Here is a 1,128,487-nt window from a genome sequence, read left to right as displayed (position 1 = left end):
ATTACACAAAGCAAATCATAGAAAGACTTTAACTTGCTGGTTTGCAGTCTTGGCTCTCCCATTATTAGAGCTTGCCCTTCGTGGAGGCTGTCCTAGAACTGCCCTTCACCTTGCTTCTTCCCATACTGTAGCCCCCTATTACAATGCAGGCATCTTCTACCTCTTTTCATAAAAGTTTTTAGCTTCTTGGAGAGCATTTCCCATTAGCTGAAGTTAAGCAAAGCAGACCGAAGCTCTGTCTCTCTTTTTTTTTTTTTTTAAGATTTTTTTTTAATTTATTCATGAGAGACACAGAGAGAGAGACAGAGACATAGGCAGAGGGAGAAGGAGGCTTCCTGTGGCTAGCCGGATGTGGGATTCAATCCCAGGACCCCAGGATCACGCCCTGAGCCGAAGGCAGACGCTGAGCCACTCAGCCATCCCTCTGCCTCTTATTATATGGACACATTTACAGGTGATTTTTAGGGCAGTATGAGTCTAAGATTACCACCATCCCCAATCCCCTGATGTAACTACTTCCAGCCTTGGCTCCCTACTCAGCTTGAAACTCCTCAAAGGCTTCCCATAGCTTTTATAATAAAGTCCCAGCAATGCTCATTAAGATCCTTCATGGTGTGGCTCCTAATTACTTCTCCAGCCACTGCCTGCCTCTCTGTTTCTACCCCCTTCACTCTGTACTCCAGACATGCTACATAGAACTTTTGTCCTCTGCTTGAACAGACTTTTTCTTTACTTGATACTTGCTCTTTTCTCTGCCTAGAACACTCTTCACCGCATTCTCTCACCTCTTTACCTGGCTATTCCTTCTCATTCTTCAGGAATCAGCTTAGATAGCACTTTCTCGAGCCTCCAAGACTGGATTAGGTGCCTCTCCTTTGTGTCCAATAGCACCCTGTACTTACCCCCATTACACTGCACTGAGATCTCCTTTCTCTTGTCCTAATGCCCTATGAGACTCAACATTCTATGTGGACAAGGAGCAGATCTTGTTCTCCATTGAATACCCAACATTTGGCACAGTGCCTGGCACGTGGTAGGTACTTACTAAACATTGATTAATAATGAATTGCTGGTTGGACTAGGGGACTGATGGGAGCCATTCTATTCATGGTCTGGGCAATCCCTGGTTCAAAGCATGCCTCAGATGCTCTGTAGATTCCAGGGCTGGTGAAGACTTTCCAACCACTTATTTAGAAGAGGATGGGGCCTATGAAATGAACGGAGTCCTCAGGTTCCACTCCCCACCAGAACCTAATTTTATACCTAACCCAGCCTCCTGAGCTCCAGATTCCTGTCACCAATTAATTACCTACTTGACATCTCCACTTGGATGTCTAATAAGATCTCAAATGTACCATGTCTGAAACCAGACTTCTGATTTCCCTCCAAAAATCTCCTTCTCCTCATCTCAGTAAATGCCAATTCCGTTTTTGTGGTCGCTCAGGAAACAAACAAGCAAAAACTTGGAGTCATCCTTAACTCCTTACTTTTTCTCACACTCCACATCCAATCCTCCAGAAAATCCTGTTGGTTCTATCTATGAAATATATCCAGAATCTGGCTATGTGCCCCCCCTCCCCTCCAATTTCCAGCACTACTTCCCCAGCCAGACCACTACCTCCCTGACCTGGACTCCTAACTGCTCTCCCTGCTTTTTCTGTTACCTCCCTATCCAACACCATGGGAGGCAGAGTGATCCTTTTAAAACCTAAGTCAGATGATATCACTATTCTGCTCAAAACCTTCGATGGCTACCTACCTCACTCACTACAAGGTCCTACCTAGTCTTGCCCCCAGTCAACTCTCTGGCCCCACTGCCCACCACTCTTCCCTGGCTCACTCAGTGCCAGCCACATTGGCTTCCTTGCTGTTCTTAGACCCACTTCCAAATCAACCTTTCCAAGGCTATTCTTTTAGTTTGGAATGATCTACCTCCAGATATCCATATGATTGCTCCATCAGTTGATTCAGGTCCCTGTTCAAATGTACCCTTTTGAGAAAGACAGTCTCTAGCTAACCTATCTAAAATAGCACCACCCAACCATCCCTTGGCCCTGCTTTAGTTTTCTTTCTACCACTTATCATCACCTGACAGCCTGTTTCTATCCACTCAACTATAGGCTTAAGGATAGGAGAGACTATATTTTGTTTACTGCTGTATCCCCACCTTCTAGAACAGTGTCTAGCATATAACAGACATTCAAGAAATAATCATGAATTCAGGGTCTGGTTAGACTACCAAAAAGTTACTCCTGAACCATGTCCCTCCTTATCCACTGCTTTAGCCCCAACTAATCCCTCCAGAATTTAAATGTCTTACGGTGGGGCACCAAGATCCCAGCTGCCCAATTTTTTGCCACCTGCTTCTCATCCACTTACACTAGGGAGTTCTACTACCTCTACGATACACAGTTCTAAACACAGCTTCCATATCACAACCTCAAACCAGGCTATGGAGTCAAACAAAAAGGATAATACTGCTGTTTTTGTAACATACTTTATGGTTATCTTTTGATTGAGAAAAAGCACAATATATCCTCATGGACAAAAACAGGCCCAGCACCTATTTTAAGCATTTTCATTCTAAAAGGCACAAGACTCAGAAACTCCAAAGAGAAAGTAGTGTTTGGGTATGCCTGAGGCAAATGTGTCCTGTCTCTGATCTATTCAATCTGTAAAGCTTTCCTGGAGAAGATGGGCTTTGCATTTCATTAAAGAGAAAGGATTGATAGGTTGTAAGTAGGTTGTTCAAAGCTTAAGGGTATCCCTGGAACAGCTTGCTCAGATCTGCATGGCCACAATTTCAAGCAAACGAGTCCTCACATGTGTGAAGATACCCACGGATACACTCCACTGCATAAATACCCAGAACTGTGCCTACTTCCTCCCAGCTCTAAAAGTTGGTGAATATGAGCAAGAGTACATAATCAAAAGGGGGGAAAAATGAGCTGGCTTTGGGAACGTGGACCATAAAGCTCTATGACTCTGGGTATGAAAGAATGTGTAAGCCCAGGCAGGCTCTCTCTGCACATCTGGTTTTTCCTTTTATGCTTCTGTGATTTCTATGACACAGGAAATCCATTCTGGAACAGCCCTGTCTGCTTTCTAGTGAGCGCATTAAAAATGGGGATTAAAAGTATGTTTATCTCACTGTTCAGAGCAGGAAGATAAAATCCAGAACAGTACCATTTTGAGGGTGGACCAACTCCAGCTTTATCCTACATTGCACCCCAGGGGAGATGCTAAGTAACTGAGACCAGAGGAGTGCAAGTCCAAGGAAAAAAATTTCTCCACAGGCTTAAGACTATCTAGACACGGTTCTCACTCTGAAGCATACCAGGTACAGGAAAATACCACGTGGTAAAAATACCAGTTCAGCTCAACTCAACAAATACTATTAAACACTAAGTTCTAGGGCGCCTGGGTGGCTCAGTGGTTGAGCATCTGCCTTCAGCTCAGGTCGTGATCGCAGGGTCCTGGGATGGCAGGGTACCTGCTTCTCCCTCTGCCTATGTCTCTACCCTCTTTGTGTCTCTCATGAATGGATAAATAAATCTTTTTTAAAATAAAAATTAAAAAACACTAAATTCTAACAGAGGCCTCCTCCATTAGGCTTCCACATTATAACCTCTGTAATAACAATCTTCTCATAGAAAGTCCTTAAAATGGGCTGAAGCAGCCAGCTTTTCCCACCCATAGGAGAGACAGCAGAGCTATTTAAGAGATAAGCAACACTAAACATGGTGGGAAAGGACAGGAAACATTAGACTGTGAAAGTAAAGAGGACCTGGTTATACACTGGGGTTGCGGTAACCTAAAATCACCTCACCCCCTAGATTACAAAAGTTACCTTAAAAACGGATTGGAGACTATCCAAAGAGAGAGGGGAAAGATCAAGCAAAGGCAAGACAACCAGCCCCAAGCAAAGAATTGCCAGAAAAGTAGACACTGTGAATGCCCACCCATGCCATCATCTATTTCATTTTCTTGGGTTCCAATCAACAATGATAATGACTTTCCTGCCCCATGTTTTTTCATGTAACTTCACCCTTAAGGCTTCTAGTCTTACTTTCCCTGCCATGGCAGAAAGACCCTCCCAGACCCCTAGTGAAGGGGCTGCTGGCCATTTCTCCAGTGAACTTACCAGAGTTTCATTTTTGTCAAGTTCTTAAACTTCATCCTCTCAACTATATTCCATTTTGTTCACTAACCTCAATAAGGATTCAGCCCTTCTTCTTTATTCTATAGGACCAAACTCCTGCCCAAGGCAGATTTGCCTGCCACAATCCAGACCACCCAGATCACCAAGAATGGCCCGGACCCTATATATCTCCTACAGGGAGAAATGATCGTGCAGGAGTACCATAGTTCTTGACAAGCGAAACACAATGGGCACAGGATGATTTGTACCTACTCTATATACCATGGAATGGCACCCCATAAACACTGGAAAATGCTGACAGTTTCCACAGCGCCACACCAGTACTGAGCTAACTAACCACTGCCCAGGATGTGGGGTTGATCAACTGAATAACTTTTTGACAAACAAAATGAAAAGATGTTTTAAAACCCCATAAACCCATAAGCCAATCAGACAAGAGGCCCAAAAGCCTGTGTCTAAAGGCATTTTAAATGCTGCCAATTATTTTATGACAATTTCTGGCTCTTGCGAAATGAACATCAGGCACTATTCCTTATTTGTACCAAACATCTTATTGTATTTGCAGTCAGCACAATTTCTTACATCTCTCATAGATTGGCCTCCATCAACATCCAGTAGGATATTCAACTTCACAAGACCAGTTTATAAGATGCTAGAAGCAAAAAGGGATTGATACACATTGTTAATTCTCTCTTGTGTTTCAGTATAGATTGCAAGGCCTGAAACTTAGATTCTCCTTCCAAAGTTAATTTTTCCAAGTTCAAATCATTTACTGACAAAACTTTCTCTTTTCATAGACCAGCCTAAATTAATTTGTATGAAAAGAATAGGACTTCCTGATCTTTGGCTTTTTGAAGAAAGTCAATCAAACACTTCCTCATAATCCTACTTCAATTATGCAGTTCCACACAGATTTTCTTAACCTACAATTCAGCTAGCTTTAGGCCACATTCTGGATTAATAATCCTTATAATACATTGGGAGTAGAAATCATGTGCATTTATAAAATCCTGTTCAATTTCCTTTTTGCATTATCCACCTGGTAACACTCTGATTTCCTCATACTTGTTGTATTCCTTTTTAAAATAGTTTTTAAAGTAATGTATTTATTTGAGAGAGAGCAAGAGCAGAGGGAGGGACAGAAGGAGACAGAATCTCAAGCAGACTCTGCACTCGGCATGGAGCCTGATGCGGGGTTCAATCCCACCACCCAGAGATCACAATCTGAGCCAAAACTATGAGGGGACACTCAACCAACTGAGCCACCCAGGTGCCCCTCTCATACTTGTTTTAGACATGTCCAGTCTCATAATCTTCTCATAAACTGTTGAATCACCAAATCTCAAACTTCTCCTTCTGACAATATAATTGATTGCATCTCAGATTACCCCAACAAGCTTGCAGTGATTCCTGAGGGCAAGAGAAATGGATAGCAACTGGGTTTTCAGTCATTTAGCACCCAAACATGGGAGTGAAATCTGCCATACACAAGAAGCAGGTTTCTATCCATGCCCAGACCACTCTAGGTTGTTATATCTTGCATATTTCTATTCTTTCTTCGTGGCTTACCTCCTGATCTAAACAATCAAGAGAATCTTTGAAATACACTAGCCAATTATCTGCCAGGCCTCTTTGACATGAATACTAGGAGCCAAAATGACTGGAAATCATTACTATCATTTACTTTAGCAACCATTGGCACCATTGCCAGTATGCTAATCCATCACTTGATAAATGGAAGGTATTATTGTTGCTCTGATTTCTTCTATGTTTCAGGAAAAGGTGCAGGAGGTGAGATGCTATAGCACCTTCAGTTAGCTGGAGGAGTTACAAAATGCTGATAGCAGACCTGTGAAATCCAGGTGACACAGCCAGGAGAAAAACTAATTCAATTAAAAAATGCCTTGAAAGTAATGCAAGTCTTCACTGAGATTCTCTTTAGGTGGAATCCAACGAAGAATTTCATCTCACCACACACGACAAAGCTTCCAGAAATCCTCTTTTCGAATTTCTGTTCCCTACCTCTCACCAGCAGCTGTTTCTCTCCCCTTCTCTTCCTCTCTTGCACTGTCCTCAACGTTGTTCTCTTTGCTTCCTTATTACCACTTCCCCTCTCTCTCCTCCCTCCTCAAGTAGAGAAATAAGCCTCCTCCCCTCCCGACTTCTGTCTCTTAACTTTGTCAAAGACCTAGCAGCTGACTGAGCCAGCCAAGAATCCTTCCCCTGGAAGTCAAGGAATGGCAAGGGATTGGTATTGTATACATTTAAATTTTAATTTTATTCTTTTTTTTCTTCTTCTCATGACAGCAGTATCAGACCAGATCCAGTCTCCCTGCTGAGTTCCCAAGGAATGCACACAGGGCCTCCACAGTTTTATCCCCAGACCCTTAGAATAGCTGACAAAGGATGTGAAGGACCATTCTTTCCCACTCTCCTTGGACCACTGACCACCTTTTGCTTGGTGACCTAGCTAGCTGTCCATCACCAGAATTGTTCAGGAGGAAGAAGAATGATCTGTCAGGGACTCCTTATGTCTCTAAGATTCTGTGATTCTAAATGCCCCTGCTCCTTGCAATTCAATGTCCTGTCCTATCTCCTTAAAACTGACTGCTCGCCTTCCTATCCTTTAGCTTTAAGCAGTAGAAGACAGTTGACCCTTGAACAACACGAGTTTGAACTGCATGGGTCCACTTATGAGCAGATGTTTTATCCATAAAGATATGTACAGTATCATAAATTTTCTCTTCCTTATGATTTTCTTAATAACCTGTTCTTTCTCTAGCTTATTTTATTGTAAGAATACACTATATGATAATGTAACATACAAAATACGGTTAATTAACTGTTTATGTTATAGGTAAGGCTTCCTAGGCAATTTGTAGTTTTCAGGAAGTCAAAAGTTACACATGGATTTTTTTACTTTGAGGGGCACCAGGTGGGGGTGAGCGGGTGGGGGGGAGGTCGGCAGTCTCAACCCTCATGTTGTTCAGAGTCAACTGTTGTTGTTATTGGTCCTTCTTTACCATTTCACTAAAAACTTCCTAATAATCTCATCTCAAAAATCTCAGACTTATCTTCTTCACGATACGGACCATCACAACGTTCCAAAGTTAAATGTTACCTGTCCAACTTCTAATTTGGGTTTGTCGAATTGTGTCCTGTTTATCATACAATAATATTGAAGAAGAATTCTATTTTCTTTTGTCTATCCACATCAATGGAACTCACACTTGGTATGACTCATGGGAACTAGCATACTTAAGAAGTGATAGTTGTGGCAAGCACCCAACTTCCATTATTTTCTGAGGGATAAATAAATAATACTCTGCCAAACTTATTAGACAGGCCTCTCTTTGGAGACAAGTGACAGGAACTCAATTCATGCTAGCTTAAGCAAAAAAATGAATTTGTTGGCTCACTTAACAGGGAAATCCAGGAGTTTGTACTGGCCACAGACACAGCTAGGCCCCAGGTTGCAACAAAGTTGCTAGGGTTTGTGCTCTAAACCTCTCATTTCTGTTTGCTCCTTCTTATTAGTCCCAGTCTTTCCTACTTCAAAAGAGCTCCTCACACATACCCCCCCCCCCCAAGAAAAGAGCTTCTTTCATATGCTTGGGAAGACTGTTGCTGGCAGCTACCAACTATGACATCCCAATTTAGCAACACCAGCAGAACGCAAAATTTCTCCCTTGGTATTCATATACTAGTTCCAGGGAAAGACTCTAATTGATTCTGCTTAGTTAAAATGCCCACCCTTTGGACCACCATTGCCAGAGGAATAGGACACAACAGTTTTCAGCCTAAATAAAACCACAGGAAATAGAGGACTTATGTCCCAAAGGAATGAATGCTGGACAGAGAAAATGATATATGTCCACTACGGGAATGCAGGGAGGGAAGGACACCATGGGAGTGAAAGGATCTGTGTTCCTGTGCTCTTAATCAGCTGTGCGATTGCTGACAAGCCACTTGGCCTTTTTGAGCCTCCATCCCTCACGTATAAAATGGTTACACGGTAGTTACTAGTACAATATTAAATTCCATGTTACAGATTCCCTATGCTGGTACCAACTGAATTTTCAGACAATGAAAAACTGAGTTAAGTGGAAGAAGGCATTGCAACATTGCTGGCTTGCCTCTCCTCTATTTTTATGCGAGTGCATTTCTGGAGCACTTTACATTTTACGAAAAGCTCTTTCATCTACCACACAAAGTGGAGAACGAAGCCCTAAGAAGCTGGAATGCTTAGAATACAGACTAAAATTAACTTATTTGTGTAACTGGAGCCACACGCAGACACGAAAAATATATGACGATACTGCAACTGAATCATTTCCTGGATTAAGAAAAGTATCAGAGACTCACTCAGGGACAACACGCACGCAGGCATGCACCTCACGAGGCAGGGCTCCCTGCGAGCACGTAGGCACAGCCTCTCCCCTGGGGAGCCCACCCTAGGGTGGAGGAATTTCAGGGCCAGAGCCCTGCAGGCGAGCACCCTTCCCAACGTGTGTGTGCGAGAACAGAGAGAAGGGTGGAAGCGGGAGGGGGGAGGAGCACACTGCACAGGCTAGGAAATTTTAAAAACACACCAAAAAAAAAAAAAAAAAAAAAAACCCATGCAAAAACTGTCCAGAGCGTCTGCTGCTGGACCCTTCCAGGAACGCAGCGGCCTTGGCACCTTCGCAGCCGGTCCCTCCTTCCGCCCACTCCTGCTCCAGCGGCTCGAAGCTCCGGCTCCGGGTTTTCCCTCTCTCCCTCCCGCCCTTCGGGTTAAAGCTCCCCCGCCAGGAGTAAACAAGCAGCCGAACCAGGCAGCCAGTAGGGCCGGCCCCTGCTCCTCGTTTCCTGCGCCAGCCCCAGCAACAGGCCCCGCCCCTCGCGACAGGCCCCGCCCCCCGCCCCGCGAGCCTCCCGCCTTCCTCTCCGCGGCGGCGGGCGCGGCCAACCCCGGCAGTGTCCCGGCTCCGTGCCGAGCCTTGGGCCGGGCGCCCAGTCCCCCGGCCCGCCCCGGAGCTTCCTCCCTCGGGACCCCGCGGCCCGCCCGCCGGCCCCGCGCCCCCAGCCCGCGCCTAGGGAGGGTGCGTGGCGCACACGTGATATGTGTTGTGGGCGGGGCCTGCGCGGGCCGCGGCGGCGGCGGGCGGGGGGAGCCCGGGGGGCGGGGGGCGGGGGCGCGGGCCTCGGCTCGCTCCCTCCCCGGAGCCCGCGTAGGCCTCGGCCCGCCTGCCCCGCCCTCCTCCGGCCCGGCCGGGGCCCAGCTCTGGCCCGTCGCCCGGCGAGCGCGGCGCTAGGCCTCCCGTCTGCTTTGCCACGGCTGCAGCTGCTCCGCTCGCAGCCCCCGCTCGCCGCCCGGCCTCGGGGCTCGCCCTCTGCGCCTCTCCCCCGAGCCCCAGCCGGCGGAGCCTCGTTCCTGAAGTTTCAGGCCCGGGTCCCAGGCCGTAGCGTCCGCCGGCCCGGCCCCCGCCCCCCGCCCCCGCTGCGTAAACACCCTCCCCCTCCCCCTCCCCCTCCCCCTCCCCCCCGCCTCCTCCCGCGGAGACCTCCTCCTGCACGCAGCCCTGCAGTGTCCGGCCTTCCCACCCCTCTCTGCTACCCCTCCGCCCCCGGGATGTTGGAGCGACCCGGGAGCTCACCTGGCGCCACTCCCTTCCCTTGCTCTCACTTTTAGGGTTGGAAAACCTGCGGCTGCATGAAAGGTCCAAATATGTTCTAGATCAGAACTAAGACCAGAACTCAGATCTCCCTTGGCCAGGGCCTTCTCTGGAGCCTGATCCTTCCCTGCAGTTCAGGGGCAGACCGACTATTCCTGAAACCGGTAACTCCAGTCTTGGTTATCCAGTTTACATCTTGCAGATCTCCCCACCACACACCCGGGGAAGGTGTATCGGGCCTGTTACCTTCTTGCTGTCTCAGGGTAGCTCCAGGAAAGAATCACAGCTGACGGGGGAAAGAAAACCTTTACCGAGGACTGCAAAAGGGGCAGTTTTATCTAGAGGTTGGGAAAGTGCGCTGTGTAGAGCCAGACAGCCTGAACTCCAGGCCTAGCTTCTCCACCTACTAGCTATCTGGGCAGTTACTTGACTTCTCTCTGCTTTGGGTTCCTTGTTTGTAAATCGAAGATAATGATAATGATACTACCTCACAGAAATGTTGTGAGGGTTGAATGCATTAATACAGGTAAAGTGTTCGGGACAGCACCTGTAGTACAACAACACCATCAAAGAAATCACTTCAGTGGGCCTACTGCGCTGGGTTTCTTAATGTTCTTCCCTCATGCCTGATGTTCTTCCTCTTGCCTGAAGCCTCTTACTCTGTATTGCAGCCAGATTAATCTCTCAGGTCAGGGGACATCTGGGTGGCTCAGTGGTTGAGCATCTGCCTTTGGCTCAGGGCATGATCCCAGCCGGGGGCCTGGGATGGAGTCTTGCATGAGGCTCTAGGCAGGGAGCCTGCTTCTCCCTCTGCCTATGACCTTGCCTCTGTGTGTGTGTGTCTGTGTCTCTCATGAATAAATAAATAAAATATTTTTTTAAAAAATTAGGTCAGGTTCCAGATAGTTATGGAAGGGCAGAGGGCAGAGTAGCCATGCTGACTGGTGCATCCTCAAGTTGAGAGCAGCACAGCTGACTTCAAAGCCAAGGAAAACAGGATGTGTGGCATCTTGAGGACAGAAGCAGGGAGAAACTCCCTGCTTCTGTAAGGTGAGTATGGTAGGGTGCTAGAACAGGAAGAAACACGAGGTTCAGAGGATGAGGGCAGCCAGGGAGGCAAACAGTGGACAAGGGTGGACAAAGGCACCTACCAGGCATAATGTCAGACAGATGATCAGTCAGCTCCTGACCTTTTAGCTCTTGACCCTCATTCAGTAAATTCCACAAGTGAGTATATGTATCTAGTCCTCCCTTCTAAGTTCTTTGAGAGCAAGCCCTTTGTTGTTTGTCTTTAGTCATCCTTTAGCCAGCGCTTTGGGAATAAGTGATCAACAAATATTTGAGTGTTTTTCAAATGAAATTTTTTTTTTAATTTTTATTTATTTATGATAGTCACACAGAGAGAGAGAGAGAGAGAGAGGCAGAGACATAGGCAGAAGGAGAAGCAGGCTCCATGCACCGGGAGCCCGACGTGGGATTCGATCCCGGGTCTCCAGGATCGCGCCCTGGGCCAAAGGCAGGCGCCAAACCGCTGCGCCACCCAGGGATCCCTCAAATGAAATTATATATACATATATATAATTGCAGGGTCACCAAGCTGGACCCTGTGGAAAGGGTCCTAATTTTCAAGAAGGAATCTTAGAGTTTCCCTATCCAGCCCCCTCACTCCTGAGCTAAAGGAAGCTGCTTGCCTGGGGTTATACAGCAAGTTGGAAACAGAAGCCAAGTCTCTGTTTCAGTCTGATGTTATTTCCATGACACTGCATTGAACTTACAATGCTATTGGAAGGAAAAATAAACTCCTTAAAAGCTGTAGAACAAAATAAGGGAGTGTGCGGTCAGGATCTGAATGCATGGTACAAATGGGAGGAGCAGTAAGAGTTGACGGGAGTGTTATCCCCAAGGACTGGGGTCCATCAGAAATTAGTGCAAGAGACAGAATTCGTCCTGAAGGATGGGTAGGATTCAGGACTGTGGAAAAGAGAGAGAATTCCTGGCAGGGGCAGTAGTTTTCTGCTGAGGTCACCGTGGATACGTAAAGGTCATTAAGGAAGCCAGTTGGGTTAGAAAAGAGGTTTGGGTTGGGTCATAGTGGGAGAGAATGTTAGGATTAGTTGAGGCCAGATTTTGGAAATTTCCAGATACCAGAATAAGGAGGTTTGACCTTAGTCTGTGGATAATGGGGAACCCCTGAAAGTAGACACTGAGCTAAGCAATGAACCAAGACAAGACACCAGGCAAGTATCTGCCAACTTGGTCTGATTTGCATCTTTTGTAGACAGCTGCTTGCCATATATGTGCATTTACTTAATTTACCCACACATGAAGGAAATTCTACCAGCTAGCTTGTGTATATTTATTTTGTCTCCAAATACGCATGATTTGTGTGGGAGCAGAGGAAGGAGTGGGAGACTCACAGAGTTTGTGTGCCTGCTATAGACAAGGCACTTTCATTTGTGATAGCTCATTTAATCCTCACAATCTGGTGGAGTGTGGGCACTGCTGCTCCAGTAGCACCCAGAGATGGTAAGTCACTTTCCCAGATTGCAGAGTTTAGAAGCCTGGGGCCAGAATTCTTTTTTTTTTTTTTTTTTTTTTTTAAGATTTTACTTATTCACGATAGACATAGAGAGAGAGGCAGAGACACAGGCAGAGGGAGAAGCAGGCGCCACCCAGGGATCCCCCTGGGGCCAGAATTCAAACTCAGTTTTGACGCCAAAGCTCTCTCCAGTCCCCTGTCACAACTTTCCAATGAGAGGGTACAGGAATTGTGTTCCTCACTCTCAGGTTCCTTCTTGGGGAGGAGAGTGTCAAGTGTGGAGAAAACCCAGGTAGGCCTACATCTCTAGGAGTATTTTCACATCCCTTGTTTTCTATTCTTCTCTTTAGGGAAAGAAAATTCCTTATTTTGTGTCTTTAGAGGTAGATAAAGCAGAGTTTGAATTCCATTTCCACCCCTTACTAGCTGGCAGCCAAGTGGACTTGCTACAAAGCTAATGAACCTTAAGCCTTAGGACTCCTCACTAGCTTAGGCCCCTGGCTAGCCCTCTATCCAAATTTGAAACTAAACGTGCATTATCATTCTTAAAGAGGACAAGTGTAAAGCTCCAACAATTGCAGAAGCTTCAGGCCCCTAAGGCCTGTCTGGCCTAGCTGGTTAAGCAGCCGACTCCTGATTTCAGCTCTGGTCAGCGTGGTGTCAGGGTCCTGAGATCAAGCCCCAAGGCCAGAGTCCTGAGATCAAGCCCCAATACGGCAGAGGTGGCAGGCTCCTTGTACTGCAGGGAGTCAGCTTGAATTTCTTTTTCCTCCCCTCTCCTTATGTGCCTCCCCTTGCTCATGTCCTGGCAACTCTCTTTCTCTTTAAATAAATAAATCTTTAAAAAATTAATTAAAAAAAAATAAAAACCCTGGATCTGCCCTACCTGGATAATCTCCATCAATTTACTTTCTGAGACTTAGTTTCCTCATCTGAGTAAAATCACCCCAGACTCTGGATCTACCAGCTGAACACTCAATTGTGAAATAGTGCTAAAGAAGTGAAGTAACTTAAAGAAGCCGCTATCACCCAGCCTTATGCCTAAGGCAAAAGGTTCACTGACTCCCTAGGCCAAAGGAAATACCTACCTAAAGGGTCCATTTATCAAGTAGTTAGGGCCAAACAATTCAGCAGTTGTTTGCAAAAATAACCCACCTACGCGGAAAGAAGTAGATATTTTTATTTTATTCTTAAATAACTACAATTACTTTCTGATGAAATTTGTGCACCTGCGGAGCACTGTACAACTTCTCAAACCTCGGAATCAGATTGCACACAGCCACGCCCATTTCCTTTTCCCCAACAATTTTCTTTTTTAACACAGCATCCACCAAAAACCCAACTCCATAAAGGTAGGATGTCATCAAAAGCAACGTATGCAACCTAATTTCGAAACCATGGGTTTCCTTTAAGTAATAATTCATGCAGTTTGTGATGGATGTCAAGTATCACCATGTTTCCTTCAAAAATGTAAAAATAACTGAAGAGGTCTCTGTGAATTTTCTGCATCATCTGGGGGTGCCTCTGCTCACAATTTGTGTACCCTGGGGTTTCAGGACCCTGTTAGAGACTATTCCAGGCAGCAACCAGAGGGCAGCAGAGTTCTCTCTGGCAAAACCAAAGACGGGGAACCACCTCTACTCTCCATAGTAGGTTACAATGTTATTCCTCAGTTCTCCACAGGAAACTTTCCGGAAATCTCTCTATCTGGCACGTCTCTATTCTCAGTTGTGGCTATTTACATAGTATTAACAAAGCTAGGAAAGATGTGAGGAGGCCTGGGCTCCAGTTCCGGACTTGCCACCTGAGAGCTACACCACCTTGACCTCTTCTTTCCAAAGTCCCTTGAAGCTTATGAATCTATGAATCCACCCTCAAGTTTTCTCCTGCAATGCCAGAGTGTCTAATGAACTGGATTTTAAGTTGGCCTCATAACAGTAGGAAGGAAAGAAATGTTTCTTCTATTGTACACATTCTGCAGGCTAGGAAGCTGAGAAATGTGGCATCTTTAAATCAAAAATCCATTTTCACATCTGGCAAATTTCTGAAAGGAGAGAAGAACAACAACTAAAAAGCTCTGTACAGGAAGGCTTGGGATGATGGAAATGGTGCTTCTTGATCTGAATGCAAGTAACTGAATGTGTTCAGTTTGGGAAAATTCATCACTTTTGATACCAGCATCTCTGAATGTGTGTATATATATATATATATATATGAAAGCAAATTGCAGAATTGAAACAATATATAAATTACATAAAAATATGACACAAACAATACTATTTTAAAAATCTGACAATGAGTTGTAAAGGTGTGAACATGCTATATGTTTGTGGTAATGTCTTAAAATAAATTTTAGATCATTTGAAAAACAAAATAAAGCTCTTTCTAGTTTTAAGGAAGCTTTAAGAGTTGGGCCAGGAGGAGGGAGGATTGTTCCTTCTGTAGGATAGAGCAGGACTTTTTAAACATTTTCCTTTACACATGCTCTTCTCCCTGTTACACTACCGAGGGTCAGACACTTAACTGAGGCAGGCTCATAAGAGACAATTTATCAGGATATTTTGCAGAGTTAACATAGGCAAAATCCACATTGCTCAATAATTCAGGATTATCTAAGCAACCATGCTAACTAGCCAAGAGACAGAGGCCTCTGCTCTATCTAAGGGCATTGGTGAGTGACCTGCTCTCATCTGTGATGCTAGCTCCTGGAGCTAAGGAAACAATCAGTGACCAGAGACTGCAGGAAAGAGTGCTGGACACCTGTGATCTGAGCACCTCCTCTGTAAGATGATAACTAGACAATGGATAAAGTCCCTCCTAGATTGAAAATTCAATTTTTTGATGATTTAGTGATACTAAGAGAATGGCTAATAATCTAAAGAAACCTGAAAGCCCACCCTGGGAAGAAGAGTTAAAGCGGTCTTCAAGAACATCACAAGGCCAGCTGCCCAGATGGGAGCTGCCAGGCAAACACATGAGCAGTACTGACTTCAAAGATAAGGTAAAACAAGAGGCTCCAGGTGCGGGCCCCAAGAGCAAGCTGCCTTTATGGGGCTAGGGAAGCAGGCCAGCTTAATGGATAGAATATGGTAAAACCACGTGATGACAAATATGCAGCCAAATAGAAGTAAACATGAAAAGTGGTTGCTGCTGCTATGTTTTGATCCCATCAGGGCTGTGATATGATTGCATGAGTATAGACAGTACATAAGGTTGAAAATATAAGAGAAAGTGTAGATCCTGTTCAGGTCACGCTCTCTCTCTGCAGGTGCAAAAGTGGGGAGGGGGAGCAACATGTGTTATTAGTTGCAGGTATCAAGGAGTCAGATAAACTACTCTGAGCTACAGTTTCCTTATCTATAAAAGGAGCCACCTTCCTTCACAGGGTGGTTATGACCTGTTATAACACTCAAAGCAAGACAGGGCTCAATAGAGTGACTTTTTTTTTTAAGATTTTATTTATTTATTCATGAGAGACACAGGGAGAGAGGCAAAGACACAGGCAGAGGGAGAAGCAGGCTCCATGCAGGGAGCCTGATGCAAGACTCCATCCCCGGACCGGGGATCATGCCCTGACCCCAAGACGCTCAACCGCTGAGCCACTGAGGCATCCCTAGAGTGACTATTATTATTCATTCTTATAATGCAATGCCACAGCTCTGGAAAGCTTCATAGTCCCTTCAGCCACTAATTTGGGCACTAAATCTTCCAGGATCATGACTTGCCAAAGCATCCTGAGTGGGGAGGCGGTCAGGTTTCCAGGGCTTTCTTCCCCACCCTTGGCATTTTGCACTTACCTTTATTACAGCACTTGTCCATTTAAATTTAATTTTTTGTGGAATAAGGCTGAGTGAGGTCATTTGTATATGGAATGTTGTTTCTTTTACTCTCCAGTTTATTTTATTCTCTAAGGTCCAAGCTATGTGGGAGCTTTTCTGTACTGAAATATATTTGACATATAATATTTTTTTAGAGATTTTATTTATTTATTTATTTATCCATGAGAGACAGAGAGAGAGAGAGTCAGACACAGGCAGAGGGAGAAGCAGGCTCCATGCAGGGAGCTGGACGTGGGACTTGATCCTGGGACTCTAGGATCATGCCCTGAGCTGAAGGCAGACACCCAACCACTGAGCCACCCAGGTGTCCCCTGACATATAATATTGTGTAAGTTTAAAGTTCACATGTTGAGGGGATCCCTGGGTGGCTCAATGGTTTGGCCCAGGGCCCGGTCCTGGAGTCCTGGGATCGAGTTCCGCACTGGGCTCCTTGCATGGAGCCTGCTTCTCCCTCTGCCTGTGTCTCTGCCTCTCTCTCTCTGTGTCTATCATGAATAAATAAATAAATAAATAAGTCCTTTTTTTAAAAAAGTGCACATGTTGACTTGATGCATCTATATATTACAATATGATCACTATTGTAGCATTAGCTAGACCTTCATCATGTCACCAAATGATCATTTCTTTTTTTGTGGTGGGAATAATTAAGAAGATTTAGTATCTTAGCAAGTTTGAGGTCTATAATACAGTATTATTGTCTATAATCACTATGTTAAACATTAGATCTCCAGGACTGTGTATCTACTAGTTTGAACTCTTTTTTTTTTTTTAAGATTTATTTATTTATTTGAGAAAAAGAATGCAAGCATGAGGGGTACTGGTAAAGGGAAGAAAGAGGGAGAGTCATAAGCAGACTCCAGGCTGAGCCTAAAGCATGTAGCCTGACACGGGGCTCAAACCTACGACCCTGAGATCATGACCTGAGTAGAAACCAAGAATCAGACTCTCAACCACTGTGCCACCCAGGTGCCCCTCTACTAGTTTGTACTCTTAAACAACATCTCTCCTACTTCCCTGCTTCCCCTATCCCCCAGCCCTTGGTAACCACCATCTCACCCTTTTTCTTTTTTTTTTTTTTGAATGAGTTTAGCTTTTCTTAGATTCCATATGTAAATGATACCATGTAATATTTGTCTTTCTCTGTCTGATTTACCTCACTTAGTTTAATGTCCGCAAGGTTCATCCGTTATTGCAAATGGCAGGATTTCTTATTGCAAATGCCAGGATTTCCTTCCTTCACATGACTAAATAATATTCCATGGTGTGTATGTATGTGTGTGTATATATGCACATATACCACACCTTCTTCCTGAATTATTCTTGATGGACAGTTAGGTTGTTTCTCCAGGGGATCTTTTCTTTTTTCCTTTCTTTCTTTTTTCTTTTTTTAGAGAGAGAGGCAGAAGGAGAGAGAATCTTAAGCAGGCTCCACACCCAGCATGCAGCCTGACACAGGACTTGATCTCATGACCCTAAGATCATGACCCAAGTTGAAATCAAGAGTCAGAAGATTGGGCACCTGGGTGGCTCAGCAGTTGAGCATCTGCCTTCAGCTCAGGTTGTGATCCTGGGGTCCTAGGATCGAGTCCCAGATGGAGGTCCCCCTGGGGAATCTGCTTCTCCCTCTGCCTGTGTCTCTGCTTCTCTCTGTGTCTCTCATGAATAAAATCTTTAAAAAAGTCAGAAGCTTAACAGACTGAGCCACACAGGCACCCCTCCAGGGGATTCACTAATAACAATAATTATTTAACACCTCAACCTTGACTTATTGACCTGACTCCATGGGAGCCACCACATCTATTGGCCAGCTGAGGCTCCTGAGGAAACATGCTGAAGGAGCCTCATCTAGAGGCAGGGGAGGCCAGGGTTCTGGAAGAGAGATTTCTTTCTTTTTCTCTCTCTCTTTCTTTCTTTCAGATTTATTTATTCATGAGAGACACGGAGAGAGGCAGAGACATAGACAGAGGGAGAAGCGGGCTCCCTGAAAGGACCTTGATGTGGGAATCAATCCCGGAACCCCAGGATCACACCGTGAGCCAAAGGCAGATGCTCAACCACTGAGCCACCCAAGGCATCCTCCCTGGAAAAGAGATTTCTAACTTATTCCTCTTCCATTTCTAAGACACTGATTGGGTGATATTGTTGATCAGCTTTAGGGGAATAGAAAATGATGGGGAAACTGAAAAAGTGGCCAACGTTTCCAATAGTTTGAATGTCTGAATCCCAAAGGCTCTGAATTTTTCTTTACATTTTTAATGTAAGGAGGAAGGTAGAGCAGAGGTGTGCTCAGAAGGACAGATGGGGATACCTATTCAAGGCCTGATGTCATTCTCTGATTCATAATGATAGGTATAGTAAGAGTGGCCATTCATTCAGTGAGACTGGAAATATAGATTAGTACAGACACTGTAGAGAACAATTTAATATGAAGAATAAAGAATTTTTAAAATATTTGCATCCTTTGGACCTTTAAAAACTGAAAATGGTTACAACATTTTGGTACAAAATGGTACAGCTATACAATGTTTGTATAGAACTATAACCAAAAAAAAAAACAAAACAAAACAAAAAAAAACCTCGATGTGCTCAAGGAAATGAGAAATGTTTATATGAAGAAAAAAAAAACACTCAATAATTTGCACAGAATTCGCAATTCTGTAAAAATATATATCCATAGCAACATGTGAAGAAGTATCCCAATATGTACGCCTTTGCTTGTGAGTAGTGAAATTGTGGGTGCTTTTTAAAAAAAAAAAAAAATTGGTCTAATTACTTACACTTTTCTGTCTTTGCCACAGTTTACACAGTAAGCACATACTGCTTTGATTCGATGGTGGCGGAGGGAGGTTGAAACTGACCTCAAATCTCCCCAGTTTCCTTCCCAATTCTCTGCAGGTTGATTTCCTCCAAGACCCCTCTTGAAAGGTTTGAGGGCGGTCCCAGCCCGGTGGCTCAGGGCCTGATCCTGGGGTCCTGGGATCGAGTCCTCCCCCTCCCCCGCAGGGAGCCTGCTTCTCCCCCTGCCCAGGTCTCTGCCTCTCTCTCTCTCTCTCTGGGTTTTTCATGAATAAATAAATAAAATCTTAAAAGAAGAAGAAGTTTGGAGGGTCCCCGCGGAGGAGCGGGGCCGGGGCAGGAAGGTTGGAGAGGCCGAGGCCAGGCGGCCCGGCTCGTGGGGTGTCTGCGAGTCCGCGGCGAGCTGCACCCACGCCCCGCGCGCCCCGCCCGCCCCGCCCGCCGGCCACGCGCCGCCCCAGCCCCGTCCCTCCCGGGGGCGCCTCGCCCTGGGGTGGCGGCCGGCGGAGGCGCCCGGGCCGGGGAGGCAGAGCCAGGCCCCTCCCCGCCAGCTCAGCCTCCCGGCGCGCGAGGCCCGAGGGCGGCGGCGCGGACGTGCCCGGGCCCACGGAGGCCTCCCTGCGCCACCCCGGGCGCGCGGCCGGCGGGCGGGGAGGGCGGGGAGCGCGGGGAGCGCGGCGGGCCCCAGGCCCGGGCCCCGCCGAGGGCGCGGGCGGAGGAGGGGGAGGGGGCGGGGGCGGCCGCGCTCGGCCCCTTTGTCCCGCAGTCGCTCCGGCCGGCGGGTCCGAGGGCTCCCGAGCCGGGCGCGCGCGTGGGCGCCGCTGCGGGGCGGCCTCGGGGCCGCCGGGGGTGCGCGCTCGCCTGGGCCTCGCCGTGGGCGCGCCTTCCTCGCCTGGGCCGCTTTGCCCCGGCTCCCCGCCGCTCCCGTGCTGCGTCCGACGCGCCACGGGCCTTGAACCCCTCGGTCTCCACTTCTGGACCCGCACGCTCCCCGCAGCGGCCCCGGGTCCTCGCCGCCGTCCCCGCCCTCCGCCGGCACACGTGCACGACACACTGCCCCTCTCCCTGTCCTCCCCAGATGTTCCCCACGGAGAAAAGAGTTTACGCCTGCTCCCTCAACCTGAACCAGCTACGCAATTGGCAGAGGCTACAGGGCAAGATGAACCCGCAGGACTCCCGCGGGGGGCTCAGCGGTTTGGAGCCTGCCGTCCGTCCCGCGTGTGATCCTGGAGTCCAGGGATCGGGTCCCGTCGGGCTCCCTGCGTGGAGCCTGCTTCTCCCTCCTCCTGTGTCTCTGCCTCTCTCTCTCTCTCTCTCTCTCTCTCCGTGTCTCTCATGAATAAATAAATAAAATATTTTTAAAAAATGTTAAGAACTTCAAGAACATTAAACCAAGCCAGGGGCCCTTAAGCGCAGGAGCCTGTGAGTGATGGCACCCAGGAAGCTGGCCTTGCCAGCACATCTCTATCCTCAAGCCTATGCCCTAACCTACCTCCACCAATGTCCCCTGTTAAAAGGACACACGAATAGTCATAGTCTCTTCCTTGTGGCTAGTTATTAGAACCGGGGATCTTTCCTCTTGGTCAGCCATCTCCTTTAACTTCTTCACAGCTTTCACACAGCTGGCTGGTCTTGTCCCTATAAAATCCCCGTTTCCTTTGGTTTCTGTAATGGGTCACTATTGCGTTTCCCTCACTCTCTAGTGCATTCATTCCTCCAAGGCCTTGCCGGCTTCCCTTTCTCCCATTCTGCAACTGTGTGTGTTCCAAAGCTTACGTCCTCATTCTTTCTAATGCCCCTGGAGAGATTGTCTTTTGTGTTTGGAAAGTTCCAGGCTTTCTCTGAAGCCCAGATTTCCTCCCAAGCCCTAGTCTCACTTTCCTAATTCTCAGGTGTCCTGGCAACCCCAAAGTAACAAGTCAAGAATTGAATATATGCTTCTTTGCCCTTCCCTTCCTTCCTTCTTTCCTTCTTTGTGGGAACTGAGCAAAAAATAAAATAAAATAAACCAAGCCTGGGACCCTTCTAAGTGCAAGACCCAACGCAGCTTCACAGGTGGTCGTGCCATGAAGCCAGTCTTGCCACCACCTTTCAAAGCATCTCCTCATGAAATAGTTTAGTAATCAGGCAGGGAGATGAGTAACTTTACCATAGAAAAACCTGTCAGGTACCGTCTTAAGTCATGAAAGTCAACATCACAAGCGATGACATAAATCAGTACTGTGTGGGGCACCTGGGTGGCTCAGTGGTTGAGCATCTGCCGTTGGCTCAGGGCATCCTGGGGTGGAGTCCTGCATCCGGCTCCCCATGGAAAGCCTGCTTCTCCTTCTGCCTATGTCTCTGCCTCTCTCTGTTTCTCTGAATAAATAAATACAATCCTTTAAAAAAAAAATCAGTACAGTGTGCCATCTGATGACACAGTGAGCTTGCAGTCATTTCTGTGGTATTCCAGTCAAAGATGCATAACCTGGTCTAATCATGAGGAAACACTGGACAAACCCAAACCAAGGGACAGCCTACAAAAGGGTCTGTAAAAAAAAAAAAAAAAAGGCCATGAAAGTAAAATCGAGGAATTTCTGTAGAATGAAGGAGATTTGAAAGACATGACAGTTGGGTGCAATCCATGATCCTATGTTGGATCCTTTTGGTATAAAGGACATTATTGAGATGACAGGCAAAGGGACTATAATGTTTATTTTGCACTTATTTATTTATTTATTTATTTATTTATTCATGATAGTCACACACACACAGAGAGAGAGAGGCAGAGAGGCAGAGACACAAGCAGGCTCCATGCACCGGGAGCCTGACGTGGGATTCGATCCCGGGTCTCCAGGATCGACCCCGGGCCAAAGGCAGGCACCAAACCGCTGCGCCACCCAGGGATCCCTATTTTGCACTATTTTTTTAATTAACTTTTCTCAAAGTTTGAACTTACTGCGAGGCACCTGGGTGGCTCAGTCAGGGGAGCATTGGACTCTTGATCTCAGAAGTCATGGATTCAAACCCCGCACTGGGTGTAGAGATTACTTATAGAAATAAATCTTTTTTAAAAAAGTTTGACATGAGTGCAGAAGAAAAAGAGAAAATTTACCTCCCTCCAATTTTGCTTTTCCCCTAGGCATCTGTTAATAACATTCTCCGATTTGTCTAAGTTTAAAAACTTTGGGATCAGCTTTGATTCCTCTCCACCTCCCAACTCCTTTCCCATGACTCTACCACTCTTTAAGTCCTGCCAGTTATCATTATTATTTTTAGTATTTCTCACATAGACACCTTTTAAAATTAAACTTTCAGGTTGTTTGTTTTTTTTTAAATGATACTTCCTGCCTCACATAATCATTTAAGGAGTGTTTGTGAAAAGAATTTGTATAACAAAGTACCAGGTAAACTTAAAGTCCTATCACTCCATCTCAAACCTGGATTACTGCTGCTTGCTGCTGTAATTTTCTAACTGGTCTTCCTGTCTTTGGTCATTCCCTTCAATAACCCATCCTGTATACAGTTACCAGAGTAATCTGCCTAAAAGCACACATTTATCCTTTTGGGACTTTGCTTCCCATGATGCACAGAGGGGCTTAATCCATACTCCCTGGGAAGACTGTTCTGGGAGCTGCACCAAGGTGGTCTGCCCTCATATCAAATAACCATGGCCTTTGCCCAATCCACAGAGAAAAGAAAATGTAATAGACAAGACTTCCTCAACTTGTAAGGTTTTTTACCCCTATACTGTTTTCCCATAGTGGTAGGGATCCCAACTTTCATCTGCTAGCATTAGCAGATGACAAACTGAATGAAAAAGCAGCAAATAATAACACAGATTTAACAACAACAGATCGTATTTACTCCAACAGCTTGGTTTTCTCATGGCCACATGTGTTAGTAGCTGTGATTTTTTTTTTTTAAAGATTTTATTTATTTATTCATGAGAGACAGAGAGAGAGGCAGAGACACAGGCAGAGGGAGAAGCAGGCTCCATGCAGGGAGCCTGATGTGGGACTCAATCCGGGAGCATGGAATCATACCCGGAGCCGAAGACAGATGCTCAACCGCTGAGCCACCCAAGCTTCCCAGTAGTTGTGATTTTTATAACGCATGTCAATTGTATAGTCATTTCTTTTCTTAAAAAATGTGTTTCTTTTTTAGGACAAAATAAAATATATTAGTTTCATCATGAATGATTTAGAGAAAACATTGCACTCCCAATTAAATACCTTGATGTATCACTACTACTCCCCTGCACGAATTCTTGACTTCAAAGTTGTCTAATCTCTGTTTGCTTTTGCTTTTTATTTTTTTTAAGGTTTATTTATTTATTCATTCATGAGAGACATAGAGAGAGAGAGGTAGAGACATAGGCAGACGGAGAAGCAGGCTCCCTGTAGGGGCCAGATGTGGGACTTGATCCCGGAACTCTGGGATCTCTCCTTGAACTGAAGACAGATGCTCAACCACTGAACCACCCAGGCGTCCCTTATTTTTAGCTTTTGCTTTGCACAGACCATTCCATCTCCTTGGAACTCTGTCCTGGCTCCCGCCTGTCCAACTAACCCCACACAGCCTTAAAGGACCAAATCAACTCTCTACTTGGTGAAAACTCCTATAATCGTGACTATCTCTCCTAACTCACTATGTTATGTGGAGATTTCATGAGAAAGAACAGAATGGTATGCAGCAGTGTTCTTCAAACATCGAAGGGCCTAAGAAATTTAAGAAACACCTGGCAACCTTTATAAAATGCACAGGTTTTGATTTGTTCCTGTAAGAACATTTTAAGTTCTATTCTCTTAGCAAATTTCAGTATACAAGACAGTGTTATCAAGTATAATCAAAATGTTTCATATTAGATTCTCAGACCTTTTTCATCTTACTGCTGAAAGTTTGCATCTTTTTTTTTACCAATCTCTCCCTAACTCCCCTACCTCCCAGCCCCCGGCAACCACTTTTCTACTCTCTGTTTCTATGAGTCTGACTTTGGTGGTTGTTTTTTGTTTGTTTGTTTTTAAGATTCCACATATAAAGTGATACCATGCAGCATTTGTCTTTGTTTTCCTTATCTCATTTAGTATAAGGACTTCAAGTTCTATCCACATGGTCACAAAGGTCAGAATTTCTTTCTTTCTTATGGCTCAATAATATCTTCTTTATCCATTCATCTGTTGATGGACACTTTGTTTGTATTCTTATCTTGACTATTGTGAATAATGCTGCAACTAACATGCAGATGTCTCTTCCATATCCTGTTTCGTTTTCCTTCAATAAATACCCAGATGTGGGATTCCTGGATCATAGGGTAGTTCTATTTTCAATTTTCTGAGGAGCCTCCACACTTTTTCCTTAGCGCTTGCACCAGTTTGCATTCCCACCAACAGTGCACAAGGATTCCCTTTTCTCCACATATTGCCAGCACTTGTTATAGCTTGTCTTTTTGAGGCAAGCCATTCTAACACGTGTGAGGTGATAATTCATTGTGGTTTGATTTGCATTTCCCTGGTGATAACTATGTTGAGGTCCACCTTTTTATGGACTTCTTGGCCATTTTCTATGTCTTCTTTGGAAAAATGTCTCTTCAGTTTTTCTGCCCAATTTAAATTCAGATTGTTTGGGTTTTTGCTTTTGAGTTGTATGAGTTCTTTATATATTTTGGGTATTAATCCCTTATCAGATAGTTGACTTGTAAGTATTTTCTCCATTCTGTAGGTTACTTTTTAATTTTGTTGATGGTTTCCTGCTGATGGTTCCTGCTTTTACTTTGGTGTCCTCCCAGTTGTTGTTTTTTTTTTTTTTTTTTTTTTTTTGTTACCTTTGTTTTTGGTGTCAAATCTAAAACATCATTCCCAAGACCAATGTCAAGGGACCTCTATGTTTTCTTTTAGGGGTTTCATGGTTTCAGGTCTTACATTCAAGCTTTTAATCTAGTTTGAGGTGATTTTTGTGCATGGTGTAACATAAAGGTCCAGTTCCATTTGTTTGCACCTGGCTGTCCACTTTTCCCAACACCATTTATTGAAGAAACTATCATTTTTCCATTGTATGTATTGGGCTTCTCTCTTGTAAGTTAATCTACCACAAATAAATGGGTTTATTTTTGGATTCTATGTTGTTTCATTGATATCTGTGTTTGTTTTATGCCAATATCATACTGGTTTTTTAAAGTTCTTTTTAACAAGATTTTATTTATTTATTTGAGAGAGAGAGAGTGAGAGTAGGAGCAGGGGGAGGGGTAGAGGGACAGGAAGGAGCAGACTCCTTGCTGAGGAGGGAGCCCAACTCAGGGTTCAATCTCAGGACCCTGGGATCATGACCTGAGCCCAAGGCAGATGCTTAACAGACTGAGCCATCCAGGCATATAAATATATATACATATATTTACATATATAGTATATATTAAGCTATATATTAATTACTGTAGCTTTATAATACAGTTTGACATCAGAAAGCATAATGCGGGGCAGCCCAGGTGGCTCAGCAGTTTAGCGCCGCCTTCAGCCCAGGGCGTGATCCTGGTGACCCGGGATCGAGTCTCGCGTTGGGTTCCCTGCATGGAGCCTGCTTTTCCCTCTACCTGTGTCTCTGCCCCTCTCTCTCTCTCTCTGTGTGTCTCTCATGAATGAATAAATAAAATCTTTTTTAAAAATTATTAAAAAAAAAGAAAAAAGAAAGCATAATGCCCCCATCTTTGCTCCTTCTCAGGATTGCTTCAGCTATTTGGGGTCTTGTGCGGGTCTATAAATTTTAGGATTTTTTTCTTTTTCTGTGAAAGGTGCTTTTGGAATTTTGATAGAAATTACATTGAATCTGTAGGTTGCTTTCGGTTTTATGGATATTTTAGCAATATTAACTCTTCCTATCCATGAGCACAGAGTACCTTCTCATTTATTTGTGACTCCTTTAATTTCTTTCATCAGTGTTTTAAGGTTTCAGTGTACAGATTTTTCACCTCCTTATTCCTAGGTATTTTATTGTTTTTGATGTAATTGTTAATGGAATTTTCTTAATTTCTCTTTCTGATAGTTTATGAGTGTATAGAAACATAACAGATTTTTGTATATTGGTTTTGTATCCTGTATCTTAACTAGTTTCATCTATTATTTCTAATAGTTTTTTGGAGGAGTCTTTAGAGTTTTCTATATATATATAATATCCTGTCATCTGCAAACAGAGAGGGGTTTTCTTCTTGCTTTCCAATCTGGTTGCTTCTTATTTCTTTTTCGTGCCTAGGACCACCAATACAATGTTGAATGAAAGTGGCTCTTGCCACTGGGATGTTCTTGTCTTCCTTTTGATCTCAAAGCAAAGTTTTCACTTTTCACCATTGAATGTGATGTCATCTGTGGCCTTTATTATGACAAAGGGCATCCCCTCTATATCTAGTTCATTAAGTTTTTATCATGAATGGATTGGATTTTGTTAAATGCTTTTTCTTCATCCGCTGATATGACCATATGATTTTTCTCCTTCATTTTGTTAATGTGGTGTATGTATCATGTTGATTGATTTGTGGATACTGAGAAAGGCCGCCTATCATTTTAATCCAAAAATTTCTTTTCTTCCTTGGGTCCACTCTCCCTTATCCAATCCTTCATCATCTTATACCTGAATTCTTGCAGCAGTGGTCAATTCACCCACCTATTGTTTTTTACCTCTCAAATCTATCCTGTTTCTCACTAATCTTCTGAAAATGGTTTTACCATATTATTTCTCAATGCAACAACCCACAAGTCTCCTTACTACACCCTGCTCAGGTGTTGTCTGCCCTTAGCCTTGCCCTCTCCACCTGCCCTTCCTGCTCTGCCCTCACAGGACACAAGTCAAGCCTTGACTCCTGTCCTAGTAGCAAACTTTTTCCTACAGTCTTCTTGCTCCTACTGTTATTTCCTTGTCTCTATCTATCAAAGCCTTCCCCTTCCTCCAGGGCTTGGGTCACCTTCACAACTGCTTTTCAATCACCCTTGCCTTTGTTCCTTGAACTACAACTATGCTTAACATCCTTAAAATGCAACAGTCTCCTGTCTAGAAGATACACCTTCCTGCTGCATCATAGTTTTCTTGATTGCAAGGATCCTACCTTGGCTGTAGAATCTTTTAAGGGGTCTGGAAAAGAAATAACTGAGTACAATTGAGTACAAAAGGATAGTATCTTTGTTAAATACACTGATTACCAAGTGAATAGGGTCTCAGTTATTCAGTGTTTCAAGAATATTAACAGGGAATATTTATTGATAAAAGTAGTATTTATTGTATTTATTGATTCATGTTTTTCTGTAAGATTGCCTTGTAACAATTGTGATTCTCAGCTCTCTTGAGTTTGGTATCATATTACCCACCTGATATTTATATACCCCCTTCATCACCATGGAGACTTATTAATACTAATTCCTAATAGGAGAGTCACTTCCCTCAGGTGTTTTGGGGTTAACATTCCCACCTGAAAGAAAAGTGAAACTCTTGGTGTTATTTATTAAAGTAATATTATTTCTGGCCACCTGGCTGGCTCAGTCAGTAAAAGCTTGGGATTCTTGATCTCAAGGTCATGAGTTGGAGCCCCACATTGGGCATGGAGCCTACTTAAAATAAATTAAAAATTTCTTTCACCTTTCTATCTACTGGGTTAGAATTGGACCTTTCTCAGAGTATATATCAGTTCTTAGTTCTTTGAGCATTAATGAGGAAGAGAGTCTGCTTGACAAAATGGGGTAGAAAATGCCACATGCAAGAATTACATGCACTTCTGCTCAGGCAGGCAGGGGGAGACCTGACAACTCACTTGCTCTTGCATAAACTTCTCTAGATTATCTTAGATTCCATTTGTGTGTGATGGTGCACTCATGCAGAGGCAGCAGTCACCAACATGGTGATAAGACTTCTAAAAAGAAAAGAATATTCATCTAGATCAAATGCTATGGATGGAGATGGAGAAATGGCCATTTGATTTGGCAGTTAGAAGGGTCCTGGGAACCTATGTGCTGTGGTATGAATGTTTGTGTCATCCCAAAATTCATATGTTGAAATCCTAACCCCCAAAGTGATGGGTATGGGGAGGTGGGGCCTTTAGGAGATGATTAGGTCATGAAGGTGGAGTCCTCATTAAAGGGATTAGTATTCTTATAAAAGAGATCCCAGAGAGCTCCCTTACTTATTCTACTATGTGAGGACACAGGGAAAATGCTGTGGCCTATAAACCAGAGGGCAGGCACTTGCCAGACACCAAATATATCAGCAATTCGATCTTGAACTGGGAGACATAAATTTCAGTTGTTTATAAGCCACCCAACTATGATATTTTGTTTTAGCAGCCCAAATAGACTAAGACACTGTGAGAAAGCAATTGCCATGAGTTAAGGCTGAGACCAGATTTCCTGATTTAAGGTGAGTAGATATTGAAGAACAGAAGGAAGATATGCATGTAACTTGTAAGAGAGTGTTTAGCAAAATGAAGGAGAGGAACAAGGCTGGGTCAAATCATGACTTTTTTTAAAAAAGAATTTTAATATAATTATTTGAGAGACAGAGCACAAGCAGGGAGTGGGGGGGGAGGGGCAGTGAGAGAGGGAGAAGGAGACTTCCTGCTGAGTAAGGAGCCCAACACAGGGCTCGATCCCAGGACCCTGAGATCATGACCTGAGCCAAAGGCAGATGCTAAACTGACTAAGCTACCCAGGCACCCCCAAATCATGACATTTTTGAGACAAGTTGTAAAGTGTGAGGTGAAGAATGTAAGACATCTGAAAAAAAGTTTAACTGAAAAAGCATGGTCCTAGGCACCAAAAGAATGGAGCCAGGAGTGTAGGTGGGTGGGGACATATTGCTTCAGTATTGGCCATTTCGTCAGAATCCTTGGCCCTCTCCCTTACAGACACAGCAATGTACAACTCTGAGGGTCTTCACTGTTGTATGAGGTGAGGATGTATCTGACACTGGGGTTAAAGATACATCTCTCTCTTTCTCTTTGTTTATCCTTACATTTTTATGTGTATGATTTAGTAGAATTAAGTAGATTCACATTGCTGTGCAGCCATAAATACCATCTATCTCCAGAACTTTTTCATCTTCCCAAACTGAAATTAAACACATGGTGCCCCTGGCAACCACCATTCTTTCTGTCTCTATGGATTTGACTACTTTAGGTCCCTCATCCAAGTGGAATCACACAGTATTTGTCCTTTGGTGCCTGGTTTATTTTCCTTAGCATTATGTCCTCAAGATTCATCCACATTGTACCATGTGTCCGAATTTCCTTTTTTTTAGATGGCAATAATAAATTTTATTTACCCAACAAATACATTTTTTGAGGACCTATTATACATTAGACATTATGTTATACTCTAGAAACAAAGTAATTAAAAGGGCACCTGGCTGGCTCAGTCGGTGGAGCACGTGACTCTTGATCTTGGGGTTGTGAGTTCAAGCCCCACATTGGGTATAGAGATTACTTTAAAATAAAATCTTAAAAAAAAAAAAAAAATGAAACAGGATGATTAAGACCATGCTCTAGTTTCCATGAGCTCACAGTCTGACATAGAGTCTGTATTAACAATCACATAATGGCAGGAAGAATTTCCCTTGTTTTTAAGGCTGAATAATATCCCATTGTAGGGATAGACCACATTTGTTTTTTTTTTTAATTTTTTTTTTTTTTTTTTTTTATGATAGTCACACACACACACAGAGAGAGAGGCAGAGACACAGGCAGAGGGAGAAGCAGGCTCCATGCACCGGGAGCCCGATGTGGGATTCGATCCTGGGTCTCCAGGATCGCGCCCTGGGCCAAAGGCAGGCGCTAAACCGCTGCGCCACCCAGGGATCCCCACATTTGTTTATCTATTCATCCATCAATGAACACTTGGGTTGCTTCCACCTTTTGGCTATCATGAATAATCCTGCTATGAACTTGGGCATAAAAGATACATTTCTTAAATACTTTGTTACTTTTTTTTGATCTTGCTAAAATTAGGGCTTCACAAGGTGATCTATTTCTTCTATGAGTAGAAAGTAGGAAGAATTAAGGATATTTCTCAGCTGGGATCTTAAGAGTGGTGAGGGTGTAAGATGTAAGGAAGAAGGACAGAAATGCAAAGTGAGAGGAGAGAATGAAGCCTATTGGCTGAAAAACCACAGGAAGAAAGCCCATGGTCAGAGTGGGGCTGCTGACAGTAGTTGACCTCAGGGTGGATGCAGAGGATGGGGGTGGCCACCTGGTATTTAGAACCAATGCCAGGGAAAAGAAAAACAGATCTAGTTCCTGCCCTGACTCTGTATTAACTGGAACACCCTTGCCAGGTTCATTAACATCTGTGAATCTTAGAATCTTCACGTGTATGTTGGTGATAGTAGTGTCTTGCGTGTTTGTCTCATGAGATTGTCTAATGTGTTAATAGTGCAGGAGAAAGGTCACAGTAATCTATCAAGTACTATAAAAAAATCTGGATTCTGATAAAACCAGTGCAGGGGCTAGAGAACCTAAATTATAGGAAGTAAACAAAATAAGCTTGGGGAGAATGTAGGGTGTAGGAAAGACATCATAACATAAAAACTATAATCTAGGGCATCAAGAAGAGCCTAAGAACTTATCTTGCTTTATCCACTATACATCCTTTAAGACCCAGATCACTGTTATCCCTGATTATAATTGTTCCCAGCCTCTCCCCACCATGTAGAATAAGCTGCTCCATATTCAGAACTTGCCTCTGTTTTAGTACTGATAACTATGCATTTTGAGTGTTTTCCCCCTTTATTCTTTTTTGGTGTAGTAAAACACACATGACATAATATTTACCATTTTAACCATTTTTTCCCCAATTTTAACCATTTTTAAGTGTACAATTCAGTGGTATTAAGTACATTCGCATTGTTGTGCAACCATCACCACCACCCATCTTCCAAAATGGAACTTTGTACCCACTAAACACTAACTCCCCATTTTTCCCTTCCACAGCCCCTAGAAACATTTATTCTATTTTTATTTCTTTGAATTTGACTGCTCTAGGTACCTAATATAACTGGAATCATACAGTATCTTTGAAACTGGCTTCTTTTTTAAACATTTTTATTTTTAAAAGTAATCTCTACACCCAACCCAGGGCTCAAACTCACAATCCCAAGATCAAGAGATGCATGCTCTACTGACTGAGCCAGCCAGGCTGGCTTCTTTAATTTAGCATAATGTAGCATGTGTCAGAATTTCCTTCCTTTCTAAGGCTAAATAATATTCCAGTGTATGTATAAACCACACTTTGTTTATCCATTCATCTGTCAATGGACACTTGTGTTGCTTCCACCTTTTGGCTATTATAAGTAATACTGCTATGAACATGGATATACTAATATCTCTTTGAGTCCCTGTTCTCAATTATATCTGAATTGCTGGATCATAAACTAATCCTATGTTTAATTTTTCCATAGCATCTGTCATTTTACAACCCCAGCAACAAAGGCACAAAGGTTCCAATTTCCCCACCTCCTTGCCAACACTTGTTTTTGATGTTTTCGACAATAGCCATCCTAATGGGTGTAAGGTTACTTTTTAAAACACAGGTTTCTTCCCTAGACTTTACGTTTTTCAAAAACTGACTTGGTGGGTCTTTGTTGGATTTGAATGAAATCAAAGACCTGGGCTGAACACATATTTCCCTAAGGGTGTCTGTATAAATATTCAAAATTTCCCTCAAACCTCTCCCCAATAGTAATACAAATATGTTCTCACTGAGGTCAGTCACGTCTGAATTTTCAAGAGTATGAAATAATAGAAGAGCAGCAGCTCGCTGGACTGAGCTAGAGGGGAAGGAGCGCCCTCTTGTGTCCTTTCTCTGTCAATGTCAGTGGATCAAGGAGCCAGCTGAGAAATGAACATTTCAGACCCTCAGATGACATTCCCGTGACGACAAACTCCAGTTACACCCCTCCTGCATTAAGAAAATGTGAAAATACAGAGTGAGTGAAACTGGGGTCCTCTGAAAAGTTCCCAATCCATAAGGCGGGTGGACGGGCGGGTGGGAAGAGTAAAAGATAGGCAGAAATAACAACAGAATACTAGACGCAAGATGGATAGACTACTATGTAAATACAGGAAGATTAAGACCTCGAAGGAGATAAGTCAAGATTTATATCAGAATATAAACCTCGCTGGTTAAGAAGGAGCTGGGGTTGGCACTGGAGTTTCTCCTAAGGCTGCAGGTACAGGGTGTCCCCGACCTGGGAAGGCAGCCTCCACGTAGGGGCGGTATGGGTCCAGCTGTTAGAGGTTTCCAGAGACCCTGTAAGGTCTAGACAAGCTCACCTGTCTTTTGGAGGGAGGCCCTGGACACCCATCACGTGTTCCTTTCTTCCCTTTTGTGTCCTTCTCCTAGCTCCTTATCTCTTGACTTCCATCTCCCGACACTTCTTCCCTCCCTAAATTGGCTGTTGACTGGGACACTGTCTCCATAGCTTCCCCTGGCCCTGATACTCACAAAGATAATCACGCAGGACCTCTGGCTTTAGAGTTTTTGCATGTATAACAAGTGTGGGGACCAGTTACAAAGGATTAAGAAGCGTTCTTGCAATGCTTGCTCCTGAAAGCAACCTCAGCTGGCCTCTTAGAGTAGATAGAGTCATTCCCTAGGTCTTCATCCTTCAATGCTGAGGGCAGATGAAGTCAAGGCATCACAGTAAATGTGCAAAATATCCAATCAGGTAGAAACTAGTGCTCATTAGGGAAACAGCGTGGTGTAAAAAATCAGGTATTTATGGCCCAACACTTCTGGGTTGAAAGCCCAGCTATGCTGCTTGTAGCTGTGGCCACTTGTGCACATTACTTTGTTATAAATTTGGCAGCTGGTAAAATGAGAAAAACAACCTGCCTACCTCAAAATATTCTTGCAAAAATTAAGTAAGACCAAGTACATAAATCATTTAGGAAGTATCACGTGTAATAAATGCCCATCTTCTTCCCTCTCTTGCCCCCAGCCTCCTCCTGTTCTTGTAAGTCTAGTGGCTCTGGTTGAGATTTCTGGGTCACTGGTGTCACAATGGAGAATTTTTAGGTCAATAAGAGCTATATGGGAAGCCGAAGAATAGCTGCTTTGCTGGTATTCTTGTGTAGGGTGGTGTGGGGAAGGTCTTTCCAAACCATCCAAATTACTTCCCAAGACTTTTTGCAATTGCCCAAACCAGAAACCTGAGAGTCATGCTTGAATGTCTTATTTGTATTTCTAAGTTCTATTACTTCTCCTTAAGATATTCTAAATCCTAGGGTTTTCTCTATCCCCGTGCAATGGCTTCTTGACCAGCCTATAGAATTGTCCCTTTTCTTAATTATGCAGCAGTTGGAGCTCTTCCTACATCTACGTCTTAGCCAGTCGCTCCCTTGCTTAAGGTCACCTATTGATCGCTCAACTTCTTTCTGTTTTTTTCTTAAAGATTTTATTTGTTCACTTGACAGAAAGAGAGAGAGAAAGAGCGAGAGAGAGAACAAGCAGGGGGAGATGCAGAGGGAGAGAGAGAGAAGCAGACTCCTTGCTGAGCTGAGCTGGAGCCCAACAGGGGGCTCAATCCCAAGACCCTGGGATCATGATCTGAGCCAAAGGCAGACACTTAACCATCTGAGCCACCCAGGCGCCCCCATTGTTCAACTTCTTTCAAGATGAAGTCTAAACTTAGCATGGCTTGGTTCCTGTTTGGACTCCTGCCTACTTTTTCAGCTTGCTCTCTCACCAACCCTGCTGCCACCCCACTTCCTCTATGTGCCAGCCATACCCAACTATTTACAGTGCCATAGACCAGGCACAGTGAGTGAGGTGTTGTTACATGTGGGACTTCAGCCCTAAGACCAGGCCAGCTCTGGGCAAACCAGGATGGCAGTCACCCTAGTTTTGCCTTGGGTCTCTGTATGGTTTATTCATTTCTCCCAAATGCTTCATCTGTCACACTTCCTATTTACTACTCAATACCACTTCCTCCATTTCTGCTTGGACACCACTTGTGCAGCTCCATGTGGAGTGGTTTATTTGTCCCTTCCCAAAGCTGTAGCAGCCTGTGCTCCTTGCAGCTACTGCTCTATTTTAATGGCTGCTTTGTCTCCCTCATAAACTATAAATGGGTTATAAACCCATTAAAGGCAGGATGCCTCCTACCTACATTCCCTAGCAGAGCCTAGCAGAGAGTCTGGCACAAGGTTGGAGTTCAATCAAGTTTTCTCAAATTAACAAATATCAAGAGAAATCTATCTTTCTCCATTGTCATCTAATTCATATCACTCTGGGCGATGTTAAAAGTCCAATGCTTGCATCCCCATGCAAATTCATAGGTTGAACCCTTAGTGTGACTGTTTTGGAGATGAGGCCACTAAGGAAATAATTAAGGTTAAATCAGGCCATAAGTGTGGGGTCCTGATTTCATATGACTGGTGTCTTTATAAGAAGAGAAACCATAGAAACCTCTCTCTCTCTCTCTTTCTCTCTCTCTCTCTGCACAGGTACCAAGGAAAGGGCATATGAGCACACAGAGAAGAGGTAACCCCAAAAGAGAGGTCTCGCAAGATGCCAACTGTGCCAACACCTTGATCTTGGACTTCCAGCCTCCAAAACTATGAGAAAATAAATGTCTGTTGTTTAAGCCACCCAGTCAGTGGTATTTTGTTATAGCAGCCCAAGCAGACTAATACAGGGGATGTGCCTTGTTCATATAACTATGCTGTGGCTAATGACAAGTAAGGGTCACACAGGGAACCATCCTGAGGCAGTCTGTTCCAAAATAGTCACAATTATATTTCCTATCCCACATGTTCTTCCAGAACCTTACAATTCTGTAAAGTCTATGCCTGCTCTGCTTGAAACTGGATAAGCCTCTGTGGTCATCAGGGCATAATGGAGAAACTTCTGAGGCTAGGACAAAAGAGGTGATTCAGAGCCCACTTGTCTCTCTCTTGGGATGCTCTTCCGTAGAACCCAGCCCCCATACTATGAGAACCCTAGCCCAGATGAAGAGGAGCAGGGGCCCCTGCCCTCATCTCTGGCTGAACGCCCAGTGAAAGGCTAGCATGCACTTCCCAGCCATGTCTCTAGACCATCTTGGGATTGGACCTTCCAGCCCTCTGTCAGGAGGACTCAGAGGATGATATTGTACGGATCAGAGACAAGCTCCTCCCCAGAACGCTCCCAAACTGCTGATTTATGAGGGGAATGACAGACTGTTATTGTAAGCAACTAAATTTGGGGCTGGTTTGTTTTATAGAAATAGATAACCTAACTACAGCTTAAGACAAGATGTAGCCACTAGTACTAGACGAGCCCTTCCTTCTCTTGATAGGTCCTTGCCCCAGAAGATTCTGGTTTATTTCAGAAGAGACACAGACACACTCCAGACCGGCCCATTCAAATTTATGCCCACGATGTGACTGGATCCTGACATAATCCAGGGGGCTCAATGGGACAAAGCAGTGCAGAATCCTGGAGCTGTAGGCCTCCCAGCTACCCAGCTGCCCCTGACTCCTGGGAGCTGACCATGAGGGCTCAGCCTTCATGAAGAAGTAATCTTAACTAATAGTCATCTGCTTTGCCCATGGGAGGAATACCAGGTCTCATCCCAGGTATATATATTTTTTCTTCTCTGCCTCAGTGTCATGTTTAATATCACCTTGGGTGGTGCAAACTAATCAATTGTAAGTTGGGCATGTTTTGTCCTATACCAATCATTTGGGCATCCAAACCACTGTATCCTGGGCCATCCTTCCAGGCCATCATTTTGAACCATTCAAAAACAAGTATGTGTATATATATATATATATATACACATACATATATATATATATATATATATATATATATACACATATATACATATTAGTGTTCAACATTATTGACAAACATTTGGTTTTCTATCATTATACTTAACTAGGTAAGTAAGTATCCTAGAATGGTAACTTCTGGGACCTTGAAATGGTTACATGAGTAGGTGGTTTAGTTTAGAACATATAACTAATATTTTTGCAGCTAAGTAACATTTTCTGTTTTCCAATTACCCTTTGAAGCCCATTCACATTGCTTGAATATCAATTATAATTCCTTCTTCAAAAATTTTTACATTTCGCCCCATTGTGCTAGTTATTCCTCACTGTCTCACCCATATAATACCCCTTCCACCACACCTAGACACATTTCTCCCCAGGCTTCTTTGTGCTCTGACTTCTGGATGAGAGGCAAGTGCTGTTGGAGTGTCAAGGGATAGGGAGAGAGGGGTTGGGACTTCTCCCTCTCCCTTCCCTGCTAGGCCTTGTTTTTAACAGTGACTGTGTTCCTCCATCATAGAGTATATATCTCACTGGGCGGCCCTTCTCCTGTGGCTACAGCTCTCATGGGTTCTAGGAACAAAAGGCCCTTTCCCTCTTGTCTTGCCTCTTCAGGCCACAGGATGACAGAGGCTTCCACTGTTGCTAGTTCCTAGGTGCTTCACCATCTCATCTTGATTCTCTTACTTCTCCCTACAGTGTTGTTGTGGGCTGAATTGTGTCCCACCCCCTTAGCCTCCACCCCCCATCTAAACTCCTATATTCAAGTCTTAACCCCCAGGACCTCAGAATGTGACTATCTTTGGAGATGAAGTCTTCAAAGAGGTAATTAAGGTTAAATGAGGTCATATGGGCAGGCCCTAATCTATTCTGACTTGTATCCTTATAATAAGAGGAGATTAGGACACAGACCTGCCCAGAAGAAGACCATATGAAGACACAAGGAGAAGGTGGCCACTCACAAGCCAAGGAGAGAGGCCTCAGAAGTAACCAATCCTGCTGACATCTTGATCTTAGAGCTCCCAGTCTCTAGAACTGTGAGAAAATAAATGTATGTTGTTTATAAGCTACCCATCTATGGTATTTTTGTTATAGCAGCTGGAACAGATGAAGACAGTGGTATTTTGTGATGGAGCCCTAGCCAGTGAGACACCATGGGAAACAGCCCCTTCATTAAACTGCTCATTAAACTAGCCTTGGGAGTATGCTGTCTGTATCCTTCTGGGACCCTGCCCCCTATACCCAATATTACCACTGTAGCTATTCTATGTCCCTTTATCAATCCCATGGTATCTATCCTCACATTTATATCTAGGTTTGTAACTATATCAGCACTTATGCCATGAATACCTTTTATAGAGATACTGAGAACTCCCTTTGCCAAGTGGGTACCTAAGCTGAAAGTTAGTAATAGTCCTCTAATAGAGGACTCAAGTAACACCCAACTCTCCAGTGTGTAGAACACCTTGTCATTCTATCAAAATCCTTTCACATATCTAAATTGACTTCAGATCAGGAGCCTAGCTGGGTAAAGCCTGAAGTCCAGAGTGCCTCTGAAGATGATGCATGAGGATTTTCGTTGCTGCTTCGGTGGCTGGGAGCCCTGCCCACCAATGAGGAGACCAAGCAAGATGAGTGGGAACTTGTAGAGGGGCGCTGGGTTCTGCACTTAGGGATATCTGGGGAGGAAAAAGACATCATTTGAGTGACAGCCACTAAAACATCAGAGAGGAAGCTATATAGTTAACTTATTTTAAATTTTTTTTTAATTTTTATTTATTTATGATAGTCACAGAGAGAGAGAGAGAGGCAGAGACACAGGCAGAGGGAGAAGCAGGCTCCATGCACCGGGAGCCTGATGTGGGATTCGATCCCGGATCTCCAGGATCGCGCCCTGGGCCAAAGGCAGGCGCCAAACCGCTGCGCCACCCAGGGATCCCTAGTTAACTTATTTTAATGATACAAAACAACTTTATCAAATTGTAGGGCTGGATGGGATTTATTGAGGCTTTCTCAATGTCACCACCCCTAGCCCCCATGCAATCTTCACCTTGAGCTAACATCAGTTTTTTTTTGTCTCCAGAGTGCTTTCACAACCATACTTTCATTTGAACCTCAAGAAAATTCTGCAAGGTAGGTAGGGAAGTATTAGCATCTCCATTTTACAAATAAATGAAACCCAAGAACGGGCTATTTAAGTGCCAGCTCAAGTTCACAGCGCAAAAAAGGTGTCAGCCAGGTCTGGAGTCTTGCGGCTCTCAGGCAGGTGAGTATTGGTAGAGTTTCCATATTTTACACTCTCAACTAATCTGTACATGCACACATTCACTCTAAAAAGGAAAATGTTGCAGGTTGACATTCCAACCAAAACTCACAGTGAGAAAGGATTTCTCCTGGACATCTGGCCGGGAGCAGGAAAGGGAAGAAGGAAAGTTGGAGACGACAAGAGAAAGAAAGATCACAAGCTGAGCTTGCAGGGAGCATAAGCGATGGACTCTTGTAAGTTCACTCCTTTTTTTTTTTTTTGTAAGTTCACTCTTAACATTGGCCCCTACTGTACAGAGAGACATAAGGAAGTGGGACAGATATGCAGATACCGTAACCTTCCCTGAACACAATCTTGGTCCCATGATTCCATATCCAGCTGGCATGTCCCAACCATCAGATCATGTATTATATCCTTCTCATGCTCTACTAGATATGTTCGAAACACACAGGGTTTCCATTAATCTGGGGAAATCCTACTTTAGACTTTCACTGAATCAGAAACCACTTCATCCAATGACTGTTGTCTCCTGTCCTCTTGTCCAGGGAACTGGGTCCCTCATTATTCCACAAAGATGCCCCAAACGGACTGGTCTTACCTCACACCCTATACCAGCTTCACATACTCTATTCTTTATTTAAATCTAACCTGTCCTTTGAGGTCCACCTTCTCCAAGAAGCTTGGGTTTCTTGACCCTCAGGGATTTCTGCCTCAGCTGGATTCTGGAAGTCATTATTATGGACTTGGCATTGAACATATGTTCTTGGACATTAGCATTCACTCCTGACTGTAATCATTTGTCTCCTGACAAAATCGCAAACTCTGAGAACAAAGCTGGGATTTTTTTTTTTTTTTTTTTTTTATGATAGTCACACAGAGAGAGAGAGAGAGAGGCAGAGACATAGGCAGAGGGAGAAGCAGGCTCTATGCACCGGGAGCCTGACGTGGGACTCGATCCCGGGTCTCCAGGATCGCGCCCTGGGCCAAAGGCAGGCGCCAAACCGCTGCGCCACCCAGGGATCCCCCAAAGCTGGGATCTTATACTTCAATGAATCTACGGGTTCCTATAGTAGATCCATAGTTCATTGATGATTTTTCTGGGAAAAAGTAGGCAAAGCTGGGATTAAATGTAGCAAGTTGTTAGAATTGGAGAGGAAAAGGTGGAAGAAATGGGTGCAAATAATCTTCCCTCCTTTGAAGCTTTCAGGGTTGTTTCAAGATCAGTGTACAGTAAAAAAAAAAAAAAAAAAAAAAAAAAGATCAGTGTACAGTAAGCATTTTTGGTGTTGTTCTAAGATCAACCTAAGGTAAGAGAACAAACAGAGGTGTTCCCTTTGTGCTATCTTAGTAACAATAAAAATAAAATAATACCTGTTGAATGAAGAAAAGGCCTAGCTCTCTAGGATACAAGCACGGGCTAGTCACACATCACCTGTAACAGTTTTGAATTTAATCCTATTACTTTGCAAAGCTGATTTATCACTGCCACTGCATTTGAGGAACCCCTTTTTCCTAAGTTCCCCCGGGGTGGAGGTGGGAGGGTGGGGAGTTCACATGCTCAGGCAGGTTCCTCTCAAGATCTCCTTTTTAGCCAAGGCAGGTTGCAGGGATTCACCCTACCCCCACACACACAGACGCCCCCCACCCTTGGTAATTGTCACCACCTATCCAGACTGTTGGGTTTCTCTTCCCTCTAAGATGGGCTCTGGGAAAATCATCTTGTTAAATCCACCCTTTCTTTCTGTCTCTGAAAACAAATTTGCAGACCCTTTTCATTTTAAGGCTTTAATGTCCATCATTACAAGAGAAAAGATAAGATTTAAGAGGAAAACATGGGGAGGTTACATAAAAAAGGTATAAATCTGACAGTCTCAGATATTGATCTAAAGCATCTGATGATCTGGTTGAAATAACTGGGAATTTCTTGTATGCTAACATTGGGTATGAGATAATAGAAGAATACATATTAGTCTTGGTCCCATGTTCCTGGCACGAAGCTCCTCAAACCCTTGTAATTTCCTAAGTGATAAGAACACTTAGGAGTATCTTTTTTTCTATTGAGGTGACTCTGGATGGGCTCCTGGATGGGGGCTGATTACCAGAAAGCCCAAGCCATTATTAGAAGCTTAGAATTTTCAGCCCCACTCACCATCCTCTGGAGAGGGGAGAGGGGCTAGAAATGGACTTGATAATTGATCATGCCTCCATGATGGAGCCTCCATAAAAATCCCAGTAGGATGGGGTTGCTCTTACAAGCAATGTTGTTATAAATTATCTTTACTTATGTGCAGGTGTATCTGTTACCGCTTTTCCTTACTATTCCCACAAAGAAGGATGGAACCAGCCTACAGATCTTTCTCAACCTATGATGGGGTTATGTCCTGATAAACACATCATGAATTAAAAATATTTTAAGTAAAAAATGCATTTAATATACCTAATCTACTGATTATAGCTCAGCCTAGCCTACGTTAAACATGCTCAGGACACTTACGTTGGCCTACAGGTGGGCAAAATCATCAAACACAAAGTCAATTTTATGATAAAGTATGGAATAGCTCATGTAATGTATTGAATATTGTACCAAAAGTGAGAAGCAGAATGGTTCTGTGGGTACAGACTGGTTTTAAGTGTATCAGTTGTTTACTCTTGTGACTGTGTGACTGACTGGAGCTGCAGTTGCCACCAACCTGCATCATGAGATGAGAGTGTCATACTGCCTATCACTAGCCTGGGAAAAGATCAAAATCCAAATCTCAAAGTATGGTTTTTACTGAATGTGTACTGCTTTTGCACCATCATAAAGCTGAAAAAGTCATAAGTTAAACCACTGAGAGCCAGGGACCATCTATAATTATTTTTCTCAGGGTTTCTGAGTGCCTCAGTTGGTTAAGTGTCTGACTTCTGATTTCAGCTCAGGTCATGATCTCAGGGTCATGGGATCAAGCCCCAACATCAGGCTCTGAGCTCAGTGCAGAGTCTGCTTGACATTCTCTTTCTCTCCCTCTGCCCCTCACTGCTCATGTGAGCTCTAAATAAATAAATAAATAAATAAATAAATAAATAAATAAATAAATAGATTTTTCTCACTGTTGATCTTACTGTTTCCTTTTCTTTTAAAGATTTTATTTATTTATTTTCTTAAGATTTTATTTATTCATGAGAGACACAGAGAAAGAGAGAGAGAGAGAGAGAGGCAGAGACACAGGCAGAGGGAGAAGCAGGCTCCATGCAGGGAGCCAGATGTGGGACTAGATCCCAGGACTTCAGGATCACGCCCTGGGCTGAAGGCAGGCACTAAACCACTGAGCCACCCAGGGATCCCTAAAGATTTCATTTTTAAATAACTTCTACACTCAGTGTGGGGCTTGAACCTATAAGCCCGAGGTCAAGAGTCATGTGCTCTACCAACTAAGGCAGCAAGGTGCCCCCTTACTGTTCTTTTTCTAGAAATATTTACTCAATAATATCACCAATTGGTGTCAGCATGTCTTTAAATGCAAGGACATAGAAGAGAAATATAAGGCCATGCTTTACACAATAGAATTCTCCAGGCCCACTTCCTAGGCAATCAGTGCCTATGTCTTCAACTGCTAGATTTATATCTCTTGCCCCTCTGTCCCTCCTGAACTCTTGGGTCATAAATTCAGCTCTCTTCTGAATACATATACTTGTTGTCCCACGGGTACCTCACACCTAGCATGTCCTGCTGCATTTCCAATCTCAGTGGGTGGCATGAGCATTAACACAATTGCCCAACCCAGACACCTAGGAGTTACCCCTTCCTTGACAGGAAGCTTTCCTCCTCCAGCATGTAGCTCCTGGAAGGCAAGGACTGTATCTTGTTATAGTTGTGTCCCTAGCACCCACTCTTGCACCTGTAAAGTACTTGTGGGATAAGTGAATAAACGGACCAATGATTCCTCTTTCATTTCAGGGCAGTGGCTGAAAGCACCTTGCAAGTGGACATTGAAGTAGGAATAGAAAATTCCTATCTTCAGGCTGGATGGTCATTTTATTAGGCACAGAAGAGTGAGAATGGGGAGAGGCTATTGAGGCTGAGCGTCCCAAGAAGGAGTAGGACCCTACAGCAGGTGAAGGCCCAAGAAGGGCTATCACCTGGAATAACTTGTGTATACCAGCTTGAATATATCCCTGTATCTGTCACTCCCCAGTGAATTTCATTTTCTGATTCTCCATTCATGTTATTTGCAAAAATTTGCAAATGATCACTGATACAACACTATTGGATAAATGCACATAAGAGAATAGATTAGGTAAATGATTATGTGGATATGGAAAAGAGATAAATATAGTAACAATAATGATAGTCCCTGAAGTGTGCCAATCATTCTTCTAGAAATACCACCCCACCAGCCCCAATTGCAAATATCTAATGCCATACATTAAAAAAATGCCATACATTTATTATTTCTTTTTTTAATGTGTTAAATTTTTAATTTTTTAAAATTATTTTTGTTATTGGTGTTCAATTTGCTAACATACAGCATAACACTCAGTGCTCATCCCACCAAGTGCCCCCTCAGTGCCCATCACCCAGTCACCCCAACCACCCACCCACTTCCCCTTCCACTACCCCTTGTTCATTTCCCAGAGTTAGGTCTCTCATGTTTTGTCACCCTCACTGACATTTACACTCCTTGTTTGTTTCCCAGAGTTAGGAGTCTCTCATGTTCTGTCATCCTTACTGATATTTCCACTCATTTTCTTTCCTTTCCCCTTTATTCCCTTTCACTAATTTTTTATATTCCCCAAATGAACGAGACCATATAATGTTTGTCCTTCTCCGATTAACTTACTTCACCCAGCATAATACCCTCCAGTCCCATCCACATTGAAGCAAATGGTGGGTATTTGTCGTTTCTAATGGCTGAGTAATATTCCATTGTATACATAGACCACATCTTCTTTATCCATTCATCTTTTGATGGACACCGAGGCTCCTTCCACAGTTTGGCTATTGTGGACATTGCTGCTATAAACATTGGGGTGCAGGTGTCCTGCCATTTCATTGCATCTGTATCTTTGGGGTAAATCCCCAGCAGTACAATTGCTGGGTCATAGGGCAGTTCTATTTTTAACTCTTTGAGGAACCTCCACACAGTTTTCCAGAGTGGCTGTACCAGTTCACATTCCCACCAATTGTGCAAGAGGGGTTCCCCTTTCTCCACATCCTCTCCAACATTTGTTGTTTCCTGTCTTGTTAACTTTCACCATTCTCACTGGTGTGAGGTGGTATTTGTGGTTTTGATTTGTATTTTCCTGATGGCAAGTGATGCGGAGCATTTTCTCATGTGGTTGTTGGCCATGTCTATGTCTTCCTCTGTGAAATTTCTGTTCATGTCTTTTGCCCATTTCATAATTGGATTGTTTGTTTCTTTGCTGTTGAGTTTAATAAGTTCTTTTTTTTTTTAAGATTTTGTTTATTCACTCATGAGAGACACACAGAGAGAGGCAGAGACACAGGCAGAGGGAGAAGCAGACTCCATGCAGGGAGCTCGATGTGGGACTTGATCCCGGACTCCAGGATCATGTCCTGGGCTGAAGGCAGACGCTCAACCACTGAGCTACCCAGGTGTCCCTAATAAGTTCTCTATAGATCTTGGATACTACTAGCCCTTTATCTGATATGTCATTTGCAAATATCTTCTCCCATTCTGTAGGTTGTCTTTTAGTTTTGTTTACTGTTTCCTTTGCTGTGCAGAAGCTTTTTTTTTTAATTTTTATTTATTTATGACAGTCACAGAGAGAGAGAGAGGCAGAGACACAGGCAGAGGGAGAAGCAGTCTCCATGCACCGGGAGCCTGACGTGGGATTCGATCCCGGGTCTCCAGGATCGCGCCCTGGGCCAAAGGCAGGCGCTAAACCGCTGCGCCACCCAGGGATCCCTGTGCAGAAGCTTTTTATCTTAAGTCCCAATAATTCATTTTTGCTTTTGTTTCCCTTGCCTTCACAGATGTATCTTGCAAGAAGTTGCTGTGGCCAAGTTCAAAAAAGGGTGTTGCCTGTGTTCTCCTCTAGGATTTTGATGGATTCTTGTCTCACATTTAGATCTTTCATCCATTTTGAGTGTATCTTTGTGTATGGTGTAAGAGAGTGGTCTAGTTTCATTCTTCTGCATGTGGCTGTCCAATTTTCCCAGAACCATTTATTTAAGAGACTTTTTTCCAGTGGATGGTCTTTCCTGCTTTGTCGAATATTAGTTGACCATAGAGTTGAGGACCCATTTCTGGATTCTCTATTCTGTTCCATTGATCTATGGGTCTGTTTTTGTGCCAGTACCACACTGTCTTGATGATCACAGCTTTGTAGTATAACCTGAAATCTGGCATTGTGATGTCCCTGGCTCTGGGTTTTGTTTTTTAATATTCCCCTGGCTATTCGGGGAAATTTTTAGATTTTTTTTAAGTAGGCTTTACACCCAGCATGGAGCCCGACTCAGAGCTTGAACTCAACACCCTGAGATCATGACCTGAGATCAAGAGTCGGATGCTGAACTGACTGAGCCACTCAGGTGACATTATTTCATTTAATCTTCTCAAGCCTGTGATATGGTAAAGTAAGGTAAAGAAGGTGACAATCTTCACTCTGTAGATTTTACCCACTTCCCCCCTTTTAAATATCTACCCTCAACATTTTATGACACTTAATTCAAGAGTAATATGGTAGTAGTACATATAAATATGGACTATTGTGTTTGAAAATCATAAAATCTGAAGTGTTTGTTTTAGTCAGCTTCAACTCATTCCTATAAATTGCCTCAACACAGGTTGGGGACTGAGCAATAAGTAAGGGTCACTGATGGGGATACCCACCTAGAGGGGTTTCCTTTTGGAAGAGATTTTAAAAGGAATGACTACTCATCCTGGCTTCACTTCAACTTTTGCTTAATCTCTAGGATGGGGCTGCTCCCTGGATTTTTCAATCTGGGAATTCTGGGAGGAGGATCCCTGCTGTTCTCTTGCCTGCTTAGGATCCCAAGTTGCTGCCCAGACCTGTGTGGTCAGTCTTCCAGGGGGCCCCTGCTTCGTTCAACACTATGGAGGAGGTGTTCCCTTTTCTTCCTAGCTCACTCTGCTTCTGTGAGAAACAGAGGGAACATGTTGGGGAAAAATCATCAACAGAATTTTAAAGAAGCCACAGGTCTGTCTTTGCTGTTGGTTTATCTTTTAAGTAATCTTGGGGTAAAGCTGTGAGCTGCGAAGGAAGGCTAAGCAACCCTAGGCCAGGTTTTAAAATTTAAATCCAAGACTCTGTGATGGCACCAATAGGTCTCCCAAGTGAAGGAAGGCAGGAATATGTTGCAAAATGTGCACAGGCCATGAAGTTCAAAGGGTTATTTGTTAGCAATGATCGTGAACTCGGATTTCTAAACAGCTATGTCTTAGAAAATTGGCTTGTACTGTAGTTTGTGGTGAAATACTATATTACAAAATTATATATACATAATACACATACATATATATATTATATATATATAATAAAAATTATTATATATATATAATTTTTGTAAGCGAGCCCTGGGTCTAAAGTGGGGCTTAAACTCACAACCCTGAGGTCAAGAATCACATGCTCTACTGATTCAGCCAGCCAGCCAGCTCATATATTTTTAAAACCCCAGAAGTAACAGTGATTAAATATCTGTCATAACTAACATGTATGTAACTAATAATATTACATAACTCACAATGTAGATCCCAAAGAGAAGCCAATTTGTGTCAAATATTTTGTATGTAACTCTTAAAAATGAGTAGCCATGATGCCACAGTCTAAATATTCAGTGAAAGAGAAGTAGGTAGAGTCATTCCTGTTGGATATACCAGGGTAATTCATTATACATAGCATCATAAAACAAGAGATAACAAGACAGAACAAGAAAACTATGCTCTCTTAGAGGTAAAGGATAAATGCAGATTCTAAATAGTGGTCCTGCCTGAGAGTTAATTTTTCCCCCAGGATTGTTAGCAATTAGGTCCTTTCTTCTCTTGGGTATCAAAAATTAACAACCACTAATATTGTAATTGACAAGCAGTGGAGTGCGTGTAGTACAGAATTCACAGCGCTGAGTTCAACATGTGTGCTCTGTTCAGCCTGAGTGTGGAATAAAAAACCCAACACTGATGAGTAATGAGTGCATGAACATATGCGTAGGCACAAGACTGTACAGAGACCATGCAGGAAAAAAGAAATACGTGGCTCACATTTCAATATATAACTACGGATGCAACCATTTTTCATATAGTGGAAACTGTGAGAGGAAGAAAAGACAAAGGGAGATAAAGAAAACTGAGGGGAACCAAAAGTAAAAGCAAGAAAAATAAGCTTATTTCACAGGTTAGAGACTTGTGCCAAGGACCCCCGGCTGCCTGGCTGACCTCTCTTGCTATAGCTTCTTATCATGAGTGCTCTCCCTCCTGCAGCCTCAGGCTGTCCTGTGGTGGGATTTTGACCTTGGTTATTGCCATTACTCTTACCAGCTATTTACTGACTGCTTCTTTGAGCAAGGCCTATGCTAAATGCTTTACATCCCCCCTCCCAACTTTGTGAGGTTAGTGTCATTACTACTAACTCCATTTTGCCTGTGAGGAAACAGAGCGTCCCAGAGGTTAATAAGTGACCCAAATCACAATCCTGCAAGGAAGGAATCATTATTCCCATTTTACAGATGAAAAAATGAAGGCTCGGAAAGGTCTAGTAACTTATCCAAAGTCACACCATTTAGTAAAAGAGCTCAAGTCTGTCTGACTGCAAAGCCCATGTTCTTTCTTTTTATTTTTTAAAAAATTTTTATTTATTTACTCATGAGAGACACAGAGAGAGAGAGAGAGAGAGGCAGAGACACAGGCAGAGGGAGAAGCAGGCTCCATGCAGGGAGCCTGATGTAGGACTCCATCCCAGGACTCCAGGATCATGTCCTGGGCCGAAGGAAGGTGCTCAACCGCTGAGCCATCCAGGCATCCCTCCTTTTTTTTTTTTTTAAATAAAGATTTTACTTATTCATTCGAGAGAGAAGCAGAAAGAGAAGCAGGGGAATGTGGGACTTGATCCCATGATTCCAGGATCACAACATGAGCTGAAGGCAGATGCCCAGCCAACTGAGCCACCCAAGTACCCGCCCATGTTCTTTTTTACTCTGCATTTCAAATGGAATTCTCAGGAATTTCACTGCTGGAGGTAAATGATTTAAAATCTCTTCTGTAGAGATTTCTAGTTCTATACATCCAAACCAAATATATGTTAGAAAACAGGGATCCCTGGGTGGCGCAGCGGTTTGGCGCCTGCCTTTGGCCCAGGGCGCGATCCTGGAGACCCAGGATCGAATCTCACATCGGGCTCCCGGTGCATGGAGCCTGCTTCTCCCTCTGCCTATGTCTCTGCCTCTCTCTCTCTCTCTCTCTCTCTCTCTCTCTGTGTGTGTGTGTGTGACTATCATAAATAAATTTAAAAAATCAAAAATAAAAAAAATAAAAAAAGAAAACAAATACCTGGGGAAGTCATCAGAATTCTAAAGAAATCTATTAAAGACTGCCAGAAACCAGAGCATACAATTAAAGAAATCTATTAAAGACTGAATGGGTGACGGGCACTGGGGGTTATTCTGTATGTTAGCAAATTGAACACCAATAAAAAATAAATTAAAAAAAAAAAAAAAGACTGCCAGGAAACCAGAGCATACAATTGTTTGGTAAATACTTCTGTTTAGAATCCAATGTATTTTCTAAAGCTCCAAGTAAAAGACAGAGACAGAAACTGGTTTTGATTGGTTGATAATCAGAATTCACGAGTGTGATGGATTCTTTTTTTTTTTAAATAAATTTATTTTTTATTGGTGTTCAATTTACCAACATACAGAATAACACCCAGTGCTCATCCCGTCAAGTGCCCCCCTCAGTGCCCGTCACCCATTCACCCCCACCCCCCGCCCTCCTCCCCTTCCACCACCCCTAGTTTGTTTCCCAGAGTTAGGAGTCTTTTTTTTTTTTTAATTTTTATTTATTTATGATAGTCACAGAGAGAGAGAGAGAGAGAGAGAGAGAGAGAGAGAGAGGCAGAGACACAGGCAGAGGGAGAAGCAGGCTCCATGCACCGGGAGCCCGATATGGGATTCGATCCTGGGTCTCCAGGATCGTGCCCTGGGCCAAAGGCAGGCGCCAAACCGCTGCGCAACCCAGGGATCCCGAGTTAGGAGTCTTTATGTTCTGTCTCCCTTTCTGATATTTCCCACACATTTCTTCTCCCTTCCCTTATAGTGTGATGGATTCACACTAAAATTTTATATAAAGTCACTTGAGGGATCCCTGGGTGGCTCAGCGGTTTGTTACCGCCTTCAGCCCAGGGCCTGATCCTGGAGTCCCGGGATGGAGTCCTGCATCGGGCTCCCTGCATGGAGCCTGCTTCTCCCTCTGCCTGTGTCTCTGCCTCTCTCTCTATCTGTGTCTCTCATGTATAAATAAACAAAATCTTAAAAAAAAAAAAAAGTCACTTGAGCTTCAGCTGTGTCCCTCAGGTATCAGAAGAGAGTGGGGAGAGAACATTTATAGGGGACTGTGAGGTCCCACTGCTCCAGACCGTAGGCTGGGATGGATTTTAAAGATGTTGGAATCCAAACTCTCATTTCATAAATGGGAAAATGAAAACTCATTGCCAGTTAATTATAGAGTGGAGGCCAGAACTCTGGGTTTTCTGATTCTTAAACCATTGTTCTTTCCATGACAAGAATCAGGTATCGATTTAGAGTCTATTCTTTTTTTCCTCCTCTTCTGACTCAGAGAAGGTGAGAAAGAAAAAGGTGAGGAAGCTTGCAGAAGCATTTTAAAAACCTTTAGTATTCTTAGAATACTAAGAATCAAGTTATCTTGGAAAGTGTTGAAGAAGGTAAGTGCAGAGGCTGGAATTAGCAGAGCACAGAAAACGATAAGTTGTTATCTAAAGCAATTAGAGTAAGCAGGCAATTAGAGGCTTTTGTTACTTGGATTTAGGTGAATGCCCTGAAACAGCAAGCTCTTTGAAATCTGTGGCCAAATCAGAACCTAGAAAGTGAAGACTTCTAATCTCCAAGCAAAAGTTCAAAGTGAGATAAAAGGTATTTAAGGTTTTTATACTTCACTTGGTAAGAAAAAGAAAAAAAAATGAGATGAAACAAGATGTCAGCCAGGATCCTCTAAGTCTACCTCCAGGTCTGGGCAAGTCCAAAACCCACCTTTGGGTTTTTTGTGAATTGTCCCAGGGGCTTTTGTTTTCGTGGTCTTCTAGACTTTTGAGATCTTTCATGTGTAAATTGAGAATTTACTACAGCGATGGAAGGTGGGGTGGACATCCCAGCAACAGCAAATAAGTTCAATCAGAATGGGTCCTAGCCCCACTCCCCTACATGTCTGAGCTTCTCTCCTCCTGGCTAGCTCTTTCTCCACCACTTCTTTCTCTCCTACCCTCCACCTTCCCATTCCCAGGCAGGAGGAGAAACAACAAACTTCCTTAATCTCCTACAGAGCAGGTTTTCCCCTCCTCTGAAGTCCAGGTGCCTGTAGCATCTCAGCCCTCAAGATGGCATCCCTCCTCACAAGCTCTTCAAGGCTTTCCCACAGGGAGACAGCTCCCACCTTCCCCTTCCTGAACAGGCAGTGTGGGTCTGGCTCTTGAGATGAAAAACAACTTTTTTTCTATGTCTTTATACAAGATGGGAAATTTCCTGAAGTTTAATTAAGATGGTAGTACTTGCTATACTGTGGTAGTGTTTATATTTTTCAATTGCTTTGTCCTGTATGGAGTTTTATTTTAATAATGAAGAGTAACGGACCTTTCTTGATATGTATCTAATTTTAATAAATGGTTTTCAAAATTGTAAAGCATTAGTGATCAGGTCTAGGCTTTATTCGCATCTTCTATCAAGGATTCACACCAAAGGTGGTTTAAATGAAGCAGCTGTAGAGGCAGCTTTAGGGCTCCTGAGTGGCTCAGTGGTTTAGCGCCACCTTCAGCTCAGGTTGGGGTCCTGGGATCGAGTCCCACGTTGGGCTCCCTGCATGGAGCCTGCTTCTCGCTCTGCCTGTGTCCCTGCCCTCTGTGTCTCTCATGAATAAATAAATAAAATATTAAAAAAAAAAAAGAGGCAGCTTTAGGGTGGCCTGGGTGGCTCAGTGGTTAAGTGTCTGCCTTTGGCTGAGGTTCTGGGATCAAGCCCTGCATCAGGCCCTCCACTCAGCGGGAAGCCTGCTTCTCCCTTTCCCTCTACCTGCAGCTCTGCCTGCTTGTGCTCTTGCTCTCTGTTAGATAGATAGATAGATAGATAGATATCTTTTTTGTTTTTAAGAGGCAGCTTTAGAATTAAAAGCATTAAGAGGCAATCAGGTAGGTACCCTTTTACCCTAAGGGGATGATTTTGAAAACCAAAGCCCATTTAAAAAAATAGAAAACATCACAAGCTCGCTGTTTGGATTTGAACCTGTTTCCCCAAACAGGTTTCTCTTTCTAAAGACATCTCTCACATTGTTTTTTTGTTTTATTTTTTTAAAGATTTTATTTTATTTATTCATGAGGGACACACAGAGAAAGACAGAGACACAGGCAGAGGGAGAAGCAGGCTCCCTGTGGGAAGCCCAATGCGGGACTCAATCCCAGGACCCTGGGATCACACCCTGAGCCAAAGGCAGAGCCACCCAGGCATCCCCCTCTCACATCTGAAAGCTGTAAGTCACGATAGGCAAAGAATGAAGAAGCTGGGTCTCAGTGGCCTGATGCCCACAGTTCTGGAGAGATGGCTTAAGGAATTTTTCTCTGTACTTTCATGCTCCCGGGCTTTTTTTCTGTTCCAGTCATTCCATTTCATGAAGCTCTACCTTTGCCAAGTATCCAAGTATTTTCTGCTTACAGGAGCCAAGGAATCCTCAGTGTTCAGGTCTCAGGTACCTTCTGGGCCACTTTGAGGGTCTGTCCTTCTCATCTTCACCTTTATAATGTGTTCCCCTGAATTTTGCCGCTCACCTGTATGCCCAGTTCCTCCTACATATCTCCATACATACACCTATCTAAAGGATGTGAGAACTTTCTATTGAATGAACATGGTGTTGTCTCCATTGCCATGGCACCAGGCTGCGTCTACCACCCTCTCTGCAGTGGCAAGTCTCGAGTTCTGCTCCCTTCTTTCCTGTCCCCTAATTGAATTTCCTCAAAACCCATTTCCTCTTCTCTCAGGTCCCACATCCAGCATTTCCTAATTTTCACAACTGTCTTGCATTACTGAGGAGGTTGCTTATTTCCTCTGAGCTAGGTGGCCCACAGTGAGGGCAAACTGCCACCACGTGGAGAGCGGGCCTGAGCCACACGCTGCCTCGCGGCCCCACACAACCAGGCTTGTCATAGGCATCCTTACCGAGAGAATGATCCTAGCACGCTTCTGGAGGGTTTAATGATGCCTTATGCTCCTTATCAAAACTACCAAGCATAAATAGTGATTATAATTAGTATATTTACATAAACAATACAAGTACATCAATACAACTGCACACTTCATTTTATTAATGGCTTCACCATTCTCTCTCATTGTCTAATTTGTCCTGGTCTCCCTTAATGAGCACAACTTTTAAAGTTTATAAATATAATGAATTTTTTTAATGTACGCAAACCCTTCTAGTGTGTGACAGATGGTTAATGTCAAAAGCCCCTGAAGAAGGCTTCTGTGTAGCCTTTTATTTTGTCTTGTGTTTTAAGCCAGAGAAATGCTTGACTGTGCTGATAATTTGTAAGCATACATCAACCATCAACTTTTATCGTCCTTTAAATTCCCAGCTCTCCCCTGGATTTCTCTTCTACTCCTGGCTTAGAAAGGGCTGGGAAACTGGGCAGAAGTGTGCCTAAATGGCCTGTGTGATAAGCCTCATAAAGTTATTTTTCTCAATTAATCGTTTTCACTGACAATTTTACTGCTCTGCGTTCAGCTTCTCCATTCCCTTGGGCATCTGTACATATGTCTGTTATAAACCTCATCCAGTCCAACAAAATTGGCCCCTCAATACAGACTGCCCTATTTTTTAAAAAGCTCATTTTAAAAAGCTCTCTCTCTCTCTTTTTGAAACATAACACTTGAAAATACATTTAAACAGAAAGTAATAGCTTTAAAGCAGAGCTCTAAAAGTGATTTATTCATAAGTACATACTTATTCCTCTCCCAATTGACATCTATTTTATATTAATTTTCCTTGAGTGTGTATCCTCAGCTTATTTCTAAATCTTTACTACTAAAATGAACTTTTTATTCCACCCTTATTCTTTTCTACTTTGCTCCAAAGACTCTCATACGGGCTGAGAGGGATCCACTGGGTGTACGGAACCACAATTTGGAAAACTCTGCTATGAAATAATAATGCTCCCTAGTCACAATCACTGACTTTATTAGGTAGTCAATTAGCTATTTTTAATTAGGGAAGGAAAAGTTTCTAATTCATTTTTTCTGAAGTGACTTGAAGTGCACTTTTATAATCATGCTCCACTGGTAACAGGAAAACTATGGAAAGTACACCTTTTTTCTTAGGTAAGTTGAACCTTCACTCTATAAGTTAGTAATTTATTTTATTTTTTTTTAAAGATTTTATTTCTTTTTTTTTTTTAAGATTTTATTTCTTTATTTGAGAGAGTGAGTGAGGGAGAGAGAGCATGAGTGGGGAGAGAGAAAAAGGGAAAGCAGATTCCCCTCTGATCAGAGAGCCCGATGTGGGAGCTCAATCCCAGGACCCTGGGATCTTGACCTGAGTAGAAGGCAGACACCCAGGGGCCCCTAGAAGTAAGTAATTTCTAGAGAAATCTCTATAGCCCATTCTCCCTCACCCCAAAGGACTCACAGCAGAAGAATCAATGATAATAATGTTCCCTTTATATTGTATACTTTTTCACAGCAGATTCATATACTTCAGTTCATCCAGGTTTTTTTTAAAAGATTTTATTTATTTTATTTATTTATTTGACACAGAGAGAGCACAAGCAGGAGGAGCAACAGCAAGAGAGGGAGAAGCAGGTTCTTTGCTGAGCAGGAAGCCCAAGGCAGGGCTTGATCCCAGGACCCTAGGATGACCTGAGCTGAAGGCAGAGGCTTAACTGACTGAGCCATTGAAGGGTCCCCAGTTTTGTTTTTTTTAAATAGATGAGAAAATAGACTTAGAGTCTCATGGGAATAAAAAGTAGCACATAGGGAATACAGTCACAGATATTATGATAGTGTTGTATGATGACAGATGTTAGCTCTACTTGTGGTGAGCACAGCATAATGTATAGAGATGTTGAATCACAATGTTGTACACCTGAAACTAATGCAATACTGTATGTCAACTATACTTAAATATTTTTTTTAAATAGAGGCTTAGAGAAATTAAATAAAGGATGTCTTCCAGGTCACATAGCTTGTCAGTCAGAGACTAGAATTTAAATCACCACTTGATGATTCTGATTAAAAAAACAAAACAAACAAATTTCATTTCACAAATAGGATTAGAGATCTAGCAATTTTCATAAACATTATGGTACAGAAGCTTTTATAAGTAATACTTACCAGTGACTGCGCTTTTCTTAGCCTAGATCTGTCCTGCAATTTATTTTTCTTATCACGTGACTGTCGACTGAAATCTGGGTTCATTTCATGTCTTTTCCTCCTCCTGTAAATTCAAAGTCATTAGCACATTACAAACAATCATTCTAAATTTGTATAGCTATTTGTCTGTTTGATTTTGTGGTTCCTGTGGTTTAAATGATTGTTTTCATTCAATTGGAAAGGAGCCAAATATAATATCACTAGAAAACTGGTTGAATAAACTCTGGCAAATCCATGCAATGGAGCACAGCGAAAAGGAAAGCATGGTATTTCTACATACAGCTGTGGGGTGATCTCCAGGATATACTGTTATATGAAAAAAGAAAGGTGAATAAAATGGTATGCGTTGTGTATATTTTATTTCAGAAACAGATGTATTTACTTAAATTTTGTCAAATGGAAGGACTAGGGGCACCTGGGTGGCTCAGTTGGTTAAGCGTCTGCCTTAGGCTCAGGTCATGATCCCAGGGTCATGGGATCAACCTGGCATTGGACTCCCTGATCATCAGGGAGTCTGCTTCTCCCCCTGTCCCTCACTCTGCTTGTGCTCTCTCACACACTCTTTCTTTTCTTTTTTTCTTTTTTTAAAGATTTTATTTACTTATCCATGAGAGACACAGAGACAGAGGCAGAGACATAGGCAGAGGGAGAAGTAGGCTCCCTCCTGGGAGCCCAATGTGGGACTCCGGGATAACAACCTGAGCCAAAGGCAGGCACTCAACCACTGAGCCACCCAGGTGCCCCAATTAATAAAAATTAACAATAAAGAAATATGGGATACCTGGGTGGTTCAGCAGTTGAGCACCTGCCCCTGGCTCAGGGTGTGATCCACGGTCTCAGGATCGAGTCCCACACTAGGCTCCCTGCCTGGAGCCTGCTTCTCCCTCTGCCTATGTCTCTGCCTTTCTCTCTCTGTGTCTTTCATGAATAAATAAATAAAATCTTTAAAAAATAAAAATAAAGAAATATTTTTAGCATAACATTTTGAAAACTGGTTACCTATAAGTAGGATTCCCATGAGATCCAATCAAGAACAAAGAACAGTATGGAGGAGTAGGAACAGAAGCTAGACTTTTCCAAATATACTTTGTTTTATATATCTGACTTTGGAATCTTCAATTTTTCTCAAAGGGACAAAATCCCCCAAATTTAAGAACAAAATGAAAGGGCAGCCAGGGTGGCTCAGCGGTTTAGCACCACCTTCAGCCCAGGGCCTGATCCTGGAGACCTGGGATGGAGTCCCATGTTGGGCTCCCTGCATGGAGCCTGCTTCTCCCTCTGCCTGTGTCTCTGCCCCTCTCTCTCTCTGTCTCTCTCTCTCTGTGTGTCTCTCATGAATGAATAAATAAAATCTTAAAAAAAAAAAGAACAAAATGAACAAAAAAAGAAACAATCTTGTCTCTGGAATTGGTATTACTACACTGAGGAACTAGGGACTTTAACATAGTAATTTGAATATTCTTAGTAGAATATAAGGACAAAAACACAGGCAAAGAAATCTTAAACTGTTTTTAGTAATCCTATTGTTTGAATCAATATTAGTATTGATTTTCTAAAACTATCATATATATTTGGATAAAGCAAGGATCAGCAAACTATAACTCTGAGGCCAACTTGGCCCAGTGCCTGTTTTTGTAAATAAAGCTATATTGGGACATACTCATGCTTATTTTTTGCATATTATCTTTAACTATTTTCAGGCTACAATGGCAGAGCAGTTGTGACAGAGTGACGTCCTGTAAAGCCTAACATATTTATCATTTAGTGCTTTCTAAAAAAGTTTACCTGTAATAATGGACCTAGGCAATGGTCCTCAAAACCACTAACATTACACACAAAAAGAGACAACCAGAAGTTATGTGCCTCGTGATAGAAGTACATGATCTTATATACTCCAGCCTCTAGATCTGACTACCAGTATGGCCAAGTACAGGAGACAGAGGAACACGTTAAGCTGCATATTGGGAGTACAATCAGCAAAATTGAGAATGTGAAAAGTTCTACAGGTTGATCTCTATAACAAACAAATTACAAGGGAGAGAAAAAGACAGAGGGTAAGCCCCTAGATCCAAAAAAGATTTAAGTGACACATGGACTAAATACAATCCACAGACTTCGTCTGGAACTTGATTAAATAAACCAACTGTTTAAAAATACTATTTATGAGACATTCAAAGATACCTCAAAACTGACTTGATATTTGATTGATTATATTGTGGAGTCATCTATTGATTTCAATGTGATATCATATCATGATTTTTAGAAAGAGTTTATCTTTTGAGGATAGGTATTTATTGAAATATATATGAATGAAATAATGACATTTAGGTTTGTCTCCAAAGTGACCTGGGGGAAGGGCAGAGTGGGTGAGGGATAAATGAAACCAGATTGGTCATGAATTCAAAACTATTAATGCTAGCTGATGGTTACAAGTGGTTGTATTCTCTCTACTCTTACATATATTTATTTCCATTATAAAAATTATATTTAAAAGATCAGCTTTGCCCAAATATTTCTTGTTGCTTAATTTGCAAAACTTTCTCCCAACTTTTATTTTTTTTTTTTTTTTTTTTTTTTTTTTTTTTTTTTTTTTTTTTCTCCCAACTTTTAATTAAGAAGTTTCAAACATACAAAATAGTTGAAAGAATAGCACAGTAATCACCCATACACTCTCCAACTAGATTCAACAATTAGTGACATTCAGTTATTTTTGCTTTCTCTCTCTATATATATATAGATACATATGTATACATGCACAAGCCACATATATGTGCAGGTATGTATTTTTCGCTACACCATAGGAATATAAATTACAGACATTTCACCCCTAAATACTTCAATATTCATCTCCTAAGATAAAGACATTTGCCTCCTCAACCACATTAGTATCATGATACTTTGGAAAACGAACAGTAATTCTTTATTATCATTTAATATTCAGTCCATATTCAAATTTCTGCAATTGTCCCAAGAACGCCTTCTTTTTTGAAAGATTAGAATTCTATCTAGATTCAAACTGTATTTGGTTATGTCTCTTATGTTAGAATATTTTCCCCACTTCTTTATTTTTCCCCATGGCACTGACTCTTCGAAGAGTCCAAGCATCTGGTCTATGTCGGTGAATATAGCACATGCACTTAGAAAAAATGTGTTTGTGGAATTGTCTATCTTTTTAAAGCTGTCAATTTTTGTCTTATGTTCTTTGAGGCTTTGTAATTAGGTACATATGCATTTATAACAGTTACATATTTTCGTTTAGTTAATATTTATATTGTTATGAAGTGCTGCCCTTTATCTTTGGTAATACTTTATCTTAATGTCTATTTTATTTAATGTTAATGGCCATTCTAGCCTTCGTATGCTTATTTCTTTGCATGGTACATCTTTTTCCATCACTTCATTTTCATTTATTTTTAAGATTTTATTTATTTATTCATGATAGACATAGAGAAAAAGAGAGAGGCAGAGACACAGGCAGAGGGAGAAGAAGCAGGCTCCATGCTGGGAGCCCGACACAGGACTCGATCCCAGGACCCTGGGATCATGCCCTGGGCCAAAGGCAGGCGCTGAACTGCTGAGCCACCCAGGAATCCCGCATCACTTCATTTTTAAACTTATTTGTGTCTTTAAATTTAGGGTGTGTCTCTTGTAAAATATATACAGTTGGTTCTTGCCTTTTTACCTGTTCTGATAATGTCTGACTTTTAATTGGATGTTCAATACATTAACATTTAATGTAATTATTGCTTTTCACAAAAAGTATTTGAGTTTCACAGAAAACTCAGGACAATAGCACTTAATGTACCATACATATGCCTGGGTATCTAAATTTGCCTCTCTTTCATTTACCACCATAGTTCAGACTAAGGGCCATATACATACTCTTAAATATTTTCTTCATGGATATATTGATCAATACACAGTCAATACATTCACAATGATTCAAAATTCAAGAGTTCAAAAGGATGTGCAGTGAAATTTGTCCTATCTATCCTTGTCTCCAACTTACTGTTCTCTTCCTTGAAGGCAAGTGATATATATTAGTTTATTGTGTATATTCCAGAGATATTTTATGTATAGATATTTATGAATATATACATATATTCTTTCTTCTCCATCTACTTTATTTTTTTTATTTATTTATGATAGTCATCACAGAGAGAGAGAGAGAGAGAGGCAGAGACACAGGCAGAGAGAGAAGCAGGCTCCATGCACTGGGAGCCCGACGTGGGATTCGATCCCGGGTCTCCAGGATGGCGCCCTGGGCCAAAGGCAGGCGCCAAACCTCTGCACCACCCAGGGATCCCTCCATCTACTTTAATATAAATGGTAGAATGTCTTTTAAGCTTTGATTGTACCTTGTTTTTTTTTTTTTTTTCTGCCCAATATTTTCTAAATTACCAGCAAACTAATTAGGCTTTTTCTGATACAACTAGATAAAGTTCATGAATTCAAAGGCTATACTTCTCTCAAAATCAGTTAATGAGTATTGCAAAGCTAATCAGTGTTGATATAAAAATGAGTAAGACATGGTCTGCATGCTCAAAGAGTTCAATTCTTGCCTAGTTAGGGATACCACTCTCATCTCACCTCCAAAGGGACTCCAATAGTCCTGAAAATACACATGTAATCTCAATGTCCCCAAGTCACCAAACTTTCTGGAATTACTCTTTCTTTTTTTTTTTAATTTTTTAAAAATTCAATTAATTAACATAAATGTATTATTAGTTTCAGAGGTAGAGGTCAGTGATTCATCTGTCTTATATAACACCCAGTGCTCATTACATCAAATATCCTTTCTTTTATTAGCCAAATAATATAATTTTAGAAACTATCCTACAAAAGAGGTATTTACTTACTATGTGTCAGGCACTATCATAAGCATTTCACATACATGAGGATTACCTCACAGGGATCCTATGAGTTAGATATTACTTACTGCCATTTTATAGGTATAGAAACCAAGGCACAGAGAAGTTAAGGAACTCCCCAGGATCACATTAGAAGTGTGGGAGTCTGGATTTGAACCCAAGTAATATGGCACCAGAGCCTGTATACTGCCACCATCTTATGCTGCCCTGATGTTAATCTGTTGAAATATCTTCTGAAAACATGGACATATGTGTGTGCTATATACATGCACATATGTGTGTCTATCAACAAATAAACATACGTATGTATATACAGATACAGATTTATATTTTTTTACTTTTTCCTCTTTCTGTACAATGGGTGGCATACTATAGATACTCTCTTAAAATTTGCTTTTCTCACTTAACAACCTACCCTCTCACTCCTTATCAGTTCATAGAGCGCTTCCTCATTTCTACTGTTGCCTTAGTTCACCACTGTGTAAATGGACCATACATAGTTTATTCAACAGACACTATGTATGAAAATTTAAGTTATTCACAATATTTAAAAGTTGTAAACAATCCTGCAGTAAAACCCCTGCACAAACATTCTTTCCATATTTTCAAGGTTGATTCCTAAAAGTGGGATTTGGGGGTCAAAATGTAAATGCATACGTATTTTTGCTAGATAACTGTCAAACACCCCTCCATAAGGTTATGCTAATTTATCTTCCCACCTGCAATGTATGAGGCTGTTTGCCCACAGCCTTACCAACAGAAAGTACTGTCAAACTTTTAAAGCTTTTGCCAATCATATAATTGAAAAATGGTAAAATAATGAGATTTGTTAGTGGGAATGGGGGTGGAAAAGACAACAGGGTGAGAGTGGAGTAGAAGAGATGAGGATGTGAGTATATCTTTTGTGCACTTCTTGTATATTTTTATATAGTTTTAACTTTAGAACAATGTAACATACCTACACTGATGGTAAAAGGAGATATTTAAAAAAAAGAACCCAGGGACGCCTGGGTGGCTCAGCGGTTGAGCCTCTGCCTTCAGCTCAGGGCATGATCCTTCAGTCTGGGATGGAGTCCCACACCGGACTCCTTGCAGGGAGCCTGCTTCTCCCTCTGCCTATGTCTCTGCCTCTCTCTCTCTCTGTATCTCTCATGAATAAATAAATAAAATATTTTTTAAAAAGAACCCATATAACTTTGGAACACAGTATTATGAATATATGTCCTCAGACTAAAATCAAAAAGAATTATAAACAAATATTGAATTCTAATTAGTAGATTTTTTTCTTAGGATTTTATTTATTTATATGACACAGAGAGTGAGCACAAGCAGTGGGAGCAGCAGAGGGAGAGGGAGAAGCAGACTCCCCACTAAGCAGGGAGCCCGACAAAGATGTGGGGATTGATCCTAGGATCCCAGAATGATGACCTGAGCTGAAAACAGAAGCTTAACCAACTGAGCCACCTAGGTGTCTCAGCAGATTTGTTTTAATTATGAAATGGGTTAGTTATATTGAAATTCCTTTCTGAATTTGTTTTTTTTTAAGATTTTATTTATTTATTCATAAGAGACACACACACACACACACACACACAGAGGCAGAGACACAAGCAGAGGGAGAAGCAGGCTCCATGCAGGGAGCCCAATGTGGGACTCGATCCCGGGACTCCAGGATCATGCCCTGGGCTGTAGGCAGGTGTTAAACCACTGAGCCACCCAGGGATCCCCTCCTTTCTGAATTTGTAAGTAAATATATACTGTTTTTTAAATGTGTATATATACTACATAGTATAGAATTTTTATATAACTTATATATGTACATATAATATATAATCAAACTCATATATGTGTATATATAACTTGTATAAATAAATATGAAAGCCCGATTTCTCACTGTCAGAGAAGGGAGGTGCAAATATGAAAAAGGAAAAGACCAGAACGAACTCTATGGTGCTAGACTGAAATTTGAAGTCTTAAATATTAAAAGAAGCTGTAACATTAAGTCATTATAGCTACAAGATGCAATCAAATCCAAATGAACAGGGTAAATTTGCCAATAGTGGTTTATTTACCTTTCAATTACTTTTTGCTTCTATGTATTGAAAGATATTTGCATTTCACAGTAAATTCTATTTTCCTCTTGTCATATAATTAAGTGCCAGCAAATTGTTTCTAACAGCAAATAAATAGAGAAGAGCATAGAGCTTCTCACCCTTGCCAGATTTGCTCAATGGGGTCACAGTTGTCCAGATAATTGAAGCGAATGATATCAGTTGGGTGCTTATCAGAGGATCGCCAGGGTGGGAGTTCTTTCTCCGCTGCGTGAGTCTTCTTCCTCAAAGAGGAAGAGGACCGGAAAGCTGATGCAGGAGACTGCTTTTCCCCTGGAGACCTGCTTGTAACTGGTTGAACATTGGCAATGGAAAACCCATCTTTTGGAGGCGTCTAGAACAAGAAAATTAATTATTTCTGGTCTTAGAACATCATAAAAATCACAACAATAAAACAAAGCAGCAGCAGCAGCATCACCACAATTACAGTGATAAAGGTGACAATAATGAAGCAGCCACCAACCCAGGAGTCCTTGTATATGCTAGGTACTGTCTCAGGAAGTTTTCATGTATTATTTTATTTAATTTTCATAATAACTCTAAAAGGTAATAGTTACTACTCCCATTTTACAGAAGAGGAAACTGAAGATAGGACAAGTAGATGAGCTTGTCCTCTACTACATAAGTAGTAAGACAGAAGGTCAGAATTTGAATCTAGGACTGTCTTGCTTCAAGCCTTTGCACTAAACCTCTTTATCCTGTACTGCCACCTCTTCCACCACATCATTGCATAATTTTTTCACGACTGCAGTTAATTGACTCATGAACACGTGCACATTCCAAAAATTAGTTCTCCAGGCTTAATTATCTGTAACACATAGGGACAACTTTGAGTTATACAGAGGTAGACTATAGATTTTATCAATTATCAAAACCTTAACTGCTCCCAAAGAATACTTTTGCTTTAATTTCCCAAATGGAAAGTCTATTTTTGTGTGTGAAATTCATAAGGTTTTTATGTGGTTGTAACCTAAGGGAAGTGGTTAATGGTATGTTGAGAAGCCATTAAAGGCTTAATTTTTGTTCTTTAAGAGATTAGGGAAGCTTTGCATGGTAAATTGGTTTGCTTGAATTGTTTGTGACAATTAAGAAATTCCCCAATCCATTCAAGCAGAATCAGTTAGTTTCTTACCCTTGTTTTAAGTGTTCTTTGTATCTACTTCTGATACAGGACAGTACTTGGTACTCAGTGTCGTAATTGGGTATTTGTCTATGTCCTAGGCCACTAGACTAGACTCCTTGAAAGCAGGGTTAGGATCATTATACTCAGCATCGACCATACAACAGTATTTTTTTAAAAAGATTTTATTTAGGGATCCCTGGGTGGCGCAGCGGTTTGGCGCCTGCCTTTGGCCCAGGGCGCGATCCTGGAGACCCGGGATCGAATCCCACGTCGGGCTCCCGGTGCATGGAGCCTGCTTCTCCCTCTGCCTGTGTCTCTGCCTCATTCTCTCTCTCTCTCTGTGACTGTCACAAATAAATAAAAATTAAAAAAAAACAAAAAAAACAAAAAGATTTTATTTATTTATTCATGAGAGAGAGAGAGAGGCAGAGACACAGGCAGAGGGAGAAGCAGGCTCCATGCAGGGAGCCCGATGCAGGACTCGATCAGTATTTAATAAGTATTTATTAATTTAATGAATGATTGTAGTTTGGTAAATTAAGAAGAAATTTTATATTTATATAAAATTATATATTTATAATTTTATATATTATATAAATTATATTTATATAATAGCTCATTATTGGTTTAATATTTAATATTTTGTTCAGGTCTCATTTAGAATGGACATTCATTTAATTTCTCTGAGCCTGGGATCCCTGGGTGGTGCAGGGGTTTAGCGCCTGCCTTTGGCCCAGGGCACGATCCCGGAGATCCGGGATCGAATCCCACATCGGGCTCCTGGTGCATGGAGCCTGCTCCTCCCTCTGCCTGTGTCTCTACCTCTCTGTGTGTGTGTGTGTCTATCATAAATAAATAAAAAATTAAAAAAAAATTTAAAAAAAATAATTTCTCTGAGCTTATATTGAACAAAATCTGTTTTTGCTGAAGAAGGTCTAGTTTAATACTACTGGTAATAAATAATATATGATAATAAAAAATTTCAGGGGGGAAATTCAGGCATAAGTGCTAGTAATAATATATAAATAAACATTGTTCATTCTGAAAAGTAACAAAATGTTTGACACTTTAAAAAAATAGGATATAATGAAAACTGATGAGTTTTCTATATTAAGTAAACAAAAGTTTTGTTCACTTCACCTAGGGTCTTTGAGAATTTTTAAAATCATGATATTGCACTTTTGTTTATGTTTTTGTCTGCATATACTGAGGTGATTATACATCTTTTCTCTTTTATTCTGTGAATTATATATATATTTTTAATATTATGCCAATTTTACTTCCCATGGATACTTCCCACTTGGTCATCATGTATTATCCTTTCTTTATATAGAACTTGATTTAATATACTAATATTTTTATATCTCTGTTCATAAGGAATATTAATCTGTGGTTTTGTTTTCTTGTAAAGGCTTTATCTGGTTTTGGTATAAAGGTAATGGGATGGGAAGTATTCCTTCATCTTTTATTTTTTTATTTTTTTTCATCTTTTATTTTATGAATTTCTGTAGACTTGGTATTTCTACTTTAAATGTGTGATAGAATTCACCAGTGAAGCTATCTGGTTCTGGAGCTTTGTGGAAAGTTATGAATTCAATTTTTATTTTTTATTTATTTTATTTTTTAAAAAGATTTTATTTTTATTTATTCATGAGAGACACAGAGAGAGGCAGAGACACAGGCAGAGAGGGAAGCAGGCTCCCCCGGGTGGAGCCCGTTGCAGGACTCAATCCCAGGACCCTGGGATCACGACCTGAGCCAAAGGCAGATTCTCAACCACTAAGCCACTTAGGTGTCCCATGAATTCAATTTTTAAATTGGTAAAGATTTATTCATGTTTTCTATTTCCTTGTGAGACTGCTTTTGTAAACTGTATTTTAAAGAATTGCCCATTTCATCCAGGCGGTTGAATTTAGTTACATGGACTTGTTCATAATATCCTTCTTATGTTATAGGATCTGTAGTGATGCCCCCTCTTTCATTCCTATTACTAGTAATTTATGTTTTCTCTCTTTTTTCCCGTCATCAACCTAGCTAGATTGGCTCCTTCTATCTACTTTGGGTTAACTTACTCTTCTTTTTCTAGATGAAGTCTTTTTGAAATTACGTTCTTTGGATAGATAGCATAGCCTGACAGACAGTTATAAAGGTCATTCTAGTCCAGTCCTCTCATTTTAAAGTTGGGGGAACTAATATTAACCACAATCATTTGCTTGTAAAATGCTTTCAAAAGCTCTGCTGGAGCACCTGCCAGGTACAGGGTATTGAGGGAAGGTGCTTGAATGAAAGTAAATTATGCTCTAATCCAGTGGCTGTCTATGTTTGCCATCACTGGAGCAACCTCACAAGGAATCACACAAATTATTCAAGTACACATAGCGCTGATAGTTGACTTTTTATTTATTTTATTTTTTAAAAAAGATTTTATTTATTTATTCTTGAGACACACACACACACACACACAGAGGCAGACACAGGCAGAGGGAGAAGCAGGATCCCTGGTTTCCAGATCAGGCCCTGGGCTGAAGGCAGCGCTAAACCGCTGAGCCACCCAGGCTGCCCGACAGTTGACTTTATAACCTTAGTCATATGACTTAGTCTTTCTCACTTAAGTCTATTTATTAAACAGAAAAACTGGGGTGTCTGGGTAGCTCAGTTGGTTGAGCATCTGCCTTTGGCTCAAGTCATAATCCCAGGGTCCTGGGATGGAGTTCTTGCTCAGTGAGAAGTATGCTCCTCCCTGCTTATGCTCTCTTTCTTTTGCTCTCTCTCAAATAAATAAATAAAATCTTAAAAAACAAAACCCAGAAAAACTAAAGTTTGATATACCAAAGTGTTCCCTAAAGAAGTTTAATACTAAGCAATTTTCTTGCATCAGAATGATTCATCATTTTTAAATAAAGTTATGCACATTTTATAGAAAAGAATTACAACTAAAGACAAAGCTTTCAAGTCAGTTTTACAAATAATACTCAAAACGTCTTCTCCTTCTATAAGCTGGCTAATCACTTTTCTCTTCTCTGCCCAAGTATGGCCCAAGCTTCAGCTATTGAATGCCATTCTCTGCCTTCTAACTGAAAATGAAAGTTAAGAAAAGCCTTATCAGTTTTTGAAATCATAGCTATAGGGGATGCCTGGGTGGCTCAGCAGTGGGCATTTGCCTTCAGCTCGGGGTGTGATCCCAGAATCCAGGATTGAGTCCCACATCAGGCTCTCTGTGGAGAGCCTGCTTCTCCCTCTGCCTGTGTCTCTGCCTCTCTCTGTGTGTCTCTCATGAATAAATAAATAAATCTTAAAAAAAAAAAAAAGAAATCGTAACTATGGTAATTTTTATTTTTATTTTTATTTTTTTATTTTTTTTATGGTAATTTTTAAAACAACTTTTTCTATCACTACAGTTTACATTTTTCTTTTTTTTTTTATTATTTATTTATGATAGTCACAGAGAGAGAGAGAGAGAGAGAGAGAGAGAGAGAGGCAGAGACACAGGCAGAGGGAGAAGCAGGCTCCATGCACCGGGAGCCTGACGTGGGATTTGATCCCGGGTCTCCAGGATCGCGCCCTGGGCCAAAGGCAGGCGCTAAACCGCTGCGCCACCCAGGGATCCCTACATTTTTCTTTTTTAAAAAAATCCTCGTGGCGCACACCAATTACTGAAATCAGAAAGGCTAGTTTTATCATTGCAATTGTAACAATATTAATTATGCATAGTTTATTACTATACTAAATGTAGATGGATTCTACTTTAAAACAATAAAGCTAAACCTAAATGAGCAAGTTAGGAGTTGACTATTCATCTTTCAAAAGGTTTCTTCAATTTTAAAAGGATTCACTGCAATTTTTTCATAGAATATGATACCCCTGTGGTTTTAAAAATCATTAAAAAATTTAATTTACACATAATTTTTCAGGAACTCATCTATTGTACAAAACGACGCACAGCTCTGAATGTGTACAGATCACACCATAAAGAAAAGGCTCATAAAATTTTCCCATGAGTCATCTAATTAACTGTGACTATAAGAATGAACGTAAACATTGGTTATAATGTAGGGAAAACAACTAGAAAAATTATTCTCACATTATTTACTTTTTATGATTATATGTAAATGCTTTACATTGCTTAGTTTCTAGATTAAAAAGAACTTTAGTATACTTGTTATTCCAAAATTATGGATTTATTGGAAAACTTTTCTTAGGAATGATATAAAAATAAACTTTACCTCACCTGGTAGAATCAGAAAATTTTATTTTTTTTTATTTTTATTTTTTTAGAAAATTTTAATTACTAAGGTAAAATTTGATGACCCATTGATAGCAAATGCTGCACATTGTCCACAGAGTCCTGATGTCAGAATTGCCTGGCGTGTGAGTCAGAGATATGAAAATCCAGGAATCTGAACAGAGTGAGGATCTCTCCTATCCTAACCCCCTGGGTGGAGCTGCAGTTTGGGAGTGTCCAATGGGGGCGGTCAGCTAACATGGGGATGTCTTGAAAAAGACTATCAAGTTTCAGAAAAGGAGAATTTTGTTTTTTTTTTTTTTTTTTTTAAGATTTATTCACTCAGAGAGAGCACGAGAGAGGCAGAGACACAGGCAGAGGGAGAAGCAGGCATCATACAGTGAGCCTGATGTGGGACTTGATCCAGGGTCTCCAGGATCACACCCCGGGCTGCAGGCGGCGCTAAACCGCTGCGCCACCAGGGCTGCCCAGAAAAGGAGAATTTTGAAGTAATAGTTTATTTCCTTTGAACCAAGTCCCTTCCCCAACTTCAAGTTTGATCAATTTAGTCTTAGTCCTAGAATTCCTTTTTTTTTTTTTTAAGTTTTTATTTAAATTCTAGTTAGTTAATCGACAGTGTGGTATTAGTTTCAGGTGTACAATTTAGTTATTTAACACTTGCATACGACACCCTGGGCTCATTACAAGTGCACCCCTTAATCCTCATCACCTGTTTAACTCATTCCTCCTTCCCCCCATATTCCTAAACAGCTAATATTTGTATGCTTGTCACTTTTTGCCCCAAATTTACCTTAGGCTTGGTAACATGAAGTTCTTTTACCATTTGAATGTAGTGCTTCTTCCATATACCCTGCTCAAAGGGAGTTGGAGAAAAATTGATGTACCAGTTAAATCGTAGACATTTGAGCATCCAGAGCTGATCCAACTCTGTTAAGTTCTTCCAATGCCAGCTCACCTGGAAAAACAACAGTTGGAAAACAACAGTTGGAAAAACAAACAAACAAACCAACCCTACTCAGGCTACATGCCCATTTTCTCTGGGTCTTGAGCTGTCACCCTGGACCTGAGATCACTTCTTGCTCTTTTCTTCCAAATCAAAGCTTAGTTACCTGCAGTGCTTCCTACCCAGGCAGAAGGATTTTCTTTAAATGTTAAATCACACTTAGATTCAGAGTCAACCAATATTTCTTGATTACCAATATTTCTTGATTACCTACCTATTACCATCCCCCCAAGGAGGTAGGTGTTATTATTACTCTCTTGCTGCAAATGAAAGGACTGTGGCTCAGATAAGACTTTGGAACTTCCTAGAAGTTCCTGAGGTTCATATGAAAGTTATATGAGGGTTATCGAAGCTCAGATCTGCATATTATGTACTCATTTTTTGGTATGCTTCCATTTTCTCTCCATTCTTGTGATTTAACTGAATAGAAATTTTATAAGTAGAATGCAATTAGTAGTATCATATGGTGTGTCCTAGATAGTCTTTAAGATTTCATACAGCTCTGCTCATTCATTCCATTCCAATGGCATCATGGTCACTCTCGCACATCTAGCAAATGATGGAGGTGACCCTACTATGTGCAGCAGTATTTCCAATAACTTACTACAGATTTTGAACAAGTCTTGCTGAAAACTAGGGTCAAGTTCATGTATAAAGTTCAGACTAGAGGTTCTGTGTCTTGGCTATAAGAGTCGCAAAGATGACATGTAACCTTCCAACCCAAATTTCATCCTTGGAAAACTGTTTCATTTTCAACATTAAAGCATTAATAACTTTTGAACAAAAGAAAGAAAGAAAGAAAGAAATACAGGCGTGGTGGGTGAAACACTGTAATATACATCCATTTTTTCTGGCCCTCCTATTCTCCCTCCTTCTATCTATCAAGTGCTGAGTTCCAGTATATTTAGCATTGTTTTCTGTGCTGAAGAGGAGACATTACAGAATAGGGGAGGACATAATTACAAGAAATAACAGGTTCAGGAACTGAAAGGATGAAAAAGGGTAGAGAATCTGACAGAGCCCTGCAGGCAGGAATAGAAATCACATCTACCTTGTTCAATGCAGAAATAAAACAACATCAACCTTAATCCCTATATGGTTAATTAACTCAGAATTCCATGGAGAGGTGAGGTTTCAGAGGGAGGGGATGAGGAGAAAGGTTTCTCATTTCTCATTTTTTCCTCATTTTCCTTACATCTTGTTTTAACCTGGGTATTAAGTTGTTTTTATTCCCCCAGGGTAGATAAGGGTTTGTATGTTTGTGTTTTTGCTTTTTAGTGTTTTTTGTTTGTTTTAAGGTAGACAGGAATGAGGAGAATTGAAGAGTAGGTAAGAGCTTTTCAAAATTATCAGACCCACCTCTCCATCTTTTTAAATGGTTCAAAGCTCATTTTATTGCAATGACAGTATTGTTTAAATCTAGCTGAAGAACAACTGTCTATGTCATTCCTCCCTGTCAATACTGGGAACAAATGTAATGCTGAGATCTTGCAAAACAGACATATGGTACACATATATGATAGGATTAGTGATTTCTTTTTTTTTTTTTTTTTTTTTTTAAATTTTTATTTATTTATGATAGTCAGAGAGAGAGAGAGAGGCAGAGACACAGGCAGAGGGAGAAGCAGGCTCCATGCACCGGGAGCCCGACGTGGGATTCGATCCCGGGTCTCCAGGATCGCGCCCTGGGCCAAAGGCAGGCGCCAAACCGCTGCGCCACCCAGGGATCCCGGATTAGTGATTTCAAATAACACTTCCCTTAAATGATAACATTCACATTGTGCAAAACTTGGAAAATTCTGAGAAGTTAAAGAAAAACAATACCCATAAGTGTATCAATCAGAGATAACCTTTATTAATAACCTGAGAGAGTTCTTTTCTTTTTTCTAGGCATGTATGAAACAAAATTGGGAGATTCTATATATAAAATTTTAAATTGTGCTTTCTTCATTTTACATATTATAAGCATCTTTGTTCTTCAAAAACATATTTTCTAATGGCCATTCAATAATTCATCATATGACTATATGATAGTCTCTTATTATTGGACATGTAGAATGCTATGCTCTTTAAAGAAATGTTTCACTTTTGGAATATGTAATTAGTGTATATTAATACTAAATTTAAAGATCCAAAAGGACATGAGGTAAAAGTCTCTCTCTCATCCCCATCCTCTGGTCACTCATTCCCCTCACTGGATGCAACCACTGCTATAGCTCCTGTGTATCATTCCAGAAACATCCTAGGCCTATTTAATAAATATGTGTATATTATTTTTCCTTTCAAAAGTAGTAGGACAGTTCTGTACCTTTGCTTTTTTCACTGATGATACATCTTAAAGATTGTTGCAATTTATTTAACCAGTCCCCTAATGATGGACATTTCCATTGTTTCCAAACTTCAGCTATTACAAACAATGCTACAATATTCTTATACAGACAGGTTTTACATATTAAAGCATTCCAAGAAGTGGAACTGCTGAATCAAAGGAAAACGTTATTGGTTGTACCAATTTATCTACCAACAATATATGAATGTTCTTATTACCTCACACCCTCACCAATACAGAATGTGATCATTAAAAAAAAAAAAAAACTCAGTTAATTTGAGTCATGAAAAATGGCATCACACAATAAGGTTTAGCATTTTATCTCTTTAAAAACATCTATAGGGACGCCTGGGTGGCTCAGGGGTTTAGCGTCTGCCTTCCGCCAGGGCATGATCCTGGAGTCCTGGGATTGAGTCCCACATTGGGCTCCCTGCATGGACCCTGCTTCTCTCTCTGCCTACTGTCTCTGCCTCTCTTGCTCTCTCTCCCTGTCTCTCTCATTAATGAATAAATAAAATCTTTAAAGATAATAACATTTAAGAATTTTTAAAAATAAAAACTTCTAAAAAAAACTACATTTCTTTATGTGAACTACTTGTTCATTTCCTTTGCTCATTTTTCTGTTGTGTTGTTCATCTTTTTTATTTGTTCTTAATACAGATTTATAGGAATTCGTTAAAACAGTAGGAAATTATCCACTCACTGGCAATATGTTTTTTCCTTGTTTATTGTTTGGGGATTTATTAATGAAGTTCTTTTTTATGAAGAAAATTTTAATGTTCATAGTTACAACTTAAAATCTAATATATATATAATGAATAAAGCAAGATTTTAAATTGTGTATTTTCTTTTAAGACTTCTGGGTATAATAATACTCACAAAGGCCTCCTTCCCTATGTTTTCTTTGAGTACTTCAATGGTTTCCTTTGATTTCATACCAATCTTTTATCTTATTGGAATTTTTTTTCAGATAGCTGCCCAATTGTCCCAACACCATTTACTGAGAACTCCCTTCTTACTGCGTTCATTTTCTTAATTTTATATTTTATGTATGTATGTATGTATGTATGAGAGAGACAGAGAGAGAGAGCATGAGCACATGCCAGAGTGAGAGAGAGCACTAGTAGTGGGGAGAGGGAGAAGCAGACTCCCCAGTGAACTGAGAGCCTGATGTGGGGCTCAATTCTAGGACCTGGGTTCATGACCTGAGCTGAAGGCAGATGCTTAACCTATTGAGCCATCCAGGTGCCTCATCATTTTAATTTTAAAGACTAAAATTAAGTTACACATACATGAATATATGGTAACAAGTAATTTCTGGTATTACCAGACTCTACAAAAATTCTCAACAAAATGGCTATCAGTTTCATCTTGTAAGTAATAGAAGTATACTTCAACAACAGTCCCTTTTCCAAGGCTGCTGGAAGCAAGTCTACTCACTCTGAACTCTGAGTCTTGTATTTTTTGTGCATACCTCTCTAGGACCTCATTTTGAGCTTTTCTGTTTACAAGTGGCCTGCATTACTATACAATTCAGAATTGTATTCTTTTCCTATGCTCTGCAACATGAAACTATCCTGCTGATGAACCATTTTATATATATGCATTTGTCTCCCCAGCAGTGAATACTATCCTGTTGCCACTAGTGATGCCTTACATCATTTTACATGTATTTTTGAGCACTAAATACAGAGGCACAAAGAAGACAGGGGCTAATTCAAACTATATGGACTACACATACAGACCATCTCATCTATTTCTTGGTTTTACATATGTGCTTTTTCTCCCCCCTCATTTTAGAATTTTCTAGGCTATCAGTACAAAATGTCGTATACTTATTGTTTGCCTTTACCTGTGCACAACGACATAGGCTTCGGGGGTCCAGGAAAGAAAAGATGTATAAAGATAACACCCTTGGAAGCTTGGTAGTAAAATCCAGAGCTTCTGCTGGAATTTTTTCCTGAAGCTTTTGACAGCAGAACTTCTGCTGTGACAGGGAGCAACGTTCTAACAGGCCTGTCAAGATTCTTCTCCGTTGAGAGTCTGTCCATTTGTCAAACTGGAAAAAAGAAAGATAAAAAAACCCTGCAGGTTTAGTCAGATACCAGAGATTCATTAGAGGAAGGGGTAAGAATGGCATAGAAAGTGAGCTTAATATTTTATTCCTAATGAATAGCATGTATATCTTCCCCCAGTTAATAAATTTGATATTTTGCCACTTACCTGTCCTTTCTCACATTAATACATATGAGCATGTGCAAGACCTGAGTAGGTACACAGAAGTGCATTTGACCTCAGAACTTGTAGTTACATAAGCACAGTAAGTTGGAAGCTGGCCATATTCATGAACTGAGAAAATATATACTTAAAATATAACTTCAAGAGAAGGCATCTTGGCAATCTCTCTGGCCAGAGTTTCTGTACTAGCTCATAAGTGCTTAACTCTAGGACCAGAAACAAAGGTTTGCATTCACAATTGGAGATAAGGTGTACTACGCAAATATCCCTGAGAAGGGGAGTATGTTGAGTTAAAGTCTCTCTAATGTGTAAATGATTGATTGGAGATAAAATGTCAATAGGAAGACCTGGAAAAAAAAAAAAAAAAAAGAGTGCCAGGGACAGGAAGTAGATGCCAGGGTAGACTGGGGCATGCTGAACAAAAGCTTTGGTCACTTCACAATTTCCCCCAGAGAGAACTCTAAATCAGTCCCAAGATCAATGACTGATCAAAGATAAGAATTTGAGAACTGGACAAAACCAAAATAAAGGCCCTTATGGGAACACCTACCAATTGAGTGAGCCATTTTACCGGAAGTCTAAACCTTTCTTTTTCCCTTAGCTCATTTTAGAGAAGGGAAATTTTAGAGAAGAGTTTGGGGCTACCTGTATTTTGTATACTATTACATTTCACATATATATTTTTTCTATGGTTGTCATAAAGTAATGAGAATTATAAGGAACTTTATTTTTATTTTTATTTTTTTAAATAAATTTATTTTTTATTGGTGTTCAATTTACCAACATACAGAATAACATCCAGTGCTCATCCCGTCAAGTGCCCCCCTCAGTGCCCGTCACCCATTCACCCCCACTCCCCGCCCTCCTCCCCTTCCACCACCCCTAGTTCGTTTCCCAGAGTTAGGAGTCTTTATGTTCTGTCTCCCTTTCTGATATTTCCCACACATTTCTTCTCCCTTCCCTTATATTCCTATAAGGAACTTTAGTTATAATCATAAAATATACTGAGTACCTAAAAAGCATGACAAGTCAGCTTCACTAGAGCCATATGATGTGTTTTTTTTTTTTTTTAATTGGCAAGAATACTTCTTGATCAAAACTATTCACTATTATAGATCTATTTAATGGCCCAGGAATCTCAGTTTGGAAACTACAATTCAAGGGGAAATGTAGGGAGCAAGATGGAGTCACTCATGTCAAGCAGTGACATAAGCAGCCAAGGAAGGATGTTGTAGCTAAGACCAGATATCACCCAAACCAGCACAGACTGGCAGTACTAAAGACTAATAATCAGGAAGGCCATGGGTTTCTGGATGAACCAAGAGCTGATCATTACTGGAACCAGGAGAGGCCTGCAAAGGCCCAAGACTGATTAAGCTCCTTTAAACAGAGGATTTCTGGATCAAACTGTCAGACTCTGCAGACACTGACCCTTCCACTTCTGACGGTCTTTGAAAGGCAATTGTCGCTCCAGGCCCGGCCTGATTGATCTTAAACATAACAGAGATTCTCCACTGCTTGAACAGAATAAGCAGTATGAGCTGAGAGCTGACCTAGACTGGACCGAGGCCTCACCTTAACTGTGCTCTCAGGGACTGACCTCCATTTGGTTCGTTAACTTCTTGCCCCCTGTTATAGCTTCTCTGCTGTGTGACTTTGTATTGTACTTTGTTTTGTGTGATGTGTGTGAAGCTAAGTTAAATGCGTGATGACAAATGTCATTCTGTTTGGAATCCTGACATTGTGGAAAGACAGAACTCATGTAGAGAACTTTATAGTGTGCTTGCGGCAGGGAAGAAAAAAAACAAAACCTCAACTTACAAATAAATGAAGAAAATCTATTCATGTGTGAGTATTCCCTGATTTCTCCTATCCCTATTTCTGCACAATTCATATTTCCAGCTTTCACAGTGGGGGATTTCTTTCCTTTTGGGATGGATTGTTAGAATGAAGAGAGAAGCCAGATCAGAATGACTGGGGCCAAGGGAAAAACCATGCCAGAAAAAGTGCACTGATCTATAAAGAGCCAAGGGGAGAGTGTGAAGAGAGAGAAAAGCAGTTAGGTTTTGGCGTGTTGGGAGTTTGGGAGTTCAGAATGTCATTGCCTCGACAGCAATTAGAGACTGTGAGAGAATTGAGGTATAAAGGAAGGTATTAAAAAGAAAACCACTGTACAGTGGAGTCACTTATGTTAAGGGCCCATGTCAGCAAACCAAGATTTAATACTAACCTAATTGTATATTATATATCCCCAGGAATATAACCTTTAACCAGTCAATGCGGAATTTCCTGGTCAGCACTAGGAAATTTTCCAACAGATCCCTTCCATTTCCCTTAGGAAAGCAACCTTGCCTAAAACAATGCATTCTTTGCTAATAATTTCTGCTGTTAGGCTCCCTCTCTACTTTTTTTTAAAGAGATTTTATTTATTTATTCATGAGAGATGCAGAGAGAGAGAGAGAGACAGAGCCATAGGCAGAGGAAGAAGCAGGCTCCATACCAGGGAGCCCGATGTGGGACTGGATCAGACACTCAACCACTGAGCCACCCAGGTGTCCCTTCCTCTCTACTTTTAAAAACCTTTCCTTTTCTGTAGCTCGAGGGAGCTCTTCTCTATTTGCTAGATGGTATGCTGCCTGATTCACAAATTGCTTAATAGAGTCAATTTGATCTTTTAAATTACCCAGTTGAATTTTTGTTGTTTAACAAAAGGAGACCTGAGAACTATTGTCAAGAGTTTTGAACTGGTGCTGCTGTGATTTTTCTTTGAAACACAAAGTGGAAATTGGAATTATTTTAAAAGTTCCTTGTAGGTGGCATTCTGTGGTCCTGTAGAAACTGAGCTACATGGGGACCCAGGATGATTATGGTCACAAAAAAATTTTCATGAGATATTATCATCACTGCAAGAAAACAGAAATAACCAAAAATGCCTAACAATAGGGGATCAGATATGCTAACTATAATATATAAACATGATAAGAGAAAGTATGGGATTACAGATTGATGGTGGGTTTGGGAAGGAGGCCATTAGAAGTCTCACTTCCAGTATTCTCCTATTTCTAATACTCTTTAGAAATAAATCACTAAATCCCAGCTCTGCCACTAAAAACCTCTCAATTTCCTCATTTATACATTAAGAATAATTATATCTAAATTGTAGGGTTGTTGTGAGGATTAAATAAAATAACATATGTGTAAAATTCTTAATGAGGTGCATGACTCATTGTAGACATAGTAGCCATCATTATGCAATATTATCATTAAAAACAATAAGTACGGGGATATCTGGGTGGCTCAGCGGTTTAGCACCTGCCTTAGGCCCAGGGCGTGATCCTGGAGTCCCGTGATCGAGTCCCACGTAGGGCTCCCTGCATGGAGCCTGCTTCTCCTTCTGCCTGTGTCTCTGCTTCTCTCTCTATATATCTCTCATGAATAAATAAAATCTTTTAATAATAAAAAAATAATAATAAGTACGGGGACACCTGGGTTGCTCAGTGGTTGAGTGTCTGCCTTTGGTCCAGGGCGTGATCCCAGGATTGGGGATTAAGTCCCACATCTCGCTCCTTGCAGGGAGCCTGCTTCTCCTTCAGCCTATGTCTCTGCCTCTCTCTCACTGTGTCTCTCATGATAAATAAATAAAATCTTTAGTAGAAAAATAAGTATGTGTGTTAAATCAGTGTGAAAAGAATATATATGCAAGCAATTAAATTAAAAAACATAAAATTCTCATGTTTGCAGATTGGCAAGGTTGTAAAGTACATTTAGAATGATTGAGGTTAGCTCATCTACTTTCATTGCTGCCCACGAAAAAAGAGCGAGCTCAGGTGGAAGAACAGTGATTTAAAATGAATATAAAAGAACCTAGCATTATAAAATGCCAAAGAAATCTATAAAAAAAATTAAAACATTTTCCACTAGAGATTAAAAAGATAATTATGTTGGTTTCTCATTTATTTCCTTGATTACCATGGTCAAAGGTAATTTATATCTGGCTTTGATAAGTGTTCTTTGCCTTGAGGGATTTTTCCTTTCTAATTGTGTTTGTTTAGGTTAATAGAAAATGAATTTGCATTCCTTGAACTCCTACCAATTGAAGGTGAGTTGATGACTCAGAAGAATGCTTCACAGTTGGGGAAAATCCCTTTGGAATTTAAAAGACGCTAGGAATAATCCAAAAAGTAAATAATCCGTGGAAGAGTTAACTGTCCAGGAATTCGATAATCTCCTACATCTCTCCCCTCACCTTTCAAGTAAAAATACCCATAACATAGTAGCCAGGGATCCAATATGTGAAATTTGGGGAAGATACCACTCTTCGATCCTGGTATCACATATGGTACCTTTCTTCACAGTTCCTTTTTATATTATACTACATTATACCAAGTGTATTATGTTATATCACAATTAAGATAGGGTTATATTTTATAATTATTTTAATGCCTTTTTATATGGCTTTCTGGACTCAATAGAATTGTGAAAATCCTATGTTTGGAGTAGATGTTCCAAGGATTCTTGCTGCAGTTGCAGAAAGTGAGGACATTTGCTAGAGCCTTCAGGTTCCTCTCATCTCACACTAAATGGCAAGGAAAAGTTCACAGCAAGTGAGGGACAAGAGAAGAGGAAGACTTGTTATTTTTTGCTTGTTGGTTATTTATCTCAATCTGGTTAAGTTTCCTGAGTCCTAATAAAAAAACACAGGGGCGCCTGGGTGGTTCAGTCAGTTGAGCATCTGCTTTCAGTTCAGGTCATGATCCCAAGGTCCTGGGATCTAGCTCTGCATCGGGCTTTTTGTTTAGCGGGGAGCCTGCTTCTCCCTCTCCCTCTGCCTACTGCTCCACCTACTTCTGATCTCTCTGTCAAATAAATAAATAAATATAATCTTAAAAAAAATAAAGTATGGACATATTATTTAAAAGTTTCAAAGAGGTACGAATACAGTTAGACATGAAAATCCTCTGTGACTGCTCCTCCCCATCCAATTTCATTCCATTCTCCAGAAATAACCACTATGCACAATTTGATGTTATACATTTCTATGCATTTGCATACATGTAGAGCCATCAATAAGGAAACAGTTAAATAAATTACAATACACCCATCCTGCAAGATACTGCATAGCAGTTTTTTTTTTCTTAAGATTTTATTTATTTATTCATGAAAGACACACAGAGAGAGAGACAGATATAGGCAGAGGGAGAAGCAGGTTCCATGCGGAAGCCTGATGTGGGACTTGGTCCTGGGACTCCAGGATCATGCCCTGAGCCAAAGGGAGACGCTCAACTACTGAGCCAACCAGGCGTCCCAACATAGCAGTTTAAAAAACGAACAAAACATAGCCATAAATGATCTGATATGTAATAAACCCAGAGTGTATTATTTTCTCATTCATTCATGGCCTATTCATTTTCTCATTCATTCCTTCATCATGGCTATACTGCGATCTACTTACTATTGACACCATTTATGATACAAAAAAAAAAAAAAAACAACTGCAATATTCCGAAACATGCCTTTTCATGTCCTGTGTGAATATTTCTCTAGTACAGATAAGCAGAAGTGGAATTACAGGTTCAAAGGACATTTGCATTGAAAAGTTTAATCAATCCTGTCAAAATTGCCTTTTAAAAGTCTTTACCATTTTACAGTCCCTCCAATTGTATTTAAGCATATCCTCTTACTCTCCAATAAATCCTTACTTACATTGGATATTATCTAGTTCTTCAATTTTTGTTACATCTCACTGTTTGGGAATCTCATTGTTTTAATTTGTATTTCTCTAATTTTAGTGAAACAGATAATATTTTATATGTTCATTGGTCATTTATATATTTTTGTATATTTCTCATTCTTCTACATAGAGGAGGGGCTGTATTTTTCTTTTTGATTTGAAGGAACTCTTTTTTTTTTTTTTAAAGATTTGATTTATTCATGAGAGACACAGAGAGAGCACAGAGAGAGAGGCAGAGACATAGGCAGAGGCAGGTTCCCCACAGAGAGCCTGATGTGGGACTCCATCCAGGAACTCCAGGATCTTGACCAGAGCCAAAGGCAGACATTCAACCTTTGAGTACTTAGGTGACCCTGTAGAAAGTCTTTAAAATCCTAAATATTAATCTTTACCTATCATGCAACTTGCAAAATATTTTCTCCTGTTTCCCTTTTGAAATTTAGCTCTGTTTATGGTTGTTGCCAGCAAATTAAAAGTAGTACCCTCTACTTTTTTCAAATTCCTTATAACACTATTATTATTATTTTACATTTTATTCTTAAGTAATCTTTATACCCAATGTGGGGCTTGAACCCACAACCCTGAGATCAAGAGTTGCATGCTCTACCAACTGAGCTAGCCAGGCATCCCCACTATTACTTCTGTTAACAACATAGAAGGTGAGAAAAAGTTTGAGGTGCTTTCTTTTCAATTAAGGTATTTCAGCTATTGTTTTCTGGGAGTTGTTTTTCTTAGAAGCAATTGCCTTTTCTAACAAGGATTAAAGGGCAGAGAAGATTCAAGAGATAAGGAATTAAACATGGAACAGGAAAGTAGAGGAGCTTTTCAGTTCCTTTTAATTATTTTGTTACTGTACAGACGTCAGACAAGACCATGTGCTAATATATAAACAAAAAAGACATTCTATGGCCAATTATCTTTTGGATTGCCTATAATTGGATAGGTTTTATATTATATCTTACTGCATAATGTCCAGATTATTTTTAAAAATTACTTTACTTGTAATAGTAGATTGAGCTTTTTTAAATCGATACTTGATCCCTATAATAAAAAGGTGGTATAGTCATCACTGCTGTCTAATTCCAGAACATTTTCATTATCCCCCAGAAGAAACCCTATACCCATTATCCATCAATTCCCCAGCCCCTGGAAACCACTAATCTATTTTGTGCCTCTATGTATTTGCCTATTCTAGACATTGCATATAAATGAGATCATATGATACAAGGTCTGGTTTCTTTCACTTAACAACATATTTTTTAAAGATTTTATTTATTTATTTGAGAGACCGAGAGACAGAGACAGAGAGGAAGGGGGGCAGAGGCAGAGGGAGAAGCAGATTTCCTGCTGAGCAATGAGCCAGATGCAGGTCTCTATCCCAGGACCCTGGGATCATGATCTGAGCCAAAGAAAGATGCTTAACTGACTGAAACATCCATGAACCCCTCACTTAGCATATTATTTTTAGGGTTCATCCATGTTGTAGCATGTATCAATACTTTATTCCTTTCTCTTCCTTTAAAAAATTTTTCTTACCTTTAAAAAATTTTAGTATAATATACGTAACATAAAATTTATCAATTTAAAATTTTTTAATTTATTTATTCATGACAGACACACACAGAGAGAGGCAGAGACACAGGCAAAGGGAGAAGCAGGCTCGATCCAGGGTCTCCAGGATCAGACCCCAGGCCGAAGGTGGCACTAAACCGCTGTACCACCAGGGCTGCCCAAAATTTATCATTTTAACCTTTTTTTTTTAAAAATTTTATTTATTTATTCATGAGAGACACACAGAGAGAGAGAGGCAGAGACACAGGCAGAGGGAGAAGCAGGCTCCATGCAGGAAGCCCGACGTGGGACTCAATCCCGGGTCTTCAGGATCACGCCCTGGGCCGAAGGCAGTGCTAAACTGCTGAGCCACCTGGGCTGCCCATTAACCATTTTTAAGTGTACCGGTCAAGGGCATTAAGTACATTCACAATGTTGTACAATCATCATCCCCATTCCTCTGCAGAACTTTTTCATCATCCCAAACTGAATCTCTGTCCCTATTAAACAATAATTACACATTCCTTAAATCTCTATTCTACTTTGTCTCTATGAATTTGACTACTCTCGGTACATCATATAAATGGAATCATACAATAGTTGTCCTTTTGTTTCTGCCTTATTTCACTTAGCATATTGCCTTCAAAGTTCATCTGCACTTTGCTTATATCAGAATGTCATTTTTTATGGCTGACTAATATTCCATTGTATGGCTAAACCACATTTTATTTATCCATTCATCTGTTGATGGATATTTGGGTGTTCATACTTTTTGAGTATTATGAATAATGCTATTAACATTCATGTACACATTTTTGCATGACCATATGTTTTCAATTCTCTTAGGTAGTAGAGACAGGTGGGGCTGTAGAGGAATTTGATGAGTAGTCAACATTGCTCAGCAATTGATCATGACTGAGAGAAGGACAATGATCACTGGGACTCTGTGTCTCCTTTGAGGAAAGCTTGAGGATGTTTTTAGTTGTGTAGAGGATGCTTGTATCTTGTTAAATAAAAGCATAAAGTTGTTACAGTCTTCCTTTGGAAATTTAAATATAGGTAGAAGGGTGCAAATGGATGCTAAGTAGCCAAATGGATGAACTGTGCTGGTTACCAAGCTGTTGTCTCAGATTCAACTCACCTTTCTAAACTCTACTTTGTAAGAGATAGAAACCTACTTTGTGAGTATAGAACCCTAATTGATATACATAGAGAGTATCAGTCAAATTTCTCAGGCAATGAGTGATCACTTATAACTTTATGTTCAAACTGAATTATTTGGGCTCTATGATAATTAAACATAACATAATAGAGAAGAAATTATGTTTTAAATGGTTACCCATTTTCCAAGCAGAGCTCTTCTTTCTTCAAATACCTACAATAAATAAAAAGAACAGAATGATTTTATATTTCATGGTTCAAAATACCCATTATAAGAAAGATATCATTGAAGTATCAATAAATAAAAACTGACAGTCTTTGCATTATACCAACTGAGTATAAAAAGACAGATTTCATTCCTGAGAGGGTACGTTGGAGGTGATATTGTTTTTGTTTCTCCATGTGGAATTATTCATCTTAAAGAAAAAATAACCCTTTTTTTAAAGGCAAGAAATAAGAAAAGAAAGGAATTGTAAAGTGAAATCAATTTTAGAATTTGAAAGAAGGTGAAAAAAACTGACAAAGGAAAAACAGGAAAATGGAGATCCTCCTCCCCCAAATATCAATACTCTGAGAACCCGTGAAATTTATGAATGAGCAGCTCTGTTTTTATATTTCGATGTGTATTTATATCATGGGTGCAACACTGATATGTTTGTAGGATTAGAAGTTTATATATGTGTACCTCTGGACATACAACTCAGTGTTTATCTGTATAGGTTTGTTATTATATACAGGTTAGAACAGAAACCATGTCTTATTCATCTTTACATCTTCACTGTACAATATAACGCATATTACAGGTACTCACGTTTGCTAGATTGAATGAATGTGGCTGTGATAAGGAATATCCTTATGAATGTATTGGCGCAATGTGACTAGATTTATGTATTAGTGCAGAGGTATTTTTCTGAGCATCAGTCACATGTGTGTTTGAATGAATGAGGAAAGGAGACTGATGTGAGAATGTTTGGCAGAGGAGGGAGTTATGAGGAGAGGAAGCAAGAGAGAGTCAGGAACAGATGTGACTGTCTCTCTCGCGCCCACATTCACCCCCTCTGTCAGCTTTCACAATTGGGATTGATGTTTTTTCCCTTCCTTTTAGCACTGCCTAAGTGCTCTAGTGTTGTAAGAATGTTCCCACTTGGAGAGTTGCTTAGGCCCATTTCTTCTCTTTTTTTGTGGAGGAGGATGAGGAGCTGGTTTTATGCTTCTAACAGATAATGCTTTCCTTCCTTTTTTAGACTCTCAAACTTTAGTTTCAAAGGGCATACAAGGGATGTCTGGGTGGCTCAGTGGCTGAGCGCCTGCCTTCAGTCCAGGGTGTGATCCTGAAGTCCTGAGATCAAGTCCCGCATCAGGCCTCATGCATGGAGCCTGCTTCTCTCTCTGCCTATGTCTCTGCCTCTCTCTCTCTGTCTCTCATGAATAAATAAATAAAATCTTTTTTTAAAAAAGCTATTTAAAAAGGCATACAAAATGGGAATTGAAATAATTGCTTCAACAACCATCTAAGGCCATGAAATGGCATTTTTGCTCCCGGCCGGAGAATCTCATATATCACAGGTAGACACTTGATAGACTTTAGAGAAGAATGCCCTTCTCCCTTTCCCCCTATTAGTCCTCCCCTGGGCTATTAGGACCCTCAAATAATGGCAACAGATAAACTTGGGATTTCTGAATGAAAACAGAAGATAACCTATAGAACACAGAAGATTTTAAAATCTGGATTCAAATATTTCCTCAACTCTTGCCCTCTAACCAAAGCCTGTCAATCATCTGTTACCTGACTCCAGTCAACAGCACCAGCACTTCTCTGATACCCAGGGATCTAGCTCCTCCCAACTCATATTCCATTTATAGCCCGCATTCCACTTGGGCTTTACAGGGTTTACCATGGCTCTTTAGTTGTTTCTAGTCATTTTATTTTCCCATGCGGATTACAACCACTTTCTCCATAATCTGTCCAGGTTGCAAGGCAGGCCCTCAATAAACATCTGCTGATTGAACAACAACAAAAAAGCTTCAAAAGTCATAGAATTTTAGAGCTAAAAGGAATTCTTGAGATCTTTTCAATTTCCTTATTTTAGAGAGGACAAGCAGAGGCTCAAAGGCTTACATTTATAAATTTTATTTTACTTTTTTAAAGATTTTATTTATTCATAAGAGACACAGAGAGGAAAAAAAAAAAAGAGAGAGACACAGAGAGAGAGGCAGAGACACAGGCAGAGGAAGAAGCCGGCTCCAAGCAGGAAGTCCAACGTGGGACTTGATCCCGGGTCTCCAGGATCACACCCTGAGCTGAAGGCGGCGCTAAACCGATGAGCCATCGGGCTGCCCTAAATTTTAAAAATCACTGGTACAGTTGGCTGTCTGTTCAGCTCAACCCTACCGTGTTTCTCACTATAACTGTGGTCTTCCCTATTCTGACTTCCAGCCCTACATTTGAACTGCTGGGAAGAAGAAAATGTTACCACAACCTCCTTTCAAAAGGCAGATAAGGTGACCATCATAGTGCCCAGTGACAATATGGGGCATTGGAAACAAAGGGGCACTGATTTGAAGGGGAGAGAAGATAGTCAGCAAGAAGGTAGCAGGAAGGGGCACCTTTGGCTCAGGTCATGATCCTGGGGTCCTGGGATTGAGTCCTGCATCCAGCTCCCTGCAGGGAGCTTCTCCCTCTACCTATGTCTCTGCCTCTTTCTCTGTGTCTCTCACAAATAAATAAATAAAATCTTAAAAAAAAAAAAAGAAGGTAGCAGGAAAGGAATGGAGTGGGAGGTAGGGAGTGTTACTTAGGCTAACTAACACAGTAGTCTTTTTTTTTTTTTTAGAGGACAGAGTCGGGGAGAGGGAGAGAGAGAATCTTAAACAGGCTCCATGCCCAGTGCAGAGCTTGACGTGGAGCTCGCCCTCATATCCCTGAGACAATGATCTGAGCCGAAACCAAGAGTCAGATGTTTAACCAACTAAGCCACCCAGGCATCCCTTAAAACAAGTCTTTAGAGAGCCAATGACCAAGTCGAAGCAGGTCTAAGCAAATCCACTTCTTACAAAGGCATCTAGATCCAAATAGAAACTGATGGAAGTCGGGGGGCAGGGGGGAGGAATACCACTAGACAAGCTCAGTTCTGGCTCTGACTCGACCCTTGCAAGAAATAGAATTTGGGACACACTATTTATCAGGTGTTCAGTCAGTCTTATATTCTCTGGTTTAGAGTTAGTCTAAAGACTTGCAAATGAGGTTTGTCCTCTTAAAGAGCTGAAAAACAAAGTATTGATTCAAAATAGAAATATTAAAATGGATCATCTTTCCTCCCAGAGCCCTGCAGTTTGTTTATATCACAGTTTATTCAGAGCCTGCTGTTAAGTCAAAATCCTACGGTTGTTATTTTAGTCTGTTGACACTGCAGTTACATATTTCACCATGCGACATCATTACAGTGTAGGAGTGAAACATTTAGGGGCTCCTAAATTATGAGTGATGGATGGTAACTAGGTGCTTTTTCTCAGAACACCTTTTAACATGTAACTGTACTACATCTCGAAAAAGAAATGTTGGCTACTTTCAATTAAAACACTAGATGACGGGCCACCTAGGTGGCTCAGTGGTTGAGCCTCTGCCTTTGGGTCAGGGCATGATCCTGGAGTCCTGGGATTGAGTCCCACACTGGGCTTCCTACATGGAGCCTGCTTCTCCCTTTGCCTATGTCTCTGCCTCTCTCTCTCTATGTCTCTCATGAATAAATAAATAAAATCTTAAAAAAAAATAAAACACTAGATGGCAAAGAAATGCATACTTTAAAAACACTCTTCTCTCAAAATTCATAATGCCCAAGTTATTTTGAAATCTGTCACATTTGGCTATGCTGATCATACTATCTTTTAAGGCATGTGAATTTGAATTCAATCTCTGTGCTAAAGGCCTGCTGCAAAGTTAAATTCCTGTACCCGGTGAAGCATCAAATGTTGTATGGAAGTGTTGAATTACTACATTGTACACCTGAAACTAATATTACCCTCTATGTTAACTAACTAGAACTTAAGTAAAAACTTAAAATACTGTGACCCTTTTTAAATCTAAAATAGTTGCATAGTTTACATTTTACTACAGAATCGAACAAAGACACAATTGAAATGAGAACAGAAAACAGGACCTCAAAATTACACCGATCATTGGTGACATTTAAATGCCCTGTTTTACAAGTATAGAAAAACCCTTGACATTATTTATGCATAGACACCTTCTGGCCAGCTGCATCCTTGGCATCTATTTTTAATACATTTTACACAGAATATTAGATCTGGAAGCAACCTCCAAGGTAATCTGATCCAACATAACTCATTTTATAAAGGAGGATGGTAAAGCCCAGAGAAAGGAAGTGACTTATTCAAGTCATGTAGGAAATTATCACTGTTCTGGAACCAGAGTTTCCAATTCCCAGAATTATTGTTATCTCCTTACTCTTATTTGTATCATTTTTAGATTGTTTTAAAATTTGGAGTTTTAGAAATTTTATTGCACTATGTAAAGTAAAAAATGAAAGCTTTCTTCTTACAGGACCACCTCCCCCATTGCCATCTAACTCTTTGGGGAAAACCATGATTAATAGTTTGGCATTGGAGCACCTGACTGGTTCAGTCAGTAGAGCATGTGACTCTTGATCTGGGGGTTGTGAGTTTGAACCTTACATTAAGTAGAGATTACTTAAAAAAAATAATTTGGTCTACCCATATACAAATTTTATGTGTGTCTATGTACATCTGCACATTTATATGTATGTGTGTGTGTGTGTGTGTGTGTGTGTATACATGCAGATATTTAAATGTTAAACGTTTGATTCTTGATTTCAGCTCAAGTCATGATCTCAGGGTTGTGGGATCATGCCCCAGGTCAGGCTCCTCACTCAGCAGGGAGCCTAGTTAAGATTCCCTCTCTCTCTGCCTACCCCATAACAAATAAATCTTTTTTAAAAATAGAGAGGTCTAGGGATCCCTGGGTGGCGCAGCGGTCTGGCGCCTGCCTTTGGCCCAGGGCACGATCCTGGAGACCCGGGATCGAATCCCACGTCAGGCTCCCGGTGCATGGAGCCTGCTTCTCCCTCTGCCTCTCTCTCTCTCTCTCTCTCTCTCTCTCTGTATGACTATCGTAGATTAAAAAAAAAAAAAATAGAGAGGTCTAAAGAACAAAATAAATATTATCTCAAGAAATTATCATTTTGAGACAAAAACTATTAAAAAACCAAGATGAGATAATGTAATGCTTGCTGTGATCTATTGCCCAGGATTTACTCACCCACCTGTTGGGAGTGATGTTGACTGTCAGCCATGAGCTTGAGAGCTCTGCTTTGTTCCAGGTTAGGCCCTTCCATGGGACAGCTAACATCTACTGAATAGTCAGCATAGAAGTATATTTTTTATTATTTACTTATTTATTTAAATAATCTCTACACCCAGTGTGGGGCTCAAACTCACAACCCTGAGATCAAGAGTCAGATGCTGCACCAACTAAGCCAGCCAGATCCCCCAATGTAGAAGTATACAGGCAGGTGGCTACAGGGCCAGGCCTCAGACCTATGGCCTTCTCTCTCTTCCTCCCTCCTTCTCCCCTCACCCACCTCCCCCTTTTTCCCTTCCTTTCCCTGGTGCTGATCCGAGAGCCCTCCACAATCAATGCTCTACACACTAATCTCAAAGTCTGAGTCTCTAGTAAGCCAACCTGCAATGGGCAATCAGGCAATTAAGATACTTTTTTTCTCCGCAGCTGCTAAATCGACCAAGACTTCTAATTTTTCAAAGATAATTTCTGAAAATCAAGGCACCCAACAAATATGTATTTTGATTCAAGTCACTTTTTCACATATGTGTAAAACCTTCACAATTCTATGAGAAAACAGATTTCAAAACCAAACACTGAAGCTTTTTGGTAGGGGAAAGCAGAGAAGCTGTTAGATAAACTGTTGTGAGTGCCAAGAACATTAACAAACAGGTGCTCAATAAACAGTTGTTGAGCTGAATAAAAAAATACTTTCTCAATAAACTTGCAGCGTTTGTGCTCATGGCCAGATGAAGGCTGAATTTCTGTCTCTCATTCTCTGCCTTTCCTTTTGTTTCTCCTGGTCCCTCCTCTTAGTCTATGTATCATTCTTCTTTTCTCATTTCTTTTATCTTTTTCCTTTTCAGTCTCTCTCCCTTTTATTTCTCACTATTACGAGGGCTACACTAATATCTCTCTCCTCAAAATTGCTAATGTTTCATATCAGAGAGTAGAAACAGAAAAGTGCTGAACAGGAGGGGTCAGGACTGATGCTCTTGTTTTGCCAGGGTGGTAGCATATCTACTCACTTTCAAGGCCGAGGCTCAAATTCAAACTAAGGAAGGAGGGATTTAGAGACTAGAAGGAGAGAGACAGTGAAGGAAGTCCCAGGGAGGATGGCTGAATTCTGACTCCATCTTTTGGAACTATGTCAGGCATGGAAAATGCAGAGAGAAAAGATAGAATCACAGCTCTTAACACATTACAGTCGAGTGGGAAAGTTGGTAAACAGTGATGAGAGCAAAGAGAAGCAAGCAGGAGGAGGCTCTCCCAAGAAAATGACATTTGAGTTGGCTAGTAGGGGAGGCATCAAGGGGAGCAAAAGAGTGGAGGTGTGAGAGACCAGGGCTCATCTGGAAGCCACTTAATTGGCCTGAGCATAGGACAGAAGGAAGCAGTGGCAGGGCTTGGAACTGAGAGGTTAGCTGAGGTCAACTTACAAAAGATCCTCATTGCTAGGTGTAGTGATTTGGTATTTACTCTGTGGAGCAGGGTCTGTTATCAGTTTCACACTGTAGGATTCACTTGGTATTTTATTTTTAAATTTTATTTATGTTACTTTTTTTTATTTTGATATTTTAGAAAAATCATTCTGGGGCCAGACTAGAAGATGGATTGGTAGGAATTGAGGCAATGAAACCAGTTGGGAGTTACAGCAGTGCATTAGGCAAAGGGTTATGAGAGTATATGAACCAATGATGTGAAGCTGGAGGCATATGTAAATAAATGCAGGAAAGGGGCCCAGATGAAGAGGAAGACTTCTAGAACTTGAAAATGAATTAGATGGGGGACACCCGGGTGGCTCAATTGGTTAAGTATCTGCATTTGCTCAGATCATGATCTTGGAGTCCTGGGATCGAACCCCACATCCCTAGTCAGCAAGGAATCTACTTCTCCCTCTGCCACTCCCCCTACTTGTACTCTCTTGCCCTCTCTCTGTCAAATAAATAAAATCTTTAAAAAAAATGAATTGGATGTGGAAGTGAGGAGTGAGGGGGTACTGGTAGACACACCTCTTTGGGCCTCCCTCTTATACTCCTAAATATCTTGGAATACTAAGGGTGCAAGGTCTTCATTGTTCTTTCCTTGGGACCATTTTTCCAAGGTACATTTGGAGTAAGACAACCTTGAGTAATGAGATACTATCTCTCTTTGGGGCCAACGGTGGGCTTGCTTACTGCTTAGTATAAAAGCAGTGGATTCCCTGGGCTCACTGTTTCTTAGTTGTGATGTAAACCCATGGTGTGTGTAGTATTTTTTTGGGCCTTCTGGAGCACTCTTGTGAGAAAAGGCAGGCAAGAAGAACCAATGCAAATGTGGTGCTCCTGCTGCTTGCTGCACTGTAACAGAGATTTTTGTCTCTGACCCAAGAATCTTGTGTTTTCCTGTGAAAGAGTAGTGTCTTCTATGCCATAAGTAACAGACTAAGTTATTAGCATGTAAATTGGGGAAAACCAATCCAGAGCTGGCATGGAGAAGGATAATTTCTGGCTTGAGTGACTTGGTGTAAAGTGATGCCTTTTACCAGAAGGAGGAACTGGTGTATAGGAGCAAGATAATCAAGTCAGTTTTATTGATGTTGATTGTATTTTACTGACAACTAGGTGTGGTCCTTGTAATAGGTATTGACTATAGGAGCTCACTGACCTGTTGGTAAATTCTGCCCTTAAGTGAAGTACGATTAGAAATCCCCAGAGGTTGGCCAGTCTCACACACCAGCATGATACTCAGCTTCCCATCTCTGCAGTCCTTTGGTGCATTCTATTAGTGATTTCCCGGAATGCAGGTAGGAAATAAACTTCTTAGGCGTAGCTGAGTAATGTTAGTATCAATTGAGATTTATTCATTTTATTTGGTTAAATATGCAGCATTATCCAGTAACTGAAACTCTAGCAAGAAAATCTTTTTTGAGAACTCCTCACAGACAACCCTTTCCTCTCTCATTCCTGATGGTTCCAACAGAGAATCAGTGATGGAAGAGAAAAGCATTTGGGATGAAAGAGAGAAGAGCAGTGACAGTAGATATGGATGAGGAAAGAACAAATCTAACACATTTTCATCATGGGCAGGGATCCTGTCTACTGCCAGCCTTGCCCACATAGCAAGGGCTCAACTAAGTTTTTTTTTAATTCTCCATTTGCTTCTTTTTTCCCTGAAGACTTTTTTTTTTCATGAGGGACACTGGGAAAGGCAGAGACACAGACGGAGGGAGAAACAGGTTCCTCAAGGGGAGCCCGATGTGGGACTTTATCCTGGGACTCTGGGACCACACCCTGAGCCGAAGACAGATGCTCAACCACTGAGCCACCCAGGCATCCCTCCATTTGCTTTTTAATCAATTACAACAATCCTAAACAATTCTTGTTCATATTTTGATAAATAACATTTTAATACTTTTTTTTTTCTTTAAGGCATGGATGCAATGGATAAAATGGCTCCAGTCACTTACCCGATCATTCAAAAGCTGATGGTTTAGGGGTGTCCAGGTACTCATCTTTGTCTGCATTTTGGGACCATCTATGCATTTTGGAGGTGCAAATGCCATCATAAAATAACTGAATATCCTTCCATAAGAAAAATCATACCTATCAGAAGAAATGAATCATGTAATCTTCAGAATATTGAAAGCACTAACACCACACCATCTTTTAGTATGTTGACAGAGAGAATTGGGGGGAAGAACATTTACTGGGAGCATTTTATAGGTCAGGCACTTTATATCCATGCTAAAAGTTCATAACAATTTGAAGAGTTGGTAGGTTTTAGCTCATTTTATGTATGGAAAAAATGAAGCTCATTGAAGTTACATACCCTGCCTAAGTTTATACAGACAGTAGGTTGTGGAATTAGAAATCATACCAGATCTGTTTAAATCACTCCTACCTAGAATATACTGTACTGGCCAGAAATAAGTATTTTAATTTATAAAATCATAGTGCGACAGAAAGCACTCTATCCCAGTCCCTTGTGTCTTTCTTCCTCCCCTCTTTCTGATATCTAAGTAATAAGGGTTCTAGCTTGATACCATATTTAAGAAGTAGAATGGTGTAATGGACAAAGCTAAGCCTTTAGAGATGGATAGATTTGGTTTTACTAGGGGAAATGTGCTGTTTTTTAAATGCCCACTATAGGTCTACATTCATTTAATTAAAACACTTTAATTCTCATGAAGAATTACTTTGCCCTCAGTGCTTAAAATCTACTCATTTGGTTAATCAAGGTGGCCTCCTCTTCCTCAGCCAAGACATGGTTATGAGACCAAGCTAGGCCAGTTGGACTGACACTGGCTCATCCTTATTGGACGGCTGAGGTCGTTGTTCACAGTAGCACTGATGTTCTGTCAAATTGCTCCTGCTACCTTACCCCTCAGAAGCCCCTTGTCCCTTCTTGCTCATTTCGTGAGCTACCTGACATCCTTGCAATAAATTTCCTCTTTCTGCTTATTTATTTACATTGCAAACATTACATTTGCTAACATTAAAAATTATAAAACTTTTAACCTTATACAGGTTTGATCTTGGCTCTAAAACCTACTAGCTGTATAATGTTTTGCAAATTATTCAGTCTATCTGAGCATTTAAACTATTTGCATCTACCTCCAACCACTGTTTCAAAGACTGGAGAAAATGGGTCCAGCAGAAGGCCTGACAAATGGATGGTCTCAATAACTAGTAACTTCCCTGTAACCTTTCCTAGAACTTTCTGTCATTTACAGGGTGCCTCAAAACCTATTAGAGAGCCATAACAAAATATTTAAAGTGGAAAACATTTAAAACGGGTTGATGATAGTTTCAATATATATCTTCAGAGTATCTGCTTTCTTCTGCCTTCCTTCCTCTCTGAAGGTGGGTTTCTATCAGAAGGCAGTGGTCGTGACCAAGAGAGCCAGGGCTTGCCTGCCTGTTCTTTCTTTTTTTTAAGATTTTATTTATTCATTCATGAGAGACAGAGAGAGAGAGGCAGAGACATAGGCAGAGGGAGAAGCAGGCTCCTTGCGGGGAGCCCCATGCAAGACTCAATCCCAGAACCTGGGGATCACAACCTGAGCCAAAGACAGACGTTCAACCACTGAGACGTTCAACCTTGCCTGCCTGTTCTATGGGCTCCAAAGACTACTCTACAGAAGAAAAAACTAGACAATTAAACACACACACACACACACACACACACACACACACACACACACACATTACTTTTTGGCTGATATGGGATTTCCCCGAAAGCTAGATCTGAAATCTTTGAGGCTCTCACTTGACAGGTAATATTCTCTCTTGGGTTTGAGTTATAGCAGAAGATAAAGCCAATGTTTGAAAACTACAGGGGCATCATTACACAATTCCCTCTTGGCAGTTGCCTCCTGCCACCACTCCACTGGTATAAAGAAGACTCACATCAGCACTCACATTTTCCCCAACCTCTAACAGTTAATTATCTGAGTCACATGTGAGCCAACTTGCAAAAGGTATAAGAAATTATTTCATTACAGTTTTGTTAATTGGCAGCTATAAAAGTACGTGCGAGTGGGCAAGTTAAAGATACAAAGCATGGTCTTTGAGCCTAGATCTGCTCAGTTAAAAAATCACCTATTTCTTTTTGTTTTGCATTGTTCTTACTTATGTTTGACCTTTTTTCTCTTTAAAACAGTTGTTGTTTTTAATCTTTTTTTTTTGAGGGTCATAAAGCTCTTGGAGAACATGATGAAAGCTATAAATCCTTTCCCTAGAAAAATGCACGTTAACACAAAATTTTGCTTAGCCCAGGTGAAAAACTCCTGCTGTAAGCTGAGAACTTTTCAGTTTGTGTAGGAAACAAGCTAGGCACAATTTCTGAATGAAGACAAAATAGCTTCTCTTGAGCTTCCCTAAGGTCCTGCACTGGCTGTTTTCCTTTTCCTGGTTCCTAAAAGCTAGAAATTATTTGATTAGCCTTTCTTCAATCAACTTGGTTTTCAGGAGATGGGGCTGGCCAGGAGAAACAGCTCTCTTGGTAATACAGTTCTGCTGAAGCATTCAAATGGGGCTGTCCTGCCCTTGCCTTCGTCATTATTCTTTTGTGGGTTTTTTCCTCCTCTTCCCATTCCAGAAGATGTGCAGTGTACATACCTGCATGTACACACATGTTCACAGCACACTCAGGATTATTACAAAGACAGAATTTTTATATAACATACACAAGAAATAACTGTCCCCACTTTTTGTCACCAAGACAAAGCAAGCTGTCTTCCTCTCCTTCCACATAGAAAGCTTGCTCCTGTTTTTTGTGTGACCTCTTTCCTCTTTAATGGCTGTCCCTGAATGCTGATCTTTAATTTTCCTTTAAATGAAAAGGAAAAAAGAGGGTCTTTGGCCTTAACCCCCAAGGTATGGTTCTAGTTCCACATTCAACAGCAAGGATGGGTCCTCTGGTGAAGTTTCAGGGGTTACAAACCTCCAATCTCATTTTCAGACCCACACTGTCACCATTATTTGACTTTACTAAGGACCTACTAGTCCTGTGTTAGGGGTACAAATATGAGTCTTTGCTTTAATAAAGCATGCAGTCTACTGGAAGAAAGGTTTTAAAAAAATATTTTATTTATTTATTCATAGAGACAGAGAGAGAGAGAGGCAGAGACACAGGCAGAGGGAGAAGCAGGCATCATACAGAGAGCCTGACGTGGGACTTGATCCAGGGTCTCCAGGATCAAGCCCTGGCCTGCAGGCGGCGCTAAACCGCTGTGCCACCGGGGCTGCCCTTTTTTTTTTTTTTTTTTTTTTTTACAAAAAATGTATATATTTAAGGTGTACAATTTGATGTTTTGATATATGTATCAATTTGATATATGTATCAATGTAATCATTGTGAAATTATTACAATCAAGGTATTTAACAGATCCATCACCTCTCATAGTTAGCATTTGTGTATGTTGAACACATGAGAGCTACTCTTAGTTTTCTTTGTTTTTTTTTTTTAAGATTTTATTTATTTATTTATTTGACAGAGAGTGAGAGGGCACAAGCAGGGGGAATAGCAAAATGAGAGGGGGAAGCAGACTCCCCACTGAGCAGGGAGCCCAATGTGCGATTTGATCCTAGGATCATGCCCTGAGCTGAAGGCAGATGCTTAACTGCCTGAGCCACCCAGGCACTCCTCTCTCTTATTAGTTTTCAAGTATAAAACATATTATTAATTACAGTCACCATGCTAGACATTAGATCTCCAAAACTTATTCATCTTATAACTGAAAGTTTGTACCCTTTAATCAATGTCTCCCTACATCCCCTAGCCCCTGGAAACCACCATTCTACTAAGGGAAATATTTTTTTTTAAAGACCAGTTGAGAGCAGCCCAGGTGGCTCAGCGGGTTAGCACCGCCTTCAGCCCAGGGCGTGATCCTGGAGTCCCGAGATTGAGTCCCATGTCAGGCTCCCTGCATGGAGCCTGCTTCTCCCTCTGCCTGTGTCTCTCATGAATAAATAGATAAAATCTTAAAAAAAAAAAAAAAAAAAGAACAAGTTGAGGGATGCTTGGGTGGCTCAGTCGGTTAAGCATCTGCTTTCAGCTGCTTTCATGATCTCACAGTCCTGGGATCAGGGTTCCTTCTTAGCAGGGAATGTGCTTCTCCTTCTTCCTCTTTCTCTGCCCCAACCCTGCTTGTGCTCTCTCTCTCTCTCTAATAAATAAATAGAATCTTAAAAAAAAAAAAAAAAGACCAGTTGATTGTACCGCTTTTCAGCTCAAAAACCTTCAGAGGCTCTCTGATGGCTACAACATAACCAGACTCCTTAGCATGGAAGTCTAGGTCCACTATGAGTTTACCTCAATCTACCTTTTCAGCCTCATCCCACTCTTTCTCCTCAATCTACCTTTTCAGCCTCATCCCACTCTTTCTCCCTTCACGCACTATCCACCCAGACACACGGAACTTTGGTACAAAACAACTAGTACAGAACTCTGATGCTTCTTTGCTCATGTGGTTTTCTTACATTGCTCACCTGAATCCTAATCCCAGCACTACATAATCGGTGCTCAAATATTTGTTAAATCAACTGACTGAATGAACACAATAGTGGAGAAGAAGCAGTTTAAAGATTAAAACTAATACAAAGGTAGGATAAAACTCAGAACATTATGAATTGAACACTGGAATTAAACTCAGGATTATTGGATTTTTAATTTGGAATTAACAGACCAAAATAGGATTGAGTTTCTCTGCCAACACACATCGTGCATTGCCTTATCATCAGAGAAGGAAATAATATTATCAGAAAATTATCAGGAAACAAGGTATGGTTAGATTTCAACCATATATATAAGATGAATTCATCTTATATTCAACTAATTAGAGCAAAGCAAAAACTACACTAGATCCAAAGAGCTAGTGTCTGATAGGCACAGAAATAATTAACTGTTGTTAATTTCGTAAGTATGAAGCATCTGGCACTTAAATTGCAGCTGAAAGGGAGCAAAATGTAATCCCCAGGAGCACTAACAAGATTTGTGAGAGGCCCAGGAGAATCTCAGAGTGGAGCTCTGTAAAGAGTCTCCATCTTTTTCATGCACTGCCCACTGCTCTCACCTCTTTCAGCTCACCTCCCTCTTCAAGCCTCAAGCGCTGGTGTTGCCATGGCAGCTTTTTCTTTGACTCTGTCCAGCCCCCACCCTTCCTTCCAGTAGTCCAATCACCATCTATAGATCCTTTCTCTGGCATACGGGGTCTCTTAGGCAACAATGTGTGGTCTCTTGATTGGTCAAGAGATTCAGGAGGGCTGGCTCCAAAATTGGGCACACGGAGAAAATTAAAAAAGCCCGAGTGCCAAGAGGGTGGGAGGGGCTGCAATCTCCCAATATAATGCCGCAAGAAAGATGCGTCCAATCTGGACACTTAGAAGCACTGACAAACACTCAAGACATATTTGTGTTCCAAATGAGGGCAACCTACTGAGCATGCCCAATTACATTTCTCTGGCCATTCCCGAGCTCCAAAATGTAAATTCCACTTTTCCGGGTTTTAAGAGTGGCCAACAGGTAAAAGAGGGTGGGAGGGAAAAAACAACAACTCGAGACTAGTTCAGTAAAAGAATAGCACCTGCAGCAGGAAGTGGAAGGACATGGGGAAATTGCCTAACTGACAAACTCACAAATGCTTCAACGTGAATTTCAGCAGGAATTCGGGCTGACTGACAGATACACCAGGGAACCAGCAGATGGCATGGCTTAATAAGAATAACTCCAAATTTGGAAAATTTTACAGACCGGGCTCATTTAAAATTCTTGAGCACCCATCATATAATTAGGGGCAGAGTGAGAACATAAGGATAAAAAAGATGAGAAAGACTGGAAAATGCAATGTGTAAATAACTAATATAAGACCCACATTGTTAACTGTTGTTGATAGAACTACAAACAAGTACTGGAGAACCACCAAAAATTCAAAATTCCAGACGGAGCTTCTTTGGTACATATAAAGGAGTTCCTGTGGGCAGCAGGTAACAACAAAAAGAAAAAAAACAAAAAATCCCCAAACTTCACTATCTTATGCTTCCAAAAACAGATAAGAATATGCTCTCCTCCCAACTTCAGTGTAAACCTATGTTTCATAGTTTTGAGATAGGCAGCATTTGTATATCTCCAACTTGAAAAAGGAAAGTGAAGCTCATAGAGATTGTTGCTTTCCTTGAGTTAACAAAGGATCTGTACTTGGCCAAACTGAAATTGGAACCTAGGTTGTCTGAATTCCAGCCCAGTGGTTTTTCCACACGATCAGGTTGTATGTAAACGAATAAACAAAGCCTTTGGTGGGGGATGGAGATCTGAGGGAGGTAGTAGATACAACGCTAAATTACCATGTACAGTATTACCAGTTAACATTTATGCTTTCAAAACGAGTTCATCCAGAAAGAGACCTGTTTTAACAACATGCTGCTTGAGTGCTATGTCTCTCTGTGAAGTTCCCACTCATTAAAGACTTTCTATTGGGGGTTATAACATTAAATGAAAGGGATATGGGATAAAAGAAACCATCTCACTTTATCCCTGTTGAATTTCAGTAATTTTACACCTGAAAATAAGTGCCATGTCGACTCTCCTCTCAACCAGCACCCTCTGGGTGTCCTCTGGTCCAGCACCTCTTCCATCTAACTGCAGATGCTCCCTTTGCCCTGATCTGAAGTGACATCAGTCAATGTTCATAGTGAGCACACCAGCTTAAAGTCTGAAATACTTCAAACATAACAATTTAGAGACTACATAAGAAATACCCTTTATCCCCATCAAAAATTTAAAAAATATTAACATTTGCTTTGTGTGTGATTAACGGTTGAAGCCCCTTTTGTACACTTTCCAGATCTCATTATCCTCCTGCCTTTCTAGAGGTAACCACTATCTATGGATTGGTGTGTAGCCTACTTGCCCATTTTTTATGCTTTCTATATATACATGTTTGGTCTCATAAACAATACAGCCAGGTGTTTTAAAAGAGATACCATAATTTACCTATCTCATAGTTCGCTTTTTTTCTTTGTAGTTCGCTTTTTTCAACGTTATATTTCTGAGATATAAACATGTTGATACATGCACTGATAATTTCTACATCACTCCCACCCTTCCATGTGAGAGCTATGATATGTCCTATGTCTGACAGTTTTCACAGAATGGTGTGTAAAAATACATCTAGCTGCATATCTTTAGGTTCTGCAGGTATAAGGGATCTGGAACTACATAACGAACACATGCAGATTTTCATATATGCTATTTGCCTCCTCACCCACCCTCAGTGGAGGCAGTGTTGGCTCAACATGACACTTAGAATCAACTGAAGGATCAGTGTTATTCAAAAACAAAACAAAACAAAAAAACAAAAACAAAAACAAAAAACAAGGGACGCCTGGGCGGCTTAGCTATTGAGTGTCTGCCTTTGGCTCAGGGCGTGATCCTAGGTCTGGGATTGAGTTCCACATCCGGCTCCTGCATGGAGCCTGCTTCTCCCTCTGCCTATAGCTCTCTCCATCACTCAAGAATAAATAAATAAATCTTAACAAAAAACCACCACCAACAAACTATCACTGCATAGGTATTTACTAAGAAAATTGAGAGCTCACTTCAGAGCTCATTTATTATGCTTTTCCCCATACCTCACCATCCGACGTTAAACTGTGACTATCAAAGCTCCATACTCATTATTTAACACTTATGGAGCACCTTTTAAAAATTGTGATAAAATACACTTAACATAAAATTCACCATTTTAACCATCGTTTAAGTGTATAGTTGAGTAGTGACAGGAACATTCATGCTGTTGTGCAACAGGATCAATATTCCTTTAGGTCCTACGTAGCTATCAACAGAGCAAAATGATGCCTGTGAATTCTAGCTTGCAAAGAGAGAAAGAGAAACAAAGGCAGGTAAAACAGGATAATAATAATAATAATAAATAAAAATAATAAATAATAATAAATAAATTAAAATATAATAAAAATAATTAAATAATAATTTTAAAAAGCTTTGGCTTTTTTTTTTTCCCCCACTAAACAGTTGCGTGACTCTGGGTAAGTCATTTCACCTTTCAGAGCATTCTTTTCCTCATCTGAAAAAATGAATGATTGGGTTTAGATCATCTTTAAGAACTCTTTCAGCTCTGAAATGATTTAGGTAGAGGAAGAGAGGGAAGACATTTCCTAATGGAGAAAAGGATGGGGGAATGCTACCAATGACCACAAGCTCCCCCTGTGCACTGTGTTGACAACGTGGATGAAGCTGTTCCCAGGCAGGTAGCCCCGTCTGTTGCTCAAGCGTGAAGACCTGCAACAGGCCAGATGCCTACTCCTATCTGCACCCGGGGTCACCCTCGACATATGTAACCCTGATTCATGACCACTTCCAATCCCTTCCCTTGCAATGAGAGCATCCCAGGCTTTAAGAGAGACTTAGAGAGAGAGAGAGGCAGAGAGATAACAGGCTCCATGCCGGGAGCCCGACGCGGGGCTCGATCCCAGGTCTCCAGGATCGCGCCCTGGGCCAAAGGCGGGCGCCAAACCTGCTGCGCCACCCAGGGATCCCCCACCCCAGGCTTTAAAGAGGAGAGTCGCCGCGCTATCTCAGCAGGGCAGGGAGGGCCTTGCAAACAGGGCTGCGTGCATTTTAGAATAACATTTCCAGAACTGGAAAGGCCTCCGCCGGGGCAGGGCGGCGCGAGGTGTCACCCCACGCCCGAGGCGGAGAAGAACCCGGCGGAGGGAGCTCCGGCACCTCGCAGCGGGCCTCAAAATGGGAGCGTTCGGCCAAGGGTGCGCAGCGCGCCTGCGCCGTGAGTGTGCGCGCGCACGCGCGCTCGCTCCCCGCGCCGCGCGCCCCGGCGCTCCCGAACGCTCGCGGTCGCTCGGAGGCGGCGCGCGCTGTCGGTCCGCGCTGGCTGGGGTTTACCTGAGGGACTCGCGGCCGCCCCGGGGGCCGGCCCTGCAGCACCCCCCCGCCCCGCCGCCCTTGGAGCCCGGCCCTGAGGCGTGAGGTGAGCGACGAGACGTGCGGCTCCCCGTCCGGCTTAGCTGGAAAAGGGGCGCGGGCCGTGTGGGGAAGGAGGAGGCGCCGCGGCGGCTGCCCGCTCCGCTGCCGAGCGCAGCGCTGAGGAGCCACCAGCAGCTCCGGCACCTCCTCCTCAGGGATCGTGATTCTCGTCGCGGCCAAAACAAAAGCCTTCGGCGCCAGGCTGCGGCGGGTGGTCGGAGGGGCTCCGGGAGCCGCGGCGGGCCGACGGGGTGCGGAGGACCCGAGTGTGCGGCGCGGGCTGAGGTGGGCAGACGCGGGCAGACGCCGGGGAGGGTGTTGACCCTCTGCATCCTAAACCCGCGCCGGGCAACCTGTGCGAGTGTGGACCGCGGCTCCCTCGCCGTCCCCCTCACCCCGCACCCCCGGCCCAAACCCGAGGCGAGGGAGGGGGTGTGGGGTGGGCGCCCACTCCCTCGGGCCGGCGCCGCGGGGGCGTGTGGCGCTCGCCGGAGCGGGGGCGGAGGACGCGGCGCCGGCGGCGGGGGGAGGACAATGCGTCCAGGGCTCCGGGGCGCGTGGGGCCGGCTCGGGACCCACGTTAGGGTCGCCGCTGGCCTAGCTGTGGTGTGAGCGTTTGACCGACCTCTTCTTTCCAGTGCCCAAAAGTTGTCCCCTCAGTCCTGTCAGTTTCCAAAGTGTGCACACCCTCCCGGAGGCTTCCCCCCCGCTGCCCCCGTTTATGCTAATATGTATTTGCCGTGAGGGTACTGCTGGGTAATTAATAGACGGCCTCTCCTAAAGGTGCTGTAAAAACACTTCAAGACATTCTAAAATCTTCCCAGAAGCTCGTTAAATTTCAGGAGTCTTGGAGTTAGGTGCCTCCTCTGTAGGAGAAAGAGGGTTGTTGTTTTTTTTTTTAATTCACAGCCCCCCCCCCCCGTTTTTTTTCTTATTTTTTTTGAGAACAAAAGCGCAGGCCATGAATTTACATATGGGATAGATTTGAAGTTGAAAGATATCCACCCAATAAAAGGGGTCCTTTTTTTTTTTTTTTGCCCAGAATTAAAATCAAATTTTGAATTTTGGTTCCCTTCCTGAATTGGGGCAGAGGCAGCAGCAGAGCAAGACCCACAGCTCTAAAAATGACTGTTGTAAAAAAAAAAGTATCCAGACAAAAATCTTATTTTATGAAAAGTAGTTTTGATAGACCTGTTAGGTTTATTAGTAGGAATCGGGTGACTTTGCAAAGCCGATACCACAAGAGCAAGGGAACAAAGACCCTGACTGACATGAGGGATGGTTTACCTCCTTGCTTTTCAGGCTGCTTCTAGGCTTCAGTGGTGTGCTGTCAGTCTGAGGAATAGATAAATCTTTAGTTCTGTTATTAGGAAGCAAGATAATGCTTTCCCTCCATACTTTTAAGCAAATCAATACTATTTTTTTTTCCCCCGGAGGGGAAAAAAAAAAAAAGCATTTACATGAACCACCAAGCCACAATGTAAGAGTAGAAAGATTCAGAGTTAGGGAAAGTAGGAAAGACCAGTGAAAGCTTAAGGGCAGGTTTGAAAGGATGGTGCTGAAGATAAAATATAATTAAGATACAGCCCTTCTCTTATCTTTTGCCTTTTATTTAGTGAAATACCATGTACCTCTACCCCCCACCCCCACCCCAAGTGTTTTGAAACTGTCAGGAGAGTAAGCGAATAATAAAATCTACCATCCTACTTTCACTATCCTACTATTTTTTAATTTTATTTTTACTTATTTTTTAAAGATTTTATTTATTTATTCATGAGAGACACACAGAGAGAGGCAGAGAAGCAGCCTCCATTACACGCGTGGAGCCCGATGTGGGTGGGACTCGATCCCCGGGACTCCAGGATCACACCCTGGGCCAAAGGCAGGTGCTAAACCGCTGAGCCACCCAGGCGTCTCTATTTTTTATTTTTTTTTAAATATTTTATTTATTCATGAGAGACAGAAAGAGAGGCAGAGACACAGGCAGAGGGAGAAGCAGCCTTCCTGGGGATAGCCTGATGTGGGACTTGATCCAGGACCCCAGGATCACAGCCTGGGCCAAAGACAGATGCTCAACCACTGAGCCACCCAGGTGCCCTTTCCTACTATTTTTTAAAATCTCATCTGCTTACTGGTATTTTCTACGTGTACACCTCTTTGAAATCTCAGTGTCCCATTAATACTAGAAAAAATGATGGTTGGATTCTTTCATTCTTTTCCCCATCTTAGCTACGGTATTCTTTTGAGCTTTATTTTGTGCTTTGAACACTTAGGTAGATTTTTCTTGGGAGTTCCATGATTGAGATATTTGAAGTAGAGAAGGTTGAGAGGAATTTAATAAAGTACACATTCTTCCTTTATATAGTATGGTGCAGAAGGCTTTGTCATTGGGGAAGGAGAAAGGAGTTTTTAACTCATACTAAGTCCTCTGTTTCCTGCTTCAGGAAAAACTCTCTAGTCAAATTTCATATTAGGAAAACTGTAAGATTTTTTTTTTATAAAGTTTTTTATTTTTATTTTTACTTATTTATGATAGTCACACACACACACACACACACAGACAGAGGCAGAGACACAGGCAGAGGGAGAAGCAGGCTCCATGCACCGGGAGCCCGACATGGGATTCGATCCCGGGTCTTCAGGATCGCGCCCTGGGCCAAAGGCAGGCGCTAAACCGCTGCGCCACCCAGGGATCCCCTAAAACTGTAAGATTGCATATTCAAAAGTAATTCTGAGCATATTAATTTGTTGGTGATAGGCTTCTGTTGACTTTATTTTCTTTAGGAAACGTGGTAGGAAACAGCTCTTGTATCTTTACTTTTCACAGAGGAGAGTGATGTTGGCCTCATGTTCTGTTTTGTTTTTTGTTTTTTAACTCCTAAAACTCTAGAACTATGTCTGGTTAAAGTTACCCACAAAAAGAGCAATAATACAAATAAAAAGACTGATTTGGAAAATGTCTGTTGAAGAAATTATTCATTATAGATTTGAGAAAAGAGTAACAAGTCTTTACTGGCTAGGAAGGAAGGAGTTTTAACTGATGATTGCATCAAAAATACTTTTCACTTCTTTATACTGAGAACTTTTGACACTTGATGTATCTAAGGAATGAAGTATTAACTAGGCTAGTGAACTTAAAAAAAAATCCTGGTTTTTAAATTTTATCTCCTTGAAATAATTTTATTTTATTTTTTTTAATTTTTATTTATTTATGATAGTCACAGAGAGAGAGAGAGAGAGAGAGAGGCAGAGACATAGGCAGAGGGAGAAGCAGGCTCATGCACCGGGAGCCCGACGTGGGATTCGATCCCCGGTCTCCAGGATCATGCCCTGGGCCAAAGGCAGGCGCTAAACCGCTGCGCCACCCAGGGATCCCCTGAAATAATTTTATTGTCAAAGCATACACACCATTCAAGCCTTGGTAAGGGAAAAAGTTGGGCTTGATGTTATGGGATTTTCTGATGAGTAGATTTTTAATTAGAAGGGGAAACTGGGCTAGAATTTCAATCCAGAACCTTTTTTTTTTTTTTTTTTTTTTTTTTTACGTTCAGAATCTTTTAACACCCTCCCCCCCTTTTTTTTGAAGATTTTCTTTTTTTAAGTAATCCCTACACCCAGGTTGGAACTCCCAACTCCCAAGATTAAGAGTCGCATACTCCACCCACTGAGCCAGTCCGAGGCACCATTAACTTTTCATTTTTCTTTTCAGGTTAGTTTGAAAAGATCTTCTACTTTCTTCGGTCTTAAAAATAATTTTTAATTGTAAAATGGATTGGATTTTGATGCCTATCATTCATTTTATTTTGAACCTAGGTGTATTTGTTTTTCCTGTTTCTTTTTTTAAAGCCCTATCATCACTCAGCACATTGGATGATTAAGTTATTTGTGGTAATAGATAGATGCGCTGATGGACTTTAAAAATTAGAGAGATGAAGTAGAGCAGAAAAGAGAACCTCATTCTGAGATTAATAGGAATCCAAGCCCTCTGAATTAAATATGAAGCTATAGGGGGATCCCTGGGTGGCTCAGCGGTTTAACGCCTGCCTACGGCCCAGGGCATGATCCTGGAGTCCTAGGATCAAGTCCCACATTGGGCTCCATGCATGGAGCCTGCTTTCCCCTCTGCTTGTGTCTCTGCCTCTCTCTCTCTCTCTCTGTATCTCTCATGAATGAATAAAATCTTTTTAAAAAAATATGAAGGTATATAAATTTAGCAACCAGGAAACAAAATTTTGAGAATGAATTTATTTTTTAAATAATAAGATGTGGAAAATAAAAGACCAGAGAACACGTGGATTTTAGGAAAACAACACTTAGAAGTGTAATATGCTCTGAGTACGTATTTTGTTTATCTTACAATACATTACTTTCCCTTAGAGGAGAAACTTCATTAGAGTAGTCATTGCTAATCCTTGCAGTGCATTCTTGGAAAACTGAAAGAAGACAAAGAACATCTCTCCTGTTTCCACAGTAGCCACTGTGTGTGAGGCAACCTTTGGATAGTGTTTCTGAGTTGGAAAGGCAAAATGTTGTTTATAAGGTGTCAAGAAAATGAAATCTAAACAGAATGATGAAATCGATCACTTTCTTTACAGCAAATGTGAATTGGAATAGAATTACTGAACCTGATCTTTTGCAGGACCCTATTGACAGCCCTCAAGACCTACTTTGTCAGTATTTCCTCAGGATTCAGCCTGCTTTCCTCTTCACAGTTGCCACTTTCCGCTTTTCTCACCTAAGTTGAGTCTGGTTTTGCAGCCAGCCTGGAAACACAGTTTTCCAAGATCTCCAAGCCCTTTATTGCTGTTTTTCAGGACAAATACTCAGCTTATTTTATCTTAAAGGCTTTTATAATTTATAATCAAAAGAAAACTGGTAATTAGGAAGTATCAAATTCCTATTGTTACACATTCATAAATATTAGATGTATCTAATCCTTTTGTTTTCTGATGGGATGGTAATCCGGTAACTTAATCAGTTTTCCAGGTATCTTACATTGGTCCTTGGAGAAGTGAGTGTGCCTCTTTTCTCAAAGGTAGGGTGTGAACAGCTGTTGCCATATCACTCACTTTTTGATGGTCCCTGGCCCCTGAAGCTATTCTCTCTAGTTATGTTAACTCAGCAGATCCCTTTATTTATTTGAAATATTGCAGATTCCTGTAGTAATCCGTATAATATCAATAAGAATGCCAAAATGACTGTTTACTTTTGTTTAATGAGTTACTGTATCTTGGCCGAAACGTTTTGGGTCCAGGATCTTCTCTTTTTCCTGCAGGTCTGGAACTTCAACTTACAGGTTTTCCATAGATGACTCTACCTTAGGAAAAATGACTTTTGCTACCCATACAATCCTGTTTAGAAGCGGTATCTTGTTATTGAAGAGCAATTTGGACTATATATATCAAAAATTCTTTTTAAATGTGCATACCATTTGATTTGGCTGATAGGTGACCTGTTTTTTTTCAATATTGAAAATCAGTTTTTACTCAAACTAAATTGATCATCACTTTTTGCTTTTCTTACTGCCTGCAGTAGGTACTAGAGTATCCCTTGGCTGGTTGCTTAATTAGCATCCAATAAATCAGTGATTCAACTAGTATTTATTCTTCTTGTTAGCTAGTCAGCACACATGGGCGGTTTAGCAAAGTTAATTATTCTATACACAGAATAATATACCACAGGTTCTTTTATAAAATCTAAGAGCCTTTATAATGTTTTATTTTTAAGCAATTGAAATAGTTTTATTCTGTGCATATATTTTTTGACAAAAATGGGATATATGTGCTGTTTAGGAAATTGCTTTAATTTTGTTTTTTTACTTATTGTATTATTACTGTCTTACCCTGTCAGTAAATAGAGATCTTGCTCATCATTATTAGTGACTATATAATACTCCACTGTGTGGTTGTACCATAGTTTTGTTTTTTAATGAATAGACTATTGATAGACTTTTGGGTTTCTAGTTTTTTATTTTATAAACAATGTTGCTCTAACATTTTGGTTATGCATGTGTACTTATGTGTTTACTTAGAATAAATTATAGATTAGACTTGTTGCATCAAATTGTGCACATTTTAAGGGCTTTTAAGGTAAGTAGCCAACCAGTACTGGTAAAAATACCAACCAGTTTACAGTAGTATTTCAAATTGTTGGAATGTTGAAAATATTCTTTTTTTCTGTACCCTCTGCTATACTGTGTTATTTCACTGTTATTTTTGCATTTGGCAAAAATGTTCTCTTACATTTGCATTTTTTTATTAGTAGTAAAGTTGAATACCTTTTGGTGTGTTTATTGGTTATTTGTAGTTCATTTATAAATTTATGTCCTTTTCCCATTTTTCTATTGAAGTATTATTCCTTGTCTGCTTTTTTAAAAAATTTATGTATTCTGCTAAGCATATAAGTATATTTAAATATACCTATACTCTTTTAAATTACTATATTTTAGGATAGCATTCTCAAAACATAACATATAAACTGTTTGTAATTGTATCTGAAGTAATTGTTAGAACGTAGTTCATTCTCCAGAAATTCAGATTTTTAAAAAAAAATTCTTTTAAAGATGTTATTTATTTATTCCTGAGAGACACAGAGACAGAGAGAGAGGCAGAGACACAGTCAGAGGGAGAAGAAGACTCCGTGCAGGGAGCCCAAAGTGGGACTGGATCCCAGGTCTCCATGATCACGCCCTGGGCTGAAGGCGGCACTAACCACTGAGCCACCTGGGCTGCTCTCAGATTTTTTTTTTTTTTTTAAGATTGTATTTATTTATTCATGAAAGACATAAGCAGAGGGAGAAGCAGGCTGGTGGGGAGCCCAATACGGGACTCGATCCCAGGACCCTGAGCCAAAGGATCACGACCCTAGCCAAAGGCGAATGCTTAAACCACTGAGCCACCCAGGTGTCTCCAGAAATTCAGATTTCTTAGACTTCTGTAAGGTGATCTGTAAATCTGCTACACGTTAAAATTAGGGAATCTCTTATTTGGAGGAAAAAGAAACTGTTTTAAGATTTTTACTTTTTGTCTTAACTTGAATTCACTTTTATTTCAATAATCATAAACTGTAGTCTTAAAATAATAAGATTTTCATCTGACTTGAGCCTAACAATAGATTTTACAGAAGAGTTTTGATATATGGTAATTTGGGTGTTGTAGTACATAAAGGAAACACTTTTATAAGACTGTGGGAAGGGATCCCTGGGTGGCGCAGCGGTTTGGCGCCTGCCTTTGGCCCAGGGCGCGATCCTGGAGACCCGGGATCGAGTCCCACGTCGGGCTCCCTGCATGGAGCCTGCTTCTCCCTCTGCCTGTGTCTCTGCCTCTCTCTCTCTCTCTCTCTCTGTGTGACTATCATGAATAAATAAATAAAATCTTAAAAAAAAAAAATGTGGGAAGCTTCATTTGTACATGAGGCCAAAGGAATAATTGAGAGGAAATAAGGTAAATAAAGTAGGTATAAGTATAAGGGGATGTCTTCTAGTTTTAAAAACCCAGGGAGGTATTCACATTCCTTCTTTTATATGATAGTCTTTGAACCATAAATTTGAAACACTTAATTGTTTGAAAAATTAGCCTAAGTGAAATTTGAAAAATTCTTTAGTCTAAATGAAATTTTAAAAATTCTTGATATTGCTATAAATATATTTTAAAAAGGAACAGTGTTCTCTTTTGTTTAATTGCAAGCTGATGAGCATGCTGCATGAGCAACAAACTACAAAGATTGAATTTTTACATAGATATTTTAATACTGTAACCAGATAAAGCTTTCAGTAGTTTTTTGACACATATTTAATGATATGCATAATTGTTACTGTGTTGCACATAATTAAGCTTAAATATAAACGACTGTGTTTACTACCAGTTTTTTATAGCCAGACCTCACAATTTTGGGGCCAGCTTGAAGGAGGAAAAAAATATGGCAGGCCAAGAAACTGTGGCAAAGATCTCTGACTTAGAGATTTTGCATAGAGAGAATAGTCATTTAGGGCAAAGATTGCTCATAACTTTAATATTCCTAATTTTAATTCTTAGTATTCCTAATTCATAGACCTTGTCCCTTCCACCACTTAATACCATGTACTACAGGAAGAAATTGGAAAGGTTTAGCCACTGCTTTATTTTCTCCAAATATTATTTTTTTTCTACTTAGTAACTAAAGCTTGGGATGTAGAGGTCCCAAGCATTGATAGTGAACTAAGAACAGTTTCTTTTCTTGCTTCAGTGAAACCAGTACAGGTCTCAAAGTCTAAGCTGTCATGGGTCCTGGTATTTAAGTTGTCCTGTTTATGTGGGTCTCTCAGAATTTCTGAACCTGAACTTCTCATGTTTTCTGAACAAAGGCTCTTCACAACAAACACAGAAATAGCCAATGCATATATAAAACAAAATGAAATTAAATTTAACCATTATTAAGCCAAATGAAGCCATGATAGCTTAGTAAATGCTGTTTTCCTACCAGACCTACCTTTCATTCTACCCATTCTACCCTCTCAGCCCCAAACAAGATATGTATTCTTGCCCCTGGAAAAGTAGGAGCAAATCAAAAGAATCTAAAGCTTAGTGGAAACTGTAACTGGGAATCATTCCTATTCCTGCTGTGATTTTTCTTTTTAGGAATGATTTTTATTCTCTGCAGCATGGCTGTGCTGTGAAACATTTGTTAGTCAGATATTTCTACATCTAGATACTGTTTCTGCACTAAAAAGATGATGTAATGTTGGAAAAATTTCTTGATAATACTTTTAGAACCTTCTGTTTGCCAGTTCAGTATTGGTTGATGGAGATAGCCTTTGTATCTTGTATCTTGTATCTTTGTAGCCTTTGTACTTCAGTAATAAAATTACTTAATGTTTAATGCTGCTTTACTATTTTATAAAGTACTTTTACATATATTATCTCATAATTCATTTGTATATCATACTTGTAAGAGAGAGAGTATTTTCAGGAAGAAAAATTCTGAGTTCAGAGAAGTTAAATGATATGTTTACACTTAACACAGCTAGTAAGGGACTTGAATTCATCCAATTTATTTATATTTCAACTTTTTCACAGATACCTTCTGCCAAATCAGTTAATGTAGAAATGCACCATTAATGATTAAAACACATATAATACATTTTAAATTCAGTAGTTTTGGTTATAAATATGGCAGATATTTAAATTTAGTACAACAGCATAAGAATTTTTCAAAATGGATCAATTATATTTTGTGACAAATGAGAAACTGCCATTCTAGATAAGGAATTAAACCATATGTTATATAAGCAACTGAGGGAAGAAAATTGCCTTTAAGTTCTGGTTAAGGATATCTACAGAATAAATGATAAAGGAGAAAAACTATACTATGTCTCTGTGAAATACTGATGTATTTTGTTTATTAAGTCAGTATGATATCTCTCATCAAAGATTGTTTTATTTCTCTTTCTCATAGTTCATTGTTGGTGTGTGGAAACACAACCGATTTTTGTATATTGATTTGTATCCAGCAACTTTACTGAACTCATCAAAGGCTTTAATATCAAGTCTACAATATTTTGAGAAGAAATTATTAATATTGCCCATTAAAAAAATACTTTGCAGATATTTCAACCAAAGGAAGAAATAGCTCTCCTAAGATGGAATCTGTTGTTTGGGAATGTGGTTGATCAACTTGATATGTTGGCCAGATATGCCCTATGTAATAAAATGAAAAGAAGAGACAAGATGATGTCATTTTCCCGTATTGTGAAACCAAAAACAAATGCCTTTTGTGAGACCAAGCTAACAAACCTCTGATGGTCAAAGAGTATTTAACTGTTTGAAGAACTTAACAGTAAGATATAGAAGAAATACTTTCAAGCTGAGACCTGCAGGTGAATAATGATCTAAAATACATATTGAGTAGGCCTGATCATCCAAATCTCATTCAGATCCAGGAAGGATGGCTATGAGTTGGATTGTCTTCTACTTTTGGCCCTTGACTATGTTTGTGGGACATATAGGTGGGCACAGTTTGTTTTCTTGTGAACCCATTACCTTGAGGATGTGCCAAGATTTGCCTTATAATACTACCTTTATGCCTAATCTTCTGAATCACTATGACCAACAGACAGCAGCTTTAGCAATGGAGGTAAGACTTGATCTATTATTTGATGTATCTTAATGGTGATTCTTATAATGTCTTGTTAACTAATGAATGTGTTTGATTAAAAACAGAAGAATGTTATTTTTAACTATATCTTATACATTAAAAAGTTATATGTTTAGGTTCAAACTGTAATAGATTGAAGAATTCATGTTTGGGGAATGTTACTCTTGACTTATTTTTAGATGTGTTTTTATAAAGAAATATGAAACATTGGAACATGGAAGTTAATAGCCATTGAGAAGTTTAAAATTGTCCAAGTTATGATATTACATTTTTTCTGTTTGATAATAAAACCTCAGATAAAGAGTAGAATATAATAATAGTCACACTTCATTCCTTAAGTATTGAAGGTAACATGATCTTGTAAAATAAGTTCTTTGTTCAGCCTTTAGGCTGGTGGTTTATGGTATTTAAATTTTCTTAAAAACTTTGAAAAATGTTTATGATTTTACCATCACATCAATTTAAGGATGATAACTCCTGATGAACAAAAAAGGTTTAAGGTTTGGTTGTATAAATTTTAACTGTTCTTGACCTCTCAGAATTTTATGAAAATGTGTTGCCTTTCTTGAATATTTCTAATAGTAGTTCTTCAGATAACTTTTTAATGATTTTACTTTAGAAACTATGACAAATTAATGAACATAGTTAACAATAGGTTTAAATAACTATGCATGCATTTCTACAGAGATTTTAGAATTGTGGACAAGGATAATATGCTTACCAGATAGGAGCCAGGCGGCCCCCGATGGTGGCAATAGGAAGCATAGGCTTTGGAGTTATGCAAATAGGCTTGAATTCTAGCTTTATCATTTTCTAGCTTTATTACTTTGGGAAAATTATGAGAACTTTCTTACCATAGCTTCTTTGCTTGTAAGGTGGAATTAATAATAATTATACAGAGAATGTTTTGTACTTTAGTCTGTAATCTATTATTATAGTGCTTTCAGCACATTGAAGCCTATATGTTTTGGAATGCTTCATTTTATGGTAAAACCCAAAGATTCATTACTTCCAAGTAGACTAACATAAATGTGCCTGGGAAAATTTATAGAAAGACTATTATTTGCAGATTTTGAAATGTGGAGGATATCTTATATATTCCAAATATTTGAAAATATTACAGAGATTGAGCATTTTCTACTCTTCTGACTATGTAAGGTCTGATACAGGGAGATTTGGTATACACTATCAGATTAGGATATGAAAATGGATAGTGTCTTAATACATTATTTTGGTTCCAGGCGTAGTGTTCCTTGCTGTGTATTAAAACCATCAATTCTCTTATCAAAAAAATTGGAGTAGAAATACCTTTGTTTTGGGATCCCTGGGTGGCGCAACGGTTTGGAGCCTGCCTTTGGCCCAGGGCGCGATCCTGGAGACCCGGGATTGAATCTCACGTCGGGCTCCCGGTGCATGGAGCCTGCTTCTCCCTCTGCCTGTGTCTCTGCCTCTCTCTCTCTCTCTCTCTCTCTCTCTCTCTCTCTGTGACTATCATAAATAAATAAAAAATTTTAAAAAAAGAAATACCTTTGTTTTTAGTATCATTATAAGTCAGTATAACTCCTTTGGAAAGCAAATAGTGTAATAAGAAGCAAGTAATCAAGATGTTTGAACTGATATGGGTTCAACTTTTGGTTCTGCTTTGTAGTAGCTTTAAGACTTTGAATAGTCACTTAGCCTTGGTTTCTTCATTTGTGAAAAGGCAGTAATAACAAAAAACCTTGAAGGGCTGTTAGGATTAAACTTATAAAGTAGCTAGTACAGGGAATGGCACACAGTAGGTTAACTACAAATGTTAATTCTATTCCAATTCTGTTTCTAAATGATCCTAAAGAGAAAGTACCAGAAAGATAATGTATTTGTTCTAAATGAACTTGCATTCCTATGTGTAGGCTTTTGGGACATTCATAATAATGGCATAGTAAGCTATCACTACCTTCTTCTCACAGTTGCCTGTGTAGTCTAGATTGTTTATTGGCAATAAGGTTGCTTCTTTTTAAATTTCATACATTCTGGGGAGAGCACCTAAGTGGGCAGTATTTTCTAAGAGAAGGCTCCAGTTCTTTGACTTAAATAATATTGCAGATAGTTGTTACATGGTTGTTATATCAAGACAATGATGCCACTGACAGAATTGTCAGTTTGAGAGTGTAAAGTTTCTGTAATAGCAAAGGACATGGAAACTCAGCAGTCAACAAAACATCCTTCTAGATGGAAGTAGGGATTCTTGGGCCCTTATAAGGACAAGAATCTATCTCTGATTCTAGAATGTGTCTGTCAACTTTTAACAGGAGCAAGTAGTTGGAGCAAACAGTGGGAGCACATTTTTGAGTGTTCACTGTGGGTCATAGTGAATTGAAAGATAATTTCTTAGGTGCAGGCCCATGTTTCAGGTCTGCCTTAGGGTCATTCCTGTATGATTTGCTGAGTCAAAATGAGTGCCTGGAATAGAATAGTATAGGACAGTGAGCTAGGGATACGACAGATGAGAGGAAGTACAGAATCTGGGTTATTTCACATATGATTATTCAGAGTTAATAAATTGGCTGTTCTTTCATTGTAGGTATAAGATTCTTAGTCTATACTTTCATTGAATTTGGGACATATTTAAATAAATGGGATAATGTAAGTATCAAGTCATTAAGTTGGAAAAGAAGATCTTTACTAATATGTTTATTTCTCTATCCCCCCCCTTCTAAAACATACTCATCTATACAGAAACACTAAATTTTTATAAGTTCTTGACTTGATGTTTTTTCCTCATGAGTGGCTTTTGACAGAGAAAAAAATTTCTCATTCCTGAGTTTCAAACCATTTGGGCTGTCCGAATTGCTAAGTAAATTTTTGGGAGCTGTCCAGCACAGTCAAGAAAGTGTTAACAAATTGTTGGTAACTATCTTTACCAACCGCATGTTATCAGGTATTTATGACTGCAGTGGTAATAAAAGAGATCTGAACAGCCTTCCTCCCTATACTGGATAATTAAATGCAGTTGAATAGGAAGAGACAGTTTAGTGGAAAAAGCACTAAATGAGGGATAGGAAATTTGTTATTTTGCCACTAAATAGTTTTGTAACTTCTTTGTGTTAGTTTCCTCTAGGAAGTGAATTTTTTTCCCTGTCCATTTTACAAGGTTAAGATTCAATGATGTAAGTGATGTGTATATTTAAAAAATTTGAAAAGTTAAAGTGCTGTATAAATGCAAAGCAGTACTCCTTGTTGCCTGTCACCCTATTTAACTTCAGTTAATATGTGGAACAAGCATTCTTACCTTTTTATGAGGTTGATAACTTGTCTACTCCTTTTTTTTTTTTTTTTTTTTTGAGAGAGAAAGAACATGTGCAAGTGGAGTGTGGGGGGTGGGGAGAGGGAGAGAATGTTAAGCAGGCTCCATGCCCAGTATAGATCCCAATGTGAGGCTTGATCCCATGACCCTAAGATCATGACCTGAACCGAAACCAGGAGTCAGATATTTAACCTACTAAGCCACACAGGTGCCCCTTGTCTTTTTTTTTGTTTGTTTTTTAAGAGAAACTAGACCACTCTTAGGATAATCAGAGGATAAACTCTTGGGATTGTTTGTGTTTGCCTCCCATTTCCTGTTTTCTTTTGTCATTCTCAAAGATTTTCTGTAGCATGGAAAGTTGGCAGTGGGATAGATTCTGCTGGGAACACAGAACCTAAAAGGTCAAAATCCTGGTATCCTTTATGATTCATTAAGAACAAAGCATGTTTTTAAAAAAAAAAGAACAAAGCATGTTTGAACCAATCTTCATGTTATCCAGACTCAAACTGTAACTTAAAAAAAAGCTTTATTATAGATAATTTTAGTTATATAGACATATAGATAATAGTATAATGGACACCATATACCCATTACTTACCATCTAGCTTCAAAAATTATCAACTCAAAATCTTAAAAAAAAAAACAAAACAGCCCGGGTGGCTCAGCAGTTTAACGCAGCCTTCGGCCCAGGGCATGATCCCGGAGATCCAGGATGGAGTCCCATATCAGGCTCCCTTCATGGAGCCTGCTTCCTCCACTGCCTCTTTTTCTCTCTGTGTCTCTCATGAATAAATAAACAAAATCTTTATCACAGCTAGTTTTGTTTCATTTATGACTGCATATCCCAACTGGGTTACTTTGAAGCAAATTTCAAACACCATAATTCCATCTACAAATATTTCTGTATATATCTCTAAAAAAAAGTAAGAACTCTTAAAAAAATATATAAACACCTTACCTGGGATCCCTGGGTGGCGCAGCGGGTTAGCGCCTGCCTTTGGCCCAGGGCGCGATCCTGGAGACCCGGGATCGAATCCCACATCGGGCTCTCGGTGCATGGAGCCTGCTTCTCCCTCTGCCTGTGTCTCTGCCCCTCTCTCTCTCTCTCTCTCTGTGACTATCATAAATAAATTAAAAAAAAAAATAATAAACACCTTACCTTTATTACTTCCTCAGTATCATCAATTATCCAGTTAAATGTTCACTTTACTCTGACCATTTCACGGTTGTTTATATAGTTGGCTTTTCAAATCAGGATTCATATATTGCATTCAATTGATATGTCTTTCTTTTATAGTTTCTCCTTTTCCTCTCTTTTTTTCTTGTAATATGTTTGCCTTATAGAGTTTCCCATTGTCTTTATTTGGTTGATTGCATCCCTGTGGTTTTATTTCCCATGTTCTTTTGTCTCCTTTTTTGATTTTTTTTAGGAAAATACTTCATGGGCACATAATATCTGGTTGTCACTTTGTAATTTTGGAATGCATTCATGATCATCTCTTAGATTGATAATTTCATTAAAGTTTTATAAAAATGCTTATAATTTAATTCTGTCATTCTTCACTTCTCAGCTGGAATGCTTCATAACAGAAAATTCCACTCATTGACTGTTGGGCTGCTAAGTTACTCTCATGTACAGTCTATATAAGAAAGATAAGATAAATACTTGGTTATTCTCAAATATTTATCAGTATTTATTCGTTTTTCAGATCATGACTTGATTCCCAAACATCCTTCAAAGGTGAACAATGAAGTCTTTTTTTTTTTTAAAGGTTTCATTATAAACTCATAGATTTAACATATTTGGTTTGTTTCAAGTCCATTACAGTTATTATTCCTACTTGGACTCTAACTGTACTTGCTATCTTTTGTAGTGGAAGCCTCTTCAAGGTAGCTTCTAGGTTTTTTTTTTTTTTTTTTTTTTTTTAATTTATTTATTTATGATAGTCACACAGAGAGAGAGAGAGAGAGGCAGAGACACAGGCAGAGAGAGAGGCAGGCTCCATGCACTGGGAGCCCGACGTGGGATTCGATCCCAGGTCTCCAGGATCGCGCCCTGAGCCAAAGGCAGGCGCCAAACCGCTGCGCCACCCAGGGATCCCTAGCTTCTAGGTTTTGACGCTACCCTAGTAGTCTGTCATAGGTTCCTTGCAGGGTGCCTGATATGGGACTTGATCCTGGGTTGAGGCAGCACTAAACTGCTGAGCCACCCCGGCTGCCCAGAAACTTTTTTTAAAAGAAAGTACATCCTGAGTTTATATTGATACTTTCAATTCAAATAATATTGCAGAGTTTTTAACATTATAAAATCTTATTTTTTCTTTTTTCTTATATTGAAGCTTTATGATACACATACATTACATAAGAACAATTATTACAATATGATTACTGGAAGCAGTTTGTTTGTTGTTTTGTACTTCTTTTTGTCTTTAGGCATGTAACTCACCAAAGATATACTGGCAAATTACTGTGTTTTAAAGTTAAATACTTCTTTGTGTGGTTAAACTCAATACACATTTAGATTCATATGTTTCATTTATTGAGAAATGACTTTAAAATTTTTTTTAAAGTTTCTTTCTTTCTTAAGGACTTTACTTATTCATGAGAAACAGAGGGAGAGAGGCAGAGACATAGGCAGATGGCCATGCAGACTCCCTGCGAAGAGCCTGATGTGGGGACTCGATCCCGGGACCCTGGGATCAGGCCTTGAGCTGAAGGCAGCTGCTCAATTGCTGAGCCACCTAGGGGTCCCAAAACTTTCCTTCTTTCTAATTGTGTTTTAAAACTGTATACAGGGGAAAAAAAATTAAAACAAACAAACAAAAAAACTGTATATAGGGGCAGCCCATGTAGCGCAGCAGTTTAGCGCCGCCTGCAGCCCAGGGTGTGATCCTGAGACCCAGTATTGAGTTCCACGTCGGGCTCCCTGCATGGAGCCTGCTTCTCCCTCTGCCTGTGCCTCTGCCTCTCTCTCTCTCTGTCTCTCATGAATGAATAAATAAATAAATAAGATCTTAAAAAAAAAACAGAAAAACAACTGTATATACAGGGACACCTGGATGACTCAGCTATTGAGTGTCTGCCTTTGGCTCATCGAGTCCCACATCAGGCTCCCTGTATGAAGCCTGCTTCTCCCTCTGCCTATGTCTTTGCCTCTCTCTCTGTCTCTCATGAATAAATAAAATCTTTAAAAAAAAACCCCAAAACTATATATACAGAACAAGATACATTCAGAAAAGTCTAGTTTCTGGACCTTTCCCACTCTATCTTGTTCTTTCTTTCCTCTTAAATGTCATTGAAAGAGTTTTGTTTATTTTTCTATTACAAAAATTTAAATATAATTTAATATTTATATAAGATGTTCAATATTTGTTCATGTATATTCTTTTGCCTTTCTTTGATAATAGTGTCATATTTGTCTTTTCTATCTTGTTTCATTTAACAATATATCATGGATATTCCATAGTAGTATTTATAGATATTGGTTATTAAAATGTTTTTTTGAACTGTAAAAATACATACAAAGTTCACCATTCCAACCCTTCCAACTTTAGGTATACAGCTTGGTGATATGAAGTATATTCATCTTGTTATACAATTATGATCTCTATTCATCTCTAGCACTTTTTAATTTAACAAAACTGAAACTCTGTACGAAGTAAACAATAATTCCCCGTTTTCCTCTCCTCCAGGCCCCTGGCAACTACCATTCTTCTTTCACTCTGAATTTAATTATGCTAGTAGGTACCTAATATATGAGGAACGATACAATATTTGTCCTTTTGTGACTGGCTTATTTCACTTAACATAATGTCTTCAAGGTTCATCCATGTAGCAAATGCCAGGATTTCCTTTCCGTTTAAAGCCAAATGATACTTCATTGTATGTGTATACCACATTTTGTTTATCCACTCATCCATCAAACACTTGAGTTGCTTCTACCTTTTGGCTGTTATGAATAATGCTGCTATGAACATGGGTGTAAAATACTTGTTTGAGTCCCTACTTTCAATTTTTGGCGCTATATACCCAGAAGAGGAATTACTGAGACATATGATAATTCTATATTTAACTTTTTGAGGAACCGCGATACTGTTTTCCATAGCAGCTGCTTCCATTTTACATTCCCATCAGTGCCACAGAGGTTCCAATTTCTCCACATCCTTGCCAGCACTTGTTATTTTCTGGTTTTGTTTTTGTTATAATAGTCATCCTAGTGGGTATTAAGTTATCCTCATTTTTTTTTCATTCAGTTTTCCTATTGATGGATATTTGGGTTGTTTCTGTCTTTTGCTTTTGAAATCAGAGCTTGTCCTTATTCATCTTCGTATGTCCAGCACCCCACACACACAGTCCAGTGACTCACAATAGGAACTACTAAATAAATTGCTAAAAAATAAAATGCTTGAATTAATTAATGAACTTTACAAAGTCTTTTTTTTTTTTTTTTTTTAAGATTATTTATTTATTTATTCATGAGAGACAGAGAGGCAGAGATACAGGCAGAGGGAGAAGCAGGCTCCATACAGGGAGCCCGATGTGGGACTTGATCCCAGAACTCCAGGATCACGCCCTGGGCCAAGGCAGGCGCTAAACCACTGAGCCACCCAGGCATCCCCTACAAAGTCTTTTAAGAGATGATAGTAGTCTTGCTCTAAGCACTTAACCTGCCGCTGTAAATAGAAGGTGCTTTATGGGGATGGTAATCCCAATCCCAAGAGTACCATATAACTGTGAACACTAGTATTTTACTTTGCCTTTTGAGAGGTGGGGAGCAGCTAATCAAAGTGACTCAGAGCTTTGGGCATCATGTGTTTGTACTTGTAAGTGTTGTAATTAAGTAAAAGAAAAGCGCAACCTGTCTTTCTCATCTCTAGGCTTTAATGTTCCTTATGCCTTAATCTTTTCTTGATCTTTGTCAAAAGATGGTTGATGGTTGTACTGATGGTTGTACTTTTCCTACGTTATGTAGGAAAAAGAAGATAGGAGTGGATATCATTATATGTGGTATCATCCCATTTTTCTTAAAAAATATGTGTGTGTGTGTGTGTGTGTGTGTGTGTGTGTGTTTATGAAGAGTAAGTGATCTGGAAGGATTTTCACCAAGGCCAACAGTAGTTTTCCTGAATTAGCACAATTTATTTGTGTTTTCTGTGTCTTATTTAATGTTTATATTTTTAAATTTTTCTGTAAGAATCATATTATGCTTTTAAAATAGTAAAATTAGTGAAGAAACTTTATTTTTAATAACCCCAACAGTTCTTTTTTGTTTAGTTCTCAGTTACAGTGGCCAGGAGTTAGTATATATTAAATATATTTTGATTGAATGAGTGAAACACAAGAAGAACTTGGTAAGTACCACCGAAAGAAGGCATAAAGTGCTAAGGGGATTTGAAAGAGAGAATTTTCTGTGGAAGGAATCACTTGTAGATGGTATTTGAATGAAAGACAGGGTTTCTTTTTGTTTTTTGTGAGAGAATAGTGTAATATACTCCTATATGGTAGTAATTATTAACATTTTGTGGATAGGCCTTTTAGAAAATGAATTTGATTGCAATTCATGGTTTTTATCTTCAGAATACATGCATTATCAGATTTGCTTCTCTTATTGTCTTTTGTTAGTTTACTGTTTAGATGGTATGCTTGAAACAAACAACAATCTAGTGAAACGGCTTAAGAAGTCAGGAATTAAGAATCTTGTAAATTGAAAAATGTACGTAAGGTATTGGAGAATTAATAGCATTTAGTTATTTCTGACTTTAAGAAAAAAATAGTATTTTAAGTTTTTTCTTTGATTTTCTTGTGTGACCAATCACTTTAAAGGAATACCTTTAAAATACTTATTTTCAATTAAATTATGAAGCGTGATAGAATTTTGATCATCAGGTTTTATCTTTTGAGAGTGATCATAGTTCAGAACTGTTCATGGTATTTGAAATATTAAAATTTACTTCCTTAAAGAAAAGTCAAATTTATGGGCTCTTCTGGGAATTCCCCTTTGACTTAAGAATATAAATCTGTTCCTCTCATAATGGCAAATTTCTATAAACCAACTTACCGAAATACTGTTGAAAAGTATTTAGTACACTGTCCTCAAGGCATTTTTAAAAATTAAGATTTGCAAAAGAAAAAAATCTGTAGGATTAAAGGTATTTTTCAAACCTAGAATTTTTTTTTTTAAACCTAGAATTTTTAAATACAAAATAATTCTTAAAGTTTTAGATCTCTTTTCCTATGAGAATTTATTTTTACAGAAAAGGAGTTTTTTAAAGATCTAATTTTAAATCACTTGAAATTATTCTGAAAAGTTGTTTTTGAATAACTTCTTATTCTAGTTTGGATCTGAAATAAAATGAGTACCATTTTTTGAGTTTCCAGGGCCACTCCACATTTGGTTTCGCTTTTAGTGAATTTAGACAAATATTCCCGAACGCAGTAGGATACAGTTTCTATGGTTACCAGACACTTTGTAGAGTGACAAAGATCGGAATTCTGATTCTCATGAGTCAAAATTTGGCCTTTGACTCTGTCCCCTTTTCATACCCCTTGCTAAGCTTGGGCTGTTGCTGTGCTTGAAGGCTTGTCAGCTAGCAGGTTCCTATGGTAACGGGAATGGAAATTTGAAAGAAGAAAGAGAATGGGAGCACAAAGGCTTGGTTGATTTGAATTTGAACAAAGAATGGAAGGTTCCGTGTAGTGCACCTTTGTTATAGAAACCAGAAATTTAATTTTAGGAAAGTTACTTTTCAGTTTGTAAACTTCTATACCCTGGTCTTGATTTAGCGAACAAAAAGTATTACTGTTTAAGGAGGTATGCAGTAGAAATCTTTAAAAAATTAATCAGCTAAATTGTTTTTCTATTTGATAAAGCTTTAATAGTATTCCTAATCTAATATTTCTCAACTTTACCATATGCAGACTACCTCATTTAATTTTGATTTTGCTTAGGTTAAAAAATTGTTAAAGCAATTTGCTCATTTGAAAAACATTAGTATTTTTGTTTTTATATAACTGCTTTATTGAGGTATAATTAGTGTACAGCAAACGACCCATTTGAAATGTTCAGTGTTTTGACAAATGTGTATGTCCATGAAACCATTAATACAATCAAAATATAGAACATTTCCATTACCCCAGAAGCTTTCTTGTGTGCCTTTGTAGTCTACCCTCCCTCTTCACTCCCTGCTCCAAGCCACCACCTGTTTTCTGTCACTGGATTAGTTTTCATTTTCTAGAGTTTTATATACATGTAATCATATGTTATCTACTTTTTTATGTCTGGTTTCCTTCACCCAGCATAATGATTATGATATTCATCCATGTTCTGTTTTGCTTTTTAATCACATCATTCCAATTGACTTTCACTTGTTAGTGACAAGGGAATTCAAATTTAGCCGGGTTCCTTAGGCCCACCGTATAGGAAGGATAGCTATAGCTCTGTTAACTTGCAGCTCTTTCCTAATCCCCTTTTAAGCTTTACTGGGTTCTGTATGCTATTTTATATACTGTTATTTATATGTTATTAAAACCATCTTACAGAGGAGAAAACTCAAGTTGAGAGATGTAGAACAAATTGCTTAAATTCAGGGGCTCTAGATAGGAATGCCAGGGTCTTGACTCTTGGGTCTGTCTTTGTAGCTCTGTGATCTTGGGCAAGTTACTTAATTTCAGGTCTCATTTTCTTCATATGTATTATAAAATGTGATCAATAATTATAGTACCTACCTTATGGGATTATCAAGAAGATTAAATGAGATAATATGTGTAAGGCACTTAATTTACTGCCACTTTACTGTCAGTAAATGCTAGCTGAGATACACAGCAGAGGGTACTTACAGCTAATAAGTGGCAGGAGCATAAACTTACAGCTTTAGGCTTATTGCAGGCAGCACAAAATAATCACTTAAATCAGTTTTATAATTCATCAGTAATTCACAGATGGAGGTTTTACTAACATAGTAACATAATATCAAATTGGTTGATATTTTATTTGTTGCTAAGTACCAAGCAAGTTTTGAGACTTAAGACATACATAAAAATAAGGGTGCTTGGGTGGCTCAGTTGGTTAAGTGTCTGCCTTTGGCTCAGGTCATGATCTCAGGGTCCTGGAACCAAACTCCACGTTGGGCTCCGTGCTCAGCAGGGAGTCTGCTCCTCCCCATGCTCATGCTTGAGTGCTCTCTCTCAAATAAGTAAAAACATACGTGTGTGTGTATGAGATGTATGTACATACATCAACATGTGAATATAATAACGTTTTTAACTTTTAATTTAAAAATAATTAGAAACTCATGGAAAGTTGCAAAAAGAGTACAGAGAAATTCTGTGTACCCTACCTAGCCCCCACCTTCAACCCCCAGTCTTCGTATCTTATATAACTGTCATACAGCTCAAAACTAGGAAGTTAACTTTGGTACTATCTATAGAACTTATCATATTTCACCAGTTTTTACATGTACTCATTTTGTGTGTGTATATGCATATATCTGTGTGTGTAGTCTTTGCAGTTCTTTTTCAATAAGCTCTATGCCCAAAGTGGTGCTTCAGCTCACAACCCCTAGATCAAGAGTCACATGCTCCACCAACTGAGCCAACCATATGCGCTCCTAGTCTTTGCAATTTTATCACATATATAGATGTGTATAGCCACTTCTACAATTAAAGAACTGTTTTATCACCACTAAGGGATTCCCTTATGTTTCCTTTCTACCTCCTTTCTTTTCCCAATACTAAGCAACTACCACTTTGTTCTCTTATCCATAATTTTGTCATTTCAAGAATTTTATATAAATGGAATCATACAGTATGTAGTCTTTTGAGTTTTTTTCACTTAGCATAATGCTGTTTGAGATCTATACAAGTTCTGTGTATTAATAGTTACTGTTTTCAATTTCTGAATATTTTGTTATACAGTTATACCACGTTTTGTTTAATCAGCCACCCATTGAAGAACATTTAGGTTGTTTCAGCTCTTTGCTATTACAAATAAAGCTGCTATGAACATTGATGTACAGGTTTTTGTGCAGACATAAATTTTTATTTTGGAGGGATAAATGCCCAGGAGTGTGATTGCTGTGTCATTTGATAAGCATATGTTTGGAATTTTAAGAAACTGCCATTTTCCCTAGTGGTTGTACCATTTTACATTCTCACCAGCAATGTAGGTGAGATTTACTTTCTCTACATTCTCACTACCAGTTAGTATTATCATAATTTTTAATTTCAATTTTTCTGATACACATATAACAATACCTCATGTGGTTTTAATTTGCATTTCCCTTATAGCTAATGATATTGAACATCTTTTCATATGCTTATTTGCCATTCATATGTCCTTTTTGGTAAAATATCTGTTATGTCTTTTGTTCATATTGCAATTGAATTGTTTCTTATTTTTGTGTTGTTAGAGTTCTATATATAGTCTGGTTACAAATCCGTTGTTGGATATATGGTTTACAAATAGTTTATCCTACTCTGTAGTCTGTCTTTAACTTTTAACAAGGTCTTTAAGAGAACAGAAGTTCTAAATTTTAAATAAGTCTAAAACTTCCAGGTTTTTTTTTTTCCTTTGGTGTAATTTCTAAGAAATTCACCTAATTCTTAGTCTGGAAGATTTTTTCTTGTTTGGTTCTCTTGGTTCATTCTCTTATCTATAAATATCCACTTCTTCCAGCACCATTTGTTGAAAAAACTATCCTTTCACCATTGAATTGCTTTTGCTCCTTTTTCAGAAATCGATTGTCCATCCTTGTATAGGTTTAATTCTAGGTTCTCTGTTACATTCTATTGATCTTTTGTATCTGTGTCTCCACTGATATTGCACTGTCTTGATTACTGTTAGCTGTATAGTAAGTCTTAGAATTGGATAGCATGATTCTTCACACTTTTTTTTTTTTCAAAGTCTATTCTTTTGGGGGTTTCTTTTCATATAATTTTAGAATAAACTCATCTTTACTAAAAGTCATGCTGAGTTTTGATACAAATTTCATTAAATCTGAAATCATTTAGGGGAGAATTGGCATCTTTACTGTTGAATCTTCAACCCAGAAATAGTGTTATTATGGGTTGAATTGAGTTGCCCTAAAATGCATATGTTGAAGTTCTAACCCCTAGTACCTCAAAATGTGACCGTATTTGGAAATAGGATCATTACAAATGTAATTAGTAAAGATGAGCTCATACTGGAGTGGGGAAGAGCCCTAATTCAACATGACTGGTGTCCTTAGCGAAAGGGAAATTTGGGGGCACCTGGGTGGCTCAGTCGTTTAAGCATCTGCTTTTCGGTTCGGGTCAGGTTAGGGTCATGGTCCCAAGGTGCTGGGATCGATCCTATGTCAAGTTGCCCTGCTCAGTGGGGAGACTGTTTCTCCCTTTCTTTCTTTCTTTTTTTTTTTTTTTTAAAGATTTTATTTATTTATTCATGAGAGACACACACAGAGAGAGAGAGAGAGATGCATAGACACAGGCAGAGGGAGAAGCAGGCTCCATGCAGGGAGCCCAACGCGGGACTTGATCCTGGGTCTTGAGGATCACACTCCAGGCTGCAGGCGTTGCTAAATTGCTGTGCCCCCAGGCTGCCCTTTTTTTTTTTTTTTTTTAAGTGTTTCTCCCTTTCTGCCCCTCTTCCTGTTTATGCTTTTTGTCTCTCTCGCTCTCTGGCTCACTTTAATACATAAAATCTTAAAAAAGAAAGAAAAGGGAAATTTGGACACAGACATACTAGAGGGAAGAACCCGTGAAGAGGCACAGGGAGAATGCAATGTGAAGATCGGATTTATGCTATCACAATCCAAGGAACTGCCAGAAACTAGGAGAGAGACCAGGAGCAGATCCTTCTCTTGCACCTTCAGAGGGAACATACATGGTTCTGCCAACATCTTGATCTCGGACTTCTAGCTTCCATAAATGTGAAACAGTGAATTTCTGTTGGTTAAGCCCCTCAGTTTATGGTACTTTGTTACAGCACTTCTAGCAAACTAATACACTGTGTGTTTGTTCATTTATTTATATTCCTTCTTTTATTTTGTCATCATTTTATATTTTTCTGCGTACAGGTTCTAAACCTGTTTTGTCAAATTTATACCTAGGTGTTTCTTTTTTCTTTCTTTTTTTAGTGGTTGTAAGTATTGCTTTAGTTTTCTTATGCTTTTTATATTTAGAATGCAATTTTACATAGAAGTAGAATTAGGCCGGGGTGCCTGAGTGGCTCAGTCATTTGAGAGTCTGATTTTGGCTTAGATCGTGATCTTGGGGTCCTGGGATCGAGCCCTGTGTGTGGCTCCCAGCTCAGTGGTGAGTCTGCTTCTCTCTCTCCCTCTGCCCCTCCCCTTGCTTGTGCTCTCTGTCTCTCAAATAAATAAATAGAATCTTAAAAAAAGAAAACACCCTAGTTAGGGGCGCCTGCATGCCTCTGTCGGTTAAGCATCTGACTCTTGTTTTTGGTTCAGGTTGTGATCTCCTGGTCGTGGGATTGAGCTCCACAACTGGCTCTGTGCTTAGTGGGGAGTCTGCTTGGGATTCTTTCCATCTGCCCTTCCCCATAGCTCATGTGTGTTCTCTCTCCCTTAGTCTCTCAAAAAGGACAAATAAATAAATAAAAAAAAGAATTGTGTTTTTTTTTTGTATGTTTTTCTTATGTCTTGCAACCTTGCTGAACTCACTAGTTCAAGGAGCTATTCTTTGTAGATGCCTTGGGATTTTCTATGTAGATATTAATGTTAACTGCAAATAGGAACAGTTTTATTTCTTTTTCTTACATCTATACCTTTTCCCCCCTTTTCTTGCTTTATTGGGTTGGCAGGATTTCCATTACCATATTGCATAATAGTGGTAAGAGCGGGGACACCTGGGTCAGTGGTTGAGGATCTGCCTTTGGCTCAGGGTATGACCCTGGGGCTAAGGATCTAATCCTGCATTGGGCTCCCTGTGAGGGGCCCGCTTCTGCCTCTATGTCTCTGCCTCTCTGTCTCTTGTGAATAAATACATAAAACTTTAAAAAAAAAAAAAAGAGTGGTAAGAACAGACATCCTTCCCTTATTTCTAATCTTAGGGGTAAGCAACTATGTTTCACCGTTAATTATGATAGCTATAAGATGTTTGTAGATGCTCTTTATCAAGTTAAGGAAGTTACCCTCTGTTTCTAGTTTGTTGAAAACTTAAAATCATGAGTGCTTCCTCTGCATCATTTGGCATTATAATGTATTTTTCTGTTAGCCTGTTAATTTGGGATTAATTGATTTTTGAATATTGAACCAGCTGTGAAGTTTCTAGAGCAAATCCTACTAGGTTGTGGTATAGAATACTTATATTTTTGGATTTGCTTTGCTGTTACTTTGTTAAGGACTTTACATTTTGTTTCTGAGGAATATTGGTTTGTAGATATATGAAAGCATTCTATTTTGATGAAGTCTGATATATCTATATTCTTTTGTATTATCTTTATTTGATTTTAATATTAAGCACCTCTTGCTTTGTAGAATTAGTTGGAATATGTTCTCTTCTTTGCTGTTTTCTTGAAGAGATTATGTAGAATTGGTGTTAATTATTCTTTAAATGTTGTTAGATTTTATCCAGGAAACCATCTGACTTGGACATTTCTTTTTCTGGATGTTTTTAACCACAAATTCAAATTCTTAGTAGTTACAGGTTTCTTCAGATTATCACTTTAATTTTGGGAGAGTTTTTGTAGTGTAGCTTTGAGGAATTTGTCTACTTCTTCTAAGGCACCTAGTTTATGTGCATAGGTTTGTTTGTAATATTCCCTTATTGTCTTTTTAATGCCTACAGAGCCTCAGTGACATCTCTTTTATTCTTGATATTGGTAATTTGTGCTTTTCCTTTTTCTTTGTCTTTTCAGAACCTTACCAATTTTATTGGTAGTTTCAAAGAACCAGCTCTTATTTGAGAATTTCTATTTTCTGTTTTCAATTTCATTGATTTTTCTAATTTATTATTTCCTTCCCTTTGCTTTATTTTGTTCTCTGGGCTATTATGAATAATGCTGTTCTGCTGTGAAAATTCATATACAAGTTTTGCCTTGGGGATGCCTGGGTAGCTCAGTGGTTAAGCGTCTGCCTTCAGCTCAGGGCGTGATCCTGGAGTCCCAGGATCGAGTCCCCCATAGGGCTCCCTGCATGGAGCCTGCTTCTCCCTCTGCCTATATCTTTGCCTTTCTCTGTGTGTGTGTCTCTCATGAATAAATAAATAAAATCTTTAAAAAAAGAAAAGTTTTGCCTTGAATACCATTTTTAATTTACTTTTACTTTTAACTTATATTGAATATCATTTAATAATTAATATACCTAGGACTGGAATTGCTGGATCATATGATAATTTATGTTTAACTTTTTTTTTTTTAGGATTTTATTTATTTTAGAGAGAGAGACAGAGATAGTGAGAGAGGAGAGCATGAGCCGGAAGGAAATGGAGAAGCAGGCTCCTCACTGAGCAGGGAGTCAGACTGGGGATCCCTGGTTTATGACCTGAACCCAAGGCAGACAGTTAACTGACTGAGCCACCCAGGTGCCCCTCTGTTTAACTTCTTAAGGAATCACCAAATTTTTTTCTGTAGTGGTTCACATGATTTACATTACCATAGCAACACATAAGGGTTCTGATTTCTTCACATCCTTCTCAACACTTCTTATTTTCTGTTTGTTGTTCGTTTTTTTATTTTCTGTTTTTTAGATCACAGCTATCTTAGTGGGTGTAATATAGTATCTCATTGTGGTTTTGATTTGTATTTCCCTGATGATCAGTGACATTGAACATCTTTTTATGTGTTTATTAGCCATGGTATAACTTCTTTGGAGAAATGTCTATTGAAGTTTTTTTGTCCAAAAAATTGGGTTGTCTTTTTGTTGAGTTGTGGGAGTTTTTTGTTTTCTGTGTACTAGACACTTACCAGATGTGTTTTATAAATATTTTTTTCCAGTTTGTGGATTGTCTATGTACTCTCCTGATAATGTCCTTAGATACATGAAGCATTTTATTTTGATGAAGTCTAATATGTCTGTTTTTTCTTTTGTACTTGTGCTTTTATTGTCAAATCTAAAACCATTGCCATCCAAGATCATGAAGATTACCTCTGTTTTCTTCTACAAGTTCTATAGATTTAGCTCTTAAATGTAGATGTTTATCCATTTTTAGTTAATTTTTGTATGTGGTATAATGCAAGGGTCTCCAGCTTTATTCTTTTGCATGTTTAGACTTATGCCAGTACCAGAGTATTTTGATTACTATAGCTTGTATTAAGTTTTGAAATTGGAAAGTATGAGTAGTCCAATTTTGTTCTTTTTTATTCAAGGTGGTTTTGATCAGTTCAGACGCTCTTGCAATTCCATATGAATTTTGGGATCAGCTTTTCCATTTCTGCAAAAAAAAAAAAGGCAATTGGGATTTCTGAAGGGATTAGATTCAATCTGTAGATCATATTAGGGAGTATCACCATCCTTTTTTTTTTTTTCTTTTTTAAAGATTTTATTTATTCATAGAGAGAGAGAGACAGGCAGAGTCACAGGCAGAGGGAGAAGCAGGCTCCATGCAGGGAGCCCGACACGGGACTCCATCCTGGGTCTCCAGGATCACACCCTGGGCTGCAGGCGGCGCTGAACCACTGCGCCACTGGGGCTGCCCGGAGTATCACCATCTTAACAGCATTATCATTTAATCCATGAATACAGGATGTCTATTTATTAGGTCTTCTTCAGTTTCTTTCAGTAACACTTTATAGTTTTCTGTCTTGTACCACACTGGTTAACTTTCTTAAGTATAGGATGCTATACTTTCTTTTTGATGCTCTTAAAAATGGATTTTTTCCTTAGTTTCCTTTTCTATTGGTGATTTTTTAAAATTTCCTTTTTAATATATTCCTGGAATGTAGAAATATGACTTTTATCTCAATTGATTTTTATATAAAGTGTTTGTAATAAATTCATTTATTCTAATGGTTTATAGATTATCTTGGATTTTCTTTGTAACAGGTTTTATTAGTCTAATTCTGTTAGAAGACGGAAGCACTCAATGATTTAAACAAGGGAAGAATAAAATAAAGAATAAGTAGTATAGGAGAGTATAAGATAGCTCAACAGGGTTCTCTGGGGCAGAGGGACAATCTTGGAAGGGACTACCAGACCCCAAGGCTCAGACCTTAATTATAGGTGATATAGTTGCTGCTCAATGGGTGGCAGAGAAATTCACTGGGTTAGTTGGGCCAGAGCTGGTCCACAGTTGCTGGGCAAGCAGGAAGCAAGTCTTAAGGTCATGGGGAAAAGTTAGCTGATGATTCAGCAAGAAGAGGGAGTCAGAGCACTGTTACAGGTAGGAGGCCTTGAGCATGCAGTGTCTTTATTGGAAGGGCTGCAGGAAGGGGGTCAACAGGCTACACAGTGATTGTGAGGCTACTCAGAGACCTTTCTGGGTACATGGGGGGACAGAGCACCATAGGTTTCTTTACATTTCCACTGCTGCCTGACTGTGCAGCAACCACAACCAACAAGGAAGCCTCTTTGTTCTGCAGTATTCCTCCAACATTCTTTATTGATAAAATTTAAATTCATGTTTAATGTAAAGGAGAAGTGGTGAAATGAATCCCATCTATTATCATCATTCAGCTGATATTGAAGGATGAATTTGGAACTGATAGGTAGAAGTTTGGTAACTGGAACACTAGTCATATATGAATAATGATAGTTTCTATCTGATCCACCTTTAATTTTTATATTTCTTTCCTTCTAATTCTTTTACATTTTTTTCTTTTTCTTTTCGTACTGTCCTAATGAGGACTTTAAATACAATAAGATGGTGATAAGAGATATTTTTGCCTCATCTTTGATCTTGGGAAGCTTTCAGGAATTTACCACCAAGTATGAGGTTTGCTGTAATTTGATGTATGTACTCTCCATAAGATTTGAGGAAATTTCATCTTACTCTGCAAAGAGTCTTCATCATAAATGAGTGTTGAATTTCATCTAATACTTTTACTACATCTATATTATTAATGGATCATGTGATTCCCCCATTTTTCTATTAATGCTATTAATTACATTAATAGGTTTTTCAGATGTTAATCAGTGGTGTATCCTTAGGAAAAAAGTTCACTTGGTGAACTTTAAGATTTTATTTATTTATTTATTTATTTATTTATTTATTTATTTATTTATTTATTTATCAATCAGAGAGAGAGAGAGAGAGAGCATAAGCAGGGGGAGCAGCAGGTAGAGGGAGAGGGAGAGGGAGAAGCAGGCTCCCCACTGAGCAGGGAGCCTGATGTAGGGGCCTGATCCCAGGACCCTAGGATCATGACCTGAGTCGAAGGCAGATGCTTTAACCAATTGAGCCACCCAGGCGCCCTTATTATTTCTTTTTTACATATTCTGGATTAATTTACTAACATTGGGACATGATTTTTTTTTAAGATTTTTTTATTTATATATTCATGATAGAGAGAGAGTCAGAGACAGGCAGAGGGAGAGGCAGGCTCCATGCCAGGAGCCCCACGCGGGACTGGATCCCAGGACTCCAGGACCACGCCCTGGCCCAAAGGCAGGTGCTAAACCGCTGAGCCACCTAGGGATCCCCGGGACATGATTTTTATATCTATAATCATGAGGAATAATTTTCCTTCTTAGATAGTTCCTTTTAGGTTTTATTATAAAAATGAGGGTGATTTCATAAGATCAATTAGGAAAGGTTCCTTTTTCCCCCTTTTTAGGAAGAGTTTGTGTGTGATTACTGTGACTTCTTGCTTTGACATTTGACAAATTTGTCTAGTGAAGCCATCTTAACCTAGAGTTTTCTTTAGGGGAATCATTTCTAATAATGCATTAAGTTTCTTTGTAGATAGAGGATAGATTTTCTTTTATGAGTTTTGGTGAATTATGATTTTTTCCCCAAGGCATTTGTTCATTTCATCATGTCAAATATATTATTTATGGTTATCTACATTACTCTCCTTCATTCTTGATATTGGTAATTCACATTGCTGGTTGTTGTTGTTGTTGTTATTATTATTGCCTGTACCTTCTCTAAGTTTGGCCACTCTTTTTCTAGCTTCTTGGGATGGAGTTTATGTCATTGATTGTTTTTAGGCTTTCTTATTTTCTGATATGTGTATGTCAGGTTGTAAATTTCCTCTGAGTACAGCTTTTGCTGATATTTTATTGTCTTTATTTACTTTTATATATAGATTATATAACCTATATAATTATACATATAATTTAAATTTCAGTTATGATTCCCTTTGGTGATTATGGGTATTTAGAAGTTTGTTGTCCAATTTACAAATTTTTGAGCAATTGGGTTTGAGTTCTTTATTTTTAAGATTTTATTTATTTATTCATGAGTGACAGAGTGAGAGAGGCAGGGATGTAGGCAGAGGTAGAAGCAGGCTCCCCACAGGAAGCCCAAAGTGGGACTCGATCCAAGGACCTCAGGATCATGACCCGAACCAAAGGCAGACACTCAACCACTGAGCCACCCACGAGCCCCAATCCAGTCATTGTTGGGTATCATGATTATAAATATGTTATTTAGATCAAATTTGTAATTGGCTTGGTTAGGTTTTTGCATTCTTACAGAATTTTTGTCTTCCTCTTCCATCACTTACTGAGAGGTGTATCAATCTTTCCTCTCAGTGTGGGTTTGTACATTTTCCCTTTTGGTTTTGTCTTCTGTTTTTTATTAAAATAATTTGAAGCTGTATTAAGTGGTACATATAGGTTTAGATTTGCTTTTTGGTATTAATGTATTGATTCTATTCTCTTAGGAAATGCCCTTAACTCTGGGAATACTTCTAGTCAAAATTTACTCTGTTTTGGTTGGTTCTGGCATTACAACTTGCCTTTCCTCTACTTTTAACCTGTTTCTTTCTTTCTATTTTTTTTAAACATGTTTCTTTATGTTGAAAAATGTGTTTGGGGCTCCTGAGTGGCTCAGTCAATTAAGCATCAGCCTTCAGCTCAGGTTATGATCCCAGGGGTTCTAGAATGAAGCCCCCATATCAGGCTGCTCCGCGGGGAGCCTGCTTCTCCCTCTCCCTCTGCCTGCCACTCTCCCTGCATGTGCTCTCTCTCTCTCCCTCTGTCAAACAAATAAAATCTTTAAAAAAAGATATTGTAAACAGCATTTTTTTTTTTAACCTGGTCCAAAACTCTTAGTCCTTTACTTAGAGTTTTTAGTCCATGTGTATCTAATATAATTATTGGTGTATTTGAGCTAATATTTACTGTCTTACTAATTGAGTTCAATGTGTCCAAACTGTTTTGCATTTTTTTCTTTCCAGTCTTGCCTTCTTTTGTGTTATCTTATTTCCCTTATTTACTTCATTATGCATTCTTTTATTGTTTACCCTAGAAATTATGATATGTACTCTGATACTCAATACTCTAATAAAATCGTTATTTTAACCACTACCCATTAATGTTCTTTTGGCCTCCCATCTTTTCCATTTTATTATTATGCATATTAATATACCTGTGTTTTGTATGTATTTTAAGACATTATTATTTTGTAACAGAACAGAGAGTATTCATTTATATTTTTCATATATTCACCCCTTTTTTTGCTTTTAAATACTTTTGAGTTTTCATCTTTGATGTTCCTTTTGTCAGAAGAACTCTGAAGTATTCCTTGTAGTGTAGATTTCCTGCTGACTAATTTTCTCCCATTTTTTTGTCTGTCTGAAAATGTCTTGTCTTTGCCTTCATTTATGAAGGATTTTTTTTTTTAAGATTTTATTTATTTATTCATGAGAGACACAGAGAGAGGCAGAGACATAGGCAAAGGGAGAAGCAGGTTCCCTGTGGGAAGCCCAATGCGGGACTCAATCCTGGACCATGGGATCACACCCTGAGCTGAACGCAGACGCTCAACCACTGACCCACCCTGGCACCCTATGAAGGATATTTTTGTTGGCTATAGACTTGTAAGTTTGCAGTTACTTTCCCTTAGTTCTTTAAGTCATTCTATTGTTTCATGGTTTTCTGAAGTCAGCTCTGAGTGTTAACTGTTGCTCTGTTAAAGATAAGTTGTCTTCTCTGTCTGCCCCGCCCTCCCCAGGGGCTGCTTTTTAGGTATTTTTCTTCAGTTTTCAACAATTTAAATAACATTTTCCTAGGTGTGATATTCTTATATTTAACCTTCTTGGGGTTTGCAGAAGATTTTGAATCTGTATATTGTTGTCTTCAATTAGTTTTGGAAAATTCTCAGTCATTATCTTTTTATATATTGCCTTTGCCCATTCTCTTTCTCCTCCCCTTTTGAGATTACAGTTATGCATATCTTAGACTTTTCCACATCTTTTACATGTGTGTTATGTTCTTTTATGTATTTTTCAGTATTTTTTGGTCTGTGTGCTTCTGTTTGGGTATTTCCTATTGCCTTGTGTTTTCTGTTTTGCCGATTCTGTCTTCTGATAAATCCAATGAGTTCTCAGTTCCTAGATTGTATATTTCAGTTATAAAATTTCCACTTGATTCTTTTTATAATAGATTGTGTGTATATATATATATATATAATAAAGATTTTATATATATAATGTAATAGATATTATAATTTCAATTTCTGGTTGAAATTCTTCATTTTATTTTCTTGACATATTTGACGTAGTTATATACAGTCTTGTGTATTAGGTCCAATAGCTGGATCACTAAAGCACTATAATATTTTTCCTTGGTTTTAATCATTTGGCCCTCTCTCTCTCTCTCTCTCTCTCTCTTTTTAAGATTTTATTTATTAATTTGAGAAAGCCACAAGAGGAGAGAGAGAGAGAGTGCACACAAGCAGGGTGGGGAGGGGCAGAGGGAGAGGGAGAAGCAGGAGATTCCCTGCTGAGTAGGGGGCCCCACACAGGGCTCACTGATCCCAGGACCCGAAGATCATGATCTGAGCCAAAGCCAACTGCTTAACTGACTGACCACCCAGGCACCCCATATGGTCCTGTCTTTTGAAATGCCCAGTAATTTTTTGTTGAGTGTTAGACATTACAAAATGGTGAAGTTCTAGATGATGCTATATTACTACAGAGGTTCACCTTTCTTCTGAATAACAGATAAATGGTGGATCATCTTAATTCCATCAGAAGGGTCTGAATTGAGGCTGGGTTGCAGTTTTGGTAGGTCTCTGCCTCCTTTGATTTGCCCCTGCAACTGGAGTGTAGCCATTCAGAGGCTTCCAGGTGGGAGTCTACTTAGTTCACATCCCCTGGCAGGACTTGAACTTTAATCCATGTTTCCATGGTAAAACTGCCAAAATCTCCACTCTCCCTTTCAGAAGTTTTCTGCTTAGCTTCTTAGCTCCTACAGAATTTTCAGATATCTTGAAGGGAAAATTGGCTGTGTCAGACTCAGTCCTTGGCACTTTCCCTTCTCACCTACATCTTACTCCTTTCATTTTGAATTTTGTCTGTAGCCTTGTAGACCACCAAAGCTGTGCTGTTTTCTAGTACCAGCCTAGTCAAAGCCTGATTCTCAGCCTCTTGCCTCATGCTCAGATATAATAAGTGCCTCCTTGGAAAAGTAGTGGCACTTATCTGGCCACCTTTCCATATTTCCCTGCTCTCTGTATTCTTGGTCCCTCCAGTTCTTTTGCTTCAACCGTTCTTCAGTAGCTTTAAATAGATATTTTAAAACTTTTTTCCTATATTTTAAAATTGTTCTTGATGGAAACATTGTTTTAACACAAGCTGCTCCTTCATTCTTGGGAGTGATGGTCACATATAGTTTATTGTTACATATTGAATACCATATCCATTATACAGTTAATGTCTCAGTTTCTTTAAGTGACTCTTGGTTTTCTGACTGGATCTTGTATAGGAGGCCTTAAGAAAATACTACATATCAATGTAAAAACTGATTGATTCTTATTCAGTAGAAAGGCTTAGTAGTGAGAATATCTATTATCAGATCAAAATCAGCAATGACTCTGTAACTTATATAAATAAGTGGAAAAATAGGAGCACCTAGGTGGCTCAGTGGGCTAAGCATCTGCCTTCAACTAAGGTTATGATCCTAGGGTCCTGAAATCAAGCCCTGAGTTGGGCTCCCTGCTCAGCGGGGAGTCTGCTTCTTCCTCTCCCTCTGCCCTTTCCCCTGCTCATGCTCTCTCTTTCTCTCTCTCTCTCTCTGTCGCAAATAAATAAAATCTTTAAAAAAAAAAAAGTGGAAAAGTATTTGATAGTCAAAAACTCAGGTGCATATTTATTGGGATATTTGATGTGTTCCTGTGGTTTTAATGATTATTTTAGCATCGTTTTATGTCTGGGGCCACTGTTTTTTCTTTTTGTTTTTCTTAATATCAGCTTACAGTGTCCTATTTACATTATGTGATATCAGAGTTAAAAATTTTTTTTAATGTAACAAGGACAAGAAAATATGAGACAAATGTGAGAGATCCTTCCCTCTCCCTCACTCTCAAAATAACTACTGCTATGTATAACTACTTCTCTTCCTCCACCCCCACTCCCTTTCCTCTTTTAGCATTTTGTCTGCTCTCTCCTGTTGATACTTGTTAGTTGAAGAAAATGTAGAAATCGAGATACATAAGAAGAAGAAAATTAAAATCTCTTAAAATTCTGTCATCAAGCAGTAATCACTTTTTGAGCATTTGGAACATATCTTTTATGGTTTTTTTCCCAGTGTGATTCTCAGCACTGTCTCTTCATTAATATCACCTCTAACAATTAAAATATACATATAGGTTCTGAAATAAACCTCAGTTTTAACCAATTCAGAAGCTTTAGGGATATAGCTGAGAGGATTTTGTTTCAAAAAAACAAAAAGTTGCCTTCAGAAATTTTTAAACTGGACGAAAAGAATATTATTCTATATAGGAAGTTTTAACTTGTATACAATTCTTTCTCTAATTATTCCATTTTAACTTCTTCCTAGCCATTCCACCCAATGGTGAATCTGGATTGTTCTCGGGATTTTCGGCCATTTCTTTGTGCACTCTATGCTCCTATTTGTATGGAATATGGACGTGTCACACTTCCTTGTCGTAGGCTGTGTCAGCGGGCTTACAGTGAGTGCTCGGAGCTCATGGAGATGTTTGGTGTTCCTTGGCCTGAAGATATGGAATGCAGTAGGTGCGAAAATCATAGATTTTCATGGATCATTGCTTAATGCTATATAGTATGTTTAAAATTATTTGTCTTCTAGTTCATCAATTTGAAAAACTTTTTTGAAGTATTTATTACCATTAATTTTGAAAAGCAGTTTCATGACCTCAGAATTGTTCATTTCCTTAGAAACTTGAAATCACAAAATGAAAACATGGAAAAGAGAAAAACGTTTGTGTGAAGAAATTTTTAAAAGAATTAAAAAACAATGAAGACATACAGTTGATTTTTCTTCCTCAAAAAATTTCTTTTCTGGTTATATAAGCAATGCAATTAGAAAATAGAAGAAAATATTCATTACCTCATCATTAAATGTCTTTAATGATGACTTAATGGAAGTTACATATCTGTATGATTTAAATGTGTTAATGACTAAAGTAGTTCTGTCTCTTTTTTTTTTTTGTCATGTATTAACAAACCAGAATTAGAAAATGAGAGATACTTTTCAGATCACTTCCAGTATATAGATTATAAGCATTTCCTAAAGACTTGAGGATGTTTACTAGATAATCTTATAGATTTATATGAGAGAATATTATTGTTAGTAATAATGTGCATAGTAATACTGTATTTTTTTACCTTTTTGTATTGTGAAATATTTCTAGAATAAGGAACAAATAAGATAAATGCATATGTGCCAATTGTCTAGCTTCATCCAGTCTTAACATTTTGGGATACTTGCTTTAGTCACTTTTTTTCTTTTTAAGAAATAATACAGAAAAAAAAAAAAAAAAGAAATAATACAGAGAGAGTTGAAAGTTCCTTCCTTGGTATCCCATCTTGATTTCAGTCCCTTCTTTCCTCCCCAGAGATGAGGTAATAATTATGTTGACCATGTTGTTCATCATTCTTATATTTGTTTTTATATTCTTACTACATATATATATATCTGTAAGCAACATTGAATTTTTAAAAATGTATTTATATCTGTAGATTTGGTTCATTCCTTTTAATTACTACATAATGAGCTATTAATATTCTGTAGTTATTTAGCCATTTCCTACTGATGGTCATTTAAATTATTTCTGGGTGTTCTCTGTTATCAGTAATGCTGCAGTGAACATTCTTCTTCACGTTTAAAATTAATTTTGTCCTCTCAAAATAGCTCTTGGGGGTAGGTGAAAAGCAGGTGCTATTCTCATTTGGCAGTTGGAAGAACTTCAGAAATAAAACAATAGTTTTGGGACACCTGGGTGGCTCAGTGGTTGAGTGTCTGCCTTGGCTCAGGTTGTGATCCCAGGGTTCCAGGATCAAATCCCACATTGGGCTCCCTATGTGGAGCCTGCCTCTCCCTCTGCCTATATCTCTGCCTCTCTTTCTGTGTCTCTCATTAATAAATAAAATCTTAAAAAATTTTTTTCTTAGAGTCAGTTTACTGACATTTTGCTTTCTCCTATTTGTCCACTCTATTTCTCACTGTTCAAATGGTTTTCTTATCTGGTCCCATATAACCATCTACTTTCTCCCCTAACACATGGTAGTATTTACATCCCTCTTTTAGAAGTCTGTTAATTTCTTGATGTTTGTAACAACAGCTAGAATTGCTTGGGCAGGAACTCTATTTTATGTTTCTTGTAGCTAACTCCCATTATTTAGTGGTCTTTTTATAGTAATAGTTTATATACAAGTATAGAAATCTCATTATCATCTTTATTTCTTTATTTTGATGGGATTAAATCTATTTTATGTCCTCACTTATTGCCTAGCACTAAGTAACTATGAAACCTTAAATTCTGGCAAACTAGTCTTTCATAACAACCTTTCATTCTTCTACATCTCTTTCACCTGTCTCCTATACTTCTTCAACTTCATAGAAGTGGTTAGACTTTGGGTTTGTTTGTTTTTTATAGCCTCCTAATAACTCTCTTCCTAATTTCATTTGTTTCCTTACTTACTAAGCTTTGTGGTCTGTCACTTGAAATGACACTCTTGCTAGCAATTTCAACTCATTCCTTCTATTGCACTTGTTCAGATTTCCAACTGGATTGATTCAACCCATTTCTTACAAATTAAGTATGCTCTATATTTAATGATGCCAACCATAGCAGTTCCTTTTTTAAATGATATCTATCGGGATCCCTGGGTGGCGCAGCGGTTTGGCGCCTGCCTTTGGCCCAGGGCGCGATCCTGGAGACCCGGGATCGAATCCCACGTCGGGCTCCCAGTGCATGGAGCCTGCTTCTCCCTCTGCCTGTGTCTCTGCCTCTCTCTCTCTCTCTGTGTGACTATCATAAATTAAAAAAAAAAAAAAATGATATCTATCTATCTATCATCTATCTATCTATCTATCTATCATCTATCTATCTATCTATTTATTTATGAAACAGAGAGAGAATAGAGGGAGAAGGAGAGGCAGACTCCCCACTGAACAGAGAGCCTGACATGGGGCTCAATCCCAGGACCCCAGAATCATGACCTGAGCCAAAGTGAGATGCTTAACCAGCTAAGCTACCCAGGCCACCTCTACTGTAGCAATTCTATTTGCTGTTTGTCTTTGGCACATTTCCAGTTTTGTCAACAAATAATTTCTGTTTATTCCTCTCAGTACTTCTGCCAAATCTATATCACTCACTTCAAACCCATATTTCACCCTTATTCTGTATTACATCCTATTCCCCTTATCTCATCTTGTCTTCTTTTCATGAAAATCATTTAAGCCATCATATGTGAACTATTGTGGTTTGCTACATCTCACACCAGTTATTCTCAATTTCTTTTTTTGGATCCTTTTTCTCTTTTACCCCTTGAGTATTGGTGCTTTCCAGAGTTCTTTTCCTGTTCTTTTTCATTCTGTGTGCTTTCCCAGGATGATCTCATCTCACTCATTTTAACTCTTACTCATCTGCTGCTGACTCCTACACCTAAATCTGTAGCCTTGACATCTTCTTTTTTTTTTTTTAAAGATTTATTCATTCATTCATTCATTCATTCATTCATTCATTCATGATAGACACACACACACACACACACACACACAGAGGCAGAGACACAGGCAGAGGGAGAAGCAGGCTCCATGCTGGGAGCCTGATGCAGGACTCGATCCCAGGACTCCAGGATCGTGCCCTGGGCCAAAGGCAGGTGCCAAACCGCTGAGCTACCCAGGGATCCCCCTGTAGCCTTGACATCTTCTTGCTGCATTCCAAATCTGCATATCTAGCAACTATTGGAAATCATAGCCTGCATTTGTCTCAAATGCCTTAATTTCAACATATCTAAAATTGATTTATTCTGTTGCTCATTTTTTAATTTTCTATAAGTCAACTTCTGTTCCTCCTTCATTGAACTTAGCTCCCACATCCAATCAGTTATAAACTCTATTGTTTTTATCTAACTAATTTCATATCTGTCTCATTCCACCTGCCTTATATGGTTTTTATTTTACTTTTTAAATATTTATTTTATTTTTTTTATTTTTAAGTAATCTCTGCACCCAACATGGGGCTCAGACTTAGAACCCCAAGATCAGGAGTCGCATGTTCTACTAGTCAAGCCACCCAGGCACTCCGCCTTATCTAGTTTTAGTTCTTATTCAGCTAATATCTCTGCTCCCATTTTTGCCCAAGTCTGTCCTCCACACTGCTCCTTGTCATCTTTCTAATTACTTGGGTTGGATCTATATGAATATTTTATTTAACAACCATTAACTCAACAAATATAATTGGATGTGCTAGGCATACTAGTCTAGATGCTGAAGATAAGCAGTGAACAAAATATAGTCTTGGTTCTTATGGAACTAAAATTCTAGTGGTGGGAGATAAATAGATAATGTCAGATGGTAATGAATGCTAATAAGAAAAGAATAGGTTTGGGTGATAGTGATAAAATATGGGGAAGCAGAAGGACTCTTTTCTATGGAAATGTTGAGGAAGGCCTTTTGATAAAGTGGCATTGGAATAGGGACCCGAATGAAATAAGAGAACAAATAATGCAGGTATCTAGGGAAGAACGACCTAGGCATAGGAAACAACAGTTAATGCAAATGCTCGTAAATGGAAGCATGCTTGGGATAGTGAAAGAACAAGGGAACCAGAGAATCTGGAACCGAGTAAGTTAGGAACGGAAGGACATCAGATCAGAAAGTACTGGCAGTAGGTTGTTTGTAGCTCCGAAACGGAGTTTGGATTTGACTCTGCATGAGATAGGAAACCGTTTAGAGGACTTTGAATGGAAGAGACATGATCATGAGCATAGGAGTGGCATGTCTGTAAAGGATCACTGACTGCTGTGTACCTATGGAGATCAATTGGAAGATACTCCAGAAGTCCAGGAGAGAGGTATTAATGGCTCAGATGGGACAGAGGCAGTAGAGGAAATGAGAAGATATAAAGTGCAGTGATAGAAATTGCTGATAGATTGAAAGGGAAAAGATTTCAAGTATGACCCCAAGGTTTTGGGCCATAACTAGAGGAATTTAATTAACCAATGGGGAAATTGAAGGAATAGAAATCAAGAGTTTGGTTTTTGGAAAGGGTATAGAGTGAAGTGTATATATGTTGAGTGGTGGCTGGATATATAAATATAGCCATAAAAACATAAAGCATAACTTTGCATGGTTTTAAATTTTATATCACTGTTTACACATTCATGCACTTGCTCACTCACTTGCTCTCTTCTGCAATATGCTTGTCTCTTGAACCTCATCTCCTGTCACAAGTCATGCACATGTCATGCTCCAGCAATATTAAACCACCCTGTTCAAATCTCTTTGCCAGTGCTTGCATTTCTTACTAGAATACTGATTGGCATACTACCAGAATTGTCAAATACTGATTCAAAATCTTGTATTTGTCCTTTACCTTATGAAGTTTTTCATAATCATGTCTTTTGGAAGAATTAATCCTTTTTATTATTTTTATACTTTATATAAATTTTGTTTGCTTTGTATATCCTACTGTCGAATTTTGTGTTTACAAGTTTGTATCTCCTTTTAGACTGCAGGATGGAAAGCCTGTGTTTTTTGTCTTTTTATGTTTAATCCCTGACATACTGCAGGATACAAACAAATGCTTAAATGTAATAAGTTTCTCTCATTTGGATTTATAATTCTAAGTCCAGTGAAGAAAATGGATTATATTAGAAAATAAAAGATTAATCAGCTACAGCAAAGGTTATGCATGTATTTGTCAAACTTAATATCAACAATGATTTCTTGGAAACTATTTGATGCGTATGAACTAGTAACTGTCTAGTTACTGGGACCCTGAAGGCTTAGAAACTCATACCAGCAAGAAAATTAAAGATGTAGGAAGTTCATGAGAATAGTGTCCTTACTCATGCCTATACCATAAATCTGTTTTATTTATCCTGTGGCTATCACACTTTCTCAAGTCTGCAGATCTTGTCCCTCTGGAAACTTGCTAAAATGCAAATTTCTGAGCCCTACCAGAAGTATACTGTAATATGATTTGTGGTGGTGGGAACCAAGAATTTCCTTATTTATTTATTTTAAAAATTGTATTTATTTATTTATTAGAGAGCACAGGGGGAGCGGCAGAGGGAGAGGGAGAAGCAGGTTCTTCCCTGCTGACCAGGGAGCCCAACATGGGGCTGGATCCTAGGACCCTGGGATCATGACCTGAGCCAAAGGCAGACCTTCAACTGACTGAGCCACCCAGACGCCCCAAGAATTTTCATTTTTAAAACAACATTAAGTTTTTCATATGTACACCACAGTTTGGGAATAACTGAGTTAGAGAATGTAATCGACTGGAGAGAAAATAGGGATGGTAAAAAAGAAATAGTTGATGTTAGAGATCTTTGAAGGACTGTAATTAACCAATATTTTAGCAGAAAGTGAATATAGGGATCCCTGGGTGGCGCAGTGGTTTAATCCTGGAGACCCAGGATCGAATCCCACGTCGGGCTCCCTGCATGAGGCTTGCCTCTCCCTCTGCCTGTGTCTCTGCCTCTCTCTCTCTCTCTGTGTGACTATCATGAATAAATAAATAAAATCTTTAAAAAAAAAAAAAAGAAAGTGAATATAAAATGGGAAGAAAAGACCTAAAAACTAAACCACTTACAAGGATTTTTGATACTAATGTAATTCAAAACACCTTGGGCTAAGCATTTAGGGAAGATTTTTAACATTTACTAAGTAAATTCCATTGAATCTAGGGTAACTGTAGTTAAAGACAGGGAAAAAGCTACTGTTTATTACAGCTGTGTATTTATTTCTTTTATAATAATGTATGTTTATATTTTGAAATCTTTTTTTAAACTGTGTGTCCTGTGCAGCCCCGGTGGCGCAGCGGTTTAGCGCCGCCTGCGGCCCAGGGCGTGATCCTGGAGACCCTGGATCAAGTCCCACGTCAGGCTCTCTGCATGGAGCCTGCTTCTCCCTCTGCCTGTGTCTCTGCCTCTCTCTCTCTCTCTCTCTCTCTCTCTCTCTCTGCATCTCTATGAATAAATAAATAAAATCTTAAAAAAAAAATAAACTGTGTGTCCTAAGTAAATACTCTCTATGTATAGTGTTACTTATTGATGGCTATTTAGACTGTTTTAATAAAGAGCACTCTTTGGGGCATCTGGCTGGCTCAGGCAAAAGAGCATGCAACTCTTGATCTCAGGGGTTGTAAGTTCGAGCCCCATATTGAGTGCAGAGATGACAGATAAATAAATATTTTTTTAAAAGGTACTGTTTTTGGGGATCCCTGGGTAACGCAGCAGTTTGGCGCCTGCCTTTGGCCCAGGGCGTGATCCTGGAGACCCGGGATCAAGTCCCACGTTGGGCTCCCTGTGCATGGAGCCTGCTTCTCCCTCTGCCTGTGTCTCTGCCCCCCCCCCCTCTCTGTGACTATCATAAATAAATAAAAATTTTAAAAAAAGGTACTGTTTTTGAAGCCAAAACAAAATTAAGTATAAAACCATATCATTTTTTGGTCAGCAATGGAAAACCTAGTTGTATGGCCCATAAACAAGATATCAACATTACTTTGTTCCTGCTTAATGTAATTTTACTCCAGGGATATAAGAATGAATAAAGTCATGAGTACTAAATTTGGATATCCAAATTGTTAGGTATCCGTAGATTTCCCAATAAGTGAAAATGGTTCTCGTCTTGTATTTTTTTAGGTTTCCAGATTGTGATGAGCCATATCCTCGACTTGTGGATCTGAATTTAGCTGGTGATCCTACTGAAGGAGCTCCAGTGGCAGTGCAGAGGGACTATGGTTTTTGGTGTCCTCGAGAGTTGAAAATTGATCCTGATCTCGGTTATTCTTTTTTACACGTGCGTGATTGTTCACCTCCTTGTCCAAATATGTACTTTAGAAGAGAAGAACTTTCATTTGCTCGATACTTCATAGGATTGATTTCAATCATTTGCCTCTCTGCCACATTGTTTACTTTTTTAACTTTTTTGATTGATGTCACAAGATTCCGTTATCCTGAAAGACCTATTATATTTTATGCAGTCTGCTACATGATGGTATCATTAATTTTCTTCATTGGGTTTTTGCTTGAGGACCGAGTAGCCTGCAATGCATCTAGCCCTGCACAGTATAAGGCTTCCACAGTGACACAAGGATCTCATAATAAAGCCTGTACCATGCTTTTTATGGTACTCTATTTTTTTACTATGGCTGGCAGTGTTTGGTGGGTAATTCTTACCATCACATGGTTCTTGGCAGCTGTGCCAAAGTGGGGTAGTGAAGCAATTGAGAAGAAAGCATTGCTATTTCACGCCAGTGCATGGGGCATCCCCGGAACTCTAACTATCATCCTTTTAGCGATGAATAAAATTGAAGGTGACAATATCAGTGGCGTGTGTTTTGTTGGCCTCTACGATGTTGATGCATTGAGATATTTTGTTCTTGCTCCCCTCTGCCTGTATGTGGTAGTTGGAGTTTCTCTCCTCTTAGCTGGCATTATATCCCTAAACAGAGTTCGAATTGAAATTCCATTAGAAAAGGAGAACCAAGATAAATTGGTGAAGTTTATGATCCGGATTGGTGTTTTCAGCATTCTTTATCTCGTACCACTCTTGGTTGTAATTGGATGCTACTTTTATGAGCAAGCTTACCGTGGCATCTGGGAAACAACATGGATACAAGAACGCTGCAGAGAATATCACATTCCATGTCCATATCAGGTAAGGGAAACCTTGTTCTAAATTTCAAAATGTGTAATAGTGAAAAGAAGGCATAGAACTGTTAAGACCTAATCTTAGCTAGTTTTTTTTTAAACTGTGTATGAACTTCAACCTGTACATTAAAATTTTAAAGTAAAGATAATGAACAAATACATTGTAGAAAGAATGTAATACACATGTTTCTATAAACCTCTTCCATTTAAAAAGATGACTTTTATAAGAAAATGCTATGGGATTTTAAGCAAATTACTTCTGTTGTCACAAAACAATTTGCTTGGTGATTGTTTAGAAGTCTACCGGTTTGAGGGCAAGAAGCACCTTACCAGCTGTCTTTTGTGAAAATTTTACTGATGGTTGAAAGAGGAATTCATTGTTTTAACAGTTTTGCAAAAGTAATAGAATGCAGTTGTACAAACCAACTCATCTCTTAATTGGCCCTGATTTTTCTTTTTTTCCATACTGAATATATTATGATTTACTTTTGAATTTAAACAGTTCAGATTATCATAGTCACAGAATCATAGAATTTTAAGTCTAGAAAGAACTTTAGAGGTCATTTATTCAAGTTTCCTTAGTAATTTAAAGTTCTTGAACATCTATCTCATTTGAGGCTTAGAAATGTTAAGGGACTTGCTTATATCCAGACTGGGATATAGTGTTAGGAGAGGAATATAGCAAAGAAAGTAGTTCAGAATAGTTGATGCTAAGTATTTCTCTATCTTAAACCTTCTCTAGAACCCATGCCCCTAGCTGTCATCCTCTTTTCTTTGTAAGGCAAGTTTTCTTGAAAGACTAGTCTCCATTGCTGTCTCCTGTTCATCATGTTCCAAGTTAGCTGTTAAAAGCCATCAGCCACTCTTTCATCTCCCCTGACCTTAATGTTTTAATGACCCTATTAAATTACTTATGTATTATAATTTTTATCTCTTTCTCCTGCTACACAGTGAACTCTTTGAAAGCAAGGACTTCTTTTTCATATTTTCGTATTTTTGAACATATATTCTGTAGGTTAGTAGATGATAACATTGAGAATGTGACTGTATAGATGGAGAAAAGACTTTTTTTTTAAAGATTTTATTTATTTATTCATGAGAGACAGAGAGAGAGAGAGAGAGAGAGGCAGAGACACAGGCAGAGGGAGACAGACAGAGAGAGAGAGAGAGAGAGAGAGGCAGAGACACAGGCAAAGGGAGACGTAGGCCTCCATGCTATGAGCCCGACGCAGGACCCAATCCTGGGTCTCCAGGATCACGCTCTGGGCTGAAGGTGGCGCCAAACCGCTGAACCACCTGGGCTGCCCAGAAAAGACACTTAAGAAATGGTAGCCACTTGGGTGGCTCAGTTGGTTGAGTGTCCAACTCTTGGTTTTGGCTTAGGTCATATACTCAGAGTCCTGAGATTGAGCCCCCCTGTGGGGCTCTGTGATCAGTGGGGAGTCTGCTTGAATTCTTTCCTTCTCTCTCTTACTCTGCTTCTGTCTGCCATCCCTCCCTACCTCTACCCCCGTCCCCCCAACTCTCTCTCTTTCTCTCTTTAAAAATCTTCTCTTGAGATTAATCTTTTTTAAAAAATGGTAACAGTGGTACCAGGGACAAGGAGTGTGTGTCATTAGCACATAATCAATGCTCATAAATATTTGACTGAAAATGCCAATTCTCTTTCTTTTGTTTTGTGGTATAAATAGACCTATACGAAATGATATTTTTATTATATAAGTATTAGCTATGGGCTTTTTTAAAAAACATCTCATATTGAGAGACCAGAATAAATGAATAATTGAAATTGAATTTCTTGACAGAATGACTTATTAAAAACTCTTAATATGAGTTTCCAGACCTGAAGCTAAGTAATGGAATTTTGCCTCTAATGAGAGAGAAAGAGATGGTTGAATTACATCATGCTTCTTTATATAAGTTATCTAAGATTCCAAATATATATTACCTTAGAACTATTGAAGAAATGATATTTGGTTACAAAATAATGATCTAAAAAATACCAAACCTCAAATATAGAAAAGGATGAATTAGAGTGGTTGGGATGCCACTATTTTTAGGACATTCCTAGGATTCTTTCAGCATCTTTAGAACCAGTTTGAGCTGCACAGAAATCTGTGTGTGTGTATGTGCATTTTTTTTTTGTGGTCATGGGTTAGAAAGTGTTTTTCCTTTCCAACATGCAGAAATAACATTGGAAATGAATTATTTACGATATACTGAAAAGAACAGAGACGTGGTTATTAAGCTGTAAACTCTGGAACACAAATCCTGGCTTCATATCTTACTTTCATTTTTTACTAGCTTTCAAACATTAGGCCAACTCCATCCACCTCTCTCTGCTTTAGTTCCTTGTCTGTAAAATAAGTAACAGAATCCAATACTAATACAATAGTAATAGATAGTATTAGATAGAAGCAGAATCTCCCTCCTCAGATTGTTCTCAAGAGTATACATGCATGGACTTGGAAGAGTGCCTACCACATAAGTGCTCAGATGTTAGCTCTCATTCATTTTCTTCATTTCTTATTGTTTGTGCTGTTGTTATTTACATACATACATCTATATAAATATGGGTTTTTAAAAATCATCCAGTACCAAGTTTTACCAAATGCCATATTTGCTTCAGACATACATTTATTTATTTAAAAAAAATTTTTTTTTAATTTTTTAAGTAAACTCTGTGCCTAGCTAGTGTGGGGCTTGAACTCACTACCCTGAGATCAAGAGTCTGATGCTTTACTGACAGAGCCAGTCAGGTGCCGCTTGCTTCAGGCATTCATTCATTCATTCATTCATTCATTTTATTTATTTTTAAAGATTTCATTTATTTATTCATGAGAGACACACACAGAGAGAGGCAGAGACATAGGCAGAGGGAGAAGCAGACTCCAAGCAGGGAGCCCAATGTGGGACTCAATCCTGAGACTCCAGGATCACGCCATGAGCCAAAGGCAGACGCTTAACTGCTGAGCCACCCAGGCATCCCTGCTTCAGACTTTTAAGAGAAATCTTTACAGATTTGGCTGAAACTTCCCATGTACCCTTCCGCAGTCCTGTTACTCTGTGCCCAGAGGTAACCATCATCCTAAATGGATATATACCATTCCCATGAAAGTCTACACAACTACCAATATGTATGTAGTTGTGAAAAAACTTGGTTTTACCAAATAATACAATGATACCATACTATACATGCTTCTATAACTTGTTTTTTAACTTAAGATTTAGTTTTTGAGATGTATTTATATTAATGCTGTAGCTCTAGTTCATTTTTATTTATTTTTGAGATTTTTTTATTTGAGAGGGAGAGAGTATGAGTAGGGGTGAGGGAGAAGCAGATTCCCCAGTGGGCAAAGAGCCCGATGGAGGGCTCAATCCTGGAACTCTGAGATATGACCTTAGCCAAACGCAGATGTTTAACCAACTGAGCCACCTAGGCACCCCTCTAGTTTATTTTTTAAAATGTGTTTTCTTTTAAGGAAGTTTATATTATAAAGTGTTTTAAATATATAGAAGATAGTAAATAACATAACAAACACCTGTGCACTCATAGCCAAACTGCCTTGAAATCTTAACATTATATCATATTTAGCTGGCTGGCTGGCTGGCTAACTATCATTAAAGACACAGAAGATGCCTATCTGTTCCCTTAGGTATTCCTGTTCCTCTTCCTTTTCCTTCTCCTTCCCCAGAGGTAACCCTTTTCATAAAGATGGTATTTATTATCCTTCCCAGTATTTTTATATTGTGGTTGAATACTTACAAATCTATAAAACTTGCTGTTTGCAAGTTTTAAAAATCCATTAAGTGAAACCATTCTGTAGCTTGCTTTCTCCAATTCAGTTTTATGTGTATACCACTAATTTGTTCATTTTAACTACAGTAATCTAATGTATAAATAAACTGCAATTTATTCACTCGTTCTTTTATGGACATGTAGTTTCCAATTTTTTTTGCTCTTATAAACCATTTTACAGTGAACCTTCTTATAATACCTACCTTCCTTGCACATCACCAAGAATTTCTATGAGGTATATACCAGAAAGTGAAATTGTTGCATTGTAAGTAAGATACAGATATCATCAAACCAGATGGTTATTTTGGGGGCTTGCTTAAGTAATAGTATATGTGCTGCCGAAGCGAGCACTTGCTTAAGTAATAGATATTGAATGAAATCTAGCTTGTTAAAAAATACTGTAGGTGTGCCTGGGTGGCTCAGTCAGTTGGATGTCCTCCAACTCTTGATTTCAACTCAGGTCATGATCTCAGGGTTGTGAGATGGAGCCCTGTGTTGGGCTCTGCGGCAGGCATGGAGTCTGCTTAAGATTCTCTCTCCCTCTCCTTCCTTTCCCCACCCTAAAAAAAAATGGAAGAAGAAGAAAGTGCTGTAAATATGAACTCATTGTGTTTAAAATCTATTATCTTACTTGATATCCACAACAGTCTTATGAAATAGTATGGCTTCATTTCTGTCACTTTAATGGGGAAAAAGTTGAAGCAATAAGAAATAATGTGGCTTACACATTAACAAACTGTATCAGGGGAGCCTAATTTGGGGCTCAATCCCAGAACCCTGAGATCATGACATGAGCCAGAGGCAGATGCTTAACTGACTGAGCCACCCGGGCACTCCCCCAATTTAAACCATTTAAAAAATAAAAAATAAAAAAAAATAAACCATTTTTAAGTGTACACTTCTGTGTCATTAAGTACATTCACAATGTTGTGCAACCATCTCCATCTCCAGAAACCTTTTCATCTTCTTAACCTGAAACTCTGTACCCATCAGTCAATATCTCCCATTCTTCCCTACCTTCCAGCCGCTGGCAGTCATCATACTACTTTTGTTCCTATGAATTTGACTATTCTAGGTACTTTGTATGAGTGGAATCATACAATATTCTACTTTATGATTCTTTAATATTCAAGTACTAGAATTTTTGTATCAGCTTTAATTCACAATTTTACTTTAGGGGAATCTTCTACAGACTTGTGAATTGAGCACCAGAGATATTAAATTCCTTTTTAAAGTCCTATCCACACATAATTGAAAAGATTTGCCATCACTGAGCATACCTGAAAGAATCCCTAGCAGGCTCTGATAATAATTCCTAACGAGAAGTTTTTTAAGTAAATATTAAGTCATGATGTTATCCTTGGAGTAGCCTCCTCAGGTGACCTAAAGAACATAGTATTTCAATATGTTTGCTTTAAAATCAGTAAGGTTACCTAATAGTCATTTTGCACATTATTGAAGTTTTCACATATTTGAAAAGAGGGTTTATGAAATAGTTAATCACATTGTTTCAGAGTACTAATTGGATTTTATGCAAAATGCATGTATTTAATTAATTTGAAGGAAAATGGGCTCATGTAAAGTCTTCTAAAATATTCAGAATACTTTATACTAAGTGTCTATTAGCAAGAACACTTTAAAAATGTATTATAATAATACTTGAGAAAGTAATATTTAATGCCTGAATCTAGAATTAACTATGAAATATAGCCTGAGTTGTCAGAATAATGAATATTTTACAGTTTAATATCAGTAGAGTTTATTCCTAGAATATATTTCCATCTTATGTATTATTTAAAGATAAACAGAGTAATTTTCCAGATACTCGGGGTGTTTTTTTTTTCTTTAAAAATAATTCCCTATATTTATTCAGTGCCTTCTAAGAGTCTTCAAGCATTTTATAAAGGAGTTAAAGTCTCAAAGATTGTTAATATTTCTAGAAAATGATTGGAATACAATATATTGGTTATAAATATGGGTCTTAAAAAATCATATAGACTAGGTTTATGTCCTGCCTCTAATAATCTGAGCTTCAATTCCTTATGTAAAATACAAGAAATAATAGGTTAAATATAGTAATATCTACGTCATGGGTGGCTATGAAGATTAAATGTGATAATGAATTTAAACCTTGTGGGGATCCCTGAGTGGCTCAGCGGTTTAGTGCCTGCCTTTGGCCCAGGGCGTGATCTTGGGGTCCTGGGATCGAGTCCCACATCGGGCTCCCTGCGTGGAGCCTGCTTCTCCCTCTGCCTGTGTCTCTGCCTTCTCTCTCTGGGTCTCTCATGAATAAATAAATAAAATCTTTTTTAAAAAAAAACAAAAAACCTTGTGATAGAGTGCTTTGCACAAAGAAAATTTTCAATACTCTGTTGTTACGAGTTCATAATTATTGAGGTCTGAAGGATTATCCCTGTCCTTCATTTTTTCTTCTAAATATTGATTTTCAGAAGAACATGCCTTTCCTAAAGTACCTCTTCACTTTTCTCATCTCTTTTGTCCATCTAATTCAGTGCTCTATGTCCCATGGAATTTTGATACTAATACCTGTGGTTCGGTACTAAATGTGTGTTATCAGAATACAAACAGCTTAGCTGAGACTGTCACATTCATATTAGAGCCATTTGTAGATTTCTGAAAAAAAATTTTATAGAAAACAAACAAAAAATATTATTTGTATTCTTTCAGTCACACAAGGGAACCCATCTGTTATTTATCTAGTCTTGATCCAGAAAAATACAAAAATAGCAGAATAATGTCAAATCTAACTTCTTATGATTTTAGCTTCATTTTCTGGTAAGAGTGCTTTCCTTTACCATGCAGTTCCAGAAGGGATCAGCAATGTGTATGAAAGGACCATGGGGCAAAATGGGTATGTCTACCCTTCCCATATTAGCAGCAATGAGTAATTCTGTATATAGTACTACTAATCTTTCTTTTTCTGCTCCTAATTTTTAAAGTGGTAAATATGTAGCCTGTGACTTGTTAGCACCAAATTAGTTTTTCCTCAAATTTGTTCAGTACCTATAATAGAGGAAAAGAGTGAGAATTCCCTGGAAAAAAATATATTCTAAATCAGGGGTGCCTGGGTGGCACAGTAGGTTAAGTATTCAACTCTTAGTTTTGGCTCAGGTTGTGATCTCAGTGTTGTGAGATCAAGCCCTGTGTCAGACTCCATGCTTGGCTTGGAGTCCACTGAAGACTCTCTCCTCCTTCTGCCCCTCCCCCACCACACATACTCTCTCTAAAAATAAATAAATCTTTAAAATATATATGTTCTAAATCTCTTGTAGGAAAATATATAGATATTATATAAACAACATTAAATAATATTAATAAAAATACTGTTATGTTCAGGTTATAAAGTGCTGTCACATGACATTTTTGGATAAATATATTAAAACCTACAAGTTGCTATTATTCTGGCTTCTGTTACACAGAATAGCCTAAAGCCATGAGTTCAATGTAAGTCTTACTTGCAGATATATCTGGTGTACAAATGGTAACACTTTTTTAGGAAAAAGTGTACTTGCCACAGTATATAGCAGGGCATAGTAAACTTTCAGTAAAAGTCAAATAGTAAATATTTTAGCCTTTGCTTGCTATAGGATGTTGTGTTTTTTTAAGCTACTCAACTCTGCTGGTATAGTACAAAAGCAGCCATAGACAGTATATAAACAAATGAAGTTCTAGTAAAGCGTTATTTACAAAAACAGAATTGTGGCAAATTTGGTCTGCAGACTATAGTTTACAAACTCTTGATCTACAGCAAGCATTATTCTATATTGCCTTTGATAACTCTTTCATAATAGGGAATGGTGACCTGTGGTACTTTTCTGTCCCATGTCAATTGTCACTGTTTCATTCTTATTACTTCTTTTGAGAATTATTATTTTACTGAACTGCAAAATGGCATTAAATATATTCAGTGTAGGAGCACTTGGCTTGCTCAGTTGGTACAGCATGTGACTCCTGATCTCAGGGTCATGAGTTCGAGTGCCATGTTGAATGTAGTTTCCTTAAAAAAAAAAAAAATTCAATACAGTCTAGTGCTATTTTATCACTGTAACAAACAAATAAATTCTAGTATGTCACTATAAAAAAGATATGCCAATAAATCTTATTTCTTTGTCTTTGATGTCTTTGAAGGCATCATCATACCAATTTAAGGAAATAATTTCAGTAGTTTATGGGAATAGTAAAATAAACAACATAACGTAGTGACCATAAAAGCTTCTAGTTATTAGAAGCTTCTAGTTATCACCAGATCCTGTATTCAGCAAATTTATACACGTATTTAATCCTCAGAATAGCCCAGTACGTTAGATTGTACTCAATTTTACAAATGCAGAAATTGAGTCTCAAGTAATTATACAACTTACCCAAATTCATATAGTGATAGAACTGGGATGTAAATTGTCTTTCCGATTCCAAAGCCCACAGTTTTGCATCACTTTACACTTCTGCAAAAAAACAAAAACACAAACAAAACACTTTTATGATGAGTATTTGGGAGACACATTCCAGTTCTGGCTGCATATCTGGTTAACTTTGTATCTTTAGACAATTTATAATTTCTTCATCTCTAAAGTTAGGAGATTGGATTGAATAATGTCTAATGTTCTTAATAATCTAGCATTAAATGAATCTAGAAACTTTTCTCTCATAAACCAGTTTCTTTTTTGCCTTCCTATATAAAATTCATTAATGCAACAACCACTTATTACTTATATCTACATTCGGGGATATTGATAGTTGTTGAGGAAGCAACAGGGCTAAGATACATCTCCTACCCTGAAGGAAGTCATTAGCCCAGTAGGAGAAAATCAATATGAAAATCAGATAATTTTGTGACTAAAGTGAGTTCTTACTCTTCTATTCCTTTAAAAAAAAAAAGGAGAGATCTAGTGAAAATACCTTACATATGATATGGATTATTTTATAGCTAAAAATACAAAGTTGTTTAGTAAGTATACAAAAATTAATTTAGAAGAGTACATTTACTCTTCCAGCATGTCCAATGAAAATTTTTCATAGCCAAGTTAAAGTATGTCTGTTTATAAGTTGAGTAGGGAAAAGCTTCCTGAGATCCTAAAACCTAAAAGTGACCAGATAATCACTTTGTTTTTTAGGTAAATGTTTTCCCAAATTAACTCCAATAAAATATAGTATTTGAGTCTCAAAGGGTAACTATGGAAAAAATTAAAATAAGTAATGTCTTAAATTTATCACCAATATAAGCACTGTGCATGCAAATACATAATCTTTTGTGAACATTACAGTATATTTTGCATAGCTGATAGAATGGTGGCTATAATTTGAAAGCCCAGATTCTTGATTAGCTGCTTATACAGTGATGTTTTTTGCAAAGGGATGTGGGTGTGTCCACTATCTATCTAGAGGACTTCCTCTTGCCCTTTTTATTTTTTTTAATTTATTTTTTATTTTTATTTATTTATGATAGTCACACACACACACAGAGAGGGGGGGGGCAGAGACATAGGCAGAGGGGGAAGCAGGCTCCATGCACCGGGAGCCCGACGTGGGATTCGATCCCAGGTCTCCAGGATCGCGCCCTGGGCCAAAGGCAGGCGCTAAACCACTGCGCCACCCAGGGATCCCTCTCTTGCCCTTTTCAACAAGAGAAGGGCCAAAAGAACTGCTTTGTAAATTTTTGTCCTGGATTGACTTCTGGTCTTGGCCTTATCTGTACCTCATAATTAGAGAAAGTGAGTAAAGACCTGAAAATGATAACTCTTCTCCCTCAGGCCTAAAGCTGAGCCTTCATAAACTGCCCTTCTATGTGCTTATTTTCTTCCAGATCCCTTCCTAATTCTAATAGCCTAATGGATGTATCCAATGGAAGGGATACATCAGCAAAGGAAAAAAGAGAGGATTATTAGAATTTTCATCCAATCTTTTTCAGTTATTTTTCTCTTCCTACAAAATGTCCATTCATTGGTACCATGACTTATTTGTCCTCTCCAAAGATTCCATTTTGTTCTTGGCCCATATCAGACACCCTTTTTTAGGGGTAGAACCAGGAGTTAAAACTTGAGCTCCCTCAAAAATTAGGAAGTGTCATGTGCAGATACCAATTATTCTCAAAATAACTGACTTCTCAGATTAGCTCTCTTGCTAGGTTGGAAGATATTTCCCAAGCCTTTTATAAAATAAGCTGATGACCAGTGCATAGTGGGTGCTTTGGCTGGAAGGCTATTTTCTGGAATACGTGTAGACTTCTCTTCCTTACCAATAGTTATATGTTAATGGTGTTTACTATGTCTGTTCTAAATTTATTATGTTTATTCTAGAACCTGTTGTGTTAAGTACTATGTGTTACTTCAATTTGGAATTGAATTAAATATTAGGTAAGTCAGTGAAGAATGGACTGGAAAAGAAAGTTTTGTTTTTTTTTTTAAGATTTATTTTAGAAACAGCGTGAGTAGTGGGGAGGGGTAGAGGGAGAGGAAGAGGGAATCCTTATGTAGATCTCCCCCCCACCCCCCCCACCCCCGTAAGCAGGGAGCCCACTGCGGGGCTCCATCCCAGGACCCTGAGATCATGACCTGAGCTCAAATCAAGAGTTGACTAATGAAGCCACCCAGGTGCCCCAAGAAAGCATTATTTTCATGAAAACTAAGTTGATTGCTTTGGAAAGACTTGATGAAGTCAAGTTTTTTAGAAGGGCTATTATTGAAGTTAATATAGGCAAGATGAACTGTTAAAGATTGGGTTAAGGAGACTAAAAATCTAGGATTTGCACATAGATTGCTTTATGAGTATTTGAGTTCTCTATTCACTTTAAAGAAATAGAAACTGGAAATCATGGATAGTGATAAGCTTGTATCATGTAAGAAAAAATTGAACTATTAATTAGCAGGTGAGCAATTAATGAAAAAGCCTTGACCTTACATCAGATGTTTATTTTAGGTTGAATAAATATTTGGTGTGTGTGTGATTTTTTTTTTCAATACTAACAACCTGCTTGATCATGTCTGATACGAAATCTTCCATTTTATGTCCTTTAGTGAATCACAAATATTCTGTCAGTGATGTCATAGACTATGTTAACATCATTGGGTATACTAAAATTTTGTAAGCTTGCTAAAGAAAGAGCTAAGAAGTTTGTCCTAAAGTAGAGCATTAGCAAAATGAAAAATACACACCACTTCCTAATGACAATAAGACTTCTGACAATATGTCTGAATGGAAGCATCAGCAATTAAAGACTGATCCAATAAAATCTGGAAATAACACATTATTTGAGACAGCACAAATCTTACATGATTTAGGAGAGCTCTCCCAGTGGTCCCCCACTTCAAAAATAATTATGAATTGAAGCCAGCACAGTAAGGAGTTAGGGCTGGTCAAACAAGGGCTCTCAAGCAGATGGGAGGGGAGGCGTTGCCTGAATGTGGTGGTGGTATTGGAAATTGAGACCTGGGTCAGCTGGGAAGTTAAGAAAGTTGTCCCTTGTGAGCCTAGATCACCAGTCAGAGGTTAAAGTGTTTGCAAGTTATACTTCTTGGCAATCAGCAGAAGCAGATTCTTTCAGCAAGATCCCCACTGATTGATTAACCAAATAGCTCACATATAATGCTACCAAACACATGAGAAAACAACCCCCTATGACTTAGAGTCATTGGATAGAACAACATCAAATATAGATCAGAATATAGAAACTGAAATTGTGAGATACTGAATATGTAATATTTATAGAAATAACAGATATATATAAAAAAAAAGAAATAACAGATATAGTCACAAAATTTTGTCACAATTTTTGAGAAACTACTTGGAATAAAGTTTTTTTATTTTTTGGAATAAAGTTTTTTTAAATTAGATGTCTAAAAACAACTTTTGATTTAGAAACAGTGAATTTCTAAAATGCAAAATGTAGACTGCTGTTTGAAGAGAGATTTAATGAACTATGTAGGTGAAAATAAAGTTATCTAGGATGCAGCAAGAGAGAAAAGGAAAATATAAAAGTAATATTAAGAGAAATAGAGGCCAGGGGCAGCTGGATGGCTCAGTTGGTTAAGTGTCGGGCTTCAGCTCAGGTTATGATCAAGGTCCTGGGTTGGAGCCGAAGTTAGGCTCCCTGCTCAGTGGGGAGTCTGCTTCTCCCTCTGCCCCTCCCCCCACCACTTGTGTGTATGCACTCTCTCAAATAAATAAATATCTAAAAAGAGAGAAATGGAGGGCAGAATGAAAAGTCCTAAAAAGAGGCTAATTAGAGTCCTAGGGCTGAGTTCCAAAAGGAGAAAACAGATAACGCAGAAGAGACAATATTTAAGGAGGTAATGGCTCCCAGTTTTCCAAACTACTACATGTGAATCCACAGATCAAGGAGCTACTGAATACCCCTACCAGGATAAATAAGAAGAAATCAACACTTCTGTGAAATTTGAGGGAAACAATAGAGACAAAAATCTTGAAAATAATCACAAAGAAAGGACATCATCAAAAACAACGACAAAGACCAACAGAATGGTAGCAGAGTCCTTCACAGCAATAAAAGCTAGAAGATAGGAGTATAATCTTTTAAAAATGGAGAGGAAAAAAAAGTTGAACCAAAATTTTGCACCTTGTGAAACGTGCTACGCATGGAGATGCACTGCCAGATCCCCTTCAGAGAAAGACTTGCTGCTCAGTTGCAGGAAGTGTGGTGAGCAGACACCCTTCAGCTGCAGAGAGCTGCCTTATCTGACCTCATGCCCTTCTTGGGATGGCCTGCAACTAGCAATTGTTAAGTGGGCTAGGAAGGCCTGGCTGTTGGCCCAACATGAGACCTTTTGAAGGTCATTATTTGTTCCAGGGCTCCCTACTAGTTTGTGGAGGCTTCTCTGAGAATTCACGGCAGGTCACTTGTTCCTTTGCCCAGTCCTGCTTCTACCCTTTTCCTTCACAGATCTCTTCCTCATAAATGTCTTGTACTCCAAAATTCATTTCATCATCTTCTGAAGATTTCAACCTGTTCAAGAAACAAGGATGAAATCAAGCTATTTCCATATACACAAAAACTGACAGTTTAACACAGAGTCTTGTACTAAAGGCATTTCTAAAGGTTATATTTCAAGATTCTTGAAAATGATCTCTGAAGGATAGGAGATGAAAGGATGATTAGGAAATAAAATTGTATATAAAGCTAAACAATACTGTTTCTATAAAATATTAGTAACGATACATAATTTGGGGTTTTAAAATATATACCTAAAATCCAGTAGAAAAAAAGGACAGAATGTATATACAGAGAAGAATTAATGCTTCAGTCAATGAATTGCATCAGAAATCCATTATTGAGGGCACCTGTGTGGCTCAGTCAGTTAAGTAGCTGACTCTTGATTTTGGCTCAGGTCATGCGATTGAGCCCATGTCGTGCTCTGTGCTGGGTATGGAGCCTGCCTAAGATTCTCTCTCCGTCTCCCCCTCCCCACCTGACCCCATATACTCTCTCTCAGAAAAATAAATCAGTTAATGATGATCTAGAATCCCTGATGAAATGCCTTTCTTCCTCCACCCCCCGCCTTTATTTTTCTTTCTCCTCATCATAGGCGTCTTGTTCTTTAGGTTTTTGGTTTTTTTCTGATTAGGGTTTTTAATTTAATTTTTTGAATAGGTGATGTCTTAGCATAATTCATAATGTTAAGATATAAAATATAGTGAAAAGCAATATTCCTGCTTATATTCTTCATATTCTTAATTTTCCCCCTCCATAGTTTCTTGTATATAGTTCCAGAATTTCTTTTTCCATGACACTGTTTTGAGAAATAAGTCATAGAATACTTAAAAGCTCAGCACACAGTAAGAAGTCACTAAATTTAATTCCCTTTTTTCCTTAACCATTTTATGACCTTAAGACCCAAAAGCATAATTAACCATATATATTGCTGCTAGGTGTCATAAACTTTTGTTTTATACCTGTAAACATAAATTAGAACCATAAAACCATTTTCATGCATGACATAGTCTTAATGAAAACTTCAAAGAGCTTTCCTAGCTTTGGCCTAAAACTAATTAAAAAGGAAAAATATTTTTTAAGTGAATATGATTAATAGAAACTTATGTGCTTTTTGAAAAGCGATTCTGGAGTTTCAGAAGATATTCATGAAATTAAAAAGTTTAAGTATCAAATGTGAGATCAGGGAACCTGGCTGGCTCAGTCAGTGAAGAGCACAACTCTTGATCCCAGTGTTGTGAGTTCGAGCCCCACATTGGGTGTAGAGATTACTTAAAGCCAAAATCTTTTAAAAATATGTGAGATCAGGGGATCCCTGGTTGGCTCAGCGGTTTAGCGCCTGCCTTTGGCCCAGGGTGCAATCCTGGAGTCCCAGGATCGAGTCCCGCGTTGGGCTCCCAGCATGGAGTCTGCTTCTCCCTCCTCCTGTGTCTTTGCCTCTCTCTCTCTCTCTTTCTCTCTGTCTATCATAAATAAATAAATAAACAAATAAATAAATAAATAAATTTTTGAGAAATATGTGAAATCAGTATTTTTAAATTGAGGTATAACTGACATATTAGTTTCGAATGTACAACATAATGTTTCAATGTTTGTATATATTGTGAAAGGATCACCACAATAAGTCTAGTTAACTTTCATCACCATACATAATTATAAAACATTTGTGATGAGAATTTTTAAGATTTACTCTCTTAGCTTCCAAATATTTAGCACCGTATTATTAACTACAGTCACCGTGCTGTATATTACATCCCCAAGACTTTTTTATTTTATAACTAAGTTTGTACCTTTTTACCCCCTTCATCCATTTCTTAACTACCAATCTCTTTGTATCTGTGAGCTTGGTTTGTTGTTGTTTGGATTACACATACAAGTGAGATTGTATGTCATTTGTCTTCCTCTGTTGGACTTTTTTTTTTTCTTTTTTAGCATAATGTTCTCAAGGTCCATCCATACTGTCACAAATGGCAAGATTTCATCCTTTTTTATGGCTAATTTTCTTTATTCATTCATCCGTCAATGGACTTTGGTTGTTTCTATATCTTGGTATTGGAAATAATGCTGCAGTGAATGTGGGGGTGCATATATCTTTTCAAGTTAGTGTTTTCATGTTCTTTTGAGAAATGCCCAGAAATGAAATTGCTGGATCATATGGTATTTCTATTTTTAAGTTTTTTGAGGAACTTCCATACTGTTTTCTATAGTGTCTGCTCCACTTTCTACCAGCAGTGAACAAGGGTTCCCTTTTCTCCCTCCTTACTGACACATTCTTATCTTGGTAATAGTCCTTCTAACAGGTGTGAGGTATTGTGGTTTTGATTTGCATTTCCCTGATATCAGTGATGTTGAGCATCTTTTCATTGCCTGTTGGCCATCTGTAGGTCTTTAGGAAACTGTCTACTCAGATCTTCTGCCTATTTTTAAATTAGATTGATAGTTTTGCTCTTAAGTCATATGAGTTCTTTAGGTATTTTGGACATTAATCCTTATCAGCTATATGATTCACAAATATTTTTTCCCATTCAATAGGTTGCCTTTTCCTTTTGTTGATGGTTTCCTTTGCTGTGCAGAAGCTTTTTAGTTTGATGTAGCACAACTTGTTTAGTTTCGCTGTTTTTACTTTTGATTTCTGATCCCCAAATTCATCTCTAAGACCAATGTCAAGGAGCTTACTGCCTAGGTTTTCTCCTAGGCCTTTAGGGTGTCGGATCTTACATTAAAGTCTTTTGAATGTAAGAGTTAAATTTTGGGTTAATTTTTTCAATTATTTATTTATTTATTAGAGAGAGTGAGAGAGATCACAGAGGGAGAGGGAAAAGCAGACTCCCTGCTGAACAGGGAGCCTGACACAGAACCCTGAGATCACGACCTGGGCCAAAAGCAGGGGACTGAGCCACCCAGTCAGCCCCCATTTTGAGTTAATTTTTGTGTATGGTTTAAGATAGTGGTCTAGTTTCATTCTTTTGCATGTGACTGTCTAGTTTTCCTGACACTGTTTATTGAAGAGACTATCCTTTCCCCATTGTATGTTCTTAACTCCTCTGTTGTAAGTTAATTGACCATGGATGACATGGATGAGTCAGTGGGATGTATGCATGGTTTTTTTTTTTTTAAGACTTTATTTATTCATGATAGACACAGAGAGAGAGAGACAGAGACAGGCAGAGGGAGAAGCAGGCTCCACGCAGGGAGCCCGACGCAGGACTCGATCCCGCGTCTCCAGGGTTGTGCCCTGGGCCAAAGGCAGTATGCATGTTTTTTTTTCTGGGCTCTCTACTCTCTTCCATTGATCTATGTGTCTTTTTGGTTTTTGTTTTTTAAAGTTTTTATTTATTTATTCACAAGAGACAGAGAGATAAAGAGAGGCAAAGACACATGCAGAGGGAGAAGCAGGCTTCATGTAGGGAGCCTGATGTGGGACTCAATCCGTGACTCCAGGATCACTCCCTGGGCCAGAGGCAGGCACTAAACCGCTGAGCCACCCAGGGATCCCCATCTGTGTGTCTGTTTTTATGTCAATACTATACTGTTTTGATTGCTGTAGCTTTGTAATATAGTTTGAAATCAGGAAGCATGATTCCTCTAGCCTTGTTCTCCTTTCTCAAGATTGCTTTGGCTATGCAGGGTCTTTTGTGGTTCCAAACAAATTTTAGGATTATTTGTTCTATATCTGTGAAAAATGCCATTGGAATTTTGATAGGGATTGCATGTCCATAGGTTTCTTTGGGCAATATGGACATTTTAACAATATTAATTTTTCCAATACGTGAGCACAAAATACCTTCCCGTTTATTTGTATCTTGTATTTCTTTCATTAATACCTTATTTTCTTTATCTATAAATCATGAGATTGCAGAACAATTTTGAGGAGTTTCAGAGAACTCATTTCTGAATATGGTCTATTGCCTAAAGAGTTTTTATAAAGCTGGGGAAATTGATCTGCTGTGGTAATGCATGGCAAAGTCTAAGCCCTGTTTTCTGTTACATTATTTTATACTTAATGACAAACTAATTTATTTTCTTCAGTTCATATTTGGAAGAGAGAATGGAACTTTTCAGAATGATTTACCCTTTATCTTTGTTTTGGGGGAAAAAGACTATTTTTTAATCTAAAAGAGAAAGATAATGCTTTTCACAAGATGAACGAACATTATTATATATTGTGAATGAAGATTAGAATTCTTTATGTGCATCAAGATTAAGTATAAATTCTTATAACAAAGCTTTTAATTGTTTCCCAGTTATTGTTATTACATACATATTGTAAAGTATATGTATGTAGTATACATTTCCATTTTCTAGTTATATCTAATTTGTAAGACTAAAGTGACATCAGAGTGGTGATTATTTTTTCCCTCAGGTAAAATTTGGATGAAAATTCCGGTGATGTCCTTTGTTAATCAAATGTAACTTCTGAAGAAGTGAAATTTTCTGTTTCATAATGCCATCAAAACAGAAATAGTAGAATAGAATGAAATAACTATAATTTTAGTTTTCATTTTAAGTTCTTAAATTTTGGCTTTAAGCCTTTTCTCACGTTGTTTGTGAGTTTCTATGAGGTTAGATAATAGGCCCTATAAAATCCAGATGTCATGATTTTTGAGATAATAATATTCTATGGTTTTCTGAGCACTTACCAGTTAATTCCTTCCTAATCAGCCTATTGTACGTATTTTTCACAGTATTACAATTAAATTGATAGGCCTAGGATGAAAGAAGATAAACTTAGAAAGTAAAAGAAAGATACATAGATACAGATCTAGTGAAAAATGTTAATTACTGACTAGCTCTCTATTTATCCTACATATGCTACTTTCATTTTAAAACTATTGCCTCAACCTTTAAAAAAAAAAAAAAAAAAAAAAAAAAAGGGCAGCCTGGGTGGCTCAGCGGTTTAGCGCTGCCTTCAGCCCAGGGCATAATCCTGGAGTCCCAGGATCGAGTCCCACATCGGGCTTCCTGCATGGAGCCTGCTTCTCCCTCTGCCTGTTTCTCTGCCTCTCTCTCTCTCTCTCCCTGTGTCCCTCATGAATAAATAAATAAAACCTTTAAAAAAAATAAAATAAAATAAAACTATTGCCTCCTAAGAGGAAGAAAGTATTATAATTATAGGATCTTTGACTTTCTTTTTTGTCTTTTCTTTTTAAAAGATATTATAAATGTATCCAACTTACAGATATATGTAAGTAATAATACATCAAATACCAGTAGATTTGCCAGCCATTTAATAAATAAAACACTAACAAATCCTCAGGTCTTGAGGATTGAACCTCTCTTCTAAGCTCTCATTATTTAGAACTTTGTGTTTTTGTGTTTTTACTTCTATATTTATTCACATGTGGTTTTTTTCTAAATTATATATAGTATTAGTTTATTTTCAAACTTTATAAAAGTGTCAAAACTGTAAACAGCTTTTGTAGTACATGGTTGTGAGACATGGTAATATGTATGTTTGTTTGCTCTCTCTACTGTTCAATATGAATACATCACATTATCTGTTTTACTCAGTGGATATTTAGATTGTATCTTATTTTTCCTCTTTTATAAATAATGCTGCTGTGAATATCCTTGTTCATCCATTTGAGCTTCTCTAGACTATATACCTAAAAATGGAATTGTTGGGTCATAAGATATGTGATCCTTCAGCTTTACTAGGATGTTGCCAAATTGCTTTCCAAAATGGTTGTACCAATTTAGAACCCCATATGAAGATACAGAGAGTTCTCATTGTTCTACATCCTCCATTGCTTGGTGTCATCAGACTTTTTAATTTTTGCCAATCTTATTGGCAATTGTCACCCTATTTTAATTTGTATTTCTCTAATGTGGGAATTTTCCAAATTCCTAAATTTGTATTGCTACTGAGATTGAACTTCTTTTCTTATGTTTATTAGCTATTTAGATTTCCTCTTCTGTGAATTGCTTTTTTTTTTTTAATAGACACACACAAATATGCACACATATATTTCTGGATTACACTTGTCAGTTTCTATGTCACAGATATCTAGCTTGGCTTTTTACTTTCTTAATGGTGTCCTTTGTTGAGCTGAAGTTTAAAAATTTAATGTATGTATTTTTTCTTTGTTTTTTAAAAATGTATTTTAAGAAATCTCCATCTAATGGTTATAAAAAAATATTCATCTGTGTTTTCATCCCTCAGTTTTAAAGTTTTGCTTTCCAGATTTGAATTTTTAAACTATAGAATTTATTTTTATATCTGGTGTTCAGGGGAAATACCATTTTTAAATATGTATATATCCAATTAGTGCTATTTATTGACTAGTCTTATCTACTGATCTGTAATGTGCCTTTGTCATATGTCAAGTTTCCATATGTGAAACTTGTTTCACTATTCCATAGTTTGTTTTCTGTCCTTAATTTTCTACCATTGTCTCAATTACTATAGCTTACCATAAGTCTTAATATATGATGGGGCAAGTAGGTGACCTTTCAAAGCAAAATAAAAGGCAGATAAAGCAATGTAGTATAATCAGTGTGCAAAATTTGGAGTCTGACCTCCATTCTAAAACTGTTGTCACTTACCACCATGATAGATTCCATATGAGCCTGATCAACAGTTTATTTTTATGTGGGCTTTAGGGAACCACAGGCTTAATATAAGCCAACATTTGTAATGAATCTTTTAAAAAAGAAAGCAAACCAGACAGAAAATAATGTAAAAGAAGGTTATATAAGATGACATTAAATAAATAATAAATACAATGAAAGCAAACCTAATGCAATATGTGTATCCACCAGTATAGATTCCATTTGATAGGGAAAATGGCCAAGGACTCTGCAACCTGATTCAGAGCCAAAGTCTCAGAAACAATAATTGAATTTAGGTCAGTACAACAGCCAAAAATACACCCTTGGTGGTTTTTTTCTTTGCAAGGCTTTTTTCTCCCTTAGAATGAATATTTTTTTCTATATAATTAAAAAGAATTTAAGTCCCAGGGTCTTTGGTGGATTAGGATCTAATTTTGGAAAAATGAAATATGGAAAAATACCTTCCTATTATGGTTGAATAAAGTCATATTGCAAAATTCTATTGATTAAAATTAGATGGCTTTAGAGGAGATCAGTTATTCAGTAGAGTGTATGTAGGCTTTTCACAGCTAGCCAGACTGTTGTAGAAAAATTACAGTAATTAAGGAGCTTAGAGTGGATGGTGATTGTTTCCCTTCTTTTCTGGGACGCTCTTTTGGTTCCCAGTAAATAGATCAAAGAAATATATCAGGTGAGGTTTTTTTGCATTGTTAAGGTGTTTTAAAAGGACAATTATAAATGAGAGAATAAAGTTTCTCTTTTGTCCATTTTAATTGTATGAGGAACTAAGGTATTTGGTGGGTTTTTTCCTCAGAAAAAAAATCCATGGTCATGCAATTCATTATAGGCCTATTTTTATTTATTTATTTTATTTATTTTTAAAGATTTATTTATTTTAGAAGGAGGGAGAGAGAATGAGCTGGGAGGGGTAGAGGGAGAGGGAGAACCTAAGCAGACTCCATGTTGAGTGCATGGAGGGGCTCGATCTCACAAGCCTGAAATCATGTGATCATGTGATCAAGAGATCACAGTGGCCAGGGTGAACTTTTTAAAACATAAATGAGAGGATGTTGTGCCTTCAAACAAAACCCACCAATGACTCTTAGAATAAAATTTATCATTTTTACCATTGCCTGCAGGGTCATATTTAATGTGGTTCCTGCCTACTTCTTTGACTTACACTGCCTACTCTTCTCCTTGCTTGCTTAGCTCTAGCTACGCTGGTCTCCTTGTTACTGTTCTTATGAAACAACAGATTTGTTTTCTCAGGATTATTGTCATTGCTGTTCCTTCTGCTTAAAACACTCCTACTGCAGAGTATACTCCAAATCCCTGTTTAAATGTGTTTTTGGAGATACCTTTTCTCACAATTTTTTTTTTAATTTTTATTTATTTATGATAGTCACAGAGAGAGAGAGAGAGGCAGAGACACAGGCAGAGGGAGAAGCAGGCTCCATGCACCGGGAGCCCGATGTGGGATTCGATCCCGGGTCTCCAGGATCGCGCCCTGGGCCAAAGGCAGGCGCCAAACCGCTGCGCCACCCAGGGATTCCCCCTTTTCTCACAATTTTGATTGAAAATATATGGCCCATGCACTGCACTATCTCCGAAACCCCATTCCCTACCCTGCTTTAGTTCTGAGTTAATTACTCCATGGTATTATATATATTTTTTTATTTCCTTGTCACTTGGCAACACTCTGACCTCACTCTGTTGCCACCTCTCTCTAGAATGTATGCTCAGTGGGGCAGGGAATTTTCTGACTCACTTACTGTTGTATGTCTTGTACCAGAACACAGTAGGCACTCAGTATTTAAGTGACTGAATTAGTGACCTTGAACAAATCAATTCACCTCCCTTGACTTTGATTCCACATATATATAAAAGGGATTAGACTGTATAAGATCTCTGAAGAAAAGTATTTTAGGCAGATGACCAGTCATCTGTAATTGAAGGCAACCGCAAAGTCATTAAGTTCAAGCCTGCTATTCTTTAAATTATTTTTTTATTTTAAGATTTTATTCATTTATTCATGAGAAACATAAAGAGAGAGGCAGAGATACAGGCAGAGGGAAAAGCAGGCTCCCCTTAGGGAGCCCTATGTGGGACCCCATCCCTGAACTCCAGGATCACGCCCTGAACTGAAAGCAGAGCCCAACCACTGAGCCATCCAGGCATCCCTATTCTTTAAATTATTTGACCAAGGTCACATTGCTCCGGCCAGTGCTCTTTTCACATTACATAACACCTCTGATTCTGAGCTCAACTCTGATTAAATCTCCCTCCATACTTTACAGTTTTACTAGTTTTAATTTTTATGTTTTTGGCCTTCTTCCTCACATTTACAAATAGTTGTTTTTCTTCAGTCATTGTTTTTTCACCATTCACCAAATACAGGCTGATGTGATTTGAAACATGCCTCTCAATAGCCTCATTCTTCCCCTTATCTCCCTCCATTTTTTTTTAATTTTTTTTAACTTTTATTTATTTATGATAGTCACAGAGAGAGAGAGAGAGAGGCAGAGACACAGGCAGAGGGAGAAGCAGGCTCCATGCACTGGGAGCCCGACGTGGGATTCGATCCCGGGTCTCCAGGATCGTGCCCCGGGTCAAAGGCAGGCACCAAACCGCTGCGCCACCCAGGGATCCCCTCTCCCTCCATTTTTATAGGAACTTGCTTTCTCTTCGTTGTGAGTCAGAAATGTATAGAATTATGGTTAAAATGTATGTGTTAACTAGTATGATAGATTTTTAAATAATAGAGAATAGCTTTTGGAGCAAAATAAGATAGACATAATAAAAAATTAGAGGCTAGGCTCTAATTCCCCTAGAAAATTTTTCAAGTTTAATAGGGTTATAGATTATTAGAATAAACTTAGGATTTACCTATTCTAACCTCTTTAGTTTTCAGGTGGGGTAATTTAAGTGTATATAATAGCATGAGAAACACTAGGATGAATGAAGATAAACAGTTGCTTACTTCAGGACTTCTCAGAGCCCTAATTATCTGAATGTGCATGTGAATCTCCAAGGAGGGATTATAATATCAAAATTTTATTTTACCATGGACTATCTTATTATGGACCTTTTAGTATCTTTTGGGATAATAGTACTCCATATACCACATGTTTGAGTATTTATTAGGTGTCAAGTACAGTTCTAAGTACCTTACATGTTTTAACTCATTTTATATACTACCTATAGTCATTTGTTCTTATTACTATGTGAAAATCTGTGTTTAAGAAATAATGTGCCATGGTGGAAAATGCAGGGAAGTCACAAAAAGGGGTGTTTGTGTGTGTGTGTATACAAATGCAGAATATAAATCCTGGGCATTGAGTCCTGTACAGTTCATCATCATGTTTTCAGTGTAGTTGATCATTGATCTGTTTATCTGAAGCTTAAATATTCACTATATACTTTATTAAATATGAATATAATTTTTATATTTTCCTTAGAGAATTCATTTATAAAACATTTACTGATACTACCATAATCCAGATTTATGTTATATGACATGAGTTTTTGGCATTCCATTAATATGATGAAAAGTTTTCCTGATTAATATGTTTTATAATGTTTATTATATACATATGGTTTTCTCCACTTAATAAAATATTCCAGAATATCAGGAAAAAATTATTGTAAAACATATTCAGAGAAAAAACACACCTCCCCATCAATATAACCAGTATTTATATTTTTCTAACACTTTGATAGCTTCTCTAGAGATATACATTCTCTTGCCTCCAGCCAATGAACTACACATTTTGCTCTTGTGTAGTTCTTTTCCTTGAATTGGACTTTCTTTGTGACTTGCTTTTGATTAGTAGAATGCAGCAGAAGTGATTCTGTATGACCCTTGAAGCTAAGTCATAAGAAGCTTTGCCATTTTTTTCCAAGTTTTCTTGGAATGCTTTCTGTGGGAGGAAGCAGCCTCTAGTAAGAAGCCAACCTGCTCTGAAATCACAAAGTGTGGAATTCCAAACTAGTCATGAGATATACGGTAAGGCTGTGTGAAGTGAGGAGGAGAAGGAGAGTGGGAGAGAGATCCCATCCAGCTCCCACCTTTTCCAGCAATCCTAGCTGAGATTCCAAGTATTTCAGTGAAGAAATACTTATATATATGTTCATTTTAATATTACATTTAGATGATTCCAGTCCCATCTGTCATCCAACTGCAACTATGTGACAACCCAGATGAGAGTTACCCAAATGAACGCAGTCAACTCAGAGATGATAAGTTTCTGTTTTAAGCTACTAAGTTTTGGTATGGTTTCTTACTCACTAATAGATAACTAGAACAATCTATAGTGGTATTTTACAAAAACACCAAAAAGTCATGTTTGACATGTATATAAATAATAGATATTATATAGAATTTTAAAATTATAAATGTGATCATATTTGACACATTCATCTACCCTTAGTAGTGTACTAGAGCTGGCTTACACAGACTCACAAGAGATAGTTGTGCTTATCTCTTCATGACTTCACAGTAAGTGATGTCACACTGGTAACTTGCAAGTGGCATGGTTGGTGAATTTACACTACAAAATTTGTAGATGCTGCAAAACAGGACTCTCCATCCAGAGAACCAGTTAAACATTTACAAGCATATCACTATATCTTCCTTTTTCCACTTTATGTTACCATTATTGAATGGCTACTTATCTGGTTATTTGAATCATCTTAATTTATTTGAACAATCTCCTAGTATTAACCTATTTCTTTAGAATATATTTTAAAAAAAAGACTTTGTGGCTCAAATGTTGTACACATTTCACTTTTTAGTAAGTATTATGAGATTGTCTATCAGAAATATACCAATTTATATACTGCCCTCCAATGGGGATTTTTTCTCATATCCCATCCAACTCTTATTTTTATTTTTGGAATGCTCAGACTTAGAAAAATGAAGTTCTCTATTTTTTTATTCTTAAAAACATGGGTCAAAACCTAAAAGTAGAGTATATGGGAAAAGGTTTCGCATTTATGCCTGTCTCCCACCTGCCTAGTGCCCTTCCCAAGATGACTTGAATGTCACAGGGAATTATATGTACTTTCAGTGATGATTATACATGTGCAAACAAGTATATTCCTTTTTCTTTTGTACTTGAATGGTAACAACTATACACACTTTTCCATCCTGCTTTTGTCATTTAACAATATACCTTGGAGGTTAATACCTAAAGTGAAAAGGTTCCCTCAGTATTTGTTATGACCTCATAATATACCATGCGCTGGATAAACTACATTGTCTCTAATATTTTACTATTTCAAACAGTTTTTGTATATCATTTCACATATATGTGAATAGATCTACAGCATAAATTTTTAAAAGAATTCCTTGATCAAAGGGTTTAATTTTTTAGATATAATTGACATATGACATTATATTAGCTTCATAAAGGATATAATTTTGATAAATATTGCTAAATTGTGTTTTATAGATGTGACATGAATTTATATTTTCATCTCCAATATATGAGAGTATACCTCTCCACACATTTGCAAATACAACATACTATCAGACTTCGATCTTACCTATCTAATTGGTAAGATTACCATCAAATAATTTTTAATTTTTTAAACTATAAGTGAGCTTGAGCTCTTATATTTGTATTTCATTTCCTATAAACTGTTCATATCTTTTGCCAGTTTTCTTTAGTAGACTTTTATTTATAGAATTTATTTATTAACAAAATTAGCCCCTTTATCTGCCATAAATTTGTAACAATTTTATATTAGCTTTTTGTCTTTTGACTGTTCAGGAAGTTTTAGTCATGCAGAAATGTTGGGGTTTTATGTAGTCAGATTTATCTATCTTTACTTTTATGGCTTCTAGATTTTGTGTTATAACTAGAAAGTCATTCTTTACCCTGAGAATATGAAAGCTTTCATCTTGAACTTTGTGGTTTCTTTTTGTTGTCATTTAATTTTCTTTTACATTAGAATTTTTGATCTATTAGAAATTTATCTTGTTATGACATGTTATGGCTTCAGTGCTATTTTTTTCTAGATACCTATCTAGCATCCACTTTTTGAATAATTTCTCTTTTTTTCTGAACAGTTTGGAATATCATTTAAATACTCAAACTGTGCCCATTATTAATTACACAATTATAGTTCAATTTTACATATTTCTATTCTCTTTCAGCATTTTCCTGTTTAGACGGACTTGTTTGTTCTTCTGTATGAACTTTAAAATCATCCTGTTTATTTTTTATTTTTATTTTTTTTTTTTTTAATTTTTATTTATTTATGATAGTCACAGAGAGAGAGAGAGAGAGAGAGAGAGGCAGAGACACAGGCAGAGGGAGAAGCAGGCTCCATGCACCGGGAGCCCGACGTGGGATTCGATCCCGGGTCTCCAGGATCGCGCCCCGGGCCAAAGGCAGGCACCAAACCGCTGCGCCACCCAGGGATCCTGTTTAATACCCAGATAACTCTGTTGGTATTTTAATGAAATTGTGTTCAATTTAATGGCTAAATCAAGGAGAATTTGCATTTTTATAATAGTGATTCCTTCTAGCCAAGAGCATGTTTTAAGGGGAGTACATTTTAAAACTTCTTCCAAAAATAAAAAAATAAAAAATAAATAAAACTTCTTCCAGTACATCACTCACTTATCTTATTAAGTTTATTCCTTACTAGGTGTTTATCTTTTTTGTTACTGTGATTGTATTAGTTTCCTAAGGCTGCCATAACAAAATACCACAGACTAGGTGGTTTAAACAACAGAAACTTATTTTCTCAAAGTTGTGAAGGCTGGAAGTCAAAGATCAGGGTGTCACCATAGTTGGTTTCCTCAAAAGCCTCTGTCTTTGTTTTATGAGTAGTCATCTCTATTTCCTCACATATCTTTTCTAGTGTTTTTTTTCTTCATATGGTCTTTTTTCACATGGTGAATCCTTGGTGTCTAGGTGACTAAATTTCTTTTCTAAGGATACCAGTCAGATTGGTTTAGGACTCACCCATATAACCTCATTTAACCTTAATTACCTCTTTAAAGTCTCTATCTCCAAATAAGTCCTTTTGAGGGACTTCAACATATGAATTTTAGGATGGCACGGTTAAGCTCATACAATGGCAAATGAAGCCCTTTTTTGCCTACATATATATGAAAGTGATTTCTGTATTTTACTTTGTACCTCACCACCTTGCTTATGATATGTAATAGTTTTTATCTTATCTCTTAGATTTTCCAAGTATAAAATTATATTACTTATAAATTAAAGTAATTTTATCTCCTTTCTATATTCATAATCTATTTCTTTTGTCTAACTTCAGTCTGTTAGAACTATTGAAACAAGGTTAATTAAGAGTGGTGCTGGTACATATTATTCTATTCCTGACCTTAATGAGAATATTTAGTGGCTCCTGGTATTCCCATTAAGCATGATACTTTTGGATTGAGGGAGAATTATTTTGTCACGTTAAGAACTTATTCACCATCTATTTGTATGTTTTTACAACTCTTAAAAAAACAAAAATAGGTGTTTAGTTTATTAAATGCCTTTTGGCATACGTGAAAATGATTATATATATTTTTTCCCTTTGATCCAGCAATGTATGGAATTTATAAATTGGTCTCTTAATACTGAACCATCTTTGTATTTTTGGTTTTGGTCATGGCATATCTTTTAAATTTGCTGTTCAATTCTATTTGAATAAAAATTCATAAATGAGACATATAGTTTTATTTATATAATTAATTTTGTTTATATTTTACTACCATTTATTTTTGTTTTCAGGTTTATTTGAATGGAATTGAGCAAAGTAATCTCTTAAAGCTATTTTAGTTTTGTTAACATTGTTGATATGTATATCCTTGTATGTGTGTGTATTTGCTATTTTCTTCCCTTTGTTCTATTTTTACTCAGTTTCTGTTTCTTATTTTGCTTTATTGACAGATAATATAGTTAATATTCCTACTTAGTCATTAACCTATTGATTTAATATTTCTTGTTCTGCAGAAGTTTTAAGTTTTTAACATTCAAAACTATTAGTCTTTTCCTTTTATGTCTTTTTTGCTTCATGTTACTTTTTAAAAAGGCCTTCTGCACCGCCATTATAAAAATGTTCTTCATTCTTTTCATACTTTTATGATTTATTATTATCTGTCTAGAGTTTATTTTTTTTCTTGTGAGAGGTGGCATCTAAATTACTGTTACCAGGTGGATTGCCAACCATACTAACATCATTTATTAAACAATCTATGATATTTTCCCCATTTGAAATACTTTCATCATATACTTTTAATATTCCATGAAAAAATCCTATTGCTCTTTTTGGATTGTACCAAGCTTATAGGATTAATTTGGGGGATAATTGAATTGACATATTTAAAACATTAAATCTTTGCATGTAGAAAGATGGACTGTATCTCTAGTATTTCAGTTTTTCTCTGTGTTCTCTAATAGCATTTTATCATTTTCTTGTATTTCTTGCTGGGTTTATTCCTAGATATTTCTTGCTTTTGTTTGTTATTATAAATGAAATTGTTTTCATTATGTTTCTTCTCTGGTTACTGATACGTAAGAAAACATTTGATTTTTTTATATTAATCTTGCCCAACTTACTGAACCCTTTGATTGTTTCCTTTTTCTATTGATTTTATTGGATTTTCTGGATATCTTTTTGTCTCATGGTTCCCAATACTTACACCATGTTTTTAAGTTTTGTTTCTGGCAGGGCATCTTATCGAATTGACTGGGACTTTTGGAATGGTAGCCTTGTCCTTGGTAGCAAAAAAGTAGGACACATGGGGAGAATAGCTAAAGCTACTTGAACATGAAAGAGGCATACTTGTATTATTTTATCAATACCACCATACTAATTATATTCACAGAACAACTATATTGAAGCAAATTAGGTAAAGAATATGAGTAGATGACTTCTAAGTTTAAATGATTAGTTGAAAGTGTAAAGAGAGAATCGAGGAGTGACTTTAAGAACTCTTGTATAGAGGGTAGTGGGGGAGCAAAGGGTAGAAGAGCAGGAGTAGGAAGTCAAGAAAAAAAGTAATGAAGTAAGAAAATAATGCCTCATTAGGAGAGTAATCTGACTATGCAGTGTTATAGAAGCTGGTGGGAGGGGACAAAAAGTTTTGTAATGTATGAGATCATCAATAAATGATGCTATATATAGAAGTATTTTTTTAAAAATGTGAAACAGGGGCACCTGTCTGGCTCTATCAGTAGAGTATGTGACTCCTGATCTCAGGGTTATGAGTTCGAGCCCAATTGGGTATAGAGATTACTTAAGAATAAAATTTTTTAGAAAATGAAACAATAGAAAGCCTTTGTACTTTTTAATGGGGAGGTTATTTATGATCTGCTTTAGTATCTCTTCACTTGCTTCTTAACTATAGTTCTTAACTATTCAGTGTTTTTTTTAATTTGCATTTTCATTTAGATCATCAGCTTGGTAGGAACATTAATCAAACCTTACATCTGTTTTATAAGTCACGGGGTTTTGAACAGAATTATTCTTAGAGTAGTGGATGATCTATAAATATTTGCTTTTTGATTTTTAGGTAAATTCTAAAGGAATTACACCAAAATTCTAGGTTATAAGTATAATTTAAGTTCTATGTTTTGAGCTTACTAGGCTAACTCTAATCATATGCACTTATAGATAAAACATAAAATCAGTTATATATAAACCATAATAAAAGTTTTTAAATATAATCAGTCTAAAAGACAAAATAAACTTATTTGTGTAATAGAAATGCAAATTGAGGGATCCCTGGGTGGCGCAGCGGTTTAGCGCCTGCCTTTGGCCCAGGGCGCAATCCTGGAGACCCGGGATCGAATCCCATGTCGGGCTCCCGGTGCATGGAGCCTGCTTCTCCCTCTGCCTCTCTCTCTCTCTCTCTCTCTCTCTGTGACTATCATAAATAAATAAAAAAATAAAAAAAAAGAGAAATGCAAATTGATGACTAGGATGAAAAACATGGGCCTCTTGAACTCCAGCTAGAGGTGATTGGACATCCAGTTTCTGGGGTATAATGGGAAGTGTGTCATATGGAAGTCAGAGGGCCAGAATTAGCCTCATTGGTTAAAATTAGAAATTGGAATTGAGGCTCCCCTGCTCCCTGTTCCTGAAAGGAAGTGTGTAAAAAGTAATAACAACTGTTCCCTGAAGCTGTAGTTAATATAAAAATATTTATCTAGAGATGTGAGGTCGCCAGTACAGCTGTAAGACCAATACTTAAGCCAAACTGCAATGATTCAGTACTGAGTCCCCAGTAACCAATAACGTCTGAAGCTCACAGTCACCAATATGGAACCTGGTTTGTTTAGTTTTTTATTTTTGGAACCTAGTTTTTGAAGATGTACCTGTGTGCACTGGTGAAGACAAAAAGTCATGAGACAGGCTAAGATAAATGGAGGGAGGAAGGGAGAGAGAGAGAGAGAGAGAGAGAGAGAGAGAAAGGAGAAGAGGGAAAATTCTCAAACCTGCAAACTAAAATTTCAATGCACAATTCAAAAAAGAAAAAAGCCAAACCTAGAAAGCATACAACAAAATCAACAGTCAGAAGATGGATTTGCTCCCAGATGAAATGAAAGTAGTAAACGAATTTTTTAAAGACTTATTTAAAAATAAGTATGTTTAGGGACACCTGGGTGGCTCAACAGTTGGGTGCCTGCCTTCAGCTGAGGGTGTGATCCTGGAGACCCAGAATTGAGTCCCACATCGGGTTCCCTGCATGGAACCTGCTTCTCCCTCTGCCTGTGTCTCTGCCTCTTATTTCTGTGTCTCTCATGAATAAAATAAAATCTTAAAAAAAAAAAGTATGTTTAGGATTCTCCAAAAGGTAAATAATAAAAACCATTTTAAAAGAATAAGAAATAATGATACATTAGCAGAAATGAAATAAGAATACACAAATATAAGAACTAATTAGACATCTTAGAATTGAAGTTATGGAACTTAAATCAGTAGATAGAATGAATCCTAACATAGACATGATTGAAGAGGGAATTAGTAAAGTAGAAAATTCCTCTAAAGGGTTCACCCGGAATGCAGAATATAGAGAGACATAGAATGCTAAAAATTATGTAATTATGTAGTTAAGAGACCTAAAAAATAAGGATTGAGGAACTTCAGTATACACATCTAATGGGAGTTATAGAACAAAAAGCTGTAATAATGTCTAAAAAACCTAATGTCTGAGAATTTTCCAGAATTGAAAACTTGGGTCCTTAGATAAAAGTACACTCTGTATGCTAAGCAGGAGAAATAAAAATCAATCACAATGAGAGACATTCAATGGGAATATAAGGTGAAAAAGATAAAGAAAAATTTTAAAGCTACCAGAGAGGAAATAAATCTCCAAAATATTATCAATTAGACTTCTTAACAGAAACAATAGAAACTCGAAGATAATGAACTAATGTTTTTAAAATGCTGAGAGATAACTTTACCCATCTATACTATCATTCAAGACTGAGGGCAAAATAAGGACATTGTCAAAGACTAAAATAATTTATCTCTGGCATACCTTATTTGTAAGAATTTCTAAAGATCATCCTTTAGCAAGAAGTGAAGGGAACCCAAAGGTAGGCATAGGGTGTACTTTTTAACAAAGTTATAGATAATAAAGATAACTATTTTTACAAAGGTTGTTTTGAATTTCTGGAAAATAATAAAGAATATAGGTAGCTAAAGTATGCTAGGAGTATTTTCTTACTCTAAAAGATGGAGATGCTGATCATTTTAACTAATTTTTAAAAATAAAACCAAGTATATTTTAAATATGTATTTATTGAGTACCTACTACAAGCTGGCACTGGTCTAGATGGTAGGGATAAAAGAGTGGGGAAAGGGCAGCCCGGGTGGCCGGGTGGCTTCAGCCCAGGGCCTGATCCTGGAGACCCACGTCGGGCTCCCTGCATGGAGCCTGCTTCTCCCTCTGCCTGTGTCTCTGCCCCTCTGTGTGTGTGTGTGTGTGTGTGTGTGTGTGTGTGTGTCTTTCATGAATAAATGAATAAAATCTTTTTTAAAAAAGGGGGAAAATAATCTTTTCATGGGGTGTACGTTTTAGTGGGAGTAAACCATATACTACTTAAAAGCAGTATAACCAAAAGAGACAGACTTGAAAGAAATACATTGGCAAATAGGAAAAGATACACCTTGAAAATATGCTGCCATGATGAAGTGAAAAGCTGATTTGGCTTTGGTAATGTCAGATAAAAATAGTTTAAGGTGAAGAGCATTAATAAGCAAAATGAGCAGCTAGAGCATTATTGAATTTAAACACCTAACATAGGCTTGAAAGTGAAAACTGACAGGATTAGAAGGAAAACTGACAAGTCCCTAGTTATGTGAGAGATTTTGCCATGCCTCTATTAAAACAAGATTGGTAGGAAAAAATAATAAAAATAAAATAAAACAGATTGGTAGGGACACTTGGGTGTCTCAGTTGGTTAAGCATCTGCCCTTGGCTCAGGTTATGATCCCAGGGTCCATCAAGCCCTGCATTAGGCTTCCCTGCTCAATGGAGAGTCTGCTTCTTCCTCTCCCTCTGCAACCCCCTCCCTGCTCGTGCATGCTCTCTCAAACGAATAAGTAAAATCTTTTAAAAAATAAAACAGGTAAAATTAATTGAGAATACAGAAAAATTGAACGACAGAACTAATAAAGTTGATCTAATACATATAGAAAATTTTGTACCCAACAGAAAGTATGTGCTATTTTTTTTTAAAGATTTTATTTATTCATGAGAGACAGACAGAGAGAGAGAGAGAGAGAGAGGCAGAGACACAGGCAGAAGGGGAAGCAGGCTCCATGCTGGGAACCCGATGCGGGACTCAATCCCGGGACCCCAGGGTCACGCCCTGGGCCAAAGGCAGGTGCTAAACCACTGAGCCACCCAGGGATCCCCAAGTATATGCTATTTTATTTTATTTTATATATATATTTTTAGTATATGCTATTTTAAAGTTCACAAGAAATACTTACAAAAATTCATAGTGTCTTAAATCAAAAGGAAGCCTTCAAAGTTTAAGGTAACCAGAATGAAATAGACCACATTTTCTGACCACAATAATTAAACTTGAAACCAACAATAAAAAGCAACTTTTAAAAACTCATCTGACTAGAAACTAGAAAATGTACTTATAAATAACTCATAGGTTAAAAAGAAAGCTTGAAAACACCCAGCAGAGTAAAATAAATAGGTGGGAGGAAGGACTATAAAAGATAAGAACAGAAATTAATAAAATGGGAAAAGATTACTACTTTCCTACTCTTACATTGTAATGACCAATGATAGGACTAACAGAATTAGCCGAGAAGAATATAGGTATTATTTGAGCCTCTATCCCTATTCATGGCTTGTATTCTACATTAATAATCTTTTTCTTTAGAAGATAGCATTGTGGGCAGCCCGGGTGGCTCAGCGGTTTAGCACCACCTTCAACCCAGGACATGATCCTGGAGACCCGGGATCGAGTTCCACGTCGGGCTCCCTGCATGGAGCCTGCTTCTCCCTCTGCCTGTGTCTCTGCCTCTCTCTCTCTCTCTCTTTCTCTCTGTGTTTCTCATGAATAAATAAATAAAATCTTAAAAAAAAAAAAGCATTGTGAGCTAAGAAGAAAAATATGACTCAAAACATATGTCAAATTTTCAAAGTGTGTATCTTTTCCATATAATGAGAAAATTAACTCTGGAACTCTATAAGTGAAAATATCAAGTCTGTAGAATTACTATTTTTTTTAATTTTTATTTATTTATGATAGTCACAGAGAGAGAGAGAGAGGCAGAGACATAGGCATAGGGAGGAGCAGGCTCCACGCACCGGGAGCCTGATGTGGGGTTCGATCCCGGGTCTCCAGGATCGCGCCCTGGGCCAAAGGCAGGCACCAAACTGCTGCGCCACCCAGGGATCCCTAGAATTACTATTTTAAAAAAATATTGATAATGGCCTTTGATAGAAAGTTCTTTTTACATATTTAAAATATTTTTCTTTCCCTTCTTGTAGGTTACTCAAATGAGTCGTCCAGACCTGATTCTCTTTCTGATGAAATACCTGATGGCTCTCATAGTTGGTATTCCCTCCATTTTTTGGGTTGGAAGCAAAAAGACATGCTTTGAATGGGCCAGTTTTTTTCACGGTCGTAGGAAAAAAGAGTAAGTTGAAATAATCACAGTGTTCACAAGCCTCATATTCACATAAAATGTGTTGCTTATGTGAAAACAATTTGGATTTGGGGGATGTGTTTCAACGTGATTGTAACCTCAGCTGCTACCAGTTATAATCTGATTAGCAGAGTAGCATGTATTAATGAAAGTTTATCTAAGAAGAGAACCAAGTAGAACCAGGCTTAAGATCTACACCTCACTAATTCAGAATATTTGAGAGAAATCTAGTCTCTTATTTTCAAAAACTTAAATTACAATTTTCTTAAAAACAAATTAATGCTTTTATATATATTATTACTTGATCTTCTCAATATTCCTGGGAGGACTGGTATGTATTATTTCTGTTTTATGGATCAAAAACTAAGACACAGAGGTTAAATGCTTTGACCGAAATCATACAAGTATTAGGTTAGACTTCCTTTCCAATTGCCCATTGTTCTTCCAAGTATACCAGAAATTATATGGATAACATGTTATTCCATTATGATAAAGTATACATTAAAGCCAAAATAGAAAAATGATATTGAATATATTATAAAATGATAATGAAGTGAATCAAAGAAATTATTATAATTCATCTTTGGCCACACTGTGTATTAGAGTGTCATGGTAAAAATATAAAACTTGTCAAAGCAATCTCTTGAGGACATATTTATGGAATCTTTAGTCATGAAGCAAAAGAAAGCAAGCCCCTGGAATATTCATAAAGGAATAAAAGATTTCAAACTTTTTACTCCGTTTAAATCTTATGTGGATACTATACCTGAATTATCTCAAATTCCAAGTTAATGGAGTCTATATGCTTATGATTTTACTTAAACTAAGTCTGTGGAAAATAGGTTTGAGAGATAGTCTATAAAACTCTTCAGGTTGTATTTTAAATTGTGCCTTATATGGGTTAATGTACTTTTCCCATACAACTTAAAATGCCTCATTAACAAAATCTGTATTTTCTAAAGTACCAGTAATTATCCATTTCTGTTACACAGATTAGACTGAGACAAAATAATCCCATTTTTTATTTTTATTTTTATTTTTTATTTATTTATTTTTTTAATCCCATTTTTTAAATATACATTTCTTACTACTGTATCTGAGGCTGCTACTAGGGGTACCAGATAATGCATTTCTCCTTTAAGTAACAGTTTCATTGAGCACAGAAGGAAAGAAGGGAATAAGAGTTATTTAACAACAACAAAATGTGTTTCCTGGGCATTCATTTTTTAAGAATGTCTTGATAGAATGCTTACTATGTACCACGAACTATGTTGTGATACCAGGGATGCCAAGTCCCTGCCTTCATGGGAAAATCCTTGTGGGATTTACTGTGACTTATCTGTGTATTCTTTGAAATATTTACATTTTAATCACACTAAAAGATAATACTGAGGAAAATGGCTTGTATTAAACATTCCTGGTCATCTCTGGACCATACACAAACAATTCTTTAATAGCATTATATTGGAAATTCTAGATAGAACTAATCCCACTCTTATGGGGCTACTCCTAGTTATTTGCTGGATGCTGGTTGGGCCAGAATATTTTTGAAACTGGTTAGAATTCCCAAGACCCTTCTATTTGGTTTTCTGTGACCATGGATCCCCACCTAACAAAGTCATTGTGGTTCTACAAGCCAGGACTATGCCTTAGACTAGAGTGGCAGTTCTTTATCCTGGAGCTTGAGTGTGAGCATCCAATAGCTATCTCTAGCTTTTAAGTTATCTGCTTTAGCCTTGAGAAATAGCTATAAGGTAATTGTGATAATGGTTACCAATTAATTGAGCACATTCAATTCTCCAAGTACTGTTCTAAGCATTTTATATATTATTAAACCATTTAATCCTTCAAACAGCCTTGTAAGAGAGATCATCATTTTATAGAGAAGGAAACTGAGGCATGGAATCAGGGTTTCATAGTGAATGCTGAATTGAGATTCAGACCCAAGTAGTCTGACTCTAGACTCTCGTCTTTGCTCTTATCCCTTTTGTTATGTACTATGCTATAAAGAGACTAGTTTCTAAAATTGTGCTAATTGAATTAGTGTTTTCCCCCTAAGTGAAGCCACATTTAAGATTGTGTTTAGTAATTCTGACACTGAAATATTTTTAGAAATCTTATTTTGGAATTATCTAGATCGTATCATTTAATTTCTCTATTTTCTTATCTATGAAATGAGGGGACAAAACTTTACCATTTGAAGATGGAGTAAATTTTTGGCATGACCAGATGTCAGTCTGAACTAAATTAAAAAAAAAAATAAGTTTAGAAAATAACGTTAGCAACCAAGACTGACTTGGGATGTATGATTATATGATTAGGGCCATTGATGACCAGAGAAACATATACTTGTTTGGTTGGTTTTTTTAAAACTGTCTTTGACTTGTTCTTTCTTCTATCTAGTTTTTGAAACTTTGATTTGAGGAGATATGTGTGTATATATATGTGTGTGTGTGTGTGTGTGTGTTATATATATATTATGTGTCATATATAGATATGTTATATAAAATATTTTATCATTATAAATATATTTTATCATTACCTTACATTTAGCTTTTAAGTTATTTAGAGTGCAAGAGTGTGAGGGAGGGGCAAAGGGAGAGGAAGAGAGAGAATCTCAAGCAGGCTTCACACCCAGTGTGAAGGGCTTGATCTCACAACTCTGAGATTATTTTCAGAGCTGAAATCAAGAGTCAGACACTTAACCAACTGAGCCACCTAAGCATTGCTTCTTGGCCTTTTGGCTAAGATCAAGTGTGAGCCACCCTAGCACCACCAAGCTATTTAAACTTAAGTTTGACTGTTGATTTTGTTGTATGACTTTGGAAAGTTCTTTAATCCTTTAGGACCTCAGTTTTTTCATCTATGACATGGAGATCACAGTATTTATACTTAATAGAGGTCTATTCACAATAGATATATAATATCCTCTTAGAGATACCCTCTTAGAACATTGATCTCCATAATAAAAACATTAAGAAGGATCAAAGGAGACTTTATGTAAAACGCCTGGCACAATGTGGGTACCCAACAAGTATTAACCATTCTTTAGCCCTTCTACCTCACCACTAACAACAATAATAGTAACAACAATCCTTTTGTAATCTGAAAATTTAGAATATATGCACTTTCTCAATGTATGATCAAATCCTTATATGTCAGAGCTTTATTTTTTCATTTGTTTTTCTGATTCTAACTTTAACCCCTGATTCTCAGTCATTTATTTACATAAACTGAGTCTCTGATCTTTGTGACTATTTAACTTACTCTTTTGTCAGTTTAATTGCTGCATTGTTCATTATCATAAACATTTATCTGCTTTTAACCTTTTCATAGCAGTTAAAAGCTTTTGTTCTTGACAATAATTCATCTCCTTAAATTATACACACAAACACACACACACACACACACACACACACACACACTCTACAGTGAGGCCTCTAATACATCCATAAACTTCAAGAAAATGTTTCTCTACTTTATTGTAGTATCTTTATAATATTTCATTGTACTTGAAGGGCAGTGGGGTGGCCCAGTGGGTTAAATGTCTGCCTTTGGCTCAGGTCCTGATCTTGGGGTCCTGGGATCAAGCCCCAGCGGGGCTCCATGCTCAGTGAAGAATCTGTTTCCCCCTCCCCTTCTGCTTCTCCCCCTACTTGTGCTTGCTCTCTCTCTCTCAAATAAATAAAATCTTTAAAAAAAATTTCAAAGTCCTTGAGAATCATAAATTTCTTTAATTGAAAGTGACTTTAGAAATGATGAAATTGTAGAGCTTCATCTTATAGATGAGGAAAATGAAGGAAAGGGGATAATGACCTGCATGAGATCATGTATTTAATGAACTAAAATCCAGACTTTCTTACTCTAATACAGGCATCTTTCCATCATGCCACTTTAGAATACAGATTCTTTCCTCTGTCAACAATATTATATCTCTCCTAAAGACATTTGAAAAGCAATTAATTTCAAGAATAATGTCATTGTGTCACATTTATTGGTCTACAGGGATGTTATTCTGTACCTTTAACTTAGTATTTTGTTTTCTAGGATAGTAAATGAAAGCCGACAGGTACTACAGGAACCTGATTTTGCTCAGTCTCTTCTGAGGGATCCAAATACTCCTATTATAAGAAAATCAAGAGGAACTTCCACTCAAGGAACGTCCACACATGCTTCTTCAACTCAGCTTGCTATGGTGGATGATCAGAGAAGCAAAGCAGGGAGTGTCCACAGCAAAGTAAGCAGCTACCACGGCAGTCTCCACAGGTCCCGTGATGGCAGGTGAGTTTCATTGGTAGCTTACTTTATTTTATATATTGAATTAGAGTCACACAGCTTAAGAAGGAAGAGTAGCCAATTCTGAAAAAGAAGCTGAACATTATTTGTATTTTAAAATGTTTTTTAATTGAAGTATAATTAACATAGTATTATTACTTTCAGGTATACAATATAATGATTCAACAATTCTATGTATTATTACTCAGTGCCCATCATAAAAAATGTACTTTTAATGTCCTTTATCTGTTTTAGCCATGCCCCCTACCTACTTCCCCTCTGGCAACCACCTGTTTGTTCTCTGTATTTAGGAGTCTTTGTTTGTTTGTGGCTCTTTTTTCTTTATTTATTTATTTTGCTTCTTAAATTCCACATGTGAATGAAATCATATGGTATTTATCTTTTTCCATCTGACTTATTTCACTTAGTGTTATACCCTCTAAGTTTATCCATGTTGTCACCAGTGGCAAGATCTCATTCTTTTTATGGCTAGTAGTCCATTGTTTATATATACCCCATCTTCTTTATTCATAATGCCGCAGTAAACATAGGGGTGCATATATCTTTTCAAACTAGTATCTTTGTGTTCTTTGGGTAAATACCCTAGAGTGGAATTACTGGATCATATGGTAATTCTATTTTTAATTTTTTGAGGAACCTCCATACTGTTTTCCACAAAGGCTCCACCAGTTTGCATTCCTACTAATAATGCACTAGGGTTCCTTTTTCTCCACATCCTCATCAACATTTGTTATTTTTTGTCTATTTTATTTTAGCCATTCTGACAGGTATGCAGTAATATCTCATTGTGGTTTTGATTTGTACTTCCTAATAATTAGTGATGTTGAGCATCTTTTCATGTGTCTGTTGGCCATCTGTATATCTTGTTTGGAAAAATGTTGAGCCAAAATGCTCATCTTTTAATTGGATTCTTTGTTTTCCTAGTGTTGAGTTGTATATAAGTATTTATATTTTTTTGGATATTAACCTCTTATTGAATATATCATTTGCAAATATCTTCTCCCATTCTGTGGGTTGCCTTGTTTGTTGACAGTTTACTTCACTGTGCAAAATTCTTTTATTTTGGTGTAGTCCTAATAGTTTAATTTTGCTTTTGTTTCTTTTGCCTGAGGAGACATATCTAGAAAAATGTTTCTATGACTGATGTCAGAGAGATTACTGCCTATGCTCAAAGGCATCCAAATTGGTACTAAAGAAGTAAAACCTTCACTATTTGCAGATGACATGACACCATATATAGAAAACCCTAAAGACTCCACCAGAAAATTGTTATAACTGATAAATGAATTCAGTAAAGTCATAAGATACAAAATTAATATACAGAAATCTGTTGCATTTCTTTACACTCATAATAAAATAGCAGAAAAAGAATTTCAGGAAACAATCTCATTTACAACTGCACCAAAAATAATAAAATACCAAAGAATAAACTTAACCAAAGAGGCAAAAGACCTATACTCTGAAAACTATAAAACATTGATGAAATAAATTGAAAATGACACAACAGATGGAAAGATAGTCCATGCTTAAGAATTGAAAAAATCAATATTGTTAAAATGTCCGTACTACCCAAAACAATCTACAGATTTAATTCAATCTCTGTCAAAATACCAATAGCAGTTTCCACAGAACTAGAACAAGTAATCCTGAAATTTGTATGGAACTACAAAGGCCCCAAATAGCAAAGCTACCTTGAGAAAGAACAAAGTTGGAGGCATCATAATCTCAGATTTCAAGATATACTACAAAGCTGTAGTAATCAAAACAACATGGTGCTAGCACAGAAATAGACACATGAATCAATGGAACAGAACAGAGAGTCCAAAAATAACCCCACACACATAGGCTCAATTCATCTATGACAAGGGAGACAAGAATATACAATGGATAAAAGACCATCTTTTCAATGAGCGGCATTGGGAAAACTGGACAGTAACATGCAAGAGAATGAAACTGGGCCACTTCCTTGCACCATATACAAAAATTAATTCAAAATGGGTTAAAGACCTAAATGTAAGACCCAAAACCATAAGACTCCTAGAAGTTGGACATTTTTAAGTTTTTTGAACTTTGCTAAGTATAGTTGCCTTGGATTATGGTCAGACTTAAAGCCTTTCAGAGCAGTTTATGGTTTAGACCTGATGCAGTAAGCAAACATGGAGGCATTGAAGGGTACTGAGCAGGAAGAAGGCCAGGGTGAAAATGGATGTTAGTAAGATTAATTTAGTAAACAATTATGGAATATATACTATATCGAGCACTATGCTAGGCTCTGGGAATAAGATGATTTAGGCATGATCTTTGTTCTTAACAAAATCAAGAAAGAAAATATAGACAGTATTACTGTTGTTAAAAACATAGAGTCTAGAATGAAGATCCTCAGTCTCCTCATCTGTACAGTGGAAATAGTAGGGAGGCCTGGGTGGGTCAGCGGTTGAGTGTCTACCTCTGGCTCAGGGCCTGGTCCCAGAGTCCCAGGATCAGGTCCCACATCGGGCTCCTTGCATGGAGCCTGCTTCTCCTCCCTCTGCCTCTCTCTGTGTCTCTCATGAATAAATAAAGAAAATCTTTTTTAAAAAATGGAAATAGAAATATCTGCCCCTTTAGGAGTGTTGTGAAGAGTAAATGAGATAATATGTGTAATTGCTGGGAATAGTGCTTATCTCAGTAAGTACCTGATAGCAACTTCTATTATTATTGTAAGTGAACAAGTAAAGTAAAATATAAGTATGGTTATAGAGTCTAGAAGTTGGCAAACTTTTTCTATGAAAAGCCACATAGTAAATATTTTAGACATATGGTCTCTGTTGTACCTATTCATTTCTGCTGTTGTAGCATGAAAGCAGCCATAAATATATACAGTCAGAATGGGAGTGGCTTTTCCAATTAAACTTTATTTATTTATCAAATAAACTTTATTTATAAAAATAGGAAGGGGCCAGAGTTGACTGTGAGCCAGAGTTTGCCAACCCCTGTTGTATAGGAGCAATAGTAGCATGGAAGGGGGAGTAAATCTGGTCAGGGACAGGGTCAGAGAAAGCTTCACAGAGTATGTTTGAGAGAAGTCTGGATATGTATTCTTGTTAAATTTGATGATAGAGACACTAGAATTAGAAACTTGTTAGGAGCTTCGTAGTAATTCAGTTGATAGTTGATGAGGGCTTATTAGGTAGTAGAGTAGTGGCAGGGGTAAGAGAGAGCTAATTTGAAAGATGTCTAGAAAGAAGAAATGAAAGTAGTTGGTTATAAAAAAAAAAAAAAAAAAAAGAAAGTAGTTGGTTATAAATTAGTAACAGCTGGATAGAAGGAATGTGCCAAAAGTTTTTTTGTTTGTTTGGTTTTGGGGTTTTTTGTTTTTAAGATTTCTAGTTTGGGAAACTAAAGGAATGAAATGCCTTTGAAACTAAAGGAATCCTAATGCCTGAAATGGAAAGTATTTTTTTTTTTAATTTTTATTTATTTATGATAGTCACAGAGAGAGAGAGAGAGAGAGGCAGAGACACAGGCAGAGGGAGAAGCAGGCTCCATGCACCGGGAGCCCGATGTGGGATTCGATCCCGGGTCTCCAGGATCGCGCCCTGGGCCAAAGGCAGGCGCCAAACCGCTGCGCCACCCAGGGATCCCTGGAAAGTATTTTATGCTCACTTTAAAACATCGTTGTCCACAAACTGTCTTACATTCACCTTTTACTCTCTCTTCTCTGTCCTCTGAGTGTAGGATATGATTTCTATACTTACTCTTTAAAACCTGCTGTTTTTTTCTCTCAAATTGCTTTCTTTTGCCTTAGAACTTGGTCAGCTTTCTGTGTTTTTTTTTTAAATAGTGATATTTTTTATTTTATCCATTTCTTTTTTCTTTTTTTTTTTGCCAGATTTTTAAAATGAATATTTTTAATATTTTCTTTCTACCTATTCCATCCTTCATTTCACATATACCTAGTCTTTTTTTTTTTTTTTTTTTGCCTTCTTACCCACCTAAACTGTACTTTCTACAATCACCAGTGACCTGTTTTTAACCACATTCAAAGATCCTTTCATTTTTTTTGCCTTTTCCCTTCCATTCCACTCTTATATGAGAAACGCTCTTCTGAGTGTTAGGGACACAGAGATGGAAGACAGAAGAGTAAACAATTGTAATATACTTTAACGGATATAATAAAACCATATACAAAATACTTTGAGATCCCAGAGAATACCATTTAATTTATTACTGAAAGTCAAAGAAAACTCCACAAGCAGGATTTCTACTTTGAATAGGAACAGAGGAGGCAGTTGAAATTAAAGACAAGGAAACCACATGAATGGAGGCAAGGAGGACAAACAGGCAGTTAGATACCAGAGTATATAGCTAGAGCACAGTATATATATATATTTGGACAGATGAAACATGATGAAGAGTTTAGATTTTTTTCCAGACAGTAGTAAGAACCTATTAAAGGACTTGGAGCCTTGAGGTAATAAAATCAGATTTGTGTTTTAGAAAGATCACTTTGGCAACAACATAGGAGAAAAGATTGTAAGTAATCCCAGTTAGGAAGTTTCTACAGTAATTTATGGGTCCTATCTTAAGATACTCAAGGAGAGGGGATCCATGGGTGGCGCAGCGGTTTGGCGCCTGCCTTTGGCCCAGGGCGCGATCCTGGAGACCCGGGATCGAATCCCACATCGGGCTCCCGGTGCATGGAGCCTGCTTCTCCTTCTGCCTATGTCTCTGCCTCTCTCTCTCTCTCTCTCTCTCTCTCTCTGTGATTATCATAAATAAATAAAAATTAAAAAAAAAGATACTCAAGGAGAAAGGGGATTTGAGAGTCTTTAAGAATATGTTTTGTCAACAGCACCCTCTGTGAACTAATTCTCAGCATTATTTTACATTTGACATTTTTAACCTCATACTTTTCAATAAGGAATGAACAATTATTTATAGTATACCTCCTGTGCATATGGCATTCTGTGTATAAAGAGATATATAGGAGAAAGGTAAGGTATAATTTCTGCATTCCTGAAGCATAATCTTATAGGAAAGGTAAGACATTTACCTAAGAGCCAATTATATAATAGTACAAGTCAGCACATAATTTAAACAGTGAGTGCTAGAAATGATTGATGTTATAGAACTTAAGAAAAGGGAAAGATCACGCTGCCTTCAGCCCAGGGCCTGATCCTGGAGACTCAGGATCGAGTCCCTCATTGGGCTCCCTGCATGGAGCCTGCTTTTCCCTCTACCTGTGTCTCTGCCTCTCTCTCTCTGTCTCTGTGTCTGTCATGGATAAATAAATAAAATCTTAAAATAAATAAATACATAAATAAATAAATAAAATCTTTAAAAAACAAAGGGAAAGATCAGATGGCCCATGAAAATAGCTTAGAGGAAATATATAGGATGAATGAATGGTAATAAAAGATAAATTCATATTGAGTAGAGAATTTCTGAAGGCAATAAAATACAGGGTATTTCAGCCTCTGTAATCTGAGTGGAACTGGAACTTAGGTTAGAAAGTTTATAATCCTTAATATAAGGTAATTGATCATTAAAATTTTGAGATGGAATTACTTGAAACATAGAATAGATCAAGAATGAGACCTTGGTGTAAATACTTACAGTAATAATAATACAAGAAGAATAGCCAGAAAGTGATTCAGAGAAAGTGCTATTGACATATGAAGGAATCTATAAAAGTATAGTGTCATAAAAAACAAAAGATAGATTATGACTCCTATAATGCTGTTTCCTACCTCTCTGCATAATCAAAATCATACCCATCCTTTAAGGACTGCTTAATTCCCATATCCATGGCAGTTAATTGCTTTTTAATCATTTTTTGGAATATGACCTATTTTCCATACAGCTATCTTTCCTCACCTACATTTGTAACTTCTGGAGAATGAGAATTAGGTGATAGACATCTCTGTATTTCCCCACAGTACCTAGCACAGCGCTAAGCATATATCTCCATCTGCATATCTGTTTATCTATCTGTATGTCTGTCTATCCATAGACCAATCTATTAAATAACTAATGACTTTAGAAATAATATGGGCATTTAGGGGTGCCTGGCTGGCTCAGTTGGTAGAGCATGTAACTTTTAATCTTAAGTTCGTCAGTTTGAGTCCCAAGTTGGGTGTAGAGATTACTTTTTTTTTTTTAAAGATTTCACTTATTTATTCATGAGAGACACAGAGAGAGAGAGAGAGAGGCAGAGACATAGGCAGAGGGAAAGCAGGGTTCATGCAGGGAGCCCGATGTGGGACTCAATCCCAGGTCTCCAGGATCAGGCCCTGGGCTGAAGGCAGCGCTAAACCGCTGAGCCACCCGGGCTGCCCGAGATTACTTTTTAAAAAAAGAAAAAAAAGAAATGATGCGGGTGTTTCCCAGGAATTCAGACTCCAGAATTTAAAATGACAGCCTATGAAGGGTGTTCTCTGTGGTACACAGATACTCCTACTAGAAGGCATCCTTCCGTAGCCAGAACATAAGAGCAGATCTGAAAGATTCTGAGACCGTGTTGGACTTAAGAGTCTAAATAGGGGTTTTCATAATTCCAGAAATCATCTCATGGAGATTTCTTTCTTATCCGTCAGCTTTTAAGTTTGCATGTTAACACTATCTTTTAGCCATTGTTCTCATCATTTAATAGTATCTGGTTATGAAATCTCACACACACACACCTGCTTCTCAATATTCACTCTAGTCCAGACTCCTTGATGGGTAATTATTAATCTCATTGCTACATGAAATAAAGTAGACTAAGGTAAATACACCTACACATGTATGTCAACTTCAAAGAATAAGTAATTGTTGGTTAGATGAGATGATGTGTAGAAAAGGAAGTAGATGAGTAGGTAGGTGGAGGTTTGGGAATGAGTGTTAGGTGATAGGTAGGTGACATGACAAGGGAAAGCTAGGGAATGAATAATGAGACACTGGTTAAACCAAAATGAATTCAATTATTTATATTAATGGCAGTACTTAGTATAGAGAATGAAAAAGACTAAGTTATCTTATGTTTCTTTCATTTTGATGTTGGAATATACCGTATTATCTTTTCAGCGAATTAACCTTTCCTATCATTTTTGCTAAGCTTATATTAAAATTAATGTACATTTTTATATTGCATAGTAGAGTAGATGGTCACAGTGTTGTGGTTTTATGTGTGTGTTGTTGTTTTTTTTTTTAGATTTTATTTATTTATTCATGAGAGACAGAGAGGCAGAGACACAGGCAGATGGAGAAGCAGGCTGCTCCAGGGAGCCTGATGTGGGACTTGATCCCCAAACTGGGATCACGCCCTGAGCCAAAGGCAGACACTCAACCATCCAGGCATCCTGTGTTGTGGTTTTTTTAAGATTGAGAAATCTGAAAGAGAGAAAGAAAGAAAGAAAGAAAGAAAGAAAGAAAAAAAAAAAAAAAAAAAAAGAAAAAAAAAAAGAAAGAAAGAAAGAAAGAAAGAAAGAAAGAAAGAAAGAAAGAAAGAAGACGAAGGAAGGAAGCGGAAGGCCAGGAAGGAAAGGATGCGCCCGCTCCAGTACCTCCTCCCACTCCCGCCTCCAGACACACGCCCCTCCCTCCCCACTCCTCCCGGCCTCCCTTCCTTCCTTCCTCCCCTCCTTCCACGCCGTCCTTCCTTCCTTCTTCCCCTTCCTTCCTTCCGTCCTTCCTCCGCCCCTTTTTCTCCCTCTTCAGGTGCCCCTTCGAGGTGACAAGACAGGGGAGAGAGCTAGAGAGACTTAAGCAGAGAGCAGAGTCCATGCTGAGTGTGGAGCCTGAGGCAGGGCTGGATCTCATAACTCTGAGATCATGACCTGAGCTGAAACCAAGAGTTGGACGCTTAGCCAGTTGTACCACTCAAGCACCCCAGTCACTGGTTTAAATGACTGGCAAAAGATAAATAAATCTGATAATTCCCATATATACGATTGAGATTAAATGCTATAATTAAATTTATTTTTCTGTGTAGTTGATTCCTAATTATCCATAGGCAGGTTGTTCATATTCTAGAATTTTGTGGATAACCTTAATATTTCACTTAAATAAATAAACATAAGAACTCAGCATAGTAATTTTTTCTATGGAAAATATATTTTTGAGTCTTATTTGTTAGACCCAAAGATTTAGGTTTTATTTTAGAAAATACCCAATTCATATTTTTAAATAATGATTTGTTTTTATTTTTAAATTACTTTGATATCATTCATTAAACTGTATCATACTTTGCTTTTTTTCCATTTGCCATATTCATTTTAAATAGATACTTATGAAGTCATTTGAGAGGTTTAAGATCTCAAAATTACCTGGCAAATTATATTTGGAAAAATCTTTCACTTACTTTAGGACAAGAATTATGATGCAGAATAGTAATTATTAGTTAGAATAACAAGTTCATTCTGAAATATTTTCATTTGCAAACAGTGTAATTTTACCAAAATATACAAATCAAATTTAAAACTATTTGTCCTGAATGTGAAATATCTTTTAATAGAAAAGAATTAAATACTTTTACCCACTTAACATAAAAGATTTTTTAAATATTTAAAATGCATTTTTTCATTCTTAAATTTTCTTGTTTGCTTTATTCAAACTGGAAACAAAAGACATGCTTTCTTTTATCATTTTATTTTATTTTTTTTTTAATTTTTATTTATTTATGATAGTCACAGAGAGAGAGGCAGAGACACAGGCAAAGGGAGAAGCAGGCTCCATGCACCAGGAGCCTGATGTGGGATTCGATCCCGGGTCTCCAGGATCGCGCCCTGGGCCAAAGGCAGGCGCCAAACCGCTGCGCCACCCAGGGATCCCTCTTTTATCATTTTATTTTATTTTATTTTATTTTATTTTTTAATTTTTTTTTATTTATGATAGTCACACACAGAGAGAGAGAGGCAGAGACATAGGCAGAGGGAGAAGCAGGCTCCATGCACTGGGAGCCTGACGTGGGATTCGATCCCGGGTCTCCAGGATCGCGCCCTGGGCCAAAGGCAGGCGCCAAACCGCTGCGCCACCCAGGGATCCCCTCTTTTATCATTTTAAAAGGACTTCTGGGGCACCCTGCTGGCTTACTTGGTGGAGCATGCAACTCTTGGTCTCAGGGTGGGAAGTTCAAGTCTCACACTGGATGTAGAGCTTACTTAAAAATAAAATCTTAAAAAAAATAAAAAATAGGGGTGCCTAAGTGGCTCCAGCGATTGGGCTTCCAACTTCTGATTTTGGCTCAAGTCATTATCTCCGGTTGGTGGGATCAACCCCATGGGGGCTCTGCACTCAGTGGAGAGTCTGCTTCTCTCCCTCTGCACCCCCTCCCACTCATGTGCTCTCTCATTCTTTCTCTCTAAAATGAATGGATAAATCTTTTAATAAAAATAAATAGAAATAAAAGAACTCAACTTCTTGAGAAAATATTTATTTATTTGAGAGAGAGAGATTCATGAGCTGGGAGGAAGGGCAGAGGGAGATGGCGAAGCAGACTCTCTGCTGAGCAGGGAGCCTATAACCTAATGGCTGCATCCCAATACCTCAGGATCATGACCTGAGCTGAAGGCGGATGCCTACCCCACTGAGCCACCCAGGCACCCCAGGACTCCTCAATCTAAACTCTTGTGATCTGACAAAAACATTATTTGACAAGCACTTCTATAAAACTAGATCACCTCAGTAGTGTCTGAATAAGTCTTTAAAATCTTTAAATTGGGAGACCTGGGAGGCTCAGCGGTTGAGTGTCTGCCTTTGGCTCAGGGTGTGATCCTGGGGTCGGAGATCAGGCCCACATCAGGCTTCCTGTGTGGAGCCTACTCCTCCCTCAGCCTGTATCCCTGCCTCTCTTTCTCTGTCTCTCATGAATAAATAAATAAAACATTTTTAAAAATTGATCTAGATCTTAATAAATAAATAATAAAATCTTAAATTTTATAAATGATTCATATTGAGTCATGATTGTAATTATTGTGAAAACATGATGAATGATTTTTGACAGCCAATAGGTCTTCAGCTCCTAATGATTCATTCTTTTGATGAATTTTTTAAAAAGTATTTGTTTAGAGAACAAGTATACATGTGAGCAGGGGGGCGGGGTGGGGGAAGGGGCAGAGGGGGAGGGAGAGAGAGAGAGAGAGAGAGAGAGAATCCAGCATGGAGCCCCACAAAGGGCTGATCTCACAACCCTGAAATGATGACCTGAGCCTAAACCAAAAGTCAGATGCTTAACCACCTGTGCCACCCAGGTATCCCTGATGACTATTTTAAAAAGGAATGACCTGCTTTTTAATTTTAAAAAATCCTTTTTAATTTTAGAAATAAGATATATATGTTAGTCAAAGGTATAAATTAGATTCAGTTACATTTTCTTTGAGCTTGATTATCCTAAATTAAATACTTTTTTACAAAGAGGTGTATACAAATGTATGTTTTCTTATCTTTGATGCTCCCACTGTTGCGTTTCAAGATAAGCACAATGATGGAGAGAAGACTGCCTGCCTGCAATAAGCATTGCAGCCCAGTTCACATACATTCTACTTCTCAAAGGCTGAGTCTTGGGCTACACCTAGAGAATTTGCAGAACACCTGGGTGCCTCAGCGGTTGGGCGTCTGCCTTCGGCTCAGGGTGTGATCCCGGTCTGGGGATCGAGTCCCTACCGCATCAGGCTCCCTGTGAGGAGCCTGCTTCTCCCTCTGCCTATGTCTCTGCTCTCTCTCTGTGTTTCTCATGAATAAATAAATAAAAGATCTTAAAAAAAAGAATTTGCTTTATCTGGAATATAGGGTACAAATGTTTTGAGGATGTTACTAGAATACTTAAGTAGATGTAGCTTCTATGAAATAGCATCTTCACAGCCTCAAGCCCTAATGAAAAATAATTAAGACATTTACAGGTAGGTAGTTGGTTAGCTGTTAACTGGACTATCTAGAAAGAAGCTGTCAGCACATACTGTCATCATTGCTTGCTAATTCATTCACTTTTTTTTTTTTAGAAATACACTAATTTCTCCTCTAATTTCATATGCTCCCTCTTTCAACCCTAGTCTTTCACTAAAATTTGAGTATGTTGTACTACTGATTATAACCAGCCTTATAGACTTCCAGGGACAATGCTGTATTTCTTCTAATATTGTTCTCCTCTGCCAGAACCCACCCCACAACCCAAAATTCATTTGAATGAGCAAAGTATCCATACTTCACACATAGCTGTTTATCAGCCAACTCTGTTTATTTATTTTTTTTTTTTCAGCCAACTCTGTTTAATCTTAGCTTCTGTCCCTTTGCAAGGAATAAGACCTTAATTCTGAATTGGATGAGATGGGTTTCTCCCTTTCTGGTCAACCATGTGAATAAATCTACTTTCTGAAATTACTGTAAATCATAAGTTGGTAGTAACTTGTTGGTTTCCTAATCATTTTACTTAATGAGGCATTTTCATGACAATTCTTAGTTTTATTGTCTCGTGTGTTGTGTTACCTGCTTCAAAATAAACTCTTGTATGTTAGGTACACTCCCTGCAGTTACAGAGGAATGGAAGAGAGACTACCTCATGGCAGCATGTCACGACTGACGGATCACTCCAGGCACAGTAGTTCTCATCGGCTCAATGAACAGTCACGACATAGCAGCATCAGAGACCTCAGTAGTAATCCCATGACTCACATCACACATGGTACTAGCATGAATCGAGTTATTGAAGAAGATGGAACCAGTGCTTAACTTGTCTGAAGGTGGAAAACCTGTGCTGTTTAAAAAGCAGATTTTATTCTTTGCCTTTGCATGACTGATTGCTGTAACTCACTGTTATCATGCTTTCAGTCAGGTACAGATTATGTCCACTGGAAAAATAAATTTATGCTTTTTATATTGCATCAAATTTGGAACATCAAGGCATCAAAAATGCTAATAATTATATCATCACATAAATAATTCTTATTTCTAGGTTGTGAAAAGATAATTATTTGTCTGGTAAGCATTTTTATAAACCCACTTATCTTTATATTTAGAAAAACCCTAAACATGTGGTGACTGCTTTGTAGTGAACTTTCATATGATATCAACTAGCTGTGAGATAACATTCTGGTAGTTGTATCAAAAAAACAAAATTTCAGAATTAAGGAAATTTTCTATGCAAGGTTTATTTCTCAGATGAATAGTTGGACTTTGTAGTTTTCTTTCTACTAAGTTGAAAAAGAACTATGTTTTTAAACTGTAGGAGAATTTGATAAATCAGCAAGGGTATTTTAGCTAATAAGATATAAGATCAACAGAAGAATCTGAATAGTCCATTGAAGGCTCTTCAAAAAAATCCTATCAAAATAATCTTCATCCAGAGACATACAGGATTAGGATTAGCAGTGGAATAAAAGCAGAGATGGACATTTTTTTTCTCTATAATTGTGCTGTCTTTACTACTTTTGTAAATATTACTTTTACTGGCTGTGTTTTTATAACTTAACCATATGCATGGTGGAAGAAGTTTAATTTGTAGCCATCTTTTCCCATGTAGTAGTATTAATTCTCAGAGAACACCATGTTCAGATCTGTTCCATGGAGGCATGTAATTAGATTAGCATCATACATTATAAGCTTTTTTGTGGGAACTACAATTACAAATGGCAAAATGTTTTCTCTATATTCATTGTTTGTATTTTTCTACAGTGAGATGTGATCTTGCCAAAGCCGCCAGATCTTGGTACCCAGGCCCCTCCTATTAGTGACTTGATTGTTTGTATTCGCATTTCCCAGTAGCCATGAGGCTATAGCTTTTTGCCCCACATTCTTGTTTCAGATTCTAGATCTTTTTTTTTTTACAGTTGAAATATATATAACCTAAGTCCAAAGTGGTGATTAATTTGAGATATTTGAAAAATCATTGTAACTAAATGAAGCATGATTAGTCTTGCTGTAAAGTATCTTTTAGTCTTACCAATATCAATTCAAAAATGTTTGACATTTTCTCATGTAATCTTTAAATAATTTACAGTAAAAACTATCAACTTTATTAGGCATGAAATTGATCATAAGGGAAAGAAAAATTATGGAAAATGCTGGATGTGTTTTATAGAATAGCATATTTAAATAAGTGGTCCTCAGTCCTGCCTACAGATAAGAATTACTTGGGGAACCTCTAATGTTCAACACCTTCCTCTCATTCAGAGGAGATTTGTTTTTTTTTTTTCTTTTTAAAGCTTTCTAGGTGGTTCTAATCTGTAATCAAGATGCAGGCTGTTTCAAACTAACTTGCCCCCTGATAATGAGCTGATGGCATCATATTATATCACATAAATATCTAGCTGGACTCAATGTTGTGCTTTTATATCATTACCTGATATGGCAATTGTTCTTCACTTTATTGTCCATTATAAAATGTGGAATTTAGGGCACCACTCTTAAAGATTCTTACTCAGTAAGTCAAAGATGGTAGGACTTTTAAAGTATGTAGTTGTAAGAATACTACAGGTGATTCTTAATGCAGGTAATACAAGAATCACACTTTGAAAAATATTCTAGACTCTAGAGAGGCCTGGCTTTCCCATATGCCAATTTTTGACCTTTATAAAGTAAACTTCTCTGAGCCTCAGTTCCCTTGTTTATAAATGAAGATAGAAGATAAGTACCTACCTCACAAAGTTGTTGAATGGGAGTCAAATGAAAAATCATATGAAAGCTCTTTGAAAACTGTAAAGCATTGTGAAATATAAGGGATTAAGATTATTAAGGATTTAAGAGATTTGTTTGAAGGCTACTATAGTACATTCCTTGACATGTGTTTAATTCATGTGTACTTTTTTCTTTTCTTTTGAAAAATACTAAGAAATTGGGTGTTGCAAAGTTTTCTGATGATTTGTATATCATATTTTTCAAAGTACATATATCTTATGTTTATGATTAACTCTTTATAGAACATATTTGAACAGTTAGCCCCAAAGTATTTTTCTTTTTCCTCTGTCTTCATTGTCTTTGTCCTTGGAACTAACTGGAGTTAGTACTGGATAAGCAGGGTCTGAATTCCCTCATAACTGACAATTAGTAAGTAAACCTTTCCTCTGAAGGCCAAACTTACAACTCATTTATATAATAACTCAGTAATTCATAGGCTTTTTTCTGAGAATCTCTCCTGAGAACAGCATGAGAGGAACAAAACAAACATTCAGAAACAAAAATAAGAAGTTAAAATAGAAGGTACCAGTTTGAGCTCAAAGATGCTGTCATCCGTTACCATCTGCATTATATTATCAATTGCCAAAATGTTAATTGATTTTCTTGTACAAGTAGGCCAAGTGTAGACAGTTATGTGCACATCCCTGTGAAAATCTTAACTTTGTGCTGTTTTTTATATATTCATTACAAGTTCTTTATTAAACTCGCTGTTGTAATATATATAAATGCTATGTTGACCTTTCAGTTACTCTCAGTATCTTAATTTTGCTCCACAAAATTTACTTAATATCATCAATGAATTGTTTTAAATAACAATATGTAGTTTGGGTCACATTATTTATCAAACTGATGTTTAAATTAATTTTTTTAAAGAAACTGTTATCTATGTCAAACCAGTAATTGCAAAGTCTCAGTTCTCTTAAACCAACTTGAACAAGTTGAGACAGCTTTCTTACCATATGTTTAACTTTAATTTGTGTTTTGATTGGCATGTGATAATGTTTAGTATTTGTTCAGCTGACAACTGAGAAAATAATAGTTGTCTCTAAAATGTTAATATATAATCAAGAGGCTTTCAAAAAGTACTTCGATTTCACCAATACTGTTTAATTTACTTTATTCAATAATCAAAGCAAAGGGTAATATAAACTCAAAACAATAATTGGTTTCAAGGAACAATTGATTAGTAACAGCTAGCACAGAGCTTAGTACATTGTAGGTCTTTCAATAAATATATTTTTTTCAATAAATATTTATATATGAACTACTCATGTCATAAAACTCCCTCTTTAGCCTTAATAGTGAGAATCTCACCTAAAACGAATTTGAAGGATGTAAATGTAAATTGAGTGAAATAATGTCTCTATCAGAATAACATGTGGCAAGTAATAAATATGTAACTTGCACAAGAAATATATACACAAACTTGTACCAATACTTTATATTAACTTAAAAGGTGAAGAGCAATTCTTAGAAGTATTTACGTGCTTGTTGAGTGAAGTTAGATCTTTGTATACTAGTTGGGTAAGTGAATATTCAAACAAACCTGTATTAAGAATGATTTTCTTTTTCTGCTTCTTAGAGCAGATATGTGAAAATTCTAAGAATCTCTTTAAATTAGAAAAATATACTACATTTTGTCCTACTTCATTAGTTTATTTGTGATAAGAGCTGGGTATAACAAATTGTAACTATCTTGCTTGAGGCTATATCCCTGTGATATAAAAGGAACTACTTAAAAAATTTTTTAGTGGATCATTGACCAGAGCTTAGAAAACAATAACATACCAAAATTTCATTATGATAATATTTATACTGCTTTTGACATGCCAAAGATACATTTATGTATTATCACTTGGATGACTTACATCAAGTGCAGTGAAATTCTGTTAGGCTTGGAATTCAACGACCCATAATTATGATGTGAGGACAAGTCATTTAGTCTCTATTTATTCAGTATAGAATGAGGATAAGGTAATTTTTGGTCCCAAAACCTATCTCACTGGACTTTGGTCATAAGGATCAAATGAGACAACATGTATTATTGTGCTCTGTATCCTGTAAATTGCTCTATGGATATTATTAGTTTTTTTTTTTGTTTTGTTTTGTTTTTTTTTTTTGTTTTTTTTTTTTTTTTTTTTTTTTGATATTATTAGTTTTTGTTAGAATTTGGAGGTTATAGAAAACAAAGTTATGGTCTTTAGTAGTATTTAGCAACAACAACAAAATAGGCCATTAGACCAGTATTTATTTGGTATAATCTTTAAATCAACAATCCAATTAACCTTTTAAAAAGAGTAGCTATGCCCTTAAACTGTGTTAGCTCTTTAATATATGTATACCAGAGTATACTCTCAAATATTATACAGTTAAATTTGTAGTTCACTCTCAACAGAAATTTGGGGATCTCCATTATATTTTTCTTTTGACATGGAATTATATAAAAACATTAGCTTGATTTCATTGAAACATAAGAAAAATATAGAGGAGGGATGCCTGGGTGGCTCAGTGATTGAGCATCTGTCTTTGGCTCAGGGCATGATCCCAGGGTCCTGGAATTGAGTCCCACATCAGGCTCCCTGGGAGGAACCTGCTTCTCCCTCTGCCTGTGTCTCTACCTCTCTCTCTGTGTCTCTTACGAATAAATAATAAATAAAATTGTTAAAAAAATAAAGACATAAAAATATAAAGGAGTATAGGCCCTATAACTTTTTTTTCTTTGAGAACTTTCATGTGCTTAATTCTGATAAAGAAAAAGTTTTAAAAAGGTAGTAACTGTAGCTTGATATTAATCATGGCAGACCTTTAGATTTTAAGCTGTAACATTATCTTAATTGTATGTTTGTATATATAATTTTTAACCTACATAAAATAAGGAGTTCTCCATTCTTTTCCACACATCAACACACAAAAAAGTATTTTATGGAACCTAGATTTACAAAGGAATTAATGACTCTTTTAAACTTCTTTTATGCCATTTTACAACTGATTAAAATAAGAAGAAGTGTTTACATTCAATTCATGTTTCCCAGTAGCCACCTTTATACATTATTATGTCATTTCTATTTTATATGAAAATAATTACATTGACCTCTCTTCATAATTTACTTCTCTTCCTTCTTTGTTCCAGTGATACGAGAGGGAAAGGAATAGGAGGACTAAGCAACCCTTATCCTTCATTTAATTGTTTGAAGTCTTCTGGGATTTTTTCTAATTTAATTTTAATCCTATACTTCTTTAATAGTCAAATTGATATAGGATTATAGTTTTCTCCCAGGATCCAAAATCTTCTAGGAAAGAAAATGTTATACTCTACCTAAAATCAGCCATTTCTTAAACATTCCTATTTGGTTGATTTGCAGAGATTTAATATAATAAGTTAATGAGCATGGTTTCTATTCTGTGATCTCTAATTAGAAAATAAAATTTTTTTGCCATAAAGATAAAAGAAAGTAAAGCATCACTTATATTTTAGTCAAATCCCATACCAATACATTACTTCCTACAAAAGAGAGTAGTTCAGTCTATTTAAATGCATTAAAGAATAGTTCCCTTCAGATTTTTTTTTTAATAATCATTTATCTCAAGAAATCTATTGTGTCCTTTCTTGGAGATTTTCATTGGTACGCTAGCATTGCTCTTAATTTATTCTAATTTTATTGGCTACTGTCACCAGTTTTTCCTGATAAATAAGTTTTTACTTTGTAATAATTCAGAATTTGAAGATCCAGTGTTCCATTATTTTGATGATTACCATTTACTAGTAACTTCAGTATTTATAAGACAGTGATATTTCTAAGCTTGTTATTTTGTCATATTTCCTGATGATAGGTGAACTACTTTATTATTATTGTTTTTGCTGTAGCAGCCCTCGGGTTTTTGTTATATAAGTCAGTTTGTTTATATTGCTAACTTGCAAATATTACTTTAATTGTGTTGTGCTTATTGGCTTAAAAGAAAAAGCTTTAGAGCTTCATAATTTCTGTTTTCTGAATTGGCAGATTTCTTTCCCTAATGCTTAGTAAAAATGCATTATGTTATTTTTTAAGTACCACAGAATTTTGTATCAGGAAGCCTGATTTCTAGTATTGCCTCTGTTTTCAAAGAGCTTTGTAACTTTAAAGTTTTACCTTTTAGGACCTCAGGTTTTCTGATCTGAAAATGAAAAAAACAAGGGTATTAGATTAGGTAGTGTCTCAAATTCCACTTGCCTGTAATTTGGTTGTCCCTTGACCATTTTGTAATCACTATTTAGGCCTACTTTTATTCTTGTTATTCTTCCCATGAACTATATTTACTAGGTCAGCCTGTACTGTTAATGCAATCTATACTTAAATTGTAGGATTCAGATATGTTAACTTTGTTTTCCAGTTATGATTTTGAGTAATTTTAAGGAGGAAATTATATTACAGATAATAAAAGTTTAAGGAAATGAAAATGAAAGAAAGGTTACAAATAATTGACATGACCTTTTTTTCCCCATAGGAAGAGTCTCCTAAAGCACCAACATAAGCACCTTAAAACTGACATACAGGAGAAAAATGATATAAAATTCTGTGGTCTCTGTTCTCTTAAATACAAATATAGCTAGGTAGCCAAATTTTAAACAAAAAATATTCACAATAAAATTAGCAAACAAAGCAGTGATAGTGTTGGCCCGTATAGCTAATTAAAAAGCTTTTAAGTTTTACCTACATTAAAATAATTATAAAATGTAAAAATAATTTCAGAGGAGTAGATTGAAATTTTTCTATTCAATAATTATTCTTAAAATGTTCTTAGATTCATTGAATAAGTATAGTTGCCAGATTGCCATAAGCAGTTCCCGCTTTAATATATTAGAGATAAATGTGTTTCTTTTTTTTCTGGTTACACAGAAGATGTTTTCATAAAACCTTCTTGACTATCTAATAAAATCTAGAGATTCCATTAGTACAATCTCTCAGCAGAGTTCTCTTGTAGATTTGTGTTCTCTGAGAACTAGGCCAAAGAGGTTCCTGTTACTTTTAAAGATGATTGCCTTTCTCTAATTGTCTGCATTAGTTCATATCAATTTGTTGAACACATTGACCTGTAGGTTTATAATCTAGGTATTGGGTTCAGTGTCTGATGGGTTGAGAAGAATAATGGAAAGTTGATGTAGGAAGATGTACTGGTTTCTGGTGTGATTTCTTTGGTTATACTTGATTCCTGTCTTTGGTCAGTTCACTGTATCAGGCAACTTTCCTGGCTTCCAGAAATTAAATTAGATGATCAGCTTCTCTCATTCAGGCATAGCTATGTTACAATATTATTTTGATTGCTTGTAAAGAAGAAACAAACCTTTATTTTCAGTTCTTTGGCTCTGCATGTTTCGTTATTACATTTATTAAACTTGAATCTGAGGTCCAGACATTTCATTGAAGATTTTCTGGGTTTTGATAATGGGATAATTTGTAAGATAAAGCAGATAATCCTAGTGTGATTTAATTTGTATTTATCCATTGACCATTTTTCTATTTCTCTGACTACTACTCCCCTCCTCAGTTTTGAAAACAACACTTATAGTTGTCTTCCTTTACTCCCTTACCCTGCCTCAGATCATTTTTCCCTACACTACTCTTGTCAGCAGAAATAGGAAATAATTCTGTATTTCTAAAATAAAATCAACACAGAAGTTCTTTACATTGAACTGAGGTGAATATGTACTTGAAGATACTGTATTTTCTTTATATGTGAATTTAAAATTATTTTTTTAATCATAAAAAGGAGTCTCACTTGAAAATATTAGTCTGGAAGTCCTCGTCATCAGGTGCTATTTCTACCTTTGCTGTGAGTTATCAGAGTAAATCTGAATTCTTTATCATTTATCTTTTTTAAAAAATCAGCTTCTCTAGAATTATTCCATTTCACATGTCTTCAGCACCAACTTCAACTTTTCTGCTTTTGTTTTCAAATGCCAAATTTTATTTTTGAGAGTTATATTTTTTCATTGAAGTTTCAAAGTATTGCATATGTGAAGGAGTTGACTGCAGTTTAAACATTTACTTTGGTATTATAAAGATACTACCACCACTATTGCTTTTCCCCAGCCCCAAAAAGAAAAGTTCATTTGACACTCAAAAGTTATTAAATTGTCTTATTTTTATTTGAAAGAGCTATGGAAACTGTTTCTTCTAATTTAAAAATCGTTTAATTTAGAAAATACTGACTTGCTGTATTTTAAGCTGATATTGAATTTAGGGGATTGCTTATATAAATATATGTTACAATTAATAATAGTTATGAGTTGTTTTACTTTCTGTATATGTGATACCTGAAGCTTACATTTATTTAATGTGAGCTTTTGTGTATGTCTGTGAGCCTTTGTTTTGTCTTAGTGTATATTAGGTTATTGTGGTCATCTCAGCAGATAATCCTTTGTAGATGGCCTGATTCTCAGAAAGAATAAAGAGATTATACTGTATCATCATAATTGGATAGTATTATTCTGAACTCTGCGAAATTGCCAGTTTTGCCAAAAATGGTGTTTCCAATTTCATAATACATATTCAAGAAACAAGCAGAAAAAATATCTTTTAGAACAAATATATTGACTCCTTATTCCAACTCTTCTTATCAACCTACCAGTGGCTTTATGAAGGAGATTCAAACCATAGATAACCACAGGTCTATCAGGAAAATTCTCCATTTTGTAGTTAAATTGCTTAGTTTTAAGAATATTTAAACAAAATAATCTTTGTAATTGAACAAATACCTTTTGGGAATACGTAAGTTACATTAAAACTTTAATAACCTAGGATATCATCATATATCAGATGATTAGTCTATAAATATTTAGAGGCAAAATAAGTATCCACACATACACACAATTTGTAGTATAGACTCAAATTTTGTGAGCCATAGAATTTTACCTTCTTGGTAGGCATTCTAAAATAATGAATACTACAATGTTACAGAGTCAACAGATTTGCCTTACAATGCCATGTAAAGATTTTCTTTGTACCTATGTTTCAGGTTCTAAGAATAACAGTATATGAGTTTAAAAATGCATGTAAAAAATATGAAGCTCCTACACAGAAAATCCAGAATTTTAGAAGAGCTATTATCTAAGAGATTGTAAATTGGATTGTTCTAAGCTCACATATCTTTCCTCATATAAATAATACTGTTATGAATAATGAGGGCAACAGATTAGACAACAAGACTGACCTAGAGCACTTCATATTAATTAGGTGTCTCAATTTAGGTATACTTTTATGGTGGAGAGACTTGACTTGGGTCTTTCAATAATTACTTGGTACACTTCTTTCTAGGTGATACCCTGAACCTTGTGCCATCTGGCCTATTCCTCAAATGCTACATTCCTCAAGACCTTCCTACCTGCCTTCTCTCCCCAGTCTTCCTTATCAATACTCCTGAAGTATAATCTATCTTCAAGTGTTAAGAAGATAGAAATTTTCTTTAATTCACATTCAAGTGTTAGTGACTATCCCCCTTTTATCCTTCTTAAATATAAATCTGCATTAAAGACAAACACAATGCTATTAGCACAAATTACTATCAATTAGAATATTAAGCTTTAAAATGAAAATGGAAATAATTAGTGTTGGTGGGACTCCTGAGGTGAGAAATACCATTAAGTAACCTAATTTGGGAATCTCTTTCTCTTTCACTGAACCTATGTGATGTCTGAAAGTGCTGTATATTTTGAGTGACCTTGAAGAGGGAGCTAGTCATTTGTATCTATTGGTCATTGAAGTCAGGGCCTTGCTGATCCTCTGTTTTTCAGTTCAAGAAATATGTCAGGAGCATTTTAGATATCGGTCACAAACACTCTTTTAAGACTTTGTATTTCAGTCTCAGTTTTCCTGCTGTCCAGCTAAGCCTAACTATCTTCCATCTCTGCTCATTTGGTATAGAACTATCTTTCCTCAGTTTATGTTATCAACATGACCACCACCTTCTCCTCTTTTCAAGAGATACAAAGGTAGAAACGATATTGCTTTTTTCATTATTTAAAAAAAAAACTATTATTCTTAAACACCTAGCACTTGGCAATTTAGTTTTCAAACCGTATTTTGAATTAAATTTAGAAGGTGATTCTACAATTCTAAAATCTTAATCTTGCTTTTATCATATAAGCATCTAGTTAGAAAGTGTTTATGCTAAAGACTTGTATTTTGTGGCATTAGTTCTTCATGTTTCTTTTTTATGTGTTTAAAATTGTTCATTCATTTCCGAGTGAGTGGGAAAGTTACTGTTGTTGAGATATGTATAGGGCAAGTGCACTTGATTAGAGCATGAACTGTACTTTTACATTAGCTGGATGTGCTTTGCACTCTGCTCTTGTAGATTTATTTTGTTTACAGTAGACTGATGTCAGTTTTTGTAAATGTTTTTACTTAGCACTTTAACTGTGAGTGTATAAACTGATTTTAAATGTAGTGGTTGTATATTTTGGTTATAAATTGGAAATTTTTAATAAAACTAAATAATTTGTTCTCTATTTTGTCATTAGTACCTGATTGCATGTAATTTTCTTACATCATCTCCTAGACTACTTAACATATTATACTGCTATTTTTTAACTAGGTTTCATATTTTATATCCTAATATTACTAACATTTTTCATTTATAATAACATATATTGGTACTGTAGATATACAATAATTCTTTCACAGGATTATTTTCTAGACATTTGAGAAAAGGTATTCTGTTTCCTCCAAATCTTTTCCATAGGCAAAACATGTCCAATTATCAGGGCTCATGGGGGTCTCAGGCACTTGAGCGTCTGCCTTCAGCTTAGGTCATGATCTCAGGGTCAGATCAAGCTCTGCTTTGGGATCCGTGCTCAGCAGGGAGTCTACTTTACCTTCTCCCTTTGCCCTTCCCCCAACTCATCCTGGTACACACTCTCTCAAATAAATAAAATTTTTAAAAAAACAAAACATGTCCAATTTTTCAGTTTGTGTCCTATTTTCCAATTTTCCAGGACTTCCTGTCAGACCCTAGTTCTCTTCCAAAATACTCCAGTTGTCAGTATTCCTCTTAAAATTTCCATAGTGCTGAGCATGTATCTCCAGATTCTGTAAAACCAACATATCCAGGGATCCCTGGGTAGCTCAGCAGTTTAGAGCCTGCCTTTGGCCCAGGGCCTGATCCTGGAGACCAGGGATCAAGTCCCACATCAGGCTCCCTGCATGGAGCCTTTTTCTCCCTCTGCCTCTCTCTCTCTCTCTCTCTCTCTCTCTGTCTCTCAGGAATAAGTAAATAAAATCTTAAAAAAAAAAAAAGGCTTAAAAAAAGAAACCCCAACATATCCTGTATACTATTACTTCTGTTCACAGAAGTATGGGATAGGGATAACTCTTCTTCTTCTTCTTTTTTTTTTTTTTTTTGGTATATTTTTTTATTGGAGTTCAATTTGTCAACATATAGTATAACACCCAGTGCTCATCCTGTCAAGTGCCCCCCTCAGTGCCCATCACCCAGTCACCCCATCCCCCCACCTAACTCCCCTTCTACTACCCTTTGTTTGTTTCCCAGAGTTAGGAGGCTCTCATGGTTTGTCACCCTCTCTACTATTTCCCACTGATTTTCTCTCCTTTCCCCTTTAATCTCTTTCACTATTTTTTATATTCCCCGAATGAATGAAATCACATAATGTTTGTCCTTCTCCGATTGACTTACTTCACTCAGCATAATGCCCTTCAGTTCTATCCATGCTATAGGGTAACTCTTATTGATCTCCTGACAAATTATTTCTAAGGTGAACCAAACATTTAATAAAGATGGGAAAATACCCTAAATTATAGTTTTATGGCTGCTAAATTGGGAAATTTTTTTAGTGTTTTGTTTTATGTTGATAACTATACAAAATTTTAATCATTTACAGTTTGAGTACTCATCATAGTGTGTGCTGGGTTACATAGATACAGATGCATACACTCTTTTCATCTGTAAAATGAAACTGTTGGATTAAGCCATTGGTTTTTAGCCATGGGATCTTTTTGTCAAATAGTATATGTAGTCTCAGTACATAAAATAGAAAAAAAAAAACAGACTGCTGTTTAAAGAGAAAGTGCCTGAAATAATAACTATTTGACCTAGGCCTTTTATCTCTCTTTTCACTACAGCATCGTTGAATCACCTATATGGAACTCTTAAGAGTTCAAAGAACCCACTTTGTAAGTTGCATAATCATTCTACATCTTGACTGTGGTTGTGGTCACAACTTTATACATGTAATAGAATTGTATAGAACTATACACACACACACAAATGAGTGCTTATAAAACTGGTGAAATCTATATAAAATAGATGGATTTTATCTATGCCAATTTCTTGATTTTGATATTACAATATTAAGTTACAAAAAATGCTACCATTGGGGGAAACTGAATATAGGTATTATTTCTTAAAGCTGCATGTAAATCTATAATTATCTCAAAAAGTTTAACATTTTAAAAATAAGTGATCTGTGGGTACCTTCTAAAATTCTACTATTAATGCCCCATTTATCTTTTAGCTGTCTTTTTCTTTCTGTTAATCCTGAAGAACCTATTAGAATTTATTTTGAGCACACTCAGTGAACGAATGTCACTTACCCAGGAATCCTTCAATTCTTGATTGGCTCTTCTAATTTAATGTTCTCACATGAAACAAGACCCTACTAATGTGCTTCATGCATTTTATTGTTCCCATTCCTCTTCTTCCTCTAAGGTTTCTAGGAGCAATAGTCAGAAATCAAATTGCTCAGTATCCCATGCTTTGAATGTGGTGAACAGAATAATGGTCCCCAAAGAAACCGTGAATGTATTATTTTCGTGGCAAAAGGGACTTTGCAGATGTATTTAAGGTTATAGACCTTGAGATGGAGAGATTATCCTGGATTATTCATGGGGGCCCAATCTAATTACATGAGTTCTTAGAAGCAGAGAACTCTTCCCAGCTGTGGTCAGGGAGGTGACAAGGGATGAAGGGTAAGAGCAATGCAAATGAAAAGGACTTAACTCCCCATTGCTGGTTTTATTAAAGATGGAAGAAGGAGGCCATGAGTGAGGAAATGTGAGTGGCCTCTCGAAGTTGGGAATGGCTTTGAGCTGACAGCCAACAAGAAAACATAGATCTCAGTCCTACAGTAGCATGGGACTAAATTCTGCCAACAACTAGAATGAGCAAGAAAATTAATATTCCTGTAAAGTCTCAAGAAACTACTGACATCTTCATTTTAGCCCTATGAGACCTATGTCAGACTTCTGACCTACAGAGATAATAAATTTGTGTTGCTTAAGCCCCAAATTAGGGTAATTTGTTACAGCAGGATTGAAGAACTAATAAACTGAGCCTCATATCCCCACATCTGCAGAGTGTAGGCAGTGAACAAATAAGTAATGGAAAATGGCCCAAGGAGTCCATTAAGAATCAGAAGCATTTCAGGGAGCTGGCAAGTTGCCTGAAACAGACTGTTGGGGGTGGAGACAGATTGGAGGTTTTGAGTAATAAGAGCAATCAGTCCCTGGTGCCTTTCTTCCTAGTCTCTTTTCTTCTTCTTCATGTTTCTCACCATTTTCAGTTTTTCATTTATTCCCATTCCTGCTCCTACCCTCTACACAAAAGGAAACGAAATTAAGGCGTTCACAAATATTTGAAAATAACAAAAGCGTTTTTCTAAGATACTGATTAGTCACTCTCTTCTATTCTGCTGCTGAAGAATTATGCTGAGTGCTTTTCATTTATCTCTGTAGATAGCTCAAAACTAAAGACAGTAAGGGGCTAACAGAAAGCTCATCAACTTCAAATAATATTAGATGAGCTACTGTACAGTAATAAATATAATAGAAGCATTTAACATCACATGAGGTTAATCAATGAAGCATGTATATTTTTATTTTAAGAATTTTCTAACCAGATTTATTAGAAAGTATTTGTTGGAGGGGTGCCTAGGTGGCTGAATTTGTTAAGCATCAGGCTCTTGATTTTGGCTCAGGTCATGACCTCAGGATCGTGAGATCGAGTCTGCATCCAGATGGAGCCCAGCATCAGTATTGGGCTCTGCGCTTAGCAAGACGTCTGCTGGAGATTCTCTCTCTCTCTCTCTCTCTCTGCCCCTTCCCTCCCCTGACTCTCTCAAATAAATAAATCGTTTTTAAAAAATGATGTTTCATGTTTCTGGTAGCATTCAATAGCATTCATTCATTCATTCATTTATTCAGTAAATACTCATTTATTTACCTACTCCTTCCCAGGTAGTAAGATCCCAGGAATTCAAAGAAGAAAATGACACGATTATACTCTTGCAAAATTCACACTGCAGTTTTTAAACACCTGAGTAGTATAATACTGGTGTGTTCAAAGTGTTACGCAAATGTAGAAGTTACCTCTGCCATGAAGACTGTGCATACAGACAACTTGATGGAATATGAAAGAGTTAATTGATAGGTATTTATTGGTCACATAATTGCTAAGGTTATGGTAGGGAACAAAACACACAATTGTTCTGTTGCAGTTCTGTAACCAGAATGTAGAGTATAAAAGGACACAGACAATAAGAAATTAACAGATTAGGTAATAAGTGCTATAACTATCCTATAGGGAGGGGCTTAAAGGTCTTAGTAAAGATTACAAATTTTCAAAATGCAAAAAGATGCATTAAAGCATTTTAATTAAAGAATTAACATCACATAATTTTCCCTTAAGAAATTATTCTGGTAGTATATGAAAATGGATTATAAGGATTGAGAATGCACATAGGGAAACCAATAAAAAAAAGGAGTTTAGTTAGTATAGGTTAGAGATAATAATGACTTACCCACAGATGGTATTGTAGAGGTAGACAAAAAAGGGAAGACTTAGGATGTCTTTTAAAGATAGAGTTATTAGGACCAATATACTGGGGGCACCTGGGTGGCTCAGTTGGTTAAGTGGCTAACTCTTGATTTCAGCTCAGGGTTGTGAGCTCCAGCCCTGCATTGGGCTCTCGCTGGACGTGGAGCCTGCTTAAGGTTCTCTTTTCCCCCGCTGTTCCTCCTCCACACACACTCTCTCTTAAAAACAAAAACAGGGGATCTCTGGGTGGCTCAGTGGTTTGGTGCCTGCCTTTGCCCCAGGGCATGATCCTGGAGACCCGAGATTGAGTCCCATGTCGGGCTCCCTGCATGGAGCCTGCTTCTCCCTCTGCCTGTGTCTCTGCCTCTCTCTCTCTCTCTCTCTCTTTTTCTCTCCGTCTCTGTGTCTTTCATGAATGAATAAATAAATTTTAAAAATCTTTTCAAAAAATCTCTCTCTGTCTCTGTGTCTTTCATGAATGAATAAATTTTAAAAATCTTAAAAAAAAAAAGAACCACAATATACTAGGTGTTATAGATGAGGAAAAGAGAATGAATCAAAGATAATTCTTAGTTTTTTAGCCAGAGCAGCTAGGTGGATTATGGTGTCACTGAGGTGAAGACTGGAGGAAGAATAAATGTTAGAGGGATAAATCAAATGTTCTGTTTTGGACAGGTTAGGTTTAAGGTCACTATCAGTGATTCAAGTGAAGATGCCATGTAAGCAGTTAGATATGAGTCTGGAGTTTCCGTTGAGATTTTGGCCTGTGATAGAAATTTGAGACCCATCAAGATGTAGATGGATTTAAAGCCATCAGGCTATATGAGATCATCTTGGAGAAAAGTGGATAGAGAAGAGAAGTTGTGTAGGGGACAGAAAGTCAGAAAGGGAGACCAAGAAAGAGAGGCCAGTGTGGTAAGAAGAAAATCAAGGGAATATGTTAGGGAAGCCAAAGAGAAAAGTGTTCTAAAGGAGGATACAGTTCAACTTCAAGTAATGGATAAAAATCAAACAAGATGACTGAGGAAGACCATGTGATTTTACAACATGGAGGTTATTGAAAAGTGTGCGAGAAACCAGTATGGAGTGGATTGGAGAGTAAATGCATTTCCATCAGTTGGAAAACTTTGTACATACTTTGAATGACCCTCCCAATGAAAGCAGTCAAAATGCTGGATTATATAAAAAATCATACTAAAGGAAGTCCATTAGGCTGAAAGGAAATGACACCAGGTAGTTACTTAAGTACACAGGAAAAAAAAGGATAAATGGTAAAAATGTGGGTTAATATGTTTTTTAAGGTTCCCAAATCCATTTCCAATAGGGTTGGGAAATGGGGTGGGGAGGCTATTTTCCACATAAACCACCAGTAATTCTCAGTCATTAGCAGGATGTCCAAGAGTTCAACTCAATTCTGAAACGATCTACCCAGAGATAGCATCAGATTCCATGGGTTAAGGGTTCAGTCCTATAAAGCTACCCCCCAACCACACTGTTGTTACCTGTGCTTCTGACATACCAGCTACACATTAGAGGCTCCAATGACCTCCATCTTAGGTTTGATTAATTTGTCAGGGCAGCTCACAGAACTCAGGGGAACACTTTCTTGTGTTTACCAGTTTATTAAAGGATCTCATAAAGGATTACAAAATAACAGCCAGATGAAGAGATGCATAGGCCAACATCCCAAACACAGGGGTTTTCTGTCCTCATGGACACCAAGCTCAGCTTGGTGGCACATGAAAGTGTTTCGGTTCCAGAAACATAGAATCTCTCTGAAAAGGGCTAAAAATCTGTCATGTTGGATTTTTATGGAGGCTTTATTACAGTTTATTTCAAAACTTGTAAAGCCACAAGAAACAAGATTGTGTGGTACTGCTACAAAATAGGCAAAAGCAATAGAACAGAACTGAGAGTCTTAAAAAAAATCTTTAATTATGGTTGATCAGTCCTCAACAATGGTTCTAAGAAAATTCAAGAGAGGAAAAGATAGTTTTTTTCAACAAATATGTTGGGACAAGTAGATATCCACATGCAAAAAATAATGAACTTAAACCCTAACCTCGTGCTATACACAAATGTTTAGCTAAAATACAGCATTCACCAATATGTAAGAACAAAATTAAAAAGCTTCTTTTTTTAAATTTTTTTTTTTTATTTATGATAGGCACACAGTGAGAGAGAGAGAGAGGCAGAGACATAGGCAGAGGGAGAAGCAGGCTCCATGCACCAGGAGCCCGACATGGGATTCAATCCCGGGTCTCCAGGATTGCGCCCTGGGCCAAAGGCAGGCGCTAAACCGCTGCACCACCCAGGGATCCCCAAACTAAAAAGCTTCTTGAAAAAACATAGGTATAAGTCTTTATGACCTTAGGTTGGTCAAAGAGTTCTTAGCTATGACACTAGAAGCTCAATCCATAAAAATAAAATTGATAAATTGGCCTTGCCACAATTAAAAACTTTTGTGTTTCAAAAGACATCACTAAGTACATTAGAAGACAAACCACAGGGTGGGAGAAAATATTTGAAAATCATATAAAGGCCTTGTGTCAAGAACATAAAAAGAGCTCTCACGATTCAGTAATGAGAAACAGGCCAATTTTGTAAATGGCAAAACATTTAAATAGATATTTCCCCAAATATATATGCTTGGCTAATAAGCACATAAAAAAGTGCCTAATCTCATTAGTTATTAGGAAAATTCCATTTAAACTACAAATTAAATGCTACCCTAGCAAAAATGGCTATGCTCAAAAAGACAGATAATAGCAAGTGTTGATGAAGCTGTGGAGAAACTGGAAACTTCATCATATGTTGCTGGTGAGAACATAAAATGGTATACATACTTTAGAGAACAGTTGGGCAGTTCCTTAAAAAGCTAAACCCAGGGATGCCTGGGTGGCTCAGTGGTTGAGCATCTGCCTTCGGCTCAGGGTGTGATCCTGGAGTTCCAAGATCGAGTCCCACATCTGGCTCCCTGTACAGAGCCTGCTTCTCCTTCTGCCTGTGTCTCTGCCTCTCTCTCTCTCTGTCTCTCATGAATAAATAAATAAAAGCTTTAAAATAAAAAAGCTAAATATAAATTTATCATACAACCCAGCAATTCCACTCCTGGGTATTTGCCCATGAAAAATTAAAACATATGTCTACACAAAGACTTACATGTGTATGTTCATAGCAGCATTATTCATAATAGCCCCCAAAATGGAAACCATCCAAATGCCCATTAACTGGTGAACAGATCAACAAAATGTGGCAGAACCAATACAATGAGATTCTATTCAGAATAAAAAGGAACTATTGCTCTATATTATAATGTAAATGAACCTCAAAGACATTATGTTAAGTGAAAGCAGCAAAATACAAGAGGTTACATTTTGTATGATTCCCTTTACATGCAATGTCCAGAAATGACAAATCTATAGACACAGAAGATAGATCAGTGAAATAGGCATAAGAGATCTTGGCTATGATGAAAATGCTCTAAGATTGTATTGTGATGGTTGCGTAACTTTGTATAACTTTACTATAAATCATTGAATTACATACTAAACAGGTGACTTTTTGAGGTAAATGATACCTCAATAAAGCTAAGGAAAAAAAAAGATTGACTTTAATTGTGGAGCCAATACCTACAAAGTCATCACTGAAAACATGAGTCATTATTCAATAAAAATAAATTGATGGAAATTCCGGGGATGTAATGGACAGCATGGTGACTATAGTTAACAATACTGTACATTTTCAAGTTATTAAGAGAGTAAATCTTAAAAGTTCTCATCACAAGAAAAAAATTTGTAACTGCAGGAAGTGATGGATGTTGATCATTTCACTATATATATATATATATATATTCTTTTGTTCCTGATCATCGATTGCAGGGAATGTGTTAAGGGGGAGGGTTCCCCCCACACCAACCAATTCTCCTGATACCAGCTGGGTGTCCTACATTCAACTCAATTCCAACACTATCTATCCAGGGATAGCAGGGAAAGGTTCACCCAGACATTGCAACATTTGGAAGTTGGGAAGATAAGAGGAAACCAGCAAAAGGGACCAAAGAGTGGCCATAAAGGTGAGCAATGTGTTACTCTGGAAAACAAGGAAGGAAGTTTTTCCAGGTTAGTTGTATGCTCAGCTCTCCTGTCGAAAAGTGCTGCTAAGTCAATTAAGAAGAGGACTGAGAAAAAGCCATTGATTTAGCAACTGGAAGGCAGTTTCAGATAAATGCTTTTGGTGGAGGAATGAGGCAGAAAACCTATTTCAGGTGAGAGAAAGAGTGGAGATAAGAAGTCTGGGTATGTCCATGAGAGTAGATGGCCAAGGAGGAGCACCGGAATTGGTTACTGGACAGGAGATAACTGAGGCTTATTAATAGTTTGGAGTCTAACAGATAACAAAGAGTTGCAATTAAGATGTCCTTTTTCTACTTGAGAGGGGGCTTCTGCATTCATTAGTTCATCAGCATGGATTCACTGGATTCCTTTATAGCTGAACATCTCTATTTCTGATTAGGTGAGCTAAAGATAGGAAATTCTGTAAGGTAGAAGGAAATAGAGTGATTTAGCCTGGGGATGTAAGCCCTGTGCTAGGAAAAGCTTTCAATGGGGACAGGCCAAAGGCTATAGGCACCCAAACCAGCTTCATCTACTTCACTGTTTTAGACTTTGCCAGTTTAAAACAAGGGAACAAACTGAGCAAGGAATCCTGCCTTCTCTGGAATTCCCTTTTTACTTGTCTTTTCTTTGATACTAATCACTTAGTGCTCAGTCTCCAATGTTGTCTTCTTCCTCTTTTATGTCTGGCTTTCCTAAGTTTCCCCAATCATGCCAAAAATAAAAGAAATTATTGATACAGAAACAAGATAAATATGTCTGTGGAAGGGGCGATTAACTCTCTTTTAAAGAATGTCAGGGTCAGAAAAGGCCTTAGAAATGATCTGACTTGGGACACCTGGGTGGCTCAGCAGTTGAGTGTCTGCCTTTGGCTCAGGGCGTGATCCCAGACCTGGGATCAAGTCCCACATCGGGCTCCCTGAGAGGACCCTGCTTCTCCCTCTGTCTCTGCCTCTTTCTGTGTCTCTCATGAATAAATAAATAAAATCTTAAAAAAAAAAAAAAAGAAAAGAAACGATCAGACTAAGGACAAGCAGACTTATTCTATAAAGGGCCAGACAGTAAATGTTTTAGGCTCTCAAATTACAATAATCCGCATCACAACCACTCAACTCTGCTGTTTTAGCACAAAAGCAGCCAGAGACAATACATAAACAGGTTCCAATAGAACTTGATTTACAAAACCAGGCAGGGGGCTAGATTTGGTCCAAGGGTCGTAATTTGCTGACCCCTGATCTAACCCAAGAGATGATAAAACAGACCCAGTGAGCATGAGGGAAAGCCAGGACTAGGACTCTACCTTTCTTGGGTCTCAGAGAAGAGCTCATCTTACTAGAACAGAGATTCTCAAATTTTTCTTTGCATAAAAATCACTTGGGGAGAGAAGTATGGAATTGTAAAAAACAGATTCTCAGGCCCACTCCTCAGGGGTCTAGATTCAGTTGGTCTGAAGTAGGACCCAGGAATCTGAATTTATTTTTTTTTTTTAAAGATTGTATTCATTTATTAAGAAAGAGTGTGTTCAGGAGCATGAGCGGGCGAGGTGGGGTGGTGGGGGAGGCGGGAACAGAGGGAGAATCCCAAGTAGATTCCACCCTGAGCATGGCGCCCAACACCAGGTTCAATCCTACCATGGAGGATTATGACCTGACCCAAAACTCAAGAGTTGATTGCTTAATGGACTCAGCTACCCAGAGCCCCCAGGGAATCTAAATTTAAAATCCTGATGCCTATGGCCCAAGGGCCACACTTTGAAAAATAGCCCTCCCCCCACATCATAGATTCTTGAATCTCCTAGGCAGTGAGTAAATCCTCTGTATCAGATGAACAAATGAGTGGGAGATGAGGAGTGGTTTTGTATACTCCTTTAGATTTGTTTCCTGCCCCCTTGCTCCAGAATCCCTTGGTCTGCAGCAGCTTGCCTGTGCCATGGGATGGGCCTGTGGGAAGTATGCCCACACCTGCCAGCTGGCCTAGTGGGTGAAGTACAACTCTAGCGAGGTGACAGGGCAGTTTTGAGCCAGCTTTCCTAATGAGCATCACTTGTTGACTGACTAGAGGGGAGGAGCTAGTTACTCACTTTTGGCCTGGAGCCTTCCTTTGTAGAATTGCAAATGAATGGATGCCCTAAGACTTCCTTGTTCACCTCAGTGAGAAAAAGAGGAAAAATCATCAAAGCAACAATATAGTTCACACTTCTCATTGAAAAGGGTCAGATTGTCTGGAAGGAAGCTTGTGGAGGTTGTTTGGCACAGAATTTTCACACTTGATCTATTCCTTTCTTTCTCAATCCATTACCCCTGCCCAATCCACCTTGATCCCTTGAATGGGGATATTGTCTGCTCCAAATCATCCAAAACAAAGCCTCAGTTCTTTTGAGTAATTCCTGCCCCCCAAACTCCCAGATGCTTAGGAAATATAACCCCTAAGAAAACAACCTGAGGTTAAGAATAGGAGTCCCTATTCCTGTAAAGGGGCTGGCCTAATCCAGAAAATTTGTTTCTTCTATTATCCCTACAGTACCTTTTCCTCTTAGCTCTTCATCTCTTAGTAAGAACTCTAGAGCCAGGTGTATATAATGGAGTTAAAAGTTAAATGGTCAGATAAGATGGAATTTGTGGAGCTCAATTTCAATTGCTTTCCTGGGCCATCCCCAGCTGACTCTCCGAGGAAATGGAAGAGGCCTGAGGCAAAGGTCAGATTTAGATACTTTAGGTTGATGCTTTTTCTTTTCTTTTCTTTTCTTTTCTTTTTTCTTTTCTTCTTCTTTTTTTTTTTTTTAGATTTTATTTTTTTTTATTCATGAGAGACACAGAGAGGCAGAGACATAGGCAGAGGGAGAAGCAGGCTCCCTGTGGGGAACCCAATGTGGGGGGGTACTTGATCCCAGGACCCCAGGATCACAACCTGAGGCAAAGGCAGATGCTCAACCACTGAGCCACACAGGTGCCCAAGGTTAATGTTTTCGATATAGATAGCCACCTTCTTTAGCCATAAAACCATACTAACAACAACAACAACAACAACAAAAAACCATACTATAAAGGAAGGTTCCTCCCTCCCCCACAAAAGAGAGTTCCTTCATTCCTATGTTCATTTCTGCAGCCCACAGGTGCTGGAAGGCAGAGAAGTCTTAGCTTGTCTTTCTGGCAGCCTTTGCTCCTTCTGTCTCTCCATGACACCCAGGACTCCTACTGACTGACTCTGGGGACAACTTCTAAGCTGACATCATGGTGATTAAAAAATGTCCATTTTCATCTATGTGAATCCCTTCATGGCACCCATTAGAAATGGGCTCTCTATTATTTTCAAGTGCAGCCCTGGTGGCCTAGTGGCTTAGCGCCAGCTTCAGCACTGGGTGTGATCCTGGAGACTGGGGATTGAGTCCCGCATTGGACTCCATCCCTGCCTGGAGCCTGCTTCGCCCTCTGCCTGTGTCTCTGCCTCTCTCTCTCTCTCTCTCTCTGTCTATGTGTCTGTCATGAATAAATAAATAAATAAATCTTAAAAAAAAAGAGAAAAGAAATGGGCTCTGTGAGAATACTGACTGGCTGAGATAACCCTCCTCAGGAATATGGCCTCCTTTTTGATGTTACTCTAGAACCAGCTTGTGTCAATAATCTCTAAGACCACAGCACAACCTTTTAATATGGGAGTATGTCTGCCTGAGTGAGAAGGGATGGGGAGATCAAACAGCACTGGCTCAGCTTCAAAGGTAAGCTCAGCGATGGTCTGGGTGTGAGAGATGGGGCCAAAACCAGAGCTGGCCCTTCTCCATGGCGTTCTTTCCATCCACCTCTCCATCTTTCTGCCTCTGCAGCTTTCTCTTGTTTCTCCCTTCTCTGGAGCCCTTTTTAGACCAGGAGTTCTTAACCTGTGGTTCATGGGGCCCTGGAATATATAAACATATGTGTATTTTATGGGAAAAGGACTCTCATTTCTTATATCCTCAAAGTAGACTGTAATGAGAAAAAGTTAAGAACCATTATTCTAGACCTTTGCTCCTCTCTGAGCTCCCTTTGCCTCATTAGGATTCTGACTGTTGATCTATTTTCACCCTCTTTCCTCAGCCTGTCTTCCTGTCCCTCTTCTCTCATGATTTCTCTCTTTCTCCTTCTATCTTTGGCTTCCTGACCTGTCTTTTTCCTTCTGAAATCTGCCTATAGTACAAACCTGAACACTAATAATTGCCATGTGTTGAGGTGTTCAGTAATTAAAGGCTTAGGGTCCCTAATTGTGTTCCTTATTTTAAAAGCCACTGAGTTGGACATTTTATATTTATGTAAAAAAAAATTCATGAGGGGTAGTTGTTGGCTACTTCTTAGCTTATCCATGACAGTTGATTTTTCGCCTGTGAACCCACAGCTGTCAACAAGAATATAGCTTCCCGACCTTGGTCTAGTTAGACATTTGGAGCACGCTTGCTCCCCCTACTGTCACATTTTTGGGTTGCATATTACCTGGAGGAGGAGGAGAAGCCAAAGGGCAAGAAACCTAATGGAATTTTAGTCCATGAGCATGAATGGTTTCCAGCAGCTTGCTGGGCTGTCAGGACAGGTGGCTGCAGAGATACAGAGAGAAAAAGCAGAGGAATCGAGGAAGGGTCTGACATATGAGCCGTCTGAGACTCTCCTTGATTTACCTCAACAATTAGAGCAAATCTTTGACTTTCAAGTATACAGATTGCAATCTCACTTTTTGGTGTTTCAATGTTTTGATATATTAATATTCCAGTATCTTTGTTTACATGATGCTGCCATCATGGTGTTTTTAAAATCATACAAGGTGCCTGGGTGGTTCAGTCAGCTGGAGTGTCTTAACTTGTGATTTCAGCTCAGGTCATCATCATCTCTGCGCTCAGCAGGGAGTCTGCTTGAGGATCCTCTAAAATAAACAAATCTTAAAAAAAAAATCTTTGAAAAAAAATTGGAAACATTTACATCCTGAGATGTATTCAGAAAATTAGATACATTAATTTTCAAATGGAGTAAATGTGTATTCATTTGGGAAGTGTGCCTTTATGCCTCTATAGTGTCCAAGAAAAGAAAGAAAAATAACTGACAAAGGATCTTTTGCAAGAATGAATTTTTGTTTTCAAAGACTTTTAAACAAGCAGAACATGAACATGACAGTATGAGAATTGATACAGATGACTTTGCTTTAGAATCTTCAGCTTTATGTGACAAGAGCAAAAAAGGTTAAAGAAATCCAGACAGAAACTTTAACAATGAAATAACTGATGTCCCTGTGGGGAAAAAACATGAGTTGATACTAAAAAGATTTTTTTTAAGTTATAAAGCATAACAAACAATATATATCCTTTGAAGACAGATTCAGAGGAAAATATTTGGAAATAGCTTATAAGTATTATTTTCTCACTCTTCCCCCAATGAGGATAAAGTTCAAAACTGCTTTCTCAGCTATGGGGAATTTTTGCACAAAATATACTCATAAGCAAACAGTGATATTATTGGAACATTTTGCTTTTTAATTTTTCACTTAAAAAATATTTTACTTATTTAATTATGAGAGAGAGAGAGTAGGGAGAGGGACAGAGAAATGGGAGACAGAGAATCTCAAGGAGACTCCATGCCCAGCATATGAGCCCCATGGGGGCTCCATCTCATGACCCTAAGATCATGACCTGAATTAAAATCAAGAGTCAGATGCTTAACCAACGTAGCCACCCAAGTACTCTTAATTTTTCACCTTTTTTTAAGAGCTGAAATTGTATTTAATGTTCAATTTTTCATTATTATTTTCATCATTTTAGTATAATCAAATATCATTTATAAATTTACATATACTACTTGATGGTTTTATGTGTTTATAATTTTTTAACTTGAAATGTATTCAAGTTTTGTTCCATTGATACTTAATTTCACAAATTCTAAACTTAAACAAAATATGTAATACGCGCTAAGCACTGTTCTAAATGCTTTGCATGTATTGACTCACTTAATCCTCACAGTTCTGTTATCATCTCCATTTCACAGATGGGGAAAGTAGAGGGAGACCAAGTGAATTTTTCAAGGTTGCACAGTCAGTATTGGTGGAGCCAGGGTTTGAACTACGCAGTCCGTCTCCAAAATCTATGCTCTGAAACACTATGTCACACTGCCTCTCCAAAAACTGAAACATAAGTATATTACATGAAATAAATACTCATATTTTGCTTTGGCACCAGGATTGTAATCAGCGATTCAAGAGAAATATATTCCAAAAGCTTCACAAATTCCCAGTTCACAAATTCATCTGAGATATAGTTTATAGATCAACATAGTTCAGCATTTAAGAGATTTGCTTCCACATTTTAAGGGCAAGTAAAGAAGGGCATACAGAGGAACAGCATTTTATGTACTTCTTGAAACTACTCTTTGATGAAGGGATTATCACTGCTATTAAAAATGATCCCCCCCCCCCCAAAAAAAAGATTCCCAGTTCACAGAGTCAATGATATTAAATCTGAGAATGGCAGTTGGGTGATATCTATATGATTAGGTTTTGGAATATAGGTGAGGTTTGGTGGGGTGAGGTCAGGGGCCCACGACCAAGAAAGAAGTCTTGAGATGTCTTTGGTGCAAAATGGGGACAGGACCTGTGGGCAGGAAAAACGGCTGCCTCTGGCCTGTGAAGCATGGCTGATTATATACATGGGAGTTGGGAGGGGTTTGGGGATAGTGTACTCTTTCAGGAATTTTGGAAGAAAGGTTTCCAGGACCTTGAGGGGGCTAGCTATTTTTGGGAAAAGGTCATTTATTACCATCTAATAAAACCTTAGTCATGAGACCCATGATTGCCAACACATACCTTGGGGGGGTAGAGATAAAGGACATTTCTAAAAGAATTTTTATACATTAAAGTAGACTTACAGGATCCTGGGGGTCAGGCTAGAATTGCCTTTTGCCCTTAGCAAACTGTCCACATTGAGGCAGTTGAATCTGTAGAGAAATGTCATGCCTGTTTCAAGAACTTGTCAATGTGCTGCCCCGGGCTTGTGCTTTGTCCTCGGCTAGTCCTCTGTACCCCCATCATAAGTGTACTTGATCATGTTCCGGCTAGTCCTCTGTACCCCCATCATAAGTGTACTTGATCATGTTCCGCACAACCCATAGATGTGTCTTGCCTTATCACCGTGTTCAGCAGCTATGGGAAGGGGGTAGGGGTGGGGAGCTGTGCCTGTGCATAGGCCGTGCTGTCTGGTGAAGCATTTTCCCTTTCTTATGTTTAGCAATTGGCATAATGTTACCTTGACGTTCAGCAGTTGGGAGGTAACCCAAGCTGTCTGCCTCCTTTGTGTCTAAGGACAACTTTTTATGGCATATGTAGGTGTTCCCAGTATTATCACGTTTCCCCTTCAATTCTCTGCCCCACCCTAAGTCACATACATGCATCCTTTCTTACTTTCTCTTAACCTCCATGTCTTTCCTGCCTCTCTCCTACACCCTCTATCCCACATACTTTTCAGCCCTCTTACATTTTCATCCAGTTTCAGCTACACCCCCTCATTCCCAAGAAAGAGCCCCTGCATCTCCTCTTTCCTTCTCTCTCTCTCTCTCTCTCTTTTTAAAGATTTTATTTATTTATCCATGAGAGACAGAGAGAGAGAAAGAGAGATAGAGACACAGGCAGAGGGAGAAGCAGGCTCCATGCAGGGAGCCCGATGTGGGACTCAATCCCCGGTCTCCAGGATCATCCCCGGGCTGAAGGCAGCGCTAAACCGTTGAGCCACCCAGGGATCCCTCTCCTCTTTCCTTCTCGTCTCATGATGGCCTCTCATGAAAGGGGCCCCCTCACATGCCTTTTCCCTCTGCCATTCTCTTACATCTTCTTTGACAGAGATTCTATTTGAGGTATGAGACTGCTCCTGAGAACTTGGGATTTGGGATGTTCGGTCTAAAAATCCTGCATAGGGGATCCCTGGGTGGCTCAGCGGTTTAGCGCCGCCTTCAGTCCGGGGCGTGATCCTGGGGTCCCGGAATTGAGTCCCACATCGGGCTCCCTGCATGGAGCCTGCTTCTCCCTCTGCCTGTGTCTCTGCTTCTCTCTCCCTCTCTGTATCTCTCATGAATAAATAAATAAAATCTTTAAAAAATAATAAAAAAATAAAAATCCTGCATCACCCTGCCCTTAAGATCCCGGAAATGCCCCAGGGAGGAGTCCAGAAGTTTGCCCTCATTTCTGTAATTTCCTGACTCTGAGCCCTGCCTGCACCACTTGAGCTGCATGTGGGTCTCACACTCACCCAGTAAGAGCTGTCTCTGTTCTGCCCTGCATCCACCCAGAAATGAGATTCAGCCTTTCCTTGGTTTCTACCCAAAGTCTACTTCTAGGAGGCACCTGTGTGAGGAACAGACCTAACTGGATGCTCAAGAAGAGGGGATCACAATGCTTTAAGGAAAACCGTTCAAAACAGATATCAGAAATTTCTGTTTGTGAGAGAGACTATGGTTGGCAGGGGCTGTGGAGGAAGGGAGGAAAATGGGTGAAGGTAGTCAAAGGGTACAAACTTCCAGTGATAAGATGAATAATGTACAGCATGGTGACTACACTTCACAGCGTATTGGGGCTTTGAAAGTCGATAAGGCAGTAGATCTGAAAAGTTATAAACTTCATAAACTCACACAAAAGGTAACCATATGAGGTAAAGGATCTGTTTGTTTTTTAAATTTTATTTATTTATTTATTCATGAGAGACACAGAGGCAGAGACAGGTAGAGGGAGAAGCAGGCTCCCTCTGGGGAGCCCGATAGGGGACTCAATCCCGGGACTCAGGGATCATGACCTGAGCTGAAGGCAGATGCTCAACCACTAAGCCACCCAGGTGTCCCAACGTAAAGGATCTGTTAACAAACCATCTTATGGTAATCATTTCACAACATATACATCTATCAAATCATCACAGTGGACACCTTAATGATATCAGTAAGTCTGGAGAGGAAAAAAAATCTGTTTTTCAAAGTCCATCAGCCAGGTTGCCAGGTTTTGTGAAATGTGTTTTGCTCATACTGTATAAATAATAAGAGCTATCTTTAAAAAAAAAAAAAAAACAATAGTCTGTAAGACACTTTCTAGCTCTAATGGGTGATCTTAGCTCCAGGGCCCCCTTTGCTTAGCCAAAACTATCAAAGAGCTCAGCAGAATAAAAGGACCTGCCTCTGAGCATGACCCATTTTTCTTGAAGGCAGTTTGTAAAATGATTTTAAAATATACCCTAACAGGATTCCCATTTTCTGAAGTGGTGACAACTCTGTCAGGTTCTGAATATGACTGTAATAAAGCAGAACACTTTGGCTACTACCTATTTTTGCAACTGGTTTGATGTTGCTGTTTGACTTAGGGACTTGGGCACATAAATCAGCGGTGTCCAACTATACAATTGTTTGCTTCTCTGTTTGTTTTCTTACTAAGTAACGTGCAGGGCTCACATCTCTCTGGGAATGGGAAATGTAAGTCATCAATAGGAATCTCAGAAAAGGAGGGAGGATAACTGTTGGTGATGTTTCTTAAGGTGAAAAAACAATGATGGCATTTTAGGCCATATTAAAACACTCCTACATCAAAGCAGCTGCACGAAGCTGTCCCAAACCAAATAGAACAGGAGAGGCCACCATGCCGGAAGCAAGCTGGCCCTGCCTACATGGGGGAAGTATATCTTGATTTCAGGCCAGGTAGTCTGGAGGAAATAAACTTACCAACTCATCTTTTTTAAGGGACATGAGTGGATGGAGTGGAGTAGGGTGAGAGTGGGAAGAAACAACACTTACTGAGCACCTTAACTTCTATGTCCCTGGCACTGTACCTCATTTAGCTCTCAAAATACTCCTGGGTGAAAAACAAACAAACAAACAAAAACAAAACAAAACAAAAAACCAAACCAAAACAAAAAAACACACAAAAACTCCTGGGTGGCAGGTATCATTATTATTCCTAGTTTTGAACATTTGGGAGCTGAGAATCAGGTTAGATGGTATGATTCTTCCAAAATTCCCACTGTGGACATTCTAAAGGGGCCAAGGATGGCTATTTGCGAGCTGAACCAAAGACGGACCCAATTGCCCAGACCTCATCCTCTAACGAGTGCTGACACCTACTGGAAATGTAGCGAGGTGGAGAATGTTCTATTTCCAGCACTTCTCTTGGGGGAAAGCAGAATGAACAGCTGTGAGAAATAGTTGGTGGGCTGCTGGCAGCGGGGTAGAGTTAACCCCTGGCTGCCAGAGGGTCTTCTGGAGTGTGGGAGAGGGTCAAGCTGATGCAGGTTCTGGTTTGCGGGATTAAAGACAGCGCTCCATTCCTCGGGACCGCGGAGGGAAAGCTGAGCAGCTGCAGCCAAAGGGCGCCCTTCCCGCCTCCGGACCCCTCCACACCTGGCAGCCCTGCTGCGCCCTCCCGCCCAGTCGTGAACAAGTAGTTAGAGACTGCGGGCTGGAAGGCCAGGTAAATCCTCAGCCTCCTGAGGCAACTGCAGCCCAGCCCTGACTCCATCTGTCTCTCACCTGCCTAGTTGCACGCGCATCCCTTTCATTTCTGCAGTCTGCCCCTCCCCGCAGGGAAGCCCCCCACCTGTCACCCCCACGACACCCCCTCCCACTCCTTTCCCTGTGGGTCATAAAGTAGAAATGAAACAAATCTCCCATAACTGCTTTTCCACCGCTAGGCATTTTGTAAGTTATTGTGTATATAAATTGAGGCCATTTAGAAATTTTATGTGACTTTCACTTTGAGTAAATCTTTTCAGTGCTTAATACCAGTGTTGCTGGAAATTGTTTTCCTAAGGAGAAAACAGCAAGCCCACCATACCACAACGACAATAGGCTTCATTTTTCTAACTTAAGAGTGACAGCTATGCAGTTTAAAAATCAAATGTCCGTGCAATCATGTAAATGAGTCTAAATGAACAGGAAAGGTATTTTAAAAAACAAAAATCTAGATTTTCCCCCAAATTCCTTCTTTTAAATGAAATCATTCAGAATGCTGTAGAAAGTCGTTTGAAATGAATGAGAAGATTGGGAAGAGAAGGGGAATCACAGAGGGATAGGGATATAAAGAAGGAAAAGAAGGAGGAAGATAAAGAGGGATCTAGTGGGAGGAGGGCAGGAGAACGTTGTGAGGAAGAGGGCAAAATAGGTGATGAAGGGGAAGAAGGAGAGAACAGAGGCATGCTGGGTACTGTACCACACACCACTATGGTGAATTAAATGGGTAGACAGTAGGGCATGGGTATTGCTGCTTTAAGAGAGAGTTTTCCTTGGGGCATCTGGGTGTCTTGGTTAAGCCTTCAACTCTTGATTTGGGCTCAGGTCATGATCTCAGGGTCCTGGGTTTGAGTGTGTGGGGTCCCTAGTGGAGCCTTCTTGGGCTCCCTGCTCAGCAAGGAGTCTGCTGGAGATTCCTTCTCCCTCTGCCCCTCCTCCAGTCTGCACACACACTCTCTCTCAAATAAAGAAATAAAAAGAGAGAGAGGTTTTCCTTGACCATGAGGTACAGTGTGAGAGTGAAATCGGAGGACAAGCAAGGAGGAAAGTAATCATTGAGAAATGGCCTATTCCACCATCTTTCTCAGGGCATATGCTCACCTTCCCTATCCACAGATGAAGAAATTGCAGAAGGAAGGTCCAGATCTATTCCTCTCACAAGGTGAGTATGCTTCCATCTGCCATGCTGTCTGCTTGCTTTGCACATTTTCCCCACGTCATATGCTAACAGCACCCATCATATGCCAGCCTGGCACAAATACAAAAGGAGGACACAAAATTAGAATGTAGGGGACAGGGATAGAGCACAGCTTGTTTTGGAAATTGTGGCAATACATGGATTACTTTATTTTTTTACATCTTAATGTATTTTGGGGGTGCCTGGGTGGCTCAGTCAGTTAAGCATCTGCCTTTGGCTCAGGTCATGATGCCAAGGTCCTGGGATCGAGCCCTGCATCAGGCTCCCTGCTCAGTGAGGAGTCTGCTTCTCCCTCTCCCTCTGCCCCTCCATCTGCTTGTGTTCTCTCTCTCTCTCTCTCTCTCAAAAAAAAAAAAAAGAAAATAAATAAATAAATAAAATATTTTTAAAAATGTAATGTATTTTTTAATTCATGTGTAACTTATGTAAAGTGCACTAATTGTGACAGCTTTTTACATGTGTATTTGTACACCACCACAAACCATATAACCACCACAAACCAGATTAAGATACATAACATTTCTGAACTCCAGTAGGATCCCTTATGCCCCCTACCAGTCATCTCCCCAAAGGTAACCACTTTGCCAGTCTCTATCCCTACAAATTGACTTTGCCTGTTTGATTTATACATATGCCGGGGGTGGGGTGGGGGGGAGGATGAAGAAGAGGTTTGTGTGTTTTGGCTTATTTTTCTCATCATTGTTTTGAGATTCATCCATGTAATGTGTTATGGATAGTGGTAATTTTTTTTGTGGTGTATATATGTAACGTTGTATACATATGTTCATACTTTATCCATTTTGTTGTTGATGGACATTTGGTTGTTTCTAGCTTTGGGTTATTATGAATAAAGCTGCTGTGAACATTCTTGTACATGTGTTTGGTGGACTTAGATACTCATTTCTCTACCATGTATACCCGGGAGTGGAATTACTGAGTCAGAGGGTATAGACATATTTCGCTGTGGTAGGTAATGAACCCCTGGTTACTTTAATCCAGAGGGCCTTGGAGAGACCAGAATTCTCCATAGAGACTCTTACCTGTGGTTTTGTAGAAGACTCAGTAAATTGTGAGAGGATAGGGAATCGTGAAGGACATAAGGAATAAAAGGAAGGGAGACAGTAAAAGAAAAGAAACAGAGAAGGAAAGAAAACAGAAGGGGCAGGCAGGGCTCCAGCATATGGAATGAAGACCTGGCGATGGGATGTTGAAGTCAAGGCAAGTGAAGGTGATAGAGAGGACACTGTGGCTGTTTTGGGATGGCTCTTCAGTATTGAATATTCTCTTGCCAATCACAAAAGGGAAAAAAATGGAGAATACAAAGCCTTTATAAGAGAATAACATTACTCAAAACTATGTCATTTGCCTGTAAAAAATGAGTAAATTCATTTCCCTGAAGACAAAAATAAAAATAACTATGCCCCTGAAATCCTGCTTATGTGGCCATCCTATGGTGATGATGGCAAAGCCTTGGTTATTGTAGATCAAAATTTAATGTCCCCAACATGGATTTTCCAGTCTTACTTACCTAAAATGTATGTTTATTAAAACAGTTTAGCTTAAAAAAAAAAAAAACAGTTTAGGGGATCCGTGGGTGGCTCAGCGGTTTAGCGCCTGCCTTTGGCCCAGGGTGTGATCCCGGAGTCCCAGGATCGAGTCCCATGTCGGGCTCCCTGCATGCAGCCTGCTTCTCCCTCTGCCTGTGTCTCTACCTCTCTCTCTCTGTGTCTCTCATGAATAAATAAATAAAATCTTAAGAAAAGAAAAAACAGTTTAACTTAATTATTTTAAAGATCACATTCTGGGGACACCTGGTTGGCTCAGTGGTTGAACGTCTGCCTTTGGCTCAGGGTGTGATCCTGGAGTACCGGGATCGAGTCCTACATTGGGCTCCCTGCATGGAGCCTGCTTAATCCCTCTGACTAGGTCTCTGCCTCTCTCCTTCTGTGTCTCTCATGAATAAATAAATAAAACCTTTTTAAAAAATCACATTGTAGAACAACTTTGTAAACAGGTACCAAAGTAAAATTAGACATGTTCTTCATTAACCTAAAATTTTCATATATGGATAGATAGATCCTATCTTACCAGTTAATCTTCAGCTTTCAGGATTACTGGACATCATATACCTTGGACACCTGTTAGGGGAAGTCTGTTCCTCTAGCCTGGGTTAATTGAGTGAATCATAGCAAGGTTTTGGCTTGCCTATTTCAGACTCCCAGTGCTAAGAGGAAAGAAGGTAGCTGTAAATGTGTGTAAATGCTGTCAGAAGTTTAAGATCGCCACCCTTGTCTGTTCTCAGTCCCAAACTGGTGGTTAGCCACCACCTGAGTAGGAGTGATACTTTCCCCTCTTATTCCTTTATTCATTTTACTAACACTTATTGAACACTTCTTCTTCTTTTTTTTTTTAAATTTTATTTATTTATGATAGTCACATAGAGAGAGAGAGAGAGAGAGAGGCAGAGACACAGGCAGAGGGAGAAGCAGGCTCCATGCACCGGGAGCCCGATGTGGGATTCGATCCCGGGTCTCCAGGATCGCGCCCTGGGCCAAAGGCAGGCGCCAAACCGCTGCGCCACCCAGGGATCCCATGAACACTTCTTCTGTATAAATACCTGTGTGATAGTTGCTAGGAGAAGATAAAAAAAAGAATGATCTGATTCTTCCCTCAAGGAACTTATAATCTTGTGGGGTAATTCTAGGTATATAAAAGTAATGATAAGGCAAATAAAAGATGTAAAGGACTTATATACAAAAGGGTAATGGAATCTGGGAAAGCATTGGCTTATCAAAGAGTTTCTCAGAAGCTATAGCATTATAGCTGTGTCTTAAAAATGAAGAAATAGGATTTCAGTAGGTGGAGAGTGGAGGTGGGGTGAGAAAGAGCCTAAATCCAGGCAAAGGTATGAAAGTACTCAGCATATAGTGAAAATAGGAAAAGTTCACATTTGCTTTAGATAACTGAGCTTTCTTAACACCTTCTAAACCCTAGCTTGAGATAGCCACTCCCATTTGGAATTATCTCATTTAAGAGAGATCACAGCATTTACATAGCAGAGAGCATTTGGAACATAATTTAACTATCTTTTTTGGGGGGAGAGGCAGAGGGAGAAAGAGAATCTTAAGCGGGTTCCACACCCAGCATGGAAACTGATGCAGGGCTCAATCTCACAACCCCAAGATCATGACCTGAGCTGAAATCAAGAGCCAGATGCTTAACCAATTGAGCCACCCAGGTGCCCCTAATTTAACTGTCTTTAAACCGATGTTTGAGTTGGTCTCATTACAGAAACACGTAGAGAACTACATTTCCAGAGGTCTCCTGGTAGAGATGTCTTTGGATGTCCAACCAATTGAGATTCTTTAGAAGAAGATTCTTCTTCAGAACTTGCCTGCTCTCTTCTCATTCCTGTATTGCTGCTTGACTGACCTGGTGAGTTTCTGAACCTTGGGAACTTTTTGTGAGATACTCTTGGGATTCAGTTGAAATGGACACTCTCTCAAGACAATCCTCTTTAGTTCACTTTTGGTGGTTTGGAGTTTATTACTTATTCTATTCAATCAACAAATATTTGTTGAATGACTTCCATGTGCCAGAACAGTGTTTAAACACTAAGGTACAGGATATAAGGTAGATTGCCATCTCATGGAGCTTACCTTCTAGTAGAGTGAGACAGATAATAACTAAAGAAATAAATAAGCAAATTATCAACGAGTGATAAGAGCACACAGAGAATTAAAATAATGTAACACAATAGTGAATGGGTGGCTTCTTCTATGGGTCATTTGAGATAGTGACATTAAACTGAGTTCTGAAGAAGCCCTCCATGCAAAGCTATGAGGGAAATGCATTCAAAGCAGAGGCACAGCTAATGCAGAGGCCCTAAGGCAGGACCAAGATTGGTATATTTGAGGAACAGAAACAAGGGGAATTTGTCCAGAGCATAGTGAGCAAACAGAGAGTGGGTATGAGATCTTAGAAAGACAGCCTGGGGCCAGGTCACTGAGGACTCAGTGACTCAGAGGAAGGAATTTGGAATTTTTTCTAAGTGCAGCACACAATCGTCAGAAAGCTTTAAGCAGAGGGATAATTTGATCTGGTATATATCTTTAAAACATCATTCTGGTGGGTTTGTGAAGAGGGGACAAGATTGGAATTAAGGAGACTGGCTAGATTGATACCACAATGGTAAAACAAATACTGACAGTGGCCTGGACTTGGGTAGCAAGTGGAGTTGTGCCAGTAGAGATGGAGAGAAGAGAACAGATTGGGTGCCTTGTGGATGTAGATTCTACAAACAAGAGGGAAGATGAAAGAAAGAGATCTAGGAAATTTTCTAGATCTTTGACATAAGCAATTGAGTAGATCATGGTGCTTTTTTTCTGAGATAGGGCTCCCTGAAAGAGGAGCAGATTTGGATGGGGGGAGGGTGGAATCAAGAATTCTCTTTTGAGCGTGACTCTTAAGATGGCTGTGACTCCATACAGGTGTCATTCTAGAGTTCTAGGCAGAAGTCAAGGCTGAAAATATAGATTTGAGGAGCCATAAGGCAATAGGGTGATTAACCTAATGCTCTTCATTAAATTATTGCCTCTGTCTTCTTCTGCCAACCCACTCTTCTTTCCAAACCCCTAACCCCACTCTCTCAAGCTCGGGAATCCACCTTTTCTCTACAAATATGAAGACCTGAGCTGACCAAAGTCCTTACTGCCTCTGATCATTTTTCCATTTAGAATAGGACCACTTCCCCATCCTCATTCTGAGATACACCTGCACACACACACACACACACACACACACACACACACACACACACATATTTCTCAGTTCTTACAGCAAATGTGGACATACATACAGATTAGGGAAAGTTCACTGAATTTAACAGTTGGGAAGGCTTCCAAAATACCGGCTAATATAAATTTTAATGATCTTTGTACTGTTTCTCAGAAAAATTAAACTATAGATGGATCTAGGTTTTCATATATAGTTTATCAGGGGCAGAGGCAGATGCTAAATCCAGTTGAGTGTCTCGTATGGCAGGTTTCCTATCTTAGTCTTCACACCCGTCCTGTGATGTGATTCTTCTTATCCCCATTTCACAGATGAAGAAGCAGGGACTCAGACTGTGAAATGAGCCCAGGTCTGCTTGCTTCTGTTACCTTCTGTTGTCTCTCCTTGTTGTATGTCCTTTGGCCAGTCTTTTAACCTTTTTTGGGCTGGGGTTCTCATTTATTAAGTGGGACATGAAAAAAAAAATCAATTTTTATGTCCTCGTCTAGCTCTAATAGTCTGGATTCTAAATGCCTTTCAATGTGTTTAATTTTTTCAGTTTTCTGAGCCAGAGTTTTGAACCATACTGTGACAAATGCTCTAGCCAGAGCATGATTTCCACCGCTTTGTGGCAGGAGAGGATAATGACCTCAAATTTGGAGCATCTGGCACAAGGGATTTGTTATGCTGATGCCCAAAAGTAAAAGGCCACAGAAATACAAAGGACACTGTCATACCTTCTTTGTTCCCCTTACAGCTCTTGATTTGTTTTCTTTCTTTATCACTGGAAAATACTTCTCATTTTCCAAATCCTTGTGCTTTGAAGACCAACTTGGCCAGAGAAATGTCAAAGGAGACACAGGGTTAGAGACAGAAGTGATTTTGTTGACTTCCAGCAGCAGAAGCTTTCCACTGTTGCCCCAGACCTCATGCTCTTGCCTCCACTGTGAGAGGCTTGACGTTCCACGGTCATCACTTCCTTTAGATTCTGCCATCAGCAAAGGGAAATGGCTCTTTCTTAATTGATGTTTGCCTTCTTGGGGCCAGAAGGGCATTATGATGGCAGAAAGGAAAAGCAGCACCAGTCCAGTGGCATGAGGTTTTGGTCAAAACCTATCTTCAGTGCAAAAGTTATCTTAGGGTTTGAATAAGTGATTGTCCATTCATAACACATTTTAAGACTCTAGAAAGGCAAGTCTTTTCTCTCTTAGTATTCTTTATTCAGGTGAAATTTAATACCTATCCTATTAATTTTTTTAAAAAGTTTCTTTATTTAAGGTATCTCCACACCCAATGAGGGGTTCAAACTCACAACTCAGAGATCGAGAGCCACATGCTCCCACCACTGAGCCAGCCAGGCGCCCTTATCTTATTATTATTTTTTAAAAGATTACTTATTTATTTATTCATGAGAGACACAGAGAGAGAGAGAGAGAGAGAGAGGCAGAGACACAGGGAGAGGGAGTAGGAGGCTCCATGGAGGGAGCCTGATGTGGGACTCGATCCTGGGTCTCCAGGATCAGGCCCTGGGCTGAAGGCAGTGCTAAACCACTCAGCCACCCGGGCTCCCCTTTTTTTTTTTTTTTTTTTTTTTTTTTTTTAATTTTTATTTATTTATGATAGTCACAGAGAGAGAGAGAGAGAGGCAGAGACACAGGCAGAGGGAGAAGCAGGCTCCATGCACCGGGAGCCTGATGTGGGATTCGATCCTGGGTCTCCAGGATCGCGCCCTGGGCCAAAGGCAGGCGCCAAACCGCTGCGCCACCCAGGGATCCCCCCTTATTTTTTTTCTAATAGAGGATCTAACATGAATATTTTTTATCATGAATGGATTTTGTCAAGTACTTTTTTCTGCATCTATTCATATGATCACATGATTTTTCTTCTTTAGTCTGTTGATATGCTGGATTACATTAACTGATTTTTGTGTGTTGAACTAGCCTTTTACACCCAGGATGAGTCCCACTTGGTGTGGTGTATAGTTCTTTTTATACATTGCTGGAATCAGTTTGCTAATACATTTGTTAAAGGAGTTTTCCATCTATGTTCAGGAAAGACATTGGTTCACAGTTTTCCTTTCTTGCAATGTCTTTGTCTGGTTTGGTATTAGCATAATGCTGCCCTCAGAATGAATTAGGAAGTATGCCCTTTGCCTCTGTTTTCTGGAAGAAGTGGTAGATAATCGATATTTCTTTCTTTAATGTTTGTTGGCGGTCATCAGTGAAACCATCTGGGCCTGGTGCTTTCAGGTTTGAAAAGTTATTAATTATTGATTCCATTTCTTTCTTAGATAAAAGCCTCTTCAGATTATATATTTCTGCTTGTGTAAGTTTATGTAGAAATGATTTTGGTAGAAACACTTGTCTTTTTTGAGGATTGATCCATTTCATCCAAGTTATCAAATTTGCAAGCATGGAATTATGTATAATATTCCCTTATTATCCTTTTAATGTCCATGGGGTCAATATTTATGGTTTTTAATTATGTATTTACATAATGTATTTATGCATTTTTAATGTACATGGGATCTTTCATTTCTGGTATTAGTAATTTGTATCTTCTCTCCATTTTGCTTGGTTACTCTGGCCACAGGTTTATCCATTTTATTGATCTTTTCAAAGAATTCACTTCTAGTTTTGTTGATTTTTCTTTATTGATTTTCTGTTTTCAACTTCATTGATTTCTACTCTAATTTTTGTTATTTCTTTTCTTGTGCTTACTTTGGATTTAATTTGCTCTTCAGGTTCTTCACTCCTTTTTTTTTAAAGTAGAATCTATGCCCAGTGTGGAGCCCAACATAAGGCTTAAACTTGCAACCCTGAGATTAAGAGTCAGACACTTAACTGACTGAGCCACCTGGGCACCCTAATTTGCTCTTCTCTTTGAGTTTCCTAAGGTAGAAGCTTAGAGGATTGGTTTCAGATCCTTCTTTTCAAATGTATGCACTCAATGCTGTAAGTGTCCTTTATGCACTGCTTTTACTGCAGCCTACAAATTTTGATGTTGTACTTTCATTTAGTTCAAAATATTTAAAAATTTCTTGAGACTTCTTTGACCTATGTGTTCCTTAGAAGTGTGTTGTTTATTCTCCAAATACTTTAGAGTATCTTTATGTTATCAATTTCTAGTTTAATTCGGTTATGCTTTGAGAGCATACTTTGTATAGTTTCTGATTTTTAAATTTGTTAAGATGTGTTTATGGCCCAGAATGTGGTCTGTCTTGGCAAATATTCTGTGTGACCTTGAGGGGAATGTGTTTTCTGTTGTTGTTGAATGAAGTAGTTGGTAGATGTCAATTATGTCCACTTGATTGGTGATGTTGAGTTCAACTTTGTCCTTACTGATTTTCTGCCTACTGGGCCTGTCTGTTTCTGACAGACTGCCATTGAAGTATTTAACTGTAATAGTGGATTCATTTATTTCTCCTTGCAGTTCTATCCATTTTTGTCTCATATATTTTAACCCTGTTGTTAGGCATGTACACACTAAGGATTATTATGTCTTCTTGAAGAATTAACTCCTTTATCATTATGTAATACCCTTCTTTATCCCTGATAATTTTCCTTGCTCTAAAGTCTGCTTTGTCTGAAAGTAGGATAGCTACTCTAGTGTTCTATTAGTGTTACCATGGTATAACTTTTGCCATCTCTTGAAGTTTTAAAAAATATTACATAAGGGGCACCTAGGTAGCGCAGTGATTGAGTGTCTGCCTTTGACTCAGGTCATGATCTCAGGGTTCTGGGATCAAGTCCCGCATTGAGTTCCCCACAGGGAGCCTGTTTCTCACTCTGCCTCTCTCTCTGTGTCTCTCATGAATAAATAAATAAAATCTAATTTAGAAAAATAAAAATAAAATATTAAATGAAATCTACCATTGATGAAATTATTTCTTTGGAAAACATGATTACTCTTGCAGCATAGTAAGCTATTTTCAGTCATTCATACTTTAGTATGAATTAGTACATAAGATCCTTTTAAAGGTAAAGATAATTTTATGTGGAAGGAAATGGAGAAGTTGTAAGAGATTAAGGATCTGTAACTGAGACAGGGAGTTGGAAGCTCCATAGAAAGAAAGGAGAGGTAGTCGAATGTAAAAGGCAAATCTTGTGCTCTTTGAAATTCATGCATTTATGGATGCTTTAGAGCTTTCCTTTCTAAGTGAGTTTGTTAGCATTCTCCACTGAGTGTGCACTTGGATATGGAGAGGGAGCTAGGAACGCACAGAGGCTCCAAGGGATAACCTGGTGACACAATGGCTCCTCATAGGTCCATCTTAGAACTTGCTGTGGTTTCTCTCACTAAGCTTAGGAAATTGAGAGAAAGACAAAGTTGATCCCAGACTTATTCCCCAAGGTTCCTTTTTCCTTCCTTCTTTTTAGCCACATCCTCTTTTATCATCTTTAACCCCTTTTACTCAGACTGTATCAAGATAGCATCAGCATGTCTAGTTATACTCAACTCTAAGAAGGAGGATATTTTTTCAAAGCCCACTTCCTCTCAGTGTCTCAGGCTTGAGAGGATCTATCCAGGCAGGACTGGCCTTTCAGCCAAGCTGATTATATGTTATGTCTTGATGGTATGATTTTGAGGAGTGCCAGCAAGGTTGCCACATCCAAAAAATTATTTTCTATTCATGCCTAAAATTCCACCCTTAATGATTCACACCTGGTGCCTGGAAGGAAAAGACACAGAAAGGAGATACTGGCTGTTTACTTTCAATTTTGCTTCACAATAACCCATGACTAGTGTTATAAAGGGACTTTTTCTTTTAAGATTTTATTTGTAAGTAATCTCTTTACCCAACGCAGGGCTTGAACTCACAACCCCAAGATCAAGAGTCACATGATCTACTGACTGAGCCAGTCAGGCACACCTAAAGGGACTTCTAAGTATACAAATTGAAATGTCTTACAACTTTGCAGTTAATGCCAACAACATAAAATACAAAGCCTCAAGGTTTTGGGGCAGGAGAAAGAGAAACAAAGAGGCTTTCAGTGAGTATTTCTTAGGGGGAAGAATAGCAGCAATGAGCTGGGTTTGACCAAGTTCAGACTAGATCATACATTTAATATATTGTCAATTAAAGATCCTTGTTTGTATTCAGTATGCTCTATTACTTATTTTCATGTTAAAGCAGATGAAATAAAGTTGCATGCTGGCATCCTGCTGCCTACTTTGTCTTTATTGGACCATATTTATTGTTATAGTACAATTTGGTAGCTTGACTAAAGCTCTGCTGAGTGTTCCCATGACCACTTACTCTAATCTCTCTTCTCTTCTGTCTCCCATTCTTTTCTACTCTTCTCCTGTCAACCAATTCATGAGGATCAAATGCAGACCCATTTTTGCCACCCTTGGCCCAGGCCCTTGCTCTGACTCCTATTTTTGGAGTTCCTAAACAGCCTCCTCAGGCTCTGTTCCCTGTAGTCCTCCTGCTTTCATTTTGATAGTCCATCTAGGGAAGCCTGTCATTCAGTGGGGCAAAGTAGAAATATCCCTGGTCACAGTCAGGAGTTTTGGATTTGGTTTCCTGTTCCACCACTCTATGCATAAGGGATTCTCTGACATAAACAGAAGTTAACCAGGTCTACAAGAGAAAGAAGATCTTACCACATGGAGGGAAGAAGATGTGAAGAATATGCCAGTATTCACAGCAGCATTATTCACAAAAGTGCAAAGGTGGAAACAACCCAAGTGTCTATCAACAGATGAATGGATAAACAAAATGTAATATGTTTATACGGAATATTATCCAGCCATGGAAAAGGAATGGAATTCTGACACATGCTGCAACACGAATGAACCTTGAAAATATGCTAAGTAAAGGAAGTCAGACACAAAAGGACAAATATTGTATGATTCCATTTATATTAAATATCTAGAGTAGGCAAATTCATAGAGACGGAGAGTAGATTCGATGTTAGTAGAGGCTGAATGAATGTGGGGAATTATTGTTTAATAGGTACAGAGTTGCTGTTTATGGTGATGGAAAATTATGGGAATGGTGGTGATGGTTGCAGAATATTTTGAATGTACTTAATGGCACTAAATTTCTCACTTAAAAATGGTCAGGTTCTTTTGAGGGGGGGCACCTGGGTGGCTCAGTTGGTTAAGCATCTGCCTTCAGCTCAGGTCATAATCCTGGGGTCTGGGATGAAGCCCCACATTGGGGCTCTGTACTTCTCCCTCTCCCTTCCACCCAGCTCATGCTCTTTCTTTAAAAAATAGATTTGTTTATTTATTTTAGAGAGAGATGGGGTGGGTGGGGGAAGGGGAGGGGCAGAAAGAGTCTTAAACAGACTCTATGCTGAGTGTGGAGCCTGAGGCAGGGCTCTATCCCATGATCCTGAGATCAAGACCTGAGGCAAAACCAAGAGTCGGTACCCAGGTGCCCTAAAAATGGTAAGTTTTATGTTATATATATATATATTTCCACAATAAAAAGATAATTTTTAAAAACCCTAGGAATTCTTTTTTTTTTTAACCCTAGGAATTCAATAATAAAACTATAGATGTGACTTAAGAAGTATGGCATGGAAATAGGACTCACAGAACTAGGAAAAGAGCGAAAACTTACAGGGAACACAAACCTGAAGCCCTAGAATCAAGAAAACATAGCTTGTTTGGGAATGACAACCTAGATAAGGTGAAATTGCCAGGAGCAGAGCAGCAGTTAAAGCTGGTGGATGAGGGATCCCTGGATGGCCCAGCGGTTTGGCGCCTGCCTTTGGCCCAGGGCGCGATCCTGGAGACCCGGGATCGAATCCCACGTCGGGCTCCCGGTGCATGGAGCCTGCTTCTCCCTCTGCCTCTGTCTCTGCCTCTCTCTCTCTCTCTGTGACTATCATAAATAAATAAATAAATACCTTAAAAAAATTAAAAAAAAAAAAATAAAGCTGGTGGATGAGGGAGTTAAAGCCTGATCAGGAAAAGCCTGTGTGCTGAGGGAGGGTGAACTTGATCCAGGAAAGAATTCTTAAGTAGGAGGAACATATGTGTGATGATCAGGTTTGCCTGTGAGAGAGCGCTCTGGCAAGTGTGGGGGATGCAGTGTAGAAGAATGATATTAAAAGCAGAGTGGGGCAGCCCGGGTGGCTCAGCGGGTTAGCGCTGCCTTCAGCCCAGGGCCTGATCCTGGAGACCCAGGATCGAGTCCCACATCAGGCTCCCTACATGGAGCCTGCTTCTGCTTCTCTCTCTGTGTGTCTCTCATGAATAAATAAATAAAATCTTTAAAATAAGTAAAAAATAAAAGCAGAGTGATGAGCATGGACTAGACAAGAATGAACAAGCATGGCTCAGGTGCACCAGGTTAGGCTAGGTTAGGCTAGACAAGAATGAACAAGCATGGCTCAGGTGCACCACATACACCATATACAGGGCCCCGGAGGTCCAGTTTAAGTGTCAGGAGACCCACCTAGTTGTATTGGTTTTCTTTTTTTTTTTTTTTTTTTTTTTTAAATTTATTTTATGATAGTCACAGAGAGAGAGAGAGAGAGAGAGAGGCAGAGACACAGGCAGAGGGAGAAGCAGGCTCCATGCACCGGGAGCCCGACGTGGGATTCGATCCCAGGTCTCCAGGATCGTGCCCTGGGCCAAAGGCAGGTGCCAAGCCGCTGCGCCACCCAGGGATCCCCTGTATTGGTTTTCTTACCTGCCTTCGCACAAGCTTTACTCTGTTCTGATGGGGAGGAAGTCAATACACCTGGAGGAAGTCCATGTGGGATTTAGCTCAGGTGACAAGAATTATCTGTGTGAGTCCTGGAGGCACTAAACGAAATCTCTCTTCCTGGAAAGCTTCTACCAGAAAATTGGCCTAATAAGAGAAGCAAAAGAGGGGTGTTTCCCTCCAGTCTGAGAAAATTCTGATTGCCTCACCTGTGCCGTGAAGCTGCCTGTTCCTACTTCTCCTACCCAGACTGGGTGAGCCTCTCTCAGCTGGGAAAGGATGCACTTCCCCCCTTTTGCCTGCTGTGTTCCATCTCCCTGCCCATTTCCCCTGCCCAAGTGGGCAGGACCTGGAGGCTGTGTGCGGACCCTGCTTCTTATTGAGTCACCCCACTGCCCATGGCTTGCCATTAGCACAGCTGGCCTGTTGGAGCCTCTGCTCCCAACCCACAAGAGCTGCCCCTTCACCTTTTACTGGGGTGCTCCCAGCTCTGGCTCCATGCCAGCAGCCTCCCAGCCTTGAGACTCTGTTAACCCAGTTACCTGGGGTTGGTGGTGTGCTGGAGTTCCAACTCTGCGTTCTGTGACCTCATGTTGGTAGCTTGATATTGGCAGTGGTGGGAGTATTTACACCGCAGAAATCCATAAACACCCCGCATCAGAGCTTTTCCTTCTGGAGAGCCAGTTGTCCTTTTAAATCAGTACACTGCTGACTGGGCTTCTGGTTCTTTCAGAATTTAAACAAACAGATCCAGAAGTATCGGGCAGCGCTTCATCTATCTCAGAGATCTTCTGGGTCCTCATCACCTCAGAAAGCAGGAGGCAGGGCTCAGTGAAAATTTCGAGCTTCTCATGCCACCTATGTGTTAAGGTTAATTGGAAGAGACTGGCTCGGTTCAGAGATAACACATTCCACCCTTGTAGGGCATCCTCCCCAAGCTGCAAGGGCTCTCATCAGTGTCTTGCCCTAAAGCTGAATTCTGCAGCAGGAGGGTATTTGTGTGTGCCCTCCAGTGATGGGGCTCCTGCTTCCTGTAATTCTCAACCCATATTCTTTCTGTCCATGTTCCTGAGCTTCAAATGCAAGGAGTCCTGCCCTCTTCCCAGGCATTTGGACACATCTTCAAGCCCTTTCTGCAGGAGGCTGGATACACCAGATATACTATTTATGGAGCCTCTAGGCTATTTTATCTCATTAACATCCCTGGTTTCAACTAAAAAGGCCGGCATGGTGTTTCAGGACAGAAGGAAGAAAGCTGCAATTAATTTGGTTTCACTACATTTTTCAGTTCTTAGGGTTTCGATACACGTGAGATTGTATACATTATACATCATACTATTGCTTGTCATTCAGCGGGTGCAGTTTTATAAGATTACATTGGAATCCTGTGATGGGTTGAATTGTGTCCTCTCTCTGTTCTCCCAAATTAATAGATTAAAGTCCTAATCATCAGTACCTCAGATCATGACCATATTTGGAAATATGGTTGTTGTGGACATAACTAGGTAAAATGAGGTCATACTGGAGTAAGGTGGGTCCTTAATCCAATATGACTGGTGTTCTTATGAAAGGGGAATATTTATTTGAACATAGGCACACATATAGGAAGAACACCATGTGAATGTGAGGATGGCCATTTAGGAACCGAGAGAGTGGCCCGGAACAGATTTTGTTTCCCTCACAGCTTCCAGAAAGAACCAACCCCACTGACATTTTGAGCTCAGACTTCCAGCTTCCAAAACTGTGAGAAAATACACTTCTGTTTAAGTCACCCAGTCTCTGGTACTTTGTTACAACAGTCCTAGCAGAGAAAAAAACCTCCCCTGCTCCCTTCCACAATAAATTTATTTCCTTTTGTGTCCCACCAGGATTTGCAGACAAGTAAAATTATCATGGCTCACTACACCCTGAGAATTTTTTTCCTTTTTAGACAACTTCTTTTTATGACTTACAGCGAGGTGAAACTGAAGTACTGCAGTGCCATCCCACATTAGAACTAGTCCCAACAATTTAGCAAATAAAAGAATCTTAAGACATTAAAGTCTATATTAAACTCTAGAAATAATTTACATTCCTCCAAAGTTTTTTTATATTTGTGAACACATGCATTTTCACATGGTTGGAATCATTGGCCATGTGGTTCCCCCACCTACTTTTTTTTTTTTTTTTAAAGTAGTGTCCAGCACAGCAGGCAGCCCAAGGTGGGATGTTAACTCAGAATCTCAGCTGATCAAGACCTGAGCTGAGATCAAGAGTTAGGCGCTTAATCAACTGAACCACCCAGGCACCCAGCCATGTACTTTCTTGTGTTCTATGTTTTTCATTTAACATTATTTGATAGAAATCATCCTACATAATGATACAATTCATATTATTTAAATAACTACATATTATTTTTGTACCTTTCACCTATGATTCATTTGTTATTTTCTAATTTTTCGCTATGAATACTTTTGTATAAGCCACTTTTTTTTTTCTACTTCTTTTGAACTATTTCCTTGAGGTATACATGCTCAGTAGAGAAAGTCCTGGATTTCAGTTTCCTAGTTCCTGTTACATTTTTCCCCTCATATTCTCTAGACAGATTGAGCCCATCTGTGATTCTACCAGAAATAAAAATTAAGTGCAGATTTCTTCATAATCTTGACGTCATTCAGTCTTACAATTAAAAAAGTATTTTCCCTAGTTTAAAAAAGCTTTCCTTAGTCTCCCAAGTTCCTTTAGTTTGCAGTTAGGTCACTGCTAAGGGAGGGGGGCTTCGGGGACTTTTGAAGCATCTGGTTAAATTGTGATGTTTCACGGAGGTAAGGGAGACCTGCAGCGGACCCGGCTCGCGGGGGCGGCGCTGGGTGCAGGGCCTTCCTCTGGGCTGCAGCCGCCGCCGGCCCCGGGGCTCCCTCTGGAACTGCGCCCACCAGGGGTCAGTGTCCGCTCGGCTTCGGGCTCTGGCTTCCCACAATGCACCGGGCTCCCTAGTCCCCGCGCTGGGAGGTGACCGAGCTGCGGCCGCGGCGGCTGGAGCCCAGAGGGTCTGCGGGGCGCGGGGCCGCCGGCCGGGGGCGGGGCCTCAGCCGGGGGCGGGGCCTCAGCCGGGGGCGGGGCCTCAGCCGGGGGCGGGGCCAGAAGCCCGGAGCGCAGCTGTCGCGGGCCGCTGTGCCCCTCCCGCGGGCGCCGCCGGGGCTCGGCTCGCACCCTTCCCCACCTCGGAGACCTGTGCACCTGGCGCTGTAGCAAGGTAGGGGGGCTCCTCAGGACCATCCCTTTTTTTTTGGAGTGGGGGAGGTGTGGAGTCTCTTCTTGCTCAAACTGGAGAAGACTTAAACTGCCAAAATTTAGGCATGGAGCAGCCAGGTTGGCTCGCGGGGATGTGCTTTAAAACTCTTTTGTCTGCGTCCCTTTCTGGGCTCGCTCCAGGCTGCTGGGCTTTGGGGAGCCTGATTCGGGGGTCCGTGCCTGGGCAATTTCAAGCTCCTGGCTCATCCGTTCTGCCTTGTGTGTGGATGCAGACTTCGGGTGGGGTATGAATGTGGGAGCACTTGTGTGGGTGTGGGCTGGGTTTCTTCGGATACGTGCGTGTGTGAGAAGTCGGGAGGATGTAGACGGGGGTCCGGGTCTGTTTCACAGTGTGGATGGGGATCCTGAGTCCCCGCGGTTTCAGGTACCTGTGAGCGGCGTCTGTCCGGTGCGCCGCCCTGTCGCCTATCGGGACGTGGCTAACCTGTGATCTTAAGGCAGTAGGTGTCAAGTTCTAAACTGTCCCCCAGGACTTCTCAGGACACAGCTTCCCAGCAGTCCCCACTGCCACAGCCCCCTCACAGCACGGCTGACCCTAGTATGGAGATCCTACAATTTGACCTTTCCAAAAAACGAAGTTTGGCAGATTGAATGCCCTGGAATAGGGGGGCACCTGCGAAAGCTTGAGCTTGTTGGTGTCTGTCCTTCTCAGCCTGTTTCTGGGTCACACTGCAAGGCTCCATTCATTCAGCCTCACTTCCTGGTAATAATGTTCACCCTGGTAATAATGCCAACCCTGGATAATTCCAACCTGAAAGCTCCAGGCTGCGGTTCTAAAATGAAGTCCTTTTGCCCACATCTAGAGGCTCAGAAAAGCCCTTTCATCCTCTGATGTCTATCCCCAATGTAAAATATATTTTTAAAGGTATATATATATTTAAAACCCCCACCCTGTTATACCCATTCCAATAATTGTCAATTGATTGATTTTAATTGTGAAATCCAAGCAGTTTCTTTTTTCTTTTTTAAAGATTTATTTATTTATTTATTTACTTATTTATTTATGAGAGAGAGAGAGAGAGAGAGAGAGAGAGAAAGCATGCAGAGGGAGAGGAAGAAGCAGACCCTGAGCAGGGACCCCAGGATCATGACCTGAGCTGAAGGCAGACCCTTAACTGAGCCACCCAGGTGCCCGCGAGCAGTTTTATTTATTGTTTAATAATAAAGATTATAATGAGGAAAATTAAACAGTATATTCTTCAGGTGAACATGATCCAAATTAGCTCATCATAAAAGGCAGAAGGTAGGAAATCAGACAAACTTGATTCTACAACATTTCTGCCTCTGAGAACATTGGATGATTAAATTTTCTTTATTGTTCTTTCCAAATGTAAAATGCTATGAATGAACTTATTTCTCTTTTGCCGGACACACTTATTGATTGGAGATAACAATCAAAAATAAGAAAAGTCTTTCAAACTATTATCACCTTTGAAAAAAATATTTATTTATTTATTTATTTATTTATTTATTTATCTATTTATGAGAGGCAGGGTTGCAGGGCAGAGGGAGAGGGAGAGAGAGAATCTCAAGCAGACTCTGTACTGAGCATAAAGTTGCTTGGGATCTTGATCTTAACTACCCTAAGATCAGGACCTGGGACCCGGGGATCACAACCTGAGCTGAAGACAGATGCTCAACCACTGAGCCATCAGGTGCCCAAAAGATACACATCTTTAAAAAACTAAAAACAAGGAGAAAATTTGTCTTAATATACATCAGTGCTTCCCATCATGAGGTCCTCAGTTAGGAGCACTAAACCCAAAAGATAAAACCAAAATCTAGTTAAGTCATTAATCGTCACCAACACACATAAGAACTAGAGGGCACTAAAAAAAAAAAAAAAAAAAAAAAAAAAAAAAAAAAAAAAAAAAAGAACTAGAGGGCACTGTTTGAAGCTTAAAAGGAGCAGTTTAAGCAGGTGTTAAAGATAACTTTGCACAGTAGATTATAAGCATCAGTAAGCCCATAGCCCATAGCCTCAAGAGAGTCATATGGAAAGATACTGATACCCATATAAAGAAACTTAAATACAAATTCATGGGCTCACTAAAAATAAGCAGATCACATGTTTCCTACATCAACTGTAAATATATGCATTTTAAGTTACCATAAACAGTCCATTGGTTTTACAATCTTCCAATGTCCTTATTATTTTCAAAAACAGCATAGCTGGAACAGTTCTTACCTCTGAAGGAGATAAATTTAAAAATTGACCTCTAGCCACAGGCTGGAGTTTACAGCAGTTAGCACAAACAAGTGACTCATAATTTACTCCTTCCTTGAGCAAACATTTATCAAGCACCTACTAAATGCAAGATTGGACTCACTGCTTTAGTTCACTCCTAGTGAAAAATAGGCATAGCCCCCTTTTTGGGGGCTGTGTACTTCAGGAGCATACAATTACGGGCAGGATATTTCTCACCCATTAAAGAAGCAAAAGCATCTTTCAGAAGAACTGTGAAAACCAGAGGACCTCAACTTAAAAACACATTTTTTTTTTTTGGAAAGAGAAAGGGATAGAGACAGTATCTTTGAATATATCTCCTTTGGCTTCTATCCCTTGTGGTGCTAATTAACAGCAACAACAAAACCTCCTCTTCATTAAATAGCATGTTATTAGAATTGTTCTAATAATAGAGTCATGTAATATGAGACTATTAGAAACAGTTATTCTGATCAACTCAAGAGTTAATCATATGTGAACTATTCCAACTTTATAATAATAAAAATACCACCTAATTTATTCATATTCACATATTTATTTATTCAATAAACATCCTAACACTGTGCTAACACTGGAAATGCAAATAATATAACCCCTGACTTTAAGAAGCTGATTTAGTTGGGAAATCAATCTACAGATAATTACAAGAAAGCGTGTTCTTGGTATAGTGATACCTGCTTCTGCTGCTGTGGGCTCCTACTCTGGTCTCATGGGGTCAGGAAGGCCTTCTGGAAAAGTCAATGCCTGAAATTCATATTAAAGGATGACTTTTAGGCAGGAATGGAAAAAGAGTTCTCCAGGTAGAGGGGACAAGTATGAACAAAATCACGGGGATGAAGTGCAAGATAAGAGGCCCGGAAAGACTAGGAATAAGAAAGACTGAAGAGAGAGGTAGGTGTCAAATTAGAGAAGGCCAGTAATGGTGAGAGGAGCCACTGAAATATTTAGTAAGGGAACAACAGGATCATATGTGCTTTAGAAAGTCATTCTGAGGCCTGAGCGAAAGCTAGACCGAAGAGGCCAGGAGGCAGGTGGCTGTAGAAGTGATTAGAAAACGATGAGGGCTTAGCATCTATAGAATGGCTTTCTCATATATTATTTCATTTGGGTTTTAGAACCCTTTGCAATCAGTAGGGTAAGATTAATATCTTCATTTTGTAAGTGCTTACCTCAGTGCTTTGAGTACATCATCCTCGACCCTTATAAAAACTCTGAAAATTAAGTATCATTAGGTCATTTTACAGAAGTTGATACTGAGACAGGGTCAGAAGCAGTTCCAGGTCGAGTGTCTAGTGTGGGATTCATTCTGAATAGCAAGTGGGTCCTCCTCCTCTTAAGAATGAGGCAAGACAACCCTTCCACGCAAATCTATATCCTTGAAACCCCTCTTGGAGTCAGCATGACAATGAGCCTGCAATGCCCAGCTTCCTAAGTGGTTCTGTCTCTGCATTTAAAAGTCCCATTGAACAAAACAGCTGGCAGTTCCTCAAAATAGTAAACAGAATTACCATGTGATCCAGCAATTCCAATTCTCTGTGTATACCCAAAAGAAGTGAAAGCAGAGTCTCAAAAAAATGTTTGGATGCCTGTGTTTATAGCAGCATTATTCACAATAGTCAAAAGGTAGAACAAGTCAGTGGACAAATGGCTAAACAAAATGTGTTACTCAGCCTTAAGAAGGAAGGAAATTCTGACATGGATGAGACTTGAGGATATCATGCTAAGTGAAATAAGCCAGTCACAAAAGAACAAATACTGTATGATTCCACATATGGTAGAGACAGAAAGTAGGCTGGTGGTTGCAGGCCAGGGGAGGAGGAGAATAGAATGTTTAATGGGTAGAGTTTTGGTTTGGGAAGATGAAAAGAGTTCTGTGGATGAGTGGTGTGAAGTGGCCCAACAATGTGAACGTGCTTAATGACGCTGAACTATACACTTAAAAATGGCTAAAGTGATCAATTTTATTTTACCACATACACACAAAAGTCCTACTGAGCATCATGTTATGGTCAGATGACCACATTCCAGAAACTTAATAAATTTGTGATAAGAAGACTAGGAAGTACAAGTCAAAAATCAAAGCGGACATGTTGAAAAACCCAGCCCAAGAAAAGAATGCTGGCTGGATTCCCAGAGGACAGATCACAGAAGTGTAAAGTTAGAAGGTTCCGGAGGCACCCACCATTTAGTTCAACCTCCACTTTTACATATGAGCACAGTGAGGCCCAGCGTCATCAAGTGACTTGCCCAAGGTGACAGAGCAAGTTCAGGCAAAGGGAGAATTCAAAGCAAAAACCTGGCCTCTGCCAGACATTCATGCCTGGGACTGATGGGGAACCTCTTTGAGCTGACAAAGGTGTGCTCTGGCCTTCTTTTTAAGCAGAGAGAGAAAAACCAAGCTTTCCATCTTGATCAGTCTTGCTGCAGTCAATTCATAGGATTACAATTACTGAAGAAAGTCAGGTGCTTAGAACTGATGTTCAGTTGCAGGCTTTGTCAAGGTAGCAAGGTGGGAAAGTATGATGAGTTAGAGTTCATTCATTCATTCAACCATTCATTATCAAATGCTTGAGGGCCTACATTGTGTCAAATATCTTTTCCAGTTTCCAGTTTTTTCATCAGGTAACAAGTGTCTGCCAGCTTTATTCTAGATGCTGTCCTGACAGTCGCCCTTGGATGTAAACTCTATATTAACCTTCATTGACTTACAGAAAGGTCAGTAGGGGAACAGATATAATTGGAGGGGAAGTGACATGAGGGGAAGCAGGAGGGTGGCAGATGCCAAAGAGAGTGATGATTCCGGTGAGGAAATCACACAGGGCTAAAGGATTCTCATTGGGACGTGTGTCTAGGGGCTGCAAATGCAGCAGAATGGGAGTCCTGCTCGTGTAATTGGCACAGACAAGTGTGGGAACTGCCTAAAGTTCTTAATGCCTGCATAGAGGATCAGTGATATCTACAGTGGGAACTCCAGAAGATAAACACAAAGAGTGATACATGGAAACAAGCAGAGATAGAGAGAGAGAGATGCAGAAGACCACGCGAGATGGAAAAGCCCTTCATGGGGCGTTATATTCATGGTATTACACCCCAATCGTGTGACCTGTAAGGATAAAGCCCGGTTGGCTCTTCACAACTGTGTGCACAAAGGTGAATAGAGACTTTTTTCTTTGAAATATAATATTTGGAAAAAAATCCAATATTTGGACTTGCCAGCTTTCAGAAGACCTTAGGTATAGGATATGAGGTAAAACAGGGCTTAAACAATAAGGCACTAGGGTAGTTTAGTAAAACAAGGGCAAGATTTGAAACCACTTAAGAAGGAAGGGGACGTTAGGAAAGTCACAGTCCCTCACATAGAGGAGACACACAGTATATTCTATGTAGATTTGAAACTGTAAAAGATAAAAGTGGTCATAGCAGTGAAGCAGAAATAGATTTTACTAGGTACCTGGGATGAGATGCTTTGGCATGGGTTTGGCTGTATGCTTCTTGGAAGCCATAAAAGGAAACAGGTTGGGTTATATCATATTCTTATTCTGGCAAGATAAAATATACAGATTCAACTATAGAGAAGACTTTTTTTTTCTGTAACTAAATTCAAGGAAGGATTTATCACATGGGCTCCCTTGAATATAATTTTGAAGCTGTAGACAATATCTCCAATACCATTTTATGGTCAACTCTGAAAACGTCACCCAGATGAATGGTTTTTATTGCAACAACACTCTTAGCTTTGCGTAGACACTACCTGGAGTTGTCACTGAAAGTGTATTTTTCTGTCAGAATGCTACTGCAGTAGGATCCCAGGAGAGTCACTTTCAGGAAGTTACCAAAGGATGAGTCACCAGAAGAACCTGGGGAAATGGGCCGAATCGGACACCTGAGCAGGAAAAGGCTTAACTGTCCGTTGAGCTTAGTCATCTTTACTGTCATAGAGAAGACTATCCCTTGGCAGGAAATAAGAGCTAAGTGGTCCAACAGGCATTTAAGCTTTGAAGCAAGAATAGAATAAGCCTGTGCTACTCTTGACACAAAATGGCAGACTCCAGGGATGATAATTCCTGCTGCTCTTGGGTAGACCAGCAATTAACAAGCAGCTGGTGAATTTACTCTACGTAAACTAAACAGGAAGTGATATAGTAGAAAGACCATGCATGGACTTTGAAGTCAGATAAATCAGGTTCAAATCCTAGCTCTGCTACTTACTTTCACAAATTACTTAATTTTTCTGATCCTCCATTGGATTTTAGTATCATCCTTTTATGAGTCATTTTAGTGATCAGAGATAAGATGTATAAACAAAAATAATAATAGCAGTTAACAATTATTGATGCTTACCTCAGATGCAGCATTATGTTAAGTGCTTTACCTGCATTATTTTGTTTATTCTTCAAAGCAGTTCTCTGTGGTACATATTACCTGGCACCTAGGTGCTCAACACATGGTCAGTATTAGTATTATTAGTATCAGTTATAATAATAGACAAATTAGATAACAGTGGAAGAGACCATCTTTGCCTTGGGAATTAGTTCCTGGAAAAGGGGTTGGCAAACTCATCCACAGGCCAAATCATGCCCATATCTGTTTTTGTATAGCCAGTGAGCTAAGAATGGTTTTTATGTGTTTCAATGGTTGAAAAAAAACAGAAAAATAATATTTCATAACATATTAAAATGATATAAAATACAAATTTCAGGGTCTGTAAATAAAGTTTTTTTTTAAATTTATGGCATTTTATTTTTTTGTAAATAAGGTTTTATTGGAACACAGCCATGTCCTTTTGTTTACATATTGTCTGTGGCTGCCTTCATGATACAACAGCAGCGTTGAGTAGTTGTGACGGAAATATGTATGGCTGACAACATCTAAAATATTTACTAAGTTGCCTTTTACAGAAAGTGTTTGCTGATCCCAGATCCAGGTGCCAAGGCAGTTACAGATTAAAAACTTAATCCATTTCAGTGTAAGCAAGGCTGCCCAAGAGTGAATAGTAAGAGATGGGATCTAGAAGGAATGAAACTCCATTTGGCCTTGTGTTTGGGCTACTGGACAAAAGGTGCAATAGGCTGTTTCAGTGCCAACTTGGATGGGTTGAGGAGAGAAAGCCTGGGATAGACCATCGATCTATGAGCTTTATGACCAAAGCTGATCTGGGGCTGGAATCTGGGACCTGTGAGCTGTTCTTTTTTATGCCTTTGTATGTTTGCTTTGTGTTTTTGTGTTTGTTTGCTTTTCTCTTTGTGTTCAACAAAACTTCTCTCTTAAAAATTCTAATCTTATCCAGTTTAAGGGAAGGGGAAAAAATACTGTTTCACACTAGGACTAGGATAAAGTCCAAGCTCTTTTTTTTTTTTTCTTTTTTTTTTTTAATTTATTTTTTATTGGTGTTCAATTTACTAACATACAGAATAACACCCAGTGCCCGTCACCCATTCACTCCCACCCCCCGCCCTCCTCCCCTTCTACCACCCCTAGTTCGTTTCCCAGAGTTAGCAGTCTTTACGTTCTGTCTCCCTTTCTGATATTTCCCACACATTTCTTCTCCCTTCCCTTATATTCCCTTTCACTATTATTTATATTCCCCAAATGAATGAGAACATATAATGTTTGTCCTTCTCCGACTGACTTACTTCACTCAGCATAATACCCTCCAGTTCCATCCACGTTGAAGCAAATGGTGGGTATTTGTCATTTCTAATAGCTGAGTAATATTCCATTGTATACATAAACCACATCTTCTTTATCCATTCATCTTTCGTTGGACACCGAGGCTCCTTCCACAGTTTGGCTATCGTGGCCATTGCTGCTAGAAACATCGGGGTGCAGGTGTCCCGGCGTTTCATTGCATTTGTATCTTTGGGGTAAATCCCCAACAGTGCAATTGCTGGGTCGTAGGGCAGGTATATTTTTAACTGTTTGAGGAACCTCCACACAGTTTTCCAGAGTGGCTGCACCAGTTCACATTCCCACCAACAGTGTAAGAGGGTTCCCTTTTCTCCGCATCCTCTCCAACATTTGTTGTTTCCTGCCTTGTTAATTTTCCCCATTCTCACTGGTGTGAGGTGGTATCTCATTGTAGTTTTGATTTGTATTTCCCTGATGGCAAGTGATGCAGAACATTTTCTCATATGCATGTTGGCCATGTCTATGTCTTCCTCTGTGAGATTTCTGTTCATGTCTTTTGCCCATTTCATGATTGGATTGTTTGTTTCTTTGCTGTTGAGTTTAATAAGTTCTTTATAGATCTTGGAAACTAGCCCTTTATCTGATATGTCATTTGCAAATATCTTCTCCCATAAAGTCCAAGCTCTTAATGTCTCAACTACTCTTAAGCTCTGTAGTGTCTGGTCTGGTTCCTTCTCACTTGTTGAACTCATTTTCTGTCCTCTTCCTAAGCTCGGTGCTCCATTCATGCTGTGCAACTTACAGCCCCCAGAAGTAAGCCTATTCTACATGCCATGCTTTTTAATACTATGCTGTTCTGTTTTCCATGCTCCCTCATCTTCCCTTCCTTTTTTTTAAATAACTTTTTAATTTTTATTTTAAAAAGATTTTATTTATTTATTCATGAGAGACACACAGAGAGAGAGAGAGGCAGAGACATAGGCAGAGGGAGAAGCAGACTCCATGCAGGGAGCCCGTGTGGGACTTGATCCCGGAACCACAGGATCATGCCCTGGGCTTAAGGCAGGTGCTAAACTGCTGAGCTACCCAGGGATCCCCTCACCTTCCCTTCCTTGGGAAATCCTCATCCTTCAAGACTCTGCTAAAATATCACCTCCTTCATGAGGCCTTCCTGACTCTTTCTGCTCACGCTGAAGAAATGATCACTCTCACATTTTTGCCTTCTACCTCCTATCACAGCACCAGTCCCTCGGTATTTACTTAGGCTACAAATTCTTCAAAGTTAGAAAAGATGTAATCACTTACTTCTGGGACATTAACCTCAGTGTGTGAAGGCTAAGGAGAATCAGAGTACTCTAAAGGAGGAATGAACTTTCTAGCTCAAGAAACTGGAAAGATAGGTAAGAAATGAGGCAGATAAATGAAAACCCAGGCAAGGAGGCAAGGATGGCAAAGTTCCTGCCTGGTTTTCTGTTTTTGTTTGTTTTTCCTTTGTGAAGAATATTGAATAATTCTGCTTAGGAGATACCCTCAACCCTAAAAGGCAAAATACACTATTCAGAGTATTAGTATCATAGCTTCCTGCAGATAGTTATCACAAGATCACATTGTAATTCAGAGAAGACACTTCAGGAAGGGTTGAGATAATATGGTCCCCACAGCATATGATAATGATAAAATGTGGCATATGGACAGAACTTGGATAGATAGCTAAGTGGCTGGGAGAGGCCATCTTTCAATGCAGATGTCTCATGTGAGTTTTTATCACTCTCATCTGAAACTTAAGAGTTGACACTGCAAGGCAACCTTATCAGTAGCCTTTTGGTGTTTGGCATTTGGTCAACCCAAGGGTTGTGTCTGCTCTTAAGAGAACTGTTGCTGGTAACTTGGATCTCTTCACTGGGCTGCCCCTAAGATCTCAAAACCTTTATTTTGCAAGCACAGTTTGAGTTTCGATTTGTTTTGTAAACCCAGATTCCTTCTCCTATTCCAGCCTGCTGAATCTTATTGGCCACTTTGCACTCTTGTCACACCATTTTGTGATAACTTCCTGTGGTTTCTCTTCATCATGTTGGCAGTTTATGATGCAGAAAGGCCGAGGGTCATATCACAAAGCTTAACAGTTCCTCTTTTAGATTTAGTAATGAAGAGTATTCCAGTACTAGCATTTAAAAAAATTTATAAAAGAGATTGTTTTATAAAGGTCTCTTATGTAAATCAGATGTCTCAGAAAGCAAACTTTCTTTTAGATTCCATTCTTTCTTTGACTACCAGATTTAGGTAAAACCACGGAATGGTCTCTCTCATCAAGTGAGCCCTTGTAGCTCTATGTCAGCTCTTTTTTATTTTCCTAGTCTCTCTCCTTTTCTCCACAGCAAGTTTGCAAACACCTTTCATTCTCCTTAAACCTCCCACCACCAAAGTTTCTGCAAAGGACCATGCCTGCTACTTCATGGAGAAGATAGAGGCTGTCCAGTAGAAACACCTCAGGTTCCTGCTGCCACACGAACTAGTCTGGTTAATTCTGCGTGTATCCTCTGCTCTTTCTATACAGTCCCAACTCAAGAGATATCCATCCCTTGGGTTAGGGCCAACTTTTAAATCTGTGCCTGGGCTGGTGCTCTGAACCTTCTCCCCTCATCCCTCAGGGACCTTTCTCAAGGATTGCTGAGTCCTTCTCATTAGCCTGTATATATATGTCCCCATCTCATCCATCTGAAAACCTCCTCCTCTTCACACCTCAACTTCTTTTTATTTATTTTATTTTTTATTTTTTAAGATTTTATTAATTTATTCATAGAGACACACACACACACAGAGGCAGAGACACAGGCAGAGGGAGAAGAAGCAGGCTCCATGCCGAGAACCCGACATGGGACTCAATCCCGGGTCTCCAGGATCACACCCTGGACTGAAGGTGGTGCTAAACTGCTGAGCCACCGGGGCTGCCCTTCTTTTTATTTTTTAAAAAGATTTTACTTATTTATTTGACAGAGAAGAGAGATTGAGAGCACATGTAGGTGGAGCAGCAGGCAGAGAGAGAGAGAGAAGCAGGCCCCTCACCAAGCAGAGAGCTAGACTTGGGGCTCGATCCCAGGATCCTGGGATCGTCACCTGAGCTGAAGGTAGATGCTTAACCAACTGAGCCACCAGGTGCCCCTCACAACTCAGCATCTTAAATTTAGAATCGTTTCTATTCTACTTCCTTATCTCAGCATCTAGTTCCCTTTAGTCTGTCTTGTATCCTTGTCACTCCACTGAAACTGTACTCACAAAGGCCACAAACTACTGTCTTGTTGCTAACCTCAATGCATTTGTCTTATCTCTCAACAGCATTTGACTTTACTGACCACACGCTTCTTTTTGAAGAACTCTCTTCTCGGTGCTGTACTTTCCAGGTTCCTTTTTCTTCTTGCTTTCTTCTTGGGCTCTTCTTCCTGTGTCACCTCTTCAATGGTAGTTATACCCTGGGCTCTGTACTCCCACTGTCTCCACTCTTCCCAAGTTTTTTTGATTCCAAGCAAGTAGGACCCCAACTCAAACTTAACAATCTACCAACCAAACCACCACTACCACCACCACCAAAAACCATAGTCAAGGAAAATACATTGATTCATGTGCCTGTAAAGTCCAGTGGTAGAGCTGGGATAGCTGGTCCAGAAATGTAAAATAAGGACATAAGGAGTAGCCTCATTCTTCCTGCCTCTTAGCGTTGTTTTCGTCTGTGTTGGCTCCATTCTCAGGCAAGTGATGGCACAGTGCCTGCCAGCAACTCCCAGCTTATATCCAATCCTCTTAGCAAACAATGGAAAAATTTCTACCCAATTTCTTAATCTGGAATTCTAGGAATCATTTTTTGACTCCTCTTCCCCCACTGCTTAATCACCAAGTCCCATCCCAACTTCTAAATCTCTCTCCCTCCCTGCTGCTGGTATTTCAGTTCAGGTCATTACCACTTTTTGTCTAAAGATTCCTGCAACAGCCTCCCAGGGATTTTCTTGATTTTTTCTTCATATCACAGCCAAGGTCGTCTTTTTTTTTAAAAAAGAATTTATTTATTTGTTTGTTTGTTTGTTTGTTTATGTACAGAGGATGAGTGAGGGGGAGAGGAAGAGAGAGAGAGAGAGAGATATTGAGAGAGAGAGAGAGAATCTTAAACAGGTTCCATGCTGAGTGCAGAGCTGGATGCGGGGCTTGATCTCACAACTAAGATCATGACCTGAGCCAAAATCAAGAGTTGGACACCTAACCAACTGAGCCACCCAGGAAACCAACCAGACTAATCTTTTAGAAATGTTAATCTGATCCTATCACTTGCCTATATAAATCTTTGATGACCCCTGCTTTGGTAGGAAGTTAAAGGCAAAGCTGCCTGTTAGATTCTGTAAGCACTTGGGTGGTATGGCTCCTGCTTACTTCACTTTTCACTTCCTCCCTTATTCCAGGCAGTTCAGCCACAGATGCCAGATTAGCCACCTGTCTCCAGCTCTGCACCTTTTCACATAGTGCTTCCTCCTCCTGGACCATGTCCCTCTTGAGCCCCTCCTCATGACCCCTGCTTACTTTCAGTTCACATTAGGTATAACTGTACTTAGAAAAGCCTTCCATACTGTAGTATGTACATATTTCTTCCTGTTAGAACATTCTACTTCCCCATCTTAGCAATTATAATACTCTATTGTAATTGTAAAATCATCCGTATCCCTCAGCAGACCATAAAGTCCCTGAAGGGAGATATTTCCCTTGTTTTGGGAAGTATCCCCAGCATCAGAATAAGACACCCAATAAATATTTGTTTGAATTGTGAAACAAAATGGGGTATTGTTGTACTAGGAGATTTTCCAGTTTTCTTCTAGATTTTAGAATCTAGATTGATTCTGTAAACTACTGGAAAATCTAGAATACAATATCTACTGCCTTTTAAAAAATGTGCTTTTTGGTCCTCCTTAAAGAATAGTAGAGTTTCAGAACTGAAGAGAGTCCTAGTTATCACCTGGCACTATTTCACTTCATTTGGTATAGCTCAAAGGGACTAGAACTTGTACAAGCCCCAGACCTAATTGGACTAGAACTCAGAGCTCATAACTTTCAGTCCAGAGTGGTTTCTTCTTCCATGGTATCATGATATCAGCACTTTTAACAGACTAGTGTAGTATGATTTTTATATTAATTCAGAGAACTCTTACTGCTTCTAGCTTCACATGTTTTATATTTTTAAATGTACTTACTGATCCTGTACATCTCCATAGATTCCAACAACTGTTTTCATCTCAGGATGAAAACTACTCCCTGGTCTGTAGAGGCCCAAGTGTCTTCTGGAGTCCTGTTCTCCCAAGTAGGGTTGATCATGGGTGCCATTGGCTTTCAAATGCACTGTCCACAAAAAACTAGAAGTTACACACTGGATTCAGTTGCTTCACTGCTTTTGCCTCAGAAGGGTAATTACTGAGTAGATGCCATCTGGATTTGATCTGTGGAACACTCGTGTAAAGGAAGTAACAGACTTCTGTTTAACTTGTGTGAACTCTGTTCTCCATTGCCTCTCTGAGGCTTACTGACTGATGTCCATTACAAAATAGGAGCTTGAAAAGAGAATTGCTTCTGTGAAAACCTAGTTGAGGTATGGAAAAGACTGAATAAAAATAACTTACTAAGAATAATTATAATAGAATTGGATATGGGTAAGGGGTGCCTGGGTTGCTTAGTTGGCAGTGTCTGCCTTCATCTCAGGTCATGATTTCAGAGTCTGGGGATGGAGCCCCACATTGGGCTCCCTGATCAGCGGGGAGTCTGCTTCTCCCTTTCCCTCTCCCCCTTCCGCACTTCCCCCCTTCCTCCGTGCCACATGTGCACACTCTCTCTCTCTTGCAAAGAAATATGTAGAATCTTTAAAAAATGAGATATGGGTGAGAAAACACATATTAGGATTGTTAATTAAATATTATTTAATTTAAAATTTTAATTATTAACAAAATTTTTTAAACTTTAAGGAAACCAAAAAATGGAGCCACTTAACCAAAGCATTATGATATTCCAGTTAATGGACCTATTCCAAAGAAAGCTCCTTGATGGTTCATTCAGATATTGTGCATAAATATTCTTCAAGCATTAATTTAAAATGAAATGTGCAACATATCTTTTGATTATGATGCCCTGCTTCTCAAGGTCTAGAACTAACCCAACATATTTCATTTCTTCTAAATCTTATTGTGGGGCCTCATGCAACGTTCTGCATATGCCTCTGATGATGGAATTTTATTTCCCTAACTATTAGTGGGGTCAGCTACTCTCTTTGTTTCTTTCTTTTTTTGACTGGCCATGCACTTTTATTATTCCTATTTGAAAAGTGACTGTATTACCAACTAGTCTTTCTTACTCTGGGTCAACATTATTGTGTTGTTTTCATCTTTACTCCCTTCTTTGTAACTTGCAGACACTGTTGCTTCCAAAAAAGGAGAGAGAGAAATGGAATATATAAGATGTTCAATCAACCAGTCTCTATCAGGAGCTTGGCATGTATTTGTAGCTCTTGATACTAAAACAGAAACTAAAAATGAAGTGAAAGACAAGTTAAAATATATTTAAAACACATGTTCGGGGATCCCTGGGTGGCGCGGCGGTTTGGCGCCTGCCTTTGGCCCAGGGCGTGATCCTGGAGACCGGGGATCAAATCCCACGTCGGGCTCCTGGTGCATGGAGCCTGCTTCTCCCTCTGCCTGTGTCTCTGCCTCTCTCTCTCTCTGTGTGTGACTATCATAAATAAATAAAAATTAAAAAAAAATAAATAAAACACATGTTTGTGCTTAAATACAAAAATTCCAAATGCAACCCTTTGACCCAGCAAGTCTACTTCTGGAAATCTATCCTATGGAAATAATTAAATTCATGCAAAAAGATTTAGCTTTAACATGTTCAGCTCACCCTTGTTTATAATGGAGGAGAATTAGAAACAACTTGAATTTTGAGCCATGAGGACTTAACATATAAATACAAGGGGATTCCTCAGCTAAAAATAATATATTTACTTACATATAAAGATAGTTACATTTTATTAATTAGAAAAATGTAAGCTATAAAATGTATACAGTTTCATCCCATTTTTGTAGAAGAAAAATATGCAAAAATGACTAGAAGTTTATACAAACATTATATGGTGGTAGTGAAATTAATTTTTATCTGTTTTAAATTTTTCCACAATAGACTTCTATAAAGTTATTTTATATGACCTTTTTCTTGAGAAGTAACTGATTATAAATAAATATGGAAATATTTGAGGTCTTACGAAAAGGAAAGGGTTACTTTCTTGCCTTGATATTGTTTTTTCCTAGATGCAGTGGACTCAAAATCAAAAACTAGGTTAGTTGGAGTCTTGTGAAGAGAGAGCAGTGACTTGGGTTCTATTTCTAGTTTACTTATTAATTCTCCTGATAACCTCGGGACATTTATTTTCCAGCTTTTTGTCCAGTAACTCTCTCTGTAAAATGTGGAAAACTTCCTCATTACTACCCCAGCAGAGATATTGGAAGTATCATTGGCCTCCACTCCTGGACTGGAACATGGTCAATCTTTGCCAATAAGCCATAGATACACATAATAAACACTAAATTAAGAATAAACAATTTATTGTAAAATTCATAAGAATTCACCTGGCTACCCAAGGTAACTTATGCTAACTACTCTGAACATTGACTAAATTGTCAAACTAATTCTGAGCCATTATTGATTAATGAATTCAACAAACATCTGAAAATTTACAGCCTGGATTCAAATCCCGGCTCTTCTTGGGGAAGCAATTAATTTCCCTGGGCCTCAGCTTCCTCACGTATAAAATGAACAGTATTGTTGTTATAGAGATTATAGGACATACAAAATGTGTAATGCCTAGCACATCATAAGCTCTCAATAAATGTAACTATTCAGTGCCTAATATGTGCCAAATACTGAGATTCACATTCATTCATTCAACAAACATTTATTGTTTAGTATGGGCCAGAGTTATAGGTCCTTGGGTCACATCAGTGAACAAAAGAGACAAAACAAACTTACTTGTTATCGTGGAGTTTACATAAGCAAATGCAAAGATTAACTAATACATGGTAGTCCAACCCATGGTTATTGGGTAATAAGAATTTATATTATTACTATTAATTATTAATAAGTTATTTGCCAGCCACTGTATAAGAGATTTTCATATATAATCTTATTTTCTCATTAACCGTGTGAGGGAGGAATTATTGTTATTTGATGGTGTGGAAACTGAGCATGAGAGATGTAATATAAATTAAGTCAGGAAATAAGCAGAGGAGTTGGTATTGGAACACACTTAACTACCACAACTCCCTACCTTCTCTTGGTGAGTCATTCATTGGTGGTTGTTATTTTTGCTTATGGTTCTTTCTTCACAGTCTTGGCAACACTTTTTGATCAGCAGTAAGGAGCTCCAAGGAAACGAAATTTGAGTTTTCCTTATTTTGTATTAAAATACTTAATTATCTCTGCAGGAAATGCTTGGAGAGGGAATAAGTGACTCTCCTCCATGTGTAGAATAGGGGTCACAATTAGAGGGAGAATTGGGAAATACAGCCTTGAGAGAGGTGCATGGATGGGGTCTGGGGGAGACTCCCAGGGGAATTCCCTTGATACTGATCATCCTACCAGGAAGGAAACAAAAAGTTGATGCCTCTGGTTTGTATCTTATGGTGTTGCATCATCTACATTTCCTGGCTCCTTCAGCTCTAAATCTCTCTTGTCCTCTGCAATTGCCCAACTATCTGGAATGTTTATGTCCGCAAAGTCATGCTGGATAACTACTGCTAGGATTTCAAAAATTATTATTATGAAATATTTCAAGGACCTAGAGAAGTATAAAGAACATAATGTACTCACAACTGTTTGGTCAAGTCTTAATATTTTGCCTTTTTTTCCAGTTCCCTTTTTTAAATAAAAAATATGAGTGTAGCTGACACCTCCTGTGTACCTCTCCCCAGTTTCCCTCTCATCTCTTCCTCCCTTGCAGAGGTCCACTGTTCTGAATTATCATTATAGTGCATGCTTTTGTCCTGTCACTTGCTACATATAAATGCAAATGTGTGGATAAATACACATGATGCTCTGGAGCACATTTTTTTTTAAAGATTTTATTTATTTATTTGAGAGAGAGTGAGTGGGAGTACAAGCAGGGGGAATGGCAGAGGGAGAGGGAGAAGCAGAGGCAGGGAGCCTGATGCAGGGCTCCATCCCAGGACCCTGAGATCATGACCTGAGCCAAAGGCAAATGCTTAACCCACTGAGCCACCCAGGTGCCCCTGAGGCACATTGTTGTAGCCGTGTCCTTGTCTGCATGGGTGGGAGTTTCTCTAGCAAGAGAAACTGTTTGTCTAGTGCTGCAATGCTCGGTCATAGTGAATGCACACTAATGGTCAAATTTCTCTCCACGATGGTTGTGCCATTTGATGGTATGTGTGACAGCTTCTGCTTTTGCTCTGACTTTTAAAATGGCCAATCTGATGCGTGTGAAATGATCTCTCATAATGGTTTGTATTTTCCTTATAAAGAGGCTAAACATTTTTTCATGTGGTTATTGGTCATTCGTGTCTCCTCTTGAATTATTTGTTCATATTCTTTGCTTTTTTGTCTGTCATGTTGTTCTTTTTTATATTGGTTGAAGTAGTTCACTGTATATTCTGGTTACTGATCTTTTACAAGTCATACACTGTGCAGAGATCTCCAAATCTCTTGCTTGTCTTTTGCTTTGTTATGGGGTATTTTGATATACAGACAAGTTTAATTTGAAGACAGTCAAGATTTTATAATCTTTATTATTTGTAGTTTCAAGTATTATTTAAAATTTTTTCTCTCCCACTCCAAAATCATATGTATATTTTTCTTCCTAAAATTTTTTTCAAGTTTTGATATTCACATTAATCATGTAATCCATGTAGAGTTTATTCTGTGATTGGTATCCACTAGGGATCCATTTTTCTTTTTCTTCCATACAGAAAATCAATTGGTCCAGCACCTTTATTATAAAGTCTATTCTTTCTCCACCAATCTGTTATGTTTGTCTGAAACCTAGTTTCCATACAGTAGAGTTTGTTTCGGAGCTTCTTCGGTTGATTGATCTAGTTGCCTATTCCTGCACTAATAGAACACTCTATTAATACAGTAACTTTTTGTACATCTTGATATCTCACAGGGAGAGGGGGCCTGGTTGTTTTTACTTTGTTCAAAATTATTTTTTTGTTATTCTTAGTTCTTTATTCTTCCACTGAGTCTTAGGATCAGCTTCTGTTGTACCAGAGTGATACATGTGTTACAATCAGTGAACCTATTCTGATGCCTCATTATCTTTCAAAGTTTATAGTTTTATATCAGGGTCGTGAGTTTTGATAAATGTATAATGACATATATCCACCATCATAGTAGCATCTAGAATAAATTCACTGCCCTGAAATCTTCTTTATCTCACCTATTTATCTCTTTCACTTCTACCCTTCCCTTTGCCCATTTTAAAAATTAATTAATCGATTAATTAATCTTGATTTTATTTATTTATTCATGAGAGACACAGAGAGAGGCAGAGACATAGGCAAAGGGAGAAACAGGCTCCCCCCATGGGGACCTCAATGCAGGATTCAATCCCAGGACCCCAGGATCATGACCTGAGCCAAAGACAGATGCTCAACCACTGAACCACCTGGGTGCCCCCTTTGCCCATTTTAAAACTGGGTTGTTTCTGTGCTGTTGGATTTTAGGAGTTCTTTATTGTGAATATTAAACTTGTATTGGATATATGACTTGTGAATATTCTCTCCCATTCTATGGGTTGTCTTTTCACTCTCTTGAGAGTGTTTTTTGATGCACAGTTTTAAATTTTTGTTAAGTCCAGTTTATCTATTTTTTTCTTGTGTTGTCTGTGCTCTCAGTATCATACTTAAGAAACCATTGCCAAATCCAAGAGCATACAAATTTGCCCCTATGTTTTCTTCTAAGAGTTTTATAGTATTACTTCTTAAATTTAGGTCTTTGCTTCATTTTGACTTACTTTTTGTAAATGGTGTAACATAAGGATCAACTTCATTCTTTTGCATGTGGCGATCTGGTTTTCCCAATACCATTTTTTTAAATTTTTATTTATTTATGATAGTCACAGAGAGAGAGAGAGAGGCAGAGACACAGGCAGAGGGAGAAGCAGGCTCCATGCACCGGGAACCCGATGTGGGATTCGATCCCGGGTCTCCGGGATCGCGCCCTGGGCCAAAGGCAGGCGCCAAACCGCTGCGCCACCCAGGGATCCCCCAATACCATTTTTTAAAGAGACTATTCTTTCCCTTTAGAGAGGCACCTTTATTGACATCAATTGATCATATATCCACGGGTCTATTTCTAGGCTCTAAATTTTATTCCACTGATTTATATGTCTATTCTTATTCCAGCACTACAGGCTTGATTACTATAGTTTTTAAATAATTTTTATTTATTTATTTTTAAATTTATTATTATTTTTAAAAGATTTTATTTATTTATTCATGAGAGACACAGAGAGAGGCAGAGACACAGGCAGAGGAAGAAGCAGGCTCCTTGCAGGAAGCCGCAGGGAGCCCGATGTGGGACTCGATTCTGGGACTCCAGGATCATGCCCTGAGATGAAGGCAGAAGCTGAACCGCTGAGCCACCCAAGCATCCCCTTGTAGTAAGTTTTAAAATCAAGTGGCATGAATTTTCCAAATTTATTCTTCTTTTTCAAGGTTATTTTGGCTATTCTGGGTTTCTTGGAATTCTGTATGAATTTTTAGCATGGGGTTTCCATCTCCAGAAAAAGGTCCTTGGGATTTTGATAGAGACTACATTGAATTTAAATATTGCTTTGGGTAGTATTATCATCTTAACAACATTAAATCTTCTAATCTATGAACATGGAGTGTTTTTCTATTTATCTAGAACTTTCTTTCAAGAATGTTTTACATTTTTTCTCACAGATTACTTATGTTGGTTGTTTGCTGGTAATTGCTAGGAAAAAATAGCAAATCTCTATAATACAACAGAAGAGGTTTTTTTCCTGAGATGTTAAGTCTTATAAATGTTACCTAACATGATAGAAAGCAATGTAGTATTACTTTTAGTACCAGAATTGATTTCCCTAGTAATGATGATTTTTTAGGATTCTTGAATTAGGAAAAAGAGATAGAAACTTCTCTGGTTTACAAATTCTCAGGAGATTTTGTTGACCTCATTATTCTCAGTAGGTCACAAGAGATTCGTTTCCTCTCTGTTGAATTTGACTAAAATAACAAAAAAAAAATTTAAGGAAGATTTTCTTGTTAAATCCATGTTCAATAATGCAAAACCTTCCTTAATTCCATTATCTATCATCATATTCCTGCTGTAATCTATATCATATCATAATGTAGGACAAAATATTCAGGTGTTTGATCTGAAGCTCTATCTTCTGTCTCGTATCCCAAGTTAGTTGTAATCCTAAACATTTACACTTATTGGCACATGCCACAAACCTCTCCTACCCCATCCTTAAGTTCATAATATGCTGTGAAAATTACTTAAGTTACTCAAATTTTACTAGAATATTCAGGGAATTAGCATTCTCAAGCTTTTCAGTCTCCTTAAATACAGAGTCTGGCTATATCCAGTCCCAAGAAAGAGTGACTCCTTTTCCCTTCAGATAACTTTTTCATCAAACCAGTGCTTAACCAGGAGAACCAAGAGCTACTATTTAGTCAGACCTTTTAGGCTTAGAGGAAAAAAATGGCAGATTTTTGTTTGTGAGCCCCAGGAACATGGGAGAAGGGGAACTGATTTAGTCTCTGGCCCTCTGCATTCCCCCTTGCATTTGCTTATTGACCTTCATAAGGTCAGCACAAGTCTTCTAATGTCAGAAGCAAATATTAAATATTTCCTTAATATTCTGGGCAATTTAAAATCCATTATCTATTTTAATCTTTACAATAAATCTACAAGACAAATATTATTATGCCAATATTATAAGAGAATCAACCTCAGATGAATTGAATAACTGGTGATGGTCATGCAGAGAGTCAGTGACAGGGCTGGGATCAAACCAGAGCTATCTGGTTTCAAAACCCATGCTCTTGTCATTTTCCTGGCCTTGGCTTCATTAATCTTAAACTTTGGGACTAAAAATCATTTATTCAGGGTGCCTGGGTGGCCCAGCGGTTAAGTGCCTGTCTTCAGTCCAAGGAGTGATCCTGGAGACCCGGGATCAAGTCCCATGTCGGGCTCCCGGCATGGCGCCTGCTTCTCCCGCTGCCTGTGTCTCTGCTTCTCTCTCTCTCTTTGTGTCTCTCATGAATAAATAAATAAAATCTTTAAAAAAAATCATTTATTCCTCATGAGTATTTTGTCAAACAAGAGCCTAGGCATCCTATTTCTCTTTTTGGTATTTATAGAATGATTCAACCTGGTTATATTGTCCTGAACTAGGACAGTCGTAGATTAAGGGAAAGGGACTAAAGGAAGGGTTGCTATTGACATAGAAACAATAGGAGTTAGATGTGATCGAGTAGGTGGGAAGGAACAGGTGGTGTCAAGATGAGTCAGAATACAGGCTCATTGAAAACCATTCTTCCTTTTTATATAATCTATTCATTTCAGAAAAGCACCTGCCATTAAAAATGCTTTTCTCTGAGGCATCCTAGACCCTTATTATTTATAATTTACCATCTGTGAGCAATCAGAAGTGCATGACACATAGCAGTTTAGATTGGGCTAAGGTGGAATGATCTTAAATTGTATGTGCTGTGAGGCTGGTGTATGGGCGAGAGGTTCTTTGTTTCTGAGAGTGCCCAGGCAAAAGTCCAGCCTTCTTATCTCACTGCAGCTTTGCTGCATAGAAAATAAAAAAGGACTCACATAAAGGTTGAAATGTCATTTACATTTTTGAGTTTTAGAATATTTTATACTGGAGTGTAGTAGCCCTCTGTTTTTTCTTTTTTCTGTTGTTATTGTTGTTTATTTATTTTGGTCTGTCTAACATCCTCTGAGTACTGAGATCAGGTATTCTTCACTCCAATCATGTGATTCTAGGAGGAACTGCCATGATCTTACAGCTCATTGGTCCAGGGTGGATATCTGACCATTGCTGGTCAATCAAAGATTCTTTTTGGGATATTTGAACTTGAAACCAGAAAAATTTGAGCAACTCCTTGCCAGTGGTGATACTTGACCAAACTTTCAGTGGCCATATTTTTATTATGTGGAGCAGGCAATGAAAATGGCTTGCATGGAGAAGCATAAGTGAGAGATGGACAGAGTCTTGGTGGTGTGTATGTCCCTGAGTCCTGTTCTTGTAGTTGCCTACTGAAACTCTGTCTTTTAAATTTTTTTGTCTAGCCATTCCTTGAATTCTATCCTCCAAATACACCTTTTCTGTCATTTGAGTGCCTATCATTTATAATCAAAAGACTAATAAAGGGGAAAGTTTTGTGTGATAGTATAGTTCTCACATCTGGAATTCAGGAAGTCTTTAGACTAGATCCTTTGCAAACATCAAGGTCCATTCTATATTTTTTCAAGTATTGAGGGGCTCGGTTTTCCATCTAATTCTATTTTTTACTAAGATTTTAAATTTATTTATTTGAGAGAGGGGAGATAGAGAGAGAGAGAGAACACAAGCAGTGTGGGAGGAGCAGAGGGAGAAGAAGAAGCAGACTCCCTGCTAAGCCGGAAACCCAATGTCGGGCTTGATTCCAGGACCTGAGATCATGACCTGAGCTGAAGGCAGATGTGTAACTGACTGAGCCACTCAGGCACCCCATACTGACTTTCCTTTAAATAAAACTTGTTTTTTATTTTATTTTATTTTTTAAAGGTTTTATTTATTTATTTGAGAGTGAGTGAGAGCCAGAGAGATCACAGAGGTGGGGACAGAGGGAGAAGCAGACTTGCTGCTGAACAGAGAGCCTGATGTAGGGCTTGATCCCAGGACCCTGAGATCATGACCTGAACCAAAGGCAGATGCTTAACCTACTGAGCCACCCAGGCACCCCTAAAACTTGTTTGTTAAATGGTGAAAAACATGTTAGCCTCAGCTCTGCCCAAACCTACTTAGATAATTTGAATATTAGCTCACTAAAGGAGCTGAGAGAGAAACTGGCCAACTTTCAAAATGTATTTGTTACAGTTCTGAGATGAATAGGACCATCATCATCATTTGGGTTCAAAGTGCTAGATACCGAGTTTCAGACCCAGTGAGAGGAAGACAGAGGAAGCCCTGACTGTGGCCTGGAGAGTTAGGACAAATGCAGGCATCCATTAAATGACTGCCCTTTCCTGCCCTGGAACCATGGACAGTTCCACACTGCCCAGCCTAACTAGGCAAGTCACACCAACTTACAGTCAGGTGACATCTTCAGCATTATAGGAAAATTTTTTAAAAATATAATATTATTATTTTTACCATTTCCAGCTGTAAATTTCTTTTTCAATTTTTATTATTTATTATTTTTTAAAAAGTGGGCTCTATGCCCAACGTGGGGCTTGAACTTACAACCCCAAGATTAAGAGTCACATGCTTTACTGACTGAATCAGCCAGGTGCCCCTACAGCTGTGAAATTCTTATGCTGCCCATCTGACCTGCCTTTCTTTATCTTTCAAAGTTCCTGAACTATTTAAGAATAGTGGTTTGGTTTTTAATATATACATCTTTCACATGGTGTGCAATAGTGTTTGTTTTCTAAGGGTAATCTATACTCATTTAAAAATAAAATTGGAAAGCACATCAAAGCATAAAAACCAGGAAAAAAAATCTCCCATGATTACACAACCCAAAGCCAGCAGCTTCCACATTTGGGCAGATTTTTCTGGTATCTTTGGGGAGTATTTTCTAAGCTTGACTTGGCAGCCAGCCAGGCATCTGTCCCCGACTCTTTGACCTCCTGCACTTTACTCTTCCCTTAATAGAAATTTACTTAATCGACTCTGCCCTCCCCCCTTCTGCCCTCCCACAGTAAAAATTAAAGCCAGCTGCTTGAGGATTCTGGTAACTGGTGAGGATGGCTGGGCATGAACATCTTGGCAACAAGGCAGGCAGGGAGGGCTGGGATCCAGGCCCTGGTGAAGGAGAGGCACCAGGAGGGGAAGAATTTCAGCTGGGCAGTGGCTCAGAAGCCTTCAGACATCATGGCACAGCAGAAACAGCCCAATAGTGCACTGCAAAAACTATGTGCTCTCGGTCTCTTTCATTTTCCCTACCGTCCACAGACCTGGCCAAAGCTGAAGTCCATGCCCGAAACAGGGCAAGGGGGAGTCTCACGAAAACCAGCTTCATCCTCATTCTCCTGGGCTTCCTTGGAGAGTGTTTTTACATTATTCTCTTCTTAATTGTTTTGAATGGAAAAAACTACCACATATAGGTTCCAAAGATATCTATGCATTTTATGCAGTAAAAGTCTCCCTCTTTCCCTTCCCCATCACCCTCTTTTCACCCTCTCACAACTCACTGCTGGTCTCGGCTTTTAGTTTTTGTGTGTATTCATCTAGAGTTCACTATGAATATTAAAGTAAATACAAATATATTCTACATTCTTGTTTTTCCCACATAAACAAAAGGGTGCATCATATACACATTTTCTGCCACTTGCTGAGTACCCCCACCCCTTTAATAGGTTTTGGAGACTTTAAAAAATACTGTTCATTGAAAGCTTCCTTGTACATGTTTATACCTTCAGAATATTCCATTGTATATGTATATAGCATGATTTATTTAACCAGTCCTCTATTCAAGGGTATTTGAGTCCTTTCCAATCTTTTGTTATTTTGAATAATGCTGCAGTGAGTAACTTTGTATATATGTTATTTCTTAATATGTTGGAAAGGATACATTCCCAGAAGTTAAATTACTGGGTCAAAGGAGAAACTTAGTTGTAATTTTGATCTATGTGCCCAAATTCCTTCCACAGGGGATTGTACTAATTTATACTTCCACTGGGAAAGTATGAGAGTAGTTGTTTCTCTTATATGTTGCTTTGAATTGTTCTTCAGTATTTTAACTTGGATGTTGTCCTCCTGGTTAGATGGCAAGTTTATTGAGAGCAATGGCCAAGCATTCGCTGCTTTTGAATCATCTGCATTTATAAAATAATATCATATGGCACCGTAGGAGCACAATGAATTTATTTGCAGTGTGATTCGGAAAAAGAATCCAGTTAGATCTTCACGATAAAAGATTTGTGTACTTGGTGAGAGTTCAACTGAACTGACTTCTACCCCCAAAGTAATTATGAGGCCTTGTTTCATGGAGTTCTAGAATGAATCCTGAGATGAGGTGGCGTGACCCAGGCTTACAGTGGGACCGCGTGTATGCTGGCTTCTATCCTGGAACCCAGGGTCATTTCACCAGGTTCAATCCGGTGGCGCTTCAGCATCCACAAGTCTAATTGCCTGCTTGTCCTGTCATCTTTTTTCTTTCACATGTGCTGGTGCCTGCCCCACAGTAAGCAGGAGAACAAAGAGCTGCTTTTAAACTTTTTATGTCTACTGCATATGTAAACATTACATCATTGTAATCTAGCTTTCCTGTATTCTAGTAGCAAAAATATACTGATTGTTCCTTTGTTCTCTCAGTTTCTACTATGTTGGCTTTACCCAAATGTATGATCCCGTGTTGGCGTCCGGGGGTCTTCAGACAATAGCAGAACAAGCTGTCCTTTACACATCAGAAATTTTGTGTCATGCCTTTTTTCCCCTGAATTTGCAGTTCCATTCTACTTCCCAGATAGATTTTTCTCATGTGTATTTTTTAAGCTTGAAAATCTTTCAGTGGCCACCCTATTGTACTGCAATAAATAAATATATATATAAATTGATATTAATATTTTTATTTCTTGACTGTAGCTCCTATGACCATGGAATAATCTCTTCTGATGGAGTTGTCATTATAATTATTAGTAATATAGTTGGTCAAAACAGCAATACATATTTCAAATTAGTAAGCAATTACTAAATATAAAATTCTATTTTCGTGGAAATACATCCTTTCATGAGAGAGACGGCCTTTTTACCACAACGAGGTTACATATCTGGTTTAATTATTACTCACTGCTCGAGTGGGTCAGAGTTCAGTATCAAATGTGTTTCTGAATGGAAACACAGAGGAATCTTGTTCAGATGAAAAGAAGAATGGAAAAAAAGTGTTATAGCACTCTCAGTTAATTCTTTGAGCTCATTTGAGCCAAAAAATCCTATATTGACCTATTGTCAAAAATCATTCTGAATGCTCTGTAAGTTTGCGACTCTTTTAAGCCTTTCCTTCAGTTTTGTTGAACACAAAGCATCAGAAACCCCCTGACTTGTAGAAATATGGGCTATTCAGTCCATACAGCTGCTTGTTCCCTTAGCATCAACACTGATATTCCTAATCCTCTTTCTTTTTTTATAATAAAAAAAGATTTTATCCATTTATTTGACAGAGAGAGAGAGAGATTGAGACTGAGAGAGCACAAGTAGGGGGAGTGATAGGTAGAGGCAAAGGGAGAAGCAGGCTTCCCAGGATCCTGATGTGGGGCTCAACGTGGGCTCGATCCCAGTACCCTGGGATCATGACCTGAACCAGAGGCAGATGCTTAACCAACTGACCCATCCAAGTGCCCCCCATCCCATCCTCTTTCTGTTTGGTGCCCAGGGAAGTGAGCCATGGTAAGATTAGCACAGGTGAGAGGTGTTCTTGTCTTTCATCCTTTATAAAGTAGATAAAGGACTGTTGGAGAAAGGAAGAATCTGCTTGGGCAGCACAGGCAAGAGCTCAGGCAGGGAATTTTTTTGGATTTATGTCAAGGATCTGGTAACTGATTCCTTAAGCTGTTGGTGTCTCTTACCCTGTAGAAAGTGTTTGCATACCCCCACTTGAAGACCAGTACTTGTTGAAACCCCTCATTTCTTCCACTTTACAAGGTCTCCTTTAAACCTTCCCTCAGTGGAACAGGTTTCAGGTAGAGGTTGTGGTTATCTCTTTTTTTTTTTTTTCTGCTTCGTAGCAGGGCTGAGGAAACTGCTGGTCCAAGCTGGTCACAGGACTGCAGACGCTTGATCTCTAGATTCCATCTAAGCTTAAAAATGCAGACTCCAGAATTTGGCTGCTCTAGCAGATAGGAGTTACAAAGAGGCCCTTGGGAAAAGAAGAAGAAAATAAATGAGAAAATATTGCTGTCTTCTTATCCTTTCAAAATACAAGTGGGGCCTGACCCGGTGTTAGCTCCGTCTTCTATCTTAGCACTGTCAACAAAGCAAATGTGCCTACTTGTCCATTTAAGCGGATTCTCAAAGCCGATACACAGTGGAAAGTAAAATTACATTTTATAGCATCTCTATACTTATTTAAGCCATGGCTATTTTCAGAAGGGTGAGTTTGATGTTTAAAATCATGATAGATACATACCTAAAACTAATGTAATGTTATATGTCAATTATATCTCAATAAAAATAATAAAATAAAAATTATGATAGATGTTCTGTTGAGTGAGGGAAAAACTCCTCACCATGAAGCTAAAAAACAGTTTGGTGAAATTTAGTAGAAATATAGTTGCTGGGAGAGGTGGGGAAGGAAGAAAAAGTCAATCCCATAACTCTGTTATGAATTTATGAATATGGACTTTTTAAAAGGGTGTTTATAAAAGAGGCAGAAGCAGAATAAGTAAGCTGATGAGGCTTTAATACTAAAATATGAATATTGGGATGCCTGGGTGGCTTAGTGGTTTGGTGCATGCCTTCGGCCCAGGGCAGGATCCTGGGGTCTCAGGATTGAGTCCCACATCGGCCTCCCTGCAGGGAGCCTGCTTCTCCCTCTGCCTATGTCTCTGTCTCTCTCTCTCTCTCTCTGTGTCTCTCATGAATAAATAAATAGAATATTTTAAAAAATAAAATAAAATATAAATGTTTATTTTGTAGAAGGAGCTATTCACTTCAGATATTCAACATCTTCTCTATCTGTGACAGTGATCACTGATAAAAATGCACTTGACAAACACTTGATTACAGAATGAGCAGAGAGAAATCAAATGGTATTTGGCTGAGTGTCAATCTGTTTGGGCTTCTATTAAGAGAACACGGTAGACTGGGTGGCTTATGGACAACAAGCACTTATTTCTCACATTTCTGGAGGCCGGGGAGGCCAAAGTCAAGGCAATGGCAGATTCACTGTCTGGTGAGTCAGCTTCCTCACTGATGCTGTAACCTCACAGCAGCAGGGCATTAGGGATCTTTCTCAGCTCTTTTTATAAGGGCACTAGTCGCACTCATGGAGGATTACACCCTGTCAAAGGTCTCACCTCCTAATACCGGCCCACTGGGGATGAGGTTTCAATATATGAATTTGGTGGAACAGAAACATTCAGTCTATAGCAGTGTGCTTAGGTGGTTCAAACAACAGAAATTGTCTCACAATTCTGGAGGCTGGAAGTCTGAGATCAAGATGCTAGCATAGTTAGGTTCTTCTAAGAGTTCTCTTCCAGGCTAGCAGGTGCCACCTTCTCGTTGTATGTTTACAGGGCCACTCTCAGTGTGTGTGTTTGTGGAGAGAGAGACTGAAATCTTTCTCTCCTTTTAAGGCCACCAGTCCTATCGGATGAGGACCCCACTTTTTAATTTTTTTTTTTTTTTTTTTTTTTTTATTTATTCATGATAGGCACACAGTGAGAGAGGGAGAGGCAGAGACACAGGCAGAGGGAGAAGCAGGCTCCATGCACCGGGAGCCTGACGTGGGATTCGATCCCGGATCTCCAGGATCGCGCCCTGGGCCAAAGGCAGGCGCCAAACCGCTGCGCCACCCAGGGATCCCAGGACCCCACTTTTTAAAAAACGTTTTTTGTTTATTTATTTGTTTGTTTATTTATTTTGAGAGAGAGAGAGAGAAAGAGAGAGAGAGAGAGAGAGAGTAGGGGACCACCAGAGGGAGAGGGAGAGAGAGAATCCCAACATGGGGCTCAATCACATGGCCCTGAGATCATAACCTGAGCTGAAACCAAGAGTTGAATGTTCAGACAACTGAGCCACCCTGGTGCCCTGAAGGTCCCACTTCTATGACTGCATTTAACCTACATTATCTCCTAGAAGCCACATTGGGGGTTAGAGCTTCAACATATGGATTTGGTCATGGGTGTGGGTGTGGGTGGTAGTGGTGGCATAATTCAGTCCATAGCACCAGGAATCAGAAGATGAGGGTTCTAACCCAGACTGCCACTAAGGGACTCTGATACTGGTGGGCATGTCACTTGATTGTTTTTCTGGGTTTTAGGGCAAACATTTTGATTAGGGGGAATGGTGACCCATTCCATGGTAATACGAGATCCTGAATGGAGGAACAAATTGTATTTTGTTCACTTTATGTTTACTTTGGCAAAAGAGAAGATGAAAACATTCAAAACTATTTTTAAAATTATGAACACTGAAAGAGAATCAGGAATTTTTAAGGCACTAGTAAGAAAGTTCAATTTTCCAGATAATTAGGATTTTATAATACCCCAGCACCCAAAGTATGACAAAAAGGGGGCGGGGAGAGTCTGTGTAGGGATGGAGTGATTAAAGAAGAGAATAAGTCTAAAGTCCAAGTGTGAATTTGGTGACTAATTTCTCAGCAAGCACCAGGGTGGAAAGAAAGAACAAATGATCCACAGAGGAATACTGAGCATCTCATTCATTAAATTGCCTGCAGTGATTTCATGAAACTTGTATCACTCTCTCTCAGATTTGTTTCCTTTGTTGCAAGCAAATACCTGAAGTAATTTTTTCAGATAGGATGAGTATTGTAAACTGAGTGTTTATGGATCTGAATATTATATTTGAATGACTGTTTAACCACAGAATTCAGAGCTCCAGATATTCTTTCTCTCAGGAGTTTGAAGGTATTGCTCCATTGTCTCTAGCAACCCATATTGCTGATTAACTTTGGTGCTAATTGGATTCTCCTCTTTGTATACATTTTTCCTTCTCATTGGAAACTTTAAAAATTTCTTAAAGTTTGAACTTCCCCCCAAAACTCACTAAGTTGGGTGTTTATTCGTTCATTTTTCACAGTACTCAGTGGGCACTTTTATTTTTATTTATTTTTTAAGATTTTATTTATTTATTCATGAGAGACATGCCTGCAGAGACATAGACAGAGGGAGAAGCAGGCTCCCCATGGGGAGCCGGACGATGCAGGACTCAATCCCAGGACTCTGGGATCACCACCTGAGCTGAAGGCAGATGCTCAACCACTGAGCCACCAGGTGTCCCTCAATGGGCCCAACTGAAGACTTGAGTCTATCTTCAGTTCAGAGAGGTCTTCTCTAATATCTTTGATGACTTCCTTCCCTTCCTTGTTTCTTTTCCTCTATTTGGAATTCCTTTTGAAGGAATATTGGGCTACCTGAATTTGTCATCCATAAGCCTTATCTTTTCTCTCTTATTTCCATATATTGATCTATTTACTCTTTATTCTGAAAGTTCTCCTTTACATCCAATCACAAATTTAGTCTTTGCCTGTGCACATTCTAATAAATACAATCCTTCTATTGGATTTCCTGCCCCTGTAATTACACTTTAATTGCCAAGTGTTCTTTTTTTAGACCTGTTTTCCATGGTTAGCTGGAGGGCAAAAGCTAAATTTGTTTAGGTGGGGAACACTGGAGGTTCCCACTTCCCCTGTGGCTCAGAATGCTGCTTGTTAACAAATTACTCTGATGATTGTCTGTGGGGCACTTCTGTACTTTCTGTTGCCACCCAGTTTAAAGATTCTATGGAATTTCTTTTTCAAGACCTATGTTCCCGTGAGGTGTTTAAACTGCGGTGTCCTTAGCTCCTTCTTTGTTAACCCTTTCTAATGCTCTCTATGCCCTCTAGGAGTTCTCAGGATTCTGGTCTTCTGATGGTCACCTTTCTTATTCTTGTATTTCTGCTATTACTTCACTCTTTCTCAAAATATCTTCCCAGAATTTCAGTGGGATTTTTGGATGGGAGAGGAGAGGGATCTTGTACCCAGTTTACCAGTTTAAACTGGAAGGCTCCTTTCTTCCTTAAAATTATAGGCTGGTCCTCGCCACCTCCCCCTGCAACTCTTTGGCTTATCTTCTTACCATACAGGACATTTCCTACAGTCAGGGATTCTGGACAAGCCTCTGGGCAGGCTGGACTTTGAAGCTCCCTGTAATGGTAGGTTTGTTGAGTCATCACCAGGCACTCTATAACTGCAAAGATGAGAGAATATGATTGTACTCATAGCTCTTCCAGGATTTGCCTATGCTCTGTCAAAGGAAATTTTTATCAGACAAATTAAATAGACAAGGAAGACTTTATTCAAGAATAATGCATTAGAGGTCAAGACTTGGGATAGGGGTGAGAGACGGAACTCAATTCTGAATACACAGGAGTAGTTAGGGGTTTGTAGCCAGTAGGCCGGATGGAAAATTACTAAGAGCAACTTCGGTAGATCCCAAGGGTTGGGGGATCCTTGCTAAACTGGCCTAGCAGGATTGTGCTGAACTGGTTGCCGGCTGAGGTTGGTAGACCCAGGACACAGCCTGGTCAAAAAGAGAGCTCAGAAGAGCTGGACCAAAGTTTGATCAAAAAGGGATCCTTTGGGGTGCCTGGCTGGCTCAGTCAGTAGAATACATGACTCTTGATCTTAGGGTCATGAATTCAAGACCCAAGTTGGGTGGAGAGCTTACTTAAAAAAGGGGGGGATACTTGGCAGCCCCTTCCTCATTCTGTGTACAGGTACTAGGAATATTTCTGTTCAGTCCTGCGATTCTTGTCCTCCTGACCAAGTGGCTATCATTGTAATTGGATGAATAGCCTAGACCTAATGTGATATCTCATTCTTATTTACATAAATTTGATTGGTTACATTTCCTCAAAGATAAGTCATTCCTAGCACTTTGGAAGGCAGAAATGAATTGTGGTTAAGAGAAAATGCTCTGGAATTGGAAGCATTTGGGGTCAGATCTTTGCTGCTTATTGGTTATATGACTTTGGGCAGGTCATGTAAAAATACCTTCTTCTTAGAGTTAACTATTAATGTAATTATCACTGCTCATTAGATGGAAGCTACCACTAATACTAGGTTATTGTTGTTGTTTGTTTGTTTGTTTTTTTCAAAAAGGGAGTGGGGACGGGTAGAGAGAGAGGAAGAGAGAATCTTAGGCAGGCTCTACACCCAGTGTGGAGCCCAAAGCAAGGCATGATGTCACGACCCAAGCCAAAATCAGGAGTTGGATGCTTAGTTGACTGAGCCACCCAGGTGCCTCTAATATTAGTCTTATTTTGACTCAGACGCACATATGGATCTCCTCAAGCTAGCCTCAACAGTATTCCCTGTATCATGACTAATATACAAATTTCTCTAGCCCTGGCAGATTGATGAATATCCACTAGTTACCAGTAACCTCTAAAGTAGCTCTGTTTGCTTTGGTAGAAGCAGAATTGCTGAGTCCCTCAATGGTAGCTCTCTTCATCTGAATGGTATTTAGGGTAACTTCAGCTTGTACTATGCTAGCTATAAGGAAAGTGTCCTAACTTTATTCCAATGGTGTTGTACATCAAGACCATTGGAGCACTCTTTTTTATGGGATAATTACTGAAGTGGTTACCTATGTTAGTACTTAGAGTGGAGTGTTAATGTTATACAGCTTATCTGCTCTTTCATGCCTATCAAATGCTTCTCTTCAACTTATCATCTCCTGGGAGATGCTGGTCCTCTTTTTAATTAACTGATATGTCCTCCATGGCTTCTTTACTTTCAAAAGTACAACCAAAAGCTTTCAGAAGTTTGAGAAGGTGTGTGTGTGTGCGTGCGTGTGTGTGTGTGTGTGTGAGCATGCATACAGAAATGGAACAGGATCCTTGCAAATTATGGAGACTGCAAATATTATTTATGCTATTGATATTTCTAACTTCTCTACTCTCAGATAATAACAAAGAAAAATCAACACTACCTAGGTTATTACAGTGGATATCTTAAATGAGCGTATGTTCCCCTTTTGGCAAGTCTCAACCTTGATGTCACTTCCAGGGCTGACAACACAAGGCTGAAATCACCAATAAGTCACTGAATCAGAATCATCTCTGCTGAAATGTCAAGTTATAGACATCCTTTATTTTTTTTTAAGATTTTATTTATTTATTTATTTGACAGAGAAAGAGAGCATAAGCAGAGGGAGAGGGAGAAGCAGACTCCCTGCTAAGCAAGGAGCCCAATGTCGGGCTTGATCCCAGGACCCCAGGATCATGACCCAAGCCAAAGGTAGTCACTTTACCAACTGAGCCACCCAGGCATCCTACCCATGCCCTTTAAAGGGACTTTGGTAGAGGTTACTATAAATGGTGATTTTTAGTGAAGGAGAAATTAAAGCAGAAAACAGGTTATTTAGAAAGAAATTTTTGTCCAGTGCTGTATTAGGATTCTTCAGAAAAATAGGATCAATGGGATGTGAGTATACATGTGTGTAATCTCTCTCTATATAAAGAGATGTATTATAAGGCATGGGCTCATGCAATTATGGAGGCTGAGAAGTCCTAAGATCTTCAGGTAGCAAGCCAGAGACCCAGGAGAGCTGATGGTGTAAGTTCTAGTCCAAAGCCATCAGGCTTGAGACCCGAAAAGAGCCAATGTTTTAGTTTGAGTCTGATGGCAGGAAAAGGATCCATGTCCCAGCTCAAGGTAGTCAGGAAGGAAGAGTTCACTCTTACCCATTTTGTTCTGTTCAGGCCTTCAGCTGAGGCTTCCCCACACTGGGGAGGGCAGACTGCTTTACTCAGTCTACTGATTCAAAGGCTAATTTCCTCCAAAAAGACCCTGGTGGACATACCCAGAACCATGTTCAAATAGCTGGGCCCCGTTACCACTCCCTCCCTCCCCCCCGGGCAAGTCAAGTTGACACATAAAATTAACCATCACAAATGCCTCCTCCTCTGTACTATTTTGGCATTTTGGATAGTCCCTTCAACTTTCAGAAACATAAAGGAATGGTGTGACAGCAAATCCTTAATTCTTTTCCTGGGATCACCATAGTACCTACTTTAAATGTTAATTGGACCCTTTCTTTAAACTCACCTGATGTTAACACGTATGTGAATTACTAAACTAGGATAATAGAAGTAGCTACTAAAATTCTTCTTTTCTCTGGCAGCACTCTGAGAAGGAGGAAGAATGGGAGCTTCTGGGAGTGATTTCTTTACAGCCTTTGCTGTGGTTGTTTTTCAGAGGATAGTAGAATTTTGAGTGTTGGGACCTATGATCCTCTTGCTTTTCCACCACTTAGCTTTTACATACCAGCCAATGTTTTCCTCCCTTAAGTAGCATGGAATAGGCAGAGGCTTTATAAATGTATAATTGCAGCGATTTTTGCTTTTCTTATATGTTTTTCTTGAGGCACATCGGATTAGTCTCTATTGGTGGTAAAGATTGTCAGGTACAGCAATGCAATTATACCCTTGACTTTACTGGTTCTCAGAGTGTAAGTCCCTGGATCAGCAGTATCAGCATCACCTGGGAATTTTTCAGAACTAGAAACTCTTTGGTCTCATCCCAACCTACTGAGTCAGAAACTCTAGGGATGGGACCCAGAAGTTTGCGTTTTAAGACAAATTTAACAAGCCTTCTGGGTGATTCTGATGCATGTCCAAATTTGAGTGAGAACTGCTGATGTAGTATGTTTGCAATTAATGCTTATTGGTGGTGTGCCTATCCTGAGACTGACCAAAAAGTTAAAAAGGCAACCATGACCATTAGTGTGGTATATAAGCCATAATTCTAAGGAATTCCTAAACATCCTTTCTCAGAGCATATATTTTCATCACTGTATGGTAAATATAAGCCTTGCTCAGTTATATGTCCTTTTATATGTTTTTATTGGCCGTCAGTGTGATGAAGGGAGGATCACCCACAAATAGAATTTGTCATACTTCCATGTCCTTTAGTGATGAAACCATCCAGGGCACCTGGATGGCTCAGTCGGTTAAGCATCTGCCTTCTGAGGCTCAGGTCATGATCCCGGGGTCCTGGAATTGAGCCCCGAGTTGGGGCTCCCTGCTCAGCGGGGAGCCTGTTTCTCCCTCTGCCTGCTACTCCCCCTGCTTGTGCTCTCTTGCTATCTCTGTCTCTTACTCTCTAAAATAAAGAACTAAAATATTTATTTATTTTTATTCTTTATTTTTTAAAAAGATTTTATTATTTGTGAGAGACACAAAGAAAGAGGCAGAGACATACGCAGAGTGTCTCAACCAGTGAGCCACCCAGACATCCTAATAAATAAAATCTTTAAAAAAGTAAGAAAAGAAACATAAGTTACACTTCTTGTGGCCTACATGGTGCAAAATGGATGAGGGAGAAGAGATGCAAGCAGGTGATCTTGCCATTGTGATTGTGCCTTGTAGCATTGTCTTACCTCTCTATCAGCTGACAGAGCTTCTGAAGATTGGGTTAAAGAAGCTCATGAAATGGGAGTAGTGATGGAACACACTGGTTGTGACTGTCAGCAACCAGAGGTCTTACTGTTTCCTCAGATCTGTTTGAAAGAAAAGCTGTTGTGGGGCTCCTGTTTACTGGCATGGGGTCTGCCATGGAGAAATCATGCGGAGGGTTATTTTCACATTTTTCCTTCTCAGACTTATGTAGAAGGAGGGAGATTTACTCAAGACAGACAAATGTGTCTTATTGGCAGTAATGTCAACAATTTGATATTGGTGATAGTCTTTAAAAATAAATACGATAATCCTTCCTTGCAGATCCAAAGACTGCATATATTACCAAAGGCTCAATTAGATTACCACAAGACTTATTTAGGTGTCACCTTATGTAACTCTCTAAGCTTATCCCTCTTGGAGCATGGAGTACACTATTAAAATTATTGGCTTACTTGTTAGCTTCTTTATTGGATGATAAATTGTTAGAGGGCAGAGGGTTTTTGTCTTGCTCATTGTAACCACGATGCTCCTTGCATGATGTACGTTCAGTGGACTTTTGTTGCATGAATGAATTAACATAAGGAGAATTTTTTTTTAAACACCCCCAATGTCAGAGCCTGAGCTTGGTGCTGGCTGTACAAAGGCACATAAGTCAGACTTCTGGCCATCAAAGTGATCTAGTCTTACGGAGGAGATAAACATTTTAGTAAGTACTCTAGGGTGTAAGGAAGACCTCACAGAGGATTTGACCACTGACTGGGGTTTTAGGGGATGAATAGAACTTTGCCAGGAAGACCAGCTGAGATGGGAAGGTATAGAGGAGGAAGAGCATGTTGGAATCAGGTACCAGTAGGTACCAAGACACAAACAGGTGAAGCATCATGAGCCATTCCAAGAACAGGAGATAATTTGATATTACTGATATACTTGTGTGTTGAGGAAGGGGAGAATGGATGGGAAATACATTTGGAGGCGAGGCCAAGTTAGAAGTTATCATGTAAGGGATGATGTCAGGAAAAAGATCCATGTCCCAGCTCAAGGTAGTCAGGAAGGAAGGGTTCACTCTAACCCATTTTGTTCTGTTCAGGCCTTCAGCTGAGGTTCCCCCACGTTGGGGTGGGCAGGGGTGGGTGAGAGGAAACAGGATGCTGAAGAGTTCAAGGTGGGTGGCAGTGCTACCCTACAACACAGTGTGTTAAAATAGAGGCAGAGTGGGTATAGGGGAAGATACTGGGTTTGTTTTAGACATATCAAGTTTAGAAACCTGTGCAACATTTTGGTAGAAAGGCCCAGAAAGTGACTGGACCTTCTGGGGGGCTCCAAGATGAGGCCAGGGATGGAGGAATTCTCAAATTTATGCACACCTGTGCTCAAACAATGAAATCAATCTTTGGGTGGCTGAGATCACATAGAGAAGGGATCCAGCTCAAGAAAAGAAGAGGCCAGGACAGAGCCTTGGGGAATTTAACTTTAAAGGGACAGAGGAAGGTGTTCCAAAATGGTGAGGAAGCAGAGACATGGCCCACAGGTGGCAGGCACTTTTCAAAATTGAGTGTGCCTTGAATCACCTGGAGAGCATGTTAAAGCACAAAATCTTGGATCTCCACCCACGGAGATTGTGATTCAGTAGGTCTGGGTGGGCTGGAGGATTGTATCTCAAACGTACTCCCGTGCACTGCCGATGCTGCTGGTCCCAAGCCACACTGTGGGTGGCTCTAGAATATATAATGAGGTAGCAAAGAGTGGTCACTGGAGGGTAGTTTGAGGCTTCTGGGGATGTAAGAACCTTGGGGTTGTTTATAGATTGAGGTAAAGGAGACAGGGAGAAGTTGGAAAGTGTGGACAGAAAGGCAGTGATTTGTGGATGAGATTGAGGAATGGACCAAAAGAAGATGGAGGGACCAGAGATGGTCCCGGTAAACACCTTAATGGGCTTTTGTGTCCACTTTAAAAACCAAAGCCCCTTCAAGTAAGCTGACTTTCTTGTGGCTTCTCCTTCCTCTGTTTTGTTTTTATCACCTACCTCCTCGAGCTGCTGTTCCGTCTTACCTTCTGGCTCTCCCACCATGCCTAGGAGCCTTCATCTCTTTTGTCAGAATTCTCCCTGTGCTGTCACTTCCGTGTACAGATACGTAGGGATGACTTGCTACAGATGAATGATCAGTAATGACTTTCACCAACACAAGGCACTTCAAGGATAAAAGAAAATTTCAAAAAAATGTTTGATCATTATTGCTAAAATTGTGTTTCTACCACCTTCTTGCTAGAATTGCTGTCAGGCTGCTTGACAGCTCCCCTGGGATTATCACTCCCTGGTATTGCAATCATAGTGAAGCACAAAGACACAGCTCGCTCTCTCTTCTAATGAAAGCCTGCTTCCTTATAGCCTCAGAGCCCTTAGACAAACCAGAAAAGCTTCAAAAATCACTTTGTATGATTAAAAAACACAACCACCACCGCCACCACAATGATAGCTATGAGCAGTTATATGCCTGTGTGCACGTCACATTGTCTGAGTTCAAGACAACAAAAATTTATTGAGGGCTTGTCATAGAATAAGCCACCACTGAGATTCAAAGATTAGTAAAATATTGTTGGGATTCTGAGAGAGCCCCTTCATGTCCCTTTGTTTTTCAAGTCCTGGACCAGAAGGATAGAGTTAGAAGAAATCAACTGGGACTGAAATATCATCTTTCTGGCTGCAAAAGCACATTTGGACAATGTTGCTTGGACCCGAGGCCAAAGCTGGCTTCTTATTTCTTCTTCCAGGAATTGAACTTTCCCCCTGGACATAGGCAAGGTTACTGGAAACTGCTTTACCTGCCACTGCATGGGGAGAGAACACATGGCCTGTGGTGCAGACCTCTCTGAAAGAGAAACACAAAAGGAGCTTAGGTAGTCAGTGTATAATGACCCTGTATATGGCCTCATCCATTATGTAAGTAATTTGTTTCTTCCTTGAGTAAGTAAGGGAAGTGGGCAGAAAGGATAGAAGCTATCTTCTTAGTATATGGAAAAACACTGTTGCCTATATTCTTGATCAAAGCAAGCATGGGGAGATGAGAGGGGCATGGTTTTGCCTACACTCTTCAATAGTTTGATCTTCTAACCCATGGGTTTTTATAATTAGCCTTATGGCCAACTGCGGATGGGGCTGCCCTCTTGTTACACATGTGTTGCAAGTGATGACAGATATATGGGGGGTTGTATTCCAGGCATCAAGAGCAATTTGGCTCTGCTTTCATGGGACCTCTCACTCATACATATAGCACCCTTGTGTATCTGCTTAGGGCCAGAGGGCTACTGAGCTTTGCCAGCAGAAGTCTCCATAAAGGGACAGAACAGTACATTGTAAATCAACTCCAGTACTTTCCTATGCTCTGTTCTCATTCTCATTTCAGGAATGTCCAGCCGTGTTTTGCCATGAGCCCAAATTGTAGTGTCAAAGTACTCTACGAACACCATGCCAGCAAATAAAATTGCCCTGAATTAGAATATTTCTCCCATTATTAAATTTCAAAAGGTAATTTAAGTTCCTGCCCCAAGAAGCTCTCAATCTAATTGAATAAGACAAATGCTTAAATAATTACAACCCAATCCAAGCATTTTAGAGTAAAAATTGACACATCTATAGTAGCTTAAAGGAGGCAGCATTAATTCTATCTGGGAGAGTGGGGAAAGATTTTACATAAGCAATAGTTTTTTTAAAACATTATTTTGAAAAAAATTCAAACTTATAGAAAATTTGCAAGAGCGATAAACATTAACTCAGATTTACCAGTTGTTTACATTTTGCTGTACTCTTTCGCTAGATTCACATGTTTTAGTTATTATTTTGAATTTTTCTGAAACAAATTAAAGTTGCAGACATTACCATCATTTGCCCCTAAATACCTCAGGATATATCTCTTCTTTAAAAAAATTTTTATTTACTCATGAGAGACACAGAGAAAGAGGCAGAGACACAGGCAGAGGGAGAAGCAGGCTTCCTGCAAGAAGGAAGCCTGATATGGGACTCGATCCCAGGACTCCAAGATCATGCCCTGAGCTGAAGGCAGATGCTTAACTGCTGAGCTGCCCAGGCATCCCTCAGGATATATCTCTTAAGAACAAGGACATTCTCTTACATACTCATACAGTGCAATTTTTAAATTCAGGGAATTTAATATTACCATAATACTATTATATAATAAAGAATCCATTTTCAAATTTTACCACTTGTTTCTATAATGTGTTTTATAGTATTTTTTTTTTCTAATTTAACATCCAGCCCAGGGTTACACATTGCGTTTAATTGTCATGTTTCTTTAGTCTCCTTTGATCTTGAACATTTCCTCAGCCCACCCCCCCATTTCCCTCCTTCACTCTCAGCTTCCTCTTTTTTTTTCACGACATTGACATTTTTAGAATCTAGGCCAGTTGTTTGATGAAATGTTCCTCAACTTGGGTTTGTTTGATTGTTACCGCATGGTTAGATTGCCTAATGCTTTCTTCCTTTTTTCTTTTGAAATAATTTCAAACTTACATATGAACCAGAATTATATAGAGTTCTGCAACTTTTTTGTAAATTCCAAATGATTCTTACCCAGATTCACCAATTTTTAACATTGTGTTACATCCACACTTATTCTTTCTCCCTCTCTCTGTCTCCCTTTATGTGTGTTTGGTGTGTGTGTGTGTGTTTATTGTGTATGTGTATACAGAACAGTTTTGTTTTTTAAAGTAAGCCCTATGGGGCTGATGATCCTGAGATCAAGAGTCACATGATCCACCAACTGAGCCAACCACCCACTCCTAGATAATTGTATGAGTTTTTTTTAAAATATGAACCAGTAAAGAATAGGTGTTACCCTTTTAATGACAGTTTATTTTAAATCAAAATTTTTATATTTAAGGTATATAACATGATGTTATAGGTATATTCATAGTGAAATGATTTCTGCAGTCAGGGCTAATTAGCAAATCCACTTCTTCACCCAAAAATAGTTACCTTTTTTTTTTTTTAATTTATTTATTCATGAGAGAGGCAGAGACACAGGCAGAGGGAGAAGCAGGTTCCATGCAGGGAACCCGACATGGGACTTGATCCCTGGTCTCCAGGATCACTTCCTGGGCTGAAGGTTGCGCTAAACCGCTGAGCCACCCAGGTTGCCCCAATAGTTACCTTTCTTTTGTTGTTGTTGTAAGAGCACCTGAAATCTAACCTCTTAGCAAAATTCCACTATTCAATACGGTATTATAAACTATAGTCATTATGCTGTACATTAGATCTGTAAACTTATTCATCCTATATAACTGCAACTTTGTACCCTTGACCAACATCTTCCCATTTCCCCCACCTCCAACACCCCTGGCAACCACCATTCTACTCTCGGTTTCTATGTATTCAACTTGTTTAGATTCTACATATAAGTGAGGTCATGCAGTCTTTTTCTTTCTGCATCTGGTTATTTCACTCAGCTTAATGTCCTTCAGGTTCATCCAAGTTGTCACAAATGGTAGGATTTCTTTCTTTTTTAAGGCAGAATAATATTTTATTATTTATATGTGTATGCATGCACATAGACACATATACAATTGTTCACTTATGTATATCACTATTTTTTAATGGATTTGTCCATCGATAGATAATTAAGTTTTTTCCCTATCTTGGCTATTGTGAACAATGCTGCAGTGAACATGGGAGTGCAGGTATCTCTTTGAGATACTGATTTCTTTTTCTTTTTCTTTTTTTTTTGATATATACCCAGACCAGGGATTGCTGGACCATATGGTAGTTCTGTTTTTTAATTAAATTAAATTTCTTTACAGTAGGCTCCATAGCCAGCATGGAGCACAGTACAGGGCTTGAACCCACAACCCTGAGATCAAGACCTGAACTGGGAGCAAGAGTTGGATATTTAACCAACTGAGCTACCCAGATTCCCCAGTAGTTCTGTTCTTTTTTTTAGATTCTATTTATTTATTTATTCATGAGAGAGAGAAAGAGAGGGGGAGAGAGAGAGAGAGAGAGAGAGAGAGAGAGAGAGAGGCAGAGACACAGGCAGAGGGAGAAGCAGGTTCCATGCAGGGAGCCTGATGTGGGACTCGATCCCTGGACTCCAGGATTACACCCTGGGCCAAAAGGCACAGTAGAATCTGTGTTTAAGGAATAGTTATTTTGGGGAGGGGAGGTGGAAATCTCCTTACTGTTTTCCAAATTTGCTATTCCAATAGTGTACAGAGGTTCCTTTTTCTCTACATCCTAATACTTGTTATCTCTTATCTTTTTGATAATAGTCATCCTAACAAGTATGAGGTGATATTTTGTTATGGTTTTGATATGCATCTCCCTGATGATTAGTGATGCTGAGCACCTTTTTTGTACTTGTTGACCATTTGTATATCATCTTTGGAAAAATGTCTATTCAGGAATTTTTCCATTTTTTAATTGGGTTGCTCAATGGGTTTTTTTTTCCCAATGAGTTGTAGGAGTTCTTCATATATTTTGGTATTAACTCTAATCAGATATATGGTTTGCAAATATTTTCTCCTAATCTGTAGATTGCTTTTTCATTTTATTGGTTTGTTGTTGTTGTTTATTTGTTTATTTTTTTGTTTTTTGTGGTTTTGTTTGTTTTTTTGCTGTGTAGAAACTTTTTAGCTTGTTTATTTCTATTTTTGGTGGCTGGGCTTTGGTTACCATATAAGTGATAGCTTTTCAGGTAGGTCTTGAGGGAGATGAAGAAGCTTTCCAAGTTAGACAAAAGAATTTGGGTGTGGGAAGGGAATTATAGCCAGAAGGATCCACATGTGCAGAGATTTAAGTCAGTATGTACATGAACTAGCTGGTGAGCAGCCAATATTTTGAGTAACTGGTCTGGAGAAGGGACCAAAAAGCCAGTTGGAACTTATCATATTAAGGAATTTGGACTTTGTTCTATAGGAAAAAGGAAAATGTTGAAGGTTTTTAATCAAAGAGATGATAGTATCACATTTATTTTTTAGAAAGATTAACTCTAGGGCAATTTGAAGGAGATAAGGGCAAAAGAGACCAAATAGGTAGATAACGCACTGTAGCAGGTGGTGAAGAGACCTGAAGAAAGGGGTGTAGGGGAATGTTTGCTGAAGTCCTGTAGTGTGCTGGCCATTTTGCATGCAGTGTCTCATTTCACTATCACAAAGCCCTGAGATCAGAGAGGTTAAGTAATTTGGCCAAGAACCATCGTAGTTAATATTTGGACCCAGGACCATATGACTCTAAAGCCCACTCGGAACTACAGTGAAGTCACAAGGAATGGAGACAGGAAGGATCACAGCTGGTGTTAATCATAAAAATGACTCCCTGGGAAGGGAAAGAATTGGGGAGGTCAGAGAAAATGATGACTACATTAACAGTACCTGTAAATGTGGTTTGGATGGCTGGGTTTATGAAACGCCTATGGAAAGATACCTACTGTGCAGTTTGGCTCAAGAGTTCAGAAGAAGGATCTTGGCCCAGGGTAGAGATTTGGCTGTGAAAGTCACAAATACATGCTCCTAGTGAGTGCTAAATAAGAATAGAAGATGACTAAGGGCAGAATTCTTGGCACATCTACATTTAAAGGTGATGAGGAAAGAAAGGTCAGTGGGAGGAAAGAGAAAGGGTGGTGAGAGAGCAATGTGATGAGGAGCCAGGATTGGACCATTTCAAGAAGCTGGGTGACGAGGACTACCAAGTCCTGCAGAAGAATTCCAAAGGGAAGTCTGAAAAGATTCACTGGCATTACCGAAAGAGGAAGTCTCTGGTTACCATAATGAGAGCAATTTTAGTAGTTTGGCAGAAGCCAGCCTTCTGGATGTTACAGAGTAAATGGTGGTAGAGGAGTGAACATAGAGATTACTCTTTTGAGAATTCTGATGCATGATGATGACAATAGCAGTTAAATAAGAAGGCTTACTATTTGCCAGACACTGGGCTTACAATTTACACTCACTATCCAGGTTAATCCTTACCATACTCCTATTCGATATGTACTGTTATTATCCCCATTTTCTGATGAGGAAATTGTAGCCAAGAGAGTATAGAGAGGTTAAGTAATAAGTCCAAGGTTTATACCACTAATAGTAGATCAAAGATTCAAAATCTAAATCTTTTGGAGCTCAAACCTGGTGTTGTAAGATGGTGGTAGTTTGGGCCTGAGCCTGTGTATAAGAAGTGGGGGAAATCCCTATAGTGAGGAGAATATTGACTATATATATTAAAGAGAATAATTGATGGAGCACGGTCACAGGAAGGAAGGATATAGCAGATCACATTAAAAAACAAGAGTGCCTAGTTTTGGAGTGCCTAGTTCTTCTTGGAGAAGAATCCATGAATATGGACCCAGATGTCAGCTAAAGTAGTTTTGTTTTGTTTTAGATTTAAGTAAAATTGGCTTAAGATCCCATTCTGCTTTGGGACTTCATTTGAAAGTTCAGTGTCTGTTCCAAGATCTTTGTTAATTCCTGGAAGTTCATCTGATGGTTTCTTTGGCTTTTGAGAGTTTCTGCTTCCACTAAATTCTTCAGCTTACTTGTAATTCAGTTTTCATGTTCTTGGTTTTCATTTCCTTGGTTCCATGCTGACCCAGCTGTAGGACTTAGACCACTCTCCTTTGCATCTTTTTTCCTTGATTTCCCTCAAATCACTCACATAGGGATTTGTGCATGTATCAGATTTTTACTAAAGATTTTATTTATTTATTCATAAGAGACACACAGAGAGAGGCAGAGACACAGGCAGAGGGAGAAGCATGCTCCTCGCAGGGAGCCTGATGTGGGATTTGATCCCTGGGCTCCAGGATCATGCCCTGAGCCAAAGGCAGACTCAACTGCTGAGCCACCCAGGCATTCTCCATGTGTCAGATATTACTGAAGGCTTCAGGGATTTTATATCCTTAGCAACACAAATAATGTGAAGTCCAATAATAGAAATTTCTATTTTAAACATGCTTTTAGCTCCCCCATCGCTGGAACTCTCTCCCCAGACTTCAACCTCCCACACCATTATTTAAGCCCCATCTTTTCTTATACTCCTCCCATTTCCCCTCCTCTTTGCCCTGTTCCAGTCTTCACATTCTTCTTCTTTTTAAAAATGCAGATCTGTTTAGCTATCTCCTTGTTTCACAGTTTTATTACAAGCCAAGCTTTCTTCTTCCATGCTCCAAGTATCATATCAAGGTAGTTTCCTCAATAAGGCATTTTCTTTCCCTAAGAGGAACTCTGGCATCGGCTGCTAAAATAATAATCTTTTCACCTCAGTACTTAAAGATGGTTTCAATGTAGGAGGAGAGAACTTAAAGGGATTATGTCTGTTGCTTCTATATTCTCAGTGAATATGAGATATGCTCTTCTTTTGAGGTAGGGATGTGTCTAGGAGAGATCTGACAGCTAAGGTGAGGGATTATGTCAATAGAAATTTACCAGGTTTTGAAACTATGATAAAATACCATATTTACATAAAATGATTCCTTAAACTCAGCCTACAGATCTGTAGAATTGATTCCCTTGCTGGAGATGGATTATTCAGTTTACTGAGTACTCTGGTCAATATAAGAAAGATAGAAAAGGCAATGGAGAAAGAAAAGTCAGTGTAAGTAAACTAAAGTCAGGATAATGGGGATCACAGTTCTTGTTAATCCTTTCTCTCCCCTACCACTGGCACGAATACATACATGCCCAGCAGTTTCGGCATTGCTCTGGAGCTAGATAGCTGTTCATCTTCCAGCTAAAAAAGGGAAAAGGAGTCACGTTAGTCACATTCCATTACAAATGACCTCAAATGTAGTAATTTAAAATACAACTACTTATTATCTCTCAGTCTCTGCAGGTCAAGAATTCAGGAGCAACTTAGCTGGGTGGTTCTGGCTCAGGATCTTTCATAGGCTACATCATCTGAAGAACAGACTGGGGCTGGAGCATCTGCTCCCAATCCCACTCACATGTTTGCTGGCAGAAGTTTCAGTTCTTCACCACATGGATCTCTCTACAGTGTTGCTCATGACATGGCATCCAGCTTCTTTTAGAGTGAGTGATTAAAGAAAGAAAACCACCAGCTGAAATGCCTTCTATAACTTAATCTCATGAATGACCTACCATCACTTCTGCAGTGTTCTGTTGGTCACATAGATCATCTGTGGTACAGTGTGGAAGGGGACTACACGAGAGTATGAATCCTAGGGGTGAGATCAATGGGGACATTTTGGATGCTGATTACCACAGGAGTCTTTCCAAGAAAGATTGTGTGTGTGTGTGTGTGTGTGTGTGTGTGTGTGTGTGTGTATGTGTCTATGTGAGTTCATACCTTAAAATGCCATGAAGGGGGTGTAGTTAGAAGGTTAGCTGACTTCTGGATTTAATGGACTCGTAAAATAACAAATATTTGGTGGCGGTGGTGGTGGCACCAAAATAAATATGTCTCAGTATTTTGTCATGTAGGGAAGATTTTTAAAAAGCTGCCATTTATCATCACTTTAATTTTATAAAAAGGAATTTTAAAAAAGATTTTATTTATTCATGAGAGACACAGAGAGAGAGGCAGAGACATAGGCAGAGGGAGAGGCAGGCTCCCACAGGAGTGGGACTTGATCCCAGGACCCCAGGATCACGACCTGAGCCAAAGGCAGATGCTCAACCACTGAGCCACCTAGGTGTCCCTATAAAAAGGAATTTTAACATAAGAAAGGGGAAAGGACATCATCTCAAAATAAAGGACAATCTTTAAATTGAATATTTAGCTTTATTAAAAGCTTGATAACTTGCCTTTGTTTTTCTCATTTAACTGTGGACTGACAAAGTTTCATCCTATCTCGGCCCACAGACTGTCAGTCAGAAGCTACTGAGGACAGACTTGAAATGTTCTAGTACCTTTAGAGATAAGTATGAGAATCATGGAGAAACATGCAGTAATCCATTCAAAGTAAGTGCAACAAGGAATTGAAATGGTTGATACATAAAGATAGCAATTTTATAAAATTATGCTTGTCAACTGGAAAGGCACGACAGAACTGGCAAATATTCATTGGTCTTTGTGTTTTTTTGCTATTTGTGTTCCTACTAATATTTAGATGTTTATTATTTAAAGATGAAATATAAAAAAATTGAACATCATTGCAGCATATTTAAATGTACATAAAAGTAATACAAATGCATGATGTTTGAACTTTTAAAGTATTTTCATATTTAGTATATTTTACATATGGTTAATATATTTTTGGATTATTTGCATCACTTATTTCATTCATCCTTTTTATAAATAATCACCTCTTCATTTTATAGATATGCATTCCTTTATAACCCACACCATGTTATTATGTGTGTCCCTTATTACAGAAGATGGACTATCTGGGGATGCTGACGTTCAGTTGGTAGAGCATGAGACTCTTGATCTCTGGATTGTGGGTTCAAGCCTATGTTGGGTGTAGAGGTTACTTTAAAATATATTTTAAAAGATGAGATATCTGACACTATCCATTTGAGGTAAACTTTGGATTTTTCTCCCCCCAGAATTGGATTTGTAGAAATGTCACATTTTCATTTGGTTTCATTTTTCACCTATGGTACAGTGTTTGCAAGGCTGAAGGTGTGGAATGAGGAAGGGATCAATGATTCACTTGTCCTGGCACTGACTAGGTCCCACTAGAATCATGCTCTTCTCACTTCAGTTGAAAATTAAACTTGAGCAATATTTAGGAAAATAGTGAAAAACTTTCTCTATAATAAAATCTTACTGTAGGGCAGCCTGGGTGGCTCAGCAGTTTAGCGCCTCCCTTCGGCCCAGGGCGTGATCCTGGGGTCCCGGGATCGAGTCCCGTGTCGGGGTCCCTGCATGGAGCCTGCTTCTTCCTCTGCCTCTGTCTCTGCCTCTCTGTGTGTGTGTGTGTCTCTCATGAATAAAAATAAATAAAATCTTAAAAAAAAATCTTACTGTAAACATTCATGAATTGGTTTAGCCTACACATTTTCTTCTTGATAATCTGTTTGGCAGAAACTTTTTTTTTTTTCCAAATGTACATGAACTTCATGTTATGACTAAGTTATATATATTTTTAAAGCTTTAAAAAGTTTTTTTTAGCATTATTGCTTTTACAAATTATGCTTCTAGGGAAAAAAAATATGCTTCCAATTGTGATTTTATAGCCATATTGGTTAACTAAGAAATTAGCTGATGTTCTCTAAGTACTTCTATGACATTTTGCTGATTTTCAGTTGGAATGCCTTGTTTATTTGAGGCATTTTTAAGTGGAAGTAGCAAGCATTTGATTTTTTTGAATCTTGGGTAGCTTTTTTTTGGTGAAGGATAATACTGAAGTCATAGAACTGCATACAGTATGACATTGAAACTCAGCCATCAATGCTCTCCCTAGTTTTTCTTCTTTTTTTCTGGTTACAACTCTCATTATGCTAAATTCTACAAACACTCAGACATGCCATGTTGTGGCATGTTGTGTCTAACTGAGCACATTTTTGCTACTCACTGGCATAATTCAGGGTAAATGTTAGGTGCCTGTATTTTTGCCTCAGGGGAACATATGTATCATTATTTGGAACTTCCAGGAGCAAACTTAGGAAATTTTGATGGCAATTTGATATCTACTGATCATCAAACATGAGTGCCCCTGCAAAGCTATGCTGAGATGGTGGAGGAGAGAATAAAAAGTCACAGGAGAGACAGCACTTGAAGGAAGGAGGGACCTTAGAGACAGATACATTATATTTTAGGGACAATTAATTTTTAGAATGTTAACTGGTCATTACAGATTACATGTCTTATGTAGGTAACAGGTTTGAACCAGGTTAAGCTTCCTAATGAATGTGAAACTAGTACAAAATTTCTTTTTCACAGCCACGTGCAAGATAGCAAGTACAATGACATGAAGCAAGGAGTTAACAAATCCTTTTTTTTTTTTTTTTTGACAGTAATGTGTTTTGCTTTAGAGGTGATGTTAATTCAGTGTTCTTACTACGAATTATTTGCAAACCATCCAAAACTATTCCACATTTTGCCAGATAAAAAACAGCCTCTCTTAAAAGCTAACATCAAAGCCAGGACTTTCAGAGCGAGCCACTTAGCAGGCTAATGAGTGCTACCCATGGAGCCTCAGAAGATGACCTTTTGTCTTTTTGGCATTGATGGACCAAAGAAAAAAGAGTAACCTTGAAACTCCAATCTAGAAATTGTCATCCATTGTTCTAATTATAAGCCACAAAATTGCTCAATCATTTATATATAGAAAAGATCTTGAATAGTGGCTGTCAGCACTTTCCTTTAAAATCAAAGCTTTACAGATAGAACAAGTTCTTATCTGACTTAAATTCACGGATAATTCCTGAATCCTACCTTTTGAAGGTTGCTGGGGGTCCCCAGTGGCTTGCCTGTGATTGATCTAGAAGGCTTGCTGAGTGGATTGTGGGTCTGGCAGCCATCATCATGGAGAGTGACCACCAGCGCCTCTTTCCCTAAGACTTTAAGTTAAACTTTTATCGATTTCTCTTTCCATAAGACTAAACCCCTTTTTTCCTGGATATTAACATTTTGGGAAAAATACGTAATCAGCTGGGATCTTATAATGGAGTTCTTTGCTGAAATCTATAAAATAAATTTCCTGGCATAACAACATAGTCTTGTTACTACAATCTGTCACACTATGTGCATTTTATATTTCTCTAACATCTACGACTTAAAGTATAATTCCCTTGCGAAAGAAAGAAATACCAACTTCTTAGGCAGCCAGTCTTTCAATCTTTTTGTATCATTTCTACATTTGACTCATTTAACAGAATCAGATGCCTCTGTTTAATCCATTAATGCAGCATACAATTCACATTGCCATTTTCAGCATTTCTCTTGCACTGCAGTGTAGTTATAGCTGTTAAGATTTCAGGCTCCAGAGTCAGACAAAGACAACTTGGGTCCAAATCCTGGCACCACCACTGATCAGGTGTGTGATTTGGACAAGTTATATAACCTCTCTGGCTTCAGTTTTCTCAGCTGTGAAATGATAATCATAAAGGTACTTAGTATGTAGGGTTGTTAAAAGGACAAAATAAGATAATATATTCCACAAACAGAAATGTAATCACACTAGCTTAAATAAGTAAGATTTTCTTTTCTTTCTTCCTTTTTTTTCATAGTAAGTCTATGTGAGTAATCCCATGGATACCCAGTGACCGCTGGGATATATGACCAGAGCTGGAGAGTGAGCAGCCTCTGAGGCTTCTCCCTCCATCTCTCACAGGTTTGTGTGCTTCCTTCTGTATGTTGACTCTGTTTTCTGCAGACCTCACTGTTCTTGGCTTATTACTGTACATATGTCCAGAAATTCTTTCCTCCAAATACATTTAATTTATTAGATGAAGCACTCTTCCCACCTGACTCCTGCTCCCAAGTTTCCAGATGAGAAGTCCAATCAGCTGGGGCTGGAAGGCATGGGGTCTTGTGATAGGAATGGTGGCTATTTCCAAAGGCTGAGAGTGGCATAGGGTCTCTAAAAAGGTGGTGTAATGGTGAGGGTGGGGTGGCAATAGTTGACAACTCTAGACTATTCATAGTGACAATGTTCCAGGGTACTTAAAGGCTCCTTATTTTGACCATGAATTACTTATTTGAAAAATCTTATTGAAGGAGAATATACATACAGAAAAGGACAATAACCTAAGTGTACAACTTGATGAATTTTGACAAGCTGATAACCAATGTGACCAGCATGCCAGCTCATCAAACAGAACATGACCAGCACCCTACATAGCTCCTTTTGCTCCCGTCTGATCACTGCTCCTTACGGGTAGTTTTTCCTGTTTTTGTACTTTATATAAATGGAATTATAACCCAATGTACTTTTTCGTGTCTAGCTTCTTTTGTTTAACCTTGTGAGATTCATCAGTAGTGTATGTATTCGTAGGGCATTCTCATTGCTGTGAAGTATTCATTTGGGTAAATACACTACATTTTCTTGATCTAGTCTATCACTGATGGACATGTAGGTAGTTTTCTGTTTCTATGTCTTCCTTATGGTGCTGTTGTGAATTTGTTTTGTTAAACACAGACACGTTACTGCTGATTACTTTTACCACCACAAGCTCGTGCAGGGTTTGCTGAATTATTTTCCATCACATATAATTGAATTGATGGTCTCTTACAGGTGAATATTGTTATGCCTTTTATCTGGTGATTTCTTTTTATGTTGTACATTTCTTAGTATGAGGGTAGGGTTATGTTTTAAACATTTTGCATACATGAAAAAAAAAACCCTGTATGTGTTTTGAGAGGGTACTCAACTATTTGTTGGTGGAATAAATGAATAAACAAATGAACAATGGTGTATGTCTTTTCCTTTTCTGGGAACATGCTCTATTTATAGGCTCTAATTGTTGTATTTAGACAAGCCTGACCTGTTGCTTAGCCAAAGCTGATTGGTCAAGGGGTCAACACAGGACTGAAGCCAGGACAATCATGTCTCTTTTCCAGGAATTTAATATCTGGAATGGAAGGAGGGAGACTGGGTACTGCAAAGTCCATCCCTATGACTGTGCTCTAGAGAGAAGATCCATGGGTTCCTGCTATTTGGTACCAAAGGCACACTGGTTTCTGTTCTTCCCTACTTCCTTGAAAAATATAAAGATCTGCATATATGACAGTTAAATAACAATGCAAAACTATTTTCAGTTCCAAAATGCAAAGTAGAGACAATAAATGCTGTGAAAGGTCACAATATGGAGAGATCAGTGAAGACTAGCTTCACCGCATACCCTGTTGTCTTGGTTTTCTTTCCGGAGGAAAGCTACTATGAATGTGATTGTATTTTCCAAGCCAGAAATTGCAGAGTTAAGGCAACAGCCCAAGAGAAGAGTAATGAGGACTTGGATCAGGGAAATAAGTGTGGGACTGCAGAGAAGAGACAGAAGAAATCCTATAGGTGAAGGTGTTAGTCTTAGAAATTGATTTGATAATGATGGTGAAGAGAGAAGTCAAGATGGTACCAGGTTTTGTGTTTCTATGATAGCAAGGATAATGGTAACACCATTATCAATAAGAACATTTGAGGAAAGCAAAGGAGGAGGAGTAAAGATGAGTTCACTGTGGGATATATTAGGTTTGGTGAGACAGATTGTTCTGGTCAAGAATACTGGCTCTGGAGTTCAGAGGACTTGGAGTTCCATCTGTACCTTGTGTCCCACTCTGTGATCTTGGGCATCTTATTTATTTAGCTTCTTTAAGTCTCAGTTTGCCATGTATACACTGATATCTCCTTGTAAGGATTAAAATGAGACAATGCCTACAAAGGGGTTAGCTTATTGCTTTGCAAGTAAGTATTCATAAAACATGCATTAATAGGATGATGATGTGCTGATGTCTGGAGTGCAGCCTGAAGACAGGGACTGGAGTGCCGCAGGGAGGAATCTGCTCAGAGGTGCATATGATGCAAAGGAGCTGATTGACATTGGCAATAAAGCATGTGTGGAGAGGAATCAGAAAGTAGCTTGTCCTATCTTTTCAGGAACTGAATGAACTCTTAAGAGTCAGGAGAAGGAACAGGAGCCAGAGGAAGAGGCTGAGGCTACAACTCTTCGAGGGGAAGAAGAAGTGAGAGAGGACAGGCTCAAAAGATCCAAAGGAAGAGAGGTAGCACCCAGGGCTCCAGTGAAGTCAAGGAAATACCAAATTTTGGTTGGGTATCCTTTTTCTTCCTAAAGCTTGACTATCCTAAGCATCAAATAAATCACCCATAGGGGCAACAATGTGTTAAGTCACTCAGATGTGTGAGAAGACATTTAGGCTGAGTCCTCCAGGTAGCAGCTTCTGCAGGTCCTCTCTTGTCAGTGAGGAGATGAACCAATACCTGGTAATTCTTACCATAGCTTCTGGGCTTCTGTGTGTCTCCTCCCACACTGCCAGACTTGTGCCTGCTGCCACAGATCTCTGGAGGAGAGCCAAGAAGATGAACTGTTTAAAAAGAGAGAGAGAGAGAAAGGAAAAAAGACAACTTTAGATTATTCAGGATAGTTGGGCAACAGTTTTCTTTATTTTCATTTCCTGGAATGCTTCTGATTTTTTAAAAATTTGCTTCCCCCCTTTTCCTGAACACATTGGTAAAAGTTAGGTTTTTGTACATATGCGATGGTGGTAGGACTTTGAATATTTGTTCATGGTGATATACTATTACAATAAAGGAATAAAGGTGAGGGAAACAGTGGGGTATGAGAAGAAATGGAAATAGGGGTGAGTAAGGAGGAGTCAGGAAAGAAGAAAAAGGAGGATCAGAAAGAGGAGATGGGTTTGGAGAGATGAAGAGTGTGTTCTGGAAAACAGTTTGCTAGGGTTTTTAGTTTTGTTTTGCAGATGGAATCCTGAGCTCAAACTTCCCTCTGGGAAACTAATCAATCTTCAGGATTTTCTCGGCCTCCTAGCTAGAGCGTGGGCCTGGTCTCCACCAAGAACAGTGTGTGGATGGGATATGGCAGCTGTAGAGCTGTCTCAGGGGCTGCAATCCGGGTAGAGTACTAGACCTCCCATGTGTAGGAATAGCAGCCGCCCTCTGGCCTTCCCCAGCTTCTCCAGGTTCTGGTGTGTGTTGGGTTCCCTACTTGGGAAACCCTGGAGAAGAAGCCCTGCCCTCTGGGGATTTAACACATGTTTATTTTTATTTTTTATTTTTTTAAACACATGTTTAAAAAAAATGTTGAAGCAAATTTGATCTTAGATTCTATTGCATTTATAGATTTTAAATAGTGGTTTAAACTCATTCGCGGGGCACCCGGGTGGCTCAGTGGGTTGAGCGACTGCCTTTGGCTCAGGGCATGATCCCGGGGTCCTGGGATCGAGCTCCGCATCGGGTTCCCGCAGGGAGGCAGCCTGCTACTTCTCCCTCTGCCTCTCTCATGAATAAATACAATCTTAAAAAAAAAAAAAAAAAAAAAAAAAAAAGCTCATTCTTGAGTTAACAATAACGATCAGGTGTGGCTTTCAGGATTGGTAGAGTTCCTTCCTTCGCCCACTCCATTGTTTCAGTTACCCAAAAACTCTTGTCCTGACTTTGCAGGTGTGGGAGTATCTCTTAGGACTGTAGAATCTGGCACTCTTGGGTTCACAGGGATTGGCTCTTAAGAGCCAATATTTCAAGTATTTCAAACGGTATTGCTCTCCCCCCTCCTCCTAGTTTTGGTTGCTCTTGCCACTGGACTGCATTAAGTCATTGTTTTTGTAAAGGTGGGTTGTTGTTGTTGTTGTTGTTTTCGTTAACCATCCAAGCTGCCCGGCCTTTTCTTTGTTGCTAAATATTCAAAGTGTTTCAGACCATTGCTGGCGACCGTCTGCTCATTTAGAAAGGCCTTTTCCACCGATACGGATTTATTTTTGCATTTAAATTTCCGCCGGCCGGCTCCAAGCGGCTGGGGCTCTTGCAGTGGGGCCCGCAGTCCTAGGTAGGGGTCTCCAAAGGGCGAGGGGCATCTGCAGGGCGCCGCTGCGAGGGCTTAGGCTCGGGCTCGGGCTCGCCGCGTCCCTCGTCCCGGCTGCCGGGCGGGCCGCCCTCGCCCTCGCCCTCGCCCTCGCCCTCGCCCTCGCCCTCGCCCTCGCTTGGCCGAGCGTTTCCCACAATCCCCGGCGTGGCCGTCGCCGCCGCCGCCGCCGCCGCGGCTCCCGGACTCCGGTGACCCCGCTGGCGGAGCCCGACGCCTCGGCGGCCCTGCGAGCGCCGTCCGGAAAGTCCCGAGCGCCGCTCGGCTCGCGAGCGCCCGGGTTCGGCCGTTTCCGGCCATTTCCGGCCCGGCGCACTTCGGCAAGTTCCGCAGTCGCTTGTCGGAAATGGCTGCTCGCCGGCAGGGGGAGCGGAGGATCCGGCGCGGCCTGGAGGGCGGGCGGCCGGCGGCAGGAGCGGTTCTCGGGTCCCCGAGTTGCGGGCGGGCGGCGGCGGCTCGTCCCTGAACTGGAAGCGGGTCGGACTCCTGGCGACCGAAGCGGCGGCGGCGGCGGCAGCGGGGGCCGCGAGCAGCCGGGGGCGGCGGCCTAGAAGCGCTCGCGGTAGGGATCGCGGGGCTGGAGCGGGGCCGGGCAGCGGGCGGGACCTGGTCCGGCAGCGCTGGGGCCGCAGGAGCCCGGGGCAGGCTGCGCCCTGCGCGGCGGGGGCGTGCAGCCTCGGCGTAGGCCTTCCCAGCCGTCTCGGGGGCCTGGGGGAGCACCCCGGGGCCTTAGCCGCCAGCGAGGAAGTAGCCCGGCTCCGGGGGGCTCTCCCCTCGACCCTCCCTTCGCCCCGGCGCCCCTCGTAGCCTCAGTTTGGGATGCCCACCCCTGCCTCTTTTCTGGAAGCTCGGCTTCAGCTGTGCAGCCTCTCCCGCTCCCTCAGCCCTCCACCCTGCCTTTCCCCCAGTGTTTGTCCAGCTGTTTGTGTAAGAGCATCTTCCGTCGACGAAGGGGCGGCCCGGGTCTGCCCCCCTTCCCCTGTCCCCCCTCGCCCCCCCTGCACACACTACCACCATCTGCTTTGCGCCGCGTTCAGACACGGTCGCCTGCAGCTGCTCCTCCTTTGGCTCTTTCCACGGGGTTCACCTCCTTTGATCATAAGCCCGCAGTCAGAATAATAGCCACTTCCTGTCCGAGGGTCCAGGTGCCGCTGTTCTCTGCATCTGGCGCTCTTGCGCCCAGGCCCGGCTCCGTAGCGATGGGCCGGCCTAGCGCTGCCCGGGCAGGAGAGGGGCCGCGGAGTGCACGTCTACACTGCTGAAATCTTAGCCCGGTGACCCGACCCCGTGCGCTGCAGGGGACAGTACAAATCCCGAGCCCTTTGAAGATCAGGCTGGGCTGCCAGACTGCACATAGTGTCTGTCTCTTCTCCACGCTGAGCCAGTGATTCAGTTCCTCTTTGTATATCTGTAGCTCTCAAAAGACTTGAATTTGGTGGATCTGTACTTCTTTCCCTTTAAAAGATTCTAAGGGATTCATCAAGTCCTATTAGTTAACTCCTATGGAGGAGGAGGAGAAGGAGGAAATGCAGAACAACGCCTCCCCCCCTCCCCCCCCCGCGCCCCGTGTGTGATTTACTTAAGGGGTGTCTTTAGCAGTTCTTCCACTTTGTTCTGTTTTCCCTCTAATTTAGGTAGCTTCAGTTTTGAAGGCTGGGTTCCCCATGTTTTCTTTTGTTTTAAAAAGATCTTTGTGTGTTGCAGTCATGGAGACTATCTGCGTTTTTCCTTGTTTTGATCAATGATTAGTCTTGCACTCTGTCCAGTTATTATACAGTATATCCGGAGCGCCTGGGATAGGAGTAACCTGTGGGGCCTTGATAGTCTTGGGTGAAGCTAAGCATTCTCAACAACTTATTCAGCAGGGGGACTTTTAAGTATTTCCTGATGAAAGAAAGACTATCTTCTAAAACTCTTATTGGTGAGTTAAAAATACCATATCCTGTAGGAATTTCCTGATCTTCCATCTCTGTGGGAGTTTGAGGAATCATAAGTACTCATAAGTTTGTGAGAAACCAGCGTAAACGCTTTCTAGAGAAGAATTAGAATTGTGAATTGTCAGAATCTTGAAACATTTATTAATATCTGAAAATGTGCTGTCAGGGGGCATGACTGCTAACCAAATGATTGACAAGAGCCTGTCTTCATTCCTTCATATTTCTCTCTGTTTTCTAGGGAAAAAACTGGCATTAAATGTGTGGCATGCAGTTGGAATATCCTAATGATTAGACCTCAGAGTTTTAACCTATGAGTAAAAAGACTATACGTGAACAGGTTAGAGAGCAATGAGTCACGGGTTAACTGAGTAGTGGACTTCTAGGACGTGGTGGAAGGTTCAAAGGATGGTTGGAAGCCATCAGAAGAATGTGGGGATTCGATAAGGACGTGCCCTTTCCCTCAGGTCACTAGGCTAGCTGTTGAGTGGAAAGTCATTGAAGGGTGGTACAGGAGTGAGGTGGTGGCAGAGGTGTGTGTGTGTGTGTGTGTGTGCCCTATCTGAGGTGAGACTGGCAAATAGTCCCCTGGAGGAGGGTTGTAAATACTGCCTGAAATAGAAGTAGAGTCAGATATTAGGAAAAGGAAGATCCCTCTAGATCCATTGTTGGTAGAGATTTGAGTGATTGCACATAGTAACTTCAGAGTGAGGCAAGGAATATGGATCTTTCATAAAGTCCTAAAACTGCACTTATTTCTGCTGAATATTAAGTTTATATCAGAAAGCTTCTGTTAGCATATTTATTTCCATTTTATTTTTATTCCCTCTTAGTTTTTGGTAACGGTTTTGAAAACCTATAATGATAGGATAACTAAGAGGAAAGAGGATTTTTCACGTTTTTGAATGTTCCATGAAAATAGTGGAGTTCAGACACATGCAAGTTGAACTTAAGAGGGACAGAGGTGGGCTCACCTATAAGCATAATCTTTTCCTGCCTGAACCAGTCCCACACTCCTTGTACAATGGGAATTTTTCATATCTCTTTGGTGATGTTACTAGGTGGAAGGGAGGAGCAGTATTAAAAATTTTGTGATCTTGAGTGAATAAGAGGAATATGGAGTCTCCATTTAGCACATTATTTACCTCCCCTACATTCAGGCCATAATGTTTAGTGTGGGTTTTCACTCACCTGCACCAAAATGACCCAGTAAAATCCCAGGGATAGAGCCATAGGAAGATGGATGATGTCTCCGCGTTTAGTCACCTGTGTGGTTTTTAACCTGAGAGTACTTTTACAGGAAAGTAAGTAAACTGTTTCTGTAAAGGGTCAAATAATAACTATTTTAGGTTTTGCAGTTCTTCAGCTTTGCTTTTGTAGAGTGGAAGCAGCATACACATGATACATATATATATGATAAATACATACAATAGGACATAAAATCCGTAACTGAATGAGCAGAGCTGTGTTCTAGTGTAACTTTATTTACAAAACAGGCAGCCAGATGTAGTTTACCAGTGCCTGCCCAGGTGTATTGGCCCCTCATACACATGTCATTACTTTTGGATATTTTTCCATTTGTGTGCAATACTTTTTAGACTGGTCAGTGATATTAATGATTAACATCCCAGACGTTTGTTTTGGTGACTGTTTCTCTGTTATCCTACCTTCTTATATCATTTTACCCTTGTTCTCCAACTTCCTTTTAAACATTTTTTCAACGAATATTTGATATTCTGTGGGAGGAATAAGAAATGAATTAGGGAATATATCCTTAGCTTTTATGATAAAAGAAATACATAAATACCTTATGATGTCAGGTTACAATAATGTCTTATTACTATACCATCATACAGTACTTTCATATATTCCTTTTTTTGTTACATGGATTTTGATCTTTACAGTAGCTCTGAGAGATAGGAGGGTAAATGTTAACACTATTCCTTCTTTTGACGGGGAAGGAAGGTAGGAAGGAAAACTGAGATGTGTGGAGGTTTAGTTATTTGACCAAGGCCAGTGGTAGTAAGTGCAGAATTCTTGAACTGGCCAGTATTACTTACTGACCTGTCTCCATTTGAATGTGCACAATGAAATGAATCTTCCTGGGCAGAAAAAGACTAGCTTTCTTTTTCTTTATTGACGTGCACTTGGCCTCTCTGTAATTGTCACTTTTTAGGGAAGCATAAAACAAGTCTATGACATTTCTTCAGATGTTGGAAGGTAGCCATCATGTTTTCCCAAGACAAGAGTTGCAGACTTGTGTGCATGGGTCAGTGAGGCCAGCACACATATCATTTGGCTGCCCAGTTTATGCAAAAACTTAAATTGGGAACGGTCTTTTAAAGATTTTTATTTATTAATGAGAGGCACAAAGGGAGAGAGGCAGAGACACAGGCAGAGGGAGAAGCAGGTTCCCCATGGGGAGCCCTATGTGGGACTTGATCCCAGGACCCCAGGATCATGACCTGAGCCAAAGGCAGACATTCAACCATTGAGCTGCCCAGGCGTCCTGAGAATGGACTTTTAGAAGTGGGGAGATTTCTCATAAAAATTTCTTTCTGGCTTTTCTTGAGAAAAAAAAAAAAAGATTCAGTGATACAGAGCTCATATTTCTATCAGTAGTAATCTCCTTTAGGTGCTAAATATACTTTCCATTTTGCTAAAGTCTCTACCTGCTGACTTCATTCATTTACTTCATTTTGAGGGCTTCTGTCATTATTAAGATTTCTGGCCTTTTCCTAGATCTTCCATTCTACAGGCTAAATATTTCCATTTCCTTCAAATGTTTCTTTTCTTTTTAAAAGATTTTGTTTATTTATTTGAGAGAGTGTATGAGTGCAGGGGAGAAGCAGAGAGAGAGGGATAAGCAGACTCCCCGCTGAGCAGGGAGCCCAACATAGGACTTGATCCCAGGACCCTGAGATTATGACCTGAGCCACCCAAGTGTCCCCAAATGTTTTTTATTTGACAGATGCCCTCATCAGCTTCTTAGTCTTCTGCCCTCCATTTACTTTGTTAATGCCCTTCTTAAAGTGCACACAACACAGCTTATAGTCGTCAACATACAATGTCACCTTACAGAGTGGAGAGTAACCTTTACTCTTTCCTATTTTGACACTAGGTTTAAAAAAAAAACAAAAAACAGAAGAACAAGATGATAAGGTTTCTCTTTCCCCAAGCAGTCCTACATTCTTGACTCCTGAAATTATAGTCAACTGAAGTCACAGCTCTGTGTTGTATGTATGTGTAGGCTGATGTTAAGCCACATCATTTCCATGTAGTTTTGGGGTCTAAGTGATGAACTTTGCCTTTATCTCTATTAAATTTCCATCTGCTTGGATATTCCAGACTAACAAAATCTTTTTGTATCCTGATTTTTTTTTTTTTCCAGCCTTGACATACTCTTCCCAGCATGACTTTGTCTCTGAAGTGGAGCTGTAAAATATAAAAAGCACTGTCGCTTAGAAAGTAGTTAATGAGGACCCTGTTATTAATGGAGCCAGTGGACAACTTAGGGGAGGCCCTTAAAGAAAGCATTATGCTTTAAAATCTTGGAGGTGAAACAAAAGGAGGTCTTGGGAAGAGCCTTGCTGCCCTGAGTTGATGTATTGGTAACATTTTATCCCCCCAGTAAAATAGATACATATGTGCTTTCTTGTGCTCCAGGTGGTTGTAAATCCAGTGGGGTCCAAGAATCTAAAAGGATCCTTGAGGTCATTTAGTTCAGTCCTTTGATTTATGAGTTAAAAAAGGATAAGGAGCATACAAGTGAAGAAGGACAAGAAATTGTGAAATTGGGGGACCCAGTGAATCAGACAGTAATGAGAGAGGGACAGCAAAACTGGAGTCTTGAGTTGAATTCACCCATGAAGGTTGCAGTTGGATACCTGAGTCATAAACCTGATTTATGTATCACTTACCACACTTTTATATCAGTTCTCTGTCTCATTCATAGCATAAAATAAAAATCTTGTTTTCTTGAGACACAGAAGCCTGAGACAAATTAGTTTACACTCCTGGCACTTGCACATCGAGTTGACTGCTCCAGGGAGATACTTTAGCAAAATCCATCTGAAAACCTTATTTTTAAAAGCCTGTGTTTTCTACCCCCTCCCTCCCTCCCTCCCTCCCATATAGTAGAATCTATGTTTTTCTTCTTACTGTGATATTGTGAACATTTTCCAATTTTATTTTAAATGATTGGAAAGCTTATCGACAGCTCAATAGTCATTTGAATGACATGGATTTTGTCATACTTTGTACTTAACCATGCTTCTAATTTTGAACATTTAAATTTTTATTATTCTTTTTGCTATTAAAAATAAAGTTGTGTTCACGTGGAATACATTCCTAGAAAGTGAAATCGCTGAACATTTTAAAGATTTCTGTTACAAATGGCAAATTACTTTTCTGTTTACCTTCCTACTACTAAAACAAGCAAGAGTACCTGCCTCACTGTGTAGCTGCCAGCGTATAGAGAGATGTACAGGACTTTATTAAGTGGTATACTTTGTAATGTTTTAGTGTGAATATTCTTGAAGTTAAATTCTTTTTCTCATTTGTGATTCTTAATAATAATTTCTGGAAGTGGAATTATAGGGTTAGAATGTAGGCACAGTTTCAGGGCTTTATTACTTACTGCCAAATTGTGTTCTGGAAGGTGTGCCAATTTTCACTCCCAGTAGCAGAGTGTGGGGGTGTTATCCTTGATCCTGGTTAGCACCATATATTATAATTTTACAATTCTTTGCTGATTTATACATGGAAAATGTCATCGTATCTTATTAACATGTACATTTCTATGATTGCCAGGATAATTAATCATTTAAAATTATTTATGACTTGAGCCCATTCTTTTTGTATACTTGCACACATCAGACATTGCAGGTTTGGTTCCAGAACCCTGCAATAAAGTAAATGCCACAGTAGAGCAAGTCAGATGAATTTTTTTTTTTGTTTCCTCATGCATGTAAAAGTTATATTTACATTGCAGCATAGTCTATTAAGTGTACAATGGCATCGTGTCTAAAAAATGTGCATGCCATGATTAAAAAATATTGCTAAAATATGCTATCATCTGAGCTTTTGGCAAGTCATATTCTTTTTGCTGGTGGAGGATTTTGCCTCATTGCTGACAGTTGCCGATGGATCAGAATGGTGGTATTGAAGGCTGGGGTAGTTGTGGCCATTTCTTAAAATAAGACAGCAGTGGAGTTTTTGCCACATCAGTTCACTCTTTTTTGTGTGAACAGTTTCTCTGTAGTGTGTGATGCTGTTTGATTGCATTTTATGCACAGCAGAACTTCTTTCAGAGTTCAAGTCTGTCCTCTCAATCCAACTTTATCAACTGAATTTCTGTAATATTCTCAATTCTTTTTTGTCATTTCAACAGTCTTCCAGCATCCTAACCAGGAGTAGTTTCCATCTCAAGAAACCAGTTTCTTTGCCCATCCATCAGAAGCAACTCTTCATCTGTTCATGTTGCCACAAAGCTGCAACCATTTGGTGTCATCTTCAGGCTCCACATCTAACTTTCGTTCTTGTTTCCACCACATCTGCAGTTATTTCTACCACTGGAGTCTTGAGCCCCCCAAAGTCCTCCATGAAGATTGCAATCACATTCTTCCAAACCCATTCACGTTGGTATTTTAACCTTTTCCCACGAATCACAAATGTTCTTAATGTCACCTACAATGATGACTCCATTCCCAAAGGTTTTCAGTTTACTTTGCCCAGAGAAATCCATCAGATCCATCCAATTTACTTTGTCCATTAGAAAAATCACTATCTATGGTAGCTGTAGCTTCACGAAATGTGTTTCTTAAATAATATGATTTGAGAATTGAAATGACTTCTTGATCTGTGAGCTGCAGAATAATGGATGTTGTGTTCGCAGGCATGAAAACAACAGGAGTCTTATCATCCATCTCCAGCAGGACTCTTGGTCATGGGTGACCAGGTGCATTGTCAGTGAGCAATGTTTTGAAAGGAATCTTTCTTCCTGAGCAGTAGGTCTTAGCAGTGTGCTCAGAATATTCAGTAAACCGTGTTGTAAACAGATGTGCTGTCATCTGCTTTTTTCCATTTATAGAGTTCCTGCAGAGTAAATCTAGCACACTTCTTAAGGGCCGTAGGATTTTCACAATCATAGTTAAGCTTTGGCTTCAACTTAGCCACATTAGGCGCTAACAAGAGAGTCTGTCCTTTGAAGCTTTGAAGGCAGGCATTGACTTCTCTTAGCTAGCTATAGAAGTCCTAGATGACATCTTTCAATAAGTGGCTGTTTCATCTACATTAAAAATCTATTGTTTAGCTTAGCCACCTTCATTAATGATCTTAGCTAGATCTTCTGGATAACTTGCTGCGGCTTCTCCAGCAGCACTTGCTGCTTTACCTTGCACTTTGATGTTATGGGGGTGGCTTACTAAACCTCATGAACCTGCCTCTGCTAGCTTCAGACGTTTCTTCTGCAGCTTCTTTGCCTCTGTCAGACTTCACAGAATTGAAGACCATTAGGGCCTTGCTCTGGATTAGGCTTTGGTTTAACAGAATGTTATATGGCTGGTTTGATCTTCTATCTACAACACTTGTTATATCAGCAATAAGGCTGTTTTGCTTTCTTACCATTTGTGTGAAGGTTTTTGATTTCCTTTAAGAATTTTTCCTCTACTCTCACAACTTGGGTGTTTGGCACAAGAGCCCATCTCTTGCTTTTGGCCTATCTTGGCTTTCAGCATGCCTTCCTTACTAAGGTAATCATTTCTGGCTTTTGATTTAAAGTGAGAGATCTGTGACTTTCCTATCACTTGAACACTTATGGGCCATTGTAGGGCTATTAATTGATGTAATATCAGTATTGTGTCTTGGAATAGGGAAGCCCGAGGAGAGGAAAGAGGGAACAGCATAGGTGGAATGGTCAGAACACACACAACATTTATCTTACTAAGTTTGCCATCGTAGATAGGTACAGTTGGCGGTGCCCCAGAGTAAATATAATAGTAACATCAACTGATCACAGATCACCTTAACAAATAAAATAATGATGAAAATGTTTGAAATATTTTGAGAATTACCAAAATGTGACATAGACACAGGAAGTGAGCAAATGTTGGAAAAATGGCAAATAGATTTGTTTAACTCAGGTTGCCACAAATGTTCAACTTGTAAAAAACACAGTATCTATGAAGTGAAATTAAAAAAAAATAAAATGAGGTATGTGTGTAATTTCCTGTTTATTTCCTTTGACTACTGTCGTATTGCTTTTACATCTATTAAAGTAATGTCATGCTGCAGATGCTTTTAAACCTTTTAAAAACTAAATATATAGAAACCTTTGCTTCTTTTTTTTTATTTTTTATTTTTTTTAAATTTTTATTTATTTACGATAGTCACACACAGAGAGAGAGAGAGAGAGGCAGAGACACAGGCAGAGGGAGAAGCAGGCCCCATGCAGGGAGCCCGACGTGGGACTCGATCCCGGGTCTCCAGGATCGCGCCCTGGGCCAAAGGCAGGCACCAAACCACTGCGCCACCCAGGGATCCCCGAAACCTTTGCTTCTTATGTAGTCAAATCTGCTTAACTTTTACAGATTCTGTTTTCTTTGGATTCCTGTAAAAATATTACATGTATTCCTTTTGTTCTTTTTATGGTTTCACTTATTACAATTATCTCTAGAATGCATTGGGATTTATTTTTGGATTTGGTTTGTCATGCAGGAATCTGACTTTATTTTTCCAAAAAGCTAATTGTCACATTATTTATTGAAAAATCTAGTACTTTATAGCAACTGCAGCAAGATAATATTTTTCTTCACAAAATTGATACATGCCTATTGTAAAATGAATGTTGCGTAAACAAATAGTAAATATGTGAGTAGTAGGGTATAGGTCAGATAGACCTGGGTTTGTACCAGGGCTCATCAACTTGCTTGCTGTATGGCCTTGAATAAGTTACCTAACCTTAGTGATTCCCACTTCTTTATCTGTAAAGGATAAATAACAATACCTACCCTCAGATGGTTGATGTGAGGATAAAATGAGATACTATGTGTAAAGTGTGTTATCTAGAGTACATTGTAAATATAAATAAATATAACAAGTGAAAAGTTTCCCCTACCTTCCATGTCTTCCAAAGGTGTATAATGTAGTCCACAGAATTCTTACATGAATAAGGTATATTGTTGTTTGTCTTCCTTAGTTGTCTGTAATTACATTGATTCGGATGTCATCAATCTGAATGAAGGTTGTCATTAATTCTTTGTTAGTCCAGTGGTTTTGAGTTAGAGTTGTGTACCCTGTGTTAAAATCACCTTGGAGTTTTGTCAAACTACAGAAGACTGGGCCCCATTTTTGGGAGTTCTGATTCAGTTAATGCAGGCTGGGCCTGGGTTTATCATTTGAAAAAAGTCCTTAAGTGAGTTGTGAATCAGATTTGTAACCTTAGTTAAAAACTGACTGGTAAGACAATGTGATTTTGGTTTATAGGATGTTATCAATCCAGTGGGAAGGATATAGGAAAAGACACAATTTTCAAATTGGAGACTTACCCAGGCTTTGAGACTTCTGGTTTCAGGTTTATTGCTGACTAAACAGATGACCTGGGTTAATCAAGAATCTTTGTTTACTTATTAATACCTTGATTTTTCCATGAGTAGTATATGTGGAACATCTTTGGCCTTAAAGAATGCTTGTTTTTCTCTTTCTAAAAGCCCTATAATAAGGGTGGCTTAACAGTGGTTCTCTGTGATTGTATCATAATCTTGACTCTCAACTCAGTAGGTCAGAGTACAATCAGTTTTTCTTACCTGATTTTGGTTTTTAATTGGTGACAACTTTCTATTTCCCTTATTTTATATCCAGATTCAGTTTATGCAGTAAATAAGCTACTGTGGTGGTTGTATTGTGAAAAACACATGGCCCCAAAACTGCTAGAACTGATACTGCATTCAGTCAAGTTGTGGGATACAAGATCAATGTGCAGAAATCTGTTGCATTTCTATACACCAATAATCAAGCAGCAGAAAGAGAAATTAAGAAAACAATCCCATTTACAGTTGCACCAAAAACAATAAGATATCTAGGAATAAAACTAACCAAAAGGTGAAAGACCTGTACTCTGAAAACTATAAAACACTGATGAAAGTAATTGAAGATGACACAAAGAAATGAGAAAGCATTCCATACTCATGGATTAGAAGAACAAATATTGTTGAGATGTCTATTCTACCCAAAGTAGTCTACACATTACAATCCCTATCAGAATGCCACCAGCATTTTTCACAGAGCTAGAACAAACAATCCTAAAATTTTTGTGGAACCAAAAAAGACCCTGAATAGCCAAAGCAACCTTGAAAAAGAAAAGCTAAGTTGGAGACATCACAGTTCCAGACTTCAAGTTATATTACAAAGCTGTAGTGATCAAAACACTATGGTACTGGCACAAAACTAGACACATAGATCAGTGGAACAGAATAGAAAACCCAGAAATGAACCCATAACTATATGGTCAACTAATCTTCAATAGAGCAGGAAAGAATATTCAGTAGGAAAAAAAGTCTCTTGAACAAATGCTGTTGGGAAAACTGGACCACTTTCTTACACCAAACACAAAGAAACCTCAAAATGGGTTAAAGATTTGAATGTAGGACTTGAAACCATAAAAATCCTAGAGGAGAAAACTGGCTATAACTTCTTTGTTAGCTGTAGCAACATTTTTCTAGATATGTCTGGATATGAGGCAAGGGAAACAAAAGCAAAAATAAACTATTGGGACTACATAAAAATAAAAAGCTGCACAGCAAAAGAAACAACAAAACTAAAAGACAACCTATGGAATAGGAGAAGATATTAGCAAATGATGTATCTGATACAGGATACTAACAGGGTTAGTGTCCGAAATCTATAAAGAAGTTATCAACTCAACACCCAAAAACCAATCCAGTTACAAAATGAGCTGCAGACATGAATAGGCATTTTTCCAAAGAAGACATACAGATGGCTAACAAACACATAAAAAGATGCTTAACATTACTCATCATCAGGGAAATACAAATCAAAACTACAATAAGATATCACCTCACACCTGTCAGAATGGATACAACTAAGGAAACATGTTGCTGAGGATGCAGAAAAGGGAACCCTCTTGCACTGTTGGTGGGAATGCAAATTGGTGCAGACACTGTGGAAAAAAGTGTGAAAGTTCCTCAAAAAGTTAAAAATAGAGTTACCTTACAATCCAGCAATTGTACTACTAGGTATTTACCCAAAGAATACAAAAGTACTAATTCAAAGGGATACATGCATCCCAATGTTTATAGATAGCATTATTTACAATAGCCAGCATTATCTACAATACCCAAGCGTCAGCCAAGTGTTCATCGGATGATAAATGGATAAAGAAGAGGTGTGTATACACACACACACACACACACACACACATATGTTTACATATAAACACATACACCCACAGTGGAACATTGCTCAGCCATAAAAAAGAATGAAATCTTGCCATTTGCAGTGACATGGTGGAGCAAGAGAGTATTATGCTAAGTGAAATAAGTCAGAGAAAGATAAATACTATGCACATGATTTCACTTACATATGGAATTTAAGAAACAAAATAAGCAAAGGGAAAACAGGCAAACTGAGTAACAGACTCTTAACTACAGAGAACAAACTCTGATGTTTATCAGAGGAGGGGAGTCAGGGAATGGGAGAAATAGGTGATAGGGATTAAGGAGGGCACTTGTGATGGGCACTAGGCATTGCATGCAGGTGTTGAGTCACTATATTGTACACGTGAAACTAATAATTACACTGTTAACTAATTGGAATTTAAATAAAAGCTTAAAAAATAATCCTAGTGGAAAAAAACCAACAACACATGGCCTCTCTGTCCTTTAATTTGTGAAGTGCCTACATGCAGTTCTTACCAGTCATGCTTTATTTACAGTTAGCTTCTCTGGAAAGTGCCTTTTGTTATTTTGAACAATAGAAGAGAGTTGTCATAGTCAGCATCTTAACAGTAGTGCTAGCTAGATTGGGGAATTGTTTTAGTGCTTATTAACACATTTCCTGATTTTTGAATTAGGTACTACCTTGCCATAACAGGCTGTTTGTCATGCCTCTGTTTGGTGGGAAATCAGGAAATGATGTTCTTTTGGGTTGTTAGTATTTAAAAACAAAACAAAGCCTCTGAAATATTGCTTTCAACAACCTTGCTGAAATGATTTCCTATACAGAACTATGTTTACCTAATTTGAAGGGCTTGTGGCAGTAACAGCAGGAACGTACAAGCAGTTCCGTGGAACCTGGCACCTGGGTTGTAATGAAATTCTGCCTCCTTGATGGGCCAATTTTGTTTTACATGAAAAAAAGTAGTACTACATACACCAGATACACAGGTAAGTCATAGGTACACCAGCAAAGATATTTTGCTCTGAGTATGTTATTGTCTTGTTTTGTTTAGCAGATACATACTTTTTTTCTTTTTTTTAAAATTTATATTTAAATTCAAGTTAGTTGGGGCTCCTGGGTGGCTCAGTCAGTTAAACGTCTGCCTTCAGTTTGAGTTGTGATCCCAGGGTCTTGGGATTGAGCCCTAAAGGCTCCCCCCATGGGAGCTTGCTTCTCCCTCTCGTTCTGCCTGCCACTCACCCTCCTTGTGCTCGCTCTCCCTCTCTCTCTGTCAAATAAATAAAAACCTTTAAAAAATTCAATTTAGTTAACATATATTATTAGTTTCTAGGGTAGAGCAGATAAATACTTTAAATATGAATATAATATTAGCTTTAGGTTCTGAAGTAATATTACTGTGTTGTAATTATAATTATTATCCATGGTTATAGTAATAAACAATAGTAATATGGATAATTTTAAAATAATTTATGCACGATATAAATGTGTACTGTGTTCCTTGATTTAATATCATAGGCAGTTCACCAAAATGGTTAAGGGATTAAGAGTGTGGGCAATTCTAAAATCAGCCCTCAAATCAAAGCAGATCTAAGAGTTTGATTTGAAGCCAAGTTTTATTTAGTATGGATGATCTTAGGCAAGTTATGTAACCTCTGTGCTTTGGTTTCCTCATATGAGAATTGTAGTAGTACTTATTTCATAGGATTGTTGTGAAGATTAAGTATGTTAAGGAATATAATAAGTTTAACTGGGTATACAGTAAACATTCAATAAATGTTAGCTATTATAATTATTGACAATTTTAAAGTCAGTTGAAAGTTTCATTTGGGAACATCTGGTAAGTGTTGAGTTTCTCTGTTTCTTGCCTCATTCTCTCTTCATACCCTTCAAATGTGATTATATGATGGCAGCCCCGTGGAACCAGCCATTCCCTTTTTTCCTCCCTTATGCTTTTTTTCTCTTCCATTGAATGTTTTACTTTAGTTCAATTTAGTTTTGTTGGTTTTTTTTTCTGGTATGAAGAAAATTATACAAGTTTATTGAAAGTCATAAAAGAATAAAGGAAAAAAAAAGAAAGTCACAAAAGAAGACCTAAATAAACAGATATCCCAGATCTGTCATAGGGAGTTTCAGTATTAGAGTGGTTTTTTTTTTTTTTTTTTTCAGTATTAGAGTGTTAAAAGAAAAAAATCCAGTCAATAAGATAGTTGTATTATCAAACTCTTGAAAGCTAAGTAAGTCCTGATCACAGGTATTGTTCCGTTGCTGATAGTTTGCCAGTTGTGGTAAGGAATGTTAGAAGAGAAGACCACTGCAAAGAAAAGATGGTAATAGAGGGCATTGGTATGTTAAGTATAGGAGTGAGAAGATGAGAGCAAAATACAAATGCACGCAGAATTCTGAATTGGAACTGTAAATTCCTACTTCTCAGCTTACTTTTTTGACTTTTGGTTTCTTTTGTTCTTTGGTTTTATTTTTTAAAGACTATTTATTTGAGAGAGAGAGAGGAGTTGCAGGGAGAGGGGCAAAAGGAGAGGGAAAGAATCCTCAAGCAGACTCCCTGCTGAGCATGTATCTTGATTTAAGGTTCCATCCTAGGACCCTGAGATCATGACCTGAGCCATAATCAAGAGATGGATGCTTAACTGACTGAGCCACTTAGGCTCCCTACCTCTTGGACTTTGAATTGAGTTTTTGCTTTCCAAGAACTAAGCTTGTTTCAAGCCCTGAAGTGAGTGGCTGGCAGATAAAGAATAAGAATTCTACTTTGTATTTATAAGCAAAATGTATTTAGAATTTTTTTTTTCTCTTTCTGCTGGGAGAAGAAACTTAGTACTGCAACCTCCTTATAATCATAGATATACCCTTACTGCCATTAGAACATTAAGGTGTGGGTGTCTCTATTGCTGACCATGGAAAAGAGATATTGGGGGGGGGAGGGTACAAGTATAGAGAAGTAAATTTGGGAGTCATCCAGTTAGAAAGGCTAATTGAAGCTAATTGGCTAGCTCTAGTAAGTGAAGACAGAGAAGAGGACAAAGGAGGAACTGGTGAAGAACCACTGTCTTTAGGAGTGGTGAAAGGAATCAGAGAAAGAACTGTTGGGATGGAGAACCAAGAGAGCAGATGATTAAAAAACATAAAATACAGATTAACTTAATATGAGATAAGGTGTGTGTGTGTGTGTGTGTGAGAGAGAGAGAGAGAGAGGGAATGACAGAACATTTTGACAGAAATCAAGGAAGGTGTGAATATTCCATTTGGAGAGGATTTTCATGCTTCTGGATAAGATTAACTATATGAAAATAATCCTTAGTCTTAGTTCAAGGAAAATAAAATACTATAAAATAAAAAGAGAATTTCACAGCCAGGAGGAGGCTTGAAGGCCACCTGGACTTGCAGCTATACTATCTGGCTCAGGAGTCCACATAGCCTAAGACTATCTAGGCTATAAATCTTAAACTTGAAGAGGAATAAAAATGTAAATTAAGACTGGAAACTAGTATTTTTATTTATTTTTATTTATTTATTTATTTAAAAAGATTTTATTTATTTATTCATGAGAGACACACAGAGAGAGGCAGAGACATAGCCAGAGGGAGAAGCAGGGTCCCTGTGAAGATCCTGATGTGAGGGTCTCGATCCCAGGACCGCAGGATCACAACCTAAGCCAAAGGTAGATGTTCACCTGCTGAGCCACCCAGTTGTCCCTAGGATCATTATTTATTGAGTGGTGATAAGTTACCTGAACTTTGTAGTAGTCTGTAGGGGGATTTCAAAAGTGGTGAGAAGAATAGTTTCTTTCTATAAGGAGGTTTTTTTTTTAAATATTTTATTTATTCATGGCAGACAGAAAGAGAGAGAGAGAGAGAGAGAGGCAGAGGGGGAAGCAGGCTCCATGCAGGGAACCCGACGTGGGACTCGATCCCGGGTCTCCAGGATCACACCCCAGGCTGAAGGTGGTGCTAAACCGCTGAGCCACCAGGGCTGCCCTCTATAAGGAGTTTTAATCCAGCTGGTGAGACATAAATTACTTAAATGAAACTAATAAACAGTTAGGTTCTGAATTCTCTAATACTGAGTACAGTGGGTATTTAGGAAGTTGTGTAATCTAGTATAGTTGGAGAAACTTTTATGAAAGATGAAAGTCTTTAAAAATGACTCCAAAGAAGTGCATAGGTGGAAAAGAGGAAGAATGTCAATCCAGTGTCTTTTGGTGTGGCTATTGGAGGAGAGATGGAGAAAATTGGAGAAAGAGTACAACTTGAGTCAGCTCATTCTTTGCAATGGGATAATGCTTGAGTCATGATTGAAACATTTTTGTATGTTTCGTAAGCATGTCTATTCATGCATAGAGAAAAGACTGGAAGAGGTCTCTGGTTCTGGCAAAATAGCAGACTAGATAAACAGAAACCCCTCACTGCTACAAAATGTACATTGTGCTTTCAAGAAAAAAAATAGTAAAAATAAAATAAAAACGTATGGTGGAAGCAGGGAAGGTTGGGGATTGAAAAGGCATGTGATGTACAATTAGGTGTTATAGCCCCTTACAGTGTTTGCTATTTTGCTAGTCCTAGTAACTTGCATTTTAGTTTCCATAGAGACAAGAGAACAACCCTTAGGCCTGTGAGTGTTAGAATTGAGACACCAGATAAGAGTATAGATATTCAGAGGGCTGAACATTCACTAAAGAAGTAGATAGACGAGAAAAAATCTGCCTGTGATCACAGAGACGTTTCTGTTAGCTTGGATCTTGAATTCATTGGGGAAGGGAATATCTGCAGAGAACTCAAGACCATGACTTTCTCTTCATTTTGGTATTATGTTCAAATTTGCAATACCTGTGGAATCTGGGAGAATCTCCAGATTGAGAATTGATGTTAAAAAATGGTTTAAGGCTAATAATATGACAGAGGTGTCTGGAAAACAGAAACTGTTCAAGAGGGGCATATCCTCAACTCAGAACATGTTACATCCTAGAATAAAGCACTACCAAAATGAACTCAATATAGAATTATGAAGCATGTGAATAAACAATCCATTACTCTTCTATAAGCAAGAATTAGCAGATAGAAGAAACTAAACTCATGAAGAAAAGGAATAGAAAACATGAGAAAGATTAGGTGCTATTATAAACATACGGCAACTTTTAAAAAAAGAGCCAGTAGAACTTCTGGAAGTGTAAAATAGTCATTGAAATTAAAACCCAGTGGATAAAAACCCCCCCAAAAAACCCAAACCCAAAACCCAGTGGGTAGGATAAACAGCAGCTTAGATACAGAAGAGCAAATTAATGAACTAGATCTGGATTTGGCAAACTATGGCTTATTGGGTGAATCTGGGTTGTAGCTTGTTTTTTTTTTGTACAGCTTACATGGGAAGAATGTTTTTTTTCACTTTTAAAGGATTATTTTTTTTAAAGGAAACAAAATATTCTATTTACACAGACTTTATGTGGCTCCCAAAGTTTAACATACTTAGTTTGTGACTCTGTATCAATTTCCTGACTCCTAACCTGGGTTGATCTGAGGAAATTTCCAGAAAGTAGCATAAAGGACAAGGAGGAAATATGAAAGAAAGGTTTAAAGACATGGAGAACGGAATGTGGAAGTCTGACATGTATCTAGTCATCTGAAAGGAGTTCCAGAAGGAGAGAATGAGGTACGGGCAAAATTCAAAGAGATGATGGCTGAGAATTTTCTAGATTAATGAAAGACATGAATCTTAAGAATTAATGTTTAATGAATACTGAGTGTCCCTCCCCCTAGTGCCCCAGATGTATATGTACATACATAAAGAACTCCATAGATGAAAAGATCTTAAATGCAACCAGAATGAAAAGTCAAATTATCTATAAAGTACAACCATTAGATTGACTTTCCCTTTTCAGCAGCAATGATAGAATCCAGAGGATTCTTCACTGTTGGTGGAAAAGAATTGCGAGTCTAGAATCGTATATCCAGCTAGATCATCATTGTGATTTAGGGTAAAATAAACTGTTTTCACATAAAAACAGTTTACCAACAACAGTCTTTCACTGAGGGAACTACTTAAGGAAAAAGAAAAGCAGAGGGAAGGAATGAAATGCAAAAAGGAATGGAATTTCTGAATAAGGAAATTGGTAAATATATGAGTGAATCTAACCAAGTGTGAATTCTTTTAATAATAAAGGCTAATATTGAGCATAAAATTAAAATATCAGTCAATAATGATGTAAAAAAGTCAAAAGGTAGGTCACCATAGGTGAAGATGATCTTTTATTAATTGAGAGGAGTGAGGAAATAGACATTTTTAAACTTTTGACTCAAGAATGCATGTTAAAACATTTTAAGAGTAACCTCTGAAGAAGATAAATTGGATATATAACTTACAGACTGGTAGAAAGGTTTAAAAAAAGGAATAAAAACCTTGATCAACTAAATGGAAGACAGGAAAGGGGTGAGGAGCATAGAAAAATATAACACAGATTAAGATTGTTATAAGTAAATCTTAATGTATCACAATAAGTGTAAGTGGATCAAATGCCAGTTTAAAGACAAAGATTGTTATATTGGAGTTTTATTTAAAAAATGAAATTTTGTTCTCAAATGTTTATAGGGGTACCTGAAACACATGGAATAGAAAGTTTGCTAGAAAGAGAATGGAAACTGTTAAGCTAGGCAAATATTAACAAAGACCTCAGTGTCTGAAAGGTGGAAACAACCTAAGTGTCCATCAACAGATGAATGGATAAAGTGGATGTATATACACACAATGGAATATTGTTCAACCATAAAAAGGAATGAAGTTCTGAGACATGCTGCAACATAGACATGCTGAAACATCATGCTAAGTGAAATAAGTCAGGCACGTAAGGACAGATATCGTATGATTCTACTTATAAGAATATTTAGAAAAGGCAAATTCGTAGAAGCAAAGTAAATTAGGTTACCAGGAGGGGAGAGGGAAAGGGAGGGTTAATGCTTAATAGTTATAAGAATTGTAGCTGTTGGAATCATTAAAAAGTTTTGGAAATACATAGTGATGATGATTATACAACATTGTGAATGTAATTAATACTGCTGAGTGGTACATTTAAAATGATTTATTTTTAAAGTTTTTTTTTTTTTTTAAAGACTGGGCTTATTTGATGGAGAGAAAGAGCATAAACAAGCAGGGGGCGTGGCAGGAAGAGGGAGAAGGAGAAGCAGGTTCCCTGTTGAACAGAGAGCCTGATCAAGCAGGGCTTGATCCTAGGACCATGGAATCATGACCTGAGCCAAAGGCAGACACTTAACCAACTGAGCCACCCAGGCACCCCTTAAAAATGATTTAGATGGCAAATTTTATGTCCTGTATGTTTTACCATACAATAAGAAATTATAAGATTTCAAAGAAACAAGTAAATATGACCCATGATTAAGAGAGGAAAAAATAGAGTCGAATTCACAGGTGCCCTAGTAGCAGATAAGGAATTTAATTTTTATGAATATATTAAATAATGGAAAAGATGGGAAAAAAAGTGAATAGATGGAGAATTTCAGTAGGGAAATAGAATCTCTAAAAAAAGGGCCTAATGGATATTCTAGAACTGAAAAATAAAATATATTGGATGAGGGGTGCCTGGGTAAATTAAGAATTTATTGGATGAGGGGTGCTTGGGTGGCTCAGTCAGTTAAGTTATCTGCGTTCAGTTCAGGTTATGATCCTGGGGTCCTGGGATTGAGCCCTATATAGAGCTTCCTGCTCAGCAGGGAGTGTACTTACTTCTTTTTCTCCCTCTGCCCCTCACCCTGCTTGTGCTCTTTCTTTCAAATAAATAAACTCTTAAAGAATTACTGGATGAAATTAATGACAGACTAGATTTGGCAGAAGAATTGGATTGGTGAACTCAAAGGTCAATTGAAATTATTCAAACTGAAGCACTATTAGATGAAATAGAAAATACTGATTTAGGAATGAAACAGGATAAATTGATGGAGAATGTGAGATTAGCATTATGGTTTGTTATGGTCCAGTACTAGATTGAAGGCAGTAGGGATAAATACAACATTTTTGTAAATTATTATTAATGCTATTATAAATATTATTACCATAATTATTATTATTATAAGAAAGAATGGATATAGTTTGGCAGGAGGTCAGATGTGAATGTAAGCAGTTGGAGGAATTAAAAATAACTCTAAGGGGCACTGGGTAGCTGGTTAAGTGTCTAACTCTTGGTTTTGGTTCAGGTTGTGATCCTCAGGGTCATGAGATTGAGCCCTGTGTCAGGTTCCATGCTCAGCCCAGAGTCTGCTTGAGATTCTCTGTCCCTCTCCCTCTGCCCTTCCCTCTCATGCTCTCTCTATCTCATAAATAAATAAATAAATAAATAAATAAATAAATAAATAAATAAAATAAATCTTTATAAAAATAAAAGTAAGTCTAAGACTTGTGGCTAATAAGTAGCCTACTATATGTCAGATATTGTGCAGGTTATTTTTTATTTGCTATTTCTAATTCTCATAATGATCCTGAGCATGACTATTATCTTTTTAGTGATGAAAAAAACTGTGGCTCAGAATGATTAGGTGACCATTTATTTAATAGCTTACAGAGCTGAGATTTGATCCAGGTCTGGCTAGCCCTGAGGTCTATACTCTTTCTTATATATCATATTGTTTCTAGTTGGCAAGACAGGAAGAAGGTAGTATCATGGGCAGAACTGTAAGTTATTGGAAAGATGAAGTACTTGGAATCATGATTGTGATATATATCTTAGGAGAGGTATCCTTTAGGGAGTTGGAAATGTTGGTCTACTAGTGCAGAGCAGAAAGGCTAGGGTCAGAGTAATAGCTTAAGGGGTTGAAGCCATTTAAGTGGATAGATTCAGTACTAGGTTATGTTGAAAACCTTAGGGTATCATTTTCCATATGAGGTAAGAGGAGTACTGGGTAACAACAAAGCAGAAAGGAAGAACAAGTCAGGGAAATAGGTAGAACACCAGGAAGTATGGTTTCATGGTAAATCAAGTAGAAAGTAGAATGGGAAAATGATCAGTGATATAATTAATTTATTTCACAGATATTTATACAGCACTCACAGTATGCCAGGCACTGTGCTGGGTACTGGTGTTGTAGCAGTGATCCAAGCAAATGAGATTCCTGTCTTCAGGAGTTAAGTGAATTAAATGAGAAGATATTATGAATTAAAAGATGTTATGAAAGAAATCAATAGATGAGTGCCAGAAAGTGTTAGGGGGTAAGAACAGCTACTTTAAGTGGGAATAGCAAGAAAGTTAAGAACTGAAGGATAAGGGGATCCCTGGATGGCTCAGCGGTTTAGTGCCTGCCTTCGGCCCGGGGGTGTGGTCCTAGAGTCCCGGGATTGAGTCCCACATCAGGCTGCCTGCATGGAGCCTGCTTCTCCCTCTGCCTGTGTCTCTGCCTCTCTCTCTCTCTTTCCCTCTCTCTCTCTTTCTCTGTGTCTCTCATGAATAAATAAATAAAATCTTAAAAAAAAAAAAAAGTACTGAAGGATGGGAGTATGCCAGAGAAGTCCTGGGGAAGAGCCTTTGAGACTAAAAGAATGGCTGGTATAAAAGTTCTGAGGCGGTAAAGAGCTTGGTGTAGTTAAGGAATTGAAAGGAAGCTGGTGTAGATAAAGTTGAGGAAGGAAGTGGAACAGGTGGTCTGGATCTAGTTATGAAGAGCCTGGCAGTACAATGGAAAGCCACTGAAAATTTTTAAGGCAGGGAGAGACATGGTCTAATTCATGTTCGTTTCTTTGTTTAATTGATGTGTAATTGACATATACTATCCTATTAATTTTGGGAGTACATCACAGTGTTTTGTTATTTTTTTTTAAAGATTTTATTTATTTATTCATGAGACACAGAGAGAGAGAGGCAGAGATATAGGCAGAGGGAGAAGCAGGCTCCTTGCAGGGAGCCTGATGTGGGACTCAATCCCAGGACTCTGAGATCATGCCCTGAGCTGAAGGCGGATGCTCGACCACTGAGTCACCTGGGCGTCCCCATGTTTTGCTATTTTTATACGTTGTTGAAGTGATCCCCACAACATGTCTGATTATCATGTTACCATACAAAGTTATTATATTATTGATTATATTCCCTATGCTGTACATTACATTATATCCCCATGACTTATTTATTTTGTAACTGGAAATTTGTACATCTTAACCCCGTTGACCTATTTTGCCACCTCTACCCCCACCCAGGGGCCCCCTCTGGTAATTAAGTTTGTTTCCTGTATTTATGAGTCTGTTTCTCTTTTGTTTTGTTTTTAAAATTACATATGTGTGAAATCATACAGTATTTGTCTTTCTGTGTCTGACTTATTTCACTTAGCATTATACCATCTTGGTCCATCTATGTTGTCTCAGATGGCAAGATATTGTTCTTTATGGCTGAGTGATAATTCATTGTTTATATATACCACATCTTTATCCATTTATCTATTGATAGACACTATGATTGCTTCCATAGTCTTGGCTATTGTGAAAATACTACAGTGAATGTGGAGATGCATATATCTCTTCAAACCACTGTTTTTTGTTTTTGCCTAAATACATAGAAGTGGAATTACTGGATGGTACGTTAGTTCTATTTTAAATTTCCTGAGGAACTTCCATATGGTTGTTCATTATGGTTGTACCAGTTTACATTCTTATAACATACTCTTTTCTACATCCTCACCAACACTTGGAATTTTTTGTCTTTTTTGATAATACCCAATCTGATGATTCCCTGATGATTAATAATGAGCATCTTTTTGTGCCTTTTGGGCATCTGTATGTCTTCTTTGGAAAAAATGTCTATTCGAGTCCTCTGCCCATTTTTTAATTGGGTTGTTTGGTTCTTTATATATTTTGGTATTAACCCCTTATCAGATGTATGATTTGTAGTTTTAGTATCCCCGCAGACTTCAGGATATTTAAATGATCCAAGAAGCTCTTGTGAAGATCAAGTTTTCAAATTTTTTACTGGGAACATCCTTAGGTCACCTTTGTGCTCCCAGAAGGCATTCTTCTAGCAGTGTCTGTGATTCAGGCATCCATCTTTCACCTGCAAATTGATGATACTCATTTGATTTTTGCATAGTTTTATACTTGAAACAGTTATCAATATCTAAACCTTAAATGCACTTTACTTGTATGTTGACTTGATTTCACACTGTGATAGGGCAGGCATACATGCAGTTATACAGTGAGGTCTCTCTCTTTCACATGAAAGAAATCCCTGGGATACATTTGATGACCAGTAAACTAAAATGCATTCAAACCAATCTCCCCATATCTTTTTTTTTTTTTGAAGATTTTATTTATTTATTCATGAGAGACAGAGAGAGAGAGAGAGAGAGAGAGAGAGAGAGGCAGAGACACAGGCAGAGGGAGAAGCAGGCTCCATGCAGGGAGCCTGATGTGGGACCTGATCCCAGGTCTCCAGGATCATGCTCTGAGCCAAAGGCAGATGCTCAACCCCTGAGCCACCCAGGTGTCCCAATCTCCCCATATCTTGGCATGGGAATGCAGACTGGGAGCCTTTTGGGGACCTTATGGACGGTCCCATGGACAGTGTGATCTAGGCCAGGCTGCAGCCCTCCACACATTTAGGTAATGGGATCCTCAAGACCTCTCCCAGCTACAGTCATGCACCCCTACCCCAATGTCCTGCCTAGGTGCCCAAGAGTCTGTGTATCTTGAACAACTTGCCATTCTGGAACCCCCAACACAGCACATTAGCAGAGAGCAGAGGCAAGAATAAAAGTGACATTTTATTATTTTTGATAGAATTGTAAATGCAGTTGTTTTCATAATGTCTCTTTCTGCTCACTCGTTATTAGTGTATAAAAATGCTACTAATTTTTATATGTTAATTTTGTATCCTGCTACTTCACTTGAATTCATTTATTTTAGTGGTTTGCTCTTCGAGTCTTTAGGGTTTTCTAAATATAGTAATCACATAATTTGCTAATAGTGTTTTATTTCTTCCTTTTTAATGTGAATGCCTTTTATTTCTTTTTCTTACATAATTGCTATGGCTAGGGCTTCCACTACTATGTTGAATGAATGGCAAGAGTGGACATCCTTATTTTGTTCTTGATCTTAGGAGGAAAAATGTTCAGCTTTTCACCATTGAGAGTGATGCAAGTTGTGGGTTTGTCCTGTGTGGCCTTTATTATGTTCCTTCCTTCTGTACCCACTGAGTTGAGAGTTTTTACCATAAATGGAAGTTGATTTTGGTCATATGCTTTTTCTCCAACTATTGAAATGATCATCTGATTTTTATCCTTTGTTTTGTTAATGTGTTGCATTATGTTGATTGATTTATAGATATTGAACTATTCTTGCATTCCTGGAATAAATCCCACTTGACTGTGGTTTACGATACTTTTAATGTATTGTTGAATGCAGTTTGCTAATATATTTTTTAAGTTTTAGTTTATTTAAATTCAGTTAATTAACACAGTGTATTATTAGTTTCTGAGGTAGAATTCAGTGATTCATTAGTTGTATATAACATCCAGTGCTCATTATATCACGTGCCCTCCTTAACACTCATTACCCTGTTACCCCACTCCCTTACCCACTGCCTTCCAGCAACCCTTAGTCTGTTTCCTATGATTAAGAGTCTCTTATGGCCTGTCTCCCTCTCTGATTTCATCTTATCTTATTTTTCCCTCCTTTCCTCTGTGATCCTGTTTTGTGTCTTAAATTCCACATATGAGTAAAACCATATGATAATTGTCTTTCTCTGATTATTAGCATGATATCCTCTAGTTCCAGCGACGTCATTGCAAGAGGTAAGATTTCATCCTGATGGCTGAGTAATGTTCCATTGTGTGTGTGTGTATGTATACACCACATCTTCTTTATCCATTCATCTGTTGATGGACATGTGGGCTCTTTCCATAGTTTGGCTGTTGTGGACATTGCTGCTATCAACATAGAGGTGCAGGTGCTCTTTCAGATCACTATAGTGGTATCTTTTGAATAAATACCTAGTAGTATGATTGTTGGGTCATAGGGTAGTCCTATTTTTAATTTTTTGAGGAATCTCCATACTGTTTTCCAGAGTGTCTGTACCAGCTTGCATTCTTACCTGCAGTGTAAGTAAGAGTTTCCCTTTCTCTACATCCTCATTAACATTTATTTCCTGACTTGTTAATTTTAGCCATTCTGACTGGTATGAGGTGGTATCTCATTGTGGTTTTGATTTGTGTTTTCCTAATGTTGAGCATTTTTACATGTGTCTCTTGGCCATTTGTAGTCTTCTTTGGAGAAATAATCTGCTCATGTCTTCTGCCCATTTCTTGACTGGATTATTTGTTTTTTGGGTATTGGATTTGATAAGTTTTTTATAGACTTTGGATACACTTTATCTGATACGACATTTGCAAACATCTTTGCCCATTCAGTAGGTAGTCTTTTGGTTTTTGTCAACTATTTTCTTTGCTGTGAAAAAAACTTTTTTTCTTGATGAAGTCCCAGCAGTTCATTTATGTTCTTATTTCTCTTGCCATTGGAGATGTGACTTGCGAGAAGTTGCTGAGGTAAAAGAGGTTGCTACCTGTGTTTTCCTCTAGGATTTTGGTGGATTCCTGTCTCACATTTAGGTCTTTCATCTATTTTGAGTCTATTTTTGTGTATAGTATAAGAAAATGGTTCAGTTTCATTCTTCTGCATCTGGCTGTCCAATTTTCACAACACTGTTTGTTGAAGAGACTGTCTTTTATCCATTGGATATTCTTTTCTGCTTTGTTGAAGATTAGTTGAGGGTCTGTTTCTGGGTTCTCTATTCTGTTCCATTGATCCATGTGTCTGTTTTTGTGCCAGTACTGTACTGTCTTGATGATTACAACTTTGTATTATAGCTTGAAGTCCGGAATCGTGATGCCACCAGTTTTGGTTTTCTTTTTAAACATTCAGGATCTTTTGTGATTCCATATAAATTTTAGGATTATTTGTTCCAATTCTGTGAAAAATGTTGATGGTATTTTTTTTTAATTTATTTTTTATTGGTGTTCAATTTATAACATACAGAATAACCCCCAGTGCCCGTCACCCATTCACTCCCACCCCCCGCCCTCCTCCCCTTCTACCACCCCTAGTTCGTTTCCCAGAGTTAGCAGTCTTTACGTTCTGTCTCCCTTTCTGATATTTCCCACACATTTCTTCTCCCTTCCCTTATATTCCCTTTCACTATTATTTATATTCCCCAAATGAATGAGAACATATAATGTTTGTCCTTCTCCGACTGACTTACTTCACTCAGCATAATACCCTCCAGTTCCATCCACGTTGAAGCAAATGGTGGGTATTTGTCATTTCTAATAGCTAAGTAATATTCCATTGTATACATAAACCACATCTTCTTTATCCATTCATCTTTCGTTGGACACCGAGGCTCCTTCCACAGTTTGGCTATCGTGGCCACTGCTGCTATAAACATCGGGGTGCAGGTGTCCCGGCGTTTCATTGCATTTGTCTCTTTGGGGTAAATCCCCAACAGTGCAATTGCTGGGTCGTAGGGCAGGTATATTTTTAACTGTTTGAGGAACCTCCACACAGTTTTCCAGAGTGGCTGCACCAGTTCACATTCCCACCAACAGTGTATGAGGGTTCCCTTTTCTCCGCATCCTCTCCAACATTTGTTGTTTTCTGCCTTGTTAATTTTCCCCATTCTCACTGGTGTGAGGTGGTATCTCATTGTGGTTTTGATTTGTATTTCCCCTGATGGCAAGTGATGCAGAGCATTTTCTCATATGCATGTTGGCCATGTCTATGTCTTCCTCTGTGAGATTTCTGTTCATGTCTTTTGCCCATTTCATGATTGGATTGTTTGTTTCTTTGGTGTTGAGTTTAATAAGTTCTTTATAGATCTTGGAAACTAGCCCTTTATCTGATATGTCATTTGCAAATATCTTCTCCCATTCTGTAGGTTGTCTTTGAGTTTTGTTGACTGTATCTTTTGCTGTGCAAAAGCTTCTTATCTTGATGAAGTCCCAATAGTTCATTTTTGCTTTTGTTTCTTTTGCCTTCGTGGATGAATCTTGCAAGAAGTTACTATGGCCGAGTTCAAAAAGGGTGTTGCCTGTGTTCTTCTCTAGGATTTTGATGGAATCTTGTCTCACATTTAGATCTTTCATCCATTTTGAGTTTATCTTTGTGTATGGTGAAAGAGAGTGGTCTAGTTTCATTCTTCTGCATGTGGATGTCCAATTTTCCCAGCACCATTTATTGAAGAGACTGTCTTTCTTCCAATGGATAGTCTTTCCTCCTTTATCGAATATTAGTTGCCCATAAAGTTCAGGGTCCACTTCTGGATTCTCTATTCTGTTCCACTGATCTATGTGTCTGTTTTTGTGCCAGTACCACACTGTCTTGATGACCACAGCTTTGTAGTACAACCTGAAATCTGGCATTGTGATGCCCCCAGATATGGTTTTCTTTTTTAAAATTCCCCTGGCTATTCGGGGTCTTTTCTGATTCCACACAAATCTTAAAATAATTTGTTCTAACTCTCTGAAGAAAGTCCATGGTATTTTGATAGGGATTGCATTAAACGTGTATATTGCCCTGGGTAACATTGACATTTTCACAATATTAATTCTGCCAATCCATGAGCATGGAATATTTTTCCATCTCTTTGTGTCTTCCTCAATTTCTTTCAGAAGTGTTCTATAGTTTTGAGGGTTTAGATCCTTTACATCTTTGGTTAGGTTTATTCCTAGGTATCTTATGCTTTTGGGTGCAATTGTAAATGGGATTGACTCCTTAATTTCTCTTTCTTCAGTCTCATTGTTAGTGTATAGAAATGCCACTGACTTCTGGGCATTGATTTTGTATCCTGCCATGCTACCGAATTGCTGTATGAGTTCTAGCAATCTTGGGGTGGAGACTTTTGGGTTTTCTATGTAGAGTATCATGTCATTGGCGAAGAGGGAGAGTTTGACTTCTTCTTTGCCAATTTGAATGCCTTTAATGTCTTTTTGTTGTCTGATTGCTGAGACTAGGACTTCCAGTACTATGTTGAACAGCAGTGGTGAGAGTGGACATCCCTGTCTTGTTCCTGATCTTAGGGGAAAGGCTCCCAGTGCTTCCCCATTGAGAATGATATTTGCTGTGGGCTTTTCATAGATGGCTTTTAAGATGTCGAGGAATGTTCCCTCTATCCCTACACTCTGAAGAGTTTTGATCAGGAATGGATGCTGTATTTTGTCAAATGCTTTCTCTGCATCCAATGAGAGGATCATATGGTTCTTGGTTTTTCTCTTGCTGATATGATGAATCACATTGATTGTTTTACGGGTGTTGAACCAGCCTTGTGTCCCAGGGATAAATCCTACTTGGTCATGGTGAATAATTTTCTTAATGTACTGTTGGATCCTATTGGCCAGTATCTTGTTGAGAATTTTTGCATCCATGTTCATCAGGGATATTGGTCTGTAATTCTCCTTTTTGGTGGGGTCTTTGTCTGGTTTTGGAATTAAGGTGATGCTGGCCTCAGAGAACGAATTTGGAAGTACTCCATCTCTTTCTATCTTTCCAAACAGCTTTAGGAGAATAGGTATGGTTTCTTCTTTAAACGTTTGATAGAATTCCCCTGGGAAGCATCTGGCCCTGGACTCTTGTGTCTTGGGAGGTTTTTGATGACTGCTTCAATTTCCTCCCTGGTTATTGGCCTGTTCAGGTTTTCTATTTCTTCCTGTTCCAGTTTTGGTAGTTTGTGGCTTTCCAGGAATGCGTCCATTTCTTCTAGATTGCCTAATTTATTGGCGTATAGCTGTTCATAATATGTTTTTAAAATCGTTTGTATTTCCTTGGTGTTGGTAGTGATCTCTCCTTTCTCATTAATGATTTTATTAATTTGAGTCTTCTCTCTCTTCTTTTTAATAAGGCTGGCTAATGGTTTATCTATCTTATTAATTCTTTCAAAGAACCAACTCCTGGTTCTGTTGATCTGTTCCACAGTTCTTCTGGTCTCGATTTTGTTGAGTTCTGCTCGAATCTTTATTAACTCACTTCTTCTCTTGGGTGTAGGATCTATTTGCTGTTTTTTCTCTAGCTCCTTTATGTGTAAGGTTAGCTTTTGTATTTGAGTTCTTTCCAGTTTTTGAATGGATGCTTGTATTGCGATGTATTTCCCCCTTAGGACTGCTTTTGCTGCATCCCAAAGATTTTGAACGGTTGTATCTTCATTCTCATTAGTTTCCATGAATCTTTTTAATTCTTCCTTAATTTCCTGGTTGACCCTTTTATCTTTTAGCAGGATGGTCCTTAACCTCCACGTGTTTGAGGTCCTTCCAAACTTCTTGTTGTGATTTAGTTCTAATTTCAAGGCATTATGGTCTGAGAATATGCAGGGGACAATCCCAATCTTTTGGTATCGGTTCAGACCCGATTTGTGTCCCAGTATGTGGTCTATTCTGGAGAAAGTTCCATGTGCGCTTGAGAGGAATGTGTATTCAGTTGAGTTTGGATGTAAAGTTCTGTAGATATCTGTGAAATCCATCTGATCCAGTGTATCATTTAAAGCTCTCGTTTCTTTGGAGATGTTGTGCTTAGAAGACCTATCGAGTATAGAAAGAGCTAGATTGAAGTCACCAAGTATAAGTGTATTATTATCTAGGTATTTCTTCACTTTGGTTAATAATTGATTGATATATTTGGCAGCTTCCACATTCGGGGCATATATATTGAGGATTGTTAAGTCCTCTTGTTGAATAGATCCTTTAAGTATGATATAGTGTCCCTCTTCATCTCTCACTACAGTCTTTGGGGTAAATTTTAGTTTATCTGATATAAGGATGGCTACCCCTGCTTTCTTTTGAGGACCATTCGAATGGTAAATGGTTCTCCAACCTTTTATTTTCAGGCTGTAGGTGTCCTTCTGTCTAAAATGAGTCTCTTGTAGACAGCAAATAGATGGGTCCTGCTTTTTTATCCAGTCTGAAACCCTGCGCCTTTTGATGGGGTCATTAAGCCCGTTCACATTCAGAATTACTATTGAGAGATATGAGTTTAGTGTCATCATGATATCTATTCAGTCCTTGTTTTTGTGGACTGTTCCACTGAACTTCTTCTTAAAGGGAAATTTTAAGAGTCCCCCTTAAAATTTCTTGCAGAGCTGGTTTGGAGGTCACATATTCTTTTAGTTGCTGCCTGTCTTGGAAGCTCTTTATCTCTCCTTCCATTTTGAATGAGAGCCTTGCTGGATAAAGTATTCTTGGTTGCATGTTCTTCTCATTTAGGACCCTGAATATATCCTGCCAGCCCTTTCTGGCCTGCCAGGTCTCTGTGGAGAGGTCTGCTGTTACCCTAATACTCCTCCCCATAAAAGTCAGGGATTTCTTGTCTCTTGCTGCTTTAAGGATCTTCTCTTTATCTTTGGAATTTGCAAGCTTCACTATTAAATGTCCAGGTGTTGAACGGTTTTTATTGATTTTAGGGGGGGATCTCTCTATTTCCTGGATCTGAATGCCTGTTTCCCTTCCCAGATTAGGAAAGTTTTCAGCTAGAATTTGTTCAAATACATATTCTGGCCCTCTGTCCCTTTCGGCGCCCTCGGGAACCCCAACGTAGGTTTTTCTTTCTCAGGCTGTCGTTTATTTCCCTTAATCTATCTTCATGGTCTTTTAATTGTTTGTCTCTTTTTTCCTCAGTTTCCCTCTTTGCTATCAACTTGTCTTCTATGTCACTCACTCGTTCTTCCACCTCGTTAACCCTTGTCGTTAGGACTTCTAGTTTGGATTGCATCTCATTCAATTGATTTTTAATTTCTGCCTGATTAGCTCTAAATTCTGCAGTCATGAAGTCTCTTGAGTCCTTTATACTTTCTTCTAGAGCCACCAGTAGCTGTATAATAGTACTTCTGAATTGGCTTTCTGACATTGAATTGTAATCCAGATTTTGTAACTCTGTGGGAGAGAGGACTGTTTCTGATTCTTTCTTTTGAGGTGAGGTTTTCCTTCTAGTCATTTTGCTCAGTGCAGAGTGGCCAAAAGCAAGTTGTATTGGGAAAAGAGAAAAAGAGAGGAGAGAAAGAAGGAAAGAAAAGAGAAAGAGAAAAAAAAGGGAAGAAAAAAAAAAACGAAAAAAGAAAAAAAAAGGAAAAGAGAAAGAAAAAGAAAGGAGAAAAAAAAGGGGGTGGGGGAAGGAAACAAATCAAAAAGCAAAACAAAACAAAACAAAACAAAAAACAAAAGAACCACGGGGGAGTATCTTCTGATTCTGTGTACTTTAAGTCCCTTGGCTTCTCCTGGAAGTTGTCAGTCTAGCTGGTGTTCTGGGGGAGGGGCCTGTTGTGCTGATTTTCAGGTGTTAGCAGTTGGGGGAGCTACTGTGCCCCTGCCTGGTGCAGGGCTCAGTGGGGGGTTGTTTACCCCGTGAGGCCGCAGGAGGAACAGCCCCAGTGGCGGGGCAGCTCTGGAAACCTGGATTCAGCTCCGGCAGGAACTCCGTCTGCAGGGCCTGGAGGCTCCGGGGCGGGGCCGCTGATCTGCTCAGCTCGGGGCAGGAGCTTCCTTGCTGTCCTGGGCCCTCCCGGCCTCTGCCTGTCCCAGGGGAGGCCGGATCCTGGGCTGTGTCCCGGCGCCCTGTGCTCCGGGGCCTGCGCTGTTGGATTCGCGCTCCCGGGCCGCGCAGCCCCCTCCGCGGAGCTGCCGCCCGAGCCTCCCCGAGCTGCTCCTGGAACCGCGCAGCCCCCTCCGCACGGAGCCTCTTCCTCCGCCCGAGCCCCTCCGAGCTGCTCCCGGGGCCGCGCAGCCCCCTCCGCGGAGCCGCCGCCCGAGCCCCCCCGAGCTGCTCCGGGTCCCGCCGTGCGCGCTGCAGCCCTTAGGGAGCTCGGCGCACTCTCCTGGGTGCGCAGTTGCTGTTACTGTCCCAGGGAGCCCGAGGGCATCCCCGCCCTCCTGGGTCCTGCTCCAGCTCCCTGCGAGCCCCTTTCCGCCCGGGAAGGTCGGTGCAGCTCCTGCTCCTCCGGGACGGGGCTCTCCTGTCCTGGGGACACTCGCCCCGGCCTCAGCCCGGCTCCTCGCGGGCCCCTCCCCCTTGGAGGCCTTTGTTTCTTTATTTCTTTTTCCCCGTCTTCCTACCTGATAGGAGCGCGAACTCTTCTCACTGTAGCATTCCAGCTGGTCTCTCTTTAAATCTCGGGCCGAATTCATAGATTTTCAGGATAATTTGAAGGTCTTCTAGGTAATTTGGTGGAGACAGGTGATTTGGAGACCCTACTCTTCCGCCATCTTGCTCCTCCGATGGTATTTTGATAGGGATTGCATTGAATGTGTAGATTGCTCTGGGTAGCTTAGACATTTTAACAGTATTTGTTCATTCAATCCATGAGCATGAAACATTTAAAAAAAAAAAGATTTATTTATTTAGGAGGGAGAATACAAGCCAGGGGGAGAGGCAGAGGGAGAGGGAGAAGCAGACTCCCCATTAAGCAGGGAGTTCGATGTGGGGCTCAGTCCCAGGACAGGACCCTGGGGTCATGACCTGAGCCAAAGGTAGACTCTTAACTGACTGAGCCGCCCAGGCACCCCGAACATGGAACATATTTCCATTTCTTTGGGTCTTCCTCAATTTATTCCATGAGTGTTCTGTAGTTTTCAGAGTACAGATCCTTTGCCTCTTTGGTTAGGTTTATTCCTAGGTATCATATGGTTTTTGGTGCAGTTGTAAATGGGGTTGACTCCTTAATTTCTCTTTCTTCTGTCTCATTGTTAGTGTATAGTATTGCAACTGATTTCTATGCACTGATTTTATATTCTGCCACTTTGCTGAATTCCTGTATAAATTCTAGCAATTTTGGAGTGGAATCTTTTGGATTTTCCACATAGAGTATTATGTCATCTGCAAAGAATGAGTGTTTGACTTCTTCATTGACTATTTGGATACCTTTTATTTCTTTTTGTTGTCTGATTGCTGAGGTTAGGACTTCTAGTGCTATTTTGAATAACAGTGGTGATAGTTGACATCCCTATCGTATTCCCGACCTAAGGGGAAAAGCTCTCAATTTTTTCCCATTGAGAATGATATCCAATGTGGGCTTTTCATATATGGCTTTAGTGATATTGAGATATGTTCCCTCTATTCCTACACTGTGCAGAGTTTTAAGAAAGGATGCTGTACTTTGTCTAATGTTCTTTCTGCATCTATTGAGAAGATGATATAGTTCTTGTCCTTTCTTTTATTAATGTAGAGTATCACATTGATTGATTTGCAGATGTTGAACCACCCTTGCAACCCAGGAATAAATCCCACTTGGCCATGGTGAATAATCCTTTTAATGTACTGTTGGATCCTACTGGCTAGTATCTTGGTGAAAATTTTTGCATCCTTGTTCATCAGGAATATTGGTCTGTAACTCTCCTTTTTGGTGGGGTCTTTGTCTGGTTTTGGGATCAAGGTAATGCTGGTCTTATAGAAAGAGTTTGAAGTTTTCCTTCTATTTTTTGGAAACAGCTTCAGAAGAATAGATATTAATTCTTTAAATGTTTGGTAGAATTCCCCCTGGGAAGCCATCTGGCCCTGGACTCTTGTTTGTTGGTAGACTCTTGATTATTGCTCCAATTTCCTTGCTGATTATGGGTCCGTTTTGGTTTTTTATTTCTTCCTGTTTCAGTTTTGGTAGTTTATAAGTTTCTAGGAATGCACACATTTCTTCCTGGGTTGCTTGATTTGTTGGCATACAGTTGCTCATAATATGTCCTTATAGTTTGTATTTCTTCAGTATTATTGTGATCTCTCCTCTTTCATTCATGATTCTATTTATTTGAGTCCTTTCTCTTTTCTTTTTGATAAGTCTGGCTAGGAGTTTATTGATTTTATTAGTTCTTTCAAAGAACCAGTTCCTAGTTTCATTGATCTGTTCTACTCTTCTTTTGGTTTCTATTTCACTGATTTCTGCTCTAATCTTTATTAATTCTTTTCTCCAGCTGGGTTTAGGCTTTATTTGTTCTTCTTTCTCCAGCTATTTTAGGTGCATGGTTAGATTGTGTATTTGAGACTTCTTGTTTTTTTGAGAAAGGCTTGTATTGCTATATACTTACTTCTTAGGGCCGCCTTTGCTGCATCCCAAAGGTTTTGAACAGTTGTATTTTCATTTGCATTTGTTTCCATGCATTTTTAAAATTCTTTAATTTCTTATTTGATTTATTCATTCTTTAGTGGGATACTCTTAACCTCCATGTATTTATGTTCATTCCAAATTTCTTCTCGTGTTGAGTTCAAGCTTCAACACATTGTGGTGTAAAAATATGCAGGGAATAATCCCAATCTTTTGGTACCAGTTAAGACCTGACCTGTGACCTAGTAGGTGATCTATTCTGGAGAATGTTCCATGTGCAATGGGGAAGAATGTGTATTCTGTTGCTCTAGGTTGGAATACTCTGAATATATCTGTGAAATCCATCTGGTCCAGTGTATCATTCAAAACCCTTCTTTCCTTATTGGTCTTCTGCTTAGATGATCTATCCATTGCTATGAGTGGGGAGCATTAAAATCCCCTGCTACTATGGTATTCTTATCAATGTGTTTCTTTAATTTGGTTATTAAATGATTTATATAATTGGCTGCTCCCATGTTAGGGGCATAAATATTATAATTGTTTGATCTTCTTGTTGGATAGATTCTTTAATTGTGATATAGTGTCCTTCTTCATCTCTTGTTACAGTCTTTGGTTTAAAAATCTAATTTGTCTGATATAAGGATTGCCACCCCAGCTTTCTTTTGATGACCATTAGCATGATAAATGGTTCTCTATCTTTTCGGTTTCAATCAGAGGTGACTTTGGGTCTAAAATGAGTCTCTTATAGACAGCTTATCAATGGATTTTGCTTTTTTACCTAATCTTATACCCTGTGTCTTTTGATTGGAACATTTAGGCTGTTTATATTCAGAGTAACTCTTGAAAGATACAAATTTTGTGCCATTGTATTACCTATAAAGTCACTGTTTCTGTCTATTGTCTCTCTTCTGATGTGTTACTTTTTGGGCTCTTTGTTTAAAGAATCCCCTTTAATATTTCTTGCAGGGCTGGTTTAGTGATCACAAATTCTTTTAGTTTCTGTTTGTTCTGGAAGCTCTTTATCTCTCTCTCTCTTTTGAATGACATCCTTCCTGGATAAAGTATTCTTCGTTGCATGTTTTTCTCATTTAGCACCCTGAATATATCATGCCAGTCCTTTTTGGCCTGCTAGGTTTCTGTGGCTGGGTTTGCTGCCAGCCTTATGTTTTTACCCTTGTAGGCTCAGAACCTCTTTTCCTGAGCTGCTTTCAGGATTTTCTTTTTGTTTCTGAGATTTACAAGCTTCATTATATTACATGTCGAGATGTTGACCTATTTTTCTTGATTTTGAGGGGGTTCTTTGTGCCTCCTGGACATGAATGCCTATATCCTTTCCCAGATAAGGAAAGTTGTCAGCTATAATTTGCTCAAATAAACCTTATGTACCCTGCCTTTCCTCTTCCTTTGGACACCAATTATTCTATTGTTTTGCTTTATGATATTACTGATCTCTTGAATTCTCCCCTTGTGATCCAGTAGTTGTTTATCTCTTTCTCAGCTTCTTTATTCTCCATCATTTTGTCTTCTTTATCATTAATTCTCTCTTCTGCCTCATTTGTCCTAGCAGTTAGAGCCTTCATTTTTAATTGTCTCAGTAATAGCCTTTTTTATTTCAACCTGATTAGATTTTAGTTCTTTTATTTCTCCAGTAAGGGTTTATCTAGTATCTTCTATGCTTTTTACAAGCCCAGCTAGTATCTTTATAATCGTTGTTTTGAATTCTGGTTCTGACATCTTACTTATACCCGTATTGATTAAATCCCTGGAAATGAATACTGCCTCTTTCTCTCTCTTTTTTTTTTTTTTGTTGGGGGGGGGGGTGAGTTCTTCTGTTTTGTCATTATGTCTAGAGAAGAATAGATGAAAGAGAGAAAAAAATACAAAAATAGCAACAATGACACTAGAAAAATACATACTAAACACATCAGAAGAGATCAGAAACCAAAAAAAAAAGGAAAAAAGAGTACAAGAAAGAATAAAATCAAACAGAAGGTGAGTAGAACGGAACAATAAAGTAGATCCTGGGTGTATTTTGGTCTGTTTGTTAGAAGAAACTAGATCCCCAAATTGGAAAGTAAGAAAAATTTATATACATATACAAAAATAAAATTGAATACAATGAAAATAAAAAATGAAAAATACATATATATAAAACATAAATGTAAAAATGAAAATAAAGGGGTGCTTGGGTGGCTCAGTCTGTTAAGCATCTGCCTCTGGCTCTGGCTATGATCTCAGGTCCTGGAATCAAGTTCCACTTGTCCTTCTCACTCTCCCTCTATGCTCTTGCTCTCTCCCTTTCAAATAAATAAAATCTTAAAAAAAAATGAAAATTAAAAAAGGCTTAAAAAGTTTACAAAATAAATTAGCTGAAAAGGAGGGATCCCTGGGTGGCGCAGAGGATTGGTGCCTGCCTTTGGCCCAGGGCGTGATCCTGGAGACCCAGGATCGAATCCCACGTCGTGCTCCGGGTACATGGAGCCTGCATCTCCCTCTGCCTGTGTCTCTGACTCTCTCTCTCTCTCTCTCTCTCTCTCTCTCTCTCTCTGTGTGACTATCATAAATAAATTAAAAAAAATAAATTAGCTGAAAAGGAAAAATAATTTTAAGCTGAAAGGCTAAAGAATTGTGAGAAAACCCCCACAAATTCTATATACTATTTTTCCCTAGCGCTGGAGTTTTGTGGTTCTCTATGTACATTAAACTTGGTATTAGCTGGATATTTCTGCTGGTCTTCTGGGAGACGGGTCTGTTGGGCTTATTCTCAGGCGTCTTTTCCCCAGCAGATTTGTACCCCCCTTGCCAGTGGGTGAGGCTCAGTGTAAGTGACTCTGGATTGTTCTATGTGGCTTTTGTTCCCCGAAGGCTTTCGGCACTGATTTGGGGGATGAAAATGGCGGCTCCCCAATCTTCGCCCCGAAATTGAAAGTTTTCACCCCCCACTCTTCAGTGTACCTTCACAGAAAAGTAGTCAATCCCTCTGGTCTCCCCAGTTTCTATTCATACTCTGTGTTCACCCAAACTGTAACTGAGCATTTTTATCTCAGGTATGTGATCCAGTTTCAAGTCTCTAAACTTTATAGACTCTTGTGCTGTCATTCTTCCCGAGGGAGGGAGATGGGGGGGGATGGGCGTCTTACCTGATTTTTCTTCTTGCTAGGTCTCTGCTCAGAGAGCAGTCACTTGACTGGCTATGATTCCTGGTTTATGGCAACACTGAGCACAAAGCTCACACCTGGGCTCACTGTTTGCAGCCAGCTTCCCTGCTCTGATGCTTGGGAACTCTGCTCTACTCAGGCACTCTAGTTCTTTTTGTGACCCCGGGGATCCTGAGATCATGCTGTCCCACCTGGGATTCTGTCCCACTTTGCCACCTGAGTGCCCATCAGGAAGGGACATCCCCCACTGGAGCATACTTCTAAAAGATCTAATTTTGTGCTCCATTTGCCTATATCATTTTCTGGTACCCGGCTTATGGAGGCTCTCTCTACCGGTGGTTTATCTTCTGATAATATGTTGCTTTGGATTCAGTTTTCCACATCTCTTACTTGCAAAAAGTGGTTGCTTTTCTCTTTGTAGAATTGCAGCCCCTCTTTTCTTCTGTTTGAGTTCGCAGGTGTTCAGAATGACTTGACAGCTATCTAGCTGAGTTCCAGGAACCAAACAAAATCATAGTCCCTTACTTCTTCATCATCTTACCTCTCTCCCCAGTTTGCTGATATCTTGTTGAAGATGTTTGCATCTGTATTCATCAGGGATATTGGCCTGTAATTTACTCCATTTTTGTGGTGTCTTTTCCTGGGTTTTAGTATCAGGGTAATAGTGGTGTCATAAAATGAGTTTAGAAGCTTTACTTCTTAGGGGTACCTGGGTGGCTCAGTCTTAAGGCTAAGCATCTGCCTTCAGCTCAGGTCATGGCCCCAGGGTCCTGGAATCCAGCATCTCATGGGCTCCCTGCTTGGTGGAGAGCTTGCTTCTCCCTCTGCTGCTCCTTCTGTTTGTGCTCTCTCTCACTCTCTTTCTCTCTCTCTCTCTTTCTGTCAAATAAAGAAATAAAATATTTTTTAAGAAAAGGAGTTTTCCTCCTTCAGTTTTTTTAGAATAAATAATTTAAGAAGGATAGGTAGTAACTATTCCTTATTTAAATTGTAGAGTTCAAAAAAAAATTGTAGAGTTCACCTGTTGTAAAGTCATCTGGTTCTGGACTTTTTTGAGTTCTAAAATTACTGATTCAATTTCATTACTTGTAATTGAGCAATTCAGATTTTCTATTTCTTTGTTATTTAGTCTTGGAAGGTTGTGTTTCTACGATTTTATCTACTTTTCTATGTTTTCCAAATTGTTGGTGTATAATTGCTTGCAAGTCTTACGATCCTTTGTATTTTTATGGTGTGGGTTGTAACTTCTCTTTTCATTTTTTATTTTATTTGGGTGCTTTTTTTTTTTTTTTTTTCCTTGAGGAGTCTGGCTAGAGGTTTATTGATTTTGTTTATCTTTTCAAAGAACTAGGTTTTAGTTTCATTCATCTTTTGTATTTTTTTTCTAGTCTTTATTTCATAATTTTTATTCTAATCTTTCTTAGTTCTTACCTTTTACTAGCTTGGGGCTTTTTTTTTTTTTTTAAATTTATTTTTTATTGGTGTTCAATTTACCAACATACAGAATAACCCCCAGTGCCCGTCACCCATTCACTCCCACCTCCCGCCCTCCTCCCCTTCTACCACCCCTAGTTCGTTTCCCAGAGTTAGCAGTCTTTACGTTCTGTCTCCCTTTCTGATATTTCCCACACATTTCTTCGCCCTTCCTTATATTCCCTTTCACTATTATTTATATTCCCCAAATGAATGAGAACATATAATGTTTATCCTTCTCCGACTGACTTACTTCACTCAGCTTGGGGCTTGTTTTGTTCTTTTCTAATTCCTTTAGGTGTAAAGTTAGATTATTTGGGATTTTGTTTGTTTTTTGAGGTAGGAATGTATTGTTATGAACTTCCTCTTGGAACTGTTTTTGCTTGTCCCATAGATTTTGTAAAGTTGTGTTTCTGTTTTCATTTATGTTAAGTTATTTTTAAAATTTCTTTTTGATTTCTTCATTGATCCCTTGTTTTTTTATAGCATGTTATTTAGTGCGCACGTTTGTATATTTTCCAGTTTTCTTGTAACTAATTTCTAGTTTTATACTGTTACAGTCAGAAAAAATGCTTGGTATGATTTCAGTCTTCTTGAATTTACTGAGTCTTGTTTTGTGGCCTCACATGAGATCTATCCAGGAGAATGTTCCATCTGCACTTGAAAAAAAAAATGTGTATCCTACAGTTTGTAATGAAATGTTTTGTGTGTATATATATATATAGTCTCTCTGCCCAATGTGTTAAGGCCAATGTTTAATTTCTGATTTTCTGTCTAGATAATCTATACATTGATGTAAGTGGAAGTATCATGTTCCCTACTATTATCGTATTATTGTCAGTTTCTCCCCTTTATGTTCACTAATATTTGTTTTTAATATTTAGGTGCTCCTACATTAGGTGCATAAATATTTATACATGTTATATCCTCTTATTGGATTGACTTAGTCATTATGTAATGCCCATCTTTGTGTGTGTTTTTTCAAGGTTTTAATTCATTTATTGGAGAGAGCACATGAGTTGTGGGAGGGGTAGAGGGACAAGCAGGGTTTCCATCCCAGGACCATGGGATCATGACCTGAGCCAAAAGCAGATGCTTAACTGACTGAGCCACCCAGCTGCCCCCCTTCTTTGTGTTTTGTTACAGTGTCTTAAAGTCTATTTTGTCTCATTGAGTATTACTACTACAACTTTGTTTTCATTTCTATTTGCATGGAATGTCTTTTTCTAGCCCTTTGTTCTCAGCCTTTGTATGTCCTGAAAGATCTGCAGTGAGTTTCTTACAGGTAGCATATAGATGGGTCTTTTTTTTTTTTTTTTTTTCAGTCCATTCAGCCGTGCTATATCTTTTGATTGGAACATTTAGTCTCTTTACATTTAAAGTAATTATTGATAGATATATACTTATTAACATTTTGTTAATTGTTTATTGTTTTCTGGTTGTTTTTGTTGCTCTTTTCTGTTCCTTTCTTCTCTTGGTCTCTTTTCTTGTGGTTTGATAGTTTTCGTTACTGTTTGTTTGGGTTCTTTTGTCTTTATTTTTTTGTGTATCTTTTGTAGATTTTGGTTTGTGGTTACTGTGAGGTTCATATATGTTAACCTATATACATAGCTGATAATCACTTAAGTTCAAATGCATCTAAAAACACTATGTTTGTGCCTCTTCCCGTTTTATGTTTTTGACTTCATATTTTACATCTATTTATTTTAACATCCATTAGCTATTTATTGTAGTAGTGGTTAATTATCTTATTTCTAGTTATGGCCTTTTCTTTTTCAGTTAAAGCCTCCTTAATGTTTCTTGTGAGGCCAGCTGGAGTGGGCATGGACCAAGGGGGCCTGTGGCATGTTGCACAGGAGCTGCCTTGCTGGGACACCTGGAGCTGGTGTGGGTTGCGGATCTGGGGTATGCTGGGGACACCCTAGCAGGCCAGCTAGAGCACCTGTACCTTGCTCCTGTTCATGCTATCAATGTGGAGTCTCTGACCCCATAGAGTTCTAGCAGTTTCCCTCCTGTTTGGTTATGCTCAAGAGTTAGTAAATGAATTTCTTTCACTTGTGGTATAGTTGCCTCGTAAATGACTATTTTCTTGCTGTGCCTTGGGATACATGAGTCAGTGCACGGGCCCCTTAGTAATAATATCCCTCCCTACTGCAGGATGGTGTTTTGGGGTGAGGTTCCTGTCATTATGGGGTCTCTGTCTCTTCTACCCTTTTCCGTGTATTTATTCTGTTGTTTGTTATGCAGAAGCTGTTCAGTGATCTCTTAGTTCTTCAGGAGGAACTGCTTTATATGTAGGTATATAGATTCAGTGTTTCCTTGATAGGAGATGAGTTCATTGTTTTCCCACACTGCCCTCTTGAACCACCAAAATTCTAGTTCATGTTTTAAAGGTGATGATTCTGGTTGTTATGTGTAGAATATGTTGTAGGGGAAGGATGACAAATTAGGTGTTCACAAGGCTGGGGCAGATGGCAGCGAATAGAGCAGGTTGTATTATATTTGGAGTAAAAAAAAAAGTCTCTGGAGATTGCTCCTTATCAGTATTTCAATGACATTTATTTCTAGATCCTAAGAACTTCATCGTCATTTTCCAGAGAATGACAGAAGAGATTCCGAGGGTTTTCTTTTTCTTTTGTGCTTGAAAATTTTTAATTAGCTGTTGAGGAAAAAATGGTCATGCTTTTGGACACTGATGACAGATTTTGCTTTATTCCAATTAAAGGGATGGAACTTGATGGGGAGAAATTCCTTTGACTTATTGTTGAATTATTGGTTCCCATTAGAACATTTGTTTATATTTCCACCTGTGTTCATGTAAGTTGGTAGCACTAACAATATTAGCTTAAGTCTCATCAGTCTCCAGATGACTTTTACAAAAAACATTTTGTTTAGACTCTGTGTAATAATATATTTTAGAGTTTTAGGTATGAAAAATTTCAAACATATATAAATGCAGACAACATTATAATAGACTGCCATGTATCCCCTATCATTCAGTGTCAAGAGTAATTAGCTCATGGTTAATCTTGTTTCATCTGTACTTCCAAACACCTTTCACCACCCTCTCTCATCCTGTTTATTTTAAAATTCCAGATAAATCGTTTTCTCTATAAAAATCTCAGTATATACTTTTAAAAGATAGGGACTTTTTTTTTTGTTTTGTTTTACATTTCAGTGTTTTAGTTTATTCTCTCTTCTTAGAACACATAAAAAAGTAATTGTATATCTGGATGGTTTGTTTTTGGGTGTCAATTTATGCCTCTTGTTCCAGTGTAATTACTAATAGCACCCTATTCACTTAAAAGAATGTCTCTGAATATTAAATACCTTATATACATAACAGAAGGCTTTTCATAACTGTCAGTAAATATATTCATTTTATTTTATTCTATCTTATTTTAATTCTGATATAGTTACTATGTAGTGTTACATTAGTTTTAGGTATACATTACAGTGTTTCAGCAATTCCATACATCACCCAGTATTCATCACAAAGAGTGCACTCCTTAATCCTCATCACTTCTTTCACTTGTTTCCCCCCCACTTACTTCCGTCCCCTCTGATAACCATCAGTTTGTTTTCAGTAGTTAAGAGTCTGTTTCTTGGTGTGCCTTTCTTTTTCCTTTGCTTGTTTGTTTTGTTTCTTAAGTTCCATGTTTGAGTGAAATCTCATATGGTATATGGTAATTGTCTTTTTCTTATTTCACCCAGCATTATACATTCTAACCCCATCCATGTCATTGCAAATGGCAAGGTTTCATTCTTTTTTACAGCTAAGTAATATTCCATTATACATATATACACACCACATTTTCTTTATCCATTCATCTCTTGATGGGTGTTTGGGCTGCCATAATTTGGCTATTATTTTTTTTAAAGATTTATTTATTTATTTATCATAGACAGAGAGGCAGAGACACAGGAGGAGGGAGAAGCAGGCTCCATGCCGGGAGCCTGACGTGGGACTCGATCCCGGGACTCCAGGATCGCTCCCTGGGCCAAAGGCAGGCGCTAAACCTCTGAGCCCCCAGGGATCCCCTAATTTGGCTATTATAAATAATGCTCCTATATATATAGGGGTGAGTGTATTCCTTTGAATTATTATTATTATTATTATTATTATTTTGGTAAATAACCAATAGCATAATTACTGGATCATAGGATAGTTCTATTTTTAACTTTCTGAGGAACCTCCATACTGTTTTCTACAGTGGTTGCACCAGTTTGTATTCCTACCACCTGTGCAAGAGGTTCCTTTTTCTCCACATCCTTGTCAACATTTGTTGTTTCTTGTATTTCTGATTTTAGCCACTGACAGGTGTGAGGTGATATCTTATTGTAGTTTCCATTTTCATTTCCCTGATGTTGAGTGATGTTGAGCATCTTTTCATATGTTTGTTAGCCATCTGTATGTCTTCTTTGGAGAACTGTCTGTTCATTTCTTCTGCCCATTTTTTAATTGGATTGTCTGTTTTTTGGATGTTGATTTGTATAAGTTCTTTGTGTATTTTGGGTACTAACCCTGTAACACATATGTCATTTGTGGGTATCTTCTATTCCATAGGTTGCCTTTTAGTTCTGTTGATTGTTTCTTTTGCTGTGCAAAAGCTTTTTATTTTGATGTAGTCCCAGTAGTTTATTTTTGTTTTGTTTCCCTTGCCTCAGAAGGCATATCTAGAAAAGTGTTGCAACTGCTGATGGTCAGAGACCTTACTGCCTGTTCTCTCTTCTAGGATTTTTATGGTTTTAGGTCTCACATTTAGATCTTTAATCCATTTTGAGTTTATTTTTATGGATGGTATAAGAAAGTAGTCCAGTTTCATTCTTTTGCATGTTGGTGTCCAGTTTTCCCAACACCATTTGTTCAAGAGACTATCTTCTTCCCATTGGATATTCTTTTGTGCTTTGTTGAAGATTAATTGACCATACACTTATGAGTTCATTTCTGGGTTTTCTGTTCCATTGATTTTTGTGTCTGTTTTTGTGCCAGTTCCATACTGTTTTGATTACCACAGCTTTATAATATAAACTGAAATGTGGAATTGTGATACCTCCAGCTTTTTCTTTTTCAAAATTGCTTTGGCAATTCAGAGTTTTTTGTTGTTTTTCTTTTTGTAGGATTTTTTTTAATAATAAATTTATTTTTTATTGGTGTTCAATTTGCCAATATACAGAATAACACCCAGTGCTCACCCTGTCAAGTGCCCCCCTCAGTGCCCACCATCCAGTCACCCCCACCCCCCTTCCACCACCCCTAGTTCGTTTCCCAGAGTTAGGAGTCTTCCATGTTCTGTCTCCCTTTCTGATATTTCCTACCCATTTCTTCTCCCTTCCCCTGTATTCCCTTTCACTTTTATTTATATTCCCCAAATGAATGAGACCATATAATGTTTGTCCTTCTCCGATTGACTTATTTCACTCATCATAATACCCTCCAGTTCCATCCACGTCGAAGCAAATGGTGAGTATTTGTCATTTCTAATGGCTGAGTAATATTCCATTGTATACATAAACCACATCTTCTTTATCCATTCATCTTTCGATGGACACCGAGGATTTTTTGTTTAGTTCTATGAACAATGCTATTGGTATTTTGGTAGAGATTGCATTAAATGTGTAGATTGTTTAGTATAGACATTTTAGCAATATTTATTCTTCCAATCCATGAGCACGGAATATCTTTCCATTCTTTGTATCATTTTCAGTTTCTTATATTAGTGGTTTGTAGTTTTCAGAGTACAGGTCTTTCATCTTTTTGATTATGTTTATTCCTGAGTATCTTATTATTTTTGATGCAATGATAAATGGGATTGTGTTCTTAATTTCTCTTTCTGCTGCTTGATTATTGGTGTATAGAAATGCAGCAGATTTCTCTTCATTTGTTTTGTATCCTGTGATTTTTACCGAATTCATCTATCAGTTCTTAGAGTTTTTTGGTAGAGTCTTTAGGTTTTTCTATGTAGAGTATCATGTCATCTGCAAATAGTGAATTTTACTTCTTCTTTACCAATTTGGTTGCCTTTTATTTTTTTATGTTGTCTGATTGCTGTAGCTAGGACTTCCAGTACTCTGTTGATAAAAGAGTACCACTCTGTTGGTAAGAGTGGACATCCTTGTCTTGTTCCTGACTTTAGAGGAAAAGCTCAGTTTTTCCCCATTGAATATGATATTCACTATGGGTTTTTTATATATGGCCTTTAATATATGAAGTATGTTCCCCCTCAACCTACTTTATTGAGGAATTTTATCATTTATAGATGCTGTACTTTGTCAAATGTTTTCTCTGCATCTGTTGAGTTGATCATATGGTTTTTGTCTTTTCTCTTATTGATGTGATTGATACGTGACATTGGTTGGTTTGTGGATATTCAGTCTGAAACCCTGTGCCTTTTGATGGGGTCATTAAGCCCGTTCACATTCAGAGTTACTATTGAGAGATATGAGTTTAGTGTCATCATGATATCTATTCAGTCCTTGTTTTTGTGGATTGTTGCACTGAACTTCTTCTTAAAGGGGAATTTTAAGAGTCCCCCTTAAAATTTCTTGCAGAGCTGGTTTGGAGGTCACATATTCTTTCAGTTGCTGCCTGTCTTGGAAGCTCTTTATCTCTCCTTCCATTTTGAATGAGAGCCTTGCTGAATAAAGTATTCTTGGTTGCATGTTCTTCTCATTTAGGACCCTGAATGTATCCTGCCAGCCCTTTCTGGCCTGCCAGGTCTCTGTGGAGAGGTCTGCTGTTACCCTAATACTCCTCCCCATAAAAGTCAGGGATTTCTTGTCTCTTGCTGCTTTAAGGATCTTCTCTTTATCTTTGGAATTTGCAAGCTTCACTATTAAATGTCGAGGTGTTGAACGGTTTTTATTAATTTTAGGGGGGGGGAATCTCTCTATTTCCTGGATCTGAATGCCTGTTTCCCTTCCCAGATTAGGAAAGTTTTCAGCTAGAATTTGTTCAAATACATATTCTGGCCCTCTGTCCCTTTCGGCGCCCTCGGGAACACCAATTAAATGTAGGTTTTTCTTCCTCAGGCTGTCATTTATTTCCCTTAATCTATCTTCATGGTCTTTTAATTGCTTGTCTCTTTTTTCCTCAGTTTCCCTCTTTGCTATCAACTTGTCTTCTATGTCACTCACTCGTTCTTCCACCTCGTTAACCCTCGTTGTTAGGACTTCTAGTTTGGATTGCATCTCATTCAATTGATTTTTAATTTCTGCCTGATTAGCTCTAAATTCTGCAGTCATGAAGTCTCTTGAGTCCTTTATGCTTTTTTCTAGAGCCACCAGTAGCTGTATAACAGTGCTTCTGAATTGGCTTTCTGACATTGAATTGTAATCCAGATTTTGTAACTCTGTGGGAGAGAGGACTGTTTCTGATTCTTTCTTTTGAGGTGAGGTTTTCCTTCTAGTCATTTTGCTCAGTGCAGAGTGGCCAAAAGCAAGTTGTATTGGGAAAAGGAGAAAAAGAGAGGAGAGAAAGAAGGAAAGAAAAGAGAGGAAAAAAAAAGGAAGAAAAAAACGAAAAAAAAAAAAAAAAAAGAGGGAGAAAAAGAAAGAAAGGGAAAAAAGGGGGTGGGGGAAGGAAACAAATCAAAAAGCAAAGCAAAACAAAACAAAACAACAACAACAACAACAAAAAAAAAAAAAGAAAGAAAAAAAGAACCACGGGGGAGTATCTTCTGATTCTGTGTACTTTAAGTCCCTTGGCTTCCCCTGGAAATTGTCCGTCTGGCTGGTCTTCTGGGGGAGGGGCCTGTTGTGCTGATTTTCAAGTGTTAGCAGCTGGGGGAGCTGCTGTGCCCCTGCCTGGTGCAGGGCTCAGTGGGGGTTGTTTACCCCGTGAGGCCGCAGGAGGAACAGCCCCAGTGGCGGGGCCAGCTCTGGAAACCTGGATTCAGCTCCGGCAGGAACTCCGGAGGTCTCCGTCTGCAGGGCCTGGAGGCTCCGGGGCAGGGCCGCTGATCTGCTCAGCTCGGGGCAGGAGCGTCCTCGCTGTCCTGGGCCCTCCCGGCCTCTGCCTGTCCCGGGGGAGGCCGGATCCTGGGCTGTGTCCCGGCGCCCTGTGCTCCGGAGCCTGCGCTGTTGGATTCGCGCTCCCGCCCCGCAGCCCCCTCCGCGGAGCCGCCGCCCGAGCCCCCCAAGCTGCTCCTGGAACCGCGCAGCCCCCTCCGCACAGAGCCTCTTCCTCCGCCCGAGCCCCTCCGAGCTGCTCCAGGAGCCGCGCAGCCCCCACCGCAGGGAGCCTCTTCCTCCGCCCGAGCCCCCCCCCAGCTGCTCCCGCCGCGCAGCCCCCTCCGCGGAGCCGCCGCCCGAGCCCTCCGAGCTGCTCCGGGTCCCGCCGTGCGCGCTGCAGCCCTTAGGGAGCTCGGCGCACTCTCCCGGGGCGCAGTTGCTCTGTTACTGTCCCGGGGAGCCCGAGGGCATCCCCTCCCTCCTGGGTCCTGCTCCACCTCCCTGGAGCCCCTTTCCGCCCGGGAAGGTCGGTGCAGCTCCTGCGTCTCCGGGACGGGGCTCTCCTGTCCTGGGGACACTCGCCCCGGCCTCAGCCCGGCTCCTCGCGGGGCCCCTCCCCCTTGGAGGCCTTTGTTCCTTTATTTCTTTTTCCCCGTCTTCCTACCTTGATAGAAGCGCGAACTCTTCTCACTGTAGCATTCCAGGTGTTCTCTCTTTAATTCTCAGGCCGAATTCATAGATTTTCAGGATAATTTGAAGGCTTTCTAGGTAATTTGGTGGAGACAGGTGATTTGGAGACCCTACTCTTCCGCCATCCTGCCCCTCCTCGCTCGGTTTGTGGATATTGAACCACTCTTGCACACCAGGGTTAAATCCTACTTGATTGTGAATGTTTTTTTTTTTTTAATGTATTTTTTGATTCTGTTTACTAATATTTTGTTGAAGATTTTTATTTTTTTTTATTTTTTTAAAAATTTTTTTAATTTTTATTTATTTATGATAGTCACACACAGAGAGAGAGAGGCAGAGACACAGGCAGAGGGAGAAGCAGGCTCCATGCACCGGGAGCCCGACGTGGGATTCGATCCCGGGTCCAGGATCGCGCCCTGGGCCAAAGGCAGGCGCCAAACCGCTGCGCCACCCAGGGATCCCTTGTTGAAGATTTTTATATTGATGTTCATCAAAGATATTGGCCTGTAGTTCTTTTTTTTTATATGTGTGGTGTCTTTAGTTGGGCTTGGTATCAGAGTAATGCTGGCCTCATACAATGATTTTGGAAGTTTTCTTTCCTCTTCTACTTTTTGGAATAGTTTGGGAAGAATGGGAATTAACTCTTCGTTAAATGTTTGGTAGAATTTGCCTGTGAAGCGGTCTGATCATGGACTTCCATTCTTTGAGCATTTTTTTTTTTTTTTAACTGATTCAATCTCCTTACTGGCAATCGATTTATTCAGATTTTCTATTTCTTCCCATTTGGGTTTTGGTAGGCTATAGTTTTTAGGAATATATCCATTTCCTCTAGGTTGTCCCAGTTTGTTGGCATTAGTTTTTCATAATATTCTCATAATTGTATTTCTGTGGTGTTGGTTGTTTTTTCTCCTCAATGATTTGTAGTTTTGAGTCCTTTCTCTTTGTTTTTTTTTTTTTTTTTTTTTAATATTTGAGAGAGAGAGAGAGAGAGAGTAGGGAGAAGGGCAGAGGGAGAGAATTTGGTGTAGACTCTATGCTGAGCACAGAGCCTGTTATGGGGCTTGATCTCATAACCTTGAGATCATGACCTGAGCTGAAATCAAGAGCTCCTGGATGCTTAACCGACTGAACCAGGAAGACACCCCTATTTTTGTTTTTTGATGAGTCTGTCTAGAGGTTTATGAATTTTGTTGATCCTTTCAAAGAACCAGCTGGTGGTTTAGAGATCTGTTCTACTCTTTTGTTTTGGTTTCTGTATCATTTATTTCTACTCTGATATTTATTATTTCCTTCCATCTCCTGGGTTTGGGTTTTGTTTATTGTTCTTTTTTAGCTCCTTTAATTGTTTATTTGAGATTTTTCTTGCTTCTTGATGTAAGTCTGTATTGTTGTAAACTCCCCTCTTAGAACTCCTTTTGCTGCATGCCAAAGGTTTTGAGCCCTTGTGTTTTCATTTGTTTCCATGTGTTTTTTGCTTTCTTCTTTGGATTTTTGGTTGACGCATTCGTTGTTTATTAGCATGTTATTTATCCTCCATGTATTTGTGGTCTTTCCAGATTTTGTATTGTATTACTATTGATTAGTTTTTTATGTTTGTTATTAACTTTTGTACATTTGGGTACTCTCCGGTTGGGTGGGTAGATATTTACAATTGTTATATATTTTATTATTTCCATAATAAATATCTCTCCATTCCTTCACTTTCAGTCTGCAGGTGTCTTTAGGTCTTAAATGAGTCTCCTGTAAGCAGCATTTAGGTGGGTCTTGTTTTTTTTATTCATTCTGTCACCTTATGTCTTTTGACTGGAGCATTTAATCCATTTACAGTCAAATTAATTATTGATAGGGACACCTGGTGGCTAAGTTGATTAAACATCTAGCTCTTGATTTCAACTTAGGTCATGATCTCAGGGTCCTAGGATCCAGCTGCATTGGGCTCTGTGCACTGTGGGGAGCCGGCTTGAGGATTTTTCTCACTCTCTTGCACCACCCCCCTCCCCACCCTGATCCTGTGCACTGTGTGTATGCACTCACTCACTCTCTCTCAAATAAATAAATTAAAAAAAAAAGTAATTACTGATAGATAGGCATTTATTGACACTTTAATCCTTGTTTTGTGGTTCCTTCTGTTTTTCTCTGATTCTTTTCTTTCTCTTTCATGGTTCATTACTTTTCTTTGGTGATATATTTTAATTCCTATCTCTTTATTCTTTTATGTTATTAGTGGTTTTTGATTTGTGGTTACCATTAGGTTTATATATATAACATCTTCTGCATATGTCAGTGTATGTTAAGTTGATGACCATTAAAGTTTGAATTCATTCTTTACTCTTCCCACGTTTTAGATAGATGGTGTCATACTTTATATCTTTTTGTGAGTGCCTTAACTGAATTTTTACAGAAATACTCATTTTTTATTGCTTTTGTGTTTCTTACTTTCATACTATCACTTTGGATCTTTCCTTTCCATTCAAAAAATCTTTAATGTTTCTAGCAGGGCTGGTTTAGTGGTCATGAACTCCTCTAATTTTTGTTTTTTTTTCTGAGAAACTCTTTATCTTCCCTTCTATTCTGAATGATAGCTCTGCTGGATAGAATATTCTTGGCTGGATAGAGTATTCTTGGCTGGAGATTTTTCCCATTTAGTACTTAGAATATATCATGCCACTCCCTCTGGCTTTTGGAGTTTCTGCTAAAAAAAAAATCTGATGATAGCCTTATGGAATTTTCCTTATGTAACTCTTCTTTTGCTGCTTTAAAATTTTTTTCTTTATCACAACCTTTTGCCATTTTATTTTAATTTTCTTTTTTTTAAAGATTTTATTTATTTATTCATGAGAGACACAGAGAGAGAGAGAGAGAGGCAGAGACATGGGCAGAAGGATAAACAGGCTCCATGCAGGAAGCCTGAGGCGGGACTTGATTCTTGGGCTAGGATCATGCCCTGGGCTGAAGGCAGCGCTAAACTGCTGAGCCACCTGGGCTGTCCCCTTTTGCCATTTTAATTATAACATCTCTTGATGTGGATTGGCTTCTGTTGATTTTATTAGGGGTTCTCTGTACTTCCTGGATCTGGGTAGCTTTCCTTCCCCTGATTAGGGAAGTTTTCAGCTATCATTTCTTCAAATAAATTTTCTGCCCCCTTTTCTCTCTCTTCTTCTGGGATCCCTATGATACAAATGTGATTATATTTGATGGAGTCACTAAGTTCCCTGAGTCTATTCTCATTTTGTATAGTTCTTTTTTTCTCTCTTTTGTTCAGCTTGATTGCTTTCCATTATTCTGTCTTCTATGTCATTAATTTGTACCTTGCTTCTTCCGGCCTGCTTCATTCCACCAAGTGTGTTTCTTATTTCATTTATTGAGCCCTTTATCTCTGCTATGTTATTCCTGATCTCTGTGTTAATCGTCCCACTGGTGCTTTCCAGTCTTTTCTCAAGTCCAGTGAGTATATTTATGATTATTACTTTAAATTATCTATCAGGCATGTTACTTTTATCTGTTTCACTTATATCTCTGGCTGTGGCCTTCTCCGCATATTTCCTCTAAGACACATACCTCTGTCTTCTCATTTTCTCTAAGTCTCTGTGCCTGTTTCTCTGTGTTAGGAAGGTCAGTTATGTCTCCTATTCTTGAGAGTAACGCCCTTATTTTTTTTTAATTCTTTTTTAAAAATATATATTTTATCTATTCATGAGACACACACACACACACACACACAGAGAGAGAGAGAGAGAGAGAGAGAGAGAGGCAGAGACATAAGCAGAGGGAGAAGCAGGCTCTGTGCAGGGAGCCCGACGTGGGACTCGATCCCAGGTCTCCAGGATCACACCCTGGGCTAAGGCGGCGCTAAACCGCTGAGCCACTGGGGCTGTCCAAGAATAATGGCCTTTTGAAGAACAGGTCCAGTAGTGCCCTGCAGTGCAGTGTCCCCATTCCCCAGGGTCTGGCACTTCAGAGAGTGTCTCCATTGTGTGCTGCCTGCACTCTGCTGTTGTTTTCTGGTTACTTTATCCTTCAGGTGCATCATCTGCAAAGGCTGCCTTAGTTGTGAGCAGTGTTTGGTCCCTGGCCTGAATGTGGTGAGTTTTTACTAGATGTTCTCTGGTCTGCTTGTGAAATGAGACCTGTTGCCACTGTTGCCTGAACTGAGGCCCTGCAAAACTCCCAGGTTGGGAAATGTGGTATGGGCAAGGGGTTGTTCCAGTCTTTTGGAGTAGGGGACCCACTGTGCTGGAATTGATGCAAACTTGATTGCGAAGGGCAATTCCACTGGAGCTCTAGGGTGCGGTGGGGCTTGGTATAAGCAAGTTAGGCGGTGAGGTAGTGTGTTGGTTCCCGCAGGTGACCCTGTACTTATGCTGAGTGGTGAGGCAGGAGGTGGTGGTAACAGGCCAGTTTCTTCATTTCTGGAGAGGTGTCTCTGCAAACAGTGCTTCTCTGGGGCTCTCTCTTGGATGAACAAATAACTTCCCCACTGTGTGTCCCAGGTGCTCTTCAGATTGCTGTTTCCACCCTGTATGTATATCCATATCTACAGGCTGTTTGCCCTGCCTTCTCTCCAACAACAGTCCCAGTGTTTTCTAGGCTCTCCCTAAACCAAGCCTGTCACTTAAAATTCCAGGCTTTAAGCCCCATTGTTTGCAAGAACTCATGAAATTCGGCCCCTCATGCTTTCTGAGCCTTTGCTATGGGAATATGTCTTCTGTGTGTGGGTGTTGGTCTGCCTCTTGCCCTTCTTCACCACTTGGCTCCCTGCCCACCGCGGTGGCTGGGATCTGGGCACCTCCTACCTTTGTCATGTGGTTTCTTCTCTATCTTTAGTTGCAGAATTGGTTCTTTGAATCTTCAGGTCAATTTCTGATATTGACATAATTTGATAGTTACCTGCTTGTGTTCATGGGATGACAAGGTGAGCCTAGGGTTCTCCTACTCCCCTGGCATCTTCCCCTTCAGTAAATATATTCTTTAATAGTACCTTTAGTATTGAGTATTTTTCTAATAGCATGTCACTTTTCTATTTTCTATCAGGAAAGCAAGCCCTGGATCTGGAGTTCACTATGTCAAGAAATTATATGCTGAAGTAAAATGCTGTATGAGTTGGAAAAAGGAAGAATCCAGAAACTTATGGTAAGGAGGGAATGAATCAAGTGAATTTCCTTGATGCATTCTTTTACTTCCTCCACTTCCTATTAAAGTTTGAATGCAAGGTGCAGAGAGTATTCTTTTGGAAACAGAGATTTTTAACATTTGAATTAGAAGGATAATGCTTTAGAAATATTGACTTATATTCTCTGGGATATTTGCTTAGCTGTTAATTATCCAAGGCTTGATCCACCCAATTTAAGGTTTTTTGTGATCAACAGATTGTTTTCTGTTGTCCTTATCTCTTGTTCTACTTAGTTAAGCCTTTTATTAACACTGGAAACTTTTCTTATTTAAAAGAGAGAAGACTGTATCCAAACTAGTAATTTTACATCTCTACCAAACACAGAAGCTAGAGAGAGGATTGAGCATCTGTGATGTGCTACCTACATTATACTGCCTTGTAGTAGTATCCTTGCTATTTGTTTATATCTTATGTCTTAGGTTAAAGAAGGTTCCATGAGGTCAAAGATTATTTTACATTCTCGCTTCTTCCAGTTACACTGAGCATGTCTTAGACATGTTAAAAGTATGGTAAATACTTTTTGGAAGAAATGAATGAAAGAAATTGGAAGTATTCTTTGGCACAGAATATTAGGAATTCATTTCTAGATATTTGAGTTTGAGATGAAAGCAAGTGAAAAGCTTTTATAGCCAGTAGTAGTAAAATTTGGTAAATGAACAGAAGTGGGAATATTTCAGGATTTATTAGCTAAAAGTACCCTCACATCCTCTGTCTTTTCTTGTGATAGCAACAAAATATATTGTTTCTGTCTCAATACATGTCTTTCCTTTTTGGGAGATTAGGAAACTGAGGTATAAGGTTTGATAGCAAATCTGTCTCCAAAAAAGAAGAAATAATGCCCTTCATTTCTAAGTATAGTAGTCTTTCTAAAAGACCAAGTTACTATTTATATTTTAAGAAAGAGCACATGATGTCTGCTAGCAGAAGATAAATGAGAAGCAAACTGGGAAATACATTTTGTCTCTGGATTAATGCGTCTACTACTGGGTAAAAATCAAGAGCTCTCTTCAACTCATTTCAACTCTGAATATAAAACACTGAGCTTCTCAATTTTTTTTTTTTTTTTTTTTTTTTAGTAATTCAAAAGAAGACTCATCTTAGGAATAAACCTGGCTTTCAAGACTGGACAGGACAGTGTTTCTGTCCATCTAAAGATGCTACCTTAGTCTTGAATAAATTGTTACAGATATCTTTGCACTCTGTTGAATGTGGCTGATTTTCATTTTATAGAGCTCTAATTCTGATCTGTAGGACGAAGGAGTATGTATGTCTGTGTGTGTAAAATCTGAAGCTGTTTTTGGACACTTATCCATTTCTTATTAACCACAAGTAAAATATCCATACTGAACACATCCTAAACTGAACTTAAAATATTCTGTGAGACACACACCCAATGTTCCAACTGTTCCTTTACCTTTTAAGATAAAAGCATTTTCTAGAAACTGAGGGAGTGTCGGGTTGTTGAACATAATCTTTTCATAACTGACACAGTTCTCTTTCTTTTGCAGGCCTGATTGTTGGCAATGACATCCATAAGAGTCTGGCATTTATTTCTGTTCTAACCAGTTACTTTATAACTGTGAAATAGTAACTATGCATATTTATTGGTCAGCAAAACCAAGGAACAAGAGCTATGGCAGTTGAAAAAGTCTGTCTGATTCCAGGTTATTTTTCCTGGATTTCATCATCAGAGACCTCCTCCTTTTCATCTCATCAACAATATGGTACCTTTTACCATTCGATAAAAAGTAAGGACATGTTCATTGGTCAGCAACCAGAACTTAAAATCTGCTGGAATAAGGTCAGAGACCATTTCAATTACAGCTGAAGAAAATGAAATTTCCATTTTATTCCGTGCCTTGTACAGGGAGCACACTAACTCTTAACGGAAAGGTGTGACTGAAAAGAGATTGAGTTTGTCTAGTAGAAACTCATGGTTATGGCGAGTGACCCAACGTGATTGGAGGGGGCAAAAGCCACACAGGAACTCATGACGGGCTATACCATGTTGCGGAATGGGGGAGTGGGGAATGGAGGTCAAACCTGTATGTTGCGGTGGTCCAACCGGATCCGACTCACATGGCTCAGTTTTACACTCTTCATTATTCTGGTTTTCTTCCCCCTAATTGCTCACTATTATCTCACCACTCTGGATGAGGCTGATGAGGCAGGCAAGCGGATTTTTGGCCCAAGGGCTGGTAATGAACTATGTGAGGTAAAGCATGTGCTGGATCTTTGCCGAATTCGTGAGTCTGTAAGTGAGGAGCTCTTGCAGCTGGAAGCCAAGCGACAGGAGCTGAACAGTGAAATTGCCAAGCTGAATCTGAAGATTGAAGCCTGTAAGAAGAGTATTGAGAATGCCAAGCAGGACCTGCTTCAGCTCAAGAATGTCATTAGCCAGACTGAGCATTCTTATAAAGAGCTGATGGCTCAAAATCAGCCCAAACTTTCTCTGCCTATCCGATTGCTTCCAGAGAAGGATGATGCTGGTCTTCCTCCCCCAAAGGTCATACGGGGATGCCGGCTGCACAATTGTTTTGATTATTCTCGCTGTCCTCTCACCTCTGGTTTTCCAGTCTATGTATATGACAGTGACCAGTTTGCCTTTGGCAGCTACCTGGATCCCTTGGTCAAGCAGGCTTTTCAGGCTACAGCACGAGCCAGCGTTTATGTTACAGAAAATGCAGACATTGCTTGCCTTTATGTGGTATTAGTGGGAGAAATACAGGAGCCAGTAGTGCTTCGGCCTGCTGAACTTGAGAAGCAGCTCTATTCTCTACCACATTGGCGGACAGATGGACACAACCATGTCATCATCAACCTATCACGGAAGTCAGATACACAGAACTTACTGTATAATGTCAGTACAGGCCGGGCCATGGTGGCTCAGTCTACTTTCTATGCTTCCCAGTACAGACCTGGCTTTGACTTGGTAGTATCACCACTAGTCCATGCCATGTCAGAGCCCAACTTCATGGAAATCCCACCACAGGTGCCAGTTAAGCGGAAGTATCTTTTCACCTTCCAGGGTGAGAAGATTGAATCACTGAGATCCAGCCTTCAGGAGGCCCGCTCTTTTGAAGAAGAAATGGAAGGTGACCCTCCAGCCGACTATGATGATCGTATCATTGCCACCTTAAAGGCTGTACAGGACAGCAAGCTAGATCAGGTCCTGGTAGAATTTACCTGCAAAAACCAACCTAAACCTAGTTTGCCTACTGAGTGGGCACTGTGCGGTGAGCGTGAGGACCGCTTAGAATTACTGAAGCTTTCCACCTTTGCTCTCATTATCACTCCTGGGGACCCTCACTTGGTTATTTCATCTGGCTGTGCAACTCGGCTCTTTGAAGCCCTGGAAGTTGGTGCTGTCCCTGTTGTGCTGGGGGAGCAAGTACAGCTTCCTTACCAGGACATGTTGCAGTGGAACGAGGCAGCCCTGGTGGTGCCCAAGCCACGTGTTACTGAGGTTCATTTTCTGTTACGAAGCCTCTCGGATAGTGATCTGCTGGCTATGAGGCGGCAAGGCCGCTTTCTCTGGGAGACTTACTTCTCAACTGCTGACAGTATTTTTAATACCGTGCTGGCTATGATTAGGACTCGCATACAGATCCCAGCTGCTCCCATCCGGGAAGAGGCAGCAGCTGAGATCCCCCATCGTTCAGGCAAGGCGGCGGGAACTGACCCTAACATGGCTGACAATGGGGACCTGGACCTGGGGCCAGTGGAAACGGAGCCGCCTTATGCCTCACCCAAATACCTCCGCAACTTTACTTTGACTGTCACTGATTTTTACCGCAGCTGGAACTCTGCACCAGGGCCTTTTCATCTGTTCCCCCACACACCCTTTGACCCTGTGTTGCCCTCAGAGGCCAAATTCTTGGGCTCAGGGACTGGATTTCGGCCTATTGGTGGTGGAGCTGGGGGTTCTGGCAAGGAGTTTCAGGCAGCACTTGGAGGCAATGTTCCTCGAGAGCAATTCACAGTGGTGATGTTGACATATGAGCGGGAGGAAGTGCTTATGAACTCTTTAGAGAGACTGAATGGCCTCCCTTACCTGAACAAGGTAGTGGTGGTATGGAATTCTCCCAAGCTACCGTCAGAGGACCTTCTGTGGCCCGACATTGGCGTCCCCATCATGGTAATAGAAAAAGAGCAGTTTGTTATACTGCATGAGATAGCATTTCACTCTCAATCCTTTTTCCAAATATATATATCTTTATAGATACACTTTTTTTTTTTTTTTAACTATACAGATTTCCTTTTGCCATGGAATTTATGCTCACTTTTTTTTTCGTCCTTTCTGGACTTGCCAGTTCCATCTCTGCTACTCACTTCATAAATCTCCTAAGACACTCCAGAACAGAAATTGCTGTTGGCCTCACGAAGGTTTACAAAAGCTCTTCAGTTACCCTGTTGATGTTTTTCCTGTCGTAATAAAGATGTTGATGAGAATGATGATGACAAAGTTAACACTTAGGAAGTACATATGACCCAGGCAATGTAATTTAGGATTTATAGAACGTTATTATGGTTTCTTCACTTTATAGCTATGAAAACTGAGGCTTAAAGAGGTTAACTCTTTTGCCCAAGGTCATAATCATGATGAATCATAGATGAGCTGAGCTTTAGTGTGTCTGATCCCAGAAGCTGCAGTTTTAATTACCTCCTAGATTTAGCAGGAAGACCCATTTTTTTAATCAGGATATTGTAGAAGTTTTTTGGAACAGTTGGGATTTGAAATATTCAGGAGTTGGAGATCCTGAACTTTTTCTATAGTCTCTTACACATTCTTTCTCATTTTTTACCTTATCTGTCATGATTTAGATGCTGTATTTTACAGGAAAAAAATAATAATTATGCAGGATAGGGCTTTAGTTTTGAGTACTTTGTTTATCTACCTTCTGGTATAAATTTGGCAATCTAGAAGATTACCCATTTATCTTAAACATGAGGCCTTTAGAACAAGTTGTAAGTGGCATAGATACTTTCCAGAAAAAGGTAGCAAAGACAGGCAAAAGTTCTGATGGGCTCTGTATGGCTAGAAGCTCGCCTAAGAAAATTAGTATAGTTTTGGGGATGAATTTGTTTAGAAGGGGAATGTTTCGGCTAGACTGGTTTTTAAAATTATATCAGCAGGAAACTAACTCATGTGTAATATTTTCTGAGCAGCAGCATAATATAATAGGATAGTATGAATTTTGGAGTAATACAGACCTGCAGTTAAGTAATAATTTTGTGATCAATGATGACTTAATGAACTTCTCTGACTTATGGATTAAAGAGGAAAATAAAATAATATCAGTGATGAATCTAGAAAGGTGCCTAATAATTGTTTGATTCCTTCTTATCCCTTCATGTCCAAGAAGATGGAAGGCAGTATGGATATGCTGGCTAGGTTGTGGACAACTTCAAATCACTTCACTTGATAAAGGCTTCTAATGTCCTCTGCATAATTTCCTTTTGTGTCATAGCTGTTACCACTTATCTTCTGTAGAAATCTTTGTTCTAGAAAAATTTTGTTTAGAAAGAAATTTTCTTTCTCATTACTGCTACTCCTTGCTTACTACTGCTGCTAGTCTTTTCTTGTATTTTATTTAATTAAATTTATAATCTGAGGCTCTTCGGACTAGGATTCTAAAAACTTTTGATCTCAGAATTTATCTTGTATATTAAAAAAAGTACTGTGAATAGAGAGATTTCTTTATAGATTTCTTTCTAAATAATTTTCACTTTTTTTTTAGTTACTTTTAAAATGTCACTGAAGTTAAAAAAACACACACACATATTGAAGTTAAAAAAAAAAGCATTTGTTGTATGGAAGGGGGATGCTGCTCACATAGAATAATAGAGCAGCCTTTCTTTTCCATTTTTCCTGAGTTTTCTTTGAATTTGATAGGGATGTAGAGAAGCTGATGCCACCCTGTTAACAATGACTGAAATTCGTTAGAGAACTTACCAGAACTAATCCTTTCTTTTAACTTTGGTGGGAAATAAGTAGTCCTCTTTGATTACTGGTCAGCTCATGGCAATTATACAATGCCTAGTTGGTAAATGCCAGAAACTTTCCAAATGGGGAGCCATTCTGAATAGATTGCTCATATTAGCGATAACGGTTTTTTTTTTTTTTTTTAGCTCTTCTGAAAAAGAGGAAACAGTTTTAAGCTGAAGAATTCATTGTATTCTCTTAATATTTTGACTGTGCTTTCTATTTAAGAGGAGCAGGTTTTTTGGACTGCAGTTGAATTCCTGACCTCTTTGGCATAGAGCCAACACTAGCGGGTATCAAGACGAGGAGGGATGGGCAGCTCTCTCCCCTGTGGAGAAATGGCACTATTATGAGATGTTGTGGAGTAGTTTTCCTAACTGGGATGCAGACGTACCCCATCCATTATTTTATAGTTAACAGCTCTTATAAAATTAGCAGTAGGGTGGTTCCCAGGCAATCTTTCAGATTCTCATCTTTCAGGGAAAATGATTTGAAATCAGCATATTTGAATCAACCCAGAACCCACATACCATTTCAGAAAATGATGGGCCATGTATGTTTCTCTGTGTTCGGGTTCTCATCTAAGCATTAGGCATAAATACTAAATATTTGTGGGCTATGAAATCTATTGAGCCCTAGGTTTTTTAATAGAAAGGGATTGTCTTAAGGGTGTCTCCTGGCACTTGTATATTAAAATTCCTCATTCTTGTCTATTAATTAGATAAAGGGGAAACTACATTGGATATAGCTTTAGAATAAGTGTGACCTTTGTTGCCACCATCCTTGGATACTCTTGCCCCAAATGCTTTAATTCTCATCAGTTCGAATGGCATAGGGCCTGGGCAAGGTGATTGGACTCCAATCCAGATGGGGTATGGTGAAAGTGCTGCTAGATGAAGTAGCTATCTTGTCAGAATGGTGTAGGGCCCCTGAACAAAGGTGATGGGGGTGCTGACTGCTCTCTCTGTCTCTTGCCTGTTTTCTAAATAAGTTGAATCAGGTTCCTTAGCTCTGGGAGCATAACAACAAAGACTATCTAATGGAAGTCAAGAGGAGAGTAATATTATGCCAAGGGATTTGAAAGCTAGTTCATTCCAAAAACAATGCAAAACTCATTGCATCTTAAAGATGTTCCTCTGTTTTCAAGACTCTGTTTCTGATGGTATGTCTGGTTTTCAGATTTTTTTTTTTCCCTGTATGGAATATGTTCTTTTTCTCTGGCTGCTTTCAAGACTTCTTCTTTATATTTGGTTTTTAGCAGTTTGAATATAATATGCCTTGCCATGGTTTTCTTTGATTTGTATTCTGACTGGGGTTTGTTAAACTTCTTAAATCTATCAAACTTTTTTCATCATATATTGAAAAATTTTTACTTCATTATTCTGATTTTTTTTTCTGTTCCATTCTTTTTCTCCACTCCTTGGGGGGCTCCATTATATGTATATTAGACACTTTGATTTTATCCCACAATTCTCAGTGTCTGTTCATTTTTTTAAACCTTTTTTTCTGGTACTGCAGTTTTGATCTTTTCTCTTGATTTATCATCAGGTTCACAGACTTTTGTATCATCTCTTATAGTTATGATAGCTACTTTAACATCTTTGCTGATTCCAACATATAGGTCACTTGGTGGATTTGTTTGAATTGATTTTCTTTTTTCTTGAGAGTCACATTTTTTTGGTCCTTGGTACATCACACAGTTTTGTACAGTGTGAGTGTTATATTGTGAAGACCATGGATTTTGTTTTGTTTCTTTGAAAGGTATTGATATCTTAGTTTTTGCAAGCAATTTATTCAGTTGGACTCAAACTGCAAGTTCTGTCTCTTGAGCAGCAACTCAAAGTTTAGCTCAGTCCTTTTATCTTTTGTTGGTCTGCTTACAGACAGCACCAAGCATACCCACATGGTTTAGTGGTGGGTCAGAGGCTGGGTAGTTATACAAAGAACTTGCAACTCCCTCTATCTGGCTTTCTCTTTTCTGGAATTTCCTATCTTTCGAAGGGTTGTTTTTGCCCCAGACTCTTCCCTCTTGTTCTTCAGGCCAGAAAGACATGGATGTTGTATGTGAGTTTAGCTGTTTTGCATGATGCTGACTCTGGCCTGTTGTCTGGGTAAAAGCAACTGTGATTCTACTCATGTTGTTAATTCCTTCCCAAATTTCAGCTCCTCTCTGTAATTTGCCACCTTCTGCTCACTGTCCAGTGCCTTCAGGTAATTGCTTTTTTGGTAATTTTGTCCAGAGTTTATAGTTACCATATACAGGAAGTTTGGATCTGGTAGGAGCTTACTCGGCCATCCTGAAAGCAGAAACCTCCATGTAATCTCTTTTTGATACATAGTCCACCCCAAATTTTGGTTCGAGTTATTAACTTCATTCTAACCAGTTAACACATCGTCCTTACTCTGTTATGTATTCTGGAAGATAGTAATAAATAGGTTGGCTTTATTTGGAGCACTCTGGAAATAAGAACACCAAAACTTGTCCTTATGGAGTTTGAAAACTTGGGTTGTTATGAAGGAGGACGTTTCAGTTATTAACAGTGTCTTGTTCACTCAAAACACCACTCATCTTCACACTGCATACTTACTCATTTCTCAGACAGTCTTGTGGGCAGCCAGTTCCTCAATTCTAATGCTCTTTTCCATAAAAGCTATGGTTAATTTACATAGAGTGCCTAGGAAGGACCTCTTTGAAGAGGTGACATTTGAGCAGAAGCTTGAATGAAGTAAGGGAATGGGCCATGTAAATTCTGGAGGAATAAACGGGGAATGGCAGATGCAAGAAGCTTGTTATGTTTAAGACACGGCAAGAGTGCCCTGTGTATCTGGGTGTTTGAGGAGAGCATTTGAAGGCAGGTTGGAGAAAGCAGAAGTCAGCACATGTAGGACCATATAGGGCCATAATAAGGATCCTAGATTTTATTTTATTTTATTTTATTTTATTTTATTTTATTTTATTTATTTATTTTATTTTATTTTATTTTATTTTATTTTTTAATTTTTTTAAAATTTTTATTTATTTATGATAGTCACACACAGAGAGAGAGGCAGAGACATAGGCAGAGGGAGAAGCAGGCTCCATGCACCGGGAGCCCGACATGGGACTCGATCCCGGGTCTCCAGGATTGTGCCCTGGGCCAAAGGCAGGCGCTAAACCACTGCGCCACCCAGGGATCCCCTAGATTTTATTTTAGATGTGTTAGGATGCTGTTGGAGGTTTTTTTTTTTTTTTTTTTTGGAGGGTTTTGAGCAAGGAGTAATAGGATATGTGTGGGGGAAAAGAGCAGAATAAACAGTTCAAAGGCTATTTATTGTTGCAGTAGCCTAGGGGAGTGGTGCTCGCAGCTTGGACCGGGGCACTAGTGGTGGAGAGGGTAAACTTAGCATATCACATCTCCCTTGTAGACTCCAAGGTCTCTGTGGAAGTGGTAAGGCCAGAATGCGCCCATTTTTCCAAATGAAAACTATATAAAGAGATATGAGATTATTTTTCACTGCCCCTTCTCCTTCCTTCTCAGCCCTTGGTATTAGAATTGAAAAAGGAGGATTTTATTTTGGGACCCTGATGTCATGCCACGGTGGTTATTGTCATGTCATTCGTCATGCTGGTAGTCAACTAGGAAAAAAAAGAAGACTGGAAGAGAATTCAGTGTCATTTAATATTCAGGCTTGGGTCTCTGCCAGTCAGGCTGTTAAAGGCTTTACTTCTGGATAGACCTCAGGCAACGGTAGAGATAATTCCAAAAGCTATTCCTTAGAAAGTTGATACACTTTATTTTTATCCATGTGCATTCTCCTTTAAAAAATACTACTTGAATATATCAGATGATAATTTCCTAAAATTGTGATTTTGAAGCACAACAGGAAAAAATTTGTCCAGCTTTTCCAGGTCCAAGATTAAAGTCTGGTAGACTTCATTCGGTATTGGCGTATCTGGGCTTGGTTTTTGTTTTTTGACATTTTATTTAGTAACTTTATAGCTATGGCTTTCTTTTTTCCATTCAAAAAGGGGCTGCATGACTGTGAAGGAGAATTCTATAAAACAAAGCTACCAGAAATCAGAAATTAATAGCAAAAAATTATAAATGTGTAGCATAAAGCAATTGCTGAAAAGTCATGTTGCATAAATGATTTCCTAATTGCTACAGATCAGTTCTTTAGGTAATATCTCCCCTTCTTAGTCTATATGTACTCTTCTTATTAATTCAAAGTAAAGAATCTGAGACTGAAATTTTATTGCTTTAGGTCACTTTAATTAATATTGAAATTAGAACTTAGGACTTCTGACCATGGTCAGCACATATTTTTCTTTTTTACCAAATCTAAATTTCTTGAATAAGGTTCAGTGTGTGTGTGTGTGTGTGTATATATATATATATATAAAATCACAAAATAAAACCACTAAATAAAATAGGAAGAGATTGTATTAATCTTATGTGATAATAAGTGTTAACAATTTTTGAGCATTTTCTGTGTGCTAGGTCAGCACTGTGTTGTGCTCTTCATGTGCATTCTCTCATTTGATGGTGAACCTCTAACTATGCAATTTTACCTACAGTTTCATAGGGATCACGTGTAACTTTTTGTCTTCTATGAGTTAAAATAGACTTATAACCTAAAATATATTATTTTTTAATACTGCATAGACCCAAATTTAAAGTTAGTTATAAATAGAAAATTTATATAACACAATTCATTGTGTTAACTTTCCTATTCTTTTCCCTTACTTTTGTGCATTTCCTTTTTGTCCCTACCACTTGGTGTTTACTGAACGAGTCTCTTGAAAAATCAAGATATCTTAATACTACTTGACCTTTCTCTGTTGATCACCATCACCTCAAGCTCTGTTTCACATGGGTTCTCACAGCGAGGTACATATGACTATGTGCTTCCTTTTGGACTCACTTTCTTGATTCTCAAGCTCTATGATGGGTTTCTTTTTTAAGTTATAGGAAAGGGGAGGATGGAAGACAAAAGTGAGTTTACCTAGTTGCCTGTATGATAAGGAGAGGAAATATAGTTTAGACCTTTTTGGTTAGAGATTAAGATAGAAGATTTTATTTAGAAGTGACTTGACATAAAGTTTATTTTCAGAAATGTATTCATTACAGAAGTGTATTACACATGTGTATGTTTTGAGGCTGGAGACTTTTGGCTTTGGTTGGGCAAAATTTGATCTTACAAGAGAAAAAGGGGCACCTGGGTGGTTTAGTCGTTTAAGCCTCCCAACTCTTGATTTTGGCTCAGGTCATGATCTCAGGATTGTGGGATTGAGCCCCACCATTGGGCTCCATGCTGGGTGTGAAACCTGCTTGGGATTCTCTCTCTCCCTCTCTTTAAAAAAAATAGAAAAGAAAAAGAGAAAGGATAACATTAAAAATGTATTTAAACTGCTGGATTTAGTCAGTGGCATTATGTGTTTTTATGGTGCTTTATATTTTCCACATACATTTTCTTTTTAAAATTTTAAAAAGATTTATTTATTTGAGAGAGAAAGAGTGAGCACGTGTGCACATGTTCTTGTGAACCAGGGGAGGGGCATAGGCATAGGGAGAGAGAGAATCTCAAGCAGACTCCCTGCTCAGCATGGAGCCTGATGTGGGACTCCATCTCATGACTCTGAGATCATCACCTGCATCGAAATCAAAAGCTGACCACTTAACTGACTGAGCCACCCAGCAGCCCCTCCACATACATTTTCTAATTTTATTACTTCTCAGGTATATTTTACCTTCTTGTGTGTTGTTGGTCTACTGTATGACTTGGGTTAATTCACTTAATCTCTTCATGCCCTATTTTTCTTGCTTACTGACTTCAGAGACCTGCCAGTGGCTAGTCATGAGCTGCTTTTATAAAAGATTCTATATTTAAGTACTTCTTTTTGAATCCAAATTCATCCTGCTATACTTAAGCAACTATCACTTACTAATGGTTGAAATATTTTATTGTTCCTTGTTAATAGCAACTACTTACATTTCCATCCCTTAGATATTAAGAGATATTTGCTTACTATTAATTGGGCACCAAGTTTATCATTATAACTAATTAAATATTTATTTAAATCGATACTTTCCTAATTAATCTGGATTTGCTGATTCTACCTGGATTTAAAAGCCAAATGCCTTGTTAGCATACTAGGAGAAAGGATCCTATTAGAATAGTAGCTCTTTATCATTCATAAATTCTAGAATTTCTCAAGAACCAACTCGAATGTTACCTGAGGTTACTAATTATTTTTTGATCATGCATACACTTGCATACATTTGCATATGGTGGGGTTCCAAGCCATGACTGCTGTACTGTTCCATTGCAATGGGAAGAGAGGTGCAATGAGTAAAAGTCAAGGCTTTTATGAATGATGGTAAATGGGAGAACTAGTGAAGCATTTAAAAACCTTTTTTTTTTTTTATTGGAGTGCAAGTCTCCAACATACAGCCTATCACCCAGTGCTCATCCCGTCCAGTGCTCCCCCAGTGCCTGTCACCCAGTCACACCATCCCCCTGCCCACCTCCCCTTCCACTACCCCTTGTTCGTTTCCAAGAGTTAGGTGTCTCTCATGTTCTGTCACCCTCTCTGATATTTCCCATTCATTTTCTCTCCTTTCCCCTTTATTCCCTTTCGCTATTTTTTATATTCCCCAAATGAACGAGACCATATAACGTATGTGAAGCAAGAAAAATGAATATTAGGGAGCACTGCTCCTGACTTGATTGATAGTTGTAGGTTGGAGGATAGTTTTGCTGTAGAAAACTAGATTAAATACTAGGTTTCAGTATATAGAATGTTATAGTTTTGATATATAAATTATCAAGTCTTTATTCTATATTCTGAAAATAGAATCGACAGGGCTAAATTAGGGCTTATTTCCTAGTCATTTGTTCATTCATTCATTTATAAAATGTTTGTTGAATGCCTACTGTATACCAGGGTCTATATATTATGGTCAAGGTCATAACCAGTAATTCACTCAGTAACATGAAGATCAGTCTTCATGTTTACAGGTTACTAAGGTATAATCAGATGGCATGAAAAAATACACATTGTTGTGGAAGAAGTTTTTTAATTTGAAAAACAAAACAACATCAACAAAAATGAGAATATTTCCTAAACAAGACTTACCACTCTGGATGACTCATTTCTTTCATGTTCAACCTGCCATTTCTCAAACTCTTAAAGGCCAATGCTGATCTGCAGGTCTGCATTACAAATATTTAAGTTTTTTTGCCCTTATGATTTTGGTGCCAGAATGATAATGGTTGGTTTGCTGTGCTTGTGTCTAGCCATTAAACACTATGAGCTTTGAAGTAAAACTGTTAGAGCTTTTACTCTTCCCTTCTTTAATTTTAGTCTATATGTGCAGGGATTATAATTGCAGGAGTTTCTTTTTGGTTATGAGGAAAGGTGATTTTTCTTCAATAACAAACTACATTTATTCTTTGAAGTTTGCTGTACTGTCTTCTGATCATTGACTCTAAATCAGTGTGTCTCAGCCGTGGCCCTAATGACATTTAGGGCTGGATGATTCTTTGTTGTGGGGGTTGTCTTATACTTTGTAGGATTTAGCAGCATCCCTGGCCTCTGCTCACTAGGCATGAGTAGCTTGCCCCCTTCCACCACCATTTGTGATAACCAAAAATGTCCACAGACATTGTTTTAAGTGTTTCTTGGTGGGTAAAATCACTCAGAGTTGAGAATCACTGCTGTAAATTCTTAAAGCAGATTTATTGACCACAGTTGTTTGTGAGCTAACCAGAAATAAGATGCTGCAATTCATAATGTTGTGTTTCTGTGAATCCTGAAATATTTTCTTTTATTCTGATGACTATTGTATCATTTCCCTAATCCTGAAAATCGTGCTGCGATTCAGCCCAGAGGAATTGTGCCGGGATGAGCAGAGGCAGTATGTGTACTGCATTTCTGGAATCCATAATAGTTGTTGTTGTTCCTTCTTTTTTTTTTTTTTTTAAGATTTTATTTATTTATCTGGAAGAGAGAGAGGGAGACTGAGCATGAGAGAGAGAGAGAGCACCAGTAGGGAGAGATAGAGAAGCAGGCTCCCGCTGATTAGGGACCCTGATTAGGGAGCCTGACGTGGAGCTCAGTCCCAGGATTTGGAATCATGACCTAAGCCAAAGGCAGTTGCATAATCTATTGAACCACCCAGGTGCCCCCATAGTAGTTGTTCTTAATGGACTTGACTCTTAATTGACTTTAATAAACTTGCTAAAAAAAAATGGATGTGAAATCTAGGTTAAAACACATTTGGTATTAGATCTTCAGTTCTAAGTCTTCCAAAGAACGGAAGCAGGTCCTCTTGATTTGATTTACTTTGTAAATTGGATAAAAATTTTGGAAATGTTTGTGGCCTTAGATCACAACTATTTTAGTTTTTGTTGTTACCTCTTGTGTTTAGAGTAGGTTAGGTTGTTTATAAGATTGTCAAGTTTGGATGATAAGCAAGTTCCATTTCTCCACACAACATGGTGCTGTATTCACTTAGCAGAAAGGGTGCTTGCTTATCTTTGTACAACAAGGAAGTGGTGGAGTTGGAATTTGAATTTAGGCTTTTCTGATTGACTCCAAAGCCTTGCTTTTTCCTCTACCAACCCTCTCAAAATTTAATGTGCATAGGAATCATCTGGGGAATTTTGCAGGTTCTGACGTGGTAGGTTTGGGGTAGGCCTGCACTTTTAAGAGAGTTCTAGGTGTGGCCCATGTTGCTAGTATTTGGCTCACACTTTGAGTACTAAAGCTCCATGCTGTGTTCCCGGATTACTAATTTTGCTGTAGATAATCCTCCTGGTGTCTAACCTGCAAAACTGTTAATCTACAACTGAATATTCAAGAACTGGATTTTTCAGTTATTTCTTCTTCATTTTAAGCTATGTGTATTCATTGCTAGAGTTGAGCAGGGAGCTTTGTTCACCTGAACTGACAGAAATGCAGTTCTGTATTAAGTGAATGCTAGGCGTGTTAGGGAAGTGAAATGAAGTACCAAGGTTGTTTGTTGGGTGTGGCTGAGCAAACAGCTGCCATAGTTCCATTAATTGTAAAGTGGACATTATTAACATTTTAACATCTCTGAAATTGGGTGCATCTTAAGATACATGGCATTTTATGGTTGCTGAGGTTGGCATTTGGCTTCTGCTACTTCTGACCACTTTCCTGCTCCCTGGGGATGGAGCCCAGCTGCTGCTATGGTGAGTATTTGATCATCTCTTCCTCCTTGCGCTTCTTTTCACCCTGACCCAGACCTCAGTACTTTGTTCTGTACCTGCTGAATCTGGGCTTGGGAGACCTAGGCTTTAAGCCCAGGGATTTTTTTATACTGGTCTAATATGCTTCAGGGCAAGGTGAATTTCCATGTCTGTCACTGTCTGATATCTGTTCTCTGTAGTAGCAAATCTGTTACATATCCTTTCTTGTCTTGGGAGAAACTCCTCTGTGGCTGAGGCAGAGTCTTAGAAAGGTCTCTGATAAAGTGAACATTCTTTTTTTTTTTTTTTTTTTTTTTTTTATTTATGATAGGCACACAGTGAGAGAGAGAGAGAGGCAGAGACATAGGCAGAGGGAGAAGCAGGCTCCATGCACCGGGAGCCCGATGTGGGACTCGATCCCGGGTCTCCAGGATCGCGCCCTGGGCCAAAGGCAGGCGCCAAACCGCTGCGCCACCCAGGGATCCCCTAAAGTGAACATTCTAAGTGATAAACTATTTTATGTGCTTATTGGGCAGCATTTTTCTTTCTTGACGGTACACAATGCATTTTCCATAGGGCTCTGGTTTGATGAGATTTCTAAATTTAATGTAAGTTTAGTAGAAAAAAGACTGCTTTGGAGTTAGAAGGCACAAGTTGGTGTCTGGCTCTGCCATTTGGCCGTGTACAAGATAAGAATTGGACTGTAGGATCTCCAAGGCTCTTTGAGCTCTGAAGTAATTGGATTCTAAGTGTGTTAGAATGAATTAATTGAAGTATGTGGACTCTAAAAACATAGAAGTGATTCATTTTGAAGAGGGAGAAGTGACAGGTGTGTGAGCTAGGTCTCTAGGGAGAGTAATTCTGATAGAAAAATAGTAGAAAAAGTATTTTAAGCTGAAGAGCCAATATTTGTGAGGCCATAGGAGTACCTTTGAAACCATTCGTAGACTTTTAGACCCTGCATGTAATTCCATTCTTCAAGCGAGGTAGAGCTTCCTCTCAGTTCAAGTAAATTTCTGTTGAAAGTAAGGTGACCCTTTCTGTTTTTCTAAAAAGATGATTCCTCAGGAACTTCTCTTTGTTTTTTTTTTTTTTTTTGAGACTAAAATGATAGTTCCTTTTTTGTTGGATTAATTAGATATAGATACCATAAAAATAAAATGAACTATTAAAGTACTGAGTATGGTCATCCTCATTTAAGTTTTGGGCAAGTTGAATAATAATAGCTACCACCTATGTTGTAGTAAACTATGCTTATCTAAATTTAAAAAAAAATATAGTGTAGTTCTGTTTGGGCACTAATCTTTGTTTAGAAGAAAATACTGCTTTGTATATGGATCATTTTGGATAGAAATTCTTTGAATTGGGATTTGCTGTGGACACAGCTTTTAGTTTTTCTGAATTAGGTACCCCTTGAAAGAAAAAAAGCTTTTGTATGTGTAGTTAGTACTGCAGGTGGGAATTGCAAAGGTGAGGTAATTAACCTCAACTGGATGGGCTCTCCCTCTCTCTTTTTTAAAATACCAGAAAAGGCCTTAAAATTAGGCATCAGAAATGACACAGACCCAGGGAATTTCTGAGTTGGGTTTTAAAATTTATGAGCAAGCCTGAGGATTCCAGAGCTGGGAATTATAACCTCAGTTCTACTCTGCCACCTTGTGTTCTCTTGGGAAAGTTATTAATTTCCCTAGACTATGTTGCTTATGTAAAATAATCCTCAGCTTTAGCTTGTTTCACAAGAAATTAGCAAATGAATAAAGCTTAAAATATGAAATATTTATACATTTGCTAAATTATAAGGCAGTTTCTTTTTTTAAGATTTTATTTATTCATGAGAGATACAGAGAGAAAGGCAGACATAGGCAGAGGTAGAAACAGGTTCGCTGCTGGGAGCCCTATTCGGGACTCCATCCCAGAACCCCAGGATCACAACCCAAGCCAAAGGCAGATAGATGTTCAACCACTGAGCCACCCAGGTGTCCCTATAAGGCAGTTTCTATTCCTGAAAGGCTTATGCTAGGTTTTACAAGCCGTAGGCAACCAGGCATGATTATTTAGTAAATTCAGTCACAGTCTCCTTTGACCTAAAGGCAGTTTTGGTTTTGCATTCTATAATGCAGCATTGATCGTTAGTGTTTTTCCTTCTTCCTTACAGGTTGTCCGTACTGAGAAGAACAGTTTGAACAATCGATTCTTGCCCTGGAATGAAATTGAGACAGAGGCCATTCTGTCTATTGATGATGATGCTCACCTCCGCCATGATGAAATCATGTTTGGGTTTCGGTGAGCAGCTGATTTTCAATTGAGAAATACCTTTGTTTGCAAATGACAGAAAACTAACTCAAACCTGGATTAGGCAGCAAAAATAATTTCTTGGCTGATAGTTATAGAAACCCTCAGAGTTAAAGGCTGACTCAAGACATAGCTGGATTTTGGGTCTTAGATGATATTAGAGAACTCCATTTCTCTTCATCTTAAGGTTTTGCTTCCTCTTTGTTGCCTTTGATCTTGCAAAGGCTCTTTGTTTGAGACCAGGGAGATGGATTCTGTGATTGACTAGACTAGGATTACCTGCCTGGCCCTGGAGCTGCAAGTACATCATCTTAAAACCACAAACCACATGGACTGAGTGGAGGCCAGGGTAGTTTCCTGAAAGAAATGTGAGGTTTTTGTGTTTACAATGTTGGGGAACAGCTCCCAGTCAGGCAGAAACAACATATTAGAGCAATGGAATGGTGCCAGAATCCCGGGGCTTGAAAGATTTAGGAAAAAATGGTGTTAGGTACAAAGAGCCAAGAGAAAAAAAGGGGAGCAGGAGGAAGTTCTGATGATGACAGTGCATGACATTTATTGGACCCATAACTGTGTGCCAGAGACTAGCTGAGCACTTCATGTGATTTATCCTAAAACTTGATTATGTAAGTTGTACTCATCTCCATTTTACATAGGAGTAAATTAAGATCCAGGAGAACAAAACTATGATGCTAGAAAGTAAGTGGCAAAGCTGGAATTCACATGCAGGTTTGTCTGACTCCAGAACCTGGAATCAACCACTAAACTAACTATATTGTTTTCTTGAATCTTAGTAGTTCTTACTGGGGCTTATATATCCCAGTTGAGGGAGCATTACAGTTAAGAAAATGAACTAGATGAGGGCTATTCAGAGTGTGTCATGGAGTGGTAGGCAGGCCATGGACACTTTATTATCTGTCCACAGTGAGGTAAGTATAAAAATTGAGGGTAGGCCTTAGAAACTTTTAAAGCAGTTTGACATTTACTGTGACATCCAAGTTTGTGATCATTTTCTCAAAATTCGTCGGTAGTATTTATTGAATACAATTCAGATGTCCTACAGTTCACTCATTTAAGTGTATCATTCATTGGTTTTTCGTATATTTACAAAGTTATGCAACCATCACCATGATCTTTTTAGAAATCTTCATTACTCCCAAAAGAAATCCTGTGTACCAATAAGTGGTCCCTTCCCATTTCCCTCCAATCTCTCTAAGCCCTAGGTAACCATTAATCTACCTGTGCTCTATACATTTGCTTGTTGTGGACATTGACTATAATTGGTACCATATAATATGTGTGGTTTTGTAACTGGGTCCTTTGACTTAACATAGTGTTTAAAAGGTTCATCCATCTCATAGCATGTGTCAGTACTTCATTTTGTATAGATATACACATTTTGTTGGTCTCTTTATCTGTTGATGGACTTTTGGGTCATTTCTGCTTCTTGGTTATTGAATAATGCTGCTATGAAAATTCATGTACAAGTGTTTGTATTCACATTTCCTTTCTCTTGGAAATATAGGTTGGAGTGGAATTGCTGAATCGTATAGTAACTCTTTAACATTTTGAATAACTGCTAACTTGTTTTCCGCAGAGGCTGCACCATTCTATATTGCCACCAGCAGTATATAAGGATTCTAATTTCTCCATGTCCTTGACAATACTTGCTATTTTTCATTTTTTTATTTATAGAGATTCTACTGTGTGTGAAGTGGTATTTGAATATAGTTTTCATTTGCATTTTCCTAATGACTAATGATATTGAGTATCTTTTCATGTCTCTGGTAACCATTTGTGTATCTTCTTTGAAGAAATGTCTTTTCAGATCCTTTGCCCATTGTTATTTGGGTTGTCTTTTTATTGTTGAGTTGTAAGAATTTCTTAACAATCATTGGAAATTCATGGTTTAGCTTCTGGTATAGAACTGGAGAATTACTTTTGGCTGTACTGCCTAATCTTTTATCACCCTGACTCTTCTCATTTGTTTGGGCATCTCTGATCTAAGAGCTTTTTCTTAACTTTCCAATTTCCTTTTTTCACTTGAATGAGAATGGAGCAGACCTAGATTCAAAAGGAAAAGGCAGCTATAACAAGAACTCTCCCCTCAGGCAAAAAGAATAATATGGGTTTGGCAAACTTCAACTTACGTAGCAAAGAAAGAGGCAGATAGATTCTTCTTTTTTTTTTAAGATTTATTTATTTATTTATTCATGATAGACACACACACACACACACACAGAGAGAGAGAGAGAGAGAGAGAGAGAGGGGCAGAGACACAGGCAGAAGGAGAAGCAGGCTCTCCGCTGGGAGCCTGATGCGGTACTCGATCCCGGGACTCTAGGATCACGCCCTGGGCCAAAGGCAGGCACTAAACCGCTGAGCCACCCAGGGATCCCCGAGGAAGATAGATTCTTAACAGACAGGTAAAACACAGGGGCCCCAAGAGAATTGAAAACATATGCTCATATTAAAGCAGTACATGGATGTTCATAGCAACATTATTTATAATAGTCAACAAGTATAATCAACACAGAAGGATAAATATCATATGATTCTTCTTATATGTCAGATCCATGGTGACAGATAGTAGAATGGTGGTTGCTGGGGGCTGGAGGAAGGAGGAATGGGGAATTAGTGTTTCATAGGCACAGAGTTTCAGATTGGGAAGATGAAAAACTTCTGGAGATGGATGGAGGTGATGATTGTACAGTGTGAAAATGTGCTTAATGCCATTGAACTGTGCACTTAAACATGATTAAAATTGTAAATTTATTGCATATATTTTGCCGCACACACACGCAAATCAGTTGTTAAACAAACAAATGAAGTGTAAACAGCCCAAACATCCATCAGCTAATGAATGGATTAAAAAAAAAAAAGGTCGGGATCCCTGGGTGGCGCAGCGGTTTAGCGCCTGCCTTTGGCCCAGGGCGCGATCCTGGAGACCCAGGATCGAATCCCACATCGGGCTCCCAGTGCATGGAGCCTGCTTCTCCCTCTGCCTGTGTCTCTGCCTCTCTCTCTCTCTCTGTGTGACTATCATAAATAAATAAAAAAAATTAAAAAAAAAAAAGGTCAATATATCCATACAACAGAATACTATTTAGCAATAAAAAGGAGTGAAGTACTGATATGAACTACTCTGTGGGTGAATTAGAAAACAGGCTAAGTGATAGAAGCCAGGTGCAAAGGCCACATACTGTTTGATTTTGTTTATATGAAATGTCCGTGTAAGGCAAATTGATGGAGTCAGATAGATGAGTGGTTGCAATGGGCTGGGGACAGAGGGAGATGAGGGCTGAGTGCTAATGGGTATGGGGTTTCTTTCTAGAGTGATGAAAATATTCTGAAATTAGGTAGTGGTGGTGGTTGCACAACTTTGTGAATGTACTAAAACCCACCAATTCAAATGCTTTTTTTTACATTGAGTGAATTTTATGGTATGTGATTTATATCTCATCAAACTTTATTGGGGAAAAAGAAAGAAAGAAAAGACAGCACAAGCTTAAGAGGAGGTATGGGATTATGGTCTGGAAGGTGGGTTTCTCTTCCTGGATCCAAGTATCTCTATTGTCTTGGAGTGAAACGTTCGAATTCTGCAACAGGACGTTGATCTTTTTCTCTGTAATATCATGGCTCTGCTTTATGGGTTTTCTTTTCCAAAGGGAAAACTAACCAAAACCTTTTCCTTTGCCATGGTTTAGTATAGGTTCCTCAATATCTTGTTTTGGAGAGAACGAAAAGTAATATATACTATCATAATATAAGATAAATACAAGAAACAGGGGGCTTAGAAAAGAAACTCTTGTTTTTTAGATAGGAAGCAAAATCTCACCTTATATTTTTTTACACATTTTGAATTATTCATTGCTTTTACACTTTGTTTTTACTGCATTTCAAATCATTTGATTCTTAATGAACTAGAAAGAACTAATATGGACTTTATCATACAAAGAGACATTCTCATCCTTGTTGGTTATACTTCCATGTTTTCTTTCTTACATTAAATGTAATACTTTACATTTATGTACATTATTACATTTACATTAGATGGATGTATACTTTAATATAATGTAATTCCTTAAATATTTACTGCTTTAATCAAAACTGCTTTGCCGAAGTTTTGAAGATCATGAAATCAGCTTTTAATTAAAAATTAACAGTAATAGGGTACCTGGGTGGCTCAGTCAGTTAAGTGTCCAACTCTTTATTTCAACTCAGGTCATAACCTCAGGGTGGTGGGATTGAGCCCTGTATCAGACTCTATGCTCAGTGTGGAGTCTACTTATCCTTCTCTGTCTGCTCTTCCCCCCTTCATGCTCTCTGTAACATAAATAAAATCTTTAGAAAAAATCAACAGTAACATCTTTTGCTTCATTCAGGTAATTCATTAAAAAGTTGTTTTGATCTCACACACTTGCTTAAAAATATGTCTTTATTTAAAATATATAATATTTCGGGGTGCCTGGGTGGCTTATTCAGTTAAGTGTTTGCTTTTGGCTCAGGTCATGATCCTGGTGTCCTGGGATTGAGCCATGCATCCAGCTCCCTATTCAATAGGGAGTCTGCTTCTCTCTCTCCCTCTGCCCCTCCCCACCCTGCTCGTGCTCTCTCTCTCACTCTGCTCTCTCTCTCAAATAAATAAATAAAATCTTTTTAAAAATGTAGTATTTGAAAGGTTAACTTTTTTTTATTAAACTGTACTAATAAGGAAATGTGTGGTAAGTGATGTGTCAAAGTTCATATCACAAAAAGGTTGAATTGATGTACTTATTTCTAAGATGATAATATTTAAATTTGAAATGTAAATAGAAGAATATCACTGACGATTCAGGTTATTCAGTGGAATACTATCTTGATTTCATTATTTCTAAAATTTTCCTTAGTTTTTCAAAGTTTCATTTATCTAGCAAATTTTCTGTTTTGAAGTTTGAGCTATAAAATTACCTTTGAAAATTTCTTCCTATTATAGTGTGTTAGAGGGCCCCTGGGTGGCACAGTATGTTAAGCATTGGACTCTTGGTTTACCCTCAGGTCATGATCTTAGTTAGGATTGTGGGATTGAGCCCTAGGTCAGTTCCGAGCAAGGAGTCTCTCTCCCTCTGCACTCTGTACCTCCCTGTGCTCTCTCTCTAAAGTGAATAAATAAATCTTTAATTTTATTTATTTATTTATTTATTTATTTATTTATTTATTTATTTATTTATTATAGTCACACAGAGAGAGAGAGAGGCAGAGACACAGGCAGAGGGAGAAGCAGGCTCCATGCACCGGGAGCCCGACGTGGGACTCGATCCTGGGTCTTCAGGATTGTGCCCTGGGCCAAAGGCAGGCGCTAAACCGCTGCGCCACCCAGGGATCCCCGAATAAATAAATCTTTAAAAAGATAGTGTGTTGATAGTTAGAACATTAACTCATTTAAGGAACAATTCATTAAAGGTAAAGTATACCAAAGCCTGACCTATAATATGGCATATACATTCAAAATATTTAGTGCAGGGGTGCCCGGGTGGCGCAGCAGTTGAGCATCTGCCTTCAGCTCAGGGTGTGATCCTGGGATCCTGGGATCATATACCACATCGGGCTCCCTGTGAGGAGCTTGCTTCTCCCTCTGCCTGTGTCTCTGCTTCTCTCTGTCTCTCTCATGAATAAATAAATATTTTTAAAAAATTTAGTGCAGCACAAATTTGAGTATGATGTTAAGGAATTGATTACATGCAACATTTTTATATGTAAAATTGTAGCATTATTTATAGTTGGTATTTTACTTATTTTTTTAAAAAGATTTATCTATTTTAGAGTGCATGCACATGAGCGGGGGAGGGGGAGAGGGGGAGGAAGAGAAGCAGATTTCCTGCTGAGTGTGGAGCCCATTCAGCTAGATCTGAGATCATGACTTGAGCCAAAATCAAGAGTCAGACACTTAACCAACTGAGCCACCAGTGTGTCCCTATAGTCAATATTTTAAAATGCCTAACTTAAGGAGGGGAGAGGAAGGAAGGAAGGGAACAAGGAAGGAAGGACGGAAGGAAGCCTGAGGAAGGACGGAAGTAAGGAAGGAACGGAGGGAGGGAGTGAGGGAGGGAGGGAGGGAGGCGGGATGGAAGAGGGAGGAGGAGGGAGGGAGGGAGGAGGGAAGGTCTAGGGGGAGGGGGGGAGGGAGGGAGGGAGGGAGGGAGGGGAGGAGGGAGGGGAGGGAGGGGGGTGAGGGGTGAGGGAGGGAGGGAGGGAGGGAGGGAGGGAGGAGGGAGGGAGGAGGACGGAAGGACTGGAGGTGGATTGGAGTGAGGGCGAGGGAGGGAGGGAATGGCGTTATTCTTCTTTGTTATTCTGTCTGGCTTCGTTCTTTCTTCTTTTCTTTCCTTTCTTTCTTTGCTTTCTTTCTCTTTCTTTTCTTTCTTTCTTTCTTTCTTTTTTATTTTACTTATTTGTTTGGCGGGGGGGGTGGAGAGTACAACTATGGGGAGTGGCAGGCAGAGGGAGAGGGAGAAGCAGGCTCCCAGCTGAGCAGGGAGCCCAATATGAGGCTCAATCCCAGGACTCTCAGATCATGACTTGAGCCAACAACAGATGCCCAATTGACTGAGTCACCCAGGTGCCCCTTAAATGCCTAACTTTCAAATATCCACTGAGGCCATACTATCTAAAACTACTGATGTACTGTCCCAGGAATTTAAGCCTTTATCTGAGTTTATCTCATACCAGTACTACTACTACTTTTTTTTTTTTAATATCGGTACTTCCATATTGATTTTTCCTTATTATTTAATAAATAACGTCCAGTTGACTGTGTAATGGTTGACAGCCCTTAACAAATTAGATATGTTATCTTTTGATATCATGTAGCCAATGAGATTCTGGCTTATTGAGAATTTATTACATTATTGATAGCAACCAAATCAGATGATTGAAATATTGTTTCCTATTCTGCTGCTTGAGGACTAGTAGGAGCAATAGGCATTTGAAGAGATAAGCATTTTTAGGAATATTGATAATATTTGTATATCCCAGTGGTATTTATTAGCAATTCTTACATTCTATAAATATCAAAATATATTGAAAACATCTTACAGCTTTTAGGTTAGTCATTTGGAGTTATTTTTAGGAAGTAAGTTAGGGCTCAGGTAGGACTTGGGTAGGAGATGCCAGAAGGCCCATGAAGAAGGCAGTTATATTGTGATACAAGTTGTGGTTTCTCATCTATAGGATTCAATTAATTGCCTTCAAACTTAATAGGTGAGGAATTCTTTTGGAATGACATCTTTTGTGTTTTATGAATTGAAGTTCTATGTGAGTGATGAGAGTTTCTCGAGCAGTTTATTTTTTTATTTTTATTTTTTAAAAGATTTTATTTATTTATTCATGGGAATAAGAGAGGCAGAGACACAGGCAGAGGGAGAGGCAGGCTCCCCATAGGGAGCCCGATGCAGGACTTGATCCCAGGACCCCAGGATCACGACCTGAGTTGAAAGCAGATGCGCAGCCTCTGAGCCACCCGAGTGCTCCTCTTGAGCAGTTTAAATCTTGTTCTGGAGTGAGCTGGATTAGGGATATAGCAGTTTTTTTTCTTTACAAGACTCCTGAAGCACTTCTTTAGGGCCATAGTGTTCTATAGAGTATAAGTGCTTTCAGCTTTATGATTTTAGCCTGTAAAGTTGGGGAACTGAATTACTTTGCTCTACCTTATCTATAAATTTGGGGGTGATATAAAAGTTTATCCTGAAAACATGCTGTCTTTTCAATGTATTTTTTTTTTAAAGATTTTACTCACTTGAGAGAGAGAGAGAGTGCAAGTGTGCACATGAGTGGGGGGAGGGACAGAGGGAGAGGGAGAAGCAGGCTCCCCGTTGAGCAGAGCCCAGTGTGGGGCTTGATCCCAGGACCCTGAGATCATGACCTGAGCCAAAGGCACATGCTTAAGTGGCTGAGCTGCCCAGGTGTTCTTCAATTTATTATTTCTTGCATTTATGAATCTTTCATTTGTATGGTCCTGTAGATCACTTTTTTGTTTTTTTTTATTACATTTTTAAATTTAAATTCAATTTGCCAACATATAGTATAATACCCAGTGCTCATTCCATCAAGTTGGATCACTTCTTTTGATGGTACAGGTTTCTGCCTCAGGTCTGCCCAAATCAGGAACTAAGACTGTTGCACCTTACTCCAGGCAACAGTCTCCTGTGGTTAAATCAGTGTTCTGCAAGCTTTTTTCTTTTTATGGTGTATCTTCCAGTAAGAGAAAAGTTAAGTATGTAATATACATAAATTATATACAAATCCTATTGTGCTCATTAAAAACAAAACTTTTCAGAAGAAAAATAAAAATAGAAAATAGCACAGAAAAAAATCAAAACTGTTTTGAGAATTAAGATTAAAAATAAATAGAACTAGAAATTGGTATCTTCTTCCTGCTTCTTAGCAGATTGCTGTATGTATGCCATTTTGGAGACTCTTTAGTTATCTCCTTTCCTATTCTGGCCTGATTCTTTCTGTAAAGGCTGGAGAAGTGCTGGCTGCCAGATGTTAGAAGAGCAACAAGCAGATGGATATTAAAGAAGTTACATGTAGCACTGTTTGCTTGTTCTTATCCAGTTTGGCCTGTGATTGATTTACATTATTTAAAAATTTTTAAGAGGAAAAAAGAAATAATAGCCCAAGGGGGCCAGAGCCTGCAAAATAGAAGCAATAATTTCAACTGTTTCTGAACATCTTAGAACTTTGTACTCACACTCAGTGTGCATCTACTTGTGTTTTCTGAGGGTGTGGAGAGAAGCACGGGACCGCATTGTGGGTTTCCCCGGCCGTTACCATGCATGGGACATCCCTCACCAGTCCTGGCTCTACAACTCCAATTACTCCTGTGAGCTGTCCATGGTGCTGACAGGTGCTGCCTTCTTTCACAAGGTAAGAAAATAGTTGGTAAGATTGGTGTGAACTTGGTTAAGAGTGAGCCTTTGTGTGTTGGTGAAATGTTGCCCTAAAGTTAGCCCTCCTAATGTTTCTTATATGTCTCTTTTATGTCAGATGTAAGTTATTTCTATTGTTAAAGATTGTATACAAGATGCTCAGAGCAACTCTGGAATACAAAGTTAAGGTGGGAAGGCTCCCTGCACAATTGCATATAGGCTATTAGGGAAATTAGTTTGTCTTTTTGGGTGTTAGTTCTTCTTTTGTAAACTTGAGAGCTTTGGGCTAAAATACTGTTGTTTTACCATTGCCATCTCAGATATGGCCTGGTCAGCAGAAGGCTGGTTCTCTTCTGACTCAGGCTAACCCATCACCATCTCAGACTCCAGCATGAGCCTCTGTTGTGGTTTGGCAAGTTTTGTTTATTCCTTGGAGCTTTCACCATGGCATACATCCCAATTTTTATTGAATATCCAAAATGCAAACCCCTCTAGTCAGTATTTCTCTCCTGTATTGTTATTGCTAAGATTTTTTTTTTGTGTGTGTGTGTGTTTTCCTGATTCATCTTTCATCTGGATCTTTTCTGTTCTGTAAAGCAGCCACTGGCCACACATGGATATTGAGTACTTGAAATGAGACTGGTCAGTATTGAGATGGTTGTTAAGTGTAAAGTGCACACCAGACTTTGATATGTTAAAATGCAATTATTTTGGATACACTGGGTTAAATATATTCTAATTAATTTTACTGTGTCTCTTTTTAAAAATGTGGCTAGTCGGGATACCTGGGTGTCTCAGTTCAGTATCTGACTTTGGCTCAAGTCTATCTCAGGGTCCTGGGATCGAGTCCTGTGTTGGGCTCTGCTCTCAGTAGGAGGTCTGCTTGTCTCTCTCCCTCTGCCCTGCTCATGCTTCCTTTGTCTTTCTCACATATAAATTGATAAAATCTTTTAAAAAGATGTGCTATTAGAGAATTTAAAGTGACAGATGTGACTCACATTATATATCTTTTTTTTTTTTAATTATTTATTTATTTATTTATGATAGGCACACAGTGAGAGAGAGAGAGGCAGAGACACAGGCAGAGGGAGAAGCAGGCTCCATGCACCGGGAGCCCGATGTGGGATTCGATCCCGGGTCTCCAGGATCGCGCCCTGGGCCAAAGGCAGGCGCCAAACCGCTGCGCCACCCAGGGATCCCTCACATTATATATCTTAATGTTGCTCTATACCTTCCCTCACAAGTACTTCTTCTGGGCTCTGAAGAATCCCTCTTCTGAGATAGTCAAGTTGCCTGCACCCTCCACTTCACAAATGCCTCCTCTATCTCCTTGATCTGATTAAAATACAACTATTTTCTAAGGCAGTGCTTCCCCCTTACCTTGTTCCTGTATTTCTTCCAGGGACAGTGATTGAGTCTATTTATTTCCCCAGATATGTACTTTGGGGAAGAGAAGGTATTAAAAAACCATTTTTATTGCTTAACGATGACACTTCTAGACAATTCTCAGCTTTCATATAAAATCTAGTTTGAGGCTCATAGCATCTGTCTTTTTGCTGCCATCTAGCAGCCTCCTACCAATTTTTTCCTGGTCATCAAAGATATTGGCACATGGCCCATTCCCCTGATCTCCCCTCCATGCTCTCTCTTATTTTGGTCAATTTCATTGCCCTCATGGAACACTCATGCACCACATGGTTTTCCCCATAAATGTCAGAAGTATCTCAGGCTTCTAGCTTCTGTATTTAGTGCTCTTCTTACTTTGTGTCTCTTCCCTAGATGTTCTCTCATATCTCAAGGTCTTGGCTGAGTACCTCCTATAGGCTGATAATTTCTGTGTCTGTATTCTAGCCTTGTTTGTTCCCTGAAGCCTGTACGCATATACTAATTGATTTCAGAACCTCCCCTGTATGTCCCTCTCGTACTTCAAACTGACATCCCAATTTTCTCCAGTCTTTGTTATATATTTCATATTTCAGATGCTGGCATCTTGTGACCCACCTCAAACAGAGCCTTGAGAGTCATCTTACTAGGGACATTTTGAACCAGCCTAAGAAATCATTACATTTTCAGCTTTTTTTTTTCTTTTTAAAACTTAATGTGTGAAGTTGTTATGCTTGTCCCACTCTTGAACCTCACTCTTGTGCTTATTTTCTAAACATGTGTGAGCTTTGGTTAGGATGGGGGGATGCTAGTAGAATTAGGAAGTATCTGGCTGAGAAACCATACCTAACTAGGAGTCCTTTATTTTCACATTGGTCATCTGAGAAAGAGCCACCAATTTCAGCATTGTCTATTCATACCTTGAGAATTTATTGGTCTTCTAAAAAGTCTGCCTGTTCTCAAATTATTTAAAGTTACAATAGCCAGATCCCCTCACTTTCAAGTAATAAATAAATTACTTAGTAGACCTTAGAATTTTTTTTTCCATTTGAAAAACTAGAGCAAAGGTTATAAAGTAGCAGCCTTCAAGTCTGTGGTTTACAGAAATGTTTATTTAGTCCCCCAGTGCTATCCCATACACTGCCAAGTTTTAAACACCAGAGAATTTTACAGAATCATCTGGACCTCAGTAAACATGAAGACCAGGTTGGACTTGGGCATTGTTCCTGCCAGGCACCAATTGGCTTAAGCTGCATAGCCACTGTTCCCTGTAGATAGGCGTGTATTCACTTACTTGCTTCACGACATTTTATTTTTCTTTAAAATGTCACTTACTGAGGCCCCAGCATGGCTTAGTTGGTTGAGCATCTGACTCTTGGTCTTGGCTCAGGTCATGGTCTCAGGGTCCTGGGACCGAGCCCCACAATGAGCTTCACACTTGTCATGGTGTCTGCTTGGGATTCTTTCCCTTCCCCTCTGCTTATCCCTCTGCTCACACTCACTTGCTCTCTCTCTCTCAAATAAATGAATAAAATCTTGAAAAAAATGTGACTTATTTACTTTACTTACCTTGTTTGGTCCTTGAAAGCAATGAAGTTGGTCATCCTTAATCCAGAGATCAAGTTTTTTTTTTTTTAAGTTTTTTTTTTATTATAAATACCTATCAATAAAAATTTTTAAATGTGTACCACACAGATGTGTATACTTATTTATAAATTAAATTTATATATGTACTACTGTACTTATGGAAATTTTTATAATGTTGAGATAAAGGTGAAATAAAGTTCCTTTTTTTTTTTTTTTTGAAGATTTTATTTATTCATGAGAGACAGAGGGAGAGAGAGACAGAGAGAGAGAGAGAGGCAGAGACACAGGCAGAGGGAGAAGCAGGCTCCATGCAGGAAGCCTGATGTGGGACTTGATCCCAGGACTCCAGGATCATGCCCTGGGCTGAAGGCAGGTGCTAAACAGCTGAGCCATCCAGGAATCTCCTGAAATAAAGTTTCAAAGTATTCTCACTGAATTCTTAAATTTTAGTGAAAGCAATATGATTGAATATGCTTTATTTATTTAAAGCATTTTTAAAAAAGATTTATTTATTTGAGAGAGAGGGAGAGAGTGCAGAGGAGGAGGAACACAGGGTGAGGGAGAGAGAGAACCCCAGGTAGACTTCCCACCCATCAGGGAGCCTAATGTGGGTCTTGATCTCATGACTCTGAGACCACAGCCGGAGCTGAAACCAAGAGTCAGACGTTTAACTGATTGAGCCACTCGAATGCCCCTAACATTTCAGTTTTGTTTTGTTTTGTTTTGTTTTTTTTTCTAAAGATTTTATTTATTTATTCATGAGAGACACAGAGACAGACATAGGCAGAGGGAGAAGCAGGCTCTCCAGGGGGAAGCCCGATGCAGGACTCAATCCCAGGACCCGAGATCATGCTCTGGCCAAAGACAGACGCTCTCAAACACTGAGCCACCCAGGTGTCCCAACATCTTGTTTTAATTACAGTTAGTTAACATACAGTGTTATATTAGTTTCAGGTATATTATTTTTAATTCTGATTTGACACTGTTATGGTAAGTCAGGGCTCTATTTCTAAATTAAACACATTTTGGATAATTGATTTTAGTCACTGTTTCTGTATTGCTGTGCTTATTAAGTCATGATGCTCATCCACTAAATGTGTTCAAATTGGACGAGAATTATCATCTTCTTTATTGCCATTTAATTTTTTTTCAGCAAACTAATGAGAAAGTGTTACTTTTTCTTAGAGTAGGTTTTAAATCCATTGAAACTTCATTTAAAATATTTTAAAACAGCTTACAAAGTTTTTATATGATTTAAAATGTATCAATATGAAGGTGTTTATTGATTTATGGCATCAATCATAATCACATGATGGTGGAAATACTTCTAAATATTTTTTTTCATGATGCTTTCTCCATTTTTATAAAAAAGGCAATTCTTCTTGTTATGTGTACTTTCCCTTGTTGAGTATATGGATTGTGTTCAGTAAATATATTCTCATTACCATACTAATGACAGCACTGGACATTTAAGGGATCAACAAATTGCAATTGTCTGTCTTTTTATAAAAGAAAAATATAATTCATCTTTTAAGTTCACCATCTTTTAAGTTCTTTGCCACAAGATAACCAGCAAACCACTGTGTGGTACAAAGATTTTCTGATCGTTATTTCACTACATAGATTCTAACTATTTAAGGTAATAAAATATATATAAATCAGTTTTATTGGGCACCTCACCTAATCATTCATCAGCAGCAGCATTACAACACATCATAGTTAGTATGTGCCTTGTTTATAGCATTTGTCCATTTCTGTGGCATAAATATTCTTACCATGGTTGATTTCAAGTTATAGACAGGAGTCACTGAACTTGTAGTAGGGAAAGGATGGGGAAGTTCTGTAGTATTTTCACCATATAGATGATAGACATAAATAACCTCAAGATAATAGTAAAATGTAATAAACAATAGTAAAATGAAGCTAAGAAATGGTGTACTTTAGGTATTCATTGGTTATCAATATAACTTGTTTAATTTTAAGTTTATATAATTATATTTTTAATAATGGCTATTTTTCATAAAACCTTATGAAATTCCTAAGCAGTCTCATAAAATTCCTGAAAATTTATCAGTTGACATTCATTGACAGGTGTGAGCCAGCTTTAGCATACCATTTTGTGGGCTTTTCAGGACATTTTAAGAACATAGGCCTTTATTCTGGGTGAGATGAAAAGCTATTGAGGGGTTTGTAGTGACATATTCAATTGGACTTATGTTTGAATATGATCACTCAGCTGTGCATAGAATGGACAGGAGGAGAGAAAATATCGGAGCAGGGAAACTGTTTAAGAAACTATATGAATAATCCAGGCAAGAGATGATGGTGGCTTGGAGCAGGGAGTAGCCAGTGGCAATGATTAAGAAGTGATCAGAATCTAGAATCCATAAGTGGAAGAACTGAGGGATTGGATGTTTTATGGCTCTATAACCAGTTTTCCCCCTTATTCATCTCTTATTGCCATTGTCACAGATAGAATGCTGTTCAACTAAACCACTGTCCGACCTAATTTGATAAATCATTATATTATTGTAAAATCACTGAGGTACGAAGGACCTCAAAAGCGGGTGATAATGGCAATTTGGATGGGAGGATTCTTTATTGCAGAAGATCTGCCTTATAGGATAGCATTCCTGGCCCCAACTTCCTAAATAAAGGGAGTAGTGATTCCATTGGTGATTGTCACACCCAACCTCCTCCCCACCCCCCCTATGCTTCCCAACAGCCCCTAGATTCATGTATATTTTGGCTGAAAGCCAAAGAATTTTGGCCTCTAACAGACTATGTGATTCTTTTTCTACTCCCAACAGTATTATGCCTACCTGTATTCTTACGTGATGCCCCAAGCTATCCGAGATATGGTGGATGAATACATCAACTGTGAGGACATTGCCATGAACTTCCTTGTCTCCCACATCACTCGGAAACCCCCCATCAAGGTGAGGGTCCCAGTACTTATTGGATTGGGGGGTGCATGTATATTTAATTCACTTATGTTGCAGTAGTGTGGATTGAAGCTCACCCTACCTCAGAGTCCTCATCTGTAATTGTCTTTGGGTTAATTTTTCTTTGAGTTGTTAATATATGGACTCTTCACTACTAAGGCATAAATGGACAGAACTCAGGGGGTTTGGAACATCGATGGGAAAAATGTTCTATCTTTAATTTTTGTTAATATCCTAACTGGGATTTAGCATTCCCATCAGTTAGGAAACATGTGTCAGTTCCTAAGAGTATTTGCAGTAACTGTGATTTGTCACCAGTAGAACTCATAGATATTTTCATATCATATTACTTTTGTTGCTACATCTTAAAGTATTATTTATGTTCATTAGTACTTTATTTTTTTTAAAGATTTTATTTATTCATGAGAGACACACAGAGAGAGAGAGAGAAAGAGAGAGAGAGAGAGGCAGAGACACAGGCAGAGGGAGAAGCGGACTCCACGCAAGGAGCCCAACGTGGGACTTGAACCCGGGTCTCCAGGATCAGGTCCTAGGCTGAAGGTGGCGCTAAACTGCTGAGCCACTGGTGCTGCCTGCCACTGGGGCTGCCCTAAAGCAGTGTTTTCTAATCATGTGACCCATCAGTAAAAAAATTTTGAAACTGCAACACCAATGTATTTATAAAATACATTTATATATTTTTGTATATATATGTTATAAAAAACTATATTACATAATAAAACATACAAAGAAAGGAAATTAAGAAGGATGATACAGGAGCTATCTTATAAAATGAAGTTTAAACATTTACTTAGCCAATATAATGGATTATATTTTATATGGGAACATTCCAGGTAATTTAGTCTATGAGAAGTATTAGTGTCATGCACAGTAATAGGAAAATCCTTTAATAGATGTTGAGAACCTCTTTTACCAGAGAATTAAGATGTTTACTTATGCTTCCTCCCTCTTTATTACCTAAGCCACCCATCTTCTAAATGCCTATTTTGAAATCCTTTATTCTGAATGAAGCCTATTTATAGTCTAGATCTTTCTCCTTCTTGAAAGATAACATTATTCAAACCAATAAGAAATTAACTCCCTGTTCTCTAGTCAATTTTGTGAAAGATATTAACATTTTTGAAAGAACACTGCTCATCACATGAAGTCATATCTTCTCAGTCATAACAAGGAAAAGGATAGTAAAAATCTGAAGTATTTATAGCAAAAAAAAAAAAGAATGACTATTTTACAACATAAAATAGTATAAATATCTGGCACTATTAAAGTTAAGTAAAATTAGTTAAAATATTTAGTTCAAACTGATTCTATATTATCAAGTATATAACTGGACTCAGAATTTGAAGACATTCTTAATTTATTGAGCTTTTGATTTTTTTTTTTTTTAAGTAAGCTCCACACTCAGCATGGGGTCCAGTGCAAGGCTTGAACTCACCACTTTAAGATGAAGACCTGAGCTCAAATCAAGAGGCAGATATTTAACCGACTGAGCCATCCAGGCGCCTCTACTGAGCTTTTGATTTAAAAAAGTCATCTTACTCTTGAATCAAATGCTGCTTATATTCCCATAAGGTTGAGAAAATTCACAGAGAATACTCATTTGTCAAGTTTCATTTGGTAAGGATCATGGATAACGTGCAAATTATTTCTGTCCCACTCTCTACACTGAAGAGACAGTTTGGCCTAATAATATGGTAGACAAACACGCTTTAATAAGGATGAAAAAATCATCATGTCTGTGAATGCTTCAGGTGACTGGTGATATTATTAGGGACCTAATCACTCAGATTACTTTACATTTTCATGGATAATGTCTTCAGATCTACTAGGGAAGTATAAATAGAAGCATACATCTTGGATGAAGTTTAATCCCTGGCCACATAAGAAAAAAATAAAAGAAAATTGCATTGATCATTAATTTCTTTCTAAGACCACTATCTCCCTACCTTAAAGTTTGTAACGAAGTGTGCTTTTCATTTAACATCATGTAAAATGAGAACAAATATTTTCGTTTTATATTTATTTATTTTAACATCTATCCCTGAACCTGGGAAACACATTATTACACTTCTATATAAATAATTGTAACAATTATTATCCACAGTTTAAAAAAAGTTCATGCATTATTTTGCTACTTATTTTTCTTTTGTGAGGCTTTAGCAGAAGGCCCAGGAATAGGAAAAACTATGGAGTAATCGGGAGTTAATGCTGGACTATACTTAGGAAAAGGTTTGATTAGGTATAAATGGATGCATAAGGCCCCCAGATTGCCTTTCTCTCTCTCTCTCTCTGTTGCATGCACACAAGGTCCTCTGTTTACCACTCTACTACCACTAAAGATATGATTTGAGGGCAGCCCCGGTGGCGCAGTGGTTTACGCTGCCTGCAGCCCAGGGCGTGATCCTGGAAACCCTGGATCGAGTCCCATGTCAGGCTCCCTGCATGGTGCCTGCTTCTCCCTCTCCCTGTGTCTCTGTCTCCCTCTCTCTCTGCGTCTCTATGAATAAATAAAGTCTTTAAAAAAAATAAAAATAAAGATATGATTTGAGTATCATTAGCATAGGCTGGTGGTTACTTAATCTATAACTTACCTTCAAAATATAAGAAGAATAAAATATCCACCCAATTATTATTAACTCATGGCACTGATATACATGAAGGTAAAATTATTTTATAAAATTAAATAATATGCCTTTTAACAATAATGGCAATAAGATCTTAATCATTAGCTTATTAACCCTAAGGACATCGGGTATAAATCTATAATATAAATACTGACAAATCATAGTCGTAGATACTATTAGTTTGAACCGACAAAGAGATTCTCAAGTATTAACTGTTGCAAAGTCTTTACCAGGCCTCAGTCCCTACCAGAAGAGCTTTCACTTGTCTAAACCTACAATGATGACCTAGAACTGCACTTTCTGTGCACTAAGTATGAAATTATTATATTCTGGTCAAATCTGATCACTGACTCAAAGACAGAACTCAATTTTTTAGAATTCTGAGGGCACTTGTGATTTTTGTTTTTGAGTAAATATCTTTCATAGTATTACTTATGTGCCTGGCATACACTCTCTCTCTCTGTGTCTCTCATGAATAAATAAATAAAATCTTAAAAAAAAAAAAAAAAAGAAAACACTGCTTTAGTGAAAGCAGTATAAATATCTTTTTGTGTCAGATGAAATAATTTGCAGGGTTATGGACTTTTCCCCTGTGGTTGGATGCTGGCATCTGGGATGAGGAGAAAGATTTTTAGGTGTAGAACCAAGTAGAATCCCATACATAGACACAGTTTGATAATATTCTTCTCTTGACACATTCTTGACAGGGAGGGTGGTGGGAAGAGTGGTAACTCATTGCTCCCTCTAAACCACAAGAGTCCTGTGGGAACTGGAGAAGTAGGGAGCCCTGGTGGGAGTGAGAGGGAGAAGTGGGAAGACTGGTGGGTTCCTTCACAGAGCCCAGTACTGTTGAAGTCCTGTCTCCCTCAGACTTCTGGCTGTGTGGTGAGCTGCCCTTGGAGCACTGACCGGTGCTCACCACTTTTTCACCTCTGGAGACTCGGGTTGTGACGGCTGTTATAGGCTATATGTGATGTTTAATTTTTAGTTAAAAATTATGGGATGGGCCATTCAGTCTTGATTTTTTCCCTCAATTTATAATAGTAATAATAATTTTTAATTATTTGGGAAATGACAGATATATTCAGAAAGATATAGAAATTACTCAGGCCTTTTGGCATGTTTCTTTTGGGTTCTCTGGTTCCATATCTGGTGGTAGCTTCTTTATTTTTTTTTTTTAAACATGTACTTTTTTTTGTAGTCTGCTTTTAAAGTTAACAGTAAATTTTCTGGTTCTGGCAATATTGTGGACTAGGCAACCTAAAAAATACCATGTTTTTAGTGTTCACATAGCAAACTTTTTTTTTCAGTGTATAGTTGGGCTTGTGAAGTAAGAGAATTGCCAGAAAGGAAGAGAGAACTAAAAATTAGAGTGGCAAATGTAGGGTGTCACTGGTGCTTCCTTGGGAGGGATGCTGATAGCTTATCTTCTAGAGGCTTGTGTTTTATCACTCATATGAAAAAGGGTGAAGAAGCTTTGGGCCTATTAAAGGCAAAAAACTGGAACTGAGATCTCCTACCTGTTGTCCCAGGAAGATGGCAGGCAACTTGTTGATTTTAACCTGTATTTTGGAGGTTAAAATGGGGAAAAAGAATAGATTGAGAATTTTAAATAATCTGAGCTTTCATAGGTTTGGAGACTCATGCTGTATGAAAATTAAACCTAGCCATTGATATCTTTTGACTATTTGACAGAATAAGACCAAAACCTGCCTATTAAGAGACATTCCTCACCTCAGGCACACAGAACACCCACAGGTAAAGCCTCACTGCCGATGAGCTTGAAATCCGAAAGTACTAGCCACATGAAGGAACAAGTGACCTTGAGCAAAGTTAACAGATTTGACAAACAGGTTAGCTCTCCAAGAATCCCAAATAATCAAACCAATTGGCCAGACTATAATTAAGTAGGTTTTAAATGACTAAAGATAAAAACTAAGGAATTGAAAACACAAAAAGCTACAAATTGCTAAGAAAAAAGACCAAGTGGATTTGAAAAACCTAACTAGAACTAAGGAAATGAAAATTAGAATTACTAAAATGAAAATTTCTGTGAGTGGGATAGAAAGATCAGACTTAGCTGAAGAGAAAGTTAATCAGCTAGGAGAAAAATATAAAAAGTTTCTGAGAAAGAATTTCAGAGACATGCAGAGATAGAAAATAAGAAAGAGGTTAAGAGACATGGAGGATATAAGAAGATCCAACACAGAACCAAGAAAGGAAGAATAGAGAGGATAAGCGACAGGCAATTTTGAAATTTCTAGACTTTATTAAAAACATGAACATTATAGCAAACATAATACTTAATGATGAAGCTTTAGAAGATTCCCATTCAAATCGATATAAAGTGAGGTGATCCACTAAACAAATGGAAATAGAGACCATGTCTGTTTTCGCGATGAGGAGCTTGTATCATCAGGATAGCAGTTCTCCCCAAATCTAAAATTTCAAGGTAACTCTAATCAAAATCCTATTAGGATGTCTTATTCGGTTTAATTTGGTTTGGTGTGGAACTTGACAGACTTCTCAAATTCGTAAAGCAAAGGAAAGGCAAAAGAATAGCCAAGGCACTAGTGAGGAAGATGTGTACTTGCCTTGTTAGAACTCAGAAAATGCGATATTGGCACAGGGATTGGCAGGCAAACCAGTAGCACAAAGTGGAGTCCAGACACAGATCTGTGCATATAGGGAAACTCAACATATGATAAAGATGCCATTTACAGATGTGTGCTGGGATAATTGGTTATCTGTATGAAAAAGAAATTAAGGAATTTTAAGAAGTAGAAAGTACAAAATATAGAGGAAAAGATTGGTTTGAATACATTAAAATGAAAAGCTTTGTTCAACAAAATTCAGTATATGAAAAAACAAGCCGGGGGATCCCTGGGTGGCGCAGCGGTTTGGCGCCTGCCTTTGGCCCAGGGCGCGATCCTGGAGACCCGGGATCGAGTCCCACATCGGGCTCCCGGTGCATGGAGCCTGCTTCTCCCTCTGCCTATGTCTCTGCCTCTCTCTCTCCCTGTGTGACTATCATAAATAAATAAAAATTAAAAAAAAAAAAAAAAAAGAAAAAACAAGCCACACACTGGGGTATTTACAAAGCCTATAAATGACAAAGAATTAATACTCAGAGTAAAGAATTTCCAAATAAGAGAAAGAGCAGATAGATAGAAATAAAAGTATATATGGATGTACAGAACCAGCACTGCAGACCACTGAGGTATGAGTGTGAACTCTGTGTGTAATGCAAATTGTTAGGAAAAAATGAAATTGGGTTCCTATCTTACACCATATGCAGACTCACTTCCAGAGTGATTAATGATTTACATACAAAAGGGCAAAACCTAAAACTTGGAAAAGTTATGGAAGGGGGCATTTTTAAGACATTGGGGTAGAGAAAATTAATGAACTGTAGCTGCAAATATCAGTTGACGACTAAGCTCACATATAGTGAGTTTTTAAAAAGCTAACTGTAGAAGAATGCTTATGGTTTGATTTCACTTACATAAAGTCTAAAAAAATGCCAATCATTTGGATAAATACACATGTGGTAAAACCACTTTTTTATTTTTTTATTTTTTTTTAATTTATTTTTTATTGGTGTTCAATTTATAACATACAGAATAACCCCCAGTGCCCGTCACCCATTCACTCCCACCTCCCGCCCTCCTCCCCTTCTACCACCCCTAGTTCGTTTCCCAGAGTTAGCAGTCTTTACGTTCTGTCTCCCTTTCTGATATTTCCCACACATTTCTTCTCCCTTCCCTTATATTCCCTTTCACTATTATTTATATTCCCCAAATGAATGAGAACATATAATGTTTGTCCTTCTCCGATTGGCTTACTTCACTCAGCATAATACCCTCCAGTTCCATCCACGTTGAAGCAAATGGTGGGTATTTGTCATTTCTAATAGCTGAGTAATATTCCATTGTATACATGAACCACATCTTCTTTATCCATTCATCTTTCGATGGACACCGAGGCTCCTTCCACAGTTTGGCTATCGTGGCCATTGCTGCTATAAACATTGGGGTGCAGGTGTCCCGGCGTTTCATTGCATTTGTATCTTTGGGGTAAATCCCCAACAGTGCAATTGCTGGTTGTAGGGCAGGTCTATTTTTAACTGTTTGAGGAACCTCCACACAGTTTTCCAGAGTGGCTGCGCCAGTTCACATTCCCACCAACAGTGTATGAGGGTTCCCTTTTCTCCGCATCCTTTCCAACATTTGTTGTTTCCTGCCTTGTTAATTTTCACTGGTGTGAGGTGGTATCTTAAAACCACTTTTTTAAAGGAGGGAGGGGAAGGGAATTTTTAAAACAAAATTCAAGATAGCAGTTTCTATGGAAGGAAGATGCAGGATGAGATGATGGGATTATGGGTACTGAAAATGTTAGACTTCCTTTTTTTTTTACATGAAAGACAGGTACATACTTAAAGAATTATATATGTCTATACAAATATGAAGTACTTATATATGAAACATTTGCTACTACTGATCTATAACATATGAGTGAAATGTTTTTTAAAAGGGAAGAATATTAAAAAAAAAGGGAAGACTATAACAAACATGCATACCCAGCAGTTTTGCCAAATATTGACATTTTACCCTATTTCAGATGATATATTTTCCTAGTTTTTTAAAAGAAACTGAGTTACCTGGGTGGCTCAGTCTGTTAAGCATCCAACTCTTGATCTTATTGTCATGAGTTCAAGCCCCTCATTGTGTTCCAAGCTGGGTGTGGAGCCTACTTAAAAAAATAAAATAAAAATAGGCACCTGGGTGGTTCAGTGGTTGAGCATCTGCCTTCAGCTCAGGGAGTGGTCTCAGGGTCCTGGGATCAAGTCCCCCATCAGATTTCCCCTTGGGAGCCTGCTTCTCCCTCTGCCTATGTCTCTGCCTCTCTGTGTGTCTTTCATGAGTAAATACATAAAAATCTTCAAAAAAAAAATAAAAATTTAAACATTATAAATAGCGTAGATGTCTTGTATCACCTTCCCTCCCTCTATCCATTCCTCTCTTGCTAGGTCATGGGGTACATGTACCTTCAATTATACTTGTTAATACCAAACTTTCTTCAAAATAGACATACCAATGTGTACACACACCAGCACTGTATAACAGTTGCCTTTTTGACACACCTTTACTAACGTTTGGTACTGTCACACTTCCATTTTTGCCTGTTTGGTGGGTATAAACTGTATCCCATTTTTTAATTTTACATTTGCCTGGTTATTACAGAGGTTGAGCGTCTTTCTCCATGTTCAGTAATCCCACTTGCACACCATTGTCACTGGCGGCGGGGCGGGGCGGGGCGGGGCAGGGTGGGCCCAGGTGAAGCTGGGTTCCTGTAGGTGGGAGGCGCAGCTCAGAGCAGGCCGCAGAGCTCAGCCAGCAGAATGGCAGCGAGTCCATGTCTTTTTTCTCTTGAAGGATCAGTTTTGCCTCTTTTTGAACTTCATCTAAATGGAATCATACAGTATCTTGTCTCCATATCTCTCAATCTTGCTTTCATATTTTTTAAAGCTTTTGGTCAATATTTTCTATTGTGGGTAATAATTTTAAGTATACTTTTCATCACTAATTTTCTTCACACCCATCCATTCAGTATGCCTTTCATTCCTGTTCTGTTTGGTTCTTTTCGAGTCCCTTCTTTCTCTATCACACTTTAAGTAATCTTTCAAAATTTCAGTGCATGTATACCCTACTGTGCTAGTCACATCTGATAATCCTGCGATACTGCAGGCCTTTGGGGTCTGATTCTGTTATTTATTTCTATAGAGTCTCCCTCATGTGGCTCATTCCCTTTTTTGTGACTTTTGATTGTGAAATCATAGTCTTTGGGATTTTAGTTATGGCATTTCTAGGAGGCCTGAGTTTATACCTGAGAGGATTTGCATTTGCATCTGCCATATACCCTCAGTCAATACCTACTTGAGACCTGTTTAAGCTAAATTAGCATCTTGGTGCTTTTCAGGACACACAGGTAACATAAACTCTAGCCTCATGTGGGTGAGGGCCAGTGTGTGGTTCTACATTCTTGGAGGTGATGTTTCCTCTTTCGCTTAGAGCTAAGATGGGGAAAAAGACTGCTTTCTATGGAGCTGCCTCCAATCTGTGCAGCCTTCCATTAATTGGGTCCTGGTGTTTTAAAAAAATCTGCAGTAATGTTTTGTGGCTCTTGCCTCCCAAGCCTTTTAAAAACCAAAGTTCCTGGCTATCTCATTGGATTCAGGCTTTTCATTATTTTGGCCTTTGATGATTTAATTTCTGTCCTTAAATTTCATTTCCTTTCTTTCATTACAAGCTTGGCCATACATTTAAAGAGATAATTTATATAGTTACATTTAAAGAGATAATTTATATAGTTCGTCCTGCATTCTCAGGTATTCTGTGCTAAGGGAGTTTTTATGTTATTTGGTCTGTCACATTGCTGATAGTGAAGCTGTGATATTACTCTTTTACTCTTCTAATTGCTTGAAATTTCATCAGTGTCATCAAAACTACTATGGCTATAATACAACCACTTTCCCATGTCTTCAGATAAAATTTTTCTAAATATATTTTTTAGTGGATGTGTAGTATTTCATAATTATTTAACTTATTTAACTAGTCCCTTTTTATGGGTACTTTTCCAGTATTTTGCTGTGAAAAACATTGATGAAATGAACAACTTTATATGTACATCTTGCTGTGCAACCCAGGTAAATACTAGAGGTTGAGCTACTGAGACAAGTAATACTAAACGTTTTGCTCTCTACAGGTTAGGTTATTCGGAAAGAGCACCCTTTCCAACAATATGGCTATGTACGTGGGGGAAGGGAGCCAAGGCTTTGGTTCTCTGGTGAACGTGGCCACCTGGGGTCAGTGCGTTCACCAGGAAAATGGAAGCATTGGATTGGTTAGGCTGCAGGATTTCCATCCATCCTGGTAGCTGCCATTCTCACTGCGCTCTCTTCTCTATTCCCAGGTGACCTCTCGTTGGACTTTCCGATGCCCGGGATGCCCTCAGGCCCTGTCACACGATGATTCCCACTTTCACGAGCGGCACAAATGTATCAACTTTTTTGTCAAGGTGTATGGCTATATGCCCCTACTGTACACTCAATTCAGGGTGGACTCTGTGCTCTTCAAGACCCGCCTGCCCCACGACAAGACCAAGTGCTTCAAGTTCATCTAGGGGCATTGCAAGTTTTGGGGAGAGGATGAGCAGAGTTGGGGAGATGGCTCCTAAGGTTCCTAGACATTGAAGGACCTCAGGGACATCCGCTGGGTGGGTGGCCCAAACCCTTTATGGGGAGAGGCAGCGGAAAGAATGGAAAGGAAATAGCCTTCTTTCTCTTAAAGTCGGCCACACTGGGCCTGGAACCCTGGTCAGAGGACACAGGGGTTCCCTATACAGGGCACTGATAGCTTACACTGAGGACCATGGGGACTCCAGAGAGTCACTCACGCAGTTCATAAGCCCAGGACAGCTGGTTTGTGGTTTTTAAATTCAGTAACAACTATTATTATTATTTAAAAGGAGAAAGTTTCAGATTTGCCATTTGAGGCTTATTTATAGATGTGTGTGTATATATACATATACATATATGTACATATATGCACACACTCTCACATACATATACATATACGTATAAATATATATATTTGGGGGGAGTTTGAAATTTCTGCCTGTTTTACAAAGTGAGGGACCCACCAAGTCTTCTGATGTTCTGTACATTGGTGGAGATGGATCCTGGCCTTATGATATCTGGCGCATCCTTAAAGATCATCTCCGTATTCCCCAGGGCATCTGTGTGCAGAAACAAAAAAAGCCCGGCTTGGCCCTCCTCTGGGGCCCTGGACGAGAGAAGCCCTGTTGGTTTGTTCCTTCCTCCATCTGCTGCCACCTAGCGATCTGGAACTCGCATCCTCCTGTTGCTTGAGTCCATGAGGAGGACCTGCACTTTTGGGAAGAAGGGGGCTTCCCCGTGCTGGATTCAGTGTTTTTGAGGATTCATCACTAGTTCGTGCTGTCCCAGAACCTGTCCCAGCGCTCCCATTCTCTCCCATTTGAAAGAGAAGAATGAGGAAGGAGCAAGACCTGAAGACAGTGCTCCCAGGTGGCTTTTTTGTTTGGTCCTCCTTTTAAAACACATGTTGTACTTTGGCTTCAGGCTTTCCTGAAAGTTCTCTCTTGTGTAAGAGAAGAGAACTGGCAGCCTGCACTTTTGGCTGTGATCTGAAGTGCTTTGCAGGTTGGCCTAATCTCTGGCGTAGAAGGAGCAAGCACCCTTTGAGGACCCCTACCCGGCTGGCCGGGAAGTCTTAGAGCAAGGCACCTGCCTTGGGATAAATACCTTGGTGAAATTCACCTTCCCTTCTCCTTTGTCTGGACCTGTACCCCGTGTTACCTGTAGTTTTTAGATCCTCTAATGCCAGGTTGGTTCCAGGACCCCTCGAAATTTGGTGTGTGCCAGCACGGTAGGAAGATACAATTTGTTATGTTGAGCTCCAGTCCAGCCTGAGATGTTACAGGCGTTCATACCCATGTTACCACTTTCCACTCTGGGTTTACATTTCTGTTCCCTGGCTGAAATGGAAAATAAGCTATTTTTATTTTTATTTTTATTTTTATTTTGGTGGTGGAGGCAGTAGGGGAACTGAAGAGGGTGTTAGTGGCATCTGGCAGGGGTTTAGCCCATGACTTCTACCATTCTCCTGGACCCCACTTTCTTGCAGTGAAGTTGAATACAGGTGGTTTCCCGCAGCTGGACAAAAGCTCAGGTCTGTCCTGGTCATGTACATGCCTTAAGCCAGTTCCGTCTTCCCCAGACCTTGACACCCTGTGCTTCTATTTCTTGGGGGCACATTTTCCTCTGACCTGTCTTTACCAGCGGGGCTCTTCAAGTATCATTTTGAAGCCAGACTCTGTCCGGTTCGAGGGCCAGCTGGACTGAAGGGACCTCTCCTTAATGGGCAGATAAGACCGGGGCTGCTCCTAGGACCTGCGTCCTCCAGAGGTTCCCACTGGCATTTTCTTGTCACTCTCCTACAGAGGCAGCTACCCAGGAAATCCAATTCTGCTTCTCAGCAGCCCAGCAAAGGAGTCCAGACTCCCTGCATCCTAACTTTCTAACTACCCTTTCCTAGACTCCTGACTTTATTCTTTTTAGCGGTAGCCTTCTTCCCTCCGGGGAGCCAAAGAGTGTGGTGTTTTGAGCTATATATGTGGCTGCTATTTTTATCTTGTTTATTTTAATGTGAGAAACTCATAAACTGACTTTCAGTGGGACCTGGTGAGAGAAAAGAGCAGTCTGTGTTGGGACCCCCGATAGTGGAGCTGAGTTGTTGGGTCCCTGAATGCCATTGGTAGATGCAGGAGTAGCCGAGTGGTCTGAGATGATGGGTGACATCAAAGTCTACTGCAGAAAGGGTTACAACATCAGAGCCTCAAACAAAGCATATGCAGTATTTGGACCTAACAGGACAGTAACCTGAGGACTCCCAACAGCAGGCTCTGGCGGACACTGGCCATGTTCCTCAGGGACACTCTTAGTAGCAAGGGGCTGGGCAATCAGACCTTTTACAGTTGCTTGGTTAGGTGCTCCTGGAGAGCGGCTGTGTTTGGCAAGGTGGATCAGGGTGAGGCGCAGCTCCATGCTGCGAATGCCCTTGATGCCGATCTGTCCTGTTGGGAAACACAGATGTCATCTATACCACATAACTGTGACTGATATGGAACATGAAAAACAGCTCTGCAGATTCACATGGGTTTCCCCAGCTGTCCGCAGGTAACACCTCATTGCCTAGTCTTTGCTCCCAGGGCCCAGGACATCCTTGTCCCCAGCTAGCCAGTTTGCTCCTCACTGAGAGGGGCGTTCACCCAAGTGAGGGCCTCCCTGAGGTGCTCATCAGGCCGTTCTGAGCTTCTGCGCCCCTGGCAGCAGTTATCCATCTGGTGTGGATGGCTCCTCATGCCGAGGCCGGTGCACAGTCGGTGGGGTCCTATCTGGGTGGATGGGGAGTAGTCTCTTCAGTAGCTGCCTGCATGTGTGCTTAGGGAGCTCCTGGTTTGAAATGAGGATATTTTGCAGGGGGAAGCTCTCCGATGTCCATGCCATGTCCATCCATCCCACCCCCTTTTCCAGTTCATGAGCACAATAGTCTTATGTTGGATTTTTGTAAAAAAAAATAATAAAAATAATAAAAATAAATGGAGACTTTAACTCAAGCAGTGTGGAGGTCCTTTGTGATTTTTTTCAGCAGGGACAGAAGAGTGATCCAAGAGGAGGTGCCTGCCTGATTGCGGGGAACCACCATCGTGCAGCCAGGTGGGACGCCTCCCAGCATATGTCTGTGGGCTGTGTGATTTTGGTCCTGGAGCAGCCTGTGCACTTGAACCTGCGTGATTCTGTACACATGCATGGACATGGGCAGCCTTGCCTGGGCCTGTTTTTCTGGGGTTAGTCATTTGATCACCCAGAGAGGAATCTAGGTGTCCTTTTCTTTTTTTTTTTCCCCCTAATGTCCTTTAACTGATGTGAGTAGACTATAGGATGCTATGTACCATTTATATACCTCCATCCTTTTTTCATGGTGATTTATTTATTTATTTATTTTTAAAGATTTTATTTATTTATTCATTGAGACACAGCTAGAGAGAGAGACAGAGACACAGGCAGAGGGAGAAGCAGGTTCCACGCAGGGAGCCCGATGTGGGACTCGATCCCAGGGTCTCCAGGATCACACCCTGGGCTGCAGGCGGCGCTAAACCGCTGCGCCACTGGGGCTGCCCTCATGGTGATTTAAAAAAAGTGTGTGGCATGGTGCTGAGGAGGTAGTATGTTTAAATCTCAAAGAGAGGGTGGAAGTTTACATAATAAGTGCAAGAAGTCTGGTGTGTGGTGCACAGTAGAAATGAATGATTACTGGGGTGACGTACTGAGAATTTCTCTGTGGCTCTTTCTGCATTCCATGTATCTTAACACCAGCTCATTGTTCCAGACTCAGTGGAAGGCAGGTTTCAGGAAGCCTTCCTGTCTCAGAAACCACTGCTTGCCCCTGCCCTGTCTCCTGTTCAGCAGCTCATCCCGAGCACAATAGTGGTTCCTAGCCCTGCGTCCCACTCCACACTGTAAGCCTCCTGAGAACAGAACACAGAGTAAGTGCTGAATGGTTTTTTGATGAATGATTTGACAAAAAATCCAAAGAGGGTCCCAAAGGAATCAGTAGTGCTTTTGGAATAGAGCTAATGTATTATCAGATAGGTAAAGGAAGCCTGGCACATGATGGCTGAGAAGTCTTTTTTTTTTTTTTTTTTTTTAATCTTCATTGACAAAGGAAGATGAGAGCATACCAAGAATTAAAGACACAGAATGGATTCCAAAAGACATTATTAAAGTAGGGCGGGAAGCCTGACCATAGGGCCGGTCTGGTTTGTTACATAATTTCATCTGTTTCTTGATTTGGTTTGGTTTGTTTTTCAAGTTTTAAAATTTCAGTTAGTAAACTCTTGTTTTAATTCAGCAAATGGTTTTATCTTTCTCAATTTGTCTCCATGTTTGTGAAAGTACAAATTCTGGTCATACTGCAGGTCATAACATTTAACAACATACTGTTAAATGTTTAACATCCAACATTTAACATGTCATGTTAAATCTTACTTAACAGGACAACAACTGCAGGGTTATCATGTTAAGATTTAAACTATTTAGATTCTAGTTATTTAAACTATTGGTCCCAATATTTCATTATGTAAAAATAAGTATCTTATTTATAGTATAAATCCATATACCTAACAACCAATTTACTATACTTGCTTTGTATGTCTCTGTGTATCTATCCCTCTATCCATCTATCTGTCTCTCTATTCATCCTTTTTCCATCCGATTTTTGGTGCATTTCTAAGTGAATTGGTGACCTTAATACACTTTCTTCCAAATACATAAGCACACACATCATTAACTGAATGTCAATATTAGTTTCTATGTGTTTAATGTAAAATTTAAATACTAAATATACAAACCAAAATGCACAAATCTTAAGTGTACATTCTCTTGAGTTTTGACAAATGCTTCCACCTGTGTAGCCCTATCCCCTATCAAGATCTAGAACATTGCTGGGGCACCTGGGTGGCTCAGTCTGTTGAGCGGCTGCCTTTGGCTCGAGTCATGATCCCAGGGTCCCTCCTCAGTGGGGAGCCTGCTTCTTCCTCTCCTTCTGCCGCTCCCCACCCCCCACTCTTGCTGTCTCTCCCTCTCCTCTCTCAAATAAATAAATAAAATCTTAAAAAAAAAAAAAGATATAGAGCATTACTGTCAAACCCAGAAAGTTCCTGTATCAGTTCCTGGTCAGTTTCCACATCTACCTCCTAGAGAAAACCAAGGATTTGATTTTTTTTCACATTGGATTTGTTTTCCCCATTCTAGAATTTCATATAAATGGTGTCATAAAATTTTTACTCTTTTTGTGCCAGGCTTCTAGAAACTTGCATATTTTTGAGATCCACCCAATGTCATGTTTTTTACTAATTTGTTCCTTTTATTGCGGAAGAATACTCCCTTGTACAGCAGCATTCATCCTTGAGCTGTTTCCAGTTTTGGGCTATCAGGAATAAAACTGCCATGAATATTTGAGTGCAAGTCTTTTTGTGGATTTACAGTTTTCTCTCAGGTAAATACCCAGGAGTGGAATTGTGTGACAGATAAGGTAAGTATATACAAATTTAGTTTTATACAAAAAGCTGCTGGACTTTTTCCCAAAGTGATTGTACCCATTTTGTACAACAACCAATAATGTTGAGAATTCCAAATACATCCTCACCAATCTATGCTGTTGTCAGCCTCTTTAGCCATTCTGGTGGGTGAGTAATGGTATCGTAATTTCCATGTGTATTTCCCTGAAGACTGAGGACATTAGGTGCCTGCCTTCCTGTTTCTTTTTCTTTTTTTTCTTTTTTCTTTTCTTTTCGCTTTTCTTTCTTTTTCTTTTCTTTTTTTTAAAGATTTTATTTATTTGAGAGAGAAAGCAAGCACAAGCAGGGCGAGTGGCAAAGGCAGAGGGAGAAGTAGACCCCCTGCTGAGCAGGGAACCCGACATGAGGCTGGATCCCAGGACCCTGAGATCATGACCTGAGCTGAAGGCAGATGCTTAACCGACTAAGTCATCCAGGTGTCTCCATTAAGCACCTTTCTACGTGCTTACACCATTTATATGTATTTCCTTTGTGAAGTATCTGGACAAATCTTTTTGCCCCCATTAAAAAAAAAGTTGGTTTGTCTTTTTTTTTTTTTTGTATTGCTTAAAAAATAAATCTTTAACAGACTTTGGTTTTTTGAGTGTTTTTAGGTTTACAGAAAAATTGAGTGGAAAAGTAGAGTTTCTGCTCTCTCTTATCATCTTGCATTAGTGGGGTATATTTGTTACAGTTGATAAACCAGTGTTGACATATTAACTAAAGTCCTAGCTTATGTTAGGGTTCATTCTTGGTGCAGTGTATTCAGTGGGTTTCAGCAAGAGTATGATGACCTAAAAAAAAAAAAAAAAAAAAAGTATGATGACCTATCTCTACTATTCTAATATTCTACAGAAGTTTCACTGTCTTCAAAATCCTTTGCTTCTGCTGCTCCTTCCTTCTGCCCCCTGGCACCCACTGATCTGTTTACTGTTTTGCCTTTTCCAGAATGTCCTATAACTGAAATTGTGTAGCATGTAGCTTTCACACATGGGCCCCTCTCACTCAGCAATGTGAATGTTGGTTTCTTCCATCTTTTTTGTGGTTTGATCACCCATTTCTTTTTATTGCTGAATAGTATTCCATTATCTGGGTGTCTTATCTTTTTATTGTTGATACTGGTCCATCATCAGATGTATGTTTTACACATATTTTCCCCCGGTTTGTGGCTTGCCTATCCATCTTCTTTATATCTTCTGATGAGCAGAAGCTTTTAATTTTGATGTGGTCTGTTTATAAGTTTTCTCCTAGATATTGCTTTCTGTTACTCAAGAAAGCCGTGCCACGAGTTCTAAAGATATTCTGTTTTCCACTAAAAGCCTTATATGAAGTGTTAGCTTTTATACTTCAGCCTAGGATCTAGCTCAAAATAAATTTGGTGGCATGGAGTGCAGTGGTCAAGGTTCTCTTTCTTATTTTCTGTTATGAATTCTAACGCCATTTGTTACAGACTTTATTTTCTCCATTGAATTACTTTGAGGTCTTTGTTGAAAATGTAGCCACCATGTGTCGGTATTTCCGAGCTCTCTGCTGTCTTTCCGAGCTCTCTGCTGTCTTCCATGGACTTACCAGTCCTTGTTGTTAGCTGTATTACCCCAGCTTTCCCCTCAGCCTTCAAGGAAGTTAAAGTTTCTCCAACTTGCTCAGTGTTCTCAAGATTGCTTTGGGTTTTATTGTAGTTACTTTGTAGTTCTAGAAATAAATTTTGGGGTTAGTTTGTCAATTTCTTGTAAAAAACCTAGAATTAAAATATGTTCATTCTGGTAAAATTTATGTAACTTAAAAATGACCTTTTAACCTATTTTTAATTGCATGATTCAGTGGTATTAAGTATACTCATGGTATGTGACCGTCACCACCAGCAAGTCCTGGGGCTTTCTTATCTTCCCCACAGGAAGTCTGTGCTGTTAAACAACAGCTCCCTACCTCTCACTCCCTTCAGCCCCTCACCACCTCTATGTGGCCTCAATGAATCTGTCCATTCTGGACATTCATATACATGAAATCATACAAAAGTGAGTCTTTTGTCTGGTTTACTTTACTCAGCATGTTTTCAAGATTCATCATGTTGTAGCATTTGTCAGAACTTCCTTTTTATGGTTGGATAATATTCCATTTTACACACACACTCACACGCAGTCTTGGAAATTTGTTCCTCCGTATTTATGAGAAATTAGGAGAAACTTATGTTTTGTCTGTTACTCTGTGAGCTATATTCAAGAGAGACAGCACAATGCACAGATTATAATAGGTGCCTAATACATGCTGAGGTTTGGAAAGGCTTACTGATGATTGGAAGAGACTTTATTGTAATGTCAAAAATACTGTGTACACTGCAACTAGTTACTAGATTAAAAATTAGATAATCTCCAACATGTCAGCAAACTTTTAGTTGATAATGCTTTTAGTAATTCAAAATTCGTATATTCAAAATAAAGTTACTTTTATTTGTGATTGATTTCCTAGTTGGACGTCGGGAAAGTTAGGAATTATTACTGTGGTTTGTCGTAGCGAAGAGTAAGGGATAAATCCTGCCACCACAAGAATTATTGTGCACAGGCTACACACCTCCATTTCCTGCAGTGGTCTCACATAACAACATAAGAGAAATGAGAAGCAAGTCTGCGTGCCTAATGACAAGATGTGGGCAAAACACTTTTGAAGACCTGTGGTACTGTAACTCCAAAAATGCTTCAGTTTAATACATGTAAAATAATGTGTTTCACTAGCTTTACTGGTATTATTGACCTAGATAATGTGTAGGTTTAAGCTGTACAGCGTGATGGTTTGATACATGTACCTTTTGAGAAACGATTACCACTAGAAGGTTGGTTGACAGCTCCATCCCCTCACATAATTACCATTTTCATGATGATAACTTTTGTGGTGATCCACTCTTCTAACTTTCAATACAGTAGAAGCTACTGTATTGTTAATCACATAGTCACCATGCTGCCCATGGCCTAGAGCCACAGAAGTTACTCATCTTTTTGCTGAAGTTTGTACCCTTGGACCAACATCGCCCCATTGCCCCACCCCCCAGCCTCTGGCAAACACTATTCTACTCTCTGAGTTTGCATTTTTTAGATTCCACATATGAGTGAGAACAGACAGGAGTACCTTGGAGATACTGCAGGTTTGGTTCCAGACCACTGCAATAAAGTGAATGTGGCAATAGAGAGTCAAATTAGTTTTTTGGTTTCCCAGTGCCTATCAAAGTTATGTTTATAGTGTAGTCTATGAAGTCTACAACAGCAGTATGTCTAAAAAATACATACCTTAATTTAAAAATACTTCATTGATAAGAAATGCTGACTACCATCTGAGCTTTCAGCAAGTTGTAATCTTTCTGCTGGTGGAGGGTCTTGTCTTGGCACTGACAGCTGCTGATGGATTAGGGTGAGGGTGTCGAAGGCTGGGGTGGCTGTGGCAATTTCTCAAAATAAAACAACAGTGAAGTTTGCCACATCAGTTGATGCTTCCTTTCATGACTCCTCTATAGCATCACATGCTGCTTGCATTTTACCCACAGAATTTCTTTCAAAATTGGAGTCCATCCTCTCACACCTTCCTGCTGCTTTATCAACTGAGTTTCTGTAATATTCTAAATCCTCTGTTGTCCTTTGAACAGTCTTCCCAGCATCCTCACTGGGAGTAGACTCCTTTTCAAGACTCCATTTCTTCGCTCATGCATAGAAGCAGCTCCTCACCTGTTCAAGTTTGATCATGAGATCGCATCAGTCCAGTCCCATCTCCAGGCTCCACTCCTAATTCTAGTTCTCTTGCTGTTTCCCCCACGTCTGCAGTCACTTCCTCCACTCAAATCTTGAACCTGTGGCTTGTAAAAAATGCAGTATCTGCAAAGCACAACACCACGAGGTGTGCCTGTACAGTATTTGTCTTTCTTGGATTTATTTCACATAGCATAACACCCTTAAGGTCCATCCATCTTGTAAAAGGCAGAACTTTCTTGTGTGGGCCTTTTTTTTTTTAAATAGTTGAATAATATCCCATTTTGTGTTTGTATGTCCCACATCTTCTTTATCCATTTCTCCATCGATGGACACTTAGGCTGCTTCCCTGTGTTGGCTATTGTGACTACTGCTGCAGTGAACACGGGGGCTGCAGGTATCTGAGAGAACAGCTCCATTTCCTTGGGCTATATGCCTAGAAGTGGAATGCCAGATCATGTGGTTGTATTTTCAATTTTTTGAGGTACTTCCTACTGTTTTCCATAGTAGCTGCACCAATTCCTACCAGCAGGTCACAAGGATTCCCTTTATTCCACATCCTTGCCAACACTTGTTATTTCTTGTCTTTTTGAGGATAGACATTCTAACAGGTGTGAGGTGGTATCTCATGTTTTTGAACATTTATTTTCCTGACAATTAGTGATGTTGAGCACCTTTTCATGTACCTGTTGGCTATCTGTATGCCTTCTTTGGAAAAATGTCTATTCAAGTCCTTTGCCCTTTTTTAAGTCAAATTTTTTTTTTTCTTTTGAGTTGTATGAGTTTTTTATATACTTTGGATATTAACTCCTTGTCAGATAGATGGTTTACAAATATTTTCTCCTATTTGGTAGGCTCCCTTTTCATTTTGTTGATGGTTTCCTTTGCTGTGCAGAATTTTCTAGTTTGATGTAGTTTCACTTGTTGATTTTTGTTTTTGTTCCTTGTGCTTGGGGTCATATCCAAAAAATTATTGCCAAGGCCAGTGTCAAGGAGCTTTTTCCCTATGCTTTCTTCTAGTAGTTTTGAGTCTCAAATTTAAAGCTTTGATCTTTTTCAAGTTAATTTTTGGTGTAAGACAGCAGTCCAATTTAATTCCTCTTCATGTGGTTATAGAGTTTCCCATTTATTGAAAAAAACCTCTCCTTTTCCCAAAGAGTATTCTTGGTTCCCTTGACAAATCTTAGTTGACTGTGTAAGTGTGGGTTTATTTCTGGGCTCTCAAGTCTGCACCATTGGTTTATGTGTCTGTTTTTATGCTAGTATGATACTGTCTTGATTACTATAGCTTTGTAATAAAGCTTGACATCAGGAATTGTGATGCTTCTATCTTTGTTCTTTTTCAAGATTACTTTGGTTAAATATTCAGGATCTTTTGTGGTTCCACACAAATTTTAGGGTTGTTTTTTCCTATTTCTGTGAAAAATGTCATTGGAATCTTGCTAAAGATTTTATTGAATCTATAGACAGGAAGATAATGTTTTTATGATGTGACTAAAACCCATAATGCGCTACTAAGCAGCAGTAGAGACTGTGGTATTTAATCTTTAGTCTCATGATCGATGTTGGCTCTAGCTAGCCTCTGGCAAGATTAGACATTTTCGGCTGAGTTCTACACTGCCTGTGTCTAGGTTTTAGCTGCCACTTCCTCTGGAATTGTAGTTGGTTATTTCTAACCTCATTCTGGGTTCAAAGAAGAGTAATGTTGTTTATCCATAGGTTCACTGCAGTGAATTTGAGAACATCAGATGTTTCCAACCTACCCACAGTGGCATAAAATGATGAGCCAACATTCAGCTTTGTTTCTGGAGGCAGGAGAAAAACTGGACTTGGGGCCAGAGGAAAGAAGCATCTCCCTTTCCTGTCCACCAGTTTGCCTGGCTCAAAGGAATGTATCATCATACAGCATTGGAGGCTTCTTCACTCTTGTTTCTAAGTTTAATGCTCTGCTTAACGCAGAGAATCCTGACCATCTGTGGGAAAGGCAGTGGTGGGTAATGATTAACTAGCAGACCCTGAGCTGTGTGTTCTGGACCTTTCCCCAGAAGGTTAAGGCTGCTGTTACCAATCTGTGTTGGTGTTTTTTTTTTTTTTTTTAATTTTATTTATTGATTTATTTATTTGAGAATGCAGGAGAGGGGCAGAGGGGGAGGGTAGGGGACAAGCTAACTCTGTACTGAACTGGAGCCCAACAAAGAGCTCAATCTCAGGGTCCTGAGATCATGATAGGTGCTGAAATCAAGAGTTGGATGCCCAACAGAGTGAGCCACCCAAATGCCTCCATGTTGGGTGTTTTTTTTATACAGATGTGGCTCATATAAAGTTAAGCACATTTTCATACAATTTAAGAAAAATATATGAGTTTTCTAAATAATGTTGGGTTATATGCTTGCACGCACCAAACTAAAATTTGCTATGGTATTTTTTTAAAAGTAGATTCCATATCCAGTGTGGAGCCCAACAAAGGGCTTGAACTCATGACCATGAGATCAAGACCTGAGCTGACATCAAGAGTCAGATGCTTAACTGACTGAGCCATCCAGGTTCCCCATTATAATATTTTCTAAGTTTATGCTGTTCTGTATAGTTTAATACTTTTCCAGACACTAAATCAATGTGTACATTCGAGGTTCAACAGAGCACAGATACTTCTATAAAAAAATAAGTTTTATTAACAAAATGGGCTTATGGTATAAAATACAAATAGATGGTTCGTTATACCAATTTTTTTGGATCATCTTTCTTATTAGGTATAGCACTGTAGACAAGTAAATAAAACACAATCCAATGCTAGTTCCCCTGCCCAAGGCCTAGGACACCACGAAAAACAAACACAGACTGCTTACGTCATTCATCTTTTCACCCCTCCTTCCACCATTCACTTCTGGGAAAGCTGCTGCTTATGCTACTCCTCAGCTTGCCGCCTTTCCATCTTGGCCACCCAAGGGAGGCAGGTTTGGGAAGAAAAGGAGTTTAAGTTTAAAGCATAAGTCCTTGCCCACAACAGTGCTAAAAATCTAGCCCAGGAGATTCTGGCTATATCTGTGGATAATCGTGTTCCTCAAGGGCCACTTCTTTATTCCTTAAGCCAGAAAACACCACAAAGACGTGGCCAACTTTTTACGCCCTTCCTCAGTTTGTGCTGGGCAGCCACAGCGAAGGACTGTAGGATTTCAGTGAAGTAGAAATGGCTTAGCTGTTCCATTTAGAACTTCTGTAGGAATTTGAGAACGAGGTCCCGCAGTCGTACCCTGAGCACCTCATCATTGTCACAGATGATATGAGTTGAATCTTCCTCAATCTGGATGAGTGTCTCAGCTTCCTGGAGCAGGACAATATGGCCCTTCGCTGTGTCTTCTACCTTAATATCGCTGAAGCCATGCTGCTCCAAAAGAAAAGAGAAAGGAGGATGATGGATACTCTGAAGCAAGGGGTGGACTGAAAGGCAGGAGGACATGGGAGCAACTGACGGTTCTGAGAAATGACACTTCGTAGCCTTGGCTAAACTGAACATTCTAAAAACTGTCATTTTTTTATGCTCCCTAATATAATTCTTCAGACTTGTCATAGGACCTTCTACAGCAATGGAATTCAAACACAGCTTCATATACTTTAAAAGAAGCCTCCAAACATCCAAGATCTCATGCAAAACACAACAAAGTTTCTACAACCCGCTTAAGCTTTTGTGAGCTATCTTGAGGAGCACATCCAAGAGCTTGGTTCAGGAGTCTAGGACCCTGGGCTTTCTATCAGCAGCCTCCAAACTCTGCCAATGGTCCCTGATTAGAAAAAAGCTCCATCCTGTCCCAGGAAAATACCATTCCTCAAAGCAAGATACCAGTGACCTTGTGATTTGGCAAATCCTTCTTGAGGGAGGAGACAAGGCGGCAGGGCAAATACTTCTCCAGCTACCTTAATGTGAGTTACAGAATTTTCTTACACATCACACAAAGTTGAGAGAGAGGAAAAGAAATAGAAATAAGACTGACTTGCTTGAAAGGGCCACAAGATAGGTAATGGACATAGGCTAGGGAATCTCAACCCTTAGTCCTAGAAAGCTCGTGTGCAGGCTGGGGCAGGCACTGCTATTCCTCTTGCAGGAGGAGATGACGCAGAAATGGTGGAGAGAGTCAGGGTCAGATCCTAAGGGTCAACTGCTAGATGAGCCAAGCAGAAGAACTAAGTGCAGGGGATTCTGGGAAAGCAAGTTGTTTCGAGCTTTTAAAAAACAAGTCAAGCAGAGTCCTACCAATAGGGGCCAGAGCACTGCTCGGTCCCGAGGAAGCCGGCCCTGCCACGTCACAGCATCAGTGCTAACTCCCATACAGCGTTTCCACCCTCGGGCCAGGAGAGCCGCACAACTTGGCTGTGGTCTCTCCTTCAGGGAAGATTAAACAACTAATGGCTGGAGGCTGACACCAGAGGACCGCCTACTGCTTCCCCTTCTTGCCTCCTGTCTGCTTCTCCAACTCCCAGGGATCTAGTAGCACCTCTGTCCTCACTGCCCCCCAGTCCCGCGCCTCCCGTCTCCTGTGACACAGCCAGGCTGGCGCTCTGACAGCAAGGATCTTCTTGAAAAGTGAGGCTCCAAGGGGCAGACTTACTAAGTTTTCTTTATCTGGCCTTTCCCCCCTGCCCATCTGTCGCACCTAGGTTTCTGAAGGGCCTTCCTTGGTCTCGTTCCCATAAGAAATGGGGTGTGGTGAGGCAGTCTTCTAGGGGCCTGGGGTCTCACGGGAAGGAAGGGGCTGGCAGAGAAGAAATGGGGGACCTACAGGGAAGAGGGGGCATGGTCTTCTCTCAACTCTCTGGGACCCTCCCCTGGTTCTGTTCCTGCCATGACCCTGGATCAAGCAGAGGCTTCAGGGTCAGTAGCTCAGACAGTGGAGATGGAGAAAAAGGAGCAACATCCGGCTCCTGTGCAGTCTGGGCAGCACTCACCTTCTCCAGCGTCTGCACAAACTGTTCTACAGGGATGGAGCCGCTCAGCAGTGGCTTCAGCACTTTGCAGTCTGGGATGTCATCGCTTGCCCGCTTTCTCTTCTTACCACCTGTGGGCTGGGTGGGCCTGGGGGGAGGCTAGAGCCGGAGAAAACACAACCTCATCAAGCCCCTCACCCTGAGTACAGGGGAGGTCAGCGCAGGCCACAGCCAGAGCCCATCTGCCCATCCCTCCCTGGGCACTGCTGCCCTCCCTGAAGGAGGCCCCAGCACCCCGGTCCGGACTCATCCCTGCTGTGAGGTCAGCTGGCCCTGGAGTTCAGGGTTGCCAGGAGCTGGGGGCTCCACGAGGTGTTCTTTATAACAGAAGCTAATGCCAAAGCATCCACACAACATCAGTGCCTTTTCTGGCAAAGAAATCTTCCTTTTAGCAAGACTCATTTTTAATTTTTAAAGGATTCATTTTGGTATTTTCTGAGTAAATTCTTAATAATAAACTGTGCTGATAACTGTAGGTGTGACAGCAGCACGGTGGCCAAGGCCACCAGCTATGGGGTCAAGCTGATGGGTTAAAATGAAAGTCAGAGAAACTGCCTATAAAGTGATGGTGATTTTGTGAGAATTTTGTGAGGATGAAGTGGGAAGGTGAGAAGTAAGGATGACAAGGACCTAGGATGGCACCTCGCATATTTTACATGGCAGCACAGTCCCAAGTGTAGAAAGAGTTCTTCTCAGGGGTGAGGAGCAGGGCCCAAGGAGCTGCCCCACGAGGCGGTAAACACGGGGTGGAGGTGGGGCACGAGGTGCCGGGACAAGGCGCTGCAGTCTGTGGGCTGGGGTGGCTCACAGGTGCCCAGCTGCTGCCCGCCCCACAGGCATGTTGGGTAGGGGAGGCCTCCTGGGGCCTAAGGGCTGCCCACCACTCTGGGGGCTCCCGCCGCCTGGTGCTGTGCTCCGCACCGCGGGTCTGAGGAAGGTGCCCGTGGGAGCTGTGAGCACCACCAGTACTTTCGGAGGCGGGAAGGGCACTCAGGGTGAGGTGCGGCCCCAGCTCCATGAATAATAGCTGCTCTTCCCTTTTCTCTCTCTGAGGCATGTGGCCAGAGAACAAGTAGCGAAGAATTTATACGCAGTGTTCTCTCTGTTTCACATCTCATCCATTAAGGAGTCTGGTCTCTGGCTTGTGCTGGCGGGAGTCCTGGGACCACTGGTGGGGGTATCTGGGGGTTCCTGGGCTTCACAGGCCCCAGCGGCTCCTCAGGGACATGAGCCCGGCCCACCCTCCCCCGTACCTGAAGGACGTGCTTGTTATCTTTCGTGTGCAGCACAGCCGAGACGGTTGCCAAGGAAATGCCAGGCTTAATCTCCATGGGCACCAGCGCATCCGCGAGCTGGAAGCAAACGGGTTTCAGTGGGCCTCAACTAAATGTGGGGGGCGAGGTGCTGCAGCCTCGCCACCCCAAGTCGGGACCAGGAGGCCGCGCTGGGCCGCGGCTCGGCCTCCTCAGAGCTCACAGATGGCGATGGCTGGTGCCAGCCAAGGCCGGCTTTCCACACCCACTGGCTCGTTCCCGGCGGGAAGGGAGCTGAGCCTTCTGTGACCACCATTCTTCATTTTCTTTTCTTTTCAACTTTTGTTTCTATCACTGGAGTCTAAAATACCACATAATTTTAAGGACGAAAGAAGGCAAAAAAAAAAAAATCTAAAAATAACTTTAATCAAAAATACATCACACGGACGAAAGGAGGTAAGAGAAGCACAGAGGAGAACGAGCCTGAGCCCGACGTTCTTAGACCAGTGTGGCTGCTCTTCCTGGAGGCGGCCCACGACCCTCAGCAGCCACCTCGAGCAAGCTTGTGCCGTCGCATGCTGGGGCCCAGCTGACCCTTCTGCCTCGCCCTTTTGTTAGTTCACCCCCAAATGATGAACCGCCCACAACCTGCCACGGCCTCGTACCCTGAACCGCCGCACCTCACAGCCACCTTTCAGATGACTTCCAGGCAGCTCCTCACACTTCCACAGGATCTCTCAGAAACCTCTAAGGGCTTCTCCCTACTCAAAACACCTGTTGGGTGCTGACTTTTCATGCCGGCCTCTGCCTCTGTCCTCAAAACCCCGAGGTGACTAGTGTCAGGCAGGAAGGATAGGGACATTTGGACTGAGTGAACTAATTCCTGGTAGTCTGACTTCTCCCAAAGGTGGAACAGTCAACCTTTAGCCGGGGGAGCCATCTCTTTCCCTACCTGAGTCCGACAAGTACCCCCTTCTAGAACCTAGGCAGCTTTAGAGCCCTGGCGCAGCCACTGGCAGCAATGCCTGACCCTGTGAGAAGCCCCAGCTCCCAGGCTTTGCTGACTATTGCTCTTACACATGTAGACTCCGAGCTATCCAAGTCTCCTTTGTAGAAACAAAAATAAATAAATACACAAGACGTCATTTACATCAATATGAAGATCAATATCCCAAGGGCAGAGGAAGCAGCTTAGGGTATTTGAAAGGAACAGGAGAACTGTTTCACGAAACTCCAGTCTCCCAACAACGCCCACCCGAACACATCCTCTTCCTCCCGACCCTGCAGTTACTCCCCTCACAGGGCAGGCTGCCTGGGAGGCCTTGGGAAGGGCACCATGGGAGTATGGGCAGCCCCGGGAGCGAAATCTAAGAGGCCGCTGTGCCACAGGGCAAGTCTACCCGGAGCCCACAACAACCACAATGTCACTCAGAGGCCTCTGCGGGGGGGGGGACGCACCCCTTGCCGCCCTGAACAGAGAGGGTTTTCCTACTAGAACACGTGCACAAGGGCGGGCACATCAGATCTCCTGCCTTGCACTTTACAGGGACAAAGGAGGAGGATTATGAGGAAGCTGCAGAGGACACACTCATTTGGGGGAGATATAAGTATCCTTTAGTAGTAGCAAAACCTGACGGGTGGCGGCACATTTTTAACCCCTGCACCTCACACAGGCCTCTCCCCCGCAAAACTCCGTGACGCTTTTAGTTCTCTCTACATTCTGTACACGGACAAAGATTTCTGTAAAAGAATATTTCTGAAAGCATGATTTGTAATACAGAAAAAGCAGATATAATAATAAATGTCCCCCACGGAAGGAAGAGTTAGGAAGCTGTTACGTCGCTACCTGGAAAATGAGAGATTCTGAAGATCCCACCTCTCTTCCCAGTTCCTTGCTTAAGGGCCTGCGTTCTTCGGCTCATCCGCATTTGAAACAAAACCAAAAGAAAGCCACCTCTGGGACAGGCCTCTTTCTGAGACCATGTGGAAAACCCTGGTTTGACCATGAGAGAGAGAACGGCTCACCTCAGGCATGATTTCGATCTTCTCGTAGCGACGCTTGAAGGGCAAGGCAAGGACCTCGGCCCGCCGGTACGACATGGCAGGTGGCTGGCAGTCGATCATCAGGTCCATCCGGTGGGACTGCGCGGGGGGCGGCTGCGTGTACTGCTCGGGGCAGACCACGTGGAGCGGCTGAGAACACACGAGATGGGCGGGGTGAGCAGGGAGGCCGTCCACGTCCCCTGGCACCACGTCCCCGGGCACGCTCGCTCGCCTCGCCTCTTCTGGGCCATCAGATCTCTCCTCTCAAACCCAAGTAACGGGTAGCAGGAAAGGTGAGCGCAGTGCGGGAAAGGAAGAAAAATTTCAGGGCAAAGCCCTCAACTGCCAGCCACATAGGCTAGTGGGGGATCCACTGCCTCTCTTTCCATTTGTTTTTTATTTTTTCAGTATTTTTAAGTCATTCTGATGGTGACTTCCATGGGCCTATTCTCAACTGGCCCCTAAGCCCCTGAGCGCATAGTCTTCTTGTCATACCTGCCATCACTGACTGGTGGGGCAACTGTTGGCCGACAGGCAAGAACTGCTGACTTTCACACTAGTCCAGTGTTCTGGGGTTGGGCATTGTTCTGGCATCTGCAGGCCCACTGGTATTCGACAGAGGGCACTGCTCAGATCACATACTCAATTGTGTATGTTAGGACAGACTGATTCAGAGCTTTTTTACAAAATGTCTGTCATTTTGAGAGACAAGAATAGTAAACCAATGACTACTGAGGACAAAGACCACGCAACAGAAAATTGATCCTGGTGGCCCACTGAGTCATTGTATTGCCACTGCTCACTCTTAAGATCTGGAGCTCGCTTTCTCTTCCTGGAAGGAGGCCTTCCAGCAGGCCAACCGGATGCATTTAAAATAGCACTTGTTCTGTTGGGCTCACACGTGTCCTCTTCCTGACCTGGTGGTATGCTGTGACTCTTCTCAAAGCCACCCGACTGCACAGTCACAGCCTGAGGACTCCAGCCACGTTTGCCCCTTCTGCAGTGAAGACCAGGTGGCCGCCAGTTCCCAATGTCCCTGTACTGCCTGGGGCTCTGGGAGAACAAAGCTGCTGTAGGGACGGTGGGGGTAAGGTGTGGTGTTACTTAGTGACGAAAACCACAGGCTTTTAACTGTTTCTGCCCATGTACTGATGCATACATGGTGGGGTATCGAATCACCGAATCAGCCCAAACTTAGCCACTGCTCTAATCATGTCTAGAGAAAGTCCATCCTCTTTTCTGGAGGGCCAGCAAGCTAGTGATCACTATAAGCCACCGTCTCTGCATTCCTGAGGCTCCTCAGCTTCCCATTCCTTGTTGCCCGAGAGTTCTGTGGTAGTGCCACCCATCCCGAGGTCAAAGACTCTGGGAGGAGGAAAGTACACTTCTGACCTAGGCCAAGGAAAGTGAAGGGACTAGCCATACTTTGCTAAATTACTAGGTCAAGCGACAGGAGACAAGCCAGGGCATCCTGGCGTTCACTCAGCTCTGGAGGCAACAGGGAAGGAGAATTCTCCCTCTGGCCTCTTTCCCTCCCCAAGCCCGCCTATATATGCTGTGGGGTTGCTTGCCCAGCACGGAGATTTTAAACCCCTCCCACCCCCACGCCCCACTACAATTTTCCTTTTGTGCACATGGCCTTCCTTTTACCTACCACTTTACCCAACTACTTCTGCCCTTTCTCCGCGGCAGAAAATGCAACTGGAATAAACAAATGAAAGCAACAAAAACCAAGCCAAAATAAATCTCTAGTGCAAAGCAAAGTAACACTGTGTGTGGTCCTAATCCACAAGCACAGCAGGGCCCCATACAGATTTCAGCTAAACTATCTTTTGGCTCGATGAGTAGGTTTCTACAACAATTTTTTTTGGTGGGAGAGGGGGCAATTTGCTTTTAACTGGACACAGATGGTCCTCATCAAAAATAATAGACTGTTTATGCGTGCTTCTCCTCCACTTTTGATTTCTTCAGAACGGAAACTGCTTTCAGAGTGGAAAGCTCATTACTTTGAAGGGTAACTAAGTAGTACATGTGCCAGCACTTTGCAGATGCTAGAGAAATGAGGAAGGCAAGAAATGCAGCAAGACAGCCGGCCCTCGCCTCACAGCAACACAAACCACATAGGGGTGACAGGGCCACGGGGGAGACACTGGCAGTCCCCCTCCTTACCTGCACTTCTTTAAGCAGCTTTGACACTTGGATGAAATTCAGTCGTGTATCAATGGGGCAGTAAATGCATTTCATGGCCAAGGGCTGGTAGGGAGCCAGTGCTTCCAGGTAGGAGAAATCGGGTTCTAATGAGAGCACAAAAAAAACAAAAACAAAAACAAAAATCGAAAAGCAGGCAACAGAGTGGCTGCCCAGTGAGGAGGCAGCTGGTGTGGTCAAGGCCAAGCAGATGGTGGGGTGGTGGGGAGGGTGAGGCAGTTGTAAGTGCCCAGAGGCTGGTGGGAGCCAGATTCCCTATCGCTCAAGAGGAGTGATTTACAAATAAGGGAAGGGAGAGTCAGAATGAATAGCGCAGGGTGGATGTGGAATTCGGAGGTATGGGTGTGAGCTTGAGGCTTTCAACACAGAGCGAGGAAATAATAAAATGAAGGGTAACTAAGTAAATGGGGAGAAGCAAAAGCTTTTTTTTTTAAATGTCAGAACGCCAAACAAACATATAGAAAACAAAAAAAAAATCGCCATTTGGCAACCATCACAGTAATAATTTATTCCGACCCAGGATCATATATGATGCTAAAATATTTAGATAAAAATTGGGGGAAAAGCAGGATATATAGTCTCAAAGTGTCTCCCCGGGGGCCTGCCAAGATCATGATTAAATATAAAAACAGTGAACTTCACAATGGAGAAACCTGACACAGGCCACTTGAATCAAGTGCTCAAAGTTAATGCACAGCTATGAGACAAAGCACATACCACTTACCTGACAGGATGCCCCAAGAGGAAAAGAAAAGGATCCCAGCCCCACGTCACCGGATACTCCTGCTGCAAAGCCTGGCACAGCACGACTGGGAACCACGCCTGCCGGGCTGGCCCATTCGTTACCCCCAGAACCACTCACTGCAGCCTGCTTGGCAGGGATGGTTTATCCACTCGCCCACCATGAGCCAGAGGAACTGACACATTTCTGGTGTGAAAAATAATACTTCGATTCCCAACAGCCTGTGTCTCCACTTCTTATAGCCCTCGGGCTTACGCTCACTTGTCCCACTAACTTATCCAGTGCATTTGAGAAAACTGATGGAACATTCAGATTTTTAAATTAATCTCCCTCCAGCAGCTCCTGTTTCCCTAAGAAGCATACCCCTCCCTAAATGAGGCAGGCACACATACCTGGGAGAGATGACTGACTCCCATTTATTTATTTATTTATTTATTTATTTACTTACTTACTTACTTTTTTGACTGACTGACTCCCTTTTTATGTGGACTATGTGAGCTTCAAGTCTAACACGGCTGTAATGCAATCTGCAAAAGTGGTCCAAAACGCATCTCTGACACTACCAGGCTTCACAAATGACCATGACACAGCCTTTGACTTCTTCATAGCTGGCTAAAGGAAGATTTATACAATAGCAAATACTCTGACCGTACCTATATGAATACTGTACCCACTGTTGTATCAGAGTCAACAGCTCCTCAAAAAGAACAGGAGACACCACCCTTAGGCCTACTAGACAATGTTCTTCAGATCACCTCCTGCTTAGCAAAACTTGGCAATGGTGAGGTTCTGGGTACCGTGAGTCAATGTCTTGTGGCCTGAGTTCCTCTTTGCCAAAGGGGGCTGGGAAAGACAGAAGCGGCCCCTGATGGCTGCTTTATTTTTTTTTTAATTTAATTTTATTTTTTTTATGAGCTTTCCTGGCACTTTCTACTAGGCCTTGGTGTTAGCCAGAGCCTGCCTGTCACTCATGGCTAGGCTATGGTGTTCTCCTGTTGGACACAAACAATTTCACAGAACACTAACACCAGACATGGCCACTTGGTGACCACAATGGATCAAAACAAAAACAAGAACCTGTCTGTAATCATGCCTGAGCACAAAACCACAACACTGTTCAAACCACAAAATGAGCAAACATTACCCTATCTAGCTCCATTCTTTTTGTCTTTTAGATAAGAATTATTAAGATACTCATCATATATAACTACTCCTATTTCCTGACAGCAGCCAATTCAGAGCAATGTCCCACATCTGTGAACCCACCTCAAAAATCACCCAACACAAGCCCAAATCCATAAGTTCTTTTCAACATGCTCTGAGATGCCTCCCACTTCTTCATGGTATGTGTTCTCCCCAGCTGCAATGAGTCAATAAAGCCAACTTTGTTTGACTAATAATGTGTTGGAGGTCTCTGGCACTCTTCACGCACAGGCTGAGCACAAGGAAGGGCCCCAGTGTCCCTGATCCTGAAGCTTTGGGGATTTATTAGACTCTCTTCCATCATTCAAGTCTTAAAAGTAATGAGAAAGAAGTTAACTGATAACTTTCTCAATAGCTTTTATGTGCCAGGCAGTATATGAAATGTTTCTTATAACATTTCACTAAATGCACAGAGCTGCCCAAGTAAGGAGCCAGCATAACCCCATGTCACAAGGAAAAAAGTGAGGCTCAGAGACACGGGTAACTTAGGTTAGGTTACAGTCCACTGGACCAGATTTGGGTCAAGGTTTTTTACTTTACTGCCCATAAGATTTCCAAGTCCCAAGGAAGACCTGAAATTGATAAAATAATATAGTGCTTAAGTAAAACCCCTGCTTGACCTCATTAAAGAATCTGTTCTACTCTGAGGGGTTTGTCTCCAGAAGGAAAACTGTAAGCCAGAGAAAACTGTAACTGAAGGAGAAAGGCCAAATTCAGGAAATAATTCCTAAAAGGTAAAACAAGAGTGGTTACTAGAATTATTGCTGTTCTTAAAACAGCATACAAAAATCTTCTCAAAAGGAGTTCAGTAGAAGTCTGTCTCAGGGAAAATCTCTGAAAATTGGTATGAAAATTTTGTTCAGTACAGTTTCCTAACAGTCCGTCTTGCTTTTTAATTCTTACTCTTTCCCCTGCGGTTTCCTCACCCTTTGGTATTTATGACAGATGAGTGTTTATATTTCTAACTGCAAAATTCGTCCCTTGGTCTCCACTTGGTCAGTGCGTTGAGTGACGGTCCTAGCAGAAAGGGCAAAGTTTTGTTTATTTACCTGTAAATATGACAGTGTTGAGACTAGATTTCCCCCAGAGCTCCATGAAATGGACCACGTCCCCAAACCGGAGGGAGGGGTGCCCAGTGAACACCACACATGGCTGGCGGAAATCACTGCTGAAGTCTCCGTGGAGGCTGGGGTAGTGCTTCAGCTTGTTGGTCTGAATGAGCTACAATATGTACAGAGAGGCACACAAAGAGATGTTAGTCTGTGTAGCCCGAAGGAAGAACCACACAGCATGGAAGAGGGAACAGAAGGAAATTAAAAATACAAATGAATCTGATTAACATTTGCTGAAAATTGAGATTTTCAACCTAACAAGGTGACTTTCTGAACAGATGAGACCTTTTGGTACGTATTAACATATTCAATGGATACTTTTATTCACGCTGTTAATACCTGATGTAGTCTAACTCTTCCTTTAGATCTTCTAGACACTCCAAGCCCTGGCCCCAGAAGCTCCCAATATGAATTATTTGAAGTACGAGTAGCTTTCCCATAACATGTGAAACACTAAGTTCTGTTGAGAATAAACATCTCACACAAGAAAAACTATTTATGCACATAGGACTACCTCTTGAGAAGTTATTGCAGAAACTTAATAAAGACAGAGGCCAAACTGGCTGTCAGAAATTTAGGATGTGACATCCTCACGACACAGCTATAGTAAGAAGTAGGCCATGTACAGCCTCGAGCTTGTCTTAAAAGTGTATGTTTTGAACCAAAAAGACTTCCCTTCCAGCACAATACTTGGCAATACTCGCCCAAAGTCATGTCCAATCCAAGGCAACACCATATACAGTAACAGCCACAGATGATGTCTTGTGACATGGCTCAGAAGCTCTTCCTGCTGCCCTGACCCTGCCTCTACCTTCCCACTCTAGCACCGAAAGGTCAGATGACAAACACTCAGACTTCAGACACCCTAAATACCACCTAAGTCAAAGGGAGTACTGCCCTGAGATATTGTCTGATGGATAAGGAAATGGTCTGTGGTACTACTTAATCCTGAAGCAACTCATAATGCATAAGAGGGGAAGCCCAGTCAACCCCCAACTCCAAATAAAGTCACCCCAATAGTGAGGTGTGGCCAGAATGGCACAAACCCCAAATGGAAGCCAAAATCTCTTCACTTTAAAGATTAAATCTTTAATTCAGAGACTGTTTTTACTCGTAACACTTCAACACTACCCCAGAGGTCATAATCAGGTGTCCAAGGTTGGATGGGATATGTGTGTAAAGATGGAGCAAATGCTAAACTCTCACCTTCCTTCCAAGTCATATACAAGTAAACTGACATTCTTTTTTTATAACTGATCTAGCCAAAATCATTACTTGCCCAGTTAAATAAGGGTAAGCGCTGTCTAAAAGACTAAGTCTCCTGTATCCATTGCTGTCACAGAGATGAATGGAGTTCTAAGAATAGCACTGGGTCTTTGCACATAACTTAAATCACTTTTTAGGCATTACCTACAGTTCCTGAAGTTCTTCTGATCAATGCACAGAAACGAAGATAAATTCATCTCTTTCTCACTTTTTTGCCAATTGGACCTACCTTTCCAGCTGACTTATTACATATGACCATCTGGAATTATCTCTGTACTTCTTTAACATCCAAACTGTACAGGCAATGAAGCTGTAGGGTAGGAATTCTGTAATGTTTTTTATCAGTACTAAGGGCAGAACTATATTTTCTCATGGGTAGTGGCCACAATACCCAGGGTCAACTCCATCATGCCCTAACGTTGGCATGTGCATTTCAGGAACCCAGATGACACAATTATGGCCTTTTCATATTCATAACTGTAAATGGGACAAAGGTCATCTGTGACATATGTGGGTAAGAATGTGTAGTAACACTCAGAGGACAAAGAAAGGCTAATTGTTTGGAGAGGGGAGGAGAAAAACAGACTTTTAGTGGTGAAGTCCACCACAAAATACGTTTTGCCACACTTCATTTTCTGACATTACTGCATTTCTAGCCCGAATTTCACTGTGGTAATGACAGAGCTTGCAAATACCTTGACTGCAATGTACGGACTGAAAAATGACTTCATCAGAAATTTCCACATGAAATTCTGGTTCATAAAAGTCCTTTGGAGTAGGAATAAGTAAGAGTAGTACAAGTTGTCAAATTTAAAATAGCAGAATATTTGTTGCAGTTTTCCCAGAAATTCTCCTTTTTCCCTTTCTGGGTACTACTGCCCTATCCCTACCTCCAGGGTAAGCACTGTCCTGGCTTCCAATACCATAGGTAGGTTTTGTGTGTTTTTGATCTTGTATATAAAGAAAATCACATCGTGTCTACTCTCTTATGTCTGACTTATTTCATGTTTGTGAAATATGTTTATATAACTAAGTGTAATTGGAGTTCATTCATTCTTACTGGCATAAGGTATTCCATTGTGTGAATATACCACAAAACCCACTAGACTGCTGAGAGCATTTGGCCATATTTCTTTCTTTCTTTTTTTTTTTTTTTAAGATTTTATTTATTTATTCATGAGATACACCATACACACACACACAGAGGCAGAGACACAGGCAGAGGGTCCATGCAGGGAGCCCAGTGTGGGACTCGATCCCGGGACTCCAGGATCATGCCCTGGGCCGAAGGCAGGCACTAAACCGCTGAGCCACCCAGGGTATTTCTGAACTACTATTAAGAGTGCTCTGAAGATTTCTGGGTGTCTTTTGATGGCACAACTATGTATTTCTGTTTGGTATACACTTCAAGAACAAAACTGAGGAGGCACAAAGTATGTTTTATATGTTCAGCTTTAGTAGTTACTGCTAGTTTCCTAAAGTGGTTATACCAATTTAAACATCCTTTTTAAAAATATCACAAAAAAGTAGGAGTAACTCTTTTCTCGGATAGTAAGAGAATAGTTAAGTATATTATATTATAATCTGTCCATATGATATGCTATGGAACTCTAGGCAACAATAATAATGATAATAATGATAGGAAGCACAGAAAAATGTCCATCATAATACTATTTGGTGAAAAACAATGAAAACAAAACTGGGCACAAACTGATATAAAAACACTCATCCATTCTGTGAGAAAGGTATAATCTTTCCATTTAAAAAAAACCTAAGGTATAAGTGACATATAATGTATTAGTTTCGGGTGTACAGAATTTTATCTATTGTGAAAAAAATCACCACAGCAAGCCTTATAGTTAATATCCATCACCATACAGAGTTACAAACTTTTTTTTCTTGTGACGAGAACTTTTAATATCTGCTCTCTTAGCAACTTTTAAACATGCAACACAGTATTGTTAACTCCAGTCACTGTGCTGTACAGTACATCTTATGGCTTATTTATTTTATAAGTGGAAGTTCATTCCTTTTGACCTTTTATTTTCTAAAAACTTAAATGTTATTATTTTCATCATTAAAACTTCACATCTGTGATCAACATAACTAACTGGAAAGAAGACTTTGACAATAAATAAATCTGTTGCTAAAAAGTTAGTAGCAGGTATTAGATAAAATTCCCCACCCGGTCAACACAACAGAGTTAGGCTATGGACTGCAGACACACACTGGTACTATAACGTGGTAATGAGAAGGGGAAGTGGTGAATCTTGAGTTAGAGTACTTCCCTGTTGTCTCACATTGGAAACAAAGGGCTATATGAGCCTATGTAAGGATTTTTTTTTTTTTTTTAATTTTTAGAGAGAGAGCGAGAGCGAGAGAACAAGAGAGAGAGAGGGAGAGAGAGAGAGAGATGAGGGTCAGGGGTAAAGGGAAAATCTTAAGCAGGCTCCACACTTAACATGGAAAACTGAAGCAGGGTCCCATGACCATGAGATTGTGACCTGAGCAGAAATTAAGAGTCGGACACTTAACCAACTGAGCACCCATGTGCCCCAGGGTTTTTAAAATCTAATGACCTGCTATCTCCATCTTGAACCAATTACCTGTATTTTTTCTTGCTTTGACCCAATAATGCCATTTTCTTTTTTTTTTTTAATTATTTATTTATTTATGATAGTCACACAGAGAGAGAGAGAGAGGCAGAGACACAGGCAGAGGGAGAAGCAGGCTCCATGCACCGGGAGCCCGATGTGGGATTCGATCCCGGGTCTCCGGGATCGTGCCCTGGGCCAAAGGCAGGTGCCAAACCGCTGCGCCACCCAGGGATCCCTAATGCCATTTTCTTACCTCTGCATGAGGAAAAGGTGGTTCTGGAAGATACACCTTAGTCTGTTTGTTGTGACAAAGCCTTTTGAAGAGGAAAACCAGATCAGTATGTTAGGTCGGGCACACAGGGTCATTTGTTGCCACCTAGTGGTAGCAGCGCAAACACTGAATACTAAAGGTTATTTTAAAATTTTCCTGCCAGCGAATCTCACTGTGATTAAAAGCCAGAGTCCACAGAGTACTCAGAACATAAATGTCTTGTGTGAATTTTTTAACTGCTAAAATTCCTTAATACATTTTTGCCATAAAAAATAAGCTTATTTTGGAATAATTTTAGATTTACACAGAAAAGTTGCAAAGACAGTACAGATTTCCCTTGTGCCCTTTGCCTAGTGTTCCAATAATGTTAGCCTCTTACATTACCATGATACGTTTGCTGAATGAAGAAATTACTATTAGTGCATTACCACTAACTAAATTCCACTTTTGTTTGGATTTTGCCAGTTTTCCACTAATGTCCTTTTTCTGTTCCAGGGTCCAATTCAAAGTATCATATTCCATTCGTTATGACTGCTTTTGAGGAAAAAGTGAAAGGCTTTTTCTCAGACACACAACTTTCTGTTTTGCATACCCACTAAGCAGCACTGGTAACTCAAACTGGAGAGTAATGACATATCTCAATCTGGAGAAGCTGTGAATGTTTTAGGTAGTCTATGCTCTTTCTTAGCCAGATCTGACATTTAAAATACAGAAATGACTGAATAAAGCAATTGTGGCAAAAGTTAAAACTGATAACTCAAGAGTTATGGGTGTTCTGTAGGTTTGGCATTTTTAAAAGTTAGAAAAAATATATGTAATGATGTATGTTTGTTAGCACCCACTTGTGAGAATTTACTAAAATAGTATTAAAGTATTTCAACAGGTCTAACAGATACTACACTTTTGAGGTGGTAGTAGTTCAGGACCTACAAAAACAAAAACCTAAATGCACTGGGGTATCTTGGCCTAGATCCTGGGGCAGAAAATATTAGTGGAAAAACTGGTATGTTCTGCATAAAGACTGGAGTTCAGCTAATAATAATATGCTAATGTTCATTTTGTTCTGTTTAATGAACATTAGAACATACTTATAGTTTTTGTTCCAGTAATTCCATGTTTAGTAATTGGCAGAAGATGCAGTCACATATACATAAAATGATATTAATTGAACATTTATTACTAAAAGGAAAAAACTTGGCAAAGCTGGTCTGTCCAACAAGAAGACAATAGTTAAGTAAATTATACAATATATAAATGAGGCACAAATGATATAGTAATGAAGTCATGTAAAAACTATGTTCTGGAAGATTTTATAATGCTCTAATCTCATGTTAAAAATTTTAAAAGCAGGATCCAAAATTAAATAATCAGCACGATCCCCCCCATATAGAAAGAAAAAAAATCCATCAGAACGGCAACAGTGATACTACTTTTGGAGAGTGGGTTTATGGGTTGTTTTTTCCTGTTTTCTGTAACTTGTATTGTTTTCTCTAGTAAATGTGTTTATATATATATATACACACACGTGTGTGTGTGTGTGTGTGTGTGTATATATATATGAAATGAACAAATAAAGAGACCCAGAAATACAAAAATGACCTACACTGATTTTCGTGGTCCTGACTTCTATCCTATCAGATATTCTGACAAGAACAGAATGCGCGGCAGAAGGGTAGCCTTGAGGAACATACTAGCCCCTGGGCCTCGCAGGGCTGGTCCTGGAGTTTTTTTTTTTTACTAAGGACCTGGATGAGGAAATTCAGAACATGCTGATTAACTGTGCAAGTGATACTTAGGGTAGGATACTAATTATTCAAAATTAACTTTCTATGTTGGGGGAGAAAAGACCTAATGCAAAGGATAAAGTTCAGGAGGCACCGATAAAAGTGACAGCCCTACGGACAAACATGAATAACACGCAGGTGGGATTGAAAAGCTTGTCTGAATTGAGATAAAGAAAAAAGGTCCTTGACTACAACTAAATGGGGAGGAAAAAGGTGGAGGAGGCAGGCAGTATGTAGAACATGTAATGACAGAATGACGTACAAGACACTTAGTAGAATACTGTATCCATTAGGCTCTCACACAACTAAAATGGATTAAACACACCCTGTAGTATGTGTGTCCCACTCCAGTTCTAGAAACACCACTTTAAGGTACTGTTGGGTCGACTGTAAAAGTTAATATATTTCCCCCATTCCTCCCCCCCCTTTTTTTTTGGCCAGGTCAGTTAGACTCAGACATGCAGCTCAAGGATTCTAAAAAGGCTCACTGATTTCATACTGTACAATAATTTACCCACCTTAGGACTGGATCAAACAATTTCCTACTGTAATAAAACTTAATTTTGTCAAATATCATGCTATTGAAATGAAAAAAAAATCTAGCTTTTCTTGTCAGATTTAGTGTTATAAATTCCAGACAACATGAGCTTGGGTTTTTGAGCTTCTAGAATGTCACCTCACTTTGTAACAGCAGAGGGTAGCATGTGAGAAGATAGATGCATAATATTTTTGTCACTGATTCTGAAAGTGCTGGCTAAGTTAAATCTTTGCCTTTCATCCTTCTCTCCTTGCTAACTATTCTTCGGAACCGTAGCAACATAACAGATTTGGCTTTCATTAATACAATTTTCACATCACAGACACAGAAAGACAATAGAATGAAAGTCTCACAATAATGTGAGAATAAAATCCTATTTCTGTTCTTTTTTCAGTTAAAATTTTTTTTTTTACATTTTCAATCTTATTGCTTGAATGTACTGAATCATGGAGAAGAACACAGACATACCACTCAGCAAAAATCTGGGAAAACTCAAGTGAACTGTTGGCCACAGGGGAGATGAAGTAGAAAGGGATGTTGGAGAGGCCGGCTGAATCAATATACTGATAGAGACATTCAAGGAGGTCATAGATCACACCAGAAGGGTAACAGGGCACCAGCACGTTTCCTCCATTCCGGACTGTCAGTGCTAGAAAAGTTGAAGCCAGAGAGAAAACAGTGGCATCAAAAGAATAGTTTTATAAAGGTAGAACGAAACTTTCAAAATAATAGTTGGATTTCTTTCATTTTCCTACTTCTGTTTATACAATTTATTTTCCATTGATAATGATCTGCTTCTTTTAATGAATAGCATGGGAGTGGGGGATTCCAGAGGCTAACCATCAGCTGGGTTTTTACTTGATGTCTCAGTCCCTGGGAACAGGGCATGCAGTGAAGGTTTTGGGTTTTAAAGGTTACCAATGGCAGTCGAGCTTCAGGACAGACCCTCCAAGCTCCTTCTCTTTTTAGCTCCTGCCCAAAACTTTGCTGGATTTGTTTCTGTCCAGTTTCTGACCACTGCTGAATGACCTATAAGGAAATAGGTCAAGTTTTTCCGTTTGATTCATTTGAGTGACATTTTCTTTCATTAATGTGTTATCTGTAAGAAAATCCTCCAGACTTTAAATACTTAAATTGAAACACACAGCTTTTGGGCACAGATCTTGAAGCCTCCAATATCTTGGATCCTCTTCGTTCCCAAGTCCGACGCACAGGTTCTTGCAGATGCTTCACCCTGAGCACTGGCTGACTTGCCATTTGTAGGGTATGGTACCATGCAGAGAGACACTGGTCAGGGCTCCAGAGACCTGGCTCTATTTCTGCCTTTGTCACAAGCTATTGGATCTCACATAAGCCGCTGATACCTGGCTGGGCCTGTTTCCTGACTGGTTATGGGTTGAGTGAACTAGACCAGTGGTCTTCAAGCTTTAGTATGTGTGAAAATCGCCAGGGAACGTGTTGAAAATGCAGTTTTTCTGCTGGGTCTTTCTTCTCCCTAGAGAATCTGACTTACTAGGTCTGTGGCAGGGCTTCCAAACTGCATCTTTAATAAGCGGTCTCACTGATCTTGAGGCAAGTGGTTAGTGGACTCCGAGAAACAGTAGTAGATTAGATGTAAGGTTCCTTTCAGATCTAAAGCTCTTATTTTTTTTAAATTTATTTTATTTTTTTTTAGATCTAAAGCTCTTTGAGTCTATGATTCTAGATTATAAATAAATGAACATAAAAATCAAAGATGCTATTTGAGACAAGTCCAATTCATTTTTTCAAGGAAGAATAAATTGTGTGTGGCTTAATATCAGCAAAGAACAAAAAAGACTATGATTATTGGCATGGGCGACTGAATTTCCAAAGGATACTGCCATTCATGTAAATATTAAGATGATGACCATTTCTTTTCCCCAGAGCAGAGGTGACAGCACTTACAGTTGCTAGGGGTGGAAGGTCTGAGCTCATTAAACTCCCTTTGGTACATGTCACAGACTGAAGGTCTGTGTTCCCATAAAATTCATATATTGAAACCTTAACTCCTAATGTGATGGTACTGGCAAGGCGGGAGGGGGGTGGGTGGGAGGTAACTGGTTTTAGATGATGCCATGATGGTACGGCCTTCATGACGGGATTAGTGTCCTTATAAGAGATATGAGAGCTGCTTCTCTCTGCCAAGTGAGGACACACTTGTAGGCATCTACAAGCCAGGAGGAGGGCCCTCACCAGAACCTGACCATGCTGGCAACCTGATCTCAGACTTCCCAGCCTCCAGAACTATGAGAAAGAAATGGTGTTCAAGCCACCCAGTCTATGGTATTTCATTATAGCAGCTCAAGCTAAGAAAGTGAGCAATCTATACTTTTCTAAAAGTATAGGATAGCAGGATTTCTCAGCCTCCAGAACTATGAGAAAGAAATGGTGTTCAAGCCACCCAGTCTATGGTATTTCATTATAGCAGCTCAAGCTAAGAAAGTGAGCAATCTATACTTTTCTAAAAGTATAGGATAGCAGGATTTCTAGATTTTACAGACAATTTTATCTAAAGAAATATATATTTCTTCTAGGTAGCAAAACCCCAGCAAGTCTCTCCTCCAAATTTAAAATTTAGTCTTCTCCTAAAGAAAAAAAACACACCAAATATTGGGGGGAAAAATGATCTGTTCAGTGTATCACTGTTGTAAATACAAAGCAAAGATGTGATTCTTCCTTCCCTTTTTTGACAAGTGCTACCTTGTATGCATCCCCATCCTGCATCCCCTTCCTGCCACCACGAAGCAAGAAGAATAAATAACAATTTTCAACATAAAGGGGAGAATGTTGAATATTGGTTGCATAAAGTGCTAACCACTTGAATTGACCCTTATGACAACCATTCTGACATTCTTCAGATTTATGTTGCTTAAGAACTGCTTCTTTTGCTGACAACAGCAAGCTTTGAAGGACAGGCATGAAGGGTGGAGCTGGCAGGGGGAAAGCCTTGCACGAGGGCACTGGAGGGTATGAATATGAAGGGAAGGAGCACAAACTACAACAGAAGCAAGGTCTCCAAAGTAAACCTAGCAGATCTCCCATTCATGGCCGAGCTGCCTACGTACCCAGATTGCTGCAGAACTCTCCCACCATGCCGTCTGGGTTCGCGGTGGGGATCTGGGTCAGGCCTGTCAGAATGAGAACGTCGCTGTTTTTCAGAGAAGCTTGATCCATGGGCTGAAAAACCAGAGAGAACTCTGCTCAGTAATTAAAAATGAAATGGTAAGTAGAAGTAGTAAAAGGAAAAAAGAATATAGTCATTGCTCTTTCTATGGACTCAGCATCCTATCCTCTTACAATGAAGTCTGTCCGTGGACAGTAGTTGCCCAGTGGGGATGAGGGAGGCACGAGGGAACTCTATGGAATGATAAAAGAGTTCCCTGCCTCGACTGGTGTGATGATCACATAATGTGAAAATTCATAGAACTGTATGTTTAAGATCTTTGGGTTTCACTCTACATAAATTTTATATTGATGAAAAAAAAAAAAGCTTCCTATCCCCAATTTCTAGAACACTTTGCTCTTTTCAAAATGCTAACTCTCACATACCATCGGTGGGTCTCCAACTTGCGTGCATATTAGGGTCACCTGGAGGGTTTACTAAAACATGGATTGCTGGGTGCCAAACCCCCAGTTTTGAGGTGGGCCACAAGTTTGAAGTGGGCCTAAGAATTTGCATTTCTAACAAGCTCCCAAGAGATGCTTCTGGTGGTCTAGGGAACATGCTTTGAGAATCACTGCACTATATAATCTGATTCTTGACAACTCTGCAAAATGAAAACAAATGTAAAAACTTGAAATAAATATACAAAGTAAGTTTACATTATGAAAACACAAGCCGGGACTCAAAGAGCCAAGGTGATTTTCCCAAGTCTCAGTGGCAGAGGAGCCAGGAAAAATGCTGAATTAGGAATCAGTATATATAGGGATCCCTGGGTGGCTCAGCAGTTTAGTGCCTGCCTTCAGCCCAGGGCCTGATCCTGGAGACCCGGGATCGAGTCCCATGTTGGGCTCCCTGCATGGAGCCTGCTTCTCCCTCTGCCTGTACCTCTGCCGATCTTTCTCTCTCTCTGTGTCTCTCATGAATTAAAAAAAAAAAAAAAAAAAGGAATTGGTATATATATAAAGCCTCCCTCCCATTCCCTTACTAGTCATGAGACCTCAGCTCAGGCTCTGGGCTGGGTTTCTTATAACATGGGCATATTTGGTGACACATCCTGCTTCACTAATTTGAGAGTCTCAGGAGCTAATATAATCTTCTTGTAAACTGTGAAGTCCTGCAGTGCACTATTATGTGATCCTTAGGATGTTGTATTTTTATTTTTACCTGGTATGATTTGAATTTAATTTTGACTGTTTTCAGAGCACTTAAAAAAAAAATACTAACTACCTTTTCCAAACAAATTGAGATTCAGACTGAAAATAAAAATGAAGGCCCATGGATTGGGATGCTGGAGCTATTCTGTAACACATCTTTTCCTCAATATCATTTCACATACTTACCGGAACATAGAAGAAAAAAGCCAGAAACCCAGTTCAGTAAGAAGCCTCCTCCCTCCTTTCTCTGTTCTAGCCAGGTTTTCCAATAAAGAAAAGTCCAAAGAATAGCACTACAAAGACCCATCACCTGCAATGTTATCTGAGTATACGTGCCTTTTGATGTATATTCTTTTAGCATTTTTATATAAACATGGATATAAGGGCTTTGTTATTTTTAAATAACATGACTGCAGTTATGTAAGCTTCCTTATAACCGGAAAAACACTTCTTTTTAAAAAAATACTTTATTTATTTATTCATGAGAGACACAGAGAGAGACAGAGAGACACAGGCAGAGGGAGAAGCAGGCTCCATGCATGGAGCCCAACGTGGGACTCAATCCCGGGTCTCCAGGATCACACCCTGGGCTAAAGGCGGCGCTAAACCACTGAGCCACCCGGGCTGCCCGAGAAACACTTCTTCTCTAACATGGATGCCGAAAAGTATGGTTGTGACCAGCTATATTGAATAGATTCTAATTCCTATTTGCACAGATGTATTACACTACTGTATACAAGAGCTTTTCTTCTGCTTGGGCAGAACTGATCTATTTGTACTTATCTAAAAAATACATATGCATTTATTGTTTCCAGAGAAGGAAGAAGTAAAGTACATAGGTTTATAGTAGCAGATATGCTATGAGTCTGCAAGTGTTCACTGTCTGTATGTGTCAAACAGAAGGAACCTGGAATGGTGACAAAAGAGATCAAACTTTGTTTGCATATTTGGCTTAAAATGACAATTTTGTAAGAACCTTGTTAGAATAAGCCGACAATGACTCACAGGGCAGATGCAGAAATTCAGAGGGTCTAGGAAGCCCCTGAAATAGTATATACAATTCTGTGAGTGCCAATGTACACTTTCCCATAGATTTGATCGGATTGTCACATGGGGCCATGATCCCCAAAAGGTTAAGAACTACCAATTGGAATGAAAACATAACGGAGAGCAAATGTAGCCCTGAAAACAACATTATCTCTGAACCTCAGACAGAGGTTGCTTTCCTTTGAAAATTAAATGCCCATAAACAAAAGCAGGACTACAATAAGAATACCATGGAGTTGGAAGTTAAGAGAAATACATCATGATCAGATCCGACCAGATGTTTGTTTTTTAGCCCTATACTTGGGGACACTTCTTGTTGATTCCCAAGGCTATTGTAAAGAATCAGTTCTAAAAGCCTTTTAGTGACACTCTCAGAACCAAGCCGACACCTCCAACATCTCCATTTCACTACCAAAGGGCAAATGTATATATTTTATTGGTGTAAATAGCAACTTACTGAGTACTTCAAGTGGGAACATTTTGTTCAAACACAAACAGAAAATTCCACTGTGTCCAAGAATCAAATAAAAATACCTTACAAAGTTGAGAGTCACAATCAAACTTGTAGAATAAAATTTTTAAAAATCCTAGGCCCAAGGATACTGTGGTCATTATGTTAGTCCTCTGCTGGTTAATTTCCACTGGACATTTTGCACAGATTATGAAAAAAGGAGACTCAGTCTCTAGGCCCTAGGAAGAAACTTACAATCTAGCTGAAGAGAAAACATATACATATCATCAAAAAAGGAGTTTTTTGGGCACCTGGGTGGCATTGTTGGTTGAGCGTCTGACTCTTGGCTTTGGCTCAGGTCCTACCTCAGGGCTGTGGAATCCATGCTAGCATGTAGTCTGCTTATGTTTCTCTCTCCTCCTCCCTCTGCCCCTTCCACCCCCCCACTCTCTCTCTAAAATGAATGTTTAAAGAAAAAAAATAATTATACAAAAAGCTATAGAAAATATAACATGAATTTTCAGAGTTTGAACTGAACTGATTCTCTAAGTCCCAAGAGGAATGCAGAGTAGAGGGCCACACCAGGCCAGGTGGGGCCACTTAATACATGGCTTTCTCACAGATGAAGCTTTGCTTCTAGTTTTCTTTCTTTCTTTGGCTAAGGAACTTAAGACTCAATTTAAGACAACCTTTGGAATGGCTGTATGACATCCTTTTCTTCTCACAGCAAGATGCCCCTTCTGCATATGCTCCCATGGCCTCTAAAACTTTCTATACTAGCACTAATCACACTGAATCATAATGGCCTATTTACTTGTCTGTGTCCCCCACAGGACTCTGGAGCTCCGTGAAGGCAAGGATTTGGTGTCTCTTAATTCCTAGCAAAATGCCTGGTACACAGCAAGGAGTAAAAAACATTTGCTGAATAAATGAATGCATGAAAAAAAGATGGTCCAGTAGGAAATGTGAGAGCACTCCATACTGGAAAATAGTCCAGGAGATATCAGCAAGGTAAGAATAAGCAGGTTGACTGTGGCAGAAGGGCTGGGAGGGGGTAGGCAGAAGGCAGAGAAAGGCAACTTGTAGATGCCAAATGAATTTATTTGGCTGAAATGACAAGTTTATCGTGGGGCTGAGAAAAGAGATTAGTAAAAATGAGGGAAAGTGTAACTGGTAAAGAACCAAAAAGGCCAGAATAATGAAGACAGACAGAGGGGGCCATAAGGAATCAACAGTCTGGAGCAGGAGAGTGCCATTTTGGCAACAATAATTATAGGTGACAGCTGAGGAGGGGGTGAGACCAAAAAGAGAGAGAACACTCAGAGGTCCCCTGTGGCAGCCTAGACAAAAAGTAGTAAAAATTACTGGTTGCCTGGGTGGCTCAGTTGGTTAAGCATCTATCTGCCTTTGGCTCAGGTCATGATCCTGGGATCCTGGGATGGAGCCCTGAGTCGGGCTCCTTTCTCCATGGGGAGTCTGCTTCTCCCTCTCTCTCTCCCTGCCACTCCTCCCCCCGCTTGTGGGTGTGTGTGCTCTGTCAAAATAAATAAGTAAAATCTTAAAAAAAAAAAAAAAGGGAGGGAGATTGTAATTTTATGGCACTTGAGGAGATGGAAGAAGCAGATCTACACAACATCACAAAAAAACAGTTAACAGACAGGTGGGAATGGACTGAATATACTGGACAATGGACGAAGCAAGTCCTTAAGATGGTTCCAAATTCTCAAGTCAGAAATGCAAAGGGAAATCAGAACGAAATGATTTAAAAGAATAAGGAGGCAATAATAAGTCCAGTGTCAGACTGTTGCAACTGGTTAGGGGATAACAAAATGGATTTATTAGGTGAATAAAAGAGAAAACAAAGGTGCATGATAGATATGGAGATTTGCTATGTACCCTTTATCAAAGCATTTCACAAAAATGTCAGTTTATTCCAGTGAGGAAAGTGGAATATGTCTAGGACCAAGGCTGTGGGACCTCATAAGGTAAATGGGGAGAGAAGCAAGTAAATAACAAGTACATAATGCAGCAAAGAGCCTCCCTGCCTGTAAAAATGAGCGGTTTGGGAAAGATAGCTTTATGGTGCTTACACCCTATAATATGACAAAATATCAAGTGGAGTAAGAAAACAACAAGGTTGCCCCAGAAGCCTGGACTGAAAAGGATTTTAACCAGAGACTGAGGGACAATGTCAAATGCAGCTGTGAGATGCTGGGGAAAACAGAAAAGAGTAAATTTGGCTGGAGGCTCATCAGTGTTGGGCTAGAGCCGTGAAATAAGATCCATGAGGTAAAAGCAGTTATGCAAGACTGAGCTGAGCAAGGTGAATAGGAGGAACCTCAGCTTAGTTAAGAGACAGAGAATCCCGGAGTGAGGTGATGAGTCAGTCCACTGGAAGCCTTTCTCCATATTAAATGCTTCAGGTTTACTTAAAAGCAGAAAAGAAGGAATGAGTGAATGACTCAATGACCTTAGACTTCTTTGATGAGATAAAGGAAGACATAAATTTGAGATCATGAAACACATCATCTCTAGCTTTAGTTTGGAGAATTGGGCTCCAAGCTAATTCAGACCAATTCAAAACTCGCTCTTCAGTGAGGTCTCCCTAATTCCCCCAGGAAGGGATTCATCCTCCTTCTGAATCTCACAGCACTTCAGCGAATTTCTAATCTGACAGGATTGACCACTTGCACCCTGGAGAAAAGTCCTGTAGGTCTCCATCTTTTTCCTCTGTTGTAACTTCCATAAATGTAAAACCTACTGATCCATGTTCCTCTTACAGCCTAGCATGTTCCACTGTCCAAAGTTGGGGTTTAAGAAATGCCATGGACTAACGAAGGAAGGAGTGACTGAACAAATAAATATAAGTAGCATATTATTATTTTTGAGAGAAGGAAACAGAGTTGATCATTGGACAACATGGGGTGGGGGAATCCACATATAACTTCTGACTCTCTCCAAAAATGTAACTGCTAATAGCTTACTGCTGATGGGAAGCCTTACTGATAATGTAGTTGATTAATACAGATTTTGTATGTTATATGTATTATATGCTGTATTTTTACAATAAAGCAGGGTAGAGAAAAGAAAATATTAGGAAAATCATAAGAACAAGAAAATATACTTACAGTACTGTAAAAATCCATATATAAGTAGACTCATGCAGTTCAAACATGTGTTTTTATGGGTCAACTGTACTCTGCAGAGAAGCTATCCATCAGGTGAGAGACGAAACAGCAAGTGTGGAAAGAAACAGATTGGAGTCCAGCAGCTGTCTAGTTTCTCCCTGCTTATTCTTGGATCTGCTTCCTGAGCCCAATTCTCCAAACTAATCATGCATCATTAGTAGTTCAACTTTTCTACCAGCCCCAAATATAACAGGCTACACTTACTGATTGGGACTGTGTTGCCAGTGAGGACAAGAGCTTTGTTTCATTAGGACTGACCCTAAGGAGGTGTTATTAAAGCTTTGGGGACTACTTGGAGTTAGGTCCACAGAGAGAAAAAAGTTTGTCTGTAGCCTTGACAGCTGAGGAGGGAGCTGGATGCTGTGTGGCTTGTCCTGAGATCTTTTCTTTTTGTTTTTGTTTATATATATATATATATATATATATATAGAGAGAGAGAGAGAGAGAGAGAGAGAGAAAGAGCGAGCACATGCACAAGTGAGCATGGTGGGGCGAGGGGGAGGGGCAAAGGGAGAGGGAGAGAGAAATGCAAGCAGGCTCCAAGCTCAGTATGGATCTCAATGAGGCACTCAATATCATGACCCTAAAATCACGACCTTGAGCCAAAATCAAGATTTGGATGCTTAACTGATTGAGCCACTCAGGTGCCCCCTGATATTTCTCTTAAATACCACTTTGAGGATGTGGCCATGTCCTTTATCCAGGAAGAGCAGGCTCTCCTAGACATATCTCAGAGAAAGCTGTGCAGAGATATGAGGCTTGTCATATCTTGATATGATATCAGTCACTTGTCCTCCACAGATGATTTGAAGCCCAGAGAAATAAACTGATTATTTCATGCAGCCCCCTCTTGAGTGGAAGGGCCCCAGGTGTCCCAGGGCCCTTGCAGTTCCTGAGTGCAACAAGGGTACAAGTAGAAAATGAAGAAATATTTTCAAAACTTTGTAGTTTCAAAGTTCTTTTTCTTGAATTTTATATCTATCCAAGCTATCATTTAAATGTGAGGAAAAATTAAAGATGTTCTTAGTACTTCAAGGCCTCATAAGGTTTACCATTTTAAGACCCTCTTGGTGAACATTGCTCAAGTACTCCTAAAAGAAGGAAAGTAAATCTAGAAGGATTATGAGATACATGGGAAGTAAGATTGAAAAAAACTCAACAAGTTTCACTGTTGTCTATAAATAAACAATATATTCAGCAGTCTATGTATATTCTAAATAACCCAGAACTAAAATTCCAGACAGTACAAACATGGTAGGGGGAGCAGGAAGGAGGAAGAGGAAAAAGATGGCAGGGACAAGAGTGAGATGTGGCTCTGGAGGAAAAGGAAAAGATATTGATAAGCTCAGGATACTCAAAGAAAAAATACATTAAGGAACAACTCAGAAGAATAAAAATCAAATACTTGTATTCAAACTTATAGAAAGAAATTTAGCCATCTAAAAGAAGAGAAGAAAGGATAGGGAAAAGAATGAAGTAAATGAAAAAAACATGAAATAAGATTGCAAAAATAAGCCCCTGATACAACAATAATTATAAGTAAATATAGTTTCATCAATGAAACTTGGTTAAAAAAGAAAAAAAAAAAATCAGAGCACCTGGGTGCCTCAGTCGGTTAAGCATCTGATTTGGTTTTGGTTTAGGTCATGATCTCAAGGGTCCTGGGATCGAGCCTAAGTCAGATTCTGTGTTCAGAGTGGGGTATACTTGAGGATTCTCTCTTCTTCCCCCTCTGCTTCTCTCCCCACCTGAATGCATGTTCTCTCTAAAATAAGTAAATAAACCTTAAAAAAAGAAAAGGAAAAAAAATCCCTTACAATGGTGTCTATAAGGGATTCACTAGAAAAGGATATAAAAAGAATGAAAAGAAATATGGATAGGAGACAAAGTCTCTTGGCTTTTAATGCAGTTTTGAGAGAAAAAAAATCAGCATCCTGATAAGAGGCATAATTGCTCAATAAAACATAATGATCATAAACATATATACCTCTGATTATACAGCTTAAAAATATAAAAAGCAGTAACTGGTGAAAGTACAGGAGAAACAGACCAACAAATAACACATCCTTTTCAGAAACTGGAAGCTAAGCAAATATATGAAAGAAATAACATAAAAAGCTCAAATGAATAAATACATAAAGAAAACTTTTTCATTCAACAGTGAACATAGTCTTTTCCACATACACAGAACACTTACAGAAAGAGACTGTGTTTCAAAGTAACACTTCAATGAATTAGTATACTCTTATCCTAATTCAAAAGAGAAAGAAAGAAATTAAGAAAGAAATCCAGAAACAGTTATGTATGACTTGAAAAAAGTCTCTCATCTAACCCTAAGTCTAATCATATTGGATGGACTAGAAGCAAACAGCAGCACTACAAAACAACCTTTGGCTACTTAAATTATGAGCATTATGAAGGAAATTATGATATACTTAGAGATGAAGACAGAGCACACGTATCAACAATTTAACAGAGTTAAATGATACTAAGAGAGAAACTGATAGCTTTAAGAACACTTACTGGAAAGCACAGAAGGATGGAAATGAATGAGATAAATATTAAAAGAAAAGCAATGGAGTAAACCCAAAGATGGGGGGAAGGAAATAATAAAGGACAGAATAGAGAATGAAAATACAAAAACAATTAAACACAAAAACGTATTCTTTGAAGAAAATCAGTAATGCAGACATACTGGCCAATTTATTCCAGGAGTATATTTTAAAAAGAATAAACTGTGATCAAGTAAGATTTATCCCAAGACTACAAGGATGGTAAAATGTGAGAAAAACTAGTATTATAATTTACTACATTATTGTTCTAAAGGAGAGAAATCACATCATAGACTCAGAAAAATCATTTGATAAGGTACATCTACATTCGATTTTTTTAAATCAGAAAACTGGGAACAGAGGAGAAACTCCTTAACTTGATAGCTAAAAATATAGTAAGCCATCTTATTTAATGAAGAAGCTACAAAAGCATTTTAAAATCTGGTACAAGACAAGGCTGCCACTATCATTACTTTTGTTTACCTGGAACTAAAGTAATAGTTGTGAGATAGGAAAAAGAAACAAAAAATAGAAGGATTGGAAGAAAAGTGACAAAACTGTTACTTCTTTGCAGATAATATTATCATCAATAGACAAATATTAGAATATAAGAATTTAGCATTTTGTTGAATATTAGATCAATCAGAAAAATTCGTATAGAGATAGTTCTTCTCACTAAAAGCTAGTTCTCGGGGATCCCTGGGTGGCTCAGCGGTTTAGTGCCTGCCTTTGGCCTAGGGCGCGATCCTGGAGTTCCGGGATCGAATCCCACGTTGGGCTCCCGGCATGGAGCCTGCTTCTCCCTCTGCCTGTGTCTCTGCCTCTCTCTCTCTCTCTTTCTGGCTATCATAAATAAATCTTTAAAAAAAAAATAAAAATAAAATAAAAAATAAAATAAAAAATAAAATAAAAAAAATAAAAGCTAGTTCTCTCCTTCCATTTGGATGCTGTACCTTTGTGGGTCTCAATTCTCCTCTAACTGTCCATTCCTTTTTTTTTTTTTTTTAAGATATTATTTATTTATTTGAGAAAGAGAGAGATAGAGAGAAAGAGAGAACAGGAGCAAGGAGAGGGGCAGAGGGAGAGGCAGGTTTCCTGTGGAGCTGGGAACCTGATGTGGGGCTTGATCCCAAAACTCTGAGATCGCAATCTAAGCAGAAGGCAGATGCTTAACCAACTGAGCCACCTAGGCACCCCACACTAACTCCCCATTCTTATTCAAGATCATTTTTCTTCCTTCTACTTTCTATGATAAATGTTCCCCACAGCTCAGTCTTTCCCCTTCAGCTCTTTATTTACATACTTTAAAAAATTTGATGCTTCAATTTGTCTCCAGGCTTGCCTTCACATCCAAGTTCCAGTTCTATATTTTCATCCGTCCCCAGTGTTCACTCAAATTCTTCTTCATCTTACCCACTACCTCCTCCTAAAATCAGAACCCCCTCTGCCAACTCCTCCTTGTTGACTGGATTGGTGTTATCATCACCATTCTTAGCATGAAAGAATTGGGCCTGTATTTTTCCTTCCCTGAAGACAGAAAGCATTCAATAAGTATTTGTTGAATTAAAGACCTGCCAATGTTTTTCTCTGTCACTTCATTCTTACCAATTCAGGCTTAATCCAAAGCCCCACTACCCTATGTTTATAGATTACCACAGCAACCTATTCCCAGATAGGGAGGTTCCACTCAAGTAGGTCCATGGTTGGCCTTTTCTGTAAAGTTTAACTCTAAAGCAGAACTTTGCTGTTCCAGTGTGCAAGCAGCCATAAACAATCCATAACTAAATGGAGGTAGCTGTACTGCAACAAGACATTATTTACAAAAACAGGTGGCAAGCCAAACTTGATCCATGGGCCATAGTTTGCTGACACCTAAACTTTTATTATTTTTTTTTAAAGATTCTATTTATTTATTTGAGAGAGAAAGAGAAACACAAGTGGTGGAGAGGAAGAAGCAGGCCGCCCATTGAGCAGGGAGCCTGATGTGGGGCTGATCCCAGGATGCAGCTCATGACCTGAGCTGAAGGCAGCCCCCCTTAACCAACTGAGCTACCCAGGCACCCCTACACCTAAACTTTTCTTATCCCTACTAATTCAATATAGAAGACAATTATCTGGGTTTAAAAAAATCTAATTCATTATCTTTTTTTACATATAACACTGGTTTCCAGCTAGAAATTAAAATTAATTACTTAGGTATGTTGGTCATTACTTTCAAGACCTTATTTTCCCTTTAAATTTATGAACCTTGGAAGAATAATTTACTGGAAATTACATCAGTAGTACTGTAAAGGCTTTGATCTAAGCGGGACAAATCGGAAGAGTTGGCAGCCAAGTAATCTTTCTGTCTTTTATGGAAGAATATATCAAGAATGATAGAAGCTGCCAATAATGTATTTTGATTCAATGAAGCAAATTAAGATGACATTGATGGGTTTTTGATTTCAATAAGCGGGAAAGGCCCAGAATTCTGCTAGCTATAGGAAAAAAACAGCAACTTGTCCCCTCTAGACCTTGAGATGAAACTTGATTATAAAAGAAGGTATGAAGAAAGCCAGTACAAAGTGGCAGCTCAGATGCATCCTTTTGTTCTAGACCTATAACAGTCATTTCCCCCCTTCATATAAAAATAGGATATGGACTTCCTCAAGTTATCCAGGTATGTACCCATCCATCAGCTAACTAATCTTTTCTGCCCCTCCTTTTACAAGCATGGAAAGAATCAGGATACGAAATGAATGATAAGACCTAAAAAGGAATAAAGAATACATTTATAACAATGTTTATGTATTTAACTACTTGCCAAATAAGACTGTTAACAAATGGCCAACTTAAAATCTTCCAATAGTTGGGCAGCTCGGGTGGCTCAGCGGTTTAGCGCTGCCTTTGGCTCAGGGCGTGATCCTGGAGACCTGGGATTGAGTCCCGTGTCGGGCTCCCTGCATGGAGCCTGCTTCTCCCTCTGCCTGTGTCTCTGCCTCTATCTCTCTCTCTGTCTCATGAATAAATAAGTAAAATCTTAAAAAAACAAAACAAAAACCTTCCAATAGCTTCCCTCTACACATTAAAATAAAACCCAAGAGTACCTGGGTGGCACAGTGGATTGGGTGTCTGACTATTGCTTTTGGCTCAGATCGTGAGATCAAGCTCCATGCTCAGCATGGAGTCTGCTTGAGTTTCTTTCTCCCTCCCTCTGCCTGCCAGCTCATGCTCTTTCTTTAAAATAAATAAATCTTTAAAAATAAAATAAAATCCGATCTAAATTTTTCATCATGGCCTACAAAGTTTCACATGACCTGGCTCTGCTCATCCCATGGATACCCCTGTTGACTATACTTGGCATGCTGCAATCACAACGGACCTCTCTGCTCTTCTGAACACAGATTTCATGAGCTGGGACTTTGCATATGGGTCACCATTGATTCCCTAACACCTACATAAGTGCTTGACACATAGTAGACCCTCAGTAAAGAAATAATTAACACTTGCTGAGTAAACGAGTAACCATTTCTGTTCCATATCAGGCTATCATTATTGGAAGTAGTAGAAAATCTCAAAATCCTAGAGATGAACCTAAAGGCAGCAGGATCTTCAGAGGAACTTGTAATCCTAAATATTGGGACATGAAGAATGTAACTCTCATGAAGAGTGTCTATAGAACATAAAGTTTCAGTTAAGCAAGATAAGTTCTAGAGATCTGCTATACAACACTGTACGTATGGTCAACAATAATGTATAGTATAAAATTATTAAGAGGATAGATCTCATGTTAAACATTCTTACCATAACAACAAAAATTTAAAAAAAAGATACATGTAGAAATCAAAATTAGAAAGATTTAAAAACTGATGATCCTCTAGATACATTATAAATTTGGGTTAAATAACTAAAAAACTTAATTGTTAAAAGAGAATTAGAATTACCTGGGGATGTGTGGTAAGCAAGGAGGATCCGGATACATACGATACTTTCTCATAATGGGACTGGATAATCCAGTTGGAACTTCCAAGGGCATAGCCTGAGCTTAGCGGAGTCACCTGGACTGCACCAAAAAGCTCCTAGAGAAGAACCATAGTAAGGATGTGTGATGAGCTTTCAGCAGTGCAGTCACACTGGGTAAATCTTTGCAGGAAAAAAACCCAGAAATACCCTTCACTTACAGAAAATTTAAAGTAAAACAGACAGTATAAAATAAAGCAAAAAACCCAATGGAGACTATATGGTAGACCCAAAAAGCAATCCTATAGTCTTTACTTGCCCCCTCTCTTGAGTTTCAGTCTATCCACAGGTACCAGGCACCCAGGCCTTATTCATCAGAAGACAGAGATGACAGATTACCAGAAAGACTAAAGAGACAAATACTTTCCTTTTTTAGGTTAAGCATTCATCTTTTGGTCATTCTATATGGAGTGGCTCTCGGTACAAGTTAACAAAAATGGGAACACTTAATATGAGATCAGAGTTCAAAAGTTATACTTGCCAAATTGCTTCTTGATCGGTTTTATGCTCTCTGGTTCCTGTTTCACTTGCCCCAAATCTATAACGTTGCACTCGCTGTTCTAAAGTGAATAGGATGAGATTTCTTTCTCCTGACTCATTACAAGCTGGTCAAGAGAACACTGACTAATGCTGGGGAATGTGAAGGTTAGGAAAGAACACTGATAATCTGGAGGATGAAGGATAATGACAGATGCTCCGACTTTTCACCTTGTACTAGAATAAGATTCTCAGTGACTGAAGAGCTACAGGAAGGGAACTATAAGATCCTCCAAAAGGGGAGCAATATGAATTGAAAGCATTCATGCCATCACTTAAAATCATATTAACACTCACAATTTTCTGAGAATATCCCACCAGCTGGATTTTGCTAAGGGCAGAGTTCACCTCTTGCATCGTATAGCATCTTCTCCAGGTTGATACTTCCACTGCATCCTTGAGTGGAGAAGGCAGCAGCCTATAAACGCATCACAATGCCAATTCTTTATGTTATCAAGGATTTCTTTCAAGTAATTTGCCCATTTCCTTTAAGTTGTCCAACTTACTGGCACAGAATTGTTTACAGGATTCCTTTATAATAATTTTTATTTCTGTAAGGCTGGTAGTACTGACCCTCTTTCACTTCTGATTCTAGTAGTTTGAGTCTTCTTCCTTTTTTTTTTTTTTTTTTTTGGCCACTCTGGCTTAAGATTTGCTAGCTTTGTTGATCTTAAAAAAAAAAAAAAAAACTTTCCTCTATTTTTTTCCTATTTTTTATTTTGTTTAAACAGCATATAGCTGGATATTGTGTGTATGTGCGTTTTTAATCTAGTCTGGTCATCTCTGCCATATAAATTGCTTAATCCACTCACATTTACTACTGATATAGCTGGATTATGTTTACCAATTTATTTTGTTTTCTCTATGTCTCATGTCTGTTTTGTTCCTTTGTTCCTCCTTTATAATACCTTTTGGTACTAAGTGAATATTTTCTAATGCAGCCTTTTAATTTCCTTCATGGTTTTTCACTGTATTTTTTTGAGTTACTTCCTTTATGGCTGTTCTAGGGCTTATCATATGTATCTTAACATAGTGCATTTCTATAGGACATTTCAAATTCTCTTCCCTATTCATGAATGATAAATGAAATACACTTTGCTCATGGGCCTGCAAAGCTATAGAAAAGGACTGAGTGAAACACAGCTGAGGTGTGGCATAAAGGAGGAAAATAAACCACAATTTGTGACTTTTCAGATCAGCATCAGGAGTACCCCTTAAAACAAACAAACAAAACTTTCTCATTAGAAAAATACTATATCATTTGCTCTAACAAAATCAGGAATAGACCTGGGAGAGTGATTTCCCTGAAATACCACTGAACATAGTGAAGGGCTTTGCACACACAGGCACACACACACACACCTTCAAGACAAAGAGAATGAGAGAAGAGGCAAGAGCACTGGCATTTTAGAAAGTGGAAAGTATAAAGACAAATAATTAGCACACACAGGAAAGTTTAATTCAAATAATTTAAACTGCAGAACCCACAAAAAGCTCAGCAATCTGAAACAATAGATATGTCTGGAAGTAAGGTGGAAGGTGAGCCTAAAAACAAGGGGATTTGGTAAAAAAAAAAAAAAAAAAAAAAGACAAAAACAAAAAACCCCGATAAATAGAAGCTTCCATGGCACAAAGACTTTTATAATCAGTTTTTTACTCTCCAACTCCTAAACATGAGCCAATAACCAAGGATCAGCATACATTTGAGGAAAATATCTAAAATGATAAAGGTCAAAACAAATGGAGGGAGGACAAGAGGAAATAAATTAGGCTGCTAGAATAAAATTTTAAAAAATACTATCATTATCCATAAAGAGATAGATAAGATATTATGTCTAAGAAATGAGAAGTGGCTTCTATTAAAAAAAGAGCATTAAGAGAATAAAAAAGCTCTTGGACATAAAATATGACAGCACACAATAAAAGCATGCCAATAAAACCTATCAAAATTTTAAAATTAGTTAAAAACATAAAAAAATTATAGAAGACACAAAAGAACTACATAAAAGAAAAACCAGAAAAGCTTCAAAAAAAGGTGATAGAACTTAATAAAGAATTAGAAATTTAAAACATTTTTTTCAGAAATGGAGACTGAAGTAACAGAATTACAAGACTGGATAAACACACAACAGGTAATGGCATAAGAAGAACATAGGAAGAAAAGATTAAATGCTAGAAAGAAATGAAAAGTTAAGAATTTGAAAGAAAGGCAGAAAATGAAGACAGGCAAAGAAGAAGCAACATACAGAGAACAGGAGTTCCTAACAGAAATCCAACCAAGGGAACAGAACAAATACTAAAAACTAATTGCTAAAATAAAAGAGGCTTGAAATTATACACTGAAAGAACTTTCACAGACCTGAAAATACCGACCCAGAAGAACTAACACCAGATATATTCTGAAAATATTTACACTATAAATAAACTTCTGGGAAGCTAGGCAAAGTGAGCAAGTGATTTACAAAGGAAAAAGTACAACACCAGAGTTTTAACAGCAATGCTATTTTACTTAAAGAAGTGAATAAAATATTTTAAGACATTCACAGAAAGAAAATGCAAGCCAAGGATTATACAATTAACAAAACTGACTTTCAAGGTTACAGAACACAGTAAACAATTATTAACCTGCAAGAACTTAAGGCATTTTATTCTCATGATCCCATCCTGAGATATCTTTTGAAGAATGACTTTTAGACAACCTAAATGACTATAGAAACATCAATACATCAGCTAGTAGTGAGTATTAAACACAGTTATGTAGAAGTAGGACCAAATGAAGATTAAAAGGGAGAGAGGATAGTATGTAATGCCTGTATATTCTGATAATATAAATATAATAAAAGCATGAAAAAATAAGGGAAGGAAAATACATATTCCCTTTCTTCAAAAGATGACCTAGAAATAATGACCAATCCAGGAGTAATGAGCAACCACAATGGGAGCTTAAAATTCCATTTCCTGGGCAGCCCAGGAGGCTCAGCAGTATAGCGCCACCTTTCAGCCCAGGGTGTGATCCTGGAGTTCCGGGATCGAGTCCCACGTTGGGCTCCCTGTGTGGAGCCTGCTTCTCCCTCTGCCTATGTCTCTGCCTATCTCTCTTTCTCTCTCTCTCTCTCTCTCCTCTCTCTGTGTATTCTCATGAATAAATAAAATCTTAAAAAAAAAAATCCATTTCCTACTAAAAGACTATAGAGTATTTTAGAGAAATGGGTGATACCAGATTTAGGGTAGGAATATACCAGTGCAGTCTTAAATATCCTGCTTAAGTATATAGCAAGGAAACAATCAAAGGGTACAAAGGTCACAATAAAAGGACACAGCAGACAGCATGAAGAGGCTCACTCTCCAAAATGGGATAATCTGAGCTGCAAAAAATGACAGTATTGCAATGGGTTGAAATCCACGACATATGTGTCAGAGTGGGTTGTAATTAGATTGGGGCACAGAGAGGATCTTTTGAGTTACTGGAAATATTCTATTTTAGACCTGGGTAGCAGTCATAAGGACGGTTGCTTTACAATAATTTATTAACTATATATATGTTTGGTTTTTTGTTTTATATTACAATAAAAAAAGTTACTTTAAAAAATAGAAAAGGGACACCTGGGTAGCTCAGAGGTTGAGTGTCTGTCTTCAGCTACGTCATGATCTTGGGGTCCTGGGATAGAGTCCCGCATTGGGTTCCCTGCAGGAACCCTCCTTCTCCCTCTGCCTCTGTCTCTGCCTTTCTGTGTGTCTCTCATGAATAAATAAATAAAATCTTTAAAAAAAAATAGAAAAATTTATGTAAAAATAAGAAATTATGACAGCAGAAATGAAAAACTCATGGATAGGCTGGGAGGTTAAAAGAATTTCTCAGGCAAAAGAGCAAACAAAAATAAAGAGATGGAAAAGAGGACAGAAAAAAAATCTGAGTTCCAGTCCAGAAGGTTTAACATCTAAGTAGTGAGAGTTCCAGAAAGAGGGAACACAAGACATGAGAAAGAAAATTTTAAAAATAAACAAAAAAATTTTTTTGGCCAAAATTGAAGTTGTCCATTTTTTAGACTGGGAGGTCAGCAAACATCGTTTGTAAAAAGCCACAGATATTTTAAGCTCTGTAGACCACAGTCTGTCACATCATTCAATTTAGCTGTGTAATGCCACAGGCAATATGTAAATGCATGAGTGTGGCTGTGTGCCAATAAAACTTTACTGCTAACAACTGTGGCAGGCCAGATTTGGCTCATTAAACAAGAGCTTAGCCACAGTTGGAACTTCTGTACTAGATGGTAAGGACCCACTAAGTACTCAGCACATGAATGAGAACTGTCCTTTATTAAGACACATCATCACAAATTTAAGGAACAAGATTCTTAAAGTTTCCACAGAGGAGTAAGTGGGATACATACCAAAGATCTAGACCCAGAATAGTACTGCCCTTTTCAATGGTATTTCTGGAAGCTAGAGAAAATTATATCAAATCTGGATTGCTATCATTGGAGGGTGAGGGTAGAACAAAGGCATTCTAGGCATGCAGGGTCTCAGAAAATTGACCTCCCATGCACTCTTCCTCAGAATGTGCCTGGCAAAATGAACACAGGAACAAGAAAAAGGCCCAGAAACAGCTTCCAACAGTAGAAAGAAGTGAAAATATCTTCAGGATAATGGTGAAGAAAATCCTAAACTGAGAGCCATGTAGCAAGCCTAAGAGCAGCTGGGATCAGACTAGAGAAAGAGAGGTGGCTTTGGGAGTGGATTTCCAAGAAGATAAAACAATACCACTAAGTTTGAACATACCGAGTGAGGAGAAACTTGTACAAATGGCAGACGGGTTGTAGATAAACTAGTAAGAAGTGCACAGGAAACTAAGCAAATAAGCATACAACAAGATCATTATTAACTCAAGGGAAAACAAAAAGTTGTGCAAGAAAGAAAAAAATAATCCTAACAATGTTATATAGCCAGTGAGTTGCATTTATACAGTCATAATTTTGTAAACACTGAATAGAAGTTTAGCTAATGTAGCGCATAGATCACATTGTTTCTATTCTATCTTTGTTTCTCCAGGACAAAATACTAATAATTCTTCTCTTTACTTTCTGTATAAACAGACACACGAAGATCTTATTTCACTTATCTGTCCTATGTACACTGGATTGCTTTAGGTTTTACAATATTTATTCAATCATTATTTAGCCCTGACTATGGCCATAGCACTGAAGTGTTATAAGGGATATAAGAGGAACAACATAGAGGCTTCTTCTCCTAAGAGCTTAAGTCTAGAAAATTTTTACAATGGTATAAGGCAATATAAAGAGATGTCAAAAGCCATGAGTCATCCCTGCCTGCAGACTTGCCTTCCCTCACAGAAGGGTCTAAATGACATATTAAAAATGCAAATCTTAACACACACACACACACACACACACACACACACACACCCTCCCCTCTTTCACTTTAATGGCTTTCCATTATATTCAGGATAAAATCCAAGGCTCTTAGTATGACTTTATAAGGCCCTTCTTTATCTGGGTCCTGCCTCAGCCTCTGTTCTATATAATAAGCTATACACAGCCTCTCTCGGTCCCAGGCTCCCTCCCTCAAGCCTGTAACCTACCTCACTGTCTTCAGATTTTGTGGGGACAACACTCCTTTAAAATCTAGACCACTTGTCCCTTTTTCTCAGGTCTTGTGACAGCGATCAAGACCAGGTGCACACCCTATGTACTCTTTGGAAACATAGCCCAAGTGTGTATCAGAGACAGGGAAGTGGTACAGAAGGTCCCTCTGGATGCAGCTACCGGTGTCAGTGGGGGTTGCTGCTACTGCTTCTCTTCTCCTTCCACATCCCTGTTGACTCTCTGCCAACCATTTGGAGGGAGGTTTCTCTCTGAGGCACATGATGGAAAAAAACAGGATTTACAGACTTGTCTGGATATAAATTCCAGTATTACCTCTTCACCTCAGTTTACTCATTTGTGAAATAAGGAGAGTAGCACCTTCTTTTAGAGTTGTTCTGTGAGGGATAAATGACATAATGTATGTGAGTGTCTGGCACAGAACAGATGCTGAATAAAGATGGGTTTCTAACAACCCCCCACGCTCCCTTATGCAGCCACCACAGCTCCAGGAGTATAGTTTCCCACAATATCATAGTAAACTTCAACCCAGGGTGATTTACTTCAATGAGCAGCAAGGACTCTGAACTTGAGTGGCCCAAGCACTACTCGACACAGTCTCAAGGAAAAACCTAAGCTATTCCCCTTCTTTAGCTCTTCTTTAAATGCCTTAGGATCAGGGAGCAACCATGGCTTGGGGCTCCTAGAACAGAACTGCATTAAAAATAAAGACTTATTTCGGGCTGGGTAGGAGCAGAGGGTTTCTTAACTTTATGCCAGAGCTGGAAAGCTATTACAAGAGTGGCCTAAGAGGGTGGGGAGGATCAATAACACCTGTAGGCCAACCACATCTTTCAACCTAGTTGAATTCGTCTTAAACTGCCCCCAGCTTTGCCAAGCTGCTGCAACTGAGTCACCTCTGTTAGAGGTTGAGCAAAAAGTCATACACAAAGCTAGGTTAGATACGTTTTCTTTTTAAAAATTTTTATTTAAATTCAATTTAGTTAACATACAGTGCATTAGGGGTAGAATTTAGTGACTCATCAGTTGCATGTAACACTCAGTGCTCATGATATCAAGGGCCTTCCTTAATGCCCATCCCCCAGTTACCTCTCCCTGTTCATCTCCCCTCCAACACCCTCAGTTTGTTTCATAGCATTCAGTATCTCTTATGCTTTGCCTCCCTATTTTCATTTTATTTTTCTGTCCCTTTCCCTACATTCATCTGTTTTATTTCTTTAATTCCTCATATGGTATAGGCCTTTCTCTGACTTATTTCACTTAGCATAAAATCCTCTAGTTCCATCTGTGTCATTGCAAGATTTTATTCTTTTTGATGGCCCAGTAATACGACATTGTATATATGAGACCTGCCTCCTTCCCATCCCTCGACAACTAGTACTGCCATTACTTACTTCCCTTGATGGCTCTTCCCAGCATACACTCCTCCCTTCCCATCTAGGACGATGTCCTAAATTAAGCAGATTAAAATCTGGAACAGTCTTTCTCCAAATGAAGGATTTGGCTAATGTTTCTATTCTCTGTTGGAGATTAAACAATCACATATTCAACCTCCAGAATAAGCCAGCAAATGCTCTGAGTCCTTGGTAAGGGAAAAATGGAAGATGGGAAATATTAACTACTTCTGTCTTCAACAGTCCAGAACCTACTTGAAGAGAAATTACTGGTGTGTTTCAGGTAGGAAAACAATTTCCTTAAGCAAAATAAAAGACTTGTGAATAATTCAGGTATATTTCAACTTGGATCTTTTCTCATTTTCCCTTCAGGGTAAATAGCCCAGAAACAATAAATTTAGGTTCTGGAGAAACTAAAGAAAGCATCTGTTTATAGAGAAACATTCATGATAATTTTTTTTAGATAATTTTTAATAACCAGTTTAGTATAGCACTGTTGGAGAGAACAGTGTTGTTAAATAAAACAACAAAAACAGTATGTTTTTATTCCAATATATCATACTACTCACACAGTAGTATGTTTTCACATTTTCATATCCTCAGCACTGAGCAATGCCCAACACAAACACTCCAAAGACAAAACATCTGTTCATTTGTTGCCCCAGGAAAGGTAGGAACCATTGAGTCAATTAACAAGTTCTATCTGAAGTGCAACGTTAGTTTGGCTTAGAGGTGAGCCAGAGGAGGAGAGCTATGCAGGTCCCAATGACTCTGGTCTAAAATATGACCAATTAGGTTTAGGGTTTTGTAGCTAGCATGGTCCCTAAGGATCCCTCACTTCCATATTCACCCCTTTGTGTAGTCCAATCCCTTGAGGGTGGGTGGACATAGGATTTGCTTCTAGTGAAGAGCATATGACAAAAGTGAAAGGATGTCACTTCCAAGATTAGTTCACTAAAGACTGTGACTTCCATCTTGCTTATTCTGACAAAACTGCTTTGAGATGCTCTATGGAGAGGTACACACATAAGGGCCTAAGAGAGCCCTCAGTCCATCACCCCTGAGGAATTGAACCCTACCATTACCCCTGTGAGTGAATCCTTTCCAAGAGGAGCTAGAGATAGCTGCAGCCCTTACAGGAGACTCAGAACAGAAAACCCAGTGTTTTTAATAACTTAAGACTTTTCTGGCCCGAGTTCTAGTACAGAAGCCGTGTTTAAATACCTTAACTAAGTCTGGGCTTTCCTGAGGTCTCCTCGATGACATTTCTATAAACTCTAATTGTAGAACTTCTGTAGAATGGTGTTCTTCATATCCAATTTAACTGGGATTTTTGCCTATTTTTGTTGCAATATTGAGCAATTTACTTAACCTTTTCTTCTCATCATATTTCTAAACTGAGGGTAAAATACTTCCTTCAAAGATCATTGTGAGGACTACAGTAAATAAGTGGTTATATGTGTGTGTGCATGTGTGTAATTATTACATATAGGATAAATATGAAATTTGCTTTATGCTTTATGAAATTTGACTTTTCTGAAAAGTTTTATTTATTTTAGAGAGAAAGAAGGAAAGGGAGAAAGAAAGAGACACAGAGAGAGAGAGAGAGAGAGAGAGAGAGAACGTGAGCAGGGGGAAGGGCAGGACGGGAAGAGAAGCAGACTCTGTGCTGACTGCAGAACCCAACATGGGGCTTGAGCCCAGGACCCTGAGATCATGACCTGACCTGAAATCAAGAATCGCCACTTATTCAACTGACCTACCCAGGTGCCACTGAAATTTAGCTTTTTTATGAAATTCAGGGACTTTAATATCCTCCCTCACCCTTATGCTTAAATTCTTTGGGTATCTTACTCTAGCAACTTATACTGACCATACTACTTTCAGATTTAAAACTAATTATTTTGTCATTTCTCTAGTTGGAAATATCCAGGTTTCCTTTTTCATATAGGCTTGGTAGACAAAATTTTCACAATTTTGGTGAATTTTCTATCAGCTACAGAAAAGATTTAAACTAGGAATTAGTCAAATATACTGTTAGCTTTTTCAAAAGACCAAAGTTTCCATATTCTTTTGTATAATGTTAAGTTCCAATTCTTTTTTCTCTTTCCTGGCATGCACTGGCTGATTTTAACCAATCCAGTCACCTTTCAGTTGTGCCGTGTTGCCATGTTTTTGCCCGTACCCTTCCCTATCTTAGGATCCTCTCTTCCCTCTTGGATACCCTACTTAATCTGCAAGCCCAAGCTAAGTCTTGCCACTTAGTACATAATCTTTGCTTGATAAGCTCCTTGGGTACAAGGACTATGTCTTAAACTTTCTTGGGCATTTTCCTGCAAACTTATCATAATGTCAGGCATTTGGCAGTTAATCAACAAATAAGTCATCTGAATTCCATATTTATACCCCAAAATTCCTTTTGCTAACACTCTTTTCTTATTCCTTTGAGATATTTAGTCACTTTGTCACTACTTTCATCTCCTATCATTCTGCCTAACCTAGCTCTCCCTAAAGTTCTGCTTCTGCTTACTTGAGGCCATAATTATAGAGAGGCATTTATAGAGCCATTTGAAGCCATTAAGATTATTGGCTGATTCAGGATAAGTTGGATAAGGAAACCCAGTGGGAACTAGTTCTATTTTTTTTCTGGCTTTCTAATTTATCAAAGTCAAATTCTCAGAGTCTAAATGTTTAATAAGTACTTTCTAAAAGATTTCATTGTTTTGTTTTTTCTTATCAGACTAGAGTGCTTAATAAACTTCCCCCCCAGTGCTCTGACATCATGCCAGAGCTCTGCTGTCTCTTCTTCCATCCTACCAGCAACCAACAAGCAGAAAAGACCATGTGTTTGTGTTAAAGAGTAAGACCTTAAGTCCACAGGGACCACTTAAAAATTTATAGATAAAACACTGGTTGGGTTTTTCTAAGTGTGTGATGAATGAAGGAATCTGCAAAATGAATATAAGAGCAGAATACAAAGAATGTAAGAAGCAGATAAATCTTTTTCCTTTCATTATAGCAAAGTGTGCTTTATTAATATACATGGGGGTGGGGTGGACTGGAAATGTGTTAGCAGAGTGATGACCTTTATGGAGTTTACCAAAGTGGAGCCTGATAATCAAGCATTTCTCAATACTAACCTGAAAATACACAATCCCTGATTTTTGTTTTAGGTCAATTTATCTCTAAAAAGGACAAAAGCAATTGCTTAGGCTACCAAAGCACAATAGAAACAATTCTCCAGAGTACCTAAACTGCTTCTGCTTTGATTCCATTCTTATCAAGAAAACTCTTATCTATAACTTAATCTCTTAAGTGGACTTGCTGACCAGACCAGTGTCCTATAGAGATGAACCTTTTTAGTTCTGGATCCAGGCAGATGTCTCAGTATAAAGTAATTAAATGGGATTTTTGTTTGTCAGTCAATATCCTGCGAGTTTAGTTAGCCTGAATCAGTCCTTCAGAGGCTAGTCCTTCAGAGGCTAATCAGGCTAAAAACCTGATTTTTGTTTTAGGTCAATTTATCTCTAAAAAGGACAAAAGCAATTGCTTAGGCTACCAAAGCACAATAGAAACAATTCTCCAGAGTACCTAAACTGCTTCTGCTTTGATTCCATTCTTATCAAGAAAACTCTTATCTATAACTTAATCTCTTAAGTGGACTTGCTGACCAGACCAGTGTCCTATAGAGATGAACCTTTTTAGTTCTGGATCCAGGCAGATGTCTCAGTATAAAGTAATTAAATGGGATTTTTGTTTGTCAGTCAATATCCTGCGAGTTTAGTTAGCCTGAATCAGTCCTTCAGAGGCTAATTCAAAGGCTAATCAGTCCTTCAGAGTCCTTCAGAGGCTAATCAGTCCTTTCAGAACTGCAAAGCTCAAGGACAAGCGGTGATGACTTCATCAAAGTACTGCCATTCTATGAATGCTGGCTGAAGGAGCCTCTCCCTTCCACATTTTTAAAAATTGTAACCTAAGTGAACTCAGAGATATTTTAATTCAATTCCCCTGTTTTACAAAAAAGGAGATTGAGTTCCAGTATCTGGATGACAATGCTAACAGCAGGCGAGAGTGAGATTAGAAAAAATGGTTTTCCTTCTCTTATACTACCTTGCTTTCATCAGAAAGGTGGCATCTAAAGATAAATTAGGCTGTGGAAGGCAGATGTGTGCTGATTACTGAAAAGGGGTTATGTGAGTCAAGTGTATCATTAAAGGAGAAACGGATGCTGGTGTTTATGGAGCACCTACTATGTGTCTGGTGCTGTTTTAAGGAGTCTCATGCTAATTTAGTCCTCACAGCAATTCTGCAGAGTTGCTGATATTCTTATTTTATAAATGAGGAAAGAGAGCCTAGAAGAAACAGATTGTTACAGCGCTACAGCTACTAAGAAGCAGATATGAAATTTAAACACTGGTCTGTTTGATCTCCAAGCCCATAGCTTTAATTTTTTCCCTACCATATAGTTAGACCTGATAAATTCCTCTATAAATGCCCACGGAGCATCAGAGCAGAGGGACTTCAACTATGTCTTTTTTTATGTCTTCTATAAGGTATGAACCCACGTTTTAGGCTCTGACTACTGGAAACTGCCGCAACATTTCAGCCAAGAATGTATCAGTGCATATTTCCTTAATGCTGGCAAAAGGGTTACGACAATATCCTGTTTTTATCCTTAATTGTAACTGTAGATTTCTAATCTTATACAGAAAAATCCTACTTGCTGTTTTAGTTTCTTAAGTGGAACATTCCGCTTTAAACTGACCTATTATAAACCCTAAACTTTAAAGTGGGTATGAGAAAGTCAGAAACTCAAAAATTACATTGCAAAGGGAGCTTCCCTTTCCTACCCATCAAAATCTCTTTTTCAAGAAGCGTAAACTGCAGCATCAAAATGAAGAAGAAAGATGACTAACTTCTAAATAAATCTCAAGGAGCAGTGTTGACTGAGGCAGAGAATCAGACAGCTGCCAAAAGCAAGAGTAATAGCTTCTTTGGGTTTACATACTAATACTAAATCAAATGCTAACTCAAACTAACTTCAAATGATTTAAGAGAATTTGTCAGATCCCTCTGACCAATGAGTCTGAAAGATTTTAATTTATTATTTTCTTTAGTTCATGGTCTTATTAAATAACAATCTACTAAAATGCATCAATTCTAGGCACTTAACCAAGAGACAGCCTGTGTAAAGTTTAAGTCAAAAACTGGGGGCTTGAGTCTCAAATCCAATTCAGAGGTGTTTTGCTTGGATCATACAGGATTTTATTTTAATGTGTGAGCCAACATTTTAAAAAGATGAAAAAAAATCACATTAAAAACATCCAGATTTTGAGTTTCTCTTAAAAAAAGAAGAGAAAAGGAAGATTTGGCAGCAATGGGCTCACGTTTCCATATGGCCACGATCTGCTGAAGCTGTGTGTCAGCTGCCCCTTTAGATGGGTGTGGTCGCTGGTCCACAGTTACCCAAAGTCCACCTCACTCCTGTATTTACCTTCCCCATCCCCAGGAGACACCGGAGTTTGTGCTTCCTACCTGAGAACCCCTCTTGGATAAACTAAGTACAGGCATTAAAGAGGGAAAAAAAAGGGGGGGGGGGATGAAAAAATAAGACACAGCTCATATCACTTGGGAAAAATGTCAATGTAATAGCAAAAAACAGTGTTTCTCAATTTAGTTTTGCCACAGTACTTTGGGACACTAGATAGAAACTGGCTTGAGACAGAGAGAAATTTTAAAATGATGTAAATCCTTTGGCATAAATGTTATTCAAATGAAGCACTTTTAGTATTCTGGCCCAAGGTTAAATTCTAGGTGAATATTTCAAAAGAACTCTTTTTGTCTGATGTCAATTGCAAAACAGCTCTTCAACTTCCTCTACCACTTGTAATATTCATGCTGAGTTTATCCAGGAGAAAAAGAGGACATAGCTTGCTTGGTTTGTTTCTCTACCACCACAGCATACCCTTTCCAATAATTAGACTCCTCTCTTTCTCTATCAGTAACGGTGGCTCATCTTGTGCTTCAAGAGCCAAAACAAAATACCTGACCAGAACCAGAAATATGGTTATGATACATCAAATAAGCAAAGAAGGTCTTCTCCAATAGTGCAAGTTATTCTCCTTGCTTCTCTACCAAGTTGGCTTTTAACAGTTTCAGATTTTTGCCCACCAGGTGGCGAGATAGCAAGTTCAAGGTTTTATCTTTCAAAAAGCACCCCCCCCTTTTTTAAAGCACCCTTTTTTAAAAGGGAGATTTCCTCAGCATCTTAGGAAATAAGTTTCAGGCTCCCCCCTGCCACCCCATCCTCCTAGCCCTCTGCTCCTCCAAGTTCTTTTTTTTTTTTTTTTTTTTTTTTTTTTAAGATTTTATTTTTTATCATGAGACACAGAAAGAAAGAGGCAAAGGCACAGGCAGAGGGAGAAGCAGGTTCCAGGTCCCAGGACCCCAGGATCACGCCCTGAACCAAAGGCAGACACTCAACCACTGAGCCACACAGGTGCCCTACTCCTTCAAGTTCAATTCAATTCTCCCTAATAAACGGTGGCACTTCTTTTGTAAGCCAGTTATCTTGTTGTATTTTACAAAGAATGGGAGGCAAAGGAAAACTGCCAAGGACTCTGCCCAAGGTCATAGAAGAAAAGGCAAAATAAGGATGTTGGACTTCCTAAGACTTGGCCCAGAGTTTGGAAGCCAGGAAACAGTGACCTTTGAACATCACCTCTAGTGTGCCAAAATTATTTGTGGCAAAATATCATAAAGGGTATAAATTTAAAAGGAGGAAGTAAGGGAAGCCAAGGTGTACGTGTTCCACATAGAAAACAAAGTCCTAAAATTTCTAAGGAGGGAAAGGTAGACAACTATGTCTGATGTGGTCCAGTGGGCTCTGGGAGAGAGAAAGAAAAAGGGAACGAGGGGGGCACCCAGGTGGCTCAGTCAATTAAGCATCTGCTTTTGGCTCAGGTCATGATCCTGGAGTCCCAGGATCAAGCCCCACATCTGGCTCCCTGCTCAGTGGGGAGTCTGCTTCTCCCTCTGTCCCTCACCCTCCATTTCCTGCTTTCTCTCTCTGTAATAAATAAAATATTCCAAAAAAAATTAAAAAGAAAAGGGTTAGGAGGGATAGCAATGGGCAGGAGGAAAAGCAGCTGAAAATAAGAATGCAAAATGAGAAGGGGAAGGGACCTTGTTATAAGCAGGTACACAGCCAGATCAAGGAAGTCATTTACATACAAACACAAGACTCAGACGTGTGTGTGTGTGTGTGTGTGTGTGTGTGTGTGTGTGTGTCCAGAAAACATTTCCTTCCATGAAGACATACGGACACCATATCCCTGATCAAGGAGAGAGAGACACAAAGAAGATCCATAAAACAGAAGAGAAAATGTGCAGTTACACATACCTCTCCCTTCCCTCTCATGAGGGGGCTCACATGCACTCCAGAAGAGACATGTATACCCAAGAGGGAGCCCAGCACAATGGTTAAAAGCACACACTCTGCATTTGAGTTCAAATCCTACAGCCTAGTTGGCTGACCTTGAGCAAGTTGCTTAACCTGTCTGTGGTGGTTTTCTCTTCTGTAAAATGATGTTAAAGAATTAAATGAATTAAGTAAAACATTGAGAATAGTGTCTGGCACACACCAAGTGCTATGTAAGTTAAATAAAACAGCACATACACAAAGGAATGCACAGAGGACACTTATGCTCAAACTCTGAAAGAGTTATAGTATAAAAACAAAGCATATTCTCTCAGCTACATACACAAAATCTTTTTAAAAAAGGATTTATTTATTATTTGAGAGATAGCGAGAGAGAGAGAGAGAGAGAGAGAGAGAGAGAGAGAGAGAGAGAGAATGCACATGTGCACATGCGCAAGAGGGAGGAGCACAGGAGAGAATCTTAAGCAACTCCCTGCTGAGCATGGAGCCTGACTGGGGCATGCTGAGATCATGATCTAAGCTGAAATCAAGAGTAGGAGGCTTAACCAACTGAGCCATTCAGGTGCTCCTGCATATACATGTTCTTATAGAAGGAATATTCACAAAAACCAAGACATTCCAAGTTTTGATAATTAGAGAGCTAACAAATCACTGACCTAGAAGGAAAAAGAACTCAGTAGCATGGTGGCTGGAAGAGCGTGGACTTGGATAGGCATTAATGGAACACTCATTACCTAGAAAGCTAACGACACATTTTTGTCTGACAGTCCTAGCCATGGTCTTCTGCTCTTGTCTCTGCGCCCCCATTCATCCTCCACGCTGCTTGCAGAGTTACTTTCCCCGTAAACAAATATGTGATCACATCATTCTCCTCCTTATAAACCTCTACCAAGGGACTTCCTACTCTCTGTAATATACAACTCTACACATCAGATTCGTCATTATCTTGTTCCAACGTACCTCTCTAGTTTCAACTCTCACCTCTCCTCTCTGCTTTCCTAATCTAATTCATCCTAAACTTCTCACTAGTTCCCAAATATACTATATCTCATCATGCTGTATCTGGATGCACTTCCTGATCTTTTCTATCAGGAAGAGTCCTTTTCGTCCTCCAAGATCCACCTTCATTGTCTTTTCCTAAGGAATGTCCTCCTCAGCTTCCCTACTCAGAAATTCTTCATTTTCTGAGCGCATATAATACTGTAACAGGCACCTCTTACAATACATGCCATCTAAGACTATAATTTACCCATTAATGGTCTGATTTCCCATCAACCCCTGAGTACCTCAAAGACAGTGCCAATTGTTTCACTAGTTTTTAAAAATTCTCAGACCCAGCACAATACCTCAAACATGGCACAGTTGCCTCTCATAATATGCTGGTTGAATCAAACATAGCTCTCCCCTAAAATAGGGAAAAGTGAACCTCTGGTGCTAATAGTATCAATGTGAAAGCATAACATGAGAGAACAAATGAGACCGTTTTGCAAAGCCTAAGGGTTGACTGTCAAGGGAAATAGGCCTACTGCTCACCGCTGAATATCCTTGTTCTTCCACAAGGAGGCAGACTGAGCCTTGGGCACTCTTTCGATGAAATTCACCAGCTCTTCCATGAGAAGCCTGAGTTTAAAGAAAAAAGTGGTGAACAGTCATAAAAGAATGAGAAAAACATACACTCTACATTGTAGCCAAGACAAATGGGCTTGTCTGCCTTTCCCCGCTGCCTCAATCATCTTTCTCTCTGTTGCATATAAACTTGGATACTGTTATACATAAAACTGAACAAAACCCCAACCATCTCATTAAACTTCCACGTTAAACATTTAGAACATAAATGAGTTAATTCAACTTTAAAACAAGCCTGGCATGTATCTTATCTTTGAACACTGAAATATACAAGCCTGTGATTGAAATCCTACTCTTAAGACCTGTGCCATTAGAGAAATAAAAATACTAAGGGAGAAAAAGTCATGTGACGGTGAAGTACCTGATTTTTGTGGCAGCATGGGTAGGTAGGGCTGTTTTTTTATGGCAATGTTACATGGACATTTTAAACTGGAAAATGCATTTTAGGAATTTACAAAATTCCAGGTGGAAGAATACTCTAAGGATTCATACTAAAAGCCTAACTCAAAGACCTGCCAAAGGACCAGCTCTTTGTGCAGATCACAAGATGGACTCTAATGGAATCACAACTGAGGCAACCTAAGAAATGCTTCACTTGAGAGGATCAATGATGCATGTGCTCTGAGGAATACATGGCACAGAGAACTGTTAGAATCCTGGATGGCCAGAAGATGACCAAAAACCAAGAAACAGATTTTCAACATCTTGAATCCCCTTTCAGAATCCAGTATAGATGATCCATATTAACTTAAATCTTCTCCCAATCAACATATAGCTATAGCAAGCCATCAATTTACGAGCATTTGAATGTTGAATAACTTCATTTCATTTCCACTGATTTATTTATTCCTAATCCCATCTCCTCCTTTCATCTTGAGAGAGCAGCATTAGTTCCAGCACTCAAAGATCTGGGACCTAGGCGCCTTATCGTTCTGACTGTAGCTCTATGAAGAACAGTCTGGTGTGTCCTTCCTCATGCTTTAACTTTTTCAGACTAGAGTCTAATGTTTTCAGCTTATCCTCATTGCAACTGATCCATCTCTTGTGTTTTACTTCCCTATAATGTCTCTTCCTCAGATCCCTATGTTTCTCTGTACACATTACATGTTCTTTAATGTGAGCTGACACAAAAATGAGGACATATTTTGTTTCACCTACGGTAATTCCATCTTGTTATACTTCTGCAAGACATGAGAACCCAAAGCTAAGAGTCCATATCAACATCTTGATCTCATATTTTGAGTCTTGATAGCTTCACCTGACACCATTCTTGTTAGTTTGCTTCAACTCTTTTTTTCTGGGGTAGGTGATTTTCTTCACATAACTTATCTCACTGAATGATGTTATGGGTACTTGAAGCAAATACCTGTGTCATGAAAGCTTGGGGGAATGCAGAGAGAGAAATGGCAGAGCATTCTCAGAGTCAAAGGAAGTTTTACTCCTTAGAGTTCTGAGTTGCACTCTGTCAAAAGTACAGTCAACTTAACTGTCTAAAAAAAAAAAAAAAAAAAACTTAACTGTCTAATTACTTATCCTATTTTCTACAAGCTGTCTCCATTTATAGTCTGCATTAAATCATAAAGGGGGAAAATTCTGAAAACAAAGTAATAAAATTTCTTCTTTTCTTAAATGTGCTACGCTCCTTTCTCCTGAAGCTCTTTGCATCGCAACTCTGTGGTGTCTTAACTCAAACGTTACCTCCCCTAATTAGTATCATCTGCACAGAGGATCTGTCTTGGTGAACACCTTCCTCTAGTCTTTGTTTCAAAAACAGAAAAAAAAAAAAAAAAAAAAAAAGACTAAGACAACTCACTGCATTAATCTCCAGGCAATTTCAACGAATACTTGTTTTATTTAGAGAGTTGTCTATTCATGCCAATTCTTTGGGTTAGCTGCTCAGAAGGAGACACCAATCCCTCCTGGCACAACACTCCATTACACAGTCACCACAGAAAGGAGTACTTTCTCTTAGGATACGGATATACACTCTCACCTGCCAATCTGAACGGTGGGTTCTGTGGCATACACTGTGCCTGTGAAACCGGTGTGCTCAGTGATGTAGGGCAGTGCCATCATGCAGTGGTAGTTAGAGATGAGGATCACATCTACTGTAGACAGATCTATTAGCTCGGTCTGAAAAGAAAGGGGAGGGAATGATACATATCTGTTCAGGGCACATAGATCAACGTGATGTGACTGAAAAATGATGCTGTCAGAATGCAGAGAAGTCGTTTTTGTACTACAGAATAATGATGCCTTTCCTGCAACACTTCTATTCTCTCATTTTAGGATATTTCCTAATACTGACATTAAGTAGCATGACAGGATGGCTAAGAACGAGAATGCAGCCAGTGCACCAGCAGCACTCTGATTTTACTAAAATAGAGTTCTGAGTTTGACATATGAGGGTAAATGACAACAGAACACTTCAGCAGCTGCTGCCTGGCAAATGCAACCAGTTACCATGAAGCAGAGAGAGCACAACAGAAGCTGTGAGGGGAACCAGAATATAATGCACCACGGCTACTGGTTTATTGGCAACAGAGAGAGCAGCATGCAGAGGAAATGCATGCAAGTCAAATGCAGGAGTAAACATTTTTTTTTTTTTTTTAAGGTAACTTTTGAACAGTGCTGGATGTAGAACAACAAAAAAAATTTAGTGGCAGAATCACAAAAGGAAATTATACTCTCATATTCTGCCCTAGGCTTAAACTCAAATCTACCTTTTACTCCATTGTTAGGGTCACGTGAAAGAGGAAAATGCCACTGTTTAGTAAATTTTATGAAAACCTTTTTAGTAGAAGGAACTGTTTTTCCCATATATTTAAGTCCTACCTGTCTTTTAAGGCTCAATTCTCTTCTTCCATTAAGCCTTCCTGATTTGCCCAGATAAAACAAACATTTCTTCCTCAGAACTGCCAAGACACTTTATGGATGTCCCTCTTATGACAGTTAGCATTCTGCCCAACAGCTCCTCAAAGTACCACTTGGACAGTATTAAATGTCTCTGAGGTTAAGAATCTTGTGTGACTCATCTCTGTCCCCTCCCAGTGGTGGTAGCCAGTGCAAAGCAAGCCTTGGTGCACTGTCTTTGGAGGAATGCAACATTATGACTAGCACCTTCCATAGGAAAAAGTGAGTTGCTATGGTTCAGAGACATCATCTTAGTCACTAAAGTTCCCTCTAGAAACTATATGAAGCACTAAGGGCAATATGGGGTAAGTCAAGGAAGTGTTTTAGTTAGGAGAATGGGTTATTGAACTAATATGTCTCCCACAGAGAAAAAGTAACAAAGATGTTCATGACATCTTTGCAAATAATAGAGATGATGCGCCATTTTGGCTGTCGGTATTTTCTAGTTGAATGATTTTACATGCAAAATAAGTTAATTTAAAAAAGCCACCAAGACATAATCAGCTCCTGAAGACAGCATGTAGATTAGAGGTCAGAAGCTACCCATTGCTAGGGCAATGGCAATCTGTGTGAATAAAATGCCTAATGATAGCTATAGTTAATTTATACCACCCTTAACTCTATGTTGTATGCCGTACACTTCCAAGACAATACCCTCATAATGAGGGGTCATGTAACATTTCACTAGTTCTGTTCCCTACTCTCTCTCTAGAACCATTTCTAAATAAATAAGAAAATTAAGATATAATTACAGAGTGACAGATCTGGAAGATAACAAGGGAATAACAGTTGAAGCAACAAGAAAGCTCAAAAGCATCTCCACTCTCCCTCTTGCATTTAGAAACTGGGTGAGTTTGAAATTTCTCTTTAATATATAAGAATCAGCCCACAGAGTCTAGAATGATGAAAAATCTGGTGAGGACAGCTGGAAGAAAAAAAATATATATATACACTCTGTATATATATCAAGAGTGCCTACATAAACATTTTTCTTCTGAGAAATAAATTTAACATCCAAACCATGTTTATATACTCACATTTATATATTTGCTTACATTCTTTCACTTGATGAAATCCAATGAGGATTATTTTAATTTTCAACTTGTATATAGACACTTGGGTTCTATAGATCATAAACTGGGTCAAACACTCATAATTTACTAGCTGCTTACTATACTGCCCTAGACCTTACTCAGTCTACAGTGTGGACTTTGAGGCATACAAAAATGTTTAAGGTAGTTGTACTAGATTATAAATTCCATGAAGACTGGGAGTAGGTCTGCCTGGCTCACCTTCAAGTCTGTGAAGACTGAATTGGAGTAAGTACCTCTCTCCTGATTCTGTGACTCTCTTATTTTCTCCCAAGCATACAATGCCCTACCTCTACCTTAAAATAGTGACTATTACTAACTTGATACAAACTACAAGGCAATACGAGTTGAAAACCCTTATATATATAGCTCTAGAAGCCTCAATAGATCAATAATCCTTTAGCCCAGCAAAAGATGAACTGTGAAATGATAATTGTTTAATTCCAATTTCTAATAGTTTAGTACTTTATGGAGCAGGTCAGAAAGTCATCAGAACATCAATTCATAAATTCTACATTGTTGTCCACGAACTGAAGGTTGCAGCAGTCAGTACTGTACCGAAAATAAATGTAGCACTTGAGATTAGGAATCTTTGAACAGATGGGGACCTGTCCCACCAATTCCTAAATGACAGATAAAGGTGACAAAAGATTTGAATAGCAGTTAGGAAGAGACCAGGATTCTTGGTAACTCTTTAGCTTCACCCTTATTCTCATTACTTTATCTCAAACTTTTTCCCTTATCTGCCATCTTCAATTACCATACCTTGCTTTGTCTTTCTTCTTCTCTTTCACTCCACTATCCCAAAAGGGCACATACACATACTTCAAAGCAGAAAAGTTTATCTACAGAGTATCAAAGAAAGTGTTGAAATGGAAAGAGAGGCAGGAAGAGAGTACAAAAATAAGGGAAACAGTACTCCAAATTTTCTTTTGGCACTGAACTGTGAAAGTATCTCCTATAGGCACTATAATCCACTAGGTGCATGGAAAAAATAGAATGGTAGCCTCTCGTTGATTTCTTCAGGAACCTGGGACTTGCTAACTACTGGTCTTCCTATACTGTCTGTTGAGAATGCCATCTACACCACTCTAGAGACCAGCATTGTTGAGGGATTAGCTGTCTTTAAAATGAATGGAAATTGATCTTCACTTCCTTTAAAATGATAAAACTGGCCCCAAACTCGTAACAATCTCACTGTGATAATAATATGTAAGCAATAGGTACCTGTGGCTCAATTCAGAATCTGTGAATTTTAAGCAATATTTGATATGATATTTCAAGTCAGCAAGAATTTTTACATTTTACTATATTGGCTGAATTAACAGCAATTCCCAAATACCCACTGTAAGCAGGACTACAAAAGGTATGGCTAATCTAAGACACAGGCATGTAATTACAAAACTGAGAGGCTTGAGCTATTTCTAAACCTTTGTATGCCCTGGTACAAAGTATCGGTGGGGATTACAGAAAGAACAAGGAATACAAAAAAGCAGAGTTAAATTTCTTACAGATAATATAAAAATCTCCTAAAAAAATAAAAAAATAAAAAGCTCCTAAATGATTATATTTTAGCTGCATAATAATGTGCCTAGAATAATAGATTCATTTCAAATTGAAAACAAAGCTAAGCCCCTTAAAATTATTTCTTGACTTCATTTTGAGAGATATGCTTTGTTTCTAGTAAGAATCACTTTCATCTTACCTCTGGTAGGCAGAATTCAGGCACAGAATCCACAAATACATGACCTGAGCACTCTTTTAGCTCCTAAAAGTAACAAAAAGGAAAAAAATTCTAGAAGAGATATCCAACAGATACAGCACCAAAGAAACTTCATCCCCAAACCAAGCTTTCCATGAAGAATCATAGATTGCCAAAGAGTTAGAGGGCAGCTGGAAGGTTATTCAGGCCAACTGTTTTTCCTATTTAGGCCCAGGGAGGCTAAGTGTCTTATTCAGGATAAAAAATGCTGTTTGGTGGCTAACTTAGAATTTGTACATTTCTTGATGTCTCTTCAAGGCAGGTGTGGACATATGCTACTTTCTAACTCATGATGCAGTGCTTTCCAAGTAATAGTCATATAGCCTGTACAGCAAAATCAGAATGATCTGGTAATACTCATGGAAGTAAAGATACCTGAGTCCCATCTAAGACCCAAGGGATCAGAAGTCTGGGGATGAGGCATGCAACCTATATTTATAATAAGCAAATCTAGTGATTTTATTATGCAATCAGCTTAGGAGTTCTGGTCCTAGACAAATGACTTACAGCCTCTTTCTCCTCCTACCAAGGGTTGAGGGGTAAGGGGTAAGCAAGGACAGAGAAGAAGAGTAGAGGGTAGGGATTAAACCATCACCACCACCATCACCTCCATGAACATAATCTTTGTCTTTGCGGAGCATACAATTTATTCAGGGCTATAAACCAAAGGTCTTCATTCAAAAGAAAAAAGTATACTTACGTAGAAAAAAAAAATAAACTACAACTCCCCACTCTGCTCATGACCTACCATATTTAATATGCCTTAGTTTGGATTTCCTCAAAAACAGATGTCAAGAAAAGGGTGAGTGCAAGCTTATCTGGAAGCGCTGAGAAAAGAGCAGGATAGGTGAGTGATTAAGGGAAAGGACAGGAGCAGAAAATGGATATGTTACTGAACTACATACCACTGTGGGCAGCTGGAACTTACTCCCACAGGAACTCTAAGAAATGGTGTAGAAGATACACCTTGGAGTCACACTCCCCAAAGGCAAAGGATCTGGGATATTTACATGGAAACTTCTGCATTTTGTGTAGCTTCACGGAAAAAGCTCTCTGGCAGATTGGTAGACATACTGGCAGCTGAAATTATGAGAGAATAGCACAGGGAAGAGGCATGAGTGGGCCACCAACAGGGTCTGCTACAATGCCTCCAGAGGCCACTAGAGATCAGCTGTCAGCTGATACACATGCAGCTAGAGTTGCTGTCTTCCCTCACTCCTACTTTAAACTGAAATCAGTGGAGGATTTTTTTGGTTCATCAAGGTTAACATTTTTTATGATTTTATAAGGAAATGAGTGAAAATCAGTATTTGGCTGATAGTTTGCTCTTTCCAGAAAAAGAGAAATACTGTTGGAATTTTGTTCCATCATGTTTTCATTCATCACTGAACATGCCTTTCTATATAGTCATATATGCGTGTCTTTATACATTAGAGTCTGAATGGTTTTACTCTTAATCTTTATCTAAAATTAGGGTATTAACTATGTGTTATTTTCCTTTTGAATTTTACAAGTCTCATATCAGAACCTTGACAGAAGATTTCCTCCCCTTGCCTTCCACTGTAAACTGGCTCCTCTCTATAGAATTACTGTTTAAACAGTGAAAGACGGAGCCAAAAACGGACTGAAACAGTTCTTAATTATAGTGTACCTGTTAGCTAAAAACAAATGAGCAATTATGTTTAATGAGAGAAGACTTCCAACTCCCTTAGGATGAGGCTAAATATGATTAAAGACAAATCATGGGAAATTTCAAAGTCCTGCCTGGTCTTAAATTGGCTATGTAATCTTCTTCCCCATAATGTTACACATTGGAGCATGTCCACCTCACATGACAAAGCCTCCTCAGAGGCTCTCCTCTTTCGTGGCCTGGAAAAGCGTATTTGCCATTCCGTGCGCTCACAGTGTCCCTGTATTTTATTCACCACTCCCTTGTAATGAAATGCTCCCACATACACATGCAAGTCATTTTCGCTCACAATGTACTGGTAATGGGATGCTTCCAAGCCTTTCTCAGGGAACAATGATTTATAGCCAGCAGGAGAGTCAGGCTGAAATCAGGTGCACAGGTCCCTGAATGTCACATAATTTTACAGTTAACTATGAGGGAAATCTGGTTTCAAAATACGCATTTGGCCTGCACTGGAGGTTGGGGTGCAGTTATAGAAATTAATTCTATAAAAATACCACCCCTTTCTTTAACAATACCTACTACAAGAAGAAAATGCCTTACACAGATTATTCTTTTTAAGAATCAAATTTATTCAGTCTTTCAGTTGTGAAATTTGTGGGCAGCCCAGGTGGCTCAGTGGTTTAGCGCTGCCTTCAGCCCAGGGTGTGATCCTGGAGACCCAGGAAGACCCAGGATCGAGTCCCATGTCAGGCTCCCTGCATGGAGCCTGCTGCTCCCTCTGCCTGTGTCTCTGCCTTTCTCTCTCTCTGATGAATAAATAAATAAAATTTAAAAAAAATTGTGAAATTTGAGAGAGGAAGAATGATTTAGAGGACGAAGAGTGGCATGGATGAGCTTTATAGTTTTTAACCATCCTTTACTTTGGATCTTTTTAGTAGAAAATATGACTAGATTACAGTTTTAACATTTTTTGTATCTTTGGCTCTCATTTATAAATTGACTGCCTAAAAACTGATCTGAGGAAGGAATTATTATGATGAAGATAATCTAATGTCAAAAACTTAATAGCCTCAAAGAAAAAAGTTATTTGTCATTTACTGTAGGTGTAGTCAGTGATTAAAGTCATAACAGAACCCCAAACCCTAAATTCCTAGAACTGTACCATTTTTTTATGACCTACATAAGGCTGCCCATTCTAGGTTACCAGGAAAGGCTGGAATAAGATCATAGTTCATAGTTGAGAAGACCCTTTTTTACAATTTACCCAAGAACATACCCCTCCCCCAACCAAAAGAACACACTGCCTGGGAAGTTAAAACACTGGCTTCGTAGTCTGTTCTTTACATGGCAGCCAGAGTGATCTGATCAGACAATGATACTGCCTTCTTAAAACCTTCCATGGCCTCTCCTCACCCAAAGAGTAAGAAGCAAACTTTGTTCAAAGCCCTACCTTACCTAACTGCCGACAGAAGCAGTTTAAAACTCACATACTTGAGGATTTTAAAGTTTAAAAAAAAAAATTCTACTCCTTCCAGTCATGGAGTTAGTACAGCCTGAAAATAGAACGAACCGGATGGAACTCTCTATAGGCATTACCTTTGAAACTCTCATTGCATTTCTAAAAATAATAGTTTTCTTTCTGTGGTGATAAAATGTATTTGCAGCAGAAGTTCCTAGATTTTTACACACAAGCAAATTGGACCTGAATCTGAACACTGAGATTCCCTAAAAGGCTCTTAAAAAACAATAATCGCCAAGTTTAGATTATTTCTAAAGAAATAGAAGACCCTACACATGGATCTCGGGATTTTTCAGAGAATACACAGAGGGAAAAAAATGAGCCCACCAGTCACATTACAATAGGGGTGGCTCTGGTATCACAAGATGGCTTTCCACTGGGTGTAGATATGCCTCGGTTATCATTACCTTGTCCAAAAAAGCATTTCCATCCTTTAGGGACCAGCCAGGAAGATTAGACAGCCTGGGACTGCAAAACAAAAGATTAAATTATCCTAAGTAGATTATAGTCCTCAGTGATTTCATGGTAACTGTATCGTCTCCATAAAGTTAAAAACAGTTTCAAATTACTGGCAGCAATGTCCACCCAAAATACTAATAGAAAAGATGAAAAATAACCATGTTGTAACAAGCTTAAGAATTATGTGGCAACAGAACATTAAAAAGCCAAATAGTTTAGCTCTAAACTGGGAAGATGAAAGACTCCTATGCAGAATAATAAAGGGAAAGAAGAAAGATGAGACACTAGAACATTTTATAGTTTTCCAGTGACTGCCCATGACTTCACCTTGCTTGTGCTTGACAAGAAGCCTGAGGGGAGAGCTGAATGGGATCATCATATTGTGGATGAGAAAACAGACTCAAGGAGTCAGGTGCTCTGACAAGAACACTCAGCTGCCTATCAGCCTGAATTCACTGCAAATAAAAATACCTGAATTTCAGTCAAGTCCACATTCCAGATTCACTGTTTATAAATGGATTAGTCACTTCTCACCTGTGGCTTGGGTTTCCAATTCTGGAAAATGAACCTAGTTTTCCTAAGTATTACAAAATGACAGCATATGTAGGTGAATACTTTCTAGATAGTGAGGCTGATTTCAAGTACATGTTACATTTAAGAAATCTAGATTCAGATATCATTTACTTCTGGTAATCTCAGAATTTGAGTGTATGCTATTAGTTGACTAGAAGAATTATGCTGAAGGCTGAAAATGCAAATAACTTAGGGAGAAATGCTGATGAAAAGAAAAACTTAATGACCAAGGTGTTATGTGAAGAAAGCACATCAGTAGTACAAGTTGGATGGTGACAGGATGTTAGCAGTTCATCACAAAATTAGTCTCTAAAGTAAAAAATTAAGGGCAAAATAATGGTGTGGGACTAAAAGACTCCATAATCAGAAATCAAATTAATATACAGTCCCTCATCTTTTTGCCAAAATAGTTTTATCAAGTTCAGACTTTGTAATTAGGGTATGAAAGTCAAATAGAAACACAAATATTGTTAATATTTTCCAGTCTTTTAGAAAAGGTTAAAAACCCGAGTAAAATATGCATCTATCTAATTTTAGAGAAAAATAAGAATTTGAGGGATAACTTTTAATTCTGACATAATTTCAAATTTACGGAAAAGTTCTAAGAATGTAAGGATAATGAAGTCACATACCTTTCCCTATTCTCTGTTTACATTTTGCTTTTATTTATCAAAAAGTGAGAATTTTGGATTTCATACTTAGGAATGAAAATTACTAGTAGCAGAATAAATTTGGTTTGTATAAAATATACCTGATAAGCTTGTTTTTTAAAACTGTGGGAGTTCTCTGCTCTAACCTCTCAGAAAAATATTCTATCATTAATGGTTTAATTTCCATCTCATTTCATGGTTACATGTGTGTCTTCACTTCTAGACTTCTTGAAAAATGTATTTACTGTCAGATCAGATCTAAAAACGAAGCACTCAGATGAAAGTATAATGACAAAACAAAGGGAATACTGTTCTCATCTCATGCCCGCTAACTCTCTAAAGAAAGGTTGTAAATATCCACTTTCCTTTGTAAAGAGAACTGGATCACAGGACATGCATTGTCTGTTCCCCACACACGAATCAGCCCTCAAATTATAGATGACTGATTCAGCAGTCTTCACATGTCCTCACTGCTTATCAGACAATTCTTTTTAAAGTAAAATGTTCAGATGCTGTAGGTTTCTTTTTATTTTCCCCTAAGATTCTATTTTTAAGTAATCTCTACACCCAGTGTGGAGCTTAAACTTACAACCCTGAGATCAAGAGTCACATTGGTCCTCCACCTGAGCCAGCCAGGAGCCCCCCAGAAGCTGTAGTTTTAACTCTTGTTAAACTATTTTTTAATAACATCAAAGCCTTCTATAAAACACCTGTAGTTATTCTGGATTTGAGAAATTGCCAGTAGATGGAACTGATTGCTCAAGGAAAAGCAATAACCATGTCATAACAACAGTATCAAAGATGATGGCCACAGAAATGTGTTACCAAATGGCAAAGGGATGCTGACTACAGAGATAAAAAATATTTGGTCACTGAGTTTTACTCATTTAATGACTAAATCATAGTCAGTACACTTTAAGCTACCAAAGGGAAAGGGATTTATTATACTGCTCTTAATGATCACACAATTTTCCTGTGTAATTATTTTTTTAATTTTTAAAAAAATTTTTAGAGAGAGCTAGCATGTGTGTGCATGGGGGGTGGGGTGGGGGATTGAGAGGCAGATGAAAAAGGAGAGAGAATCTTAAGCAGGCTCCACACCCAGGGTGGAGCTGACACGGAGCTTGATCTCACTACTCTGAGATCATAACCTGAGCCAAAATCAAGAGTCAGACACAACCGACTGAGCTATCCAGGTGCCCGACTGTGTAAATTTTGTAAAACAAGGAGACAGAAGTCTCCACAGAAATTTACTTTAATAAAATATGGGAGAAAAATTATGATTATAGATGAAATATCTTTGCATCTCCCATTCAACAATTTTTTAGAAAAAGTGCCATTAAAAATATTATAGTCAAGAAAAAACATGTATACAAGATCTGCCATTTTAGTATTTATTGATTCAACAATTCTATACATTACTAAATGCTTACCATGATAACTGTAGTCACCAAATGTCACCATCCATTATTTCAATATTAATGACTATATTCCTTATGCTGTATTTTTCATCTCTGTGACTTATTTACTTTATAACTAGAAGTCTATGCCTCTTAATCCCCTTCATCTATTTATTTAAAAAAATAGGTAAAATATTCCTGTAAGTATATAAATAACCTAAGGCATTTAAAAGTAATTTATTGCCTAAAAAAAAAAGTGAAAGGTAGAATGAACATGATATGCAATTCACTTTCTTTTACTTTTCATTTTTCTAACTTTTTTAAAAAAGATTTTATGTATTTATTCATGAGAGACACAGAGAGAGAGAGAGAGAGAGAGAGAGAGAGAGAGAGGGGCAGAGACACAGGCAGAGGCAGAAGCAGGCTCCATGCAGGGAATCTGATGTGGGACTCGATCCAGGGTCTCCAGGATCACACCCCGGGCTGAAGGCGGCCCTAAACCGCTGGGCCTCCGGGGCTGCCCTCATTTTTCTAACTTTCTACTTTGAAATGTATTACTTTTATAATCAGAAAAGAATGTAAGAGGCATACACATTCCTTCATTCAAAAAACATTAATAAGAGCTTACTCTTGAGCAAAGTATACAAAGTATAAGCATATGACAGTACACAAAATAATCCTTAAATTTTAGGAGGGCGCACTTTAATACAAGGAGATGGTAAACAGCAATTACAATAGAATAAAATATAAACTATGAAAGGAGTACGCCTGGGTGGCTCAGTGGTTGAGCATCTGCGTTCGGCTCAGGGCGTGATCCTGGGATCCAAGATAGAATCCCACATCAGGCTCCTCCCAGGGAGCCTGCTTTTCTCTCTGCCTGTGTCTCTGCCTCTCTCTGTCTTTCATGAAATAAATAAATTTTAAGAAAAACAAAACAAAATGAAACTATGAAGTGGTGAAGTGGTAATCAGAGGTGTTATAGGTTCACACAGAAAGGGCATGTTTGACAGTGTGGGGTATTGTGCGAGAGCTGGGAATAAGAGTTAGGAGGTGAGAGTGGAGGAGGTGCTTCCATAAAGAGGGAAGAGGGAGAGAACAGCCTTAACATGTGGTACAGTACTGTAGAAGAATGAGGTGTTCATCTTCACTCATTTAGTAATGAATCTTTATTTGTCAGGTACGTAGGTTCTGGTGATATGACCATGAATAAAACATATCTGTCCTTCTGAGTAAGCAGGGAAGACAGACATATCAAGTAATCATACAAAAAGAGTACAAAATGCTAAAAATGATGATGCAATATAGTAGAAAGTTCTCTAAAGAGGAACTGGTCAAGGCAGCGTCAAAAGAATTCTCTGGGGGGATTCCTGGGTGGCTCAGTGGTTTAGCACCTGCCTTTGGCCCAGGGCGCGATCCTAGAGTCCCGGGATTGAGACCCGCGTCGGGCTCCCGGCATGGAGCCTGCTTCTCCCTCTCTTTCTATGTCTCTCATGAATAAATAAATAAAATCTTTAAAAAAAAAAAGAAAAAAAGAATTCTCTGGGCCTACAATGACTGAACTGAGATCTGGACAGTTCTAGATTAAAGGGGAAACTGAGTCAAAGGGCAGGGTTTGGAGGGAATAGAGAAAGACAGCTACAAGGCCTATACTCTCTTCCAGTCATTCTGACCAGCCTTTGGCATGGATATCTTATATAAAACGTTATTCAAGTGAAACTTCATAAAGAGGCCCACTTACCCTCCTCTCTGTCTCATCCAATCAGAATGCTATCTTTATATTCTTCCTACAGAAACTGGAGGTATAAATGCTCTTCTGAAGTAGGCTAAGGGAAGGCAAGATGGGGGAGGAAGAAAAGAATCTTTATGACTGAAAGAAAAATATGTGGATATATGATTTCTTTGAAACTGAAAGGAAATGAAAAGTGAGCTACTAGAGGGGTAGATGAACTTGGTATTTATCCTAAAAGCAATGAAAACCACTGAAAGGTTTTAAAGAGGTGAGAGACAAGATTAGATATATATTTCTAAAAGTTGATTCTGAAGAAAATTGACACCATGTGCATTCTGGTAAAATATAGCACATTTGTGTGGTATTCCTATCCAAATAACCCCAATCTAATCATGAGGAGATACCAGACAAATCTAAACTGAAAGATGCTATATAAAATAATTAGGCTATACTCCTAAAAATGACAAGGTCATAAAGACAGACTATGAAACTCTTCCAGATTAATGGAGACTAAAGACAGGACAACTAAATGCAATGTGTGATCTGGACTGATCTTGGACCAGTAATGCTATTCTTTTTTTTTTTTTCCTATAAAAGGTATTAGAGTGAAATACGCATTGGTATAACTTGGGAAATATGAAAAAGGTATACAGCCTAGACACTAACACAGTGTCAGTGTGTTATCTGGATTCACTGATTTTGATTATTATACTGTGATTGTATAAAATAATTTCTTTTTTCTTAGAAAATAGGCCTCAACTATTTAGGTAGTAAAGGAGCATCCTGTATCTTTCAAATGGATCAGAAAAAATTATAAGCATACATATCAAAAGAAAATGATAAAGCACATATGATAAAATATTAACAAGGGTAATTGGGAGTTGTTTGTACTATTCTTGCAACTTTTCTATAAATCTGAAATGATTTCAAAATAAAAAGTTATGCAAAAATGGGTCTGGATTCAGATGAGAGCAAGATTAGAACTGAAGAAACTGACTAGGAGGCTCTGGCAGTAATGTCTATAAAGATGGTCATGCTTATAGCAGGACTAAAGAGAAGTGACTGGATTCTAGAGTGTTTGAGAAGGTAAAAATAACAAGGCTTCATGAAAGACTCGCATATAGGCAGTGAGAAAGAGTGGCATATCTAAGTTAACTCCCAGTTTTCTGGCTTTTGTAACAGCTTGCTAATCACTAACATAGGGTACTGAGGAGGAAAACCAGATCTGGAAAGGTCTTCTCTCCTCTTCTGAACCAAGTTTGCTCATGGACTCAGTTTGAGGCATGCTGAGTTTTGAAGTGACTTCAAACCAGATCCAAGGAATAAAAAAAAACTCAGTAGTTGTTTCGGGTATATGGATCTGGAACTCAGAAGAGAATTATTAACTAAAGATATACATTTGTAGGTTATTGTTTAGATGGTTATCAAAGCCCTAAGCATTTAGGAAATTCCCTTGGTGGAGACTCTACTGGCCAAGCACTGGATATTGAAGAATTCTGATATATGACTGTAAGTTAGAGAAAGATGAATCTCCGGAGTAGATAGAAGAGGAAGTCAGAAAAGAGGAAAACAGAGGAGCTCATTATCATGGAGGAAAGGTCCAGCTGATGGCCAGAGAACGGACAAATGTGCATTATAGGAATGAGAACGGACAAATGTGCATCTAGTGACATGGAAGTCATTTTTGACTCTAGTAAGCAATGTTCTGGTAGGTGGTATGGGCAAAGTATAGAGTGGAGAGGAGTTAGTAATGCTGAAGGGGAAAGTAGAGTTGAGAGAAGGTTAAAAACTTTTTTAAAATATATTATATTTGGGACGCCTGGGTGGCTCAGCGGTTGAGCATCTGCCTTTGGCTCAGGGCATTATCTCGGAGTCCCAGGATCGAGTCCCACATCAGGCTTCCTTCATGGAGCCTGCTTCTCCCTCTGCCTGTGTCTTTGCCTCTCTCTCTCTCTCTGTGTGTGTGTGTGTATGTGTGTGTGTGTGTCTCTCATGAATAAATAAATAAAATCTTAAAAAAATTTAAAAATATTAAAATTAGAAGTGACTGAGTATAATTAAATGGGAAGAACTGAATCAAGATGGAGAGGTTCAAGATAAAAAAGAAAGATTAAAATTAATAGCAAAATCGCTCTTTAAGAAGGGTTGGGATTCAGAGAAGATAAAAGGATTCATTCTTATGACAAATCTTTACTGAGTAGCTAATATATGCCATGAACTATTTTAGGCATCCCTGACCTTAAAAACTTTTAGTGGAGAAGATAGCTAATATATAGACTAAGTATGTACATACACTATAAGTGCTATGAAGAAAAGCCAAGTAGGATGAAGGGCCAGGGAGGGACTGGGGATACTATTTTAGCCAAGTTTATCTCCAAGGTTTCTGGCCTAAGCAACAGAAAATACTCTTTATAAGGAACTACATATGGACTGCCAGTCATCCCACAAGTATAACCTCTCTCTGATAGAAGAACGATGATAAAGGGAAGAGAGTATAAGGGGATTCCAATGCTGAATCAGTGCTGTGAGAATACAGAATTAAGTAAAGACAAGAATGAATAAGAAAGGGAAAATATGCAGACAGAATTGTCTGCCCAATTCAGGACTGAGCACCAAGATAATTCATGATCTCACAGAGCATGTAGGAGCCCTTTCGGAAACTCTTTTTGTACCTTATATCTTATTTTTTAGCAATTATCTCAAATATATAGTTATTCTCTTAACACAAGTATAATGAAATCTTCAACTGTAAAATACTTTCTCCCCAACAGAATATAAGCTCTATGAGGAAAATAAAGTTGTCTTATTCATGTCTGTATCCCTTGGTTCAGCACAGTGCAGATTCCTGATAAACACCAAATAAACGAACACTGTAATCTGAGGGGGTGGGGGAGTTGAAAGAGGGCACATAGACAATAATATCACGCTATTTTAGTAAGAAATAACTTGTCAGTCATTTTTTACAGAAATATATGTGATACCTACAGTATCTGAAACAATTATAAATATATATAGATAGATAATATCTGTGGATAATAAATGTATTTCTAAGTATTGGGTGTGATTATAATTGAATTTTATCAGCTTTGCGTAAAATGTAATCTGGAATTACCTCTGAATTCTCTGTCCCCTTATTGTATCCCTTATCTCAGAAAAAAACCCAGAGGGTGAGTTTTAATTATACTTTTTCTAGAAGGTTATCATTACGAATAATCATTGCATATAGTGATGTCTTCAGGAATGAATGAAATACATTAGATAGTTTGCTCAGGTTGCTATGCTTTTAAGCTCTTAAATCTGCTTTAGATAGATTTTCTGTCTCTCCTATGTACCACTTTTTGTTACTGGGAATGTATTTGCTTCTGTTAATTACCCAACTCTCTTATAAATTGCTGTTTTCAATTAACTGCAAGCTGGGAAACCAATTTCTTAAAGTCATAGTAAGAGTAAACAGTGGTGACTATAGGCTTCAGGTAATCTATCTGCTTTAAGACAAGGACTTTGGCTGCATATATTATTCTATAATTTCTATTGCTGACTATTATGAAAAAAACACATAGATACCTATCAAAAAGAAATGTCGGCTCTATGATGTCAAGTCCCTGCAAAGGCAGTTAAATTATTCTAAAATTCAATTCTTGGGCTCATCAGTTGACCATTTATCAGCTCTTATATGAATTAGCAAGAAAGATGAAATATACATGACCTTACTTGCACGGAGCAGTTGCAAGAACATTTACAGAAGCTCAGAAGAAGTTATAATAAAGAAGTCAATCAATAAATCCATACAACACTTTCCATCAACCCAGCCAAAGGAAATAATTCTGATGAAGAACATTTTTAAGGGAACAAAGTAAACTAAGGACAACACACAAGGTACTGGTAATCTTTATGCTAATCAGTATCATTTTTCAGCAAACCAATGCTCATTTAGTCTCAGATGCAGCAGCACATACCTTTGAACAAGTGGCAAAGGAAGGAAATTGAGAGTGGAAGTCATGTCCAGTCCACAGTCCAACATAATGGTAGTTGATTTGAATTTAAGCACATTGCACGGTAAGGTTGGGTGCCCCGACAGGCAATACTGAAAAAAAAAAATCACATATCAATAATCAATTATAGAAAAAAATGTAAAAAGTATAGTGAATTAAGTAGAACTGATCATCTTCTCTTACAAGAACAGCATGTAAATTCAGCTAATATTCTATGGAGCTTCTCCTCCCTTTTCCAGCTCTGGATATCACTTTCCTCAGCAGTTCAAAAGTCTCAGGTCATAATTTTTCACAGGATGCCAAGTTCTATCTCAGGCAAGCACAGTTCTGGAGGGACTAAAGTTATTCCAAGTAGAAGGTTTACAGGGTTTAGTTATCTGCCCCCTTCTCACATGACACTTACAAGTCCCCACTACCCCACAGCACCTAAGTACTGCCTAAGGCTGTAGAGGTCAATTAAATTCTAAGCTGGATCCTCAAACAGTTAGGTGTTCTCCTGTAAAGAAGTCAAGTGATTTCCTCAAAGAGGAAGTGATTGGGAAGGGTTAACAAGCAGTATCAGTAAGGAGTTATGGCCCATCCTTGACAGAAGAAATGACTCAAAAGGACAAGTGACTTCCCTGATGTGCAGATACTTAAGCAGGAGTGAGGGACACCTACTCCCAACCAATCAAGAGTCTCTTGCCTGTGGCAGCAGACCTCAGAAGTCAAAAGGGCACAAGCCACAGTGGCATATTCAAAGGAGAGTGATGAGGCAAGACAATACACTGACCTCGAACATTTCTCATGTCCTTTTCAATGTAGTGAGGATGACAGATCTGCCACACTGCAAATTATTTATATGGGATGTACCCTGTCACCATTCATAATTCTATTGCTGCTCTGGAGAAAAGAAATGAAAGAAGGAAAAGACCTTTCCCCCCATTTTTAAAGTCATCCTGTAGAAGCCTCCCTTCAACAGCAAAGCCCAGAAAATGGAGGGATCAAGGCTCTCAATCCCTCAACAAGTGCATTCTCTCTTACTGATTTAAGTACAAGTCCAAAACAAGTCAGGGTAATGTGACATCAATGCCTGGCCCCACATGGCCACAGTAGCTCAGGCTGTTTTTTGAGGTATTTGCTGCTGTTGGTTCTGACACTGGATAAATTTCCTCCTTTTCTCCACAGGATATTACAGGGACTGATTTTTTTTTTTTTTTAAACTGCATGTTCTAAAAATGAAAAGGACAAGAGCCAAGAATCTGTTATTCTGTAAGCTTTTTCTTTATTCCAAGTTTATGTATGATGATTGTATTTTCCAAACCAAAACTCACAACACATGATCAGAAATGGTACAAGATAACTTGCAATGAAAACATCACAAGTTATTTAAAATCGTAATTGTCCTAAAAAATTCCAGGAAGCATGACTTGGGTAATTAGACTTTACTAAGTTCATTCTTTGACAGGTGTCAGAATTATAGAAATAAACTATCCTACTAATTAAGATAGAGATATCCTTACCCCCATTCTCTATCTGGTTCCCTCCTGGTGGCTTAGTCTTTATCCTTTTATAAGAATTACTAATTAAAGGTAAACTATCTCAAAACAAACACAAAACATCATTTTAAACTTGCCCCAAACATAACAAACATTCTAATAAGAGCTTTCCTAGATTTCTCCTTTTTAAAAATCAGATAAAAATACTGAAAAAAATTAAAAAGAAATAAAATGAAACATAATGGTTACTTCTAGATAGAATGATTATGGTATAATTTTTTCCTTGCAGCTTTTCATATTTTTCAAATATGACAATGACCATTTACTACATTTTTATAATGGAGAAAAAAAAGATTAAAACAAAACTGAAAATCTTGCCAGCCACAGTGAATGACAAAAGATTTTCTTCTTTCATCCTTAACCCTAAATTATAGACAAGGTACACCAGAAGACTGATGTGTAAAAGCTGCTGCTCAAAAGGTTTCAGGTAAAAGAAGTTAGCTGAAAGACTCTATATTTGCTCTCATCATGTGAGGATAAAGAAAGTGAGGAACACCTTATAAGGGCCATAGATGAATGGAAGGAACATTTTCAGAGCATTTAAAGGAGCACCAGACCTTGACCTCACTAGCTCCATTTTTATGGATGAGGAAACTGAGCTTTACAAAGTTTAAGCCACTTGTCTAAGAGCCAAAGACATACAGCAAGGTTCCCTGACTCCAGATTCTACTCATGCTTTGCAAATTGCACTGCTCACTTCATGGGTCAAATGAGGCAGCTGAGACAGTGACTGGCCGAGGTTCCTGCAACCAGTAAATGAAGCACCTGAAAAGTGCTTGAAATTTGCCTGTGTTCAATGGTGCCCTTTGCACGTTTTAAGCATGCTGCTGGCAATCACCAAGCAGCTTACAATCTAGTGAGGGTTAGGAGATAAATACACAAAAACATTTTTATTAAGTAATCATGTGACTTGATTCTTAAAATTAGGAATAAATATGTATTACTAAAAGCTTGAAAAACAGAAGAAAAATATCACCCACGATCATTTTTGTCATTCTTTTTTCATATTTGTAAAAGCTATAATTTTAGTGCACATACAGCTGTGTGCTGCTTTGAAAACTCAAGATGACTGTGTTTTCTTTGTCTATGTTGCATCACACTTCATCTTTATTGGCTGCCTAAGTAAATATACCATGGTGTGTTTAATCATTCCTTTACTGATGAACATTTAGGGTTGCTTCCAGTTGCTCTATTACAAACATGGCTGTGGTGATCACTTTAGTGCTTATGGCTTTTTCCATATTAGACTATTTCTTTAGAAGATTCCCAGAAGTGGCATTAACTAGGTCAAAAAATATGAGCATTTTATGGTTCTTGAAATATGCTGCCAAAATGCTTTCCAAAAAAGGCTGTACCTATTTACAATGCCATCAGTTATATATCAGAAGATCTGTTTCACTGCTTCTTCCCATCAGCATTATGGTCAAAACCATCTAGAATCTATACTAAAACAAAGCTGTAATGTTAGTAGCAGCTATCTTGAAGCAATTAAATGGCCCTACACAGGAAAGTCAACTACTTGATACATGTCTTTAATTTTGAGAGGGAATTTGGAGGAATGATTTAAAAAGCAGAGGGTTTGAAGTAAGACTGGGCTCAAATCCTGGTTGAGCTCATTATTAATGTGTGATTTGGGGAAAATCACTTTACTTTGCAAAGACTGAGTTCCCTTGTCAGTAAGATGTAGTAATAGAAGCTACCCTCCTGCAGTTATGAGGATCGAATGCATGGAAATAGTGTCTGACCTGTAGTATGTGCTGCTAGTTACAGAACCATTAAGGGGCTGAAAAGGCCACCTATATTTGGGGAACCACCTAAATTTATCAGCATTTTAGAGAAGAAAGTCTGTTCTATAGCAGCATTCACTAACGTCTTAGACACTTCTGCATCCCACAGACTTTGCTAGTTTTCCGTCCAGGAAGATACAGTCACTAGTGAGTACAGAAGTGAGTCATCTAGCCAACATAAGGGTCTATAATTTTTTTCTAGCTTAATAAACACACGGCAATACTTTCATGCTAATTTTATTTCTAATAACAAAGCTGCAGGTTTTTCTGTGTAATGATTTACTATCAACACTTCCTTGTATGCCTGTTGATCTCCTTTTTCTACTGAATAAGTAGAATGTGGTTATCGGGGGATCCCTGGGTGGCTCAGTGGTTTGGTGCCTGCCTTTGGCCCAGGGTGAGATCCTAGAGTCCCGGGATCAAGTCCCGCATCAGGCTCCAGGCGTGGAGCCTGCTTCTCCCTCTGCCTGAGTCTCTGCCTCTCTCTCTGTCTATCATAAATAAACGGATAAATCTTAAAAAAAAAAAAAAAAAAAAGAATGTGGTTATGGAACTTATATATGCTTAACATATATAAGCATTGTTTGTATTTTTGGATAGAAATTTTTTCAGTTAAGCATACTACATACCTTTCTCATTCTTTTGCTTTCATTAAAAGATTATGGAAAATTTCAAACATAAAAGTAAGCAAAATTAGTATAACGAACTCTCATTACTCAATGTGGATAGGTTTAACAACTATTCGTATTTTGCCTTTCTTTGCTGCTTTCCTTTTAAACTGACACATCTCAGGAGGATAGCTATTATGGTCACAAACCTAACTAATCTCTGAGAATACTGTTTTCGTAAATAGTCCTAAATTGATTTCTTATCCACAGCTGGGATAAAAATATATGTCCATTTTCCTCAATGCCCTACCAAAATTCATGAAAGGTGATTCTTTTCACCTTTAAGTTATTCTTGGTTTGTAACATACACCTCCGAGTCCTATAACAGATTATATATTTGAAGCCTCTATTTTGTCCTTTGGGCTTTTTTTTTTTCCCATTTGACTCCCAATGATGTAATGTTTACATTTTGCAATATTTTCAAGTAAGTCAGAATGACCAGACTTCAATTCTAAAGACACATTTTCCTAAGGATGGAGGCTACATTCAATCTATATATTAATTTAGGGAATGCTGCCATTTTTATTATACAGTAACATTTTTCTGAGCCAGGAGCAATGCAGTATTTTCTCTTCTTTTTCTTTTACAACTTAAAATATGTTCTTCCTTTAGTACATAAGCAACTACTCAGTTATCAATAAATATATTTTTGCTTTTCAATTTCTATTTAATTTTTGCTCAGTTTTATTGTTCTGTCTTGTTAAACTGCTATATTTAAAAAATATCTACAGTTGGATGGGTAGCTGATTAAAATATGCATTCAGGCTACAAACAGCCCTCTGAGTGATGCTCTGGATGTGTTTTTCAAGTTTATATTGTATCTTTAATGTATCCATTTCTAAATACTATGTAACTTTCATTATGATTTCTTTTTTGAGCCACAAATTACTTAGAAGTGTATTTGGTTTAATTTCCAAATATACAGGTGGTAAAAAACAAAACAAAACAAATATACAGGTGGTAATGATTATCTTTTGGTTGCTGACTTCTAATTTTATTATGTTCAGAGAATAGAATTTGCACATTAATTTCTGGATCTTTATTGAAACTTGCTTTGTAACTGTCTGTATACAATAAACAGTTGACTTTTTAAAAAAATATTTATTTATTCACAAGAGACACAGAGAAAGAAGCAGAGACATAGGCTGAAGGAGAAGCAGGCTCCTTGCAGGAAGCCTGATGCGGGAACTCGATCCCCAGACCTGGATCATGCCCTGAGCTGAAGGCAGATGCTCAACCACTGAGCCACCCAGGTCTCCCAAATAATTGATTTTTTATAAATGATTCAATTTTCAATGAACATTGAAAAGACATTATCTAATTGGATATACAGAATAGATTAACTTTATTATCTTATTTAAATGTCCCATACTCTTACTTGAGTCTTAGGGAAGAAAAACTTGTCCATTTCTAATTTTCTCAAATGTTGCTTTATATATTTTGAAGCTTCACTGCTAGGTATAGGACTCAGTATTATTACTAGTGAATGGTTTCTTTTATCACTATGTAATGCTCTTTGCTTAAAATCTAATTCTTCATTTATTTCTAAATAATTTAGCTATACTGATTTTTCCTTTGGTGAAGCATTGTCTTGTGTTTCTTTAAGTGAAATTTCACACATACACAGTTTAAATTAATCAAATAGTTTTATAAGCTATAAAATAATCTCACAGTCTCATTCTGAAAGGTAACTACTTTTGACTCTTCTAGCTATTTCTTCTAGTGTAACATGGCTATATTGCTATTTCTTGATTTACTGAATTTTAGTTATTGATTTTTTTCTACTATGAAAGCTATCCACAAGTTAAGGAAGCTTTCTCTATCATGATTTAAAGCAATTTACGTGAAGGTAACTGCCAAATGCCTTTGACTAGATAAAAGAAATTTCAAAAGAAAGGGAACTTAGTGTAACAGATTAGCCTAATGATCAGTGCCCTTATTAAAGCACTATGTCATGGTTTAATTCTCATTACTGTTTTGTCCTTCCTTAATGCTATGTAAATAAAGATATGTCTTAACAACAGTACCGGTAAGTCAATGACTTTACACTATTTTTCACAATTAATGATTATTTACCAATATATCTTTTTGAAGATTTTTATTTATTCATGAGAGACACACAGAGAGAAGCAGAGGCACAGACAGAGGGAGAAGCACACTCCTCACAGGGAGCCTGATATGGGACTTCATGCATGGACCTGGGATCATGCCCTGAGCTGAAGGCAGATGCTCAATCACTGAGCCACCCAGGCGTCCCTATTTACCAATATTTTAAGCAATCTTTGCTCAACAAGCCTTATTATATCCTATTTCTTCCTTTTGGGTTCAATTCTCTTCTTCCTGAAATATATCCTTTAGTATATACCACCTTTGGCGATGGTGTTCAAAAGGTAAACTCTTAGTCATTACTGGTCTGGAAATTTCTTACTTTAACTTTACTCCTCAACAGTGATAGAAGTAGAATTATAGAGTAGCAAATTACCTCAGAACACTAAAGACATAAATCCAACTTGTCTTCTGGCATCTATTATTGCTGATGAGAAATCTGCAGCCAGTCTAACTGGTGTTACATTACAGGTTGCAATTAAATTCTTTTCTTTGCCATTAATGTTCTGATCTTTCATTAAAATTTACATAGGCATAACTTTTTTTTTTAATTTATGCTTCTAACATACAAGGACTTATCTTTCACAACAATCATTTTGAATATTGCCTCTTTCCCATTCTTTCCAGTTTTTTCTACTAGTGAAATGCCTATAAAGTATATGTTGTAATGTTTCATTTTACTCTCCATCTCTGTGACTAAATTATCCTTTCATATTTTGCTTTTTTGAGCTCTGTGAATTCTGGATACTTTTCTCAGCTCTATCTTAGGGTTAATTAGTTCTTTCTTAGTGGTGTCAAATCTGCTATTTAACTCCTCTACTGAATTTTTTTCAGTTTCTGTTTTTTATTTCTACCTTTTTTTTTGTTTTTTTTGTTTTTGTTTTTGTTTTGTTTTGTTTTGTTTGAGAGAGAAAGAGCACTCAAGTGAGTAGGGGCAAGGAGGGACAAACAGAGAGGGAGAGAATCTTCAGCAGATTCTGCTGAGCACAGAGTCAGGCATGGGACTCAATCTCACAACCCTGAGATCATGACCTTAGCTGAAGCCAAGACGCAGATGCTTAATTGCCTGAGCCACCCTGATGACCCTAGAGGTTCTTTTTTTAAAAAATAGCATCCTGGCAGCATCTGGCTGGTTCACTCAGTAGAGCATGCAACTCTTGTCTCAGGGTTGTAGGAGTCTCATGTTGGGCACAGAAATTACTTAAAAATAAATTAAATAAATCTTACAAAAGAGCATATTCTTTTCATAGGTTTGATATTTCCATATAGGTCTTTAATCACTTTAAGATATTAATTCTGGAATCTTCATCAGACTATATACAATTTTCTGAAATTCTTGGGAGTCTTGCTATACCTGCTGAGTCTCACAGTGGATTTCATTTGCTGCTGTTTTAGAAGTTTGGAAAACCATCTTCGGTGGACCTTTATTGGGAATTCTATGCAGAATGGATTGGGGCAAGTCCCAAGAAATATCACCATCTTTAGATCAACTTTTATGTTTATTTCTCAGCTAGAATATCTCTAATTGTACAAAGGACCTTATAACCAGACTTTCAACACTCTCAAAGCATTGGCTCAAGCTCTTTGCAGAGACAATCTTCCTTATTGACTTTGAGCAAATGAACAATACTTTTCTAGGACTCCTTCCACTGAGGTACACATCCCTTAGGGGTTTCAGATGACTGATCTTGAAACATATGTTTCTGTATTCAGACATCTATTCTGTATTACATCTATTACTAAAAAGACTCACATCATGACCTTAGGTTTTAGCAATTCTAATATGAAGACAAAATGATGGCCAGCCAACTTAACCTCATAAAAATCTTCAAAAGCAGTATGAATTGCTGTAAACTTCATAGAAAAAAATAAAAAATTTAGCAAATTAGTACATTTGGTAAACTTGGCAATTTGGTCATGGCAAATTGGTCAGTTGGCTTTGGGGAATGAGTCTGTCTTTTGCAGAAAGAATCATGGACCAAAATATCACATATGTTCTATTCCCCAGTCTTCTCTAAAATAATTATAATATACACAGTTATTATGGTATGGTATTTATGCAGTATCAGGCACTCTGAAAGAGCTTTACATTTAATTCCTTCAATCCTCCCAAGAATGTTATGAGGTAGGAAGTGTGTTCTTATATTACAAATGAAGAAAATGAGACACTGAGATTATGCAATTTGTACATGGTCCCAAAACTGTAAGAACTGTACCAGGACTTGAATCCAGGACAGTAAGATCCAGAAAGAGTACACTTAACTACCATGGCATCCCATGCTACACAGAGAAAAAGAAGAGGAAAAAAAAAAGTGCTCTAAAATGATGTGCCCTAGAAGGCCACACTTTAAATTGACAAGAATGTAGACTGAATTTATAATCTGGTTGTGAACAAAGAAAATTAGTTAGCTAGCTAATGTAAGATAAAGCAAAGGTCCCAAGTAAATTAAATTATTAAATTGGTCTACAATCCATCATAGCAGTAATTTTCTTTTGTTGGGCTTTCTCTTCCATTAAAAAAAAAAAAGTGATAGGATTCTCTCACTGTAAAGTAGTTTTGCTACTGAAACTACTTTTAATTATCTTTAATGTAACCTATAACCTCTAGGTTGAGCTAATGCCAAAAGCTCTTTAATATTGTTTGGAAGAATTGCACAATACCATAGAGGAACTGTTTTTTACAGGCAATAGTGTTAATGAAATAAGTTATAAATGATGTCACCATCCCCCGCCCCCCCCCCCCCACCCCTTCTCTCCTTTGTCTATTTAACTAACTCATATATCTGTTGTGGAGATCCATGAGCAAAGAGAAAACAGGTTCAGTTTGCTTTTCTCTCTGGTAGTAGAATAGAGGAGTGACTTTGGTTGTTTCTGATTCAAATACAACGTTAAAAAAAATTATTTTAGCCAATTGATTTTTGTGTAATGGTTTTGCTGCCTGGTACAACATCAGAAAACCTATTGGTATAATTCACACATAAATGAATATAGGGAAAAAAAATCTCAACAGATTCAGAAAATGTATTTGAAAAACACAACATTGATTCTAGGCAAAAGCTCTTACCAAACTATAAATGAAAGGTATTTCTTTAATTTGATAAAAAGTTCCTTAACCAAATCCTACATCACAGTTAATGATGAAGTACATAAAACTATTTCCTTAAAGGCAAGAAAAAAGCAAGGATACTCACGATGACTGCTTAAATTTAACACTAATACCTGGAAATGCTATACAATGCAATAAGGCAGGAAAACTAAAAAGTTAATAAGAAATGGAGAAATAAAAAGTCATTCCTCACAATTGATATGATTAGAAGCCATTCTAGAAACAAACTATTATAGCTAATAAGAGAGCGCAGGGCAGCCCTGGTGGCTTAGCGGTTTAGTGCCGCCTTCAGCCCAGGGTGTGATCTTGGGGTCCTGGGATCGAGTCCCACATCGGGGTCCCCACATGGAGCCTGCTTCTCCCTCTGCCTGTGTCTCTGCCTCTCTTTGTGTCTCTCATGAATAAATAAATAAAATCCTTAAAAAATAATAATAATAAGAGAGAGCTCACTGAGGTTGCTGGATACAAAAATCAATGTACCAAAATTAACTGAGTTCTTATACAATAGCAACAAATAGTAAAAGTAGTAAGTTAAAAATTACAATACTATTTACATGACAAAAAAAATTAAATGTATCATAGAAGTAAAAAAGAAGTGTAAAATATTTACCAAAAAAAATTATAAAACTCTACTTAAAGATAATATTAACTGGAAAGGAAACAACTCATAAAAAATAGCAATTCTCACAGATACTTTTTATGCAATTTAAGAATCATATGGAAGAGTCAAGGGCTAAGTTACCTAGGAAAATATTAAAGACCAATGATTAGAGGCGAATTAAATTTTCTGATATTACAACTTACTGTAATATAATTAACAGTAGGATGTTGTACTATGATAGCTAATGAACCAGTGAAATAGGAATAAACAGTAAAGAGATGCATACAAACCTATGGGCTTGACATATGATAAAAGTGGCATTTCCAATTTAATGGTACTGGGGAAGTTTGCAACCCATTAAAAAAATACTTTGTATTATACACAAAAATTAATTCCAGATGACTTAAATATTTAAGATATGAAGGCAAGAACTTTAAAATTTTAGTGGGAAAAAAAAAAGGGTAAATGCTGTATTACCCTGCGGTACTTGAGAATTTCTTAAGAGACAAAAAAGTACAAACCATAAGAGAAAGATTAAGAAACTTGACTGTAGGGCAGCCCTGGTGGCGCAGCGGTTTAGTGCCACTTGCAGCCCGGGGTGTGATCCTGGAGACCCTGGATCAAGTCCCACATCGGGCTCTCTGTATGATGCCTGCTTCTCCCTCTGCCTGTGTCTCTGCCTCTCTTGCGCTCTCTCTGAATAAATAAATCTTTAAAAAAAAAAAAAAAAAAAAAAAGAAACTTGACTGTAGTACTTTAAAATGGAAATCTCCAAAGGATACCAATTACAGAGTGAAAACACAAGCCAGAGATCAGAAGAAGATATTTCCAACACATGTTACTAAAAAACCACTAGTAACCTATTCAATATTAAAAACTCATACAAATCAACAACAAAGATTTTAAAATGCAATGGAAATGAGGAAACAAGAGTGGGCAATAAATGTAGATATAAAAAGCTCAAAATCACTAGGATCAGGTAAATGCAAAATAATAATGAGCAAACGGACTAATGATACTGTTGAAGAGAATATAGTAAAAATGGGGTATAAATTGGTGTGACTTTCAAGAGTAATTTGGCAATACCTAATAATATTGAATACGTACTGTAACAAACTAAACTAATAGAAGCATGAACAGTTATAATACATATCAACTTGAGGAAGGCAGTAACCTAGGAAAAGGGAGGAAAACTGAAGGTTGGGTTTTATCTTAGCTTTAGATATAACTTATGTCTTTAAAGGGGGGCATGGGAGGGAAGATCTGATTACTCAAAAAGGGGAAACTATTAACATCTATTTAAAGTTAGTAATGAAATACTAAGATGGGGTTTTTTTTGGTATTGTTATTAGACACTTCCTCAGACATTGGAATTATGTAACTACCTTTCCTACTATTGTCAAAATCTGTAGTGCTATTTTCCTTACAATAAGTCTCATCTTTTGTTGTACAAAAATAAAATCCAAGAGATTGTAATGGGTAAATATTTGAGTATTAATATACCATTTGCTAGATACATTTGTTAATTTCTAACGAACTGTGCTGAGTAGTGATAATGGTCCATAATTTTCATTTTGATATTATATGTGTCCTGATGTAAAAGTAAACAAGACTTAAAACTGCCATGTCCACTGACATGGCAATGGAAATGGAGAAATGAGAATGCTGCCTCATGAGAAGGATGATTCAACAAGATAGGGCCTTGGGTGGGGGTAGGAAAGAAAAAGCGGTAACTCCCAGATTTTTAGTCTAAAATTCTGAGATTATATTAGTACCCTGATTCTTCCTAGTCTTTGGAAGCCTGGTAAAACACTTCACTAACAAGATTCGGCAAGGCTTTATAATTTTACAAGAAATTTTTCAAATGATGTTGATCATTATCTAATTACCAGAAATGTTATATTAACACGATAGCTATATTTATAAAATATACATATTCATAAAAATACAAATTAATGCTGACACTTGAAAAGGAATTCTAAAAATAAAATTAGACCCTACCTTAGAATGGAACAGCAATTGAAAATTTCATTGTATGAATTACCTTCACTAAAAATAAGAATTCCAGACAAATATTTTCTATCCAATATTTAATTAGCTCTTTCCCAACAACTGAATAAAGTAAATGGTACAGATACCAACTCAATTGTCAAGGCCCAAAATCACACAGTTAATAACAGACTGAATCTGCACAAGTTCTAAATGTCTTCTCTTAAAGCATTTCACTAATATACTAGAAGAAAACCAATGATAGTGTACTATGATAAGAGCAACAGGTTTAATATGGATACGATAGGTAAATAGGAAAAAAAATCTAAGAATCTCAGAAGTAACAGTGACTAGTTTTTTTGTAGTCATCTTTTCTAACTTCTCTCTCAATACTGTTTTCCTGTTGTACCACTAGCCCTTGCTAGATTATTTCGAAGGCAGATAGCTTGAGATAGACCAAGAAAGGAAAATATTTAACTAGTTAATTAAGCTGCTGATACTGTCATTTCTATATTTCTGAGAAGTTGTACCCTAGTACAACTTTAACGTTTTTAAAATGTGGTATTTCCTAATGACAAAATTTATAAATTAAAAAAAATTCTTTTTTCTCAGTCTTGCTTATGTTCATCACTCTTAGCTTCCATAAAAATCATAAAATATGAGGGCTAAAGGGGTCTTTGAATTTGAAATGAATCATAGAACTAAATATAAGAGCTAAAACAATAAAACTTCTGGAAAAGTACAAGCAATAGAAATGCAATGCATGCCACAGACATAATTTTTAATTTTCTAGGAGCTAAATTAAAAGAGAAAAAGCAACAGGTGAAATTATTTTAGTAATATATTTCATTTAGCCCAAATATTTCTAAATTTTCATTTCAACAGATAACTGATATAAAAACATTAATGAGACATTTTTACATTACTTCATGGTACTAAGTCTTCAAAGCCTAGTGTAAACATTGTACTTGTAGCATATTTTAATTCAGATGCTAAATTTTCATCTGAAATACTTGATATACATTTAGATTGCATAAAACTTAGTTGAAGAAGTAGATCCATATACTCAAATTCTTTCAAAAATATTAAAAACTTTCTCAGTAACTGAATAGAGTATTAGCTTTTAAAGTTTAATTAAAATAAAAAGCCATACGGGGCACCTGGGTGGGTCAGTTGGTTAAGTGTCCAACTCTTGATTTCAGCTCAGGTCATGGTGGTCTCAGGGTCCTGAGATGGAGCCCTAATACCCATTCTGTGCTCAGCAGGGAGTCTGCTTGAGATTCTCTCACTGCCCCTTCCTCAGCTTACATGCGTGAGTGCTCTCTCAATAAATAAATAAGTAAATAAATAAAATCTTTAAAATAAAATATGATTTTCATCGGGTTCCCTGCATGGAGCCTGCTTCTCCCTCTGCCTGTGTCTCTGCCTCTCTCTCTCTGTATCTCTCATGAATAAATAAATGAAATTTAAAAATAAAATAAAATATGATTTAAAATTCAGTTCCTGGTGTTCCTGAATGGCTCAGTCAATTAAGTGCCTGCCTTCAGCTCAGGTCATGATCTCAGGGTCCTCATCAAGCTCCCTGCTCAGTGAGGAGTCTGCTTCTCCCTCTGCCCCTCTCTCCTGCTTACTCTCTCACATAAATAAAATCTTTAAAAAAAAAAAAAAATTCAATTCCTTAGTCATACTAGTAACAGTGTGTTTGAAAGCCATATGCAGGAATGCTGAGAGGGCTCAGTGGTTAAGCGTCTGCCTTCAGCTCAGGGCGTGATCCCATGGTCCTGGGATCGAGTCCTGCATCGGGCTCCCCATGGGAAGCCTGCTTCTCCCTCTGCCTCTCTCTCTGTGTCTCTCATGAATAAATAAATAAACTCTTTTTAAAAAGCCATATGCAAATAAATGAATAAGTAAATAAATAAAAATTAGAAAAATAAAAGCTATATGCAGCTGGTGGATACTGCACCTGACAGGGCAAATCTAGAAAAACAGAGAAAAATCTTTGTGCTTTAAGTTAAGCAATAATTTCTTAGACACACTATTCTTCAAAAGACATCCTTCAGAAAATGTAAGATAACTCAGACTGGTAGAAGATATTTGCAAAATACTTATCTCATAAAGAGCTTGAATGCAGAATTTTTACAGCTTCAAATGTTTTCAAATGAAAAGATGCTAAAAATTAGTCCTTAGAGAAATATAAATTAAAACCACAACAGAATACCACTATATTCTTAGTAGAAGGGTCAAATCTAAAGACTGACAAGCACTGGCAAGGATGCAGAGCAATTAGAAATTTCATATACTACAAGCATAGTGCTTTTGAGATGCATCCTTTTTGTTGTTATCAGTAGTTCATTCCTTTTACTGCTAAGAAGTAGTCCATTGTATGGATGTATCAGAATTTGCTTAATCCATTGACAAACCGATAGACATGTGGGTTGCTGTTTCCAGTTTTTGCTGATATGAAAAAGCAGTTATAGACATTCATGTATAGGTCTATGTAGGCGTATGATATCAATTCTCTTCAGCAAATATGTAAGAGTGACATTACTGGGCTATATACATTTAATTTTATAAGAAACTACCAAACTGTTTTCCAAAGTAGAAATTTATTTTTGGCTTAAAAAATATAAATGAGGCCATATGAATAGCTCTGTAAACTTTTTTTCCATCAACTCTAATTACTTCTTAACATTTTTAAAGTTCTGGTACCAGACGGTATCCAATATAAAACATTAGTTCTAGGCATAAAGTATTAGTTCTAACTTTGCCTCTAATTTGTTATTAATCCAAATAAATCCCCAAATTCTTTGGGCCTCAGATTTCTTCACCTGACAAATGAGGAGACTTAACTAGATTATTTCTAACCTCTCTCCTAACACAAAAATGTTGCTTCTCATTATTCCATCATTTCACTGGGTTGACCAAAATGCCTCGGTCTTTTATACAAATCTTTCATCAAGATGTGTTTATGCCACTGTGTTTTTTACAACTGACTTTCAGAAAATATAAGACATTATACAATTTATAAGCTTTAAGGAATTCTAAGATCTAGTCCAAATATCTCTTTAAAAAGTGAGGAACCTGGCCCTTATAGGGCTTATAAACTTTTATCTGTACCAATATCCCTGAGTATACATACATTTGTTGCCATCGATAGTTATAGCTCACTAGGAGATACTCCATGCCCCAATAGGATGTATAAGATTTTTACTGTGGCAGGGAAAGAGAAGAGAACACTCTATTGAGAATTTCTGCCTTATACACACCATCTTGAGTTAAACTGGCTTCCACTGAGCCAAATTTGTCTAATTTGGAACTATTACCCTGCTAAGAATTTTGGGCCAGGCCCTCCAGCACTCAGAGACTTCTATAAATACATCTCAATTTTATTTGGTAATCTTTCACTTTCTTTCACTTTATGTCTTGATTTTATCTTGCAGGAGAGCCGTTAAATGTGCCAATCATACTCACTGTCAAGCTGACTACACAGCTGGATAGAGGGATAATTTTCCATTTGAGCAGAAAATCTACAGCATGCATAGTGAACACACTGAAACCACTTTCTGGTTGGAGAGTGGCTAGATAACACACTCAGCTGGGTAACTGACACTTTCGGCTGCTCCTTCACACTTATTCTCTTCCCAGACTTGGCTCTCCATGCAAATGAGTTAAGGAAGCAGAGAGGGGTCATAAAAACACAAACAGCCCAACTTAAGTTCAGGAAGGGTGGGCATGTTCACAGTAAATATTAAGGATGGGACAGGGAAAATAAGTAAGGGTTGGCTTGGGAATGAATCACTGGATGTCTGGTACCAGAACTTTAAAAATGTTAAAAAGTGGAGTGGATTGAAAAAAGTTCACAGAGCTATTCATATGGCCCCATTTATGTAAATACATACATACATATGTAATTAAAAAAAAAGACAAAGCACATATCACACTAGTAAAACTGGCTACTGCATGGGAGGGTGGTTGAGCGTGCAACTTTCACTTTCTACTTTAGATACTACTGTATACACTTTAGTTTTTTAAAACCAGATTTCCAAATAAATAAATAAATAAATAAATCCAGATTTCCACCAGTTGATTTTTTTTTTTATCAGAATTTTTCCCTCCTCTTTTGGAATACAGAATAATGCCCACAGAAGTTTCTATTGGCAACAAAGTTTATTTTTAATTAACGTATAGTGTATTATTAGTTTCAGAGGTACTATAGGTCAGTGATTCATCAACTGCATGTAACACCCAGTGCTCATTACATCAGATGCCCTCCTTAATGGCAACAAAGTTTTAAAAGAGGTTGAGAGCAAAGAGGTAACAGTATTTAGAGGAAATAAGGAATATGGGAGACAGAGATAGGGGGAGAAATAGCTAAAGATAACAATAAATTAAAAAAATAAGTACTACTTTAACCTAATCTTTCATAGATTGATTGATTGATTTAGAGAGTGAGGAGGGGTAAAGGGAAGAGGTAAGAGGAAGAGAGAATCTCAAGTAAACTCCCTGTTGAGCCTGATGTGGGGCTCAGTCCCAGGACCCTGAGATCACGACCTGAGCCAAAACCAAGAGTTGGACAGTCAACCAACTGCATCACCCAGGCACCCCTCTAACTTAATCTTTCATACAAACTATGTATATCTACACTTCAGAATAAAAGTTGTGCTCTACTACCACCAGAAAAGAAATTGCATTAAAGATCATATATGACAGGCCTATGAGCTGGTTTTGTTCTACAGGGTTTGTTTTATTTGTGATTGGTTTTCAGGTGTTTAATGAACATTATTAACCCAGTGTGTTCTATAAGAACAAAAGCAGCAAGTGTGATAAAACTGCTAGTAAAAAGTCACATATGATTATGATGGATAAAGGTAAAGACACCTTTAAAAGGAAAAAAGAGATATGGAAATGTTAAGTATTATTTATGGGATGAATATATGCAAAAGTAGAGGCAATTTGACGGCAATGGAATTTATACAAATTGTTGAAAATCTGCAGCAATGACAATGAAGAAAAAAAGGAAAAAGGTTAACAAAATGGTAAACTAGTAAGTGGCTAAGATCAGCATCAACAAGGAGACTTCTTAATTTAATATTAATTCAAGAGTAAGCTAGGAATTTATTCTAGTCATGTTTTAAAAAAATCGTGCACTTTCCCCTCCCCAAACCACAGATAACGCATTGGCTCAAGGTTCATTGTCCAGCCAATGAAACCAGAAAGGAGGTCTGGAGATCCTGCAGTCTTTGCAGCTAGGCAGAGGAAGCGACAGTTGAGATGGCTAGAAAACTGGAGAAGCAGGAGAAGAAACACTTGATGAAGAAAAAACAGCTGGCCGCCCTTGCCATCATATCTCCAGAAAACAGCAGCAGTACCCTGGAGGAGTGTGAGGAGACCCAAAGTGAAAGACCCAAAAAGAAGACAAAGCAAAAGCCCCAGGAAACTCCACAGGAGATTGGAATGGAAGGCCCATCTGTCTCCTTTTTCCAAGGAGGAGCCGGTTAGTAGTGATGCTGAAGAGACAGTAAACAGGAACATCCCCCCACCCCCACCCCCACCCCCAAAAGAGGAAATTCTAAAGAGAAGCCACTCAGCAGTGGACCTGAAGAGGCTTCTGGCAGCAAGAGCAGCTCCAAGAAAAAGAAAAAGCTTCAGAAGCTATCGCAGGAAGATTAGAATGGACATTTACCAGGTGAGGCATAACCCACATAAGGTTTCCAAACCCATCCCTTATATCCCAATAAACATAATTCACAGGAAAAAAAAAAGTTGTTTGTCTAGAAAATTGTGGACATCAGAGTCAACCATGCAGGAGAGAGCAGAGATACCATGGTCACAAGGGAGTTTCCTGGGCATTTGTGTAGATAACTGGAAAGAGGTGTTACCTAACTGAACAGATTTTCTTTTCTTGTCTTTTAAAGATTTATTTATTTATCAGAGAGAGAGAAAGAGAATGGAGGGGGTTAAAGGAGAGAGAATCTTCATGCAGACTCCCTGCTGAGCTTGAAGCCAGATGCGGGGGTTCAGTCTCACAACCCTGAGAGCATGAGCTGCGCTGAAACCAAGAGTCGAATGCCCAACTGACTGAGCCATCCAGGTGCCCCTTGAACAGACTTTCAATGTTGACAAAACTGTTCTATTTAGAGGGAAGGTGCCAGAAATAATGCATATTAGCAAAGAGAAGAATATGCGTAACTCAATTAAATGAGTATGCTTCTAGATGGATTGGGAAGAAGCCTCTTTCAGTCACTTCAGATTTTCAAAGAAATGAATTTACAAACTGCTTTTGATTAAGTGAAGAAGTTTATAAAAACAGCTACCATTTACCGAGCACTTCATGCTGGGTTCTTCACATGCATTTATGTCTGGACAAAAACCAGGCTATCAGCAATTAGTGGTGGGGTCTAGAAAAGGCTTTTGGACCAAAAAAAAAAAGTCACACCAGTTAACATGTCAGGGGTCAGAGTAAAGAGTTTTCCTTTGCCTGTACCACCTGGGTCCTTGGGAGAGAACAGAAGCAGCAGCTTCTTTTACTAATTAATATTGATTCTACAAAAATAGCAGCAGGGACACCCACACTTGCTAGAGGATGTAGTTTAATTTTGATTTTTCACTTTGTTGTGGTTGATAAAGCAATTCTTGCAAAGTCTTTGTACAGAATGCACGTAGAGGAATTCTAAAGCTTCAGGGAAATATTGGCATATATTAAAGTCCTGGCATAGAAAAGGACTTTTAAGTACCATCCTAAAGCCATGATCTGAGAATTAAGTAACAATAGATTTGTTTATTTTACTAAAAACTTTGGTATGGCTGAAACTATTCTAAACAAAGCAAAAAGTGATACACTGGCAAAAACCATTTATAAAGCCAAGACAAAGAATCGATAACCTTAATATATGAAGAACTCTAATAACTGAGTAAGAAAAAAGACAAAGATTCCAACAGAAAAACAGGGAAAAACCATAAACAGGTAATTTGTAAAAGAATAGAAAGGGCCCTCAAAACATACCCAAATCACAAAACACCAAAAACTAATGCAGAGTAGTCAACTTTCTACAAGTAATAGAAGTGCAGATTAAAACTACACTTGTGAGAAAATGGTCTCACATGAAGAAACTAATCATGAAGATGTGGGAAAATGGAAACTCTCAGTTACTCTTGGTGGATAAAAATGAAAGAATTTCTGAAAAGCAATACCAAGTCAAAATTTAAAATGTGCATATATAGTCCTTGACCTCACAATTCTACTTAAGAAACTCACTTATACTAAGCAAAAAACTAGATAGGTGCAAAAAAAGTAAATAAAAATATGTTCTCTTCAGCATTGTGCAGGACAGTAGGGGACAGAAACCACAATGTCCAAAAGCACAATAAATTCATGTAATGTAATACTATAAAAATACCCCAAATGAGTGATACAGATATTTAAAATGGAAAGGCTTGTGACACAGTTGTCTCATTATCTGTATCCCTCTCTGTCTTTTTACAGGAGAACCTCAAATCTCAGCTGGAATTATGGCCACCTGGAGTAAAGACTATTTCCCAGTCTCTCTTGCAACTAGATGTAGCAATGTAAATTCTGGCTGAAAAAAAGTAGATCTAAGGAGTGTGTTCAAGTCTGAGAAACTAACAAAGGGAAGGGGCATCCTTTCTTTGCCCCTTCCTCCTGGCTAGAAATAAGGACCTGAGTCATATTGCATCATAGAGAGTGAGCCACATATTGAAGATGATGGGGCAATAAGTCAGCAAAGAGTTTGGGACTCTAAGGATCATGGACCTGCCATATCAGCCCTGGACTACTTACCCTCAGACATCACTTACTTAAGAGAGAAACATCAACCCTATTTAAGCCCTATTTCGGGCTTCCTATCACTAAGAGTAGAATCTTATCCTAACAGATTTATTACTTTAGAGTTACTGATATAGAACGCTATCTGTGCACACATCCACCAGAACAGATTATACACCAAAACGTTAAACAGTGATTATTCTAGGTAGTGAGATGACAGGTGATTTTTGCTTCCTTCTTTATAGCTTTCAATTATATTCTGAAAAAAATTAAGAGTATTTATTGATTCTATAATAGTTATTTTTGAGAAAAGCATTCCAAAATTCGAGTGAATTAAAGAAACAAGCTTTATTTAGTCCCTCTGTAGAACTCTGATAGTTCAGTCAGATCGATTTCTTTCTAAAAGAAACCATGTTGTGTTTGCCCGACAGCCTCCTACGGAATCACAGCAGCTTGCCAAGCCCAGAAATAGGTTTTACCAGGCTGAATGTCTTAGGGTCCCTTCAGGAACCCTACAAAGAGATGGTAGTCCCACAGGCAGTTTGCCAGTCCTCTAGGAAGTTGCTCTTTATACACGGGTGACATAGGTTAGCCAACAAGTCAACAGTTTTCATCCTTCAAAACTTTCAGGTCAACAACATGTTGAGTTAAAGCCAGACACAAATGAGAACATACATGGAAGTATAACTAGATAAAAATTCATCAAACTATATGCACACTTGAAATTTATGCCACTTTAACTGTATGAAAATTATATCAAAAAAATCTGAGGATGGCATCACACTTTCTAGTGATTTATCTATATTCAAGCTGTCGATGTAACCAAGAATATTCTATGCATTTATCAGTTTTGCAGGAAAGAGACTTTTGCCCAGCTTTTACTCAATAAAGGTGAATGTCAAGGAATTCACTGTCTCTGTTCTTTCCTTTTTTTCCTACCTAGGTATTGTTCTTAAATGGTGCCCGTCAACTGTTCCCATTGATTCTCTGGATTCTTTTCACTTTCTGATGTACCTACGAATTCTGTTACTGCTTATGAGGTCTCATAAAGTGCTTAGAAAAATCTTGTCCATGAGGCGTCTACGTGGCTCAGTCAGTTAAGCATCTACCTTCAGCTCAGGTTATGATATGAGGGTTCTGGGATCGAACCCCACAAAGTTGGGCTCCCTGTTCAGCACGGAGTCTGCTTTTCCCTCTCCCTCTGATTGTGTTCTCTTGCACTGTCAAATACATAAATAAATCTTCAAAAAAGAAAAAAAAAAAAGAAAACTCTTGTCCTAAGCAGGGTAAATTCTGACTCTGCATTTGTTTTGATGCATTTGCTAAACTGCCTGATGCTTCTTGTTTCGATTATATTTCACTTTTCACAATATTTTCTATAATTGCAGTGAATCATACTTTTTGATTTCACATCCCAAAGTTTTTCTTAAGTGTGTAAAATACAGTTCTTCTAACTCCTTTGTCCTAGATTTCCCAAGGGATAAATTTAAAGGCTCCAGGTATTTAAACATTCTTACAGTAAAGCTGTAAAGCTCCCAAACTCCCTTAAAATATATATTTTTTATATATCCTTATTCTGCTACTGTCCAAACCACTAAGTCTCGTATTCAGTCACTACTGTGGCTTCAATCTACTTTTGTAATTTCATTCCTGATAACCCCCAGCAAGTCCATCCCTGACCCCAATGGCAATGACACAAAACTCTTCCTCTGACTTATTTGCCAGCCAACATACTTTTCAAGGCCAACTCAAATTATACTTCTGTAGGCAACTTTGACTTTCTGTTTGGAAAACATCTTTTATAATCCTAAAATTACATACACCACTACTGTCTTTATCACAGTCTTACTTAAAACTGCATACACTTAGTCACATACGTATATAGCATACACAATACACTCTGTCCATGGTTTGTTAAATATTTACTGATAGTAGGATCTATGTCTTAATTCATCGTTAGCTCGTCCCAGGGCATCAAGGAGGTTTTATAGGAGATATGCATTTAATAACATTTGTTGGCTCATACAGCCAAACAAAGGATTTTTGTTATTGCTTCTCTTATCTGTTAATTTTAACCATCACACAGTTGTTCACTGACAGTTTCTTCCTATTGGATCTACATAGCTTGAATCAAATATAGCCTAAAATAAATAAGCCCCTGCCTAGGGCTCTGACCCTTTTTTCGTTTCTACAGAGATTTTTCTTTTCTTTTTTTTTTTTTTTTTTGGTGTGGTAATTATGTTTATTTTAACAGACTGATTTGTTTACATTTCTTGCCTTTATCAGGCCTGTCTCTTAAGTACAGAGAGAGACTATTTCTGGCTTTTCTGTTTTCTAAGGAAACCCTGCAATTTTCTCTTAAGGTCATAGAAGTCTTTTATTTCTGTGAATCTGGTATACACCACCCAAGACTTTAAGTTATAAAAACCATTGTTTTCTCAAAAGTCTGGAAATAGCTTGTAAGATATAATTAACTGCCTAGAACAAACAATACGGTACAACACAAATAGATCTTCCCCTTAAAAAATAACTTATTGTTGGTCTATGTGAAAGAACCTCACTTTATTAGTGACTAGAAAATTCTGGAGCAAGAAAGTAGGTAGCTATGGCATGTAAATTAAAATATGCAAAATTTCAAGCCAAAACCTGATATAACAGTGACATGTTGCATTAAAGCAGCGTGTCCATTTATGTCAGAAATAGAAAAGAGATGTCTACCACCACCATTCCTATTCTGAACTAGACTGCAAGTATAAGCCAGTGAAATTACACCACAGAATAAAAACGAGGTTTAAGATTATCTACAAAGTTATACACCAGGAAAACGCACTGAACATTAGCTGGAAAAACTACTAAAAATTAAAATAAAGAATTCAACAAGGGGTTGTAGAGAGGATACAAAAAAGAAATACCCTTTTTATATGTAAACTATGTAGGAAAAGAGTCCAATTACAGTAACAATAAAAAATATAATGTTTAAGAAAAGGTTCAAGTAAAGGAAAAGACATTTGTTCTTTAGGCTTGATATGTTGTAAGTCAATTCTCTTCTTACATTTTATAAATTTAGCCTGATTCCAATAAAAATATGAGAACGATTTTACTGGGAACTAATAATTCTCACCTTTATAGGACATCTAAAATTCTAAATTTTATATGAAAAAAATAAATGAGAGCAGTCTGGAAAATTCTAAAGTAGTGAGCAATGAGTGGGAACATATACTACAAAATATTAAAATACACTCTAAAACTACAAAAATAAAAGTGTAGTACTGTAAAATAGATCAAGTGAGATAAAAGAGTTGAGAAGAAAACAGAAATACAGATGTTTTTGTAGACACATGAAAAGATGTTCTACATTTTACACATTGAAGAAAAGTTTTAAAAAGTATCATAACAGATCATTTTTTCACTTTTCAGTGAGAGAAAAAATAAGACAGTTTGACGGTAACACTGTAGTGGTACACTGGGATATGCTGTTGGAGATAGTGTAATCTGATAAGTCTCTAGGGGGCTTTTCAGCAATAAAATGAAATTAAAAACGCACATACTCTCTGAACCATCCATTTCACCCAGAAATGTATCCTACAAATATACTTCCATAGATGCTCACAAAGGAGATTATTGTGCAACATGATTTCTAATTGCAAAAGACTGGAAACAATCATAATGCTCATCGATGAAGGTTTGGCTAGATAAATTATGGCATATCTAAACAACAAAACACTGCGCAACTGATTTATTTTCCAGCAATGGTATGAACATATTTTTGAGGTATGTTGACACTAATTTAATATGTTATGTTTTATATTAGCAAGAAACCATGCCCTAAACTTTAACAATGAATGATTTCAAAATTGTAGTGAGGGATGTAGGTGGGATAGTAGAACTTTATCTTCCAGCTTAACATCCATAAGTCTAAATTCATCTTTTAGACAATGAAAATACAAAGTGTGTGTTGGAAATATTTTTAAAAATATCTGAAAGGAGCAATGAAAATATTTCATTGTCTACAATGGAGTACTGTGAAAACAAATGATCCAAGACCTTATTATTATGATTATTATTTTTAAAGATTTTATTTATTTATTCATGAGAGAGAGAGAGAGAGAGGCAGAGGCAGAGACACAGGCAGAGGGAGAAGCAAGCTTCATGCAGGAAGCCCGACGTGGGACTCGATCCCGGATCTCCAAGATCAGGCTCTGGGCTGAAGGTGGCGCTAAACTGCTGAGCCACCCGGGCCGCCCCTCCAAGACCTTATTAAATGTAGACTTTGATTCATTAGGTATGAGTATGTAGTGTTTTATAAAACAAACCAGTTCTAGATATTGATATGAAATGATAGGTACGATACATTTCTAACTTAGAAAAAGGAATTTGCAAAACCAGTGTGGGTAGCGTCTTACTATTACATAAAATATTAAAAAGGGATGGATATTACATAAATGCAAATCCACAGAATATCTCTGAAGGGTATACAAGAAACTGATAATAGAGATTGGGGAGGAAGATAATGATAGGAGCAGGTCTCTTCACTTTTTCTTCTCCCTTAAACCTGTACAGTTTTATTATTTTATTAAACAATGTACATATATTACCTATCTCAAAACATACAAAAATGCTCAACATCACTAAGCATTAGGGAAATGTAATGAAAATCACAGTGAGACGCTAGTTCACACCCATTAGGATGGCTATTATCAAAACAAACAGAAAATGATAAGTGTTGGCGAGTGATGAAAATGTGGAGAAATCAGAACCCTCGTATACTGTTACTGGGAATATAAAATGGTGCAGGTGCACATGCTGTTAAAAAAACCAGTATGTTCATGCCTCAAAAAAGTCAAATGGAGAATTACCATGTGATCCAGCAATTCTATTCCTGGATAAATATCCCAAACAATTCAAAGCAGAGATTAACAGATCTATGTACAACCATCTTCAAAGCAGCTTTACTCATAATAGCCAAAAGGTAGAAATGACTTAAGTGTGCATACACAGATGAATGGATAATCGATATGTAGTATAAATGTTTGTGGAATATTATTCAGACTTAAAAAGGAAGAAAATTCTGAGACATGCTACAACATGGATAAACCTTGACGATGTCATACTAAGTGATATCTGGGGATGGATAGTAATGGTCACACATCCATGTGAATATACTTACTGCCTTTGAACTCTACACTTAAAAATGGTTAAAATAGTTAATCTTATGATGTTGTGGATATTTTACTACAATTTCTAAAAAGTGTAATGCACAAACAGAAAATCTGAAGAGACCCATAGCAAGTAAAGAAAGTGAAATAGTCAATTAAAAATCTGCCAACAAAGAAAAGCCCAGGCCCAAATGGCTTCACTGAAGAATTCTATTACAAATTTAAAGAAGAACTGATATAGGGACCATCTGGGTGGCTCAGCGGTTGAGCGTTTGCCTTCTGCTCTGGGCATGATCCTGGGGTCCAGAGATTGAGTCCTGCTTTGGGCTCCCTATGAGGATCCTGCTTCTCCCTCTACCTATGTCTCTGCCTCTCTCTGTGTGTCTCTCATGAACAAATAAATAAAATCTTAAAAAATAAAGAACTGATAAATTCTTTGAGCACTCCTCCAGGAGGAGGGAACATTTCCCAACTCATTCTAAGAGAACAATATTATATATTATACTCTGATACCAAAGCCAAAGACTAATTACAAGAAAACCACAGAATATCTCTTGTGAATATATATGCAAAAATCCTCAACAAAATATTAGCAAACCAATTTGGCAATATGTCTATAAGATTATACATCATGACCAAGTGGGAATTATACTTGGAATGTAAGACTGACTTACCATTGAACATATTATTCCCTTATATTAATATAAAAAAAGACAAAAAGTATATGATCATCTTGATTACCCTCAAAAAAGCATTTGATAAAATCCAAGACCTATCCATGATAAAGATGCTCAACAAACTAAGGACAGAAGAGAACATCTTTAACTTGACTAAGGATATCTACAGAAATCCTACAGCTCACATCATATTCAATAGTGAAAGACTAAATGTTTTCCCCTTCAGGTTGGAAACAGGGAAGACTGACAAGGATGTCTGCTCACACCACTTCAGTACTGTACTGGAGGTTCTAGCCAGTGCAATCATGCAAGAAAAAGAAATGAAAACATGGAGATACTAGAAATGGAAACCTTCCATGCAACAATAGCTCCAAAGTGAAAACAAATGTCTATCCAATGTTTATCACATGGATAAACAAAATGTGGTATACTCATATAGTGGAATATTATTAAGCACTATATGCTACAATATGGGTGAACCTCAAAAACACTATGCTAAGTGAAAGAAGTCAGACACAAAAGATTGCATATTGTAGTAGTCAATTTATATGAAATGACAAGAAAGGGCAAATCTACAAGACAGGAAGTACCTAAGTGGTTGCCTGAGCTTGGAGGTCGTAATGGGGATTGACTGCTAATGGGCACAAGGGATCTTTTTGGAGTGATGGAAATATTCTATAACTGGACTGTGGTGATTGTTGCACAACTCTAAATTTACTAAAAGTCACTGCATAGTACCCTTTAAGTGCATGAATTCTGTGGCATATAAACAATACCTCAATAAAGCTGCTTTAAAAATGTAAAAAGAAAGGTAATGGTTATAATAATAATATCCTCTACATTATTAATACAACTGTTTGTTCACTCATGCTGGAAAACATATGGGAAGGAAGACTTATTAAATTAGAACATCTAATTATGCCTTCCTCTATTTTACTGAAATAGAAAAATGCAGAAATGTTGTATTTAGGAAAAGAGAATCTGCTTAGGCCATACATAAATCTGAGGAATGGATTATGCAAGAAACCTGTTATTATTCACCTCCCCCCACCCCTTTATAAACATGAGTGATGAAAAAACAAACTGTATCTTAAGGGCAAAGAGGGTTTTTGTTTTGCAATTCCTTTTTTTTTTTTTTTTTTAAAGATTTTATTTATTTATTCATGAGACATAGAAGGAGAGAGGCAGAGACTTAGGCAGAGGAAGAAGCAGCTCCATGCAGGGAGCCCGATGTGGGACTCAATCCCGGAACTCCAGGATCATGCCCTGAGCTGAAGGCAGTCGCTCAACCGCTTACGGACCACCCGGGCATCCCATGTTTTGCAATTCCTATTAAAAAATCAGTTTCTTGAATATCATCTATCTGACTACATATCCTTGAGAGCGCTAAAGTTCATTCAGTTGTGCTTTCAATAGATTTAAATGTTTTAGACTTTCAAGGCATTCCCTTCAGATATATGGTCAATCAGGGACACCTGAAACTTCCTGTTTTTCTCACAGTACAGTTCCCACCACAGTTCTTAGACTTGATCACTGAGTGCCTTGGGGTTGCTTTTCAAACTGTCTTGTTTCTCCTTACAGTCTTTCTTATTTCCCTTCATCCTTTTGGTTTGCAGTCTTGCTTTTTTTCATGATTTCTGCAAATTCTGGCATCTATCTTTTCCTTAGTCCTTCCTGATATGTGAAATTCTAGCTTCATCTCACAGATTATTCCTTTTCTGGGGATGATGCAGGATCTCCTCTGTCATTTACACACACTTGTCCTGGCTGCCTCTCCAATCCATTTGATCCCATGATACTGCTGCCATCTTAATCACTACACCCATGCATCAGCACTATCATTTTTTTTTAAGATTTTATTTATTTATTTATTTATTCATTCATTCATTCATGAGAGACACACAGAGAGAGGCAGAGACATAGGCAGAGAGAGAAGAAGGCTCCTCGCTGGGAGCCCAATGTGGGACTCCATCCCAGACCCTGGGATCATGCCCTGAGCCAAAGGCAGACACTCAACTGCTAAGCCACCCAGGCGTCCCGCATCAGCATTTTCAAAGCAATACCACAGATTCTTTTTAAAGATTCCTTTTAAAGATTCTTATGACACTATTTTTTTATATATGAAGAAATGTGTTCCCTTTTCTGGTACATTTCCCACATCCATATACCACTACCGTAAGGATGTTTTACTAAAAATGGCTGAAGTTTAAGAGACAAGAGGGTGTGAGGATTGATGAAAGAAGAAAGTTGCATTAGTAAGACACATAGTAAGAGTAAAGAAACAGATGGCATTGTTGGCAAGGGGGGAGGAAATGCATTCTCATACACTACAGGTACAATGGTAAACTAGTGGGCAAGTTGGCCATAACTGCTAAAATTTTAAGAAGGCATATTTTTGGATACAATTAGATGCATTATTTGACCATTACATTAAAAAAATACTTGAGCCAGTGCCCGATGATATCTCTACATCAGGAAGTTCACTGTAATATTGTTTGAATTGCACAGTAAACCCACTAGACGTTACTTTCCATAAAGGCAGGGAGTAAATGTTTTGTTCCCTGCAATACACCCAGTACCTTGAGCAAGGCCTAGTGAGACTGGTGGTAGGAAGATTTGTTGAAAGAATAAATGAATAATAATGGGAGATCTGAGGGGCTGTGTACGTCTGGACCTCTGTTGGCATTTAGCAAGCCAGGAGCAAATTTTCCTTCTGGAATGCTGGGTTTAACTGATTTCCATGCCATGTGACATTCTTGGTCCTTGTCAAGTACACTTCACTAATCATCAGAGTCAACAGCAGCAGCATTTGAGTGCTCAAAGCAAACCAAGCACAAAACAGATGTGTTATATGCAACACTAATGCTGTCATGCTTATATTGTGAGTCATATTTCTCAACTCATTGCTGAAAAAGATCTATTATTGGTACACCTTTTTTCATCTTAAGTATAAAAGATTTAATCTTCTGAGTTAACAACAATTATGACTTTGAAATGCCCCGAAGTAAAATATCCATTTTTATCTCACAGCACTGCTGAATAAAGTGTGTGACTTGGCCTTACGTTACATATTGCTTTTCAGTTTGAGAAAAGAAAGAAAAAACACCTACCATACAGGGGTGGTGATAAAACACAACCTTTGGGAAGCTCAAAATGATATTACATCATAAAGACACATGAGGGCACTCTAATCAACCAGCAAAGAGAAACAGAAAAGAGTGAAATCAGGTTGACATTTTAACAATTTGTATCACAATAGGTGAATTAATAAGCACTGGTAAAATTGTGAATGTTTGTAATTTATAGCAAGAGATTTTCTATTTTTGATCCAAGTTCTAAGAAGCCGAAAGCATTCTACAGTTCTGTAAATTAGAGAAATAATCTATCATTCTCATATCTGAGGTGAGGAATAACCACACCCCTTTCTAATGATTTATTAAATTAACCTTGGGGCAGAATTTGCCCCTTTCAAGCAAAGATCTTCTAGATCATCTGCAACTCCAACTGGTGTTTTATTTGTCCTCCACTGGGAACACTCAATGAATACATTTCTTTGCTCCATCTGTTTTCCTAGGAGAAATGTGAGTTAAAAGTTTGAGCCTTCCCCAAAAAGCCAGTAGTAATAGCACTTTGTATAAATGAGCAGGGATCACTCAAGAACATCTCCTGGACTTCTTGAGTTTTTAAATCTGTAAATACAACTACAACATATAATTTCCTCCATTAAATTAAAAAAGTATAGGGACGCCTGGATGGCTCAGTGTTGAGTGTCTGCCTTCGGCTCAAATCCCAGAATTGAGTCTCACGTCACACTCCTTGTATGGAGCCTCCTTCTCCCTCTGCCTATATCTCTGCCTCTCTCTGTGTGTCTCTCATGAATAAATAAACACAATCTTTAAAAATATATATAAATAAAAATGAATAAAAAAGTATAGCATAACAAACATTTAAAAGACCTTTCTTTTAGAACTTTAACAAAAGAGCTACAAAAACTACAGAGAGCCATGGATTCTGAGGCTATTAGGCTCATTCACTAAGGATTATCACTAATCTTTTTTTTTTTAAGATTTTATTTATTTGAGATAGAGAAACCAAGCACATGAGGGGGGGAGGGGCAGAGAGAAAGAGAGAAGCGGGCTCCATGCTAAGCAGGGAGCCAGGAGTGGGGCACAAGCCCAGGACCCCTAGGATCATGACAGGAGCCAAAGGCAGACGCTTAACCTACTGAATCACCTAGGCGCCTGGATTATCACTAACCTCAGTCATACTCAAATTTGTGTTTTGGCAAAATCACAAATAATTTCCTGTCATCAATCTTTGAGGTCGAATGTAAGAGTTAAAATGGAAAGTATTAAAACTTTGAATGCCAACAGTATACTGTAGTTGCATAATAAATCTTTGTTGACTTAATAAATTAGAAGATTGTCTCCATCTCCTGATCCATAGAAAGTATGACACATGCTGCATTTTTTTTTCTCTTTAAAGATTTTATTTATTTATTAATGAGAGACACGCACAGAGAGAGAGAGAGGCAGAGATACGTAGGCAGAGGGAGACATAGGATCCCCGGGAGGAGGCTGAAGTGGGACTTGATCCCGGATCCTGGGATCACACCTTGAGCCAAAGGCAGACGCTCAACTGCTGAGCCACCCAGGCGTTCCACATATTGCTTTCTTGAATTGCTTCTTACTATCTTAGTCACTTTAGTCTTCATCTCTTTGTATGACTAAATTCCTGGATATGGTATTTCAAACTCAATTTGTCAACGTATTCAGTATTTTTTTGTTCCATGATGTTTTGCTAAGGACCCTGATGAATTTTAGTTTCTATCCTTTGCTGAATTGGCCATCAGGCTCAATTTATACTAATAATAGAGCATGCTATAAAATATGCTAATTTAGAGGATACACTTCGAATTTTTCTGTTCTTTAAAAATAATTCAGGTTAACTACAGGTGCCAATAAGTTTTCTTCAGTTAAATAAAGCTGCCTGAATACTGCATTAGATTATAGCCAGTAATTAAAATCCTTTGAGATGGTATCTTTCTAAGGAGATATTCATGGATTATTTTATAATGACATCCATAGTCTTCCCTCGGGTGTGTGAAAAGCCATCAAGAGAGTGATGTGTAAAGTTAGAGCACTGTAAATGGTATTACAGAGGTTAAATTGGGTAGTATAAAAACTAACTTGGGCCTTCAACTCAATTGGTATGGTCTGATATGGAGCCCTTTATATTATCAAGGAAGTTTCCAAACTTTAATTTTTTTTAACAATAATCTTTTTAAAAGATCTTAATTTAATCAAACTCATATTTAATGCTAATTTAAAAAATAGCCTAGAATAAACTCTCACAGTGTGCACTCTGGTCTCCTTTTATTAAGAGATAACATATATCATGTACTTTGAAAGGTGCTGGAATCCCGGCCCTCATGAGGCAAAAGAGTCTGAAGGAAGGAATCTCAGATTCAGATCTTGGTTCTATTACATTTTTCATCTGTGTAACTTTGAGCCACTCCACTTTCCTGATGCTCAGACTTTTCATATGTAAAATGGGAATACTATCACCCAGATGGAAGGAGTAAGTGGGACACCACACCACAAGTACCTAGTACAGTGCCTGGCACACAGTAATTGCTCCACAAAAGGTAGCAAATATATATTTTTTTACTCCAAAGGATACCGCTTATTTTAATGTTTTAGATACACTCCTTAATCTTTTCTTATCAGTATTCACAGACCTTGACAATCCTTCAGAAATTATTTATTCAAGTACGACTCAGTGGGATCATACTATGTGTCAGGCCCTGGGACTATATGAGGGAGGACAAACATAAAACCCATAATTACCAGGGCTACAAAAAGAAAATGTGCCATGGAAGCACATAACAGTGGCACCCAATTCAAGGAAACCTTAAAGAAGTACTAAACAGAGACCTGAGACAAATGAAGAAATTAGGCAGGCAAAAAAAGCACTGTATGCAAAGCAACACACTTAAGAGTCCCTGAGGCAAACACATGGTGAGCTGAAGGAACTGGAAGATGTACAATATAATTGGAACCAAGAGAGCAAGGGAGATGAAGGCTAGGTACATGAGCCTGGAGAGGTAGGCAGGGCCATATTCTGCAGGACCAAGTAAGCCAAGTTAAAAATTATACGACTTTATCCTAAGGGCAAAGGAAGATACTAGGTTTTTATGGAACTCTGCAATTTAACTTATGGGATGCAGAGTAAAGAACAGACTGGATGGGGTGAAGTTTGAACGCAGGGAGATCAGTTAGAAAGTATTGTTGAATTCTAAGTGTCAAGTGAAAAGAGTCAGTCCAAAGGCAGTATTAGTGGGATGGAGAGAAAGAGACTTGTTCAAGAACAGAAGTAGAATCAATCAACTGGTCATAGATTGTGCATGGGGAGGGTATTTTGGGAAGTCATTATCTCAAAAACAATGATATCCTCAATAAAATGTATTTCTGTTTTTCATGATATAAATGTAAATAAAGCATTTTACATAAAGTATTACTACATATTCCTGAAGCAGTACACAAAGTTAAAAATTTTAGGCCACGAGATGATTTATTTCAACTTTATGAGGTATAACACACGAGAAGTCTTACTGAGTGAGCGTCAATGTTTTTGAAATGCTATGTTGATGGTAATTCTGCATTAAAGATCATCTAACAACTACCAAATGAGTTTTAACATGTAACACGTGGATTGAAAATAAAGCGGGAGGGACCATAGATATAATAAACACTTCTTCTTTCTACGAGGCATATTTTGGTTCTTCAAGGAAAAAAAATAAGTTTTTACTCTTTTCCCTTTTTACGTGTTTCCACGTCTGTAAATAAATTAAGCAGGAGGATATTATGAGCAAACCAAAGTATACATAAAGTAAACTTTGGCTCTCTGATACTCTCAGCCAAGTGCGTTTTTAAGGAAAAAATTGTTTCACACTTGCATGCCTTTTCACCAAGCATACCAGTGTGATTTATTGTTTACTGGGGAATCATGGTTTGTGTTCCATGATCATTCAGGTGCAAGCTTTTTTGTACCTATAACCTGAACCCTCTTCATGGAAGGCCCTGGCCTACTCATTTTTCTTATCAGTTCGAGTCCTTTCCAGGAAGCTGTCTTCCACCTTTCTCCCACCTCATTATCCTCTCAATTCCCCAAACCCTGAACACATCTTTATTTTACCGTGAATGCAATGAATTAATTCTGGCTTTCTTTTCTACCTTCTTCATTCAATTGCATGCTTCTACAGGGCAAGGCAGTGACTTTCAATTCTGCATTCTTAAATGTTTCCCACACAGATCCAGAAGCAAACGAACATACATAACCAGCTTTAAATGGCAGCAGGTTTGGAATTGAATCTCCTTTAATACTTTCTCATACTTCTTTTCAGGAAACAGCTGACACTGTACAGAGTATATGCGGGGGGGCGGCGGGGGGGGGGGGGCCGCACCGGAGCATACATTTTGGAAAAGTATGTTTAAATAAGAAAATAAACCTTCGGGGAATCCCTGGGTGGCTCAGCGGTTTGGCGCCTGCCTTTGGCCCAGGGCGCCGTCCTGGAGTCCCGGGATCGAGTCCCACGTCGGGCTCCCTGCATGGAGCCTGCTTCTCCCTCTGCCTGTGTCTCTGCCTCTCTCTCTCTCTCTCATGAATAAATAAATAAAATCTTTTTAAAAAAGAAGAGAAACCTTTTGTTTTTGTATAAACATCATAGAAAGTAAAGCCTAACATACTTGGCTGCAGGAACTTTAATTTTAAATGGTTGAGAAACAGCATCTAACACCTCCTAATTAACGCTGTTATTAATTCCATACGGGTAGAATAAACTAGTTGGATCTATGCAGAGTAAGTAAAATGCCCTAAAATAAAGGTCTGAGAAGCTTTTCTATAAGCAATGTGTTTAGGTTTTGCGATGCAAAGACTTTAGGTACACTGGCATGTTCCCTCTAACCTTGACCCATGCAGTCCCTAGGGTGGAATGCCTTAAAACCTCCTCTCGGCCCCCTATACGCAGGCTTTAAGACTCCAATCCTCCTACATCACACCCTGATTTCGTCCTTCTCTAAAGTCCTAGGGCAATTTTGTCTGTCACACAAAATTTAATAACTCCTCTCTGCCCAGTATTTTCTGCTGTCTGCTCACATCTAACAAAAACAGCCTCAACAGCGGCAGGGAGAAACGCTCGAGTGCCAACAGTATGGAAAGAAGTTAATCTAGTTCAACACTCACGTGGAGCTGAGAAGTCAAACCTAGCTCAAAAAGCCCAACCTCCGTTTGTAGGAGAAAAAACGCGACAGAGTCAACGTCTTATCTAACCAAAGGGACCCGTTAAAGGATGGAGATCTCCAGGCAGCTGGGGGGGGGGGGGGGGGGGGGTTGGGGGTGGGGATTAGATTCAAACCTCCTCAACAACAGCAGCGCTTTCCTTGGCTCACTCCATTTTCTACTCCCCTTCCCAAGGTGCAAACGAAGAAGTCCAAAAGGATACGGCATCACCTTTGGCCTCTGACCTAGGAGCAGAGACTCACCAGTTTCATATTGGACTTCTGGTTTTCAGCACCAGACACTCCACTTCTCACACGCAGAAAGCGTCTTCCGGTTCAATCTCCGCCACCGGCCAGCCGAGAGCATCGCGGGACATGCAGTCCTTTCTTCTCCACGCCCCCTTCCCCGGGACATCATGGGAAATGTAGTCTTCCCTGGGTGCATCTTGGGAACTGTGGTCATCTTTCTCTTCCGTCCCTTTTCCTCTCTAACGCCTCCTTCGGCCAACTCAAATTCATCCCCGCCGCCAATTCATCCTCCCTCTGCACCCCAGCATGAAATCATGTCCCCTCTGTGGGTCTGGGACGCATGGTATTCTGGGATGTGTAGTCCCCATGGCTCTGGCGTCCTCCTTTCCCCCCCTCCCTGTGGGAAGGCGGATTGGCGCGGGACTTGCCGGGAGCTGTAGTTCCCTGGGGCCCCTGGATGTCGAGTCCCAAGCTTTTACTCAAGGGAGGCAAGAACTACAACTCCCAGGGCCGCCCGGCTGCAGCAGGTGGGAGCGGGGCTGTTGATATCAATATGGCGGTTGTCAGCCAGACAAAGACAGTCAGTCTGATGTGATTGAGACAAGGGAGGTTTTCAGGGGGAGACTGGGAGATAGGGGCCTCCCCTCCCCCGTCTCCTCTTCCTGCGCCGGCCTCTACCCCTCCCCAGTCCCCTTCCGACTGGCGCCCCACGCGGAAGACACCCCTCCCCCTCCCGCTTTCCCCTCCTCCCTGCCTCAGCCCTTCGTACTGGGACGTTGGGGAGGGGGTTGTGCCGGGCGGAGAGAACTCAGCAAGGATTCAGAGGTGAGTCGAGCGGTTCTGAAGCCGGACTACCCCAAGTCTCTTTCCTCACTTCTTTCTCTTCACTTTTTTGTTGTTGTTGTTGTTGTTGAGGGGTTTTGGGGGAGTAAGTGAGTGGGGCTGGGGCTGGGTCTCTTAGGCGGCCGGATTGAGAGGAGGGAGGAAGCAGGGGGCTTCCGAGTGGGTAACCCGGGCGCAGGGTGTGGGGTGGGGCAGTTTGTGGGGGCGGCAATTGAAAGGCGTCGGCTGCTCCCCAACTCTCTCTGTTTTTTTTTTTTTTTTTTTTCCTCCTGGTTTCTCCACTGTGGGCGGAAGGTTTGAATCCTGGAGGTGGGGTCTCCTGTCTGGAGTTTGTGAAACTGCGAGGTGAATTGGAGGTGCTGTGTGGGGTCTGTTTGGGGTTTGTAACTGTGTTTTAAACTGTGACGTGTACTTGGTGTGATGTGTTAAGCCTTGAATAAACGTGTGTTCGGTGGGAAGTTAGGTAGCCGGAGTCCTAGCTTTTATCTGGGCCTGGGCAGAGAAGCATGTGCGTGAGGTCCGGGTCCTGGACCCCTGGGCTCGGCGGCGTGGTGCGGGGTGGCCGGGGTGAGCAACTCGTTGGGGTCCCATTACCCACCCGCTCACACTTCTGCTCCCCGCTTCCGCCCCCTCCCCTGGACAGATCTCCACGCTCCACCCCCCAAACTCCCGGCTGAAGAATTTTAGACATGAGGTGGTGTGGAGCTGGATTTTTTTTTTTTTTTTTTTTGGCATCCTTTAAGTCCAGAGGTAGGTGGGAAAGGAAAAGTGTTCTTTAATATTTTATTCCGGAACCGTGTTTTGGTTACACGATTGGGGCTACTTTGAAAGGAGTCCTCCACCCACCCTCACACCCCGAAACAGTAGGTGGATGTGTGTCGCCGGGTTCACGTTAAACGCATCAGATAACAGCACTCGAGGTTGGCGGGCGTGCGGCGGGGGTCTGGAGTGCTGCTGACACGGGTATGCGTCTGTCTGCTGCGTGCCTGCTGAAGACACAGGATGACGGCCGTGTGTCTGGGGACAGGGGACACTTATTTTCGTAGTGGGGGGGAAAAACTGTTGGAGATTATTGGGGTGGGGTTGGGGGGGGGCGAGGGGAGTAGCTGATAGGCGCTGGTTGTATTTTTCGTCTACCCCACCCTGTTCTGTCTCGGATTTGCCTGAAAGCTGGTATGGAAGAGTGAGGAAGCAGTGGGTGAGTGGGGAATGGAAGGCAGTTGACATTAAAGATACTATACTGTATAAAGTTGAATGGTATAAAGTGATTGCTGGTTTTGTTTTTTTTTTACCTTGAAGCTTTAAAAATTCTTATGCATCTAATAGGGTAGAGTGATGTGTGTGACTAGTTCATCTCTCCGGGATCCTGCAGGTATAGAAACCCCTCTTCCCTTCCCTCCTTTCCTTCCTTCCTTCCTTCCTTCCTTCCTTCCTTCCTTCCTTCCTTCCTTCCTCCCTCCCTCCCTCCCTCCCTCCCTCCCTCCCTCCCTCCCTTCCCTTCCCTTCCCTTCCCTTCCCTTCCCTTTCCTTTTCCTTCCTTCCTTCCTTCCTTCCTTCCTTCCTTCCTTCCTTCCTTCCTTCCTTCCTTCCTTCCTTCCTTTCCTTCCCTCCCCTTCCTTTCCTTCCCTCCCCTCCCTTTCCTTTCCTTTCCTTTCCTTTCCTTTCCTTTCCTTTCCTTTCCTTTCCTTTCCTTTCCTTCCCTTCTTTCCTTTCCTCCCCTTCCTTCCTTTCCTTTCCTTCCTTCCCTTCATCCTCCTTCGGTCCTTCTCTTCTTTCTTGGCGTGCTACCTTTCTCTTCCCGGATGGACATGATGCCTCCTGTGCCTGTTTTGTTTCGTTTGCGCTAATAAAGAGTTGTGCTTTCCGTGATTTTACTATAAAAATGCATCATTAGATGAAAAGGACTTGCATTTGTTTTTACTTGCATTTATGCCACAGGTAATTGTCACGTCGGATTGAAGTGCTTTGCGTTTAAACTGATTTTAAAATGACACAACTAAGTTGTTAGATCTAGTTGAATTGTGTTCATAAGCCAAGTTTGGGAAATTTGAATTCTGATTTTTTTTTCTCAAGTTTCAAGTAGAGTTATCTAGGCAAGAAGAATGAAATACCATCTTTTTTTTTTTCTCACAGTCTTTAATATTTAATGACATTACACCAGAATTTAAGACCATGTATTTTGTAGTTTCTTCAGTCTGAAATAGAAGTTTTTCAGTAGCACTCCTTCAGTGACAGTTTTTTTTTTGTGTGTGTGTGTGTGTAATGGACCTTTACATAACTAAAGAAATTGGTATAATTGCTCTTTTGATTGTTGAGACTTAGGGTATTTACATATTTGCCTCCAAACTTAACAGTTCTGGAACCTGTCAGTAAAGGACCTTAGATTCCATAAAAACTGAAAGTCACATAGATACAGTAGGTAGTCTTATGATGTGTTTTATAAGCTTTGATTTGAAATTTCTGCAATTGATCATTCACACAGATTGGCTGACTGTAAACGTGAGGTAGAATATATATTTAGATTGACCTGAATAGAAAAAAAAATTGATGTCTTCTAAATCTCAAATTTAGAATATAACTATGTGATACAAAGTCAAACCTTTGGTGGTTTTTTTGTTTTGTTTTTGTTTTTGTTTTTTTTTTTTTGACTAGGATGTCTAGAATTTTTTGTTTTAACCTTCTATCTTACTCTGAAACATTACTTTGCCAAAACTGGAGGAAAATCCTATGTAACTACATAATAAAGTATATTTTTGCTGAAAGATATTGTTAGATGTGGAGTTTTTTAAATGTTCAATACTTGTTTTAGAAATAAAAAGCTAAAATATTTAAGAGTTGGAAAAACGAAACAGTATTTCTTTCCCACCTACCCGTACCTCAGATTTTCTTTTTATTTGTTTTCTTCCATGAAAGTGCAGAATTACTGGGAAGAGCTTTCATTAAACTTTTCTGACTAGTAGTCTGGTTAAAATCACTAAAAGCAAACCAAACATATTCCTTGCATTTGGCGGGTGGGGGTGGGGGTGGGGTTATTCTGTTGCATTTTAAGCACCGAGCATTAAAATGATGTAAAGCCTTTACTGCAGGTTAAAGCATAAAACATTGTCAGCATGTGGAAGTCATATGGTTTATGAAAAAAGTAGAAAATCAGGGCATTGGTGCCTGTCCAGCATAAAATTTCATCCCGTAACTGTGAAAGACACATTTATTTTAATATGATTGCTTCTAAAAATGTTGCCTGTATTATGGGAAGTTGAGAATCCAAACTGTTTTTAACCAATCTGTTGCTAGTTTAGTGTACTGTGTATCATGAATACTGTGGTTGCAAATGTGCATCAAGGAGCCTTTAGGGGTCAGCTCTATGTTGAACGTCTTTAGTGAGGCTACGTTCTCATTGCTGTATGAACAGATTTCACTCTTAGCACAAACCCTTAGTTGAAGCATCACTAATAGAAATTTAATAGCCCATTATTGGTAAGTTATAAAATATATTGCACCAAATCTCTATTGTTTCATCATTTAAAAAAAAATAGAAGTAGCCAGTTTATGACAATTTTTGTGGCAAGTATCTATTGGAATGGGATTGCTTGTGTCAGTAGTTGTTGAATACATTGCGGATGTTTATGCTAAATTTGTTCATTTGGGGTCTTGTGTATTTTATAATCAGTCCATCCAATTTTAAATGTTGCAGACAACTTCCAGGTTTCCTGTAAAACTACATTTGCTTTTTTGATTCATTTCTTTGCAGCTCTTGCTTCTATTATTTTTGTATGCAGATCTTTAAACTTGAGTTATTTTTCTTGGAAATTAGAAATGTATCCTAAGATGTCATTTTTCATAAATGAAAGTTGGTATACCACTCAGCTTTTTAATAATGTGAATGCTTATAGGTAAAGTAGAAAGTGCTCAGTGAGAATGTGTTGGGTTTGTTTAGAAAAACTGCTTTATTTAGGTTTTTTTGGCTTCCAGAATTATTTAGCTTTTTTTTTTTTTTTTTTTGCTTTTTGGCCAGATTTTTCTCTTAACTGTTGGCTTTTGCTTTTCAATTTAGTAGAACTTTAATTTGTAAAAAAATTGTTATGAGTGGGAATCACAGCTAGTTTAGAGTGTCATATAGCTACATTTACATACTCACTTACATAAAGCACCTTTATGTTTGTTTATATGTGAAATTGGTCTATATCTATGAGACCTGCAACCTGTAAAAAAGGAATCTGAACCACAAATAACAGGACACCAAACAGTGGCTCAAACTAGAAGCCAGAGTAACTACCACCATATGCTGTCCACATTATAGAAGCTATGGAGATTTTCAGTATCATTATAAATTGTTGTTTTAACATATTCTGCCAAAATCTGTTTCTCTCAAAATGGAAGCTATTGATACTGATTTTTTTCTGAAAGTAATGTTACTTAATATGTGACTTAGATTCCCAGGTTCAGCTGTCTCCCCACCTGACCCATACTGGTTATGCGGCCCATCATAAGTACAGAGTAAAGATTTTTCTGACTGATTATTTGAGGTATAACTTTTAGTTAGAGTCTATTTAACAGAATCCAGTACTTTAGATAACTTGTTTTTCTTGATCTTAGATGAAACAAGTTGGAAATTTACTATAGTATGGTCTTGGACACTTTCCAAGAGTATTTAGTTACTGGAAGGCTTTGGCTTTAGCATAGTTTTACCCTTACAATGTTAATAAGTTTGAAGTTACAGTAAGTTTTTCCAGTAGTTATTATAATTCTAATGCAGTACTTTACAGGTCCTTAACTTGGGGTATAAGGATAGTGTTTTTTGTTTTTGTTTTTTCATTTACAAACAAAAGTTTAAAAAATATATTTAGCTTGAAGTTATGAGTTATATACCTTTTTTGAATTTTAAAACAGGTGTCCATAGATCCCTGTAAATGATATAAATGATAAAATGATTCTAATTCACTCAAAGAGCATTTAGATTTTTTTAACTTAGAGTGCTGATTATGATAAGAATGTTTACTAAGTTGCACATATTCTCTGTGGCTTTTCTGTTTCTTATGTTCAGTGATGGTCTGGAGACGGTTTATGGAAAACATTTAATAGCTCTCTTTATTGTATGCATATTAAACAATTAGTATGGAGTTGCCAAGGGGCAATAATTTTAATGTATATAAGTTACAGTTTTCAAAGAGGTGAAAGTCAAATGCTATGGCTATTGCTGAAATGAAGATGACATGAAACTACATTTATCTGCTTTAAGATTTTGATAAAATAGTGATCTGATTAAAATGTGAAGCCGTGGAGTTGGGCCCACTTAGTCAAACCTTGAGTCAGTCATTCTGACTCTCCACATCCAATCATAGAATCAAGTTGATTTTACATCCTTCATATCTGTATCAATTGACTTCTTTTTATTGCATGCTTTTCCTTAATTCAGGCCTTCATCATTTTGTCTTGCCACATCAATTTCTTAACTAATCTTCCTGCGTTCAGTATTTTTTAAGTCATTTTTTACTACTATTTGAGAGATCTTGCTAAAGCAAAATGTAAATTTGATTGTTAGCCATACTTTGCCTGTAATCCTTCATTGGCTCCTCAGCCTTTCAAATTATTCCAAACTGTTACTCCATCTGTGTCCAAATCCTGGCTTTGCCAGTTACTAGCTATGTGACTTTGGGCAAGTCATTTAATCTGTTTCTCAGTTTCCTCATCTGTAGAATGGGGATAAATAGTCCTCACTTCATAGGATTATCATGAGCCCTTAGAATACTGTTAAGTCCTTAGAATGCTTTAGGAATATCGTAAATGTTTCTTATTATTATCATGTTACATGATGTATTTTGTGTTTTAGTTCCTGCCTTATATTTTATCATTATCAACCCCAGAACCTGTGTCTTATGCATGCCAAACTACTGGTAGGCCAAACAGGCACTTTTTAGCATAGCTAAGGACGATGGGGTATTATTAGTCTGTAAGGGTTGCAGTTTTTAGTAATGTCTTCAAAAGTAAAGAATTAATTGTGAACTTTAAAACATATTGCTGTATAAAGAATGATAGTATATTCTGTTGCCCTGGTTTCTGTTTTTTTCTTCAAAATAAAAGGCAATGTGAGTTAGATTATTGCCTAATTCAGGCAATTTAAAATTTATTTTCTTTGCCTTGTTAATACATTTTTATGTTTCTAACTTAGATTTCCCCCTTGGTAATCCAACATTTTTATCATCTCACCTAACTTCATGAAAGACCCATTTGATTTCGTATATTTTTTTTCACTTTTATTCCACAAATCCAAATTTTCTCTCCTTTTTAGGTAATTTTTTTTTTTTTTTTTAACATTGCTATTGAGACAGTTGAATAGTTGCATTATATGATCTGGAAGTCTCTTTGACAGACATATGTTTTATTTACATACTAATGTTTATACTTGAGGTTGGGTGGCTAGTTTATTTCCACTGCTTCAGTTGGTTTTCCAAAGTGGTAGATGATACACATATGGTGATTTATATCAGTGTCTCATTCCTCCCTCAAGGAGGAGAAATAATGTCCTGTTTTGACCACACTGAGACAAGGATAAATGTTACCCAAACCTATGGTATAGAAGTGGAAGGATGATAGCTGAGGTATCAGTCCAGACTTTAGAATGTAATTTTTGTAGGAGGCTCTATTATTACTATAGTTTGCAACCACTAATTTAGCCAGCATTTACCTTCATGGAACATAATTATTCATTGTGGAGAACCTGAAAGTAGCTATTCTGAATATTACCTTTATTTGGTTGAAAACCCATTTTCTGGAGTCAGAGATAGCCTATGTTTAGTTTTACATAGTATCTATTTAGAACCACTCAGGACAAGAATAGTTGCTCTACTATTCTGTTGTCCAAGGAAGACCTCTCTGAAAAGATGACATGATCTTATTTATTTGAAATTCTGTATCATCTTTTCAATAAACTGTCATTTTCCTCCAAAGGTAGTAGGTCCAAGGTTAAATAAAAATATCTTTGAGGTTTTTTTCCCCCCAGAATGGTACTCTAAGTATGATCATTTAAAAAAAATAAATAATTGCTTTTATTACAGATTAACACAGGTATCAACTGACCTGGTCCTCTTCCCTAAAATAAGGAATTATTTAATGAGCACAGGTTATTGGTTACTTCCGATTTTAAGTTCCATTTTCTGAAACAGAATGTCTTAGTTGACAACATGTCAATTAAATAACTTTGTTATTGATAGTTTAAGTTTGTATGTATAAATGATTAGGTTTTTGTTTTCTAGTCAACTAAACAGGGTATTTAGGTTAATTTAAAAAAATATATAAGGCATTTTTGTTATTAATTAAAGTAATAAGTTGTTTGCTTATTTATTTTTAATTTTGAAATAATTATAGGGGCACCTGGGTGGCGCAGTGGTTGAGCGTCTGCCTTTGGCCCAGGGCGTGATTCTGAGGTCCTGAGATAAGAGTCCCATATCAGACTCCCTGCAGGGCGCCTGCTTTCCCCCCTGCCTATGTTTCTGACTCTCTCTCTCTCTCTCTCTCTCTTTTTTAAAGATTTTATTTATTTATTCATGAGAGACACGGACTAATAGAGGCAGAGACATAGGCAGAGGGAGAAGCAGGCTCCACTCAGGGAGCCGGATGTGGGACTTGATCCTGGATCCCAGGATCACAACCTGAGCTGCAGGCAGGCGCCCAACCACTGAGCCATCCAAGCATCCCTCTTTCTGTATCTCTCATGAATAAATAAATAAAATCTTTTAAAAAATTATTAAAAATTATAGATTCACAGGAAGTTGCAGTGGAGAGGGCCTATACCTTTCACCCAGTTTCCCCTAATGGTTGCATCTTATGTAACTTTAGTACAGTATTAAACAGGAGATTGACGTTGGTACAGTATGTGCCTGTGTAGTTCTATGCCATTTTAATCACGTGTGAATTCTATAACCAACACCACAATCAGGTACTATTGAAGAACTCTTCTGCTGTTACAGAGATTGAATAATGCCCCCTTAGTCATAAATTTTGTCTTGTCAAATATAACTAAGGAGAAGGACATCGATTATTGGATCAGTAATTTCACTCTTTAACCTTTTGTAGTAGTTCAGAAATTCTTTTGGCACATCTTGAAGTTTTTATGGAAAATTGTAATTAAACTTGGTTGTGAGAATTTAAAAATTGGCAAGCTTTACATAATTGAGGATTTATAATATTAATGACCATTAAACTTTTTAGTAAAAATTAGTAACGTTGAAAATTTCTGTAAAGAAGCATGTAAGAGGGACGGACGCCGTGGTGGCTCAGTGGTTGACCGTCTGTCTTCGGCTCAAAGTGTGATACTAGGGTCCCAGGATCGAATCCTGCATTGGGCTCCCCTCAGGGAGCCTGCTTCTCTCTCTGCCTGTGTCTCTGCCTCTCTCTCTTTGTGTCTCTCATGAATAAATAAATAAAATCTTAAAAAAAAAAAAAAGCATGTAAGATTTAAATGAATTCAAAGCTTAAGTGATATATTTCTTGCCAGACAAGAAGTATGTTAGAATCGGTATTAGATAAGCAAAATTGCAAGTATTCTGATGTTAGTTTGGTCTTTAACAGTGTTAAAGCAAATTTGTCAGATGAATTGATAGTGAGCTCATACCGTAGTTTTATTTTGATTTGTTGTAAGGGGACTCTCTCTGGAGAAAATCAGTTCAAAGATTGTTTCTAGAGAAAGAATCTTTAGAGGAAGAAAGGGGTTCTAGATACTCTTGTTACTCTGGGTACAAGAAAGGACCATCAAGTTAAAGGCTGATTACAGGACTGGCCTTTGCCTTCCCTTTATCAACTGTGTAAGTTATGAAGCCTGTCTTCAAAGACAAGGCTATTAATTTAATATACTACTGATTATTTTAGACATCGGACAACAAAGATCTGCTTTAAACAGGCTAACAAAATATTTTGAAATATGTTACCAGAAAAGATCTATCATGTGGGCTTTTTCTCCTTTGAGTTTGAGATAGTTTTTTATGCACACTGATAATTTTCTTTGAAAATATCAATTAAATTCTAATTTCTTTCATTGACAAAAATATGATAAGTATTGGTAGTATTTTCTGATAAGTCGGATTCATATTTAGAGAACTCTTTGGCTAACCTGAAATTTCACTTTCTTCCTGGTGCATTTTTTTTCCTCTTTGGATTTATCTGTTGCCAGCTTTTTATTTATCTTGGTGTACATTCTAAAAAAAAATAGTGCTTTAATCAAGAGTTCTTTGGCTTCAAAGAAGGTTGTTGTAGGGATCCAACTGTTTGGGGTTGTGCGAAAGGGAGATCTGTCAGGAATCTGAGAAGCTAGTCTCTGGCTCTCATTCTGGGATATATGGTTTCTTGTCTTGCCTTCTCTTTTTATGTCTGCATTATCAAGCTTTGTTACTTCTCATTCCACTTCTGTTTGCCTTACTGTAGTTTTACATGGTTTCTGCTACTCTGTAACTTTGACTTGCAGGTGGATTTGGTTTGCCGCTGGTGCTGACCTGAACTGTTTGTCCCTTTTTTTTTTTTTTTTTTTTTTCATGAGAGACACACACACACATACAGAGAGGCAGAGACCCAGGCAGAGGGAGAAGCAGGCTCCATGCAGGGAGCCTGATATGGGACTCAATCCTGGGACTCCAGGCCTGTGCCCTGGGCAGGTGCTAAACTGCTGAGCACCCAGGGGTCCCCTTGTTTTGTCCTTTTAAAGCTTGTTTACTCTGTTAGTGGTGACAGTGTGCTTCTTTTAGTTCAGGTGGTGAGAGAGAAATCTGAATGCATGACCATGAGTTAGATGTCAATTCTATTCCATGACCTTGGGGGTAGGACACAGGGGGAAGTCACCTTTTATATAAGGCTAATACTTTTTGGGTCCTCTGCATGAGGAGGATTCTCTTGGAGGAGTTGAACAGGGCACTCAGTTAAACATGTCAAGTATAGCAGTGCATGTTTAGGTACTCTGTGGGATACAAAGATTAGTTGGATTTAATCCTTTTCTTCAAGGATCAAATAATTTGTAGGAAATGGCAAAAGTCTCCCAGTGTAATTTAGTGTTAGCTTTTTATGTTAGTTACCTCAGGCAAACCAGAAAGATGACAAAGTAGGACTATAGAACTAGGCAGGATTAAGGAAAGAACCAGAGATAACACTAGAGACATGGCTGTTCTGTCTCAACAATTTGAATCACAGACCTGCTAAAGCATGAAAGTATCCTGAAGCTATTCTTTTAGGATCCTAGTTATTGCTATCAAGGAGCATCCCTTGTTGACTAAAGAGGCTCATTTTTCGGTTTCACCTCTTATCAAGCACACAACCTTTTGGCTACCATTTGCCCCATCACTGAGGTCAAAAGACATCTTGAAAGAACTATTTCAGAAATAGGAACATTCTCATAGATACAGTCTATATGGTGACAACTCTACTCTTAGAAAGTGTCTTTCATATCTGACAAGCTTTTGTGGTAAATTAGGACAGAGACAGGATATTTGTGCCGCCTCACTCTAGAGGCAATAAACAGGAATTTTCATATGGTGAGTCTATAGTAGTGAGCATTTTTTTTTTTTTTTTTAGTACAGATCTGGCAACATAACAATGACATACTGGGTCAACCCAGTGTCTCGTCAACACCATATGTTAAATTTAACAGAAGATCCATGATATCAGGCAAATGAACTACAAGTTTTTTCTCCCTGTGTCAAAATTGAAGTTGATACGGATTTCAGGGCTAAAAACTCCAAAGCCAAGTCTTAATTATGTCAACCAAACCAAGACTGAGATTTTAGAATTAAGCATAAGTCAAGCATAGGCAATGAAAACTTGGAAGATCGGTTTCAGATTATAAAGCCATAGAAGATAAACAGTTGAGGAGTCATAGAGTTCAAATACTTAGGCAACACAGGAATACAGTGCATCTCAACTTTTGTGCAAAAGAATTGCCTGGCAAATGTATTAGAATTTTTGTTTTCTGAACTCCACTCCCAGATCTTTAAAATCTCAGATGGGCCCAAGAATATGTCCTTTGTAAGCCTGCTGGGTAATTGTAATAAGGTGGTCTTCAGAGTGTTTGGAAAATGGATAGACATATCTACTGAGAACTTATGTGCTTGGTTTTCTGGTAGAATACTTAGTAATCTTAAATGCCTATATAACTCTTGGAATGTTTCCTCCCTGACATGTACCTGACTTTCCATATCCAGGGACACCTGGGTGGGTCAGTGGTTGAGCATCTGTCTTTGACCCAGGACTTGATTCTGAGGTCCTGGGGTCAAGTCCCACATCAGGCTCCCTGCAGAGAGCCTGCTTCTCCCTCTGCCTGTGTCTCTGCCTCTCTCTCTGTCTCTGTGTCTCTCATGAATAAATAAATAAAATCTTTTAAAAAATAAAAATAAATATTTCATATCCATACTATATAACTGCTTATGCCACTAAATTGTGCCATGAGATGTGTTTTGGTCAAGAATGGCAGTTTTTCTAGATGTTATATTTAATGGTTAGTGTTATATCCCAAACCATCTAGTCTTTATGGTTATATGTTACATTTATTTTCTTAAATTTTTATATTTTTACATACCAGCTCTTTAGACCATCCTTCCCCTTCCCCTTCCCCCACTCCTACTCCCCGTTAGTCCGTAAGTTCTCCCTTATTCTAGTTTTCTAGATCTACTAAGCAAGGTTTTTTTAAAAAACGTATGTGCTTTGGTATATCAACCATCTCATGAACCTTTGCCCTCACAAATTAATTTCTCACCTTTTAAAAATATCTGTCATCATTCTTCTCAGAGTCTTAATTTATCCTAGAATATTGAGCTGGTTGAGAACATGGATTTGGGAGCCACACTACGTGGGTGTAAATCTGACCTCCACAACTTACTCTGTAAGTGCATAAACCTCTGTAACTCCATTTGTAAATTGGAGATAAATAGTAGTACCCATATCACAGGATTGTTGTGAGTATATGAGGCAATATTTGTAAAGTGCTTAGAAGACTGGTTGCACAGATTAAGGCACATCTTATCATTTTAGTATTAGTTGGCCTGTGTTTCTGTTTCTAAAGTATTTACTCTCTTGAATCATTAAAATTCTCATATGTTGCAAATGATATCTTCTAACTAACTTACTTTTGTTCCTTGATTTTTCTTTTCAGTTATCCTTTCGTAGGCTTTATTTGCATTTAATGCAAATGCCTATTTCCTTTTGGTTAAAATTCTTTCTATCCAGATCTTCTTCCTTCCGTCATCTTTTTAAAAATTTACCTCCAGTCTTGGAGTTCTCAGATTTTAAACCTTTAAAACACCCTTTTAGTACTTTCCTTTTTATACTACTTTCCTTCCTCCTCTATCTAATTCATCTGCAATGTTCTGCTGATTCTTTCACCATCACATCTCTTAGATCATTCTCTTTTTACATCTATAGTTGCCATCCTCATCACTTCTTGCTGCGATGATTACAGCAGTAAAACTGGCCTTTCTGCCTCTTCCCTACTCTATTCCATGGTGCACAGTACTGTTAGAATAATTTTCATCAAACACTTTTCATCAAGTCATTCAAGAAGTTGCTGTACCTTAGTTTGAATTGTGTTATCTTCCAATTTTAATCCCTTTGCTTTTTTTTTTTTTTAAGTTTTTTTCCCTCCCTTACTGGCATCCTGTTTTTCTTGTTCCTAAAGACTTTTTCTCAATTACATTCAAGTAAATTACCTTTTTTTCCTGCTGTATGTTTTCAGCTTTCATTTCTTGGTATTTGCTACTTTCCCCACTTAATGTCTTTGTATATCCTTATCTTGACAGTTAAAACTTTACAATGAACGGTCACACTTGAACCAGTCATTTACTCCAAATATAAGCTGTACCTATGCACCCAGTTAATAGTATATACAATTTGTATTTACTTGCAACGTATATCACTTTGTAAATATTCTGGTTTTTGTTTCATGTGCATGAATTGGATTCTAGTTTAAGTGAAACGTCCCTGAGTCTCCTATTGACTTACTCCCCTCTGCATTCTTTTCCCTTCCCCTTTAATTTTTGTAGTTTGTTGATTGCTTCTCATTCATCTATATATAAGTGTGTGTATATATATTTCTAATTGAATTTAGTTTTTATTTATTTTTATTTTTTTTATTTTTATTTTTTTTTAATTTTTATTTATTTATGATGGTCACACAGAGAGAGAGAGAGGCAGAGACACAGGCAGAGGGAGAAGCAGGCTCCATGCACCGGGAGCCCGATATGGGATTCGATCCCGGGTCTCCAGGATCACGCCCTGGGCCAAAGGCAGGCGCCAAACTGCTGCGCCACCCAGGGATCCCTAGTTTTTATTTTTTTAGAGAGAGAGAGAGAGAGAGTGAGTGAGGGTAGGGGCAGGGGGAGAGAGAGAATCCCAAGGAGGCCCTGTACTCGGCATGGGCGGGCCAACACACGGTGCCATCTCATGACCCTGAGATCATGACCTGAGCCGAAATCAAGAGTTGGATGTTTGGTTACATGTTATATAAGACATAAGCCTAGACTTTAAGTACTTCATAGTTTGGATTTAATAAGATCTGAACCCAGAGGTACAGATTTCAATGCTGTACTTCAGTTATCCTTGTTTTAGTAATTTCTCTAATCTACTCTCAAAAATAGTAATTAACACTAGATAGATTGCTAAGTTTAGCTTCCTGACAAATGATTTTGGCTGTAGAATGTTGGTACAATGATAATGGTTAAAAATGGACAGGTTAGGGCAGCCCCGGTGGCACAGCAGTTTAGCACCGCCTGCAGCCCAGGGCGTGATCCTGGAGATCCTGGATCAAGTCCCATGTCAGGCTCTCTGCATGGAGCCTGCTTCTCCCTCTGCCTGTGTCTCTGCCTCTCTTTCTCTCTGCATCTCTAGGAATAAACAAATAAATAAATCTTAAAAAAAAAAATGGACAGGTTAGATGATAGGTACGAATTTTAAATTCACTCTTTTCTGAGGATAAGCTTAGTTTTTTCCTCTTTTTACCAGAACAGCAGGAGATCTATGGATTTAGGATTGCAATTATAAAGTTATTACATATAAAAGAATCCAAACAATGAAGAAGCATGTACAAAATAGCAAGTGTAACTGCCCCCTCCTCTTTTAACATATTCTACTCCAGTGTTCTTTTACTCATAACAAACTACCCCAAAACTTAATAGCTTAAAATAGCAAAAAGATTTTATTATTCTCTTGCATGGTTCTGGGGGTTGGTTCAGTTAAGTGGGATCTCTTACCTGGAGTTATCTGAAGGCTAACTCACTCATGTGTCTGATGCCGTGGTTGGGGGAACTCAGAATAACTGATGGCTGATAGTCTCTCCAGTATGATGGCTTTAGAATAGTTGGACTTGCTACTTGGTACTGCAGGGCTCTAAAGGCAGGTGTCACAGATAGAAGGAAAGTCAGGCATATCATTTTTTATGACTTGGCCTTGGAAACCACGCAGGATTATTCTGTATTCTGCTTATTGAGGCAGTACTGCTGGCCTGCCTATGTTCTAGAGCAGGGAACACAGAATCTTCATAGGAGGAGTGGTGAGGTTCTAGAAAGATCATGTATGAAGGAAATATCATTATGCCAGTTATGAAAAATGAACACACCAGGGATAACTGCTATTTGCGAATTGGTTTACTGTTAGATCTTTTTCTTTGCATGTACAGATCATATTTTTAAATGCCTACCTAAATAATTGTATCATACTCTAACTTATATTTATTTAATGATATATGATGGTGTCATTACATAAAGATTCACCTTATTTTTTTTGGATATTAAAAATGAGTGAATCATAATTTGCCATAATAGCAGACATTTGAACTTTCTGGAGTTTATGCATAGGAACCTCTCTTGACCCATGTTGGATGAGCCTGCAGTAAATGTTGTGGTAAATAGGACTGAGTAGTTAAAGGTAATAAGCTTTCTCTCTATGCTACTCTTCCAACCATCTGGAAATTGTTTTTTAAATTTGTTTCTTTTACTGCTTCTGCATTCTCTCCCTGCTTTGACCTATTCAGTAAGTTTGTACTTCTGTTTTGATCCCAGAAAAGATGTGCTAGAAATGGGAATATTATCATATATAAAGTTAAGCTATCTTATTTGGCACCTTACAAATTCAAGAATTTTTTTTCTTTCTGTTATGTATAGAAAAGCCATCCTAAATAATTTTTTAAAAGATTTTATTTACTTATTCACGAGAGACACACACACACACAGAGAGAGAGAGAGAGAGAAAGAGCGCGAGAGAGAGCAGAGACACAGGCAGAAGAAGTAGGCTCCATGCAGGGAGCCTGACGTGGGACTGGATCCTGGGCCTCCAGGATCATGCCCTGGGCTGAAGGCGGCGCTAAACTGCTGAGCCACCTGGGCTGCCCGCCATCTTAAATTATATAATTTGAATTAGTAGCTTATCAATTAATCAAAAAAGTTGGTTATAGTAAAAATCATTAAAACCTATTACTTAAACATTTTACTTTAATCAAAATACATAATTATACATGTATTCATCAATTGTTTGATACAGGGTAGTGGTTCTCATTTGGGATAATTTAATTGTCACTGCTGGGTGGGCGTGCTGCTGTTGCCATCTAGTGGGTAGTAAAGAAGCCCAGGGATGTGCTGCTGAACATCTTAAAGTTCACGGGTCTGTATTGCTCCCCCTCCTTCCCTTGCAATCCCCAAAGAATTCTTTAGTCCAAAATGTCCATAGTGCCAGGGTGAGGAAACCTTGATCTGAGGTTAAGGCCTTTTCTTGGTATATGAATCCATAGATTGGCACTATACATTAGATTTTCATGCATAAACCATACCCATATGTATTATTTATGATTTTAAGTTTTGATTTCTTGAAAATGAAAGGAGACCTTAAAGATGCTTATTATATAATCTGTGAATCAAATCAATCCATTATGTTCCCCAAGTTTTGGAGTAGACTCACCCATATCCAATTCAACTTTAATGAATATTAAATATTATATACTTATGTATATAAATATATAATGATTTATTTTTCTATTTGTATCTATTTATATATATAAGTATAATAGGTTTTAATTAAATTATCTATTATACCAAAATATTCCATCTATTATTTCTATTTAATTTTTATAAGAACTATTCTTCATACTCATATTGTTAGTTTAGATAATATATAATTAAATTTCACAATTGCATATAATAGTGAGAGATATAAACAGAGAGAGATATAAACAGTGAGAGAACAAACCAACCTGTTCTTGGTTGGCACAGAAAGGAGTGTATGAGATAGTAGCTTTTAGCATCCCATATCTGTTTTAGAAGGGGAATTTAGAAGGCACTAGTTGGTTGGAATAGTTGCTTAAGTGGAGATTGGCTAAGAGCTTCTAGGTGAACAGTAAGGACCCAAAGAATTTTTTGTTGTTAAAGTTCACTGAAAACCAACTTTTAAAGTTCACTGAAAACCATTTCTTACTTAAATGAACAAGCCAGAAACCATACACACACATAAAACGAACATAAACAAAAAAACCCCACAAACATAAAATAATGCTATATTACAGTAGAATTTTGTCTTACCCCGCACTGGTAGAATTTGTGATGATAATCATGGAGGATAAGCAGAGAGACAATGCCATTGGTGACCTTTAAAGGAAAGTAATGATCTTCAATAGGATTTTGGTGATCTTGGGTGTTTGGGATTATCAGGGAGCCTTTTCTATCTAAAAATTAATATTATTGTTTTGCTGAGTTCGAGTCCCTTTCATGAACTCCATTTAATCATATTTTTTTATGTGTCTCAAAGACTCTTCCCAGCTGGCTGTTTCCTATTTAACAACTCATTTTAAAATTAAAAAAACAGGGATCCCTGGGTGGCGCAGCGGTTTGGCGCCTGCCTTTGGCCCAGGGCGCGATCCTGGAGACCCGGGATCGAATCCCACGTCGGGCTCCCGGTGCATGGAGCCTGCTTCTCCCTCTGCCTGTGTCTCTGCCTCTCTCTCTCTCTGTGTGACTATCATAAATAAAGAAAAAAAAATTTAAAAAAAAGGAAAATATAATCAACTTGACTTAGAGGACTTCCCTAGGACCATAAATTATCTGAATTTAAAGACTAGAGTTTTCTCCTTCAGATTCAGACTTTTTTTGTTGAGGGAAAAGGAAGAGAATTGACGTTAATTAGGTATACACACTTTGAACTTTTATCTTTTATTATAAACTTGAAACTCTATTAATAAAACAAAAAAAAATAGATGACCATCTATTAAAATCTGGTTATGTAGAAGGCCTTAAAATTTGATGTTAATAAATATACTTCCAGAGTATTTGAAGCATTTGAAGACATGTTTTTAAAGAAAAGTTAGTTTGACCTCCTCTGATAGTACAATAGCCAGTTGTAGGATAATGAGAAAGCCCTGTAAATAGTTCTTCACAGTATCTGTGGCAACGCATTATGTTTTAAGTTTCTAATCACTGGCTGACTGATTCTTATGTAAACTGTAATAAAAATGAATGGCTAGAAAAATGAAATGGAAAAATAACTAAAGAAATATAATATACAAGTATCCAATATTTTATTATCAGATTCAGCAGATGCAATAATACTACTTTGTCAAATTGTTATTAAAGTTTCTAAATATGTATTCTTAACTTCTGTGATTTCCTAGTAATGGACCAGTTTCATATAGTATCGGTGCTCATAAATAGGCATTGGTTTTCTAAAACTTCACTTTGAGAAGCACTGTTTTAGAATATACAAATGTCACAAATAAGTAGGCTACAAAGCTCTCTTTTTGGAGCAAATACTGTTCCTGCAAACATTATACAGGTGCCTGAACTGCTAAAGTGCTGAATGGTGTCCTGTGACCAAAAAATGAGACATGGAAACTTAGAGGAAAAACACAATTTTAATGAGATGTAATTTAGAAGCACTAATCTCCTTTTCTGTGACAATAAATTTGCCTTTCCTGAACATTTCGTGTAATGAAATCATATAATATATGTCTTTTGTGTTTGATCTTCTTGACTTAGCATAATATTTTTGAGTCTTATACATGTTGTAGCATATATTGGTATTTCATGCCTTTTTATTGCTAAATAATATTCCATTGTATGGAAATAACACATTTTGTTCTTTCACCAGCTGAGGGATATTTGGGTTGTTCCTGAATTGGGAGATATTATGAATAATGTTATGTGAACATTGCATGCAACTTTTTGTATGAGCATATTTTCATGTTTCTTGGATAGATACCCAGGAGTGAAATTGTTGGCTTGGATGGAAAATTTCTATTTAACTTTTTGAAACTGCAAAATTGTTTTACATTTTCACCAGCATATATTAGTGTTGAATTTCCTCACATCCTCGTCGAAACTTGTTATTTTCTTTTTGATTATAATCATTCTTGTGGAAGTGAAGTAATATCTCATTTTGGTACTAATTTGTATTTCACTAATTATATTGAATGTCCTTTCATGTGCTTATTGGTCATTCATGTATCTTTTGTGAAATATACATTCAGGTATTTTGCCCATTTTATAATTGGGTTGTTTGTCTTACTGAATTGTAAAAGTTATTTATATATCTTTTTCCAGATATATGATTGTCAGATGTTTTAACTAATATTTGGCTTTTTCTTTTCTTTCTTTTACTGATATATTTTGAAGTAGAAATCTTCTGAATCTTGGTAATAGTGTTCCTTATTTTATTTTATTTTATTTTATAAGATTTTATTTATTTATTCATGAGAGATGCAGAGGGAAAAGTGGGCTCCATGCAGGAAGCCTGATGTGGAACTCGATCCCGGGACTCCGGGATCACACCCTGAGCCAAAGGCAGAGGCTCAACTGCTGAGCCGCCCAGGCACCCCTTTGTTCCTTATTTTAAAGAACCATAAGTGTGGCACCTGAGTTGCACAGTGATTGAGTGTCTACCTTTGGCTCAGGTTGTGATCCCGGGGTCCTGGGATTGAGTCCTGCATCAGGATCCCTGCAGGGAGATCTGCCTATGTCTCTGCCTCTCTCTCTTTCTGTGTTTCTCATGAATAAATAAGTAAAATCTTTTAAAAAAATAACCATAAGGACTAATAAAATGGGAAACTTGTGGCTGGATACCTTACTCTGTTTTCGGCTCTATTTCAGAAAGGATTTACATAATCCTCGAGTTTGCTTGCTGAATGATGTATAAATAACAGTATTTCAAACCAGATATTCTCATATGTATGTTGGGGGAGCTGTTTTACCACCCTATCATTGACAGATCAACTTTTGTTGTAATTCCTCAAGCAGTCAGGTTTCGTAGTTGGAGCAACGAAAACTGACTACAGCTATTTAAGCTAAAAGTAAATTTATTAAATGGATGTTCAGAATCTCTCAGCATTTCTGGGAAGACCAGAGAACCAGGCTTGTACAATGGGAATAACTGTTGGGGGCTGTCCCCTAGCAGGAAAACCCAGCCAGGACCTGTGCTGCTGGCATTAGACCAGTGATGCTGCTGCTTAACTTTTGTTGCTGCCCTGAAACATAATCTTGCTGCAATGATCTTTCTACTTAAGATTCTTTCTGGTTGTTTGTGACACAAATTCCCAATTCACAGACTGAGTTAAGTACATCTGCCTATGCTCTGGAAATTGGGAAATGAGTATTTGGCATTTTCAAGCTTGCTATGAGACAAATCCTATCTCTTATTGGTGTTTAAAAATGCTCAAGTATTTTCTATCTTAAAAAGAAAGCAAAATCTTTCTCAACCTCATTTTCCTATCCAGATTCTGTCATACATCTCTCTCTTTTTTTTCTCTTCTCTGTAGATGATATTGACTGCTCTCACTTCCATTTCCTGACCTTTCATAGACTCCCCAATTCACTATTCTCACTAATCTCCAAAACTGTCTTCTACAGTATAACTAAAATCCATGGACAAATTTCAGTCTTCTAGTTTGATATCTCAACATTTTGTCAACAGCCATGCCTCTTTTTTGAAACATTTACTTTCTTGACTTCTTTGATACCCCCATCTTTTGGCTTTTCTTCTTAGTCTCTTGGAGGCTGCTTCTTGCCCTCCAAATTCTTCAAGTTCCTCAAGGGTCTGCTCCAGGCCCTGTTATCATTGCACACTTCATAGGCAAGCTCATCTATTCCCATAGCCTGTTACCACTTACTAGTCCAGACCTCCCTGTTGAACTTCACAGAGAACTCTGTATCCAGCTAGCCATCTCTTCTTGTGTGTCTCAAAGCCATCCCCAGATCACCATTTCTAGAGGCCACACTCAGGTTTTCTCTTCTTCTAGTATTGTTTGAAATGACACCACTGGGGCACCTGGGTGGTTCAGTGAATCTGCCTTTGGCTTAGGTTATGATCCCAGGGTCCTGGGATTGAGTCCGGTATTACGCTCCCCTAAGGGAGCTTGCTTCTCCTTCTGCCTATGTCTCTGCGCCTGTCTTTGTGTCTCTCATGAATAAATAAACAAAATCTTAAAAAAGAAAAATGAAATGACACCACTAATCAAACATCTGTTTAAGCTAGAATCCTGGAGAGTACCTCTGGCTTTTCTGTCTCCTTCATACCACATCTTCTAGAATTCCATTTTAGTGAAAAATAACTTTGCAAATTCATGAATTCTCTCTCTTACTCTTATAGCCCAAGCCACAGTCCATGGTGGCCCGAAATGGTTACTGTAGAATTTATAATAATACTCCCTGGTACTGGTCTTGCCCTCTTTCCCATAGGCTAGCTAGGTGAATAATGTTGCTCCTTAATCTTTTAATGGTAATCCTTTGCCCTTAGGATAAAGTCCGAACTATTTAATGTGCCTTATAAGGCTCCCTAGGATACCTGCACCTACTTATCTGTGGAATTCTTTATATCTACTTTTCTTCTTGTAATTGGTATTCCAGCTATACCGAATTTTAGCTTCTTATTTGGACGGTCCTCTTCCTGCCTCTGTTATCTCATCTGCTATTTAAGTATCTTCTACTTCCCACTTCTTCCCACTTCTACTTTCCCTAAATTATAAGCCTGAATTATCAAAATGGATATTAGAAAATTATTGCAACTTACATAATAAAATCTGTGTTTAGGAACTTAAGAAGAAATTGTAAGATCAAATATTCTGAGATCAAATATACCACCTACCTATTAAAGTATGGTCAATAGGAAATTAAACTTATCAATTAAAAGTTTATGAAATTTAATCCTATTAGAATAATCTTTTCACACTTTTAACCCCAGAGAGTCACTATTGTGCAAGGGAGGCAAATATATGAAATATGCCTTCACTCTACTTCTTTATCCTGATAAACATCTGTATCAACTTCAGCCTAGCATCCTTTGAACCATAGCACTAGCGGCAGCTATTACAGATGATGTGGCAATGAAACCTCTTTGATATCCTTTTCATAAGCACGGGCTACTCATTTTGAACTAATAAATGAATGTTTTCATTTCAGTGAGAATTTTTTTTTCCTCTGTTCTTATTTCGGTGAGAACCTATTTATTTGCTTAGAATTTATTCCACTTTATTTGAAAACAGTGTTGGCTTCAAATACCTATAATGGAAATGAAGTGCTTTATAAAAGTGCTTTAGTAAAAACTGAGTGTAGTATAAACATATGCAAATAGAATGAAAGAATTACAAAGAAAATTTCTACAGAACACCAAAATATTGCCATTTCAGCATGTAATCAGCATAAAAATTATTAATGAGATGTTTTACATCCTTTTTCATGCCACGTCTTCAGAATTATTATATGTTCTACACTTATAACACATCTCGGTTGGGATTAACCACCTTGCAAGGGCTCAGTAACCACATATGGCTGGTGGCTACTTTTAGTAGGCAGTGCAATTTTAAAGTTTCTGCTTTATCTGAATGCTGCCTCTTCCATTTCCTCAAGTTGGTCATCTGTAGTCAGCCAAACCATCCCAGCCTAGAGTTTTCTTTGTTGGGGATTTTTAAACTGGAACTCAACTTTAAGAGCTGTTGGACTATTCAATTTATTTCTTTTGGTAATTTATATATGTCAAGGAGTTGGTCCATTTCATCTTAGTTGCTGAATTTATGGACATAGGTTTGTTTTTTTATTCTTTTAAATCTCTGTAGGGTCTCGAGTGATGTCTTCTCTTTGATTATCAAAAAACCATAACTGATGAAATGTTTGAGCTTCATTTTAGTGTATAAATATCATTTTACCACTAACATACCAAGCTTAAATGCTTTCAGCCTTTCACTTAGTGTAAGTGTCTAAAACTAGAAGAATTGAGGTCATTCAAAAAAATAGTCATTTTCTCTTTACTATTAAGCAAGCTGATGGTTACCAGAAGGGTTGGTGGGGATATGGGTGAAATTCGTGATGAGGATTAGAGTGCACTTTTGATGAGCTCTAGGTATTGTATGCAAGTGTTGAGTCACTGTATTATACACCTGAAGCTAGTATTACACTCTACGTTAAGTAATTGGAATTTAAATAAAAACTTAAAAAAAGGACAAACATAGTTATCACATGACTAAACAAATAATTTAAAAAGGTTTCCTGTTGGTGTTAGCAAAGTAATTTAAGCATGTGAATTCAGTGAAGACTACTAAAATCATAATCCAGTTTTAAACAGCAGGAGCCTCTTCTGAAGACATTATCCAAATATTGTAGCAGTTTTTATAGCATCTCTTTATACTGTCAAGTCTAAATTGAAAATTAGAGAATTGAAAAACATGGAAGTTTTTTTTCTTGGCCAAAGTACCAAGAGGAAAGTGACAGAATAGAATATTGGTTGCTTAGTGTTCCTGTCATAGCCAACTTTCCTTGTGCAGTGAAGGATTAACTCTGGTAGCAGAAAATGCAAAAGAAAGATATAGGATATCCACAACCTGAATGACCTGTTTATGATTCTGGATGTCAAAAAATACACCGTTCAACTTTCTTTCAGCCAAGAACATATCCTTGAAGGGTAAATAATTTGAATTGTTATATTACCAACTCTTGTTGAAAATACCCTAAGGGAAAACAAGTAAAGCTAAAAAACTTCCTTTTTAAAAATTTTTGTATAAAATCAGTACTCACAGATCTTTGCTAGAAAAATTTAGTCTTTGTTTATCCTTTTTAAAGTTCGAAGGTAACTGTACATATGGATATTGTTTAGGTGAGTTACCATTACCTTAATTTAAAAATGAAAGCCTTAGTCAAAAGATCTTTCAAATGTTAAATATTATAAAGAACAACCAGAGTGTTTTTTTTAAAGCTAGGCTCAGAGATGTATTGCATACAAAATTGGCTTATGAATAAACAATTATGTTTATTGTGACAAATATAGCATTTTAAAAATATTTCTTCCAAGACTTAACATTAGCCGGGTAAACTTGACAACAACTCTAGTTTCAAATCTGTATGTGTTACCCTCTTATATATTCTTTATTCAGTTCACCAAATTTCTGTTAAATTCCTACTATGAACAAGATACTGCAGTGGGGCTAGGATGCAGTTGTGAATAAGACAGACTTGGTCACACCAAACCAATAAACTGTACTCATAAATTAAGACACTGGACAATATTTGTTTAAAATGTGAATACTCTATCAGTTGTATTATTATGAGAATTTTTTGTGTTAAGTTCAAATTCAACAGTAACTCCTGTGATATCCAAACATGTTTATTTATACTCACATGTTCATGCATACCTGTACATATATACATATGTGTATTGCCATGTTTGGAACATAATTAGACTATAGTAGTTGACAGCATAGACTCTGAAGTTTGAATTCTGGGTTGAATTCTGGATGTGCTCTTTCTAAGCTGTGTGATTTTAAACAAGTTAATATTGTCACCTGTCCCATAGGGTTAGATTTAATGAGCTGCTTGATGTGAAGCACATAGATTTAGTGCCTGTTGTATACTTAGGGCTCTGTATGGTCAACTAGTTAATTAGTATGTCAACTAATACCTGTGTTTTGCCAGAAAATAAGTGATTTTATTAATTTGAAAAAATTAGAATAAAGCCTATGAAGTCTCTCTTAGCTGCAAATGAGCTTTTTCTTGTGTTAACTGAACTAGTTACATTTGTTTGGAGGTTTTTTTCCTCCAATTCTGACCTAACAGATTCTTTCTATTTTAATTTCATAGGCCAGAACTGTGTTATATGGACACCTCTACTCTTCTTTCTTCCCCCAAGATTGATTGATTGATTGATTATTTATTTATTTATTTATTTATTTATTTATTTATTTATGAGAAAGAGAATGTGTGTGCGCATGTGAGCAAGAGCATGGCAGAGCCTGGGGATGAGGGAAGGAAGAGGGAAAGAATCTCAAGCAGATGGAACACTGAGCTCAGAGCCCGACTTCGGGCTTGATCCTGCCTGCAACCTTGAGATCTTCAGCCAAAACCAAGAGTCAGATGCTTAATCAACTGAGACACCCAGGTACCCCAGGACACTTCTACTTTTAAGAGTGGTGACTCCTATTGCTACCATAAACAAAATCAGAGTTTTGTTAGTAGAGAATAAAAAAAGATTTTTAACAAGCAGTTAGCAATATCTGCTATAATTATTTTCTGTAGAATAGTATTTCTTTTTCTTATTTTCATATCATATCAGGAATTTCCTTCCAAGCAAAACAAAAAAAGCTTGATACAAAATAAAAGTACTGGAAATAATTTGATATTATTATAAATGCATCATGTGCCATGCCACCACCTTTTAAGTGACATGGTGATGTTATAAACAAAGATTGATAGCCACTTGGTCCTAAATATTAGGTGATCTTGACTCCAATGAATTTTTAATTTAGCCTCTCTTTTCTGAAGAGGGAGGATAGTTTAAGTACATCATACATATTTTTTGTACTTGAAATATATGTAAGGGACAAAGTTATTTTGGTACTGGTTGAAATTTATCCCATGACTATTTTGTGCTGACATAGTAGAAAAGACACAGGTGGTATTATTATTATTAAGGTATTATGTGGTTGGATCATATTAGGAGTTTAATCTTATTTAATGATTCTGTATGAACATGTATCCCTCATACCCAAATATTTCCTCTAAAAAATTAATGAACAAATACCTATTGATCACATAACATACTAGAGATTGTGCTTAGGTTTTAGAAAAAAATAATATGAATGAAATAGTATTCTAACCTTATCAGATTTACTGTCTAATGGGGGAGATAGGAATATAAATGAAGGAAGCAGTGTGATTATTTCCATAGTAGAAATATGCCCAAGGTAGTATAGAAGCAAAGGGAAGGAAAGTGCTTAATTCTGGTTTGATTTTTGAGAGGAGAGTCTCAGAAAGGGTTTCATCTATCTTTCAAGAGACTAGAAGTTCTGTAAAATAATGAAGGGATGAAATAATAATAGTGGAAAACCTAGGATAGATGAAATTGCTAACTTCAGTGGAGATTTATTTTACTTCCTATTTTGAGTTCCTATATTGAAGTAATCTTAAGTAAACTAAACAGAGAAGAAAACTGTATGGATTCTAGTATAATTTGTAACAACTAACTGCTTCTGAATGCCTGTAACATTGTGATGATCAAAAAAGAAAGCTTTTATTTTTTTATTTATTTATGATAGTCACAGAGAGAGAGAGAGAGGCAGAGACACAGGCAGAGGGAGAAGCAGGCTCCATGCACCGGGAGCCCGACGCGGGATTCGATCCCAGGTCTCCAGGATCGCGCCCTGGGCCAAAGGCAGGCGCCAAACCGCTGTGCCACCCAGGGATCCCAAGAAAGCTTTTAAAATGAACATTTCATCAACATTTAGATTGCATTTAAGCCAAACATATTTCCATAGTTCCCTTGTCATCATTTGATGTCAAAATGATGGCTAATGACCTTTCATTCTTAGTTTGCTCACACAATGAGTAGTGTGGTATAAAGGAAGCCCGTAAAGGTTCTGGAAAGATTTTAGTTTCTTTCCCTACAGGAAAAGTAAGCATTCACGGACAATACTGATAGTGCGGTGAAACATTAGTAAATATGATTGACCAAATAAGACAACATGGTTAGGAGTTACTTTAGTAATGACTTTGATAACTGAAGGTGTTTGATTTTACTTAATGTTAAAACTGCAATATTACTCCAAGATACATATGTCATTTGAAATACAGAACATGAACCATGATAAACAAAACATGTTTGTGGTTAATTTGAAAAGAAATATATAGAGCATGTAAAAATAATTATCTTTTATATTCTTGGATTACTAAATAACAAAAAAACAAACCTCTTATCATTGGGTACCTTACCATTTTATGGAAGTTGAGAAGATCTCCACAAACGTGTTAGTGATCCAGTCAGCACGTACCAAAGTGTTGAATTATACTAAATTAGCAAATGAGAATTACATAAGAAACTATCACAAAGATAATACTTAAAAGAGGAGTAATAGAAAAGAGAAATAATTATGAACTAAAGTCTTTAGGAAAAACTTCAGAGAAGAGGCTGGACCTAAGCTTAACCTTGAAATAATAAATCATTACTTTGGTAGGCTTTTATTTCTAAATTCTACTTTTTTTTTTTAAAGCACTTTATCTTTGCAAAGACAAATCTGTGCTTTGAGAAATCAAACAAGTCATTCTCTTGTATAATGGAATCTTTGTGGCTTATCAGTAGTTGGAATCAAAAAATTATGAATTCTGTACTTCTAGTGATAGACACATGGATGCGAGTGCATGTGTGTTCACACACACAATTTTCATATAATTTCAAGCAGTTCTCAGATCTCTGGTTAAGAACACACTAGGCGTTACATTAATCCTGTAGTTGTTTTCTTAAATTATTCTATAATGGGGACTTTGAACCCATAAAATTTTGTTTGAAGAAGAGTGACAATGGGGGTGCTTGGGTGGCTCAGTCGATTAAGCATCTGCCTTCAGTTTAGATAATTATGATCCTGGGTCCTGGGATTGAGCCCCAAGTGGAGCTCCCTGCTCAGTGGGGAATCTGCTTCTCTCTCTCCGTCTTCTTCTTCTCTTGCATGTGCTTTTTCTTGTACTCTCTCTTTCAAATAAATAAATAAAAATCTTAAAAATAGGGATGCCTGGGTGGCTCAATGGTTGGGCCTTCGGCTCAGGTCATCATCCCAGAATCCAGGATCTAGTCCTGCATCGGGCTCCCTGCGGGGAGTCTTCTTCCTCTGCCTGTTTCTCTGCTGTCTCTCTCTCTCTCAGTCTGTGTCTCTCATGAATAAATAAATAAATCTTTAAAAAAAATCTTAAAAATAAAGTGACAATATGTTACTAATCTGTCAGCTACTGTAAATATATACTACTATATATTATAGAGTATAGTAATAGTATAATAATGCATTCCGTATTCTACTGTGAATTCTATTTTATCCAGAATGTGTTTTGGTAGCAATCATACTTTTCTGGAATAGTATAAAGTGATGCAATGTACCCAATCTCATTTTACACATGAAGTAATAAATCATGTGTAAAGGCTTGTAGGTAAGCATTTTCCCCTTCTTGTTCTTGTTCTTTTTTTTAAATATATATATATATATATTTTTTTTTTTTACTGTGATGAATGCATATAACATTTGATCATTTGAACAACTTTAATGTATACAGTTCAGTGACATGAAGTACATTCACAATGTTGTGCTATAATTACCACTGTTTAATTCCGGAACTTTTCATAACTGCAGAAGGAAACCTTATATTAAACAGTCTGTCGGTCTGTCTCAGTTCTCCCCTCCACCCCTCTCCCCCCCTGCAAGGACTGATCAACTTTCAATCTCTAGAGATTTGCCTATTTTGAGAATTTCTTTTTTTTTTTTCAATTTTTATTTATTTATGATAGTCAAACAGAGAGAGAGAGAGGCAGAGACATAGGCAGAGGGAGAAGCAGGCTCCATTCACCGGGAGCCCGACGTGGGATTCGATCCCGGGTCTCCAGGATTGCGCCCTGGGCCAAAGGCAGGCGCCAAACCGCTGCACCACCCAGGGATCCCTATTCTGAGAATTTCATGTGAATGGAATCATATACTGTGTAGGTTTTATGTATGACTTATTTTACTTAGCATAATATTTAAATTTTTAAAATATTTTTAATATTATTTTTAAATATTTTAAAAAATATTTAATATTTTTAAGGTACTGATTCATGTACAGGAATCAGTACCTTATTCTTTTTATGGCCTAATAATATTATGTTATATAGGTATGCCACCTTTTGTTCATTCATCAATTGATAGGCATTTGGGTTGTTTCTGCTTTTGTCTCTTATGAATAGTGCTGCTATGAAAATTTGTGTACAAATTTTTGTTTGAACATTTGTTTTCAGTTCTTCTGGGTTTATACCTAGAAGGAGAATTTCTGGAACTACCACATAGTAATTTTATGTTTAATTTCTTGAGGAACCACCAAACTGTTTCCACAATGACTGTGCCATTTTATATTCCCATCAGCAGGGGCTCCAATTTTTCCACATTTTCATTCACACTTGCTAGTTAACATTTTTAAAAAAATTCTAGCCACCATGGTGAGTATAAAGTGGTATCTTATAGTTTTTCCCTGATAACTAATGTTGAGCATCTTTTCATGTGCCTGTTGGTCATTTGTATATCTTCTTTGGATAAACGTCTATTCAAGTCCTCAGTCCATTTTTGCATTTGGTGGTTTGGTATTTTTATCATTGACTTTTAAGAGTTCTTTGTAATTTCAAATATTAATCTTTGTCAGATACATGATTTGCAAGTGTATTTTCCCATTCTTTGGCTTGTGTTTCCATTCCTGTGATAGTGTCCTTTGGCGGACAAAAGTTTAATTTTGATGAAGTTCAGTTTATCTGTTTTGTTTTGTTTTTTGTTTGTTGCCCAAGGTTTTAGTGTTTTCTAGCCAAGAAATCCTTGCCAAATCTGATGTTATAAAGATATTTCCCCTATGGTTTCTTCTAAGAGTTTTAGAATTTTAGCACTTTTATTTGCATTTATATATTCGGGCCATTTTGAGGTAATTTTTATATGTGGTTTTTCTTTTTCTGATTGTTGAAGAAAGTGAAGTTCAATAAAATCATGGATCACATATAAGTAACAGAATGGATTATCTGTCATATTAGTAACTTTTCTTCTACACCATGGGTTCATAAACTACCAGAGGCCAAGTCTGGCTGATCACCTGTTTTTGCTCAGGAGCTAAGAATGATTTAAAATTTTCAATATATGAAAAAAATCAACAAAATATTATTTTATAACATATAAAAATTTCATTGTCCACGAATATAGTTGTAGTGGAATATACCCAAGCTCATTTATGTCTTATTTGATGACTAGAGTATATCAGGTGTTTTGCATCAATGATTAAGAGTTGAGCCCCTGAGGAATATCTTGAAGAGACTAAGCCAAGATTTACATCTGATCAAACTGGTTTGCAGAGAAGACTCCCTGCCCCTCTCTACCCACCCCCTCACCAGAGTGTTTTCCTTAATCCTCGTTTTTTTCTTTCTAAACTAGAGCCATATAGTTACTGTTTAATCTTTTCTTTTGTTTCTTTATTGGCAAACAGTATATTTCTTGGTGCCTGCTTTCAGCTATGTGGTGGTGATAGGAAAAAAAAAAAAGATTTTTTTTTAAGCACATCGAGTTCTATAGGTGAAAATTAAATGTGTTTCTAAGTAAAATACTACAGGTAAAGCACCTTGCCTCAGTCAGAAATATTGACTTAGTCATGAAGGTTTGACTAAAAGCACCAATAACCCTGAAAGTCATTTGTGAAGATATATCATTATTTTATAGGCATCCATCTGTACTATTTCTTTCTCATGATGTTGCTTCTTTTTTTTTTTTTTTTTTTTTTTTTGGTCTCTTTATGAAAGGCATCTTTTATTTCAAAAAAATATTTTTATTTAATCCTTATAAAGTTAATTTGTCCATGTTTTTAAAACAAATATAATTCTAAAAATAAGCTACTTGTGACTAACGGCTGTTCTCTTCAACTATTGTGTTTGATGACCTTGAATCTACTACCTTTAAATACTTACAGTAGGTGAAGGGTTGGATTCAATTAAAGTTTAGTGTGCAGATGGCAAAAATATTTACTCAAATGAAGCACAAACATTTACCAGCTTTAATTCTTTGTTATTTATTTGATTATAGTAAAATGAATCTGAATTTGTTGCTGGCCTTCTAAAAAATTTGGTAAAACCCTTGAAGCATTTGTATTTAAATATAAAAGAATTTTGTGACTTTATTGATGATTATACACACATACCCAACCATACCCCCTATGTATGTATACATTCCTTTAAAAGGTTGATAGATTAGGGGTGCCTGGGTGGCTCAGTTGGTTAAGCATCCAATTCTTGATTTTGGCTTAGGTCCTGATCTCAGGGTTGTGGGATAGAGCCCCATGTTAGGCTTCACACCCAGTGAGGAGTCTGCTTGAGAGATTCTCTACCTCTTCTTTTACCTCTCCCCTGCATTTGCACCTTGCACCCTTACACATGCACACGTGTATGCTCCTGCTTTCTCTTTCTTTTATATTAATTATTTTTAAAAAAGATTGATGGATTAAATATATTAAATTTATAATGTTTTGAGTTTTTACCTTTGATTTTGAGAAAATGCCTCTGTCATAAAATGACAGTACTTCCATTGGAGAAATACGAATTAAAACCACAGTGAGATACTATTACCTCACACCAGTCAGAATGGCTAAAATTAACAACTCAGGAAATAGCAGATATGGATGAGGATATAGAGAAAGGGGAACCCTCTAACACTGTACTCTAACACTGTTGGTGGGAATGCAAACTGATGCAGCCACTCTGGAAAACAGTTTGGAGGTTCCTCAAAAAGTTAAAAATAGAGCTACCCTATGACCCAGCAGTTGGACTACTAGGTATTTATCCTAAAGGATACAAACATAGTGATTAGAAGGGGCACATGGGCCTCAATGTTTATAGCAGCAGTGTTCACAATAGCCAAAATATGGAAAGAGCTAAGATGTCCATCCACAGATGAGTGGATAAAGAACACACACATGCATAGAAACACACACACACACACACACACACACAAAGTAATATAATGGAATATTACTCAGCCATCAAAAAGAACAAAAATCTTACCATTTGCAATGATGTGCATGGAACCAGAAGATATTAAGCTAAGTGAAATAAGTTTGTCAGAGAAAGACAAATACCATGTAATTTCACTCGTATGTGGAATTTAAGCAAAAAAAAAAAAAAAAAGATGAACATGGGGAAGGGAAGGAAAAAAGACAAAAACAGACAGGGAGGCAAATCGTAAGAGAATTATAGGAAACAAACTGAGAGTTGCTGGAGGGGTGATGGATGGGAAATGGGGTAATTGGGTGATGGACATCAAGGAGGGCACTTGAAGTAATGAGCAGTAATGAGCATTGGGTGTTGTATGCAACTGATGAATCACTGAATTCTAGCTCTGAAGATAATAATACAGTATATGTTGCTTAAATTGAAATTAAATTTAAAAATTTTAAAAAAATACAGTGCTTCTAGCAACCTCCTTACTTATTCCAGATCTAGTATAAGAAGCATTCAATTTAATTCTTAATTTACTAGACTAGACTTTCTAAGATAAGGCTTTAATACTATGAGTTCAGTAATTTGTTTTAATTATTTCAGTAGCAATTTTTATGAGAACAGTCTTTAATCAGATAATCCATATAAAAATATGAAATTGCCACTGAAACAACTATAAAGAACTACTACTACCATAAACAACTACCATAAAGAAGACTTACATGGTACTATGCATGCTAGTTGAACCTAGTCTAGGAAGTCAGTAAAGACTTTCTTGTCCTGAGATCTGAAGGATGAGTGGAAGTTAACTGATCTGTGGGAGGAAAGAAAATCATTTGAAACAGAAACTCTGTGGTAACTTGGGAGTTTGACAAGAATCAGGATCAACCAGTATGATTATAGAGGTGAAAGATCTGAAAGATCTGATACAAAATAAAGCAAGGAGAATAGCATGGGGTCAGATTATCCAATGCTTTTTATATGTCTTAAAAATTTTGGTCTTTATCCTAAGAGTAAGTCTTTTAAGCAAGAATATGTGTTTTAATGTTTTGAAAAATGTTACTCTGGTTGCTCTGTAAAGAATGATTGTGGGAGGGGAAATGAGGAAGCAGGACTAATCAAAGTGATGGTAGCTTGCACTTGGATGGTAGTAGTCATGATCTTGGCAGTTGATGGAGGTAAGTGACAGAGTCCAGAAGTATTTGGTAAATTAAATTGGCAAGACTTTGAATGGGCAAATGAAAGAGTGTTAAGATATCAAGTATAACTTCAAGGTCTGGCTTTTACAGTCTTCTTGGAGGTTGTTACCATTTACTGAAATAAGACAGTGGTTTTGGATTATTTGTTTAGGATATGGAGATTGGGGAGTGGGAAACATTCCTGCATTCCCTATGGACTTGTTTGAGTTTCATGAACTAGATATTTATGTCTGGAGCTCAGAGTACAGAGAGATATGGAGAGATTTATGGAGAGATAAATTTGTGAGGTCCCCTCTGACTACCCATTTTACAGTGAAACAATGCTGTCCCTTACCCCATACACTCTTGGTTTTTCTGTGCTTTTTTCCTCTCCTACAGAACTTATTTTCTAACATGTCATTTGTCATGTCATATGATACAACATATGTCACACAATGCCTATGTTTATTGTTTATCATTTATATCCTCCCCCAAGTCCCAATAGGTAGGCTCCAGGAGGGCAAGAATTTTTGTCTTCATTGTGTCTCCCATGTGGAGATCAGTGCCTGGCATTTTAGTAGGCCTTCACTAAATATTTATTGAATGTTAAAAGAATGAGTGAAGGGAATGAGACAGAGTGTAGGGCTAGCTTGAGATAAGAAAAAGGATATTTTACTATTGTTAAGAGTTTTAGGAAGAAAGAATAGGATGGATACAATTGTAGGTATGTTTTTTGTGTTTCATGCTGGAAAGATGTCAGTTCTTGCCTACTGGTTATTTTCTCTAGAGTTGGAGAAAGGTCATCATTCACAAGAGAGATGACTGTCAATCAGAGGATCAAAAAATGGAGATTTGCAATAGCTGTGATGGCATGTGGAAGAATACATTAAGCAGAGAAATGTAGGATTGTTCCCTTGCATGGAGGTCTCCTTTGAGATCAGTAGTGATGAGTTAATAACGGAATCAACTCACCCTTTGGAGATCCTCCCTGGTAACTGCTTGGTTGCTCAGGTGCAGTCATGCATGGAGAAAGTAGATAATAATAGGATATCTGAGCTATTAATTTTGTTGGAATAGCATTTTGAGTGATGATCAGGGTCCAAAATTTTACCTTGGCAATGGATGGTTAAAGTGGCATGAAGGAGAGTATCACTGGAGATGACCCAAAGGTGTACTGTTGGGAAAGCAGTTCTCTTGGAATTGAAAGTATCTAGGATGATGATAAGGCTTAGGGAAAGGAGGCTGTAAACTGGATTCCAAAGACTTACCCAACGAGGAGAGAATGACCAAAAAGTTAGGAAATGACAGCAGGGATGAGGGGAGAAATAGTAATAGAGCTGAAAGGTGAGAGGATCTGTGTATCAAAGAAATGGGTTTTTGTTATTTATAAAAGAGTCATTTTTGGAGGTTATGCTGGGACCAAGGAAACCCATTTTTCCCTCCAGGCTCTGAGGTAACTATCTTGTGGGGAAAAAAAAAAACACACACACACACACACACACACCCCCATACACACACACCACTGGATGGGCTGCAAGTAAGTATTGTACTTGGAGGGGAATCAACTTTATTTTGAAGTAAGGGGATACAATCAGAAAAAAGCTTTGAGATAAAATATCCAGGTTATTACTAAAGACATGCCAGAGGCACACTGGAACGGTTTGGAAGGTAGAGAGGCATAGGTAGAATGAATTGGCAGGAAAGCACAGGGCATTCTGGGCATAGACTTTTAACATGATGAAAAGCATTTTGTTCTTATTTTAGCTGCCTTTTTTTTTTTTTCAATTGAAATGAAATTCACATAACGTAAATTAACCATGTTAAAGTGTACAAATCAATGGCTTTTAGTGTGTACACAGTTTTGTACAGCCATCACTTCAGTCTAGTTCCAAAACATCCCCAAAGGAGACCCCATATAAGCCATCGCTTTCTATTCCTTCCTCTCGTATCAGTTGTCATTTTGAGGTTGTTAGGCCCTGAGCCTAACGGCAGAAAAACATGTCTTACTTGGCTAGGTGATGGTGGACATAGAACACACTCATTGAAATGTGTAATAGAGGCTCTAGAAACTGGATGTGCCACTGTTACTTCAAACATATTTCTGAAACCAGACTCTGTTACTAAAAACAGCTCCTCTCCATCTGGACTTCCATATCATTCTCCTAGTAACTGAGTCTAAGCTCTGGCAGACTTTTTACCTTCTCCCACAGTTATCACCATACTCTGATAAATTTCTTCCTTCCTTTCTGTTCTCACTGCTTTCACTTTATCCTGCATCCTTATTAACTTATGCCTGATCTTTCATAACAAGTTTCCTTGCCTCCAGTTTCTTCTTTATCCTCTAATGGATGGCGTAGTCCATTTCAGAAGCTGCTGCTGAATATAATGTGATACCCATGGCATTCTGTAATCCACCCTTTCTTATATGGTTGTTTTGGTGATCAAATGAGATAATGTGAGTGAGATATTGTACAAATATCAATTATTTGATACTTGTACTAATTACTCTAGTTATTAAAATTCATCCTTTTCTCTCACTGTTACCTTTACCAGCCTCTGACTTCAGTCAGACCGGTGTAGTCAGTATACCACTTATTTGGTGTTAGGTCTTTCTGCCTTAAATTATTGTTGTTTGTTTGTAATTGTATCTGAGTTTTCTTGACAATTATGTTACAAGTGTAGAGAACCTGTTACTCAATACCTGAGTATTGTGAATATAAATTATAAGCAAATGTTATGTGCTTATGATATAATATGCTATTGAGAGAGTCCCCAGAAATTCTTTTAGGAACTATGGCTGCCCTTTGTCCTCAATTCCCTTTTTGTTTGTTTTTTGTTAGCATGTAGATTTTCAGCATATTTTAACTAGAAGCATTTTTTTTTGCATTAAATTAATAATATCTATTTATAATCTTATTTCAGGAGAGAAGATTTAAGACTACATTATTTTTCAGTATGTAATATATCCCATATGATTAAAAATTAACAAATGTAAGAAATTACATGTTGACAGTTGGAAAGTCTATTTGCTCCTTACCCACCAAGTTCCTTTCTACATTCTGTCTTATGTCACACTGTTGTTAGATTGTTGTATATCCTTCCAGAATTGCCTTATGCAAATACATACTCTTATTTTCACTTCGTTTTTCAACAAAGGTAGCATATTTTATATGTTTTTCTTCATTTTATTTGACAATTATATAATCGCAATTTTTTCATATCAATGCATGAAGAACTTCCTCATTCTTTCTTACATTTGCAAAGTGCTGCATTGGTTGGATATATTATACTTTAAGTAGCTCCATATTGCCCATTCCATTAAGATTTGGCTAGGATAAAGATTAGTACCACATTCTTCTATAATAGTGCTTTTAATTACTTACAAGAGCCATAACCTAGGGGATACCAAGAGAGGAAAAAAAACAATGACCATCAGATTTGTGTTTTTTATACACTTTGCATAGCAGATTTAAATGAAATTCAGGAAAAATCATATGTGTGGAATGCTTGCCAAATTCTGTAGAAATGTTTATTCTCAGAAGTTAAAATAACTTGGGACGCCTGGGTGGCTCAGTGGTTGAGCATCTGCCTTCAGCTCAGGGCATGATCCTGGGGTCCTGGGATCAAGTCCCATATTGGGCTTCTCACAGGGAACCTGCTTCTCCCTGTGCCTGTGTCTCTGCCTCCATCCCTGTGTCTCTCATGAATAAACAAATAAAACCTTTAAAAAAAGTTATAATAACTTTTTAGAAGTGAAAATCTTTGGCCTGACATGTGTCTAAAATATGAATTTCTCTTTTCCCTAGTAAAAAATAACACACAAATTTTGTTGATCATATTAATTGGAGACTTTCACGAATTGCTTCAGGAAATTGTTTTGAGTTCAGTTGGGAAACTCTAATACAAAAAATATAGTTGGTTTTTTTTTTTGTTTGTTTTTTGTTTTGTTTTGTTTTTTTTTAGAGAGGGAAAGAGAGAGAGAGAGAGGCAGAGGGAGGGCAGGGAGAGAGAGAATCTTAAGCAGCTCCATGCCCAGCGCAGAGCCCAATGCAAAGCTTGATCTTACAAACTGGAGATTATGACCTGAGCTGAAATCAAGAGTCAGATTCTTAGCTGGCGAGCCACTCAAGCATCCCCAAAAAGTATAGTTAATCACCAACTGGGTCGCAAGTTAATTAAAAGCTCCCAGTAAACAGTATTGTTTTGAATGGTAGGATCATAATAGACGACATGGAGAAGAGTGGAAGTTGTTTTGTTTTGTTTTGTTGTTGTTGTTTTTAGATATATTTATTTTAGAGAGAGAGAGCATGTGCTGTGGAGAGGGGTCAGAGGGATAGGGAGAGAAAATCTCAAGCAGACTCTGCACTGAGTATGGTGCCTGACACGTGACTCAGTCTCTTGACATTGAGATCAAGACCTGAGCTGAAACCAAGAGTCTGACTCCACCACCCAGGCACCCTAAGAGCAAAAGTTTTTAGTTGTATGTTAGATGTTCCAACTGAAAAGATCTAGAATTTACAATAGTTCTTTATTATTGGTGTGCAAAAAAAAAAAATTCCTGTAAAATGCAAAAAAGAGGAAAATCAGTGGCAGGAAAAGAAGGAAGGATGCAACAGAGAGGGAGAACTAAAATGGTAAGTGCTGAGGTAACAAAAAAATTTTGTTGAGTGAGTATGCAGCAAACTGAGAGGAAAATTCAGGTAAACTAGGAATTGTTGGGAAAGTGGAAAAAAACAGAGACAAAGATTTTCAGGGGATATTCAGGAGTCGTACAGATTTTGCCTATTTCAGAAAAAACACACATTAGCAAATACCTAAATATTCAAAGCATCTAGATTATAATACAGGCATACTTTGTTTTATTGTGCTTTGTAGATAATTATGTTTTTTTTTTTTTAATCAATTGAGTGCTTGTGGCAACCATGTGTGGAGCAAGAATACCAGAACCATTTTTCCAAGAGAATTTGCTCACTTTGTGTCCTCATGTCACATCCTGGTAATTCTTGCAGTATCTCAAACTTTATATTTGTTAGGGTAATCTCTGATCAGTTATCTTTGATGTTACTATTATAATTGTTCTGAGGCATTATGAACTGCTTCTATCTAAGAGAACTTAATCAATAAATGTTATGTGTTTTCTGACTACTTTCACCAACTGGCCATTTCCATATCTCTCTTCCTTCTTGGGCTTCTATGTTCCCTGAAACGCAGCAATATTGAAATTTGGCCAATTAATAACCCTTACGGTGGCCTTTAAGTATTCAAGTGAAAGGAAGAGTCACACATCTTTCACTTTAAATACAAAGCTAGAAATGATTAAGCTTAGTAAAAGGAAGGCATGGTGAAAGCTGAGATAGGCTGAAAGCTAGGTCTCTTGTGCCAAACAGCCAACTTATGAATGCAAAGGAAAAGTTCTTGAAAGAAATTAAAAGTGCTACTCCAATGAACATAGACATGATAAGAATGTTAAATAGCCTTTTTGCTGATAGGAAGAAAGTTTTAGTGGTCTGCACAGAAGATAAAACCAGCTACTACATTCATTCTCTTAAGCCAAACCCTACACCAGAGCAAGGCTTTGACTCTTTTCAATTCTATGAAGCCTGGGAGAAGTGAGGAAGTTGCAGAAGAAAAGTTTAAAGCTAGCGGTGGTTCGTGATATTTAAAGAAAGAAGGCATCTGCTTAACCAGAAAGTGCAAGGTAAAGCAGAAAATCTTGCTTTAAAAACAGAAGATTTAAGTAAGATAATAAAGATGACTATGCTAAGCAGCAGATTTTCAGTGTAGATGGAACAGCCTTCTATTGGAAGAAGATGCTATGTAGAACTTTCATAGCTAGAGAGGAGAAGTCAGTGCTTGGCTTCAAAGGAAAGCTTACTCTCTTATTAGAGGCTAATGCATCTGGTGACTTTAAATTGAAGCCAATGCTCATTTACTGTTCTGAAAATCCTAGGGCCCTTAATGATTATGTTAAATCTACCTGAGTTCTACAAATGGAATAAAAACCTGGATTATAGCACATGGCTTACTGAATATTCTCAGCACTGTTGAGACCTACTGTTCGGAAGAAAAGATTCCTTTCAAAATATTACTGATCGTTGATAATGCATCACGTCAAGAGCTCTGAGATGAATGCTGTTTTCATGCCTGTTAACACCACATGCATTCTGCAGCCCATAGGTAAGGAGTAATTTCAATGTTCAAGTTTTATTATTTAAGAATTACATTTCATAAGGCTCTAATATAGCTACCATAGATAGGGATTCTTCTGATGGATCTGGGTAAAGTAAATTAATGTTTTGGAAAGGTTTCATCATTCTAGATATCTTTAAGAATATTTATAATCTGGGGTGCCAGGGTGGTTCAGTTGGTTAAGCCTCTGACTTAATTTTATCTCAGGTCATGATCTCAGATTTGTGAGATCAAGCCCTGTGTTGGGTTCCTCACTGGGTATGGAGGTGTTAAAGATTCTCTCCCTTTGTCCCTACCCACCCCTACCCTCTGCTCTGTGCTCGCTCTCTCTAAAAAAAAGAATATTTGTGATTCATGGGAAGTGGTCAAAATACCAGCATTAATAGGACTTTGGAAGAAGTGAATTCCAACCCTCATGGGTGACTTTGAGGGGTTCAAGACTTCAGTGGAGAAAGTGACTACAGATATGGTAGAAATAGCAGAAGAACTAGAATTAGACTGGAACCTGAAGATGGGATTGAACTGCTGCAATCTTGTGATAAAGTATCAATGAAATTGCTTCTTACAGATAAGCAAAGAAAGTTTCTTGAGATAGAAATTGCTCTTGGTGAGGATGCCTTGGTGGCTTAGTGGTTGAGCAACTACCTTTGGCTCAGGTCGTGATCCTAGGGTCCTGGGATCGAGTCCCACATTGGCCTCCCCTCTGCCTATCTCTGCCTCTCTCTGTTTTTATTCTTTCATGAATAAATGAATAAAATCTTTAAAAAGAAAAGAAAGAGACTACTGGTGAAGACTGTGGAAATGACAACTGATGAGTTAGAATATTATAGAAATTTAGATGTTAAAGCAGTGGCAAGGTTTGAGAGGATTGACTCCAATTTTGAAAGAAGTTCTGTGCTATCAAACAATACCGTATGCTACAGAGCAATTGTGAAAGGAAGAGTTAATAACTGTGGCAGACTTTATTGTTGTTTTATTTTAAGAAATTGCCACAACCATCCCAGCCTTCAGCAGCTACCATCTTGATCTGTCAGCAGCCATCAACTTTGAGGCAAGCACCAGCAAAAAGATGATGACTTGCGGAAAGTTCGGATAATGGTTAGCATTTTTTTTAGCCATTGAGTATTTTTAAATTTTATTGAGAGAGAGAGAGAACACAAGAAGGAGGGGGGAAGGACAGTAGGAGAAGGAGAAGCAGACTCCCCACTGAGCAGAGAGCCTAATGCAGGGCTGGATACCTGAACTCTGGGATCATGACCTGAGCCAAAGGCAGATGCCTAACCTACTGAGCCGCCCAGGTGCCGTAGCCATAGAGTATTTTTAAATTGAGGTACATACATTTTTTTCTCAGATAGGCTATCGCACACTTAGTAGATAGTCTAAACATAACTTTTATATACACTGGGAAACCAGAAAATTCATTTGACTTGCTTTATTGTGATATTTGCTTTATTACAGCAGTCTGGACCCAGACCTGTAATATCTCCAGGATATGCCTGTATTCTTACTGAATGAAATAGTACAGTAGACTCTTGAACAACATGGGTTAGAATTGTGTGGGCCCACTTATATACTGGAAATGTATTTTATGATTTTCTTAACATTTTCTTTTCTCAAGCTTACTTTATAATAAAAATACAGTATATAATACATATGACATTCAAAATGTGTGTTAATCTACTGTTTATGGAGGTGCCTGGGTGGCTTAGGGTCCTGGGATTGAGCCCCACGTTGAGCTCCCTGCTCAAGAGGAGTCTGCTTCTCCCTCTCCCTCTGCTCCTCCCCCCCCTTGTGTGCTCTCTCTCTCTCAAATAAGTAAATAAAATCTTTAAAAAACTCTACTGTTTATGTTATTGCTAAGACTTCAGTCAACAAAAGACTATTACTAATAAGCTTTTGGGGAGTCAAAAGTTATATGCATGGGACGCCTGGGTGGCTTAGTGGTTGGGCGTCGGCCTTCAGCTCTCAGCGTCCCAGGATCGAGTCCCATATTGGGCTTCCTGCATGGAGCCTGCTTCTCTTCCCTTTGCCTATGTCTCTGTCTCTCTCCCTGTGTCTCTCATGAATAATAAATAAATAAAATCTTAAAAAAAAAGAGTTATATGCAGTTTTTCAACTATGTGATGGGGTGCCTCTAACTCCGTGTTGTTCAAAGGTCCACTGTGTATTGACATACTTTAGTGGAATTGTCAGTAATCAACTATTATGGAATATTGTTGCTTTAAAATTAATACTTACATGAAGCACCTGGGTGGCTCAGTAGATTAAGAGTCTAGCTCTTGGTTTTGGCTTAGGTCAGACTTTATTGGTCACAGGCCCTGCATTGGGCTCCAGGCTCATTGGGGAGTCTGCTTGAGTCTCTCCCTTTGCCCCTTTCCCCAACTGTGCATACTTGTATACTCTTTCTCTAGAATAAAATCTTGAAAAAAATTAAATTAATTCTCATGTAACAAGAGTATTTAGAAAGGACCCATCCCTAGTCATTCCAGGTTTTTGTTTTTTTTTTTAAGATTTTATTTATTTATTAGAGAGAAAGAGCACACACAAGCAAGAGGAGGAGCAGAGGGAGAAGCTGACTCTCTGCCAAGCAGGGAGCCCAGTGTGGAACTTGATCCCAAGACCCTGAGATCATGACCTGAGCCAAAGGCAGACACTTAGCTGAACCACCCAGGTGCCCCTTTGATCATTCCAGTTAAATACAAGTTATTGTAAATAATTGTAGATGAGGTCACATGAAAAGCTTGAAATGATAACTTTAATATTGAGTTTTACTAAGAGTGGAATTCTGGGTAATTGTGTTTGGCATAGATACTCATAATCTCTCTTTTTACTTTTTTTACTTAAGTAATTTTAAATACTTGCATATAAGTGATGATCACATTTTTGTGTCCAGAGTACTAAATTTCATTTATTGAATGCCTGTGAACCTGGATTTCATTCTTCATCTAGCTGCTAACATGTCTACCAAAAGCTATGTAATTATGTGAAGTTTTATGCGTGCATTTATTTGGCCATTAAGTACTATTCAATTCCACTATGTGATTAGTACTATAATAAGATATAGAAAAGAAATACAGCTGCTGTGCTGCCTGTGAACTTAACACAGAGCTCATAAGTCCAAGGTGTCACATTTCAGACAGCCCTTAAATGGTCCCCAAAATTATTTCAGGTTGCAGCATGAAATTTCCCCACACCTAGAAATGTCTTCATACATGGTACATAGTGTGTACATTATAAAAGTTACTGAGTAAAACTTTTCAAATGTGCCATTTTTTTAAAAAAAGATTTTATCCATTTATTCATGAGAGACACAGGGAGAGAGAGAGGCAGAGACATAGGCTGAGGGAGAAGCAGACTCCATGAAGGGAGCCCGATGTGGGACTCAGTTCCATGACTCCAGGACCACGCCCTGGGCCAAAGGCAGACGCTAAACTGCTGAGCCACTCAGGGATCCCCCTTTTTAAATCATCTTAGACGAGAGCTCCTAGGGAGAGATCAAATCACAGGATCTCCAGGAAATTCATGTGATTAAAAAAAAAAAAACAAAAAACTTTCTTTCTTAAGAGGTAGGTGGTATAATCAAAGGGCACTTTCTCCAAAGAAATCCACCATCAGGAATTAGGGTTAATTCTGTGGGAGCTCTCCAATACTACTGGGAAAGAAGAGGACCCACTCCATTTCCTAGATCATGGAGCCTAAGTGATTTTGTTTGCTCTAAAAGTATTTCCACTTGTGCCCACTGAAACACCATGAACATCTTTATTTTTTTTATTTTTTTATTTTTTTTTAATTTTTATTTATTTATGATAGTCACAGAGAGAGAGAGAGAGAGGCAGAGACACAGGCAGAGGGAGAAGCAGGCTCCATGCACCGGGAGCCCGACGTGGGATTCGATCCCAGGTCTCCAGGATCGCGCCCTGGGCCAAAGGCAGGCGCTAAACTGCTGTGCCACCCAGGGATCCCCAAGGACCATGAACATCTTTAAACTGTATTTTGCAAAGAAAGGCAGATGGACTCTGTAATAAGAGATGATCCATCCTCATGAAGATATACTGAGTGTGACAACAATGTAGAGGCAGAAACTGAACAACTCTGCTATTAAAAATGGCACGTTTGGGCAGCCCGAGTGGCGCAGCGGTTTAGCACCACCCTCAGCCCAGGGCGTGATTCTGGAGAGCCGGGATCGAGTCCCACGTCAGGCTCCCTGCATGGAGCCTGCTATTCCCTGTGCCTGTGTCTCTGCCCGCCCCCCCCCCGAATAAATAAATAGAAAAACAATTTTTTAAAAATGGCACATTTGAGGGACGGTCCCTGCGTGGAGCCTGCTTCTCCCTCTGCCTGTGTCTCTGCCTCTCTCTCTCTGTTTCTCATGAATAAAAAAATAATTTTTTTTTTTTTAAATAAGATGATCTAAAAAAGTTGAAATGTTTGCTTTGCTTTTGAGACCCAGTGACTGGTAGTTTAGACTCTGGTTTTTAAATAAATAATGTACCAGGAAACTTTTTGTTTTTTAAATTTATTTTTTTTTAAAGTGGCATATGACTTTTTTTTTTTTTTTAATAGACACACAGAGAAAGAGAAAGAGGCAGAGACACAAGCAGAGGGAGAAGCAGGCTCCATGCACCTTGAGCCCGACGTGGGATTCGATCCCGGGTCTCCAGGATCGCGCCCTGGGCCAAAGGCAGGCGCTAAACTGCTGCGCCACCTAGGGATCCCAGTTTTTTAAATTATTGATGCTACACCAAAATAAAAAGCTTTTGCACAGTGAAGGAAACCATCAACAAAAGAAAAAGGCAGCCTATTGAGTGGGAGAAGATATATGCAAATGGTATATACAGTAAGGGGTTAATATCCAAAATATAAAAGAATTTATTCAACTTAACACCAAAAAAAGAGAAACAATTCAATTAAAAATTGGGCAGAGGATTTGAATAGAGATTTTTAAAAACAATATTTTATTTATTTGAGAGAGGGAGAGAGAGAGAGAGAGAGCATAAGCAGGGGGCGTGGCAGAGGGAGACTGAGCAGGGAGCCTGATGTAGGGCTTGATCCCAGGATACTGGGATCATGACCTGAGCCTAAGGCAGATGCTTAACCAGCTGAACCAACCAGGTGCCTCTGAATACACATTTTTCTTTCTTTTTTTTTTTTTGAATACACATTTTTCTAAAGAAGACATACAGATGGCTAGCAACACATGAAAGATGCTCAACATCACTAATCATCAGGGAAATGCAAATTAAAACCACAACAAGATATCATTTTACACCCAGCAGAATGGCTAAACTAAAAAACACATGAAACAAGTGTTGGTGAGGATGGGGAGAAAAAGAGAAAAACTGGTTCACTGTTGGTAGGAATGCAAACTGGTGCACCTACTATGGAAAATGTTATGAAGCTTCCTCAAAAAATTAAAAATAGAATTATCATGTGATCCAGTAATTCTGGTACTGGTTATCTACCCAAAGAAAATGAAATGAAAACACTAATTCAAAAAGATACAAATGCTTTTGTTTATTGCAGTATTATTTACGATAGCCAGGATATAGAGGCAACCCAAAAAAGAGGTGGTATACATATACACATACATACACAGGTACATACACACACACAGGAATTTTACTCAGTCGTAAAAAGGAATGAAATCTTGCCATTTGTAACAACATGGATGGACTTAAAGGCATAATACTAAATAAAATAAATCAGTTTAAGATAAATACCAAATGATTTCACTCATGTGGAATTTAAGAAATGATCAAAGAAAAAAACCAAAAAATTGGGTATTATTAGACATTCAGAATTTAGTGAGTTATTTTTAAAAATAAACATATCAGCAATGTTGTTTTCATGTGATAGAATGAGTTTACATATTTTTGCAAAGACTTTTCAAATTTGCAGAATGTATACCCACGCACAGATGGGTTTAAGAATAATGTATAGATTCATTTCCTAAAAGCCATTAAACATTACAGCAACAGTTTGTAAATGTAACAGAATTAACTTTTTTACTTTGAAAATTTAGCACTTTGACCCATAGTTAATCTGGTTTTTATCTTTTATTTATTACTCATTTTTTCTTGTTCAATAATCCCAAAGTACTTGGGATTCATAGTGCCAGTTAGAGTTGAAAGACAGCCCTGAAATGTAAGAAGTAGCAGTCAAGAACCAAACTAGAAAGTTACAAAGCCCTCTGACTCTTCTATATTGTGATGTTTATTAATCGACAAACAGTAACAGTGTGTCCATCTTTATCTGACCTTGATTTGCAGGTGCCTCTTCTACATCAAGACAAGTTAGTACTTTAAAATATTTTTTGAAATGTTTGAGTGACTCTGTTACTTGATATAGCTTAGTGCAAATGATCTAGAAAGAAATGTGCTACATTCAATTTGGTCTCCTTTTCACTTAATATTGTACATGAGCGTTTTCTGTGTCATAAGATTGATTTAGAAAATTTTTCCTTATGAGTATATATTATTGAGTTCTATAACTATGTTAGAATATATATAATAATCATCTGTTGTTGGACATGTGAATTTCCAATATTTCATTATTCTGAGTATCCTTGTAGCTTATTATTATATTTGCCCACACCTATGTAACTACATACCAAATTTGAAACTCTCTTATATGTATATATATAGTATTTTTTTAAAGATTTTATTTTTATTTATTCATGAGAGACACAGAGAGAGGCAGAGACATAAGCAGAGGGAGAAGCAGTCTCCCTTTGGGGAGCCTGATGCAGGACTCTATCCCAGGACCCCAGGATCACAACCTGAGGCAAAGGCAGACCCTCAACCACTGAGCCACCCAGGTGCTCCTGTGTAGTCTTATTTTAATATTGTTCAACTGGTGTCTTCACACATATTAAATAAACCTACTTTGATATATTCTTTCAGTATAAATTTTAATAAAGATAATCTTATATCAGAAGAATAATTTAAAATGCTAGCTAATTATGTAAGTCATACATGTAATGTCACAGAAGACTTGAGTACTCAAGAAAGACTTTTTGAAATACCAGTATTTGTGATTGGACCTTTTTTTTTTTTTAAGATTTTATTTATTTATTCATGAGAGACACAGAGAGAGGCAGAGACACAGGCAGAGGCAGAAGCAGGTTTCATGCGGGGAGCCCAATGTGGGACTTGATCCTGGGACTCCAGGATCATGCCGTGGGCCGTAGGCAGGCACTAAACCGCTGAGCTACCCAGGTGTCCCTGTGATTGGATCTTTGTGTAAATACTGTTAGCTGCCTAGTCAATGGGTCTCTCTTTTTCCCTCTTGCAGATCTCTGGTTGATATTTTGTAGGTGGGTGTACCTACACATGGCCTATCTATGGCTTAACAAAACATGTAAGCTTTTTTTCTCAATTGGAATGGCAGAGCAGGGAAAAGGAACTCTAGGCAACTGTGCCTAGAGTGTGGAGAGTGAAGGGCAGAGGCCAAATTTTGTAAGACAGTGTATAGCATGGTAAAAGAATTTAAATTTTATTCTCTGTACACTGGGAGGCCACTGCAGAGCTTTAACTAGGAGCATAACATGATTTGAATTTTATTTTTAAAAGATCACTAGGCTCCTATTGAGAATGGGTTATAAGGCCTGTTTTCTAAAGAGAGCAGAGATAGCATGCATTGATAGACAAGGTAAAGCAAGTGTATAAATTATGGGAAGCCCTATTTAAGTTCTTCCACCTCATACTCCTTCTTTATTTTTATTTTTTTACTTTTGTGGTTTTTAGTGAGTATGTTTGACAGTATCTCAGTTGATTTAAATCTCCCTTAGGTTTTTTTTCCCTAATCAACTCCTTAAAGAAAAATTTCTTTTCATCTGTTTTTCTATCAAGTACTCAGTAGTTTCAGTTAGCTACAGATTAACCAGCCACTTCAAAACTTAGTGATTAAACAACACAGATTTATTATTTCTCATGATTTTGAGAACTGTCAGGACTGCTTCTCTTTGGCTTAGCTCAGGCTTACTCCTGGAGCTCTATTTAGATGGGGGTTTGGCTAGGCTGAAGGTCCAAGATGGCATTACCTACATGTCTGACTGTCAGCTGACATGCCTTGGTTTTCTTCTGTGTGGTCTCTCAACTTCCAGTAAACTAGACCACCTTTACATGGTAGTTTTAGGACAACTCTCCAAGAAAGTGAAAAACAGAATTTATCACAGCTGTTTGGTCTTAGAAGTTGTATAACCTCTCTTCCATCACATCCTGTTAGTAAAAGCAAGTCTAAGGTGCAGTCAGATTCTAGTCCTCTCTCTCAATGAAAAGAGGTGCAAAGTCACACAGCAAAGGAGTAATTATTATGAATATCTATGAAAATAATCTACCACAGTCTACTTTCTGCCCACTGTATTTTATAATTCGCCCACATACAAAATACGCTTATTCTCTCTCCCAAGTTCCAAAAAGTCTTATCTGACCATAGTCATGCTTTCCAAGTCCATCGGCATCAGGTGCAGATGTGATTAAGCCTCTCAAAATTCAGTTCCTGTGGTGCAGAAACTTTTGAGTTGGACTCTTGTGAACTAAGTAGAGTACCAAATCAGCAATGTAAGTTTCTAGCTTCAGAAATCAGATAAAGATGAACAAATTTGCCTCCCAGAGTAAGCCAAGGGAAAGAAATAGTCAAGAATAATAATCAATGAAATAAAAAGTAAGCAAGGAAATCTATGAAACCAATAGCTGGTTCTTTGCAAAGATCCATAAAAGTGACAAACCTCTAGACAGATCAAGAAAAAAAGAAAAGACACAAACAACCAATATCTGGAATAACAACAAAAAGGATATCACTATAGATCCTAAAAACATTAAAAGAATAGTAGAATATTATGAACCAATGTATGCCAGCAATTTTGACAACTTAGATAAATGGTCAAATTTGTTGATGGGCACAAGTTATCAAAGCTCATTAAAGAAATAGATTAACCTGAAAACCCTTATATCTATTACATAAATTAGATTTGTGGTTAAAAACTTTCCCACATAGAATATTCCAAGGCTTCACAGTGAATTCTCTCAAACATGTAAAGAAGAAATAATGCCAATTCCACATAAAATTTCAGAAAATGGAACAGAAAAGGAACTCTTCTCAACTCATTTTATGATGGCTGTATCACATGATACCAAGACAAAGACTTGACAGAAAAAAATCTCTAAACCAGTATCCTTCAGGAACATATGCAGAAATTCTTATTAAAATATTAGGAAGGGATAAATAAAATAATAAATGAAATCCAGCAATATAATAAAAAGTTAATATAGTATGACTAATGTAATGTCAAAATATGTAAGGTTGATTTAACATTCTAAAATCAATGTGATTCACCATATTAACGGCCTGAAGTAATAAAACTATAACCATTTCTTGCAGAAGTTGCAGAAAGATGCAGAAGATGCAGAAAAAACACCATTTATTATTTAAAAGCAAAAAACCAAAATTCAGCAAACTAGGAATAAAAAGGAACTTCCTTAAACTGCTAAAGGGTATCTACCAAAAACCTAAAACTAACATCATACTTAATGGTGAAAGATCACATGCTTTTCTTTTATGATTGGGAACACAGCAGGAATTTCTGCCCTTACCACTTCTATTCATCAGTGTACTGGAGTTCCTGACTATTGTAGTAAGGTAAAGAAAATAAATAAAAGACCTATAAACTGAAAAAAACAAAAACAAAACTATCTTATTCATAGATAACCTGCTTGTGTTTATAGAAAATCCTAAGAATTCTATTTTTTAAAAGTCTTTAGAACTATTAAATCAGTCTAGCAAAATTGCAGGATATATGGTCAATATATGGAAATCATTTTTAGTTTTGTAAACCCTTATGTGGTACTGGCAATGAACAACTGGAAAGCAGAAGTTCAATAACAGTGTCATTTATAATAACATCAAAAAATGAAATACTTAAGAATAAATAATAAAAAATAAAATAAAATCAAGAATAAATAACGTGTACAAGACCTGGTGCTGAAAGTCTCAAAATACTGCTGATATAAAGAAGAAGACCTAAATAAGTGGAGATGTGTACCATGTTCATGGATCAGAAAACTCAATAATTTATAAATTTCATTCCTCCCAAAATTGATCTATAGTTTCAACACAATGTCAGTCAAAACCCTAGGAGGCTTTTTGGTAGAACTCAATAAGCTGTCTATAATTTATATGGAAATTCAGAAGACTTCTAATGGCACATTAAAAAAAATTGGAAGGATTAACATCTTGATTTTAAGATTTATCATAATAGAGTTGTAGTTATAATAGAGTTAGCATAAGGACAGATGAGTTGAACAGAGTCTAGAAAAATGTACACATTTATGGTCAATTGAGTTTTGACAAAGGTGCTAAGGCAATTCACTGAGCATATGGTGCTGGAGGGGACTTAGGGACCAGGAGTACTTTGATCCTTCTGTCATAGTGTATCTAGAAATTAACTTGAATGAATTATAATTGTAAACCTAACCACTAAAACTTATTATAAAACTTATAGAGGGCAGCCTGGGTGGCTCAGTGGTTTAGCACTGCCTTCGGCCCAGGTCCTGATCCTGAAGACTCAGGATTAAATCCCACATTGGGCTCCCTGCATGGAGCCTGTTTCTCCCTCTGCCTGTCTCTGCCTCTCTCTCTGTGCCTCTCATGAATGAATAGATAAAATCTTTAAAAAAAATAAAAATAAAAAATAAAACCTATAGAAAAGACTGTGACTTTGAAAAGGCAATGTTTCTTAGAGAAGACCCAAAAAGAATGAATAAGAGAATGAATATTGATAAATTTCATTTCATGAAAATGAAAAACTTAATTTCTTTGAAAGACATGTAAGAAGCTACAAGGTCACATTACAAACATGCATCCTGAGATAGGTGTAATTATTAGCCTTATTATGCAATCTATCACTCCAGTATGGTGTAGAAGAAAGAGTGCTGAGGCTTAGACTCAAGAACTTCTCATATATAATCCTAATTCTGGTACTTATCAAAGATATAGTTTATGAAACTTAGTGGTTTTTTACAGTCTTTGAGCTTTGGTTCATTTTTTCTTTTTGTAAATTGTAATAGTAATGCCTATTTTATAGGATTATAATGGTGGTCAAATAAAAAATAGATGTAAAAGTATTAGAATGCAGTTGCTATTCTTAGTGTATCATTGTCATCAGTATTTGTTATCAGACACTAATGAACCTTGAAAAATAGTATGAAAGGACCTCTCTTTTTCACATAACCAAACTATAATTATCTCTTAAGGAGAGTCTAACATTTTTAAGTACTTTTTTAAAATATTTTTTTTATTTTTAAGTAATCTTTACACCCAATGTGGGGCTTGAACCTACAACCTTGAGAACAAGAGTCATATGTTCCACTGACTAAGCCATCTGGGTGCCCCTAAAATTTTAAATACTTTAATAGCTGTATAAACATCCATTAACTCACTCCAGTGATCCTTGTTGACCATGGAAATCAAAAGTGGTTGTAGTTTTTTTTTTTTTTTTTTTTTTCATTTTCTCTTAAGGGACAACTGGTTCACACTACTTTTGTGAATGCTTAGAGTTTTATACCAAGCCAGCATTTACTTTTTATCAGCATTACTTTTATGAGCAATTGAAAAAACATTCTCTAAAGAGGTAGAGATAATAATAATCATGTCATTTATTATTATATGAATAAATATAAATGTGTACTATGTGTTATATATTTAAAATGTAATAATAATAGAAGCAATTGGTCATTAATGTACTTTTTTAGTGTAGTGAGATTCATCTATACATGTAATAATCCACTGTAAGAAATGAAAGATAGTTAAGTGGTTCCCGAGAACATACGAGGTACTTTGAGCTAAAAAGAGAATAGGTTTCATGTCAGATGAGATGAACTCTGTTGCTTCACAAATCCACTTGTCTTTGACGCAGAAAAAATTAGTTTTTTAATATCTAAAAGTTAGATTGTGGAGACTCATCCATGAATCATCCATTATATATGTAAACTTTCTGTATTACAGAGGTTCAGAACCTTTGTTTATCAAGGACACTGAATGCCAGGGTTAAAAAAAAAAAAACAACAACCAAGGCCACTTTCAAGAAAACCAAATTAAGGGATTTGAGGGCAAGAAAACTAGAAAACATCATCATTCTACTTTTAAAGTCAATATATATTTTATATTAGGTAGATAGGATATAGGACGTTAGAACTGAAGAGAACAAAAGGGAAAAAAATGTGGTATTCTTTGTGTCTTCCTTTTTTCAGTTGTTGGTTAACTGTCTTTTCAGTCACCCAGCTTTACTGGGACAGGGTGAGAAAGATGGATAAGATGAAGGATGTAAGATTGGTAATGAGGATGGTAAAGGTGAGGTGGAAAAAGATTTATAAACTGGTTCTGGAGGATTTAAAGTGGGTATTAGTATTTCTTTAGAGAGATCCTTATAAGACCTTTGGATTGTGGAAATAAGTTACTACGGTTTATTATCTGTACTCACTGAAATTGCCTTTTTCTTATTAGCAGTTAACTGTTACTCCACTTCTGCTCTTTCCAACTTTATTCTACCTTTACTAAGGAAAATTATTTTATATGTACAATGTTGTCATTTTATAAAGTAATTGTTACAGCCCAGATAGATTCATAAGCAAAAGGCACCCCTGTTCCTTGAATCAGTCTCTCTGGGATATGGATCTTCTTACTCACAGCTTTGAAATTTTCTAATCTATAGAAAAAGAAAGTTCTTTCTGTTTGTAAGAATAAAGTCCAGCAGATTTTCTTGACTACAGTCTAGTGATTAGACCTCCTGATGTTGCCAAAATAAACCTTTGAGATTGGAGACTTTGTTTTTGTATCTTCCATTAATATTTTACACACAAAATAGAGGCTTAATATTTATTAGTAAAAGTAGGACTTTATATTTGCATCATTTAGAATCCTCATATGTTAGAAAAGGAAAAGAAGAATAAGTGTGTTTGATGGCTAAGAATAGCATTGATTTTCAAAGTATGATCATCAAGAGTTTTCGTGAAGGCAACTTCTGGAAAGAAACTGAAAAATCATTTTAAAACATTAGAAATGCTGCTTAAGATTTCCCTTATCTGTTCATTTTTGTCCCTTGTTATTGTGCTTTGTTTTGTTTTGCCCTACCCCCCCCCCCCCCCCCCCACACACACACACATACCCTCTTACCCACAGTTGCTTTTTTATATCTCCGTTGTTAGGGCTTATAAGGGATGCTGCATTTGAATCCCAGTCTCTCTTTATTTTCTCTTTCTCTCTCACTGTCTAAGAAGACCACATATCCATCATTACCTTCATTTAATTAAAAAAAAATAACTGGCGTTTGCCTCCAATTATCATAACATGGTAGCATTCTTCTGTGTCTTAGTATCCCAGGCCAAGTCAGTTTTCTGTATTTCAGATAACAGACATTGAAATCTGTTTCACATCTTGATGATTAGGAATCTATAATGTTAAAAGGAAAAAGTGGTGTTGAAATATGACCTTGCACAAGTTCAACCTCATTTAGCTGGCTTTCTTTATCTGCAAATTTGGGAAAATTAATGTTTGTCCTTGAACCTAATAGAATCTGTTGTGGGTATAAAATTAAACAAAGCTTTGTACGCTGCACAAGACCTCTGCAACTTTAAGATATTATGGGGATGATATGTCTAAAGTGCCACTTAGAAAAGGCTCATTAAAAATAAAACATTCACACTCCTATGAAGCAGCAAGGGGCATCTTTTCAGTCTCTTCATTTTTTTATCTGTACTAGCCTCCCAATCCTCTAAGGAAATTCAGTCCACCTCTAAAAACCTAGGGCACATGTTACCACCTCCATAAATTCTCTCTTTGTGCCCTAAATTAAAAGTGATTTCACCCCTTAGAATTCAGATGATTTGGCAACCTTTTAATGGATGTAGCAGTTGCCTTATATTTTTATTCTTTTCGATCTACCCACTGTTCTTGAGTAAAACATCTGATATTGTAAACTAAATTAGGCAGAGTCACTCCAACCTTAAATGTGTCTAAGATGACATGGGGAATCTTGGTCTCCTTGGAATTTAGGAGGTCAGGCCTTCTACTTCAAACACACTGTACTTCTGTTTTACATGGTTTCTTGTGTTTTACATACCTCCCCACCCTCAACGTAGGTCTTTTGCGCCTGATGTTGCCTTAGTCTAGAATCAATGTTTCTTTTCTCTCTTTGTTTGTGTGGTACCTATCCTTCAGATCTGAGCTTTATCATTAATTCCTAAGAGAACCCTTTCTGTCCTAAAAGAATCCTAGCCTGTTACCAATTCCTAGTGAATCCTTTTTCCTAGGTCAACTGTCCCACATTGTATACCTCAGAACATTCTAGCACAGCACTCATCACAAGTGAAGCTTTGCCATTTGTTTGTAAACAAATGACTTTCAATAATGACTTTCACTAAACTGGAAGCTCCATGAGAGCTGAAATTATGTATGTTTTTATGTTTTTGTTCCCGGTTATATTGCTGTTGCCTCCATATATACCTATTGCCTGTAGTTCCTGAAACATAGTCTTAACTAGGTAAATAGTGTACATAGTTGTATAAATAGTCCACAAACATCACTTTGACAAACATTGGACCAGAAGCTCTGGACCCTTACATTTTGTCCCTGGCTTACAACTGACTTGTAACTTCTCTCTTAACCTTTCTGTCTTGGTATCTAAAACTGAATAAAACCAGTTCTACTTATGGGGTGTGAACATTAAATGAGAAATGTGAGGATACTATGAAAGTATAAAATGCTACTCAAATATAAAATTATATGAAACAATGTATAAGTGGAAGACAACTGTCATGGATATAGAATATAATACATGGGCCGTGTCACTGTTATTGATTCTTTAAATCTAGGAATAGAGTTCAATCTCTACTTCCTGTACTTTTGATTTCTTGCTTATTTTACAAATTATAGCTCTCACTATCCATTGTTTAAAGTAGTGAATATCATTTATTTCCACTTGTGAAAAGCATATGAGCCTAAATTGCCTAAGACTAGCCTTCAGATTCCTGTTTATGGTCCAGCAAGCCGTATGAATACAGACCTCATCTTTTGCAAAACGCTTATCTCTTTGTTTATAATTACTTAATACTACCTGCTGTGAGGCATAAAGAGATTGTATATGTTATTTTAACTGGATAAAATGGAATAGGAAAACAGTTAAACAAATTGAATGGATACTTTGTTGTATTTTTGGAACTGGGCAAGATACCCTCAACTTTTAAAACAAACTGTTTGGTCATTCCATAATTTTCTTCTACTAGCCTATTAAAATATATTTATGTTGCCCCCCTCTGTTTTCTGTTCCCAGTTCTTCCTACCTTCACCCTTTTTCATTCCTCCCAATTTTTCTTCTTTTTAACTTCAACAATTTGGGTTGCAGGGGAAAAAAACCTGGCACTTAATCAAGAACATGATCTCATTGCTTTCAATGGCTTAGAAAAGAAACATTTTAAAGCAGTTGAAAGATTTCACTTTGGAAAGTAGGTACTGCATAACTAAGTGTGTTGGTTCCCAGCAGAGCCTTGAGTAACCTCTTTCCAGCCATCCTCGTGTTTTTTCTCTTCTACTTCCTGTTCAGTGAGCAATAGCCTAGGTTTAAAAAAAAATAAAATAAAAAAAGCCAGTAAGACTTCCCTTTGGCTCTCTTGCAAGGGTATTGTTTTCTGTTCTTTCATCCTGTACATAATACTTTTATATTTTTGTAGCATAATTATTTCTAGGCTTCATCACCTATACAGACATAAAATATAACTTTTAGTTCCCTTCTGCTCACACAAACCTTCCAGCCCTTTTCAGAGTTCCCTTAGGTATTTCTGGGAATCTTTGAGTAGAGTGTAACGTGTTCAAAAACATGAAGTGAATATTCTTTTCTTACACTCTGCTTAGGAAGTCCATCCTCCTCAAGCCACCCCACTGTGGTACCTTCTCACTGCTATTGCTGCTGGGTCTTCTGTGAGGGACAGTAGCCAGGAATTCTGTCTTTAGTGCTTTCAGAGTTGCCAGTCTTCAGAGTACCCAAGAGGTGCAAGGTTGAATTAGAGAGTTCACGCTACCTCCCATCTCGACGCCACACTTTGTTCCCAAATCCCAAAGCAGCAGAGTTTATGCACACAGTTTCAGCCTCTCTTGAAAAGGTTTCTTATCTTTTCCATCTATCCTTTTATTTCTGGGCTCAAAACCAGTTCAGAGTGCCAGATAGAAAAAGAACACCATGCCATTTCTTCCATTGTGCTTATTTCATCTCACCCTTCTACTGCTCATCCTCTCAACTGCCTTTAGATTCCTTCTGAAATTTGCGTCATCCGTAGTAGTTGCTGAATTCTTAATTATTAATCTTAATTCTTGTAATCAGTTAACCTGTTACATCTTTAAAAACTGGTTTTTGAATAAGTACCTATTGCTACAAAATTCAAAAGATACCAAAGTATATCCAGTGAAAAGACTCCTAGCACCTCCATCCTACGGGTATCAAGTTCCCCACTCTGGAGGAATCAGTATTACCAATTTCTTCTGTATCCTTCTAGTAATGCTTTATGCATGTATAAACAAATCTATATAGTTAATATATATAGTCTTCCCCTTCTCCTTTGGAAATAACATATATACTTTCCTTGTCTTTGTTCTCTTCACTTGAAGACTGTTTTGTATTAGTACATCAGGAATTTCCTTATTTTTTTGTGGCTGCATTATATGGTTATATCATAACTTATTTGTCTTGTTCCCTAATGGTGGACTTTTAGATTGCTTCTAATCTTTCTGTATTACAAATAATGCTACAAGGAATAACATTTAACATAAGTTATTTTGCCCATGTAAATCTGTGGAGTAAATCCCCAAAACTGTGAGTTGGAGGTTGAAAGTTATATAATTTGGAGTAAATCCCCAAAACTGGAGTTGCTAGGTTGAAAGTTATATAATTTGGAACCTGCTACATTTTCAGTTACTAAATTTTTAGCTTTTGTTTTTGATTTCTAGCTTATATTCTAGGTTCCTTCTTTTAATAAATGAGCAGTATTACCACCTCATTTTATTTGGTGATTGCTTAGGCAGTGCTCAAGAAACATAAATAAGTGGAATAAGGAAAAAATAGATTTAGTTTTTGTTTTCATACTTTTCATAGAGATAAACGTATAAAGAATTATTTCTCTATCCTGGAACAAACCTCAGTATAAGCTCAGTGATAAATGGCAGCTGATACTTAGTGTCTAGAGGTGATAGGGACTGTGAAGAACTGGAGGATGAATGCCTTATTTAAAGGAGGGCACTGCCATTCAACTTCAGCCAGTTTTTGGCACACAAGGTATTACAAGCTCAGTGGTGACTCAGTGGTGAACAGATGCTGCAATTTTTTTCTTTAAAAACAGAAGCCTTCATATTTATATTCAGTCTCCTAACTTTAAAATTCCATGTAGACCAAACAAGACACTAACATGGGATTGATCCAGCTTGCTAAGCCTCCAATTTATGTCCTCTGCTGTTGTACATACAGAGGTGGCTTTTGGGTCTATTTCTCTAGCTCTAACTCCCACACATTCTGGTTCTTCATCGTCTGCTATCAACTAGATACTGCCTGTAGATGTTCCATAGATAAATATTCAATTCTGCATATCATTGTCTGTATTAAATCTTTATTTGTAATTTCCTTACCCTTGCTGGCAATATACAGAATCATGAAGTTCTAATACCTCATTTCTATTTATTTAGTCACCATATCCTATGACTCCCAACAAGCATTTTCTATTTTAGAGGTGTAGACTGTTAGAACTTTAGCAGGCAAGATCAGAAAATACAGCTATTCATTACCTTTTCTCCATGATCTGTACCAGAATTCTTTCTAGATTTTGGTCATTATTTGAAGGGACTGGGAGGATACAATCATAGGTGTTAATAAGTATTAAAATAAAACTTAGCAAGTAAGGTTTTTCCATTTGAAGTCACTGAATGTGTTTTGTTTTATGAGGTATTGGAAGAGTAATTAATACTTTGAGCCAAAGTCTCCAAATACTGGATTATGATTCCCATTGGATCGAAAACTCTTACCTTCATGGTTTTTTTTTTTTATTCCATGTTTCAGAATTTCCTACTAGAGAGGGTTACACAGTTTGCCAGTATTACCTCTTCCCTCCCTCTTCTCAGAGACTTCCGTTGCCCCCATCCCAATCCATCAAAGGTGATTGCACAGTTTTCAGGAGGTAAAAAGTAATTCCTTTCAGATGGTTGGAAACTGCTGCCATTGATGCTTTTTCTCAAATGGTCAGTCATTTTTTATTCATAATTAGAGTAATTAAAAGGTTAGTTAGAGGCACTATAAAGAATTGAATTTGGGGGGAAAAAAGACAAACTTGGGACAATGAGTTCTTGCAGTTACTGGGGGAAAGCAAGCCTTGTCCAAGCAGTTCTTGGCTGAGAGTTGTTTAGCTCTCGATTTCTGCATACTCATGAAACTATTTTCTCATAATTTAGTTTTCCAAATAAACTCCCCTTCTTAGACACAAAGTATTTTCAATACAAGCCATTACATTGTTTTTCTGATAGTCTCCTTAAATTAGTTTTCCTTTAGGTTACAGTAACCTTTTTGAAAGATTGATGGTTCATACCTTCAAAGGAGCAAGGGAACTAACATTTCAGGGTGCCTCCTTTGGGGGCCTGCTTTACATTATTTGATTTTAGTCCTCATAGTGACCCCTTGAGGTAGGTATCACTGTTCACAATTCACAGAGGAGGAAACGCTTAGTCAGATTAAGACGTTTGTACAAGATCAAACTGCTAACAAGTGGTAGAACCTGAGATTTCAAACATGAAACCCCCTTGCTCCAAGTCTCTTATTCTTTTTGTATTATTCCATTTTACTCCCAGTTTTGAATTTTAGAAAGATTATTTTGTTAATGATGAAGATTAAAAAGATTTAGAAATCTTTATAACAAATCTTTAGAATGATTATTTTGTTAATAAGAAAAAAAATGGTGATAGGGAGGACAGTTGGAAACCATGGCACTAATATAACAGAAGAAGTTTCAAGTAAGATAGAGAAGGTCATAGATAAAAGAATCTGCTAAGGGGGAGGGGGGACACCTGGGTGACTCAGTGGTTGAATGTCTGCCTTTGGCTCGAGTTGTGAACCCAGGGTTCTGGAATCGAGCCCCACATGGGGCTACCTGCTCAGCAGGGAGCCTGCTTCTACCTTTCCCTCTGCCGCTCCCCCTGCTTGTGGACTTTTACTCTCTCTGGTAAATAAATAAATAAAATCTTAAAAAAAAAAAAAAAAGAACCTGCTAAGGGGGATAATTAAACCATTGGTTTAGCATATACTTGTATTGTTTTAGTTCACTGTATAAAGAGTCGATTTTTCAAGCTATAAATTACAATTTAAAATGACAACCTATCAAATATATGTTGAGGTTATTAACGCTTAGTATTTGGGGATATGGCATAAAGTATAAATCAGAATTTTAAGACTGAATCATTCTCTGCCCTTTGTAGAGATTGTCTTTAATATGAATGTGCTTCGTAGGTATTTTTAAATCTTTCCTTTTATTTATACATAACTCATATAAAAGAAGTAGTAAAGAGCATGGGATACGGATTTAGCACATTTTTAATGATGGTTAGACATAATATGAGAGAATTTAAAAGTGATTTGAGTCTGGAAATTATTCCAAAGTTTGAACAAGTCTTGCCACTTATACTTAGATATAAATCCATAGTACAGAGAATGCTTTTTGAGAGCTAGTTGTATTTGGTAGCATATAGTAAATAATTTAAAATATTAATACTTTATATTTGCAAGGTACATTATACTTTATAGTTGTCATTATAGTGTGAGAACTCATGGGTTTGTCAGTAAATACCTGAGGAAAATAACTCAGAATAAGGGAGCTGAAATATATGGAGATTATGTTACAGCAAATAAAACTGAGATAAGCCATTATGATTCTGGAGTAGAATTTGTAATCTTGCTGGGAATGGCCAGGTCATGGGGAACAGAAAGGAACAAAAGAAAGAGAAAATGTCATGGTATCTGCACCCCTAGAATTTTAAAGATGAACATGAGAAAGCTGTGGGCTCCCTAACTCAGGCAGAGAGCCTTTTCTCATGACTTGAGATGCTTTTTATGTCTGTTCAGTCAGGCAATACAAAATGTGAAGCTCTAAAATAACTGTAGTAGACTGTGGGGAATGCAGGGAATAAGAGAAAGTGCAGTGTCCTTGGGATGCTTATAGTGTTATAAGTATTGGGATAAAGTATAAGCTGGCTCCCTGGAATTTGTCTGATTTAGCTTCAATTGTAAAACATAATCTGATTGGCTACCTCCTTATTTTGAATATATATTAGCATATCCTGAGATGTGGAAGGTAAAATACTTCTCTGCTTCTCTTACAATGGAGAGCATATGAAATCCTTCATCCTCTGCCTTTGTATCCTCCTTTTAGCACTCACCTCCTAGTAAATTGACAAGAGGATGCTTCAAAGCTAGTCATAAGAGTAGTTGATGATGCTCTCTAATGTCAATTTAATAGATGCTGGGAATGCCCCAAAATAACATTTCTGTTAACCTGTTGTTGATATTATCAGAAATTCTACCATTACCAATTCATGCTATTTCCTATTAATTTGGGTCATCCCTAGTAAAGCTATTGATTTAATTTCTATCTATCCAGGATAATATTTTGTATTTTTAATAGAAATTTTGAGCCATAGGTTCCTCTTTGATCTGGCCTTCCTAGTAGGTCCCACTTCTCTGATTTCATGTTCTGTTGTTCATGCAACTCTAGCCACACTGTCCTCAGTGGTATTTTTTGAACATGATAGTTTCTACCTCGAGGTCTTGATTTTGAATGCTTTTTCCCCTTTATCTACATGACTTGCTTCCTAATGTCATTCAAGTCTTTACTCTGATTTAATTTTATCACTGAGGCTTTTCTGAGCACCCTGTTTAAAGTTGTAACCCCACTACCCACAGTCCCTAAATGCTTTCTCAGCTTTGTCTTTTCTGTTGTACCTTACTATATGTTTGACCTTTTTTTTTTTTTTAATTTGCCTGTCTTTCACTACGAGAATGTAAGATTTATGTGGACAGGGAATTTTTTTTGTTCATTGCTGTATTTCCTAATGTAATTTCTCACATGTGATAGATGCTCAGTAAATATTTATTGAAAACATAAATGCGTGACTACAAGGTACTGCAGGATTGAAGCTTAAAAATGAGTGCCTCTAGGGAATGTGGATACATTATCTCATAGTATAGTTTTTCTTATGATGTTATTTCTCAAAGTATGTTAAATTTTGCTAATTCCTTTCCAAGAAATACTTGCCTAGAGCCAACTATGGGCAGTTTCTGTTTGCATATTTATAACAATTCTGAACTCAACAAAACCTTAAATGACATGCATTTAAGCAGACCCTATGTTTCTCGATGACTAACTTCGAATTTTTGCTTGCATTTATTGGTAAACTAGTATGAGCACTAACCTGGGAGTCAGGGTTTCTGGCTCCTAATATCAGATTTTTTATTCATCTATAAACAGAGGATTGCAAAACACTGTTAACATCTATTCTAGCTTTATCTAAGATTTTATGATTTCCCTTCCTATAGCTTAATGAAATATCTTACTCCAATTCTATAATTATTTCATTTATTAAACATTGGAAAACTGCTAGGATAGGGGAAATGCAAAAAAAAAAAAAAAAAGGAAGAAAATATTGGCCCTTTCAGAAATGCAGAACCACAAGCTTTTGCTTTGGAAGTTGTTTATCAGTACATTATATACTCGCCTGCAAAAGAAAATAGAGGCTTCAAAGTCATGAATGTTAGCCATGGATCAAGGCATGTGGATTGGTTCTGTGAGTAAATTGTTATATTTTAACATCAAAATATCCTAGATGTATGTCAATAGAAATTTTTTTTGTGTATGTTTTAATCCATGGGATAGTTCTATTTTTGAATGATAGTAACACAGGCTTTAAAAATTATTTATAATGGTAATAGACTCTACCTTCAAATTAAATTTTCCTGTTTGTAGTGAAGTAGAATTCTATCAAATTTACCTTCAGTTATGAATAACTTTTTAAGTTTATTTATTACCTCAGCAGTTTAAAAAGTATTAATGCAGGGGTGCCTGAGTGGCTCAGTCTGTTAAACATCCGACTCCTGGTTTCAGTTCAAGTCATGATCTCAAGCTTCTCTGTGTCAGGCTCCATGCTTAACATAGAGTTTGCTTTAGATTCTGTTTATTTCTCTCTCTACCTCTTTCTCCCCACCGCCTCTCAAGCAATCAGTCAATCAAATGAAATCTTAAGAAAAAAAAAGTGTTCATGTACCGCTGTGTCATATTATTTGGGTTCAGTAAATCCAGAGTTGACTAGAGATTCTGTGTGTTTAATTCTGATGCACAGCACAGTTTGGAACAACTGTCCTAAACTGATGTGGAGAAAAAGTGCTGCCTGCTACAATATATTTATACTGCAATTCAATGAGAATGAAGTAGGGTCATTGTGAAACTTAACTGTAACAAGAGTCAAGTACCCTTAGATGTTTATGGTAGGGAATGGAAAATAGTATGATATAAACAGCCACTTCATGTATTTTGAACTTAAGTAGATTTTTAAATCTGAAACTACAACTCTTTCAGATATAAAAGCCACAAGAAAATGGTATCTAAACCTACATTGGTATAAAGGTGGTCAGGAGACAAGGCCACATATAGAAACAGAGATGTTGGCTCAGCCTCTGACCTAAGGATAAGTATTCCCTAACATTTCGCAGCATAGTTTGATAGAGTTTACTGGTGACCTTCTATTAATAATAAAGGAATGCATATTTTTATTTTCAGGTTACATCATTATTTTAGAATGGAAAAAAGTAGGGAATATTTTGAAGGTAACATCAAAAACCACTATGTATTTTAAAATAATCAAACCTGTAACTAGGGCAGCCTGGGTGGCTCAGTGGTTTAGCACCGCCTTCAGCCCAGGGCGTTATCCTGGAGACCCGGGATCCAGTCCCATGTTGGGCTCCCTGCATGGAGCCTGCTTCTCCCTCTGCCTGTGTCTCTGCCTCTCTCCCTGACTCTGTGTCTCTCATGAATAAATAAATAAAATCTTAAAAAAACAAAAACAAAAACCTGTAACTTCTTTATTAAACCACTGTAGTAAATTCTAGAGGGCATGTGGCAGTCATGTGGCTCCTATGATTAATTGTGTTTATTGATAAAGCTTTAAGGTCATCCAATAATGAAGCATAATAGTTAGAGACTCCTTTCTAGAAGCCAAAAAAATAGAAATGTTCCACCTCTTCTATTCATGAATTAGTTCAACAAATACTGTAGTGCCTGTTATGTTCCAGATACTACTTTAGGAGCAGATACAGATAATAGACAGTTGTGACGCAGATAATAGACAATATAAATATATAATATGCCGAAGATTAATATTTGCTTAGAGGATAAAGAAAGCAAAAGTGAAACTCCTTTGCTTTTTTAAAAAAGCTGAGTGGACGGCCCCAGTGGCGCAGCGGTTTAGCACCGCCTGCAGCCCAGGGCATGATCCTGGAGACCCTGGATCGAGTCCCATGTCGGGCTCTGCATGGAGCCTGCTTGTCCCTCTGCCTGTGTCTCTGCCTCTCTCTCTCTCTCTGTGTCTCTATGAATGAATAAATAAAATCTTTAAAAAATAAAATAAAATAAAATAAAAATAAAAAAGCTGAGTTTAGGGAAGGGAAGTCTGGGATGAAAAGCCTGGTTTAGTTAACATCATAGATAGTTTAATCACTGCTTCTTGAATGAATGTGCAGAAAACTTTTGTCTGCAAATTTAGTGCACACAAAATTGATAGTGGGAGAAAGTAATGTAATTTTAGCTCTAGGACAGGAAAACTAATAGTTCCCTGTATTCTGCTCTGATTAGGCATTTTGCAGAAGTGTTGTTGAATTTGGGGAGCCACTTTCTGAGAGAAGACAGGATCATGACAAACTGTGTCAAACTAGAATCAGGACTGGGAATATTTAGCATGGAGACTCTTTGCAAAATTATATAGATAATTTTAAAAGCTGCCTTGTCGAAGAGAAAAGAAGAAATTTAGTCTGTATTGATTCAGCCAGACAAGTGGCTGAATTTATAAGTTATAAGAAACTGTTTAGAATTTATAAAAAAAAAAAAAAAGATCTTTATCAGCAAAATGCTCCCATTAAATTTTCCTGTTGCCGGAGATGTAGGAAAAGCTACATGAGTATTTATATATACGTCTTTAAAATTTTGAGAAGTAGTATATGTAATAATTCTTTTGGAATAAAAATTTCCATGATATGCAATATCCTTTAACCATGAATTATAATGAGTAAAACTTGATAAAAGCATTAGACTTTTTTAGTGGTGTATCTGTTACTCAACTTGTTGCACAGTATCTATCACAAACATTGCCCCAGAAAAATGATAAAAAAACAAACTGTATCCTTAAACTTGTATTTGCAGAAAGGTGAATGAAGCCTGACATAAGTACTTAATAGTTACAGTTCTAATAAGAAAAGGGAAGTCCATTAGCTGATTGATGTTGGGCAAGTAGTGTTTTGTCTTAATTACCTACCTTAGGGGATTGTGAGATTAAATGAGTTTATATGTGTAAAGCATTTATCCGGTGAGTATCTGGCCCAGGGAAGTATATATTAAATAGTGTTAGTAGTTGTTGTTTACAATTTTAAACTACCTGGAGGCATTATTTAAGAGATTAGTATTCTTATCTAGATGAGTTTTTAATTTGTAATATCTGTGGTTCTGTTTTCCTCATGTCACCAAGCAGAACTCTGCATGTGCCTCTCAAATAACAGCAAAATGTGATAAGGCCTCATTTATCTACTATTGTCCAGGGGTAAAGTGTTTAACATAAGTGAAACACCTTCTGATTAACTTCCTAAAATGTCAACTTCTAACCATTTCAACTTTTAAAAATCAGTGTATCATGTACTTTCCTGCCTTTTGTATTTAAACAAAGACCTTAAACATGGCTTTAACTTTTTGATGTTAGCGTTTTATGTATGTATCTGTAGATCTATCTATAATTATAATTTGTTGTTTTCATATATTTTATCTTGGTCTTTTCAGGGAGCTATCATTTTTTTCTGTGGTAAAGCCTTTTTATACATTCCCAACCACTTTCTAAATTTCTGTGTCTAATCTACTCTGGGTTTGAAAACCAGATATTCAAGCTTGCTAAGAATTACATGTTAAAATGATTAAAATGTCTGGAATTTGCTTGAAAATAATTATCCACTCCCCTCCCTTCTCCCCTCCCTTCTTCTTTTTTATTTTTTTTATTTTTATTTTTATTTTTATTTTTTTTTGCGGGCGAGATGGCCGACAGGGCCATCAGGCCGCGCCTCCCCCATCTTAATTATTCAAGCTAGGTGATAGGCACTTAAGCATTTATTTCTCTGTTCTAACTGCCCCTGTATATTTTTGCAAATTTTCATAATAAAAAATTTTTTAAACCACCATTAATTAATTTATTTACTCAATACAGGTTTGTGTGTTATGTTTATTGACATCTTTTTTTTTTTAAAGATTTACTTATTTATTTTGGAGAGAGAGAGCATGAGCAGGAGGGGTGGAGGGAGAGGGAGAGAGAATCTCAAGCTGACTCCAAGCTGAGCACGGAGCCGATGAAGAAGGGCTCAATCCTATGACCCTGAGATAACAACCTGAGCTGAAACCAAGAATTGACTTGGGTACCACCCAGGCACCCCTTATGTTTATTTATATATTTGTGTGTGTGTGTGTGTGTGTGTGTGTGTGTGTGTCTTAATGTGTATCTAGTCAGGAAGAAGAATCAGTTCTGTAAATTCTGTGAATTCACAATCTATAAATTGAAAAAACTAAGAGCATCTAATTTATAAGATCATGAAGTTACATATTTTAACACATATTTTACTTTCTTTTAAATAGTCTCAATGGTAACACTGAGTTCTGTGTGAAGTGCTGACCAAGCAATAAAAGGAGCTCTGTAATGGTTGTTTTAAACTTCTGAGAATTCTTTTCTGGTCCAAATCTGGGCATGAAGGGGGTCACTGATTGATGTTTGCAATATCTGCTATCACTTCTCCTTTTGATGGCTTGCTTGTTGCCTATGCTATAGCCAAGCTATGTCTTTACCCTCTTTTATGCTTCACTTTCTTCCTAAAGCCTTATACTCCTTGTTTACTTCTTTCTTTTCTGACTTAAATATTCTGTCCTTTCTATGTTTATTATTGAGTGAAATAGATGCATGCTGAACTGCACAGTATAAATTCAATTGTAAATCACCACTGATATACTGGATTCACAATTAAGCATTTCCTGAGGTGGGAGTATAAATTATTTCCTCTTTGGGAGTCAATTTGAAAAAACCCTATCATAACTTAAAATGTATATAATCTTTGTCACAACTGTTTCTCTGCTGGTAATTTATCATAAAGTTATACTCACCCTTGTACAAAGATGTATGAAGAAACTAAACAGTGGGTGGGTGGAAGAGAAAATGGAGTTTGAGGGTGGGAGACAGGTTTACCTTTTATAGGTCTTTTGAAATTCATCTTTTCCTTTTTAAAAAAAAAAGAAAAAAAAGAAATTCACCTTTTCCTTTACCCTACTTTTTATGTTAAAAGGAAAAAGTAGGGCTGAAAAAAAAGCCTTCTTGCTACTTGTGGATTATACAACATATACAGGATCTTTAGATTACATTTTTCTTCAGGGGTCAACAATGCTGACAGTAGGTTTCTTCATTGTTCAGCCTGACTTTGTACAAGGTTTCAACAACCCTAAATTAATTATTTGATAACTGAATCCATTTCTGATAGTAGGAATTTTTTACAATTTTATTGCATAAATGTGTGTATGTATATTATATAAAAATGTCTATCCTTCTTGGCCATATTCCAAATACACATACCCATCTTTAACCTCAAGTCCATTACCTGATGACTACCTGTTTTTCTCTGTATGCTCATGTACTTAAGTAGATGTGTATGTATGCATATAGCTATACCACTGACATAAGACATATACACATAAAGAGGATTTTTTTGGTTGTAGTTTTTTTTTTTTTTTTTTTTTAAGATTTTATTCATTCGTGAGGGACAGAGAGGCAGAAACCTAGGCAGAGGGAGAAGCAGGTTCCTTGAGGAGAGCCCAATGTAGGACTCGATCCCAGAACTCTGGGATGACACCCTGAACTGAAGCCAAATGCTCAACCGCTGAGCCACCCAGGCATCCTATATCATACTCATTTGATTGCGTTTTTCTTTTTTTTCTTTTCTTTCTTTCTTTTTTTTTTACTCAATAAGTGCGATATGCAAATCCCCACCGAGTTACCTAATAAAACTAATTTACTCTTTTTAATTATTGCATTGTGTTAATTGATCAAATTGTATTTTATTCAGCAATTCCTGTATTGATTGAAACAACTCTGTTTATAGAGATGAGAAATTGTAAAGTAAATGATAGTAAATATCTTTGTACATATTATGTATGATTACTTTTATTTCTATATAATAGATTCCCAGGAATTAGACTGCTAGGTCAAAGGTATAAGTACATTTAATTTGATAAGTGGTCCAGATTCCTTCCAAAAGAATGTCATAATTTATTTGGACAATGAATAGGACAGTGCCTTTTTGAGAAGATACCAATCTTTTAAGTTTTAGCTGAAGTGATATCTCATTGTTAAACCATGTAATTGTTGTTTTGCCTTTAGCAAGTTTGAGTATTTTTTATAAACTTGACAACTTGGGTCTGCTCTCTCTCTACATGTCAAATGTTTTTTCCAGTTTAATTGCTGAGTTTGTTTATGCCTTTTTTCACTTTTTATGTCTAGGAAATTTTAAACTTTTATGTCTGTCTTCAAATTTCTGCTCTTGGTTAAGATTGTTTAGAAGACATGTCATCTTATAAATTATGTTGTAGAATGTATTGCTGTGTTTTATTTTTTTCATTTGTCCTTTATCCTATCTGGAATTTATTTATTTATTTTTATAAATAATGTTAAGATAAAGATCTATTGTTTTTTGCTAGATGATAACCAGTTTTGTGATGATTGTTTTAAAAAATAATATATCCTTTTCTCTAGAAATAGAATTTAACTTCTGACTTGTACATTTTTTTCATATGTTCTGGAATCTTTATTTAAGTTCTTTATTCATTCCACTCATTTGTGTGTCTATTCTTAAGCCTGTGCCATATTCATTTAATTAGTGTCTCTTGAATGTATTCTGATATGGTCAGGGAAAGTTTTCTCACTTTTTTGGTGGTCCTTAAGCTTTCTGCTTTATAACTTTAAGATACTATTTTTAAATTAAAGAATAAAGCTTTTGAGGTTATTTCTCAATGAATGTATAAATGCTGGGGAATAGTACTGTGAGTGAAATATTTTTCCCATTATTTTTGTAGGTGTTTCTCTACAAACTAGGGAGATTTTTAAATTAATTTTAACTGTATTGTATCATACCTCTTCTTGATAATTTATTTTTATTAATTTCAGTTTTATTTTACTAGAATTGCCTGCATTTTATAATATTCCATTAGGTCATTAACAAAAAGATATTTTTCTCTTTCATTCTGATATTATGCCAATTAATTCATTTTCATGTCTTAATTAGTTTCTATAATCTTCAAGTCAGTATTGAATTTTAAAGGGGTTAGTGGACTTCCTGTTCTAATCCCTAAATTTATTAATTTGATTTATTGAATGAGTAATAGCATTCATATGGTTAAAATAATAAGTTTCCTGTGAACAGGCTCCTTCCCACTCTTTCCCTAATCTTTTAAGTTTTCACCCTGCACTCAGTAACCACTGTGATTGGATCACTTCCATAGATCATCAAATTTCCATACAGAAGCAAGTTCTTGATATACATATAAACATGCAAGTGCACATTTATGTATACTATATGTCCATATATATGGTGTTCATGCAACCTTAATTTTATTTGAAATGGTTGTAGTATTTTGCTATATGTGGTACTTGCTATTGTTCTTTTTTCAAAAGGCTTAATTTTTTTCCTATTTTTTCCCATAGAGCTTTTATTAAAAATGGTGGCTGAATTTTATCAAATGCCTTTTGAGCATCAACTGATACAATGATAAGATATTTTTCTCCTTAATTTGTTGATGTATTGGGTTTGTTGATTAAAAACGAACCACTCTTGGGACGCCTGGGTAGCTCAGCGGTTTAGCGCCGCCTTCAGCCCAAGGCCTGATCTTCGAGACCCGGGATTGAGTCCCACGTCAGGCTCCCTGCATGGAGCCTACTTCTCCCTCTGCCTGTGTCTCTGCCCCTCTCTCTCTCTTTGTCTCTCTCTGTGTCTCTCATGAATAAATAAATAAAAATCTTAAAAAAAAAAAAGAACCACTCTTGTATTTCTGCTATCAATTATGGTAGTATATTACTTTTGACATGTGGCTTGACTCTGTTGTCTAATTTGATTTTTTTTTAATTTAAAATTATATTTAACTTTTAAGTGAAATTGGCTTATGAGTACCTTTATTAGATTTGGCATTGAGTTGCTTTGACCTCATAAAATGACTTGGAACATGTTTTGTATTTTTCTATGGTTTAATATTATTAGAATTCTGGTTTTTTGAAAGATTAAGAATCTGCTGAGAACCCAGCTGGTCTTGGTATCTTTTCGTATAGTAGTTTTTTTAATTACCTTTAATTTGTGGTACTTGGTTCTACTCAAGAATTCATTTCTCTTGGGTTAATTTTGATATTTTCTCTTGCACTGGGAAATTATCTTCTCTTTCAGGTTTTCAAATTAATTGCCATGAAATTGTATTGTGTTGTTGTGGTTTATTTTAGTTTTGTCTTGTTTTCTTAATTATCACCTATGCTTATGGTTTTATTTCTCTTGTTATGAATCTTGTGAGTTTTCACTCTCCCTGGTCCCCCCCTACCTTTTTTTTTAACCCACTCATTAGACTCTGAGTGATTATTTCATCATTTTTCAAAGAGATTTATAGATTTATGTTCTCTATAACCTCTTTATGTTAATTTTATGTATTATCTCTTAGTTTCTTCTTCGTAGTTTTTTTTTGTTTTTAAGATTCTGTTTATTTAAGAGAGGGAGAGAGAGCCAGAGCCTGGGGGGTGGGGAGAGGGAGTTGGAGGAAGAGGGAGAGGCAGACTACCCACTGAGCAGGAGCCCAGCTTGGGTTGGTGCTCAATCCCAGGACCCCAAGATCACAACCTGAGCCGAAAGTACACACTCAACCTACTGAGCCACTCAAGCACATCTCTCCCTAGTTTATTTTGGTATATTTTGTTTCTTTTCTCATTTCTTTTCACAGTGTTTTTCTCCCTTGCCTTTAAAAAAAAAATTAAAATTCTTAAAGGCTGTTAAGCTTACTTCTGAATATATTTTGCTGGAATTAAAATCCCATGGATTTTAATTCTTTTTATTGTTTTGTTTTTGTTTTTGTTTTTGTTTTTGTCTTTGTCATAGGTTACCACAGAGAGCATGATTTCCCTTTTGATTTCCTATTTGATCCATAGACTATCTAGTATCATCTCATAGTTTTAAGAAAAGATATTGTAATTTTTTTCCAAATTGTTTAGATATATCTCTGAAATTAGTTAAAACTTTCATTATGAGCATGTTTATGATCAATCATGAAATGAACATAGGTAGAAATAATCTGTTTTTTGTTAGAGGATTATAAAGGGTTTTAAAAATCATGTTTATTGATAATATAATTAAATTTATTTTTTCTTCTTTCCAACTGTATTTGTTCATTCCAAAAGGTATACTGCAATTACTAAGTGTACTTGTATTTTTAAAAATAAATTTATTGGGATCCCTGGGTGGCGCAGCGGTTTAGCGCCTGCATTTGGCCCAGAGCGCAATCCTGGAGACCTGGGATTGAATCCCACGTCGGGCTCCCGGTGCATGGAGCCTGCTTCTCCCTCTGCCTTGTCTCTGCCTCTCTCTCTTTCTCTGTGTGACTATCATAAATAAATTTTAAAAATTTTAAAAATATTCATAAAAATAAATTTATTAAAGTTCTAATAAGTTTTACTTTATTACCTGCTATGTTTTTTGGTATATACAGTTTTTTAACTCTTATATTTTAGTCATAAACCACATATTTTATAATTGTATAATCTTTTTCTTTACCCCAGTAAGTACTTTTGACCATAAATTATACCTTGACTGATGTGTGTTTCCTTGCAGTTACCTGAAAACAAAATACCCTTTTCCCCCAAAAGATACTCATTGCTTTCCCTGGTTGCTGTGTAACCTTGAAGAGATAAGACCTTCAGAATACTTTTATTTTCTGCCTCTCTTCCTTTTCCACCTTATCCTCATGAGATCTTGGAAGTATTTTTACCTCTGCCTACCTTCATCTCACATGTCTACAACTCTTCTACTTTGAATAGTTTAGAAATTTATTAATATTTCTTTTATGATATAGTCTTTTTGTTTCAAGAGTCTTTATCATGTAAATTATACATTCCTAGACGTATATAAATGTGTATTATATAACAAAGTGAAAATTTCATTAATTACAATATTACTCTTTCTCTTCATCGTCTGTTACTACATCTCTTTTTCTGGTTTATTTTTTTCTTCGTTAGAACCTTTTCTCAATTATTGTTCTTAGTTGGGCTGCCTGAGAAAATACACTGGATTTTTGCATATTTGCAATTTTTTTAATGTACCAAAATCTAAGCTTTGTTGGTACAGAATTATTTCCTCTCTGTCATCTGTGAATGTTCTTCAACTCTTTTTTTTTTTTTTAAAGATTTACTTACTTTGGAGAGAGAGAGAGAGAGTGTGTGTGAAGGGGGCAGATAGTGGTAGTGAGCGAGGGAGAGAATCTCAAGCAGACTATCCATTGACACAGAGCCTGAGAAGTGGGTCTCAATTTTATGACCCTGAGATCACAACCTGAGCCAAAATCAGGAGTCAGATAGTTAACTGAGCTACACAGGCACCCCTCTCTTTTTAAAGATGAAGAGTCCGGGATCCCTGGGTGGTGCAGCGGTTTGGCGCCTGCCTTTGGCCCAGGGCGCGATCCTGGAGAACCGGGGTCGAATCCCACATCGGGCTCCCGGTGCATGGAGCCTGCTTCTTCCTCTGCCTGTGTCTCTGCCTCTCTCTCTCTCTCTGTGACTATCATAATAAATAAAAATTAAAAAAAAATTTTAAAGATGAAGAGTCCAATGAGGAACTGGTTTTTTAACTTTTATAGATACTTGCTTTTTAGAGCTAGATGCTTAATGTGATCCAGCATCCATGAACTTTTATCCCTAAAACCTCTTTTTTTGTTTTTAAATTTAGAGTTCTTTTGTTTTTTTCTGACTATAGTTGACACACAATATTACCTTAATTTCAGGTATACAACATAGTGATTCAACATCTCTAAATGTTATGCTATGCTCACCACAAGCGTAGCTACCATCTGTCACCAAACGATGCTTTTGTAGTATCATTGATTATATTCCGCATGCTATGCCTTTTATTCCCATGACTTATTCATTTCATAATGGGGAAGCCTGTATCTCCTGCTTTCTTTTGTCGATTTTGCTCATTCCCCCCACCTTCCTTCCCTCTGGCAACCATCAGTGTGTTTTCTGTATTCATAGGTCTGATTCTGCTTTTTGTTTCTTTATTTGTTTTATTTTTTAGATTCCATGTATGAGTGAAATCATATGGTATTTGTCTTTCTCAATCTGACTTATATCTGACCCTCTGGATCCATCCCTGTCTCAGATTCCATTGTTTTTTATGGCTGAGTAATACTGCATTTATATATATGGCACATCTTTATCCGTTCATCTGTCAGTGGACACTTAGGTTGCTTCTATATTTTGGCTATTGTAAATAATGCTGCAATAAACATAAAGATGAATATATTTTTTTATTTATTGTTTTCATTTTCTTTGATAAATACCCAGTAATGGAATTACTGGATCATAAGGTATTTCTATTTTTAATTTTTTGAGAAACCTCCATACTATTTTCCATAATGGCTGCGTCATTTTACATTTTTACCAGCAACACAGGAAGGTTTCATTTTTTTCCACATCTTTGTCAATACTTGTTATTTTCTGCTTTGTTTTTTTTAAGTAATGGCTTTCCCCCCATTTTTTTAGATTTACATATTTATTTTAGAGAGGGAAAGAAAGCACACATGAGGGTGGAGGGGCAGAGGAAGAGGGAAGGAGAGTTGTAAGCAGATTCTGTGCTCTTGATGCTGAGCCTGACTTGGGGCTAATTCTCAGGACCCTGGGATCTTTTTTTTTTTTTTTAATTTTTTTTTTATTTATTCATGATAGTCACACATAGAGAGAGAGGCAGAGACACAGGCAGAGGGAGAAGCAGGCTCCATGCACTGGAAGCCCGATGTGGGATTTGATCCTGGGTCTGCAGGATCGCGCCCTGGGCCAAAGGCAGGCGCTAAACCGCTGCGCCACCCAGGGATCCCAGGACCCTGGGATCTTGACGTGAACCTAAACCAAGAGTCATATGCTTAACTGGCTGCAAGCGCCCCTGATAAGGCCTTTTTAATGGCTGTGATTTTAATCTTTATTTAATTTTTAAAAAGATTTTATTTATTTATTCATGAGAGACACACACAGAGAGGCAGAGACATAATAGGCAGAGGGAGAAATAGGCTCCATGCAGGGAGCTACTGATGTGGGACTCGATCCCAGGACTCCAGGATCACACCCTGAGCCAAAGGCAGATTGCTCAACTGTTGAGCCACCCAGCCGGCCCTTTTAAAAAAAATTTATATAATCTTTATTTAATTATTAAACTTGTTTTTAAAACAATTTTTAAAAATCTATTAATTAAATTAATTAAAAAAAATCTGTTTCCTATGCAGGGAGGGCTTTGTGACATTGAGCCTGAGAATAGAGAACTCAGCATCACCTTACTTGTTTTTGCTTTTCTGTCCTTAGAACATTTTAGTTCTATTGAATATTTTAAGCCCATTTATATCCATAATATAAATAACATAAAGTCCGTGATTTGCAGTTACAGAAGTCTGTATCAGTGACTTCATCTCAGTTTCCTTACCTGTGAAATGTGAGTTTTTGGTAATTTACTTCCTAGAACATCTTGATTCAGTTCTAACGTGGTCCTCATATTTGCAGAATAAAGGTCAGGATTACTTTGAGGCATTTATCAGCCCTCCACAGATTGTGGAAGTCTTCCCTTTGTAGCCTACGTATTTCTCATGCATATATGTAAAAAGGCTGGTCACATAGGTCTACTTAATCCCTATACCTCCTTCATTGTCTCCTGTAACTATTCCTTCTCCCTGGAATCTTTCCTCCACTGATTCTCACTTCCCTTCACACCTTGGTTTGGTGGAAGTCTTATTCTGATCTTCAGATAACAACTGCAGATCTCACTCTAAGAAATCTTCCCAGTTCTCTGTAGCCTAATCTCTAAATTGTTACTCTCATAGACCTTGTATTTTTAGTCTTATCACATTATGTATTTTATTATAGAAGAGTGTGCGTGTGTGTGTGTGTGTGTGTAGTTTTTATTCGACCTTCTCCTACAGTTTAATATGCTTCTATACTATTGGGACTATATCTTACAGTTTAATATGTTCTATACTATTGGGACTATATCTTACTCTGTGCCTATGTCAGGGCAAGTCGATATTTCATATATTTGAGCTGAATATGAGCAAGAATGAAAAATGTATATTGACCAGTAATCAGTTTCATGGCTTAGTTTTGATATTCTTACAATCAGCAACACTTTCAGTAAATTTTCTTTGTACTTTATATCTACTTTTTTAGGGCAGGTATTTCTTAAGTCAGCAAGAAAATTAACTACAACAGGAACTTCATTAAAGCTACAATTTAGGATATGCAAATGTGAAAGGTTTCTAACTTTATCCTGTACATTTCGCATATATCATTAGTTACTGTTAGACACTTTGGTCTTGCTTAATATAATTCAGTGCTGAATGTGTATTTTAATGTGAGAGTTTTGACATCAACATTTTTAACTTTCATGTAATTTATAATCTTAACTTTGAGTTAATGGAAATTGTTGCTTCTGTAGATCGTGGTTGGAAACTGCTAATAAGTTCAGTCAGTAATACATGATCTTTAGCTCCTAAGCCATGAATAGTAGATTTCATTTTTTGTTAAAATCTATGTCTGAACTGAAAGGGGTCACAGGGTGTGAATGGTGAATAAAGCAGTAGGATGCTAATCAGAAGATAGAAGTACTAGACTCAACTCTGTTATTAACTTACACTGTGTTCAGTAAAGTAACATGGATACTAATCTCCTTTTTTAATTGGTAATAATAGCCTTGCTACTTCATAGCTTGTGAAGTGCTTTTATCACCATTTAAAAAATAATTTAACTTCTTATAGCTCTTTGAGGTAGTTATTGATCATCCCTGTTTATAGATGCAGAAATTGAGATTTAGAGAAATTAAATCACTCAAGATTTGGCTGGCAGTCCAGTCTGGAACTGGACCCCAGAATTTACCCCAGAGTTAAGACCTTTAGCTCTAGTCATGCTATGGTGAGTTTTTTGCTTATAGGATGCTACATAAATGCACTGATATTATCAGTTTTCTCAGGTGTCACAATAATACATACGTTCCATTGCATGTTTATATCTGTTTTCCTTGGTGGTGTCTGATAACATTAAATTTCAGGAGTATGATTTTTATTACTTTTTCCAAGTGAATTATAAAAGCTATTAGTGATATTTTTTAATTTTTTAAAATTTGCTTCAAACCATGATTTCATTTTAAAAGTTCAAATTAATTTTATTATTTTTTCAAAATAATTTTAAAAACATGATTACCTAATGCTGACTGTTAATATCTTTAAGTTATATAGTTAAAAATTTTATTTAACATTTAATTAACAAGTATTTCTGAATTTTCTGTCTTTATTCTACAGAATGGTAAATAACACTGATCATCTCTAGTAAGGATATTGATTCACCTCATGTAAAGTATGCTCAGTTCCTTTCCAGTGGTGTAAGTATCTAGTCCTTTTCTTAATATTTATATTCTCAATTTTAATAAAGTAAAGAAATAATCATGATTATTATCCAAAAATGATAGCAAGCATTCAGAGTTGAAAGAACTTCTTCATAATCATGTGGAAAGGAATGGATTTTTAAATCTATCAACTTTCTCTTTTACCATTTGTTTTCAACTTTGAAGTCTGGCATTCATTTTCAACATGAAAAACTACATTTCAAACTGCCTAATAGGGTAGAAACTTACAAAACAGATGGCTAGCTCTACTAGATTCCTTGTGACAAGGAGAATAATGGAAGCATGTTACCTTAACACTGCCTTTGTGTGCAAACTCCTTAGCACCTTAGCCATTTCCTTTACCTCCTGGAGATAATAATATAGTTAAGCCTATTAGCTAATGTTGGTAGCCTTTCTTTGAAGTCAGGCAAAAAAATACAAATTGATATGGTGGTATTATGTTGAGAGTATTTTGTGCTAGGATATGAACTGTAACCACTAGTTCATATTAAGTAGGCCTCTGAATAAAAGTATTCCGGGAATTTCAGATATTAGAGAAGATAAAGTATCTATTAGCTCATTAAGTGCATCTTTAGAGTCTACTGCAGAGTGCCTTTAGCATAAGTATTTTCTAAAATTTGGTGCAGTCTATGTTTCGATTAAATTCCTTCCGTTTTGTCTGACAGTTCTGTAATCCAGTAAGTAGACATTAACATAGATTTTCTTTATTATTTGGATTTTTCATTAAAGTTTTTTCCTCTGTCATCTACTCTATCATATATCGAATAGGCCCAGGGGATGTGAACTGAGTTTCTGCTAAATAGCTATATCCTTGGGAAATGGCAAGGCAGTGCATTGCTTTGAGCCTTAGTTCTTCACCCCCCAACCTTTTAAAAAAATGATATACCTGCTAATGGCTGTTTTTAATAGCCATTAGAATGTAAGCATCATGAGTCCAGGAGTTTTTGTCTGATCTGTTCTTTGTTGCATCCTTTCTGCCAAGTACATGGTCTGACACATAGGGCATATTCAATAAGTGTTGATTGAATGAATGATTTTTCTCTAAATGGTGTTTAGTTCTCTGATTCTACTCTATAAACTTGCATGTTTTTACTTGGATTTTTTCCCCCAAATATGTATAAGGTGGCTGCAATAAAAAAAATTTCAGTCTTAATTGGTGGTAATTTAAAAATAACTGTTATAAAGTGTGATTGGGGGATCCCTGGGTGGCGCAGCGGTTTGGCGCCTGCCTTTGGCCCAGGGCACGATCCTGGAGACCCGGGATCGAGTCCCACGTCGGGCTCCCGGTGCATGGAGCCTGCTTCTCCCTCTGCTTCTCCCTCTGCCTGTGTCTCTGCCTCTCTCTCTCTCTGTGAGACTATCATAATAAATAAAAATTTATAAAAAAAATAAAAATAAAAAATAAAGTGTGATTGGCTGATTAGAATATAATCTCATTTTTCTCAAGTCTTTTTATTATGAAAAGAACTTTTTCATAATAAAATGAAGTGAATTTCTATCATAGCCCCTATTCTTTTGTTTTAGTCAGTTCTCCTATTGGTTTGAATTATAGATTTATCTTATACTGTTATGCTCAATTCCCACTAAATCTTCATTTCTTACTTATTCTCACTTCTTATCATTTTTATACTTTAAGACTCCCATTCATTTGATGGTAATAATAACTGTGAAAGAGGCTAATGTGCCATAACTAGTAAGAAGGGTCTGAGTACATCTTTAGTTGATGAATATTATGATTAATTCTAGATTGTGTTAAATCCTCATGCAGTAAATACCAAGTATGCAAACAAAACTAACTTATGACTAGGTCATATTTTGCCTAGTCAGTCTAGATAAAAAGATAGCAGAATCAAGCTGAAGAAAATGCTAAGTGCTGTAATTTAATAAAATATTATTAACTGTTAATGCTTTGCAAGTAAAGTAGTGATGTTATTTTTGCACAGGTGATTTCAAGATTAATCATTTGTGAATGCTTTAACCTTCTTTGCTCTATATGTTTGTAAAAGTTAGTTTAAGAAAGTGTTCTGGACCACATGCTGATTTAAGAAGGGTTTAGGTATATCCAAGTAGGGATAAAATTTATTATAAAATAGGTTTACTATTATGGTCCGATAGTATGGTCTTTTGAAATATCAGTTAATGAACTGAGCCATAATCCCTGAATTTAATTCTTCTTTTATGCTTTAAACATTGTCTGTGTTACTACAGTGTCAAAATTCTTCTCACATCATTTTCTATTATTGTTGGCCTGAGTCTGCATTCAGATTAGTAATTTAAAGTGAAAGACATTCCTTACCCTATGAACAGTTCTTGTGCTACATAAGAAAATTAATTTAGTTTTTACAGGTTATCTTTTTCTGTCATAAAAGAATTGCTGGTGTCGTGGACTTAGATGACCGTTGTAGGTCATTTACTGCCATAATTTCAGGATTACATGCTTAAACTAGGTAAATTATGAGAAACAAAGTGTGGAAGTGACAGGCTGTACCTTTGCTCAATGCACATTGAGATACTATTCTTGATACCCAAGAAAACCTCTAATCTTAGCATTTTTCTCAGTGAAATATAGTACCTTCAGTGTCTTATGCATGATTTGATCCTGCTTATTCCATTATCATTCTACTCTGTAGTGATCATACATTCCATTTTAGCAATTATAGATCTTTTTACATTAGTTCTGTCTTTGTACTTGGGATCTCTTTTGGTGCAAGGCACAAATATCTAATTTAAACAAGGTGTAGAATAAGGTGAAATTTATGCTTCTATATAACATACAGCAAGAAGGACAAGAGATGTAGCAGGCACTCAAGAATTGCTAGAATAAAGAATGTGAATGCTGCAGAGCTTTCTCCTTTGCTCTGCATTTCCTACTATGCTTTATTTGACAAAGTCACTTTTTCCACATGGTGAAGAATGTACCAGACTAGTATCTTCCTGCTGCTGAGCACAGTTATAGTGACTGTCCATTTTCCTGCTGATCTAACCTAAATATTTTAGGAAAGCAAGGCTTAGCTTCCTTGTGGGCCCACCCTTTGGCCAGGAGGCAGGATATTACAAGTGGCAGTCCCACGAACATGTGGTTGGAAACAATGAGGCATTCTAGGCAGACAAAATAATACGAATATTCTGTTATCACCTTTCATGGCTTTTGGAATAAAAGTGCTTCCCATGGTGAATCTCAATTGACATAAAATACTAAATTGTTTCAGATGCTTTGGAATCGTTAGTTTTGATAGTTCTAATACAAGCTTTAGGGTGGATACTTTTCAATAACCAGTTATGGGAACCTGGGTGGCTCAGTGGTTGAGCGTCTGTCTTTGGCTCATGTTGTGATCCTGTGGTCCCAGGATCGTGTCCCACATTGGGCTCCTCACGGGGAGCCTGCTTCTCTCTCTGCCTCTCTCTGTCTCTCATAAATAAGTAAATAAAATCCTAAAAAAAAAAAAAAATGAGTTAAATTCATATAAAATTTAGTTTAGTTTTATGCTATCACATTGCTTCTTACAGAAAAGGATTTAAAGAATTCCATACAGATACTATCTGTTCTAATATAAATAGGATAGGAAAATACCAGGATTTTTTTTTTTTTTTTTTTTTTTTTTTGTCTGTGTAATAAAACAGTTCTTGAAGTCTCATTTAAACTAAGGTCAGTTTATGAAGTATTTTGAAAACATTAAGACTGAAGTTAGTAAAGGACAGGTCTACTTTATTTTATAAGGGAAAGGAATAATGTGTAAAAACCTCAGTTTACCAAATCAATAAATTAGTTACATTAATTTATTTTAAAATTTTAAAAAATATTTTTAAAATTTACTTATTTGAGAGAGTGTGTGTGTGTGCATGAGCAAGAGGAGGCACAGAGGGAGAGAGAGAGAGAGAAGGAGAAGCAGACTCCCCACTGAACAGGGAGCCCAGTGTGGGGCTTGATCCCAGGACCCCGGGATCATGACCTGAGCCAAAGGCAGACACTTAACTGACTGAGCCACCTAAGTGCCCCTATTTTTTAATTTCTAATTTTAATTCCAGTATAGTTAACTACAGTGTTATATTAGTTTCAGATGTATAATATAGTGATTCACCAATTCTATACATTAGTCAGTGCTCATCATGATAAGTGTATTCTTAATCCTCTCACCTATTTCACCCACTGCTCACTCACCTCCTTTCTGGCAGTTTCTTCTCTGTAGTTGAGTCTGGTTTTTTGTCTCTTTTACCCTTTGTTCATTTGTTTTGTTCCTTAAATTCCACATGAGTGAAATCATGGTATTTGTCTTTCTCTGACTTTCTGTCCATGTGGTTAAAAATGGCCAATTTTCATTATTCTTATGACTAATATTCCTCTGTATGTGGTTTATCCATTCATCTAACAGTGAACACTTGGGCTGCTTCCATAATTTGACTAATAGTAAATAATGCTGCAATAAACATAGAGATGCATCTTTCTTTTTGAATTAGCGTTTTCATTTTCTTTGGGTAAATACTCAGTAGTGGAATTACTAGATCATAAAGTATTTCTATTTTCAGTTTTTTGAGGAACCTCCATACTATTTTCCACCCTGGCTGTACCAGTTTGCATTCTTACCAACAGTGCGCAAGGGTTCCTTTTTTTCTACATCCTCATCAACACTTGTTTCTTGTATTTTTGATGTTAGCCATTTTGACAGGTATGAGGTAATACCTCATTGTAGTTTTGATTTGCATTTCCTTGATAATGAATGATGCTCAACATCTTTTCATGTGTCTCTTGGCCATCTGTAAGTCATCTTTAGTAAAATGTCTCTTCAAGTCCTCTGCCCATTTTTTAATTGTGTTGTTTGGAGGGGGTTGATGTTAAGTTGTATGAATTCTTTATACGTTTTGTATACTAACCCCTAATTGGATATATCATTTGCAAATATCTTCTCCCATTTATTTTTATATATTTTTTAAAGATTTATTTATTCATGAGAGACACGCAGAGAGAGAGAGAGAGAGAGAGAGAGAGAGGCAGAGACACAGGCAGAGGGAGGAGAAGCAGGCTCGCCGGTCTCTAGGATCAGGCCCTGGGCTGAAGATGGCACTAAACCGCTGAACCATCCGGGCTGCCCTCTTCTCGCATTTAGTAGGTTGTCTTTTAGTTTGGTTGGTTGTTTCTTTTGTGTGGAAGCTTTTTATTTTGATGTAGTCCTGATAGTTTATTTTTGCTTTTGTTTCTCTTATCTCAGGAGACCTATCTAGAAAGATGTTCTGGCCAGTATCAGTGTCTGTGCTCTCTTCTGGAATGTTCATGGTTTCAGATCTCACATTTAGGTCTTTAATCCATTTTGAGTTTATTTTTGTATATGGTATAAGAAAGTAGTCCAGTCTTATTCTTTTGCATGTAACTGTCCAGTTTTCTCAAAACCATTTGTTCACTTTTTCCTATTGCATATTCTTGCCTCCTTTGTCGAAGATTACTTATCCACATAATTGTGGGTTTATTTCTGGACTCTTTATTCTGTTCTTTTGACCTATGGTATCTATTTCTGTGCCAGTACCATACTGTTTTGATTACTAGTGCTTGGTAGTACATCTTGAAATCTAGGACTGTTATACCTTTAGTTTTCTTCTTTTTAAAGATTGTGGGTCTTTTGTGTTTCCATACAAATTTTAGGATTATTTGCTCTAGTTCTTTGAAAAATGCTGTTAATATTTTGATAGGGATTGCATTAACTCTGTAGATTGCTTTGAGTAGTACAGACATTTTAACAATATTGGTCCTTACGGTCCATGAGCATGGAATATCTTTTCATTTTTTTTGTGACGTTTGGCAGCTACTGTTAAAGAGAATTTCCTAGGATTAGCTTTATTATATTACCAAGCACTGATAGAGCAGAAAAAATGGCTAAGGTTTATAACAGAAACTAAATGTTAAATGTCTCTTATAAGCCACTTGGAAAATGTTCATGTAGCTTTCTCAGCAAACTTTATTTAAGCCTAATATGCCTGCTGAAAAATTCACAAATCAGTAGTCACTGCTTGGTGGATGTTCACAGTGAATATACCAGTGTAATATAACTAGCATGGAACATTACCAACACTGCATAGCATTTTAGTAATAGATCATTCATACTAAACCAGGTGTATTGTTCTTTTGAAATTGGTCAGGAGAAGTTTTCTCTTCCCTCCCAACCAGATGATGATATATTAGGGGGGGATGTATTAAGCTAACAAGTAGTAAAATACAATTGTAATAGCCAAAGCATTTCAAGATTTATTCATGTCAGTGATACAGACTGAGTGCATGATTAGATGCTGAGGAAGGGATAGAAGGAGAGAATCTTCAAGACTACTTCTCACTGAGCCAGGAGACCCATGCAGGGCTCAACCCCATGACCCATGAGATCATGACCTGAGCCAAAACCAAGAGTCAAACATTTAACCGACTGAGCCACCCAGGTGTGCCCCATAGTCAAAGCATTTAGAATAGCTAATGATTGGAAATAGTCTGTGTGTCTAAAATAGGATAAACAAACATGAAGTATATTCCTATAATGAAGTACTACTCAACAATATAAAGGACAAACTACTGATACATACCTATATCATACATGAATCTCCAAAACTTTATGCTGAGTGAAAAGAGTACATAGAAATTCCATTTATAGGGGTGGCTCAGCGGTTTAAGCACCTGCCTTTGGCCCAGGGCATGATCCTGGAGTCCCAGGATCGAGTCCTGCATTGGCCTCCCTGCATGGAGCTTGCTCCTCCCTCGGTCTGTGTCTCTGCCTCTCTCTCTCTCTTTCTCTCTCTGTGTCTATCATGAATAAATAAAATCTTAAAAAAAAATTCCATTTATATGAAGTTCTAGAACAGGGAAAACCAATCTGTGGTGGGAAAAGTCTGAGCAGTGTTTCCCTGTAAGAGAAGGGGTTAAGGATTAGCTGGAAAGGGAGCACTTCTTGGGATGATAGCAATATTCTGTATCTTCAAAGGCATTTTCAAAGGCTATGTATTTCTTTTTTACAATGTGTACTTCTCAAAACTCATAGAGTGGTAAACAAAAGATTTGTGTAGTTTTTTTGATGTAAATTTTACCTCAGAAGATAAAACCTGAACAAATACTGAGCTCTAGTTATTGAAATGCATGTGGAAGTTTTAGGAAGAAGTGTACAAATGTCTGTAACTAATTTTCAAATGTATAAAAAATAAGATGAGTATAGGTATGGATGCATAAGCAAATGGATAGTTATGTTATAAAGCAAATGCAATGTTAACAGTAAAATGTAGATAGTATGTGGGTGTTCACTGCAAATTTCCTTCAATTTTTCTATATGTTTAATGTTTTTTATTATAAAATGTTGGAGGAAAAAAACCCAGGCAATCAAGAAACAAAATAATAGTCATGAAAATAAGACTTTTATCATGGCTAGCTTGTCACAGTGAGTATTGGAAGAAAGCAGAAGATAATGTTCAGGTGTAAGGCAGACACACACTGTCCTATGACCACAACTGGCTTGCAACATGTAATTTGTGGTCCACAAAATACATTTGTTTTTATTTTTAATTAACCTGTCTCGAAAATAAGAGTGATTTCACATAAAAATTTTAGATTTCTGTCTGCTTATTTTTAAGAGGATTTGAAAGATAAGTCAGTCAGTCGATAGAGAATAGAGAATCCAAAGGCAGATAGAGATTTGTGCAGAAATTTTATATATGAAAAAGATTGTATTTCAGATGAGAAGAGACATATTACTCAGTAAAGCATATTGGACAACCACCTATGCATTTGAGAAAAAATAAAGCTCAAATCCTTTCACACTCATTAAGTAAATATAAATTACAGGTGGAGCAACGATTTAAATGTAAAAAAAAAAAACTATTACTAGAACCCCTAGTCCATCATTAGGATGGTTGTATCTAAGTGATTTTAACTGGAGACTTAAAAGAGTTTGATAGCATATATCCCAAACCATAGGTTTCCAGTAAGTCCTGAAATATGTTGGGAAGCAGAATGATACATGCTTTGGAGTCAATAATATCTAGGTTTAAATCTTTTTTCTACACTTACTCAGACTTTTTGCAAGGTACAGAACCACTCTGAGCCTTAGTTTCCTCAATAATTAATATACAATTTTAAAAATCTTCCACAGAGGGTTGTTGTGAGGATCAGATGAAATTACATTCTGTGAAATTCTTGCCCAGTGCCTGCCTAGAAGTGAATATTCAATAAATTTTTAGTATAGAGTGAGGAAGAAACAGACTTTGAACAGCTGTAGGGAACTGGCCCAGAACAGATGTTTCACCTATAAAGGATGAGAAAATTCTTTGACATTTATTTCCATTAGCAAACATTTATTTAGAACCTACTGTATGCCATGCATCCTATTTGGCATTATAACTATAAAAATAAGAATAGAAGAAATTACCACTTCAAAAAAATCTTAAATTAGGAAAGTCAAATTTTATAAGAAAGGAATTCAAGTAGTAAGAATTTTTATTTTATTTTATTTTGATTTTTTAAAAAGATTTTATTTATTCGTGAGAGACGGGGGGGGAGGGGGGGTGGGCAGAGACACAGGCAGAGGAAGAAGTAGGCTCCATGCAGGGAGCCTGATGTGGGACTCAATCCCGGGTCTCCAGGATCACACCCTGGGCTGAAGGTGACACTAAATCACTGAGCCATGCTCACTGGGCTGCCCAGAATTTTTAAATTCAATAATTCCCTTAAGCTTAATATTATTATGTCTCTAACATTTTCTGGCATGCTACAGTTTCTCCTGTTAGTTAAAGGAAACATAATGTGGAAGCAATTTCCTAAGAAAACTGAATAGTTTGGCTACAACCATGAAAGATCCATTTCTCGGGATAACTATTAAGAGAGAATGCATTACAGAGATGAGATAACTAAACGAAATTGCTAAGTGGTGGGTGAAATTGTACTTAAGTTTTTTTATGCCTTTCTTACTTTTCCATTTAAATATTTTTGCTGGTTGTTAGTATTTGCCTTGGCTTACTTTTCCATGTCATTTGTTTACATTAAATGAAGATACAACTTCCTAGATAATTTTTTCCCCACATTTAGTAAAACAAGATAACACAAACTGTTTTTTCAACAGCATATCGTTAATAGTACTCTAATGTAATGAATTTGAGATAGAAAAACCCTTGTGAGTAATCACGAATAGGCTAGGATTAAAAGTGTATGTATCGGGATCCCTGGGTGGCGCAGCGGTTTGGCGCCTGCCTTTGGCCCAGGGCGCGATCCTGGAGACCTGGGATCGAATCCCACGTCAGGCTCCCGGTGCATGGAGCCTGCTTCTCCCTCTGCCTACGTCTCTGCCTCTCTCTCTTTCTCTCTCTGTGTGTGACTATCATAAATAAATAAAAATTAAAAAAAAAAAGTGTATGTATCTAATCTGCTATTTTGGTATTATTGCCATAACTGAAATTTTGGTTCAAATATTTACCAGATTGAGGAAAATGTAAATTGTACACCATATGAAATTGGGTTTTAGACATTAAACCTAATGTCCATCTGCCAATAAACTCAGTAACTGTGCCAATCTATTTGCCGTGACAAAAATATTTTAGCATGGAGTGATAATAATTTATTATAATTATTATGATAATGTGTTGTTTTCAGTAAGAAATTTATTAGGAATATTTTGCGTTTTCTCCTGAGTATTCTCTATAATGATATGTTCTTTGGTACATGTTATAAATAAAAGATTTATTTTTTATTTTTTTATTTTTTAGTTTGCTGGAAACCATGTCTCACTATACAGATGAACCCAGATTTACCATAGAGCAGATAGATCTGCTTCAGCGCCTTCGGCGTACTGGAATGACTAAACATGAAATTCTCCATGCCTTGGAAACTTTGGACCGTCTTGATCAAGAGCATAGTGACAAGTTTGGAAGAAGGTCCAGCTATGGAGGAAGTTCTTATGGGAATAGTACCAACAATGTTCCAGCATCTTCTTCTACAGCTACAGCTTCCACACAGACCCAACATTCTGGAATGTCCCCATCGCCTAGCAATAGTTATGATACCTCCCCACAGCCTTGCACTACCAATCAAAATGGAAGGGAGAATAGTGAGCGATTATCCACGTCCAATGGAAAGATGTCACCCACTCGCTACCATGCAAACAGCATGGGTCAGAGGTCATACAGTTTTGAAGCCTCAGAAGAGGACCTAGATGTAGATGATAAAGTGGAGGAATTAATGAGGTTAGTTCCTTTGCTTACTCAGAGTCCCCCAAATGTCTGTGTTCTTAGATTGGTTTTTAATATACTGTATTTCAGCTACCCACTTGTAAGAACTAGGATTTCCCCCTGCTCCCCTTGGAGATGAAAGAAGATATTTTCAAATTTTATGATTTTAATTCAAATTTTGTCTTCTTTACCTTAGCCCCTTCTCTTTGCTGCCTGATAATAAGCCTTTTCCATTCTGTTTATCAAAGCAGAAATTAGCCTTCTCTTTATAGTTCTAACTGCTAACATCTGAATTTTCTGAATTGTTAACACATTCTAATCCTTAGAGTTTTCTGAGAGAAAAGATGTTTTATCATGATACAGAACTTGTGCGATTAGTTTTTCACTCTAACATACCACATCAAAATAATTTTGAGCACCTATTATATAAAAACTTGTGTTCTTAGGAGGAAAAATAGACATGCTTCCTACCCCTAAGAAGCTAAGGTTCTAAGTTAATAGATGCCATATATATTATCTATTACAAGGTAAGTTTAAGCCTTTGTTGTTTTAAACACTGAGAAAAGAAGTCCACTTTCAACAGATAAAATTAAGAGAGACTTCACATTGGACCTGGAACACTCTGAGGCCAGTAACCATGTGTTTTCGAATGTTGTGTTTCCTGGATCTAGGACTGTCCTTGGCACATGGTAAGGGTTTAATATGTTAAGTGAATTGATGAATTTGAGCTAAATTTAAAAGGATAGCTTTTGTTTGGAAATATAGGAACTTTATTTAAAGTTAAGGGAATAGTAAAAGGTAGAGAAGGCAAGGCATGTTTATAAAGGCTGCTTGAGCTAGACTATGGTGATAAGAATATTAGGATACAATACAGATTTGGAAAAATTTGAGTTCCACACAAGTAGTTTTATGTTTAATTTGGTTGAAATTAAGGATTTTTTACAGGTCTATAGGAATAGACATGATAAAAGCATTGTTTTCAATAGATTATCAGTACTGTAGTGGGAGGAAATCCTGCAGATAGATTAGTTACAGTAGAGAAGCTGTAGCATGAATTTGTCAGAATAAAGTTAAAACCTATAATGAGTTATAGTTCTTCCTAACGATTTTAGGGCTTGAAAATAGTATAATGGTGACTAAATATTGAATATAGAAGATCGGCTCTATAATACCACAGTGGTAAAATCTTTTAAACAAACTGTCCCAAATTTATTTTTAGGGTAGCACTGCCTTGTATGAAATTGTGAACTGAACAGACTATCTAGATTCTAATATAATTCTTATAATGAATAGTTTCATAGAGCAGCCATAGAACTCTGTTATTTAAACTTTTAAAACTTTAAGAGATCAATTTGATTTTGAACTCATTTGTACTTGTTAAAGCAGCTGGCCACAGTTTAGATGTTCCTTTTGAATTTAACATGTGTATCATTGTCATGATTGAGAGGGAGAACTGTTGCTGCAAACAGACGGTTACTTAACTCATTAAAATATAACAGGGTTAGCTTTTAATTATCCTGAGTAGAGAGGATATTATATCAACAATAAAATTTATATGCTAGCATGTTTTTTTGTTGTTGCTGTCATTAATCAGTTTTAATAAGCTTTTAACATAACAGTTATTCCCAAGTGTGTATTAAACTACCACAAAATTTGGGGAAACTTCGTTATTAACTAAAGGCTCTGAGATTGGCCAGGGTCTAAAACTTGACTGCAAGGATCTAAACACTTAACTATTAGCTCTTACATTGGCATAATATAATTCAACTATGTTCTCAAAATCAACAGTAAACCTCTTTAGCAATCACTAGGATTTGTAGTTAAATCCCACAATTAATACACATTCAAGTTTTATCATTAAAAATATACAGGTTTTTGCATTGTTACCAGCATTTGGTTTACTAACTGCCACTTATTGCATAGTTAGTATACTTTATATTTACCCTGTTCTCAACTACTTTCTTTGAACTGCTACTTTGGTTCTTTAATCATCTAAGGGTCTCACTGAACCTTCTGGCTCTCTGTGGTCCTCTGCCATTGTGTCCTCTCCCACACCTGCACTCCTCCTTTGTGCCCACCTCTTATTTTTCTCAAGTTTGCACATAACAACCTTAGGTCAGAGGAATAAGTTTACTGCATGACTGTTCTCACTTTTAATCACTGTAACCATGCTGTGTATGAGGTGGAGGAGAGAAATTAAGATTCATAAAATTTAAATAACTGGCCCAAGAAAATTTAAATATTAAGTGGCAGAGCTTGAATTCTAACCCGTGTCTTTATTGCCATGTCTCTGATATCTGTTGCCTCTGTAAATAAGTTTTTCATGTCTGCAGATTCGAGTAAGATTTCAAGAACGGTGGTTGATATAACACAAATCAAAGTTGTGAATGCCCTAATGGGCTGTTCCTCCTTCCCTCCACCTCCCACATGATATTTGCCACTTCAAATCAATTACTAACCAGATGAATTTTTATTTGGTAGAATGCTAGAGAAATTTTTTAGTGGATCTTTCTGAGTATACTGTGCCACATGTTGCTCTACTGCCCTCGCTAATCACTCAACACTATGGTGATATTGTAGTAGATTAGATTTGATGGGCTATAAGTGGGGGAGAATGGGTAACTGAATGCCTTCCTGTCTCCTTTTATAGATAATCATATATAATTCACATCTTGCATGCTCACATTTCCCAACCCCCATAGCACTCAATCATATGTTAAATATTTTTCAAATCACGTAACCCACTGAGTTGATAGACTTAACACCTAAAAATTTCAAGGTGCACAAAAGACATTTTTTGTAGAAATTAAGTGTATGTATACCTGATCAACCTGTTAGGAAAGAATCAGAAAGAAACTGCTACTTTTCCCATTTTTTAATTGATTGAAGTGAAAAAAACAAAACAAAACAGATAGTTCTCAACAAATTATTGAATTGAATGTATAACATTTTAGGAAGGACTTTACAGCCAAGAGCTAGAAGACCCATTCCACATATTAATATTTTAAAATGCATCTATTGACATACATATTTATATATTGGTATATATATATATACATCTGTTAATATTATAGTGTAGATTTGTTCCTTCATGTATACATTATAAAATAATAATTGAAATGAGGCTTATGAGGAATTCATAAACAATGCCATATATTAAGGTGTTATTCTTAACTACCCATTACTAAATTTTATGACTGTGTTTATATTTTGTATAAGATCCAAGACTTTATTCCAAGTGATTAACTATATGCCCAACAATAGGTGATTTAGGATATTGATTTTCTAAATTCAGTTACTATGTTGTATATACAGATAGAGTAGCTTTCCTTTTAAAGTTATCTTAAAATTTTTTATATTATCTCCTTTATCTCCCTGAGTAGAAATGAAGGGAAACGGGTTTTTATTCAAAAGTTAAAGAATTTGTATGTAACTATATTTTCCCACCTGTGAAATAGTCTTGTCTTTGTAGGTATTGCTCAATCTCTGGAAGACTTTGAAATAGATGGCTCTTTAAGGAGTCCTAAAGAATGTTTAGCATACATACCAATTGAGAGAATATGGAAGATCTTAAAGCACACAACTTTTAAACATGTAGTCTTTAATCGTCTTTGTTCCAGAAATGGAAGGATTGCCATTTTGAGCTAGCATAAATAATTTTTTCCAATCTGACTTGGGAAGCTTAAACATATTTGAGATGAAGAACTTAGAGCTATTTTATAAATTATCTAGATCAGGTTTGCCATTTTACAACCTTTTATCTTCAACTATAAATTTGTTCATTCATTGAACAAATTAAACTCTATTATATGCAAACTCCATGATGAATAAGACACAGTCTTTGTGCTAAAAGACTTCACAGGCTAGTAGGAGCAATAAGACCAGATCAGGAACAACTATAATACAGAACAGCATGAAACATAGTAGCATGTGAGTAATATAATTGAAATGATAACGTTAGCTGTTGGAAGAAAGATCTTTTTTAGCTATGAGGATCAGGGAGAACTTCTCTGAATAGATGACAGTTAAATTGTGTCTTAAGAGTGATTCTACAAAGAGGCATTACTGATTAATTCATTTGGATATTAAGAAAGGTCTATAGGTAACAATGGAAAGTTTAGCAAGTTATAAAAATAATGGCAGTGGAGGGTGGAAAGGAGAGTTTTATCCTCGTGTGGAAAGCACCTCAGTAGATGAATTCTGGATGGCTGTGATTTGGAAAAGGTGGTAGGAAGAGATGACGTGGATTTTAAGTGGTTTAATGCAAATAGAATGGTAGCTTATCTTGGAATTAAGCTATGGAATCCAAGAAAGATCAACTTGTGTTTCACTTCAATTTCATAAAACTTAAGGAGTACAGATCATGAGGATACGAGATTTTTATAAGAAGTGAATTGTGAGGAGTCCTGGGTGATTAAAATAAAAACTTGAAAAAAATTAGTTCTCAAAAAAAAAAAGAAGAAAAGGGATTAAAGAGGGTGAAAAATTTCAAATGAAGGGAGAAAGAAAGCAGTGGGAGGGTATAAGAAAATTAGATTTGGAAGGAAACAAAGGAGTTTTCACACTTAAGAAACCAGTCATTTCAGAGTTACTATGTGGACAGTAGGAGAGGCAAGTTGTTAAGGAAGACAGAATGAGGGGGAATATTTGAAAGTTTAAAGAACAAGTTAGCCCTGCAGAATGGAGGTCTCTGAAATATACAAGAGAATTGGACATAGTGAAGGTTGAATACTGTTACTATTTTGAAAATATAGGTTCCTCCCACTATTGAAAGCTTGAGTTACACCACTTCACTTTAGGAAAGACCTCCATTAGTCCCTGTTTTCACTAACTGAAGAAAATGTGAAGGGTATTTTTTACTTCTACAAAAAATGCTGTTAGTACACTAATGCGGGTCTTTTATAAAAGCAGAGTGGAATAATGTGAACTTTCAGAAAGCATAGGATACCTGTAACTAGTGAAAATACTAAGTGACACATCACTCACTGTGTCTAAATTGACATCACCGAAATCTTTCCATGGTGCCTTGAAGTACCTCATGCAGATATTTACATTAGTCATAGGTAGTTACAGCAGATCGCTCATGTCTTCTTTACCTGGGAATCTTTCTGGGGTTTATAAAATAATAGTCATTGTTTATTGAATGGTTTTACAGTTTCAAAAGTTTTTACATTGAGGAATTTTTAATTTTATATATTATACACATATATACACATGTACACACATTTAATACTACATTTCATTTAAAATTAATTTCAGTGTGTGGAGAAAAATTTTAAGACCCTTGTGATTGGGATATTAATGTTTTCATTTTACTATATGATGAAACCAGGGTCTAGCTGTATTAATGACTTGCCCTAGAGTTACCTTACTTTTTAAGTCTTACGTTTTTCTTCTATTTGAAAACGCTTCTCTCTATTGACTAAAGAGGTTTTGTTATTATTATTTTTTTAACTCATTGTGGGTACTTAAAACTTGCCAAGTATCTAAAAATATAGTCTGTGAGAGGGTAAGTGAATTGCTGCTGTTTTGCAGACTTTTTCAAGTTCCTTCTGTCTTGCTGCAGTCCTTGATAAATACCATACTGCAAGGCTGTGAGTAATTCACAAACTGGATATTTCCTATTGGAATAATTGAGTGTTATCTCCTCTTTATGATTTAGTGTCTACTCTAGGTGAATTTGACTTAAAATAAATTGATTTAAATTCCAATTTAAATCAGTAGCCAAGAAAATACTATTTAATCATTTTTCCCATAAAAGCACATTTTTTTATTTAACCTTAATAAATATTCTCTTAAACTCAATTTTTCACTTTCCTAGAAGGATATTCCATATATTGCAATGCAGGGCTTTATTTAAAATTTTCCAGATTAATCTTGAGGTTGTATCAGAAACCAAATGATTTGGTTATTTTAGTTACATAAGGCAAATGAAATTCATACTACTGAAGTTATCTCTTGCTCAACTGGTTTTTGGTGAATTTTTGAGAGCCTTTTGGCTTATGCTACCTGTATTTTACTGTGCAGTTTGTTTTATTTGACTTTAAAGTGTATGATTTGTGCCTCTTTCTTTCAAATATACAGTTTTTAAATAAAATAAGAATGCATATTTTTTAAAGAAATACTTCAAATATAAACAAGTGAAAGTTTTGGAAAGAATCTAGCCATACCTAGTTCAGAATCTAGATGAGTATGAGAAATTTTAAATATTGAATTAGGCAGATATGACTATTTTCTTTCTTTAGAAATCTTTTTGATTAGGTAGAATTTCCAACCAGTAGATCAGGAATATACTGTAGAACTTCAGATTGAATGTTGTCCCTACTATTGCTTCTCTGCACTTTTCCAGAATTCCTGAAAGGGAACATGGAATCCGCCAACAGAATGGTAGATTCTCTCCTCACCAAGGGGCTAAAATACCTGCTCTTAAGTTAAATCACAGCTAATTCTTTTTGGATGGGATCTTATCTTTCGTTGCTCCAAATAATCTTTAGGGAGACTTGAGCTCCCATAAGAAGTTTGTGGTTCATTTACAAAATGATTTGTAAAGATTTAATGACCCCATTGTCTCAGATCAAGGGTCAGCAAACTTTTCCTGGGGAAGACTGGATGGTAAGCATTTTACACTTTGTGGCCAAATTGAGGATATAATACACATACTTACATCTAAGAGAAAACAAAAAGATCATGCATTTTTATTGATAAAATTTAATATAGAATAATAATAGTTGAATATGGTTTTTAAAATATAGGCCAACCAATGAGAAGAATGGAATTTTTGTGGGGAGGATATGATACTTTGCTTAATTCATGTTCAATGTTAGTGCTTACTGTCATCAAGTAATGATTACAAGTGTTCATCTTTGAAAACCATTCTTAGTTAATAGATTGTATAAAAACAGATGGGAGACTGAATTTAGCCATATTTGCTGACTCTATATGAGATTATAAATTACCACTCTCCTGTGTTACTTTCGAACTTGATGAAAAATCAGTGCTTTACTTATCTAATCCTTTTGAACATAAAGCATTCAAAGAGAAATTGGTTTGTTTTAAGGGTTCAAGTATAAGTTTTACTTAAGTATTTGTTCTGGTGGAGAAATAGAAGTCTTGACTTTCATTGTTATTCTAGTGAATGTCTAGTCTTTTGAGAATTTGTTGTCTTAGTGGAGGAAAAAATGAGTCTATAATATGTAATCTCAAGGATACAATATAATATATTCTATATATTATATATAATAGGAAATAAATAAGTGCCTTTTTTATATTAAAGTTCTATATTCACCTCATCCAACTTAAATTTTTTTTTTTTGGTTTATGTAGAAAAAAGGCAAATTAAATTTGTTAAAATGGCTAATACTTTAGCAGTTGTAAGAATGATGATTTCTGTTCCTTTAACAAAAGTTTTAAAATGACTAAACATTATTTATGCAGTTATGTAGTTAACATGTAAGACCACAATCTGCTCACAACTGATCTTTGTTGTTGTTGTTGCTTTTTATTTTTCTAGGATTTCTGTCTGTGTAAGGTATATTCATTCCTCAGTAATGAAACTTAGTATATACCATATGGCAGCCTTGTTCCTAATGTGAATTATACACAGCATGTGATTAACCATCCTCTGGTATGAGACTTATATCTACTGTGGCATTCACTAAAGCGTCTGTCTGATGGTGTGATGTTTTAGGACTTGAATATTTGGTGTTTCTTGGTTTGTTTTAATTTCATATTTTCACACAAGCTTGGTCTGTTTACCTTTATTTTTGTGTCTTTTCTTTCTATGTTCTCCTCACCTCTCTACTTCACCTTTCTTAGCAAAGATGAGGATTTCTACCTTCAACATACATTGTTGGTCTTGTCTTCTGTTTTTGTTAGGAGGGACAGCAGTGTGATAAAAGAGGAAATCAAAGCCTTTCTTGCCAATCGGAGGATTTCCCAAGCAGTTGTTGCACAGGTAACAGGTAAGAGCTGAAGAGCCCTTTATTCTGGAATCATGTCTAGTCTCTGCCTTTTGGTGCAGATGTTGGAATATTGCTTGCATTTCTGCATTGCAGTACAGACCTGTCAATTTAGGCATAATAATGTATGCCTGTGATTTAAAACCCATTGTCTCTGATATCATGGAACTTCTCCAGTATTTTTTTTTTACTTGTGCTAGTAAGTTTTAGAGCATTTTTGATAAGCACAAAATCCCCCATTTTATGGCTAAAAAAAGGGTTCTCTGGTTTTCTTATAATTGTGACAGAGCTCATGACACATGCACATCCAACTGCTATCTACAGTTCATATTTTTAAAAGGTTTACAGTCCTCCTAATTCCTGATTTTACCAATTAAAAAAAATGATTCATGAGAGTAAAGGAAGTTTTTTTAACCACCTTTCTGTATGTGAAAGCTTTCCTCAAACCATTACGGAGAAGATAAGAGTTATCATTGTCTTCTCTTTGTTCTTTATATCCCATCCCATTACCCACCCCACTGCAGCCCCATCTCAAGTATGTGGTGTATATGTGTCATTCTCTATTCAGATTGCGTTTTTTATGGAATTCTTAAATTTAGGGGTAGCCTGTCTTCTTTGTTGGTATGTAGTCTTCCTTTCTTGGATATTAGTGGTTTATAAAGACCTTTAAAATCAACTATGCCTTAGTCATGAGAAACTCTTGTAACTACGTTTTGTAGTTGATACATTGTTTTATGTTGTACATTAGTAGATAATGAAAATTAATTTTTTCCTCCTTCCACCCTTTTAAAACTTGCCAGTAACAGCTATGTGACTTTGGGCTTTTTAGCCTCTATGCCTCAGTTTCTTACCTTTATGATGAAATAGTTGGATCTGATCACATAATACCTTCCCATTTTAAGGTATCATTTCTGTTCTCTAGACATCAATATATATTGAAGCTAATTTACCTAAAAGGTTGTTACTAACCATCAGTATTGTTAAAAATGAAACTTGAGATTTCAGAAGTCTTAAATTTCATCCCAAAAATCTAAGGTCAGCCAGTCTTAATTTGTGTATAATATATAATACTAGTAATATATTTTTATAAATGATGCCTTTGTTCATGGTAAAAGATTTTAAATAAAGGCATATCTTTCCATGTAGAAATCTTAGAGGGATGATGTATGAATTTAATTTTTGTAATTTTCAGTATATTATTTAAAATAAACTTGTACCTTTATCTTCCAGGATTAAGGAATATGCTAAGGGCAAGTTAAGTGGGCTTTACCAAAACCCAGTGATGTGCACAATGAAAAGATTGAGTGTTGTCTTTTAGGCTTTTACTTCGCCTCCAAGATCAGAAGCAATAGTATCTTCTAGTCTGCCAGCCAACAAAAAAGAATAAAATTATAGTGTTATAAAACAGCATTATAGAGTTCATGTTTTCTTTCAGGTCGAAATATTTCTGAGGATCTTGAGTACCCTGAATCTTGGATCATCTTGGACTTTTAAAATAGTAGCTTTTGAAACCTATCTGAAATTGATGCAAATTATAATAAAATACCTTTAAATAGAATTTCTTAGGAATATCTAAAAGGACTACCTATAGTATAATGGATTAAACATAGTAGCATTGTGTTTTTGGAAAGGGAAATTGAAAGATGCTTTAGCATCTTGCTACTCAAAGTGTAGTCCATGAAACAGCATTATTTGGAGCTTGTTAGAAATGTAAAAATACAGAGTACTACCCTACATGTACTGAGCCAGAATTTGAATTTTAATCAGATCCCCAGGTAATTTGGGTTGGAGAAGTACTATTCTAGGAGATTGGTAAGCTTTCCTGACATTTTCAATGGATTGGCATAGTTTTAACATTGTCGTACTCCATAAAAGTCATCATGATGCTATCTCCTGTTTTTGAAAATATTTTTACATATTTATTATCTGTTTATGACACGGACCTTTCTTTTACTGCTATAATCATAGGATTTGGTACTGTTAAAAACTTCTTCCCCATATCACCCTCGGTCCAACTTATCCTTCCTCCTCTTCATTCCTACTCGAAAAGCTTGGGTGCATTTTCCCTTCATCAGATATCTTTGATGGTTCTTCATTGTCTGAAAAATGAAACTCTTTATAGTCTGATTCCAGCCTCCTTTTTATTGTCATCTTTATCTTCTATTCAGGATTCTCTAGCTAAACTAGGTACTTGTGTTTTCAGAATTCTCCCCACTTGGATGCTTACAGATCATTTGTGCCTAGGATGCCTTTCCCCTTCTTACCTCAGCCTTATAAAGTCCTGTTTATCAAGATTACTTGTTGTTATCCTCATTTTGACTTGTTTGATCACTTTAGCTCTTGTAGACCTCTTTTTTTTCCCCCCCCTGAAATTGATTACCTAAGTTCACCACCCTTAGGTACTAAGCCTCATTTCTATTATGCATTTTGGAGTAATGTTCTTTAAAAACAGCAGTCTTTCTTGTACATCCCATCTTGTGCAATAGTCTAGCATTGTACATGCTCTCTGAAGATTTCATGTTTACCTAGCTGCCTAGTGCTGTCTTCTAGAGTAAAGGGAGTTTTAGTGAAGCTAACACAAGCTATACATATGGAGATTTGCCCAATATGACTTTGTCCAGTGACATTCCCTCTCTGGAAATAGTTATTTATTTGCTTAACAAATGCTGCATGAGTTTCTGCCCTTAAGAAATAACATTTTTCTTTTATCTGCTTTAATTCAATTATTTACATAAGGCAGGGACATGAGGATGATTTATAACCATGTTGCTTCATTGTCCCATTGATCAATTTAATGAATTCATGTATTTCCCGTGGATTATTGTGTTACATTTTCACCCAGCTTGTCCAGCCATCAGGCTAGACTCAGGGACAGGGCTTTTCATTTTAGAAAAGAGATCCAACTATATAATAGTGAGTTGGTGAGAACTGGTATAAAGCCTGGCCCTCATAATTGGCATACCTGGGATAGTTAGCCTATTTAAGGAAGGCTTCTACTCATCTAGGACTCACTCACTATGGTTATCTGATCTCCATATATAGGCACTTTTTTGCCTTTAAACAAATTAGCCAAGTGTATCTTAGAAGAATACCTCCTACCTGATGAAATCTATCCCAAAATAAAGTTTAAGATGTGGCACTCCAGAATCTCTGTCCTATTATGGAGTCTTTTAAAAGCTAACTTCAGCTCTAATATGTGAATTAATGAAATCAACCTTGAGATAAAAATGAGAACAGGCATAACAAAAGGAAATGCTAAATAAAAAAAAAAGTGTAGTGAGGTGCAAAATTATAACACATGTGCTTGTTCCAGAAACAAATACAGAGGCTTCTTTTTATAGATTTGGAGGATTTCTATAATAAGATAAACAAGAAGTTCATGGGTGTGGTCTGTATAAATAATATCCTACTGATAGGAAAAATGACAGAATAAACAGGATATAATAACAGTGCCTGCTGAATTTCCCAGCATGTTATTTGTAGCTTCTTTCACAGAGTCACAGCTGCTCCCACCAAGGGTGGATTTTTACCTCTGTTAGAGGTCGGGCAGGATTCTAAATTCTGACTGACAGTGGTGGGATGGGGAGTATAGCCCTTGCTTTAGAAATAACCCACACATGGGACATCTGGGTGGCTCAGCAGTTGAGCATCTGCCTTTGGCTCAGGGCATGATCCCAGAGTTCCGGGATCAAGTCCCACATCCGGCTCTTTGCATGGAGCCTGCTTCTCCCTCCGCCTGTATCTCTGCATCTCTGTCATGAATGAATAAATAAAATCTTAAAAAAAAAAAAGAAAGACCCACACATGGGTTTTATATTCACTTTCAAAGAAATGTAAAAAAAAAAAAAAAAAAAAAGTAAAACATTTTCTTTGGCTTTTAGAATTACTAAAACATGATTTTCTTTTTAAATGACCTCTGGGAAAAATCAAGCAGGCAAAATAAATGAGTAAGTGGGCAGAGCTTGAGTGAGTGTTTATCAGCCAAAGAAACACACTAATTGGATTTATATCCTCTTAAAATGGAAGAAGAAAAAATTTTATATCTCTGAACTTTAAGAAATCTAACACAATTTTGTTTTCTTGAATGATAGTAGTATAATGAAAAAGCAGCCATGAAACTTTAGAATACCAAAGTTCTAGTCCTTCTGTCTGTAGCCTTGGGGTCCTGGAGAGAATCATGTAGCTTTTCTGAGCCTCATTTTCCTTATTTATAAGATGAGGGGCTTTGACCAAATATTTCCAAGAATCTTCTTGAGTTACCAAATTCTATTCATTTTGTTTGTTTGTTTGTTTGTTTTTTTAAAGATGCATTTATTTGTTTGAGGGCAGCCCAGGTGGCTCAGCAATTTAGCACCACCTTCAGCCCACGGTGTGATCCTGGAGACCGGGGATCGAGTCCCACGTCAGGCTCCCTGCATGGAGCCTGCTTCTCCCTCTGCCTATGTCTGTTCCTCTCTCTCTCTCTCTCTCTCATGAATAAATAAATGAAAATCTTAAAAAAAAAAAAGATGCATTTATTTGTTTGAAAGAGAGAGCACATGAACAGGGAGAGAATATCCAAGCAGATTCCCATAGAATGCGGAACCCAGGGCAGTACTGAATCTCATGACCCATGAGATCAGGACCTGAGCCAAAATCGAGAGTGGGAGGCTCAACCAACTGAGCCACCCAGGCGCCCCAAATTCTATTCTTTTTTTAAACAAAGTTCATTTAACCAATGTGCATCTTACTGTTTCGTTCCCAAAATGTAAGAGTAAGTGTAAAGAGAAGTTCTGAACCAGTTTTAGAAATGTTACAACTGTACTTAGATCACTTCCCTTTTTTAAATTTATCTTTAAAATGAAGTTTGAAAACGCTGCATATTCAATTTAATTATAATAATTTCCCTACAAAATAAGGTATGTATTGATCCTCTTCCTAAGCGGAGAACTTCAGGCCAGATTTTAAAAACCAACTAAAGTGTCAGTATACCTTTTTTAAAAATAGGCTTCATTTTTTTTAGGCAGTTTTAAGTTCACAGCAAAAGTGAGTGGAAAGTATACAGTTCCTGTTTACTCCCTACCTTCTACACATGCACAGCCTCCCTACCAGCAGCATCTGGCACCAGAGTGCTACATTTGTTATCATGTGTAAACCTACATTGACATCATTATTGTCACCAAAAAGTGCATGGTTTACATTACGTGTAAATAATTTTGTACATTCTGTGGGGTTTTAAAAAATGTATAATAACAAGCATCCACCATTATAGTATCATAATATGACGCTACAGTTTCACTTTCTAAAAATCCTCTGTGTTCCGCCTATTCATATTTTCCTTCCCCCTGCTAACCCTTGGCAACCACTGTCTTTTTACTGTCTCCATAGTTTTGCCTTTTCAAGAATGTTATCCTAGAATATATAGTTTTTTTTTTTTAATTTTTATTTATTTATGATAGTCACACAGAGAGAGAGAGAGAGAGGCAGAGACATAGGCAGAAGGAGAAGCAGGCTCCATGCACCGGGAGCCCGACGTGGGATTCGATCCCGGGTCTCCAGGATCGCGCCCTGGGCCAAAGGCAGGCGCCAAACCGCTGCGCCACCCAGGGATCCCAAGAATATATAGTTTTTTACATTGGCATCTTCCTCTTAGTAATATGGTTTTAAGATTCTTAAATGTCTTTTCATGACTTGATAGCTCATTTCTTTTTGTTGCCAAATAATATTCTGTTATATGGACATAACATAGTCTATTCTCTCATTCACTGCTGAAGGACATCTTGGTTGCCTCCCAAATATTGGCAGTTACGAATAAAGTTACGATAATTTTGGTAGCACATATATCACAGACTGTAGAATTGTCATGTTGTCATACAACCAAATATAATTAGTTATTAGGCTCACTTAACAAGATTTTATCAATTCTTACATAATGAATTTTGCTAGTTTTAGGCAGATCTCCAATTTGAAAGCAATTAATCTGTCTACAAAAGGTAAATTTCTATGTTTGAGATTTAAATTCTGTCTCCTGGTTGAAAAAATTTGGAGTTTTTGTTTGTTAGGAGAAAACTTCTTTTCAGATCTTTGAATGGACTTCAGTTATCAATAATACAAATATTTTTGCAGAGTGCGTTTAGGATTTTCTCTTGTTTTGCTGCCTCTAGAGAATAAGAATAGGTGTTTCCTATAGTTCAAAAATTCTTGCTTTTTTATCTTATTTTCTTCTATCTCCTGCAGTTTGCCAGCAAACTATTTTCTTGTAAACACAGCACATAACGTTATTTCTTTTCTTTTCCCAGAGAAAACTATCCAGCCTCTATGTCTGAATACCCGTACCTTTTCTCACTTTGGTGATAGCTAAGTGAAAAATTGGAGTGAAAATAATTTCAGAGGATACTTCCATTGTTAGAAAATCAGTTTGCTATAATTTTTGAAACTCATTGTCCTTCCAGGGTTTTCATCATCACAAATACAGTGTATAGGATTTTTAGTGTCAAAGTTATGAAGATTGGTTTGGAAATAAGAACAAGACTTTTCCTCCACCTGTATTTAAAGTTGAAACTATATTTAAAAAATTTTTATTCCACCATAAGCTTTGATAAAAGTGACTTTACAAAGGTTACATGCAAATGTGGTTTTTTCCCATTAGTAATTTTCATTTTTGCTTCTCCCTAATTCTTGTTTCTTAAGATTATGAAGAAAAGTCTTTTTTTTTTTTTTTTTTTTTTTTTTTTTTAAGATTTTACTCATTCATCCATTAGACACACAGAGAGAGGTAGAGACACAAGGCAGAGGGAGAAGCAGACTCCATGCAGGGAGCCCGACAGGGGACTCGATCCCAGGACCCCGGATCGTGCCCTCAACTGAAGGTAGACGCTCAACCACTGAGCCCCAGGTGCCCCAAGAAAAGTCTTTACTTGAGGTATAATAGTCCTTCAGCAGTTTTAGGAACTATTTCTAACTTAATATAAGTTAATTTTCCTTATATTAAAAAAAAAAAAGCCACAGGGATGAATGACAGAAAGAATACCCTAGTAAATAAGTCAGAAGGTTTCTGTGTCTGATAAAATAGCAAACTCTAAAGTTCAGCTATAGTCCATGTGAGTCATCAGGCAATATTAATAAGTAACTTCCTGCAGAAGAAAGCTAAGAAGGGATAAATACCACTTTTTGTAAACTATAGATATGGTCTCATTAAGGAATTACCTGTTAACTCTTGAAGTTTACTCAGTGTTAGATCTTAATTGAAGGATTTGACCTCAGTTTCTACAAATAATTTGTTCTGTCACAAAGACATACTAGATTTAGTAGTGTGTACTTACTAGCTTTAGTCAAATAAGGAACTGGAGCTTGAACTAACCAAAGTAACCAAATTTGAGGATGGTGATATCTGAGAGGTGTGTAAAATTGTGAAACAATCATTCAGATTCTTATGACCTATTTAAGAAAACTTTTAATCTCACCATGTGTCAACTTCAGCTAAATTTGACTCTATCATTTGATCCTATAAAATAAACCAGGGGAAATGTGATTTTTTTCTGAATTTTATTTACTTTCATTTAAGATAAAATTTGTCTAAGAGTAGAGTTCTCTTAATTGTGCCAGATTTATACAGTGGTATAACCAAAGTCAAGAGGTAGAACATTTTCAGTATTTCATCAAGTTTTCCTTCCTGCCTCACCTCACTGCAAGTCCCTACTGACCACAGATCTGCGTTGTCAGTATATTTTTGCATTTTCTAGAAAGTTATGTAACTGGAATCATACAATACATACCTTTTTTGTATGTCTCATTTCTTTTTGTTTTTTTGGTTTGTTTGTTTTTAAAGATTTTATGTACTTAATCTGCCAGAGTGAGGCAGAGACACAGACAGAGGGAGAAGCAGGCTAGGCTCTCTTTGGGGAGCCCGATTTAGGACTGGATCCCAGGACCCCGGGATCACTCCCTGAGCTGAAGACGGATGCTTAACCACTGAGGACCCAGGAGTCCCTCACTTCTTTCACTTATGATACTTTTGAGATTCATTAGTGTTGTTACATGTATCTGTAGGTCATAAGTTTTAAATGCTGAATACTAGTTAATTGAATGGATATAACAAAATTCATTTATCCATTAATCAGCTGATGGCCATTTGAGCAGTTTTCAGATTTTGGCTATTATGAATTAAGCTGCTGTGACCATTTGTCTACAAATGTTACATGGACATATGTTTTCTCAAATGTAGGAGTGGGATTGTGCAATTATTGGTAAGTATGTATTTAACTCTAAGAAACTGTCAAACTGTTTTCCAAAATGGCTATATACTATTTTGTACTTCCACTAGCAGTATGTGAGATTTCCAGTTACTTTGTATTCTCTTCAGCACTCGGTATTTGGTATTTGTATTTCTAGTGCATAGGTAATAGCATCTCACTCTAGTTTTATTTTGCATTTTTCTAATGATTAATTATGTGGAGGATCTTTTCAGATGCTCATTTGCTATTCATGTATCTTCTTAGGTGAAAAGTCTGTCAAATCTTTTATCCATTGTTTTTTAATCAGGTTGTTTCCCTTACTATTGATTACAAGAGTTCTATGTATATTCTGGGTACAAGTCCTTGACTGTATGGATTTAATAGTTATCCTAGTCTGAAGTTTGCATTCATTTTCTTTCAAAGAGCAAATGTTTCTAATTTTGATAAAGTTATGTTTCTCTTTTTTTTTTTTTTTCTTTTATGGTTCATGCTTTTTGTGTCCTAAGAAAATATGCCTAAATTAAGTCTCAAAGAATTTCTTATGTTTTCTTCTGGAAGCTTTAGTATGGGCTTGTACATTTAGGTCAGTGAACCATTTCAAGGTAATTTTTTGTGTACGCAAAAGATAAAGGTTAAGATCTACCTACTTTTTTTTTTTTCCTATGGATATCCAATTGTTGGAGCACCATTTGTTGAAAACAGTCAGCAGTGGTCAAGAGACCAGTCTTGCCCTATTCAATTACATTGGCACCTTTGTCAAAAATTAACTGAATATATATGTGTGGGTCTTTTTCTGGACTGTCTATTCTATTATGTTCTGTTGGTCTCTATCCATATAATACAAAACTGCAAATTTTTGTAGTCTTGAAGTTTCTTTCTCAACATCACTATTATTCTAGATCTTTTGCATGTATTTCCATATACATTTTTAAATTGCCTTGTCAGTTTCTACGAAAAAAATATTTGTAGTGAGGTTGGGATTGGGATTGTTTTGAATATATGGGTTAGTCTAGTATTAGGAATTGACATCTTAATGATACTGAGTATTTTCATCCAAGAACATGGTATACCTCCATTTGTTACGGTCTTCTGTATTTCTCTCTCAACCATGTTAGTTTTCTGTGTCTTGCACAGAGACAAGTCTTGCACATAAGTCTTGCACAATAAGTCTTGCACATATTTTCTTAAATTATCTCTGAATATTTTATATTTTTAATATTGTCATATTGGTACTATCTTTAGTGTCAATATTTAGTTTCTTGTATCATAGAATAATTGTTTTGGGTATATTGATATTCTATTTTGCTAAATCTATTAATTCTAGTAGCTTTTAAGAAAATTCTTAGGATTTTCTTTTTTTTTTTCCTTAAAGATTTTATTTACTTATTTACTTACTTATGAGAGACACAGAGAGAGGCAGAGACATAGGCAGAGGAGAGGGAGAAGGAGGCTTTCTGCTGGGAGCCCAATGCAGGACTTGATCCCAGGACCCTAGGATCATGCCCTGAGCTGAAGGGAGGTACTCAACCACTGAGCCACCCAGGTGTCCCTTCTTAGCATTTTCTATGTGGGGAGTCATGTTATCTATGAATAGAGATAATTCTACTACTTCCTTTCAATTTCTTTCTTTTTCTTGCCTTAATCTGCTGATAAGGACCACCAGTGTTGAATATAGTAATGAGGACAGACATCTTTACCTTTTCTCCAAACCTAGGGAGTAGGCATTCACTTTTTCACCATTAAGTGTGATCTTAGCTGTAGGTTTTTCATAGCTATCCTTTATCAAGATGCCCTTCAAGGGGCCAGCCCAGGTAGCTAGCGGTTTAGCGCTGCCTTCAGTCCAGGCCGTGATCCTGGAGACCTGGGATCGAGTCCCACATCAGGCTCCTTGTGGGGAGCCTGTTTCTCCCTCTGCCTGTGTCTCTGCCTCTCTCTCTCTGTGTCTCTCATGAGTAAATAAATAAAATCTTAAAAAAAAAATTAAAAAAAAAGATGCCCTTCAAGGGAAGTTTCTTTCTGGTTTCTGAGAATTTTTATCATGAAGGGATGCTGTACATTATCAAATGTTTTTTCTGCATCTATTGAGTTTACCACCTGATTTTTCTTTTTTAGTCTTGTTAATATGGTAAATTACATTGGTTGATTTTCAACTATTAAAGAGAAGTTTCTTCTCTTTCTGGTTTCTGAGAATTTTTATCATGAATGGATGTTGTACTTTATCAAATGTTTTTTCTGCATCTATTGAGATTACCACCTGATTTTTCTTTTTTTTAGTCTTGTTAATATGATAAATTACATTGATTGATTTTCAACTGTTAAACCAACCTTGCATTCAGGAAAGAGTTCCATTGACTCATGATGTTTTGTCCTTTGTATATGTTTCAATTCAATTTGCTGATATTCTAGTATTGTAGAATTTAGTACCTATGTTCATTAGAGTTATTGTTCAGGGTTTGTTTTGCTTTTTCCATTTCCTATAATGTCCTTGTCTAGTTTTGTTACTATGATAATGTGGGCTCATAAGATGAGTTGGGAAGTGTTTCTTTTCCTTGCGTTTTTAGAATTGATACAGAATTGGTGTTATTTCTTCCTTAAATATCTTTGAAACTGCTTTTTTTTTTAAGTGATTAAATAGTGACTTAATAGTTAAGCTGTTACTTAACTAAAGGATCTTACCTTTTAGTGCTTGTACCTTGTACTGGAGGCTTCAGATAGAATATAGACTAGTGGAGATTATCAGGTCCTTAATACCTCAAAGGTTGCCAGCACTTTTTCTACATGATTTTATCCTTGGCAGAAATACTTTTCCCCTACCCAGTTGCCTAAAATAGCAAGATGACAAACCACAAACCAAATTGAATTTGCTTTTTTTTTTTAAAAAAAAAAAGATTTTATTTATTCATTCAGGAGAGACACAGTGAGAGAGAGAGAGGCAGAGACATGGGCGAGGGAGAAGTAGTTTCCATGCAAGGAGCTGGTCGTGGGACCTGATCCTGGGACCCTAGGACCATGCCCCGAGCCGAAGGCAGGTGCCAAACTGCCAAGCCAACCCAGGGATCCCATGAATTTGCTTTAGATAGAACAATAACCCTTCCCCTATGCTTGAGTAGAACATAGTTTTCACTCACTTAAGCTATGAGATTTTACTTCTTGTAGTAGCTTTAAAAATATTGAGTGACCTATCTCTAAATCTATTCCCCAGCAGATCTGTGGACAATTTCTTGGTTTTGAACACATTGATTTTTTTTAACACATTGATTTTAATGTACATATTCAATATAACGTTGCCCAAGGCTTGTCATCATTTTTTTTTAACATTTTATTTATTCATGAGAGACAGAGAGAAAGGCAGAGACACAGGCAGAGGGAGAAGCAGGCTCCCCATGGGAAGGCTGATGTGGGACTCAATCCCCAGACCCAGGATCACGCCCTGAGCCAAAGGCGGACCTTCAACCGGGAGCCACTCAGGTGTCCTGTCATTGTTCTTAATGAGAAACATAGGAAAGAGTTTTTAGAAACATCTTAATGTGATCTTTAATGTTTTGAGACATTTTAAAGACTAAAATATGCTGTTTTCATAAAAGTGCTTTTTTTCTCCTTTGTTGTAAAATATAAAGATTGACCATTGCACCCAAGCCCTTTCATTGCTAAATATTTTTTGGGAAGATATAATTACCAGTTTGTCTTGATTTTTCTAGTACCGTAAAGAATGGCTTTGAAATGTTTGAGTGCTATGTGTTAAGATAATTATCACGCATAATAATATTTAGTAAGAACAATACCTCTTGAACAATTGTTGCCCATGCTTTTATTTGTCTTTAGCTCAGCTTTATCATTGTGTGCTAGGTAACTACCAGGAGAGCATATAGAGCCCTTAAGTGTTATGGATGACCAGTGGCTCTGCATTTTACTGCTGTGCACCTTGTTAGCTAAACCTCCCTTTTTGGAGGGTTTTTATTTTTAGCTGTAATTTATTTTAACACTTACCAAGTGCTAGATGCTGTGCTAACTGTTTTATGTATTTGAGAGGCAGGTGTTAACTTCTTCAGTTACAGGCAAGAAAACTGAGGTTAAAGGAGAGTCAATTATTTGCCCATTGTCACACAAATAATTACTGTTTGTCTTGCTTCAAAGCCAGGTTTATTACATAGCATTTCAGCATATAAATGCAGTAAAGTGCAGTGGTCTAGAACATGATTTTGAAGATTCAGAATATGATTTCTGTCACTTACTAGTTATATATCTTTGTGTAGGTTACTGAACATCTTAATAATCATCATTTTCCTCTTTTGGAAAATGAGAATGATAATAATACATACCTAACAGGATTTTTGAGATTAAATGAGTTGGTCCATATAGTTTCTGGCACATGGTAAATGCCATAGAAGTTTTTTTTTTTTTTAAGTTATTGTCTTTGTTATATTCCTTAATCCCTCTCCTGACTTTTCTGAAGCCAAGCTTCCTGAGACTAAATAAGTTTGTTAGATAGATATTGTTAGATAGTACATAATGTTTCCAGCCTTTGGCTACTTAATAATGAACTTTTTAAAAAATATATGCACTCCCTTGTTCATTGTAGCATATTTATAAGTTATGGGATGAAAATAACCTACACACTGGAACATTATTCAGCCAAAAAAATAGAGGAAATCCTGCCATTTGTGACAACAAATGGATGGACCTTGAGGGTATTATGCTAAATGAAATAAGTCAGAAAAAGATTATGAGATGTCATTTATATGTAGAATCTTAACCCCAAATTTACAGATAAAGAGAACAGATTGATGTTTACCAAAGGTGGGAAGGAGGGGGTGAGCAAAGTGGGTGAAAGCGGTCAAAAAGTACAAACTTCCACTTATAAATATCCTGGGGATATAATTTACAGCATGGGCACTATAGTTAACAGTGCTCTATTGTATATTGGAAAGGTGCTAAAAGAGTAAATCTTAAAAGTTCTTATCCTACACACATAAAAATTTTAACTATGTGTCATGATGGATTTTAACCAAATTTATTATGGTAATCATTTCACAAGAAATAATCAAGTCATTATATTGTATACCTAAAACTAACATAATAAAAAATTCATAGTAGATTAGTGGATTTTAATGGAAGAGTGTGAAAAAGCTTGTTAGTGAATTGATGGCAGATTTAACATCACAGCTAACCTTTAAGAATGTATTACTTGTCAAGTTTTCGTGTAGTATCAGAGAATATCCACAATCATTGGGGAAAAAAACTATTAAAATACTTCCTTTTCCATCTGAAAAAAAAATACTGTGTAAATCTCATTTTGATACTAGTATGGGAAAAACTCTTCATCATTACTATTCCACAGTTTGACATATATAAAATTGCCTTAAAAATACTATTTATATAATTACAGCTAGTACCTGAGGAGAGTTAGAAATTAGGAGGGGAAAAATCCCGTTCCCCTTGTAACAAGATTTTCTGCATAATTTTTCTACTTGCTGACCTTGCCAGGGTTCTGTCTAGTATCCTCATTTTATTATTCAAAAGGAGGGGAAATCATCTGGGGTGGTGGTTGTACAACAACACTTTAGATATACTAAAAATCATTGAATTGTACATTTTAAATGGGTGAATTGTGTTATGTGTTAAAGATATTTCATTGAATCTATTTTAAAAGGTAGAAGGAAAAAAAAATAAAAGATAGAAGGAGAAATGAAAAATCATTCAAAAGTATCTTTTTAACAGAGGTCCCTAAAGTGGATTTTTAAATTTTTCTGTGTATTTTTATTACTGAAATAAAAGCCTAATAAACTAAAAGTGAAAAATTAAATTAAAAAATATAAATTTACTTTTATATTACTATATGCATGTGTATATATGTGTGTGTATATATATATATATATATATATATATATATATTTATGTGGTTTAAACTTCAGATGTACATAAGGATATATAGTGCTAAATCTGTCTTCTATCTCTATCCCTCAGCCATAATTCCCTTCCCAGAAGACAGAAACGTTACCAGTTTCTGGAGAGATACTTCATGCATTTAAAAGCAAATAAGTAGGGCACCTGGGTGGCTGTCAATTAGTATGTGCCTGTGGCTCAGGTCATGATCCCAGGGTCCTGGAATTGAGCCCCACATCAGGCTCCCTGCTTTTCCCTCTCCTCTCTGCTCATGCTCTCTCTTACTATCTCTGTTGCTATCTGTTTCTCTCTCTCAAATAAATACAATCTTTAAATTTAAAAAAAAGCAAATAAGTATAGGGGTGCCTGGGTGGCACAGTTGGTTGAGCATCCTCCTGTTGGTTTTGGTTCAGGTAGTTATCTCAGAATCATGGGGTCAAGCCCCACATTCAGCTCCATGCTCAATGTGGAGTCTCCTTGAGATTCTTTCTTTCTCCTTCTGCCCTTCCCACTCATGCTCACACTCTCTCAAATAAATCTAAAAAAAAATTAAAAAGCAAATAAGTTATATCCAGAGTCCTTTCTCCTTTTTGGCCAAATAGGTTGTATGCTATTTACACTATTCTATACTGAGCTTTTCTAACTTGGAAATTATTCCGTATCAGTACACAAAGAGTATAATCACTGGATTTGGGTTTTTTTGTTTGTTTTTTTAGTGATGTTATTCTTTTACTAGTACATAAAATAACGATCACCTTATGATCATTGTTGTCATAGATCTGATAAAGTGTGGTGTAAATACTGATGAACATCCTGCTTGGCTTGATCTCCCAATCAGTTGGAACTTTAACCATTGCTGTCTATCTTTGCCAGTAACTAGTACATTGTTAGATATTGTCATGTTTGCTAACATAATAAGAGTGAAATAGTATTTCACTGCAGTTTTTTTGTTTTTTTTTTACTTTTTATTGATCAACAAAATTAGTTTCAGGGCTCCTGAGTGGTCACATGTATGCCTCAGCTGAAGTCATTTGATCCCAGGGTCTTGGGATTGGACCCCATGTCTGGCTCCCTGCTCAGTGGGGAGCCTGCTTCTCCCTCTGCCCCTCCCCCTGCTCATGTTTTTTTTTTCCTCTCTCTCAAATAAATAAAATCTTAAAAAAAAAACACATTAGTTTCATGTGTACAACATAATGATTCAAGATTCAAAATCTGTATATATTGTGAAATGATCACCACAGTAAGTCTAGTTAACATCTGTCACTACATAGCTACAAAATAATTTTTGCTTGTGCTGAAGACTTGTTAAGATTTACTCTCTTAGCATATTTCATCACTGTAGTTATAAATGCATTTTTCTGATTATTTAGGTTAAACATCACTTCATATTCATTGACCATTTATACTTTCTGTGAATTGCCTGTTTAAATCTGTTGCCAATTTTTTAGGGGCTGTCTTTTTCTGTTTTGTTTTTAGTTTAAAATTTTTTGATAAATTGTATATATTTAAGATGTAAAATATGATTTTACACATTTTATGACTGTCAAAAAATGCATAGTATCCCATCTTCTACAATACTATAATTTTCAATCAACTGCTAACATTTAGCAAATCAGTAACTACTTTAAACTATTTGCTTTTGCTTGTATCCCACACACAGGCACTAACTACATACTTGTTCAATAAATTAAATAAAATTTAGATAAAGATTTTGATAAGATTCAGCTTGATAATAATAATCATATTCTTTTAAATATTTTTTATTTATTCATTTGAGAGAGAGGGAGAAAGAGCATAAGCAAGGTGAGAGGCATAGGGAGAGGGAGAAGCAGACTCCCTGCTGAGCAGGGAGTCCAATGTGGGGTTTGATCTCAGGACCTGGAGATCATGACCTGAGCTGAAGGCAGATGCTTAACCATCTGAGCTACCCAGGCACCCCCATATTCTTTTAAATACACATATTCTTTTATATGTGCAACATACTTAAAAAAATGTTTATGTACACTCCCTTTGACCGTGTAATTTATCTTATAGGAATTTATCCAATGAAATAGTTGCTTATGTCTAGAATGATAAATGTGCAGGAATATTTATTACAGCATATTATATTTTAGCAAAAGATTATAAATAACCTAAGTCTCTATCAGTAGAAGACTAGTTAGGTAAGTTTTAATATATCATATTATGGAGTACTGTTTATAAAAGAATAAGGCAAATCTGTATGTTTCAAGTAGAATGGGGAAGGGAATGTGTTGTAAAGTATAGAAGAGAGGTGACTGATTTTATTTTTAAGCACCAATTTTTAAAACATATACCATGTCATAGGCTTATCAGTAATAATGTGCACTGGCTAGATTCAACTCAAGTATTACCAATTTGTTTTGTGTGCTCTTTGATTCCAATCAGAGTCACCATGGAAATTTTTTTTTTTAAGATTTTATTTATTTATTCATGAGAGATAGAGGGAGAGAGAGAGAGGCAGAGACACAGGCAGAAGGAGAAGCACGCTCTGTGCAGGGAGCTCGATGTGGGACTCGATCCCAGGTCTCCAGGATCAGGCCCTGGGCTGAAGGCGGCACTAAACCGCTGAGCCAACTGGGCTGCCCAAATTTTGTTGTTTTTAATAGAACTTCGAAATTCAGTTCTAAGAGAGTTGCCTGGGTGGCTCAGTTAAGTGCCCAACTCTTGGTTTCAGCTCAGGTCATGATCCCAGGGTTGTGAGTTTGAGCCCCACATCAGGCTCTGTGGTCAGCAGGGAATCTGCTGGAGGTTCTTGCTCTCCCTCTCCCTATGCCTCTCTCCCTGCTCTCTTTCTCTCTCTCTCTCCCTCAAATAAATAAATAAAATATTTTTTAAAATAAAATAAAATTCAGCTCTAAGAGAAAGTACATAAGCATAAACTAAAAACTAAGAACAGAGGAAAGAGAACAAATTTGCCCTACTAGATATTAAATGGTTAGAGTAAGTAAATAAGATCATATTGTACAGAACAGAATTCATTAATACATCCTTGTATATCGGGAAATTTAGCTTTAAATAAAGGAAGTGTTTAAAATCTCTAAGGAAATGGTGTTTTCCATTGGTTGTTTATTTGCAAACGAAAAAATCAAAATAGGTGTCAACATCACACCAGAAACAAACATTAATTTCCATATGGAATAAAGAGCTGGGCAGCCCCGGTGGCACAGCGGTTTAGCGCCGCCTGCAGCCTGGGGTGTGATCCTGGGGACCGTGGATCGAGTCCCATATCGGGCTCCTTGCATGGAGCCTGTTTCTGCCTGTGCCTCTGTCCCCATCTCTCTCTGTGTCTCTATGAATAAATAAATAAAATCTTAAAAAAAGAATAAAAAAAATAAAGAGCTAGTTATATATACTTTAAAAAAAGATTTATTTTAGAGAGAGAAAGAGTGCAAGTGGAGGGTATGCAGAGGGAGAAGGAGAGAGAATCTCAAGCAGATTCCCCACTTAGTGGGGCTGGACACAGGGCTTGATCTGAGATCATGAACTGAGCCAAAATCAAGCATTGATGTGCAACTGACTGAGCGATCCAGGCCCCCCCCCCCTTTACTTTTTAATGTTGGATAAAAGTTACTGTTATATTACTGTTAACAAGAAAATAGTGAATATTTTTGTTATTTTGCAGTAGGAAGCTTTTCCTATGTAATACATAAAATCGAAAAGATAAAATTAGGTGGAATTAACTGTGTAAAATTTTTAAGATATGTCCAGTAAAAGACACTAACAAAATTCACACAGAAAGATATTTGCAATAATAGCAAAGGATTAGTGTCAATGATATATCAAAAGAATAATTACATGTTATTATGAAAACAATAAATAATCAATAGAACAATTTACAAAGGCTATCAGTATATAATATACAGAAGATTTAATATAAATGACCAGTAAATATACAAAAAGATTTGCAGCCTCTTGGAAAATTAAATAAGAATAATCAACTGCAAATTAACAGCATTTTTGTTTGGTTTGCCCGTTAGATCAGCAGACCTTAGAAGATTGAGGGATACTGCTGGTTTAAAATAGCAAAATAAAATTTTTCTTTACTTCTGGTTATCATAGCCAAGCAGAAATAAGAGAAATATAAGAAAAACTGTTTTGATGAAGCAGTAACTAGAACCTTAAAACACAGACTAAATTAAATAAGAATTCTGAGTCAAATGAGAAAATGGTGGGCACTGAGACATGCTTCCTCCATTCTGGAGAAAGAAATAAGTTTGTCTGAAAGTATCTTAGTTATGAATAGTTCATACACTATTTTTGGTTTAAGAATAACACCTCTAGGGGTGCCTGGGTGTCTCAGTCGGTTGAGTGTCTGACTCTTGGTTTTGGCTAGGGTCCTGAGATCCAGCCCTAGGTCAAACTCAGCACAGAGTCTGCTTGAGATTCTCTTTTCCTCTCCCTCTGCTTCTCACCCCACTTGCACTCTCTGTCTCTCAAATAAATAAATCTTAGAAAAAGTTTGAAAGGGATTAAGCAACAAGAATAATGGGAATATTCCTGTATAAATAAAATTTAACATGGAGAAACTACATACCCGTAAGTCATTCCCCAGTTTTTTATTCCCTCAGGTCCTGGCAGGCCCTGACTGACTTTCTGTCTCTATAGATTTATCTAGAGACAAATTTCTAGTCATTTCATAAAATAGGCTCATACACTCTATGAACTTTTGTGTCTACCTTTCATTTACTTAGCATAATGTTTCCAAGGTTGTGAAAAGATTACCTGTTATGATGTCAGTACTTCATTTCTTTTAAATAATGAATGATTTTCCAATATCTAGATATACTGTACTTTATCTGTTAATCAGTTGATGGATGTTTGGAGAATTTCCCCTTTTTTGACTATTATGCATAATGCTGCTGTGAACATTCATGTACAAGTTTTTGCGTGGACAAATTCTCTTAGAATATACCTAGGACTGAAATTGTGAGTTCTGTGATAATTCTGTGTTTAACATTTTGAAGAACTGCCAAACTGTTTTCCATTTGACAAACCCACAAATATATGAGGGATCCTGTTCCTTCAAATTATCACCAATGCTTGTGATTATTCATCTGTTTAATTATAACCATCCTAGTGGTCGTCAAGTGGTATCTTGTAGTTTTAATTTGAATTTCTTTAATGACCAATGATGTTGACCATCTTTGCATGTGCTTTTTGGCCATTTGTATATTTTTTTCGAGGAATGTCTAGTCAAATCTTTCATTTTTTAATTGAGTTTTTATTTTTTAATGTTGAATTGTGTAAGACTTCTTTATGTATTCTAGGTAAAAGTGCCTTGTCAGATACAGGTTTCACATTCTTATTGGTGCCTTTTGATGCACACAAGATTTTAATTTTGATAATATCCATTTTTTTGTTGTTGCTTTTGGCTAAGAAACCAGTGCCCAGCTCAAAGTTACATAGAGTTATGTCTATGTTTTCTTTTGAGAGCGTTATAATTTCTTACATTTAGGTCTCTGATCAATTTTGAGTTAATTTTTGTGTATGATGTAAGGTGGGAATCCAACATCCGTTTTTTCTGCGCTTGAATATCTAGTTGTTCCAGTACTGTTTGTTGAAAAGACTGTTCTTCTCCTATTAAATTTTCTTGTCAACTTTGTCAAATATTAGTTGGCCATAAATGAATGTATGGGTTTATTTCTCGACTCTTAGTTCTGTTCTACTGATCTGTATGTCTGTCTTAATGACAGTATCACATGGTGTTGATTATATAATTTGATAGTAAGTTTTGAAACTGGGAAGTATGAATCCTCCAACTTTGTCCTTCTTTTTCCTAAGATTGTTTTGGCTATCCTGGGTCCCTTACATTTCCATAGGAAATTTAAGATCACTATATTAATTTCTGCAAAAAAAAAAAAAAGCTAGCTGCAATTTGAATATGAACTACATTGAATCTGTAGATCAGTTTGGGGAGTATTATCATTTTAATGATATTAAGTCCTTCAATCCATGAATATGAAATGTCTTTCCATTTATTTAGATATTCTTAAATTTTTTCAACAGTTTTTTGTAGTTTTTGTTTTACAGGTTTTGCATTGTTTTTGTTAGATTTATTCTTAAATATTTCATTCTTTTTGATGCAATTGTAAGTGGAATTACTTTTTGAATTTTTTATTCATTGCTAGTGGATAGAAATAAAATTTAATTTTGTATGTTTATTTTGTATTCTGTAATCTTGGTGAACACATTTATTAGTTCTAATAGTTTTGTGTTTGTGTGCATTCACATAGTTTCCTTCAGATTTTTTAATATCCAAGATCATGTCATCTGCCAACAGGTTGTTTTATTTCTCCTTCCCCAATCTGAATGCTTTTTAATTTCTTTATCTTGTCTTATTGTTCTTCTGGCTGGAACCTCCAGTGCTATATTGAATATAAATAGTAAGAGCAAACATCCCTGTGTTGTTCCTGATCTTAGTGGCAGAGCTTTCAGTCTTTAACCACTAAGTATGATGTCAACTGTGGATTTTTCATAGATGTCCTCTATCAAGGTAAGAAAGTTTACTTCTATTCCTAGTTTGTTCAGTGTTCTATATCACAAAAGGATGTTGGGTTTTGTCAAATTCTTTTCCTGTGTCTTAAAATTATCCCATGGATTTTGTCATTTACTAATATGGTGTTTTATACTGCTTGATTTTTATGTATTCAGTAAACCTAGCTTTCCTGAGGTAAATCCCATTTGGTCATGGTGTATAATCTTTTTTATATGTTGTTGGAACCAGTTTGCTAGTTATTTTGTTGATAATATTTACATTTGTACTCATAAGGGATATTGATCTATAGTTTTCTTGCAGTATCTTAGTCTGGTTTTATCCTTACAGAATGAATTGAGAAGTGTTTCCTCCTTCTTTGAGTTTGTGAAGGATTAGCATGCATGTGTGCGTGTGTGTGTGTGTGTGTGTGTGTGAATTCTTTTTGAAATACTTGGTAGAATTTACCAGTGTAGTCATATGACTTTGTGGGGAGATTTTGACTAATTCAGTATCTTTACTTGCTGTAGATCTGTTCAGATATTGTTTTTTTTAATCAAATTCAGTAGGTTATTCTAAGAATCTGTCCCTTTCATGTAGGTTATATATAATTTGGCATATAGTTGTTCGTAGAATTCTGTTTTTATTTCTGTAAGGTCAGTAAGAATGCCCTCTCTTTCATTCCTGATTTTAGTTCTGAGTCTTCACTCATTTGAGTCTTCTCTCATTTTGCTTGTCAACCTATCTAAAAGTTTCTAAATTTTGTTGGCCTATTTCAAAGAATCAATTTATTATCTTGTTGATTTTTTCTATTATATTTCTATTTTCTGCTTCATTTATTTTTCCTTTATGTGATTTTATTTCCTTCATCTTCTTATATTGGATTTAGTTTGCTCTTTTTCCAGTTTTTTTAAGGTGCAAGCCTCGAGTATTAATTTGAGGTATTTTTTCTTTTTTTCAGTAGAGACATTTACAACAAATTTCTCTCTGAGTACTTCTTTAGCTTCATCTCATATGTTTTGGAATGTTGTATGTATATGTATTTTAATAATCTCAAAGTATTTTATAATATCCCTCATAATTTCTTCCCTGACTCATTGGTTAGGACTCTGTTAATTTCCACATATTTGTGAATTTTCCAGTTTTTTCCTGTTACTGATTTATAATTCATTCTGCTGTGTTTGTAGAGCATACTTCATATGACTTAAAAATTATTGAGACTTGTTTTGTGGACTAACATCTATCTATCCTGTAAAATGTTCCATGTACACTTGAGAAGAATGTGTATTCTACTCTTGTTGAGTAGAATGTCTTTTAGCTGTTAGGTCTAGTTGGTTTATGATGTTCACATCTTCTGTTTCCTTTTTCACCTTCTGTCTGGTTGTTTTATCTATTATTCAAAGTGGAATATTGAAGTCTCCAGCTGTTGTTGTTTAATGTCTATTTCTTGGAACGCATGGGTGGCTCAGCAGTTGAGCATCTACCTTGCCTCTGGAAATCCGAGATTAAGTCCCACATTGGGCTCCTGCATGGAAGCCTGCTTCTCCTCCCTTTGCCTATGTCTCTGTGTCTCCCATGAATAAATAAATAGAATCTTTTAAAAAATTGTCTATTTCTCCTTTCAATTTTGTCAATTTTTGCCTCATATATTTTGGAGCTCTTTTTTATATTTATATATTTAGTTTTATCTTCCTCATGAATTAACCTAACCCTCTTGTCTCCTTACAAATTTTGTTTTTAAGTCTATTTTAGCCAAACTTTCATTGGCTATGTTTACATGGTATAGCTTTTGTCATACTTCTACTTTCAGCCTATTTGTGTCTTTGAATCTAAAATATATCTCTTACAGACCACGTACAGTTGGATCATGTTTTTTATCCATTCTGCCAGTCCCTGTTTTCTTACTGGAGTGTTTAATCCATTTAAATTTAGTATAATTATGATGAGGTAGGATTTATATCTGTCTTTTTGTGTTGTGTCTGTTTTGTTCCCTTATTGCTTAATTACTTCATTCTTTTGTTAAATATTTTCTAGTGTACCAGTTTAAATCTCTTGCCATTTCTTTTACTATGTGTTTTTAAGTTATTATCTTAATGGTTGCCCTGAGGATTACCATTAACTTATAATTATATAATTATAAATATATTTATAATTATATAATTATAAATTATATAATTTATAACAAGCTAGTGTAAACTAATAGTAACTCAATAATATAAAAAAACTTGACTCCTTTATGGCTTCATTCTCTCTCCCCCTGCTTTGTGCCATTATTGTCGTACAAATTACATGTTATACATTGTTTGCCCATCAACTTAGGTTTATAATTATTACATTATCCAGTTTTAAATCAAATAGGGTAAAAGGAGTTATAAACAAAAAAATACATTTATATTGTTTTTTATGTTTATTATGTCATTGCTTTTACTGGCACTCTTTATCCTTCATGTGTATTTGAATTACTATTTAGTGTCCTTTCATATCAGCTGAAGGAATTCTTAGTTTTTCTTTTGTAGGACAAGTCTGCAGACATCAGATTCTATCCAGTTTTGTTCATCTGGCAATGCCTCAATGTCTCTTTCATTTTGGAAGAATAGTTTTGCTGGATATAGAGTTTTTGTTTGACATTCTTTCTTTCTCCCCTAGGACTTTGAATATATTATTTTATTGCTTTCTGAGTTCTGACAGTTTCTAACGAGAAATCAGCTATTAATTTTATTGAGTATTCCTTATACATAATGAGTCACTTTTCTCTTGCTGCTTTCAATTTTTCTCTTAGTCTTTGATTTTCAACAATTTATGTTTCTAGGTATGGATCTCTGAGTTTACCCTTCTTAAATACTACTGAGCTTCTTCTAGGTTAATGTTTTCTTACCAGTTTGGGATTATTTGGCCATTATTTTTTTATAATCTTTCTTCACTTTTCTGTTTCTCATAATAGGTCATCTCAGTCCACCTGTCTTTAGATTTACTGATATTTCTTCTGCTAGTCCACTTATGATGTTGAAACTTTTTAGTGAATTTTTCATTTCACTCTTTGTACTTTTCAACTCCAGAATTTCTATTTGATTCTTTATTGTAATTCATATCTCTTTATTGATAATCTGTTTGATGAGACATTTTTCTCAGACTTTCCTTTAGTTCTTTAGACATGTTTTCTTTACTTCTTTGAATATTTTTAAAATAGCTGATTTAAATTTTTGTCTAGTAAGTCCAACATCTGGATTTCTTCAAAGACGCTTATTGACGGCTTCTTTTATTATGTTTGTGTTATTCTTTCTTATTTCCTTGCATGGTTTATAAATTTTGTTTTGTTTTTCAAACCTGGGCACTTTTTAAATAATATAATGCAGAAATCTGGAAATCAGATTCCTCGCCACACCCTTTGTTGTGGTTGCTGTTTGATATTGTTGCTCTTTCTTTTTTAATGACTTTCCTGAACTAATCCTATAGTCAGTATTCTTTATGGTGTGTGGCTACTGAAGTTTCTTGTTATCTTAGTTATCAGCTAATTATTGGACAGAGATTTCCTTAAATGCCAGGAGCCAATAAATTTGCCAGCTTTTGAAGGGGCTTTGAATGTGCTTTGAGGCATGCCTTTAATACTCAGGTAGGTACTTCATAATTCTGCCTCTGCTTTCACTTTCTCTTTACATCATGCTTCACTTAGCCAGAGGTGAGACCTTAGGGCTTTCACAGCTCTTCCCTGTGCATGCACATTACTGTGATCATGCATGTAGACCTAATCATGTACACAGCACTATACATATGCCTGGTCTTTTAGATTTCCTAAAAATATGTTAGAGCTTGTCAAAGTTACTCATAGACCTCTCATTCCTCAGCTTTTTAAATATTTTGGTCAGTTCCTTGTTTGCCTCAAATGTCATTGTTACCTCAATTAATATTAATGCAGTGTTAAATGATTGTCACTGATTGTTTTCAACAAACCACCTCCTTTCATTCTTTCCTTCTTGAGAAAAGGTTATTTACATGAATGAGGTCTGAATCAGGTCAAATAAGGGCAAGCCTTACAAAAGGGAGTTTCCAGGGCATTGCCAAATAGGTCAAATAATGATAGTTCTCTTTGAATGGTGTTTTGGGGAAAACCTCCAGTGACTACTTGGCCACTCCTGGTTTTCACTGTGATTGCAAGAATATTGGTTTTCTTTTTTTTATTTTTTATTTTAATTTATTTTATGATAGTCACAGAGAGAGAGAGAGGCAGAGACACAGGCAGAGGGAGAAGCAGGCTCCATGCACTGGGAGCCTGATGTGGGACTCGATCCTGGGTCTCCAGGATTGCGCCCTGGGCCAAAGGCAGGCGCCAAACCGCTGCGCCACCCAGGGATCCCAGAATATTGGTTTTCAAGTCTACTGTGATGATGGGAATAAGTGTAGGTCTGGTTAAAAAGTCATACAACTGGCCTTACTAAAATTTAGCTTTTTATCTTGAATAAGGACTCCTTGGATTGTTGCAAACCTTTGGTTAAGTTCCAGAGTTCTGGAAAAGTTGATTGACAATTTTGTCAGTATTTTTATAGTAGAGCCTCTTTTGCTGTTGTTGCTTTTATAGAGGACTTGCTTTTCAGAGGTCCTTACTTGGCCATTCCCACTGACATCACTATAGTTTAACAGAGTTTGAAGGAAAGACTCTTCCCCTCCAAGTTATTTCCCTTGTAGTGTTGTTCTCAAAAAATAAACATAGAAGACAAACATAAGCATACAAGGACTGGGAGTACAACACCAATAAACCTGTAGTGATAAAAACCTCTTAATGGAGAAATCTTACCAACCAAAAATTAAATTGAAAACATAGAATTTAGGACTTAACTGGAAAGGGACAGTTATTTTATTTTAGGAAGCATGAAAATAATGGTCACATGTGCACACATATGTCAAAAGCCATTGAAATATATATATATTTAAGAGCAGTGTCCTTTAGGTAAGATATATTTCAGTTAAAAACGAAAAAAATGTACTGTATGGTAAATCTTGAATTCGTTTGAATCTAGAACTATGAATAAACAACTATGGGAATTATGAATCCAGAACAGAACATAAACATTGACTATGCAAAAATATCTTCCAAATATCAGGAGCTAGTGTATAGGCCAGGGAGAAATACGGGGAAAATATAGTATCTGTGTATGTATTTGTTATCTATTGCTGAATAAGAAATAACATTAGGTCTTAACAACTTGGAACCTAAATCTCAGTTTCTGTGAGTCAGGAATCCAAAAGCAGCTTAGACAGGTCATTCTGGTTTGGGGTGTCTTAGGAGGTTGTAGTCGCTAGGAGACTTAACTAAAACTAGAGGACTCATGTCCAAGATGCCTCACTTGTATGGTTCTCAGTAGAATGCCTCAGTTACTTGCCATATGAGCTTCTCCACAGGTCAGGTTGAGTGGGCTCACAGCATGACACCTAGCTTCCCTTAGAACCAACCATCAGAGCAGGACAGAAGCTGTATGTTGTTCATAACCTAATATCAGAAGTCACAGACTGTCGTTTCTGCCATATTCTGTGGTGCACAAACCAGCCATCAAGCAGGGTTGAAGGAGATGACAAAGAGGGTCATTAAGGGTCATCTTAGAGCCTGGCCACCACTACTTGCTAATTTCCTCAGCTTTTTAAGCCAGGAGCCATTACATATTGCCCAGAAGTTAGAAAGTAATGCTTCCAACCTCCTGATGTTTTTGTAAAATCCTTTTCCTTGCTTTAATGTATTCCTTTAGGTACCTTACTTGCCTTTAAAAAGCATTTACTAAACCTGAGTACATCTTTTATTTCCACTCTACTTTATTAAAAAATTTTTTTCTCCATCCAAATCAAATTGGATTTTATATTTTAAAATTCTGTATATAGTATGTCATACAGTATGCATATGTCCACCTTTAGCAATTATTTCTGCCTACCCAGGGTCTACATATGCTTGGAATGATCTTGTCATGAGTGTGGTTATTTCTAAGTAGTAAGAATTTGGATATATGTGTGTTTTTATTAGCTTTCCTCTTAATTTTTTCTTTCCTCTGAATTGCTTATAATTCTTTTTTAATAATGAGCATGCATTACAAAAAGTCAGACTTTCAAAATAAGTTTTTTAGTATTCAGTAATCATGAGAATGTATAGAGACAGTCTCATCACTATTGGTTAGAATATAATATTTGGTACAACCTTTTTTGGGGGCAATCTGGTATTGGTCACAAACTTCAGTGCCCGTATGCTTTGAATAAAAAATTCCATTCTTGTGAATCAGTCCTAAAATAACCATTCATATATACAGAGATATACATGGAGTGCTTATTGCATCATCATTTATAATAGTAAACCATTAGCAACAACTGGAATGTTTAATAATAGGTAAATATGTAAATGGATTTTGGTGTAGAATACTATATCATCATTAGAATGATGAAGATTCATTATGTACTGCATAAAAAATTCCAATTATGTGAGAAACATTGTTATGTATAGAATAACTCCAAATATGTGTTTAAAAAAACTTAGATGTATATGTATGTTTATGTTCGTGTCTTAAGTGTGCAGGAAACAATCAGGAAGGATTCACACCAAATAAAACTCTAGGATAGGAAATAAGGGAAAAGTTGGGATGGAGGATGGATTTTTTTTCTGCATGTTTATGAATTATTTCTATGGAGAATGTGTTTTAACTTAAAATTTTGCGATATAACTAGTTGCACTGTAAAAGGTAAATTGTAGAGATGACTGCAGTTCTCAAGTAGAAAACTGCTGAAGAATCACATTTTACTTTTTCAATTGTGAAATGATCCTGTAATTAAAAAGGATCTGATCATGAAGATTTTGTCTTTGTTTTTCTTAGATGGCTTGTTCTTTTATCAGATTTATTTCAGTTGTGTAGACAAAAGAGGCTGAGATTCCAAACATCAGGAATGAGGATTGGAGAGAACATAAAGAGAATTTTAAGAAGGGATTGGATATGGTAATCATGTGAGGATTGGAGGAAAGAGTAGAGTGGAAGGTAGAATTGAGATGGGGGACACGGGAAGAAGAGCAGATTTAAAGGAAGATGATATTAATTAAATTAATGATATTGGAGACTGGGAAAAATCTCAAGAAGCCATCTCGCAGAAGGTTTGAAAGAACAGTCTGGTGCTCTGGAAGTCATTGGCATTTAGAATTTTAAAATCATGACTTGATAGTTGTGATGACCAAAGGAAGAGTGTATAGAATGAGAGAAGATTCTTAGAGATGGAACCCTGGGGACACTAACATGTAAGGAGCTAGCAAAGCAGCCCCTGAAGCTGACTGAAAAGTTACACTGGATGGTTGTATCTAACATTTCAAGGGTGAAGATGATGTGATTGATTGGTCAGTAGTGACACATTGCACAGGAAGTGGAAAACATTTAAAATTTTAGTATTAGGGATTTGTGCCAGAATGGGTTGTAGTAGAGAGCCCTCTAGTGGAAGGGAGCATGGCATTTGAGGAACTGGAAGGAGCATGATGAAACTAAAGCTCAGAAAAGAATGTAAATGAGAATGATATTTTTTGTCTTTTGAATGCAGTGTGACCAATCACTTTCTTATTGGAAAGAAATTAATGGGGAGTTAGTTTTAGTATCTCAGTGTAAGAGAGTTATGAAAATTATATGTGAATTTTTCTTCTTCCCTGTGAAAGGTGGAGAAGAGGTTTTGAAGAGCTAAAACGTGGAGAATGACTTTTTTCTTTTTTCATCGGGGGGGGGGGGGGGGGGGGAGGTGGGTAGTGAGGGAATTTTTCTCCCAAGGAGAAGTACCAAAGCAGACAGAAAAGAAAAGCAAGTCCTTTTGACACCTAGATCAACTAAAGTTCCAAAGGCTTGAACTAGCTACAGAAGGATGAGTGTTAAAGGAACCTTATCAGCAAGCTGCTAATTTAGAAAAATCACTCCAAAGTGTGTTGTTGTACATATTTAGTTTTTATAGTGACTCTTCTGGAAAAAACTACTTTATTACTTTATTTTCTGTATATACTATATGAAAATTAATACTAAATTTACAGGGAAGACATTCTTTATTTCCTCCTCACACAAAAGACTAGATAGGAAGATATTCTTTATTACATTTTTTTCCATTTGTTTTATCAGGTTGGTTACGTATGGAGAAAGTTGTGGAACAACCTATGTTAATAGTTAACATTGCTTACCTCAGGAGATTGGCAAGAGAAGGCTGAAAGTAACTTCTTTTGGCACATATCTGTTGTTTAACTTCATTACAGTGTTTTTAAAACAACCAATAAAGCATGTAGTGTTTATAGGGAAGGGCTAAAAATAAAATAAATTAATACTTCTTTGTAGGAAGATTAAGAAAATAATATAAAGGTATGCAATGTAGAAAGAATCTGCCACTCCAAATTCCTATTTTGTATCTTTGGCTATGTAAAAATATATTTATAAAACTGTATACTTTTTCATTTGTATCATGGTCATCTACATATTGATACATACCAACTGAATTTTTTAAACACTGCATAGAATTTTGAAAACTTTTTGGGGAAACTTTTTTTTGATTGAAATATATATAAAGTGTCCAAGTTTAATTACTTTTACAAAGTAAAGACATGTATAATTACCATCAAGATCAGAATCACTAATGATGCTGGGGCACCTGAGTAGCTCATTAGGTTGGGCATTTGCCTTCAGTTCAGGTCATGATCCTGGGGGTCCTGGGATGGAGCCCCTCATCCGCTGTCAGGCTCCCTGCTCAGCGGGAGTCTGCCTCTCCCTCAGCTCTTCCCCCTGTTCTTGTGTGTATGCTCTCTCTCTCTCTCAAATAAACAAATAAATACTTTTTTAAAAATAAAAGACCAGTTAACAATGCCAATCACTACATAACCCTTTTTCATAACACCTCCCAGTTAATTATAATTAACCCCTTTCCCATTAATATAGATAAGTTTTATTTATTTTTTAACTGTATATAAATTGAGTAATATGATTGTGGGTGGCTTTTTTATGTGTATGTCTGACCTTTTATTTGGCCTTTATTATTTTTGTGAAAATTTTTTACATGGTTTCATGTAGCAGTCAGTGGTTTATCCTTTTTCTATTTGGTATGGTAGTCTTTAGTAGAATGCATAAATCATGATTTTTATGTATTCTGTTGATAGATGTTTGAGTTGTTTCTGATTGGGGATTATTATGAGTAATGCTCACATAAGCCTGTATGTGTACAAGATGTATATGCCTTGTGCCCATGTTTCTGTTGAGTATGTACAAATTTCTGTGCTGTATCAAGGAAAGAAATTGCTAGGTCATACAGTATGCATATTTTCACCTTTAGTAGATACTGCCCAGGTGTTTCTCAAAGTGGCCCTGACATCTAACTTTTGTCAGCAATGTGACAGTTTCATAGACTCTATGTCCTTGCCAACACTTGGTATTGATGGCTTTTTGTTTATTTGATTTGTTTTTGTGTTAGTTTGGTTTTAATGGCTGTCTTAGAACATTTTAAAAGTCTGCCCAGTATTTTATTATGGGAATGGACCATAATTTAACTCTTTTTGATGAGCTTTCGCCCTCTTCCTCTACTACAGCACAGCCAGACCTGGACAGCTCCAATATCCAGTGGGCTCTGTGACTTGTGTGCAGAAGATTCAATACTAAAAGTTTCTGAATCTCTGTATATTCTTTTTTTTTCTTAAGAGATTTTTCTCATATTTCCTATTTTTGAGTAGTATGGTACCAATATGAAGAATCCATATAAAATAGTTTCATTTTATGACATGAAAACCATGTTTTATTTTATGGTGGTAAATGATTGTTTTTTTTCACCCTTGTTTAAAAGTAAGGTCAAAAGGGATGCCTGGGTGTCTCAGTGGTTGAGCGTCTGCCTTCGATTCAGGACATGATCCCAGAGTCCTGGAATCAAGTCCTGCATCAGGCTCCCTGTGAGGAGCCTGCTTCTCCCTCTATGTCTCTGCATCTCTCTCTGTGTCTCTCATGAATAAATAAATAAAATCTTAAAAAAAAAAAAAAAGTAAAGTAAAAAGTAGTATAAAGTTTGAAACTAGACTCTCGGTGAAAGCATTGCTAAATGGCTAATTTAATTATATGGAATAATTTGCATTCTCTTAGAACAAGCATACAGTGCTAGCTGCTAACACTTGCATCTCATTGAATTGTAGTCCACTGGAAAACTACTGTGTGAATTACTTGAGAATGTTATCACCTAGGTTTTGGAAAACTGACTTTCATCCTTTGAAAGTGAAAGTTATTTCCAGTCAGAGAAACTTGCTTGAAAAACTCCAACCTTTCTTTTAACAATTCTCCTCTCCTCAATTTCCTCAAATTTTCTTGTAACATAGGTTTTTAAGGTATGAAACTCTGGGGGCTTGCTTTTAATGAATTCAGTGTGATCACCAGCCCTCTTCTTTCTTCTCATGTTAGGAGGTGTGTTATTTCATGATAACCATTCTTCCTGTTGTGCATTATATAGCTTTAAATGAGTGTTGGCACAGGTGGCATTCAGTACCATCCAGTTACCATAAGTAATTCCTTGGGAGAATTTAGATACTGTTAACCCTCTATGATAGCTGAATAGTCTTTTGCAAAGTACCTCGGGTATGTAAGACAGTTTTATTTTCCCTATTACTCTTTGCTTTTGCCAGTTGTATGTTGAATTATTCATTTTTTTGTATAGCTATAATGACCAGAAGAAGCATGTGATTCTCATACTAGTAAGTTTTAGTCATGGTTTTTTACTTTCACATGTGGAGGTTTTTCACATTTCTAATTAATTGCTGTCAAGAACTTCTTAGAGGTAGCTGAAAACTACTGCTTTATATTCTGTTCAGTTTTTTTTTTTTAATAAGTCTGTGTCTTAGAAGAATGTCTTTACCTCTTGAGATTTCTTAATAGGTCGTATTGTAGCATAACTCTAAAATTCTTCCAGTTCTTTGTTACCTGTAGTAATAGTAAGGAGTCTGAAAATGCCTACATGAATTAACAAATAAGCTAGAAGCCTTATTGAAGAGGCTATTTTCAATGACCTCTCCTTTCTCAGTCCCTAAATCTTTTTTCTCAGTATTGATAATGAATAGCTAAACTTGCTGGCTTGATTTTTTTTTTCCTTCTTCTTGTATCTGGTAAAAGTTCTAATATTCTAATATTCTCAACCAGGATTGGGCTTCAGGTAGTAGTAGGAATACAAATCTAATCAGCTTCCAACATACAACTAGTAAGAATCTCTTTATCTCACATGAACTTAGCTTATAGATTAATTTTAGAGACCACTTTCAAGTCTTGTTTAATAAAATGCTTTGCTTTGTAGATCATTTCTGAATATATTCTAGCCAGTGCAGTCATTTACAAAAAAGTTCAATATTAGAGAGTTTGCTCATGGTGCTTTGTTATATAGAGTGACTCAGAGAATAAAGCACGCAGTAACCTAGAACCAACAGTGCCCTCACAGCTGTTTCTCTCTCTGCCACAGGTATCAGCCAGAGCCGGATCTCTCACTGGCTGTTGCAGCAGGGGTCAGACCTGAGTGAACAGAAGAAAAGAGCATTTTACCGATGGTATCAACTTGAGAAGACAAACCCTGGTAAATATCATTTCTTCATTTTATTGCATCTGAAACAAGACAAATGTAGTTAATTACTTTATTAAATCTATGTGCTGACTGGTCTTCACTAAGGTGATTTCATACTTTACTGTTGTTCCTTTTTCCCAGAGAGCACTCCTGTCTACAGCCATATCACCCTGAATGTACTCCGTCTCATCCAAAGAACATTAACTGTAAAACCTAAACCCTCATAATACCATTTTTTAACTTAGTGTCTAATACTATCTAGTCATGTTCACTCCTTCCTCCAAGGCACCTCTTTGTTTCCAGGTTGTATGCTATTTCTGACGATAGTTTCAAAGACAGATCATGATTGTCAGTGTCTTCTTTCTATTTTTCGACTAAAGGTACACACATAAAGATTCCATATCTTTTTTGGGGGCGGGGTAAATGTTATTTTAGTTAGTAATGTAAAATTCATACTTTTATTTAGTTATTGCTATACTGTGTCCAGTGATCTCTGCTAATGATTTTCTGTTCCTAATTACCTGGGTGATAAGCATGTTTTCGGACTTTAGAGTGAAGCTGCTCTCATGACTTTGGAAGCAGCAATAGGTTGAAAAGTAGAATGAAATGCGAAGGAAGATCACTGAAACCTTTATGTCTGGAGGCACCTGGGTGGCTCCTTTGTTGAGTGCCTGCCGTTGCCTCAGGTCATGATCCAGGGGTCCTGGGATCGAGTGCCGCATCAAGCTCCCTGTAGAGAACCTGCTTCTCCTTCTGCCTACGTCTCTGCCTCTCTCTTTGTGTGTCTCTCGTGAATAAATACAATCTTTATAAAAAACAAAAATAAAATCTTTATGTCTGAAGTTGCCAGGAATAGGCAAGACCTATTGTAGGATACTTTTAACAAATGGTACATAAAGTCTGAAGTTGTATGGCAGCCTGTCTTAATCTATACATTATGCAGACTGGTGGCAATGAGCATGATCTCAAGTTTAGCCTTTTGTAATACTATGTAGCATTAAAGCCTTTGCTTACTATAGATTAAATCATCAGTTGGAATATTGCATATTGAAGACTTAGCTATTAATAGCATTGACTCTGAGGTAGAAATAATATTAGAGAAACGTGCGTGGTAAGATTTTTTTTTTTTTTAAAAAAAGATCACATTCCTGGTCTGAAAGGCCCAGACAGGACAAAACAGAACAGACATATATCAGCCTCTCTACAATGAATTTTTTATTTACCCTGCCCCCCACTTTCTATTTTGAAATGTTTCAGTTGTATGGAAAAGTTCAAAGACCAGCAGAGTGAACACTGTTTACTTTCTTCTTAGATACAATAGTTATTAACATTCTGCTATATTTGCCTTATCCCTAGAAAATAAATAAATTTAAATATGTACATATATGTATGTATACGCATCTCTTTCTCTTCAGCATTCATAATTGTAGTCCGTTACCATAGTCCTGCATAACCACAGTCCGTTACCATATCTAAGAAAACTAATAATAATTCCATAATACCATCTAACATCTAGTTTATATTCATATCTCTCTAATTGTTACAAGTATGTCTTTTTCTTATTAAATAGTATCTGATTTAGATTGACAAATTGGAATTTGTTATGTCTTTTTAGACTCTTAAATCTAGTCACTCAAACTTTTTTTTTTCCATAACAAACCTGTTAAACCATCTAATCTTACAGAATGTCCCATATTCTAGATTTTTCTGTTTCTTCTTAGTGTCAATTAATTTACTCCTCTATAGCCCCTGTATTTGCTGTAAACTAGAAGTTAGGTTTAGAGGCTTGATTAGATTCAGGTTAAACATTTTTGGCAAGAATACTTCATAGATTATTTAGAGAGGGCTTGTAGTAATGTCTACAGTGTACTCTGAAATGCATCAAAATAAAATGGATAAGGAGATGGATAATGTGATAAAGTAAGTAAGTAAAATATATGATTTGAGTATAGATTTTCATCATAAAATTCTTTCATTGTTGGCTGTATGTTTGAAAATTTTCACAATAAAACATTGGAGCAAAATGCTTTGTCGGTAACATTTACCTCATATATCAAGATGCGTGTAATGTTAGGTTGTAGCACTGTTCATATGCTAAGTTTGGGCATTTGTTAAAATAATGACCACCAGGTCTTGTCTTTGTAGTTTGTAAATAATCCATAGGGCGTCATTTTGCCACTGGATGGATAGCCTCTTTGACATCAACCTTTTGTCAGTGGTCTTAGCATCCAATGATGATGCTTACCTAAATGAGTTATTCCAGTGGGGATTGCAAAATGATGACGATCTTATTTAAATCCTTCAGCATTTATTAGCTAGCAATTTTTTCTGCAAAGAACTTTCATTTTTAGGTATTCTTCTAATGATAGCTGGATATGTAAGCAAATCTCTCGAAATAATGACTCTTTTGTTGCTGCTATTGGCTAAATGTTCTAAAGCAGCACAATTCAGTGGAAATATAATACAAATAACATGTAATTTAAAATTATCTAGTAGCTACTTTAAAAAGTAAGAGATAGCTAAAATTAATTTTAATAATATATTTTATTTAGAAAATATGTATTAACACTTCAACATTTAATCAATACTTTTAAAAAGTACTGAGGCTTCTTTTTCTCTCTCTTTTTTTTTTAAGTAAATTCCACACCTAGTGTGGAACCCCCACTGCAAGGCTTGAACTCAACCAAGAGATCAAGACCTGAGCTGAAATCAAAATCAAGAGTCAGATGCTTAACTGACTTAGCCATTCAGGCACCCATCTTTCTTTCTTCTTTTCCTCCTTTCCTTCCTCCCTTCTTCCTTTCCTTCCTCCCTCCCTCCAGTTCCTTTGTTTCCCTCCCTTTCTCTTTCTTTTCCTCCCTCCAGTTCCTTCCCTTCCTTCCCTCCCTCCTTCCCTTCCTTCCTCTTCCTTTTTGTACTGATTTTTGAAATCCAGTGTGTATTTTACACTTGAAGTATATACCATTTCCAGTCAGCCACATTTCAGGTGCATTACAATGACCACATGTGGCTACCAAACTGGATAGTCTTAAGATAAATCATACTTGAAGCAACACTTCAAGTGCAGCTCTAAGCAGTCTTCCCAAAGACCTCAATCCTCCCATGACTTGCACACAGCAAAGCAAATCAGATGGTGAGTGACAAAAACTTGGCAGTTGGTCTGCTTAATAGAGCAGCTTAGGCTGATAGCAAAGGTATGATTAGGTAAATAAGGAACTGTTACCTAGGGGTTTCATAAATGTGGTCACATTTCAGCAGTTGACTGCCAGGGGAGGAACACCAAAGGGATTGTCAACATGTTCAAAAATGTATAGGACAGAACATGAAGACTTTGGAGGACAAACATTAGTCAACTGTGTCAGGCAATCAGCTTCCATAAGAGAAGGGATTTTTGTCTCTTGGATTTGGCACTTAGAATACTACCTTGATATAATCTAATCACAGTTGGTGAAGCTAAATTCCCATCCCATACTGAGATTTCAAGGCTGGGCTCCAATCCCAGGCAGGGACCAGGATACCAGGAAAATGAATTCTCACCAGAAAGAGGAAGAGGACTAAGGTGCAGCTATCAGGCCCCCACAACTGACCTGATAGCACTGCCAACTGCAGAATACCTCTATTGGAATCCCATTTTTAGCACTGGGGTAGTATAATGTTTTTCTGAAGCTGTTTTATTAAAAGATTATCTTTTTGATTTTGATCTTATTTTTTTACTTCAGTCTGTCTTGAACCAGAGTTAGGCTAAACCATCATCAGGAAATTGGAATGAAGGTGAAACTAGGCCATTGAAACAGGAAAATAGGAAAGGACTAACAGCATTCATCCAGCTGTTGATAAGGAATAGCTTTCTTTAAGGAGATAATACCTCTTTTTTTAAAAGATTTTATTTATTTATTCATGAAAGACACAGAGAAAGGCAGAGACGTAGGCAGAGGGAGAAGCAGGCTCCAGGCAGGGAGCCCGATGTGGGACTTGATCCTGAGACCGCGGATCATGCCCTGAGCCAGGGGCAGACGCTCAACTCCTGAGCCACCCAGGCATCCCAGTACCTCCTTTTAAGAATAAGTTTCCTAGGGGTGCCTGGGCTAGCTCATGCCTTGGCAGAGCATGTAACTCTTAATCTGGATTTGAGCCCCATATTGGGTGTACAGTTTCTTTAAAATAAATTTTAAAAAGAAAGAATAAGTTCCCCTAATTATGTGCATTTGCTTTTTAATGAAGTTGTATTACTGATTTCTCCTCATTAAAACTTTCTGGTTTTTATTTGAAAACCAAATCCATACAGGTTTTGTAGGACAGAATTTAAAGTTAACTGAAGAGAAGAGGATAAGTTTGTGATTGTCATTTGATAGTTTTCATAGCATCAACAGTAGTCGGATGTTACCAATTAAAATTTAATATTTAGAAGTTATTCTTTGCATTTTTACCTTTATTGTAAGACCTAATATGATGGAATTCTTTCTAGGTGAATGCACCTTTGTTGATTTTAAAATAACCTTTAATTATAACTAAAGAATCGTATTGTTCTCCATGGACACTGAAATGACTATTCTGTTTGGATAAGATGAACTAAAATTATGTTAGCACCTAAAATGAGCTTATCCACTATCTGGTCATTAAGTGTTTATAGTATATAAGAATCTTCTTTGCAGGTCATTGCAGAGGTGATTGGAATCTACCTAAATATCTCTCAGTCATGAACTGGTTAAATAAATGGTATATCTGTACAATGGAATAGTATGGAGGGTAAATAGCTATTTTTTTTAAAGGAGGGCTTTATATGAATTGAATTTATATGTGGTAATATCAAATTCATAAGTAAATAAAGTAAGGTGCAAAACAATAGATACAGTATACTGTCTATATATAGAGGGAATACATACACATACATACATGCTTATATAAACATAGAACACTTCTAGCCAGCTGTATTTAGAACTAAAGAAGGCTCTATAGAGCTCTGAGAGACTGGAAATACAGGATGGCAGGGAGACTGTTAACTATATAACATTTTTTGTCTTTATAAATTTTGTACTTGTACTATATATTCAAAAGGTACATATAAAATTTCATGAAAAGGTGAGAGAGAGGAAGAAAGGCAAGAAGGAAGGGAGAGAAGGAGAAAGGCAAAAAAGAAATTAATCTGCCTTGTTAACAGCTTCAAAAACTGAAGAACCTAGGTTCACATAGTCCAGACCTGCTTATTGATAGGAAGTTCTTTTATTTCACAAATTTTACTTGCTCATCCGAATAAATGTAAATGGTGCTGTCCCATTGCATATATTCTGGGGAAAAATGCAAAATTAAGAAAAATCACAAAATGAAAAAGTGACTTTTTTTTTCTTTTCTGTAAATGTAAGCATTTAGAAAATAAATTAAAAATGTTTGTACATTCTGTGCCTCTATTTTTAGACTCCGTGCATTTCTCTTTGTATACCTTGATTGGAGTTCTCTTTTTCAGCCTTTTTACTCTGGATCCATTTGGATATATGGGTTGTTTTTTTTTCCCCTAGTCTCTTTCTAAGTGAACTCAGCAAGAAAAATAATAATAGAGTGGATATTTAGGTTATTTTTACTGATAACCCAATAGTTACAGATATACTGTAGTCCTCTAATAAACAGACCATCATTAGAATTTCCCAGCATATCCCAAAGCCTGCCAAGGGGTATGAATAAAATAGACTGATGGAAACTGATCAAATGCATTTTATCTTGTTTCTTATGAAAACATTTACAAGAAAATGCCTATTTTTTAAAAGAAGTGGGTACTAAATTCAGTATGGTTGACATCAAAAACCCTTTATTTAATCAAATTAGGCTCAGCAGTCTTTTTCCTTGTCTAATTTAAACATTGCTATAACAGACAGAGTTTGCTGAGTTCCTCTTGGCTCATGGCACAGATTTTGCCTATTTCTAAATTAAACAAATAAAGTTTGCCAGGAGGCTCATGCAGCAAGCACATGAAGTAAATTTGGAGATCAGAAGTAATGCCTCCTCCCTTCACTATTGCAAAGTGTCAGTGCCTCAGGAAAATCGTGTGTGACATAGGGGACAATGAGAAATTACTTTTGGAGAAGGTAGCTTCTATGAACAGGATAGTAATGACATGCTTATAGTCATATTTTATTAATTGACTGGCAAAGGCTCACTCAGAAGTAAATCTGATAAGAAAATTATCATATATACAAAGGGAACATTTATCAAAATTTAAAAATCTATCAGCAAATTAGGGAGACTTTTTTCCTCTTGGGTTTAGAGTTGCTAGATAAATGTGCAAAATCTTAATGAGAGCCCAGATACAAGAAGGGAAAAAAATGTTTCTGTAAAGAAAATAGATAACAAATTTCCTGTAAAAAAAAAAAAAAAAGTGGGTTTTTTAGCCAATCCAGAACTCCCATATTTTACTTCAGAGAGATTTAAAGCCTGCATTCTAGTATCTTTGTATTTTTCTGTCAGAGTCTATAATTTTGGACCCATTCTTGGGTTATTCATTGCTCTCCATCCGCTTTGACTAAAGCAAGATTAACTAAGGTTTCTAGAACAAATCTGTGTTTATTGGAGTGTTTCCAGAATGCTGCTTGTGCTATTTTTAAATACTGCTACATTGAAAAAGAAAAAGGAGCAAGAGAAAAACTTCAGAAGTAATACAATAATATTATGTTTCAAATTCAGTATGTTTATAAGTTTGAAATTACTGAGTTTCTACCCGTCTGTGCATAAGTTGCCTTGATTTCTTTTTAAAGTAATTTATTTCACCTAAATTTCTTTATATAGAAAAATTGGATATTATAGAACATTATAAAGAAGTTACGTGACCAATAAACACCAGTACCAAGAAAGAACCATTATTATCAGTTAGCTGATTTTCTTGAATCTCATGATTAAGATTCTTTGTATTCTTTATTTTATTTATACTCAACTAAGAAAACATGCTATAGTTATAATGTGGCCTTCTAATTACAATTTACTGACCTATTTTCTATCTTTTACCCACTGAAGCCCTGAAATTCTATTGTTCTACCAGAAGTTAGGCCTTGGATGAGAGGACCTATTGCCTTACCCAGTCTGTTTTACCTTTCTCTTGGTAAAGAGAGATAGCTGCTTGGCTCTGCCTTGAACCTTTTATCATGTCTGTTGGAACAGAATTTATATAATGTAACTTAGGTAGATTCCAGAGCCCATGTTATGTTGTAATTCCTGCTTGCATTCAGAAAAGTACCAAAACAAAGACTTTGAAACTCTCCAATCCCATATTTTCTCCTTATGCCTAAACTTTGTTAACTTTGATACAAATGTAGGGTAATGTAAATTCAACATGTAAATGAATGAGTATGGCTGTGTTCCAGTAAAACTTTCTTTGAACTATGGTAGCAGGCTACAGTCTGTCATACATTTAAGCCATGAATCTCTAAAGCATTGTGTGGTGACACACTTGTCCTTTTGAGGAACAAGTTAAATACTTATTTTGCATCACACACCACAGGAAATCATTTTTGTATCTAATAAATATATCTATTAAAGGTTTAAACAATAAGAAAACTATAAAAATATTCTGAGTGATACAAAACAAACCACAAAAGAAGAGGTTGACAAATGTGACTATGTAAGATTTAAGATCAGAAAGCACACCATAGAGCAGCCCAGGTGGCTCAGCGGTTTAGCACCGCTGGGTGGTGTGATCCTGGAGACCCGGGATCGAGTCCCATGTTGGGCTCCCTGCATGGAGCCTGCTTCTCCCTCTGCCTGTGTCTCTGCCTCTCTCTTTCTCTCTCTCTGTGTCTCATGAATAAATAAACAAAATCTTAAAAAAAAAAAAAAGGAAAAAAGAAAGCACACCATGAAGACAAATGACAAACTGGGGAAAAAGTTGCAATCTCTAGAACTAGCAATTGATATTGTTTCAACACACCATTAAATGGATACCTCAAAAGAAAAAGACAAAAGATATAAATTCATAAGAAAACATATATAAAGTTCAGTAAATAAGATGCTCTTTCTTACTAATTGTGAAATCTCTATATTAAAGGAAATTTTTTCCTGCCAAATTTATAAATGTGAATAATTAGTAATAATCATAATAGTATATTGGGGAATATGGGAAATAAACAATTAGAGATGGTTATAATGTCTTATATTTGTTTTATATTATTGTGCAACAGATTGCCCTACAACTTAGCTAAAAACAACAAACAGTTGTTATCTCACAATTTCTGTGGGTCAGGAATCCAGTAGTGGCTTAGCTAAGATGGTTCTGCTCAGAGTTCTAATGAGGTTCTAGTTGAGCTGTCAGCAGCTGGACAGTCTGCCTCTAAGACCACTACCATGAGTGATTTGGCAGGCCTCAGTTTCCTTTCTGCCTGTTGCCCAGGGATTTCAATTCCTCTCTACCTAGGCTCCCTGAGTGTCCTTAAAACTTGGCAGCTATTTTTCCCCTGAGCAAGTGATCTAAGAGGCAGAGCTACTAAGATAAGATACTATGGTGTATTCTATAATCTAATGTCAGATATAATATATATTCACTTCTACCATATGTTTTTTGTCACACAGACTAACCTGGTGTAGTATGAGAAGGGACTACACAACAGGGTGAATACCAGTAGGCAGAGTTCCTTGAAACCACCTTGAGGGCTGACTACCACATGACTCTATTGGTACTAGGGCCTTTCTGTCAGCTGGGTTATACAGTTCTCTACATGGTGTCTGCTGTGACTGGAATACCCAGAGTGGCTTTTTTTCCTCATCTGTGGCACCTGGGGGTAGCTGGGCATCTTTCACCCCATGCGGCTAGCTTGGGCTTCCTTACAATATCACAGTCTCAAGTTAGTCATACTTCTTATATGGTAACTGGTTTCCCCCCAGAACCTGTATTCCAGGAGATGTAGTTAGAAGCTGCAAGCATTTTATGACCTAGCCTTGAACTCTTTCCATTTTCTGTTGTCAAAACATGTCACAGGACCAGCTTAGAATTCAAGGGTATGATTACCAGGAGGTGTGACTTATTGTGAAGGGCTATCTTTGGAACCTATCCCAGAAAGTTATGCTTTGGAGAGATGATGCTGGCTTATTCTAAAGCCTGTTGACGTAATATAAATTGATCTGAATCTGTATATACTTTGAAGATAAAATTAACAAGGTTTGCTATATTCTGGATATATGATACATAGGAGAAGTAGAGAGGTCAAAGATGTATCTGCAAATTTTGAGCCAAGCAATTTGAAAAATAGGGATGCCATTTACTCAGCTGGAAAGGGCTGTAAGACAACAGGTTTGGAGAGGAAAATCAGGATTGGTTAAAATACTGGGCCTCTGTATAACAATGCATATAAATATGTAGCTTACATTAAGGGTGGGGGGGTCTACAAAGAGAGATCTGAATGTAGTAAAATAGAAAAACCACCCAACATATTAATTACAATGTGTAATAATAAATAGTGTATGATTCCTCTTATGAAGAAATCAATACATATTTATTATGTGCATTATTCCACATACTTCTAACAATTTCTAACCTATCTTTCTAGGGCTATATTAAGAGTTTGTATTTTATTCCATAGGCAGTAGGAACTTTTTGAAGGCTTTTTGATCATTGGAATGCTATGATCATAATTATACTTTGGGAAGACGAATTTAACGGTATAGAGAATGAAGGGAAACAGTGGGAGATCCCAGGACTGAACTCTATGAACACATATCAAGTTATATTTAAATTCATTGAAATAAGTCTACAGAGGTCAGAAACAATGTTGGGTTTTTTTTGTTTGTCTTTAGGGTTTTGTTTTGTTTTTCTAGCTTCTAACCTAGAGCAAACCAAAAGAAAGATGGTGGGAGATGGTGAATTTAAGAATACATGCATCATTAGTAAGTAGTTCATTATTTAAGAAAAGAGTAGTCTAGGGCAGCCTGGGTGGCTCAGCGATTTAGCGCCACCTTCAGCCCAGGGCCTGATCCTGGAGACCTGGGATTGAGTCCCATATCAGGCTCCCTGCATAGAGCCTGCTTCTCCCTCTGGTAGTGTCTCTGCCTCTCTCTTTCTCTCTCTGTGTCTCTCATGAATAAATAAAATCTTAAAAAAAAAAAAAGAAAGAAAGAAAAGAAAAGACTAGTCTAAATTAATAAAATGTCCTAATTACATTTTTCCCCATTAGTTTTATTACATTGAAGAGGTAACAGAAACCAGTATAGCTATAACAGGTAGTAGACCTATAGAGATCTAATTTTAGTTAACTAGTAGACAAATCATATTGAATACTACCTTACTGTCTTTGATGTTATATATTTGACTTTTTTTAAGAGTTTACCACAATTAGGGCTATTTTAAATTCCATCTTCTATCTGCATACATTCTTTAAGGGCTCTATTTTCTCAGTAACAAGAGTCCTTTGAGTGGTAACAAAAAGTTCTGATCATATAGTGTATATTGTTCGAAAGATTAAAACTATCGGGAATTTCAAGAAAGATTTTTCAGAAGATACTCTTAATTAATTAGTCACTGGTCCAAAGACCATACTTCCCTTTTCCCCTAAAGAGATAGATTTTGGGCTTTATTTCAAAAAATTATATAAACAAAGATAAAAGACAAGTGACCCAAAAAATGACATTTTAAAATAATTATAAACTTTTTAAGGAAGAGTTTCTGTCCCTTGAATTTTTGTTTGGGTCACATTTTCCCCCCATAGTGCAATCTGCTTCAGTGCCCATAGCCTGTAGCACAGAGGCTAGGCAGTGGTTTCAAGGGAACAGTTTGCATTGGCGTGGGACAGGCACTGTGAGACCCCCAGGGGATTTTTTTTAATGTAAATATCAAATGTATTTGGCTTGCAAGTTCCAATGGAAGGACAAAAATTTATTGTTAATTTCATGATTATATTTGTCATTGATTTTAATAACTTGCAAGATATTTGCTAAAAATGTCTTGTTTATTTCAGGGGCTACACTAAGTATGAGACCAGCCCCCATTCCGATAGAGGACCCAGAATGGAGACAAACACCTCCCCCAGTCTCTGCCACATCTGGCACCTTCCGACTACGACGAGGGAGTCGATTTACCTGGAGAAAGGAGTGCCTGGCTGTCATGGAAAGGTACATGTGTCCTTTCCCATTAGCAATCTCCCAACCTTAGCAAAGAGAGAAACTTTAGATAGATTGGGATAGTCTTCATTTCAGACAAGTAATTTGGAATCTAGGTTCTATCTCTAAGTATATTTTGGAGTATTTTAAATGCTGTATTACTGAAATAAGATGATCTTGTCATTGAGAATTCATAAAACTGGAGTTAACATCTATAAATATAACTTAATAGTGTTCTCAGTAATTTCAGAAACTTTGGAAGATTTTATTTAATTTAGATCTTTATATTGTATTTTGGAAACACTCTTCAAAGTTTTATTTTCATCAGAAATATTGAATATTTGTATAGGAGACCACTGAAATTTCACTTCTTTCAATCAGGAGCTTAGTCCCAAAGGTTACAATACATGTTTTTATTTTGATTTGGTAATTTATCTTCTAACTGTAGCACTAGTACCTGATCCATAGTAAATCCTCAGTATGTTTTAGACTAGAATTTGACCTTAGCTTCAGTTATCCTATCTGGAATGATATAAGTTAATTAAATATGATTTTAAATGTTCAGTATATTTAAGGTGGATCCTGTAGTAAAATTATTCTTTTAGTCTCCTACCTACAAGGAATGTTTATAGAATTTTTTTTAGATGGAGAGTTTTATATTCAATAAGGTAATAATTTTCCACTAGAAAAGTATTTACTTCCTAAGATTAAATATAGAAAAAAAGATATCAGGCAAAGATAAAAACAATTGAATTTTCATATTGAGATTTCTTAATAATTTAAATAATGGGAAAAATGGAATTGAATTTTTAAAACTGAGTTTAACTGGATAAAGCATTTAATAACTCAGTCAAAGACCTGAAACCTTGGTTTGGCTTTGCCATTTAACCAGCTGTGCAACTTTGTCTAGGTCACAAACTCTGAGCAGTAACTTTTTCATCTATAAAATGAAGTTTTTCAATAGCCAGTAGAGAACCATGTATGTCTCTAGGACTTTTGCCATCTCTCTTCCTGCCTCTTTCCTAATCTCCCAGCTCATAAACATCACTACCTGAAATAAAGGGAGATTGAAAATGTCAAAATTAAGGCCATGGTTTTGTTCTTGTGATTGGGCTGAAATTAAAAAGTTTGCTTAAAGTAGCCAAAATGAGATTGTAGATTATTCATTGATGTTATCCTATGTTACTTTCATTGCTCTCTTTACTGTAAATTCCAGTAGAGGCCATTCATTGAGTAATGAATCCTTATATGCTTGAGCAGCTAAGTAGAAGAGGGAGACTTTTTTCATCCCAGAGTCCTGACATTTACAATCTGCTTTATTTTTCGTATCTAGAAATTTTGATTCTTTTAAAAACCTTCTTCAGAACTTCTGACATAATAGACATGAATTTAAATACTATCAAATGTAAAGTATTTGCAGCATTATATATTTTCCTCTGGGTAACAGAATAAACTTTGGTATTAGTTTCTACTTGGTATAAGTTCTAATTTTGCTACTTATCCAGCCATTTAATTTTTTCATGTCAGTGTGAAGAAAGATTAATGTTAAAATTGATAATATTAATAATGATTGTGATATTCCTAATGTATTTTCAAAATTAAACCTTGCAATCTTTGCATTTCTTTTTATTTTTTCCCAAATCAACAAAAACTACCCACAAAATCACATTGGTCAAATTTCAGCTAAAAAGATACTGAGGGTTGCCTGGGTGGCTCAGTTGGTTAAGTGTCCAACTCTTGATCTCGACTCCGGTCTTGATCTCAGGATTGTGAGTTCAAGCCCAGCCCCACATTGGGCTACACGTTGGGCATGGAGCCTACTTTAAAAAAGAAGAAGAAGAAAAAAAAAGATATGAGCACTTACCCTGTATAAGACTCCCATTTAATCTTAATTTTCACCTTTTGACCTTAATTTTAATTAATAAGTGTCTTTAATCCAGGAATTGGTTATTGGGTTTAATTTTATCTTACTTGGCACAACCAGCAAGAACGTATGTGGTTCGTTCCAGTAGCTGCAAAAATGCAAAAAGCCTTTCAAAGTATTTAATAGCAATAGATCACAGTATGATTTCATTCTGTGAAAGTGGAACTTTATATCTTCAGAACATGGAATGTAAAATTCCCTGGCCTCAGAGTAATGTGTGATGTCTTTCACTATACTGAATAGGCACATAAATATGCCTATTTACAGGCTGTAAAGCCAAGCAAAGTACTAAGCTGACTTACTGGTATAAGTCAAAAATTATTCATTCTTCATGTCATACACCAAGACAAATTTCAAATGAATTAAAAAAAGTGAATCCATATCAATAATAGAAGAAAATACAAATACCCTGGAAATGGTGAAATTTTTCCTAAGTAGGACTTAGGAAAAAAACATTTGCTGGTATGATTAACCTTAATGTGTAAAACAACTTTTAAAAGAGAGAGACCACCAAATCTGTAGGAAACTAAAGATACCAGCAGAAAAACAAATGCAAATGCCTCTTAAACATATATAAAAGAATGTTCAGTTTAACTCACAGTAAGAGAAATTCATATTAAAATTACACTGAGACACTTCTTCTCCTATCACATTGGCAAAACTCCAAAAGTTCCATAACATTTTTTTTATTGATTGATTTCCATTGATTGGAAAAGGGCACTCTCATACATTACTTGTGGGAATGCAAAACGTAGTAATTTCCATGGATAGGAATTTGAGAGTATTGGGGATAATTACCCATGGATTTGCCCTTTGACTCAGCATTCCCACTTTTAGAAAATTATCCCAGAGACAAGCTGACAAAAGTATAAATATAGGAGCCCTGTTTACAATAATATCAAAATATTGATTACAACCTATGTGTCCAGTAGTGGGCTGGGTGAATAAATTACAGTTTACCCATATGTTGGTTCCCAGGCTCAAATAGTACAGTACTATGCAGCAGCAAAAGAAATGAATTGTCCTTTCTACAGAATGAAAATCATACGTGTCCTTCTGTACCATAACTTAAATATTTTGTAAGGCTTTTTTGCATTTTGGTAACCATCGAAATGAATACTTTTCTGTATACAGTGATCTGCACAATATAATGTTAAAAAAAACAGTGTCAAATGCAGGCTATCACTTATGTATTTATGTATTTGCTTTTAATTTGTTTTAAAATGAAGGAATATACCATAAAATAAAATGGATTACCAATAGGAGAAGGGGAGGAAGAAAAACAGATTGTGGAGGGGACAAGAACAGAACTGGACTTCTCTAAATATACCATGTTTTCACATTGTAACCATGTAAATATTTTATGTAATTATAAAACAAAATTAGATTGAAATGGAGGGGAAGATGACCCCTAAAAATAGCTAAAATGAAACAAATCTGTGAACTAAACATTCCTGAACTGTACCAAATAACTTTATAACACAGTATTTTGACTATGCTTCTTGGTGGGATACAGTTTAGGAATAAAAACTACAAAAAAAATCTTACCTTGTTTTTACTAATGTTGGTAATATTATTATTCAGGTACTATTTTTATTTGTATAAATACAGATATAGGTGAGACAATCATAGTGTTACTAGGAATCAAGTTTTTCAGTGTAAACCATATAAAATCAAAATAAGTAAAACATTATTATCTTGTGTATGTGTGTGCATATAGAAATTTATCTTTAATTTATACTTTTAATAACAGCCTTATTGAGATATTCACCTAATTAAAGTGTACAATTCAGTGCTTTTTAGTGTATTTACAGTTTTGCAACCATCACCACAATCAGTTTCAGAATATTCTCTTTACCCCCCAAAACCCTTTTACCCAGTAGCAGTCACTCTTTTTTCCCATTCTCCCCCAACCCTACATAACCATTAATCTGTTTTCCCTGTATATAGATTTGCTGAGTCTGGACGTTTCTTATGAATGGAATCATACAAACGTGGCTGTTTGTAGACTCACTTTTTTCACTTAGTATAATGTTTTCAGCGTCCATCCATGTTGAAGGTTATTTCAGTATTACATTTCTTTTTTTGCCAAGTAATATTCTATTCTGTAGATATGCCATATTTAATTTATTCGTTCATCAGTTGTTGGACATTTGGGATTGTTTCCACTTTTTAGCTATTATTGATAGTACTGCCACCAATGAAATTTGTGTACTAGTGGAATTGCTGGGTCATATGGTGAAATTTGTGTACTAGTGGAATTGCTGGGTCATATGGTCAAATGTATGGTGTTTAACCTTCTGAGAAACTGCTAGACTGTTTCCAAAGCAGATGTACCATTTTACATTCCACTCAGCACTGTATGATGGTTCCAGTTCCTCACCAGCACTTGTTATCGTTGTCTTACTAGTTATAATCCTCCTTGTGTATGAAGTAGATTCTCATTGTGGTTTTGATTTTCATTTCCCTAACCAGTGATTTTGAATATTTTTTTTATATGCTTATTGGCTATTTGTATTTCATCTTTGGAGAAATGTCTTTTCAGATCATTTGCCCATTTTTTAAGTTGGGTTATTTGTCTTTATACTGAATTGTAAGTTTTCTTTATGTATTCTAGGTGCAAGTCCTTTATCAGACACATGGTTTCCAAATATTTTCTTCCACTCTGTGGGTGCTCTCTCACATTCTTGATGATGACCTTTGGCATATGCAAGCTTTTAATTTTCATGAAGTCCAATTTATTTTATTGTCTGTTATTAGTACCTTTACTTTTTACCTAAGAAAGCTGTGCCTATGGGATCCCTGGGTGGCGCAGCAGTTTAGCGCCTGCCTTTGGCTCAGGGCGCGATCCTGGAGACCTGGGATCGAATCCCACGTCAGGCTCCCGGTGCATGGAGCCTGCTTCTCCCTCTGCCTATGTCTCTGCCTCTCTCTCTCTCTCTCTGTGATTATCATAAATAAATAAAAGTAAAAAAAAAAGAAAAGAAAGCTGTGCCTAAATCAAAGGCATAAGATTTATTTCTGTGTTTTTTCCAGGCATTTTATACTTACAACTCTTATTTAGGTCTTTGATCCATTAAAGTTAATTTTTGCATATGATGTGAGGGAGGGACCCAAAATCATTCTTTTGCTTGCTGCTATCCAGTTTTCCCAGCACTGTTGAAAGAACTATTCTTTTCCCATTGGTTAGTCTTGGTACCCTTGTCAAAAATCATTTGACTATAAATTTGAGGGAGACTCTTCAATTCTGTTCTGTTCCATTGATATTTTTACCACACTGTTACAATTACAGTTTTATTGTAAATTTTGAAATCTGGAAATACCAATTTTCCACTATCTTCTTTTTAAAGATTGTTTCAGCTATTCTAGATCCCTTGTATTTCCATATGAATTTTAGGATAAGCTTGTCAATTTCTGCTAAGAAGCCAGCTATCATTTTTATGGGTCCTAAAATCTTGAATATGAATTATAAATAATAACGTGAATTTGTTATAGTTTCCCTTGAAAAAAGGAGAGGTGTACTTTCCACCTTTACGTACTCAAAAAACCCATAGACAATGATCAACCTAGTAGAAATTAGCAGGCCCGGAGCCCAGATTGTGGTCATAAGTACCATTAACACTCCTTGGAAAAATGCCTGATTCTAGACTTGGGACAAAAATATACATGGTTAGACTAGGGATCTTGTTAAAGCAAGAAGGCCATTACAGATAGGTGTACAAAAGATACAGATGGTATCTTTTTGATACCAAAAGAACTCAGGAACTAATTTGAAGAGGCTCCCCCTGTCCAAAAATAGGGATAACTTAAGTATCAGTAATAATACCAGTGGTAATAGATTGAAGCCCAGCAAACTTATTAAAAATCCATATGTAATAATGATACTAAAAAAAAATTATTGGTCACAACTAGAGAATGTTAGAGTACCAACTAAATAATTAAAAGTGGTAAAATGAAAGAACTGAGCATTTAACTTGTTTTGCCTATGAACCTTATCTATGATTAACCAAAAAGCCTTTTTTAATGAAGGATCCCAACTAATAAATGAAAAAGGAATAATATAATTAGAGTATCATCACTTTGTAAACTCCTAATGAAATAATAGATCTGACAATGATTATGAATAGCTGCTAACAAAAACAGATAACCAGGCGTTATATACCTCTTGGAGGATATAAATACCACCTCCCACAGAGTATTTTTCTAACAAAATCAGAGCTGAATCAAGTCAGGCCTCTAGGTCCAGTTCCAGGTTTGTAGGAAATATGGAACAAAGTTCTGTTAAACAATACTGTTGCGGGGGGAGAAGGGGCATGTGTGACTCAGTCGGTTGAGCAGGGTCCTGGGATCAAGCCCTGCCTTGGGCTCCGTGCTCCGTGGGGAGCCTGCTTTTCCCTCTCCCTCTGCCTGCTGCTCCCTCTGCTTGTGCTGTCTCTCTCTCTGTCAAATAAATAAATAAAATCTTAAAAAAAAAATACTATGGGGAATTCAGGTCAACAAAATCCATGACCCTAAGAATATAATAACTGAATTTCTTCAAGTTTTTAAAAATGTATTAGCCAAATGATTCTTGATTCAGTTATGATAATGGTTGCTTATATGTAAGTGATGCTACATTTATAAAAAATAGAGTTCTTGTCTTTTGAAAATATGTACTGAAATATATAATATGATGAAATGGTATGATACCTGGGATTTACTTCAAAGTAACACAAAATGAAAAGGCAGAAGCAAGAGTGTGTGGATAAAAACCAAGAGTGGTATCTGCGGGTTGGTGGTTTCTGTAACTTGGTAATGTTTACTTGAGGGTTCGTGGCACAGTTATCTCTACTTTTGTGTGTGTGTGTGTGTGTGTGTGTATAGTATATGTGTGAAGAATCTAAATTTTGGGTCAAGTTGTGTGAAATTATGAGAAATGGAGACTTCATTATCACAAAAACTCAACTACACAATGTTATCTAATAATAACATTTTCTTAACAAGTAAATGAATGTCACTCTACAATACAATTGTGAACATAAGTAATTCCTGCAGTCTTGGGGTTTACAGTCAGGTTGGAAAGACAGACATTAATCAGATAATCACACAAATCAAAGTAAAATTGCAACAATAATATATGTATGAAAGGAAAGGTTCATGGTGCTGTGAGATATTATAATAGGGGATGTAGTGAGAGTTGGTTAGGTAAAAGGAAAGAGCAAATGTTGCATGTAAAGAAGAGAGCTGTAATCATCTAGAACTGCACTAATACGGTGGTGATGGGTGGCTATTTAAATTTAAATTATTTTAAATGAAATAAAATTTAAAATTCATTTCCTCAATCACATTAGCCACATTTTAAGTGTCCAGTAGTCATGTATGGCTACTGACTATAGTTTTAGACACTATTTCTATCATAGAAAATTTAAAACGGAAGGTATCTATCATTGCAGAAAATTTATTAGATGGCTCTGATAGAGAACTGTATCTCATCCCCAGTAGAAAAAAATAATGGTATATTTGCCCCATAATTATTTGTTTTTGTCTCTTACTCAAAATCATAAGGCAAATACAAATATAAATGAAAAACTAGGGGTACCGGGATGCCTGGGTGGCTCAGCGGTTAAGCTCCTGCCTTTGGCCCAGGGCGTAATCCTGGAGTCCCGGTATTGAGTTCCACATGAGGCTCCCTGCATAGAGCCTGCTTCTCCCTCTGCCTGTGTCTCTGCCTCTCTCTCTCTATGTCTCTCATGAATAAATAAATAAAATATTAAAAAAAAAAAAACAGGGGCTGGGTGGCTTAGTGGTTGAGCATCTGCCTTTGACTCAGATCATGATCCCAGGGTCCTGGGATCCAGTCCACATCAGGGTCCCTGCAGGGAGCCTGCTTCTCTCTCTATGCCTCTGCCTCTCTCTGTGTGTGTCTCTCATGAATAAATAAATCTAAAAAAAATAAATTAAAAATAAAACATTAAATCTGCTGAAATATTTTAGAAAATTTTCTATATGCAATGACACAGATAAATATTTCCCTCATTCCCATATCAAACTTATTTTGCTTTTGCATCCTTTCCCACATCTAGCCCTGCTTTTCAAAGTTTAAGATTTAATGATTTATTATTAAATTGGGTTTTTTCTTTAATTAGCATTCATTCATTCATTCTTTCACCTGTTTATCAAATGTATTTTTACAAGCTGCATTTGGTGGATGTATGTCTTGAGTCTCTTAATTTGTAACAGTTCCTTACACAGATATACACACTTTGTTCATGCTATTTATTTGTTGGAGACACTAAGGCATTTGTCATATGGAATATCTCACATTTAGATTTGGCCAATTATATCCTCATATGTGTCTCTTAGCATGACCTCGTATTTTCTGTAGACTGGTAGTTAGATCTGTAGTCTCATTAGATTCTGGTTTAGCTCTTTTGGTTACATAACTGTTACTTTGCTCTTCCTAGTACAGCATATAAGGAGGCACATTATATCTGGTTGACCCTTTTTTAGTAACTATAAGATAATCTTGGAATTCAGTGCTATCATCTTAATCCACTTATTAGAAAGTTCCCCATTTAGTGAATAGTTTAAGGCCAATGATTCTTAACTGCATATTAGGATCACCTGGGAGCTTTTAAAAATATCAGTGAGACATTACCCTTGACCAGCTGGGACATAGGTAGAGTTATATTTGAAAAGTTCCCAAGTGATTTTGAAGTACAGCCAGGATTGAGAATCACTGTTTTGTCATCCATTGATGATTTTTTCCCAGTTACTTTTTTGTTTTGTAACAGTTACATTCCAGTTTTTTCATTTCTTCTGCATTAATCAGCTGGAATTCCTCTATAAAGAACTTTCCCTCATCAACTCTTTAGTTACCCTGAAATGTAATCCCTCACAAACTTGGTGTGTGTGGGGGGAAGCACTATTGTATAAGCAATTATAGAACTGAGGAATAAAAGCCGTTATAATAATGGATACTTGAGTTTATGGGTTCATGATATGCAAACAGGAAAGAATCAGATTTTAACAAAATGATGACATTCTGGCTGCATTTTGATGGTTGATGAATAGGAGTTTGCCAATCAGAGAACCAGAAAAAGAATATTATAGATTAGCACAGAGTTCTTTGTGTCAGAACTTTGTGATAAAGACCAATAGAGTTTTTCATTAAGAGCATCTCTACTTGATTATACAGGACTTGGCCATACTGTGCATGCTATAATTAAATAAGTACCGTACTTAATTATACCACAGTTTTGGTTTTCAGGCTTTTTCATTAAGGAAATTATACCTGATCAGATTTTTCTATTAGGTAATATTAGTGGGAGTATGGAAGATAGGCAAGAAACAGCTAATCAAGTAAGTATTTGAACACATGTACCAGATGCCTAGAACCAAGGGAAAATAAATTTAAAATAAATATAAGGTATAGTATCTGCCCTCATATCTCTTAAGGCAGTAATGACTTACATTTGAGTAGGATTTTACAGTTTGTATATAATTATTGATCTTATTGACAGTTCTTCTGTATGCCATTTGACCTTATTTATCTTCAAAATTTTGTACTTTATATATTTTACTATTTATAGTTTATATATAAGAACCTCAGAGAAAGGAAGTGACCATGTACACATGGACTTGAACGTGTAAATGGATTGGGAGAGGGATAAGTGGAGGCCAGGTAGGAGGCTGTCCGAGTAATCTATGTATAAATGATTAGGGCCCCAACTATAATATCAAAGCAAAGAGAAATAAAGTGGGTAGAAGGTAATAGGTATCAGAAAAAATATGAAGAAAAGAACAACCTAACCTAGATACAAATGGAATATAGTGATGACAAAGCAGGAAATGTAAAAGAGAACTTAACACTGGTGATATTCATAGAGCATTCCTCTGGGACACAGTATCTTATACCATTAGAAAATAGTTTGACTTTGGGCAGATCATTCAACATCTCTTAACCCCAATTACAAACAATATTTATAAAAAGAAGAGTTAAGTATTATGATCTAGTAAAAAGCAGATGGGCTTCAGAGTCATACAGACTTACTGTTTAGTCCCAGCTTCATTTTTTTTTTTTTTAAGATTTTATTTATTCATGAGAGACACAGAAAGAGAGCTAGGCTCCCTGCAGGGAGCCTGATGCAGGACTCAATCCCAGGGCCCAGGGATCAAGTCCCGAGCCAAAGGCAGATGCTCAATCACTGAGTCACTCAGGCATCCCCTCAGCTTCATCTTAATGTTAATCCTTGGGAATTTCAGTTTTCTGTAAAATGGAGATGTATTATGAAAAGCATTGCATGAGATCACATATGTAGAGCACACAGTAGAATGCCATCCTCATAGCCAGTGGTGAGCCAGTGTTCGTTTTCCATTAAAGTTCGTTCCACTTAGAGCTTTGACTGTGAACTCTTTTCAAGGTGTTAGGAGATGTCACTGTCTTTGGAAATGGAAATTTAAGAGGTATCATTATATAGGTACAGTTAAAGCCACAAGTATGAATAAACCCTGGTCGAATCCACCTCTTGCATTTTTGCTTATACTGTTCCTGCATTTTTGCAGCTAAATATGGCTAGAGAAAAATTTTGAACCCTGTGGACCCATCTCATTTTAAATTCATGACCATGAACCTCAAGTGGGCCTTTAATTCTGCCAGACAATCATACTATACCCACCTGGATCAGTCTTTGCCGGTCTCCTAAACAATTATTTCACACTTTGTTCTCTCTGTGAACTCCCATCCTCATTCTCATGTTGATGTGCTTCTTGTTTAAATGAAGAGAGTGAAGTGCTCAGTGAAGTCCATAAACATGTATAGGTTTGAAATTTTCCATAATTAAAAAGATTGTTGTTATAATTGTTTAAAGAGGACCTGATGATTTAAATGGATAAAATAGAATTAGATAATTGACTAATATTTATTCAGTTATTTGTTTATATAGCATCTGCTCTGTGCTAGCAGTGAGGTAGGCTTACCTCCAGTAGCTTACATATTCACAAGGGCAGAAAATATCATGTGTATTGTATGTCAGAAATAGCTGCATGTGCAAATAATGTAATGTCAGACATTCAAATGTGGATTTTTTTTTCCCAGCAAACTTAACCATCCTTTTGTTCATTCATCAAAGTGCTTACTAGGTATAAGGCAGAGTGTTGGCGATAGAGAAAGGGACACTTTCAGGTGTCAGGAGTAGAGGGATGATGAACCTAGTTGACTTGCAATGTCTTTAGAGTTTATGGTCAGAAGTGTTGGAGGCTTATGGCCTAGGAGCAAGGCTTCTAAGGTACTCTCCTTTTTTCCTTTCATTTACCCCTTCAGCTATTTGAGCAGGGTATTCTTGGAATATCCTGTGGAAATAAGTGTGGCTGTGGAGTGGAAGGATATGACCAGGACACAAAAGTGTGAGACCTGACTATGTACCCATTCTGGCCTCATGGGAGAAAGATAAAAAGAACACTTAAAAAAAAAAAAAAAAAACACTTCAAATATAGGTTTTAAAGCCCAATTAAGCAAGATAGAAAGAGAAACAACAACTTGGAAAAGACTTTAATAGATACAGGAATACATGCAAGACTACCTAGCTGTGACAGGTAGAAGTAATAGTGTATAGTGGTTGAGAGTAGTAGTTTAGAAGCTAGATTTGTGTATATAGGGTACTTACTGCTGTTAATTCTCATCAAAGTAGCTAAATGATGAATCTGTGTCTGGGCATGTCCAGGAAAATGGAGGCAAAATGAATACCTCTGTGTGTGTTTATAATTAAAACTATGTATGTTTTATTTTTTTATGAAAACAGTATACTTGTACTATGTTTTTTGTTCCTCTTAATTCTTTCCATGTTCATCTTCAGTGAGCAATATAAAACAAAATCATTACTAAAGCTCAGAACCCTCTGAAATTATAAGGAAAACATTTTTTTGTGTGTAATATTTGTCAGTCTCCAAAACAACTTCTAAAAACAAACCCAAATATTTTCCCCAACAGGCAAAGAATCAGTATTAAAAATTTTAGCTTGGGAATATCTCTTCACCTAAAATTTAGACATCTAAAAACAGCTTCTTAGGATAAAAGTACCTCTTCATGAACAAAAATAGCATCACAACCACAATAGTATAACAAACCAAAATTAAATCATAGCTCTAAATTTGGTGTCACTGCTATTAACCTGACATGTTATACAGTCTGAATATATAATCTGAATTAGAGACATGGGTCTAGTACACAAATACACTTTATATAAGTGTGTTATACATCTTAGTAGAATCAGCATAGAAGAGACAAATCAGTTTGTACAGTGTGTTTCTAGAATGTTGCTTGAGGCTTCTGTAATTTAATTCTCTTGTATTTACTGCATTTTGGAACTCTTCCCAGGACAGTTTATTAGTACTTGGATTTTGGTTTCAGTCTCTTTCCTTTCTCCTTTTTACTTTTAATTTTTTCAGTGAATACTTGGACTGTGAAGGTTAAGAAGACCAATAGTTCCAGAAACTAAATTCTATATTTAACTGCAGACTGGGTGTGGCTCAGACAACTGCAGTGCAAGCTTGCTAGTGTTTTGCCAGTCATCAAAACCCTGACCTGCAGGGAACATTCCTTTTCCTGGTCTTCTGACTTTGAAATCTGCTGAATTATGATGATATGATGATACATAGTATACACTTTGTGTGTAATTAAAGACAAAAGAGTCACATAGGTTCATACTTGAAGTGGCTCTGGAAAGTCTGTTTGTTCTGTGTTCTTTTATAGTAATCTCCAAATGATAGTAACCCATCCTCATTTCATGGTGCCACTTCCCATCATTTTTTTATTACTTTTAATTACCGCTGTGTGATTTAAAAAATTTTTACACGAGAAGTCTTTAGTTCAGCTCACATTTCATGAAACCATATTTTCTTTTAATGTTCTTTTCTTGTTTTGCATTAGATAGTATAGTTATTAGTATAGTATAGCTTAGACTTTCTTGTTTACCATAAAAAAATGAAATACTGCTTATTTTCCTAGTAACATTTTCCCCTCTTTAAAAAAAAAAAAACACCGCTTTTTTTTTTTTTAAGATTTTATTTATTTATTCATGAGAGACAGAGAGAGAGGGAGAGACAGGAGGGAGAGGCAGAGGGAGAACCAGGCTCCATGCAGGGAGCCTGACTTGGGACTCGATCCCGGGTCTCTGGGATCAGGCACTAGGCTGAAGGCAGTGCTAAACCGCTGAGCCACCCAGGCTGCCCCAAAAACCTCTATCTCTTGAACAGAATCCTATTACTTTGTAAAATGGAAAAATAATCACCTTTTTATTCCTTAGCAGTATCCTGTGTTATTTTGTGTAGTGTTCCAATATTATTTTGTATCATTCATACTATACAGAAGTCCATGGAGTAAGAGACACTACTCATTTCAGTAAGATATACCCAGCCAGAAAAAAAATTGGGGCAGAAACGCTAATAATGCTTTCTTAATACTCCTCTTTTAAGAGATTGAAACCTAACTAGATGTTTCTTTGAATGACAGCTTATATGAACAATAAAGGGACTAATTTGCCTTCGTTGTACACAAATATATAAATTGCATCTACTGAGCACTGATTTAGTTTTAAGCAGCACTTAAGCTAAAAACTTTTCCTTTGATTTTATTTACCTATGTTTGGTCACTATTTCTGCAAAGAATAAGGAAGAAACCCTAAAAATCATCCAGTTCAAATAGTTTACTTTTAGACCAAGAACCTATAGTTAATTAACTAAGAGGTTAATGAATTTAATTAAATCCACAGAAGAAATGAGATTAAGTTGCTTATTTTAAATCTATAGTCATGTGAACCATAGAATATGATTTCTAAAAAGTATATTCGTTGAACTTCTCAACCCCTTTGTTTGTTTGTTTGTTTGTTTATTTACTTAAGTAATCTCTGCACCAAACTTGGGGCTCAAATTCACAATCCTGAGATCAAGAGCCACATGCTCTTCCAGTGGAACCAGCCAGGCGCCTCTCAGCCCTTTCTATCCTCTTTAATTGATAAACATTTATTGAGTGTCTACTGTATGTTAAACTCCATGTCAAGAATTGGGATGCAAAGATAAGTAAAAGTCCCCTTACTGCATTTCACTGAATTTCTTTTTGTCTGTGCTGCTTTATTCATCTCTTATTTCTCTCATGGCCTGTAAGTCTTCCTTTTTCCCCTCCCTTACTCTTTCCATTCTTTAAGCACACCTTCTACCATCATACTTCTGTTCTTAGCTGCTTCTTAGTTGATCATAATGTGAACTGACATATATGCTTTAATATTTCCTACACTTATTGAATAAAGTATTATGCTCCTATTTCATTTAAAAAGCAAATTGGTCAGGGCGCCTAGGTGGCTCAGTCAGTTAAACATCCGACTTTTGAATTTGGCTTAGGTCATGATCTCAGGGTTGGGGGATGGAGCCCCACCTCAGACTCCGTGCTCAGCATGGAGTCTGCTTATTTTTCTCTCTCTGCTACTCCCCCCACACTAGCTCTCTTTCTAAAATAAACAAAATAAAATCTTTAAAAACATTGGTTATTATATTTTTCAAAAAGTTGGTGAATGTTATATAATTTTCAAGGATCTTTCAAGTTCTCAAATTGTATTGCTCTATGATTTTAATTCCTTATTTTATGTGGAGCCTTTGTTCTTTCTTAGACCCAGTCACTTTTGATAGGAAAATACTGCCCATCCTAGAATTAAGTCTTTGGAAAATAATTGCTGCTTAGCATAACAACACGAATAGACTAACTTCAAAGAACAAAATCATTTCCATGATAACTAAGTTCTGTCAGAAGACCAGTTATCTGCATTTTATGTATATCCACATGATCTATCTCAGTACAGTACCTTGGGGTGCCTGGAGGATGGCTGAGTAGGTTGAGCGCCAGACTCCTGATTTCAGCTCAGGTGATGATCTCAGGGTTGTAAGATTGAGCCCTAGGTGGGGCTTCATGCTCAGTGGGAGCCTGCTTGAAATTCTTTGTCTCTCTCTCTCTTCCTCTCCCTCTGCCCCTCCCCTGGCTCATGCACATGCAAGCTCTCTCTCTCAAATAAATGAATAAATATATTTTTAAAAAACCTATCTCTATACATTGCTTGGCAATCAACTTGTATTTTGATCTCTTGATTTTTCTTTTATTTAAAGATTTTATTTATTCATGAGAGAGAGAGAGAGAGAGAGAGGCAGAGACACAGGCAGAGAGAGGAGCAGGCTCCATGCAGGAGCCTGACGTGGGACTCAATCCCAGGTCTCCAGGATCACACCCTGGACTGAAGGTGGCGCTAAACCACTGAGCCACCGGGGCTGCCCTAATCTCTCAATTTCTATGTTCATATATTAAAGTAATGAAATACCTTAAGGAGGGACACCTTGGGTGGCTCAGTGGTTGAGCATCTATCTGCCTTTGGCTCAGGGCATAATCCTGGGGTTCTGGGATTGAATCTCGCATCAGGCTCCCCCACAGGGAGCCTGCTTTTCACTCTGCCTATGTCTCTGCCTCTCTCTGTGTGTCTCTCATTAATAAATAAAATCTTAAAAAAAAAAAAGAAAGAAAGAAAGAAATACCTTTAAGGGTACTGCAGTCTGAAAGTGCAAAGAGATAACTCTTCTACCTCTTATGAGTTTAGGTAGTGAGAATTACTTCCTTCTTCCTGATAAAATGAGAAAACGAAAATGTTCTCACTGCTTAGAAGAAATTTGCTTCTCTCATTTTTCATTTTATCTCTAAAGTACTTCCTTCAAGTACTTTACAATTGTGAAGAAACTTATATCTCATTTTCTTCTTTGTCATGTTGCTGCTGAATTAAGTGGACTAACTGAAGAGAATATCATCTTCACATCTAGGACCAAAGAATTCATGTGTCTGACCAACATAGTAATTTTGTTTGGATAGGAAATTCAGAAAATTTTTTCTTTAAACTTCTTCATGTGTAATGATGATAGCTTTTTAGGAAGTGGCTGAGTCCATGATGATCAGTCTATTACGTGGAATGTCATGATAGAATGTAGCCTATGTAAATTCAAATAAAAATGTAAGTAAAATATTGTTAAGCAATAAAAGAAAAATTGCACTATTATAATAATGTAAAAAAATCAAATGTACAAAGATAAAAATTGGAAGAGATAATAAAACTTCTCAATAAATGATTTCCCCTAAATGTTAGTTTGTAAATTTTTATAACACTTTTTATCTTTTTGCTTGTTTCTGATAAATACAGGGTTAAAAATACAGATATTTGAATTAGTAAGATTGGAGTTCCAGTTCTGGCTGTCTTACTCACTAGCTATATATCCTCAGGGAATTCTTTGTTATAAAATGACTATAATAATCATACCTATCTTATAGGAGTGCTGTCATTTAATATTAAATGACAGTGCATTTAAAGTACAAAGCATGGTACAGGAGACACATGTAGGAGTTTAATATATGCCTCCTACTACAAAAGACTCAGTACGGAAATAACAAACAAATAAGAACTTTCAAAAAGAATTTTGAATGTCTTCAAATGGAATTTTCTGAAGTTATTTTTCGTATTTATAAGCTTCAGCCAATAAAAGTCTATTTAGCATTGTTTTACTCTAAAGAAAGCCATTCATCATCTATGTGCCAAGCACTATAACGAGTGAGTGCTAAAATATATTTAAACATCTTTAAAGATAGGGTGTTACCCCAGTAGGCCTCATTTTATTGGGGGGAATCAGGCAAAAAAAAAAACCACACAGAAGAGATAGGTACCAAGTGCAGTAGGACAGAGGAGAGTAGCAACATTGAAGTGACACTCAAGCAGGGTCCTGTAAAAGGAGTATGATTTGGATGGGTTGGGAGGAAGAAGAAAAGCATTCTTGGCGAAGATACAGAGACGTGAAAAATTGAGTAACTGGAGTGTATGGTCAGGCAGGCAGAAAACGAGGCTGGAAGTGGGTTGCATCAAGATTGCGGGAAACCTTTGAATTGCCACAGTTGCAACATTTGTCTCTCTCAAAACAGTCATATTAACATCCATGCCAAAGTATGCTGGTTCTAATGATTGTTGATTGGGGGGGGAGGGGTGGTTGTGATTTCTTAATCCATTTTCTAGGTTGTTGGTCACATTTTCCTCCCACATATAAAGCATCACTAGTAGATTTTTTCTGACAGGGACCCAAATTATTTTGGGGATCGCAGCAAATTTTGGATCTAATGTTTGTGAAACATTCTAGGAATTAAAAAATTGAAACTATTTTGAAGTATCTTCTCAGCCTTCCTTTTTTAAACATAGGGCCTAAATCATATGCCCTTTTCTCTGTGTTCAAGGAAATATGTTGAAATTCCAGCCATTCAATTTTTAATTTTTTTATTTTTATTTTTTAAATATTTTATTTATTTATTCATAGAGACAGAGAGAGAGAGGCAGAGACACAGGCAGAGGGAGAAGCAGGCATCATACAGAGAGCCTGATGTGGGACTTGATCCAGGGTCTCCAGGATCACGCCCTGGGCTGCAGGCAGCGCTAAACCGCTGTGCCACCGGGGCTGCCCCCATTCAATTTTTTTAAAGAAATCTTTTGACCTGTTTTCCCCCTGCTGACTTGCATTATAAAAGTGGATTATCATAAAATTATAAAATCCAATTTTTCTACTGACTTCTGTTATAGAAGAAAATTTGGGCCATATCTTCACCAGAATGAATTATTTCACTGTCCATTAAGTAAATTTTACCCGGTACTTCAGTAATGAAGTTTTTGTGTTCCTGCAGGCTCAGGTTTTGTTATATTTAGTTGGCTCCTAGGCTAGCACAGTGCTATGCCTGAAATCTAACATCAGTAAGTGTTGCTTGAACTTGATTGAATATGTAAGAAAACTGTACAACTTTAACATAATTAGAAAATGTTATGCTCCTGTGTCCCCAGTGAGACATATTAGGCTCAAAGTAGAGGATAGAATGATACAATATTTCCTAATTTTGTTAAAGTTGTAAGTCCTTCAATTCAGTTCAGTTCAATGATGAATAATAATTTGAGGGATCCCTGGGTGGCGCAGCGGTTTAGCGCCTGCCTTTGGCCCAGGGCGCGATCATGGAGACCTGGGATCGAATCCCACATCAGGCTTCCGGCGCATGGAGCCTGCTTCTCCCTCTGCCTGTGTCTCTGCCTCTCTCTCTCTCTCTCTCTCTGTGACTATCATAAAAAAAAAAAATAAATAATAATAATAATAATAATTTGATGATTTAAAGTGATCCAATCGAAATGACTCAAAAACAGCAGAAAAATGACTTTCCAGTGCCTCGATGTCATTTTTCCTTAGCCTGATCATTGTGCCGCTCCCCCCCCCCCCCCACACACACACACAAACCACTTTGTGGGAATAGAGTTGAGTCCTATAAAATCGAATGTTTGTTCTGGTCTGTAATGTATGAGGACCTAAAATATATGTACTCTGCCCTCCCTTAGGTTGTCTTGCCATCGCTGCAACCCCTGGCAAGCTGGTTTTCGTTCCCTCACTTCTGATGTCATTGCTGTTGTAGCATGGAAAATGCTGCAAGAAAACACTATAAATTTTGGAATTAATGGATGCTGGAAGTTGAATTTTAAAAAGAGTTCAACCTCTTTCATACTTCTTATGGAATGACTCGGGTAGAACATAATGAACTACACCTCCTGTATCTCTGCAAATAGAAGGAAGTTCTTAACATTTATATAAGACAGCAGGAGCCTGGACATGACCTCATTTCAATCCATTAGACTATTTGAGGAAAAAAACAACAAAACTTTCCCACTTATTGACAGGTAAAGTTATCCCAATCCATTTCTCATAGCCAGTAAAAAGATGAACTGTCCTTAAATGCATTTTAAAATTGGCAAATTATGCTTCCTGGTTCCTTTTTGGTCAAACAGAAATAGCTGAAAGAAATTATCACAATGTTTTTGAGGCAGATTAAAAACTCTCCTCATCCTCCTATAGATTTGCCAGTAGTTTCATTTTGTACAAACAACAGACCTCTCATTTCTCTAGTCCCTTGACCAGTTAAACAGGACAAAGACCCCATCCCATGTTCCTTATTCTGCTCTATGGCCACAGTTTACAAAGAAATGAAGTATAGTTTGGGAAATACTGGTGTTTTGTGTACTGAATCGCCAATGAAGATATGATTCATCCCAGAAGGAGAATTATAAGCATCATATTATAAATATTAATATTGACAGAGACCAATTTATAGACTAACTGAAAAATCTTCACAGAAAACTAGTGAGCATTTTCTTTTTTAAACTCAACAAATAGTTATTGAGGTTCTATTTAGTACCACTCATTGTAATAGACACTGGCAGATACAATAATTAAGACAGATGTGGTTCTGACCCGTGTAATAGTGCATTAGGAAATTATTATTGATAGACTGAACATTCACAGCATTTACCAAGGTTTACATAGGTGTTTGATGTTTTGGTAGAATATGAACTTAGTAGATATAAATATTGTTTCTGTTTTAGTTGCCTTTTGGTTAAGGATGTGTAATTACAGTAATAGAAAGTATTTAAGAATGGTCTTTATACTTTTAAAACCTGTGTACCATAAAAATCCCAATCATAATAGTACATCATCCAGATACTATATTTTATTGATTCCTACTTTGATATGTCATGCACCAAAGGTTAGACTAACAGATAGTTCTAACCATTTTGAGACTGTCCTATAATTATCATCATTATAGGAATAGAAACTATAATTTGTCACCAAAACCTCTTCCTTAGAATATAACTATACCCCAGATTTGCTCTGTAGTATTACCGTGAAGGAATTTAACTTGTATACAGTTGGTATTGTAACCTTTCAGCTCTGACAACATCAATGTAAGTAGCATGTTCTTTGTCAGGTGTTAACAGAATTAATTTGGCTTTTTAAAAGGCAATTAGAGTCATTTATCCTGAGTAGTTTGATTTGACTCTCAGTAAAAACAGCAGCAAACCTATGACACAGAAAGTAAAAGGTTGGGCAGCCCAGGTGGCTCAGCGGCTTAGCGCCACCTTCAGCCCCGGGCGTGATCCTGGAGACCTGGGATCGAGTCCCACGTCAGGCTCCCTGCATGGGGCCTGCTTCTCCCTCTGCCTGTTTCTCTGCCCCTCTCTCTCTCTCTCTGTGTCTCTCATTAATAAATAAATAAAACCTTTTAAAAAAGAAAAAAAAAAAAAGAAAGTAAAAGGTTAAGTTTTAGAGGAACTAGTAAGTACCTCTAAGTACAAGGTATTGTATTTTTCCCTCTTCAGGGAGGTAGGAGGATAATCCCCAACCTCTAATTCTCTATAAAGAATTTTGTCTTTGGCTGGTTTGCTATTTGTTGAGACCTGGGAGGACAAGTTCTCCATTTTGACACAGACTTTCCTTTTAGCAGGAAGTAATTATTTTTGCAGAAGAATAGTATCAATCATAGGGGGAAAATGTGCAGGATTTTATCAATCCTGTTCTGTTGATCTCCACTTTATAGTAAATATTGGGAGGTGCCTGGATGGCTTAGTCGAAGAGTGTGCAACTCTTGATCTCGGGATCATGAGTTTGAGCCCTACATTGAGTGGATAGATTACTTAAAAATAAATAAACTTTAAAAAAATAAATAGTTGGTCGGTAGTGTCAGACTGGTGAGTAGATCAGTTTATAATCAGTACTTTATATTTAAAAATAGGCTCCCTGCCTTAGGACAGCTTGTACATCAGGTGTAAGAAATTTCATCAGATCACCTTACAATTCTCTTTTATAACATACTTCTTACAAGCAGAGCCTGATCAAACAGGGAGAGGAGGCCATGGCTGCTACCCAGTCAGAAGGAAAGCAGATGCAGCAAGGGGCACACCAGCTTCAATGCCTTGACTTCCCTGCCTTCAGTGCCTCTGAGTGTGTGATCTGGTAGAAAGACGTAGGTCACTCTCCAAGGTACCACAGTTTCCACTGATATGAACTTCCTGTAATTATTACTCATATCTGGTAGTTTGATTAGGAAAGTAGGAAATCCATGAATGAGCAAAGCCAAACACTGCCCTCATGAGCATGTTATTAAAATAAATATTAAAATAGAGGGTTGAACAAACATTTAATGAATTCCGTGGCATGCGGTGAAGAGACAGGTTTCAAGAGAAATACTGTTTCTCAGTTGTTTTTAAGGTAGGTAGAATTTGTCAGTTTTACTGGTTTTGCCTGCCAACTCCAGAAAATTGTCTCCATTATTTTTATGGTCTTCATAGAAAGACTTATGACTAAAAGGTAATCCATACTAGAAGGAAAACCAGCTCTACAGTTGTCATGTAGTAATAAAACTCACACTAAATCTCCACCATGGAAGAACTTTGCGTAGGGCTGCATGTTCCTGGACAAGTAATAAGCCTGTTGTTTCTAAGGCTAGTGATAGGATAGAGCATGCTAAAAAAAACTCAGCTCCTAAATTCAGTATTACGATTGTAACCTGTTTATCATTAAATAGCAAGTTACAGTTAGCATGCTGCAGGTAACTAAAACATTTGGGAGATGAAAATTATATGTCTGGGCACATTTCATACATGGTATCCATAATTCTCTCATATATGGATTTTTCTTTTTTAAGCAAGTGAAGAAAGGAATCTTACCATCTTGAGATAAGAACTTGGAAAGCTTTTGCATGTGTGCTAGTATCTGAGGAGGTACTACTAACTCTTCTATGTTAGATTAACTACACCATATACATAGAATTTAAATGTGTATTGATGTTGTATTTTGAGGGGCAAGTCCCACAGTTTATTTAATTCTCCTCTGCCCAAGAAAAAAGGTAGTTCAGTCTTGTGGTTGTTTCCAGAGCAGTTAAATTTCCTTTCCCAGGAGGAAAAAGCCCCTAAGTGAGATATATAGTTGTGGTCCTGCGGCTATCCTGGGTTTCTTACTGGTGCTGTCACATCTTTGCTTCTGGAGCGCTTGTAAAATTTACAAGAGTTTGGTCTAGATGATTCATTGCTACAGAAATTTGCATCTTAAAGGGAGTCTGAAACAATACCAAGTCTTAACGGAATGATGACCATTCTTTGAGGACTTCAAGCCAATGAACTGAGTCAGGAGACCTGAGGTCTAGGTCGTGTGATCTTGAATAAGTCAAGTCTCCTCTCTGGCTCCTTATTCGTAAAGTTCATACCCTTATCTGCAAAATAGAGTGACTTGGTAATACTCACTTTCAGCTTAAAGTACTTTGATTCTTTGTCGGGATCTACTCTGTCATATATCTAAATCCATATGTAGGGAGTTATGTTATGGGAGTCTCTTGCATTTATGAATTAAGATTCCAAAATTTAACTTATCATATCTGAATTCTTTAATTTGTTCATAGGTTAACACTGATTTTTCCACTTTAAAGTATTCTCTTTTCACAGGCTTTTCTATTCTGAAATTTTAACAAGCTGCAAAGCCATGAAAACTTAGAACTTCTTCTGTAATAGAACTCATTTATATTTTAGCTTTTCCTTATAGTCATGGGAGCCTTCCAAAAGGCTGATTTGGAGAGAACTCTTGTTTATTTTAAGTCTGTAGAATTCAAAATGAACTCTTATTTATAAAAAATATATTAGTATAGAACATCTTTTGTTTGTTGTACTATAGTGTGTTTGCAAAGCAAACATTCAAAGTGTAAGTTTGTTTGTTGCCGAAAGGCATTAAGATAAACCAAGAAAATTATTTTAAAATAATTTTATGCAATTTAATTTTATTCATGCTTTGAGACATCAACCTTTATTTTCAAATAATGGTTTTTTAAATTACAAAATTAGCACATGCTTATATAAAATACGGAGAAATGGAAGGAAATATAAAGATGAAAACCTAACCACCATTTAGAGATAATCATTAATATTTTGTTGCTGTATTTTTCAGTCACTTTTCTGTTATGTATCTATCTTTTCAAAGAAGGTTATGCCAGATATGTAGTTTTATATTTAATATCATTCATATGCTCTTTGAAAACATGATTTTTAATGACTAAATCTATTTTAAGAATATATAAAATTTATTACCTATTCCCTGCAGCTGGACATTTAGGTTGGCAACTGTATCTTTATCTAATTCAGGTCCTGACTTCATAACTGGCTATGTTGACAGTTTGTAGATAGATACAAGAATGGTGAAAGAGAGAAGAGTATTTTGAAAAGCAGTTATAAAATTAATGACAGTTTTTTTGTAATATCACATAAGTCTATTTGGGGTAACATTTTTTATTAGAAAATTGATAGTTACACATTGTAAACTGTTTAGAAAACAGTTTATTGAAAAGAAAATATTTCCGTTCATAAATAACACTGAAAATATATGGATACACTTACTTTTAGTGTACCTATCTGTATCTAGATATATATTTTTTAACATAATTACAAGAAGGTGCATATGGTTTTATAACCTTTTTTTCCAACATTTCCCCTGTCATTAAGTACTCTTTGAAAATGTGATTTTTTTTAATGGCTCTTTTCTTCTTCAGATAATTTATTTAACTATTATTACTTTGCTAGACATTTAAATCTTCCCAGTTTTTTCTGTTAAATAGAACTGACATGACCACATTTTGTCTTAAGAATTAATGATACCATATCACCACCTCCCTCCAAAAAGCTGAATTTATCCACATCACTAACAGTGGCCTTGAGCATATACTGCTCCTGTCACCAGATCCTGCCTTCTGTGCATATTGTAATCATCTTTTTGGAGAGAGAAAATCACTTTGTTTTGCCTATTTAATAGGTGAAAAGCAATGTTTTATTTTGTCTACATTTAAACTTCTCTGATGACTACCAAGGTTAAACATTTTTACATGTTTAGTAATCATTCATATTTGTAGTTAATTTTTTTCTTGTGCCATTTTTCTGTTGTGTATCCATGTTTTGTTATTGACTTGTATATTAACTCTTCATAGAGTGAGAGTGTTAATGCTTTTTGCTATGTATTTACATTTATTTTATTTTTTATTTAAATACAGATAAATCCATTTCTTTATTCTTGTGCAACTACCTCCATCATGTATGCTTCCTTATTTGGATGTTTTCTTCTAGTTTTTTGTTGTTGTTTTTAATTATTTCACTTTTACATTTAACCCTAATGTATTGGGTCTGTATATTTTGAGGATCTAATTTAGCCTTATTTTTCAAATAGCCAATTTTCCCTTCCTCTAAGATTCTTCCTTTCTTTTTTTCTTTCTTTCTTTCTTTCTTTCTTTCTTTCTTTCTTTCTTTCTTTCTTTCATTCATTTTATTTATTCATTTGAGAAAGAACACAAGCAAGGGTGGAGGAATAGGATCAGAGGGAAAGGGAGAAAGCAGGGAGCCTAATGCAGAGCTCAATCCCCAAACCCCGGGATTATGACCTGAGCAGAAGGCAGCCACTTAACCGATTGAGCCACCCAGGTGCCCTTAAGGTTTCTTTCTTTCTTACATATAAAGTTATTATAATTGTTGGTTCTAGTGATTCTTGAACCACAGTTTTATTATAACTTTTATAATTTCACAGTATTTGACAAGATAGGGCCCATCATTACTGTTTATTTTCAAAATGTTCTTAGCCATTTAGATCTGTTTTTCAAGGTGAACATTAAAATCATATTGTTGATTCATACCATCCCCACTGAGAAACAGGAGAAAAGAAAAATGTGTGTTTTAATTTGATTAAGGTGCATTAAACTTAAAAATTCATTTTAGAAGAAATGACATTGTCATATTATTCATTCTTATCTAGCAATGTGTTATGCCTCTCTATTTCTTATATCTTTTTTATAACTCTCAGCAAAGTGAGTAAAATATTTTAGTTTTTTATGTGGTTTCCTGTGTTTTTCTCATTAGCTATTTTTATTTTTCTCATTTTTCTTGCTCTCTGAAATAGATGCCTTTTTTTCTGTTAGAGCATATCAAACTGATTATTACTGATATATGGGAAAGTTTTGGTATTTTCTCTATTTAGCACCCAACCATCTAATTATTTCTGAGGCATTTTCAATTTTTCCCTTAGCTTTCTTGATGTAGTATAATATGCCAATGAGAATTTTGTGGCCCTTCTTCCCAATTTGTTTCTTAATTTTGTTTCGTGTCTTATTATACTGACTAGGACTTTCAGAAAAATATTAAATTGTAGCCAAAGAAAAAATTGTGTTGAGGCTATGGGCTCTGTTGCCTGGTTTCTGATTTAACGGGGTTGCTGCTAGCATTTTATCATTTTATTATTAATGTTATCACTTACTGTTTTCCTAATATATTATTGTGAAAATTTTCAAGCATACAGTGGAGTTGAATTTTCAGTTCTTTCAATCTCCAAGATTCTACCATTAACATTTACTGAAATATTTGTTTTCTTTCACATCTTGTAGCAGATTTTTAAATTATCAATAATCTTGGTTGTATTACAGAAGTAGTTATCTGTACTTAGTGTTCCGAGATTTTTAAAAATCAACACTGCACTAATTGTTGAAAATACAAGTGAATACAGCAGTTTCTTAGCCCTATTGTTATCAGAAGTGGCCTATGTAAAAACTTTCAATAAAGCTTTGAAATGGGAGCTTATTATGAAAATTGTTCCACTGAAGATCAACATTAAGCATCAGAAGAAGGGTAGCTGTCTAACTTGGATTACAGAGGAAAAAGAATTGAAGTTAGAATTCTTCAGTATTCTACCAGAGTTTCTAGAGAAGAAAAAACCTTTGTTCAGCTGACAGACAACTTACTTACAAAAACAGCTGGTTTTGCAGTCTACTTTCCAGGTGTATTTCTACAGTGAAATACAGTCCATCAAACTATCATAAGCTGAGTCATATTAGCTCTTGAGACCATCCCATTCTTCTGCTGACTCTATTTCCCCCAGGGTATTAGTCTCCTAGGGCTGACATAAATTTCTGGGTGACTTAAAACAACAGAAGTGTATTCTCTCACAGTTCTAGAGGCCAGAATCTGAAATCAAGGTGCCAGCAGAGTTGGTTTCTCTTGGAGACTCTGGGAGGGAAACACTTCCTTACCTTTCTCCTACCTCCTGGCAACTGCTGGCAGTCCTTGGTGTTGACTTGCAGATGCATCATCCTAACATCTTCCATTTCTTCTACACTCCTCTTCTCTGCATCTATGCTCTTCTCATTCTCTTATAAGGACTCTCACATTGGTTTTAGGGCCTAGTATGATCTCATCTTGATCCTTACTATAGTTACATCTGCAAAGACCCTATTTGCAAATAAGATTACTTTCTGAGGTTCTGGGCTAACATGAATTTTTGGATGACACTGTTCAACTCCTTAAACCCAGCAATTTCCTTAGCAAGCAGTAGTAGAAAGAGCATCAGCTCAGAAGTCCAAAAGCTTGGCTCTCATCCTAGCCAGTTCCGCAGTTTTGGGGGAGCTTGTCATCTTATCACTATCTCCATTTCTCAGATGAGGATGTTGATCAGTCAATAATCTTTCAGGGTCCTTCATTTGTCCTAAAGTCTCCATTTAAATAGTGAAGAATCATATGCATAGCTGATTTCAAGCTCTTTTCCTCTTGTTTCTCTCTGGTCTCTGATTATTTCTCAAGGGTCTGATTAATGTTGGAGAGACTTTGACATCTTTGCATAAAATACGGAATATCACTATCCTGGTTTGTACGTGAATATGAATGAAGGGGGTTCCTTAGTCCTTAGGCCTTTGTGGATTAACAAAAGATAGTTGCTGTACTTGGAGATTTTCCCATTTCTTTTGTCTCGGCCTTCACTCTGTTCTTTAAAAACAAAAATAAGAAAATTTAGAATTTTTTGTTGCCAAGGATGATTTAACACATAGATCTCAAGTAGGAGACCACAGATTCCAAAGTGCTCCAGTTTCATGTTCTCTTTCCTGCCTACTGCCCAGTAATTTTACTTAGTGATGAGAAAATGCACACTAGATTGTAGATAGTGGGCAATGTCTGACAGTCCTGAAACCTTATTTTGAATTACTAAAATGGTGAGGTTTAAATATTTCTTCAGGAGATATGCACATAAAGGCACAAAGAAAAGAAAGTTCATTTACATGCCATTATCCCTTGCTTAAAGAGTTAGCCCCCATCTTTTCTATATGCTCACCAAGACACAAAAGGAGGAATTTTCTGGCTGCAATTTTTATAGACTTCAGTGTTATTGAAATGAAAGTGCTTCAAGGACATTTCCATTTGTTACTAGCTTATGGTTTCTCATCTCATGTAAATTATTTTGCCACTTTTCATTTTAATTCTTTGCTGTCATTGTCTGGCAAAACGATCATTTGATTTCTGTCTGTGAAGATATTCACTGATTACTCAGCTGACAATGTCCTTTGTCTATAAAAGTGTAGTGCCCTTAGGATTTATTTTATTACTTTTTTATTACTACCTGTAGATTTCTGTTTATATTTCTTTCCCGTTTTTTGTCTTGGAAAATGACTAGGGCTATAAAATATTCTTATATGGGACAAGTATGTTTTGAACTCCAGAGTTCCAGTATAGAAACAGATCTCTTAAAATCTTAAAGTGAAATTCTCCTACAATTTGTCTATCTGGTAACAGTAGAAATATCTATTTCTTAGATATAATCTAAAGATTAAAATACGTGAAGGTAAATGATAAATAGTGTGTATTACTCCTAAAGCTATCTTGTTTTGTTTTGTTTTGTTTTTGGTATGAGGATAGAGAGGTGCCTAAGCCCAGGAGGTGAGGCCATCTTGAATTGTTACCATTCTATAATGTCTCTTGAATCTCCTTTCCTCTCTATTTCTGTGCCTCAGCCTACTGCAGACCCCCTCCTCAGCTATTGCTACTCTGCCTAACTGGCTCCTGCCTCTAGTATCACCAGAGATCTTTCCCTACAAAAATAATTCTGAGCATATAATACCCCAGCTTAAAAACCTTCATTCCCAATTGCCTAAAAAGTTAACTGCAAACTCTGTCATACCCTTTAAAATATGGGCCCAGGGTTTTTTTTTCTTTTCAATTTGATCCCCAAGTACCCCATCTTATGTACAATGTATTCCACTCACACTGAACTTCTCATTCTCAAAAACATTCTAAGCTTTCATAACTCTCTTTCTTTGTGTATGTTACTTCCTCTGCCTGGTATTAATTCACTTTATCCACCCTCCCAGCTCTTTCTTCAAGATCCTGCACAAATGTTGGTTCCTCTGTGCTCCCACATATTATATTCAGACCTCTGATACAGTCCATTCTGTGATATTTATAATACGTTTCATTACATACATACAGCCTTCAGTTACTACACTGGAAAGCTTTGCCACCATTTAGCCAATTGGCTGGTATAAATTAGGACTTAATCAACATTTTTTCAGAGACTAAATTATTATTTCCAAGATCAAAGTCATGAGACTTATTTCCCAACTTCATTGATAGTCTATTGGTTATGTATAGTTCAGAAATAAACACTATACTAATGTAATTGTATTCAGCTGCATCTTAGTCTACAACCTCCGAGTATACCTAGAGAAAATACCTAGAGAAAATAGTGTACAGTATGGTGAGATCTCAACTGGCTTTCTCCTGAAAGATATTAATGGTTTTACTAAATGCCTTACTTAACTGCAATCACTGTTTATTTATTCAACCATCTGTTGGTCAAACAGTTGCTTATTGAATGTCTATTATATGCCAAGCAGATTCTTTGAGATAGAAAGAATTCTTTTTAGATAGAAACTATACTATAGTTAACCATCTTCTTTGATGCCTCCTTTTTCTGAGCAATTAACATGCCCTCTTTCACAGAGCACATATGAAAAAGACTCAAGGGATTTTGACACTAAATTCAGATAAGTCAATGATGTGATATGGTTACTGGGTCACCGTATAGTGTATTGTCTAAAGTGGGAGACTTTGGGGAAGTGAATTTGTTAATAATCCTATAACAGCACTTTCTCAGGCAAACCAAGATCACCCTATATATAATCCCTATAGCCTAATCAGATTGCATTACTAGCTGCCTTGTTTTTCAAGCACATTTTAGTTTTTTATGCCTTTGTATCTTTGTCTTTACTGTTGACTTTGCCCTTTCCTCCAGTTCAGGAGTGTCTGCATCCCTCAGAAGCCTGCCCAATTCAGTGAGCTTTCCCAGATCAGCCTCATCCATAGAAATATCTTTCTATTCTGAATTTAGTTAACTTATCATTATATCCTTAACTAACAGCCTAGGTGTATTCTAGCTTACATATTCTAGTTATGTCACTGTTTCGACTGTTGTTTTGACTCCTTCAACTGTTTATGTATTCTTCCTCAGCTGAACCACATGTTTCTTAAGGTCAGGGCTTATATTTGAGCTTATATCCACTCCTCAAGTACAGTGCCTTACTCACACTCATGTAATACATTTTTGTTGAATATTTTATTTCCTCACCTACCTATGTCTTTCCTAAAAACCCTTCCACTTTATGTCAGTATTGTGTGTCTGTTCCCACTGCAAAGAAAAAAAAAAAAGAAAAAGAAAAAGAAGAAATAAAGAAAATAAAAAGGCTTTAAGAGCTTTGCAGTGAATGTTTTTAATTACTACATCTTATATATTTACCATTTGATAAAATATATTTTATCATTTTAAATTATACTGTCTCTCTTGAATTCATATTTTGCAAACATTGAATCACTACAGAAAAACTAAAAGATATGAAAGCAGTACTCAATAGCCTGGCATATACACCTCCAGCTGTAATAGTACATTTTACTGAAAATTTACATTTTGAATAGGCCTACATTTCTTAATTATAAAAATAGCAGGCCCTTAACAGAGAAGAAAGGACTAATTGTCAGGGCTAGAGATATAAACCTATAGTGAATTCTTATATTCTTTGATTTGGAAGAAGTTATTGATTTCATTTTTACTCTGATCATCTTTATTTGTTATCATTAGATCCCAAAAATACATAGTAAAAATGATTTTTTAAGACATTTTAACACATAAAGTCATATATACCATGAATAATTGCAAATTCTAACTTAGCTTCCAAAAGTACTGTGGCTTTCTGCTAATAATCATTAGAATGGCAGTCACAATCCTAGTATTTTTTTAGATGATCCAAATACACCTCCCAAACATAAATTATGGGGTATTAATCATTAATTTAGTGTTTCAATGTTTTCCCAAAGTTCCATTCTTTAAAAAAAGATTTTATTTATTTACTCATGAGAGACAGACACAGAGAGAGAGACAGACAGAGACATAGGCAGAGGGAGAAACCCTTCTCACAGGGAGCCTGATGCGGGACTCGATCCTGGATACCGGGATCACACCCTGAGCTGAAGGCAGACGCTCAACCACTGAGCCACCCAGACGTCCCCCAAATTATTATTAAAAATTAAAAACTTATGAAAATGGGTAATGCCTGGGAGGCTCAGTGGTTGAGTGTTACGCCTTCGGCTCAGGGCATGGTCCCAGGGTCCCAGGATTGAGTCCCACATCGGGCTCCCCTAAAGGAGCCTGCTTCTCCCTCTGCCTGTGTCTCTGCCTATCTCTGTGTGTCTCTCATGAATAAATAAATAAAATCTTTTTTAAAAAAATTAGGAAAGTAGCATATGTTCATTTCAAAAACTCGACAGAGAAGTATGTAAAACAATGTGAAAACCAGTCTTAATTACCACAAATACTTCCCTGTCTTCCATCCAGCTGCAGTATTCTTGCCCTCAAGAGATAATCATTTCTTTAGTATGTTAGTATGTATCTTTTGAGACCTTACAATAACTCTATATCTCTGATTTTCAACAGTTCATTTACAATGGTATTTATTTCTTTTGGAGATCCCTACACTGGGTTGGTAGAGACTTTATCATTATTGACTTGTCAGCACTGCCATCAATGGGGAGTACATATAAGGATGAATCAGACCTGTACCTCAGGTGGCTTTCAGTATAGTAGGAGAGAGATATATATAGTGATAACTGTAATACAAGATGAAAAAAATGTGAGAGAGGAACAGATGGAGTGCTATGGGATTCATGGGGTAATATTTACCTTTGACTGGCCAAGAGCTGATACTCATTCCATATCCTGAAAGACAAGATTTGTGTTGTAGGGAGGCAAAAAGCAGATATACTAGCAGGAGAAAGGCACAGAGATTTCCAGGAGTTTATAAGGTTATTCTGTTTTCCTAGACTATATCATCCATATATGGTAGTAGCAACAGATAAAGAAGCAAAGATAGTTTAGGGGAGAACTCTGAACATCTCTATAATAAACCTTTAAAATTTTTTAACAGAATAGTGCCCATGACTAGAGAGATATACACTAGGAATATTAAGTAGACATTGGAGGGGGTGGATGGAGTGTCACTGACTTTGCTGTTAATTTGGAAGAAGTGTTGCTATAATGAGGTATAATGGCCCTAGAGCTGCTGCTGAAATAGGACCTGTAGGTCTTAACAACAGCCATATTCCATCACATCTGAAAAGGCCTTGATTGAAGACATACCTTTATTTTATGTACCAGTGAGGGACAAAAAAACAACAACAACAACAACAAAAAAAACACACAAAACACTTAATTTTCAGACACCACTAATTTTAATATATATCCTGATTTTAGAGATTATAATACTAAAGAAATGTACATCATAAAATCAGTGAAACAGTGTAATTGCATAGGTACAGGGAAAAGATGGGGCATGCAAGAAAAACAGGAGAAGAGCTGTTAAAGAAGGGAAGATGAGATCAGTTACAAGTAGAGAAGTAGATCTTGAAGAGAGTGCATCTTCCTCAACCAGGAGATGAAGAAATGAATGAGCAATGACTCAGAGAAGTTGAGACGTTGAGAAGCTAAAAACATCAAGCAAACTTATATTAAATAACCTCTGTCTTGGTAAAAGAGGAGGCAAGGTAATCTGTAAAAAGAATGACTGATGGGTATGAGGGCTCAGGACGTATGAGTGAAAAGGTTTCAGGTAAGTGGGTGTGAAAGATGGAGTATTAAAAGCAATTAGAAAGGACAGAAAGAGTTCCCATCCAAAATGAGGAGCCCAATTAAGGTTGAAAAGCACAGATTTATAAAGAAACCAATTGGCCCTATTTTATGACTTTGTCCAGGAAGACTTGGTACCCTGAGAGAAGGATGGAAGAGAACATGTGGAAGGTGCTTTCTGCAGGGTAGGAGATTGGCTGGACAGGTATGGTGGAAGGACAGAGAAGCTAAATAAGTTTCTCTGAAGGGATATTGTTGATTTGGCTCACCATGAAGTTCAGGCTAAGAATGAAAGGTGAGTCCAGAAGAATAGATAAAACAGATTTTTTTTTAAGTTAAGGGGAGCATTTTAAAGGGATTCAAGATTATAAAGAAGTCGAAGAAAATATTATTTTGAAGAGGAGGAGTAGGTAAGTAGAAAGTTGATTGGGAGAATTTCAGAATTAAGATCATGGAGGTAGAATTTAGAAGGTTGAGTCTTGAAGATGTGATCTTTCTAAAACACAGATAGGTGTATATCTATCTCCATGTGGCTTGAAAATCCAGTTTCAAGATGACATCTTTATTACTGACAAGAACAGACAAGACTTATCACAAGCTGGCCCCATCCTATGTTTCCAGGCTAATATCACCTCATTTCTTCCTGTGAACCCATATTCTAACCACACTGAATTTTCTGTGGCCAGAATCCTCAGGCTTTTATCTACCTTTGGCTTTTGCACATGCTGTTCCCCTTGCATGAAATGCTCTTCCTTTTCTTTGCCTTGCAAACTCCTGCCCATTTTCAAGACCCAACTCAAGATGGCACTTCTCTGCCACATCATTCTGGGTCCCTGCGAACAACACCAAGTGCACTTTTATCTGTGCTCCAGCAGTACTCTCTTCAGACATCTTAGGGAATTTTACCACAAGCATATAGATTTATATGTCTCTCTCTTCAATAGATTGTAAACTCCTTGAAGTCAGAAACTATCTAATTCTCTTTACCCACAGTGCAAGCATGCAGTGTTAGGTACTTAATATCTGCTTTTATTGTTTTTGTTGAATTTTAAATAAATTAGCTAATACAGTGCTTCTCAAACAATGTGCATTTGAATCCCCTAGAAATCTTGTAAAATTTAGATTCTGATTCGGTCTGAGGTGGGGTCTGGGATTCTACCTTTCTAACAAGCCCCCAGTTGATGCCGGTGCTGTAGGCTCATGAAACTAATTAAAAGTGTCTTTGCCCAAGTAAATAGCACAAGTGGAGTAAAGGTCAGTAGGAATGTGGAACTGGAGCAGTTATGGGGACAGTCAATTGAACACTCCATATGAACACTAGACCCCTAAAAATGATAACAGAAAATCATGTAGGAAGAGATGCTTATATTATGGAATCAAGCAGGAGACCACTGTGGAGGATGGTGGGTGACCGGCCTGGTTATGATCTAGTTTTAGGACCTAATGTTTTAGCAAAGGAAAGGCTTTCCAGTGATAGCATCTGCTGTGTTGGGACTGCAGCAAAGGATGTGCTCCATGGAGATGGTGGGGCAGGACAGTGGGGGCAGGGGTGGTAGTGTCAGAAATCCAGATTTGGGGGATTCACAAGAAAGGTTTGCAGCCTCCAGTTTTTTATTTTTTATTCCTGGTAGAATGGCATTTACACCATCACAGACCCAGAGGGTAAGAGAAAAGAAAAGCTGCATTCTAAGAGAAGGGAAGCCCCTGAAGAAATGAGAGGTCTAGAATCTGACAAGGGATCATTTCCTGATCCATAAGCATATAGGTTCAAAGCATGAAGATCTTTTTCTTCAAATCATAGTTGACAGAAAAAGTAGCCCTAATAAACACTCTGTTCCCACATAGAGTCTCGTAGGTCTGATAATGCTAAGGAGGAGTTCAGTAACTCTGATTTCTTGTAAATACTATTGTATAGAATGTGTGCTTTTTTAACATATGGAAAAAGGCAAAAATATTTATATCTCCTCCCACTAATCCCCTTCCCCCACAATGAAGTAATTGATTTTTACAGCCTGATGAGTACTCTTCCAGCTTTTATCCATGAGATTTGTGAACACACAGATAGGAATTTTTCAAATTTCATAATGGTATTTTCCATGCACATTATTCTGCAAATTGTTTTTCTCACTTAGGAATGTTGTAAACATCCCTCCAGGTCAATGGATAGAGCTCTAACTTATTTTTTTTCCTAGTCATTTTTAAATAGCTGTGTATAAATATAGATGTCCCATGATTTGTTCTGCCATTCTCTCATTGATGCACAATTTGGTCATTTAAAACTTTTGCCGCTACAAAATATGACACACCAAAAAAAAAAGTCCTATTGTGACCAGTGCCTCATAACAGAACTCTGTGATCTCAACCACCTATATGTGTATCACAAGCAACTTTTATATCAAGGACATCTTCCAGTGAAGCAAAGCAGTAACTAGGCCTGCACTAATATAGTAGCCACTAGTCACATTTAGCAATTTAAATTTAAATTTGCTAAAATTAAATCAAAAAATTCATTTCCTCAGTCACATCAGCCTCATTTCAACTGCTCAGCAGCCACATGAGTAGTGGCTCCCCTTCTGGAAAGTAAAGGCCAGACCATTTCCATCCTTACAGAGAATTCCATTGGATGGCCTGGCCTAGACACTCATGTTACATCCTAAAGAAGAACATATTTTTCAGTGGGTTAGTGTTTTAAAGAGAGCACATTTTTTAAAGTATAAACTTTGTGTCTTAATTGGTTGCCTCTGCAGTTACTTCAACGAGAATCAATACCCAGATGAAGCAAAGAGAGAAGAAATTGCCAATGCTTGCAATGCGGTTATACAGAAGCCAGGTGAGGAGCAAGCTGCCATTTTCCTCAGTGGTGGAGCTCTCAGCTTCAGATCATCATTTGGGATGAAAAATCTTCTTTTAGTCGTTCTGTTTGGGTACCTTTAGCTCCATCCTCATCACCTTCTTGTCTAGTCACTGCCCCGTCCTGTTCAAGCAGTACTTCTTAGAGATGTAATTATGGTACTCCAGATCAAATGTTCACATGAAAAGTTTCCAGGGACTGGCCCTGCTTTGAGATACTAGACCTTGAATTTATATTTTTAAAGACTACATAGGTTTCTTTCTCCAAAAATACAGCATAACTATGTCAATTCCAAAATAATTTTTAAGTTTAGAATATTTAAGGAAGGCTTGTAAATGAAAAGATTTAGATTTTTTTTAACAAGTGTTTTATAATTCTGTATTTCTGTTTGAAGAAAGAATTCTTTTTTTTTTTTTTTTTGAAGAAAGAATTCTTATTGGAGTTGGCATCTTTTTCCTTCCCACATTAGTATGACTTCTGCATATAGCTAGGAAAAATTTAGGATAGTTCCATCCTGAAGTCCTGTTGTTCCTATGCAAGTTAGCCGAGCCACTTAAACACACATGACTTTTCTTCCATGTGTTAAAATATTATTCCACATTTCACAGTTTTTGTTGCCAGAAACCATTCTCAGTCAAGATGAACAGTTGATCGTCATTTGGCCAGTTAATTTGATTGGCTTAAAGGTTATATACAAAAGTATCAATGTTTTATCATAATTAAACTGTAATTTATTCTTCCTTACCCAGAAGCCAGACTTCTAGCAATCTAAGCCCTGCAGACATTACCTCCAATGACACCTATACCCTTACTTCACACTAGCCAAAGTCCCACCCCTGAAGCTGTGCAGGAACTCAAAACCTCCCTGGAAAACACTTCACCCTATATCATCAATGTCTTGCCTGGTTTCTGGCTTTTCTACCCACTGTGGATTAAAACCTTAAAACAAAAGGAAAATGGAGGAGAGAAAGGTACAGATGGGTTCTTGTTGGTCAGCATGGTGGTAATCCATAAGAAGTCACATTTGACAGAAAAGAAGATAATAAATCTAAAATGCAATCTGAATTGGGCTATGCGTCTAGCATAGTTACAATAATGGATGGTCAGAGTACCTTTATTCTTCAAGAAAACATGGATAATAATGTTTATATAAGGCCTTAAGGATGTAAATAAACTTGAGCTACCTGGAAACTTGATGAAGATTAACATACTCATCTACAATGGTGCTAATGAAATGAAGCTTCCATGGACTATCCAATGACCTTTGAACCCTGGCAGCCTGACTTTGTGGAATTCGATAATTTTGTATTTAGTATTGGAATTCTTTAGTATTATGTGGCTTTCTGAAATATTTTATGTTATTATTTGCTATTTTTGTATTTAGTTTTTATTCATTCAATAATAATTTCAGTATATACAGAGTACTAATAAATAAAAAACAACCCACCTCCCCCTATATCTGTTATTCTGGCAATAAATGCAATCGAAAGAACTTTTCAAAAAGAAAAGTATTATTCCTTAAAACTGGTCTCAGATGAAGACTATCTGAATTTTATTGCATATATTCACAGGCAAAAAACTGTCTGATCTGGAACGAGTTACCTCCCTCAAAGTATATAATTGGTTTGCTAACAGACGGAAGGAGATCAAGAGGAGAGCCAATATTGGTAATGTATCAGAGAGGCTGCTTTCACTTTTGAAGCAGTCATAGACCTTGTGTTTGAGAGCACTGCACCTTCAGTTTAGAACTGCAGCTCTTAATGATCCTAACTTTTAAGCCTAACAAGCCTTACTTTTTTCTTTGTGTTTTTAAGAGTATTATTTGCACTATTTGTATTATACTAATAATGACATTGTTCTCAGTGTTCTAGAACCTAGAATTAGACATGGCCCCTGACAACGTGACTCCTGTACTGCATATTAAAGATACTTGCTAAGGTCTTGAGCAAGGGAATGAGACCCTGAGCTGCCTTGTTGTTATTGGACTGTGACTTAGATATTAAGAAACATATGCTTAATAGAATTGGAATGAAAAAGTCTTAATAAGGAACACAGCAAAAACACAGACTTTTAAAAAGCATTTAAGAAATGTGAATTGATAAGATTGGGGTGGGGGGTTGGTTTTGAGCTTCTAAAATTGTCTTTCATTTCTAAACTTACTCCCTCTCCATGAATATAATTCTCAAATACTTTATAGAACCCCGAGACAGAAGGGCTGTTGAATTAGTTGGTAAGTATTTATGAAGCGCCTAACAGTCAACCACTCACATGTGGCTCACATAGAATTAGGGGTTCCTCCCCTGGCCTGTGTGCAGTTGAATTCTATGTTTGCAAGTTAAAAGAAACAAAACATAAAAGAATCTGGGTTCTTGTTTAATTACATCCTAATTTCCTCAGCACAAAGGTTAATTCAGTGTTTAGGCTATTACAATAATGTAACAGATAATTTAGGGATCTATTTGCTTTTTTCGAAGAAGCAGCAATCCTGGAGAGTCATGGGATAGATGTACAGAGTCCAGGAGGCCATTCCAACAGTGATGATGTTGACGGAAATGACTACTCAGAGCAGGTGAGCAGCCAAGAGCAGAGGTTCTTGGTTACAGAGCGGGTGGGACAGTATGACAAGTCAATTCTGTGGGTGTGTTTTGTACGGGGTGGGGGAAAGGAGACAATCCAATGTCCCTCTACTCTGCTCATGTGTGTAGTTAGATTTTCATGTAATTTGAAAGGAATGTGGTAAGATTCAGTTGTCCTGTTAAATTTGTGAGAAACTGTTATTCACCCACATGGATTTATTGTCATACAACAGGATACTTGGCAAGTACGCAATGGGGAGGAGGAGGAGGGAAGAAGTTCAGAGGGAGGCAGAGAAGCAGAGAAGGTAGAAGAAGAGAGGAGGATCTGATCCAAACAAGCAAGTTACACCATCCACCACACACACACTCAATGTTTGAGAAATACTAGGGGCTACTGGGTAGCTGTAATCCATGCCTAAACATGTACCAATGCAGCACACAGTGGAAGGTCCCACCCACCACGGCCCCATTGCAGGGAGAACCCTCATGCCCAGATGAGTGGTTCTTCCAGAGCCTCTGGCACATTGACACACACATCCTTTCATAAATGCATGTCTTCTCAACTCACCCTGACTTAGTCTTCATTGCTTGAGGGGAAAAATATATTTAATTGTAGCCACTGGATGGAATAATTCAGTAACTAAGAACATGGGAATTCCACCCACCTCCCCACCCCGCATATCTCTTGACAAATTTCATTAATATTGTCATAGGACTTAAAATTCATTTCTGTTTGGAATGTGAAAAGAATGTATGATCTCTACTGGACGCCAGCAGGAAAGCTTGTTCTTTCCTACAGTGTATATATACCTCTTCCTCAACCCTCAGCCAGCTCTTAAATGTAGTCCACTGTGTTCTTCCTTCTGCCAGCCATTTTACAATCTCTGCTTACCAACTTGATTGCAAATGCCACAAGAGTGCACACAACCCCATGCTGAGCCCTTTTTAAACCCCGAAGACCTGTCTGTGAAAATGGGAATGCAACAATGATGTCCATAATTCCCCTGGGAATTACCTTTTCTCTTGGTAGGATTCCAAATCATAGCTCCACATTTTACTCAAGAAAATACTCTGTCCTTCTCATCAGAAACATTCCTGTTATTTTTCAGTCTACCAGTGTAGGTGGATCATTTCCACTGTGTTTTCCAGATGCCCTAAGGGTAGCACATCCCATGATTTTTTTTCTAAAGGGGCTTACCCTTTCCAAAGCTTTTTAATGCAGAGTTCCCCTGAAGATGTGACAGGTGAGAAACTTACCCCTCATTTGTAACACCATCTTCAGTGCCTGACAAACATCCTGCAATGCCAGTTTCCTTCACAGCTTTATTGTTTAACACATTGAGCTGTGCACGGAAGGAGCACTTCACACTCTCGCTAAAATACGACACCTGCCACTTCCCTGGCACAGCAGCCTTACAGCAGGAGAGCACCACACATTTTCTCCCAGAGCCATTTCTGGCTCTTATACTTTTGTCCTGTTGTAATTGAGAGTTTTTTGGGTTTGTTCTTTTATAAAAATGCATTTTTACCCATTAGATATTGGTGTTTGTAGTTTAGTCTAATTTTTTCAGCTCAGTAAAGAGATGCCATGAGGTCTGGTAATCTCTTTGTAAGAGTACCAATCCAGAATTTAATAGCTCACTAATTCGGCCTTCAATGACTAGTGCTATGTTCATTGCAAACCTAGAATGATCAGGTTTGATTATCATCACCAGCAGCCCTTCGGATAGAAGGAATAAAATTCTCAGAAAAAACATTTTGGTACTTCTTATTTGTTGAATCATAAAAATGTCAGTTGGAAATCTGGACCTATTTCCATTCAGTGGCTACTTAAATACATTTCACCTCTATTATGTCATGAGCCCCTCCCCCACTGTTTCCTCCCACGAATGTTCTGCCCCCCTTGCCTTCAGCATGCCTCTCTGTGAGTTGGAGAATTTTACCAATCCACTAATAACATTTGTTTCTTATTTCTGCACATCTAGGATGACAGCACTAGCCATAGTGACCACCAAGACCCCATCTCATTAGCTGTGGAAATGGCAGCAGTCAACCACACTATCTTGGCATTGGCCCGACAAGGAGCCAACGAAATCAAGACAGAGGCCCTGGATGACGACTGAGCAGGGAGGGTTGAACAGGAGAAGTTAACTTAGTTTAGACGTAGCACCTTAGCAGACTTTCCTCGGTCCTTAACATGTGTTCTTACAGTATAACTTGCAGTTTCTTGTATGTCAGTTAGCCGTTAGGGTCTTGTTCTGTGAAGATGGCATGGTGCCCTCAGCCTTTGCATATACTCTCTCAGTATTAATTCCCAGTAAATAATAACCAACCAACCAACCAAACTTCCCTCTCCCAGCCCCCGAGGCTAGAAAATCTTGCTGCTCTGTCTTAGCATTCCAAGAAAGTGCTTCCAGGTATTTAGATAGCCCTCAGTTCTCCAATATTAGGCTACGTGTAAAACCTTGGGTACCTTTAGATTCCTGTAACACTAGTCTGTACCTTTTTCCTTCCCCAAGACTGATAGGATGCAAGCTGAGGTAGTGTGGCCCAGGATTGACAGACACCATTTGGGGAGTGTCCACAGAGTAAAAGGAACACTAGAATTCCCACTCAGGGTGGGAATAATTGATTTCCAGCTGCAATAAGCCGTGCCTCATAATAGTCACACTGTGGCTAGATTATACTTCTTTGGGTGCTGTGCTAAGAATGTCCATGGAAAAACTTGATCTCAAATTTTGGTTGATGTTAACATGCCTGACACAGACATCCTTTCCTCTCACAAGCTGTGTGACTTAGTAGATAAAATACTGCCTTCTGCCTTTGGGACCATGATTCAAACAAAAAAAAGACAAAAAACAAAAGTCATTAAAAAAAAAAAAAAAACCCAGCTTGAGAGCATTGGAAAAAAACATGAGCTGAATGTCTAATGGATGTTAAGTCCAGTTCTCAGAACCACTGTACATTACATGGCACAGGTGTGTGCCTGCCTGGAAAAGTGCTGGAGGCCATCATGGAAGCTGCTCTGCCTCCTGTTTATGTCCCCTTTCCCTGCTACCAAAAAAAGTCAAGGATGGAGCTAAGGTCACAAATGACTGAATGAACTTCCAGTCTTTGTATCCATTTACTGAAGCCCCCTCAATATGAGAGGTTGATAGAGGACTTTATAGTGGGATTATGCTGACTGACTATCACAAATGCAAATACTTTCCTAAATAGGAGCAGAAAAAACAGGGGACAATTGCCACTTACGTGGCGGGTCTTCAAGATACAACGTGATGTGACTGCTTTGGTGTTCTCTTTACTCTGTCCTTGTAGAGGTGTGAAAAGCTATATTGCTACAGGCAATTTATTTAATAATTGGAAGCCATATTGATAATGGATGTGGTAATATTTGTAAAGTTTAATCTACTTTAAGCGGCAGTAACTAATGGAATTTTTTTCCTTGATCACATATGTAGCACTTTTGTTACTTTTTAAAGATATTTATATTTGATAAATCTTTTTTTCATTTTGAGAACTCAAAATACCAAACAGTGAACTTGCGTTATAAAGTCACCCTGTGATCACCTTGTCATCTAGTAGCAAAATGATGAACTATTCATGCATCAAAGAAAATTACATCTGCTGGCCTTGTATGAAAATGATCTCTTGGCATCCCGATTAAATGACACACTGTCACTGTGGGGAAGAGGAAACCGCCTTCGATGTAGCGGCGTAGGGTGCGTCTGAAGGAGGCATGACTGCTGTATACTTTCTGCTTCGTTCCATCTCTCCTTCCTACGCATGGTGAAGCCTTGCGGGGCTGGCTATTCAACAGGGCTTCTGTCCTGTCATCCATTACCTGAGAACGATTTCTAAGATGGAAAGAAGGTGCCATTTCCTTACCTCTTCACCCCTCCTCCCCCACCAAATGTATTCAGCCTAAAACCATTGAGGGAGAGAAACTGACTGACCTTTGTTTTGCCCTTCCTCATTAGTGAGATATTAAATTAAATACCCACCAGTTTTTAGCTGGTCTGACTCCATGTAAGGCACGTGCTGACAAGGGCTTCTCTGTATCTGTTTATCCTCCTTAGGCCAGTGCGCGGAAGCCTTCAAGAGGGCACGAAGATGCCACCTTATATGGGGCTGTGACTTTAAAGAGCTGTAGGCAGGGACTGGGCCTGCTTTTGTCTGTGGATTTCAGGCAGAAAGTGTATGTGCTTCTTCCAGCTTCCAAGAACTGAAGTAAAATGGGGTAGTCTTTTCTGTTTTACTGTATTACTTGAACCAACCAATTCAAGAGTAGCATTTGTTATTCTCAGGAATGATCCCCCTGCTCATTTTCTTTCTTAGTGTGTTGGACTTTTTATTTCAATTAGGAGATTATGTTATCTTTCTTTCCTTTTATATTACGTAGAAGAAATATAACATGTTGTATCTTTCCATTTCGGTGGAATTTTGTCTGCTTATTCTCAGTTGACTCAAAGAAGTGAGAAAACTATACTGTCTGACAAGCCACATCCATGATTTATTGTAAGGAGATTATTATAATTGATAGCTTCTTTATGATGGGATTGTCAGTATCATTTGTTCTTGCTGGTCTTTTTAAAGAAACAGACTCAAACTGTTAGGACAGCTGCAGTTTCTAAAGAAATACAGTGATTGCCAGAGAAGAGCTAAAAGGTTTCATTGTTTTAAGGCCTTAGGGATGGGGAAAAGCTTCAGAGAATAAAGGAGAGTCGGTATCCATGAAAGCAGTACAGGGCCCTATCTGGCAACCTGGAAAAAAAAGTGAAAGAACATGTCTACTGATGCAAGATAGCTTCATATTGGGTTCAGTAGGAACAGGAAGAAGGAATCTTTCATCCAGAAATCTTCTTTTAATTGAAGAAGACTGCTGGCCTGCTCTTAAGACCCACTGCCTTACATATAACTTTTGCTTTTTCACCAAGAGCAAAGATATAGTTCTTTGGGGCCTAGATTTAAATCTACCATTGTTGATTTGTTTTTTGGGGTTTTTTGGTTTTGGGGTTTTTTTTGCCACCAGGTTGAATTCAGCTGTCTTGTCCAGGTTACCTTAGTTCTTATAATGGTGTATACAGTTGCCACTGTCTAAGTTGTGATGTCTTTGGATAGTGAATTTGTTTTCTTAAGCTTTTTCAGGTTTGGTGGTATTTAAATAGGAACCCTAAACTGCTCTCTTACTGAAGGGAAAAGAGCCAGGGCTCTGAAAAAATCCTGTTGTGTGCTTTTTGGTTGTTGTGTCCCTCTTCTCTGGCCCCATAATGTACCTCCCTCAGGCCCCAGAGGACTTTCAGGACTGCTCTTCCATAGTAAGGAAGACTGAAAGGGGGGATGGGGAACCTGGTCAGCAGTTCTTGTAACTTGTCTGTTATTTTTCAAGGTCACTTTCATTGAATTACTGTAGTCACGTGGGTAAACTTCCTACTCTTCTTACAACACAGCCTTACAAAGGGACCTTCGAAAGATGGACCATCCAAGTGAGATTTCTACCTTGCTTTTGATAACTCTAACATAGATTGAAGGCCAAGGAGGGCAGTAGGGTACACTCTTAGCTGAGACCTTCTGGTGCCAGTCAGTACCAAATAGACATTTTGGTTTATTTCAGGTTTATTTCAGCAAAGCTTGTAATTGTTGAGTACCCCTTAGGGCAATTTTCTTCACAGTCTGAATCCTTTAAGTGGTTGGTCAGTGTGGTCACCTTCCACCTACCTATGGAATCTGTCTAGTTCCCATACATTGGCCTCGGGTGGGACAGACACCCCCCACCCCTGCCACCACATCCTCCTGTTATTCCTTAACAGGAAGAAAATTCCTGGAACAGGAAGATCCCTTTAAGGTACTTTTCACTCTAGCTCAGTCATTAGAGGTGACCACTTAAAAAAAAATGTGAGTGAGGAAGCAGCGGCTCGTCACCACTGAAGTGTACAAATCCAATACCTGAGTTCCTGGCAGATTTAGGATGGCAGGCAGTCCAGTGACCAACAGTACCACTGTTGGAGCCAGCTGTCCACATATATTTTTACCTCAAAGGGGACAACTCATGAAGAGCTCCTCCATATACTTCTTTCAGTTCTCCCTGTTTGGCCTTTGTCTTCACACTTCCCTCCTGGATTCCAGCCATCAGGCATGAAGTGTAAATAGGCTTATTTCATTTGGCATCTCCAGTTGCATCCTCTCTGTCTGTGAACAGCTCCTCTTCCATTTGCCTCTGGTCTCCAATACTAAGGCCTCATCAGGAGCTGACATTTTTGCTGGGATTTTTACTTTCCACAGTAGGCAGAGTAGGTGGGTGTGGTCCATCTCTTCACACAAGAGATGTCTTGCAGGCCATCTTTTTGACCAGCTACATATTCCACTGACCAGCTGCATTATCTCTGCCCATAACAGTGGATATAATCCCTTTTCATACACGATCCTCCCACCCCTGTCCTAAAAATGTGAACTTCAAGTCCTTACTCTCTTGGTCTTAAGGGTTTGGGTAGAAGCAGTCTTCCCATTTAACTTGTGGCTCTGTCTTTTAAAATTGCTTTTTGTCTTTTCTCGTTTAGAGAACAACCAGAGTATTTTTTTCCCCAATGAGTCTCAACAGATTCTTAGGCAATAATTTTTCTTGTTATTGATGATCTTGTGCTCAGTAGCACTCTACACTGAATAGTCCTGACCCTTCACATTGTGCGTTGGTTTTCTGTGTTAATCTCTGTCCGTGATTTAAATCTTAGGTCAGAGTGGTGATAGATTTTGTCATTTTGTTGTTGTGATTATTAGTAATGTTTTACTACTGTATTCATTGGGGCTGCAGTGAGACCAGCCAAATCCATTTATAGCTTTACTGAGCCGAATTTGTTTATCAAGATTTCCCAAGCGAAAGTTGGGTGCGCTGACCAGCTCTGCTGGTGGCATCTCTATGGGGCATAGGGGTGGGGTGGGGGCTGCGCTGGGGCAGGGGTGTGAATTACACATTTAAAACATTCCTTTTTGCGTGCCCTCTAAATAGCAAGGATGTTTACTCAGGATTCGGGGATCAGTTTTCAGCCGTACTGAATTTGGCTGAGCTGCATGCCCTGAAAACTCTCTTCCTGTTTCTTAATTTCTGGACTGTCTAATTTACATTACTTAGTGACACCTAAGTTCTCCAGTTTGAAGGTATTGCACCATAATGAGAACACTAGGTTTTCCCAGGGAGGCAACTATAAGTGGCCAGGTTATCCTATAAGGATTTCCCTGACCGTAGCTTGTTGTCAAAGCAGAGGCCCTTTCTTTTCTGGCATTGCTCTCTGCTTCATTATATGCTCTTCTTTTCAAATGATGACTACCACTTAAGAGGGAAGATTTCTTTACCACTCTCAGGAGAACTACCATACTGAGGTTGTGAGAAAGGCTTTTTAAATACATTGAGCCTACAACTCCCTTTTCTGATTACAGAAACTCCTCTCACAAACAGGTTATGTTCAGAAAGGCTGCTGTTAATTCTCTTTACTTACAAACTAAAAGTGATTAAGCTACTTCTTTTGCCATTGATGGTTGACTCACTCACTCTGAAGGGCAACTTTGTTCCTACCTGTGGACATTCAAAAGCTGGAAGTTCATAAACTGCGAGGTTTCTACATCAGCTTCATTATTCTTTCTTGGTGGAGATGAGAAGCACCAGCAAAGAGAAGGCTAATGATCTGAGGAATCCAGTTTCCTATGACATTAGTTTTCCTTTGTAATTAAGAGGGGAGTTAATATAGTAGAGAGGAGAGGGAAACTCTGGCCACAGCAGAAGATCTTACACCCTGTTCTTATCATCACCCAAGGACTTTGAGGATGTAGTAGATGCCATGGCTAACAAATATGCAGATCACTGGACTTTTTAAATTTTTTTTATTTTTATTTTATTTTTATTTTTTTTTGACTTCTTTTTTAGCATGCTTTACATGACACCTGAGGCCAAGCAGTGAGCAGAACTAAATCTAGTCAGTTCCATTCAAGTGAAGTCTAAGTAGCATTTTACCCTACTGACCACTAACCACCCACATTCCACACCCATTAGCTCATTAGCTAGCACAGGGCCCTAACAGCAAACAAGGATGCATCTATAGGAGGCTTTGCCGTGCTCTCCTGACGTCCTTTTTACTTGGCAAGTTTGGGGATTGATTTGGACAACAGTACTGTGCCCTCCTATCCATGGGTGTCTGAGCCCCATGGTGCAGTGGCATGGGGCAGCTGTTGAGCATGTGTGGTCCCAAGGCTGCCGGACACTGACCTGAGGAGGGTGTGCACACAACTAGCTCCCAGTTCAGACATCTCGGGGTGCCGCTCCCTTAATTCCATTTGCATTTTCTCTCTCTTTTAATGAAAGTGGCTCTGTACAGCCATAATTAACTCTCAAATTCACATTGGTGTGCTGTGATCAAATGAAGGTTTGGCTGAATCCTTTCAAATTGTAACCATGGTAATTGAGGGGGGTGGCACAGAATGAATATATAAAAATATAATGACAATTGTTCTGAATGACTGAGTGTCCTCCTGACATGTAATTAGCTGTTTTAGCAAGATGTAGATTGGCATGGTCATAATTAAAAGGATTTCTGTCCTTTATGTGATTGAAAATGGCAGATCTCCCATTCCCTGTTCCCTTTTAGCACTTAATGCTCCCAAGAACATTTGGAACAGCAACTCAGTAAACTAAAATAATGACATGGTGTTCATGTCCTCTCCTTAGTGAAAGAGAACGATTTGGAGTTATTTCAACCTCAAAATGGAAGCCTTTGCTATTGGTCCCCATTTGACTTCTACATTATTTGAAACCTCTGTCTCACATCCAATTCAACCTGCTGCACCTTTGGCAGAAACTACAGTCAGAATCCCAAACTGAGTCAGCCCCTGCCTGACAAGGCCTCCGCGACTCTGTCCCACTCCTTAGACAGCCAGTGTATTATGCGGCCTAACTTGAGGATGTTGACTACTTAACAAGCTCCCCGGGGTTTTAATAATTCTTTCCCTGGTTACTTGATATCTCCATTGTTGTCACCATCAGCAAGTGTCAAATGGGATTTTACACATTTTCTTCATTGGATCGTATGATGTGTGGCGGACACGACACAAACACAAACACATAAGGGCTTTCAACCATGTGGCATAATTAGAGTGCTGATATTTGCAGTGTCCTGAAGTAACGAGGTGCATGTGAGTCCCCCACACCACTCTTACATGGGCAACTACAAACTTTCTTGTATGCAGCCTTTTATTATCCAGAGTTCCTCTGTTCTGAGTCGGTGGGATTATCTCCCTAGCTATTCCAAGTCTTTTCTCCCTAACACTTTTCTTCCTTTCTTTTCATCTACCAGTGTCCCACCAACTGAGCATCAGGTGGTCTTGACGCCTTGCCTTACGCAGTCTCCTGCCCAGAATGTCTGTTCTTCTCCCCATCAGGGCCTCCCATCAGATGGGAGCTACTGTGTCTTGATCTAGCCTTTCTCTAGAACATGCTTTGCTTTTTCCATCACTTGTAGAGGCCTTCATTCAGTTATATCAAGAGTAAGTCTGTGCAAATACCAGCACCCACATAATGCCACATGGCCCCTCCAGCTGCTTCATTCCTGTGTGACTCCTCCTACCTTTGCTCGTGAGCCTGGCCTGTGAGCCCTTTCTTTGTTCAGGGCTGGACACTTCAGGATTAGTTAGTAACCACTGAGAAAATGTGGCTCTTACTTTTGTTCATGTTTTGCTGCTTATCCTCATACAGCCCTTTCCTCCTCAGTATGTATCAGAAAGGATCCTAACCAAATGCTAAACTTTAGTTTGATGAAAATTCTGAGGTAGGCTGCTTCTCTCTGACTGTTCTCTCCACCTGTCCACAAACACACAGAATTTGGGGAAAAGTTCTATCTTGGGGTCCTTCATTCTTGTTCCCCTCCAAAATACCTCCAAATGTGTTATAGTTGGACTAAATGAGGAAAAATGTCATCAAAAGGTCTTACCCAGTGCTTCTCTTCCTATATGATCTAAAAGCAACTTTCAGCCCTACCCCCAAACACCCACTTTCAAGATACATGTGCTGTCATTGAGACTTTTCTGTGGGATCCTGCAATTTGATGACATTTGGAATGATTGTGGATTTATGACCCCAAAGAGCAGAGTATCCCATCCCTTATTTTCCCAGCTGCTGAAAGATAACTATCTCCATTACAATTGAGAATCTGTGTTAAGATTTGCAATTCTGAGAACTGACTAGATGAGTATAATTCTGTGATTTGTGAGACATGCATTAAAACAGCCAGCAGAACATTCTGATTATCTGCTTACATTCAAAGAAAATAGAATTATCACTACAGTTAAAACCTTCTAACACAATCTACCATTTTAAGGATCAAAGTATTAGATGTGCAGCTTAGGGAATGATGCTAATAAAAAAAAAAAACTGGAGTTGGCAAGATGTCTCCCTCCGCAGGTGTTTCCAGAGGCCACCTCGGTGATTCAAAACCCCCTCCACCATAAATGCCAGTACCACCAGCATCTCCCACTAAAAAGAAAAAAGCAAAAAAGAAAGCCAACTCACCAAAATCCATGAAAACATAGGTAGTACCTCCCCATGAAATACCTATTTTTTTGGAAGAAAACACCAGAAGTTACTCTTCCAAGAACACAAGAGTAAAGATGTCATTCTAAATCATAACGCAACAAGAGACAAACCTTCAGACCTCTTGAGGCATTCAAAAGTCATGATAATAGCAGCTGACATTTATTGAGCATGTACTGTGTGCCAGGAACTGTGCTGAGTGTTCTTACTACTGTCTTGTTTTCTTGAAGATACACAGACCCTATACAGCAATACCACCTTAGTGGAGTCAAGTGAAATCTCCAGTTGCTTCTTTCATCTTAGTAGGATGTTAATTGGAGAACAGGCCACAGAGTCTGCCTGGCATTGCTCTGAATGAAATCACTGCATTTAACCTGTTTGTTTTCTCACACAACCACACTAGTTGATTCCCACCCACACACTGTCCCAGTGCTGTCGTCTCTCCGTGCCCTTCATTCCATCTGACACTGAACTGGTGTTACCATGATGATCTAGACACAAGAGCATTCCCCTTGGCCCTTCTCCTTGCCTAGTGATAGGGATAGAAAGGCAGGGACCTCAAGGAGGCTCCACAGCTGTGATGTGAAACCTCATTTCAAGCATCCTGTCTCCAGAAGCCAAATGTGAGGTCCTGCCTTTTTGGGGGGAAGAAACCATGACTGTCTCATCTGTGTTTTGAGAAGAAGTAGAATTTACTGGCACTTCTTGGGTGTAGTTCCAATTAGATGAGGCAGAGAATGTTAAAAATCTCACACACTTCCTGTTTTTCTCTCTCTCCAGCACTTCGAGCATTTTCGTAGTGCCTATTACTTTTAACATCCTGCTTCTGTATAGAAGTGTTTAGCTAAGCCATTCCAACTCATTCTGCTGTCACGTCCATCACAGTCATGAAAGGCAGTGGGGTTGAGGCAGTACTTGTGGAGATTCTGGAACTTGTATTCTTGTCTGCCCTGCATGGAGACAGGTGCCGATTCGGGCTCAGCATAAGAACTTTCTAATAACCCCAGTCTGGCACAAGGATGAGCTGCCTCAGGGTTCAGGTGGCAGCTCAGTGACTACTGTCGGGCACAGGCTTCAAGCTGACCTGAGGATGGGACTGAAATCCCATGTTTCTCTTCCTTGCTTCTCTAGCTCTTTTCCTCTTGCAAGTAAGTGGTCCTCAGGGGTTGGCTGTTCCTCTCACTCTTCTCATCCATTCTATCGTGTCCTCAGCATCCTAGGAGCCCAAGAGAGTGGAGTCCACCCAGGAGGAAGGCCCCAGTTGGCGTGACCTGGTGAGCGGATCCACCAGCTTGACTCCTTGGAATTGGCCTCTGTAATAGGTACCTTGTTTCATTAGCTGGCTAATGGGGTCTTTGATTATCTATTACCCCCACCCCCCCAAAAAAATGTGAAGGAAACAAGGTATGTGTGCCTTCTGTTTAGCTATTGATCCAGATTTGGCATCTCTGGTGGCATCTGGGTGCCACTGAAATTTTGGAATTGGAGACATTGACTCTGTCCTTGGAAAGAGCACGTGACTCTTACCAACCAGTATACATGGCAGAGATGAGTCACAAGATCTGTGTTGCCTTTATAACTTTTCCAGCTTCCCATCACTTCCAGATCAAGCCAAAATTTCAGTCTTGTTTTCTGGCTTCCTCTAAGCCCAGAAACCGCTCCCCTTCTGTTGCTTTACTGGAACTAAGAGCCCAGTATAAACTTATGAGGGTCATTTTTCCACTTCATCATTCATTGAAGCTATTAAACTGGAAACAAAACGACATTAGTGCTGTATTAATGTAAACAGCAGCCACTCTAGTGATATTACATTGAGCTCTTTTGTTTTTATGCCAGATTCATGGGTGGGGGTAGGCAGTGCATACATTAGCAGAGTGGATTGAAGGAAGGTGAGAGCTCAGCTGTGGGCTCCTTTCAAGAGCATTATTGTTAGTGATTTGCCTTGAAAACCACATTTCAATATGTTAGTCAGTGAGCCCCTTAATCCTGCATCTCTGAAAACGGGCGCCACGAAACCAAAACCAAAGTTCTTGGGGGCAGGGGTTGGGGGGAGTAAGCTTCTCCCTTCAAGCATTGGCATCTCTGGCAAGGCTTTTCTTTACTGCTCCCTGGTTTTGCCAGAACACTGCTTTCGAAAGGGCCTCTTCTTTTCCTAGTAGTTTTTCTCACACAGATAATAGAAAGCAAGCCTGTGGCATGAGTCTAGAGCAGGCTGTCCCAACTTCCCACACACCTGCTCTCCCCTGTGCATTTGGCCTGGTCTCCAGAAACGGGAGAGAAAACCCCCTGCTGGGCCTAGCCCTGCTTTCTTCAGATTCACCCAGGCTGCAAGGGATGCTCCTCTGCCAGAAGATACCAAGAACATCATAGTTGCCTCCCCTGGAAGAGCCCACAGCCTTCTCTGATTCCCCCTGGGCTCCCCTCCCTCCCTTCCACGGCCATAGTCACCGTTGGGTATGCAGTACCTTCCAAGGATACATTTCTAGTTCTGTTTTTTAAGTGCCTAAGCAAGTTACAGACCTCTGGAACCTGCCAGAGAGTCAGCCCCCTGACCCCCCTGCCCCATCCTTTCCCAACCCTGCACTTAGCCCCCAGGGGTGGGCACAGATAGCCACCCGTCTCCAGATTCCCCAGCGTCCTGCAGGCGGAACCACTGCAAGGGCAAGCTCCTGGGCAGGGCGATGTCGTCGTCGCCCTGTCAGGCTGGCTTTGTCGCTCTTTCCTGTGCTTTTTTAGGGATTTCTCTGTTGATAGGGTTACAGTCTTGATTCATAGAGAATGTTAAGGAGCCTGCTTAGTGAGGTGTACAGCTACTGAGTGGGGAAGATGGGGAGAGCAAGACAGCCGCAGAACAGAGTCCCGTCTGCCTTTGTCCGCAGCTGGAAAGTGCATCCAGATCCAAGAGGGCAAAGAGTCAGATAATCATAGCTAAAAACATAATGATTCATTTGCCGTCATTAATCACTGGAACCCTGGCTGCCTCTCTCCGTCGTCTCTTCCTAGATTTGAGGGATCAGGGTGTCTGCTCACAAGGGCTCAAAAAGGCCCATCATCGCTGGGGGTGAGGCAAGATCAAAAGTGTGTCTTTGAAAATAAGTGTGAGGTTATTCGTTTGCTTTTTTTTTTTTTAAAGTAATTTAAGTCTGACCTGAATTTGGGGCCTTCATTATGTGGTGGGTGTACGACGGATTATTTTGTGACTGCACTCTGTTCACATCACGGCACTAAGCAGCGCTCAGATGATTTGTTGGTGCATTAGAAAGTTTTTGCAAAATGGACAAATCCATACCCAGGCACTTTATTTTCATTAATAATCCAGCGTTTTTGTTCAGACAATGTAATAACCCAAATGGTGGGCATTCACATTTTAACAGGTATGGGCAAATTTGCCAGAGGAATTATTTGGATTTGGATAGAGAAGGGAGGCGGGTTGATGAAAGCGATCAAACGGGAGAGAACACCGCCGTGGTGGCCACGAAGGGAGGCCCGTCACGCCCACCCGGGTCAGGGCAGCGCGGGTGGCCAGGCTGTGCAGACGCGTGTTTACAGGTTCTACTGGTGCTGGTTGCTGCCCCCGGGCACATGGCGGGAGGTCGCAGAGCTGGGAGTGGGGGTGCAGGGGGAGCAGCGGGGGGGGGGGGGTGGGCAGAAGAGGCCCACTCGCCTCTCCGTGAATCGCACCCAACGCCCCGGTGGCGCCTAGTGCCAGGGACTGCAGCTTTGTCTTGCTGTTTGTTGCAGGGGTTGGGGGTTTGGGGGGATGGGCTGGCACAGCAGCTGATAAAATGGAAAATGAGTTTGAGAGTCATGATCTGATCAGATACCATGGACCAGATGCCTTGGGACTGCCCGAAAGTCTTTAGCGTCCACCAAATACTCGAGTATCTGCGACGGGCTGTGTGGGGTCCCTGCCGGATGGCTTTGGGGCAGAGCGCCCTTCCCTGCCTTGGCCGTCGTGTGTCTTACTTAGTCTTTGTGTTTCCCTTTGGCGTCTCCTGGTCTTTGTCCCCATCTTGTACACCATGTGTCCCTGAGGGGAGTCGCACCTGTGTCTGAGTCTGCTGTAAGGTGTTCAGTCTACCTCAAGGGGTCATCATGGTCAACTCTGTCCCATAGCAATCCTTCTGCCATCGCCACACACACTGGAATGTATATCTGCCCCTGGCCCCGGCCCTGCCTTCCCTGTCAGTAATCCCCTGACCCCATCTTTCCTGTAATCACCACAAACTCCTAGTGCAAATTGGATGCTGCTTTAAATGTGAAAACAATTGTTCAAAAGCTATAAAACCTGAATGAAAGCTAAAGCTGAATTTATAAGCCTTGTTGCATATGAGCCAAAAGTGCAAAAAGCTCTATATAATGAACTAACCTGCCACTCGTATAAATATAAATATATATAAATATATTAAAATCAGACTGTTCTACAAAATTGTGTATTTGTATTTTTGTGTACGTACAATTTTCTGCTAAGCAGAAGGAGGATGTAGTATAGGATGCTGTGAGAAGAGATTTGGTTTAATCCTATTTCTTTGTTACTTATTTTTGTTAACATCAGATGCCTGTCTTTGTCTTCTATGTGTATGACACTGTTTGGAAAGCTGCAGTATCTCTCTTCCTTAGGTCCAGAGTCCGTTAGAGAATGAAATCTGGGGTTTAGAGAGTTGTCCAGGCCACCAAACATGGAGAAGTGGACAGAGCTTGGCCGCTCGCGGTCCTGAGGCAGCAGTGAGGCAGGGCACGGCCTCTGGGAAGCAGAATCCCGCTTCTAGAAAGCAACTTCCAAAATAAAAGATGGTCAGATCTCTCGAACATAAGACTCCACCGGGTCCATCAGGAGGAGATGCAGGACCTCTTATTCCTGGGCCAGAAGTCCGCCCAGGAAGCAGCAGGGGCCCTGCCTGGCTGTAGCGCCCAGCTCACTGGCCGTCCCCGGGCGCACCTCCTTCTTCCGAGTAGTCGCTGCCTTTTTCGGATCAGGTTACCAAAATGCCTCCCCTCTGCTGAGCTGCTGGCGCTTCATCACCCAGACCTCCAGCCCCAGTTCCCTGGAGCATCTCAGAACCCACTTTCCCGGTGCTAACACACAAGAGGGGGGTAAAGTGGCTGCCAGTCGTGGCCAGAAACCAACGTCTGAGAGGCCAGGCCGGAAGACAAGCTCTGTGTGCCCAGGGCGGCCCCGGGCGCGGGCCCCACCCCTGCTGCCCACCCAGCTCTCAGCCCCCCGGCAGTCCCTCTTGGCGTGAACCTTCTCTGGGGAGAGCGATACTGCACCTTCACCTGTGGGACTCATATTTATAACAATGTGTAATGACTGTAGCAAAAAGCCCTTGTTTCTAGATGTAAATGGTCAAAGAAACAAGCGCTCTATTGTATTGATTAAAATAGTTCAAATGAGTCCTGTATCATTGTATCTCCTATTCTGGATTAGTGCCTTTTGGACAGTAGACTGTTCTGTAATTAAAATGTAGTATACTGCTTTTTTGTACAGTTTTGTTTTAATAAAACTTTTTTTTAATTTGTGTTTATTTTAGTATTGTACCTATTAGAGAATAAAACGTATAACTGAACAATGCCTGGCCGGGATTTCTTTGGGTAAGAATAGTCATTTGGGAAGTGCCCTGACACCAACGGGGGGTGGGGGGGTGGGGGGGGGCGGCGTTCTGTTTCAGACATCAGTCCCCTTGGTCCGCCCGGGGACCCGAGGGGGCCTGGGCCGGGGCGGGGGACCATCACACACTATGTGGTTGAGAGGGGATGCGCGACGCAGGACAGCGTCCACCTCTGACCAGACTGCACTGGTTCTCCGCGTGGGTCCCTCCCACCCCAGAAGTGGCCGTTCCTTTCCTGCCCAGTGGTGCCCTCACGCAGGGGGAACCCCGGCCTCCCCCGCCTTCCTCCTTCCTTCCCACCATCCCCGCCCCCCCAGCCCCTGCGGTCCTAGCGGCTTCGGCACTGCTGGGACCAGGGCCTTTTACTTCCTCGTGCTGAGCAGTGAAACCACTGGGCCTTCACCTTTAGCAGTGAAACATGAAAGAAAGCTGAAGCCTCTTTGTGTTTCTTTAAAGACCTCCAACAGCTGGGGTCACATTCTCATCCAGGACTCGAGGACAAAGTGCCCAAGCCCCCGCTCCCCCAGCAGATTCGGACTGACTCGCTTTACTCCTCCTCAGAGAAAGCCTGAGGAGTGAATGAATGGTTCTCTCTCCTTACCATACATAGAAGCAGCTATGCTAAATTTTAAGTCGTCCCCAAACACTAAGGTGCCACCAAGGTGGAGGTGGGCAGGAGATGGGGGTGCGGGGGACACCAAGAACCATCCTCATCACCTCATGCTCCCCCATGTAGGCCCAAACTGCTTCCTGCTTCCTTCACGCCCGGCTGAGCTCTTCCCCGCCTGCCCAGCAGAACCCCCTCCACCTCCTGTCCTCCGAGTCCTACAGACACACCAGCCCAGACGCAACTTCCTCAACCCCTAGAGCCCCTGGGGCCCCTCCTGTGCCCTCTAGACCCGGCTGTGGGACTCGTTGGCATTGCTTGTCTGCACTGCCCGCCACACGAGGCCCAGGCGCAGGACGAGGGCACGAGTGTTCACTGAGTGACCTACGTGAAACATGCCCACTGAGGCCCATTTTCGGGTCCGAGCAACTGTAAGAACTGCACAGCCTCAGGCAGACAAAGGCAATCGCGAGTTGCAAGTAGCAACTTGAAAAATCAGTCTCTATCCCAGGAGCTAGATCAGTTCCACATTCAGACTCCTGCCTCAGAGCAGGGCGGCTCCTGGCTGCCAAATTTCTGTCATAATTTGGCAGTGCTTACCCCTGAGAACAACTCTTTGGCACTTACGAGTATAAACAAGTCTTGTGTAGATGTGCCCTGCGTGGTGGCCGCCTCCAATCGGCCCTCCGTCCTCAAGGACATCTGACGTCAGCTGAGGGCCAAGTGGTTCACGGTCGCAGGGCTTCCCTGTGAAAACCGCACACCGGGCGGGTCTCGGGCCGCTCTGGGGCTGGGCTGGGCTCAGGGACCTCGAGGAGGACCCCACTGGCCGCCTGAAGGGAGGCCAGCTCACCTCTAGTGCTGGGCTACGGCTGGGAGCCGCGTCCACAGCCAGCAGGGTGTCACCCAGCCCCCCAGTGCCCACAACCACTGTCTCCTCCCCAAAATGCCTTGTCAGCGAACCACGAAGGGTCAGGCGCCCTGCGCGGCGCTGGAAGTCTGGTGTGGGGTGGATCCTGTAGATCAAGGCGGATAGTGGAGCCATGGCCTGAGAACGGGGACATCCTTGCTCCAGAGCAGCAGCCGGCCCCCCACGCCAGCCCCTCTGGGCCAGCTGTCTCCGTTCACACCTGGGTCTGAGGCCATCAGAAAGTCTCCTGTAGGAGGTCTCAGCCAAGGGGAGTAGGACTGGCCACAACCTGTGCGGCCTCCCTGGTTCTTTAGTCCAAACCACACAGAGCAGAAGGGCTGGAGGAGGCGGTGCTCGGGGCCTGCGGCTTCCCTCCACCCCTCTTCTGGTCTCACCTTGAAAAGCCTCGGCCCCGGGCCACCCCTCACCCTGCGGGACAGTCTAGAATGAGCCCAAACACCCCCGTGTCTGGGTGAGTGAGAGAAAAGCAAAGAGACCAACCTCAGACATAGGCAAGAAATCATCTCGTTTTATTTTTTTATTTTTATTTTTTTCATCTCGTTTTATTTAGCGGCTGCTGGTCATGTGCTGGAAAGGCATATATGGTACAAAATTACAGAGGTTTAGTTCATTATATAATACAAATCATTCAGTCTTTACAATTCATTACAGAGTCTTTGGATTTTTTTAAACTCCCATTTCATGTGCAGCAAATCAAAGAGTCACCCAATCAAAACCACTTCTTTATGCGTGAACCCTCGTATTTACAGAACTCGGCACATGGAGATCTTCCAAGACCCCTACCCCCCAACAAAATTCGTGTCGGCAGCCGGGCTGAAGGCTCGATGGGCTTTTCTGAGAAAGAGACGCGTGGGGATACTGGAGCCAGGGTGTTGGGCGCCGCGTCCCGGGGAAGGCACGACAGACCCGTCCCAGATGCGGGCCGCAGGCAGGCGCGGCTCCTGGGCCGGCGAAATAAACACCTTGAGCTCCTGCGGGCCTCATGCAGGGGCCTGGAGCCCAGAGGAGAAGGGGCAGGGAAGCGGCGGGGCTCGGGGCGCCCGGGCCTGTCACCCTCTCCCAGGGTCCCAGTCTCGGCCCAGGGGGCGCAGGGGTCTCCGCAAACACGCAGGGCCCTTCACCTTCACGGCTGCGCCCCCGCGGCCGGCGGGCGGGGATCCTGGGCAGCCCCGGGGGCAAGTCCTCGAGCTGTCGCGGCCGCAGCGGCACCCGCTGGACCACGGGCCGAGGCCTCGCGCCGCCGCTCCGCTCCGCCCCCGCAGCCGCACCCGCCCCCGCAGCCGCGCCCCGGCCTGGGAGGGAGGACGGCAGGTCCCCGGCCCCCGCGGCCACACCGCCCGCCGCACCGGGGCTCCCCGGGCTGCCCCCGACGGCAGCGCACAGCCGGCGACCCCCGCACCCGCACGGGCCTGCAGGGACGCGCCCCCCACCGGGGGCACAGCGGGGCGGGCCGGGCCGGGGCTGCAGTGCGGGCGCGGAGGGACCCCCGGGAGGCGGCCGGCGACCCCCCGCGAGCACAGGGCCCACAGCAGCCCCGCGCCCTTCCGGCCGCTCCGCCGAGGCCGCAGCACGAGCCCGCCCGGGGCGGGGGGGGGGGGGGGGGGGCGAGCGGCTCCCTCGGGCCCACACGGCCGCAGGCTCCAGGCGCAAGTCCTACCGGGACGCGGGGTGTCGGGCGCGTCGGGGCGGGGGGGGGGGCGGGGGGTCAAGCGGAAGAGCGGAGTCCGCGCCCCCAGCGCCGGCTGCAGCCCCCCCCCCCCGCTCGCCCCGGGACTCCTGGCGGCCGCGGAGGGCAGCGGACACCCACGACCGGGGGGGGGGCGGGGCAGGCCCGAGGGGGCACCGGGTCTCAACCGGAGGGCACGGAGCGCCCCTTGGCTTCAGCCCGTCCCGGGGGGGGCGCTCGGAGGCCGGTCGGGGAGTCGCCGGGGCCGGGGCGCCGCCACGTGTAATGAACCGAAGCTAATTAACGTCGGGCTCCTCCGGGGGGCGCGGTGGGGCGGCCGCACACCTGGGGGCGTCCACGGCCCCACACGGCCCCACACGGCCCCACGGGGGTGGAGGGGGCTTCAAATCCCTAGAGACCTGGAGACTTTTCGTTTTTAAAAGTCCGAACGTGAGAACTAAAAACAGGCCCCCAAGAGTGCTGGGCACCAGTCCTGGCCCAGGGCCCTGCCCCCCGCCCCCAGTGTCCTCTCGGCTCCTGCTCACAGCTCGGGGCCACCAGTGGTCGTGACGACACGCAGGCAGGTGGCTTCATGCTGGCACCAGGTCACCCGGCTACTGCTGGACCAGGGCCGGAGGCACTGGCTCTGCCGTGCAGGCCCCCCCAGCCCTGCCGCCCGCCCAGCTCCTGTCCCCCCACGGAGCCACCCCCACCGTGGCGGGGAGACACCAGCCCCCTGCCCACTCCCACAGACCCCTTCCCGGAGAGCCAGAGATACCCCAGCAGGAGGCAGGCAACGATCCTGGAGGTTTCATGCCGTTTGGGCCAGGTCTGTGGCTCGGCAGGGACCGTGGGGAGCTCTGCAGAGCCACAGCCCCCAGGTTCAGGCAGGGAATCAGGGTAGAAAATTGCCAAGAAGTTAAACCAGTCTAAGGCCCTTCCAAGAAACCAAAATTGCACCAAATAAGGTCACAATGCTTCTGACTTCATCATTGCAGAAGCACAATAACCTAATTCTCCAAGTTGTCATGGTCAGTTTAGGGTAAGGCCACTTGTGTATCTGTGTCAATAAGGACATAAGGAAGGGCCCCTCTGGGAACCCCCACCAGAGGCAGGAGGCTGGCAGCTCCCAAGTGACCTCAGAGGCTGGACACTAGAGCCCGGGCAGACGATTGTGGCTCGCAAGTGATTTCAGATTTGCAAAAAATAAATATAAATAAATATATTCCAAGCACTCTGTTACGGGAATAAATGGCAAAGAGAAAACACTTCCCAGGTATAAAGACACTAACGCACCCACAAAGAAACCCCTAAGAAACCTTGTAGAAAGGCAGAGGGCAAGGCCCTGGGAGGGGTCAGGCCCAGTGCCCCTTGCTGAGGCGCCCAGGACCTTGTGCCAGAAGCCCCAAGAGGCCAGCCAGAGGCACTTCTGAGACCTTGTTATGTGGTGTGGAGACCTTGGGGGCCAGAAGGATGTAGTGAGCCTAAGGAGCAAGCCAGGACCAGGGGGGTTGGCAGGGATGCTGGCTCTGGAGGCACAGGGAGGATGCCCTGCCTCTGTGGGAAAGAAAGGCACTGGTACGGTTAAGAGGTTAATGGGGTCATCGAAACAGAAGAAAGGAACAGCAGCCCCAGGGGTGGAAAACCCAGGCCCGGGGCCAGAAGGGCCTCACTCCCCCAATCCAGGACTGCTTTGGGCTCCTGGGATCTTCAACCCCTCTACCTTGCTGGGATGCCTCCCCATTCTCTGCACAGAGGAAGAAATGAAGCTTCCAGAGTCACGGGAGGGGCAGGGAGAGGTCACTAGCCCCATGTTATGCAGAAAAGACTCCTTGCCATGCTCCCCTGGGAAGGGGGGTTTGAGGTATCCCTGCCCACTTGGTTCCCAGCTCCACCCCAGGGCTGGCACTGGCTGCCCCCCTCTGTCAGCCTTTGCCTGGGAAGCAGAGGGAAGCAGGCCAACAGCCCAGGAGGATGCAACCCAGGCCAGGAGGGGGGTGCTTAGCTGGCCCAGGATTTTCGGTTCTCAGGGTTCTTATGGCTCCTAAGCGCCGTGGCGCCCTCTGCCTTGGCCAGAGCCGCCGTCAGGGAGGCCAGGTTGTTGGCGGAGCCGGAGAGGGTGCTGCTCCTGCGGGGCTCGGGGGCGCCCTGCAGCCGGAGCCCCGCGCTGCGCCGCCGCCCTGCACCCGCCGCTCTGCGCACCCGGCCTGGCCTCACCAGCAGCCCGTAGCCAGGGTTGCACTTGAAGTACTGCTTCCCTCCGATGGAGCCGTCATTTTTACCTGAAGGGAAAAGAGAAGACGACATAGAGGTGGCTTCCCATGGCCCCTCACTCCAGGCCTCTGTGTGCCTGATGGCTCCCTGCACTGCTGAACACGGGAGGCTGGGGTGACCATCTCCAGGCAGCGCCTGGTGGTCCCCAAGGACATGCGGCCCCAGGCAGCCTCAGGCGCCAGGTCCGTGTGCCAGACCTGCCATTTCCGATGCCCAGGTGCAGGCAAGTCACGAACACAGAGCTGGCACCGACCCCACCCCACCCTGGGGTACGGACCTTTTTCAACCTGACTGGTCAACATGTAAACCTAGGATGGATGTCGTTGGTGGAATGATTATTTTTCCTGAATCTATTAAATGGAAACTGGCAAATGACCAAATTGTAGCTAGTAGATGTCATGCTTGATCTATCAAGATGCGGTGGAGAAGTTTCTTTTGTAAGAGCAACAGAAAATGCATTAAGGTGAAGAATGAGAACCCAGTGCTCAAGTCAGTAGACGGAGAGGATGCCTGAAGAAAGAGGCCCCCTGACCCCTAAATGTCAACATGCTACAGGGATGGGTTGGTGGAGAACATGATCTCTGCAGCAAAAACAATCATGAATTTTCTGCACTCTGCACACCCTGACCTGCCCTTCCCCCACAAAACCTCCTCTCTCCATCAGCCAGGGTCCCCTCAGTGCACCTCTCAATGCACCTAACAGACCACCTGTCTCACTATCTGACCACCGCTATCACTTGGCTCTCAGGGCACACCCCCCACCCCTGCCCACTGGCTCCCTGCTTCCGGGCTCCCCACCATCCTGCCTGCTTACCCCATTTCATTTTCTTCACAGCACTTATTACTATCAAAATTTAATTATTTATTTGGTTGTCTACTTGGCAATTTTCTCCAGTGGAAATCCAGTGAAACCAGGGGCTGTGTTTTGTCTCTCAAGGTATCCTTGAGATCCAAGATGGTAACAACAACATGGTAGGTGCTCAAAACGCATTTGCTACATGAACTATCTATTAATCGGTTAATCCCTCTTTAATTCTTGAGTTCACCTGTAGATAGAAACTTCTCTCCTAATTCCCCTGCACATCTTAGCAGACTCTTCTTTAAAAAAATATCTAGTCTGGGGGACATGACTCTTCTTCTGACAGCATTTCCAACTCTTCCTCTGACAGCACTTCCAACTTACAGCGTTATTCACAATAGCCAAAAGTTAGAAACAACCCACACATCCACTCACTGACAAATGGATGAACAAAAGGTGGGCCATCCACACAACAGAATATTATTTGGCCACAAAAAGGAATGAAGTGCTGACCCAGGTTGTAACCAGATAAACCTTGAGAAGTCATGCCAAGTGAAAAAAAAAAAAAAAAGTAACAAAAGCCCACATACTATACAATCCCCTTTACGTGAAAGTCCAGATTAAGATGTTTCATGTAAATTTAGAGGGATCAGAAACAGATTATTGGTTACCCAGGGCTTAGGAAAGGGAGTGCCTTGCAAATGGACTTACGGCTTTTGGGGGTGTTGTTGACCAACCTGTTCTAAAATTAGACTGTGGTAATGGTTGCACAACTCTATACTCAGAACCATTAGCCTGTACACTTTTAACAAGCAGACTTTACAGTATGTGAATAGGTATCATAATAAAGCTGTTTTTTTTTAAGATTTTATTTATTTATTCATGAGAGACATAGAAAGAGAGAGGCAGAGACACAGGCAGAGAGAGAAGCAGGCTCCATGCAGGGAGCCTGATGTAATAAAGCTGTTTTTTTTAAAAAAAAAAAACACCTGTGGGTGCCTGGGTGGTTCAGTTGATTGTCTCATTTTGGCTCAAGTCATGATCTCAGGGTCCTGAGATCCAGCTCCCTGCGGGGCTCCCCACTCAGGAGGGAGTCTGCTTCTCCTTATCCCTATGCCCCTCCCCCGTTCATGCTTCCTGTCTCTCTCGGATAAATACATACATACATACATACATACAAACAAACAAACATACATACATCTGAAGGACCAAGTATTTCCTTAAGTTGTGGCTCTGGCTTTCCAGAAAATGGGGATTGTAAGATGTGTGGTTCTGTAATGAGACTTAAGAGACTGGTGAGCCTGGGCACCTTAGATCACCCCACCTTCTGTTCTCCAGCCCAGGCATCAGAGTATCCCCACAGGCATCAGTGTTTGCAACCTGGGCACACACAGCACACAGAGCTACTGTTAAGATTGTTACAGTTCAAAAGCAGATGCCTCTGAGACTTAAAAGGGGGGGGGGGGGGGGGGAAGAGCCTTATATTCATTACTATATTGATAGTAGCTTTCAATTAATGACTTAGGTTTCTGAAAAATGTCAGGAGATTAAACAAAGAGAACACATTGGAAACTCTTATTCCTGATTTTGAAAAGCAGTGACCTGGAGGCTCGGGGAGGTCAAACGACATGGCCCAGGGCACACAGCAGCCCCGCAGTGCTGGGCCGGCCCTGACAAGCACCGCTCACCTGAAGGTAGGTCCAGCTCCACTCCGATCCACGTCCCCTCCTGAAAGTCGGTGGGCCCGATGTATCTCACGATGCCCATCTTGTTGGTGCCCACGGTGACGTACTCCCCCTCTCTGAGCCACTCCGGGACCTCGCTGGCTTCCTCGGAATCCGAGGACACCTCCAGCCTGCCCAGCGCTCCAGCCCCCGGCCCGCCGTCGCCCGGCGCCCCTGCGGCCGGCAGGTCCTCCTCCGCGGCTGGGGCTGGGGCTGGGGCTGGGGCTGGGGGGCAGCCGGGGTCTCCGCCCAGCATGCGCGTGAACGACTTGAGCTCCGAGGTCCGCACCTTCTGGATGCGGAACGGGGACGCGGGGGCAGCGGGCGCCCACAGGAGGTCGGGGGGCCCCTGCGGTTTGCAGGCCTCGGGCTCCAGGCCGGCGGCGGGCTCCGCGGGGTGCTGGGGCCCCCCGAGGCGCTCGGGGGCGGCCGGGGACGCCTCGCCCGCGCCGTGCGGGCCGCCCGACTGCCCCGGGGGGGCCGCGGCGGGGAGAGGAGCCGGGGAGGCGCCCGCCTCTTCCTCCGGCTTCCCCGGGGCCACCGGCTCCGAGGCCTCGCCCGCGCCCGCGCCCGCGCCGCTGCCGTCGCCCCGAACACCCTGCTTCGCGGGGACTGGCGGCGGCACAAGGCTGTGACCCTCGGGGCGGCCGGCGGCCGGCGGGGGGCCCGGCGGCTCGGTGTCCGGGGTGGCCCGGCGCAGGGCAGGGGGCGGCGAGCCCGGGGTCTGCGCGCCATCCAGGCCGGGGTTGCAGGCGTCCGACAGGGTGGCGGAGGAGACGCTGTGGGAAAAGTACCCGCTGGAGGCCTCGCTCAGGGGGCTGGGCGGCCCGTCCTGCGCCTCGGGGGCCTGCGGGGGGGCCCGCGGGGGGCCCTGCGGGGTCGGTGGGTCCCAGAGCTTCACGGGCGCCGCGCCTGTCCCCGCGCGCTCGCTCTCCCGGGGAGCCTGGCGCAAGAAAGGGCGCAAGAAGAACTGGTTAGGATTCCGAGTTTGCGGCTCGTTTCCAAAACAAGTGCCACAGATTTCTGTCAGCTGAAACATTCCGGCTTGGAGGGTGAAAAGAGACCGCGGTGCAACAGGGCGGAGCAGGGCCTGCCCCGTCCGGCCGCCTCGGTCCATGTGACCCCCTCTTCAGGCCCGCGTGGCAGGGGCCCCCGCGCTCTGCACCCTGCACACGCTCGGTGCTGAGAGCCAGCACTGCCCACCGCCGTGGGCCTGCCCCTTCCACCTCTTCACCCTTTATATACACTGAACAGTCTAACCGCTGCCTGTGATGGCCTGACTTAAACTAAGAAATCCACATTTGGCCTTCATCCTGTTTCCGGCACAGAGCTCCTGAAACCCTTGGAGTTTCCTAAGTGGTAAGAGCAATAAAGGTGTCTTGATACTCCTAACAAGCCCCTTCCAACACCACCTGAGTTCCTGTTAATGAGGTGACTCTGGCACTGCACCTAAGGATGGAGGCTGGTTGCCAGGGGAACCAATCTAGTGATTAGAGCTTCAGCCCCACAGCCTCCATGGGGGGGGGGGGGGGGGGGGGCTGGCGGTGATTTAATCACTAATTGCCAATGATTGAATCAATCATGCCTATGTAATAAGGCCTCCATAGAAACCCATAAGGACAGACTTCTGTTGAACTGGAGGAAGTGTGGGTAGAGCATGGCACCCAGGGAGGCACTAAAAGTCCACACTTTCCCCCTACCCTGCCCCATGCCTCTCTTTCATCTGGCTGCTCCCAAGCTGTATCCCTTGTAATAAACTGGTGATCCAGTTTTACATCCAGTAAGTAAAATGTCTCTCTTGAACTCTGTGAAGCATCCTACCAAGTTAATCAAACCCAAGTGGAGATCACTGGAACCTCTTATCCAGGGCTGGTTGGTCAGAAGCATAGATGACAACCTGGAATTGTGACTAGTATCCAAAGTGAGGGCAGTCTTGTGGGCCTGAAGCCTTCATCCATGGGATCTGACCCTGTCTCTGGGTAGACAGTGTCCAAATTGAGTTGAATCATAGAACACTCAGCTGGTATGGGACAAGGACTTGGAGGTGGGAAGAATGAACACTCAATGGCCACGTAGGGTCAGTGGGGCCTGACAAGGCATGAAAAGGCCCTGACCACAGGGCGCAGTGCACAGTAGGTGTACACTAAATCTTCAAGTCCCTCCTTACCCACCAAGCACTCCCAGCCTTGCTGCACTCAGCAAGGAGTGGAAACAGAACCCTGCCCACCATGGGCTGCCCGAAAAACTGAGAGAATCACTAAAGGCCAAAAGAGCACTTTCTCCTGTGAAGCTGGAATGAGGATCTCCTTGGAAGATGTACAAGTGACTTAGCACAGCTTTACCAGCACAGCCTGACTCACGGCTCCTGGCTGGGAGTCAGGTGGAAAAAGAGGAGACAGACTGCCTGCAGGCCAGTCCCATGGCATGGGGTGGGGACCCTCCCTCCTCCTCCAGGGAGACACAGGCCAAGCAGCAGCCTGCCCCACAGTAAAGAGGGGCTGAGTATGGTGGAGCCGCAGAGGCTGGCCTCTGTACCATTCATCTGAGTCACTCTAGCAGAAACACATGCACAGCCCATCTCACGGGGAATGATGGGAGCCACTGCTTGTCCACTACTGTTTCTGGGGTACTGCTAAGGTGTTCCTTCGTTGATAACTGAAGCCATTTGAAGAACGGAGCAGATTATCTTTCTATTCCCAATTCACAATGACAGGGGCAAGGGAGAGGAAGGCAAGAACCGGGAACAGGGTTGGTGTACTGGAGAAGGGTGCTGTTCAGAAAAAGAAATATGTTTTCCAATATTTACGGAAAGATTATTTATATTACAGGAATGGCCATTTTCCATTTGAAATACAGGATTTATTTGAACTGGGAAACAGCTGAGATCTATAAGTCTCTTACAGTTACTTGGCTTAACTCAGCAGTTTGATAAATCATGCATTTTCACGTGAATTGTCATTTATATTCCTGTCTCCAGAGGCTCTCCTTTCCCCACAAGGCACACTTTGAGGGTACAAAATTAACGGCACCTCTTGAGATTAACAGCCCATTTTTGTGATGGATCTCTAGGCTGCAAAATTTACTAAATCCAATAGATCAATAACTGTCACCAGCATAAATACTCTAAAAGATTAGGCAATCCTTCAATCATTTTTCTTTTGCAACTTGTACATGTTTTATTTATTCTTTTCTATTTTATTTTTAATATCACTGACCAGGCAGGGAAGACTATACAAACAAAATCACAAGAGCCTAGATTCAGAACAGGAACTTTGGTTCTGGAAGCGTGAGTGTTCCCTCTTCCCCTGGTGGGTAATACCCCATCAGTACCACATAGACAGCTGTCTGCTAAGGGCCAGCTACGTCCTGTCCTGAGGATCTGACAGTCTAGCAACAGTGCCTTAGATGTCCCTGGTCATTATCCCATTTGCTTCCACATGAATCCTTTAATGTAGGCCAGGAAGCATTACCGTATGCATTTTACAACATGGCCCAGACAGGTTAAAGGATTTATCCAAAGCTTCCAGTAAGTGACAACCAGAGATCAGAGGTCAGATCCACAGTGACAACAGAGACCAAAGGTGGCAGAAGGCAGCCCTGATTGCACCATTCTTTCCTGCTGAGCCCAAGTGCAGCCTCAGATTCCTTCCGTGAAAGCACGGCGGGAAACCGCTCCCACTTGACTGGAGTTGATATGTGAGTGGAAACTTATTCCCCATCTTTGGGTTATTCCCTTACCACTGACACTTCTGGAGACTGCCATGAAAGCCTAGCCTTGCGAAAACCAAGACAAACAGCAGAGTTGCCCTGAGCTGCAAAGGCCCTGGCAGGTCTGGTGCCCTCGCCAGCAAGAGACTTGGTCTCCCTCTGTCCCATTGACCTTGGGGCCCCAGTCTTGCCTCAGCACACTAATAAACACCACTCATGGGGGAAGAAGGGAGGCCACAGGAACACCTAATATGTCCTAGATTGAAAAGGACCTTTTAGAAAGGGCTGAATCTGTGGAGGTCTGAATTCCCTTCCAAATTATTTGCACTTTTTTGCCGTTGTTTTAATAAATAAAATTTTCCGATGAAGATACAGCATTTCCTAAGAGAATGAACGCACAGTGGGAGAAAATAGATTTGCTATTCATAAGATGAGAAGTGCTGTTCATCTGTGGGAGATCATAAGAGACTATTTTCTCCCCAGCTTAGCATTAGTCTTTTCACGCTGATATCATGAATCAGAATGAAATGTAAAACTGAGAATTAAGCAAACACTTGGAATAAGGAGATTGTTCTGTTTATAGAAATCGCCTTTGCCTAGCAGTGGGCTATTAAAGCAGCAGACTACATTAGCAGTCAAGCACCTAAAAGTTTAGCAATCATATGATTAACAAGTTGAAAATAGAAAAGTGGAACAAGGAAAATATAGAGGGAGAAGACAGTGACCTATATTATAGCTAATTATCAAAACGGGAACGCTAAAATGAAAAACCCACGGGTGTGGACTCAATAGTTACGGCATCGGGGCCACCCACCACATGTGGGGCGACCGCCAGCAAAGGCGTCACCCCCCACCCGCCAGACTCACCTCCACCACTCTGGTCGTCCCGGCATCCGAGAAGGCAGACTGCACCATGATTCGGGGCACGGGCTGAGAAAACAAGTGAATAGACGGGCATGAGGGATCAAGAGAAGGAGAACCGAAATAACCAGAGAAGGTTTTCACTGAATAGACAGACTGGAGAACCTGTCAGGAGGACCCACTTGAAGTGAACTTTTACAACTTTCGGGAATTCTCACATGTTGCTGCCAAGTAGGCATGCCAAGGGCTAGGGGTGCCACACGACACAGGGGCACAGCAAGCAGCTTACCCCCAGTGAGCAACACAGGGCATGTGCTGCAAACAATAACACTCATGGCATGACATTCTCACACATGCACAGGCTCTCTCCACTCACAGCGCATGTTCATCAAGGGCTGTTCTGCACATATAAGTGTTACAGGATGCTAGAGAGAAATGACTGGAACAGGGAAGATCGGGAAAGGCTTCAGGCAGGAAGTAGAACAGAAACCAAGCCCTGATGGCCAGGGAGAGCTGGTGCCCAAGCAGACCAGCGAGTGTAGTCACAGGAAGTGAGGAGTCCCACCACGCTGAGACTTCACATCTCCCCTTACATTTCCCAACACTATCAGTCACCCCCGATGACCGCTTCTTCACCAAGCAACATATCTGCCTCATATCTGCCAGTCTGGCTACAGCCTACTTTTGGGGCATAATACAGAGCAGGATATATTGATGGAGGCTTTGGTATTCTAATCAGGTAACAACGAGGACCACCAGAGATGCCTGAATGAAGAAAGCAGGAGCTTAAGAAGATGGATCTGCTGGTAGAGGGCAAACTGGAGAAATATTTAAAGGCCAAGGTAGGAAGATCACTGATGAGATTCCAGCAACAGAGCAGATGTGAGGGAATAAGGGCCTGAATTACTGGGTGTGTAAGCAGCAGTACAAGAAAGGGCTTCAGTACTTACGGACATGTGGTTCAAGGAACAACAACAACAACAACAAAAAGTAAAAAAATAAATAGCACCAGGATAAGGACATGTCAGAAGAAACAGCTGGTATCTTCGAAGGAGAAGAAATCTGACATTCTTTTAGAGCTGCTGGGTTTACAATGGCAGAGGGAGACAGGATTCTCTCAAAGAAACCAGGAATCCACTACTTCTGCCTTTATTCCATCAACCAGATCTCCCCGTTCCAGCGCCAGAGTCTGGATCTCGCCTCAGAATGCTCAGCTCCCAGAGAGCTCCGTCCTGGCAAACTTAGGTGTCGCAGTTTGTTTCCGTGCAGTAGGAGCGTCTTTTCTCTTGTTGGATCCAAAGGTAAAAGAGTAGCTAACCACCTAACGACTCATCTCTTACCTAACCTAAATTGCCTAAAGAAGCAGATTTCATATCCTTGCATTTCCCTTCTCCTGGCCCTCAGTACTCCAGGTCCTCCCAGTTCCCATGATGTATCCGGGTGCCTGAGGCTTCTATGCCATGAAGATGCTCTGGACGGTCTGCAGGCACTAAGGCTGGAAGGCCAGAGTCCGGTGTCCTACTGAGTAGCCCAGACTCTTACCTGAAGGGACAAGAGCCCACCTGGAACAAGATGGTTCACTTAGGAGGTTAATCTGAGTTCACATCACCAAATAACTGAGTTTTAGCAAAGGGCACCACTACCACCAATGATGCCTTGTGACTGCCTTTGGGAGAAAAGAGCTAGAAGAAATTAATTCTGCTGAATTGGGAACAGCACTGGGATGTGAAAAAAGGCACAGAGGACAGGCAATCAAGTAGGAAATGGTAGGAGATATGACTAAAGAGATGGAAAGACCTAGGGATAGACTAAAGCAACGTATGCGGGATCCCTGGGTGGCGCAGCGGTTTGGCGCCTGCCTTTGGCCCAGGGCGCGATCCTGGAGACCCGGGATCGAATCCCACATCAGGCTCCCAGTGCATGGAGCCTGCTTCTCCCTCTGCCTGTGTCTCTGCCTCTCTCTCTCTCTGTGACTATCATAAATAAATAAAAAAAAAAAATTAAAAAAATAAATAAATAAATAAAAATAAAGCAACGTATGCTATAGCCTGCAAACACTGGGGAGTTACTGGGGGCTGAGGACAAGGGAGAGGTAAGGTAAGAGGTAGGGTTAAGAAACACAATGTGAGGGGCCAATGGAAGAGAACTGAGGTGGGGGCAAGGCCACTGCACATGACGAGGGCCTGAAGCACATGACCTTCCAGCCTCTCCCTGGATCCCTGGACCAGGAAAATCCCTCCTTTCAACTCCCATGATGCATCGCTCCTCCCCTCTCTCACAGCACCTACAGGAAGCTCTGCTTCTCCACTCTACTGGCAACCTGGTAGGCAGCGACAGTGGAGTTATTTTCAAGCAAGTATCCTCCACTGCACCTTACAAAGTCCTTGAATACAGGGCCACCATGTTTCTTTTTATATTTACTTTCTCTCATCGTATCTGAAGTCCCCCACAAATGCAAAGGTGTTCACAGCATATTTCCTCGTAAAGGCAGAAAAAAACATTTCGTAAGCTCAAACTCCAAAATACTTTACACTCTTCAGTTAGACTTCATTAAGGCGGACAAGACTGCAATAAAATATTCCTCCTTAAAGCATAAATATGTAAAATCCCACCAAAGGTGGAACATAACCACCCAGGATGAAGCCTCTTCTAAGATGATATGGCTCCTACCCTCCTGAACAGAGCATAGAAACATAACTTACACTTTTCTCTAGGACTCAGGGGAATTAGAAAACTCCACTAAATGGTTAAAAAAAAAATCTGACATGAGTGAAGGGACAAGCCTGCCTGTGACACCATATCATCCACGGACACACAGGCCTCCGGGTACCCAGGGCCCCATGACATGGCTCCAGGCCACCATGCTGAGACATCACATCTGTCCTTACATTTCCCAACACCATCAGTCACCCCCAATGATCACTTCTTCACTAAGCACTTCTTCACCAACACAACTTCACCATCTGCCTCATCAACAGGCCCACCCCAAGCCTACCATTCAGAGGAAGGGAGAAGCAGGACACAGGATGATGACACATGTATGAAGTGGCTAAAAATAGTGCCAAAAATAAGATGGGATGGTGTCTGAATGGATCCTGAGTGTACTGTCAAGTACTTTGAGCACACCTACTTCTCTGGTTCACCTGCTGGTAACTTCGTGGGGCTCCCTCTGTGGGGAGCAAAGTGGTGGTGGCTACCAAACCAGCACTGGCCAAATAAGCATCAGATAGATACTTCTCCAATGGAGAACTCTGAAAGGTTCATGCTGAAAAGGATGAGGTACAGGCATATAAGATTGGCTACATATTGATTTTTACTGAAGCTAGGTGACAAGCACAGAGGGCTTCACTAGTATTCTATGTATTTCAAATTTGTCTGTAAGACTGTCCTACGTGGGGGCACCTGGGTGGCTCAGTGGTTGAGCCTCTGCCTTTGGCTCAGGTCGTGATCCCGGAGTGCTAGGACTGAGTGCCATATCAGGCTCCCCACAGGAAGCCTGCTTCTCCCTCTGCCTATGTCTCTGCTCTCTCTGTGTGTCTCTCATTAATCAATAAATAAAATCTTTAAAAAAAAAAAAAAAAGACTGTCCTACATGAAGAAGATAACTGGGACTCTGAATCAATGTACAAATTCAGTTCAACAAAGACTCAGCTCCCACAGGGTACAGAGCATTCCAACAAGTGCTGTGAAGAACACAAAGATCACAAAGTCACAGGCCTAGCTCTCAGCAGACTGGCAAGGACACATATGAAAATAACTGAAACACTGAGGAAACTGATAGATATTAGAGTGACAGCTTCAAACGCAGAGAAGTTTCAGAGGAGGAAGGGATGATAAATGAAGCAGGCCTAGAATACCCTCATGGGGGCGATTTCACTTTGAGACAGGCCCTGAAGACTGAATGGCTTTTCCAGGGGCAGAAGGCCACTTCGAACATGAGTAATGACACGGCGGAGGCAGGGTGTTTTGTGGGCCTGATGCGTTCCGTCTACCGCCACCTCTGCCCCAAGAAAGGCTACTCAATCTTCCAGGAGGTCTTGGGGAAGAGAGAATGATCCAGAGCGACCTGCACAGGGCAGAGGGAAGCAGGTTAGGGCCACGTGCAGGAGACCTTGTGAGCTTTTATGGTTTTCACCCTCAGTAATGAGCTATCAAAGGTAAATGAATGAGCGGTGATAAGGGTTGTGCTTAGAGGAGATTCACCCCTAAAAATGGGGGAGATATGAACGAAACAGGGAAAGATCAATTAAGAAGTTGCTTCAGTGGTTTGGTGGAGAGCTAATTAGAGCCTGAACTTAGATGATAAAAGGAAAAGGAAATGAAAACCTAGATATGAGAAGATGACTGAACACTTGGAAACAACTGGCTGGGGAGGCTAGGGAAACAAAGATGATGCCCAGGAAGGATGAGTGACCAGAAGGAGGGTCACAGTGGTATCAGGAGAACCCGGATGCATGTGTGTGTGTACACCTGTGCATGTGCCTATGCGCCAGGGTGTGGGGACCCTGCATTCTGTGTTTACCAATGGCCTGTGATGAATTCAGGAATTTCATTAAGGAGACCAAAAATACCTACAAAGTGTACTGAAATCTTAAGTGTGCCATTTGTCCTTCACACCTAAGAGCTCAAATTTCCAAATGTGTATTGTTTGCATTTTAATGCTCTTTTACATATCCCCTGTGCAGGCAGTTGCCTCCTATTTCAGTAGCTCAAAACATTTCAGATCATAAGTTCATTAATCCTTACGACACATCTGGCAACTATTAATAAAAATGACTGCGAAGTATTTTGCAGCTATAAATATTAAGGAGAAGTCCCACGAGGCAAGCGAATATAAGTATAATTATCCACATCTCACACTACAGAAAGCAAGGCTCAGAGACAGTCACCTAATGGTTACAGGCATCCAGGCTGCCCAGTGAGTCAGTGACAGATGGAAAAGGACCAACTTCTCAAGCATCAGCTGAACCTGCAATCATGCTGTCTGCCGAGCATCACTAGAGCTAGGCAGATGAGTAGGTTACAAGAAGAGAACTGCTTAGAAGTATTTCAGGGAGAAGATGAGGGTCATTCTTGTATCACAGCCCATCATTTTTTTTTAAAGATTTTATTTACTTATTCATGAGAGACACAGAGAGAGAGGCAGAGACACAGGCAGAGGGAGAAGCAGGCTCCATGCAGGGAGCCTGATACAGGACTCGATCCCAGGATCCCAGGATCATGACCTGAGCCAAAGGCAGGCAGTCAACCACAGACCACCCAGGTGCCCCACAGCCCATCATTTTTAAATTCTGGTTTTCATATGTCACATGAATGAAGAAAACAGGGCAGATCAGCTCAGAATTTCAACTAGGCATATGAGTCATTGGGAGATCCTCCTGCCTAAAACATAAGGTTTTAACACCTTGGCAATACATAGACCCTCACCTCTCTGTGAGGCTGGACCCTCTCCTTGGCTTGTTATGCTAACCCCACTCTGAACTGATTACACTGCTTTGCCAGAGCATTCCTCGAGCTCTTCCTTTTCCCTAGGGAATCATGTTCTACCTGGTGAGCCCCTATTCATATCTGTCTTAGCTCGAGTGTGATCCACTTCCTGAAATTGCCTTCACCGTGCCAGCCCCAGACATACGTGTATTACAGCATCCAGAACATCACCCTATTTAGCTCTCCCAAGGGTAGAGTTTAGGGTTCATTCATCTCTGTATTCCTGTACATAAATGAATAACTTCATGTTTGTTGAACGAATAAATAGATATATTAAGTGAACAAATCAATTACTTAAGTGACATGAAGAAGACCAAATTGTACAGTTACAGAGAATTTGGGAAAGATAAGACATTCTGAAATTTGGGCATTTGGGTAGGTAGAGGGGAGAAATATTTTAAAGCAAAAAACAATCACTTCGTTCCAAGACTACTGAATTTTCTGATGCGTTTTTTTCTTGTTTGAAAATGAACCTCTCCTCATAATCACCCCTTACCCTGAATTGGATAAATTCTTAAATGTCATCTTCCAATGGGTTCTAAGCAAGTATAATCTTCTATGTCTTTTTTTAAAGATTTTGTTTCTTTATGTAATTTCTACACTGAACCTGGAGCTCAAACTTACAACCCCAAAAGCAAGAATCACACAGTCTACTGACTGAACCATCCAGGCACCCCCTTTTTGTACAATTCTAACCTATCATTTAAATCCAAGCATAAGAATATAAGATGTACAATTTACCTTTCCTACAAATAACCAGTAGACAACCTGGGATTTTCATGGTGCTAATGTGAGAAAAACATAATAAACAAAACCAAGAAAGGGGAGTCCATATAACCAAAATACTTCCTAATCTTTGAATATGTTCTGATAAAAGTTACAAACAATGGATAAAAACAGACACGTACAATTACCTAAAGATCAAGATTCAGCAATAACCTAATCAATATAAACATACTTTTTAAAGGTTATGTTAATCAGAGGCAGGGTGGTTAGACTGGAAGAAGGGGCACTGCAAAGTCACAGGAGGAAAGCTGGAGGAAACACCCGGCACTGGTCCAGAGACTGACACTTCAGTTGCCTGCGGGATCTGGCTCACACGAGCAGCTCCCCACTCACCAAGCAGCCTCAGGATTCACACTCTGGCTTTACAGGTGATCTGGTGAAGATCATGTTTTTATGATGACACCAGCACTTTTGTCCATCTGGAAATTATATTTCTTATTTTAAATAAGTAACTCAGCATTTTACCTGACCCATCAGTCATTTGTTCATGCAAACCTGGTCACCTCTGGGGTTGCACATCTGGAAGGTGGTAATCCAGCCCACATGCATTCTCTAAGCAATGCCTCCCAGAGAGGATGACAGGTGGCTGCCAGCTGGTCCCTGCCAGACACACTTTTACCCTACCTGCCACATGCCCCTTTCAATCAGTGACATCAAAGTATCAATGTGCCAGGCATGGGAAGGTGACTTAATTTTTCTGCCCAATATTACAATGCCTCATGAGGTTTTCTAAATAGACTTGAAGAGATTCAGGTTTTATCCTCTTCAAATCTGCCCTCCAAATTGCAGTCAGAAGAGCTTCCTGAAATGCAAATTCGATCACATCACTCTCCTGCTATAAAGCAGTCAATGATTCCCCATTGCCCACAGATAGTTTTTTTAAAAGATTTTATTGATTTATTTATTTATTTGAGAGACAGACAGAGAGAGGGGATGAGCACGGGGAGGGGCAGAGGGAGAGGGAAACGGGAAGGAGACTTCCCACTGAGTGCAGAGCCCAACATGGGCTGAGTCCCAGGTCCCCAAGATCATGACCCAAGCAGAAGTCAGACGCTAAACCAATTGAGCCACCCAGGCACCTCTACAGATAATTTTTTTAAGAAAGGAATGGGCAAGAAAAGAAAATACAGGGATGCCTGAGTGGCTCAGTCGGTTAAACATCTGCCTTTGGCTCAGGCCATGATCTCACGATCCTGGGATGGAGCCCCACATCGGGCTCCCTGCTTGGCAGAGAGCCTACTTCTCTCTTTCCGTCTGCTGTTCTCCCTGCTTGTTCTCTTTCTCTCTCTGTCAAATAAGTAAAATCTTAAAAAAAAACAACAACAAATAGGCCCTATTCTGTATTTCCATGTCTTGACCAGTCCCTTCCTCAAATACTTTAGACTCATTCATTCTACAATATAATCACTTGCATATTTCTAATCAGATCCAGTGAAATCTCTTAATATCACAATTGTGCATGCAACTTTGCTTCTTGAATATAAATCTCAGTATGCCACTCACTAGGCTCTGTAACCTGAGACAAGGTGCTTAATCTACCTGAGTCTCAGTTTCCTCAATATCTGAGTATCTAATATCACCCTCTAACTCTGTGCCATGGTGGCCACCAGCTCTATGTGCCTACTGACCACTTGAAATGCAGCCTATTTGACTGAGAAAGTGAAGTTTTTGCAACAAAAATTTAGTATGCAAATTAAGATGTGCTAGAAATGCAAAACTACACACTTAATTTCAAGAACTTTACAGGGAAAAAAGGGAAAATATCTCAGTAATTTTTTATATTGATTACAGATTGAAATGACAATATTATGATTATAACTAAGTAAATTATATTACTAAAATTAATTTGAGCTATTTCTTTTTACTTTTTTAAAGGCGCTTACCAGAAAATTTAAAATGTCATGTGTGGTTCACAAATTTCTACTGGACAGCACTGATCTAATTCAGCACCACTGTTGGGCTAATGCATGTAAAATCCTCGGCACACAGTAAACATTCAGCACATTTGTAAAATACTATGGTTTTCCTAATCACTGGAATGTTGTGGTGTTTTCCAAGATACTTCTAGCTTTGCTTACTATATAAGCCCAGTTTTAAACAATCAACAATTATATCTGATATAAAATATAAATCAAAAGATTTTATTTGTGTTATCAGCCCCCAAACCAGTCAGGATATAATACTGATATAATACTGAAATATTTTCTTTCAAATAAAGAACCTTAGATATTGTAAATTTACTCATTCACAAACATGTATCAGGTGCTGCTATATTCCAAAGACTGTGCTAACAGCTGGGGGGAATACAGTATGAACAAAACCTCACATAGAGTTCCTATGCTCCTCAGAAATAGGCACTCAGGGCCTAATATCTGATATTCCCATTTAAATTTAATTATAAAAAACAACTAAGAGGCCTATTTCTTTGATCAACAAGTAAACTATTTTATCAGTGGGTAAAAGTGAATAAGACCGTCAAAACAGACTTTTTATTTCACCATATTATTTATATATGTGTTAGTTCAACTTATTTGAGGTACTACATATAGAAAATATGAATATTTCTGGAGTTGTCAGAAAGGATTCTTATTTTTATGGAATCCAGTTTACTTTTTAAACTTCCATATGAGAATTGTTAATAGTCACTTAAATACTGATGTGAAAAGAACAACTTATGGGGCACCTGGGAGGCTCAGTCAGTTAAGCCTCTGCCTTTGGCTCAGGTCCTGGAATTGAGTCCTATGGGCTCCCTGCTCAGCAGGGAGTCTGCTTCTCCCTGTCCCTCTGCCTCCCCTCCAGTGCACGCATGCTCTCACTCTTCTTGCTTACTCTTTCTCAAGTAAATCTTTTTTTAAAGCTTTTTGTTTGTTTGTTTGTTTATTCATGAGAGACACACAGAGAGAGGCAGAGACATAGGCAGAGGGAGAAGCAAGCTTCCTGTGGGAACTCAAGTCCAGAACCCCAGGACTATGACCTGAGCCAAAGGTAGACACTCAACCACTAAGCCACGCAGGCATTCCTCAAGCAAATAAAATTTCAAAAAACAAACATTTTTTTTAAAAAAGAATGTAATTTCACTTTATTCAAAATAGTGGTTATTAGTTTTTCAAGTATCTATGAAGGATGTCTACTTAGAAGACAGAATATTTGTGAATCTTAAAAATCTTTGGTGCGCCTGAGGGTCAGTTAAGTGTCCGACTCTTGGTTTTGGCTCAGGTCATGATGTCAGGTTCATGAGATGGAGCCCCATGTCCGTGGGGCTCCATGCTGATCATGCAGCCTACTTGTAATCTTCTCTCTCTCTCTCCCCCTCTCCCCCACACCATCCCCCTTTCACACATTCTCTCTTAAGAAAAATAAATAAATAAATAGGGTCTAAATCTAGACTATTACCTGTATGGCATATCTAGTAAGTGAAGAATAGTTTTTACATTTTCAAATTACTGAAATAAAAGAATACTTGTGACATGAAAACACTATATGAAATTCAAATTTGGGGGTTATAAATAAAATTTTCTTTTTTTTTTAAAGATTTTATTTATTTATTCATAGAGACACAGCTAGAGAGAGAGAGGCAGAGACACAGGCAGAGGGAGAAGCAGGCTCCATGCAGGGAGCCCGATGTGGGACTCGATCCCGGGTCTCCAGGATCACGCCCTGAGCCTCAGGCGGCGCTAAACCGCTGCGCCACCCGGGCTGCCCTAAAATTTTCTTAAAATACATTCAGACTCACTTATTACAAGTACTATCTATGGCTAGTTTTGACAGGACTGCAAAGCCTCAAATAATACTATATGGCCCTTCACAAAAAAAAAAAAAAGTGAGCCAATCTCTAATCTAGAGACTCATACAAAAGTGCACAACAACAATTTCTGAATAAAGAGACTAAGGTCAGGGGATCCCTGGGTGGCTCAGCGATTTAGCGCCTGCCTTTGGCCCGGGGCATGATCCTGGAGTCCCGGGATTGAGTCCCACGTTGGGCTCCCTGCATGGAACCTGCTTTTTCCTCTGTCTGTGTCTCTGCCTCTCTCTCTCCCTGTGTTTCTCATGAATAAATAAATAAAATGTTTAAAAAAAAGAGAGAGAGAGACTAAGCTCTCTTCAACCAACTTCTGTACTGCCTCAGAAACTCTTATTTTCACTATTTAAACTCCTATATCTGATTGTGAAGACAACCCTGTCAACTCACTACCTGTCAAAACAGTATCCATACATTTCTGGCGTGAAGAGAGCAAAATGTTATGATTTGGGGAAACTATCAGTAGTAAAAGTGCCTAAGAATTCATCCCTAAAGCAACTGAATGGAAATCATTTGCCTTGAATTAAAAAATTAAAAAAAATATTTTGTACTCAAGAAAGCCTGTGCAAACTTGCCTGTTAACTCAAGAACAAGTAAATGTAGCATAACACATCCAAATATACTTATTATGTGTGGTTTACTTACAAAATTACAGGGGGAAAATGCTCATATACATTATTATTTTTTAAATATATTTTTAAAAGATTTTATTTATTTATTCATGAGAGACACAAAGAGAGAGGCAGAGACACAGGCAGAGGGAGAAGCAGGCTCCCCACAGGGAGCCCAACGCAGGACTCCATCCCAGGACCCTTGGATCACGACCTGAGCCAAAGGCAGACGCTCAACCACTGAGCAATCCAGGAGCTCCTTTTAAATTTTTTAAAGATGTATTTATTTAAAGATTTATTTATTTGAAGCAGAGTGAGTGCACATGTGCAAGGTGGAGGAGCAGAGGGAGAGGGAGAAGCAGATTCCCCTCTGAGCAAGAAACCCAATGCTGGGCTTGATCCCAGGACCCTGAGACCATGACCTGAGCCAAAGGCAGGGGCTTAACCCACTGAACCACCCAGGCACCCCCATATACATTATTTTAAAAATAACTGAACAATTAAGGAACACTGAAGACTAGAAAACAAGGCATAAATTCTTCTTTCTTATTTTAATTAGTTACGATGACGAACCATTGGTGATGATGACATAAGGATAACCATTTATATGGTTTGTTTTATCAAAGGAGTCCAAGTATGAGTAGCCCTAAAACACCATTTTTGTGCACAAGGGAAGAACTAGTAGTTGGTTTATTTTTTCCCATTTTATATATAGAAGGATCACAAACATGAAAGACAATATCACTAACTACATAGGCATCTTCTCAATCAGCATCAGAGAAGTGCAGAGTGCTGCTCTCGCCCCTCAAGTCTTTGTCCATCCTCTACAGTGGAAGCAGTGTTGAAAATGGAGAAAAATATCCCTGTGGTTGACAAGACAGTCCCCAGTGAAGTGCAGGACACTGAAAAGGGATAGGCCGTAACACAAACATAGGCTAGAAATGTGACCGTGCTTTTGATGGTGGAAGTTAAACTGAATATTATTAACTCTTTAATTCTCTAGATGAACCAAAGATACCATTTGGAGTCCTACGGTTTGAAGTACATAAATAGCTTCATCTGAACACAAACTTCTAGATACATGAAAAAAGCTATTATGCCAAATTAATTCAATCTAACTAATTAGAGAGCAGGAAGTTCTTTCAATTATTTTATGTGCTGTCTGAGAAACACACTTGAATATGAGTAGAGATTTCATTAATTGCAGTTCATTATTTTCCAGATTAGTTACTAAACTTGCATCAGAAGGTCAAAGACTGCAATTTTGTCAGCTGCCACCTCTTTCAGTGCAGAGTCTTTGCATTTCTGGAATTTAGAAATCGATTACAAACAAAAACAAATTCCCATAAAAATGAGAAACATAAGTCTTCATGAAGATGTTCAAACCAAGATGTTTTATAAAATATATGAATCTTTGTTTTTAAATCTTCAGAATAAACTAATTTCTACCCTATGCAGAAAGATCCACAGATCTTTTCAAATATTGAAATAGAATGCCAAAAAATAATAGCATCTTGTTCTGAAAAGCTGCTGACTCCAAAGAACAAGTTAATAAACATTAATCTTTTCGTTAGAGTTTCACCATGGATATATGTTTGTATCTTTCCATGAGGGGAGGGTATCGAACACTCTTGTTTGAAAATGTCAAGGACACACTGATTAAAAGTACTTTTTTGAGAATCATCCCCCCTTCATTACACAACTGCTGCTTCTCTTCTACCTAACATTGGAAACATAGCAATGACTGGTAGAAAGAGGTCCTATCCCATTCCTCAGTTCTTACCTGAACTATTTTTATTTCCTCAAAATCTTATTTTTAAAAAACAGAAGTGACAGAAATTCCACAGCGTTCCTTTTTTTTAAGAGAGCACCCTGCTATCTCTAAATCACCCTACTTATTCACAGCTGCTACCATTCTCTTTGTTAATTTCATCTCTGTCATTCTACGCCTTCCACCCCCTGCTGTAGCGAGCCATCCTTACACAGTTCTCCCCGCCTTGGCGCTGCCGTCCCTTGAATGCTCATACAGTCAGCTCTCTTAGTCATTGTTTGGTCAAGCTATAAATAACTCCTTTAATCCTTCCTCATAAATCATTTCTGACGTTATCCCCTGAAATAATTCCAATTGGTCAATGGATTTCCCGTAGTAACATATCCCGAACCAAGTGCAGTAATCTAAGTGTGGTCTAATAATGCCAAGGGTGGCATTCAGGTGAGTCCATGGGGGTTTCTTCAATATTGTGACTATTTCAGAGGACTTTAAGCCTCCAAACTAAACTGGGACAGAAATACAGAAAAGGAAGAAGTTTTAATATCTTTCATCATAGTTCGATGGGAAATGGAGAGAGAAATAGCTTTCCAAATGATAAAAAGAGAAAGTTGAGGGTGGGGTAGAAATAAAAGAATGTGCTACCATACATGGTCTATTTGGTTACCATGTATTGTTTCTGTTGATTCTCAAACCATGTGGGGGGGGGTTGTTTTTGTTTTTCGTGCTGTTAAACATTACATATCTTCTGCAAGGTTACTATCCATTTATTATCTCTGAGTCTTATGCAATATTAATCTCATATTTATTCTTTCCCATACTGTAAAATTGATCCAGATTCCTTTTAGGCATATGCCCTGATTTCTATTTTTCCTGGGTTCTGTCTTTAATGTTATTCTATAACACATAGTTTTTTTAGTCTGGTATTGATTATTTAATGACTATTCATATAGGCCACTGAAATGAGTGCATTAACAAAGCACTAGCAGCAAACAAAACATGGAATTAAAATAGAAAGCAAACTTCACAATATTTGTGTATTTCTTTACACTACTGGTAAGTCATACCATTAGATACCTCACACAGAGCTATGGCAAAGCCAGGTAGTGAACATATAGTCTAGGAATGTTGGTCAGCCTGAATGTGCTTTAGGCTTACAAGACTGGTGATACAGAGAAAGGCCAAGACATGGTGTTCCTTTATTTCCATAATGTATCTAACAAAGTCTCCCATGGTCTCTTTGGTAGAAAGAGGAAGAACTGTGGATTGGAGGTGGCAGTTAATGAAAATACAGAACTAAAACATCCTGTGACTTGAGGAGTGATCCTGAGTTGCCTATGACAAGGTCCTCCTCTCTCATGCCCTCTATTGTTCAATATTCTGTTTATGACCCAAGTGCAGACAGACTATGCCCTTAAAAAGTTTGCAGATGATAGCTAGAACACATGTATTTTTTTAAATAATTACTCAAGAAATATCTTGACATTCTAAGAACATTAGAACAAAATTAAGATGAAAAATTTTAAAAATGGATCTAAAGTTTCTTATTTAAGTTTTTTTTTTAATTTTTTTTAAGTATTTTTACACACTGATTAAACAACATAATAAAAAAGGAGAACTGCATTGCCAAGAGTGTAAACAAATAAACAAGCAAACAAAAAAGGGAATGCTAACTGTCCAGAAGCACAAGCTAATACTGGCCTGTAAAAGAAAGTACAATTTATATGCTACTTTGGTAGAAGTATGTCATTTAGAAAAGAAAGATCATAATTGCACCATTTTCAAGTGTGGGCTTGAATATACTTCTGAGCTTCCCACTTGAAGTAAGACCCAGACAAGTCAACTGAAGAATGATGAAGCATTTATTATCTGAGATACAGTGGGCTAATCTATAGCTGTTAAGTCTAGAGAAAACCTCCTCTTCCCTCCTCCTAACTCCTGGGTAATAGCAGAGGAAACTCTGAGGCAAAGACCGGTTGGAAATAAGCTGATCTTTTTCCTGGAGGAGTTGGAGGTTCCACAAGAAGGGGCAGGGTAGATCATCAAAAAAAAGTAAGACTCTCAGGCTTAGGTATCAAATCTGATTTCCAACTAAATGGGATGGCATTATAGTAAAGACTACTATTTTAAAAAAAAAAATTGGAGGGGGCACTAAAAAATCTAACTAATACAGCATTGTTCTTATTGCTGTTATTTTGAAATCCCATTGGCACTACAATGCTCCATTTCCAAGGATGAAACACCATTCAGATGGCAACGACTTTAAAGTATATTTAAAGTGGCTCTAGTAAGGGAAACTTCTATTTAACAATGTCATTTAAAATTATAATTTACTGCTCTTAGAGCTTTACCAGAAATAGTTAATATAAGTTAGATGAACACAAGCATCTTTGGTCAACTAAATCCTAATGATAAGCTTAAGTTGTCCTCTCCTTTAGGAATAGTTCTTTATAAAGGAACTTCTATCAATCCAGGAAAGAAAGTTCATAATTATGTCTTGATATCGCAAGTGCCCCCTCAGATGTGATTCTCTCACCTGTAAACATTCTTTATACCGCTGGATGACACTGATACAAATAAACTATCTAATATTATAATCTGAATATATGTCAATGGTCAACCAATACACATTTCATATCAACTATGCCCCTGCCCTCAAGGATTACATTCTAGAGAGGAGTTAAGCAATAAACATATAACATAATAACATCCAATGAAAAGATTAAATATGGTAGTAGTGTACTGATGTGATGGAAGCTGTTGTTTTAATTTAATTGGTGGAGGCCACTCTAAATGCAAATGTACTTCCTTAAACTGGCCTATCCTGGGAACCCTGGGTGGCGCAGCGGTTTAGCGCCTGCCTTTGGCCCAGGGCGCGATCCTGGAGACCCGGGATCGAATCCCACGTCGGGCTCCTGGTGCATGGAGCCTGCTTCTCCCTCTGCCTGTGTCTCTGCCTCTCTCTCTCTCTCTCTGTGTGTGACTATCATAAATAAATTTAAAAAAATTTAAAAAAATAAAAAAAAAAATGGCCTATCCTGACTATTCTAAATAGTAGATCACTCTACTAGAGATCTAGCAATCATGCAATGACTCTGGCAAAGAGTATTCCAAGTAGAAGGAAAGGCAAATGCAAAAAATTCTTCAGATCAAAATGAACTTCATGTGTTCATGAGATAAGAAAGAGGGGTGCCTGGGTGGCGCAATTAGGCAACTGCTTTCAGCTCAGGTCATAATCTTAGCATCCTAGGATCAAGCCTCACCTCAGCCTCCCTGCTTAATGGGGAGTTGGCTTCTCCCTGTCCCTCTGGCCCTCCTCCCTGTCCCCTGCTCATGTGCTCTCTCTCAAATGAATAAGAAAGGAAGGCAGGAAGGAAGGAAAGAAAAACAAAGAAAGAAAAGGCCAAAATGGCTTAGTATGGTGAACAAAGAAGAAATAAAGGGCATAAAGATGAAAGGTCAGGGGATCAGATCATATAAGACAATGGAAGGCACAGCAAGGAATTTAGATTTTATTCACTTTCTTTTTTTTTTTTTTTTAAGATTTTATTCATTTATTCATGAGAGACACAAAGAGAGAGGCAGAGACACAGGCAGAGAGAGAAGCAGGCTCCTCACAGGGAGTGGTGGGACTCGATCCCCACACGGGGATCACGCCCTGAGCTGAAGGCAGATGCTCAACCACTGAGCCATCCAGGTGTCCCGATTTTATTCACTTTTAGTGAGAAGCAGTGGAAGATTTCAAGCCATGAACTAAAGTAAGACTTTGGAAGGCCACTTAGGCTACTTTGTGAATAAAAGACTTCATGAGGCAAAGAGTGTCAGACAGACCTGTATGTAGGCTGCTGCAATCATCTGGACAAGAGACTACGGTGGCATGAATGACTGATGAGAAATGGAGATGACCAGGAGTTGCTGGATTGGAATCAGTACCTACGAAATCTTACTGATGGACTCTTTGTGAGGGATGAGCAACTAGGTGGACATCTGTGCTATATACTGAGATGGGCATGTATTTTTAAGTCTTCTGTGTGTTGAGAGTAAACAGACTTGTGAGCTGAAACCAAGAGTAATGTTCTGGACTGGTAAAATGTGAATGCCTAATTGATTTAGAAGTGGGAAAGCTTAATGGGCAGTTAGCTCCATGAGGCCAGAGCTCAGGGGCAAAGTCAGCGCTGGAGATAGAAATATGAACATTGTCAATACATAAATAGTTAAAGCCATGGAACTGAATGAGATGGCCCATGGAGAGAAGGTCCAGGATGGAGCTCTGGGCCCCTGAATGTTACCAGCCTGATGGAATAAATGGTCCCCAAAAAGGCAATTGAGAAAGACTGAGCGGTCAGCAGGAGAGAAACCAGGCAAATGTCACCACGCTGAAGCCTAGAGATGAGTGTTTCAAGTATGATGCCATGTCAGAGGACACTGGAACGGTGCAGGCAAGATGCAGCTCCCTGGTGCCCTTCAGGAAAGGCCCATCAGTGGAGTGGAGTGGGGGTTTCACAACCAACTGGACCATTTAGCTCCACCATTGGTGTCTTCATTAGGACCAGTTTTGTATCTATATTTTCATTTATTTATGAAATATGAAATATTTGGGGTAACTTTCTAATATTTTTGCTCACATATGCTCAAACAAAGTAAACTGAATGGACAAATATTGTGCAAGAGATCTTCAAAATATCTCATGATCACCTTTCTTAAACTGGACATTACAAAATGCAGCTATTTGCCATCACTACGTTTCTTTTTTTTTTTTTTTTTTTTTTATTTTTATTTATGATAGTCACAGAGAGAGAGAGAGAGAGAGAGAGAGAGGCAGAGACACAGGCAGAGGGAGAAGCAGGCTCCATGCACCGGGAGCCCGACGTGGGATTCGATCCCGGGTCTCCAGGATCGCGCCCTGGGCCAAAGGCAGGGGCCAAACCGCTGCGCCACCCAGGGATCCCCATCACTACGTTTCTAACACATGACTGTACCTCTCATATCCAGAAGAACCAATCAATTACTCGCAAACAGTAAAAATAATTTACTGTAGCAAGTGATCTGACTTGCCATATCAAAAATTCAATGCAGCTTTTACAAACTAACTATAACTATGGTAGTCTGATTCAGTAACTTCTAATGCCATACCAACTTCCTTTAACTTCTACAACTCTGTCTTCACCAAAGAGTGACTGAAAGAGTACTTATTAAACTTTACATCTTGGTAAAAATCACCTTGGATGCTTATAAATACAGATTACAAAGGCACCCCTACATGGAGTCTGGGTTATAAGGTAAGGCGGTTATTGTTGTTTTAAAAGTTACCTTTCTTAAAAAGCTACCATGGAAATTCTGACACAGAGAGTCCATGCATCATACATTATAAAACAATGATGTAGAAGTTTAGGACAAAATAACATATACAACAGCAAATCCTTGGAAAAATCATTTTTACCTAAACCCCAACTGAGTATTAGACTAGTTATTTCTTTTAGCTCTCGTGGTCATAGATTCTTTGGTAACTGTCAAGCATCCCTATGTGCTTAAAGTTAGTTCAAACATCCAAAATCATGACGTTTATTTTTTTCATACACTATGTGTACACATCTGCTTAAGTACATATTTATACAATGCTAGATATAAAAAATTATATATCTGTACAGCAGCCTTACAAAACTAATACCACTATCCTTGAATATGCCTTCATAAACTCAGAAAATTCTTTTAAATAGTTAAGGTCTAGGACAAGGATTCACCTGCATTTCTGCAACTTGAATGTTTTAAGTGAATGTGGATAAGCTAATGTCAAAAGACCTACTTCAAAAACTGAACTTGCACTGTATGTGTTTTTGAAGGAGTATAAATAAATCCTCATTTATCATTTTCTGCTGAATTCACACCTATATAAGGCTGGAAATTACATTTCCAACAGGCTTCCCATTCACCCTTGCATAAGAGCAGTTTCCTGATTATGTGGAAAACTCTAAGATTTTCTCTAAAACTTATTTGAAGGTTGGGTAGAGAGTTTCAAGAAAAAGGAGAAATAAGACAAGTGATCACATTTAATATTTTAAATGAAGGAACAGGTAAACCACGGCAGAGGGAAAAGAGGTGGAGACGGAAGGACAGTGATGATATAAAATTGTTTGAAATAAGAAATGAAATCAAGAATTAAAAATAGAATTACATTTTCTGTTTGGCAATACACAAACAACCCTAAGTGCACTTCATAAATTTTACTATTGTTGCTCTAAGTAATATTACCATAAATCACATTAGCAGTGTGCTCGGCATTTTTTAAAAGCAAAAAGGATTGAGATTGTCAATAAGTTTCAACAGCTCTGTTACCTCGGAGAAGAGTAGAGGAGAAATGATCACAAGCTTTTACTAGGCCTAAAAGCCCAGTTCCATCCATGCCATCCATCTCCCTCTAGCATCTGTGCACTAGAGAGCATCGTTCCACCGGGAAGTAGAAAATGTTCACAGTTCCTTTCCTGATGCTTTTACCTGATGTGCAAGGGGAGAAGGCTGTTTGCCCCTTTTCTCATCGCGGACAGGAAAGAGAGACTTCAAGAGCTTTGGCATCTGTGGCACAAAGGATTTTACTGGATTCAGGTAGGAGGCCGCTAGGCTACTAAGTCCTGTCAATAATACAGAAAGGGAAAGAAGTTAAGGGTAAACAACAATGTAGACATTTTCTTTCCTACAAATTTGCCAAGTTTCATTTGTAGTGAACCTAATAACATCAATTCTTAAAAAGTATCCTTAAAAAATATTAGAAAAACATCATATTATTATAGCTATCCTCAACCACAATGTTGTTTCCTTTTTCCAATTAAATAACAGCAATGAGGGTATTTCTAAAACATCCAATATCCAATGTTTCTATTAGTGTCTGAAGGGTAATCCAATCCCAGTCCTTGTCACTAATTGGTTCATGTGCTAACTTCTGCCCTAGAATAAGACGGGTTTTTTTCATTTTTAAATCATATAGCTAATGACACACATGTATTGTTCTTTATCTAGACTTTAACCTCTTTGAAGTCAGGGACTGTGTTTTCTCCAACTTTAGCTTCTCATATCTACTTACTGAATAAAGATGATGAAATGGACCTTTTGTTGTTTTGTTTTGTTTTTATATTTTTCTTTTTTTTTAAAGATTTATTTATTTGACAGAGAGAGAGAGCACAGAAGCAGGGGGAGGAGCAAAGGGAGAGGGAGAAGCAGGCTCCTCACTAAGCAGGGAGCCTAATGTGGGTCTCCATCCCAAGACCTTGGGATCATGACCTGAGCCAAAGGCAGATGCTTACCCGACTGTGCCACCCAGGAGCCCTGAAATGGACCTTTTGAAAAGAGGGTGATGTCTGGGCTGTTTTCACAAGAAAGAGATCAAAGTTCTGAACCAACCATGTTCTTACCTACTCTAAATTACCAAAGGCTAGGAGCAGTCATGCAGACAATGCCTATGATATAAGATTTGTTTCCCCTTAGTGAATAAAACTAAATTTTTAGGAGAATGTAATCTAACTCATAAATGATAAAACACTATATCCACATAACACTTTTAAAAGAACAAGCAAGTCAACCTGAGGAATTTGTATGTGAACAGAAGCACTGAACAGAAGCACACAAGCATCCACATACATGCCTCTATCCCACACTGACCCCTGAAATGACTCCAAGCTTATTGGTAATACACTTGGTATATGGACCCATACAGTTCCAAGGTTTGTACATTTTATATAAGGTAGTATAATATTAACTCTAAGTAGACAGTGAAAGGATGAAAGTATTTTATAATCATGAGAGCCATCACTAAAAACCTAAGGCAAAGAGATAAATGCCAAGAGATATGTTAAAACTGAGTCAAAAAGTCAAATAATTTACAAGGCAAAAATAGGAAAGAGAAAAACAAAACAGAGAAAATAAGTTTGAGATGAATAAAGAGCCAGAAGAACATAATCATCTAAATGCTAAAAGAAAAAAATAGGGACAATCTAGAGTTCTCTATAGAATAAATTAACATTCTACACTGAGGATGACCCCTAATTAAATAAAGATCTAGCCAATAATCAATCAAATGCTGCATATATCACAAAGAGAGACAATCAGATATGATGTGTCTCCTGAGATAAATACACAAAACTACTCTTTCATTTATTCTACTTCCCAGCCCTCCCTCAAACTGGCCTGAATCTGTTCAAGACCATAGAACTAACTACCAATTCACAGGAAATAAGGTAGACAGAAAACCATGTTTTAAAAACCTCATTGGGAAGGAACCAGCGAAAGTAAGAATACAGAGGGACTACTGTACAAAGACTTGGTCTCTTCAATATATATAATGCTTGGGGGAAAAAGAGAAGAACATAAATATTAAACTTTAACTCAAGATACATATCAACCCATCACAATATATGAACCTTACACTTAGATTTTTCATTCAAAATAACTAAAAATATTTTTGATCCAACTAGAGAAATATAAACACTGACTAGATATTTGATGATATCTAGGACTTTTTTTTCAAGTTTTCTTAAGAGTGAAATGTTATTGGGGGTATTGCTTTAGAGATACATGTACAAATATTTACAGATGAAATGATATCTGAGGTTTGCTTCAAATTAATCATTAGAGAATGTAGAGAAGTAGCAGGAATAGAGATAAATCAGATTGGTGATGAACAGATCATTCTGAAGCTGGAGAGGGGTACATAAGGGCACATTGTATTACTCTTCTACTCTTGTTATGTTTGATATATATACCATAAATACCATAGTAAAAGGATTCTTCAGAGTGAGAGCAAAATAAAAACTTCAACATATGAAAGAAAGGGTCTGTCACTAATAGACAACTGCTAAATGCACTGATAATGGGTATAATTCACAAAAAAGAAACTAAACTTAGAACAAAGTAAGATGCAAGAAGCAATGATGTGAGCAAAGCAAACTCATAAATATGTAAATCAAGTAAGCATTAACTAAAAATTTTTAAATTTAATCTTTAAAAATTATTATTATTTTTTAAGTAGGCTCCATGCCAGTGTGCAGCCCAACATGGGACCTGAACTCACAACCCTAAGATCAAGACCTGAGCTGAGATTAAGAGTCGGATGCTTAACTGAATGAGCTCTACCAGGCACCCCTATTACAATTTTTTTAAATATTTTATTTATTTATTTATTTATTTATTTATTTGAATGAAAGAAGAGTGAGAAGGAGAGAGAATCTGAAGCAGACTTCATGCTAAGCACAGAGCCCTACATGGGCTCAATCCCATGACCATAAGATCATGCGCCAGGCCAAAACCAAGAGTCAGACACTTAATTGACTGAGCCATCCAGGCACCCCACAATTTTTTTTTACAACAAATTTGAGGCATCTGAGTAGATAGTTGGTTAAGCTTCTGACCATGATCTTGGCTTAGTTCATGATCTCAGGGTCGTGAGATGGAGCCCTACATGGGGCTCCATGCTAGGCATGGAGTCTGCTTAAGATTCTCTCTTGCCCTTTGCCCCTCCTCCTGTCCATTGGCACACACACATGCATGCTCTCAAAAAAAAAAAAAAAAAAAATTACAGAACTTTAAAACAAGATGGTACTCTATGACCTAGTAATTTTATTCCTAAGTATTAACTCAAGAGAAATGTTCACAAAAATGACTTGTACAAGAACAAACTTTATTCACATTAGCCAAAAACTGGGAAACAAACCAAATGTCCACAAACAGAAGAACTAATTAAAAATTATGATAAATTCAACTGTGAAAGTGAAGTTATTCTCAACAATAAAAAATAAATTACTAAAGGATGCAACAGTATGGAGACATGAACAGAAATGATGAATAAAAGAAGCTAAACATAAAAAGAGTATATAATGTTAAGACTCCATTTATATGAAATTGTAAAACAGGCAAAACTAACCTGAAAGCATAAAAATCAGAATATTGGTTGATTGTGGAGAGTAACTAGAGTCATATAAATCTTGTATATCTTAATTGGGGTATAAGTTACACAGGTAAATACAATGGTCAAAACTCATTAAATTGGACCCATAGTCAAGAAAAAAGCAGTCAAGAAAAACAGACCATGAAATGGTCCAGATACTGGAAAACCTTAAAGCAGCTTTTGTACACAGGTCCAAGGAAGTAAAGAAGAATCTGATCTTAACAAACATACAGGTAAAGAATATCAGCAGAGAAATTGAAACTTAAAAAAAAAAAAAAAAGTGGAAATTCTAGAACTAAAAAGGATAATCAATGAAATAAAATATTTTCTGGATGTGCTTAAAAGAAGGTTGGAAATGGCAGGTAAATTACGTAACCAGAAGAAATAAGAGTAAGATTAAAAGATGAAAAATACATTTCTTTAAAAAATAGAGCTTCTGTGACCAGTAGGGTAATATTAAGCAATCTAACATATGTGTAATTTGATTCTCAAATGGAGAAAGTGGAGAAAGAAGAAATGGTTAGGGGGAATAATTTAATGAAGTAATAGCTGAACATTTTCTTAAATTTGTTGAAAACTTCAACTTACAGATCCAAGAACATCAATGAAACGCAAGCAAGATAAGTACAAAGAAAACCATACCTAAGTATATCATAATCCAACTGCTGAAAACAAAGATAGAGGAGCACTTGGGTGGCTCACTGGTTGAGCATCCACCTTTGGCTCAAGTTGCAATCCCGGGGTCCTGGGATCAAGTCCCACCTCAAGCTCCCTGGAGGGAGCCTGCTTCTCCCTCTGCCTACGTCTCTGCCTCTCTCTCGCTCTCTCTGTCTCTCATGGATAAATAAACAAAATCTTTAAAAATAAATAAATTAAAAAATATAAAAATAAATAAATAAACAAACAAACAAAATTAGAAGAAAAAAAACGAACTAGAGAAAACTATGAAAGCAAACAACATAGCAGAGTAAACAGAGACATATTACATGTAGGGAAAAGAGACACAAATGATGACTGAGTCTCAGCAGAAAAGGAATCTAAAAGATAACATAACATCTTTGAAGTACTACTAGTGGAAAAATCCTTCCAAAAAAAGTGAAATCATAATCCCAAAAGGGGAGAGCATTCTTCTCCAAGATAACTGCACAATAAGAAATACTACAGGATATTCTTTGGGCTAAAGAGAAATGATATCCATAAATATAAGACTTCAGGAAGGACTGGATAGTGCCAGAAATAATAAATATGAAGAAAAACATAAAAGATTATCTATAGTCTCTTAATTTCCTTAAAAGACTGTGGCTGTTTTAAAGCAAAAAGAGGGGACACCTGAGTGGCTCAGCGGTTGAGTGTCTGCCTTCAGCTCAGGGCGTGATCCTGGAGTTCCGGGATTGAGTCTCATATCGGGCTCCCTGAATGGAGCCTGCTTCTCTCTCTGCCTATGTCTCTGCTTCTCTCTCTGTGTGTCTTTCATGAATGAATGAATGAATGAATGAATGAATGAATGAATAAATAAATAAATAAATAAAATCTTTAGAAAAAATTAAAGCAAAAAGAGTAACATTGTAAAATGGGTACATAATGTCTGTAAAAGATATAACAACAATAATATAAAATAAGGGGGGTCTAGGAACAGGCAAATAGAATTATACTCTTACAAGATTCTTTTATTTGTGCAGTGGGAGGTGATATATTATTAATTCTAAGTAGACTATGATAAGTTAAGAACTCATACTACAGTCCTTGAGCAAAGACTTGAATAAACAAATACAGAAATATCAAAGAGCCAGAAATGTAAATAAAATTAAATACTAAAAAATATTTTTCAATTAACCCAAAAGAAAGCAAAAAAGAAGTTACAGTGGGGGAAAAAATAGAAAGGCCAAAGAGAAACCAACACTGATGAGGCAGACATAACAATAATGATATTACATGTAAAAGAACATGCCAGTTGAAAGACAGAAATTGATAGACCAGATAAAAAAGAAAAGTTAGACCTAACTATATGCTGTCTACAAGACAATCACTTTAATTTAAAGAAAAAATATAGGCCAAAATTTAAAAGGCTGAGAAAAATATACACTATTCAAACAATAAGCAAAAGACAGCTGATCAGTGGGGATCCCTGGGTGGCGCAGCAGTTTGGCGCCTGCCTTTGGCCCAGGGCGCAATCCTGGAGACCCGGGATTGAGTCCCACCTTGGGCTCCCAGTGCATGGAGCCTGCTTCTCCCTCTGCCTATGTCTCTGCCCCTCTCTCTCTCTCTCTCTCTTTGTGTGACTATCATAAATTAAAAAATAATAATAAAAAATAAAAAAAATATTTATAAAAAAAAAAGACAGCTGATCAGGAGAGACAGATTTCAAACAGGATTTCAGAGCTACAAAGAGGCAGTTCATAATGAAATCACTTAATGAAATGAATATCACTTTATCAGGAAAAAAATAACAATCCTAAATATGTATATACCCAACAGAGTTCCTAAAAGAATGATACAAAAACAGATATAATAAAGGGAAAAATAGGTAATTTTCATGATCATATTTGGAGATTTAACGCCTTCTGTCTCACTGATTGATGGAACAAATAGAAAAAAAAATCAGTAGAACAGAATATCTTGTTCAAATACAGATTTGAACAAGGTTATCAACCACCTTGACCTAATTGATATATACAGAACACTATGCCCCAAACAGAATAGTTTCTTTTCAAGCATGCATAGAATATTTACCAAGATAGAACATAGTCTCAAAAACATTCCAAAAGACTGAAATATTGAAGAGTCTTTCAGATTGTGATGAAATTAAATAAGCAATCAATTAATAAAAAGAAGTTCCTCCCCCTTTAGACATATGAAAATAAATTGACATGCTACCCAATAACCCATGGGTCAAAGAATAAATCAGAGGGAAATTAGAAAATATTCTGAATAAAAACGAAAGAACCACATTCTAAAATTTGTGAAATGCAGACAGAAATAGAAATCAATGAAACAAAACAAACAATAAAGAAAGAAAGACCAGATTTGACTCTGGGAGAAGACTGAGAGAATGAAAACCTATCTCAAAAGTATTCATGAAAACCAGAAAGAAAACAAAAATTATCAAAAAATTTTTAAAAAGGAACATCACAACAGAGCCTATAAACATTAAAAGGGCAATAGGGAGCATTATAACATTTATTGAAATAAACATAAAAATTTAGATGAAACAAAATTTCCTGAAAAACATAACTTATAAAAACTGACTCATAAGAAAATACAATGAGTTAAATAACCCTATCTTAAAGAAATTGAAGCCATAATTTAAAAGCTTCCCAAGGAGAAAATTTCAGAACCAGAAAGTGTCAGTGGTGAATCCTGTCAAACATTTAAGGAAGTAATACAAAGTATATAAAATCTTTCAGGAACAAAGATAATAAGGAAATATTTCCCAAGTCATTTCATGATGCCAACATAACCATGACACCAAAACCAATCAAAGGCATTATTATGAGAAAAGACGAGTAGATATTTATCATAGAACACACACACACACACACACACACCAAAATCCTTTACGAAATACTAGCAAATAGAATCAAGCACATGTTAAGGATAAGACATTGTGATAAAGTGATATTTATCAGAAGGATACAATATAAATTCAACTTTCAAAAATCAATGTAACTCAACATGTTAAGACAAAAAAGGGAAAGAGTCAGATGACCATAACTAGCAGGTCAGTGGTTATGTGGTAGGAAATCCTGATTTAAACTATTTCTGGAAGATGCCCAAACTTCATGATGGTGGTTGACAAGTGAAAATATAACTTACCTGGGTCTGGGGAATGATTATTTGGGGGACTGTCAGGGAGGGATGGGGCAGCCGGAGCTATTCCTCTGGAAACTACAGTTTGTGATACATCCTGTTGACTTTCCCATCGACCCTGTTAAATAGGACAAAAGCAGTGTTTTTTATTCAAATAGAGCAGTTAACAGAAGAACCTAAAGATATTTAAGAAAAACCTGTCATCCATTATGAAAGCTTTATTCCCTTCACAAGATATGACAGGTTTGACTGTTTAAGTACCTATCTTCTTATACTTTTCATCATCAGAGTATTAATTTCCCAAATACTAAGAATACATAACACTGGGATAGTCCCTCCAGTTCAATTTCCAGTCTCCTCAGTTCTGTCCTAACATTCTTTCTATACATCATGTTGCTTCCCACAAAATATGGATATATGAAGACATTCCTTTTAAAATCCTCCCTTACGTTCTGTCTCATAGGCTGTTGCTGCTCGTCTACCTCAAGATACTGTCTCATTTCAGATTCTCAACTGAAATTGAGGAACAATCCTTACTAACACTGTGGGCCTCTTCTCCCTTCTCCAGGGTCTATCTTTCTATCCCATTCAAGTACTGCTCATGATAGTAAAAATTCTAGAACAGTATATTACCAAGGCTCTTATTTTCAACAGATTATATTAAAGGGAAGTTCCAGTTAAACACAAATCAAGTAATCACACTTCCCAATAATGGAAGTCTCTGGATTAACAAGTTTTACAGTACCCTCAACTTATTTTATAAAGTCCCATTAAAGAGATTTCACTGCATAATACAAGAACAATGCCAGCTGGGTGATGGATTCATCGACCAATCTAGAACGGGTGGTGAGCCACAAAAATGGTGATATCATCAAAGCACTTTTAACATCAGTCCCATCAGGTAAAGAAATAAACCCCAACCAAATGTTACAAACAAAACCGAGGTAATGGAGATGAGATGCAAATCTTCTAAAAGCTTCCCTCTTTGATCCTTTGATAATCACTCTGACTTCCTTTTCATCAGAATTAAATAACAGTATTTTATATTAGTTTAAGCTGGTATTCCACAGATGAGTGACCCTAACAACATTTGAGTTTTCCTTAGTAATCGCCTGCAAAGCGATTCAGTGCTCCTAATGATGGATGGAAGTGGAAAGGCCTCTACAGTTTCAGATATGTATTGGAAACCTATCCGCTTTTAGCAGCAACCTAAGTACTGATCATAAAATCAATAAACCTTAAGTGATCTGGATCCTGTTTACCTCTGAGAATGCCACTTTTCCCTAGGAACTCTCTCGGCACTTGATATATTAAAAAAAAAAACTATGATGTCTTAGCATTAGGAAGCCAGGAAACAAAACAGACATGAAGAGATGATTTGGGAAGCATGAACTCTGAAATACTTCACTGTAGGAGCATTTGTGTTACTATGAATCACACACTGATTTACATACGTTAGTGTTTTGTTAATGTCTTTTGCATTTAAACGTAATTGTCTGGGAAGCCCTAGCCTTGTGTTCTTTGGGACGTCACAATCAGGTAAGCTAAACACTAAGGTCAATACTCTTTGGAGCTTCTCAGAGGAAGAAGAGCTTCATGCTTTGCTTACAGCGTTAAGCTCATACAAGGTTGTTTTGAAGACAACTTACTTAATTTGAGAATAAATCCATTTTTCTTTTTTAGATTTTTCTTTCTTGTTTGGCAGCTGTGGCACTCTGTTCCTTAGGCAAGCTAAGTAGCTGATTTGAAGTCAGCACCTCAGCCATTTGGTGTATAATGGTCCAGTGACAAATAATGGAGGTGTCATCTCTTCCCCAAGGCGCACTCGGGGATCCACTAGCTTTTTGGGTAATATTTCCCAGTTGGCACTCCTAAACATAATGTGACTAACAAATCAGAATGGAAGCCATAACTTTTACTGTCTCAAATATACAAATATCTCAAGTGAGAACATTTGAAAGGATGCACGCAGTATACACATCCCTCCTTAGCCAGACTGCTATCCCTGTCGGATGATGAAAAATAGAAACACATTTCACTTCATCCATCCTACCTTAACCGTCATCTTAACCTTGAGGAATTTCACATGCTAACTGTTCCCAGGTCTCGCCAACCAAAGACCGGGACACAGAGTGTCTCAAATTGATCTTGAAAAGAACAGACTGCTTCAGAGGGAACAACAAATTTGGATGATAAACTGGGTACGATGCTCCTCCCTCTTCCTTCTGACACCCACAGATCTCTGGGGAAATATTTTACTGAAATCATTCACTTATGCTTTTTCTCCTATAGTACATGTCCATTCTCTCACCAGAAATGAAACCTGTGGTTCAGTGTCTAACTGCACACACACTGCCCCTCGGAGACAAGGCAATTAGTGTCTTTCCAATAAATTTTACATCCCTGGCTGTTCCAGAGTTATTTTCCCTTTACTGAAAGTTGGAGGTGGCAGAGGAAGGATGCATTCCAGTTAAACTTCAAAGGGAGATGAACTCAGGGCAGTGAATAAAAAGGACTTGGCCAAACACTGGATCTTTCTGCTCTTATGAGCTCAGTTCTCAAAGTGAGAAGAATATGGTATATATACATATAATGCCTGGAATCTGAAAAGATAAATCTGTGATTTCTTTCTAACATTCTGCATGTCTACCAAACTTCAGAAGCAGCCAAGATGAGGAAATACAAGAGGGAAAAGTCTGGCTTTGTTTTAAAGCCTTAAACTAGCTTCATACTTATTAGGGATTATTTGTGCTAACAGGCTGAATTCCAAAAAATAAAGCCCTATTCGAGATAGCAATTATTTGTAGCTGGCATCATATATAAAGACAAAATAGAACAGGGAGAAGCATGAGAGGCTCTCAGCTGACTTGAAAAGATGCTTTGGTCTTCCCCAGATACCTATAGTTCTCCTGTTACTATTCTTCCCAGACACAAATTCTTTGGGTTTTCCAAATTAAAAAAAAAAAAAAAAAAATTTAATTTTTTAATTAAAAAAAATTTTTAAAAAAAGGTCTGCTTTTGATCAAGAAAGTGTCAAAGAGGTAAAGAAAGAGAGGTGCCAGTTAAATCCCAGGTCCAAAGGTGGTTTCTAATACAACTAAAGTGACTCATATTTGGTTCCAGCCTTTACTTGCGCCACACTGAATAATTGCAGTTTTCAGGAATGTGATGCAGCCAAAACACACAAAAATCAGTTTTGTTAACTGAATATTCATTTAGGCTTTTGGATACTTTTAACTGCATCAAAAACTCCAATGAGAAGATGATAAGCACAGTATCTTACTAACTTACTAAAAAGTATAATTCCATCTAAAATGGCTTTAGAAATAACATTTTTAAGTTGACAGTGTTCCTTGTATTGCAAAAGGAACAGCCAATTTTTAAATGGAAAAACAAACAATCTGCTGAAATTAATTCTGCAGCTATGTCCATCTTGGTAGACTGGTCATAAAAAGCTTGCTAAGTTTTCATTATATCTATCTAAAAACTGCTTTATAATAATGATGAAATAAATATCCAGTAACAGTAAATAGCAACATCACTGCAATTATACACATTTTTTTTTTCATTTCTCAGTGCTCATCAAGATAAGTGCACTCTCAATCCTCTTTATCTATTTCACCCATTCCCCCAACCTACCTCCCTTTTGGCAACCACCAATGTGTTCTCTGTATTAAGAGTCTGGGTTTTGTAGTGGGGGGGGGGGTGTCTTTTTTTGTTTGTTTCTTAAATTCCACATATGAGTAAAATCCTATGGTATCTGTCTTTCTCTGACTTCGTTCACTTAGCACCATAACCTCTCAGTCCATCCATGTTGTCACAATGGTAAGATTTCATTATTTTTTATAGCTGAGTAATATTTCATTGTATATTATGTATGTGCTTGTGTGTGTATATGTCTTTGTGTGTGTGTGTGTGTGTTATACACACACCCTACCTCTTCTTTAACCTTTCACCTATTAACAGCCAGTTGGGTTGCTTCCATACTTCAGCTATTGTAAATAATGCAATAAACATAGGGGTATATATATCTTTTTGAATTAATATTTTTATTCTCTTTGGGTAAATATCCAGTAACAGAATTACTGGATCATATCGTAATTCTATTTTTAAGTTTCTGAGGAACTTCCATATTGTTTTCCATAGTGGCTGCACAAATTTCCATTCCCACAACAATGCATGAGGGTTCCTTTTTCTTCACATCCTCATCAACACTTGTTATTTCTTGTCTTTTTTATTTTAGCCATTCTGACAGGCATAAAGTGTTTCAATTTGCATTTCCCCAATGATGAGTGATGCTGAATATCTTTTCATGAGTCTATTGGCCATCTATCTATATTCTTTGGGAAAATGTCTATTCAGATTCTCTGCTCATTTTTAATCAAATTATTTGGGGGTTTTAGTGTTGAGTTGTATAAATTCTTTACATATTTTGGGTATTAACCCCTTAATGGGTATTTGATTTGCAAATATCTTCTCCCATTTGGGGGCACCTGCGTGGCTCATTTAAGCATCCAACTCTTGGTTTCAGCTCAGATCATAACCTCAGGGTCATGAGTTTGAGTTCTACATCAGGCTCCATGCTCAGTGTAGCGTATGCTTAAGATTCTCTTTCTCAGGGCAGCCCCGGTGGCGCAGCGGTTTGGCGCTGCCTGCAGCCTGGGGTGTGATCCTAGAGACCTGGGATCGAGTCCCACATCGGGCTCCCTGCATGGAGCCTGCTTCTCCCTCTCCCTCTGCCTGTGTCTCTGCCTCTCTCTCTGTGTCAATGAATAAATAAATAAATACAATCTTAAAAAAAAAAATTCTCTTTCTCCCTTTCCCTCTGCCCCACCCCCTGCTCATGTTCTCACTAAAATAAATAAAATTAAATATATATATATTTAATAATTAAATATATATATATATATATATATATATACACACACACACACATACATATATATCTTCTCCCATTTGGTAGGCTGCCTTTTTGGGATTTTTTGATGGTCTGCTTTGCTGTGCAAAAGCTGTACCTTTTTATTTTGGTGTAGGGCCAATAGTTTATTAGGGATATATTTTTAATTGAAAAGCCTATCGAGAATGACTTTCTAAAAATACTAATTCAAAAGGATATATGCACCCCAATGTTTAAAGTAGCATAATCAGGGCAGTCCCAGTGGTTTAGCGGTTTAGCACTGCCTTTGGCCCAGGGCGTGATCCTGGAGACCTGGGATCGAGTCCCACATCGGGCTCCCTGCATGGAGCCTGCTTCTCCCTCTGCCTGTTTCTCTCTCTCTGTGTGTTTCTAATAAATAAATAAAATCTTTAAAAAAATAAAGTAGCATAATCAACAATAGCCAAATTATGGAAAGACCCCAAATGTCCATCAATTGATGAATGGATAAAGAAGATACAGTATGTATGTATGTGCATATATGTGGAATATTACTGTATATTAATATATATACTGTATAATAGTATATATTACAGTGTATATACTGTTTATATATATATATAATGGAATATTACTCAGCTATCAAAAAGATGAAATCTTGCCATTTGCAACGACACAGATAGAGCTAGAGAGCATTATGCTAAGTGAAAGAAATCATATAAAGACAAGTACTATATGATTTCACTCATATGTGGAATTTAAGAAACAAAACAGATGAACACAGAGGGGAAAAGAAGAGAAGCTAACTATAAAGCAGACTCTTAACTATAAAGAACAAACTGAGGATCGCTGGAGGGGAGGTGGGCAGGCGATAGGCCAAAAGGGTGATGGGGAATAAGGAGGGCATTTGTTGTGATGAGCACTGGGTGTTGTATGTAAGTGATGAATCACGATATGGTACACCTGAAACTAATATTACATTGTATGTTAACTAACTGGAATTTAAGTAAAAACTTGAGGGGGAAAGAAAAATAATGATTTCTTTTAGGCCTTAAGGTATATTTAAAAGTTGGGAGTCATTCATCAAATTCAATTTATCTTTTTAAGATTAACTGGTCCATCAATTCAATCTTGGTGGAGCTCAGTAAAGTGATTACAATTCTAATATGTAGTGAGCATCAATAATAAGGATGTGTAAAATATGGCTGGGCAAATTCCAAGTGTCATGGGCCAAACGAGGAGACTGTTTTTAGTAGTTCACCACTTCCTCTCACCTCCTCAAGAGCCCTAATTCTATAAAATTCTCCATCGCCGCTTCCTTTCCATGACTTTTAATGTCACTGTGTCTTAAATGCCTCATCTTTGCCATGATATCAACTGAAAATCAGGAGGGGAAAGGGAGATGTGATCCTCTTCTGTGGCCTCTCCTGGCTTCTGAATATTGTTTCAACTAACCTGAAATGTTCTTGTCTTACACAGGGGAAGACAGCACATCAAATTCTGTGGCCTATAATCCTGCTTTCATAATCAAGATCAGAGGAACAGGGATCCCTGGGTGGCGCAGCGGTTTAGCGCCTGCCTTTGGCCCAGGGCGCGATCCTGGAGACCCAGGATCAAATCCCACGTCAGGCTCCCGGTGCATGGAGCCTGCTTCTCCATCTGCCTGTGTCTCTGCCTCTCTCTCTCTCTCACTGTGTGCCTATCATAAATAAATAAAATAAAAAAAAATTAAAAAAAAAAAAAAGATCAGAGGAACAGACACATACATTAATAGATACAGAACCTAGAAATAGGCCCATATAAGTTTGCAAGGTAGGTGTAACTAATAATCAATTCTTTCAAAACACATTTTCTAGCACCATAAGCATCATCAACACTAGGTTAAAATTACATTTCTGACTCAACTCTCTCTTTTTTTTTTTTTTTAAATCTATCCATTTATTGTTAATGATGGCAGAGAACACAATTGTCAACCAAATGGATGCTCATCATTTAAGTTAACTTATCTTGCCCATCTCTGTTTGAGGCAAAACACAACTTCCAACAATATGGCCGTTCTGGGGAACATCTGGGAAAGAACAACAGAGACATCAGTCTGGCTTACAGTGGTCAGGAAATGAAGTGGTTCATTCCTAGCAACGGCCCATTTTGTATCTTGGAGGCAGAGATATAAACAATGGCAGGCTTTGCAAAAGCAGCTGCAGTCCTGACTCAACTCTCTTATGCATTAAATACTTTCATGCAAAGAAACCAAGATGGGGCTTCTGAGAAAGTTCTGTAAGTCAAAAAGAATGCCCAAAGCACGTTTGGCATTTTACTCTTCTTTGGCTGCCCCATACTTAAGAAAAGGACAAGTTCTCAAATATGTACTTGTATTATTTGCTTAATGTGAATTAACTCCAACTCCTCACATCCCAGAGCCTTCAAAATTCACTAACATGCCTTAGTTCCTGGGCTCTTTTGACAGATACTTTTGCAGTCTTAGAACAAGAAGCATGTGAAAAGAATCCTATATACTGACTACCAAAGTTATTTTTACAAAGGAGTAAGAGCCAAAAAATTAGTACAGTGCCAAACTTAGTCATCTTATAAAAACCACATTTAGAAATTCATTCTTATTCTCAAGGTAAAAACAAGTATGATGCAAGTTTTAGGTAGTAGGATGGTACTTATATCCTACTCATTAGGAAAACCTAATGGATTAATTTTCTCTCCTTGGATCTCTGAAAACTTGAAGAGTTCAGGCAGTACCCCAAAGAGAAAAAAAAAAGAGCCTTTGAGATTTTTCAAAATAATTTCTTTTAGGATTTTGTGTACAAATTATCATAGATAAAGCAATTCGAGACCTTCTCAAACCATTATACACAAGAGAACAAAAACTTCTAGCTACTTAAGAGAGCAGGTAATAAAAATTTTCTTTTTTTTAATTCTTTTTTTGGGGGGGGAATAAAAATTTTCAATCCTAATATTATTTTTTGAAAAACTGTTGTACTTTGAGAAATGTTTTTTTCTGCTTCTATTGAGATTTTCACACATGTATATGTTTTTAAATCTGATTTTTAAAAAAATAGGTAATTTGTTCACACAATCCAAAAACCAAATAATATAAAAAGGCATAGTGAAAAATCTCCTACCTCTACCCCTACCTGTTCAGTTCCCCACATATTTCCACCCTCTGCCCAGGCAGATAAGTAATGGTATTAGCTTCTTATATATCCTTCTAGGGATTCTTATGTATATGTAAGCAAATCTATAAATAATCACACACACTTCTCTCCTGTCTCCCTCCTTTTGTAATATAAATGGCAGTATACTATTCTGCACTTCATTTTTATTTATTTTTTTTTAATTGGCTCCATGCCCAATGTGAAGCCCAACATGGGACTTGAACTCAAAACCCTGGGATCAAGACCTGAGCTGAGATCAAGAGTAGGACATTTAAAAAAAAAAAAAAAAAAAGAGTTGGACATTTAACTGACTGAGCCACGTAGGAGCCCCTCTGCACTTCACCTTTTTTTTTTTTTTTTTTTTTTTTTTTTAAGATTTATTTTTTAGTGAGGGCCATGGGAGGGGCAGGGGGAGAGAATCTTCAAAGGGACTCCCCAGCAGGGCAGGGAGCCCAGCTCTGGGCTTAATCCCACTACCAATGAGATCATGACCTGAGCAGAAACCAAGAGCTGGACACCACTCTGCACTTCATTTTTAATTATTAAGTATATCCCAGTAATTTTTCCATGTTATCTGGACGGGTTCCTAATCATTTTTATAGCTGCATAGTATCCCATTTATTTATTTCCATGTATGTGTGTGGGGGTGTGTGTGTATGGCATGTGCCCATTGGTTTGGTTTGCATTAATTAAATAGGTTAAATACAGACCAAACCAATGGACATTTAGTTTCCTATCGTCTGATTAAATAGGTTAAATACAGACCAAACCAATGGACATTTAGTTTCCTATCGTCTGCCATTATAAACAATGTTTCAATACTCTTGTACATATGTCATTTCACAGGTACATAAGCATTGCTGCTATGTAAAGGGGTTTAACAGGATTTTAATAATTTGTAGGTCAATTAGTTTAAGCACGACCTAATCTTGAGGAATTATATTATGAATAGTATTAAAAACATCTTGAATACAAGGCAATGCTGCATATGAAACTGTTTTCCATTGTTTCATTTAAAGGCCACAGGGAGGACCTCTGTTCCTTGCTGCTATTAGCAAGGGAATGTTTTTTTTTTTCTCCCTAGTAAGAAAGTATAATTTTAAAAATATTTATTTTTCCTGAAAATCTTTTAAGATGATCTGCTTTAGATGATAAAATTACTGAGGGAAGCCCTCCTCTGAAAATGGGAGAGCTACTCTATACTCCCTTCTGAAGTAAGCCTGGAATCAAATCCTCTTTCCTTCATATTCCTTTCACTTTGTTTTCTAGCATCATAGTTATAATCTTCTATTGTCTGAATTTCCTTACTCATTAAACAGGCCCATCCCATAAAAATCTGTCTTAGAAGAGTTTTCCTCTACCTTTCTCCTACTGAATACCTAAAGGTCTCTAATTATGATATGTGGATATTCATTCAACCTAGCAAGAAGTCAAGGCATGTTCATACCGATGAGATGTTGACGAAAGCTACACCTAGTAACCTTCAAGGCCCATGGATACGAGGAGTTCAAAAGGAGATAAAAATAATAGTTCACAACTGAATTGGGAGCAAAGTTAGTAGCGGCAAACTGGCACCTTCTGTTTTCCCTGACATACTTCCAGAGAGTGGGGACTGGTATGATTGGGGAGTGGCAAGCAAGGTCATATTTTGAGGAAAACTGGGAACTGCTGCAATGAGGGGAAAAGTTATTTGTTTGAAATATATGACATCTCAAAATATACCCTGAAATACAGTGGAGGGATCCATATCCTTGTTGCTGTGATGGCACCACGATATCAGTAGAACCTGAGAGGGTAAAAAATCAGATTTTTCCTCATCTTCCCTAGGATATCCCAAGAAATCGAGAAGATAAAAAAAGGGAAGCTTCTGGTAGAGTAACAAAAATGTGTAATGTTACATTTACACATTTAATATGACATGTCCCCAAACATCCACAGAAATTGCCCTAGGAACAGTCTCTAAGAAACTCTTTACTGTCACATCTGAAACAGCTTTTCAGTTCTCATCTTATAGTCTCTGAGGAAACTGGAAGGAGTCTTTCTTAAAACTTAAAAAGCCAGGGCACCTAGGTGGCCCAATTGGTTGAGCATCCGACTCTTGATTTCAGTTCAGGGTTGTGAGACTGAGCCACATGTTAGGCTCCCCACTGAGCAGGGAAGTCAGCTTGAGATTCTTTCTTTCTCCCTCTCCCTATGCCCCTCCCCCTTCTCATGTGTGCACATACCCTCTCTCTCTAAAATAAGTAAATAAATAAAATCTTTGGGGAAAAAAACCTGAACAACTTAAAAAGTCCCTTCTGGCCAAGTTTCCAAGCCATTCTCTGCTGGGTCTTCTTTCTTCTTTGGTGACTCCCTCTCCATGCCCCATCCAGCTTCTCCTCTGGCAAGTACCCATGAGTATTATCATGCCCTCTAGCTCCCATTTTAGATCTGATGCCTCACTCAGTTTCAATTATGCCCTCAGCTCCTCAGTCTAGGTTTCTAGACCCTTCAATTGGCAGATACCTTATGTCAAAAATTGATCTACTTCATTTTCTACCCCAAAACTGCCCCTCCTACAGTTCATCTCTCTATTCAGTCATCCAGAACTCCACACGTCACCCTCATCTCTCCCCTCCCCCAACCTTCCTGTCCATGGAGTTATAGAGATTCTATCTCCTTAATTTAACCTGAATCACTCTCCCTCTCCCTCCCACTGCTGAATCTCACCCTGACCTGATCTCTCCATCTGCAAATTAAGTTTTTTTTTCATATTTTTGCATTAGTAACTGTATATACTTATATTGTATACTTTAAAGTGACTTTATGGACCAACCAGGAACCTGAGTGGGGGTTAGGTGGACTGTTAAAAAACATTTGCTAATTCAACTTTAACCATGTTATAGCCATTACTCCCTTCAGGGGCTCCTCGTCTCCTCCATTACTCCTTGGTACACTTCTACAATCAGGTCTCTTTTCTCTGGGTTCTACCCCACGATAGTAGTCACTATTTCCCCCTCCTTTAGTCACACCGCATGCAGTGTCATAAACACAGCAAGCCTGTTCATCCCTCCATGCTTTTGTTCACACTGTTGCATTCACTCCTTCCCTGCCTCAGATGGACCTCATCATCTTTCAGTTTAGGGGGGATTATCACCTCTCTGCAGCTTCTCCTGATCTGTGAATAATGCCTATAAAAGTGTCCACTCCCTCCTTCAGTCTCTTACTCTATCATACTTCTAGTATAGCATCTATGTTTATTTATTCTATTTATTTGGTGTAGATGAAGCACAATAACTTTCTTTTAAGTGATACTATTATTTGCTCTATTTAAACATAAGGAAACTGGGGGTATATAGAAAATTCTGGCCACTTCTTTCAAGGAATTTATAATATAATTGAGAATTTGGATTAGATGTAATTTAAAAAAACAAAAATTCATTTTTTCTTCTATTTTCCTTAGAAATTTTCATTTACGTACATTTAAAAATAATGACACAACCAATTTCCCCAAAACTCAACTTTGTTCTCGTAATCATAACCTGTGCTGTGCTTATCAATAACTAATCAAACCTATCACTGGATCAGTATAAAGTAGTAGTGCTTATAACACTTTCAGAGACATGATAGGTAATCAGTAAATTAATGAGTTGGAGAGGAATTTATATGTCCATAAACATGGATATACATACATGTAGCTCATTTTAAAGATCTAGGTTACTAGGAGTTTTTTTTTTTTTTAAGATTTATTTATTTATTCATTCAGAAAGAGCGAAGAGAGGGGCAGAGACACAGGCAGAGGGAGAAGCAGGCTCCATGCAGGAAGCCCGATGTGGGACTCGATCCTGGGTTTCCAGGATCACACCCCAGGCTGCAGGCGGCGCTAAACTGCTGCGCCACCGGGGCTGCCTGGTTACTAGGAGTTTACCTGTAACACACATATTGATGAGATATATATATCCCATTATTTCAGGCAAACCCCTAGTAATCTAGACCTTAAGAATAAGTCTAATTATTCATCAATTGTTCTTTTTCTTAAGTTTTTATAAGGAAAATTTCAAACAAAGAAAAACAGAGTGCAGAATAAATAATAATAGTAGAAAGGGTAGTATAGGGTGCCTGGGTGGCTCAGTCAGTTAAGCATCTGCCTTCTGCTCAGGTCACCATTCCAGGGTCTTGGGACTGATCCCTGTGTCGGGCTCCCCACTCATCAGGGAGCTTGCTTCTCTCTCTCCCTCTGTACTCTCCCCTTGTTTCTGCACTCTCTCTCAAATATATAAAAAAATAAATTCTTAAAAAAAAAAAAGGAAGCATAACAAATTCCATGCAGCTATAACCATTATCATTAAATAACCAATCTTCTTTTATTTATACCCCTATCTTCCCCCAAGATTATTTTGAAACAAATCCCTATCAGGCCATTTTATAAGACATTGTTCACTTTTAAACTCCTCAAGGGTTAAGATTTCAATACAGAGTGTGTTGCCTACAGTTAACAGTACCAACATCTAACTAGGTCCCTCAAAAAACATCAGGCATAAAACTATGATATAGGAAAAAAAAAAAAACTATGATATAGGACATACAGTTATGATAATTTCGAATGTGATCCCTTTAAGTAACAGATAAAGAATTCTCAATGCTTAAAACTATTAAATTGGGGAACACTAACATTAAAAATAAATCCCAGCTAAAACAAGTTTTGTTCTTGTATTTTAATTTCTTCTGGCAAATAAGATTAACTTAAAGACAAAATCTTATTCCTCACACATTTGCAACATTACATGATTATTTTACTATTAAAACTCTGATTTAAAGTTTTTTCTTGACGAAACAGGAAGAATATTTTACATAGAAATATGAACTTCAGCAACAAAATTGGTTTTTAACCCTTAAAAAGTAGAGTAATGAGGTCTCATAAGCCTTAATTTAACTGGCAGATAAAAAAAATGAACTATAAACACTTTCCAATAAATTTCACATGGCATAGAAGAGTAGGAGAAATTTTGGCATGCAAAACAAGCGTGTGATATTTGAGTGAAAAGAGGAAAGGTGAATGGGAAATTAGTCTAAGGCCAATGGAAAAATAGTTATAAAAACTTACCTTGTTGCTGCCTAGACTGTAGGATGGAATAAGATCTTGTCGGCTCCCAGACAACTGAAGAAGAAATAAAGAGGGGATTAGTCCTTTAAGTGTGAAAGTGCAGAAATCTCCAGTCCTGGAAATACAGGAATTTGAAAACCACATCAACAGAATGTTAAAGTCGGATGGGACCAGAGACACTGTCGAGACCAAATTTGTAAACTGGGCTAGCTTATACTTTGACACATTATCACAATTTTTCCGAAAGATTTATTTATTTATTTTGAGAGAGAGGAAGACTGGGCACACACGATCTGGGGGGGAGGGGCAGAGGGCGAGGAAAGAGAATCCTCAAGCAGACTCCTTGCTGAACACAGAGCCCTGACGTGGGGCTCAATGCCAGGACCCCAAGATCATGACCTGAGCTGAAGTCAAGAGTTGGCAGCTTAACCAACTAAGCTACCCAGGCACCACTCACAATTTTTTTTTTTTTTTAACTGAACTGAACTTTAAGGTGGGAGGTTTGTATAAGATCAGATACCCAGTTTACACTGAGGCAACAATCACCTAGGCCTGGGTAAGGGATACTTCATCTGTGTATCCCCTTCTATTTAAAGGATACAGGTTACTGATTATTTTACCATGCCCTGATCTTACAACTTCCTTCTCTGGTATTTGTAGCAGACGTATAGACACAGACCATTTATTTTAAACCACAGAATTCTAAATACCAAATCTCTGCAAATACCTCTGTATTTTAATGTATCATTTTCTGAGGAAATGAGAAGATTTAAGTTGAAAGAAAGTGATATTTCTTAATGTCTGCGGAAGTTCCCAATCTTTCATCTGAGATGATTAGTGACATCATTCACTCACTCCGGGGCCACATGTACCTTCCCATTTGATACTCTCCCTACCACTCACTACAGTCTCTCAAGCATTAAGACTAAGGTTCAGCTGCTCTTTATAACAATGCTTGTATTGTGGTTTTTCTTGGTGTAAAGTTAGACCAAGCTAATATTTCTCATATCCACATCTTTGTCAAAAGTAAGGAAAGGAGAGATAAATCACAGGGCCACAATCATATTTCTTTGTGAAGAATTATTTGCATGCTTAATATGCACATATATTATACCTATGTTTTAAAAAAGAATAACAAACTTAAGACACTGTTATGAAACATACCTAACTTATTTTTACTCATTTATACTATCCTGGATTGCCTTTAAGCAATTGAGTTTGTAAACTAGTCCAGATTTCTCCTCAATTTAAAAGTAATTAAGTTAGGCCCAGAAAATTCAAATCGTTTGCCCAAGGCACTCGGCTAGTTTTGCTTTATTTAGTTCAACAAACACTGAACACCCAGTCATTGTGCCAGGCACTGCTCATACAAAAATTAGTGAGAAACATTAAAGATGTGATTAAACAGACACTTTCCCTATCATATTGGTGAGGACAATGACAGAGGTCTGCACAGACGCTACGGGCGCCTAAATCAGTTCAGAGAAGGAAATGATATCTGAGAGGAGAGTTATAGGATAGAAAAGAGTCATCCAAGGAAAGAGGAACAGGGAAGGAGAGCCCACGCAGAGCAGAATGGGGAGTCCATGTACTTACTCTGTTCACGTTTGGAGAGCTTATACTCCTCCTACTCAGCTTCCCCTTTCCTGTCAACTGCTCTTTCACTGTAACCTCCTGTCAGTACAGAGGAAGAATACAGATCAGAGATGCACCTCCAAAGCAATACCACGTACAGCAGTCTTTCAGCTACCATCACTACATATATATTCCTAGTTCTTTAAATCATGGCTGTTACTTAACACCGTGGAATGACCTTATTCCAATCACTGTGGAACATTCAAAGTTAATTATTCAGCTGATGGGTTACCTAGATGATTCTTTATCTACTGATGGCTCCCTTGAAGCTGGCCAGAAGTTAGTCCCAGGAGACAGATATGAAAATTAGGTCACTTTTATTTTTCATAAGGCTCTTTGGTTAAAACCGAAAGTCTCAATATTGCTACATAAAATGAGGTAGAGAGTTCCACCAAGTAGTGTACTGCTGGCATCTCTATTACCCCTTCTAGAGACCCACTCCAGGGCTGTGGTGAGCGAAAAAGGGCCCAATCTGCCACATTCCTACATATTTCTTTAGCAACATTATTGTCCATCGTTAAAGGACTTTTAAAATAATTCTTTAGCCATCAAGCGTTAAATATTTCCCCCCATTACCTCAAGGCAACTAGATATCATTTAGCATCTTGGTGAAAGTAACTTTCCAAGTGGAGCTTTTGTATGTTCACAGACTTAATTGACAAGTTTAACCTAAATTAATATGCTCCACTTAAAGAGATGCTTCAAAAGTTTTTTTAAAAAGATTTTATTTATTTATTCATGAAAGACACAGACACAGAGAGAGAGAGAAAGAGACAGAGAGAGAGGCAGAGACACAGGCAGAGGGAGAAGCAGGTTCCATGCAGGGAGCCTGACGTGGGACTCGATCCCGGGTCTCCAGGATCACACCCTGGGCTGAAGGTGGCGCTAAACCGCTGAGCCACCTGGGCTGCCCCTCCCCCCTTTTTTAAGATTTATTTATTCATGAAAGACACACACACACACACACACACAGAGAGAGAGAGAGAGAGAGGCTTCAAAAGTTTAGATGTAAAAACAAAACAAAACAAAAAAACCATAAAATTTTAGATGTAACAACACTGTGAATTGCAGAGAGGTAAAGAGAATAAGGCTGGGTCAGCACCACTGCTACCAGCTATGTTGACTAACCTGGCGGAGACGATCTAAAGTGAGAAGGTTCTCCACAGCCAGCACACTTCTGAGGTATTTTTCAATATAAGCTTCTGAGTCAGCAGAAGCCGTGTTTTCAACATTAGCTGCCATTCTTGCTAATGTTTCGCGTTCCTCTACTCCCTGGGCATCCTGGAGAACAGAAAGTTGGGTATTAAAATGAAATACTTTGTAGAAGAAAACATAAAAGCTTCTTGATCTATACAAATACACACACAAAGAGTACTAACAAATGGGATGGTATTCCAAAATTCCAATTTAACACTAGCTTTTGGAACTCAAAACTCATTTTCCCACAGAAATCATGATATCAACGGTGGTTAGGTTAACTTGAACAGTTAACCACAGTGCCACTGAAACACAGCATATTCTCAATAACACCATTCTCTTCTATATTTCTATTGTAAATGAAAACATTACTGGCTAGAAAGGATTTGGTGGAAAAAGCTGGAAATATAACTACCACCACACTTCAGAAATACATCATGAGGGGCAAAAGACAGGAATGAGAAGCTGGGATCCAAACAACTCTAGCAGGAAGCAGACACAGGTATGGAGAGTAAGAATGAAAAGTAGGTTTGGCTTTCAACCATGGACTACATATTCAACATGTGGCAGCTTGTAAAATTGGTCTCAGTCCGCAACTCTGGAGTAACCGGGGCCAAAAGCAAAGTATCTAGGTAAATACTCCCTCACTGTGCTTTCCCACGGAGCCCACCCCCACCCCCACCCCACTCCTCTAGAGTGATGGCCCTTGCGTATAAATGGGGTGTTCAAGTCAGGAAGGGTCCTTGCTAGTGCATTTAATCATGTCAGGCAAACTTGGTTCATAACAAATTACTCTTATCAGACAAAAACTGATACTTTATTTACTTGTGAATTTGTTATAATAATGCCAAAAACTACAAAATATATAGCCATAGGCTATGCATCTGAAGTTGCCATCAACTTCAAGGAAAAAAAAATTACATACCAATAAGGAGAAAAAAAATCTGCCAATTAGTTTTAAGATATCAATTTTAAGATGTGTTCTAATGTCAAAAGTATTCTTAAAAATTTTAATGAGCTTTAGAACAGATAAAATGTGGAAGAATTTGGAAGGTGGCTTAAGTTTATAAAACTTCTATCTTGAACCTACTATGGTTCATTTGAGCCTTTTAATAATCCTGAAAAGAAGCAATCATCCTTATTTTATAGATGAGGAAAGGCGACCACATAATTGACAAAAGAGGCAAGACTAGAATTTAGGTCTCCTGATTCTGATAAGAGTAATCCTTTTACCTCTTAACACAGAATACTTTTTGGTGTCTGAAGGGAATAAATATTACTCTGATTTTGTAAGAAAAGGGAAACTTGAATTTTATGGAAACGTATACACTCATGTTACCCACATCCCTATCAGGATACAAAACATTTCCATTACCTTAGAAAGTTCACTGACAGCTTTCACAGTCAATCCCTACCTTTCCCCCAAGGCAGGGGTCATTTCTTTCCCCACAGATTAGATTCACTTGTCTTAGCATTTCACATAAATGGAACCATACTCTTTTGTATCTAGCTTCTTGCACATGGCATAATGATTCTGAGATTCACACAAGAAGTTCATTTCTTTGTGTAGCTAAGTGGATATGGATATACCACACTATGGATATACCACAATTTCCTTATCCATCCACCCCCAATGGATGGTTGGGTTGTTTGCAGTTTTAGGTGACTCTGCATTAGGCTGCTATGAGTGTTCTTGTACATATCTTTATGGACACACATGGTCACTTCTCTTGGGTAAGCACCCAGAGGTGGGAGTAACTGGGCCCTGGGGTAGAATGGTGGAACCATCTCCTGCAGTCTGGCCCATCATCAGTTCTTTCTACCACCAAGCTTTCAGAGCTACTCTAACAGGGAACATAAAGAACTTCTCAAGGATTTTTCATGATAAATCTCGCTCCTTAAGGAATCTGTTTATTTTGCTTTTAAATAAAAAATAAACTAAGTGTGGTCCTTTCTCTGTAAGTTTTAAGTCTCACTGTGCCTTTTTCTTTATCATCAGGATTTGATATTGTGAAGAAAAAAAAAAAAAAAAACACTTGTCAACTTAGATGTGTAGCTAATTATTAACAGGTAGCTCAACGAGAGAGGCTATCTGCTTATCTCCCAGCTGATTCCCCCTCAATATTTCCTCCCTTTGAAAACTATCACCCAGAGAACAAAAGCATTTTTAAAGGGGATAAAAAAATCTATAATCAGTAAGGGATGAGACAGGAGGGTAAGGAAGATGAGAGAAATGGAAAAATGTAAGGGAGTCTACTATAGGGGTTCTTTAACTGCATTCAAACCATTTATAGAGTTAAGATATGAAACAGCCAGAAAGACACATAAAACATTCAGACACAGAGAATAAATTGTAAGTCTCTAGCTGAGCACCTAAGTATACAGAGAGTAATCTACTACAGACCTACGGTTTTGCAGCCAGTCTAACAGACAGAAGACAGACTTGGCTTTTAAATGTTTAGCTGACTCCAAATTAAATAGTTAAGCAGCTAATATTTACTGTGGAAGTCTAACACTTTGAAGATCCAGTATAAGATTTCTTATAGTACAAGAAATCTAAAACAAAGCCTATATCCTAGGTAATCTTTTCAGTCTTCCAAAAACTAATCTCTCTGTTAAAATATATTTTGTCCACCTATTGCTCAAATGCTCAACAGAATCAACAACTTCCAGCCCTCAAAAATGAAGAGACTGATGATGTGGACAGTGTGGTTAGCAGGGAGTGTCCACTTCCAGTGCACATTTCCACATCTCCACTCCCAAGCAAAGTACAATCTGCACCTCCTCACTTACTCCTTGATTTCAGATAGTGAGTATAACAAAAGGAAGTGCTCTTCTCTCTCTTTTCCAATATCCTCCTAATAGAATCCTCCTTACCCACCCCCCCCACCCCCAGCAAGGAAGGAAGGCCTCCATTACCAGTTGTGCCAAAGCCCAGGTGAATAAAATATTAGGAAGCATATATAAACTACACCATGCAGCCAGCTTCCGTCAGGGGCTATTTCAAACTCCATGTGTTTGATTCCTATGACTTTCTCAGTTCAGAAAGAGAAATAAGGAGAAGAAAATAATAATAGGAGCTATAATGATGGCAATTACAATTGACTGTTTAGTGTGTGCACAATGACTTGTGACATCATCTCATTTAATCCTTAAAAACAAAACTGTACAGAAGCTATCATTAACCCAACTAAAAAATAAAAAAATTAGGCTCCAAGTAACTTACCAAGTTCATCTCACTAAGAAGTGATACATTTCTGTGTGATCCCAAAATAAAAGCCTGAATCTCTATTTTGTGCTATGTTGCCTCCCTTTTTTTTTTTTTTTTAATTTTATTTTATTTATGATAGTCACAGAGAGAGAGAGAGAGAGGCAGAGACACAGGCAGAGGGAGAAGCAGGCTCCATGCACCGGGAGCCCGATGTGGGATTCGATCCCAGGTCTCCAGGATCGTGCCCTGGGCCAAAGGTAGGCGCTAAACCGCTGCGCCACCCAGGGATCCCTGTTGCTTCCCTTTAAGGATTACAATAGTGTTTCCCTAGGTCTACTGGGACTGAAAAGGAGTGCTGTCTTCTAGGAGTGTTGATTTGCTTTTCAAAAGGAAGTTCTTTAACAAAATACTAAAACCAGAACCCTTAAAGCCACAAATATATTTTACTATGAATCACATTAAGACTAGGAAATTTCCCCTACAAATCTATAGCATTTGACCAAATATACATTTTCACTGACTATATATTTCTTAGGTAGGTGACTTTCAGGGAGTTAGCTCTTTTTACATGTTTATTTTTAGTAAACTCAAACTTCATATGATCCTTCACCTCTGGAATATTGGAGACAATTTCAAAAGTCACTCCACAGCCAGGAATAGAACTTCGATGTGACATCTTTTTTAGGAGACTCTGAGCAAAACCCTAGAGAAAAACAAAACAGAAAAATATGGTTTCCTACCTCAAAAACTGAGTTTACATTAACAAAGAGACAGCACAAAGGATACTACATTCATTCTAATCAAAAAGAAACAGAAGAGCATATTTCCAAGATGAACAAGTTGAAATCCAAATCACTAAATATAGGCTTTTCAACTTTGTTTCAGCACACAAAACCAATTTATTAGGTTTCTGCCATGTGACAGGTCCTATTCCCAATATATGAAGAATGTGAACCCAAAATTCTGGAAACTGACACTGGGCATCTGGTTCTGCTCTGCTTAAAGCTACAGAAATAAGACTGTTGACTTCGACACAATAAATGCCCTTCTAAGATGTAAGTGAGGACTGGTGACTCTTACGCTTTCTTTTTTTTCCAGTACAATGGACATCTTACAGCATGAATATTGACAAGTTCAGACATTAAATTCTTGACCAAAGCAGGATCGTTATGAAGAATGATTTAAGAGTGCATGGTCATTGTTTATGCTGACTGTGCTCTTCGCACAGTTAAGAATTGAACTGTTGAATTAATGCATAGATGACTCATTTGAAGATGCTGCTAAGACTGAACATCCTGTAGAGGTTGAAGAGAGCACGGATGAGGGCAGAATACAATTGGTGAATAAAGATAAGAAGAGAGAATATTAAACCAACACCCGACCTTTTTCCCTTATGCAAACGGGAAGTATCAAATATGTGAAAAAATCCCCAAAGAAAATAGAAAAATCAAGTCATTTGGCCTTATAAGTACATATTATCATAAACCTACTTAATAATACTTTCTCTTCAGTGATCTTTAGTTACTTTTTAAAAAGACTGTAGCTCTTAGAATGCAAAGAGACCACTGATTTCAGCCCTTCACTCTCTCAACTCGAGCACTGCAATGCTGAGCTGGGTCAGGGCACAGCTACAGCTTTTGTTTTTAACGGGTGGAATGGGGAGGTGTCGGTGCTGTTGTTACTTTACTTTTTATTTTCTTTCTGTATGGAACTACAGAAGCTGATATACATATATTAGCGTCATAAGAAAGTACCTATTCTTGCTATCAAAAAGCAATTTTCAGGATTGAAATACCTGAAATTGGAAGGGAAACTGGCATGCCCTAATCAATCATGTCATTCAGTATCAATTTGATAATATCAAGTCATTTCAACCAGGGGAAAAAAAAGTGGCAACTTCTTATCATTAAAATAAAAAATTAAAAATTACTTAAAAACACACCAAAAAAAAAAAAAATGCCAGAAGAAGCTTGGTGACTCCATGATGCATCTTTTCTGTTAAGGATTCCATGGGGCTGGTGGTTGTACCAGGTCAGTCTCAGTGCCTGGCAACCAGAATCTCTAGCTCAGGAATGGCAAATAACTCTTCAAAATGCTCCTCTAGAGCAACACGTCTTTTTCAATCCCTTAAACACTTCCGAGAAAAGAGAGCTGGAGAAAAGAGTGAACAGGAGGCATACCATATACGTCTATAGCTACCCTGATGACCTGGATTTTATTGATGCTGGATTGCCGAGCTAAAGAGCTGCAATTTTAACAGCATTACCGCCAGTCTTCATTTCAAAGATTGATATCAGTGTGACATTTAGAACTAAAGATTAATTTTTAGGGGTGGAGATTACATCTAGGACTCTGTCAACCGTGACTGTGCTCTTTTAAATGAAAAGATTTCTTTTCATCTGTCCTGGTTTTAGTCAGTGTATTGAGAAGGCCTCAAAAAAAGTGAGCACAGACAGTTAAAAGAATCCCTAGAATGAGCCTCCCAAATCCTGTATTTGCAAAGTCAATGACAGAAATAGTTTATGTTCTTCCCTAGAAGTGTCCTACTAAACCCAATCATCTGGCACCAGGACCTTCATAATCCAGCTGCAACTATGTGGACAGCGATGGCCTTGGCCTCTGCAGCACGACCCCGTCACATTGCTGTCACACTGTCTGTCGTCACATTCTGCTGCTCGGGGTCTGAGCCTGTCACACCCTGTCCTTCTCCTCACAGCCTCTGCACACCTCTGCACAAAACAGCCCATTTCTCTTCCTCTGCCTGCCAAACATCCCCACCTGCAGAGGAGTGGCTGGCATGCTACCCCACCCCTCTCTGACACCTTCTCGGAGTTGCTCGTTGGGCATTCTCCATTCCTCTACCTGCCGTCTTCCAGCACTTGGGGAGCACCTGCAGTGCTATCCCGACAGAAACGCCACCTGTTTATTCAGCTACGTATGCTGACAGACATTGGCTGTCTCAAGATGCAGACTATTTCTTAACTCATCTTGTTATACAAAAGCTCCACAGAGTATACTCTCCAAATATATGAATCCACGAATTAGCAAGATGACTGAGAGGCAACAAAGATGTGCAAAGCAGAGGCTAAGTCCAAACAACGGCCAATCTGCAGAGAACCATCACATCTTGTACAATGCAAATGAAAAGTCAAAAACAAAACCAGAGAATTGGCTTTGACAGAGCTATGTGGCACCCAAAAGAATGTATTTAATTTGTGACTATGGAATACGAAAGACTCATGTAACAACTGAATACTGTCTGGGAGGAAGTCAGGATGGCAGGAGCCGGGAATGAGGCAGGCATGGGTACAGGACAGCAGCAGTTGTGTCGAAGAGAAAAGCTCAATGCTGCACAGAGGCTGTTTGGACAGGAGGCCAGAGCAATCATTCTTGGCCCTGCCCTCATGCTGGACCTGTGATTAAAGTCATTTCTTCAACTAGGATTAACGACTCACCTGCCGGCCGTGAACATTGACACAAATTCGTTTCCGTAATACCAACTGCATGTCAGCAGGATGGCTAAGCTGGACTGTCACCCGCACAATCAGATACACTCGCTCATCCGCTGGGGTGCCTTTACTGAGCTGAGGACAGCTGTGCACTGCAGAGTCCCAAGAGGCTTCTGCTCTCACCTGAGGAGAAAGACACATATTTTTCCCTCTCCTCCTTGAAAAAACTTCACAAGGAAACATCTTAGCTTGGCTAAAGTTATACATACTGGTCATGAGTGCAGATCTACTAGAACTGCCCTGAGGGACTACGGAATATGAGCATGTGGTCTCCATTTCTTTAGTCTGGGAAGTATAGATGATAATGTTTCTGGCTGGCTGGCTGGCTGGCTGGCTTTTAAAATGTTTTCATTTTGGGGCGTCTGGGTGGCTCTGTCGATTAAGTGTCTGTCTTGGGCTTAGGTCATGATCCCAAGGCCCTGGGATCAAGCCCCACATCAGGCTCCACGCTTAGTGGGGAGTCTGCTTCTCCCTCTCCCTCTGCCCCTCCCCCCCTGTTTCTGTGCTTTCTCTTTCTCTCTCAAATAAATAAAATCTTTAAAAAAATAAAATGTTTTTATTTTGAAAAATGCTCAAACATAAAGAAAAGATGTGAATTCAGGACAATGAAGTCCTGTGTTATCTTCCACCTGAAATCATTAGCTGTTAATATTTTGCCACTTTTCCTTCCTCTTTCTCACAACTCATAACACACAGGCAGGATTATTTTTTTGGTGAACCACTTTAGAGTAAGTTACAGAGCTGTAACTCTACATGTCTAAATTCATTAGCAAGAACCTTCTAACAGCAAGAACATCCTCTGACTTAACCATAGGACAATTATATTCAGGAAATTTCCCATCGATGCAAAACGATCATATGATACATAGTCCATATTCAAGTATTTCAAAAGTTTCAATCCAGGATCACTAATTGCATTTAGATGTCATGCTCCTTTAGTCTACTTTAATCTGAAATGGTTCCCCAGCCCTTTGTCACTCAGGACACTGACTTATTAAAGAAGGAGACAGGCCCACTGTTGTACAGAACGCATCACAGTTGGGTGTGTTGGGTTTTTTCCCTACTATAAAGTTTTGCATCTTAGGAATACTACTAAGGGATGATGGGCCCTTCAGAGCATCACATCAGCTTTCCTTATTTAAACTATTTTCCAATTTTTCCAATATACTCAAAACTAGAAAATAAGCCCCCACTATACACCCATCACCCAGATTCAAACATTATCAAGATTTTGCCACACTGCCTTCATTTATTCTTCTTTTTCTCTTCTTAAGAAGTTTTTACTAAAGAATCTTAAAGCAAATACCCAACATTGTATTGTTTTATCTGTATGTACTTCAGTGGCATTTCCCCGGACAGGGGACCACTACTGACCTGAACTATGAATACTAACAGAGATCCTTTACCAGGAGGGGAACTAAAATGGTCAAGGGACATAATCTGGCTGTCTACTCCTTCTGGAAGGGATTCTGCTCTTTCTGGAAGTCATAATGAAAGGCTTTCATATCTATTTCTTGAGAAATATAAGCATTAAAATGATGACACTGCTGATTGTTTCAAAAGCTGCATGGAAAGGTTAAAGAAACTACTTTTCAGCTGATTTCCCCTAGTTATATTTGTTTACCTCTCCATCATGCTGTTTTACAATCTGCAGTTCAAAGAACTCATCCTCTTCTTCCCCAGCAAGGGTAGCATCCCATCCACCAGCTTCTGGGTCATCAAGATTATCTTGGGAGCTGAAATCATCAGCTAAAAGCGAAGAAGTTCCATTAAATCAGAGATCATTTTAAAGGATAACCCCTACCAGCTAAATTTCAATGTGCTTAGTATTAAAATTCTACTGCCTCAAATTTCATTTGCTTTTGACTCTAAAATCTTACATGACACGGAAGAGGTCCATTAAACAGTTCACAGTTCTTAGAGATGGATAGACTCTCAAGAAATTATCTTATCCAATCTCCTACCTTTATGCCTTATTTTACATGGAAGGCAAACGAAGCCAAGATACCCAAGAGGTTATTCAAGGTCAGCCCATAAATGTTAATGATAGGATTATAACCCAAATTCCCTATCTTTTAGTGCATTGAAGAAATGAGAAGCGAGGGTGATTCCAATTATCTGACAGTTAAGTTCAACAAAAGAATCAATTGGCTACATGAGCCAGAAACTTGGAGGGTTGCCCCTTGGCCCTTTAGTTATTTAGTTCTAAGTCTGGCCCTCCCAATCCCCTATCTATCTGAAGCTTGTGAGTAGGGATCAAAAGTATCTTTCTAGTACATGAGCTCGTGCAAGAATGGGCATAAGGCTGAAAAAGCTCTTCATCATGTGTTGGGATATCCGTACAAACAGGTCTTTTATAAGCTATTATTGTTTTCGACTATTACCCTTCTAAACACATGCACACACATGCACACACATGAGCACCTCACCTGTCTAGGAACCTAATATGAGAATAATCTGTAGTAACCCTCAGCTTCCAAAGTGTCAGAGAACAACAAGGGAGGATAGAGGCAAAACACTCTATCTGAAACCCTCTCAGGTGGAGAGACAGCAGAAGTGGCTAAGCATTATTTGTTAATGCTGGTTGCGTATAATAATTTTATATAATTTTATAATAAAATAATTTTATTTTATTTATTTATAAAATAAATCTATAATTGTATATATAATTTTCCATATGTCTAAATAAGCTAAATAGTACAAGATGCTAAATAAATACCTCAGATATCATAACTTACTTTCAGCTAGATAGAAGAAAACCATTGAGGATACCCAAGCTTGTCCATTTAGGATAGTTCATTGTACCACACGTTTTTTCTGCAAACGTTTTAGGAATTTAACTGCTGACTTTTACCTTATTTTTAGCTCTTTAATCTATCTTTTCAGTTTTATTTTCCTTCCTTGAACAGAGCAAATGTAAAATGTAGCCACATCCAAAATATTTTACGTGAAGGAGAAAAAAGTCAGAAAAAATTGACAGTTTCTCATAAACAAGCAATGCAGGAGTGAAGGGTATAAGAACTCACAGAAAAAGTGAGAAATTTGTTAGACAATGCTAAGAAAATACCACATAAAAGAAAGCATGCTACGTAAGCATCACTAGTTTAACTAGTCTTTTTCAGAGAGAAGTCTTTTCCTAAGAATTAACAAAGACAATACTCTAAGTGCAGGAAAACACGACTACTCCATCCTAACATGATAAGAACAAAGCATACGCATAAGTACAGATTATAGAATGAAATGTGAGAATGCGACAGGATAAACATACCTAGTACGGTTAAAAAATTATTATTCTTACAGAAAATTCATTCTTTGTCAAGGGTTAATGTCCCTCAGTGTACACAAAATGGACTCTAACCTTGGGCTTACAGTAGAATTGCCTTACTGCAAACTTTGTTGGAATCTAAGTATTACTTGGACACTAATTTGTCAGAGGCAGGACTTCAGAAAGCACCTCCTAACTTACCATTTAAGTCAAGGAATATAACAGGAATGTGTGTTTCCATCCCAGGAACTGGGGTCCTAAAACAATGAACAAATCGCATCTTAAATAAAGCAGACTTTCTCAGCAACATGTACTTCGAGATGCAGCGCTAACCCACGCTGAGAAGTATTACAAGTTAAGCCAATGATAACTGTGGGTATCATGTTTTTGTTATATTTTCACATTAGAGATGCTCCCAAAGACCTACCTGTAACTGCTGCTTCTTTTCACTGGTGCTCTCATGTATAATTATCATATGTTCTGATACTAGAATTCAGTATTATAAGATACATGTACCTGTTTATAATTGAAGCTCCCTTGTTTAAAGTTACTTTCTTAAAAAATTATATACCTAAGGACCCCATATGCCTGAATTTACTATTTTTAATTTCTATAAACTGGCACAGAACATTTGCTGACAGTACAGTTTAAGCCAGCACCAAAACCAAAAACTCCTGGAGATGCAATTTTATTATGACCAAATGGTCTTTTAAGGGAATGACCCAAGTAATTAACATATTAACTTTTTTTTAATGCTAAGTGCAGTGGTATTAAATATTGATTTAGATTCTCAGAAATCTTAATTACTTGGGCCAATAACAATATTATTTAATAAAACACAGTTTTAGGCCATAGTTATTCCAACTCATGAAAATAATTTAACACTTCCTCTAATTCAAACTTGTTTCCCCAGTACTATGATGAGTCTTTCATGTATTGAAACATAGGCAAAATTCACACAGAAAGCAGGCAGCTCAGTGAGTATCTGGAACATCAGAAGGCATGTGACAGCATTCATACCATTCTGCTGGGGCCCCTGGAATGCCACTGCCAGCAGAGGGCACCATTACTGCATTCCGCTCCTCCGTCAGAGTTAGCCTCATCTCTAGAAGTTGAGCTTCTCGGTCAGCATCATCCTCTGTTTTATCTAGAACATCAGGAATGAGGATCAAATACAGATTTCTCACCTGATTTACACTTTCATCCTGCGTATCAATAGGATTTGCCTGTACTTCAGTTACTGGTTGATAATGGTTCACCAAAAATTTATTACTTCCCTAATTAGTGATAAAAATCACAATAAAAAATGAATGATAAGCTGAAAAGGTTGGTGTACTTTTACAGAAAGGCCATCTTAGGTTCATGGAAGGCCAACATGGACCAGCACATGAATAATTTCTTCCAGAGTTAGAAGATTCTAGTGCCTTTGGGTAAGAAATCAAGAACATTAGCATCCTCCTTAATTTATTTTTGAAGGACAGTGTTTATATACTGTATTTTCTCTCTTTGTTGGGGGTGGGGGGAGACCTATAGAAAGACATCATTACAGTTAAATAAATGTAACTCTGAAAGGATATGATAAAAATAAGTAACACTCCTATGTTCTTGCCATCCTCATTATTGATGTGTTCATCTACTTCTAATTTATGTGGCTGCAAATGGAGATTAATTATGCACAGATTTGGGCAGGGGGAGGAAATATTCAATTTGCTTTTCCTACCATGTTTACTGACAAGTTTCTGCAGTTGTTGGTCTAAGTACTCCTGACGTTTTGTTAATGCATTTAGCCATTTTCTTCGCAGTCTCTCTAAATCCCGATCCTAAAAGGAAACAAGGGAAATTATGGCAAATATAACCTCAAGACAAGATATTTGAAACCAATGCTCCATTTACCTTACTCTAAGGTTTCAAAATTTTCAAGTATTATACATCAATCAAGATCTTTATGACCACTACTAGTTAACTCCAATCATTATTCAGAACAGAAAGTTCCAGAAACCAAAGCACTGTTATTCTGGAACAAGACAGCTTCTGAAAGGGCATTCTCTGATATCCAGAACCAGTTTTATTTCTATTGGTTCAAGGGACAGAACTCCAAGTAACTAAGATCTGTGATGCTCCTTTGCTGGATAGAAATCACAAATATTGGGGCACTTGGCTGGCTGTCAGAAGAGCATGCAACTCTTGATCTTGGCGTTGTGAGTTTGAGCCCCACACTGAACATAGGTATTACTTTTAAAAATTAATAAATTAGTACAATTTAAAAAAATCACAAATACTACTCAATAATCTTCAACTCTATACCTTTGTGAACCATCATAAGAATTCCTTCAATTTCTTAACTTGTTTTAGCCTTCCACATGTTTCACTAGTAAAATATAAATGCTTCTCTCCCTTGTTTCTTGTGGGGGCATTTTTGGAGGACAGAGGGGGCATTATCAACAGACTAAGAAGTCTACCAGCCAACACTTGACTGTACACCAATCTTGCCTCATTTCCTTTTATAATAAAGTTAACAAAACTGGGTAGATCAGTGGAATGCTGAGGATATAGTGTGTATCTGGATTTCACTAAGGCACTTAACCAAATAGCTCATGACATTCTTGTAGACAAGATGGAGAAATGTGCAATGAATCTACTTGAATGAAATCATAAATGACTGAAATATCACATCCAAAGAACAGGGATTAATGGAATAATGTCAGCTTAAAAGAAATCTCTATTGTTGTGCCATAGGACTCTGTATTTAACCCTATCTGATCCAATATTTTTATCAGTCACTTATAGGAAGGCAGACATTTTTATCAAATTAGAATGATGCAAAACCAGGAGAGTGACTACGCTGGATGACATAATCAGGATCCGAAGAGCTCTGACAGTCCTAAACAATGACTAGCAAGACTAACAAGATAGAACTTGACAGACATAAACAAAATCTTGCAGGAGATTAGGAAGAGGGGAGTTGGACAAAACCAAAGTTGTGTGACTGTTTGAAGTGGGGAAGGGAGACCTGGTTTAAAAGATGGAAAATACCTAAGCAGTGTGGCTTGACAGAAGCTCAGTATAAGACAGCTATTATAGGGAAGAGGGTGGATGACTCCATTCAAGGAAAGAAAGTGCAAGGAAAAGGATCTGGGGACATAGATCTGTGGGAAACTTGGATGAGGAGCTCCACGTTTGGAAAAGGATAACAGTCACAAATGATTTTTACACTAAAGTCTGCAAAACTCTGTTTTAATTTGAAAAAAAAAAAAAGCAGTATTTGATTCAAAATTAATTGTCTAATTCTTAAGTAACAGTACGACTGGACTCAGGAATGTGTAATCTAGCTCATGATGGTAAGGTGCTTCCTTACCTGGTAGCTGTCCATGTCCTCCTCTTCCTCCTAGAAGAAAAATATATTACAGATAACTAAAACAATTATTTTTTCCAAGAATCAAGCTACCCACAACAACCAACCTCTTCCCAATACCTTCTATTTTCTAATTTAATGAATAAATACTATTTCATCTCCCACCCATGCTCACCCTCATTCTCAGTTTTATCATTTTCAGGAAGTTGGAGTAAAATCTTAAGCTTCTCATAGGAAAGTGAAGAACACTCATTTGACCTTTTCAGGAACCAGTACAATACTTTCCCTGCTGGGTTTATAGTCCCACTCCCCAGGAGAAATCAAACACCTGCTGGCAAACAGTCTTTATAAGCCAGTAGGGGGTTTTTGCAGAGAAGGTCGGTAGTAGGGGAAGTTAATCACTAGTAGGCAACTGAGGAATTTCTAGAGACTGTGATGTCTTAACCCTCAGTTTGCTATATACCAGGGCAAAACCAACAGTCTGGTATGGGTGCAGTGACTCTATGCAAATGTAATATAGTGTAAAAAAACAAAAACAAAAACAAAACAATAAAATATTAAAGAAAAGTGAAAGAAGAATTGTTCATGGAAGGTAGTTTTCTGGCAGGTTCCAAAAGACTCTTTCATCTCATCAGGTCTTTCAACAAGAACATACCTGGCACAGAAACTTACATGAAAAGTCTCATGAGTCTTGGGGGATTTGAGCGTTCTAACTTTTACACATCCAATGCCAACAGACAATATACATTCTTCCATCAGTGGTAAAGTCCCAGATTCCTGCACAGACTTCACTTCCACTTGGACTCGCCGGGACTGTCCCTGTATCAACACACAATTCTTAAAATCAGTGTAATTTCCAAAAATTTGGTTTAGAGAGACCCCTACAGGCTGATGTTGAAAAAGTGTTTAACTTTGGAGACACTGTCAGCTTTAAAAGTAGTAAACTACAAATTGAAAAACTAATCAGGAAAAAAATTTTACCTTTTAAGCAAGTAGAAAGACATGGACTATATGGCTTGCATATTTTTTCAATAAAAAGAAACATTAAGAGGAAACATTCTAACAAAGGAAATGCAAAAAAGCAAGGGACAATAAAACTGTCCAACTCGCAATCAAATAAATACAAATTAAAATAAGCACGATACACCTTTATTTTCACTTACTAAACTAAGAATTATCTTTTAAAAAGGCAATTTCTGATACTGCCCAAAGTTTACGAATCAGGCAATTATATACATTGTTGGTGGGAAAACAGACTGGTAAAAGCTTTCTGCAAGGCACTTTGCCTTAAAAGTATAACTAACCCTTCACCCAGCAATTCAACTTTCTAAGAATCTGTTTTTAATAAATAATCATATATGTATATAAGGAATCTTAAAGCAATGTTAAGAATAACAAAAAACTAGATACAAATAAATGTATAATATTAACAACTGTTTAAACTATGATGTATATAATAAAATATTACATTGTCATTAAAATATTGCTATAGAAAAATATACGTGATATATTAAGTTAAAGAGATTGGGGCACCTGAGTGGCTCAGTCGGTTAAGCATTCAACTCTTGATTTCACCTCAGGTCATGATCTCAGGGTCATGAGATTGACTCCTGCACTGGTATCTGGACTAGGTGTGGAGCCTGCTTAAGATTCTTTCTCCCTCTCCCCCTGCTGCCTCCTCTGTCTCTCTCAGGAAAAAAAAAAAAAAAATTAAGATTTTATTTATTCATGAGAGACAGAGAGAGAGAAGCAGAGACACAGGCAGAGGGATAAACAGGCTCCCTGTGGGGAGCCCGATGTGGGACTCGATCCCAGGACCCCAGGATCACGCCCTGAGCTAAAGGCAGACGCTCAACCACTGAGTCACCCAGGCATCCCGACTTTTTTTAAGTGGATTACCAAACCCAATATACATAGTATTATCTACTTTTAAAAATAAGCAGAGTCAGAAATAAGAATGATAACAACTATCCTGGGTTCACTGCTCTAATCCCAAATAATTTAAAACCATGCTGTAAAATGAAGAACTGAACAGAGAGAAACTGTTCCTTCTCACACACATTTTAATAATATTTATGCCACCCTGTATGTTTACAATGAAGAAGTATTTTAAAAGAAGATACCCCATGTTCCTAAATTACTGACTTCAAAGTTGGTTTATAAATTTTAGGAATGTAAAACAGAATTTGAACAATGGAATTTGAATATACAATTTCAAGTCAGTTACTCTTCCCTTCTCCCATCAGATTTTAATTCCCAAGAGCTCTGCGTTATCAGGGAAATCAATTTAGGCAATCATTAATCAGAAGGCTAGATTTGAAGAGATGGGTTACAGATGTCTTTTGATTTAATATTTTCCAAGGACTATGCATCAGATATTTTGTGGAAAGAGTACCTCAGGAAACATTTTAATTGTCTAAAACAGTTTAGTCATTTCAATTAGCTACATTTTGTTTACTTTGCCTAAAACAGAAAGTAGCCTACTCCCTGTGTGCATCCACACTGGAAGGGGGAAGTACAGGCACTGGGGGGTTGGAGGTTCAAGGTAGGCAAGATCCAGGAACAGCTCACTGTGCCACAGAAAAAGCTTTAAACAGTACACTTTAAACTAATGAACTGAACTTCCTGTAACTACTAATATTTGAGCATTTGTTAACCACAAAACCAGCAATTTCAGATGGTTAACATAATCAGTTCTCCTCTGCTGTTTTCCTGTTCAAGAACAGTAGGTTCTGGTTTTGAAATACATTAAATTCAAATGAGCCTACCATCCAAGTCATTCTATGAACTAGCCACATATGCTTCTATAACCTGTGTTACTGCTTTCCAGATTACTGCTACATGTTATTTTCTCCCCAAACTTACCTAATTCCAACTACTATAACTTTATTGTTGCTGTTTATGTATGAAAAAAAGCTTTTGCATTATTGCTTCAGCACCCAGATTAAGACTCACATCTTTCAAAAAACCTTTCCTGATGAACTCAATGCATCTTTGAACACTTTGAGTAGTAAAGGCTGTCAGAAATATGACAAATACTTATATATTCTATTTATACTAAACCACAGAAAATTATCTGGTCTTGCCTTCCAGGCAACGAATTTCTGAGGCATCCAAAGAAGACAGATAGATAGATATATTATATATATAGCTTCAACAGATGTTCAGAAAAAGATGTTCTTCACACCCTTAAGAGTCCTATTTTATGTATATATCTGATGCTATAATTTAAGCTAATTTCCTTTTGATTTAGTTCTTTGCCCATACATGAATGAATTTGCTAGAATTTATTTGCTGGGGTCAGAGAACAAGTGCTTATCACCTTCCTACTAAAACATTCAGAAACTTAAATATTTGAGCAAACTTTTTAAGCAAAATTTCTTTTCCCTTTAATCTTTTCTCACATTCTACCTTGAATGATTTCAACATTCATTTTTAAGAACTATTCTAATAGTTTACCATTGTTCTAAATTATAGAAACTATCATAGGAGACAATATTCTACTAAATGTCAAATTAATGTAAAGTATAGCAAAAAAAAGAGTTTTTCCAAATCTTCAATGTAAATTCTATTAAGATAATTTCTCTTTAGCTGGTGGCATAGAAACTTGACAGATTATAATCTGCCTGGGGTTAAGTGACAATTCCCACATATTTCTCAGCTACATTGATTTCTGGCAGGTATTCATATCTACTCAGCTGCATTTATTTTTTTTTTAAGATTTTACCTATTTATTCATGAGAGACACAGAGAGAGAGGCAGAGATACAGGCAGAGGGAGAAGCAGGCTCCCTGCAGGAAGCCTGATGCGGGACTTGATCCCAGGACCTTGGGATCACACCCTGAGCCAAAGGCAGATGCTCAACCTCTGAGCCACCTATGCACACCCCCTCAGCTGCATTTATTTAACACATTTGAAGACATATAGAAGACATCTGGTCTTTGTCTTCAGATCCTGACAGAGAGCTCCTAAAACTCAAAACTTCCTGCGTGATAATGATTATAGGTGCATCTTTTAATGATGGAACTTTTAACCTGGCAATTCTTGGTAGGCCCCTAGATAGCTTCAGGAAGGGAGCTGGTAGCCAGAAACAAAACAAAAACAAGCCTTGATTAGAAGTTTGGAACAGGGCGGGGTATGGGGAGGTGCCTGAGTGGCTCAGCTGGTTAAGCGTCTGCCTTTGGCTCAGGTCACAGTATCTCAGGGTCCTGGGATCAATCTCCATGTCGGGCTCCTGCTCAGCAAGAAGCTGCTTTTCCTTCTCCCTCTGCCACTCCCCTTGCTCATGCCTCATGCTCTCTCTGTCTCTCTCTCTCAAATAAATAAAATCCTTAAAAAAAAAAAAAAAAAAAAAAAGAGAAGAAGAAGAAGTAGAGGTTTCGAACTGTCAGCCCCATCCCAAAACCTCTGTACAGAGCAGAGAAGGGACGGAGATTGAGTTAATCACCCATGGCCAATGCTTTCATCAGTTATGAAACATAATAAACATCCAATGAACATCTAGAGAGGACATGCAAGCTCTTTATCCCTCCTACTATACTTTGTCCCACAAATCTCCTCCATTGGTCTATTATTCTTGAGTCGTATCCTTTATTTTTAAAAAAACTAGAAATAGTAAGTAAAGGGGAGAAGAGTTGGGCAAACTCCTAACTTTGCAGCCAAGTTGGAAAGAACTGAGAACCCAATACTTGGAACTGGCATCTGAAGTGAGGGCAACCTTATGCTTAAATCTGAGCCCTTACACCTGTGGTATCTGACACTAACTTCGGGTGGCTAGGTCTAAACCAAATTGAACTGTAGGACACTCAGTTGATGCCTGCAGAGAATTAGAGAACTGACTGGTATTAGGAGGAAAAGAGCCCTTTCACCTCCCAAGTACCAAGCACTGTGCTTCATATATGGTACCTCTAACCTCATACTAGTCATACAAAGTTGATGTTATCATCACACCTCCACTTTATTTCTAAGGAAAGGTTCTGAGAGGTTACCGAATTTGGTCGCAGATTTAGGGCTAAGCCAGGGGAGATCAAAACTGAACCCTAGCATGTTACTAGACTGTGAAGTGCTTGTTCCTTCTGCCATGTCACATTGTTTCTCCTTAGAGAATCTTTAGAAATATTCTAATGCTGCTTGATATGTTTCCATTGTTTCCTGCAATTTAATACTGAGTCATCTTTTAAAGCTTATCTTTTTGTTTACTTAAACCTAAAAGAAGTTGGTTTTAAAATAATATAATTAGTAAAATTTTTTAAAATGAAAGAAAACAGACATGAAATAGGAGGCAATTTTAATACAAAATATGGACTTGGCTAGTCTAGATTTCATTATCACCAATCTGACATTTCTGCTAATAGGAATCCAATATTAAGCTTTACAGTGCCAAAGAATTTAATGTTAACATTCAAAATGATAACTTTCACAATCTTGTTACCTGCCGGAGTTGAAAGATTCCTCCTGTTGGCACATCCTTTGCAGAAATTACTTCCACAGGGCAGTATTCGCCATTCTCATTCTGTTCCAAGATCTGGACCCAGAATTCCACTTTTCTGGTAACTTCACTCCATCTAGGAAATAGTTGAAGTTCTTGGAAAATCATACATTTCTATTTCAATACAGGCAGCTTAGGATCCTTCACATGAGAACTAACAATGATAATGAGGTCAAAACAGAATAATTCAATAGAATGACCTATAGTTCAGTGAGTTAATATACTAGCAAATATAATTAAAAGCAAAACAAAACAAATTTAACATCAGAACTGAAATGGTTCCTTCATCTCATTTAAAAAGGTATGATAATCACCAATCTATTCACCAATCTATTCAAAGTGGTTCAAATATGGTAATCAGAGGCCCAAAAGCAAGTACAGTGATTATCTTTTCATAGATAAAGGTAGTGATATATACGCTTGATTTTGTAACTTGACAAGCATCTTTGCTCAGATTAATAACAGAATCAAGAAAAAAACTCAATGTCTAGTTTAGGATCTACTGAAACATTCTAAATGCAAAAAAAGAACATCTGGTTCTCTTCTATAGTAAGATGGAAAGCACAAACCATGCTCTTTCAGTCATTCCCTTTTAACTCTTCTTTTTATAATCCTGGTCAACAAATAAGCCTGCCTCCTTCCATGATTGATGGCATTTCAAAAGAACTTTGTGCTAAAGTCAAAATAAGTAAAACCTGAATTCTAGAGTATATCTTGATCCATCCTCCCTACAGTTGATTAATTAGAATTCAGAATAATAAGCAATTATTCTCCAAAAATTCATTCATTCTTCATTCTTAACTAACTTCTCTTCCATCACTCTTCAAAGTTCACTCCTCCAAGAAGTTTAAATGTGCTATAAATACCCTGGAAACAATAGTATCTATCCCTGGGATACTGATAACGCACAGGAAAGGGTTATCTTTATAAATGGCAGTATTAATCTCTAGCAATTCTTTAAAATTATAAATGGAAGGGGGACTGGGGTGGCTCAGTTGGTTAAGCATCTGCCTTTAGCTCAGGTCATGATCCCAGGGTCCTGGGATCAAGCCTCATGTCAGATTCCCTACTAAGCAGCCTGCTTCTCAGCTCATGCTCTCTCTCACTATCTCAGCTCATGCTCTCCTTCTCAGCTCATGCTCTCTCTCACTATCTCTGTCTCTCTCTCAAATACATAAATAAAATCTTTAAAAATAAAATAAAATAGGCAGCCAGGGTGGCTCAGCGGTTTAGCACCACCTTCAGCCCAGGGTCTGATCCTGGAAATCCGGGATCGAGTCCCATATTGAGTCCCATATCGGGCTCCCTGTGTGGAGCCTGCTTCTCTCTCTGCCTGTGTCTCTGCCTCTCTCTCTCTGTGTGTGTGTGTCTCTCATGAATAAATAAATAAAATCTTTTTAAACAATAAATAAATAAAATAATATATGGAACCAGAAGGATATCTAAAATTCACCTATCCCGAAGACTACGTGTTTTTGCTTGAATAATCCCCAAATCCCACAGGGCTGGGTTTTTCCGAGGATCATTCATCTTATGGCCATATACTTCAATTGCCAATGCTCCTTCTGAAAGATGCTCAATGAAGTCTTCAGTAATGTTAACAGAAAACTCCTGAAAAAAAAAGTAATTATAGAAAGGAAATACTTTCTGGTAACTTTATGATTACTTATATCCACCATCATATAGCTACTTCATCATGGAGAAGAGAAATGAAAAAAAAATGTTTTAATTATAGAACAGAACTATCATCTAACATGCATAATGAATGCTCAGATGGTCTAAGGTTCTTGACTTTAAACATAAGTCTAACCCTGATTTTTTAAAATACTTTTCACTTTGAAAATCTATTATGGGGATCCCTGGGTGGCGCAGCGGTTTGGTGCCTGCCTTTGGCCCAGGGCGCGATCCCAGAGACCCGGGATCGAATCCCACATCGGGCTCCCGGTGCATGGAGCCTGCTTCTCCCTCTGCCTGTGTCTCTGCCTCTCTCTCTCTCTCTGTGACTATCATAAAAAAAAAAAAAAAGAAAGAAAATCTATTATGAAAAACCAGTATTGTGTTTTATTTTGTTAGCAATATTTGGGAAGCCATTTTTAAAGTATAAATAATTACATTAAGAATTCCAGGGCAGCCTGGGTGGCTCAGCAGTTTAGCGCTGCCTTCAGCCCAGGGCCTGATCTTGGAGACCCAGGATCAAGTCCCATGTCGGGCTCCCTGCATGGAGCCTGCTTCTCCCTCTGCCTGTGTCTCTGCCATTCTCTCTCTCTCTCTCTCTCTCTCTCTCATGAATAAATAAATAAAATCTTAAAAAAAAAAAGAATTCCAACAATGATCTACAATGTCTTGATATAAAAGTTATTAGAAGCAATAAGGGAGCAGTGTGTTAGAACAACAATTTTTTCTAGCTTTTAGGAAGCTAATTATCTCCACTAATAGAGTAAGGAAATAAATAATGATCATCAATACAAAAAAATTTAATTTTTAAAAATTCTCTTAATCTGTCCATCTTTACAAGACACATATGACAGCATTTTATAGTAAGCATTAAGCTCCAAAACAGTTTATTGTAAAAAGTCATAGAATATACACTTTCTTTCTCTCTCTCAATCTTTAACACACTAAAGGTATTTCTACGTTTAAAAGAGATTAGAAAGAGACCTCTCCCTCAAAAAACTTGAGATGGATCAACTATGGTATAGTAGAAACAAAAAATCTAGAGTCTGACCATCCTGACTCTTCTAATTACTAGTCATGGGAAAACGGACCTCTCTGAACTAGCTGCTTCTGCTAAAAACAAACAAATACTATCATTGAATACAACTGTGGTAAAGATCAAGTGAAAGAATAACAAAGTCCTTAGTAGAGCGTTAAGTGTTCAATAAAGTACATTTTTGTCTCTTTTCTATCTTCACTTTCTCTAAAACACTAGTTTCCTAAACTTTTTAGATGACAATTTCTCCAATAATCTTATACAAAACATGGATTCATTTGAGTGTGTGTGTATACACACACACACACACACACACACACACACACATATATAGTTGACCCTTGAACAACATGGGGATAACAGGTACCAAACCCCCGTGGAGTCAAAAATCCACACACTAACTTTGACTCCCGAAAAACTTAACTACTAATAGCCTATATTGACCAGAAAGTCTTTCCAATAACATAAACAGTTGATTAACACATATTTTATATGTCATGTATATTATGTAGTGTATTCTTACAATAAAGTAAGCTAGGGAAAAGAAAACATTATTAAGAAAACAAAAAAAAAAAGAAAAAGAAAGAAAGAAAACCAAAAGGGGGGCACCTATGTGGCTTAGTAGATTAAGCATCTGACCCTTCATTTTGGCTCAGGTCATGATCTCAAAGTTGTGAGACTGAGCCTCACATCAGGTTCCGGGCTCCTTATGGAACCTGCTTGATTCTCTCTCCCTCTGCCCCTCCCTCCCTAAAAAACTAGTCAATTAAAAATAAGTAAAATATTTTTTTAAAAAAGGAAACCAAAAGGAAAAGAAAATGCATTTACAACCTGTGTTGTGCAAGGGTCAGCTGTATATATATTGACATAAAAGTAAATTTTTATTGTGGAGGAGTTAAGGAGCACTGACACTTTAGTGTTCCGTCCCCCCGCCCAGCTTTACTGAGATACAGATGACATATAACACTGTGCTAATTTAAGGTGTACCACTAGTGTATTGATGACATTTCAGGTTTTGACTCCAACCACACTCTAAGAAATTCTGATTCAAGATCTATGTTGATACCATATTATTCAACAAAATAATGCTCATTTTACAGTCAGTCCTGTTTTTACCTAAGTAATCAAATGTTAACCATGTCTGGAAAACCAACTTACATTGCAGTGATCAAAGACAACCATGCACTGAGGCTCCTTGCTGACAGGAGAGGAGGAGGAGGTATCCACTTCAGGTGCAACAGTTACTGGCTCCTGCTGATCCCAGAAGCTATATTTGCAGAACACAAAGTGGGACAGATGCTGTGGCAACCCAGTGGCCTGGAGTATTTTAACCTGAAGGAAAAGTGAGGCTCTGTTTTTAACTCAGAAAAGGTGCAATAATAAGTACCTTGAATTAGATATGGGTCCCAGTCTTGGCTGTATTACTACTGGTTTTTGTTGACCAAATCCCCTTCACTCTGGGCAGTATTTCCTCAACTGCGTAATGCTGACAAGAACTGTCGTGTTTAGTAAGAGGTTGACACATGGTAACAATGACCTTGACTATAAACTCGGGATATTTTCAAGCATTTAGAGGCCAATTCTAGTTTCTTACAACATCACTATGATCATCATATAATGATAATAATAATAATAATAATAATAATTGGCTCAAAAAAATAAAAGTTCTCAACCATCAACACCATTCAATGATATGAATTCAGCTAACTATGGACAGGTCCCAAGAACATAAGATTGTTAGGAATGATAAATGAAGAATGAAATCAGCATAGGTGCCAATAAGGAACATTCAGTAAAGGGCAAAAAACATTTATTTGATATTTTGAAGGATAAAAAAATAACAAGGTTCTTGAGTAGAACATTACATGGTACTAGAGAATTTTTTGGAAAATTTTAAAGGCATTAGGAAGGTATACTTTGAAGATCTGGAGGGACAAAAGGAGGAGATTAAAGATAGTGAATGTTGATGATCTCTGTACCAACTCTTACTGAATGCCTTCTCTATGTGGACTTAGGGGCGATGAATCAAAGGAAATGCATCCTGGGCGTAGGAGTGTAGAATTTTGTGATAACAACATGCAGTTAGAAATAGATGTCTAATCAGACCCAAATGCACCAGGAATAAATGCCCATAATGGATTTAAAGCAGTCAAATATTCTAAATATTTCTTTTGGTCAGCAGTGACAGGTTGATTTTTAAGTTGGAATTTTTGTGATAAGTTGTGACATTCTAAAACTCCTCCAACTATAAAGGAAACTAAATTCTAAAATTAATTAAGCAAAACTAAATTCTAATTTTAGAATTGACTGGGCTGACTTTCATATGATTGAGCACTGATCATTTATTATGTTTTTCACTTGGTCACTTCCTGCATGTTGTATGATGTGCTATGCATCCAGTAAATAAATTTAACAAAAATAAACTTGAATATGTGGCCAAAGCTGATGTAGTTCAACAACCACAAATATAATTGTCTTAACGTTTTAGGGTGCATTAATAATAACACAGAATATCGTGCAAAGCAGATGACTATTTTCTTCTATACCAGGCACTTATATAATGGGTAGGCAACTGTTGAGAAATCCTATTACTGTTCATTTTTCCCTACAATGGCAACAAGAGTTTGAAACATTTAGATATCAATTCTCTGAAAGGCTACAAAAAGACAGATTGACTAATGCAATTTATTTGTCCAAACCCAAAAGAGTGAGCAATCAGTGTTTGGCAATTAATTTTTTGTTAAATTTTAAAAACCATCACTTTTTTCATTAAGTTTTAAAAAAATTTTTAGTATATTCTTCAAGGTGAGACAATGTGATATTTGAGAAGATTACAAGATTTTTGTAGAACAAAGATCTAAATAAAACTCTCTGTCACATATTAGCTTCTGTTTTTGAGCAGATTAAATTCTTAGTTTTCTTAGGCTGAGATTTCGCCTATGTGAAACAGGATAGCTACCTACCTAATGATGATGTAGTGTGAGGAATGATGCTGGTGTGAGGAATGACTGTACAAATAAAATGAAATGAACAAAATCACATCCAAGTACTGAATGGACAGATGTTTGATACATACTTCTCTGTGATTAAATTCCATCAAAAAGCCAATATTTTTTCTTAAAAATCAATCTCAATTTTAAGATCGAAATACATTATAAGATTTTATATGCTGACCTATATTCTACAGGCAACTTTCAGGAATAAGACTGCCAGGAATGAAGAATATCAGGAATGAGGAATAGCCTCATACCCAGAACATAGTTTTTGTTTTTTGTTTTTTAAGTTTCTGCATACAGAAATCAAAATCACCACAAGGTGTCAGAATACCATAGACTTTGACTTGCCACTGCTCAATATAAAGCCCAAGAATGTCAGAAGACATGCTGTTTGGGGTTTTAAAACATACTAATTTAATTTAATGTAAAGATATTTAAAGATATCAATATTTAATATGCACATACTTATTTTTCATCACAAAAAACACAATCCAGACTACTTTTATAAGCTGGTGATAAATTATCACCTATTATTAAGTGTCCCAGACTGATTTCATTTTTTCCATCAATATTTTTGTCATATAGTCTATCTTCTTCCTTTTACACAAAGACTATTACATGGTTAGAATATAGGAAATGCCCATGGGTTAGGGTTGTGTCAAAAGGACTCCAAGACAACTGAAGAGAAGCACATGGGTCAAAGATGGGATCAACTGAGGTTCAATATAGGTAATAAATACAATGGATTGAAACACATCAAATATATCTAAATTGAAGAGCTCATAATGATATTTGGCTGAAAATAAAGTAAAATCTCACTGGTTACTTTTGTATACTAGAAGGAAAACCAATTAATTTTTCTGAAAATGAGATTTTTTTTAAAGGAGAATAGAATGGAGTATTTACCCTGCCTTTCCTATACATATCTCTGAAGAGCAAAATACTTGATTTAATAGGAAAATTCTCTCTAGAAAAGAATTCTAGCTAATAAATGAGGGGTGACAGAATTATAGTATCATTCTTTTCTAACTCCTAATGAAATATCTAGGTAATAATCACCAGTAATTGCTAACATCCCCAAAAGAAAGCCTTCTGATGGAAGAACACCCCACCACCTATAAAATGTCCTTGCTATTCTCCTTCCCCATTTAACATCTTCATATCTAATTACCAATTTACAGCAAATACATCTTAACCCATTAAATAACACCCATCAGCAAAATCCAGATTATGAGAAAATACAAGACAACAACCCAATTTCTACAACAGATAAATTGTAGGGTAAGAGAAAAAGAGAGAATGAGAGAAAGGAAGCAAGCAAGCACAAGTGCCAGCTCCTAAAGATTAAGATAGATTTAACAGACACCTCAAACAAGACAATCAAGGAAACTGGGTATCTCAAGAAAGTATTAATTTTTGATTATGATATAATGGCTTTTTTAAAGTACTCTTCTTTTGGAGATACATACTAAACTAGTATAGATGAAATATGATGTCTGGAATAGCTTCAAAATAATTCATGGGAAGGGGATAGTACAGAGTAGCTTAAGTGGATGAGTGAAATAAGACTGACCATGAGTTGATAATTCTGAGGGAAGGTGGGTGGGGATTAATAACACTTTTCTCACTACTTTGTCTATGTTTGATATCTTCCATTAAAAAAACTTAAGATATTTAACTTTATTTTTTGTAATCTTTTTTATTTTTATTTTTTAAAATTTTTATTCATTTATTCATGAAAGAGAGAGGCAGAAACACAGGCAGAGGGATAAGGATGCTCCATGGAGGAAGCATGACATGGGACTTGATCCCCGGACTCTGGGATCACACCCTGAGCTAAAGGCAGATGCTCAACTGCTGAGCCACCCACATATCCCTAACTTTTTTTTTTTTTTTAAGCTTATGTTATCCAGGATATACTACTTTTTTCAGTGATGATTTTTTTCCAAGTGAGACAGTATCCTTGTACTAATGTAAACTTTCACACAGCTGCATTTACTAGTCTAACATCTTTTAAATGGGCTGTTATGGAATGTCATCAAGTCTATGTTCCAACATTGCGAATCATATCATCTCAGAAAAAAATGTTCTAGAATCATGGATAACACAATGAAAGATTCACCTTTTAATGAATTAAGAATCCCCCCCCCCCCCATTCTGAAGTATCTGCCTTAAACATTTGAGGCCTTAATATATGCAAGCAAAGACCCATAGAAAGGAAGCCATCTCTAATAGCTACAGCTTCCGCATAGCTTGCCTCACTCCTTTTGGTATCCATTCTAGAAATATTTACTGAGACACAGGACTGGACTGAGATGGATTATGAAATTAGAGTTAAGTTTAGGATTTTTTTCACTGCACTTTTTAATCGCCTTCTTCTCACTTGTACACTGTTCCTATGACCCTCATGGATTTCTCTTCCTCAAAAACCTTTTAAGTGGTTCCTCCAGTGATTCTCAACCAATGGCACAAAGGCCCAGCGAGGGTATATTTAGAAATGTATGAGAGGATTTTTTTTCATTGTCATAATGAGTAACAGAGGTGGCACTGACTACACCAATTGGATAGGAGTTCAGGAATATAATGACCTACTTAAAATTTACCTAGCAATTATCCATGAAAAAAATAAAGCACCTCATGGAGAAAGAGTTTTACATAACATGCTCTCCTTCAGTTTCACTCTGAGTCTTGTTTCCAGAATTTTTCCTCAGACTTTACTCTGAGTTAATTATCTCTCCTCTATGTCCCAAAACATATCTTGTCTACCTCTCTCAGAGCACTTGGGTCACATGATATTGGGAATCTTCTGTTCACTTGTGTGTCCCCCTTACACATACACACAAACTACACAGGTTGTTCCTTAAGAAAAGAAGTCCTGCCTTTTTCATCGTTATATTCCCAGCATGATGTCTGACACATAATACTCAACAGTGTTCATGAATGGCACACCTCGGAAGGTTAGAAAGAGTAGGGTTTGAGGTCAGCACATCTGGAATAGCATACGCAAATGCACATTGGTAACGAGAAACAAAAAAAAAAACGTGGAAAAACAGTGTGAACAGAATTGGGGCTAGGATGAATCACAAGCATAGCAGAAGTCAAGAGGTCTAATAGGAGGAGGAAATTTATGTGAAAAAAAACTGTTTTTCTGCAGAGAAGTTCAGACAAACATCCATATAACTTTGGAGCAGAATGGTCCAGAAAAAAGAAGTGACTTATCCTACAGGCTTTATAGAGGAAGACAATGGAAGTACCTAGCTGAGTGGTAAATCAGTATATACAGGGACACCTGAGGGCTCAACAGTTGAGCATCTGCCTTTGGCTCAAGGTGTGATCCTGGTCTGGGGATCGAGTCCCGCATCAGGCTCCCTAGGAGGAGCCTGCTTCTCCCTCTATCTCTCTGCCTCTCTCTGTGTGTCTCTCATGAATAAATAAATATTTTTTTAAAAAAACAGTATATACAATGAAATATGGTCTCTAGAATACCAATACTAAAGATTTATTTAGGAACAGATACTTTCAAAATTTGAAAAAGAACAGCATTTATTGTCTAACTACCTACAACCCTCAAATCAGCTACACTTCCACTGCTTCGAAATGAAACTGGGACTTACCATGCACACAAGTCTGTTTTCTTGGGTTTCCTTATCACAGGAAAGATCTATGCTGTCATCACCTCCAGCAATTCTTTCCCCAATGTCACCACTGATTCGCATCACCTCTACATGCAGCCGACCTGCCACCTATAACAACAGAGGAAAAGCAGGTACTCTTTCCAGATTTTGTTCTTTCTTCAGCTTTAGAATCAAATGGTTGGGTTAAAAGTAAATGACAATTTAGAAGCCTAGGTTCTAACAGTTACTTCTCCTCAAAGTACTGGAATAATCACCATCAAGAAGATGGAAAAACATGTATTAATAATACACATAAATAGCATTTGTTATTAATGACAAAGAGTCACAACAATATCCTATCAACACTCTACTGCTTCTTAAACTTTTCTCTGAAGAGTACAAGGCATGAAAAGACAACTAACCTCTCCTTTCTGGTTGACAATTGGAACAGCATACTGTAACTTCACATCATAGAAGAGTGACTCGAGGAAAACATTCGCCACCCCAATAAGACTGTGATTTTCCTGCTCATCATAGAATGGATCAGCACGCTTAAAGTAAGATCGTATGACCTTTAAAGAGATTTTAGACATTGCAACTTCAGAAATCACTTAAATTAATTCAACCTACTACCACTTTTTGATGGCCTCTAATAAAGTTATTAAACTTAGGTTAAGCATAGCACTGGATTACACACACTATTCCTCACTCCCTATTTTAGAATAATGGTCAACATCCTTCACCCATGACAGCCATCTCAGAAATATGTCATTACATTTATCACTTCTTTTTCGTTATGTGGAAATCTTGCCATAAAAACAGAGAAAACCAATTGACTAAAAAAGTGAGTCGAGTATACAAAAGTACTCTTCAGTTTTCATTCATGTCTATTCCACTTGTTCCTGCCAAATCATAAGATACAGTGCCACCAAGGAGAGCTGACCCCCTTACATGAGAGTGCTTTCTTTTTTGTAAATTGTTAATGTTTTATTTCTAGGCTAAAATATAAGAAGAGTATGGAAGAAAAAAGAAAAGGGAAAAAATTTTGAAGAAAAAAATGTCATCTAACTATAAAATATCATTTTTATTGATGACAATCTGGAAAAAATAAACATGTTTTTAAAAAACAAGATGCTAAAAATAAAAATAACAAACAAGAGGGAAATAAACAACTCTATGTGGAAACAAGACCAGTGTTGAAAATTATAAAAACATACATGGTATGTATTTCTGTTTTAAAATATGCACAAGTACGTGGCTGACCTAAATGGGAAAAGCTGCAACTTGAGAAAGTTCGACAAGTACAGCTGTACAGCACCCATCTTAGGATCAAAACTCCTTTAAAATCTGCTCTTAGTAATATAAATATTAAGATACCACGGATGTTCTATTCAAAAAAGAGGTATTGTAAGTTTCTGTTAGCAAAGTGTGGAGAAGTGGGGAGAGAATGAATAAGGTGTGGTCTCTGTCCTGAGTAAATTCACAGTCCAGTACAGAAGCAGACACTTGTGACACCAATAGATGTCAGAATGGAATGTAGAAGATTCTACTAGAAATCCAGAGAACACAAAAGGAGGAAAAGAAAGAAGATGCCAAAAAAAATAGGCTATTAAGTTTCTTGATTAGCCAAATAATTTAGAGGATTAAAATAAGTATTATTCTAGATTCAGGATTACTATTTTAGAAGAATGAATAATTCTTCCCTAAAAAAATGGGTAGGCTCCTTCTTGCTTGATTCCTTCTATAACTACCAGTTATTTTTCTCAGATAACTTACTGGGGTATCTTCTTCACACTCCTTCCACTCCTGATAAAGGTCTCTCATATCCAGTAACCTGTTGTCCAGTTTTTCTAGAGACCAAATCTGTTTTCCTTTTCCTTTTCTTCTCACCTGGATTGCAGGTTCACTAAGAAGAGAGCCTCTCTGTAAAACAGAAAGAGTGATCATGTGACACACAAAGATATCCTCATGGAAGTCAACCCTGAACATTCTATACATACCAGTCAAATGTCATCAACCAAACTTGAAATTGCTATCCTTCTCTATCCAGTTCAGTACAAACCTTCTCAGAAATCTTACAAGCTTATTATAATGCCATTATATCCAACTGTGATAAAAATTTAAATTATGTAAATTAGATGTAATTTTATAAAGTAAATTCATATAGTAAGTTATTCATCTAGTAAACTGGATATAAATTTAAATCATATTTATTTATTCTTTTGGGTTTTAAACATTAGTAAATCAACATGATTTAGTCTTTTGGATTTTAAACATTTGGGATTTAAACATTAATAGGAAATTGTTATTTGTCCATCATATGATCAGAGTATCAGTGGGTAGGAAAAAGAGTCATAAGCATTGAATAGCAAAGGAAAGTTTGCTAGGATGCATACCTAAGAAATGATCACTTACTTTTCAAAAGTTTTAATTTAAAAAAAATTTTTAATGGGTAGTTTCTTAATGTGTGGTACAAAACACAAAATGTTTAAAAGAGCAACTGTGAAAAGAATCCCATTTACCCATTTCGAGGCAACAAATTATAACAGTTTGTAGATATATATAATTTAAAATTTTTAAAAAAACCAGTATGGAACTAGATAGAGATGTTGGTCACACACCACAGTGAATGGACTAAATACCACTGAACTGTTGACTTCATCTTTTTTTTTTTTTTTTTGAAAGATGGGAGAGATGGGGATAGAGAGAATCTTAAGCAGGGTCCAAAACCCAGCACAGACCCTTAAGATCATGACCTGAGCCAAAATCCAGAGTCAGGACTCTTAATCGACTGAGCCACCCAGGTATCCCTAAACTGCTCACTTTAAAATGGTTTATTTTATGTTACGTGAATTTTCCCAGGGAAAAAAAACTCCTAGAATTTAATGAAGTTTTTCCGGTTTGTAAAAGCAATAAGGGTTTGAGTTTTTTTTTAAGATTTTATTTATTTGAGAGAGAGAAAGAGAGAGACCATGAGTGAGAGGAGCAGAGGGAGAGGCAGAGAAAGAATCTCAAGCAGACTCCCTGCTGAGCACGGACTCCCCCCTTTCTCCCCCTCTGCCATGTGGGGCTCCATCCCAGGACCCTGAAATCATGACCTAAGCTGAAACCAAAAATCAGAAGCTCAACCAACTGCGCCACCTAGGCACCCCAGAGCAATGTGTTTTTTATATAGAAACAGTTTTTAAACTCTTAAAACTACAAAGTAGAAAATAAAAATGCCCTTGTGTATCTCCCCCAGAGCGAAGTTATCCATCAATTACCTAATCAATTTAGATTTACTGGATCATTTGTCAACTATTTAGATAGGTGTACTCAGAACTTTAGGAAATTTTGAAATACACCAATGTTACTTTAACATCTTACTTATTATAATCCTTTCCAAGAAACCAAATTTACATAACAGTAGATTCTCAGTTCAGAGCTCAAAAATTACCACCCTCTCATATACTATAAAGGCCCTTCTACCTTATACTCAGCCAGCTAGGGAATAAATACAAAGAGCTCATCAATGATCCACAAGGAGTGGTATTGCAGGCAGAGAATGCTAGAATGGGAAGAAAATGGCAACCAGCAATATGCTGCAGCATCATCATGACTTGGCCCTCCTGCAACTATAACAAGAACTGGGAAAAAGAAAAAAGAAATTTCTGCCTCTTACCAAAATCATGAGAAAGAGAGTCGAATACAAGACCAAGAAGAGTAAGACCAAAACAAACAACAGTGCTCACAGCATGGCCAAGACATTAAGTGAAAAGAAGCTTGCAAGTACCAAAAACAAAAGATTTTGTTGGACAAAAGGTTTTGTTGGCCTGGCCTGAGTTCAGGAGACTCTCTCCGTAAGAAATAACTTCCTTGTCCAGCTCCTCTCCTCTCTCTGAGGGAAATCTGAAAATACTAATCTATTAAATCGTAATATAAGCAAAGATTAGTAGCTATTAACATGTTAACAAAGGCTGCCCTCACTCCAGTAATGTACAGCATCTCCATCAGCCTTGGAAACAGCTCAACGAACACAACATCAGGGGTATAGGAGAGAGAGATGCAAATGATGCATCACTTCTAGGTATTGACTTGACTGCCTGGAGGCAAGGTTGCTTCTTTCAACAAAGCCCGAGCCAGGATACACAGGAAAAAGCTACAGACAGTCATGCTTAATGGGGAAAAAATGGTTATGTTTCTGTTTTTCCAACTGAAACACTACAGAATGGAAGAAGACCTTGCTCTGCTCAGTATGCTAGAAGAATCTAAGCCCTATACCTTCTGCCCATGAGTGGTTTTCCTCTACTGCTTTTTGTCTGAGTTTCACTGCACCCATGGTTTGCCCTATAAATACCAACAAGCAAAATAAAGTTCTAGGTTCAAATTACACAGAGAATAGGTATCAAAAGACACATCTCCATAAAGCAATGAGTGCATCACATTCACAATACCTATATTACTCAAAACATTAAGCATCATATTTGCCAAGTATCTATTTTGTGAAAACATTGACCTTGAGGCTGTGATGTCACAAGAAGAGAGATGTGGTCATGGCTACCAAATCAGAATAGAATACCCAAAGGATTCATTAAAGCTTTGCTGTGTCGAATACTGTGGGAGAAACAAATCACATGGACCCTCAAAATATTTATCTGAATACCAAATTCTATATACTATCAAAAATTATATATGAATATGATCAAGAGCTAGAAAAGAGCCTTAAAATCAAAGAAAACAACTGGATGGCAAAGATAGAAATTTTTGATGGGATTTCCACCTTCCCTACATTTTATTAAGGTTACTACATTACATAAAAAAAAATTGTAATCGTGAATATACACATAAAAGAACTAATAAACAGTTTTGCAAAGCAATCAATTAGCAAGTAAAAATAACATGATATACACAAAATAAACACAACTTAAGTGGCTATAGAGTGGTAACAGAATGGAGGGCAAAAACCACTTTCCAAAGATCCATCAGGAAAAGACTTTTCAGAAATCATATAAACAGACTGGAAGAAAAGGGAGCTGAGTGAAATAAATTGGTGGGGTGTGGTGGGAAAAGGTGGAGAGGATGGTTCTAGTGGACAAAGAACACATATGCACAAAGGCAGAGAATTAAAAGCAAATGAATTCTACTGAAGAGTGGAGAACATGTACAGAAGGATGTAGACTGCAGAGAGTGTACGTAAGGATGAGGGCAAACCCATGGGTGTTGAAATAACATGGGTGAAACAGACAGCAGTTTGTCTCCCATTGACAGCAACCTCACCTTCCTGTTGGCATCAAGGCTGGAGGCTGGAATCTGCAGGGTTACTTTGTACTCTGTTCTTTTATCCAGTTCCTCTGCAATGTAACTCGCTTCTCTCACCAACAGATTGGCTTTCACAATTTGTTCTCTCAGCCTTAGCAGACTGTTATTCAGTGTTGCCTCTCTTTTAAAAAAGGGGGGGGGAGGTGAAGGATAACCATCAAGCAGCACATCAGAGTATTAGGTAGTACGCAATATGTTAATGCCAAACTGCGAACCAAGCTCTACAACCACCTTTTGCATACAGGGAATATATTACTGACACCGACCCATGCACGCTCGTGTAACAAGCTGGCCATTGATTAGGACAGTGTTTCAAAAATTTGATGGTGTCTACAAACCTCCCCCAGGGGATCTTGAGAAACTAAAGATTTTGATTCAGCAGGTCTGAGGTGGGGCCTGACACACTACACGTCTATCAATCTCCACCTGACAGAGATGCTGCCTGTCTGCAGACTAAACTTTGGATAGCAAGAGGTTAGTTAAGTACAGTTGGTAACCATGGATGAGACATTTGAGTGCAATGCTAATTAGCCCATAGAGTCAAACTTGCAATCTGCATCTCATTAGCACCATGCTTTACCTACCTGAGCTAATCAGTCCAGATAACCACATTTCTTTTTTTTTTTCCTTTTTTTAAAAAGCATCTACCCAAGCTTCAGAACCTAGAGTATAATACAATGATAAAGTATAACTTCTAAGTACAAATACTTGCTTATTCAAATCCAAAAGCCATACAAACTAAAATGGGGCAGCACTTCACATGGACAACTTTAAATAAATCAATCTAAATTGGTAATTCTCATTCTCATTTTTCTCAAAAATGAAAAAAAGATAATGCCAAAAAGTTCTTATTAATTAAGCTACAACATTCTTTCTTAATATAATTCTATTTCAAGTAATGTCTAGATTTCTCCGTACTGTGTCTTACCTAGGTAGGTTAAAGTGTTGAGCATATGCTATGCACACTTAATAAAGGCCCTATGCACCTACCTCTCTTCAGCCCACTGTCTCAATCGCTGTTGAGCGCTGGGTGAGTGGAAAGAAAACCTGTCCCCACTACGACAGTTTTGTTTCTCAGGAGACAGCCTTCTTCGTAATTGCTCCAATTCATGTTCATACATAAGCCTCTGGCGTTCTAATGCAGATCGTTTTTCTTCTTCATGCTGTTGTTCTAGGCTGTTCAATATGGACTGCATTGGATCTAAACAAGAGTTTTTTTTTAAGGTAAATAATGAACAAAAAGTAACAGTATAACACAATAGATTTCAAACGTTGTTCTATATTGCTATGCAGTTTGTCATCCTAATTAGTAAGTGAATATTTCTTGAAGAGAGTGTGGAATAAATTCAGTTTTCCTTACTCCCAACCACTCATCATATCATCTATACTGTCAGATACATGCCAAACTGTCTTCCATACAGGAAAAGCAGGCCTACTGCACGTTCTACACATAACCTAAGAGTGGCAGTGGCAGTCAAGTTTCAAACCTGAAAAATTCTATCAATGAGAACAAACTTTGCAGTGATTTGTAATCAAGGCTGAAAGAATGAAAAGTTTTTATAAATGTTATAAATTAAAAGAATATAGAGAATAACTAAGATTTCCTTTTTTTTTAACATTTAAAAAGTCTCAGTCATAAACATTTTTAGCTTTCCATCAACTTTAAAAGATTCTAGAGGCACCTGGGTGGCTCAGTAGTTGAGCATCTGCCTTTGGCTCAGGCCTTAATCCCAGGGTCCTGGATCGAGTCCCACACCAGGCTCCCCGCAGGGAAGCCTCCTTCTCCCTCTGCCTATGTCTCTGCCTCTCTCTCTGTCTCTCATGAATAAATTAAAAAATACATATTTTAAAATGCACAACAGATCTGCTCACCATTATTACCCAGGGCCTTCATAGTGACCTCCATTTGTGCATATTCATAATTGAAGTTGATTTCACTGGACACCTCACTGGAGGAGTCTCCATCTACATCCAGCTGCTCTGAACTGGTTTCATTCTTCATGGAGATATCATGTTCATCATCCTCTCGATCTGCTTTCTTTTTCTTTTTAGGCAAATTCAGTCTTGGTGGAAAAAAAGAGTATTATTTTTAAAATAAAGATATGCATTTATTCCATTCATTAAATACTGGTATTTGCTAGATGCCAAGGGGGTACAATGTAAGGGTAAGGCAATTAATTACTATACTCAGGAATTTTATCCTCTAGTAGTAGAAATAAACACACACGCATGAGCAAATAGTTACAACAGACCATGTGACTTGGGGCCACATGACTGTGACAAGCTAGGTGCTGAAGAAAAGCTGAGGACCACTGAGGAGTAACAACAGAAAAGATGACAGAGTAGGAAGTCATCTGAGCCAAGTCTTAGAAAATAAGGAGAAAGCAGGGCAGTTAGGGCAATGGGAACAGCATAAGAAGAGATATAGAGCTGGAAACTCTCATAGCCTCTGGAGAAATTATGAATAAAACAACATAGTGGTATGTGAAGTTTGTACAGAAGAGGTTATGGGAGATAATACTGGAAAGATCAACTTATCCCAAATTATGAAGGCCTTGAGTACTAAGCCAAGCAGTTTACACTTGATTTAGTTTGAGAAGGAAAAAAAAAGGAAAAATATTTTCTGCATACTTTGTACCCCTCTACCTTTTCCCCAGTAATCAAAATATCGACTGGCCTACAAGCAACTGATCTCCATTAGCTATAAGAAAAGTCAGTCTGATATCCCAAGCATGGTGACCAGTGACAGGAAGAGAACCAGAGCAGGATTTCAGTTCTATACAATCTCTAGCCCATCCTTCCCTGGCAACACAACAGCAATTTTCTATGGGAAACAATGTGTGCAGTCCCAGAACAGGTACTTTCTCAGCCTCCCTTGTAGTTAAGAGGCATATTCTAGCAAATGAGACAAAAAATGGAAGGTTGCTAGAGACTCTGGGAAGACTTCCGCTTTTTCTGATCAAGCAGATAGGGCCTTCTCCCTCATTTTCTTCGTATGTGCCTGGATGCTGCTTTGATATCTGGAGTGGCATAGCCATCTTTAGACCACAGGGAAATGCCAAGACAATGAGATAGTGACAAGCCTTCTGCTATGACAGTTTTGAGAGGCTTATTAGCCAATGCCAATAAACATCCACCTTGGGATTTCTTATTTGGTCAGTGAAACAAACTGTCTAAGCTATTATAGTCAAGTTTGCCATTATATATAGCTGAAAACATTCCTAAATGAAATACAAACTTTATATTTTTTAAAGATTTCATTTATTTATTTGGGAGAGAGAGGGAGAGAGAGAGAGAAAGAGAACAAGCAGGGGGGAGGGGCAGGGGGAGAGGGACAAGCAGACCCACTCACTGAGCAGGAAGCCTGACATGGTGCTCAATCCCAGGACCCCAGGACCATGACCTGAGCTGAAAGCAGGCATCTAACCAACTGAGCCACCGAGGAACTCTGAACCTTATTTTGCTTTACTGTTTTTCCGAATTTTATCTTACAAATTAGGAAACTAAAACTACTACTTTTCCCATAAAAAAAAATAAACAAATTGAAAGATAAGCATGTCAGAAAAAAAAATTAATTAATTCTTTTACCAGACGGCAAAACAATCATCTTCCACGGGGAAATAAAAAGGAAAAATAAGTAAGTAAACTCCTTATTTTTCCTGAGTATATTGTTCTAATATCTCTCAGGCTCAAAGCATATAGTGAACAAACCATATACAGTCAGTAAATATATATGCCCACAACAAACAATACTTTCATTGGAGTTAAGTTTACCTTCTAATATACATTCTTCTGTTTCAAGGTATAATCTTCAATAATTTCTTTTTAAGAGCCATGAGTAATGTCATACCTGAAGAAGTGGTTGTTTCCCCATAATATCCTGTCCCCGTGGTGTAGCTGTATAGGGCTAGATACGGAAGAGCCATTTACAAATGTTCTGCAGGGAGAAGAGATCAAACATGCAAACAATGATTATCATGTATTCTCCTTTAATTATCCAATACTATAGAGATCTATGTACTAGGAAAAACAAAATAACCAATTCCCCAAAATAAAACCTGCCCTCGGTGAGTTTTATTATTTGTATTTACTTCTCTGCTGATTTATTTAAAATGCTTAAGGTGCTAAATATAATAAATTATTATCCTCTACTTTTCAAAGTTCCAAATTTGTCATATAACATATTAATGAGTAAATATGGAGTCATTACAGACAATACTAAAAAGCTGGTAGTGGCATATATTATGACTCAAATGACTATGTCCAATCTACATGAATAATAGCCAATTAACCAATTACACTCTAGAAATACAAGAAACGAGACCAGTGCTAAATTCTCTTCTGTAACTTCCTAGAGCACAGAAAAACATTCATATCCTATCAATATATAAAAGATTTATAAGGTCTACTTGACTGCTTATCTTGACAATGGTTCAACAGAAAGGTGAATAGAAGGATATAAAGGGAAGAATTTGCAGGGGCAAGAAATAAACAAAAATTATGCATCTGAGACGTCTGGGTGGCTTAGCGGTTTAGCACCTGCCTTTGGCCCAGGGCATGATCCTGGAGTTCCAGAATCGAGTCCCACATCAGGCTCCCTGCATGGAGCCTACTTCTCCCTCTGCCTGTGTCTCTGCCTCTCTCTGGGTGTCTCTCACGAATAAATAAATAAAATCTCAAAAAAAAGTATGCATCCCACTATAAGACTGATATTCGGAGGATACCAGTTTTATCAAGCCTCTCTCCTACTAGAGGACTCATTTGCTTAGATATAGGATATAGGTCAAGTTCTTTAATTTGGCCCTCAAGGCCCTACAAAAGGAAACCCTGTTTACCTCTTTCTTTCTTTACCCGTTCTAGTGAATTCTCAACTCCAGTCAAAAAAAAAAAAAAAAAAAAAGATTTATGTTCTAATCACTAAACATGATTGATTTTCTTTCAAAGCCAGGGTTAGAGAAGAACACAGGCAACACCCTTTTTGAACTCGGCCATAGTAACTTCTTGCAAGATACATCCATGAAGGCAAAAGAAACAAAAGCAAAAATGAACTATTGGGACTTCATCAAGATAAGAAGCTTTTGCACAGCAAAGGATACAGTCAACAAAACTAAAAGACAACCTACAGAATGGAAGAAGATATTTGCAAATGACATATCAGATAAAGGGCTAGTTTCCAAGATCTATAAAGAACTTATTAAACTCAACACCAAAGAAACAAACAATCCAATCACGAAATGGGCAAAAGACATGAACAGAAATCTCACAGAGGAAGACATAGACATGGCCAACATGCACATGAGAAAATGCTCTGCATCACTTGCCATCAGGGAAATACAAATCAAAACCACAATGAGATACCACCTCACACCAGTGAGAATGGGGAAAATTAACAAGGCAGGAAACAACAAATGTTGGAGAGGATGCGGAGAAAAGGGAACCCTCTTACATTGTTGGTGGGAATGTGAACTGGTGCAGCCACTCTGGAAAACTGTGTGGAGGTTCCTCAAACAGTTAAAAATAGACCTGCCCTACAACCCAGCAATTGCACTGTTGGGGATTTACCCCAAAGATACAAATGCAATGAAACACCGGGACACCTGCACCCCAATGTTTATAGCAGCAATGGCCACGATAGCCAAACTGTGGAAGGAGCCTCGGTGTCCAACGAAAGATGAATGGATAAAGAAGATGTGGTTTATGTATACAATGGAATATTACTCAGCTATTAGAAATGACAAATACCCACCATTTGCTTCAACGTGGATGGAACTGGAGGGTATTATGCTGAGTGAAGTAAGTCAGTCGGAGAAGGACAAACATTATATGTTCTCATTCATTTGGGGAATATAAATAATAGTGAAAGGGAATATAAGGGAAGGGAGAAGAAATGTGTGGGAAATATCAGAAAGGGAGACAGAACGTAAAGACTGCTAACTCTGGGAAACGAATTAGGGGTGGTAGAAGGGGAGGAGGGCGGGGGGTGGGAGTGAATGGGTGACGGGCACTGGGGGTTATTCTGTATGTTAGTAAATTGAACACCAATAAAAAATAAATTAAAAAAAATTTATAAAACAAAACAAAAAAGCCAGGGTTATACTATTCGTGCAACCTGGAATAGAGTTCCCGTCCCTCACCATCCAACTCTCCAATTCCTACTCAGCTTTCAAAGGCCAGTTGGTTCTGCTTCATCTGTAAAAGTTGCTCATCACTCCAGGCTACACTATCCTAGTTTCTTTACCTTCCTAAAACACTTAACTGGCTTTATATTGCTAGTTACTCTATATGTGTGTGTGTGTGTATATATATATATATACACACACACACACACACACACAAAATTCTACTCTCTATACCTGGATTTCACTTAGCATGTAGATTTTTAAACAGTAAAAGTAATTGGTCCTTCTATACTCTGATTATTCAAAGCACGAGCTCAAAAATTATAACAAAAGGGAACCTAGTAAAATTAGCAGATTTTAGCTTTTATGACACAAATTCCTTAAATACCATGAGGAGTTCAATTAAAGGCAAACATACATAGATGCTAATTTTTAAAAGCTACAGCAGTTAAGCCATAATTAGTAAATAAAAGCATGATTATAATAATAGTTTTCAAAGTGTGGTCTCTGTGGGGTCCCCAAGATCAAAGCTATTTTTATAATAATGCTAACCTGCCCTTTTTCACTGTGTTGACATTTATACCAGCAGAGTGTAAAACTGCTAGTGTTTTAGCACAAACCAAAGCAGTGGCCCCAAACATTACTAGTAGTCACTGGACTACTCACTGCCATGCACTCACAATTTTAAAAAAATGTTTCTTTTGAGGATATCCTTGATGAAGCAGTAAAAATTACTACTTTTTAAAAATCTTGACCTGAATGCACAACCTTTTAAAGATTTCAAGTGACAAAATGAGAAGTACATAAAAAGCACTGTGTTCATTCATACCAGAGTATTATGGTGTCCTGAACAAAATACAGAAAGTGGTATTTTCTTGAAAATGGACAAAGCGAGGAAAACAGCTGATAGATTGTATCTAATGCTAACTGTAAATTTCAAGTGAGAATTGGGAGTTTGGAGACCTGTGTCAATGTCCTCTACCCAAAGGCCCCCTAGGAGCATTCCTGTAGCTGAACAAGGTGGGCTGGTTATGCACGCACAGGGAGAAGACACAGCTGCAGGAACCATGGGGTGTCCTAGTGATAGCATGCTCAGAAGGACTGTTACAGGATTTGGGCTTTAGCTAGACAACCTGGCAAAGGCTCTGAGAGACAGAGGTTATGTATATGTTGGATACTGTCAGAAAGCAGGCATACTTTTACGATTGGACATTTCAAAAAATCCTATCAATAGAGGGGAGACTAGAATAAAGATAAAAGTTGTGACTGGTAAAGAAGTAATCACTCATCTTAGCCAAGAGAAGGTGTTTGCTATTTGGTGTGTGGCAGAACAACCTTGGTTTCTGCCTGCACCGAAACAAAATTCTTACGTGGCCTGCTTTGTCATATTTTATGACAGCCTCAGAGTAACCTTGCCTGAGGCTGGTATTCTGTGAGATTATTTAATAGGAGAATAGAATACCCAGGCTGGGAGTGACAGGCCCAGCTTCTACTCTGTTTTTTCCCCTTCCTCATTTGCATCCTTCACCGTGAGTTTCATAGCTTCCCAATATTTAAAGACTTTTTGGAGGGGATCCCTGGGTGGCGCAGCGGTTTGGCGCCTGCCTTTGGCCCAGGGCGCGATCCTGGAGACCCGGGATCGAGTCCCACATTGGGCTCCCGGTGCATGGAGCCTGCTTCTCCCTCTGCCTGTGTCTCTGCCTCTCTCTCTCTCACTGTGTGCCTATCATAAATAAAAAATAAAATAAAATAAAATAAAATAAAATAAAATAAAATAAAATAAAATAAAATAAAATAAAATAAAATAAAATAAAATAAAATAAAATAAAGACTTTTTGGATAAAATTAGTAATTATATGTTTTAAAGATCTATTTATTTTTAAAGACTTTATTTGAGAGAGAGAGACAGACAGAGAGAGTGTGTGTGTGGGAGGGAGAGAGAGAGAGACAGAATCTGAAGTAGACTCTGCACAGAGCCAGACATGGGGCTTGATCCCACAACTGCGAGCTCATGACCTGAGCCAAAATCAACAGTCAAATGCTTAACTGACAGAGCCACCCAGATGCCCCATGATTTATTTATTTTTAGAGAGAGAGAGAAAGAGAGCAAGTGCACATGCTCAAGCAGGGGGAGGGGCAGAGGGAGAGGGAGAGAAAGGATCTCAAGCTAACTCCTCGCTGAGTGGAGCCCAATGTGGGGCTCTCTCTCTTACAACCCTAAGATGGTGCTCTGAGCTAAAACCAAGTCAGATGTTCAACCACTTGAGCCATCCAGGCACCCCAAAATTAGTAATGATATTGATTATTCAGTATCATATAATGAAATGGATCAACATTTGAAAACTCAATATAAGTCAGTTAACAGGTTATATATGCCATTATATAACAAGGCAACAACAGCTTCACAGCTCAAGGAAGCAAACTGACAAACATTTACTTTATATGTTATGCCTCTTCATTCATTCATTACTCATTGAGCACTTATATACTAGTCTTCTATTACATACTAATGACAAAAAAACAAAAAAGAAAGGCCTTTGTCCTAAATGAGCTCAGTCCCCTGGGGTAATAAAGGTTAAAAGCCCACAAGGACACAATATGATAGGACACCTGGTATCTTAGTTAAGCGTCTGGCTCTTGATCTTAGCTCAGGTCTTGATATCAGGGTCATAAGTTTAAGCCCCCCACTGGGCTCCACACTGGGCATGGAGACTACTTAAAAATAAATAAATAAATAAAGTAAAAAAAAAAGAATAAAATATGAAGTGTTAATATAACAGGAAGCATAATGTGTACAGGGAATATATACTAGGGCCCCTTCGTGTAGACCAAACAGGGAATTCACCCAAAGTGGATAATGACAGAGCTTAGTCTTCAAGGTCAAACAGGAGTTAGCTGCCTAGAGGAACAGGAGACAAATAATAGGGATATAAGGGATTTTGTATCAAAAATAGTAGAAAGCCATCTGGCTGTATGGTGAGTGACCTAGGAAAAAGATTAGAGCACTGGCCTGGTTCCCATCAAGATCTGATGAAGGTCTTATTTAAGTAAGGCCATGGTAGTTGAGTACAGAGAAAAGAGATGGGTTTAAGAGATATTAAAAAGTGAAATGTAAAGGACTAACTGGATAGCTTCATTAAGTAAACTTAAAAACAAAGGCTGAACATGCTACGTAATACCCACAACTAGTACACTTTTTCTTTAAAATTATTGTGACATTAATACTAATTAAGGTACATTACCTGGTGTTCTTCTGAGGAGTCAGCATAACCTGGCCTTCTGCTGTGATGTCTATAATACAATGTTCAGGAAGAATTCCCATTCCACATAGTTGGATATCTTGGGAATTTGCTGAACCTATCAATGTATGTTCCTACAAAAAAATCAAAGTCACTGATTTATATTGTATTCTTACATGTACAGAAATTGAAATCACCTCCTCTGAGCCCTCTTATATTGATCCATTATCTCAGTTAAAAGACTTCTGAAGAAAAAATAAATAAATAAATAAATAAATAAATAAATAAAAGACTTCTGAAGTAAATGGAATGGGGTAGGGAGAATTTCTGGCTTCCTCTGAAATATATTCTACAAGTTATATTTGCTTATAAAGCATAACGAATTGAATTGAGTTATACCTTTGAAACCCAAAACTACAGTTTTATATTAATGTCCATACTATATTATTTTCCATTGCAATTTTGATTCCGAATATTTTATATTACTCTAAGAGCGTGAGCCACACGTCAATAAGGTACCATAATATGGGTCTGAAAACTATAGTTATTTAAGTTGTACATCATATACCTGGTGTCAATCAAGATGAGTCAACTACAAAGATAAAAAGCTATCCAGGGCAGCGCTGGTGGCACAGCGGTTTAGTGCCACCTGAAGCCTGGGGTGTGATCCTGGAGATCCGGGATTGAGTCCCACGTCAGGCTTCCTGCATGGAGCCTGCTTCTCCCTCTGCCTCTCTCTCTCGCTCTCTGAATAAATAAATAAATAAACCTTTAAAAAAAAAAAAAGCTATCCAAATCTAAGGAGTGTGGAAAGATTAAAACTATTTCATAAACCCAGTCTCCCTAATCCTCATAGAAGATATGATGGATATGTTCTTCTTGCTGTAGAGCCGCAATTACTCATTTCTTGAAGCCCCAGTTACAGCCTTGCTTTTTGGCTGGCAACTGAGAAAGCAGGCATAAAAATCAAGCTCCCTCTTACGCACCTCAACATTTGGCTACCTGTACATAATTAAACATTGATAACACCCATGTCCTTAGGCCACCTTCTCCTTCCATACACCTAAATCAGGAGTCAGATACAAAATACTTTAGGCTTTGCAAGTCATATGCAGCCACTGAACTCTGCCTAGTAATGCAAAAACAGACAATGCACAAATGAACAAGTGAGGTTACTTTCCAATAAAACTTTATTTATGAACACTGAAATCTGAACTGCATATAGTTTTCATGTGTCTGAAATACTGTGTTTCTTCTAATTTTCTTCAATCATTTAAAAAAAGATGTAAAAAACATTCTTAGCTCCCATGCCATAGAGAAGCCACTGGCTAGATTTGGCCAGTGGAATAGTTGCTGACCCCTGATCATGAGGACTTTATCTAGTCCCATGGATTTTAAATACTGCTGAAACAGAGACCCCATGAAAAACTGGTTTGTTTTTTTAAGAGTTTTTATTTATTTATTCTTGGTAGACATAGAAAGAGAGAGAGAGAGAGAGGGACAGAGACACAGGTGGAAGGTTCCATGCTGGGAGCCTGATGTGGGATTCGATCCTGAGGCTCCAGGATCACACCCTGGGCCAAAGGCAGGTGCTAAACCACTGAGCCACCCAGGGACCCCCGAAAAACTGCTTTTCTGCTCCTTTTCCTGCTCCTATTCTTGCAAGGACCTATAACCTCCTCTCTCCCCCACACACACCTTATAGAACTGCTAATGTATGTTCTCCTTGTAAAGGCCAAGTAGTTAATGCTTTCTTTGGAGTCTTGCAGCACAACAGATATCATCCAAGGAGTGACCAAGACCACTGACTCACCAAGACCTCTGGCTCTAGGGCATAAGTAGCTTATGGAGGAAACCTAAGCAGTGCTCTTTGTTCCTGTATGCCTGAGAAGACATAATCCTCAATAAAACACCTCAGGCCCCAAGCAAAAAGAAGTACTCTCCTTTCCTTTCCGAATCTCCCAGAATGCTTTCTCTGTTTTCAATAAACTCTGCCCTCTCTTCTTCTCGGCTTTCGTTTGATTTCTACCCTGTGTGAAGGCAAGTACCTTCTTGGCTGGTCCTGCAGGACCCCATCTGGGTCCTTAGATTCCACCTGTCTACAACACTGTCTCTATATAAATTAAATCACCAGCCAGGAACTAGAGACTTCAGTTCCATTATTTTCCTGCCTCCACTATCACTATTCCACTCTCACTAACCTTTATTTCTTGCCTACGTGGCTGCTTAAAGATATTTCTTCCTTTTTTTTTTTTTTTTTTTTTTTTTTTAGCATTTTATGTAGGTATGTATGTATGTATGTGAGTGAGAGAGGCAGGTGAGTGTCTGAAGACATTTTAAAGTGAAAGGGCCAAAGCAGAACTTTTGCTCCCCCAACCCCAACCCAATGAATCTATTCTCTTCTCCTGATAGTCAGCTAAAAAGCTTAGATGCTACAGAGTCCTCTCTTTCCCTTACTAGCCTATCACTGGGCCCATGTCAATCAGAACATCCCTACAGACTGTTCCTCCAAAACACTGAGAATCAGCTCATTCTCTCCCACCTCTACTATCACACCCTGCTCTTTTGCTGGGGTGAATATATGAATCTTCTACGATTTCTCCACTCCTAATCAATCCTCCAACCCCATCTACTACTAGGACAACAGCAGATCATATGATCTCCCTATTTAAAACCCTCTAGTGGTTTCCCTTTGAACTTCTAATGAAGTCCATATTCTTAATCAGGCTTACAAAAAAAAACACTCAGTGATCTGGCTCCACCTACCTCTCCTATCCTAGCTCCTACCACTTCCCCTTCTTCTAGAGGAAGATAAGACCACACTGACCTTTTATCCGTCCTTTGAGCACACTGGAGGTTTCCTTGGTCTGAACCCCGCCCCCCACCTTGATATTGGTAGTTTCTTATCATTTCTATCTCACTGTTAAAGGGCACATTCACAGAGAGATATACCCTGAACCGATAATCAGAAATAACCACCCCATCGTTCTATTTCATTTCCTTACATAGAATTGACTGTCAGGTTCAGTGTCTATCTCCACAGCTAGTCTGGAAATGCCACAAAAGAGGAGAACAGCCTGACCCGCTCTCTACTGTAATCCAAGCATATAACACAAGCTTACCACAGTTAAGTATTAAATAAATATAAAAGAAAAATAAATGAATAATCATTTCCCTTCAGACTCCATGGAAGATGATTCACTCTCCTTCTTTACTAATAACTCTATTAATTATGTTGTGGATCCCAGTGCCTCCCATCTCTTCTGGGACCTCAATCTCATAAAAGGGGCCCTTCCCCACTAGTATTTTCATTTCCCCTTCTCCAGGGGTTTCTTTACTCAACTATACTGCAGTGGTATTTCTAAGGAAACAAAGATTTGGGATCTAGAGCTGTCCCATGTTATCTTTTTCAATCCCCAAGGAGTGTATATAATATTGAGGACATTCCACACATAAATCTTTATTCCTCACTATTGGCTAAGATTTCCTGGCCAATCCCCACACTTTCTTAATCTGGAGAACAAGACTTGACTACGTGGAAACTGCCAAGTAATGCTTATGATGTTTGGTAGCAGGCTTAAAGAATCTATTCCATGCCTGTCTCCATTCCCCACTTTGGTTCTTCCCTCCCTGCCTTTACAAAACCAACCCTATGGTGGAGAGAAGTTCCAAAAGGAGGGGGGAAAATCTAAAGAGAAGGGTGCCTGTCTGGTTCAGCTGGAGGAACATGTGACTCTGTATCTCAGGGTTGTGAATTCAAGTCCCACATTGGATGTAGAGATTACCTAAAAATAATAAAATCTTAAAAAAAGAAAAAGTCTAAAGAGAAAAGGGGCCCCAGGTCTCCTAAAAAAGAAGGAAACATCCCCAAAGCACTTGGCATAGGCCATTTCCAAGTATAATCCCATTTGTCCTCCTGTAAGAAATTCTAGGCATCTTAATAGTGACTTTGGTGGAAGTGGAGGTGGAGGTAATCCTTGGGCTATATGCCCTAGGTTGGAGTCTGAGTATAGAAATAATCCCTACTACCATACTTCATCCACATACAGGTTCAGACCCATGTCTGTGCCCTTGCTCTTGTTTTCTTTGCCTGAAATACTCCCTCTTTGCCTCATCTAAATAGAAATGTCTTTCAATAACTAGGTCTAGTGTCATCTTCTACTTGAAAATTTCACCGCTGGGCAGCACTGACTTCTCCCTTCTCTGAACCTGATTACACTCAGAGTGGGTACCACATTACGACCTCTTGCACAAATGTTTTTTTTTTTTTTCCCTTTATTTAGACAGCAACCTTTTACAGGACTCCTGTATCTTCTCCAAAAATAAGCACAGTACATGATACATGGTAGATGCTAAGTATTTGTTGATAGACTGAATTAAAAATTATTAGAGACAAGTATTAACACAAACATGCAAAGGTCTAATCGAAATTCTAGAAGGAAAACTTCATTTTTTCAACAAATATTATTCTGAACACCTATTATGAGCTGGGCACTGAGTCACTGGAAACAAAAGAGAGACAAAGTCCCAATTTTGTGGTGCTTACAATCTTGGTGACAACTTAAATCTCTCATTTGAGGTTATAATCTATTCTGATTTGGATGATGATTCACTGGAATCTCAAACATTAAGCTCTAAAAGCTCAATCTGCCAAAGCCTTACAGTTTGATATTTAAACAAGTTAGACAAAAAGCTTTTTGATAAGTTCCTCCTATTGTGCTCTAAACCCTGCAATAAAAATACTGATGAGGGAAAAAATAAACTTATCATGGATTGGCACAGGAGTTTATCTAATGAATAAATGTTATGAAAGTACAAGGTAATCAAAAATAAGATAAAGTTAATCAAGGGTGGCTTTTTGGTCTCTATGTGATATATGGATATAAGGATTCTTTTCTTTTTTTTTTTTTTTAAGATTTGTTTACTTTAGAGAGAAAGAGTCCCAAGTGGACTCTGAGCCAAGCACAGAGCCCGATGTACGGCTTGATCCCACAGCCCTGAGATCATGACCTACACCAAAACCAAGAGCTGGAGGCCCAACCAACTGCACCACCCAGGCATCCCTGGATATGATAATTCTTAAAGTATACTAATTTTAGAGAAAATTTTAACAAATATAAAACACCAGATTTAAAAATCTAAGAAATAATGAAAAGCTAGAAATGGCTTTTTAACCTTTCTTTAATCCACTTAAATTTAATTTCACTGGAGATGATGAACTCTTCTATGAATTAACTAAGTACCTTTGCTTCTTTTATAAATCAACCATTTATGTTGCTCTTTTGAGAAACTCCCTCTGATCAACTAAGTCCTAAAAGACAGAGAGAGGGGCACGGGGAAGGGAAAGGAGGGAGGAAAGAAAGGAAAATAAAGAGATAGGACTTGTCCACAGTGACATATTTCACAGGGCAAGCTTTTCCGAGCCTGCAAGAAGGAAAAGGCGCATGTCAGTAAAGCCAGTGAGGTCCCTCAGCCTTATCAGTATTCTCAGATAATTTCTGAAGGAAAAGGTAAGCGAGTACCAGGGACACTAAGCAGAAAAGTACTTGTTATTCTTCACATATCTAAATAATCAAAATTCTTTAATAAAGAAATCACACTGGCTTAACAGAACCAAGACTCTGAGGACAGCTTTTCTGGAATGGTGGTGAAAAAGGCAAGAAGGTATCTTTCCATCTCTTATAAATTCAAGTTGCCAACCCAAAAACTCTTAATGTGGCATAACTGTGTCTTGCTTCTCTTGGGGTCCTCAAAACCTACCCGTAGCTCCACAAACACTGAATGGCTGGTGCCACTGCCATGATCACCTCAATCAGTGACTGAATACTAACAAGGACGACACCAGGCAGTTTACCTTCAATGAGAGAGATGCTATCGGATCGACATGTGTTTTAAAGCTACTGCTGAATCACTTATCAAGGTATGAATCTTGGGACTCCTGGTGGCTCAGTGGTTGAACATCTGCCTTTGGCTCAGGTCGTGATCCTGGAGTCCTGGGATTGAGTCCCCGTGAGGAGCCTACTTCTCCCTCTGCCTATGCCCCTGCCTCTCTCTCTCTCTCTCTGTGTTACTCATGAATAAATGAAATCTTTTTTTTTTAAAGGTATGAATCCTTCTTGAGTATGTACATGTACAATTTACCTCAAATCCTTCAGAATCAGCCTAGTTTCCCAGGCCATTAATAGCTGACTCATGAAAAGAGCAGATTCAGAATTGCAAAAGCAAAATAGCCCTCATGAAAGATTTGGTGGATAATTCTGAGGCATGCTTAAAATCAATCCTACTTTGATCCTATTTCTGTAACATAAAAATATGTAGCAGTATAAGTCTATAGATACAGAATAGATCCAGAGGATATGGATAAAACTATTAAATATTAACTGTGGTCATCTCTGCATGTTGGAATCTGGGCATGAATCCCCCCTCTTTTTCTAATATGTGTTTATAAAACTCTTTAGAAAACAAAGTGTATTACGAGCATAATGTTTTTAAGGTAAGGGAAGCAGTTCTTCCCTCTAGAAGCCCAGCCAGTGCTGGTATAAGTCTCCAAGTCTATCTTAGAATCATAGGCAGTCCTTGCTTTGCATAAGAACACAGGACTATAAAAATAACTTAAAAAAAATAACTTTGCAAGGAGATCTTAATATTCAATGGGGAAAGGATGCCTGAATGGCTCAGTGGTTGAGCATTCTGCCTTTGGCTCAGGACGTGATCCCGGGGTCCTGGGATGGAGTCCTGCATCGGGCTCTCCACAGGGAGCCTGCTTCTTCTCCCTCTCTCTGTGTATATCTCATGAATAAATAGATAAGATCTTTAAAAATCATCATCATCATCATCATCAATGGGGAAAACCACAATTATTCTGTGACTTTTTAAAGTATCTGTAAAAATAATAATAATAAAATAGCTAATTAATAAATTTTAAGTCTGTAAAAACATCATTAAGAATTATCTTACTGTTACAACATACAGAGAAATGAAGAAGTAGTAAAACTATTTAGAATACTGTAATTTAGAGTATCAGACACATTGAAATTTAAAGCATTTCCTTTGTGTAAAACTTATCCAGAGTAGTTGAACAGTACTTGCCTTCTTCTTCTCAATATATATATATATATAAAATACAATATAGAGTGAGCATATTTTGAGCATATTTTCTGTGCTGTGGAAAACTGTGATACTCCTTTTTAAGTGTCTACCATTTTAACCTCTGTGCTCCTGATGCTTCGAAATATTTCCAAGAGCTCCTTTAATGTGAAGTGTTCTCTGGTGTCACTCCCTCTGGCATATCTTCATCCTTCTCATCACACTTTCACAATTTACATCGATAAACTCACCCTCACTAAATTTCTCTGGCTGCATACATAGAATTTCACGAACAGCACTGGCATCAACATTATTTACTAAATTGTGGTAACTGGAATTTGTGTGTGTTGGAACCATGCAACACGAGGACTGCCCATGCATGCAAATTATATGCAAAATTATCTTGTGAGTTATGTTCCATCTATGGTTTGGCCACCATACTCTGTCGCTGCCAGTTCCAGACTAAATAAATAAATAGAGGATTCTGGAAGAGTATCTTACCACTTGGAACTAGAAAGAACATTAGAGGTGATTTAATCCAGTGCCCTCATTTTATAGATGGGGTGCTGAAAATCACCCAGGGATGTGAAGTCATCTGCCCAGCATCTAAATTGATTTCAGAATTCGAAGGCAAGAAATAAAAAAATGCTCAGCCTCCAAATTCCTCCTTCCCACATCATGGTATCACTTTACTGAAGCAAAAAACTGTTCTTGGACTGAGATCATCCTTCTGAATGTGCTTGGTCATGAATATGCTTTTGTCGTGGGGTTAGCTTGGGCAGTGAAGAAATCAACACTGCCTCAAACTCTGCCAAAACAGGGTTGACCACACAGTCTGAAACAGAATCCCGACACCTCCACACAAGATGACCAGAAATATTCTGACTACTCTCCAAAAGTCTTTAAATAGTTTCTTTGTTTGATTTTTTTAGTTAAGGAACAGATATGAATCAGGTTTTTCTCTTGTTGGGCGTATATGTTTGTGTGTTCCAATTTGAACTTCATCACCTCAGAATGAAAAAGAATTCAGAGTCCTGGGAAATAAAAAGGGCAGACTATTTGAGTCTTAACTATATACAGCACCTCTCCTAAAGCATTTGGATATCTATAGCTGAAACTCTAACACAAAATGCTACCATCATCATTAAGAAACACAGAATGTGATGTAATCATTTACACTTTTTTCAATAGACAAGGATAATATATGGTGCCACACAGAGTATCAAATATGAAATATGGAATATTTATATAGTGCTTCTGTTTATAAAGTACTTGTATATATCAAATCTCATTTAACCCTCACAGGAACCTTTGAGGTAGCCAGACAAAGCATCCATTTATAGAGGAGGAATGTATAGACTGAAAGGGGCAAAAGACTTGAGATCACACATTTGTTAAGCAGCACCCCAGACAAAAACATCAGTCATCTCCCAGCTACTCTCATGTTGCTCCCATTCGAGCACAATACCTGAAAGTGCACACATACTGTATGTATCAAAAACACAATTTAATTCATAGCGTAATAAAACATGGTATCAGACGCTCATTAATAATGGGGCTTCAGCAAAATAACACAAACCTAATTATGACAAGATATCTTTGATAAAAACTGGGAACTAGCCAATGTGTCGTGAATTCTTTAGTCTCTTTAGAAACGAAGCCACGGTTTTGTTTTGTTTTGTTTTTTTATTTTTTATTTTAAAGCAGTTTCTAAGTTCACAAGCTCATTATCTTTAACTTCCTAGTCACCTTAGTTAAACCTACATATATAGTGACTATTTTGTAAGGGGGGGGACTTCCTCCACATATTTACTAACCACATGCCAGAATCATGTAGTCCCTTATTTAATTCACTTATGCTCTGGCCATGACAAAGCAATTTTATGAGCTCCTAATAATTTATGTAGTGTCTCAGGATTCCCACTTATTCTGAAGTTGTCTCTTGTCTCCCTGAGATATCTCACAATTTACAGATTTTAACATCCATCACTACTTGGGGTTTTTTCTGTTTCATACTCTGGTCCCCTCAATCTTTTAGTGACTTATTTTTTTATAAGTTGATAATAAAACTTTTAAATTTTCCTAAATTACTGGAAACACAAAATTCATAGTAAGTGGCCTCACACCATAACTTTCTTTAAACATTTCCTCTTGCAATCTAACCATTTACAAAAAATGTGCTTCATATATACCATGAAAGCTTTAGTCTACTAATAAATCATTTAGTTTTAAAAGCCATTCTTTAAGTTTTAAAGTCATCTCTTTAACTCCCCAGTATAATTCATAGTCGATAATAGTAGCTAAACTACTTAATTTCTTGGAAATAATATCAGAATATTATTTTTTATATTACTAGGTTGAATTAAATCACTCAAAGACTAAAAAAGGGAAACTAATCCCAGAAACTCAAGATTTTTCTATACTCCAGCTTGTTCAAATAATAACAATTTGCTAATTCATTATTTTGGAACAAGCATGGTTCTCCAAGTTTAAAAAAATACTATGAAAAATTGTTCTGTATTATCGCAGTAAATAGTAGCAAAGCACCTTACCTTTAAATAGTAAACCAGAAGTTCATTCAGAGCAGGATCAGCATTCAGATTAACAAGGAAGCATTTATCATCCCCAACTTTAATCCCAGAAGATTGAAGAGATATTCCAAGACTCTCAAGCTGTTTCTGTCGCTCCTATAAATGTATTAGAGAAGTATTAATTCTATAGCTATTGACACAGCAAGATATTAAAGATCTTATATCGGAATAATTACTAAATAACTTTATGATTCAAATATATAATCTTAGGACATAGTATTATAAATTATAGCACTTCTTCTCTTCCTAAACTTCTCTTTCTAAATAAATATGTAATAAATATGTTATTTTATTTTGTTAATTAAAACTTTATTTTGAGAAATAAAGCCATTACCAATAGCAACCAAGTATACCACAGAGTTCTTAATTTTCATTCTTGAAAATATCTAACATCTTGAATTCGTCTTTCTCATTTAATTCTGTACATACACATTTTACCAACTGTGATCTTTCCAAAAGGCCACATTTTCAATACAATCTCTTGCTAGCCTCAGTGACTCCCCAACCAGGATAAAGGCCAAACTCCCTCAACAAAGTCCACAAGGCCCTTTGATCTGGCCTGTTTCCTCTGTCTTCATGTTTTATCACTCCTACTCTCAGAGTCTGTGCTATAGTTATATGGAACTCTTCCAGGTCCCTGAAAGAATGTTCTCCTTAGCTTAAGAGATTTTACACCTGTTTCTTCTATCTGAAGCCTACTTATTCTCATACTTGGTAACTCATACTTGTTTACTTGATCACTTCTCAATGAGGGCATGGATCCTATCTATCCACCATGAATTCCTAGCACCTAGCACAGTACATAACACACAGTGAGCACTCAAAACATCAGTCTTTTGATTGTTCCAAAATAAAACTTGCATACGCATTCAAGTACTATTTTCATAAGAATATGAACCTTTCCTTTTTGTGCCTACCTGTCTCTGAATCCACACAACATACAAATGTATGCATATAAGGGGATACTCGTGATTCCTGCAATCAATGCTCTAGGATTAAGGTATGTGAATTGGGGCAGAGCAGGGTATCTTTGACTATATATAAATAGCAAGTGGTAATGAATCACAGGCACCAAAAGCCTTTGATGTGAGGAAAGACAAGACAAACTAAGTCATTTAACTGGAGCCACATAGTAAGTTTGCAGTATAATTAAATCACAGCCTGAGGATTTTGCTATTTTTAGGGACACCATCCCAAAGTTATCTGACCATGGACCATTTTTCTTCCCCAAAGACTTATTAACAATTGGTGGCTATATTGCCAGAAATACATTTTAGGAAATGCTAGTCTCTTTAAAAAAAAAAAAAAAGGTCAATGACCAAGAGACCAGGTCTTTTCCCATGAGAAAGAAGCAAGTTCAGAACCAGGAAAGCCTGGGGGCTTGCAAAGATAAGGTGTTAAATGAAGTGTTGGATAAAATCAGGCCCAGTCCTCAAAAGGGACATCTGACAGAGGAAGAGAACAGTTAGGTAAGAAAAGATTCACCAGCATGAGCACTCCAATTTCACTTAAACCTACCCTGCTTGTATCAGCACAGCAACCCAAATACAATAGCACTTCAAAGTCAATGGTTTTTTTTGGAGTAGCTCAAAAAGGCTCACACAAATTAGCTCTACACTGGATAATTAGTAGAATGACTTATAATCTAAGAAAAACAAAAAGTGAGATATAAAATAAGAAATAAAATTCATGTACTGGGATATTCTCTTGAGATTTAAAGGATATGGATTAAAATAACCTAGTTTACGGATACAGATAAGGCAAGATTGGATCATATCCTGATTTTCAATGAAACTGGGTGATGGTACATGTGGATTCATTATACTCTTCTCTTGTTTTTATCTATTTTGAAAATGATCATAATAGGGCAGCCTGGGTGGCTCAGTGGTTTAGTGCCACCTTCAGCCCAGGGCGTGATCCTGGAGACCCGGGATCCAGTCCCACATTGGGCTCCCTGCATGGAGCCTGCTTCTCCCTCTGCCTATGTCTCTGCCTCTGTCTCTGTGTCTCTCATGAATAAATAAAATTTGTAAAAAAAAAAAAGAAAGAAAGAAAGAAAAAAGAAAGAAGGAAAGAAAATGATCATAAAAAATATTTTAAAATTAGCCTGCACTAATATAACACCTACTTTAAGCTACTTAATAGTAGTACCATCCTACAACACTTGATGTATAGGTCGATTCTGGACAGCACATTTGAGGATGGAACCTTCTGGGTGACAAAAGAAGTAGCAAGTTCTATGTATTTACTAATATGAGGAACAGTTGAAAACACTATTTTGTATGTATTTTGTATGTTCTATGTATTTACTAATATGGGGAACAGTTGAAAACACTATTTTGAAAAAAATAAGTTTTTTTATTTAGGGGGATCCCTGGGTGGCTCAGCAGTTTAGCGCCTGCCTTTGGTCCAGGGTGTGATCCTGGAGTCCCCGGATTGAGTCCCACGTTGGGCTCCGGCATGGAGCCTGCTTATCCCTCTGCCTGTGTCTCTGCCTCTCTCTATATATATATCATAAATAATAAAAAAAAATCTTAAAAAAATATTTTTTTATTTATTCATTTGAGAGAGAGATAGAGAGAGCACAAGCAGGCAGAAGGGCAGAGGCAGAGGCAGAGACAGAAGCAGGCTCCCAACTAAGTTGAGAGCCCAACATGGGGCTTGATCTCAGGACCATGAGATCATGACCTGAGCTGAAGGCAGACACTTAACCATCTGAGCCACGGAGGCGCCTCCTAGAGATTTTTAACTTTAGAAAAGGAGGGGAAGAAGCAGAAGTTACCTTAAATATCCAGGTAATAACTGTCCCTATATTGTAGGGTTGATGGGGGGGATTAAATAAAATATTATAATTTAAAAGGGCTTCACATAGGGCCCAACACAGTATACTCAATAAATATTTGCTATTATTATTATTACTCTTAGTTACTCTATATATGTGGGGCACTCATTCTCTCAGCTTTGGAAGATCAAACTAAGGACCATGAGCAGAAATGAATAAAAGATTTTGATTAAGTAGCTAGTATTAGAGTCATCAGAGCTGTCCAATCATGAAAAGGCTGCTTGAGGGGGTACTGCTTCCACATTGCTACATATATTTCTAAAACAGAGGCTGAATACTCATCTAACAGGAAAGCACGGAGTAAAGTCTTTTACTAAGTGGACAACTGGACATTTAGGATTCTTTTCAAATGCTAATGTTCCCACCCTAAAATTTCATAACTCTACCTGTTTTAAGTATTCTTATTTTTAAGATTTTATTTATTTATTTGATAGAGGGAGAAAGAGCACAAGCAGGAAGAGTGGCAGGCAGAGTGAGAGGGAGAAGCAGACTCCCTGTTGAGCAGGGAGCCCAATGCAGGACTCCATCCCAGGACCCTGGGATCATGACCTCAGCCAAAGGCAGACACTTAACAACTGAGCCACCCAGGTGCCCCCTGTATTAAGTATTTTTAACATGAGAGACAGCTCAGATTTAGGTATTTCATATTACTTTTACTGAGTTGTCATAACAAAGCCAGAGGCTAATATCTTAATTACCACTACCAATTTTGTAGTTTGGGTAAGTTCCTTAAGTCTGCAAAGCACTTAATAGAATTGGGGGTTCAGAGTCAGAGGCTACAAAGTAGTTACTTCCTTTAAAAAATGTTGATGACCTTGAAACTATTTCTTACATAATGAACTATTAATTGTAATTATGTCTTCTTTATCCTCCAAATTACCTTTGTAAAGTACAGACTCTTAGATCTAGGTTCTTATTAATGGTGCTAGATTTGCCATCTTCAAGGCTAAAAATCAAAAAAGGACCCAGAAATGCCACCTGAGTTACACTGCACAAATTGCCATGAGCTTTCTCTCGCTTTAATCAGGAGGCACGAACCTGTGCAATCTCCTCGGTTTTCCTTAGTTTCTCCTCCCAGGTCACAGTCATTTCCTGGATTAGCTTCTCTGATTCTTCCAGCCGGTCCTTTAGTTCTGGAGATTTCATTGCCTACAAGCAAAAAATATTTGTTACATGAAATGTCTGTACCAGACCCTGAAGAAAGCATTAACTAAATCCAGAACGAAAACGTAACAATCTGCCTCCTCGCAGCTCTACAGTTCACAGAGATCTCCGATCTACCTAAGACAGAACAATGTATGTCACTGATGCACAGAATCCAGACTGGATTCATCCCATGAGCTCATTCAGTTACCTATGGTGGGCTTGAAAGGAAGACTTCACTGCTTTCCTCCAACCTACTGTTACTGTGAAGATCTAATTTCATTTAGCTTGAACAGAAAGTTCAAGCTCTCAAGGGCTTATTTTTAAATTCCAAAAGGTCATATATCTAGACTCAGATGTGGGATTCATTCTAATCTTTACTGATGACTTCAGGTATTGATTCTGGTTTACCAACTTACTACCAGAAAACAGGTTATAAGAAAGAAAAGGACTATGGTCCTGACCCCAAGAAACAGTTCCACGGCGTTGCAAAATCGTGAGTAAAGAATATTAATTAAACTAGAAATCCTGAAATTGGTATTTTATTTCACCTTTGAAAAGAGAATGAGAATTCTGTTGTAGGTTAGAACTGTATAGGTTTCAAATTCAATAATGGAACATAAACACCTTACATTACAGAATGTACAAAGGGTAGTGGAAATAGGGTACCTCTCAATAAATGGGTATTTCTTTTTTTTTTTAAAGATTTATTTATTTGAGAGAAAGAGAGCGTGAGCATGAGGGGCAGAGAATCTCAAGCAGACTCCCCACTGAGCACAGAGCTCTACAAGGCAGTGCTCAATCCCATGACCCTGAGATCATGACCTGAGCTGAAACCAAGAGTCAGCCACTTACCTAACTGCGCCACCCAGGCGCCCCTAAATAGATAGGTAATTTTGCTATATTTTTTCTAGGGCCTGGCATCATCCACAGGGCAAGATGGCCACGACAGGGATGGCCCTGCCCCGGAGGGGATGGGGCACTAGACCAGATACGCCGCAGCCTTTCCAGAAGGCCATGTGGTCCGAAGATGTGAGCTCACAGCCCAGTCCACAGGTGGCCGTGGGGCCATCCCAGCAAGGTCTTGGCCCTGACAAGGAGTCCCAGCATTTTGCAGCCCTGACCTGGACTGCAGTGTACGCATCCTGACGGAGGCACATAGCCAGTCAGCTGAGCAGAGGCTCCTACGCAGGCAGAGAAGCAGTCAGTGAGCACCTCAAATCTACTGTGCTGGCTAGCGGAAGAGTTTGTGGTGGCAGAGGAATGTGCTCTGTGTTCTACTTTTCGCGTCAAAACCACCTGAGTGTGGCTCTACAGGGTAGGTGGAGAAAAATCACATGCAGCTCCTCTAAGAGGAATGAATTCAAAAGCTACGGTTTAGCTCTGATGGAACAACACTTATTTTGGAAATCTGAAGGGGCCGTGGTGGGTGTGGCCCTGGTCTCGCTTTCCTTGTCGCCATTCATCGGCAATAGCTGGACAGAAAGCTCTGGAAAAGGTCCAGAAGCAAATCAAGTCCATATAGCTACCTCCCACTCTTTGATGGGCTCTAAGGGATTGTATCTCAGACACAGACAGTAGAATGAACAAACTTGTGCCCCTCCTTCTTGGGAACTTGTGGTGGCACTGCCTTCTCTGTCTCTTGTCTAGATCATTAATCAGCAAAATATAGAATAGTTTTCTTCTCTGTTATAATTTGGTTTGGGACAGAAGTCCTAGAGGCAGAAATGTGAGAGCAACCTTAGGCCCCAGTTTACCAACTACCTATCTTCCCCTTCTTCTGCTACTTATTTAAAACTTTCAGGATATAATTTTGGGAAAACAGTTTATTCCTCAACCCAAACTTCTGTTTCCCCTCAACTGTAACCCCACAGAAAAAATAAAATTGAAGATATATAACAAAAAAGCAAAAAGAAAATATTTTTTTCTACAAACCTAATTAAGCCACAACATGGAAAAATTAATTATTAAGATATGACAGACTTCCTTAAGATATCCATTCTGCCTTCAACCAGTGAACAAATAATACAACAAATATATGCTTGAGTCCTCTTCCAGTAACTCTCTACCATTTCCTGCACTAAAATTGCATACATTTTGTTTCAAGCATCTCCCTCCTTTATTCTGTTATACCTCTTCTTGGCTGCAGCCTTTACTATGGAAAGAAACATTTTCTCCATTCTCTTTATTCTCTCCTCTTGTTCAATCCTTTCACTGTTAAAAACTCTCTAAATTTCAACTATGACAATCTATGTGTCTTTATTACCAACCATCTCAAATTTCTCTTCCTATAGGAAACTCAAAAATTCTAAGTAGAGTATTTATCACTTAACAGCTAGTAAGGGGAAGAAAATTCAAATTCTAGCTTTTCCTAGACCCAGAAAGTGTGGCTTGGCTGAGCCTTATACCTCTGCTTTGGTTAGTTGCTCTCGGAGCTTTTCTACTTCTTCCCGGAGATCCCGGATAATTCGTGCATTAGGATCTTCATTCACCACAGCATGGTTCACGATGTTCTTGGCGCGATCTGCATACCGCAGAGTTGAAAGGGTTTCATCGTAGTTATCGGCTGCTGGACTGACAGTGGCCACCATGGCTGTCTTGCTGTTACCCCCAAGACTGTCCTAGATGAAGAAAGAAATTGAGTAGGATTTTTAAATTGGAAGAAAACATCATATGAGAAAGTTGAAGTCAGAAAGGGTAAAAGAGTGTTCCAAGGTCAAATATGTATTTAAAAGACAAAGCTAGGACTAAAATACAGATATACTGACTCATGTCCCATGCTCTTTCTTCTCTGCCAAGCTACTTTTCTGCAGAAGGGAGATCTGGTTTTTAAGAAAAGACAGGGAAATACGGAGAAGCTTACATTTATTTTAGTTTAATAACAATTGGTTCTAAGCAGACTACTCAAAAAACAATGATTTCTTAAATGCCTAAAAATCTTCCTTAGAGAAACTGAGCAATATTATTTGTTATGTGATCAAAGAGTGATTACCAATAATCTACTCCATAATGCCATGTACTTGGAAGCCTAAATAATGGCTTGGAAAGTGTTGGCTGTTACAAGCTATCAAGAACCTTATAAATTTTTCAAACATAAGGTATAATTTGTTATAAAACAAAGGTATATTGAGGTACCTGATTTTATTCCCTCTGATAGCACTTCAAAAACTACTATAACAGGCTTATCTTCTACACAACCACTTAGACCACCCCTGTTCAGACAAGGGTGCTAAAAAAAGACAGTCATCTTCATTATGCTAAAACTGATAAGTATGGTGAAATGGGCATTAGAATGGGCCCCAACAAATTCAAAACACTACTTCCACTTGAGAACATTAAAAAATAACTAGACATAACTCAAAATTACCAAACTAGAAATCCAGTCCATCCTGACTCTACTTTACAATCCAAAGGCTGTGTGTAATCTACCTGTGGCAAGTAGCCTCTCAGACAGCCCCCAATTATTCCTACCTCTTGGTATTCATACCTCAGTACCCCATTCCCTACCCTCGAGTGTGGGCAGGGTTTACCTGATTTACCTCTATGGAACAGAATACAGCAGAACTGATGGCATGTCACTTCTGAGATGAGATTGCAAAAAGATCATGGCTTCTGTTATGGGTGTTTTCTCTTATTCTTGGGAAATCACTGTCATGAGGTGAGGTGGCCCTATGAAGAGACCTCAAGAGGGAATTTGGAAACCGATCTCCTGAAGCCTGCCAACAACCACTTAGATAAACAGATCTAACCCTACTCAAATCTTGCACTGACCACCTCAGATAACACTTTGATTGCAGCCAGTTGAAAGATGCCAGCCAGAACCACTTGATTAGGCCACACCCAGAATCCTGACCCATGGAAACTATGAGATAATAAATGCTCGTTGTTTCTAGCTATTAAGGTTTAGGGGCAATCTGTTACACAGCAATAATAATTAATAACACACTAATAATTAATAACACACTAACATATGGTTCCAAGAGGAAAAATATTACCCAAAAAAAGTGACTCAATACCCTCCTTCAGCATAGACTATCATTGAATTATAGACTCTCAAGATAATCAAACAGGCTGATATGGGGAATCACAGGTCATAAGAAAGCTAACTCTACTTCGGGCAGCAGTTACAGATGTAAAATTCTTACTTCTGAAAATATAAAGTTTTTCCAATATCAATATATCTACAATTTGTTTCTGTGAGCTGTGATTTATACCATCTTCGCATAAACTTGACTCAGCCCTTGCAGCTTTTTGTGAACTCAATTATTTTACTGATTAAAAAACCCAGAGGTTTGTTCTAACAGAGGTCAAATACTCTACTTAAAGATCCAGAACTCGTAAACTGAACAATATTCTAATCCAATGGTATTCTTCCTTCAAGTCCAATATGATTTCTACTCTCCCACAGCTATCCTCAATTACAGAGTAACAAAGTAACACTTGGCAATGTAGAAAGAGCTCAGACCTGAGGAACAAGTACCATGACCATGACCGTGACGGGACCAGCCTTCCAAGTTATTCTGTCCTACTGTCAGAGACAAAATAATTCTCTAGGTGTTGCTAACAGTTCGATACAATCACAGACAATGTGTGTGTATGACTGACAACGTGCCAATCCACTACTGAAAATTGGGTTTTGCACTGAAAACACTGCTTAATTATACCTTTGAAGGAAATACAGTCAAATGCATGAAAAGGAAGGAAACGTAAGTAATTTCGGCTCTAGAAAGCAGAAGCAATTTCCACTAAGTCTGTATGATTGCTTGCTTTCCTCTTCACTTCTAGACACTGATCTTACACTGTTGGTGCCCACCTTTGGACAACTTCAAGAAGAGTGTCAAGATGTACACTAATGACATTCCAATGTTATATATAAAGATCACAGGAATTACATCTCAGATTACAATTCAGTCACTAACAGCACCATAGTAGAATGCTGCCCTTCAAGAACTACTGCACTGTTAGCCCACATGACAGCAAAGGTTAAGGGATAAAAGGGGATTTGTGACAATGACTACCAAAGGCAGTTATATTGTGCTTCAATTTGTGCAGGGAGAAGGAAACCTGGCAAACGATAAATACTTGATATATATTTTTAATACTTGATATTTTAAAAGCCCTTGTGCATAAGGAACAATATGCTTATATTAAAAAATGGCCTCGTGCCATTAGCAAGACAGAAACAGCAACAAAAGAACTGGCACTCATTCAAGGAGAAAGTATAAAGCTTCCTATTACTCTTTAATTGTTTAATTAGGCAAATCAGATGAGTTTTGTTTCCAATGTAGCAACTGCAAATTAAATGGACATAGGAAAGAAATTGAATTTTGGAAGGCAGGATTTTTTAAAGCTGAAAGAACTCTTTGAAGTCATCTAATGTAATTACTTCATTTTACAGATGAGGAAGGAACCCAGGAAGATTGACAGACGGACCAAATATCATAAAGCTAGTTCAGAGCAGAGCTGAAAGTACTTATTCACTCAGCTCTTCATAGAGTTTACCATCTACAGGGTGACACTGGAGAGCAAATACTATATGGCAAGAACTACAGTAGGGATAAACACAGCATGGACATAGAAAATAGAACAAGCAGAAAGCCCAGTCTTGAAAGGTTAGGGATGACTTTCAGAGAAAGTGACATCTGAGACCTAAAGATGAATAAGCAGTGTCCAGATAAAGGTTAGTGGGGAGGGGAGTGGAAGGAGAGATTGAAGAGAGAAGGATGTTCCAAATAGAGTAACAGTAAAATCCTAGAAGAGTACTCATCACTTAGCTAGAATTGATCTTAGCAAGAGCAAGACGAACAATAAGACATGAGAAGGGGTCAGATTACTGAAGGCCTCATAAGTCACAAGCCATTAAAGAATCTGGACTTTATCATAATAGCCTGTAAGAGAGTTACTCAAGAGAGTGAAGTTTAAGAAGAGTATTAATTTTAAGATATTATAACTTACTATAAAGAATGGAATGAAAAGCTCGAAGGAGATGTTTCAATCACCAGGCAAGATGAAAGTCGTTTTCATTAGATAAGTGGCAGTAATAATGAAAAAATGTGGATTAAGTCAAAAGATACTCATTATTTGAGCATTTATTACCAGAAATTATTTGAATGTTAAGAGGCTTATATTGAGAAGGTTACATAGAGAAGCAAAAGACCTCTTGATAAGAAATGGTTCTCCACTGACCACTTACCAAATGAGTAGCCACTCAACCCACTGAGAGAAGAGCTGGAGGAGAGTGAGAAGAGCTCTCACATCCATCTCCTGCCAAACCACCATGGACAGTCATTTTCCCTGACTCCCAAATGTAAATATCAAGAGCACAACACAGTTATAATGCAAATACAATGCAAAAACTCTTTTTTTTTAATTTATTTTTTATTGGTGTTCAATTTACTAACATACAGAATAACCCCCAGTGCCCGTCACCCATTCACTCCCACCCCCCGCCCTCCTCCCCTTCCACCACCCCTAGTTCGTTTCCCAGAGTTAGCAGTCTTTACATTCTGTCTCCCTTTCTGATATTTCCCACACATTTCAATGCAAAAACTCTTAATGACGGCAGCCCGGGTGGCTCAGCGGGCAGCCCGGGAGGCTCAGCAGTTTAGCGGTTTAGCGCTGCCTTCAGCCCAGGGCCTGATCCTGAGGTCCCGGGATCGGGATCGAGTCCCACATCAGGCTCCCTGCATGGAGCCTGCTTCTCCCTCTGCCTGTGTCTCTGCCCCTCTCTCTCTCTCCTCTCTGTGTATTCTCATGAATAAATAAATAAAATCTTTAAAAAAAAACTCTTAACGAAACTGCAAACCATATAAAGGATGAGCAATTTTATGAGTTCAATGATATTTATGCTGGAGAATATACTAGAATCATATGAAACTGAACAAGGATCAGGGAGGCTCAGACTAATTTAGAATTAAAGAAGTAGAGAGCAAAAGGAACGTAAAAGCCACTTCAAAGGAGAATGATTTGGATACCAATGGATTCCAAGAGGACTTTGGGAAAATTGTTTAAAGATCAGAATAAGTTTTGTGAAAATGTCCCACTTCAGAAAGATCATATGTTTTTTCAGTAAAAAGTATGACAAAAATGAAGAAAACTTCTTTTTTTTTTAGCCTAAGAATTAACACACAGAGGTTACAATTAGAACCCAACTTTACTAAACAGAAGATAACATGAGTTTTTAAAATGTTTAGTTTTGTTCCTCAGTTCAAGTATTTTCACAAGTTTCTATTAACATCTGGTAAAAGTGAAGTGCTTCTCCTTCTAATGAAAAGTGACCTTTGGCAAGATGTACAATCATAGCCTAGGCAAGAGAAGATGGGCAGCGAAGTCAGTCCTGATTCCAATCTTGTTTCTGTAACCACTGTCACATCTGCAAAATGGGAACACTACCATTTGCCTTCAGAGAAGTAAATAAGATAATGCACATGAAACATTTTGCATGGTATTTGATTGTCCTGGCCTCCAGCCTATGGAATGGATACTCAATAATTACCTAGGCCATTTAACTATATGAATTAATTTGATAAAAGATATTTCCTTGCATTGTTTCAATGGCCTTAGTAACACTAAAACAACAGAAGAACGAGTATTATGTCTTTTATAAGTCCGGCATATCCAGGGAATAGTCATGAAGGATCAGGAGATCCATGACTTCATGATGGAAAGTCTGAGGAAGAAATAAGAATCTTATTGAAATTCCTTCTGGAAATTAAACAAATGAGATTTCAAGGTTAATTCCTGACATGTGAAGACCAGCACAATTATTTCCTTGGTAGTGCAATGTTTCGTAATACCCCTTCAATTCAAGAGTTACCTACAAGTGGTTTTTAATTACCAAATTTTGTTTATCCTTTTGTTTTAAATTTCTAAATTTTTTTTTTTTGCATTTTGGCCAAAGGAAATACTCTACAATTTTCTACTGTGGCTAGTTTCACATAATAAAGCATGCTCAAATAGTGTGCAGGGTTTTAGAAAGTAAAGCTGAATAAATACCAGTAACCCTTTGAAAGAGTAGAAACTAAAAGAAAACTCAACTTCCTTTACGAACATTTCATGGACTAAGTCAAAATTTTGTGTCACCTTGGAAGAGCAAATATAGTTAAAATGTCTATATAACCCATGAAATCTACACATTTCATGCAATCCCTATCAAAATACCAATAGCAGAACGCTTGAGTGGCTCAGTGGTTGAGCATCTGCCTTCAGCTCAGGGCATAATCCCAGGATCCGGGATTGAGTTCCACATAGGTCTCCCTGCAGAGAGCCTGCTTCTCCCTCTGCCTATGTCTCTGCCTCTTTCTCTCTGTCTTTCATGAATAAACAAATAAATCTTTTAAAAAAAAGCCAATAGCATTTTTCATAGAACTAAAGCAAATAATCCTAAAATTTGTGTAGAACCACAAAAGACCTCAAATAGCCAAAGCAATTTTGAAAAACAAAAGCTGGAGACATCATAATTCTGGACTTCAAGTTATATTACAAAGCCGTAGTGATCAAAACACTACGGTACTGGCACAAAAACAGACACACAGATCAATGGAACAGAATAGAAAACCAAGAAATAAACCCACAATTATATGGTCAATTTATCTTGGACAAAGCAGGAAAGAATATGCAGTGGGAAAAAGAAAGTCTCTTTCAACAAATGGTGTTGGGAAGACAGCTACATGCAAGAGAATGAAACTGAACCACTTTCTTAGATCAGTCACAAAAATAAATTCTAAATGGACTAAAGACCTAAATGTGAGACCTGAAACCATAAAAAATCCTAGAAGAGAGCACAGGCAGAAATGTCTGACATTACCCGCAGCAACATCTTTCTAGATATGTCTCCCGAGGCAAGGGAAATAAAAGCAAAAATAAGCTATTAGGACTACATCATAATAAAAAGCTTCTGCACAGGGAAGGAAACAATCAATGAACTGAAAGCAACCGACTGAATGGGAGAAGATATTTGCAAAAAACTTAGGTGATACAAGGTTAGCATCCAAAATATATAAAGAACTTAGGCAAATCAACACCAAAAAAAAAAAACCAAAATAATCCAACTAAAAAATGGGCAGACGACATCAACAGACATTTCTCCAAAGACATACAAGAAGGCCAACATACACATGAAGAGATGCACAACATCACTCATCATCAGGGAAATACAAATCAAAACTACAATGGGGTATTAGCTCACACCTGTTAGAATGGCTAAAATCAAAACCACAAGGAACAAGTGTTTGGTGAGGAAGTGAAGAAAAAGGAATCCTCTTGCACTGTTTGTTGGTGGGAATACAAACTGGTATAGACACTCTGAAAAACAGTATGAAGGTTCCTCAAAAAGTTAAAAATAGAACTATCCTACAATCTAGGAATCCCACTGCTGCCATTTACCCCAAAATACAAAAACACTAATTCAAAGTGATAAATGCACCCCCTATGTTTATAACAGCATTATTTACAATAGCCAAATCACAAAGGCAGCCCAAGAGTACATCAACAGACTAATGGATAAAGAAGATGTGATATATATACACAATGGAATATTATTCAGTCATAAAAAGAAATAAAGGGAACCCTGGGTGGCTCAGTGGTTTGGCGCCTGCCTTTGGCCCAGGGCGCGATCCTCGAGTCCCGGGATTGAGTCCCGTATCAGGCTCCCAGCATGGAGCCTGCTTCTCCCTCTGCTTGTGTCTCTGCCTCTCTCTTTCTCTCTATGTCTATCATGAATAAATAAATAAATCTTTTTAAAAAATAAATAAAATATTGCCATCTGCAAAGATATGGCTGGAACTAGAATGCATAATGCTATGCAAAATAAGTTAGTCAGACCAAACACCGTATGATCTTACTCATATGTGGAATTTAAGAAACAAAACAAGCAAAGGTGACCCAAAAAAGGGAGAGAGGGGAAGACAAATCAAGAAGCCAACTCTTAACTAAAGAGAACAAACTGATGGTCATCAGAGGCAAGATGAGTGAGGGGATGGGTGAAATAGGTGATGGGGACAAAGGAGGGCATTTTTGATGAGCAACAGTGTCATATGGAATTGCTGAATCACTATATTGTACACCTGAAGCTAATGTAACACTGTATGTTAATGATACTGGAATTAAAATTTAAAAATAGCCCCCTCCCCTAAAAAAACACCGAAGTTGTGTCTTCTACTAAGCGATCTGTGCTTAGCTCATCTTTATATTCTCAACCCCTACCACAGTGAGTAGCAGGCATACAATAAATTCTTGATCAATGACAGAATAACATATTACAAAACTACCCAGGACTCATAAAATTATTTCTTCGTTAAAAAAAAAAAATAAGGGGCAGCCCTGGTGGCGCAGCGGTTTAGTACCGCCTACAGCCTGGGGTATGATCCTGGAGACCCAGGATCGAGTCCCACGTCGGGCTCCCTGCATGGAGCCTGCTTCTCCCTTTGCCTGTGTCTCTGCCTCTCTCTCTCTCTCTCTCTCTCTCTCTCTCAAATAAATAAATAAATAAAACATTAAAAAAAATAGGAATAGGAACACCTGGGTGGCTCAGGGGTTGAGCGTCTGTCTGTCTTTGGCTCAGGGTGTGATCCCAGGGTTCCAGGATTGAGTCCCGCATTGGGCTACCTGTGAGGAGCCTGCTTCTCCCTCTGTGTTTCTGCCTCTCTCTCTGTCTCTCATGAATAAATAAATAAAATCTTTTTTTTAAAAAAAGGAACAAAAGGAATATTAAGAAAAATATTTTGTTACAGGTTGGCAACTCTATACAAAGTTAAACTGTCACTGGATTTTCCATCTTCTAGCTCCCAGTCCAATATCCAATTCACCATGCCACCTCTATGGACTAAAGGGAAACTTGAAGACTGGAAGTGACCTGGAAATAGCTTCTCTCTTCACCAAACTCCTATCACGTGTTCTTATTATCACTCTAATGGAATCACTGACTCTTGTTATAATATTTTGTGTTACATAAGACACAACTTATCTCCCTTACCAGACCCTGAGCAATCAGAGGGCAAGGAGGGTCTGACATTTCTGTACATTCTCCTCATCACACTTCATAGCTTTTGTTCTTTCTCATTTGTATTTCTCTATACATATTGAATCAATTAACAAGTGAATGACTATGTGCTTTACTCTGTATCCTTAAACAACTTATGAAGCTGAAAGTAAATTAAAATGATCATGAGTAGCCTTGACATTAAATAGAAAAACAGGTCTAAAATGTCAGTCAAACAAAAGGAGTCTGTGAGAAAGAGTAGTCCAGCTGAGTCTGTAAGACAGTGGAAATCCTTTCCTATGACTCACTCAGCTATCAGATTGGCACAAGGTCCTTCTTCTACCCCAAAATCTCAAAGGCACCTGTGTGGTTCCGTGTGCCCAAATCCTGTTGCTTCCAGGTTATGGTGAATCAGATGCTTCATCTATTAAACCTATGATTATCCTATGAGAGACTGATGATTTTAAATTTGAACATTGGTAGAAGAAATGATAATCAGGAGGGATTAAAAATCTACTCTTCTCTTCCTTTCTACCAACCACCAAGAGTGTGCCAGAAAGGGTGGGGGTGGAGAGCTTACTTTGAGCAGCCAAGTGAGAACTGAGTCACGATATGGAACAAATTTATTCTTGTTTTTGCCAGCACTCTGATCTGCTAGGGCTGAGATAACCAGACCGAGGGTTGTGAGGGACCTGCATGGTGCAACAAACCGGAATAATCATAAAAAACTGAGTATATCAAATGTCACATTTTCACACAAAAACTGAACACTGAGATGTACGTGCATGAAAACAGCACTGTTGTCAGCATTTTACTGCTCAGCTTAAAAACACGTAAGCTCTAAAAGCTGATATCCTTCAAATGCTACTGCAAGCAGTAAAACTGCTTAGCTCAATTACTTTTTTCCATTTTTGTAAACAGCAACATGAGCTGTAAACCTTTAGGTTAAGATAAAGACACAAACATCACATATCTTTAAGAGAAGCCACAAACATAATACAATTAATTAAAACTTAGTACAAGGCAAAAACATTTGCATATATGTGTGTGTGTGAGGTATCTATATATATCATATATATCTATACATGTATCATACATAATATCATACATATATGCATATCACCACTCAATAATAATAGCATAGCGTCTGGATGATAATTTATGATCTCCAGTTGGTTACTCTGGTTATGTGTCTTTTTGGATTTCTGCCCACAAGGAGCTAATAATTTAGCTTTGAGATAGAAAATGTAACTATATGAAGAAATTGGTACACAAAACACTACCTTCTAAAACGCTAGCTTCTTGGTGTAAATAAGCACCACAACAGTCATACAAGGGAAAGCCCAATGTGGCTAGGACACAAATTGATGTTGGTTTGACAGTGACACCCAGGTTGAGATCAACATTTGGACTGTGATAGACAATTACCTTGGTTGTTTTCCATAGTTTAGACCAGTGGTTCTCAATTGGAGCAGCTGGCAAGGCCCCCAGAGAGGTTTCCATAGTCACAACTGGGGGTGGGCAGGTACTACCGCCATCTAGTGGGTAAGGCCAGGGATCCAACTAAACATCCTACAGTATACAACAACAGCCCCTGGGACAAGGAATTACCTAGCCCCAGATCTCAATAGAGCTGCCACTGAGAAACCTCTGACTTGACTGTGCTCCTTAGTCCCATCAGGCATCTCAAAAAAACAAAACATGCTCTGGTCCATTAAAAATAATAAAATAGGGATCCCTGGGTGGCGCAGAGGTTTGGCGCCTGCCTTTGGCCCAGGGCGCGATCCTGGAGACCTGGGATCGAATCCCACATCAGGCTCCCGGTGCATGGAGCCTGCTTCTCCCTCTGCCTGTGTCTCTGCCTCTCTCTCTCTCACTGTGTGCCTATCATAAATTAAAAATAATAATAATAATAATAAAATATATATATATATATGGAAAAAATTCTCAATTGTTTTTTCATTATAGCCTCAATCATTCCAGAATCTTATTCTTTTAATAACCACAGAAGTTCCCCCAGTTGGCTCTTAAATCCATAAAGTAATAAAAGCAAGCTTCTGGAAAACTTACTTGTTAATGTTGCTACCCTCCTTCAACCTGTCCCCCGCAGCTCCAGTCTTTGTTGCTCGCTCACTGCCTGCTAAATCAACCAAGCTCAGTTTGCCCACTTTCTCTCCAGATGTCTGCAAAGTAAATCAACAAGTACAAATCAACAGTTAAAGAATATAGTAAGTCCTACATCTCTACTGAATAAGCTTATTGTCTAATCCTTAATTAAAACATTATTTACTGTTATTTCAAAACTAGTTCATTCTGCTATAAAACAGTCTAAGAAGGGGCGCTTGGGTGGCTCAGTTGATGAAGGCAGCCAACTCCTGGTTTTGGCTCAGGTCATTATCTTGGGGTCCTGGGATCGAGCCCTGAGTCAGGCCCACACTCAGTGGGGAGTCTGCTTGTTTCCCTCTCTCTCTGCCCCATCCCTGTTCGCACATGCGAGCACTCTCTCTCCAAAATAAGTAAATCTTTAAAAAAAAAAAAGCAGTATAAGAAAACTATATGGTCTAGTGGTAGATACATCCCAAATTATACACAACTCTACTAATCCAGGTAAGAGTGAAAGTTATCCCAGAAAAATAGCGCCCTTCAAAATGGGACATTTTGAAGGGAACCCAGTAAAATTTTCATGGAGAATTATATAAAAGCACTTACAAAATATAAATTTTAATATAAGACTGCTTCAAATTTCAAAATATTTACCAATAACCCTAAGAGAAAATATTTGCAATTCTTATTGGTAGAAAAAAATTAATATTTTACAAATATGACCTCTTAAAAACTCAACCTTTTCTTACATTTTTCATATTATTTATATATAGTAATTCCCTTATTTCATAGTTTCAGGTATTAAATTTACATATTTTTCTAGTTATTATATATACACATATATACTGATTATTTCCTTTTATCAAAAGTATTCTGTAATGTAATCACACACATAACATATTTTATACTTCAGCAACAATACAAGAAATGTGAGAAAGCAATGCCCAAATCTATAGACTGGATCATTTCTTAAAACTTTTAATATATATATTTATATTTACTTCCATAAATAAACATGTTGCTAACAAAAGGATATTCAGCTTCCCAACTCAAAAGTATTTTTGGTTAAAAAAATCAGTATGTTTTTTGTTCTATGCTGAAAAGGAAATAGAAAACAAAGAACTTTTTGTTGTTGCACTAGTCTTGCTGGGATGGTAAAAAAAGAAAACTATGCTTTCAGCAAATGAAAATCTTGCCAAAATATAGCATTTTGCCAGCATGATTATTTTAGCTTCTGGTATTTGAAACCAATTTGCTGGGGGGTAGGCGTCATAATAAAATACGCAAATATTCACATAAAAAGTAGGAAAAAAACAAGAGAGGTTTTCAGTGCGGTAGGAGCATATACATCTCTGGCTCTGTTTACTCTTCATAATTTTCAAAACCAAATACTCAAAAAAATCATTCTACAAATCTACTAATTTTATAATACAATTTCCCCAGTATAGTTTGTTCCTTCTAATACTTAACTATTTAGCAGAAGGTAACATTTAAAAAGAATCTCTACTAAATCAGCTAGAGTTAACATTAACTTATACAGCTAGCCATCCAAGTTTAAAGCTCAAAAAATGCTGTGGCAAAGACTGTGAACCATCAGCATGTTTAACTTCTGTTTCACCTTCCTTTAGTTGGACAGGGTGGAACTGAAAACTATATTTCTCAGACTCCCTTGCAGCCAGAGTTCAGGATGTGACTTGGGTTCTGTCAAGCAGATATACTTGCTTCAGATTTGGAAAGCAGAAACAAGGTAGAGGTCATCCCTTTGGCCTATCTTGGCTTTTTTCTGCTGGAGAGCAGGATCATGAAAATATGGGGTTTTCTACAAATGTCTCAGCTTACATTCTCCAGCTTCCAGGTCACTAAGAGGCAGCTTTACTGACTCTTATGTCCTTGACCACAGCTATTAGGCAGACCTGGAACTCACAGCTCTAGTGGTGGCCTCAGAGGTAGTACCATTCTTGGATGAAATCTACATTGTTATTCCTAGAGATTCAGCCTAGAATCCATTCGTCCTCAGGTATTCTAACAACTCTGTAATCACCCAATCCCTCCATTAAATCCCCCTCTCTTAACCTACAGTGGCTTCTGTGTCTTGCTGAGTCCTAACTGATAACCAGTCTGGCTAGGACTTTAAGTCATCTAACACTTGAAAGGAATGGAATATGATAAATCATGATCCACTTTAGAAATATTAAAAAAAAAGAAAAGGTCAAGCAAGTGAATACCTACCCCAGACTTCACATCGTATAAAGTATGTGTAAGGGTGATTTTGAAGACCGCATGGGATCGACTGCTCTCCTCATTCATGTTGGTGGCAGCAACTGTACGAGACTTGTTACCCTCAGACATCAAAGACTCAATATCCTAAGTAGAAACAAGTCACAGACACACATCTCTTTATCTGTCAAATAAATATCAAAACCCTGCTATCCTATCAAATGCATTACAAGCTTCACTACTCAGTCAACCACATTTGGAGTTTACAAATTTACACTTTGTTTTTCAATGAACATTAAGCCCCACAGAATATGATAGCCAATACTGTCTCTGAAAACTCAAAACACATTTATTTTCTGTAGGTGCCAAATAAAGTAGCAGAATCAGAGAGAATTAGAAGGTTTAGAAGCCACATTTGACCCATAAGATGGACAAATACAGCATGCCAACCATTATCTAATATAAAAATTTCAAAATATTTATTTTCTTTAATGACAATAGACGACAACTGTTAAATTAGATTATACGAATAAACAATAAACAAAAGTAACTGTAACCCCTTCGTGCAAGCATAGCACTGTGTCACCACGTTGGTATGTATTATACCAGATCTGTTTCTGAAAACAGAATATCAAGAAACTAATTTTCTACACAGATTTACTACTTCGTGGCCATTACTGGTAAAAAAGAGATAGCATGATGCACCTGAAAGATCATGAGATGGGATCTTCATTTTTTTTTAATGTTATAAGCTCTAAAAATAGTTACTTAACCAAATTGAATTTTAGTTTCAAAAATAACAATACAGAGCTATAATATAATCTACCTTAGAAGGATTTTAATGAGAAACTAGAAAGATGGTATGTATGAAAGAGTAGACTAGTTGCCTCCTCTTACCCTGTCTCATTTTCTTTCTAGTAAAAGAACCCAGAGCTGAGCACCCTGCCATGGAACTAGATTACATTTCCCAGATGCCTTTGCAACTCAGTCTGGCCATAGGACTAAGTTTTAGTGAAACTGGGACTTCTTAAAGGGAATAGTTATGCTCTCACACCTTGGTTCTAAGCGCTAAGATCCTCACCTATGAGAACAAGGGCTTTACCACAGAGCTGGCTCTATGTAGAGAGCTGGAAGGAATCTAGGTCCCCAACAGTATCTTTGGAGTCACTGTATCAGCCCTCTCACCATTCATTCTTTCATTCACTCATTTGTTCACTTAAATATATACTAAAGTCACCTATTACCATGCCAGGTACATTTTGAATACTGAGAATAATGAACAAAATATATAATAATTCATGTTGCAAAGAACTTAGATTCTATTATTTTTTTCATATTTTCCTATTATTTGCAGCCAACACAACCCTGACTCATATATGAAAAACTTTAAAAATCATAATTTTCTAGGGCAGCCCGGGTGGCTCAGCAGTTTAGCACCACCTTCAGCCCAGGGCCTGATCCTGGAGACCTGGGATCGAGTCCCACATCAGACTCCCTGCATGGAGCCTGCTTCTCCCTTTGCCTGTGTCTCTGCCTCTCTCTCTCCTTGTGTCTCTCATGAATAAATAAATTTTTTTAAAAAATCATAATCTTCTATTTTGCTGTATCAATGAAAAAGAATAATGTTTAAACAGCATAACATCTATAAGCATCTTGAGGAGATGGACCATCTCATTCACTTTTTATGTTCTCAGCACCTAACACAATGTCTGGCACATGACAGGTGTTCAACAGATGTTTACCAAACAAAGTAACAAATGTTTATTACTAAATGAAGTATCATTGACCAAATGATACAAATGATAAATGAACAAAATACAAATGGACGTACCTGTTAACATGGTCAAGACTATAAAACTAATTTCCATTTTAAAATTTTGGGACAAAGAGGCTTAGTGAGATAGATGATCCAGAGTCATACAAGAGTCACACAAGAGGATTAAGTGTCACCAGATCAACATTCTCTGAGTCTTAATTCAATGTATATTACATCACAGCATCTCATTCCACCCCCACTTCCCCAACACGCAAAGCCTGATGGATCCACACAAAGCAGAACTGTAAGTTTGGAAATGAAGAGAATAAAAGGCCGATGAGTGATCCTCTCAAGTTAGCAGACTTGGAATTCCAACTACCCAATTCATATATTTTATTTCATTATATCAACGAAATAATAAACAACTTCATTGTTTTATGCACTTCTAGGGACAAAAAATGCTGCCATTTATAATTTTAAGATGCAATTATAAGGAATATCACAATTTTAGAGCTCATAAAATATGAAAAAATGTGCATTTCACAATAGATGAATAGGTATGTTTTCCAAATGTGTACACCTTTTCTCAAAATTAAACTGTCATAATAGCCGTATATAGTTTTTTAAGACTTTTGTATAAAGTAGCTCATTAAGTAATGCTACTGTAATATTTTTTAATTTCAAGAAAAATAATCATCACAAATTAAACAAGAAATAATTTGCTATAGTGAATGTAAACAGTTTACATAAAGGATGTTATTACCTTGTAGCTTGTGACAGCCAATTTAGAGAGTCCATCGACATAGGGTCCCAAAACATTGTGCTCTCTGACTTTTAACGTTTGACGACTTCTGCTCATTAAAAAGAAAGAATTTTAAAACAATAACCTGTTTTTAAAAGGACTCAATCGTGCTCCATAAAAATATGTAGTGAACTCAACAAAGATCCCAAGTAAAAAGAACCAATTAACTTGATCTAAGAAGAATATAAACCAAAATTTAAAATCTTGACTGGTAAGAAAAACTTCATAATGTGATAAAATATCACATCACTCAAAAGGGTACACTGTGGGATGTCTATTTACTACCACAAAGAATGCAGAGTCAAATAAATACAATCAATCTACTTGTCATTTCACAGAATGTGGTACAAAGAACAGAGAAACTCAAGAAATGTTAACTGTGCAAGAAAGAAAACCCAGACCAATTTCAATCACAAATAAAGACAGACTGAATTTAATAATGATTTAAAAATATAACATTAGGCTGATCCCAGGGCTACTGGGTTGTTTTAACATTGGAAAAAGATTCATGCCCTTTACCATACTATACTAATAGACTAAATGGGGGGGAGGGGGCACATAATCATTTCAATAAATGCAGTGAAAAGGATTCAATAGAGTTAAGTACTTATTTGTGGTTAAAAAACAAATACCGCTTAGAAACAAAGAACTAATAAACCCAGCAAGGAGCATCTGTCAAAAGCCTAGAATATACAGTATGCTTAATTATATCAACCAAAAAACATTAAGAAAATTCATCGATGATTGCATGGAATATACATTCTATCTCAAAAAAGCTCTGTAAAAATATAACATTACAATAAAAAAAGAATATTTGTTGATAGTGAGAGTGATTCTTATTTTATGAGCTTATTTTCTAATGATCTAGAATCCTCTAGTACTCTAGGATCAGCCACCAAAAACTTCATTTACTACTATAAAACTGTACATGAAGTAAATATGGAACAAATATTTGATTTAAGTCTCATCTCAGGATATGCCGTATTATAACTTTAGCCTTTAATTTTTCCTTTTCTATTAAAGATAACGTATATTGTATTATCTTCTGGATAAAACAACATAATTACATCATTATTTACAGTGGATATGGAATTCATAAAATCTGTATTTAATTTAAAAAATTAACTTCTCTTTCTCTCCTTCTCCCTCTACCCCACTTTTTTTTTTAATTTTTTTTTCCTCTGCCCCACTTGTACACACGTCCTCTCTCACTTGCACTCTCTCTCTGACATACGTAAAGAAGTCTTAAAAAAACAACTAAGTTCTCTCAAATAGTCTTTCACTGAAAAAGGGATCACCTTTAGTTTTTAATCCATTCACTTTGACACTTTAGAAACACTGCAAAAATCCTCAAGAAACTCTCATGGAGGAGACAACAGTGGCAGCTAGCACTTATTGAGTAAATGTTCTAAGACCTCAGGTGTATCATCCCAGCCTATCTCCACAACAGCCCATTGTGGTATTATGTAATATTATCATCCTTGGTATAAATGAGGCCTAGAAAGTATAAGGAACTTGCTCCATAGATAACAATTAGAGGACCTGGACGCAGAGCTACGTGAACCCCAATCCCATGCTGTTAATTACTAGCTATACACAAGACAAGCATAACAAGAAATTACTAAAGGCTCTGGGCAAGTTATAGACAAAATTCAAGCAATTCCACACAAGTCCTATGGAATACAAAACACAGGAACGAAGTCAGCTAAGAATTTCTGGCAAGAGTAGGCCTGGGATCTCAAAGAAAGTGAAGCTTGGGGTTCCTGGGTGGCTTAGTCAGTTGAGTGTGTACCTTTGGCTCAGGTCATGATCTCAGGATCCTGAGATGGAGTCTCAAGTTGGGCATCCTACTCAGTGGGGAACTGCTTCTCCCTCTCCTTCTACCCCTTCTCCCCAGGCTTGTGCTCTCTCCCTCTCTCTCTCTCTCTCTCGTTCACTTTTTTCTCTCTCTCAAATAAATAAAATCTAGAAAGAAAGAAAGAAAGAAGAAAGAAGAAAGAAAGAAAGAAAGAAAGAAAGAAAGAAAGAAAGAAAGAAAGAAAGAAAGAAAGAAAGAAAGGAAGAAAAAGAAAGAAGAAAGAAAGAGAGAGAGATACTCTTCACAGAGGTGAAGGTGCAAGGACAAGTATTCATGGCAGAGTCAAGAAAAGTACAAGGACAGAATATTCAGCAAGATGTGGGTACCTAGGCTGTGACCTTCCCACCTCTGGCCTCCTTTTGTTCTCTGATTTGACTTTCCTGCTTGGTGCCCTCCAGCCACACTGGACAGTGAGGTCACTCTCCAAGCAAGTGATTTCTTACACCATGCTTTAGCACAATCTGTCCTCTATGCCTGGTTCTCACCTAACTTCTTAGTGGACAGACTCCTACTCAGCACAAAAAATCATTAAGCACCTTCTGTGGAATCTTCCCTTCTCCCCATTCCATCTTTGCTCTCAACTATTTTGTATAAGGCTCTTCCACAATTTAAAAGCATTATTACATTGTATTATGATTATTTGTTTCCAAAACTTTCATTCTGTCCATGCTATGAGATCTTCCTCTACAACCTGCATATTGCCTGGCACATAATGATGATCATTCAACAGATGTTAAGTTTTACAAAGGAACATTCAAGTGCTAACTGAATGTCACTGTGAAAGGCCTGAAGATCATCATCTTTGTCAAAGAAAACAGATATCAGTGAGGGGTTAACATGTTTTCTCTTGATTGAGCATCACTACAACGCCCTGCTTCTAAGACCACCTTTCTTTGATTGTCTTCTTCATCTAAATATAATTAAATGTCCCCTGTAAGTAACTCTGTACTTCCTGTAAAACCTCAGCTCACTTGGCTCTTTGACCTTACAAACACCATTCTTACATCCATAAGCCACAGGCTGTGGTTATTATCAGTTTCTCTCTCATCATAGTTGTACTTCCTTAAAATATGACTCAGAAAACTCTGTGCAATGGACAGATTTCCTCAGATACGTCTTATCTTCCTCATTAGGTTCAGTTATGACTGCAGAGTGAGAATAGCATTTTCTAAGGCTTTCTAATACTTTTGAACCACTTCTCTTTCAAAGTCTATGCCATAAAAGGAGACACACTTTCTCTCTGGGAATTTTTTAAATTAACTATCATGAAGTCCAGGTTTCAAATCTCTGATTATGCCTCTCCCTTACTTCATAGCCTGCAAAGAAAAAACAGCCAATTCCACCTGAAATTTCTTGGTCTTTTTTAAAAAAAGAAGAAGAAAGCCTTACTTGATTAAGAATACCAGTCTGATACTAAGTAACTTATTTTTCATTGCATAATTTTTTGTTTGTGATTCTGGATATATCTGAGGAAGGCAGTATGAGGCAAATATATGCATGTGACAACACTTCCCTGCCCCAACTCAGCCTTAAATGCAAAAGCCAGAACTGGCTGCAGGAAGCTGCTCAATGTGACTAAAAACAAAGTCACAAGGACAATAACTAGATAAACAGATAAAAGCACAGAGACAGTAACTAGATAAATAACTCTACCAGAGTTCAATATAAAAAATTTCACTTGAACCAATTTATAAGTCTGTATTAATCCACAACACTGTAACATTAGAGTTTCAAAGTCCTTTACCCTTTGGGATCAAGAAGATCTCTAACTTTTTCATTATAAATTTCCATATAGGACACTTCTACTTTAAAACTCTGCTCTTCATTTTCCTCTTTCTGAGTTCGTTCAAAAAGTCCACTACAAAGTCTTGGAATTAATCCAGGTTGGTCAGCTGTGCCCATCATGGTATAAGATTTTCCAGATCCTAAAAAAGTGGAAATCACAGTTATTACTGTCTCTGAGAAGTTTAAATACATAACCCTCTTTCCATTGCTCATAATAAATTACTAGCACTTAGCAAAATGCCCAAAATAAGAAATATACCCAAATAAAATGACAAAACTAATAAATATAGCAACTTTCCTACTACACATGTAAAATCTGAAGTAAACATCTTTTAGGAAGAAAATTAAAATTTTCTTTAACCATCTTTATACTTAAAAAAAAAAAAAAACCTAAAATAACTGAAAAACAATGAGGTCTGAGTAGCTTTCTAAAATTAACTAGGGAGATCCATATGATGAATACTACTCTGACTGCTCCTAGCCACTAATCATAGCACAAAAAATACACATTATCCCTATAGGCCCCAGAGCAAATTAACTTGCTACCCTTTGGCAACAGTGTAGAAACCAAAGAATAATCTTCTTTTTCCACTATAATATTATTTTCTCCATTGTACCAAAAATACATATTCATTAAAGAAAATTCAGAGAACATAGGAAAGTAGAAAGGAAAATACTAAATCACACATAGTCCTAACTTAAGTCTAACTCTTTTTCCTTCTTTAGAAGCAATGCTTTTATAAATGTATTTTTAATCATACAAATTGCTGCTTTTATCACTTGACACTCTATCAATGTCATAGTAACTAAAACTAAAACAGCACTTTTTAAGGACCAGGCTGTTTCTAGAAGTTTTCAATGATAAACTCATTGTGACAACCCTATAGGGAAGGCCTATACTTACCAACAGTTTACAGAAAAGGAAACTAAAGGAGCTGGGCTGGAGATGGGCTATCCTGTACCCTGGCTCAGAATCCATGCTCTTTTAATCATACCACATACTGCCTCTTAAAAATATCAGAAGCATTCTTCCATAAAAAATAGTTTTCAACTGGACAAACTATATACAATATACTTTTATAAAAATGACTCCTTCACTTTATTTTTTTTTTAAATTTTTATTTATTTATGATAGTCACACACACAGAGAGAGAGAGAGAGAGAGAGAGAGAGAGGCAGAGACACAGGCAGAGGGAGAAGCAGGCTCCATGCACCGGGAGCCCGACGTGGGATTCGATCCCGGGTTTCCAGGATTGCGCCCTGGGCCAAAGGCAGGCGCTAAACCACTGTGCCACCCAGGGATCCCCGACTCCTTCACTTTAAATAGATTTTCTTTCTTGGTAACCACAGAGGTACAGAAGTCAAATGCTCCTTATCAATTTTAACTGATAAGATGCTAACAATATGTATTCTCTTTGTTAACTTTCTCTGTTATGATCTTTAAAGCTTAAATATGTATGTATAATATTTAACATTACCAGTCTGTCCGTAGGCAAAAATACATGCATTGTAACCATCAAAAGCATTCTGAAGGATATTCTCCCCAAGGCACTTGAAAACATCATCTTGACCTGAAAAAGAGAGAAAAAAAAATACGAAAGGATACCTTAAGCCAAAACTACATATGAACAATCTTTTGAAAACCAAAAACAACTGCCTCACAAATGCACTGTTTCTTTTTTTTTTTTCTTTTAAGATTTTATTTATTTATTCACAAGAGACAGAGAGAGACAGAGAGGCAGAGACACAGGCAGAGGGAGGGAGAAGCAGGCTCCATGCAGGGAGCCGGACGTGGGACTCGATCCTGGGACTCCAGGATCAGGCCCTGGGCTGAAGACAGCGCTAAACCACTGAGCCACCCGGGATCCCCCCAAAATGCACTTTTTCAAACTGTATCTCCACACAAGATTTTTAGACTCAATGAATGCTTCCAAAAGTTTATGGCTTTTGAGTATTTTCTAGCTAGCACATGATAGGAAAAGAGTAAAAAGTTCCTGATATATGAACTTGAATTAATAAACACTGGCCAAAAATCATCTGCAATGCAAAAAGCTAATGAACTGCTAATTTTATAAACAATGGTTATAAATATCCAAAATTTATACTAGGGACCTCCATGGATCTGAATTCAACTACATACCACCAGCTAATGATTTATTCACTGGGTACTAGAATTCAACATAATCATACATCCAATCTCCTCTCCTTTTCCTCAATGACAATTTTTAATTATAGGGCCTACAATACATACTAGCTAGAGCAGGGAAAAATATCCTGAAAATTTCTTCTAGCTTTCATTCATGGACAAAAATGAAATGAAAGGTTCAACTTCTCCTCCACAGGCTAAATTACATATGCCAATAATCAAAACAAAATCATTCAATCTCTCTTTGAGTCTTTATTATAATATGAAAGAACTGGATGTTGCTATGTCTGTTATACTTTGAATTCTATAAATAGCATTCCATTATGCCCCACTTCCTAGTTAATTTCCCAGATTAGTGTATCATCATCTTACTTCCCATACAGAAGCAATCTGTAAGCAATCCATTGGGCCAGCTAGAGCAAATTAACTTTAACTTTTTGAACCAGCTGTAGTACTACTTTGTCTCATGACAAAAGTCAATACAATATGACACTCAATATTTAAAAGATACTGCTTAGAAACAGGTATCATAAGCAGTTACAAATAAAGTAAAATAAAAGGCTGTCCCTGCAGTCTTAAATTTGTGGTGTAAAGGAGCTTGAGACAGTCATTGTTGAGGAGCTTAAGAGAATTAACAGAATTCCAAGTAAATTTAGAAAATCTCTTTAAAAAAAAAAAAAAGATTTTACTTATTTATTCATGAGAGACAGAGAGAGAGAGGCAGAGACACAGGCAGAGGGAGAAGCAGGCTCCATGCAGGGAGCCTGATGTGGGACTCGATCCCAGAACTCCAGGATCAAGGATCACACCCTGGGCCAAAGGCAGGCACTTAACTGCTGAGCCACCCAGGGATCCCCAGAAAATCTCTCTATTAAAGAGAGAAATGGAACACTGAAAACTTAAGTGATTTGCTTAGTCACAGCAGCAGGCAGAAGCAAAGCCTAGACTAAACTACAGGTTTCCTTTTTCCTTGCTCAACTCTCCTGTACCAAGCTCTCTAGACCACATCACAGACATCTAAAGGAGTCTGAACAGCTACTTTGTGCTGCAAGTACCATGTAAAGTCTGGGAATGTGTGTGATAATCTCAACTGTGTACCCTATTCATCTACCTTTACTGTCTTATAACATGAACAGCACATTGTCAATCTCCTATTTCCCGATCAACGTAAAAACAGGAAAGATGGGAAGAAATTCTCTATATAGTTTTTAAAGTTACACAAAATAATGCTGTAATACTTATGGGAAAAAAATTAAAACACCTTTCCTATAGTAGTTAACTGGATGCTGTACTTACCTGCATACTTTTCTCTGACTGATTCATCCATAGACCAGAAACAGTGATCATATGCAAACACCTGTTGAAAAATAAACATATAGTATATACTAAGTACAAAACCTTAACATACTTATAATGTTATAACAGTGTTACAACACAGATAATACTGCTCATAGTAGTGAAATAAAAGTACCTTCCTGCTTTAAAAAATGAAGTTAGTTAAATTATTTATGGTACAGTTTTACGATGAGCAATTAAACATCCTATAAATGATATAGACCTTTATTTCACATGGAAAATCCTTCACAATGTTAAGTGAAAAAAGGAGAAGTTACAAAACAATATTTATAATATGATGACTATCATATATACATATATATGCACACACAGTTACACATATAAAGTTTATTTCTGCATAAGATTAGTGGTCTTTGTCTTCTTTATGTTTTGATGTATTCTCATTTTTACTTTTCTTAGAGAAAATAAAGATATTTTTAAAAGAATGAAATGTAAAGATTACTACAGCATGTTGAAAGTAGTTATAAAACAGCAGATTCAAAAAAATCATAACACTCATGTGCAATATTGCATAGTCTCAAAACTACAGAACACTGATAAGAAAATGTTCATGTAAGGGAGACAGAACATGAAAGACTCCTAACTCTGGGAAACGAACTAGGGGTGGTGGAAGGGGAGGTGGGCGGGGGGTGGGAGTGACTGGGTGGCGGGCACTGAGGTGGGCACTTGACAGGATGAGCACTGGATGTTATTCTGTATGTTGGCAAATTGAACACCAATAAAAAATAAATGTATTAAAAACAATAAAAAAATAATAAAATGAAAAATAAAAAAGAAAGAAAATGTTCATGTATTAATGTGGAAGTAATGAAAGTCTGGACCATGATCCCATGTTTGAACCAAAATCTGTATAGATAAAAAGTACTAAGACTACACCTTGGAATCTGGATGGTGGTTAATGCCACCTGGTGGAACATCACAGATCCTCTCTGTTTGGATCTTTTACATTTACTACTTTCCAAAATATGCATTTTTGGTGGTGGTTTTTTGTGGGATTTTTAAAAATCCTTTAGGCTTTTTCGTTGAATTTTCTTTTTTTTTTATTTCATATTTTATAATCAAGTCTCTAAGGATTTTAAGGGTAATTGTTTTTAAAGATTTTTTTTTTTAATTTGAGAGCGAGAATGAGCACAAGTGGGGGGAAGGGCAGGGAGGGGTAAGCAGATTTCCCAATGACTGTGGAGCCCAAGGCAGTGCTTGATTCCAGGACCCTGAGATCATGACCTAAGCCGAAGTCAGATGCTTAACCAACTGAGCTACTCAGGTGCCCCAAGTGTAACTGTTTTTAAAATCATTTCAGTTTGTAGTTCAAACTCTATAATTTTTGGAGTCTGTTACCTCTTTTTTTTTTTTTTAAGATTTTATTTATTTACTTGAGACAGAGAGAGAGAGAGCACAAGCAGGGATGAGGATCAGAGGGAGAGGGAGAAGCAGACTCCCCACTGAGCAGGGAGCCCAATACAGGGCTTAATCCCAGGACCCTAAGATCATGACCTGAGCTGAAGGCAGACACTTAACCGACTGAGCCAGCCAGGCACTGTTGCCTTACTTCCATTTTTTTTTTAATAAATTTATTTTTTATTGGTGTTCAATTTGCTGTTGCCTTACTTCCTGATGACAGTTTTCCTCTTGGGCCTTTATATGTTAGTTTGCAAGTGCATCTGAATTGGGAGTTTGTTTCATGGTTACGTGGTTGCTTGTTTTTTTCCTCTCCTTCTGGCCATCTTTACATGACTAGTCACACTGCCACTCCCAGCTACTGAAGCCCAGATTTTGGTCTTCCCAAAGTCCAATGTCTCCACGCCCTGCAATTTACACAGACAGCTCAATGTTGCTGGCCAAAACCCTTTCCTTTAGCCTTCATTCATGTTGGAGCCTCACTCAAATCAGTTTTCACATGGTGAGTTCCCCGGTCCTCCCTGATACATCAGGCCCCCTCTAATCTGCAAGAGGTGAACTTCTATCACTTCTGAGAATCGGCCTCTGATCCCAAGGCCCAGTAAATATGCTGCTTCAGCCCCAGCTTGCTGCTGGTCCCGGAAGTTACATTATGTTGTTTTTTAATATGATGACATGAGTTTAATATTTTAAAATATTTTCTCTGTTGCTGCCGTGAGTTTGAAGTTGGCAGGATATTGCACCTGTCTGAACTCACAATGTTACCTGGACCAAAAGTCTAAAAGTTAATTTTTTAAAGAAAGGAAATTGGATTAAGGTGGTAAATTAAGTACGCATACTTATATCCATCTCCTGCCTGAAATTAACTCAAAATGATGGAAGAATACAGGAAGGCAAAGGGCCAAAGGTGGAAAGAAAAAAGGAAAGGAGAATTAAGTTTTTGAAAGCTAGATTGCTTGCTTGTATCTAGATAAGAAATTGAGACTCCCTGAAAAATAGTTACAATGAGACTAAGGAGGGGGGGGTAGGATGGGTGGAGTAGGGGCCACATGGATACCACAGGCCAAAACACTGCAGAAAAAGATGGCTGCAAAGGTAAGACCTGTTCTGGAAGGCACACAGAGAACAACTAAATGAGCAACATGAAGACTGCAGGGGGCGGGCAGGGGGGAACCCCCAGGATGACTGGTTAAAAAGGCCTTCAAGGCAGGAAATGGTCAAAACATTCATATCTGTGCACAAAGCAGCAGGCAAGGAAGGCATTTGTTCCCTGGAAGGGGGCAGTGATGAGAAAGCTAGGCCTAAGAGGCAAGGAGAAGGCCAATGGTTGACAAGATGTAGGAAGGGGCAGGAGCCCTGGAGCCCAGAAGCTATCACAGGCTAAAGCACTATGTTGTCCATTACTAATCCTCCACAGGATTCCAAAGCGAAATACGTAGCTGTCAAGAGTGGTGGCTCACTGTGTTAGCAATACTCCAACAGGGTTAGGACGAAAAGAAAAAGGAAGATGGAAGGTGGTCCCAAAGGACTGTGGATCACAATTCCTGGTAGGGGCTACTTTTCAAGCTAAAATTTGTCAGCCATAGTGAGAATCATTACTGCATGGTTAGAATAAATAAAATGTAAAGTTCAAATTAAGTTTCTTCTGTTCTGTTTTTTTTTTTTTTTTTTAAGATTTTTTTCATTTATTTGAGGGACAGAGTGAGTAAGAGACAGCACATGAGCAGGGGCAGAGGGAGAAATAATATCGCCTGCTGAGCAGGGAGCCCAACTCAGGGCTCGATCCCAGGGCCCTAGGGTTATGACTTGAACCAAAGGCAGATGCTTAACCAACTGAGACACCCAGGCGGCCCCCTGTTCTAGCTTTCAATTCTCATATCTTAAACTTTTATTTAATTCTGTTTTTAACAAGGTTAAGTAGACACTATATTACTTCTTTTTTTCTGTAAGCTTAGCTCTCACTTCAAAGGTGCCATCACCACATGGTGTGTAGTTATCAGAGAGTGGGCTCTAAGTGGCACTCCTCTCTCAATTATTATGGGGTTTTTCTTTTCTTTTTTTTTAATTTAGGAATTTCCTTAACAACTGCATTTCTAATTCTCAATTCCAGTAGAGAAGCTACCATTAAAATAACCATTAGAATAGCCAGTACAGGTGCTAGGCCCTGTTCATAGAGCACTGAGGTACAAACAAGTGGAGACCCTGATGGCTGGCAGGTGGGGAAGCTGGGATTAGGAACCAGCCTTTCCACCAGGGATCTGTTTATCACCAGGCTCTCCATCACTAGGCTGGATTGGCTCCATTCCCCCAAATTATATGAAAGCACCACAACCTGGTACAAAGTTAGGAACTACCGAACACTCAGTTCTCACTTACAATGCTGAATGATCCTCTTTAAGTTTTAGCAATTTTGCAATTATAGGAACCTTTAAACTGTTCTAGGAATCATCAGCCAAGGATTTCCTAAAGCAGATAAGCCCTTTTCTTTCTAAATATTATCCCTTTAAAATTAAATTTTTTTTCAAGTAACAGTAAGGAAATATTCATTGCACAAAGTCAACACAGAAACAAAAGGAAAAAATAAAGATCTCCCATTCACCAAGCATACCTCTTCCTAGAAATAACTACTATGCTAGTAATGTGGTGTTGGTCCTTCCATAATTTTTATGTCAAGTCAACATTTTCTCTAAATATCAAAACACAACTGAATTAAATAAAACATGAATAGTTTTTAAATGGTCATGTAATATTTCCTCACATCTTTACTGCAATCTCTGGTCTCTGGCTCCAACAAAAAAATCAGAAAACTGAAATAATCCAATACCTTTTCACAGAAGAGATAAAACTAATAAAGTTAATTTGACATATATAAAGAAATCCAGTGCCATATTAAACTATTAAAAAAAGTATTCAGTCCCAAAGAGCTCTGTCTATACATATTTTAGCAATAGAGAATGGAATTATAATTCAACCATAGACTCAAAAGCAAAATCCTAAGAATGTAGATAAAAATCTGAATTTCTGACAAGTTCCAAGTAATGGCAGCAAATGGTCAATTCAAAAATACAGACCTTGTGCCCACTCTGGCACACCTCTAAATTCCTTAAGAGATACAAGAACTGATGGATTCCACTGAAGTTTCTTTAGAATCTGAGCTTAAATCTAAGATGAAAGCACATTTGCCTGACGAAACTGTGGGCCAGGGCAGCTTTCTGTTGGCCTAAGAATGTGTCCCCAGCTGTCTGGGGAACAACATGGATGAATCTGCCTAGCACGGTTTTGACCACAGTCTGGAACGACCAGTTTCAAGCCAATCCATGGTGAACAGCAGAGCACAAAAGGAATCTGTGTTGTAGTTGCCAAGAAACTGGCCAGAATTGGTCAAAGTACAAATACGGCTTTTCCATAAACCTCCAGTCCCTCCTATGCCAATAAGTGATTTCTGATTTATGAACAAGCTGACACTTTGCATTACTTTTACAAAAGTGACAGAGAGAAAATATTTTAGAGAAGAAAATTACCAGTATTTCAAAAATATGCACATAAGACCCTTAGAAGCATTGCATAATAAACCAAATCTCTTACCTTTGGCTGGCTTCTGCATTTCCAAAAGAGATGTCATTGTGGATATGAAAGAAGAGGGAGAGTTAATTTTGGTTAGAAAACAATTTTGAAGGCTAAAATGATAATAAATATCTTATAAATTTTTATTAACTTTGAAATCAAATAGTAATTTAAAATAAAGGAAAAATTAATATCTACTAACTAGTAGGGTAAAGTCCTTAATTATAGAAAACTTGTACCTCTCAGGAAGAAGAAACATTATCTAAGCACTGGATAATTTTTAAAGTCCTAATATTTCTGCCTTCTGCATTCTGCTTATTCTTGTATCAGTCTTATAAATACACAATTTAAAGTCTTTACTTTTTAAATCATCTGATTTCACTTCCAAGTAGTCTTCTCTCCTTTGATATAGCAGCAGCTCACTAGATAGGCCCTTCTATAAAAAAATGAATTCTGGGCAGCCTGGGTGGCTCAGTGGTTTAGCGCTGCCTTCAGCCCAGGGCCTGATCCTGGAGACCCGGCATCAAGTCCCACGTTGGGCTCCCTGCATGGAGCCTGCTTCTCTCTCTGCCTGTGTCTCTGACTCTCTCTCTCTCTCTCTCTCTCTCAATCTCTCTCTTGTCTCTCATGAATAAATGAATAGAATCTTAAAAAAAAAAAAAAGGCGAATTCTGCTCTGGCTAAGGAAAAACGGTTAAATTACAGAAACAACTAATTTTTTGCCAGTGAATTACTACTTACTGAATTACTCACTTATCACTTATTGATCTATGCTTATCCAGGTGCTTCTAACCTCCCTCACCCCAAAACTATGACTCAAACTTCCTCAGAGTACAGAGATATAACTAAACCCAGTATACTTTTGAGATAGTTTTAAACTTAGAGAAAAGTTTCAAGAAAATCACAAAGAACTCCCTTCACCCAAATTCACCAAGTGTTAACATCACCACAGCAACTATATCATTCTCCCCTCCTCCATATACAGATATGTACACATACATATTAGTTTTCTCCTAATCATTTGAGAGTAAGCTGTAGACATGTCCCTTAGTGCTAAACACTTCAGGGTCTAATTCCTCAAAACAATTATGTTCACTCTTGTAACCATGGTACAATGTCAAAATCAGAAAATTTAAGAATAAAAGAAAGGACTTGAGACAAAAACAATAACTGAAGCTTTAGGAATCACTGCTCTCTCCCCGAGGATCAAAAGGCCAACTCAAACCTAAAACTTGAAAGTAAACTGAACACAGAAGTGCTTCCTTCTAATTGTCCATACAACTTCCTGTCCCTCTGTCTCCTAATAAATTTTCTTCTAAAAAAAATTTAGTACATATTTGCATCGAATGATTTCAGATAAGGACACTAAAGCACCAAAGAAAGTCTACCAAAAAACGACACTTGCCTAATAGATCCTGAGGTGATGGCCAATGTGGCTGACATATAAAAGCAAGTAATTTCTCTGGAGTAAAAGATACAGAAAAACTGCCCAACAAAAAGGTCCTGTAAGATGCTGTTTGAGGTCACTGACATATGCTGTCATCTTTGTGCTTTTCTTTTTTGTTTTTCCAAGTTTTGTCAGTTGTGTTGTTGAATACACACAATGTTAATTAATGTAACACAATGTTACGTTAATTTCAGGTGTACACCTAGTGACTGCGCAAGTGTATATATATACACTAGTCGCGCTCTGCACAAGTGTGCCTACCATCTGTCACCACACTATGCTATATCCCCTATGCTGTGCCTTTCATCCCCATGACTTACTCATTTGGTAACAAGAAGCCTGTATCTCCCTTCACCCGTTTTGCCCAACCACCCCCCTTCCCTTTGGCAACCATCAATTTGTTTTCTATATTTATAGCTCTGATTCTGCTTTTTGTTTATTTATTCATTTAATTTGGTTTTTTTAGATTCCACATATGAGTGAAATCATATGGTATTTGTCTTTTTCAGTCTGTCTTCCAGTTTTACAGAGGAGAAACTCAAGGCTCAGAAAAGTTAAATGACCTGTCCAAGACACAATAATAAGCAGTGATGGGATAGAAAACTAGGTCTTCTGACTCCCAAGTCCATGTTCTTCCCTCTTCCATCCACACTGATCAAAACAGCCTCATCAAGTTTCTTCTAGACTTAATCTATGAGTCATACATTAACAACTGTTCTTGCTAACAGAAACCTTTCCCAATGTATTAATTTCCTCCATTCTAATTATTACCAATAAAAGGTTACCACCTGGTGCTTATGCCAGTAGAAGTTTACATATTCATCATATTTACAAAACTCCACACTGGTCTTTTTCTGAAGAAAAAATAATATATTTAGTATGATATTTCCAGCTTAAATAAAATATCTTATACAAAAATCAGCTCTTCCTAAGAGACAATCAACAAATACAAAATTCAGTAATACAGGACACATCACAGAAGAATCCATGAGACTAACCTGGATATAGAACCTAATAATAAAAACAGAAACAAACCAGTAAATTAATTACAGAGCTAAGTTTCCAGCTAGGGATTCTAGTGACTACAGCAGTTAAGCTCAAATAACCTACAGAGCTACTGGAAACCCAAAGATGTAATTACAGCTCCGTACAAAAATAAATACGTAAATTAATTAATTAAACAAAACCTTCCAAAGTATAGTTGCAATCCAATATATGGTAATGGCTAACTTCTCCCCAAATCCCTTATTTAGAAACCTCAGCTATTCAGCTCACAGCGGAGATTTAGGAAGCAAAGAAGACCAGCCCCTGACCAATCAAGAGAGCCATCACAAAGTAAAACCATGAAAGTCTTAGTTTCTCTCAGCTGAGTTGAATTACTTTTTGTTGTTGTTGCTTAATTTCATTTTAAATACCTTCAGGCTCACAAAACATTCCAAAAATAGTACAAAGAATTTCTGTGTACCCTTCACCCAGCTTCCCCAAAAGTGATGTCTTACATAACCAGTCATTACAATCAAAACCAGGAAACTAATCATCAACACAAAACTTACTAAATAATCTAGAGCCAACCTTATATAAACATTTTGCCCATTGTTTTCCACTGATGTCCCTTTTCTGATCCAGGATCACACCTTGCATGCAGTTGTCTGTTTCCTCCCATCTGGGACAATCTCTCTCCCATGACTTTGACACTTGAAGAGTAAGTGTCTTTCAATGTGGGTTTCTCTAATGCTTCCTCCTAACTAAATTCAGGTTATGCATTTTGACAAGCACAACACTACAGGTAATGTTACACCCTTCTCAATGCCTCATACCAGAAGGCACATGACGGTGTCCATCCATGTCTCAAAACTGATGATGGTTACTCTGTGATCACTTGCTTATGGCTTCATCTACTAGGTTTCTCTGCTGTAATATTACTAGTTTCCCTTCATACACTTTTCTTGTTGGGGGAGACCTTGAGACTATATAAATACCATTTCTCATCATACTTTCACTCACGAATTTGAGCATCCATTGATAAATCTTCCCTACAACAATTACTGTTACCCAAATGGTGACTACTTTTAGTTACTGGAAATATTAACAGTGCAGGTGGACCGACATGGACAGATGTGGTTTTTAGGAAGAGGTCAACTTGAGAAACAAATGATTTAGCTGCATAGTTTGAGCAGAACAGTTATCTATGAAGGAGCTACTCATCTTCTTTTTACTGACCTGGCTTAGGAGTACAGCTCACTTCTCATTTAAATAATACATTATAACATAAAATTAAGTCCAGTTACACTTTTGATTTTTTAAATGCCACAATATGAAGAAGGAATTTAATGATTATTTTTTAAAGAGGTTTCTTTTTTAAAAAGATTTTATTTATTTATTCATGAGAGACACACAGAGAGAGAGAGAGAGAGAGAGAGAGAGAGAGAGGCAGAGACACAGGCAGAGGGAGAAGCATCCATGCATGATGTGGGACTCAATCCCAGGACCCTGGGATCACAACCTGAGATGAAAGCAGACATTCAACCACTGAGCCACCCAAGCACCCCTAGTGATGATTTTATATAAGTTACTGATCTCTGGAAATTTTTGTTGATACTTCTGACCATACAAAAATAAAATCAATATTGGGTCCAAAATAAACCACACAGTATTCTGTACGTGTAAAACACAAAGCAGTATCAGTAGAACAAGTTACAAATCAATTCCTGCTGTCCAACTACCAAAATTGAACATCCTATCTAAATATCAACACCTCCTTTAATTTTAAAGATTTCTTTAAGTTTCTGAAACCTTCAAATTAGAAATATTTGGAATCTCTATTTTAACAGGCTCTCTCTTCAACCCACTCCATAACGGATGTATACATCACAAAGAGCTTATTCTGATACAGCCATACTACGTAATGATATTGTTTCTGTTTCAGACTTAGCTGGCAGTACCAGCAACCAAACAACAATCTGTCTGATGATCATTTTTTCTTGGTCACCCATCCCCGATGTGCTTTCTGTAAAAGGAATAAAGCTAATCTGACTACAAATTTCAGCAATGACTCACAAAAGAGTCAATCTTTGCTTATCTCACCAGCTTTAATAAGTATAAACATCACCAAAAGCCCTGTTAATTATTTTGACACTTGGAGTACTCTGTTCATTTTTGAAGACTAAATTTTAAAAGCATTATTGAGGGATCCCTGGGTGGCACAGCGGTTTGGCGCCTAGCTTTGGCCCAGGGCGCAATCCTGGAGACCCGGGATCGAATCCCACGTCGGGCTCCCTGCATGGAGCCTGCTTCTCCCTCTGCCTGTGTCTCTGCCTCTCTCTCTCTCTCTCTCTCTCTCTGTGACTATCATAAATTTAAAAATAAATAAATAAATAAATAAATAAATAAATAAATAAAAGCATTATTGATAAAGTAGAATATTTTGCAGAACAGCACTGAGGATGTAGAAGGGTTTGAAAACACTACCACTGAAAGGGTAGATTAAAGAGCTGGAAATATGTAGCCTGGTGCAGGGAAGACTCAAGGAAGACATGATGTCATCTTCAGATTGGAGGGGGCTCACACACTTGGGAGCAGGAGGAGAAGCAGACTTATTCTAGGTCAATTGAGAGGCTGAATTTGATAGAACCCACTGGAGAAGGCTAAAAGAAGAGGAATATCTCTCTAATACAAGAATAATTAGCACTATGTTAAACAGCCAGCTCCCCATGAGTGGAACTATATAACAAGAGAAAAGTAGCTGATGAGGATGTTGCAGGAGTGAGAAGTTATACACCAAACCACTCATAGAACTCTTTTCATCTAGAATAAGAACACGAACACCAAGTATTCAGCAAGTTCTATTTCTGGTTATTTTTAGCACTGACACTTGCTGACCCCTGGTACATCAGAGGTAAACCAAGTTACTGGTCAAGCATCATCTCCCACATCACAGCCCAAGAAGATCCCTCCTCTTCAGCAAGCTAATGTACTTCCTGTATTCCACAGACCTACACTCATAATGCCACTCCCTCTGACAACTCTGTTTATCCAAGCCTTACCCCCTATGAGAAAAACTCAGATCAAACTTTAGCTCCCTTTAAGAAACCTTCCACAAGAAACCCCAGCAAAAAGTAAGTTTTTTCCTCCCCTAATTCCTTCGAGTCAAAACTATCTCTAGTGCTCACATACTACCTATCATTTGGTCACATGGTCACATTTTTAATACATGGGTCATCTCCTCAGCTAGACTATAAGAGGTATACATAGTATACCTCTCTGCCTATATCAGTATCCAACACAAGGCTCTTTGTTATTCAGCAAGTACTGTTTTAAGCTCTTCCTATAGCCTGGCCCCTGCTTCTGTTTTATCTGCAATCTGGCACTGTCTGCCTTTTGGCCACACTGACCACCTCTAATTGGCCCAAGGTGCCCAGTTTCCTAGATTTTCTTTCTGCCTTGAAATCTTAAGAGGCTAACTCCTATCCATACATCATTTCTCAGCTTAATTATTATTTCCCTACCTCTATCTTTCTTAAGCATCCAATCTATATTAGGTCCCTTATGTTATTCTCAATCGCACTTATTTCTAATAGAATAAAACCATTCCCATCACCATCTCTGCTCTGTAAAATCGTTCCCCAAACAATAAAGCAAAGAACGAATACAGACTCCAATCAAGTGAGGAGATAATTATAATGAAATACATTACATGAAGACAGAAAATGCATCCAGGGAATGTAAAAGAAGATCAGAAATGGGCAGTGCTGAGTATCCCAGAAGTTGAGTGGGGAGGGGGGCCCTTAAAAAACAGAAGAGCTTTTGGGTCACTATCTCTGATATGCAGTCCTTGCTTTAAATCAAGAGAAAAGACAGTTTGATTATCTTCTATTAGAATCTTCCACCCACGCAAACTACAACTGGTTGAGAATAGAGGAACATCCAAAACATATGGCCAATGAACCACAACTGGCATATTTCACAATCACAAAACTTTAGAAGTATGAAAATCCTTGTTTATAAATTCCACACTTTCATTACCAATACTGGGATAGTGTAATTCAAAAAATATACTCACTATTAACTCAGTCATTTGTAAATCACCTACTTCTTTCTGTCTGTCAAACATACAAGCACAATAAGTTTTAATCTACTGTCCACTTGAGCTCTAAGAAACTTTAAATCTGGCCAAAGAATTAAATGAATATAGATGTACTTGGAGATGGGGGGTTGTGAAATACATTTCATATCTATGTTAATAAAATAGTATATATTCATTTTAATAATTACATGTTAAAATAACTTCAAGGTACACAATAGACTAGGATAGATTACTGAAAGACTAACCTTAGACTCCAAGCAAGGAAAATTCTTAGAATTACTTCTCTCAGTTTTTGTGATTATCTTTGATTTCTAATTTTATGAACCCATATTTCTCCAGTTTTACTGTGTTGGATTTCTCCTTGATTGGACTGGATTTACAGGAAAAAGTTTTAGCTGAGTATGAAATTAACTCTCCTGTCCCCTTACTCTCTCTATGCAGATCCAGACTTCAGCCTCTAAACCAGAAGTACATACTGAAGGTCCCATAGGCCAAAATACAGCCCACAGCTGTCTTTTGTTTAGTCCTCACAGTATTGACCAAAAGTCAAAAATCATAAGATTCCACATTAAGAATTCTCTTAAAATTCGGAGGATCTGGAAACACGAGGCCTAAATCCCCACACATAAACAGGGGCTACATCTCAACTACTGCCATCTTCCACATGTATCTATCTGCCAGGTAGCAGCAGTTTTAAATTCCTACTATTCAGAAAGAAAGTCGAACAGGGTTTTATTTGTACTCAAAGAAAATGAAGGCTTGCAAATTCACAAAAATAAAGAGAATGTTTCTAAATCCAATCCCAAGAACCTAAAGCAGAGGGCCTTCACAATTCTATCAGATTCTCCCCACCCAACTAAATAAGACTTTGATATCTCCACACACAATCCTGGCTATCAAGGAATCCCAAACTCAAATGTCACATGTCATTAGGTTTAGTAGCTATAAAAAAGAATTAAATGGCTTACAATCTTCAGTGGCTCAGCTGGTTAAGCATCTACCTTCCACTCAGGTTATGATCTCAGGGTCTTAGGATCCAGCCCCACATTGGGCTCTCTGCTCACCAGGGAGTCTGCTTCTTCCCCTCCCTCTCCCTTTGCGCTCTCCCTCTCTCAAATAGAGTGAAATTTTTAAAAAATAAAGAAAATCAGAGTTAAAAAAAAGATCAAAACTAAAGCTTATCTTCACTATGAGCAGGAACAGGCCTAGAATTCAGACTTGAAGTGGAAAGGCTGTGGACTTCAAGGGAAAAAAGAGCACATGTATCATGCCTGCTATCCATATATTCCTGCATGCTCAATTTTGACTCATGAAGCAATCTTAACTTGGTTTATGTCAGCAAGCAGGTTGAGAAAAACTGTAATTTCTAGCTCATTACTATAATTACTCTCCAAATCCATTGCTTAGCAAAGATCTCCTTAGCTTCCTTAAGTAGAAACTCAATTTACAAGCATTCCCCAACTAAATACTTCACTGCTTACAAGAGTAAAAACTGCTTAGCTAACTAACTGAAGATTGCTGTGTTTATCCTTCTCCTGAGACATGATTTTCATCTTTGAAATCTCTCTCAAACCCATCCCCTCTTCCCTTGTCACATTCACTCTTTCCTTCAGCAACATTTACTGAATATCTACGATAAGCCAGGTCCTAATCTCAGTACTGGCAAACTGCATTGAACAAATCAGACAAAAATCCCAGCTCTCTAAAGAGCTTAAATTCTACTACAATTGAATGAATGAATAATGAATGAATAAATGAAGGAAGGAATATGTAACACAGTAAGTGCTACGGGAAACAAAATAAAGCAGGTAAGAGGAGTATGGAGTGAAGCTGAGGTTGGTGTGGTTTTTTTTTTTTAAAAGATTTTATTTATTTATTCATGAGAGACAGTGAGAGAGGCAGAGACACAGAAGGAGAAGCAGGCTCCTCAATGGGAGCTCAATACAGGACTCGATCACTAGACCCGGGATCACACCCTGAGCCAAAGGCAGATGCTCAACCACTGAGCCATGCAGGCAGGCATCCTTGGGGTTGACATTTTAAACAGGATGGTCAGGAGAGGCTTTGTGGAGTGGTGTTTGCACAGAGGCCTATGGGAAGTAAGAAAGCATATGGAGAGGCAGCAGACACAGTGACGCCCTACTTTTTCATCCACCTCTAGGTCTACCTATTACATAGCTTTCTAACTGTGCTCATGCTGCCTCCTATCTCTTCTCTGCAACTACTCATCCACTATGTAGCTAAACTACATGACTCAGCAGGTCATAATTCTGCCCAAAACCCTTCATTCGCTCCCTATCCCCTAGAAGATAAAATCCACTCCTCGGGATCCCTGGGTGGCACAGCAGTTTGGCGCCTGTCTTTGGCCCAGGGCGCGATCCTGGAGACCCGGGATCGAATCCCACGTCGGGCTCCCGGTGCATGGAGCCTGCTTCTCCATCTGCCTGTGTCTCTGCCCCTTTCTCTCTCTCTCTCTCTCTTTCATAAATAAATAAAAATTAAAAAAAATAAAATAAAATCTTAAAAAAAAAAATCCACTCCTCAAGCAGAAAAGGCTCTGATGCACATTTGTGCCCATTCCATAAATGTTAAATATCATCATTATTGTGATTTGATTAATGATGCAATGTTAACTTAGGGTTTAACCTCTTCCTACCTCCCAAGCCTCAGTCTCCTACTGCTCCCTCCCCACCCCACCCCCACCGCCCAGTACTCTTGTACTTTACACATACTTGGACATGTCACATCCTTCAGGTTTGGTTACTTCTATACTTTCAGTGACCTGTGTACTTTTCCCACTTCTCGCCTGGTGACGGCCTACTTGTCCAGAAAACCAAAAAAGTATCTTCTCCATCCATTTTTGGGAGCTCTTCTTTCCTAAGAAAGTGTATTATAGCTGTATTTCCTCCCCTTGACTATGAGCTCCTTGAGAGCACAGGGCAGCGTTTCATCCTTCGTTTTCCTAGTGCCTGATATTTGGTAGGCACTCAACAATGCTTTCTGGAATCTACCATCAGATGATGAGCTTGTATAAATTGTTCAGGTCTCAAATTAACTCCCAATTTACACTAACCCCAGGGTCTCTATAATTATTCTAGTGTCGCAATACACGACCAAAAAAAATTGCTATTAGATACATATAGTAATTTTTAGCCAGATCAGAATACCATTTATCAACTATTCAAAATATATTTGAATCAGAAACAAAACATGCCTCCAGAAACAGGAAAAAAACAAAAAAAGATGCCACACTTTTCTCTATAGAGGAAACCAGGACTAGGCCACCTGGGTGGCTCAGTCAGTTAAATACCTAACTCTCAATCTCAGCTCAGGTCATGATCTCAGGGTCGCGAGTTCAAGCCCTGTGTTGGGCTCCATGCCTTTAAAAAAAGCGGGCGGGGAGGGAGGGCGGAAAGCACCTGGGTGGCTCAGTCAGTTGAGCATCTACCTTCAGGTCTGGTCATGATCCCAGGGTACTGCGATGGAGCCCTGCATCAGGATCCCTGTGCTCAGTGGGTAGCCTGCTTCTCCCCCTGCCCCTCCCCACCCCTGCTCATGCACACACTCTCTATCTCAAATAAATAAATAAAGTCTTTAAAAATAAAAAAGAAATTAAATAAGGAAGAAGTCTTTCCCCTTGAGAAGCTCTTCATGTTCATCATGAAAAACATTGTAAGCCATTATTATCCTCCATCGATTTTTACCCTATTAGGGAAATAAGATGTGTTTTAGAAAGCTTTATATAAAAAAACTTTTGAAATGATAAAAAGTTCAATCTTTTTTGCTATTGAATGAGCTTATTCCTCAGTATTACAGAATGTTGACTCATCTAGCATATCACCTCCCATGATACTGCATAATAATGGTAACATATTTATGTGTTTAAACACATTTGCATATATACTTGTTAACAGTGACTCCTACAGTATAAGGAAGAATGTAATAGTAAAAAATTCACAGGAACAAAATATTGTATTATAGTAACAAAATCAGGAAATTGTTAAATATGCATGAAAATAATTGAGATCTTTGGTCCATGGACGGGCCTTAGTAGGTCTCAGTAGGTCTCAATTCCTGAAATTGTTTTTCTGGGCAGAGGAGCTATAACTTTCAGATTCTCTAAATAGTCTATAACCCAAAAAAGGTTAAGAAGGAGCACTGTTTTCCTAAAAGCTATGGAGCTTCATGTCCTAACCCACATCTGGCTTGAAAGACGGAATATACAAATGGATGATGGCCAGACCATATATGATACTAAAACCCACAACTTCTGTGGCAATTGACCCAGAACAGTCAGGAATTGGTCAATGACTGCCAGCTTCCCCCTCCCCCCCCCCCCCATTTTTTTGGCCCTGATTGCAACTCAGGACCATCCAGAAAAAAGCCAAATATACTCCCAAACCAAACACATATGACACCTGCTTCTAGTTAACCTGTCGCTGGCTTCCTCATGCCAGCAAGCTCCATCAGAAGCACACCTGAAGTCCTCCTTTTTGTTTTCCTTTTTCTTTTTTTTAGTATAAAGCTTTTGTGCTCCTCTGCCTGCCTTTGAGTCTCTGCCAAAACCAAGTGACAGTAGCAGACTCCCTTGCTATGGTAAACATTGAACAAATAGCCTCTATTCTCATTTGCATGGTCTTAGTTTAATATCCACAGATTAGCTAACATTTTAGATAAGAAATAAGAAAGCTCCAAATATAAATGAAAGGCACCAGAACAATAAGAAAATAACACTACCTTGCAAATTTATCTGTAATAAGATACTCTGAAAAGAAACCAAAAAGGAATGACCATAGAAGGAGGAAAACCAGGTGAGAGAGGCATCACAGGAAAAAGAAAGTTTCAAGAAGGAAGGAGCATAAGCAGTATCCAACACTATCGAGAGAGCAAGCAAATTAAGGAGGGAGGGGCAGAAGGCTCCTTTTGGTCGGTCTCCCAGTTGTTTTCTTTAAAGCTCTTGTTTATTTATTTGAGAGAAAGAGCACAAGCAGGGGGAGCAGCAGGCAGAGGGAGAGAGAGAAGCAGGCTCTCCATTGAACAGAGAGCCCTATGGGGCTCAATCCCAGGACCCTGGGATCAGACCTGAGCCAAAGGCAGACACTTAACTGATTGAGCCACCCACATGCCCCTGTCTCCCAATTTTGATGCAGACTCAGCCACTCCTCATTTATTTTCTGTGGCTTACAGTGGACCAACCTACCAAAGCCTCAGAAATTCAAGAAAAAGCTCCACCCATCTTGTGGTGCATCCCAGATTGGCATTAGTTAAATGTCACAAAGGCTTGCAAAGGGCAGGTTAACACAGCAGGACTGGGACTCTTAAAGTCCACTTTAAAGACCAAAGAGCTGCTTTAATTACACTCCTAGAGCTCATTTCCCCTGTGATTCTGTGAGACAACTTCCCACTCAGACTCTCCTCCCCAGGTAGGATATAACTGCAAGATACTTATGTTGCTTCTCTTCTTTTATAGCTAGTCACCAAAATGTGGCACAAGCTTTGGGCAAGTACCTAGATGGTGAGCCCTGAGAGCCATGAAGCTGTGGAATCGGTAGTCAGACTACAGTGGATCAAGGAATGAATGAGAAGTATAATTAAAACACAAAGTATTGTTTTATTTGAAAGTTTGCTAGATCTTGAAAGTTCTCATCATGAGGAAAAAAAATTATAACTGATGATAGATGTTAACTAGACTTATTGTGGTGAAGTTAGTAATACATACAAATATGAAATCATGTTGTACACATAAAACTGATATATGTCAGTTATATCTTTAAAAAAAGAGCCCTCTGGGCTCTAAAATAAAAATTTTTAGAAATATTATTCATTATACCTTTTTTTGATTGCCAAAAAGCATGAATTCCAGGTACCTTTTCAGAGCACAAAGCCAGTCCTGTAAGCCATCCCCCCTACACAGAAGGCTGTGTGGCTAAATGTTTCTGTAAGGAACACCAACACAGGAGTTTTTTCTGATCCTTTCCAGGTGAGGTCATACCCAAACACACTCAATACCACTGTTAGCCTCACTGCCCAAGATAATACCCCCAGGAAACACCTCATTCCCCCCAAATTTATAGGAAAATTTATTTTGTTTAGTTTGACAGAAACAAAACGTGTGTGGCAGACAACATTTGTTTCAACAAACTAATGAGAACCCAAAGGAAATATCTGGTCTTAAGATATTTACTAATACAAGTTCCTGAGACAGCCTCCTACCATGGTGATTCAAAATAACATGAAGGGCCTTTTTCCTTTCTTATTAAATTTATTTGACCCCTTTTTGAATGGGGGATATAAAAAAATTTCCACCAAGTCTTCATCAACATATGAGGTACAACTGGAGTACAAATGTTTCAGAATAACAGCATTATTTTCATTTGCTCCAGCAATTTACATTCTACCTGCAGCTGAAAGAAGAGGCTGAGGAAGACTTGTGTCATGTGAAGGTAGACTACTGGCCATGCCACACAGTTGTATGTCTGCATACTTCACAAAGGCAGCTGGCCCAGAGGTTCAGTGGGAGCTAAAACACAGATCCTGCTATAAGGACCAAGCAGTAAACAGGTCATAGCAAAGCAAGGGGCTCAAAGACAAAGGCACTATTTGCTTTTCCTAAGGCTAGGACAGCTCAGAAGGGATGCCTGTTCCTTACTGGCCTGGTCAGAGGGGTACCTTCTCTTAATTTGCACAGAAGCACTATTTGCTATGAAAGCCCTGCAGGGTACTCTGACTTCCAATAATTGTCTGCCATGGGAGCTACAGGAAATGTGTCTCCTCAATATTCAACAAGGTAAGCTAATATAAATCTGAAATTCTAGCCAAGACTTAGAATAACTGGTTCTATCTAGCTCTATCACAAACAAGAAAACTACACAAAAGATATGAAACAATGTTTTCATAAAATGGGTAACAGGCAGTGTGGGATTATGATCTTGGGGAGAAGGCAAACAAGTGAATGGGGACCCTACAACTGCCCAGGCTTTCTACCTAGAGATACTTTGTACAGGAAGAGGGAGCCAAGCCAGGAACAGGTTGGCCTGGGCAGAGAGGGTAAGATTGGATGTCTGAGGCAGCTGGAATTTGCTGGCCAGAGAGAAGGAACAGTCCAGAGGAAGAACTCCAGGAATGTGCAGGGGGCCCAACACTGTCTCTGACTGAATACTAAATTGCATACACAGAAGGGGAGAAGCCAACAGGCCATAAAACTACCTGGTAAAGAACTACTGCTGGAGAGTTAGGTATACCCTGAACAATTTGCAGAGTTCACACAGGACTCAGAGACATGTGTTCCAACCAGCCACAGTGGACAGATCTCTTTGAACACTAGAGGAGCATTTGATAGAGAGCCCAAAAAGGCCACAATTTAGGTGTACAGCTAAACTTGCCCCAGAATAAAGGCTGCTCTAGCCCCAATCTAACAGAGCTTAAAAACAGGCCAAGATCCAGCTGATCCACAAGTAGATTATCCATGCTTTGAGAACATTCCCGTCACTCCAAAAAGTTCCCTCATGACTGACTGCAGCCAATTCCAGGACCTACTCCCAGCCCCAGGCAACCGCTCATCTGCTTTTTGTCTTTCATCTTTTCTAGACATTTCAAATAAATGGAAGCCTACAATGTGTGGTCTTTTGTATCTGGTGTCTTTCACTTACTATGTTTTTGAGGTTCATCCGTGTTGCAGCATGTCATTGATTCTCAGTTCCCTTTTATTGCTGCTGAATAGTATTTTGTTTATCTGTTCATCAGTTGATAAGAATTTGGATTGTTTGTGGCTTGGGGCTATTATGAATAGTGCTGCTGTGAACATTCAAGAATGAGTCTTTGTGTAGACACTTATTTTTATCTCTCTTGAAGAGATGCCTAAGAGAAGAAATGTCAGGTCACAGGGGAGTGTGTATCTACCTTTCCAGGAGACAATCAAACTGTTTTCCAAAGTATTAGTACTGCTTTACATTCCTGCCAGCAACAAGTGAGAGCTACTGCTGCTCTACATCCTCACCATCACCGAGTATTATCTGTCTCATATATAGCCATTCAAGGGGCATAGAGTGGCCTCTCACTGAGGTTTTAATTTACATCTCCATAATGACCAATGAGGTTGAGTCTTTCAAGAAGTGTTTGTTTCACTGTAGAGAACAGAAAAATTCTCATAATTGAGTTTCTATCCTTACTTTAAGACTACTATAAGGATTGACAAACTGCTGGTCAAATCCACACTTTTTCTTTATTCTCTTTCATACTTATTTCTCTGTACTATTTCTAACTATTATTTCATTCATTTCTTCTCTCTCTTAAACCACTTCTGAGCCACTTCACAGTCTTTGTGTAGACATTTTTATTTCCCTTGGATAGCTAGGTCACATCGTCAGCATATATTTAACTTCACCTTTAATACTTTTTTATGGTCCATATGTGCAAAACTCCCCACTCAAAATTTAGACCAACCTTTTTTGGACCAAGCTCAACATATATACATTAATTTTAATAAACTGTATTTAATTTCTCATGTCCACACGATGACTCAACACATATACTAAATCACTATGCTAGAACAAGTCTTTATTGCTTTCTCGCCAATTTCTATTTAAGCATCTATGATCAGATGGTACCATGCACTTAAATCCTCAAGTAGCACAAGACAGTGGATAAAATAACAATACACTAGACATCAAAGACACTGTCTTCATGGCATGTTGCTGGAAGAAAAAGTACTCTACACTAGCACTAAGTAGATACCCTTCTACAGGTTGTTTCTGCCTTTCACTAGCTTTATGATCCTAGTGGTCACTTAACCTCTTCGAACTTCTCTACTACTTCAGTAATCTGATGGAACCACTACTCCCTATATAACCAGCTTCACACTACTGTGCAATGTCATGTGTGTGCATGGCAGAAAGAACTCTGCTTGCAACTAAGCAGACTTGGGTTCAAATCTAGATCCAATAAAGGTTTGTGATCTTCCTGAGCCCAAGCATTATTGTAAGCGCATTCCATGTATTATTTTCTTTCATCCTCACTACAACCCTAAAGGATAAATCCTATTATTGTCTTCATTTTATAAGTGAGGAAACCAAGGCTTAGAAAGATTAAGTAACTTGCTCGAAGTCAACAATTAAACACCAGACTGGGGATTCAGATCGAGAAAGCAGCAGTACTCAGCTGGAGGAATAAAAATCTCACAGGTCTTGTGAGATCATAAACATTGCATTTTCTTTCCAGGACCAGGTTGCAAAAGGCAACTTTGTGCAGTGGATCTTCCTTCCCTACATTAGTTTTTCATGGTTTTGCTTTGGTCCTCCTTCCCTCCCTCATAAAATCTGGTTTCCTGAAGAGGGAAACAAACCTTGAGGAAATAGGTTCCAGCCCCCAAGCCGACTAAGTGATATGTGGGGAATGGCGGGGGGCGGGGGGGAGATACAGGTGCAAAAGATTTATTTGTCAAGCCTACCTAACAAAAAGCAAAATACATCATTTTTTGTGCAACACAGCAGTGGGAACTGGGGGCAGGGGAGAGAGAACAAGGGAAATATCCTAGGAAAGAAAAAAAGCACCTACATCCTTTGTTTATTGTAGAACCAAGATAAAACGAACAAACTCTTAAATAGTCATGCCTTCAGATTTTATGGCATTCTTCAACTGGGCTAAAATGTTTTGAAGAAAGCAGCAGCAATCTTTGAATGCATTAGCTTGAAGGACAAAAAAGCACTGGGAGTTTCTGAATGCAAATTTAGACTTTTAGAAATAAAAAATAAATGAGGATATGAATTCTTAAATTTAAAGCTCATTTTGCATACAACATAGAGATAACCAGTACACACAGAGGAGGCTTACTGGCAAATTAGTTTCACGCTCTCACCTTCAGATACAAGTGTGCCTACAGACAACCAGATAAATTACCCAAATATTAATCAGTATTCCCCTGTCCCCGCAGTGTTGAAAGGAGACCTGCCTAAGGAACTTGCTTGTGTAAAACAGATGAAATTATTTTTTAAGCATTCAACAAGTTTAAGTCTGTATTTTTCATATCTTTATTAACACAAGAAGCTACCTTTTGTTACTGTGTGGCAAATACCTGGCATACTTTAGCTCTGATCCTCACACCAACCCTGCATGGTAGGTCTTGGGCTCTCTATTTTATAGGGTAATAAGGAAAGAACAGTACAGAGAGATTAAATAATTTGTTTAGAGGCAAAATGGGATTCAAACCTAAGTTTTTCATTCTAAAACTATGCTCTTTCCACTTAAGCATTTTGCCTCTCTCTCTTTATGGCCTATGATGTGGGAGAACAGGTTACAAACAGCTTTGCTTGTTTCAGGAAACTTAGGGATGGATATTTGTTTAAAATGACCTGCTTTGGAGTTAATCAGTTTGTTGTTTTTTTTTTTTTCTCTTGCCTTCAAATGGAAATGGGCTGCATAATAAAGTGGACTATAGACTGGGGAAAGCTATATGGTTAAGAATGTACAGTGGCACAAAATTAAAGTTATGTGAGCTACAGGTGCTTAGTTTAAGTCTTGTTTGTGGGGAAAGACTGCCCTTTCTCCAGCTCTTACCCACCTATACTAACTCCCCAAAGAGTTAGTATAACTCTGGCCTTTAATGAAACAAGAGTACTAAGGAGAGGATATTTAATTCCTCATTCCTCATGTTTCCATGCAGAAGAATTGGAAGTAACACTCCTGATGCCTCTAAGCCCCCTCACTCTGTCCTCCTAAGGAAAGGAAGGGTGAATTATCAAATCAGTGTGTTCAAGAGAGAGAATGGTTTTCAAGAGAAGGAAAAGTGTATACAAGATCGTTCCTCCACACCACAAGGGAGGTCTGCAGGTGTCAAGTTTGCCTGTGCCTGAGAAAGTCTGCAACTCAGGGGTAAGGAATCAGGAATCCCATTTGGCCAACAGTCCAAAAGCCATTTTCTCCATCAGCTCTATGAGTAACTGATGTGAAATGAAATGCAGAAAATAGTGGTAAAGAGATCAGGCTCTAGAATCAACTTGCCTGATTTTGAATCCCAGTTCCGCCTCTTACTATGTGACCTTGGGCAGCTAACCTAAACTTTCCATGCTCCAGCTTCCCTAATCTGTAAAATGCAGATAATAAGGGAACCTATTTCATAGGATTGCTATGAAGATTAGAACAGTGTCTGGCACATAAGAACCACCACGTGGGGATCCCTGGGTGGCGCAGCGGTTTGGCGCCTGCCTTTGGCCCAGGGCGCGATCCTGGAGACCCGGGATCGAATCCCACGTCGGGCTCCCTGCATGGAGCCTGCTTCTCCCTCTGCCTATGTCTCTGCCTCTCTCTCTCTCTGTGTGTGACTATCATGAATAAATAAATAAAATCTTTAAAAAAAAAATTTTTTTTAAAAAAAAGAACCACCACGTGTATGTTTTTATTTTTGGTTTGTATTATTTCCTCTATCTTACTAATCCCCATGACTACCTCACTTCAGAATTGGGGTGGAGAAAAATCTCAACAGAGAAAGAATCTCTTTCAAAAGTAAGATGGGATGGGCGCCTGGCTGGCTCAGTCAGCAGAGCACGCGACTCTTGATCTCAAGGTTGTAAGATCGAGCCCCAAATTGCGCATGGAGCAGGGAAGGGAAGGGAAGGGAAGGGAAGGGAAAAAGAAAGTAAGAGCTGAGGAAGGTCTTTTAGTTACAATGACAAGATAATGTAAATGTCTTAATTTACTCTCTGGTGAACTAGTTTGGAGGAAACTCCAGAATAAGAGCTGGGCTAGAGGAGGCAAGGCACTAAAGTGCCTAGTTTAAAATCTCCCCAGTCATATTCCACCACCTGGAAATTCATTTGCAATAATATAGTCTTTTCCAGGGCAGAGGGCTATCAGGGCACACTGTTGAAGACCATTAATGCTTTGCTGTATTAATTGGATAACTCACTAATAGTAAATACTAAAGTAGGGTGACTTTTCCTAATACCAGCTCCCCCCTTCTCTCTCTTTTATGGATTGAATATCAATGGAACTTCTTAAACCGGTTGTGTTTTTTTTAAGATTTGCTTATTCATTTGATAGAGAATGAGTGCACACAGAGGGGAAGGGCAGAGAGCGAGGAAAATAGAAACCCAAGCAAACTGTGTGAAGTGATCTCACAACTCCAAGATCACTACCAGAGCTGAAACCAAGAATCTGACGCCTAACTGACTTCGCCACCCAGGCACCCCTTAAACCTGTTTCGTATCTGAAACACCCACTGTGTCTTCAGATATTATAAGCATAATTATATCATGTTTATTGGATAAGATAAAAGAGTTACACCAGTAAAGGATTAAAATACTATAAAGTTCCCAGAATTCCTTGAATATGTTTCCTTATAACATGGATTACTTTATAACAACTACTTACAGGTGCTTCTGCAGCCTGCTGCTTCCATACCAGCTCCTTCATCTTATATTTCAGCACCTAAATTTAGCCCAGTCCCTGCCAAATTGTAGGCAGCAGTGAATGTTCATTGAAATGAGAAGCTAAGAGTTAGGTTAACCATGACTACACCCTGTCTAAAAAAAATCTTTCCCTGTAAGTCTCTCCTCAAATCTTCAGCCACCACTTTTCCTATGTATATTCTTTGTCAACATCTTGTCCTTCCTGAATTGTTACACATTAGACTCCAAACTACTAATTTCCTTAAGAAACCATGATCTAAAAATTAAAAAGAGACACAAAATGTTAATTATTCCTCACTGAATTCCAGATAAGGAATTATATAGGAACAGGTCTAGAGAGCAACCAAGGACAGAAGGCTCTGAGGCAAAAATCTTTGGAGGACATTAGTAAATGGTACAGCTAACAATTTGGAAGGAAAAATTTAAGAATATACTAAAGACAATAAAAATTTTTTATTTTTATTTTTTTATTTTTTTTTTTTTTAATAAAAATTTTTTAAACTGCAGGAAGAATAAAAAGCTATTCAAATAAGTCATGGTCCAAATACAAAGCAAACAAAAATGTGGTACAATCTAATATAACTAATGGAATTTAAGAAGAGAGAACTAGTTACACTTTATGCTAGAACAATCTCCATCAAATAACCAACCTATGGGTTGTGATACTGAACCCAGCGACAAACAAGCACTGAGAGATAAATGGATGGATGGATGGATGGACAGACGGACAGGCGGGCAGGCAAGCTGGCAGGTGGGTAAGTAGATAGATGGATACATACACACATCATATAAAATAATGTCAACTTACAAATAAAGCAAGTAGGTTGTGAAACGGATAGACGGGAGAAGGACAGAGTCCTTAGCTTGGTAAAGAAGTAGTGCACCTGGGTGGCACAGCTGGTTGAGCGTCAGACTCTTGGTTTCAGCTCAGGTTGTGATCTCAGGGTTCCAGTACAGTGTGTGTGTGGTGTGTGTGTGTGTGTCTATACATATATACAAATAGATACAGATATTATATATATATATATATATATATATATATATATATATATATATATATATATATCTTCTTTATCCATCAGTTGACGAACACTTGGGCTCTTTCCCTAATTTGGCTATTGTAGATAATGCTGCTATAAACGTTAGGATGCTTATATTCCTATGAGTTAGCATTTTTGCATTCTTTGAGTAAATACCCAGTAGTACAATTGCTGGGTTGTAGGCTAGTTCTACTTTTAACTTTTTGAGGGGCCTCCATACTGTCTTCCATAGTGGCTGAAACAGTTTGCATTCCCATCAATAGTGCAAAAGTTTTCCCCTTCCTCTGCATCTTTGCCAACACCTGCTGTTTCTTGCATTGTTGATTTGAGCCATTTTAACAGGTATGAGGTGGTATTTCATTGTAGTAATGATTTGTATTTTCCTGATGATGAGTGATTTTGAGCATCTTTTCATGAGTCTGTTGACCATCTGTAGCTCTTCCTTGGAAAAATGTGTATTTGTGTCTTCTCCTTTTTTAACTGGATTATTTATTTGGGGGGCACTGAATTTTATAAGCTCTTTATATATTTTGTATATTAACACTTTATCAGATATGTCATTTGCAAATATCTTCTCCCATTCCAAAGGCTGTCTTTTAGTTGTGTGGTTTCCCTTGCTGTGAGAAGCTTTTTATTTTGATGAAGTTTCAATAATTTATTTTTGCTTTTGTTTCCCTTGCTTCAAAAGACATATCTAGAAAGAAGTTGCTATAGCTGATGTCACAGCAGTTACTGGTTGTGTTCTCTAGGATTTTTATGGTTTGTTTTCATATTTAGGTCTTTAATCCATTTTGAATTTATTTTTGTATATGGTGTAAAAAAGTAGTCTAACCTGCACCCTGATGTTTATAGCAGCAATGTCCACAATAGCCAAACTGTGGAAGGAGCCTCGGTGTCCACTGAAAGATGAATGGATAAAGAAGATGTGGTTTATGTATACAATGGAATATTACTCAGCCATTAGAAACGACAAATACCCACCATTTGCTTCAACGTGGATGGAACTGGAGGGTATTATGCTGAGTGAAATTAGTCAATCGGAGAAGGACAAACATTATATGGTCTCATTCATTTGGGGGATATAAAAAATAGTGAAAGGGCATAAAGGGGAAAGGAGAAAAAATGAATGGGAAATATCAAGGAGGGAGACAGAACATAAGAGACTCCTAACTCTGGGAAACGAACTAGGGGTGGTAGAAGGGGAGGTGGGCGGGGGGTGGGGGTGACTGGGTGACGGGCACTGAGGGGGGCAGTTGATGGGATAAGCACTGGGTGTTATTCTATATGTTGGCAAATTGAACACCAATAAAAAATAAATTTATAAAAAAAGAAAAAGAAAAAAAGTGGTGTAGTTTTTGTGAACACATTTGTTCAAGAGACTGTCTTCTTCCCATTGAATATTCTTTCCTGCTTTGTCCAAGATTAACTGACCACATAGTTGTGAGTCCATTTCTGGGTTTTCTATTCTGTTCCATTGATCTATGTGTCTTTTTCGTCCCAGTACCATAGTGTTTTGATCACTACAGCTTTGGAAGTCCAGAATTGTGATGCCTCTGGCTTTCCTCTTCTTTGTCAAGGTTGCTTTGGCTATTTGGGGTCTTTTGTAGTTCCATACAATTTTCAGATTGTTTGTTCTAGTTCTGTGAAAAATGCTGGTGGTATTTTGATAGGAATTGCATTGAATGTGTAGATTGCTTTGGGTAGTATAGACATTGTAACATTTGTTCTTCCAATCCATGAGTGTGGAATGTCTTTCCATTTCTTTGTGTCATCTTCAACTTCTTTCATCAGTGCTTTATAGTTTTCAGAGTATAGGTCTTTTACCTCTTTGGTAAAGTTTATTCCTAGGTATCTGTTTTTGGAGTAATTGTAAATGGGATCGATTCCTTAATTTCTCTTTCTGCTGCTTCATTATTGGTGTATAGAAATGCAAGATTTCTGTACATTGATTTTGTATCCTGTGACTTTACTAAATTTATGTATCAGTTCTAGCAATTTTTTGGTGGAGCCTTTAAGGTTTTCTACATAGAATATCATGTCACCTGCAAATAGTGAAAATTTTACTTCTTTCTTGCCAATGAGATCCCTTTATTTCTTTCTGTTGTCTAACTGCTAAAATAACAGTGATGAAAGTGGATATCCCTGCCTTGTTCCTGACTATGAAGGAAAAGTTCTCAATTTTTCCCCTTTGAGGATGAGATCAACTGTGGGTTTTTCATATATAGCCTTTATTATGTTGAGGTATATTCCCTCTAAACCTACTTTGTTGAGAGTTTTTATTATAAATGGATATTGTACTTTTGTCAAATGCTTTTTCTGCATCTACTGAAATGATCATGGACATCCATGGTTCTTATCCTTTCTTTTATTAATGTGGTGTATCCCGTTGATTGACTTGAAAATATTGAAACACCCTGGAAACCCAGGAGTAAATCCTTCTTGATTACAGTGCAAGATTTATATATATATATTGCTGGATTCTATTTGCTCATATTTTATTGAGAATTTCTGCATCCATGTTCATCAGGGATATTGGCCTGTAGTTCTCTTTTCTAGGGGAATCTTTATCTGCTTTTAGCATCAGGGTATTGCTGGCCTTATAGAATGAGTCTGGAATTTTTCCTTCCTTTTCTATTTTTTGGAATAATTTGAGAAGAATAAGTATTAACTCTTTCTTAAATGTTTGGTAGAATTTGCCTATGGAGCCAAATGGCCCTAAACTTTGTTTATTGGGTTTTTATTTTTTATTATTGATTCAGTTTCTTTGCTCACTCAGCATTAATTCTATTCCTGTTTTCTTCTGTACTGAAGCAAAGCACTGAAAACTTTGCTCAAATATATAAGGTACGAGACTAGAAGGAGTTTTGTTATAGCAGCATCACTCAAATCCTTGCACGTCTTCCATGGTACATGTCCAAAAAAAAAAAAATCACATAGTGATCTACATCAAACGTTATTTTTAATAATCTATAAGCTAATCAATTAACCTCCTGAAACTATCTGACTTGCAAGAGGAGTTGTACTCAGGTCACTAAGTACTCATTTTCTCAATTTCTTGGATACATGCCAAAGACTTCATCATAACAAGTTAATCACACTTGCTATAGTTTTACTTAGTAGAACTCTGCTTAACCTCTGAAACTCAGAAAAAAAAATCAAACTTTAACTTCATTACACCTTTGACAAAATACTACTACTTGAAAAGATGTCATCTTATGACATGCTTTAAATATATCTTCCTTAAAACACTGAAGCTGCATTTTTAGCTGATTCAATTTATGGAAAAGTTTGTCCTATAATCTGATGGGAATGTGGCTTCATTAGCAAATCTTTATCTTATGCATCTTATCAAATCTTGATTATCTTATTATCAAACTAACCAGGTAAATAAAACATCTTTTCTACACAATATAACCTGACCTCTTATTTAAATTCAAATAAGTTTTAACACTCATTTCAAGAACTATATTATGTAATCCATTTTGTAAAATAGATTACTAAAAATAATCGGATAGGGACCTAAATATGTCAATATGTTGTTTCTCATTATTTGATTTATAGCAATAAAATTTAATGTATAACTAAAAGTAGAAGCTATTTACAGAACAAGGAGTATGATAAAGATATAGTATTCCTTGGGTTAACATGGGTATCAAACTCTAGTATATTGAGTTCTTGAAAATAATTAAATGGGAATGAGAAAGAAGTCTGTTATCTTTATTAAACATTGACATTAGACTTTTCCTACATATTTAATGAAAGAGTATATAGAGCTGTAAACTACTCTAGCAGTTGGCATAAAATGTTTTTTGTTAACAGGTAGCAGAAAACATTAAATATTTTATAGCTTGAAATGAGATGAGGATTGACTATAATTGAAATAAATACTTCATGATGTGATTTAATAAAAGTACTTTTTAACTACCTTACTGAATCCTTATTAAATAAGGTACATCGAAAACCTGAAAGAAAAGGCATAAAAATTTTATCTGGACATTTAGCCAATGCATTCCTAAGGGAATAATTCCAGTCTTCCTGCTTTAGCTGAAAGTACTTTGCCTTCCAATTAACAGTTTGTCCCAAGGATGAATATTAAGAATAGAAAAGATTTACTTCTATTTTCCACCCTAGAAATCTACAATTTGGTAATTAACAACTAGATCTAAAAAAAGGAAAAAAGGCAATTTATTAAGAAACCATGATTTAAATAAGACCATTAGTCTGTCAGCACAAAAGTGAAAAATAAAAATATGGAAGTAAAAATGGGAGTACAGAGGAGAACATATTTGGATGACTATGAGGGTGAAAATTTTAGCATTTAGTATTGACTGACCTGAAAATCCTCATTGCTTTATGGTGGATTAATAACAAAACTACCATACTTCTGAGGAGAGATATCAGGGAGTCTGAGATAAAAGGAAGAGCTAAAAGGACTATGTGGGTGAGCATGCTGGCAAAAGACATCCATGGGTCTTCCTGCCCACCCACCCCACCCCACCCCGCTGCCACAGGGTCCTAAGAAATGTCCATCCAGTCAATGAGGCCTGGAACTGAATCTGGGTCAACTAATAGAAAGCTTTATGATCAGGAACCAATTTACTTAATTCCTGTAAATGCAGGATGTGGATTAGATATGTTCTATGAACTTCCAGTTAGTGCCAATCATCTATAATGTGGAGAACCATGAACCTTAGTGATTTATCTCCCAGGCAGCCATGCAAGTTCACGTTTTTGAGCCCTCTTGAATCTATTAGAGAACTCACTATACTGCCAGGAACTTTGCCTGGGCTTAGGAAATCAGGACTTACTGAGGACTTACTGAGGAATCTGCCTCATTTTACATCAAGCATGAACCAATCCTGCTCCAGATCCAGAATATACTGTTAGTCTGCCCCTTGCTCTTGACTTTCCTCCTACTTCTCTGGAGTTTTCTCAAAACAACTGTTAGCAAGTAAGCTAGATCTTGAATGTTCCCTTTGCTGTGACAAGGCCTAGTTATGTATATCTTACAACTGTGGGTTTAGTCACCATACAATATAATACCTGGAAAGCTTTCCACTGGTTTCCTATCTAGACATATGGCTAAGGGGATGCTTACTGTAAACACTAACTGGTAATTACAATAAAATCCTGCCCATGATGAACATTCTTCAGTTAGTAAGAGATACTTGTAAATAAGAATTAATCCAACCAAGTAAGTATTTTAAAACAGGCTGGTAAAAATCTCTACTCAGAACCCTGGACTTTCATTTCCTATTTTGCGGATGTTGTCTAACTTGAAAACATAAACATCTAGATTTCCAAGCTGGAAAATTCTTTTCACCTGCTCCCCCTACTCAGTGTTCAAGCCACATTTACGATCTCTTGCCAGTATCACCTTAACAGTCTCTGACCTAATTTTCCTATCTCCAATCATACTCCTGCCTACCCTATACTCCACACTGTCATCAGTGTCATCTTGTATTGTGTTGTTCTGAGTCCAGCAGAGCCAGATAGGCCTAGTTTTTATCTCTGGGCAAGATACTTAATCTCTCCATGCCTGTTTCTCCATCCAAAATATGCAAATAATAATAAGACTGCTGTGAGGGTTAAATAATTTAACACGTGTAAAGTGCTTACGGCTATGCCTGGATAACTGTCACTGACATGCAAAAGAATCTTCTGTGCCCCCGCCACTTCATGTGTGGCTCCATTCTGCCTTTCTAGCTTCCACTTGCACCATTCTATTCTCTGTATCTGAAATACCTTCACTTCTAAACCAGACAGAACAAAACTTTTTAATCATATATTTTTCTGTGATGTCTTTTTCAACCTCAAAAAAAGAATGCAGTAATTACAACTTTCATTCTTTCTTATTTTTTTCCAACATCCATAGCATACATCACTATATTCATGTTTATCTAGATCATGTTATCATAGTGCCTCTATTTTAGACAATAATTATTTTAAACAATCTTTATCTTCAAACACTCAGCACAATCCCATAGCACTTCACAACTTTCTCATCACACAGTCTGTATTCGTTATTTGTACAATGGCATCATTCCTTCTGAATTATACCCAAAAAAAGGAAAGTAGTGATAAATTCAAATGTTAGTTTTAATCCACATGGAGGGATAATTATTTAACACTGGATATCCTAATCATGAATATATACTCCAGGGTTGACTGGGTAGTATATGAGAGATTTTTTTTAAGATTTTATTTATCTATTTATTCATGAGAGACAGAGAGAGAGAGACAGAGAGAGAGAGATAGGCAGAGACACAGGCAGAGGGAGAAGTAGGCTCCATGCAGGGAGCCCAACATGGGACTCAATCCCGGGTCTCCAGGATCAGGTCCTGGGCTGAAGGGGGCACTCAGCGTGGCTGAGCCACTGGGGCTGCCCCATATGAGAGATTCTAATCAAGAATGCACACCCTAGAGCAAGGAATCTTAAACTGGATAGAATAATGAGCTTCTATGAAAACAGATGAGCTTCTAACTGAAGTGTAGTGATTACCCTCAATTTTTAATGTAGACATAATAAATTATAGTATTAGCAGTGACTTTGTCACCAATAAAAACCATACCTATTTTCATGTCACATGAAAACTTTTTTTAAGGTGTGTTTTTTTTTTTTTTAATAATCTCTATATCCAATGTGGGTCTCAAACCCAAAACCTCGAGACCAAGAGTTGCATGCTCCACTGACTGAACCAGCCACGTTTCAATTGTTACAAATATCTTGCATTTATATTTGTCACAACTGTGTAATTAAAAGCAGTAATTACTCCCAATACAAGATCTTGGTAGTTAAAATACAGTAATAAATGAGCACAGGTTACTATATCACATATATTTTATATATTTTAAAATATTTTCTAATAACTATTATCTCATCATATTTGGTTTCTTTGGTAATCTTTGCATTTTATGCTTTTGAAAGATTATTCAGAGGCACCTGGGTGGCTCAGATGGCTAAGCATCTGCCTTCAGCTCAGGTCATGATCCCAGGGTCCTGGGTCCGAGCCTTGCATTCAGCTTCCTGCTCAGGGGGAGTCTGCTTCTCCCTCTCTCTCTTTGCCCCTGCCCCCACCCCAACTTGTGCACTTGAGTTCTCTCTCTCTCTCTCTCTCTCTCTCTCAAATAAATAAATAAAATCTTTGAGGAAAAAAAAAGATTATTCTGGGAAGAGCCCACAGACTTTGTCAGGCTGCCAAAGGGGTTTATGGCAACGAAGGGTTAAGAATTTCTGCTCTAGAGGCAGATTTAACACGCCTTCAGCTACTTTTTCTGTGATCAGCATGGAAGGGTTTGTCAATCAACACAAGTAACATCAGAAATAATTTTTCACTGATAAAACCGTATCAGTTTTATCTGTTACAGTTTTCACTGTGTTAAAACTATGTAGACTGACTAGAAATATGATATAGGTACCTCCATTCTTAAGAGAACAAAGTATAGGACTCTCACAAACCTAGCTCCTGTGCCAGTGAGATGTGTTCTTGGCCTAGGGTTCTAGCCTAACCTGAATTCAGATTCTGTCACATAATTCTAACTAGGGGTGCCAAATCCTGCTACATTTGTCTCAGGGAAAATTTTCTAACAAGATGGCTTATCTGAAAGCTATGACTTCACTAGGTGTATAGGAGCAGTCTGTCTGACTAATGTTGTACCTACCTATTAGTAAATATGTAGCAGAATTTAGTCAGGACTTCTTGGTAACAAACCCCCTGGTAGTGGGGGCAGACGGCCAGGGAGAATGCCTATAAGCAATCACCTAGCTCTAATCCTAGGTGATTATATCTAATCTATATATAATCTGATTATAAATAATCAAAATGGCATTTCATAATACCCTTGCTAGACTAAAAAGCTCCATAAACCTAGAACTAAATTTTCTTTTGTTCATCATTATTTTCTTAGTGTCAATACCATCCTGACACACACAGAAGGCACTCAACAAATAGCTGCTGAATGAATTAATGATTGTGATATACTTAGCTGTGAATGGGTTTCCCTAACTCCAAACTGTGAGTTCCAAAAAAAAAAAGAGCATGTCAGAGAAAGATATGATTTTACTATATGTGGAATCTAGAAAACAAATGAACAAACAAACAAAAAGCAGAAACAGACCCATAAATACAGGGAACATAATGATGGTTGCCAAATGGCAAGGGGTGGGGAAATGAACAAGATGGGTGAAAGGGAGTGGAAGATACAGGCTTCTTCTGGTTATGGAATGAATAAATCACAGAGATAAAAGGTACAGCAAAGGGAATACAATCAACGGTATTGTAACAGTGGTGCATGGTGACAGATGGCAGCTACCCTTGTGGTGAACACAGCATAACCTATAGAGTTGCTGAATCACTATGCTGTACATCTGAAACTAATGTAACATTGTGTGTCAACTATATTTCAAAAAATAATAAAATTTGAAAAAATAAAAGCAAAAAGGCTCTTTAGATTATCAAAGGAATAACTAAATAAAATAAAAGACTAAGAATATTCCCTTTAAAAAGAGAAAACTTAAAGCCAGATATAGAAAACATTTCTCAACAAATCTCAGATTACCTAAACATTGAAATTAAAAGTTCAGTATGGGGATGCCTGGGGGGCTCAGCGGTTTAGTGCCTGCCTTCAGTCCAGGGCGGGTTCCTAGGGTCCCAGGATCGAGTTCCACATCGGGCTCCCTGCGTGAAGCCTGCTTCTCCCTCTGCCTGTGTCTTTGCCCCTCTCTCTCTCTCTCTCTATCTCTCTGTGTCTCTCATGAATAAATAATTGGAATCTTTTAAAAAAATAATAAAATAAAATAAAAGTTCAATAAATAAATGTATGTATGTATGTATGTTCTGGTTGTATCTTGGACAAGTCTTTCTTTTGTGCCTTGTTATTCCAATCCTCAGTCTCAAATGAATTCAATCCTCAAAAATGTAAATTTCAAGACCAGGGTACTTTGTTTTATTCACTGTATATCCCTAGCACCTACAACAATGTTCGGCACATAGTAGGCATTCAATAAATATTTGCTGAATAAATTTTAAAAAATAAACAATAAAAGAAATTGGGTAAGGGGTACATAAAGGAACTCTCCGTAATAGCTTGGCAATTTTTCTGGAAGTCTAAAACTATTCTAACTATATTTCAAAAAAATATTTGAAATACTTTAGTTTTAGTTTAAAAAAACTTTTTTTAAAAAAAGAATATGGTCAGGGCACCTAGGTGGCTCAGTTGGTTAAGCGTCCGACCCTTGATTTCAGCTCAGGTCTTGCTCTCAGGGTCATGAGTTCAAGACCTGTGCTGGGCTCCATGCTAGGTACAGAGCCTACTTAAAAAAAAAAAAAAAAAAAAAAAGTTAATTAATGACCTAATTTAATAAAATGAGCATGTCATATTTATCTTTCTCTTATATGGCACCTTGCCAGAGTTGCATATGTTAAATATTAAATCAATAATTGCTGAATGTCTATAGTTTTGCTCTAATCTGAATTAACCAATTATAATTTTTTCAAATATTTACAAATCAAGAAGAAACTCTTCTGTAAAATCTTAGAAGGCAGTGAGGAGCAGTGAGCTCATCTGACCTTGGAAAAATGAGCTCAGGCAGACTTCAGTTCAAATTCTAGCTCTGCCACTTACTAATTGTGTGATCTTGGAAAGTCCTACTGCCTCGTTCCCCTCCTGAAAATTATGAGAAAAGATGGTGCCTGTATCTTTTATTGGAAGTACTTTGTTGTACTTTCAGGTACTTGCAAAGGATTTAACACACTATAAGTAATAATGCCTCTAAGTAAGTGCTATGTATCAACAATCAGAAGATTCAAAAACTAAATTCTATTCACTCCTTGTATATCCAAAAACTCTATACTCGCTAAGAGTTCCATGTGTTCAAAGACCTTGACCACTGAGTTCCTCTTACTATGATAATAATAGCTCTTTGCCCAAAACAAGAAAACCAACTCTGAGAAATAGTATGCAAATCAATTACACTTCAGAGGAAACCCACAATCCCTGAAATAAACATCTGTAGTTGCTATCTGGAAGGTTAAGAAACTAAAAACTGGGGCTTAAATCACCTAAGATTATTGCCAATTATTATTATTTTTTTATTATTGCCAATTAAAAGCAAAAGTGCATTATTTGTTATTAGGAACATGATATGATAGTTTACTACATGTCTAACCCAGCCAATAAATATCTACTGAGTATCTAGCATATGCCAGTGTTTGAAAAAAATCACTTAAGATATGACATATTTCAATAAATAAATATTTTATAAAGTTGATCAAAACAAATCAAAGAATAACAACAGCAACTACCATCTACTAACCTACTATGTGCCAGGCATTTTATTTTTTTAAGATTTTCTTTATTTATTTGAGAGAGCACAAGTGGAAAGGTGGGGGCAGAAGGAAAGACTCCCCATTGAGCAGGAGCCCAAGGTACGGCTCGATCCCAGGACCCCAGGGATCATGACCTGAGCCGAAGGCAGATGCTTAACTAACTGAACCACCCAGGTGCTGTTGTGCTGGGCATTTTATATAAATAACTCATTTATGCCTACAGCAATCTTAAAAGATCCATGTTATCGTGTTACCACCTCCATTTTACAGAAAAGGAAGGTGAAGGAAACTTCCAAATATACATAGCATACATGGTAGACAAAGAACTCAAACCATAGTCTGAGTCACACTTCTCAAATGCTCACACTCTCAACAACTCTTGCCTTCTCCTATCCTTGTAGGCAATGATGATGGTTAAACTCTATCAGCAGCACCTCAATCCTAGATCATTGCTAATTCTCACCATCTTAATAAATTTCAAAATGAATCCACTCTATAAAGAATAAACTTATCCTCTTCCTAACTTTTAAGTTCAGGTCTTTATTATTAGTGCCAGGTCAGGCCAAAATACATCAGACCAACTGACAGTCACTTTAATATATAATCAAGAGAACCTGTTAGTACGTAGAGCAAGGGCATACAAAAAGAATGTTCTCAGTGGAGGTCCCTCAGGAGCAAAACCTAAGGCTTATCATGGAGCACAGCCCCAAGGAAGAGAGGGAAGGAGAGGGAGGCATGAAGTGTCAGATTATGTCCGCAGAAGTTGGTCAGGGTCCAGTTTGACTTGGCAACGGCCAGGGCTACAATGTGATCAAAGGCTCCCGGGAGAGCGAGGCCAGGAAGTTCTGAAGCAGCACACAGAGGTGCCTGATACAGAGGACGAAGGAGAAAGTAGAGTCAGAAAACCTCTGAAGCTCATGGAAATGACAAGGCCTTAGTTCAGGGCCAAGGTATGACCTAATCTTGAACCAGCCTCTGTCCCAATATGCTACTTTTAGGCATCCTTCCTGATGCCAGTTGATAAAGACTAGCATATAGATTCAGTCCTAATAAATCAAGCTTTCAGGGAAAGGATTTTCACACAATAGGGTTTTCCTGTACTACTTACATAACTTAATTAGAATGACTAATGTGAAATAGCACCAGATGAGTAGACAGGTCTCTGGTTCCTTCCATCTTGTTGCAGTTTCCAATCCCCCAAAGAGGAGAGCAGAGTGCAAGGGGTAGCCATAAGTGGCCAAGTGACTAACTGGGAACAATAACTGAGCAGGCAAAGATTCTGCTTCCACACAGGGTTTCTGTTGTGGTAATATCTGATGAGACTAAAGCTGAGCAAGGAAGTTTGTGACATATGACCAAAACATCAAGTTACCCAATTTTCTACACTGAAGAGAATGTAAGTAAAACAAAATTACAAAGTATAAGAACAGTAGCTATTCTGCAGATTCTTCTTTTCTTTCACTTTTTTTTTTCTCTAAGCTTGTATTTATTTATTCATGAGAGAGGCAGAGACAGAGGCAGAGGGAGAAGCAGGATCCCTGTGGGGAGCCTGATGTAGGACTCAATCCCAGAACGCCAGGATCACGACCTGAGCCAAAGACAGACACTCATCCACTAAGCCACCCAGATGTCTCTACTCCAGATTCTTTTTTTTTTTAATATTTTATTTATTTATTCATGAAAGACACAGAGAAAGAGAGAGAGAGGCAGAGACACAGGCAGAGGGAGAAGCAGGCTCCATGCAGGGAGCCTGATGTGGGACTCGATCCTGGGACTCTAGGATCACACCCCAAGCCAAAGGCAGATGCTCAACCACTGAGCTACCCAGGCATCCCTCTACTCCAGATTCTTATGGTGCTTTTCATTTCATAGATAAAACTTTTAAAACACTTGATAATTTTTTTAAAGTTTATAACATCTAAAAAATGAAAAGGAAAGGTTTGCCTTATTGGAGATTTAGATATACAACTAATACTGCATAAAATTGCTATAAAAGTCATATGCTGCAAAAGAAAGAACTCCCATCAAAAGTGCTTACGCATTACAAATTCAACTTCCAAAAAATCTGTAAAGTTCCAGCTACATAAAAACTAACCAAGGGGCACCTGGGTAGATCAGTTGGTTAAACGTCTGACACTTGACTTCAGCTCAGGTCATGATCTCTGGGTTGTGAGATCAAGCCCTGCAACAGGCTCCACCCAGGACATGAAGCCTGATTAAGATTCTCTCTCTTTCTCCCTCTCCCACTGTCACACCACCCTTCTCCCCTCCCTCTCAAAAACAAAAACAAAACAAAAAGCTAACCAATATCATATCCTGAAACTTGAATTACTATATTTCCAACTAAAAACAAAAACCCTTTTCTCCTTCACAGTGACTACATTCTGCTGACATCTGAAATATTTACAGTTATCAATCTTTCTAGTTAGGAATATTTTTAAGGTTTTTTTGTTAAATTACTACAAATTTTTAAGCATATAAATTTATAAGCAAATCTATCTTACTGAAAATAAGCAGAATTTTTGTCAAAGGTTTCTTCCTTTCTTAGATCATTTTTGATATACACTCCTTTCTTGCCTTCTCTGTCCTCCTTAATATTTTGGTAGACATAGAACTTCCCATCACTCACCATGAAGAACAGGCCTACTCTGGGAATCTCTCACACCCAGTAGAGCTCCATCTTGAAAGGTTCAACAGAGACCAAGAGAATCATCAGAACTAGCCCTCCTTCGGCACCGAGAACTGCAGGCCAAAGTTCCTCCAATAATCAGCACTACAGTTAAAATATATATAAGCTTGTCTTCTCCACATTTACTCTCATAAGACTTTTAGAGCCTGCCCAATCCCATCCCATGAAGGCGATAGTAAGAGATTAGGCTGAGGACTTTCCATTTTCCTCTTAGGGTAAGAGGACAATACACATCATTTTTTTTCAATCCAAAAGTATTGCTTCAGCATCTATCTGTGTGCCCAGCCCTATGCTAGATACTAACACATAGAGAAACTCTATACCTATAAATCCTTTGAACCGTAAGGCAATTGGATAAGTTTCAATCCTTAACCCAAAGGAATCTAAAAACATAGTTGGACAGACAAGATAAGGGTTTGCAACTAGACAATAAAAACATGCTTGTGTCAGGAGTATACATACTGTCCTACTTTGACAGCTGCCCAACTGAACTGATCTGGGAATTCCCCTGCACTCCAACAGCTGTGGGAAGGTCTCTCTGTACTGCCTATTTTCCTGTCTATCTCCCTACAGCAGAAGCAAAGGAATTCCTTTTCTACACCCATATCTTGCTTTAATGGTTCTAGTACTCCAGTAATTTAAGGCAAGGACTCTATATTGATGGAAAAGAGTATACCAAAGTGGAGAGAGGGGAAAAAAAATGATTCCCTCCTTGATCCTCTGCTGGGGACAAGTAATGGATGAACTGATAGAAAGAAGAGGGAGAAGGAGAAACGTGGGGAAGTCATGGCATCACGCCTTCTTTTCCAGGCTGCTCATTCCTCAAAGGGAAGGAGGTAGGTGTATCTCAAATCCCTCTAGTTTTTAAGAAACCCCAGTTTTCTTCTCCACAATTGTCCATTCTCTTACCTCTGTATGCATCTGAATCTCATTTGAAAGCCCTCCCAAAAAAATCTCACATCACAAAAAATTACATCTCAGTTCTTCAAATCCTCTTCCTGCTGTTTACCAGAAAACTCTATCAAGGGCAAGAGAACAATCAGAAGGGCTTAGAACCAGGTAATCCCTGACCCCTTAACCCAAGAGAGGGTTAGATTTCTTGGCATTCTTAACTTGGAACTCTGAATCAAAGAATTATTTGCTTAAAATGTCTTAAAAAGTACCATACACTTCAGAAATACCATGGGTTATTAAATAGGCTCTTGCAGGGACCTAGATTTATCCATTTACACAACATTGCTTAATGTTCTAAAAGTTTGGTGAGAACCTCAGAAAATTTTAATTTACCTGGGCTAACATATTATCCTTTAGGATCAGAGACTCTCAAACTTTTTGGTATCAGGACTCCTTTATACTCTTAAATATTACTGAGGATCCTAAAGAGTGTTTTTTTATATGAATCATAGCCCATGGAAAAATTTTTGAATGACAAATTAAAGCTGAGAAACTTCTAAAATATTTTATTAATTCATTTAAAAATAGATTACATGTTAATTAATATTTTTAAGAAAAATACTTTTCTTCAAAACAAAAATATATATATGCAAATATATATTTAGTAAATAGTATTGTTTCATATTTTTACAAGTTAATGTAATGTATTAAGTTGAACATTTAATAATTTATAAAGTCCTGTCAACAATTATGGAATTCACATGGCAAAACTTAATAAGCTAAAGAAAAATTGAGAACATAACATATTCAGAATACAGAAACTGATGGTCTCCAAAAGTAATGTGAGCCCCAAAACCCTGGGCCAAGGTCAGGAAAGAACGTGTTTTATGACTGAAGCCAATAAGAATCTCCACCAAGAGTTGTAATGGAAAGGTCCACAGGAGCCAGATAAAAAACATAAGTGAGGGGGTTGACCAGCTTGGGAACCTGAGAGCTTGTGACCTTGTCAAAGGAGGCAATAAGTCCAATGTCGCCAGATTTTCAGGCTGTCTTAAGAAAAACTGCAAATCTGAATTTCTATATGAAACTTTCTGATTATTTTAATACTGAAACTGCAAATCAAACAAAACACATCTATGGGTAAATGTAACCCATGGCACCCCAATTTGCAAAATCTATTTATTATAAACAGAATTATTTAATTTTTAGGAAATTCTTCCCAAAGGAGATTTATCCTACAGTACGATCCTAATATTAGATCACTAGGAGAGAGTAAACAAATATAATGAAACAGCATTGAAACAAAAGGTTGTTGTCAAAATGACAAAACTGAAACAAAAGCCATGGTGCAATGGAAGTAAATAAGTGACTATATCTAGTCAGCAAAGATGCTAGAAAACCACCCTCCATATGGTAGAGTGGATGGAGATGGCTCATCAGGCTCTACCATTGTCTTGAAGAATACTCTTCAAAAAATCTAACTCCTACACTTACAAAACACCCTTCCAACTACTAATTGGGGGTAGTATCAGAGCGGGGGACTTTCAAGAACAAGCACTAATACAACAGCTATACTCAATCAAGAGCCACTCACTGAGCACCTTCTGCTTGGAAAGCCCTGTAAGTGGCACAAAGAAAAGAAGTGGTCTCAGCTTTCAAACAGCCAGTCTAAACGGGGAGGAAAACTCAAAACACACAAGAAAAGGCTAAACAATACAAGCACTGGAAAATAGGGCAGGACAAACATAAAAGATGTCACCTAGACACTGACATTTCTTAACTACTAAAAATAATAAATGCTCTAAATTCAAAAGATTCTAGATTATAGGATGGAGAAGCAATCTTGAAGGAAAATCAGTCTGGTATCAGTGGGTTCCAGAAATCAGTTAAACTATGTTGTAATCTAAAGATAAGGCAATTATGGTACTTAACTAGGGTAATATCAGAGAGAGGAAAGGAATGTTGGGATAAAAATACTCACCAGAAAAATCAGCATGATTTGGCATCTGACTAAGGATAACACATCATCTGTAATAAACTCACCTACTCTATCTAGAGAACAAGTGACCCAATTTCTTCAACAACTGAGGGAGCAATAAATCAAAACCTATAAATAGTCCAATCACAATGTACAGACCATATTTACACGCTATTCAAAACAAAGTACAGGAAAAAAATTTGATCAAATAATTAGACAGGTAAACACTGAAAATTTGATGCTATTACGTATCTATTGTGCTATTACATCACTAATGGTGTTGAGGTTACGTTAAAAATAATAAAAGATGGGATGACTAGGTTGTTCATTCAGTTAAGCAACTGCCTTCAGCTCAGGTCATGATCTCGGGGTCCTGGGATCGAGCCCCATGTCCGGCTCCCTGCTCAGTGGAGAGTCTGCTTCTCCCTTGCTTCCCCTTTTCTCCTCCTCTGCTCATGCTCTCTCTTTCTCAAATAAATAAAAATGTTTCATAAATAAATAGATACAAATAATAAAAGACATTAAAATATTTGTGGTTAAAATGGGATTTACTTCAAAATAATATAGGAAAGAAGAAAGAGTTGAAGATTGGTTAGGACTTTATTAGCCATGGATGAATGGTTTTGGAGGCTGAGTGACAGGCACATAGGGGTTCACTAGACTATCCTGTCTTCTTTGGTGTATCTTTTAAAATCTCCATAACAAAAAGTTTTTAAAAATTAAATGGCAAATACAACTTTTACCTACCCAATGATCTTTTGTAAATTCTACTTCTGTTTTCCTAAAAGTAGAACAAAAGGATTACTGACTTGTTTCATATATGAGTCAAAACCGGAAGACAAAAACTCATTATTGCTCTTAATTGTGATCTATTTTATAGAGGTTTTTATTTCATTATAAACACATATAAATGAGATTTGATTAAAGGAAAGCAAAAGTAAAATTCACCATCATACAAGAGACTTCTTTAACAAACTTATGAAGAAGGGCTCCAGAACCATAAACTACTAATTTTCAAAAAAAATCATTTTTCATGTTAGCTAAATATCACTCTCATAAAAAAATGCATAATGCTCAAAATTAAACAAAAGAATCACTTCAAATCTGACTCTGCAAAACTCTAACCTTACAAAGTCCACAAGAGACAAATTCAACTTCTCTACTCTTCAGTTTTCTGTTTTGCTTTGTTTTTTGTTCTACTAGTATGTTTATAGACATTCTGTGCTAAAAATGATTTGACTACAATTTAATGGAACTAAGGATTAATAAAGATTATCCTAACTCTCAGCCTGATACTTGGCAAAGAGCTGATGTTCAACTGTTGAAGAGATCATAAAGATTCTTAGGGTACTATGATAAGCAATTTTTGGGGTTATATTGGTTTCTCATGTGACACTTCCTCATGGAGTACTGCTACCTCCATCTTTAAAAAATAAGTCTAGATTCTTATATCTAGTTTATATTAGCAACAATTCCTACACTATACACTAGAGACTGAGACAAAGAACGCTTAAAAAAAAAAAGCACTGCCAAACAAAGAACAAAGACAATTTTAAAAACCTCAATAATGGAACTTGACGGTTTTATCTAAACTTCATTTGTAATTAGTTATCTAATATACCATATATTATCTCATAATTTTATGCTTTTCTGAGTAATTTCAAAACATTTAATTCCTATGAACCATAACTTTTAAAAAAAAAAGATTTTATTTATTTATCTGAGAGAGAGAAGAGAGAGAGGGAGAGTGTGAGCAGGAGGAGAAGGGGAGCAGACTCCCTGCTAAGCAGGAAGCCAGATATGGGGGTCTATCTCAGGCCCCTGGGATCATGATAAGAGCCAAAGGTAGACACTTAACTGACTGAGCCACCTAGGCGCCCCTCCTATTAACCACAACTTAATCTAGTAACTAATCATGCACATACAAGTAAATACAAGTAGTATTTCAGGCTCAGTGATAGATATTCTCTGTTCTTATTTTTTTTAAAGTTTATTTCTTATTGCTGTTCCAAAAAAAGAATGAGATAATATTTATGTAGCCAAGGACAATGCTAAAATATCACCAATTCTACTATGATAGTCTCATTTTTGTTCAGACAGGTTTACTGTCAGTTCATCTTGGCAATCTACTAACCTTTGCTGGTAAACTTCAAAAAATCTACATTTGTTGTAATGTATTATTTATTACTATTAATTGTGAAAAGATATGAATACAATCTTTTAATATCTTTTTAGCTTTTAAGAGTCTCTCTGATCCATTTTCACAACTATATTCAAAAGTAGCACATGATTTGTACACTCAATGGTCATAGTATTTTTTTTAGAAAGGGAAAAAGTATCTAAAATTTGAGTACACCGAACAATGCTCTCCCCACTATACTCTGACATAATCAGGGTAGACAGGCACCCCAAGGAAGAGCCTCTTTATGAAATTAAAACATACCACATACTGTTCTCTAGAGGAGTAAATTCTATTTGGGCAGAATTATTAGCCTCACTCAAGTCATTTCACAGCAGAGAGAACAAACAGGTCTATTGTACATACCATAATTACATTTTGCATGACTTCCTTCAATTAAAATCTTTGCTTTAAATTAGTATCCATGTAGCAGTAGAGAAATTTTAAAAGTCATTATCTAATATGACCTAATGATGCCTTCCACTAACAAGGAATTACTCTGAAAATGGCTTCTGATATTTCAAAGCAATTATCAGCATTAAACCTCCCCGAGGCAGCATTACCCAGTACATTTGCAAGAGAAACGTATGTGCACGTGTCAGCCTCACTAGCTTCTGCATATATTTGAATATATATGCATATAGTAATTCTTCTACTAGGATCAGAGTACTACAAACCTCCAAAGAAGGACTGAGTGTGCTTTGTTCATGTTAAGCAATAATGACTTAACTAAACTAATGTCTAGTATAAAATCAGAAGGAATAAAGAGATTTTTAATGACCTTACTGGCCAGTACTGGTTGAGATCAACAGCTCAGATATTATTCTCAATAGAGTAACAATTATCACTTTCACACATATTAATTAAACTTTAAACATAACCAAATGGGGAAAAAAGGAACTACCATAGCTTTACTATAAAACAGAAAAACTGCATATCTATGCCATTTATGGCTAATTCCATCCATGTTGAAGACTTTCCTACATGTATTAAAGAACAGGTCGTCTCACAAAATACCACAGAAATCAGTGTTCAGATTCATTAAGGTCTTGAAGTCTAACTCACAAATGTTTTCTACTTCAGAAAACTCTCATCTTAAAATCTTATAGTTGATGGGGCAGGGTAAAGAAGAATTGTAAGAGAAACTCCCAAGTTAATGATGTATTAACTCTTGTAGTGTTACACACAAACACACACACACACAGGCCAGAAAACACCGGGCTAAAGAGGAAAGCAGATTAACGGACCTAGGTACTGAACAATGCTATTTTTCCTGAGAATTTCCTTTCCTCTTAGGTTTCAGTTCTGGTGTTTAGAGCAGCACCTCTAACAGGCACAGTTCAATGATCCACAGTCTCCTCAAAGAGTTGGAAGTACACTAAAACAATTTCACTGCTACTCTTGCTTCCAAGTCCCTGCAAATAACAGATGAGGAGGGAAAAGCTTTTGTTTTGGTTTGTTTTTTTCAAAGGAATAAAGGAGGAATAGGGTATTCGATAAAAATGAACTTAAGATTTTTTCTTAGCTCCTATTAACTTTTTTTTTTTTTTTTTTTGCTTTTAAAAATCAGGCATTAGCCAGCTCTTTCTAACTGTGAGTCTTGCCTCATGCTATAAATCAATCAACCATCAATCAGGCACTATGTAAATAGTCAATCTTTGAGTCACATATCTGAACTTCTACTTAAAAAGTCATTTACATATATATAATAGTATGCAAATAATTTACAAATATATATATTGAAAATATAAAGAAATACAAGGGAAAGATTTTTTTTTAAAAAGACAACTTCTGGAAGTGGTTAATGGTGGTAGAGAGGAAAGGATTAAAACTGAAGTTCACAAAAGGCTTAAATTGCATTGGTAAATAACCCAATCAGTTAACATAAACGTGTTTAGGTTAAAACAAGTGTTTTTTTTAAAACAAAAAACAAAAAAACATAGAAGTGTTTTATTCTTGAAACCTCCGTGCATACTGTTACTTCTTCAAATTTGTTCAATTTTTAAAAACCTGTCAAGAAATATGGCTCAGTAGAAAAGTATACTAAGAATCTGGGATTCCAAATCAGCAGCCAAGGGCTGAATCTGGCCAAGACCTGTTTTGTTTGGACAGCACAATGTTTTGTTTTGCTTTTTAACTGTAATTTGAATGCCTTCGGGCAGGGTATGCACTCTCCAATTAGCTGGAGTCACCACCATTTTCCTTTCAGTAAATGAGAGTTCTTTAAAAGCTTAAGAAATTGTAATCCTCATTCCTACTGCTGGTGGGAATGTTAAATGGTGCAGCCACTTTGGGAAAGTATGGCAGCTCCTCAAAATGTTAAGGACCCAGCAATTCCACTTCAAGAGATCTACCTAAGAGAAATGAAAACATATGTCCACACAAAGACTAATATGCAAATGTTCACAGCGGCATTACTCATAATAGCCAAAAAGTGTAAAAAAATCTAAATATCCATCAACTGATGAATGGATAAACCAAACAATACAATGAAATATTATTCTACCATAAAAGGAATGAAGTACTGATAAGTGCTACTTGGATAAACCTCAAACATCATGCTAAGTTAAAAGGAGCCAATCACAGAAGACTGTATTATTTCATTTACATGAAATGTACAAAATTGGCAAAACTCTAATCTATAGAGACAGGAAGCAAAGTGATAGAATGATAAAATGTCATAAAATTGGATCATGCTGCTGGCTGCACAACTCAATATAATATAAAACCACAGAACTGTTCACTTTGAAGGAGTGAATTATATGGTATATTTATTACATTTCAATAAGTAGTTTAAAAATAAATAAACCAAAGACATCCATCCAGTTTTTTTTTTTTAAGATTTTATTTATTTAATCATGAGAGACACAGAGAGAGAGAGAGAGAGAGAGAGAGAGAGAGAGAGAGGCAGAGGCACAGGCAGAGGGAGAAGCAGGCTCCATGCAGGGAGCCTGATGTGGGACCGGATTCCGGGTCTCCAGGATCACACCTTTGGCTGAAGGCAGCACTAAACTGCTGAGCCACTCAGGCTGCCCTCATTCAGTGTTTAGAGCTTATGAATTAATGCCTAAGTTTGATTATTAAATTGTCATGTGGTAAGACAACACAGTTCTTGGGGTAAGAACTATTTTCAGATAATACCAGTATTTGCCTTTTTCACTGTACTGTCCTAGTACTCATGATGCAAAAAAACAATGGCGTGTAAAAGGGTTGGCACTTTTGGCCCAGTGACACCAAAGTACACTACTTACTGGTAGCATTCCATTCTTCATTGCCACACACCCAGAGCCAAAAAAATATGTATATATTTTCTCACTTCAGGATGCTCCTGAATCAGGAGGAAAAATGAATTTTATTCAATCTCAACTCCTGAGTACACATCTTTTTTAAAATTACATGTGACAGGGGTGCCTGGATGGCTCAGTTGGTTAAGCATTCAACTCTTGGTTTCAGCTCAGGCCATAGTTTCAAGGTCCTGAGGTTGAGCCTCATGATGGGCTTCTAGCTCTCAGCACAGAGTCTGCTTGGGATTCTCTCTCTCCCCCTGCTCACTCATTCCCTCTCACTCTCTCTCTCTAAAAATAAATAAAATCTTTCTAAAAAATAAATAAATAAAACCACATGTGACAAAATGGCAAGTAGCTATGAAGCACTTCTTCTGCATACCAAAATATGAAATGTGTGATTCTATGAGTCGTGGGCCAAACTAGTCACTTTTTTAATAGAACAGCATTTTTACCAAAAATAACTATCAATTCCTATGGGAAAATGTATTCGCATTTCGTAACTTTTATAACACAACTGTTTCATAAAGTGGATGCTGCACTCTCCATGGGAAATCACACCTTACTCCTTTTTAAAACATTATTATTACCAAAAAAACAAAAAAAAAACAAAAAAAAAAAACAAAAAAAAAAACAAAAAAAACACAAAACCCAAAACCCAATATTAGTATTTCAATTAACTTTGGCCAGAGTTAGCAAGAAAGGCCTGTTTGGTGGGTAGAGAACGGAGGGAATAAGGCAAAAGGCAGAAGATAAACCTTAGCCTAAGAAACAATTATGCCCTATCATGGTGACAGGCTAACTAACTAGCATTAACACTTATTATAGGATAAAAGCTTAATAAGTTTTAAGAGTTTAAGTTTTGTTTTAATTCAAACAAAATAAGGCTTAAAGATTTATTTAGTTATTTAAAAGGGGACTGTTCTAGGGGCACCTAGCTAGCTCAGTGGGATGAATGTGGGACTCTTGATCTCCAGGTTATGAGTTCAAGTTCCATGTTGGGGGTAGAGATTACTATATATATAAACTTAAAAAAATAAATGGGGACTGTTGTACACCTTGGTATTATTTGTAACTAGTTACAGAAGGGACTTAAAGTGATCTTAAATCCGAAGATTCAAACATTGAGAATTATGCTTGTAAAAATCTACTAAAAATAGATCATGAATTGGTCACTTATTAGCCCTAAAAGATGATTTAGAAACATGTCACTGATGAAGATTTGAAAAATCCCAAGGACCAATCTGGAAAACTAAACTGATTCAAGGCAAAAATAGTAATTCTAAAAAGGCATTTAATTGTACTAGTAGTCTAAGCAGTGTGGTGCTGCACTGAGAAAATACATAGGGCAAATCTCGGAGTGTGTATCTGGTGCTCCACATGTAAGGAGTGGAGTACCACATCTGGTGGATGCAAGTACATCAGTCTCTAGCATTTCAGTAGAGTGTTGTAAAACAGAAACAGTTTGTCCTTAATCTTTTCCATATTTGATAAAATGTCCCTTTGTTCTTACCCTATGCTAAACCAATGTTTTGAGCCAAAGTTTTGATCTGGTTTCCCAAGTTAGTTGATGTTTTATTCACTGTAAACATCAAATCAGGGATCATAGCTCTCTAACAGACGGCAGGTTATTCCCTAAGAATCCCATCAACTTGGGGCAAATTAAGTTTCTGACTTTGCAAAGCTGAAATCTTTCTAGAACTAGATAATTTTTTTAATTTTTTTTATTTTTGAGAGCATGAGTGGGGGAGGGGATTGGGAGGAAGGGGCAGAGGGAGAGGGAGAGAATCTTAAGCAGGTTCCACACTCAGTGTAATAGCCCAACCCTGAGACCACCACCAGAGCTGAAGAAATCAAGAGTTAGACACCCAACCCACTGAACCACTTAGGAGCCCCTAGAACTAGATAATTTCTTGATTAGCATGTATACTCTAGTCCTGAACTTAATACATTTTGGTTTAAAAAATTTTATTTCCTTGATGAAGTTCTAGCTCACCAAACAGATCATAAATGTAGCCCTTAATAACAGTAATATTTAAACATTTATATAAGGTTTATTTTATACCAGGCACTGTTATCTTACATATTTTAATTTGCTTTAATTGTCCTAACAACCTACAGGAAGGTACTATTATAATCTCCACTTTACAGATGAATAAAGTGAGGCAAAGGGTAATTAAGTAGCCTGCTCCACAGCACACATGCTAAGTGGTGAAGGTGATATTCAATCCAGGATTTCTGGCTTCAAAGTCAGCATTCTCAATCTCTTAGCCTGTGTTATCAGTTTTCTGAATTTTAAGCATCTTATTTTTCAGAACAGTTTTGAAATTCCACATATCGCACAGCAAGAAATGTTTCCCAAATCCCCATGATTAAGCTGTTAAAGTAGAAATGGTTTACCTATTCATTTAACCATGGCTTCTATTAGTTTTAATAACCACAAACAGCAAATCATGAAGCTGTCAGAAGTTAATACAAAGTTAATCAGAAAAATATACAAATCATTATAAAATGTATATATGTCCACTTTCAAAGTATACTAACTTGAGTTGTTAAGTATACATATAAAATTAGTCATGATTTTTAGATTAATAGAATTGGATACTACCCTAAAAGCAAGGATTTTATAGCTTTTAAAGAAAAAATACTAATTTGAGCTTTTCTCACTACTAATTTAAACTGACTCAAATCATTTACATGTTAACTTCAAATTCCTAACTCTCTAGTTATAAATATAGCTCCTATAAAACCATAACTTGTTTTATGGATTAGTCATTCTACAAACTAGAATGTAATTAACTTCATATCACGTAAAATAGCTTTTAATTTATGTTTCCTTCCAATTTTTTTTTCCTTCCAATTTTTCTTCACATTTAATGAAGTCAACGTGTACCACTGGGCTGCTACATTCCAAAATTTCTATTTTCTCCATGATAGTATATTAAAAGAAAAAGTACTTCTCAAAAGGCAATCTTTTATTGTACTAACAAGGTTCTTGTTGGTGTTTTTTTTTTTAAGTTTATTTATATTCTTTAGTAATCTCTACACTAAACATGAGGCTTGAACTCACGACCTGGATATCAAGAGTCACATGCTCTTCCAAATGAGCCAGGCAACTGCTCTAGCAATGTTCTTGGTTTTTACCTGGGTGTTATAAGAATTATGTTCAACTTATGGAAATTCAACAAGCTATATATACTTCACTCTTTGTGTATTACATACATTGACTGAAAGCTGTTTTTTAAAAATCTGTGCTTAACTTTACTTCATCAAAGACCATTACATACCAACCTTACTGGAAGTTGTCACTTTTTAAAGTTTTTTTTTATCAAACAATCCTCTGTAGTGCTGTGTGATATTAAATTTGTATATGCAGCATATGGAAAAAAAGATACTCTATGGAACCAAGAAGAGCTATTAAATTCTTTCACAAGCCCCTGAGATTTAAAGATCTCAAAAGGAAAGAAAATATATTTTCTCAGCTTTTTATGTCATCATTTTATTCTCACAACAACTTTATCGGGTAGATACTATTATATACTTGGGGCAGACTGTGTTTTCCAAAGATAGCCACAGTAATACATGTCCCATCCCAAAGGCTTTTATGTGATATTGATGTTCCTCCAATAAAAGATGAGTCTGAACTCCTCTTCTGGAAATTGTTTAGAGCTTTATTTCAGCCATGAGTAAAAAAATGTGAAAAAGATACTGTGTGACTCCCAAGATCAGGACATAAAAAGCAATACTCCTTCCACCTGGCTGTCTTGCTCTCTCAGGACACATGTCCTTGGAACCTGCCACCAGATCGTGAGTAGGTGTTCTGTGTTCTGCCTACTGCCCCAGCTACATCTCCAGCCAATGGGCATCATAAACCACCAAATGTGGGTGACAGCCTTCTCCAATGATCCCAATCCCAACCTTTCAAGTCTTCCAGCTATGCCTCAGACAGCATGGGGCAAAGACAAACGATCCCTGTCATGCCCTGTCTGAATTCCTGACCCACAGAAACCATCAGATAATAAATGATTACTTGCCTTCGGCCACTAAGCTTTCAAAGATAGTAGGTCATGCAGCAATAGAAAACTAAAAGACTTTATAAATAAGGAACACAGGTAGGTAACCAAGCTACCAAGTGGCAAAGCCAAAATCTGAATCCAAGTCAGCCTACAGATAAAGCCTACCCTCTTTTTATGTAAAATACTGCCCTCAAGTTTGTTCAGAGGCACCCACAATTACAGAGCACTTTACAAAGCACTTTAACAATCATTAATTTCGTCTTCAGAAACCACTTCTATGCTATAAGGAAAGCAAATACCATACATGTATGGTATATCATGTCTCAAAAAAGTTAAAAATAACTACTAGTTTAGAAGCTACTAGTTAAAAACAACATAGTTAAGTACGGGTTCAACTTAAGATTTTCTGACTTCAAGTCTAATGCCCTTTCAACTCAATTACTCAACCTGAAAGAACATTTATGGAGTGCCTTCTGTATTTCCATACACAACATTGTCTCTGAAGTTTAAGTTTAATCTACTTCATGCAAAGCACCATGGAAGGCACTAATTTGTGCCATTCACTTCCAGGGTCATTAGAAAAACATCTCTGAAATCAAGTTGATCTCTATGAGAAGCCAGCCAGTCTTCCTCCACTTGGCAACCATTCTCTACATGGCCAACAGACAACTTTTTCCGTATCCACCTCTTTAAATACAATATGAAAAAACTGTCAAAGATGACATCTTACCCACCAAAATACAGGCCAAATTCCCTTACTGTCTTTCAAGGTCTTCTGTAATCTGACCCTACCTTATTTGATTAAATTAACTTTCCGAGTTACAAGCAGCAATCCAAAACATATAATAATAATTCAGTCGGGTAGTACAAATGATAGCTTACAGGGATTCGGAGGAGAGGAATCACTGCAGGATGCAGGAAAGCCTGGGAGAAGAAGGAGTACTTGAAATGGGCTCTGACAGTAGCAAAATTTAAAGCAACCTAAGCTGAGGAACAACGTAAAGGCCTTCTGTTCTACCCCCACTTCTTCCCATTTACATCTTGCTGATCCTCTGGCTGCCACCATCTCCTTCAAGAAGGCTTCCTCAGTTACTTCACCTTCTGACTTAAAGCCCTCTTTTCTGAGCTTCTGGTACAATTGCTATCTATAACACTCATTCTAGCACTTGGTCATTCCATACTATACACCTCACTCTTAGACAGCTTTATGTCTTCACACTGTAATTAAGCATTTGCTATTTGCTAAGCTGAATTCAGCTCAGGAGCCATCATCGCACTCAGTCATTTAAAAAAATCCACCGAACAGAACATTGTGTCTTAACTTACCGGACATCTCCTTTGGAAAGATTAGTATTTACAGGACTAAGTATAACTTTGTTTTCATCTACATCCACCACACATTTGGTATGCAAGTCAATTTCTGCAGATAAAAAAGAGAGAGAGAGAGAAAAAAAAAAAAAGAGAGAAAATAGTCATTTTCAAAGTAATTTTATTCCAGAAAAATCATTTGACAAAAATCCAACACTCTTTCATGATAAAAACACTCAAACTAGGAATAGAAGAGAACTTCTCAACCTGATAAAGAACATCTACTAAAATCTGCAGCTAACATCATGCTTAGTGGTGAAAGACTAAATGGCTCACCCTCAAACATCAGGAATAAGACAAGGAAGTTCTATGGCAGTAACTTCTACTCAACACTGTTCTAGAAGTTCTGGTCAGGGCAGTTAGGCAAGATAAATAAAAGGGATCCAGATTGAAAAAAAGAAGTAAAATTATCTCTATTTGCAATGATGTCATCTTGTACATAGAAAATTCAAAGGAATCCATTTATTCTTTTTTAAAGATTTTATTTATTTAGTCATGAGACTACACAGAGAAGAGAGAGAGAGGGCGAGAGAGAGAGGCAGAGACACGGGCAGAGGGAGAAGCAGGCTCCATGCAGGGAGCCAGACGCGGGACAGGATCCCGGGTCTCCAGGATCACGCCTGGGCTGAAGGTGGGGCTAAACCGCTGAGCTGCCCTCAAAGGAATCCATTTAAAAACTATTAGAATAAACAAGTCTTGCAAAGTCATAGGATACATGATCAACATACGCAAATCAGTTGTGTTTCTATACACCAGCAATATAAAACCCAGAAGCAGAGTTAAGAAAACAATTTATAATAGCATCAAAAAGACTTAACTACTTAGGAATAAATTTAAAAGAAGTATAAAACTTGGGACACCTGGGTGGCTCAGCAGTTTAGCGCCCGCCCTCGGCCCAGGGCATGATCCTGGAGTCCTGGGTTTGAGTCCCACATCAGGCTCCCTGCATGGAGGCTGCTTCTCCCTCTGCCTGTGTCTCTGCCTCTGTGTGTGTGTGTGTCTCATGAATAAATAAATAAAATCTTTAAAAAAAAAAGTACAAAACTTATACAATGAAAATTCCAAAACGTTGAAATTCAAGACTGAAATAAATGGGAAGTTATTTTACACTCATGAATTGAAAGACTTAATATTATTAAGATGGCAATACACCCCAAATTGGTCTACAAAATTCAAGGTAATCCCTATCAAAATCCCAGCTAGTTTTTTTTTAAGCCAAGCTAATCCTAAATCTATATAGAAATGTGTGAGACCCAGAATAGCCAAATATTCTTGAAAAAGGACAAAGTAGAAAGACTGCACTCACTAATGTCAAACTTAATTAAGAAGCTACAGTAATCAAGATGGTAGTGACTACTATAAGGGCAGAAGGACAGACATATAGATCAATGGAACAGACAGTACTGAAATATACTGTCATATTTGTGACCAGCGACTTTAACAAGACAATCCAGTGAGGAAACTACAGTCTTTTCAGAAAACAGTCGTGGGACAACTGGATATCCACATGCGAAAAGAATGAACACCATACACAAAAATTAATTCCAAAAGATCAGACATAAATGTGTAAAAGCTAAAACTAAAAAATTCTTAGAAGAAAACATAAGGGTAAACTCACATGATGTTGGGTTAGGTAAAGGTTTCTTAGACACTAAAAGCACAAGCAACAAAAGGAAAAGTAGATAACTTGGAGAGCATTAAAATGAAAAACTCTTGTACTTCAGGGCAGCCCAGGTGGCTCAGCAGTTTAGTGCCGCCTTCAGCCCAGGGTGTGATCCTGGAGACCCGGGATCAAGTCCCACATCAGGCTCCCAGCATGGAGCCTGCTTCTCCCTCTGCCCGTGTCTCTGCCTCTCTCTCCCTCTCCTCCCACCCCCATGAATAAATAAATTAAAAAAAAAAACTTTTGTACTTCAAAGGATGCTGTCAAGAGGGCAAAAAGACAACCCAAAGAATCGAACAAATTTGTAAATAATTTGTAAATTATATATTTCATAAGGAACCTGCATCAGAAAACATAAAGAACTCTTACAACTCAATAATAAAAAGGCAAATAATCCAATTTTTAAATGGCAATCAAACTGAATAGACATCTCTAAAAAAAAGTGGATACAAAACTGGCCAAGAAGATAAGATGCCCAAAATCATTACACATTGGGAAATGTACATCAAAAATACAATAAAATACCACTCACACTCACTAGCATAATTACAGTAAAAAAGACAGATAATAACAAGTGTTAGTGATGATACGGAAAAATGGAACCCTCACACATTACTGATGGGAATGTAAAATGGTGCAGTTACTTTGGAAAACAGTCTGGCAGTTCTTCAAAAGGTTAAACAGAAAGTTGATATATGACCCATCAATTCCACTTCTAGGTATATATTATCTAAGAGATATTTATTATATTATATTATATTATATTATATTATATTATATTATATTATAGAAATTACAACCTAGGTCTACACAAAAGCTTATCCATAAATAACACTAGTATTTGGCTATTCATAACAGCCAAAAAGGGGAACAATCCAAATGTCCATCAACTAATGAATGGATAAATTTAGTATATCTATAAAATGGAATATTTGGCAATTAAAAGGAATAAGGTACTGATACATATTACAACATGAATGAAGCTTGTGCAAAGTGAAAGAAGCCACGTTATATGATTCTACCCATTTTGAAATGTCCAGAATAGGCAAATAGAGACAGAAAATAGACTAGTTATTGCCTACAGCTAGGGAGTGACTGCTAATAGGGATGGTGTTTTGCTTATTTTTAATTGAGGTATAATTGACATATAACATTATATTAGTTTCGGGTGTACAACATGATTCCCTATTTGTATACATTGCAAAATACTCACCACACAAGTCTAATTAATAATTAACATGTCACCATACATAATTACAAAAAATATTTTCATTATGAGAACTTTTAATATCTATTCTCTTAGCAACCTTCAAATATGCAATACAGTATCACTAACTATAGTCACCATGCGGTTACATGGGTATAGTTTTCTATTGAGGGTAAGAAGATGTACTAAAATTGATTATGCTGATAACTGCATAATTATGTGAGCATGATAAAAACCACTGAGATGGTTGAATTGTATGATATGTGACTTATATCTCAATAAAGCTATTTTTCCTTTTTTTTCCAATAAAGCTATTTTTTTAAGTATGGCCATGGCATGTTTATGTTCTCATATTTTTATATTCTTTTTTTTAAGACTTACTTTTTACTTGAGAGAGACAGAGAGTGAACATAAGCGGAGGGAAGGGCAGAGGGAGAGGAAAAAAGAAACACTCAAGCAGGCTCCACACTAAGCACAGGGCCCAATGACATAAGTCTTGAGCTCATGACCCTGAGATGATGACCTAATCCAAAATCAACAGTTGGACACTCAACCAATTGAACCACCCAGGCGCCCCTCATATTTTTATATTCTTATATTTTTCTGACGCAAAGTATGAAACTGTTTGCCTTATCTCCATTACCAAAAAATAAGCTCTAAGGAAAAGAGCTGCACTACATTAGTGCTATTTTGTATTTCCCAAAGAACCTTGGCCAAATGTCAATGTCATACTCATTATAACTTAAGAGCATTTCCACTGCCAGAGAAGGTCATTTCTTTCATTTTAATTTACATAACTGAGTTATGTAAATACAAAAAAGCAAAAACAAAAATCTCCCTCCCTGTACCTGCCACAATGTTTCTTATATTGGTTTTTCTGCATTTGTTCTCAAAGATACATTCTAGAAGTACAAAAAATGTAGTGGTCTTTCTTTTAGCCAGCACATCTTTCAGGCAAAGAAAACTGAAACAGGGATCCCCAGGTGGCACAGCGGTTTGGCGACTGCCTTTGGCCCAGGGCGTGATCCTGGAGACCCGGGATCGAATCCCACATCAGGCCCCCGGTGCATGGAGCCTGCTTCTCCCTCTGCCTATGTCTCTGCCTCTCTCTCTCTCTCTCTGTGTGACTATCACAAATAAATAAAAATTAAAAAAAAAAAGAAAACTGAAACAAAAACTACAGAACTATGTTTTACCTAGGTGTGGAAGACTAATCCCAAAGCAGCAAATAAATGTTCCACTGTGGTTAACTAGCACTAAGGTCTATAGGCCCAGAGTTCAGGAAAGTTTGTGATCATCACACTTTCTTAATACTACTCCTTAATGGTTTCTGACCATATTGTATTGGCTGGTCCCTGACAGTCAAACCCATATCATACACAAATGTATTACCAAATCTCCGGAAATTATACTGTATGACTCAGAATCTACTTACTATCTCACCACCCACCACAAAGTTAGTTATTAGTGTCTTGCGAGAATGTTTGGTCTGAGCAAGGGAGTTGCATGTATAGTTCTGCATGCAGTTAGAATGCATGACTGAAAAACTGTAACTCAAATATTTTCTCACTAACTGCCCTGCCTCATTTCAAATGATCTTGAATTGAGAGGGAATCCAAACATTTTCCTTCAATATATTTGTATGCTTTTCCCCTATCCTCCTCACAGCTCCTCCATTCTCTGCCTCATGACTTCATTAAATAGAACTAATAATTTGGAACCATTAAATGCCATGATGAACCAATCCCTGGAAAACCCTATGCAATACATAGAATCACCTTATAACTAATATACCCAACCCAAATTCATTTTGTCCTAAAGACTGCAACAGTTACAAATGTCCCTACATCTAACACCCATGGAAAGTGGCCTTTAAGATATAAACACTATCTTCACTTTATTAGCTCAATTTTTAACCAAACAAAATTCCCACTCTGATTCTACTGAGTGATGGATAGATATTAAAACAAGGCTGCTTATAATATGGGTGGAACATGTAGGACACACACCCAAGCAAATAAAAGCAGTGAAATTTGAAGAAAGTTTAAGGGTCAGAAATGAAAAACATTTATTATAAATGTTATAGGTAAAATACCATCACATGTTACTAGTTGGTTGATTTCAATTATAGTAAAAGGGGCACCTGGCTGGCTCAGTCAATAGAGCATGCAACTCTTGATCTCTGGATTGTGAGTTCAAGCCCCACGCTGGGTGTAGAGATATCATAAAAATAAAATCTTAAAAAAAAAAAATTACATTGCAACAAGACTCTAAGTACGAAACTTTCTCCATTTAAAACTTCTTGCTCGGGGGATCCCTGGGTGGCGCAGCGGTTTGGCGCCTGCCTTTGGCCCAGGGCGCGATCCTGGAGACCCGGGATCGAATCCCACATCGGGCTCCCGGTGCATGGAGCCTGCTTCTCCCTCTGCCTGTGTCTCTGCCTCTCTCTCTCTCACTGTGTGCCTATCATAAAAAAAAAAAAAAAAAAAAAAAAAAAACTTCTTGCTCGGGATCCCTGGGTGGCGCAGTGGTTTGGCGCCTGCCTTTGGCCCAGGGCGTGATCCTGGAGACCCCGGATCGAATCCCACATCGGGCTCCCGGTGCATGGAGCCTGCTTCTCCCTCTGCCTGTGTCTCTGCCTCTCTCTCTCTCTCTCTCTCTCTCTCGCTCTCTGATGACTATCATAAATAAATAAATTAACTTAAAAAAAATTTTTAAAAAAAAAATTTTTTTTAAATAAATAAATAAATAAATAAATAAATAAATAAATAAATAAATAAATAAATAAATAAATAAAAAAAACTTCTTGCTCTAGGGCAGCCCGGGTGGCTCAGCAGTTTAGCGCCGCCTTCAGCCTGGGTTGTGATCCTGGAGACCCTGGATCGAGTCCCACATCAGGCTCCCTGCATGGAGCCTACTTCTCCCTCTGCCTGTGTCTCTGCCTCTCTCTCTCTCATTAATAAATAAAAAACCTTAAAAAAAAAAAAAAAAACTTCTTGCTCTACACTGCTGAGAAAGCAAGCAGTAATTAACAATAACAAACTTGGACCTTAAATTTAATCTGAATTTTAAAAACTAAAAAGAAAATAAAAACTAAAAAGAAAATGTTTTTAAATGCTTACTGAAAATCCAAAAGATAAATAGGTTCCTTAGTTTGGAACAATTCTTAGATTAAAAAGATAAGGACCTAGCTGCTACAAGTGCCTTTGCAAAAACAGCATTAAAGTAGTTCCAGGTTCATAGTAGCATTCACAACAACCAAAAGGTGAAACAATCCAAGTGTCCATTGATGAATCAATAGAAAAACAAAATGTGGTATAATTCAATGGAATATTATTCAACCTTAAAAAGGAATGAAATCCTGCTAAAAAACATAGATAAACCTTGATATTATGCCAAGTGAGATAAGCTAGACAAATACTATATGATTTCACTTATATCAGGTACCTACCTAGAGTGGTCAAATTCATAGAGATAGAAAGTAAGATGGTAGATGCCAGGGGCTGGGCTTAAGGGGCAACAAATACAGAGTTTCAGTTTTAGAAGTTAAAAATGTTCTAGACACAGAGAGTGGTGATGGTTACATAACAACTTAATGCCACTAAGCTGTACACTTAAAAATGGTTTAAGATGGGACACCTGGGTGGCTCAGTGGTTGAGCGTCTGCCTGTGGCTCAGGGTGTGATCCTGGGATCCTGGATGGAGTTCCACATCGGGCTCCTGTGGGGAGCCTGCTTCTCCCTCTGCCTATGTCTCTGCTTCTCTGTCTGTCTCTCTCATGAATAAATAAAATCTTTACAAGTAAAAAATGGTTTAAGACGGTAAATTTTATGTTATATATGTATATATACCACAATAAAAAAAATAGCACTAAATGCTCACCATTATTATAATAAGTAACACATGCACAACAGTTTATTCCTAGTAATCCTGTAATAATGAGATTGGGATTTAATTAGTACTATGTCTAAAAACCAATAAAAAACCAGAGTGATCTTAAAGTTAAGTAATACTATAAGTTTATGTCATGACTTCTGAAGCTCTACTGTACTTAGAACCACGAATGCTTCAATGTAAGCATGAGTCCTTAGAAAAAAGAAAGAAATTTCCTTCACTAATATTAAAGATCCCATATTATTTCCCAAACACGATCCTTTTCTAGTCAAGTTCCTCAAGATGAGTATTAAAATATTAACAGCTGACAATTCAGCTTACTCAGCCAGCAAATTAGTCACCCTGTAAAAGTGAACAATAATTTGAAACAAGTCCTCCTTCAATGTATAAATCAGCTATGGCTCATTCCTCAATGACATCATAGTGAAAGATGGGCGGGGTCTGGGATACTCCCTTTACATAACTCATGCTCCATCTGAGGAAATGCATCTTTCTCAGTGAGGATAAAGTAAGTCTGAATTGCCCACTTAGTAATCTGTTTTCTAATTCTCCAGAAAATAATAATTTTCAAACAAAATATACTACTCAGAAATATAAATGTACCTCCCTTTACCTCCTACCAGTCATGTTCCTAAAAACCTAATTGTAACTTACTCTTAAATTCAAGTCAATTGATTTTCGACAAGAGTGCCAAGACAATCCAACGGGAAAAGTACTGTCACTTCAACAAATGGTGCTGGGACAACTAGATATCCACATGGAATAGGATGAACTTCAACTTCTACCTCACATCACATTCAAAAATTAACTCCAAATGGATCAAAGACATAAATATAAAGTCTAAAACTATAAAACTCTTAGAAGAAAATACAGGCATAAATCCACATGACCTTGAACTAGGTCATGATTCCTTATATGATGTCATTTATCTGCTAAGGGACTAGCATTCAAAATACATAAATAATTCTACTAGCTCAATAATAAAAAGACAAAACAATTTTTAAAATGATAGTTTGAGGGGTGCCTGGGTGGCTATGTCAGTTGAGCATCCAACTTTTTTATCTCAGCTCAGGCCTTTTTTTTTTTTAAGATTTATTTATTTACTTGAGAGAGAAAGAGAGAACAAGGGGAGGGACAGAAGGAGAGAGAGAGAGAGAGAGATAAAGAGAATCCTCAAGCAGACTCCCAGCTGAGCTGAGCACGGAGCCCAACGTGGGGCTTGATCCCAGGACCATGAGATCGGAACTGAAATGACCTGAACTGAAAGCAAGAGTTGGATGTTTAACCAACTGAGCCACCCAGGTGCCCCTCAACTCAGGTCTTGATTTCAGGGTCAGGAGCTCAAGCCCTATGTTGGGCTCCACACTGGGTCTGGAGCCTACTTAAAATAAAAATAAAAATAAAATAAAACAATAATTTGAATAGAAATCTCTCCAAAGATCTACAAATAGCCAATAAATACATGAAAAGATGTTCAACATCATTAGACACTGGAGAAATGAAAATCAAAACCACAAGGAGATACTACTTCACATACACTAGGATGGCAATAATCAAAAAGACAGACAAAGCATGGGGATCCCTGGGTGGCTCAGTGGTTTGGCACCTGCCTTCAGCCCAGGGTGTGATCCTGGAGTCTCGGGATCGAGTCCCACATCAGGCTCCCTACAGGAAGCCTGCTTCTCCCTCTGCCTGTATCTCTGCCTCTCTGCGTGTGTCTCTCATGAATAAATAAATAAAATCTTTTAAAAAAAAATGAAGTGTTGTTAAGGACATGGAAAAATCAGAACTTTCATATGTTGTTGGTGAGAATATAAAATGGTGCAGTCACTTTGGAAAACAATATAGCAGTTCCTCAAAAGTTAGAGTTACTGGATGACCCAGCAATTCCACTTCTATGTATATATACACCCAAAAGAAATAAAAATATACATCTACACAAAAAGTTATACACAAATGTTCACAGAAGCATTCATAATAGCCAAAAAGTGTAAACAAGCCAAATGCCCACCAAGTAATCAATGAGTAAACAAATGCAGCATATCTGTATCACGTAATATTATTCAACTTTAAAAAGAAATGAGTACCGACTCATGCTACAACACAGATAAACCCTGAATACATTATACCAAGCGGGAAAAAAGTCAGATACAAAAGTCCACATACTGCATGATTCCATTTATATGAAATGCCCAGAATAGGCAAATCCATAGAGACAAGAAGTAGAGCAATGGTTGCCAGGGGCAAGGAAGAAGGACGGGTGTGTTTGGGGGGGGGGGTGTAGACAGTGACTGCGAGTGGGGACAGAGTCTCTCTTTGGAATGATGAACATGTTCTGCAACCAGATATTGGTGATGGTTGCACAACTCTGCAAATACACCAAAACCACTGAATTGTACAGTTTTGATGAATTATATCTCAAAAAAATTAGAAAGAATGATCTCACAACCCTCAATAGATATAAAATATGGTTAGAGTTCTTCAATTTCTAAACACTCACTACTCTCAAGATCCCAGTCAAACCAATTCTTCTCACTCTCAAATAACCTCACAATCTACCTCATCAAGAAAATTATGCTCTCCAGGCCTTCTCATTACATAATTATCCTCTTCTTCCCGTACTTCAAAAATTTCCCTATTGGTTCTGTCTATAATGAAGCTTGAACATCTCATAAAAAAGGTCTGTTCCTAATACAACTCCAGATACGACTCTTTACCCTTCCCTTCTAAATGAAGTTTTTTGAAAAAAAAAAAATTGTGTATTCACTGCCACCATACTGGCAACCCACTTATTTCTCAGCCCACTATTATTAACACACAAACACTAATTCATTTATCCAGTCAAAATTATTCTGAAAATTACCACTGATTGCCATTATGCCAAATCTACTGAACACAATTATTACGTGCCATTCCTGTGTTATCTGGCTACCAACTATTCATTCTTTGACATATTTTCTCTCTAGGCTTTCCTATTACTTTTTTTTTTTAAGACTTATTTGCTTATTTATTTGAGAGAGAGAGAGTGAACAAGTGGGAGGGGCAGAGGGGGAGAGAGAATCCCAAGCAGACTCTGCACTGAGCACAGAGCCCAACATGGGGCTCGACATGGAGCTTTATCTCACAACCCTGAGATCACAATCTAAGCTGAAACCAAGAGTTGGTCTCTTAGCCAACTGTGCCACCCAGGGGCCTCCTGGGCTTTCGTGTTACTTTAACTTGCCTCTCCTCATATGTCTCTCTTCTTGGCTCTATGACCTCCTCCTTCACACACACCTTAATTTGGTACTCTATCTTCTACCTACAGTAATGACTCCCAAATGTATGACTCTACACACATCTCCAGTCCCTTAGGTTCAGACTCATATGCAACAGCATACTGGATCCACCCACTTGACTAGACTTCAGACGTCTAAAACTCAACAAGTCTGTATAGTTTCTTCCAAGTATACACGATACCTTATTTATATTTGTAGGTGCAGCATACAGCCTGTGATAAGGACTAAATATTGTTGAATATCCAAGAATAAAACTCATCATTTCCTATACCTCCACCTTAAAACCTGCTTCTCCTATATTTCTGATGTCAATGACCCCAACATTCATTTACTTAGTCATCTAAATCATCTAAACCAGAAACTTTGCAGTCTTCCTGTATTTCCTAAATTTCAGTTGCTTCCATGTCACCTTGACACATTCTTGCTGGGTATACCTAAAATGCTAGGCCATAGATGTTCTTTATCCAACCCCTCACTCAGGACTGTGTTTGTAGCCAGCAACCCTGAGGGACAAAGTCTTCCTTCTGGACAAAGAGCAGGCTTGCTTACCACTTAAAACAATGGATTCCCCAAGCCCAGTGTTCCTCAGATGCAGCACAAACTCACTGCTTGCACACCATCTATCTGGACTTTCCACACCCTTGTGGGATTGGCAAGCAAGGGGAGCTGCTCACACTGCTTGCCATGCCATGAGTAAGTCCTCTGGCCCAGAAGTCCCATGTCTCCTACCAACAACCATGAAACAGTTAACTAGCTAACTTATAAGCTTAGCAGGGTAAAAACAGATTAATTCCAATGACTTGTGTACCCCATCTACCTGCCCATGGTCTCCAACACAGTCCTTACCACTCTCAAGTCTTACTCCTATTCCTTTAATTCTTAATGCACTAGCATCACTGTGTACATATATTCTTATAATTGACTCACCTGTGCATCTCTATTATCAAGAAGACAGTGAGCTCCTTTAGTCAAAGATCATGACTTATGCTTCTCACATATCCTACACATCTTTGAAAATTATGTAAACTCAAAAATGCAAGGTCCCTTTAAAGATTATCATGTCCAAAACAATAGTGAAAGCACAGGGTTTAATGGCACAGTAGGTGAAATTCAGGCTGAAAATATTTGTCTTGTAATTCTGGGGAAGTTTACTTGCCCCCTCTCTGAGATTCTGTTAAATGATTACTCCATTTCAAAGTTTTGTTTGAAGAGTATCGCTTAAAAAGTACCAAACTCTGGGGCACCTGAGTGGCTCAGTCAGTTAGCATCTGCCTTTGGCTCAGGTCATGATCCTGGAGTCCTGGGATCAAGCCCCACATGGGGCTCTCTGCTCAGCAGGGAGTCTGCTTCTCCCTCTGTCCCTCACCCCACTTATGCTCTTTTTCTCTCTCTCAAATAAATAAACCTAAAAAAAAAAAAAAGTCCTGAGCTCTGTAGCTCACAAACAGAAAACTCTCACAAACAAGTAGCTATTCTTTTCTTCAATCAACACCTATTGAATGGGCTAATACCACTTTTTAAAGATATCTACAGCACCTGAAAGCTCAAGCCCAGTTACCAATTAAGTCATGGTTTTGTGTCCCAGAGGCCAGTGAGTGTCACACATTTCCCCATAAATTACACTGCTCATCTCTGCCAAGTTGTTTTTTTTTTTAATGTGCTCTGTTGAACACAAGGGGAACACGATCAGCAAGCTGAGAGATCAATAATAATCCATTTCTACTCAATAAACATCTCCATTCATCAGCTTAATGAATAGTTTTGTCAGTGGTTTCCTTCATCTTCAGATCTTAAGGACTGGAAAAGTTAGATATTCGTCATTGCTTTGTGGAGGTAAGGGGGGTAAAAGTAAATGCCAACTCAAACAAATTTTTATTTTATCATATAAATTTGTACTTTCTTCTCCAAAAGCCTCTTACCCTGTATGTATAAATCCCAATTTCAGTCATTGAGTGGACAACAGAAACAAAACAATGTTGTAATAGATGTGTGTCTCATTCTCCATTAGCATATCAAGCAGATGCTAGAAAACAAGGATCTTCTGTTTTAGAAAGTATGTCAGAAATTTCCATCCATAGACAACCTCAACTCCATTACCAGTTATTCTGTGGGACCAGCAATGGCCTCAGGGTCAAAACCACCTTCCTGTTTCAGAATCTCACTACCTAGCCCCTTCATTTCCTAAGGATCACCTGTGTCTTTACAGACTGCCAGAGTGTTCTCTCAGCTTCTTGCTTCCTCAGTTTCACCTGTCTTCTGAGTCACAATGGTTTACCTAAGTTTTGACCAGCCTCCTGATTCTTCCTATTCACAGGGCTTCATTTTCACCACCCTGCTCTTAAATGTTACCCAGCTATGCCCTGAATCAGGCATCTACCCAGGTTTTCCATCCTGCCCTGAGACCTGGCAATCTTTCTCCTTCATCCTTGTGTCCAAGATCCATGGAAGTTCTACAGGGCTAAATAGACCACATGAACTAGCCAACCTAACCCAGACTTCTGGGCTTAGCTAGCACTCAGGGCTCCCCGCAATTCCACCCTACCTTTCTTTCTTTTTTTTTTTTAAGACTTTCTTTATTTATTCATGAGAGACACAGAGAGAGAGAGAGAGAGAGAGAGAGAGAGAGAGAGGCAGAGACACAGGTAGAGGGCAAAGCAGGCTCCATGCAGGGAGCCCGATGTGGGACCCGATCCCAGGTCTCCAGGATCACGCCCTGGGCTGAAGGTAGTCGCTAAATGGCTGAGCCATCCAGGGATCCCCCACCCTACCTTTCTAATCTCATCCTTCTCCACTCAAGCTCACAGAACCCTCCTTTCTGGCAGGTTTAGCCTGCCTCTGCCATCTAAACTTGCCTGGTTCATTCCTGTCTCTGTGCCTTTGCTCTTGGGCCATACTTCCTCCCCAAAGAACCAATGCTCTCTCTTCACCTGCTACCATGAACCCCATTCCAATCATTAGATTCCTCCCTCCACGTCTAATCAAGGTTCTCCCTCCCCACAGAAGCCTTCCCTGATCACCAGGCCTCCAGGGATCTTGCACTCCTCTGGATTCCTGTATTTGCCGATCACTCACCTGGCAATCTGCAATAGATGTTTGTTTACCTTTTAATCTTATCTTTTCATGTGTGAGCCACTTCCTCATGACCATGAACCATAAAGCACAACTTTAAAAAGCTGAGTACTATAAGAGAAGTCAACACGAAGAGTTTTCAGGACTTAAGGGTCTCTCGACAAGAACAAGCAATTTCATTTTTTCATGTTTCTTTCTAGCCCTTGCCATTCCTGTTTACATTTTTACAGAGTAATAATCATCATAATGCACATACTGTTTTACATTCTGCTTTTTCTGCTAACATAGAAAACTGTCTTCTTTGTCAAATAATGTTGATTTTCAACATTTTTAATATCTCCATAGCAATCTTTGCCCTGAGATTCTAGGCTACAATTTACTTAAGCATTGACTTTTATCAGACAGTCACATTCTTCTGTCTCTTTGTGCCTTTCACTGCATCAAGTACTATAAAATGTAAAGTAAACCCTTGAGAAATGCCTGTTGAAATATATTTATTATCCATCTTCCCTAACAACTGAATTAACCCCTTTCACTATCCAGCTAAATATCCAATGTAATTTTTGGTTTCACTACCTTAAGCTAGATAGGTAAGAAACAGATTTTCCAAACACTTTTGATGTAAATGTATTTATTTTGGTAGTTGATCTTATACACATTTAAACATGGGAGGCCCCCTGCAGAAAGGCAATAAGATCCCATCATATCTAATATAAACTAGACACCTGGCAGGTATTCGGTAAATATTAAATGTTTTTTAAACCACCTGAGTTACAAAACATCAAATTCCTAAACAGGAGAGTGTCACTGATCTAGCCAGTACTATCAATTATGCTTGTAAACCTTTCAGTTCATTTAATAATTACACTGGTTAATAATGTATGAATGGGTGTTCCTTACAGTATATAGAAGAACACAACCGGAGTTACCTGGTGAGTTGTCCAAGTCTGAAAAATAACATGATAAACCAAACAATATCTGCAAGCAGAACTGCAAGATCTCATGACAAAACAATTTTACAGCTGTTCTTCAGCGTAAGTACGTATTTCAAATGAAGAAAAGCAAAAACAAAAGTTGCAATATTAGAAGTAGGTAAAATTACATGCATGTGAATACAAACCAGAATGGAAATTAGAAAATGACAGTGTGAATTGTTAGAATGGAAGGATGTCATAGACTTTTTCCCTTTTATGTTTTGTTAGTGCAATGTTAAAATATATAAAAAGAAAAATACTATTAACAAAAGCATATTCATTAGCCATTATAATTCTTGCTATTATTGAACTAGAGCATACTGCTTAATGTTGTTAAAACAACTATGTTTCCCAAACCACATATAATTTAGCATAAAAGACCAAAACTCTTACTTCCATGATCAATGTTAAATAATAAACCGACTAACTACCTTAATACCTTAGCAGAGAAACTGAATCACATGAAGAACTTAATGGTACACTAGAAGTTTATTGCAAATTTCAGATTTCCTCAAAGAGCAGCCAATATGATTCCAAACATCAGAATCTATATGCCAAAACTTCCTCATCCTGATAACCCATTCTCTACTCATTCTTATTTGTGAAGAGTGATTTCTGAGTTTGCAGCTTGAACTGATAGGTTAAAAGAGAAAAAATCCTGACTAGAAGTTTACTATTTGTCGTAAGTATACACTACTACTTACTTATTACACTATTTTTCCCAGAAGTAATGATTAGTCAAAGTAATATGATTCTTTCCAAAATTACTGGAAAGAAATGTACTTCTGTTTTAGTCTTTTTAAATAAATTCCAGATAGCAGTTTAAAAATCACTGGCTTTACGGGAGCCTGGCTGGCTCAGTCAGTGGAGCATGCAACTCTTAATCTCAGGGTTGTAAATTCAAACTCCACATTGGGTGTGGAGATTACTGAAAAATGAAATCTTAAAAAAAAAAAAAAAAAAAAAAGAAAAGAAAAGAAAAGAAATCACTGGCTTTAGAATTCCACTACAATGTATTCCATTGCATTCGAGATATATGTAAATGAGGACTTCATGACAAAACAGAAATAGAATCAACTTTAATTATCTGTGGTAATCACAGCAAAAAGAAGTCCATATGCATTCAGGAAATACAAGGCTAGGTAGAGATGGCACTAAATGAAGGGGGAAGCAATTTGCCACAATAAGCCACTTCTATTTATAGAGTAATGGATCCATGTATAAATCTTCATTTGAAAATGAATTCAAAGGAACATCCAATCCACAGCTAAAATTATTATTCTGTGTGTCCTCTGAAACTCTGATACTGCCAATTATCACAATCTAATGACAATTTAGAACAACAGTACTTCCCCTCAAAAAATGAAATTCACGGCGGGGGAGGGGGCGGGGAGAGGGAAGGATTCTCTAATTATGTGAGATAGGTCTTTTGTGATGGTTGGTTAGCTGCAACTTTTTAGCACTGACATTTCCCAGTTTTTTTCTGAAAAGGCAATTTTAAGAATTTGCTCAAATCACCCTTTCAGAATCAAAACCCAAATGAAGTTGTTTTATGTGGCTTGCTTTTTCGTTTTTTTCTTAATCATTATGACGGTAATAAACTTGAGTAAAGATGCCTGCGCACGTAAGGACAGAAGCTTCTGAAATTTTTAAAGTTCACCTAAGATCCTTTAATTTTGTCAAAGGAAAGACTTGAAAACCCGAAACTGCACTAGTTTAAGTATGGGGGGGGGGGGGTGCTGGGGGAAGGACGCTTCTGTCACGTGACAGCCTTAAACAGACCTAGCAGGCACCCGAGGAATCACCCACTCCAATAGAAGATACGACTCCAAGAGATCAACCAACTTTCACAAGGGCAACCCAACAAAACATGCTGTCGACTGGTTGATCTGTGTATCTCAATATATACAAAAGACAGCAAGGAAAAGGAAAAGCTGAAAACAACTCATAATTTCTAGAGAGACTTAACACTTATGAACAAAGAAATTGCAAAAACGTCTTAGAAGTGACTCTGACACAAGATTTTGATTAGTTCAGAATCTTATCAACTGAAGCGTCATCTCCTGGGATTTTAACAGTGACCTCAATAACACACCACTGTATAGAAAGGGTTTGCAAAAATACATTATCTCATTTAAAGTCACTTGCCCAACCAACGCTGCTACGTAAGTAAGGAAAGCCATGACCCAGCCCACCTCCTCTTGGTACTTCGCGTTGGGGGGGGTGGGGGGAGGGGTTCTCTTCACTCCATTTGACTAAAGATCATTTAAAATGTACTCGATTTATCTGCTTTCTCTACCCTCCCTGCAGAATTGAGAGAATGTCTGAAAGATACAATTTCACAAGAATCTTGGCACTTAAACTATTTATTGTTGGAGAGATGACGAATATGACTGCAAGCAAAAACAAAACTATCTCAACAAGTGAAAAAAAAAAAAAAAAAGGCAAAAAAGCAGGGAGGTGGAAGGGCATCTGTTTTACCCAACTTTAAAGTCCTTGCAATTCTTTATGACCGTCCAGGATAAATGTACAGAAAGTTTAAAAAAAAAAAAAAAAAAGAGGCATTTTTTTGCACTTGAGTGCTTTCTCGGGAGTAAACTAAACTCCCTGCCATTTTTTTTTCCTGCCGCGGACACAAAAGTGTAGGGTTTGGGGGTGACCGGGCCACAGACGTGGGGGCCTCGGGGTCCCCGGCTGCTCCGGCCAGGCTGGAGGGGTGAGGACCCTCTGACAGCCGGCGAGGAGAAAGCGGGGGAGGGGGGCGCGGCGGGGCACGAGCGAGGGGCAGGGGTGCGGAGGGGGGAGGAGGAAGCGAGCCCGGGGCGCGGGACCAGAGCGCCCTCCGGCAAGGGCAGGGGAGGCGAGAGGGCGAAAGGGCGTCGGGGCGGGGCGGGCCGGGCGCGCCGGCGGAAGGGGCAGCGGACCGGGACGTGGGCCCCGCGGCGCCCGGGACGCGGTGCGGGCGAGGGGAGGGGCGTCCCCGCGCAGGACGAGATTTCGGGACGCGCCGGCCGCTCTCTCGCCGGGACGCGCGGACTGCAGGGGCGGGGCCGGCCGGACCCCACACGGCGGCCGCGGCTGAGGGAAGGGCGCGCCAGGCACCTGCCGCCTCCACCGCGGCGGCCCCGGCAGGCTCGGCTCTCACCTCTCCGGTTCATGGGCCGGATCCGCACGGCCACTTTCACTTTGGAGTCCCCCATCCTGCTGCCGCCGAGGATCTCCCTCGGCTTCCGTCTGCCGCGGCCACCGGGCAACTCTTCGGGACTGGCCGGGCGGGAGGGGGCTGCGGGCGGGAGGGGCGGGGCGGGGGCGGAGCCGGGGCGGGGCGGGGCCGGTCGCGGGGCTCCCGGCGCGCGTCCGCGGGGCATGATGGGACTTGTAGTTCCTGAAGGTGGTCGAGGGCTTGACAGCGGCGGAGGAACTCGGCGGGAGAAATCGGGCGCTCCGCGCTGTCTGGAACGTGTCCATGCCCGCTCTGCTTCTACGCCGTTCTGCTCTGACAGCTAGCACTGAAACAGAAGCCCTCGATAAGCCGATACCGCACCTGAGGACAAAGAGTGGAATAGACGGCATCGCAGCCCCTGAGAGTGACCTCATGAGGACTCTCATTTCCTGCCAACCTTAAAGCATGATCCCTGGCTCGACTTCTTCGGCCGGGATTGCACTCCTGGCCCTGTTTGCTGAAGTCATCCTTCAAGACAAAGCGACTTCTGGAAGTCTTCATAGATGCACTCGTTAAGCCTAGACGACCCCGCCCTCAGCCCCTTCCAGTTGAGACCTTGGGCTCTGCAACCAATCTGAATTCAAATCCTGCGTCAGCAGTTCCCAGCGGTGTGACCACGGACAAGTGATTTGACCGCTTAAGGCTTGTCTTTTCATAATTAAAATGAAAACATTTATGCCTATTTCATAGGATTGTTTCAAGGCTTAAATGAGTTAATACATGTAAAGTTCTTAAAAAAAAAAAAAACCTCTGGCACGTTGGAAGTGCTCGATAAACGTAAGTCATAATGATCTTTGCTTTGTTTTAGCATTTATCCTGCCATTATTTGCTCTTGGATCATGTCATTTTTTAAAGATTTTATTTATTCATGAGTGACACAGAGAGAGGCAGAGACATGGTCAGAGGGAGAAGCGGGCTCCTTGATTTGTGGGGAGCTTGATGCGGGACTCCATCCCAGGACCCTGGGATCATCCCCTGAGCCAAGGCAGCCACCCAACCACTGAGCTACCCAGGCATCCCTCGGATCATGTATTTTTTAAGCCATGTCTTGTATGTGTAGCCTTGCCTGTATTAGACACTTAGTAAACATTTATTGCTTAAATGAATAAATGCGTGAATGAGGCCGCACTAAAATTAGCGCCTTACTAACCCCAAGCAGAGACTGTGAACTGGTGGCCTGAGGGCAAGATCTGGCTTGCAACTATGTTCCATTTGGCACAACAGTACTGGCCAACGCATGAAAATTAGGAGACTTGTCCATTCCATTCTGGGTCTACATTACATATTAGGAATAATGGATTGGAACTGGGTCCCTGTGGCCACCTTCATGAGAGGCAGGGTTGTCCGTTTCACCATCGCCTCCTTCCACTCTGCTTTACCACTCCTGTGTCTGAATCCCATAGGTTTGGGATGCCTACTTGGATACGTTTAAATGATAGCACAAAACTCAGAACTATTTTACAGATGCGTAAATACACGAAGCCAGCAAGACTCACCGTTTTACCAACCATCCTATTAGTTGACAGAGCTTCAACCCAAGTAGAATTGTCAAAAAGGTTGAAAGCACATTAAGAGGAATGTAATTCTCATACCACATATAAATGAACATTGAAGACATCGCACTTTTTGAAATAAGCCAGAAATCACACGCAAAAAGCACTTGTGGTTTCATGTATATGCAATACCTAGGATAATGAAATTCATAGAGACATAAAGTAGAATGGTAGTTGCCAGGGACTGGGGGAGGGGGAAATGGGGCATTAGTGTTTAATGGGTACAGAGTTTCTGTTTGGGAAGATAAAAAAGTTCTGGAGGTGGATAGTGGTGATGGTTGCACAACAGTGTGAATATACTTGATGCCACTATACACTTAAAAGTGGTTTAAATGGGAAATTTATGGTATGTATATTTTACCACAGTTTTTTTAAAGGGTTAAAAATAGAGCTATGCCAGAATGCCCTCTTTAAAAGAAGGGAATTTATTTCATAGGGGCACTTTCTCTGAGGTTTCAGTGGGCTTTCTCAGCTGCAGAAGCAGTAGATATTAGTACAATAAGTCTTTTGATTTTCACAGCCCAATAAAGTAAACAAATAAAAGTATTAACTTAGGATTTCCAGCTTTTTTATTTTCTTTTTACCAAGTAAATTTCTTAAAAACAAATGCGCACAATTACTACCTATAGTCACTATCATTCTTTTGAGACCAAAAGAAAAAGGTCTCAAAAGATATATTTTATACCGAAATTGTTTGCTTGATGAAAAACCTCACTACCATCCTTTTGCTTTTTTTTAGCATTGAAAAAACTTTTGCCATGTCCCCTTTACTCTAATAACCATCTTACCATAGTCAGATTATAACAAATCAGGGTATGCAACATGTCAAAGTCCTAGGCAGCCATTCTTCCCTTTATATCTCTTTTATAACCTGGCAAATGTTGGTTTTATTTTTTTTTTTTTTTTTTTTTTTTTTTTTAATTTATTTATGATAGTCACAGAGAGAGAGAGAGAGAGGCAGAGACACAGGCAGAGGGAGAAGCAGGCTCCATGCACCGGGAGCCCGACGTGGGATTCGATCCCGGGTCTCCAGGATCGCGCCCTGGGCCAAAGGCAGGCGCCAAACCGCTGCGCCACCCAGGGATCCCCAAATGTTGGTTTTAAAAGGCACAGAGTGATGATAGCTTGAATCTGGCTTTTTAAACAGAGGCCAGACAGGCAGAAAAAAGAGAAGGCTGAACAGTTTCTGTGGGAACACTGTGTTTAAATTTAAGCTCAAATTTCAGAGAGAAGAAAGCCCCTAAAGAGTTGAAGTGGAGGTGGGGGAAGAGATTAACAGGGAAGAGGTGAGGACTTTCTCTAAAGTTCCAAAATTATTCAAATTGTCCTGGAAACATTTGATTGTTCGGTAGTAGCTTCCCAAGGGACTCTAGAGAAAACCCCTCGTGGGCCATTCTCCCTTCTGACTTCTATTCACACTAACTTCTCTCTTTTGACTTCTGCAAAAAAACACAAGAAGAGAGGATTCTTAGAGCAGAAAACCTAAGACCAGAAATGCCTTCATCTTCCCGTGGAAAGTGTTCCTAAGATAGGCCCGAAAGAAAGGACTGAGCTGCAGGTTACAACCTGCAGCCCAAGAACTCAGGGGTTTCACCAGGTGAAACTGGCGTGCTGCCTCACCACCACCTGGGGGGTGTGGGCTCAAGCTCCAACAGGAGACAGGGAAAGTCACTGGGCTCTCTCTCTTTTCAAATCCTCAGAGGAAAGAGGAAAAGAACTTAGTAAATAAAGCACTTCCTTGGACCTTTGTTTTGTAAAGCAAGTACTTAAGAAATGAACCAATATTGGGGCACCTGGGTGGTTCAGTGGTTGAAAATCTGCCTTTGGCTCAGGTCATGATCCCTGGGGCCTGGGATCAAGTCCCCAAGTCTGAGTCCCACATCGGGCTCCCCACAGGTAGCCTGGTTCTCCCTCTGCCTATATCTCTGTGTCTCTCATGAATAAATAAATAGAATCTTTAAAAATAAAAATAATTTAAAGATAAATTTTAAAAACTTTTTTAAGTCAACTGACATCTACGGGGTAGATACAGCATTTCAAGGCATTGTGATAGGTCTGTTTAATGTTGAATTTTAACTGTGTCAATTTCTCATTTTTTGCCCCAACATTTTGCAAATCTACTTGTTCTAAACCTGACTTCTAGTTTACTTTTTGTTGCTTTGATTCACCCATTCAACAGTTTCTGGTGGTCCGTACCTAGATTGAGGAATACATTTTGCCTTGTCTTTGTAAGATCATCACTTACAAAATAATAATGGCTAACATACGTTGAATGCTCACTATGTGCCAGACACTGTCCTAAGCGTTTTACATGAATTAATTCATTTAATACCCACACTAACTCTCTGAAGTACTTACTGTATTATCCCAACATTACAGATGTGGAAACTGAGGACCTGAGCAAATTATTGAAGGAGCCCCTGCGTTGCTACTGTGTTCTGACCTCCCACTCTATAGTCTTTCACAATGGGGAGAGTCATAGGCGTATTGCTCAGCTCGTGGGAATTAGAAAAGATCCAGTTTTCACCATTTCTACTTTCCAAAATAGTTCCTAAAACTCCATTACTGTGAAAAAATGGGAACTGTGTCTTAAGTTCTATTTTTGCCTTTAAAAAGGAGGGAATAAATTAATCAAGGCGAAAGATTTCTTTCCAGAATAAATCAGAATTGACCTGGACTCAGGTCTCAGACTTAGCTTTGCCAGAACTTAATCTTCCCAGTTAGAGTCATCCCTTGCTGTCTCCCCAGCTATACTGTGAACACAAGGAGAGAGTCTTCTGCAAATCTGTTTGTCTCCAACACATAGGATCATGCCTGGAACATAGAAGGCAGGCACCTAATACATTTTGGGGAATGGAGACATAAGCAACACAGCATCAAAATTAACCTCAGACAGATTAGATGACATGCCTCAAGTCACATAGGTACTAAGTGGCAAGGTTGGAATGCAAACATAAATTTGATTCCAAATATCTAAGCTGTTGTCACAAAGAAGCCATCCCCATATGTCCTTTCATGCAATTCTCATGTTAGCACCTTTTCTACCATGTGAATCCTTAGTGGGAGCCTTGGTTTCAATGACAGCAGTTATCATGCCATAGCTGTTATCTGTGAGTGCTTATGTGCCAGGCATTGTGCTCAGCACTCCCCCTATGTGATATCATTTACCTTTCACAACGATCCTGGGAATGATAGACTTTGGCACATGGGCAACTGAGACTTAATAAGGGAAATTAACTTGCCCAGTGGCCTGAGAAAGAAATTCCTGAATGCAAATCCTAGGTGTCCCCAAACACTGTGTGCCATTGCCTAAACTGCCAAACCATCACCACTCCCCTGCCCTGTCTCTTCATGTAGTATCTGGTGCTCTGCTGGGTCTACCAGCGTTTACTGACACTCCTCATCAACCACCCACTAAGAGGACCACACCTGAATCTTGCCATGATCTAAGACAGTACCACCTGTGAAATTCAATACCTCCCATCTATAACCCCAACCTCATCCAACCTGACTCCCTCTCCTACTCCCAAGGACCAAGTACACTGTTCTTAAGCCTCTAATCCCTCAATTTATGCCTTTTCTCATACTCAAACTCCTTCAAGGGTTTGTTTTCTTACAACCTTAACCTAAACCTCCCTCTTGACTATATCATCAACGCTCATGACTTGTGAATCCCTAAACTTATGTAATCAATTTCCTCTATCTCATGTACCCAGGAACCCAGCTGGGAAATCACACATCCATGCACCATTGTGCCCTCACAAATCTGTGGTCTTTGATCTCAGTGTGGCCTTCAGTAGCACTAGAAAACCTTTCTCCTCCTCAGCCCCCCTCTCCTGTTCCTCCAGAGGCCATTACCATCATCATCACTTTCTTCAGGCCCCCAACCCAACATGGCCACCGAGGCCAGCAGGGCCACTCCCAAATCATGGGAGTACATTGCTGCAAAAACTCAAGGCTCTCAGGTAAAAATTCCCTAAATTTCCTATGCCCACAACTTCATCTATGACTGCATTAGCACCAACTTTTCCCCTCCAGTCACAGAGGAAGATGTGTGCCTTCAGCTCCAGGCTAAGGCCTCTGTCCCATGACCTTTCATCCTACCTCCATGGCATAGTTATTCGGTTAGTCATTCCCTGTCTAACTAGATCAACCTTCCCTTCTCCATTAGCCCCTTCCCCTTCGCATGGGAAACTTCCCATGTGAAAACCAAAACAAAAAGGTTAAAAAAACAAGGACAACTTTCTATCAACCCTTAGCCTACTTGTAGTCACCAGTCTCTGCCTCATAGCCAAGCTCCCCTCAAATAATAATCTACACTCACTGTTTTTCCTTACCTATCATTACTCAACCAACTATTAATTTAATCATGCTTTCACCCACCCTCACCCCTCTAATAAAACCATCATGGCAAAGTATACTATCACCTTTCCGATTGCAAATCCAGTAGGCTGTCTTTTGGTCCTCATTTTACTGGTTTCTCTGTGATATTTGATGTTATTCACCATTCCTCTTCTCAAAGCCTTTGAGTCCCTCGCTTTCTATGACATCACTGTGCTCTCCTTGTTTTAATTAATTTATTGTCCTATGGGACACCTCAGTGGTTGAGCGCCTGCCTTCGGCCCAGGGTGTGATCCTGGAGTCCCGGGATCGAGTCCCACATCGGGCTTCCTACATGGAGCCTGCTTCTCTCTCTGCCTATGTCTCTGCGTCTCTGTCTCTCATGACAAAATAAATAAAATCTTTTAAAATTATAATAATAATTTATTGTCCTAGTCGACAAATTTCCCCACCATGTGCTTGGCACTACTGTATGGGGTGCCTGGCACACAAGTATAAGAAAGACATGGTAACTGTTCTTAAGAACTAAAAGTTTTGCTTAGCTTTCTGGAAAATTTATAACTTCTTCAACTTCTTTTGCTGCCTCTTTGCTTTGCTTCTCAATGCCATGTGGGAACCCCCTTTAAAGACAATGTCCTCAAAAAGGGGTAGGTTCAGTATGCCAGGCCTAGGAGATCACACAGAAGGCAAACCTAAGGATAGCCCAGCCAGTTCCAGGGTTTGGGAGTGGTGGGAAAAGCCAAGAGATGGGATGGGCAGCTAAGAAGTAGAGAAAGTAGGCATGAAAGAAAGAAGACAAAGAAAAGAAACAGGTCTGCATCAAAGAGTACCTCAAGGACATAACTTGCAAAAAGTTTATGTGGGGGATGCCTGGGTGGCTCAGCAGTTGAGCCTTGGGCTCAAGGCGTGATCCTGAAGTCCTGGGATAGAGTCCCACATAGGGCTCCCTGCATAGAGACTGCTTCTTCTCTGCCTGTGTCTCTGCCTCTCTCTCTCTGTCTCTCATGAATAAGTAAATAAAATCTTTAAAAAAAAAAAGGTTATGTGGGTTCCTTAACATCAAAGCCATGGCTTTGGCCTCTGTTAGTTCTTTCCCTATTACCACTTTCCTATTCTAGGCCTTTGACAGTTCTTACTTTCAAAGCCTCTGTATGACGACTCCCCAAAAGATACCCCTGGGCAGCAAGTATCCCTCCATTCTATGTTTGGGAATCTCTTTGGGTCATAGAATTGGATTTCTCCTAAAAGGATAAAGTCCCAACCTTGGGTCTTAGGAGGCTGAATGCAATTGGCTTGGCTTTCAAGAGATTTAGATGATTAGAAGGGTCCTCTTGTGTGTTGGAAGTTAAAGATGTCTTCTGAAATGTGCTAGGTAGGGTGGCCCCAGGAAAGGCCCTCTTTCCCTGGAATCTCATTTGGAATGAGATATGTATGGTTTATGAACCCAGAGAGCAAAGTATACCTTGTAAACTCAACTATTTGTGTACCAGTTTCCTTTCTGTTCTCTCTTTGCATTTAGTAAACTTTTCTCAAACTGTGTTTATTTGACCTATGCTAAGGGGAAGCAAAGGAAGGGACTTTTTGACAGATCTTTAAAAGGGAAGAAGTCTACCTCTGAGACCAATGTGGTAAGAGCAATGGGAATTGGGAAAAGACCACAAGAGTCAAATCAGAAGTATAGACTTGAGATCACAGGGGTCTGCTCCAGGAGAGTCCTCTCTTTGTGCTAGCCTCACAGCCCTGGGTTTTACTTTTTTTTATGGAAGGTGGCATTCCTCATCTCCCCTCACCGCTCACTACTCTCTTCCTGGTTGGTACAGTCTCTATTATCCCACATGCTTGCTTTGGTTACTTTCACTCAGTGATCCCCTCCCTCTGCCAGTTATCCCACATGCTTGCTTTGGTTACTTTCACTCAGTGATCCCCTCCCTCTGCCAGTTGAACTCTAACCATTCAAGTCCCGTTTTCTCCATAAAGTCATCCTTCACTAAATCCTACACACATTACAATTTCCCTTTTGGAAACTTCTCTAGCACTGTATATTAGCATCAGATTACCAGCCAAGTCAATAATGGATATAGGCCTTATCTTCTCCAATTAGATTGAGAACTTAGAACAGGAATGATGTCCTCTCCTCCTTGGTATTGCTCAAAGCCAGGAGCACACAGCCAACACGACATATACGAGGCAACTGAATTGTTCCAACTAAAAGGCACAGAAGTGGAGAGCCACGAGACAAGAGAAGGGCTCTATGTTAATTATTTTGATTGAATAAACTTGGGGATAGAAGATCTTTAGAACATCACTTGACCCTTTTTTAAAGATCTTATTTATTTATTTGACACACACAGAGAGAGAAAGCATAAGCAAAGGGAGCTGCAGGCAGAGGGAGAGGGAGAAGCTGGCTCCCTGCTCAGCATTAGGGTTAGGGTTAGGGGCTCTATCCCAGGACCCTGGGATCATGACCTGAGCCGAAAGCAAATGCTTAACTGACTGAGGCAACCTCATTTATTGAGGACATTTCAATTCCTCCCGATCTCTGAAGATCCAGAAGTAAATGCCCTTCCAAAACATACAGGTTTTACGCTAAACTCCCCCAAAGTGTTCGCTATGTGTACAAACAGAAACTTCTTCCTTTGTTGAAAAGCATATCTTAAGGACATCAATAATGAATCTCTGATAGGCCTAGTTCATCTCCATAAATCATTTAGGAACAGGGGTCAGGAGAGGGTATTCTTTTGAAATTATTCAAGGCAGATTGTACAGATCAGGCCCCATAAGTGAGCACAAAAGGACACCTATAAAATATTCATAGGCTGCAGTACAAAGGCCCTGACTGCTTGGGGGGACCCACTGTACTGCCTAAGGGATTAGATAGTCATATCCATGGTTGCAGTGGTCTGCTCTCTTAAACTCAGAGGTTTCCACAACTCATCAACAAATCTGATTTAGAATTTAAAGGGATTTTTTGAAACCACAGAAGAAAGCCTAGGGCAAGCTGTAGGTAAACTATTTGGCCCTGGGCTCCTTGCCTAAGGGAAGCAACTGACTTTTATTTCACAAAAAGGGCTATCTGGAGAAAGAGCAAAAATCTCCTCTGGGAAATCCTGGATAGAGCTGGAAGAAAATTCATCTCCTAGGAATATATCTTGGGATGAATCTTTGCCATCAAAGACACTCTCATCCTTTTACTCATTTTTTTTTTTAATTTTTATTTATTTATGATAGTCACACAGAGAGAGAGAGAGGCAGAGACACAGGCAGAGGGAGAAGCAGGCTCCATGCACCGGGAGCCCGACGTGGGATTCGATCCTGGGTCTCCAGGATTGCACCCTGGGCCAAAGGCAGGCGCTAAACCGCTGCGCCACCCAGGGATCCCCTTTCACTCATTCTTGATATTTTTTGATCAAATATAATTCAATCTAACCAATATTTGATTGCATATATAATCAAGTTCTTGCCTGATAAGAAAGCAAAAAATGAGTATGACATGCTCTATATTTCCAGAAGGTTATAATTTGTTTGGAGATAAATATGCTGTTACAATGGAAAGAAATATCCATAGGCTTCCACCTTTGATACTGGCCAGGTAATTAAGATCCTGTTTTCCCAGGGAGGTTGTCACATATTGCAGCTGCGAGTGGGTGGGGTGGAAGCCTAAGTGTCGCTGGGGAGAGAGGACCATTCTGAGTCACCCGAGATTTAGATCTAGAAGGTGTCACCCAGGCAGGAAGCATGAAGGTGGGGCACCCAAATCCTGATACTAGAGGGAAGGCAAGAGCAGGGGGAAATGTCCCAGGCTCCATGGATGCCACATGCGGTTTTAATCTTCCACACAGCAGGCATGAAGTGGTTAAAGAGAAACCCAAGACAGCTGTAGCCTGGGGGCTCTGTAATAGGAAGTATCATAGAGTTCATTTTTCTGTCACCAAGGGAGACTTTTTTCAGCTGGGACCCAATCTGGAAGCTATTCTACCCACTAGAAAGTCAGGAGCTACAAACCCGCCCAGTGCCACAGTATGACTCAGAGGCAGCTGAACAAGCCCCAGAACAGAGCGGGGACAGCTGCAGTCTTCTCTCCCTGGCACACCATCTATGGGAGGAAAGCAAAACCTCCTTCAAAATGTAGAACGATATAGCCATCACTCACCAATATAAATTCCATATAGATCAAAGGCTTACGTGTAAAAGTATGAAAAAATAGAGAAACGTGAAAGTGAATATTTAGTTGATCTCAAGCAAGGAAGTCCTCAATAATAGTACAAGTACCAAGAAACTTGTTCCAGGTCTTTATAGGTGGAGGCAGCACTCAAACGTGGGTCTGTGCAATGCCAGATCCCTAACTCTTAACCCCTAAAAAAAACCCTGCTTCTGTGAGGAAAAAGAAAAACAAGTATTTCAAGAAACAAAGGTTTCTAAAGTATGCCCAAAAACTTCTCCAAAAAATGGAAACACCGAGCCACAAATTGGGAAGTATGGCAATTTTGATAGACATAGAATTATAGTCCTAAAGGAGGCTCATAAATCAAAACGAAAAAGACAGAAAGAGACCAATAGAAATTAAAAAAAAAAAGTTAAGACCAATAGAAATTTTGACAAAAGAAATAGGCAGTTTCCAAAGGAGAAAAAAGGTAGATAATGAACTTGTGAAAATGTTCAGTCTCCTTCATATTAAAGAAATGCACATTTGACAAAGACATGACATTTTTCTTTCTAACAAATTGTCAAAATTCTAACAAAAAGTTAATGCCTAGTTTTTGATGACATAAGGTTGGTAAAGTGATCATCTTTTTAGAAAACCAATCTAGGACACAATCATACCAGACAAAAAAATTAACGAAAGGATAACTAGACATGCATGTGGTTATTTTAACATAAAAATATGAAAATCGGTGTTAATCTAAAGCTGTGTATTATTCTGTATTGTTTACTTATCTGTTATATAAATGCTATTTAAACAAAACCACAATGAGAGTAGTTAGCAATGGCAACTTGTATAAGTAGTAACAAGACAAAATAAAAAATGATGTGCAAGAAAAATATGATTTTTAAAAATATTTTAAAAAAAAATTTTTTTTGAGATAGAGCATGATTAAGGGGGCATATGGAGAGGGAGAGAGAGAGGGAGACAAGTAGACTCCCTGCTGAGCATGGGGGATGACCCAGTGATCCTGAGATCGCTACCTGAGCCGAAATCAAGAGTCAGGTACTCAAATGACTGAGCCATCCAGGTGCCCCTAAAGATTTTTTATTTTTAAGTAAGCTCTACACCCAACATGGACCTTGAACCCACAATCCCGTTACTGAGAGTTGCACACTCCAACGACTGAGCCAGCCAGGCACCCCCCAAAATATGGTATTTTTATCATGTTTCTTTTGATTCTTTGATACAGCAACTTACTTTAACCTTTTTTAACTCTTTATTGGCTGTTTACATCTCGGAGGCTATATTATTGTGTATGCTTAAGATACACAAATGTAATACTTTTCTAAAGGGGAGTGTAAATACAATAGGATTAATTAAATAAATCTTAACCTGTATTTAATAAAAAAAGAACACAGATGTTTCTTTCACTCCCATAGTACCATAGGATATTTTTACCCTTTCTGTTTACTTTTACAATAACTTAGAGACTCTAAGTAGTAATAGAATGAATGTATTCAAACGTAAAAATCAGTTTGATTTACGAGTTGCCCTTATCAAGCCCACATTAGACTAATTTCTGGTGTCAGCTCAATGTTATGGAGATAGGGTTTTAGACATGTAGGAATTTGTATCCAGCTCTCCAAAAATGTTCATCCCCTTTGTATCTATAGGCTTGTTTTGTCGGACAGCCATTTGTCAATAATGTCCTTTGGGGCTGTACATTCATCTTATTGACCATTTACATCTAAAGTGCTCATCACTTATGAGGCACCTGGTCGGCTCAGTTGGTTGAGCATCTGCCTTGGGCTTAGGTCATGATCCCAGGGTCCTGGGATCAAGCCCCAAATCAAATTGGGCTCCCTGCTCAGGGGGCAGGCTGCTTCTCCCCCTGCCCCTCCTCTGCTTTTGCTGTCTCTCTTTCATGCGCACGTCCGCTCTCTCTCTCTCAAATGAGTGAATAAAATCTTAAAAATAAATAAATAAAATGCTCATGATTTGTAAACACACCAAAGCAAACCATTCTACAGGCCCATGTCTCAGAAGGCTATACAAAGAAGATTTTTTATAAAGTCAAATTTCTCATTAAGTTATTCTGCAGTTGTCAGGAGACTGAAATATAACCAAAGCTTTTGTAATGAAAATCTTAATTTCATAGGTGAACAAATCACATTCCTCTTTAACAATGTGGTGTATCAGGTATGCAAAACATTTAGCAAGAAAGATCTTTTTTCATTGTCTTTGGTAAGAAATGTATGGGCTGAATGGAATTTGGCAAAATTTACATTTTGGACTGTCTGCCAAATATGCAGATAGATAAAGCATGGTCCAGTTTACAGTTGGATAATACATTAACAATCTTTTGTTTTATATTTTCTATAGTTTCATTAAAGTCTCGTAGAAATCGAGAAGATGGATTGGAATTCCATTTTTTCCTACCAAAGTGCCTAAGAAGTAGAACATTTTTTCTTTTTTCTTTATTTTTTTAAAGATACTTATTTATTTACTTGACAAAGAGAGAGAGGGGTTTGTACAAGCAAAGGGAGCAGCAGGCAGGGAGAAAAGCAGACTCTCCACTGAACAGGGAGCTTGATACAGGGCTTGATCCCAGGACTCTGGGATCATGACCTGAGCCCAACGCAGACCAGACATTTACCCAACTGAGACACCCAGGTGCCCCGAAGTAGAACATTTTTTGTTCAGGGAGGAAAAGTTTTCCTATATCCTATTAGTTCAGTAGCTGGGGGCTGTAAATTAAACAGACAAAAGACCAATTAATAAGGAAAAAGGCACAATTTTTATTTCATATTTGTGTGCACAGAAGTTCATAGAAAAGAAGTGAACCTCAAAGAAGCAGTTATACTTGTGGGCTTATATACCATTTTAAAAAAGGAAAGGAGGTTTGGGTTTTAAGGGATGAAATATCATAGGGAAGTAGCTAGGAAATATATAGGGGAACTAATGGAAGATAATGGTTATTTTAGTAAGGTTTGTTTATGCAAACCCATCTCAGTGTCAACACACTATTTCTGATGAGACAAGTGCTCTTCTCTTCCTGGTGCAAGGGGTGATGTTCAGGGGAGGGGGAGCAACTTTCTCCAGGGGAAACTTATACAGTGCTTTGAGGCAGATGGGAGAGGGCAAAGAGCATTTTTTGCCTCTGCTGTTTCTCAAGACTTCCGCCCAAAATGATATGCCAAGATGGCATATGTTGGAGTGGCATATCCTTATCCCCTTTATTATCACTACTGTTGCTGTGATTTAACTCATCACTGGATATGCTGTAGAGAGCATAAAGGCTGGCGAGCTCTGCCAGCATCAGCTCTACATTGCAAGAGGTCAATACATTTGTTATCAAAATTTCCTCTTTCAGAAAAAAATGAGTGGGAAATATCAGAAAGGGAGACAGAGGGATCCCTGGGTGGCGCAGCGGTTTGGCGCCTGCCTTTGGCCCAGGGCGCGATCCTGGAGACCCGGGATCGAATCCCACATCAGGCCCCCGGTGCATGGAGCCTGCTTCTCCCTCTGCCTGTGTCTCTGCCTCTCTCTCTCTCTCTCTCTCTGTGACTATCATAAATAAATTTTTTAAAAAAATTAAAAAAAAAAAAAGGGAGACAGAACATGAGAGACTCCTAACCCTGGGAAACGAACTAGGGGTAGTGGAAGGGGAGGTGGGCGGGGGGTAGGGGTGACTGGGTGAAGGGCACTGAGGGGGGCACTTGATGGGATGAGCACTGGGTGTTATTCTATATGTTGGCAAATTGAACACTAATAAAAAATAAATTTATTTTAAAAAAAGTAAAATAATAAAAGCAAGGATAAATGCAATAAAATGAATTTTTAAAATTCCTCTTTCATTCTCTCCTTCTCCCACAGGACATTTTATTTTTAATTAATTTATTTATTCAAGTAAACTCTACACCCAATGTGAGGCTTGAACTTGCAACCCCAAGATCAAAAGTAGCATGCTCCACCAACTAAGCCAGCAAGGTGCCCCGGGACACTTTAGTTTTATCCTCTGAATCAGGAAATGTGACTTCACAAGGACACAGAGCAATCAAAGAAATGATATGGAAATGTGTGTTCCTTAGTGTGGTATGTTCACAGGAATTCAGTGGCCACTCCTGTTCACTAAGCATTGGTGCCTTTTGGAGAAACAAACAAGCAGACTGTTGATTGATTTAGAACTTGCCCATCTCATCCCAGACTTTTGAGATTCATACTTTTACATCTTCTCGACCATGCCTGACCCCAAATTGCTTTCAGCTCCCGCATAACATGCTCTGTTTTAGTTACTTACCTCCACAATCACGTCCTTGTGACCTTTCATCTGTTAGTAAACTGACACCAATGTTTTGCCTTTGTTTTCAGTGACTTCTGGGTCATACTGGTGTTGGTATTACAATCTGAGTTCTTAGAAAACATGATCACGATATTCACAATGTTAAAAATTAAAATTAAACTAGCAGTCAATACAAATTCTCAATACAAACAAAGCACAACAGTTGATCCACAGACAAAAACAAAGGCAGTGTTAAGCTTTGTGGTTAAAAGGAATGCTGCGTTACACACTTAAATTGAATCATGCTGGTGATGGCAAGGAACTGAAAGTCATGGCGCCCCAAATCTGCAATTGGTGACCATGGAGGAGAGCTAATCTATGCCATATCCATTTGACACTAAAGGGAGTGTTGTTTTCAAACCCTATGTTTTAGTGACCATATGCATTTTGTAAATTTCCCCCAGCCTTCCACACCCATCTGAAAATTAGGACCTTTAGAGGGGTTTCCTGGAATGTGGAACTTTCAATGTTAAAACCACAGGTGGTAGTCCCTGTGAAAACAGTACTTTCAGATATTTCTGGTGGAAAGTATACACTGGCGCAACTTTTCTGGAGAGCAACCTAGATGTGAATTTCAAGAGTCTTAAACATGTTTATACCTTTGAACTGGTCGTTCTACTTCTAGGAAGTTTATCTTAAGGAAATAATTAGAAGAGGTCATAAAAAACATTTATGATTATGGATAATCAGCTGGATTTTATTCATAATATTCAAAAACTTAAAACAGTTTAAACTTTCAACAGTAGGGAGAGATAAACTCTGATGTGTTTTTCACAATGGGATACAGTCATTACAAGCAATTATTAAAATTCACATTTTGGGGGAATGTTTAATGGCATGGAAAGACATTCACACAATAATTTTTTTTAAATTTTTATTTATTTATGATAGTCACACAGAGAGAGAGAGAGAGAGAGGCAGAGACACAGGCAGAGGGAGAAGCAGGCTCCATGCACTGGGAGCCTGACGTGGGATTTGATCCTGGGTCTCCAGGATCACGCCCTGGGCCAAAGGCAGGCGCCAAACCGCTGCGCCACCCAGGGATCCCCACACAATAATTTTTAAAAGCAGTTTTTACCTAAAATATGAATTTATACCCACATACATACCTATACATTAAAAGAAAAAGAGGGATCCCTGGGTGGCGCAGCGGTTTGGCGCCTGCCTTTGGCCCAGGGCGCGATCCGGGAGACCCGGGATCCGATCCCACGTCGGGCTCCCGGTGCATGGAGCCTGCTTCTCCCTCTGCCTGTGTCTCTGCCTCTCTCTCTCTCTGTGTGTGACTATCATAAATAAATAAAAATTTAAAAAAAATAAAAAATAAAAAAAAAAAATAAAAGAAAAAGAAAAACTAGTTATACCCCAGAATGTTAGTTTTTAGTTGGAAGGATTATGGCTAATTTTAATTGGTTATTATACTTTTCATATTTTCCCAAGTTTCTTTTTTTTTTTTTTAAAGGTTTTGTTTATTTATTCATGGGACAGGTGGAGACATAGGCAGAGGGAGAAGCAGGCTCCCTCCAGGGAGCCTGATATGGGACTCGATCCCAGGACCCCAGGATCATGATCTGAGCCAAAGGCAGATGCTCAACCACTGAGCCATGTAGGTGCCCCTCATATTTTCCCAAGTTTCTGTAATCAATAAATTTTTCTTGACTTTTTTGCTTTTGTAACACAACTATTTCATATTTTTAATTACATATTTTAATGATAAAGTGCTATAAAAATAAGAAAACAGGAGTGCCTGTGTGGCTCAGTCAGTTAATTACCCTACTCTTGATTTTGGCTCAGGTCATGATCTTGGGGTTGTGGGATCAAGCCCTGAGTTGGGCTCCACACGAGGCATGGGGCCTGCTTAGGATTCTCTTTCCTCTCCCTCTGACTCCCCAACTCATGCTCTCTCTCTCTTTCTTTCTCTAAAAGAAAAAATAAATAAGAAACCAAACTTCTCCATACTATAATGAAACTAGAGCAGTTTCAAAGCATGACCAGATTTCTTGATTAGCCACTCTCAAGATGAAAAGGTTAAAATAGAATTTTGATAGATATCATCCAAGGAGTGAACGAATAACACCAATATCCTATCCATCAGGTAACTTCATTCAGCTACTTGGGATACATTTTGCATAAAATTCAAGCTGATCTTCATTCACATATGCTTCCCCTCAGGTTCGGAACCATTGTTTCTTTCATAGAAGAGGCAGACAAGTAATGTGATTATCCTTCAGACCCTCTCTTGTAGATTTGCCTGATGATTTAAAAAAAATAATCAGATAAAACATTTTAATACTGTCTTAAGGCTGAGCAATTGCCAACCATGAATGTGAGTTTTCTGAAATTAGTCATAAGAGTCATAATGGAAGGAAATGACTTTTTTCATTACAGGCTAATATGGGATTCTGATAATGAAGTAAACCATAAAAAAAAAGTAGGAGACCGAGAGGAAATTTGTCTGAGCTTTCACCAGGATTTAGGGAAGAAATTAATACCAAAACACTACTCCATATTATTTATGGTTATTATTTAAATAGTTACATTTAAGCCAACTAAAGAGTAAACTGTACACAGTTCTCATTCCATAGTGTGGATTACCTTATTCTTAATAAATCTTCCAGTTGCCTGTCAAGTCTTAAGCTAAAGAACCTGGAGGTGTCATCTCAGATGGATTTGTGAACGAGGTTACCCTCAGCTGACAACTGCAGAAGGAATGCAGGTGCCAGAAGTGAACTGATGAGAGACACAGCACCCCTTCTCCTAAAATGGGACTTGTGGCTTAGGTCTGCACACCACAAGGCAAGGAGGTTAGAGATGACGATCTCAAGTCTACTGCACAGGCTTTAATTAAAGAGCAGGGCCCTTTCAGGTTAACAATACAGACAGTCCAGGAAGGACCTGTATGAATGTCACCTGTCACTTTCTTGGCCACTTTGCAGTGGGTCGATTTGATTCTGAAATCTTATTTTGCTCTGCACTCTAAAAGAAATTTGGAGATCTTACTTAGGGCCATGTGTTATGTGTGATAAAAGGGAGGAAAGCAATACTGGAATATACAAGGGGTGGAAAGCATGCTGTTTAGATAGGAAGGCTTGTGATTTTTGCACAGTCCACTGGAATATCCTATGTGTTGCCTACTCTCAAGGTTCCTGACACACACACAAATGGAAATTGTGCTGGGCCACCCCCAAAACTGGCCCCTGGGCTCCCTCTCTGAATTAACTTATCCCAGATCTCTCTTTTCCTTGCTGTTCAAAGGTCAGCTCACCACCCAGTTCTCTATTAGAAAAGTAAGTGGAATAAGGTGACCCCAAATGCACCCACGGCTGGGACTGGGGGCTAGCATGGGATTAGAACTGTAAAATGGGAGCTAAGGATTGAAAAATCTCAGAAGGCTGAGGGCTATCCAAAAAAGTCTTAGAAGCCAAACCAATAATCAACTTCTGCTAGTTTGAGACCAGGAAGGAGCTCAGAGAACATGAGATTCCAGGCCCAGGCAAGGGGTGAGTAGGTCACTGCAGGTCAGAAACTGGTTCTCCAGCCAGGATGTTATCAGTAAAGTGTAAACTGGATCAAGAGTCCAGGAAGTTATGAGGGTGAGTCAAGATTATTTGCAGCCTGATTTGAAGACAAGGCTCGTTAGCCTCAGAAGGTCCTTCTTTATGAATCCTTCAGGGTAGGAACTGGTGTGTCTTGGGCCTATACCAGGCAACTGGGACAGGAACAGCCAGCTAAAAAACAAGAACCGCAGAACCATGTGGTTGCAGGTGATTTGGCATGATGGTTCTACCAGATATGATAAAGCACAGGTGACAAGGGTGCCACTCAACACTGGCCACATATTAGGCTCACTTGGGAGCTTGAAAAAAATCTCAAGGTCCAGCCACACCCCACACCAATTAGATTGGAATTTCTGGGGGTTGGGTATGCTTTGGTATGCTTTAAAAAGCTCCCTAAGCAATTTTAATGTACACCTGAAGGTGGGAACCACTGAGTTACAGGTAGGTTCTCAGAATGCCTCCCTGAAAGGTTAATTCTGATAGATTAATTTCTTGTGATCAGCCTTAATTACAAAACAAATTTTGCAAAAATGGTGTTAAAAAAAAAAAAAACCCAAACATTTAAACAGGGGCACCTGGGTGGCTCAGTTGGTTAAGCATCTGGTCTACCTTGGGCTCAGGTCATGATCCCAGAGTCCTAGAATTGAGCCCCACATCAGGCTCCCTGCTCAGCAGGGAATATGCTTCTCCCTCTCCTTCTGCCCCTCCCCCTGATTGGTCTCTCTCATGTGTGGTCTCCCTCTTTCTCAAATAAATAAATTCTTTAAAAAAAAGAAACAATAATAAACATGTTTATTTAAGTCTAAACCAAAAATCAATACCTACTGAAGCTAAGAAGTTGGGGCTTCATCCACATTGAGCAAGCCCCTGGAGGATTTTTGTCAGGAGAGTGATATGACAAAAGTGACAATGTAGAGAGAGTAACTGGACATTAATGTATAAGGTAGAGCCAGTTTAGTTCAATGAGCATTTGTTCATATTGGTAGCTAGTGTTTATTGAGACAAACTCTGAGACAGTCTTAATCCTGCCAACAGTCCCACGAGGTGGGTACTTTGGTTGCCTCATTTTATAGATAGAGAATCAAAGGATTAGAAAGATGAGATGACTTGCCCAAAGTCACAGATGTGTGAAGAGCAGAGTCAGGATTTGAATCTAGGCAGTCAGACTCCAAAACTCCCTTCATAACCACTTTGCTGCATGGCTTCCTGTTCCATGAATGACTGTGCCCGTGTATTCTTTGGGGACACAAAGATGGATGTCTTGCCTTCAAGAGAGGGGCAGACATGTCAAGAAATAACCACAACGCTGGGTAATAAGTGTCTAGTAGTGGTGTTCTGAGAACACAAACAAGGCACAATTAAGTCTGCCTAGGGAAATGATGCTGGAAGAAAGCAACAGCGGACATTTCTTTGATCTTAAAGAAGAGAAAGAGTGGAATTGGGAAAGTCATTGCAATAATCAGTTTAGGAGCTGGGATTGTGGCTTTAGGGTTGGGAAGGAGGGATCAACAGGGGGGACTAAGGCGAGCATCCTAGTTCTTTCAGGCTGCAATAATAAAAATACCATAGACTGGATGATGTATAAACAACAAAAATTTATTTCTCCCAGTTCTGGAGGCTGGAGGCCCAAGATCATGGTGACTACAGATTCAGCGTCTGGCAAGAGACTGCTTCCTGGTTCATAAGTGGCCACCTTCTCATTGTGTCCTCACATGGCAGACGAGAAGAAGGAGTTCTCTGGGGTCTCTTTCTAAGGGCACTAATCCCATTTACAAGGGCTCCACCCTCATGACCTGGGCCCTAAAGAACAAGGATTAGTTAGAGGAAATCCACCCTTTTCAGGGTTGACCTGACTGACCTTCTTTCTCTAATTTTTTTCTGTATTTGGCTGAGGGGAGAGCCACTGCTCTCCAGGTATATTTATGCTAAATTGGGGGTTGGGGTGAAGGTCAGTCCATGACACGGATGGACTAGGTGGGGGTGAAAAGACCCCCACTCACCATCATAGCTTCTGTGTCTGAGAGTCAGCCACTCTCTGGGCCAATGCAGAAGAGACCATAACCCATGACTTGGACCAATAACAGGGTCTGTAACATTACCATGTATCTGTAGTATTTGTTGGTGAGGCTGCCCCCATTTTCACATCGCATACAACCACTTAAATTATGTGGTTCTTATGGTCCTTAATTACTAGTCAATAATTGTATTTCTTGATTTCTTGACTTATTTATTAGTTTTTAGAGACAGAGAGAACAGGAAGGGGGGAAGGGGCAGACAGAGAAGGAGAGAGAGAATCTCAAGCAGACTCCACTCTTGGCGCAGAACCCTTCATGGGGCTCAATCTCACAACCCTGAAATCATGCACTGAGCTGAAAAGAAGAGTCAGACACTTAACCTACCAAGCCATCCAGAAACCCCTCCTGTGATTTTAAAAGAATATAACATACCTACCGTTTACTTCTCTTCCTCTAATGAAATTAGCCATTCTGATCATTTCCCATTCTTTAAGATACCCTTTTTGAAAAAAAAAAAAAAAAAAAAAAAAGATACCCTTTTTGAAAGTTGCCTCCTCCTGATTTCTGAAACTTTTATTTCTACCTAGGCAGGAATTTTCGAAGAATGCCCTATGTCTGTTTTCTTTGTTTTTGTGACTAAAATAGAATGCTGAATTATAAAATGGTCCCTCTTTTATCATTTCTAGTGGCACTTTTGTGGCTGTTTTAGGCTATGCCAGCCTAGTGGCTATTGTTAAAAATCAAATGGGATGATATATGTGAAAGCACTTTAAAAAGCATTGAGGACACCACTCAGAATGACTCTTGTTGGTGCTGTTATTCCAAACAGATTTTTAAAAATTGTGTCTTTTTATTTATTTTCAGGATCATATATATTATTGCTTGTTGCTATACATAACCTAACAGAAAGCAACTATCAGAAACAACTGTCAGTTTTATTGTTTTTCTAAAGATGATTCCAACATTTTTCATGAAATAATTTTTTATTTTATTTTTTTTTTATTTTGCGGTTTTGTTTTATTTTTAAGACTTCATTTTTTTTTGTAGAGCACTTTTAGGTCTGCCACAAAATTGAGAAGGGACAGAGATTTTCCATATACTCTGTGCTGCCACCTATTATGCATAGCTTCCCCCACAATCAACATCCCTCCCCAGAATGGTACATTTTTTACTAAGGATGAACCTACATTAACACATTGTAATTACCAAAGTCCATAATTTACTTTTGGGTTCACTTTTTTTTAAAGATTTTATTTATTCATGAGAGACACACAGAGGCAGGGACACAGGCAGAGGGAGAAGCAGGCTCCCTGCACCAGCCACCCAGGCATCTCCCTTTGGGTTCACTTTTGATGTTGTACACCCCCTCGGGTTTGGACAACAGTAGATTGACATGTATCCATCATCATAGTATCACACAGAGTATTTTCACTGCCCTCAAAATCCTCTGAGCTCTGCAGATTCATTTCTTCCCTCCCTAACCCTGGCAACCACTGATCTCTTTACTCTTTCCATAGTTTGTCTTTTCCAGAATGTGCTATAGTTGGAATCCTACAGTACATAGTCTTTCAGATTACCTTCTTTCACTGAGTAATATGCAGTAACATTCTCTCCATGTCTTCTTGTTCTTGACAGTTCATTTATTTTTACTGCTGAATAATATTCCATCAGCTTATTTATTGCGGTTTATTTATCCATTCATCTCTGAGGACATCTTGGTAGCTTCTAGGTTTTGGCAATGATAAACAAAGCTGCTATAAACATCTGTGTGCAGGTTTTTGAATAGACATAAGCTTTTAACTCCTTAGGATAAACACCAAGGACAAGATGATTGCTGCATCTTATGGTATATTTAGTTTTGTAAGAAACTGACAAACTGTCCTCCAAACTGATGTTAACTGTTCTGCATTCCTACCAGCAATGAATGAGATTTTCTGTTTCTCCATATCATTATCAGCATCTTGTGTCATCATTGTTTAGATTTTGGCCATTCTAATAGGTGTGTAGTAGTATCTCATTATAGTTTTTTTTTTAGATATTATTTATTTATTCATGAGAGATACAGAGAGAGAGAGAGAGAGAGAGGGAGGCAGAGACTCAGGCAGAAGGAGAAGCAGGCTCCCGGCATGGAGTCCAATGCAGGACTCAATCCTAGGACCCTGGGATCATGACCTCAGCCAAAGGCAGATGCTCAACCACTGAGCCACCCAGGTGTCCTTTATTATAGTTTTAATTTACATTCCCCTGATGACATGACACAGAGTATTTCAATTTAAAAGACATCACCGTTTCCTGCAGAATGTTGATTAAAAATGAATTGCTGGACTGACCTCTACTTTTCCTTTTTCCCTTCATTGATCTCTTTAAAAACACACAACTATAATGTATATCAATCATAACATTAGATTGTAAGCAATGGGTAGGCATAGATTGCGCTTCTTTGTCCATCGATTAAATATGTGGTACATGCATAGGAATATTACTCAGCTATCAAAAATAATGAAATCTTGCCATTTGCAATGACATGGATGGGGCTAGAGAGTATTAAGCTAGGTGAAATAAGTCTGTCAGAGAAAGACAAATATCATATGATCTCACTCATATGTGGAATTTAAGAAACAAAACAGATGAATATATGGGAGGGAGGAAAAAGAGGGAGGGAAACAAACCATAAGAGACTCTTAACTATGGAGAACAAACTAAGGGTTGCTGCAGAGAGCTGGGTGAGGGATGGACCAAAAAGATGGTGGGGATTAAAGAGGGTACTTGATAGGAGGAGCACTAGGTGTTGTATGGAAGTGATGAACCACTGAATTCAACTACTGAAACCAATATTGCACTATATATATATATGTTAACTAATGAGAAATTAAATGAAATCTGGAAGAAAAAAAAGATTGCATTTGTTTTCTTCCTGACACTTTTTTCCTCAAATGAGTCTTAGTCTCTTATGAATGAGTGCCCAGTTGTTTGCATGTATGAGTCCATGCCTCAGACTCTTTGTAGTTTAAAATTTTTCTTCATACTCCATAAATGCGGGTATATCACTTAGGGGTCTTAATTATAAGAAGTAGACACTGACTTGAGATGATTCAGCAGAAAATAAGTTTATTGCAAACACATTAGGCAGCTTCATGGAGAGCAGTGCTGGAGGACCCAGCTGGGGCTCAGCCTCCAGAAGCAAAGTCAAAACTGTACTACAGAACTAGTCTGATGAGGAAACCCCTGCTGGGGTCACCATGACCAGACTCTACAGTTCGTACCACTGCCATTTCTGGGCCCCAAACACTATATCATATCTGCTGCCTTCTCAATATTCCTGCTGCCCCTCCTACCTCAAGACAAAGCAAGTCCTCTTCCCTCCCTTCTTGGTTCAGGGCTGTCTGTGCCCCAGACTGGGAGAGGGTCATCCGACTGGCAGAGCTGGTCATATGTCTGTGCCCCAGTAGCAAGGGACAATGGGAAAAGGAGGCATTTCACAACATGAGAAACTCCTAAGATATTGGAAAGGTGTTAAAAAGATGCTGGATGGCCACAAATGTGACAAACATCCAGTATGGTGGGGATGCTGATCACATTTAGGTAGATGATGTCCTTGTGGACCTTATCAATTTATCTGGCATCCCATTTCTCATTTGTCATTTGCATAGTCCAAACCTGTTTCTTGAAAAAAGAATTTTTGTTGTCCCACTCCTCTCGCTGTCATAAGAGTTCATGTACCTCCTAAAACAACGGTCAAAATCCTTTGAGCGGGGAGAGACCCTTAAAGAACTGAACAAAAGCTATGAATCTTCTCTTCAGAAAAATACATAGTTTGGGGAGGCTTGTGGGTCCCCAGAAAAGGTCCCCTGTCCTCAAAGAGGGCTAGGGCTCAGAATAAGGCTAAGAAGGAGAAACACAGTGTTCCACAATTTTGTTATCCATTTGTCAGATTTGGAGTGTTCCTTGGGAATCAACTGGTCCTGAGTTTGAGTCCTACTTGCTCCTCTGGCTTGCTGCACGATCTCGGGCAAGTTACACAGACTGAACGTTAGTTTCCTCATCTGCCAAGTGGAAATAACACCCAACTATTATATTGATATGAGGGTTCAATAAGGTGTACCCGCATAACACCTTGCAAGGTGTCTGGCCCACAATAAAGCTTCCAGAAAAAAATCCTTGCTCTCCCCACCCTTTCCTTGTCATCACCTATCTGCACTTCTTACCCCACCTCTCTTCTCAGAGATTCTTAGTTCGAAAGCAACTCCAAATTCATCTGCTGACATTTATCTACTCTCCTCAGTCTCTCTTTTCCTCTTTATTTTGTTTTAAAGATTTTATTGATTTATTTGAGAAAGAGCATGAGCAGCAGAGGGGCAGAAAGAGAAACAGACTCTCCATGGAGCAGGGAGCCAGGTGTGAGACTTGATCTCGGAACTCCAGGATCATGACCTGAGCCGAAGGCAGATGCTCAATCAATTGAGCCACCCAGGCGCCCTGTCTCTTCTTCTCTTCATTTTTTCCTCTCTCCTTTTTTTTTTTTCTTTTCCTTCTCTTTTTTTGTTGTTGTTGGTTTTTTGTTTTTCTTTTTTCTCCCTTTTTTCCTCTTTAAATAATAAGTAATGCATCTGTCCTTCTACCCTGCCCTTGCTGTGAGCACTGATGCCTCCAGCAGTTCCCCAAGGCTTTGTAGAGCTCAGAGGAATGAGCGTAGGTACCACTCTTCTTGGGTGTTGTTCCCTCGCTCTTCCTTACATTGTCAGCTGTGATGTTGACTTCCAAAGCACCCTTCATTCCCTTAGCACTAGCTTTTCCCTCAGCCTTTAGTCTACATACACATCTCCACCAGTTCCAGAAACACTTCGTTATGGAGCTCCTTTGTTAGCAGTCACCTGGCTGCCAGTTCTAGATGAATCGGCTTGTTTTTACCCCTTAAAAGTCACTCATCCACAACTCCCTTTCAACTCTGTAATGTTAAGTTGAAAGTGTCTTCAACACTCCTCAAAGGAAGCAAGCTACTTTCCAGAATCTCTTACCTTTTATGGCTTTTTAAAGCTGGGAGGGCAGATGATCTCATTTTACAGGGGATGAGAATGAGGGAAAACCCTAGATCCATAATCTTAGCACTTGTGGTAACTGGAACTTTGTAAATGTGAATTTTGGGAGGAAAAGCAGGATGTCATTTGAGAGCTCTAGAGAGGATATGGGTCTCCTTTCAAAACTGTGATTTTTCTCTTTGAGGGAAAATTATGCAAGGCCTTGACCAGAGCCACTGTCTATTTACCTCTTGCTCTTAGGACCAGAGTGTGCTTCACTTGGACTCACAGTGGACTGTTAACCAACAAAGTGTCCAGCTGCCTTATTTGGCTTACACAAATGTGATATGGGCTACTCATTTAAAGCCAAGACTTCATAGCTAGAAAATTAGGCAGTCTGTCTCATTCACTTGCTCAAATAGCCTTCCTATATTGAATGTGCCTATTATGTGCCAGGCTTTATTTAAATACTGGGGATATAGCAGTGTGTTCTTTCCTGGAGCTGATGTTATGGACAAGAACATATGGCCATGAACAAATCAACTTACAATGTAATGTCGGTATGAAGATAAGTAAAGCAAGGTAGACTGAGAGGGATGTGCTTTCCAGAGGTGGTAGACAGCACAGGCCACTCAGGGGAGATGACCTGGGAATACGGATGTGGATGAGGTGAAGGAATGAGCCAGCACAAACCTGGGGCATCTGGATGCTAGGCAGAAAGAAGAGCAAATGCAAATGCTCCAGAGAGAATGTTCTTGGGATGTTCAGGGAACAGCCAAGAGGCCATGGTGGCAAAAGTATTGGAAAGTGTGGTCATTGCTGCTTAAAGGGTGTCTGCCTCTACTATATGGAAGAGAGGCCAGCCGAGGCCATGGGAGGAAGCAAGGAGCCCGTTTAGGAGACCAGTGCAGGAGCCCAGGTACCCAGGTGAGAGACGGTGTGCCTGGCCTTGGAGGCTGATGGGGGCTGTGGTGGAGGTAGTTGCCTTCTTTATCTATTCTGAAAGTCAACGGGACTTGATGAATTAGATGGAGGATGAAAGAGAAACAGACTTCAAAGTTGAATCCTGTTCTTGTTTAGAAATTTTTTAAATTGGGTTAAGCGTAATAAACTTACCATTTTACTAACTTTAAGTGTACAGTTCAGTGGCTTTAAGAACATCCACATTGTCATGCAATCATCACCACCATCCGTCTCCAGAACTCTTTTCATCTTTCTGAACCAAAACTCTACCCTTTAAACAATGACTTACCATTCTCCCACAGCGCCCTGTCCCTGGTAACCACCATTCTACTTTCCATCTCAATGAATCGGACTCCCCTAGATACCTGATATAAGTGGAATCATACAGGGGCACCCGGGTGGCTCAGTGGTTGAGCGTCTTCCTTTGGCTCAGGTGGTGATCCTGGGGACCTAGGATTGAGTCCCCCATCTTCTCCCTGCAGGGAGCCTGCTTCTCCCTCTGCTTATGTCTCTGCATTTCTCTGTGTGTCTCTCTCATGAATAAATAAAATATTTTTAAAAATCAAGTGGAATCGTACAGGATTTGTCCTTCTGGGACTGGATTATTTCACTCAGCATAATGTCTTCATGGTTTATCCTTGTAGCTCTCCCGGGTTTCCGGCTTGGCAACTTGGAGACATCTTTCTACTCATTTGGCGGTGAGCGCCCCCTTGAGGGCAGAGACTGATATCTCATCCCTGTAGTTCTGAACGCCAGGCACAGGGTAGGTGCTCCATAAAATGACTGAAAGAAATGTAGTCGTTCATTATATTTTAAACCTTTATAATTGAGTAGAAAAATATGGTCCTGAATGTGCGGATCTAAAAAGTAGGAATAAAAATAGAATTATAAACTTTTGGTAAGAATAGAGAAGAGAGATAAGAATAGAGAGAAAGCTATGGGGTTGCCTGGATGGCTCAGTGGTTGGGTGTCTGCCTTTGGCTCAGGTCGTGATCCCAGAGTCCCTGGATGGAGTCCCGCATCAGCCTCCCTGCATCTCCCTCACCTGCTTCTCCCTCTGCCTATGTCTCTCTCACTCTCTGTGTCCCTCATGAATAAATACATAAAATCTTAAAAGTAAAACACAAACAAAATATAGACTCAGAGAGGCACTTCCAGCAAACGCCTGGAAACTTGATCTATAAATTTTCTATAGGGTTTTCTTCTAGAAACGTTTCCATTCCCACTTTGAGAGAACTTCTGTGTCAGCAATGTTACTCTGTGAAAAGATGGGATGGCTTGATGAAGGCCTCATTGAAATATTTGCTGCTGCTTGCAGGGAGCTTCAAAGGACAAAAAAGTGAATGCACAGGTGAAAATTTTCTTCCAGAAACATTGCCAATGAAGGTATGATTAAAATGGTCCAAGATACTTTCTTCTTTCATTTACAGTCAGGAGAGAGTGGGAGCCATGGCAAGTGGCCCATTTAAGTACATTAAACAAGTAGTTTCTCTTTTCTTATACTGTGTAATGGATGAGACATGTGTTATTTCTGATATTGCTGTGAAGTTGAATGTGTGTGTTAATGAGAAAGTTGAAGTCAGTGGCGATCTTAATCTGTGCCATTTCAACTCCAAATACAGGTGCTGACATTTTTAATTGCTCAAAGGATGTTTTGGGGAAAAATGGATTAAAAAAATTTAGTGGGATGCCTGGGTGACCCAGTTGGTTAACCTCTGCCTTCTGCTCAGGTCATGATCCCAGGATCCTAGGATCCCAGGATCCTGAGATAGAGTCTGGCACGGGGCTCCCTGCTCAGCCAGAAGCCTGCTTCCCTCTCTCCTTCTGCCGCTTCCCCTGCTTGTGCTCTTCCAGACTGTACACACTCTCTCTCTTTCAAATAAATAAATAAAATCTTTTTAAAAAGTTTAGTGGATTCATATGAAAAGTATTTGTAGGGATGGACCTCTCTGCCCTTTCCTGACATTAATTTTTTACAGTCTTTGCTGGCAATTTGCTTTCCTCTTTTGAGTTAAAAAACAAAATGAAATAAAAACAGTGTGTATAGTAATACTTCTATACAAGTATAAAAAAATAATACACGTGCATAAACTGGCATGCATAACTGCTGTTTTCTAGAAAGGTATGCCAGAAGGAGCTTGGCAGAGAAAAAACTCTTGCTTTTATTTTATAGGTTTTTTTTTTGTATGGTTCTTGTTTGTTTAAAGATTTATTTTTTATTTATTTGAGAGAGAGAGAAAGTGAGAGAGCACAAGCAAAAGAATGGGCAGAGGGAGAGGAAGAAGCAGACTCCCCACTGAGCAGGGAGCCTGATGCAGGGCTCAATCCCAGGACCCTGAGATCATGACCTGAACCAAAACCAAGAGTCAGACATTTAACTGACTGAGCCACCCAGATGCCCTTGTAGGTATTTTTTTTTTTTAAACTACATACATATATTTTATTTTATTTTATTTTGGTTAATATTTTGGGGTGATGGTATTATGAGTCTTTTTAAATGCTTTTCTGTATTCAAAGGTTTATTTACACTTTCCCCCACCCCTTCTGTTGGAACAGGCTCATGGCCTCCCTGTGTTCTCTCTCCTTCTTTGCTTCTTTCTTGTTTGCTCCTCCTCTTGCTGGAAGTTATCAGGAAAGTCTTGAAAGTCAGGCTCAGAGGCGCCCAGTACACACACTCAGAGACTGTCTTTCTTTCACTGCAATAACCACTCAAACAGTGTTTCCTTTGCCACCTCTCATTTTTCACTATAGATTCTACTGACTCTTCTGTAGCCACATTAGTTGTGTCTTCTGATGGGAAGAGCACTCCTAATTTTCTCCCTTCATTCTAGAGCTCAGAAATTGATGTCATAAAATACTCTGATATTTTTGCTTTTGCTTTTTTTTTTGGGGGGGGGGGATGTTAAAGAAGGTCTGTTAATGGGCATGTGATCTATATCTATGTCTCCTCCTCATATATATGTCACACTGGGGCTTCTCTCATACATGTAGCCGTCCTGCTTGTGGCCTCTGCAGTTGAGACTTACTTGCCTATTAACCTCTCACCTTTACCTGATGATCCTGTGGGCTGTATTGACTACAGTTTTTTTGGTTGTTGTCCCTACTGGTTATAGCACTAAGTGAAAATTGCTAGAAATGACTCCATGAATGGTCTGCTTTCTGAGACTCAATTTTTCACATATTCCCACCAGTCCACACCCCAAACAGGCCAGAAAGGATCCTGATAATGATTAGCTGTAGAAATGTCCTCTGATGAAGCCACTGGCCTCTGCCTTGTGGGCTCTGCTAGTCCTTTGAGAATGACAGGGAAGGCCCCTCATAAAATGAAGCAAAATTACCCCGGGATCCAGCAATCCCACTTCTGGGCATATACCCAAAGGAAGTGAAAGCAAGGTCTCAAACAGATATTTGTATACCCACATTCATAGCAGTATTATTCACAATAGTCAAAAGGAACAAACAACCTAGGCCCATGGAGAGATGAATGGATAAACAAAACGCTGCTGTACACCTTCAGTGGCTTATTATTCAGCCTTAAGAAGGAATTCTGTCACAGGCTACAGCATGGATGGAACTCAAGGGCCATCATGTTAAGTGGAATAAGCCATTGTCAAAATGACAAATACTGAATGACCCCATTTAGAGGCAGAGAGTAGAATGGTGATTGTAGGGAACCTGGGTGAGGGAAGAGGGGAATAGGGAATCATTGCTTAATGGGTACGGTTTCAAGGCACCTGACTGGCTCAGGCAGTAGAGCATGAGACTTTTTTTTTTAAGATTGATTGATTGATTGATTGATTTTTATTTATTTATTTTAGGAAAGGGTAGGGGCAGAGGGAGAGAGAGAGAAGCAGAGTCTCTCCTGAGCGTGGAACCCTACCTGGGGCTCCACCTCACGACGTTGAGATCATGACCTTAGCCAAAATCAAGAGTTGGACACCTAACCGACTGAGATACCCAGGCACCCTGAGCATCTGACTCTGGATCTTAGGGTCCAGAGGTTGAGCCCCATACTGGGTGTGTAGTCTACTTAAAAAATGGGTACAGAATTTCAATTTGGGGAAGTGAAAATTTTCTGTGGTGCTGATGGTTGCACAACAATGTGAATGTACTTAATGTTACTGAACTATATGCTTAAAAATGGTTAAAAGAGTAAATTTTGTCTTATTTTTATTTTTTTTATTTTTTTTTTAATTTTGTCTTATTTTTATCACAGTTTTATTATTTTAAAGAAATATGTTTAAAGATTTTATTAATTTATTCATGAGAGACACACAGAGAGAGGCAGAGACATAGGCAGAGGGAAAAGCAGGCTCCCTGTGGGAAGCCCGATGTGGGAATTGATCCCAGGACCCTGGGATCACGACCTGAGCCAAAGGCAGATGCTCAACCGCTGAGCCACCCAGGTGCCCTTTTATCACAGTTTTAGAAAGTGAGAGAGAGAGGCAGGCAAGTTAAAAACAAGATCAGTGTATTAGTGTGGAACAGGCATGTGATCCAGGCCCTTTGGGGTGGTTGTGGGAGGGAGGAAGCACTTAATTCTGCCCAAGGCTGCCAGGAAAGGCTTTTCTTTTCTTTCTTTCTTTCTTTCTTTCTTTTTTTTTTTTTTAAAGATTTTATTTATTTATTTGGCAGAGAGAGAGAGCACAAGCAGGGGAACAGCTGAGGGAGAGGGAGAAGCAGACTCTCCACTGAGCAGGGAGCCAAGACCCTGGGATCATGACCTGAGCCAAGGGCAGACAGGTTACCCACTGAGTCACCCAGGTGTCCCTGGAAAGGCTTTTCAAAAGCAAGTTAATTCTTCATGATGTGGTGAATTCTTTCCTCAGTCTACCTTCTTCTATCCCTTCAGTGTTACAGGGCTATGCACTGCTTAAAATTCCTTATATGTGCACCCTTCCCACATTCCTACCATCTCTTCTGTAGATTATCAGTGGCATGCTGGAATCACTGGGGAGCTGTGAAAGGCACTCATGTCTGGGTCTCATCTCAGAGATTCAGATTTAATTGGCTCAGGATGTGCTCTGGGCATTAAGGGAATTTTGAAATCCCTCCTGCTGACAACCTGCTGCCCAAGCTAGGGACCATTGTACACTGAGGTCCAAGATCAGCAGTGCAGGAAATGAGAGTGGCAACTTGCTCAAGTGGGGCTCTCCTCTGTCCTGCATTTTAACACCATCCCCAGGAGATCTATTTGCAAATTAAAGTTTGAGGAGCTCCATTCTTAGAGGATGCTCATCTTGAACAGGGTGAAATCCATACTCAGGAGATTGGGTCAGAAGTCCCTTCAAGGGCTTCTCTTTGCTTCCAGCTTGGGGTCCTGCCAGTTTGCCACACTCGCTCACTGTTCAGCGTGCACACCTGCTCTTGAGTTCCCTCTGGTCTAAATTCTTTTCCCTTTCTTGTTTACCCGGGAACTCTACTAAATGTCCCCTCCTCTGGGAAGCCTTCCCTGACAGCTTTGGGCAGAATTAAGTGCTTTCTCTTTCCTTCACCTTTGAAGGGCCTTGATCTGATGTATGTCACAACCAGCACATTGTTCTCCCTGTCTCTCCTGCAGGGCTCGGAAACCTGCCTGGCAGCAGTCAGTGGCTTCATCTCTGAGTCCTTTGGTAGCTAGCTAGAGCCTAGTACACAGTGGGAGCTCAAAGTACGCACTGTCTCATTGATGGAATCCAACAATCTTCATGAAAGTCACATCAAAGCCTAGGCCCACTGGTTTACAGGATAGAGTAGCCTTGATTTGTTCAGAGAAAACCAGAGACCAAATTTAAAAAAGAATGTTTGGCTTTCTCAGACTTCCATTTTTTGCTTAGGAATTTGATTACTGTGACCCATCTAACTACAGTAATAAAAGCAATGCAGGAATTTTTTTCTTTCCAAACAATAGCAAAAATACAGTTTTTACAAAGTGCAACATAAGGTGCTTTACCTATATTTAATTCCCTTAGTTCTTACACAACTCTATGGTGGGCTCTTCTTCTTCTTCTTCTTCTTCTTCTTCTTCTTCTTCTTCTTCTTCTTCTTCTTCTTCTTCTTCGATTTATTTATTTATTTGAGAGAAGGAGAGAGAGTGGGGGCAGGAGCAGAAGAGAGAAGCTCAAGCTGACTCCACACTGAGCTCAGAGCTGGAGGCAAGGCTCAATCAGATGACCCTGAGATCATGACCTGAGCCAAAACCAAGAGTCTTAAGCTTAACTGACTAAATGACCCAGGTGCCCCAACGCTCTTATGAGGAAACTGAGGCAAAGAGAGGTTAAGTAACTTGTTCCAGTATATATGGCTGAGTAACAGAGTTGAGCCTCAAACCAGGCAGCCCCCAGCTGGAGGTGAGTGTTCTTTAACCACTGTGTCGTGCTGCCTTAGCATCCCAATAACTTATAGTAAAAAACCCAACCATGAGCATATTACTATGGAGACCCTTCACTGGTTCTTTATTTTTTTAAATATTTTATTTATTTATTCATGAGAGACACAGACACAGGCAGAGGGAGAAGCAGGCTCCATACAGGGAGCCCGACGTGGGACTCGATCCCGGGTCTCCAGGATCACACCCTGGGCTGAAGGCGGCGCTAAACTGCTGAGCCACCTGGGCTGCCCCCCTTCACTGGTTCTCACCAAGAGCCCCCCTTCCAGTGAAGGGCCCATCAACCTCACCTTCTTCACTGAAATCTGTGGGAGAGGCTGCACAGGCAAAGCAGAACGAGTATTCGGGGAGGAAGATGGATTCAAATCCCAGAGCTACCACCAGCAGAGCGCCTTCAGCCAAGATAGTTAACTTCAGTTTTCCCTCCATAAAAATGGGGCTAATCATAGCTTCCCATAGGACTTCATGAAGATTAAAGAAAGAATGGCCCAGAGTAGATAGAAATGAACTCAATGTGTTTGGAGAGCAGTGGGCAAGTGGGGCATTTGGCTGAATTGAGCCATTCATTTATTCGCTTTCACATTTGAAATTTTTTTTAAAAGATTTTATTTATTTATTCATGAGAGCACTCAGAGAGAGGCAGAGACCTAGGCAGAGGGAAAAGCAAGCTCCCTGTGGGGAGCCTGATGCAGGACTCGATCCCAGGACCCCAGGATCATGCCCTGAGCCAAAGGCAGATGCTCAACACAGAGCCACCCAGATGCCCCAATTTGAGACTTTTTACCTTTATTGCAGTTCAGCTTCACCTCTTAGATCTAGCTAATTGTTACTGCTTATTTTGGTTGTTCTGAGTTGTGATTAAAAGTATATGGGGGCACTTGGATAGCATCTGCCTTCATCCTGGGGTCCTGAGGTGGAGCCCCACATCTGGCTTCCTGCTTAGCATGGGGTGGGGTGGGGGAGGTGGAGGGGTGTCTGCTTCTCCTTCCCCCTCTGCCGCCACCCCCCACTACTCCTGTGCTCGCTCTCTCTCACAACTAAATAAAATTTTAAAAAATATTTTAAAAAAGTGTTTAATAACCTTCTCTCATTTGTGTTATTGAAACAGGGTCAAGGTCAAGTGAAAGACCTTTCAACTCACCTCTGGAAAGCTCCCTCCATCCTCCTGTACACATTTCTTTCCTCCACAAGGAATAAGACCTGGCAGTGTCTTACTGAATGACCCCCTAGAATAGAGACAGAGGGAGACTCCAGCCCAGGCCTCCTAGCTGAGTAACCCTGTGAGACATAGGAAATGAGCTTCTACAAAATTTGTTTCCCTCTTTTCCTCCTCTGATAAAATCAAGTTGAGTCTCGGACCCAAAGGTGAAGAGTCCGGCTGTGGTTTTATTGTTCTGCCCATCGTTCCCATCCGCCTCCCACTTTTCCGGATTTAGTAATTTAAAGGACTGTGAAGGCCAGTTAGCAGGCTGGGTTGAGACACTGAGGGTGCCAGCAAGGACCGAGGCTGAGAATGACGCTAAGGCAACATTGCCACCTTGTGACCAATATTTTTTACTGCAGCCAAATGCCCCAGCAGTAGACCTTCTGGATCCTAAGGAATATATACTGTATTTCTTTTCAAATGCTCTGAGTTTTGTGAACGGATAAAGTCTTTTTCTTTTTTAGATTTTATTTATTCTTTCATGAAAGACAAGGGGAGAGGCAGGGACATAGGCAGAGGGAGGAGGAGGCTCCTCTCAAGGCGCCGGATTTGGGACTTGATTCCAGGACTCCAGGATCAGAACCCTGAGCTGAAGGCAGCCCTCAACCACTGAGCCACCCAGGCCCTCCTCAATGGTTGAAGTCTTAACTTGAGCAACTGGATCGTATATCTAAACCATGGAAGTATAATATATTACCCATTTCCACACGTACCTTGAAAGTTGTAGACTCTGGAGAATTGATGCTATTTATTCATTAGTGGCTTATTAGCACTTCTTGGTATTTAATATGTTATCATCAACCCATTTACACTGTATACCAAGCTCTGTAGTGGTATTGGAGAAAACATGACATATAACATGACATCATAAGTCTCTGACTTCAATCCCTGCAAGCTTGTACTGAAATTCAGCTGATTCCACATACCACCACTCAGCTCCAAAACATTCATCATTGGCCAAGAATATATGATTAGGGGTTTGTTTGAGCTGGAAGATTTCCTCAACACATGTTTAGTTCTTCCCTAACCCAAGGAAGTTCTATCCAAGGACACATGCCTGTCCTACATTGAAAAGGAAAATAGAAGTATCCTAACCTGAGGAGATAGTTGGATTTCTCTGGCTAAAACTGGTTTTTCCCAAAACCAGGGTTTCTGGATTCCAAGGAAATTGGGAAGTCCTATGTGTCTCAGATTTCATCTCTCTCTCCCTCCCATCCTCTACTCCTTCTTCTCTCTCTTTCTTCTGTCTTTATTTTTAGTTTTAAGCATTTCAAAGCTTCACTGGATATTGTACATTTCCCCATGAGAAAGCTAACTAAAAAATTGGGGGGAAGGGGTGGAATTTTATAACACCAGTTATCTCAGAGGGATCTGAAATGTATAATGGTTATTATTTGTATTTCTGATAAATAAAAAATCGAAACCCAAGTTGATTATTTCTTTATAAACTCTGTTTGGCAGACAAAATACCTCAGGGCGGTTAGTCTTTAGAGGAGAAAGGTAGGAATTCTCCTTTTTAGAAAGGGGTGAGTGCTGACCTCTAGTGGACCTATGTAGCATTACAGCCTATGAGCGAGGCTCTTTCCTGGGCAGGAAAGCAGTTGCTTGACAAGTGGCATTTTGCAAGGAGTGCTCTGTTTTCTTCTTTTGAGGGTTCCTTGATATCCTGAAAAGTTCTTTATCTTCTGAACCATCTTCCACATCCGAGGAGACACAAAATATCTGCAATTCTCTGGCTGATAAGCTACCTAATCATCTAGCTCTTATAACTAGTAACTTGCTTCTTGCCTGTGTGTGGCTTGATCACAATTTTCTTATTCATAAAGCATCCAGATAACCCATTATCCAGGGCTCCTCCTAATTCCATCCAATGTCATTTCTTTTTAAAAAAAATTGTTTATTTAAATTCAATTTAGTTAACATACACTATATTATTAGTTACCAGGGTAGAGTTTAGTGATTCATCAGTTGCACATAACACCTCTTAGTGCCCTCCTTTATGCCCATCACCCACTTACCCTATCCCCCCACTTTCCTTCCAGCAATCCTCAGTTTGTTTCCTAGAGTTCAGTGTGTCTTATGGTTTGCTTCCCACTCTATTTTTATCTTATTTTATTTTTCCTTCCCTTCTCATATGCTCATTTGTTTTATTTCTTAAATTTCACATATAACTGAAATCATATGGTGTTTGTGTTTCTCTGACTGACTTATTTCACTCAGCATAATATCCTTTAGTTCCATCCATGTGGTTGCAAATGGCAAGATTTCATTCTTGTTGATGACTAATATCCCATTGTGTGTGTGTGTGTGTGTGTGTGTGTATACCACATCTCTTTATCCATTCATCTGTTGATGGACATTTGGGCTCTTTCTATGGTTTGGCTATTGTGTGGACATTGCTGCTATAAACGTTGGAGTGCATGAGCTCCTTTGAATCACTGTGTTTGTATCCTTTGGATAAATACCTCATAGTGCAATTGCTGAGTGGTAAGGCAGGTCTATTTTTAACTTCTTGAGGAACCTCCACACTGTTTTCCAGAGTGGCCGCACCAGTTTGCATTCCTTCCAACAATGTAAGAGGGTTCCCCTTTCTCTGCAGCCTCACCAACATCTGTTGTTTCTTGTGTTGTTCATTTTAGCCATTCTAACCGGTGTGAGGTGGAATCTCATTGTGATTTTGATTTATATTTCCCTGATGATGTTGAACATCTTTTCATATGTCTGTTGGCGATTTGTATGTCTTCTTTGGAGAAATGTCTGTTCATGTCTTCTGCTCATTTCTTGACTGGGTTTTTTTTTTTTTATGTGTTGAGTTTGAAAAGTTCTTTATAGATTTTGGATACTAGCCCTTTATCTGATAAGACATTTGTAAATATCTTCTCTCATTCTGTAGGTTGCCTTTTAACTTTATTGACTGTTTCCTTTGCTGTGCAAAAGCTTGTTATCTTGATGAAGTCCTAATAGTTCATTTTTGTTTTTGTTTCTTTTTCTTTTAGAGACATGTCTAGCAAGAAGTTGCTGTGGCTGAGGTCAAAGAGGTTACTGCCTGCATTCGTCTCTAGGATTTTGATAGATTCCTTTTTTAAAAAAAGATTTTTGGGATCCCTGGGTGGCGCAGCGGTTTGGAGCCTGCCTTTGGCCCAGGGCGTGATCCTGGAGACCCGGGATCGAATCCCACGTCGGGCTCCCGGTGCGTGGAGCCTGCTTCTCGCTCTGCCTCTCTCTCTCTCTCTGTGACTATCATGAATAAATAAATAAAATCTTTAAAAAAAATAAAAAAGATTATTTATTTATTTATTCATAGAGACACAGAGAGAGAATGAGAGGCAGAGACACAGGCAGAGGGAGAAGCAGGCTCCATGCAGAGAGCCCGACGTGGGACTTGATCCAGGGTCTCCAGGATCATACCCTGAGCTGCAGGTGGCACTAAACTGCTGCGCCACAGGGGCTGCCCAATTTTGATGGATTCCTGTCTCACATTTAGATCTTTCATCCACTTTGAGGCTTTTTTGTGTGTATAGTGTAAGACCCTGGTCCAGTTTCATTCTTCTGCATGTGGCTGTCCAATTTGCCCAACATTTGTTGAAGAGTCAATGTCCATTTCTTTCTGCTTGGGCAAAAGATGGAAAACAAAGGGAATAAGGGGACTCAAGCAATTTCTCTTCATTGTGATCAGCCAATTGCTGTTGGTCTTATACTCTTGCAGCAAATATCCATTACTTCATAACATATATAGGCAATTTATACAAAACACATTAGTGAGCAAAACCCAAGAAGGCATTTTCCCTACCTCAAATAGCAAGGGAAGTGAAGATAAAGTACTGTAAAGTCTTTTGGATGAGGAAATGAACTAGGTTCTAGCTCCAGCCGTACATAAATGTCCATGGGGCACTGGGCAAGTCTCAGTCCTTCAGCTTCCTTAACTGTAAAATGAGAGCACTGAATTCAATGAACTTTAAGAAAGAGTTTAGTTCTACTTTTGTAGCTTCAGTTTTACTTTTGTCTGGCCTCCTCTTGAAATTTCTCTTCAAATCCTCTGAGAATTGATTTATCTGTTAGTATATAAACATGCCCAGGAAGACAGTGTGGTCTCAGATAGACCTATCAAATATCAGACTGCCTCCTATTCACAGTATATATTTGTTATCTATTGTGTAACACTTTACTCCAAAGCTTAGTGGCTCCAAACAACAACACTTATTATCTTGCAGTTTCCATGGGTCAGGAATCTGGCCATGATGTCATTGGACTTTCTGGCTCAGGGTCTCTCAGGACACTGCACTCAAAGTGACTGCTGGGACTACAATCTCATCTGAAAGCATGATTGGGGGAGGACTTGCTCTTACGCTCATGTTCATTGTTGTTGGCAGACCTCAGTTCCTCATGGGCTGTTGCACTGAAGGCCTGTTTCTTTACATGGGCCTCTCCATAGGAGAACTCATGACATGGTAGCTTTCTTCATTAGATTGAAAAGTGAGAAGAGCTAGAGGGAAATACAGACAGTGAGTTGAAAGTTTAATCTTTCATAACCTAATCTCAGAAGGGACATCCCCCCATTTTTGCTTTATTCTGTTGATTAAAGTGAGTCACTAGTTTCAGCCTGCTTTCAAGGAGAGGGGATAATACATAGTATGGTGCAGATACCAGGAGGCAGGGATCTTTGGGAGCATTTTAGAAGTTGCCTATTATACAATGTGACTTCAGGAAAGTGAATGTCTTCCTACTTCAGTTTCTTCAGTTGTAAAGTGGGGATAATAATGCCTGTCTCATAGGTTTGAAGGAAAAAATAAATGGAGAGTACTGGGCACCTAGCAATTAAGAACTCAATGACCATTAGTTCCTATGTATTCCTGGTAGAATAATTTCCATATAAATAACTGTAGAATTGAATTACTCAGGGGGCACCTGGCTGGCTCAGTTGGAAGAGCATCCAATTTTTGATCTTAGGGTCATGAGATCAAGCCCCACATTGAATGTAGAGATTACTGAAATAAATAAAACTTAAAAAAAAAAAAAAGAATTGAATTACACAGACTTTTTCGTGTTTTCTCCCCACATAGACTTTGAGGCCTCTGAGGAATAGTAGCAAACGGAAAATAGTGGAAACACAATGATTTATTTTATCTTAAAGTTATCAATCAAAATAATAAAATAATCTTTAACCTGCCAGTTATTTTTATTTTTTTTTAACCTGCCAGTTATATCCAGGAAAGAAATTAAGTAGTCATTAGAAGGCTGGTTTCTGTATTTCTCACAATTGTATTCCTACCACCACAACATCTGATTCATGGCAGACACTTAATAAATATCTCTTGACTTATATGCTTTTTTAAAATATATATATAAACTGTTTCCCAAGGAAACTGACATAACATGTTGCTTTGACTTCGAGGGACAAGCTTCTTAATATCACAGGGAATGTTATTAAAAAAAAAAGACATTACTGTTTAATCCTTGTTTAAAGCTAGACATTTCTAGACATTTATCCACATGGAATACTGACATGTCTGATACTTTAAGAAGAAAAGTTCCTACTGAAGGATATTTTGAATGATGGTCATAATCTCAAATTCAAAGTGCCATATCTTTAGGGTAAGGGTGATCTGACCCTCAAAGGGATTTACCCCTCAGGTTCATACCATCTTGGGGGTTTAGGAAACTTTGGGGAGTGTTGGAACTGGAGGTGTCTCTACACCAGAGAGGAGCAAATGCAAATCCTCTCTGGAAAAAGAAGCTTCACCTGAGGCCTCAAATACTTCCTATAAATAATTATTTCTAGTACAGTAGTAGCATACATAGATAACAAATGCAAAGGAGAATAAAACTGTGACTGAGAACCAGAGGAAACAACAGGACTAACCTCACAAAGGCATAAGCTATTGGAATTGTCAAGCACAATTGAACAACTGTACTTATTATATTTAAATAGATAAAAGATATAGGGAAATGAAAATAAACAGCAACAACAAAGATAATTTGATAAAAAAAAGAACAAAATAGAGCATCTGGAAGTAAAATATATAATAACTGAAATTAAAAGTTCAGTGGATGGTTTCACCACCAGATTACACATAGCTGAAGAGAGAATAAATCATCTTGAAGAAAGGTCTGAGAAATTTTCCAAAAGGTAGCACAGAGAAACAAAAGGATAAAAAACACAGAAAAAAATATTAAGGGATGCCTGGGTGGCTCAGCAGTTGAGTGTCTGCCTTTGGGTCAAGGTGTGATCCCAACACCAGGGATTGAGTCCTGCATTAGGCTCCCTGTAAGGAGACTGCTTCTCCCTCTGCCTATGTCTCTGCCTCTCTCTGTGTGTCTCTTATGAACAGATAAATAAAATCTTTAAAAAGAAGAAAAAAGATAAAAGAGTAAAAAAAGTCTAACATATATTTAATCAAAATTTCATAAGAAGAGAAAAGAGAGCAACAGCAATATTTGATGAGAGAAGGGCTAAGAATTTTCTAGAAATTTGTAGAAATTGGGGATCCCTGGGTGGCTCAGTGGTTTACCATCTGCATTCGGCCCAGGGTGTGGTCCTGGAATCCTGAGATCGAGTTCTGCATGGGGCTCCCTGTGTGGAACCTGCTTCTCCCTCTGCCTGTGTCTCTGCCTCTCTCTCTCTCTCTCTCTCTCTGTGCTCTCATGAATAAATAGTTAAATCTTAAAAAAAAAAAAAAGGAAATTTTTAGAAATGATTTAGAGATAGCAACCCAGAGATGTAAAGCCTTAAGAATCACAAGCAGGTTCAATTTTTTTAAAAAGTCCATGTTTAGGGGTACCTACATGCTTAGGTTAAGTGGTTGGTTAAGTGGCCGACTCTTGGTTTCAGCTCAGGTTATGGTCTCAGAGTAGTGGGATTGAGCCTCACATGAGCTCCATGCTTGTCAGGGAGTGTGCTTGGAATTCTTTCTTCCTCTCCCACTGCCCCTTCCCCTACTTGCTGGTGTGCTCTCTCTCTCTCTAAAATAAATCAGTAAATCTTTTCTTAAAGTTCATATTGAGATTAGAAGACCAAAAACTAAGAAAGATCTGAAAAACTACCCAAGAAAAGGATCTTCAAAGGTATGACAGCAAGACTTACAGCTAATTTCTCAATAGTAACAATGGAATCCAAAAGATGATGGAATGATATTGTCGAGTCATTAAAAGAAAAATCCCACTTTATATACAATAAAGATATATTTCAAGAATGAGGATGAAGGGCGCCTGCATGGCTTAGTCAGTTAAGCTCAAGTCATGATTAAGGGTGCTGGGATCAAGCCCTGTGTTGGGCTCACTGCTCAGCAAGGGGTCTGCTTCTCTCTTTCTCTCTGCCCCTCTACCTACTCATTCTCTGTCTGTCTCAAATAAATAAATAAAAAATCTTTAATAAAAAAGAATGAGGGTGAAATAGAGATTTTTCATAGAGAAAAACACAAAGTGAGAGAGTTTGCTGTGTCAGAAGCTCAATAAAGCAAATTCCAAAAGATGCATTTTCAACAGAAATAGTGTGATACCAAATTAAGAAATGAATAAGTGAAAAAGTGGTAAATATCTAGGTAAAATCTTAATTAACACAAATAAGATAGAACAATAATAATGCCTTGTGAGGTTTAAGGTAAAATTAAAATACATGACAATAAGAGCAAATGTGTTGGACAGGGATAAATGAGTTAACGTGTTCTAAAGGCTTTTTGTCCAGAGAAAGAATACATATTGACTAATTTTAGCATTGGGAAGTTAATTATGTATGTTTTAATTTTTAGGTATTCATTAAAATAATAGGATCAGAATATATAACATAAAAATCCACAGAGGGAAAGAGAGAATGATAAAACATAATCAAGTGAAAAGAGGCAAGGAAAGGGAAAAGAAAATAGATGGGAAAAAAAGAGAAAGAAATAGACAATAAATGGTATAATTAGAAAGCATAGCATAAGGTACTGGATTAAAATGCAAATGTATACAAGCAATTGCATTAAATATAAGTGGACTGTATGTTCCAGTTACAAAACAAAGATTGTCAAACTAAGCAAAATTAAATCATATGTGTTTACAAGAGACTAAGCATAAAATAATAAAAGTATGAGAGAAGGGGCAGTGTATTACTTTTCTATTTCTGCTGTAACACATCACCACAAATTTAGAGGCTTAAATAATAACCGTGATATCTCACTCTGCTAAAGTCAAGGTGTTGTTGGAATTGTGTTCCTTCTGGAGGCTCTAGGTGAGAATCCATTTGTTTGCTTTTTCTGATTTCTAAAGTCTGCCCATGTCCCTTGGCTCATGGCCCCCTGTCTTTGTCTTTCAAGGCCAGCAATATTGGGCTGAGTCCTTCTTACATTGCACCACTCTGACCACTCTCCTCATCTGCCTCTCTATGCTACTTTGAACAACCTTCTTGATTACAGCAGGCTCATTCAGATAATCTGGGATAGTGTCTCTATTTTAAGGTCAGCTGATTAGCCTGGTCATCTTAATTCCATTTGCAACCTTAATTCCCTTTGCCATGTAACCTATCATATGCACAGGTTCTGGGGATTAGGATGTGGACATCTCTGAGCGGCCAGAGGCAGGAAAAATACACCATGCAAATATTGACCAAAAGGAAGCTGGTGTAGCTATATTTCTACCAGGAAAAATAAACTTTAAGAAAGATATCAAAGAAAACCTAAATAAATGGAGGCATATTCTTTGTTCACCAATTAGGACTCAGTCGTCCTCATCAGTATAGTGGTGAGTATCCCCGCATATCACATAGGAGACTGGGGTTTGATTCCCCAATGGGGAGGCGAGATGCCCTTGGGGCGCCTGGGTGGCTCAGTCAATTAAACATCTACCTTCAGCTTGGGTCATGATTCAGAGGTCCTGGGATGGAGCCCACATCGGGCTCCCTGCCCCGTGGGGAGTCTGCTCCTCCTCTCCCATATGCTTGTATGCTCTTTCTCTCAAATGAATAAATGAAATCTTAAAAAATATATTGGAGTACTTAAATTCATTAAGATTTCACGCAATTTGATTTGTACATTCAGTGCAACCCCAATCAAAATCTTAGCTGGAGTTTTTGTAGATAGACGAATTGAATCTAAAATTTACATAGAAAAGTGTAGGAAATAGGATAGTCAAAACAATTTTGAAAAGGAAGAAAAGTTGGAGGATTTGTATTGCTTGACTTCAAAAATTACTATAAAGCTACAGTAATGAAGACAATATGGTATAGGTGAAAGAATAAACTATGTATCCATACAAGCATGAAATAGACTCACCAAATACAGTCAATTGATTTTTAACAAAGTTAAAGGCAGTTCAAGGAAGAAAGACTAATCTTTTCAACAAATGATACTGGAGAAATTGGACAGTTATATGCAACCTGTGCCCCAAACAAACAAACTCCCCAAAACCCTTGGCCCATATCTTAGATACTATATAAAAATTGATTCAAAATATATTATAGACTTAAGTGTAAGGCATAAAACTATAAAACTTCCCAAAGAAAACATATGAGAAAAAATTTTTGTCTTTGAGTTTGAGAAAGTTTAGGACATAGCACCAAAAGCATGATCTATAAAATAAAAAAAGGGCAGCCCAGGGGGCTCAGTGGTTTAGCACCGCCTTCAGCCCAGGGTGTGGTCCTGGAGACTTGGGATGGAGTTCCGGGTCAGGCTCCTTGCAAGGAATGGAGCCTGCTTCTCCCTCTGCCTGTGTCTCTGCCTCTCTCTCTGTGTCTCTCATGAATAAATAAAATCTTAAAAAAAAAAGAAAAGAAAGAGACTTCAATAAAATTAAAAACTATTGATCTGTGAAAGACATTGTTAAAGGAATGAAAAGACAAGTCACAAAGTGGAAGATACTTGCAAATAACCTTATATGGCAAAAGACCTGTACATGGAACTCTGAAAACCTAACAACAAACACTAACCAAAAATTTTAAATGAGGAAAGGTTTGAACACTTTCACCAAAGATACAGTAGACACACATGCAAAGTTGTTCAGCAGCATTAATCATTAGAGAAATTTGAATTAAAAACCCAATGAGATACTACTACATACTTAATAAAATGGTTAAAACAAAACAAACAAAAGCCTGATAATACAAGAGCTGGCAACAATGCACAGCAATCAGAACTCTCATTCATTGCTGGTGGCAATGCAAAAAGGTGCAGCCACTTTGGAAAATAGTTTGACAGCTTCTTACAGAGTTCAATGTACATGTACCATATCACCTAGCAAGGCCATCCCTTAGAGGAAGAAAAAATTTTGTTTTCATGAAAATTTGTATGTGAATGTTTATACCTTTTTGTTTTTAACCATCAATAAAACTGTAATAAACCCCAGTGTTTATCAATTGGTGATTGGATAAGCAAACTTCGCTACAAGTATACAATGGAGGGGTACCTGGGTGGCTCAGTGGTTGAGCGTCTATCTTGGCTCAGGTTGTGATCCCGGGGCCCTGGGATCGAGTACCGCATCAGGCTCCCCATAGGGAGACTGCTTCTCTCTCTTCCTGGGTCTCTGCCTTTCTCTCTGTGTCTCTCATAAATAAATAAATAAAATCTTTAATAATAATTTTTAAAAAAGCATACAATGGAATACCACCTAGCAACAAAATAAATAAATTATTTATATATGCAATAATAAGGATGAATCCTGAATGCATGCTCATTGAAAGAAACCAGACACAAAAGGCTGTATACATCACAGTTCATTTTACGTGATATTTTGGAAAAGGCAAAACTATAGTGATGGAAAACAAATCTTTTTACCAGGAATCAGTAGTGGAGGTGTATACAGAGGAACAGTACAAAATCATTTTGGAGGCTGAAAGAATTGTTTCATACCTCAATTGTGGTGGTGGTTACACAACCCCATGCATTTGTCAAAACTCATAGAACTGTACCAAAAAGAATATTTGTAAAATAATATTTGTAAAATAAAAATAAATAATAAAAGGACTTTAAGGCAAAAAGGAATATTAGACATAAAGAGGGTCACATCAAAATGATAAAAGGTCAATTTATCAGAAAGGTTGATTAATTTCTAAATTTGTATTTACCTAATAACCATTCATAAAACTTAATGAAAGATCATTTGACAGAATCATAAGAGAAATAACCAACCTACAATTATCCTGGATGATTAAAAAAAACCTTATCTCTCAATAATATATAGAAGCAGCAGCAAAAGAATCACTAATGATAAAGATTAGAACATCATGATTAATGAAAGAGAACTAATGTAAATATTTAGAACAATGTTTCCTGATAATTTCAAAATAAAAAAATATTTTGAGTGCACATACTTTTAGAGTTGACAATGTTCTGGGCCACAAGTGAAAATATTTTAAAGTATTGAATATGAAATTCTTATTATTTGAATAAAATATGAGTAAGCTAGAAAGCAATAATAGAAATATAACAAAGTAATCTCCATAAACTTGGAAATTAAGAAATGTCCCATAACCATGAATTTAAAAAGAAATCATAACAGAAATTTTGAAATATTTTTAATTGAACAGTAATAAAAATAGTGCATTTCAAAGTTCATTGTTACAGCTAAAATTATACTTAGTGGACATTTACAACTCTTTTTTTGGTAGATTTTATTTTTAAATAATCTCTACCCCAACTTGGAGCTGGAACTCACAACTCTGATATCAACTCAGTTGCATGTTCCACCAACTGAGCCAGCCAGGCTCCCCTACAACACTTAATAGTTAGTTACATTATAAAAAAAAAAAAAAGACTGAAAATAAATGAGCTAAGCATCCATCTTAGCTATTAGAATATAATAATAAAATGAACTTTAGAGAGTAAAAAACAAATTAGTTACGACGAAAGCAAAGATTAGTGTAATGAAAAATGAATCCACAGCAGAGAGGTTTGATAAGGCCAGATACTACTGTTCCCCCCAAAAAGATTAATAAATTTGACAAACCTTTGGTGAGACTGATTGAGGAATAAAGAAACATAGTAAAAAAATGCAGAAGTGGAAAGGAGATATAACAGTATAAAAACTAGCAATATAATAAGGTACCGTGAACAACCTTATGCCAAAACACTTGGGTCAAATGGATGAATTCTTAAAAAAAGACACTTTACCAAAACTGAGTTTGGGTTCTAAAACAAGATTGTGGTTATAGTTGCACAACTCTGCAAATGTACTAAACTATTAAATTATAAACTTAAGATGCTTGAATTTGATGCTACGTAAACTATATCTCAATAATGTTCAATATGAACATTGACTCTGTAAGAGAAAGCAAACCTGAAAATTTTTATAAACGACTGGAACGATTGAATTAGTAGTTAAAAATCTTCCTACAAGCATAATCCCAGGCCCTGCTGGCTTCACTGGAAAGTTCAATCCAATATTCAAGGAATAAATGATTGAAGTCTTACACAAACTTTTTAGAAAACATAAAAAGAGTTTCCTTCTAATTCATTTCTGAAGCTGTCATAATCTCAATATCAAAATCTGATAAGTAAGCAAAAAGAAAATTATAGGCCAATCTTACACAGGTACAAAAATTCTAAACAAAATGTTAATAGAATCTAGCAGTGTACAAAAAGGATAATATATTAGCACTAGATTGCTTTATTCTGGGAATCTAGGGTTGGAGAAATATTAGAGAAACAATGTAAATTACCACAAGAACAGATTAAAGGAGAAACATTTGTAATCATTTTAAGAGATGGAGAAAAGGCATTTTATTAAATTTAGTGTCCATTCATGATAAGAACCATAGCCAAAGTGGCAGCTGGGTGGCTCAGTGGTTGAGTGGTCACCTTTGGCTCAGGTCGTGATTCCAGGGTCCTGGGATGGAGTCCCACATCAGGCTCCCTGCAGGGAGTCTGCTTCTCCCTCTGCCTATCTCTCTACGTTTCTTTCTGCTTCTCTCATTAATAAATAATAAAATCTTAAAAAATTCACAGCCAAATAGGAATAGAAGGATATATCTTTTTTAATTTTGTAAAAAGCTACCTACAAAACAAAACTAATGGAGCAAAATAAACAAATAAAAAACAAATCCTCAGCAAGCTACACACTTAATGAAACTAGAATCCACTATCATTGCTTTATTCAACATTATACTAGAAGTCTGAATCAGCACAGTAGTTCAAGAAAAGCAAAATTATTTATTTTCAACTTATTATTTCAACTTATTTAGTTGAAACAAAATTTCCATCATTTTACATGATCTGATTGTGCACATAAAAATTCCATAGGAATTTACAGTTCAAAGATTAGAATAAAAAATAAATAAATAAAAACCCAAAAGCAAAAAACAAAACAAAACAAAACAAAGATTAGAATCAATGAACGTTTAGTCAGTTGACTGGATGCAAAAATCAGTTATGTTTTTATACTGCTTGTCACACAGAAAACGAAAACAATTTAAGAATAATTTTATAATATCAAAAAATATGAAGAACATAAAAATATCTATACAATCCTTTTACCAAAATATATCTCTTTAGCATGAGATATTAGAGCATACCTAATTGTGGAGAAAAAAGTGGAGAAATATCCTATGCTTGTAGTTTGGAAAACTCAATATTATAAAATGTCATTTCTCCTCAAGTTCATCAGTAGCTTCAATGCAATCCAAACAAACTGTTAGTAAAACTTGATAAGCCAGTTCCACGATGTCTATGTTAATACAAGAGCCAAGAAGAGTCAAGGGGCTCATGAAAAGAAATATGAAGCATTTATTTTACAATTTATTGAGAATAATTGTAAAGCTGTAATAATGAAAGCAGTGTAGTACTGGAATAGAAATAGGCAGATGGATCACTAGAACTGAATATATATTAAGAAACATTCAAGGATACTTTATGTGTTCTAGAGTTGGCTCTGCAGAGTAGTGGAGGAAGAATGGTATATTTGGTAAAGAGTACTGGGGGTGAATACATACCCATTTGGGGAAAAAATAAGGTGGATTCCTATCTAACATCATTTACAATAAAACATTCCAAGTGGAAAAGTTTTTAAAGTGAAAGGAAAAATTTAGGAGATACTGTAGGAGAATATTTTAATAATCTGGGAGTAGGAATGGATTTTTTACATAGGACATACAAATTTCTTGACCTTATGGTGAGGAAAAAACCATATATTTGATTACATAAACATTAAACATTTCTATTTATCAAGACTTTATAAAGAGTCTTTAAAAAAGGCGGGGGGGTGCCTGGGTGACTTAGTCAAACTCTTGCCTTCAGCTTGGGTTGTGATCCCCAGGTCCTGGGATCAAGTCTTTTATCTGGCTCCCTGCTGAGCAGGGAGCCTGCTTCTCCCTCTTCCTCTGCCCCTCGCCTCCTGCTCATGCTCTGTCTCTCTCAAATAAATAAATAAAGGTAAAATAAAATAAAATAAAAGTCACAGAAAAGCAGGTATTTATTGCAGCACATACATTTTACAGGGGATAAGTATCTAGAACATAAAAAGAACCTTTGTAAATCAGTAAGAAAAAGAAAAACAGCCTTCTCCAATGATCAAAACACTTAAATAAAAGGAAATTCAAAAGCCCAATGAATATATTAAAAAGTATTTAATGTTAGGTAATCAGAAAAATGGAAATTTTAAAAAATACATTTATTTATTCATGAGAGACACGGAGGGGAGAGACAGAGACATAAGCAGAGGGAGAAGCAGGCTCCATGCAGAAAGCCTGATGTGGGACTCAATCCCAGGACTCCAGGATCATGCCCTGAGCCAAAGGCAGATGCTCAACCACTGAGCCACCCAGGCCTCTCTGGAAATTTAAACAACCGTGACATACCAATATACATTCACCAGCTGGGAGAAATTAAAAAAAAAAAAAACCTGACAACTATCAACCATTTAAAGAAAAACTAATACCAATTCTTCACAAACTCTTTCAAAAAACAGAAGAGAAAGGACCACTTCATTTTATGAGGTCAGTATTATCCTGATACAAAAACCAGGCAAAGACATCTCAAGAAAAGAAAACTACAGATCAATATCTCTTATGAATATACAGGTGACTCTTGAATAACATGGGTTTGAACTGCGGGTCGGCCTATATGTGGATTTTTACAGTATAATACTATAAACATATTTCCTTTTCTTTATGATTTTCCTAATAATGTTTTATTATTTATTATACTTTGTTTATATAGAGAATATAATACATACGCAAAATACGTGTTGTTTATGTTATTGGCAAGGCTTCCATGGACCACATGTGGGGTCGGTGGCCCTACATCATTCAATGGGTCAACTGTAGACACAAAAATCCTCAACAGGGTTCCCTGGGTGGCGCAGCGGTTTGGCGCCTGCCTTTGGCCCAGGGCGCGATCCTGGAGACCCGGAATTGAATCCCACGTCGGGCTCCCGGTGCATGGAGCCTGCTTCTCCCTCTGCCTGTGTCTCTGCCTCTCTCTCTCTCTCTCTCTCTCTATGTGACTATCATAAATAAATAAAAATTAAAAAAAATCCTCAACAAAAAATTAGGAAATATGGGGTGCCTGGGTGGCACAGTCAATTGAATAACCAACTCTTGTTTTGGCTCAGGTAGTAATCTTAGGGTCATGAAATCTAGCCCTGTGTTGGGCTCCACGCTTAGCACAGAGTCTGCTTGAGATTCTCTTTCCCTCTGTCTCTGCCCTTACCACTCATTCTCTCTCTCTCAAATAAGTAAATAAATCTTCTAAAATTTAGGAAATCGAATCTAGCAATATATGGAAAGATTTTACTTTGTGACCAAGTGGGATTTATCCCAGGAATGCAAGATTGGCATAGCATTTAAAAATCAGTGCAACATGCAAAAAATTAGTGCAATACACAGCATAATTAGAACATAGGTCAATAAACACACAATCATCTGAATACATGAAGAAGCAGTATTCAATCATGATAAAAGCACTCAACAAACCAAAAATAGAAGGGAACTTCCTCAATATGGTATAGGCCATCTATAAAAAGCCCACACTAACATATTTAATGTAAAAGCTTTTCCCCTAATATCAGGAACAAAACAAGGATGTCTCCTCTCACTACTTGGTTCAACATTGTATGGGAGATTCTATCCAGGGACATTAGGCAAGAAAATGAAGTAAAAGGCATCTGATTGGAAAGGAAGAAGTAAAGCTATCATTTTTTGCAGATGATTTGATCATATATAGAAAATCCTAGGGAATCCACCAATAAATTCATTCTACAATGTTGTAGGATACAAGATCAATGTACAATGGTTATTTATGTTTCTATATGGCAGCAATAAACAAAAAATGAAATTTAGAAAGCAATTCTATTTTCAAAAGAATAAAAAAGAACAAATACTTAAGACTAAATTAACAAATGCAGTACAAGATGTGTAAACTAAAAATTACAGAGAATTATTGAAAAAAATTAAAGACCCAAATAAATAAGAAGACAGTTTATGTTCATGATGGGAAAGATTTGGTATTGTTAAGATGGCAATATTCCCCAAATTGATATACATAGTCAATGCAATCACCATCAAAATTCCAGTTGACATTGCAGAGATTGGCAAGCTGATCCTAAAATTCATATGAAAATGCAAAAGATCCATGATAGCCAAAACAATTTTGAATAAGAAGGACAAAGTTGGAGGACTAATACTTCCCAGTACAAAATTTACTACAAAGCTGCAGCAATTAAGACAGTGTGATATTGATATAAGGATAGACATATAGATTAATGGAACAAATTGAGAGTACTCTACAAATAAGCTCTCACATTTTCAGTTAATTGTTTTTGACTCAAGTGTCAAGACATCTCAATAGGAAAAGAATTATTTTAACTGGTGGTATTAGAACAACTGAATATCTACATGTAAATAGATATCCACATGGAATAAAATTAGACTAATATCTCACATGATATATAAAAATTAATTCAAAATAGATAAAAAATTTAAATGGAAGAGTTGAAACTATAAAAATTTTAGAAGAAAATTTAGAAGTAAAACTTCATGGGCTTGGATTAGGCCGAATGGTTTCTTAAGTACAACACAAAAAATCATAAACAGTATACAGAAAATATAGGCAAACCCGACATTACATTTAAAACACTTGTGGGGGATCCCTGGGTGGCGCAGCGGTTTAGCGCCTGCGTTTGGCCCAGGGCGCGATCCTGGAGACCCGGGATCGAATCCCACGTCGGGCTCCCGGTGCATGGAGCCTGCTTCTCCCTCTGCCTGTGTCTCTGCCTCTCTCTCTCTCTCTTTCTCTCTGTGTGTCTCTCATGAATAAATAAATAAAATCTTAAAAATAATAAAAATAAAATACTTGTGGTTCAAAAGACACTAACAAGAAAGTGAAGACAACCACAGTATGGGAGGAATTTTTTGCAAATCATATTCTGGTAAGGGAGATATATCTATCTTACAACTTAGTAATAAAAAGACAGCCCAATAAAAAAAAATGGCCAATAGAAAAAACACTTCTCTAAAGAAGATATACAAATGACCAATAAGCACATGAAAAGATGCTCAACATCATCAGCCAACAAGGAAATGCAAATCAAAACTATAAGGAGATCCCAAATCACATCCACTAGAATGATTATTATATAAAAAAAAAGATAATAACAAATATTGGAGAGGATGTGGAGAAACTGGAGCCATCATGCATTGCCGGTGAGAATGTAAAATGGTGCAGCCTCTTTGGAAAACAGGCTGGTAGTTCCACAGTTGGAAAAATGTAGAGTTACCATGTGATCAGGATCTCCACTCCTTGGTATATTAATCAAGGGAAATGAAAACACATGTCCACACAAAATCTTGTACTTGAATGTTCCATAGTAGCATATTCATAATAGTCCCCAAAGAGAAAGAACCCTAATGCCCATCAACTGATCAATGGCTAAATAGCATGTGGTATATGCATACAATGGATTGTTATTTGGAATAAAAATGAGATACTAATATACTAATACATGCTACAATATGGATGAACTTTGAGAAATTACGCCAAGTGGAAAGGCCAACCACAAGGTTATGCCAACAACAAAGGTCCACATAACATATGATTTCACTTACATGAAATGTCTGGAACAGGTGAATCTATAGAGTCCAAAAGTAGACTAATGGGTGGAGTTTGGAAGATTGAACAGTGATATCTAAGGGACATAGGGGTTTTTGTTCTGGTGGTAATTAAAATGTCCTTAAAAATTTCAAAATATTGATTCTTGGGACGCCTGGGTGGCTCAGCAGTTGAGTGCTTGCCTTCTGCCCAGGGCGTGATCCTGGAGTCTCAGGATCGAGTCCCACATCGGGCTCCCTGCATGAAGTTTGCGTCTCTCTCTGCCTATGTCTCTGCCTCTCTGTGTCTCTCATGAATAAATAAATAAAATCTTTTTTAAAAATTAAAGAAATAAAAAAATAAAAATATTGATTCTCTTTTTACAGCTTTGTTGAGAGCTTTTTTATAACTGATAAATAAAATTGTAAGATATTTAAAGTACATTTCAATGATTTGACATATGCATTAGAAAATGTTCCAGGGATGCCTGGATAGCTCAGTGGTTGAGTGTCTACCTTTGACTCAGGTCATGATCCAGGGATCCTGGGATGGAGTCTCACATCGGGCTCCCTGCAGGGAATCTGCTTCTCCCTCTGTCTATGTCTCTGCCTCTCTCTGTGTGTCTCTCATGAATAAATAAATAAAGTCTTTAAAACAAAGAGAGAATGCTCCAAAAATTGATTGCGATATTGGAAGCACAACTTTGTGAATATATTAAAACTGATCAAATTACATTTTGAAAGGGTGAATTGTGTGTTACGTGAATTATATCTTAACAAAGTTGTTTTTAAAAAACTCTGACAGAAAAGATAAAAATAAAAATAAAAAAATAAAAACTCTGACAATACCAAGTATTAGGAGCATATTGAGCAATGAGAACTCTTAGGTGCTGTTGCTAGGGGTGCCAATTAGTATAACCTCTTTGGAAAGATGTTTGGCAATGTAGTTGAAGATATGCATCCCTATGACTCAGCAATTTTACTGCTGAGTATACCCCTAGGGAAACTTGTACACACATGTTCCAGGATACATTTACAAGAATCAGCATTGCTTGTAATAAACAACCCAGATGTCCATCATTAGTAGAACGTGTAATTAAGGTCTAGTCATATAATGGAAGACTATCAAGAAAGAAAAGAAATGATCTAAAACTGTTCTCAGAAAACAATTTTAAAAATAAAATACAATAAAAATAAAACTGTTCTTAGCAAACATGGATAAATCCTAAAAAAACCTAATGTTGATGAAAACCTAATGTTGATGAAAAACACAATAAAACACAGAGAGTCCACTTACATAAAGTTCAAAACCAACCCAAACTGAAGTTTAGCATATAGGAGTATATCCATTGATGGTAGAACATAAAGAAATGCAAGATAGTGATGATCTCAAGTCCAGATAGTGTTTACTTTCCCTTTGGAGGGAAGGGACGGACACATAGGGGATTTGGAGATGCTGGTAATGTTCTTCCTTGACCTGGTTTGAGTACATAGCTATTCCCTTTAACATAGTTCATTAAACTGTGTATTTATATATTTTTGTCTTTTTCTGTATGCAATAATACACAAAGAGTATTATTTGTGTGTAAGAGTAATACAAAAAAGAGTCAAAGAAAAGTTTGAAGAAAGTTTTAGAATGAATACAGGGAGCACCGTGTTAATATTTTAAACTTGTTTTTATTTATTATTTATAGGTATTTGGAGTGAAGTGGGAGAATGATATGTGCTTACATATAATACAGCCCTCCTGACCCAGAAGTTGATATATTGCATTATAAACAAAAGAACTCATTGCCTGTAGCACCTGGAATGCGACTATATGCTGAAGTTCAGGAGGGGTTTAGATGAATTGATGAAAGAGAGATCTCAAATGGTGATACATAGGATAAATTCCTAACCTTTTGAAGCAGATGTCAAAGAGAGTAATTGGATTCCCTTCAACATGTTTCTTGTTGCTGTTGTCAGATAGAAAGCTAGACTGGATCGATGGAGGGGCTGACCCGGGAAGGCAAATCTCATCTTCTTCTGTAACTACAGAAGATACAATTCTTCCCCAGAGGATCTCAGCCTGTGTCAGGTGCCCAGAATGAAGGTTGCAGCTGATCAACTAGCATTTTCCATACAATCTAGGACTAGAGGAGATTCTTGGTCCTTGTTTTCAAAGAATTTACAATCTAACTGGGGAGACAAAATGGACACCTGAATAGAAACCTTAAATTTTGAGTTATATGGTTTTAATTATAAATATATTAAGAGGGAAAATATTTGTACATAGATACTATGCCAGAAAAATGTACAAATTGTTAAGAAAAATATAACAGCCCAATAGAAAAATGTGCAAAGGACTCAAGTAGGAAGTTCACAGGAAAAGAAATTCAAACAGCAATAAGCATATGAAAAGCTCCTCATCTTCACTCATAATTAAAGAACTGTATACTAAAGCTATTCCTTATCACCTATCAGATTGGCCAATATTTACTGGTTTGAAAATAGCTGGTGTTGGTGAGGATGTAGGGAAATAAATATTGTTTGCTGCTGGCAGAAATGTAAATTAGTATTTACTGAGTCCTAATTAGTATTACTAATTCTCAGATTGATATTTACTCATCACTAATATTTACAAATTATATAAGTACAAATTTTTGAAGAACAAGTTGGCAGTACCAATGAAAAGCCTAACAAAATCACATACTGTTTGACCCAACAATTTGGGTACTTGGAATTAGCTCTTGGATAGTCTCTTAAATGTATGACCAATGCAGATATAGGTAAGAAAGTAACATTAATTGCCTCTATGGAGGGGGAACTGAGACCTGGTGGTTGTGCAGGAAGGGTGTGGAATGGGGATTACAGGAAAGAAAAAGAGACTTTTTACTCTATAATCTCTTGTACATTTGGATTTTGAACCATGTGAATGTGTTATTGTTTTTTTAAAAAAATAAGACTTAAACGCGGGACCTCGAGACAAGTTCAATGGAACAGGATTATAGCAAAGAATTGAAAATTGCCCAAATATCCACCAGCAGGGGGCTGGTTAAGTAAATATACATATGGTGGAATACTATGCAGTGGTTGAAAACAGTGAGATCAATTCTATAGAAAACATCTCCCAGATGTATGCAACAAAAGTAAGCTTATATATACATACATACAGAGTAATTCCATTGTGTGTGTGTGTGTGTATAAACAAAATCTTAACTAGGGGTGGCGGAAGGGGAGGTGGGTGGGGGGTGGGGGTGACTGGGTGGCGGGCACTGAGGTGGGCACTTGACGGGATGAGCACTGGGTGTTATTCTGTGTGTTGACAAATTGAACACCAATAAAAAATAAATTTATTTTAAAAATCTTTGGGAAGAACTGGGATTGAGATTTATTTATCTTTATTTTGCAGTTTCTATATTTCTTGAAATTTTTACGTTTTGCATGATTTTTATTTTAAAACATTTTAGTAAAAAAAATAAAACATTTTAGTAAAGTCCTTCAGAAGATCATTAATTCAGCAAACACTGACATTTGTTGTCTTCCAGACTCTCTGCTAGGCAGAAGAGATGAGACATGAAAAGGCATAAAACCTTTGCTGGAAGAACTCAGTCTAACTGCAGACCACAAAAGTATTTACAGGTAATTATAGGACAACAGAGTAAGCCCTGCTTGTAAAGAGTGACTAACACTGTCTAGAGAGTCAAGGAAGACCTGGATGTTGAAGAATCTGTAAGGGTGTCCCAGGCAGTGAAGAGAATGTTGCCCTGAGCCAGGCAAGTGATGATCAAGATCCAGTCTAGGGCAGTAGCAATGAGGATGGAGGATGGAGATGAAGGATTCCAATTGTTTCAGTAGTAGAATTGACTCAACTTAGGTGATTCATGGGACGTGGGTGGGGCTAGGCAGTGAGGAAGAGGGTTATTTCCACGTCACTGGGTTAGAGACATCAACTGAATTTGGTATTATTTTCAGAGCAGCAGAAGCTGTTATGCATACTGACTATGCTAAGTGTTGGGATGCAAGAAATGTACAATATGGTCCCTATCCCCAAAGAGGGTTACAATCTTGTTGATAAGAAAAATAATATTGGCTTCTATTGACTATTGGTTTAATGCACTTTTATTGACAATGTCTGCCATGCAACATTTGTTAACAAACATCATCAAAATACTTTCATCACGCAACATTGCCACTGTGGAACTGTGGAGTCATACTGTCTGACTTTGCCACTTACGATCTTGAGTAAGTGACCCAACTGCTCTATACCTCACTTTCCTTATTTGTGAAATGGGCATGGTAATAACACCTGTGAATCAGGCTTTTATGGCAATTAAATGATCAAAGATGTGTAGGGAGCTTAGCACAGTGTTTGACACATATTTATGCTCAATACATATTATTCTTAATTGTTATTTGCTACATTGATACATATAGTTATTATGTTATTTATGTTATAAAATTGTAGGGGTAGGACTTTAGATCTTCATTAGCAAAACTCTTCCTAGGTATTTTTAAAATTTTATTTATTTATTTATTTATTCATGAGAGATACAGTGAGAGAGAGAGGCAGAGACACAGGCAGAGGGAGAAGCAGGCTCCATGCAGGGAGCCTGATGTGGGACTCAATCCCAGGTCTCCAGGATCACACCTTGGGCTGAAGGCGGCCCTAAACCGCTGAGCCACCAAGGCTGCCCCTTCCTAGGTATTTTAAATTGTGAATAGGCAGTAACGCTATTTGAGCTATGAAGACTGAATGCATACATGCAGAATTTGAGAATAAAATCCACAATAAGGTTGGTCTACCCCTCTTAGGGAAGTGTATATTTGTTGTTGTGCCACATGGTAATTAGATATATACAGCAATCTATTTGTATAAAAAATAATTAGTGTAAAGATGAGTAAATTTCTCTTTTTATAGGCTGAACAATATTCCATTATACATATATACTACATTTTGTTTATCCATTCATTTGTTGATAGATATTTTTGTTGCTTCTACCTCTTGGCTGTTGTGAACAATGCTGCTGTGGACACAGATGTGAAAATATCTCTTTGAGACCTTGCTTTCAATTCTTTTGGATATATAACCAGAAATGGAATTGTTGGATCCTATGGTAATTCTATTTTAAAATTTTGAGGAAGTATCATACTATTTTTCATAGTAGTTGCACCATTTTATGTCTATCAACAGTGCACAAGGGTTCCAATTTCTCCAAATTCTTGCCAATACTTATTATTTTCTTTCTTTCTTTCTTTCTTTCTTTCTTTCTTTCTTTCTTTCTTTCTTTCTTTCTTTCTTTCTTTCTTTCTTTCTTTCTTTCTTTCTTTCTTTCTTTCTTCAGATTCCATGCCCAATGCAGGGCTTGAACTCACAACCCTGAGATCAAGAGCCTCGTGCTCTACTGGCTGAGAAAACCAGGCTACCTCTCTCTCTCTCTCTCTCTTTTATAGTAGTTATCCTAATGGGTGTAGGATGATAGCTCATTGTAGTCTGGTTTACATTTCTATGATGATTAGCAACACTGAGCATCTTTTCATGCACTTGTTGGCCATTTGTAGAATTATCTTTGGAGAAATGTCTATTTAAGTCTTCTGCCTTATTTTTAATTGGTAATTTGAATTTTTTTGTTAGTTATGGGAGTTCTCTGCGAATTCTGAGTATTAATCCCTTATCAGATACATGATTGAGAATATCTTCTTACATTCTGTAAGTTTCCTCTTCACTCTATTGACTGTATTTTTTGATGCACAGAAGTTGTAAAGTTTGATATAGTCCTATTTGTCTATTTTTGTTTTTGTTGCTTGTCCTTTTGATGCTATATCCAAGAAATTATTACCAAATTTAATATCACAAGTATTTGTGATTATCTGTGCTTCTTCTCGTAGTTTTATCATTTTGGGTTTCATGTTTAGGTAACACATTGATTTTTTAAATTTCCATGAGTCTATACTAATAACTAGAATGAAGATAAAAATAAAATTAATGATAGAAGAAATGATAGATAGCAATTATATTTAATCTTGATTCGGGTAAGGATTATGAATGGATGAATACAATTGTTGAAGAATAACATATTTCTATGGTCTCCACGTATTGCCCCTCAGAATCTTACTAATTACCAAGGGCAACATGTACCTTTAGAGTGGAGAGAACTGTGGGTCATCACTTGAGTTCAGAAATGAAATTTAGCATCACTAATAATGGGACACCCTGACATTCTGCACCTTCTGATGTGATGCAACAAGGGGTACACAACATTGTCTATGATGTACACTTGCCAAAAATGTCTGACTTGAAACTGAGTTATGAGGAAGCAATAAGACAAATCCAAAATATGAAGCATTCTCTAAGACAACTGGATAACTCGTCTAGACTTGTCAAAAATTAATATAACTTAATATAATATAATATATTAAAAAGGCAATAATACTGTTTTAACTTAAGAGAGTAGTAGATCATTATAACAAATGCAATGCATGACATTTAATTGAATCTTGGATGAAAATAGAACAACAATAGCACAACCATAAGTATTCTTGGTCAACTGGAGAAATTTGAATATGGACTGTATACTGGATGATGTAAAATTATTGCTAATTTTTAAATGTGATAATGCTATTGTGGTTATACAGAAGATGTCCTTTTCTTAAGCAATGCATTATTGAAATATTTAGGGAAGAAATATCACAATATGGAAAGAATGAGCAAAATGGCAAATATCAACTGGTGAAGAGTTTGTAGAGTTTCTTGTATTAGTCTACCACTTTTTTGAATGTTTGAAAATTTCAAAATAAAATGTTGGGAGAAAAAGGAAATTTTTGAAATTTTAAATTTGTGTCTGATGTGCAGCAGATGATCAAAAAGTCATTCTTCTGATTATCACATTTTCATCAGGCTATACAAATGTTCTTGCTTATGTAGCTCTTAAGCATTTTTTTTAAAAAACTATGTTCTCTCTGACACATTTTACTTCATTCTTTAAAAAAAAGGTTTTATTTATTTATTTGAGAAAGTGAGTGAGAGAGAGAGCATGAGCAGGGGAGGAGCAGAGGGTGAGGGAGAAGCAGGCTCCCGGTTCAGCAGGGAGTCTAGGATCATGACCTGAGTTGAAAGCAGACACTTAACTGACTGGCACCCTAAAACTAAAACATTTCTTTAATAGTTGAAAGTTTTGCATAATTCCATTTCTCCTTGGAATTTATAATTGTCCTAAACTTCCTGCACAGAATTTTGTCCTAATGTGACTCTTTTTTAATGTTTGCAGGTTCTTCGTTGATTATCTTATCCTACTTGACTATTATAAAAAGGTGTGTATAATGTGAAATGTTAAATTTGAAATCATAAGTCTCTAATATTTCAATAATTTTTTTCAGGGTTGAGTTAGTATTATTAACATACGATCAAAACAACCTAAGAATTTTGTAAATAATTATTCTCTTCGCATTCTAGTCCAAGCTGGGAAGTTAGGCTGGAGGCTCATTATTTAACCAGAAAGAGATTGTCAGGATTTTGTCTAGACTTTTCCTGCACCACAATCAGTTTGATTCTTTTTTGGAGAAATGCATGATGTTGTGGAAAAGTGTGCTTGAAATTGAGGGATTTCCCAGGATGCAGGATTTTGGGAGATAACACTGGGATAGTCCCAGCAAACCAGGACAGTTGGTCACCCTATGTCTGGTTACAAAGTTCCTGATTTGGATTCTGGCTTGGCTACTACATCAGTCAGGGATCAACATAAACAAATTATACCACTCAAATTAAGAGAATTCAGAAGGGCAGTCCTGGTGCCTCAGCAGTTTAGAGCTGCCTTCAGCCCAGGGAGTGATCCTGGGGACCTGGGATCCAGTCCCATGTCCGGCTACCTGCATGGAGCCTGCTTCTCCCTCTGCCTGTGTCTCTGTCTCTCTCTCTATGTCTCTCATGAATAAATAAATATTTAAAAAAAAGATAATTCATGTGGGAAATATCAGAAAGGGAGACAGAACGTAAAGACTGCTAACTCTGGGAAATGAACTAGGGGTGGTAGAAGGGGAGGAGGGTGGGGGGTGGGAGTGAATGGGTGACGGGCACTGGGGGTTATTCTGTATGTTGGTAAATTGAACACCAATAAAAAATAAATTAAAAAAAAGATAAGTCAGAAAACTAAGGGGTGCTTGGCTGGCTCAGTCAATAAAGTATGAGACAGTTGATTTTGGGGTTAAGTTTGAACCCCACATTGGCTGTAGAGATTATTTAAATAAAAAATAAATCTTAAAAAAGATATTTCAAATAATTCAGATAATTTAAAAGTGAAAGAATAGTATAAAAGATACCCATAAACCCATCACCTGCTAACATTCAGCACATTTGGATACATCTACACTCTCTCTATCAAATTAAAACAATCTAAGAGGCTTTATTTACAGAGGAACTCATTTAAAAAGTGTGGTTGGGTAAAGAGGAACCACAAGAATGTTGCAGGAACATGAGGCTAGCAGCATTTAGAGGTGTTACCACTTCTAAGCTTGAAGGGAAGAAGTTACCAGAACTGGGAAGGAAAGTTATGTAGAAAGGTTGCCTTGAAAAGAGCAATGACCTTTGGTCCAGATTCATAGCCTTCTGAGGTAACTTCTTAAGGAGAGAAACCAGGGGAATAAATATCCTGACCTCAGTCCCTTGCCTTCTTCTGATCCCTTGCCAAACTCCCCACTGGCCAAAATCAATGAAAGTCACAGGGCACAGAACCCTGCTGGTCACATTAAATTCAGCTGTGACACTGACAGGGTGGAAAAAGTGGATGTGGAGGGGCAAAGAGCAGGTGTCTGGCACATGTAGGTATTGGCTTTGTAGTTCTGGGCCCCTTTACAGGGTTGTCATACGAAGTAAATGGGGCGCTGCCTGTAAAAACATTGGCTAAGCCATAAATAGTTATTACATCAATTCTATTTAATAAAACCCCTATCTGCTCCAAATTAAACTCATTACTTCTTGTCTTATGCAATTCCTAGTGTGGTCCCTAGTACCTAGGAGGAATCTGGTAAATATTTGTGAATGTATATGATTGGTGGGGGTAGTTAGTGGAAGTGGGTTGGGTGGATGGAGGATCTGGTCATAGCTAAATACCAGGATATCCTGGGCCCATGTTATTACTCTTATAATAAAAAATAAAATAAAATACAATAAGAAGAAAATGCATTGTTAACTCAGAGAATAATGAGGGAAACTTTTGGTAGAGAAAACTTAGTTGTTGGAGTGAAGATCTAAGGAAGAAGCCTCAGAGATTCCATGCTAAGGACAAGGGGCTAAAAGCCCCAAAACCAAAATGCTAAATGAAAGGAGAAACATTTCTGCAAGAAGAAGAATCTTAAGGCAAAATGCATGTGTGGGGTAACGGGTCTATGGGAAGTCTCTGTACCTTCCCCTTAATTTTGCCATGAACCTAAAAGTGCTCTAAAAAATAAGGTCCATTAGAAAAAAGAGTGAGAAGGGAAGGATAGGGGCAGGCAGTGACCTTTTCTGCTGCCTAAAATGTCTCTTCAATGAAAAAAGCATCTATTGATGAGCTGTAGTTCATTCCTTCACTTGACATTTGGAGATGCTTTGAGAAATCCTGCCTCGGTATATCTGGGGGCTGCATGCTAAAGCCTGTCTAATCCCAGATGGCTGCATGGGGGTGGGTTTCTTTCCTCTTGTTTTCTGTGCCAAAGATGCCTTTCGAATGACGATTCCTTGGCCTTATGAGAACACAAAAGAGAAAGTGGACTCGGTTGGGTGCAGAAAGTCAACACTGGATGGAGTAAAGGATATGGGGACAAGTTGCAGGGCTTTTTTGGTGGCCTGTATCTCCATCACTGTGCCACATCTTCAGAGCCTTGCTGACATGTGTCCACACAAATACATTAGCATGTCCATCTCAGCAGATGTCTATTCAGCAACAGTAAGTTCATGTGCCAATGTGTGTGCTGACCCAACATGATCCTTCCACCAAAAAGTGGAAAGTAGGCCATTGCATGAAATCAACCCTTGAGAAGCAATACAACTTTGTTTCTCTTGCTTTTCCCAGGGACACCCATTGACCTACAGGTGGTCAATGTTACACTCATGTGCAGAGAGAAGAAGAGGAGTGGAACACAGACGCAGTTTACAATTTATCGAGAGTGCTGGTGGCTGTGCTTTATTTAAAAAATCTTTCTATATTATTGGCCCCTTTTAGAAATTTGCAATGTCATTTTTAAAAAAGATTTTATTTTTAGGTAACTTCTACACCAAAAGTGGGGCTAAAACTTATAACCCTGAGGTCAAGAGTCATACACTCCACCAACTGAACCTTCCAGGTGCCCTGCAATGTAACTTTTTATGTTAGGATCTACAGTTACACTGCTTGAGGCCTATGAGTTTTTAAAGAGCTTACAAAAAATGAGATAGAAAAAAATGGATGGCTCCAAAATAAAAACAAACAAACAAACAAACAAACAAAAAAACAAACGAAAGTAGCAGATACTGAACTAAATATTCACAAAACATAATTTTATATTAATTTAATGAATTACTAAATTTATTGTTCATAAAATACATTATATTTAAAAGCTATCTGTAGGTTTGATTTTTCTCAGTTTATGAGAATTCTGGTATCTACTAAGTGATTACTGAGAAGTGGGTGCCTGGGTGGCTTAGTCGGTTAAGCATCTGCTTTTAGCTCAAGTCATGATCCCAAGGTCCTGGGATCAAGTCCAGCATTGGACTCCTTGCTCAGCAGGGAGCCTGCTTCTCCCTCTGTCTCTGCCTGCTACTCCCCCTGCTTGTGCTCTCTCTTTGTTAAATAAATAAATAAATAAATAAATAAATAAATAAATAAATAAAGTCTTTAAAAAATTATTGCTGAGAAGTCATAGCCAAATTAAATGTGTTCTTCAGAGCTAAATTATTTCTTTTTTTTTTGAGCTAAATTATTTCAAAAGCAACTTATAAAACCCCTTTAAACTTTTTACTGCAAAAACAGTGATGTTTGATGTGAGCTGGAGGTGCATTTTACAATGTTTGGTGTGATGTGGAATGGGGCTGTAAGAAAAGATAGGGCCTATGAAATCTTAAAATGGCAATATATGCAAATACCCAACTGCAAAGATGTTCATCACAGTGCGATTTACCTACAAGGCTATTCATCACAGTGATTTGAAATAACCTAAATACCAACAACTGGAGACATTTTTAACAAATGATAGTACCACACAATAGATGACCACTGAAAATGAAGTCATAGGAGAATATTTAATGAGCTAGAAAGTTGTTCACAGTATATCAAAATATAAAAAGTTTGCACAATATGATTGTTCTTGTATGTAAATGAAAAAAATACTCTTAGGTAAAAGATTGGCAGGATATATTCCAACATGGTAGTGATTAGTGGCTATGTGTAACGGTAGAATTACAAGTAAGTTAAGTTTTCTTTTCTTTTCTTTTCTTTTCTTTTCTTTTCTTTTCTTTTCTTTTCTTTTCTTTTCTTTTTTTCAATTCTTTCTATTTTCTGCCAGCAACACTGCTGGCAAATTTCTGGAAAGCAGACAGATAAGATTTATAAAGATGGAAAATCCTTTTGATTTGATGGCTTTTTTCTCTGACAATTAATAAATTCTAACCCAAAAGGCTTATGTTTGGCTTGCATGGAAGCTGCTTCCTTTTGCCTCTCTCATGTCTGAGGTTGAACACCATGGAAACATCATTTCGATGTAGATTCTTACTGGATAATGGCCATAAACAAACAAATAATGGCTTATTTTGATGCAACCAGTAGTTGGAGTAAGCCATTTAAAAAATAAATTGAATTTTGCAGCCTTTAAATGTCTTCTTAGGATAAGATCTGAAACCTTTATCAAAACCACCCCCTTCTCTGAAACTCTGTATGTGTCTCCAGGGTCTTCTTTAGCTGCTCACACGCTCCAGTGTGAGAATCTGTAGTCATGAAAAGATGCCCCTACTGCACCGGTGAGGTACAAAGCAGATTACAGAATAGTGTGGATGGCTTATTCCCATTTATGGAAAATTGAATACCTATGTTTTAATCTGTATACATGACAGAACTTTCTGGAAGGATATGCTAAAAATGTTAACTGTGGTTACCCTTGGGTATTGTCATTTTGAGTAACTTCAAAACATATGGTTTGAAATTCTTACAGAGTTAAAGTGTCATTTTCAGGGAATTGATCTGTAACTCTTACATTGTTTGACTCACTGTTGTTTACTTTAGTAGTTCTGATGGAAAAGAGCAAATGAAATGAGGTCTCAGAAGTTAATTTTTAAAAAGGGAAATGGATGGAAATTGTTCTAGGGCAGTAATATGAAGTAGGGCTGCTGAACTGTTTGGTTTCCTTCTGTGGGTCTGTGTCTGGTCTTAAGGCTGAAGTAACGTGTTATGAGGGCGACCCAGGTATTTGTTGATTTTTCTCTTTGGCTAAAGGCTCAAGATGTCAACACTGCTGAGGCTACTATTCTCCCATAGAGGGGCATAGGGTCAGTCTGCTTTAGGCAAACGCCACGAATATACCCAAGGGCCCCACCATCTTGGAGGAGGATACCAATTTGCAGGCAAAGCACATAAAAGAGAAAACCACCTTTTGAGAGCTGAAAATTAAACACTCTATTTAAAGGTTTGTGGGCGGTGCTATAGAGAGGTGGTTAATTGGAAGAATCTGGGGTCAGAGAGGTTTCTGTTCCAAGTCTGCCTCTACCACACACTAGCTGTGGACCTTCTTTTTAAAAACCATTTCTTTAAAAAATATCTTATTTATTTATTTGAGAGGGAGAGAGAGAGAGCGAACATGCGTGCACAAGTAGGGGAGGGGCAGAGGGAGAGGGAGAAGCAGGCTCTAGCCCAGTTGGGAGCCAGATGCAGGGCTGGATCCCAGGACCCTGAGATCATGACCTGAGCTGAAGGCGGACACTTAACTGACTGAGCCACCTGGGCGACGACTTTTCTCCTCCTTCTTCTTCTTTTTCTTCTTCTTCTTCTTCTTCTTCTTCTTCTTCTTCTTCTTCTTCTTCTTCTTCTTCTTCTTCAGATTTTACTTATTAATTCATGAGAGACATAAAGAGAGGCAGAGACACACAGGCAGAGGGAGAAGCAGACTCCCTGTGGGGAGCCCAATGCAGGACTCAATCCCAGGACCCCGGGATCACATACTGAGCTGAAGGCAGACTCTCAATCACTGAGCAACCCAGGTGCTCCCGGCTGGGGACCTTCTTAACATTCCAAAATCAGTGATGTGCCATCTATGTCTCATGTCAATGAAGGACTCCTTGTCCTAATTGCTGGAAGTGTGGTGAGCAGATTTTTTCTCAGCTTCCTTGGGGTCTGCTTCATCTGCAGAGCCACCTTGCCCGAAGTCCACCCTTCTGAAGGATCCATGTCTAATGACTGATTGAAAGGGAGTTTAAAGACCTGGCCATCTCAGCCCAGTTTGCAACAATGCCAAAGGGCCATTCTATCTCCAGAGCTTCCCATGGGTTGGCTGAGGCTGTCAATGGGCATCACAGCTCAACTTGTCCTATTCCCATCCCCTCTGCTCCACAGATGCTGATCTCGAGGGCACTCCCTAACAAACATCCTGCATAATAGCTCCAGAGTCTGCTTCCTGGGGAGCCCAATCTGGGACATTTAAGTTACTTAATCACACTGAGCCTCCACTTTTTCATCTATAAAAAATCAGGATGATAATAATAGTGCCCGTTTCATATGGTTGAGAATTATATGAGATTATGTATGTAAAATGCTTGCCATATAGAACATATATTCATATGTTATATATGTGACATATAGCAATTATTCAATAAATGATAACAATTATTATTGTAATTGGGAAAGAAATAGCCTATCCTTAACAATTCACCACCATGTCAACAGTTTATCAGAGTTTGCCTCAAGGAGAAAGGTCTTAAAGATGTAGATACAGGATAAAAATATGTTGGTGGAATATAAAAGGTTGGGAGCAAAGAGTTTTACCAAATAAGGACAGACTAGAGACCTACATCCTCCTAGTAAGAGAGTCTAGACATCTGGTTTATCTGAATCTTTTACCAGTTTGGTCAGCACAAAGCAGTCCTGCAGAGCCTGGCCACTTTTGAGCAAACTGATAAGTTGAAGTCCTGGCCTGCAAGGCTGAGAGAAGGAGCTAGAGCTTCAATGTCTCCTGGAAGACTGAAGAATCCTAAAAAGTTCATCTTCTTGATGCATCATAACTGACAATGTCGTATCATCATGTCTGCCAATGATGGCCCACAGTGTAAGGCTGTGCACATAGTAGGGCCATGGATACATGTGAAGCCAGGGTCTCACACTTTAACAAGGAATGGACATCAAGTGGGCCGTGTTGTTAGAGGAGCATACACCCTTCCACTGTTACTGCTGTGTTCTATTGACCTCCACTCACCCTGTACATTTCCAGGGCTTTGGTATCTAGTTTGTGGTCCTCCATCCACCCCCTCCCTCCCGCCACGTACATGTGGTGCTTGATTCTGACAGAAGAGTGATCGATGACTTTATAGTGACTGGAACTTTTTGTTCCCTGGGTTGTTTTTGTATCTGCCTTGGCTGCGTTTTCCTCTAGAAATCTGTGTCCTGGGTATAGCTTTGGCTTTGAGAGAACTGTCCATCTGGATTTGTTTGATTGTAAAGTGCTGTCTTGTATTTAAAGCTATGGTTGTTCATGATGAAGAGCAGACCTGTGGATGTGGTTTTCTAGCCCAGAGATTGCACAAAGCCTCTGGGGCTTAGATGAATATGGGAGGCGTGTGGTCTGTAAAGTCATCTGGTGTTCTGAGACACCCGATTTGTCCCTGAGCTCTGGCAAGTGATGCTCAGAGCAGCCTTTGGCTGCCAATCTCTTTACACAGTGCCTATAAATTTTAGAAATTTTACTTTAAGGATATCATTTCACTAGGACATCATTTTTCTGATGGTTTATTGACACTCAAAAATAATGTTTGCAATATTCCAAGTTTGGACTAATGTGCATTGATGGTCTACCATCTGGCATCATTAGGAAATAAGGTAGTCCTCTCTTACAAAAACAATAACCTATTAAACAGAAAAGTCACTTTCAAGATAAATCTAATACATAATGCATACTTCTCCACTTTTTCTTTCCTCTTAATAAATTTATTTATTTATTTATTTATTTATTTATTTATTTATTTGAGAGAGGGAGATGGAGAGGGAGGGAGAGTCCCAAGCACACTCAATGTGGGGCTCCATCTCACCACCCTGAGATCATGATGTGAACCAGAACCAAGAGTCAGATTGTTAAACTGACTGTGTCACCCAAGTGCCCTTCCTCCTTTTTTCAAAAATTCCTAGCATTATTGAATACTCATTCTCTGCCAGCCCTATATATACATTATTGAATTCAGTCCTTAACAACCCTGCAAAGTAGGGATTATTATTACCCTTTATTCAGTAAGAAAAACAGAGGCTCAAAGAACTTACGTAACTTGGCTAAAATCACATGTTGGCTGAGGGCCAGAATGGGGGTTTGAATCTAATTTGTCCAACTCCAAAGCCAATGTTATTGGTACCACACTGTGATAACTCTCCTACTTTTCTCTTTCTTTCTTTCTTTCTTTCTTTCTTTCTTTCTTTCTTTCTTTCTTTCTTTCTTTCTTTCTTTCTTTCTTTTCTTTTTTCTTTCTTTCTTTCTTTTTTCTTTCTTTCTTTTTTCTTTCTTTATTTTTCTTTCTTTTCTTTCTCTTTCTTTTTTCTTCAAATTAGTGATTATCAAGTACAATTTAACCTTTTTTTGATGAATTAGAGATGAGATTCTAAATGTTAGTGATAACACAATGCTGAAGTACTGATTTAAGTGAGACCCTTGGTTGAAGTAACAGAAATGCAGTGATACTCATGTAAGCAAAGGAAGGATTTATGAGAAGACAAGGTAGGTTGTGAGGTGCAACCAGGTCCCAGTAATGAAGAACTGGGACATGAGACTCAGGCTCATCAGACTTTCCCTGTTCCTCATCCTTGCTCTACTTATGCATGTTTTCTATTTTCTTGTTTCTCGTTGTGTAGTCTGGTCTGAAGGTAAGCAGTCTGGGGTATAGTGCTGCGGTTCTAAATCATCAAAGACCTAGATACCTCATAGCTGCTCTGCCTTTCTTTTGCTTTTGTGCCATTATCAGAAGATGGCTGCTATATTTCCAGACATCAAGTTCTTATTTCAGGCTAGAAGACAACGGGCAAGAGGGAATTTGCTTTTTTATTCAAAGGATGTTCTGTCGAACAGAACAACTTCCTCTGTCTTTTTTATGGTTGCATAGTATTCCAATATATGTGTTTACTACAATTGAAGTGAATCTTGAGGACTTTTAAAAAATGCTCATGCTCTGGGTTTTCCCCAGATTTAATACCTGGATAGAATGTGCAGAGGGATGTAAGAACCATTGGTGTTGCCTACTGGCATCTTTCTTCTTCAGTCTTGGACAGAAATGAGGCTGGTTTCCTAGAATTCAGAAACCTGGTTCAGGGTTCCGGAAAGTGAAATGAAGAACAGAAAGCAGTCATAAATAAGACTCTCATTAGCAAGACATAGTCACAGGAAATTGGGAAAAGCTGGCTTGAAGCCCTGGACCTGTACACAAGAGGAGAGCAGGGGATTGCATGGTGCAGTCTCCAAGTATGCAGTCTGCTTTTGACTTACCAGATAGTAAAAATGTAGACTGAGGGTCATAAAAGGAAAGAAGCTCTTGCCAGACTCTCTGAGCTGCAGAAAAGTAGCAAATGAATTTCAGCACGGCTACATAAAAGACAGAGTGTTGAGAAAAACAATCATCCAAACTATACTTACAGTTTCTTGGCTAAAATATCTACAGATCATATTAGACTGTTCTCTGAGCTTCTCAGCTTCAAGTAGCCAAAAAAGTTAACTAAGTGTAGGGCCCAATCAAGAAAGGTATTAAAAACACAAGGGAAAATATTATCATTGTACTGTCACATAAAAGTCTTGTGTTCTTGAGTCTGATTTGTGTGCGGAATTTCGGTCAACACATCTCAGAAAAATATGCTAGGACTTGAGAAGGGTGCTTTAAAAACTGAAAGAATCAGGCAAGGATGAGGATAAGAAAGGAAACAAAGCATTTAGGCTTTTGAGTATGATAAAACTGTTGGCTGAAGGTGTAATTTTTAAGAAAAAATATTGTAAAGTCAAATAGATTTCCAAACTGAAAACATCCCAAACGTCCTTCAGTTCAACTGTGCTGCATATATACTATGAAATACTACTCTGCCATAAAAAGAAACAGATTATTGATATGTGCAGCTACTTGGAAGGATCTCAAATCTCTAAAGGTTACATCCTGTATAGTTGCATTTATACAACATTATATAAATAAGGGACGCATGGGTGGCTCAGCAGTTGAACATCTGCCTTTGGCCCAGGGCATGCTCCTGGAGTCCCGAGATCGAGTCCCACATCAGGCTCTCTGCATGGAGCCTGATTCTCTCTCTGCCTATGTCCCTGCCTCTCTCTCACTCTGTGTCTTTCATGAATAAATAAATACAATCTTAAAAAATTATATAAATAAATTATAGAGATAGAGAACAGATTAGTGTTTTCCAGGGATTAGGGAGCAAAGTGAAGAAGGGAGGTGGCTCTGAAATGGTAGCATGAGGGGTCTTTGTGGCAATGGAACTGTATTGAAGCTTGATTGTGGTAGTGAATACACAGATCTACACATGTGATAAAATTACATAGAACTAGACACACACACATACAAGTGTATGTAAGATTAGAGTCTAAATAAGGTCAGTGGATTATACCAATGCTCAATTTTCTCGTTGTGATATTGTACCATAGTTACACAAAATGCTTCCATCTGTAGGAGGTTGGGTGAAGGATGCATGGGATCACTCTGTATTGTTTCTTACTACTGCATGTGAATCTACAATTATCTCCAAATCTAATTTAAAAAATTAAATAAGCATAGAACGTTAGCACTAGAGAAAATTAGAAGTGGACAAAGCAACATTGACATTGCTTTCTATCCAATTCAGAAAGGGGCAGCTCTTGACCTTTAATATAGTTTTAAAACCAATGGGACTATGCATCTTTTAATGCATTGAGTAATGAACTTAGGGGATGTATTCACCTAAAAGATGTGAGATAAGTATACTTTAAAAGATATAAGTATACTTTTAGAAAGCCATAATGGGTCTCTAAGACACCTTAAGATGTTTTGGAAGCTTTTTGAATCTTGGAGCTTGACACCACAAAGAATCACATACTTTCAACAACAGGGTCACGATGTGAGATGTAGGAATTTTTAAATTAATTCAGCAAACATTTGCTGAGCTATTTTGTGTCAGGCACTGTCCCAGGTACTCTCTGTCAGAAAGGCAAAAGACACAGCCCTGTCCTCCAGAAGCTCATTACCTAGAGTTCTTCTGTAACTCTGTAAATGTTCCACTGTTCAGGAATTCAATATTGGTGACATTATTTATGGAACAGAAATGAATGTCATCCTGACAGATATTATTTTTAATGATATCCTGATTAATAGTCACACTTGAGGCTATTTTAAAAATGGAAGCAGTCACCATGAAGTGTGATAGGAGTTACCCCAAAATAGACCATTTTATCCTCTGTGAATAATTTAGACCCTGGCACTCCAAATGCAGTGAAGAGCATGAGGATTGTGGAAGAGCTGATTGGGAGCTTTCAGAAAGCAGGCTCTGCATCTGATCTCTGCATTACAGGACTTAACAGTGTGTGGTTGGTATGCAGCAGGAGCTCAATAGATGCTGAATTGACAGTATACAGGATCTTCTTACTCTAATTTTATATGAGTTTAGGCCAGAAGGAGGTTATGGACTTACCTTTAATGGCTAAAAATTGATTTTGACTAGTGTCAGAAGAATCTAGAGTGGGATATAAATGAAAAATCTGAGGAGAGATGTAAAAAATCTTTGGCACAGGACTGACTTATAATTGTACCTGGGGAATGCTTTTGACAACCGGACACACTTGGGCCTGCACCAGCTCATCCCTGCACACTGGCCGCTCTGCTACCATGAACTTGAGTTTCTCCTTTCCTTTCAGAGATAACACAGGGATGTGTCTTGACTGGCCATTTAACTTTCATGCAGAGAGATTAGCCTGGCATTGTGAACATTATAAAAATGATACCATGGCAATGGCAAATCATTGTGAATACTTCTGGGTGGTGAGCTTCTCAGAAGGCAATTATCAAAGAAATTATATGGGACAAAATGTGAAGATGGCCTTTAGCACTTTTGCCTTTGTTGACTGCCATCAATGGCAGTGCTGTTTTTGATCTGTAGGAGAAAATAACAAACATTTACCAATATGGTGGAGATTATGCAGTGATAGGAAGTTCATCTCTGTGATTAATTGGCACAACTGGGTATTTAGATCAACAAATAAGCAAACAAACAATTGAAAAACATTATGTGTTTATTCTTTTGTTGAATGTAACTTTTTTTTTCTTTCTGTGCTGTTGGAGTCAGAGAAGGCCTAGAGCACTGCAGAGTAGTGACCATACCTGGCAGACCTCCAACTGTAGGGGTCATAAGTAACCAAGGGTCCCAGCTCTTTGCTCTGAAATCTGCAGCAGTGTTTGTGCTGAGTCCAGGCTTCTGTTGGGTGCTCCCAGTCAATGACTAAATGTGCAAGGATACTGACAATTGACCTTGGCTTCAATACTCCTTGGTGGCCTTGCAGAAACTTTCTTAGACTCCATAGCAATCCGGGATGCTTTCATCTAGCCTCCCTTCCTCCCTTTTTCCCTCAGTTGGGGTCAGACCTGTTTCATGATCTGACATGGCTCTCCAGGCTTTTGGGCTTCCTTCTATTTGGTCTCCCATAGACATTTCCCCTTGCATGCTTATTCCTTTCATGGTGTTTGCTTCTCAGAGGACCTGAACCAACATAAGTGGTATTGCGAGTGGTGTGAGAAAACCAGGGGCGAGATGGGGATGGGGGACTGGATACGCCACCACCCAACATAGGAAGAATAAGCCATCTTGATTAGGAGGTGAATCACTATAATGTGGTGGCTCATTTGTCAAAGATTTCACTGGTGGTGACTCGGAAAAATGTCATGGTGGAGGGGAATGCTGTGGCAGGTGTAATGATGCAGGAATTTGAAGAAAATGGAGGAGAACAGGGAATCCCTGGGTGGCTCAGCGGTTTAGCTCCTGCCTTTGGCCCAGGGCGTGATCTCTGGATCCTGGAGTCCCAGGATCGAGTTCCGCATCAGGCTCCCTGCATGGAGCCTGCTTCTCCCTCTGCTTGTGTCTCAGCCTCTTTCTCTCTGTGTCTTTCATGAATAAATAAAATCTTAAAAAAAAATGGAGGAGAACAGTGCCTACAAAGACAATGGAGCCGAGTGATGACTGCAAGGTTGTACTGATGCTCTGCAAAAGGATAATGAGAGACTGAAAGCTATTAACAAGCAGATAATGGCCAAATGCAAGAGCCAGAATGGCTTGGTGGTAGTTGACAAAGAGGCAGACACACTTGAGCAGCAGGCTGAAGAACTCATTGCAAATCATAGAGCTCCAAATATATTTGAATGCTCTGCTAAGGCAGGTCTGTTATGCAAAGAATAGGGCACTGGGAAAATCTGTGCTATGAACTGAATTCTGTTCCCTTCAAATTCATATGTTGAAGCTTTAGTCCTCAATGTTACTGTATTTGGAGACAGAACTCTTAGGAGGGAATTAAGGTTAAACGAGATAATAAGGGTGAGACTCTAATTTGATAGGACTGTGGTCTTCCAAGAAGAGGAACAGAGATCTCTTTCTGCCATGTAAGGACACAGCAAGAAGGCAGCCAGTCTGCAAGCCAGGAAGAGAGATCTAGCCAGAAACCAAATTGGCCAGCACCTTGATCTTAGACTTCCCAGGCTCCAGATCTCTGAGAAAATGACTTTCTGTTGTTTAAACTGTGTAGTCTGTGGAATTTTGTTATGGCAGCCCGAGCAGACTGAGATGATCTGGGACCCTAAAACATGGGACAAGGGCATCTAGATGGATGTTGAGGATGTTAACTCTACAACCACTATGAGGCCTTCTGGGCTTGAGGAGGTAGCCAACCTTTCCCTAGTAAGGTCTAGACTTTTTTTTCTTTTCTTTTTTTTTTTAAAGGTCTAGACCTTTTGTTTTGCTGGAAGATGCTGCAGAAATCACTCCCCCAGGGGCATCTGGGTGGCTTAGTTGTTGAGCATCTGCTTTTGGCTCAGGTTATGATCCCAGGGTCCTGGATTGAGTCCCACATCAGGCTCCCTAGAGGGAGCCTGCTTCTCCCTCTGCTTATGTCTCTACCTCTCTCTGTGTGTGTCTCTCATGAATAAATAAATAAAATCTTAAAAAAAAATCATTCTCCTACAAAGCGTCAGGTGCTCTCCCTAAGGAGTTGATCTCATCTCCTCTCCTGACTGCCAGGCTGATAACTAGTTAAATCTCAGCATAGATTTAAATCTGACTGGAGGTATGCTCAGCCAGATGAAGAACAGAGACTCTGCACCTAAAGAATTATATAAACTAGATGACATGTACTGGTAGGATGCAGGGGGGCATGTCTGGGATAGGGGTACTTGATCAGAGGAGTTGGAATATGAAGCTGGATAGGCAAGAATGCATTGACTTGGAGGCACTTGAGAGCATGAGATTTAACACTCTATTGATGACCCCACAGGATGGAAAAAATTCAGCTGCTTGCTGGGGTAGCTCTTAGAATCCTGGAAAAAACAATGGCCAACACTGAGCAAAGTGAAAAATATCTGAGTTATTCTGGAAGATGGTAGTAGAGGGCAGAAAGGGGGAAGTGGGTATACTAGAATAGATATATAATATAGGGCCAGAAGAAGATCCATTAGAGGTTTATGTTCAATGGGCAGGCCCAGAGGATACATCATTTTACTATGGGCATTAGGAGTGAATAAGGAAGTTCAGTGGTGGTTCTTGTCTGCAGGCCAAGAAGGGTAGAAGAATTTACCACAGAGCTAAGCCCACTAACCCTTATTGGAATGAAGAGTTCTGAGTAATAGAGGCCAGGTGGCAGCAGGTAACTCCCAGAAGCCAGGAGGCCACAATAGCTGTAAAAAACACCAGGGATGGAGAGATAGCCAAGTGGGCTTGACCCTCAGGGAATTGTGGAAATGGTTTGTAGAGCATGGCATCTCTAGAGGAAGAATAGACAGGTGTCAAAAAGGATGCTGTTTTAACATCTATAATAAAAAATAAGGCAAGAATGGAGGTTAGTAGCCTGAGGACAGCTACTCCAATAAAAAATCAAAATCCTTTGTTCAGTTCCCTGGCTTGAGCCAATTTTAAGATCGGAAACCCATTGACTAAAGAGATAGTCCCTAGAATGAGAGAACCTACAATATCATGGCAGTATAAATTGTAATGATCTCCAAGTCCTTCCCCAAGAGGCCCAATTATTTGGGTAATTGAACATAGAGGAAAGAGGAAAACAATATATATATATTTTTGAAAACAAGATATATTGTTTGTTTGTTTTTTAAATTTTATTTATTTTTATATTTTAGATTTAAATTCAATTAATTAGCATATAATGTATCATTGGTTTCAGAGGTTGAGGTCAGTGATTCATCAGTCTATATAACACCCAGTGCTCATTACATCAACTGCCTTCCTTAATGCCCATCTTCCAGTTACCCCATCCCCCATGCCCCGCCCCCTCCAGCGACCCTTGTTTGTTTCCTATGACTAAGAGTCTCTTATGGTTTGTCTCCCTCTGATTTTGTCTCGTTTTATTTTTTCCTCTCTTCCCCTATGATCCTCTGTTTTGTTTCTTAAATTCCACATATGAGTGAGATCATATGATAATTGTCTTTCTCTGATTGACTTACTTCACTTAGCATACTATCCTGTAGTTCCATCCATGTCGTTGCAAATGCAATATTTCACTTTTTTTCTGATGGCTGAGTACTGTTCCATTATATATATATACCACATCTTCTTTATCCATTCATCTGTCAATGGACATCTGGGCTCTTTCCATAGTTTGGCTATTGTGGACTTTGCTGCTATAAACATTGGGGTGCAGGTGCCCCTTCAGATCACTACATTTGTATCTTTGGGGTAAATATCCATAACCAGACATTTTGAAGAGCATTAGAGCCAGGATCTGAGATGACACTGACACTTGGAGATCCAAGGTATTCTTACATTCCCTGGTAAGAAAAAAGGCCTGTGAGGGCCAGGCAATAAATGGGGTCCTGGTACACTTAATGGTGGGTCTACTGGGTCTTTATTTTTTTTATTTTTTTTTTTTTTTTCTACTGGGTCTTTAGATCCACTTGGTGGCAAATTCCCCAAGTTTAAAGTGCATATTTGTAATAGATATGCTTGGCAATTGGAATAACCTCCACACCAGTTCCTGACCTATGTTGTACAAAGCCACCATAATGCAGAAGGCCAAATGGAACCACTGAAACTGACCCTCTCCCAGCCAAAGAAGTAAATAAAAAACAATATCATGTCATAGTGGGGGTTGGAAGGAAGAGATGATTAAAGGATGTAGCAGTAGTAGTCCATTTAATTTGCCTGTCTGGGTCCTGTAAAACCTGGTTGGATTCTAGTCAATGACTATACTACCACAGACTTATATCAACTAGGCCTTGATTGTAGCTTCTATATTGAATGTGGTATCACCATTAGAGCAGGTTAATCAAGCCACAGGTACATGATATGTGGCCTGTGATTTGGGAATGTATTCTTTTTAAATCCAATTAGAAGAGGATTAGAAACAGTTTGCATTCTTGTGGGGTGGACAATGTTCATTTATGGTTTTGCCTCAGATCTATATTAACTCTGTTTTCTGTCATAATATAGTCCAAAGAGATCTGGATTACACTACTATTGATGACATCCTGCTGTTAGGATGAGCAAGAGGCAACTAGTCCATATTGCTGGAGGCTTGTGTAAGACATATGTACTCCAGTAGGTGGTAAGAAAGCCCTATGAAGATTCAGGGATTGGGCACTTCAGTTAAGTTTTTAGGAGTCCAGTCATCAGAGCCCTCCAAAATAAAAAACAAATTGTGTATCTTGCATCCTGTACAACAATGAAGACAGCCCAGCACCAGTCAGCCTATTTGAGTTCTGGAAAAAACATTCCACTAGTAAAAACATTGCTCTGGCTCATATAGTAGTAACATTGAAGAGTCCGGCTTTGAGGATGACCCAGAACAGGAAAAGGTAATTTAGCGAGTCTAGTTGTGGTGTAATTGCCATGCCACCTGGGTCATCCAATCTTGCAGATCCTTTGGGGCTTGAAGGTGTGAATAAAGGAAAAAGACACCCTATAGAGCTTATGGCAGCACCCATGGGAGAATTACAATGCAGGTTCTGGGATATGGGAGCAGAGTCATGTCATCATACTCAGAGATTGCCATGTCCTTTGAGAATCTGCTTTCAGCATATTACGAGGCCCTAGTGAGAATGGAACACTTGATCATGGGATACCCAGTGACCCTGCACTCAGAACTGCTTATTATGGGCTGGGTCTTGTCAAATACACAGAATCATAAATTAAATTGTAGCATTCCATTGTAAAATAGAAATGGTACATCTTAGATTGAGTCTGAGCTGGACCAGAGGGCATGAGTAAGCTGCAAGAACAGGTAGTCCAGACCCTTATGTCATCACCCATCACACTTGTCCCAGTGCCCCTCCTCCATGGTTGTACCAAGGGCTGTGTACAGGATCTTGCATGACCAGCTGAAAGAGGGAGGAAATCCCAAGTTTGGCTTACAAGTGGGTTGGCTTGATATGTGGGAACAAACTAAAAATGGATAAGAGTCACATTCAGGGATAGCCTGGAAACTCATTTTAGAGAGAAAGTCTTCTCAGTGGACAGAGCTGTGGGCAGTGCACTGAGCCATCCACTTTGTATAGTACCTTAGTTGGATGTAGGCTGATCTGGTCAGAGGTAGAGACATGTGCATATACAAATAGAAGGGAGTACAAAATGTGAATAATTTTGTAGCACACTTTAATGTCCACCCACAAGCATCTGCTATGGGAGAGGCTCTGAGCAATCAATTAGACAAAATGATTTGGCCGATGATGTCAGCTGTCATTGTCCACCCCAGAACTGGCACAATAGGTTCATGAACAGAATGGCTGAGGTGGCAGAGATGGAGACAATGTATGGATCCAACAGCATGGACTCTCACTTACCAAGGCCAATCTTGCTACTGCTGGCTCTGAATGTCAGCCATAAAGCTGCCCTTGAGACAGCACTGTTCCTCAAGGACACCAGCCTGAAAAGGTCACTGACTCATCCTCACATGGGTAGACACTAACTCTGGGCATGGATTTACCTTTCTTGCTTATGATGCCTCCACCAGCACCACTACCTGGGGGCTTATGTAACTCCTGATCTACAGTCATGGATTCCCATATGGCATAACATCCAACCAAAGGGACACATCCCAAGCTAAGGAGGTTCAGAAGTGGGCCCACGATCATGGGACTCCCTAAGTGTATCACATACCGCTCCATCCTGAGACAGCTGGTCTCACAGAATCCTGGAGTGGCCTTCTAAAGGAGCAATTGAAATGCCAGCTTAGAGGAAGTAACATGAAAGGATGGATGCCATGCTTCAGTGGGCAGAGATGTATATGTGGTACATCTTCCTATATATAGGAAGGATTCACGAGTCTAGAAAGCAAGAGGTAGAGGCAGAAGTGACCTTACTTACCATCATTCTCAATGACCCATGGGTCAGATTTTGTGTCTCTTGTTTCTGAAACTCTGTGCCTTGCAGGGTTGGAGGTCCTGGTCCCAAAAGAGGGCACACACTTGCCAGGACACACAGCAAGGGTCCTATGAAACTACAAGTTGAGGTAATCACCAGGATACTTTGGAGTCCTTGTGCACAGAGATCAGCAGATGAAAAGGGGAGTCACCATATGGACAAGAATCATTGACCTTCATCAGCAGGGGAGGTAGGAGTGTTTTCACACATTGAGGGGCCACCACTGAGGCACCTCCTGCGACTCCTTTGTTGCACTGCAGCTGTGACTGGACATGTGTAGCCACTCCAAAATGAGAAGGGTATGATGATCAGTATTTAAGATGCTTTAGAAATGAAGTTCAGGGCAGCCTGGGTGGCTCAGTGGTTTAGCACCGCCTTCAGCCCAGGGCGTGATCCTGGAGACCAGGGATCGAGTCCCACATCGGGTTCCCTGCATGGAACCCGCTTCTCCCTCTGCCTGTGTCTCATGAATAAATAAATGAAATCTTAAAAAAAAAAAAAAGAAGTTAGACCCTCAGGTAAGCCACTGACACCTGCTGAGTTGAGAGCTAAAGGTGAGGAGGATTTAGAATGAAGAATGGAGAGAGATGAGTATGCCAGTTGCAGCCCCAAGATCAACTGCAGTGATGGGGGCTGTGGCTTACCCCTTAGGAAGCAAAGCCCATGGGAACCTTCAAGGAGTTGTTTCCTGATCCTCCCTGTGTGGTGCAAGGGGTGGACTGTGGTGATAGCGAGAACAGGCCACGTGGACCACCACCAACAGAGATCACGAATGACTTAGGGTCCCAGATGCTGGGCTCAGAAATCTATTGCCACATTTACACTGAGGCCACACTTTCCATGGGCTGCTCCCTGTAAATGACCAAGTGCTGCAGGGATACTAAGACAGGCTGGTTCCTGGGACACCTACACTGAGGGCCGACTTGGGCTCAAGGACTCCCCAGCAGCCAAGCAGAACCTTTCTTCTAATGCTTATATAGTTTATGATGCTTCCCCCCAACCTCCTTTTCTCTCTCTTTCCCTGGCTTGGGGTCAGACATGCTTTGCTGTCTGACATTGCTCTCTTGGCCTTTCCCATTTTTTTCTCACACAGGTGCTTTCCCTAATAAAACCCTTCCGTGTTTAATCCCATCTTGGCACCTGCTCAGTGGTGTGTGGTAAACCGAATCTCCAAGAAACAAAAGCCATGATTTGTAGCAATGGCTGGCGTCCACGGTATAAATACTCCCACCGTGGCAGGCCTCCACCAATGGCTCTTGCAAAATTCCTAAATAGCTCTCATGAGTGGTATAAGCCACCCCAGTGCACCACTTCATCTACCTCTGAGGGCTGAGGGGATCTGGACCAATAGAAGAGGGATGAACCTAGAGGAGATTGGGTAGGACAAGTCAAAATTTGGCTTAGGGGGCATTTGCTGACTGTCAGCATTTGACTTCAATAGGAAGGTATATTTTCGGTGCTTGAAAGTCCCTGGTGTTTCTGGCACTTTTTCATGGGAGTGGGGGCTTAACCTATGAACTTACAGAAAGATGACATGTTCCCCATCCTTAGCAACGCATCATCTACTCATCTCGCCATTTGTCTCTATTCCCTTCCATCTGTTCACTTGCCTGCTGTCTGATGAGCTTCCCTAAAACAATCTCTGACATTAGAACACCCCTGCTCAAAAATCTCCAACAACTGCCTTGTCCTGGAGAGATGTTTTTCAATGTATGGAACTCCCTTTTGGAGGATGTTAGGTGTTGTGAGAATCCAAGGGTAGCATGAGCAAATGAATTCGGGCAACACTAAATTAAACAAAACTTCAGGATTATCACTGATAAGCTATTGTATATTGCTCATAGGGCTACATAGCATTTCCCAAACTTATTCAATTATGGCTCCATCTTCTTCTTTACCCACAGCATCTCATGGAACCAGTGTTATGTGGAACACACTATGGGAAGGCTGGCATAGAGGATAAAATATTGGACTTTGAGGCCCGGTTGTCTAGTCTTCAACAGCTATTTGAACTTATTTTTTTTCCTGAACCCTCATTCCAGGAAACAAACTTCTCACTGTGCCTATTATGAATACATCACTGCCTTTGGACATTTCATGCTCTTCCCTCTGTTTCTATTGTCCTTTCTTCTCTTTACATGGTGAAATTCACCTGACCTTCCAGGCACAGCTCAAGGCTACCTCTTCCAGGAAGTCTCCTCTGAAATAACACCATATTTTTAAAAATTGTGGCAAAATACACATTTATAAAACTTACCATCTTGGGCATTTTTAGGTGCACAGTTCAGCACTATTAAATACATTCATATTTTTGTGCAAGCATCACCACCATCTATCCACAGAACTCTTTGTCTTGCAAAATTGAAACTTTGTGCCCATTAAGCAAGAACTCTCCAACCCTCCCTCCCCCCAGGCCCTGGTACCACCAGTCTCCTTTCTGTCTCTATGAATTTGACTGCTCTAGATGCATCATATACATGAAACAAACCAGCATTTGTCCTTTTGTGACTGGCTTATTTCAAGTAGCGTAAGGTTCATCTATGTTTTAGCCTGGGTCAGAATTTTATTCCTTTTCAAGGCCAAGTAATATTCTGTTGTATGGATACTCTGCATTCTGTTTATCTATTCATCTACTGATGACATTTGAATTGCTTCCACCTTTATGGCTATTGCAAATAGTGCTACAATGAATGTGAATGTGTGAGTCCTCGCTTTCAATTCTTTTGGATTTATACCTAGAAATGGGGTTGGTGGATTCTATGGTAATTCTATTTGTAAATTTTAGAGGGTCTATTGGTTATACTGTTTCCCACAGTGGCCACACCATTTTGTATTCTTGAAACTACATGATGTTTTAACAGCAGACTGTTAGTTATTACTTTCTGTTATGTTTTCAGCTCTTTCTACAAGTCTTCTCTTCCCTGTATTATTTCTAGAAACTAAGAAATCCCCAATCCAGATGTTGAAACTTTAATCCCCAATGTGGTGAGTGGGACCTTGGGGAGGTAAATGCATTTGAATGAGGTCGTGGGAGTGGAGCTTCCTTGATGAGATTATAAGGGGATGGAGAGGTCAGAGCTCCCTCTGTGCCATGCGAAGACATAGGGAGAAGGCAGAGATCTGCACACCAAGAAGAGAGTCCTTACCAGGAAGCGAACCTGCTGGCACTTTGATCCTGGACTTTCCAGCCTCCATATCTATGAGAAATAAGAGTCTGTTGCTGATGCCACCTGGTCTATAGCATTTGTTTTAGCCCTAACTGACTGAGAAGTGGTACAAGGTCAAGTTTGATAGCTGGCCTTCGGCTTCCATTCTCCTCCTGGAGCACTGCTTCCCTGTTGAACAAAGATGGGGAAAGTCTCCATCTTTCCTACTTGAGAAGGAAACAAGGGTGAATGGGGAGCAGATCCTCACCATTTTTGATCCTTCCTACTTTGGGAGGAAGACATCCACCCAGCAGGCCTGTCTTTCTGTTTTCTTCATCACATTCTTCTCCCATAACTACTATTCTTCTTTCCTCAGGTTAACGTTTAACGGGGGGGGGGGGGGGGGGGGGGGGGCGGAATGTCAGCTACTTAGAATTTTGAGCAAATGTTAATCACCAACAGCAGTTTTAGTAATCTGCTTTTAACATTTCTCCTGAGGTGGGCAAGGCTAATTTAGCTCATCAGTGGAGGTTTTGTCTGCTATTAACCTCTTCACCTCTTTGTCTTTCCTGAGTCTCTTTGCTTTTGCAGGGTTTAATTGGATTAGGGTTAGGGTCTCAGATACTTTCAGATCTGGAACCTTTATTAGATGAGACAATGGGAAACAGGAGGTATGGGAGGGTGGGGGGACAGTAATTCAATGCCTGGCCTCAGAGGAGAGAATTAAACCCAGAATTAGTGAGGCTTGGGAGCAGGGCCTTTCCATGGGGATTTCCTTCAGGTCCCAGATTGCTCTCTGTCCAGGAACCCCTGGTAGATGAGAGCTTAGGCATTTATGCATTTCTGATGTTTCCTACCCCCCCACCCCTTTCTTTTTTAGGCAGGAGACAAGACATATTGGTGGTTTGCTAGGGAGAGAGCACAGTAAGGTAGGAGTGTAGTGTTGTGAAAAGCACCAAATGTTATACAGTTGTTTTTTTTTTTTAAAGTAACAATTTGTGGGATCCCTGGGTGGCACAGCGGTTTAGTGCCTGCCTTTGGCCCAGGGCGCGATCCTGGAGATCCGGGATCGAATCCCACGTCGGGCTCCCGGTGCATGGAGCCTGCTTCTCCCTCTGCCTGTGTCTCTGCCTCTCTCTCTCTCTCACTGTGTGCTTATCATAAATAAATAAAAATTAAAAAAAAATAAAGTAACAATTTGTAATCTTCACAACTCACTTCTATCATAAACTAAACTTGACCCTGAAGCATGCTGGGAGCTTGGCACCAGCATCAGGAGCAGTGGTCAGCATTTCAAACCACGGGACTCCAGAGGATGTGATGGGATCTGGTGTTGAGGCCTTCTGAGGAAGGAGGATGTGGGAGGGAGATGCTGGTCTGGTGGATTTGAGTCCAGAAATAGGATATTCTCACCAGGACCTCTGCCACACAGTGTGTACACCGTACAAGTCCAGGAGCACCTTCCATAGAACATTGGTGGTCATAGAACATGGTGGTATTATTTAGTACCTTTTCCTAGGTGGCTGCTCCTCCCTTACACCCACAGTTACCATGGGAGCTCATGCCTACACCTAGCTCACACTTGACCAATTGGGGGTTTCCATCTCTTTGGTCAAGTTGATTGGTCCCAGGGTGGGCACCTGACCTAAGCTGGGCTATAAAATGTAAAACCTGGGAAATCCCAAAGGCCACATGTCTTGCTGTGTGGACTTGGGAAGCAGAGGCCAGTTTGCAGAAAGAGAAGAATTAACTACATGCAGAAAAGCATGGAGATGGAAGACTCAAAGATGTTTAGTCCCATGTTTCCAGCCATTCTTTAGTTACTAGATTCTTGCACAGGGTCCATAAGTTGCTAAATTCTCATGAATGTGTACGCTGGTGCAAATTGGGTTTCTGTCACTTGAAATTGTCAGAGTTCTGAATAATATGCCAGAGGTCATGGTCAAGGATGTAAACATACTACTGTCTGAAGTCCTTCATCAGATATGGAACAGGAATCCTCCAGAGGTCAAGCCTCCCCCTCAGAAATTGGAGACAGGCAAGAAGGGTTTCAGAGAACCCAACAAGGAGGTAAGTTTGAGGATTTAAGCATATACTACCAGGAGACCCATGGTGATCAGCAGGCATGCAGGTGACCAGGGCAACTACCTGATACTAGAGTTAGGACCATAAGATTTCATTCAGTGGACAAGGGGCTGCTGACGCTGCCATTTGTTGCAACTGCCTCAGATTTGACAAAGTAATGATTGTCACAGCAGCAACAAAATCAAACAATCCAATTAAAAAATGGCAAAGAACTTGAGCAGACATGTCTCCAAAGAAGATATATACATGGCCAATAAAAAAAAAGGCCAAAAAAGCACATGAAAGGATGCTCCAACACCACTAATCTTTAGAGAGAGCAGATCAAACCACAAGATGCCACCTCACATCCATTAGGATGAGTGCTGTTTTTTAAAAAGATCTTATTTATTTATTCATGAGAAACAGAGAGAGAGAGAGACAGAGAGAGACAGAGACATAGGCAGAAGGAGAAGCAGGTTCCCTGCAGGGAGCCTGACTCAGGATCCTCGATCCTGAGGTCCTGGGATCATGACCTGAGCTAAAGGCAAAAGCTCAACTACTGAGCCACCCCGGCGTCCCAGGATGACTGCTATTTAAAAAACAACAGAAAATAACAGATTGGCAAAGTTGTGGAGACATTGGAACCTCATGCATTGTTGGTGGGAATGTAAAATGGTGTATACTATGGAAAACAGTATGGTGGTTCCCAGAAAAAATTAAAAATAGGATTTCTATGTGCTGTGAACTGAATTATCTCCCCCCAACCCCAACTTCAGATGTTGAAGCCCTAACCTCCATGGGATGGTATTTGGAGACAGCAAATATTATTTGGGAGTGATCAGGTTTAGAAGAAGGTGGGAACATCATGATGGCCCTTATAAGAAAAGACCAGAGTTCTCTCTTGCTCTTTGTCACATGAGGACACTGCAAGAAGGCAGCCATCTGCAGGCTGGGAAGAGAGCTCTCACCAGAACCCAACCATGCTGGCACTCTGATCTTGAACCTCCAGCCTCCAGAACTGTGAGAAAATAAATTTCTGTTGTTTAAGCCAGCCAGTCTGTGGTATTTTGTTATGGCATCCTGAGCTGACTAAGACATTATATGATCCAGCAATTCCCACATGCAATCTGGCCCCAAACTTTCTTTCTGATGTATTGTCATTATACCTAGGCTTCGTCCTGCTGACTCTCCTCATCTCTGGGATGGTGCTCAAACTAATCTTACCATTTAGGATGCTCCTCCCAACCCCCACTTCAATATCCCACCTGCCTCTTGAAGTTTCCCTAACCCTCTCCTTGGAAAAGGCATCTCTTTCATTTGAGCTCTCCTAGCATTTTGACCATCTCTCTTATATGACACCCATCACATTTGGCTTCGTCATGATTATTTTCATATTTGTCTTAGTTTTTCTTAGTCTGTAGGATTATTGAGGACAGAGAGGGAGTGAGTCTTATGCATCTACACATTCCTCCTAGCTGACATCAATGTTTGACACACCGCAAAATTTTAAGAAAAACTGCTTGAAAAATGAATATGAGAAAGTTAGAAAAGATCTGTAATTAACAGTATGAGAAATAAGCATGGAATTAAATTTAGGAGCATGTCCCATACTCGTGTCTATTTTCTCTCACATACAATTTGGTCTGTGAATAGGAACAAATGTCAGTCACCAGTGTGACCACGCTAGTCCTGTCATTTCTGCTGCACAGATGTACCAAGTTATTGTTGCCAAGAATAACCCTCCACAAAAGCATTGCTATCCCCACTCCTGACACATGCACATAGTACAATAATCCTAGAGATTCCAGAAGGCTTCATGGAATCACAGTGGGAAAAGTCAGGACGGGCTCACCGCAGAGACCATGGGCAGGGCAAAGGACAAGGTTGGTCCAACTCAGATTCTGAGGGAAGAGAAGGAGTTGTTTCCTGTGTCTGGGGAGGAATGGGCCTTGAGTATAATGGCTAGTGAGCATTTATTGAATACTTACTATATGCCAAGTATTATACTAAAACCTGTACTACCTGGCACAGGAGCCACTAACCACATGTGTCTACTGAGCACTTGAAATATGACTGAAGAGTGGAGTCTCTCATTTAAACTTAAAAACAGATACTCTGGGGGCACCTGGGTGGTTCAGTGGTTGAGCTTCTGCCTTTGGCTCAGGACGTGATCCCGGAGTCTGGGATGGAGTCCTGCATCAGGCTCCCTGCAGGGAACCTGCTTCTCTCTCTGTCTGTCTCTGCCTCTCTCTCTCATTCATGCTTATGAATAAATAAATAAAATCTAAAAACAAACAAAAATCCCCAGATACTCTGTTTGGTTATTAAAAGATATTTAAGGGCACCTTAGGTGGCTCAGCTGGTTGTCTCTACCTTCAGCTCAGGTCATGATCTCAGGGTTCTGGGATGAGCCCTGCATTGGGCTCCCTGCTTGGAGGGGAGCCTGCTTCTTCCTCTCCCTCTGTGTGCTGCCTGCTCCCCCCCCCCCCAGATTGTGCTCTCTCTCTGTGTCAAATTTTTTTTTTTTTTTTACAGAAAATAGAATGGTGAGAACTAACTTGAGCATGTGAATTTACCTCTTCAGCTACAAATTCTATGAAACCAAAATATGAAGCAAGTTATTTCTGATGAAAATTTAGCATCTGAATTGAGATGCATGAGTATAAGATACACATCAGAGTTTGAAGATTTACTATGGTAAAAAAAAAGGTTAAATATCTTAGTATGGTTTTTATATTGATTGCATGTTGAAATTACAATATTTTGGGTTATATGTATTGGGTTAAATAAAACATATGCTTAAAATCCATGTCAAATGTTTCTTTGTACTTACAATATGGCTACTAGAGATTTTCAATTTCCATATATGCTAGCATATAATTTTATTGAACAGTGCTTTGTGCTATGCTAAACATTTTAACATGCGTTGTTTATTGAATCCTGACAACAACCCTATGAAGTAGATAGCATTATTATCATCACTTTTTTACAGAACATGCTCAGAGAGGTTTAGCAACTTACCCTAAGTCACATAGCTTACTGAAGGAACCATGAATCAAGCAGAGGTAGTCTAATGCCAAAACTTGCAGTCATATGCCCTAAGCTATGTTCTCTCTGGGGGCTGAGGGCTAGGCCTGAGCATACAGGACTTTCTTCTTGGGTGCCAGAATCACAAAGGGTCTCATAGGAAGACTTTTTAGTAATATCTTTGGAAGATGCTACACATACCGTATAGAAAGCAGATATTAATCATGTAATTTCAAATTCTTTTTTTTTTTAAGATTTTATTCATTCACTCATGAGATACACAGAGAGAGGGAGAGAGAGGCAGAGACACAGGCAGAGGGAGAAGTAGGCTGCATGCAGGGAGCCTGACATGGGACTCGATTCTGGGTCTCCAGGATCACGCCCTGGGCCAAAGGCAGCTGCCAAACCACTGAGCCACCCAGGGATCCCCTAGATTCTTAACTATAAGTATATAAAATACACCATAAGTTGGGTGACTCTGCTTTTGGCATTTCTTAATTTTGCAATATCCTGGAATTGTCAAAAAATGGAAGAAACCAAATTCCTCTAGACTTCTGAGAGGCCCTGGTATTGCACTAAATGATGTTCCTAGATGCCCCACATGCTATCTTGGATAGTTTTTAGTCAATAGCATGATGAGTGATTCAGGAATTGAGTAAGACAGGTTTAACGCAATAGGGATGCAGTATGGCCTGGCAGCAAGATCATGCTCGTAACTTCTCATGCCACGCTGTTGCTATTGATTAATTGTCCACATGAAGGTGGCAAGATGCTGAGATAGAAGGGAAAGAGTGGAAAGATGGGAGAAACGTTTGACATTTTCCAAGTTCAAGTTTTCTCAGAGGTTGGCAGAAAGCTCGAAGGCAGTTACTGTACGTGCTGGAAATAAGTCACAACCCTTTTTGCTTCTTGCCCTCCAAGAACCTGCTCTGGCCCTGACTTTGCCATTTTTGGAAACACAGATGCACTGTGGGAATAGGACACAGTCAGGGTGTCAAAGAGAAGGGGGAGCTCTTTTAGACAAGGGAAGGACCAGCTAGGAAGAGAGTGAACAAAACCAATGCTGGATTATGGCAAAATCAAGCTCTGTCCAATTCCAATTTTGCCAGGAACACCTTTGAGTCTGCTTTGGATTTCTGGAGTGATGTGGTTCACCGTGTCACATAGTCCAGCATTTAATTGAATAATTAATTTTCATTCATGGAATTGTGAAATCAGAATTCACAATTATGCAAAGTGACATGAAAGGGCTGGCTTTAAATGTGGTGGCCTTAATCTGAACTGGATTCATTATGCAAAATAATAAAGTTTTGCATTTATTAAGCAAAAATCACATCACAGGTGTTTTTGTTAACTGGCTCTGGGTTCTCCTCCCTGCCTTCAATTGGGACTAGTAGGCCATCAGAGCTTAAGGAGGGAAACAACGAGATTCATTTGGGGTTCTTGTATATTCTTTTACTTTTTTTTTTTTTTAAGATTTTATTTTGGGTGGGGGGCACCTGATGGCTCAGTTGGTTAAGTGTCTAACTTTTGGTTTCGGCTCAGGTCACGATCTCAGAGTTGGGAGCTCCAGCCTGGGAGCTCCAGCCTTACGATGGGCTCTGTGCTGAGCATGGAGCCTGCTTAAGACTCTCTCTTCATGGGGAAAATTAACAAGACAGGAAACCACAAATGTTGGAGAGGCTGTGGAGAAAGGGGAACCCTCCTGCACTGTTGGTGGGAATGTGAACTGGTGCAGCCACTCTGGAAAACTGTGTGGAGGTTCCTTAAAGAGTTAAATATAGATCTGCCCTACGACCCAGCAATTGCACTGCTGGGGATTTACCCCAAAGATACAAATGCAGTGAAACACCAGAACACCTGCACCCGATGTTTCTAGCAGCAATGTCCACAATAGCCAAACTGTGGAAGGAGCCTCGGTGTCCATCGACAGATGAATGGATAAAGAAGATGTGGTTTATGTATACAATGGAATATTACTCAGCCATTAGAAAGGACGAATACCCACTATTTGCTTCGACGTGGAGGGACCTGCAGGGTATTATGCTGAGTGAAATAAGTCCATCGGAAAAAGACAAACATTATATGGTCTCATTCATTTGGGGAATATAAAAATTAGTGAAAGGGAATAAAGGGACAGGAGAGAAAATGAGTGAAAATATCAGTGAGGGTGACAAAACATGAGAGACACCTAACTCTGGGAATTGAACAAGGGGTAGTGGAAGGGGAAATGGGCGGGGGGTTGAGGTGACTGGGTGATAGGCACTAAGGGGGGCACTTAGCGGGATGAGCACTGGGGGTTATGCTATATGTTGGCAAATTGAGCTCCAATTAAAAAATTAAAAAAAAGTCCCCTCCCCGTTCACATGCTCTCTCACTCTTAAAAAAAAAAAAAATTTTTTTTTTAAAAAGTAACCTTTACACTTCCACCTGGGGCTTGAACTTACAGCCCTGAGATCAAGTTGCAAGCTCTACGGACTGAGCCAGCCAGGTGCCCCGAAATGTGTTTTCTCATGAACTATGTCATATCTGTGTGTTTGGAGCATTGGTCTGTCTGGAATGAAGGGGCAATGAAGCTTTCCTCACATAAAAAGTGGGGATGCTAGTGCTCTCCTGCTTTCCCACTTTTGGATGCCTTTATTAGAAATTTCTACAACTGAATACCACAGAAATATCTCTGGGAAAGTTAAGAAACTAAGCAAATTGCATATTATTGTTGAGATGACTTAACCTCACTGATTTTCTCCTAATCCCTGTTGACCACAGAGAATATGAATGTTTTCAAGGGACTGGAGGAGGACAGCTGAAGGAAAAAGTTGATATTTATTTATTTATTTATTTATTTATTTATTTACTTACTTACTTACAACACACCACTGCGTCGTTAGGCAGACCTTGGATGAGACATGAATCCGGGGTGATGAAGGGAGAGATTTGAGTAGACGGGTAATGACAAAGTAAAAGAAATATTCTGCAAAGAGGATAGGAAGATTTCAAAGAAGAGGTTTTTTTGCTCCTTGAATTTTTGCCTGGGATTGGGCACGCATGCAAGTCTCTCTACCATGCACACACTGTCTGAAAATCAAACTCCAGACCTCTGGCTGAGTCAAGCAGGGCTGAGGCTCAGGGATGAACTGGACACACTTTTAAGCCCCTTCATTCCCTGTGAGGTCACTCTATCTGTCCTCTGCCCACAAGACCTTAATGCATAATTGAAGCTTTTCTGCAAGAAAAGCAGGACAGCTGCTGCTAATTTAATTACATCCAATTTGGTGGTATTTATGGAGCCTTATGTGTAAGGCACCTTCTTAACAGCGTCCCAGACCTCCACAACATTCACTCCCACTTCCTCCCTCTGAAAAACCTGACCATTGGATTCCCACGCCAGGATGTCTTTGGCCTCCTCTGGCTTCGTCTGAAGGGGGTGATGGGCTTCCAGGTGGCAAAGGGCAGCCCCAGCCGAAGCCAGCTGCTCTGAAATTTTGTTTTCTTTCCATCGATTCTGACGCTGATACTATGCAGGTTGCTACAGAACTGCTAGAGATCAATGTGAGAGCACGTTAGAGCATTTAGGGCGTTATTTCAAAATGGGGGAAGCAGGGAAAACAGACAAAGAAGAATCTTCCTGCCGTCATGATTTTTTACTTTTATTTTCCTGTTTCCAGAACACCAGGAATGAGAAGCGTTTGCTTCTGTATGTCAGTGAACTTGGAGCACACAAATAAAACGAGGCAAAAAAAAAAAAAAAACCCAAAAAACAAAATCAAAACCCCAAAAAACCCCCACACCACTTTTTAAAAAAAGGCTCTGGCCCCCAATTGCGTCAGCTCCACCCGGTAAGGAACTAAAGCAGGAGCTGTTTCCAGGGCATCTGTGGGAGAGACAAACGCTCCCTCCTCATCTCTGAAAATGGTGCCTTTTCCAAATTGCTTTTTCAAGTTTCCCTCCTTGAAATGTGGAATGACAAGGTCTGGGCACAGGGTGAGAGCCGATGGTGTTACACATATATATGTGGTAGCTGTCAGCCGGGCCCTGGGGAGGTAACAGGAGAGCCAGGAGGGAGGAGCAACTCAGGGGCCAAAGCACTGCGCTGGCCTCTGGCTGAAACAGGCTACTCCAAAAATGGCTCCAGCCAAAGAAAGCCCAGAGGTGGTGAAGAGAGAGCAGAAAAACTTCAATATTATATTTTTTAAAAAAACCTGGGAATTGTTGACTTCACCTGCAAAGAAGAAATCTCCCTCCAAAGGAGGAAAAAAAAAAAAACCCAGCTTCAAAGTCCCCCACCTCCCCCAACTGTGCTAAGTGCGGGGACAAACAAAATGACTGATGTGCCCTGTAAATCAGCTCAGGGTGGGGGGAGGGTCTGAATAGAGGCGAAGGAAAGAAGCAGAAGCCAGGCATAGTGTTAGCTGATTCCAGCAGAGGCAGTAAGCAGCAAGGGGCCTGGGCTATGGGATACATAATTGGCTAACGAATAATAAAGCCAAAATTGGATATTAACAGCAATTAGTTTCTGTAGAGGCACTGGGGAAAAAAGCTGCAGAAAACCCCATTGGGCCTTAAACTGAGGCAATCTGAAATTAAACCAGTGTCTCAATTAAATGGGAATAAATATTGCCACATCAATCTGTGGAAGTGTGAGAGGGGGCTGAAGGGAAGCCTCCTGCAAAGTCCAGGTGCACTCTCCCGCGAATCAGAGGCTTCTGGTGGAGTGACCTCTGCCAGGCACGTTCTGGTCCGGACTGCAGTCTCTTGAGGCCAATCGGCCTCCTTTCCTTGAGCACATGACCTTGAGACCAGGGCTCTGAAGGTTATTTCAGGGCACTGGCCTGTTAATTCCAAAGAGCCTCACATCACTGCCTCTGCACCGTGGTGGGCCTAGGAGGTGAAGAAAAGGAGGGAATTCAGTTCTCTTTAGAAGGGAGACTGCGTCCAGGGGACCAGTGGACGGGAAGGTGGTGCATCTCTTCCGCCTGGGCCTGGGACCCCAGCAGGGGTTTGGAGGCTTATGAGGAGGGAGCTCATCTGCTCCCCCCTTTTAAAAATATTTATTTATTTATTTATTTATTTATTTATTTATTTATTTATTCATTCATTCATTCATTCATTCATTCATTCATGAGACACAGAGAGAGACACCGGCAGAGGGAGAACCAGGCTCCATGAAGGAAGCCTGATGCGGGACTCAATCCCAGGTCTCCAGGATCAGGCCCTGGGCTGAAGGCAGCGCTAAACCGATGAGCCCCCCGGGCTGCCCTCTGCTCCCCTTTCTGAGGCCGACTTCTCCTCTGGCAGAAGACTAGCACCAAGGCTGAAGGAGAAATGTGTCCTCTTTCTTCCCGGTTGAGGATTTTGTGATGGTTGTTTTGGCTTCTTCAGAGTGTAGTGGGGGCGGGGGAGGAGGATATTTGGGGATGGTGAGGACCTAGATGGGGTGGGGGGTGTGGATTGCTGGGTCCTGGGGGACAGTGCCCAGCGACCTGGCCCCAAGGCTGGGGGATAGAGCAGGCTGCGCGGTGTAAAGGGGTCACAGAGGACTTACTGAGGAAGAAACACCGCCCCCGTCCCAAAAAATCCACCCCCAAGGAGCTTCCACCCGGCCGGAGCTGGCTCCTGGGATGCCCAGAGGGGTTGAACAGTGCCTTTTCGGTTGGGGTCCTCTCGCAACCTCCTCCCTGAGCTGTGCCCGCCCCTCTTTCTCGGACATTCTGTGGTTTTACGGGCTGCGGAAGGAAGGAGATCGCAAGGAGATGGTGGGGACTGCAGCTGCAGGTCCTGGAGCGGACAGGGAGGAGGCCTGGAGAAGGATGAGGGGAGAGGGACTGCCCCGGGGGGCCCCCATCCTCCGCGCGCACCAGCCTGGCCAGGTCTAGGCCGCGGCCTGCGCCTCCGGTCGGCCACGTCCGGTTCTTCCAAGCTGTACCCCCGCCTCGACCCGCCCCTCCCATCCCCGCCCCCGGACTCCGTAACCATCTCTCACTTGACCTTCGTGTATCCATCTGGCGCTGGAGCGAAATTGGGGGAACGGGGGTGCGCGGCAGAGGGAGAGAGGGATGGGCCCTCTGGGGCTGAATCCGCCGCGGGAGCCTCCGCGCCCAGGGCGCCCAGCTGTCTCCGCGTCTACGCGCACTTCGGATCAGTCCGAAGCTTTAGGAAATCCGGGACGACTCAGGGCTTGGGGGCCCCATCTCTTGATTTAGGTAAAAAAAAAAAAAAAAAAAAAAAAATTAAGGCTGGGGAGACAGAAGCAAGAGAGAAAAGAACGAGGAAACCAGAGCCTGTTCTTCGCCTTGCTCAATTTAGAGGTCTCAGGGGGCATGAAGAGGAAGAGAAAGCCTCGTGCGCTGGAAAGCGGGTCACTGGGAAGCCCTGGGCGTGGGGCCGCCGCCCGGCGGATGGCAAGGCCTAGCCCGCACTCCCGCCGCCCAGGCTGGACAGCAGCACGCTCGCTGCTCTCCACGGAGAGCGGCCTCTAACAGGCTACATGAAGTAGCAAGCGTAACTTCCAGCGAAAATACCGTCTCCTAGGTTCTAGGTCTCAGTATTTGTACACGTCTAAGAAATAGACTGGATTCTAATTTCAAATAAACCTGTCCCCGTTCTAATTCTGAGAAAGCCCTTAGTGATCCTGGAGGTTTGTTTTGGGGATGGGGAGGGGGAATGCAGCCATGAACCGGATCCTCATTTTTTGGGCAAACGTTTCTAACTTAAGATGAAAGGGCGAATGGTAAGAAAATGTAAAGGCGAACCTACTGAGAGCTGCTGACACTTTATTTCTGACCTGGAACACTTTTTGCTTTCAGTAAGGCCTGCATTTTTTTTCCAGGCCATCTAAATTTGGTGCAGATCTCTCCAGGCCCCCAGCATCCGGGTAAGGTGGCACAAAGCAGCACACATTGATTGGACTGAATCCCATTTGAAGTCCTTTTTCTTGTTCTAGGCCTGTATTGGAGATGCAATTAACTCTTGAATTTTTTTTTTTTAACTGGAGTCAAATGGGGTAAGACTTGGCAAAAACACCCAAATGAAAGAATTATAGATGGGTCTTGGAAGAAAAAAGATCTTTATTAGATATCATAATTCTCATAATTGTTGTTATTGACATACTCATCACCATGAATCAATGAGGGAAGCCTCAAACACACATACCACCAGCACAGCCCAGTCCCAGTTGACTCATGGGGCTTTAAAACCACCCACAGAGTAGATGAGGAAGGGAGGCTCCATCTGTCCTAGGGAGAGTGCTTTGCAGCTGCCCCCAGAGTACTCCATTCTAAGCTTGGAACAAGGGGTGGGGGTATTACATAAGCTCAATAGTGGGAAAGAGAAAATTATGTCTTTGTGGAGACAGTATAGATAGATATGTGTGTTGTGTTTAAATGCTTTCCTATAAATGTAAGCAATGGATATAGTTAGGAGAGAAAAATATATGTATATACGTGTGTATATGGGCTTATGCCTGCTGGGAAAGCACCCCTCTGCCCAGTTACTCAGTTCTCTGGCTAAGGCTCCTCATGCAGCCACAAAAACTGTCCCTGATCCCCATCCTTTGGTGATAGAAATGATAGAGGAATTTCCCTTGGCTTTTGTTAAAAGATCAGTTTCTTTTCTGCTTAAACAGAGATATGGGTCTGGGCCGTCTCTGGCAGGAGAAATAGTATTATCTTAATATATCTGGTACAGTCACCTCGAGCAACATAGGAGCTCCCATAGTCATGGGGACCATAATGATGGTGATGTGTGTGGACTCATGGGGGCCTTCTTAGCATATTCAGTCAGCAAACCTCAACATGTCCTATGTTTTAAAAATATTTTCTCCTTCGTTTAATGCATAGGATGTAATTAGAGGGACTCAAGTAGATGATGATATTGAGAGTTAAAGAAATGCCTTGGGTGACCATAAATCTTCAGTTTTCTTACATAAATATCACTAGGTACAAACAGTCCCTGAATATAGCAGAAGGGAAGAAGCTAGGACTGACCTTCACTCAGATGCCTCTATTTGGTGAACACAAAAGGGGCCTTGAAATTACACCAGGGGCAGAGTGATGCATTCATCTCCACCATTCCATTTTCGGCCATTAGAGCCCCACATAAAAATGCATCTCCTAATGAGACCTGGTGAACACTGGAAAACCCCCACACCCGTGCACACAGACCCCGCAAATGTAGAACATTCCCACACCCATTAAAGCTTTCTGGAACAAGAGTTTACATAAGTAATAAAAAATATGCTTCTCCCTTCCTAGTTTATCAGCAGCAGGAACCTGGCGGGCCTTGTCCATGGTGCCTGTGGTTTAAGCTCTCAGGGAGAAGCGTGTTAGGTTTCCACCTAAAAGGGCCATTACTTGGGGGAGGCGTCTGGAGATTGTACTGACCAATAGGCACATTAGTGAAAGGACACGGCTATGTCTGATGGACTTAGGGAGAAGCAATTACAGAGACAAATCTCGGTATTATGGATAACCATGGGGCAAAGGGTTGGTCATCGGAGGCTTAAACCGTGCCCCCTCCCCCTAACACAAGAGCAGCCTTCTTGGGGAAAGAGGGAGGGAAGAGGCAAGGGGATTTATACCCCAAGGAGGCACCATTTGGAAGCTGGTCTGTTTTGAAGGCAATGGCTGCCACTGCCCCTTAGGACACCACTGGCTAAGGTTCAGGGGCCAGAGAAGCTGCTTTCTTTTCTGTCCTTTGGCCAAACTTGCCTTCTGGAACTTGAGGGATAGCACCGTGCCTGCACTTTGCATGATGAAAAGGCTGCCTTCTCTCTGCAGGGGCGAGCAGGTTGTTGCACATTTCCACAGAGAATGTTCTGGGAGTATCTAGAAGGGGTGCATTACCCTTAACCTCACCTGATCCCAGACACTCCTTTAGGAGGGCAAAGGAAGAACCTAAGATATAATAATTACACATGATTGGCACATAGTATGTACTCAAGAAGTATTTGGGAGGAAGTGAGGCTAAGGCTCCGTGGTCTCTCCTTAAATACTAATTTGCTAAGTGGGTTAGACCGAGGCTTTGCAGAGGAAAGTAAGGAAGCTTCACTTGAGACTCCTTTAGGCCTCAATTAATGTGTCAGAAATCAAACTAAAATCCCAAGCATCCCTTATGGTCTTGGCCTTGCAAAGACAGGCCTCTGCCAAGGGTGGGTAAAAGGATGCAGCAGGCTTCCTGGTGAAAGGATGCAGCTCTTGGCCTCCTTTCTCTGCAGGGACCTGCCCCTTGACCATTTCCTCCACCTGGAAATTGATGAGTTTAGTCTTGCCACCACCCTCTGCAGCTAGGGGGGCTCCCTAAGACCAGCTGCTGCACTCCATCTAGTGCTGGGGAGGCAGGCCTGAGTGGGGAAGCAGGTTCTTCAGGACGGAGGGCTAAACCTTTCCATGACAGCCTCTTTTAAAACAGTCTTTCCTCAGAAACAACACTTGTGCCCGATCTGTTTTTCCTTCGGTTCAGATTCAAGAAGGAATCCATTCCCTCCCCCCTTTGGTACATGTAAGTTACTGCGCCTTTCCCTTCCTCTGCATCTCCTGGATCTCTGCCTGAAACTACAATTACAGCCGCAAGGAGGAAGTGAGATGCTCCTAAGAGCCCTGGCCATGCTTTCAGCCCCGATGGAGCTTGTGAACCGTCCAGAAGTTCCTTCTTCCTCATATATCCCAGTGACTTTCTCAAGCTTGTCAGGTGTCCCCAGCTCTACAGCAAAGAATGACAAACACCTCCCTCCTCCCTTCCAACTGGCTACCCACCCTCCTCCCCCCCAGTCTCAAAGAGAACACATTAGATCTGCAGTCCAAGCCCTGGCACAGGCTGCCAGTCTTCTGGATGCCAGATCATTTTTTTTAAAGGGCAACCCAAAAGCTAAGCCCAGAACAAAAACACAGCCACGAAAGGAAGGTGTCGACCCACATACAATGCGCCCCCAGCCCAGAGAAAAATACGCACACAGAAGCAGTCCGTAATGCGCTCACAAGCAACAACCCCCCCGCGCCCGCCCGCCCCCATCGCATCTGTGCTTGCACAGATCTGTGTTTCTGTCACAGAATCCGCTTCTCTCCCTGAGTCGGTCTGCGTCTCTAAGCCCCCTGTCTGTCACAAGCTGCACACCTCCCCGTCCCCAAGGGCTCCGGTTCCGGGCAGCCCAGCCAGCGGAAGCCCGGGACCCCTCCCGCCCGAAGCCGCGGCGCTGAGCTCTGCGGAGGACGCCTCGGCTCTGCGGCTCCTTCCCGGCGGGCCCTCTCGGACCGACGGTGCTCAGCCAGCCCCATTCTTGGCATTCACCGCGTGCCTTAATTGTATGGACATTTAAATCAAGGTCCGCTGTGAACACGGAGAGAGAGGCCTTTCTCCTGAGGAAGGAAAGGAGGAAGGAAGGACAGGTGGAAGAAAGGATGGGGGGTGGGGAGAAGATGGAATGAGAAAACAAGGAAAAATAAGTAAAAAGAAGCGCGCGTGCGTGCGCAATGACAGCGGGGAGAGGGATGGGGGTGGGGAGGCAGGGAGAACAGGACCACAGCATCCTCCCTACCGCAGCTCCCCCAATCACACAGACAATGAGATAACAGCGACGTCTTCCAAAGGCTCTTTGTTCTCCCCCATCCTTTCGGATCCAGGCTTTTTCCTGCAAAGCGGAGGGGGTGGAGGGTTGGGGATGTGGGTGGAAGTGGGAGACGGAAGGGTGCCTCCCCCGTGTTAATTACCCCAACTCCCTTAGCCCCTTCCTCGCGCCTCGCCTCCCCTGCAGCTCCAGACAATGAAAAAAACAAAAAACAAAAAAACAAAAAACAAAACCAACCCCACCTCGCCCCAGCACAGCAAACCCTACCCACCCATCTCTCACCCTCACTTCAGCCCAGTAAGCTGAGGGGGGCCAGGAGGAGGAAGTCGAGGGCGTAGAACACGGAGGGCAGCGGGGGCTTGGCAGCGGCTGCCAGGGCAGGGCGCGCCGCCGCCGCCTTTACCTCGCAGGCTGAGTGCGGGCGCAGGCTGGCCGGGCGTGCCGCAGGGGCGAGCTGCCGCGCTCCGGGCCGGGATCTGGGGAGGCAGCCTTCTGAAACTCTCCTGCTGCAGTCCTCTTGCTCAGGTCCCAAGTGGTGGAGGGGAAAAAGGAAAAGAGGGGGGAAAAAAGGAAAAAAAAAAAAAAACCATAAGAGCGAGGCCCATCTGGCCCCTCATCAGCTTTGTCAAGTCTTGCATACGCTAAAATGCTAATGACCTAGATAGCTCATGCAAAATGCAGCAGGGAGGGAGGGAGGGAGTGAGGGAGGTGGGAGGGAGGAAGAGAAAGAGTGATGGGGGGAGAACGAGGGAGGAGGAGACGAAGGGGAGGGGAGAAGGGAGGAGGGAAGAGGGAGGAGAGAGGAAAGAGGGGAGGAGGGGAGGAGAGGAAGAAGGGAGGGAGAGAGGGGGGAGAGAGAGAGGAGAGAGAATATATATGTCTTCGAAACACCCCTACCACCCTCCTCACCCCACCCCACCCCACCCCAAACTGTCAACGGGCTTTACCAGGTAAAGGGTGGGCGTAGATTTAAAAGGTCACTCGTGTCTAATGGAGCTGGATCCCTGGGTCAAAAAAAGGGGGAGGGACAGAGGATGAGAGTCCCCAAAGCCAAAGGGATAATAAGACATTATTTTAAGCCCCCTTCCTCCATGCCCTCTTCCACCTCTCAAGTCTGTTTACACACAAATCCAGATGCCTCCTTATGTGTGTACATGGACCTATCAATTCTTCATCAATTTCTCAGAGCTTCTATCGACAGTCAACCATATTCTCCTCCCCAGCAAAACTCATCCTGTGAGCCCAAAGAGGGTTTAAAAAAAACAAACAACAACAACAAAAAAAACCTCTTCTTTTCAAAATCTTCTTTCAGCTGGCCGGTTCCCACTCACCCGTCGCCCCACTCTTCCCTTAGTCCTCCGGACAACATCTCCTGTGTCTACTTTTTTCTAAACCTTCTGCTTCCCAGTCTCTTCTCAGACACCCGGGTCTCGAGAAGGGGAGGAAGGGGAGCAGGAAAGCCAACTTAAGTCTACCTGGTCTCCCACCATTTAGCTCGCTTTCCCGGAAAAATTAAACCAAACCAAACTCTACCCCTCTCCAGCAATGTCACTGTTCAAGCATGCCAAAAAGATAAATAAAATTCAATCCGAATACCCTCAGAGGTCCGCACGCTGGATGGGCGCTCTTGGGCACCCGAGATCACTCCGGTTCGGAGCCAGCGCTCCCGCGCGTCCCTTCTTGCCGAGCCCAAAGTGCTTTGTCCTGGGGTCCACTCAAGGTCTTTCTTCCTCTTTTTGTTCTTCTTTTTAAGAGACTGGTCGCAGTCCGCAGCGTTTCAGCCAGCCCAATGGAAAGGCAATAGATCTACTGGAATAAAGGGATCAAGATATATACATGCAGATGAAAGAGGGAGGGATGCGGAGAGGCAAAGGAAGCCCGCATCCAGGGAGCGGCCGCCAGGGCCGGGCCCGAATCGCTTCCTTCCCTGGGGAAGGGGCTGGTGGCGAGAAGGCGCTGGTGGTCGCTCCACCTGGCAGGAGGAAATGATAACCGCGATAAGGAGCATCATGAGGGTGATCATGAGCATGATAAAAAAAAAAAAAATTCAGATTCTCTCTTTGGTGAACCAGAGCATGCGTGCAGGAGGCACTGCACTGCTGGCGGCGGCGGCCGGGGGGAAGGAGAGGAGCGCAGGAGGCAAAGGTTGTGGCGGCAGCACCCTCAGATGAATAATAATAACGCGCAGCGCAAGTTGCGGTTCAGCCTGAAAATCCAGCCCTCCGCGTGAACTCGCGTCGAGTGCGGATTGCAGGGGATGAGGAAGAAGGGGGGAGGGGAGGGAGGTGAAGGGAGGGGGAGGTGGGTAGAGAGGAAGGCAGAGAGGGACAGAGAATTTGGAGCCTTTTAATTTATCCTTACCAAGCCCTAATCTCGTTCGCCATCCTCTTTGGGTGAGGTCGATCTCCTTTTTAAAAATTATTATTCCTTTAACGGATTATTCAGCTAAAAGAAGCCACATCTGCTGACTGTACCGAAAACAAGAGGATTAGGAGCCGGTCCACAGAGCGGGGCCCGCAGCCCCCCACCCGCTCTCTGCACCAGCACACGTCATTCTCACTGCCCCCGGGTACCTCCCTCTGCTTCTTGCTCCGGGAGAGCTGTGCCAAGGAAAATGCGGATTTGGGGAAAGTGAGAAGTGGGAGCGCTCGGAAGAGCGGGAAAGCCAAGGTTGGAGGTGGCAATTCGCACCCCCACATTCACACGCGCTTCCGTTTATCCGTTTCTATCCTGGGCGAAGGGGGCGCTTTCGCCGTGCCCACAAGCGCGGCACCTGCAGCGATGCGTGCCCTCCGCCCCCTAAACGTAACCCCGGCTGCACCAGTCCCGGGCAGACTCCCTCCAGCAGTCCTGGGCGTCAATCCTACACCCAGGTCCACCGCCCCCCCACCCCCGCCCCTTCCTCCGCCCCGGTAGCCGCCGCACCACCGATCGTCCACTCCCTGTCTCTCCCGCTTTCGCAAATGGAGTGGGGGGCTCAGGACACCGGCACGCCCCCTGCTTCTCGTCCCAAGGCTGGAGGCGCCAGACTGGGGTTTCCGCCGACCGCGGCGCGGGCGAGGCCCGAGGTGGGGGTGGGATGGGGGAGTGCTGCGGAGGATGCGGTTGACATCACTGCGGAGAGCACGCGGCTGTCCGGCCGCTGCGGCGACCCGAGCGCCTTTGCACCTCCCCTCCATCCCTCCCTGCCAGCCCCTAGCAGCGTCTGGGCAGGACGGCGGCGGGGGTGAGGTGGGGAGAAGGGTTGGTGCGGATGGGGGAAGGTAGCCCCATCCTCCGCCCCCCTGCAGTCAAGGTGAACGTGAAGGAGAGCGGGCGCGCGTGCCCGCGCTCTGGGTACGTGCGCGCGCCCCTCCCGCCTCCCCTCCTCCCGCCCCCCCGCCCGCCCGCGCCCGCCGGGGCCAGATGGACTCCCGAGATTAGAGAGGCACAAAAGTGCTTCTCCACGTCCGGCCGCCACCCGTCCCGCGTACATTTAGACTCACTTCGGGGAGGCGCCTTTTGTTGTGATGGTTGTGGCCGTGTTGTGTGTTTTTTCCGGGAGCATGGGGTTAGCTTGGTCTTAGGGAAGGGCTCAGAATGCGTCTGCCCAGAAAAACAAAACCCAAAGACACCCCCCGCACCCCACCCCACCCCCCGCCTAAACCCCCAACAAAACCCCAGCGCCAGCAAGGAGAAATCTGTCTTCCCGGAGAGTCCGTTCCGCAGCCGCGGGAGTCAGCCCCAGCCCCAGCCCCAGCCCCAGCCCCAGCCCCGGCGGTCTCGGCGCACGCAGGGCCCATCTGCTTCTCATACTCCGGCTTTTCTTCTCTAATGACTTAAAACAACAACAACAAAAACAACAAAAACCGAAACTGTTTCTTGGGCAGCGCTGGATTCAGAGCCCCGAGAGATGGCTAGGTAGCGCCAGCCCTGACAGCTAAAAGCAGCATCCTCAAATCAGACGGCCCGTGCGGGGCGGCCGAGAGCGGTCCTGCGGGGGTCACTGCAGATGAGCGCCCGCAGAGCCACAAGGGTCCAGATGCACCGGTGACCCTGGGCGCTGTCCCGCCAGCTTCAAGGCCGTTTGGGCTGTTGTCAATTACTGGGTGTGTGTCCCCATGAAAGAATAGCAATCTCGAACCCCCGTAGCCCTGGCTTTTTGCCTCCACCAATGTACCACGAGAAGCTTCAAAATCAGCAGTTTTTCCTTTTCCTAAGAAAAGGAAAGCTTTGGTTTCAGTTGAGGGCGAGAGCGAGACAGAGAGACGGGGAGAAATAAGAGAGAGGAGAAGAACAGAATATAAAACACTCCTGCAATAAGTGCTTAATTTCTGAAGACTGTGTAGTTAGTTGGAAAGAGCCATCCATCCTCGTGGGATATCCTTTTGGGGAAAACTTACCCTTCGGCTAACGTTCCTCTCAAACTAAAATACTTTTCTGGTGGCCAAACTATATTGGCGGTAGATTAGTTCAGGACTTCCACCATTTTGATGAGGGTTTTAGATTCAGGACTACTTATTTTCTAGTCACTAAGAATTCCTTAGGCAGTTTCCGAACCCCTTCTACGTGGAGGGATGGGGCTGCCGCTTGCAGTTGGTTTTGCCCGAGAGGCAGCAGGACACACTGCTGCTGGCCTTCCCTAGGTTTTTCTTAGAGGCCTGGTTTTGTTTAGCTTGAGGACGGTTTCAATGCAGTCCTCCTGCGCTGTTGCTGCAATGCAGGATATTTGCTCTCTCATCTTGCGGCATGGGGGGAGGGGAGCAGAGAGATGGTTTTGTAACGGGCTCTGCAGGCCTGAGTGGGAACGCCTTAAATGATGAGCCCTGGGTTAAAAAAAAGAAAAGAAAAAAGAAAAGAAAAGAAAAGAAAAAGCAGCTGATGCCGAATTAATAGTTACAGCATACCCCTGGGGCTCTCTCCAACCAGGGGGTCAGGAGTCCTTTCCCCTCCCCCAGTCACAGATTTCTTATCTGTTTTTAACCAGTCTGATCAGATGCTGGGACATTTGTGATGGCTTCTTAAAACCTAAACCCTTGGGCTTAAGAGCTGTCTATACCCCTGATCAAACTCACCCCAAATACTAGCACGTTAAGAAATTACATTGTAAAACCTCCCCAAATCCGATTGACTGGGCTGTTGGGGCCCATATGGCTGGACAGCTGTGCAGCTCCACGTGAAAAGACACCATTGCCCCTCGGATGGTATAAAGCGGGGTTCCCCAGAGAGCTCAGACATGACCTAAGTATTAGCTTAGCCTGGGGTGAAGACTGAGTTAAATCTCTCTCTTCTTGGGGTTAAAATAAAGACAACAACAAAAACCAAAAGAGGTGCACTTTTGAATTCATTGTAAATTGCATGCCTCCCGCTGGTTCCACCAAAGGAAGGAGAGAAGACCCGAGAAATAAACTCTCTTCAGCTTACCACAAGCATGACGCTAGGCAAACTGAAGACACAGGAGATTTGGAAAGAAATATATTATTTGCCAAGCCTACCATGTGTCTGTGACATTTGTGGTTCCCTGTTCAGAGAAGCAGGGTTCTGACCTCAGCCGATGCCTCAGTGTTAACCATAAAGAACAGCCATTAGAACGCAATTTCCATGGTGAGAAGATGAAACCGTGCTTTAAAAAGGAAAGCCCATTATGAAATGCAGCCGGATTTAATTTTTAATATGATGGCGGATCCTCTAACGCATTCTTTGCTGGTGTTTGCATTCAGGAGGAGTGATTCATTCAGTGGCAGAAATCAAAATAACACTGCAGTACTTTTAAACGGGCTCCTCGGTCCTATAGGTGTCCTGAAATAGAATATTCTATAACCTTCAAGTTGTGGTGGCCAGAGAAATGGAATACAGAGCTGTGTTCCTGATGTGTTCAGGCTAGATAAGAACCAGACTCATTCTTACTTATTTACGTGTGCCCACACATACTGCTACCCCATATTTCTAGTTCTCTTCAGGGCCTAACAAATATTTTTAACTAAGGAAGAGGGGAAAAAAATAAAACCCCTCACAAATCAATCTGGAAAGTGAAATGGGAGGAAAAAAATGCTGGTTAGAGGGTTAGATTCATAAGCTCTTCATCCCAAGTCAGTCACCATTGTTTTGGAGAATTATTTCAATAGTGAAACTACCTCCTTTGAGAGCTTTACATAAATTTATCAGACACTAACATGTCAGTTCACATCTTGGAAATAGCTACAGATAGTTCTACAGTTACTGTGGCTTCCAAAAAATAAGTCAGTTTTGGAGATAACATTGGAATGCCATAATTAATGCTGAAACCCTGGAGATCATTTGGTTTTCTTCTTATTCATACAAAAGAGGAAAAGCAAGAGAAAAAAACTAGGCCTAGAGAGAAGGAAACATTGCTTCTGGATATCATGTGGATGGTTTGTAACAAATCCAGTGTTAAAGTTAAAAACAAAACCAGCTCTCTTCCTTACTTGCCTGCATATTTTCCTCCTATCACATTTGACCTTTAAGTTTTCTTATGATTTTAGCAAATAAAAGAAATAGCCAAGCAACCCTAGCAAGTACATTTAGTGCATAGCTTGGATTTAATTTTGAAATTCGAGTCTTTCTATTTAAATGTGTCTAGTTTTAGTGATATTTCAGAACATATTTAGAAAAACACACACTACCAGCCTCTTGTGGCCCCAGAGGGATAGGGCAAGAGTCACACAAAAGTTCCAGAGCCTTTGGCCAATGGATTGAATGCCACAACATGCCCAGAAAATAATCGCATTAAAGCCAGGACCAGAGGTTTTGAGGAAGGACCCCCCAAGACAGGTCTGGCAAACAGCATCCTTTCATAATCATTTTGAGGGAAGGATGAGGCACATGGCAAGAGTATCTGACACAGATCTAGCTTATCAGGTGGCTGTTACCAAGTCAATTTATTTTGTTTCTGTCTTATTCAATAAATTATTCACGTTGTACAAAACACAATCTTTAAGAAACCAAAGAAAATGAAACAGCTGTATGATGAAGGTGACTCGGATGACCTTGGGCAGGTAAGTCCCTCTCCTCCTTGTTTCATATCCTCTTATAAAGCATGAGGTACTTGGAGTAGATGACTTGTGAAGTCCTTTATGACACATAGTGTACGATTGTATTATTTAAGATAAAATCCACATGTTCCTGAGCCTGAAAGATATTCTCTCCCTTTAAAAATCTCTCTGGAAGACACTATTCAGGGCCTGAAAAGTTGAACACAGAAGGCTTAGAGAAAAGTTGTGTGTGTGTGTCTGTGTGTGTGTGTCTGTGTTTAAATGGCATTCATTTGAAAGTACAACCCTCTTGATTCTTGATTACTCTCTGGGTTAGGAAAAGGTCCCTCTATCAGGTGAAAGCATCTTTCTTCTATCCCCCTTAGAATGCCTCACCACAATGTGTCTGCCTCTTGTGCCTTCACATAAACAGACTCAACCTGAGCCCTGTAGCCGATTTAAAAGCCCTTCCCTTTGGCTCCATTCTGACCTAGATTGCAGGATGACGACTAATGATTCATTTGCAATGCTTATGATGGGCATCTACTGCAGGACTGTCCCCCCCCCCCCCCCCCCCCCCCCCGCCCTGGTTCAGAAAGAAACCCTGTTACCCTTATCATCTGATATTACCACAAGTAAATATTTTTGTTCAATTGCTACATAGGGCATGAGGCTATTTCCTAATGAATTATCTGCCCCAGGGAGAAGATCTATAACTCGCCAGTGCTTCAGGCAATTTTTAGCATGTGTCAGATTGTGTTTGCATTGGAGAACTTGGACTGTTTTTTTTTTTCCCCCGGTACAGACAAACTGTTTTTCTTTTCGTCCTTATGCAGAGATATACAATTCAACATACCTTTACAAAAAGAAAAGCCTTATTTTGGGCTTAAGAGTCTGATTGGAGCATGCAAACAGTGTTCATATGCATAAAGGATGAAAGCCTAGAGAGGATATTCTGTTTGTACTCACAAGCCAGATACTGTTTTCATGCAAACTGGACAAGGCTTTCTTTGAGTTTCATTTAGAAGCAGCTACCTTGTACTGTAAATTATGAAGTCAGTGCATTACACCAGAGAAAAATGATCCTGACTAATAATGAGGTGCCGATTGGTGTGTTCATTAGATATACAGATTTGAAGCAGAATTAGTAGAAATTACTGAAATGGAAATCTTGTCAATCATAAATGAGACAGCTGACAAGTCAGAGGGAAAAAAAAAACCCAACCCTGAATGTGATTCATATCTTGTAGGATTGTGTCTGAGGATGATTTAAATAAATTTGGACATTAGGTGGTGACAAGATGAAAATGAAAAATAGCATCCAATTGGGCAAAAGACTGTAGTAGGCCTGGGGGAGCGTAAAAAAAAAGTAAAGGGGAGAAAGGAAGAACGAGGGGGTCGTTTGGAGGATAGCTTGTTTGTAATGAATGAATGAATAAATGAAATCTACAATATTTATTTCCCAGTAGCCGACACTCAGGAGACATCCAACTATTGTTCATAAAATAAAATCAGTGTCCCTTCTGTGTTGAGCAGCATCAAACAGATTATCTGCATATATAACTCTGCTGGAAGGCCAAAGACTCGTCAGCCAGAAGTATGGTGCAGGGAATGTCAGCTTACTTTCAATCTTTAATTTCAAAATGCGGTAAACAGACATTTAAAAACACTGTATGTGGAACAAAGGAGGCTGCTGCATGCCAGTCTGCTGCGTGCCAGGCACAGTGCTGTTTAGGTGTTTTTCATATATTATCTACAATCTCACAGCCTTGCTAACTCCATTTTACAGAAGAGGTGGCTGCTTCCCAGAGCGGTTAAATGACTTTCTCAAGTGCATAAGCTGGAATTGGAATTCAGTTATGACCGGCCCCAAAGACTCTGCTTTTTCCATTACAAACTCCATGCTGCAGGCTTCCCAGAAGGAACAAGAATAACATTATATAATGTAAAGCTGATATAAAAAAATTGTAAGCGTTTGTCCTGCCTCATGTACCAAGTTGAAGCAAGCAGTGTGAGACTGACAGAGCAGATGAGAAACACCACTTAAGATAATTTTTCCTGCTAAACTCTGTTGTACACTATGCAAATATGATTGCAAAAGTGGAACATTATCAACACTTTAATGCTAGTTATCTTTCAAAGATGATACTTAGAGTAATCAACATAAACTTAGTATACTGTATCCTAAATAATAAAAATGTTGGCTTGCATCATTCTGACATCTTAGTACGACCTAGAAAACTGATCTGGATGATATATGGTGATAATAACATTCTGCATTTAAACAGCATCTTAACCAGTCACAGTGTTTCATCACCTGGGAAGGGTGATGGGGAGAAAGGAGTTGGAAAATAAGAAGGACTTAGGGGCTCATTTGAGGGCAGAGTTTCCCAGGGGAGATTCTCAGGAAAGAGGACTGTAAACCAAGGTGAATACACTTCTGTTTTGTTCTGGGTGATCTCCTGCTTCCTGGTTCCCCCAAGGCCGGGTAGATAAGCAGAACTCCTGCTTGGTGGGGATGTGCCCCTGTCTCTGAAGTCTGATCAGATACTCTGAGCTGATACAATACCAGAGGAAGAAGTATCACTAAAGCAAGTGATAGACAAGGTAGGAGAGGATGCAAAAACAACAACAACAACAAAAACAATGGGAATTTCATTTTTATGGGAATTTTTTCTCTGTTTAAAATATGCTTTTAAATTATTGGGCTACCCTAGGACAGGAAAAGATGGCATTTATTCCACATTTCTTACTCTTCACAGGTCAACAACCACAATATTACCCAGAGAATTCCTTGCCTAATAAAGGAGCTAGTGTGTGGCAAGACACTGTGCACTGTAGGCTAGTGGTCTGGGAGTCAGGAGGCCTGGGTTTTGGTTCTTCCTTTGCTACAAACAGTGACCTTGGACAAGTCATTTACCCTTTCTGAGCCTAATACCTCTCTTACTGGGAAGTAGAGGGTGTAGGGCTCTTTCCACTCAGAGTTCCAAGCTTTCTTTGTTCTGTTCTCTCCTCTCCTTTGGTGAGGCTCCCTCCTGATGCTTCCAGAACAAGATCCCAGCTCAGTAACCCACAAATACCTATGTTTTTTCTCTGAAAGAAAATTTTAAAAGGCTGCGACATCAATTAATAGCATTTTGGGAAACTGTAAACCAGTGAATGATGGCTATTTGGGGAAAACAGAAGATGCTTTCTTGACACCTGTGAAATTGTGCAGGTTTTGCATAGGTCTTCGGCTTCTACAAGGAGAGTGGATTTTATAGGAGAACAAGTGTGGGTTTTAGAGCCAAGACAGATGTGAGAGCACATACTAGTTGCATTACTCTGGGCTAGTTTTTCATATGTAATATGGGGATGATGATAATGCTGGCATCCTATAACTAATATTTACTGAGAGAACATGTATACTCTTCTGTCTTTCTGCCTTCTCTCTGAAGGTGGGCCCAGAGAGAACTCCTGCTCCTGTCCTTTCCTTTCCTCCCCTCCTCCACCCCAGAAAAAAGAGGGGGCAGGGAAGCAGGCAGGTGAAGTGCATGAGCACATGCTGTGTGGTCCAAGGCAGCCCCAGTCTGAGCAGAAGGGGAGCCTAGGAAAGGATTATTTTACGATGTAACCCATAGTGGACCTACAATCTGACTGAACAAGCGTTGCAAAAACAGCACAATACAAACCAGGGAGAAACACGGCTGTGAACTCCTGAATTCTGAGGGAAAGTTTATGAATCTGGAGGGTGCCAGAAGCTCCTACAGAAACACAGCTCTGCCTCCCCAGGCTGACTGGCAGTCTTGGCCACGTTTTGTTCACGTGAAGTGGTCAGACATGAGAATCTTAGAGCTAAAAGATAAGAAAATTGAGGCCCAGGGGAGTAAAGCACCTCGCTCAAGGCTACACATTACTAGGTGGCGAGAAGTCAAAGACAATAGGACTGCACATCTGTGTAGGAAACCAGAGTTGGGTACAGATGAGAAGAAGCAGAAAACTATGTTGGGAAACTATAGAGTCTATCGACTTGCTTTCTTACTGGGCCTGAGCACAGCTCTGCTAGAACTCCAAGCTTTGGAGGTTCCGTTTTACAGGGATAGTAGTTACATCTACTTCAGAGAGTTATTGTCAGGATGAAATGACATAATGCAAAAAAAACAAAAAAACAAAACACCTCACCACAGTGCCTTGTCGTAGTAAGTGCTCAACAAATATTAAGGCATTGATTTTTACCTTTAAAAAAGGGTAGCTTTTTTGCTATTGGCAAAGAGAGACTATTAGTATAATTTGTTCTTGATGAAAGCCAGAGAAGTTCCCCAATGCCTTGTGGTAATGGCATTACCATTAATTGCAGAGAAGGCCAATTGTAACCACATTTTCCAAGGGTCTAAGTAACTCTATTTCTCTTGAAGAACTGAGCCTTAAAGTTAAGGTCTGTTTTCAAGGAAGTGCCTGTCTATAAGATCTACTTCATCATCATTTCAGTTCTGGTACAATCTATTAGCAGGAATAAGAGGAGACCCTGAAGACTTCAAATGTAGATGTGAAGTTCTTTGGGGATGTCTGAGAAGGACAAGATGAAATGTAGGACTTGTTTGATGTGATGGAACAGCTCACACTAAGTGAGAGAAGGGGCTAATTCTTAACACCACAAGGGAAGAAATAGTAAGAAGTACCCTTAGAAATCTTAAATAACAAGGGGATCCCTGGGTGGCGCAGCGGTTTGGCGCCTGCCTTTGGCCCAGGGCGCGATCCTGGAGACCCGGGATCGAATCCCATATCGGGCTCCCGGTGCATGGAGCCTGCTTCTCCCTCTGCCTGTGTCTCTGCCTATCTCTCTCTCTCTCTGTGACTATCATAAATAAATAAAAATTAAAAAAAACTTAAATAACAGGGCCCTAGGCCCTTCATTTCTGGCAATAAGAAACCTGAAAACCTCCCAGAAGTTAGTGTCTACAATTTTTAGATAAGATATATGAATATTCTTTGAATGGCATAGTAGAGCTTGAAGGAAATAAATATAGCTGGACCAGAAATAAAAAGCTAGCTATGGGCTGTTTGCAAGAGATGAATAAAAAACATGTTAACAGAAAGGCTAAAAGGAAAAAGGTTGGGAAAAGAAATAATAGGTAAATACCAGCCAAAAGAAAAGTACTGTAGTTTATTAATGTCAGATAAAATACACTCAAAGACAAAAGGCACTACTGGTGGTTAAGATGCTCTCCACATAAAAACCACTGGAAAAAGAAGAGTTAAGTAGAAAAACAATTTTAAACTTGTATGCCCCTAGAAACATAGGTTCAAAATGTAACAGTAAAAAAAATGAAGTAATTTTGGGAAGAAAAAGACAAATTAGAAATGATAGGAGAAGATTTCAGTGTACCTCTTTTGGTAATTGATAAAACAGTCAGAAAGGATATGGAATATTTGAACACCACACTGTCGAGCTTGTTGTAATGGGCAAGCTTGGAAATCTCTTATTAGTAATTAGAAAAATTACATTATTTTACACATACATGGAACATTTACAAAACTTGATCCTATAGCAGCCCACAAAAGAAGCCTCAACAAATACTATGATATGATGTCATACAGATTGTATTATTTGACTACAATATGATTTAGTGAGAAATCATTAGCAAAAAGAAAAAAAAATCCACTTCCTTCCCCCCATGCACTTGGGGGAAAAAAAAAGACATTTCTGAGTAGCTCCCTGGTCTAAGAAGAAATTATATTGTAAAATATTAATTAATTAAAATACTACATATCAAGACTCTGTGTCTTGCAGTCATTAGAAATGCTTAAAGGAGAACTTAGTTTTAAAATGCTTATATTAGTACAGAAGAAAGGCCAAAGATTAATGATCTAAGTGTCCAATAGAAAAAGTTTAAAAAAAAAAAAAACAGAGTAAGCCTAAGGAAAGGAGTATAAAAAAATAATGAGAGGAGAAAAAAAAAGGAAGGACAGGTGGCGAGATTTATACTCCAATACCATCTGGAATAGGTCCATGGCTATTTTATGGATGAGGAGAAAAATCCCCCATGCAAATACCTTTCCCTCTCAACAGAATATAGTCTCTCCTCTGAAGGCCCTTCTCACTGAATCTGTGCTATCTTTGCTGCAGACTAAAACTGTTGTGCGCATGTCTAAAGCCTTCACATCTAGCACAGATACTTAACAATTCTATTCAATGACTTTGCTTCTTCATATTTCTGTATTTGACCCTTTTGCTAGATGGCAAGCTCTTTGAGGCTGAAAAGATATCTTTCTCATCTCTGCTCCCCCACAATGTGTAAGCCAGGACTTGTGCAAAGAAGCTACCTGAAATTTAAATGTGTTTGAAGTTGAATTGAGTTTGTAGACAGAGCTTTAGCTTATAGGCTGGGAGAAAAATGAGAGAAGAAACATGGAAGTGATTTCCAATTCTTCTAGACTTGGGGATCTCATCATAATTCAGAATCAGCTACTGTTGACCTTCAACACAGATAGGAACTTTCCCAATGTGCGGGCATTATTTTGTGGCTTCCTAAGAAACTAAAGAAACCAAACCAACAAGAGAAAAGTCTAAGCCCTCCATTAGGGAGGGAACACATTCCTTTCTGAGTCTTGTCTGTGGTGGGGATGAATGAGGAATGGCTGGGGTTAAAGGTTTTGGAGTCAATGCTATCTAGGTTAAATTTCTCCACTGCTATATTTGTTATCATGGTAAAATACAGATAACATAAAACTTACCATTTTAACTATCTTATTTTATTTTATTTTAGTAGGCTCCATGCCCAGCCTGGAGCCTGATGTGGGGCTTGAACTCATGACCCTGACATCAAGACTTGAGCTGACATCAAGAGTCAGACATTTAAGAGAGCCATCTGGGTGCCCCTTAACCATTTTAAATTGTACAATTCAGTGGCATTAAGTACACTCATGATGTGGCATAACCACTACCACTATCTATGTTCAAAACCTTCTCATTATCCCAAATGGAAATTCTGTCTGTACTTCTTTTTAACTGCAGTTTTGGTCAAGTTGCCAGTTTCTTCATCTGTCAATAGAGGCTAATCATATGATCTACTGAGGATCATTGTCTGGATTAAATGATGTAATACGTGAAAACTATCCAGCATAGTGCCTGGCACTGTGTTTTATCAAGTAATACTCAATAAATGTTATTATAGAAAAGAGCAGGGGGGAAAGGAAATTCAAATTATTTTGATCTGGGAGGGGACTTGAGGTAGGGCGTACTTAGTTCACAGAAAGCATGCTGGACAGCATCTTGATGGAGCTTGACCAAAACTACACTGGTGCAAGTAACTTCTGCAGGCATGAAAGGTGTGGGGCTGGAGGCAGTGCTCTGTAAAATTCTTTCCACCACTAGCATTACATCTGGCACATCATGGGAACTCAGCAAATACTTGAGTAAGTGAATGAATGACCACATATGCAACCATTTCAATGCTCAAAGGGAGGATAGAGATAACTTGGTCTTTGTTGTCAGTTTATCAATGAGAAGACTCAGAAAAGTAAATTCAGTCCACGTCACACAATCAAGAGTAGAGTTATAGGAAAAAGCCAAGGCTCCTAAGCATGTTGTGCAGTCTTCACTTGAAGCAGAATCCAGAAAAAATAGGAGAAAAACCTGAGAAAACCCCAAAGGCCCCTACAATGCCTAATTTAGAGTCAAAGTCTGCAAATGTTCAATGTCATTCTCCCTAATCTGACTACATATTTGATCCAGAATGTTGCAGATAAAGGCTTTTTGTTAAGGAGAGAACATTTCCTTCCATTTCAGGGGCAGTGGTCATTTTGGTAAGGAGGATCACAGAAAATAACTATTTTAAAATCATGATTCTTGGAAGAACTAGGAACTTTTAAAAGAGACCCAAAATAGCCTGCATATGTGAACCTCCCCCAGCCTCGGTTTTACTTGTCAGAGATGGGTAATAATGCCTCACAAAGCTATGATGAGAATGGACTGAGATAAAGAAAATGATGGTGCCTGGCATGTGGGTGGCATGCAGCAAATATTTGATCCAAGTAAAGGGGGGATATTATTGATGAAGCACACTCTCTAACCCTATCAACAGCCCACTTGACCCTGCTGGGAAGATTTGCTGGTGCTGTACACACTTTGTTTGCAGTGTGGCGGGAAGAATAACCTTGGGGGAAGAGGTGGCCATTACGACGGGAGCAATTTATGGCAAACACGTGCTGCTGTTTTGCTGCTGTTCCCCAGGTTTCAGTGAGTTAGAAATGGCTTCCCATGTTTACTGGAAACATCGAGAAGGGTCTTGGTGACACTGATGCTGTGGCTGCAGATTTCAGTCTATTCCCAGGGATATAGGTCACTCGGTGTAGAGGCAGTCATCTTATACCCATGTAGAGCAATGGGAAGAATCTTGCACTGGGCATCAGGACACTAGGTTCTAGACCTGGCCACTTTATTAACTCTGTAATCTCAGGCAAGGGGCTTCACTTCTCTGAACCTCAGGATCCTCTTCTATGAAATAAGGGGCTTAGAATGCATGATGTCTATGACCCCCTCCAGTTTGACAACACTACATTCTATTCATTTATTCCACTTACAGCTTTCCAAGTATTGCTGCTCAGTGACAATATGAGTGCCCATACATGTGCACAATTACACATGCTCTCTCTCTCTCTCTCTCTCACTCACACACACACACACATCCTCTTACACTCAAAATCTTCACTTATGAAAATAGCACAAAAACCTAATGCCCCAGTGAATAGCCATTTTACTCACCACCTTTAGAGTGACATAGCCCAGCTGCTTCTGGACTAGAACCTCATCTTCCTTGTGACTCGGTGCTTCTGCTGCCAAATGAGGTAGAAATGGTGCAATCTGATTTCCACCCCCTAGAGCAACTAGAGCAACTGCTGCTGCGGCTGCTGCAGCCGCCCGCCTTTTTGACCATGGATGCTGCATCAGCACAGAAATGCTGAGCACAGCACATTTCTGAGCTTTGGGAGGCAGACTGGATTGCTGCAAGAGGCAAATGGGTTTCCATTCTTCCAACGGCTATTTTCACCCAGTGAGTTTTAGTGGTGAGAGGAAATTTTCTCTTAAACATTGCAACCCCCAAAGGGATGACTTTGAGAAACCTTAGCTTTTGCCAAGATCAGCTCCCCGCCCCTCCTCCCCTTGTGAAGTCAGATTCAATCATCTGGGACTGTGATCTCGCTTCCTGCTCCAGACTTATACACTAAGGCAACATTTGCGTTTGTTGATGGGGATGGTGACAGTGTGTTTAAAGCATCCTAGGACAAATGCCTGTTTTTTTTCTTAAAAGATGATGTTTCTCCAGGCTTCCAGGATTCAGGGCAACATCATTCAGCCTGATAGAATGAGATATTCTTTGCGGTGCTGGCTTTCCTGGCATAATCTATTGGGAATAGACCAGGGCAGAGCCTGGGACTCAGTAGCCATGGAGGTGGAGTTTGCTTTTTAATTTCCACAGATGTTTGCCTGAATTGCTCACTCAGCTTTTGGGGTGCCAGTTTCATTGGTGGCTGGTCTTCACTTCCACATAAATTTTACAGCTCATGTTCTCTGGGCATTTTTGCCACTCTGAGTTTCAGTTTTCTTAACTGCAAAATAATACCACTCACACGGTGATGATCATGAGAAGTTGTTGAAATGACTTATGGCAATGGTCTCCAAATCTTTTTGAGAATGTTTTCCATCAGTAAAAATGTATTTGCATGTGTGCCCCCAATGTATGTATATTTATATATTTGTAAATCACATCGCTTATTTCATTAGCTAATATCTCAAGTTGTAATATACATTAAGGATAAGGTTCATTATTAATGGATGCTAAATGGCATTTCAAACAGTTATGATAATTGCAAAATTTTTTGACCAACTTCTTAGATACAAGTAAGTCATTATTTTGATCTTATAATGTGATTGTTATAGGGCTGAGTTCTTACTAGTAGTGGAAAAGCCCTGCCTTTTCCTATTGCTTGTGTTATAAGTACTCACTTCCATTTGGGATTTCTTTCTGAGCCAAGCATCCACTTTGTTGGCGAGGGAGGGGTTAGTTTAATCAAAACTAGATCATATAATCTGCAATGCCACATGAGCCTTCCATGTTGTGGAGCTCCTACTCTTCTCTCAAGTCACATGATTCCTAGAAGTTACGCCTGGGCTTTTGACACAGGAAGAAAAAGTCATCAATGCCGATCCATGTATTAGATATTAATAAAAATCAATTTCTGGTATTTAATGTAACACAGGAGCTCTGATGTTTTCTTTCCTGTGTTTCAATGGATGGTTCTGCATATCCCCTGGCATATGTACATGCTTGTGCCCTTTTTGGGGCACAAGTTAGTGGATGCAAATGTTTTTTATAAGCTGCAAAGCACTGGCTATGGAAAGCAATGGTGAGGATGTGAATTTGGAGAGGAATGTTTTCATGGGCAGAGATATGCTTTTCCAAAGCTCTATGAACCTCTGAACAGGTTTTAAAGAAGAATTGGTGCTCAGAGTAAGAATAGGCCTGGTCATTCCTCCTTGGTGATTGGAGTCTCTGGCAAGCGTGGGGGGTGTCACACCCAGACCTTTTCGACTCCAGACATGCTCCCTGCATGACTAGTAGGAGCACCTTGAGTGTAGATCCCAGTTCCTCCTCTGGATTAGAGGCCTAAGAGAATGCTCTATAAGAAAGATGGCTTCTGTGAGTTTAGTGTGGCTATAGAACTGAAAATGGGAAGAAAGAAAAAAAATGCTTTTGCACTGCAACTTTGGAAGGCTTTGTTGGAGTTCAGAGAATTGGAATTATTACTTTAGTTCTAGGATTTTGGACAGAAAACTCAGAAAGCCTTCCCCAGATCCTGACAAATCCAGTTCTTTCTTCAAAAGCAATTAGGTTACAAGGTTCTGATATAAAATAAGTGAGGTCAGGCTGTGTTGGGCATTGAGCCAGAAAAAATGCTGCTATGACCAGCCAGACTTTGGGAGAGAGCAGTAGAGTATTAAAAAATTATGACATAAGCAAAAATTTAACCTGGCAAGTCTCTGTAGCTCATTCTGCATCACATACATAGGGAGAAGCAAAAACTCTAAGCCATTGTGCCCTCCAAATTTTATTGGGCATGGAGAAACTCTAGAACCTAGGTTTTTTTCTAGAACAGAGTGGTAGTCTCTGAAAGTCTCTTGGATAGTTTCTGGTCATTACAGGGGCAGGTGAGAAAGACTTCTAGAGAGCCTTCTGGCTTGAACAACACCTTGGAGGGAGTGATTCTCTCTGGAGTAAATTTGGCTTCAGGAAGAATAATAGGGTAGGAGAGTCTCAAGGAACATGCGTTATCCAATCCCAAAGGGAGGAATAAAACAAGAGATAATTTTAAACATATATTACATGAAAAAATAAATAGCATCTCAGGCCCTCTTAATATGCCCTCTCATAGATAGTGGAACTGTGTTTGGGCACATGCTTCATGGTAAGACTATATTCTCAGCTTCCCTTGCGATTAGGTGTGGCTATATGATTGAGTTCTTGTCAAAAGAATCTCAGTCACTGCCAGTTCTGTTACTTAAAATATTGCTGTGTCTCCATCATGCTCTCTATCTCCCTCCCATGACATGAACCCAGACAAGATGGTGACCCAGCTTTGGAAATATGGATGATGACAATTTTCTGAGGGATGGCTAAACAGTGTTTGGATCCTTGAATGGCCACGTAGAATAAGACTGCTGCTGCCCTTCCAAAACCTGAACTACTGTAATGAATCCTGTGGTGGGCTGCCTACATTTTCCCTTTCAGGCCTGAAACACTCATTCCCCCAGATTCTGGGAATCCTGGCTGCCGAGAACTCACATTTGGATTTTTCAGGAATTTCTTCTGGCAGAGAGAGCTGTCCCACCTTAAGTTCCCCTCCCTCCTCCAGTGGCAGCTCACATCCAGTAATTGGTGGATGCGTGGTCAAAAGGTGTGGCCCCCATGACTCTATTTTGGACAACTGTAAAGGGCATCTCAGCTCTAGAGCTTCCTGTGGTAGTGGCTGAAGCTTCTGTTGCAAATGCAACAACCCCTCTGCCAGTTGCTCCTCCCAAAAGCACACCCCAGTAATGCTCTAGCATGCAAGTCTCCTTCTCAGTTTATTTCCTGGGGAATCCAACCCCGTATACCACTCACATTGTGGTTATTACATGAATGGAGAAAAATTCTTATTCATTCTTCAAGTCTCTGAAGTATTGGGTTTATTTGTTATAATACCTCAAATTTCATCTTATTTCAATTATTGAGCAGTGAGAAGCAAATTGACCTGTGAATTAGAAGACTTGAATCCTAGTTCTATTTTCTCAGGAACTCATGTTTTTTTTTTTGTTTTTTTTTTTTTTTTTTTTTTTAATTTTTTTAATTTTATTTATTTATGATAGTCACATAGAGAGAGAGAGAGAGAGGCAGAGACATAGGCAGAGGGAGAAGCAGGCTCCATGCACCGGGAGCCTGACGTGGGATTCGATCCCGGGTCTCCAGGATCGCGCCCTGGGCCAAAGGCAGGCGCCAAACCGCTGCGCCACCCAGGGATCCCAGGAACTCATGTTTTGACTTTGAAATTCACTTCTCTTAGCCCCAATCTTATCTGTACAATGAAGGTGCTAGATTAGATAATTTTAAAGGTCTCTTCCAACTTTAATAATCTGTGGTTATGCTCTTTCTAAAAAGTATCTCTTCATGAGGCTATAGCAATATCCAGTGGCTGTTATATCAGTTGAAAATTTCCACCCAAGCAAAGGATTTAGAATGTAACCCTATATCATGACCTCTCTCTTTTGCTTCTCCTCATCCCATCTCTTTTCCCTTCTGCCTTCACCACCTGTCCTCTATTCCTTTCTGATTCATCTCATCCACCAGCCAGAGAGTAGGTCCAGAAAACCTCAGTCATTTCTTTGAGCTCAGCTGCTGCTGTATGCCTCCAGCTGAAATTCCATCTGGAGCTACTGTTTTAGGCCAACTCCTCCTGTGAGAGCCGTTTCTTTTTTTTTTCATTGCACCTCTCAGCTCTTGTACCCCAGGGATGGCTTGGGCAGCACTGGCCACTAAGGACAAACATTGGCCTTTTTCTTTCACCAAGTCAGAGCTATTTTGGAATCAGACTGTTCTTGATATCTCACCCTGGGAATATGATGCTTTGTTAGGCCCTGTAACCAGTGAGAAGAACCCAGCCCTGCCTTCATGGCACTTACACACAGCTTACACATTGTCACTCGAACAGTCAGAATATGGTTAGCCTTTTGTTTAATAGTGCTTTGCAGTTTAGGAAGCATTTTCATATTATCTCAGTCCATCTCTGAAATAACTCGGTGAGTCTAGTATTATTATTTTCCTCACTTTGCATACAAAGAAAGAGAAGCTAAATGACCACACTGTCACTGGCAGAATTAGAACTGAAGCCCCTATCTTCTAACCACTAAACCTGCACTTTTTTTCCCCTTTTGCCTTTTATTAACCTAGTAAACTTATTTTCTAGATCATTGCCTAGATCCTCCAGGCAGGTCTCTGGGCTTCCATAAAAATTGGATCATGTCCTGGTATGTAAATAATTAGTTTGCAAGATGCCACCCACCCCCTCAACTGGATTGGGAAATTTTTGAAGATAGAACCTGTATCTTGATCATCCTTATATTTCATTTAAGTGACTAAATAAATATTTTTGATTTATAAGAAGTTTAATGCATTTTCCCCCATGACACTAAAATCTTTCACATTGTGTGATGGTAATAGTAACGAGGACTGCTTATATGTAGAGATGATAGGAGGCTGCTTATGGGTGTAACATTCAAAGTCTGGAGAATTCCTTCCTTCCTTATTACCTCCCAAATACCTTTCTTAAATGGTGATATAACCATTCATTTCATGGCATATAAGTTCTCAAATGACTTAAATCCACTCTGGTTTAGAACAGATTTCTCTCAGGCTCTCTTCCAAGAAGAAGAGAAGTGGGTTGTGGAAGAAGTGTGCCTAAGACGGGGGGAGGAGGAACCACAGGGAGAGAAAAAAGGACATAAGAAGTGGATTTTTGAGATATTAGCGGAAAATGATCTAAACTGCCAGTTTGGCTGGTATATGTCTCAGGGCTTCAAAAATCCCTTTTCTGTTTCTTCAGGAAGCTGGTGAGAGCAGTAGGAGTAAAGGTAAAGGTGGGTATTTGAGGCATTTTGTACCAATTCTGAAACAAGCAATTCCAGGGTTAAGGGCAGTGTGACTCCAGCTAAATCAGAAGTGGAGCACGGTGCAGCATGAAATCACCCTTGCTGCCTCTGCATGTTCAGGCACCAGGTTGTGCTACTTCAGCACCGAAGACAGCGCCATGAGGGCCCCCTCAGAAACTGATTTGGGCCTCTGTGGCTCTTAACATTGGGGAGTTCTGCATGTTTGATTCCGCGTCCTTGGCAAGCTGTGCTGAAGCTGGAGTCTTAAGGAAGGCTCAGTATCTAGGAATCTAACTCAGATTCCTTTGGCTTTTACTCTAGGCTAGTAATCCTTTCCCTTTTAAGTTTATTCTTCGGGCTTTAAGGCTCATCCTCCCAACTCTCACCCCCACCCTTTCCCCCAGCCGTTTGGGGCATTTATCTAATCCTTTCTGTCCCATTCTATGAGAAAAATGATGGAATCCTGCGGCATCTTTCCCCCTCCCTGTCTTCTGTAACTAATCTCATCCCTTTTGGTTTAAGTATGCTCTTTCATTCCTTGGATCTCTGGCTCTCTGTTTTCCATGTAAGACTTGGCTACATAGCCCTAGATTTCAGGGAGGCATGGATAGTCTGTGAAATATAATTGACAGAGAATTGGATGCCATTTATTTTCCATTTTCCAAAGTAGTACGTGGACCCTATGGCAGGGATCTCCTGTAGACATGGCATCTTAGCTCAATGAACATGTTCCCACTAGTGGGAGTTTCAGGCTCAGTTTCAGGACAAGCTGGGAGAAAGTCTCTAAGAATCCCCAGGGCTTCAGAGATGCCACAAATTATGCAATAAAAGCTACATTGCAATTCTGTCTCTGTGAAAGGCCACCCTGTGTATAGATTTGATTCTTCAACAAACCATGAAGATTAGAACAGATCACTTAACTTCCTTGAGTCTCAGTTCCCTCAATTGTAAAGAATGAAAACAACAACTACCTGTCTTATGTAAAAATTAATGAGATCATTTATGAGAATTATTTTGTTCACAGCAGAGTGTTGCCCAATAATTAATAATAATAATCCCTGCAAAAACTTTGAAGGGTAGATATTGGAATTTCTGGTTTCCTAATCCTTATGGGTTATGAAAGTATCAAACCATGCCCATCAGAGATGTGCAGATAGTGATTACAGGACAATTCAAAAAGAAACTTGTTATTCTGCTTTGTGTTGGCTATTGCCTGTGAACTTGGCTTTGGCCTGTTCTGTATCTGAAAAAAATTTTTTCTTCCATTAACTTAATAAGCCAGGGACACTCACACTGACACCCTTGATTTATCAGACACAGTGCTGCTGGAAACAGCTAGTGACACATCCCCTCCTCCACCCTCATTTCTCACTGTCAGTTAGACATCTCAGAACCTTGCAGAAGCCTGTGGGTTTTATTAGTCATTGTCCACATGTTCTCATCCTTCCCCCAGCTACCTTCATGTCACTTCCACTCATTGCTGCATATCTTTTGGATGATTTGACCTTCCTTCGGACTTCCTAAGAATGACCACTTTGTGCTGTCTCTAAAGAAGGATAAGCCCTATCATTTTTAGGTCTGTGGAGAATGCAATTTCTGTCTATATGCTCATTTAGGTGTTTAACACTCACCACTCATCCTATTATGTCCTTGAATGATTTGTATAATCATCCTGCTTGGTTGTCTACACAGCCTCCATTTCCCCTTCTTTCCCAACAAGGCTCCAATTGTGTTCATATATCCTCCATTCCCTGTGTAGTCATGTGCCAAACTTACCCCAAGCTCCATAGTAGGCCTGAATGGGGGAGGAGTATTCCTCTTCCCTGTACCAGTGGCTAATGCTGTGAGGTCTCTACAAAAGGCTTTCTTACTCTTAAGAGGCCGTGGAGTGTGTGGATGAGATGCTGAGAATTGCTGCTGCCACGTTGCTACCAGCCTAATATTAAAGCCAACACTGCACGTGACAGGGCACAGAGATGAAAAGAACCTGGGTCCTTAATGACATTGCCAAGCCCCTATTTCAATCAATTGTGAAACCTGCTTTTCTTTTGGCCTTCCTGTTATGTGAGCTAATCAAGTTCTTTATTGATTGAGCAGGGGTTTCTGTTACTTGCAGCTAAAAGCATTCTAATACACCAAGTTTCTAGTCAGGAGATGAGTCTAGGTCATTTGTTAAAGACACAGCACACACTCGATCTGCTGTTGAGCCCCACCATCAGTACTCCAAATTAATCTACAGAGCTTCTTAAACCAACAGCATTTTCACTCACGCCTGCCATATTTAGCCATGTGTGTCTGACATTAAGCGACAGTAATTAGAAGACGTATTTTTTTAAGATTTTATTTATTTGAGAGAGAGAGTGCCTGCACAAGCTGGGGGGAGGGGTAGAGGGGGTAGGAGGAGCAGACTCCCCAGTGAGCAGGGAGCCAGATGCGGGGCTTGATTTCAGGACACTGAGATCATGACTTGGGCAAAGGCAGACTCTTAACCGACTGAGGCACCCGGGTGCCCCTAGGGGAAGTATTCTCTCAGTTTGTGGATTTTGTTGGGGGGTATTCAGATTCACTCTTAATCATAACTGGTTCTATTTCCTCCAGGTGCCAAGCCTCATTTGCTACCTTAATTACTTGATCTGTGTAGTTTTCTTTGTTTTTGCAAGAAATAGTTCCTTCAGCTATGCAGAACAATGAGCTAACCAGGGAAGAAGATATTCGTCAAGTAGGGAGACCCTTTCACTCCTTGAAGCTTGTTTAGGGGCCCAGGATTCTCTATGTTAAAGATTTCTGGCGGCCACATTTATTAAACTTCCTCAAAGGAACATGTTGAGAGGATATCATATCCACCCTTCTATGGAAGACTCTCTAACCAATGATCTGTCAGCTGAAACAATAATTTCTTTTTCGCAACTGTGGTGTGCTGTCTGACTCACAGGGGTGGTAGAAAGTGAAGGAAGCCATTTTTTAAAGACTGATTCTTCACACTTGTAGATAGATGATTGATAGGCTACTAGATGGAACTTAGAAAAGAAAGGACAGATAGAGGATCTGGGGGACAGAAGAAGCTGCTAGGAGATGAATTTCATACTTCCTACAGATCTAATAGTAAAATCCAGTCCAGAAATCATTTTGAGTGCCTGCAAGTGCAAGTTTTGTTGAAAGGGTCACTGAGGCACTTTCTCTATCCTTGGGGTTTCATAGTCTAGTGAAAGATTGTATAAATAAGCAGAAAGTTACTTTTTACCATAAAACTAACTGAATAGAAGATATGAATAATTGTTCAGGACAATAGTGAAAGAGCTACCACAAAAAGATAGGTCATTAATTTTTCAAATTTTCAAATGAGCTGTGTAGATTATAATCTAGAGAAGAAAGGAAGTTGGGGCTACAATGGTCTAGGAAATTATGGAGGATATGGGAATGAATTCACTACCATTACTGTCTTAATTACTATTATATTGCTACTCTGATGATAACAGATTCTATTAACTGAGCATCTACTGTAATCTAGAGCTAAGCACTTTTCTATAGTCACTCAGTCTTCACAACAGCATTATCTGCTTTATCCCCACTTTATAATAGGGAAACTGAGAATTAGAGGCTGAGGAATTTTTAAAAACAGTTTTATTGATATATAATTCACATACCATAAAATTCACTCATTTAAAGTTTACAATTCATTGCTTTTTAGTATATTCACCACTGCTCAACCAGCCATCACCACAATCAATTTTCAAATATTTTCATCATCCTGAAAAGAAATCCTAAATCCATTAGCCCCATTTTCCCCCAAATCCCCAAACCTCTACTTACACATTTTAACTCAGGCCTGTTGGGCACTGAAGGATTTGTAAAAGATTACAACTCCAGAATTACTATAATATTATTTAGCTCCCCAAGCCTTACCAACTTTGAGACTGATCTGACAAAATGGGTAAGTAGATGGTTTAGTTTAAACATGAGGATGAATTGCTGGATGAATTCTTAGCCGCATCTTGTCTGTTGTGCTGAGTTTTCATATGTATTGACTGGGATAAGAAGCTCTACACTTGTGCTTATAGGCCATTTCTCTCTTCTCTGTTTATGTGCTGCCCAAGGCTGGGACTCTTGCAGATTTCAAATAAAATTTCCTTTGCAGTTTGGGCTGAGAGTGGAGAGCAGAGAGCGCTGATTCACAGATGACTAAACAAATAACGTTTAACATCCTTGGCCTCACCTTCAAACTGGGAGATTGGTTACTAAACAGAAGTCTTTGCTGAAGCAAAAGCTCCGTCTCTTCCCCTTTCATCAGTCAGTGGGTTAGCCAAGTTGGAAATTGGTATGTGTTCCTGTTATAGAACTCCCAACAGATCCCTCTGTATTGAGAACCAGTCGGCAAGACTTAAACCCTAATGTCTAAATATAAAAACTTGGTGAATTTGAGATGTGGAATCCAAAACTGAATGTTAAAAGCATTCAAATTGCAAACACTAGGATCCCAAAGCATAAAGCAAGGATCTGAAATTTTCTGATACCTTCTTTTAAGTAAACAAGGACAGGAAGTTGGAGAAGAAATGGGCCCGTCCAGACTGTCCTCAGTCCTGAGATTCAGAGAATATTAAGTAACTTGTCTAAAATCACTCAGCTGTTCAGTTGAAGAAGAGCTGAGCTTTAAATCCAAGCCTCCCTGATTCCAAAGGGCATTTTCTTTCCACTATACCAAGACGTGAAGAGCAAGTAGAGTCATGGAGGAGAACCAAAGAGCCAAGAGACTGAGTGATAAACAAAACATACTCAGAGTATCCTAGTGGGGGGTGGAAATTGCTTCTTCCCACCAGCAGGAAAGGTGGTCTCAATATCTAGAGGCAGTTCTGAAGGCTGGTAGCAAGAGCTCCTTCCCTTTGGTTTGCTCATTCTCTCAGGGCTTCTGTTTGTTCTGGGAGATGCCACCTGAGTGCTGGGTGGGGGGAACGGGGCTTGAAACAGTAATATCTCTAATCTCCAACAGGCTACCAAGCTTGCAGCATATTTATTTTTTGATGTTTTAAACTTGATGGAACAAACCATGGCCCTCACAGAAATTCCTACTTACAGGTAACAGTGCCAGCAGTGTGCCATCTTTTTATCTTTCATGCCAGGCAGGAGAGGAGCAAAGAGGAACACGTTCAGATGCATGGGTGGGAGGCCATGAGCCTCCCTCTAGACGCAGACCATAGAGAATCAGCCCCATCTCTCCTCTGGGCTTTCGCTAAGAGCCTATGGAGAAGAATGCGATCATGTCTGAAAAGTGAACTGAATTTGCAGCAAGAAGCTGAATAACTCCAAGACCTACAAGTGCCATTATCTGGCTCCCATTTCTAGTCCTGATTCAAGGACCAGATTGAGTTTATCTTTTAAAAGAACTGGTCAGCTCTTGAATCAAAGAGCCAAGCCCTCTTATTTTCCTCTTCTGGGTTTTTGAATAGTGGTGAGAGCCCCCAGTGCCATGGTAACGGAGCTGTGGAAAACCTAAACCAGAAAATGGGATGGGAATGACCCCAGGGGGGTGGCAAGCCTCTGAGAGATAAGGGAGTCATCCTTGTGAAGGCAGGTGGGAAGCTGGTCCTTTGCTCCATTGTGATGTCGCTCACTCCCACTAAGATCGCGGCGGGTGGCATAACAGGGAGGCCAAACCTGCAGTGCTCAGACTGAATGCCAGCTCTGATACTTACCAGCTGTGTGACATTTGACAGGCTGATTAACCTCTCTGAGCCTACGTCATGGGACTGATGTATGGATGATATCAGAGGATGAGTGATTATAAGTGCTTGGCCCATATTAGATGCTGAACAAATAGAAGTCATTGTGGCTTATTTTAAGCATGGGCTTCTTATCTCTCACCCCAAGTTCTCTCTGATGATATGGTTTGTCTATCTGAAAGAGGTATGAGGGCCCCTGGTTAGCACAGTCAATTAAGCATGCGACTCTCAGTTTTGGCTCAGGTTGTGATCTCAGGGTTGGGAAACTGATTTCCCACATCAGACTCTGTGCTCAGTGGAGAGTCTGCTTGGGATTCTCTCTTTCCCTCTCCCTTTGCGCCTCCTGCCCATGCTCTCTCTCTCTCTTTCTTTTTTAAAATTTTATTTATTTATTTGACAGAGAGAGAGAGCACACAAGTGGGGATTGGGCAGAGGGAGAGGGAGAAGAAGGCTCCCTGCTGAGCAGGGAACTCAACATGGGGCTTGATCCCAGGATCCTGAGATCAGGACCTGAGCCCAAGGCAGACACTTAATCGACTGAGCCACCCAGGCAACCTCTCTCTTTATCTAAAATGAACAAATCTTTAAAAAAAAAATGAAAGAGATATGGGTGAGAACAAACTCCCATATCATAGGCTTACTTTGATCTGGGAGGACCCAGGGAAAACTAGCTGGTATTTTTCTTATATATGAAGCTGTTCCTGTTCCAGACCTGATGAGAATGGAAGAAGAGAAAATTTGTAGACAGAGAGTCAGAAATGGAAAAACCCAGATTTCTACAGCCCCAACTTACAGACAGACCCTGGGCCAGGCATTTCCTTTCACTGACTTTAGACTTCTGCTATTACATGGGTTCCAAAAGATAGCAAGCTCTTTTGAAAAAACACATATTAGGGTTTGGACGAGGTTACCCTCCTCTGTAAAATACCTTTCTACTCAGCTCCTTGTGGACTGACACCCTGCTGCCAGAGTCTTCTCCCCTGCATTGGGATTTTGTCTGTTGGGCCAAATGCAATCACTGAATGAATCACTGAATACATCACAGCTCTGGGGTGGGGGAAGGACCAGACTTGTATAGGGGGAGGAGAGACAATAACTGAAAAGCCAAAGCTACAAGGCCCGAGTGCATCCTCTACCTTTAGCATTTCCCTAGAGCTGGCCCATTGGCCACCTAGCAATGGAGCCCTGGTGTATTTATCAGTCCAGACCACAGAGGGACTCAGGAACTCCCTGTCACTCCATCTCACTGGGTGGAAGGTCACTTGGGAAGGTCACTGCACCTCACTGGGTCCCCAACTCCACTTCTGTGAAATGAAAGCATTGGCCGGCTTCAAGTCTGGAACTCTGATGGTGTGCTTATATGGGAGGATGCTCATATGGGGTTCCCAGTGGGGAGAAGGGTGAGGGGGGTTGGTTAGCAGCCAGGAGCTCTGTGATGAAGCCTTTAGCCCCATTCCTTCTACTGCTCACAGCTTGCTCAGGGGGAAAGGCAGAGGTCACTGGTGAACCATCTTGCAAGCCCTGGATTGCAAAGGCTGACTGGAGAGAGAGGAATTCTACAGGAAGTGGGTGGTAGTGCATTGAAGGAAGCCCCTCTCCCTTTCTTATCTAATGTTATTTTATTTTTTCAATAAATATTTATTGAGCACCTATGGCATATTGGGTCATTGTTCACATCAGTGTACAAATACACAAAGATCCATGTCTTTGCAAAGCATATGGTCTAGTGCGGGAGATAGATGGTAAAAATGAGTGTAGAAAACACTAATTTACGATGTCTTCTTGGTGATAAGGACCATGGGAGACAGAATGAGGGTGGTCATGGTGGGGTTTTGATGGGGGTGTGGTTAAAATGAAAATAAGTGACTTTCAAACAAAGATTAGAAGGACCTTGGCTGGCCAAGGGGAGAACATTTAGAATGCAACTACATATTAATATTCACAAAATGCCCTTTAATGATGCTATTCATTAGTGCTACTTGTTTATTAATAATTAATAAATGAGCCATCATCTGTCCATTCCCTTTTTTCCTCTTTCGCAGAGGCTTGTGCACGCTTTGTGTTTCCTCGGCTGTCCAACTTTTCTCTTTGTCTCCCTCTTCTTAGGGATGCTCCTGTTTCTTCCCTCATTTCTTCCCCGTCACCTGGGATTTTTCCACCGTGGTTCCCGCTCCTGCCGCGTCCCTCCCCCCACCCCGCCCCCCTTCCCCCGCGGGCTCCCCGCGACCCCGCTCTGCTCCAGCTCCCCCGCCAGCCTGTCAGTTTCAGTCCGCTGCTGCCCGCAAACAGAGTGGAACAGCCGGGCGGGGAGAGAGAGACGCGAGGCAGGAAAACCCTCCAGCCGAGCCGCCGCCAGGGCGCATTGCGGGTGCACCCTCCCCTTCCCCCTCCCCCTGCCCCAGGCTTGGGGGGGCCTTCCGCTCAGCTCTCCTTCTCAAAGTGATTAGGGCGCTGGGGACAACCCCAGGACGAGGCAGCCCCCACCCCCCCCAAGCTCGCATCCCCTTTCAGATGCAGCAGGCCAGCGCGAGGAAAGACACCCCAACTGCAAGCCTCTGCCTCCTCACATTCAGAGTCAGGATGATGATGATGTTCATCATCATATCGGCTCAGTGTTCTTGTGAAAGTTGAATTAAAAAAAAAAAGTATGCGACAGTGCTTTGGTAAATGCCACACTGAAACTCAAGATAACATTCCGGATGCAGGGCAGGTGTGTGTGAGGGGGGTGGGGGTGGGGGGCGGGGGTTGTGCTGGGTTCTGAGCGGGCTAGCAGTGAACTGACCCGCTCTTGGCCCGCGGGAGCCTGCGTTTCCCTCTGGGGGAGAGAGAAAGAGAGGTGTGCCACTGGCTGTGACAGAGTGCAGACAGGGATGAAGCCCACCACAGAGCTCTATTCTGGCCTGAGGATTAGGAACCACCCTTCTTTGTATTGGCCTGGAGTGATCTAAATGTAACTGTGGTTGGAACGTGGTAAGGTTCCAGTGATGATCAGACTGAGGAGGGGCAATGCAAGGACGAGCGTCCATGTGCGATGGGGCTTCCGTTCCCCCTAAGGAACTTGGTGGCCTGACATGCCAGGGAGCACAGAGGATGCTGGGCCCAGCAGGATGCAGGTAAAAGGGCGGAGGATGTGGTTAAGAGGCTCCCGGAGAAGCCCTCTCCCGCCTGTGGGACAGCTCCTCACTGATGCTCCGTCCAGACACTGCTGATCCTTCAGAACCCTTGGTGAAGGGACGCCTGGGTGGCTCAGCGGTTTAGTGCCTGCCTTCAGCCCAGGTCGTGATCCTGAAGTCCTGGGATCGAGCCCCACATCCCACATCGGGCTCCCTGCATGGAGCCTGCTTCTCCCTCTGCCTGTGTCTCTGCCTCTCTCTGTGTGTCTCTCATGAATAAAAAAAAAAAAAAATCTTATAGGCATGGTAATAAGCTAGGAAGCTATTAAAAAAAAAAAAAGAACCCTTGGTGAAGAGGGCATAGTTTTACATTCTGTTGAGACAACGATCTTATGCACGCATATTTGTCATTGTATTTGGTTCTGGATTGCCTACTTGTGCTTTGTACCCATTTTCCATTGCTTATTTGTATACTGTTTTGTGGGGATTTTTGCTTTTTTTTTTTAATTTGTTGGGGCACTTAATATATTATGCGCAATACTCCCTTTCTGGCTTGCTGCCAGTAGTTTTTCCAGTTTGTGTTTTAATTTGTTTATAGTATTTTTGACACCTTTTTGGGGTTTAGTTGGTGTATAATAAACTGCACATATTTAAAGTGTTCAATTTTATGAGTTTGGAAACGTGTACATCAGTGAAACCATCATCACGATCAGATTAACATGCATTTTTATCACCCTCCAAAGGGTCCTCCAGGCAGTGGTAATCCACGCCTTTTTTTCTGCCCTTATCCCCAGGCAACCACTCCATCTCCTTTCTGCCACTATAAATTAGTTTACATTTTCTAGAATGTTACATAAATGGCAATATACAGTTTGTGCTCCTTTTTGATCTGGCTTCTTGCACACAGCATAATGATTTGAAGATTCATCCATGTTGTTACATGTATCAATAGCATGTTCTTTGTTACTGAGTGGAACCACTGCATGGATATACCACAGTTTGTGTATCCATTTACCTGTTGATGGACATTTGGGTTGTTGCCAGTTTGTGGCTATTAAAATTTTAGCCCCTGTGAATATGTGTATGTCTTTGCATGTCAAGTAGGATTTCGACAGCTACAGATGCAAACATATTTAAGACAGAGGGAGTACATAGCCGCAGAGAAGTAAAGACAGAACATGGACAGGGAATGGTGTTGTAGCTGTCTGGGGTAGGTGGAATCCAAGATACTCGCTCAGAGGGCAAGGGGAGAACAGAGAGCAGGTTAGAGTTGAATCCCAGAGGGTTTTGGAGTTTCTGGTTTGGGTTTGTTTTATTCTATACACAAAGGGGAGCCACGGCAAGTTTTTTTCTAAGGCAGGAAAAATACAATTAGAATTTCAACTCTTTTCAGATGAACATCCCCTCAATTCATATTTTGCTGAATAGTGAAGCCAAATGGTCAGTTTGCTTTTAATGTTAGCATTGGGAAGCAATTACTTAAGCAGAAGCTTGGAGCTAGCCAGTAGCAGAGCCCTAGGGTCTTGGGGGGAAAGGATTGTCCTCTCTCTCTTATTTTTCCCACTTGTATAAGAAAATAATCATAATGAACTGTCCCTTGTCCAGGTATGCCTTTCTGTAGTGGCATGTATGTATTCCAAAAACAGCTCATAAGATGTAAAAATGGATTTCTGGCCAATAAATTCTAATTTCTCATTTATTTCCATTGAAAAAATTGGTTACATGTTACTGTAGAAAAGTGTCATCTTACAAAAATCATCCTTATAAAATGAATTAGTTAGGGTCCCAACAGGAAAAAGGCAGCAACTCAGAATGGGATAACTCAAAGGGACTTTTTTAAAAAAAGAACTCTTTACAAAGGCATGGAACTTTGGGGGCCACAAGAGATAAGTGTGTGTGATAGTCAGAAAGAACAAGTGGAAAGAGTGTTTGTCATTGGGACCGTGATGGAGACTCATGTAGTAAGCCTCCCTTTGTTGAGGTAGAGATAACAAAACACACACACACACACACACACACACACACACCTTGCTCACACTCTCATCTTTGTTAGTGGCCAAACCCAAGTAGAAGTTGGAGATCATGGGATGTTGCCCTTTGATGTGGCCCATATGAGCTGAAAGTAGGCTGGAGAAGGATAAGAATACCATTGGGAGGTGTGTGAAATCAGCTTCTATTACCTTTGCCTCAGGTACCCCCTTCTCCTCCTGATCCACTCTCCATCCTTCACTGTTCTGTGCCTCAGGGTCACCTTCACCCTCTGGCTTCTGGTTAGATCTGACCAAGAGGAGGTACCATAGAGAGTGGTGTAGTATTTGCTCCCCTGCTCTCTGCTCACTATATTGCTGCAGGCTGGCTGTGCCCTGTACCAAAGGATGCAGCTGCTATTAGGGAGCATCTCCCTATACAGTTACTTTTCCCCAGGGTCTGGCAGCCAATACTTCCCACTGGCCCTATGGGTTCAGGAATGAAAACGGGTCTCTGATATTTAGTCCTGGGGTACAATATCATCCCTGGTTAGTTTGATCTAATCCGACCAGCTTCTTTATGAATAGTTTCTTCCTATCTCTCCTCTTTAACATCCTTGGGTCGCTATCCATTTCCTGCCAAGATTCCAACTGACCAAAGTCAAATACAAGAAAAAATTCACTTGGCTCTCCTGATTCACCAAATGATTCCCTGTACCTAGGCAGACTAACATAGCTCCTGGGACAGTTGGCCCATCCTACGGCATCTCCTGGCCGCTGGAGGCCTTGTGTTTCCCTGCAGATTGTTTTGGAACCTCAGGAGTGCTCTCCTACTTCTGCCTCCTACATGTGACTGCTCCATCTTGCCTGATCACTTTTAGGAAGCCTTTGCTTCAGGCCTGCTGCTCCCACACCCACCCTATGCAAGGAAGCATAGGGATGGGATATCTCAGTTTTTCTCTGCTTTATGTTCATAGCCTCTTCCAACCCATTCCAACTTGTGTTGTGCAGAACCGAGATCTTTCTTCGCAAGACAAGGGAAACCAGGCCATACCTTATTTTTTTGCTGGCATCTCTATTGTTAATATAATTAAAGTGAGGACTAAGATATAATTGTTCATTTTTCTCTCCCAAAACTCTCATGTTAAGTGGATACCTCTATTTGAAATCTTTTTTTTTTTTTTTTTTTTTTTTAGTTTCAGAGGTAGAATTTAGTGACTCGTCACTTACATAGAACACTCAGTGCTCGTTCCATCAAGTGCCCTCCTTAATGCTCATCACTCAATTACCCCATCTCCCCCACCCACCTTCCTTCCAGCAACCCTCAGTGTGTTTCCTATGATTAAGAATCTTTTATGGTTTGTCTCCCTCTCTGTTTTTGTCTTATTTTTCCTTCCCTTCCCCTGTGTTCATCTGTTTTGTTTCTTAAATTCTACATATGAGTGAAATCATATGATATTTGTCTTTTTCTGACTCAGGCCATACTTTTGAGTGAGACTTGCTATTACAGTTTCTCCTATCAGTGAGCAGCTGATAGGAACAGAAATTGCATTATGACTATGTTGACTAAAGATCTTAAAATAGGAATAGCAGGCTAGTGGTTTCATACCTGTTCTAATTTATCTTTTTTGACACGTGGCTCTGTCTCATTCCTTGTCCATTTTTCTTAATTAGACTGCTGGTACGTTCCTTACTGTAGAATTTTTGTTCTCCCCAGAGTCTATCATCTCGTTCCCCTCTCCGCCCTGTCCAGAGTCTTCTTGTCATTCCTTGTCTGGGAGAGGTATGTCTACTCAGGCTTCTGGTAGAGTTGCACAACAGAAGAGTTTCTCTTCTGACTCCTGGTTTTCTTCCAGTTGATGGAGGGGTTAGGAAAGGCCAGGTATCACTTCATTATTAGTGAGTTCATAGTCCTTATGAAGCCAGGCACTTGGGTTATGCACAAAATACAAACAAACAATAATAAAATAACAAAATAAATATTTACAATATTAATAAACAATAATAAACAATAAACAATAATAAAATGATAAAGATATTTGAAAATGAAAATAAATGGAAATTAGGAGTAAGTTTATTTTTTCACAAATATCTACTGAATATATACTATGTGCCAGGCATTGTTCTGGTTACCAGGGAATGGATTGGGCCCATGGACTATTTCCAGCCTAATAATACTAGTATTAGGCTAGTATCGATAGGTATAATTAGGTGTTAGTGACTTATTAATTCATTAGCAAATCCCTAGATAAATAATTAACTTAGGGACTATTTAGAACATACAGTGCTATTATGGATTTATTGGGTTTCGTAAGGTTAACTGAGGAATGTGGTTTACTGATGCGGTTTACTTAGAACCTTGTCACACATCACACCTGTAAGATAGCATGTTAACAGGCAATGTGTATCACGTATTGTGGTTAAGAAGACAAGCCTGGCAGTATGAAAATCTGGGTCTGCTTCCCATTATTTGTGTGATAATGGCACTCTGCCTTAGTTCTATTCCTTGTCCAATGGGAATGACTGGAGTATCTACCTCAGATAGATGCTTTCTGAATGGTGACTGTTTACATACACAGCCCTTATGACCTGTACAGTCTCCTTGAATTAGAGTTGTTTTTGTACACTTTGTGTCTCTTCTATCTGATTGCGTGTAAGTTGTCTTAATTCACTCAGGCTGCTCTAATAGAATACCACCAACTGGGTGGATTATTCAGAAGAGAAATTTATCATTCACAGTTTTAGAGTCTGGGAAGTTTTTTTTTTTTTTTTATTATTTATTTATGATAGTCACAGAGAGAGAGAGAGAGAGAGAGGCAGAGACACAGGCAGAGGGAGAAGCAGGCTCCATGCACCGGGAGCCCGATGTGGGATTCGATCCCGGGTCTCCAGGATCACGCCCTGGGCCAAAGGCAGGCGCCAAACCGCTGCGCCACCCAGGGATCCCGAGTCTTTTTTAATTAGACTTAATTAAAGTGATCAAGGTGCCAGCTGATTCAATGTCTGCTGAGATTCTGCTTTGTGGTTCATAGATGACTGTCTTCTCATTGTGTCCTCACATGGTAGGAGGGGCGAGGGAGCTCTGAGGGGTCTTTTTGATGAGGGTACTAATCCCAATCATGAGGCTCCACCTTCATGACCTTCTCACCTCTCAAAAGCCTCATCCCTTAATGCCATCACATTTGGAAGACACAAACACTCAGTCCATAACATACCTTTAGGGCATCCCCATATTTCTTTTTTTTTTTTTTTTTTAAATTTTTATTTATTTATGATAGTCACACACAGAGAGAGAGAGGCAGAGACACATGCAGAGGGAGAAGCAGGCTCCATGCACCGGGAGCCCGACGTGGGATTCGATCCCGGGTCTCCAGGATCGCGCCCTGGGCCAAAGGCAGGCGCCAAACCGCTGCGCCACTCAGGGATCCCCCCATATTTCTCATGATGCCTAACTTAGATGTTTGACTGGTGATTACTGACAAATGGAAAACAGTTGCTGAACCCTTACTGCATGCTTACTGCATGTTAAATTGGCACTGTTCTGACCTTTTTTTTTTTTTTTTTTTTTAAGATTTAACTTGTTTATTTGACAGAGAGAGAGAGAGACAGCATGGCAGGCAGAGGGGGAGGGAGAAGCAGGCTTTTCGATGAGCAGAGAGCCAGACTCAGGTTGGATCCCAGAACCCTGAGATCATGATCTGAGCCAAAGGCAGATGCTTAACCAGCTGAGTCACCCAGGCGCCCCATGTTCTGATCCTTGATGTAAGGACAGCCCTATGAAGTAGGAACTGCTAGTATCCCAGTTTTACAGTGAAGAGAACAGAGTACAGGGGATGTTAAGATTATCACGATAGTAAGAAGCAGAGTAAGGATTTGAACCCACAGGTTGCACTAAAATGTCTCCCAGAGATGTGTTTGATGGGGCCCTGTATTGAGACAATAACTGTAGGGATATAGGGATGGATAGAGGTAGCCACACAGGCCCTCACGTTCTGCATGCTGCGGAATGATACAGCTTCCTTATGTCTCTGTCTGCTTCCTTATTTGTCTTAATTTGGTTCCAAGGCCTGTTCCATGTCTGGCAACTGCATTTGAAGAAGTTGCTACTGACAACTTAGAGTAGATTTGCTTATTCTTTTTCCTCCAGTCAGGCATATTTACCTGGACTTCTCCTAGTCTCTTTTATGCTTTTGCAAAATTCAGGGCTTAGATTTTGAGTGAACCGAACTAACCGAATGTGCGCTCATGATTTTTTAAGTTCTTGTCAACTTCTGCTCCAATCCTGGAAGGTCTGCCAACTCAAGAGGTAGTGGTCTAGGACTCTAGCTGGGAGCTCAGATATTTGGCCTTCGTTGTGACTCTGCTTTTCATCAGCTGAGGGTCAGACACAAGGAATTCATCTTCTTTGAGCTCCACTATCTAGTTGTAGAATAGAAAGGCTTTTTCCGGCTTGATGTTTCTGCCGGCGTGCAGTGTCCGCCTATCTGGCTGACTGTATTCCCCAAACATTTATTTGAAGGTTGTAAGCACAGCTAAGTAGGAGTGAGAGATGATTTTTCATATTCCATAAGGAACTTGTCTGGTGGTCTTGGAGAATTGATACATTGAAAAAGGGATAGTCAGGCATCAGAACAAGCTGAAGTGTCAGCTAAGAATGCAGATTCCTGGGCCCCTCCTTCAACATATTGAATTAGGCTCTCTGGTTCTTATGCACAATAAGGTGGAGGATTCTTGCTGTGTTGTATGTATTTGGATGCTGGTGGTGACAGAGCACAGATGGAATGCCCAGCAAGAGGTAACTGCCCCACAGAGGATGGCATTCGTCCCTGTGCCACCTTCATGTTTTTTGCCATAACTATGTGAGACTGCTCTATCATTTAGTTTATAGTGTTCTTTAAATCCATTTATTTAATGATCTGAATTATACCCCTCAAATGAAAAATTTATGCCCTAAGAGTAGATAGTAAACAGATACTTCTTGTCACAATGGAAGGCAACTGTAAAGGGAACAGAATGGAAACAAAGTTATGCAATGCCAGCTAGACACTGCTTTGAGTCCACATTTTCCCAGTTAAAATGGGAAATTAGCAAGTGTTTGAGAGATGGGAGCTTGTGCTCAGAGAGAGGAAGCATGGTTACGGAGTGGAGGTCAGTCTGATGTTGGTGATGCAAAACCCTTGAATGTTGATCAAGAAGAGAGCTTTTCAAATGTATTTTCTTGACCTTTCTTCAGAAAGCATTTTATAGAAACATCAGTGTGTAAAATAGATTAAAAACAACAAGAAGAAAATAAAACCCACAACAGGATAAAAACCAGGATAGTGGATCCATTCCCTACTTTGTCAGAGCCCAAAAGCAATCAGACTGCAGCTTGATAAGCACTGGCTTCAGGCAATGGGGAGATTTGGGGGATGTGGTAAACCAGAGTTTGATGACTTGGGTACAATGACAGGACCCTGCAGTCTCAATGACAATTGAGAAGTATAAGGGGTAATAGGCAAGAGTGAACTATCAGAAGAAATTAGCCAGACTTGGGGTAGGAGGAGGGTTATGAGATTTCTGACCTCAGAATTAGGCTATTTTATGCTATTTTATTTTACTGGTTTCTTTAGATCTACAGAGGCAACAGGGCAATGTTCTCTTAGTCTAGAGCAAAAGCTGGACTTGTCCTTTTGTTCAGGAGGGACAAGGAAATCTAGACATGGTGGTTAAGAAAGCTGGATATATATTTTAGATTATTTGTTAAGGAAAAGGTTCTTGGAATTTGGGATTACTTGAGGCCTGGCTCCTGTCCCTGTCACTCTGGCGAATCAGGAAATCATTGAAGCCTAGAAAGAAACATCATGTGATCATCCTAAATGCTTTTACGGAATCTTTTATGATATCTTATTGAAAACCCTTTTTACTCTGGAAAAAAGTCTAGGGTGAATCAGTGTGTTCAGTTTTGGAGAAAAACCAGAGTTAGATTTATGATTCTGTTTATTTATTCATGAGAGACACACAGAGAGAGGCAGAGACATAGGCAGAAGGAGAAGCAGGTTCCTCACAGGGAGCCTGATGAGGGACTCCATCCCAGGACCTGGGATCGCCCCCTGAGCCGAAGGCAGACTCTCAACCACTGAGCCACCCAGGCATCCCTAGAGTTAGATCTAATTGTAAATTTTAAGATGGGAAGTTTAGTCAAGATGATAGCCAAATTTAGTGGATACTGTAGGGGTTCAGAATGAGTTACCCCAAGATATGCCACTTTTGCATGTGAATTATTTTGAGTTGAAAGCAATCAAGGCCCAAAAGACTCAGGAAGAAGTTTCACCTTCCCTCTAATTGTTTAAAAGATAGAAGACTTGCTCCAAGAAGAGGGCTAGCACCATAAATAACTATATTATAATGTGAACTAGTTCTGGTAGACAGGAAGGAAACTAGCAAGGCCTATTTGACCAAAGTCCTTTCTACGTCCCACTGTTTCTGGATGGCCCAACAAACATTTGTTTACCAAACATTCACGCTTTCCATTCTTCCTGTGAATTGCCTTTCTTCCCTTTGAAGCCCCAGACCCCTACTCTCCTTCTCCTTAATTCAGGATGACATGTATACTTCATGTTGCCCAATCTCATGTCTTTGAAATCTCATGATTATGTGGATTCTCCATATTTATGAAATTAAAATTGATTTTCTCCTGTTAATCTGTCTCATGTCAACTTGATTCTTAGGCCAGCCAGAAGAACCTTGAAGAGTATAGAACCTTTTTCTTACCCAAGAATACTGTGGCATTCCACTTACATTTCTGGCCACTGGGAAGGGCTGCGAAGGACTGAGAGTTCCATCTCTTGCTGAGCTTTGCTCTTGGCAGCAGGGAACTGCCTCCTCCAAGGTTACATCCCCCTCAGGAGGCAGCCTGCATGATGACTGGCTGATGCAGGAATACAAAGGCTAGCCCCTTGGCTTCACTTTGGGATAACCCTGAAGGGGCATCCTCACTTCAGAGCCCTCTGGTGGGTTGATTCTGGTCTCAGTTGCAATCTCATCCTGGGTCAGCTCCCATCTTCCTGTATTCTTGGTGACATCATGATATGAAACCAGACAATGGAATTAAATAATATTAAGTTTCCAGGAAAGTGAAATTCTCCTGAGGAATAAGGATGCCTCCAGGCAACAAAACTGCTTGGAGCTGCAGAACCTGTCTTCCAAGCCTCCTGTATGGGGTGGCTCATCCCTGTATTCAGAGGACAAGTAATAAAGTTTGGGTGAATACAGATAACACCTGAATGTGTGTCCATAGATACACAATTCCAATATAAAAGTAGCATCTGTGTTCATCTGTGTGCAGTCTGTCCAGATCCAATTTATACTTCTCCCTGATTTGCTTAGTATCAACTGCCCTCTAGTTCTTGGCCGTCTGATCGGTGAAGAACCCCAGCTGCTTCCTCTGTCACCTCACCTCCTAACACTGCCATCTGTCTCAGCCTCCCCCGAGTGAGGGCCAGATTTTGGCAAGGCCTCTGTAACGTCTGCTGTGGTGGTAGCCACAACAGTTCCAGTGTGTGTGGGTGACCTGATACACCCATGGAAGCTTAGGTGCCCTCATGTCTGGTTTCAGAGGTAGTACCAGGTCATGAGTATAGGACTTGGTTTCCTCAGTGGCTGTCCTGAGGATGTGGATAACACAACCTGGAAGCGTAGAGGGGTTTTAATATCCATTGGATGAAGTTTGACCAAGAGACAAGAGACAGGAAGGAACCAGCAAATAAATGACTCCCCTTTTCTCCTTCTCATGGACTTTTTCAGGTGGATGACTTCATGTGGTCTTTCTGGAGACTTCCGGTGTGACTAAGCAACAGGCTCTGTTGTTTTGTGAAGTGGTAGCCAGCTCGGTGTTTGTCTCTGTTCTTTCCCCCTCTCATTTCCGCTTTCCCCCTCACCCTGGTGGCCCTGGGATTATATGACTAGTAATATGTTGGCACATAAAATTTGCTTCAGACTGCTTTCTTGAGAATCTGGGCTAAGGCAGCATCTGAGGACTTTCTTGTACATTTAAATGAATATTTTATGTTTAAGTACTGTGTTTAGCATTCAAATGTGAATAAAATACCAACATGTGAATAACAACTGAACTGAATGTGTGTGTAACAATTGAATGAGTATGTTAACATCTGAATGAATGTGGGAAAGAGCTAAACTAGGTGTGCAGAGCTTGTGGGGGTCATACATGTTAAAACTGGTGCATTAGTTATCTATTGCTGCATTACAAATCACCCCAAAATATAGCAGCTGAAAACAGCAAATATTTATTATCTGACAGCTTCTAAACTGGGTCAGGAATCTGGAAGTAGCTGAGCCAGCGATTCTGGTTCAAGGTCCCTTAAGCGGCTGCAGTCAAGTTGTCAGCTCAAGGTTCGACTGGGGGAGAATCTGTGTTCATGCTCACTCATGTCCCTATGGCAGGCTTCAGGTCCTCACCATGTGGTCCTCTCCACAGGGCTGCCTTGCAACGTGGGAGCTTGTTTCTACAGAGAGCAAGGGAAAGCTCCAAAATGAAGCCATAGACGTTTTATAACTGCATCTTGGAAGTGACATACCACCATTTCTGCCATGTTCTATTCATTAGACATTGATAAATCCAGCCCACACTCAAGGGGAGGGGATTACGCAAAAGTGCAAAAAATACCAGAGGGTGGGGATGACTGGGGGATATTTTAGAGGCTACCTATCATATTGGGTGTAATATTCCAATGTAATAATACCAACTGTCTCTGCTTAATCTTGGAGAAATCTCCGTGTCTTATCCCAGGATCCCCTTGGATTTGTTCTGGAGATTGTTCTGACAGAGCTGAATAATTCTGCTGTTTTTGTTTCCAACTCTGTGGGATCTGAAAATCCCATTTCTCCTAACTGTGGTGGTCATCACAGGTATTTTGTTCAAGTCTGGGAGAAGCATGGCATTTATGTGGGAGCAAAGGTGGACAGGCTCTCTTGGAATGCCATGAGGACAAGTCACCTTTGAGATCCTGAGAGTGAAACTATGGGCCTGAAAAGTGAGTATTTATCTTTCTAGATGGCATGACCAATTTTGCCTTTGTGTTTAGGAGGCAGGGAGTTTTGTACAGCACCTTTCACTGAAACCCGCTGTCTCAGCATTGCTCTAGATTACTGTGAGGAATGCACAAATGAATTAAAATAGAATCTCTGTCCTCATGAAATTTACTTATATGAGCCTAGAGCTGAGAGGGAAGTCAAGGCTACAAGCATACATTTGGTAAAAACATCAAGCTATTGATGAATATTATAGAGGAGTGACTGTAGATAGATCCCAATGGGGCTGAAGATAGCCTTGGGCACTCTAATATTTAGTGATTGGAAGGACCCAGAAGAGAAGGGAAGTCAGGGAAGTCTCATCTTATTTGTCCCTAAGCACATTTGACCCTACTGGGTCAGCAATTGATTTGGTTAGTTCCTGGTTTTGAGACTGTCTCTGGGTCCTCCTGCAGCCAGCTGCAGGTCCTCAGACCCTAAATTTAGAATAGCCACAGCCTCAGGGGACTCTCAGTAAAAAAAAAAAAAAAAAAAAAAAGAATATATATATTCTTTTTAGACTGGTTTTAGGGTCACAGCAAAACTGGGCAGAAGATCCAGAGATTTCTCCTAGACCCCTGTCCCATATATGCATAGTCTCCCCAACCGGAGTGGTACATTTATTATAACTGATAAACCCACATTGACACGTCATAATCACCCCAAGTTTACAGTTTACATTATGGTTTACTTTTGGTGTTGCACATTCTATAGGGTTTGAGCAAGTGTATACAGACATGCACGTAACCATTCTAGTATCATTCAGAGTAATTTCACTGCCTTTTAGCCCTTTTGCTCAGCAGTTTTTAAAGCTTTTTCAGAGCAAAGTGGAAGGGATTGGGGAAGTAAAGGGGCACTACCCTGCATATGGCTTCAGGGAAAAAGCAAGATGTGATCCTCAGTCTTACAAAAATACTTAGGGTGACCACTGTCTACAGGGGTAGAGTTTCCCACTGCCACTGTCTATACAAGCTATACATGTTTAAATGTTTTCTTTTTCTTTTTTAAAAGATTTTATTTATTTATTCATGAGAGACACAGAGAGAGAGGCAGAGACATAGACAGAGGGAGAAGTAGGCTTCTCGCAGGGAGCCCGATGTGGGATTTGATCCCTGGACCCAGGATCATGCCCTGAGCTAAAGACAGATGCTCAACAGCTGAGTCACCCAGGCATCCCTGTTTAAATGTTTTCTTAAAAATGTGCTCTCTATCAGTGCTATGTGTTGGAGTAGATAAGTCCACCAAAATTTGAACTCACCATATCATCTTGACTGCAAGTTTCTGGATGGTCTTTTTTGGAGACAGATTTGCTTTCTTTTGATGTGAGTGATCCCTGAATCTCAGATCCCATGAATTTGAGCCTAATGACAGGCACAAGGTTGAATTTGTTTAGGTTATACCAGAGAGAGGTGATCATTATGGGTGAGGGAATACTGATTTTTGATTACAAAATAAGAAAAATAATATCTTGCTTTGCACCAAGTCTCAATGAAATAATATATGTGGAATTGCCTTATAAACTGTAAAGTGACCTATGATTTATAATTGTGACTAAAGAAATGTCATTGACAGGGAGATTTGGTTCACAGAAACCTAGGGTACTCAATCTAATTTATTCAAGTAAAGTAGAGTAAGCAGAACTCTGTGTTTAAAAAATGCACATTGGTTCCTCATTCATTCCTCCCTTCAGCTGTAACCAGATATGGACCCGAGGCCATGCCAAAATGAAGGGAGAACATCTGGCCAATTTAATCAATCCAATAAAAGCATCCTTTTAAACTGGTCCAAAGATTCGGAGTCCAGATCTCTGGTAAATGACTGGCTAAATTTTCTGATTCAACTGATAAGATGTTTTGGGTTGTGTAGACACTACTTAAGAGATCAAGGGTCAAGCAGCAAATGGAAAGTCTAATTGGGATTAAAACTTAGAGTCCTTGTGTTGTGCCAGGCTGAGCTCACCACCCAGGTCTTGAGAGGGGCCCCCGAGTCTATAGGATGGAAGCTAGGGAGTCAGGGAGATGAGCCCTGGAAGAAGCTCAACTGGCTTCACTTTTCCGAGCATAAGTCAGGGAGCTCCTTTCTGTTATCCTTGCTGTCTGATTCTTCCCAGCTCTATTTTAAGTATCATAAGTGATGGATCACTTCCTAAGGGACACCCCTTCTTTAATGCACCTGGTCTCTAGGGAGCTCTTCTTTTCTACTCTCCTCCTTGAATGCTTCCATTTGAGTCAAGGCCACCCAGGGGGCTCTCAGCTTATTGAGACCAACCTCTTCTTTTTCCCAGAATCACTTTATGGACTGAAATCAAAGAGGCTCAGAGACCCCACATGGCAGTAAGAAAACTCAGGAAATAGAAGCCATAATGATTAGGGGAAAACTAAGGCAAGGAAGGGAAAAATCAAAAGACCTCTCCATAGCACTTTGTCTCAATGAGATAATACATGCAGAATGCTTAATAGAGCTCCTGGCACACAATAAACACTCAAACCATGTTAGGTATTATGATTATTATTATCATCATTATCATCTGAGTTTCTCATGGCTGTTTGTTCCTTTTCACTTTGTAAGAGTGACCTGAAATTTAGTGAGATAATGGATGCAAAGCTCCTAGCATTGGGCTTGAAAGTTGGTGCTCAACGAAAGTTTTCTCCTATGTATATGTCTTCTAGGCTTCTCTGTATTTCCCACAGTGCCTAGCATAAAGCTGATGCTGGATTCAATCTTCTGACTGAATGGATATACTTTATTTTATTTGACATACCAGCAAACAGGCTGTTCCAAAATGATTCTCAGTTAAGAGCAGGTTTTTCATAGGAAGGGAATCATGGCCACTTGTATCACTGCGTGGATGAATAGCATGGGGCCAGGTGTCTGCAAAGACAAGCACTGCCATTTTCTCCTCCCTGGGTAATCCAGGGTGGGCGTGTCCTCTACCCTTTCTTCTCGGAAGCAAAACAGCCTTCCTGGATTTCTCAGTGAGTAATGGTAGCTTCTCCCTGCATTATATCTTTACATACCTAACTCCACCCCTAACTGACTGCCCTCAAAATATTGTCCCTGAATTTCACTCAGAGGCCTCAACATACCTTGTGGCTAAGTAAGATCCTGACCTCTCTCAGAAAGCTGCCTTTCAGATGTGCTTCCTGCCTCTCCATGCTCTGAGTTGTAAGAGATCCCGAAGCTTGTACAGTTGAAAAGACTCACTCAGTCAACCAATCAACAAAGAAGCCATCAGAACCCAGAGCTTCATACTCTCCATCCAGTGCTCTTTCCATTTTACCCAATCTAGCTTACACTTTCTTTCAAAATATGTAACCCACGTGAGGATTCTTTTCCTTTTGTTCTTGGTTGAATGTCTATTTAAAAGGGAGTGAACTAAACCCATTTCTAATAAACTTAGCATGAATAACATCTCACAGAGATGTAGTAACTTTTCATGGTGCCCTCATGTGGTATCTTCTTAGGTTAGATGGGAGAGTGTCTTTCGAGAAGGATTCTTCCTGAGATGATAAGAACCTGTAGGATGGTTGGAAAGTTGGCCAGGAATTGGTGGTGGGTGGATGGGCTCCAGAATTGAGAGCCTGGATCATTTGTCAGCAGGTTGCAGGACAAGGGTATGCCATGGTTTTTGCCTCATTATAGTTTATGCTGAATATCCCTCTTCCCTAAGCTGATCTGCAGTAGTTTATTTATTGAAAGTACAGGTTACAGAACAGATCTACTTGAATGTTCTTTTTGATCATTCTCTGTGTCCCATTTTCGGATAGCAGAAGGGTCAAGTACATACAGTAGGGTGCAAAAGGCAGAGATTTGGAATCAGACAGCCCTGGTTTCCCTTACTGGCTCTCTTAGATTAGCTTAGTAGGGATAATAGTACCTATGGGTTGTTTTGGGATTAAATATAATATATGTACATACTATGTGTTTCATAAATAGTAGTTATTATTGTCATGAACGCTGTTATGTAATCTTGTGGAAGTTACTTAACCTCTTTGAGCCCCAGATTTTCCTCTGTAAATTAGGGATAATTTTATTTTCAATGTAATCAAACATATCAGCCTTTTTTGGAAAAAATTGTCTTGGGCTCTGAGGTCACAAAGATTCAAATTTCTTATGACTTTTGTATTGATGGACACCTTTCTTGCCTCAAAAATTTCTTTATAGACATTAACATCCCCTTGTAACCCAGATTTTTGCTGGCATACCTTCTGTAACTATGGAATATCCAGTGTTTAAATTGGGGACCTGAAGTGCCTGTGCGTGTGTCCTATGGGAACCATGCCATGTAGCTTTCTATAATCTCTATGAAATAGGTGCTAGAATGATTCCACTTTTTAAAAAGAATATATTTATTTCTCTGCCGGGGCGGGGGAGAGAGAGAGAGAGAGGGAATGAGCACAAACAGGAGGAATGGCAGGCGGGGAGAAGCAGGCTCTCGCGGAGCAGGGAACTTGATGTGGGACTCGATTCCAGGACCCTGGGATCATGACCTGAGCCGAAGGCATACACTTAACCTACTGAGCCACTCAGGCACGCTAGAACAATTCTACTTTCTTTTCTTTTCTTTTTTTTTTTTAAAGATTTTATTTATTTATTCATGAGACACACACACACACACACACACACACAGAGAGAGGCAGAGACACAACACAGGCAGAGGGAGAAGCAGGCTACCTGTGCAGGCTCCACACAGGGAGCCTGAGGTGGGACTTGATCCCGGGTCTCCAGGATCAGGCCCTGGGCTGAAGGCGGCGCTAAACCGCTAAGCCACCAGGGCTGCCCACAACTCCACTTTCTAGAAGTAGCTTCACAGTGATATGTAACCTAACAGTGGTTGTCTTTTTTGCTTATGACAGACACATTAGCTGATCATGTTAACCCCATCTTGCCTTGCCTCTTTGACTGCAAAGGGTAGGAAAGCTAAATATTCATTCTCCCAGCTTCCTTTGCAGTTAGAAGTGGTCATCTAACAGTACTGGCCAATGAGGCCTAAGTGGGGCTCTCTGGATGCTTCCCGGAAAACCCTGTTTTCTTAATAAAATGAACAGATTTACTAGAACGACATCCCTTTGTCCTTTTATCTTTCTTGAATGCAGATCTGATACCTGGCACAGGGGCAGCTGTCCCGAGACCATTAGTGGCAAGAAGCCAACAAGCTAAGGCTGGCAGAGTTGAAGATGGATTCAGAGTTTCTGGTGGCATTACTGGGGTCTAAACAAATAACTACCTACCTCCAGTTAACTCTATTTTTTTAAATAAAGATTTTATTTATTTATTGAGACAGAGAGAGACAGAGACAGAGACACAGGCAGAGGGAGAAGCAGGCTCCATGCAGGGACTCGATCCTGGGTCTCCAGGATCACACCCCGGGCTGCAGGCAGCGCTAAACCGCTGCACCATCAGGGCTGCCCCAGTTAACTCTTTAAAATGAAAAGTTATCTGGACATCCTGTGGGGAGGTGTGAGCTGTTCTTATGCTAAGAGAGGGTCACAAAACTTGGCTCTGCCGCAGGGCAGATTGAAAGGGGTGGCTGAGTGCACAACTAGGAAGTTTGCTTTCTTTACTAAGTTTTGAACAAATTTCTAGGCCAGGCTTCAGAGAGGGCCCCCGCTATGAGCTGTCCACCCGGGTGGTGCTGATATGCACATTAAGCTGCCTAGATAGGAGCTGTCCCTGCAATTGCCACGGCATGGCAGCAGCAAGGAGATAGCAAGGTGCGTGTGTGTGTGTGTGTGTGTGTGTGTTTGCGTGCGTGTGTCAGAGAGAGAGAGAGAGAGAGAGAGAGAGAGAGATTCTATCATTCCAGTGAGAGTCATCCCTCACAAATGGGATAGCTCACTGGCCATGTCATTTCCAGTCTTCCCAAGGAAGAGAGAATCTTATGGGGATGAGGGTTGAGAGTTCTTGTGGGGGTGCCCCACCATCAACTGTAAGAGATCCTGCTTTATTTCCCAGCCCCTTTTGTTCAATGTGGAATAAAATAAGGGATCTGTGAAGACCAATTGCCTGGGGGATTGGTTCTGATTTTCAGGTAGGCAAGGAATAAAATCCTGAAGCATCTCAAAGACATGTCCCACAGGGGCCTTCTGGGACACACTGTCCTAAGGACATGCCTGGACGATAAGAACAGCATTTAGGTTTTGGTTTTTCTTTTGAGAATCCTGAGGATTGGGGATCCCTGGGTGGCGCAGCGGTTTGGCGCCTGCCTTTGGCCCAGGGCGCGATCCTGGAGACCCGGGATCGAATCCCACCTCGGGCTCCCAGTGCATGGAGCCTGCTTCTCCCTCTGCCTGTGTCTCTGCCTCTCTCTCTCTCTCTTTCTCTGTGTGACTACCATAAATAAATAAAAATTTAAAAAAAAAAAAAAAAAAAAAAGAGAATCCTGAGGATTGGACCTTTTGCTCATCCTTTTTGTTATCCTGTATTGTCACAACCTTGCCAAACAGGACATAGCACATATTTTTTCCCCTTTGCCTCCCATCCCTCAGTGAATGCACAATCCTAAGCATTTTTGCTGAGATACTGACATGGATAAAAACAAAACAAAAACCAAACATAGGTCAGTTGCTAAGTTACATGAAGTCGTAAAAGCTTTTGAGAAATGGCTGGTACTGATCTTGGTTGAAATCTAAATGGAGCTTCTTTTGACTCTATTTAACCTCTTTCTGACCCTTTCACTGACCTATCTCTTGGATTTTTTTCATCCCTTGAATTCTTTTTTGATTCGATGGACTGGTGCTTTTGTATCTCTCAACCTCCTTCTCATTCAGCTTTTTGCTGTAGAAAGGCAACATTCTACTTTATGGAAAGTGTGAGGTATTGAGGAGGCTGTGATGATCCTAGGTGGCTATTGGGAAGTGAAATGTGCTTGGTCCTTACCTTCACCCTAGGATCTTTCTTGGAGTCCCATTCCATGCTTATAATTGGATTGGTTGATTGATTAATTGATTTCAAAGTCTAGGACTTGTGCTTGGTTATTTATTTATTTATTTATTTATTTATTTATTTATTTATTTATGATAGTCACACGGGGGTGGGGGGCAGAGACACAGGCAGAGGGAGAAGCAGGCTCCATGCACCGGGAGCCCGACGTGGGATTCAATCCTGGGTCTCCAGGATCGCGCTCTGGGCCAAAGGCAGGCGCCAAACCGCTGCGCCACCCAGGGATCCCGTGCTTGGTAATTTATTTATTTTATTTATTTATTTTTTATTTTATTTTATTTTTTTCCGTGCTTAGTAATTTAAAGAGAGAGTCTTAAATAGCTATACTTCTGGTTTTAATTCTGATAACCTTTTCCTACCTTCCTTTCCAAATTACCAAATTCTTCTCATGTTTCAATTTTCTATTCAAGGCCCCTTTTATTTATTTAATTTATTTGAGAGAGAGAGTATGAGCAGAGGCAGGGCAGAGTGGGAGAGAGAATCTCAGGTAGACTCTGAGTTGAGTGTGGAGCCTAACTCCTAGGCTTGACCTCATAACTTTAAGATCATGGCTTGAGCTGAAACCAAGAGTCAGTCGCTTAACTGACTGAGCTACCCAGGTGTCCCAATCTCCATTTTTTTCTGTGAAGGTATTCCAAAAAGTCACAAGATCACTCAATTAACAATAAATTACTTGTGTGTTGTATTGCTCCCAACAAGAATGTCTTTCAAGCTAGTTAAGAACTCACAGATGCTCATCAGGTAATTAAATTGACAGTATTTTAAAGCATTTTGGATACCAGCACTAGAAATCCAGAGATGAGTAAAGGAGGATTTAATCATGATTTAAGCATAGCTTCCATTTTTTTGAGGTCATTTGCCCTTTTTGTCTGTCTACCTCTTATGTACTGTCTACTAATCAATATACTCTCTCCTTACTGGCCTCTCACCTGCTTATCTTGACCTGGGATCTTAGATTCTCCTTTAGTTACCAAGTTGTGTGTTCTTTCATCTACTTACATATCCACTTTTCACCAAGGCAGGAACTCCTTTGAGCACAGGTTCCCTAACTGTTGGACTCTCTTTACAGAGCTCAGTTCTCTGGCACACAGACAAATTGTACTGTCAGATATCCATGGGGTGATCCTCCAGTCGTAGTCTGTTTGGGAACTTCAGCTTTATAGAACTCTAGATTTAACAAAAGCTTCATTAGTGGGTGATTATCCATTTTATAAAGATTCCTTTAAATAGCAAATTCCCAGAATGGCTTAAAATAGGTTTAATTTAACCCCAGTCCAATTGTGCACCCTGTTCAATAACATGCTGATTGTTAAAGATGAGGTACACTTATGCTTATTTATAGACTAATAGCTTGTTTGTCCTTTTAGCCCCCCTAATTCTTACCTACTAGATCATACTCCCTTTTCCAAACTCTTCAAGATTTGCTCTTTGGGAAGATTATCTTCTGAGGAAAAAGAATGCTTTCAGGTAGCTTCAGTTTAGTCCCATCATCACTTATTATCCATGATCAAGGAGAAGAAATTATCGCCATCAAAGGCCACCCCTAGACACATAGCCTCTCCCATATCTTTTTTCAGATCTCTATCCTTGTGTCATTTTTGGGTCTCTCTATCTTTCAACACACCCAATCAGCAATTGTAAAGTTCATAATTGACTTTAATCCAGGTCTCTGGGTCCCCAATAACAAGATAGTGTTCACCCCACACATGGTCTTTGAGATAACACATAGAGAAAGACAATAGGCGCATTGCTTATACTCGTCATAAAGCTAGGTGAAAGGACTTCTCCCTTCTGCTGAAATTGTACCTGAAATTCTACAATAGATATCACTGCATATTCCAGTGCTCATGGCCTGTAGATCTTATGCTATGGTTAGGTTTACAGGATTCTTACTAAGCTGGTAGAAAATGAGGGTAAGTGAGGAGAAAACTCAGCTTATCTTTACAAGTATTTTTTGAGCATTTTACTTATCAACTGAATGTTTTGGAAGTTGGTCTATAGGTAGATCTGTGCATAGGCACATATTAAAAAGCCATTTAAAAGGATGATTTAACAAATTGTTACCATAGCCTTCTGACTGGTCTTCTTAAAATCTCACCTCTTTTTCATGAAAATTTTTCTTTAACTGTGAACCTCAAACTTTAATGCACGTGGATCATCTGGGGAGCTTGTTAAAATGCAGATTCTGATTTAGTACTTTTGGAATGGGAGCTGGGATTTTTTAAAAGTTTCTAACAAGCTCCCATGTGATGCTGATGATGCTAGTCTATGGATTGCACTTTGAGTATCAAGCCTCTATGAACTGCTAGAGTGATCATTCTAAATGTGAGCCTGATCATATTCTCCTACTTGAAATCCATCAATAACCCCATCACTTCCATGGCCAAATGAAAAACCCTTAGATGGCATATAGGGAGCTTTATAATCAGCTCTTTGCCTACCTTCCCAGCTTCCTTTGTCACTTGTGTTGTTCTCAGAACTAGTCATGCTCTTCCTCACTTTAGCACAGGTTATAGACCCCATTGACCTAGCAGAATTTCACTCACCCTTCTAGATTCAGCTCATAGTTGTCTTCTCCAGGAATCCTCATCTGTCATCATGAGGCCTCTATACTTCCTCCTTGTGCTTCCCAAGTACCTGCTATATATCTCAATTATATATTGCATGGGTGGAAAGTTTGGTCTATATTTCTTTCTCTCTGTTAGAATGTTAGTTCCTGCAGGGGAATTGGCCATAACCTTTTAATCTCAGACTCTTCAGCCCCTAGCACTGTGACTGGTGTACTTAATAAGTACTTGAGTTAATGTTGAAACGAGCTGATAGTTTTGTCTTTTTTGCTCCCTATATGGCACTTGCTCAGCTGAGGTCAGCCTATCCCTGATTGTTGTCTGCCAAAACCTCATGCTCAGAAATCCATGTTTTACTTTCTATCTGGGGAGATGAATCCAATGCCTAAAAGTCATGTCTAATTCCATGGCCTGAACATTAGCAGCAGTTAACTCTTTACTGTTTTTCAGAAAATGTTAATTAATCAACATGATTTGTAGGGTGCCCAAGAGAAAAAGTTAAACTATTTTAAAAGCACTGTTTACCTCTTTAGGTAACTAAATTCTGTTAACTAAGGCAGTGGGTCTTAACCCAAGCTACCCACTAGAACTACTTGGGGATATTTTTAAAAATACTGATGCTTGGTCCCAACCCCCAGGAATTCTAATTTAATTGTTCTGGATTGGGGCCTGGCATCAATATTTTAAAGAACTACCACTGAAAATCATTGCACCAAGTTAAATGTCATAACTAGCAATCATATCTCTTTCCTAATAGGGTTGCCACTTATCTGATGATGGATTATCCAGCCATTGTTCCTCCCTGGAAACTCTTGATTTAAATTTCTTCTTGACATAATTAGCAAAAATGATAAAGTTCTTATTTCAACTTATTCAGTAGCTCTCATTTAGAGTTATGCTTCTGTGCAGTCTATAATTTTACTAAGAGGCCTTTTGAATTAAAACCCTTGCTTATCAACTCCAGTTGGGCTTGAATCAGAGAGAGGGAAAAATCAGCTTCAGGTTGCTTTACATCAACCCCAGAAGTGTTCACTGCTTATCTCTAGAATGTAATGTACACAAGTTTGAGGAAAATTTCAGGTAATGGTAGGGGTACAACTTTTTGGCTTTCTCTGGGTCAATTTGGATGGAGTGATTTCTTTGTAGTGCAGTCTTAGAGCCACCAGACATGATTTTTCAATTAGTTATAATTTTGAAGTAAAGCTGTTGATATCCCTCTTTTGGCACAGAGAATTGACAGTAGAATTTACAAAATGTTACCATAGAATGTTATAGAATCAGAGGTGCTTTCATACATAGGGGGCCTACTTTCCCCTCAGGGGGGATGAATTTTGTTAGGGCCTGGTTTGGAAAGGTGCCTCTCACCCTCTTTTCTCTCCTCACTTGGCAGATATAGGTCAACAGGGTCCCGGGAGCCACCATCCCATAATGGGAGATTTGGAGGAGGTCCATAGACACCAAGAGCATCATCCCACATTTTATATATATATATATATATATATATATATATATATATATATATATATATATATATAATTTAAGTTCAATTTGCCAACTTACAACACCCAGTGCTCATCCTGTCAAGTGCCACCCTCAGTGCCTGTCACTCAGTCACCCCTTCCCCCCACCCACTTCCCCTTCCACTACCCCTTGTTTGTTCCCCAGAGTTAGGAGTCTCTCATGTTTTTTCACCCTCTCTAATTTTTCCCATTCATTTGCCCTCCTTTCCCCTATAATCCCTTTCACTATTTCTTATATCCCCTGTATGAGTGAAACCATATGATTGTCCTTCTCCGATTGACTTAGTTCACTCAGCATAATAACCTCCAGTTCCATCACATCAAAGCAAATGGTGGGTATTTGTCCTTTCTAATGGCTGAGTATTATTCCATTGTATACATAGACAACATCTTCTTTATCCATTCATCTGTCGATGGACACCGAGGCTCCTTCCACAGTTTGATTATTGTGGACATTGCTGCTGTAAACATTGGGGTGCAGGTGTCCCGGCGTTTCACTGTTTATCTTTGGGGTAAATACTCAGTAGTACAATTGCTGGATTGTAGGGTAGTTCTATTTGTAACTCTTTGAGGAACCTCCACACAGTCTTCCAGAGTGGCTATACCAGTTCACATTCCCACCAAAAGTTTAAGAGGGTTCCCCTTTATCCACTTCCTCTCCAACATTTGTTGTTTCCTGTCTTGTTAATTTTTGCCATTCTCACTGGTGTGAGGTGGTATCTCATTGTGGTTTTGATTTGTATTTCCCTGATGGCAAGTGATGCGGAGCATTTTCTCACGTGCTTGTTGGCCATGTGTAAGTCTTCTTTGGTGATATTTCTGTTCATATCTTTTGCCCATTTCATGATTGGATTGTTTGTTTCTTTGCTGTTGAGTTTAATAATGTTCTCCACTAGGATTTTGATGGATTCTTATCTCACATTTAGATCTTTCATCTATTTTGAGTTTATCTTTGGTTATGGTGTAAGAGAATGGTCTAGTTTCATTCTTCTGCATGTGGCTGTCCAATTTTCCCAGCACCATTTATTGAAGAGACTGTCCTTTTTCCAGTGGATAGTGTTTCCTGCTTTGTCAAATATTAGTTGACCATAGAGTTGAGGGCCCATTTCTGGGTTCTCTATTCTGTTCCATTGATTTTTGTATCTGTTTTTGTGCCAGTACCACACTGTCTTGATAATCACAGCTTTGTAGTACAACCTGAAATCAGGCATTGTGATGTCCCTGGCTCTGGTTTTCTTTTTCAATATTCCCCAGGTTATTTGGGGTCTTTTCTGATTCTACACAAATCTTAAGATTATTTGTTCCAACTCTCTGAAGAAAGTCCATGGTATTTGGATTGCACTGAACATGTAAATTACCCTGGGTAGCATAGACATTTTCACAGTATTTATTCTTCCAATCCATGAGCATGGAATATTTTTCCATCTCTTTCTGCCTTCCTCTTTTTTTCAGAAGTGCTCTGTAGTTTTTAGGGTAAAGATCCTTTACCTCTTTGGTTAGGTTTATTCCTAGGTATATTATGCTTTTGGGTGTAATTGTAAATGGGATTGACTCCTTAATTTCTCTTTCTTCAGTCTCATTGTTAGTGTATAGACATGCCACTGATTTCTGTGCATTGATTTTGTGTCTGGCACACTGCCGAATTGCTATATGAGTTCTAGCAATCTTGGGATGGAGTCTTTTGGGTTTTCTATGTAGAATATCATGTCATTTGTGAATAGGGAGAGTTTGGCTTCTTCTTTGCCGATTTGAATGCCTTTTATTTCTTTTTGTTGTCTGATTGCTGAGGCTAGGACTTCTAGTACTACGTTGAATAACAGTGGTGAGAGTGGACATCCCTGTCTTGTTCCTGATCTTAGGGGACAAGATCTCAGTTTTTCCCCATTGAGAATGATATTTGCTGTGGGCTTTTCATAGATAGCTTTTAAGATACTGAGTAATGTTCCCTCTATCCCTACACTCTGAAGAGTTTTGATCAGGAATGGATGCTGTATTTTGTCAAACGCTTTCTCTGCATCCGTTGAGAGGATCATATGGTTCTTGTTTTTTCTCTTGTTGATGTGATCTTATCACATTGATTGTTTTACGAGTGTTGAACCAAACTTGCATCCCGGGGATAATTCCCACTTGGTCATGGTGAATAATCTTCTTAATGTACTATTGGATCCTATTGACTAGTATCTTGGTGAGAATTTTTGCATCTGTGTTCATCATGGATATTGGTCTATAATTCTCCTTTTTGATGGAGTCTCCTCACACATTTCTTAAGACTGTTATACTTTCTGGCATTAAACACATTGGTACAAGGGCCTAACGTGAGGGACAGGGCATAGGCCAGTAAATTTGTTGTCAATAATTGGTAGTTTAGAGTCACTCATAGTATCTAATCTGGTTCAAAGGGAGGTTAGGTTTTGGATCATACATGTTCCCAGCAGATTTCCCATCTCCAATTTATAAAGCTGTCTCCTGAATAAGATCAACGATTTAAAGTGCTTTTGACTTGGGCTGGTAATACCTTGATAATTGTAGAATAAAGTTGAGAATTTCTTTCTTTTTTTTTTCTTTTTGGTAAGTTTATAGGAAAGCTTCAAATGCAACCCCACTAGATATAATTTCCTTGAATATAGGTGACTGTTTTATTCACTTTATATTATTCCCTTTATGGATAGTCATAAATGATAGTAAATAAATACAGCTAAAATTTTGAGCACTTACTACATACCAAGTACTTTACCTGTAACACCTAATTAAATATCATCAGTAACTCTGAGAGGTCAGTGATATCAACCAGTTTTACAGATGGCACTATTGAGGCTCAGTGAAATAAAATAACTTTCTCAGAAAGACCATACAACTAGTAAGTGGCAGAAATGAGATTCAGCCTCCATTTGTGTGATTGTAAGACATTTGCTTTTTTTCAAAAAAGATTTTATTCATTTACTCATGAGAGACACAGAGGAGGCAGAGACATAGGCAGAAGAAGAAGCAGGCTCCCTGCAGGGAGCCTGATGTGGAACTCGATCCTAGGACCCCAGAGTCACGACCTGAGCCAAAGGCAGATGCTCAAACACTGAGCCACCCAGGCACCCCTAAAACATTTGTTTTTAGTTTGTCTTGTGCATACTAAATGGTCCTAGGAATATCTTAGTCAGAATCATGAGGTGGGGAGGTAATTTGTAGCAATGCAGATTTCTGACTCAATTGGTTTGATTCTGATTCAGTTGGTTTGCTGTGCGACCCAGGGGTATGCTGCCTTTCAGTTACATGCTTGTTGAATTGCCTGGCACATCAACCCAGCTTTCTTGGCAAATAAGCATCTTTGTCTTCATCTCATGTGGCTGCTGTCAGGACACCCAAAAACAGTTCAAAATTTTCAAGCTCAGACTTTCCTCAGCAACATTAGCCCTCTCCACATCAAGAAGAGTTCTTGTGTAGCACAAACACATTTCACCACAGTCTCTTATGAGGCAAGTAGCTTCACCTGTTTGCTGAAGTGGGCCCCATATTACCTACATCAGTATTAATGTATGAATCATATACAGTGAAAGCTCTTGGAATGCATCAAGGAGTTCCTCAATATCCTCTATCACTGTAAATTGTGCTCTTGTATGTTTCTCAAGTGTGGTATTTCCGTCAGCCTTAAATGTTAATCTTGCATCAATTTATAAAGGTGTTGGTTTAAATTCTCAGGTAATGTGGGCTTCTTCCTTCCTGTGAGTTCTAGAATGTGACTTAAGAAAGACTCTTAGACTGAACAATGGAAGGAAGCTTTGAGATCCTTTTCTGACTTCCCACCTGCCCTCTGTCTGATAGAGGAGATTGGCTATACATGTCTGCTCCATTAGGGGGTGCTCACCCTCTCTAGAGACTGTGAATGCCATTGGTGGACAGCTTCAGTTGCTCCTTAATTTTTTTTTTTTATCTGTAGAATGTATCATACACATAAAAGAGTGCATAAAATGTATTGTGTACAGTGGAAGAATAATAGTGAATGGACACCATGTATAGTCTTCACCAGATTTCAGCAATAAAACATGACCAGACCCTGGAAGATCGGCATATGTACCTCTCTAGTTCTATTCCCTGCATTCCTTCCTCCCAGAAGAGTTTTGGGGTTTTGGGGTTCATTCTTCTGAAGTTTTGGGGTTCATTATTTCTTGATTTTCTTTTGATGCTATCACTTAGATATGAATCAAGTTGTTTCCTCTTTTATTGTAGAGTCTTGTGACAGAGTTGACTAGTGTGGACTCAAGAGCCACACTTCGTGGGTACTCATCTTACCTGTCACATACCAGGTGTGCAATATTGGGGAAGCAACTTATCTTCCTTATCAGTGAAATCAGAGGAATGGTAATAGTTGCTGCCTTACAGAGTTGTCATGAGAAGTAAAAGAGTTTATGTTGCAAGCATTTATAACAGGACCTGATACATAATATTATGGCAGTGTTATTGTTCTTTACAATAAGCTGATGTCTATCTTCCTGTAGGTCAGTGCTTCTCAAATATCTCAGTGGTGAAGGATTTTAAAAAAATTTTCCAATCCATTGTGGACCAATAATTTTGTAAAATATGATAACATCGAATAGCTAGAAAAATGAGATAAATAGACATATAAAATTCAAACTCCAATTTTTTATTGTTAGAGTCAACAGAAATAAAATTACTATATCAAATTGGTATAAGTGTTTTTAGATAATTACTTTCAATTTCTGTACTTACTTGTCATGAGCTGGTAGCAAACAGCTTGTGGAAGGTCACCAACTCACGGGCACACTCCAAGTTGCCCTGCTCTAGACTTCCGCACACTGGTTTTTGCCTAGTTCTGTAAGAGGCCTATTCTTTGATTTGGCAGTCTTTTGTTGGGTAGCCCTCAGGAAGTTGTTTTTCTTCTAACTGCTTTTCACTTGTTAGAAATGATTTTAAAATAAACAGACATACTTAATCAGCGCTTAGATGTCACCATAGAACTTCTCTTCCTTCCTTTCTTTTCTCTCCCTCTTTCTTCCCTCCCTCTCTCCCTCTCTCCTTCTTTCTTTCTTTCTTTCTTTCTTTCTTTCTTTCTTTCCTTCCTTCCTGCCTGCCTGCCTTCCTTCCTTCCTTAACACCTTCCTGTTAAGAAATCTTCTCCATAAAGACAAGGAGAAATATACATTCTAATTTTTCTACTCAGGAGTAAGAAAAGAGCAAACTTCCAATTTTCTGAGTCTTGAAATAGACTGTGAGCTCTTGAAGCCTTCTGTCTCCTTTTCCTCCCCTCTCTCCAGTAGCATCTTGAGTCCAGTGGACATAGTGGGTATTCACAAGATAGCTGTTGAGAGACCCATTAATGTTCTAAGGCTGAACACCACATGAGCTTGCCAATGCCTTACCATTTTTGATGATGATAAAGGCAATTTCATGTGGTTCAATCTACTATTTAGGTTTTCTGGGTTTGACCCATTTCATCTGGGGCCTCTCCCCACAGCTCTTTTGAGTCATCCTTAACCGGGAATGGAATGATCCAGTTTCTAGATGCTCACAGAAATCTCAAGTCCTGAGTGGGGAAGGATTGTTTGCTGGCCTCATCTTGCCTCTGTGTCCTAGCTTTTCACAGTTGCTACTGGAACCCAAGTCCAAGGAATGACCTTCCTCCCACCCCAGGTATCTGTAAAGAAAGAATCAATTTTACCATTAGAAATGGACAAAACCTGGCTGGTGTGTGACACTCATGACACTTGTTAAAGATAGTAAGGAAGACTTTGTTCAAGGATAGCTCCTACAAGGGAGTTCTGTTGTGGGAAAGAGAAAGATAGGACTCAATTCTGAATACAAAGGGAAAAGTGGGGATTTGTAGGTGAGGAGCAAAGGGGGGAACAGTAGATAGAACATTTACTAAGACAACACAGCGGGAATAGGGAAATTCTTGCTAAACTAACTCAACAGGATACTTATTGAAGGCAGGGCATGGAGATACCATGTTATAGGGTAAGGAGGTGATGGCAGATGAGGAAATGTGATCAAATATTGAGGGTGGTCAGATCTTGAGGGCGGGGATTCTAAACTGACTCAGAAGGATGCTTGCTAAAACTGGAATTTTGAAGAATAGAGATGGAAGCCCAAGGTTGGGCCTAGTGGAGGAGAGGGCTCAGAGGAGCCTGACTAAAAGGAGAGAGTCTTTGTCAGGATATAACTGTTGATCAAAGTCAGGATGCTTGAGTTCTTCCCCAAGCTCTGCTCTGAATTTGTAGCCTAGGTCATTCTGTCTCCTAAATACATCTACATGTGACTTAAATCGGGACTTAAATCACAGTAGTTCAGAGCTTCTTCTGAGCTAGGAAATCTGCTATTTATTTTTAAACTATTAATGTTCACACCAGAGTAGGGGGTCAGAGGCTCTGTCCATCTGATGTGAAAATAACTGTTTTCAATTCTTAACAACTGATCAGTTCTGTGGGGGGGAAAATCACAAAGGCTGTATGAATTTTAATCAAATATTGTCAATCTATTGACCCTGGATTAACATGTGTGTTTTCTGAAAGCCCCAAGAGAAGAATTTTCATTGTCATCCTTTCTGAAAGAAGGGACATGTCAGTTTCTGCTTGCCGAAATCTGCCATACAAAATTCATGCCTGCCACCGGCCCTCAGACTGAAGGACAGGCTGCCAGAGGCTGTCACAGGTTACTGATCCTGTGTCCAGAGGTGTGCACTTGAGGGAGCAGCAGCATGACCACCCTGTGGTAACCTCAGCTTCTCTCCTTTATGTGTCTTTCATAGAGACACATGCTGAGGTTTGCACACAGTCACATTTGCCCAAATGCACACTTTTAGGCACAAATACATAGATCACCCACAAACCCACACAGACCCACACTCACACCATATGCCCTACCACACCCTTCACTGCTACCAGGAAGGGAGCATAGAAAGTTGGTTAAACTCAATCTCAGCTTAATTAGTGGACAAGGTCTCAAATGGAGCAAAGGACAAGGAAGACAAGAACAAAGAATTGTTCAATTCAGACAAGTGGCAAGAGAGAAAAATTAGGAGGTGGAATAAGCAGCAGGCTGCAGGCTGAGATGGAAAAGTTACCCAGCAACATGTACGTGACAGCATTTCAGTGGCAAGTACTTTGCTTTGAGCAGGAAAAGGTATAAGCTGTGCAACTTTGGGGCAGCGACTTTATCTCTCTATCTCAGCTTTTCTATCTGTAAACAGTCAGTAGGGAGTGTGGGAATAGCACGGGAGTTCTCACATCTTAGATTTGGTCAGATTCACTTAGGAGACTTATTAAAACAGATTGCCTGGCTCCACCTCTAAAGTTTCTGACTCTGGGGACGCCTGGATTGCTCAGTGGTTGAGTGTTTGCCTTTGGCCCAGGGCGTGATCCCAGGATCTGGGATCGAGTCCCACATCAGGCTCCTGCATGGAGTCTGTTTCTCCCTCTGCCTGTGTCTCTGCCTCTCTCTCTCTCAGCCTGTGTCTCTCATGAATAAATAAATAAAATCTTTTTAAAAAAATAAAGTTTCTGACTCTGTTCATGGGGAGCACAGCTTGAAAATTTGCATTTCTAACAAGTTCATAGGTGATTCTGCTACTCCTGGTCTGGGGACCACACTTTGAGAGCACAGATATAGAGGACTCTCTGGTCCTTATTAGGTCTGGAATCCTGCAACTGTGGGCAGACACGAGGGCTAAATAGAACTTTAAGTTATCGTGGTGCTCAATTGCCAGTGAGTTTGTCCTGCAGAAACCATTTGGCCATATCTGGAGACATGTTTGATTGTCTTCGATCAGGGTGTGTGCAATTGACATCTAGTAAGCAGAGGCCAGATAAACAAACAAACAAACAAAATATATATATTAAGATTTTATTTATTTATTCATGACAGACAGAGAGAAAAAGAGGCAGAGACACAAGCAGAGGGAGAAAGCAGGCTCCATGCAGGGAGCCTGATGTGGGACTCCATCCTTGGACTCTGGGATCACGCCCTGAGCCGAAGGCAGACACTCAACTGCTGAGCTACCCAGGTGTTCCCAGAGATGCTGTTAAACATCCTATAGGGTACAGGACAGCCCTGCTACCCCCAGCAAAGAATTATCTGGTTTAAAGTATCATAGTGCCAGGGTTGAGAAACCCTGTTGTAAGTGATCTAATTCTGCTAGGTTTGAATTTGGATAAGAATGGGATCCCTGGGTGGCGCAGCGGTTTAGCGCCTGCCTTTGGCCCAGGGCGCGATCCTGGAGACCCGGGATCGAATCCCATGTCGGGCTCCCGGTGCATGGAGCCTGCTTCTCCCTCTGCCTGTGTCTCTGCCTCTCTCTCTCTCTCTGTGACTATCATAAATAAAAAAAAAAAAAAAAAAAAAAAAAAAAAGGCTGATCTCAGAATACCCTGGGTGTTGAGTTTCCATTTCCCAGGAAGAAGGGTTCATAAAAACTACCCAAGATGCTGTAAGTTAGATTCTGCTCCTTGTTCCAGGATCTCACTCAGGGCTGAGCAGGGCAATTGTGACTCTTGGGAAGTTTGCAGATATCAGGTCCCAAGGAGGTGGCCCAACAAAGCACAAGAGCTGGTTCCCAGCAGAGCACATTCCCAAAGCAACATCCATCCAGACCCTGCACTGGATTAGGACAGCACTAAGGTGTTGATTGCATTGTGTTTCCTTTCTCTGCTTCCAACTCATGGGTGAGCGAATGAGGGCAGCCCATGTGGGTTCTGATTACAAGCTTCACATATCAAGTCCCTAAATTTGCAGAATGTTGTAAGCCAGAAAGACTGTGTGTCTGTGTGTGTGTGTGTCGTGTGTGGTGAGAACCACATATTCAAACCATTCCCTATTTCTGCACCTCATCCTGCCAATTACAATCTGCTTGGTGGTGTGAAACTGACAGCCGGCAGCAGTGATGGAGACAGGAGTACGATGAACAGGGCTTTGTGCATTCTCAGCTTTAGAGAGAATGTTCAGTGGGGCGGACAGGCATGTAACTGGCAGGTTTAGGAATCAGTAAAAACCAAGAACTGGAAGTCCTAATTTATTGTCTGTTTCAATACAAGGCTAGACACAGGCTATTTAATATAATGCATTGTTTACAAGTGGAGGAGAGTGGAAGTTATTGATGCATTACAAATGCAGGCAAATGCATCTCATAAGCCAAGGGGTAGGTAATAACAATTGCAGAAGACTAAATTTGACTTTAATCCCCTGAAGAATGGCATGCATACAGCTTAAAATGATAAAAGCTGGAGGGGGTCTGGGGGAGAGGGAAAGAACGTAGGGAAACGGAAGGAGACAGGAAGAGAGAAAGAGAGAGACAGAGATAGAGAAATGAGAGCTGATTTTCTCCTGGGATTATGTATTTCTCAATTAGGAAATAGAGTGGAAATTGAAAGAAAAGGTTTTTTAACCCTGTTTTGATAAACAGCATCAAGCTTGGCAGGGTGTTTTCAGTAGCAGGTCTGGCGTGGTGGTCAAGCAGCTTGGAGTGATTTAAAGACCTGCCAATCCCTTAGATAATCCCAAAGACAGAAATAGAAAACAATCCTTCATTTGATTAGTGCATGTAGCCTATTCTGTATCCCCCCTTTCTGGGGTTGTTAGAGCCACGCCACAGTGGCTAGGTGTAAACAAGCTTGCCCTGAATGGTGGTTAAAATTCCCCACTGCTGACACTTGGTGCATGATGCTTTGGAAAGAGCAGGTGTCCCGTGAATGTTGGCTGAGCGAACAGGGGTGATGCAGAAGCCCATGAAGAAACTCCATGTTTCAGTCTCGTCAGCCAAGTGGCTGTAGAGTAAGCAAACTGAGCCCACTCCCCACCCACGCCAAAATCCCCTCTGAATATTATTGACAAAAGGGTCCACACGCTGAGGAAAAATCATGTCATAGGGCACTGCTTGCCCCTCCAGCAGCCCAGTCCTTCATGGAATGGGATTTAATAACTGTCAACATTTATTGTAAGTACCCTTACTATGTGGCAGTCACTGTGCTAAAATCTCCATGTAGTTTATCTTTATGCTTATATCCAACTTAGGAGATATTAAACATCGTTTTCCTTTAAAGGTGTGGAAATTGAGGCACAGAGAGTTTTCACAGCTGGTAACTGGTGGAGGGGGCAGGCTCTGTAGGTCACACTCGGAATCACTGAGGACATTCTTTGTGCTGACCTGAAGTTTGTTTCCCATTCCACCCAGCAGACCCACTGCAGGCGCCAGTGCCACGGACTGGTGTGTCCAAAGTTGGATTTCTATTATCAACATGGTTCACATTTGCCTGGTTTATGGATGTGTTTGCAGTGCACCATCTGCCTTCTCTGGTGATCCAGTGGCAAACAGAGGGAGAAAGAAGATTGGCACCGGAAGATCTTTCTATGACAGCTTTCTAACTGTGACAGCCAAGTGCATCCAGCCGGGGTCATGGAACGCAGAGTCCTTGGTCATAACTGCAGGAAGCCACTGTTTGTGGATCACTCTAAGATAAACAAGTGAACTTACTCTGGAGAATGAGCAGTGGTCTCAGTGACCCCATCTGTGTGCTTAAGCTGGTTGAATCCTAAGGGGAGCCAAAATTTCACCTCTCTAGGCTAACCCCAATATAGTAGGCCCTCAGTAAACATTTGTCGACTATCTGATCTGACAGCATTTCTGCTGATATTAATGCCGCCAGCCTGTGTGCTCAGAAAGGCTGAGCCTGGAGAGAGGAAACATTTTTTATTTGGAAGAATGATCTTGACTATTTGTGTGTGACTTTGGGGTAAGCAGACCTCACAACCCGGAGTCCTGTTACCTCACCACTGGCTTATATTTTTGTACTTTGTGTTATCGTGTTATTGGGTGTTTGCCCCTCTAGGCACAGTGGGAGTCTCTGCTTGCTCCCGATTTCCTATGGAAAGCTATAGACAAGTTACTTCCCTCTCTGGCATAAGAAAGTCCTCTCTGGATGCTTCAAAGGGTGAAGCTAAACAATTTCAAAACAAAATATATGGCATACCTCCAAACCATTGTGATTATTTCCTTCTCTTTCTGAGGATTGTTTTTTTCTAATGGAACTTTACTTTTTGCAGTCAAACAAGCTTGAAAAATGAGAGGTATCTTTGTCTTCTCTCCTGTCTCTTACATCTAATCAACCGCCCATCGTAGTGACTTTAGTTCAGAAGTATCTCCTAAACCAGTTTGGGTCTTCATTGTTTCTCAGTTGAGCACTTGTGGGAAACTTGTAACTGCCTTTCTTGCCTCCAGCGTTCAATCTACTTTGCTCCTGCACACAGGCAGAGAGAGCTTCCTAATGTGGTGATTTTCAAACTATGCCCCAGGAGCCCTAAGGTTTTCCATAAATGTCATAAGGTCTTTTCAACGAGTGAGAGGCCAGGGCTCCAGTCTAGAAAGGAGCCCTCAGTGTAATTCAACCAGTTCTAATTTGAAAATCTTTTGAGATTTGAGAAATAGAAAGACTTAAGAAGCCAAAGATCAGCTCTACTTTTTAATCTGTTGTAGGACTTTTGTGTGAAATTTCACTTAGAGAAATCTATAACTAAGATTTTTGAAAACCCTAGTCTAAAACACAAGGCTTTCTTGAAGAAACTATAAGATGGAGGTTTAGTCTAGTTTTGAAAGCTTTCCAGGTAGGAGAACCATTTTCTCAACTTACCTCTTTGGTTTCCAAAAGCTAGTGGGACCTGGGGACATTTGGGTTTCTTATAAACCAAGGTGGGGATAGTGGGAGTGAGGAGAGTCCAAGGAAAGTTGGTTGAGTTGATTCAGTTGGTCTAAGGCTTGTTATCTAATCCCTGGAAAGACAAAACAGGAAATGGTTTGAACCAAAGCTGAAGTTGAACAGGGGAACCACTTAGATACCCCTGCCACACACCAGTGAAAGGCATTTCTTTCTTCTCCTGGTGTTGGTAAGGTGATGTACTTTGAATTTCTAGAGAGGAAGAAGATGTCTAATGTGTTCTTATCTCATTTGTGTTTTACAAGCAAAACTAAAGATGATAACAGATGATAACAGATGTGTCTATGGACACAAAGATGATAACAAAGTGGAACACAAGAAATGAAGCATTTGTTCTCTTTCTTTCTAGTCTTGGAGGTTTCCCAAAGTTGGGATCAGGTGTGCACTGCCCTGGAAAAGCTGTGACCTTTGTTCAGGAATATTTTACACGTTCTGGTTGTCATATATGTGACCACATCCTTGCTAGGATGGATAGTTGGAATAAATGAGTCAGTGAATGTGAAAGGAAATCTAATGTTTATCAGATGCATCCTCTGTGCCAAGATTCAAAGCAGGTCGGTCAGATGGCCATGCCTATGTTCTTATCACCACTAGCATGTCACTGAGGTAATATAGAAAGTCTAATTGCTATATGACTGTGAGGTATTATTACTATTATTATTCTCTTAGTGTTTGAGAGCATACAGGTCTCAAAGAGGAATGTGGTTGTATTTTTAAATGATTTTACTATGAGCTCTCCAAAAAAGATTTAAATTAGTTCAAAATAAAAGACAGAGCTAATAAGACTTAAACCATGAAAACAAGAGTAAGAGAACAAGAATCGAATAATAAAAGGGAGCCAGGAAGTATTTATAAATTAACAAATGTAGGCCAGAGAGCCATTTGTCCTGACTTCTAAGAGCCAATTGTGAATATCTGCTCTAAACTCTCAGCTCAAAAATATTCCATTGGAAGTAGCAAGTGTGGGAGTATTCATACCACAGAAATTGGCAAATGCCTCAGATCAGGATCCCCTCACCCAGCAAGAGCTGGTTGTTAACTATTTACCAGAACTTCATGGGGCTATAGACACTGCTACACTAGCCTGGTATGCTTCTGGCATTCTGACCAGCTCCCCATGAGGTGCTGGCTCCTAACTCCCTATAGTCACTGGGAATGCTTTCCATTGTGACTTCTGGAGGCAGAGTGATGGTATCATCCTGTTGAGTGAGTGGCTAGGATGAAAAGCATTATCTCAGAGACTCTGTTTCTTGTGCACAAAACCCATGAAAACTGGCCTAAGCCAAAAGAGGTGTCTTTTGAAGATCCCAAGGACAGAGTACACACTTGGGTCTCAACCAGCAGTTGGAAAGCCCTTAGGAGGAAGGCTTTCTCTGTGTGTGTCTCTCTCTCCCCCAGCCCCCTTTTCCCTCTGTCCCTCCCTCTTTCTCCTCCTCCTCCTTCCAGGACGTGTTCTCATTCTGCTTCTCTCCAGAGAAGAGAGAAGCAGACCACATTTCTCAGTTCTACTTCCATATGGACACAATATAGTCTACTTTGTCTTGACCATGTTCCAGTTTAAGTACTCAAAGGAGGCTAGCTAGAATTTCTGAGACAATGATCGCTTCTTGGAAGAGAGAATCTGGTTGGCACAGTTTGGATCAGGTGGTCGTCCTTGGTCCAGCTGGCCGTGGTTGAGGGGATGAGGTCACTTGCTAGTGCTTACTCAGCAGGAACATTGGGAGAATGCAATGCAAGAAGAAGTATGCATTGATATCTCCTGGTGTTTGTACCAATACTGAGGGATGCAGAGGCCAAATCTGAATAACAAGACATACTGTATTGGTTAGATTATCTTTGAATGTACGTAGTCATCCCCTATGACAAAAAAAAATGAATTGTATTACAGGAAAACTTTATTCTTAATCTTTTATTTTCTTTTATTTTAAAAAAATTATTTATTTATTTATTTATTCATGAGAAACACACAGAGAGAAAGAGAGGCAGAGACATAGGCAGAGGGAAAAGCAGGCTCCTCATAGGGAGCCGGATGCAGGACTCGATCCCCAGACCAGGATCACGCCCTGAGCCAAAGGCAGATGCCCAACTGCTGAGCCACCCAGGTGTCCCTATTCTTAATTTTTTAATGTTAATATTTCAGGTAGTTCATTCTTCATAAAAAGAAAGAGAAGGACAGTGGAAAAAGGGTAGGACAGAGACAACCAGAGCAGTGAGGAACCACGGCAGTGAGGAAAAATATCAAGCAGTCTTCTAGCATGGGCCCTGTCTCTTGAGAGTGAGCATGTCATTTCCTCCATACAGATAATATGTCATATTTACCTCTTGCGTGTGAAAGCCTGATGCAGCATTTATTAGTGAAGAAATTCTGACTGTATATGTGTTATTTCCCTAGTTTTCCACACTGATAAAATGAGAGATACCGTATGGAGAAAGAACCTGGGTAATCTTCTATGCGCTCTTTACCTATGGCTCTGAGCCGAATGTCAGTTCCCAGGGAATGGGGTAGGAGGCACAGTGCAGCTGTGTAGTGAGGCATGATATATGCCACTGTGTTGGGATGTAGACATCATGATCACGACTATCATTTATCGAGCACCTACTATGTGCCAGGCATTGCTCAAATGCTGTTCATACATAATTTCTAATTCTTGCTACAGCTTTGCAGTATAGATGCCTGCATAGATTATCATCCTTATCTTGCAGATCAGCAGCTGGGGTTCCATAGAGAGCCAGAGCTACATAGTTGGTACTTGGCAGGACCAGGAATTGGATCCATCTCTCTGGCTTTAAAGCCCACCCCTCAGTTCCCCTCCTTTTTTGCCACATCACCCTCCTTCCAGAAATAGTCAAGAGATGGAAAAAGGAATCAAAGGCAGAGTCATCTGCAAGTTACTGAGAAAAAAAAAAAGGTAGGGAAGGGGAATAAGGACATATTTTTGTTAGGATTTCATTTAGGCTTTATTTTATTCCAGCTTCCACATGGTGATGATACATGCCTTATGTGGAGTTGCTATCATCGCCAGTTACTATAAGACAGGTATTGTGGGACCTTTAAAGGTCTTTCTCTATTTTTTATTTATTTTTAAAGATTTCATTTATCTATTCATGAGAGACACACACAGAGAGTGGCAGAGACACAGGCAGAGGGAGAAGCAGGCTCCTGCAGGAAGCCCCATGTGGGACTTGATCCCGGTACTCTGGGATCACGCCCCAAGCCAAAGGCAAACGCTCAATCACTGAGCCACCCAGGCATCCCGAAAGGTCTCTCTTTAAAAAAGAAAACATACGTATGTGTATATTTTATTTCTTTGGAGAATTGGCTGCTGATGTGAAAACATTTCTAGAGTATAATCAGACTGAAGAGTGGTGGACAGGGTTGGGGTGGGGGGAGCCCAGGGGGCCTGAGGTCTGAGAGACAGAATGGTAAACAGCACTGCTTCTGGGGGCAGAGGCTTCACACAAAAGAATAACGTTCCTGTGTGATTTGTTGTGAAGAACTAGTTGCCACACATTTGTCTTTTTAGCCATGTCTGCTCCCTTTGAGGGGAAAACAGCAAGACGTACTCGTTTTAATTTTGAAGAACTGAAAAGGCTTTTAGGAGGACTGTCCAGAAAGCCAAGAAAAAACATCGGTGATTTATTGCTCTGAACTTTGAAATCTTTGTACGTGGATATCACTACATTCCTATATTCCTGATGCCTAGATAGTCTGCATTATATTGTTGAGATTAGGTGGCAACTAAAACAAGTCGTTTCAACCACCAAAGCCAGATATTTTGGGGAAAATTAAAAATTCTCACTTGAAAATGAATTTTTACATAATATTTTCAATTGTGGTGAATTACACATACCACAAAACCTACTATTTTGACCATTTTATTTTATTTTTTTAATTTTTATTTATTTATGATAGTCACACACACAGAGAGAGAGAGAGAGAGAGAGAGAGAGGCAGAAATATAGGCAGAGGGAGAAGCAGGCTCCATGCACCGGGAGCCCAACGTGGGATTCGATCCCAGGTCTCCAGGATCGTGCCCTGGGCCAAAGGCAGGCGCCAAACCGCTGCGCCACCCAGGGATCCCCATTTTATTTTTTTTTAAACTTATTTGTTTATTCATGAGAGACACAGACTGGGAGAGAGGCAGAGACACAGCCAGAGGGAGAAGCAGGCTCCTCACAGGGAGCCTCACGTGGGATCAGGATCCCAGGATCACGACCTGAGCCAAAGGCAGGTGCCCAACCGCTAAGACACCCAGGCGTCCCTATTTTGACCATTTTAAAAGAAGATTTTATTTATTTATTTAATAAAGAGAGAGAGGAGTGAGTGAGGTGGGGGAGGCAGAGGGAGAGCGAGAAGCAAACTGCCCGCTGAGCAGGGAGCCTGCCTTGGGCTTGATCTCAGGATACTGGGATCATGAACTGAGCTAAAGGCAGATGCTTAATTGCTGAGGCACCCAGGTGCCCCCATCTTAACCATTCTTAAGTGTACAGTTCAGTGGTATTAAATACATTCACATTGTTGTGCAGCCATCAGCACCATCCATCTCCAGAGTTTTTTCATTGTCCCAAATTGAAAGTCTGCCCCATTGAATAGTAACTCCTCATTTCTGCCCCCAATCCCTGGCCACCACCATTTTATTCTCTGTCTCTTTGAACTTGACTATTCTCAGGACCTCATATATGTGGAATCATATAGTGCTTATCCTTTTGTGCTTGGCTAATCTCACTTAACATAAAGTCCTCAAGGTTCATCCAAGGTATGGCATGTGTCAGAATTTTGTTCCTTTATAAGGTCAAATAATATTTGTCCTATGTATAGATCACATTTTATTTATCCATTTGTCTCCTCCCAACAGGCACCAGGTTGCTTCCCCCTGGAAATGAATTTTAAAACAATGTTTTATCTGAGAACAAACACTGATGACTCACAGCGATGACTGTCTTAAGCCTTTTATTGGGCCATCAGAACTATTTTGATAAAAATGCTGTTTTACAGATTCAAGGTCCAAACATTTTCTGCAGGACTGTAGTCAGGTTGCTCATATCTAGATGCAAACCAAGGCGGGGGCAAATATACTCGGTAGCATACATTCTGTCATTGAAATACATTTGATGAAAGTACAGTTTCTGCCCATGGGAGTCTACCCTCAGCCGATCCCTAGATAGTGAAAGACATATCAAGGCAAAAAATGCGATTCACTTTCTAGGGTTCTGTATCCTTGAAACTTTTCTGGTCTTAATTTAATTTTTGATGCAATTACACTACATTACCAGAGTCAAAATGCAAGGAGAGCCCACTAAGGCCAGGGGCAAACTTGGAGAGTTTGTCCTAACACAAAAGAGGAAGGGAAGTGGTTAAAGAATCCAATCTAGGGCTGCTGCAGGCAGGGAGGGGTTACCAGAACTAGTCAGCAGCAATGTTTCTACAGAGGTGGGGAAGGGAAACCAGATCTATTTGAATTTACAAATTACTATTCCCATCAAAAGGAGCAAGCTTAGAAGTTCCTCGCCTTCCTAGGATTCTCAGGGAACACAGGAGGTTTCAGGGAGAGACAGAAAGCCACAGTCCCGTCGGAGGAAAAAGCAGTCCTGAGGTGACAAATGACTGGCAAATAGGCATTCAACACTGAAAGGAAAGCAAGCGCTCTTCTCCAGCTGCAGTGGATGAAGACTTAAAAATCAGAGACCAAGAGACAGGTATTTTCTGAAATTAGTAATAATGACACTGATCTCAGGAAGCAACCATTCCAGCACAGAATGGCATGGAACAAGAACAGCTTGGCACGCAGAGGACCAGCAGAACCTTAAATCATGTGAGAAGAAAATAAATCCCCTCGAGACCAGACAAAAGCAGTTCCCTGCCCACCACATCTGACTGGGGCTTTTCACCAGTTCCCCAACCGGGGTGGGGGTGCGGGTGGGGGTTGGGGGGGTTGGGGGGCTGGGAGGGAGATTAGAAGTTAACATCAGAAGGCTGCTATGTATTTCTTGTTGTTGTTTGTATCATCCTGTTTAAGTTAACTATATATGAAACCCTGTGTAGTTCTCATTCCACGGTGCAGATTCACTGATTTCCAACCAACCTCTTTGTTGTTTTCATAATGCCTTGAGTTAGAAAGCCTCTTCAGGTGTTCTTGTAGCCTGATTTGTGAACCAGCTGGAACCTTCTTACTTCTGCAGGCAAAATTCTGGTGCTGAGCATCTTCCTTATGGAAAACAGCCTCAGCCTGGAGTATTCCCATCTGCAGGGGCTGCCCAGTACCCAGCTATTGTTATTGTTATGGAAACTGAAAATCGAGCTTCAGTTTATTGTCTCCCTAGATTTCTGTGTCTCCCATCCTTTTTTTTTTTCTTTCTTCCCAGTTCTTTCTTGATGCTCCTAAAGATCTGAGCAGATGTAACACAGGGGTGAGGAGACATACACTATACCAAGATCTGAGTTCCCCAAATGGCTTCAACCTCGATAGGAAGCAAAGAAGAGAAAAGGCTAGCTGGGCTAGTAATCACAAACTGAGCTAGGGACTGGGTAGAGGCCATTTGCAATGATAATGCAGCAGCCTGAACCCCCGGCAGGGAGCAGTTTCGGGTGGCTGCAGGTCAGCAGCTGTCTCTTGAGGTACAATCCTTAAAGCTTATTAAAGCAATTAGCCTTTGGGGTTGCCTAAATCTTCCCTCCTAAGTTCTGTTAACATACCCTGATGCAGAGCACTTGCTTAGCTAAGGTAACATGTCCCTTTGGCAGGGCTGCTCTGTGCCCATGTATGTTCCCTGTACCCACTGCCCTCAGAAGCTGGCATGCCTGCCGGACTTCCATGTATGGAGACGTTGAAATTAGTTGTTTTCTCCCAATTCTTTTTTTTTTTTTTCAGTGGAAAAAGAGAAAATGGATACGGGTAGGCTTATTTTCCAGAGAGTTAGAGCAAATCGCCTTTTATTTTTAGTTGATTCCTTGGGGGCCTGTCTTCAGGCATGCAATATGATTTTCGTTCATCAATTTCTGAGTCACAATTGATTTTCTGGATCACCTCAGATGGGACCTTTCTTTTCACCCCTGTCTTGACATCTGTGAATTGGAAAATTTCTGGTCATTTTTCTGTATACTTCATGGGCATATAGAACAACCAACAAAGCTGTGTTCTATAAAAGTAAAACGAGTATCTTGGGAAAAAGAGTCTAGACTCAGTTTCCTGAGTTTTCATAGACATGAAAGGCAAGTTGAGAACATTTACACTTCGGTACCCTCTATTACATATGACAGAACTGTAGTCCAGAAAAGGTATGTGACTTGACAAAGGTCAAAGAATGGCTTCATGGCAGAGCTGGGTCTGGGACTCGAAGCCTCTGACTCTCAAATTATGTCTCCCCCTGACCCCCATTGTGCTTTGCTCTTTTCCATTGTCTTTGTTTAATGTATCTTGTCAATTCTGAAACCCCAGACCTTTAGGCTCCTGTGTACACCAGTCAAAAATGATTCTATGTAGAAATGAATGTAATTAAACTAGCTTTTCCTTAACAATGGGGTAAGATTGACATTTTAGCAGCTTAAGTCCTTTTTTCCCCCTGACAGATTATTTTCTTTATTCAGATAAAGCCTGTGTTCTATTTTGAATGCTGGGAGAATGTAGATTTTTTTTCATTTAGAGTTTGAGGCAATTAGAGCCACAAATTAATTTCTCACATTAAGAGGAATGTTTTGTCTTTCGATCTGCACCTGCTCAATCCCATTTCCAGCGATTTGTAGGTTGTAATACTAAAGAGGGAGAGGAAATACTTAGGCAGGGTCAGAGGGAATTACTAATGGCTGGTCAATAACTATGGAGTATTTCAAAACTCTAAAGAGGCATGGCATAGTGTTGTGGAAGACAGTGGGACCACTTAGTTGTGGTTTCACTTCTGTGGGGTTTCCGGAAGGATCCAGAATTGATCACCAAGCATCAAACAACTCCACTTATGTGTCTTTTAGTCACTTTAAACTCAAGGACACATTCATGTATCTCCATTACCTCTCTGCCCTACTCCCAAATTGACGTCTCTGGATTTCCAGTCTTTGTTAAGGGTGTCAATGGCTACAGCCACCAGAGCCAGGAATCTTGGTGCTGTCCTTGGTACCTCCTTGGTACCTCATTCCTTCCCCTCCATCATGGACAAGAATTGGCTTCTTCCCCTGCATCTATTCCTTTCCTTTCACATTGTTCACAGCACCTCAATTTCCTCTGGAGAATCGCTCCTCCCACCCTGTATTTGTTATGTGGTTTGGGTAGAATTTACCTTGTCCCTACCACTGATGGCGGGCCCTGATTAATTAGAGTCAATCAACATAGTTCCATCTCTCTTGCCACAGAGATTGGCTCAGAGGCCCAAGCCATTTAGTGTATGGCCCTCCCCGGGCCCAGAAATAGGTCCAGTTTGGTCTGAAATAGTGTAAACACAGGAATTTTGGATGATGGCTGCAGGAAGAAAAACCTCTCTTTTGTTTTGAATGGAGTGATATGCCACTATGAGGTCTGGAGAAGCTGAACCCATTTTGTTACCATGAACAAGGCTGGTGCGAGGGGATGGTCTACTCACCAGGGATAGCAGAGCCAAGTGAACCGTGGAAAAACAGAGTCAGAGCCCAGGGTGTCTCTCACTGAGGCATGTCTGGAGCCCATTCTACAGCTGGATTCGTTTAATTACATGAGTGAACCTGTTTCCTTTATTGTTTATGCAAGTTTATGTCGAATGTTCTAGTAATCAAAGGTATTCTTAGCTAACATACTTCCCTCCAAACATTTGCTGCATCCTATTGATTTTTATTCCTTAGTAGATCTCAAATCCAGCCTCCCTTTGTTCTCCATAGTGTACTGGATAATACATTAGACAGTCACTATCTTAGTTATTGGGGCCCAACTTGATTTTTGAAGCTACGTTTTTATGATTGAGAAATTTTTAAATAATGCAGATGCCCAGTAAGTCGGAGATTAGAAAGCTGACTGATGATCCCCAAAGCTTCCAAAGGTGTGGAGTGTTTTATATTCCACAAAAAGGTCTTATGTAAACAAGGCCCTTCATGAGTTTGTTCCTATCTCCTGACCTCACTTTCTAAGCCCCTTATCCACATGCCTCATGTTACAACCACCTCACGTCTCTTGGGGTTTCTTGAGTTCCACACTCGTTCATGGCTCTGTGCTTTCTACTTCTTTTTAAAAATATTTATTTTCTTATTGCATTAAAAAACAGGTAACACAAAATTTAGCATCCTAGCCATCTTAAGTGTATAGTTCAGTAGAACTATTGTGCTATTCACAGTGTTGCAAAATAGATTTCCAGAACCTTTTAATCCAGCAAATATGAAACTCTATACCCATTGACAACAACCTTTTACTCTCCTCCTTCATCCTTTCGTATCCACCATTCTACTTTCTTTTTTTTTTTTTAAGATTTTATTTATTTATTCATGAGAGACACACAGAGAGAGAGAGGCAGAGACACAGGCAGAGGGAGAAGCAGGCTCTATGCAGGGAGCCCGATGTGGGACTCCATCCTGGGTTTCCAGGATCATACCCTGGGCTGAAGGCGGTGCTAAGCTGCTGAGCCACCGGGCCTGCCCATCCATTCTACCTTCTTTTTCTATGAGTTTATCTACCTTAGATACCTCATATAAGTGGGATCATACTGTGTCCTTTGTGACTGAATTACTTCACTTAGAATAATATCTTCAAAGACTTATCCATGTTATAGCATGCAATAGTTTCCTTCCTTTTTAAGGCTGAACAACATTCCATGTGTGCATAGACTACATTTTCTTATCCATTTATCTGTTGATGGACAAATGGACATTTAGGTTGTTTCTACCTCTTGGCTATTGTGAGTAATGTTGCTATGAACATGGGTATGCAAATACCCTTTCAAGACCCTGATTTCAATATTTTGAATATATACCCAGAGGTGGAATTGCTGGATCATATGATAATTCTATTTTTATTTTATTTTTTGATAATTCCATTTTTAATATTTTGAGGAAACTCCATACTGTTTTCCATCTCCTTGTACCATTTTACAATCCCAGCAGCACTACTCAATCCCTCCTTTTTCTACCTGGAAGGCTGCCACTTTTCCTGTAGTACAAACTGGAGATGTTTTAGTCTGCTACATCAAGACAGATGTAGAGACACAGGCCTGACCAGGACCAGGGATGAGAATAAATTGACCCCAAGTTCTTGAATCAGGTGGTCCAGAGACCAGTGATGGAAGCATAAACAGAGCTCAGGTGGATCTAACAGCTCCAAACAGGCCAGAGGGCTGGAGGATCCAGCAGAGTTAGAAGGGGGTCACACAACAGTGACCCAGTTAATGGTGCATCTGAGCAGGAGCTGAAAAAAAGAGGGCAGACCTCAGAGCTTCAGCCCTGAGCCCACTGTGTGGATAGCCCTGAGCCCAGTTTGGTTAATCTGAACCAAGGAAGGAAGTCAGAAGATAGGAAGAGAATCCTACCCTTGATTTAGGGACTGAGAGAGAGAGATGCTGAAATTAATTTCAAAGGTTATCTTTTTTTTAAAGATTTTATTTATTTATTCATGAGAGACACAGAGAGAGAGAGGCAGAGACATAGGCAGAAGGAGAAGCAGACTCCATGCAGGGAGCTTGATGTGGGACTTGATCCTGGGACTCCAGGATCATGCTCTGGGCCAAAGGGAGGCACCAAACCGCTGAGCCATGCAGGAGCCCTCAAAGGTTATCTTAACTTAGGATATGAATAACAAGAAGGGAAGGCTGAGGAATGGCTCAGAAATCACGGTTGCATGGGCAAAGAGTGGCCCAGGTTTTGGTTGTTTTCAAAAAGAATTTGTGAGACCACTGAGAAGAAGGTATCCTCTCTCTAAGGGATACTTGGACTAGGGGACGGTGGAGATGGTGATGTGTGTATTTTAAAGAAATTCTTCAAGTAATTCTGATGTCCCCTCCATCAGGATTGCCCCATGGGGATCCTGCATCTGCTTCCATCTTTGATTCTTCTGCCCTTACTTCTTCCCTATATTGTATCAGACTATACAAGTCTCTGCTTTTACTTGTGCTGTTTCAGAATATTCTTTTTCCATATCATCCTCCATCATATCCCACCTCATTCTATCATATCAATCATTCTCAAACATTCTATTCCTAATTCAGTCCCTAAACTTCTCTATCCCTCCACTCCGGGGTTACTCCACATGCCCTCTGCCACTACAACAATCTGACATTCCACTCCAGGACTTGTTTTTGTCTTGCTATTATCTACTTGCCTTTATGTCCTACCAGAGGTGAACTCTTTGAGGGCCAGGACTATGTAGTAGGTTCAACCACTAAGTCCATGAATATATGGATGGACCCATCCAATGGAATAAAGGCTTGAGGGCACTTGGTAAAACATAAAGTGTAACAAAGATGGAAGGCATTATCACCACTAGTTAATAACGGTGAAAAATCTCAGAAGTGTTCCAATTTTACATTCCCCTTAGAGAGAATCAATGACTACTTTCTGGGAGTTCTTTCAATATGCAGCACTTGGCATTTTTTTCCAGGATGTTTTATGCAAAATACCAGTTTATGCCGCTGTCTCCCTCAATAGCTAGAAAAGCCCTTTAGGGATCCTTCCTTGGACCCACCTCAGTGCTCTGAACATTAATATTAGTGGGCTTCCTGCCCTCCTCCCTCTCCAGAGCAAATATCTTTATCTGCACCCACCTTCTCTCCTTCCTTGCTCTCAGAGGAAGCAGCAAACATTTACTTTCATGTGCCCTTGGGTGTTGAAGATGGGGGTGGGTCTAGAGTTTCCTTTAATCACTGACAGCTAATGTGTCTGCATGATGGATAAAGAGAAGAGGTCTCCTTGGGTCCCCGAAGAGAGGCCTTTATGCTCTGGGAGAATTAGGACAGAGAAGGGACATGGAGCCATGCGGAATAGAGGACTTTAGATGGTGAGGACTTCCTGAGCAGCTGAGGGAGCCCAGTGAGGGCCTGCTGGTGTCTGTGCAGACCCAGAAGCATCCTTGATGGGGACTGAACCTGGGATTGGCTAGATATAATCAGGTTGCACAATGCCATGTGCAAGCTGACCTCTGCATCGAGCCTGGGATTCAGTGTTTGCCTGAGCTTAACATAAATAACATTACCCTGCTTATTGATCTTGTCTGTCCATGTTGAGGCAGCTGCTGTTTTCCTCAAATGGAGGCCTGTGTGAGTGCTGTGAACTGATGTCCAGCCCAGGGAGGAGGCTGGGGGAAGAGGGAGACCCCAGTTACAAACAAAGCCTGGAGCCTCAAGGATGGCAGATGGAGCTAGCTGGCATGATGCAGAATCACGAGATTCTGGGGGAGGAGGATTGAGATCATACAGTGCACCATTTAATGGAGAAGGACCTTACAAATGAGGCCCAGAGAGGTTAAGTGACTTGCCCAAAGTCATTGAGATAGACAGATCCTCAATGAGAACAAGTCTTACAGCTGACAGACTAGAGCTCTGTTCATGGTACCACCTGATTGGGCACCCTTGTAAACAATAGGGCTTCATGGAGGTCAAACCAAGGACAACTCTTCATCCTCAAGGGCTGACAGTCCATGGATGGGTCAGGAGAGAAGCTGGCTTTGACCAAGAAGTTATTGGGATGAGGCAGAGAGTGGGATGTGACATCTCTCTGTGGTCCCTTTCAACAGTGATGGGTCTTACTTATCTTATCCTGCAGCTTATTAGCTCAGTTCTGTTACTACGTGCTACTTGTCTATTCATGATGAATAAGACTGATTTCTTCCTTTTCTCTGTCCTTCCTTTCTCTTTCCCCTCCTCCTCCCTCCCTGTCCTCCCTTCCCTCCTCCATTCCTTCCTCTGTTTTTCCTCCTCCCCTGCCTTCTCCTTCCTTCCTTCCTTCCTTCCTTCCTTCCTTCCTTCCTTCCTTCCTTCCTTCTTTCTTTCTTTCCTGAGCACCACCCATATGCCAGACATTGTGTAATTTTGATTCAGAGATGGTATGGAGGAGGAGAGATAGGCAAGGTATGGTATGGAGGTATGGAGGAGGTATGGAGGAGGTATGGAGGAGGAGAGATAGGCAGTGCGTCCTCTTGAGGATTTAATCTTTGGCTTGAGGACTCCTCTACATGGAAATATAAAAGAGAATTTCTAAGATAACTCTGAGAATAAAACAAGATGCTCTTAAAGGCAACCCTCACAATTCAGTGTGAGAATCACTCACATATGATTCGTACACACATATATTCCCCCCCTTCTCTGTTACCTCCTTGAATTTATTCATTTATATTTGACCTTCAGCAAACTTTCATCCACGTTCATGCATTTTTATAAATACCAAGCAAGCAGAAGGGCCATGCACATAGATACACATTTATGGAGTGACAGCCCTACACAAATACACATTGCTCCACAAACATTCATGAGTATAAATGTGTACAAATGTCAGTTTATTCGAGGACATATTACAGATATAAGCAGAACTACATAAATACACACATACATACATGAACAAAGCTGTATTTGCATTTGCATAACTGTGTTTGGGTTGGGGGAAGGACAGTTCAGTGCTTTGTCAAAACAACAATGACAATGAGGACAATGACAACACAACATACTTGAAGAAACATGGCCAGCTTTCAAGTGATTTACAACTTTGAATGCCTCAATTCTTACAGGGGAGATCCATCAGAGTAAATACTTCAAAAAAAAAAAAAAAAAAGCTGGGATTACCTCAAAAGGAGCAGTAGAAATCTGGTTTCTTCTTTCAGAGGAAAGGAACCCAGAATGCGTTTGGCTTCATCTAGCTCCCTCAGCACTTTGTGTGAGGGAAGCCCTTCTGCTGTCATCACTGGCTTATTGGTTTGTTTCTGCCACTAGACCATGAATTTCTTAAGGCACCCAGTGTTGTAGTCATCTTGGTATTCCCAGCTCCTAGCACAGTGCCTGATGCTTTTTTTAAAAAGATTTTTATTTTTTTAAAATAATCTCTCTGCCCAACTTGGGACTCAAACTCACAACCTTGTGATCAAGAGTCACATGCTCTACTGAGCCAGCCAGGTGCCCCACAGTGCCTGATTCATAGTATGGGCTCAATAAATATTTAGTGACTAGTGAACATGAGTAATCAAAAGCAAATGTGACATGCATACACACACACACACACACACACACACACACACAATGGAATACTAGTTAGCCATAAAAAAAGAAGGAGGAGAGCCTGGGTGGCTCAGTGGGTTAGCGCCGCCTTTGGCCCAGGGCAAGATCCTGGAGACCTGGGATGAGTCCCACATCGGGCTTCCTGCATAGAGCCTGCTTCTCCCTCTGCCTGTGTCTCTGCCTCTCTCTCTCTCTCTCTCTCTCTCCCTCTAATTCTCATGAATAAATAAATAAAATCTTAAAAAAAAAAAGAAGGAAATCCTGCCACTTGCCATGGATGGACTTTGATGGCATTATGCTAAGTGAAATAAATCAGACAGGGAAAGACAAATACTGTATGATCTCACTTATATGTGGAATCTAAAAAAAGAACAACACTAAGGGACAAACTCAGATATAAGAATTAGATTTGTGCCTAGTAAAGGTGAGATTGGGGATATTGGGAAGGTAGTCAAAAGGTACAAACTTCTAATATAAGATAAATATGTTCCAGAGATGTAATGTACAATATGATGACGATAGTTAATTGCTATATAGACTATAGTTAATAATCATATAGTTAATGATTATAGTTGATAAAGTAATATTGCTTTGCATATCTGAATATTGCTATGAGAGTAGACTTTTAAAAAAAGTTTTTATTTATTTATTCATGAGAGACACACACAGAGAAAGGCAGAGACACAGCAGAGGGAGAAGCAGGCTCCATGCAGGGATCCTGATGTGGGACTCGATCCCAGGACTCTGGGATCATGTCCTGAGCCAAGGCAGATGCTCAACCGCTGAGCCACCCAGGTGTCCCTAAGAGAGTAGATTGTAAATGAGGTATCACAAGGTAAAAAATGTAAATATGTGAGGTGATGGATATTAACTAAACTTATTGTGGTGATCATTTTGCAATATACAAGGTCACCTCCTTAATTTTATGTATTTTCTTTCCTCTCAGTGTAGAAGATAGTGTGGTTGGGATCCCTCAGCCCCTATTTCAACCTCCTTTTCTTTCTTTTTTTTTTTTTTTCAACCTCCTTTTCTTTAGTATCCTTGGATTACAGTCTGGAAAGTCAGGAGTGACATTCCCCAGACTCCTTTGCATCTACATTTCTGGATGTGATTTTGATGATATTAATCAGCTACATTTGTGCGAGACCTGCAGTTGATGCTGAGAGGGGCAGAGACTGCATTGCAGCAGACAGTGTGGCTTTGGGGTTCACTGATATGGGGTTAGTTTTCTACTTCATCCAGGAATTTCCTGATTGAGGCAGGAAACTTGGTCCAGTTCTGCAGTGGAATTTTTGCAAATGGTTTTGGAAAGTCAGTATAGTCTGTCTCTGAAGCTTTCTTTCTCTGATACCATGAGCCATGCCTGTTGTAAATCCCTTTCTGTTCAAATCAGGGAGAATGGATTGTGTTCTTTGCAACTTATCCTGACCAATCCACAGTTGCAGGGACAAGTGTCATCTGTGCCTAAATTTTAGGGAAGCTGAGAGCAGAGTTCACATTGAACAGATTAGCCTTCTCATTACTGTTTCCATGTGAAATAGTCACAAGATACAAAGACTGCCCATCTTCTCAGATAATAAAATCTGACGTGTTATTTGAGATACAGAGATGACAAAGACCAGTTAGCTTACAGTCTAGAACTGAGGGGGGAAAAAAAAACCCAGGAAAGCTGCTAGGAGGTGGTTAGGCTGCCAATCTAGTAAGAATGCAATAGAAAGTGGGAGTCGGCTGACATGCTGGGACTCATAACGATCAGGTGCTGTAGGAGGATGCTATGGACTAAATATTTGTGTCCCCTCAGGATTCACAGGTTGAGGCCCTAATTCCCAATGTGGGTTTAGCTGATTTGTTGGGAGAATGGAGTCTTTGGTAAGTAAGTAGGTTTGGGTGAGATCATGAGTGGAGCCCCCGTGGTGGGATTGGTGCCCTAATAAGGAACTGAAGAGACTAGAACTCCCTGCCATGTGAGGACACAGGGAGAAGGCAGCCATCTACAACCAAGAAGAAGGCTCTCATCGGACACCAAATCTTCCAGCATCTCCATTTTGGACTCCTAGCCTCCAGAAGTGTGAGAAATAAATGTTTGTTGTTTAAGCCACTCAATCTATGGTATTTTTGTTATAGCAGCCCAGCTAAAGGAGAGGGGTAACTGATGCAGCAGTGAGCAAAACAGACAAAGTACTTGACTTCCTGGGGGCTTATGTATGTTTGCCTCAAATTTTCAGGGAGTTTTAAGAACCTCGTGGGCAAATCCTACCATTTTGTGACCCCAGAATAATGCTTAGCTCTAGATTCACAGTAAGTAAGAGATAAATGCTTGTTGACTTATTACTTGAGGCTAGCTGGATTTGCATGGCAAGATAGAATTACATAATTCCAAATGCTGTGGACAATTTGCCTCTCAGAGGGTTGGAAGTAATATCTCTTGCTTTAAGATCTATGAATTTTTTTCTCTGTAACTACCATGATTGTTTTAAAAATCAAATGGTACAAATATAGGCTGAACATATATTACATTATTTTATCATGACTTGGTTAAGGAACAATATAAAAGGAAAGAGAAGGGATTTTATTAAAATCTTTATAAGCACTATCCCCAAAGTACTGCTCTAATATGTGTTATTATCCTATATGCTCCCCTTTAAAATGGATTTTTTCCTACAAACCTGCATAAATTTTGCTTTATAGCTATTTGCCTTCTATATCTATATATCATTAAAACTTTATTGCTTTAATACAAAATTGTATGCTCCTTCTGATTACAACCAAGCAAAATGATGTGTGCACATGGACAAAAGCCAGAGGAGAATCAGAAAAAAGGAAGTCAGTTATTAGGTGAGGCTATTGAGACCAAGGGTAGTTCTTTCTCCTCTTTCAGATGAGTCTTTTATGCCCTTATCTCATATTTATACAAGACTATATTTACTATTAATTAGGTTTGAAAAAGAAGTTTCTCTGAAAATTTGACTGAAAAGCATTTAAAACCCAGCAGAATGACCTGGAGAGCACTGGCCTGTGCCAAAATGCTGCTGGCCTCACTGAAGCAGGCTGATGGGTGTCCTTGCATGCACCCTACATACCTAGAGGATGCAGAACTCCTCAGATGTTCCAGCCTCACAAGTCCAGGATGTTCAGAAGGGCCTCAGAATTCTCTGGATCTGGCCTCAGTCAAAGAAAGCACTGGGCAAGGAGTTCTCTGGGGAAGCCACTGCTATCGGAAGCCCCATTGTATCCTTGTTTATGTCCCGTATTTGATTCTGCAGACTCAGTGTCATCATTTTGCTCTTCTTCCTTCTTCCTCTCCCCTACCTTCAGCCCAAATATGTAACACAAAAAGAAAGGAAGTAGAAACCTGGAGAAACCTCGGATTCTAGTTCTGGGGCTGCCACTAATTCTTAGCGCATCCTCTTAACAAATTACTTAATTTCTCAGAGTTCCAGTTTCTCACACACAAAAATGAGGATGTTAGGTGATTGTTTCCTGTATTCCATGACTCTACAATTCCAAGAATAAAAAAAGAAAGTCATGCATTTTGTTTGTCAGGCAGAGCTTTGGGGCTCAGTCTGAGAATACTACTGTTGTGGCTATCAGAGAGGCCCCCAGACTCTTCAAGGTAGGTATCCAATCCAGTCTCTTGAAATCAACAGTACCTTCTTATTATTAATTAATTAATTAATTAATTAATTAATTAATGAGAGAGAGAAAGAGGCAGGGAGGGAGAGAGAGTGTGTGAAGGGGAAGGGTAGAGGAAGAAGGGGAGAGAATGAATCCCAGGTGGGTTCTATGCTTAGCAGAGCCTGATCCATCTCACTGCCCTGAGATCACAACCTGAGTTGGAACCAAGAATTGGATGCTTAACTGAGTCACCCAGGTACCCTACACTGAGCATTTCTCTCTCTCTCTCTCTCTCTCTCTTTTTTTTAAGATTTTATTTATTTATTTAAAAGATTTTATTTATTTATTCATGAGAGACACAGAGAGAGAGGCAGAGACACAGGCAGAGGGAGAAGCAGGCTCCATGCAGGGACCCTGATGGAGGACCTGAAACTGGGTCTCCAGGATCACGCCTTGGGCTGAAGGCAGCACTGAACCGCTCAGCCATCCGGGCTGCCCAGATTTTATTTATTTATTTGAGAAACAGAGACAGAGCAGGAGCAGAGGGGAGGGACAGAGGGAGAGGGAGAAGCAAACTCCTCACTAGCAGGGAGCCTGATGCGGGACTCAATTCCACAATCCCGGGATCACGACTTGAGCTGAAGGCAGACTGAGCCACCCAGGTGCCCTTATACTGGGCTTTTTGAAAGCAAGTTCCAGGGGCACTTGGGTGGCTCAGTGGTTGAGCATCGGCCCCTGGCTTAGGGTGTGATCCTGGGGTGCTGGGTTGGAGTTCCACATCGGGCTCCAAACAGGGAGTCTGCTTCTCCTTCTGCCTATGTCTCTACTTCTCTGTGTCTTTCATGAATAAATAAATAAAATCTTTTTTAAAAAAGGAAAGGAAAGAAAGAAAGTTCCAGAAGCTCAACTCAAACGTAGACTTTATTGGCTTATGTTATGAATGTGTTCCTCAAAATTCATATGTTGAAATCCCAGGCCCATGGTGATGGTATTAAGAGGTGGAACCTTTGGGAGGTAATTAAGTCATGAGGGCAGTGTCCTCACAAATGGAATTAATGCCTTTATATAAGAGGCCCTAGATGGATCCTCTGCCTCTTCCACTATTTGAGGTTAGAGTGAGAAGACTGAGGAAGCTGTTCCTCACCAGATTCTGAATCTGCTGGGACCATGATCTTGGACTTCCCAGCCTCCAGAACTGTGAGAAATAAATGTCTGTTGTCTACAAGCCACCTGGTTTATGGTATTTTGTCAGAGCAGCCCAAAGAATGCATCAAAATAGCTTACATGATTAAAAATCCAGTTTCTCATTCAGCTTGACTGAGGGGATCTAACAATATCCTCAGCTCTAGATTGTTTTCTTTCTATCTCCTGATCCTGGTTGCTCCATGTTGGCTTCATGCTCCCTCAAGGCAGCCTCAGGAGCTCCCAGCACAGATCATGCTCACTCCCAATCTTACTCCCTAGGGCAACCACTTTTTCAACCATTCTTGTTTTGGGTTCTTTCAGTTAGTCACTTTTGTAATCTCTAAAATAAATACTAATATAACAATATCAACAAGCTTATGGCGCTGCTTCTTAATTTATCAAAGTCAATTTCTTTTCATGATAGAGAAAGATCAGGTCATTCTTATCATGACTGGCCCAACAGAGTTCTATCACTGTGCTTGGTTTCTTCTTCCCTGGGTGACTTCTGTAGCTATAAACAACATATTTACTCTTTTTTAAAAATTTTTATTTATTTATGATAGTCACAGAGAGAGAGGCAGAGACATAGGCAGAGGGAGAAGTAGGCTCCATGCACCGGGAGCCCAACGTGGGATTTGATCCCGGGTCTCTAGGATCGTGCCCTGGGACAAAGGCAGGCGCTAAACCACTGCGCCACCCAGGGATCCCAACATATTTACTCTTCATTCTTGTTCCAGCCACTGTATTTTTACTCTCTATTTTATAAGATGAGGAATCCTCTGTTCTCCTCCTTCCTTCCATCCCTCTCCACTCCCTTCTACTCCCTTTACCAGTTAATAAGAGCTACCTCACATTTCATAACCACGATGGGTTTTTCCAAGATTTCTCGATGTGTTGATTCTATCAGCTTAAAGCCAGGAAGTATTATTTACATTATAATGATCATGTAAATATTGTTCATTGATGTGTAATGTACCACGCTTGGGTTTATTCTCTGGGGGTATAATACCATTGCCACTCCCACTCGATAGAGACTATGCCTAACGTTTAGTTCAAATAGATAATTTTCTTACACTCCACTACTTGCTTTTATCATATCCTCAACTTTTGTAAAACTTTGAATCCTATTTTTATTGTTGTTGGGGCTATAGTTTATAGTAGTGTATGTGTTTTATTTCTTCTTTTCTGCTTACTTTTACAATCTCTTTATCCTTGGTATTCTGAAATTTCATCATGCCATGTCCAGATAGGGATCTTTCTTCATCCTTTGAGCCTTTACTCAGAGGCTCTCTCTTTAATCAAGATTTGTGTCTTTTTCAGTTCTGGTATGTTCTCTTATACTATTTCTTTGATAATTTCTTCCCTCCTGCTTTCCTTGTTATCTCTTTCCAGACCACTTGTTAATATAATATTGACCTCCTGATTTGATATCTCTCTCTTAAAATTTCTCTTATATTTTTCAAAGTTTTTTTCTTCCAATACTCTGGGAAATGATCTCAAATTTATCTTCCCATCCTACCATTGTACTTTTTAAATCTCAACAAGCGTACAGCCAGATTTTTGAATTCTAAGAGCTCTTCCTTATTTCTCTTGGCTCATTCATAGAATATAATTCTTGGTTTTACAGATTTTGCTTTGCTTATGTTTTTAGTTTTCTTCTGTTCCCTGAATTTTTGTGTGTGCGTGTGATTTTTTTTCCTGCTTGATTTTTTCCTTTACATTTGCAACTATTTATTTACATTTAATACCAAAGCAATTGAGACCAAATTGGGAGTTCAGTGTATAGAACTGGGGTTGTTAACTGTTAGGCTTTTGGACAGGACAGGTGGGGAGCAAGTTGCTATGGAAGGGGGCTCTACATGGAATTAAATGAAGGACTCTTCTCTGTGGGGATACTGCTTAGTGGATGTCCTGATTTTCCTCCAGATTGCATTTAAAATTGAGAACAACTTTTCTTAAAAAATTAAGAACTCAATTCCTGGCCAGGGAGAAATGCCTGACTATGGCTGTTCTGCTCACTGTACTGGTGGGGAGTTGCTGGGAGAGGTCACATATCCAACAATCAGGCCTTCATTTGCTCCTGGTGTTCTCAGCACTGCTTACCACACATGTGCCCAAGTCACCTGCTTTCTTAGAATCCAAAGTTGTTCAGGTCCTGCAGATTCCTTCACTTATACCCTAGGCTGATGCATCCTTGGGTTCCTTTCCTTGGTCAACATTCTTCCATCTGTGTTATGTCTTCCAGCAACTCATCAATGTTGGCTCTTCTCTTGGTTCTTTTGGAGTTATATCTTTCAAATGATTTTATCATCTTTTTCATGAGATCTTGGGAAGAGCAGAGATACCCATGTGTGCTTGGCACCTCACCCTGAACCACCCAACTTTGTGCTGATGTTAACTTTGTGTTGAGATGACTTTCTGGATTTTCAATTGATTATGAATATAAAGAGACTTTGAGTTTACTTCAGAATCCTCTAGTTTAGGACTGGAAGGAACTTTGGACTTTAATAAATAAATCCCATCACCCATCTCTTATTTTCTTTATCAGTCATGGTTCAATCAGAGAAGCACAATCACTAGATATTCATTTATTTATTATAGGAATTTGACCTTACACAACTGTGGAAGGTGATTAAAAGTCTCTCTATGACTGTTGTCTTTGAGTTTGATCCTGAATTTGAATTCTGCAGGGTGGGCAGGAGAGATAAATATAAAGCAGGGGAGAGTCAGAACAGGGTGGAACTCAGAAGCATGAGCTGGAGCCCATGAGGATGGATTAAAACAAACCTGTGTCCATTCTTTTTGCCTTTGACCTTGAAAGTGTGGATGTCCTGCTGAAGAAGCTGGTGCCTTTAATCACAGCAGCAAACACATATCTATTCCAGGTTATGGAAAAGCTAATTGAGGATCTGAGGGAAGGCAGAGAAGCTTTAGACTGACTGTGGCCCACACCAACAAACGGAGCCAGCAGGTAAGTGATAATGCACACGAAGTGCCTGGTTCCCTGCACCAGCCTGCTGAACATAAGAACAATATGGCTACTATTTTACTGCTACTTTCTAATTTTGGAGATCTGTCCCAACTGGGAACTTACAGGGAAAGGAATTTTAGGATCCAGTTTAGTTTCATCAACTTGACACATTTGAGCCACCACATTTTAGATTTGAAAAATTAGGCTCAGAGATGTGATGTGAATTTTCTAAAACTCAGTAATTTTTTTGTGGCAGAACTTGGACTAGATCTAGATATTATGATTATCAGTTTAGATATCTTCTAAAAAGTTTCTTCTCCCTCATTATATACATAACACATTCTTACTAAAAAAGAAAAATGAAAGAATTAAAGGACTACCCAGAGTTCCAACATTTAAACTCAATCATTGTTAATATTTTAGTATGTTTCCTTTTTGTTCCTTTTCCTATGCATATCTGCTGACATTTTCATAATTATACAATACATACATATATATGAATAGTTTCTTATGTATTAAAATCCTTTTAAGCATCATAAGTAATAATTTGATTATTTGACATTAAGAATATTTCTAATTTTCTTGCTACTACAAATAATGCTGAATAATACAAACAATGATGAGTATCCATACATATACATTTTTATTCCCATTTTACACTTCTGATAGAATGTTAAGATCGACAGCAATTACTCTGAAATTGCTTTCAACAAAGATCATATCAATTTATCAGAAGTGTGAGAATATCTGTCTTCCTAAACCTTTGATGGCATTGGATATCATCTTTTAATATCTTTGTTATCAAGTTTTATCATTGCTTTAATTTGTATTGCTTTGAATACTTGAGAGAGTGAAAATCTCACCTGAATTTGTTAATCCTTTGTATTTAATTTTGGCTCATTATTTATCCACTTATTAATTGAGGGCCTTAATTTTTTGTTTTGTCTTTCACTATATTAAATATATTAACTCCTTGTCTTGTTATAGACACTTTTCTTCTGAGAAAGTTAATGCTTTTAGTCATAACCATGCCAGAACAATGGGCCCCAGAGAACAGAAGCACACCCATGTGGAAGATGGGGACAAGTCAACATTTAGAAATATTCTGGTCAAGAATTCTGATTGCTGTTTGTTTTTTGAGGATGCTGGTATGAAGTCCAGCTGAGTCATTAGGTTTAATAGATAACTGCTGTGTAGATTAACAAAGTCATGTAGGGAGCAGGGCAAGGCCAGAAGCTGGTGAAGGGCACATGCCTTGGGGCACCCTTAGAATGAAGAAAAGTGGATGTAATGGGAACAGTTGGGGAATGTGACTCTGACAACTTAGAGTTATAGGCAAGCACTGTCCTCAGACTTTGGGGGAAGTGTATTTGAAAAAGTTCAGATGACAGATGGAGGCAATGTACCATTCCCAAGGATGAAGGAAGCTGCTCAAAAACAAAATTATGACAAATGCATGTAAGAGGATCCTAAAAACTGAAACTTAGAAGAAGCAGCCAAAACACTTTGCTTTTCAATGTAGGGAGAGCAATGGGAAGTATGTTTGGATACAGATTTTATTCTCGAATGACCAATGAATTTTCTACATATTGTGTGGGAATTGATATTCTCATCTACACAGCTTGTGTATATCATCATGTATCTCATATATATTGCAAATAGAGAGGTTAGGACATAAAACATAAATGATTTTTCTGCTTCCTTTGCTGGGGATAATTCCCTTCCTTCTCTTCTCCATCTAGTGAACTCCTACACATACTCCAAGAGACCATTCACTTTTCACCTGTTCTTTGAAACTTTCCCCGGCTCACCCAGGCATAATGAACTCCACTTTTCTTAATGGACAGCTACCATATTGAATAATTAATAGTTTCTATGTGATTATAAACTCCTCGAGGTCTCTGTGCTCTCTATATCCTCACCATCTAGCCCTGAGTCTGCCAAGTATACCTAAATGACTGAAACATGAAGCACAGAAAGTCTTCATGGTGAACACACTTTGTTTCTTTTTTACTTTTTTACGTGGAGAGACTGAGAGTAATCTTTCCGGCCTCCCCCTGCTTCGCTCCCGCAGTCATGTGTCCCCAAGAAAGGAGGAAGGATGCCTCTGATTAGCTTGGGCTTCTGGGTTAGCCTTTATGCAGTTGGCTTTGACTGAGGGGTGAGTCTAATTCCAGGCGGGAGTATGAGGGCGTTCACTATGGCCCTGCACCTGAACCTGCTGTAGCAGTAATAAGTCTGACAAGCAGATCTTGGTCTGGCTGACTCCCTGTGTCTCTCTCAATTGGTTCCTGACTCAGGAATGGAAGAAAGGCATTATCTATTGCTCCCCTGCTAAACCCCCAACGTCTGACATTTGTACAGTGCTTTCAGTTTACAAAGCACTTCCACATCCATTATTTCAAGGGTTGTAAATAAGGTAACAAAGTGCTATGGGAGTTTGGGGGAGCAAGTGATTAATTTCAGCTCAGGAAGCTACAGCTCACGCATGTTTGTAGGCCTTGTTCAGCACAGGTGTTGGTCTGGAAGGTCTCTGAATTCTGCCCCTGCCAACCCCTTATTATGTCCAGCAGAGGACATTAACCCATTTCCAGAATTTGCCTTATCTACTGCCTAATTTACCTTTTGATCTACCACACATCTCATGTGTCTTCCCCGATTTCTGACATCTATTAGTTATGCACTGGTATTTCTAAGTCTTACCTCAGAAGGCCCTGGCTTTGTCGGTCCCTTTGGACATGCTACTGTGACATGATATGGCATCCTATGGGTCAGGACTTGATAATAACTCTCTAGGAGCATGCTCCATGACTACTGATCCTTTCCCCAATCTTGCTGCCAAAAAGTCAGCTGGCACCGACAGCTTTGAGCGCTAATATTCTATCACTGGCCTAGTAGCTTTAGAAGCAACTGGATCTCTTTGCTCAGTCACAGCAAAGACCTCATGACATCAGAGATATTGTCACACTGGAGGCACACACTGGGTGACTTTGTAGATGCCAGCAGTTTTCCTAGGATGTGGGTCCACCAATAGACACTGCCTTGATGTGGATGTGCTAAAAGGCATTTTGGAACAAACAGCTTCCACAAAAGTGCCAAATTCTAATTGACATTGTTTTTCAAAGTGTTAGAATATAAATTGAATTTCAAGGCAAAGGAAAAAAATTAGAATTGGAAGTAAAGAAAGTGAATCTGCAAGCAGAAATGAAATGAGTCAATCTAATTTCAAAGCCTGTCCTGAACCAAGGGTAAAATAACAAACAGTGTTTGTGAAAAAAGAGAATCTAATATTTATAAGGGGTTCAACATCTAAGGGATGATAAATTGCACTTGAGAGGAAACGCTGCATTAGATAAATTTTATCTTGACACTGAACCCTTTAACATGCCTGTAGAGCTTGTCTTGTACATCTGCTGTAGCCCACATACCAGTCTGTCCCCTGGTAGTCACCGAAGGGTTATTTTACTGAGAAAAATCTGTTTGACTTAGAGGCTGGAAGAAAGGAGAGGGAAGCTGAGAGATTGGAATCTAAATGAGTAATAGAAAAATTTCAAATGCCACCATGGCAGGGAAAAGATGAACAAGCCTACGATAACTGACACCTCTTCTTACATCTAATTCCATTCTATACGATCTCCAAACACATTCTTAGCCTGGTTTAACATCATTTATGTCTCTTTGGAATCACAATAAAGAATGGGACAAAGGAAATTGAATCAGTGAAGTGCATTGTTGGGTGAAATTACCTGTGGAGATCTAGACCCATGGAGACCAGACATGAGGTGGTCCTGTTTCACTGTGGGCCCTTGGGACCTGTAGTCCTTCTTTGATAACAACTGTGGATGGGGCAGGAAGGATGAGGAGGGAAGGACAGAGTCCTAGCTTGGGAATATATAGGTTTGGGTGAGTAGGGAGTAAGGGCCTAGCTAGAATCACATGTGTTTGCACATATCTATAGCGAATATAGAATGAAGATTGAGATCTAACAGGTAGGATGCCCAGTTGCAGTCAAGTGAGGTTATAGCAGTAGTATCTGCTACAGGGTCTCCTTTCTTTGCTTCATGATTCGGCTTCCTTAGCTGTTGGCTGACCTCCAGAAGGGACACGTAAGACAATGCACTTAACACAAATAATCCAAACTGTGTTTATAGGATAATCCAAGTAAAAGGTGGACATTAACCAGTGTTTATTCAATATCAAATATAATACTTTAATATGCATGCATTTTAGTTAAATAATTTATTCAATATAAATAATGAGATGATTGTGATGTTTTCATACCTTATAAGTATTTACTGATGAACATTTGATTTGACACTATAGATATTAAATAGACCTGGATTCTAATCCAGTTCCCACCTTACCTTGGGAACTTTGAGTTTGTTGAGCCCTGTTTTATCACTTGAAAAATGGAGGTAAAATCCACCTTGAAGACTTGTTATAAGGACTACATGAAAAAATATGTAAAGGGCCTAGAACACATTAGGTGCTTTTCTCTTTCTACATTCTGGATAAGTTAAATTTGGTCTTTATTTTAATGTATTTATTTTTAAAGATTGTATTTATTCATGAGAGACACAGAGAGAGGCAGAGAACAGCCTCTGTGGGGAGGTCTTCACCGCTGCATTTTGCAGATGAGGAATGTTTGGTGCAAGGTCATAGAGCTAGAGAATGGCAGGGCCAGATTTTGAACCTGGGGTTGGTCCCACACTTCCTTTTATATTGGATTGTCATCTCTGCTGAAATTGATGTTAAAAAATAGGTGATTTTTGACTCACAAGCAACAAGTCCACATTGAGTTTTACAGAAACTCACATGGTAGCAGAGATGGGCGTATCTAAACTCTTGTTCAACATAAACACCTTTGTTCCCATGATTCCAGGTAGCCTGTGGTTGACTCAGTGTGACTCAAAATGACGGTTTTATGTGCTTCTGAGGGAGAACTGGTAGACTAATAGGTAGTTGAGAAACCTTTTACACACAAAGAGCTCAATAATTTCCCACTTTAAAAGTGTCACTTGCAGTTACCGGTTAACAACCGGCAATGGCTGCTCAACAAATAGACATTTATGATGAGTGCTTCAATGTGAGAAGCTGGACAAAACGACCTCTTGGGGCCCTCCCCATGGATGTAATCAATCTCATCAAACCTCAAACTCAGTCAGAGCCTGGAGTGGAGGGCTTCTCTCCTGTTTTGTGCTCCTATACCAGTGTTTCAGAGGACCATACCTTATCTCTCCAACTAGCAAACTCTGTGGGAGCAGAGACTTGACTTTGGTTTTCCAAAGCACTGGGTGCAGAGTTGAGTGCATAGTAGGCACTCAGTAAACACTAACAGAATGATTACTCCAAGATCTTGTAACTCCAGGGGCTTGTAATACAGGGACACTCAAAGCCAGGTCAGAGCAGGAGGGCTCTAAAGAAGGATCCTTCAGAGCCATTATAAAATAGATTGGGGGAGACTCCTCAGAAAAGCTCCACAGATGACATTTCCTACTTGAGAGATCTAGCAGCCACTTTGTTATTGTTGTTGTTAAACATGGACTCAAGTAAACGAATATGTCTCTTTTCTCAACTCTGATTCTATTTTGGTCTCAACCCTGACAACGTGTGATAAAGAAATGAGCCTGTCTTTGCCCCTAATAAAGGAAGTTTCTTGAGTTAGAACCACTAATCAGTTTTAACAAGTTTTAGAGATGTGTGACCCAGCATCAAAATTTGTGTCACCCACCAGGGCTACAAGACACATCTTTGTAAAGAAGGCACAGTAAAACCAGATCACAGGATCTTCTTTCAACAGTACCTGATGGAATGAACAACCACATTAAAAAGTCAAGACATAATAAAACACACAAAAAGTTTTTAAAAAAAATGACGAGCAGCATTTAAACAAGAAAAAAATGTATTATTTAATTTATTTATATTTGATCCTAGTTTTATAAAAGTCTTTCTTCTATCTAGTTTAAATATGCACAGAGGACTGCCTGGGATGATGTGTACTTTAGTAAAAGGTGAAAGATTTATGCAATCTGAAGAGAAACCAGAGTACCGTGCGCTTTAATATTAATAATGATTTATTTCATGCTGGGGTGTTTGGGCTAAAACTTTACTTTTGCATATTCTGTATTGCTTGAATTCTTTGCTATGTATATGCATTATTAAAAAGTCAATATATATTTTGAATGCAGCATTAGCAACTTTGCAGGGTACTGCAAATTGGGACAATGTCCTCCTCCTCAGGTACTCCTGCTCTCATGGCCTTAACAATAGCTTCATTTTTCTTACTCCAGAGACTAGTCAATGTGTGCACAGCTGATTCTAGCTGTAGAGTTTCTCATCCCCAGAGTTCTGCCCTGCAGCATTGCTATAGACTGATTGTTCATGACACTTCCACCCCCTCAAATCGTACACTGAAATCCTGACTCCCAAAGTGTTGATATTTGGAGGTAAGGCTTTTAGGTGTGATTAGGTTAAGAAGGTAGAGTCCTCAAGAATAGAATTAGTGCCCTTACAGAAAAGACCCCAGAGAGATCCCTTTACCATGTGAAGACACAGTGGGAAGGTGACCAGCTATGAATCAGGAAGCAGGCTTTCATCAGACCTGAAATCTGCTAGCCCCTTGATCTTGGACTTCCCAGACTCTAGAACTGTGAGAAATAAATTTCTGTTGTTTACAAGCCACCCAGTCCATGGTATTTTGTTACAGCAGCCTAACGGAATTGAGACAGGTGTCCAGTCTGCCCTTGGGTGGCCTTTTCACCACCATTTTCTTTTTTCCTTTTTTTAAAGATTTGAGAGAGAGAGAGAAAGAGAGCGCATGAGCACATGTGTGCAAATATGTGCCAGTGGGGGAAGGGCAGAGGGAGAGAGAATCTTAAGCAGATGCCCTACTGCACACAGAGCACTGAGTGGGGCTCAGTCTCATGACCCTGAGACCATGACCTCAGCAAAATCAAGAGTCCAATGCTGGGGATCCCTGGGTGGCTCAGTGGTTGAGCATCTATCTGCCTTTGGCCCAGGGCATGATCCCAGAGTCCTGGGATCAAGTCCCGCATCAGGCTCTCTGCATGGAGCCTGCTTCTCCCTCTGCCTGTGTCTCTGCCTCTCTCTTGCTCTGTTATGAATAAATAAACAAAATCTTTAAAAAAATGTCCAATGCTTAACCTACTGAGCTACCCAGGCACTCATCTGGCCATCATTTTTTTAATGTTGGAGTTTTACATTGCTTCTCCTAAGGATGGCAAATTTAACCTCTTATCACTGTTTTTCTACATAATTCTTTGTTTATAACTTTGATTACTTTTTAGGATAAAATCTTAGAGGTAGGGTCAAGGGTTATGACTTTTTATTTTTAGTGTTCATGATCTTATATAGCCAAATTGATTTTCAAAAAGGCTATACTAATTGATGCTTTCACTAGAGGTATTTATAAAAGTGCCTCTTCCATAACTCTCTCACCAGCACTAATCATTTTTTGTTTGACATTTGTGCCCATTTGATAAGCAAAAATGATACTTAATTGCTGCTTTAATTAGCATTTTTATTATTAGTGAGGTTGTTTTTTATATGAGGATCACATTTTTAAAATTTCAGTGGAATTCTGTAAGTAGGCAGACAACATGATCATATTTATTTTTTAGCACTGTAATTTGGGTGAGGGTGTTGAAATTGGGTGGCAGGAGGAGCCCCGAAGTCAGGGATACCAGAGACTCAGATACTAGGTGGGTGTCCTTCTGGTAGGTGATGAGGGCTTGAAGCAGGCAGGGGAGGCAGGAGGTCTGACAGCAGTCCACCTCCACCTCTGACTTCCCTGATTCCCTGTTAAGTTTTTTTTCACTTTGAAAAATTAGCATAGCAATCACACTTTGACCCAATCAATTTCATGATGTTTTTGATCTCCTTAAATTTGGGGGAAGTTTTGTAATTCTCCTGAGAGATCCATTTCCACACTTCACATCTAGAGAATCAATAATTCAGAAACAAATTTGACTGCCAGGTGATGTATTTGTTCCCTATGACACCTATGTGGGAAAATGTGGAAATGGATTCTATGGCTCTAAATATGATGAAGAAATACACTGATCTGTTATTGGCTTTTGCTAGTACTGGTTAGTCTCTTGGCTTTTGCCTTAGACTCCTTGTATGTTACATATTTAGACTAGAGAAACGATACGTAGGTTTTAGCCAAAGCAAATCCTGATGAAAAAAAAACACCAGCCCTCTGTCATTCTGAGCTGAATTGTAATTCTTTGTTCTCTGTAGACTTCAGATAAAAGGATTCATGTGGGATGGTAGATAGGGCGGTTTTAATTTGGATCAACTGGACTTACTGCTGGATTTTACACCAGCCATGCTGTGAGGCAGGTTCTTTGTTTTCAGCAATTATCAAACTAAGCCTAATTAAACTTGCTTTGCTTTGATGTACTGTAATGTTTTCCATAATTTTATATTCTGAACCATTTTCATAAGTCCTTGTTTGAAATCAAGGATAGACTAGGGATTCATTTTATATCTGTCATGTCATGATTTAGTATGTATCTAATCAGGTTTTTAAGATGCTTACTTTTGGTCGATGTAATTCAACATTCTTCTTGGTGTTGTGTTTTTGCAATTGGGACCATGGAATTGCTTTTAAATACAATATGCTAATATAATAAATACAATAGATGTATGTAGAAGGAAAGTGCCAACTTTCAATCCTACCAATTAAGTATACATCTTAAACTAAACTCTTCCATCTCATAAATTCAATTTATTTCCCTTTTTGTTGTGTTTTGTTCCTCAAGGGGACTTAAAAAAAAAAAAAAAACAGCTCATTTGGCCCAGTTGACTCTGTGTATATTTCTTTTGTGTAGATGTGCTAAACAATGTACTTTGTTGTCTTTTTTTTATATTCACAAGTTGTTCATTTCCCACTTAGTGGAGTGTCCATTAGATCTCTTATGCTTTATGGGTGCTAGCATAGGAGATGTGAGTGTTTTTCAAAGAGGATTTTTCTTCACCATCACATAGAAATAATTAAAAAAAAACACATTTGCTTCATTTATCTACTATCATACTTGGGGCTCTTGTTGTCACAATGCCCCTTGCTGCCTTTCAAAATGGACTTAACTGTTTTTGTAATTTTAGCCTAATTTCCTGTGGCTTTTAGCTTATCAGTTGAAATTGGCAAAAGATACAAAACTTGATCAATCATGTTGCACAGATCCTTCTTTCAGCCCAGATTGTGGAGGGGATTTTGCTCTGAAGATCCTTTTAAACATTTTTGAATGAAGTAATGCCTCTCCTTTCAAGATTTGTCCTGAAGAAATCTTATTCTTATCTGTTTCTATAAAAATCAAGAAAACTTAGAGCTAAATTGTTATCAATATTAGAAAAACTTTGTGTTGCTGGGCACAATTCGATATTTTTAAAAACTCTGTGTTGCAGTACAGTACATAGAGAAAAGTGAGTGCACAGTTCAATGAACTTTCACAATAATACCTGCTTAACTAGCACTCTGGTGGAGAGAGAACATAGACAGGATCCCAGAACATCCCTGTCATGCTCCAAACCAGTTACTGCTTCCCACAAGTCACCCCCAGAATAACCACTTTCCTGACTTCTAACAACATAGCTTAGTGCTTGCTACCTGCTTTTGGGCAATATACACATGAATTACACAGTATGTACCCTTCGATGTCTGGCTTCTTTCATTTAACATTATATATGCGAGATTCAGTTGTATTTTTCAATATAGTTGTAGATGTTCATCTGCATCACTTTGTAGTTATCCATTGTATGACTATACCACAATTTCTGTGTCCATTTTTTCTGTTGAAGGGTAGCTTTATGTGGTGCTAGGAGGTGGTGAGAAGGCCCTGGAAGAGGGGTCAAATGACTTTACATTTAATTCCTGCTCCAGTATTAACAAGAATTGTACACAAGTTAAACAGATCTGGTTCTAATCTCTAAGTGTTTGCTCATTCTAGATAGTAAATACCTGGAAGACAGATACTAGCTTAGTTTATCTTCTTCCCCAAACTGAGTGCCTCCTACCAAAGTAGTCAAATGAAGGTTGATAGGATTCAAGATTCTTCTTGCCCCAGCAGAGAAGCAATAAAATGCAATTTTGCGGATGTAAAACATAGACATGAAGAAAATAGTACAGGAGCTTCCAAAAGAAGAGATGGCTAAAGGATAGAGAAAGGAGAAAAAAGATATAACATAATGGCATATGACAATGGCATAAGACAGTATTTATTTTGCAGTCATGTAAATGAGTGTAATTAAGTAGATTCAGCATTACTGAATCATCTGATAAAACGTATAAATAGAACTGTTTTGGTTGGCTATTTTCTTGTTTATTATACAGTAACCTTCCTTGGTCTCCCATCTATGATTATTTTGAATGTATTTTGTTCAGGAGTGCCTGAGTGGTAGCAGTGGGTTACACATCCTACTCTCTTGGTTTTGGCTCAGGTCAGGATCTAAGGGTCCTGGGATTGGCCCCTCTCTGGCTCTCTACTGAATCTGCTTGATATTCTCTCTCTCCCTCTCCCTCTGCCCCTCCCACTCATGTTTCTTTCTTTCTCTCTCTCTGTAAGTTAAATAAAATCTTTAAAAAAATATTTTGTTCAATTCACATGATTTTTTTTTCAAGCCCCCAAACAGCAACTGAATGGAATAAACCAGTAATTGTATAAAGTTGACATTCATCACAGCCATATAAATGTTTGGTATTTCAGCCAATTTTGCTTTTCCAGTTTGTTTTTGTATCATGCTTCACTGTGGATCTTACAAATTCTAGTTTTTTGGTTTTTTATTGTTTTTTTTTTAGAACACATCATAACTTCTATTATTTTTTCTTTTATCAACTTGATTGAAGTCACTCCACAATCTCAATAATCAGAACACTAATGTTTGAATAATTGTTATGTCCCAGTAAGAAGAGTAAGAAAACTGTAGAGCCAATACCAGTGCAGTAAATAAATAATTTGTTAAAACATATAATGCCTATCTGGATCTATTGTTGCAGTCTACCAGCAAACATCTATTACTTTATTGGAGATTCTCATTTTGATTAAAAAAAAAATTAAGACACCCCATTCATTCTGATAAATTCTGACCGTTAATAATTTGGCTGCTCTAGGAATTGACCTCAAGGGAATGTAAACAAGTGACAGACATGAAAGGAAGGCAGGGTAGAATTTGATTTGGTTGATTTCTGATTTATCTTTGTGTATTAGTTTGCTGGAGAATAGAAATTTATTTCCTTGCAGTTCTGGAGGCTGGAAGAACAAAATCAAGATGTTGGCAGAGGTGGCTTCTTCTGAGGCTTCTCTCCTTGGCTTGTAGATAACCATCTTTTCCTTCCATTTTCACATGGCTTTCTCCCTGTGTGTGTCTGGATCCTTATGTTCTCTTCTTATAAGAACACCAGTCAGATTGGATCACAGTCTCCCTAATGACCTCATTTAGCCTTAATTAACTCTTTAAAGACTCTATCTCCAAATACAGTCATATTCTGAGGAGGTTCTGGGGGCTAGGACTTCAACATCTGAGTTTTGGTGGGGAGACACTTCACCCTATAACACTCTGTTGAAGACAAAACTTGAAACCCATATGAAATACTCAGATCAGGCACATCTCATACTAAGATGTCTCTCAGTGTCATTACTTCCTGGGTCTTCAGCTGCTTGTTCTGTCTCAGCTGCTGCTCTGGTTTCCTTCCTATGGGACTGCATGGCTCCATTCCCTGGAAGTGACCAGTCCCTGGAACCTGCTACACAGCCACACTGACCAGTCACAATCCTGAGTCTTTGCCCTCCTACCCTCCTGCATCTCACATGGATGAGATGCTGTGGGATGGGGCATGGGATCTCATTTATGGAGCATCAGCCAAAGGGGCTAGAAGATGCAATCCAGAAACTCAGAGGAGTTAAGTCCCCATTGGGGCAAACTTTGACCAATTGAAGGAAATAAGAGATGGGAAGGAGCTGGGTGGATGGATTATTGCTTCTTGCTGTTTCCCATGGCTGATCCCAAGCCATTGTATCTCTATATTAGCCTGTCTAGAGATTCTGGCCTGGTGGGCACATCTACTGAGTAGTCAGTTTTCTACCTTCACAGTTAGCAAAGTGGTGGCCGGTGCTGTAATACACAGGGTCTTGGAGTGCTACTCATCCCTCCCAGCCTCACATCCCTTTTCTCTCACTTTCATTGCTTTGAGACTGTACCTGTTAAGTAAAGCATTAAGACTCAATCCTTGCCTCGGGCTCTGCGTTCTAGGGAATCTGGTCCAGGATATTATTTTACCCATTATAGAAATTTCACCCTAATTAGAGGGGCAGGAATAAATTTTATAGAGATTATGTTTCTTCAATATTTGCTGTAGAGCATTTGATCATTTTTCTTGAGATCTTACTAGCAAGGGGGAGCACAACAAAGTTATGACAAATTGCAGTGAACAGTGATAAATATTGAATCAGTTCCACACCTAGACTTATGTAGCTTCATCAAGTGGACTCATCTGCTTTGCTAGGTAATTTTTTATTTTAGTTTTTATGAGAAAATATGTTTATAGGCTGAACAAGATTATTTCTTAAACTACACCTTTATCTGTGACAAAGAATGTGTTTCTCTTTCTAGCAGAGTCCATGTTGCTATCCATGAGATCATGTCATAATGGAGGAACTCCATAAATAAAATTTCTTGAACTATTAAAAAAAACTCATCAGAGGAGCACTTGGATGGCTCAGTTGGTTAAGTGTCTGACTCTTGATCTCAACTCAGATCTTGATCTCAGGGTCATGAGTTCAAGCCTCACATTGGGCTCCATGCTGGGCATGGAGCCTACTTAAAAAAATAATAAATAAAAATAAAATCTTAAAAAATTCTTCAGAAAATTTTACCTTCTTTGAAAGTCTCAAACATTGATATATAGTATTTGACTAATTATTTTGTGAAATTACTAAGTAGCACTAGTATTTGGCCACTTGAAAGAATTTCCTGTAAGTTCTAGTTTTCAGAAAGTAATTTTTCAATTCCAGTGAATTCCTCAGACATCTAGTATATAGTAAGACCAAGGTGTGTCTGCTTATATGCCCATATGCAAATAAAGTTCATTTGAACTAATGGGTTAGATTGCTGTGCAAACTTTCTGATGCATTGAGTAGCATTAATAAATAGGCAGGAAAAACTGTATATTTGATAAGGGGTTTATTATTTATTTCTTTATTTATTTAAAGATTTTATTTATTTATTTATTTATTTATTTATTTATTTATTTATTTATTTGAGAGAGAGAGAGACAGAGACACAGGCAGAGGGAGAAGCAGGCTCCATGCAGGAAGCCTGATGTGGGACGCCAGGATCAGGTCCTAGGCTGAAGGCGGTGCTAAACCACTGAGCCACTCGGGTTGTTCGGTTTATTTATTTTTTAAATAAGGGCTTTAATATCCAAAATATATAAGGGAAGTATACAACTCAATAATAAAGACGACCAAATTAAAAAATGGGCAAAGGAACTAAATAGATATTTTTTCACAGAAGGCATACAAATGGCCAACAAGTACATGAAAATGTGTTCAATGTCACTAATCATCAGGGAAATTTAAGTGTAAACCACAATGAGATATCACCTTGCACCTGTTAGAATAGCTGTCATCACAAAGAGAAGAGCTACGAAGTGTTGGTAAGAATGTGGATAAAAGGGAACCCTTGTGCATGGTTGGTGAGAATGTGAATTGGTACAGCAATTATGGAAAACAGCATGGAGGTTCCTCAAAAACTAAAAATAGAACTACGATACAGTCCAGAAATCTCATTCCTGGATATACTCAAGGGAAATGAAGTCATCACCTTAAAGAGAGCCCTGTACTCTCACGTTCATTGCAGCATTATTTGCAATAGCCAAGATATGGAAATAGCCTAAGCATACGTTGATCGATAAATGGATAAAGAGACTATGGTATGTATACAGAATATTTTTCAGTCTCTAAAGAAAAAGGATAGTCATACCCTTTGTGACAACATGAATGAAACTGGAGGATGTTATGCTAAGTGAAATAAGCCAGACACAGAAAGGAAAAGACTATATGATTTCACTGATATGTGGAATCTAAAAAAGTCAAATGAATATAAAGTGGAGATTAGAATGGTGCTTACTAGGGTCAATGAGATGGGAAAAATGGGGAGATGTTGGTTAAAGGATATAAAGTTGTAGTTATATAGGATGAGAGAGTCTAGAGATCTAACATACAGCACGGTGACTATAGTTAATATTACTGTATTGAATATTGGAAATTTGCAAGATGAATAGATTTCAGGTTCTCTCCCCCACCCCAAAATATGGCACTTATATGTAAGGAGATATGTTCATTTGCTTGACTGTACTAATCATTTCATCATATAAATATATATCATATCATCATGTTTTATGCCATAAATGTATACAATTTTTATTTAAAAATGGATGAAAAATGAATTGCCAAATTCATGACATATGTGAACATTCAGCATTCAAGAATGAGAGAATCTCTGGGAACTTCCAGGACTTCCCAAAGTCATACCTTCTATTGTAATTTTTAGTACTTTACTCATGAATTAAAAAAAATGAGTGGCCATAACAACAAATAGTGAATTTCTGGGATGGTGTTATACATGGGTTTTCTTTTCTTTCTTTTTAAAGATTTTTTTTTAATTTATTTGAGAGAGACAGACAGATAGACAGAGACACAGGCAGAGGGAGAAGCAGGCTCTATGAAGGGAGCCCAATGTGGGACTTGATTCTGGGTCTCCATAATCATGCCCTGGGCTGAAGGCAGCACTAAACCACTGAGCCACCCGGGCTGCCCATACACAGATTTTCTATACAGAAAAATCTACCCCATGTAATATGCACATGATATATTCATATCTGGTTTATATGAACTGATATATTATGAAAAGATTATACATTTCAATAACATGCAGAACAATGTTTTTTTGATACAAACACCTGATAATACAAAACACCAAATAAGGGATCATTTGCACCAAATAAAGGCTGAATGAAAATCCTTTAAAATTTGAAAGATAACAGAAATATTTCATATTTTAAAGTTGTCATTCTAAAAGTAAAATTTTGAGGCACAGTAAACATTAATTTTCTTTTCCAATATTGGGATCTCTGTTTTGGTACCAATGTTTCAGATGTAAAGAAATTTCTTTCATTTTACATATTTATTGGTAGAATTGTTAAGGGTGAATCTAAAAGCATCTTCAAGTTGGATATCAGGATTTGTGATGCTTCATTTAAGCTCATTTCTTTTTTTTAATGTTTAAAATAATTTGTTGTTCCCTATTTTAGTCTTGCTATTGAAATCAATATTGCTTGGGGTGCCTAGGTGGCTCAGTCAGTTAAGTGATCGGCTATTTCAGGGCAGGTCACTATCTCAGGGTTATGAGCCAGTCTCACTTCGAGCTCTGTGTTTAGCGCAGTCTGCTTGAGATTCTTTCTCTCTCCCCCTACCCTCTGTCCCTTAACCCGCCTGTGCTCGCTCTCTCTCTAAATAAATAGATAAATAAATAAAATCTTTAAAAAAGAAATCACTATTGCTTTCCTCATTCAGATTTGAGGTCAATTTCTAATTTCATACTGAAGCATTCTATGACAAGTTTCACATCTTATTCTGTTTGCATTTTTTTCTGGTAAACTATTTATAAAAATCTATATAGTCTGTGGATAAAATTCAAGCACTAGAGAACACTAGTAAATACTATTGGGTGTGTTTCAGTAGCATAATATTTGAGTATCCTAGTAAATTTAATAGCACTATACAGAATCACATGTTGGCATTGCCAATTTAAGGTCTTATTTGGCTTCCAAAACTTGTTATTTCTTAGAACGTCACTCATAAGATTTTTACATGTGTTCAAACTTAGTAATTTTATTTGCAAGAATGATTAACCTGCCTTTAAGAGCAGACTGGCCCCATGAACATACACTTACAACAAGACAGCTGTAAACGAGACCACTTGGTGTTGTGATCGCTTTCCTGTTCCATGTCCTCTTCCTGGTTCTCAGAAAGAGAGTCTCCTCATGGACTCCACTTGTCAGTATGTCCTTCTCTTGCTTTTTTTTTTTATTTTTTTAAATTTTTATTGATTTATGATAGTCACAGAGAGAAAGAGGCAGAGACACAGGCAGAGGGAGAAGCAGGCTCCATGCACTGGGAGCCCGATGTGGGATTCAATCCTGGGTCTCCAGGATCACGCCCTGGGCCACAGGCAGGCACCAAACCACTGCGCCACCCAGGGATCCCGCTTCTCTTGCTTTTAACTGGGTGTCAATGGATTCCTTTGAACCCTGTCTGCCTGATGATGTTGAGCATCGATTCTCACAGGAGAATTCTCATTTTTCTTGACTTTGACGGATTTCTTGGAATTCAGGAAAATGTAAATTCCTAAGAAATTCCAGGAAGGAATTTCCTGGAAATGTATGGAAACACCAACAAGAGATGATAGGCCTTCAGTAAAATATTTCTTTATTGCTAGTGGTGGCTAGTCCCACTGTATATCTAGGAGCTGTTGGAGGTCCACTTTGAGTCCATCCTGGGAAGTAGACTCATCTAGGTATATCCAGAGGTCTGGTGGGGTGGGCCTGCCAGAGGCCAATATTCTTTTTTTTTTGCTCATCTTGTTGTACATATTTTATTTTTATTGTGCTGAAATATACAACAACATAAGGCTTACCTTTAAACCACTGTTTTAAAAATATTTTATTTATTTATTTGACAGACAGGTAGAGAGGGCCAGAGAGCACAAGGTGGGGGGAATGGAGAAGAGGGAGAAGCAGGATTCCCGCTGAGCAGGTTGTCTGATGCGGGGCTCCATCTCAGGACCCTGGGATCATGACCTGAGCTAAAGGCAGATGCCCAATTGACTGACCACCCAGGAGCACACCCTCCCCCCCCATTTAAACCGTTTTTAAGAGTATAACTCAGTGGCATTAAGTACATTCACATTATTGCATAATCATCCATCTCCAGAACATTCTCATCACTCCAAACTGAGACTCTGTACCCATTTTTTTTATTTTAAAGATTTCATTTATTTATTAGAGACAGAGAGAGAGAGAGGGGCAGAGACACAGGTAGAGGGAGAAGCAGGCTCCATGCAGGGAGCCTGACGGGACTCGATCCAGGATCACGCCCTGGGCTGAAGGCGGCGCTAAACTGCTAAGCCACCGGGGCTGCCGTCTGTACCCATTAAATACTAACTTCTCATTGTCCTCCATCCCTAGACCCTGGCTACCCCCATTCTATCTTCTGTGTCTATGAACTGATACCTCACGTAAGTGGACTCATACAATATTTGTCTTTTTGTATCTGGCTTATCTCACTTAGCATGATGTTTTCAAGGACCATCTATGTTACAGGATGTGTCAACAGAGGCCAATTTCTTTTCTTTTCTTTTTTTTGTTTTTAAAGATTCCATTTATTCATAAGAGACACAGAAAGAGAGGCAGAGACACAGGCAGAGGGAGAAACAGTTCCCTGTGGGGAGCCCAATGTAGGACTCTATCACAGGACCCCAGGATCACAACCTGAGCAGAAGGTAGATGCTCAACCACTGAGCCACCCAGGTGCCCCAACAGAGGCCAATTTTTAAAGGGCCCTAAAATATTCTCAGGAAGAAACTCTTCCCAAAGGAAGGTAAGCACACTGGCTGGGTCTTAGAACAATACGTTAGTATTCAGAGTGTTGAGATGCTTCTGAGTACAGTTGGAAACTGCTCTTGAAAGTGGTCCTCTAATGTAGTTTCTTTGGATGTGGAGTCCCATGGAGAGAAGGGGCTGAGTAAGAATACAGAGGAATGCCTTCGTCATTAACTCTGTGGCATAGGAAATTCTATAATATTGTAGGACCAGTGGCAGGAGGTAGGGCTGGCATTTCACGAGCATCAAGAGACAGTACATGTGGTATCGACATTCATACTCTCTTAGTGGGCCCCAGGGGTAGAGGCAGTAGAGAGATAGTAGCTTCATGTGGGCTCATAAGTAGTGAGGGTTGGATAGCAGATATCCTTATTGGATCAGAAAAATATGAAAATGGTAGATATTTCACTGGTATTGGGATAATTTACCCATTAGTATATATGAGATATCTTCTGGAAATTCCTAGAAATAACTGAGGAGGTTTTGAGAAGCATTGGTGGGTGAGAGAAAGGCAAATATACTCTTACTGTGAATGTGATTACTGATCACCCTAAGCCTTATTTAGCTTAAGAAAATAGGTGTCACCATAGCAATGTGTGACTCAAGAAACTGAAAAGAACAAAACCATGCATAATGAATGACTGACCCTTGGCATATGGGGCTCTCCTTTCCTTTACAAATGAAAGACTTTAATTAGCAAGTGGCTGACCATCTTCCTGCTATCCCAAGTGCTGGGTATGGAAATGCTAGAAGAGTCCATTCATACTTCTTTTCATGACTGGAAAAGATCTACTTCCTTCAAGGTTTTGAGATGGACTAGTAGGACTTTGGGTCATTACAGGAAGTCTTTAATAATCTTGAAAGACTTCTCAGATGAGACTGTAAAATATCTGGGGATATTTGGCCAAGATTTCAGAGTAACTTCTCCGAAAGAATTGATGCCTTTGATGACTATCGACAGTCTACCATGTTTTACCCTTAAGTATAGTCTTTTGGTTCAAAGAGTCTGTTTCAGAGCACATGGTGTAGTCTCTACCCTTTGACTTTGTTACAACTATTACCAGCACTAATATCGCTTAGTGTAAGCAAGGTAATAGGGAACTGTTTTAAGAATGATAGTGTGATTGCTTCATGCAAGGTGATGTAAAAGTGATCTTGTTGAAGTCTTGTGTATGGTTTTATCTCCTTAAACAGTTTCTCATAAGGTATTCATCAATATAGCATTCCTCTCCATTAATCCTTCAGGCTTGATCAACATGGAAAACAAAATGACCTATGGCGGTGACACATTATAAGCCAGGGTGTTCAATAGTAGATGATTCAAGCCATTCATATTCATAATACTGTAGACAGGCATATAGATCTAAGTACTAAGCAAATATTCCATCGCTGCATGTATAACCCACATATGTAAGAAGGCATGAAAGAAGAAAATAGTTATACCCCATGGGGCAGCAGGTGGCTGCTTTTAACTCTAGTGGCAGTGAGGGCCGGGGGTGGGGTAGTGAGTGAGGGAAGTTTCATGGTGGGAGACAGGGCATAATCATAGAAAAACTGACTGCTGTGTGATGGGAGAGTCTTTCAGGCTGCGTTTGGAATTAAAGGCCATTACACCATCTGAGGACGTGCGGAGGCTGGGCAGAGTGAAGGCCAGTAATAGAGTCCTTTGGCGTTGGAGGGGAATTACCTGCACTGCATTTCCTGCATTTCTTGGTTTTTTGAAAGGCAAACAGAGAAATCACTAGAGCAATAAAAATGTTCTTAATGTTTTTGAGGCACAAGCAAGTAAAGTGATTTTTGAGCAGTTGCAGACAGTCACTGGGTGCACTTCAAAACCAAAAAGCAAATGGACTCTTGTGGGACCTGTAGGGAAAGCTGGTAGCTGGGCAACTCTGTCCACCCAGCTGTCCCAGCCAAGCAGGGACAAGTCATTCTCAACCCCTCAATTTTCTCCTCTCTCCTCCAAGTGGATTGTTTCTAGTTTTTTCTCTTAAGAACTGTGTTGCTTTGGACATTTTATACATATTTCCTGGTGCATTTGTGTAAGAATGTCTGTAACAGAATGCTAAATTGTTTTTGAAAGTGATTGAAGCCAACATAAAAATGAGACACAGTGTATGAATCTTGAATTGGGGGAAAATGTAAATGATATATTTGGGACAATTGGGGAAATTTGAATACAGAATGAATAGTAGGTGATACTGTGGAATTATTGTTAATTTTTAAAATGTGAATGATACTGGAGATATATAAGAAGATGTCCTTTCTTTTGTCTTTCTTTTTTTTTTTTTACTATTTATTTATTTATTTATTTATTTATTTATTTATTTATTTATTTACTTTAAAGTAGGCTCTACATGGGGCTCCAAACTACAACCATGAGGTGAAACCTTGCTGAGATCAAGATTCAGATGTTTAACCAACTGAGCCACCCAGGCACCACCCCCCCCTTAGTCTTTCTTAGAATATTTAAAAGTAAAATGCGAAGATTTTTATGGTTTATTTTCAAACAGCTCAGCAAAACAGTGTACATGGAGAGACAGAGAGAGAGAGGAGAGAGGGTAGGAGGTAGAGAGAGGGGAAGAAAATGTGGCAAAATTTTTGATGGGTCATGTATGCATGTTTGAAATTTTTCAAAATAAAAAGTTGTGAGAGGAAAAGATGATTGAAACTGAGTCTAGTTAGGAAAACAGAAATCACTCTAGGTATTTCAAAGGCAGAGATTTGAATAAAAGGAATTGGTTTCAATGGCATTGAAGGGGTGGAAGAGCAAAAGCAAGGAGTGAGGCTGGAGGAACAAAAAGGAAGACTCCGCGATACCCAGAAATCAGAAGGTGCTGGTGCCCTGGGTCTCAGCCCAAATCTGGGTTGGCTGCGGTGAGACCCTATTCCAGTTGGTTCTGGATCCACTGAAGAGATATCACCTCAGTCAGGGCTGGAACTGCTGAAGGATGGGCTGCCTCTTCCCAGACTGCTGGCATCTAGACCACTGCACTACCACTGCTGCTCAGCTTCATGTGTAACTGCCACCAGGTGAGAGCGAAATAGAAAGCTTCCCTCTTCTTCCCACCTTCTCATCTCCACCAGTGGCTTGCACTGGCAGGCCTCATGGTAAGCCAGCAGGCAAGGGATCCTGGGAAATACATTTTGCAGTCTGAACCCTAGTAGTGTTCCAGAGCAGAGCCTACAAGGAGGATGTGGCATTCAGAGGCATTAGCTAGAAATGGACACTCCCACCAATGGTAAGCAAGAGTTCCCTCTGTACCACATCTTTACTACTAGTTGGTTCTATCTGACTTTGAAACTTTTTAATCGGTAGGAGTTTTAATATGCATTTATAGTCATCCTTCATGGCAAGCTTACATGTTTCTTCCTTGGAGAAGCTATCTCTGACCCTAATCAGCTTCTCCTCCTATCCTCTCTGCATCCTGGACTTCTCCTGCATTATACTCCTCATAATTAATAGTTACATATTTGTTTGTGAGATCATTTGATTAATATCAGTCTACTCCACCATTGTGTAAATTCCACCAGGTGGGATGCAACTCTTATTTTTCTGCTGTATTTCTAGTACCGAGCACATTGTCAGACACATAGTAGGCACTCAGTTTACATACTGAATGGATGAATGAAGAAGGATCAGATATGACACCAGTCCTGTGTAATATAAGAAGAGGACCTGCATTGGACCAAGAAGAGGAACATCCACCTGTCACACCTGGGTGAGGGCAACATCAATCACCGGGGGGCTGGTGGTTAATCCCAGAACCCCAAGAAGTTGTGCCATTTTTTATAATTTGTTCTGTGTATTTTTATAATTTGTTTTAAATATTAACTGCTAACGAATTGCATGTGTTCCTTCTGAGGCTGTGATTCATTCATAATCAACGGGTTATGAAATTCAGGATAAAAAGGTCTCTAGATAGAGATTGGTAGAAAGAGTAGCTAAACTAATTGGAGCCACATGAATGGTGACCAACAATCCTGAAGAGTTTCTGAGGACTTGGGAATTGTGGTGCTAAAACCACAAAACTCCTGGGCCACCCCAGGGTTGGATTGGTCAGCCTAGCCAAATACCACTAGGTTACCACCCTGGGCCCCTACTGGGAGCCCTGAAAGCATCAGCCTTTAAAGGAAAGGATCTAACCTTGTAGGAATGCATTAATTCTTAGACCAGGTTGGTGACAGTGTTAGAGATGTTGGTTAGTTTTGAGGGGCCTGTGTTCACAGGCCTATGTTTGTGCATGTGTGTATTTTGGAGGGATTTTTATTTATTGTTTGTACCTATTGTTTTGTATTTATGCATGATGTGATTGGACCAATCAATAATTGCCAATGGATAATGTTGAATATGTTAAGGGGGGAAAAACTCCCCTAAAGAAAGAAAGAAGGTCAATGATAATGGTACAACCCCAGGAGCGGTGAAGCTTTTGGTCAATTCATCCACGGGTGACTCTGTAGTTGTGTAGCCAGCTATGGGAAGTGTACAGGTCTGTCATTTAGAGGCCATATCCATCTGTCAGATCAGAAAAGGGAGTTATTGCTTATGAGACACAACACCTGTGTTCATCAACATAAGCTGTCATTATTTTTTTAAATTTCATTTATTTATCCATGAGAAACACACAGAGAGAGGCAGAGACATAGACAGAGGGAGAACAGGCTCCTTGCAGGGAGCCTGATGTGGGACTCGATCCTGACCTGGGATCACGCCTTGAGTCCAAGGCAGACTTTCAACCACTGAGCCACCCAGGCGTCCCAACACAGGCTGTCATTAACCAAGAAGTCAGTAACTGAGTTTCCAGAAAGCATCTTCAGGCTATAGAGTCAACCTCATGAATGCCAATTCCATGGGATGATGAAGTGGCTCAGTAATGGCAGCATTTTGTTGTGGGGTAAATTCGAGGGCTTTGTGAAACAATTTTGCAAAGTTGCATTCATGGATTGTATAGAACATCCAGTTGATTCCATGGATAACCATTTATTGGTGTGATGACAAATACTGTAGTATTGGGAGAAGCATTTCCCTTCTTCCTGAGATTCTCTCCTTCACTGACTTCTGTTGTTACTCCTTCCTCCTGGCTTTAATTCTGCTTCTCTGGTTGTCCTCCTTCCCTTTCTCCTCTCTCCCTCTGTCCCTTCCTTCCTCCCTCCCTCCATTCTTCCCTTCCTTATTAAATAAATAAATAAATAACATTGTGGTAAAAAACACAAAACATGAGATCTACCCTCTTAACAAAATAATGTACAGCAGATCTCTAGAACTTTTCTGTCTTGCATGGCTGAAATTCTATACCATTGGACATCAGTTCCTCATTGCCCTCCCCTCAAGCCCTTGGAAACCACCATTCTACTTTCTGTTTTCTGACTGCTCTTTCTTGTCCTTTGGGCTCCCTTTCATCCCAAGAGCCCATCCTTGTTGTCAGGGCCATCGTGTCCCTGCTTGTTCTCTTCTCACGGAACACACTCTTCCCAGGGTGACCTTATCATAGTATCATTTCTAAGAGCAAAAACATGATTTTGAAACAACTCAGTGCTTCAACAGTACAGGATTGGATAAATATTGTTTATTATTTAGGTGGAATTCTATGCACTATTTGATGAAAATTGCATTGTACAAGTACATATATTGACATAGAGAGATGTTCATGGTATTGCTTAGTTAATAAACCATGTTATAACATTGCATGTATAATGTGATCCCATTTGTGTAAAAAATAGGTAAATATACAATGACACTTGAATGAATGTTCACCAAAAATATTAACAGTATTTATCTCTGGGTGGCAGGATTATGTGTGATTTAAGCATTATTTCTGTTTGTCAGCAGTTTCTAGTTTTTCTACAAGGAACATATATTTCTAGTGTAATGAAAAAGAAATATATGTTGTATGAAAACATTCTCTTAGGATCTGAATCCCGGTCAGCCAGTTGACTGCATAAAACTCTGCAATAAATATTTAATCAATCATTTCAGGTACAGAGTCAGGTCCATTCAGGGAAAGAGGCCATCCTCAGTTGCTTACCAGTCCTTCTTTTTAAAGACAAATTTTTCTTGTTTTAATAAAAGCCCATTTCTTTTTTTTCCTGGAAACTCATTGTGCTATGGAGCAGTAATCAACAGATAAGGAATGATCAGATCTTGAACACGGTGTTATTTTATTATTGCATCTATTATAAGAGCCATCCTCACTGCCAAGTGTGGGAATGCAAGAGACACTAAAGTACTTTGAACTGTTTGTCTTGCCCCTGGACACACGTAACAGCACCAGAGCTTAAACATCTGGGTGGATTTTTTTTAAAAAAGTCTATTTATTTATTTGAGAGAGCACAGGAAGGGCAGAGGGAGAGAGAGAATCTCAAGCAGACTTCCTGCTGAGGGCAGAGCCTGATGCAGGGCTCAATCCCAGAACCCTGAGATCATAACCTGAGCTGAAACCAAGAGTTGGGCACTTCTCTGGAGACCCTAGATGAATCTTCTTGAAGCTACATCTTCAATTACATTGTTATTCAAAACCTTTTTGGACGGACGCCTGGGTGGCTCAACAGTTGAGCGCCTGCCTTTGTCTCAGGGCATGATCCCAGGATCTGGGATGGAGTCCTGCATCAGGCTCCCTACAGGGAGCCTGTTTCTCCCTCTGCCTGTGTCTCTGCTTTTCTTTGTGTGTCTCTCATGAATAAATAAATAAATTTTTTTTAAAAATTAAATTAAATCATTTATTTAAAAAAACCCTTTTTTGGAAGTCTTTTTTTTAATTTAACTTAATTTTTTTTTAAAATTTTATTTATTTATGATAGTCACACAGAGAGAGAGAGAGAGGCAGAGACACAGGCAGAGGGAGAAGCAGGCTCCATGCACCGGGAGCCTGACGTGGGATTCGATCCTAGGTCTCCAGGATCGCGCCCTGGGCCCAAGGCAGGCGCCAAACCGCTGCGCCACCCAGGGATCCCTGGAAGTCTTTTTTGATTAATAATAATGGCTATCATTTGGTAAGCACTGGCTATATGTGACTGCTCCACATGCATTATCTCATTTAAATCACCTTATGAGATACGTGGTGATCGATTTTATAGGGAAGGAGACAGGCATGGAGAGTTTCAGCCACTTGCTGAGGTCAGCTAGAAAGTGTCAAAGCAGATTTCAGACCCTTTCTGCCTGGCTCCAAATCTAGTGTGGAAACTTGTCTATGCTACCTCCAGGTCCACACTGAAAATCCATCCTGTATCTTTTTTTCTTTTTTAGATTTTATTTACTTATTCATGAGAGACACAGAGAAAGGCAGAGATATAGGGAGAGGGAGAAGCAGGCTCCTCCCAGGGATCCTGATGCAGGACTCGATTCCCAGACCCAAGATCACACCCTGAGCAGAGGCAGACACCCGGCCACTGAGCCACTCAGGCCTTCCTATCCTGTATCTTTTTAGCCAGCCATGTTTCTGACTGAAAACATTGATGCCTAGTTTAATCGTCTGCCTTATTCTCCTTGTTTTACTTAGAAAGATTTCAGAGTTGCAGATTAGGCACCAGAAGTAATACTTAAAAGAATGTCCCTCGGGTTCTGAATCTCCCAAATTTCAAAGAATTGTTTCCCAAATGAGGAAAAGCACATCATCACAACTTCTATTTAACCATCCAAGGGATGGCTGTGAAGAACATCACTCATTTGAACAAGTGAGTCCAAATCCTCTTGTGAAAAACAGTTGGTTCTTTTCTTTAAAATTCTGTCATTTTGAGAGTCTGAATGGAGTTCTATAGAAATCCATGGCTTTCAGCCAGAGACATGGAGCTCCATCTCTTAGCAGCTGGGTGATCTTAGGCTTGTCACTTAATATATTTGAGTCTCAATTTTACCGTCTTTGAGGTGAATCTTATACTAACTTCATTAAGTTGTTTTGAGGATTAATGATCAGGGACCCAGTCTCTCTCACCTGGTCTATACAGTCATTCTTCAGAGGATATGAGCTTGGAGAGTCCCTTGTACTGTAAAGTAGTTTTGATCTTTATATGGCTGATTAACTCTCAGAGGTAGTATCTTTTAATGCAAGTTTTATACATGAAATGAGGTGCCAAGTTAACAACCCAGGAAAACAGAAGGCTTATGTTTTTCCGCATAATAAACCATGAAGAAATGAGCTGGGCCAGCTTTCTAGCCTCTCTATGAGCACAGTGTGCCTATAAAACACACAATATACACACCAAATCTTTGTTGAGACACTGGGTTGCTCAGACTGAGGAATGGAAAGCTAGGATTATCCAGAAATTTTCTAGAACTTGTAGCTAAGCTCTAGAATATCCAGGTTTGTTCAGTACAACAATGCACAGAAATCCTGTTATGTACCAGACACTGGGTATTGAGGGTTTCAGAAATAAGTAAGGCCACCCCCTACCAGGGTCCTCAGTTTCAGGAGAGAGTAGAAGCACAAACCAATCACTTTCATAGCCCGCAGCAGAGTCAGGAGTGAAGTTTTCCCAGGGTGCTCTGGGAGCACAGAGGAGAGATGTTCACCTTATCCCCTTACAGAAGACCAGGACTGACACATTTCGATATTATCAAGAGCAACACAAGACCCAGTGAGGCTCCCAAGTAGGCTTCAAGAATATAACAGACATAGTACAGGGAGCTAAAGACTCCTAATTTCTCCAGGAGTTAGCCCCAGTTCCCACCATCCACTTGTGCGTCAAAGGAATTGCTCAGTCAACACAAGGCTGGCACACAGCTTTGGGGAACTTAAGAGTAGAAAAAGTACTTCACTTGCTCTGGCTCAGCACCTGCTATAAACAGACATTAAAGGGAGAAGTGAGCAAGGTGTTGCCTGGTTGCCAGGAACTTATAGTCTAGTAGAGTGGATTAGTTCTCTAGGGTCACCATGACAAATTACCACATGCTGGATGGCTTAGAATAGCAGAAATTTGTTCTCTTACAGTTCTGGAGGCTGGAAGTCCCAAATCAAGGTGTCAGTAGGGCCATTCTCCCCCTGAAATCCTGGGTAGAATTCTTCTTGCCCTTTCTTAGCTTCTTTTTTTTTAATTTAAAATAATTTGTTTGTTTGCTTATTTATTTGAGAGAGAGAGAGAGAGAGAGAAAGAGAGAGAGAACGAGAGCACAAGCAGGGGGAGCAGGAAAGGAGACTCCCCTCTGAGCAGGGAGCCCGACTCAGGGCTTGATCCCAGGATCCCAGGATCATGACCTGAGTGGAAGGTAGATGCTTAATCCACTGAGCCACCCAGGCGCCCCATCCTTCTTAGCTTCTAATGGTGGCCAGTAACCCTTCACATTCCTTGGCTGACAGCCACATAACTCCAGTCTGCCTCCACCATCATATGGCATTCTCCCCCTGTGTCTTTACATCATCTTCCCATGAGGACATTAGTCACATTGGAGCAAGAGCATGACCTACTACAATCTGCCCTCGTCTTAACTAGTTATACCTGCAATACTCTATTTCCAACGGAGGTCACATTCTGAAGTACTGGGGATTAGGACCTCAGTACATCTTTTTGGGGAACACAATTCAACCCATAACAGGGAGATAAGGCAAATGCACTGGTGTGAGGACATGTCAGCACTCCTCCAGAGCCTGCCCTCCCCCTTCCCTCTCTGTATCCCTTCTCAGTTTCCAAGTGCCTGTAGGTGCTCTGCCTACATTTGCAGAGATCCCTGCCTAGGAGTTCACATCCTCCAGAGCAGCCCTTAGTTTCTTGCCCAAGAAGAGCAAATATAGGTATAATTTAGACTCCAAAGCTCTTTTTGGGATGAGGCTGAGCCTGAGTCTTTACCTGAAGTTACCCTTTATGTGGCTTCTTCTCCTTTCCTCTCCTATTCCCCCCTCCTTCCTCCCAGTCCCTTCCTCAATAAATCAATTGTACCTGAGTCCTCATCTAGGGGTCTGCCTCTGGGGAAGCAAACCTGTGATAGTAAATAACTGTAATACAATGCAGAATACAGCAAGGCCAGACAAAATACACAGGGACTTCAGAGGAGAAAGGGAAGGAGTGTATTTGGATGAAAGAATCGGGAGATTGGCTGGCAAGTGATAGCCTTAATAAAAAAGGTGGGAGAAGAAGGAGGCATGGAGGGGATTGAGGGTTTTTCAGAAGAGAAGCAGCCTGCTGTGAGGCTAGGATGACATCCACCATCCCCTAGCATCTGGAAGAGCCTCTGAACAGTTTCCGATGATCTCTTCCAAAAGCACATCTGCATTTCAATGCTGGAAGCAAGAAATAAGAATATAAGGAGCTGGAGATTTTCCTGTCTTTTTGTGGGGGGCAGTTCCTTAAGCCTGTGCCCTTGGGACCTATCATACCCATCACATGTGGTAAAAGGAGTGTGGATATAGAGATGGAAAGGCCTGGGATCCGGCCTCACTCCCTTATGCTACTTACCTCTTGGGCCTGTGTCTTGCATCAGGGAAATGAGATGGTGGGAACACCTGCCTTTTTTTTTTTTTTAAAGATTTTATTTATTTATTCATAGACACACACAGAGAGAGAGACACACACACACACACAGGGAGAGGGAGAAGCAGGCTCCATGCAGGGAGCCCGATGTGGGACTCGATCCCGGGTCCCCAGGATCACACCCCAGGCTGCAGGCGGCGCCAAACCGCTGTGCCACCGGGACTGCCCGGAACATCTGCCTTTTATCATGTCCTGAGGTCTTAGGTGAACTCCTTTCCCGTCACCGAGCTGGGTGGGCCTCAGCACGCGCAGCAGAAATACTAGTGCATAGTCTTTGTGTCTAGTGGAGAGCACTGTGCCTCTGTTCGTAAAATTATTACATTTCATCAAGTTTGTCTTCTCTTACTTCCCTCACCCCCAGCTTTTGACACCTCCTCTCTAATCTCTTCCAATTGACCAAGTAGAATAATGTAGCATTGTCAATCAACTGTTAATTACTCTTTAGGATGAAGGAATTCAGGTTCATTTATGACCTATCCTAAACATTTGAAAGTAAAACTTTCTGAGTCAGTGTAACTCCTAAAGAAATTGAAAGCACCCACAAGCAGGCAGGAATGTTCTTTGTTTCAATTCACAAGACTTGGTGTTGTTTCTGAAAAATCACAGTTTGATGATCATCGGAGGATCCTGAAATTACACCTGACTTAAGCCTCCTGGGACAACTGGAGTTAGATGGGGCGGGACGGCCTCCACGCACCCCCTTTCCTCTGTACAGAGCTCAGTTGCTGTATCTTTGGGGCTCTGAGGCCCGGACACCTGCAGGCAGCAGGAGCAAGTGCTGTGTCCCCAGGACCTGGCGCCCGTCCTTGCCTGTGCTTGGGATGGCCAGGCAGCCCTCTCTCTCTGAAGCCTCCCTCGCCAAGTGCCTACACTTTGCCTGAGTTGAGGGACAGACCCTGTCCTTTTTCACCATCTTTAGACTCTCTGGTTCTGGAAATGCAGACAGAGGCTTTCTGGAAGTGCACACTCTCTCTCTCTCTATGCTACTAAAGTTGGGTAACAGTGCTCTCGATTTCTGGGGAGGCCGCTCACACAGCCTCATGGTTCCAAGTTTCTGCTGTACCAAGTCCCCTGCTACTCAGGAGACTGCAGACAGAAAGCAGAGAGCGGCTGACTGCGGCTTTTGGACTGCTTAGGCAAAAGGGAGGCCATGCGAGGTACAGAAAGAACCTTAGTTCTGACCAGCCAAAAACCATGTTTGTGGGAATCGAATCCTGTACCTCATGTGAGAAAGGGTTCTCTCTCTCTTTTAGTATATGTGCTGCCAAAACGAGCACTCTCTCTCTCTTTTAAAGATTTAATTTTTTATTCATGAGAGACACAGAGAAAGAGGCAGAGACATAGGCAGAGGGAGAAGCAGGCTCTCCCCAGAGAGCCCGATGTGGGACTCAATCCCTGGACTTTGGGATCATCCTTGAGTCAAAGGCAGATGCTCAACCGCTGAGCCACCCAGGCATCCTGAGAAAGGGTTCTCAATATTGATGCTGACAGTAATTGCAATAAAGGAAGGAGATGACAATCATGAACATGTGTGCTAGCTGGAAAAGTAAGCTTACTCATGGCCATTTACATTGGTATCATTCCAGTTATACCAAAATGCCTGTAATACTTATAATACTACTTATATATATTTTCAAGTATTTCAGATTAATGTGATTTATGCTTAACTCTGTCTCCTCAGCTTCATGTTCCTGTTTAATTCCTCCCCTTGCTTCACTGAAGTATAATTTACATACAATACCATTCCCCAACATTTTAGTCACCTAAAAATGTTTCCTCCTGCCCTTTTGTGGTCTAGCCACCTCTCCAATCCCTGGCCTAAGGCAACCAGGATCTGTTTTCTGTCCCAATAATTCATCTTTTCTAGAATTTAGTATAATTAGGATTGTATGGTACTTAGTCCTTGTGTCTCACTTTTTATTTAGTGGAAAGGTTTGGAAGACTCACTCATGTTGTATTATTTAATATTTTGTTCCTCCTTATTGCTAAGTAACAGTCCATTTCATAGATGTATCATAAGGTTTTTTAAAATTTAAATCCAATTTAACTAACACAGAGTGTATTATTAGTTTCAGAGGTAATTTAGTGATTCATCAGTTGCATATAACACCCAGTGCTCATTCCATCAAGTGCCCTCCTTAATGCCCATCACCCAGTTACTCCATCTCCCACCCACCTCTCCTCCAGTGACCCTCAGTTTGTTTTCTGTAGTTCAGAATCTCTTATGGTTTGTCTCTTCTGTTTTCATCTTTTTTTTTCCTTCCCTTCCCTTATGTTCATCTGTTTTGTTTCTTAAATTCCACATATGAATGAAATTGTATGATATTTGTCTTTGCCTGACTGGCTTATCTCACTTAGCCTAATACCCTCTAGTTACATCCACATTGTTGCAAATGGCAAGATTTTCATTCTTTTTGATGGCTAAGCACTATTCCATTGTATATACATACCACATCTTCTTTATCCATTCATCTGTTGATGGGCATCTGGGTTCTTTACATATTTTGACTACTGTATCACAATGTATTTAAGCTGTATATCACTGATGGATATTTGGGTTGCTCCCAGTTTGAGGGTTACTATGAGTAATGCAGATAAACACGTTCACATACAAATCTTTGTGCAAGCACATGTTTTCATTTCTGTTGGGCAAATATAGAACTGTGTTCATGGGTGTACAACACAAAAAATAGAAATATACCATAATAGAAAGGTCTTGTGCTTGTGGTTTGATGTTCTTCTTTGTCATCTTGAGCAGTTGCACCATTTTGCATCCCCACCACCAATGTATGAGAGTTCCAGTTGCTCTGCATATTCATCAGTTTCCTGTTGCTTTCTACCATAGTTATCTCTTCAAACCCTGAAAACTAGAGAAGGGACTGAGATGTTGTGAAAGTCGCAATGTTTACCCATGAATATGTTCCCTACCCCGCCACCCCTCAAATCATCTTTCCTTTGGACTTTGGCTTCCCTGAGCTAATAAGAGGCTAAATAAACTGGTGTGGAAATGAACAGCAGAATTCATGGAATCATGAGGTTATACAATTGTGATCCTCTCTTTGTTCTCAAGCTGACACTGTCATGTTGTCTAATATCTACAGTTTAGGAAACTTGGGCATAAGAATGTTTTCCAGGCAAATAGACCAAGAGCATTAAACTGCTTTTTATCTGTGATCAACAGCAACTCTGAAAAATCTAGTTGACTTTTCCTATAAGAATAATGTGTGTTTGCCAGAAAACTAGTTGTCTTTAAATTTAATAAATAAGCATAGAGTTAAAAAGATAGCTTCCTTTCAAGTACAACTTCTCCAACAATGTAGCTAGCACCAGACTGTTTACTAGATTCTTTGTGACAGACATATTCATTAGAATAAAGACTTCCTGAAATCCAGATACTTTACATATAATTCTTTGCTGTTATCTAAAAGTCAGTTACGCTGCTCTAGAAGAAATCAGATTGATCTGACAGGCTGTGCTCTTCAAAAAACCACTTTTGCTGCAGTCACATTGTGATTGTGTAGGCATTTCCATAAAGTAACCAAAATATAACTTATAAGACGAGCCATTTCTTCATAACAAAAAGTGACTATGATATTTTCCTCTATTTCCTGTGATTTCTTAAAGTATCATAATAGAAATATTTCAGATTCTTAAATGTCTTGGTACATATGACACTGTGGCTTGCACTTTTGGGTACATTTTAAGTACAGCAAGTTGTTATAAAACAATAATGAATGAATTTAAGAAGTAGGTAGACCTATATAAAGAATGCTAAAATTCATTGAGGCAAAAAGAAAAAAAAAGAAATAGAAAAAAAATCATTTTAATGGATAGGAAAACTAAAGACATCTGTTCTCTTCAGCTTATGATAGGGACATAAAAGACTTCAATCAAAACCCCAAAGGATTTGGGGGCCAATTGACCAACTTATTCAAAATCTATCAACAAGAATGAATAGGAAGAAGAACCATAATATTTTTTTAAAGAATATTAATAAAGAAATACTAACCTCATTAGATGTCAAAACATTTTATAGAAAGTGCTTGGTCTCACTGAGAAATCTCTATTTTTTATCTGTCCATGCTGGGTTTGCTAAAGACAATAATAAATATTTCAGCAGAAATGTGGTGAAATAGGTTTATATTTTTTACTTTTGAACATTTCAATAAGGGAATACTGAACAGTAGCTTGTTCTGGTTGGGCTGGGTTTTTTTCCCCACAAGGGTCAAGTTTATTCCAATACTATCCTTGTGTGGGCATCATGCCTTCCTTTAGGATGGTCCCCACTGATTGTCTGAAAGTGACATGGAGCTTTTAGTATTAATAAAGGGGCTCGGTATCTTTCCATTAGTACCTTCCTTATAATGCTTGGATGTTCCAGTTGATTCCAAGAGCAGATGGATACTGAGAGCATTTAAATGATAGAAAAATAAGTGTATTATTCATACCTAGATTAACAGACAGATTTAGTGAATCACTAGAACTGCATCCATAAGCATCCTTCATAATTTCTGGCTTCTCATTTTCATATTAACTGGAATGAATTTATTCTAAAACACAGTGGGTTGGAAGATGAGAGGGGAAAAATGGATTTATTAATGGAAGAGGAAATAATTCCCTCCCCCCCCAAATTAGGTAGCTTTTTAATTTAAAGTTCCAGTAGATGAATAATGTTGATATTTCCCTAGGGTGACCTTGATTGGAATTTCCACCAAGTCTGAGAGAGCCAGGAAAAGACAGGTAGATGTTGCAGAGCTCCATACCGGCAGCTCTCCTATTCCTCCCCACTTTCCATCCATAGTGCTGGTCAGGTGTGGGGCTCAATGTTCCAATTAAAGCTAACCATATCAATGACAGCTTGCCCTGAACAAGAATGACTCAGCACTGTGACTTCAGGTATAGGATGTTAATGTAGCTAGATACACACTTGGTAAAAACAATTATTTTTAAAACTATCCATATCTTCACAAAACCAGACTTTCACCTTGTTCCGAGTCTCCTACCACTCAACCCCAACCTCTTTTCCAGGCACTGGTCTGTAGAATATGTCTTCCTATTCAGCCTGCCAGGTTATCTGTATATACTCAGATGGATATAAGAATGTATATTTAGGGAACACCTGGGTGGCTCAGTGGTGGAGCATCTGCCTTTGGCGCAGGGTGTGATCCGTGGGTCCTGAGATTGAGTCCCACATTGGGCTTCCTGCATAGAGCCTGTTTCTCCCTCTGCCTATGTCTCTGCCTCTCTCTCTCTGTTGTCTCTCATGAATAAACAAATAAAATCTTTTTAAAAAAAGAATGTACGTTTAGTCATTTGACACTTATTTAACACCTCTCTTCCAAATGTGATTATTATAATATTTTGGTCAAGGATGATCTCTTCCTTTCCCATAGTACTGATGATGAGTAGGTCCCAATTTGTATCTCCAGCCCTGACATCTCATTGTATTTCAGACATGTGTATTCTGCTGCCTAGGAACATTAATTTATAAGCCAGATATCTGGGAATCATCCTCAACTCTTCTATGTATCTAATCTATTATATCCAAGTCACAAAGACCTGTTTATTCTAACTGCTAAATATTTCTCAAATCCATCCCCACTTCTCCATCTTTATTGGCACTAGCTTCATCCAGAAAACCTCCTAATGTCTTGCCTGGAATACATGGTAGCAGCCATCTAACTGGCCTTCTAGTTCTGGTGTGTACCTTTTCAATATCCATCATGCTTCCAGGGTAGTCTCCTTAAAATGCAAATGATTACATCATTACCCTATTAAAGTCTTTCAGTGGCCACACTAGCAGAGGGGCTAAAGGCCCATCTCCTGAGTATGGTATGTATCACCCTCAGGAGTGCGCACATGCTTACTCCCTAGCTGCAGTGTTCACCACTCCTTGTTCACGATGGCCTTTCTGGCCATACAGAATCACCTGCAGAATACCGAATGGACCTTGTGTTTTTAATACTTTGCATTGCTGCACATGTCTCCATTAAATGGAATGGCTTTATCTATCTGGTGAATTCCTATCCACTCTTCCACATTCAGCTGAAACTTAACAGCCTCTCAGGAACCTTCTCTGACCTTGCAAGGCGGAATGTGCTCCGATAACACTTTGTTGCTCAGGGGTAATGAGCTAGAGCTAGAAGGGCACACTTACAGCCTGGTAAGCAGGCTCAGACTCCTCTTTGCTGTCTTACCTTCTCTAAAAGCTGGGGCTAGAGGTGGTGTTTGGCTAAGTTAGGTGCACACCTGGAGCTTATCTACTGACCCTGGGGTCCCTGGGTCTGCCACTGTGATCTAATTTGGGGTAATGTAGCCTTGAGGGCTATGCATTGCACAAAGATATGAATATTCTTGATTTGCAGAAGATAGGATACAAACTTATGCAATGCATTTGTAACTCCATTATTTTCTTAATCATTATTTTGAGCTGATTCCAGAAAACAATTTTGATTTTTTTTCTGGCATTTTGCTGGCTCTGTGAGAGAATAGAGTCCATTCCCCAGTGTTCTGTGTGGGATAAAAGATCCCCTGTCAGGGTTCTTCCCATCTGCACCCCCGGCAAGTTTATTATAATACTTAAGCAGTTGTATTTGTTCATATATTTCTTTGCCTGCATTCCCTGAGAACATAGGCCTCTTATGTTGGTTTTTATGGCCCAGGCATATTGCCTGGCACATGTAGGGGCACAATGAAGCATTGTCTTAGCATTTAATTATGATAAAATAACATAGTTTTTCTTATTCCATCACTCATAGCCTTTACTATGTTGCTCTTGATATTAAAGTAGCCCTGGCATTAGAATCATTAATATTTCTCTTGGATTTTTAACATTTACATATTACTTAGGTAGTACTTCATTGTAACACATCTTGTAAGACACACAGGAAGAAAATGACAGTCCTTAGGTTTGTTGGGGGCGAGCTGGATAATTCCATGTTTGGCCACTAGTTGATGTAGTTACAGGTGAAAGCCACCAGATGGCTTAAGGAAATGAATTTATTCCCAATCGAGGTTTTTAGTTTAGAAATCTGAGACCAAGAAAAGCATGAGTGGAGGGAGATCAAAAGGCTCTCTGTAGTAAACCCCAACTAACAACAACCCATTGACTAGTATCATCTGATACAGAAATGCGTTTGTAGAGGTTTTGCAAACTTCAAAGTGAAAAACACTAACCTGTGTTACCCATCCAATGTTCACATGCTTTAAGAATTACAGAATAATTACTGAAATTCAGGTCAATTCCACAAATATTTATTGACTGCCTAAGTTCCAATTAAATCTTATGAAAGGCTTATTGAAGCATATGCCACACGGAGCATAGCTTACTAAACATGGAAAAACGTACGGCTGACTAGAAGTAGAGATGGATGTCTTTTTCTCATTGTGTGCACTGGTGCTGGTTATTGTTTCAGGGAGAAATGCTGGTGGAAAACTAATTATGACCTAGAAAATTTTTGCATATTATCTACAGGCAGAATGGGTAAAAGACAAAACAAAACAAAGCAAAAATCTAAATGACTATAGTATTTATTAAACAAAAGGCATTGCATATGATATTTGTATATGGAAACCAGAGTTGAAATTAGGTTAGATTAAAACACTTTAATGAGGTAATTAAAAATAAACCCATAAATAAATAAACCCATATATAAAAATATCTGAGAGGATATACGCCATTGTTAGAAATATGTGCAAGTGGTTTACTGTACACTCCAGATGCTCTGTACTGTGTGAAGTTTTTGGAAAAAGCACATGTTTATTTATAATTTTGAAATGTAAAGAATGAAATATCAACCTGCTTAAGGATAATTCTATCCATTTATTTGACAAATATACCATGGGGTAGGCACTGTGAAGGAAACATACCTTAAAGACAGAGTTGTGAATTAGAGATCCTAATTTCTATTTACACTGACAGTGAGATAGTAAGATTTGTTAGCCTTTGTAGATAATTAAAAAATTATGTCAATCTGCAAGCCTGCTTTTTAACATATATATTAAATATCTACTTAGATATGTTAAATCTGGGACACCTGGGTGACTCAACAGTTTGGCGCCTGCCTTCAGCCCAGGGAGTGACCCTGGAGACCCAGGATCAAGTCCCACATCAGGCTTCCTGCATGGAGCCTGCTTTTCTCTCTGCCTGTGTCTCTGCCTCTCTCTGTGTGTCTCTCATGAATAAATAAAATCTTAAAAAAGAAATTAAATATAAAATGAAATAAAATAAAATAATTGTTAAATCTATGGGGCACCTGGCTGGCATAGTTGGTGGAGCGTGTGACTCTTGATCTCAGGGTTGTGGGTTTGAGCCCTACATTGGATGCACAGATTACTTAAAAATAAGATCTTAAATGTTAGCTATATTTTTAAGTGTATGTTTTTGAAAGTATATATATTAAAAAAGCCCTTCAGAAATATTCACTATCAAAAAAAAAAAGAAATATTCACTATCAGCTCATTTTTAAACTTCTGAACAAAGGTTGAAGTAGGTACAAAGGAGTTCAGCAAAGATTTCTGAGGGCAAAACACATTTTATGATACTTGGTTAGCAATTTAAGAATATTCATTTGCTAATGAGAATTTAATAAAATAAACCCAATAAATAGCCCATTTTCAAATACGATCTAACATTGGATAGTTAACTTTTAAAAGCACTAGTTTCTTCTGAAGGTGCAGGGGACAAAGCTTATTTTCTTTGATAAAGCAGACATTTTATCTTTCTATTCAGGCTATGAATAAACTAAAGGAGAAAATAATCTACATTAATGAGGTAGCCCAGTATTTGAGATGAAAACAATAAAGTTGAATTGGTCAAGATAGTTTACTTACTCTTTCATTTTACCAATCTACAAGTCATATTTGCATTAATAATTCTTTGTTAAATAAACTGCTTTCTTTCTCATTACCAAAGTGATGCATGTTCATTCTAGAAAATTTTAAAATAGAAAAGCATGAAGACAAATAAAAAATACTCAGTTTTATGACAGAGTGGAAGCCATTGTTGGCATTTTGGGTTATTTTCTTTCATTCTTTTTCCTATAAAACTAAAATGAGGGATCCCTGGGTGGCGCAGCGGTTTGGCGCCTGCCTTTGGCCCAGGGCGCGATCCTGGAGACCCGGGATCGAATCCCACATCGGGCTCCCGGTGCATGGAGCCTGCTTCTGCCTCTGCCTATGTCTCTCTCTCTCTCTCTCTCTCTCTCTCTCTCTCTCTGTGACTATCATAAATAAATAAAAATAAAAAAAATAAAAAAATAAAAAACCTAAAATGAGATATATACAACCAGATGTTGAGGAAAATCTCACCTATTTACCTGGAGTTAGCAAAGAGTACTCACAGCTCAGGACAGAGAGCACTAAATACTGCATGATTGAAAAAGATCTTCAAGCAGTCAGAGTCTAACTGCTCTCACAGAGTTTATTATGAGGTGGTCAAACTTCTTCAGTGACTATAAGCCAAAGGCTGATGGGGGTGTGAAGGGAGATGCATCAGAACCTAGAATGGTCTGCCCCATACGGAGGACTCTACCACTCTGCCCTCCAAAGCTAAAGGGACTATTGGCACTTCTCCCTTGGGGAAATGCTGCTAACACCCTATCCTTGTACAACTGTTCTATACACTTCTGAGTAGGGAAAAGGAGAATAAAGAGGTAAGACAGGATTGTGAGATAAGGTGGTCCCATCGTTTGGCAAGAAGAGCATGGATAAGATCCTCTGGGACAAAAGGACAGTTTAGAAGGCAGTTTAGCTTGATTCATCTTGCCTCTACAACACCCAAAAGGGTTTCCTAAGGGTGGGAGATGAGGTTGGTTCCTAGGAGCCAGATGCCATGGACTGTACATCCAGGCCAGAAGCTAGAGAGTGTTTTCCCTCTGTGGAGCTCCCATACTAAGGTGCCATGCTGTGAGGGAGTCACTTGAACATCAGAGTATCTGCAAGTGACCCCACCACATGGGAGCTCTATCCCAGTGGGTGTGAACCTGAGAAGTCAGTATAGAAACCTCCAGAGAATCACACTGGTGGTCCACTTGAGGAAAGGTGTGCTCCACTTCTTCCATTCTTCTTCTCAGTTCCCAATCCTAAAAATCTTGATCTTAGGAAAAGGGGAAAGTTACAACAAAAAATGATCCCTTCCCTCTTCATAGCCTTTGGGAGGGAAGCAAGATTTGTGCTGGGAAGCCAGGTTTGAGACTGGGAAAGGGAATGAGTGGGAATTAAAATGGATGTGAGTGAAATCTTCAAGTATGGACTGAACTAGACTGAATTTTTAATAACTGAAAATGAGTAGGAAGCTTGGGGAACCCTCTAGATATCCATAAGGGTTGGGAAGGGAGATTTGGTTTAGTACATTTAAGATAGTTTGTTTTCTCCTTTATGCTTGAACTTTATTTCTTAAACTATATTAACTTTTTATAATTAGAAAGTGAAGACAGTTAACCACGTTTATATCTTCTAGGTTCAGATTATTCAATAAATGAATTACAAAATAGCATTTTTTCTGAATTAAAAAATGTGCATATAAAAATCTTCGACAGAATATTAACAAACTGAATTTAACAGCACATTAAAAGGATCATACATCATGATCAAGTGGGATTTAGTCTAAGGATGCAAAGATGGTTTGATATTTGCAAATCAATCAGTATGACACAACACAATGAAATATGACAAAGAAAAATGAAGGGAGGGGCGCTTGGGTGGCTTAGTCAATTGAGCATCTGCCTTTAGCTCAGGTCATGATCTCAGAGTCCTGGGATCTAGCCCCATGTTGGGCTCCTTGCTCAGCAGGGAGCCTGCTCCTCCCTCTCCCTCTGCTTGCTGCTCCCCCTGCTCATGCTTGTGCTTGTACTCTCTCTCTGTCAAATAAATAAAATCTTTTTAAAAAATGAAGAGAAGATGGGCAACCCTGGTAGCTCAGCGGTTTAGAGCCGCCTTCAGCCCAGGGCCTGATCCTGGGGACCCGGGATCGAGTCCCATGTTGGGCTCCCTGCACAGAGCCTGCTTCTCCCTCTGCCTCTCTCTTTCTCTGTGTCTCTCATGGATAAATAAAAATAAATCTTTAAAAAAAAAGGAAGAGAAAAAATTATACAATCATCTCAATAGATGGTAAGAAAAAAGTTTGACAAAATTCAACATCCATTCATGATAAAAACTCTCAACAATATGGGTATGGAAAAAATACCTCAACATAATAAAGGTCATATACAATAAACACACAACTAACATTAGACATAATGGTGAAAAGTTGAAAGCTTTCCTCTAACATCAAGAACAAGACAAGGATGTCTACTTTCCCCTCCTTTATTCACCATAGTATTGGAAGTCCTACTCAGAGCAATTAGGCAAGAAAAAATAAAAAAGTCATCTAAATTGGAAAGAAGGAAGTAAAACTGTCACTATTTGCAGATGATATGATACTATATAAAACTAATATAGTAAATTAAAACTGCAATAAAATTATAATTTAGTAAATTAACAGGATACAAAATCAATATGCAGGAATCTGTTGTGTTTCTGTACATTAATAATGAACTATCAGAGAAGTTAATAATCTCATTTACAATTGCATCAAAAAGGGTAAAATACCTAGAAATAAATTTAACCAAGGAGGTAAAAGACCCATACCACTAAAAACTATAAAACACTGATGAAAGAAATTGAAGAAGATACGAATAAATAAAAAGATAATCCACGCTCATGGATTGGAAGAATTAATACTGTCAAGATGTCCACATGATCTAAAGCAATCTACAGATTTGGTGCAATCCCTATCAAAATGCCCAATGCCATTTTTCACAGAACTAGAACAAATAATTCCAAAATTTGTATGGAACCACAAAAGACCTCAAACAGACAAAATGAGAAAAAAGAACAAAGTTGTAGGTATCATGCTCTCTAATTTCAAACTACTTCAAAGCCATAGTAGTCAAAACAGTATGGTATTGGCATAAACACAGATACAGAGATCAAAAGAACAGAATAAAGGACCCAGAAATAAACCCACACATATAAGGTCAATTAATATACAATAAAGGAACCAAGAATATATAGTGAGGGAAGGACAGTCTCTTCAGTAAATAGTGTTGGCAAAACTGGACAGCCACATGCAAAATAATAAACTTAGACCATACACAAACATTAGCTCAAAATGGATACATGACTTGAATGTAAGATCTGAGCATGAAATTCCTAGCAGTAAGCTTCTTGACATTGGTTTTGGATCTGACTCCAAAAGCAAAGGCAACAAAAACAAACATAAATAAGTGGGGCTACATAAAGTTAAAAATCTTGTGCACAGCAGAAGAAATCATCAACAAAATGAAAAGGCAACCTACTGAAAGTGAGAAGATACCTGCAAATCATATATTTGATAAGGGATTAATAGCCAAAATATATAAAGACCTCAAACAAATTAAGAGCAAAAACCCAAACAATCTGATTAACAAATGGGCAGAAGATCTAAGAAGATATTTTTCTAAAGATGACATACAGATGGCCAGAAGGCACATTAAAAGATGTTTAAAATCACTAATTATCAGGTAAGTGAAAATCAAAACCACAATGAGATACCACCTCTCACCTGTTAGAATGACTATTATCAAGAACAAAGTTGGCAAGGATGTGGAGAAAAGGAAACTCTTGTACACTATTGGTGGGAATGTAAATTGGTACAGCCACTATGGAAAACAGTATGGAGCCTCAAAAATTTTCAAATAGAACTACCATATGATTCTGTTATTTCACTTCTGGGTATTTATAAAAGAAAATGAAAACACTAATTCAAAAAAATAAAAGGAACACCTATGTTCATTGCAGTATTATTTAGAATAGCAAGATATGGAAACAACCTCAGAAAGTTAAAAATAAAACTACCCTTTGATTCAGTAATTGCACTACTGGGTATTTGCCCCCCCCCCCAAAATAAAAAAAAAACTACTTCAAAGGGATATATTTATAGCAGCATTATTTACAAATAGCCAAATTATGGAAGCAGTCTAAGTGTCCATCAATAGATGAATAGATTAAGATGTAGTATACATATATACAGTGAAATAGTATTCAGCCATAAAAAAGAATGAAATCTTGCCTTTTGCAACAACTTGGATGGAGCTAAAGAGTATAATGCTGAGCAAAATAAGTCAATCAGAGAAAGACAAATAACTGTATTATCTCACTCATATGTGGAATTTAAGAAACAAAACATATGAGAAAAGGGGGGAAAAAAGAGAGACAAACCAAGAAACAGACTCTTAACTAGAGAGAACAAACTGATGGTTACGAGATAGAAGGTGAGTGGGGGGATTGGTGAAATAGGCAATATGGATTAAGGGGGGCACTTGTGATGAGCACTGGCTAATGTATGGAAGTGTTGAATAACCATATCGTACTCCTGAAGTTAATATAAGACCAGTATGTTAACTATACTGGAATTAAAAAAAAAGATATGGAAATAACCTAAGTGTCCATCAAAGAACGAATCATAAGGAAAATGTGGTAAACGTGTACAATGGAATATTACTTAGCCATAAAAAATAATGAAATCTTGCCATTTGTGACATGGACAGATCTTGAGGGTATTATGCTAGGTGAAATAAGTCAGACAGAGAAACAAATACTTTATGATTCCACACAAACGTGGATTCTAAAAAACAAAACAAACAAAAGTCACAGAGAGAACAGATTGGTGTTTATCAGAGAGTAAGGGGTTTGGAAGGTGGTGAAATGTGGGGATTGGGTTAAGGGTATAGTGACAAATGGTACCTAGACTTACTGTGGTGTTGTTTTGCAGTGTATATAAAAACTGAATTATTACATTGTATACTTGAAACTAATACTACATACAAATTTTACCTAAAACATACACATAAAACAAGGAATATAAAAGAAGGAACAGAAAGAAAGGAAAATTGCCTATATTTTTGCCATCCAGAGATAACTACTGTTAACATCCTAATGTATATTCATGTAGGTTTTAAAAATTACTCTTGTGGCACCTGGGTGGCACAGTCAGTTAAGCATCAGATTCTTGGTTTCTGATCGGGTCATGATCTCAGGGTCATGAGATTGAGCCCCAAATCGGGCTCTATGCTTAGGGCAGAGTCTACTTGAGATTCTCTCTCTTTCTCCCTCTGCACCTCCCCTTCATGCTTTCTCTTTCCCTAAAATAAATAAATAAATCTTAAAAAAATTTTTTTTCTCTCTCTCACATATGCACACAAACACACCTACATTTAAAAATAATGAAACTCTAACTGTATTGTGCTAAAATAACATGTTGGAAAAAAAACATACTTTATCCTGGGGGCAAAAGTGTCCCCAAGAAATATATTGTTATTATTTTTTAAAGATTTTATTTATTTATTCATGAGAGACACAGAGACAGAGAGAGGCAGAGACATAGGCAGAGGGAGAAGCAATTCCCATACAGGGAGCCTGACGCGGGACTCGATCCCAGGTCTCCAGGATCAGGCCCTGGGCTGAAGGTGGCACTAAACCGCTGAGTCATCGGGGCTGCCCCCAAGAAATATATTATTAATTAACTGAATTATCTTCTTACAAGTAGTTCTGAATTATTATTAATAATTAATAGTCAAATAAGTTATCTGATAATCAGGCTTTTAAGAACCTATGTAAATCAGCTTTAAATTATGTAACACTATATCATTCATTATTTCACTCATTTGACACACATTTACTGACATTCTACTGTGTGTCTAGAGATGTTTTCTGGACAGAGAACTAGACAGTCCAGTTTATTAAATGGGGAAAACTTGACAATACCACCTTTGGCCTCTGGGTGAACTTAATGAACTACTTACCAACTGACAGGTCTGCCAAATGCCCTCTCAACTTAAAAAGTTGGTGATTCAGTGAATTTAGAGTTATGCCTTCTCTCTCCTCCCTCTTCAACTTCACTGATTAGAAAAACGGAGACATTAAAACACTAGTCAAAGGTCATAGAACTGGTTTATACAAAACTCGTACTATAATCCAGGCCTCCTCTTTTTTATTCGTTCACTTTGCCATTTATTCATTTAATCGTCAAATGTTTATTAGGTCTCTTCAATGGTAGACAAGGGCTGGGCTTGTCATATCTTAATATAAAAACAATAATAAGAAAGTAAAAGCTGTTAGACATTGGGCACTATATGAAGTATTTTCACTTGGATTATCTTGTTTACCGATCACATAATCTTAGCATGCACTTAGAGAAGAAGAAAAGATGATGTTGATGAATTGTAGTAGTCTCAAAAAACATTTTGGGGCCAAGGGGAGAGATGAATGGGCAGAGCACAGAGTTAATTTTTAGGCCAATGAAAATACTCTGATATTATCATGTTAGATATATGTCATTATACATTTGTCCAAATTCATAGGATGTACAACACCAAGAGTGAAGCCTAAGGTAAACTATGTACTTTGTGTGATTATAATGTATTAATGTAGATTCATCCTTGGTGAAAAATGTAGGATTCTGAAGATAATGGGGAAGGCTGTTCATGTGTGGGAACAGATGTATGGGATCTGGGAACAGATGTATGAGAGATCTCGGTACTTCCCTCTTAAGTTTGCTGTAAACTGAAAACTGCTCTAAAAATATAAAGTCTTTATAAAAAACATTCTGAGGAGATATCTATATTTCCCTATTCATTGAAGCACACTATTCACAATATCTAGGACATGCAAACAACCTAAGGGTCCACTGATGGATGAATGGAAAAACAAAATGCAACCCATACAACACCTGAAACTAATATCACACTGTATGTTTAACTAACTGAAAGTTAAATAAAAACTTGGGGGAAAACAAGAAAAATAAAGAAAATGTAGCATATACATACAATGAGATGTTATCCAGTCTTTAAAAAGAGGGAAATTCTTTAATTTGCTACAACATGGATGAAACTGGAGGACATTATGCTAAGTGAAATAAGTCACAAAAGGACAAATACTGCATTATTCCACTTATGTGAGGCCTCTAAAATAGTCAAACCATAAAAGCAGAGGGTAGAATGGTGGTTTTTAGGGGTTGATATGAGGGGAAAATGAGGAGCTGTGGTTCAGTGTATATAAAGTTTCAGTTATACCAGATGAATAAGTTCTAGAGATCTGCTATACAACATAATGCCTGTAGTTAACAGTATTCCATTGTGCGCTTAAAATATTATTAAGAGGGTAGATTTCATATAAAGTGTTTTTACTATACAAAGCCAAAACCAAAATAAAGGGACATGAGAACTTTTTTGGTTTCTCTCTCTCTCTTTTCCCCTTTGCTCATTTTCTGAAATTCCACATATGAGTAAGATCGTATGGTATTTAGATTTATCTGACTTATTTTGCTTAGTATTATACTTTCTAGTTCCATCCATGTTGTTGCAAATGGGAAGATTTCATTCCTTTTTATGGCTGAATACTTATTCCATTGTGTATGTATACCACATTTTCTTTATCCAATCATCTATTAAGGGACATTTATGCTGCTTCCATAGTTTGGCTATTGTAAATAATGATACAAATAAACACACAGATGCATGTATCCCTTTGAATCAGTGTTTTCATTTTTTTTCTGGTTAAATACCTAGCAGTGTGATAACTGGATCATAGAGTAGTTCTGTTTTAAAATTTTTGAGGAACTCCGTATTGTTTTCCACAGTAGCTATAGCACTTTGCATTCCGACCAGCAGTGCACGAAGACTCCTTTTTGTCTTCATCCTCTCCAACACTTGTTGTTTTTTGTGTGTTTGATTTTAGCCATTCTGACAGGTGTGAGGTGGTATCTCATTGTGGTTTTGATTTGCATTTCCCTGATGATGAGTGATGTTGAGCATCTTTTCATGTGTCTGTTGGCCATCTTATGTCTTCTTTGGAGAAATATCTGTTCTGTTCATGTTTTCTGCCCATTTTAAATTTTTTAATTGAGTTGTATTAGTTTTTTATATACTTTAAATCTAACCCTTTCAGATGCTTGGGTGGCTCAGCGGTTGGGCACCTGCCTTCGGCTCAAGTCATGATGTCGGGATCCGAGATCGAGTCCCACATCAGGCTCCCTGTGTGGAGCCTGCTTCTCACTCTGCCTGTGTCTCTGCCTAGTCTGTGTCTCTCATGAATAAACAAATAAATCTTAAAAAAAATAAATCTAATCTTTTATCAGATAGGTCATTTGCAAATACCTTCTTCCATTCAGTAGGTTGCCTTTTAGTTTTGTTGATTGTTTCCTTCACTGTGCAAAAACTTTCTATTTTGATGTAGTTCCTGAAGATAATGTTTTTACCAAAAAATGAGTTGACTAGATATTACTTAAATTCCTCTGCTCTTAGTCTATCTCCTAGAGAGAAATTTATATCTAAATAAAAAAACAGAATGGAATAATATGGGCAGAAGGTAAAAGTTTCCTTTAGAGTCTAAAAGATTACCAGTAATCTCCCAATATCCATTACCTACTTCTTAGTCAATAACTCCACCTCCACCCCAGGTTGTAATTGGGCCAATGATATAAGGTAAAGATGACCATGTGTGGCCATGTGACTAGGTGAATGTCAAAAAGATTAGAAGTAATATGTACAGTTTCTAGGTCATGACCCTAGAAGGAAGAGGCATAATCTCCTTCTTTTTTTTTTTTAAGATTTTATTTATTTATTCACGAGACACAGAGAGAGAGGGATGCAGAGACACAGGCAGAGGGAGAAGCAAGCTTCACGCAGGGAGCCTGACGTGGGACTCAATCCCGGGTCTCCAGGATCACGCCGGGGACTGAAGGCAGGCGCTAAACCACTGAGCCATCTGGGCTGCCCCATAATCTCCTTCTTATCCTTCTTTCCTGCTGGCTGAAACTCAGGTGTAAGAGCCAGACTGGAGTAACCACTGCAGACCAGGAGATGGGAGCCACATATTGAGAGGAGCAGAGTGACCAGATAGAGTGATCTTAGGTCCTCAACCTCATGGAACTGCCATTTCACTCCTAGACTACTTATTCATAGACTAACACATTAGTCAGAGATGAACTTCTATTTTATTTAAGCCACTATGGTTTTGAGTAGCTTAGTGGTTCTCAAGTTTAGCATACATGAGAATCAGCTAGAGGGCTTGTTGAAACACAAATTGATAAGCCCCACCCGAGAGGCTTATTTTGGGAGCACTCTGCTGGTAGCATTTCTAAGAAATTCCCAGATGATGCTGACACTGCTGGTCTAAGCACTAAACTTCTAGAAACACTATTCAAGTAGGTACCACACTTCCGACTACTCACTACCCTAGTCCTCCATAAACATGCCTCTGGTGCCCCTGGAATGTAATGATATTCTCAACTATCTTCACTCATTTCAGGTCACACACTGAATCCAAAATTAAGGCATAGATCAGTATTAATTTCTCTACAACTATCATTGCTGATTTGGAACATACCAGAAATTATACAAAGAGCTGAAAAAAAAATACAGTATATCCAATGGCATTTAATAGAATCTGTTGGACATCAAAATCCAGATTTCAGGCTGGATAATTTAAATCTTCTCTTTGTACTAATCCATCATTTTCAGGATTATAACTGGAACTTTAAGAACACATTTAAAAAATTCTACATATTTTGTTGTCTGTCAAATTAAATAAGGCTCTGTTTTTCAGTCGTTCATCTTCCTACACCAAGCACATCTTGAATAAGATCAGAAGCTGCTGAGAGGGTAAAGCATATGAAGCAACAGCCAAATGAAAATGATTTGAAGTCAATGATTGAAATTGAAAAACAAAAACCCCCACGGGAGGATCTCAAAGTTGTGAGTGGCAGCAGTTCTCAGCAGACAATACAGGCAGTGATAAGCTGAATGCTTGGGAACCAGAAAGTATCAAAAAGCTCTAAGAGAATATGCAGGGAAACATTTAGGGATATAGCTCACATGTAACTCAAACTTCCCGAAGTCACACCAGCCTTTAGCAGCATCTGATAAGAGATATCTCTGAGTTTTTACTCTGGCAGCATCCCAGGTGACTTGTGAGCTTGTCTCAGCTGTCACTGGTGTCCCCCCACTGCCACCACAGATGCCACTCTCGTGCTGCCACCATCAGAGCATATGACACTGCCAACCCCATGCTGTTGCTACTCCCTAGGGTTCAGGGGTCACCTCATTTTAATTAGGTACCCCTATGGGTAGCCTGATGTACTTCATCTCTGAACCCCTCCTCTTTAAGGAACTCAGGATCAGAACCTTCAAGTCATGTCAGAATATGATTCAGGAATAGGTTTCAGCACTGCACAGACTCTGGCATATAGGAAGCAGTATGTAATTAATAAATGTCCATTTTCCACTCTCTTGTCTACCACTAAGAATTCACCAGTGTTCCAGACCAATATACTCTCAGCACTCCCCTCCCCTACTGCTTGTGAAATACCCTGCCCACCTTGGAAGGTAAGGCAGCCTGGATAGTCTTTTCTCAGCCTTCCTTGACTGCCAGGCTAGGTTAGTCCCCCCAGAGAATGACCTCGTGTCACCCACAAACCTTTCCTCCACAGGTTTTATTGGATATACAGATGGGGGTAATAATAGCAGCATGTAGCTTACAGGTCTTTTGGTTTTGTTCCAGTTTTTCTTGGCAATTATTAAATAAGTTAGTGTAGGAAAAGTGCCTGAAATCATGTCTGACACAGAGGAAGCCCTCAATAAGTATTAGTTATGATTATTATAAACATCTGTTTGTGTGATCATTTGAAATTTGTCTTTTCCACTAGACAGTAAGTTTTAGGAAGGCAGGGATTGTGTTCACTTTTTATTGGATCTCAACTGACTATTCAATGTCAAGGGCATAACACACATTTAGCCAATATGTGATGAAGAAATACATGAATCACTCATAGCATCTCTTGAGCCAATTGCATAAGTCCCTCCAAAAGTCCTTTCTTACCCTTTCCCTTGTGTGTGTCCTGGATGAATGGGTCTCCATGCAAATAGGACTTAGCTCTTATTTTCTTAGCTAAGTGTTCTTTAGTTAGTATATAAATTAAACTCCTTCATATACACTCATGTATACACATACACACATGCCACGGAGGCCCCCAAAAGATTCAAGTAGAATTTTTTTTGTATATTAATTTCTTTGTTTACCAGCTTTCATGAGAAATAATTGATATACAAAAAGTTGCACATATTTAATGGATAAATCTGATGGGTCTGGACATATGTAATCACCTATGAAACCATCACCAGAACTGAGGTAATAGACATATCTACCACCCCTAAACATTTCTTGTGTCCAAAGAAGACATACAGGTGGCCAAAAGGCACATGAAAAGATCCTCAACATCACTCATCATCAGGGAAATGCAAATCAAAACTACAATGAGATATCACTTCACACCTATCAGAATGGGTAAAATCAAATACACAAGAAACAACAGGTATTGGCAAGGTTAAGGAGGAGAAGGAACCCTTGCACACTGTTGGTGGGAATGCAAAGTGGTGCAGACACTGTGAAAAACAGGATGGAGTTCCTAAAAAATTTTTAAAAATATTTTATTTATTTATTCATGAGAGAGACACACTCATAAAGGCAGAAACACAGGCAGAGGGAGAAACAGGAGCCCTGCAAGGACCCTGATGTGGGACTCAATCCTTGACCTTGGGATCATGCTCTGAGCTGAAGGCAGATGCCCAATCACTGAACCACCCAGGCATCCTTCAAAAATTTTAAAATAGAACTACTCTATGACTCAGTTATCACAGTTACTAGGTTTCCTCCCCCAAAATATGAAAACACCTATTCAAAGGAATACATGCACCTGTATGTTTATTTGTAGCATTATTTACAATAGCCAAACTATGGAAGCAGCATAAGTGTACATTGATAGATGAATGAATAAAGGAGATCTGGTATACACACACAATGGAATATTACCCATAAGAAAGAATAAAATCTTGCCATTTGCAACATGAATGGAGCTAGAGAGGATTATGCTAAGCAAAATAAGTCAGAGAAATTGAAATACCATATGAGATCTCACTCATATGTGGAATTTAAGAAATAAAACAAAAGGGGAAAAGAGAGAGAGAGAAACCAAGAAACATGTTCTTAGAGAACAAACTGATGGTTACCAGAGGAGAGGGGGGGATGGGTGACAAAGATGATAGGGATTATAGAGTGCATTTATCATGATGAAAAAAAATTGATTAAAAAAATATTAAGGACACACACACAAGAAAAAGGGAAACGATCTTGAAACTTGAGAGTTAAGAAAACTCAGGTTTGAATCCAGATTCTTCTTAGCAGCTCTGGTTGAGTTTCTTTACATATAAAACCATGAAAACAGGTGGTATCTGGGTGGCACAGTTGGTTAATCAATGGACTCTTGGTTTGGGCTCAGGCTGAGATCTCAGGGTTGTGAGATGGGCTCCCCCTTCTGGGTTCCTCACTCCACACTCCTGGCTTCAGACTCCAGGCTCTACGCTCAGCGAGGGGTCTGCTTAAGATTTTCCTCTCTCTCTGCCCCTTTGTCCTGCCCTCAGGCTCTTTCTCTCTCTCAAATAAAAAAATAAAAATTTAAAAACCCTTGTGAAGACAGGTCAGAGTGAAGGTTAGAAACAGTGCATGTAAAGCTCCTAAATGGTGACTGGAGGTTAAAAAGTGCTCAACAACTATTAAGTATTGTTATTAATGTTATAACTATTTTCCTCTTAAAACTCAATGAAATAATCCATGCAATTAGTTGAAATGCTTAAGATAGTTTTGTATCCTCTACTAATAGTCCATAAATAAGGCACATGGTTTTAAGTATGCAAACGTAGAGTGTCACATTAAGCTTTCTATTTATTCATTTATAAGGGTGTCTATACCTAGTTAAGTGGATTTTTATGAAAAAGCCAAAAATCTCTTATCTCAGTTTGAGTTTGCCTGAGGGTCCCCTCAGTTATTTGGGGTTTAATAGAGAATACATGTAAGGGCTAACATGTCTTTTGGAGGCGACAAAGCCTTGCCTTTTTGTACAAGCTGTCCTTGACTTCATCTTCTGTACCTAGAATAGTCCTGGCGCATGGCCCATCCTATGACCTGCAACTTCAGAAGTTAAGGGTCTGATTTCGTCTCCTGAAAGACCCCATAGCCCTTTGTCCCGGGCTATGCTGCTGAGTACCCTTTGGTCTGCCTTGTGTGGTTCTATGGCTGGCTGGGCACGAGATGTCTCCCTACCACACTGTGCACCCTTGGAGAGCACAGAGGCCTTACTCTCTGATGTTGTGTGCCATCCGGTTGGTGCTTGCATCTGACATGAGTTCAATAGTATTTACTAACTGAATGATGTTCAGCAGAATCCGCATGTAGGGGCAATACAAAAAGTACACTTGAAGCAACACATCAAAAAAAAAAACATTTAACATTTGTAACTGAGAAGCAGGTATGTTCTCTATAATTTAGTTAATGGCATACATCTTCCTTACATAATGATTGATTTCCCAATTCTTACTAAATGAAATGTCTTTATGTATTACCTGACTTTTCAGGGAGTATGTTTTTCTTTCTGATTGTGTTTTTGTTTTTAGTATCCCTGGCACATAGATGGTTTATAAAAGAAAATTAATTGACAAAATAACTTGACACTGAAGTTTCTAAAATTATAAAAAAAGTTGCCTATGTAATTAGGCTCATTTTGTCAGTGATGTATACAATGTAATATGATAGCCCTTAGAAATTTAGTAGTGACACAATTTTATATAATCCTCTGGACAGGTCTTTTTCTTGCCCTCTTCTTTGTTGAACACTAGTCCCCAAATTCTCAGATTCTTCTTCATCCATGTGGATGTTTCTTGGATTTCATCCCCACAATCATGCAAGGGTAGGAGGATGGGAAGGGACACTTGGACTTCTCTCTCATCCCTTAATCAAATCTTTTATATCATTTCTAGTCCACCTGGGGAAAGGTGGCTTAAAATAGTGTGCAGTTAGGAAAGCTGAGAAGGAGAATGAGACAGAGCCTGTGGGAAAAAGAGCAACAGCTCCTTGTTAAGAAACAGGATGGGGTTGGGAGGTTGGATGGTAATGACTGGATGAGGGAGGAAGGGAGCTTGTGTTGATGGAATCCTATTCCGTGCCGGGGCCATCACACACATTACCTCAGTGAGTTCCACACATGCATTTCAAGCACCAGTAAAATTGGACCAAACATTTTGGAAGCCAGCATACATTGTCCATTTTCAACTTTGCCAAATAAGGGTCATAAAAGAACAACTGCTCTCTCATCACAATGTGTGAAGGGAAGGATGTTCTAACACCAGAAAAGTCATAAGTGTATTATTTTAGAACAAAAGATAACTTTTTAACTTGAATATATTTAGTATTATGAAAAAATTATTACATTGGCTTTTTTCCCTCTAATTCTGCCCTTTTATTATAGACTGTTACCATACAATACTTCATTTGTTTGCAAGATATCCTAAGAAATAGAGAATATCCCTTACTTTTAGCCAGGGTAAATACCTCTTCTACAGAAGGTATCTTTTTTTTTTTTTTTAACAGAAGGTATCTATGCTTTGATAGATCACATGTAATGACAGCAAAATTTAAACAACATAACTCAGATGTAAGAGAAATGTTAATTGTCCTGTTTTCTAGAACTGATTTCATCTTGCTCTCTCATCATTCCTAATGATGGAGAAAAACACTTGATCTTGCCAAATAAAAGTGTCTTTTTTTGTGGCTTTTAGTTTTAAATTGCCTATTTGGGTAACTGCTCAGTTCTTTGGGATTCTCTCCAGGGTTTTTCTTATACCTTTCTCCTTTTCAAGATGGCATCTGGGTACTGGGAGAAATTATATGTCCTCCTGGTCTAATGGCCTCCTGTTGAGATGACTCTCAGCTTTGGCCTCTGTCCTCAGTATGTCTGCATTGGTGTGCAGATATACTGAGGACTCCTGGCCACTGAGTTCCTACACTGCTGACACAGAGCAACTTTTGCTCCATCCTTTGGATATCGTGCTGGCTCCTGTTTGTGAGGACTTTGTTTTTGCATCTCGTCACAAGGCCTCAGGGCTTGGGTCTCCTTGCTCCAGCTCCAGGCTTTGTTGGGGTCATTGGTTCTGTTAGTCCTTCCATATCCCTAACCCTTTTGGGAGACCTGGGAGTGCTCTCCTGCTTTTCCATAGTCAAAACAGTTGTGTAGGATCCTGTGAGGCTGCCTTCAGCTCCGTTGCTCCAACTTTGCATGCATACCACATTGTAAGCCTTGCCAAATGCAAGACTCTTCTGAGAGATTTATAGTCTCTCTAGACCACGACTTTCAATTTTTTAAAAAATTAATTATGAGCACGGGAGAGGCAGAGGGAGAACAGGCTCCCCGCTGAGCTGGGAGCTAGATGTGAGGTTTGATCCCAGGATCCTGAGATCATGACTTAAGCTGAAGGCAGACACCCAATCATCTGAGCCATCCGGGTGCCCCTAAGGTTTATTTTATGACCAGTCCTGTATACTTTGGTTCTTATTATGTAAAATCAGTTAAGAAAAGCTCTTTATTTTTTAAAAAAGATTTTATTTATCCATTCATGAGAGACACACAGAGAGCAGCAGAGACACAGGCAGAGGGAGAAGCAGGCTCCCTGCCGAAGGCCCTTGCCAGACTTGATCCCAGGACCCCGGGATCACAATCTGAGCAGAAGGCAGTCAACCACTGAGCCACGGA

The 1,128,487-nt window shown here is 39.0% G+C and overlaps 6 protein-coding genes, 4 long non-coding RNA genes and 3 other non-coding genes across 46 annotated transcripts; 7 read left to right on the top strand and 6 right to left on the bottom strand.

Annotated features, from left to right (window-relative positions):
* Positions 1 to 35,807: 35,807 nt before the first annotated feature.
* FBXO16 (F-box protein 16) lies at positions 35,808 to 94,273 on the bottom strand. Of its 8 annotated transcripts, none has more exons than XM_038573717.1 (8): positions 93,866 to 94,002; positions 88,743 to 88,878; positions 80,156 to 80,191; positions 71,149 to 71,355; positions 66,755 to 66,919; positions 60,700 to 60,932; positions 53,578 to 53,680; positions 35,808 to 37,431 (listed from the first exon to the last, which is right to left on the bottom strand). In XM_038573717.1, exons 2-8 carry the CDS (start codon positions 88,839 to 88,841, stop codon positions 37,273 to 37,275), a joined length of 1,002 nt encoding a protein of 333 aa, XP_038429645.1. In that variant the 5' UTR covers positions 88,842 to 88,878; positions 93,866 to 94,002; the 3' UTR covers positions 35,808 to 37,272. The 8 variants fall into 8 exon arrangements, with proteins under 8 accessions (XP_038429645.1, XP_038429644.1, XP_038429646.1 ...); XM_038573716.1 differs by having other exon boundaries at positions 93,852 to 93,981; XM_038573719.1 differs by lacking the exon at positions 88,743 to 88,878 and adding an exon at positions 38,128 to 38,153 and having other exon boundaries at positions 37,310 to 37,431; positions 93,852 to 94,261.
* A 3,363-nt stretch (positions 94,274 to 97,636) lies between these two features.
* Positions 97,637 to 204,855, top strand: FZD3 (frizzled class receptor 3). Of its 8 annotated transcripts, XM_038573711.1 has the most exons (8): positions 97,637 to 97,778; positions 107,207 to 107,884; positions 133,076 to 133,272; positions 140,377 to 141,394; positions 174,694 to 174,842; positions 178,899 to 179,132; positions 202,895 to 202,945; positions 204,748 to 204,855. In XM_038573711.1, exons 2-7 carry the CDS (start codon positions 107,696 to 107,698, stop codon positions 202,923 to 202,925), a joined length of 1,818 nt encoding a protein of 605 aa, XP_038429639.1. In that variant the 5' UTR covers positions 97,637 to 97,778; positions 107,207 to 107,695; the 3' UTR covers positions 202,926 to 202,945; positions 204,748 to 204,855. The 8 variants fall into 8 exon arrangements, with proteins under 8 accessions (XP_038429639.1, XP_038429638.1, XP_038429635.1 ...); XM_038573710.1 differs by lacking the exons at positions 202,895 to 202,945; positions 204,748 to 204,855 and adding an exon at positions 190,619 to 193,592 and having other exon boundaries at positions 107,356 to 107,884; XM_038573707.1 differs by lacking the exons at positions 202,895 to 202,945; positions 204,748 to 204,855 and adding an exon at positions 190,619 to 193,592.
* LOC119865998 lies at positions 177,576 to 177,757 on the top strand. The gene has a single exon (XR_005378948.1). It is a non-coding gene; the product is annotated as a U2 spliceosomal RNA (small nuclear RNA).
* A 32,155-nt stretch (positions 204,856 to 237,010) lies between the features above and the next one.
* EXTL3 (exostosin like glycosyltransferase 3) lies at positions 237,011 to 388,844 on the top strand. 2 transcript variants are annotated; one of them, XM_038573706.1, is made up of 7 exons: positions 237,011 to 237,054; positions 343,543 to 343,641; positions 345,190 to 347,819; positions 361,021 to 361,148; positions 369,920 to 370,064; positions 375,847 to 375,975; positions 385,599 to 388,844. In XM_038573706.1, exons 3-7 carry the CDS (start codon positions 345,672 to 345,674, stop codon positions 385,806 to 385,808), a joined length of 2,760 nt encoding a protein of 919 aa, XP_038429634.1. In that variant the 5' UTR covers positions 237,011 to 237,054; positions 343,543 to 343,641; positions 345,190 to 345,671; the 3' UTR covers positions 385,809 to 388,844. The 2 variants fall into 2 exon arrangements, with proteins under 2 accessions (XP_038429634.1, XP_038429633.1); XM_038573705.1 differs by lacking the exon at positions 237,011 to 237,054 and adding an exon at positions 291,187 to 291,395.
* An 8,882-nt stretch (positions 388,845 to 397,726) lies between these two features.
* INTS9 (integrator complex subunit 9) lies at positions 397,727 to 499,260 on the bottom strand. Of its 3 annotated transcripts, none has more exons than XM_038573685.1 (17): positions 498,944 to 499,255; positions 464,954 to 465,081; positions 456,594 to 456,654; positions 452,978 to 453,040; positions 449,262 to 449,401; positions 447,176 to 447,262; positions 431,484 to 431,604; positions 430,574 to 430,708; positions 418,161 to 418,272; positions 415,543 to 415,723; positions 412,735 to 412,795; positions 408,556 to 408,727; positions 405,523 to 405,647; positions 403,336 to 403,503; positions 401,311 to 401,409; positions 400,019 to 400,156; positions 397,727 to 398,459 (listed from the first exon to the last, which is right to left on the bottom strand). In XM_038573685.1, the coding sequence occupies exons 1-17, from the start codon at positions 498,950 to 498,952 to the stop codon at positions 398,283 to 398,285; spliced, it is 1,977 nt and encodes a 658-aa protein (XP_038429613.1). In that variant the 5' UTR covers positions 498,953 to 499,255; the 3' UTR covers positions 397,727 to 398,282. The 3 variants fall into 3 exon arrangements, with proteins under 3 accessions (XP_038429613.1, XP_038429615.1, XP_038429614.1); XM_038573687.1 differs by having other exon boundaries at positions 498,817 to 498,944; XM_038573686.1 differs by lacking the exon at positions 452,978 to 453,040 and having other exon boundaries at positions 498,944 to 499,260.
* A 189-nt stretch (positions 499,261 to 499,449) lies between these two features.
* HMBOX1 (homeobox containing 1) lies at positions 499,450 to 688,810 on the top strand. 17 transcript variants are annotated; one of them, XM_038573690.1, is made up of 12 exons: positions 499,450 to 499,753; positions 574,014 to 574,093; positions 583,835 to 584,311; positions 592,172 to 592,257; positions 624,298 to 624,408; positions 635,322 to 635,475; positions 669,994 to 670,076; positions 671,669 to 671,764; positions 672,578 to 672,666; positions 672,907 to 672,978; positions 674,659 to 676,395; positions 684,456 to 688,810. In XM_038573690.1, the coding sequence occupies exons 2-11, from the start codon at positions 574,071 to 574,073 to the stop codon at positions 674,794 to 674,796; spliced, it is 1,329 nt and encodes a 442-aa protein (XP_038429618.1). In that variant the 5' UTR covers positions 499,450 to 499,753; positions 574,014 to 574,070; the 3' UTR covers positions 674,797 to 676,395; positions 684,456 to 688,810. The 17 variants fall into 17 exon arrangements, with proteins under 17 accessions (XP_038429618.1, XP_038429617.1, XP_038429616.1 ...); XM_038573689.1 differs by having other exon boundaries at positions 672,575 to 672,666; XM_038573688.1 differs by having other exon boundaries at positions 672,572 to 672,666.
* Positions 551,390 to 590,611, bottom strand: LOC119865939. Its single transcript, XR_005378618.1, has 3 exons — positions 590,467 to 590,611; positions 589,283 to 589,404; positions 551,390 to 551,532 (listed from the first exon to the last, which is right to left on the bottom strand). It is a non-coding gene; the product is annotated as an uncharacterized LOC119865939 (long non-coding RNA).
* Positions 593,140 to 593,662, top strand: LOC111092294. The gene is made up of 2 exons (XR_005378619.1): positions 593,140 to 593,289; positions 593,485 to 593,662. It is a non-coding gene; the product is annotated as an uncharacterized LOC111092294 (long non-coding RNA).
* On the top strand, positions 680,796 to 680,924 carry MIR8821 (microRNA mir-8821). The gene is given in 1 exon segment (NR_128762.1): positions 680,796 to 680,924. It is a non-coding gene; the product is annotated as a microRNA mir-8821 (primary transcript).
* A 4,453-nt stretch (positions 688,811 to 693,263) lies between the features above and the next one.
* On the bottom strand, positions 693,264 to 894,075 carry KIF13B (kinesin family member 13B). The gene is made up of 41 exons (XM_038573684.1): positions 893,933 to 894,075; positions 876,661 to 876,754; positions 830,017 to 830,029; positions 824,974 to 825,034; positions 823,010 to 823,102; positions 821,491 to 821,671; positions 817,850 to 817,937; positions 815,343 to 815,477; positions 813,081 to 813,193; positions 811,591 to 811,702; positions 802,441 to 802,653; positions 799,928 to 800,038; positions 796,009 to 796,143; positions 786,374 to 786,504; positions 780,863 to 780,949; positions 778,885 to 779,075; positions 778,003 to 778,213; positions 776,971 to 777,133; positions 773,491 to 773,637; positions 772,137 to 772,286; positions 771,715 to 771,843; positions 766,263 to 766,436; positions 763,848 to 764,005; positions 762,338 to 762,470; positions 757,579 to 757,725; positions 756,910 to 756,939; positions 755,275 to 755,374; positions 754,575 to 754,701; positions 753,756 to 753,811; positions 751,914 to 752,038; positions 750,236 to 750,412; positions 747,391 to 747,483; positions 743,501 to 743,653; positions 742,334 to 742,411; positions 740,738 to 740,791; positions 727,618 to 727,729; positions 720,366 to 720,499; positions 701,429 to 701,491; positions 697,506 to 697,796; positions 696,818 to 697,253; positions 693,264 to 694,338 (listed from the first exon to the last, which is right to left on the bottom strand). Exons 1-41 carry the CDS (start codon positions 893,985 to 893,987, stop codon positions 694,058 to 694,060), a joined length of 5,535 nt encoding a protein of 1,844 aa, XP_038429612.1. The 5' UTR covers positions 893,988 to 894,075; the 3' UTR covers positions 693,264 to 694,057.
* Positions 883,916 to 893,248, top strand: LOC111092452. Its single transcript, XR_005378616.1, has 3 exons — positions 883,916 to 883,974; positions 890,716 to 890,851; positions 893,098 to 893,248. It is a non-coding gene; the product is annotated as an uncharacterized LOC111092452 (long non-coding RNA).
* Positions 894,076 to 989,762: 95,687 nt separating the features above from the next.
* Positions 989,763 to 989,821, bottom strand: MIR124-1 (microRNA mir-124-1). The gene has a single exon (NR_049290.1). It is a non-coding gene; the product is annotated as a microRNA mir-124-1 (primary transcript).
* Positions 989,822 to 1,014,842: 25,021 nt separating this feature from the next.
* Positions 1,014,843 to 1,017,898, bottom strand: LOC111092374. Its single transcript, XR_005378223.1, has 3 exons — positions 1,017,824 to 1,017,898; positions 1,017,537 to 1,017,607; positions 1,014,843 to 1,016,413 (listed from the first exon to the last, which is right to left on the bottom strand). It is a non-coding gene; the product is annotated as an uncharacterized LOC111092374 (long non-coding RNA).
* Positions 1,017,899 to 1,128,487: the final 110,589 nt, after the last annotated feature.

This window comes from Canis lupus, chromosome 25 (assembly GCF_011100685.1).
Source record: "Canis lupus familiaris isolate Mischka breed German Shepherd chromosome 25, alternate assembly UU_Cfam_GSD_1.0, whole genome shotgun sequence".
Classification (NCBI taxonomy): Eukaryota; Metazoa; Chordata; class Mammalia; order Carnivora; family Canidae; genus Canis; species Canis lupus.
The sequence above is the reverse complement of the archived record's forward strand: the minus strand, read 5'-3'. Positions and strand labels throughout refer to the sequence as shown.

Bases quoted from the DNA above. Each gene is read 5' to 3' on its own strand.
- FBXO16 (XM_038573715.1), bottom strand. From the start codon at position 93,983: ATGCCAGAGAAAGGATCTATAGATGGTGATTGGACTACTGGAAGGAAG. The intron at 66,920-71,148 runs GTAAAGGCAAAC...TTGTTTTTCCAG, and splicing joins GCCTATGTCGTTGTGCACAG to GTGAGCTGGCATTGGAAGAA. The intron at 53,681-60,699 runs GTGAGAAGCTCT...TTGAATTTACAG, and splicing joins ATTGAGCAAATCTGGCAAGG to GAGGAGGAAAAGACATGAAA.
- FZD3 (XM_038573710.1), top strand. From the start codon at position 107,696: ATGGCTATGAGTTGGATTGTCTTCTACTTTTGGCCCTTGACTATGTTT. The intron at 107,885-133,075 runs GTAAGACTTGAT...ACTTCTTCCTAG, and splicing joins CAGCAGCTTTAGCAATGGAG to CCATTCCACCCAATGGTGAA. The intron at 179,133-190,618 runs GTGAGTTTCATT...CTTGTATGTTAG, and splicing joins CACAGGTCCCGTGATGGCAG to GTACACTCCCTGCAGTTACA.
- EXTL3 (XM_038573706.1), top strand. From the start codon at position 345,672: ATGACGGGCTATACCATGTTGCGGAATGGGGGAGTGGGGAATGGAGGT. The intron at 361,149-369,919 runs GTGAGCAGCTGA...GTGTTTTCTGAG, and splicing joins GAAATCATGTTTGGGTTTCG to GGTGTGGAGAGAAGCACGGG. The intron at 370,065-375,846 runs GTAAGAAAATAG...TACTCCCAACAG, and splicing joins GTGCTGCCTTCTTTCACAAG to TATTATGCCTACCTGTATTC.
- INTS9 (XM_038573685.1), bottom strand. The intron at 456,655-464,953 runs GTATGTGCTGCT...TTTGTTTTGCAG, and splicing joins CCTTTGCCACTTGTTCAAAG to TCCCAGGCTGTCTAATCTTC. The intron at 400,157-401,310 runs GTACGGGGGAGG...CTCCGGCTCTAG, and splicing joins ATAACAAGCACGTCCTTCAG to CCTCCCCCCAGGCCCACCCA.
- HMBOX1 (XM_038573688.1), top strand. From the start codon at position 574,071: ATGCTCAGTTCCTTTCCAGTGGT. The intron at 574,094-583,834 runs GTAAGTATCTAG...TTTATTTTTTAG, and splicing joins CTCAGTTCCTTTCCAGTGGT to TTTGCTGGAAACCATGTCTC. The intron at 635,476-669,993 runs GTACATGTGTCC...TTGCCTCTGCAG, and splicing joins TGCCTGGCTGTCATGGAAAG to TTACTTCAACGAGAATCAAT.
- KIF13B (XM_038573684.1), bottom strand. From the start codon at position 893,987: ATGGGGGACTCCAAAGTGAAAGTGGCCGTGCGGATCCGGCCCATGAAC. The intron at 821,672-823,009 runs GTAATGTTAAAT...CCACTTTTTTAG, and splicing joins TTTTGCCTACGGACAGACTG to GATCTGGAAAATCTTATACC. The intron at 766,437-771,714 runs GTAAGTCCCAGT...CTTTTCCTTCAG, and splicing joins AAAACAGACTTGTGTGCATG to GTTAAAATACTCCAGGCCAC.